Source organism: Drosophila mauritiana, chromosome 2R (genome assembly GCF_004382145.1).
Source record: "Drosophila mauritiana strain mau12 chromosome 2R, ASM438214v1, whole genome shotgun sequence".
Taxonomy (NCBI): Eukaryota; Metazoa; Arthropoda; class Insecta; order Diptera; family Drosophilidae; genus Drosophila; species Drosophila mauritiana.
In genome coordinates, this window is record NC_046668.1 from 7,065,558 (window position 1) to 8,066,974 (window position 1,001,417).

Below are 1,001,417 nucleotides of genomic sequence, written 5' to 3' on the forward strand. Positions count from 1 at the left end.
TTGTTGGTACATCGGAATTCTGAAATCAAGGATACATACATCCTCTAAGCTAGAAATTCTGAATAGCTTTCAACAAAATTGCTCGAGTGCAAAAACAGTTCCGGGAAAAAATTAAGTATTCCAACTTGCTCACATTGTTGAGTATTGCATAATAGTCGACGGGATTATTCTTTTCTTAAGAAAACAAAATCTTAAACTAATTTTATATGCAAGAGTCCAGTTCCTCGACTATCAGATACCCAGTCCACAGATCTTCCGCACTTCCTGCAAGAGTGTCCTCCCTTTGTGACAGAAAGGACTTCGATTCTTCCTTAGCGCCAACTGAACTTCCTACCCGCAATACCATTAAAACAGGGTGGGTTGAATTTTCTAAATCAAACTGAATCTTAAAATGTAAAAAAAGTTTAAGTATGCAAATAAGATAGCATATATATGGAAATCAAATGTAAATTCGAAGATTGATGTTAAGCGAAATATAAATATATGTTTATTTAGTAGCTTAGGGCCCCAAGTAGCTATGGCTGCAAGTGTAAGGTAATTTAATTTGTTGAGCTAATTTAAATTATTTCGAAGCCTGGGCATAAATAAAATATTCCTGTTATCCTAAGTGGCCTTTTTATTTACCTGAAATGCAATCATGACCCTTAACCTGTCAGCGTGCCACAATTTATGTGCCCGATTTGTGTGCCTGGCTTGATGTTTACCGAAGCTACTGGCCTGGTTCCCAAGTAAATGCGATTGGGAAATATTTGTCTGCTTGTCGCCATGCAAACATAAATTAAGTTGCAGGAAATCTGCGTAATTTACGCACAAGCATTTCGCTCCCTATGACTATGTGGGCGATTTTCCTCTGCTTCGCCCATAAGTTGTTTATTTTGTGGCTAATGTAATTTTTGGCAAATAATCATCTAATTTGTTTTCCCATGCCTGCCTAGCTCGTCGCGTATGCATTTAATTTATGAGTGAGCCTGGCAGCCAAATGATTTGCATCTGAATGCGGGAACTGTTATCCAAGTCAAATACCACACTTGGAGATATTTTGCTCTCGTTGCGAATGCAGCTATTAGATACTTTACATGCCCTCAAGCTATGAAATAAAACTAAATTATTGAATTGATTTGTTAAGTGAATAGATAGAGCATCTTTACAAATGCCAAGATGTTGTTACACAATTAAATTGACATTTTTCCTTGTGCAGAGCTGGCAGTTCTAATCGTCTTAAGCTGTTAAATGCCAAGAACCAACAAATAAAATGCTTTGCAGCCTTTCAGGACTTAACCCTTTTGGCATTTGGCGCTGAGGGGCTCTAACAGAAGCCCCAACGCGTGCGGAACATACTCGTAGTGGTCGTAGATCTGAGACCAACTCGTGGAAACCAAAACCAACTCGGGTTGACACATGACAAAGGTGGCCTTTGAGTCAGAGCACCCGGATCCAGCTCGCTGACCACAAAAGAGCCGGGCCCACTCACAAATGCAATTCCTGCCGAGATTTATGGCACCCGCTGGCTGTCTGCTGGAAAATGGGAAAATGGGAGAAGCAGAAGTGGAATCAGAAGCCTTTTGCAGGCTGGAACCAAAAATCAGGAAAAGCTCATCACGCACTTGGCTCAAACGTGCAACTCGGCCCAGATGACATGTTGATGCCGTCTACATTCAGTTCGAGTTCAGTTAGCTCAGTACGTGGCCCCATCTGACGCACTATATTCAGCCGAAATTAAGGACGACTCTACTACCCAGCGCAGAGCAATTGACAAGGATTTCACTCCCAGTGAAAGGAGCCGGAGGAGGAGGAGCAGGAGGATTAGGCCGGGAGTAAGATGCTTAAACACTTTTTAGCATCAACCGGCTCATAGATCATGCAAATCGTCACGCAAATAAAATTCTCGTAATGCTAAAAGCGACACAAACAATTTAATAAAATCCAGCTTAAAGGAAATTTACATGCTCCGCAGGGCACCCAGATATTTTACCCACCGAACCCCCAGAGGTTCGGAAAATGTCTTCTTTGTCTGCCGCAGAGTTCATAGTGAAAGTTTTTTTTTGCATGCCATACACGACTTTCGGCATTTTCTTTATTTTTCTCCTTTCTCCGTAGACGTCTGTGACTGGGTTGACTCGTTTAACTTTTGAGCCAAGTTTGTCTGCCGACATAGTTTCTTTAACCTCGTCCTTCAGCCGAGCTGTTCCCCAAATCGAATTGGTTTTCGCCCTGCCGCTAGTCCAAACAAATGGTAATAAGCTCAAGTCTTTGACCGTGATTTTCCAGTGCAAAAGCATATTATGCAAATACATAAGACGCGGCTATGAACTTGGCCAGGATTTCGCTTTTTAAAGTGGTTAAAGTAATACAAACACTCAAAAAAAATTAATGTTAATGCCATATCGATAGAAGTTTTCACATAAATATGCACGGAAAAGTACTTTCGCAATCGATTTCTAAACTTGGCCAACTTTCTCATTGATCGGCTCAAACTATTAAATATTTCCCGCGATTGCAGATGTTTAAAAGTCCACTTCGTTATTCAAATGTGAAATGTACGAGCACGGCTATATGCAAATATCGAAAGTCTGGCGACCGACAATGAAATCTTGTTAAAGGCCACCCATTTTCCTCCTCTCAACTTATTTCCGCTCCGACTTCCAACTTCAACGAAACGAATTTAAATCACACAATGAAGAAATATTACACCTGCGGCGAAAATTTCATTTTTGCTGCGCCTTCGAGCTGGTATCAAACATAATTTTCAGAGGTGCAGGGGGAAATAAAAAAGCAATCATAAGAGCGAAAGTGCGGAGAGAAAGTTGAACTAAAATATGATAAAATTTGAATACATTTCTGTGCAATTATACGTGGCCGAAATGGAGCTGTATAAATGCAAATATGCGTGTAATCAGCTTATTTACGCATGTTTATTTTATCAAGAGCCTGTCGCCCGAAATTATATTCAATTTGTGAATTATATTTCCTCGGGCTTACCAATGCCGGTCAAATGGGGAAAAGTTTGGGGGGAGAAAACTTAAGTTGTACGTTAATTCCGACATCAGGTCGACAAATACATAATTAGGGAGAAAAGCACCTTAAGTTAATTTACATCAATTTGCATAGCATTTGCTCTAGAAAATATTGTGCGAGCAACTGCTTTTTACTCTTTACATCCGGTTTCATTCGGAAAAACCTGCCTCCGTCTGTCACGCCCATATTTTTTGAACCGTGCACCCTGCAATCCCACATGGCGAATGCGCAATTTCTTTGTTCTCCTCGCGCGGCGAAAATGTTTTATTTCCAGCTCTGGGCAAAGTTATTTACCGTAAAAATATAACTTTTTCTTGCAGCTATTTTTCTTTTCCTTTGTCCTTTTTCTCAAGTGGTTGTTTGTTTATGGAATTTTCATTTGTCTCTTTTTTTCACTTCCTTTTTATTTCAGATGGAACATAAATCTTTCGCTCGCTCTCTGTGATTTTTATGTAAATACAGCAGAGAAACTGTCAGCAGTGCACAGTTACATATCATGCAACTGCCGCGAAAATCTAATCTCAGTATAAAAAAAGACTATCTCCGGTGTTTTTGCAAGCCGCTTAGTTTATTATAAAAAACTAAAAACGGAATATCCACAACAATATTCCTTTGAATCCATGTTTTTTCAAAAGCCAGCACTCTGGTTCATCCGGTGATAGTCTCGGCCATTATGCCGCACTGTTGTCCAATAGTAAAGCACATCTCCGTCCTGTAGCTCCACATCTCCACATGTACGTCCATCGGCCATCTTTATCCTTGCCAATGATATCCGCCGCCCAGGTATGATTCACCAGATCAACAATTGGTTCGTTCAGTCTGCCGTGAAACGCGAACAGTGAAATTCCCGGCTCATCATCTATAGATACTTCGAAACCCCGTCGTTCTGAAGAAGTTACTCGGGCTGTTGGGACTTGATAACCGGACATTATATTGCAAACTAAACGGTTCTCAAACAGTTCACTGGTTTATATGAGCCACGTTATCAGTGTAAATAGATGTACACGACAAGAGATAAGACCAATCAATAGATTACGTAGATTACGTAGGCTTGTCGAAGTCTTTAACCACATGCAGCTAAAAAAGAGTGATTTGGTTTCTTGCAATTTTCATCGAAATAATCTAAGGTCGATCGCATATATGACCGATTTCATTGCCAAAAAAGAGCACATAGATATTCTTTCGCTTTTCGCGATATCTAATATAATATAATAATAATACATAACCTACACGGAACGTGATGTTTATCATACCCATTGCAATTCTTTGTTGTGGCACTCGGATGACCAATAGTTTCAGAAAGTATTATTGACACATTATGGGGCTTAAGATAGTTCGACGCAATTTTTCTCTAGAATTTCATTGCTTGCTACAGATTGTTTATGGCACGCGGTATTTTCACACCCAAATGCACCCGAAGAGACGGCTAAATACGCCTCACGCTTAATTGGAAAATATTGTCAGGCCATTCGGTTGCTCCTGACAGCATCCTTCTGGAAGCATCGCATCCCGACTCACTTCATCCGGCAGCCACACTTGACTGCTGATTAATTAAGTAAAGCAAATCAAGCGAGCAGCAGAGATCTGGGTCAAGAAACAGGATCTGTTAATTAATTTTGCTTAGTGCATGTGTCCACCCTGACTTGGCTAATGGCGGCTGACTTTATTTGGCTTTAAAGCAGAACGCGCTCCAAATAAAAGGAAATAGAATGAAAAGAATGGACGCGGAAAGCAAACAGCCAGCAACACCCATTGAAGGCTGAACAAAAGCCACAATGGCCTCCCCCGATCCTTATGACCATCTGATAGTCTTCATTACGGCCATTCCTGCTGTTGTTCTTATTGGAATCTCTTGTTGTGTGGCGCCACTCAATGTTGCGTATGCGCCCCTTATGCTCAGTATGGCCCGCAAAGACAAGGCATTTGTATAAAACACATAAAAAAATGTTTGAACAGCCAGCCTTTCCGGGGGCGTGGCTGAGGTTCCAGCCGCAGATTTAGCAGGGGATTCCCCCGACAGGGACGAACTACATTTGCCGGTCATACACTATAAATAAGCGCCACATGCTCAACATTTTTATGCCGTTTTATTACGTTGCGCTAAAAGGCAAGCCCGGAATTGAAGCAATTCCCACTCCCCAGGACTTCGTATCCGCACATCCAGGCTCCTCGCCTCTCCTCTGCTGCCAGAACCACATTATGTGCTACATTTAACGCCGTCCGATAGCCGAACGCTTTTGCCGCTTTAGCCGACAGCGCTGCAAACTAAAGATTAATCAAAGCGGCTAAAACAGTGCGGATAAATGCAATTTTCCCGCATTAAAGCGCATCGTCTTACAGCTCAATGCGATCCGGATTTGATGGCCATTGGCCACCATGGGACACTCTTCTTAAAAACCTTTTAAATAAGAGAAGTTTCTTCCAACATACATTAAATACTACCATTTCTTTTTCTATTCCGATTATGAATAACTTAAAGAGAAACCTCTAGAAATGATTCATTGATTCATATGGAGCTTACCCATTTCTTGACTACCGAAAAAGGGCAATACTGTTGGCCAACTTCAACTTGACAAGACAACAGCCGAAAGCTGAGCAAGCAAAGCTGCGCATTGTGTCAGTTTTGTTTGCCGTTTCCATCTTCAATTCGCAATCAAACCCAAAACCAAACCCAAACCCAAACCCAATCCCAAACCCCAAAAGCACCCATGGCAATGCAATAAAATTAAAGTTTTTCTGTGCGGTGCCCTAAGCCTTGCCTTTTCCATTTTCTTTAGCAGAATGTGTACCTGCGGTTGGTGTTTTAGCCCCCGGTTTTCGTCCACTTTCAGACCCTGCAGCCCCTTTAGTCAGCAAATCGATGAGCAGTCGTAAAACGCTGCCAAATTTATTGCATACTTTTGTGCGTGCGAATTGCGTGCGGAGTGCTCGAGTGTGTGTGTGTGTGTGCCTTAGAAGTTTTACACACTTTTGATTGGCTTTTGGGCAGCTTAAAGTTTAATAACAAAAGGCGTAAATTTTATGGACGAAATCATTAAATCGTTTAACGCAATGTGTGTGTGCCTGCGTGATTTAGTTCCGTGGAAAATGCCAAATTTAGCAATTTACCAGGCAAACAACTTGGACTGTAAATATTCTATTATCTTCATCGCGCACAAACAGACGGCACATTTAATGAATTTTGTAAATTAAAACAAAATATTCAATTTGCACCGAATGCAAATCGAAACAATTAAACTACATTGCATTATCATCTCGCAGTCATTGAATCAGTCGCGGCCATAAAAGCAGCCCCCCTTCGTCGAGTAAACTCGCAACATTGCAACTGCCGGGCAGACATCGTCAAATTAAATGGCCTGGCCACAATGCAACAGTTAAAACGGCAGACAACAATGGCCAGAAGCGGGCACTTGAAGTCCGGCCAAATGGCCTACTGGGCGCAGCCCGGAAAACTGCAACATCAGCATCGCAACGGGGATGGGGGCAAACTTAAGAACAGCTGGCACTCGACACTGGACTTTAAGTCAATCGAGGCATAAAAAGTGTGCACAGGAGAAGCTCAAGAGTTTTTCCTTCCACATCACAGGGAAAGTTTACCCAGCTTCTGCCGAGCAAATGGGCATTTATCAGGAAATAAACGTTAATTCAGGAGATGGATATTTCTAGAAGTGCTACTCCACACTCGACTAACGAACGAGAGGACCCTCGAATCCTAAACGAAATGATAAAAACTTGGATGAAGTGGCATACACGTACATATTTATATATGTGGGTTGCATCACTATTCCCTCAAAAGGATATTATTGCTTGGCTCATAGGAACAACTATGCAATAATTTAGTAATGGATATTTTTAAACTGCTACATATGGAATAAGTTCGAATAAAAGAGCAGTTTTTTCTAAAAATTTCTTTGTAATTGGTAATTCGAACATAAATAGAAGTTTATGAATTTAATTTCAAGGGAAAAGAGAAAAAAAACTTAGTTTCTAGCGATTCTCATAGCGAAGCATTTTACTTCTGTTGGTTTCCGGAATGACATTTCTTAAAAATAGTTTGCTATAAAGAGCGCAGTCAAGAAATACTTCATGGGAAAGAATACACACTTTTCATGGAACAGCGCAAATAAATAGCATATAGTTCGGTGCAAAAATATGTGAACAACAAGCTGGTGAAATTCCCGGAAAATGCATGGTACATATCTGCCAACAACAAATACCTGTATTTAAAACCCATTTGAACGTGCTGGTGCCAGGATTGAAAATTCCCCGCGCCAGGCGAGAAAAGCAATATCCTTCTTCCAGCGCGTATCTGCCACCCACGATGTCACTAATTGCGAGATTTGCTGTTGCGAATCCGACAGGAGATCTCTTTTGAGTTTAGCGCTACAAATTTTCTCCAACCACGGCAAATGCAAATATTTGCGATGTTTCGCCGACACGTTGGGCGGGGCACTCCTCCAGCTGCTCCAGCTCCTGCTCCAGCTCTCCCGTGATTGGAATTCGCGGCATGGAGGCACGGAATGCGACGGAGGGCTAAAATCACGCAGTTCGCATACGCCATTGAATTTTAAATGAAGATCCCGGGACCGACAATGACATGTTTATAAAAAAAAGTGCAAGGGAAGCCGCCAAGCCGAGCAGAGCGAAACAAGGCGAAGACGAAGCCGTTGTTGGCAAGGCCAACAGCCACTTCTGGCCCGGACCACGCCCCCCCGGCGTAGGGGGCATAATTGGTGACGTGTGCACGTCGTTGTCACGGTCGTTGGCGCCGCCTGCACATCCACAGCTTATAAAATTCTACCGGAATGCCGGGAGCATGCGACGCGCTGCTCCACGGACGCACCACTCCGCCGGCTCCAAGAAGCACCACGCCTGCATCTAATAAACCGTAATGGCAGCGACACTCGGCCGAAGTGCTCATCGCGCGGCGGGATCGCAAAATTAGCGGCTCTGTGAAAAACTCACACAATTTCGCAGACAAAAAGTTTGCACATTATCGCGAATTTATTAAAATATGAGGGGATACGACCAAGTTGTATATGTAGTGGAATACCCTGCAAGCCTGCTGGTAACATCAACTTCTTAGCGAGGCTGTAGTCATGAATATATCTAGTTTTGTTTGCATATATACTGAAGTTGGGAAATATGAAAATATAATTTAAATACTTTCTCTCGCAGGATTTAAGTCGAATTTCAAAGTTGGCCGGATGGTTGGCGCTATCGAACTGCTTATGCAAATGAAAGTAATGCACTAAAAGTTTCCCGCTAGGCATCGCCACACGTGGCGGAGTCCGGAAATGGTTTGGCTCCTGCATACGGAATCATTGGCTGACAATGATGTGCAGTCCTGCCGGTCGCCACTTCGCACGTAAAGGGAATAAACGTGAAGCTCGTGAGGCGAGCTGGCTGAGGATAACGACGAGTCTGCGAAAGTTCCTGTCGGCAGCTCCTGTAAGTTTCACGAGCAGCAGCTGCAAGATTGTTTCACCACTCGATGCAAATGCGTTGGCGCTGAAAGTTGCGCTCTAATGTGGGGGGTGGTATGAGGTGGGGTCTAGGGATGGCTATTGGAGGGCGGAAAGCTGAGCTGGGAAAATGGCCAGGAATTGTGCAGAGTGCCGATGGCTCTGTTTTGTTTGGACAGCATTGAATGAATGGAAAAATGGCGACCAGCTGCACCTCGAGTGCGAAAAGTTTCATAAAAAATTTGTAATGAGCTAGCTTTTGTGCGAATTTCATTCGGCAAGCATTCAGTGGAAGAGCGGAAACCTTGTAGCTGCAAGTGCACGTAATGGACAAAGAGCACCCCCTGCGAATGGGATACAATTTTAAATTTTAATTTTCCCATACATGCATTTCTGTCATTTCTGGGGCATGCATTTTTAACCCAATTTTCGCCAGGCGCATAAGGACATAAGGCCAGCCCGGTTGCAAGATAACCCAGCTCGGCTTACATGACAATTAAGGAACAAAGGGAATCCTTTTAATACGATGCTGCTTTTGCTGTTTGTGCTGCTTCTGCTGTGTCATTTGCCGTTTGGTTCGCAAAATGCAATTTAATAACGCACGTTCAAACAAACAATTTTCCCCTTCTTTGAGCTGCGCTGCAACACGATTTTTCCCACATAACGAACAGAATTTCGAAATAATTCGAGTAATTGCTTGCCCGCGAATGAAATTGCGGCTCATTGTTTGCTGTCCGAAACATTCGCTTAGATATTATTTACCACCTAATGATGGCACTAATGAATTGATGGATGCCAGTGCGTCCATTATCCCGGAATTCTCTAAATGGGCGCTTAGCCCGGAAATGTGCATTTCAATAATGACAAATGGGCCGAAATGCAACTAAGCCCCGAATAATTGGAAAATTCTATTCCAATTCCAGTACCGACAATAGAATTTTAATTAGCCCATAATGCTGGAGGTCCGCGTTACACTATTCGGGCAGTAACTTGTGGCCAAAACGCTTTATTGGCCAACTTTTATGGGTAGCCAATAACGCCAGGGGATTTGGCAGTTCTCCTCTTCTTCGCTTCTAAATCAATAGCAATAATTTTGGCTAGCGCCCATAAATTGCTGGCCACAAAACATATACACAATATGATATTCCTTTTCTCGGCCACATTATCAGACCGCATACTCACACACGTGTTGGCCATAAATCTAGCTGCGGCCGCTTTTTTTGACGCTTTATTAAGTGGTCTATTGGAGGGACATGTGTTCTTTGGTTGGCCGGCCGTTCGGGAAAAATTGATTTCTATCTCGAATTCTTTTTGTTGCAGTTTTTCGCGTTGGCCTAATTGTTTGGCCCAAAGGCAGACATCAGCCCCGTTTAGTTTTTAAACGGAAGTTGCACAACGCGAAAAACAAAAGGCTGAAAGGATTTTGAACATGGCAAAAAGTTCGAATACATAGTTGTTGGGGATGAGCACTTGCTTACCAGCGGCTTTTCAGTTACTTACATTTTTATGTGAGCCTCGTTGACTTTTGGTTGGGGAATTTAAAAATAGCTGTTCGACGGTTTATGTAACTTAAGAATTGAATTTCTTTTGAATCAAAGCCATTAAGTTTGTAATTATTTTTAGGGACGGTATGTATGTTTTTCCAATTAATAGCTTGTTTTTGGAAATTGATTCCTTTTTTCGGATATCCAAATAAGCATTACCTACCACTCAACCGTATAAATATCATTATTTTTTTAGCCATTCAGTATTTGCTCGGTCAGTTATTGTTATTTGTCTTTAATATTTGGATCAACAGTCCATGTGGGCAGTTTAAATTTGAATCGGATTTTTGCATGCGTACATAATTCGTTTTATTGATGAGAACAGGCCACAGAAAAGCAAACAAATGCTTAAATATTTATTTTTCACAAAATGAACTCGTCCTTTTGGCCGCTTAAGTTTTTCCGGCGTTCTGACGAGGATACGTCCTTGGGCAGCGGGCGGGATTCGCACACTGATATGGGGCACGAAGTTCCAAAGCCGTGTTAACATTTTGGCCAAACAGAGGGAAATTTTAACGGAGATGCTGCGCAGATGAAAGCGAAAGCCGTGCAACACGTGCTGCGTTGCCAGGAGTTACTTTCCGCCTACGGTTTCATCTCTTAAGCGAGGGCAGGGACTCTCTTAAGTTCGTGGAGCATGTTGTCATGTGAATCTATTTATTTAACCGAATATATTTTATTAAATCTGCCAACCGTTTTTATGACCCACCCAAGCAGGCAGGCACCTTATGCAGGCGTCGCTCATAAATTCATGTCAAACAGGGCCAAGGTTGCCACTTTCCATTTCGCACTTTCCAAAGGCGGAAGCCACAGGTGTGACAGCAACAAATTAAGTTGCCCATATAACTCACAACCCCAAGACGATGCCTTCAAGGAAATTGCCCCGACTAGATGTGTTCTACGTATGTGGCGGCAGCCCGCCTCCTCGGCAAAGTTGCCCCACACAAAGTATAATGTGTACGACCCTTGTCATGTATTTTACAATTGTTGCCAACTCCGTTTGTCATTGCGGCAAATGAGCTTGGCAGCCACCAGAAAATAAAAAGTAACACGAGCCAAAACAAGAAACTCGCATAAATTACCCGGGCCAAGCAGCTGCCTCGCCGAATTGTGAAGAAAACGTTGACCATTGTCTTAATCCGCTTAAATTGCGGCATCCTAGACGCACGAAAGTGTCAACGACTTGGCCAACAGTTGAGCGTTCGAACATAACTAGAGATAATTCGGTTATGACGGGCCAACGAACGTGTTAGCCATATATGACCCAAAAGTCGAACACAATTTCGGCGTCAATGCCAGATAACTTTTTCTGTGGCACAGATGGACAGCGCAAATATACGATAATTGTCCACAGACATTGCAAGCGAATAAAACATCAACTCAATTTGAGTCCTCAAGTGCCAAGGGCCAAGTCGGGATCAGGTTAATCACCGAAAGGTTACCGCCTTGCAATGGGTGCTCAAAAAAACCCGCACACGGCAGTTGACCCCTGAATTCCCTCAGTGAAAATTCCACAGGTGGCCAAAGTAATTAAATTACAAAGCGAGAAAGTCAAGTGTCTCGAATATAAGATACCAGTTACTCAGCGAAAAGATGAGCGAGGGAGATATTTTAAGTTAGCACATACCCACATAATTACTCTAAAGATTTGATAAGTAATCCGAATTCAGGAAATTTGATTTTATTTATATTATAACATTATTATTGTTGCATACTTTTCAACGAATCTAGTATACCCTCTTACTTCGCGACTACGTGTAGAATTACTGATTTGAATGGCATCTGTCAGCAACACATACCGTTTTTTAATTATCATTTAATGTGGTTAATAACATATTTAATATTAATGTAGTGGCATTTTGATTTCAATTACTTTTTCACATTTCCCATTAACTTCAAACATGAAAATGTAAATCAAAGTTAATTGAACAACTCTATTACATGTTTAGGACAACTAAGAAAAACGGCACTATATGGCTTATTTCCGAAGAATAAAATGTATTTTATATTTTGTATTTTTTTTGAGCGTCATGACTTTTTCATATAGTTGTCTTTTTTCTTCTTTGGTTAAATATAACTATATCTGCTGCCCTATTTACAACACTTCATCATATTCTCATGTGAAACGTATACATATTAATGAACATGTAGTAGATTTTAGGTATAGGTAGGTATATAGATAGGTATAGATGAACAGGCTTCATGTATTAAAACAAAGAATCATTTTTGGGCCTGCAAACAAGCTTCCTTGTAACTTTGATATATTGTGCTTTTCCTCTGTCGATTTATTGCATATTTTTGGCTGCTCGTTGAAAGATTGTTCCAATTCCAGATTCCTAACATGATTTTTATCCAAGGGCTTCGCAAAGTTAATCAACATTCAGCAAGCCAAGGATATGGGAGCACAATGTCAGTAAATAAAAATGCAAGAAGAATTTTTGGTACTACAATTTTACGCACGGTTTGCTTTAAGCTGGTAATTGCAATTCTGAAAAATGTTGCAAATTGAATTGAAATGCCCACCTCGTAAATTCCTTCTGCAACAAATTTATTGAACTGCATTTTGTCCATTTGCTTTCCCCAACAACTTGTACGTGGGGCAGCTAACAAAACAGGTGGTAATATTATAAAGATTAAATTTGACAATACAAAAGTTATATATACTATCACCAAAATGAAGAGCCATTAAATGCCACAAAAATGTGTGATGTTCTATCTTGTAGTTTGTATTCCTGCTGTTTCCCTGCTTTTCCAACTCTATTACCCAGTTTGCAGGCACCTGGCCATAGAGGAGCACATCTTGCTAATGACATAATGAGAGGACAACCCTTTGCCACATCAGTTTCGGTTGGCAGACTGAAGCCAAAAGCGCAAGGCGCCTTCAATGGAGTGCATTCGATTGAGAAATCGAAGACCAATTGAGCTGTCCCAGCCAAAGGCAACGCATCAAGGTGTTAGTAGACTAATAGCACCTGTCGAGCCAGAAAATTGTCGAGCAGCAGAAACGAGGAGGAGGATGAGCACAGGCGCAGCACTTTTGCCGATGACAACCCGTTGACGTGGACTTCGTCGCAACAGATGCTCCGCAAAATGAGCATACGCCGTGTGTGCCGTGCTACGTGTATGGCAGCTAGTAATGCCATTAATCAAGCTGCTCGACGAAAACTATGTCAGCGGATTTGTTCTGGGGACTTGCCAAAAAATTGTAAAGCAGACAAGCGCCCTTTGACATCTCGTTTCGCGTTGGCTTTTTATCAAATCAGGACTTGATTTGATTAGACCCCGAACGGAATGATAAATTATTGCCTGGCTGAATTGGCCAGCTGCTGATGTTCTCTGACGGCTTAATGCGTGTCGTCTGCCAAACGATTCGGAAAAATTGATTGTGTCCACACTCACAATCAATTGCCAGAAGGAAACTCGGCAGTCGAATGGCCAAGCAATAAACAATTCCACAGCTAAAAGTGTTTGGTTTGGGTTTGGGATCGGGATGCGATGCTGTTCACAACACTACAGACAACCAAACATGGCAAAATAATTCAACCTTCCTTTTTATTTTGGCAAGAACAAATTCCAAACCACAAAAGTGGATTTTACTTGCAGCAAGCGGCTGATAATGCAGATGGAAAAACAAAGCCAGAAAACCACTATATTCCAGTTCAGTGCTCCTGGTTGCCAAGGCAATCTAAAAATGCCATTGCCTTTCACATCGGCCAGCTAATATTTCCCTATAAATTATATGGTCGCCCGGGGAAAACATCCAGCAAACAACATAAATAAAGCGTCCAATGAAATTGTAAAGTGTGCTGTCACCGCCGCTCCAGGATATCCAGAACACCACTGGCCAGAGCCCACTCAAGTGACTCAAACACCTAGCAGCTCAAGTAATTAGCAATTTGTATGGCTTTCGGCCGGAGTCATTTATTTCGCAAAGCGCTTACAAACCATCCAACTTGGCCATAAAAGTTCAACACCGTTGGAACACCTCAGCACTGGCCGCTAAAGTGGGCTTCTCCGCAGGTCCTCTAACCGGCTCCTCTCCTAAGCATAATGAATGTAACCTAAGCATGATTTATGTTAGTACGGAGCTCATAAATCTCTGGGTCAGCCAGGAAATGGAAAGAAGCTGTGATCGAAGACCAACCACAAATACCCTAAGTTGGCATCATCAAAATTAAATCTTACTTTTCCATTGAAAGTCAAAAGGTTCATTTTCAGTATAAAAGGATTTAATTTAATATATATTTAACTATACCTTGTTTGTATAACATATTTAATATTTATTATTTGAGCAGATATATGCGGTTGGTTGGGCTTTGTTAGTTCAGGTATTACATATTTGTTTCATTTCATCGCGTCTCAATCACCTTTTCAGCTGCCACCCCAAAACGTGACGTGACCCAGCGACCTGAAACGGAGGAGTCTGCAGATACACCTCTCCTTCCGGAAAATTTCCCATAATTACGTGCACCAGCCGGTCTTTTGGGCTGGGAAAGTAGGTGCGAAGGTGGATCCCGACACTTTGACCTTTCGGCCACAATATGCGCTCGTTAGTCAATGTTTAGCAATTTGTTATCAATCAATAATAAATGTAAATAACATAATAATGAGAACACAGGCGATGGACCCACTCCCCCGAAGATGACGAGGCATCAGGGCATTGGCTCAAATTATCTGTGGGAAAAATAGGAATTTGGCCTAAATGAGTTATGGCCCGCATAAACAAAAAAGGAAGTGCGAAAGCGCCCACGGAGGCATGCGATATTGTATTTTTTCCGCCCCATCACGGCAGCTGTTTTCCGAATAGACAACGCCGCCAATTGAGCGAATCAATGGCCATCCAGTCAGTCTTGAAAACACAAAGATACAAAAACACAGACGCCCCAGATACAACCAACCACCCAGCCCAAGCAGGCGGTGCAGGATACTGGGAGCATTCATGGTCGTCTTATTTTTCACTTTTTTGCCGGGGCCGGCTTTGTTTTTGTTTCAAGTTTCGCCCGCTGGTCATTCAGTGGGGATTCCAAGAACGTTGCGATAGCATTTCTCAGCTTAAAGCTGGAAAAACAGAGAGCTGGAAGAGATACAAATGCCTGGTTATCTACGGGGGAATACGAATACGAATACCAATACCAATCCGCTGCACCTGGTCTATGAGTTCTCCTGGTGCCGTGAGCAAGTTCATCTTATTCCGGCTAATTATTCCATTTGTTTTGCAGCTCCAAGTTTTTTTGCCATGCCTTGCTTTGTTTCGTTGCCCCAAGGATTCTGTGGCGTGACTGCACTATCAAAAAGTGCCGTGGCAAAAACTTCCTCCTGGCTGAATGACTCCATCCTCCAACCTCCCACCCGCGAATCCTGGCGAATCCTGGGCGAACATATTGCACAGCACATGCAATTCTGTCAAAACAGTCGTACTCGGTTAGCAGCTGGCAAGTAACGCATGAGAAATGAGCAAATTAGTGGGCGAGTCACGGAAAAGTTTTAGCCGGATTTTGGCTCCAGATTAGCGGGAGAATACTTTGTTATTCTTTTTGAGGTTTCGGTTCGGGAGCAATGCTAAAGCATTCTAGACAAAATTGCTTTTAAATGCCAAGTACATATACCATATATGATATATACAACTGTGAAGTAAGTATCATTAGATACTTTCCTTTAAAAATTCATTACACTTGCTGCCTGGCGGCCAGCTCCGTGCACAACTGTAAAATGAAGTGGCCAAAATTACATTTTAGCCGAAAAAGTTTCGATCAGTTAGCTGGCTGCTAACAAACTAATAAATTCAAACACAACTTTAATTTGTTTTGGTATCTGATTTAGCCGCGGGCATTTTTTGCATTTTAATTAACAAAGTTTCGGTCACAGTTTGGACTTTAACAAAATATTTCAATAAATAACTGCACAAATATTTCAGGTGTACTTTGCGCTTATTATCTTTTATTTTTTTAATTGCAGATAATTTACATTATACTAAAAACATTTAAACGCTTTCGACTTTCAGGTAAATGCCGTTATCGGTAGCCAATAGAAAAGATTTTTTCGAAAAAATCAAAGGAACTTCGGTGCGATTTGATACGGAAAATTTGAATCGTCGAAGCAGCGACACGAGCCCAATCTTGGCCTGAATCTTTCCGAACCGCAGTCCAATGCAGTTCCTTGGTCCATCGCCAAAGGGCAAGTAGGCCATCGGATGGCGGTTCTTGACTTCCTCCGGATCGAAGCGACTGGGATCAAACTTTTCCGGCTCGGGATATATCTCCGGATCGTGGTGGATATTGTGCACGGGTATGAGGGCAAGAACGCCCTTGTCCAGCACAATATCTGTGTTGGGAATTTGGTAGTCTTTATTAGTCTCTCGAATGAGATGGGGAAGCAGTGGGTGCTTTCGAAGAGTTTCTGAAAGTGGTTCTGGGTTAAAACTAGTTTGTTAAGCTAAGGCGGATCAGTACTTACCCGACAGCACTTGATCCAAATAGGTCATTTGAGCGAGAACATCGTAGTTAAGCTCTCCACCGTCCACATTGGCCAGCACACTTTCAATCTCCTCCCTCAACCGCTGCTGAATCTCCGGCTGCACGGCCAGCTCGTACAGGCAGAAGGACATTGTGCTGGAGGAGGTCTCGAAGCCGGCCACGAAGAACACGAAGGCCTGGGCAGCCATTTGCTCCAGGGTCAGGCCGTGGGAGAGATCGATACCCTGGCCCTTCTTGGCAGCTTCTTGGTCCTCCGCTCGGAGCTCTATCATCTGTTCGATGAAGTCGTTGCGCTTAATGCCGTTCTTGAGGCGGTATTCGACGGTGTTCTTAACCGTGGACATGAAGAACTGGGTCAAATCATCGGGGAGCACTTTCATTCGCAACTTTCTGGCCAGCTTGGCGTTGGTTAGGATAAAGGATTGCACTACCGTGGAATAACGACGTCTGGTGAATATTTCACGACCCTTCTGTCGGAACTCGGCACTTGGGTCCTGGAGACTGTTGCACTCCAACCCGAAGGCGCACGATCCAATGACATCCGTGGTGAACCGGGCACATAGATCCTTGATCTCCACATTACCGTCCTCCACTTTGGCCTCCTTCACCGCCTTGTCCATGGCATCGCCCAGGCGAAGACCCACGTCCACGATCACCTTCGACATCTGCTTAATCTTTCCGGAGGTGAAAACGGGCGACAGCTTGTGCCGCATCGCTCGCCACTCCTCGCCCTCCAGGGCGAACAGGTGGCCCGTGAGGGGATCGTCTCGTGGATTGTTGAAAGCGCCACGATCCTGGAAGTAGCTGAAGTCCTTGATCATCACCTGCTTGATGAAATCCAGGTCGGTGATCAAGGCGGTTCGCTTGAAGAACATGTACATTCCGGCGATGGGACCCTGCCCCTTAAACTTCTCATAAATTCTTTGATTGATATCGCGGAAGTGGTACTTCTTCACGACGCCCTTCATGTTGCCCACTATGGGCAGAGGTTTCTCGTGCGGAACACCTTTCCTCTTCCAATATGAGAAGATTTTTATATGCAAACTGTAGGCCAAGGCCAAAACCGCGCCCACAAGGGCGATGGTAAACAGCATTGCGAGCGGTCACTGTGAACTGTTCTTGATTAGGTTTGTATTAACACTGTTTTGCCGCTTAGTTTCTCTCTTTATATACCAAGAGAAGCTTTTCGACAACGCCTTATCATTCCAAAAACAATTGCGAATTGCGATAAACAAATTTATGTTAGCGTTTTCGGACAACCAATAGATGACATTCCGGCTGACGAAACTTTTCTTTCCACTCAGCAAACTTATCGCGTAACCGACTTCACTGAATCAGCGTTTGAAGACAACTGAGACACGATGATTTTGGATTTCTGTTGAGCTTTGCCACGCTCCAGAGAGCTTGCCCCCCAAACAAAATAAACAATTATTTTGTATCTATGGAATAAAGGTTTAGAATCTGAAAGCACAATTAGGTCTAGAGGTTGACTAGACAGAAACTTACTAGAAAACTAGCCCGTGTCAATAAAACGTTAGTCACACTGAAAGGTGGTTTCCTAACACGTTTTGAATATTGACTATCAAGAGAATAATACCTAAATTGGTTTGCACTGCGCATCAACAAACATTTTAGCCTTTTCAGAAGGTATTTGCAAATACAGTGACATTACTGCGTATTTTAATAATAATTGCTTTGCTTTTAACTATTCCCCCGAAAAGCCGCAAACCGATGAAAATCCGCAAAAAGCAATCTAGTTTTAATAAGCATAATCTCCGTCGGCCCTGCATTATTATTTAATTCCAGCTTTTGTTTTATGACTCGAGTCGCCTTTAACTGCGGCAATACGATTTTTATGTCGATTGGAAGATGGCGCATTAGCGGCATAAAACGGGCCGTGAGCATTAGGCCCAAATCCTTTAAGCACCCAGAACAGCACACACGCCCGCACAAGGTCACAAAATGCTTTTAGGCGCGACTTCGTTTTATTATTTACTGGGGAGCAGACAGAAGTCCTGCGGGGGAGGAAGCTGGGGAATCCACCCACTTCAATCTCGCCTTCCTGGGAGCAGAACGCTGCCCATCTGGAAAAGCGTTTAATGGGCCTTTAATCGCATTCGCGTAAATAATCCCGCAACTTTGCAACACGCCTGGGGAATTCAGTGACACCAGCGGCTTGATTTTGTGTCAGTTTTATTGAGTTTACGCTTAAATTGATTTCTGGACATGGTCACAGGATTCAGTTTAATTAAAGGTGAGATGCAAAGGCCAAAAGGCAGCCGGCAAGTCGTGTAGCAAATCATCAACAGCTTGTCAATAAACTGATGTTTTCTTTTCCTGTTTACGCCCAGGCTCACATTTCAATTAAGAGGACAAACACTCTAGGAGTCGAATGAAAAATTGTGTCCTGTAAGGAGGCTAGAATTGCGCATATGTGCCAGTTTTAAAGAAAACATTTGAGCTACAAGCTAAATGCCTGAACATGTGTAATTTTCATGAAATTGCTTGCCAGCTCTTTGCACTCAGGAAAATAAACTCGAAACTAAGAATTTATTTGCATTAATTTTAATAGCGATAACCGGGTACATTTATAGAGCCCCAACTGATATTGTCCCCTCTTTTCAGCATTATAATGCCTAATTTTGCGGCATCAGGCATTAGACCAAACATTTTGTCGACTCTTTATCAGCGATTTCTGTTACGGTGGTCATGTTGAGTTGTAGACAGCATTTGATGATAACGAATACGATTGGGCAACTTGAGTCACCGAAATATTGAAAATGTCCCTGGGTGGGTAATTATCTATTGCTATTTCCGAGGTTAATAATAGAAAAAGAGAGGAGACTATCAGATACTATCAGATTGCGATATGCAAGTATGAAAGCGCTTGTTTCATATAATATATACATATTTAGTCGAGCATACAGATTCTGATCTAACATATATTAGTCTTATTAACATATATTCCCTTCTGTATGTCAGGAACTTTTCAACGAATCCAGTTACCCTTTACTTTACATTTTAAAGAACAAGTTCTCTCATCGCACATGTTGTACAATAGTACACCTAAACTTAACAATGTATATATTATTTGTTTACAACCTTATCTTTCAATACTGTCAATTTCGCCATGAGAAAAAGCTTTGTGGAATCCAAAAGCTTAGCAAATGTTTATATGGTATGCGTAGATAATTTGCTTGATTGCCGATTAAGCTCCCGAGATCTCTAAATACCCCACGCTTCGCTGAAACTTTTGTTAGTTCCCATTGAGCGTTCTACGAAGAGAATTCTTAGAAACTAAAAAGTAATATTGAAGAAAATACTTCGCGTACTTATTTGCTGGACAGCTGAATCCAAACGAGTATCTTGATCGCCATGCTGCTCACGCTCGCACTATTGAGTTTGGTCCTCTTGTTGGCCTATAGATTCTACTACAACACCTATACATATTGGGCCAGAATGGGCGTGCCCCATGAGCGCCCTCTACCGGTGATTGGAAACTCGAAGGGTATCGGAACAAAGTACCACCTACGCGACATCAGTAAAAGGATATACGACAAGTTCAAGGGCCAGGCACCCATTGCGGGAATGTTCCTGTTCTTCAAGCGAACGGCCGTGGTCACTGATCTCGACCTCATCAAGCAAGTGCTCATCAAGGACTTCCATTACTTTCAAGATCGCGGTGTCTTTACCAACACTCGGGACGATCCCTTGACGGGAAACCTTCTTACTTTGGAGGGCGATGAGTGGAAGTCGATGAGGCACAAGCTCACACCTGTCTTCACCTCCGGAAAGATGAAGAAAATGTCGGAGGTGGTTATAGAGGTGGGGCATCGCCTGGCCGACACCATGGAAAAGGCGGTGAAGGTGGGCGAAGTGGATAATGGGGATGTGGAGATCAAGGAACTCTGTGCCCGGTTCACCACGGATGTCATTGGAACGTGCGCCTTCGGGTTGGAATGCCACAGTCTTGCGGATCCCAAAGCAGAATTCCGAAAAATGGGCCGCATGATCTTTGAGAAACCGCGTCATTCGGCGCTAATTCAAATCTTTATAGTCACCAACTCAAAGTTGGCTAAAAAGTTAAGGATGAAGATCCTTCGCGATGATTTGACCGACTTCTTCTTGTCGGCGGTGAAAAACACCGTCGACTATCGCCTCAAGAACGGTATAAAGCGGAATGACTTTATGGACCAGTTAATAGAGCTCCGAGCGGAGGACCAAGAAGCAGCCAAGAAAGGTCAGGGTATCGATCTCTCCCACGGCTTGACCCTGGAGCAAATGGCTGCCCAGGCCTTTGTGTTCTTCTTGGCTGGATTCGATACCTCCTCCAGTACGATGGCCTTCTGTTTGTACGAACTAGCCCTCCAGCCGGAGATCCAGAATCAAGTAAGGGATGAGATAGAAAGGGTTCTGGATGGAGAACCGATTACCTACGATGCCTTAGCGGAAATGACCTATCTGGAACAGGTCTTGTCTGGTAAGCATTATATCATTATTACAGTTGGAAAATTTGCCAGCCCATCTTTAATTTTAGAAACTCTTCGAAAACATCCTATTGTCCCGCAACTTTTGCGCGAAACGAATGAAAACTATAAGGTCCCCAATACTGAGATCATCATTGAGAAGGGAACTTCATTGCTGATACCTGTGCACAGTATTCACTACGATCCGGACTTGTATCCACAACCAGAACTCTTCGATCCCAGCCGCTTCGAGGCTGATAAGTCCAATTCCCGCCATCCATTTGCATATCTGCCCTTCGGCGATGGACCACGCAGTTGCATAGGTCTGCGTTTCGGCAAAATGCAGGCCAAGATTGGCATTGTGTCCTTGCTTCAGCGCTTCAAGTTCGGTGTTTCAGATCTAACAGAGATCCCCTTAGTTTTGGACACTCGCAGCCCCACCTTGGCGGTCAAGCATGGAATTCATCTAAAAGTCGAACGCATATAGACTCGGAATTTTACTAACTTTGGAAAGTTTCTAATATATTAAAGTTTCATTATAAATTAATGCAAATGATTAACTGATGAAAACCACACTATTTCACGTGTAAAGCGCTAAACTTGTAAATAATTACTAAAATAAATCCCATTAATATCTAATAACGCTTAGTCTGTGAATTTTTTGATATTTTCAAATAATAATTGATCCGAAAACTGAAAATTAGCAACGCTCTATATAGCAACGCTCTATATATTTTGTTTGCAAATCGTTTGATTCTCATTTAAAATGACGCAAGATATTGTATGTATGTTTGGATAACTGCAGTTCATTCCAAATAAGACCGATAGAAAAAGAGAGCCGCGAAAAGAGAGCGAAGCGAAAGCTTTTCAGCCGACGAGTCAAATGTACCCCACTTTCACACTCAGTTGCTATTCTATCGAACAGTGGGCACCATGCTAACGCTCCTGGTACTCTTGTTCACCGTCGGACTTTTGCTATATGCCAAGCTCCGCTGGCATTATAGCTACTGGAGCAGAAGGGGCGTGGCCGGAGAAAGACCCGTGTACTTCCGCGGCAATATGAGTGGGCTGGGAAGGGACCTCCACTGGACGGATATCAACCTGCGGATCTACCGGAAGTTTCGCGGAGTGGAGCGCTACTGCGGCTACTTCACGTTCATGACCAAGTCGTTGTTCATCATGGATCTGGAACTGATCCGCGATATAATGATCAGGGACTTTTCCAGCTTCGCCGATCGAGGACTCTTTCATAATGTGCGGGACGATCCGCTGACCGGGAACCTTCTCTTCCTGGACGGACCGGAGTGGCGCTGGTTGCGCCAGAATTTGACGCAGGTGTTCACATCCGGCAAGATGAAATTCATGTTCCCCAACATGGTGGAGGTGGGCGAGAAGCTGACGCAGGCATGTCGCCTGCAGGTCGGCGAGATAGAGGCCAAGGATCTATGTGCCAGGTTCACCACGGATGTGATCGGCAGCTGTGCCTTCGGCCTCGAGTGCAATAGTCTCCAGGATCCGGAGTCGGAGTTCCGGCGCATGGGCCGATCAGTGACCAAGGAGCCCCTGCATTCGTTGCTCGTCCAGGCCTTTATGTTTGCGCAGCCGGAGTTGGCTAGGAAGTTGCGCTTCAGGCTTTTTCGTCCGGAGGTTAGTGAGTTCTTCTTGGATACGGTACGGCAGACATTGGACTACAGACGACGGGAGAATATCCATCGCAACGACCTGATCCAACTGCTAATGGAGCTGGGCGATGAGGGAGTCAAAGACGCGCTCTCCTTCGAGCAGATTGCGGCCCAGGCATTGGTATTCTTTCTGGCCGGGTTCGACACCTCCTCCACCACCATGTCCTTCTGTCTGTATGAGCTGGCCCTCAACCCCGATGTCCAAGAAAGGCTACGGGTTGAGGTACTCGCGGTTTTGAATCGCAACAACCAAAAGCTCACGTACGACTCCGTTCAGGAGATGCCCTACCTGGACCAAGTGGTAGCCGAGACGCTTCGAAAGTACCCTATACTGCCTCACTTACTGAGGCGTTCCACCAAGCAGTACCAGATACCGGATAGCAACCTAATCCTGGAGCCGGGATCTAAGATAATAATACCTGTGCATAGCATTCATCACGACCCAGAGCTTTATCCCGATCCAGAAAAGTTTGATCCCAGTCGTTTTGAACCAGAAGAGATTAAGGCTAGACATCCTTTCGCCTATTTGCCTTTTGGCGAAGGTCCTCGAAACTGCATAGGCGAGCGTTTTGGTAAACTGCAAGTGAAGGTGGGTCTTGTATACCTCCTGAGAGACTTTAGGTTCAGCCAGTCGGAGAAAACACAGATCCCGCTGAAGTTTTCCAGTCAAACTTTCCTGATATCCACCCAGGAGGGAGTTCATTTAAGAATGGACGGACTTGCCAGACCGTAATAGTGGTCATTTGAAAATGTGTAATCATCCTGAAAGTGCGAAATATGTATAGGAAAATTTTTATCTACAAAAGACTGCGTTCCCAGATTGTATTAATCCATACATTATACAAATAAACAAAAAGCTTGTTTAAACAATTGAATAATAATAGATAAATAAATTCAAAAGAATTCAATTTTAGAGAAATGACTTAAAAATATGATTTGACTGGAAATTTTTGTTCTTAAAAGAAGGTGACTTTGAATTTATGAAATTATTATGAAGTGCGCCATTTCGAATATTATATGTATGTGCATACTAAACAGAAAGCTCTTCAAATTCGAGCTACTCTCTAAGAATACTGCGCTCAAAAGCTTTATAATAATAAAATATAAGTATAGAAGACTTTAATAACAACTATAGTTTAACATCTAAAATCAGTATACAATAACGTTTTGCAAACCTAATTATAATAAGATACATTACAAAACGAAAATATTAATGTATATTTATTTAGGAAAAACTTTATTGCGTCACTCATAATGTTTCAGATAAAGTATAAACAATAACGTAAGTCAGTATTCGCATGGGAATAACTTACTCCACATGCATTTATATTGAGAAATTAAAATTTTATTATCAAATCATAAGTTCCATAACATTTCTTAAGCGACAATCAAGCTAATTGCTATCAGACTCAAGTTGGTGGTTGGCATGGATAAACTCAGCTTTACACACACTCAAAAGCTGTCTAGTATAGCATCTGGAAAAGTTTGGTATCAGTCAGTTTCTCACACATTAAATGTCCCTCTTTTCAAACTTTTAATCATCAACAAAATTAGTGATCCATTGGACACCTACTGGTATAGAAATATTCAATTTCTTACAACTCTCAAAACAATGGCATTGTTTAAATATCACTTAAGAAATATACATGCCTCGTACCCTAAAGAACTGCATTTTAGTTTCTAATCACTGTCAATGTAGTGACGAAGCGCAATGCATTTAACTCAAAAAAAAGGCAAATTAAAAAATGATAATCGACCCAAGAAAAACATGTGCCAGGCGTTTTTCGTAAAAACTAATTTTATTAATAATACATACAATTCAGCTTAGTGGTACTAAGAATGCCTGCACGCAAGCTGTCATTTGGGTAGCATTCAACATTCAGGGGAGTTAAGTTAATAAGTTAATTGGTTTCGCTTGATTCTGACGACAATGGTATCCAATCTCAATGATGATCACAACGACAACGTCCGCGCGTTCCAAGTACATCTGGCTGGGATTAGGGTTCGGGATTGGAGGAATGCTGGATGTGGGATGGGGGTATCTATTGTACACAAGCATCTCTTAATCTGCTAATCGTAATCTAAATCAGCGCCCCACTAGCACGACTCCTTGTTGCAGTCGACGAAGTTGCTGAACTCGGTGGCATTGGGTGGGCCCTCACTGTACAGGTAGGTCACGGGCCACAGACGCGCGGCGGCGAAGTCACTGAGGCTCTGAAGTCCGCCGGGTCGAGGGGGGTGCTGGCTGTATTCGCTGCTGGCCGCCGTCGCCGGCTGGGAGTGATGTGGGTGTGGATGCTTCTGTTTTTCCTTGGCACTGGGCAGTCCCAGATGCGAGTGGGTCGGCTGGGTGCCGTTCTTACCAGGGAAGTACCGATCGCTGCACTTGCGCCACTGGTCCGACTCATCGCCCACAAAGCACCTGGAAAATATCGAGGAGATTGGTGAGCTCATTAAATGGGGGTCCTGCCTGGCACTTACCATGGATAATCGAATCCCTTGCTGTAGCCGCACGGGTGGTCCGCCTTGCAGCAGTAGTCCCAGGAGCCGACCTCGGAGGCATCCGTCTCGCAGGAGTAGAAGCCCGTGATCAGATTCTTGGCGCAGGGACTGCTCCGGCGGCAGGGCTTTCCGGACACGGTGTAGTGACGCCAGGCCACGTCGCCTTTAGCGGACAAGAAGCAAGTTTAGTGTGGTCGAGAACACGGGATTTAATGGATGGTAATCGGAATCAAATTGGGAAACGGTGACATGCAATCGGTCGGTTAGTAGCTTTTTGGGGGGATTCGTCTTTCGGTTATGCTGGGACTGGGGCATCTGTACATGCTAGTAAACGTTATTTACACAACGATCGCCGCTACAAACTAAGTTACACAAGTTCTAATGCTAATAATACACAACTAATGCCAATCCGCTGCACGGGAACGGCACCCGGAACCCGTTATTTACACTTGGATCGAGGTGCAACAGGTTAGTAGGTTAAGTTTACCCGGTTCCCGGAAGATGTCCATGCGCCTGTCATTGTTGACCCGGGATCCCCCAATGGTGTTGACCTTGTCGCGGCAGGTCCAGTCGAAGGGATTCCAGGCGAAGAGCCAGAAGTCACGGTCCTTGGTGTGCGCATAGTGCACATCCTGCTTCAACTCGGTCTGGTCCAGGTCAGAAAGTTCACAGTTGAAGGAGCTGGCATGGGAGCTGGTGTATGGATAGAGATTGCCATTAGGGAATGGGCTATGAAATTCGTGTATCTCACCCATAGCTGAAGGCAAAGCACTTGAAGGGTGTCGTCTCGCGGAAGCGGATGCACTCCTTCTTGCAGGCCATCTCGGAGGGCACGGAAATCACCTTCTTAATGGCCGGAGGAAGCAGTCTCGCCGGTGATCCGTAACCCAAATAGCAGACTGAGAAAAAATAGGATACTTATACTTTCTACGGACTTCCTACTAATCCCCAAATCAACCCACGTTTCTTGTGCTTCTCATCCACAATTGGCTGGATTTCACATCCATGCCCGTAGCTGGCTCGCTCGAAGATATCGAATGCTGCGTCCAGGATGAGATGCCGCTCCTTGTCCATGTCTCGCACTGGCCAATCACTCAGCTGGCAGTTGTCGATGACTCCGGCATGTCGCTGCTGGCCATATCGGAACGCAAACGCCCGGCAGGTGAACTTGGTCGAGCGGATGCACTCCATCTCGCATTCGCCCACAGATCGCACGGTCAGTGAATCACGCACAATCGACTTGAAGAATCGTGTGGCATCAATTGCGCGGAAGAAGCACTCTGCAGAAAGGAGATTTTAAATTCGAGCAAGATTTAGTTATAGTTATTAAAACTATACAAATATGTACAATTTATCATTAGACAACCAACTTACGTGCGTTTCTCGGATCGGAAAGGGCGGTGCTAGGACCGGCGGTATCATGTCGTCGTGGTGGAGGCTGCCGGCACACGTCCATGTCGTCCGCCATGGAGTAGATGTCGTAGTCCCGATCCGGCTCGATGTCCACGTAGTAGTCCAGCATGTTGATGGGCCGATCGCAGAGCATGCAGTTGTCCCGGCCCGCCTGGTTGTACCGGTAGCTGAACGTGTGGCAGACGAAGCTGGGCCGCTGATCCGAACAGAGGCGTTCGCACTCCGTCAAGGTGGGCACGTTGTAGGCGTGCCGCACGGCCGTCTTGTGCAGCCGGAATCCCTCGCTGGTTTTTGCCGAGCATTCTGTGGGTATTAATTAATTTATTGATAATTTTTTACGATTTCCACGACATTAAGATGCCCGCTGCCCAGAAAGTAGGAGATTGAGCGAAGCTTAATAAATCAGGAATTCTAAGCAATTCTTTCTCATCATAAGTTTAATAGCTAATATAGAAATCATATATCAAGAGTAAGAGTACTTTTCAAATGGAAGAGGGTGACCTTTAAGTTTCAAATTTTTAAAATACCTCAAAAGCCACTTACCATCTGGTCCCGCTCGGCGAGTCCACTGTTGACGATAGTCGTTGCGTCGCCGGGGATAATCGTCCTCGTAGCCAGAGCCTGGATAGCTCAGCACCGAGTTGGACTCGCGATGTGGTGCACCCAGCTGGAAGTAGTTGAAGTCGTGCTGATCCTTGCGCCTCTGGGATTCGGTGAGACCCCAGTAGGACGAGGATGATGAGGAGGAGTGCTTGCTGCTGCCACCATAACTACCACCGTAGTGCCCCCAGTTGTCCTCGCCGCTAATCAGATAGGGAACAAATTTGTTTGGCTTCTTGTTGGATCCCGGAGGTCCTGGAGGTCCTGCTCCATCGCGATCGAGGTAGTTGTGCGACGGGCGACTTGGCGGTCGATAGGGCGAGTAATCCGAGCCAGGACGATACGGTGGACGGTACTTGTCGATGCGATCCGTTTCCGGACGTGGCGGTCTGTACGCGGAGCTATCGTAACCGGAGCTACTCGGCAAAGTCTCCCAGCGATCCGGTCTTCCGGGGCGATAGTGCGGAGAATCATGGCGATCGACGTAGGGATGGTCACTGCCATAGCTACTGGGTGGGGTGTGACCAAAGTATCCGGAACTGGAACCCGAGCTGGATCCCGAACCATGCGAGGAGAACTCATAGGAGGATGCCGACGAGGATGAGCTGTGGGATCCATGGAACTCGGAGGAGTAGGGCGGTCGGTGTTCGTAGGAGGAGGAGCCCGGAGGACCAGATGGACCGCGATAGTGGTCCACGGCCGTGTTGCTATGCGGGCGATAGTGATCCCTGTCCCTGTCCCGATCACGGTCACGGTCACCATATCCCCCTGCTCCTCCACTGGGCTTGAAGTAAACAGGCTGACTGCTAACCGGACCCTTGGAACAATCCTGGCAAGCGCTGCGCCGACAGCTGCTCGGCGCATTGCGGTCCCTTTCGTAGTAGTCGTAGTCGGGATGCCTCAGGAGATTGGCATCCCGTCGATCCGGACTGGAGTACAGGTCCATCTGGGCCAGCGGCATCTCGACCAGCTCGCAGTCGCCCTGCCCGTGACCCGAGGGATCCAGCCTGTAGTTGAAGCCTTCGCACATGAATCGTCGCTCCCGACCACACTCTCGCATGCACTCCTCCACCCGCTCGCAGGATATGGAGCGGCGCACGAAGTGGGGCGCTATTCGTTTTCCGGCCAGGACTCGTCGGAAGCAGGCTGAAAGGCAGATTAAATGGGTGTTGCAGTGCCAGTTGCAGATGCTGCGTCTTACGCAATTGTGGGCAGCAAAAAAGGCGGAAAATATAACAACCATTCAACGTTCAGAGGCAGTGAAGCGAGGACAGAACTCAAGATCGGGGCTGGGTTACTTTATGGGTGTCTGCACTTGGAAAAAATCGGAGTCTATGCCACTGAACCACTTATAAATTTGAAGCTATATATTGTCGATCATTCAATAGAGAAACTACTATCTCCCATTTCAAATACCCTCGAAGTGAGTCTAAATAATTGGTAAAAAAAAAAAAACTGTTTAAACTTAACAAGCACACTTAATGATCAAAAGCTATGATTTCTTTTCAATTGTGGCTATCATAAAAAAATACACGTTTATAAAACCATCAGAATAATGGTCAGAGCCATTTCACTTTCTAGCACGAATTGTAATTGTTAAATTGAAATTCGCAGGAAGAGGAACAATTCTTTTCCCAAGTGCATTGGTGTCCAAGTCGTTTTCTGTTTCTGTGGCGGGTCGAATTACTTCTCGCTGCCATGTTTTTGCGGCACATCCGCTGCCGTTTCGAGTAAATTATGTTCGAGTCATGTTGGGTGCCGTGTACTCCACCGAAGATAATCTCCGGGAAAATTGCCAGCCAAGACGGAGTGTTTTTCACGCAGAACGATGGAAATTATGCAAATTACTTTAATACGCACTCCGAAACTCGGCCGAGAGCTTGGCCCCAGGTGGAATGACCCACAAGCATGGCACCTTACCTTTGGCGTCCTCCACTATGATAATGGTGCTGCTGAGATCGGTGTGTCGCGTAGGACTAACGAACTTCGATCCGCCGTCGTGGACGCGACACAAAAGCAGAAGCAGCGCCAGAAGCCCATAGATACTACCCATTTTGGAGTTTATTGTGCCGAAGCGGTGATTTGGGCGTGATTACGTAATGGCTTAATTTGCGTTCTGGGCTAATTAATTTCTGTGCAATGTCAAGCGCTCGAAACAATGGGCCAGCTGGCCATCCCGCTCGCACACAGGACACGCAGACGCGAACACGATTTGCGTAGACGAATTTGAAATTTTGGATGCGCGGCGCTGGCGATTCTAATCGCGAATGAACCGCGGCTGTGGTCAAGCTTGCGGTTTTATACGGCATTAGAAAATCGCGCGCGTTTTCCGAGCTTTTCGCTTGTGCGCTTCTGAGCCGGGAGCTTTTCGCTCCGCCGCTCAGAAAATCTCAGAAAATTACTCCCACTTTCAGTGGATTCTTTTTAGCCCAACGCCCAGCGGAGAGCACTTCGCATTGCCCAGAAGCCTTGGATTCTTCGGTATAATGAGCATTTTCAGTGGGGGTTTTTTCGGTGGAAGATGCCTATCTTCGCCGATGATTCAGATGAAAATACGAGGGTACAGATCGCTGCGAGATGCGATGCTGATGGGGGGCAGCCAACCGTTAACAGACCCAGCTCAAGGATGCCGCAACTTGATATGATGCTTATTATATCGTTTCAATAAGAGTGGTCTTAATGAGGCACTAGGAAAAGTTATAACTAAACAGTTAGCCGCTAGATTATAATCCAATAAATTGCGGGCTTATAAGGGGTTATTATGGGTGTTTAATTATTTTCTGCTCAAGGATGGACTATATTTAAAGCTATATATTATATATGAAACCTCTGAGTTATTAAACCTGCCTTGACGAAATTCTAAAAAATTGCAATAATAATACCAAAAATATTTAACTATAAATAGTTATAATAAAGTGTGTATTATAATGAAAAGGATAACATATTCCTGTACTGTCAAGTTCCTTTCCTAAGTCTTTTGTTTTTGCCAAGATGTGTTTGGCCAATTTCTCAGCGCTTCGCTGCATTTCCCAATCATGTCTGACCACAAATATGAGTCCATCGATCATAGCACCCAAAGCAGCCGACTTCAGTGCATTTCCGTTTCTGAATCAATGTCATTGCTGTCAGGCGGAGCACCACTGCATCGTGGTGTTGCTGCGAACTCGAACCCCGAATGTGGGTGGTTTTTGTGCACCGACTCCGTGTTCGCATTTGCATACAATGAGTGCCGGAGGAGTGTGCAAGCTGAGTGCAGTTCCACTCCGTTCTGTTATATTCCGATCTTGCACAACGCCATAGAACAGCCAAAAACTAGAGATACCTATGGCGAAGATCGCTTCCGCCTCCCAGCCAGCTGGAGCCCAATCTCCAAGTGTAAATTACGATCTGTCCCACGCCAAATAAAAGCAAGCTAACTAACTAGCGAACACGCCACCTCAGAAACACAATTAATTGCGCCAACGTCATCAAGTTTGGCATTTGAACTTGGATTCTCTTGGCACCTGGCACTTGCCATGTAGCATATGGTATATTCGATAGGCTTATGTCACCGCCACCCGCTGGGTTCATGTACTCCACTTCGTCACAGTTGAGAAACCCGAAAGGAAGTCGCGTCGAAATCAAAACACAAATCGTTCTTTGATGATCTGGCTTGGTAGTTTCAGAAATGTCATAAATCTTCTGCATTTGACAACTCAATTTCTTCTGTAAAGTAATGAGATCATATTAAATGAAGAAACCGGAAAATAGTTGCTGGAATTAATTTTCGTTGGATCATCTGGCAAAAATGTGGTAATTACCCCGATACAATTTAAATGCGATGGCCTTTAGAAATGGTAGATAAACAAAAATGCTTTTAGTTTAAACACTATACAAAATATCAAGCTTTAAATAAATAAACAATTTTCAATATTTAAAACTGCATGGAATAAAGCTTTTCCTCTGGAACTTATAACTATACTATAAATGTTGGCAAGAACTTTAAATAAAAAACGTGTACACCTCATTTCTGTGCAAAATGATCTAAGAGAATCGAAATGCCTAATATTCCATGTGGGTGACCCCAATTCCTGCATTTCCATTCTACTGCGCTTGCCATTTATCAAAACTTTGGCCACAGCGTTATTTATTATACCGTTTTGTGGGTGGGTTAGTTAGTGGAGCTTTCGGCTCCACTGTGTATTTTATGCGATTGTGAATAATGCCGCCGATGCTTACTGCAACCGCCCACACACCCCCCACCCCCATTCCCAGATCCGATGAGCATTATGCCAGGCTAATGGGTTTAGTTTTGTTACGCAAATAAAAGCAAGGGAATGTGGGTCAATCGGGCGGGCGTCTGTCATCTGTCACTTGACCAGTCGGTCGCCGTGGGCCCCAAAAGCTAATGGGTTTTAGTTGTGCGCCATGCTAATTCTAAATTTTAGTTGTTTTATTGTTGTTGCAACTCTCAAGTGACCCGTGTCATTGTCTATTTATATGGTTATAGGCACAGGCCTGCCTCTAAGGTGAAGGGGTTAGCCAAGGGGACAGCGCGAATCCATGAATTAGTTGAATGTAGGAAATCCAGGAGATGACCCACCTCTCGTTTACTCACCTTTCATTTCATCCATGGGATAACCCAGTCGGTCCCTATTCCGATCTCTATCTCTATCGCCGGGCATTGGTCGTTCTATAACAAGAAATATGAATACGTTAATTTATAATTAATTTATTTTATGTAATTAGAGGATGCACAATCGCAATGCAAGATCATTTTTTAGCAGGTGACGTAAAAAATTTGTATATTTAAAACTCATTATCTTGCATTGTAATATTTGTATTATCTTTAATTCCTTTTGATAAGAGAAAAGAAAAAACTGTCTTTACAATTATCACTAACGGCAGTTACGTAGTGACGAAGCGCACTACAAGTGCTCTTGTGCGACTACTATATATACACCAACAAATTTATTTACTTGAATTAGCATTAATGTGTAGATTGTAACATCTTCTTTTACACATCGTTACGGGGTTTGTATGTTTGAAATATAAAATGGATAACTCACTGTTATTCCCTTGCATATAGTCATCCGGATTGAAGTATGTGGCAATCGTTTTGTCGTCGTCGTAACCTCCGTATCCGTCTCCAGGCCTCATGGCACTGCCGTTCCTCCGAACGTACTCATCTCGTGGTGGAGGAGGACCCTCGTAAGGTGGTGGGGGTGGACGTGCCGATGGGCCATTCATCCCGTAACCGACTTGCGGCGATAGGGACGGCGGATCCGGTCGATTGGTGTAATCCGGCCGTGGTTCGCGATCGGGATCGTAGCTGGGACTCGGCCGTGGTCCATAGGTGGGCGGTGTGGAGCCTTCGTAGGGACGCGGTGGATACTCCGGACGATCGGCCGTAGGACGTGGAGGTCCGGGCGGATATTCCGGACGATCGGCTGTGGGACGAGGTGGCCTTGCGACATAGCTGGGTCGCTCCTCCGAAGAACCACTCGGTGGCCTCGCTGTCGGCGGTGTATATCTCTCCGGGGATCCGTAGCTATAACCATTCCCGTAGCCCAAACCAAAGATGGGTCTCGGAGGGCTATGTGGCGTGGGCCGAATACCTTCGTCGTCCGATGGTTCTATGGGTCCGTAGTGGGGTCGATACCGTTCGTCCACCTCGGGGGCATTGGCTGCATAGCCGCCGGGAATGTAGGCCTCCTCGTTTGGCGACGGATAGTTGCTCTCGTAAAGCGTGGGATACTTGTAGAGCGGATACAGATCGTGCGAGAAGTACAGCCGATCGCCCACGCCAGGTGGCGGTAGGGACGGTCCCAGCGGAGGCGGTGGACTCCCCGAAGTGTGTGGCGTGGGGTTGACCACCAGCACTGGCGTATTGCCCACATCCAAGGGCCTGTTCGGCAGATCCAGTGGCGTCGGTCCGGGTGAAATGGCACTGGGACCGGGCACGGGCTGCGGACCAGCGGCAATCGAGTTGTCGCTCAAGTCGAAGCAGTTCGTCTTGCGCGTGTACAGATCAAAGTCGGGATCGAAAATCACGCCCCCCGGACGCCCGCCGCCCCCCGAGCCGTACTGCTCCGATGACAACTGACAAGTGCCGTTTCCGCGTCGATGAACACTGCAAAATTCCGAAAAAAAAGAGAAGGAAAACACATATATACATAAGATGGAAATTGGGCAATCAAGGGGTGACAGGTGGAAGACGACTCACCCGAACGAGATGGCCTGACACTTCTCGCCCGCCTGCAGGCACTTCTCCTTGCACATCTTCAGCGAGTTGGTGTCTTCGGTGCGGAAGGTCTTCTCAAATGGCAGCATCGCCTCCAGTGCAATCCGCTCGAAGCAGTCTGTCGATGCAAGATGGCAAATGCAAGATCCCAATTACAAAAGGTTCAGCTGGCTGGCAGTTAAGCAACTCCCTAGGCCCTCCCGCTCCACCCCCGACTCCTTTTGGCTCCTAAACAATTGCGTCACCCCACTTGCACTTTCAAGGCCACCGCTGGTGCTCCACTTGGTCCACTCTACGGTAGGTTAGTTTTATTGACTCTGCAATTGTCTCTTTTCGATTGTTCGCTGGCTTTGTTCTCCATTCGGATTCGGATTTGAATTTGAATTTTATTAACTTTGCGTGCCGGTGGGTCGCACTTGGGGGGTGACCCATAGAATTTTTGTCAGTGCATGAATAATTCAAAAAGGTCAAACCATAAACAAAACACATTGCTCTGCGGTGTTTGTGGTCTGACATGCTTGATGGATTGGCCCCCAGCCTATGGTTATTAGATTGGCATGCTCTTTTCCAAGAAATTACCTCATTTAGAATATTTGAATGATTTTAAAGTAGTGAAATTAACATTGTTTTTTAGTCAGTGGTTAATACGTGAGCACACTATGGCCAGGAATTTGTGATTCGAATGGTTGTATTAATAAAAAGAAAATGGTTAAGTTGTCCAATTAACTAAGGGTTTAAGCCAAGTTCATATTAATATTGTGTTGCACTATATTGTACGCAATCACCAATAAATTTAAGTTCTAAATAAGATCCTATTATATCCCAATGATTGAAATTACTATGCGAATGACTCAATAAGCACTCTTTTATAACCATGTCGTAAGAACTCCTCATTTGCATAATGCTCGTAAAGGTTCTTAAAAGGGTATAAAGCCGGTTGTAACGATCAATTGTTAGCGTATATTAGGCTAATTGCTAGGCCTTTATAAAAAATCATTTAAATTTAATTTAAATGAAAAAAATTAAAATACTTTTGGTTTTGTTTAGAGATAAAACGAAAAGTCAAACAAATTGATTAGCAATATCATTTCGCGTATCAAATTAAGATGAGAATAAAGTTCTAAAACGAAGAATAATATTATACAAAACGTCGGATTAAATCATAACATTTTAATAAAGTTTTCCCGTTTGTAAATATACTTCTTTCTATGGGCAGCTGGGAGCATTAATTTGCCATATTTCACTTACCATTTCTTGCGGATACCAACTGATTGTCGACCGTCAGAGCCCTCGTAGAATCCCAGAGAGCGATGAGGAGAAATGCCACCTGGAGGCGAATTAATCGCTGCCCAAGCGAATTATCGCTGATCGCGATCATGGGGTCCGATTAGTTTATAACCCCAGCGGCGCTTTCCGATATTACGATGCTTTCTTTTAGATTTGCTCTCACTTAACTCGCTTCTTTTGGCACTTCCCTTTTTGCATCATCGGCGGTTTCACTTGGGCTTCTGGCCAGAAGATTTGCTCGAGGCACCGATGGGATGGACGCGAGATTTCGAACTGAGAGATGGAGACTCGTTGGTGGCGCGTGGAAGCCTTCTGCTTCTTTCTTCCGCCTTTCTTTGCAGTCGCGTGTTTCTTTCTCTTCTCGTTTTGTGATTGGGGCTTTCGCGTTACGATTCGCTACTTTTCACATTCTTTTCACCGTTAATTATGTTGCCAAAATATGCAGATCGTTAAAATGAGCCGAGATCGGCTTTATTTATGGGTTCGCGGGCAAGAGGCGGCTTAAGATTCTGCGGTTGCGGAAGAAGCCGACTCACATAATTATGATGGGGGTCCGGCCTGTAACTTCAAGTGGGAGAGGGAGGGCGAGAGTCAATAACCTGGCCAACCAAGCGTGGCGAAGCCTTCTTACAGGCGATGACGTCAGAGTTCACTGCACAGGTGCCTGTGACCTTTCGACCAAAAGTTTTGGAAGTTGGCCGATAATTAAAAACCCGAATGACAAAGTGCTCATCAATGCGTAAATCCAGCATTAGCCATCGGAATGCCGAAAGCACCTAAAATAATAATAACTTATTTGCTCATAGTTGCCAGAAACCAAAAACCATTACGCTAATAATCTTGATGATTAATTAAGAGCGAAGAATTCTTCCCAGAACCAAAATAAAACAATTTCGTTGGTGAAAATTGTTAGATTGTTCCGGCGACTTTCTTCTTTTTTGGGGCGCGGTAAATTATGTTGGGAAATGTAGCGAATATAACGGCATTTCCGTCGCGCTTTGACACTTTGAAAATTTCAAATATTCGCTAATGACAAGAAAGCCTCAGCCGTACACACCTAATTTAATTTACTTTCTTAGTTCCTTGCCCCTCTTTTTGCGTTTAATTCAACTATTTGCATTATTTTTTTTTATTTTATATTATTTTATTGTGGGGCTCGTCTCGTTTGGTTTGGCTTGTTTTCGCTGCTTCGCGCACTCGACGCCGATCCGCACTCGCTAAACAATTGAAACTGAATAAAATTCTGATTTAGTTGTGTTCGAAACTCATCGGAAGAGCAGAAAGCGGCGCAGACGCGACAGTGCTGCGGCAGCGCCGCGGGCAGAGGCAGAGGGTAAGCATCTCTATCGGTGAATTGTTGTTGCCACACTCAGATTAATTCAGCACCAACAAGTAACAACTATATCTAAAGTAAAATAAGCGAATTAGAATTTAAATTATGAAATTGTTCTTAAGATTTTTAATTTCAATTAGAATCTTCTATTGCTTAGGACATGAAATACTTAAAAATAAGATAAGGTATGAAAATATAACTAAAAGCTAAAGTGAGGAACGAGGTTTTATGGCTAATTAGTCTCGGCAGCTTGGCAAGATTTTTTCAAAGTGTAATTTAGTTGTTTATTTAGATGGTAACTTCACTTCAAGTGTTAGTTGTTTGGCGGCAGGGGGTGGGGAATGGGAAAGGGGAGCAGGAGGCGATGGAGCTTGGCTCTACAGATCGTCATCATCATTATCATCATTAGCATTGCCTACGCTGCGCCCACTTGAGTGGTTGCTGGCAGGGGGGTTTCTCGAGGAGGGGGAAGAGCAACTTGGGGGTTCGTCCGAGTTGCCCCCTGTCCCCCGCCTCCAACTCCTGGCAATGACTCTCGAAAATTGTTTAAAATGAAATTGTAACAACGAAACTTACTCACGTTGCTAGAAAACTTTAAATGCCCTTTAAAATGAGTTAGAAATAATAGAATACAGAAATTTATTGGTTTCTTTAGTGCCATTAAATTATAAAATAGGTGCAGGCCTTAAATTTCGTTAAAAATAGCAGACCATATCACGTCGAAAGCATTTATTTAAACAGATAATGTTTGCATTTTGTGGGGTAATATGTTAACAAAAACTAAGCTATAACCGCAAAACGTAAATGTAAAAACCAAATCTAAGGCTTTAAGCTGTTACAGCAAAACGCTTATACGAATTCATAGACTCTTCACTGTGCCAACGTCAAAACAAAGGCACATTTGCGTGATTATTTCGTATGTGTTTTGAGTTTCTTTTGATGCAATTAGAGAGAGAATTCTTGGCCAGAAGAAGCCGGGAATCAGTGGAGCAGTCGAATCCAGAACCTGAAGCACCTGAAGCAAAGAATCCCAGAATTTTAGCTTGGCGCTTGGAGAGTTTTCTTTCCGCATTGCTGAGCGCGCTAAGCGGTGTGAAATTCAAATTTAACGGACACCCACCGACGCTGCCACTGCCCACAAGTGCATTTAGGCTTTAACTGAAGCGTTAACTCGAGCGAGTTTTCACAAAACACTCGAAAAAGAGATTTTCGAAAGATGGGGAAACCATACGAGTAGATGTAGCCCCCCCAGGTGGGTGGATGGTGGATAGGAAGCTAGGAGCTTGGGAGGTCGGGAGGTGAGGCCCGTAATTGGCGACACCTTTAAGTGCCGACCTTGTCATGCTCGCTGGCGCCGTCTAATTCAGGCCGGGGTTGTTCTTCATCAGCGCCTCGCCATCGACTTCGCAAATCTGCGCCGCAGTCTGCGCAGGCGCATGCGCAGCCGTCGCAGTCGCTTTGGACGTAGACGCCGCCGTCGACTTCGGCAGAGGCAGGAGAATCGGATTCGGATTTGGTCTGGGATTCGCTGAAGGCAAGATGAGCTCATTGTGACGGCTCATTTGCATACCAGGAACTCCGAGGAATTCTAAGGCGCTGCAGAGGTCACGCCTCTAAACGGGTCATTAAGAGAATGGGGATTGCCCAATAGCCAAGTTAAAAATATAAATTATTTGGACTGAAAAGAGTAAGATTGGTTAGAACATTTGCATTTCCTTTATTGTTTAGAGTTTCGTCTCAATTTAGATTTGTAATTTTTGAATATGAATGATATATTATCTATAGATTTCTATTCGCAATGTCCGAAAGAAAATATTACAAAATATATTAAAAAATAAAAAAAATATTGAAAAATGTTTCAAAAGCTTGGGCGTGACATTAATTTGCGTGACAGTCTTCTGGGCAATCTAAACTTTCTAATTTGTACTTGAGATCTCGACGTTCATTCAGAAGTACGGAGGGACATGGCTAGATTGAATCGACTAGTTATTCCGATTAAGAGTATATTATTTAAAGGATAATATCTGTTTACTACGAGTAACAGGTATGGACTATTACTGTATCACTATCACTACTACTACCTGCTAGGTTTTTTTAATAGCCATTAATCATTGCAAAATCAGTAGCAGTATTTCAAAACTTACCACGAAACATGAAATCAAGGTGCTCCACCGCTGGCTGGTCGTTCTCGAGCATTCTCAATTATAAATGACCGAGGAGCTCCGCCCCCAAGCGGGTCAAGTCCGCATCGGAAAGCAGTTGAGGCCCAAATGACCACAACAGAAGCCGCCACCTGAGGCTTCCCCGCATTGCCAAACAATCTGCGGCTGTGAATATTTGGATTTGAATTTGGATTTGGGGCTGCTCCACATATCGCTCGAACCGCTTGAATGTGCAGCGTTTGCTTTGGCACTTGTCCCTCGACCCTATCGATGTCCAAAATCGCATCGCATCGCATCAAAATTCAGCCGACTCGCAGAGGCGATCGGCGCTTTTGGCGGACGCACTCCGCCTGCCAAGTGGGTGAGGCTCCGATCGAAGATTGGGGGTGGGGCGCGGGTTGACCACGTATCTAGCGGATCTGCGTGGAAATTCAATTTCGGTTTCAGGTCGTGGTGTCTAACTGGAAGATATTGGCGGCAGATACGATGTCGAACCGATCGCCGATCATGGTCCGCAGGAAATCCATGCCTCCAGCCGCGTCATGTAATCCACGCCGATTGGGTAAACATTTCTGCGAGGGCGCATAAATCGTGGCCAAAGGTGATTGGCAGTTGTGGGCCAGCAGGAGGACCCAGCTGATAACACGTACCATCCGTGTTGGCTTAGTAGCACGCATATGCAAATCCATGGGAACATGATTTGATAAAAGTTGGAATTTTGTCAACATGAAAGTGCAAGCTGGCAATTTTTATTCTATTTGTGATTAGTTTAAACGTGATCTGTATATTTCATATTTTTACTTTTGAATCGACCTCTGTGTTCCAATCCTTTCCAAACTTAAACCTTTATGGCCAGGCACTCTTTCTTCCGCTAATTCACCATACCTATTCATTTAACAAGCAACATCTTAGCAACGAAATTGCTTTAACATCTTTAAGTTTTGGTTGAAGCGCACAATTCACTTTGCAGTTTCACAGATTTACCTTAGTAATTTGCAAAAATGCATTACGACACCCGAAAAGGCTTGGATATCTCAATGTGAGCTATTCAAAGCTGCGGTTTTGCTAGTTAAGCAGTAAATCCTATTTTTGCGTACATCTATCTTTCGTGGAACGCGCTAGAATGATTTATGAGCCGCGTATCCCATATCAATCTTGTTCGCTTTTATCACAAACGATTTGTCCACTCATGTTCAACCGATCGACTGAACAGCCGGTCATGTTCCGCCGTCCAATTAGACGGCCACTTCGGTTGGCCATACATATATATATGTATATACATATGTATCTGCATAACGACGAGCACTTGGCGTGTTTTACATCATGTTGGTGCTGAGTGGACCATTGAGTCCGCATGTGCGTCACACAGTCTCAATTGGAGCCTGGCCAGCTGTTCGACTCTGACTTAATAGATCCTGTTGCACAGCGAGAAATGTATCTTAAAATCGGAGTTAATAGAGCTGATGAGAACCATTAGGTTATAGATACGGCATTTATGTATCTGATATGTAAATTCAAGATGCCAGCGAACAATGATCTAAAATTCGATACGGATACATATCCGTTCTATCTGTTCTGAAATGAATTATAGATCTGTTTAAGAGGTGGAATAATACTTCTGATCGTATTTCCCAATCCCATCTCTACCATCAAGTCCTCGATCTAATTTCTTTCCGTACACTTTCTGGACCTAGTCCAAGTTTTTCGAGTGGTCCACATTCACAGAAGTCAAAACTCACCCAACAGGAAGTATTTGCATGCGCAGATCCCGGGATCCCGATCCAAACCAAACCAAACCAAACCGAACCGAGCCGATTTGCCAGCGCGTTCGCAGAAAGCGAAAGTAATCATCCACCGGGTGGATTATTGTTTGTTTTTGCCCACGGGCACGCATGGTTAGAAGGGGCGCGGGTCGGTCGGGCTGCCGGGGGGCGTGGCATGGTAGCTATGGCATATTTATCGCTCAGACAAATATCCATTATGCAATTTGGCATGGCTAAAACGAGCAATTTGCCGCAAATGCAATAACATCCCGCCGAACGGGGTGGGGAAAGCCGGTGGTGCGGTGTTTTGGTGGTTCGATGGCTCGGTGGGGCAGGATGGCAGTGGTGCGCCCTCGAACGCAGTAAAAGCACACTGGCCTATATATACACATGCAAGGCGAGTGAGTGAAAGAGAAAAGCAGTGAGTGATACTAATGGTTTAACCCGTTTGCAGCCACTTTTTATTAGGTTGATATTATAGCTCTGTTTATCTTGCCACTACAAATTTATACCATCTTATGGTGCTATAGGGATACCCTCAAAGTTTGAATTTAATTTGTGGTATTGAAAACATTTATAAAGTTCTAATAATACTAGGAAAAGTGTAGAGTGCTAAGATTACTTACCCCATTCAGGGTAAATATTATGGTTTAAGTTGAAGATATCTAAACAGAAGCTCCTTGTTCAGCCTTAAATGGGTTAAGCACGCCGCAAATTGAAGCTCTTGACAGTTGAGTTAACAGCGCAGCACGGCAGCAACATGCAACATGCAACAACCAGTTGCAACAGCAGCTGACGTGGCCAGCGTTATGTCAGGGGCATTGTGGCATTGTAGAATGGGCAAAAACATCCACACAAATCCACACAATCAAAATCGAATTTCTTCCAAATCGTGTGATGCATTGCTTGATTAGCGCCACAACTACTGTTACTGTTAAGTAATTGCCCGAAATGCGTTTTATTGCAAATTTACGGCGTACGTGCTTCGTGCTCCATGCGTCGTGATGTGAGTTTCGCTGGGGATACATCCAAGACTGGACTCCTGTAGCTCCAACGCTGACCCACATCAATTGACACCAGCGACGACAGTTACCACACTTACCGCAGAAGACATTCAAGGTCGATTGGTGGAGATGTCTTCCAAGCGATATGGAAGGGCCAAGAAATTTGGATTAGCGTGACAACTTGGTTTTGTCTCCGGCCGCACACGTTCACTTTTTGCGGCGGTCTGCAGAAGGCCGCTAAGTGATCCAGTCGGCGGCGGTATATGTGCTACTTGGTCATTCACTCGGAATGATTTTAGCCCCACTCCGCGCGCTGCCTGGCGATTATGATTATGAAATGAACGTAATTTGCCCCGTATTACACAAAGCCCCGCCAAGTCAAAGTTCGATCGTCTGCCATTGTGGACAACTGAAGCATGGACCACCGCTGCCAGTCCCTCTCCACCGCCGACCAGAGGGTCTTAACCCCTCGTAAACAGATGCCAACGACGGTTAATACAAATCACATATCACTACACCATGTTGGCCATGTTAACAGTCGCGCGTCCACTGTTATGCTTATTGTCGCTTGGCCGTTGATGTTGCTGCTGCTGTTGTTGCTGCTGTTGTTGCTGCTGTTGTTGCTGCTGTTGTTGCTGCACCGACGTCACGTCTTTCTCGTGCAGCGCAGTCGGCTTGCAGCAACAACAAAAGCGCTGCTGGCGCCGGGTATAAAACGGATGAGTCGCAGCCTGTGGTTATCAGTCACCACCTGACAGTGCTCCGGTTTTCGTATCGCCTTTCGAGTGCAGCAGAGCTCAGCCCAGCCACCATGTCCGTCCTGAAAGTATTCGTAAGTGCGACAAGGATAACGGTCGAGAAAAGTGTTGCAAAAAGCCTACGAATGCAGCTGAAAAGGATTAAACTCATGTGGACTATCGTGAATAAAACTAGCCAATTGAAACATAACCAACTCACTGAGATCTGACATCAATAACCGCCGTATTGGAAATATACCATCAATAGTTATAAAGTCTAAAGGACATAAATTGGAAACTAGCATTTTCAAGAGATGACCTGATGGCTTAAAAAGTCTCTAATAGATTTTTCAAGAAATTACGGATGCATTTATTTAGAAGAAATAGAAATTAACAAAACAACATCAGTTCATGTTCATCATTTGCGGATTAACATTTTATTAGATTACTTAGATTTCTTTCTTAAGTGAAAACGAATCACCTTCTCACATTATGAGAATATGACTTGAACATCGTATTGTTTCTATAAATCCCTAGAATTGAACACACTTTTTAAGTGCCAAATTAAAACTAATCACACTAATTAGTTAGCAATTGGCCTTAATCCAGCTGGACCTAACTACCTAACTTCCTTATCCCCTTTCAGATCTTCGTCGCCCTCTTCGCCGTGGCCTACTGCGCCCCCAGTCCCGGCTTCTTTGGCAAACAGTGAGTATCGGCGGCGATCTGCACCTGAACTGATCCATAAATAACCCGAGCGAATCGATAAAAATACCCATTTCCCGCTTTATGCTAAGCTAACGAGCGGTCGCATGGCTTTTTAAACGCTGCGACTGCTCCGTGGGTCTATGAAATATGTGTCCGATTGCGATGGAATTGAGCAATCAAAACGCTTGTAGCACTTAGAGCCCCAGCCCCCTCCAGCAGTCTCTAAATGGTGCCCACCACTGGCTACCATTGAACTTAGCCGATCTCGACTTGGCTTGGCTCGCGGCTTAGGAATTTCGCAGGCGGCGGTTGGCATTTAATTCAGCGTAATGCGCGCATAATTGTGCGAATCAATTGCCAATTGCCAGTGGCCAATATGCAATAGCCATGTCTGCCAAGACGCTGGGTTCAAGCAACTGATTAGCTAACAGGCGATGGTACATGGCTTTCGATCTAACCGATTTCACTTTCGATCCGCAGCGAGCACCACACCATCCACGTGCCCTACAAGGTGCACACGGTGCACCACCACCACGTCCAGAAGGTCCATGTGCCGGTGGTGAAGCACGTGCCGGTGCCCATCTACAAGGAGGTGCCGGTGCACCACGTCCACCACGAGGAGATTCCCGTGCCGGTGCACCACGTCCACCACGAGGAGATCCCGGTGCACCACGTGTTCGATGACCACCACGATCACCACGGCTGGAGCTCCCACCACGGACACGGCTGGCTGTAAGCCATCTGCCCGCTGGCCTGCTTGTCTTCAAACCCACCCACTCAGCCAGTCCCATCTGAAGCAGCCTGTAAATACTGTACAATGCTAAGTTAATGAATGTAAATAAATCACAATTCGACTGTACACAGAACAATCCTGGTGTATTTATGGCAGGATTCCCTGAAGTGGAACCATAGGGTATGATGGCTCACAAGTAATCTAATAATGCAAATACTTTTAAAGGGAATGAAATGATTTTGTTCTTTGAGGCTTCTTAGGTTGTTGCGTTTAGGATCGAATGATACTTTTGAAGACTGGTAGAACATCATCTTATTATTAAGTAATATTTTTCAAGGGATTTTTGTTTTCAGTGTCAGAACTTGTACACTTCACCCTACATAAAACAAAAACCCCATATACTCCAGATACTTATATATTCAGATACCCTGTTAGCAAATAGCCACAAATAGACACTACCACATTGGCACCATGATATATCTTCAGAGTTGCTGCTGCTGCGTGGATCTGCGAATCGGAACCATAGCAATCGGGATTCTGCACATTATAGCGGATATCCTTGGAGGCACCTTTGTTGCCTTATTCGGGGAGTCGGGTAAGTGAAGCAGGATACTTGAGGACAAGGATCTGATCCTACCACCCATAGGCATTCCCGATTTGGGACACACCCTCTTCATTATCTTCGTGATGCTGCACATACTGAGCTGCGTTTTCCTGATCATCGGCAGTATACGGGTGATATACCAGTACAAATAATTAGTTTAAATTCTAATACTTATTATATGATCTAGTTACGGAGCAGCTGGATGCTCTTCTACATACTAATGACTATGATCATGGCGGTAGCAATGCTCATATTAATAGTATCCGACGTCATACTCGTCGTTTGGTTCTGGGTAATGATCACGTATGGTATAATGTTCTGTAAGTAGTAGCTCGGTGTATCTGAGATTCCAAAATCCTTGATTATTTCCCAATACTCTAGTTGTATGCCTTTATTTCTGGCTAGTGGCGTACTCCTTTTACGCCGCCTTAGGAGGACCTCTCTTCATCTGAATGTGATCCTTTGCAAAGTAATAAATTGTACTGTGCTTGTAGCAATAAAGTCCTTGGATTTTTGCAAATCGATCTGCATTTTAAGTGGCGTCTGAAAATTACTACATTTGGTTCGAATATTCCTTTGCATGCTATAAGTTTCCCATAATCACTTCCCATTACATTTTTTTGTAAAATTACTTTCGTGAGTTGCACTTTTTTCCCACACTGCCAAAAAAGAGCAAAAATGGGGCAATGCCATATTGATTATAAATAAGGCAATGATTGCACGCGTATTTCAGGTGAATTGCTCGGGAATGTGATAGGTTCGATTGGATCATTGCTCCATTAGTTAATCCCACTGCAAGACTGTAATTTGCAGTTGCACTTGACCTTGGGCCGGTCTCCCAAAGGCGGCAATTAAGCCGAAGTTTTGCAAGAACGACTTTCACAAAGCACTCACTTGACCAGCTCCGACTGAGGTCGACCGCCAGTCCGAGTGCGCTCCGCTCCGATCCCTCCCTTCCTACGATCTCCACGAACCCGATCCGATCTGGTCCGGTCTGGTCCGTCCACTCCGCTCCTTGTCCAAGTACTTAAAGTGCTGCAAGTCAGGGGCGTGGCAGGGCACATTCTCGGGGCATGAGCTCTCTTGGTTCCTAGTTCAGCACGCTTTTCAGCTAGAACTGGTCCTAGGTCAGTGGAAATGTTTAATTAAATATACACCTTTTACTCTCTAGGAATTCTTATCAATTTAACTTAAGAATTTGGGATATTTCCTGACGGAATATAATACAAGTTTGAAGTAGCAGGATCTTTCCTTCCTGTAAATCTAGTTTCTTGGAGCAGGATCTTAACAGTCTCTCACTTGATTAAATGAGATTACTTCATCCACCTTTTTGCTTAAACAGTTCAAAGTACTTAATTTAATTATAAATGTTTACTTCGGTCAATTAATCTTTTGTTCATTTTAGTATGAGTTATATGAACCAACTAACAATTAGTTTTTGTAATAGAACGATTTGTATACCCCCATGTATCTGCAGTTATTAACCATAAAAAGTCTCATTTCTTTGACCAACATTTTGCATTTATTTCGGCGCCAACAACAAAAAATTTCAGATTAATGTCCACTAATTGAGAACTGGGGAAAGGCGAAGCGTTAGAGGAAGCTGCGGCTGGCCGCAAGTGAGCCCTAGCCCAACCTAGTTGCAGTACGGGAAGTTGGGGCACTGGTGCGGCGAGACTCCGGCGGGATACAGACGCTCCGTCCAGCCGGGAAGAGGAGGAGCAGCCACGGGGGCACCAGCGTGTCCGGCGTTCACGTCGCAGTAGGGATAGTTGGGGCAGGTCTGAGGATTGACGCCAGCTGGATACTTATCGCCACCGGGTGCGGCAGCAGGGGCTGCGTTCCACGAGGGCTGTGGCTGCCACTGGGGCTGCGGCTGGGGGTTCCACTGGGGCTGGGGCTGCTGCCACTGCGGCTGCGGGTTCCACTGTGGCTGCGGCTGGGGGTTCCACTGTGGCTGCGGGGCACCCCACTGCGGCTGCGGATTGTGCAGGCGCGCATTATCACAGATGGGGAAGTTGGGGCAGTCCTGCGGATTCACGCCAGCCGGATACTGGGCAGCAGGTTGGTGCTGGGGCTTGGCCACCGCCAGGGCCACGAAGGTAGCGAAAAGCTATTGAAAAGATTACAAATATATTGAATTTCGTAAATGTAATAAGGTACATCTGTAGTTTATGTATCTGAAGAATATCTTGAACATAGGATCTTTGGATCTTAACTAAGATGTTCAACTAAGATGTTGCCGATATGGATGTCAGCTTCAGTTAGTAGTTAAAGGAACTTTTTCAGACGCTATCCTTGTGGGCAGAAACTCGGCTCAAATGGCACTTACCAGCTTGCAGAACATGTTGGCTGAGGTGAGTGGGTGGTTGGTAGTTGTGGAGTTGGTTCTGGTGTGGGGCTTATGGTAATCCTTGCCGAATTGGACTATGGAGTCGTAGCTCAAACTTCCAATTGGGTTCCTGGTCGGCGCTGCACTGCTGCTGCCGAGCCCGGCCATCAAGCTTATATAGCGGTGCTGCCTAGAACCGACTCTTGGCCGGGTCTCAATCTCAGCCAGAGTCTCTCGGCCAGACTCGGTTTCACTTTCATTACTGCGGCTGCTGTGCTTGTTGCTGTTGCTGCTGCTGCTGCTGCTGCTGCTGCAGTGGCTTTGCTTTACTTTTGCTTTTGTTTCTGTAGTTGACTGATCTCGCGCATATTTTACTTGATTGGCCCAACAGATTATTATGAGTCTTTGTTGCGGAGCGCGGACAAATAAATCGAACGGGGCCGACGGACAGATAGATACATACTCGTGCATACATACGGGTAATATGCTTAAACACCCAACTATGCAAACACATACGAGTGCGCACTCCTATCGAGTTACCGACAACATGCCGTCATTAGCAATGAACTAAGCCCCCAACTTGCATTTCGGCCAAAAAGAAATCTCCAGCCTGGGCTCGTACGGGTACTTTTGACAAAGTCGCGTTGGCGTTTGGCCAATTTTCGATCCGCATTTGCCAGCGGATCAGTTCGTGAATCACTACGCTCCGCTCCGATTCGCATTTGGACTTGGATTCGGATCGTGTAAGAGGCACAGGTCGCCACCACCAGCGCCATCGGCCTGCCATTGGTTCCACCATCGCCTTGGCATGCCACTGCCACATGTCGCCCGGTCTTGGTCTGCCCGGAAGGCAGCGGTGGTCCGCGTCATTGCAAACGGGTTTCGGTGCAGCGAACTTGCACTAGATCTCAATGCGCAGCATTCGAGAGGCGGGGTCGCACCGAAGTTCACTTCTAGGTTCTAGGGCTGCAGGATAGGTGTCCAAATTCTTGGGTTTCAAAACCATTAAATCACTTTTTCTAACTGCTTTACATTTCATCTGAAAGATAGCTATTCTTAGGCTTACAATCTATCACAAATAATATATTATTAGTTACAGAACATAAATGTTTAATATTCCCTTTATAACAAATTCAAATGTGTATCAAATTTAGAATATTGAATATGTATAATAAAATATGGCAAGTAATACATACATATTTTTGGGCTTAAAGTAGTCTAAGCTGGCTTTGAACTAATTCAATAAAGCAATTTAATTTCATATTTAATGGAGTAATAGTGGCATGTAATTATAGCTAAGATAATAAAATATAATATACAATATATTTGCAGCCCTAGTTTCGGATTTATCCGCTGGCAGTTCTATTTCCGATAACCCGTTGTAGGTTGACGGCCGTCCAGTCATTCGCACCACGCAGCAGTGCCAGTGAAACTGAGCTCGAGACCGCCTTACGCACCAGCGATCGCCGACTTCCTGGCCGACGACGGGCTGCGTTGGGAAATTCAATTACGCGGAAAATAGCGAAAATATCGCAATTCGCACTGCCACACAAATTATGAGCTAATCAGGCAGCGCCCAGTGCCCGCGGGTCGGCACACGACCATCGGACGGACTGGCGTCCATGCTGGCCATATGAACATGTTATATTCGGGGACAGACGTGCCCAATTGTTGGCAACGGTGTAACAGATTTAGTTTAATTCTTATAATTTGTGTTTGCCGCCAGCCGCTGGCAGGAATTTGCGCGGGCGCGGCACCGTCCAATCCACACAATCCGCTCCCTGCCCCTGCCGAACACCAGTACACTGGAAGAAATCCAAGAGTATACTTCTATGCAATTGTGAGTTTAAATGCTCTAAAGAGAGCTTAAAGAATTTATTGCTAACAATACATTTTACAAGTCCCAATATATTTAGTTTTGCCAACAAATCTAACTAATCAAACAGGCAATAAATGTAACAATTTAAAATGATTAAATCAATGGCTTTCAAAAATGTAAATCAGTTAATTAATACTAAAAATGATTAACAAGTTATTATTTAAACTCAATATTTCATGTTAGAAAGGCAATTCATATTTAAGGAAACAATCCTGTGCTAATCCCTGTTTCGATTGCCGAGGATATCAATATATTTAAGCGAAATTAAGTGCCAAGCATCTCGTGATTTTTTCGCGTGTAGGTGGGCGCTGTTGGTGCTGGTGTTGGCCGGCTAATGCGTTATGTTAGGTTGCTGCACCGCCAGATTGCCAGGCGGCCAGGCCAGCCAGCCAGCCAGCCGATCGATCTCGTTAGCCTTGATCAATGGCCCGGAAAAACAGAATAAAGCTAAATAAAAGCCAGCGAAATTGAAATTGCTGACCGTTCGCATAATGCAGTGTTAGTCTGGAGTCGCAGAGTGAGTCGCATGTGTGTGTTCTCGGGCTTGTAGGTAAGTATGTATCGCTGCTGGCCAAGTGATATCGCCAGCGATGTCGGTTGACGGTTGTCGGGTTCGCCTTTTTTGTCACACGTTGCGGCATGCTTTAAATTATTATGCCATTAGTTGTCGCCTTATTTCGTCTAGATTTTAATTATCAATTTCCTTCTATGCTGACAGCTGTGGTGCCTCCGCCCACACCTCGGGCGGCTAGGTGGGTGACCCAAAGAAAGTACGGGCTACTCGAGGATTAATGTATTCCATTCAATGTATTCGTTTTCTTCGACAATAAATTCATGATAACAGATGATTCTTTTTCAAATTTGCTTACCAATAAACAATTAAATAAGTAAGCTAAAAGCAAATAATCCAAGAATTTTGCTTGACTGGCGCCTAAAAGGCGAGGTGCCCTCAGGAGCTGGCAGCCACCTCAGCTGTGCTGATGGTGGCGGCTGCAGGTCCAGTCTCGATTGTCTCAGTCTCCATTGCCAAGTCTTCCGTTACGGCGGTGGTATCCATATCAGTTCCACCAGATGGCACCTTTTGAAGCAGGGCTCTTCGTGCAGATGGCTCTTTATCTAAAAACGAAATGAGTACTTCAGTTGGGTCGTTTTTCAGTGATAATATTGAGAAACTATTTTCAAATTACTAGCAGAAGTTAATTTCGTCAGTGCTACCTAGTTCAGCGTCAGTTATTTGCTATGCTTTTCACTAGATAACCGATAAACGAATCTAACTTATACAAGTAATAATAATTAGACAAGCCCACTGAAAGTTAGTGACAAGAATTCCAATAAAATGACTATATACTACGGGTCTCCCCATCTGATTGAATATATACCGGAGTCATCGTCGGATGATTCACTTTCTGAGCTGTCGTTTCGCTTGTTTGAGGTATCCGAGGGTGCCTCCAGGGAGAGCCGCGGTGCCACGGGTCGCTTCTTCCTTGCCGGGTTAAGTACATTGCAGAAGGCACACCGGAAGGTAGTGTACTCGTACTCCTCCTTGGGCAGCATTCCTGTGAAGGAGGCATATTTGTTTAACAATAAACATAGTACAACATTTGATATATTAATCTTTTCGTGTAGAACTTCAATTTAAAACGATAAGATTAAGATATATGCAGCCTAATGCTGACAACAAAAACATATACAACAATGAAGCTTTTGAAAAATGTTACTTAAAAGAATTGTCTTTAAAATAAGCAGATTCTTTTGTGGATCATAGAGCTAGCGAAATAAACAATGAAAGCGAAATCATAACCGGTTTCTCAGCTACGATATGTAATGTTTCTATGCCTAATTATAGAAGTTCTCCTTTAGTAATCATAACCCACCGTTGTGGGCGTGGCACGCCTTGCAGATCATGCCGAATCGATCCTTTGGACTGTCGCCCACGATGAAGTCCACAATGCGATCGAGGGCACTTCGTGACCGATCGTCCACGATGGGAAAAGGCGATCGCCGGCGCAATTCTTGAACGGCGCGCAACTGCGGCGAAGCTGACGTCATCTGTCCCAGTGACTGTGAGCTGATGACGCTGCTGTTCAGCGAAGTGTTCTGGTTGTTGTTATTGTTGCGGTAAACACTGGTGTATGGAGCCAGCGATCGCTGCTGCTGTTGCTGTCCTCCGGCTGATGAAGTTCGGGTGACGGCAGCGACGGTCAGTGGAGACCGCTCAACTTGCGGGCGGTTGGGCGTTGAGCTGGTCGGCAGACCGCTGATGCGGAGCTGCTTCTTGTCGCCAAAACGCTCCAGGAGATTCACCGCCACCTGGGGGAATAATACATGATATAGTTTGAAGTATGGAAACAGAGTGCATTGGCCTAACAAACAATACAAAAAAGGGCGGGAACTCGACTTGGTGAAAGTGGATAAATAGCTTTTGCGCCCTTTCTATGGTTCCTTCTTAGCTAGTGCGTGAGTGCAAGGAAGGTTTACACTACGCATCATAGCCAAAAAGAATAATATATTCTAAGCTCTGATAAGAACTCCGCACTCGGGCGTGTAATCAAGGGGAAGTTGTGACCCCACCTTATAAGTCTCTTTGTCCATGACCTGCTCCAATATCTTGCGCTTGTCCTCCTTCAGACGAGTCAGCTTATCGCCATTTTTGTTGAGCTTGCGCTGGAAGTACCACGTAAACAGCCGCCGCAGAAAGATGATGCTAGAGCCCGGGCGAGAGAAAGGTGGGTCAGGAACCGGATTTAGAGCTGATCAGATGGCAGCACTCACACAATGGGGAAGAGCAGCAGCGGCACCAGGTACATGAAGCACTCCTTCATGGTCGGCGGGAAGTAGAAGTACCACCAGAGCCCGAAGCCCACGATATATGCTCCGATGGTGAAGCCCACGAAGTTCGTCACGAACCGCCGCTTGCGCTCCTCGGTGTTGATCACGTACTTCTCCAACGCCTGGATCTGCGTCTGCAGCCCCTCCAACACCGCCTCCGTGGACTTTTCCTTCTATAATTAGATTCGCGAAATCACGACACAAATTTTTTGGGCCTCTTAGTATATTCGCTGTATACTGCATTCGGGGCCCCACGGGCCGTGGGCCACCGCTTATACGCACCCGCAGCTTGGATAACACAATTCCCATAGTGTATGCTCCGCAATTTAACTAGAAACGAACAAACTTAGACATTTACTTGACTATTTTGCTATTTAACCGCCCGCTTGCCTAGAAATTATTTATGCTTAGCGTGACCGTGCCTGTACCTTTCGAATATACCGCGGGAAACCACCAAAAATACCAAAATTCCTACAGTGTTATCGCGGACCCAAACCTCGACGGAATGTCCCGTTGGAATTGCCCGCGTCTGTTTGAATTTCAAACTTTAAATATTTCATATATATATATATGAATCCAATTTGAACGATCGATTATGTTCATTATGGAACATTAAGTACTGAATGGAAAAAAAAAATAGGGCCTTAAGAAAGTTAGTATAACAATTAAAAATGGTTTTTGGCATATTTTGGCCACATTTTTAAAATTTAAATCTACAGTTTCCAAAACTAAATACCGCTAAAGCATTTCACTATTAAATTGAAATATAAAAACATTACTTAAAAAATAATTTTGTGGGAAAATAAGCATTTAAGCTATAACAAACTATTGCTAAGCTTTTTAGAAGTAATAAATCGTTGATCTTCATTTTGTACTATTATATTAACATTATGAGTAATACATGTATTTCAATTAATTTCATTTAAAAATATTGCACTATCGTTAACTGAAGCCCGTGGTATTTGGCCACCCCCGAGCAATGGCCACACTACTACTGAAGCCCGCCGACGGTTTATTTAAAGGCGACCGCCTCGGCCACACTGCAGTTCGGATTTGCCGGTTGTTTGGATCGCAGATTGAATCGGAAAGCCAACAACGTTGGTTCGGAAAAGCGCAGTGTCCGCGTCGCGAGTGCGCCAAGAAATAGCGAGAATCGAAAGACTTGCGTGAGAGGTGGACTCCAGTGAAGCACAGCAGCCATGATGCCGCTGCAGGAGTCGCCGTCGCCCAGTTGGCAGCTGGAGGACTACGCGTTCTTCCGCAAGTGCGGGGAAATCACCGCCTCGCCGGACGTACAGAGCTTCGGTTTCAACTGCGCCTTCTGTCCGGCGATCTGCCTGCAGTTCTCCGTGTTCATGGATCACATCCGGGTGCAGCACACGCAGGACGTTAGCCGGCGCTACGAGACCGAGGAGGAGAGGTGTCCGCAAACCGATCTGGTCATCATGGAACTCGACTGCCCCGAGATTTATCCGTCGGAGGCGCCTAGGAAATGCAACTGGGAGGCCGACATGGACATCCAGCTAATGAGCCTCGTTCCGTCGCCTCCCGCAGTGCACATACCACCTCCAGCACTACCACCACCACCTGAAACGCCCGAAACACCAGAAATAGATTTGGTCTATGTGGTTGAAAATCCATTACCACCCTCGCCGCCGCCCTCCGCGGACATTTCGGGCGACGAGCTGCCGGGGAGCAGTCCGCAGTCCTTCGACCTGGATCCCTTTGCCGTGCTGCACGAGGTGGTAGCAATGACTCCGGCCACTCCCATTGCTCCACCACCGGGCCCTCCGACCCCCAAACCGACTCCAACTGCGACTCCGGCCCCACTGCCGCGGTACGAGACACGACGCGTGGTAAGTTAATCACCGCCGCCCATTCACATTCCCTGCCACAGTGAACGCACGCTAACGGGAAACTACAGACATGCTCAAATCGTGTGGTTATCTATAAAAGTTTGCAAATAATATTGTGTGTTTCTCTATGCCGATCGCTTGTATAGATCGCAATTTTTAAATTTTATCTTGTTTCAAAATGTGTTCTCAAAATTATTAATTAATTTTCAAATTTCGCCTGGAACGCTTTCATGCATTTGTTATTGCTGATTAGTTGCCCATAGCGGTGCTTCACTGTGCGTGGTTTTTGCTTTACCCTTTTTCATGCGATTTTGTAATGCAAAACGGCTTTCCGCTGCTGTCAGAAGGGCAGGGGCGGGGTTGCCAGGGGGTGGTGGTGGGCGCCGCTAGTTCCGGTAAAGGTTTCCCTGGTCACTTGACCTTCAAAATAACGGCGCAATGGCACACAACGCGAAATATTGAGAAAAGTGTGCCGCGCATTTTGCGCGCTCATGCTTCTCTTTTGTTCTCTTCTTCCCCTTTTTAAGTCCCGTTTGCCCTCCATGGACTTTTTTACAAGTACATGTGTACATATGTATGTGCATATATATTTCTTATTTATTTTGGATGGGCTGGTTTGTCAATTCGCCAGTCCGTCCGCCTGTCAGTCCGTCAGTTTTCCTGCCGTTTTCATTGTTTTTTTTCCCGAAGCGACGCAACTTTTCAGCTTTTTCTTCAGGTTTTCACTTTTGTTTTGTTCCAATTTTTGTGGACATGAAAATGTCTGGGTCGGGAAAAAAAACAACCATATCTTTTGTTGTACATACACATTCAAAGCGATTTATGTGCTAAAAAAAAAAATACACATACATATAGCACTCGATATTTGGGACACAAACATTGGGTGTTTTGGAAAACAGCTCGTCACATTTTCTTTGTTTGTTGGAGGCCTTTGCCCGCGGCCGATTTTTAAAAATAAATGCCTATTAAATGGTAATTAAAACGGATATTTATGTCAACGCGACAGATGCAAAACTGGTGGATGGTTTTCCATATCGGTGTGCAAATATGTATCTATCCTAGGATCTCTGAAATATCTGATCTCTGTATCTTTTATCATATTCCTTGCTTTACTTTCTGAAATGGTTCTTGTATCACCCTTTCTTCCAATTTACTGAAAAATCGACTTAAAATGTCTAAGAGGTAAATTGCTTCCTGTGCTGTGACAGGCACTTTGGATACCATGACTACGTGCTAAGATGATCGGCAAAATCAATGAGGTGGTAATCAGCCTTAGAACGTCAGCGCAAAGATGGAAATCTTGAGGTTCTCCAATGTTTTGACGTGACGCGGGCTGCATTCGTTGGCTTTCTTCTTATGGCCAAAAATAGGACGGATTCGTTGACGCAATATAAACGCCAATAAATAATATTCTCATACACAAGCTAATTTCGCGATAATTAAGGGAAAATAGCTCGAATAAATATGTGCGTATGAGTAATTTGGATGCATTTGTTGTTAGATAAAGGGCGAGCAAACAAGGTTCCTAGAATGTTGGCTATTACTATCCGCCAACCGAGATATCCGGGGCGTTGAGCTTTGTCTCGGAAATAGAAATTGAGGTGGTGATAAAAGGCCGATTTCCAATTGCCCGCTGGCGGGGAACACGACACTGGCAATAGAAATTATTGGTGATTTCGATGGTTTCGTTCGGTTTGGCCACTATCAGCATTGGGCAAGCTTGTCGGCCGACATGGTCTTTATCTAGACCCCAAAGAGGTAAACAAATGGGGACTACTATCTATGCTTCGATTCCTGGCCACAGTGGTTCGCAGTGCTCGAAAACGGCTATTCTTTAAGTTAATTTATGATCTTCGCAGCACTGGCAATTGCTTTGGTTCCACTTGACTTGCAGCCTATTATGATTTATATCCACACTCAATATCGATGACGCGCTGCTCTCGCCACTTTAGGCCATTGAAGATACATAGCTCCGATCGGTCGGACGGATCGATCGATCGATCGTGGAAGTCGTCGCCCGAGTCCCAGACAGCCCAATCAGTCCCAACTCGGCGCACGTATCGCTTATGAGGGGTAATAAAGTAATTTTAGATTCTAGTAGATGTGTATTTGCCGGCTATTGAATGTGGCTTAGAGATAAGAAAGCGCGGCGGAACCTAACTAAGGAGGTTTTAATGTTCATTTAAACACTTGTAAATTGGAATTTTTAGAGCACCTGCCATAAAAGTCCCACGCCCCATAAATCATTGTCCGAGTGGAAGTGGAAAATACTTGTCGGACGATGATTTGGCTGGAATGGCTACCGAACAATGCCAGGTTATTTGCCGATTGAGGATTGAAAGGGGCATTCCACCTGCTTATTTGGATAGCACACTCCTCTGAAAACCAATCAAATCTGTGAATCTACCAACTATTAGTTATTTGCTTTGGATTGCAACCCTATATATCATAACCCATTGAAATCATCAGTGATCCATTAAATCAGAGCGCTGAGTGCACTGGGTAACTCTGCAATATATCATCGCTCGTAATCTAATCTTAAGTCGTATCAATCCGTTCTGTTTAACTTCCCAGGCGATAACTTGGCTTCGCAGCACTCGAAGATCTTCGGGAAGGTTCGATTTATGCGCACGTTAATCACGCTCGAATGGAAATCGAGGACAGTGCCTCGGTTTTTATCGGGCCACATCCATGCCTATTAAGTAATTATCGAGTTTAACTAAACATTTCGGAGGAGGAGGGCTCTCTGGGAGCGGGTGGGGTCTCCTTCCACCCGCTAGACGGTTCGATCGATCAGCTGAGGTGGTTTTACAGTCAGCCTAATTTAATTAATGCAGCCTTGTGACTGACTCGCACCGAAAAAAGTTATTTGTTTAAAGTTTTACAGGGGCTAGCGCACTCTTTGTCTTTTGTCAGAAATTGATTGCACCTAATGCCACCGTATTATCTTGGAATCTGGCTTCGTCGTCGGTTCCCGACCAGGGTTCTCTATAGGGTTTCCCATCGGTTTATTTCGCCTCATTTGCAGAGTGGGCTTCCATAAGGGCGTGGGCGTGGGCGTGGGCGAGTTTTATGCTCGGCCATAAAAGCAAAACGAAACCCAGGCAGCCACGGGTTGCGTGAAATGAAAAAGGCGAAATATTCTTCATAATTTATTAGCTCACGTTGCGGGCTTTATTGCACTCGAGTCCCGTGTTCTCCCGGATTTAGCATGTCGCCAGTTTTGTTGCTACCTTTGTTCGTTGTTGTCATATGGCTTGCGGGTTATGATTTTATATAGCATACCAAAGTGGGTCTTTGGCATGACCCCGAGTCCGTGCACGGAAAACAAGACGCTTTTCGAAAAGCCCCCGTTCGATCCATTAAAACCCGCCCTTTGGGGCCGCAAATCAAACACGGAGCTCCAAGCCGGCAATCAACATCGGGCGATTGTGTGTTCGTGTGCTCGCCAAGTGACACCATTTGAGGCCACCAGGCCTGACAATGGTATTAAATGGTGCATTAACGGGCTTTCCCATGAATCTTTTATTTGCACACCACCAGGTTCCAGTTGATATGTGTGCCACATTCCTCTAATTAAGACTTGCCAAAGGGCAACGCAGTCGCGATAATCACCCAATTCCGAATGAAAATGTTTCCAAATAGGAGTCTTCATTAATTAATTTGCAGCATCGCATCGCATCATCATCAAAGGCATTTTGATTGGCGCTGCCCGCATATCTCTCATCTTCCTGGTGACAAATGCAATAAACAATAGCTTTCAATTGAGCAGCCCGATGACGCAGCTGCTCGCAGCCAGAAGCGACTCTGGTCTAGACTGGCATTGCTTGACCCACGGATTCCCGACTTTGATATGGGCCGCACTGCAAGTGTGGCTAATCGAAGAAGTCGACAGTATATATGTATATACATATGTGGAGAATTATGCAATCGACAACAGAAGATGAACGAATCTCGTTTGTATATCCACAAATTTCATGGACAGTTTCAAAACAACTTCGTAAACAGCCAACTGTTTAATAATCTCTAATATAAATAAAAAGATTAATGAGAGTTCATATGTCTGTATATGTATCTACATCGAATCCAAGCGGGAAAACCCAAAGAAGTTATTAATGGGTCCACAGATAGAGTTCTTTTTTTGTCTTTCCTCAGCGCAAATTGATACGAACTCATAGAAATCCATTCTGCGGTTGTTTGTCGATCCAACGCACGATCCCTTCGCTCTCTGGTTTCCCCATCTTGGGCTCGACTTTCAAATATCTGACAGTTCTATCGAGTTTCGACCCCTTCGACAGAGCCCCATATATAAATAAACATGAAGAGGGGGAATCACTAAACTAACTCAATAAGAACGCTCTGCGATCTCGGGTTTCAGAGTCGGGAACACTGCAGCCACGTCGCTGTTGTTGTTTATTGAATTTCTATGCAATTTTGTTAACTGGATCAATTATTTCAATTGCGTGTTCGGTAAACACAACTAGTGACGCAGTCCATGGAGATGGGCAAGGCTGGCGAGCAGCCACACCCCACCGTTCGTACCTCGGCTGGCCAGGATGGGTGTCTGGCTTGTGGGTGGGCTATGCCAACTCTCAATGGTCAGCGGTTCGAAGCTGGCCGAGCCTTTGTTTGCCCCACTCCGCTGGGCTTTTGTTGCTGCGATATTGGAAAAAGTAATGGCAAAAAGCCGAGCTTGACGCGGAAAACAAACTGTGGAGTGCCCTGAGGAATTGCGTAACACGGTTGAAGTTCCTAATAGAATTATAACCAACTTGAGCATTCAAACCAATACGGCGTGCATACCCTCCGAGTACCCTGGTCATTGGAATGGCCGGGAGAATAGATGGAAATAATATGATATAAAACAGCTGTGCAGCCGTTGGAGCCATTCGATATGGACATGTGGCTGTGTGCGGTGCAATGCAGCTCCGTTATGGAATTACTCCCGTTGCCAGGCAGTGAGCAGCGTCAAGGATTGGCAGGGTCAGCAGGGAGCGGTGGCGGTGGCCTTAATGGGTTTGCGCTGCTCACCTTTCCGCAGGGCGTCGAGTGGCTCGTGGTCGGTCCTTGCCTCGAGTGGGTGTGACCCGAGTTGGAGCTTTGGTCGCTCGAAATGGAAATGTTTTCGCTCGCTTTGCCGGCGGAGCAGAGGCGCAACTACCATAACACCGTTTGAAATTGCATTTTTAATTGGGGCCAAGGCTTTCCCAGCTTTTCCCGTGCTTTCCCATGCTGTAATTTTCAGTTATTCAATTAGCCCAGTTAAGTGCTGTAAGCCTTTGTGGATACGCGAAAGGTCAGGGGCCTCCTCCTCTTTGACTGCTGACTGATTGCTGGTGCTGGTAGCTGTCCGCCGTAATGCCATCCCCAAATCGAGCCGCCCTTTGGGCCATTAACCCTTTTTCCCATTGATTAATGTGGAATATTGATACACGGCACTGCACCTGCTCGCGAAAGCGAACAAGTTGCGATATTGTGTGAGGCAGGTGCGCTATCTACGGCAGTAATTTGGATCAAATTAATCGAGATACCTGTGCCTCCATTATGTAACTGTCATATTTGCCCGAATACCAGGGATCCATTAGTGCAACCCAATTAATAACAAATTTGCTAGAAAATCCAATAACTCGCAATGCTCTCAGGCCGCATTTCACTTTATCTAGACCCATTAGCGTTATCGACTTTTGTGGCTTTGGGTTTGGGTTTGGGTGGCTAGTACCAGCTGAAATAAATTCACTGGCTAAGTATCGACAATTGTGTGGTGGTTGGTCACTGACGAGTTTAGTTAGTTTCAAGACAATCAGGCGACAGCTCCGACTACCAATTATGGCCACCAAACAAAACACTTGAAAAATTAAATGGAGCTAAAGGCAAAGCTTTGAATACCCTTTCCACATCTGCATTCCTCTTGCCAATTTGTTTTAAATGGAAAGTTTTATATTACTTTCTACCCATATCAGCAGTGGCTAATTACTCAAAGACACATTTCGAATTTGTTTTAATCTGAGGCATTAGCCTGGTGGGGTATATTACGCTTCGTCTGATTTTGTTTGCATTTATTCATTTAACATTTTGGAACCGGTTAGAACTGCGAATCGTATACGGGCGCCGTATGCACTGTTTGCCAGAACAAAACATTTGCATGTGAAAACGAAGTTCGTTTCGGCATTAATTTGGGTCTTGCGAATTCCTAATTAGGGCACTCTCATTCCGGGGACCTTATCGACAGCGTTTTTTGAAGTAGTGAACCAGTATGAGGGTAGGTCGGGTTCCATTCCGCGAACTAAGCAGCAGCTACACAAATATTTGAGGGACTACAGCGGGTTTTGCCACGGAACACGATAACCTCCGTGATGCGTCATCTAGGTATGCACAAATATGAATGAGATTTAAATCTCAACATTATCCTATTAGCTCTTTGATTCTAATTCCCTTCGTGGGTTGAGAAGTCATAAGTACGAAGCTGGTATTTCAACATGATCCCTATACACCCACTTATTCCAACTTTGTGCACATGGCAAAACCGCTGCCCTTTAGTTATTCAAATCCTAAATGAGTGGGCAATGTGATACAACTAGGTTGCAAATACAACACATCGTAGGGATGTATGTAAGAAGGGAAGTTTCTTGGGAAAATCACCAAATAGATATACACAAACTTGGAGACCGAGAGTGATTTGTATAGGAATGTGGAAGTCGGGCCATATGCAAGTGCGATAAGAACAATGACGACGGCACAAAGGCCAATAGCCGCTGAAATTCGAGAATGTGGAATCTATATACATATGTATGTAGTATCGAGAACGCGGGCGGCGGAGAGCGGACTTTCCCTTTTTGTTTACCAGCGCCAGCGATTGTGTGCGATTCGCAGCGCCACGATAAACCCCGGACAAGATCGTCTGGCTGGGCCAGCGCTTATCTCGCAGAATGCCCACCACCACCACCAATGGCAACGTTACAAATTTATTTATTTATGCGAAATATTTATACTTCTCTATGCAGGCACTGCAGCGCAAGCTTCGTCAGTCGCAAAACGAGCAACCTAAAGATGGGGAGGTGGACGTGGTCGCGGCGGAGGAGCACAGGGGGATGGAACCCACCAGGCAGCCGGAGAAGAGTGCTATGGAACTAACACCACCTGCCACGCCCCCCACCCCACTGCCGCCCACCTCACCCACGAGCAGCACGGCGAGCTGTGTGGATTTCCAATCGGTAAGTGGAACACCTTCGATTTCCACACAAAACAATAAATTCGTTTAAAACATTCAAGTTCCTTTTCAAATAGTGGGTGTAGTTTAAAAGCTTAGATATAAATGATTAATAAATTAATAAATAAATTAATTAATAAATAAATTAGATATAATTAAATCAAAGTTCAATTTTCGTGCCTTAAAATCCAAACTGTCTGAAAGCAATTAAATAACTGCCATATAAAGAATTTCGTTAGATAAATGTTTTTTACGAGTACATGTAACACTTGATTTATGCGCTTTTAAGTTATTAATTACTCCTAAAGTTATTAATATTCTGCACACTGCGACTTATGGTTATAGAAATAGTAATCTTTAATGGCCCAAAATATCACAAATTACGTTTTATGTTTTGCTAGATTTATGCAGCTAATAAATAAATATTATAATGTGCTGTAACCTTTTTGAATGCTAACTAATTTTAGTTTAATGTGTTATTTCATAACTACTATGAAAATATAGGTTCGTATATGGGTAATTAACCAGGTGTTGTTCGATTATGAGTTATATCATATAATGTTCCTGTAACATCCCATATTTTATAGAATATTTTATTTATTTTCAGAAAAGTCGTAGAGAGCTAGAGCGAAATCACGAGTTCGTTGGCTGTCTGCTGAGGGCGTATGAACGCACGGAGAAGCTGTGGAATCCCCGGCATCCGGACTACAAGTACAATGCCAAGCGCAGCGCGTACGGGGAACTGGCCGGTCCGCTGGAGGCCATATGCCACCGGCAGCTCTCCGGAGCCGAGATCTTCGCTGTGCTGAAGGAGTTGAGGTGCAGATACCGCCGCGAGCTGAAAAAGGTGAACGCCCTGGGTGGAAAGTACAAGTCGCGGCTGTGGTACTTTGAGAGGATGGGCTTTCTGCGGTGTGTCATCGAAAACAGGCGAGCCGAAAGGGAAGCCAAGGTAGGTGATCCAATCGTAGAGATTGATTAAGCTGATAAATTAATTATGAATCTTTTCCAGATTTCCAATGAGAGCACTGAGAGCGAAAAGTCGTGCGAAACGGACGCAGATTCCTGCGGCAAGTCATCATTGTACCACGAGGTTCTGAGTTTCATTCTGGATGCTTTCAAGAGGCAGGAATGCCTGTGGAATCCGCAGCACTACGACTACACCACCTGCTGTAAGACGGAACTGTTTCGCGACATCTCCGTCCAGTTGCAGGAGGAGCTCAACTACGAGCTGAGCGGCGAGGAATGCTGCAACGAGATCCAAAAACTTAGGACGCGTTACCGCAAGGAGCTGCGCATGGTTATTAAGCACAAGGGATTGTACCTGCCTAAGCTATGGTGTTACGACGAAATGGAGTTCCTGCAGCCCATTCTGCAGGAGCAGATATTCAACAAGATCAGCAAGGTAAAGGGTCGCAATATAAGATAGCTAAGGATTTTATGTTCTAAAGTTTTTACTACGTTTTCAGAAAATCGGAGTGGTGGGAAGCAACCAGAAGACCAAGTTCATCGATGCCAGCTCCATTCGTTTTGACAACTCTGAGAATCAACTGCAGTTCGTAGAGATCTACCACAACTACTCAGCTCTGTGGGATGTGGACCATCCCGACTTCCGATCGAATACGTATCGCAGTCAGGCGTTGGGTCAAATGTTGGATGAGATAAACACCACCTTTCACACTTCCTACACTGCGGAGCAGTTGGAAAAGACCTTGTTCAATCTGCGCAAAGACTTCTCCGCGCAGAAACGGAAGATACTTACGGGGTCCGAAGACTCCAGCAGCATTCCGCTGCTGCATGCCAAACTTGCAGAGTTCCTAGACCAAAATCTTGGTCCTTTTCGTTGCGATATATGCTCGGACCTGGTCAAGACCTGCGATCAGTATAAGGTGCACCGATCCGCACACGATGGCACCCAACCCTTCATCTGCACTCTGTGCGGAAAGGGTTTCCAGATGCCTTGCAACCTGACGGTGCACATCAGACGTCATCGGCGGGATTTCCCGTATTCCTGCGAGCAATGCGACAAGCGCTTTGCCACATCCACGGAGGTGGCCATCCACTTGCGCACCCACACCGGTGAGCGGCCCTACATATGCGACCTCTGCGGCAAGTCCTTCAAGACGTGGTCCTTCTTCGACATCCACCGACGCCGTCACCTGAACCAGTCGACATTCCACTGCCCGATATGTGCAAAAGGGTTCTACGAGAAGAACCGCTTCACCGATCACATGAACTCGCACTGGGCGATCCGCAAGCACCTGTGCACGGTGTGCGGCAAGACCTTCACCACGTACGGCAACCTCAAGAAGCACACGGAGCTGCATTTGGCGGTGAAGAAGTACAAGTGCAGCACGTGCGGCAAGCGATTTGCACAATTCGCCAGTCTTCGATGGCACAAAAAGCGAGAGCACAGCTCCGAGGGGCAAGCGGGCTGCAAGTAGAACCTTCAGCCACTCGAAGTTTCTGCTCTGCACTTTATAATGTTTACCAAGCAATCGTAGGGCGTTAGATGTGTGGCCGTGTACTTAAAGTTATTGCCGTCTAGCATATACCTATCATATCGTTAATCTAGCACTAATGTAAGTAATGTATTTATATGCTGTTTAAGAATGTCTGATAAATGGCTACAAGTGTTGCCTCTCGAGTTCTGTAAGTCTTATGGTCGTAATCAGAAACGATTAGCAATGCTTGTAACTGGCTTATAATTCGAATCCCAAAGTCATCGAAAGTGAAACCAAAAATATGCATGTGTATTAAATAAACCTATAGTCAATGTATTTATTTGTAATGTTTTTATGTGGCTTATCGACTAGATAGTACGCTTAAGAATACCCAAGGAGCTTAAACTGGTTCTCGCCAGTCGGAATAGGTATTTTCCACAATAAACTGGAACTTATGAGCCAAAGTCGTAAATCTGCCATCGAATCGGTATTAATTTAGATACCGCCCCTTTGGCTTATTTACCCAACGTTTATTGACTCCAATTGAGCGGCTCCAGTCGTCGCCTCGATGAAAGTGCAAGTGACAAATGAGCCGGAGGAGTCGCCCAGTGACCAGAGTTATTTCATTTTTATCGGCCCAATGCACACACTCAATTAGATTTCATTGAATTGTTGCAACAGAGCAAATTACGACAACGCCGGAAAATGGAAATGAAAATGAAAATGAAAATTAATTGCACCCAATGACTTGTGTGCGAAACAAACAAAAAGTCTAGAGCGATATGCAGTCAACTGTAACGCGGTAATTACAAATCGAAACCTAATCAACTGTCGCAGTGGCGTCCAAGGGGCAAACGAAGATTAATAGGATCGGCACCGAAGTGAGATTTATGCTCGCATAGTTCGACTCGTCAAATAATTTCCAATTATCCTGGCGGTCGCCTCGGCCGGGGCAGATCCTTCAGCTCCAGCTGGCTCTTGGGCCGGATGAGCATTTGGACGGACTTCAGGGAGCGGAAGCTGTACCACGGCTCCCAGTAGATGCTCTGCGGGTTGTCCACCTCGCCCTTGAAGTATCGCCCATTTAAGTTGCTGTCAAATAAAAATAAATTACCCTTTACATATTATGTACCTTAAAAATTGTATAATGGAAAATTGCAAATTATTCAAAACAAGAAAAATAACTAGCTTTGCCAAGCCGAGGCTTAAATACCCTTGCACTTAATATTATGTACAAACTATTATGATAGAATCACTTTTCGATCAAAAACAGCAAATATACGATATGTTTTTTCTCATCTTCAATTAAATGTTTGTAATTTATATGAAAATATATATTGTAAACAATATATTGTGTATGTACCGAATTAAAACACTCTATGTTGAAAAACCAGAAGTGAAAATTTGATTATTTTTCGATTTTTTAATGATGAGGATATGATATGGTAGTTCAATCTGGACTAACTCAATAGAAAGAATACTTTTGGGAAAGTTTCAGTTTAAAACTAACAATGCTTGTTAAATATTTCATATTTTTTATCACATTTGCTTCTAATAGATAACCTTATAAGATCAAAGTATCAAATTTATATCTTCTGTTTTTCCAAAGATAAAGATATCAATATCACAGTTCAGAATTATCATTTCGACGGGTGACGGAAATACCTATTTTAATATGACTAACTATACAGCAAGTCAAAGCATAGTATCACAGACTAGACTTATTCAAGATATGATAAGTATTCAAATACTGACAAGTTATATTAGTAATCAAGATAATTAATTGAATAAAGTGTCAATGAGATATAGAAGTTTTAAGCTTCAAAAAAATAGGTACAGAGTACTTCAATAATACATCCTTTTAATAGGAAATGTGGTATGTAGATCCTTACCTGCGGGAACAGAAGTCGTACCACCAAGCTCCCTGGTGGTGCTCCGCGCAGTTCATGTGCGTGAAGGCGTCATTGTCCCGGTCGTAGGTGGAGAACTTCATCTTATCGTGGGTGCGCAACGCATCGCTGGCGTTTCCCTGGTAGTGGCCCAGTAGCTTCAGTTCGTAGCCCTCCTCCTCACTGCCGATGAGGAAGTCGTCGTAGTGGGCATAGCTCGTCTCGCCGCCGAATCTCCTGATGCTGATGTACAGCTCGTGGGGCTGGGAGTTGGTCAAGCGATGCAGCTTCTCCAAGCCGATGAAGAACTCGCCGTTCAACTTGCCAAATCCCTTGCTGTAGGCATCCCAGTTCCGGTAGAAGTTCACGGATCCGTCCAGACGCCGCTGGATGCATGTCCAGCCGGGTCCGGCGGCAGTTTGCCCCTCGCAGGGCACCAAGAAGGGCAAGAATCCCGGCAGATGGATCAAATGGATGCCGGGCGATCGTCCAAAGGGCACGCAGCTGGTAGTAGCCGCCTCCCAGTCCGCCAACAGGTCGTCCTTCTTCTCCCGGAACTTTCGCTCGAAGTACACAACCTTACCCTTGAGATGCTCAATCAGTAGGGCACTGGAGCCATTCAGCTTGCGCAGCTCCGCCAGAACGTGCTGTTTCCGCTTGAGGCGCGTCTCGTACACCTTCACCTTTTGCTCCAGTTCCTTGATCTGGTCGTCCTTCTCTTTAATGGCCGTCGAGAACGAAGACTTCTGGGCACTGCACACCTGGGTGAGGTTCTCAAATTTCCTCAGCAGCTCATCGTCCGTTTGGTCCTTGGTCTGCAGTTTGTTTATCTCGTTCTCCTTGTCCTTGATGGTGGCGGCACTCTCGGCTATCTTTCCCATGTAAACGTCCAGGAGATCGTCCAAGTCGCCTTTGCTAATTCGTATTGTTTTGTGCTGATCGATGTGCACTTCCGCCAGTTTCTCTGGAATTGGAGCCACTGCTGTCACATTCCCGATTTGAGTTCCATTCGTCGGTGGAATCTCCTTAATGGGCGCCTTGGTGGTGGGCTTTATTTTAGAAGGAACTTGAAGGAACCAGGCTGATGGCAGGAGGATGAGGATCAGTACAATTAAATAGTATTCCATTGCGGGTGGAGCCGTTTCCGAGCCGCGCTCAGTGAAATCAAAGTTAAACTGAAATGGCAAGCGAAATGCATTCACCAAGTTGAGCGCAAATCAGGAAACAATAGCTAATGCCAAGCCGACTGCAGATAAGAGTTTCTGAACTTGGAGCGTGATCGTGAACTTCATGCAGCATACTTTTCCAACTGATGCCCTTTTTAATACTTAAGGTTGCAAAAATATTACTTTTAGCCAGCATGATAAAGTTTTTGGGATGAATTTGAAATGTATCCTAACTCTTTAAGAAACTAAAAGAGAACAACAATACGAAGGCTAATTTTATAAGGTAAATTTATGAACTTTCAAAGGGTATTTTAAAGATTTAAATTTGTTTGTATTTATCAATAAGTAGTTTGTCTTTAATATATGCATAACAATCACCACGTTACTTTCCCATTTGAATTGCGCGCTCTTTCCAGCAGCAAGTTGGCAGTCCGATAATTGCGTTTTTGGGCTGGCAACACCCTTCAGCTTCAACCAGACATTCAAGTATACAGAATTTTTCTAAAAGAAAGTTGATTGTGAATCGAGCTCTCAAACGAATAGGATCGTCTGCGTTGAATGGAGTTTAATCCGAAATATAAGTGAAATAAATGCCCAAAGTGAAGTAAAAACTAGTGCTAACCAAGAAGCAAAGCATCAGTGAATGAGCGTAACAAAAAAGCAACTTAAAGCCAGTCTTTTTTGTGGCTTTGGCATCGTCAATAATTAAGCCAACAAATTGCTGTGAAAATCGCTATCTAGCGAAAGAAATCAACGGGAAAACTTCTTTCCAAGTTCAAAAATGTGTTATTCACGCGGAATTCAAGAAAGGTCCACCGTTTTCAACGTGGAAAAAGTGCCCGGAGTTGGAACAAAGAAAGACACCCAAATTGGGGCTCCGCGGGGCAGAAAAAAGTCGAAGCGCAGCTGCAGCAACTTTTCTCTACATTTACATCCACATGCATATATGTTCGTGAATAGTGTGCATCGGGTGTACAAAGAAAACGGGTCTTTGTTCTGTCCACGAATCGATGGCCATGCAACAACTACAACCACATGAAGGGTGTGTATTCTTAGCTCCCTTTCCCCTTCCCCTTCTCCTGCCCCTGCACATCTTCTTATCTTCTATTTGTCGTTTGCCTGCTTGTTCGTGTTTGCCCAAGGAGTCAATATGTAAACAATTATCTTATGGATTCTCTCCCTTTCAGATACGTAAGTTGAATGGTACTTTTGAGTCCAACATTCATGGAAATGACTCCAAATGGAAATACATAAGAGGTATGTACAATATGTACATAGGTGTGCTTGGCCTGGAAATGGGTCATCATCATCTTACATATAACACCATGTTAATCTTTAAAGATATATAAATGCAGAGCTCAAATTTAGCAGTTTCAAGTTATTTTAATAACTTACATATATTTATTTTAAACTGGCCCATAATTTAACATACATATATATTATATATATTATATATATTATTATTTTTTCTTGATATTTCCATTGTTTATATAGTGTAACAATAGGAAACATACAAAAATGTTCTGAAGATTAAAAGAACATTTATCAGTACCTACACTTTTGATTTTAACTGTAACCAGGTCATCAGATTAACTCAAAGTTGATGTGATATTGCACAAGTAAATGAAAAGGAACCAATATCAATAAAAGAAAAAGAAACCCATTAAAACTTTCTAACGAAATACAAAAATCAAGTTATGTGCCTAACAATACCCAACATTATAAATTGTATCTTCCCTTTCAGTTTGAATACTTCAAACCGAGCGAAACACTGCCGATTGAGCTTTGCCGATAAGAACCAATGATGGACGATCGAAGATTCGTGATCTGGTCCGGCAGGATTTGGTATTTATGACTACTATTGCACTTGCTACCAAGCTATCGACCCACCTACTCCACCATCAACCTCAGCATTACTAAGTATATCCCAGGCAGTGTAAAAGCGTATCATGCTACCAACCATATTGTCAATATCCTATGAGCATATATCGTTAGATCGTAAGTGTCTTTGCAGGCCCACCAACAATCCAATCCAAACCAAACCAAACTACAACAATCATCGCCGCTAACCAAAAACTTCTTTTTATATGCCATATATATACCATGTCCATATAAACCCATAACCTGCCCAGCAGCCCATGACTTATGAAGCCTTCGCCTTTCAGTGTCCAAGTACCAAACCGCCTACGCCTGCGAAGGTAAGAAACTGACCATCGAGTGCGATCCCGGCGATGTGATCAACCTCATTCGGGCCAACTATGGCCGCTTCTCGATTACCATCTGCAATGACCACGGGAATGTGGAGTGGAGTGTCAACTGCATGTTTCCCAAGTCACTCAGCGTACTGAACTCAAGGTAATGTGAAGATTAATGAACTATTTCAATACAAATCAATCAATTAAGCAGCTTGAATATGGGAAAATTACCCAACTGTATTTACTGATGAACACGTATTTTTCCCATTTTCCAGATGTGCCCACAAGCAGAGCTGCGGCGTGCTGGCAGCCACGAGCATGTTCGGTGATCCCTGTCCCGGGACCCACAAGTATCTGGAGGCGCACTACCAGTGCATAAGTGCTGCCCAAACGTCGACGACTACAAACAGGCCCAGTCCGCCGCCATGGGTGCTGAGCAATGGTCCGCCGATCTTTGGCAACGGCAGTGGACTGATCCATCCGCCAGGAGTTGGAGCGGGGGCGCCGCCCCCGCCGAGACTTCCCACACTGCCCGGAGTGGTGGGTATTAGTGGAAATCCCGGCCTGTTCAACGTACCACCGCAACACACCGCCGTCACGCACTCCACTCCCTCGAGCAGCACGACAGCCGTGGGCGGTGGACGTTTGAAGGGTGGGGCCACCTCCACGACGACCACCAAGCATCCGGCTGGCCGCCATGATGGTCTGCCACCGCCGCCGCAACTACACCACCACCACAACCACCACGGTGAAGACACTGCCTCACCCACGAAGCCGAGCAGCAAGCTGCCGGCTGGCGGTAATGCCACTTCACCGTCCAACACGAGGATACTCACGGGCGTGGGAGGTTCCGGAACCGATGACGGAACCTTACTGACCACAAAAAGCTCACCCAACCGCCCGCCGGGCACTGCGGCCAGTGGATCCGTTGTCGCCGGGAATGGCAGCGTGGTGCGCACCATCAACAACATTAATTTGAACGCAGCCGGGATGTCCGGAGGCGATGATGAGTCCAAGTTGTTTTGCGGCCCCACTCATGCCCGCAATTTGTACTGGAACATGACTCGAGTGGGTGATGTGAATGTTCAGCCCTGTCCTGGCGGAGCAGCCGGCATCGCCAAGTGGCGTTGCGTTCTAATGAAGCGGATGCCCGACTCCGGCTACGATGAGTACGATGATGACTCCAGTTCCACAACTCCTGCGCCCAGCGGCGGCGACTGTCTACACAACAGCAGCAGCTGCGAGCCGCCGGTGAGCATGGCCCACAAGGTAAACCAGCGTCTGCGCAACTTTGAGCCCACATGGCACCCCGCGACACCTGATCTGACGCAATGCCGCAGCCTTTGGCTCAACAATCTGGAAATGCGAGTCAACCAGCGGGACTCCTCCCTGATCTCCATTGCCAACGATATGTCCGAAGTGACCAGTAGCAAAACGCTGTACGGCGGGGACATGTTGGTCACCACGAAGATCATCCAAACAGTGTCCGAGAAAATGATGCACGACAAGGAGACCTTCCCGGATCAGCGACAGCGCGAGGCTATGATCATGGAGTTGTTGCATTGTGTGGTCAAAACCGGCTCCAACCTGCTGGACGAATCGCAGCTGTCCTCTTGGTTGGATCTCAATCCGGAGGACCAAATGCGTGTAGCCACATCCTTGCTAACTGGTCTGGAATACAATGCCTTTCTGCTGGCGGATACGATTATCAGGGAGCGCAGTGTGGTGCAAAAAGTCAAAAATATATGTGAGTTCTTATTGTTTGCATATTTTGCATTTCAATATACTTATAAAAAACTTTATATCATAGTGCTCTCCGTTCGAGTGCTGGAAACCAAGACCATTCAGTCCAGCGTGGTCTTTCCAGATTCGGATCAGTGGCCCTTAAGTTCGGATCGTATTGAGCTGCCACGAGCTGCTCTGATAGACAATAGTGAAGGCGGTCTGGTGCGAATTGTATTCGCCGCCTTCGATCGCCTAGAGTCCATACTCAAGCCCAGCTATGATCACTTCGATCTCAAGAGCTCCCGAAGTTACGGTAAGTCCAAAGAGAACTGAAAAACAGTAGAATAGTATAATCTAAATGTTGTCTTAGTTCGCAATACAGCCATCCTGAGCAACGACAGCGATGTGAACGCGGGGGAGATCCAACAGCGCCTACGCATCCTGAACAGCAAGGTGATCTCGGCCAGCTTGGGCAAGGGGCGTCACATACAACTGTCGCAGCCCATAACCCTGACGCTGAAACATCTGAAGACCGAGAATGTAACGAATCCCACCTGCGTGTTCTGGAACTATATCGACCAGTAAGACTTTAGATCATATGCTGAAGAATTTTTACGAATTAATATTTTTGTTCTAGTGCGTGGTCTGCTAATGGATGCAGTCTGGAGTCCACTAACCGCACACACAGCGTCTGCAGTTGCAACCACCTGACCAACTTTGCCATACTAATGGACGTTGTGGATGAGCACCAGCACTCGTTGTTCACCATGTTCGATGGAAACATGCGCATATTCATCTACATAAGCATCGGCATCTGCGTGGTGTTCATAGTAATCGCCCTGCTAACGCTGAAGCTGTTCAATGGGGTCTTTGTGAAGGTAAGAAACGGCTCCAATCCCTTGCCGCATCAGCGGTCGGGCAGCAGACGCCAGCAAAACAATATTCGCGACCAGACCCACGAGTCCTTGACCCTGACAACGCCAACCAGTCAGTCCAATGTGCCGCCGCCCAGTCATGGGAACACGAACTTTATCCAACACAATTCCATCCGCAACTCACACCGCAACAATCTGAACTACAATGTCCAACAGCAGCAGCAACAGCAACAACAAGTTGTTGCGGCAGCTGCTGCTGCTGTTGTGCTGTCCAATCAGCCGCAGCGAAACATGCAACATGCCATGAACAACTTGAATCTGAATCTGCATCAGCACGGTCAGCAGACGGCGGCTGCTGCAGCTGCTGCTGCCTCAATAGCCGCTGCACTGCAGCAACATGCCGTTCAGGCCAGCAACGCCAGCAACAACCTCAACATCAGCCACAACTATCTGCAGCAGCAGCATGTCCAGCAGCAGCAGCAGCAGCATGGCCAGCAGCCACAGCCACATCCGCACCGCAATCACAACCTTAATGTGGACGGCAATGGATTGGACAACACGAACAACATCATTATGCAGGCCAACATGGACGACTTACAATATAAGTGGTGGTGGTGGTGAAAAAACAGATAAACACAATTTTAGGCTAGGCTAGGCCTTTAGACATATGTATTTATGACCGAGAGACACATGTGATATAATGCTTAAGTAACTTAAATTGTTAATGAACCTCTCTCTGGCAGGACTCAAATATAAGACTCAAAAGCTGTGCTGGGCAGCGATGATCACTGTTGAGATGGCTAAAGGCCATATCCTTACACATCATCGCATCCCAGTAACAGGTTGCACGCGAAGACTCCCACTTATATTTATGTATCGTAGTAATTTGTCATAGCTTAAGATTAGCACACTTTCCCTAAACCAATAATGATAGACTCATTTTCCTTTTTGTTACAAATCATCACTCTGGCATGTTTTACTTAATCTTTTAATCATTTTGAAATACCATAACCCCTTTATGTGCATTGATTGTTTAACAAATTTAACATAGACATCGTACAACTAAATACCTAAAACACTTCTGACTTTCTTTTGTATTTCATTAATTAATAAAATATACAAATGTTGCTAATTTTGTCCTGTAAATATTGCATTTTGTGTTTGTTCATTTAGTTTGTATGTATATTACCTATGTGTTGTGCTTGTTTCGTGTTCTGTTCATTGTTTTATTCGTATTCGTATTACTCTTAGTCTTTGGATTTTCACCACCACCCACCAAAATTATTGTAAATCAAGTTCTAAATTAAGTTCGACTATCAAATCTGACACCTATTTTTCAAAACGTTTAAGATTATCAATTTCCCTAAAATATCTAAAAGCTCCCTGACGATCGAATCTTTAGGGTCCTTCTGCTGGTGCTGCTTAAAGAAAAATTTGCACTGACTTCTCAAACTTATATTAACTCTTCACTCTGTCTTCTCTTTAACTGTCCACTCCAGTCCGCGCGCACCTCGATCTATACCAGCATTTACCTTTGCCTCCTGGCCATCGAGCTGCTCTTTCTACTGGGCATTGAACAGACCGAAACAAGCATTTTCTGCGGCTTCATTACTATTTTCCTACACTGTGCCATCCTATCGGGCACCGCCTGGTTTTGTTACGAAGGTAAGAAGGCCGAATTTCGTCTACACTTTGCAGCTCTAACCCATTGCCTCTGCAGCCTTCCATTCGTACTCAACGCTCACCTCGGACGAGCTCCTGCTGGAGGTGGATCAGACGCCCAAGGTGAACTGCTACTACCTCTTGTCCTACGGACTGTCGTTGAGCGTGGTGGCCATCTCGCTGGTCATCGATCCCAGCACCTATACTCAAAACGATTATTGCGTGCTGATGGAGGCGAATGCCCTGTTTTATGCCACCTTTGTAATACCAGTGCTTGTCTTCTTTGCGGTAAGTTACATAAATATAATTTGGAGCTTTAAAAGCGCAGCTACCATTTTAAATGAATTCACTTTTACAGGCCGCCATTGGTTACACATTCCTCTCCTGGATTATAATGTGCCGCAAAAGTCGCACGGGTCTAAAGACCAAGGAACACACCCGCCTCGCTAGCGTGCGGTATGATATTGAAAATCCATATACACTTTAAAGATCCTTTGATAACCATCTACCTCAAATCCTAGGTTCGACATACGCTGCTCCTTTGTGTTCCTCTTGCTGCTCAGCGCTGTTTGGTGCTCGGCCTACTTCTATTTGCGAGGAGCCAAAATGGACGACGACACGGCTGATGTGTATGGATACTGCTTCATCTGCTTCAACACATTGCTGGGACTCTATATCTTCGTGTTCCATTGTATTCAAAACGAAAAGATCAGGCGGGAGTATCGGAAGTATGTGAGACAGCACGCTTGGTTGCCCAAGTGCTTGCGCTGCTCGAAAACATCAATTTCCTCGGGCATTGTTACCGGCAATGGACCCACAGCCGGAACCCTATGCAGTGTTTCCACGTCCAAGAAGCCTAAGCTGCCGTTAGGAGTAAGCGAAGATGTGCATGACGATCCCCAGCAGCAACAGCAGACACCTGTGCCCATCACAGAGGATGCCATTTTGGGAGCCACCTCTGATTGTGAACTAAACGAGGCCCAGCAAAGAAGAACCCTAAAGAGTGGGCTAATGACGGGCACACTACAGGCTCCACCGCAGACCCTTGGCGGTCATGTTGTGCTCGAAAGAGGCAGCACTCTACGCTCCACCGGCCATGCTTCACCCACCAGCTCTGCCGGGTCCACGCACCTGATTTTTGCCCACAAGCAACAACAACAGCAGCAGCAACAGGGGCCTTTGGGCGAGTCTTACTACCATCAGCCGGACTACTACAGCTGGAAGCAGCCATCAACTGGAACAGGAGGTTTGAAAACACCGCGGGAGTACTACAATAATGCGGGTGCTGCTGCATCCTCGCCGCAACAGGCGCACGAGGTATTCTACTGGACTCAAAAGCCGAACAGCGGCCAACATGGCAAAAAGAAGAGGGGCGCCGGAGGAGTTCCCGCCTCGCCGAGTGGATCTCTGCACAGTCGCACTGCCGCCGCCTCCCAGGTGCTGTTCTATCCATCGTACAAGAAGACTAAGCCTGGCCAGCCAACAGGCTATCCGCAATACGCGGAGGCGTTGGACCCACCACTAGCCACTGGCAATGCGGCTGCCTACTACCAGCAGCAGCAACAGATGCGTCGCCAGCAGCTACATCAGCAGCAGCAACAGCAGCAGCAGCAACTCTCCTCGGACGAGGAGCAGGCCGAGCAACATGCTCACCTGTTGCACCTGCAACGACGAGCTGGTAGCCAGCAGCAGCTCCCTGCTCCGCCGCCACACATGGCGCAGTACCAGCAGGAGTTTATGCAGCGCCAGTATAGAAATAAGCATTCCAACTGTGATCTGGGCATGGGCGATGCCTACTACAACCAGGGCAGCGTCGGCGGCGCGGATGGTGGGCCGGTCTACGAGGAGATCCTCAGCAACCGCAACTCGGATGTGCAGCATTACGAGGTGGGTGACTTTGATGTGGACGAGGTGTACAACAACAGCGTTGGCACTGGCGTCTTCAACAACATGAGAGCGGCTGTGGCCGCCGGCGGCAGTCGGTACGGCGGCGGAAGCCTGAGTGGCGGCAGTGTCTCGTCCAGGAGCCAACAGCAGCAGCTCAAGAAGCAGCAGCAACAACAGTCGCTGGCTCAGCAAAGATCGGTTCGACGCTGCACGGCGGATGACGATGACGACGAAGACGAGGAGGAGGATGAGGAGGCAACGGCCGCGGAGCAATTGCACGACAGCGTCTGTGATGAGGATGAGGAGGAGGACGAGAGCGATTTGGAGGATGATGCTCATGGATTGCCACCCCAGAGCGATGAGCGGATGCGTCGTCTGATGGCGATGCAGGACGAGGATTTTAAGCGGCGGTTTCAGTAAGTACTTCTCATGTTTGGCTATCTGAAGGTTACAAAAATATCGACCCTATATAAACATTATATTCCATTTAACCCCTTTACAGGCGTCAGCTGCGCAAGCATGGAGCGCCCCTTGACTACGGGGCTTTGCCACCAGGAGCAGGTCCGCAACCCGAGCACAACGGTGCGGTTTTTGGGGTTAGCGGCGGCGTTGGTGAGGGCTCCATGCGTGGCGCATTCCGGCAGCAGCAGCAGCAGCAAGCACTGAATGCCAAGTCGCCAGGCGGCCGTTTGGCGGTAAATGAGCTATTCGGTCACGGCAACTTGGGACCACCGCTGCCGCCGGCGAATCAGACGCCCGCGCAGAAGCGCCAGCAGCTACAGAAACTGTCACCACAGTCCACCACATCATCGTCGTCGCATACATCACACAGCAACCCCAATCCGCATCCTCACCAGCTAACCCATCCGCATCCTCATCAGCATCCCCCGCACCATCAGCAGCGCCACCTGTCGGCCATGCTCGATGAGAACAACACGGTGCGATGTTATCTGGAACCACTGGCTAAGTGATCAGTTAACGCAACTCCCCCGGAACAGTCTTAGGCAAAAATTGTAGCTTAGGATCTCTAGCTATACCTAGTATTAGTCGTTAGTCGAAATATGGAGCATTGTGTGAAACAACATGCTGTCATGCTATACGTGCAGTGATTCGAAAATCCCAAAACTTTATAAATGTATATGAAATAACTCAAACCTAGACCATAGGGCACATCCATCCCCCTGCGGTGCCGTGCAAGCTTAACCAAAACTCGAGCGGTGAGGGGTTGGAATTGGAATTGGAATCGGGCCCTTCGACTTGCATGCATTTTATACCAACTTGGAAATCGATATTAAATATAAATGTATGTACCATATATGTATGATGTATTGTAATACATGTCACCACATGCCATTTTTAAATACTTAAAAACTAATTTAAACAACCAGAAAATCAAGTATATATATATGGATGTATGTATATGTATAAGATCTAGGAACTGTATGTACATGATATATAGAATGCAGGCGAATTATGTTTTACGTATTTTGTAAGGAATCAATTGTTTTTGATTTACGCTGATTATGCTCGTAAGATATATATATATACACAGGCTTAAGATTTGTTTTGTGTTTCATAAACCAAAAAGATATCCTACGTTTCGAAAGATTGTCATTTCTTGCTATCCAGCTGCCGTTTTCCACCTATACAACTAAAAGTCCTTCCAACTGCGAATCAAGAGGAAAAAAAGTCGTTAGGGGAAGTAATACATTGCCATTTTGTTGCTGCATTTCAGCTACGTTGTAAGCAAACCAGAGCGAAGCATTTGAAGTGTACATTTTCATCAATCTAGATGCTTTAAGCACACAAATAGGGGCATTTACTTTATATTTTTGAGATACAGAGAGAGAGAGCTCGTGAAATGCTTTATTATTTTACAAAACCGATACAGCATACGGAAATGAAATACCTATATAGCAAAGAAAGATTTCAACCAAACCTCACTTGTTAACTAGGAACTAACTGAAAACTCTTTAAACATTAGCCAGCTGAAATCCAATCCACACACTAAACTGTACTCTATTCCTACTCCCCGAATGGCATTCTCCCTAGAATTTCACGCATGTGTACAAAAACCAAATAAAATATAGTGCAAACAAGATGATTACCATATATGTCGTACATACCAAGCCAAGGAAGCTCCGTGGGGCAGCAGGCCCAGCTCGATCCCATTTGATCTGATCCGATTCGATCCGATCCGATCCGATCAGCAAGTTAAACTTGAAGGAAACATTAGCACACAATCGATAAAGTTAGTAACTAAGCACCCGCAGCATGCCACACATAAAGTGTCTAAATTGGATCGGAAATCGAGTGTTTGGACGAGGAATACGGAATAGCAGATATTGAATGTATAGTGTTGCGCCTCCTAGAACTTTACTTATAAATAATAAAGCAGATTTATCAGATACGAATATATATATGTGCGTGTATATTGACGATGCAAGCCACTGCAATCCCCCTCTTTTGTCACCACATTCTCGCGAAATTGATTCTAGACCTAGGCATTGATAAATCTGAGATTTTGAATGACACACAAATCGAAACTGAAAACCAGACGCCCAAATCAAAGTTCATAAAAAGCCCGATGAAAATGTTAATGTACACAATTTTTTCTATTTAAGACAAAATATAAGAAATGGATTGCATTTTACTGTAAATGACAAATAAGTGTTTTCTTGGGATATTGGGTTCAAAATTTAAAAGAGGTGCTTAAATTAATAGTTTGCTTTTAAAAATGGTCTGAAATTCCTCGTAAGCTAAGTGCTATGCAAAAGAAAGTTAAGGAAACTTCGTTAACTTTCTTTATTAATACGAATATTATATATCAGGATACAATACAAAAAATTAAAAAAGTAACGAATTTTTTAATATTTTTGAATGGTTTTTGAATAATAAGGTATTTTGTTATTTGACGCATATGGTCACTCTAAGCTATTAGTAATCTCTTACATTGGAAAAACAAATGTTTAGATCGTAGTTTATTAGAATGACGGAGTTCCAGTGGCCCTGGGAGTACACCTTCCCACCCTTCTTTACGTGAGTTCCGACCATAAGATGCTCCATCACTCGACTAACCCCCGGATATTAGACTACAGCCCCACGAAGAAACCAGGCAGCAGCAGCTGAAGGTCTGGACAGATCTCTTTCTCAAATACCTCAGGCACACGAATAGGTTTACGCTCAGCATTGGGGACCAGAACTCGCCGCTGTTTCACAACGAATCCCTGAAGCGCCGCCTCTCGCCAGAGCTCGTCCTGGCCATCCTGGGCGAGCTGGAGCGGAGCGGGCATGCGAATCCACTGGACAAGCGACGCCAGGAGTGGCAGGTGTACTGGTTCACACTCGAGGAGTATGGCAACATGGTGTACGACTGGGTGCAGGAAACGGGCCAGACGAACACCATCTGCACGCTGTACGAGATCGCCTCCGGCGAGAACACCTCTCACCTGGACTTTCACGGCGTGGACGAGGCGGTGCTGCTCAGTGCCCTCCGGTTGCTGGAGGAAAAGGGCAGGTGTGAGCTGATCGAGATGGACGGCAGCCACGGCGTTAAGTTCTTCTAAGTGTCCATGCTAATTGTTTACCTTGTCTTGTGGAATTATGTCCTATTGAATTAAAGTAGTGTAAAATGAACATATTTAATACTTTTTTATTACCTGCCATTGCAGTCTCGACATTTCAAACTACTTCTACGCATGCAAACGTGCCCCACTAGCCACAAAACGAGTGTTGCTTCTTGGCCATCGCAGTGGAGGATGCTCTTCGGCTGCAAATGCAAAGCACAGCGAGGAGCTCTGCACAGCCGGCTGAGTCGTGGTAGCTGGTCGTGAAGGAAGGGAAGATCCTATCAAATTGCCAGTTCAGCGCTGGTTAGTCTGTCCATGATACTGCTACGCTACTAAGCTGTCGCAGCATTTATCCGCTGTTCTCGTCCAATCGTAATAGTAATCGGACAATATGCTCGAACCAATGCCACTGCAGAGTTCACCGTCATGGATGTCCCTCATCATCTGCCCACTGCGTTTGTGCAGCACCATGTGGTAGGACCGACACTTGCGCGGTGCGTAGGAGGTGTCGAATCTGGGATCGTGCCACCGATAGACGTGACGCAGTGGGGCGAGCCAGGTGCCAACGGAGACATCCTCGGACCCATAGGGCGACAGCAGTTGAGAGTTATTGACAATGTAGTCACACAGACTTCGGGACAGAACGTATCCCCCGCCCAGTGCATACGGCAGGTAGTTTTTGCTAAGGTAGTAACTGGACTCCTTCCACTGGCCCTTCGTTTTAATTGTGGATCGGCCGTTAAAGTAACCCCAATAAAGCTGAGGCAACACATGGTCCCTATACTCCGACCTCTTTCGCAGCAACTTGCGATCGTAGGAAACCAGCGTATTGACCAGACTGTCCAGCTTAACATAGGTATCATCGTCCACTTTCAGCACATACGAGAACTCGTAGTGGCGTCTCAGGACATCGAGGGACTGCATGAGCTTCGCCGTAAGATTCCTGTATGTGTCATGGTGCTGGTTTAACAGCAAGAGATCGTTGTGCTGCTTCTGCTCCTTCTCCAGCTCCGCCAGCGCCGAGCTGCTTAAATCTAGCGTGCCGATGGAAAATACGTGCTTCACGGTGATCAGCCTTTTGGTCTTTGGAGGATCTTCCGTCAGCAGACTTTGCTGCCAATTCGTGTACTGCCTTAGCCGGCTCGCCTGCTCCGCCACCAGCTCCACCTGCAAGTGGCCCTGGGCGTTGAATGTCGGAAGATAAATCAGCTCCTCGGGCAGGTAGGGCTGTGTGAGGGATTGGCCGGCATTTGCCAGCCAGGTGCTCCGTATCGCGTTTCTCTCATCGGCATTGTGCGGTGCGCTGAGCACCAACACCATAAGGAAGAGGTTCGGGTGCGGCTCCAGGTGGGGGATTCTGCTGCGGTGCGCCGGACATTGGTCTACGGAGCTGAGTATCTTTGTGATGAAACTACCGAAGAAGAAGGCAGTTATGGCTGTGAAGAAAGTCACTAAATTATTTAATCGCCTCATTTATGTGTTGTTTTGACTAGAGAGACCGTGAAACAGTCGCGAAAATATACCATGATTACTTGGGTATCGCAAATTTGTTCATTGATTCTCTTGCTTGCATTGAATAATCATTAATTTTGGTATTAATATCAATTGGGGAGCAAATTAGTATACTGGCTTAAAAATAAGTATAAGTAAGTTAAATAAAGTTTGCACAAACAATATAGTTTAAAAATTCGAATTCGGAATCGCTGCACTAAAGCATTTCAATTCGTAAGCAAGACCGCGAGTAAGACCGTACTTCTATCCCCTTCACAATAACGGAATCCTGATTGCCGCCCAATGCGAGTTATATTAAACTGAGTTGGCAGTCTTGTACTATATTTTTGTTGACTAAAGAGTGTAAAAACATATTCTGAATAAGTAAAAAGTAGTAATCGTATTAAGATACTGGGTTGAAATTGGCGCTAATCGAGACCTATTACAGCATGGACGACATGATGCGGTCGATGGACTGTCTAAAGATGGCAGCGACGTTTCACAACGCGGCTCTGGCGTCCACAACGTGCACGAGCAGGACTTTGGGCAAGGATCGGGAACCTATATGGGTGGAGGGGAGTAGTAAGACACCTGAGCCACCATTACCGGAAGAAAGCCCAGCACCAGAGCCCAAGAACGAAATTCCCCTGCGGCCCGAAACCGATTTTGAGCCTAATATATCCTGCTTTCCCGACCTACAGGCTATCAACGCCAGCATTGTTAGGCGGGAGCTGGCGGAGGAGGGCAAGAGGTGTGTCCGCCAGCAGCTAAAGGCGATAAAGGACAAACAGGACGCCCTGCGCATGTCGCGAGAGACGCAGCAAAGGAAGGAGGAACGCCAGAGCGACCAGTTGCAACAAAAGGCGCTGCGGGAACGCAATGAAAGTCTTCTTATCCAGAAAGCTGACCAGATGACTGCAGCACAACTAGAGGCCCATCAGCGTGAGCAATCGGCACAGCGCCAACAGATTGACCAGAAGCTGCACAAATTGGCCCTGGAAGGCGTGTCCCGCTGTCAAAGGAGATTCAACCAGAAATACGAGGGCATCGCCAAAATTCTGCTTTCTCTGGATCAAGAGACGGTCAAGGTGTGCGCCGCGCAAAACGCACAGCTCAAAGAGTTGGGACAGAAATTTGAACAGCTCGTGAGCTCCGTTAAGATGGGCAATTGCGAGATGCAAAGCCAATTCCTCTGTTCCATCATCAAGGCGGAAGAGTGCTGCAAGAGCCTGGATGCTCTGGAGATGGACATCATTAAGCAGCTGGCCGAGTTCTCCGAACAGATCCAGCAGCAGCTCAAAATGGAGGCCGCCAAGAAGCTGGAAGAAGAGCGGCAAAAGCAGCAGCAGCAGCAGGAGGAGCAGCGACAAAAGCTGGAGGAGCAACAAAAGCTGGAGGAGCAGGAAAAGCTAAGGAAGGAAAAGGAGGAATCGGAGGCTAAGGAAAAACAACAAGAAGCCGAGACTGCCAAGGCCGAAGCAGCCAATGTTCACGCTCCGCTGGAGCCAAAATCCCAAGATGTGCCACCGGCGCCCACAGCGTCATCTACTTGTGTTCATCCTGACCGTCTGAAGTTCTACAACGATATCCTAGCACTGTATCAGTCCAAAGTGGATGCCATAAAGCCGCTGCAAACGGAGGAATCGCTTAAGCAGTATCGCACCGGTTGCCAGAGGGCAATAAACCTGCCGCTCAACGCCATTTCAGCAGTTAGTCCGCAGCATCTAGCCCAGAACTTTGACAAACTGTACAGCTTCTTTGCCGGCCAGCCTACCAAGGTGATGAATGGAGGCACCATAACTATAAACGACCATCCGCTGGCCCGAGACTACTGCATGCTACTCATGGCCAAGAAGTTTGTCAGTCAAACGGAGACTGCCATATGCAGCAATCCCCAGGCCGCCTTTCCCTTTGCCTCCGTGATAATAACTTTTTGGAAGCTGTTGCCGGATTTCGGCAAGGTTTTTCTCGCCTACATGTACAAAGAGTCGCCCTTTCTGGTGCCCTACGTTATACCCCAGCAGCAGGGACAGACTCCGGAGCAGTATCTGAAGACCATAGGCTATCGGCTGACGGACAAAAACGAGCTGGAGAAACCGGACATTTACCTTAAGCGTCAAACGGGAATCGCTCGGCTCTACGCAGCTGTGATCATAAGTCAAGGGCGAAAAGCAGCTGGACCGGATGAGTGCTTCGAGCTGAATGAGGGATGGCTCTGGCTAGCGCACATGGTGCATGTGAAACCATTGCCCGATATTAGTGCTACCATGATCATGGAGATTCTCCAGACCCTCGGCTTCGAGTTGTGGCGCACCTACGGCAAGCAGTTCGTCAAGCTACTGCTCTACATTCAGAATATCTACATGCCTCAGCTGGCAGCCTACGACGAGGGCGGTCCGAAGACACGGCTAGAAATGCTCCTGGCCAAGTTCCTGCGTGAGCGGCAGATTGCACAGGCCGTTGGAGTTTTGCCTCCAGGATTTTGGTAGGCATGCGGTGTTAGTTAGTTCTGTTAAGTTAGTGTTTTTAATAGAGTAATGTGATCATTGTATTAAGGGGACATGTATTCATTCAGTAAATAGAGAAAACTTGCTTGTTAACGCACACGTTTCATTTCCAGAAATGCAACAATTAAAAGCCACAACTTTATTGATTGAAGGGTAGCTAGAAGGCAGAAATCAATTTCAAACTCATTTCAAACAAACTACGCGGAGGACTAGTCATCGTCCTCATCTTCCAGATCCAGGTCATCCAGTTCGCCGGCCAGATCAACAAAGAGATCCTTGTTGATGGGGGCAGCATCGTTGGCGGGTGCAGACGACGATGAGCCATCCTCGTCGGCCGCTGCGTCCTCGGCTGCGGCGGTTTTGGCTGCTTCTGTTGCCTGGTCCAGTAGTCGATTGGTGGAGGCAATGGTGCCCGAGCCGTCCACCTCCTTGGCGGCCAGCGACAGGGCAGCCAGATCCAGTTCCTTGAACTCGACGGCATTATCGTCGTCGTCCTCCCTGTTGTAGATGTCGAAAGCAGCGTCGCCCTCCTCCATGGGTCCGTCGTCGACCAGATCCGGATTGAAGCTGAACATTTCGCGACCAGAGATGCCGAACTGTTTGCCCTTGCTGAAGTCGCTCTTCTTGCGCTCTTCCTCGGCAGCCATCTTGGCCTTCTTCTCGGCAATCTTGCGCTTCTTCCAGGCGAGGAAGGACTCCAGGGTGACGCGTGTCTGGTTGGGACCGAGGGCAGCGCGCTCCTTCTCAATTAAATCGACCAGCGAGATTTCCGTGGGCTTTTCCTCCTTCTTCTTATCGCGCTTCAGCACATAGCCAGCTGGCAAGGCGTGACGGTAGATGCACTTTCCGCCATTGGGGCACTCCCAGAACCAACCGTACTTCGATTTTTCCACAGCTTCCAGGAAGAATTTGCAAATCTAAAATATGTGTGAGGTTAGTTTTGAGTTTTAAGCAGTTTTTGAAACTTAAACCCACAATATCCGTGGTGGGACGTTGCTTTTCGCCGGAGCTCTTCTTCTCGACCACCTCCTTCAGCTTGGCATCGTCCCAGTTGGTCATCGGATCGTCCTCGTCGCGCATGTCCACATAGATGGACCGCTTTTCGACCTTGTTCTCCAGGGAAAGGTCGTGGGAGAACTTGCACTTGTCGCCCTTGGTGCAGGTGCCCTGTTTGAAGAAGGCGCAGACCACCGACTTGGGATCGGTGCCCTTCTCCACCTTCTGGGTCTGTACCGGCTTGAAGATCAGCGCCATCTCGCGCTGCTCGGCCAGCTTCTTCTCCTTCTCCTCCTTGCGCTTGTCGCCATCCTGGCGGGGATGCTGTCCGCCGGACTGAACCTGCTTCTGCACCTGCTGGATGAACTTCTGCTGCTTGTTGCCCTTCTTGTTCTTTAGCCCGAAGGTCTTGTCCTGTCGATGGAATTACACTTGGTCAGTTCAATTTGGATCTTATTGAATTTCTCCCTGCCGGGTTTCCACATCACGAATTTACGAAGAGGGGGGCTCTCCCATCGGCTTTCCGGTTACGAAGCCTACCTCAATGACTTTCTCCTTCTTTTTCTGCTCCGTCTTCTTGCTGGGACCTGGTGGCGCCTTTTTGGGTGGCATCTTCGGGCAGGATACGGGAATTTAATAACTTAAATGTAGAAATAAAGTTCAATCGAAGTTTTTTGCACAACCACGCTGGAACAAGAGGCCCTGCCAGTGTGACCAGAGTAGGGGGGTCAGCATATCTCAGGAAGCTGGCTATCATATTAATATTAATTTAATAATTGTGCTTTTAAAAATGCAGTTACTGAGTATATGATTTCTTGGCCAGCAAATATTAATAAATAAATGAAATGTGCGTTAACTGCACACTTTTTAACAGAGTGGCTTAAAACAAAACTTAGGTTTTCAGCACACATTTAAACCATCCAATGAATGTTTACATGGGTTCAAGACTTGGCTTAATGTAGAACTGATTAAACTTATTTTTAATATTTATTATCTTACTTATATTTTGAATGGCCGTTCGAGTTACAACTTTTAAAAGAAATACTCGTTAAAAATATATAGAAAGTGACTGTTTCAGCATCATAGCGACTATTTTACAGATTTCACACGAACACCATCTAGCGGCGTCGGCATTACCTTTACCTTAGTAACTTAAAGTTACCTTTAAGTTATATCCGATCCATAGAGCGATTTGAATAATATTTGGTATTTGCGTTTTTATAATCTATATGTGTAGTCCAAACTATGTAGGTCTTTTAGTTTCCGAGATCGGACACGGATTGACCGGCGGACGAACATGGGCATGTCGATCCTGATCCAGAATATATATACTATAGCTACGGAAATGCTGCCGTTCTTCCTTAACATAGCATTGAACAAATCTTGTATATATAGTATTCCCATTAAAATAACTAAAACCGTCTTCTAATCGAAATCCCATCGCTAAACTTGATAAGTTTTCTCTCACTGTACCATCTCGCTCACCAACACACATGCAGCAACGAGCGAGAGAGCAACGGCGTGTCTCTTCGTGGGTGGCCCTTAATTCGACGTCATCTTCTTGGGTGGTCCATATTAGCCGGCCTGTTCTCTCTCTCAAGAGCGAGCGAGTGCGATGCATGTGGATAGGTGCCCCATTGATCATTTTCTCGTTTGATAGTGCGTGACGTCTCTGGGCAGCCGTCTCGCTCGCACTAATTTATGCCGCCCGAATGGTGGGGCGCCCATTTTTTGATTCTTCTTCTGCTGCTCACTCGCGCTCATTTATTCGAGCATAAAATTAGCAATTATTTGTTTTTCTTGCCGCCCCTCGTCTCTGTGTTTTTTATTCCCTACGCTCCTGGGCGATCGACGTGTGTGGCCCTCCACATCCCATTTGCGATCGGAGCGGATTGTGGGGCATTATTGGCCCCTGTCTTTGTGCCGCTTTTAAGCATACATATTCGGTTTTCTAGGAATCCGGCGATCCTAGTGCGCCAAACGTTCGCAAAGCTCGGCTTTATTATTATCGTTCCGAGGAAAGCGAAATTAGGTTTTTATTTCGGGTAGGGCCTGGGAATGCGGATGGGGGTTAAGGCTTGGAGACCAAGCACACACCCAAAAGAAAAAAACTCTTTTTAACATTTAAAATTTTATTTTTTGTCGAGATCTTCAAGGGTCCGGCATCCTAGGTGAAGGGGCCTGGGGGAATCAGCTCCTACTACAACTACTATAATTTTGGAAAATGTTTAACTTATTATTCTTGATTATTTCCATCGGAATTAAAAAACAATTTTTTTCTGGCACTTACACTGGCTGAGTGGTGGGTATCTGATAGTCGAGAAACTTACAGCTTTTATTGTCGTTTTTTATTTAATTTTTGAATAAAACTGCAACTAGTACAGCAAAAGCTGGCTCCCAAAATGGATATATATCTTTTCGCAACGTATGTATATATTGACTTTCTTCAGTTTCTTTGACATTCGAGAGTCCAAGACTGACGTTTTACCCATTCACGATCTCATCTTCGGTCTTAGACAGCAGAGAATGGGCAGAGGTTAGTTAACTTAGGGGTAATCATCAGCCTACTCAAAGGAACAAGCGAAACTACGAACAGAAAATAAAAAACGTGCAATCAATACGGTTTTAGAAAAGAAAAAATATAAAAAATTACGTTGTTTAAGATTGAAGATTGCGAGTTTTGGGAATCGAGAAGGAATGTTAAAGGCTAGAGCCCCGACTATCAGATACCTATTACTCAAAATACTTGTATTCCTACAACAAACATAGTCTTTTATCCTGCAAGTTTTCGTTTTCTACTATGATTTATATGATTAAAATATATGATATTTCTAAAATCCGTTGTATTTAAAAATGTAACAGTTTATAACTATTACAGCACCTGGTCAACTTCTTCGATGCCATCTCGGATATTTTCAAGCCGTTCTTCGCTGTAATTGGCCCAAAGAACGTAGAATTGCCCAGCGGCAGCAATAAAATTATGACAAGCAACGGCAGCAACATCAAATGTTGGCAACAATTATTGCGTTGTTGACAGCAAGATAGATAGCAATCATTTGCATCGCCATCGCTGGAAAAACCGAACCACCAACAGCAATTGTTTGCGGCTGTTGGGCGTGTAATTTACAGCGCCAAGATCAAAAAACAAGATGCATGTTGCAAGTTGCAGATTGCAGGCGCAACGAAAGGGGAGCAGCACACGAGCAACATGTTACTTTTGACAATATAACGCAACGGCGTGGCGACAACCAACTGGGAGCATCTCGGATCGGCCGTATATATATCTGTATATATATGTACATATGTGCTTGTGTGCTGGGGATACGTATCCCCCAGACATCGGAGGCATTCGGATTTCACGGTGGTCCCGGCATCTCCATCCCAGGCTTAGTTTCTGCTGTCAATCTTTGGCAAAAGGCAAATGCTGCTACTGTTTGCCGCAGACACAGGCACAGATACAGATACAGATACAGATACAGATACAGATACATATACATATACAGATGCAGTCCGATCGTATAATTGCATATAGCGCCAGTGGAAGTTCCGGTCGGTTGGCTTTTTTTTGCCCGTTGCACGCGCTTTCTTTTTTGTGCGGCGCCGCCGACAGACGGGGCTACACTGGGAGAAATAATCGTGTTTTGTTAGTTTTAGTAATCTTAAGAAGCCACTGTCTAATGAAATCTTTTGTAATTCTAATTATCTTTTAGATGGTATAATATCAGATTTATATATTTTGAGAATATCATATTTGCTTTCTAAAAAAAATTTTTTTTAAATTTCTTTAGAATATGTTTCACCGAATTTATACTATGTATATAATTTGCACGGATTAAAATATAATACACTTTCCGCATACCCTATGCTTCGATTTTATTTAAAAATGCGCAATCCTACTCAATCAAAATTTTACCATTGACTTAGGATCTGTCAAAGACCAAAATCTGAATTTTTCTTTTAAATATAAGCTATAGAAAAGTCTAAAGTTATTTGCCTTATAATTATATTCCAAGTTTTCTAACATAACTAATAATGTCTTGCTGCATGACATATTTTCCTAATTTAATAGATATAGATTTATTATTATGCAAATTTTCGCTGCGTGCTGCTGTGTATGTGTGATTGGTGAATGGCATGTTGCCACCCAAGTTGCCAGTTGGCTGGCCAAGACTTAATAGCCGCTTTCATTGGCCAAAAGCCTGATAAAAGACCGCACACGAAGCTCTTCTTCGGAGCCAAGTCAGTCGTGGCTGTGTGGTGGTTTCGTGGGTTTGATGGTTGCTGGCTCGGTGGTTCGGTGGTTCGGTGGCTGGTGGTTTGGCGGTTGGCCTGTCGACGTCTCATCGGCAACATTGCGTTCGCCTTGATGTTTATCGGCAATATTTAGCTGCAACATGTTTTCCAAGGCATCAAACGGTAGCTCTTCTTAATTACAACAACCAAAACAACAGCCAGCCGGCTGGCCATTAAGATAAATCGGAAACGGAAATCGCTAATGAAAAATTTCCATATTTATGGTAACGACAAAGAGCCGCTTCGCTTCGCAAAGGCAAACCCAAAAGCAAAAGCAATAGCAAAAGCAAAAACAAAAGCAAGACAACAGCAACGGCAACCACTAAACAACTAAATTTCGTTGTCGACTGATTGGGGATGTGGATGTGGCCACCAACGACGAACCACCAACCACTTGGGGGGTCCAGCCTCGCGTGATTTCTTCTCTTTTTATTTTTATTTTCATTTTCAGTTTTTGCTTTTGGGCCCCGTCTCGTGTCTTTATTGGTACGGGCTGCAATTAATTCCAACGAAATTTAATTAGAATTAAAATGTTTATTTCATTGACTGGGCGCGATAAGGCAGCGCAAATGTCAATCAAACAAATGGCTCCCGAGAATATTAGGCGATTCGAATGCTGGCGCGAAAGATTAATCATAACTCAGTCTTCGGCGTCTGTCATTTAAATCGATGATAACAAGGCAAACATTTGGTAATGCATTATCATTGACATTTTGTTTTTTATCATGATATAATATATGCGAAAAATATAAGAGATCATGTGTTGTCTAGCTACTTAAGTGGTTATTTTTATTCTAAAAAGAGCAGAACGAGTATAAATTACAAATACATTTTTAAGTTATACATATTTTCTTTCAATTCCTTCAAAACATGCCCCATTTTCGTATCCAACGCATCAGATACATTCACATAATTGTATCTGACAATTGCTTTTCGTGCTCAAAATTAACTGTACGCCCCCCGCCCCCCTCGAAAGTAGAAACGTGGAAACTAAAAACGAATTTATCGGCCCATAGAAAATTAGCCGTATTTTCCCAGTATTTCCCTCCTGCGCCTTTTGTGTGCCCACGGGCTGTTTTGTGTGTTTTCGGGTGGGGGCCACCAACGTTGGGGCCGCCATCAGCGATGCCATAATAAATGATTGATCGAACGCGACCGTGTGGGTACCGCGTATGGCCATAGCTATCCGTATGTATGCACGAGTGTGTGTGTGGCCATATGCCATATGGAATATGGAATATGGCATATAGAATATGGAATACGGGGATCGGCGGTTGGCGGTTCGCGGTGCGTTTGATTGATGCGCTTGCCGTGGCTCCGAGTGCCCCAGACGCTTCAGATACGCACTTGGCGGCTTTGTGCTGTTGCTCTTGGCATCTTTATGCTTCAACACAACTGTCAAAAGATTTGCCCAACAACAGCATTAACGGCCGAAGCGGCCAAAGATGCCAAAGCGGCCGAGGAGGACGTCAATGGGCTGTTTGCAACATGCTGTGATTTTTATCGCCGTCACACACGATGCGTGTGGTCCAGTCGCAGATCCCGATCCCGATCCCGGATCCCAGATCCCATGTCCAGTTCCAGTTTCTGATTCCGACTCTGCTGGCTGGCTGGTCCTCTTTCGTGTGTCATGCCTGTCACACATATTGCCCGTGCCCAATGGCCATAATTAATTGCTCTCTTAGGAAAAGCACTTGGCTGGGATGCAAATTTCAAATGTAATGGAACAGCGGTTTCTGGTATCTTGTGTACACAATCCCGATCCTTGAAATTGTGGACTATAGATAAAATGGGAAAGCCAATTATCCAACAGATCGATCATCACGGCGTGCAGCTGGTTTATTCTGAAGTATCTTTTCAGCATCTTCAATGAAATAAGAATTACTTTAAAACGAGGAATTTGCATGAGGACCACCCAACGTAATCCTGACTAATCCAGACTAAGCCAATATATATTTTGTTTTTAGTCTGCGAATGTCTCTGAATATCCACGTTCTGAACGGTTGCCACGTTAATTGCCAATGTCAACAACAATAAAATACTTAAAAAACAAACGAACAACCGAAACCATTTTGGAGGAGCAGAACAAGGTCACAGCAGTTAGTCGAGTCCATAAAACCAGATCCTATGCTATTTCCAGGGAAATCATTGCACTTGGAAGTCGTGCTAAGGTCAACACGTGCTATTTATAGGGAAAACGGTCGGTCAACTGACTGCACGATGATATATGAGCCGCTGCTCACTTTGCCGGCCAGTTTACACGGCTCGTTGCCATTTGCATGTCAACAATTTTCCGAATTGTTAGCCGTGACAGACTTGTGGGCAAACAGACACCACGTGGGGCAGCCGATCGGCGGGGATGGGGAAAAGGATCTTGGGATATGGCTGGATATGGATATTCAGAGCACTGGAGTGGGGGATTCGGCACCAGGTTCAATATGAGGAGATAGAAGATAGAATCTAACCCACTAGTGGCCAGTTAGTATCTTGCGAATGCAGATAGTATCCATGAATGATGATAGGTATCTACCATCAGTAAAAGGGTTTAAGCCAAAAGAACTCTGGCCTTCACTCATTGCAGTGGCATGGGTCAGTGCGATTCCAATCCAAAATATCGATTACGTCTTTACAAGAGTCCAAAGTTCTTTTCACTTACCGCAAGTCTGGTTGGTTGGTTCAAGCACAATTGATGATTGCTCAATCAAATGGCTGGCGAAAATGCAAAAAGTAGGCGAAAAATCAACAAAAACAAACTTGGCGCTCGAACTCGGGGATTCGGCTGACTTCATAATTTCAAAAAAAAAAAAAAAAAGTTAACGCAGCTCGACGAGCGCCGCACGGTGGCAGTTTTGGTCCACAGATAATGGCCAAGCGGAGGGCGGGGATGAGGTGGAGCCAGAGGGCCGGAGGCCTCACACACGGAAAGCGGCTGAAGATCAAAGCAAGCGCCAAAATGAAAATTATTACAAAGTGATGTAGCATGACTAAATACAATTTTATGTAGTCGGGGGCTCTCGTCTCCCTTTGAGGTCCGTTCCATCAGGAATGTGGCTATATGCTCGGACTGGTCGCAGTTGGAGGTGGATGTGGTCGTGGTCGCAGCTGCCGCTTCTGATGATGATTACGATGATGGTGATGGTGATGGTGATGGGATGGGATGGGATGGGATGGCTATGGCGAAGGCGAAGGTGATGGCGGTGCTGCACAGGAGCCATAAAACGGAATTATACGCATTCACACAACCGCAAAGCAGTTGAACAAACAATGATCCGAATGTATCTCTCTCTCTCTCTCGGATCCCCGGATAATGTCTAAATTTGGTCCGAACTCTGTGGCCCGTAAAACTCATTCGGGCCTGGCTAAGTGCCGTCTCCACTTCCATTATGAGTTGAGTGTCATACGTGAGTCATCCACCACGGCGTTGATAATTGCCAAGACAGACTAATGGCCTGGGTATGGGGTATGGAGTATTGGGTATTGGGTATTCGGACCGAAAGGTGCTGCATAAATCCACTCCGATGACATCTCATGCGGGTGGCCGTGACTGAGGCGATAACTGCATTTCCTACTCACCTCTGATGTGATTAGGTGTGCAGGATTACATGGAATGTCGTGAGAATTTCCTCCAGCAGATACATGCATACCCCTTACTTTTATGGTAAAAGGGTATACGAGTTGAAAAGTATATAACTATAAAGTATACATCTTCTTGATCAGGATCACTTGTCCGTCTGTCCGTATGCCCGTATGACCGCATGTCCGTATGTCCATATGTCCGTATGTCCGTATGTCCGTATGTCCGTATGTCCGTATGTCCGTATGTCCGTATTTCCGTCTGTCCGTATGCCCGAATGCCCGTATGACCGCATGTCCGTATGTCCGTATGTCCGTATGTCCGTATGTCCGTATGTCCGTAAGTCCGTATGTCCGTATGTCCGTATGTCCGTATGTCCGTATGTCCGTATGTCCGTATGTCCGTATGTCCGTATGTCCGTATGTCCGTATGTCCGTATGTCCGTATGTCCGTATGTCCGTATGTCCGTATGTCCGTATGTCCGTATGTCCGTATGTCCGTATGTCCGTATGTCCGTATGTCCGTATGTCCGTATGTCCGTATGTCCGTCCGTCCGTATATCCTCTCCAAAAAGCCAAATTGTGTCTCAACAAATATTCAAAAAAACTTCATAAATGCATTAATTTCTCGGAAGTGGTTTAACTGAGCTGAAAGCTGGTTATATTTGAACGGCTCAGTTCCAACGAAAGCGAAGCCGACATCTCCAAATGCCCGAAAAGAAGCTGAGGATCTTTATGTCTTCCCTGAACGATATGTCAGCCCGATCGCATCAGTCCAGCGTGATCCTGTAAAATGTAATGCCAAGTCCCCCTAAGCCGCTTAAGAGTCCCCCGCGTTGGCATCGCCAAGTGGCCGCTCAGCCCGAATCGAACCGTAGCCAAAGTTCATGTAACGTCAACGACTCAATACGGAGCTACTGATTTACACACAGGCACATGTATGCATACTGGTCGAGGATCCCATCCAGCTCCATCTCCAGCTCCATCTCCACAGAGCTGTGGAGTCCGACTCTGGCAACATGATTGCACGTATAGTGGAACAAATTCATGGCATACGCGGCAATCGCAGGCAGCACCTTGGCAATCAGCAACGCAAACATGGAAAGCCAGGGATTTCGGCCAGGATGACTAGTTCAATGCGCTGCTTTAGTTTGTATGTGAGTATGGCAGGAAAGGATATTCTACTGTATTTGATTTAGCTAATAATTGTGGGCATTTTCTTAAACAAACTAAAAAATTAGGTTCAAACATTATTGATATCATTTGAACTCGCTTCTACTTCGTACACCAGACACAACTTTAAAGATATCTTTGATATTTTATGCTAATATGTGCTTTGGCTTAACTCATTGGTACTAGGGGTGATCCTAAACCCACCCGAATTCAAGCCCATGCTGCCTCAGTCGCCTATGCCAGCTGTGGGGCATCTGCATCTTGGGGCCTGACAGAAAGCGACTCAAAAAGGGAATTAAGTTGAAATGTTGATGGGTGTGGGGTAAATCCCTTCGGGCTGTGCGGCTGCCACTGTTCTACGCTTAATGCGATGCGCAGCGGAGCCAGAAGACCCGTTTGCCCCGGCTGCCTGACCAATCTGAAGAAGTCCGTCCACAACGTCCCGAATCCTCGCGAGTCTTCTCCACTCTTCTGCGATGAAATCAATAAATGTGAGGCGACCGCAGAGTGCAGAGTCTTTTCCTGTGTTTTCGTTCGGGTTATTCAATGCTGGCAGCACATGTTGTGGGTATGTCTGTGTATACATCGGGTGTATCTGAGCGATCTACACCGATCCGGATGTCTGTATATGTCGGTCTGTCAATTTCGAACCCAGATCTGGGACTCTCTTCTAGCCCATACCCCATACCATCCTAATTTGTAGGTAGGTTAATTCGTGGTGGTCCCTCGAAAAGTTTCCCTCATCTCGGCGGACGGACGTCTCCTTTACCCCGCCAACTATGTTTAATGGGCCAGGAGAAGCGAAAGATTTGCCTTGTCCTCGTCAAATTGGGCGCTTAGTCATATTTGCTTGGTGCCCATGAATCAGCTATATCTCTAAACTTGCTAAGGATATATTCCCTAAGCAAATATTTGCCTGGTGAATAAATTTACTGACCAAACTGTTTGCTCTTCCAGCGGAAATTCGGTAGCAATTTAAGATCTTAAAAGCGAGGAGCTGTGTATGATTTCTTTCAAGATATTGATTGTAAGAACTTATCAAATGCCTACCCTTTATGCTTATCTAATTTAAAACTAGTTAGGATCTAATACAACTTAACTGCATAGAAACAGAAGCGATTAAAGGTTTCTTCCATCATGTGCAGACCCAAAGCACCTGTTAACAACAATTTTCCTTGTTTTTCCAGCGAAATCTTTAATCAAACATCGTACGACTGTCTTCAATCGGGAAGCGCACCTTGATTAACCGAAATTACCATTGAAATGCCCAGGAAAGCAACACAAAACAAATTAATTCGTAGAAAAAGGTGTGAGAAAATTAACTTGTCTTCCGTTGCCGGCAGCAAAAAAGCAAAATAATCAATTAGTTTCGCAGAATCGCTGCAGCCAAAAGAAGAACACAAATCGCTTTTACGGAATTACGGAAACTGTTGTAAGAAGAGGGTTTCGCTGCCCAGCGACGACAGAGGGACGGACCGCAGATCCGACACCAGATCAGCCGCCAGATCGGTTCAGCTGGATGAGATGAAATGGGATGGGATGAGATGAGATGGGACATCGACAGCTACAGCTACAGCCACAACCAGAACCAGAACGACAACAGGTAACAGAAGCCGTATACGCCAGATTAACGCCCGAGGCGAGATGGCTTCGACTTCGACTTTGACTTTGATCTGCAGCGACTTTTGCACTTGCGCAAAAAAAAAAAAGCAAATCCGGCGGTAAGAATTCCCAGCAAATCAGATTATACACAGTAGGTTCGGTCGGTGGAGGGCCGAAATTGTTTTAATTATGACATTGCCCCGGGTGTAGGAAGTGTGAGAGTAGAGACAACAATAATAATAATAACAATAACAATAATAACAGCGGACAGGCCGTTGTTCCCAGTGGCCTTTGATGTCTTATTCCTTTGGTCCAGTGCCGACAAGCTGTAACACCTGAAAAGGAGATGTGTATCTGGACCTGGACTGGTCGCATCGATAATCTACGGGCTCGGCACTCAGCCCTGATCTCTTTCTCCTCCCGACTCTCGCAGCGGGAATTCAATTTGGTTTACAACAATAAAACGTCTTATTTAGGTTCGGTTATTAATGATGAGTTATGGGTTCAGACCTCCTTCGGAGACGAGCGGACCCATCATCATCATCATCATCATCATGTTCCCAACCAACCAATGTTCTCGGAAGGTAGAACGAATCGTGTCGTCCTCACTGATCTCGTAAATCTCAACATTTCTTCTACAACCAATTCGAAGCGAAAGAATTGAGCTGATTTTTCCCAAAACTGCCATTTCTTTCATTATAATAGAACCTTGGATCTATCATTACTTATAGAATAAAACCAAATGGCAATTCTTCTAAGTTACTTAATTTCAGAACTTTTCCTTCAAGAAGTTTAACTAAGTTTAATCATTATATTTAGCATATCATTTATATAACTTAACTTTGAAGATATACTATAACAATACTATAACATTTATGCAAGGTAACTACTCTTGGCTCCATTGTTTGTTCTTCCTAATGAATTCCATAAAAAGTGAAAGATTCCCGGGTAAACGCTAAGAGCAGTTTGTCACTTCTGCTGAAACATCTGTTCGCTGGAACTCCCTCCTCCACGTCCAAGTCCCCGCCCCTCCTTTCCCTTGGGTAGAACCTACTCCCACGCAGTGGATGGGAGTCCGTGTTTAGTTAACCTTTCCGGATGGCAAACGCAGATCATTACACCGAGTGCGACAACAAACAAATGGGTTCTCAAGACGAATTCCCCGGTGGGTTGCCAAACAAAGGCGTCTCGAGTCTTCGGCTCCGTTGTCTTCGGCCGTTTTCGAAATCTTCTGAATAGAGGAAGCGCAGTACCGGCCACAATACATTAGAAAAACTGTCAAAGCTGAATGGGCAACTTAAGAGGTTTAACGCGCGCTCTTGCGTTTCTTCTTTTCTTTCAGCATTTCCAGTTTCTACCTACCGCAGCAGTGAAATTCTATATACACATACACATACCCATACCCAGAACCCAGAACCCCACAAAACTTCAGCCCGCATTTCGGAGTCGATCAAGTTATTAACTGGAGATCTCGATTCCTCCTCAGTGGGCACGGGTACTCCCTACTTGGTTTGATAAATGGGCGCACGCCTAGAGCGGGCTAATCGGAAACTTCCGGCACACTGGAGCTCATAAATAAAGTCCACTGTTATTTAAATGTTTTTAAATACTAACTTTTCTAAACAAAATGGGTTATAGGTAAATGACAGACATATAATTCCCAACTGATCGGAGCCATTTGGATATAGTTTAAATGGAGAGAGAAAGGAAAAGTTCCTATTTACTTTGAACAATAATTTTATCACAAATAAAAGAGCGAGAAAAGAGCTAATATTGAATATTATCGTTAAATAGAATATATACTTTTACTTTAAAAAATCATTGCATACTTTGCAACAGCATTAAAAGGTACTTCAATCTTCTGTGTGCCTCTTATTGTTTTCAATCCGTTTTAAATTAGAATGAATAAATATTCAACTTATTAATTAAAACAAGAAGCTTGAATTATAACATATCATAACATAATCTTCCATTTTAAAATGGGCCATAGAAAATGCCTATTTTTCTGGGTGCACTGCTGGCCAAAACAAGTGGACGAGGCCAGTAATGACGGCCCACGCCTGACCCCGACTGCGACGACCCAGGGACACGGTCGGGCTTATCATGACCCGATATTGGACGACGTGTGCGGGCCGCCCCTGCCCCCGCCCCCTCAGCTGGATCAATTAAAACGCAGGCGAGGGCAGCGGGCGGCGGGCTAACAACTCAATACAATGTAAACAAATGATATACGGTCACAGGGCCACCATAGAGTCAGGGTCCATTTCCATTTCCATTTCCATGCCCATTTCCAGTTTGAGCTCGATTTTCATTTTCCGGATCGGAGCGATTGAAACGTCTCTACCTTTTCCACAAAAGCGACAGCCGCACAGCTGGACTCGGCCGACTGGCTCAGCAGTCGCTGCAAATCAATTCGAAAGAGATTTTCATTTGATCCGAGCTCGAGTTGGAGTCGTAAAAAGCGGGCCCGTGGTCAGGCTTACGTTCGACTGGTGGCGATGGTGGCCTGGTGGTCCCGGCCGATGTGCAGCGATCGTATCTGGCCAGATATGTCGGCCCAAACAAGTTGAGTTGTCAACGCAGCTCCGCAGGCCACGTGAAGTGTCGTTGAGTTATGACGGTACCGGGTTTTACCCCGAATCCGAATCCTAATCCGAATCTGAATCCGCAGCTAGCTCAATGTTGGGTCTTTACGACTCTGCCGGCCATTTGGCTAATTGATCGTATTAAGCTGTGGGAAAAGTAGTTTGGGTACTTGCTGATTACACATTGTTGATTGCACGTGGGTGATCCTCGGCCAGGAGCACTGACCAGGTGTCTTTTTCGATGGATTTTCGAAAGTGCACTATCCAGTCTTGACCACAACATATCTTTCTTCTCGTTGCCAGTGGGGAAGCCAAAGAAAGGAATGAATGTTATAAACAAATGACTGTCTAAGTTTACACATTTTTAAGGCTTATAATCGTGCTCTGCAACCCACTCGCACTGGGAGCCACGCAATCTTCGGCCGCAAGTTCAACATTCAATTAGTTGGGTTCACACACACCGTACCTACTCTTATTACTCCACTCCACTTCACTTCGGGTCGTGGGATGGGGCACGAAGTGGGGTTAAATGGCCAGGGGCTTTGGGGAGTAACGAGGCATACCTTGGGGCCGTAAATAAGCAACTCAATGAGCAGCGAACGCCAGCGCACGTGCCTCATAAACCACCGGCCGAGTCACCAGTATCCATACACTCACAGAAAAGGGTGAAACAAATTCGATTCAAAACTTATATTGACATTCATTTAAAACTTGAAACTTCGAAAGAAAGACTTGAATGACACATATATTTACTTTCACTGGACTTCAAAATATAATTAATTATAATAATAGCGACTAATTTTTGCCTGTGTACTTAAGTCGTATTCAAGCCGAGTGGAGTCAAGTCGAATCGAATCGAGTTGGAGACCACCCAGGTAACGATTTGTGCAGTCATTCCACGAATTCCCAGCTGAGGGGGCGTCGCGTCGGTTCTTCGTGGCTTTTGCGGCCAATTCTGCAGACGGCGGGTGCTGGGGGCATTTCGCATTTCACCAGGCTAAGTATGCTAAGGATGGCAAACGGTATCCGCCCGGGACCATTGTCAAAGTCCAAATTATGCATGCGTTTTCAGAGCTGGGTAGACACACATATATATTGGGACAGCTGCGGGTATGAAAATAGAACCACAGTTTTAAATAAATAGATGTACTTGTTTTTCAACTTTGTAGAGATCTACCTACACACTTTAATATTTATAATAATAGTGTATTTCCTGTTACGCATTGTAAGTTTCCCGCTGAACACAGTGCAATATTCTTATGACCAGCACTGTACTTATGTAAATTCCGCCGGTGGTTGTGTGGTTATGGTGCAGGGCAATAAGGTTCGGCGCCCACGCAGCCGCAGTGTCGTCATGGTTGCCGTAATCGCAGTTGGGGCAGCGGGCGAAATTAATTTGACAGCCAACGCAAAACGCATGCGTCGTCGACATTCCTCGCCTTCATCCCCCTTTGCAGCTCCCTGCTCCCCGGATCCACGTTCTCCGGGGATTCGACGACGACGACGACAGGCAGACCCAGTGACGTTCCGGGCTTATCGCCTTACTCTTATATCTATCTTAAGCTTGTTGTTGGCCCGCCTCCTTCCCGCTCATTGTCGTTATCGCCTTGCAGTCACATTAACACATCCGACTTCAAAAAGGGTTATGCGATGAGCTTAACTGATGTCGGCGGAGCGGGAACTACGGGCGAATTAATGGGTTGGGGATTTGCAGCCGGCATTGCAAAGGGAACGCAATCGAAGAGAATGTGGCAACGTCAGATTGTTCATCTAAATTTGGGGTCTCAATATGATCTTTTTAATGTAGAGCAGAAAGCAAGATTACATTGCCCATCAATCATGGGGTAAGACCTTAAAAATGTCTTCAAAAAGTGAATTACAATAGAATATATCTGGAATATACTGAATTGATTCTCATTCTATTGCCAATTAATTCCCACTTCATAACCCTCTGAAATCTGAAGCAAGGCACTTCAATTCCAGTTGAAATAAACCTATGGGGGAAATGTCGACGAGTGGGTTCGCTCAGTGATAACCGAAAACCCATCTATCTGTACCGCGCGAAAAAAGAGCCAATAAAATTGAAAACAAAATCCAAAGCCGAAATAGTCCCAGTTCGAAGTTGAGTAGAATGGAACCTGGGGTTGTACACGGTAAAAAACGAACATTTTCAGTTTTTGTTTCTATAAAAACAACTGATGAAAGGTTATAAAAATGAGCTATCTTATTCCAAAATGCCAAAATAATACAATCAAAAGGTCGCCACAAAGTCGAAGATTTGAAAAAAAACCCATTTATAATTTAGTAAACTGCAATAAAATAAGAAAGTATTGTAATTTAACATTATAACATTTCCTGAAAAACATCCCATTACGGACTGTGAAATTCATTTTTTTGAAGTCGAAGTATCCCGAATTTGTTCACCTTTTTGCCCATCATTTTTGCCAAGTGCACTGCGAGAAGCAGAGCTGAAAGCCTGGCAGGACCACACAAGAAGCTGGAAAAGCCACACACACCGTCGAGGGGGCGGGGGCAGACTGCTCAGCTCCCCAGTTCCTCAGTTGGTGATGTCGGTTGCCGGTCGGTCGCCGGTTGCCGTTGGACGTGGCGGTTGATTACATGTACAAACGAACCGAGCCGATCCGATCCGATGCGAGCCCAGTTCCAGGCCCAGTCCGATCTGGTCCCCCAGATCGCAGAGCCAACCGCAAAAGCCGACGCCAAGATAACGAGTTAACCCAAACCCAGAGCGCAGGCACCGGGGGATCGGGATGCCGGGCCATCGGGACAAGGGGAGCCGTCCGAGCCACACACGCCATGTCGCTGGGGACTCGGAATCGCGGCCTACGTATTACCGGTGGCAAATAGTAATTATTACATTAAATGCACCGCAATAATGCAGCAGCGACGTCAACATTTAGCCATAAAAATTGCTTGCACTGCGCGGCTGCAAATGCAGTTAAGCTTTAAGTGGCAGAGGTACACCGAAAATAATTGCAAGTACCAAACGTTATGATATTATGATAGATCAAACCTTTAAATTGATATATTTATGGCATTTCTATACGTCAAGTAACTACAAATAAAATCTGAATAGAAATAGAACTTGACTCCACTGAATCCCGTGAAAAATCTCTTTAAGTTTTTTTTATGTAGACCTTGTGAATGGTGGAAAAGGGGGAATCCAGGGAAAACAACCAGCCGGGTAATGGTAATGGCGCTATAGGCCAATGACAAATGCAATTGCCTTGGCGATCGGGGAGCGGGCCGAGGGGATTGTGTATCAGTTGGGGTCTAGGCAACGCTGCTCTATAAATTAAGACATTATACGATTAAAAACAAACAGCCTGTCGTTAAAGTCGCCGAAGGAGGAAAAGAGAGCGGAGAGTGGAGCGAGCAGATCAGGGTTAGAATCCAGCTTAAGCAACGGGTTGATGGGCGAGACCAACCGATTGGAATCATTCACATTTTTAAGTAAGTGTATGTTGTTTATTATTTCCTCGTGATTAACGTACTTTTAGAATTCAGTAACAATTTTAAATTTATTTAAAAGACAATTACCACAACTCTAGTCCTTTTTCCACTAAGTCTTCCTCCCGAAAAAGCTAAAAAAATGAATTTTTGAATGCGGGGTTCTTTGCAATATTTATATTAAGTTTATAGCTTTAAGCGATGCAGACTTGCGAAATATGGGTTGGAACAGAATCCACTATAATTTAAGAGTATTTTTATATATGGAGGAGTAATGCGCCTCCGAGTAGGCAACGCTTTTCTTGACAGCGAACGATGCAATGTTACCAGCAAATGTGAATGATATTTGGGCGTGGATCAACGCCGATTAAAAGCTGCTTTTGCTTCCAGGCGGCCAAAGAAGAGATCCAAACTTCAACTCCAGCCATAAAAGCAACAACATTTCCGTCTCCCCCTGTAGCTCCCCATCTCTCTCCCCTTCCTCCGGCTCTCCCACTCTCCCCGAAACGGCAAATGAAGCTCTCAAAGCGAACTGTGCTTCGCTGGTGGTCCATTGGCAGCTGCCGCCACACAGGCGCTGCTTTTGAGTGTGTGTGTGTGTGTGAATATCAATCTTGCTCTCCCTCTCTTTTTATCTCTCTTGGGGAATTGGAGCTGCATGCGAATTGAGCGACAGCAAGCCGAACTGCAAGTCATTGAGAGGAGAGCAAAAAGTCGAGAGACAGCCAAAGATGGCGCAATCTGGGGAGAGCGAAATAAAGCTAAAATATGCATGTTGGAGAAAAAAATGCCGCCCATGTCGCCAAAACGCGCCACACGCAGAGTGAGCGGGAGGAGGTGGGAGGAAGGGAAAGGGCGGTGAGGGAGCGATTAGCTTGAAGAGAGAGAACAACAAATGAATGTGCTGCAACGATAGTTCAGGTGAGCGAGTTAGAGAGAGAGTTGTTGTTTTTTGATTGTAATAGCTCGCTTGGTGGTGGGTCCACATTCACATCTCCGTCTCCCACTCTTTCTCCCCGAAAGAGAGAGCGGGAGCGAGGGGCGACGAGGGGAGCACGATGACTATGCAGTTGCATTCAATTTGAATTTCCATGGAGCTGAAGATTCGAGCGCCAATTTTTTCGGTCGTTCTGAAGAGTTCTTATTTGTTTACTTCGTTGTTGTTGCCTCAATTGGAAAGGGAAAATGTGGAATGCGGAGAAACACCAGAAGCAAATGCATTTCCATTCATAAATCCAAAGGAGTTTTAAAGATAACATGTCATTTGGTTAAGGATCATAAATCCAAAGGAGTTTTAAAGATAACATGTCATTTGGTTAAGGATCATGGTGCACATAAAAATCGTTTTGCGATTGTCGTATTAAAATGAGTTTACTTCATAAGTATTTTATTATTCAGAAATTAAAAAAAGAATTATCTAGTTATGAATCTGTTCTTTTTAACACGTAACTCAGTATATTTTTTATAGTAAATTCAAAGGAAATAAGTGGCAAGGTTTTCTTATAAATTTAAAAAATTTTTTCGAAAAAGTATTTAAAAATAAATTTGTTTAAAAGAAGTTACAAATTCTTTTATAAGTCGATTTTAGGGTAATATTTAAAGACTACGTCTAATAAACATATAATTTGTTCTGTGTTTTAATTTGCCCGCAAAAACAAACCAACATGTGTGGTCCTCGAAGATGCTGCAAAAACAATGGCAAGGGAAAAACAGAAACATCCTGCCGCTCATAATTTAGCATCGGAACATGCAAAAACAGACATCATCGCATGGGGCAGCAGCAACGGCCATAAAACCAACAACACGAGCAATGTAAAGCTAACAAATTTGCCAACAGTTCGCGGCACGGATACACACACACACACATGCATGCGCAGCCTGCCACGCACGCGCTTCCCCCAAACAAACATACACACACGGAGACGAAAGCTCCACTGAGCAGCGCTGCCGACGCTGAAGGCCGACATCGGCAGAGCCCCGAATGGTTGGGTGGGGGACCACCCACATCGCTTGGCGGTTTCAGTTTAATGAAGGCAGAAACAAATTTATTTTTGGGTGGTCCACACTGCAACGAAAATAAACCACAGTGGCAACAACAAACCAGCAGCCAAAGCACTTTGGGTGGTCCGTGCAAAAAAAAACAAAATTGCGGCATGCGAATAACAACAATAGAAATTAGCGCTCTCGTGGCGGAGCTATCTGGTTAAATTAGAGCTACACAGCTAATATATTAAAGTTTTTATTTGTATATCTAAGAGTAAACGTTGAATTCCAAGCAATAAATTTATTATTACATTATTATTATTATTATCACTTAAATGTTTGCAAAGGTTGTTTTAAACAATAAGAGAAATATATTTTATTTTTTAATTTCTGTTATTATAATCAAATTTGTAGTTATTCGTTGTTTTTGCAACCAGCATTCATAAATTTTATATAACAAACTTGGTATTTTCTCGGAAAAACTCTTGAATCCCCCCTCGGTATTTTCTGTGTTGAGCTACCGTTAAATCAGCCCTCGCAGAGAGCGTTCTCAAACCAAAATGGCCGCACACGACACAAGAGAGCGAGAGAGCGTGGGGAGAGCGTCTGTGTTGTGTGTTGAGTGTCGCCCACGCACACAGGCGCAAAACAGTGCACACAGACGCCCGCTGGTCGAGGGAGAGAGAGAGAGAAACAGCGGCGAGCGCTCGCCTAATGAAGTTGTTGGCCTGGCTGGCGTGCCGCATCCACGAGATACAGATACATCTCTCAGACTGCGTGCGATCCTCGAACGAAACGGTTGTAGGTGCGGAGCGCGACGACTTGTTATTCGTATTTCCGACTACTGGCACTCTCTGTGTGTGGTATACTAACAAGATAGATATCACAGAACTCGTGGAAAAGCTAAGATATTGTACCTCACGGATGCGAGGCGAAGTTCATGGATTAAATGCCAGGCAACAACAAAAGCCAGCCAACCAGCCAGTGTTTGTGTGTGTGCGTCGCCAAGTGCAAAGTAAAGTAAAGGTAAAAGAGCGAAAGGCGAGAGAGAAAACCGAATACGTGAGTCTTCCGACTGCCGCTTTTCCATGTGTAAATGATCTGTGAAAATTCTGTCAAATTCCCCTGAGAAATTGTGCCCAAGATAAAACCCGAAAACCGCGTTTTAATCGTCGAAAAAACCCAGCAAAAGCGAAGCCAGCAATCACAACAAAACAACACAACGAGAGCTCAGATACACAGCGTGCTCAGCGAGTGAGCGAGAGAGCGCGGGAGAGAGCGTCTCTTCATTAAAAATACAAAATAATTAAAAATAAAAATGCGGAGTGCAGTGCAAAATGCAGCCAAACAAAATACGAGATTCCAATAACAATTAATCGAACCGAAAGTCCACGAACAATCCGCACACTGTCTCCCAAGTCTCAGTTCCCGGACGCAGACGAACGGCAGGCACTGTAGAAAGACCGATTCCGCAGCACACTCGCATCTGCACATCTCCGCCACGCGATTCCGTCCGGAATCCGGCTATAAACATAACCATAATGGACCGCGACAGCCTCCCACGCGTTCCGGACACACACGGCGATGTGGTCGATGAGAAATTATTCTCGGATCTTTACATACGCACCAGCTGGGTGGACGCCCAAGTGGCGCTCGATCAGATAGATAAGGTGAGTGCCCAGCTACAGTGAACATTCAATGTGAAGGATAGCCATGTTGAGTTCTATAATAGTGTTGAATCGTATTTGGAAGATCCTTTATAAGTTTAAGTGGAAAATTTGGTTCTTTAATTACTTTTGTTAGTAATCCCACTTACTTTAAAATGAGAAAGAGCTTTGAAGTAGTTAGCCAATTTAAATATTGTTAATTTTTTGAAGTTATTATATTGTACAATTATTGTCATTAGAATATTGAGACACTTTACCAAAAACCATGATGTAGAAGTTCGACTGTAAGGCCGCAGCGCAGCGGCTTTTGTTTAATGCGGCCATTAAGTCGCCGGGACAGATTTCAATAAATTTTATTGCCAATATCTCTCGCAATATTTTTCGCGTTTTTTTCGTCGCCGATGTCTTCTTCGCCAGTCGTTTCGATTTCATTTCATTCGTTTCGTTTTCTTTCGCTCGATTCCCTGGTTAATATAGTTGTCTGATGTTCGCTTGCCAGGCAGCCTATTAATTACAGTGATTAGTTGAAATCCACGCCAATCGGCTTATATGCTAATTTTGCTATTTCATTCTCTGGACATAAAAAGCGTGGAGGATTTACCTCCAAATATAGACATTTGTTTATGAAACTATTCGCCGTAAAAGTAGAAGAATACCCCTTTTGCTGCATTCCAAAACCAAAACAAATTGGAGGTTTTACCAATCTTGTTAGTATTTGTTCGCTGTGCACCGCCATCAATCCACATCTATTTTCGCTGCGCAGACGTAGACACACAGCAGGACTTTCGTACTCGATTCGCCGATCCCAAACCCACCGATCCAACTCCAGACGGACATATCCACAGACAACTTCATTACTTTGGCGCTACTGTGCGCGGCTGGAACGACCGCAAACCGAACAATAACAACTGCAACTGCGGCGAGCGCCAAAAACAGCTAGGCAAAAACTGGGCAGCAGCAGCAGGAGTTCCGTCCTCCAGCAGTCGAAAGCAGCCGAAAAGGCAAAAGGCAAAAAGCTTTGGCAGCCGCAGCAAAAATAATAAACAACGCCAGCAACAACTTGCCCAGGGTTCTGCTGGTGTGGGTTTAGTATCTGTGTGTGTGTGTTGCCTTCCAACATGGGTGGGCGCCGAGGTCTCCGCGAGAGTCATTTCGTACGTGATGCTGCTGGCTGGACTGCCATTGGCCACCCCCTTCCAGCCGCTCTTTTCAGAGACCCCCACCCCTCCATTGCCCCAATGCCCCAACGCTCCTCAGATGCTCTGTGATACGAGTTGTGGGGCGACTTCGGTTGGGAATTCTTCGCAGATTGATTAGAAGCATGCGTGACGTAATGAGTAATCTATATAATTTCGAAACAATTTGCTTTTTGGCTCTGCAGTATGAGATTGATTAGCAAGCGTTTACTTTGAGTTTTTAGTCTAATTGTAGGTCAATAAATGAAGGGCGCACATATTTTCATTACTATTTAAATAGATTTCTTTTAATTCAATCTTAAAGGTTTTCAGAATATTTGAAATAGTTGTGAGTTTTAAAAAGAGCATACCCTTTTTCGTTGCCAAAAGCCTTTCAGTTTGCTGCTGTTATTCCCACCCATGCAAATGAAGCAGCGAGGGATCGTTTTTCGGGTTGGGATCGGGCCATTGAATGCGGGTGGCCCAAAAAGCGGAAAAAAGAAAAAAGCCAAGGAAAAAATTTCACTGACGCACGCGCTTTGTTGTTGCTGCCTCTGCTCGCGCAGTGACTGCCAAACTGTGCTACACTGAAAAACAAACAATCATTTATAAATAATAGTCGCTTACATGGCTAAAGTAAGAATTGATTTCCAGACACAGTTGATTTCCTAGTTAAACTTGTGTACTTTACGATAGTTTATCCTTGGGGTTAGTAACATATTTCAAAGAAGGAAGTTAATAACATTTTGAGGAAAACTCAATTTTTCTGTGTGCACCGCCTCAAGTTTTCTCGCTGCTTCGCTGATGCTTTTTACAGCTTGATGTCTTCATCATTGTTGCAGTTGCAGTTCCTTGGCGACCGCGTGGCGTGTCTTGCTCTGTTGTTGTTCCCCCTGTTCCCCCCACCCCACCGTTTCCCCACCGAGTTGGTTTTCCTCTTGTTTTTGCCTCTCCGCTTCAGTGTGTGTGTGCATCTCAATTATTTCTCGTAAAGTCTCTCGGGGCTCGGTTGTAACGTGCTTTTGACTCTGCCCCATCCTGAACTCCACTGGAAAGTTGTGGCAAACGATCGATCGTGATGGCGCCGACATCGTCAGCGTCTTTTGTGGTCGTCGTCGTCGTCATCATCATCGTCGATGGCGATTTATTTTAATGACTCAATTTAACGAAATATATTAAGACATTAAAATCGTCTAACGAAGCTGGCAAGGGATCGCAGTGCGTTTGCTTCTCTTTTTTGGCGAGTATGCAAATTACCGAACGCGATTATTATTATTATTGCTTTTGTTTATTTACTTCTCTGGAAAAAATTTCATTTCTGCCGCTGGGAGGTCTACGCTGTCTTCAAAAGGATGACGTTTTCATTCATGATATGCATACCAAATGAAGCCGAGAATTACTTAGTCAACAAAGAAGATCTACTTGAGGGTATAACGAATAGGTGGTTAAGTTTGTTTGCTGATGAAGAGTAGCAAAAATAATGAGGCCAAGACTTCAGTTTCAAATTATTATTTTTTTCCGATTTAAACTTAGCCTTACACTTCCATTGTAAACATGTGGCGCCCAACGTGTACTTCCAAATCTTTTTAATTTTGTTAAGCTATTGAAAGTGATTTTTACAGTTGAATATTATATTTCTATATATATTTCTATAACATATGGAATTTAACGTATGTTGGGATTTTGTTTACGAAATTCCTCCAGAAATAAAATGCATTTCCAATGAAAACACTTTCATCTATTTTTACGTGCTGAGACGTGTTTGCATGTGTGCACCACAAATCATTCGACTTGTTGTTTTGACTTAGAGTATCTCATAGCTGCATTCATCCATCCGATCGGGCTGTCCGCCGATATTTATTTATTATTTGCCCTAAGCCCGACGACTGAAATCGCACAGGCTGAAATCTCATTTATGGCAATGCCGCACTATCGATGCAGCCCATGTACTCGCGACAGAGCTCGTTGTATCTATAAGATACATATGAATTCATGAATGAAATCGCTTGTCTACCCCAACCCCTTCCCCCTCTTCGTTCCACTCCACCACTATGTCTTCCCCGTTTGCTGTGCCAATTGTAAGGCAAACACACTCACACCGAAACGCACACACTTTGCACAGGAAGTTGAGCAACATTGGCGGCATTTTGAAGAAGTCTTCGCTCCCAGTGGGCTATAAATTTGTTTAGTCATGCCGGGAGATGTCCGGCGATCCCGTGTCCGTTTCGCTTTTTTCACAACTGCTCACGAAAAACAAACACAAACACAAATATTTGTGGCATCCACGCAGACAAGGGGCAAACATTTATCAAATTGACATAGCCAAGAGGAAGGAGAAACATCTTCAAAAACAAAAACCAGTAGCCTATCGGCACAAACTTTGAAATTGCCTATCAACAGGAGCATCATAATTATTGGAGTAAACACGAAATTGCATATTCCTTTGCAGATTCAGAACGAACCCCTTAATCTTAAGTCAATTTACAGTCGAATCTGATAATAGAATTACTTATCTTTCGAGCTTTTTGACAAAAATGGTCGTCTGTAAAAGTCAGTCTAAATCAACTCTGTAGGTAAATTAAATATTTAATCAAAGCCCCAACCTCAGCCAGATAACGCGGCCTATTGACTTTCAGACCGTAAGTCAAATATTATAATTTCCAGATCGTTATCTGCTTGATAAGATCTCGAGCGCGGTAGGTGTAAGGCAAATAAATCATTGTCACACTCGCGATCAATATTTGTTATTTGATATTTTCAAGTGGCGAAGGGAGTTCCGATAGCAATAGCCCCACACAAATAAAATACAGTCCAGAACCATACAATTAAATACTTATGAAATATTTACGAAAACGAAATACCAAAAAACGAGGACGGAAAGGAAAGATCAAAGCCCGGGACCGAAACGAAGGGCGAGGGTGAGTCTGGATCTCAAGTGGAGAGTGGAGAGTAATCCTTGAGCAAACTCCCCCAAGGAGTGACACAGATAGTCGGCGGGACGATACCTGCATAAATTGCTATTCCCTTTCAGCAGGGTAGTGGTAGTATAGATCCATCGATGGGATTTCGCTTCCCAGAAGGCCGCAGAACAATGTCGATGAAGATATCTCACGCCTACAGGCGTTTCCGGCTTAGGGTTACGTGGAGGGAACGAGACCTCGGCGGAGATAGATAGAGACACAGATACATGCATAGGAAGTGCTTAACAAGTTAACTGTAATTTGACATGCTGGGCGTGTTGAAAGCAAAACACGATAAGGTGTGCACGCCCAGAAAATGTCCACTTCTGGGAAATGTCATTTAAATATGACTTGGAAAATTCGTAGGCATTCCATACAAAGACTTGTTAGTACTGAAGATTAAGCCAGTTTTAGTGGTAGTTCCAAGAAGACTTTAGATGAACCTTAATCGGATTGGAGCTCATTCATAAAAACGCAACGCTGCCGCTTTACATAATCCTTTGACCCATTATCAGGGATTTGAACTTATTTTCCCCTTCGAATGAACCCAATGGCCCACATAACTCCCACACAGTGATCCCACAATTGACAGCTTCATCTGCTGGGGCCCCACACACTCAACGCACCAACGTGGCCAACTTGACTTGGTCTGCCATCTGCAGCTGGCGCGGGGAACTGGAACTCACAAAAAAAAGAAAAAAAGAAAAACACAAAATACAAAATGTGAGGGAAAAAATGAAAATAAACCGAGGAAAAAACACGAAATGCTGTCGTACAGGCGGCCGCAGCTTGGGCTTCATTAGGGAAGGGACGGCAACGACTTTGGCCGAGAGACGAGCCGCACATAAAACTGTTATTGTCTTCATCAGTCTGAGGTCTCGGCGAAGCAAGACATAACAACGGCCCGACAGAGAGAGAGAAGAAAAATCAGGAGAATTATGAAGACATTAACTCGACCACACAGCACGCTGCCGTACCTACATACATCCAACCCATACTCAGGCACATACCCACACGCACACCTATGCACGAGCAGACAGGCCCAAAAACTCGAAACCCCAGCAGAGAGGGGCTTACTTGCGTTACGATCAAGACCTAGAGCCGAGCCAGAAAAAGGTATACTGCAGAGACAGAGGCACCACAGTGACAGAGAGAGAATACCGGAAAGAAACATTCAAGCAATAATCACGGAATTCACTGAAAAAGCAGTTAACGGACAGACGGACGGACAAAACTCCGCTGAACGGACGCGAACTCGATACGATACGATACGATGGACGAACGATCGGGAGTGGAGAGAGCGTGTGTACCTGTGAGGGCCAGGTAGGCTGCGTTTTCGATTTTCAGACGAAATAATAAAGAAATTAAAATTGTTACGGCCTCTCCAGATCGCAGGGCAGGTGGACTTAGCTTCAGTTGAAATCGAAGTGATTACAAAACTTTCTTGACAGACTGTCCAGAGAGAGAGAGCGAGAGAGAGGGAAGATAATCGGGCATCCATGCTGGTGGTCCTCTTCTGTTTTGCACCTGGCGCTTCTGGAGTTAACTGTAAACCGTCTGCCTGGCCGCTCACCTGAGCCGCACTGTGACCTTCAAACCTTTTTTAACGATTTCGCTTTACGGGCATGCAAATATGTTTTTTTTTACTCCTTTTTTCCGACTCGCTCGATGCAAAAAGTAAAGAGCATAAAATGGTAATAAATGCGGCAGACGGTTTGCTAGTCACGTTTTGGGGGCGCCATAAATTGGCGGCAACAAGGAATTTGCATTCAACGGTTTCACATTCGTTTGGGCCTCATTTTTAATTGCCTCGAAATCAATTTACTTTAGCTGTCCAAACAGCCGAATGCGTGTGTGGTCCTTAATGGCGTCCAATAGACGGGAAAAATTAGTACGCAGCGCTAAATGTAATAAAGAATTCCGTATTCCCGCTAAAAATAAACAATAAGTAGGCCCATCCGTGACGCACTATATCCATTTCCACCCGCTATTTTGTTTGACAGCCTCCGCAGCTGTGAAACTAGAAAAACACTCGTCCATTTAAATGTGGAAAAATGGGAAGGGTAACCAGCATGAGATACTCGCCAGATCGGATGTGGCAATGCAGAAGATTTCGTATTCAAAAACGTTATCAGGTGGCATATAACTTTTATGGTAGCTACAAGTTTTATGGCACACGCTTACGTGAGAAACATGGGAAAGCTGCGACACTCACACACACACACACAGTCCACCGGATCAGAGATTCCATATATAGAGCACTCATCCGTAGTCCCTTGAGCCGGAGTCAAAAGATCTCAGAAGATTCCCCCCGCAAGTGAGTGATTCACGCGCTCGCACAATCCATAAATTTGGCCCGCAATGGAATCGCCTGTCCATATACACCACGCCATAGATGCCCCCTATTCGATATTCGATTCGTCTGGGTGGTCTGCCATATTGAGTTTCATTTTATGCTAAAAATGCTGTTTTTTGTGGTTTTGCATTCGATTTTTATTGCGGCATAACTGGGTGCGCTCATATTTTATGGCCCAACGCACCATATACGAGCCGAGACTCAAGTGCTTTTCGGATTTCCAAATGGCATGGAAAAGTTTTTTATATACAATATATATTTTTTTCAAATTTAGAGTGGTTCCCGAAGCGGTCCGTGTAATTAAGTAGTCAGGCGCTGTGGGGGGCCGAAGAAAATTCGATTTTTGCCTTTTGCCCCGCCAGTTGATGTGTCGGATCTTTTGATTGATTGATGCGTGATGCGAAGATTTCGAGATTGTTTACAGAAGAGAACAGAGAACTTCAAACATAGAGATTTCAAACATATAAACTTGAGTAAAGTAGCTCACAATTTTCTTTTCTTCAAGTTCTAGTATACTGATTTGATAATTTATCAGATAGAAGTTTGTTGATCTGTTAATATTTAAAATCGTGCTAGAGATCGGAATTTTTCTCCGTGTACTTGTGATACATTTCTACCCAACATCTCCGCTCTACCTGCACCTGCTGTTCCCAACTGTTTTCGTTCTTTTCGGCCATCGTCTGCTGCCCCTCGCTCGATCTCATTGGTCGTGGGACCTGGATTCTGAGCCCGTCTTCATTTCTTCGTTTCTGGGCAACGGATTAAGGAGGCTGGAGAACCTCGGCGGCTGTGTGTGCGCATTTCTAATGAAGCTGTCGCCGTTGCTGCACAGCAGCAACAAAGAGCTGACATTTTCATTTGAAAATGCAGCATAGGAAACCCCGGGCAGGATCATAAATCAATGCGTGACATTTCCTCACAGCGAACCAGAGCTGCGGGGGTGGGCAAAAACTGAATCTGAATCTGAGACTGAATATGGGAGGGCGGTGCGGCAGGGAAAAGTGGCACGCAAGGCAAAAAACGGCACAAGATTGATGATATGTCACACAGCTCGAGCGGCAGTTTGGCGAAGGCCTCGCGAAAGAGACGGCTCGAGCGGAGCGAGAGAGACGGCTGCTGACAAGCGTTGATGGCTCAATTCGGAGCCGCACAGTTTGCGAGCCACTGGAATGCCGGCCAAATCTAGATTAACTTTATTTTTATACCCGGCTGGCTGCCCCAAGGGGCCCATGCAGATCATGCAGTGTTTTTGTTTTGCGCACAGGGATTCCTAGAATCGTGTGCATCTTTTGTTTGCGCACCTCGGACGGGGAAAATTATGGAAAAATTCCACGAACAGGTCGCCGCAGGCAGTCTCAAAGTGGATGTGCCGCCAACGACTTAATTAATGGCGACAAAGTTGAGCGCGCCGCGTTTGATGTTTTATTTTCCTTGCGTTGCGGAAGTGCCTGCATACCTATACATGCACATGTATGTTGCATAAACAAGCAGCAGGAAGTGCAGGATGCTAACCCGCATAGGTATGAGTACCCTCCCCATCCTCAGCTAAGAAAGACATTAAGAGTGACTCCCGCTCCATCTTAACGGTAGTCGTAAAACGCTCGGAAGACCACCAAACAATAAGCCATTTCTGTGTGCTGCAGCTTTTTCTCCACTCTTCGATGGCCAAGAGCCGACTTGGGTCGGGAAAAATCTGTGAAAAGCGATAAAGGGCGGCCGCAGCGCAGAGACGCCAGAACGAGGAGCCAAACTTCGAGAAGATTCGAGTTTGGGTCTGTGCGGAATGCGTTATTGGATGCCTCGATTCCCGACTTGGCTGGGTGCGCCACAGTTGCTGCACAGTGGGACCATTTCAAGCTATTGTCTAGAATTTAATAGAGCAATTTCTTAAAATATTTTCAAGGCTTATAAATTTGGTTTATAGTCACCTTATTGTTTTATAAAGCATTCTTAATTTTTCTTTTAGAATTTATAAACTATTGTAATCCAAACAGTTGCGTTTAACATATGGTGGTTCCACTGTTTCTCTGATTGTTGGGCTAAAACTTCGATTGAGACGTTAGCGTTAGCGCGAGCCTCATTATTATTTTTTTCATGGTTCTTTTATATTTTTTTGGGGAAAGGGGTTCAGTTTCCGTGCAGCGCTGCAGCAGCTGGAGAATGGAGAAGCAGCACGAAATTCGAAGTGGTTGCTTGGAAAGGAGCGGAGTGTGGAGCCCAGTTCGAGCCAGGCCCAGAGCCCGAGCAGCGATCGATCCAATTGCCCAAGCAGGCGATTATAGGTTCGCCTTTTTTTAGCCCGCCAATGACGACAGCGGCGTCTGTGTTGTTTTTGTGGTTCCACACGGCTCTGGATTCGGGATCTGGGATCGAGGCTTTGGGTGGGGTCCGGGGGCATGGGCGTAGCGAGGGGATGGAACAGTATACGACACCAGATGTCAATATATAATCTCTACTTAATAGTAACAGGAGCCTGTTGTCCCTAAATTCCATTTCATATTTAAATATCGACCCCGGAGTAAAATATTCAGACCACACCCATGTGCGGATGGATGGAGTTCGTTGGGAGCAGAGCAAATAAATTATGTGGCCACACGCTGTTTCGTTATAATTTTAATGCGTTATTTATGGCGGCGGGGAAATGTGGGGTTAAATCTAAAATAAAGCCAAAAACTAAACGCTAAATTCCGAATTTCGTTGCATTTTGCAGGGCAAGGCGCGTGGCAGCCGCACGGCGATCTATCTGCGATCAGTATTCCAGTCCCACCTCGAAACCCTCGGCAGCTCCGTGCAAAAGCACGCGGGCAAGGTGCTGTTCGTGGCGATCCTGGTGCTGAGCACCTTCTGCGTCGGCCTGAAGAGCGCCCAGATCCACTCCAAGGTGCACCAGCTGTGGATCCAGGAGGGCGGCCGGCTGGAGGCGGAGCTGGCCTACACACAGAAGACGATCGGCGAGGACGAGTCGGCCACGCATCAGCTGCTCATCCAGACGACCCACGATCCGAACGCCTCCGTCCTGCATCCGCAGGCGCTGCTTGCCCACCTGGAGGTCCTGGTCAAGGCCACCGCCGTCAAGGTGCACCTCTACGACACCGAGTGGGGGCTGCGCGACATGTGCAACATGCCGAGCACGCCCTCCTTCGAGGGCATCTACTACATCGAGCAGATCCTGCGCCATCTCATCCCGTGTTCGATCATCACGCCGCTGGACTGTTTCTGGGAGGGAAGCCAGCTGTTGGGTCCGGAATCGGCGGTCGTTATACCGTAAGTAGTTAAAAGTTAATAGCCACATCTTATAGATTCCAAAGTGAACATATCCCTTATAACCATATCCCTTAGCAAGACATTAGCCCACAGCCCGCTCTATTCATATTAAGGAATTGATAAATTACTTACTTTCTTAGTTAAACGATAGCTTATCTTCATACACTAACTTGCAATCCTATCTTTCGACTTGATAACAGTATCTTCTTCAAAAGAAATAATCACAAATAATAGCTTTCTTAAGATTCCACTTTCTAAACCCAACTAATCCATCTTTATTATGATTACCCCTCTGCAGAGGCCTCAACCAACGTCTGCTGTGGACCACCCTGAATCCCGCCTCTGTGATGCAGTACATGAAGCAGAAGATGTCCGAGGAAAAGATCAGCTTCGACTTCGAGACCGTGGAGCAGTACATGAAGCGGGCGGCCATTGGCAGTGGCTACATGGAGAAGCCCTGCCTGAACCCACTGAATCCCAATTGCCCGGACACGGCGCCGAACAAGAACAGCACCCAGCCGCCGGATGTGGGAGCCATCCTGTCCGGAGGCTGCTACGGTTATGCCGCGAAGCACATGCACTGGCCGGAGGAGCTGATTGTGGGCGGAGCGAAGAGGAACCGCAGCGGACACTTGAGGAAGGCCCAGGCCCTGCAGTCGGTGGTGCAGCTAATGACCGAGAAGGAAATGTACGACCAGTGGCAGGACAACTACAAGGTGCACCATCTCGGATGGACGCAGGAGAAGGCCGCGGAGGTTTTGAACGCCTGGCAGCGCAACTTTTCCCGGGAGGTGGAACAGCTGCTCCGGAAACAGTCGAGAATTGCCACCAACTACGATATCTACGTGTTCAGCTCGGCTGCTCTGGATGACATCCTGGCGAAGTTCTCCCATCCCAGCGCCTTGTCCATTGTCATCGGCGTGGCCGTCACCGTTTTGTATGCCTTCTGCACGCTCCTCCGCTGGAGAGACCCCGTCCGTGGCCAGAGCAGTGTGGGCGTGGCCGGAGTTCTGCTCATGTGCTTCAGTACAGCCGCCGGATTGGGATTGTCAGCCCTGCTCGGCATCGTTTTCAATGCCGCCAGCACCCAGGTGGTTCCGTTTTTGGCCCTGGGTCTGGGCGTCGATCACATCTTCATGCTGACCGCTGCCTATGCGGAGAGCAATCGACGGGAGCAGACCAAGCTGATCCTCAAGAAAGTGGGACCGAGCATCCTGTTCAGTGCCTGCAGCACGGCAGGATCCTTCTTTGCGGCCGCCTTCATTCCGGTGCCGGCTCTGAAGGTGTTCTGCCTGCAGGCTGCCATCGTAATGTGCTCCAATTTGGCAGCGGCTCTGTTGGTTTTTCCGGCCATGATATCGTTGGATCTGCGGAGACGTACCGCCGGCAGGGCGGACATCTTCTGCTGCTGTTTCCCGGTGTGGAAGGAACAACCGAAGGTGGCGCCTCCGGTGCTGCCCCTGAACAACAACAACGGACGCGGGGCCCGGCATCCGAAGAGCTGCAACAACAACAGGGTACCGCTGCCCGCCCAGAATCCCCTGCTGGAACAGAGGGCAGACAGCCCTGGAAGCAGTCACTCACTGGCGTCCTTCTCCCTGGCCAACTTCGCCTTCCAGCACTACACTCCCTTTCTCATGCGCAGCTGGGTGAAGTTCCTGACCGTTATGGGTTTCCTGGCGGCCCTCATATCCAGCCTGTATGCGTCCACGCGCCTCCAGGATGGCCTGGACATTATTGATCTGGTGCCCAAGGACAGCAACGAGCACAAGTTCCTGGATGCTCAAACTCGGCTCTTTGGCTTCTACAGCATGTATGCGGTTACCCAGGGCAACTTTGAATATCCCACCCAGCAGCAGTTGCTCAGGGACTACCATGATTCCTTTGTGCGGGTGCCACATGTGATCAAGAACGACAACGGTGGACTGCCGGACTTCTGGCTGCTGCTCTTCAGCGAGTGGCTGGGTAATCTGCAAAAGATATTCGACGAGGAGTACCGCGACGGACGGCTGACCAAGGAGTGCTGGTTCCCCAACGCCAGCAGCGATGCCATCCTGGCCTACAAGCTCATCGTGCAAACCGGCCATGTGGACAACCCCGTGGACAAGGAACTGGTGCTCACCAACCGCCTGGTCAACAGCGATGGCATCATCAACCAACGCGCCTTCTACAACTATTTGTCGGCATGGGCCACCAACGACGTCTTCGCCTACGGAGCTTCTCAGGTGGGTCCTCTTATTAAATTAAATTAAATTAAATTACATCGCTTTAGTTCTCCATATTCAATGATTACTGTAACGTGTGTGTATCTTCATTCTTACAGGGCAAACTGTATCCGGAACCGCGCCAGTATTTTCACCAACCCAACGAGTACGATCTTAAGATACCCAAGAGTCTGCCATTGGTCTACGCTCAGATGCCCTTTTACCTCCATGGACTAACAGATACCTCGCAGATCAAGACCCTGATAGGTCATATTCGCGACCTGAGCGTCAAGTACGAGGGCTTCGGCCTGCCCAACTATCCATCGGGTGAGTCCGGAAATGAGTACTTCATACATGAACCCAACTAACATTCGATTTCTTTATCGCCAGGCATTCCCTTCATCTTTTGGGAGCAGTACATGACCCTGCGCTCCTCACTGGCCATGATCCTGGCCTGCGTGCTACTCGCCGCCCTGGTACTGGTCTCCCTGCTCCTGCTCTCCGTTTGGGCCGCCGTTCTGGTGATCCTCAGCGTTCTGGCCTCGCTGGCCCAGATCTTCGGGGCCATGACTCTGCTGGGCATCAAACTCTCGGCCATTCCGGCAGTCATACTCATCCTCAGCGTGGGCATGATGCTGTGCTTCAATGTGCTGATATCACTGGTGAGTGTTCTTTTCTGTCTAGACCATTAAGAGATTCGGATTTTCCATAGATATCCCAAGACTTTTCATTAGATCCTCTTTACCACGCATTAATCTCTTATCTTTTCCATTCTAGGGCTTTATGACATCCGTTGGCAACCGACAGCGCCGCGTCCAACTGAGCATGCAGATGTCCCTGGGACCACTGGTCCATGGCATGCTGACCTCCGGAGTGGCCGTGTTCATGCTCTCCACGTCGCCCTTTGAGTTTGTCATCCGGCACTTCTGCTGGCTTCTGCTGGTGGTCTTGTGCGTGGGCGCCTGCAACAGCCTGTTGGTGTTCCCCATCCTACTGAGCATGGTGGGACCCGAGGCGGAGCTGGTGCCGCTGGAGCATCCAGACCGCATATCCACGCCCTCTCCGCTGCCCGTGCGCAGCAGCAAGAGATCGGGCAAATCCTATGTGGTGCAGGGATCGCGATCCTCGCGAGGCAGCTGCCAGAAGTCGCATCACCACCACCACAAGGACCTAAATGATCCATCGCTGACGACGATCACCGAGGAGCCGCAGTCCTGGAAGTCCAGCAACTCGTCCATCCAGATGCCCAACGATTGGACCTACCAGCCGCGGGAACCGAGGCCCGCCTCCTACGCGGCCCCGCCCCCCGCCTACCACAAGGCCGCCGCCCAGCAGCACCACCAGCACCACCAGCACCAGGGCCCGCCCACAACGCCTCCGCCGCCCTTCCCGACGGCCTATCCGCCGGAGCTGCAGAGCATCGTGGTGCAGCCGGAGGTGACGGTGGAGACGACGCACTCGGACAGCAACACCACCAAGGTGACGGCCACGGCCAACATCAAGGTGGAGCTGGCCATGCCCGGCAGGGCGGTGCGCAGCTATAACTTTACGAGTTAGCACTAGCACTAGTTCCTGTAGCTATTAGGATGTATCTTTAGACTCTAGCCTAAGCCGTAACCCTACTTGTATCTGTATAATCGATTTGTCGCGGGTCTGTTGAGGATTTCGTTCTCATGGATATTGTTTAAATTTCTCAAAAAGTTGCTTGTGGTTTCAAGATACATTTTTAAAGAGGTCACCAGATATTTATATAAAAAATTCAAAATCGACGTATCCATTAAAATTGAAAAGCGAAGCAGACCCGTATGTATGTATATGTGTATGCATGTTAGTTAATTTCCCGAATTCCGGTATTTGTAGCAGCTGCCTTCCCCGCCCCTCCCCCTGAAATGAACACCCTTCGAGCCACGCCCCACCGCCCCTCTGCGTAGCAGCTTTGTATGTATGTATGCTAGCACCTAAGGAATACTTAAACTTAGAGATATTTATTGTAACACACGCCACACGCAAAAAACACACACAATGTACTTACATATAATTCAATGCGAGATTCACCCACACAAAACGAAACACACAAACTAGTAATTGTAGCTCGTAATTTAGTTTAAATATGTACATAAAACACAAGGACTTGAACCAAAATAGTATCGCTTAAACGGAAACGAGAGAAACGAGAAAAATAACTATTACTTAATCAACTACAAGAGAGATATCCCTGCTCCCCTAACCGTACTTACAACCAAAATAAAACAAGAGTATAAGCATAAAAATGGAAAAAGAAGCGAGGAACGATTGTAAACGCGGCATTTATCCATGTACATTTGTTGCACGAAGACTGATTGTCTTTTTTTTAATAAAAATATATATTATACAGTTTTTTAAAAGCGAAATTCATGACTTTTTTTAAACAGTGGGCAGAGAACAGAAGAAAGGGAAGTTTTCGCTATTTCAATAACAAGATTTCATTTTTGTAATTAAATCTTAAAAATCTTAAAAAAAGAAGACTACAAAAGTTTAAATTAAAATACGTTATAAATATGCCGTTTACAAGTCTGATTGATAAACTTTTATACACGAAGATACTTTTTACTTAGCTAAGATCAACTACTTGGTTTAAGTCTCGGATAAGCTGTTCTACACGGTGTATGATGTAATGTCAAAACTTTGAACGGCAAATTTACTTTTCAATAGCTAAAAAATGTATCTTATTTGTTTTATTTCACTGTTTGATTTTGAATTTATTTTATATATTAGAAAAAATTCTGATTCTAGACAGAATCATTACATTTTAAAAATCGTTCCATTAACAAAATTATGACGAAAAACAGCATTGTGTTCTTAAAACAAGAACTCTGAACTCTGAAGAACTGGTCTTACTGTGTGCTGGATTTGATCATCCACTTCAATAATTCTCTACTGTTCTTAACATTGATATTTACAGTTTATTAACATTTAAAAAGTAACTTCTATTTAAATTTACCGGTAAGACGGGATTTTTTAGTACGTTATCTGGCTTATCGAGACCGGATGGGGTTAAAGCTCCTTCACCATCTGGTAATACTGGTTGCAATTTTTAAATTGTTTTTGATGCGTAAGTAGATTTCTGGACAAGCCGTGGAATAGTATTTAGCAAGTTTTTTAGCAAACGTGGGTGGCACGGAATGAGTGAAAAAGCATTCGGCGCAATGGGAAAAAATCAATTGTCAGCAGGAAGGTTGATTGCAAACGCCAGAACAACACACCCACACGCAGGAAGGGGAGAGCTATCATCGGCATTCGAGCAAGTCGCAAGTGTGTGCGTGAGCTAGAGAGCCAGAGAGAGAGAGAGAGAGAGTGGAAAAGAGAGCCGCGGCGAAGGAGAAAGAAAATAATCTCGTGGCAAAAGCGAAACGGCGAAAAAGTTCAGAAACAAACTTAACGTGATTTGAGAACGTTGTGCGCCATTCCGTCACTTCTGCGGGCGCCAAACTAATTTAAGCAAAAAGTCACTAAAAACAACATTGAAACGCAGTTTATGAAATACAACTCACGAGCGTATTGTGTGTAAGTAGAAAAGTGTTTTTCGAGTGGCGTGATAAACACACCGACACTCGCACACGTACGACGCTGCCCAGCCTGCGTCTGTGTGAGTGCTCTTGTGCGCTAGTGTGCAAATGTGCAGTTTTGTGAAAGTTTTGCGAAAGTTTTATCAATTAAAGCGCAACGTTGACTATCTAAAATAAAAATCCGAGAGTTCCGAGAACAAACAGAAATAGCCGAGAGGAGGAAAAACGTGTTGAAGCCAACGCAACATTTTATTTTATGCTGGTATTACGTGTGCGTCCGCGCGCCTTTGTATGTGTGTGTGCCCGTGCGTTCTTATTGGCAAAACGTCATTTTATATAATCGGTGTTTTATTTCAATCCGCGATCTGTTGCGATCCATAGCCTGATTTCTGTATTATATTCTAACAATCGTTGCATGTGTGCGCCCCCCAAAACTCCCGGAACTACTGCTCAGAGCTGGGAACTAGACTCCATAAGAAAGGTAAGTCCGGAGCCAATTTCTCCTTCGCCGGCTTCCTTTTCCCACTGGGATGTCACGCCACCTTGTCTATTTACCCAATAAATCTGGTTTCGTGGCCAGGAATCAACAGTCCTCCTCTCTCTTGACCCAATTCGAAAGCCACAGTGTTGGTGCAAGCGCAACTGCACTTTCCTTATGCAATTGGTTGCCATTGTCACCCAGGCGCATTTTGTTTGCTGTTTGTTTATTGATTTGTTTGGCTTTCGCCACTGGAGTACAGTCGGGCTTCCCAAAGTAGCTCTACTCTACGAATGGAATTTACTGGAGTGGCTTGCGGTCACACTAATTAAATTCCAGATCGTAAATAAGTACGGATTAGACTCCAGCCTTCAAAACTATCTCAAATGAGGCAGTACACGCGTTGTATGGGGATTATTGTAAATTCTTCTTATCGAGCGCGGACTGTCGCGAATAAAAGAAACAAACAGAAAACGATGAGCCAACAGTTATAATAACAGCAATGGTATTACTTTTCAATATTTGTTTTGCATACTATTAAATTTGAATTCTTCTTTAAATTAGAGCAATGATAGCAGGAAATGATAACATTTATTTTGATGACTGATATTAAATCGTATAACTTTTTATTACGGCATTTAGAAAGAGTGCGTGCAATTAAAGCGGCCAAAAAAACATAAATTCTATAACATTGTCTTGGTTAGCTTAGCTTCTCTCTTTTAGACTGTCTACTGTAGCCTTACCGTTATTTTTAACCTGTTAATTGCATTCCTTCCCAAGGCAGTTTAAATTGTAATTAGATGCGGCGAGAAGGGTCCCATTCCAATGGAGACCTACGCACATAAACAAATCTCTCTGTTCGCTCTCTCGCTGCTCTTCCCCTACCTGGCTTGCACGTGTAAGTTTCTTGTAACGCGTTCTGCGCAGACTCGCTCTTAGGAGAGAACTGCGCTCTCTTTGTCTCGGCTTGTTATACCAACTGAAAATCATGCGAGTTTTATCTGTGGCACCCGTGTGTGTGACGTGTGTCATCTGTTTTCAATACCTCGCGACCAGCTGAGCGGTGGGTGGTGGGTGGTCGGTGGGGTGGGTGGTTGACTGGCTGGGTTGGTTGCACTTTTCCTGCCACGCTTTTGTTTCTAGGGCGCGGTTTCCACTTCTGTGCCGGAAACACGGCTCAGACATCCGTGGTGGAAGCACTTCATAATCGCAATATCGCTCACATCGCCGCTGCCCGTAGTTATTCTGTAGGAACGGGCAAACTTAGCCATACATCGCGCTGGGCTAGGAGTGATTTAATAGTTCATACATATATGTATATAGATTTGCGATAAGCCGACAGTCGGACAATCCCTAGGTGGGTATGTTCTTATGGGTATAAGAAAAATGAAGCCGTACAATGAGAATGTTACCTCCTGTAAAGCGCGTCCTTTATCCTTGAGAGAGTTTTAGATTATTTATTACATACATATGTAGAACATTTAATGTTAAATGAAACAATTGTTAAGTCTAATGGTGCTTTAAACTCAGGTGCAAGTAAAGTTCACAACATTTTGCCTTTTAATCTTGCACAATTGCAAATCTACTTGATTGTTAAGAGCTATTTTATTAACAAGTTAATTGATAATGGCAGAACTTCAATATCTACCCGAAATCAAGAGCTTACACTTACACATGGCTTTTGAATAAAGGAACGCAGCAATTGAGACGTTGTATATTAAAGCACCTTGATAAACATGCAGTCAGCATTAATCAGGTGATCAATCTATTCAAAAATAATTTAAATATGATTGTTTCTCCTTTATTACTGGTATCACTGCCTCGGTGTACATTTCAAAATGTTCAGACAATTATTAGTGTAATAGATTCTTCATTAAATGGAGTACATTGGAATTTAGGAGCAGCAAAAACTCCAAATTAGAAATGTCTGGTGGGTGGCTAAACGACCAGTGAAAATGCTCGCCTTGTGGGCGGGCCACGTTTGCCGGTCGCGGCTTTCATTCATGGTCATGTCGCCCATTTTTCCGCCCGTCTCTCACTTGCGGTTGCTCCATGTAAACAATTTGCTCTTTGACCTTTTACACTTTGCCCCTGACTCTCTCCACCACTCTTTCTCTCTCTCGCTCTTCGCCTCGTATCCACAGTGCAGTGCAGTACAGTACACTCACACATACACTCGCTTACATGCAACCGGCTGTCTCAATCTCGCTCTCTTCGCCGCACGATTCTTGTACTTTGTTTTAAGCTTCACGGCGGCACAATTTCCCCTGAAACTCATACGATTTTCAGCTGGTATATCAAAGGAAAAACGTGCCACATAGCTTGCCGCTTGCCACCCAACCACCCTATATCACTCACCCCTCGTCGCCGTCCCTTTCGCCCAGCGCCTCGTGACTTTTCCCAATGCTACACTGAACAAAGTGATTTATAAAATGTTACTGAAACTACAACTTTTATCATGCCAGTTTTCTAACGAAATCGTAATACTCTATTCAAATACATTTTAAATGTGGCATATAGGAGCTGAAAATAAAACTAAAAAGATTTTGAAGTAATATCACGAAATGGTATATCGCATAAATAAATAATTCCTAATTTTGAATTCTGGTATATATTAAAAAAAATAAAAAATTTAATTTTGTATAAAGGGTTTATGATTAAATGGATAGAACTTGAAATCTGAAATTTGTAATAAGATAAAATTGTGAACTGTGCAGGTGCAGTGGCTGATTTTCATTTTCCCTACGCTCGTTGTCTCTCCGGGCGCAAAGTCAAAAATAGTCACGCGATGTCTGGGGGACTGATGTCTGACCCACACTCCGCCTGCCGGCAGCCGCCCCTGGAATTCGGATTCCAATTCGGGTTGTAACGACAATCTGTAATCGGCCTGTTGCCCAGCCCAACCCCCGATTGACAGTTTTTTCGACCTTTCAGCAAACTAACTTAACCGTTATTTTTTTATCAGCTCGTTGCAACAGCTGCAGATTGCGCTACATCCCTTTAAAATTATAGAACTTTGCTCTTTTTGTAAATTCAATCTATAATTTTAATGTGTTTAATACAAAGAAAGGTGAAATATAATTTATTTAAAATTTACGATGAATTCAAAATGAAGAGATCGCTGAAAAGTCTAAATTCGCAGACAATTCACGTGGAAGATGCGCTCCAATTTTAAATAAAATAAACAAATAAAACTCCTATGAAGGCTATAATAATATAACCCAGATATATTTTTCCTGAGTGCTTCATTTGTTCAAAACGTTGCTTTAGTTCCCGATTCAATTTCAAGTCCGGCATACCAACCGAATTTTCTACCTTGTTGCGGTTTCTATGTTCTATGTTTGGCAAGCGTCTAGTTTAGAAAACAAGTTGTTTGTATTTCAGTTTCAGGGGCAGTGGCTCGCGAAGAGGAGCACAGACCACTGGAAGTTAAATCCCGCTGACCGTCACGATGTTCGGCTTAAGGCCCCCTTCGATCTAAGCCCCTGGATCGTATGAGCATTATTTGTGTTTGTTTTAGTCATGACTTTGGTGGATTTTCTAACCGGTTTTCAAGCAGTACCGCTTCGATTAAACCGGCCGTTTGGCTTTGCTACTGCCCCCAACTCTCGCGATCATTGCCAAAGTCTGTATTTCCCTGGAAAATTTCACTGGAGCACGTGCTCGGCGGTGATGGTCACTCTAAAGATAAGTGCTCGCTTGTCTAGGTCATTTTTTTTTAGCGCTACGCAACTGCCTTACTTTCACACACTCCCATTTACATACATGCATGCATACGTGAATGTCTCGCGTATTCATGCGATCTGAGCGAGTGCAAAAGAGAGCGCGCCGATCTTTCTTCTCAGCGCCCGTGTGGGTGTAGGGCTCTCCTTTCTCTCTTTCTCCGCCGGCGGTAATCAAATTTATTTTCAGTTCGCCTCCAAAACACACCCACACACACGCAAGCGGTCACTCGTCGTTTGCTTGTTTGTTTGCCGTGTTTGCGACTTTGGCTCGATTTCATTCAGTGGAATATTCAACGCCCCGTGCAAAAGTTCTTCTCACTTGCTGATGCTGTTGAGGTCACACCGGAAACATTTTCGAGTACTTGCCACATGGATAGTACGTTTCCAGTTCAAAAACGAATAATCTTATCTTCTTGAATGGAATATTCATGTTTTTCACATAACTCCTGTAGAATTGGTATACAAGTGAACGGAAAAATTTGTAAAAATCTAATTAGAACCGTTCCAACTAAAGCTGGAATTTCTAGTTACATACGATCATACGTTCTCCGAAGATCATTAGCTGATAATCAGATAATTACAATAATAAATAGCTTTTCTCTTACAATATCCAGATAATGTTTATATATTTACATATATTTTCTCTACCAACAGGTTTTGCGTGTTCCAAAACAAATATTTAAAACAAGCCACAAAACAAGTGATATTTCGCTCTGTGTACAACTGTTGTTTTCTTTATTTCAATCTCGTTTGAGCAATTCTTCTCGTTTTTATTCGTGTACTGCGACTGCAAAAAGTATTTTTATTTCGGACTTTGACACAGTCATACGATGATTTCGTTACCCCATTATTCGCCAGAGAACCGCCGCTCGGGGGAACGCAGCAGTCGGCGGTACGGCAGACAGTCACGTAACGCCGTCAGGCTGGAAATAAGTGAATCAAATGTTGCAATTTAATTCACATTTTGCAGTGTGCGCACTCGCCGCATGATGGCGCGTTCTCACACACTCACATCACTTCACTGCCCCGTTTCAATGTCAAGGCAGTCGGTACTTCCCGTTGCTATTTCCCATAAGCGCCGACGACACCTTGACCAAAGTTCAAGTGGCATTTATGCAAGCGCTGGAAGGTGCACTTCCAATTGTAAACAATAACGCAGCTGATCGACGGGCAATCGCAGCTACGCAGGTGGTGTACAATTGGAGCTGGGAAAGTGTTACCCAAACAGCCAAGGGAAAGGGTTGAGTCACTCTTCGAGTTTGCTGCTGCGCAACTTCCACGGCAAAGGTGAGGGGTATGCCGAGTTTCGTACGAAACACGCAAATGAAGTCCACGTAAGTGGACACGTTTTTGTTTTTGTCTGAGGCATTTCTGGTGACGTGTTCTTTGTGTGTAGTTAAGGCTCTTTGTGGCTGTTCCGTACAATTAGTGGAGAACGCTCTGCACTCGAATTTTGGCATTGTTTGGCAATTTCGTAATGTCTGCGCTGGGAGCTAAAAGCTTGGATCTTGGACTTTGACAGCTCACTGTGTTTGGGGTTTCGGGTTTGTGAAGTTGCAGTTGCATTCGCGTCAGTAAAATACAAATAACAGTCTGGAAACCTTCGCGGTATGCTCTACTTTGTACTCCCTGTTTTCGTCGCGATTCCAGGTGTATTTTCTGATTAAATCAAGCACGACGTGTTCGTTTGCCCAATGCATTTCAGCCGCTTGCAGTCTGTCGTGCAATGAGCGCAAATAATAATAGCAATCAATACGAAAACGGAAACAGCAACAGTTACAAGTACCTGCCGTTCAGCGGCAATTAATACAAGGTTTGTGCCTTTGTCTTAATAGAGGTAATTAAGTGAGTTTCACTCTGAAATTAAAATCAGTTCGTAGTCTGCGATCTGCTGAACGCAGACTGCATTTTGCCCGTTGATTAACTGAAATTGGTAACTTGTTAACCACGCGATCTCCGAAAATGTTCTAGTGCATATCAGTTTGTGTGAAAACTCGAAATCCTGTTTTCGAACGTTCATTTTACCTTAACCGTGAAGCTAATCGATAAATTACCCCTATCGAACCATAGCATTCTAAATAACTGTGTGATTATGCTCGGATTTTATTGTTACCACGACCAATTTTAAGTTTAACCTTACTCGACTGTCGTTAAAAAAGAACATTTTAACAATGCTTAAATTTGGAAGTGTTATTCTAAATTTAGATTCAATCTCAGTGTTTTGTTGCCGTTGAAAACTCGTTTGATGGCTGACGACCTTCTGTACCGGTTAAAGTGCTCGTTGTAAGACATTACGCATACGCCGGGTGTGTTATCTAACCCACAAGGTTTACGAATCGGGTCGGTTCTGATTCAATCAGTTCTCGGAGCAGTGCTTATTTAGGCACATCCACCATAATTTTTTCACATGTGCGACATCGCACATCGCCGACCAGAGGGTCGGTCCAAAGTTCGGATTACAGTAATCACAGGCTTAATGTGCACAATTTCCTTATTGTTTTCAAGCGGACCATGATTGCTTAGTTAGACAGAACACTCGGCATAACCTTTGCATCCAACACGCCATTCTCTGCAATATCGTTTCACACATGGGTCTCTTTTTGTGTACTTAGAGCTTCAACTTTGCCCCCCCGGGCTCAAGTTTAGAAGGGCTGCAACTGACCCATGGATATGTGAAGATAAACGATTTGATATTCTCTTTTATTTTTCATTCATTAACCTACAAAGGCAGTTTTACAACTTTCGCCTATGTACGCGTCGTTTAAACGTTTTGAACTTCGCACAGTGGTTTGCAAAAGAAAAAAATTGTGAGCTCTATAAGAGTTTCGCTTGAAAAACTACAGCTGCTTATGGTGTCTGGATTTTCTTTGTGTTTGTACTTTAAAAAGTTCTAATTTTTGTTTTCTACATTAAGTAGAAAGAATAACAAGGTAACATAATAAGTTATTATAAGCTTGGAGGAATTTTTGAAGAATGTTCTTGAGAATAGTGTGCTGAAATGAACCAAATTTCCACTCTATAAACCACTTTCCTGACCCACAGTGCTGATTGTTTTGCAAAGCTTTTTCTTTCGCATATACTTTGTTTAAATACCGAAATGTGTTGTTGTTTTTGTTTTCGCAGCCTTCATCTTGTTTTCATATTATCTTTCTTCGCAAACAAAACACAACACGTATTCCACAACGCTTACGGTTTCGACTCTTCTGCTTAACCATATGCCAGGGGTTTCGAGGGAAGATCTTTATTTTGGGGCCAGTTCAATGCACTCCGCCGGAGCAAACTGAAACGGAGTTTCGACTTCGTATACCCTTTTGTTTTGTATCGCTCGCATGTCATGTGATGTGCGAGTTTTGAGCGGTTGCATAAGAGACGAACTTTGGCGCCCTGGAGTGGAATGCTCTGCGTTGCTTATCAGGGACGGCAGATTCTAAGGGAACCATTTGGTATCGGTTTTCAGAGCGGATAAACCTTGGTGCGTCGGACTTTGGCCCTTGCCTTCAACACTTGTTTATAAACGAAGAAAGCAAAAACAGCGCTTTGTAAGTTGTGTAAATGAATGCCAAAGAATTTGTTTAGTTTCTATTGATGTACCCGACCTATGCCAATGTTTCTCCGCCTAGCTAATGGGCGAAATGAAAGCGAGAGTGAATTTGAGGGGGTTGAGAATCCGATTACGCAATCGCTCTCTTGGTTTTCAAAATGGTCTGCCTAATTTTACATTTTCCCTATATACGTATACATATACGTATATTCTCTGTTGATACTATCTTTAATCGTTCTTTATGTTCTTATTATCAGCGTTTCGATATTCTGGCAAGTATCCAGAAATGCCGAATGCGTAACAACAACTTGTTTGGACTTCAGGTTCTGATTTGATTATAATATTTACGAAGGCCGCACAGTTGGCTAATTGGAAAAAAATATATTTACGCGCGGTTTGATTAAAATAACCTATTTTAAGAATGCAATTGGGAAATTACTATCTGTACTAAGATAATATAAGCTAAGCTAGATAGCGGCTTATAGAATTATGTTATTTGCTGTGTGCTCAAAGGTGCTTTGTTATTATGTCATCACACACTCTGGTATCGGTATTTAATGCAGCAATGCTGATTTCCATGACTTCCTCGTCTGCTGTCGCTCCCCATTTGTGGTCCTACCTCATTAGCACTACATAAATGCATATATTTGTTCTTTTATCGGTTGCAGGTGAAACTACAAACTGAACATCCATCTGGAGAGGAACACCTGACATCATCCTCTTATTGTTGCGTCCATTGTTCGTTCGTTCTTGCCATTAATCAGAGCTGGGCTCTTTTGGAGGATACGCCTCACACCCACCATTTTCACTACCGATCAAAAAACACTCATTCAATTCATAGATCGGACAAGTAGAGAAAAGGCAGCAAGATGTTCATCGAAGACGATGCGCAGTAAGTAAAGACATCTATTATATAAGACCTGTTTAGTTTTGAGCCCGTTTTACGTGTGTTTTTGTTTCATAAGTACATCACTCAGTGTAAGCTTGTGGTTGTGGATTTTTTGGAGTTGGGAAGTAATAATAATGTATTGCATTCCATTAAGAACGCTGCGTCTCAAATACAGAGGTATTTTTTTATGAGTTGTCACTTAGCACATGGACTTTTCACCTCTTAACTTTAAACATTCTATTTGCGGTTTATTAAATTTCTTTTGACATAGTGCAACCTTTTAAGCTCATTGGCCCGGAAAATTGACGTCATGCCATTTTGCGCAATCCAAGTTCAAGGCTTTCGTTCGATTTGCTTATCAGGCCAGCACTCACACACGATGTCTTTATCAAGTGTGCAGTTTTTTTTTTACTAGGAATTATAAAAAAGTGACACATTTTGAGCGCGCTCTCGACCGGCATATAATATTCAATTATATAATTATATATAGAATTTTGTGAAGAAGTGCGAATCTCAGCCTGACTCGTTTCCTATTTAACTAGCTTCTATCTTGGGCTTGGTATGATACTAGTAACTGGTTTTCCATTTAATCAGCCATCGAGCGATAATCAGTAATCAGCGGGCAAAATTCTTAGTAAAATGCTTTACAGTGTATTAAAATACAAAAAAAGCGCAACGGCTTTAATTAATTAGACATTGCGATAATAAGTTTATCTAGTGTTCTGGTGGCAGTCGTTCAGATTTATAAATCAAAATTTAAAAATATTTGGCATGAGGTTTTTGTCTAATTTTAATTATAAATAGCGTGATAAGAACGTTTAAAATGACGGCGGTCCTAATGGAGTTGCAAAAAAAGTAAGAGTTCCCGACAAATCTTTTGGTTATTTTCGGTTGTCGATAAGTACTAAAATAAACTAACGATAATAAGTTTAAGAAAAGAGCCATTTAGCCGTTGTAAAAATTAGGAAGTACCCCCCAAATTGGGTCATCATTTTATAAAATATTTGGGCCATAAAGATTGCTTCAAGATCAATAAAATATTGCAAATACCCTTGATTTTTGACACGTTTTATGAAGTACTTGGCAAGTCAACTAGATTGGTTTTAGATGGCAGATAAGTATAAAAAGGACGTATAAAAGGGTCCAGACGAGTGCCAGACACGCACTTAAGTTTCGGTTTATTACAATGGCAGAATTCTGTGCCCCGAAAGAGTAATGATTACCAGCGATTCGGACTTCGGCGCGTTAGTGCTTAGCAATCTCTAGCTGATAAAAAGCCGAACACCTTCAGAGCTCTCCACCGGTTATCGCCCGTTTGAAAAGCGTTTTCTGAGCACCGAGAACCAAAGTGAGCGTGAGAGTGTCTACCCCTTTTCCGCCGTCGGACTTTCAAGACCTGCTAACTAACAGTGGCAGCAGCGGCAGGTGGTGATATCAGTTGGTTTTCGGCTTGCGACGGCGCTACAACGAGTGGGTGGGTGCAATGGGAGAATGGTTGCAGGAGCCAACCGGGCGAACACTTGACGAGGCGGGGAAACCAATAGTTCTACACCGCTGAAATTTGCATACCAATTGGCCACTAATTTGACATTTCTATTGCCCTTTCAGAATGGACAGCTTCTGGGTGCAGAGCGCTATTGGCGCGATCAAGGCGATCGCCTTCGTGTACGACATTATCACCCTTCCGGTCTACTTGGTGCTCCAGAAGCCCTGGAAACGCCGTCAGGACTCGCGTCGCGTGAAGGTAAGTGCCTCGACAGGACTCGCCACTAATCTGGCTAGTTGAAACGAATGGAAAAAGCCACAGACTTACCCGGCCAATCGGTGCGACGACGGGTGTAACTATCTCTAGAATCGTGTAGTTGAAATACTTTCGACTTTGCACTGAACGTTCCAAAGTACAGAGGCCTGGCTACTTAGCTACAATCGAGTTGTTTTAGTTTTTATTAAAAAAGTGCACCCTCGGTTATCAGTTTCATTTAATTCTTTTCCGCATTTATTTCCCTCGCTTCGAGCCTTGTTCTCGCCAGGTGGTTTCTTTATGTTCATTTCATTGTCTAATCTACGTGGATATGACGACTTTTGATTTATTGACCTGGTCCACTATTTCCACAATCTATTTGCCTTTATCAGGGCTTCGCTTTTTATGCGGCAATTATCATATCCGATTAACTTTCTTTCATTTTGCTTTATAATTCCGCGAGTGTCAGGACTTACAATTCGACAATTGCACAGGTTGTCAGGCCATAAAGAAATCGCAGGTGGTCCTGATAACAAAACCATGAAGTTAAAAAATCATAGAATATCTGTACCTTATTTTGAAATGGAAATATTCACACATAGTAAGCTTTGCCAGTGAGACATCCCTAGCTCTCAGCCCAAAAATAAAAAACATATTTCGAAGTGAGTGTTAGCTGATAATTACAGTTCCTGCAAAATAAATTAGTCTTGTTACTTGAAAGCCTAAGGCATGGCGTTTAATAGCCCGGTTTTGTTGCCTGTCCTCAAGGCCGATGATGACGAACAGGAGTTAGTTGATCCGCAAGCAGCCCTTAGGGAGAAGTGCCAGGCCAAGGGTCACATTGGGTCCCTGTACAACAAGTATCAAGAGTGCAATGATCGTGTGAATGGCAAGTCCAAAACCACTGAGACGTGCATGGAGGAATTGTTCGACTTCGTTGCTGAGTTGGATCATTGCGTTGCTCACAGTCTCTTCTCCAAACTCAAATAGTTTCAAATTTTAGCAATGCTTAAAACTAAAATTGGCAATTAAATAAAGGAAGCATACTAAAATATAAATATTTCCAGCTATAACTCGTTTAGGAAAAGTCCCACTAATGGGTACACTTTTATCTGATTTTTCACTATCTAAATGGAACGCATTTTGGTTGGCCTTTTCAGTCGGCTGATAAGGTTTATGGGTTACTAAGGGTACGCCAACGTCGGAATCTAAGATCGCTTATATCGAATATTTGTGTGCAGCTTGCTATAATCTTTAATACGAGTTGAATGCCTTAATCAGGGATCAGCAACTCCATGCAATACCAAAGCTAACTAGCTTCTCATCGCATATCTCAACTCCTCCTTCCTCTACAGGCCAAGCCCATTAACCAGAAAATGTTGGTCGATGAGTCCAAGTACGCGCCGGATGACATTGAGGTTTAACTTTTGCAAATGTGTTTTTAATTATTTAGTTATACTATCTGTTTTGGAACATACACACATTACACGAACACACACACACACATTGGGGCACCCCCATACAAAACACACAAACACCACACACGCACAATGAATGTTCCAGGGACTGGTTGGTGATCGTACCCAGAGTTGAATCCCCTGTTTGGAGACTCTTTTGGTGTTGGTCCAAGAAACATGATCTCCTGAGTTATGGCCCTCACCTCAACAAACCCTCGAAAACTCACATGTCCGTTATCTCTCTGTCGATTCTACTTTGTGGTCCCTCCCCTAATCTGGCGTTTCTTTTTTAAATCGCAACCTCTAACACGACGTTAAACTAATCGCCACGAATTCGCTCATTTTCCAGGCAAAGATCGTGCGGAACGATGACAATGAGCTGACCTACCGGACCACGGATCCACCACGGGATGTCCACGTGAAGATGCTGCAAGAGAATATCGACACGCTGGAAAAGGTATTCAACTATGTGGCCAAAACGTACACGTCGAAGCGTTGTCTGGGCACCCGGCAGATCCTTAGCGAGGAGGATGAAGTGCAGCAGAACGGTCGAGTCTTCAAGAAGTACAACCTCGGTGACTACAAGTGGAAGACGTTCACCGAGGCGGAGCGCACGGCGGCTAATTTCGGGCGCGGTCTGCGAGAACTCGGCCAGAAACCACGCGAGAACATTGTCATCTTCGCCGAAACGCGAGCCGAGTGGATGATAGCTGCCCACGGATGCTTCAAGCAGGCTATGCCCATTGTCACCGTCTATGCTACGCTGGGCGATGATGGAGTTGCTCATTGTGAGTAAATTGGATGATGGATTGGATATGAATGTGGTTTTAAAGTAATATTTTGCTCTGTTGCCAGGCATCACCGAAACGGAAGTCACCACGGTTATCACCTCCCATGATCTGCTGCCCAAGTTTAAGACGCTGCTGGACAAGTGCCCGTTGGTGAAGACCATTATCTATATTGAGGATCAGCTGCAAAAGACGGAAACCACTGGCTTCAAGGAGGGCGTCAAGATCTTGCCGTTTAACCAAGTTGTCAAGACAGGACAAGACAGTAAATTTGGTACGTTTTGAAAGGGTCTTAAAAGATGATTTATTTCAATGTCAATCACACGATAAATTTGCTAAAATGCATCGTGTTTCACACCGAAAATGGTGTGGGCTCGACGTGTTCACCATCGGCGTTATCCTCAGGCGCCCGAGCCGTTGCCATCGATGTGGATGCAACCGGCTTCTGCACATCATTATCATCCACAACATTGCTCATCCTTTCGAGGTCATCAATGTCATCTTTTTCGGTTACTCTGTTTTCACAATCAGAGCCTTGTGCTAATTCTGCTTCCGGCAAGTCGTTGCAATAGCGCCATCTAATCGAGACAGAATGTGTTGATGGGTCATCCAGTGTTTTAATCTAGAACTCTCACCTCATGTCAGTACTGGAAAAACCGACGGGTTGCAACAGAATCGGCTTTGTTTGATCTACATATCCATGTACAAGACTGGGACCTGGTTCTATGTTCAAATCTTCCGCCTTAGCCTCAAGGGTAACTCCTTCGGTCATCTTCTCCTCGACTCCTTCTTGCTTAGAGGAATATGTGCGATACGCCCGAAAGATGAGAACGCCGCAGTATACGCCAAATAGTGTAAAAAATACGAAGCAGCTTCTCGGCTTTCCCGACGTTGACCCTAGTAAAGCATTGCATTGTTGCACACAAGTCAAGGGCGTTAGGGTGATGAATTCCTCAAGGACTTCAGCCATTTCGAATGGTGTCTGAACTAAAAAAAATCACCCTACACAATTTGGAGAGTTATTTTTGTTTACCGAAAGTATGCGCTTTAAATTCAGCACTGAAATGTTGACAGCATATGTATAGCGTGCTATGAGCAAAGAATTTGTTAAATATTACTAATTTACTTTATTTTGTATCCCACAGAGCACGTTCCACCCAAGGGCGATGACATTGCCATTATCATGTACACTTCCGGCTCCACTGGCACACCTAAGGGTGTCCTCCTCTCCCACAAGAACTGCATTGCGACAATGAAGGGCTTTGTTGATATGGTGCCTATCTATCCGGATGATGTACTGATCGGATTCCTGCCCCTGGCTCACGTTTTTGAATTGGTTGCGGAAAGTGTGTGTCTCATGACCGGCGTTCCAATCGGCTACTCGACCCCCCTGACTCTGATCGACACTAGCAGCAAGATCAAACGCGGGTGCAAGGGCGATGCCACCGTCCTGAAGCCCACCTGCATGACTTCGGTGCCGCTGATATTGGATCGCATTTCCAAGGGCATTAACGATAAGGTTAACTCTGGCTCGGCGTTCAAGAAATCACTTTTCAAATTCCTTTACCAGTACAAAGTCAAGTGGGTGCAGAGGGGGTACAAGACGCCGCTGATTGACAAGTAAGAACGATGTGCTCATAAGGATCATGAGTATGTAACTAAATCTCATATGCATTTGCAGACTGGTGTTCAAGAAGGTGGCAAAGCTTATGGGTGGCAAAGTGCGCATTATCATGTCCGGCGGAGCCCCTCTGTCAGCAGATACACATGAGCAAATCAAGACCTGTTTGTGCTTGGAGCTGATTCAGGGCTATGGCCTTACGGAAACTACGTCTGGAGCCACTGTCATGGACTGTAAGTGATCGCAGATCGTCCTTTCTTTTGAAAACAAGTAACTAACTTTACATCCAATACAAGACCGTGATATGACCTATGGACGCACTGGAGGTCCATTAACTGTCTGCGACATCCGTCTAGTCAACTGGGAAGAAGGCAACTACCGCGTCACAAATAAACCTTATCCCCAGGGTGAAGTTCTCATTGGCGGCGAGTGCGTCTCCCAGGGATACTACAAGTTGCCCGGCAAGACCAACGAGGATTTCTTTGAGGAGGATGGGCAGAGATGGTTTAAAACCGGCGACATTGGCGAAATTCAAGCTGATGGCGTACTTAAGATTATTGGTAAGTTGTTTAGCACAATGCTTTTTCTTCGATTTTCTATTATAATACGCTTTTTGCAGATCGTAAGAAGGATCTGGTTAAGCTGCAGGCCGGCGAGTATGTTTCCCTTGGCAAAGTTGAATCTGAGCTGAAGACTTGCGGAATCATCGAGAACATTTGCGTATACGGAGATCCGACAAAGCAGTACACAGTGGCGCTGGTCGTCCCCAACCAAAACCATTTGGAGGAGCTGGCACAGAAACATGGCCTGGGTGAGAAGACCTTTGAGGAGCTGTGCTCATCACCGATCATAGAGAAGGCTATTCTCAAGGAAATTGCTGAGCATGCGCGGAAATGTAAGCTACGATGAAGATTTTAGTATTTTTCAATGTTTTTAATAGCAAATTGTTTAATCTTAAAGGTAAATTGCAAAAATATGAGGTTCCCGCCGCCATCACACTGTGTAAGGAAGTCTGGTCTCCGGACATGGGGCTGGTAACCGCCGCCTTCAAGCTGAAGCGCAAGGATATCCAGGACAGATATCAGCATGATATTAACCGCATGTACGCCTCATGAAAGTCAATGTACTAAGTCAGAGGTACCAGATGCAGCAACGACAACAACACGCAAACATTAAAGCAGCAGCAATGAAGCTAGTGTGTACTAATTGTTTTTAGTAGCACCCCACACAGCATAAGCATGCATACGAAATCCAAAACCAAACTAGCTTAAGTCCTAAAAGATCTAAATGCCGAGCAGTACATGCAGGAAAACGATTAGCCACATGGCGCATGTAAAGACAGACAGAATGTTCTCATTTTCCTTTTCCGTTTCGTTTTATCTTATTTGCTAGAAATCGAAAATTGCTCGTTTCTCATTTTAATAAAGTTCGTCAAAGACTTGTTTGGCAGATATGTAGCTGAAGCTGGGTTTGGTTTGGAAATGCGCTGTGTATGTGCTAGGAATGCTGTTGAACAGATTGACAATGATACTGGTAATGATAACTGAATGCCGATGATGAGAAGGAATATTGTATACTGTACAGATTTCGGTTTATAGTACATTTTGTGGCAAATTTATATTGCAGAAAAATACTTATTTTTATATTAAGCTTAAGTGGTTGCCTATTAATTATGTACATACGATATACACATCCATATAAAAGCATATATGTGTAAAATAAATCTAATATTTAGTGTACTTCTCTATGCTAAGTTAAATGTATGGAATTCTTGAAGTAATGAAATGTAGACAGCAGCATGAAAGCGACTTGATTATGAATTAAAAGCGACAACTGAAAGTAAAGAACCTAAGAATTTCCCTTGCAAATGCTTCTTTTTGGCGCAGAGTAAAATGCATCTAAACACAAATGGAACCATCCAAAAATTACTTTTAATTACACAAAGGCATAAAGGTTACAAAGGCGATTGTAATATATATTTTAGCTCAATTTAGTTAAAAAAGGACATCAAATGAATTTTATGAAATATATTATGTAAAGCACGTAAAGAGAAAAGTCAAAATTAATATGCAACAAATGAAAGACTTAGTACCAAAATATAAAAAAAAAACACTGGAATCACTAGAAGGCCAACAAAAACGCCTATATCTAAAACTAAAAAGTAATAACATTTGTTTTAGATGTGCAAGAACTTTTTGAATAAATTGTAGTCATATTTTTAGTTAAACTATGTATATTTAGGAAACGTTTAGCAATTTTCTGTGGAAACGTTACGTTTCTTTTAAATAAAATTCAAATGATACAAAGATGCAATTTCGACTTCTTTAAAAATCACGAGGGAAGGCGTGTGGAACTCGTATCTCCGATTTTGTCACCCTGATCAAATAGATCATTGTTATTATAACGAAACGAGTTACGAGTAATAAAGATGTAAGACAATTATTACACATAAGTATCAATGCATTATAATATTTTTGATCGTATGAAATACTGGATAAATGAATAAACGAAACTATTTTTTAGTTTTACTTGAGCGGTTACTTGCTTATTGGTTTGAAATTGGGATGTATTTGAGAACATATACTTATCGAATATCTGAATTGATATTTCTATCGATCAATGGTCAGTTCATCAAAGCTCACTAGAACTTTTTACTGTGCTTTTGACTAGATCAAATGGCTTGTGAACTTGTTGGTGCGCGGTCCACTTAGCGATCAAGTCAGGATGGCCGAGTGGTCTAAGGCGCTGCGTTCAGGTCGCAGTCTACTCTGTAGGCGTGGGTTCGAATCCCACTTCTGACAAGAATTTTTTTAAACTTTTTAACTTCACCATTAATTACTTATTTGTTCTTCTTGCCACGCCGCGGTCAGCGTTAATTGCACTGTGCAATCCGCAAGCTCGACGGATTCGCTCAGACGCATTAATTTGTTTGAGCCTTTGACTTGTTCGCTTGCACTTGTTTGCCAATGTAAATGACACAATTAGCACGCCTCGCTGCGTCCACTCGCTGCAGTGTTTACTGTAGTGTCGTTGCCCCGCCGTGCCGTGTTTGCTTGCCCCCTTGTCTCTGTTTGCTTACTCCAACGGCTTTGAGCATTTTTAAGGTCGTCCAAAAACAAGGAATGGTTAATGTCTTATTCGCAAATAATGAGCACGCGGGACCATCAGTGATTAAGCAAATTTTAAAAGCAAGTTGCTACTGCCCACAATTACACACATTGTCATCCATAAGATAATTAGCTTTTGAACACTTTTTAATTCGATAAATATACATATATAACTGTGCACAAATGGAGTAATGCCTAGAGTATATACAGTTTTATAAATACGGCATATAAATATTAAAAGTTAGAGTTAAGTCTGGTAATCTTGTTTAATTGATTTCACAGCCTTTATTGCATGTGAACACGCTTTAAAAAACTATGGACTTCCAACATTTTTTGTAGCCTAACACTTGTATAAATAATAAAAGGTGTCTAAATATGTCACTAAAATGCACATAATATATGAACTTTTTCACTTTCATTGATTTTTTTATTACGTTATAACAATATTTAATTTTATACCCTACCACCAATATCTTAACCTGCACACCTATTATTATGTCCATGAGTGTACATGCAACTCAAGAACTGCAGGAAACTAAATAAGAATTTCACCACAGAATGGAACTCCCCCCCCAAAAAAGATTCAGAATTCCGAGACTTCAGCTGAATGCGATGACACTAATAAAATTAATAGACCATGTCTGACTGACGGAGAATGGGGAATATGGAGCACAGCATTCGCCATAAACCCACAAGGATTCATACTCAAACGTCACGCTCAATGGATTTTGAATGACAGACCATGGCTCAGGAGGACGAGAAGTCGCAGATAAAATTGCCAAAAAAAAAAAACCGACACATTCCGGAAAACGATAAAAGCTCACATATTGTTTTTTATTAATTTATTATTTCGGATAATGTTCATCCTCATTTGATTAATATGGTTTTAAAATATAAATTATTATTGGGAAAATAAGTTGAAAAGATACCAAAAGGAAATTACTACATAGTAGAATGTCAGATTTGCAATCAAGTTGTACTGCTTTAATCAGAGATACTAAGCTTATAGAAGATGCATTGAAGAGAACGAAATGTTAAACAGATTCGAGCTACGTTCAAACAGAAACGGTTTCAATAACAGCATCCGATACATATTTATGCGTATCTGCAACTGAAATGCAACTGCAGATGCATCTACATCTACAAGAACGGGAGCTGCGTCATTTGGGTGGATGCGTGACTGTGGCTGTGCCTCTGTTTGATGCATTCTACAAAACGAAACTTAGTCAAATGGGAATTTGCATCGGGGCGGGGCTCTGACTTCTCATGACACATTCTCCATATCTGGCATTTGCATTTTTACTGCAAATTCGAAATCGATTGTGATGTTCCCTCAACGGACTTGGGTTACATATCTGTTTCGAATGAGATGCGAACAATGGGCAGTGCACTGACTGCGTTTTATTGGCCTGGAGCAACAGAAGGCCATATTTGCTGGGATATTTATCTAGTCAATGTTGTAATCTCAACACTTTTGCCCGCCATTCCATTTCCGCCCCCAGGCCTTGTCGAACACGTCCTTCTCATACGGCCTCTGATTTCCGCTTTGCGCTCCGGCGAACTGCGGATGACGGACTGGGACTGACAGCCCGTCCGTGTCAGTGGGCGTGTTCCCGTGTCCTTTCCAGTGAAAGTTGTCTCTAGACTTTCACCGTAGAGAGTGTGCCAGTTACTTTCGATGGCATTGAAAGCGCACTTTTGCAATTGATGAATTAAATGCATTCATTTGTTGACACACAATATTAATGGTTTCTGGAACAAGTGAGATTTTATTCTTATTCTATTTGATTTGTTTACTTAATTCATTCATAAACATAAATGCTAAATAAACTAAATGCTTAATTATACACCATTGAGACTTAATTGCTAAACAATGCATCCAACTCAAATTTTTTATCTGCGCATTTGAAAGCATATAATTAAATGTGCATCAGCGTGCGTAGATGCAAGCTAAGTTTTTGAGACAAGTCGGATGCCTCCTCGAAAGCCAACTGCTGCGCTTAACAAGAATTCTTTACGCCGTGTTGCACATTTTGCGAATGTTGGCAAGTTCAAGCGGCTGTGAAAATGCACACGCTTTCCGCCGGCGGAATGGTCCATGCTGCTCCCCGTTTTCAGCAACTACAGCCATTTGATAAGCATCACTGCCTCTATATAGCTGTTTGAACGACAACAAAATGCCGCACGTGTTGCAAGTTCATAGAATTGAACAACTTTCTCTATGAGCCAGTGCATTAATATGCCGTTTCGCAGGGTATGACTATTTTAACACACAACAGAGGGGTAGAAATACAGATAATGAAGAGTTCTTAAATTTGTTTCAACAGTATTGGGATTTTAAACATTAATTTTTAATACTCAGAGCTGTATTTGTGGACTGTAAAAGAAACCCCATCAAAATATCAGAATGCCATAAAATGTTTGAATCGGAATTATGAGCAATTAATCTCCGTCCGTTTGTCTGCTCGTAAGAACGCTGTGATCTTGGATAATTGCCATACTCAAAAAACGCTCGAATCGCCAACATTTTTGAAAAGTGTTTTGTTTTAATTTTGTCAATTTGTATGGAATTAAATTTTAAATTCGTACTCAATCGCACTCATCTTAAACTCATAACTTAATTTGTATAATTAATGCGGAAGGTTAAATTAAAAATATTATAAATATTTAATTAAAGTGACTTATACTATTTCAATTATTATTTAAAGTTCTTTTTTTTATTTGCGCCTATGCCAGTGGGGAAACATCGCACAGATTTCGCTTTTATTCCGTTTATCTGCACCTGCATTTCTCTCGCTCTCTTTCAGATAGTTAACGGTAAAGTTGGGACTCTAGATACAGCGCAGTCGCAAAGAGCGACTTTTTCTCTGAGAGAAAAGCTCTTGACAGTTCTGAAACTGTAACTAATTTTAATCAAAACATATCGAACCCCCCCGAACTCAACTTCCTCACCGGCATTTCCAACATTTGTTTGTTTCCATTCGAAGATTTCCATAGCCGAACTGGGCGAACATTTGATTGAATTGTTATTGTTACGAGAGTGGGGCACATGCTATTTGTTGTTTGTATAGATTTGTACCTGTCCTGGCCCCTCACTTCTCCCCTCTGCCAGGACAGTCTTCTTTTTCGGGCTTTTCTATTGCCATTTGGAAAAGTGCACTTTTCGGGCTGCGGTCTGAGTGTTGTGTGTGTACATATGTGTGTGTATGTGTGTGTGTTTGTGTGCTTGTTTTGTTCAAATAACTAGTACAACGAATGTACGTGAGTGGATTTTTGCAGATAGCAACTTCACCGATGTATTCGTATTCGTATTTGTCTGCATCTGGAATTTTTGGTCGAGCGAATTGGTCTACTTAATGCTTGAGTAGTCCTTGTTTTCCACGTAAACCCAATGCGACCCTGACCTATTTATTTAGCCCATCTATTTCTTTCTATTTCCCCATTCCATTGGGATGGAGTCGACTGAACTGAACTGACTGTTGTTCGAAACTTATTTGCATATTATGTCCTTCACAGGCAGTTACACATTCACACGTGCAGACGTCATTCCCACGTCACTCATCGTTGTGTCATCAGTTGGAAAAGCAAGTGCACAGGAAAAATGAAGGGTTATTTTGCCAAATGGCGTAAGTAATCTATATTTAACTTTAAACATAGCTTTAACTGTTCCGATTCATATTGGGATTAAACGATGATTAATTCATACAAATATGGTTGGCTTTAGGGCTTGAAAACTACATTCAATATTTTTGTCCTGTGTGCCATTCCGTTATTGCATCCTTTTGACACGCAGTGATCCATGTCCGTCATTGTGAGTTGGCCAAGTGTCACCGACAGTGACCGGCAAATGTCGGGCACAAGCGTTTAATTGACATAATTAGCTGCCTGTCTTCTCGCATTTGTCTGCCGCAAATGGAGTCAGTCTGTTTTGATTACCCAAGCGGTGAAAGTGCTCATATGCGCAAATAGAAAACAACTGACACGCACGTCCAGCTAATGTTACGTTTTGTTTAGTGTTTAATTTATTTAACCTCTCATTTGGAAATCGAACCCTATGACTCATTAAATATGCATATTTATTCCACAGAAAGGCCTTACCATTTACATGTATCAGAACATTTAGTGAAATCGATATCAAAATTTAATAACGATTTTGAAAATATTTTATTCAGCGCAAGTATGTACAAGTATGTATGTATTCCATACATTCGTTAGGTATGTTAGACCTAGACCTTCTTTTTTTCAACTAGGCATATAGTAAAATACTTAAAAAAATTAGAACAGGTATCTTAGGTTTTATTTCGGCACTATGCATTTCTTTGGTAGTAGTCTGCTGGGTCTTGCAGCTTTAAGAGTTGGCTTTGAGCGCACCTGCAGCAGGATTGGTGGAGTGATACATTTTCCCGGCATGTTGTCGACATTTTTATGGCTGCCACGTTTGCTTACTGTCCCGGTCCGTATCCTTCTCCTTTCGCCTGCCAGCCACTTGGCTGCCCAATTAAAAGTTTTAGCACATTTTCACTTGAAATTAATTGTCGGTGAACGTAATTCATGTCCGAGGCACAATTCGCTAAAGGAGCGCAGCAGCGCAGGACCCAGGACTCACAAACAACAAGCGGAGGGGAACAGGACCAGCAAATGTGGCCAAGTGCACCATCGCCAATAAAGAGAAAGGATGGCAGGAGATAGCCGAAAGTATTTAGGGCTGGTGCTACTTTGTAGTTGCTAGCTGTTGCATACTTATGTGCGCTAATGCCGGAACATTTCAACTAACTGCCCAATTTCGGAGCTTTCAGGCAAGAAAACTATGCGCATCTCAAGTTCCAGTGGATTGCAGTCAGAGGAACTAGCCAGGACTATTTAGGCTAAGTGTGTGCTGAAAAGGGAAAGTTTAAGAATTATACGGAAGCCCAAATCGCAATTGTGGAAGAAATTGTAATCTACTGTCACATTATCAAAAGCAACAGAGTTAGATTCTTTCCAATTATTTTGTTTCAATTTTCTTATGGCACTTATATTATGTAGTTGTCAGATCCGCCCGTTCCGATCTATATACTAAATAGTTTTGTTAAAGTTTCATGCAGATAAAACAGAGGGAAACGTAACTGTTGATAATAATAAAGACTATACCTATATACTTTATAAGGTCGCAAATATTAGCTTCACTGAGTTGCAATCTTGTGTCTGAATTCAATATACCCCATTCATGAGTATAAATATACGGCAAATGTCCTGCTTTTGTATTTCTCTTAAAGCTTTACATATTTTTCATTAGCTTTAAGAACAAACGTTAAATATAAATTCCAGTAAATTCCTTGAAACATCGTCAAAACAATTAACATAATGATGTGACGCTTAACCACCTCATTATGTACATATTTAACAGTTAAAAATGTTTAACCTTAAAAGGAAAATTACACTTTCTGAACAATGGAAAACATCATTAAAGCGAAACTACACAAATCATGGCGGAAAAGCGAGGTCGAGTTGAAGGGTCGCCGGTTATTTGGCCAGTTCCCAGCGAAAGCCATAAATAACAGCTCACCGCCATTTGGCAGGGACAAAATGAAAATTTTCAATTAAGTTAAAGGCCACTGTCGATAGCTAGCCAATGTCATTAGCAGGTGGAGGAGCCGGAGTTTTAGCCCGGGCAGCCAGGCTAAAGGACATAAATTAAAATCGAAGCCAGGGCAATTTAATGTCCATTCAATGGCAGTCCGTGGCAGGCAGGTGGCCATAAAATGACATAAAACGGCACATTTCGGTGTTTAAATAATGCTAGAAATTGCATTTAGAATCTATCTGCCTTTGGCAGATGGGGATTGGAGTATACTGACCGCCGCAACTAATTGACAATTCAAAATGTTTTGGGATGTCGAGTGGAGCTGGCGTGCCGGTCATAAAGTTAATAAGCAATTTGCATAACAAATTGTCTAAAACGCTGACAACATGTCGCATGGAATGAAATGGCCGAATGTGAATCCGAATGGGACCGGAGTGCAACTCTGGTGGGCTAATTTTGCAGGCTCCACGTTGCGTATACGCAGTGTGGCCCGTCGAGTGGGCATGCATTTAATTGTTTCCAACCGCACAATCCCCGTCCCAGTCCCAGTTCCAGTCCCAGTCCCAGTCCCTCCGGTCATGGCTTTCGTGCACTTCGGATTTTTGCAAATGTGCATGAACGTAATTTATTCTCGGGCTGTTAATTAGCGCGACAACATTCCAGCGGCCGAGTCGGTCGGTTAATTAATCGACTAATGGAGTACCTTTTGGCCTGATCTTTGGATGGCTCAAAGCCATTATCGGGGATTTATATCTTTTCAATTTACGCCTTCTAGCCGAGTTAGCCGAGTGATTATGACACGATGACGAGCTTATTAGGTTTAACGAAATGAACTACAGTTGGTTATCCATAACATATTTCAAAGTTTCTTCAAGTTAATCAATAGAAACTATATGTTAATGCCTTTCATCAGAAATCTCAGAGAATTTAACTTCTTTGTGGCATATAAAGTGACAAAGCAGTATCCAAATAGGAAACACCAGAAGTCGGCATAGTGATGATCATAAGTAAGCTTAGCGACTCTAATACCATTTATCTCAATAGCTTGGAACTTCCCTTCCCAATTTGCTCGCTGTGCCTTCCGGGGCTGCAGCCTTAGTTTCAGTTTCCCGGTTCCACATGCGGCTCTTCCGGTACAGGGTATCTGAATAACACGATTATGGGTGCGTTTAGTGGACCTTCCACGGCAATTAGCCCGTGTCAATTGTTCATGCCGCCGAGTGTGGCGCGTGCGTGGGGCATTAGTGGATGCTTTTTTCTCCCACATCGGAATGACCTGTATGCATAACGCTCAGATATGCACATACGTGCATATATATGCATGTATGTGGCAGGCAACTAGCTAACTGCCATTTGCAGCTGTTTCTATTTCCGTTCACTGGCCACAAAGCAGCAACGCTCCTCAGTCTGTCCGTTCCGTCCGTTTTGTCCGTTTCGTCCGCTCCATTTTCCCCTGGGCACTACATCATTTGTAATTTGATGGCTGGGCTGGGGGACGAGGAGGGGTCGGGACAAAGGGACAGACAGATGGCAAGGAACTGTGCCTCAAAGTATGCAACACAATTGCGGCCAGGGCCATTATAATTGCACACACACAATGCAACACAATCGCTCAAACACGAACACAGCCCTTTCCATCTCTGCCCATCGAGATGCATTTGCTGTTAGCAGTTGCATTTTGCATTATGCTTTGCTATAATTAAATGATTATCAATTTGGCAAATATTTGATTGAGCCCTGCTTGCGCAAGGATAGCTAATCAAGCGTAAATGGATCTCAGCCAGCACAAGTAAATGACCAGAGCTCCAGTCAAAGGTATCAGGGCTTCTATTCGGTGAGGGAAAATGAATATCGTACCATTATGTACCATATCTGAAGGGTTTACATTATCATGGTTCCTCCCAACTGTTAGTTTGTATTATATTCTTCTATAATTTAAATGAAATTTGATTATTTGATAAGAAGTGGATAGTTATGTGATTAAAATATTTGACTAGCAATGGAAAGGATAATTTATAAAGCTGCAAACTCTAGTGATTGCTTATCTAATCCCCCTTGGAGTTTCTACAAAATTCAAAATAACCTAGATTTATGAGTGCGAATAAAAAATAGCCTTTCGCTGAGTTCCGATAAGGTTGCCATATAAAGAGGTTGGTTGTGCCGTCGCTGGCCAGTTGTTCTTTGACCAACATGAAGCTCTTTGTTTTCCTAGCCTGTCTGGCTGTCGCCTCTGCCGGAGTGGTGCCCTCCGAGTCCGCCAAGGCTGTCCCAGTGAAGGACATGCCCCGCGCCGGCAAGATCGAGGGTCGCATTACCAATGGATACCCGGCCTACGAGGGCAAGATTCCCTACATTGTGGGACTGAGCTTCAACGATGGCGGCTACTGGTGCGGCGGTTCCATCATCGACCACACCTGGGTCCTGACCGCAGCCCACTGCACGAACAACGCCAACCATGTGCTCATCTACTTCGGAGCCAGCTTCCGGCACGAGGCCCAGTACACCCACTGGGTGAGCCGCAGCGACATGATCCAGCATCCCGACTGGAACGACTTCCTGAACAACGACATCGCCCTGATCCGCATCCCCCACGTGGACTTCTGGCACTTGGTCAACAAGGTGGAGCTGCCCAGCTACAACGATCGCTACAACAGCTTCTCCGGCTGGTGGGCAGTGGCCTCTGGATGGGGTCTGACCGACAACAACAGCGGCATGTCCAACTACCTGAACAGCGTCGATGTCCAGATCATGGACAACAACGACTGCCGCAACTACTACGGAGGCAACTACGTCATCGACAACACCATCTGCATCAACACCGACGGCGGCAAGTCCTCCTGCAGCGGTGACTCCGGCGGTCCCTTGGTCCTGCACGATACCAACCGCATCGTGGGCATCGTATCCTTCGGCAGCGGAGAGGGCTGTACCGCCGGCCGCCCCGCCGGATTCACTCGTGTCACCGGATACCTGGACTGGATCCGCGACCACACCGGCATTGTCTACTAAGAACTGTGATTTGATAAAGCAATCATATAAAAAACTATTTAATTTCTTTTGTTTGCATATACTTAAGGTGTTGTCTAAGTGGTCTTGTTAAATTGAGTGGGAAGTTAAATAAGTGGGTTGCGAACACAGAACAGGAAGCAAAAGGTGTAAAGTCAGTTCTTGATAAGCACCCCAGGCCCTCAGCGATAAGTTGGCTTTTGAATACTGAAAGTAAAGTTAGTATATATGACCATTATTAATGTGGCCATTATTTATTGGCTCTGATTTATTAGGTATTCAAAAACATTTAAAAACATAGCCTCATGTCGGACCCTACTACCAATATCTTATCTACACAAAGTTGATAAAGTCTAAAATTTGTATTTACTATTAAGATTCAAAAATTGCTGGTATTTTGAAGTCAGATCTTTGAAAGCCGATTTTGTGTTCAGATATTTGATAGAACTTTTAAAGGTACCTGAATTGGATTCTTATATTGGTATATTAAAATAGTTTTGGTTCTTAAGTAATATGCACTGAATATTACCAAAGATAGGTAGGCCGCAGAAACTGCATCAATTTCCCGGCAAAATGCAGTAGTTACTTTTGAAAACAACAAAATCAATACAAAACGCGAGGGCCGTAAAAGTGCCTAATAAATTACGAGAACGTAAAACAAAGCAAAAACTGTTTAAACAATTTACTTGAGAAATGAGTTTGTGGACCGGCTCCTGGCTGGGGAATCGAGTGCCACGATGTGGAGAGGAGGATGGAGCTCCAGGCGGAACAGCAGGCAGCCCGAAAATCAATTCGCTACATCGCCGTTTGCTCGGCCCAGCGTGTAATTTCTCAATTTTTGGCGATTCAATGCGTTGTTTCTCATTTCCCCCATTCCGTGAGGCGCTTCCTGGTTAATTTGGTTCCATAGCCGCGATGGTGAAGTGAAGCACGGCGTATGGGGGTGTCAAATGGGGGATAGTCCACATAGCCATCTGCCATGGCTCCACTATTTATAAGCTGCCGGCATGAAGACGCTGTGCTCCTTGGCTCGAATATCCCAGTGCCGCTCCTTTGTTCAAGGATTGCAATAAATCCACTGACTTGGATGTACCTCCGAGCTAAGTGCCTGGATGGAAAACTATCCCGGCGTTTAAGTTCAAGCTGGCACGGATAAATGGCGGATATAGAAGACCGACGATGGCAGATAATGTTTGTAAATGATAAGAGCTTTAAAGAGTTTCTCAGGCAGAGGGTTATTGCCCTTATCGCAGTAACAATCCAATATTTAAGTAAAGAGAACTTGGTAAAAGTAATCAATCATGGTAGTATCATCCAATACAAAATCCAAAATTAAATTGTATTTATTATGAGATGGGAATAACACTCGTTTGGCGACCAGCAAATCCTTATTTTTATTGAATGAAACCAGATATTGTGGTAATGTTGAGTCACTCGACTATCTGATACCTGTTTCTTAGAGAAAGATAGTGCGGTAGAAATGAAAACGTGCGATTAAATTAAATCTTTGACATGTATTTTCTAAATGAAGAATATTAGTTACCTAGAAAAAAACTACCATGTCACAACAGAATTTTGTAATGTCTTCTATATATCGATGAAAACCGGCAATACGAGTAATAAAATCTAAAAATATTAAAAGAATTTGTAAATTTTTGACGACTATTCTGGGATTATAAAGAAGGGAGTGATCTCGTTCACCACAAAGTATCCATGTTTAAATATACATATGCCGACCGCTGACTTACACATATCGAGTTTTGTTTTATTTGGTAAAAAAACCACGTTTGCTTCTTATTTTTCATTTGCATCGTTTAGTTTGAGCTTATTGCGCCTGCAGCACGATTCCAAGTCCTCTGATCTTCTCGTCAATCCAGCCGCGCAGATGGGGCACGTTGACGTACACGGCCGGAATGTCTTCCACGGCGCATTCGACGCCCCAGGACACGATGCCCACTAGCTGGTACCGATCCATTTCGCCAGGCATTTGGCAGAAGAGCGGTGAGCCGCCGTCGCCCTTGCAGGTGTCCTTGCCAGGATCTCCGCCGGCGCAGATGAAACTCGGTCGCAGCCGGAAGCGAGCCTCTAGCCGTGTGTTCCGAAGCTTCGCCTGACACTCTTCCCGCTCCACCAGTGGCAGGTTGATCCGCTTGAGCACATGCTCCAGCTTGTCGCTGCCCGCCTCCTTGGTGCCCCAACCAGTGGCGTAACAGGTGGACGAGAGCAGCTGGTTGGTCAACTCCGGAGATTCTGGAGGCGGCAAGCACAGCGGCTGGATGTGAGGAGCCAGTCGGATGGGTTCGTCGAGGAGCAATAGTGCTATGTCGTTGTACAACGAGTTCGGATCGAATTCGGAGTGCATGATGATCTCCTTAATACGGCTGCCTTGGTGCGGATACGGCTCGTTCAGGCTGTTCAGATCCCAGTCGCCAGCTCTGGCCACCAAGGTGTCCACCGTCTCGTTGACCAGATTGTGCGAAGTGGTGACTACCAACTGCGGATGGATGAGAGTGCCGCCGCACAGAAACTCTTGGCGGCCAGTGAAGATGCCCACCATCCAAGGAAACTCTCCGAATATGGATACGTCCTCCGAGTAGGGGAACTTGTCGTTGTCGGGGATCAGACCCTTTGGATTGCTATAGCCGCAGTTCTTGTACTTGAAGTTCGCCTGCTTCACCAAGTACGGACTTTCGTTATCATCCACCTGGAAAAGTTTTAATGAGTTGGTATGGATACTTGTATCAATGCTCTTGGGCTGACCTTTTGATCCACGGCGCAACAGCGGTACAAGGACTTGCTGCACTGAATCGGGCTGATCCTCGGATTGATCAGGCTGATCCCCGAGTCGTTGATGATATTGTCGCGGCACAGCTTCCTGGGCACACACTCCATGTTCTGACCGCAGCTCTCGTTCGGCGGCGGTTCCAGAACACTGGACACCTTGTTTCGAATCGTTGAGGGCACGGTTGTGGTCCTCTCAGCCAGCCATCTGTCATAGCTGTCCAGCTGGGCCTTCTCGCAGCAGACCCTTTGGGTGCCGCAGATGCGGGAGCTGCGTGGCCTAATTCCCCTGCGACCGGAATCATCCGAGTCTTCGCAACGCTTCACAGTGGTGCACCGTTCGTCCGAGAGGCACATCGCCGAAATCGTGTCCTGGCCCTTCGCTAAGGCACAAAGGGACACCAGGAGGAAGACCGCTGAGATCAGCCAGCTCATCTTCGTAGGTGGGAAACTGGCGGAGCAAGAAGATGTGAGAGAACACTAGAGATAAGTGAAGCCTTAATCTCAAATGATGCACAATTGGGGTTATCGACATCGTTGGAATGAATACTTGTGCACTCGTGATTAAATTTTAAAAACAAATCAATCTTAAGAGCATAGACCTTGTACAATACACTTCTTTTATATTTAAAAGATTTATCACTGAAAAAAACCATTTATTGGAATAGTTAATAGATATAATTATTTAATTAATATAGTTTTCACAAACACTTCACATCAATATCTTTAAACGGAACTGCAATAAATTCTATTAAATATGTGTATGTCAGTGCATTTGACTACATTTTATTGTAATGGTTTTATTATCAATGGTTGCCCTCGTCGATATATAGTATACGTTACAACTAAAGTATGCGGATATGTAGGCGTATATACTGGCCATATATACCTATGTGCTAGTGCAGTTGAAAGCAAAGACAACACCGATTGAAAACAATCTCGTAGCTACAGACTCGCGATGTCGACTGATCAAGTAGAGTTGAAATCGAAGCATTTATAGAACCTGCTCGGAAGATTCTGGGAATCTCAGTTCGAAAGAGCACGTAAGAGAGAAAGGCTTATAAAGAAGCGAAGTGGGGTGGGTTTTCCCATCTATACCTAGTCCCACAGCTGTAGTAGTGCACCAGGATAACAGATCCACCTCCTTCTTGATCCTGTGATATTTTGTATTATTTTATGCAAACAGCTATTTTTTCCCCCTCATATATTCATTTACATATAGAATTTATTAAACATATGAGATATACATAAGCTAATTACTCAACATATTCATATTTAAATGTAAAGACATCACCGATGCCAACCCTGTAGCATATGTTTCACAAAGACGACTGATCGCCTATAGTTCAGCTCAAGATATATATAGTTAGAACCGGCTTTCCGGATTCTGAGAAGTAAAGTGCTGCCGATCGGAAGAGAATTGAATTTGTTGAGCGAAGTCGTTGGGGAGCAATTAGTAGATTTTACTAATCTCCGGAGATTCAGAGGCTCTCTCCCATAATATCGCCGATCGCTGCGAGGGCAGAGTCAGTCGAAAACGCGTCGCGGCTCTTGAAAGTAATACAAAGTGAATTGCGCATTGATCCGGCTGAAATCGTAGGGGTTATTCGGATTCCAAACAAATTCCCAGCGATTGTGTGTGCTGTTTGTTGTTTGGCTCACTGTTGAACTGTGTGAACGAGTGTGGTTTTCCCATACCAATTCCGATCGTCGCCATGAATGTGGAGCAGGTGTTGCTGATCAGTCTGGCACTGGTTTCCCTCGCACCGGCGAGCCTCTCGATCCGCGCCTGCGGGAGCCACGAGGTCTGCGTTAGCAAGAAGAAGTGCGACGAGACGGATGATTCCGGCAAGGGGAAGCTGGTCAAGCGCATATTGGACAACAGCTGCGGCCGCGACTTGGAGTGCTGCGATAGGGAGCAGTTGGAGAACTTCGAGGCCTATCAGGCCGAGATCGAGTACCGGAATCAGCGACGGAAAAATCTGTGGGACCCCCTGGATAACCCCCATGAAGCCGCAGCGAAACCAAACCGCGTGGGCGACAAGGAGGACGAGCCGGGCTACAAAAGTTGTGGCGTCCAGCGGGAGTGTGTCCCGCGGCACCTCTGCTCCACCGGAGTGGTCAACGAGGATGGGCGGTACATCATCAAGCCGCGCATAAACGAGGAGAGCAACTTCGGCTGCCGGGTCGTGGAGGAGTGCTGTCCGTTGGGCGATCAGGTAAGAAATCAAATCAGATCATATATAACAATCGTTTGAAATATTTTGTTGTTAGCTAGTGTAAGTTTGAATATGAAAGCTTGTTGTTGTGGTTTGATTATAGAGGAAAGTAAGGTCAATTCAGGCGTCTAGTACAATTTCCAGTCACAATTCATAAAAATAGCTATTGATTGTGCTAAAGAACTGCTCGACTTATCTGCACTGCGATGTTTTAATTTAACTCGTATTTAATCATTTAAATTAGCCTTCTTTGTAACGGTTGATATTTTGTTGACATTTATTAATTTGTATATAAAATTGGGTTTTTGAAAAAATGGTAATCTAAAATGTATTCAACGAGAAAAGATTGTTTATATACGTATTATCTACAGATTGTCTTGTTTTTGCTGGTGGTAACTGATAAAATAATCGAGATGGAGTTTCCAAAACAATTTTTGTCTTAATTTAAAATACAAAAGTGTCCGTAGTTGTCGTTTTGGGTATTCGCTACAAATATCAATTTAGTTTAATTAATTTTTTCGACTTTTTTTATTAATGCTTAAATATATATTTCTTCCAGATTGAGGAGGGTCGCAATTCCATCCAGCGTAACGCAAAGGATTTTCTGCTGAAGGGATGCGGCTATAGCAACCCGAAGGGGCTCTACTACCAACTGGATGGGTACAACAATGGCGAGTCCGTCTTCGCCGAGTTCCCCTGGATGGTGGCGTTGATGGACATGGAGGGCAACTTCGTCTGCGGCGGCGCCCTCATCCACCCGCAGCTGGTGCTGACCAGTGCCCACAACGTGCTCAACCGGAGTGAGGACTCGCTGCTGGTTCGAGCTGGCGACTGGGACCTTAACAGCCAGACAGAGCTGCATCCCTACCAGATGCGGGCCATCAGCGAGCTGCATCGCCACGATAACTTCAACAACCTGACCCTATACAACGACATTGCTCTGGTGGTGCTGGAGCGACCGTTCCAGGTGGCGCCGCACATACAGCCCATCTGCCTGCCGCCGCCGGAGACGCCCCAAATGGAGGCCGAGTTGCGGAGTGCAAGCTGCTTGGCCACTGGCTGGGGGCTCAGGTACAGCACGTCCCGCACCATGGAAAACCTGCTAAAGCGCATCGAGCTGCCGGCGGTGGACCACGAGTCCTGCCAACGCCTGTTGCGGCGCACTGTCCTGGGGCGTCGCTACAACCTACATCCGAGCTTCACTTGTGCCGGCGGCGTGAAGGGCAAGGACACCTGCATGGGCGATGGCGGCTCCCCGTTGTTTTGCACTTTGCCTGGTCAGAAGGATCGCTACCAGCTGGTGGGCCTCGTGTCCTGGGGCATCGAATGTGCCGAGAAGGATGTGCCTGCGGCCTACACGAATGTGGCCTATTTGAGGAACTGGATCGATGAGCAGGTGACGAAGAGCGGGTTCCCATCAATAGAGGGCTTTTAGGTTACGTACACAGCTAGCTTGTAAATCAATCTCAAATAAACTTACTTAAATTAATTGCAGTTGTGTAAATGATGCAATTCATAAATTCATAATTTTGTCCTACTTCTTAATTTCAATTTCAAAAGTATTAGCTTTTGGCTAAATTACTCTACATGGCGAAATTGCAATATAATCTTATCTATATCTCTGCTTCAGCAGCACATGCATAATTGTAAGAGATAAGTCTTATAATCATAATTTCACATTATTTCACTATTCTAGAACATACGTTAAAAATGCTTCGTGTTTTTCTCATGGAAAAGTTATCTGCGCTGTAAAGTTTGACTTCTTACTTTGATCACCATTGTTAGCCCTTCTTGCCAAACGGTTTGAAATTACCCAATTCGTCCTCACAAATACGCTGTCAGTGAATAGTCGGTCGTTTAAGCCACATTGAGTGGTGGAATTGGAATGGAAATTTATGGCGGAGCAGGTGAAAGTTCTCCCGCCATTCGATGCAAGATTTATGTGCAGCTTAAGCCGCCGATTTGATTGCAGGAGGTCCTTCAAGCCGCTTAGTTTTCGGCTTGGGGGCAAAATGAATTCACTTACTTGCCGGCATCTATTCGTCTGCTGCCTCGGCGTATCAATTTGCATTGTTAATTGCTCTGGGGCGCAGTTGAAAAACCACAGCGAACAATCAACTATTTCCCGTGACTCACAGTCAATTAGAATGGACTACATATAAATTACAAGGGCATCTTTGGGTTGTTTATTTTGACAGTGGCTTAAAAGCTGCACAGCTTCATTTGCAAGGCAAAAAGTTAATTAGTGAGTCACTTTTTCTCAATTTGCAAGCTACCACATTTTCCGGCTAATAAGCAAATTAGGCAAGGCAAACAAGGAATCCGTTGGGATAGCAGGAATAATAAAGACCGCAAGAAAATGCGGACAAAAGGCCAGCGCCGACTATAGCCATTTTGTAAAATATAACCAATGCTGGAAGGACTGCTTCTAATATTTCAAAGCGAAAAAGTAGTATCACAACTGGTGAGGGGGGTCTTCTGATACATAATGGATTTAACAATTTAAGATCTGCCACGGAAATCGTTTTAAAGTTTGCTCTGGACCTACGGCAAATTCACACTAGGCGAAGCATAAACAATTCAGATATCGGTAGCTAACTGAGTCACTGACTGGCTGACTGATTGCTCATACGCACCGTTGACTGTCACTGAAACTGTGCTGTGCCGCCTGCTCCTGCGCCCAGCTATCTGCTGGATTTCAATAACCAACTCTGCCGAAGCCCGTGGCTCATGGATTTCGGATAGTTTTGCCTGCCTGCCTGCCAGCTGAAACATTTTATGGAGCTACAAATCAAAATTTGCCGGGCGCTCGTTCACATAAATCAGCCTGGGCCAGAATGAATCTCTTAGATCCCTAAAAAAATGGGAGAAACAAAATTATCATGGGACTCGGCTGGCCATTTGACAATTTGCAGCAAAACTGAAATATTATCTAAACATTTTGGACTGTGTGCATTAAAATTGCAGCCTCGTGTGCGCAATAATTAAGAATTCAATTTAAAGTTTTGCAACTTTCCCCCACAACAGGAGGCAGCAGGGCAGCAGGCGGTAGGATATGGCATCAGGTGGCTCAGAGTTGTGGCTGCCACTGTGGCCGTGTAAAGTCAAAAAGCCGCAACATCATTACGCTTCTGCATTTGCATGCAGCCTGAGTTCCCCAACTTCTGCTCACACACGGAAATCGCAAAAAAGCCAGACGGGCCAACCTGGCGTATGAGCAATGAAATGCATCTGCTCCGAGGTTGGCCCATATGTGCCTGCCTTCGCCCGTGTCTCGAATGGCCTGACTTGATTAAAGGATAAACAGCCTGCACTTAGCCTGGACCGTAAGGATTGGGGTCCCTAATTTGAATACACAGCCATGATTAAAATAATAAAGCATAATTTAGACAGGAGTGTTTCAAATTTGTTCAAACTTACAAGTTACTTACAAGTTGCAGCTTATCTTTTGTTTCATTCATATTCATATATTTATATTTTTATGTGATTAAATCCTTGTTATATAGTATCCATTATCCATTGCACTTTGTGTACAATAAATAATAATTAAAACATTGGTACAAATATTCATTGTTTCAGGAATTTCATGCTATTTCTTTATTCTAACAATGCAGGCTACAGTCAATTCGTTTAATGATGGGATGAAATGGTAGATCGGTTATGGTAATGGCGGATAACGCGCCGACCGAGAATGGAGCGAACGTCCTTGGTGAAGCGCAGGGCATCGAGGAAGGGCAGCATCTTCAGCAGCTCCGTGTCGTCGGGGTCGTAGATGAAGGTCTTAATGGGAACTGCGTTGTCGGGAAAGTCGCGGTACGCGTACGGCGAGTTGTCGATGATTAAAACGCCGCTCATGTCAGGGCTGACCAATGTCAGGTCCTTGGAGACCAATGGCGAGGAGGCTCGACAGTGCTGGCGATAGAAGCGGCGAGTCATCAATCCTCGCCCCGCGTCCAGTTGGTCCACAACCTGGGCGGCATAAGCCTCCAGGCTGGCCGTGTAGATCACCAGGTCGTACCACTTGGACACGAAGTCCAGGAACTCGTCGACATGCGGCCGCTTGAAGACCCGGAAAACGATAGGTTCCATCCCGTCGATGGAAATATTGAGCACATAGTCCGGTCGTGCGTTTTCGGGCAACTGGCTGCATCCCACGTTATCGTGGGTATCCGGATCGAGGTAACATGAGTGCACCAGAGTCTCATCCAGGTCCAGGACCAGTGTCTTCCGGCCAACGACGGACAGTCTGTGGGCCATGTCCGGGGATATGGACACTTCCCGGTAGCTAAGCCCCAGATACGTGCGTAGGATCGTACATGCCTTCTCCGCCACACGGGCCAGCAGGCGTCTAATATAGGTGCCCAGGTCGCTGGCGAGCAGGATCAACACGAGCCGCCGGCGATCGGAGCTCGAACGCGATCTCTGGAGATTGCTGACCACAGCGACGGCAAACTGACCGGATGGAGCGAGCTTGTCTAAATCAGCAGACTGTGCGGGCAGCTGACTGACCATTTTGCACGCGAGTCCTTTCAAATTCAATGCAAAGGCTAGAGGAGTCGGCTCGCTGTCTTACATTATACCCCCTCCTTACATTGGAGTCAATTTAAGAGTTTTGCTGGTGTATTGGGCCGAAAGGGAAGTGTCAGTAGACGAAAACTCTACCCTTAAATGTTACTCATTGACAGTTCTACATAGTAGACCTTTGAAGCAATGGAGACCCCGACAATCGTGCCAGTTATTTTCTAGATTTCGTTTCGTTCACACACACCACACTGCAATGGCCACCGAAGACAGCTATGTGCCCAATGCCTTCGATGCGGAGTTCGATAACTTCTGGGACACGGTCAGCTGCTACGCGGCCAACACGTTTCCCTTCGAGGAGCGGTGTGCCTTTGTGGCGAAAGCCAAGGACTGCAATAGGAGCACCAATGTGCTGCCCTACATGAGGATCATGGCCTGCGACCTGAACTGCGTAAACGAATTCGAGCAGGTCATCTTCCTCACTCTGTTCATGGGTCTCTGCTACGAGATACTTGTTCTGCTGATCCACGTTTGCAACAAATAGTAAGTAGACACGTCCACTGACAATAGTTGAAGCTAGGATAGAAGAGAGGCATTCCCCGGGGAGTAGTACTTCGATAAATATTTCCAATAGCTGACGTATACCGCGAATTGGTTTCTGATACATTTATAAGACCAAATTAAAAAGATTATTTAATTCCATGTACTACCGAGTATATACATCTAAGTATTTCACTTCCCACCTCAATATGATTGTGTACCTTCAGCTACAGTCCTGCTCTGAAGGCCGTGTCGCGGTTCCTCCGTATGAACGAGCACGTGGCGGGCGTGACCTTGTTGGCCTTTGGGAACAGCTCCGCCGACCTATTCTCCAACCTGGCCAGTGTGAATGCGAATGTGCCCGTGTTTGCCAATAGTTTGGCCGCCGCCCTCTTTGTGTCCATGGTTTCAGGAGGTCTGATCTGCTACATGAGTCCTTTCAAGATGAACGCGTACGAAAGTGTTCGGGACATTTTGTTTCTTATCTTTGGATCGATGCTCCTTCAGTACTTCCTGGCCAGCAGTGAACATGTATCCGAAACGTCATTCATAGGCAAGCTTTTCGCTTTGGAAGAAATCCTTATTGTTACTAATGGTTCTCCTTCCTCAATCTTAGTTATGTTTCTTGTATACATTTTTTACATATTAGTAAATGTCGTTGATGTGTACCTCATTCGGAGGGCGTTAAAGAGTAAGTGCTTAAGTTATTTGCTTAGAAGAAAGATTGTAATTGTTAATTTCCAGCAACAAATGCACAGATCGATGCCCTCTTGGTGGGAGAAATGACTCCGGAAAAGAGAAAGCGCCTAAGTGAATTGGAGAGAAACCAGGCGATCTACTCCCGTGACATGGAAGTGGAGATTTTTGAAAGGACCAATTCGGGTCCCAACATCAACAAAATAAGGTACACCACCTTGAGAATGGGCCGCAGCACTCGCATAAGCATCGATAAGAAGGCCACGCGGAATGTATTGCACAACAGAGCGCTGGGAAGGAACTGGGGACTCTTCAAGGACCTCTTCAGAGTCCTGAGGCCAATTAACCGTGAAAAGTGGCGGAAAGGAAACATAATCAAGCGTGCCTTTATGTTGACCAAAATCCCAGCTGTAATCTTATGCTGCATCTACATACCTCTGGTGGACTACGAGCTGGACAAACATGGCTGGAACAAGCTTCTGAATTGCATTCAAGTAATGCTGAATCCGGCAATGTCCATTATGGCCATTAAAGGTACGTTCGTTAGGGTTATTGTTGCTCAAGAGCACTAGAAGGTAATCTTCTTCCCATAGCTTTGCTTAGCTCTAGGGGCAACTCGCTGTGGTACGTTGCCATGGCCGAGGAATCCATTTATGCTGTGTATTCCCTGCCTATAACCATGCCGATAGCGGTCTTTATGTTTATCCAATCTAGAACCGATGTGCCACCATTTTACCATTCGGTGAGTTACAGGTTACAGGTTGCGTTAGGTTAACGTAAGTTCCGAATTCACAGGTGTTTACTGTTATGAATCTGACTGGGTCCATGTTTATGATCTTCATTTGTGCCACGGAAATAGACAAGGTCCTGGAAGTCATTGGCCACATCCTTAAGGTGGAGGACGACTTTATGGGCGCAACGGTGAAGGCTTGTACAGGAAGTCTGGGTCCGCTAATTGCCAACGTGGCGATGGCCTTGCACGGATATCCCAAGATGGCCTACGCCTCAGCCATTGGAGGACCCTTCTTCAGTGAGTATTGTGTGTGCCAATTGGAACATCCTTAATAAGCTTTGAAATCACAGCCGTTGTCATGTCCGCCAGCACTGTGATGCATGTCAAGAATCTAGTTGGCCTCCCGGTCTCGGAAGCTAACCAAACGGGCAATTACGGCTTAAATGCATTCATTTTTTTAAACCTGGGTCTGTTTTCCACTCTTCTATGGTCCACGACGCTGGGATTTTTCGCCAGGCGCTCCGTGGGCATATTTTCCATCGTGTTTTACTGCATTTACTTGCTTTTTGCTATCCTAATTCATAGAAAAATCATACATTCGTTTTCTTCGGACTTGCCAGTCACGGCAGCTTTTGGCGATATCTAGGGAAAAAGGGTTTTCTATGGAAATATAAAAATTCGATGTACCAAATTCGACATATAAATATACATTTTCCTAACATTTATCCACCCTTGGTTTCATTAATGACTTGAAATTAATTTCCCTGCTATGGTAATTTCACCTGTGAAAGCAGTTATCGAGCGGCAACTTCATCATAACAGCTCAATTAACGTAATGCAGTGGGTCAGTTGGATTGCGTATACGCCGTGTTGGCTTCAAACTGCCGCTCTTCTCACCTTTGCGATGACAATGGGGTTAAGTCAAATGTGAGTCGGCGCTAATTGGAGGAAAGCCGCAGACACGAAGGCAAGACTCCTGGCAGCCAATTCATTAGCCCACAACAAGTGCCCACAGCCACGGCCAGCGGATTAGTAGACATGGGCGGAAAGTGACCTGGAATGGCTACAGTGACAACTACAAGGCCAGAAACTGGGCTTCCCTGCCGCTTGACATTAATTAGGGCTTGCACAATTCGCCAGTACAGTTGTAAATGTAACTGTTTCTGCCGGACAACATTGCGTATACGCAACCCGTCCACTGGCTAATTGAGTTATAATGCTAAGCGGCAATTTATGGCTAGCAGTATTAGCGGCTTCCAGGACTGCAGACCATCCCCAGGCATAAATCTTCTCTTCCCAGCTATTTAATATGGCGTGCACTCGCTCCATAAATAAACGTGCCCGGCTGGTCAGAAATATTTTCCATTTAACCAACTGACAACTGCAGCACAAAGTTTTCCAGCGGAAATAGCTAGCTGCAAACTGCAACGTGAAATATGTTTGCCTTCTTCTTGGAATGTTTTTTTGTTTATTACGAGAAATGATGAGGTTTTCTCCGTTCCATGGAAATTTATAAATAGTTTTAGAAAAACTTGAGAACTTTTGCAGAAACGAAAAGTAGCTAAAAAAACAAGAAATTTTTAATGCCAAATGCAACATGGAAGAATGATTTGGAAATTATTAACTCGTATAAGCTCACACGTTCCCAAAATACTAGAGTACTTATGGCCATCCATAAAAAGAGCCATTGGCGATAAGACAGCACAGCACTATAAATAAGTTCATTCATGAGCGATAGTAAATGGGCACGCAAACAGAGGCCTGTCGGTCGCATTTAATCTATTGAACAATAACAAGAACTACTGATAAGGAGCTGAGTATATTTCTGCAGAATTAAATACTAGAATTTGGCATGAGGCCAATCCCGAAGACACATCATTCGAAATCAATTTCCCGTCTTGCATAAACCATCTCTAGCAATCTGGGTGCGATTCCGCACTTGGGCTTTAAATATTTGATGACTTTCACACCGAATCCTGCCAGAACCAAGCCAATAGCACAGAAAAAGGACTTCTCCTTCCGTTTTGCCGTTTTTGCATTCGATTCGGGACTGCGAGTCTATGTAAAAACGTGAAGGAGAATGCAAAACAATTTGGTAACAAGCAAAATGCATCAAATCTCATGGCCACGGAGCCCTTCCGAGCTGGGTGAATCGGAATACGAATCGGAATCTCGAGTGGCGAGTGGCGGCGAGGGGCGAAACCAAAGCTGTTGCAAAAACATGTCACATTAAGTGCACAGATAGAGGTTCTGGCGGACGGACTGATGGACGGATGGACAGATAGACGGGATGTCTAGAGGAAGTTGAGTGCTTTTATTGCTGCCGGAATTCTGCGTGCCATTTGCCTTGGTAGTTGGAGCTGCAAGTTGGCTTCCGCCTTGTCTTTTTCCCTACACTTGAGCCAGCAGCTCTTGTTTATGCAATTGTACTTAAATCCAATGGTTATGTTTCAGCTGCAGTTGCCATAATGGCCGGAATCAAGTGGAATCTACATCTGCCGTCGATATTAATACTGCCCCGGCGAAGCACCGAAAGAATAATCTGCTTCAGATATCTTCCGGTGCAGGGTAAACTTTGAAAACTCCAAAAAAATATTCACATTTTCCCAAGCTTGCGCATCATTTGTTGTACGACTCCAAGTCAGAAATAATAAACTGTGCAAGAATAGCTTCACATCTGTAGAGTATATTTGTTGAATAACTTAAAAGTTCAAGCTGTGAATATATTTGGCATTATCAAAAATATCTTTACACTGCGTTAAAACATTCTCTGATCGATTGCCCATGTTTATCTACAAAGCTGAAGTATCAGTTGGAGTATCTTTGGCGCACAAATCACTCGTCCCTTGAAAGTTGACGGGACACCAAGCTCCAGCCACTTTAACCGTAATTAACACGGAGCTTTCCCCATCGTTTCGTTGCCATCAGTTTCCCTTCATTATGCAATACGCTTTTATTCTGTGGAAAACTGGAGGGAGAAGTGGAGCGTCGGGACAGGACAGATTGCCAAGGGAGTCTCCTTCTGCATTTCAATGGACCTCTGTCAGTTTTTTGCCTTTTGCCGACGCCTTTCGAAAGCATTTCCTCTAGCAATGCTTGAATCATGATACTTCATTCACTTAATTAGTCAGTACGTTGGCTGACGCAAAACCCCAATTATGTTGGTATTTCTTCAAAGCAATCATATTTGGCAGTACCAGTATCTGATCAAAGCTGAGATAAATCCATGAAATATACTTAGTGTAAACGATACTTGATTAAATATTGTTGAAAGGAGCTATGCTGGTTAAGGCGCTTGCTTCACTTCTATTTATTACAAGACAAAAGCATATGTAAAATCATATTGGCTTAAAGTGCTGATCTCTGGAAAATTCATGAACAAGGTCCCACTCCACACAGACCGCGTATAAGAGGAACTGCAGGTAAACGAGCCACAGGAAAACTCCAGCGGATCTACGAGCGTGGAAATTGAAGGTGGCACTCCACCACATTGTGGTCACAATGGTTATTACCAGAAAGAGGTAACAGTTGTCGCCCAGATCGCCGTACACCCACGAATTGGCGCCCACTTCGCGAACTCTGTGATTGAATATGAAGGCCAAGCTCATGCTGACCAAAATCGCTGAAACATCGAGTACATATGGTAACCAATAATGCAAAATAGAACTCTTCCTTACCGAAAACTGGACCTCCTATTATGGCGGCGAATGCCATCCGCCCATAGCCCTGCAAGGCCAGCTGGTAATTGGCTATAATGTCCGGAGTGGCATTGGAGACAGCTTCAAAGGTGACCGCCATGAAGCTCTCGGACAGATTGAATACGATGCCCACAATCTCGGAGAGCACTTCCAGTTCTGTGACGGCGAGCCAGAGAGTCACCATGGAACTGAAAAACGTGAGGATAATAAACAGCTAGGAAGGAAGGGTGATACCCATTCGAGTCTAATCAGCACACAGTGGTGCTGCTTTGGGTCTTCTTACGTGGTGGTAACTGGGCGGCACGTCCGTTCGAGAGTGCAGGAAGATCACAATAGCTAGCGGGACTGTCAGGAAGGGGGACCACATGGAGACACTGAAGTCGAGGGTTATGTGCCAGCTTTTGTAGACGCTGGACACCCCAGCTGAGGGTCAGCAAGGTTTAGGAATCAAATGCACTTCGGATGTACTTCCGCATACCTACAGTGCACCAGGGTAATGACCACGAATGGGTTCGTCACGATCTGCGTGCAGTTGAGCAGCTTACTCCAGCCGTGCTTGACCTTCTCGTAATCCACCACGGGAATGAAAAGCTGCAGTACGAACACCAGGGGGCACCTGGCAATCAGGTAAATTCGATTGCTCCAACCACCCAGCTGCCATGCCTCTGGATCAACCGGATTGAGGGACTGGAGGAACTCCGTGAAAAGTTGGAGGTTTCTGGGGTTCTCCGAGTCATAAAGCGCTGTGCGATTTGACTCGTAGTCAACGTGTTCGGATCGTCTTTCTGGGATGGGGGTTACAAAGTAGCCACTACTGGTCATATTCGAGAAGTGGTTGCCCGTGTCTCTGGACCGACGATACTTTGTGGTGTCCTTGATCCCAATGTCATCCTGCTCTTCCCAAGAGATCAGCTTTCTTAGCTTTGCATTTATTTCTTTAATTGGTTGAGGAGTTAGGCTTTCCAAATATTCCAGCTCTCTTCGAAGTTCTGAAGGATAAATGTAATTAGTTGCTATTATAATTGAAGAATTATAGGAATATTCCTTACTTCTAATGTAGTATCGCAGCAACGCCAAATCAGCAATATTAATAGCCACATAAACAACGTAAATTAAGAAGAGCACTGAAAGTAGGTTTCAGTGATCAGTGAGTCAAACAAACATAAAATAGATTCCTACCTATGCCCTCTCCCAGGGTCACTGCTCCCTCCTTGATCATCACAAACCTCAGGACCTCCACACCCAGGAGAAGAAACAGTAGATCTCGCAGAGTGGAATGTCCGTTCATCCTAAAGGGTCTCAGAAAACACACAGTACCTCCACTCAGCAGAATGATGGCCAGAGTATTACCCACAGTTATGGTAAAGATGGGTGCATCGGCCCTCACGGGCATCAGATTAGCTATTATTTCTGGACTGCAGTTACCAAAAGCCAGAAAGGTAACTCCTGCCAGGTACTCATTCATGTGCAGCTTCAGCGAGATAATCTTGAGGACAGGAGAATAACTGCAGACAGGATTTCGAATGAGCAATCAGAGGAATGTGCACTTTACCCAAACTTACTAGGTACCAATACTGAAGGACATCAGCCAAAGGAACGCCACACATATGAAGGAAAAAAGCAACATAAACAGGACCTCCGTTGCTTTGTCATCGATGTCAATTGAGCAGTACATCATCCTGAAGTAATTGAAAAAGTTTATAATGTGTTTGCAATCACTGGCTTGGGTGGCCATCCTGCAGCGATAGGTGTACGGAAGTCTCATCACGGCTCTACAACTCATCTGTAAGACCCAACAAATGCTATGACCACCAATTTCTCACTTTATTCTCACAGTATCTTACATTCTTGATGAAGTAGTGAAATTCGTGGTCCAGTTCTGTTATGTTATATTTAAGCCTTTTCGTTCGCGCACTCATTGTAGTCAAATCCTTACCTCAAAGTCAAAAGAAAGAGCTGAGAATTAAATTTAGTACTGACGTAAATCGAACAACACTCCTTGACTTTGTATACAAAGACATACAGGTTGCCAGCCAATGTGTCGACCAGAGAACTGCATGCGTGTCATTTTTTGATTTAAAAAATATTTTAATTTAATTAAATAATTTTTACAAAAATTTAAAAAACACTACATAGACATTCCTTTTTCATATATTATATTATTAGTTCCTTATATTTGCTTCCCGTGTTTATCTTTACAAATGTATAACCGAGCACGGGACCGACTACGACCATTACGGGACCAGTACGGGACCAGTATGGGACCGACTACGTGACCGAGTACGGGGCCGAGTACGGGACTGAGTATGGGACCGAGTACGGGACCGAGTACGGGACGGACTACGGCATCGACAACGGAGGACGGAGTACGGTACCGAGTAATCAGAAAAAGGCAAGTGCCTAAAGTAATAAATTTAATTTAAATAATAAAAAAAGCAAAAAATAACAATATAAATTGAATAATGTTAATTGAGTTTACAAATTTTAAAAATTAATATTTAATTTAATTAATATTTTGTGAATTGTGGTGCAGCAAAAAGCGAAAACATGTGCACGACCTCTTTTCTTGGGTGTGTTCCCTTTCACCCTTCATTTCTTAGACCGTCACGCTTCCACCAATACAAATTTTATGCATACAGAAAATGACCTGTGGCAAAACACTCGGATTGCCTCAAGTAGAGTGTCAAAAACACCCGAGTGCCTACACACCCAGTGTTTAGCGGTGTTAGAGTGCCAGTGGATTGCTGCAGTTCTCTGGTATCAACGCCAGCCCATTGAGAAAGCATTTATTTAAAAGAGCCAACTTTATAAAACCTGAATAAATCAACACCAGAAGATTGCGATAGTGACGAGGCTCTCGCCAAGGGTCTTCCCCCAATATGAACCTAAGCATGTGCCATCGACGAGGGCCGTAAATTTGCCATGAACCACCAGATAAGATGGCAACCCATACGCATAGCTGATGGCTATATAAGCGCCACGACGACCCACGATCTCCATCAAGCGTTCATCGACTATTACAGCTGGTAATCATGGTTTCCAAAGTGGCTCTCCTTCTCGCCGTCCTGGTCTGCAGCCAGTACATGGCCCAGGGCGTCTACGTCGTCTCCAAGGCGGAGTGGGGTGGTCGCGGCGCCAAATGGACCGTTGGCCTGGGCAACTACCTCAGCTACGCCATCATCCACCACACCGCCGGCTCCTACTGCGAGACCCGTGCCCAGTGCAACGCCGTGCTGCAGAGCGTCCAGAATTACCACATGGACTCCCTGGGCTGGCCCGACATCGGCTACAACTTCCTGATCGGCGGAGACGGCAACGTGTACGAGGGACGTGGCTGGAACAACATGGGCGCCCACGCCGCCGAGTGGAACCCCTACAGCATCGGCATCAGCTTCCTGGGCAACTACAACTGGGACACCCTGGAGCCGAACATGATCTCCGCCGCCCAGCAGCTGCTCAACGACGCCGTCAACCGTGGCCAGCTCAGCTCCGGCTACATCCTGTACGGCCATCGCCAGGTCAGCGCCACCGAATGCCCCGGCACCCACATCTGGAACGAGATCCGCGGCTGGTCCCACTGGTCTGGCTAGGTCCTTGACACGAACCACAATCAATAAAGTTAAACGCACCGTAATCCTGTTGTTTGTCTTGACATTACATTGCTTTATTAGGCAGTCGGGCGAATCTGAATATTGTCTTGGAAACCATGGACCCACTGCAACTCTATGGCTGTTGTGTAAACTAGGAACAGCACGAATAGGGACCACATGAACAGCCCAGCGGATCGGCGGGCAACAAAGTTGAAGGTGAGGCTCCACCACAATGTGGTTGTGATGGTTATCACCAGGAATATGTAGATGGTTACACCGTCATCTCCATACAAGACTACTTGACCGTGGGAGTTGATTTTCTTCTGCAAAACCAATTCAATGCCCACGTTGACCACCAAACCTGCGGAAAAAGACTATTTTACTTATGACCTCTATAATGATCTTAAAGCAGAAAAATGTTTTAACACTACTTTTAACGCTATTACCATACAATTATTTAAGTTAAAGGTCAATTGTGCCTTAAATTCTGTTTGGCGTCAGGCTACTAAAGCGCCATCTGCTGGAGCAGATGGGCTTGATTCCTAGAGAAATTGGTTTTCTTAGATTTGGAAACACATTTTAGATGCTAATAACAATAGACATTGGATAGTCTAGCATTATCGACTTTCACCACTAACTATAAACTGAACCACCGATGATGGCGCCAAAAGCCATCTTTCCGTATCCATGCTTGGCGAGATGTCTATAGGCTATAAAGTCAGCCGCGGCAGCGGACACCGAGTTGAAGGTGATGCTCATGTAGGAGGGGGCCAGATCAAAGACGACCCCAATGATGGATATCAGCGCATCCATTTCCCAGGCACAAATCCAACAGAATATGATCACGGTGGAGATTGTAAGCGCGCAGTAAACCTGTCGGAGTTTAAGGGTATTTAATGGCTTCTCTAAAAAAATCGATCTTACCGAGTGATAAAACGGCGGGATGTCAGTGCGCGAGTGCACGAATACAACTATTGCCAGGGGCATCGTTACCAGTAGTGACCATATAGCCATCCGGAACTGAGGAACGTAATACCATTCCGCGTATTTGTGCACCAGCATAGCTAGGGGATGGTAAAATTACACGAACTTAGAATGCAATTATTTTAAATTGAAATAAATAGGTATATATTAACGAAAACATAAACTAAGTATAATGCATTCGAGTACAGTAAAGTAACCATTTTGAGTAAGTTTTTAAACAAACCGATAACCAATCGATTGGCAACTACAATATCATCAACTCATTGCCTATTTCTCTGCGCCTACGTACTCTCAACTAGTGCGAAGATCACGAATGGAGTCAGGACGATCTGTAAGCAGTTGAGCATCTTGCTCCAACCGTGCTTGATCAGCTGGTAGTCCACCAATGGAACCACCAAATGGAGCATTAGAGTGACCGGGGCCTTGAGGATTTGCAAAACGCGTGCACAGGTACCACTGAGGTACCATCCCTCTGAGTCGATCGGATTGATGGCATGGAGGAACTCGCTGAAGAGGAACAGATTTTTCGGATTTGCTTTGCTGTGGAGAATTCTTCGGTTGGTTTCCACGTCGACCTCCTTGTGATGAATCAAGGGCTTGGGTGTAACAAAGAAGCCTGCGTTGTATGTTCGCTTGCGATATAATTTAGACTCAAGGATTTGGATTTCGTCGTCCTGCTGTAAATTGTTCAAGCGAACAATCTTTTCAGTCAATATAAGATCATGTTCCCGGGATGACGGCGATTGTCTTAACACTTCAATATCCGCTCGAAGTTCTTCAAAATGTAATTTTAAAATATTACTTGAAGTCATTAGCCACTCACCTATACTCACTTCTTATTGCGTAACGTAGGAGGATCAGATCGACTATGTTTATTAGCAGGTATATCGGATAGATAATCAGTAGGACTGGAAACGTCAAATATAAATGGATTCTTAATGGGTTTAAATGGTTATCAGGTAAACTCACTGGCACCCTTTATCCATGGCGCTAGAGCAGTATCTTTCATGAAGAATCTCACCAGCTCCACGATTAGCAGGAGGAACAATAGATCCCTGAAGATACTGTGACCATTCATCCTAAAAGGCCGAATAAAGCACACCGCTCCTCCGCTCAAGCAAATTATCGTTAGGGCATTGGCCATGGCTATGTTGAAGGTGAGACCCTCCAGCCTGGCTGGCGACAGGTTGACCAGGAGATCGGGTGTGGAGTTGGCCACGCCCACGAGCACCACGCCCGCCATGTACTCGTTGATCCTCATTTTAAGAGCAGCGATCTTGAGTGTTGGTGCAAAGCTGCGAGGTTTTGGGGGTCAGCAGATCCCGGAAGACACTGCATGCTCATAAACTTACTAGTCGTTGACGCCCTCGTAGAGGATGCAAAGGAAGAAGCAGTAGATTAGTGCAAACAAGAGCATCACCACTATTTCGGTGATTTTATTGTCGATCTTGAAGGAGCAGTACATCATAACATAGTAGTTGAAGAAGTTGGTGATGTATTTGCAGTCGTCGATTTTTGTGGCCATTTCGCAACGATGGAGGTAATTGAAGTGCATCACCGCCAAGCAGCTCACCTGGGATTGTATTGGATTTTATGTTGTGGGTGCAAAAAAATGTTCTTTAGCATACTCACATTTTGCATAAAATCGCTCCCATTAAGGAAGCCTGTTAATTCAAAAGTATGTTGGTTAAAATCTCACTAGAAGGACATCGTACTTACTATAGGGGCTTGTATTTATTACATAATTTAAGGACATAGTGGTTTTCAATTAATTTATCTTTCAGATATTATTTCCAAAACCATAAGACTGCTTGACATAGATCGTATAACCAACTTGTAAATTTTTCGAATTCAGTTCATACTGCGAATAGTATGGGGAACAGCTATTTGAAAATGGTGCCTGGAAGTATGCAATTCTCGCTATACGTCTCAATTTCTTTGAAAATTTACCTTTACCTTTACATAATTCTGGACCACTGTTGAAATATGCTAAATATAATTAAATTTAATTTTAAAATAATACTTTACTTTACTGGCTTACTTTTGTGAGAAGATCGCCAACTGTAAGCGGAGAATTATGCGCGAGCCGATCCGTCAAAGGTGATAAGGACCCACCAAAAAAATGATCGTATAAATCAAAATCACCAGATTGTGACGAAGCTCTAAGTAAGGTGCTTCCCCCAACACGAATCTGAGCAAGTGCCATCGATTGGCATTGTAAATCAGTTATACGCTACCCGATAAGGAGCGATTTCTGACCACAGTTTGCTTTATAAGCGCCCCGAAGACCCACGATCTCCATCAAGCGATCGTCAACTATTACAGCTGGTAATCATGGTTTCCAAAGTGGCTCTCCTCCTCGCCATCCTGGTCTGCAGCCAGTACATGGCCCAGGGCGTCTACGTCGTCTCCAAGGCGGAGTGGGGTGGTCGCGGCGCCAAATGGACCGTTGGCCTGGGCAACTACCTCAGCTACGCCATCATCCACCACACCGCCGGCTCCTACTGCGAGACCCGTGCCCAGTGCAACGCCGTGCTGCAGAGCGTCCAGAACTACCACATGGACTCCCTGGGCTGGCCCGACATCGGCTACAACTTCCTGATCGGCGGAGACGGCAACGTGTACGAGGGACGTGGCTGGAACAACATGGGCGCCCACGCCGCCGAGTGGAACCCCTACAGCATCGGCATCAGCTTCCTGGGCAACTACAACTGGGACACCCTGGAGCCGAACATGATCTCCGCCGCCCAGCAGCTGCTCAACGACGCCGTCAACCGTGGCCAGCTCAGCTCCGGCTACATCCTGTACGGCCATCGCCAGGTCAGCGCCACCGAATGCCCCGGCACCCACATCTGGAACGAGATCCGCGGCTGGTCCCACTGGTCTGGTTAGAGTGGTTCCTGAAAACGTAATAAAATTGTTTGAAAGATATAATAGCGAATTCTATTCTTTCGGCAATTCGGGGATTGATTTGAATGCAGTCGTTTAAATGGCAAACAAGGAGAAACCAAATTGCAAAGTCCTGTTCCTATTATCCGTCTTCGTTTTGAACTGAACGCTCACGTTCAACTGTCATTCCCTGCATTTTACTGAAACTTTTAAAATTTATAAAAGAATGAGGATGTGTGCCTGCCCAGGAAGTTACAGAACCTTGTCCGAACTCTTTTTTTTTCCGAACTTGAAGCATTTTAGTTATTTCTTTCAAGGAAAGCCAAAACGGCTGGTACAAAAATGTAAAATTAACTTTCAAAACCGGACTGGGATATTAAATACCGCCAAAAGCAGCGGTCAACTTCACAATCGGTCGCAGACCAGAGCCAACTATTTGCCACTTGAACCGCAGTCTCATTAACGACATCCTCGTTAACAAAGTTGCTCTGAATGGGTTTCAGTTGTTTTTGTGCTTAATAACTTGCTTAAGCTTTCAGTTTTTAAGTTCACCTCCGTCCTGCCACAAGGAAAGCACTTGGTGGCACTCGGTTGGTTGGACAAAGTGGATTGACAAAGTGGTTCCAGCCCAACGCACTCACCTTGCTGTCCCTCTGCAGGTCCTTCGAGCTGCAGATTACAGTATTTTTACTTCCGTGATTACCTGTTACTTATCAAGATTTACGGGCTCTGTCTGGTCATTGGAAAGGGAAATTTCTGCAAGTCAGCTAACTCAACTTGTGGCTGATAAGATGAACTATAGTTCTGTAATGCCCCCTTTAAATCAGTTGTTAAGCATATACAATAATTTTAGTTATAACTAAATACGTTTTATTACTCAGCTCAGCAAGTACAAGCCATTTTAAATACTTAACCTAAAATATCCTTAAAGAGTTGGAAATACTACATACGGACAGCCGGACGGACATACGGACGTACGGACGGATAGACAGAGGGACGAAAATATGGTCGGAAACGCTCCCTTCTACCTATCGCAATAAATAAATCGATTCTACCCCCTTTACTTGTAGTAAATCGATGTTTCTGTAATCAAACAATAGTATTCTTTAAAGATAATGATACTTGTAGTCGCATTGTCTCCATAGAAGTTTCTAATTTTTTTTTGCTAACCACGAATGAGGGTATTTTGATAAGGTTTGCCTCATCGAAGTCTTTTTGAATCTACGTCATCCCACACTCAATGGGGAAAATAGTATAACCATTATCTTGTGGAACGCGTTTAAAATAGGGGCGTATATATGGCGGTGCTGCTAATGATCATCAATCCAATAAATAAAAGAATGCCCATTGTTTGCGACTCTGATTAAAAAATAATAATATTTTGGTCCGTGCCGTTCATTGATTCATATCAACCACTTATAATACCTACTCATAATTTTTAAAACACATATAAATAAGTACGGAAAAAATCACATCAATTCCGATAAGAGGGGTAAAAATGGCTGAATATAATTTATACAAGAACTTTTTGAATAGTCGTATGATGCTCGCAGCACGAGAACATTAGCAAATTGAGTTGAATTAAAATGAAAGTTAGTTATTTCACAAAAATTTTGTCTAGAACCAGGTATTGACCCTGTTTTTATTTTGGTTGTCACAAAACATCAAATTTTAAAGCCCTTATAAATAATACATAACACAGGGCTAGTTTTGTTGACATAAAAATCAGTTTATCTTTTATTAAGGTAAATGTAAAATTTAAATTTACTTGGACTTTCAAATTTTTTCAAAAGTATTTAACACTTATGGCACCGCAAGCTTTCAGGACTTGACTATCCGAACTCAAAGCTTTTCTAGCGAAAAAAGTTATTATCGAATTATGGGTTTTTTGGGTATCTAAGCCTATAAAATACTTTGTTTGGAGATTAGTCAGATTTATCCACTAGAATAAATTGAAATCTGAACATACACTTTCTATAAAGTCCATAAAATGCCACGTCCTATAAAGTTTCAAATGCTATAAAGCTCTAAAGCTTAGAATTTGGTGCGAATTTTTCAAATGGAAGCATCAGGAAATAATGTAAAGAATGTTTTATTATTTCTGCCAATAAATAAAAGTTAAAAAGCTATTAGTGTAAAAATCTACAGCTTTTGAATATTACCGTTGTGGAAATTCACTGGAGCTTTCCTATTTTAAAATATGTCAAATGTCATATAACCATTAATTCTGGAGTGAAAGGGCGTACTACATTCGTTAAAAATAAGTTAACAGGTAGAAGGAAGAGATATCAACCTCTGTCCGAGTCGACTTGGCCATGTCCATAAGAACCCCAAGATCTCGGGAAATATAGAAGCAAAAATGTTGAGATTGCGCGTGCGGAATCTAGTGACGCCTGCGCTGTGCAAGTTTTTTTCAGAACGTTGACACGCCCACGTTAAAACCCACAAGCACAAGCATTGTCTATCGATTCCAAAAGTATTTTAAAGTGTTCACCTTTTGTTGAGTATCTGTTAGATACTCGACTTCAACATTCTCTCTTCTTGTATTTATAATTTACTTAATAAGTAGAGTTTCCAATAATAATGAATTAAAGATAGCTAATTCTTGGTTTGTCGAAAGTGATACTTTCCTAATTAAAATTGAAAAAAACCTCAGCCGAATTTTCAAAAAGCTCTTAGACAACAATAAACGCTTTGTGGATCAGGTAGTTCTACTGCGGACAGGTATTCCCAATGCTTTGATAGGTCTTAGGCTGCACAATATATTGCCTCTTCTTGGACAAATTAATTAATGCCACTTGGGCTGATTAGAAGCGAGATTGGGTCTCCGTCATCGACGTATCAGGATCTGGCCGGCAGATAGCCCTCCTATCAGATGGAAGCACACGACCCGGACCGTAGCCCGAACCTGACACATCGGCTCGCAGGCGATAAGCTGGAGCGGTCGAAGTATATAAGGTCCGATCGGACGACAGGCCGCACAATCGATACGCAACCATGGCAAACAAAGCTCTCGTCCTTCTGGCCGTGCTCTTCTGCGCACAAGCCGTTCTCGGCGTGACCATCGTCTCCAAGTCGGAGTGGGGTGGTCGTTCCGCCACGAGCAAGACATCGCTGGCCAGCTACCTGAGCTATGCCGTGATCCACCACACCGCTGGAAACTACTGCAGCACCAAGGCCGCCTGCATCACCCAGCTGAAGAACATCCAGGCCTACCACATGGACTCCCTGGGCTGGGCCGATATCGGCTACAACTTCCTGATCGGCGGAGACGGCAACGTGTACGAGGGTCGCGGCTGGAACGTCATGGGTGCTCACGCCACCAACTGGAACTCCAAGTCCATTGGCATCTCCTTCCTGGGCAACTACAACACCAACACCCTCACCTCTGCTCAGATCACCGCTGCCAAGGGTCTGCTCTCCGACGCCGTCAGTCGCGGCCAGATCGTTTCCGGATACATCCTGTACGGACATCGCCAGGTCGGCTCCACCGAGTGCCCCGGCACCAACATCTGGAACGAGATCCGCACCTGGTCCAACTGGAAGGCTTAAGAGCACTAAGGAAATGCAGTAAAAAAATAAAAATCAGTTCCAATAAAATCTTAAGACTACAATCGCACACAATAATATAGACTCGGGTATTTTTTTCCGGGGAATTATTTCTTGGGAACACCTACGAATCTTATTATTAGTCATCACTTAATATGTGCATACATATATGTAATGATCGGGAATTTTTATGTAGCTTCTTTCCACAATAAACAATCAAAAGAAAATGTATAATTGGAATGAGATCTCTCTGGATGTTGATAATAGAATATTATCTTGTTTAAACTTTATAGTAGAGAACAAGGTCATTTTGCTTCTGCAGCATCTCGCCCCAATAAAAATATAGATCATCAACATTCCAACTTTATTGAAGAAAACCGATTCCCAAGTGGAATTAGGGTTTCAGCTCAAATTGGAAATTACATTATAATTTTCTTTAAATTAAAATCAAGTCGCAAACACAAATTAAATATAAACTAATTTTTATTCGAATATCTTTGCATATTTAGTACACAGTATACATTTAGATATTGTACACACATAAAACTTTACTGTTGCTGGTAATATCATCATAATTAATGGATTATGTCTGCCTGTGCTCTGAATTCAGTACACGGTATGCAATATGCATAGTCTTACGAGATAGCTTAAAACAAAGAACATCGTAAAGGTGTCTCAATGCCAGCGACACTCTCTGGTAACAACTACTTGGGCCTACACTATCCGAACTTCTCAGTCTAGTTCGGGCCAAATGAAAAACGTTCTAACAGATTGTTGCAGCTAAGACCGGGTCAGATGCGGCCGAAAAGGAATTGATGCTTTCCTTGCCAGCATCACAATATGTTTTTGGCTTTAATGCTTTTGTTTACTAAATAAGCAGCAACTAGAGCGTCTTAGTTGTACGTTAAACAACAATAATGAGCGATGGCTAATAGCGAAAACTTGTTTGCGTTTCGTTTTTCTAAAAACAGTGTTCAATACATTGAAGCAACCATTAAGACCGTGTATGTGTGCCTGGGAATGATAGCTGCGAGATGAGGGACCAGAAACCAGATCATCTGGGCAAGAAGAGGATGGCAGAGGTGTGCCTGGGAATGATAGCTGCGAGATGAGGGACCAGAAACCAGATCATCTGGGCAAGAAGAGGATGGCAGAGGGGTGGTCACCGCTGATCACAACCCACTCGCCATGAGAAGCAATCTTGTCGAAAGTACAGCTTAAGCCTGGCTTTCGTCGCGTCCGCCGAATACTTGTCCCGGGATGTTTGGCTGGCGATGCAGCGGTGACTGCGAAGGCACTTGCACCTGGGCATCGGCAACATCGTTGTAGGGCGGAGGAGGCGGAATGCCACCGATTACATCAACGCCAGCGTCAATAACCTCCAAATCGTCAGCTTCCTCGTCGACATTAGCGTTTACAGCTGCACCGCTGCGGCGCATTGGCGGCGTATTGGCATTGACATGCATAGTGTTGTTGTTGTTCGGTTGATCATTGTTATTATCCATGTTGTCATCCGTGTTGGAGGCTACGTTAGCGGTAGTGGCTGCTCCAAGGGCCACGAAGAGTGGGGCTACCGAAGGATTAACCTCCGCACCTCCAGCAGCTGCGTCTTCTCCTTCTTCGTAGTTTGACATGGCCACCTGATAAGATGGCGGTGGTGCCTGCTTCAAGTACTGGGCAATCGCTTCATCGTAATTGGGCAACAGAGTGGAGTAAGACCGCTCTTCGGCACCAAAGGTTCCGCCTACACTGTGGACTCCAGTCGGTGGCTCCAGGAAGGGGAACAGGGTGCGAACGTGTTGCTGACGGAGCGTCAAGTACTTGTAGCAGCGCCAAACGATACCAATGCAATAGGCCTTTAGAAACACAATACAGATGAATGCGACCAGGACAACAACAACAAGCTCCTCGGGCGGTAGTTCCAGCAGCTTCTCGCGCCAGGGCAAGCGATGCGACTCGGCAATGATTCTGTGAATGGCCTGCAGGTAGCACAGATATCCAGCGGCGGTAAGGCTATAATAACGAACAATGCATAAGTACATTAATCTCCCTTTTAAGGGAGTCCCAGAAACCTCTAGGGATTTAAGAAGGCTATTTTCGCTTTACTGAAGTAGCGGTTTAAATCTGTTGAGGTCTCTGTAACTCCGCCGATTGTAATCCTTACGTTGTAATGGCGAAATCAAACAACTGCAGACAGAAGAACGGCAACAGGTGGGAGGGTTTTCCCTTGATTGTTCCGTAGATCATCATCAGCGTGATGGCTATCATGCAGGTGCATACCAGTCCGCCCATATCGAAGTTCTCTGCAGGAGAAAATGGATATTTAAATGCGTTGCGGAACTTGCTCTCTCCACTGCTTACGGTAACGCTTACGATAGTTGAGGGAGTGGTCACGGTAGGCGTAGGGCGGTTCGACCTTGCTAAGGGGCGTGGGTAGGGCCGGTGCACTTAGATCCACGGTGTAGTCGTGCGTGCCGCCTTCCAATTCGTCCATCATCTCCGGACTGCGCCATATGACCGCTAGAACGCTTAGCGCCAAGATGTTCAAGAACTGAAAATAAACGTAGGCGCTTTTACTTACTAAAATAATGGAACTGTTTAATTGCACAGGAAGGCATACATATATAAGTATAAATATATATATTACAAGTTCTACAACCAACGTGTAGCTTAGTTAACGGTTGGGCTTAGTTAAATCAGACTTCTTTGCCTGGCAACTGAAGCAAACATTGCTGGCATCTACTGGTTCCAAAGATTTCCAATAATCCCGGTGCTGGCGTTGCGTGTAATTAAGATATTCAAGGAACGCGTCGTAGGTTAAGTCCAGCGTGTTCCTGCATTGCATTCGATGATGATAGGGACATTTCCGGTCGTATATCCAGGTGCGTTGCACGGGTGGCTTTACGCAAGTCTTATGCAAATACTGCTTAAAGGCCTCCCGATCTTCTCCATAAAACATCCGCGTGGTCGTGTACGCGATGCCTTCATGAATGGCTTGGCGCACAATTGGCTGCGCTACGATTCTCCCCACCCCCACAGATGTGACATCCGGTTTCTGCAAACGGATGAGCAACCACGGCGGGATTAGTCCAAAACGTATGCTGGATACAACATCCGTTACGTTTTCCTGTCTTTGAGGCCAGTGGTGGCTTAGCCACCGAGCGGCTGCCATGAAGACCTCCAGCTCCGTATTCACGCCTATCAGATCCGATTGGATCAGCAATAGCATTGATTTTAGCGGCAGTCTCAAAAACTCTTTCGATGCCACCAGCGTGAGAAAAAACTTTGAGACGCGCTCAAGATATTGCAAATGGATGACCTCAAGTTTCAGTATTTTCGCCTCAAAGTACAGCATCGCAGCGGAGTCCTCAGTGAATCCATGATCGAGGCAATACTTGCACTGCCTGACCAACTGTGGAATCTCCAGAAAATTTGCAGCGTGGAAAACTTCCAGGAGACCGAGTCGAGGCAGGATTGGCGTGTCCTCAATCATCCATTCGTAGATTAGGCCAAAGGAGCGTGGCGTAATCATCATTTCGGGCAGGTCCACGCTCAGGTCATTGCCCATATCGCGAAACATTCGCGAAAAGCTCTGTAAGACCATCAGGTGCACGGTATGCCTCGTCTTTCCTATGGTGATCTCAGAATTGGTCTTTGTACGTTGCTTCACAAGGCTCACAACCTCTTGGTATAAATTGACCTTCCCTTTTAGAGTCTTACTAATTTTCGATTTCTTTAAAAGCCCAGCTGTCGAGTAGCCCAATGAGAATAGTGTACGCTCTTTAAGGGTGTTGAAAGCGTCAGTCTGGATATTTAGTTCAGAAAGGGACGAGCAATTGATGGCAGTTGTATTGATGAACAAATCCTTTAGCTCATCATTCATCTCCTGTATCTCTTCATGCTCCTCCCCCGATTCGACATCCTTAGTCGCCTTAGGAGCATAGCTGCGCAGGTTGAATTTATCTGAGAAACCAATGTCAATAGGACAAGAACTGCCTTCCGGAAATGTGTATTCTGCGTGGGGCATTGCATTCGAATCTCGCAAATGCCTTCACCAGTTGGACAGCTTCCTCCGGATGGAATTTCATTGGAAGTTGTGGGGAATGTAGACTTTTGTGTGAGCAGAACAATATTTATAAAAATGTGAATAAGCTATGAAACGTCACAAACGAAGCAAAGATTCCCAAGGATCACGAGGGGGACTTCAATGATAGCTCAGCATTTAAAAGTATTTCGAGTGCGTTAGCAGGTGTATGGAGTCCGCTCATGAAGATAAGCTGGCAAAAAAGATGATAAGAAAGCTTCGCCTGATTTGATTTGCAACCTGTGTGCTGATAGATGACAGCTGAATTAACAATTCTCAGATTTATGGCAGCTCACTTCAGATTGTTGTTCCAGAAGAATATATCTTTCTTACCGAAAAGCAAGAGTAAACCACCACAAGAGTAAATATTTTCGCATCACTTGTCGAGTACGTGTAGTTATTAAAAATAACTTCAACGCTCATGTTTCTGGTTGCTGTTTGCTCAGATGGCTGCCGTTGGATATCCGATTCGGTATCTAAGTATCTCAGGTTGAAGGCCTTGCAACGACCCTAGATGCGGCAACTTGCCATCTTTAGTTTAATTATTCATCAGAAATCCATCATGAAATTTAATCTGCAGTGCGCCGCAGTATATCAACAATTGTCACTCTGGGGATGAGTCAACCAACCAAGCAACCTTCGATTTGCGGAATTGCTTTGTTTTTCAGGCCTCTAACGCTATGCATATCTACAAAATGTAAACAAAGAAACCCTTGAGATTGGACAGATTAGGGAAGATAACTCCACTGCTGTCCGCACCGTAATCAACCCATGTGACGGAGTTTTCTACTGGAAAACGTGACCTGATCAAATCATAAAGAAAGTTGCAGACCAGTCTAAAATACACACGGATAGCGAAGTGAGACAAATACTATTAACCAAGGGTTTTTGCTCAACGACTCAAATCTTTTATTGGCCGCAGTTTCGCACTCTCTTAAGGGCAGAGTATTCTCTTTCATTTTCAGAAGAGACGTCAAAGGTTTCTGGGTTACCTAAAACATTGATAACAAGACTGAAAATACTGCACTGTGCACATATCTATGCATTTTTATCTATCTTTTTTGGTTTAAAAAACTAAATTTTATGAAACTTATAAAAATTCGACAATGCTTTACATTTCTCCAAGTGTAGCGATTGCTTATACGAAGTCAGATCTTGTGAAAGGTTAGTTTCGGACAATGGACATGGGATGCGGAAACTTCCGCAGTGGAACCGATGGCAGAAATAAGTTGTTATGGCAAAAAGCCCCGATGATAGTAGTTAAATTTGATCAGATGACGCAGCAGCGGCCAATCAGCCACCCATTGACGTCACAGGCGGGGAAAGTGCAGAGTTGGCTCGTCTTCGCAAAGTTTTGCAGGCATTGGCTGATTGATTTTTCCCTTGCGTGACACTGAGCAGGGTCAAAGGTTTTTCGCAAATGCCGCAGGACTGCATGCGTGCGTGTACCTCGATATACACACACGCATGTACCATATGTGTCCACCGTGTACTGGAAAGGGTTAATGGGTAACCCGCTTGGTGCACTTACCAGGTGCCACAATCCGATCATCAAGGTGGCCGTGTGGACATGCAGGCCGAAGCAGCAGGTGAACTCCTTCAGGTGACGGTTTCCGGTGCTGCTGCTACTTCCGGCGGCACCATTGTTGTTGTTGCTGTGGAGCTGGTTGCGTTGGGGACCCATCTTGAGGTGGATCCTGAACATTGCACGCCCCACGAAACTGCGGCTGTGGAAAATGAATGCGAAAACGAAAGCGATAACGATAACGAGTGCAGAAAACAATCAGCAATTGTGGGTGTTTTATTCCTCCCACGGATGGGTGTGTGTGTATATGTGTGTTTAGGTGTAGGTGTGAGTTGCATCTACGCGTATGTATGCATTTGTATTTATGTGTGCCACTTTTTCACGGCTGCTGCTTTGACCTTTTGCACTCTAATTCGGCAATTGATTCACTCTCCCTTATAAGGCGTACCTTTGATTTGTGGGCCAATGCAACTTGCACTGGTTTTCAACTCCGATTTATATATGCAGCTCTCGATGTATTCAAATTTATTTAACTGCTGCGCAGCACAGAAGACCCGTGAGCACTAATCTCTGAAAGTGGTAAAATACCGCGCGACACGGTCACACTGACATTATGCGTTTTGCAAAGCGGTAACGTTTATACGAGTCATGATCATGATTTTATACAATCATTTTTAAATTAGTTGTCATGTTGGATGTTCAAATGTTAAACAACAACACGAAGAGATCTAAGCTCAATTATTTCTAAATATTCATAGTTTATGTATTTTGCGTCCCCAAATTTAAATTGATATGTTTTTATTACTATTATCGTAAAGTAAATATGAATTTTAAAATGTGCGGTAAGTGGAGCGAACGCTGAAGCGCCTATCAGCAAACATCGATAGCAGCGATGAAATCAAAATGCTTGCCTTGCTATCGTAGGGTGGCCATAACTAACAGATTTGGAGAGCCAACTGCAGCAAAACAGAGATAAAATTGACAGTGAACGGAATTGAAATGGCTTAAACCGCATGCCTAATCAGACTCGCGTAGAATTTTAGTCCGTGTTTATTTTATTTATTGAAACGAAGCCAGTGAACGTGGAGTGCAATTGCTGTTATATAAAAGCACGGCACTGTAACTGCATTTTTACAGTAAGTTTCGTTTATCAGTTCCCCTTTGTGTACCTTGTTTCCTTCAGTTTTGCGTCGTTCGTTAGCGCTCTCTCTCTCTCTATCTCTTTAGTACGTATCTATCCCTCCCCTTCTCTGTTTTTCCCAAATACGTCACCCACCGAATTCACTTTTGTTTGCTATTTATAGCTTCGGATTAACTGCACTTCGCAGCCAGGAACATGGGGATAAAAAAAAAGAAACAGTTGCTGGTCTAGTGGTCCGTTTTTCATATCTCTATATCGCCAAACGCGCGTTATCAGGGCCAAACAACAGGCAATCGTAAATAGTGCGAATAAACACGCTTTTTGCGTTGTCAATCAGCTGATTTTGCATCCATAAATAAAGGAGCGCTGCCTGTGGCCCTATCTGCATGTTAAACACACTTATTAACCTGCTACAAACACCTATCTCCGATTTCGGACGTTCCAAATTTTCTAGCCGCGGTGGCTCAGTCGTCTAAGGCAACTGGAATTCCCCACGAAATTCCGTGCGCGAGTTCGAGTTCGAGTCTCCGCCCATGCTTGTTGGCTTTTTTCGACGATCACCCACGTTATTTAGCCGTTAACTCCTTGGGCAACATTAATTTTTTTTTGTCATTTTACATGTGTAAAAAAAAGAGAATCTTAGATGTGTCCTTTAAAAATGTTTGTAGTGGGTCTTCAAAGAGAAGGTCATATGCTTATGACTTCCGGACGATACATTTCAAAAGCAAACCTTTACCTCCAAGCTGCAGTAGATTAAATCTGTCAAGCGTAAAAACTTGTTATTAAGTTGATTTTAAACATATTTTAAAATCGTTTGGAAATGCACCTAATCTTACCACCATCGAAACAAAAGCTTCAGTGCATTGCAAATGCTTTAGTAGAGCCCAACAAATTATTAGTACACGATAAAAATATGTTTATGTTTTCCCTACACTTTCCTTTAATTTCTTAACTACGACTTGTGGAAACTCGGGTTATACTTGGAGGTCCGGCTTTGTTTGGTGGTCTTGGTCCACCCCCTTTTGTTTGTTTCTCTCTCAATCTTCAATTCTCTCTGCTCTCTGGCTTCAAGTGGTGACGTAATTTAAAGCGCTGCAATCGTCTTGTTTTGGTCTTATAAGAAATACACGCTTTGAAAACCGGTTTGGAACACTTTACTCTTGTTTTCGGAACTGCGCCACACCAAAACAAACCTTTCTCCACCAGGGCAAAATCATCATCATCATTATTTTAGGCTCAGTCTGCGTCCGAATAGATAACCATAGTCTGAGACTGTCCGGTCGTCCATATCAATGAGATCCAATGAGGTGACGAAAGCGTCCGTTTCATTGTTTATGGGCAGCAAATACACATATGTATATACGTGTAGTATCAGTCCAACGCGGCCTTGACATGGTTACATCAGTTCGTCCAGTTCCAGCATTTGGCGGCAAAGCATAAACACAACATGAACGCGCATGGAATCGAGCTCGTTTGATCTCATTCTAATTATAGAGTCCCGCCCCTTCAAAATTACCCAAAAATGTTTGCGCTACAGTGCGGTTCAGGTCGTTAAAATCGCTTTAAACGGATGCTTCTCTGATTCTTACTAGATTATGTATTCCATGCACACAATCTTAATAGACTCTACAAATTCAAATGCCTGTTGTCGACCTTAATAAAATAAATGTTACCTTTATAAACACCTTTAAAAACTAAAATATTAAGACACATGACTCATAAAATCTAATAATTAATCTTGGGCTTATTGCGTACCTAATCAAAAAGACTAAGCTAGATATCAGTTTAGTTACTTGCAATCTACAAATGCATTTTAGTTTTCCGACCACCGTGTGTCTTGATTGCAACAGACGCATCGCAGTTCAGATATCTTATGACATCACCATTGTTTATGAATGGATGCGCTTTCCACTTGGTTTTAGGGCCTGTAAGGTCGCCTACACTTATGTTCGCCCACCCGGGAAAGGTTTTACCGCCTTAACAGCGGCTGGCGTTACAGTTTGGCGGAACGAAACTGGGTCAACTGGTTCCATTGGGGGCACCATCAACACGCAATCTGTCAGATCGATAACCGTACCTTATTTTATTGTAAACTCAATTTACGTAGAGAAAACTAAGAAAAAATTGTATATATGTATATTGTTTCAGAGTAAGAATTCCTGCGCTCAGCCATGGGCCAAATCGTGGGATCCATGCATATGAACGTCGCTGAGGTGTTCAGCAATCGACGGAAGCGGAAGCGCAGCACTGATTCTTCTTTGGGGAAGGATGACCCGGCCCAGTTGGACACCACGCAGCCCAAAAAGTAAGTGGTTACCATTCTACGCCCAACCAGCACTCAATAACTTCATTTCCGTAGAAAAAAGCTTCTTACTACCACCCAGTACATATACAAGGCGCTCTTCAAGGAGGAAAAGAACTCGGATGTGGCTGTCATGGCTCTGGATAAGGTCTGGCACCTGCATAAGGTGTACCTGAGCCAGAGTCCTTACTTCTACACTATGTTCAATGGGACGTGGCGAGAGGCTCAGCAGAATTTCATTCAGATCACAATCCTGGACGACCGGATCACCGTGGCTAGCCTGGATGCTGTCTTTGGTTCCATGTATTCCGATGAGATCGAAATCGAGTCAGCTGATGTTATCTCGGTATTGGCCACAGCCACGTTGTTCCACTTAGACGGGATCATCGACAAGTGTGCCGAGGTGATGGTGGATAACATTAGCCCGGAGACAGCTATCCAGTACTATGAGGCCGCCTGCCAGTACGGTGTGGTCGGAGTCAAGAAGTCCACCTTTCAGTGGTTCCAAATCAATCTGCTAAGCATTTATAGTAAGCAACCAAACCTGCTTAGGCACATTTCCATTGAGCTGATGAGTGCCCTGACCGCCAGTCCCGATTTGTATGTGATGCAGACGGAATTCTCGCTGTACACACTACTGCGCACATGGATGTTCCTGCGACTGCATCCCGACTACGATCCAGAGGACCCGGTCCAGCGGGCGGAGGCGCTAAAGACGCAGGAGCTTTTGGTTAATGCCGGCGTGGAGACGCATGCGCCAAGCGGTGATGTCGTCCAGTGGACATACTTTACCAGCCGCACGGAGGAACGCTCGTTCTTGGCCACGCCCGAGGGGCAGCCTTATGTGAAGGTCTTTCAGAAGCTACGAACCCAGTACCTGACCAACCACTACATGGATCTAAAAATTATATACAATGACAATATTATACCCAAGGAGTGGCTGTATCGGCACATTCACAACCACTGGGATGCATTACTACGGATCGATCATGGGCAGGAGGATTGGTAAGTCTTCTGAAGCCTCTCCTGAAATTATGTCATAAAAAACTAAAATTCTTTTTCTACATTTACAGTAGTCCTCAGCAGCTGGACGATGAGCAGTTCTTTGAGAACTGCATGCGATGCGGACGTATGTTGCTTGAGCCTGGCTACCAGAAGTGGCGCTGGACGGGCTTCAACTTTGGCATGGATCTCATCCTAATAATGGACTCGCGCAGACTGAACATTCGTCGACACCATCGGCACGAGCACGAGCGAGTGCTTAGCCTGCAGACGAAACGCAAGTTCATGGTCCGCACCACGGTGACCTCGATAAACGCCCAGCGCCAGGCAGTCTTCACCCAAACGTCCGAAATCTGTTCTCTTAGCCTCGAAAAGAACGAGGAGGTGCCGCTCATGGTGTTAGACCCGAAGTTGGTGCATCCACTTCTCATTTCAATAAACATGCTGGTGGTAATGCCACCGAATCAGAGTTTCAAGGAAGTGGTTCCGCTCAGCGAGGAGGCGACAACCTCGCTGTCCATACCCATTTCGGAGATCGGAGCAAACAGCGACAGACCGCTGTCCCCGTCCAGTGCTGATGATTCGGCCGTTTTCATTGGCGACTCTGAGCCTTCGACGCCATCCTCGCCTGCCCCACGGCCCAGAATCGCTTGGTCGGCTAGCGATACGGGCGCCATCTGCGGGCAACTGGCGTGCTGAGCACGATCATAGGAGCAGTCCACCAAACCAATACCAGTACCACCACTACCACCATTTTTTGTTCATTTACCCGCAGCAGTTCGGGGTCGTTGTAGTTGTTTTGTAAATTCGTTTTTCGCCATCGCGATTAGCTACGGCTGATCCATCCATCTAGACGTTTGTACATTGAGTATAAGCATATCCGCAATCGTTTTGGAATGCGCAGATCTATATTTTTGTATATCGTTTACATCACTAGTATCATTGAATGACGCTTTACGTCATCTACTTAATTGGAGTAGACGCACGCTCTAGTGCCCTCGCACAATATCTAGGCGTTGCATATAGTTTGTAAATTCGGAATTAAAGATTAATTGTTATGTTTAAGTAACAAGAAAAAACGCGGCAAAGAAATTATGGTTTAAGCGTCTTCGAATCCTGCAAGTTCAACGCATGTAATTACTGTCCCTAACACATTTTTACTCGCTAAATGTACGCACAGTAACTATTACCTTGAGTGATCATTTATTAAAGATTACACTTAATTCAAATCTGATTTGATTTAGTTTTGTTTGTAGTCCAGGTCGAGAAGGTCCCTCACCACAGATTCCTGCCAAGACTTTAAAAAGTCCATCAACATCCACTGAGCCTGTGGTCGGCATTCTTCCCCAGCAGCGGTTTTTCGCAGTTTCTCCAGGACCCAGTTGACTTTTTTGCTCCGCGATCGATACGTGTAGTTAAATCTTCGCGCAGCAGCGATAAAGGGTTTTCTCTCCGACTGACTCATGCAATTCCACACCTTGCTGGCAATTAGAGTTACCCGACCCGAGGACAAGTGACCAAGGCAGTTGTTGGAACATTTTCGAAAGTGGGCCAGAAACTGAAAGAACGGGTTGCGTCCATTGCAATCGTCGTTGTGCTTTAGCACCGCATGTCCACTGATCGACGTCGCCTTGGCGGCACGGTTGCAATGGGCCGACCTTACTCTATTCTTTTTTACAGCACATCCCATTTTGGGAGAAATTTGAAAACATCTGAATTATACTTGTATACATATATGTATTTGTATAACAATTAATTCAAAGTACATATTCAGGGTCGTTTAACAATTGAATTGTTTGCATTTAACAACAGAAAATTTAATTAGATTTACCTAGTTCCATACTGACACCAAACAAATTCGCTTTCTCGGCTATAGATATACATGAATTGATTAGAGAATATTTGCCGGATATCGTGTACGCTTCGAGAAATATGGTTTAGTAGTAAAAGAGTTCCGGAAAGTTCGTCTCGTAGATGGGCTTCTCATTGCTGGCTTGCAACTGACTGGTCTTGGTGTCGCTTTGGGTGATCTGACGCTCCACGGCTAGCGAGTTGAAAAGCTCGTTAAGGCGGTTCTGGATGAGATCGTGCTGGAAATGAATGGAAACCACGACATTAATGTTTAAACTAACTGCATTTGATATCAAGAGTTCCTTAAGAACGATTTTTTTTTAGTGCTGGAGCACTAAAAGCACAAGCATTTGTATTCTATCCTGATGAGCAGTGTCAGTTAGACACAGGATTTTCTTGTAAAGAAGAGATCGGATTTCTTCACTCACCTTAGGTTCTGTGCGTCTCATAAGGTCGTCGAACTCGCCCTCGCGGAAGGTGCGCACTATCTGCATCTGGCGCTCGCGTTGCTCCCGCTTAGCGGCCTCAGTTGGCTCCGCCAGAGCTCGCTTCATGGCGTCGAAGTTGAACTCCGGCGCAAGGAGCTTTTTGCACACTCCCGGCGAGCTGCTAACGCTGTCCACATCGCCGTTGTAGACCGTCAGATCCGCCGAGCTGTTGCGCTGCGTCAGCTGGTTGCTTACCGACTCCACCCAAGAGTGACGGTGACCTGGGTGATCCGTCTGGTTAAGCGAGTACGGAGCACCAGTGTTGAGGCGTTGGGCGTCCATGCCCGCGTTCTGCAAGCACTCGCCCAGCGCCAACTTATCTATGGCCAAGTGCGGCAGCTGCAGATTAAACGTCTTTCCGGCTAGCTTCTTGGGCTCGAGCAGTGGGGGAAGGAAATGGCTGGCCTCCTCGCGCCGTGCGTCCACTATCTTTTGAGCATACTCCAGAAGGTTGTTGATGCCACTAACACGCGAGATAAGCACCAGCAGGCCAATTGAGATGGCATGCAGACTACATTTGTGTACGTTTCCCAGAGTGTCCACAGTGCAGGCTACCTGCTGGATTCTGTAGGAGGAACAACACGATTAGAATGTTTTTTAGAAACTACCAAAGCAATCTTACCCGAGGATAAACAGAAGAAACTCTTGCACGGTCTCGTTGCAGGACATTTCCACGATGAGTAGAGCAGCGGTATTAAAACTGGAGGTCAGGGCGTCAACCCGATCCGACAATGCCATTGAGTCGATCAACGCCTGCATGATGTTGGCGCCGTATTTGTGCGTGAAAATTATGTCGGAGCGCGACGGCGGCTCTTGGGAGAGAGCCGGGTATGGCTTCACACTCACGCTGCTGAGCACCTGCTCGTTCTGATGACGATCTAGAAGAGCCTGCAATATTTGCATCACAACCATACGCGTGGGATTGTGTGGAGCGCGTGCCATCTTGAGCAGCGGCTGCAGGAAGGAGGCAGGGAAAGCCTTTTCGAAGGAGACGGTGCTGTACTGAGTGCCAACCTTGAGCAGCGATTTAAGCAGAATGTTCTGCAGCATTTGGTCGCCCTTGCTCTTCTTGGACAGGTCCGGCACGGTGTTCATGATGAACAGCATGATCTCGATCTTTTGATAGTCGGGATGATGGTTGGCAAATTCGCCTAGTGCGTTGATCAGCGCCTCCTGGTATTGTGACTCCTCTGGTGTAATCTCGCTGGTAGTGCTCACACTAGTCCGCAGGTGGGTCAGCAGGTTGTTGATGATATCCAGGGCCGAGGGACCGACACTCTCTCCCGCTGCAATAGCTATAATCTTCGACAGAACCACGGCGAGCGAAGTGCGTGTTTTTGGAGAGGACTTGAAGTTGTTGTCCAGATGCTGCATCAGCGTCTCCACCACGGTATACGAGTACTGTGGCTGTATGGAGATCATCACGATGCGGAATGTGTGAATGGCAAATGTGTTGGGCACCCACAACTCGTGTCGGTCCAAGTGGCTGTAAATCAGAAAGGGTAAACCTCTGATTAGCAACGAGTTGCTATTCCTCGGGGGTGCTACTTACGTCAGCAGTGGCTTTAGCACACTGCGAATGTGACCGAAGGAGGCGCGTCCCACCAGCTCACGGAGAACTTCCTCGGCCAAGGCCGGTGGCGTCACATTGGTGGCGTCCTCTACGGGCGTTAGATCCCCGGACTGCAGTGATAAAAAATGTGTTAGTATAGAGACCGAAACAGACGATAAAGGTTACTAGTTAGAGTTTACAAATATGCTTATGTAATGGAACAATTCGATTTGATCATTACCGCCAGTAAATTTTTCTTCACGAACATAACGTTTACACAAAACTGTTTGGTTGTTGTTGTGTGTTGGTTGTGTTGTGGTTGGTTTGGGTTTGGTTTGCATTAACAAAATACACGAAAACGAAATGCAAAATACATCGAAATTAGTACAATAATTGGCCAATAAGACAGGCAACTGGGATGGATGACTGTATCCATCGCCGAAGGGCTGGACAAGGCTCAAGACCCTGAGAATACACACCTGCATATTGAACAGCAGCGAGGGCACAATCTTCTCCATGTGCTCCGCCTCCCAGATGTTCTCCACAAGATCGTCGGACACTGTTTTCCGGATGACGCCCTGCAATCCTTTGATTCCAGCCAGACGCAGACTGTCACGCATGCTAGCCGCATCGCTGTGGCACATCGAAGAGAACTTCGAGATGAAGAAGTCGTATCGTCGATGGTAAGATGGTGTGTCCTCGTTGATGTTAGCGAACTTCACAAACTGCAAGGGCAGAGGAGTGAGTAGAGTAAAGTGAAGTGATCCACCAAGTGAGGACTTACCGAATTGGTGGCCATTATCTTAAGGTTGGGGTTCGAGTCCTCCAAAAGCTTCTGAACCATCCGCAGGAAAGACTCAACAAACAAGTTGAGTGTGGTCTGGGCATGACAAGCCTGCAGCAGCAGGTCCATGGCCTCCATGGCAATTTCGGCTAGTCTAAACAAGAGCAAAGATTAACAAGCTGATTACGTAGCGAGTTCTTGAGCCACTTACTTATAGCGCTTTCGGTTAATATCCTTGGTGGCCTTTTGGTACAGGTACTCCCCAATCCGGTCCAGCTTGTCCGGCGAGCTCAGCGAGTAGAAGGTCAGCTTCTCCATGTTCGACTTGACTAGCCCGTCCTCCGGGTTAACCGGGAAGATGTTATCGACCAAGCGCTTGTAGCGCGGCCTGAGCGCGGAGCAGCATCCGCAGCAGCCTAGAAGAGCGCAGGGAAAAGCACAGCGGTTAGAGGGATTGGGCAGACAGACGTGGATGCAGCGGTAGGTGAACATGGCGCCACCGCTCCGCTGGAGAGAGTGATGGTGGTGGAGGCGATAGTGGTGGTGTGAAAACCGACTCGGGTCGACTGGGTGCGACCACCATTTTCCGCTTAATCTTATCGCGATAATTGCCCCAGTGGACTATAGTTTTGCTGTTTGCATGATTGGACGGCTCATCGCTCGTAGGTTGATGGCTTCCGCCGCACGACTTCCGCGCTGCCCCACAGAGCACCACCCAACTCCATCGATTTGTCGGTGTCGTCATTCCTCCTGGCCAATTGACTGATTGCGAGGTCATCTGGCTCAATGGCCCGTGGCACGCCAAGGGGATGACACCTGAGCCCGCCAACAGCTTACCAGGCATTTTGGCGTCGCGATTCACTTCTCGGGGTCTTTATCGCGGCATTAGATAATAAAACGCGGCGATAAAAGAGCACAGCGCGACTTTTCTTTTGTTTTCCTTTGGTGGATGAGACACTCTCGGCCGACCTATCGATAGGCAAGTGGTGTGACCGTGCGATTAGTGCAGGCAAATACTGTGTAGAGTGCGGTGTAAGAACACTGCCATACTGTAAAGTGATAATTGTAATCGCAAACTTGAAAATTATGCCCACTGTGCGGGGTTAGAATTTGCTATTTGAATTTCACTTTAAATTATGCCATATCTAACACAATCGTCAAAAACCGGGTTTATTTTTTTTTATAACATATTAGCTTATAATGTTCGTTTATTTACTATTAATTAATAGTTTAAAAGTTATAATAGTTAAAAAGTTATATATAAACTACATTGACTAAAAACCGTAGTCAACCTTAAAACTATTATAACATTTAAAATTTCTTTCATGATTGCATTAAATCTTATTTATATATATTTCTATAAATATTGTTACTTTTAGAGAGAATCTCCTTCATCATATGTACTTACAACTGGGATCCGTGCACTTTTGCACGAAGCTGTCGAAGAACTCGGGCAGTTCCGGTGGCTCGAAGCAGCAGCGAATCAAGGCCATGTCGGGATGCCAATATCAGGGATTCAATCAGCCCGCTCCGCCCAGGACGTTGACCATGAACTTTGGGTATTTTTAGCGCGAAACTTTGTGCCTCCGCACAGGTTGTTGTTGCTCCGGGTCAGCTGATGGCGCGACTAACGGGACGAAAGCTCGGATTCACTGGCCATGGAGCTTTTTATGCCCATTGTGGCCAGCTTATATCACAGGGGTCTTCACTTTTTGGCCTGGCCAAATGATGCCATTCGAACATTTTTGGAATGACACGCGCCTATGAATACTAATTCAGGTAATAAGTCCGTTTTATCCTACGTTCACTACTGTTACTAGGGAAAGGCAACCGACTTGGCAAACTATAACTGATGGATGAAGCCTACAAATTCGAGATAAATAGAACACAAACCGCACGCAGCGAGAACAACAAACAGAATGGAAAATGTGCTTGGTGAAAATGTGTTTTTCGCACTAAAGCTCCGCGCACTTTTCGGGTTTCCTCCGCGAAGCTCCCCAGAGGCCTAAAGGCAAAGCTCAGGGGATAAGTCGAGCTTTCAGCCTCCCGCTTTTCATTCATAAAATGCGTTTTTGTGCGGGCTGAAGAGGGGGAGTTCTAAAATTCTTCGGCCTTCGCTACGTATACCGTTATGGGCGCACAATTAAGCACTCCAAAACGAATTGCTAAACGAACTCTTGACAATTCACAAAGAGTGCACTGAAAGAAGTGGCAAATGATTACCATTAACTTTTAACAATTAATACTAAACTTATTTTAAAAGTAACAAATTTTATTCGCTGACTTGAGAAAGGGTGTATACAATTTTGCAAGCTAATGATTTTTCAGCATATTAAGAATTTCCTTCAATGTAACTGTCTTAATTACTCATTCCGTGGTTGAAAGTCACACATTTTCCCACTGTGTATATTCAAAGAGCGCTTCACACGCCAGTATCGTGGGTTGACAACTTTATTAAAGCGAAATGGGTTCCTTCGATTTGGCAGGGGGTTACGGGTTGGGGGGTCGATGTGGACGTGCTTTATAGTTTCTTGACCGACGATGACGATCGATGATTTATTTGTATGTGCTGCTTATTTCTCTGACTTTTTGATTAATTACTGTGATATTCAAATATTCAAGTGTGTGACTGTAAAAGCGCAAAGGGTGATAATGTAAATACAGAGGTGCTTCAAAAAGTAGAACCAGCTGTCACAGGGTTTTTTACCATTTTTAAGTGTGCTGTATTGAATCAAAAGTTAATGTAAGGGAATACATTTTCTTAATTTTTAGGTAGTGTAAATACGCCGCTTGCGAATAAATCTTAGTTAGGAATTTGTATTCAAGTTATGGTAATAAAATTTAGTTGGAAAGAGTCGTGTAGAAGCACTGAATTTTGTTGAGATGATGTTTTAGTGCTAAGCTATGAACATATTTCACGCTTTGTTTACCTTTGTGGCCAGGGATAAGCGCCTGCCCGGTCGTATCTAGAAGATGAATTAATTAGTGCTCGGCTATAATGACTAGTGATTGATGAGTGGGAGGGGCCCCGCGGTGCGGAGGGAGGGCGGAGATGGGCAGCTGCCAGAGGGTCACCGAACAGAACAGAAGCCAGTGGAAACTGGTCGACAGTCGGAACAGGCAGGAACATCATTTTCATATTGGCCAGCGCGTAGGAAAACATCCCAAGAATGTTTGGGCGATCTGGTTTCACTTGTTTTCGAGTGAGTACTCGAACCTTGATTTGATTCATATTCGCAAAACGAAAGACTCCAGAACACGAACTTGCTCCTGAGCGCTCTCCGCAAACACCGGCTACTTGTTGCTGCGCCACTTGTTAGTCCGATTTAAGCTCGCTCTCTTCCTCGTTCTCTTTCTCTTTTCGAGCTTTGGCAGCGATCTTGGCCGAAACGCTGGCTCTGGGCTTCAGTCGGCTCTTAGACGTACTCGCGATCACTTGGGCCGGAGAAAGCTCGCGATTCAGCGGTGGAAACAATCGAAACTGCGTCGCGTTCGCAATTAGCAGCTATAATCATTTACAAAAGTCCATAAATACAAACGAACTGGCCAGCGCCCATCTGCCACAGAGGATATATCGTTCGATCCTCCCTGCCAATACCATATAAAGCCAAACAACCACCAACGACCATCGGCACGTCCATTCAACCGTTCGGCGAAGCCCACGCAAAACGACACAAAATCTCAAACACAAATCGTGATAAATTTTCGCTAAATTGTGCAAACGTTTTTCGACTAATTAAAATTTGACGTGCATACCAAAACTCCAACTTCGAAAGCCCCAAAAGCGAGAAATATAAATTGCAAACAAGCGAATTTCCGCGACGACACTTGGCAAGTGAAATAATGAAATAAAAATAACAAAAAGTAGGGGAACAAAGCCGCAGCAACGAACCCACATCAAACACAAAATAAACGTAATTAGAACTGCGCAAATTACTTAGAACTGCAAAAACATTTGTTCTCCCCCACACTAACGCACGAGGAATGCTGTTTTGAGGTGAGTCGACGATCGATTTGTACAGTAAAACCGCCCTAAAACCGCCAGCTAACGCCGTAGTTGCTTCTGCCCAGATAACCCACTGAAACCGAATCGGAACTCCGGACTATCCATACTAAACCCCCATCTTCCGCGATACTCTTGAATAATTCAGCCTCGGATCGCAATCGCGATCGCAATCGCCATAGCGATCTGCAGTGGGCTTTACGACCCCCGAATGTGTCCCAGTTACACACTTATGTGGGTGGGTGTGTGTGACTGTTCCATATCCGTATATAGAATAGAGTCGGCCAACGCATTAGCGCCGATTGTGAGTCAGAGGCACGGCTATAGTGCTGATTCTGATTGATCCGCTCAACCTTTCGCCCTATCTGGCTAATTGGAAGTCGTTTTGGTGGGGTTCAGTTGAGCGGAGAAGAAGCTCCTTTCGCCGTCTACTTTCTATCGTTATTTCTGGCAACATTTACCCAAACATTAACAAATACACTTAACAACCCAACCTACGGCGTGTTCTTTGAATGGGGATGCAAATTAATAACCAATAGCCAGCCAACCAATTATGATGTTAATAAAAACTCGACCGACTCCGCAAATGCGAGCGTCTTTATTGTTTTGGGCGGAAATAGAATTCTGAAGGCAAACATTTTTCAATGATGACTGACTGCCTAGTTGAGTGAAAGTTTTCGCGTTTTCGAAACGATTCTCGTTGGAGATCTGCCTGCTCTCTCAGCAATCTATATATTGGTTCTTACGAATTAGCATTGCAAATGCGGAATTTACATTAGCTGCGGCTTAATGCGACTAGGAATTTTATATTTATGGCTGTTGTGTGGCTTTTTGGCCAAATATCCATAAGTAATTGGCCAGCTTCGGCACATTTGAATTCAGGTTCAAAGCCATTCGTTATTCATTAGGAAATGGGAATCGAAAACCTTATCGCCAGGGAGTTAGTGCTCATTTCGATCTCGTCTCGAAGCCGATATATTCTACATTCCCAGAGATAAGCCGAAAAAAATGGACACCAAGAAAACGTTAACCTGGTTTTTCAGCCTGCCATCGGTGCGATACGCGCAGATCTTTATCGTGATGGCGGCCGATCTGCTGACCCTGTCCAATCTGTATCCCAAGCACTCGAGCTATATTGCGCGTCCATTCCTACTGTGGCAGGATAACCAGTAGGAGGACGAACGTAGCCTGGACTCACCTCAGCAATTCTAACTAATATAAATTTTTTACCGTGCGTGGGAGACGTTTTATTGCCCCCAAAGATTTTTGACCAGACACCAACCTTGAGCTTCAATGCCAATGCCAGGCCCATGACGTCACTTGTATCTGCTTGCCTCTTGCTGGTAAAATATACTGAATATTTTGTACATACATCTATATGTATATCTGTGTGTCTCTGTAGGTGCCTTGGTAAACACCTCGTTCTCGTTTTGTTAGCTGCAGCTCAGGACGCCGACTGCCTGTGAGCCTCTTCAAATGCCCGACCAAATTAACCCGACTCCTCATTAAAGGCCGAAAATTCGAAAGTTTCGACCGTCCTCGTCGTCTGGAAATAAACGTCAATTTAAACGAAGCCTCCGATCGGTAGGAACGCCGCATTCAGGGTGGGGGGTTCAGTTGGGGGTTTTAAAAAAATTGAAAATTCTCAAAAGCCGCTTTTGTTGATGTGGCCAAAAAAGGTCTACAGCCTTGCCTTGTATGCAGTCCTACGGCCCGTTTCATTTTCGTTTTTGGGAGTTGCGTTGCCGCCGTATTATCTTGTTTTCGGTTTCAGCTCTCCGATATTTTGGCCCGCTGTTTTCTGCTGCCGTTTTTGGTGTGCATGCGTCAAGGATGATTTGTATTTGTGCACAAGGCGATGCCAGAGCATTTCGTATCTCGATTTTCTGTACTTAATTTGTATTCGATTTCGACGGTGACCCGGCCCGGGAGCTTCCTGCTTTCGAGCCAGTGTCCATGTCCGTGTCCGGCTTTTAACACGTACACCTACGACGCGTCGCGGGTTCAGTAATTAGTCACCGAGATCAAAGCCCGCCCGCCGCCACCAGGCAGTTCATTCTCGGAACTAATGCAACTGTTTGCTTAGCACCAACAAGCACAGCTTGGTTCTTAAATAAGTCCGTGAATGTACATCGTTTGCCTAGACACCCAAGTCTTTAGCAGGGTAATTAATGTGAGTTATAGTGGTAATACATTCGAGCCCAATCATCGACTTACCTAGTTTTTCCCATTTGGGTCCGTCTTTCTACGAAACTTCGAGCTGAAACTTCAGGCAATGTCAATAACAAACTCGATAAGTGTTAGTTCGCCCATATTTCTATGTATCATGAATGATAGGGTACAGAACAAGTAGTGGTGGGTGTTCTCTGCTTGTGCTGAAGAATTCGCGCTGATTTACATTCATAGAACTTAAGTGAGTAGGAAATTTGTCTAGTTAAATGGGTTGATGAGCGGGTGAGTAGGTTCTACAGTTACCCCGAATAAAACTCGGACCGTAAGCTGATTTATATCATTCCAAGCGCATATATCAAGTGCCAGCTGAGTCGAGAATTGTATTTGGCCACACATATTCCCCCCCAAATCGTTGTAGGTAGTCAGTTGGTCTCTATATCCCACTCCCTGGTGACCTTACGCGATCGATTGGAAGTGCGAAGCGCTCTTCGCAACTCGCCGCACATTCACTTTGGCATCGTGCAGCTTTAATTGCCCATGGGGGTTCAACAGCCAAACAAAAGCCGGGCGAAACTCACAAAATGGCTTCAAAATCAATGTCTGTCAATGGCTGTGGCGCAATCGGCCTGAAAGCGCCGTCGATCGCAGATTGTTTAACTGTTGACTTAAGCGGCAGTGTTAACAAATTATTTGACTTGGTCGCATTCGATTTAAGAGCCCAAACATCGCCACCTGGCATTGGGGCTCCGCGCCGGAAGTTGGACAGCGGGAATCAAATCAAACCAAACCAATTGAAATTAAGTCGGATCAGATCGGTCGGAACGGTAAATGGCATACGACACTTCATAGATCGCTGCGGAAGTACTTACCTCTCAATTGGGTACATTGTTGCCCCTAGCCGCAAATCAGCGGCATTTGACACGCTCGTTTGGCTTAATTTCGGTTCCTCGGGGCTTAGAGTTCACAAGCTGACCTTTTTGGGGGATATCAGGTGTCGCCGGGCCACAAAGCAGGTGCAACTCGACGCCCTGGGAATCAGGTAAGCGGCCACTCTGGGAAGCTGGAAGATCCCCAAACGTATTTCGTAGCTCTGCTTTTTTTGGGTTCGGGATGGCTTTCAATGAAGTCATTAAGTTGATGTATTGGCCGATAGTTTCGGCCTGGTTCGCTCTGTTTGGGGCGCTTTCATCTGCGAGCCAATTACGAAATTCTAAGAATCGGATCGCCCCCAAGACGTGGGCCGTTCATCATGATATCATTGGCATCGGTTGGAGCGACACTGCTACATGCACATAAATTAGATGTAAAACAGGACAGTAAAAACCGAATCGATTATGGCCGAAATGTTAATGGGACGCAATTTGGTCTATGACTTGTCGTCATCATCATCATTGCCTTATCACGTACCGAGCGGCCCCATCTGAAGTGGACTACAGTGGAGTGTCGTATTCAAAGCGAAGATTTGTAACGCTTTCATAACGCTTCCATAAGTCCAGTGCCCCCATCCAACCCCACCACCCACCCCCCAGTTGACCAATGACAGGGGCACAAAACATTGTCCAAGTGTTGAAAGCGCACTTTGTATGCCGGTCGACGAGTAAGCGACTTCGATTCGCGGTCAACAACATTGTGATCCAGGGAATGGAACCGAACCGAACCGAATCGAACTGCATATCAATGAACTCCGGGCCAGTACTCCACTACAATCGAATCCACTCTGCTGGCCCCATCGAAATCGAATCTAACGCGGATCAATTAACCGATCTGCGAACTGAAATTAGCATAAATTACGATTTCAGCTACCGCTAGCTGGCCGGACGGGACGATCGGCATTAATTACCCCGGGAAAGTGAAACCATCCGGGGGTCTTATGCAAGGCGGAAGATGGCGCATGCACCGTTGGTTATGACATGCACTACAGACCCAAAGAAGGCACCTCTGGATTTGGCTAAAAACAGACAGCCAGGCTGCCAGCCAACATCGCGTGCAAGTTCGCCCTTTTCCCACTCAACGAGACACTCGATTTCCTTGACTCCAGGCCGTATTTATTTTTTTTTGTTTCTGGCTCTGAGATGAGCGGCTGACCTTTGCCACCGCGCTTGATTCGTTGCCGGAAACTTTTGACGCTGCCTCCTTTATTGATTTCCCAGGGAAAGCTTCGTGTTTCGTGGATTCTCCGGCCAATAATTGCGCACAATTGTTGGCGAATTCAGCGATAACAAGCGAAGAATTCGACAGTCAGACGGTTGACTTCGGAGTGCTGAGGAGGAAGGAGTGGCGCCAGGAGGAGTTCCGAAATTGAGAACATTCCTAGCAGGCGTGAGAATTAAAGATGCATTTTTAGCTGTTAGAGTTTAAGACAATTTAATTACGCAATGTTCCCTTGGTTTTAATGGGAATATGCATAACTTTCTCATCATCTTCTGACATCTTTTGAAATTCAATATTTTCATGTATCCAATATTTCGAAAAAATAAAAAGTGAAAATATTCTTAACAATAAAAGAATTTGAATACCTTTGCATTTGATTGGCCGAAGATCTGATCTTTCCATCTGGTCGCGTTTTAAGCGATTGTAGACCTATGATCGATCGACCGATCGACCGATCTCAACTCTCTACTGTCCAGTCGCCGCGGTGCCTAATTGATTTCCGTGCAGGTTAGGAGTCGCAGAGCCACCAGCTATGACATGGATAGAATCCATCGATCCGTCGCTCCATCACCTCCGATATACTTACACTCCCAGGGCTAATTATGAGTTCGAAAAGTGAAATCTTTTGTCTTCTTTCCCGGCCTCCGGCGATCCCAGGCCGCTCGAGCATTATTAATCATGCAAAAAAAGCCAGACATGTAAGCCGAGAAATTGATTTACATATTTCGCTGGCTGGGAACAACTTGCATTTATGCTATCGACACTTGCCGCACTCCTCGAAAAAGATGCCACGTAACGCCGCTCGGATTAACCTTCTAACACACATAGTGCTCTAAGTCCGAGAGTGAGGTACTAGCACAAAGGGAAGCTTCTTCCCAGCCAATTCGGACTCAGACTCAGATACAGATACAGTTTAGCTGGCTAACAAAGCGTGAAAACGACAGCGGAGCGGCAACAAAAACGCTGATAGACAATGTGCCCAAGTTTGGCATTGGAAGGCGAAACCAGTGGCGTGGGTATCAAGGGGTTCAAGAACGTTTCCCGAAAGTATCTTTCTTTATAATTGGGGACCTCATTCTCATTTTCTTTAAGAAGAATTAGTTTATTCAGAAGTTTCTAAGTTCCATTTATCTATTTAATACGATTTTGAAAAGTGTAGAGATTGTCTGATTCATTCTTAGTTCAGTTGAAGCTCAGCAAAGCTCTGTTATAATTGCAATCCCCCTCTTCGACGACCATGTGCGAGATGGTGAGTGGGCGCTGGACAATCGCCAGACAATCTCCGAGCGGGGAACTTGTCATCGTCATCATCTGGCGAATGCCACACGTTCATAGATGCCCGCATAGATGTCTCTAAATGGGAGTAGCAATTACTAATTTCCTTAGTAAAGCGCTCGGCTCAAGGGGAATTTAGTTGTAAGACCTGACAATACCCACAACGCCACTCGCCAGGGTCTCAGGCCCACTTGAGTCCATTCCACTCCACTCCACTCCAGTCCAGTCCAGACCAAACCGAACGCACTGGAGTAGGCCTGGCCCAAACTCTCGATTCCCGACTGCCCATTCTCGATTTGCGACTCCTGGCCAAGCCAAAGACAGCGCCGGCGCGTTCTTTGCCTGTCCAGCCGTCTGGAGCACTGGGCATTGGGCATTGGGTATTGGGTATTGGGCATTGGATATTGACCAGTCGGCCCGCTGAGGCAGCAGCGGCATTCACTCACAGATGCCTCGGCATAGATATCGAAATGCAATTAAGTATTTGCCAAAGCCGAAGACGCGAACGAGCGCCACCAACAAAGCGGCGGAGCGGCGAGGCACGCATGGAAAAATGTTTCCATCGCTAGACAACGTCCAGTTGGCCCGACCCGGCCCGTCCCGGTTCGGCTCGGCTCCTCCGCTCCAGAGGGAGTAGGATCCAGAATTCAGCATTCAACATTCCGAGGGGGGCGGCGGGTGACGGGCGGACGGGGCGCTCTGATCTTTGCATAACATGGACTTTGAATGGCCACAGGGCTTGGCCATACTTACAAATTGGACTACACCTTCATTTTCACTTCTATGTGAAAGGCCGCTCTGGCTGGCACACTGCGCGAAAAAGGGTCTGCGCTATTTGTATTTTCAGAATAAAGTGGTATCTAATAATGAAAACTACTAAGTAACTTCAATTAATAAAGAAGCAGCTCATATAACGATTATTCTAATAGCCTTACCTCTCGCAGATAAAGAAAGAAGTATTATAATTATTATTATATGAAGAGCTTAGAGTTTAGAAATGAAGGTACAAATTCAGTATGACTTTAAGCAAGTAGATTGATTATACCTAAAAGTTTAACAAATATATATAAAATCACAAAGAATCGCAATGCCACAAATATACACTCCTGCTATGCTCATCACACAGAAGGAGGAAGGATTTATTCTGGCCAGTTCTGTTCTCCCAGTGGACCATTGCGATCTCCCTCGGATGCCTGAACCCCAGAGGTCAGATCGACTCCGTGGCGCTGAGAACACACGCAAAGTGGGCAAAAGTCGAGGCGTTTGTTTGCTTTGCTGCGCACTTTTGGTTTCACTTGACAGAGGCGGTGGTGCGGAGGGAATGGCCAGACTTGGGTGGAGTTGTGGCTTGGGTTCTGGGTGCTGGGTGCTGGGGTTTCCTATCATTACCGCCGTGTTAAAGTTCAAGTTCAGAACAATTATGGTTCTGGGGGCCGGGCTGCCGAGTTGCCGAGTTGGCGGGCTGTCGAGCGAACGAGCGGGGGGGGAGTCTAAATTGTTTGCTCTGCGCGCTAATCTAATCCCATTCCCAAATGTACGGGCGTAATTCGTATAATTTCGCATAATTCACCTGGAATTAGCTACTCCCCGGACCGGAGACATGCAAATGCGAGCTGTGAATGGATGAATGGCTGGACGGACACCCGGCTTTTTAGTTTAATTGAAAGATGTGCGGCCGGATGGCGAGGTGGCCAAATGCAATTGCAGAGCTGCAGGGACGGACTCCAAGGTCCGTCAAGCGATACAAATTTTATGTTTATTACACCTTAATAATGCGTGTTTACAAACAAATCACGTTCATGGCGCAATCAACGCTTGGCAATCGGCATCGGCATCGGGAATCGGACATCGGCATCTGGCGTAGCATTGCGCATAAGCGCCTGCGTTCCAACCTAGTCCATCCCATACCATGCCAACCCCATTCCCATCCATCCGATCCCGAGTTGGTCTGGACTTAAACTCAACTCCCATCAACGTCAGGGCGCACGCATGCGCACTCAAATTATATGGTAAAGGATTTTTATTGGCAGCTCGCAGCGTTTTTCCCCAGCAACGGACTGCATCGGTGCCCGTGATCAGACAGACGACCATTGGCCATTGATGTCTAGCCGGGCGATTGTGCTCGTTAGAGCGTAAGGCCAGCTCCCCAGCTCCAGAGTCTGGAACTCGACCGGGACGGGGGGACCAGGACTGCAGTCTGCACTGGGTTTCGCCCTGGACGTGGGTCGGGGATGTGGCCTGTAGGACCGCGGACTCTAAGTAAGCCAGTAAGTGAATGAGCACCGTCCTTGTCCAGGTGCCATGTTAGACAGCTATTTTCCACACTTTACCGAGTTTCCACTCATACTCTACCCGTACGTTTTGGCCAAAAATCAATTACATGTTTTTCTAGCCTTATTAGAGTGAGAATAAATATGTTTCATATTTCGTGAAATTCTATCAGATAGATATAGATAGATATCAGATAGAGTCTAAGTAGATACATCTGCCAGCACTTGTATCTATTAAGATATAAAGAAACTCGAACAAGAAATACTTTTGTTACAATCACAGGTTAAATCACAAGATATCTGATTAAATCAGACAGGCGACGGTCATTAAAAAGTTTTCCATTCGTCAAATCCATTAAAAAGAAACATAATCTGGACTATGGACAATGTTGCCATATAACGTAGAATAACGTGGTTTCTTGATCATAATAACCAACACATTGTTTTTACTGAACTGAAGATGGGTATACAAAGGGTATACAACATTCCTCGGGTCCAAAGATCCCTCTCAAGTCTCTCGTTTTGCAGTTCGCGCATGTAGGCTTTTGGGTGGGTGCGTGTCCATGGAGCAGTAGTCTGGACGGAGCGATGTGCTGGGGGGGCCAGGGATCGAATTCGGGCACGCGGATTGGTGAAGGCTGGAGCGGCTTACACCCGAGTCCTCGGGCATAATGCATTGTTTAAATAGAGTTTGCACTCTCGTATTCAAATATGAATATTATCGCGTTTGCTTGATCGCAATCAATATTTCTACGGTTTTCTCCTCTCAGGCACTCCCGACTCACCTTCGCCCGTCCCGCCAGAATTTGAATCTCGTATGCAGCCCAAGCACCCTCGTCGTGTGTCTATTTTTGTAATTGTCAGAGAAAACGATACAAAAAATACTTTAAAAAAACCCAATTCGATTGTGCCCACTCCCGAATCTGGGGAATCAGTCAGAGTGAGCGTCGGAGTTGGACTCAGAATCGGAATAAGAATGAGAATTAATTGGCAATTATTCCTCTGACTGCTGTCATGTTCATACTCTTCTGAGGGGTATGAAGAATTTGGCAAATTGTCCCTAAGAGAAGCAGTTTTTGTAGTTGGAATAATTCATTTGATCCCAAGGTGTAGTGTAGTACGAAAAATATTTAAAACTGACCTAAAAACATTAATATCTATCTGCTAAATTTACCGAGGCGTACTCTTTTTTACACCTTTTGAACCTATTCAAATGCTACTACTTACTTCCTTAAACCTCCTACCAACTGGATTAACTAATTTAATTTTAATAAGACTTTCTCCACACTCGCATGTGTACAGAACATAAAGATTAATACCGAGCTAAAAAAAAACCTTAGACAAGTGAAACACACAAAAACAAACTGGGCTAACCGACGAGCTGCAAACTAAACTCAAGCTGGCTAATCGCAGGAGAAATAATCACATAACACACCAATAACCAGAGCAAAAGAGGCTAACTCAGAGAATATTTTCTTTTTGCAGCTGAATACCATTTAAATTGGCTAGTTTAAATGGAAAATGCGCAGAGTTCAAACAGCTCGATGAGACTGTCACACAAAGAATTTACTTAGGGTTGCGATTCTTCCGAGAGAAGACCCGACAGGAGAGAGAAAAGCAAAGACAGATACAGATACAGATACGGATACGGAGAAACCAACTACAAGGATACATCCCATCCCTATAACCCATTTCCAGCACTGAGCTAAGATGCACACTGGAGCGGCGAATGGAGGACCCAGGGTCAGCTTCAATCGGGATGTGCACGTGAAGCGGATAGGTCAGTGCGTGGTTGAGGAAATGGGTGCCTCCCCCGGTAATCGTAACCCCAATCCGCAGTCGAAACCAGAAATTAAAAACAAATAACCAACACGCGCAGCCGCCAAATGAGAGCGGCGAACACGAACCCACAAAGAGCTCTAATGACAAACTAAGCAAAGCAGCCATAAGAAACCTCATCAATAACCAGCTAACAAAAAATTACTAACCAAGCACCAAGCAAGTGGCATCTGAAAAACCCACCCGTACATTTGTGTGAGTAGGCCAATTTTGGTCAATCAATGACGGACGCTAACAACCCACGCGAATGCAGCTCATTAACTTGGCCAGCCAGTTCTGGCAGCCAGAGGCTTTCCACCATCCACCATCCACCATCCATCGATCCATCGATTGCATAATGGCTGTGTGGAGAAGCTCTTCAGCTTCATAGTTTTTCACTCGTTCAGTCTTGCCGTCTTCTGTGTGTTTTCTATGTGGCTCTTGAATTTTGGCCAAGAATACGAAAGACAAACAAGTGAGCCGCACATTTGCACATGTGGAAAGGAAAAAAAACAAAGAGAAACCTCGCGCTGGTGGGCGAATAAAGCCAGAACGAATGCCAAAAGCAATAAAAATAATAATAATAACAAAGCCGCCCCAACAATAAAATGTAGTTTACCTTGAGAATAATCGCACACAGACACACAGGCACTGGCGCAAACTAGAGAGCTCCCATATAACTATTTTAAATAAGTTGATATTTTATAAGGCATTACAACTCGCAGCCGAGAGATGCTCGCAACCCGCCGCCCGAGTATCACTTTGCACATCATCTCTAAGCGGATGGGTTTCTGGGGAGGATGGGGTGGCTGTGGAGGATGGGGAGGATGGGGTCGCCGATGCGGACGAGGACGGAGCCACTGCATCTGGGCGCTTTGTCTCCGCAGCTTCGAGTATATTATTATTGTTATGATTATGTCTGGCAGTCGCGACAGCAACGACATGGGATTTATTTCATAGCCGGATTGAATTTATGGCCACTGTCGGGGATGAAGAAATTAAAAATTGATTATGACCAAACCGGCGCAGATGTTAATTTTTTAGACGGTCCCCCCAATTAAGAACTGCCACTGGCCACTGGCAACTGGCGAGTGGCATTTCCTTATGGCCTCGATGCCCATCCACGTCTAATTAAGCGCAAGTCCTTTTGCTCCGCCACTTGGCGGTGCGTATATGTACGGGCATCTTAAATGGTTATGAACCAGATTTCCCAGTCGCGTAATTGCATCAAATGGTTGCCATTTCGGCCAACTCGTTTAGTGCTCGCAAACGAACTTAATTGCAATTTCTGAATTGGCTTAGGCAAATGCAACAAGTCGAGGTCGCCGAAATGTAACGTGATTAGCTAATCGGACGACCGACCAGGCACGATTCATTAGCTTTGTGATTTCAGTACGCTTGCGAGGTCGCAAGATTGTGATTTAGGCCAGAGCTAAGAAGGTCTGATTACATTTTACAAGTCAATTAAAGTGGCAATAGTACTTTGAGTAGGATGCGCCATATGACTGGCATTTAAAGTTAGCAATATATGGCTAAAAATAATACTACATTGCTTAATTTAGGCTCTATATTTCTTAATTCTAGTGCCCGCAGTTAGCAAGGCAATGTCAATCCCCTAAGTACCATACTACGAGTATCTTCGCAGTCACAAGCGCTAAAAGTTATTTAACCCGGAGTGAAAAATTAATTCCAGTCCCGCTCCGTTCGCTGTCTTTGCATGCAAATTAAAGCAATTATGTGTAAAACACAGATTTAATGATGATTTAATTTTGACGCAACAAAGTAGCGAGATAAAGCGAAAAGACGGTGGAAATTATTCGCCCGCTGGGCACAAGGCAGCATTTTTCATCCGCAAGTTAACATATCTGAATTTTCTGCTAAATTACAGTGCAGTCAAAAGTCAAAGTTGTTGACTGTAAAAAATCAACTAAAAGCCGTCTAATTTCAGCACATTTGGGTACAGGTGGGACTCGCTAGCGCGACTGCTACGCTCGCTGCGAGCGTGATCAACCTTGCGGATCGACAAATTTGGCCAAGACGAGTCGAGTCGGCAGCTGTTCTGCCTTGGGCCTGGTGGATGCACTGCGCCAGCTTTTCGAAGGCGGACAGGTGACGAAAGGCAAGGGAGCAGCGCCAAAACGGGGCTCCTTTGTTCGGGCCACAAAACCTGGCAATCGGGCCAAGTCGACGTCCTTCCAGATGTCTGTCGCATTTCCTATAGATATGTATCTGTGTATATTTGTATGTGCTGATGACTTAATTTCTGATGGCCGATCGAAAAGGCGTTGCGAGAACGAGTCCACCTTTAGCTACTCGAGGCGTAGGCCGCTTTCTCGATTGCGTAACGCTGGCCCAGACATTTCCCCATTATGCCTGCCCTCTAATGAGCTCGTACACCTTTAATTAATTAATTTAATTAGGCAAAGAGCAAGTCATTATAATGAAATTTGCTACGTTTCCTACTCTCAACAATGCGAGCTCCACATTTGATTTGGCTTCGAGTGCGACTTTGTCAAAGCCCCAACTAGTTTTCCGTTTGCTCTCGTGCCATCTTTGGGTCTTCTACTCAGCGACTGGCTGGCTGCCATTAAAATGCCATTTATGCTTTTTATTAATTCATCATTTGCATACGCTGTGTTTTACTCGCCTCTTTGCGCGTTGCCCAAGAAACTTAATTAATAAGCCTCGTTTTTGGCTCGTTTCGGCCTGCCCACAAATTTCGCACTATTTTCTGGCTGATGTTTTTCTCTTATTACTATTTTTGCCAAGTGACATTGGCGTGGGCAGGCGCAGTTCGCAGTCGAGTGGCTAACCGCTTGCCGGAGATTGCTTTCAGTCGCTTTTGATATCGGACTCAGTCAGGTTCTGAGTTTCTGGCCGCCTGTCATTATCGTTCGTTCTGGAGAAACTGAAGTGTTTGCGCGCTATGTGACAAGCCCCGGGGAATTTCAATTGAGAATTAACGATCGAGAACCTCGGTAAATTCGGCTAAATGGAGTTGTCGATCATCTACCTACAAATCCTCGTGTGCCCAACTTCAATTGTCGCAACCGAAATCAGTTGGGATTGCAGACGATTGCGTCATTTGTTTATCGAAATGTGTATTGAAATGAGTCGCAGATTATTTTTAGAGCTCTTTAACTCTGTTTCGGCGAATGGTTCGGTTTTTCTTTATTTTATTTTTTAGGTGATTTGTTATTTGTTTATCCGCTCTCGCCGTAGCCACAGCTACAGCTTCAGCTCCAGCCAAAGCTATACAAAGCTGTGACTGTTGACAGCCGCTTAGGGGGAGAAACAAGTTTCTCGCCTCAGTCTTTTGAATCGGCTCCATTCTTTAGCGAAAGTTCCCATTCCCATTCGTATTTGTTTTGAAAGCCGTGCAGCACTGGCCAGCGAGCAATTTTAATTGGCCAGCAGCCTCAGCTCAGATGCATTGGCAGACTTCGAGCAACACGCTGATTTGCATACCTGGGCTGCCCCAAGGACGCGGCGCCGCTTTTGATGTGATTAGGTCCTGGGCACCGACTCCGCGGCCCGATTAGCTTGGGAGCACTAAATTATTTTCATACGTTAAATAAATGAGAGCTGTCCCCGGGCCCAGATAAAGCCCAACGTCAGCTCGGCGATGTGGGCCCTTTAACGAAATCGAAAGTGCGCCCGGGTAATTGAAATACCCCATGGCAACCTGGGCGGATCCTTAGCATGCCAGTCCTAGAAGTACACCAAAAAATATTGCCAATGCCTTCATTTTAATGCCCTTGAACAGAAACAAAAAAGCAGCATCTCTGCTTAAAAGTTTAAACTTAATCATGCTCGTTTAATTGTTTACAAGTAGTATATTTGTTTTCAATGTATAACTCTTTAAACCATGAAATCTTTTTATCGAGATTTATTTACCCAGAGCTAACTGCTTTTCTCTAGGTGTACACCTAGACCAGTAGCGAGAGGAGGCAGGAATGCGGGTGAGCTCCCATTTAGCCATCTTGGCTCGACCTTATCTTGTCACTGACATGGCCAGCGGGGGATAAGGCATTTTTGCCAACTAAAACGTTTTGCTAGCTAAAGGGGAACCGGGGGGCAGTAGAGTAGAGATGGGCTCTTCAACTTAGTGGTTGTGGTTGGCTTAATGAAGCGGACTGGAGGTCGAAGCTTGGGCTCATCATCATACCCAGACAATTACTGTGTGGTACCATTAAACTAAAGTAAAACCATCGACCTGCTCCTGGTGGCACTTGTGGCAAGTGAAAGTCTTGCCGCAAAAAGACTGGAGATTTCATTATTTATATGAGTCGAATCTCCACTTATTTCTGGGGTGCGTGGCCACAAAGTTGGTCAGTGTGTTCGAGGCAAAGTCGCCAAGCCATCACGACAGCCAAATTATGTGCAGCTACCCGAAAAAACCGGAACTGATGCAGAAAGCCAAATCAAAACTTGCAACTGAAAGGCGCTTTAAGGCAGACCAGTTGGAAAAGTGGATCAGATCGGATATCGCCAGCTTTTCCGCGGCAGCAAAGGTTATTAAAATTCGCAGCTCCTTGAGGCCCCCGCCTCCGATGAGATCGCATTTCATGGAACTGCCTAGGATGGTCTTGCAAATCACAGAGCCCGCCGGAGCTGGCGTGGCCACATTAAGTGGATCAATGATTAGATTAATGAATGGCTCTCAGCGCCTGGTAATCAATCAAATGCTGCACTCGCCCCGAGATCATTGTCTTAGGGTCTTGGGAACTTGGAACTTTTAGCTTGGAGCTTGGAGCTGTTTACGGTTAGCCGACATTGATGCTGTCGCTTAGTGCGAATTTATGCTTTCCTGTTGCCTCCAAAAAGCAACGAGAAAGATACAAAACATCGCCGCCGGCTCGCAAACGAAACCTTGTAAGTTGGCCAAGACTAGTGAGCCATCATGATGGTGCAGCGGGCCAACTTTTCACCTTGACACATATCGCATGACAGCCGAGTGCAGCCGGAGATGGAGATGGAGTTGTGTGAGCCAAGTGAAATACAGTCCCGCAGAGACTCCGAGAATGCTCCCTTTTTAATACCCAGTCCAATCTTCAATCCCATTTCCAATCCAATCCCATTCTGCTAAGCCAATTTGGCACACGACACGCCCAGCGCTGTCATTATTCATTGTTGTTTGAATTTCGATTAGGCACCGGTGTCACTTTGCCATTTTGCAGCACGAATCGGGCGAATGTGGGAGCGGTTCTCGCTCCGTGGTCCGCAAATGTGACAGGTTGTGCAGGTGAATGGACAAAACTCCGTGTAGCAGGGGCTGCGGAGGGCCAGTGGCTGGGTGGGGCAACAGAAGTCCAGTTGATCTCGGGGCAAGGTCAGCGCAGAACAGAGATGCCTCCGATGATCTGAGATCTCGACACCGTGCGCTGACTTTTGAGGTGTGTAAAACACACGGCAAGAAAAGATGTAGTATAAACTGTAACTTTTTGGGAAATTAAATAGTAAAAGGTCCCTAATATTAGTATGAGTGCTTAGATCGGAAGTCTACTCTAGTCTACGGTACTAGCTCTAATAATTACTGCTGTAATACAGTCTTTTCACTTTGCAAGTACATTTCTCTGAGTGTACGATGACTAGCGCTGGCCGGAAAAGGGGGCTGACTGCCTGACTGGAGAGATCACGCATCTCGGCTAGCACATCTCGTTCTGGCCACGATGATGATGCTCGTTTCGGCACGTTTTCTTTGGCATTTCTGTTTCTGTTTTGTTCTCGTGGCCCCTTTGCTGTTGTTTTCGGCGTATTAAATAATAATGATTATGAAAAAGTGAGGAAGTGGAGGAATCTTTATGAGAGATAGATCAACTGGGACCGCAGCAGCCCCGTCCTCTTCAATGGCCATTAGCGCTTACAGCGTCCGATTACAGAGCAGGCGTTCCACGAGATCCAAGTATCTCGGGTCCATTTCCAGCAATCCGCACCGAAAGCATCTCGAGAAGCTCGAGAAGCGAGCGACAGACGTGGGCCAGATCCATTGTCAGACGGCCGGTCTCGCAACTCTTGAACCGAATTGGTCTGGTCTGGCCTGGCCTGGTCGGATTGGGACGGGACGGGACGGGCTGCCTTATTTAGCGACCAGCTAGCAGCTGGCGGGTTGGCAAGTGTGAATTGGCCACAGCTGGCTGCCAGATATTACATCATCGGGGGCCGGCTAATGTGCTAATTTGTCTTTACATGAATGCCAACTAGTTCGCGGAACTGCCTCTGCAATTGTAAGTTAATCCCGCTCCTCTTCTCCTTCCATCCCATCCAGGCAAGCATCCCAGTGAGTACGATACGCAGCCCAGTAGCCAGCCGAGCTACCACCAGCTGCCCAAGGACATCGATCCCGAGGACATCCGCAAGGAGGCTGCCCTGGTCATCGCCCAGGCGGGCAGGCACCACAGTAAGGCCGAGAACGGCGACAACATCCCCAGTTTCCGGGCCAAGCAGAAACGACAGAGCCAGCCCAGTGACTTCAACTCCCTGCCCACGCGCCGCAGAAAGGGCAAGCCCGTGGCCCGCAGCGCCAGTGACGCCTCCACCAAGAAACCGGCCAGCAAACGGCCCTCCATCTTCGGGCTCTTCAGTCGCAAGAGCGACTCGAATGTCAGCCAGTTGGACAGGGATCCGCGCTTCGAGGACGGCGGCGCTCGGCGTTTAGTGCGCAGCAAGAGTGATGTGGGCAGCGGCAAGCTAGCCAGGAGAGCGGAAGACAAGGCCCACCAAGGCGCCACCAGCCAGTCCAAGCAGCAGCTGAGCCCCATCATCGAGCAAGCCCAGCGGGAGGACTTCTTCGAGAAGGACTACTTCCGGGAGCGAGAGCGCCGCAAATCAGACGCCGTCACGCCGCGCGAAAAGAATGAAAGCGTTCGCGGCTTGAACGAACTGCTGGCCAGGAGTCGCTCCCAGGCGGAGCTAGACGGTCCGATCCTCCCTTCAGGCCCATCGGGAGGTGCTTCCATTTCGGCGGGTATTCGCGACAGGATCGAGACCCTGCAGGCCAAGTCTGGCGAGAACATGCACAGCTCCCAGCAGCCGGCGGAGCGTCTGCCGCTCACCAAGGGCCGCACCGTGAACGGCCTGGTCAAGCGCTTGTCAATGGAGCGCTTCTCCCCGCAGCCGGTGATCAGTCAGCCGGCATTCTCTTACATTAGGCCCAACGAGGGCATCACATATGCCCAGCTGGATCTGGGCGAGGATCAGGTCCGCCGATCCCCTATGGACCGAGATGTGCGCACACCCCAGAGGGAGTTCGCTCCTGCTCGGCCGCCGAGGGCCAGCGATGTGCGGCCCAGTTACTCGCCCACGTCCAATGGCGCTCCTTTGGCCAGCAGGCCCAGTCATTCGCCTTCGCCCTGGCAGCAACTAAGTCCCCGCAATCTTAGCGACGAGGACGAGGGCTTGGGCTACGAGCCCAGGAAGGTGTACTATGAGGAGGAGTTCCCCCGAAGGGCGGAACCTCCCATTGTGCCCGTCATCAGGAGTGTCAGTCCATCGCCCTACTTGGACGAGTTGGGCCATCGACGAGCTCAGCTTGAGACGCGTATCCTAACTCGGCGGTTCGGGGAGGGAGCCACCCTGGAACGCCAGGCGGACAGAAATCGGGAAGTGGGCAGACCTACTCCAGAGCGGGAGCCAGAGCGCTTCCACCGACCTGTGCGCCAGGAGCTGTCCAACGAGTTTCCACCAGAGCGTACCCAAGTGGACAGTGGATCCACGCTGCCCAGGATGGAGAAGACCTCTCGCTACCGGCACACAAAGTACTATGACGACGGACACGGAGGCGTCAAGGAGACCTATGTGCGGGAGACCCAACGGGATGGACAGGTGCGGGAGTCACGGCATCGCGAGCGCATCGGCGAACGGGAGCGGGACTACAACTCGGCAGATCGGCTGGAGCAGGAGCCAAAGAGCCTCGACTCTCAGTTAACGGATCAGTATCGATCCTCGCCAGAACTGCGCTCCCAGCAGACCCAGCAGCGGGAGCAGCGGGAGGACTACTGGCAGAGCAGCCTGAAGCGGGACAAGCTGCAGCAGCGCAGCTTCGACAAGGGTGACTCTGGCATTGAGAACGATTTCCGGAAGGAGTCCTTCAACGGAGACTTGACCTCAAGGTAATTGATTTTTCTTGCCCAACATATAACCTTCTATCTTACAACTCGCACTATATTTAATTTATACCTACATGTTCTTATTTAGATGGCGCAAGCGCACTGTCCTCGATGACATAAGGGCCTGCGAGTCGTTCCTGCGCAAGGAGCGTCGGGATAGCGCCCAACAGCGACAGTTGCAGCGGCAGGCGGTACCGTCTCGCCTGCGCCGCGAGCACAGCTACGTTTACAGGGAGCGATCCATCGACGATGGCTCGCACTTCGATCCGCATCTGGACAAGTACCCGGTAGCCACCAGCACGCTGCGTCGTCGGGAGCAGCACTCCACGTCCCACAGTCAATCCCAGACCCAAAAGAGCGAGGACTCCAGCACCCTGAAGCGGAACAAGAAGCTGGGTGGCTTCGAAAAGGTCAAGCAGCTGTTCACGGGCTCCGGCGGAGGCGGCAGCAATGGGGGCAGTGGACGCAGCAGCGGCAGCAACGTATCCAGTGGCAAAAAGGAGCAGATGAGCAACGGCAACAGCAGCACTCTGAGTCGCCGCGACAAGGACAAGGAGCGGGAGAAGGAACGGGAGAGGGAGCGCTACATGGTCAGAGAGGAGGAGATGCGGTCACGCTACCGCGAGCATCACACCTCCGCCCAGGAGACCTCACGCGAACCAAAGGTAAGTTTTATCTTTAAGTCTTTACATTATCACGAAATTATCTAGATTGACTAATTCTTTAATATGTTTATCTGAGTTCTTAATTCTTTAAGTTAGTATTATGCTAATACAAAGTATTAGTATCTTTAGATACTTTGCAAGTCTACTAAACATTTGAATCTTTTATATTATAATTATATAATTATTGGGTTAGCAGCCGAATGATATGTAAAAATTAACCCATGATATGAGCACATATAATTTTTTCTGCAACTGCCAGCCCATTTGCCCTAATGTCCAATTGATGGCGCCAGGCGGCGGTCGTTAACCCGGCGGCTGGGCAAGATCACAGTGTTTTTCGGAATCCAGACCCTCGTCGGCTCACTTGGTCATGGTCGTCTATTATTAATTTCGAATTAATCAAGACTTGCGTCGATGGGTCTTACATTTTGGGGGAGTAGCTGCGCGAGTAGGTCCCGAGTAGCAACCCATGTTCTGGCGATTGCTCCGCTCCGGTCGAAGCTGATCCACTTCCTGGTCCGGTCAGAGACCACTTGGCAGGCGGGTGGGCGTCGGAGGCCAGCTGAAAATGGTGCCAGCCTCAGAAGACAAGACGTCACATCCACTTTGGGGCACATCTCTTCTGGGGGATTCTGGGGGCTAAGCTGACCAGACCATAAAGATATACCCGCGACTACGCTTAAGTAATAAACGACAGCAGGCCAAATAGAGTTGCAAACGGAACGAAAAGCGCTAACACGAAAAAAACTAAACAATTCAGCGACGAGGCGTCGTATAAATTTCGAGCAAGAACAAAAGCGTCGAGGGTCGAGCTTCGGGAAAGATACATATGTATATATGTGTATAGAAAATAGAAATATCTGTGTGCAAGACTTAGAAGTGAAAGACCCACGCAGCTGCTGTCATTCTGCCATTCAGGCAGCCAGTCAGTTTGTCACTCTGTCAGTCCGTTTGTCAGTGCGCTCGCAAATTAAGAAAGCTGACAGCGAAACGACAAACATCGAGGCGGGGGAAATTGAATAAACTGGGCTTAGATTCGGATTCGGATGCGGATTTGGATTCGGTTTGTGCCCAGATTCCGATGCAAAACGGTTGGAGCTACTGTTGCCGACGAGGTGTTGCTGTCCACGTTGCGCAACTTGCAATTGCAACTGCAACAGTTGCCGCCGCTGCCACTGCCACTGCTGCGTACTGCGTGCTGCAAGCCAATTTGCAATGCTTCAGCGGATTTCTTGGCCAAGTCTAAGAGGCCCAGAGGATGTTGCCACTTTTCGATCGGCCGGATGTTCCAAGTGGGCGGCCCAAAACGCTTATAATCAGAGAGTTTTTAGGTTACGGCTGGGCAGGGGCGGAGCATGCCCATCCTGCAGGGGCTTCACGCCAAGGTGTGGCCACTGCCTCGGACCGTTGTCAAAAATTATGCTTGCGTGATAGAGGTATTTATAAGGCCTGGCCAGCGGGACCCAGCATCTCCGGCGGGACAATGTGCGGCCATTATTCATGGGGGCATCCAATAAAAACATGCCGCCCGATGTGTGTTCCGCAGAAATCTTTAAGTGCTTGCCATTCATTCCAGAGATTCTACATGCCCAAAAACACACACGCGAATGAGAAACCGCTGTTGTGTCAATAATTCTGTTAGCTTATTTATGGGCCCCCAACTTAGTCGTAAACTATATTGGGAGTCGCAAGTTCTGGGCATATTTGAATACCTAATTATTTGGTGGGTGCGTAGTCTCTGGCTTATTGCTGAGTGCCCCAGTAACGTTTTCGATCAGAGGCTGGGCACCTGCAGTCTCTATTCTATTTGAAACCCAATATGGAACCGGTGGGGAGGGCGGCCTCAAGCAATCATCACCCACCACCCACCGCCCCCCGCCTGATGCCCAAAACCCAATACCTATTACAGTTTCGACCGCAAGTGGGCCAAAGTTGCATTGGGCCGGCCAAATCGAGCCGACTGTCTGTCGCATTCACAAATGGCAAAACAAGTTTATGTGCCGGCACCCAGTCCCCCACTTCCCACTTCGCCACTCCCCCACGTGGCTACGCGCATAAAGGCCACCTGCCCCACATTCGCAACCTGTTGCGAGGCAGTGGGTGAGCCGACCTTTGACCCGAAAGCGAAAGCAAACCGCCCACGAAATCGAACTCAGTTTGTGCAGGGAATAATATCAATCACATCGGTCGTTAATTCGGGTTGTCTGTGTGTTAAAAATGTTAGTAGTAGTTATATATATATCTGTAGTTTAGACAATTTAAGGCCTATAGTTGTGCAGAGATGTAAAGTATATTACTTGGAAATAAAGTTACAATTACAAAGTACAATTTATTTATGTGCAATTTTTTCCAATCCACAGACTATCGATATCTCGATGCGACGCCGACTGTCCACGCCCAAAGCTAGTCCCCTGCTGGTGAAGCGCAGTCCAGCGGACAAACCGCCCAAAAAGCATTCGAAGCCGAAGGAGTCGGCACCCGCGAAGGTCGAGAAGACGAGCTGGTTCAGATCGCTGGACCGCCGGGCCAAGAGCAGTCCCAAGGAGGTAGGAGCGATTTTCCTTCAAATTAGAGCTTTCACCAATTAGGCGCCTTCCTTTCAGCTCAATGTATCCGTGAACGGACACAGTGAGACCACTTCGAGCTTGAAGCGGACCAAACGCAATGCGACAGCTGCTCCAGCCAAGAATCTGCGCTTCTTTGGCGACACTGATCTGGACTCGAATCCGCCAACCATTTCCAAGGCTTCCAGCATGCCCAGGTGAGGAATAATTAGATCTACATCGATATAGAGATCCCAACCGCCTATATTTTCATTTGCAGGAGCCGTCCGCCGCTGGGTCAGTCGAAGCACTCGCAGAGTGCCTACCACCTGGACCGCAGTCCTCCTCCACCAGCCCGTGACTATCGTCACTCGCTGGCTGGCCAGCCTGAGGGCCCCAATAGAAATGGTACCAGTCGTCAGCGGGCTAGCTCCATGCAGCACCTGGACAACGGCAGCGACGAGGTGGACTTCCGCAAGAGGCGCCACTACTCGCGCTCTCGCGAGCTGCACGACATCTCGGAGAGCGGCTCGGAACCAGAGCCAGCGGAGCGACATAAGAGGAGCAGCACGGCGGGACAGCGAGCCATGTCGTTGGAGAGAACGGTGGATGGACCGCGTGGCCAGCGCATCGAAGATCGTCCGCTCCTGGGACCACCAAAGCCGGCCAGGAGTGCCGAACGCCGCGGACTGCTCAACAGTTTGGGTCAGGAGAATGTGGGCTACGGCAGGTGGGTTGGATATAAGCCACTAATAAGTGTAACTGTAAGTAATTAATGAACCCATCTCCGTGCAGGGATCGCTATCCGGCGGAGAGTTCCGGCACTGAGGGCGAGTCCAGTTTGCATAGCCAGCGCAGCGTGGTCTATCTGCATGCCACCACAGTGGGCGACATCCCACAGCCATACAATCTGCGCCGGCGGTCCATGTCGCGCGATGACCTTCGCAAGGGCAAGCAGCAAGCACCCCAGCAGCCGCCGCCCCTCCAGCCCATGACCCGCACCGTCTCCAGGTCCGTCTCCATGCTGGCCCCCTGGAAGCCCAAGCACATCAGCGAGGGCTACGAGATCAACTACTCACAGGAGCAAAACAAGCGGGTAAGTTTTATCTATAGAAATGATCTGGGGTGGTTAAGTTTGATGTAAACAGATCATTCTCAAGTATGTTCGAAAAAGCATTTACATTTTACGACAATTAATTGATATTTTATGCGCCCCAATCATGTGGAAAATTAATATTCAAAATTAGGGAGATCACTTAATGATAATTTCAGCCATCTGTTCGCTAAGAGCTTATAGTTTGCAACTGGTTTTGGAGGAGAACCACTGAACAAAAGTGATTGAAAATTTGTATCTGAACAAAGTGGTTGAAATTTTTGGTTGGGTTTGCCAATACGCATTTGTGTATGTATAGACATCTTCTTACAAAGGCAAAGGTGTTGACCTGACACCGCCGATTAAAACACACAGCGAATAAATTAAAATTATAGACAATGAAATCTTATAAGCAAAAGGGATTTCCTCAATTATTAATTTAGAGTTGCTTAACCTTACGGGCCTTTAATAAAAATTTCATTGAATGTTAAGTAAATTATATAACGATTGTTATGTGTTTTAAGATGTCCACACTGCCGAGGAAGCCACCACCACACAATGGAGCCACCAGTGCCAGCACCCTGAGCCGGACTGGCCGCAAGAACGACTCGTCCACGCCGACGCGACGTTACCACATGGACAGCCTGGAGCGCCCGCCACCACCGCGGTCGGTGCTCTCCGCATCGAATTTGCGCAGCGCCAGGACGAAATGAAGCGAGTGGACGACCCTCGACGCCTCCACCCGGTGCTCCACTGTGGAGGTCCCGAGCCCAAACGCACCTAGTTGCTAGTTGTAATCATTAATGCGAACTCGAAACGTAATTCTAATCAATTCAACTGACGGAGAAGGAGGATGGCATCGCGATGAGAGGCGATGGCCTCGCTTAGATGCGTAGGATTCTTTAACCTTTGTTGCAATTCTCGTCATATTTTAAATGTGAAATGTATTCGTACTCCAGTAATAATTATAAATTAATAAAATATCAGACTTTAACTTAGCTGAACTCGGATCTGCTACTTTTGTATTAAAACGTAAGGAGAAAATTTTTTAATTAATAATTTTGTTTGGTTTTTATAATATTTTTAAAAATAACCAAATACTTTTCAAACGCACTGTATTCTACATATATTTTACATTTATTTTACATAAAAAAATTATTTAAAACTGTGCTTAGTCAAGTTAGTCACCCGCAGCAAGTGACTCAGAAACTGCCCGAAGTGCTGCTAAAACTGCGCGGCAGATTGTTTAATTTAGAAGAACTGCATCTGTTGACCGATTGCCCATCCGAAACTGAAGCCCAACCACCGCCCACCGCACCGACTGACTGCACGCTGTTGGAAACAAAAAGTGTATATAAAGCAGAGGGGAAAACTCAACATAAATTATTTTTCACGCAGCTAATAAATTATTCGCAGTCACTCAACACCCAGCAAAAACACATTTCCGCCGGCGCGCTCCTGCAACTTTCTGGCTGCAGTTGCAGTCACTCCTTCAGCCTGACTCGTCCTGCGTCTCGATGCAGCGTTTTCAAGGATAATTGCGAAAGTGCAGGCTGCCGTTCGACTTTTCGCCGCGGAGAAGTGTTAAGGGCAAGTGGCTGGCTGCGGCTTGGTATTTTAAAGTTCGGTAATAAATTTATAGCCTCGCCAAAGGGCGTTTGTGTTTGTTTTTGTATGGAAATCCGCCGGCGAGCCCCCCACCCGAAACTATGCAAAAAATAAGCTGCAGTCGGTAATGAAAAAATTGCTGAGAATATTTCCTTGGCGTAAACAAGATTAATTTGAAAAAACTCGCTTCCGTTTCCGCTTAGCGGATGCTATCGAAAGTCCTGCTAGCTGTTATCAATCCCCCAGGCAGCCATTTAATCAGCACCTCTCCCACCTGTCGCCCATAAGGATATGCATGTGCTTGCATACTCGTACTGCTGACACAAAGTGGACACAATGCAAGTGGATGTTTATTGTCCCTGGAAGACAATCATCATCTGTCATCCGATGGGTGCAGTTTTGCCATAATTAATTTCCCGCCCACTCACGCGAGCATTCGTTAAGCGTTAAATGGGGAAAATTGTAGGGTTTTTAATTTTGCTAAGTAATTGCAGTGCGTAGCAGGTTGACAGAGCAAAGTGGGGCAGCAAATGGTGCAAGAAAAGTGATAAGGGGATCACACTCCAGTAGATTACACACTGCACTTTCCAATGGTGGGGGGTAGTGGGTGGTAAAGTCAGGAAAAACTGGAAAAACGGGAACTGAAGCTCTCTAAGCTGATTAATTAAACGTTTTTGGCAGAGGGAATACGTGAAATCGATGGCTGCCCGTCAAGTGGATTTCAATTAGCAGGTTTTTCCAACACTCGGCACCTAATTAAAGCCATCGAAATTTGCGATTAATTAAATGGTTTTGAGGCAAGCAGTCAGTGCCACTTAATGAGGCGCACAAATATCACATTTTAATTGGCTCCATATCAGCAGCAACGAGATATCTAATTTATTTGCTACCCATTATGCGGCAGATTTAGCGCATAACCCAAATTAATTGATTTTCTCGCCAATGGATGGCGGCATCGAATTATCCGTCAATCGCGACATGGAAATATGGAAAAGAAATAAATGCCGAATTAACTCCTAGCAGGCAGCTTTTACATTGACCATCCATCAGATAAATATGCAAATTATGGAAATTATTAAACATTAAGTATTTGACTTTGCCGCCATGATTAAATGCAAACCTAAAAAAGAAACGCAAATTGTGGCGGCAATTATTATTTCGCATTTTTTGTCCGGAATAAGAGTGAAATTGCATTTAAAAATATTTATTATAACCACTGACAGAGGCGGATGGAGGTGCGTTTGCTGCCCTTTATATTTCAATTTATGGCTTCAAATTAATCCAGGCAAATAATGCTGACAATTATGGATTAAATGTGTCAATAATGCAAGTGTTAACAAATTGCTTTCGGGCCAGGAGCAGTGTCCAGTGACCAGAGTTCTGTGTCCAGTGTCCAATGCACAGGCATCTCCCAGGGAAAATGGAGACCTCCACCTGCAGCCGAGTGAAAGGCCCTTAATTAATGCCCAAACATTTTTAGAATTAATGCCCACTTGTCAGCGTGCCATCCGAGATGAATGGGCGTCCGGGGGTCAGAGGTCAGGCGTCAGAGATCGAGTAGACCGCACCGAAGCCACTGACTTGGGTTTGGCCAGGGATTCATTCGCCTCGGTTTGGGACTTCGACTCCTCGGATTCGGCATCCGACGGATGCAGGGTGTGTGAATGCCGTACGGTCGGATGGCAACTGCAGTTGCAACTGCAAGTCGCCTGGCAATAACAATAATTGCAATTCGGTAGTGTTCGCATTTCAATGCAAATATTTGCGTATGCATGAGCGTAAATTGGTTTTGCACAAATCGCAGTCTCAAAATGCTGTATTGTGTGAATAATTAATTTTTGAAAATGTAATTACTCCAATCGATATCGAGCAGGGCGGCAATGAAGTTGCCAAGTTGGGAAGGCTTAAGCCACACAAAGAAGCTTTATAGAGCTGCCTTCCGATATCTTGCGATGCGCACAAACAACGGAAAAGATGGAACAACATTTGAGCAATTTGCATATGTCGGGAGCAGGCAATGGCAGTCGCCCCGCTCCTAGGAAACAACCATTTATCAATTAACCGGGAGCGGGAATCGTCTGCATCGGGGCGCCAATTAATTTTCGCTTTGGGAATCAACAAACATAGAGGCGGGGGAAAAAAAACCAAAAAGTTGATTAAGGACGCCGGCGGAGAAGGAGACCTGGGGCATTTAAATACGGTAGCGATAAAAGTGGTAGCAAACGCTTATGTAATGCCCATCCCCATACCCATACCCATCGCCATTCAAGACTGGAATAGTTGCTCCAAGTTGGCCGCCTCCACGACTAATTAATCATCGACGTTTATCCGACTTGATGCAGAACTAAACAAATCGCTTCAAATTATTAAAATCATTTATAATGCGAACGATGACGATGAGCCACGCAAGCCGGCGGACTCGACGGACTCGGCGGCGAAGGATGAAGGATGTGCCGCGTGCGTCTGGCGCCGGCCACTGAAGATGGCCACGTCCGTGGAGTCCTGCTCCTCCTCCTCCGCCTCCTGCTCCCAATTCCGTTTGTGTTTCTGCTGTTGCCGTACATAAATCAGTTGCCCATATTAACCTCCTCTCCGGCAGCCAGATACTGTGGCCAAAGGAAGGGGAAAGGCAGGACACTCCACTTCATTGGGGATGTGCTCGTGCTCACCAGTCATTTTCCATAATTGGTGGTGATAACCAAATGGACGGAACGCCAGGAAGAAATGTTACTACCGTCTACATTAATATATTTTCTGTATCTACGCTTATAAGTTATAAGCTCGGAATTACAAAAAACAATTGCAAATGAATCAGTGAAGTTGAAAATATAAATTTTTCAAGCTAATATGTTTGCAGTCTATTTATTTCTAATGAAATATATCTTCCAGAATGGCCCAATACAAGTGTTTTGAGTGCTGTAACCCATTTTCTTTTATACAAAAAATCCATGTTTTTCTTTGATTAAAGTCGGAAGTATCTGAAGATAATGACTTGAATTTTAATGTACGGATTTCTTATGACTGGTTTTTGTTACCATCTCTAGAGAGGTTCATACTAACTAGTCGTAGTTTTATCCGGGCTCGCGTTTGCTTTTCCATCCGCATTCTTTTATAGACCGCGTGACCAATTAAAGTCGATGTTGTGCGTTTAATTTATGTGTTCTTGTGGCAAGCGGAGGAGGAGTGCGGCAGGAGCTGGAGGAGCGGAGGTCCTGCAGGAGCACCGCATTCGCAACGCCTTCCATTTCCTCATTATTCGCACATTCGTTAGGGAGCGGGCACATATTTCTCGCAGTCAGCTTATCTCGCAGGCGCTGACAGCCAGGAATGCGGGGCAAAAGGACCTACCCTCGCACACACACGCATACAGACTCAGACACATGGAGCGCGCAAGGACATCGCAGCCAAATAAATTATGTGTCCGTCGCGTCCAGCTGAAAACGTAAACAAAATTCCAAGGAAGTGAACCAGCAGCAGCAGAAGTTGGGCTGTTGACCATGGTCAGGATTTTGGGTTAACCTTGAGGCGCTGGCCAACGCGTGGTATACTCGATTTGATTATGGCGATTTCAAAGCTTGCCTCGGGCAGCTGCAATTGCCGCCATTAAATCCAAAAACCAAACACTCGAACAGAAGGCTAAGCAAATACGTGCCGCACATATAAATTTCAATAAATCTATTTATGCCTGCTCCGCAAACTGTGGCTGCAAAATGTCCAGACACTCGAAACTAATTTTCGGTCGACTGGGCGAGACTGTAACTGCCGAGCTGAGCTCACATAAATCCACTATATATGTGCATAGATATCGTGTCAATGGGTCACTGAGCTCACCGGCTCTGACATTCATCGAAAAGTATAGGGGAAAAGGGCAGACTTCACGGAACTTTTGCTGCTCAAGTTTTTTGGCTATGCCTGCACAACCATAATCAGTGGGTGGTGCTGGAGGTGCCCCGTCGCAGGTCTGCCGGCACATGTATGCCCCAGTCCGTGCCTCAATCCGTGCCCAATCCGTGCTCCAATCCGAATGCGAACCTGTTACGCCTGCGATGTGTTTCTGCTCCGTTGGCTTTTTCAATCAAATTGCTGCCCAGCCAGAGATCACAGACACTGTGATGCCATGCGGAAGCGGGAAGGTCGCTATTCGGTTAGATGATGGCTTGGCCATCCACTGTGAGCAGAGTTTTCTTCGAATCATTCAAACATTTTTGCGATTTACATTTGTATAGAGCTTTAATAGACACAAATATCAGTTTAATGTGAGTATTTTTGGTCAAGTTGGATATCCTTAATTGCCTTCCACAGTGCCTCCTAGATATTTCTCGCAGTGCCGCCACTCCTCGAGCTCTTTGGCCAAGCAGTGCCAATGGCAGCATATTTGAAAAGTTTCTAAATCACGCCTGAAGAGCCAGATTTTGAAAGGCAGAAGGCGACTGCAAATATTTCTTCAATGAAAATGTGTGGCAGCCAGAGACAAGCGCAAACATGGCTTAATAACTCATCCGTGAGGGAGTGTGTGCCCCAGTGTGTGTGTGTGTGTGTGCGTGTCCCCAATTCCCCAATAAAGCAGTCAATGGCAGCGGCAACCCTAGCCAACTATTTACCATCGTTGACCCTCCTCCTCCTTCTCCTCCTCCTTGAATGCCCATCCCCATACCTATTCGAATACCCATCCCACTTCCATTGCCGCCCGATGGATCCCAGAGATTGCGGTGCAAAGTGTCAGTTTGAAGTTGAGCTGTTGACTCGTACTCATTAAATAAAAGATTGCATGTTTCCAGCCCTTTGTTTGGCAGAAGGACATTGGCTAATCCTCTCCTGTCCCATTCCTCAGCCCCTCTGCTTGTCCGTGTCTGGTTCTAGGCAAATATATCACATGTCACTGGGTCCATCTCTGCAGCTTGGGGAGTTCGCATCGAGTTAAGTGCCGGGCCAATGTAGCTTTCAAATAACTTTTGGTATCGAATATTTAAGCACAAACTTTTTGACATCGTCTGCGGTGCCGGCGAAATGGAAGAGGTCCTGCCCCCACCCCGTTCCTTCGTCCTTCATTTCTGCTTCAATTAACACAGACTGCAAGTCGGTAGTGAAACTTTCGGCACTCGCATCCGAATTAACAGAAAATAATTCATTGTTTGTGCCGGTGGCTTACAAATTCAAATTTCTGCAAACCGAAATGGCCAGCTACATGGCCAGATATGTGAGCAATCTTACGAGCTGTGGCTCCTGCGGTTGCAGCTGGAGGCGTTTATACTTTCTATAAAAACCATGGAAGAAATAAGGAGCATGACTGCGCTTGACTGCGCTACAAAATAATATATGATCAAAGAATTTAATTTTAAATTAATTTAATTTTAAATTAAATTATTACTTTAAAGATGTCTTGAAAAACACACACCACATTCTCTATTTACAAGAGGTAACTTTAGTAAAAGCTAATTCATTACTTGACATTGCCTTAAGGACCTTAAGGACCTGTATAATTTATGACCTAAAGATACATTTATATATATATTTGATACTTTAAAATATTTTCTAGCTTATTTACTATTTATGCCAGTTGACCAGTGACCCCCAACATACCTGAAGTACCCTTCCCGAAGTTCGTGTGTGAGCAAAAATAGTTGTTGCAGTCGCCGGCAGTTGTTTTGGGAGCTGGAAAAACTTATAATGTGCCACAAGATGCAGGAAGGCAGACAGGAGTACACACCTCGGCATTCATTTCAGTTCGCCAGCACATTAGGGATGGCTTCCGTCCTTTTGGCTGCATCCTGTTAATTATGCACGCCAGCTGCTGCAGATGCAAATGCCGTAGCCTACTTTTGGGGCATCGTTAATTTGGAGTGCTTAAATTCGTTCGTACTCTATGCCGGAGAAATGCCCCCGGCTGGTGTCTGTTGCCTGGTGTCAGTGGATCCCGACACGAGTTGTGTATACGCACTGTGTATATTTTCACTGGCCCAACACCTCTGCAGGATGGAGGATGATGGCTGTCGGCCTCACAGGTGGGATTTTGATTTTTGGTAATCACATCGAGATACATATGTACTCCGGTTAACCTCGGCCGGCGATTGTTTGACTAGACAGCCGCACACTCTCCTAATTTCCATGTGTTGTCTCATTAATATTCATGGAAATCGCTCACGCCAGACTGGGCCGGAGAAAAAGCAGCCAGCTCAGGAAATTTGCATAAATTCAGTTCGGTTCAGTACCCAGTTGCCAGCCATCCTGCGGAACTCGGGCTCTTGAAAACGTCCTCTTGAATGTGGGGCGTAAAAAGTTGATAGTCGCATTCAAATAAAATTACAAACAATTTATGGCTGCGAATCGACAACCGCAGAGATGCCTGCCCACGTAATGCGGTGCAAGGCAGCTGGACGGCGGAAACAATAATCAATTATTGGTTGAAATCAACTCAACGGGATTATTGAGTTATAAATGATTCATAAAATATTATGCGGCACCTGATCAGCCCACCCCGCCCACCATTTCACATTGCTCGCCACTTTGGCTTTTGCGGTTTTAACTGACAAATGCCGTGAATAAAACAAGTCCATCTGCCCGAATCCCTCGTCCATGAAGGGATTCCAGTCGAGATATCGTCGCTGGGCTCGGGCTAATTAAATTTTGTGCCATTGCCACAAAGCTGACCATAAATAGCCGGAAATACAGCCGGGTTTTGTATGGCTTTACACTATAAAGAAAGTATGTGAAATCCAAAAATAGGCCAATAAAATGTTTATCTATTTTTGATGGATTTTCCAAATATGCCACAATTTATACTCATTGAACACAAATTCAACATTTGTCAAAAAGAAAAGAAAAAGTGCATTGAATTGAATTTTCCATACTCTTAAGCATACTTGATCCACTCAAAAGGAAATACGTACGCAATCTTTTTTTGGTGTGGCTCATTTCGAAATTTGATAGTGTTTGTTCAAGTGCCGAGAGTTAAATAAATGAAAAGCCTACCCGGGCAAAGATCAAATCGGAGGCAGCAATTAAAATGTCATGAGGCTGCTACTTTAAAATTTCAGATATCACTCATTACGCATACGCCCTGTGTGGGCCATGGGGCAAATGGCAGGAAATAATTGTCAGCTGTCGCTCGTTCGCAGTTTGCCGTTCGCCATTCGGCGTCCGTCGACTCTTTCCCATTCGGTTTACGGGTCACTGAACAGACGGAAAATAAATAAAAGACGCAATTAAAAAGAAAGTAGCAACGCCCCCTCCCCACCGCTCCACCGCCACATCCTTGCCCATGCGACTCAACTCAATTTGTTCATTTAACTGCTTTTATTTTTATTATATTTACATTTGCTTCACGCTCGCTACACGCTCAAGAGATAATTACGACAATAATAAGGACACATTGTCCCTGTTGCCTGTCAGCGCTGTTGCCCGGGCATTTCTGCACACGAGCAACGAGAAGGACCCAGCGACAGATACACACACACACCCAGACACTCGCAGAGGGACAGGAGACAGGACACATGCTGCTGCATCCTCGCATCCTTGTTCCCCCTACCTCCTGGCTTTCTTTTTGCTGCCGGCCAGCGTGCGATGCCAAATTCGCAGCAAATTGCACAACAAATTGCTGCTGGTCAATGCTGGCAAAAGCCGCCAATTGGTGGGTGGAAATGGGTGTGTACGGGTGGATGGGTGTTGGCCAGGAGCCGGGGTCATGCAAAGGGTAAGCGGAGCTGAGAATAAAGTTATTCAAAGGTTGCCGCTGCCTTGGGCGAGAGCGAGTGAAAAACGCGCCAAAGTTTGCCAACTATGTGGGGAAGGGGTAGAAGTGGAGGAGGGTGTGGATACTGAAATCTCCTGCAAGCACATTACACACTTTGTTCTTGCCACTCGGGGACCGGTGCTCGACCTTGACTTCACCCAGCTAAGGGCTGACAGATAGCCGGCCGATTCAGTAAATTCAATTCCCCACCTCGGGGCCACCCATTTGCCAAGTTCACCTCACCCACCTCGGCACCGCCCGCTGACACTCGCAGGATAGCTGGCATTCCGAAATTTGACTGAAACGTATACGCCCCGTGTGCGCGAAGGACGAGTGCGAGAGCGAGAGCTGTGGCATGGTGTGAGCAAAACTTTACAACTTTTTCGCATGTGAAATAAAGCAAATTTGTAGCATATTCTTCTTATTATTATTCCTCGCCTGCAACAGTTGCAAGTGCTCTGCATTCCGTTTCATAAATTTCATTGTCTGCCGACGAAAGTTCCTTCTGCACGGTGCATAAGTTATGGACTCCAATATGCGATGCTATAAGGTAATATACAAATTGAAATTTGCGCAAACAAGACGTGTGACTCCATCGAGGACGTACATATGAGTAGATATATCTCAGGACTTCCCCACTTCCTTGACTGCTGGCACTTTGCGGGTGAAGGCGAGTGCGGGCGAAAGTTGATGCGATTTATTGATCATCAGATTGGTTGCGCAGGATGTGCGAGTACGAGTATATGTAAAGGTTATTAGCTGCTTGAATTGTTTTACTACTCGTCCTTCAAGTTTTTATAGTGACTTAGAACGACAGGGGAAATTTAACAGAATGACGCATAAATAGTTTGGAGTTTTAACTAAACTTTACCAATGAATAATTTTCGGCTAGAATGGGAGGTGCACACTTCGGATGCTTGCTGTTTATATCTGAGTTTTTAAACTTTAGGTAGCTACAGGATGTAGAGACTTTCACATCAGGTATAACTTTATCAAAACTCTATTATTAAATGCTCTATGTAAGCTTTATTTTTGAATTAAACCTTTTAGTTTAACACAACATCAATATATTTTGGCTTTCAAAAAGCACTTCTATATTATGAATTTACAAACCTGCTGATTGTTTTCACCCATCTGCAACTCAAACTCGCCACTTTGGTTTTCTGGTTTTGCCCTTGCTATTCCCTTTGTAGTTACCGTATCTTTTTCATCTCGGCACGCCCCACATGACACAATTAATATGTTGAACCCCGGGCTTGGATACCATACCACCTAGTGACCCCCTTTTGACCCCCATTCGCAAACACATCCCCACCCATGCCGCTGTCATTACACCGTTTGCTATTTGTCGTCGCCGAGCGCTTTGTTGTTTTGTCAAAACGCGCTGTCAAAACAAATGCTCAACAATTTTTCAGCGCCCGGCGGACACAATTGTTTGGCTTCCGTCTCATAGTTGTCCTCCTGCTCCCCATTCCCCGTTCCCCGCTCTCCTCTGATGTCCCCCAGTTGCTGGCACCGCTGACAGTTGACAGTTGTCAGGTTTGTATCTTTAAGGCTGGAGCTCCTTTGCCAGGCAGACGCTGATGTTCATCACCATCGATGCATTCGTGAGTGGCGGCGGCGGAAGGGTTCAATCCCGCTTGATAAATGGATAGCGACGGGAATTGTTTTGTTCAAACAAATTACTTGATTGGCGGGCGTTATGAGTTATAAATGCGACTGATTTATGGCACTTCTTCGTAGAATATTCAAGCTGTTGAGTTTATCTGAAGTTTACTCCGCTTGTGCGTGTTTTGGCAATGAACAATGTGAAGTGCGGAGCGTAATGGCAGAGGCATGCACCCACCAGCTGCACTGTAAAAAAAAACCCCTGTCACATTACATTGTAGCTGGACATTCAGAACTAACGAAGTTTAATCACATGAAAGTTTGGTTTTAACATAAAATGACACTTGATATTCCAAGGGTCTCATGTTTGTCATCACATAGTGGTTCATTTCGGTGGAATTCATTTTAGCTGCACTTTTTATGAAAAGTGTAACCCCTTCGCCACCGCTCGAGGGCATTTCTTTTAACAAATGCCGAGGCATGCGCGGCTTATCCCCCATCGAAACCCACGAGGCAATTAGCAGACTCATGAAGCTGTCTTGGATATCAACACAAGACTCACACACACACGCTAGCTAGGAGCGCTTTTCAGCAACTGACACCCCACAACGCCCAGCAACCCCATCACTTTCCACTTTCTCCTTTCTCCGGACCATTCACACGCACAGCTTAATCGTCTGGCAGCTGGTTAGCTCGCTCCCTTTTCAACCAGCCACCCCCATGCCGCATATTTATGAACTTATTTGCTTTAAAATAAATATTGTCGCTGGCCTCCCTCCTCTCCCAATCTCTGCAGCAGGCAAAGGGTCGAGGTCGGACTTAAGGGATTGGGTCTTAAAAAGGGGTTTTTCTGCTTATAAGTGGATGTGGGCGAAAAGATGCCGCTCGACGCTCCGCCGACACTTTCTCCGTTTTCGCAGCTATATGTTTTTGCGCCCGTGCATTTCCTAAGCAGCTTACTGCTTATGAGCCGCTTTGCCAACACCAACTACGTCCAGGATGTCAGGATTTGAGGATTTCAGGATGCCAGCAGCACCACTCGGTGGCCATGTCGAATGGCGCACGGATCGCTCTCTTCCCCGAAAGAATAGTGACGGCATTTGGAACTGGGAACTAACTGGAAATGGGGCGCTGGTGAATGCTAGAAATGTGTCATCACTTGTTGTTGGCGCCCAAACAACTTGCGCAATGTGCAACCTGCAGCATAGAAAAGTTTCGCTCACAATGTGTGGCAGGCGTCACCTCTGGAATTGGAGTCTTGCCACCCGAAAAACCCACTATTTCAGATACAAAATGCTCTTTTGTGGCAGTCGCAGCAACAACAGCGAAATGGAAAAGTAAGCAAGTTAGCAACGAAAGTAAGTTGGGGCAAGAAACAAACTCCTCGGCGCACGTTTCATGCATTTTCACTTTGTAAAACATTTTTGATGCGTACGTGCTGCACTCGAAATTCTATTTAAAGTTTGATTAGCCGCACAAACACTCCCCACTTTTCCCCACCCCCACCCACTCCCCCGTCCATGTGTATACACAAATAATTAAGCAGACACACACAAGTTTGTGCTCCTCATGTCGGAAGATAATTTTCCCAAGCGGCACACCTGGCGTATGAGCAATGCGAGCGGTATGGCAACTTGTGGGCGGAGATGGTGGGCTGATGAGGCGGGGGGCTGCTGCCCAGGGCGGAGTAGGTGTAATTAATTTTAGGTTGTTTGCAATTAATTGCCACAATGCAATTATGAGCAATGCTTTCAGCCACAATCGCCGGGCTCCGTTGACCTTGTTACCCAAATTATTCGCAGTGCACCTTCAATCCTACAAAAGCAGGACAGAGCAACACTTGAAAGGTAGAATAGGAATTTTCAGCTCAAAACAAATTCTTCAAGGATGTTAAAATTGTCAATCAATGTAAATTTTTTTGATTTACATGCCTTTTTTTTGTGGTTCATATCCGCTGTTAAGTGTCAAGTAAAGGGTATTAATTAAAAGGGCAATCGCCCGTTAAGCCGATACTAGCTACCGACCCCCGCAATATCCATTAAAAAGCCTGAAAACCTGAATTCCGTTTTCTGCACTGCTCACATCTCCAGAGCCAAACATGTGTGTCAGTACCCAGCTGTGCCAAGAACTGCCGGCAGATGTCAGGATGCCTCCTGTGGTGCGGCGACATGGAGGCAAACCGAAGATGTAAGCCACAAAAATACTTGACAATTTGTTTGCAATACATTTTCCGCTTCAGGTCCCCCCTCCCAAGGCTCCACCCCGCCCGCTCGACGTCCTGCAGCATCAGCATTTTCTCAGCTCGATAATTTTTTCTACTCGAGCGAAACTATTATGGCTGCAAGACCCCATCGACAATCTGGCCAAGATAGGAGCGAGAGCGGCGAAGAGAGCAATAAGTTCATAAAACAATTGGCTCCACTTGCTCCGATTTTCATTGCCTGCCATTTTGTGTGACCTGCGATGACCAGCCAGAGTTCGAGTGCTCCACAGCTCCAGAGCTCGTGGTGGCCCAGGGTGGGGGCCACCACACCCAGTGACACATGGGGATCCATCGGTCTGTGATTGAAACTCGCCTGCTGGTCGGCACTTGAGCCCTAATTGGTTTGTTTATATTGGCGCCCCCGGATAGATGCAATCAATTGCACACAATGACGCCAATTACTCCCACTGCCCGTGGTGGCAGACACGCCCCTCTTCACAAGCCCTGCCCCCAAAACACTCACATATAATTAATAATTTTTGCCTTTTATGCTTTGTAATTGCTTTGGCATTCGTAGGCAATTTACTATTTACCAAATGATAACGAGGCACAGCAACAACATCAATAACTACACTCTGGAGTGCACTCCAGCATCACCGCACCACTTCTGTATGCCACCCACCTCCAACCTCCCCACACACCAACCACCACCCACCTTCCACCGCCCACCAGGACCCACAACCACCCACTCGTATCCACACCGCATCAGAATGTACCAACATTTTCTGGCTTCGGCCTCATTGCATATTCAGTTGGCTGTGTATGTGCACTGAAAGAACTGGTACATCGTTACATTTGGATATGGTTTTTAAAATGTATTTATGCGATCTAAGGATCCTGAAATACTGCACACAACCTGCGAAATTCAAATGCGAGTTTAGTTTTAGTCATAAGATTTAGAAGTTATTCTTTAAATAAATCATCGAAATGTATATATGTACTTATGCGTACACCTATTCCAATTGTATTCTAATACAAAGTAACCCATCGTTTTCTCGCAGTGTGTGTAAGTGAAGCTAAGCGAGATGTTGCAGCTACTTGATTTCTCAATACCTATGAACGTGAGTGCGAATGTTTCTGGACGTGTGGATGTGCCGGCATTACAACTGCAGATGCGGCAGAGACAGGTGGTAATGACTGGCGGCAAGGAGGTGGGGGCGGGATCAGCTGCAGAGGGACGAGGGCGGCTTAGATGGTCGCCGTAATTAGCAGGGAATTTAGCTGCTGCCGCCAAAGACAAGCTTCAATCCGAGCTAAAAGCTGAAAGCGATGCATTAAGCTCAAGTGGCGAGGCAATCACGGCAATGGGGCAGAAAGCGAGAGCACTAAATGCGAGTAATTAATAATTGCCAACTGAACGGCGGTGAAAGCCCGATGTTGCACGCTCCTCAAGACGATTTGCCGTGGTGATTTGTACACGCGCTTATATCATCCAAATGAGCTGTTTATGTAAATGCGTATATCAAATTAAAATCCATAAAGCCGCGGACAGGACACCGCACCGCAGACCGTCCGGTTTTTATGGCCCCATGACTTCATTGCCCTCGCTGCTGAGGCGACGTAAAAAAGTCCAGAACTGGCTTTGATGGCCCTGCATAAATCTTTTCTAATTGCAAGGACACGCAGAAAGTCCTTTCTCTTTCGCCAGCCACTTCATATTTCGAAGCAGAGTTCTGTCGAAGCCACTAATTGAGCCAGAGATTAAGTTTGATGAGCACACACCCAGACAGACGGAATGAATCAATGCCCGAATGAATCACTGATTCCCTCCGAGATTCCCAGCCTGGACATGGAGTGCCCAGGGCGGCGCGTGAAACGTAACAGGTTTTTTATGCACTACGTGACCATACAAAGTTGGCGAAACTGTTTCTGGGTCGGGGTGTCGCATATAAAATAACAATCCGCCCAGTCCCAGCCCGCCCCACATGCCTACCGGCTGGCCTATATCAAATAATTACCGGAACTTGAACGTATAACCAACAGTTTCCGCCGACGATCCGGAGGAGGAGGAGGAGCAGGTGAGTCAGGGCCCGAAAAGTGGGACAACCCAGTGCGCGGAAGGGTCTGGACATGCACATGTCCGTTTATAATAATTCACATGCAATGAAAATGTCAATAATTGTTGCTCCAGCCGCTCCACGAGGGAATTTATTGAATTACATTTAAGGCCTCACTTCCGAGCCAAAGTTTCGTTTTCGGTTTCGTTATTTTGTCATCCGTATGTATGATATATATGCGTGGGAATACTAGGGGCAAATTATGCAAATGTCTTGGCCATTAGCATAAAGTGATTTTGATGAGGCACCAAAAGTGGACTTTATGCTCGGCTAGCTCTGGACACTGATTAGGGTTATGGTCTGGGAAGGATTCGAGTTGCCTGCCGCCCGTTTGTTTTTCACTTCTGGCCAAACCGTTTTCACGGTCAGCCGGACTTCTCTGCGGCTGCCTCTCTTCAGGCCAAGCTGCCGTATTCAGCAACTGGCGTATAAGAGAGTGTTTTTGGCGAAAGGACTCTCTCTACGTGGGCTCAGTGCGGTGTTTTGCGGTTGTGGCGACTGTCAAGCGAATAATCCTTCAGGAACGCCTGACGTCACCGTTGCCTGGTCGAGAGGGGATAACATGACAAACTAGTTACGTGCATAAATTATATTTGAGCTCCCCACCTAACCCACCTGCCCAGGGAACGTGTGTGCGTGACCCACTCCTTTGATGGATGAATATTTTCTGGTGGAAGTGGCAGTCATCGGATGATGATGATGTTATGCATAAATATTACCAGGGGGCTGGGCGGTGCTCATGGAGGTGTGGAGGGTGGAGCTGAAAATGCAATAAGTTAATGATATCAACACGGACCAGGACACTCTCCATCGTCGTACCATTTTCCGGAAAACCTAATCCGGGCTAAGTGTTCGAGGGCGGGGACGCAGACTAATGAACGTTGCTAAAGAAATTATGCAGCACTAAAAGCTCGCAGGACACGATGGCTACACACAAGGACCCCAACTCGACACGAGTGTCCTGCACATCCTTGTCGCAGCTCTCTCTGTTTTTGACAATAATTGTTTGCACTTGTTCAATGTTTTTTGTTTTTTTGTTTTTTATTCACCACACAACTCTGTCTAGTTTTTGCCGCACTAGTCAAACACGATTTATATGCATCACAAGCAGTCGGCAAAAACAATTTCAATTTTCAATATGCAGCAAAAAAATGACTGGGTTTTGTTCAAATTAAATGAAATGCCCTCAAAACGGGCGATAAAAAAGGGAATCGATCATTTTCCCCCGTACAATTAGGTCCGACTAATTTGTGCTTTTCTGCTGTTGTTATTCCCGCCGAATGCAGCACGTGACATCCATACATCACGGGTGTGACATGGCAGTCCGTATGTCCCTATGTCCGCTTGTCCGCTTGTCCGCTTGTCCGCTTGTCCGTATGTACGTATGTCCGTTGGAATAGGCGGACGACACACGCTAATTGCATTTCGATGGACTACGCCGTCTCTGCCAGCGATTCGATCCGTAGTCCAGATAATGGACTAAAATGGGCGAATAATTAACTACGGCGAATGCGGAAATGGCCACGGCAGCGGGACTGGGACTGGGATAGGGAATGGGATTGCGGATGAGTCTGGAACAGGGCAAAGGCAGGCCCAAATGTCACATCTGTACCCGCAACTAGGTCGGGAGACAGGTGGAACCTGTCAAGGCCGCACGCAAAAATCTATTCCGCTACACTACGCACAACTCTATTGGCTTTTTATGGACCCAAAAAAAAAAAAAAGAAATTATATCTCTTGGGCTAACTATTTTGAAAGCAGGAACTGCATTAAGTATCATCTCGTGATATAAGTGAACCAATTAACTTAAATGTCCTATAAGTTTAAGAACTCAGTTTTTTATTATTTTAGGCAGTAAAGGTTGAGCTAGGTATATAAAATTAGAAACTATTTCTTTAACAATTTTAATGACCATAAGAACTTAATGACGATTAGTGCCTACCTGCCCTATTGACTTGGATTTCTCATCATAGCCGATATTCGAAATACTTTTGCTGGTCCCGGTGTATCCGTCGTGTACAAGTAAGGAAAACGCAACTTGACAGGTGACATATGACGCAGATAGGAAGTGCGGCGCTCCGCCCAATCACCCATCCAGCCGCAAGGTGAGATCCAGGATCCAGGACCTGGGAGCTGGGAGCACGCCGGGGGACGTCGCTCAGGGACATCACTTTGTATGCATCTCAACTCCGTCAATACGACGAAAGCAACAAAGAAGAGGCCAGGACAAGCCGGAGGAGAACGATAAATGTGGAAGACACGCAGTAAAAATAAGAAAAGGGGAAAGAACTCGAATTCAAATTGCCGACAGTTTCGTATGCAATTTGTGGCACTTTTGCGGAGCGCGAAACTAGAGACTTTTGGCCCACTTTGAGTCATGCCGACAACTAGGAGAATACGGCTAAAACAGCAGGTCTTCACAACAACGCCAGACTGTTAAAGCCATGTTCTTGTTCTTGTATGGACGAAAACCTATTTAATCTGTGTTCCCAGTATTTCTTTGTGGGTGCGACAAGGCTTTGAGCTGGTCACCAGCGGACAAGCCCAGGAGCAGAATCCCAAAACCGGCTACGGACAATGCGGCGTATGTGTAATATTTATGGCCAAACAATGCCGGGTCAAGTGGCAGGTGGAAAAGCGTTCTACCTGTGTGGGTTCCTCTAATTACCACACAGAATTCAAGCGGGCAAGTTGGTGAGCTGCAGAAAATAAATTACAGTTTATGGCAGCGGTGAGACCACAAGGAAAAAGCAGCAGAAGTCAACAAATTAAATCCGCAGAACTGAATGCGAATCGGATTCGGCTATAGGATAGAAATATATTTTACCGCAGAATACACAAATAAATATTTACAGTATTCCATATGGCTGTACTGGCAGGGCGGGCAAATAAGCTGGAAAATCCCTGCAGAAGCTTGAATTTAATAATAAACCGGGTGATTGGTTTTCCCACACTATCGCGTCGAATGTCCTTCACGAAAACAGTAAGTGGCGTGTGTGTTTTGGAAAATGCTCGCAAATTATTCGTGTAGAAAAGTGGCAGCATATTTGAAAAGTTTTCCAATCAATGCCAGGGCTATTCATAATTTATTGGCTTCTTTAAACTCTCACACACTTGCTTGGTTGAGGTGTGGGTATCAGTGTGTGTGTGTGGCTGTGGGCCTGTTTTAGTGTTTGGCCAAAACGTCGATCAGAACTTTGGTAATTTCAATATAAATTAGGTTTATGTATCTTGCTGGGGAAATTCAAATAAAAGCCGAATGAATAAACTCAATGAATTTTAGATAATCCTTGCCAGGCAAAAGCATGCTTTCTTAATATCGAATCCTCCTACAGACAAAGCTGATGAAGCACCCTGAATTCAATTAGAATTTCAGTTCGTTTGCCTGTATTTTGAGCCAAAAACCAAGTATCTCTTCCGAACTGAAGATGTTTAATCTGGTTAATCAGTTATCCAATCATTTTTCGAATCCAAATTTTGTTTGCCGAGGGATAACGTAGTAGCCCTGCGAATATTCGATATAGAGTATATATATGGCGCTATAAGCACCAACAAAGCCAGTGGCAGTGCCACAGGCAGCTGTATTGCAGTTATTCAATTAAAAAAACCGCCAACAACTTCGACGGAAAAAAGAGACGTAAACAAAAAATGCAAATTCTATTAGGACACAAGCCCCAGGGCTGAAGGGCGTTTTGGTGGCCGGGTTTTACATTGAGTGGAGCAGCCGGAACGTTGTGTGTTTTAGATCAACGGACATGCCAGCATAGTTTCCACGCTTTGCCCCTTAATTTTTTGTTGAATTTGTAGGCTTAACTTTGTTGGCAAATTAAAGTTTGGTTCATAAAAAATAGGGCAAATTCTGGGATAACAGCGCGCTCTATATTCTTCAATAGTTTTCATACTTTATATGGATTTAACTCCGCTCATGTCTAGTTGACCCAAAATATTCAAATTTAAGGTATCTGTGCTCAACAATATACTCTTTGTCAGATGTGTACCGTATGAACCTTTAACCTTGTGTTTTTACCTTTAATTCCATTCATTACTTGTATTTTAAAAGTAAACATCGCATTTAATAAAAGTACAATAAATATTCTCCGATCTAAGCCATAAATAAATAATAAAATGACCGCTAGGTGGAGCTCGTGTGCTATTAAAGCTTAGTAATAGGTATCTGATAGTCGGGTACTCGACTATGCCGTTCTGCTGTTTTCGTTTCCAAATGAATAAAATACCAATAAATTAGGTGGTATTTATCACTTCCTTCCACAATGCAATGGCTCTGCCAAGTTATTTTGGGTTAGCTTGCACCTAATATCCTCATTATACTAGGGCTTAATTGCATCTCTGTAATTAGGACATTGCATCCATATCGCACTGGTTATATGATTAACCTGCTGTAATGTATTCAGTTTGTTAGTGCAGTTTATTATTCTGCAATCTGTTGTGCAAATTTGCTCGATCTTGCGTAATAACTCGAAATTATTGCGCCCTGTTTGTTTTAGCCACTCTCGGACTTTGAGCTCGCTCCAGTTCGTTTGGAGCACAGAGTGGAGCTTCTGATATATCCGTGTATATATGCCAGTCTGTCTGGAATCGGGAAAGGGAACGGAAGATGGGGCCCAAGTCGGTTGTCAACGTGGGGCTGCTCTATCTGTTGTGCTGCCCATCTTTGCTTGTTGCCGGTTCTAGTCCAGCGATTATGCTGCTTAAGATTTTAATGCAGCGTCTTGGATGGCGATGGGGAGGGGCGGTGCCACGCCCCCGTCCTGCATATGTGCATCCACTCGGAGTTATCCTTTGCTCCGATAGCCTGGCTCCTTCCTCATCAGCCCGCTGCACTGTTGCCAATTGTTGCCATTTCCCGTATCCAATACATTGAAGCGTCCGTTTCCAACGTTCGCCGGAAGTTTGCTCCGCTTGGCTGGGATTACATTTTCCTGCTCCTTGCGCCGTCTTCTGTCTTCTGCCTTCTGTTTTGTCCAGATATATGTATAGCTTGATACACAAAGAACCAGGGGGCGTGGCTCGCTTCCCACTTCCTCCGTGGGCCAGTGTTATGTAAATGCATTTCCATGTTCTTGCCTTGGCTTATCCTTAAAGTCCATAAACATCTAGTATTGAGCGGCAAAGTGAGGAATATCTTTTATTGAATTCGGCTGTGAAATTCCAAAGTCCTATTGTTTGCATATTGAGCAAGTGCTAATAAAAAATAAAATAAAAATATACAATTTGTACATAAAATTCGTTCGATTTTATGGCCGAAAAATAAGGCATCCCATTTTGCTGTGTCCACGGGGGATGGATCGCTTTTCAATGCCTGCAAATCGGCCATTTAAGCTGGTTCATTAAAATGCCCGTCTTTCGGAGCCAAATGAAATTATTTGTAATGCGCCAGCAAATGCACTCAAACGCAGGCCAACCGTTCGCATTTCGCATCCATATCCAGTCGCCCACCCACGGACACAATCATAAATTGTTAATTAATGCGTGAACAGTTTTCCCAGCTAAGCAACCACGCCCTCGGCATCCGCATCCGCATCCCCATCCGCATCCGCATCCATATTCATGCCCAGCAGCCCCCGTTTCAGCCATAAGCTGCTGCAAAGTAAGCGTCAACCATGGATTGAACCGCTGGGAAAGGGGCAGATGGAAGTGGGAATGGAAATGGACATGGACATGGAAGGTCAAATTGACGCCATACAGTGGAGGTCCTAGAATAACCCCCTCTTCCTGGGCGGCATTAGGGGATTGAGCGCATGAGACGCAAATGGAAGGCAAACACTTAAAGCCGCAAAAGGACAAGCGGAATGGGTTGGTGGGAAAACGGGGAAACGGGAAAACGGGCATGGGTGCCCGTGCTCTGATGTATGCCAAAGTTTTCCACGTTGAAAATCCTCATTTAGCAGCGGTGCAGCAGCCGCAGCAGCCGGAAGGAATGGAGATGGAAAAAAGCTTCATTTTGCAAACACATTTTAACCTAATTTACAGTTAAACATTAAATATGTAAAGCACGTCAGTTTCTGTGTGAACGCGTTTTCCGCCCCTCCCCACCAGTTTTCTTTTCCCTTTACCCTTACCTTTCCATTTCGCTTTAACCTTTGAACCCTTCAACCCAAAACCCCAATCTCACTGTGTGTGTCTCTGTCGTCCTGGCAAAAAGGGCTCTCCACTGGCGCTTTTTCTCTGTGTGAAAGAGTTACCTTATTAAATTGCCAATCGAACCATGTGACTGTAAATTTGCATTGTGATGGTAACAGAGGGAGATTGGGAGCACATATAAACCTCATATATATATATACATGGGGCCTAGCTAGAAGAGAGGGGCAAATGTTGCTTAGGCAGCACAGCCACACATCCCGAAACACATTACCCATACGCACTGTTGCACACACTGGCTGCGGAGCAGGGGAGGAGCGGGTGGAGCGGGGAAGGCGGCACGGAGTGGAGCCTAATCGAAATTACATATGCAAAAAGTTAACAATCACGTTCGAGCCTAATCAATTATTGCCCTCGCAACGCCAGCTGAAGTTTTCCACCCTCCAGGCTGGATGGCCCAGCCACGCCCTAATGCATATGTGCCTGTTCTGGCCCACATATATACAATATTTATGATCTGTTTTGTCTCTCAGCTGTTCGTGGAGCCCACTTAGGCCCCACTCTGGCCGCAATTAGCAGGAATCATCTGCCAGAGCTCCGAATTGAATTAACCCAGAGTCTGGCCAAAGGAGCCGAGAAGCGGGGTGGTGCGTAATTGAAGGTGCGCCCACTCTTCGTCCTTTTTAGGTACCAGTTGAAGCTCAGAAGAGAAGCGAAAGAGCTTGCAACTTTTTTGACTTTAATTATTTCAAATTATTTCAAATTAGATGGGTACGTATGGTAAAATTATGTAAAATGTAAATGTAGTTAGTCTTCGCTCGACAAAAGATTTGAGCTCAGTAGATGGAAGGCTAATTAGAGGCACTAAAAAAGCATGTGGCTCTAATGTAAAGTCCAAAGATTGGTTAAAAAGTTTGAGTAGTATATAAGTTGTGTTCATAAACTGAAGTAAACTAACTTTTAGATAGCAGAGAGCTCAAATGACTCTCTTAATCAGCAGGTTGCATACAAATGTCTGGCCACATAACGATCATATATGATAGTTATTATATAAACAAATAACTGACAAATCTCGACTGCTTGTTCAACAGATCATTTCAAAACAAAGTGAAATATCTGGTAACTTTATCGTGGTCAGCTGCCCGTCAGATGTGTAAGTCCCACCGATTTCGTCCTTAAATAATAAAAGTGGCAATGCGGAAAGCCAATGATGTGAAGTAAGTGAGGCAGGTTTATTGAATTTCATGGCTTCGCCTGCTCCGCTTGCCTGCCCCCCCAAAGGATGCACATAAATATGAAACACTACCGAAGTGGGGGCACCAAGGTGGTCACCTCTGCGTCCGGAGCAAGATTTACGCGTATTTGCGTAGTGGGTGGCAGGTTTACGCCCGAATGATGAAGTGGCGTCGGAGTGGCACCCCGTCCAGCCCACTCACCTGGCCACCCATTCCATTCCACCTGCCAAATGTCGTAAGTACCCTTAACTTGCAGGCGTCTTACCCCCTTCCGCCGTCAACTTAGGCACTCAAGTGCAACTTTAAAAGTTTCCAAAAAATAACACAAAGGAAATGTATCGCTTCTGAGTTTGGCATGCCATCTAACCATCCCACCTTCCTCCTTCCACCTTCCACCTTCCACCTCCCACCCACCTACATAGCCTTCAGCTAGGGGGCGGGGTGGGCGTGTTCAAGGCTGAGGCGTCACCGTCGTGCGTAGCACATTTTCCGCATCAATGCGCGTTTATTTTACTGCTAAAGCCTTTACGAATGAATGAATGAGTGCTTCGAAAAAAGGCAGTAACTGCCACCTCCTCGCCCGCCTTCTCCACCGAACACTCTAAACTTTCAAGTAGCTTACGCCTCCAGCTGCCTTTTTTCTTACTTTCTTCTCCTTTTTTTTTTTTTGTTATTTGCGATGTTTTTGTTTTAGTTGAAAAGGAAATGGGGGACAGGGGACAGGGGACGGTAGACAGGGAAAAGAAAGGCTAGATGCACATTTCCTGAATGGGAAAATCCTTTCCGAGAAAAAGCCGAAGCAAAGTCCAAGGAAGATGATAATATGAAACAAATGCTTTTTGCCGAGTCTGGAATGAACATATTTATTGATTTCCGGTTCCAGTTTCCCAGCCCAGTGGGTTGAAAGTGTAATTAAAAATAGGATTCAAGGCTGCTGCCATTTATTCCGCATAGTTAATGTGCGCAAATGTCAGTCTGCAGTGCTATAATTAAATTATCTAGTCGCCACTTAAGTCGTCGTCCTTGAAAAACTTTGAGTAAGATAGCTCAACGCTTAAAAGAGAAATCTAGGTAGTGTATCTGTAGGATTGGACTCTCATTGAAGATAGTTACTGTACGCAAAACGATTTATTGAGTTACTAAAGTCCTATGTGTGATTTTATTCAGTTAAATAGAAACAGTGCAGCTAATAACCTGCGTTCATATTGGAATTACTTTACTTATGGGTACCCAATAGCTGGTATCTAATGAGGCTTAATGAATTTAAAGCCAGCGAAGGGAAGCTCCGCTGCCTCATTACAAAATCTTGGCTACATCTTGAACATTTCCAGATAATATTTCAGGAATTAGCTTACAAATCGAATTAAATAAGCGACTGAGCAAAAACACAAACAACCAACAACACGACCTACTTGTGCGTTTTTCAACTTGACTGCACCGCAACAACAACAACAACAACTAGCATGAGGGAACAGCAACAACAAGAACAAGAACAAAAGCACTTGCAAGAACAATAAATTTATGGCTTTTAAAAATGTTTAACTCAAACTTCCCACCCCAACGACCGAAATGTTAGCCATGTTTGCGGTGGTTGCTTTTGCTTTTGTGTCGCAGATTTATGGCCGCCAAAAGTGGAGAAAGGGGATGGGAAAGGGGCAATGGGGAATGGCGAGGGCAAACTTCAGTGGCAGCAAATAAACTTTACGATTTCTAGGTAGTCAAATTGAATAAATGTTAAGACAATTGCCGACTGTGCCCGCGTCCATGCCATCCGGCATCCGTATCCAAAGGATTGCCATTGGCCTTCACCTGGCGCTCCGAAATACCCTTCATCTCGATTTCGCGGCACCAACAATCAAACATGAGACCCATCTCCAAACTTCCGGCTGACGCAAGCCGCCCCCTCCAACCCCGAAACCCCGCACCCCCTCCAGTGTGCGCCATCAAATGTCGGTGCGAATTTCATTAAAATAAACTTTTTCTACAAAACTCTCGCACTCGCCGAGTACATTTTCATTTTATTCGCAGCGCCAAACGACACCGAGAAAAAAATCGAAATCACGGCACGGCACTTTTAGTCCAACCCTCGACCCTCAACCCCCGACCACCGACCACCGACCGCCGACCCCCGACCCTAGACCTCAAACCCCCTCCAATTGGCTGGGTTTTTATGGTCGTCGGTACTTTTTACGGCCACCAGGAGCAGTGGCATTTGCCTCATTTCACTCCTGAGCGAGATCTCTCTAATTTGAATACCTGGCCGAGGACGAAAATCTGCTCGGTAATTTCTGGCGGGGCTATGCCGCGAGTTTCGCCGATAACATTTGCATCGCTCTTTATTGCTTTTAAATGTCTGCTGGCCGCCCAGCGAAAGCCTTTCGCCATAAAAACTAGAAGCGCGGAGCATTGAAATTTTGATATACGAATTGTTTTTACAGCCGCAGGCATCGGGCAACTTCTGGCCCAGATACCGCCCACTCAAGGCCCGGAGGCAAAAAACCCCCCAATTACTTATCAGCGAGCATAGTCATCCGCTGCAGGAGGAGTGGAGTGCACCTGACCCGCCGGCGGATGATGAACTGTTGGCGGACAGGGAAGTGGAGCACGGCGGAGCGGAGGGCACAGAGTGCGAGTGCCAAGAGCTAAGTGCCGCTTCCGGTGGTCGCTGGTCCACAAAAAGCTGCAGGTCCGAGCCATAAATTTGCAGGCAAAAAGCTGAAAGACTTACGGTGCAGCCCCCATTACCGAACCTCCGGATGAAATTTACTCCGGCTGCAGTGAAAGAAATGTGTCGTCCTGGTAAAAGGAACTTCCGAAAATGCATAGATCTGCATTTCCTACAGTGGACATATCCGATTTAAAGCTATGTCGAGCTGTTAAATAAAAGGGCATATAAGTCGACTATTATGATCAGACCAGCACAAGTTTTTGTATATTTACCCTCCAAATACTCTTTAGCCTTTAAAAGGACAATAACTTTCGCTCAGTGCAGCCATGTCCCCGCCTCCTACAAAACGCGGAGCCATCGTCGCCTGGGCCCAGTTATTGTTGCAATTAATAAGGACGTCGCCAGCGGCAAAAAGCGCCCGGCGTCTGCCGTGCGTTGCCACTTGGATGGCGGCTGTAGGATGGTGGATGCAGGATGGTGGATGCAGGATGGTGGCTGGAGGTGGCCACTCATCAGCGGATGCAGGAGGCTGACCCCTGGACACCCGTAGCCACTTCCTCCGCCGTCGCCGCCTGACCCCGCGCACAGGGGGAATATTTACTGCCCAAGGAGAGGGACATGGAGCGGGATGAGCAACTGCAGCAGCCGAGTAAAATGTCCTTTGCACATTACATTTGCATTGCAGTTACAAGCATTTCGCATTTATCGCAGCAGCGGCGGCAGCAACAACAAGACGAACACCGCACGCAGAAGCAGATGGAGCTGGAGAAGGAGGCGGTGGCGGAAAAGCAGGATTCTCCGGATCCGGGGAAGAATGCAGGAGGAGTCTAACAATGGACGGGCAGAAATCTCGTCGCCAGCGTCGCTAACAACTCGTAGCATTGCAGCTGCCAGATGTGGTAAGAATAGAGATGTGACGCGGAGTGGGTGGGTGGTTGCGTGGTTGGGGTGGTTGGGTGGAGCAGGGAGGGGCAGGTCGAGAGCAACATTTATTGTTTGCAAAGCCTTGTTTATTATTTTACGTGCATTTCTCTTGCCAGCTTCAGATCCAGAGCTTCAGCCTCGGCAAGGACTCTTTATGATTCACTCGGTCGCTCCTTTTGGTCGAGGACATTTTGTAAATAGCAATGCAGTGGCCCGGCCGCCTGACTTGGCCCAGGATTCACCCATACCCCACCTCGAGTGGCGGCAGCGATTTTATTCACTCGCCGCTGTTTATGTGACCCGGATCATCCAGGCTCCCGGCCTGGTGCACCTCGTCTTGGTCCTGGTCTTATTTTCGGTCCTGCTCCTTGGCCCTCGATGCGGTTGCTTTATGTTTTTAATGCCGTGCGCCAAAAGTCCTATTGTTTGTACACTTGTACTTTATGTACCGAGCGAAATTTATGCGCCGCTAAGTGGATTCGTGGATTCTTGGATTCTTGGATGCTTGGATTCTTGGATGCTTGGATGCTTGGAAATCGCGGATCCGAGGACTTCACCCCGCACCGGCATCTTGGCTCTCCCGTTTCCGGTTCCTGCATTGTTGCCTGCCAAACAGGAAATGCAATCCTCGCCATCCATAAAACTTGTCCAAAATCTGGCGAGCACCAGCCTTCGCCCAGGATCTCGGCTTTAAGGACGAGAGGGCATTACAATTATCCTGCGCGTGTCCGAGTCCTTGACTGCCTCCTCATCCGTCCATTTATTGCGCCGTCGAAGTAGGACAAGAAATTTGCGTTTGCACGGAATGAAAGTTGGCCTTTCGCAGCACCTCAATGAGCATAAAGTCGTAGCAAGTGCAAATCCTCCATTAACACTGGGACACAACGAGGCGAAACAGCACGACGCAAATCTTGGTGGTCCTGGGAGTCGGCGAAAAGGACAGAAAGGTGATTTCTGCTGCTAATTGGAAATCGAGGGGAGCGGACGACCGGATGAGATAGAAACTGACCCGCCCAAGAAGCGTCACAAATGTTTGTTCTTTTGCAGGAAATTAAGGCGAAATGTAACAATCGAATTAGGCCGAGTTCGAGGGCACGGGTCGGACCCAGAATCCACCACCCAACCCGCGATGCAAACTGATGGTGAAACCGATTTGCCACGTTTCGTTGGCGTCGGCATTTAAGAGGCCCGAAACAACCGTTTGACCTTCAGTGCGGGCCCCAAACTTCAAATTGATTTTTCATATTCATTGGCATCGGGCTCAAAGCGATGGAGTGGGCTTGTGAACAGGAACAGGGACCAGCAATTCTCATAAATTAAACATGCTCCACATAAACTAAAGTGAAAAATGCGAGGGCAACGCAAAAAAGGGGGGAAACCGAGCATTTAACTGTATATTTGAAATATTTTAAATATAAATTTCAATATTTAACTGCGCCCGCCGACAGGAAACGGTTGCCGGACAGCACGGCAACAACTACGGATACGGAATCGGAATATGGGAACGGAAGAGGGACTCGGGGGGCAGGGACACAAGCCAGGAGAGCGGAAATGATCCATCGACCCTCGTGCTGTCGTCCCAAAACGGCCATGGGTCCACAAAAAAAAGGTTTCCTCTGCCGCAGTTCGTTCGTTCGGTTCAAACCACAAAAACGTTGAAAATATTTGTGTTTCCACTTATTTGCATTAATGCCACGAACCGATTTACTGTCTGTCCATCTGTGGGCGGTGGGCGGTGTTTGGTGGTCGGTGGGCGGGATTGTGGGCTCGGCCCCCAAAAAAACACACACAAAACACAACCATCGAGTGCCGAACATGAGGTCAAGCCAATAAATAAGTGTGACTTTCGTTGGCATCCCGTCCCCTTTCATTTAGACTTCTATCTGCCATTTGGATAGTGACTTTTTAGATTTCATAGAAAATAAATCAAATTATTGGCAATGTATGAGGCCCCTTGAAACAAAACCAAATTTTTAGTGTTAGCAACCGCAAAATGGCGAATTCGAGATCTTTAAAATCGAGCAACTGGCCCGGCATACTGGACTCCAGGACCGCACTGCGAAAGTACTTCGCACCGCCACCCAAAGCGGCCGGAACGCAGGAGAGACTTCCGTCTTACTCTCCTCCAAACTTTGTGGGAGCTGAACCCATGCAGCGATCTATAATGAACTCCGCCTGGCAATTGGCCAGCGATCCCTCTGGTCTCTCGGATTTCCGTATTCCCAGGCAGATCAAGGGATTGAAGGATCGTGAAAGAAAGAAGCTGGAACGGAAGGTTTGGGCCAAGCCGGCAAGGATCGATGTAACCAAGAGAGCTGCCAAATTGGGAGCTATAAACATCGAAAAGTTGCAGAAACAGGATCAGGTGGAGTCGCCTCCAAAATCGAGATCAATAGCTAAGACGGAGCGAAAGAAGGTCAAGAAGAAGCAATCGCCACTGCTTCGGAAGAGGCCCACCAAAATATTTTCCCACTCTGGCCTCCCGCGGCGCAGGAACATCCTGGTCGTGGACGCCAAGAGGTCCCCAGGAATGGCACACCTAGCTGGTGGAGCGGATCAACCTCTGAAAAGCACTTCAACTGGACGGGAGGGAGACGCCTACCGTCCGAGAATCAGGATGAGTGGCCGGTCCAAGAAGACGTACACTGTGCCCCTGTGCAGACGGCCCACTGAGATCATAGGCACGCGCCTTCCCTACTCCCGCCAGATGCAGATGCGCCAGGAGAAGCTCTGTCAGCAGCCGGAATACTACGACCAGTACATCCGCATGCTGTACCACCAGCAGCGCCACCAGCAGATGTGCCAGCAGGAGCAGCAGCAGCAGGACTTTGCCCGTCAGAGGGACCATATGGCCCAACACCCCTACTCCATATTGCCGCACGCCATGTCCGAGGATCAGGAGCAGCAAAACGTGTACTCCGTGCCCTCCAAGTCGCCGCTCAAGAGATTGAGGGGCGGCAAGCGGCTGTGCGGCAACTTTTACTACAACTAGAAAAGTGATCAATAAACAAGTTGCAGAGTATATTATAAGGCATTGATATTGAGGAAAAAGAGGAGAATGGTTTTCTAAACTTATCCAAATCCTCTCTTCATATCAACCAAAATTGTTAAGAGTCTGTGGGCATTTGCTATATTTTTTTAATCTGGCTCGTTGTCAGTTGGAAAACTATCTGGCAATAATGCCATAAATGTATGAAGAGTATATGGTATATAATAATAAATATTTTTATAAATCAGATGGGGACTACGTCGTTAGGCCAATTACATGAATTCCCATCCCGCACGCACTCGCCGAACTCACCTGTTTAGCACCTGGCCTGCTCCCTTCCACTTTCCATGGACGTTTGCCCTTCAGTGACCTGAGAACTTTCCGGTATTTAATATACTCGAAAGTACTTGGGGTGGAGTGGTGGAGGCCATTGGGCTGGCTGGTTCGTTGGTGAGATGTGGGCGATGGTGGCCTCTGCACGCAGATACAATTAAAATCGAAACGAGCCAACAATGCAAACTGGCGAACAAACAGGCAAACAGCGAAACACAGCAATGGAAACGAGCAAATAATGAAGTGGATAAAGTTTGCTGAAACACTGAGCTTTCGAATCGAGCCCCAAATACCAAATTGAACCAGACCGAAAAGGAGCACAGTAGCAGGAGCAGGAGCAGGAGCTGGAGCAGAATCCGGAGGAGCCGCAGGAGGAGTTAGAATAGGAATAGGAATAGCGATGTGGAGGGAAACCTATTTGTGTATAATTCAAGGTATCAGGGCATCGAAAGAGGGTGAAAGCGTGGCAAAACAACATGGGAAAACTTTTGTAATTACAATAAAATTTTCACAAATAACTTGCAATTGTTTGCTTTTGGGTGGAGTTGGGTGGAAAAGCGAGAGAGGGGGATGGGGTGCGGTGCGTGGTGTGGGTCCTTCATTCGCAGCGAATGTGTTAATTTTGTTGTGTATACCAGTTAGACGCCCGCCCACAATTTCCATCTTCAAGATGCAAAAGTGCCAAAAGAAAATGAAAAGAAAACACCGCAAAAATGTCTCCGTGAGCTCCAAAATATTTTAATTTTATAATTATAAAAATTAAAAAAAAAAAATTAATTAAAAAAAGAGAGCAAACAAAAAGTTAACTGTGAAACGTGGACCGGAATCGAAGTCCATCCGTCTGGGAGCTCCTCAGAACCGGAGATTGCGTGCCAGGGTACTCCTGGCCAATCCAGAATTGTATATGGCACATTGTTTGCAAATTAATCTTCGAAAATGTCTGAGCTGTGTGGATGGAGATGGGATTGGGGCTCCTAAGCTGGCCAAGAATTCGGTTCGGTTTCCTTTTTCTATCTTATTTATGAGCAGAAAGTGGATAGCTCATTTTTCAAACAAATATTTATGCTTCACTTGTACGGAATGCGTGCGAAAATATTTGCTTTTCATTTTTATAAAAGTCCGAAGTGCCATGGCAAGAGTATTTAGATGATACGTGTGCGGCTGGGAATTAAAGAATAAATACGGAGTGCATTCTGCAGTTAATCCAGTTACTGACAGGGAAATTGAGGTGTGGAAATGCAAAGCTCTCGAGCAGACAGACACGGCAAACTACGGCAAAGAGAATCCCCAGCAATGGGCAAATATTGGCAGCAACAATGAGCAAAATCTAGTTAAACCAAGCCGGCCTCACTGGGAAAACCCAAAACCCTGCCCCCCACCGATGGCAAACATCGTAGGCTCTCAAAGAAAACCGGAGGAGGGCCCATCGAGGGGAGGCAAATGAATCTGAAGATTACGAATGTCTGCTGTTCGGGCCCCATCTTCGAAAATAAGAATAACGCAGTACACAAGTGGGGAAAACAAGTGAAGTACGGAGGAGGAGCACACTGAGAGAAAAGCCTCAGATATTTCAGTTCTTTTTTTTGAAATGTCATATCTTTATAATTAATTCTGTGGAATGTAACTACTCTGATGAAAGAGCCTAAACACTTTTAGAATCTTTTAACATTTAGTATCAATACCAATTATGTTAACTATAGATATTGCTTTTCCTCAGTGCGGAAAAAGGAAAATACTTCCGGGACAGGGGAAAGTGAGGTGTACATGCAGACCTCGATTCACGATTGATGTGGCGGATCCTGCCAGCAAACGGGAAGCGCGCAGCCGAGGGTATTCGAGCCTTGATGGATGGATGGAGGCTTAGCTTAGAAGCGATGTAGCTTAAGCCCGACGCTCCCAATTGGAGCTTTGGAGCAGGGGTAGGAGGAGGGGGAGGGGCACGTCATGAGCCTGGGCGGATTCAATGCCTTGGGTACATAACTCTCTTTGTCGTTTATTGATTTGTTTTGCCCCAAGCCAGCAGTTCGAGGCGGGTGATACATAGCCCAAAAGGAGAGCCGCCAAAGGTGCCGACTAGTAAGGACTTTCCTGCCCCGTCCGTTGCATCTGAACGATTGGGAAGAACAAGAAGATTCGAGGACACGAAATGACGTGCGGAAAGATGAGGAGCACGAATTCATCGGTCCTTCGGTTGGGACATTCCTTTTTTTCCGTTCCCAATGTCTGCTATTCCTGCCTTCCTTTTTGCTGTATTCAAGGACATTCACTGCTTTCGGTTTTTTCAAGGTATGTGCTAAAACTACATTTCAAGGTATGTTCACTAAAAAACTAGCTGCCAGCATGCGCGTAGGTAAAACCTGTAAGGGCAAAGTAGTAGTTGTCGTTTAATTTAGCTTTTTATTTCAATTCTAAGCTCCCATTTACAAGCAAAATGCAGCTAACTATGCAGATGATCTGGCAACTCCAAAAACGCACTATTGCAACCCTGCAACTGAACAGAACTTTTCGTAGGATTATTTTAGAACCACGACAAAGGTAGGCAGAAAATCAAAATAACAAATAAAAACAAACTCGCATTCAAATTGGTCCGATCTCATACTTTTCATTTGAACTTAAGATATCGAATCATTCCTTACTTCACAGATTATCATTACGTGAGAATCAATCTTAACAACAAACATAAGAACTCCACTTCACAACGTAGGTTGTTACACGTTTTTGCTTTTCAGTTCGCTCTGTTGTTGTCGAGAAACTCCTCGATTGCGTTTTTAAGAGCAAAAAATGGTTATCAAGATTGTTTTCGTTTAGACATCGCTCTCGACGACTTAAGGGATTAGCGTTCACTTAACAAATTGAAGAAGCAGAAAAATTGGGCAGGATTATTGAATGGCTCACTTTGCGTCGCGAGTTCTCACAATTATTGCGTCGGAATACATAGATTTAATTTGGGTTTTATTGTGAGGCCTCCATTTTCATGCTCTCCTAATTTTTAGACCTATTCCCCCTACATACATAATTCTGTAATTTTGAGCAAAAAATTCCCTGAAATTCGCATCTTCTGTTTGCCAAATGGCATTAAGCGGCAAAATTGCAAGGGAAGCGATCCCAGGGGACTTTCAGAGTTGCGTGTAACAAGTGTTTGGAGGCCAGCATTCCACTCATATGTATGTTTAAGTGCGAGTATATAAGGTGATTCCCGTGCAAATGATATGAAAATTGCTGTCGTAAAAGGCGGAGGGCGTGGCAGGAGGCTTGTGCACGCGAAGGAAACGCAGATTAAAACTGCGAGTGGGTATGACGAAACCCATTTCCCCAGTCATATTTAGCAATTAGGGAGTTACCCGATGCTCAAACTCAAAACAACTCATATGGCAAACAAAACAAAGACAAACCACCACAAAAACGCTCGAACTGCAAACATTTTTCTTGGAAAGAGGGATGTTCCATCGAACTTCTACTGCAAACCAGCTCATACGCCCTGTGTATAACAGTTTCGCTGCTAGCTTATACTTATACAAACGGGCGTAGTAGGCAATTTATACCATTTTCTGTAGAAGACTCAGTTTAACTTATACTTATACTGCAGCTAGTTTGCCACTTATACGGATACGCACGCCTGTGATTCGTTTACTTGTAAATTCGTATATAAAAGAACTGAGTGCAAGTCATGAACATGCAGCTTATACCGTATGCGACTTGGTCTTATACTTATACTAAAAGAGTAGTGTTGACTTATAAAACTCGCATACAATTGTTGCTAATCGGAAATTCTTGATTTAAATATAGATTAGTTAAGATATATACTTTTATATTAATATTATTATTTTTAAATAAGTTGTAATTAGCTCGCAAATAATTTTAAACGTATATTTCGCATAGTTCCCATTTGTCTAATCACTATTTTGACAAGCAAAGAGTTCTTTAACTTATTTGACTTTAATTACTTAATTAAGAAATTAAAAGTTCCATTTAAGGTACCCTGATTTGTATTGGACTTAAATTAAAAGATATTATTTGTTGTCTTATACTTATACTTATACTTATACTTATACTTATACGCATACTTCTACTCTTTCGTGCAAAGTATAAGTGGTCTCAAAACAAACTGAAAACGGAAATAGCAGACTGAGTGTATCTTATACCCATGGCTTACTTATACATATATTTTTAGGCATACTTATACAACTTCCACCCCCGGTTCAGATGGAGTGGCCCGTATAAGTTGATGGGCACAACCGGCTGGCACTCGGACTTGCACGACAGCAACAACAAACAACGTGCTCGAGCGAAGTGTTTACAGATACTCTGCTTTTGCTTTGGAGTATCTTGTGGATACTCTCTTATACATGTGTGCGTCTATATCTGGATTTCTGAACACAACGCACTCTCTGCGTGCCGCTCTCAGTGGCCTCCTGCTGCACGATGCCGATGCGATGGTGAGATGTATTTCACAGATACTCGTTCTTTGGCGGTCGGCGCGTCGCGAGCTTCGAGGTTTTAGTTCGGTTTTAGCTCTGATTCCGTGAGGACGCTCGCCAGAGGAACCGCTCCGCGTTCCGTTCCGTTATTCGACTCGGGGACCTCGCACGGGGCCTACCGCTCACCCACAATTCTGCAAGCGCAAGCACACACACACTCTCAATCGTACGGGAAGCACTCGTGCCGCGATTACAACGCCAAATTATCGAGTCTGCGCCAACATCCAGCGGATGGCAAGTGCGAATCTTAAAGTGGCCAACTGGCAGTCCTAGACCAGGCCAAGAACCCCCTGCCACCGGTTTTAGTCGCCCCTGCCCACCGGCGGTCATGTGAACAGCCGCCACAATGCGGCGCTAACCCGATCCCATTTTCATTCTCAATCCGGGTTCAAATCGCGACTTCGCGGGTGTGCCAAAAATCAAAAGTCAGACAAAAAGTGCTCTGAAGTGGTGACCCCAAACAAATGTGTCGCACCAACAGCTGGAGTGGCAGCAACGGTAACTGCTGCTCTTTATAGTGCAACCTCGCGTTTTTCCTCAGCTCCCAGAACAGTCCGCTAAAAGCCAACAGAGCGAGCATAACGGCCACAACAATGGCTTTGCAGCAGCAGCATCAGCGACATCAGCAACACCAGCAGCATCAGCAGCAGCAACAGCAGCAGCACATCAAGTGGCAGCAACATGCAACAAAGCGACGACGCTGCCGTCAGCATTGGATTAAACATCTTCAGCTCCTGGGCCTCCTGGGTGAGTGGACCACTTGACCAAGGCGGACGAGGGGCATTGGCAGTCGAACAGCTGCGGTTCATTAGCAGGCATTGCATGTTGCAGGTTGGGTTTGGGTCCTTTTAATGGACATTGCGGTCTGGCCGAGAGGGATACCGCAGGGACTCGCTCCGTTTCTAGCCATTTATCGGGGGAAAAGCCATTTGTGGGCGTGGCAAAGCCTCTGATGACTCGGGCGGCTGGAAAGGGGGGCTTGGGCCGTCCAGAATGGTAAACTAATTATTAATTACACATTATGCAAGGCCAGAAGCACCGGACACACGTACCACAACAGCGCTCCACTTCCGCTGCAATCAAACGCATTATCGTAGAACAGGTTGAGGAGCTACGAGCAAATGGGTGTGGAGTTGGAAACTTGGAGCTGGGAGGGAGCTGGCAACCGGTACTTGTGTGCCATGTACTTGCGTTCTTATCGTGGCTTCCGCCCCTCAATCCCAGAGCAGCTTTATTCCCCGCCCCCTTAAAAAACGGAAAATAGACAACCCAACAATCGAATATAATTTACAAAATATTGTGTCGACGCCCACAGTTCGGTTGTGGATTTTTTCATTTTTTTGTTTTCATTTGGTTCGCTTGGGGAGCAGGTTTGTTGTTTTTTGTTGTTTCTCATGCCATCGCTTCGCATGACATTTGTGGGCGTGTGCGGGGATTGGAGTCCGAATGGAAGCGGATTTACAGAGTCCGCCCATCATTAAAAGCCTAATAAACTGGGGATAGCACATTCAGACCAATTAGTTGAGAAGCACCTGGCCAGAGTCGAGCCACGCCCCCTGGGAGTCGAGGCAGCAAGAGCAGCAAAACCAAACACGAATCCGAATCAAAATCAGAATCAGAATCAAAATCGGAAGTCTATCTAGATGTAGGCTGTGTGGCATGTGTATGAGTATGGCAGTGTGGAAAAAGGAAAAGCATGTATTTGTCAGCACAAAATAATCAAGGATCATAATATGTCAACAAACAGACAGGCCGGGCTAAGGCGACCAAAAAACAAGCACAAGGACACACGAACGCAGAAAAGTTGCGTCTGTCTGTCAACCGTGCATGTGTGAGTGGCGGCTTGTGCGTGTGTGAGTGTGAGTGTGTCCATGTGCGGGTATAGAAACAGAACAGAACACAGCACACAGGACTCAAATGTATGCCACCAGAGCAGAGCAACTGAAGCAGAAGGCAGCGGCAGCGGCAGCGGCAGCAGGAGGAGTTGGGAAAAGTGTAGGACAAACACGCCGTAATAGATATACAGCGAGCATGTGTTGGTGCAGTTAGAAAAGCGGGAAAACCAAGGATGCAGGGGTGGGGTGCCAGAGGATCCCGGGGGTAGTGTGGAAAGTCGTCGCGACTTGTCGTTTTTGTCTCTGACAGTTGGCAAATGTAGTGAAGTGCATTGACAATACCACGAACCAAGTACAGCTTGACCAGAGCGCCATCAATGGTGGGCGAAGCGGGCGGACGAGCTGGAGCAGGCGGTGGCCCCCACTTGAGGGGCTGCGCTTCCTTCTGCTTCAGCTTCTGGTTTTGCTACTGCTCAAAGGGCAGAGTGTTAAGCACACAGGCTACGGGCTACTGGTTCGAGCACATAGATTATCTTCGGATGCTGTGCTATCTACAGGAAGCATCGCCACTGCAACTGACTTGTGTGCGCCTGTCATTTTCGAGCTGGTTCAAAGTTAATTGCGCTGCCCTCTCCAAAAAAAGTAAAGGCGAATCTCTGCCCAGATTGCAGACGCAAGTGTGGGCAGCTGAGCAAAAAACTGGAAAACGCCCATGTTTGGCCCAGACTCGGCTACTTGGCTTAACGAGCCACGGGCCATGAGCCACGGACCGACCACGGACCGCCACACAGTCCACAGTCCATAGTCCGCGCTCCACCGGACAGTTGATATTTCTCGCCCCAGCAGCACCTTGAGTTTGCTAACCAGTTCGATATTGACTGATGTCGCCCACACGCCCCCAAAAACCACCGACTGAATCCGAGGTCCAAGCTGAAACTGCCGCAGTGGCGTGGGCCAAACGAACTTACGTAATTGTAAATCAAATGTGGTCTCGGCCCCTCCAAAATCCAGATAATCCCAGCATGGCGAAGAAATATCATCGCAATCGGTCTGCAATCTTAAACGAAATTGAAAGCATTAAGGCAAATCAGAGCAACGAGGGAAAATGAGTTGACATAATATGAATTTGGTTTTAATTATTAATTTAAAGTAGTGGATTACTTAGAATAGGGCGACAGCTTTAAAGACTGGTTAAAACAGCAGATATAAAATCCATTAATTATTAATTAAAAGAATTGGATAACAAGTTCCTTGTAATTAACTTCAATTACATTTACGTTAATGGGCTATTTATAATTGTGTGCACATACACAACCGGTCTGCAAATGAATCGTATCTTCTTCAATTCTAACTCAAAAATTTCGATCTAAATATTAAATTAACATTTTCAAGAGCTTATGAACAGCTTGGATTATGTGCTTAGCAAAAAAGATTTAGGGCTTATAACTCCCTCTTTCTCGAGAGAGAATCTTACGTTTTCCAATTGTTGTGGGATTCTCTTGCCTGGCTTATTTGAGCAGGATTATTGAAATGGCAAAATAATTGTTTTTAAAAAGCGAGCAAACTATGCAATAGCCAGCTTGTTTTGCTGCCGCTCAGTGTGTGTTTGCCTGCCCCCAGCCAAACAAATGTATCTCGGACCGAAATAGACATTGCATTGGCCATTTTCCGACTGCTTGTTGACAGAAAGATGAGACCAAATTAAAACACACACACACATGCGAGCGGTGCATAAATAAATCGACAGCATGTGGCAAGGTGGATCGCCGGAGTGCGGGAGTTGCACATGTCAAGTGAAAACAATCGTAAACCCCGGGCTCTTGAAGTCGCCACAAAGAGTGAACTCCCGCTGCGCCGCTCGATCGTGGCATGTGGTAATTGCCCCGGGCCCTCGATGGATATATCGTGTATATCCATATCAATAATAGCTCTACCTAGCCGGGATTTATGGGCCTTCAGCACATGTGAAGATGCGTTGATTCGACGAGGATGCAAGGATGTGACCCCTTGCCTCGGTTCACCGAATTTTTGATTTTGATGGAGTTTCGAATGGTCGAGAATCGGATGTTGTACGCAAGTTTAAAGAACATCTCGACGAGATCGAGCGCACTTTTCTGGCTTTGGCAGATTGAGAATGAATTTCAATTAGTAGGATACCCACATATGTGTGTGTGTGTCCGCACACAAAGGGGCTGCGGCAGGGGGGAGGAGCCTGGGATTGCGGCAGGATATTAGCAATGTGCAGCCTGGCGTGCTTCCTACGCAGAATATTTCCACTGAAGGATGCGGCGTCGGCGGCGGATGGATGGCATAGATGATTGCTCCACTCCCCCCTCCACTTCTCGGCAATCGATGACTGACTTTGATGGGTTTGCTCGATATTGATGCGAATTGATTTGGTTAGTCAGCTGTCGGACAGCCGGATGCCCAGCAACTCCTCCTTCTGCCCCGCAAACAGACAGTTGAATGAATAAATAAAAACGGCAAATCAAGCAAGATGCCAAATGAGGCTCGTCATAGTCCGGGAAATGAGCTTGCAGGCGAGGTCCTCGAAATGGAATACATTTAATGGCCCTCAGCTCGCTCGGCTCGGTGGCGTAATTGAAAAACCATTTCAAGGTGAGCCCGGAGGAGCAGACACCCGACGATGGCTTCATCATTCTCACTGCTAATTTAAATTTATGAATTTTTGGAAAACATCTCAATGCGGGCTTGGCAGAGCGCGGCCGGCCGAATGAGCTTCCTTCCACGCACTTTCACTTTTCTTGAGTATTTAATCAAGTGTGAATAATTGCATCATTCTGCTCAAAGGGAGTCGATATCCTTTGTGTTTGTGCGCCGGCAGATACGAGCCCCCAGCCGGTCTGTCTGTGTGCGTTTTGTGTGTGGAAGGACCTGCTATCGATATGTGGGCCAAGAAACCACACTCGCACACACCCAATACACGCATACTCCCACAGAACCACTTTCCTTTCGACGGCAGTGAAATCAAATTCAAAGAGAGCCGCCTGAGTTTTCACTTTATTGTGGTGGCAACTTGCATATTTTAACCTCCTGTTGAAATTGCGATATTGAAAAATGAATTTTTTATCAGGTCGGGCAAATATTTATAGCTCCACTTCTGCGGCCTTCCATCTTCCATTTCGATTAATTGAAGTGGCAGCTGTTGCGCAGCTGGAAGTCCAACATCCACGGCCTCCAACTTCAGCATCTGCCTAATTTCGCTCATTTGCTCATTTACCCATTGGAGACGCGTGTCCAACCGGTTGGCCATTGGCTCGTGGCAGCTTTGAGTCCAGATCCAGTCGCCCGTATCGACAGCTGCAAGTGTCAACAGTTGCAGTGGCCACAAAACCCCTGACTTTTGGATAAAAATTCCATTGCCAAAGGCTCCAAGTCCTTTGTTTTACTCTAAAAAATACATTTTTGGAAAGGGTACTTAAATCCTAATGGCTTTTAAATTGCATTTTGAACCATCAACTTAAGTTCGAACCGTTTAAAGAAGTTCAATTGTATTTTTCATTTTTCTGTATCTATTGTATTTCTTAAACTCAATTAAAAACACTAAATTCTTGTTAGTTGGTGCTTATAGGCTAATATGAAATATTATCCTACTCCATTTCTTTAGCTACAAAGCGACGTTTCCCCACAAAGTCCTCTTTTTAAGATACCAAGCGATGAATATTCAATAGACACTTTAAAATAAAAAATCGTTCTTCACAATTAAATGAAATGCCAGCAGTAAAATTATTAATTCCATATGGGGCTGATCTGATTTTCCCCCAGTGGCTCCCCGGCTTCATCTGCAGCGTGTGAACCGCTGGCGGTCGGTCCATGTCCACTGCACGCTTCAGTAATCCTCCACTGGCGGGTCACCTTTGCACATACACACACCTTTGCCTGGGAGATGGCGAGATGGGCGTCCACTTGGCCAGTTGGCCAGTTGACGTGTGGTTCCGCTCCGGCGATTTTCATCCCCACTCTTCGGCGCGCCGGGAAATCTGTGACGCGGCATTTGGCCGCTGCTGGGAAAACTTTAACTTTAATTTCAACTTTAACGACTTCACTTGCTTAATGGCGACAGAGAAAAATTCGCTTTCCTCTGCAACAATTTCGCTGGGAACCAAAGGGTTCTGCAGTGCTCCTCCTCCACCGCCTCCTTGGACCTATCGGGTTCCATACGCAGACATGCTTCATTGGACCCCTCCTCAGGACCCCTCTGGACCCCTTTGGACTCCTCAACCCCTTAACCCCGCCGATCACCAGCGCTTTGTCATTCGATTGCGCAAACATTATTCCACGAGCAAGAAAGCATTCGCACACCCCATACCCACGCCGGCTGGTAATTCGAGTGTTTTGCTTAACCCGGCATACCACACCGTATACCTTATACTCCAACCATATAGCATACCATATAGCATCCATACCAGCAGGCTGGCATTGTTGTGCCAACAGGGCGGCTGAGTTGGGTTGCTGTCTTGGGCAAACAATGCCCAACGCCACTGCGGATCCGAATGCAAATGGAGGTAGCTGTAGCTGCATGTGCCGATGCGATTGCGAATGCGAATCTGAATCTGAATTTAAATCTGAATCCGAGTGAGTGTGCGAGTGCGACACACGCGTCCGCAGTTCAAACGGCAATTAAGCCAAACAATAAGCCGGCAAACACTCGGCTGCCAAAGTGGATGAAGATCCAGGACTGGTAGTCCGTGTCTCAGCTTCTAATTTGCCCGCTCATGTCTGCTCAGCCGGCGTTCACCTTGTCGCCGCTCCACCCGGCACCACTTAGCCACTCATCGCATCCAATCCTATCCCCGTCCAACTGAAAACAATGGAAGAGTGTTCAACCCGCAAACGGGAGTGTGAATACCCTTCGAATGCCTGGCGAACTCCTGATATATCCTCTATGCAATTGAGGACATCAAACGGGAAGAGTGCTAATAGCATAGCGCAATATTCCGATGTATACATATATCACAGGAAATACAATATCGAAATGAGATATTTATTATGGTTCTTAGGGGTTAAAAAACAGAAAAGTGGAAAAAACATTCTTCAGAGCGCAGTGTAAATATTTTTGGCGCTTCACCCGAACGCCATGACTTCAATTAATTAGTAAACTTGAAATTAATTGGTAGATTTTACCTTTCCCTTTAGCAGCTCATATTTTACTAGTCTTTGCTTTATTTTCTCGCCCATTTCCAATTAATTTGTTTACGTACAAATAACCGACTGGTTAGAAGGAAACTGCCGAAGGCCACTGTTGCTAGTCGGAGTGCCGGAAAATCCTTTTAATTAATCATTTAAGTCTCTGCGAAAGGAAAATTCATTTTTCCTGAGAACACAAATCATCATTCGATGCTCTAATGCCTAAATTTAAGTCGAGATATCGAAGTCGAGCTGCATTTTAAAGTCGAAATGCGCCCACTTTGCATTTATTTGTGCCCACAACTTGTGGAAAGAAGTTGCATGGCTTCTCCAGGAATAGTTGTGCCTTCCGTAATGAAGCAACTGTCGCATGCTCGATTCTCCGGCACCGAATTCACAAATATCAAAAGGGGAAAAAATTTTCAAAGTTGTGGAAGAAGATACTGCTGTTGGGGAACGCACTATGGCTAAAGAAAATGTATGAATATTCGAGATTGAAATTTGTTTCCGAGAATTCTGCCGGGCTGAAGGGATGAGAGGAGGACCGGACAACAGGACGACAGAACGATGGGACGACGGGAAGCCGGGACGGGAGGGCGAATCGAAACATTCCTCTTGAGTGGCCAACGGCTGGCGGAGATAACAGTGGAGGAGGCGGTGGCACCACTGTCCCACTGTCGCACCACGCACCACTTTCACTCCGTCCGGAAATTTGCTGCATCAGCGTATAGGAATTTTTGGTTTATGCTCGCACAGGCACACACACGAAGATACAAGACACTTCTGAGGCAGGATATTCCGAAGGATTGACCCACCTCAAGGCTGTAAGGGCCCACACACACACACGCACACACTCAGACACTGGCTTGTATTAGCCATGTGAGTTTATTTGGGCAACGGATATTTCGGTCTGGCCGAAATGTGTGTCTGTGCGAGGCTTTCAAATATGAAATTTATTCAAGTCACTCTGGTTTAATGTTTGGAAATGGACAGCAAATAACTTTGCAAGCGTTTACAATGGCAACTGGGGAATTGTCTCGGCCAGGTCCCTAATTCGCCTCAGTTTCATAACGATCCTGGCCATGATGATGATGGCCATTTCACCGGCAGCATGTCCCCAATTACCAGTACCCCCCAGCACGCACACATTATCGGAAAAGGAATCCTTTTTTGGTTCGCCTTCTATTTTCACTTCAATTTTGATTCTTACCAAAATGATTTTTTAAAGATAATATTACGAAAAACCCATCAAGTAAAGGAAAATCCTGAAAGCCTCCACCTCCGCTCCCGCCACTCCGCCACCCGCCACCACTTCCAATTATCCGTTTTCCAATATCTAACCCACTTGGGTCCGCCGCCCAGGAGACATTGGCGCATAAATTGATTGGATGATGTCGCTTTTTACGTCGTTTGTGCCCCCCGTTTCCCGATCCCGATCCCAATCCCTGCCCACATCCCCTTAGCCCATCGAGTAGCATTGCTGCTATTGGCTTCTTGTGATTTGGCGAATTCCATAAGTTGATGCGATGCGTAGCATGTGTTATAAATAAATAAAGCATTCTGGGTGGCAATCTCTTAGAGACGTCTGTTTATTTTTTACGCTCGCCCTGCCCTGGAGTTGTCATTTAATTCAAATGGTGCTTGGAATTGATTGGGAAAATCCACATTCCCTGGAAACCAGCCACTTTGGTCTGATGATGTGTTAGGTGCAACGATATGAACTCTGTGCAATGCATACATGTCGCAAACCGTGTGAGGTCATCCCGAAACAATGGGAGGAAAAAATTCCCAGCGTCGGCAAACCGCAAGTCAAGAGGGCGAAAGAGTTGAATCCGAAGCCCCCAATCCAGCCGGCTCCATGAGTTAATTGCGGCTACTCACCTACGCAACAGCAATTGCGTGTGTCGGCCTGGGAATCGGCCAACAATTAGGGCCCGGAGCAAGGGAACCCACAAAGCAACAAGAACCAGCCCGCTGGCAACAGGTAACCGCTCGTGTCTAATGCTGACCAACCACTTGACGCTGCAGCAGCAGAACCACCGGCAACATTCACCACACTTCACTCGACAACAACTTTTGCAGCTTCGCAGTTCTCACAGCCCTTCAATTGCAGCAGAGTACAGAGTGGTGGCCAAAAATCCGAGCACAAGTTCGCACGAATTCCCCGCCAACCCAGCCCGTACTCAACCACCCATACACAACCACCCAACCATCGCACCACCGAAAAAGTAATCAACCAATTCGCTGGGAAAGCCCCAACGTTGAATATACTTTCTGGTCGTGGGTCGAATTTCAGGAGTGGCGCAGAATGAATGGGCTGCAAATATGGGTTAGTTGCCATATATTTCATCATTTGTCCTGTTTGAGTCTACTATTTGCTGTTACTTTACCATTTGACTTTATGGGTTTTACAGTTTTGCGAAACGTATAATTATTTATGCAACAATTTTGGTCTAGCAAACAATCCTAGCGAAATATCTAGTTGCAGAGTCCTGGCTGTTGTGGCCTCGTACCAAAATCAAAAAAAAAAAAAGTTACTATTGCACATATTAAATACAGAATATCAGCTGGACTATTTCATATTTTATTCAAAGTTATTTATTTATCTAAAACATTTTACGAAAAGTTTATTTTTGGCTAAAAGACAAGACAGGGGGATCAAAATAAAATACGTTGCCACGGCAAAAGTTTGATGATAAATACGAGTGAATTCACATTTGGTGTTAGTAATAAAACCCCTGCTCACACATAAAAAGCACTTAAGCTTTGTTGTTTTTGCAGCTTAAGCAAAGTGAAAGTGTGTGTATTTCGATATATTGTGAATTCATGGAGTTTACTTGTTACATTTTATTGCTAATTAAAATTTTGCCTTATCCCGGATAGTGTTGTTGTCCACTACCGTTGCCAATTCACTGACTTTTTCAGAACTTTTGGCTCAAATACTTGCGCAAAAACCGGTTTAATGATTTACTGAGTTAATTACAGTTTTGCAATCACCGCGGCTCTCAAACTTCACGCGCTTCCATAAATGCGAATTTGTTGCACTATTAACAAGAATTTACTTCCTTTGCAAGCTGCAAATTATCTAGTGCCTGCTTCTTTTCCTGCCTTTTGCCTGGCCTCTGGTTCCTGAGTCCTGCAACTTCGTCCTGCGGCAGGGAGATTGGTGTCCTTGGGTCGGCGGCAGGTGGCGCGAGTCGAGTGGAGTGGAGTTGCAGTGCCGGCCAGCAGGTGGCGCCTGGGACCTTTACTCGGTTTTAATAACGCTCGCCTTGATGATGTTAATAATGTTGCTGGGTGATTACCATTTACGGCGCTTGTTGTTGCCCTCCTCCTGCTCCGGCTCCGGCTCCTGCTGCTGTTGCCATGGCTGCAGCTCCAGGACCTGCCGCATTGTTAATGTAGATGTAGCCGGAGTTGAGGCCAGCGAGCGGCTGCCTGCGGTGCCGCAAAGTGTGGCAGTAATTGCAATTTGTTGCCACTGCTGCAGCAATCTAAGTTGGATTTCCATTAAGCAGGGCAAGCGGACAAATCTGCGCTCAGACTTTCAGCGCATCCGTAATCGAAATGCTGTCAATCAGAGACAGAGACGGAGACAGAAGCACACAAAACCGCAATAAAGCGAAGCGCTGGCGACTTGCAAATTCAATTAGTTAATCCCCAAATGGGGGATTTCGGCGCTCAGCGCTGATAAGGAGGAGCACGTAGCCACTGCAGGATAACTTGGCATGTGGCATGCGTCATGCCCCATCCACCATGCACCGTGCACCATGCAGCATTTCTGCTCCGACTATTGTTATATCGCATTTGAGCAAACGCTGCCAACTGCAGCGCCCCGAAAATCGTTATAAACCATTCGCATTCGCCTCCGACTTTGACAGCTCGTACTCCTCGCCATTCCAACTCCATGCAAATGCCAGGCACGTTGCTGACAAGGGGCGTGGCATCTGGAAAGGTCCGGAGCCAAAAGGATGCGCCGGCAAAGGTGCCACGGATGTTCGATTGATGGTGGCAGCAGCTCCCAGTCTCCTTCCTCCGCCTCCTTCCCAATCTCCGAGCTGGAGTCGCTGAAGCGGATGTGCTGCGACAATATGCTGAGGCTGCGCTAATTTTTTCTTATTTTTCTGGCAGCTTACGTGCGGACACGCCCACCGAAAAAGCAGTACACCAGGAAAATAAATTCTGGGCAAAAAGGATGTTAGCAAAAATGTTACAACCGCTTCTCATTCAAATGACAATAAAGTGCATTATAATATTCCATTTATGTGCACGTAGCATTGTTATTATCAATCAATTTTGGATAAAAACGATTTAGTTTATATTCATTTTAGTTACTTCTATACTTGGCTAATGGAGAAAAGGCAAGTCTGTGTATTGAACTACAGTTTTCTTTGAACCCTTACACGAATTTTGAATTAAGATACGCAAATTCAGAGAGTATTAGATATATGAACGATTTTAGAATTTCCCGCAGTGCACCATAACCATAAAGCAAAGTTAAAGCTGCGTGTGTGTGAGCGGAAACAATAATCGTCAAATTAATACGCGTCGGGAATTTCGCAAGGCTCCAAAACAGCTCCAAGCCAAGCAGCCCGGCATCCTGGCATCCTGGCAGCCCCGAAGGATTCAGCTGCGTCTGACCCGCCAAATCCCGAATACGTGCGAGCATTTAAAGCAAAAACAAATAAAACTTAAGTGCTGCATGTGTGAAAATGTTCTTGGAATCTGAACCGACCCACTCAGGTGTCCCGCCAACCTCTGGTTAATCCGATGCCCGGCCGCTTAATCAGCTCCGGCTGCTTGGCCAACATAACCGGGCGAAGCGAATCTTGAAATCTGGGCCAGCAGATGGGTGGTGGGGACACACATACATCACTTTGCCCGAAAAGCGGTCGGGGCCATCAAATTTCAGTCATAACAATAACACTGATAGTCCCCCGCTCGTAAAATAGGACCCGGCCAACCCTTTTTTTGGGGATATGAGAGCAAGGAGCTCGGAACTGGGAGCTGGCCGGGATTTGTTGCTGTCCTCATGTGTCTCTCGCCGAACGGGGATGTGTTGTTGTTTCAGCCCCAGCTTGGAAAACAATCAAGAGAACGCGACACTAAAAACCACGCACGTTTTGGCCCTCATCCCTTCGGTGGTGGAGTCACAGAAATTCGACAATGGCACTTGACGTTCCCGGGCGGTGGGGCGACACTCGGTGGAGGGCAGGTCAAAAGGCGACGCCTAAAGCATTTAAATCCTTTTCGCACTTTCGGCTGTCAGTGGCGCTGCTCCTTGTCCTCTGCTCCGGCGGCTTGTTGCGTGCGAATTTCCATTTCGACTATTTCCGGGGACCACACTGCGTATGACGTATAGAATGAAGAGGATTTCGGTGGGAATGGGAATGGGTTGGAACTGGGGCATTACGCTTCATTTTTGGCCTCGCCGTCGTCGTTTTTAGTGGGATATGGGGTCGTAAAATAGGAATTTGCTTTATTAAAATTTTTCGCTTGAAAAATATGAGACAACGCCGAGCGATGAAGCCGGTAAAACGGCGAAAACAGCGAGGAAGCCAAGGACTTTGGGAGGAGCGTTTCCTTCGCCCCCGGAACGAGGTAAAAATTTACTCAACTATGAACTCCCCAAACCGACATGTGAGTGCGCGTGCGGGCAAATAGGCAAAAATTTGCGACAGGCCGAAGGTTATGTTGATCCTTGTCTGCCGGGGATGTTCCTGCCACTCTGGCATCCTCGCAACCTCGCATCCTTGCGTCCTGGCAAGGGTTTCGCTTCGGTTTCGGAGCTAGCTCTCGTCTGGCTCTGACAGATGCCGACCCCGCACAACCGAGCTCCTCCTCGAGTAAGAACCAAATTTATATAAATTGCCCGTAATGCTGCTGGCTGTTCGACAACAACAGCAACATCAATTTTAGGAGGGGGAGGATGGGCAAATTGTTGTTGATTCCCAGCTTGTTCCTTTCACATTCTTTTGCCAAACAAATTATGTACGAAAAGGCAAAATAATGAAATCGTAAAGAGTTTGGCAACGAATGAGTTCCTAACCCGGCTGCTCTGTGATATTTTTCTTATTTAAAATTCATTCCTGCCCCGCCGCCCAACCCCATCCCTTAACACCACCCAACCCAGTCCAACCCAACCACCCCATCCTATTCTATTCTATTTTAACCATCGCCATGCCCCTCAGACATGATGCGTATGCAAATTGCCGGCCATATTAATCATTGCCAGTTGGTAGCGCCAGAGCTAAGTTTTATTTTATTTCCATTTTCCCTTCTGCTAGAATGTGCCAGCGGGGCTGGCGGCAGTGGGAGTGGTTTGCCCAGATTTAAAACTGCATTTCGTTGCTTATAAATAAACAGAGCGGGAGCGCGGGGGCATAAGAAATAGTCTCTGCTGGAAAATTTATGAAAGCGCGAATAAAATGCTCGTTTCACAGGGCGCAGGAGGTGGACTTCGGTGGGGGCAGAATGCTTTTTTCGGTGGATTTTAGGACACTAAAAACAAGTGCAGCTGCCTCGACTGACGACCGTCGCGTTAAATGCTTTTGTTGATTTTAGATGCGCCACTGCCTCGGGAAAAGCCAACCCCACCTCCTAACTTCCACCACCCGGTGCCTTTTTCACCCGCCAACTCGCACAATTTAATAGTTTCGGCGGCAAGAAATGAACTCCACAACTGCAGCAGTCTGCAATGTGTCTTGGCAAACAGACACGGACAGGGGTCCGCGGAATACGGACTACGGACAACGGACAGCGGACAACGGACACGGATACGGACCACACCCACAATTGGCTTTTGTGGCACGGCAAACGCGCTTTTTCGTTTCGGGTTCGGGAAATGTGTTTGTTTTTCATTAAAAAAGGACGGAACGAAGCGGTTCTGGCCAAGTTTTTGCCCAGCTCTTTTTTTGAGGCAGCTGGAAACGGTCAAAGTTCGGCCGCGAAGCCCGGGGCTCCGGAGGCAAGAGCTTTGCAGAATGTCCTGTTTTATTGCGGTCGGGATTCGCTTTGACTGGGCTCCAGGCCATGGGCAATGGGCACTGGGTACTGGGCACTGGGATCGCGGTCTTTGAGTAAACACATATTTCATAATTCATCATACGGCGCTGGGCGATAGAAAGTCACGTTTTTAATAGAGGACCCAACGGACGCACAGACCGGAGACAACAAATGGCCGCAAGGACAATTAATTAAGTGCATCGCTAATGAATCACTCTCCCCCTTCCCTCCTTTCCAGCTGTCATCGTCCTGGCAAGCGCCCCCGTCCCCAGCCACGCCCAGCAACAGAAGTTCCGGACCACGCCGCACGACCTCCAGGTCCTGGAAGGAGCCGAGGCCATGATGCGTTGCGAGGTGGCCAACGTGGCCGGCGCCGTCCAGTGGACAAAGGATGGCTTTGCGCTGGGCTTCTCGGCGGTCATACCCGGCTTTCCGCGCTACTCCGTGCTCGGCGACCGGAAGCAGGGCATCTACAACCTGCGCATCTCGAACGCCTCCATCAACGACGACGCCGACTACCAGTGCCAGGTGGGACCGGCTCGGCTCAACAGTGCCATCCGGGCCAACGCCAAGCTGACCGTCATATGTGAGTATAATTACCTCTATTCGTGATTAGTCGTGATTACGTAATGGCAAGGGAAAAGTGGTCGGCACAGGACATATTTCAAATTCCATCTCAGGTTTTCCCTACAATTATTTAAGCTCAATGCGAACTTATTGCATACAAATATTGTATTATTGCAAGACTGTCTATCTATATAGCACTTCTTAAATCAAATCATCTATTATATGTATATAGTTTACACTCGAAAACATTGTCTTATAATATGTAGTATTAAATTATGTATGGCTTCTTTGGGTTACTAAATACAATCATAGACGATCATAGACATCTCATCATCATCTTTTTGGGGCTTAACTTATAACTTTTCTTATCAACTAAGTGAAGAGTTCGGCTGTTATTCATTTTTCAAATGCTTAAATGTAATTTTTGCCAGCCGAATATAGCTTAATATTTAATGAGAGAAGTCCTTGAACCATTCTAAAATTGCAATGGAAATATATCATCATCTGAATTTTTCATAACATTCGCCGAATTCCGAAGAATACCAAATTCAGCTAGCATCACAACTGCTCTCGAATTCAGAGTCCCAAGAGGACAAATCCGCAGACAAAGTACGTTACCCCTTCGAATGACTTGCACAAGGACGGGTACGAGTACGGGTACGAGTACGAGTATGTGCCTTGTGTTTGGACCACCCACTCAATTGAATTCAACCCTTTGTGGGGCTCGCCTTTTTCTAGGGGCTGCAATTAATTTAAGTAATAAATACAAATGAATTTGTCACCAGGGGCAGACACACACACACACACAGGAACGCATATGTACAAACAGTGGCACACATTCCTGATGTTTCCTGCTCATTGCACCAACGGAATTCCACTAGTGAAATTTAAATGCGGGTCCCTGCCGTTCAGTACGTAGATCCCACCTGTCCCGCTCGCACACCTGCCTCCGTCTCTGTCTCTGTCGCTGCCAACATTTATTGTCAGCAATTTGCAAAACAACAGCAGCAACTGAAACGCCACGAGGAGCTACAGCATTACGGAGCTGAGCTGAATTTAGCGCAGTTTATTGCTCCAAGGAGCCCAAGTGGGCGGAAAACCAGCGGTGGAGGTGGAGATGGGAGTGGGAGCTATGGGGGCTATGTGGGTAGTGGTGGGCTGTGTCTCCACTGCAGGCAAACGATGCGAAATGAATTCCTTTTTGTTTTAGTCCTCGTTTTCGACTGTTGCATTGTCGGCTAGCAATCACTTTGAATGTTCTGCTGCCTTTGCTGTGTAATTGTAATCACTCAAGGAATTGCGCTACATTTGATGACAGCGATTTTCATTTGGCTCGCCTCGCCAGGTCCTTCCAAGGAATTTTTCCCAGACATCACATCAAGAGACTCCATGGCTACCACTCGCCACTAAGTATAGCACACATTCCGGGGCCCAAGGCCCACGCACACTAGCGCACTCGCACACACCCACACTCGCACACCCACACACACTCGCACACACGCGCACTCCCTAATGAGAGACCAAGTCTACATCGCCGTGAAGACGGACGTCTTAAAGTAACGCTGCGCGAAAAATTCGAAATTGTTGAAGTTGTGTCGGCCGGTGAGTGCGGCAAAGTGACAGAACAACACGGTGGAGCCGCGCCACAACGTTGCGCTGCAATCCCGCGAGTTAGTTGCGCGCCTGTTTCAGGTAAATGGGTAAATTTAATTATTAGCTGGCGTTTGTTTGTTGCAGCTGATAAAACAGCTGATAGCGCTGCCAACTCGGCGCAACGGGTGATCTGGAGAGGGCGGCGTTGCCAGATCAACCGTGCGATCAGTGTTGTGTTGCGACAGTAGGGCGCGAAATTCAAAATTAAATTCAAAATTAAACCGTTGAAATTTAATTTAATTGAATTTTGTAACTGGTTACTGGGAGCGCACAAGTCGTTAAGAAAGGGGAAAAGGCTCAAAGGTCGCGGACAGACCAAAAATCATCCTCTCACCGTTCTGGTGCCTAAGCAGAGGCTCTGGTGTCCGAGACGAGGCGGTCCAAACCTCCAGCAGTAAAAGCCAGGGGGAAATCCGTGGCCTACGTGGGAACCCCTTTCTAAGGCTGGTGCTTCGCCTAGGTAACCTTAGGCCATCCCCCAGTTGATGGACAGCTCAGTGGGGGGCAGTCCCCCTGATCGCAACGACCCGTTCAGGAGGAGCTCCCGACTTTCGAGATCACCCACCAGAGGAGTCGGTAACCCGTCCCATGGTGACGGAATCCCAGTCCCGTCGGTGGCGAGGGGTGAGCATGCAGGCTCCCAGCCGCCGTTGTCTAGCGACTGCAGCGATGCTGTAGAGGTGGAGAACTTGGCTCCTACAGCATCTACGACCGCGACAAGTCAGAAGTCGATGGATCACATCGCCGTGCCATCGCAAAAGACGGGAGGGAAGTCCCCAGCTGGCTCCCCTCATCGGTCTTCGGACCTAACCACGGCTCTCCAGAACGAGGACCTGAGGGGCATTCTCACCAGGATGAATGGCAAGATAAACATCCTGCTATCCGCTTTCGAGACCCAACGGCACGTGACACGAGAGACAAAGGGCATAGCGTCCGAACTCTCAGCCCTTAACACCAGGGCGTTAGAGCTGTACGAAGGTACGTCTAGCGAGCACCGCTTGAAGAGCAGTGCTACCCAGACGGAAGTACAAAAGCCTTCGAAAAAGGTTTCTAAAAAGGCGCAGGTACCCAAGGTGCAAGTGCCAAACGCCCAGGCGCCCAAGCCGAGCAACCCTACGTTGGGTGGCAACGGTGAAGAAAAGGCGCCATCCAGAACTAACGAGTCCAAGCCAGGCAGCTACGCATCGGTCGCCAAGAATGCTAGCACGGGTGCAGAGTGGACCAAGGTGAAGCCTACGCGCCTGCGTAAAAAACCGGAGGCTCTCATTGTAAAAAAGACAGGAGAGGCTTCGTACGCAGAGATGCTCCGGAAGCTAAGATCGGACCCGAGCCTTAGCGAACTGGGGAGCCACGTACGTAAAATCCGGAGAACGCAGAAAGGTGAGCTGTTGCTTGAGGTAGAGGGGAAAGCTTCGGAAAGCGTTCCCAAGTTTAAGAGCGACCTGGAAGCGGCGCTCAATGACTTGGCCTCTGTGCGCACGGGAGCGCAAAAAATAGCTCTATCCTGCAGCGGTTTGGACGAGGCTACGACAGCAGATGAGCTCCACAGCTGCATGGTCGCCCAATTCCAGGGTCTGCAGATAAACCCAGAAGATATCAGGGGCCTTCGCAGAATGCGGGATGGCACGCAGATAGCCTCAGTGCTGCTGAACGCGAATGTGGCGATACCAGTCCTTAAACAAGGAACCATAATCGTTGGATGGTCAAGATGTCGTTTCACCCAGGACGTCCGTCCAACGAGATGCTACAGGTGTTTGGGCTATGGACATCGATCAGTAAACTGCAAGGACACCGACAGGGCAGACTGCTGTCTTAGATGCGGTGAGCGTGGGCACAAGGCAAAGGGGTGCGTTGCAGCACCAAAATGCCTGATCTGTAGCAGCGAGGTGGACAGAAACCACCCGACGGGTAGCTTTGCGTGCCCGACCTACAAAGCGACCCTAAGAGAAGCCAAGAGCCACCTCAATGCACGGCCATATTAGAGTAGTACAGCTCAATGTCAATCATTGCGCAGCAGCTCAGAGCCTCCTGGCCCAGACTGCGGCTGAGCGCAATGTAGACATCATGCTCCTAAGCGAACCCTACGTCTCTGGTAGTGGAGAATCACCCATGATTCTTGACGAGACAGGTAAAGCAGCTATCAAATGCTGCAGCTCTCTCCACGTCCAGGAACTGGCTGCTTGAACTGACGCAGAGAGTATGGCGGCAGGCCTCATGTTTATGCTCGAAGGAATCTGCGACGCAACCATGCCTAGGAAAAATAAGGCACAGCGCAAACCACCCGTTTACTGGTGGAGTGCCTCCCTAAGCCAACTAAGGTCTGATTGCCTCAGGGCTAGGAGAACGGCGCAACGTGCCAGAGGCAGTACCCACCACGCGGAACTCTTAGAGGCTTTCAGAAGGAAACGCCTAGAGTTCAAGCACGGCATCGCGGCTGCCAAAGCGCGGTCGTTTAAGGAGCTGCAGGATGGCGTAGACAGCGATACCTGGGGCCTCGCCTACAAGCTCGTTACCAACAAGCTAAGGAGGAGAGCGGCAACCCCATCCGACCCGGGGGTCCTGGCTAACATAGTAGGCGAGCTATTCCCAAAGCAAACCACTCTATGGAGGCCAACAGAGGCAGCCCCTGCCCCAGATTTCCAGTGCGTCACAGAACTTGAAGTCGTCGAGGCAGCCAAGCGCATCAAACCGAACAAAGCCCCTGGACTAGACGGTATTCCTGGAGCTGTTATAAAAGCAGTGGCGCTGGGTAGACCTGAAATCTTCAGGGCCACCTTCCAGCAATGCCTTCTGGACGGAATCTTCCCAACAAGGTGGAAAAGCCAGAAGCTAGTCCTGTTGCCGAAAGGCAAGGGACCAGCACATGCTGCAAACAGCTACCGCCCCCTATGCCTACTAGATATAGTAGGAAAACTATTCGAACGTATCCTGTATACTAGAATAGAGGCAGTCACCGAGAGCACCAACGGCCTGGGAAGCCATCAATATGGCTTCCGGAAAGGAAAGAGCACACTGGACGCCCTTTCGGCCGTTAGTAACATCGCCAAGACCGCTCTATCTGGTGATAGATGGTTAGGGGGCAGGAAGGAATACTGCGCTATAGTGACTCTGGACGTAAGGAACGCATTTAACACCGCCAGATGGCCCGTAATACTCGCAGCCATGAACCGCATGGGGATCCCGGAGTACCTAAGGATAGTCGTTGGCAGCTACTTTAGGGACCGGGTCCTATGGTACGATACTGAAGATGGCCCAAAAAGATACCGAGTTTCGGCAGGTGTTCCCCAAGGATCGGTACTTGGACCAATCCTATGGAACATTATGTACGATGGGATCTTGGGCATCAACAGGCCCGTAGGAGTAGAGCTGCACTGTTTTGCTGACGATGTGGCAATCACAGCTGTCTCTAAAACAATCGCAGGGTTGGAGGACAAATGCAACTCTACGATCGGTGCTGCCATCCTGTGGCTCGAGAAAGCCGGGCTAGCAATAGCGGCTCACAAGACCGAAGCAGTCCTTCTCAGCAGCAGAAAAAAGGTGGAGAACATGCTGGTCTCCGTCAATGGCACACAGGTGACCTCTCAAGAGTCCCTAAAGTACCTGGGGGTAATGATAGATCGCAGACTATCGTTCAAGGACCACGCAAGCTACGCCAGCAAGAAGGCAGCAGTCACAGCCTCTTCGTTGGCTAGGCTTATGCCCAACGTCGGAGGCCCAAGACACCCGGCCAGGAAACTGCTGGTTTCTGTAGCAAAGGCTTCTCTGTTATACGCTGCACCAATCTGGAGCAATGCCACTAGCAGGGGCTCATACCTGAAAGGAGCTCGTTCGGTGCTACGGTCAATGGCCCTCAGGCTCATTCGAGGTTTCAGGACCATATCCGAGGACGCGGCGCTAGCCCTGGCAGGCCTGCCGCCAATTGATCTGGAGATCAAGGCTCTCAGCCTAATGCGAAGTGGCGCTTCCAAGCAAGAGGCACACGAGTGGCTAACAGGTGAATGGCAGAGCAGATGGCAAACTTCGCGACGGGGGAGGTGGACTCATCAGCTCATCCCTGAGTTGACGGTTTGGGCAGAGTGCCAGCACAAATGCTTGGACTACCACCTAACCCAGTTTCTTACGGACCATGGCTGCTTCCGGGCCTACCTACTCCGGTTCCGTCACGTAGAGTCAGCTCGATGCATGTTCTGCGTCGACGGTGAGGAAACAGCAGAACATGTGCTAATGCACTGCTCCAGGTTCACGGCGGAGAGGGAGCAGCTAAAGACGCTGTCAGGTACCCCGTTCAGCCCTAGTGGCTTGTTCGCGGCTATGCTGGCGAACAGCGAGGCTTGGGAGCTGGGACACAGCCTTATCATTAATATGATGAAGCGTGTCCGATCAGACGAGATGGCCAACAGAGCGGATGTCTAAGCCCAAACTGGCGCCCCGGCGGGCGAAGAATTCTACCCCAGAGTTCCCGGCTCGTCGTAATAATCAACTAAAGGGTGGAAGGAGGAGCCACCATGGACTACACTGAAGGCAGGGAGTGCGACCTGGCCTCACATCCTGCTCACCGAAGTCATACCTTGACTGGCAGTCCCGGTGAGCGAGTAAGGACTGAAGAGCACGCGGAGGTTTTTGTTTTAGTACGTAGGCATAATTCCAATAGGGCTTATGAATCGTGCATGCCACCTACGGACAGTAGGTGGTATCTTTAGAAGATTTTTAATTTTCCTACCGTAAGTCGAATAATAAAAAAAAAAAAACACTCCCTAATGACGTTTGTTTAGTTAATTACGCGCCATGAGCTGTGACAATGGCGATGTGTGTGCTCAAAGCCTTCGGATGACAAGGAAAGCCAAGAAAAGCATTCCGACTTGAAGATACCTAGCAGATAGTTGGCGGGCTTTACAGGATGCCCGCCGTAGATACAAAGTCTTGAAATTCTAAACATTAAATATAATATTTAAGATACGATCTTTTGTACTTATGGTATGTCCAGTTCAGTCACCTTAAGTTCCCGCATACCTTTAGCATCTGCCAAATACCGTGTATAAAATAAAATGAAATAAAATAAAAGAAGGAAGGACCAAGGATAGCTGGGATGCTAGGAGCAGGAGAGGAGTTGGATTCTCGTAAGTGCCTGCAAGTTGTTGTTGGAGCGGCAAAAGGTCGGTCGTCACATAACATGTTTTTCATAATTGTGGATACTTGTGTGAGTCCTGCCCTGCCCTCCACACCACCCAACACCCGCCAGCCCGTCCCACCCTTTGTTTTGTGATGAAACCTTCCTCTTGGCATTCTCAGATGACATGTGCCTGGGCGCCCAGTCCGAGGTATTTGGGCATCCCAGGCGAAGGTGTGTGGGTGGGTGGGGGCCACGTGCGACATTATTGCTGCAATTAGCCGGGGGAAAATGCGAACAAATGCCAAATAATTCAATTAAGTTCGAATTACATTGATTTGATTTATTCCGTTCGGAGACTACCTGCCATCTATTTGCCTGGCATTGAAATGAAAGGATTCAGCAATAACTATTTTTTAACTATTTGGTAGAAGGACTACACAATTGCCATTCGCACGGTCTTCCGCAATGTAATCTCCACTTGCAAGATATGATTTAATTAAAACTTTCTGCAGATAGTCTATTAAAAATTAATAGCACTCACCTTTGTCCTGCTCAAATTAAATTTTCAGACTCCGTTACAAAGTTTCTCAGGCAATTTGGGTGTAACACTGGCCGTGCTTATGTTAAAGTTCCAAAAATTACTCCGCACTTATACATATATATATCCTGCCATACAGAGGAGTATATAGTGCACTCACTATATACATATATATGGATAAAATAAACGTGAGGGCGCAATTAGATTATAAGTTTGGCAAAGCAAAGAACTTTTGCACACAAAAGTCCACGTGCAAATTTATGGAAATTCCCCAAAAATTTTCGCATGCCATTAATTTGGAGTACAAAAAGTGGAGCAAAAAATGAATGGTCCCAAAAACACATATGCCGCAAGGCAACTGCAAGCCTTGTCGGCGTCCGATTCCGAATCCGAGTCCGAGTCCGAGTCCGCATCCAAAAGCTAAAACTTTTTGCCGGGCGGCGGACAATGGCAATCGGCCATTGGGATGGCAAGGAAAATGGAGAGCAAAGTGCTGTACTTGCAGCCGCCACCTTGGAGCGTTTATAAATTCCGGACTTGAATGCAGCACGAATTTAAGTTGGATTTCCTTCCTGGCCAATAGACGCACTTCATTGATTCTCAAATGTCCGCACATTTTTCAAAATCACACCCACCCACCCCCTTTCCCACCCTTGTAATTGAAGTGCAAATGAGGAAAGTTTTCATCTGCCGGCATTCCCGGGAAATATCGCCCGACATTTGTTATGTGAGGCGGCTGACCTTAAAGTCAGCCCTGAGCTCCTTGGGTCGCACTCCTCGTGTGACCGGGCTCCTGATGGCTCAACTTACATCACAGCCAGCCATCCGGCCAGCTCCCTTGGCCCAAACGAAAAAAATGGCCAATTCTTGGCTTAGCCTTGGATTGAGATTGGGCTGCACTGGATGCTTGCCTGGTGGATGGGATGTGGGATGCGGGAAGTAGGAAGTGGGAGGTGTAAAAGGGCTGGAAAGTATTCCGGCGCATAAAACTTTTATGAGGCGTACTATTAGTGGGTTAGCCGGGGTGTCGTTGCCCGGAGGGAGCTGGGAGCTGGATCCAGAGCGGGGTGGTCCAGTGCTCATGGCAAATTGCACTTTGTGTACTCGCTTGCCAGGAATCCGGCAACTGGAGCTCAAGCTCCGCCGCCGCCAGTGCCGTTATTGCAGCCATTGTTGCATAAATTATTTGATGCCAGCCAACAGAGCACTCAAAGAAGCGCGCTGCACCACACCCACCCGAAATGCACCCACATTCCGCCCACTGCCATGTGGGACGCGGCTTATGCATAAAATTTAATCAACATTTAACCTTAACCAAGCAGGTTAGTGGGCCGAAATTTCACCTGATGGGGTCGCAAGAGTAAACAAAAACACGACAACTGAGCTAGAACTTGTTAGGGGGAGATTGCAATCTATATTTTGTCATATCAACATTTTTTGTACATTTTACCGAAAGTAGAAAGGGTTACATATGTATATAAATTCTTGATCAGATACACTTGCAGAGACGGCCATGTCCGTATGTCCGTTTGTCCGTACCGTCCGTATAAAAACGATATCTCGAAAGCTGTAAGAGCTAAAGCGTAGGAACTTTGAAATCAGATCTACTCACAATAGAAATCAATGAGCAATTAATCTGACTGAATCTGAAAACAGTCACATTTATCATCGCATACCTCTCTCGCACTTTCTTTAGGTGCGAAACGGATACATTATATGTTGCCTAGCTGCGCTTTTCCGACTGCCTTCCGCCGCACCGGACGGACGCTCCTCCCTTTTCCCACCTGACAAGGTTCCACCTGCCCGCTTGTCAATAATCAAATACAATATGCATACCAATCAACAATGCACATACCCCACGTTCCAATCCACACGCATACACAGACATATGAACGTATAGATACATATATATGTAGATATATGTTCAGATATATCTGCAAAGGATGGCGGGCCACGCTTTGGCATAAATCGAGTTGCATTTACCAGGAGTTGGCGCAAGAAAAAATCATAAAATGTGCATATATTTCGCATTTTAACTATGCAGCACGCGCAGTGCCACGCCCCTCCAGGTGCGCCCCCCCGAAAAAGCCCTGCCACGGTGTGCCAAATATTATGAATTTTCAATGCACGTACAGCCCCCTCAAGTCCCCGAGAGTCCAGGGACAATCTGTATAGCCAGCGGTGCCACGGCGACACCAATTTCGGCACACAAAGCCTTTAGTCAAGGTTGCAGCAGGATACGGAATGGGGGATACGGGATGGTGGAGACTGGTGGGTGCGGGATGATCCACCGTTGCCATTGGCATTTCCTCGGGCGGAAAGGGTTTCGCCTGGCATAACAAGCAATGCATCTGCAGCCTTGGCAAAGTACATCGAAAAATTGTTAAGTATGAAGCCTGTCTCTGGAATATTCTTTATCAGATAGTTAATTAAAAGTAAGAACTGTATTTAACAGCACACTAATAATAATATTTCTAGGATTATTATTCAAATTATTATTAATCCCGATCGTAAGCCACACAAAAGTCTCTGGAAATGTAAGGCCTGAAGGAAAATTAGATTAATCAATCAAATATTAAAAGTGCACTCGAAACAAGCTTCAATGATATTCGTAAACATGATATGGATGTTAAAGCCATCTTCACCTCTGGGTGTGTTTGTTAATAAACCGGAAAATCATCGGCTTTTACGGTAGAATGCCATCGGTGAAAGGACGAGCATTATGCGATTGAAAGGAAATACCTGGGCCCCTGGTTTCGAAATTACTTTCCTGTATTTGATTTGTTGCGTAATAATATTCGCAGCTTGCGGCGATGCTAAACTAAGCTTAATCAAAGGGGTGGGGGCGCCGCCACTGCGGTGTTGATTTCATTTGTGCCGCAACAAAAGCAATTACCTCTGCGCCGAGTGATGTCGCAGACATGCCACCTCCTCTCCTCGCCGCTCCTCGCCTCTCCTCTCCAGTGCCCGCAATCTAAGCCACCATCTGAGCCCCATCCCCTTGGAGCCATGGGACTTATTGTACGACATTAAGCATTCATTTTGCATGCTACAACTTCTGGAGCAGTTCGCGGAGCAGCCGGCAACATATGTTGCATGTCAAATGCAGGACGCCCCGAGCCAACTCCTTCGGAGTGTGGGAAGGATCCTACTCCTGCTGTTTTTACCGCTTAGTGCGATGCAATGGCAATGGCAGCCAAACTCCTTCAGGTGGCATTAAAATAATGCACACGTGCACTTAACTTTATCCTCGTTCCTCGTTGTTTGTTTCGCTGCTCGCTTCTACTTTCCCTGCCCCCGCCCGCTTGCCACTGCATCTTGCATTTGCTGCACTCATGCACCACCCAGCGTGCACCGCCCACCCACTCGGCGTCACTCAGCCATTGTTTCGCCGGTGGCTCGTGTATATTTCAACAGTTTGCCAAGGCATGCCGGCTCAGGCTTCCAAGGCTCCTCGTGGCCCAATCCCGCTCCACCAGCCATCTACATACATACGTCCTCTTGAGCGCAAATATTGAAACTCATATTTGAGCACATTAACGAGGGACCTGCCTACACGGAGAAAAAGCTTAGACCAAGATGATTTTCACTCCAACCACCTTAGGCATACCAATTCATGACAGACATGGTTACATATCCAATAATCAATAATTACAACATTAGGTCGAATTACATCCTATTGTTTTATGCTCATATTTAACATAAAATTGGGGAATACTCTCAAATAATTTGAAATCACATATTAAGTTACCATGCTGACCATATTCTTTGAGTGCATCAGTAGATGGGCCGTTTCAAGTGGGTGGTTAACAAGGACGGAATGCTGCGCATTCCTTCCCAGCCCCCAGCCTCCCAGCTACCTAGCAATTCCAACTGCTGTTTCTGTTTCTGCATCGGCGGCCATTCAACCTGGGCCTTCATCAACAATGTCGTCTGTCGTCGCATACACACAATGCATTAGGCAGTGCCACGCCCACAAAACGTCCCGTAATGCCATTGTGGTCCATAATGAGCAAAGCTTCCCTGGCAGCCATTAGCTTTTGTTTCGACCTGCAACCACCATACACCGCCCACCACCCACAATCCGCGAACTTCCTTTGTGGCCCGACCCCCTAATCGTTCCCACTTTTCCTCTCTTCCAGCTCCGCCAGCCTCGATCGAGATCAAAGGTTACAGCCACAATTCCAAGGTGGAGGTGCGCGAGAACCAGGACCTGCAGCTCAAGTGCATCGTGGCCAATGCTAAGCCGGCGGCTCAAATCGTCTGGTATCGCGGCAACGTGGAGTACAAACCAGGTTAGTAGCCACTAAGTCATTACACTTAATGCCCAACCATGTGCCATCAAGCGTGCCAAGATGCTTGCCATCACGCACCTGTCACAAAGGACATCTAGGGAGGGATATGCAAGGAAGCTTAAGCTTAATAATGAAATTTCATTTAAGCTGTCTAAATAAATGGATACGTGGATGAGCCACATAGCTGTGCTTAAAGAAACTTCTAGTATAAAGTAAACTATTGATTAATATTTAGGAATAAAATAAGTGAATGTAATAAAAGGCAAGAATAGTATTTAATAAGCAAATCTAATCAACAATTTCACATGCCGCGTGGGAAGACTGTCTCCAGATATCCGAGCTATATTAGACTGCCTAAAACAACATGGGTTGCTCGAACATAACAATATACATTTTCTCTTCGAAGGCATTATGCAGAACACAAAAAGTGTAAATGGGTTTTGGCCAGGCCCTTTTTAGCCGGGATAAGTGCGGATGCGGATTCGGATGCGGGTGTGGAAGTGGAAGTGGGTGTGGATGAGGATGAGGATGAGCCGGGCCCGTGAAGGTGGCGGTGGTGCAGATGGAGATGGGCAAAGTGACGCCTGTCAACCGTTTGGCCATCGCACATGTGATATTATGGAGCGGGGATGCGCAGGAAGTGGGGAAAAGGAGGGCTGGCACAGGGAAATGGACGTCGACTTTCGGCCTGATGACGGTGCTTAAATAATAATTTTATACTCCAACAAAGCGCCGACTGTCGATGTTCGGCCCTTATCTGCTCTGCGGTTCGCTATCCTGTCCTGTCCTGTCCAGAATACCGAGTCCTTCGTCCTTCGTCCTGGACCCCTTGTTTGTGCCTTGTCATTCAGCCGCTGCTGGGCAGTCGGCAAATTGGAAAACAGAGCTGCTGGAAAATATGGAAAAATGCAAATGTCAATGGGTAAATGGTAAATGGGCTAGGCGGACGAGGTAGGAGAGAAGGGTGTGTGGGTGGTGGCGCTTAGCCGCCTTCACGACTTTTAATTTTCATAATGATTATGGCCCCTACAACGGTACATGTGGGTGGGGCCAGTTGCCCCTTTTTCCGGGTGGCGGATTTTCCGCTCCTTTCCCGCCATTTGGCCAGTAACGAAATCATTTTAGCACAACTGGCGCGTTAAAAATGCTTAAAATGTGAAACGCACGGCGACGGCGACGATGATGATGGAAATTTTTCGGGTAAACATATAAAAAACATAGCGGCAAAAAAAAAACGGCCAGCCAGCGAAGAGAGAAGAGGGAAGAAAATTCGCAAAACGGCGTTAAAATGTAGGAAAATCCGCAAGGAAATGTGGACAGCGGAAGGAAGCTGCATGATGAATTATGTTTATGACGCAATATGTTGCGGCAGGACTACGGCCGGACCCCAAGCCATACTATTCCATGGCTTTCGGTGTTTCGGGGTTTACGAGAATGGCCAGTTCCGCCAGGGTCTTGTATCATTTGCAGGCTGTCAGGGGCGCGTGTGTGTGTGTGTGTGTGTGTGAGTATCTGCGGCGGGGACGCGTAAATGGCGGTTAATGTGGGCAGACGGCCATCTTGGTGATTACCCCGCAGCGAAATGGTGGTGCGGTTGGTGTGGGTGGTGCTGCTGCCCCACAACGATAGTTGGATGAATGGGTGGGACAGGGACGCAGGAGCCGTTTTTTAGGCCGCACTTTGCGGCACAGATGAGGCTCGTTCAAAATTTATAACTGAAAATGATGTCACAAAATACTCAGCTGGTGTGGGATTGATGGGAGTTTCGAAATACTTATGACTCGAGGCAGTAAACTAAGCACTTTTCAGCAAACTGCAGTAGATATACAGTTCTGCGATAGTAAACCCATCAATAAAAAGTTAAGCATGTATGGGGTAGCTTAAATATCTAAAAACCTATTTGATCAACATACCACATTTAATAATTACTACTTCGAAATATAACCATTCAATTGCAATTGTTGGTAACGAATATATTTGGTTTACTTGCAGAGAAACGCGAGGACACCGTGGAGGAGTCGACGGCCAAGCGGTTCACGACCACGTCGAGCCTGAAACTGAAGCCAGGTCCAGATGACGACTACACGGAGTACACGTGCCAGGCGCGGCACAAGGCCCTCTCGCCGGACATGCCCATGCGGGCCACCGTCCAACTGTCCGTGTTGTGTGAGTAGCTTCTCAGCCTTTCCATCGCCATCTGTTTGGTTGGGTTGGGGCGGATTTCTACTGCGCCTGGTCATGGTGGGGTGGATGCTCCCGGAAGCGACCCCGAGATGCCGGGAATCGGAGGGTTCGTGTGGGTGACCTCATTAGCCGGCTCAATTTGCTATACAATTGAACGTGCGTGCTGGGGTGTGAGTGTGTATATGTGTGTGGGTGGAGTCTCCAAGGAGGAGCAGCCTGCTTCATTCGATGCACTGGAATACTCATATTCTATAGCCCAATTTTATAAACCAATTTAAGTTGAGCCACATTGAAACATATAAGTCAGTCAGTCATATTTAAACCTACTGATCTCTTTGATTTAGAATATCTAGTTCAGTTTGCTCAGTGCACTCGAATGAATTTCAATTAAATGCCAGTTAAATGAGCTCCATAACTCAAACTTTTATGCCATTTTCCCGCACTTCCCGACTTAAATGCCTATTATTTTCGTCCAGTGCAGGCAATGAATTTTTTGCACCAGCTTCCAGCGGCCTCTCCCGATGCGGATGCCATTTGCCATCACGGCCGCTAATTGCGCGATTCGGGCGCGTATTAATTAGTTTTTAAATTCTAATGTGCCGCGCAGCTGCCACTGGATGCCACTGGATGCCAATGTGGATGCGAATTGCGATGCTGCACAGCAGCGGCGGCCATTACGAATGCCAAAAGTCCTCTTATTGATTGTTGCCGTTGGCAGTGGTGGCCGTGGTGGCACTGGTGGCACTGCTGGAACTGGTGGCACACTGGGGGTGACGGTGGTTGGCTCCAGGCACCTGCAATAGCCGGAGGCCGTAGCTATGGATGCCACGATGACGATGGCTCCACCTGCACACGCACATTCGAATTAATTATGTTTGTTATTTATGCATAGGCAGCTGGCAAATGGTGGCCCCAACTGCCGCAGTTCGTTGGCCATTTCCCGAGCTCGTCGCGATGTAATTGGCACAAAAAAGCGAAAAAAAAATTGAAAATGGCGAAAAATCGAGCCGTGCTATCTGCGAATTCAGGCCGGGAATGAAGGGGTGCTCGAACGGGATGTATCCCCTTTCATTTCCCTACTGCGGGGTCTTAATTATGGCGCTATTATTGCTTTTCCAGTGCCCCAACCCCCCCTGCCCCACACTCCTACCATATTTCAAGTGATTTTAATTTAATTTTTCGATGCATGCCTGCGGGGCAGAGTGTGTGTGCCTGGCAGCTTTTGAGCCCCACCTGATTGCTGCTGTTGATTCAATACGGTTGACCGCTTGTCAAATTGTTATAAGGAAAATATATTACAGCCGGTTAAGAGCTGATGTTTTCGAAAGTTTTCCAGTGGAATGGCGATTCTAGTTGCTAGCAACTGTATTTCATCTGCCGATAATATCCCAAATGTATTCAACACGAAATGTCGCTGCTTTTTCCACTGCTTTGCGGTATTTTACACTATTATTAATCGCCCAGTGCGACGCCCACAACAAGTGAAATTACCAACGCCCCGAATCGGAGGCCAAAAAAGGCAAAATCGGGAAATAATGCATATGACCGCATAAACGATTTGCATGCAAACACTTCAATTAAAAACGCCACCAATTTCACATGTATTTATACACATATGCGCTTGCCGCACTTTACTTTAGTGTAAATTGAATTTATTTGCGGACAGCAGTTGCAATTAAATATGCGAACTGTAAACACAGCAAACTGCCGGCATTTAGTGTTGTTGTTTTTTTCAAACCATACTCCCTTCTAATCCCACAGATCCCCCAGGACCGCCCTACATCGAGGGATACTCGGCGGGCGAAACTCTGCGCCGCGGCCAGACGGTGGAGCTCATGTGCCGGAGTCGCGGAGGCAATCCGCCAGCCCAGCTCATCTGGTATAAGAACGGATCGCAGATACGCATGGCCTATAGGTGAGCTACAAAATTATGTAATCATTGCATCATAACATATAAAGTACAGGGTACGGGGCGGACCTAGACATTAATATAATCATATGACAACTAACCTCTTTCAGAACCTCTGGCCGATTGTCCGAGAACATCTATACCTTCACCGCCGAGGCGGGCGATAACAAGGCTCGATTCCGCTGCGAGGCGAGCAATGTGATGTCCCAGAATCCACTGAAGGCGGAGGTGGAGCTTTCCGTGCTGTGTAAGTCGAGTTCCCAGGGATCTGCTTCCAATTTGCGCCGCCTAATTGTGCGTTCCTCATATTTATATATGCAGCCCGGGCTGAGTAGCGTATCAGATTTAATGGGTGTCTAGATTACAGGCCAGGATGCGGGCTAGGGAAGCGGAGGGAAGAGGAACCCAGCGATGTGGGGACTGGATTGTGTCAACAGCCTGGCTTGCTAGCGACATCTTCCAAATTCCACAGAGCCAGCAGCCCTACTTGGCAGGCGATTCACTCACAGTGGCTGCTGGATTGGAGCCCGGGGATGGAGTCCTGGAAACTCGCTCGCTGGCTGTTGCTTTCTTTTGCAATTAAGCCTAAGTTTGCACTTTGAAAGCCTCTCCAGTCTCCGTCCCACTTGGCTTTGTCAAATCAAGCAATGCAAATTCTTTTCAAGTGCCAAATAGCGCAGAGCCCCTCCTCTTCAGTCCCTCGACCTCTGAGCCTTTAAACCTCTGAATCTCTGAACCTAGCCGTCGCAGCTTGTTAGACTTACAACAATTGCAATCAGGCGCACAAAGCCGACGGGCGGAACGGCGCGGTGCCAAAGTCGTTAGCGCGACACTCGGACGGACGGATGGACGGACGGTCGGAGGAGACCAGCAAACATTTGCATGCCACATGCACATGCCAACCCGCCTCTTAGGCTCATGTGTCTTGTCTAACATGCAAATGGATGAGGCGGCCGCTCAACGCGGCGTATGCGCGATATTTAAATTTCAAGTGCTCGGCAGTCCGCTGAAATTGGCATCTTTTACCTGAAGTCGGCTTTAAGTGCGTGGAGGGTTACTCCGCCCTCAGTTAGGCAGAAACTCGTTTAGCTGGCAGCTTCCAGTTTATGCGCATACCAATCAAAGCGCCATACAGGTCAGGCCTGCCCACTCGGCCCACTCGGCCCCATCTTGCCCCAATAAGTATGCCACATTGAGTGGCCAGCACAAACGAATACACGAGCAGTCGCACACTAACACTGCACTGAGAGAAAACATTGGGTCCGTCGGTTAGAAGAGTTTGCATATGGGTTTTCTATATATCCAAAGCCGGTATATATCAATTTTTGTAGTATCATTTTCCGAAATTCGCCTTTCTGGTGGATCTTTTTCGTCCTGTGCATCGCATAGATAGCAGATGTGGCCTCAGCTGGCGGCCCGGGCTCTTAGCACACGCATTATTTATGTATAACGAATGTGGAACAACAAAACTGAAGACGTAGCAGGAATACATTCAGCATCAGCATTCTTTTGCCCCTCACGAGTGTGTGTGCCAGGGTGTGTGCCCGGAATGAAGATGTATGGCTAAGACGGACCGACGAAAGATGCGAGAAGTTAAGAATTCATAATGTTTATTTATATGCGAAACATATCGAGTCGAAAGTTTCGTATTCCCCGCGCGCCATTGCCATGGCCAAGTCCCGGCCCTATATGGAGCCAAAGACAACGCTGCGTATGCGTAATGTATGCACTTATCCATCAAGGCAGCGGCAGTGGCAGCTGCAGCTGCTCCTGCTTCTGTTCCCCGCTTCGACGGCATTAGGTAATAGCTCCGCAGCCGGACGGACTGTCAGTCACTCAGTCATCATTTGCATGGAGGCGGCATCAGGAGCCGACATTCCTCCCCAAGGCTATTAGGGAAGCGGGAAACGGGAAGCCAGGGGGTTCTTTGCTATCTGGAGGACAGGAGATACTCGTGTGTGCCTGCTCCGAGCATGCCGAAAGTGAGCCTCGCCGCAAACCTATTACATATTAATGCCTCCTTCATTATGCTACTACCGGTAACTGAAATCAACCCGAAACCTTCTGCCTCCCCAGTTGCACCCACCCACGTCACCGTAATGGGACCCACCGAGGCGCGCGTCGGCGATATTGTGCCGCTGACATGCACCACCGCGCCATCGAATCCGCCCGCCGAGATCAAATGGATGGTGGGCGGGCGGCAGGTGCGCAATGCCACCTCAAAGACGATTGTCAGTCCCGACGGTAAGTGCTGTTGCCGGTATGACATAATCCCCTGCCTAATCCATTTCCATCTCTGCCTGTCATCGCAGGCGGCTGGACGACCACCTCGAACATCACCGCCGTCGTGGAGCCCAACAAGCGCTCCCTGGTCGTCATCTGTCACGGACTGAACATGCAGCTGACCGAGAACGTCGTATCCACCCACACGATCAATGTGCTGTGTAAGTATGCCCGAATCCAGAGAACTTATAGCAGAAAATATGCCTCAAATTCGCCAAGCAGGGGAAATGGTTCTGAGTAGAAGCAGGAATGGAAAATTTCACATCCCATATCAACCCCACACTTCGTTTTCCCTTCAGATTTAATTGAATAACGTTTCGGTTAACAATTCCAAGTGGAAAATTCTCGATTTAGCTGCTAGTTTTATTTCTTGATAACCGCTCTTCCGGCAAAATTCAATGGCCGATTTTCCGATCTGTGTGACCGCGTCACAGCGCGAGCTGGCTCAACTCACGGAGCAGGAGTGCCTGACCGCCCAGCTGAAGGTTAAGGAGCGCAAGAAGGCGGCCAAGGCCAAGCCGAAGAAGGTCCTGGGTGGCCTGCTAATGGTGAATCATATGAAGATGTGGCACCAGCACCGTGAGCGGATCAAGGGCGCGATCAGCACGGTGGACGCCGAAGCGCCCAACTTTCAGGCGGCCCGCATCACCGGAGTGAACAACCTCCGGGATGAGGCGCAGACATTCATGAAGCGCACCAAGGCCAACATCCAGCTGCTAGTGGAGATTTCGCGGACGATGCGCACCCACGGAGCCATCAATCCGTTTCGATACGATACGGTGCACGCCGTCTCCGGCATTCCCATGGCCCTGCTTACCCTGGAGAAACTGGAGCGCGACAATCGCGACTTCGGTCGACGCATTTTGGAGGTAAACAGCGAGGTGGACTCCGGTCTGTCGGACAAGCGGATGCGGGAGGGCAGAAGCTCGGCGCCCGTCGCTCCACTGGAGTTGCCGCCCCAGGCGATGGCCAAGTACGAGGCCTTCAACATCCCGCTGCCCAAATCGGATGCCGACCTACGCCGCCTCTTTCGACCGCGTGTCTACTTTGACCTCTATCTCAAGGATGCCCGACCACTGGGCAGGTTTGTGGTGCAGCTGTACACAGAGGCTGCTCCGCTGGTGGTGCTGCAGCTGATCAAGTCCTGCATGTGCAATCAGCACTCCAACTTTATGGTCAAACGACTGTTCCCCAATCTCTGGCTGGAAACCGATTTGATGCTGTCGTCGGACTCGCTGCTCCACCAGCCATTGGAGTACGACGCCAAAGTTATTGACCACGGGGCCTCCAGCTACGTATTATCCTTCAGCAAGGCTTACGTCACGGGATTCACCCACCACCTGTCCTTCGCCATCTCGTTCAAGCCGCTTACCGTGGTCAATGGATCCCGCGTGGGATTCGGGCGGATTGTGAAGGGCAGCAAGATATGCGAGTGCATTCAGAGTTACGGCACTAAGAACGGAAAGCTCAGCCGGGGTCTGCTTTTTACCAGCTGCGGATTGCTGTAGCCTGCAGGTGGTTCCTGTAAATTGTTCATGTGTGCAGGAAATATTTTTGAGTCGTGTAAATCGTAGTCAGTACTTTTTAAAATCAACCCCTTCACATAGATGGGGCATGCAGTCGGTATTAAAGTGATGAAATTAATTGATTGTGGGTTGGAAATATTTCAAGAATATTGGTAAATCCTCATTTAACTGCAGAGTGATAAAAGTTGTATGTATGTTTAAAAAACAGTCTCTGCTCGATATCGCCTTTAAAGCTGATTTTATTCTGTACGCATGGGAAGATATTCATGTTTATGCCAACTTTCCTATGCCCACACACATCTCTGGTGACCCCCGTGAAAGTCCGACTGGATGTACGCATCCCGGACTTTGACAGCATCCCCGTTTGCTGCCGCAGAGTGACACTTCTCCGCCACGCGACAACTGCAAGTGTCTCAAACTCCATTATCCGATGTTCGATGTCACTCTTCATTTGACTCAATTATAAGCGAAGGCAGTGACAAAAAACACGCAGGAAAAAATAGATGTCGGCGGAGGAGGTTACCGGGATGCTGGGATTGCGGATTTCTGGGGAAGATGAAAGGACTGACAGGCAAAGTCACTCGATAACAGGTTGAGTGGGGTTGGTTCGGTTTGGGGCAGTAGTTAAGCCGATGCCGGGGCTTATTAATAATTGCGATTCTAGTTTCGGTTTATCCAGCCAGAGACCTCACGGCTCCGCCTTCGCCCCACCGCCTCTCCGACCCTGCGGTGGATGTCCTTTGTGAGCGCTCTCCTGCAGCGCTAATTAATTTTTCTGACCAACATCACAGGGAAAAAGCAGCGGGGGAGGGGGCGGCAAGAGATTTACATTTATTACCCATACCATGAGCACTGAAAATTACTAACGGACCCCCAAGGTAATGAGCGGTCCTCCCGAGCGTCCACGCCCACGCCCACTCCCAGTATCCCGCCCAGCGCCCAATCAAGGACGAAGGACGATACGATGGTATGTGCATGGTCATGCCTTGAGGATGCGGACGCCCTGCGGATATTTTTACTTTATGCGCGGCAAATTAAATAATTTTAATTTTTATTGTTCGGCCGCTCTTGGCAGCTCTCACGAAGAACACAGCGGTGGGTCCTAGTCCTGGCGCTGCCCTCGAGTCCTTTGCTGTTATTGTTGTAGGCCATAATTTGCTGGCTCGTGGCTAAGTTTTTGGGCCCACAATTCGCTGGCCCATTTCCCCTGCTTGGCGCTCCTTTGTCTCTTTTTTTTTTTGGGAACGTTTTTCTTATCCCGCGCCGTGTTCTCCAACTGCCCCCACAGATCCGCCTGCGCCACCATTAATTTCTGGCTATATGGAGGGACAAATTATCCCAGCTGGCTCGGTGCAAAAACTGCTCTGCGTTTCATCAGGCGGCAATCCGCTGGCGACGCTAACATGGTACAAAAACGACAAAAGGGTGAGTGCACAAATTTCCTTTTTTCCCGCCCTTTGTTTGCATTTTCCGCAGAAAACTCAAACACACAATCGCACACACACACACACTTACATAAACAGTCACACACATGCACACAGTGAACAAAGAGCGAGCGACAGGGAGAGAGAGCACTATCAACGGCAGGCAGCAAACATCCGCAAAACAATAATGGCGCTTTTGTTGACCATTTCCGCTTCCGCTTTATGGGCTTAAAGTGCTAATGAGCCACTGCAGCCATCGCAGCCGTGCTCTGCGCTCCTGATGCCAGAGCGATTTCGGTTTTCACACCTTCCGCCCACCACCAATAATCGAGGGAGCACAACTATCGTTAGAACTTTGAACAAAAGGCGGTAAATACGGTGGAAAAATAAAACAAGTCACCCACAACCGCAGCTCATCAGCCCACATACTTAAACGACGGAATGTAGGATGCTGGGTTGTGGGTGGCAGGTGCACCTGCAGTTTCAGGTGCGGCTTCCTGTTTTAGCGTTTCCCATTTGTTGCGGTGTCAGAGTTTTCATCTCTGCCCCTCGGGGGACTCATCTGTGTGCCGTGTTTGCTCTCCAGCTCGCTAGCTTGCTCGCTCAGATTAGACGACGTTTTATCAGCGAAATTAAAATGCATCCGCCAGCTGCGCTCTGCGGAGATGCTTTCCAGCCAGAAAAAAATATATAAGTACTCCATTCCGCTGCAGATAAACTCGGTCATACGGGCGGCGGACAAATCGGTGTCGGCCGAAATCACCATTCTGGCCAACGTGTCCGACAACCAGGCCCAGTACCGGTGCGAGGCCTCCAACAGCGCCACCGAGATCCCGCTCTTTCAGTCCACCACGCTCAGCGTCCACTGTGAGTATATATCAGATTAATAATGCTTTGACTTAAGAAAATAACTAATAGTAAATAAGAAATAATACAAATAACTAAATAAATAGGGGCGCCATATAGGACATCTACTAATCATTTAGATTTGTTATTACAGTTTACCATATTCTTAGCTTAGTCGAACCCAATAATAACTAACTCTGAAATAGAAAATTCACCATTGGCTTAAATATTTTTCTTTACATAAAGAATATTTTCTTTATCTTTTAAATGTAAGAAATTTGATAAAAAAAAAGGTTTTTATTATTATAATTTCCAAGGTGTTTCCAAGTATTTCTGAAAAATAAATACAATAGTAGTAATACATAATAGTTGCAACTTATAATGTAGCTGAATGGTCAAATAGTTTTGTTGAGTGCAGCAGCTGCGCTTTGAATTTGGGAACGGGGAGCGTGTAGACTACCGCATCCTTTCTTATTACCCATTGGGGTGTGTGCTCGCTCTTCCAGTTGCCCCGGAGACGGTCAAAATACGCATTGAACCGGAAGAACTGCGACCTGGCATGGAGGCAACTATCATCTGTGACTCGAGCTCCAGCAATCCGCCGGCGAAGCTGTCCTGGTGGAAGGACGGCATACCCATCGAAGGTACGTACGGTATGCAAGGGCATGGCTGCTTGGCCTGCTTGCCTCTTTGGGCCTGGCCAAGCGATTTGGCAATTGGAAGCTTGCCCATCGCAATTCGCCATGGACTTGCCGGCGCCAACAGTGCACTTTGCTGGTGCGAGGCGTTTCCACGACAACATCCGGTTCGCTTGCCAGTCACTAAAATTACGCCCATTTCTTCTCCGCTCCCGTTCCTACCTCATCCCATTGCCCTGCCCCATCCGGATCCTGTGTCCCTGTCCGCCCACCGGAACTCCCGACATGCCCCAACCCACAGGCATTAATAACACGTCCAAGCCGGGTCTCTGGGGCGGTACGGTCTCGACACTGGAGTTCAGGGTGAACGTCACACAGGAAATGAACGGCCAGGTCTACACCTGCCAGAGCGCCAACGAGGCTCTTCAGCGGAGCGCCCACGAGGCGGTCAGCCTGGATGTCCTGTGTAAGTACGTCCCGCCTAATTGCTCAATTAGACGGGATCAGCAATCGCTGGCCGACTCTTTAAGCAATTGCACAAAAGAGCGGCAATTGAACTTGTGTCCGATATCCCTAAGGCAATGCTGTATGTTTGTATCCTTTGGCTGAACTTTCGAAATGAAAATCCGTTTGAACTACCATAATAAAAGCCATTAAGATCAATTGTTTAATGATTAAATGTTAAATGAATGAGATAGGGCTTACCAAGTGATATCGGAATAGCCTGGTTAACGAAATCTTGACTGGAACACATTTGGTATATCCTTAATCCCCAGATCGACCCAAGTTCGTGCCGCCACCCTCGTCGACGGCGGTGGGCGTGGAGGGCGAATCGCTGCAGGTGTCGCTCCAAACTCGGGCCAATCCCACTCCAGTGACCTACAAGTGGACCAAGGATGGAACAACAATTCCGCAGGACGGCGATCATCGCATCTTTGCGGATGGTGGCAGCCTGAACTTCACACGCCTGCATCGGGATGATGCGGGAATCTACTCCTGCAGTGCCTCAAACTCGCAGGGAGGAGCAACCCTCAACATCACTGTCGTGGTGGAATGTAAGTACTTTGCTCTCTTTGATTCCCTTTATTAGGCTAATTTCGGCCATCGCCATGCAGACGGAACCACCATCAAGTCGGTGTCTGAGAACATCGTCGTCAATCCCGGCGAGGATGCAATGCTCTCCTGCACCGTGGAGGGCAAACCACTGACCGAGGAGCACGTAAAGTGGGAGCGAGTGGGCTACGACATGACCGTGAAAACATCGACGACCTTTGCGAACGGCACATCCTACCTCCACATCAAGGACGCGAAGCGGGAGGATGTGGGCAACTTCCGGTGCGTGGCCGACAATCGTGTGGACAATCCAACTAACCGCGATATCCTTCTGATTGTCAAATGTAAGTGGTTCATAAAGTAAAAAAAGTAGTCGGTTTACCCAGCTATGCTTCACTTCCTTTATCCCAATCCAAATCTTCTCGTCCCTGCCACCAGTTGCACCTGAAATCGCCAAGGCTCCCACGCTCCTGAGGGCGGCCAGTGGGACGGGGGAACGTGGTCGTCTGCCTTGCCGGGCACAGGGCTCCCCCAAGCCGCAGTTCATCTGGCGGCAGGACAAGAAGGACCTGCCCATCAACCGCACGTACAAATACGAGGTGGAGGAGCGCAAAATTGACTCGCTGACCTACGAGTCCACCCTCATCGTGGACAAAGTGGCGCCCGCGGACTACGGAGCTTATGAGTGCGTTGCCAGAAACGAATTGGGTGAAGCGGTGGAGACCGTGCGCCTGGAGATCACCTCGCAGCCTGACCCACCCCTCAGTCTGAATATCCTGAACGTCACCCACGACACAGTCACTGTGGCCTGGACTCCGGGATTCGATGGTGGCCTTAAGGCCTCTTACCGAGTGCGTTATAGGTGAGTGAAATTCGGACATTCATAACATGCACGGGAAACAATTTATAAAAGCTTTCTGTAGAGATTCATCTAAGTTATCTAAGTGTTAATAATATGACAGAATTTTTTTAACAAAAAATTCTGATTAAATTAGCGCTACTCTTGAAGATTCAGAAGCGTCCGTTTTCCACATTCTCGCCGTTTGCAATTATCAAGGGTCCTGGCAATAATGAAATTGCACTCTGCCTTCTCATTTGCAGGATGGCCGACCGCGAACAGTACAAATACATCGATGGCCTGCCCAACAGCCACAAGCTGACCATCGGCGGGCTGCGCATGAATACACTCTACCTGTTCTCGGTGATGTCCTGGAACGAGCTGGGCCAGAGCACCTACCTGCCGGATTTGGCGCGGGCGGAGACCAAAGGTAAGTCCGCCCCTCAGTGCGAGGCATTCAAATTAGCCGCGAGTGCCGCACTCGACCAGCAATGCTGACATTGATTTATGCGAGTCCACCATTTGGCTTTTATGGCCACTGCCCAACGGAGCACGGGTTCCATTCTGCAGAAGAATCGGAGCATCGGTAACTACCAGGTGTGGGTGGTAATGGTGGTGATGGTGGTGCCGGGCCAGTTGTCAGGCTATAGCTATTCGGCAGATTTGTGGAATTAATTAGGTAGCCAGTATGATAAGCAGCTATCAGCCTAATTAGAAGCACGCATGGAATGAGTCATCCGAAATAATTGATGAAGTAAAATTAACCCATACACTGGATTTCGTTATTTCCGCAGAAATACAGGCCGTGCAGGCATGGATTCAAATAAATCAGAGAATTCAAATCATTTGGGCATACATGTTCCACAAACGAAATTAGTGATGAAAGTAATTAACCAGCAAGATGTTTACAAATAGATAGACCAACCAGGTGCAGCCATGGACACCTACACAAGCCATAGAACAGTAACCATAAAAGTGGGGATGATATGAAATACTAGCAGTTATTAGCTAAGGCATTAATATTTGCTTAAATTAAACACAACATAGTTTTAGTAAAGGTTGAAAAGGTTTCCAGGGACGTTTGGGAACCCACTTCAACTGGGCCTGCACCACCACCAACTGGGCTATTTAAATGGACGCGACTGTAGTTTATGAAGCGTAAGAAATGGCTTACAGCCAGACGTTACCATGGGCTCATATGGAGCCACCTCAATCCGATTTGTTGTCTCACTCAATGATCTCCTCCGACCCTTGCTGCTGTTAATTGGAATTGCATTACGACCATCACCAACGTCAACAAAACGGACGACGCCACCACCGCAAATGGCCACTATCCACTATTCGCGCATCGCATTCCGTCCGCCAGAAGCCCCGCCCCCCTCGCATCCGGCCTCGTCGCTGGGAGGCGGACCGCCGACCACCAGCCAGACGCCGCTGGGCGGCACATCGGGCATGCTCCTGGTGGGCGTGGGCGCCGGCATCGTCGTTGTCCTGCTCAACGTGTTTGTCATCGGCTGCTGCCTGCACAAACGGAACGAGAAGCGCCTCAAGCGAGGTGAGGGGATCCAGGAATCCGTGAATCCGGCGGTTGCTGCTGCTGCTGCCACACAGCGAGAAATGTTCAAGAATCCATCTCTTTCTTATATCTTAGTGAAAAAGGGTTATAGTTCTCAACTAGCCTAATAGATATTATAGCGTTATAGAAAAGTCTGATTAATTTAAAACTATGATCCTAAGTAGTATGCCTTTTTATTTATTCTTGAAATATTTGTGTGCCTAGGAGAAATAGTTATCATCTGAGTGTGCTGCCATTATTGCCCCATTGACCAAGATGGGGTTAAATGGGAAGCTGTTGTCGGAGCTGCGGAACCGCGGAGCTCGAGTCCATGGACATTTGAATTCCTAATTCCCTCGGCTCGACTCGCAGTCGCCTCCGTTATTTTCTTTTAATTTGTGGGCGTTGTCAGCGCACGTGCCCGGTGGTCAGCAAATTGCGCAAGGGAATGGGATTGGGATCGGGATGGGAAATGGGTATGGGTTAGGGATGGGTATGGGGATGGCAATGGGATTGGACATCGCGATGGGATTCGCTGCGGAATGGCGATGGCGTCGCTAATTTCATTTGCCATCACATGTTCCGGCTCCGCTTCGCAGGCTCTACGTGATTTGCGTCACTCGCTGGTCGCTAGTCGGTCGCTTTATTTGATTTCGCTGCGTGTGCCCGCCATGCCAACCGAATTGGACCCCTGACCCCTGGCCGACCCGACCCCAGACCGTCCTTTGTCCGGAGCCCATGGCCGAGTCCCCGATTCAGAGTCCGAATCCGAATCCGAGGCGGACGCAAGTGGAACTGGGGCAGCGCGTTCATTGCTATGCTCTGCGCCATTTTATATTTTTATTCCTCACGATATTATTCCTTTTTATTACAATTTTTCATTTCATTTCGCATTTATTTATTGTTTTATTTTCGCAACCATATTTTCTCTTTGTTTTTTTGCATGGTTCGTTTTGTCAAGGACTTGAACTGATGCCAGCCGAGTTAACCGAGGACTCCAGCAACACACCGAATCTGGTCATAATTGGCATCTCTCTGGCGGCATTCGGCTTCCTCCTGGTCAACGCGTCGCTGGTTGCCTGGTTCTTTGTGCATCAGCGCCGCAAGAAAGGTTATTATTATTATTTATTAGTATTATTATTGTGACTATTATTTGGGCACTGGTTTATTTGCTGTGGCTGCTAGTTGGGGTCCGTCTCTGATTGAGGTTACTTCTGAGCGGGGCTGGCGCACTCCGAAATCCACTCCGAGAGCCACTAGACAATTGCACTGCCATGTTGCAGCGGCAGCCGGCACCGCTTCCGTGACACCACCGGAAGCGGAAGCGAGCGCGTTGTGCTGCTTCCGCTGCCCACTGAGGACGTCGCTTTCTCTTTATGAAGCTCACTAAACAATTTCCTGCATACGCAGGCTCCCAGGACCCATCCACTCCACCCGGATCACTTTCCCGCCTTGGCTTCTGGTAATTTCCGCCAGCAACCAATGCAACCAATGCCAAGCATGGCATGGCCAGGATGCAGCAGCCAAGGCAAGAAGTCTCCGGCTGGAGTATAATGATGACAGAAAATAATGATGCATCCTGGGCACCCGGCAGCCAAGAGCTGCTGTTTATTGAACAAGCGTCTCGGACAGCCAGCAAGACAAATGTGCATCGTTTTCTTAGCTGAATGCACAATCTCCCGGAAATCAGATTGCTTTCTCAGTTCATCGGCGGCGGACGGGGTTCAGAGGTCGGGGCGCACGTGTCGACAATTGCTGGACATGTTTGCCGAGGGCTGTTTATTAAAACGAAATTATTTTTCACCACTAGAGTGGAGTGGAGCCAACTTTAAAATGGAAGCCCTGATGGCGCCATCAGTCCAATTGTTACCATTTTCCCGACCAGCTTTCCTTAGCCGAGCCACTCCATCCAACTGACTGGCAAATTCGAGACGTGGCCCGCACACACGGCGTATACGCAATGTGCCAGCAGAGAATCGCTATTACGTGCCGCCGCCAGTCGACTTGCACAGCACATTTGCCGGCTAACCAAATTATTTCCATTCAGCCGGAGTGCATGAGCCGGGCAGCAAGTGCGACTGGATCCCGAACTCAATACGGCGGCTAAAGAAGCACATAAAGCCACAATAAAGGTCTCGAAATATACGCGAATGAAATAGTCAGTTTCTGGTTGGGCAGGAAGGGAACAGTCAGATATTTAAGCAATAGACACCATTTCATACATATATGTTATATTAAATAATAGTTTCTGTTGCTAAGTAATTTTTGCGAACAGTTTTTACAACTTTATATTAACTTAATGCTCCTATTTTGTTTTAGAAACCAGTCTAAATGTCATTCCTTTGGCCAGAGTGTTGCAGTTTTGCTTATTTGCTGCTGTAATGTGTGCTCTGCCATGCAGTTTTCGTAAACATTTGAGTTATGACTTGATTATCATCTCGGGCTCTGTCAGTGGAAAACTTTTGATTCATTAGGCGAGTGAAAAAGAGGGCGACACGCCCCGAAACTAAACTAAACTGACTTAATCGGGCAACGAAATGTGGGCCAGTTATTTTTTGACATTTTCAAACGGGAAGCACGAAAAGCATGAACTACAGCCGCAGGACATAAATAAGAAATTTCCCTAAGAATCCCAGGCCGGGCCAGACTCCATTATTTCTGTCCTTCGTTTCGCTGGCAGTGCGGCACAGTTGAACAAATGGCGAGTGCCGGGATACGAATGCAATCCCGCTCCACACAAAAGAAAATTCATATTTCAGTCTTGCTGCAAACAAACACAGCAGCCAAACCGAAAACGAATGCGAATGCGAGCAGCTGAGGAGTTGAGGAAAACCCTCCTGGAAGAAACAACATTTTTATGACAATGTACGGCAAGGGGAGCAGCCGCATCCCCATCCCCATCCCCATCTTCATCCCCATCCCATTATCCCTGTCAAAAGCCGATAACTGACAATGCCCAAAAGGATTTTTACTTTTCCCGTTTCAGTGTTCACAATTTTTCCATCCATTTCGCTTCTTTTTTCTCTGTGAAGTTGTCAGAGAAACTGGTGCGTTGGCCAGCCGGCGGAGCTGGGAGCTTGGGAATGGTATTGGGTATGGCAGTAGGAGGAGGAGTACGACTGGCAGTGGAAGTCGGTGGACCCTGTCGGGGGATATCTCTCTGCATATTTCAATGTTTTCGCTGGCGAAACTTGACTTGTGTTTTTGTTGCAGCCCTCGGATATGCATTTTTAATGTGCATTTGTGCCTTTGTGTCAAAATGCCGCATGGCGCACAAAAAGGAAATCCATCCCGCTCCAAATCTCATCTCAACCCAGCCCATTTCCCTCGGCCCATCTTATCCTAAACCCGAATCCCACTCATCGGCAAACCAAAACCCAACCGCACTGGAGGCCGCCTAAGAAGCCTTTCGCTGTAGTTGTCGCTGTCCGATAAACTATGCCAAAAGTCTGCGGTTGGCAGCTGGTTCAGTGGTTCAGCTCCGCCGCCGACTGCCGTTCGTCCGTACTCCGTTGTCCGTAGTCCGCTGTCCGTGGTCCACTGTCCGCTGTCCGTTCGTTCCGTTGCCGGTCATCGACCACAGTTGCCATGAACAAGAGAGCGGCAGTGACCATCGCATCGCCGCAGCCACAGTCAATGCCCAGTGCCACATATTTCATTCTCGTATGAGCTGGGCCTGAGCCGGAACATCCCGAATAGCGCCATCTCTAATGTTTATTGCCTTTCTCCTGGCCCCAAAAAGTGGATAGGGAGTGCGACCTCACACTGAAAATAATCTTTGATAAGAACCAATATGAAAAGTGACAGAGAATCGTATTTAAAAAAACAGCTTTTAGTTTGGAAGGCCCATAAATTAAGGATTATCTGTTTCTCTAAATGAGTTTTTAGGTAGCTTACTTCACCTCTGAAATCCACCAAGCACTGAATCTGGCAAAGTATGATCTTAGCTGCTTTCAAAACAATCAAAAGGTCTGTTCAAGTGCACTTTCCTGGCCCACTTAAAAGTCCAAAGAGGAATTGCATCAAACAATTGGTCCGGGCCTTCGTGAGTGGTTAACAAAGTTAGGGGCATGGGCCTAGCTCCATATGGCAATAGATTTCGAGGCACACAAAAAATGCCAACTTTTGCTGGAGCCCCCAAACAGGAAATAGAGAGAGAGAGAGAGCATGTGCACCCATCAACACCGAGGGTGTATTATCTTTTGGCCAGGAGTGAAACTTTAGAGCGAGTGCCGGCGCAAAAGTGAAATGGCCCGCAACCCGATCTCGGGTATAGGGATATAGTTGAGTGCGACACTTTTACGACTTGGCGGGCGGGTCGGACCGAAACTTTTATGCCAACGTTGCCACCAGCGATAAGACCACCCAGCCAGGCCCCCACCACTCAGTCCCGATGGTCGCCCCGCACTGGCGAGCACTTGACTTTGACACTCTTTAAACAATTGACGGAGGCCCGGGGAACTGGCCAGGGGATTGGGTCGCTTCTGTGGCGTGCGTGAGGGAGCTGCGACATCGAATCTGAAGAGATAAGCGCACAGGCTGTCGTGGTCAGGGAAATCGAGGAAATCTGGCCGAAAACAGGGGGTGATGGCGGCCAGAGGGCTGGCTCAGCAATGTCGAAAAGTTTGCTGCTTATGCAACTGGCCATGACAGGCCGAAAGAGCGGATCCATTTGCAGCGGGATTGGGCAATGGTGTACAAGGAACGGGGAACGGGGAACGTAGAATGGAGAATGGGAGTTCATAAATTCATCGCCGGGCGCTGAAACAATGCGCGAAATAGCTCAGCACCCGGCACATTCAAACGGCCGGAGAGCAAATGGCACACCACAATCCCGGCCAGCGAATAATTTAGAGCGGTGGCCGGAACAGAGGGCTTACCAGAAAAGACCTTCAAAGCAGACGTCGCCGTCATTAACGTGGCCAGATGACCACAGCATCTGTCTAAGCCGCCGCGCCGCCCCCACCACACACACTACATAGGTTTATAGAAAGAGATCCGGTCGGGCTTTTCCGAGCATAAGTGCAAAATTTGTAATCTCCGTGCGGCGTGGCGTGGCCGCAAAGTGCAGTGGCAACCAGAAAAACAAGGAGCGGATTATTTAGCATCTGCTTTGACGGTGGCCACCGCATTGTGTCCACTGTCCCGGGAGCGGCGGAGAGTGATAAGCCCGTCCGCCGGACAACGATACCCTGCCATAGGGTCGCTTAGGCATTACGGAATTAGGAGGAACAACAGAGCATCAAAAACTTATACTGGCTTTTAAATAACATGATTAGCATTAATGCTAAGATAAATGCATAATTCAGGCTAGTTTATATGACCCAAATAAAGGGTACACCCACTTCGAATACTCATTTACCTATGTAATCTAAGCTTTTGTTTCCTAAATTCATTTATAAGGGCGCTGGCTCTCTTTGCGCGAAAACACAAAAACGTGTAGGTGAGCGGTCATGTTTTTAATTGCCTTAATTGATTAAAGCCAGGTCTATTATTTTAAATGCCCCCCCTGCACCCGAAGGCCCTTTTGCCGGAAAACTCGTTTGTCGTCATAAATAAAACAACTGACAAATGCCCAAAATGTTTTTAACTCGCTAAGCCATTAAATCAGTGAGCTCTCACAGGATGCACACATCTAGATATATATAGGTGAATAGGAATATATATAGGGCGCTGTCATCGGCAGACCAGTTCTGCATTTAAATGCATTTTCAATTTTTAATTTTTTCCCTATGAGTGCTCCCACAAAAGTGTATAGACTCCGGATTGGTTGGGCATATGTTTAATGAATTAAAACCCAACCAAACGCAGCCGAATGTTGGTCAATCATAAAAAATGCAAATTGAAGCATCGGCAGCGCAGAATAAACAGCAGAAAAACAAACAAAATGGAGACAGAACAAAGCAATTTACCTCGAATATTCGGCTGCAATTTGTTAAATATTCATTATGCTCGTACATCGAACAACACACAAACGTGCATAAAGTAATTTTGATAACTGCCAAACATTCAATGTTCCTTGTGCAAATTAACAGAAAACGGCCATTTTATCGACTAATAGTCCCCGCATGTCACGTAACCGGAGGACGTGCCGCCCAGGACCCCCACACGAGTATATCCCCCATATCCACATCCTGGAAAATGTATTATTAAGAAACCGTAGGCCATTATATCTTTGCATAGCTCGAGGACGATGATGATGGCAATGATGGCGATAGCAGCTGAGTGGCAGGGCAATGTCCACTTACCATTGCCCATTTACCTATCGCCATCAGCAGGAACATGGCTAACGTGGCTGACATGGGGGCCACATGGAGCCACACGTGTCTATTGCTTTTTGCCTTTCTGCTGACTCCACTCAGCCCGAAATCGTTGTAAATTGTGTGGGAAAAGCGCTTGAGAACAACAAAAGCTGAAATACACCGGGAAAGCTGTATCTATAGGAATTTTATCTAAAAAGTGTAGTAATTTGGATTAGACCTTCTTTATCTAAACGGATCAGCAGTAGTATGTTTGAATTAATCGAGTTTTTAAAGTGCCAGGCATTACAGAAATGTTGTTATCTACTGCAGCAGCAGCAGCAACAGCCAGGGAATCTGAAAATATTTAAACAATATCCTATAATGTGAACTATTTTTATATACTTTACATATCCCATCGACGCGTGACTGGAATGTGCTACAATAATGGACTCAACTTTGCGACAAACACATGTTAACTTCTGCGGAAACCTGGCCATAAATCATTTAATTGCATTTTTACCTTTGCCCCACTATCAACTCATTAATATTACCCGATGTGCCTTACTTTGTTTCCGACACCGCATCGAAATGCAACGAAATGCACATCAACGATTGCTGCGACAAATGTGAATAATTAACACAATGCCTGCGACCGTGTAAACACTCAAACACCACCCGAAAAACACCCATTATCCAATCGATCCACCCACCCACACCATCCATACCATTCACACTATTCGCCTACTAATGTTTCTGGCACTCTGACAATCTTGGCTATTTGCATTTGATTTGCATTGCCTGAACCTGCCACTGCAACACAATTGGCCACCTCATATCCACCTCCTGGCGCACTGCATCAACGCCCGCAAAAAACCAACCCCTGCTCCACCTGGCACCGCTGCGAATCATCAATTTTCGGGATGTCACTGCCAATTACACCTTTTCAATATTTGTGCGCATACCTTGGCGTTCGGATCCGTTTCCCTCCGTTTCTGCTCCGCCCTTCTCCGATCCTCGCCCTTCCGGTCCGCTCCTCGTGGCGTCGCCATTTTTTTGTGTGTCGGCGGCATTGGAATACAGTGGCGGAAACTACAAATCAACCGGCAAAAACGGCAACCATCGAGATGTACGCGCCCAGTTCGTATAATGACACCGTCACCGGCGAGACGCTGTCCAGCGTTTCGGAGAAGAGCGAGTCGTACTCCAATGAGGGCAGCAGCCAGCCGGAATATATTGTGAGTACAGCCAGGATCTCTACCTATAAGCCGACTATTTTTTGCATCCATTTTTTCCCAAACTTTTTCGCCATTTTTGCCTCATTTCTCTTTTTGTATCAGCATGAATATGCAATTTGTGAATGGGCACAAAGGCAACGAAGGGGGAAAAGGAAAGGGAGCCCGCAGTGGAAAATCGTCTGGCATTTTAGGCATTTTCCATTGCTAAATAGAAGTCCTGCAGGCGCAGGGTCGTCACTTGCCATTTTCACCGGCGGAGAACGGTGCGATTTCCCCGAAGTCGTTCAATTTGAATATGACCCTTTATCGTTCACGCCGATTTTGAATGCGCTACTTAGTATGCGATGGATATCGAATCTGTAGCGGTAATCTTAGAATGTCCTGAAAATTTTCAATATAACAACAGACATCCTTTCTATACTTCAAGTGAGTTTAGTTCTCCTAGAACCAAAGATATGCAGTTTTAAAATTCCTAAAAAATATTTAAAGTCCGATTGAAGCAGAGCTTGAACCCCTGATACCTTCATATATTTTGTAGGTCATCCCATTGTCGCAGTTCGCTTTAATAAAAGCCAATTAAATTAAGTAGTTCAAACATTAAAACCCATTAGACATGAAGCCAGTGACTGACTGAAGGCTTAAGAATAGCTTCAGGTGGAAACCAAAGTTGAAATAAATATGCTAAAGAAGGCATAAATATAACTACAAAGGAGTTAATAAGCAGCAAAACAAATTCAAGCAAAATAGGATTTCCATTCGGTTCAAGAAAGTCCTGCCAGCCCTCAATGTTGAGGGTGGTCACCAGAGCAATCCCCCTGGCCTGCGGCCCTGGGTTTTCAATTATGGCCAATGCTCACAACGAGAGCAGCCCGAGGCAGGGCTGGCAGGAAGTGCCAGACCAGGCCCAGACCAGATCAGACCAGACCAGTCCAGTCCAAGATGCGCCCCGGAACAAGTCCAGACCAGCGGAGCGGAAACGGAAGCGGCATGCCGACGTCGTCGCTAAGACGTCGTGATTAATTACGCGGCGCTGATGATGATAATGATGAGCCTGCGAGTGGGATAAGCGGAGAATAAAACGGGCCCAAGCCTGGCAGTCTGAGTGTGGATCTAAGTGGGGGACTGAGTTTGGGAGGCTGCTTCAAACAAATCGTTTCAAATTATTAAAATCATTTATTATCGCCGTAATCTTGCAGCGGCAGGAAAACCGCAGCAACTGCCTAACCCGCAGAAGCTGAAGTGAAAGTATGTAAAGTGCGTAAACTGCGACCGCGCGTGTTATAAATCAGCCCCCATCTGATCCGATCCAATCCCGGACGTCCTTGCTTTTTGTCCTTGCCGTTCTGGGTCGTTCCTGGTCGTCCTTGGTGTCCGTGTGTCGCCGCTGTCATTGTGGCTGTCAATTACGCGCCAACGACTTTCAACGCCTTTCCCAAAGTATGCCAAAAAGCAAAGTGTGGAGTAATTACGAGGCATTACTCAAATGGGAATGGGAATATAAATTGATATATACCCGACCACGTCGCATCTGCCGCGCTCCACTCAGTCAACACATCCCGTATCCTTCTCTATTCGCAGGACGAGGCGCGCAAGAAGGCGGCGTCCACGTATCTCGTCGAGGGCTCGGATATGCCGCCGCCCAGATATCAGAAGGATGGCACCCTGCCAGTCATCTATCCGAATAATGTTGGTAAGTGTATGTTCCATATAACGATCTCTAAAATATACCTAACTAAGTGGGAAATTGTATTGCAATTCAATCACTCACAGAGTAATTAACTTAGTGTTTATAAAACTACAATATTACTGATAATACCGATAGATATAAAGCATAATGGCAGTTAGGACTATGTTTGTTTACTTTTTTGATTAAAAACGAAATCATTTGATCAGTTTTCCCCTCCATTTCCCAAAGAACTGTGCGATTTTTAAACGATTTATTTTTCCCCAGTACAAACAGAAAAAGCCAAAAATACGTTTTAGATAATTAACTTTCGGACAAAACAAAGTTGGGACTTTGCACGCGCTGTCAGGACGTCAGCAAACCGACCAGAGCCCTCCCTTAACCCACTGACGCCCCAACTGCCCTTGGTTGCACTCGTTTTGGTTTGATTTTTATGCCATGATTGCAGTGCAATCAAAGCAAATGTAGGAAAAAGGGGCAGCGAAAATCGCTGGCGGACGGGGCGGATGGGCAGAAGGACGAAATAGATATATACAGAAAACGAAATCGAAGCTCCATTCGGTCGAGGGGAGGGAGGTGTGTGAGCTGAAAATTCAATTCCAGCACAACATCTCCATCTTAATTGTAATTGAGGAGCAAAGTTTTTGTCAGTCTTGATTTTCAATTGACGTACGAAGGATATGTGATGGCAGACCGTATACCCTGTGTGTATATATAAGCCGCTCGAGGCGCAATCCAAATCACGTGCGGACTGCGCTAATTTAAGAAAAAACTCCAGTTTAAGGAAAGCAGAAATGGAAATGGAAGAATAATAACCGGGGCAAGGACTCGGTCTGAGTCCGAGGCACAGACAGACAAAGGACACCGTGGCAGTCTATCAAAGCATCGAAGCTGTAAGAACAACAGGAGTTCTATAATAACAATCCGTCCAGTTGGAACAAAAGCAGAGAATGCATTTTAAATGCAAAAGCGTAGAAATAATAAAAATACATTAGCTGCAGAATTTATGCCTCGGAGGAAAAGTGCCCAAGACTCTGGGATAAAAATACAATTACCTTGTGTCAACGGCATGAAAATTTGGAAAGCTCTATTCCTCCTCTTATTTATCCCTCCCACTGAGCAACAAATAAGTGTGGTGCTGAGTTTTCCAGTCGAAGTTGAGCAGCTCGTGGTTTCCCTATTAATAAAGTAGTACTCAGTTCATAAAATAGCATTCAAATAAAGTATATGCAGGGTATTACCATTTAAATTGATATGCTTATATAAATCTATAATTTGCTAATTTCGATTGATCATTGTCAGTCCTGGCAAATTCACATCACGTGCTCATCTCTAAGAGAATCCGAAGACAAGTCCTTGCCGCCCGCTTTTCCGCCCACTTTTCCGACTCAAGGTTTCTGCGGCGACACGCATAATTACGTATGTATGTTCATCTCGGGTGTTCGTGAGTACCGCCAGTTCTTTATGCCCGAAACAACAACAAGAGCACAGCAGAACGAGCTGAAAAGAAAACACGCCGAGGGAGAAGAACAACAAAGACAAAAGCAGCGAAGAAAGGCGAAGAAGAAAGCAAAAAGGGAGGAGCAGAGGAGCTAGAGAGGAAAGTGCAAAAGAATCCCCCACGTGGCACAAAAAATTAAAATGCTTGCCGGAAGCTGAATCTCAAACAAGCGAGCCCAAGGCTGTTGTTCCAAGCGGGCGGAAAAGCGGGTGCACACACCACCCACCAGATCCTCACCACCTCACCACCTCACCACCCACCGCCCACCGGGAAAAGCTGTGGGGCGGCATGCACATGAGCTCGCGGGGGCGGGGCAAGCGGAAATTGTTTTTGTTAGTTGGCGTCACATTTTTTATCAGAGTTTTTTGTTGAATTTAAATTGGAAGAGTGTGATGGGTGGAAGTCAGAAGAACTGCCAAAAAAAGCAAAAAATAAAAAGAGACGACAGCCCGAGGGGTTTTTGTTTGCCACCCCGCCAACAGTTGCAATTTCATTTACCATTTATGCATTTACACGAGGAAAGCGCCAAAGCCGCACTTTTAATGAGGCCCTTTTCCACACGTTGCCACGTTAATGAGCAGACCAAAAGCAACAAGTCCGCGCCGCTGACCCACTTTCCGACCTTGAACGAGTGCAGGTGCCCCCGCTGGAGCACTGCGAAATCCCTTAAGCTCCCCCCCTTGCTACATAGGTAAATCATATTTCATGGCGAGCCCACTATTTTTCAGCTTGGAGTTGGGCATATATTATTAATATCGAATGAGCCAGGAGGAACTGGTGCTCCTGACCCGGGCAACAATTATGCAGCTGGCTCAGTCCCAAATTGGAAGGAAAATACACAGTTCTTTGTTCCACTTTTCTTTTGGCCACAACAATGCGGCGCTGATCGAAAAATCAATAATTCATGAGTGACTGTCTTTTTGGGAAACACGCCCCCACATGTGCGGAAGTAAACAAGCCGCAAGATGAACAAGGCCCAAACTGGAGTCTACCACAAGGCTTCCTTCGATTTGTCGTTGTCAGGCAGCCGCAGGCTGGCAACTTTGCCCGGAAAATTATGGTTGCGACGGCTAAAGGTGCCTCCCCCCCTCCACCATCCGAAACTCTGCGATGTCACAGTCTATTTTACAAAATTACAAATTTGTTACGTTTGCGGCTTTCACGCCTCTGCGGCTGACAGTCGCTCGATTTTCACCAAACGAACGTGGCCCGTATGTCGGGACAATTTGTCACGCCGCAAGCAGGTGGCCTTATGGCCAAGTGAACTGAAGACTCCATTGACATTTGCATATTTATTGGACGGGCTTATCAGCAATGTCGCAAGCATTGCAATTAATGGCCATCGTTTTCTTTTCCTTTCCGACTGTTTGCACATGAAATTGGCCAGAACCAGCAGCAAATTGTTGCATGCTACGTGCACGACACATGTATACAGGTGTGTTCTCACATGCAATCTCTCAATATAATACGTTCAGTTCAGCGGATACTTCTTATTAAGTTTAAACTTCAGGAAATTATATGTATTTCGTTAGTTGCAGCTATTAAGCATTGACAAACCTCCGTCCACCCGGGGACGCCAAAAATAGTTAGTATTACTCGTAGTAGAGCATTCAACGAATTTCGAAATGAGAACATATCTGCATATTTTTCAAATATAAAACCAGTCCTTTGCTTTAAAATTAAAATTGAACTCGTTTTGCGTTTCTCCATTTGCGGCTGGCCAGCCAAACGTCGTGCTCTGCTTATGGTCGCAATCAAAGCTTAAGCCATAGCTACGTCCATATAAATGCACGTATATGTGGCAAATAAAATATATACGAAAATAATCAGTGGAGCACAGTAGAGCACACTCCACCCATAAAAAAGGAGAACGCATTTGGGGGGGTATTGGCATTGGTAAGCCATTTAAATCAACCCAGAGCAGGCTAAAGTGGGCTTATGGCCACAAAAAATAGCATCAACGTATATAAAATCGAGCTCACACATATTAACCGGATACTGTTTTTCCATCTTCGTTTTTTGCAGTGAACGCCTGTACACTGCCGCATCCGAGGCACAATAATGGCAGCGCCGCCATCCACATGACCCGGGATGATCAGATGCTAATCAGCAAGGGCGTTTATATTCCGTCCCCATCGCCGGCGCCTCCACCAGATGGGTCCTACTACAACATGAACAGTGACAGATACTTGTCCTATCCGCCAATGGTAAGTGAGATCAATGAACCCGCCTCCGCTCTTCACTCCGGCGAGGCATGGCGCTGGCGGGGATTTGGCTGAGACCCAAGCTTAACGAACGGCAGATGCAGGCTTAATTGCCCGCATCTGCAGTTACCTTCTTTGATCCGCTGCCATCTGGCACCACCGACATTTCTCGTTCCGCGCCCAGCTTATTGCGCTCAATTAACCAAAGTTTTACGAAGGACACTTGGCACTTTGCATCCCGCCATGCGAGGGGTCCATAAATCCAAGTATCGATCTGCATAGAGTGCATACCCATCTTCGTTCCCATCGCCATCGTCATTGCCATAGCCATCTCCATTCCCCACCCTCGCCCTCTGCCATTTAACGCGCTTCGACTTTTATAATCCGCAACACTGTGGAGACAAATGACAAACTTAAAAGCATTATAAGTAATCCCTCGAAGCAAGCTGCACTGCGTTGTTGCACTGCGCGCAGAGTAAACATTATTTTCCCCAGACAACAATTTAATATCACGCATACGCCGTGTACGGCATATGGCAGTGTGGCTTTTACGACGAAGGAACGCCCCCTAGATGCGACAAAGTTTTTGGCCCGCGTCACTCATAAAGCACTGGGAATTCCGGGGCCAAGTTGTGTCCCCGTTTCACGGCATCCCAACATCCCAACATCCCAGCATCCCGACATTCCGGCAACCCGATTCCACCTACGAAAAGCATCGCCGCCACTCAAGGACATGCGATGTCCGTTCCATTCCAAGGCGGATGCCACACATTCGGCGCTTGTCGCATTGCCTGCCAATATAAATTCCCTGAATCTTACAATAAACATGGGGAAATCAATTTTCGGAATTTATGTTTCCGACGCTCCTCTTAGAGAATGAGCGGAATAAGCGTCGTCCCCTCGGACTTGATGACTCCTGGCACTAAAGGGGTGCCAATGCGACAGCATAAGACGACATCCGACGTGGGGTGACAGTCAGCCCGTTTATGTGTCCTCTCAACTTGGCTGACGCTCCATAATTGTATAAATTAGATGGGGTCGGGGGTAGGGGGAGGGGCGGTTATCGAAAGTGCAGCAACAGCAGTGGACTGTAATATCCAAGGGATATTACTACCGACCAGCACCACCATCTGGCTGCACAGCTAATATAATAATATTTATGCTTAGCAGTTGACCATGTTTATGGGCTTTATACGATTTGTTAAGCTATTCAATTGTGTCCCGCTCCCAGAGAGTACACAGTTAAATGATGTGGTGGTGGGCCGGCTGGCGGGACAGGACGGGAACTGAAACTGGGACTGGAAGTTGAAGTGGTAGTGGTTGTGGTAGTGGCCATATCAAGTATCCACTGCCACTGCCCAGTAGCCAGTGCTCCGTCATCGTTCTTTGCCGTCGCCCGACATGGGACTAAACCTTTTGTTTGCGGTTTTTAGTCAACGAGGGAGAAAAATTCAATTTCGGTTTAGTTGGTCAACAATGACATCCCATATGTGCGGATGTATGTCTATATACACATCTATTCATCCGCCCACTTCACTTGTGGCCCATGTGGAGCAGCCACTCCTTCCGCCTTGTGCGCCCGGCCTTTTGCCATTTCACATAAGAAATGTTTTGTGTGGAAGCCAAATTGAATTATTTGATAAACATCATTAGAAAAATTACAAAATATACAGAGCGGAGCGGCAGTCCCATCGCTGTGGCTACCCCAAAACATTTGGCCAGCTCTAAATTACTTTTCGAAGAGCATCTGTCTCCGTTTCAACTTCAGTCAGCGCCACGTATCCGAACGTCCGGACGAGCGGACAGTAAATGAATAAGGACAATTTATAACAGTAAATCAAATTAAATTTCAATTGGAAAACTTGACAAAAAATCGAGAGCGAATAAAACAAAGCAAATGGCCATCTAACAAAGTTAGAGCACCGTTTTGCACATTGCTCCCCAAAGAGGAGCGCGCATAAAGCTCGGCCCATCCCAGCTGGCCAGCCCATCGGAGTCCTCGGTCCTGCCCACTGTAATTGCCCATCACAGCAGAATCTGACCATGGATGCGGATTCGGATTCGATTCAGCTCGACCAGTTTATCACAAAGCGCTGAAAAGTGATTGAGCAGCTTCTTAATCAATTTATGTTTTGTTGTCGTGCAGCGCCATGTATGGAAGCATTTGAAATGGGCTTCCTCGAATTGATTTAATTCGGCATTTCATTTTGTTTATGTGCTTAAGTGTAAAATAATGTACAACTTAATATAATTTCCAACTTAGTTGGCTAGGAAGAACGTATATTCACTTCAACATGACAAACAATGGGTCTTATTCAATTAAAGTTCAATCGTACTACATTTTTTGCTTCGGAAATGGAATGTTGCTTGGCGGAGATTCACTTAATCCTCATAATCTAGTATACTCTTTCATATCTTAATAATTTTTTAAACTTATTGGCTCTAAAAAAAATGTATTTCTTTTGATAAGTAATTATCTGGTAAATCACTCTCACTCAGAAGATTTTATTTTTATTTGCTTATCTTAAAACTAATCATCGAAAAGATATTTATACTCAATGAAATCCTTTTAAAGTGGCACGTGTGTCCTTTTGGTTGTTGGCTTAATGAAAATCTACAGGTTTTTTTTATTCAACTAACTTCATGAATTCGGAATTTTATTTCGCATAAATTAGGCTTGTAGATTAATACATTTTCGTTTTTTTTTTTCTATGCAAATAGTATAATAGGGATATTAATGATATCTTGTGAATTCAGGTGATAGCACTGCACATCTAAACGAAATTCTTTGAGAAAAGGTTGGTGGATTTGCCCTTTCGCAGCAACAGGATGTCGCAGATTCAGTGCCTCGACGACTTTGGCTCCCTTGGCCGGGTCCACACCCGTTCATTGGCACGCAAAGTGGCCCGAAGTAAATGCAATTTAAAACAAGTTGTGGCCACACCCAGCAGAGCCAGAACCAGAATGCCAGCCCACCCACTCATCCATCCGTTGCGGTGTTTTTGTCCAACCAGCTTGTAACTATTTAAGCGGCAATTTGTATTTTATTGCCAACTTTGGTTGGCTTCCAAGGCCAGAAGACCAAGTCGCACCCGCACCACGTCAGCCCCGAAATGCTCGAGTTTCATTTGGCTGGCGTTGATAAGTTAAATGCGGACTGCCGGACGCAGTTGGAATCCCTATGTGGACTGGACTCTACGTGCATATGTGGCGCCGGAGCAGCCGGAGGGCAGGGACTTGACTTCAGCTGGACAACTTAACTACGGTTCACTTTGTTAACTTGAGTTCTGCACAGTTTTAAATTCAATTAGTTTTCGTGCGGGCGAACTCGGGATGCGGATGCGGATCCGGATCCTGGCTCTGGCCATTGTCTGAATGCCACTGGCCTGTCAGCTGCAAAGGAACTGGAAAAGGAGGAGCATCCGTCAGATACTTTACGCACTGGGGCGCTATGGCTGTCATCAAAGCGAGATAGCAGAGTGTTTTGTTTTAAAATTCAGGGACGGGGCGGGTGGTGGAGCGCTGAACGCAGCTGAACCCGATTAAATAAATAAGGGGATCCACTCCTAGTGGGCCATAATTTAATTTTCGCTCCCGCTCCGCGAGACTGAATTGGATTCCGAATAGACTTGGCCCGTCGGCGCCGCTCCGTTGGCCTTAATGTGGAAAGTTTATTTTTTATGGCCAGTGTGGAGATGCCAATTGGTTATTCTATTTACCCGGTATGAAGTTCCAACTCCGGCGGCAGTAACAACAATAATGAGCTGCGGCCGAGAATTAGCGAGTGCGGCGGCACCCGAAAGCCTTTAAGTGGCCAAAAGTTTTCAGGCAGGCCAAGGGAAACCCTTTACGCGTCCAAAACTTGACACCCTGCCCCATCCCGTGCATCCAAATCGCCTTGGCTTTGCTCCGGAGCTCTCCGGGACCCAAGTTTTCGTTGAAGACAATTTAACTTTGTAAACTGATACAAAATGTCCGCCCTGGTCTACTTAAGAACACTTCCCAATCCCGATTCCGTCCTCGTTCCCGTTTCCTATCCAAATCCCCGCCACAACCTTGTTAATCAGTGTTGAGTGTTGTGTCCCTAATGTGTTGCTGGATGTCCTTGCGCCATGTTAATCCCCAAGAGTTTTCAATTCCGCAATCGTATGTACTCGATTCCCCTTAATATTCCAATTAGGTGCCCGGGCCAAGTTTGCAACTTGAAAATTGTACGTGCTGCAAACTTGGCCTGCGCTCCTGGACTTCGGACTTCTGGCATGCGGAACAGCTTCCTCAACTCGACACAAAGTGTCATGTCAATTGAACTAGGAATCCACTCGCAGACAGTTTGCTTTTTTCCCGCTGCCCAGTTGAGAAGTTGTCAGGAAGTTGTATTGTACTGTATAGGAGCTCCGACAGAAGGCACTGTCATAATTACGGCATCGTTAGTGCCAATCCCCGCTTTAATGCCGTCCTTTCAGGCAAAAGTGGCCAAAGGATTCGCGGCACGGATAGAGTCCAGGGTATTTGAGGCGCGGCTTAGAGCGGACTTTTGTTTGCGCTCCTCATTGTTTCATATCTCGGGCGACAGTTTAATGGGAAAACTTTTGCCGCTGAGCAAACACAGCAGTTGTATCCCGCCGAGGAGCTGCTTTCGAGATGAAGCTGCTTAGCTAAGCCTACACCCACTTAATCCACACTGGAAAAACAAAGTGGCTCCCGAAATCAGAAATAGTTCTTAAGAGTCAGTAATAAATGAATGAATTTAAAGCTTGCTTTTGCTCTCAAACTTTAAGTTCGTTCTCAAAGATGGAGTTCTATAATACGTATTTTAGTGTTCTTATAATAAGAAAATTGAAGCATTCCTTTAATTCATAAGTCCTTATTTATGTCAGTGTGTTTGCAAACGCAATCAGAAATATTTATTATAAATTGGCAAAGAGCTCAAGCTTACAGCTCAAAAGAGCTCGAACTAAGTAATTAATACCAACTAGCAAATTCTGTTTTCCAGTCTCAATGCACTAAAGCCATTCTTCGCCTTTGTGTCACATTTCAGGAATACCCAGCAGCCCTGGACTTCACCGCCCAGCCGATGCCCATGGCGCACCTGCAACCCATGACGGTGACCTCGCTGGCCACCAATGGTGGACCCACGCTCATCGGCAACGGATCGGTGGCAGCGGTGGCCGGCGGTTCAGGCACCTTGCGGCGGGGGATTCTTCGCGGAGTGGTAGGCGTGCCCCAGCCTGATGTGACCCACCACACATCGACGGTGGGCGGCAGTCCGATGCAGATGCTGCACGACCTGCATCCTGTGAACCTCAGCGCCTCGACGCTCACCACCAGCACCACCCTGAATGGCAGTCTGCCGACGGCTACCGCCACGCTGCCACGCCAGCCACACGGCATCCTGAAGGATCCCAATCGCAACAAGCAGCAGCAGCAACAGCAGCAGCAGCAGCAGCTCCAGCATCAGCAGCAGCTGCTGAACGCCAGCCTGGTGGGCGTGGGAGTGCCGGTGTCGGCGCCCCTGGGCAGCCTGCAGATCCTTAACCTTCCGCCGGCGAGCGGTGGACTGGGCAACAACTTGCTAATGACTACCAACGCCTTCGACCCGACGGCGGTGGGCTTGAGCAGCTTCGGCGCAGTAAGCCAGGCCGGCGGCATCCCGGTGGCCTACACAGATGCGGACGGACACCTCGTATAGCTGTAGGCTGGAACTGGGGCCATCATCAACAGCAGCAGCAGTAGCACCAGCTGCAGCACCACCGTGCGGATTCTATCCGGCAGTGAGCCCCGGTTCTGAGCAACCATGTCGCCCTGGACATCACCCAACACCAGCATACCCGTAACTGTATCCAACCTACTCGCAAGGATGTAGCTAGTTTAGGAGCTTTCTCTTCGGCATCTCGGTCCGCCTGATTTCCCCTGTCCGGCAGCCACATCCACTTGCCATTGCCATTGCCATTACCTTATTCAAATCAGCCAGCGAATTAGTTTATGTAAATTTCCACCCAGTTCTTACGGCTTCCCGTCAATGTGGGTGTTTATTTAGATAAGGATTCCGAGGAGGCACAGCCTCTGTGGGGGTGAGCATAATTTCGCAGAGAGTTTTACTAATTAGCCGGCAGCAGGAGCAGCAGGAGTAGCAGGAGCAGGCGAAAATAATTTGAAATTTCCTTGGGTGGAAAGCGCGAAACGGTCCAGATCCGTTTGACAGCTCCCAGGGGCGTGCTTCGGCTCAAGTCGGCTGGGCACGTGATTGCCCTGGACGGCGCCGGCGGCCATGGTCGTCGAAAGTTGAAGGTTGACAGCCGCTAGCTGCCCGGCGACCCCCAGCCCCAGACACATCCCCATCTCCATCTCTATCCCAGATCAAGATCCCGAGATGCGAGTGCTAGATTCGCCACCTCCCCTCAAATGGGGCAGATGGAAAATCTGGGCGTGGAATGGGTTGCTGGTTGCTGTGTCGCAACCACAGTGGAGCCTACTTAACTCAAACCACTCGACAATTAAACACTTGAGGAGCGGGAAATTTTAATTGCATAAATGTGGGTTTATTACATTACTTATTGCACCAAATGGGGTTTGGCTTTCCTTTAAATATTTGATAAATTTCATATAATTTAAAATTAGAAAGGAGAATAGCACGTTGGCCGTTTTAAACAAGATTCGCCAAGAAATCCGATTAAACGACTTTAAGCAACAGTGTTTTTGCACTATTCGAGGTGAATGTTAGCTAGGAAAAATCAAAGCTTTTCCAAGGTTATGCCTTGGAATTTAAGTTATCCAGCTTCTTGACATCGTCTCCTTTTATCCGCATATCGCAAAGATATAGATGAGAGCCGGCCACGCCCATGGAGCCATTATATGCAGAAGCGGGCTGTTCCTCTATGCCATCCAACTGGCATTCGAGTGGCGCTGCCGCCCATAAACAGTTTCCATTTGCCACTCGTCGCAGCTCAGCGAGCGTGACATACCAATCCTGGCCTGCGTTGCCATTAGCTCTTAGCTCCAGTTCGAGGCCAGAGGAGTCCCGGAATCCCAAGGACACTCCTCGGCGCTGCGCACGCCCCCCTCATCCGCCCGCTACATTCTCAGCCACATCCGTATCTTTGACTTTGTAGCCAAGTTCTTGAGATCCTCGAGCGCCGTGCATAATTGCCAGCAGCATTGTGTGGATTTAATATTCATTTGGCTGTAATTGCTGGATTCGGGTCGGGATCGGGGGAGTGCACTATTGCAGCTGCTCCTCAGTGTCCTCAGTGGATTATCGCAAATGAATAAATGCCCTGATTTCGGGCATAGATGGAGCCGGATACAAAGAATGGCGTAGGAGGAGGAGCTGCAGGAGCTGGAGGAGCAGAAGGGGCCTTGCGCAAACACAGAGTGTGTAATTAAAAGTGAAATTATCTTTGAAATTAACTCACGCGTAGACAAAGACGAAGGCAATTGCGAGGAGAATGGGAAAGCGGATGGGAAAAGAAGAAAAATGCGCGGAAAACTGAGGATGAAATTAAGAATGAAGATGGGGCAACTTTGTGTGACGGCACACATGGGTGTGTCTTCAGCTGTGGGATTTTCCGCTATTGAGTAATGGCGATGGCAGTGGCCAGATAAAAGTTAAATGAGCGGGAAAATAAGGAGCATTATAGTGCAGAGTCGGGCGAAACCTGTTGTATTCGGTTGGGTTGTGTTTTTTTGGAAAGGGGGAACGCTGAAGGACGAATGATGGCCAAAGGACAGGGGCAACCAGGACCCCATCTCTACCGATATGTGAATGTATAGCTTGTACTCAACTCAACGAGCAGTGCTGCCAAATTGCATTAATAATTAGCATTTAACTGGATCCGTAGCCCTAAGTAGCTAAGCCGAAACAATTTCGAAATCACTACTCACTCACTCAATCAGCAAGCGAAACCCTTCAAATTGTACAATACCACTGGGCGGAAGCCGAAACGCCAGGATGCCGATTAGGGATAAATAATTAACGATTAAAAGGACAAATGCAGGTATATCGATACACACACGGACACGCGGAGAGTCATTGCAATTCATAGATGTAAAACGTAGCGTACAATTTCGCATCTCTTTAATCTTAGATCCTATCCCAGCATACCCTCTAGAAGATTGGAGCTTGGCGGGGCATTCCCGACATATGTATACATAGGAATAACCGACTCGCTGTTTTCTTAGGGATAACTATTGATTGCACTCGAACTAAATACTCCACGAGGCCAGCTGTGTCCTCCTCACAAATCTTGTATGTCTTCCCCAGCTTGTCCTGACCACTGTTGAATGTCCTTGGTTCGATACGAATTACGTATTCATAGTTACGCATACATACTTTAGTTTAGACCTAGCGCACTTGTCGGGGGAAGTGAATAAGACTTATTGTAGATAATTACGTTTAAAACAATTAACAAACACGAAATCAAGTTGTTCAATTTGTATTTTTGCCAAAGAGATATTTGTTAAACAAAGAACCGATAACTTGCAGCTAGATTATGTGTGTGCTTGTTTCACTACGCTGTGTTTAATTGTTGTACGATTGAATTATAGTCTTTATGCATATGCTTAATTTGGGTAAACCCCCCCACACACACACCCCTGCCCCTCATTCGACCTTAACGTTAACGTAGCATAATTGGAGCAGCGGCTGAAGGCGACGACACACAAGACTTGAATAACGAACCTAGGCTAATCTTAAATGTTAAATGCTAATGGAAATCGAAATCGATATATAAATCGAATTCGAAATCGAACACGAAATAGGTGTGCGTGTGTATAGAGCGAATTATTTGCCAGTGGATGTGAATGTTTTTATGAAACTAACTGAGTTATGTATTTTATGTAGTCTGTATGGGTATATCTATAACTACAATTAACTGAGAGCATTGTACAGCAGTCGAGGGGACAAACAATAATTAAAAAGGCGTAAGTTCATTCGAAACAAAAACGAATATAAATATTAATTAAACGCATAGTTTATAAACTCAAAGCATAAGCCGCCACTCAGAAAACTGTATAAAACGAGAAGAACAAGTTCTTTGAAAAAAAAAACATGATTGAAAAACTATGAAAATAATGCATATGAAACCTACTGCATTTTTAAAAAAGATCTGTTAACAAATGAATAATAAAACCATAAAACGATGAATACCAAAAAACCAAATGCATTTCCACTGCGGAACAAAGGGCCAGCCGATTACGGCACAAAGGACAATTTAATGGCAAAACTTTCGAATCAATTTTCAGCGGCAGGACGTCAAACAAAGGACGTTGGCTTTCCAGCCCACAGAAGAGACACTTTTGCCCGGCGAGCCAAAGTTTTCCGAGGGCAGGACGACTATCCGTCTTTGCCCGGGTGTGGTGCAAAAAATTGAATTCCTTGTAAAACTTACGAGCTGGCATTAATTTTAACAGCATCTCGGTGGGCGGCGGGCGGTGGGCGGGATGGTCCAGGATGCCTCAAATTACGTATACGTCCCATTGAACGCCCAGTCGGGCACGGTCATGTGTGCGTACTCTCCGGGTCGGGCCATTATTCTCCCCTGACTGACTTTATGACGCTCATTCGATGGGCACAAATCGCAGCTCGTTTTTCATTTAAATGGAGGTTAATTAGTTCCGCCAAAAAAAAAACAAAGCGACTGCGAAAGAACACTCGTAGGTATATCGTACATCGTACATCGCACAACAATGAGAGCGGCGCAAATAAAGGGCAAATAAAATTTGGCCCAGAGTTGGGCGTGGCCAAAGGCATTCCTTGCTGCAATTGATTGATTTATTCCCGTTCCCGTTTCCGATCCCATCCCACCTAGAGCTCTCCACCTTTCCGCCCACTTTTACTTCTTGCTTTGGCTTTGGCTTCGACATCCACTTCGGCTTCATCAGTTGTTGCCGCAAATTGATTTAACAAACGGCAAACAAGTGAAGCCTGGCCATGATGGGCCTTCAATTAATAGCCATCCGGATGGGGCCAGTAAGTGCGGGCGGAGCTGCCAGGACACGAAACTTTCTCGCACCGTAACTCGGCAACTGTCAGCCGGCGGAATACTCGATTTTCCCTAACGAGCTATAGGTAAAGGATGGATCTAAAATAATACGAAAAAATTCACCGAATTCGTCCTGAGGAGAACTGAAGGTTAAACTTTAGTTTTGCTTAAATTGAAAAACTGACCGTTCTCAAAAATATATTCCATTTGTTCAGTCAATACCAACTGTTTTGCATTTTATATTCACAAAAAAGGCATTTTAAAGAGTATTTTGCAATAATTAAAGAATGTACGTGCATCATTTCTTAAGAATATACTATTAATGGAAATGAAAACACTGAGTGTTAGTTTTAAAATTATTTCAAAGGCATTTAAACATTAATTACTCCTTTCGTACATAAAACAGATAAAAAAATAGCATCTCAATTTTAATTTAACTAATATTAGTTCTAAATATTCTTGCTGTATAGATACTTTTAAGAAAGCAGACCGCAATTAAGGGTATTTGAGTTTCACTTTGGCAATTGGAACTTTTCGTTGGCTGTTTTCATTGTAATGCAGGTGACAACACCCCGCGCATCCCACCACCACATCCCGGCCATTTTGTCTTCGGTTTTGGCCAGCGAGCGGAGCCGTCAAAAGGAACAAACCTCAGTGGAGACAGCGTGGAAATGCACGTCACAAGTACTCGCACAGTTCATCTGGCCGAGTAAATGGAAAAGTTTTGTTTGGTAAACTTTTCGGCCAGAAAAGAAAGCGTCCGCTAAGGCGTCCTGAGTGCTGCAAGTACGGAGTTGGGCGGCTGGGTCCGAGGTACAAAGTCACTAAGGAAACAATGACGACCGAAAAGTTTCTCGTTGGCATAATCATTGTCATGGCCATTGACGCAAGGATTTGCAAATTATCAGGGACGAAACTTGACCGGCTCCGTGTGCAACATGAGCCTCTCTGTGAAGCCACTCCTTCTGTGAAATTCCTTCATTAAATTTAGCATTTTTCCACGGGGCTCGAGGGGGGGTTGGATCCTGCGGGGACAGCTGTTGGGACCGCAATAATGGGCACAGATAGCAATTATGCCTTTGGCAAAATTGCCGACTGACAATCAAAGAGGCCGCACGCATAAACAAACCGGGCTTAGAGCCACCGCAACGGCTCCTTCTTCCTGGGAACCGCAGACCCTCCTCCGTAATGAATTGTGGCCAACCGACCCAACACTCAAACAGATACAGAGGGTCCCGATTATAAGTTTGCGTACCGCTTCTTTTCCGCCTGCCTGCGCAATAATGTGGATCCCCAGCATTCGGTGAGCAGCTCCTGGCATCCATATGTATGCATCCTCTTGCTGCAGCGACTCTAGGTTCAGGCGACTAGAAGGACCCGATTTCTTTGCCGGCGCTCATTGTTTTGCGCCATATTCATTTCGAAACAATGAAGTTTATCACCGCCCTGCAGCCCCACAGTGCAGCCTCACACTTGGCTAATTTGTGTGGGAAAATAATGCGTGTTAAATCAGACGGCCACATGCACAGAAAAATAAAACTAACAAATTATACTATACTATAGGACGTTATTTTAAAATCTAAAGCAAATTAAAAGAAAAAATCTTTTTGTCATCATATAATTATATATTTTAATCTAAGTAATTCTATCTGAATGTGTAAAAGTTCAAATGTATATAATATACGACAACAACTTCATTCTAAGGAAAGGAATTTAAATTTTAAATTTTAAATCATTGAAAATTAACAAGTAAAATATTTTTGTTCATTCATTGTATATAGAAATTAATAATACTTGCTAGCTTCTTGCCAGTGTAGATAGAAATGCTTGTTTATGAAATAAAATATTTTTGAAAATACATACAGAACAATTTTTTTATTCCATTTGCACAAATTATGTTTGACCTAGAGCAAAAACATTCCATTTGTATTAAATTGATTGCGTTTATCGAAAAATAATTCAAACTTAATCAGCTTCCAACGACGTGGAAATCGAAAACATGCCTATACCATGCATGATGAGTATGAATAATCTATGTTGTTCACAAATTCTAAAAAAATCTACGAGCAGATTAAAATACTATTTGAACATTTTAAAGTGTCACTGGCGGCTATTAGAAGGCTGTGATGTTATTTCTCTGTGTAGTGCATCTTTGTTTTGCAGGCAACCCGCAAAGAATCGCAATGAATTGCGCAATAATTCAAATTACGCATACGCCGCATAGTACGGATGAGAAAGCCCTCTGCATGCCCATCCTGCCGCTGCAATTCACCCTTTTGGCCCATTCACAGCCCGTCTAAATAGAAAATATCTCAAGTTGTTCCGCCTGAACGCATCGCATCCAAGCCAATGACGCTGAGTCAGTTGGCAGGAAGAAAAAGCCAATGAATAGCGCCGGCGAATGCGACTGCAAAATATGATTTCATTCATTAAAAGCCTGACAAGTTCAAGTTGAATGAATAGATATATTTGGTGGCCGCCTGTCGGTGGCCACATATGATTTATTTTTAACCACGTCTATTACAGCATCATAATGAGCGAGTGTCCCGGCGTCTTGGCAGCCACTCAAAAAATTAACAAATAAAACGACACGAAGCACAGGCGTTGGCAATTATACAAGAAACATCGAAATATCGAAAACCTTTTAAGAATCGCGCACGAAATGTTTTTATTTGTTTGTCCCCCGGTGCCCCAAGACCCATGTTCTCAGCATTTCCCCGTCCCAATTGGCCAAACAGCTGATTTAAATAGCCCGGCCCAAAGAGCAGCAATCAGAGCGAGAACTGAACAGTACGGACGAATGTCGGCCAAGCAACAAGCGGCGAGGCGAAAGATGTTGGCGAACACGGCAAGCCGGCGAGAAATCGCCTCGGGCAGAATCGCCGCACAGTGTCCTAATCGTATACACATTTTGTGAAAATTTCTTTCACCTAAATACTTTATATGTGAACCAAAGAACCACCGATATTAAAAATTCTGTACTTTTGTGGTCAACGATTTTTCAAAAACTCCGGTATATTAATTGATAAATGTTTATATTATATGAAGTTATTCTATTGCCCCCTTTAGTGTAGTACGCGCATGGAAGTATGCAATTCAAAACTTCTAGTATTCGGATAACATATTAAAATGTAATTGTATTGCCTTAACTAAACTGATTGTAACGCAAAAATTTTATTTCTATGCCTACTCGATCACATTACACAGAATTTTTCAAAACTGCTGTGATGGCCCGCTCACTACGAGAGAAAAAATAAGTAAAATGTAAATTTTAAGATATCATAAATTTAAGTCAGGGATATTCCACCTATTTTATTTTAACAACAGATTGTTTTTCATTTCTTCTTATTATCGATGTTAATGAGACACTACGTAACGTTCTCTGAATATCCACTATGTGTTCTATGGTACTATTCGCTCCTCCAAATAGAAATCCCTTTCCTGATATAGACGACCCACTGTGCCGGCTGCTGCGTACTGCGTGCCGCAGTGCCTTCTGCGCTCGCCGAGCGTCCATTCTCGCCGCTCGGCACCCATGCCACATCGCATCGCCTATCATTCTGCACTCGTGGTCGCCGCCGACGGGGCTCGTCGTCAGTCTAGAGAGTAATATCGACACGAAAAGTAAGTTCGCCGTGCTTCTGCTGGCCCACCAGCATCGAGTATAGAATCTATATGTGCGGCAGACCCTCGAAACGGGTGGAAAACGTGGAAAATCCATGGCGGAGCTGCCCATTTCCACGCGCCCTCGACGAGCACGTGGCGGAGTTGGGCTCCAGGCGGAAAATGGCGGTGGTGTGCGCGTTGCATAAGATTTGCAATTATAATTCCGACGATTCGAATAAGTAAAATATGAAAATTTGATGAAAAATTCGGAAAGTGCTCTAGTTTTGTGCGCTGCCCAGGCCTTTGCGTGTGATATTTTTGGACATGTGTGCGCCTTCGGCAACGGCTCCGCGCCTTCGGGTCTTCTTCGGGCCGCGGTGGAGACCAAAAATAAACACACGACACCGCTGAAAGGCAGCGAAATGTTGGGGTTTTCAAAATCTAAGATCTATCGTTCGGTTTGAAAAAAGCAAAGCAGCAAGAAAAATACCTCTCTAATGAACAATCCCTAGTGGTGCGCCGGGCGTTCTACATATTTATGTATGAACATAGATATATGGTGGATATCGTGCGTTTCAGTGCGGGTGCTGCCGGTTCAGCAAAATGGCGGAGGTGGAGGCGGGATTGCGTGCCATCGGACCCTTGGATTACCGATGGCCGCCTTGTCCCCGAGTCCCTCGGTTCGCAGACAGACTGCCGCCAGTGAAATCAGTAAAGATATGAGAAAAGTCCTTGCCCAAGGAGAAACGCACCCGGCGAACCAGAGAGCAATTAATTAGAACTCGTCGCCGGGACTCTCGGGAAATCGCAGCATGCCAGTGGTGCATGTTGCACATAGAGCCACAAATACACCGACTAAATATAAGTGCGACGACCACTAAATATATGCATCGCGTGTGTTTGCCAGCTTGTCGACAAAGTAACGTTGGCACCTGCCCAGAAACATACTAGACACCCATCGAAAACATCACGCTAAAAAGCGGAAATTAGGGAAACATTTGATTAGCTGAATCCAAGGCACTCAATTAACACGATTGCCCATGAAAACGAGGAGGATATATACACGCGATTAAGATCAGACAATTCTTTCGATTTTTGAATAACATTGATCAATGATCGCCATTCTTTGTATCTGTGCTTGTTTTTAGTTTTTTGAGATCCAACATAATAGGAAATAAAATCAAGAAAGGAATCAATAATCAATTAAAGGAATTTAACCGAAGTTATATACCTTTTTATTGATTGATACATATTTGATATATAACAAAAAAACTCCTCTATACCAAATAGGAACAATTTATGATCAAAAACAGTGCAATTAGGATTTCTTTAGTATTAGTTCCAATTTATTTTCCGACTGTTCCTATAGCAGCTATATTATAAAGTATTTCGATTATAATAAAAAAAAAGCGAAATTTTATAATTGCAAAGAACTGGTCTTTATCGAAGTAATCAACTTTACATAGAAAAACACCTTTTTGCCATTTACATTCAATTTCTTTGTCAGCTATATGATATATTAGTTCGATATGTTGGTACGTTCGATAAAACATAGAAACAAGACTTCTAGGAAAGTTTCATGCAGATGCCTACGAATCTGAGATACATGCTTGCCTAGAATGTTGCTACTTTATATGGTCGAAATGCTATTATTTACAGCGTTGTAAATCTCTCTATTGATCGAGTTATAATTTAATAATATCGCTGTTTCAGAGCATGTGCAAGTACAGCACTTCTTTAAGATATTTAATAAAAATTATCCTATTTAGTAAAACAGGAAACAATACTGCAACTACATTTATTAACAGAGACTGATGTTCGTATAGTTAAAATTTCCAGAGAGATTAATTAATAATAAAATATATTAAACAACACATTGCCAAGTAAAAATACTTTAATGAAGACTCTTATTAGTAGCCCATTTCATTTCGTTCATTTTGGCCTTTTGCCTGCTAGTGACATACAAACAAATATCTACATAAATTCCTGAATAATTACAAGTGTAAAAAACAATCGCAAATTCGCGGCGAATTGGCAAGTGACACAGAAAGAGCAGAGAGCAAGGCAAATACAAACGTATCCGCAGTACCGAGTGAATCAGCTGTTCGCACGAAAAAGCAAAACAAACAGCCGAGCGGGAGAGTGCGAGAGAAAGTGCTCTCTCCACTCTCCGTTGGTCCGCGAGTGGGTGAGCGTGTGTGTGTTCGCGATGAAAAGAGCGAGTGGAAGGGGATTCCCGAAATATAAACAAAAGTTCGTGCCACTTGAGTTCTGTCCGCCCATTAAGAAACCCTCGCCGACAACCATTCCCACCAGTGACGAGTGTAAACAATGCATTTCTAACCGTAAACATATTCCCAATCTTTCGAAGGAAATTATACCGAGTCGGGTGACCGAGGGAAATCCCAGAACAATTGAATTCAAACGCCGCTGCGATATAAATTCCGATTTGGAGGCGCTGCGGTCGTTGCGCTAACCAAACGAAATGGCTGAGGCGGAGGGAGGCTCCGAGCAGGATGATGTTTCATTCCTGAGAACGGTAAGTACGGAACAGGATATCACAGCCCCATCGCTATTGGAGGTTATAGGAAACAGATTGATTGTCTCTAACGGTATCCAAAATTTGTTCAAAAAGTTTGAAACTATTGCACTACGCAGAAAATTCTGTTGGGCAATTAATAATTATGTTGCCACAAAGAATTGAAAAAACTAAAAATAATATCTGAAATGATTTTCTACCAAGGATTTGACTAGTATCTACTCTACAAATTTTAAAAGTGCGCTTGCCTATAATTAATTTACCAGTATCTGAAGAAACCTTAAACTAATTACAGCTTGCAGGCTTTAGATTAAAATCTAGTACTTGTGATAGATTTAAAGCAAATGAATTCTGAAAGAAAACTGATTTCAGGCCCATTTTAAAGGCCAGTTCGTTTTGAAATATGAGAGTAGCCTGCACATCCAATGACAACAGCAGATCATCTAAAATCAATTACGTCCACTCAATAAAATCCATGGGGATTTTTCACAATTGGTGTCATAAAATATCCGGCCATCCATAAAAGATATCCTGCCTCGTTTCCCCGGCTACGCAATACAGCTGTATATGTATGTAATGCATATTTATAGGCGCCCCTAACTTTTGTTTATGGCACACAATAAATACGAAGCCCAAGTCACAAATTCAATCACGGCCACCAGGGGCTTTAGCTTTTCGTCTGATTCCACTTTACATAGCCAGCTGGTTTTAGGAACGGGATGGGGAGGAGTAGGTGGAGGTGGAAGGATTCCTCGATGAACACATCGTCAACTGACAAATGCCTCCATATATCAATGCCCACAGCTGGTGCGCCAAATGACAGCCATTATGGGGTATAAGTAAATAGTGTTGCTTCCTTGTGCTCACGCCCACGTGCCACACCCCTGCCGACGACCCAAGGGCCCACGCCAACTGGGGGTCAGCGAGGTCAGCAGCAGCGACACCTTGCCGCAATAAATAAATACGTTTGGGGGCAAAAGTTGAGTTTACACATCGCAGCCACACGGACATCCGTGTAACTTTGTATCTCTTTGTGGGCCCGCAGGCTCAATTCCCACACACCGCAACAGAAATTCAATAAATACCGAATACCGAAGACCCGGCAGGGACACAGGACTCCAGGTCCCCGGGGAAGTCCTGCGCCGCCCTTGAAGCGAAGTCGATGTCAAATTACGCTTATGGCCTCCCCAAAAACTTTACAGTTCACTAGCGAGTGACCCGAAAAGTGCAAGTTTGCAAAAACATTTATCGAAATGAAGTCAAATGCAAATTGAGTCATTGAGCAGTGCAGTTTTTGGATGCCCAAAACCAGGATGTGGTCGGATTTAAATTTTAAATAGATGGGCCCAGAGACAATGATGCTGCAGTGTCAGGACTCGGCACTTCATTCGCATTTAAATTATGCAAATTGCTCGATTCGAAATCCATTACCGTTCATTTAACTTCGACTACACACAACATCACCGGTCCAAAATCACAACCATTGGGTGGGGGAGTGGGTGTGGACAACCAGCCATACCACACCACCCACCGACCCGTCGGCCGTTCATTTGCACATTTAGTGCCTTGTAACAATTCCCCCAATTTGCGTGTGCATCGCCCGGCTGATGCTCCATGCCCAAAAGGATGCAGATGGAGCTGGCGAGTCGAATGTGTCGGCAAATGCCAATTGGTATTGCGGTGGCTTGCCGGTCGGAATTGTTGCCAAAGTCTCATTAAAATTGCAGCACAACTTTGGGCCTCTTAACGACTTAATTGTTGCCTAAACTATCCTTCCATTCCTTAACTCAATGCTAGCACTCCGTGCACATGAAGAAATCGATTCCAGGATTTCTAACTTGAAAATCACCTTGGGTAGGCGTCCTTCAAGAACAAAGTGAAATCGCTGAAATACAGTATTCAATTCTTTACAAAAGGAAGTACAACGACTTTGAAGATATGTAAGCACATAAGCGCCACCTAGCAGCTGTTGTACAAATGTCAATTCAAATAATAACCAACAAAAATTCCATTTTGTCCCTTTCGATACTTTTTTGGCATATCGGTATGTTCAGCAAGATCTCTTTATTTCTATTTAAAAGAAAAAGGAACCTTTTTTGGGGGAAAGGGTCGAATTGGCAATATTTTGAAACGTACTTTATACTAAGTATGTGTCTCTAGAATTTGTGTGATGCTTGTTAGATGCTTAGTTTTGAAAGGCTAGTGAGATTGGTAGTTTACAGGACCGAAAACGAAACGAAATCCGTTACTCAGGATTAATGGGTTATCTACATTCTTTTAAAAGTTGGATTATTTCTGACCTCATAACTTTTTAAATTATTGATCAGAATACTTAGACGATTCTATCCATTCGTCAGAATTACGAGATCTCAGAAACTAAACATATTAGCTTAAAGTTGGCTAGGCACAATCAGAAATCAGGAATCATTACTTTACAACCTTCATTGTGATAGAATTTAGCAATGACGTCGTTATTCGTAGATAAATACATAATTATATTTGATATATTTGATTATATTTCATTACCAGTTATATTTGAGGTGCAATTTGAGATGTACTAATAATAATTTTGATCTCAAAATTAAATGCTTGAACACGTACCTATTTGAGTTACAGTTTTACAATTAAGTTTCTTAACCTTTAATAAGCATGAAACGGGTCTACTTTCTTGGGCTTTCCGATGTCATCTACATAGTTTATACACTACTAATTAATGTGTTTGTAGAACATAATATATACACTAAATATTATTCCTTCTGCGGCTGCCATTGTAGGAGGACATGGTCACGCTCTCCTGCACGGCGACGGGGGAGCGTGTCTGCTTGGCCGCCGAGGGATTTGGCAACCGGCACTGCTTTCTCGAGAACATTGCCGACAAGAACGTGCCGCCGGATCTTTCGCAGTGTGTCTTCGTCATCGAACAGGCGCTGTCCGTGCGAGCTTTGCAGGAGTTGGTGACGGCGGCCGGATCCGAGACTGTAAGTATAGCCCCTGAAAGCCGCTCAACTCGGATGTACGCCATTTCATTTCGAAACCAAGTGAATCCCGAGCATTCATACCGTGTAGTAGTCTGTCCCGCCATTTCTGTGTTGTGATCCTTGTTGCTTCGATATCCCTAGACTAAGATCATATAAGTTCCCCCGATAGATAGGTCCTTGCATGCCCCTCTCTGTGATCTTCCCGTTTTTCTCTTCTTCTACACATTTGTAACCTATCAATTTTTCGTTATTTTTCAAAATTTTTCTAAATACCCACAAAACAGGATAGTCGACTTGTAAGTATACCTTTCAATTCTTCTTCTTTACTTGTATCGCGCTTCTATATCTCTTCTACTCTCTATCTTTCTCACTCTGTCTGTGTAAAGTAGCGCTCGTTCTGTCTCGCTCTGCTATTGCTTTCTTTGTCACATCTCTGCGGGAAATAATCCCCTAAAACTGAGCTTGTGCTCACCTATTTTCCCCGACCAGAGATTCAAGTCGCATAAGACTAGGCCCACAAGCCTGGATCTTGCAGCTCCTAACTCAGCAGTGATTAAAATTGAGTACACTTGGACTACGGATTGTACGATTATCTTAACCCTCTTTAATACAAAGAAGAAATCAAGGCCTGACAAACTGAAATATTCTTGAATTTGAAAGAATGAAAATGATACAAAGTAAAAATTATGTTTATAATGAAGTCTACACTTTCCTCACAATTAAAAATGGTTCAGTTTCTTCTTTACTTGACTGTAGTCCATAGATCTAACCATCAGCAACCACGAGCACTTGCATCCTAACTTCGTAAATACGTAACTCTTTCCACTGTTATGCAGTAGTTTGTAGATTGTAGTCTTACCAATCCCTAGAACCAGCTGTCTGCAGACAGAGCTAACACTTTCTAATGGCTTTCCCACGAATTCCTAGGGCAAAGGCACCGGATCGGGACACAGGACATTGCTCTATGGCAATGCCATTTTGCTGCGCCACCACAACAGTGATATGGTGAGTACTGAGTACCGGCAAGAATAAATCTAACAAGCTTACACTTTGCAGTACTTGGCCTGTCTGTCCACCTCGTCGTCGAACGACAAGCTGTCCTTCGACGTGGGCCTGCAGGAGCACAGCCAGGGAGAGGCTTGTTGGTGGACGGTTCATCCGGCGAGCAAGCAGCGCTCTGAGGGCGAGAAGGTGCGCGTCGGAGATGACCTGATCCTGGTGTCGGTGGCCACCGAACGTTATTTGCATACCACTAAGGAGAACGAACAGTCCATTGTAAACGCCAGCTTTCACGTGACCCACTGGTCCGTGCAGCCCTACGGCACGGGCATCTCTAGGATGAAGTACGTGGGCTATGTGTTTGGCGGTGATGTGCTGCGCTTCTTCCATGGCGGCGACGAGTGCCTGACCATACCGAGTACATGGGGTCGTGAGGCGGGACAAAAGTAAGTGAATCACTCGGAATGCCTTTGGTCACTGTACTAAAGTACCCTTTCAATCCCCCGACAGTATTGTTATTTACGAGGGCGGCGTGGTCATGGCACAGGCGAGGTCCCTGTGGCGCCTGGAACTCGCACGAACCAAGTGGACTGGTGGCTTTATCAACTGGTACCACCCGATGCGCATTCGCCACATAACCACTGGACGCTACTTGGGCGTCAACGACAGCAACGAACTGATTCTGGTTAAGAAGGAGGAGGCTTCGATTGCCACGACGACTTTCTGCCTGCGGCAGGAAAAGGACGACGAGAAAAAGGTGCTGGAGGACAAGGACCTTGAGGTGATCGGCTCGCCGATCATCAAGTACGGCGACACTACCGTCATCGTCCAGCACTGCGAGACTAGCTTGTGGCTCAGCTACAAGAGCTACGAGACGAAGAAGAAGGGCGTAGGAAAGGTGGAGGAGAAGCAGGCCATCCTGCATGAGGAGGGCAAGATGGACGATTGCCTCGACTTCTCGCGCTCCCAGGAGGAGGAGTCCAAGACAGCTCGTGTCATCCGCAAGTGCAGCAGCCTCTTCACCCAGTTTATTACGTAGGTGACTTGGAAATTCTTCTTGAGTGATTTCCTCATCGTATTCACATTCATTTCAGGGCCTTGGAAACACTGCAGTCAAATCGCCGACACTCCATTTTCTTCCAAAAGGTCAACCTCAACGAGATGGTCATGTGCCTGGAGGACTTGATCAACTACTTTTCGCAACCCGAAGACGATATGGGTAAGGTCATTCAAAACATGACCCTAAGATGTTCAATAAAACCTCAACTAATTTCCAGAGCACGAGGAGAAACAGAATAGATTCCGTGCCCTGCGCAACCGACAGGATCTGTTCCAGGAGGAGGGCGTGCTCAATCTGATCCTGGAGGCCATTGACAAGATCAACATAATCACCTCGCAGGGCTTCCTCGCCAGCTTTCTGGCCGGCGACGAGACCGGCCAGAGCTGGGATCTCATTTCCACCTATCTGTACCAACTCTTGGCCGCCATCATTAAGGGCAACCACACGAACTGCGCCCAGTTCGCGAACAGCAACCGACTCAACTGGCTATTCTCGCGTCTCGGTTCCCAGGCCTCCAGCGAGGGTTCCGGCATGTTAGACGTACTCCACTGCGTGCTGATCGATTCGCCCGAGGCGCTGAACATGATGCGGGATGAGCACATCAAGGTGATCATCTCGCTGCTGGAGAAGCACGGCAGGGACCCGAAAGTCCTGGACGTTCTGTGTTCCCTGTGCGTGGGTAATGGAGTGGCGGTGCGATCCTCCCAAAACAACATTTGCGACTTTTTGCTGCCAGGCAAGAACCTGTTGCTACAGACGCTCCTGGTGGACCACGTGGCCAGCATCCGACCGAACATCTTCGTGGGTCGCGTAGACGGCTCTTCCATGTACCAGAAGTGGTACTTCGAGGTGACCATGGATCACATCGAACAGACCACGCACATGATGCCCCACCTGCGCATTGGCTGGGCTAATACTTCCGGGTATGTACCGTATCCCGGAGGCGGCAAGAAGTGGGGTGGCAATGGAGTAGGCGATGACCTGTACTCCTTTGGATTTGATGGTGCCTATCTTTGGACCGGAGGTCGCAAAACACTAGTGGTGGACGCGCTGCCCGAGGAGCCCTTTATCCGGAAAGGCGATGTTGTTGGCGTTGCCATTGATCTTTCTGTGCCCATCATCACGTTTACATTTAACGGAGTAAAAGTGCGCGGTAGCTTTAGGGACTTTAACCTGGATGGAATGTTCTTTCCCGTGATGAGTTGCTCATCAAAACTAAGCTGTCGCTTCCTTTTCGGAGGGGATCATGGTCGTTTGAAGTTCGCCCCGCCCATGGGATTCTCTGCACTCGTGCAGTGTCTCATGCCGCAGCAGATCCTCAGTCTGGATCCCTGCTTCTACTTTGGTAATCTTAGCAAGAATGTTTTGGCCGGACCATGGCTTATTGAGGACGACACTGCTTTTGTTCCGAAACCCGTTGATACCACGGGTGTGACATTGCCAAGTTCTGTGGACCAAATCAAGGAGAAGCTGGCGGAGAATATCCACGAGATGTGGGCTCTGAACAAAATCGAGGCGGGCTGGTCGTGGGGCGAGCACCGTGATGACTACCACCGCATCCATCCCTGCCTCACCCATTTCGAGAAGCTTCCGGCGGCGGAGAAGCGATACGACAATCAACTGGCTGTGCAAACGCTAAAGTAAGTTGCCATACTCTTGAGGAAATTAACCATTACTGACCTTATTTCCTCCTTAGGACGATTATCTCGCTGGGATACTACATAACCATGGACAAGCCACCAGCACGCATTCGCCCCGTGCGCCTGCCCAACGAGATCTTCATGCAGGGCAATGGCTACAAGCCGGCTCCACTTGACCTAAGCGCCGTAACACTGACGCCCAAGTTGGAGGAGCTAGTGGACCAGCTGGCCGAGAACACTCACAATCTATGGGCACGGGAGCGCATCCAGCAGGGTTGGACTTATGGACTGAACGAGGATAGTGAAAACCACAGGAGTCCACACTTGGTGCCCTATGCCAAAGTGGACGAGGCTATCAAGAAGGCCAACAGGGACACAGCGTCGGAGACAGTGCGAACGCTCCTGGTTTACGGATATGTGTTGGATCCCCCGACGGGCGAAGGTACGGAGGCACTTCTGGCCGAGGCACAACGCCTCAAGTTCGCCGGATTCCGGACTTACAGAGTGGAGCGCAACTACGCCGTGACATCGGGCAAGTGGTACTTCGAATTCGAGGTCCTCACATCCGGACCCATGCGAGTGGGTTGGGCCCGGGCCGATTGCTATCCGGGAGCGATGCTGGGCAGCGAGGACACCAGTTGGGCCTTCGATGGACACAATGTGAGTATGAGGAGGGCAGGGGTCTCCATGCCGAGGGTCATCCATTCGATGTAGGCTAGGGAGGGTTGGAAGGGACTGCGGTAACGCCTAATGCCAGATCGACTCAAACCAAAACCCACAACCCCGTGATTATAGGTGACCAAAATGCACGCCGGATCCATTGAGCACTTCGGAGTGCGGTATGAGGCTGGCGATGTCATTGGTTGTTTCATCGATGTCAAGGAGCAAACGATCAGTAAGGACCTAGACGCCCTAGCAGCGTGCCTCAACGTTGATTTTATTTACTTTGATCGAACGCATTTTGTTTAACTCAACTCTCAACTTAATCAACGATTTCGTTCTTCTTTGATTTGTTAATTTAGCGACACTCTCTCATTTATACGATCATTAACAAGCTACCAGCAGAGTAAAGAGTAGAGTAGGGCCCACTTGATCGATCGAATCGCGACTAAATCTCGGCACTTGCCACTCAATTTTTAGGAAGAGAAAGTCTACGGTGGCGTCAGTGAATCCTTTGGTAAACAGTGCGGCCCCGGGGACATAGTCGGCGTCTTTCTAGACCTGGCCGACCACACAATTAGTAAGAACTGCTCGCTCCCCTGTTGTAATGTCAAATCCTCTAAGCAGCCCCAAGGAATGTCCACCTCCGTGCTTTTGATATCTACTAAATGTGAACCAGAGCCACCGGATAACCGAGTGCCGCAGGTCCAGCGATGCGAAGGCCATGCGGTATCCACGCATTCACCTCAATATAGATACCCTGCAAAAGCGACCCATAGATACCCATAAAGACCGAACCTCATATAGTCGACTTTAGGTCAATTTAAATCGCATTCGAAATTGATACATCGTTTCTCAACTAGCCAACATATTTATCTCCATAATTTTGAAATTTAGAAAGGGGTTATCAATTAAAAACAGCGTTGTAACAATATTCGCATCTTTAATCATCTAAAGATCAAAATCATTTTAGTTTTCAAAATGGTTACTCTTATCAAATCCAGGGTAAGAACTTTTGTTAAAACTTGAACTAGACATACATTTAAGTAATCAAAGCCAGTAGATCAGCCATTTTAGACACGACAGACAACGAACCGAACCCACTCATAGAATCTTCCGACAAATGCATAAGTCCATCAATGCCAGCTTCTCGTAGACTCTCACTTTCGATCCAGACTATCCAATTCCCATGCTCTAATGTCCAACTATTATTACTTTGAACACCTCGAACGCCTAACAAGGAGCGAGGCGCCTGGTTAGCGACCTGGGTGCCTAGGAGCAGGTGACACATCAGCTCATCCCCAAGCTTTTTACTCTCTCGTAACTGCCTGTAATTACAAACGACACGTACCTAACTTACTTAACCAATAGCAATTCAATCCAGTTGTACAATATTTAGCATGAGAGCTAACCACAAGTACTTAATAGCTTGCTTGACATTATAATCCTAGCTTTGCCTCCTAACTCGAAACCCAACCAGTTAAACACTACTCTAGTCCAGACATGATAACAATATAACATAGTCTAATGCAAGTATGCTGCAAGGCGAATCAAACGCCAATTAATACGCACGCATTTCCTAGAGGAATTAAAATTGCTTAATGGATTCCGGACGAACGATACGATTCCGGATACGGATACGGTTCTCAGGCCAAGGCCCGTTCGGAATTCATTGAGGAGCTCCTTGGTTCTTGGTTATTATCAATATGCTCATCATTAGCAACCGCCCAGCCACCCCCAAGCCCCTACCCCATTAACCGTAATCAATCGTTGTGCAGGCTTCTCGTTGAACGGAGAACTCCTGATGGACGCGCTGGGCGGCGAGACGACCTTTGCCGACGTAACCGCCGAGGGGGTGGGCTTCGTGCCCGCCTGCACCCTGGGAGTGGGACAGAAGGCGCGCCTCATCTACGGCCAGGACGTGGACTCACTCAAGTTTTTCACCACCTGTGGCCTGCAAGAGGGATACGAGCCCTTCTGCGTGTAAGTACTCGGAATACATTATATAATTACATTTAATTTAAATTTTATCTGCAGGAACATGCGTCGGCCGGTAACACACTGGTACACCAAGGACCAGCCCATTTTCGAGAACACCGAGGAGATGCCCGACTGCCGCATCGATGTCACTCGGATTCCCGGCGGCGCCGACACCCCGCCACACTTAAAAATCTCGCACAACACCTTTGAGACCATGGAGAAGGCCAACTGGGAGTTCCTGCGTCTTTCCCTGCCCGTGACCTGCATGGGTGAGTTCATCAGCGAGCAGGAGAAGGCCAGACGCTGGGACGAGATTAAGAACCGGCAGTACCGACTCATGCGCGAGGCGGAGATTGCTGCCCAGATGCAGGTCCAGACACAGGCCGCCCACATGGACCACATGCTGAAAGGTGGTTTCAATATGAACGACATCAAGGGCTTGACCCGTAATTTCGATGAGCACGCGGATGCTGAGGCAGATCACATGATGCGAGGACCCAACCGCCCGCCTCGCAAGGGATCGCTCACCCGCAACATAACCTTCGAAACAGACATGTCCGCCGCCCTGGACGAGATGCAGCGATCCACGTCCGTGCTGGACATGAACGGCCTGGGCGAAGAGATGGATGACAAGAAGAAGCGTGGCCGCAGCCCCTTCAAGTTTTTCTCGAAGAAGTCGCGTGACCAGAGCCGCGAAAAGATGGGTGCTCGCACCCTGGACACCTCTTTGGAGCGTCGAAATACCGTTGCTCATGGACGGAACGTGGTTAACCAGCAGATGACCACACGAGCTCCAACTCTGCGGTTAAATAATGTAAGTTGTAATTTTTTAGTTACGGTATAATGATTATTGGATGCCAAACATTATCTTAGGCCGAAATCCCTCCCAGCCCTGTGCCCCAGGGACCAAAGCAGTTAAGTGGCTCGAATCTTGGCCAACAGCCGGTGGAAACTTCGGGTGACGAGATGTTCGATGCCGAGTGCCTCAAGTTGATCAACGAGTATTTCTATGGAGTAAGAATCTTTCCCGGTCAGGATCCCACGCACGTGTACGTCGGTTGGGTGACCACGCAGTATCACCTGCACAGCCGTGAGTTTAACAAGAACAAGGTGCGTCGTGGGTCAGTCTACATCGAGGATGACTACGAGATGGCCATCGAACGGATCGACCGACAGAGTTGCTATGTGGTTCGAGCGGACGAGCTCTTCAACGAGGTTACCCAGGATGCCTCAGGCAAGGGAGCCTCCCAGGGCATGTTCGTTGGCTGCTTCGTGGACACAGCCACCGGCATCATCCGCTTTACTTGCGAGGGCAAGGACACCTCTCACCGCTGGATGATGGAGCCAGACACCAAGCTCTTCCCGGCCATTTTCGTGGAGGCCACCAGCAAGGAGATCCTCCAGATCGAGTTGGGACGTACCCCTACCACATTGCCCCTTTCAGCGGCTGTACTGCCCACCAGTGACAAGCATATAAATCCACAGTCCCCGCCGCGTCTGAAGGTCCAGTGCCTGCGTCCACATCAGTGGGCTAGAGTTCCAAACACCGCACTCCAGGTGCATGCGCTAAAACTCTCCGACGTGAGGGGTTGGTCCATGTTGTGCGAGGACCCCGTGTCCATGCTGGCCCTGCACATCCCAGAGGAGGACCGCTGTATAGATATCCTGGAGCTCATCGAGATGGACAAGCTTCTGTCCTTCCATGCCCACAGTCTAACGCTCTATGCGGCTCTTTGTTACCAATCCAATTACAGAGCTGCCCATGCCCTGTGCCAGCATGTGGACCAGAAGCAGCTGCTCTACGCCATCCGGTCGGAGTACATGAGCGGACCACTGCGGCAGGGCTTCTACGACCTGCTTATCGCCCTGCATCTGGAGTCTCATGCCACAACCATGGAGGTGTGCAAGAACGAGTACATCACACCGCTGGGAGCCGAACTCAAGGAACTGTACTCCGAAGAGGAGATGCAGCACTCACTGAGATCCCTGGTTACGGAGTCAGTGCGTCCACAGCTGCGGATGACGGAGATCACGTGAGTTGACCATTTACGGCTTTTCGCTCTACCCACAATGCACAGATTTCCCGATCACTGCTCGGGCTGGGGACATGGCATTCTGATTATCCTTTCGATTTTGTTCACATCCCGATCTGTTTCAAATCTCCCGGTCCTGCATCTGATCCAACACAACACCTGATCCATCGAACCTCCTGCACCGACACAACAACAACAACTACACCCGTCCAGACCCCCTGTGATTGCAACATCTAGTATGCCAAGTGTTTCCAGCGAACCGATCCCCGACATCGACCAATTGTACTCCCCGAAGTTCCCCCTAGAAGTAGTCAGGCAGTTTGTCATGGAGGCGCTGAAGGATGCCGTCGAGATCAATCAGGTGCACAACCGCGATCCCATCGGCTGGACCAACGAGAACCTCTTCCTGTGAGTATCACTTTACCCCGTAAGGCCGTAGAACGTCCTCTAGTGATAGCCCCATTCCCATTCGCCGTGTAGCCCTCTTATCAAGCTCACAGACCGGCTACTCTTGGTCGGCGTCCTGACCGACGAAGATGTCCAGCGGCTGTTGGTCATGATCGACCCGGAGACCTGGGACCAAGCCTTCGAGAGAGGTGAGTAAGGAATTGATAACAGCTTTGGTCGTCGGCTGGTAAAAGAACACTAGCATTTTAAACTAATTACTTATATGGAGGATGTTTCATCAATTCTTTACTAATACAATAGGATCTATTTACTACCTTTTGAAAAGATAATGCAATGTAAAAAAAACTTTTACAAATAAAATAAAAAGGAAGAAAGTTAAAGAAAGTTTCAAAGTTAAAAAGTTCTTCCAATACTCCTAAATAGAAATGAACTACTTTACCGGCAGACCACAGCTTTCAGTATGATATGTCTAGGAAACCGAACGCATTCTAATAGAATAATCCCTTATTTCAGAGGGTAAGGATGAGCACCGCAAGGGTTTGCTCACCATGAAGATGGCGGAGGGCGCCAAGCTGCAGATGTGCTACCTGCTACACCATCTGTACGACACCCAGCTGCGCCACCGAGTGGAGAGCATCATCGCGTTCTCCCACGACTTCGTGGGCGACCTGCAGACCGATCAGTTGCGACGTTATATCGAGATCAAGCAATCCGATTTGCCCAGTGCTGTTGCGGCCAAAAAGACTAAAGAGTTCCGCTGTCCGCCGCGGGAGCAGATGAACCAGATTCTCTGCTTCAAGAACCTCGAACCCGATGACCAGGACAACTGCACCTGTGGCCTTGAGTTGCGCGGACGACTGGGCGATTTCCACGATTCCCTCATGCAAAAGGTGTCGCTCAATGCTCTCCAGGAGCCGGATGGCGTCGAGGGCACAGCGATCGAGGAGGTGAAGACAGGACCCATCACGAAGATCTACAACTTTATCAACACCGTCAAGGAGCTGGAGGAGGGCCCCAAGGAGGTGGAAGAGCCGGAGAAGAAGACACCAGAGGAGGTGTTCCGCAAAGTGCTCATTAAGACGATCGTCAGCTGGGCCGAGGAGTCCCAGATCGAGAATCCGAAGCTTGTGCGCGAGATGTTCAGTCTGCTGCTGCGGCAGTACGACACCGTCGGAGAATTGGTTCGTGCCCTGGAGAAGACGTACGTGATAAACACCCGAGCCCGCGACGACGTGGCAGAGATGTGGGTGGGCCTCAGCCAGATCCGCGCCCTGCTGCCCGTCCAGATGAGCCAGGAAGAGGAGGAACTGATGCGCAAGCGGCTGTGGAAACTGGTTAACAACGCCACCTTCTTCCAGCACCCGGACCTTATTCGCATCCTGCGCGTCCACGAGAACGTGATGGCAGTGATGATGAACACACTCGGACGGAGGGCACAGGCGCAAAGCGATGCGCCCACCCAGACGGAAGGAGCCGAAGGAGCTCCGTCCAAGGAGAAGGACACCTCCCACGAAATGGTGGTAGCTTGCTGCCGATTCCTCTGCTACTTCTGTCGCACTGGTCGCCAAAACCAAAAGGCCATGTTTGATCACTTCGACTTTCTGCTGGACAACGCCAACATCCTGCTGGCACGGCCCAGCCTGCGAGGATCCACGCCCCTCGATGTGGCATACTCGAGTTTGATGGAGAACACAGAATTGGCTCTGGCCCTGAGGGAACACTATCTGGAGAAGATCGCCGTCTACCTCTCGCGGTGCGGACTGCAGAGCAACTCGGAGCTCGTGGAGAAGGGCTATCCGGATCTGGGCTGGGATCCCGTCGAGGGTGAGCGGTACCTGGACTTCCTGCGCTATTGCGTTTGGGTCAACGGCGAGAGCGTCGAGGAGAATGCGAACCTTGTCATTCGACTTCTTATCCGTCGTCCGGAATGCTTGGGACCGGCTCTAAGAGGCGAAGGAGAAGGTCTGTTCCGCGCCATCGTCGAGGCTAATCGCATGTCGGAGCGCATCTCGGACCGCTGCAAGATGCAGGACGAGGCCGAGGGCACCATTGCCGGGCTAAACTTCACACATCCTCTGCCGGAGGGCGAGGAGGACGAGGACTACATCGATACCGGTGCCGCCATTCTGAACTTCTACTGCACCCTGGTGGACCTACTGGGCCGCTGTGCTCCGGACGCTTCGGTCATCGAGCAGGGCAAGAACGAGTCCCTGAGGGCTAGAGCTATTCTGAGATCTCTGGTGCCACTGGAGGATTTGCAGGGGGTGCTCAGCCTGAAATTCACCCTCTCACAGACGGCCCCCGGCGAGGAGAAGCCCAAATCGGACATGCCGTCCGGCCTGCTGCCCAACAACAAGCAGAGCATCGTGCTCTTCCTGGAGCGCGTCTACGGCATCGAGGCACAGGACCTCTTCTACCGCCTGCTGGAGGACGCCTTCCTACCGGATCTCCGCACCGCCACCATTCTGGACAAGAGCGATGGATCCGAGAGCGACATGGCGCTGGCCATGAACCGCTACATCGGCAACTCGATCCTGCCGCTGCTCATCAAGCACTCCAAGTTCTACAACGAGGCCGAGAACTACGCGAGCCTCTTGGATGCCACTTTGCACACGGTCTACCGGCTGTCCAAGAACCGTATGCTGACCAAGGGGCAGCGCGAGGCCGTTTCCGACTTCCTGGTGGCCCTCACATCCCAAATGCAACCTGCCATGCTGCTCAAGCTGCTGCGCAAGTTGACTGTGGATGTGTCCAAGCTGTCCGAGTACACCACCGTGGCCCTCCGGGTGAGCATTAGCAACCATTTAAATGTTTTTCAGAAGCTTTCGAAGATGTTTAATTTTGATCTGGCAAAGCATTTCTTAGGGTAGCTGACCAATATATATATTGAATATTGAAGTAGCCTCATTTTTACTGATATATTTAGGCAACAATCTTAGCTTCTCTATTAAAAAATCCATGTAAAATTAATCTGCTTCGCAAGAATTCATAAACTAATCGCACTTTATCTCATTTTAAAATAAATGCGTCGCTATTTAACAATATTTCTTTGCTCAATACATTGTCATATTCTAAAAATATAGTTTTATATAAATTATTGATTTGTTAAGTCCACTTTATTTACTTAAATAACAAACTAATTATACTGAGTACTTATTATTGTTGCTCCCAATTTTCTAATCATTAAAAAGACTAACAAATAATACAATTAAAAGTTAATTTATTAAACAGATCAAGAGCCAACTGATATTTGCACATATTAATCCAATTGACAACCAAGTTAGTTTCTCCATGTTAATGCCATTTCCCTTGACATCCATCCGATAGCTTCTCACCCTGCACTTCGATCGCTGCGCCAAATACTACGGCTCAACTCAAGGCCAGGGCTCCTATGGAGCCTCATCGGACGAGGAGAAGCGCCTGACGATGCTGCTGTTCTCGAACATTTTTGACTCGCTCAGCAACATGGACTATGACCCGGAACTGTTCGGTAAGGCTCTGCCCTGCCTGATCGCCATCGGCTGCGCCCTGCCACCGGACTACAGTCTGTCCAAGAACACGGACGAGGACTACTACGGCCGGCAGATGGGCGCACCGGATCAGCCGCAGTACATGCCCAATCCGATCGACACCAACAACGTGCACCTGGACAACGATCTCAACTCGCTGGTCCAGAAGTTCAGCGAGCACTACCACGATGCGTGGGCCAGTCGGCGGTTGGAAGGTGGCTGGACCTACGGAGACATCCGATCCGATAATGATCGCAAACATCCTCGCCTGAAGCCCTACAACATGCTCAGTGAATACGTGAGTATATCTGAAATAATATCTAAATCTAAAATAATATCTAAATCCATTCACCATTAACCAGATATTCTGTTTTCATTTTCCAGCTTTTTATAACAATCTATTAACATTTGATTAAAATCCATTTATTATCGATCACTTATTCTGTTTTCAGTTTTTAGATTTACCACATCATTATTTGGTTACCATTCTTAAATAATGATTTTTATTGATTTAATTTACTGATTTAATCATTTAATTCCTAACAACGATTATCTATGTTCTTTTAGGTTATTTTGGTGTCACAGATACTTCAAAACTTTATTCGGTATTTTCTAATACTTAATTCAATTTGAAAATATTGAGTAGAGTAGTTAAACAACTTTTCTATTACCGTTCTTACACGGACTTTCATAATTGAAAGATGAAGCTTCTTTTCTGTGACACTAAAGTTAAATAATTTAATTTTTAATTGTGCTAACTTCATGATTAATCTTTACAAATTAATTTAACAGCTAACTCGAAATCGTTCAAGAAATTCTGTTAAACTAAAACTCTTGTGATGGAAAGCAAACTTACCACTGAAATCTCATTGGCAGGAACGCGAGCGGTACCGGGATCCGGTGCGGGAGTGCCTGAAGGGTCTGCTGGCCATCGGCTGGACCGTGGAGCACTCCGAGGTGGAGGTGCCGCTGAATCATCGCGGATCGACGCGGCGTCAGTCGAAGCCCCAAATTGTATGTAGCAGCCAAGAGCCTTTTACTAATCCTCGTTTCGAAAATCCTCTAACACACGTTCCAAATTATCTATCCGTTTTCCAATTGGCTTTTCTGTCTTTGTGCCACGCCCACGACCACGCCCTACACTTTGCCGCCCCCTAACACCGATAGAACGAATTCCAGAACGAGGGCAGCCCGTTCAACTACAACCCGCACCCGGTGGACATGAGCAACCTGACCCTGAGCAGGGAGATGCAGAACATGGCCGAGCGCCTGGCGGAGAATTCGCACGACATCTGGGCCAAGAAGAAGAACGAGGAGCTCAACGGCTGCGGTGGCGTTATCCATCCACAACTGGTGCCATACGATCTTCTGACCGACAAGGAGAAGAAGAAGGATCGCGAGCGCTCGCAGGAGTTCCTCAAGTACATGCAGTACCAGGGCTACAAACTGCACAAGTGAGTAATGGACGAAGACTAAACGAGTTCCGATTTCATTCCGACATATTCCTGACTCCAGGCCATCAAAGGGAGGAGCTGTGGAGGAGGGCGGTGTAACCCAGGCTGCTGTTGAACTGCGCTTCTCGTACTCCCTACTGGAGAAGCTCATTCAGTATCTGGACCGAGCCACCATTAACATGAAACTGCTGAAGCCATCGACTACGTTCAGTCGTCGCTCTTCCTTCAAGACGGCCACCCGGGACATCAAGTTCTTCTCGAAGGTGGTGCTGCCTCTGATGGAGAAGTACTTCTCAACGCATCGCAACTACTTCATCGCCATTGCCACGGCAACCAATAATATTGGCGCAGCCTCGCTCAAGGAGAAGGAAATGGTGGCCTCGATCTTCTGCAAGCTGGCCGCTCTACTGCGTAACCGGCTGAGTGCATTTGGACCGGATGTCCGCATCACAGTACGGTGCCTCCAGGTCCTTGTCAAGGGCATCGATGCACGCACCCTGACCAAGAATTGTCCCGAGTTCATTCGCACCTCCATGCTGACCTTCTTCAACCAGACATCCGATGACTTGGGTAACACTATCCTTAACCTGCAGGATGGCAAGTACAGTCACCTGAGAGGCACTCACCTAAAGACCTCCACATCGTTGGGATATGTAAACCAGGTGGTCTTGCCGGTGCTTACCGCCATGTTTGATCATCTGGCAGCCTGTGACTATGGCAGCGATTTGCTTCTCGACGAGATCCAGGTGGCTTCCTACAAGATCCTGGCTGCACTGTATCATTTGGGTACCGATGGCACCCTGACGCATGACAGGAAGTATCTTAAGACCGAGATTGAGAGGCATAGACCCGCTCTGGGTTCCTGTCTGGGAGCTTACAGCTCCTGCTTTCCGGTGGCCTTCTTGGAGCCCCACCTTAACAAGCACAACCAGTACTCGCTGCTCAACCGTATTGCGGATCACTCACTGGAGGCACAGGATATTATGGTCAAGATGGAGAGTTGTATGCCAAATCTAGAGACCATTCTCGCCGAGGTCGACCAGTTCGTGGAGTCGGACAAGACATACAACGATGCGCCTCATATTATCGACGTGATCCTGCCGCTGCTTTGCGCCTATCTACCGTTTTGGTGGTCCCAGGGACCGGATAATGTAAGTCCCACCAGTGGCAACCACGTGACCATGGTCACAGCCGATCACATGAATCCATTGCTGCGAAATGTGCTCAAAATGATCAAGAAGAACATTGGCAACGATAATGCCCCATGGATGACTCGCATTGCCGCCTATACGCAGCAGATTATCATCAATACGTCGGAGGAGCTGCTCAAGGATCCGTTCTTGCCGCTGGCGGAGCGGGTGAAGAAGCGCACTGAGAACATGCTGCACAAAGAGGACAGCATGCGAGGATTCATCAAGTCGGCCACGGACGACACCTCGCAGGTGGAGACGCAGCTGCAGGAGGACTGGAATCTGCTAGTGCGAGACATATACTCGTTCTACCCCCTGCTCATCAAGTACGTAGATCTGCAGCGGAACCACTGGCTGAAGGACAACATACCGGAGGCCGAGGAGCTCTACAACCATGTGGCAGAGATCTTCAATATATGGTCCAAGAGCCAGTACTTCCTTAAGGAGGAGCAGAACTTCATCTCTGCCAATGAGATCGACAACATGGCACTGATCATGCCAACTGCAACCAGGAGATCGGCCATCTCGGAAGGTGCTCCTGCCGTGGGTGGCAAGGTAAAGAAGAAGAAGAAGAACAGGGACAAGAAGCGCGACAAGGACAAGGAGGTGCAGGCCAGTCTGATGGTGGCCTGCCTGAAACGTCTCCTGCCCGTGGGACTGAATCTGTTCGCGGGTCGAGAGCAGGAACTGGTGCAGCACTGCAAGGATCGGTATCTGAAAAAGATGCCCGAGTACGATGTGATCGAGTTCGCCCGCAACCAGCTGACCCTGCCGGATAAGCTGGACCCCTCGGACGAGATGTCCTGGCAGCATTACCTCTACTCAAAGCTGGGCAAGACGGAGGAACCGGTGGACGAACAGGCGCTGGAGAAGGCCAATGTGAACTCCAACGAGAAGGGCAAGGACAAGACGCAGGAGACAGTGGATCGCATCGTGGCGATGGCCAAGGTTCTGTTTGGCCTGCACATGGTAAGTGCTGGATCAACTCCGAACCAAACGGGATGGGATGTATGGGTGTATCCCAATCTCCATCACGATCTGTCTAAATTGTAATATTTCAAAATGCACAACTCTGATGCCATCAGTTCGAGTAACTCATCTCTATTGAAACTGTACGGAGCTTATCTATCTGTGCAACAACTCAAATCTTTCAACTTTAATCTGTTAATCACTCGATCTTTCTTTTCCTCTCGAAACATCAACAACATGATCAACACCAACATCGACATCGACATCGACATGCACCCACATCGCCAACTCTTCATCCACCCCGACAATTGTTGACTGAAATGCTGACCGTCCCGTGAACGAAACATTTACAGATCGACCATCCACAACAGCAGAGCAAGAATGTCTACAGGAGCGTTGTGTCGATCCAAAGGAAGCGTGCCGTAATCGCATGCTTCCGTCAGACATCGCTGCATTCTCTACCCAGGTTATTACCGATTGCAGTTAACAGATTGCATCTTACAGATTGCAGATTGCACATTGCAGATTGCCGATTGATTAGCTCTGTGGGAACCAACTAACCATACTAGTGTTCTATAAAGTTTATCTGTCCTAACGCCCATTTTATCATCGTCCTCAATATGGCATCAATCTAATCCGATCCATTTTTTTAATACTGAATCCCCACTAAAAGCTAATGCACTAATGTGAGCGCCGTGTTCTAAACGCCATTTGTATTATTGTATATTTTTATGGACTTGCCGCACGCTTGCTTGCCACTTGCCAATCCGATTCCGAATCCCTTAGGCAGCCAGCTCCAAGAACAGATCCAAGCGGTGGGGTTCAAAGATCTCGGTGGCGCGTCGCCAGGCAGTCATTTCAAGCTTACGCGCCAAGCATCTTTATCGCATGAGCAGGTGGTACTCGTTCTCGTAGTCGCATCGATTGGTTCATCGCCTTCTAAGTTTCTTTAATTTTCCACCCCAAGGATCAGCATCAGTTCTTATTTCAACTTTGTGTTGCTCTCTAACTTGAGTTGATTAACCATATGCATGCCAAAGTGTTTTTTCTAACTATTAGTAGCTATTTCGGCACATATCACTAACTTTTGAACGCAATCCCATCCAGACATCGGGCCTGCAACATCTTCGCGCGATCCTACTACGAGCAGTGGCTGCAGGAGGAGAACGTGGGCCAAGAGGTGATGGTCGAAGATCTGACGCAGACGTTCGAGGACTCCGAGAAATCCAAGAAGGAGGGCGAGGAGACGGACAGCAAGCCGGATCCGCTAACCCAACTGGTTACCACTTTCTGCCGCGGCGCCATGACGGAGCGCAGCGGTGCCCTCCAGGAGGATCTGCTCTACATGTCCTATGCCCAGATCGCGGCCAAGTCCACGGGCAAGGAGGAAGAGGAGGGCGGCGACGAGGAAGGCGGTGAGGGTGGCGAAGAGGGCGAAGGCACCAGCATCCATGTAAGTCGATCCCAACTAACATAGACCCACTAACAACAGCTTAAACCCCAAAACCCCGACATGTCTGCTTCAGTGTCGGATGAGGCAGTTAATGGTAACTATTCCTTCGGCTGAAATTACTAAACAACCGCTTTATAATTTTATATATCCCATACACAGCTTTAAGCGCCAATCTTCTATATATTAATAAACCATTCACTAATTCCTCCACAGGAACAAGAGATGGAGAAGCAGAAGCTGCTCTTCCATCAGGCACGTCTCTCCAATCGTGGCGTTGCCGAAATGGTGCTGTTGCACATTTCCGCCTCCAAAGGTATACCTTCTGAGATGGTAATGACGACACTCAATCTCGGCATCGCCATTTTGCGCGGCGGCAACATCGACATCCAAATGGGCATGCTGAACCACTTGAAGGAAAAGAAGGACGTTGGCTTCTTTACCTCCATCGCCGGACTGATGAACTCCTGCAGTGTACTGGACCTGGACGCCTTTGAGCGAAACACCAAAGCAGAGGGTAAGTCCATCCGCCCCGTGATCCCACGCGCCCACCTCCTCCAGCTTTGAGTTGCCATGCCCGTCATCTTTGGTTCGAATATTTCTAAGTTCGATTACTCTATTGATTTGTGTCTACTTCCTTCCAACTGATTTCCCAACCACCCAACACCACCATGCCTCGCATGCCATTACCACCAACCCACCAATCCCGTGTACGTGATTCCCGCTATCGTTGTACCAATCCACCCAAATTTGTCACACGAACAAAGAGTATATTCCGAGTGCGGGTGCAGGTCTTGGTGTAGGTTCCGAAGGCGCCGCGGGCGAGAAGAACATGCACGACGCGGAGTTCACCTGTGCGCTGTTCCGGTTCATCCAGCTGACCTGCGAAGGCCACAATTTGGGTGAGTTATAGAAAGAGAGAGTTCAGGACATGTGATCTCTGAGCCTATTCCTTACAGAATGGCAAAACTATTTGAGGACCCAGGCCGGTAACACCACCACCGTGAACGTGGTCATCTGCACTGTGGATTATTTGCTGCGTCTGCAAGAGTCCATCATGGACTTCTACTGGCACTACTCCAGCAAAGAGATCATCGATCCCGCTGGAAAAGCGAACTTTTTCAAGGCCATCGAAGTGGCTAGCCAAGTATTCAACACCCTCACTGAAGTCATCCAGGGTCCTTGTACCCTCAATCAGCAGGCCTTGGCACACTCGAGGTTGTGGGATGCAGTTGGTGGCTTCCTCTTCCTGTTCTCCCACATGCAGGACAAACTGTCCAAGCACTCCAGCCAAGTGGATCTGCTCAAGGAACTGTTGAATCTGCAAAAGGACATGATCACCATGATGCTTTCCATGCTGGAAGGAAATGTTGTTAACGGTATGGGAACTGTCATATAAACATTGGATGACTAATGTAGGCTTATATCCGAATATCCGAATTAACAGGCACTATTGGCAAGCAGATGGTAGACACGCTGGTGGAGTCCGCCAGCAATGTGGAGCTTATTCTTAAGTACTTCGACATGTTCCTGAAGCTCGCCGACCTTATCGAATCGCCCAGCTTCCACGAAGTGGACATGAAGAATGAGGGTTGGGTGACCCCCAAAGACTTTAGGGAAAAGATGGAGCAATCCAAGAACTACACACCGTAAGTGAAGATAAAGTATGGCGAATCGCTGGGTATCACCGATTACAACGCTCCGTTTTACAGGGAAGAAATGGATTTCCTTTTGGCCTGCTGCGAGCGCAACCACGAGGGCAAGATCGATTACCGGGCCTTCGTGGAGCACTTCCACGAACCATCAAAGGAGATCGGTTTCAACCTGGCTGTGCTCCTGACCAACCTCAGCGAACACATGCCAAACGAACCGCGCCTGGCGCGCTTCCTGGAGACCGCCGGCTCGGTGCTCAACTACTTCGAGCCCTTCCTGGGCCGCATCGAGATTCTCGGCAGCTCCAAGCGCATCGAGCGCGTTTACTTTGAGATCAAGGACTCGAACATCGAACAGTGGGAGAAGCCCCAGATTCGCGAGTCCAAGCGTGCCTTCTTCTATTCCATCGTCACCGAAGGTGGCGACAAGGAGAAACTGGAGGCCTTTGTGAACTTCTGCGAGGACGCCATCTTTGAGATGACCCACGCCTCGGGACTGATGGCCACCGATGATGGCGGTGGCAATGTGAAGCGGGACACTGCCTATAGTTCCTACATGAGCGAGGAAGAGGAGGAGCGAGCTGCTCGTGATCCCATCCGCCGCACCATCACCGCCGTCAAGGAAGGACTGAAGTTCGGAGTGCACATGCTTAGTCCGGCGAACATCAAGCATCAGATAGGAGTGATGCAGACCAAATCCATACCAGAACTCATTGTCGGCTTTTTCAAGATCATCTTTTATATATTTTACTATACCGGATATGCGCACTTCTGCGTGGTGCGTTACATATTTGGCATCCTACTGAACCTGATGCGAGGACCTGCTCCAGAGCAGGAGGAGGAACCGGTGGTGGAGGAGGAAACGTTTGGAAGAGCACTGCCACCGTTGCCGCTTGAAGAACCACCGGGCACAGTGCAAGCCTTTGGCCTGGACATCAACAAGGAGGAGAACGGCATGTACAAGGTGGTGGTGCACGAGTCTCCAGCCAATTCCTCGATGGAGGAGGGCGGAGAATCCAGTCCCGAGGACGGAGCAGCTGCCAGCGGCGAATTGGTCGAAGGTGAACCACACCAGGAGCCCATTTCCATTGTGGATCTGCTGGGTGGAGAGGCTGCAAAGAAGGCGGCACAGGAGCGGCAGGAGGCTCAAAAGGCTCAGGAGGCCGCTATGGCCTCCATCGAGGCGGAAGCCAAGAAGTCGTCATCTGCGCCTCAGGAGACTCCAGCCGTCCACCAGATCGACTTCTCTCAGTACACCCATCGCGCCGTTAGCTTCCTCGCCAGAAACTTCTACAACCTCAAGTATGTGGCCTTGGTGCTGGCTTTCAGCATTAACTTCATGCTGCTCTTCTACAAAGTCACCTCGTTTACCGAAGAAGCAGACAGCTCGGCCGAGGAGGAGCTCATCCTGGGCTCCGGGTCGGGAGGAGGTGCGGACATCACGGGCTCTGGCTTTGGCGGATCAGGGGACGGGGGATCGGGCGATGGCGAAATGGAGGACGAGATACCGGAACTTGTGCACGTGGACGAAGACTTCTTCTACATGGAACACGTTCTCCGCATTGCGGCATGTCTGCACTCACTTGTCTCCCTGGCCATGTTGATTGCCTACTACCACCTCAAGGTTCCACTGGCTATCTTCAAGCGGGAGAAGGAGATTGCCCGCCGACTGGAGTTCGAGGGATTGTTCATTGCAGAGCAGCCGGAGGATGACGACTTCAAGTCGCACTGGGACAAGTTGGTGATTTCGGCGAAAAGTTTCCCGGTGAACTACTGGGACAAGTTCGTGAAAAAGAAGGTGCGCCAAAAGTACAGCGAGACCTACGACTTTGACTCGATCTCCAATCTGCTGGGCATGGAGAAGAGCACGTTCGCAGCTCAGGAGAGCGAGGAAACGGGCATCTTCAAGTACATCATGAACATCGACTGGCGCTATCAGGTGTGGAAGGCTGGCGTCACCTTCACGGACAACGCCTTCCTCTACTCGCTGTGGTACTTCAGCTTCTCGGTGATGGGTAACTTCAACAACTTCTTCTTCGCCGCCCATCTGCTCGATGTGGCCGTGGGCTTCAAGACCCTGCGCACCATCCTGCAGTCTGTGACCCACAACGGCAAGCAACTGGTGCTGACCGTGATGCTGCTCACCATCATAGTGTACATCTACACTGTGATCGCGTTCAACTTCTTCAGGAAGTTCTACATCCAGGAGGAGGACGAGGAGGTGGACAAGAAGTGCCACGACATGTTGACCTGCTTCGTGTTCCATCTGTACAAGGGTGTGAGAGCGGGCGGTGGCATAGGCGACGAGATCGGGGATCCGGATGGAGACGACTACGAGGTCTACCGCATCATCTTCGACATCACGTTCTTCTTCTTCGTGATCATTATCCTGCTGGCCATTATCCAGGGTCTGATCATCGACGCCTTCGGCGAGCTGCGTGACCAGCTGGAGTCGGTGAAGGACAACATGGAGTCCAACTGCTTCATCTGCGGGATGGGCAAGGACTTCTTCGACATAGTACCGCACGGCTTCGACACGCACGTCCAGAAGGAGCACAACTTGGCCAACTACATGTTCTTCCTGATGCATTTGATTAACAAGCCGGACACGGAGTATACCGGCCAGGAGACGTACGTGTGGAACATGTACCAGCAGCGCAGCTGGGACTTCTTCCCGGTGGGAGACTGCTTCCGCAAGCAATACGAGGATGAGCTTTCCGGCGGAGGCGGCGGCGGCTAAAGGACAGCGGATTCGCCGCGTCTGCTTTCTGGGCACAATCACACTATCACTGGACGGTCCAAGGACTCTCGGGATCCACTTTTGTATCGGTAATTTGACAACATCTGGAATTTTTACCTAGTCAACTTTAGCAATGTATTTTAAGCAATATCCTACACAATCGTTTTTATGTACGTAGAGGAGTACGACCCGTTTCCAAACTGAAATATTGATGACGATTCTAGCACGTATAACAACAAATGTTCTTAACTCATTTTGAAATAAATCTATTCATTTTGAACGAACCTTTGGTCTTCGATATTTTATTTATTCCCGTTTAGATCGTCAAGAAGAACAAATTTTGTTTGGGTAAATATTTAATTACTTTCGAACATATCAAAGTTGGTTAGTCGAATTATTTACAAGAAGAGAGCAAAAGCTTGTAAATTTTCGGAATACCTTTCCATAATGTAAAAACAGTCATTTGATTAACATCTATTTAGTTTCTACATCGAATATTGTTCTTCAAATATAAATTTACTAGACACTCATTAAGTTACTTAGTTATTTTTTAACGTTTTATTTACAAATACATTAACCATTCAAGTTCAGTTGTCTCATTAACGATTTTATCGTATAAAGCTTATAAGAAGTGACAGTGACTTGTTGTAAAGTATGCAATTACAATTACCACAATGTGTTTTCAAAAACTTCATTTTTTGGTTTTTCGCTTAAACTGAATTAACAAATTTTCAACTATTTACTAACGAATTAAATCAAGTTAAATACTCAACAATAAAAAACAACTTTAATTTAGGCAACCGATCACATAATTTACAATCGTGTGCACTTATCATAAGATTCGTACCTTACAAAAAATCACAGTTGAATGCGGACAAACGTTACGTACGAAAATTTAATTGCATTACAATCGAGACTTGTAATTTTGCTAATCTAACGTGCGCGGTTAGTGTAAATTTAAGTGTACATATATGCAAATACAACAATGTCTGCGTATATATGTATATGTATGTATATTTGACTAAAGCTTTCACAACTATAGCCCAGCTGCTGGGGGCCGATAGATAAAAATAAATATATGTGGGTTGTTCCGACGGCTGGGGCGATTGACTAGCGGAAGTTGTACAGCTGAAAGTAGTACAACATCAAGACAATGAAGATTGCGGCAAAGTATCAGTAATCGAGTCGCTTTTTCAGGCGGAAAAACTCGGCGTTGTCAATGCTTGTCAGATTGTCCATGTTCAGGTTGCGCAACGTCTTCACGCCAGACAGTCTCTCCTCCAAGTCTTGGTACATGCTCCGACATCGATAGATTGACAGCGTCTGCAGGCAGCTGCAGTTGGTGATAATGGCGTCCAGCGTGTGCTCCGTCAACTGGCTGCAACCGCTGATGTGCAGAGCCTTCAGGCGGGGCAACTTAGCCGTTACCACCTGGATGGTCTTGTCCGTAATGTTGTAGCAGTCGGATAGGTCGAGCTCCTCAATCGATGGACAACTGCTGGCCATTGCCTCCATGCCCAGCAGCGAAATCTGCTGGCAGTTCGAGAGCATCAGCCGCGTCAGCTCGATGTGCTTCAGCCCATATTTCAAGGATACATCACTGATCTTATTGCAGCCGCGCAAGTTTAGCGATCGCAGTCCCCGCAACTGCTGAATGTTGTGTCCCTCGAAATCATCCTCTCGTATCAGGTTCATTTCGTAGGCGGCCAGCATGGCCTGCTTTCGACGGGCATCCCGAACAATCTCATCCTCGGCCTTGCTCCTGAGCGATATCTTAATGGATTGCAGGGAACCCGCCAGGCTGTCTCGTTCCGCCAGCGTGTTCGAGTACGGCGGGTAGAAGTTGTCCATCGACGACACCTGCGAACCCGACTGCTTGCGACTCATTTCCAGCTTGGATATGTTTATACCTGTGAGTGCTGCATCGGTTAGCTATATGTAAATAAAACCAAATTACAAGGGAGAACTTATGTTTATCGCAACATTTAGTCTTACCCCACTGCAGTGCTCTAAAGAGAGCTCGCGCAGCCATCGCAGCTGGCCGATGACCGACTGGATAGCCTCATCGGTGGCTCCATTGACGCAGTGATTCAAGTGCAGTGATCGCAGACATCGTAAGTTACTGGCAATTGCCTTGATGCATTCCTCGCAGATCTGAAGGTATGACACGTTCAGCTCCTGTATTACTGGATTCTCCTCGCTAGCAATGCCTTCAATGATGCCGCTGCTTGTCAAGTTGTCGCAGTTTGAGATGTCCAGACTTTTGAGACGCTTCAGCTTGGCCAAGTGGATGGCACCAGCATTTGTAATGCTCAGGCAGCCGTTCACCTTCAAGTGCTCCAGCTGCGGATTAGTTTGTACCAAGGCGGCCAGATTCTCATCGTTAACACACATTGTTGCCGACAAATCAAGCGCACACAACTGGGGCTGTGTGGCTAGAAAATTCCGGATTGTGGTGCAGTTAAGCTGTCTGCATCCGGCCAAATAGAGGCGCTGCAGCTGGAGATTGAGGTCGCAGAGGGCCAACAAAGCCTGGCCAATCAGGGTGTGGCTAAAGTTCAACACGCGCAACGAACGTCGCTGCAGGTTCAGAATGGTGAGGATGAACTTGAACGTGAGCACAGACTCGCTGGGCAAAACGTGATCCGAGGAGCTGGTGGCTGGGTAAAATCTGCGATGAATAGCATTGTGAAAGGCTATATGACAGCCGGACATGTTGATCGCTTCCAGACTGGGCATAAACGATGTGAGACGCATTAGAATGGCATCCGTGAGGTACTGGTTCTCGCACAGCGTCAGTTCCTTGATGCCGGCCAGATTGCTTGCCAGGTCGTTTAGGTCAGGACAGGAGTTGTTGTATGAGTCCAGGAAAGAGCCGGACATGAACAGCGGCAGACAGCGCTTCAGCGACAGCGAGTGGAGATGGGGCAGCACGCCCAGCATGCCGTAGAACTGTTTGTCGTTCAAATCCACATTGTCCAGAGCCAGGGACCGAGCGGTCCTGCCCATGAAGCGCATCAATTCCTTCACTTGTCCCAGCGTCACGTCCTCGAACAGGAAGTGCTGGAAACGCCGCTCGCAGCGCATCAGATCCACTCCAGGACTCAATTGATCCGAGAGCACCACCTTGGAGAAGCAGACTCGCGTGCGCTGGTTAAACTCCGTCTGATCCAGCGCCGCATGCCATCGCTGGCAGGTGGATCCTGCCGCTTGTAGGTCCGAGTAGCCCAGATAGCTGAAAATCTTCAAAACAATCTGGGGGTGAAACAAAAAAAAACAAAATCAGCTGACTGCCCTAACAGGTATATGGATATGCAGATATAGATACGCTCGAAATGATGGATTGGTCACGGGACCGCGGCGGTCCGTTCACATTATATGCTCACCTCCAGCGGCAGATCATCGTATCTATGCAACCCGTACTCTAAGCCAGACATTACTCTATTGTTTTCGGATGCAAAATGTTAAGTTTAGCACAACCAACTAGCAGCTCCCACCGCCCACTCACTTCGCCCGCAAACTACCCAAAAACTACAGTGTTGACTAACTTAGTACCTGTGCTAGGTACAGTAGGACCGTACCTATTTGCTATCCTAGATGGTCTATAAAATACCAGAAGAAAAATGTACCTTCATTGATTTCCCAATTGGAAGTCGATTATTGAATTATTTACCAATTGCTTATGAACGATTTTAAATGTATGTCGTTTTCCCTAAACTCAAAATAGATTCCATTAGCATAAAATGCTTTTTTTTAAAATGTTTGCATCTTTGAATCCAAAAAAACAAGGTACAATGAGTAAGTACACCTTATTAACAATTCGAATTTTATTGTAATCAAAAAATATATTTTGCAATACTCTTCTTAGCTTATTAACCGTTACAAATAATAACTGACTTTTTTAAATTAACTTTTGTTAAATACCTCTGTTTATAAATATACCATTGAAAGCGACATGTGGCATTTGTGTGGTATCCGCGCACGGTAACTTTTTTTATGACATCAGATTGAATTGATTGTTGTAAAAAAGGATTTTTGCAAGGTTTATAATTATTTCGCTGCCAAAGGATTCCGGACACTGCCGTCGACGTGCCCACAATAATGGCCGATCCCAAGTTCCAGAACCTACCGGGAATAGTAAGTCGGAACTCCGCACCATGGCAGTGACGTTTGAGCTTTCGTTTTTGCCCATTTATGTATGTACTTTATGTTTTTAGGCTTATGACCAGCCGGACGTGTACGAAACTCCCGATGACCCGGAGCTCGATACATCCGACTACTACGAAGAGGAGCCGGAGAACGAAGCCATCGAGCGACTGCACATCTCGCCGAGCGTCGCTCACAAGCGCTTCAGCGGAGCAACGGTCGAGGGGAGTGTGGACTTCACCGATCGCATTGGACGCCGCATGTGCCGAGGATACGATACCCGCGGCTCCAGCGACTACGAGCTGGTCGGCCAGGGCGAGAAGGAGACGCCGGTGCAGAAGTGCCAGCGCCTGCAGATCGAGATGAACGAGCTGCTGAACGAGGTGGCCGCCTTGCAGGTGGACCGCAAGGTAGCCGACGAGGAGAAGCAGTCGTACGATGCGGTGGCCACGGTTATCAGCACGGCCCGAAAGGTGCTTGAGTCGCTAAAGCTGGAGCAGGTGCTGGGCAAGGAGCAGACGCCTGGCAGTAAGCAGGTGAAAGCACTCATTAGCCAGGTGGAGGAGTTCAAGCAGTCCGGCGTTCTCACGGCCATACCCACGCCTGGCACCGATCTGGCGGCCACGGCCCGCGTGGCCAGTCTAGAGCAGCGACTCTCGCAGCTGGAAAAGGTGGTGGGCGCGCATCCGGACAAGTTGAGCCGCCTTACCGCCGCCACCAACACCACCAATGTACTAGAGGCCGTGCGTCATCTCAGCACCAAGGCGGCCCTGATACAGCCCGATAAACTGGATACCATCGAGCAGCGCCTGACCTCGCTGGCCGGCAAGATGGATGCTATCGCCGAGAAGTCCAGCGGCAGTGCCCAGGACGCCAAACGAGATCAGAAGATCACGGAACTGTACGATATCGCCAAGCGCACGGAGCCCGTGGTGGAAATATTGCCGCACGTCATCGAACGCATGCAAGCCCTCGAAGCCCTCCATAAATATGGTAAGCAAATCTATTTAACATTGTGCTTGTTTCTGTAACTAATCAACTTGGTCTGCAGCAAACAATTTCGCCAAGATCATCGCAGAGATTGAGCAGAAGCAGGGTACCATCACCACTAGCCTGGTGAACAACAAGGAGCTGCTACATTCCGTACAGGAGACTTTCGCCCAGAATCTGGAGACTATCAACACCAAGGTGGCCAAGGTGGAGCAGCGTGTGGCGGCGATTTCGTCTGCCAAATGAGTGGATGCATACCATGCGTATTAAATAATCATAGCTTATATTTATGAAAGATACCTATAATAAAAAGATCTAAATTGGAGTCCTTTTCAAAAAAATAAATGCAACGTGATCTGGAATTTTAAATGAGCACATTTTAAATAATAATATTAAAAGTGCCGAAGCAAGCTTACTAATATAAAATGCGATGCGAAAAATCTTTAAATAATTTCGATTGTTATTTTTAATAATGTATGAAACTGATAAAAACTATTTTTAAAATTGCACATTTAAATGGAATATTCAAATTGCACACCGTTAAACGCAAAGTATATTCGGCCAGCACGCATTTGGTATTTAAGTGCGTGCCCAATGGTATATTACGTTGGCTCAGAGCACGGTCACACTGGCCGCTCCTACGGTTCTTAAAAATATTAACGATTCCAGTTAAATTCAAGATCAAAAAGTCTCGTTGCAGCGCAAGCGAATACAAATTGCATTCACAATTGTGTGTAAGTTGCGCAATTAGCATAATTAAACATACTTAAAGCCCGGCGGACAGTACTGGGCGACATCTGCAATGGCGAAATCAATGGGAAAAAGTGATGACGGGGCTTACTCCAATTGGACGTGACACAATTTCGTTCTAAACTTGTACCCCTCATAATATTTGTGTTTTTTCGCTTTATTTGCACGAGCAGCACGAAGGGACATTGCAAGATGAAGATCAAGGAACTGCAAAAGACGGTGAACATCGCCTGGTCGCCGGCGCAGCAGCAGCAGATTCTCCTGGCCGCCGGCACCGCCGCCCAACAATTCGATTCCAATGCCAATTCCACTCTGGAGTTGTACTCCCCGAACTTCAGCGATGCCACATACGATCTGGAGCTGAGGGCCAGCGTTTCCAGCCAGTACAAGTGAGTTTTGGATTTCAATTTGTGGATCAAGAGTCGTTCACAAAACCGGCTTTTCCTCCCGCAGGTTCCAAAAACTCATCTGGAGCCCAGTGGGACCACACCCCAGTGGCCTGATTGTGGGTGGCTGCGAGGCGGGTCAGATCAACATATACTCAGCCGACAAGCTGCTTGCCGGCAAGGAAGAGCCGCTTCTGAAGCGCCAGGACAAGCACACAGGCGCCGTTAGCGGGTTGGACTTCAATCCCTTCCAGAACAACCTGCTGGCCTCATGCGCCTCCGAATCGGAAATCTTAATCTGGGACCTCAACAACCCGGAAACAAGCATGAGTCCCGGCGCCAAGACACAACCACTGGAGGACGTAAAGAACGTAGCGTGGAACCGGCAGGTGCAGCACATTCTGGCCTCCGTGTTCAGCACGCGCTGCGTGATCTGGGATCTGCGTAAGAGTCAGCAGATCATCAAGCTCTCCGACTCGCAGTCGCGAGTGAGGTGGCACGCTATCGAGTGGCATCCGGAGGCGGCGACGCAGGTGTGGCTGGCTTCCGAGGACGACCAGGCGCCAGTGGTGCAGCTGTGGGATCTGCGATATGCCACGGCTCCAGCCAAAACATACCAGATTCATGAGCGCGGAGTGCTGGGAATGTCGTGGTGCCTGCAGGACAACGATCTGATGGTTTCGTGTGGCAAAGACAACCGCATCTATTGCTGGAACCCCAATACGAAGATTCCTGAGGGAGAAATCCTATCTGAGGTTGCCACCACTGCCTCCTGGTACTCCGATGTGCAGTTTTGCCCACGAAATCCGGCTCTGATAGCTAGCGCCAGCTTGGAGGGAGCAGTTTCCATATACTCTCTACATGGAGGCACTCACCACCTTGTGCAAACCGCCAACAAGATTGCGGACTCGTTTCCGGGCATGGATCAGTTTGCCCAGGAGCCAATTCCACAGCAGGCCACGCAAGTGGTTTACCATGACCTGGCACACGCTCCCAAATGGATGAAGCGGCCCTGTGGCGTTGCCTTTGGAGTGAGTTAGCTAGCGTCCACAAGTTGATAACACTATTTAAAAATCAATTTTTCCGTTTTTAGTTCGGTGGCAAGTTGGTCAGCTTCAATGGAACCTCGAAAACGGTCAAGGTCCAACAGCTAACCACCGAATCCGCCCTTGTGGACCGGGCCAATGCCTTGGAACGCTCTCTGGTCGATGCCAACTATTCGGATTACTGTCGGCAGCGAGCAGACGCGACACCGGATCAGCATGGCCGCTACATCTGGTACTTTATCAAGGCGAACTTCGAGCTTAATCCCAAGGAGGAAATGCTGAACCTTTTGGGTAGGTCCACTCGATGCGTACGCAGCCACATGAGCTAAGATTTTGTATTACTTTTAAGGCTACAACAAAGACGACATCGATAGCAAGTTCAACAAGTTTATCAAGGAAACGGATGGCAACTCGCATTCGGATGTGGATACTCTGACGACCCGCATCTCGACACTGACCCATGTAAGTGCTCATTAGACATTGTCTTATCAGTCGAAAAAGAAAAACAAGCAGCATTGCGCACACTTTCGATCTTCCACGTATGCTCATCTTGCTCTGTATATTTCTATCCGATAACATAACTCATGCTATGCCATTGCCGTAGAGCGACTCTTCCGAGGTCGAGTGTGATCAGAGTACAAACTATAGCACCGATAATTCGGTAAGAGCTTACATGCCAGGCTCTTAATCGAGGCCAACAAACTCAAAGTTGCTTTTTCTGGGCACAATTTGAGGTGTATTCTTATACGAATGTTATTTCTTACCCAGCAGACGCAAGATAACAAGTTTGATGGCAATGCAATCGACTCACAAAATCACAACGACTTCGCCACTCCTCCGAGGCCGCAATTCAAGGTTCCCAGCGGAGATCGTAAGTAATACATATACTCACTTAGTTTGGTAACTTTTTATCTAAACATTAATAACCTAAAAGCTTTTCTTTTGGGCCAACTAGTTCTAACTTGGCCAGCTAGTAACCACCACTTGTTAAATGATCGAATTTCTACACTTTGCAGACTCGGATAGCCTGATTGCCGAGGCAATACTCACTGGCAATGTGGACGCTGCCGTGGAGCTCTGTCTGGAGGCGCAGCGCATTCCCGAAGCCCTGATTATCGCCTCAACGGCTGGCATTGAGACTCTGAACCGCACGCAAACGCGCTACCTGCTGCAGCAGAAGAACGAGCTATCGCACGTGATCTCCGCATTGGTATCCCGCGACTGGCTGGACTTCGTCAACAGATGCACTGTGGACTCGTGGAAGGAGGCCCTGGTGGCCGCGCTCAAGCACAGCGAGCGCAAGGTGGTGGACATCTGCGAGCGACTGGGCGATCGCCTCTTGAGTGAGTGCGCCTCAAGCGCCGAGTTTACGCGCAACGCCATGCTCTGCTACATTTGCGCCGGCAGCATCGACAAACTGGTCACCGCGTGGTACCAGTTAAAGCGGCTGGAGCAGCAGAACCCCGGCTACAAGCCCAACACCACAGAGCTGCAGGACTTGGCTGAGATGGTGATGCTGATGTGCAAGTCGTTGGAGCAGCAAGGCATATCCGTGGACTTGGCTGGTCGCTTTGCCGGCTTTCTGACTGAGTACGGCGGTCTTCTTGCGTCGCAGGGTGCTCTGACTGCAGCCCTGCAGTACATTACCACCTTGGGCGGAGGAGCTGCCAGCGAAAGCGATGTTCTGCAGAGCCTGCGAGACCGGATAAACAACGCTGTCAACCTGGACTACACCCAGCCACAGGCACCAGTTGCTGCTGCGCCACACGGCTACCAACAGACGCGCGGTCGGGGATCGTTCTCGCAGCCACAGCCTTCGGCTCCCATTCCCTACGGCCAGCCGCCCAATCAGTATGCACAGCCCAGCTGGCCCACGCAAGTGCCTCCACTACAAACAAGCTACCCAGGAGCCCAGCAGCCTCAGGCTCCGCCGCAGATATTTAATCCGCAGCCTGTAAAGCCAGAGCCCCTAGCCCAACCACCGCGCCCACTCAGCAACGCCAGCTCTTCAGGTGGTCCGCCGCCAGCAGGAGGCGCATCATCCTCCGGCGGATCGGGTCTTTCTGGCCGCTCCAAATACGTTTTGGACCCATCTGTAGCAGCTCCAACCAGTTCCTACGGCATGCCGTACAATCCAGTGCCGGCCCCCGTTCCATCAGCGGTTCCATTCGGCGGCGGAGGAGTGCCTGGTCCCGCACCCCAGCCAGCTAGCGTGCCAACGTACAACAGCAACGCATTCAACACGAATCCGATTGCGGCTGCCCAACCTTACAACCCTTCGCCTTTCATGCCAGCTCAGCAGAATCAGTTCGTGCCCGGCGTGAATCCCATCGAGACAATGCAACCGCCAGCTGCGCCACCAGTTATCCAGAATGTGCAACGCAATCCCACACCACCACCCGGCTGGAACGATCCTCCTGCACTGAAATCTTCGCGAGCGGTAAGTACTGTCTTACAAAATGTCATAGGCTTTATTCTAATTGTTTGCTTCTCTATCAGCCTAAGCCAAAGCCGGTGGTTGAGCCAAGTGCTGCAATCTTCCATCCCCTGTTCCCAGTCGACCCGAATCAAAACCAGAACGGTTATGTGGACCCCTCTCAATATCAGGTGGGATTTTAAAGCGGATTATGGCTCAAGAAGTAGATCAAAAATGTGTTTACTTTCTACAGCACGCAGTACCACCTGGAGGAGTGCCCAATACGTACTACAACCCGGCTGCCTTCAACAACAATCCCCAGCAGCAGCAGCATCAGCAATCATATCTCCAGCCTCAGCAGCCAGCCTCTGGGATTCCGAGCCAGGGAGGACTTCAGCAGCAGAACTGGCAGGGACAACAGCAAACCATTGGCTACACCGAGCAGCCAGCGCCCATCCAGCAACAGCGCCAACCGGCGCCGCCCAAGGAGAAGCCACCACTGCCCGAGGAGTACATCTACTTGCAGACTGTGCTGGAGGAGCTGAAGAACCGCTGCCTGGGCGCGACCAATGATCCGGTAAGTGTATTAATAAATGATCCATAAAGAGAGCTAACTTTATTCTATATCTGTTTTAACTTTAAGCGCACAAAACGAAAGTTTGTCGATGTTGTCAAGAGGCTCGAAAATCTCTACGACTGCCTGAGAGATGGAAAGGTGAGAGCTGCTGCCTTAGATCGCCATTCAATTGCAATTCGCTAATGGCACTTACTTTAATTCCAGCTCACTCCCACCACGGTGCAATATCTGAATCAAATAGTTCAGTACATTCAAATATCCGACTATGCCAATGCCCTGGAAATCCACACGCAAATCGCCTTCGGAACGGACTTTGCGCAGTGCGCGGGCTTCATGCAGGGACTGAAGGTCCTGCTGCAATCCGCATCCGAGCTGCAGTTGGTTCTCCGCTAGAGCGCCGTCGCCTGATCGCAGCCACGCTCACTAAACGCATATTCTTATTGTGTCTTCAGATATCGATGTCTTTTTTGTTTTGTATACAAAGTGCGGTTCTCTGCGTTAGTTTTGGCTGGGATCGCCAGATGAGTGTCAACGTTATTCCGTGTATTGAAATATATTTCCATTTAAATCGCAAATAGACATATGCATAAATAACAAAACGAACATTGTACATGCTTTCACAACAGCTTCGGCTGGTTCCTGATATTCTCCAAGTCCAGTTGAATATGTGGCGAAGAGGCGGTCGCCGCCATGGGAGATTGTGGACACACCGGCTCCAGTTGCTCCTCGGGCAGCAGGCGGTATTTTTTGAGATACTTGTACGACGCATTGGATATGTCGTTGGGACTTTGCGCGTGGCCGATGTTGTCGATCTGACGCAGTGGCTCCGGATTAGGGGACTTGGGCGAGGCCCCCAGGCGCATATCCTTCATCAGCTCGTCCACGGGCTGGCGCAAGTACTTAAGCGCCAGTTCGTTCATCACCAGGCTCTTCTCGGTGTTGGGCTTGGCCAGTTGGGGGATCCGCTTCCCCTGAGGCGTATTGGCCCGATAGCCCGTAGATTGGGCCATCGGCGGATGTGGTCGAGGAGACGGAAACTGCGGAATCACTCGTGCTTGTGGCGCGGGCAGTGGTTCGTCCTCCTCGGCTATGAAATCCTGCATTATGGGAGACAAGCGTCTACCTGCTAATAAAGATTTTTTATTGGATTCTTTTCATACAGATTCAACGTACCCACCTTGATTGGTGGTAAGAATATCGCACTGGGTGGCAGTGGTACTGCTGGCTTTTGAGATGCCTTCGGGTTTCGCTCGCTGCTGTTGCTCCAAAATCATCTCGCAGAGATTCCGAAGCTGTTGCTGCTCATGGCGCATGGACTCCACAAGGGAGACCAGGGACGCCAGGTCACTCTTATTGGCCAGGTTGCTGACGTCGATGTCGGAGTAGACAACCTGGGGCAGCGATTTTCGCGGAGGAGATGGGTTGTAGGGATCGGTCTGTGTGCCAGCACAGATGGTAAGGACATCCGTGTTGGAGGAGCTGGACAAGCGCCTAGATTGATATGCCTGTTGCTTGGGCTCGGCATTATAGCCACCAGCATTGCAGTTCACATGATTGGTAGTCTGCTGCGCGTCGCTTGCATAGTTGCGATCCCGGGGCATTACTAGGTACTCCTTCGAGGAGCACGGACTATTGCTGCTGGGAGCGGTGCGTGGGCCCAGTTCCGTGGCCAAAATGGGCGAAAAGTTGACCCTGGGCAGCATTTGCTTCTTCCAGGACGCGAAGGTGGGTGCAGCACGAGGAGATGACTCCTTATGATCCTGATGTGGCTGCTGCGGCTGCATCTGCGGATCCTGCGGCGGCTGGCCAAACAATATGGACACCTCCGGCACGGTGGGCCCTATAATCTCATTGGTGTGCCCCATGGGCACTGCTGCACTCGGCCTGGGCGCTAGTCTGGGCAGCATATCCTCCGTTTCGGGCACAAACATTTGGAGCGTATTTGTTTATATTTGCCGATTAAATTAAATTCGAGCGGGAGAATCTGTCCAATTGGAACTCGATCGACTTAGGGGTGGAACTAGGGCTGACGTAAAACGCCAACTTATCGATACTTTATCGAGTGGACCCTACACTTAGCCAAGTTTCCAAGTGCACGAGTCACCCTGCGGGCTGTGTGTCATAGCAAAAGCTGATATTTCTCGGGGGAAAAATGCCTGTTTTGAAGCACATCAAAGCCATGGCCGAGACTCCGACTCCAGCTGGGAACAGCCCTGCACCGGCAGACGAGAATGCCCCGCCCCAGGCAGTCCGGGAACTGACGCAGACCGATCATCTCAACCGACGCCTTCTCAAATCGCTCCTGGAAAACATGCAAGCCACCGAAGTTCTGGCGCAGGAGAACGGGAACGGCTCCAACGAGGAGGACAACGATTTCGAAGAATAAATCCTTTTATTAGAGTACAGTAAAACTAGTGAGCTAAAACGGATCAACAATCGTCAGTTTCGGGCGGGGGCCACCTATATGCGACGGCGCTTGTTGCTCAGCACCGGCGGCGGCGTGGTGGAGGGGCTGATGGACTCGTTGGACATGGAGCCGCGTGTGCGCTTGGCCGGACGCTTGGGCAGCTGGTCCTGGAGCTTGGCGACGGGCTTCTTGTCGCCGTCCTTGGCGGAATTCGCCGGTACCGGCGCTTTGGTTGCAGGTGGAGCTGTAAAACAAGCATAGTTACAAGTGAACCCTGATGGTAACTAACGAACTACCTTTGCCATTGGTCTCTGCTGTTGGAGGCGCCGACTGTGCCTCTGCAGCCTCCTCGTTGGCATGCACCTCCACCGTCTTTTTGGTCTGTAGCGTTCCGTAATCCTGCTCCGGCAGGCTGAACTCGCGCTCCTCGTTGGGAAAGGGCAGCGACTCCAGATCGTCTAGTTCCTTCAGCTTGTACATGGTGCCCAGGTGGCGCCAGATCAGCTCACTGGGCATTTCACGGTTCAGCGACTTGGACAGGCGCTGGACAATGCAGGACATGTAGAAGTGCTTGTTGATGCCCACCGGGCGCAGGCCCTCCATTGCGTGGAACAGCTGCAGCTCCTCCTCGGCGGACCACTCGTGGTCGATGGCGGCCGGCAAGGGGGCCGCCGATCCGGCCACAGCCAGACCCTTGTCCTTGGCCATCATTTTGCAGAGCGCATGGAACTGAAAAGTGGTACGAATTGTATGTTTTTCTGCGCGAATATTAGCGATGGCACGCTGGCGCGCTCACGCGCCCGAACTATCGCCGCGCGGCACATCACTAGTTTGGGTGTGTATCCACTTTTATTCGTCAACTTTGCTCGATTTTGGCCCGTAGAGTTCGAGAGTAAAAAAAACCATTTAAGCCGGAGCTGGTAATTAACAAATAGTGTGCCAATATAGTTATGTGTTGTGTGTGCATCCGTCGAAATCTTCACTTTTCCACTATAATCCCTCTGCTAACCACACGGCGCAGTACGCCTTCGTGTGTTTGTGTGTGTGTTCTCCTTCCCTATTTCTGCATATAAAACTAATTTTGGGTGTTCCCAACGAGTTGAGCAGTGTTTTTTGCACATAACTCGGGTCCTCCATGAGCTGGCACGAGTAGCGCCCCACCGCCCAACACCACCACGCCCACTTGGGGTCAGTTAATAACCTTGCACTTGTTCGCGTCAAGGCTTCCAGTTCGCCTGGAAAGTTAATCAGCAATGCGATCGATGAAACCAATGCCTGCGTTCGGCTCTTCACATGTGCCACAAAATAACACATATGTATGATGCGTAGTGTGACTCACCAGCTATCCTAACTTCCCGCCTAGTACTAAACACTGACTAAACTACACCAATCTACCAACTATCTCTGTCTAGAATCGCGAAAATGTACACATATGTATAGCTTTGTGTCGCCTGTTCGATGTTGTGCCCGTATGGGGAAGCCTGTACAAAGAATGAGATATCTAAACTACATATAACCAACTTGTTATTTCCAGCCAGCCATTAAGATCCATCCAAACCAGTATACCCAGAATCATACGATAAGATAAGCCAAAGCCAAAGATCAAAGACCAAGCCCTTCGGCGAAGCCACACAAGCACTAGCAACCAAGCACACCACCCCAAATCCACTATCCCGTAATTGCATTTCCCAGTATCCGTAACACTGAGAACCTTTTCAACCATAGGCCTATCCGAGACAGCCATCATGGACGTAATGTCATCATCCCTGCAGCAGCAGCGCGTCGTGGTGGAGCAGCTGCGTCGCGAGGCGGCCATCGACCGCCAGACGATCTCGGAGTCGTGCGCCAAGATGATGAAGTACATCACGGAGCACGAGCAGGAGGACTACCTGCTCACCGGGTTCACCAGTCAGAAGGTGAATCCCTTCCGCGAGAAATCGTCGTGCACCGTCCTCTAAGGAGGCGGTGAGGATGGTCCGCCGTTGCCGAGGAGTCAGAGATCGCCGGCGGACGTTTAGCTTATTTTTAGTTTAGCAAGATGGATTAGGACGCAAACGTGTGTGGAGTACTACCCCAGTACCAGTCAACGCCACCTGGAACAATATATAGTTGTGCAAGAGCCACAAAAGCTACGATTGTCATAAGCAATATCATTACAAGAAGTTTGAATTCCAATTCTAGTTCCAATTGCGAGGCATATATAAATATATATTTGAATCGATATATCAATGTGTACCAGCCACGTTAAGAAGTAATGTCCGAACCCAGAAACACAAACTCAATGTCAAACCTAAGTCTATATCTAAATCTAAATCGAAGCATTTGTTCCAAAGATATCAGAGTTGTTTCCTTCCCGATGAGTAACGCAGTTAATGTACACGAATATCCCAACTATAACGACAATTAATGCGCTGACTATAGCACCTACTACTCTACCTAAACCGAAATTCTATATATACAAAACTATCAACTAATCCGACATACAAATTTATATCAATAAACGCAAACTCAGTCGAAACGGAAATACATATGTTATATTTTGCCTTCTTATTTCGAGAAATATCTGTTGTATTTGTTGAAAATTGAGAAGATAACGAGGCGAGAGTAAGAAGGACAAGTTGTATTGAAAATATATGTATTTTGAAGCTTATTAACCACCAGCGGGTGGATCGACACCACAAACAACAAATGTATCTTATTGAATTACTCAAAAGCTTTAACACGAAGCAGAAATGCTACCCACAACAACAAGCTAGTTGAACTTATCGCAATATTTAGTGCGTTTATTATCCAGTTTTTCTTAGTCAAAGTATATAACGAACGTTGCAGTAAGCGACAAGAGCATATATAAACCAAATAACTTCAAAATGTAATCAATATTTATCTCTTAGCGTAGTTTCTCCATTTTAATTCACTACGGCGTAGCAAGCCGATATCCAATCCAATTCAATGAAAGCAAAAAGTTTCGCAAGACCAATAACTTATTTCATTTCGTAACAACAGCACCATTCAAATGTCCTCAGAAACTCGAAAACTGTCCGTTTCTCCAGTTTGGCGAAAATGTCGAGAAGAATGTGTGATTCTTCCCCCTCAAAGGCACCCATTCTAATCATAAATGTAAACGTGTTGAGCGCAAATAATTAAAGTGTTATTGGCATGAGAGAACAGTAACCACACAAGCAAGTTATTTTTGTACAAACTAACATGGCATAGGGCACCTTTGTTCGGTATTGGAATGATAGAGGCAATGATTATCCTGTAGGGAGAGCACGCGGATGATATCAGCACACACCCAGTCGTACATACACACATGTTGCATCCCGAAATTACGATTCTCGTCCCGCTGAGACGGACTGTCCAAGTCGCCAGCTCAGTGTTGATGGGAATGGGGAAGGTATAGTTTATTCGATCGGTTCTTCCAAAATTGCATTTAACTAGAGTTTTTGAATTGGCGGTGATTTTAGTTCTTAAAGTAGCAAAATTCAGACAATGTTTACTTAGTAGCAAGAATCACACGTTTTTGCAGACGGCATTTTCTATTTTGGAAACCTGTATAAAAGGTTTTGAGCTCCAGTTTGCTGTCGTGAGCAAACAGCAAAATGTGGTCCAAAGCCGCCATTGCGAAAGGCTTTCATGGGAGCCGCCGCCCCATCAATCGAAACTGCAGTCGGTTACGGGAGTCCTCCTAGTTCCTGCTTAAACATTCCGCATAGAACAGTTTTCGATCCAACGGACACTTCGCATCCAGACTTTTTAGTTATACCCCAAAGTTATTAGCCCGAGGACAGCCGAACCATCCAATGGAGCACGGATGGCTTGGTTTTGTCCTCAGATGTGTCATTTTCTATAACTTATCCATAGAGGGTAAATCGCATTTGGAAAGAAAGGGCATTAGATGCACACGTACTCAAAACCAATCATGTTCATCGAATACACTTTAACACCTTTTATTCACTTCAAATGAAAAGCGACAACGAGATCGTATTTTATTCGAAAATTAATACAACTCTTTTGCGATGCAAACGGGGACGAGTCCTCACAAATATTATTGAAATGTATCTGCGAATAAGCATTTGAAATATTGTACTCAACAAAATGAATAATCGTTTGCTTAAATTTCAAAAATAAAAAGCGATAACTTACTTAGATTCGTTATCTAGCGGTGGCACCGGGTTCGGTGCGAAAAACCACGTTGTTTTATTTCGAAGGACCCCCCAAAGGATCATGCGTTTCAGTTCAGTTTTCGTAAGTTAAGTTTATTAATACAAGAAACTGTGTGCATGGCTGTGTATGTGGGTGAGTGTGAGAGTTGTTAATGAAATTTATAATTTCCATGGGACTCGTTTATGAAAATACAATGCACTCTTTGTGGGAGCGGGAGAAACTAGTTATAGTAGGGAGCACGAATCACAGAGGAGCCGCTTAACTCTCGTCATCGCTGCCGGCAGGTTGTCGCACCTTGGGACCTCCGGCGCGCTTGGCCATGATGATCTGGTCCACCTTCAAGATGGTTGCGGCCGCGCCCACGGCGTACTTGAGACCCCAGAACTTGGACTGGTACAGATCGAAGAGCTTAGCCTTCGTTGTGTCGATGGTGCTGGCCTTCTCGGCCTCAATGTCGAAGCCGATTGTCTTTCCGGCCTCGGTGTTGTGGGCCAAATACAACTGGTTGACGATTTCCGTGCCATTGATGCCAGAGTTCTCGGCCAGAGCCTTGGGGAAAACTTCCAGCGCGTTGGCGAACTTGCGCACGGCGTACTGGTCCAGACCAGGAAGAGTATCAGCATAGGCGGACAGCTGGGTGGCCAACTCGATCTCGGTGGCGCCAGCTCCGGGCAGATAGCGGCCATCCCGGGTCAGACACTTGAAGTTGTTAACAGCGTCATCCAGGGCACGCTCAATGTCATCCATGAAGTTGTCGGTAGCTCCACGGATCACCACGGTGGCAATGCGCGAGTCCTTGCCCTCGTTCCTGCAATGATTCAATAAAAAATTATAATTGTCTTTTCTCTAGGTCAATTTAAATGAAAATCCCACCTGAAGGCCACAATTGTGGTGTCTCCCAGTTCCTCAATGCAAACTTTGTCGCAGTAGCCCAACTCCTCCTGACTGGGCGTGGTGATGCGCGGCAGGACAGTGGCGTTCACGGAGCGGCTCAGGCGACGCAGGTCGAACTTTGAGTTGAGACGCACGGCCATCAGGCCGTATTTGTTGAGGAAATGCAGGGCCATGTCGCCAACCTTGCCGCCGGCCACAACCACCTTCACACCTGCGTCGGCGATCGCCTTGATCTGGCTCTCCAACAGGCTCTCTTCGCCGGAGGAGAAGCTCAACAGCTCGTCGGCCGACTTGATCAGCACTGTGCCCTTGGTCTCAGTTTGGATGATATCGACCGGGCAGGAGAAAATCACGATCTTGGCCTTCTCTGCGTAGGTCACATCGCCTTCTACGAAGCGCTTGAAGACCATGCCGCGGACCACCTCAGACTTGGTCAGTCCGCTGCCCAAAATCTTGCAGATGCGAATGTTGTCCACGTTGAAAGTGCCCTCATCCGGCAAGATGGAGACGCAGGCCTTGCTCACCAAATCGTTGAGGAAGTCCTCCTGGCCGTACTGCTTCGACATAATCGATGTGCGGAGTACCTCCTTGACCTTCTCCACATTGCGATAGTCCTCGATCTTGTGGCTCACCAGAGTGGGCAGGATCTCGAGGGCCTTCTCCAAGGCCTTCTCATAGCCATCGGAGATCTCGGCAGTGGTGATGCCCAGACGCAGCAGCTCCTCAGCGGACTCCAACAGAGCTCCGGCCAGCACCACCACGAAGTTGGTACCATCGCCTACCTCGGCATCTTGCATCTGGCTTGCCATGACGATCAGCTTGGCGGCCGGATGCTCAACATCCAGCTCTCGCATGATGGTGCCGGCATCGCTGGTCACGAACTGCTTCTCGATGTGATTGATGATCATCTTGTTCATGCCATTTGGCCCATAGGCGGAGCGCATGGTCTGTGCGAACTCCTTGCAGGCGCTGATGTTGCGGAACACCGCCTCCTCCAGCCCACTGTACATCTAAGGACAAACGTAAAACCATTAAATTAGTCATTTTTCTCTCATATGTGGAGCTTAGTTCCATGAGGATGACTAATCACGCGCCTCCCCGAGACGGCATGTTTTCTTTTTAGCCGAATCTTAATGAAACCGATGCCCGGCGGACTCCTCGCAGAGTAATTCCTCCTTGTTGCACTCACCCGGGCGCCATCCTTCAGCATCTGAGACACACCGGGAGCCTTGGGAACGGATAAAGCCATTTTTGTACACAGATTTCAATTTCACACGGAGTCAGTCGGTAAATTCCAGCTAGAGTTATAACCTCAAAGTGGCCGCGAACATTCTGGATGGGATAGAGATGGCACTTGCCTATCGATAATCGTAAACGGTGACTGGCGCTATTTTATTTTTATTTGACATTTAAATTGATATTTTTTAATAAGTTAACGATTCTGAATGGTTTTCAATAAATAGCAAGCAATTATCAATATAGTTCAGAAGTAGAGTATACGAACTAAAATCAATCTTGTTAATCGAGTTTATTTCTTGATTTTTGAACGCATTTACTTAAATAATCCAGGAATAAGTATAAAAGTTAATTTATCTTCAAAAAAATAATATTTACAGATGCAAGAAAATTTAGTAATTTTAAGATTTGAGGAAATTTTAAAACATTAGGTTTGAGGAATACCCCAAATACAATTTGAGTAAAATATTTTCGAGACAAAAGCCACTCCCAACATATTTAGGTATTTATTTAATATTCAAAACTAAAAAATTTATTTAAAAAATGCACTATCCGATTGGTTTATTATATTGTTCACTCCTTGAATTTTGTTTGAATATAATTTGATTAATCTTTCAAGGGTATAAGAAACGTCGGTAGATGCAATTCAATCGTGAGTCGTGCGTGACACTTGAGTGATGATGATTGCATGCAGTGCGACGAGCGTGAGCCGATGTAAACACTAGCCTTAGCGCCCATCTCTAATTCAAAACATAAAAAACGATGTCGCTGGGCAAGAAGCACGTGTTGGGATTTTCGCCCAATGGTGGCCAACTATTTGCCTCGGTGGACGAGCAGGGAGTTCTGCGGATATGGAACACAGAGACGAACACGCTGTATCAGGAGTTTACGCCCAATCTACAGTTATCCGGGTCGTGCACAGCGCTCACGTGGGTTTCGGTGGCCGGTTCCCGACCCAAGAAGTCGCGGAAGAGCCTGCAGGCACAGGATGCAGGTGATCAGCTTCACATTGCTCTGGGAACGTACAAGGGCTCAGTGGTTATATACTCATTGGCCGAGGGAAAGGTGAGTCGGTCAAAGAACCTTAAAGGCGAATAAACCACTATCAATCTTTGCAGATTTCTCGAACGCTCAGTGGTGACAGCCATGATGGACCAGTGACCTCAATTACATATGACAACGATGGTCACCTGTACACCGTGGGTGCCGATTGTAGGGTTGTCGTTTGGTCCTTGACGGACGAGCGCTCCATCGCCGAATGGCAAGTGGGACCCGAGAAGCCCCAGAATATAGTCTACCTGCAGAAAAGCGGCACCCTGGCCATTGGCTCCCGACAGCTAAAGGTATACGATATCAAGACAAAGGAGCTGGTGGAAACGTTCACCGGCCACTCGGGCGAAGTAAACACCATCAGCAGCGTGTCGAGCACAGATGGCACTGAATTCGTTTTGACCACCGCCAAGATGGAGCGCGTAATCTGCTTCTGGAAGATCGACAAGAAGGGCAAGAACAAAGCCTCCGCCTGCACACTCCTCATGGAAGATTTGGCCTACTGTCTGACCAGCGAAGTGCGCGACGATGGTCAGCTACGTGTGGCCAGTGTTACCCGAAATGGCATTATACACATTTACCTGTTGAATGTAAACAGGTAGGTCATGTGAATACACGTTTCGCTACACGTACTGAAGAACTATGTCTCCACAGTTTATCCGCAGAGAAGTTCGTGAAGCCCAAGGTTTCCCTGCAGATCGTTTCCGATGGCGCCGAAACAGTGGAACCACTTCTAGCAGTGGCGGCACACTTTGTGACAGACTCAAATCGCTCCCACGAAATCCTCTTTGGCTACGGAAGCCGCCAACAGCTGCAGTTTGAACGCATTACGCCCAACTATGGCGAAAAACTGAACGTTATTGTGCGCGCCGATCCCAAAAAGCGGTATGCGAAAAAGAAGGGAAAGGAGCAGCCGGGCTACCAGGCCGCCACCAAGGTCCAGAAGCCCATTGTAAACCAAAAAAATGTGGAGTACAACAACGCCCTGCCCATCTCGCAGAAGAAAGTGCAAAACGAAGTGCCCATGGAAGCCCGACTGGAACATCTTAAAATCCAAGAAACCAAACTGAGTGGCGGCAAGTTGTTGACGCAGAGCAAGACGCAGCTGCTAATGCAGGCATTACACAGCAAGGATCAGGCGTAAGGGATTGTCGAACAATGGCCCTAGATGTTTGTTTTAATAGAAGTGTGTTTTCAGGATGATACAAGCCGTTCTGAGCACCCAGGATCCAGAGACGATACAGTTGACCTTGGATCGGTTACCGCTCGATTATGTCAATCCCTTGATTAACGAAATTTCCATCCTGCTGCAAGGAAAGCACGCGAGGTAAGTGTTTTCCGTAGAGCCCTATTGAGTCTTCTAAATAAGTTATATTACAGTGTTCGCTCCGCCCTGCGTTGGCTGCACGCACTGACCTCCACCCACACTAGTGTCTTGCTGTCAGAGGACAAGGAGGCTCTGCGCGAAAAAATGGCCGTTTGCCTCGGCGTGGCGGAGCAGCGCATGCACTGTCTATCGGAAGCTTTGCAGTAAGTAAAATTGGGGAATTGAAAGACACAAAACAAGGGTTTTAATAGTGAAATAATGTTCAAGAGCCGGATTTCTTTGAGTTTTTCGGCTTGATATTATGCTTGGGCTTTTCGATGGTGCCGTGGCGACACTCCGAGATCGCAGCGAAGAAGGTCAGCTTGGTGTGCAGAATGGTGTCGATGTAGAATCGCTGAAAAGTGAACGAGTTGAGGCATCGTTCGCCCAGGCCGTAATAGAGCGTGTTGTAACCCTCGAAGCGGTAGGTGATCATCACGGGATAGTGCTTCAGTAGAATCTTGGACACGGAAATGATGAAACGCACCTTGGCGACGGCCAGGGGATTCGGACAACGGGGTGTTGGCCGAGAGAAATGGGCATCGACAAAGAGAATGGTTCCCTTTTGGGCCACCTCGTGTCGAATCGGATTGCTGATCACCACGCACTTGGTGTCCGGCGACAGTTCCCAGCGACTGACGAAATCCCTAATGTCGGCAATGGCATTGGAGTACTCAAAGTCCCCGATGGTCAGCATCTTGCGCGCCAAGCCACTGGATACGGAGTCCGCCGAAACGCCAAGGCCACCCGTGTAATGATTTGTGATCGAGGGATCATCCTCTCCGTTGGCCACAACGGTGTCAGTGAACACTGAAGAGATCAGGCTGATGGAGGACATCTTTTGCCTTTTCGGAAAGTTGTAGATAAAAAGACCACGCGGGTCTGACTCAATAATGGCCACCGCTTCGCAGAGTGTGCCCTCGATCAGGTCGATGATGCACTGCATATCAGCGTCATCGCAGGCCGGCTTGTTGCACTGGTTGACTAAGCTGGATATGCTGGGTACTATGGCAATGGGTAGGGCTCCGCCTGGTCCCAATGCTGGGACTCCACTGCCTGGACTCGGTGGTTTCTTGTTGTGGGGGCTGGAGATATCCATACAGCTAGCGCCATCATTGCACAAAAGATCCATTTTTGAAATCTGGCCACGACAAAATTTAGTAATGCGTATACTCCTATTATTGTTATATTGGCAATGTTGTTTTAACAACTTTTCAATGCCTTCTTTCTTTTAAGAATAACCGGGCGAGTCAACTTGATAATTAACCAGATGAAACGGAACGCGGTCAATCATCTCAACGATAACAATGCCCTGATCCTGGACGAAGACCCAGGTAAGTTACCAAGTGGTTCTCTTCGCACAAGGCTCGAGTCTTAATTCGCTTGCTTGCAGATGAGCCCCAGTCCGAAGCAGAAGAGAACTGGAGCGATCTGGAGGAGGATCAGCCAGACAGCCCGAAGAGCACATTGGAAGACGAACTGATGGCCGACGACGACCTGGCGACCGACGATGGTAACGCCGACGCAGACACAGACTCTGACGTATCCGAGGATTAGACAGCCTCCCCGTAATGTAAGCTTAAAATCAAATCCCTGCGCCGCGCCGCGAGAAAATAAATTAGCATTGTTTTTCAAACACAGGCTTTTACATCGAATTCATAAATTTTTATTTTCGGTTTTAAACTACGTGCAACAACGAATAGTGAGAGCCAAATGTTGGTCTAATTCCGACACGAGATTTCATCGATACGCAAGCAAACAAATATGACCAATTCATAAATACAGTTGAATAATGTGCCAATAAACAGGGGGCTTGTAGCTCGGGTATACATAAGCGGCGGCTACTGAATAACAGCTCAGAAACTACTAACAATTAGAGCATTTGTGTAAACATTTCTTTTTAATTTGCAACAAATAGCCAGACATGATTACTTCCAATTGGCTTTGATGAAGTTAATTAGGCCGTTCGTGGAACTGTCGTGCGTGGAGACCTCGTTGCAGTGGTCCAGCTCCGGCTCGATGGCCTTGGCCAGCTGCTTGCCCAGCTCCACACCCCATTGGTCGAACGAGTTGATGTCCCAAATGATGCCCTGAACGAAGATCTTGTGCTCGTACAGCGCTGCAAAATCAATTGACATTAATAAGCGCTTGTGAGCTGGAACAGTGAGACGTACCAATCAACGCGCCCAGGGTGAAAGGTGAGACCTTCTTCACCACAATCGAGTTTGTGGGCCGGTTGCCGACGAACACCTTGTGGGGCAACAAGTTATCCAGCTCGTTGCCGCACAGACCAGCCTTGGACAGCTCGGTCCTGGCCTCGTCGACCGTCTTTCCGGCCATCAAAGCCTCCGTCTGGGCAAGGAAATTCGACAGCAGAATCTTGTGGTGCTTGCCGCCGGCAATGGGATTGTGTGTCTGGGCGGGAGCTATGAAATCGCACGGGATCAGGCGGGTGCCCTGGTGGATGAGCTGGTAGAAGGCGTGCTGGCCATTCGTGCCCGGCTCGCCCCACACAATCGGACCAGTGCTGTACTTGACGGGCTTGCCCGACTTGCTGACGAACTTGCCGTTGCTCTCCATATCGCCCTGCTGGAAGTAGGCGGCGAACCGGTGCAAGTACTGATCGTAGGGAAGGAGGGCATGTGTTTCCGCCTTGAAGAAGTTTGAATACCAAACGCCGAGCAACGCCAGGATAACAGGAGCCTAGGAAAGCCAATAGCATGGTTAACTACACTCATTTTCCTGAACTCTCAGTTGAGTCTTACATTCTTCTCGAATGGTGTCGTCTTGAAATGGTTGTCCATGAAGTGAGCTCCATCCAGCAGTTGCTCAAAGTTCTCAAAGCCGATGGACAGGCAGATTGACAGTCCAATGGCCGACCACAGGGAGTAGCGTCCGCCCACCCAATCCCAGAAACCGAACATGTTGGTGCTGTCAATGCCGAATTCGGTGACCTTTTCCTTGTTGGTCGACAGGGCCACAAAATGCTTGGCCACGGACTCAGGCTAAAACGAAACAAAAATAGTTGGTAAATATAGGTCAGACTAAAATGTAGTGATGTAACTATTTGCTTTGCCTGCGTTATCTATTTTACATTTGAGTGGAATTCCAAATTGGGAAAATTTAATTCGAATTTGAAAGCCGATTTAGCCTTTGATTAGGTCATAAGCTGCATTTAGTCACATTTAAAAGCATATTAAATTGATTTGATAGCTTCAACATGTCAAAATGTCTCTTATAAAATGATAAGAAAAATCACTGAAGTGTCCATCATATCGCATCGATGGTTCATTGTATTAGTTTGGCTATCTTTGCTTAAAGCGCTATCAATGAAGGTCAATTAATGTTCGACCTTTTGCTGTACTTACCTCCTTGGAATGCTCCAGGAGCCAGGTCTTGGCGGAGGTGGCGTTCGTAATGGTCTCCTGGGTGGTGAAAGTCTTGGAGGCGACGATGAAGAGGGTTGTCTCGTAGTTGACCTTCTTGAGGACCTCGGCCAGATGAGTGCCGTCGATGTTCGACACAAAGTGGGAGTGGAGGCCCTTGCCGTAGGGCTTCAGCGCTTCGGTGACCATCAGCGGGCCCAGATCGGAGCCACCGATGCCGATGTTGACCACGTCGGTGATCTGTTTGCCGGTGCAGCCGCGCCACACGCCGGAGATGACCATGTTGGTGAACTCCTTCATGTGGGCCAGTTCGGCGCGCACATCGGGCATCACGTCCTTGTCGTCCACCAGGACGGGATCCGTGCCGCGGTTGCGCAGGGCCGTGTGGAGGACGGCGCGGTTCTCCGTGATGTTAATGTGCTGGCCGGAGAACATGGCGTCCCGCGCGGCGTTAACGCGGCGCACCTTGGCCAGTGCAAGGAGCAGGTCCCAGACCTCGTCATTGATGCGGTTCTTCGAGTAGTCCAGCAGTATCTCGCCATCGTTCTGGGTGTGCAGGCGCAGGCTGATAAACAAACGAAAAACATTTGACCTCAGAGCAAGTACGATTCGGAGGTCGTTGCTGTGACCTTACGCAAGGACAAATCGAGTGGCGGCGACACTCGACAGCCGATGGTGAAAGTGAGAGTGGGCAAAGCGCAACTCGATGAATAAACGATTGTCGATGGGGGATACACAAATGAGTGTATGTATGCGGGAACTAGATACGTAACTTCCACCCTCGGAGGCGAAATCGACACAAAAACCCACCTGTATTTTGAGAATCTCTTGGAGTCCTTCACGAACAGGTCCTTGATGTTCAGGTCCTTGCCCTTGGAGTCGTAGTACTCCTGCAGCTTCTGGAACGCTGCCTCCTGGTTGAGCGGAGGAAGTGGGCCGGCCATCTTACTTCAGTTATCCCAAGCAGAAACAGCAGCGGATGCGGAATAGAAGGGCAGGGGAGGACTATTTAGCACTCGATGCAAATTAGTAGCACACGGAGAAGAGAGCACGGGCGAACTGCTTCGACCACTCGCGACACTTCACTTATAATAGCGGATCCGGCTGCTTAGGCGTCGGGTAGTTCCTATTATCTGGCTCCGGCAAATCTCCAGAGCACCGCACCACAACTTCGCCGTGTTTGCTTTTGATAGGTACTGAGCGGCTGCCGATTTTCCAACGTCCTTTCTGGAATTCGCGAGCACCTTTCAATGTCAAATGAAAAACAAGTGAGTGTTGCCACGTCGGCCGCGCTCTTGTTTTGATGTGCCGATCGGTTTGGAGTGTGTGCGAATTTACTGTGTGGGCCGCGTGGAGATGGACTGAAAATCTCCTGCTCCTAGATCGTCTGCACCGGTTGGCAAAAGGACATAAACTGGAATTTTCAAAACGAATTAACCGCCGCTAACGGCATAATTTTATCTCGATGTGGCAGCACGCTCGGTGTTCAGGGCTGTCAGGTGTCAATGACTATCGAATAGCACTTCCATTATTTCATTTAATTTTTACTTATTTTTACACTTTTGAAGTTAACCGTTAAATTAACGCATATAAATAGAAAAATATTTGTTATCTTCACTTAGCTTGCAACAAAATCTTTTTGTTTTCTCTGCAATTATCTTATAATTCTAAAACACTTTATAATTATCACGCATTTAAAAACTGATGAAGTCGTTGTTATTAGAATTACTTAGGCAAACATTGTTGCTAAAGTTATAAGCATGCAATTAACTTTCAAAAATAATGCATTTCAGAAAGTAAAATATATGTGAATTGTGTTGTGACGACAGAGATATGGTTGCGAACTTGGATATGTCTATAGCTAACGCCAAATACCAAGTGTCGTTTGGCAACGCTGCGCAAGTAGGGTTACCAGGTAGCTGAAACTCGCTAAAAGATGGCGACGCGCACTTAATTTTTGTTTTTTCCCACATAATAAAGTGTAATAAAACCAAAATAAAAGCGGTGCCAGAGAAACAATCAGAGGCGCTTAAAAAGTGAGAAACAGCACACGATCCAATCGACTGGCCCGGGCACGAAGCGAAACGCGAGTGCAGTGAAACTCACATAAACATTGACATGTCGCTGGCCCGAAGAGAGCAACAAGTGTGTGAAAATCGAATTGTGGCCGTTTAAAATGTCTGGAGGAGCAGTCAGAGCACCTGGCGGCAGCTAGAGCGCCCTCGACGCCCCCAAGAAATCGTAGTGTATCCCACGAAGCCGAGGGAATCGCCCCACGAAGCCAGGCAGCAGCGTCTGCACACGTAACCTTGTGTGCGCGTAGCACGGAAGCTGTTTGTCGGAATCGGGTTTGTAGGTATGTGGCTGCGAGCCGCCGCTTAGATTCGCTGCTCACCGGGCATTTCGCTTGCAGACCATTTGCAGGACGTCGGGTACGTCAGCGCGGAGGATGGACACCACATCCGCAGCAGGATCTGGAGCCGGAACGGGCGATGTTTGCCCATGCTCCACGGTAGCAGCCTCCACGACCTCCGCATCAAACGAGCAGCCGCAGACCAAGCGCCAGAAGATCGAGCAGCAAATCAAGGTGGGCTCCAAGGCGCTGCCGCCCCAGCCGCCCCATCCGCCGGACATATTGGACCTGGACGCCAACAGCAACAGCCACCTGTGCTCCTCGCTCTCCTCGTCCTCCTCGCACTCGCTGTCAACGCCAAGCACCGCCAACAACTCCCCCACCACCACGCCCTGCAGCTCCCGGGCGGCGTCGTACGCCCAGCTGCTGCACAACATCTTGCCACAAAACGGGGACACAGACCCGCACAGCCAGCCTGAATCCGCCCATGACGAAGTGGACCGGGCGGCCAAATTGCCCAACCTGCTAACCCTCGACACGACCAACAGCAATGGCAGTCATGCTAGCAGCAGGAGCAACTGCATGCAAGCAACAGCAGCCACGTCCATCGACGATATGCTGGAGTTCGAGCAGTCCCTGACCCGCCAGTGCCTGTGCGGCGTGTCGGAGCGAACGCTGCGCAAGCCCTTCCAGTCGCATTACTCACAGGACACCAACGGCCAGAAGCGGATAGCCTACCTGCGGGAGTGGCCCACCAACAAGCTGCTGCAGTTCCTGTCCAATCTGCAGCTACTGTTCGACATCTACCTGAAGCAGAACGCAAAGGGCTTCATCTGCACGCGGATAATGGACGTTTGCGACGCACTCATTCGCAATGACCACAAGCTTATCGACGAGATTATCGTGCTGGCCGGCTACGAGAACTCTTACGTGCAATTCCTGGCGGGACGTGTGCTAGCCGCATTCCTGGTGATTGCCAAGCAGGAGCTGAACGACGAGTGGCTGCAGAAGATCGTCGACCAGCTGTTTAACTTCGAGCAGCTTGACCTGGCGGCCGTGCAGAAGATCCACTTCAGCCTGGACATCATCAAGCGCATAGTGGAGTGGAAGGACATGGAGATCCATCCGCTGGACGACGACTGGATGGCGTCGGCGAATAGTACAAGCGCAGCCTCGTCAGTAGTGCCCCTTTCGACAGAGGCCTCCGTGAGCTACATGCACTTCCCCGTGCAGGAGCAGCCGCTAGCCACCAATTATTTTGCACTGCAATTTCGCGAGGATACGGAGGGCGAGCGAGAGACGGAGCAGGAAGCACCCGACAATCGCGACCGGCATCGGCGGCACTTTGGCGAGGAGATGAACGTCGCCTACGAGCCGCATCCCGCTCCCCAGTCCACGACCATGCCCAGCGGTTGTCATGTGGTCACACTCACCGACTCGGAAAGCTTCGATACGACGCACCTGAAGTGCATCACCATTCAAAAGCTGGAGCACAAGTGGCCCACGCTGGTGAAGAACATGTCGGAGCTGATGGCGCCGACGCACCAGGATGCCGCCGAGCACTGTGTGCTCAACTTCTTGCAGCTGTGGGAGAACATCATCTCGGTGAAGGCCAATCTGTCCATCGACGAGACGCGACCCTACTACGCCCAACTGGACAAGTTCGAGCTGCTGCTCAGCCACAGCCTCTCCTGCACCGTGTACAAGCAGATGCTGTGCCTCTTCAACGAGGCGTTGTGCTATGGTTCCACGCTGGCGCTGCAGGACATGCTGCCCGAGGAGACGTGCAAGCTGGCGCACCAGATAGTCTGCCATGTGCGCGGCTTCCGCATCCTGGAGTCGCTGCCGCGGCGACAGCCGGACAACATGGTCAGTCTGATCGGCTACAATGGCAGGCCGATGGTGTACGCCAATGGAACAATTACCCTGGCACATGCCGCGCAATCAGGGGACAGCGAGGAGGACGGTGCGCCACTGGACCTCATCGAAATGGACAAGACACTGTTGCAGAAGATGGTGCTGTTGGTACTGAAGTCGATAGCGGTGACGGTGAAGGAGATACGCAGCGATTCCTCCGACTCATCCATCGATTCCACCGACTACGATGCCTTCCAGGACATGATGCTCATCGAGCGCTCGATCCGCGATGTACTCAGCAAGCTGGAGACGTTCATCAAGCAGACGCTGGAATTCCATCCGGAGTGCCACTTCAGCAAGATCCTGATCCACTTGTTCGACGACCAGGACGACCACCTGATCGAGGCCATGGTCTGCACGCTGGACGTCACGTCTGGGATTTCGTTCCGCAACAACGCGTTCCCCGAGCTGGTGGCCATGCTGAATCCGGTGTACACATTCCTGGAGTTCCTCAAGATGACATCGAACAGCTCGGACCTGCTGCTGGACCTGCTGGTGAGCAACGAGACCTGCTTCCTGCTCTACCTGCTGCGCCTGCTCAAGTACATCCGCATGAACTGGACGATGTTCGTGCACAGCTGCCACACCTTCGGCATGGGCAGCGCCATGCTGGACGAGGCGATGGGCGTTCTTATCCGGCTGCGCCTGCAGATATCCCGCCTCGTGTCGCGCCAGCTCTACCCCTACGACATTTCCCCCGTGCTGCGCCTGCTCGAGAGCTGCGAGAGCCTCTACGAGGGCAACGAGCTCAGCTGAATGCGGCGCAGGGCCGAACTTCAACCACATGCAATTAAAATACGTAATTTATTTTAATATTTAATGGAATAGGAGAAACTAGCGCAAAATTCGATGAAGACGGAGGCCTTGTAGAATACGTGTATTAGCCGTAGGGACCAACCACTCCGACCATATCTCCGCACCCCGATCCAGTAGCGCGTCAACCGTAGTTAAGATCTTGCACCCTTTTCATACGCTTCGCCCAGCAGGTCTTTCAACCCAGATACATACCCAGCTGTATGTAATTGTCATTGTAATTGTAATGAGCATCACAAGTTCGTAGTTAGTTCGTAGATAATGGTAATATCATAGGTACTGAATTCCAAACTAAACACTACGCTAGCCTAAGATTTTTTTAATCTTGCCCTAAGTAGAATAATGTACAATAGGATGGCAAAATGCTGCGGCAAACGGCTGCCCGCCGAATTGGGCGTAAATTCGGTGTCTTCGAGAAGAATATTCTTTGTACGTTTTTTAAAACACTTGAATAATATAACATAATTAACTGATTAAAAGAAACGCATTAAGAAGGACTACGACGTGTGCGGTTTCTGTTTCTGAATGGTTTGTTCAAGTACTGTAGTCTCTTTGCACTTTCGATGGGCTGTGTCCTGATCTCATCTGGACTTCTGGACTTCAATGGCGATTTATCATGCGGACGCGCCGCTTCGGATCAGCGGCTCCACTTGGCATACCACTGGTCATGCCACTGACCTCTGGTGGTGGCCCAGTGAGGCTTATCACCGAGCCGCGCCTGGCCATTTCCGGTGGATGTGGACTCGATACGTGCACCGTTTGATAGTTAATGCTGATCGGAACCGAGGAGCGACGGTTTAGGCGGGGCTCTAGAGAAGAAGATAGTTGGTCTTATGGCACGTGTCACATTGTTGTGGGACTCTTTACCGAAACGGGCTTCTCCGGATCCCTGCCTAAGCGGATGCTGCTGACTGGGCCGGCTGGCCAAAGGAGATACCACCCTGTAGTGATACTCCTGAGCCCGCGGAACGGACTTCGTGAAGCCTCCCTCATCGTTCAGCGTGTACTTGAAGCGATCCACCGACACGGAACGCTCCTCGCTGATAATATGCCTGCGCCGGAAGATGGGGGACTCCTCCACTTTGGCATGCATTGGAGAAATGTAGAGCGGTCAGTTTGGGATTCGGGGTGAGAGAGGATCGCAGAGGATTGCGTAAAAGCCCAATCGAACGGAGGAAATGAAACGCAAGCTAACACGGCTACGTTTGTAAATTGATCACAGGAAAGCACATAGTAATTGATTTATTTTACGATTACGCACACTTAGGACAGTAATATACATTCGAGTATGTACAACCTTACATTCGGATTCAGTACAGTTTCACAGAGAGGTGAAGAGGAGGTAAACAGTGGAGGTCGTTCAAAAACACAGATATCAAACGCATAGTCGAGCCCGAAAAGTGCGATGTACAGATGTATGTATAGATGTATAGAGATTGAGGACAGACTAGAGATACACAATACATTACAATACATTTTCCGAAAAAGTCAGAAAACTGGTGCTTGAGAGTAGAGAAGATTGGCTAGTTCAGTACATAGTGGTAGACACATTTAGATTTATAGGACAACAATTCACTTGATCCCTCGTTAACACGGTGTAATAGGCTAGGCACCTGGCCCAGCGAGCTAAAACTTTGGCAAAGATTTTGGTGAAATACCTTTTGATGAGCGGCGATCCTGCTTGTGGATCTGGGCATAGGATTGCAGCGAGCAGCGGCGCAGTCGTTTGTCCCCTTTGTTCTGCTGCCGAAGAAGGATTATTCACGCGGCAATAGGGAATGGAATGCGGGTTATCCTTACCGACTTGTAGTGCTGGTTGATGTCCGAGGCGGCCTTCAGCAGCAGATAGACAAACACCAGGGCGAACAGGTAAATAATGGGCTCCGCGGTGTTACTCTTCTTGCCGGCTTCCTTCTTCTTGTGCCCCTCCGAGGACTTCATCAAGCGAGGTTGCTTGCTAACTCCACTTCCAGTTCCGTTTTTGGTTCTCTTCGTGGGCCTGCCTTGGGATCTTCTTGAAACTGCCTGATTCCGATTGGATTCCTTCGCGAAAACGTCCATCTTCCGGCAAGATGCATCTGGAGCGGCGGCATCCAACTCGGGCTCGGCCATGGCTTCCGGCTGGGCATGGTGCAGGTCGAAGGCAGCAACGCCCGGCTTAAAATAGTGCCTGTAGTTGCTCTGCATCCCGGCTACCATGAGATACACAGTGCAGAGCACGACGAGGATGCCCAGCGGCACCACATGATGGTTATTCGTAGCCTTGTCCCTACTCACGGCACTTGCTTTTCGCTGTTTGGGAGAACAAGGCGGTGGCCCGATCCCATCGGACAGAGCAAATTTATCGCCGGCGAGCGATTTCATAGCCGAGTGCTTACTGTTTACCAAGCAATCACCGTGTGTATCTGTTGACTGCGAGTCCTGGCTGCCGCTCGTGGTGGAAAATCGATAGGGATTGCCCACACAGCTTCACATGTTGGGTTGAACGAGGGTTTCCAGTGCTCTTGAAAGGTCAATCGAACGAGGGAGATGCGCTGACAAGTGGGCTATGTGTCAATGTATTTATTTGAACCTATTGCTCTACTTTTACAACAGTCTAAACTGTTTCCGATGCGACACTCTCCGCCACCCGAGGAACATACATGTTTGTGTGTATGCCTGACCTGACCTATGACATTCAGGTGGCGACGTACGTTAAGTTTGAATTGCAAAATCTCTTAAGTGATATGAACTTAAACACTAAACTAAGTAAAAAGTTATGTACAAATGGTTGAAGTGCTTCAGCATTCAAAGTATCCATTGGACATTCCAGTGAGTTGGTCGAGTATATCTAAAATAAACGGAATTTATTTAAAAAAACGTATGAAATAAGGTATGCAATCATTTTAGATACCTGTGATTTGTAGATCCGTGGACTGATTACTCATGGAGGTGTATAGCTTTCTGCTTTCAGCTATATTCTGCCGCTTGAACATGACAGTCCGTAAACTTTCCCCTGTAAATAGCATTCAAAACTTTGGTAATCTTTCTGCATTTATCTAAACATCAGCCGACTTACTTCTCAGCACATTTCCATTGGGTTTTGCCTTTTCCGACTTAATGTCCAAGGTATTTGTGGGTAGCTTGTTGTCCGTTCTTCTAGTTACTCTATTCCTACGCTCTGTGTCGTAGAGAATACTGCCGCCTCGGGCTGTTTTAAAGCCAGAGAAGTTGGTTTCGTCTTCATTTAAACCCTTGGTATCATCCACTAAAAGGGGAGCCAGGAGAATAGGAAGTTCCTCCTCTTGTTTACCAGCTCCCAGGGAACCGTGCAGTTTGCGCAAGATCGTGCGCAAGATCTTGAAGCGCTTGAGGATTCTCTGCGGCTCCACCTGGGATGCGCACATCAAAATGGCCTTGCACTCGCGCAGTACCCGGATGAACTGCTGGTAGTACTCTTCCCCCAATTGGTTCTGCGTTTCGCTTAGCCCCTTTCGATTGACTTCCAGCTGAAAGTGCTCGACTAGAAGCAAAGAGATTTGGATCAAGTCCTCCAATCGCTGCTTATCGAAAAGCTTCTCCGTTGCACTTATCCCTGAGGTCAGTATCTCCAGGCAACAACCCAGGAGGGCGCGGCTGTCGATGATCTCCTGCAGCGTTGCCTTGAACTTGGCCACCTCCTCGTTGAAGTGCTGCTCTAGGATGTCCGAGTGCAAATCGGAACCATGGGCCTGCAGAGAAGGTATCAGAGTTGTGTCCAGTGACTCAAAAGAGGCCAGACAGCTGCGCATTATGGTTTTCACTGAAATTGGTACTAAAGTTAATTGCGATTTTTTTTATAATTATATATAATAAATTATACTTTTCAAGTTGGGCGCAAAGGAAATGGCAAAAATGCCTATCTGAGTGGCGCGATCTATGTTCACATCAAAGTCCGCTATGCACTCATCGGCCAGATCATCATTATCTGGGCTGTTCCTCAACAGCGCTCTAATTTTGTCCACCGAAAACTTCTCGAAGTCCAGAAAGCATGTGAATACCAAGCGCAGAAGCGCATCGTTGATAAAGTCCTCCAACTGGTAAATCGCCTGATCCATGGTCATGGCCCGCAGCTTAAGGGTGGACAGGTAGTTGGCACTGGAAGACTCCTTACACTCCTCCTGAAAGGCATTGCACTCGCGGATGACCTAGAGCACAAATGAGGGAAATAAATATGGGAATACGGCAGAGGATGTACACCCACCTTTTGGCACAAGGCACTGAGAGCTCTCTTGTCCTGCGACAAAGCCACATTGGCGAATCCCAGGGATTGACCCAAGATCAAATCAATGTTGGCGCGCAACTTCTGGCTGAGTGGAAGGACTTGCTGGGGAGTCTTCGGACAGTTGGAGATATCGTTGTTTTCCTCACTGTGCGAGGTGAACTGCGCCAAACAATCCAGCGCGCCATCCACCAGCTTAAGGAACGAGCGCTCCGGAGCGACTGCTTCGCCACTCGATTCTCCGCTGTAGAGATGCATGAGGCGCTTCAGGCACCAGCGAATGCGGTCCAGAAAGTACTGATGACTTACCTGCTTTCAGAGGGTAAGACATTACTGTGCATTGCATGGATGAGATCCAAATTACTCACCGAGATTGAGGTGCCGCATTCTAGTTTCATGGTGCTCTCCACCTGGCGAATGCAGATCATAATCTGGCTGAGGCAGAGGCACACCAGCTCCGAACACTCTGACTGCCCCTGGGAGCAGAATGAGCTGTGGGCCAAGGTAGCGAATTCCAATAGCACGGCGCACAGATCCTGAAATTGAAAGCAACAAGTGATTGGTGTCCTGCGGTTAGTGGTCCGTTTCCCCCACTCACATTCAGCCAGTTTGTATTTGCTGCATTGTTCCTGTTCAGTATCAGCAAGCAGGCCTCTAGCTTCTTACGCAAAACTTCCATTATTGCCGGCAAATGTGAGTTTAAATATTCTGTGGGCAAAAGTAAAAGTAAACAACTTTTTTAAAATTTGGCTTCAATTCGCTGTGAATGGCAAGATGCCACGGCTTGGCGTTAGTTACAACAAGTGCGGCACACGGCCCTCACCGCCACACGGTCCCACTGGACGCATCACTTTTTCGGTAGCAAAAACTTGTAGAAAATTGTCAATTCAATTCGCTGGTAGTTGTATATCCATGTGAAGCAGAGATAAGCTCCGCCAACTCTACCCGTCGCCCACGCCACGTCGCACAGTCGCGCCCCGCCACAAATATCGAAAGCAGGCCCCACAGACCGCAAGCATAACCCAAAATGAGCTCCTCGAATGCGGGACAGCGCACGAAGCTAATTCAGGAGAAGTGCCAGACCCTCCTGACGCAAATGCTCCGCGACGAGGACAACAAGTACTGCGTGGACTGCGATGCCAAGGGTATGTAGATGGGGTCCACTTGTTCGCCGAGAGATACGCCTCTTGTTGACGCACATCTGTGTGCGTGCGTGCGTGCATATACACACCACATATGCATCTGCACTCCGATAAAAGCCTATGTGCTGTCACTAAATGCTACCTTTTATCCCTAGGTCCGCGCTGGGCCTCCTGGAACCTGGGCATGTTCCTCTGCATCCGCTGCGCCGGCATCCATCGCAACCTGGGCGTGCACATATCGCGCGTCAAGTCCGTCAACCTGGACACTTGGACGCCGGAGCAGGTGATCTCGCTGCAGCAGATGGGCAACTCGCGGGCTCGCGCCGTCTACGAGGCGCAGCTGCCGGACGGCTTCCGTCGCCCGCAGACGGACACAGCGCTTGAGAACTTCATACGGGCCAAGTACGAGCACAAGAAGTACCTGGCACGCGAGTGGGTGCCTCCCTCGCCGCCGAAAGTGGACTGGGCCAAGGAGATCGACGAGGAGCTGGAGCGCCAGAAGCGCAAGAAGAAGAGCACGCAGGCACAGGCCACTTTGGGCCTGGTTGGAGTGGCCGGTGGCAGCGGCGACAAGCGCCTGTCCGGGTCATCTGCGTCGGCGCTCAAGAACACCCCCCTGCCCGCACCGCTGCCAAAGCCGAAACCCAACCAGGTCGGCGGCTGCAGCCCAAAGACGACGCAGCGCATCCAACTGAACAACAGTGGCGCCAGCAGTGCCGGCGAAAGCGACCTCTTGGGCCTGTCCTCGCCCACCAAGCCCATTGTCGCGACCAGTGCCAGCCAAGACCTGCAAAACGAAAGTTTCACCAGCTTTCTCAGCGCCGAATCGATTGCCGGACAGCCGGATAAGCCGAACGGCAGCAACGGCGACGCCGCCAATTTGATGGGCTCGAAGCCGAACTCGCTGGCACAAGAGGAGCAGGACTTCTTCAACCAGGGCTCACTGGGCGCCGGCGGCAGCGAGAAGGATCAGTCCGGAAAGATGTCCAAGGACAGCATTCTGGCGCTGTACGGCAGTGCGCCAGCCACCCACAACCCCCAGATGAACTTTGGCGGCTTCACGGGCATGGCCCCAGGCGGCTATATGCACCAGCAGCAGCAACAGCAGATCCCCCACCAGTTCATGACACCGCCGAACTCGGTGAGCATGTACAATTCGCCAGTTATGGCTGCGCCTAATGCGTTCAGCAATGCTGCTATCAGCAGTGCCACTGCGATGAGCATGGGCGGCTCCCATGGCTTCACTGGAGCCCAGTTTCCCAGCACCGGGGGCAGTCCCTATGCTGCCGCAGGCCAGGCAGCGGCAACGAATCTTATGCAAACGAACCAGAGCATCCTCAGTGGGATGCCGCTCTTTGGAGCTGTTCCTCAACAGCAGCAACAGCATCAGCAACATCAGCAGCAGCAGCTTCAGCAGCAACATCACCCACAGCTTGGCGGCCTCTCCATGAACTTAATGCAGCCCCTGCCCAGTGGGCTGAACATTGGCCAACCGCCACAAGGAGCGGGCGGATTCGCCGCCACGGGACCCACCACCTCTTCAGTACCGTCAAATCTGAACCAGCAGTTTGGGAATCTTAATATCGGTAATGTGTGGCAATAAATACGCGGTGTATTTATGTAGTTGTATTCCTTTAATTAATTGTAAGACACGAGTGTTCGGTTCGTCTCGGTGTTGCAACATGTGTGTGTGAGACGACGATGCTTGTTTATATACATTCGATTTATACAACTTGCCAATTTAGTTAGTTGTCCTATTCGTGTTCGTAGCTGAATTCATTGTCGAGCAAGCCACTGTATTAAACGATGTTCATGTCCATCTCCATGTCCACCAGGAATCGCGTCTGCTCGTCCAAATCTATTCCAATTAAACCATAAAACGTACGTACATACGCGTGTAACACCCAACTACTTAAAATTGAAAATTGAACCACAGAACGTAATGCACTTCCCAATCAAATGTACATGTTATTTTTCAACATTAGCTAGGTATTTGATACGCATGCATTCAAAATCGTCCACGCCAGGATACGAATGTAAGGTCTAGACTTCTGGCACAGTACTTTTTAAATGCTTGATATCCCTAAGAACTTATTCACGCCTGTTTGTCAATGTGAATCTAAAATATCATGGCGGGTTGTCAACGGATTTATTGTATTCGATTCTTAAGTTGCTATGTCTAAGGAAGAAATCAAACCACTTCGAACTGTGTAATAATAAAATATTCAGACAATTGTATGTGCTTCGTTCAGTGTCGCTGATTTTAAAGGAAGTAAATGTGGGTAATGTATGACCTTGTGCTTTTTATTTATGTTTAAGAACTACAAAATGCAGTACATTTATTTCATTAGATAAACAGCTTCTTGTTCAGTTGCCCAACTACCTTTTATTCAAGATTATAGTTGAATATATAAAAATTTAGAATAGTATATCTTCGAATTTTAAGTGCTATTAAATATTTCGCGTCGAAAGTTGAAGTGAGTTTTTTAAATTTTCCCGCCCTGCTTGAAATTCACAGGAAATCGTATTTATCAGTTTTTGCCATTCGCAGCGATACGCCGACACACCCTACCGCTTTCAATACACGTCAACTTGTATAAATAAATAAAAAACCAGCCAAATAACAAAATCGAGCATTGTGAGACTGAGAAAATGGGTGAACAAGGAGAGGAGACGGGTCAGAAGCCAACGGAGCGTTCCACCAAGGAAGCCTACTTCGAGAGCCTCGCCGTGTGGGCCAAACAGGCGACGCTGGCCCAGAATGCGAAGCTCATGTTTCCCTACTACCTGATGGCCAACTATCCGACCATGTTTCCGGGACTGGCTTCTTCCGCTGCCCTCCAAGCAGCAGCCATGGGACATCCCCAAACACTGGCTCAGGGCGCGGCTGCTGCGCCGGGAGAACCAGCTGCATCGCCTGAAAACCCTGCTGCAGAGCCTCGTTCGCCTGCGCCAAACTTCAGCGGCCTGCGGATATTGGGCGAGGCGGCCCAGGTGGATATCATACAGCGTCTGGGCGGATACGAATACGTTCTGGCGCCTTTTTGGAAGCGCGCCGTGGCGGAGACCATCGACATGTTCATCCTTTTCATAGTGAAAATCATCATAACCTTCGGGGTGGTAAACCTGTTTAATATAGAGTTCGATGAGGACGTGATTCGTCGCACCCTGGACCAAGAAGACCTCTTCGCGAACTTCTTTGACACATCACTAGATTTTATTTCGATGTCCACCGACCTCCTGCTAATCGAAATGCTGACCAGGCTCATCGTTTGCTGCTACGAGGCGCTGTGGACATTCCTGTTTCATGGGGCTACGCCGGGCAAGTCGCTGATGAAGATACGCATATACTATGTGGAGGCCGTGATGCCGCTTCAGGGGCCGCCCCTTCCACAGTTCGTCCTCCAGCCGCAGAGGGAGCCGATGAGGGCTCTGCTTTATCCGCCACAGACTCCCTCGCTGATGCGTTCCTTTGCCCGCGCGCTGATCAAGAACCTGGGGATGACCCTGCTCTTCCCCATCTGCGTGTTGATGGTCTTCTTCAAGAACAACCGCACCGCCTACGACGTCCTAACAAAAACAATTGTGGTCGAGAACAATTCCATCGCCGTGTTCCGCACCCAGGCGCAACCGCAGCGCAATAATCGCTGAGCACGGCACGTAAACCAGCCAAAGTGTGTAGGAATGGCGCACTCCTATGCACTTCCTATGCACATATAAATAGACTTGTTAATGATAAATTTATATCGTTATGTACTGCTGTGCTGTCGTGTGGAATAAAATAAAATCTCACACGAATACCTCAGGATCTGCACGATAATCAAGCCTGACCAGCAATCCCAATTATTAGTAGAACTTCCGATATTCCTGTAGAGCTACTCTTCACTGGTGCTAAGTTCGAATGACGAAGAAGTTCTGATGAAATGGTGTGCAGGCGCAACCTCGTGCAGGCGGTGATGTTTCGTTTATTGGCTCAAAGCTTTAGTTTCGTTTATTGGCTTACTTCACATTGACGTTCTTCAGGGTTTGGGCCACCACGTTGCCCTTGCCGGGAACATGGAGAGCGGCGCCCTTGTAGCAGGCCACCAGGTCGCCGTTGGTCTTCAGATCCGGGGCACACGACTCGAAGATCTTCTTCTTGGGGTTAAGCTGGGCGTCCGGCTGGCGCGGATAGCCCTCGCAGTGAACCAGGTCGCCGGGAACAGCTCCGGCCGGCGGACTGAGCACTTCCACCTTTTCCGGTGTAGAGGCGCACATGACCATAGCCTCTGAGGTGACGCCGCGCATTTTGGCCGGCTTCAGGTTACACATGACCACCACCAGGCGGTTTTGCATCTCCTCCAGGGGCACGAACTTCACCAGGCCGGACACCACGGTGCGTGGAGCCGCCTCGCCACAGTCGATCTTTTCCAGATACAAGCTGTCGGCGTCGGGATGGCGACCCACCTCCACAATCTTGCCCACGCGTAAATCCAGGCGACCGACGTCGACAGGAGCCTCCGGGGCGGCGGCGGGCTTCTCGGCGGCCGGTTTCTTCTCTTTGACCTTCTTTTCCTTGGGCTCCTTGACCGGCTTAGGAGCCTGGGCAGCGGTAGCAGGTCCAGCCTCTGCCGGCGGGACTACTGGGGCCGCACTGGTGCAGAGACCCCGGGCTCCAGGCACCGGTATCTGTTTCTTGCCATTTCGCAGCTCCAGCTGCACCAGCTGGGCCAAAGCCGCCTCAACTTCCTTGGCCAGTGCAGCGTTCTCCTTGATCAGCTCCTGCTTCTGGCGCTCCACAAGTTGCTGCTGGATGCCGGAAATCTGGGGGGCAGTAGGTTATCGAGTGCTCGCAGGCGCTGGCTGGCGGGAATACTTGCCTCGGCTTCAATGGAGTTGATCAACGCCTCGGCGCGCTCGTTGTTGCTCGCAATCTGCTGCAGATCGGCCATGGTTCTTTTGTTTTTCGCGAGTTTTGCGCAATTCTGGCCGTAATTTTTACATGCGGATCCCACAGTCGTGGCAGCTCTACGCAGCATTGCAGTGCTTCTTCTTGCCACGCACAGTGGTGTCGCGCAGCGTTGGACAGGTAGTTCGTTGGCGCAGAGACGAGAGTATTTTTACCGCAGCCCTGCCAGGGTCACTCTAATCGGTGCAACGCAAAAACGGCTGGCAGTTTTGAGCGAAATTTGTTAAAAAATAAACAATAAACAGTCGCGTGGGCATCGGCGTGCGGCAGATGGATTACGTGTATTGCGGCACCGACCCCATCGGGGCCTCCGAAGACATACTAAGTGGGTCAAGGGGTCGCTTCGGGGCCAATGCTCACCCACACACACACGCAAACCAGCTAAAGCTTTCTCCTTTGTTTTCTGTTTACTTTTTGAAAAGGTGTTTATGACGCGGGATCCGCGCCGGGAAACGGTCACTTCTCGCCCAGCTTCAATGGATTCAACATCGGCACCACCGATCCGGAATATGTGGAGCTTGTGCCCGTGCTCGCCGACGGCGGAGAGCACTTCGGCGTTTCCAGCGTGGCGTTCGACGACTACGAAGAGCTGCTGTGGATGGGCAACCAGGGCGTGAGTTCCTCGTCCCGCCTGCCAGGCGTACTAATCCTAAAATCTTTGATCCTTTCCACAGGGCCACGTCACATCGTACTACACCAACTCCATGCAGAAGTACACATCCTTTCAGGTCCACGCCACCGACATTGTGCGCGACATCTCCACCCTGGACTCCGGAGTGCTGGCGCTCACGCAGACCTCGCTGCGCCATCAGATCCGTAGGGGTCTGCCCAAGTTTACCTTCAAGTAAGCCAAACGCTGGCACAATGATTCCCCGAAAGTGAGGTTTCTATTTCTTGCAGATCGAACAACATGAAGGAGATGGTGAGCATGCTGCAGCTATCTCCGCACCGTCTGGTCATGGCCGGACTGCAGGACGAGCTCATCGACTTCGACCTGCGCACGCTCAAGGAAACCCGCATAGAGCATGTGGGTGCCGGCGGATGCACGGTGCTGCGCAAGAATTCACGTTATTTGTTTGCCGGCGACCAGCTGGGAACGGTGACGTTGCGCGACCTCAACAGCCTAAGTGTTCAGCACACAATCAAGACGCACACTAACATCCTCTCGGACTTCAGTGTCCAGGGAAATCTGCTAATCTCTTGCGGCTACAGCGGAAGGCAAAATAACCTGGCCATCGACCGCTTCCTGATGGTCTACGATCTGCGCATGCTGCGCCTGATCGCGCCCATTCAAGTGATGATTGATCCACTGATGCTTAAGTTCCTGCCATCGCTGACATCCCGACTAGCCGTCGTGTCCAGCTACGGCCAGGTTCAGCTGGTGGACACTGTGGAGCTCAGCGAGCCGCGAGTATCCATGTACCAGATCAACACCAACGGCAGCCAGTGCCTCAGCTTCGACATCAGCTCCTCTTCACAGGCCATGGCATTTGGCGACCAGTCGGGCCACATCAACATGATTGCCGCTGTTCAAACGCCTCAGCCGCAGTTCAATCTCTACTCGCGAAGCACAGAGTTTGCGGACGTGGTGCCACAGCTGCCGATGGTCTCCATTACGGACACCAACTTTCCGCTATCGTCGGTCATGCTGCCGCACTTGACGACGGGCACACAATGGTTCTCAGATTGGCCGGAGGAACTGCTGCGCTACCGCTACCACAGGCCCAAGACCATTGATCCCGAAGTGCTGAGCAACATGAAAATGCAGGGACCGATTGGATACTCGCCAAACCCGCGCACCGCCCGCCGTAATCAAATTCCGTACGTTATTGAGCAGGGCGGCGTGTGCAGCTCGAACGGAAATGGAACTACTGCGGCGACCAAGGCGGAGAACGGTGTGAAAATCATTCCACGGCGTTATCGCAAAGTCGAGCTTAAGTACACGAAGCTGGGCACCCAGGACTTTGACTTCGACCAGCATAATCAGACATGCTTCGCGGGTCTGGAGGCAACGCTACCGAACTCCTACTGCAATGCTATGCTACAGATATTGTATTTCACCGATGCGCTTCGTGTGAAGCTGCTGGAACACTCGTGCATCAAGGAGTTTTGCCTGTCCTGCGAACTGGGGTTCCTCTTCAACATGCTGGATAAGAGTACCGGTTAGTTTGCTTGTGTAACTTAACTAGCCTTAGTTTAAGTATTTAAGTGTGCTCCTTTCAGCTTCTTCACCTTGCCAGGCCAGCAATTTCCTGCGATCGTTCCGCACTGTGCCAGAGGCCTCGGCACTGGGATTGATTCTCACCGACCGCTCATCGAATGTCAATCTAATATCGCTGATACAGGCAAGTAATACCATTGTTTCCTAAGCAGTTATTTAATTTATGCACACTCCCAGAACTGGAACCGATTCATTTTGCATCAAATGCATTACGAAATATTCGATTCCAGCAAGAACGCATCCACCTACAGCGGATCTGTGCAAACATCAACGAACGGTAACCACAGCCGAGATTTTCTTTTACAAATAAGTGAAGCTTCTATTTATTTTGCAGCGGAAAACGCGGCATCTTCGGAAACAAGTGGCTCCTCGGATCTTTACGATTCCATAAGTGGTGAGTAGTTAAATTAATGTTTAAACTAACACTCATATGTACGTATATGAACAGATGAGAACACCAAGGAGGACGATCGGGAACGCAGTAAGATTAACGCAGAAACTGACATCAGTAAGATCTTTGGGACCAAGCAAATTTGTATAAACCGATGCATCAAATGCCAAGAAGAGAAAATGAAGGAAAGCATTCTACTTGCCTGCAATATGTCGTACCCCACCAACATCAAAGATAGCGATCAGTATTTCAATTTTGGCACCATTTTGAAGCGATCTCTCAGCTCCGAGAAGAGTATTCAGGCCTTCTGCGAGAGATGTAAGAAGTTTTCGCCAACCAATCAGAGCGTGAAGGTCGGTAGCCAACTTTATAGTAAACCAAACAGGAAGTTACATTTGTAATGCATCTGAATTCCAGGTGACTTCGCTTCCGCAAATTCTGTCCATTAACTGTGGCCTCAACAACGAAAAAGACATTACCTTCCTGAAGCGCCAGCTCAATCGCTGCAGCGAAAAGACGACTGTTGATGCGGCCGCTTCCCTAAGCACAAGCAAGCCGTGTCGATATGGAGCTAACTGTTCCCGAAGTGACTGCCATTTCATGCATCCGGATCGGTGAGTTACGACGAATGGGAACTGAATCAGTAGTCTTATGCATACTATTGTATCTACTATGCAGCAAATCTCCATCGCACACAAGCCAACCGAATGCCGTCAACAGTTCTCCTAATGGACGCCAAAAGTCTTGGTTTCCCCTCACATTTACTATGGGCATCAATGACCAAGGTGAGGTCCAGGTGCAGACTCCATCAGACGCAAGCAGTGGCAAATCGGAACAGGAGGAGGAAGCGGAAAAGCCACCAGCAAAGGGCTTGGACAACAATCGGATGTACGCGCTACATGCCGTGGTGTGCCAAGTCGATGATGGCACCCAAAAGAACTTGGTATCGTTGATAAATGTGCAGCGGCCATACCACACCATGAAGCTGGCTGAATCCGCAGATGACCCCCCGAGTCAATGGTATATTTTTAATGATTTCAGGTAAGTTTGATTTGTATTGTAAATGGCCCTCGACTAATATTGCTCACATTGGTCAACAGCATATCGCCCGTTTCGCCACAAGAATCGGTATGGTTCACATTGGATTGGAAAGTTCCTTGCATACTCTTCTATAGGCACGTAGAGGATGACTCTGAGTCTGCTAGTACTACCAGCTCGACCGTCACGGAAAGCGAAGAAACCATTCCATCAGAGAGCAGCAGCGTCTCGCCAACAAATCTATCCAACCCTTTTCTAGAGGTTAATAGTTTAATATTGTATTGAATCTGCTAAATGCTAATCTGAATCTTAATCTTTCCAGGAAATTGTGAGTCCTATGCTAGGCAACTTAAGTGCAGACGCAACGCTGAAACCGCTGCAATCGGATGAAATGCCGCAGTCGGGTGATCTGGTCGCAATGGATGCCGAGTTCGTTACCCTTAATCCGGAGGAAAATGAGATTCGCCCGGATGGCAAAACGGCGACCATCAAACCATGCCACATGAGTGTGGCCCGGATTTCATGTATACGAGGGTAATTCTTTAACAGAAACTTAAAAATATTCATCTCGCTAAGCACGGGTATGAATGATTTACAGACAAGGCGCGGCTGAAGGAGTTCCATTCATGGACGATTACATATCCACCCAGGAGAAGGTCGTGGACTACCTAACTCAGTTCTCGGGAATCAAGCCTGGCGACTTGGACGCCAACTTCAGCAAAAAGCGACTGACTGCCTTGAAGTACTCATACCAGAAATTGAAATACCTCGTTGACGTGGGAGTAATATTTGTCGGACATGGTCTGAAGAACGACTTTAGGTGGGATGCCCTGCTTTATAGGGAACCTACAGACCACTAAACTTTCATGTGATTGCAGGGTCATAAACATCTACGTACCGTCGGAGCAGATAATAGACACGGTGCACCTATTCCACATGCCACATCATCGCATGGTTTCCCTGAGGTTTCTAGCCTGGCATTTTTTGGGTTCGTATATGGTTTGTCTTCGATTTGGAATTGTATCTGATTGGGTTTTCTTAATGCCAAAGGTACTAAGATTCAGTCCGAGACGCACGATTCCATCGAAGATGCACGGACCACTCTGCTGCTCTACAAGCACTATTTGAAGCTGCAGGAGGAGAAGAAGTTTGCCAACGCTCTCAAGAATCTTTACGAGCGCGGAAAGCAGCTGCAGTGGAAGGTTCCAGAGGACTGATTCGTAGCCAAATCCGATGTCAATTCGACGAAACTCATAATCAACGCAATCGTCAGTACAAACGCTACACCGATCTGAAAAAATCCCGGCATTTCCCAATTTTATTATGTTTCAATGCGTTGCTATTTGCTACGAAGCTCCTGGTATTTCATGTTGTATTTGTCTATCTTTATAACAAAATCAAATCAAAGCATAAAAGTTGTATATCTTATCAGTGATGCTTTATTGGTCGTTGTTGTTGCGAATCTAAGTTGCTTATCAAATGCACAATCGGGCTGGTAGGCAAAAGTGCGCAACAGAAGCGTTCAGTGATCGGGTACGAGTGCAGGTCAATCGATTCAATTCCTCTGAAATTCCCATTCGCACTCCCTTATCACCAGCGGCGTTTCGGAATTTTTGAGATGCTGTCGCTAATTTGATGAATACCTGATTTTGGACTACTGAGCTACTACTTATAAATACCACGACGAGCAAGTCAAGCCAGTTAGTTAGAGCTCAGCATTCACTCAGGGAACAACACAGATGACAATGCATTTGTTTGGACTACTCGTGCCGATCGTTTGCACTGTTTTGTGCGTCGGTGAGCAACCCCTGCACCATGGTCTCGCCCAACCGGCGACTAACCGGCGTTTCATTGCTCCCACAGCTGCCGATCCCCAGCGGACATACGACGGACATAATGGGCCACACGTTTTCGGAACACCCGGCAATCAAGTCTACATTCGGGGGCAGAACGATGGCGTGTACAAGGTGCCAGGAGTAGGTGGTCAGTTCCAGCACGCATCGTCGCCAGCGGAACACGTCTATACGGATGAGCAGGGGAACACCTATGTGCACAAAAAGCACGCTGGAGGACCAGGTGGCTAACACTTATGGTTCGAGGCAGCGCATACATCTTATTATGGATTCTATTTTAAGGAACACATACGGTTAGAGGACCTGGCCTAACTGATGGACAGCCCGCCTACTCCACTGTTCCGCCTGCTGCACTTCGCAATCCACAGTTTCGTGTGGAGCGACCTGGTCGCACTGTGGATGTGGGAGACGGAGGAGTGGAGCGACCTGGTCGAATGGTAGACGTCGGATTAATAGTTGAAAGGGACAGCCGCAGCATCCACGATGGCCGCGTCCAGGGAGAAAACTTCGTGGCTCGTGACGATCAAGCAGGAATTTGGGATGATAGTGTGTCGGTGTGGAAGCGTCCGGATGGACGAACTGTTTCAGTGGGCAGTGACGGGAGTGTTATTGTTTCTGGACATGGGCTTACGCTGCAAGTGAGTACATTGTTTAATTCATCAAGTTTCGCTTATAAATATACTTATAAATATTTTTTATTTGCAGTACTAACAAATAATGGGATCACCCTGTTAATTTACCGAGATTAGGTAGCTGAAATTCCAATGATATTAAATTAACAATATTCACAAAAACATTAAACAATTTTTCTTTTTGAACATGTGAAAATTGCGCTAATCGCAACAGTTTTTTAATAAGAATTGACTGGCATTATTTAAATACATAAATATTTGCCAATAAAAAGCCTATACTTCTATTTAACCAAACATCATTTCCTCACAGTACGAGGTATTCCCAGTCTACGACCAGGTTGTGGTTTCTTCTTCTCAGCGGGCACTTCGGGAACGCAAAGATCTTCTTCGGCTGGCTCCGCTGCTTGCTTTTCCGCTTGGCCTTTTGACCTTTTCGTAGTACGACTCTCGTGGGATGGCTGGTCCTCGGGTTTTTTGGTGGCTTTAGCCACACTTCTTTTGGTTTTCGGCTCCACTTTTTTGTTTCGCCTTAATTTTGAAGTTGTTTCAGGCTGCACTTCCTCGACTTCCTCTTCCTCTTCATCTTCAGCTTCCAGCTGCTCTGCAGCTTTGCGGCCCCTTTTTCGTTTGGGTTGTGGATCCTCTTCTTCACTGCTAGGTGCACGTCTTCTGCGCCTTTCTTCCTTCTTATCTACGACTAAGCTTTCATCTTCCTGCTCCTCCAAGTCCTCTGGGTACGTGGTGGACTGAGCGTCATCGTCTTCCTCTACATTCTCATTTTCATCCTCATCCTCCTGATCGTCAGCATTACTGTCTTCGGTGGAAATGTTGCGGCCATCCGAGATACTACGCTCTATAGCTGCCTTCAAATCTGTCGACTTGATATCGAAGTCGCGCATGGTTCCCAAATGAAGGTAGTCCGTAAGCCTATTCTTGCTTTTGGTCTTTTTGGACAGTAAAATAATGTGCTTGTTAAAGTCCTCGATAACCATTATAACCTTGGGAATTAACCGTGTCTCCCTCAGAACTTTAGCACGTTCTGCTTGAACCTTTCGCTTTTTTGTATGCTGCTGCGCTTCCTCATCCAGGGTATTAGCTTCTATATACGTGATGAGCTCGTAAATATTTGCAGGAAGTTGCTTGCCAACTCCACGTAGCAGAAGTTCAAATCTGTTGGAGAATAAAATGCAGATTAGATATCCATTAAATTTCGACTAGATGGACTCACTTGGTGCTTCGAATGTTCTCCATGGACGTATCTGATGTGTAGCTCGATATGTAGTGCTTGGTCAGGCTTTTCAAACAAGTGTAGTGCTGAATCAACAACTTCATAAGACCGTCCATCAAAGAACCAAGAGGAATGCAAACGTTTGTAAGCACCAGCAAAGTGCGAGATATATGGATTATTTGTGTGCAAATGGAACGATCCATGGAATCCAGGTTGCCCCGCCAATATATCTGGTCAATTTCAGGAACCACTTGGCATTTGTAGTTTAGATTATTGGCTTTGGTCACAAAGTAGTCCACATCGTTTAGCTGCTTTTGTACGGCAGCATACAGATGCTGTAGGCAACTCTCGACGGTCACTGTACTTATGGACTTCAGACTTAGCTCCACAGAATCTGAGGGCGCGTCTTCATTTTGTACGCCCAGTACGTGACCCAATTGCCTGGCAACACTGTCGAAGAAGGGACCCAAGTGCGTCTTTTGCCGCTGAACGAATAGCATTCTGTGCACCAGACCCAGTTCACAATTGAGAATCTCGTTTTTGCTGCAAAAATTTAGCAGCCAAGTGTACGATTCGGTAGCAGCACGATCCTGGTAGTCAATGTGATCCAAAAGAATTTCAAGCGACTCCAAGAGGTAAACAGGCAATTTGGAGACGAACTCATTTTTACAAATCGAATCATCAGTGCCGTACTCCGTCATAAAGTCGTCTAAAACATCCTGAACTGTGTAAACCACTTCCTTGTTTCTGCTTCCCTTTATAGATGCCATATCTGAAAGTTTTACCATAGTTTAGATTATCCCTCATGTGCTTTACATGACTTGACTTACCAAATGACTTGACAAAATCTTCGAACTTCTTTGAGTACGTTTCATGAGCTGTTTTTAGGCATTCCGAAAAACACTGAGTGGCTAGGGCGGCGCTCTGCATGTCGAAATTTTTCCACAGCTGCGGCAAGCGTTGAATGCAGCGCTCGTAAATGACCTTTGTAATGTCCGTCAATTGCTTAAAGGTGCGCTTACTGTAGGCCAACTGCTTATAATCGGGCTCCAGGCGTATAGACTCCACTCTGCTGGCCGTTACGGATAAAACATACCGGACGAGGGGCTCATTGGAGCGCAAGAGAACGGTTTTTTCTGGAGCAGCAAAGGCTACGACGTCACTAAATTGAAAATTGAAAACAGTTTTAAGAAGTAAGAAGGGAATAACGTCAAGGTTACTAACTCAAGCAGGAGATGCAGCAGCATTTCCAATATGGCCAAGTCCCAAATATTATCAGGCTGTGTACACATGGTCTTTACCGGGACGCCGTTCATGGTCAAATTGCACGTTGATGTGCTATTATTCTTGGCCGTTTGCTTCAAATGTTTATAGGCTTTCTTGGATGCATCGGATAATGCTTTAAGACTCTCCACAAGCTTGCAATGCTGATTAAAAAGAGGCAATATTTGACAAACAGCATTGTTTTGTGGCTTGGATTTGAGCAATAAGTGGCAAATGATTCCTTCAATGATATTCAGTTGCTGCAGAACAAGGGCGCATTTTAGATGTGTGGCTGGCGGCGTCTGAAATCAGTTGGCATTAGTTTATTTATTGAAATTTAAAGGTAGTAATCGTGCTTACTATCTCTTCCAGGGGCAATCTGTTTGCCACCATACGGTCCACACAGAAACTCATGAGCCGAATTATCTCACGAGTATCGTAGCCCGATGGAGCTCGATCGAAAACAGCCAAGCAGTTGGCCACAAACTGAATCAACTTGCCCAGGTTGTCTTTGAGCTGAATCTCCATGTGTTGATCGTCGCTAGAGCTAACCAATTGATCGTAGCGAATGCGGAATACTGTGTCTATATCGTCACCAGCATCCTCTGCAGATGGGGTGTCGAAGAAGCTGCGAAAGTGCCAGTCAATGACTTGCAGCACATGGGGCACTAGTTTAGCATTCAGCTCCACTGCTCTCTGAAGATCTATATGAAAGGCATTGTTAGAAGTTGTATTATTTGATTTCGTTTGACTTACTCTCATACAGGGAGCATCGTATATCGAATTGTTGCTGCAAACAATTTCGCAACATTCCAATAATTTCCAACGTGAGCATGTCGAAGTTTCTTTGAGGATTACTACGACTCCCCAGTGTGTTCTGGGTCATTATGGAGTAGCCAGAGATGCTGTGTTGAGTGCAGAAGCTGGTGGCACTTGAGGTCTGGCGCACAGCATTGCTGTTGTTCAGTTGTTTGAGGATCATGCAGAACCCATAGATCGCCATTCGCCGTTTTTGAATACCGCTGAAATATATAGTGCAGAATAAGGAGTGAATAAAGTACTACAAACTGGTAATAAGACTCACCTTGAGCTCATTGCTTTGCAAAGTACATCAATTAGCGCATCACGGACGCGATTGGAAATCTTTAGCAAAGGTAGAATAAAGTTCATCATGCGCATGGACTGCTCACCAGACAGCTGAAATATTTACAAAGCCTTTAGATAAAGAACAATTATGCCATTGGTCTGACTTGCCCATTGCATGTGCTCCAAAACAGATTGAATTGGTTTAATGCACTCGGAGACCGTATACGTATCAGCCACACTTAGAAGTGTGAGACATTCTGCAAATATGTATTCTTGTTGCATAAAATTATTAAGAACATTTTCTCCACCTACCCGAGAACTGATTTTGATCCTGGTATACTATCATCCACTCTGATATAAGCTTAATGATGCCTTGTCCAAAAATGAATCTTTTGCGAATGAACTTGGTCAGAAATGTGATGGCCAATGCGTGCATCTTGGGCGATTGCGATTTCAGCAAGTAAAATACGAGATGAACCAGCCCAGGAGTTATCACATCCTTGCCGTCTTTGTTTTGATCAATGAGCACCATGAAGACCTGCTGCAAATCGACTTGCTTGCGTTGCAATGTATCCCGATACCACACGGAGTAGTCGGCTAACGTACGCTCTTCTTCGTTGTTTTTGATCACATTGCGCAGAAAAGGTAGCAAAATGGAATGAGATATTCTGGCGGACTCTGGGTCGCGATTAATGCTGGTCATCGAGATGATGGCGCTGAGCATAAACGGAGTAAGGATCACGTCGGGCATGTGCAGGAAGTTCTGAAAAGTGGTTAGTTAAGTTGCTGAACGGTCGATTGATTTGAGTCCAGCTTACTCTCAGCATTATGGCCAAATGTTTCTCAGTAAGTTTGTACATGGTACAGTAGTTCAAGTGATGCAGTATAGTCTCTTCGGCCTCCCTTAGTTCCTTATCCGAGAACAAGTCTAAGAATGAGATGCTGTCAATTTCTAGGAACATAGTCTTCTGTATAGTTCAGACTTACCAATGCTATCCAGATTCGTAGAGTTGCTACACATGTCTGAGAAGAGCCGTTTGTAGTAGTTGCGATGGAAATACTTCTCCAGGGCCAGCAACGGAATGATCAACTGGGAAGCAGTGCTGCACATCGAAAAGAGCTGGAAGCACAGTGCTGGGAGTTCCATGGGCGACAGCTCCTGCAGGGCGCCAGAGAATTTGTTGAGTACTGTCACAATTTCGCCACTGCTAAGATTCATGGTCCTAAGGAGAACGCCAGAGTTGTGTGGTTAAATTGTGATTAATTTAAGATAGTCACCCACTTGAACATGTCGGCAATTGGCGTGAGGATTGAGGCTGGCCATTGCATAGTGGCTATGCTCCTTACGGTGGTGTCCCTAAACTCTGTTCCATCTATGGATATGCCGTTCAGAAGAAACCGCGGTCTGGACAAAAGCAGCGACAGCGCGTCCGGCAGCAAATCCTTCCAGCCGACGCACTTGGCGTCTCCTTGGCGTATCCCGTCCATGCAGTGCTCCACGATCCAGGCCAGCTGCTCGGACGGAAAGGTGACCAGGTCCTGGGACAGGCGCGTGATCAGATCGAAAGTCTGTTTGTAGCTCAGTTCCGTGCTGCTCAGTCCGTCCATGAAGCTGCGCACGCATTCGAATCGCTTGGCCAGCGCATCCTTGCTGTCCGGATTGAAGCCACGGAGAAGGTAGTTCCAATATGTTATGCCCTCACTGCGTGTCATTGTGGATTTAAGGGTTTCCTTTAACTATCAAGCAATGTTTATCAATTAAGATTTATATTGTCTTCCGCCTTATGGGCCCAACCTTTTCTATTGGAGTGTTTTGAATGAGCAGTTCCAGCTCATCAAAGCGCCCCTTCTCGCCCAGACTTCGCATCCAGGTTAGAATTGATTCGCGTGCCATACCCAACTCAATTTTAGTTATAATTTACGATTTAAACAAAGTCGCGCCAGATTTCACCAATTACCACAAATTAGGAATGGTAAATGCCCGATATGATTGCCGATCACACCAAGCATCGATATCGACAGTATTACAATTGGCGTAACTTTTAAAATAGCCATAACTGATAATAAAAACTTACCATAAAAGTATTCATTTTCTATTTCAAAACGAAATAAACATTTTATATTTCTAATTTGAAAAATACGAACTATTTCAATAAAACCCAAGGGCTTAAAATTTATAGTTTTAAGTAACAGGGTCAAGAGTATAGATATTGATTTGACTACTCCACACAGGCAATCAAACAAGTTGGTTTGCCATAATATAACAAAACAGCAATTATTAACACAAATTATTATTATTATTATTATTAATGAAACCCATAAAAAAACAAAACTTTGTATATTTATACCATAAGATGGTTGTATGCTTTGCGATTATTATGCTCACATCAGTAGTGAATTAAAGAAGTTATATCTACACTTGGACTTTCAGTACAAAAATTTGTTTTAAACATAGTTAGAAATCGTTTGGCACAACCTAGTTAAAAGCGGACTCTTCGAAAGAGTAACCAAAGAGCGTTGGAGTCGAACGAAAAGCTCCGCTGGCTCTTAGATGGGAGTATTGCCTAGTATCCGCTTCCCTTCGCCCGCTTCGGACTACGAGGTGGCACCATATAAATCCAAAAGCTGGACTGCAGCGCCAACAGTTGCGTGAAGACAATCGCCAAGTGATCAAGTGAATTAAATACGAATCTAAATCAAGTACACAAAATGCGCGGACAACTGAAAGAGTGCGTCGGAGTGGCAGTGGTGCTGCTCCTGCTGGCGGGGATCAGCTTGAGCGAGGCGTTTCCCATGGACCTCTACGACGACGTGAGCGACTTCTTCGACGCCATCTCGCTGGACGATGTGGCCAACACCGGGCGCAACACCCATCCTGAGCAGTTCTGCCTCATGCCGGCGCGCAAAGGCGTCTGCCGCGCCCTGATCCCGCGTTGGCGCTACGATCCGGAGCAGAAGAAGTGCGTGGAGTTCAAGTTCGGCGGCTGCGACGGCAACGAGAACAACTTCGCCAGCTACAAGGACTGCATGTCCACCTGCGAGGGCATGTAGGTCTCTACGCTTCCGTATCCGCATCCCGATCCGGATAGCGATCGGTCCACCGCGACCGATGTGTTGCCAAAGGCGGCTGCTTCCCCTCGAGCTCTGCAATCCAGCGAACCAAAGGCAGCATTCTCCACACCCAAACTCACGCACAAACATCACAATCCATGCGACTAACCGTCCCATCTTCTACCTAATATTTATGTAGTTTCTGTCATTGAATCCATCTACTTTATACTTTCCTGGGTGTGTCCGTCCAGCACTCGCCACCCAGCTAGAGCTTAAGTTATTGTGATAAAATACTTGTATGGAATAAAGAATTTTTTATAACGACCAACTCGATGTGGTGTTTACTAATGTGGGAGAGGTCTCCTGATCGTCTGAAGCTCACCAATATTTGCTAGAATCTGGGATATGCTCAAAAAGTTAATACTTAAGTATGCTATGCTTGTGAGGATTGTGCTGCATGGGATTTTAGTTCTAACTAGCAATTATTATTATATGTGGTGTATTTTCTAGTCCTTAAATAGCAATTATTCTCGATAAAAACACAACAAGGCTTTCTATCCAAATTTCTAGACAATTCTAGCAACTACGAATGTTTGTTTGTTGACTTCCAATCGATTGTAGCCAGCAAAATTCCATTCAGCGATAGACAACTGGTTTATTTTTTTGAATATTTATAAACATTATAAGCATATTGTTGAATTGCTGTTTCGGCCAAGCGAGCCAAGAGTCGCGAAAACAATCAATTACCAACGGCCTCAAAAGTGCGAGATATCGCTGGGCGCAATTGCCGGAGGCGAGTAACTTTCATATGTAGATTTCACTTGGAAATGGTCCAAAGCACCCAATGTGAAACTGGCCCATTCATGCGATGGGCATCGATCACTCAATCGATCGGCCAGATGTAGACGGACATAACCATAGCAAACAAGATCGGCAGCTGCAAAGGTCAGGCATGGCACGGCGCGGACGGATGAGTGGACCACGTACACGTATGTAGTTGGGTCTAGGCAAACCAGTGCGTCAGCGGCTGAAATACGCACGGATGCGGCGGCGGAGTCACTCGGAATTCGGCGGATCTGGCAGAGCAAGCAAACAAACCGGTGCGAAACCGATTCCAATACCAAATCCGAGCCAAAGTCAAAGCAGGTAAACATAAACAGCGGAGAGGTGCGAACTTATGCTAAGTCGATTGGCAACAGGCCAGTCGGCCAGCCAAAACAGTCAGAGAAAGACCACAAGATCTCCAATTTGGCCAACGTCCGACTTGGACTCGCTCCGAGTCTCGACCTGGGATCTGCGATCTGCAACTGGAACTGGGACTGGGCAAATTTCCAAGATTATTGTGCGGGCCTGCAGCCGTCGGTATAAATAGCAAATGGGCTCGTTGGCGAACAGCAAATCGGTGGATCAACGACCTGAAGCCGCTTGCCAAAACAAAATGCGAAAATGCGGGCCCAGCCGCTACGTTGCAACATCATCCATCCCCAAAGGCGACAATTGGACCGCCTGCCGCTCCAGCTTCAGCTACAGCTCCATTGGAGTGGTCGATCCCCTCCTCCAGAGCAGTGGCCTGGACAGTGGTCCATCGAAGAAATAGCCATTGGCGGTTAGCTTATGCCCATTTGCCGTTCCCAAGAAATATGTTACAATGGGAATGGTGTTTTTCTTAAGCCGTAACTAAAATACTATATATCTAATACATATACTCTATTAATAAGTTTAACATCATAATTTTGTTAAAATATATAGGAAACGTAAAACGTTTTAATTGTTTTTGAATTAAGACAAACATTAGTCAATAATAACACCACGTTATGGCAATGAAATAATCATATATGCAAATAAAATTTTAAAAATTCAATGGAATGGCAAACAAATTTGAAATAGAAAGCTATTTTTAGGTTGTTAAGCTATGAATGGAGTACAACCGTTACTTTTACATTTGTTATAACCTATAAGAACTACATATATTACATATGTATAATAACGCAATTATATGCATTTACGCATTCATGAAATCCTAATACTTCTTCAACTCAAAGAATATTTTAAGCTTTTCCAATTTTAAAATAGGCTTACTAAATTGGCGGCCATTTTGAAGAATGTTTCCAGTTAAGAGTGTGCATAAGTTGCTCATTTCTGACCTTTAACAACTGTATCGCTCCAAATCCAATCATTGTTATTACTTATTAAGTTGGTTTAACTAATTTGCGCTGAAATTTGCCCAACAAACCGCAATTGGCGCGGGGAGTGGGGGGTGGAGCGCCAATCAAGTGTGCGCATGCGCAACGCTTTTCGAGTTTTCTTTGCCACTTTTCGATGTTCGCTTTTCGCAATGGCAGGCGGAGGGTTGCGATCTCGGCTAAGCTTCTGGCAAATTCTATCAATTGGGAAATTGGCAGCACAATACAAATGGCTAACAAAACGCGGCCCGAAGTCAATAAACCTTTTTAGCCTGAATATCCAACAACAGTTGCACAAAGAGGCAGCCAGCATGGAAAACTTAATGGCAAAATGCGGGAGGGGGAACTAAAGAAATTTGAAAAATTTTCGCCGTTCGTTGTGGGCTAAAGTGAATTAAAATGCAGCACGCCATGAAAAGCTCACAATAACAAATTTTCCGCCTTTCGGCGGCGATAAAACAAATGCAATTTTTATCGCAATACTAAGCTGTTCGTTGTTATTTGTGTACTTGCTTATTTAAGGCACGTACGCAGAGCTGACAAAAGTGCAGCAGCAGCGACGAGACCACAACAAAACCTTCAGCGGATTGAGCCCCCATCCTCCAAGTCCCGCCCCCTTTGCCGCCCAGTCGTCCAAGTCATCGAACCCCAACGTAAGCAGGCAGAGTAAAAGTCGGCTCGCCGTTTTTCCCGCGGCTTTTTAGCCACATATTTAGCCGGTGAAGCTGGTGGTGGGAAAAAAACGTAGCAGTAGTAATAAACAATAAACAAGGCAGGCAGCCCATCATCGTTGTTATTGCAGCCGATAGTGCAAATATGCACAATGAAGTGCAAACAGCGAAGCCCGTATGCGTAGTGGGACCGATAAACTGGAGGCGAGGTGCTTAAGCATTGTTTACCCGGCGTATACGTAATAAAGGAAACTTCATTTGAAGCTTCCGTTTGGCGTTGTTTCTTTGGCGAAATAGTACCAACTTAATGAATCTTGAAGAAATATGATTAACCCAATTCATCTCAAAAATGAATTCTTTCCAAGAAAGTGAACTGCAGTTTTTCATGATAAATCCAAACTACTTTTAACATAAAGCACTGCCACGTTCCGATGCAATTCGTCATCAATTCGATCTAATCACATTTATGTTTTGATAAAACCCAACCCAAATAAATTTAGGCTTTCCGCAGATAACACAAAACACTGGCAAAGACAGAAGAAAAAGCCCAAGAGCCTGAACTTTAGTTAATATATAATTTATCGACTTTTTCAATTGCTAAATACAATACAATATATAATTATCATAGACTAAAATGTAAATATATTTTGCATATATATTCCGATTCTTTAATATGTATATATACTTTTTATTGGATTTGCTGCTTCCCATTGATTAGAACATGGATCTGTAGGCGTACGGAGCTTAACTTCCCTCTAAACATGCTCTTTGCAGTCGGCTTAGCAAAATATGATCATGTTGCAAGGTTGCTATGTTTTAACTTGAACAACAATTTCCGACCGGATTGCTTGTTAACATACACATTAGTATTAGCGTAGCTAGGTCTAGGTATTATCGTTAGTTCTGTCGTTTGCTTTGTCTCCTCTTATCGTCAACGTTCGAGATGCGCATGCCTCTTGATTAGCGCAACATTTCGCTTGCTTTGTTTGTTTTTGATATTGCATTTCGACATTTTGGCTTGGATCAAAAGGTAGGGCGTGGTATATGGCTTAAAGATCGGGTAATCCCGCACAGAAGGCAAACGGAGAAGCATCGAAACATGGTGGAAACCAAAGCGGAGCCGGGTGTGTGCGTGAGAGGAAGGGATGGAGCAGTAAATATTAGCAGGCTATGTCCGTGGTCACGCTCTTGATGCTCTCCGAACTGAAGTGCACGCAGCCGTACTTGCAGACCAACGTCCACACATATGGAATGAAGAACTCCTCGGGAGCGTCCTCCTCGACGTACTTAAACTTAAGATCCGGGAACTTCTGCAAGGTAAACACAAACGGAATAAGTGAGCCTACGATTTGAGTAACTCATCGAGTGGATTACTTACTCTCAGTCGATCGCTGGACCACTGACTGGCACCTTTAGATATAACCTCGAGCACTTCGTTGACCCCAAGCTCGCCTCGCTGCTCCTGGACACGCTGCAGACGCGAGGAGAAGAAACCGACAACCTGAAAACGAAGAAAGCATGAGGCAAATCGTATAATCGGATCGGAACTAGTGAGCATACCATGTCTATATTCTGGATGACATCCTGGAAGGCGTGGTGACTGCGGAAGCCCTCGAAGACGCTGCGCTTGTACAAAAGAGTGTACACCAAGTTGGGACAGTAGACCAACTGGTTCGTGAGGCAGGAGTTAAGGATTTCCAGTACCATGCGCAACACCTCCTCCAGCACGCTCAGATCTTGCAGCATGTCTTCCGGGGTCGTCGAGACGTTCACAAACACTGCGCTATCGGCCGGCTCCTTGAGCTGCGCATCCAGGCGCGTATGCTTCCGAGCTAGCGTTTCGAACAGCGAGACCAGTCGCTGAGCCACGTAAGGGTGCAGAGCGCGGAAGTGGCCGGACATGTTGGCCAGCGCCGCCAGGCAATTGGTGTGCAAGTACTTGTCGCGCATCTTCAGCATGTTGTACTGTATGGTGCGGATGACGATCAGGATGAGGATGCCGCCCAGCGATATCTCCGATATTGTGCGTTCCGTATACCATGTGATGTTTTTCAGCATCTAATGGGATGAGAAAGAATTAGTAATGCAACTATTAGCACGCACAGTTGACCTACTATGGTGTGCACGTTCTTGTTGAAGCCCTCGTCTTCACTCAGGATCAGCAGCACGATCAAGGACATGTAAATGTGATGTGAGTTGCTATCGGGGGCGTTGTACAGTGTCTGGAGGATGGGGATCACCAACTGCTCCAAGTCCTGTTGCTGCATGACGAACCGATAGAAGCGCTCGTTGCGATGGAGCAGCAGATAGAGCAGCAGCGTGGCCTGGTCGATGGTAACGATGGTACACAATGTCTCATATACCGCCGAGAAGTCGATTTGGAAGGAGACAGCTCCCTGTTTTGGTGAATCCTTTGAGTCGGCGCAACTGAATAGGCTAGTCCGATAGGCGTTATCCTGCGCCGTGCAGTGGTTAGTCAGTATGAGGATCAGCAGCAGGCTCTGGTTGGCCAGTGGGTAGTGGGTACGGAATCGCTGCGAGAGCTCTCCACCGCCGGCTGCTTGGCCCGCTTTCAGTACGTCTGGCTGCTTACGGAACGTGAAGATGGAAAGCAGCGACTCTGCGATGCCAAAGACGAAGGATCCCGCTGAGCTGGACCCAAACATGGTGTGCGGCACCTCCACCATGCGCGACACAAAGTGCAGCAGTGCCGACATTAGCACATTGGCGTGCTGACACTTGAAGACGGTCCGGAACACGATGGACTTGTCCGTGGGCTGCTGTGCAAACAGATGCACTGACAGCAGGGTGATCAGCATGTTGACGGCCTCTAGGTGCAGGTGGTAGGTGAATTCCTTGACGGGAATCACGACGATTAGGTTCACCAGGGCATCGATGAAGGTCTCAAACTTGGATCCGTCTACAATCACCGGGACCGCAGCCGCCGCCGACTGTTCGGTAGCCTCCATGGCAATGGTAGCGCTCTCCGCCGGCGTCTGTTGCTGCTGCTCCAAGGCCGCCTGCAGCAGCTCCGCGTTCGGCATAGCCTCAAAGTGCTGCAGCAGCTGGAACTCGGAGCCCGTCTCGTTGATGTACTTGACCAGGCTGCGGATGATGAAGAGCGCGTTGAAGGTCTGCCAGACGTGCATGTTGCTCTCCTGGTCCGACAGCGACAGCAGCTCGCTGGTCTTCTCCAGGAACACGGTCACCAGGGAGCCAAAGTTGCCCGTCTTCAGGTTGTTGCCGATGAACGACTGGCACAACGCTTCCAGCCGGCTGTCCAGGTTGAGCTGATCCTGACTGAAATACACACCATTTCCCACAGCCCGAGATTAGCCCTGCTGACGTTGTTGCTCCACTCCTGTTCCAATCCACTCACCTGTTCTCCGGCAGCACAATGTTGTAGTTGAGCAGCGCGTTCCAGAAGGCCTCGTCATCGTGGGCGATGTGCTGGCGGCCTACGAATCGCTGGAGCCACTGGTTGGACCCCAGGTCGGCCGTCCTGCTGACGTTGATGCCCATTCCGCAGTCGAAAGAGTGCTGTTGGCCGGCCAATGGTTATATTGGTGGCACGTCACTTGATCATTGGGCGGGGGGTGAGGTGCTTACTCTGCCAGTGTGACCCTCGCGCGGCTCTGCGGAAATCCGTGCAGCTGTGGTGCTGGCGCTGTGAAATACTTTTGCCACATGTGGCGCAAAATTCAAATGCGGATTCAGACAGGAACTACGAATTTTTCAAGCTGAAAGTAATTTCTTGACCCTTCGGATGTTGAAATACGTTTCGGTGCTGTCCATATATATTTCCTAAATATGTAATTCGCTACAACCATAGAATAAAACGCAATTATTAAAGCAATTCTTCGGAAACTGTCCGTTGCACTTTATTATTTTAGAAGTGGTAAAGAAATTAAAGAATTTAAGGCGTACCATATATTAAGTTTTTTAGATAATATGTTGGCTTATTCTTGTGATTATTATAGGGAATTACAGGGAATACAGGGAATTATAGCATTTATTAGCATAAACAAGAAAAAAGAGTCTATCCCGTGAGCAAAACTTAATTGCATGTTTTGTGCTCGATTTAAAATTAAAAAGATTGGGAACTTACAGCGAACTTAATGATAGTGTAAAAACTATTTTATCGTATTTTAACATTTCAAGGGTATCAAGTATCTTGGCTTTGACAGCCAAAAGTTGATGTTTGGCTTTTGACTCTTTTAAAGTACTTAGTTTTTACGCAAATCGTCAACAAGTCACTAACAAAGAATAATTTTTTATATATTTTGGTAAAAATCATCTAATTCAATTGGGTAACCACGAGAAAGTGATGATGCATTATAATGCAAATGGAACTTAGTTCAATCATTAAAATTCTTATTCATTAAATATCATTCAAGTAAGTTTCGTCACTGTGCACGATGTCCCCGTAGTGACGAAGCGTACCAGGAAGGCAACTTCTATGTATGCCTTGAAAAAATAATCAATTTAACAAAATAAATAAACAATAAAAATTCATTAAACAGCGTTTGTAGGAACCAAAAGAAATAAAGTTATTGACGAATTTGAATTTTATATAGTCTCACACAAGAATTTTCAAATAATTTATTTCGTATTTCGCTGGTATTAGACGAGCATCTATAGGAAAACGTTAAAAATGTTTTATTCATAAACTCTAGGTGCTGGCTTAATATTCATATGTGCTTTAGCATGCATGTTTTAACGTAAACTAGAAATAAAAATCAATATTTTCGAATTGAATATAATGCATTTATTTGAATACGGAACTAGAACTAGTTTGTTTCTTGGATACTGACACAGCCTGCTCGGCGATCTGCAGTCCAAGGAAGTCATTATTGTTGTATACCTTCCTACTTAGTCGTTTCTCTGGTTTGCAAATAACTTGTAAATAAATATACGTATATGATAGACTTGTTTACACAAAAAATAAATATAACTAAAACGGGCAACAAAAGAGTATAGGAAAATTTGGGATTCCCGCAAGCTCAGCGAATCCTTTCCTCCATCGCTCCTTCGTTCAGTTTGTCTGCCGATGGGCTTTTCTCATACACGATTTATCACAAATTTATTCCTTTTAGTTGGCGACGCATGGTGTGCATGTGTAAACAAGAAAATATATCTATATATGCGCACAGATCCTCGCCTCCGATCAGTTAGTTTATCGATCAGAATATTACAAAACAAGCCTCCATGTCCGAGTTCCGCTTGGGTCTGTGGTGAGTGGGTGACTTAACTTAGGCAAATATACACGATGATGGCGGATGATGTAAGAATCGAATGTGTGACCTCAGGACATGGCGCTCTGGCTCCTCTTCGCCGCTTCAACCGTTGGCGTTGGCATCGCTCTGATCTTCCTGGCTATAGCTCCATTCTAGAGCTTGCGCAGGCCCTGATGCTTCTGCTTCTTGGCCAGCAGTTGCTTAAGGCTGAACGAGGACAGCGCGATGCCGAAGAGCGCCAGCATGGTGGCCGAGCGGGTCACCACACGGTTGGGCGACGACGAGCTGGTGGTGAAGCCATGGCTGCAGTGCGTCGTGGCCTGTGTGGACAGCGTCGGCGCCTGCGGGAGATAAGATAGGGATACAGATTTAGTTTTTTCCCGTTTTATATATAGCAGCCCAAACAAACAATAAACTTGGCCCACTGCCCGACGGCCCGCGCCCACACAGGCAACTACGCAGCAGAAACAATTTGCGCCGGCCGTTGGCAACCAGGTTCAAGTGCCCCGGCCATCCACATGAATGCGATTACCCCACATGGTCGCACGATTACTGAACTGATTGCGAAGGGTCGATGTAATGCCAGATTATCGTGACTGACATGACTATCACAAACACTGTCACTGTTCAAATGACGTTCAACTGCATTATCAGTCAGTCTCTGCAGCTCAATAGCTAATCCCGGCTTTAACCAGATCTCCGCGTGACGCAGTTGTCACGACCTCCTTTCCAAAGTTCACTTCCACTGATAGCACGCTCTCTTTTCGGCAGCGCTATCTGTCCTGTCCACTTGAACATGCTCTAGACGCGTGCCGCGAATCAATAATACACAATTTGAGTTGACAAAAAAAAAAAAAAAAACAGCGGAATTGTTTATAAATAAACGAACTTGAATTCTTATCCGGAGGTTTCATGCATAATTTCATATGCAAATTTATTTCAAATACTTGAGTAAGCTAAATGCCAGCCTATTGCGTCCGTGGTGTCGTAAGTTCCAAATGCTCAATCAAGTGCATCACATCCTGTGTGCGAATGCCCCTGGCATTGGTTCCTCTGGCTAAGCGCTTTGGGCGTCTACCTCCGCCACGTAGAGACGGTTTGGCTTCTGTGGAATGGCGTTTAATGGCGTCTAGAAACATGCCGTTCATTCCCGTGTTCATCTCCGGAACACTGATAATAATATTGACGGCAGGCGGTGTTGAGGGTGGAGACTGACTTTGCGGCTGGGTGGATGCTTTCTTGGGCAGACTGCTGAAGGGAGACACCTTAGATTTGATGCTAGGAGACATCCTAACACTTGCCTTCACACAAGCGGGTAGTAAAGGTATTTCAGCTTTGCCTTGCCAGCTTGGGGACGTAGCTCCCTTCAGTGGAGCCAAATGTTGCTTAGCTTTGATGTCCTGAGTTTGTAGAGTTTTTGCCTTGGGCGGACTTTTTAGTTTGTCGGGTAAGACAGTTGAAGGTACTCCCAGCTCTGATTTCAATGCTTGTGGGGATTCCTCGTTTACGGCAATGTTCTCCTCCAGAAAGCTTAAGTCTGGAAGCTCCAGTTGTGGGCAGGGTTTTTCCTCTGAAGGCGAGTGCAGATCTGGCACGGAGCTGGGACTCAAATTTGTCTTAAGAGGGGTTTCTGTGGCAGGTGTCAATTGCTGCAGCAGTTCCAGTATAAATTCGTCGTCATCATCTGGAGGAGGTTTGGACGTTGAAGCCGCTGGGTGAGAAGGTAGCGTAGCAGCAGGAGATTCTAAAAGTTCAGATTGTAGAGCAGTGATGGAAAGTGCTGCCTCCGAGTCCAGATCCTCATCAGAGGACACCTCATCGTTGTGTGGCCACAGACAGCTCCTGGACTCGCACTTCAGCAGCTGCTCCTCGAGACTAATATAAAAGTAGCGCAGCTTGTGATTCCTGCCTTCACTTTGGCACTCCAGACACTCGTCTCCCGGCTGCAGTCGCTCCATTTCCAACGAAGATTGTGGTGGTCAGTGGTTTGTCCGGCCGAAAAACTTAGGGGTTGCCCCCGGAATGCGCATGCTGTTTCTGCCGTTTGGCTGCCTGGTTTAATGTGCGAGTGCTCACCTGACCGAAGGTTAAACGGAAAGCGTACAGGCCGAGATTGCTTGTTTTCATGGTCCGTTCCAGTTCCAAATCGAGCGAAAGGGGACCTGCAACAGTAGTAGACACGGTATCCGGTTATTCGAGCTTACATAACGTCAATTGATTTTTCCCCGTCTGCGTGCGCTCTGCTCTTGTTCGCTCATTGCTGGCGTTCTTTATCACTTACGTTTCGTTTGGCAATGGGAACTTTAGCGCTCGGCGCTCTCTGATTAACCGCGATTGCAGGTGCAGCCGATTAAACCAGCAACGTTGCTAAAATTTGGCGAGCAAATGAAAACCAAGAAAACTAAACGATCTAGAACGCATGTGAGTAGCGGGCGAGTGCAAAAGGGACGCGACACTAGAGATGAGACTTCGAGAGACTGCGATAGTATCAATCGATGGAGAACTTGCGTGCTGCGAGAGTTAGCAGGGGTATTCCTTATTTGTATACTTCATATTCTTAAAAAACCAACGAAAACTTTGAGCGTTAAAACGAAGTTTCCTTACTTCAAATTTTTATTGCATTTCCAACGCTTTCAGAATTTGAAAATTTTTAATGTAAATGTAACATCTTTATAATTGATGGGAGTACACATGCATAAATATTGCGAGATCATTAAAACTACGAAGAAGCATTTTGCAGACCTAGAATAGTTTTTTCTTTTCGTGATATGTGACCATTAGAAAATTGTTGGTGCAGACGGAAAATGGTAGTTCAAAACTTTTACAGTGGCAAATATAATTAAAGAAAATCAAATTAAAACCCAAAGCGGAAAATGGTGTGACCGTTTCAGAAGCGAATTTAAATCTTGCGCTCAAATGTCAATGCTGCCACACCATCGGAAATCTGTATTCGAAAAATGTTTACTGATTCTTTAAAGTTGTCAAATATTTCAGGCCCAGCAACCTGGGACAAAGCCATCTATAGAAAATAAAATTGAACGAGTAACCTAACAAAAAGTGTCTGTCAGCTGTTTTCCGTCGAAAAAAGTGCTGTTTTCCAACACTTCGTTTGCAGTCAGACAAGTTTTCATTTCATAATTCGCAAAAGGAGCTAAATTCAATATTCATACGAAATGGAGCTATCCGAGGGAGTAAAGGATCGTTTGGGATTAGTGGTTGGGGCCGTCCAGACTGGTTTCCACTGGGGATTCGTGCCCCTTGTGCTGTATTTGGGTAAGTTGTGGTTCATGTTTTTTGTAATCTACACGCGGCTGGAAAGAAGAAGCAGCGAGGTAATATCAAATGAACCGACATTGATTTTGACCGATTCCCATTTTCGCAGGATTTTTGAAGGGAGCTGAGCCTGGTATGCCGCCTCTGAACCTTTTCAGTCTGTTATGGCAGTAAAAATTGTGGACATGATCGTTTTGCCGTCGGATGCCCCGCATTTTGGTTCTGGTTGGGCTTCTGGGCATGGGTGCAGTACCTGCAGCTATTGGAAATAAATATCTGTTATAAAACAAATCGAAATTGTGCCATGTATCCTGGAAACAACCAATATTTTAACAAAAATCATTGTCCATAAAAACATAACCGATTGGGTATTTTTACGCAGTTCACTAGCGGGTGGGTGTTTTTCATGGGCAGTCCAGCCTGGGCACACTGCTGCAGGTGCGGTCACACTGTTTGCAAATCCACACACACCAGCGCGGTTTTTCGCTGCACAAAATTGTACATTTAAGAAAAAATAGCAGCAATTAATATAAACAAACGGTTGAACCAGACACCCGAAAGTGCCGGCTGTCCCAGGGAATATGAAATAGTGCCACTTAACCCGCGCCACTGCCTCAATCACGTGATGAAAATCCGCCTGAAAAGTCGCCCTCGTCCGTGAAATGTAAAGCAGAGCAGAGCAGTTTTTCCAACCAACTTGGGCGGAGTGTGGAGTTCGAGTTTCGTCGTGCGGGCCCCCATCGAGATTCGCTAATTGTGAGAATCGCCAGTCTATATTCCCGGCCATGCCCCCGCCAAATGTGGGACTTCGCGGGCGCCTGTCCTACGCGATAAATGCGCAGTTCGGGGCCAATTAGTGGCTGTCTGAGGTGTCCTCTTGCCGCTCCTCCTGCTCCTGCGGCCCCGCCTCGTCCTTCCGCGAAACAACAACCTCATTTGCAGGCCACAGACTTTGAACTTGCGACGCGCGTGTGCGTGCGTGCGATCGTGGAAAACAAAAGAAAAGCTTTCGGGCTGCACAAACAATAACAATAGCTCGGGTCGGGTCGCATACACTATCGTCGGTGCGAATAGCCAACATGTTATCTGCGTCCCGGCTAATCTTCTTGGGCGCTCTGCTCGGCGCCTCCGTTTGCGGTGAGTGTACCCCCAGCGGTTCCATTAATCTGGATCAGGTGCGAAACTAACCTAAAATCTTCCCCGGTGCAGCCTCCCCCATTGAGTTCGTAATGGACACCAGTTTAAATGGCTCTCGATCTGATCCTGCGACTGCAACCCACGCTGGCAAATGGCCACCGACGACCAAAGCGCCGGCGCTGAGGCCTCCATCTGGAACAGCTGGACAGGCTTATCAGTCGCCATCGTCGTCGCTGGCCGCTGATAACAGGAGCCACGACAACAACAACGCTAGCGCCGTGTCCATGCTGCTGCCGCAAGACAGCGACGCATCCGGAGCAGTAGCCCCTGCTGTTACTCCCCAGCTGCCCATCTACATTGCTCAGCCTAGCGCGAAAAAGCCAGAAAGTAAGTTCCGATTGCCTAACGAGAGTGGAGAGCACACTGAGGACAATGCACCCCGAATTATCTAAACAACAAGAATGTGATAGATTTACATACTTGTTCCGGTATTGACTTGCAAACATTTTACTTGACTTCGATTGTCCAGGAAAGTGAGCCAGAGTAAAGGTTATTTTACTTCCCTTTTTTAAGGTCAAATCCATTATTGAAAGAAGATAGAAACCGCTTAGTATTATCCCTTACTTGTCCGATATATTGTAATTTTTATTTGTTGTTTAATAATTAAAATATCTTGCCAAGGGTTAGTTAATACTTGGCGATCTTTTCGATGCCATAGGGATCTTTTCTCCGTGTGTATATCGCGTGACTGTAACACCTCAAAGACTCTGAACGCTTCTAAAAGGCCGTCTTCGTCTGCGCCTGAGGCTCCGATTCCGTTCCCATATAGTGACGTCACCTCGCCGTGGTGTCAATGAGCTGAGCCAGACAGCTCTCATGGCCCACTCCAACGCTGCCTGGCAGCAGACACCCCCACGTCTGGATGCATTTGCTTGCTGCACTCGGGCACTTGCAACTACAGTCGGTGCAAAAAAAGCAGGCCTAAGCACTGCCACTGGCTTCTCGCTGTCCGGGGGAAGGGAAAACTGGTCGCATTGTCTGGCCCTCCACTTGGCACTTGTCTTCTCCGCGTCTGCTTTGTTAATGCTAAATGGTTTTGTTTTTGTTTCATCACGCTCTCGGCGGTGTCGGTGGCGGTAGATGTGGATATGGATGTGGCTGTGGATGTCTATGTGACTGTCTGGGCGAGCGTGTGCCCGGCCAGGTGCCCCGGGGGCATGGTTATGGCAAATCCCAATTTGTGGTCAGGAGATGCCAATCAGCGAGTGGTTGATTTATGGGTCTCTTATTTCTCTAATTAGTTAATTTCTGCCAGCGCCTAATTGATTGATTTGCTTCAATCGGAGTCGGGGCATTTTCTTAATTCGAGAAGTTTGCTACTGCTAACCTATGCTTTTGCGTTTTATTTGTTTAAATAATAATACAATCATTAACCATGGCAAATGAGGCGCAGGCTTACCATTTAGTCAATAAACTAACTTTTCCTTTGCTTACCTTTCCACAAATGATTAATATTCATTAAATTAATACAGGTGCTTCGCTAGGCGAAGAATTAGTATTTGTTTCTTAGTAGGTTGAAAGTTAACTCACTTTGGGTCGGAATGTATGAATTTAAATTTAAGTATTTTTTATACTTCTTAACGTCTTCTAAACTTGTTCTCACACTCCCTCTAAATTTTGGTTTTGTGCAAAATCTATAAATCTATAAATCAAAAAATCTATATATTAAATTTACCTTTTTTTGTTCTGCAGACAAGATTAAATGCCACTGTGACACGTGCAAGGAATCGAACAACATATGCGAGACGGACGGATTTTGTTTCACGTCCGTGGAGAAGAACGCCGATGGGACCATCATCTTCAGCTACAGGTGAGTGCCTAGAGCCTGAGGAGCAGGCCTTTGATTAGGTTAGCACTTGCCCCTCAGAGCAGCCAGTGTGAATATGTCTGATACGATCGATCCCTATCGAGCGATGCAGATGTCTGCACGAGTCTCAAATCTTTCCGCCGGGCCGCTCCATCTGGTGCAACGACGGGCTGCATGGCGGACCCACCGCCCGTCCAGTGGGTCGCAGTGGTGCCCATGCCTGCTGCAAGGACAGGGACTTTTGCAACCGATATCTGTGGCCCAAGACGAAGGACCAGCCAGGTGATCGCGTGGAAGAAGGGCGGCAGATCTCCGTCCAAGGTGCGTGCGCTTATGCACGTGTTTCGCTCCCAAAACCCCTCCTCTCTGACTGCTCCCATTTTTCTGTTCACTCGCACGCCGTTCAACAACAAGTTGCCCAGTTTTGATCGTTCTTTGGACTGTTTCCCCCACTTATGCTCGTTGAGTTGAAGTTTTGAAATGATCATAACCCCAAATGCAGAGCACTACTAATGATGACCTGCTGAAAACCAGAGCGGCGTTACACACACTGTTATCAATATAATTATAATACTCTTCTTGCTACTAACCAGACTGCCACTTCAATTAGCAACAAGCCGACGGCGGCAACAACTACAGCTGAATCAGAATCGAAATCAGAATCGGATGCAGCAGCAGCAGCAACCAACAACCAATGCCAAGCAATACTAATTTCGTATAATTGTTATTTTATTTTCTCTATCTCCCGATATTTCCTTCGCTCCCTTCGGCTCCTCCACTCGAATGAATATATCGAACATGTCGCTTTATCCCCGCTCGTTCACATATTTGTGGACTGTGCTGTACGGTGGCCCAGTTGCATGGTTGTCAAGTACAATATGCAGCGGAGTAAGCCCTTCGAATGCCTCACCAGTAACGAAAGGTTCGATACGTATAGGATTGATTGCTGTAAGAGTGATTTCTGCAATAAGAATGAGATTATGAAGAGGATATTTGAAACAGGTACAGCCGCATTCAAGTAACAACAACCACACAACCAACAACAATACAATTTCTATCTTTAGTTTGCACTCCTTCTCTAATTCACTGCGCCTAATTAGCACTGCATCAATATGATTAATAGATTAATTATAACAATTCAATAATCTGTAACAATAATTTTTGGTTTAGTTCAGTCTGTTTCCCCTCAGGTGTGCACACCGCCTCAGTTTTCCCCTTAGCTTATTACATATTTACTTTGACTATTTGCACTTTTTCGCTTCTCGGACTCCCACCTCTACTTTTCTTTTTATTTTCCTTTACCTTTCACTTTTTTCTATTCTCCCTGCTTTTCCCCGTGGCACAAACACACACCATAAATCTTATACGGAATCCAGCCTACAACACCTTATCCTAGTAAATTACACGTATCCTTATGCATGCCAAAGTATCTTTGTAGTTTGTAGAGATCAGAGCTTCCACTCAAGGGGTGAATTCGATTCGTCCTGGGAGCACTCCCACTCGTTTCTTGCTCTCCTTCGCGGGATGTGTGTGGTTTTCCATGGATTTCTAGTTCTTAAAATCCCAATTTTCGAGGTTCTCCGAATGTTTTCAGCTTTCTTAAAAAAAGTTTATGACATATCTACGCTGTTTTTTCTGCTATATTATGCAATGTATGGTTGGGTTCCGATTTTCACTTGGATTTTCTACTGCTGCAAGAATAATAACAAAAATTGTGTGGGAAAGTGAAAAACGGAACTGTTCTGATAAATTGGTGTAAGAGTAAACCTGAACTCTCCCACATTTGGCAGTGGCTCCCCTCCATATTCCCTGGTATTTTTTGATGACCGCGACCGACTCCGCTTACTGCCTTTGCACCCAAAACACAATTGTATCCACCTGCTGCAGCTGGCAAACCCACCCCAACCCTTTCCTGGCCGAGCAACCACCAACAAATAAATAAATAAAGGGCTGCTGCTAAAATTTAGCTCGTAAGTGGTAACCAAAGCTGCTTCGCAACTGCACACTGCAACAACTACAACTGCAACAAGAACAAGAAGAACAAGTGCTAATCTCCTATCTAATTTAGTAATGTAGTACTAAAAAGCTAAAGCAACCTAGTAGATAAAACAAACCCCAACTAAATATTATGTATGTAGATGCATAACAGACCAGTTGCCACCTGAAGATCCTACCTCGTGCAAGTTAAATTCGGAAGCAGGCTCTTCTCAGTGCTGCGCCGAAGATTTTTGCAATACGCGTGAGAATTACAGTGGTGTCCTACCAGGTGAGACCAGCAATGCACCGCCAACACCGCCCAACAATTCAACCACCACCAGCCATCGAAGCAGCCACGCCCATGCCATTGCACCACCTCATTTGCGTAGTTTTTTTTGGTATACTCAAATTTGTAACACATTGAATTCACACGAGAAACACATACACGCATAAGCATACCTGGCTAACACACACCTTGCACACCCACGCTTCCAGCGAACCACCCCATCCCACCCCGTCTTCGTCCTTGTTCGTCCTTCGAGGGGAGAGTAGATATGATAAGCTCGTTTTCGTTTCGATGTCACAATGAGTTCTGAGTTTGGTAACTTGTACTTGCGAGCTTTTCGGGGAGAACAGAACACCGAGAAAACAAAATATATATTTTTAAATATATTTAAACTAATTAAATGTGTATTGTACTTGAAAATGAAATAATATTCAGAGTTTTTAGAGACTGGCCTAAAAATGTATCTTGAAATAGTAATGTGGTCTTAAACTGCGGATCCAATTGGGAACAAGGTTTTATTTTGCTCGTTTAATTTCGTTGTTTGTGGTTTGTCATCCTTGTTTATACATTGACTTCCTTTGCCACATTTCTTGTGAATTATACGCACCGGCCACATTGTTGCCTTGTCTGCTGGCCGACCGCTTGACCACCCCACAGCCCGCAGCCCATACCCTTTGTTTAGGCCGCCACCTTTCACCTGTCAACCGAGTATGTGCCGCACCGTTCTGCGGGTACTGTCTGCTGGCCTGACCTTTGCGTCTTTATCGTATTGACTTGTTAAAACGCATTTAAGGAGGAAGTAAGCAAGGCATTTACCAGCAACAACAAGCCCGTCTCAAGGGCCACCAGTAGCGACAGCACCAACCGCACAACCGCCCATCCGCCCACCGGGATAGGAGGAGAAGGCGGAGGAGGAGTTTCAAGAAGCCCTTGCAGACGGTGGCCTTGCGCACCCTCTCCATGAGTCCACCTCTTCCTCCAGCTCCCAACCCCAAGTGTCTGTGCCGGTGTGTGAGAGTGTGTGTATCTGTGTGTCTGCCCCGTTTCATTCATGTGCAATGCCGCTTTCAGAGCTGCAGTTGCAACTGCAAGTCGCAGTCAACGTTCTTTCATTTCATTCATTAATGGCCGCATTTTTTGCCAGCAGTCTGCCGCTTTTCATACTTGTTACCCTACCAAGAGTTCCATTGGTCCACATAGTGTTTGGAAATTAAACTAAAGACTTTAACGATGATGCTAAGCTTTAAATTCAATATTAGATTAAATTTACTCAAAAATGTTTACACTTATTCAAGTCCGATTTGTGATAGTCAATGGAACCAGATGGAACTGATAGTACATTATAAAACCCCTGCTGAATTCATGTTAAACTAACTTCCAACAGGGTATTCAGTTGTCCAAGAGGCCAATTTATCATATAGTTTCTCGCAGTTGTTCGCCCATTTTCATTGCACTTTTGTGTTTGTTCAGTGGGAGGTTGGTATGTGTGTATGGATTAGTTCGTCTGCGGAACATTTTGGTTGGGATTCGGGTTTGGATTTGGCTTGTTTCCTTTTTTGTAAGCAGCCGCAAAGTTAGTTTTTTGTTTAATACGTTTTCGTCATTATTAAGTAGTTTGTAAGCTCGTTGCCGAATTGAATGCAAAGGTTTGTAAATAACTCGAAATATTCACATGCAGGTCAGTGATGTTTTTGTAAATAAATTACTACATTTAAGTATTATTAACCGCTAATTGTGTTTGGAATGAGCTTTTGGGTTTCGATTTTTTTAACTTGTTTTGCACCCTGATTTCCTAATGTTATCACGCACATTTACTTGTTAACGGCCTCCTGCATGCCACTCTCGATTGATTGACTAACATTCTGCATTCTCTTTGTATTTATTTTCCATTAATTCGATCACATTTACATGGACCGCATGTCCTGTCTGCCCTTAATAATGAATGCCTTTGTGGGTTTCGTCCAGATTATGTGCCACACCGACTGACCAGCTGGGAGTTTGTGGCTATCATCCTAGGAGCCACCCTCTTCATTTGCTTCACGGGCACCAGTACGTGGTATTATTGCCAGCGTCGCAAGCGAATGGCCAGCGGAAGGCCGTTTGCCAAGGAGGATTCAGCATACGATCCTATATTGAATGGTAATACAACCATACACGACATCATTGAGATGACCACCTCCGGTTCGGGTTCGGGTGAGTTCCATGGGGGGGCTAATTCCCATCTGCATCTTGGCCTCATTCTGTACTTCCCTTTCAGCTGGACTTCCGCTGCTGGTGCAGCGTTCCATTGCCCGGCAGGTGCAGCTGTGCCACGTTATCGGTAAGGGACGTTTCGGCGAGGTCTGGCGTGGACGCTGGCGAGGCGAAAACGTGGCGGTCAAGATCTTCTCTAGTCGCGAGGAGTGCTCCTGGTTCCGTGAGGCGGAAATCTATCAGACGGTAATGCTCCGCCACGAGAACATTTTGGGATTCATAGCTGCTGACAACAAGGGTGAGCCGATAAGCCTTTTATCTAACGCAATCCTTTTAACATATGCTTCTTACAGACAATGGAACTTGGACACAGTTGTGGCTCGTAACCGACTATCATGAGAACGGATCGCTCTTTGACTACCTAACCACGCACCCGGTGGACACCAACACCATGCTGAACATGTCGCTGAGTATTGCCACTGGACTGGCGCATCTGCATATGGACATTGTGGGCACCCGCGGCAAGCCCGCCATCGCCCATCGTGATCTCAAATCCAAAAACATACTGGTCAAATCAAATCTAAGCTGTGCTATTGGAGATTTGGGTCTGGCCGTGCGCCATGTGGAGAAGAATGACTCTGTGGACATACCTTCCACTCATCGTGTGGGTACTAAGCGCTATATGGCGCCCGAGGTGCTGGACGAGAGTATGAATGATCAGCACTTTGACTCGTACAAGCGGGCGGATGTGTACGCCTTTGGACTGATCCTCTGGGAGATTGCACGTCGCTGCAACATGGGCATGATATACGATGAGTATCAATTGCCATATTACGATGTCGTGCAGCCAGATCCCAGCATTGAGGAGATGAAGAAAGTGAGTCTTTCGTGGGACAAAACGATGTGGGCGCGTGCTAACTAACATTTCATAATTTCTCTAAAGGTGGTTTGCATAGAGAAGTGCCGGCCAAACATTCCAAACCGCTGGCATGCCTCCGATGTGCTCCACAATATGGCCAAGGTGATGAAGGAGTGCTGGTATCCCAATCCTGTGGCCCGATTGACGGCGCTTCGCATCAAAAAGACACTTGCTAGCATCAGTGTGGAGGACAAGGTCAAGAACTGATTGTGGCTTCAGTTTGACGAGTAGCCCTCGTGTCGCGCCCCGTGGGATAGGGGGCAGACAAATAGTAGTAACCTGTAACCTGGCCCCGCGTTACCTTAAATGTCCTGGCAGCGCTTGCGAAGCAGTTCCAGAAACCAGAAACCCGTTAAGAAATTAAATACAAAGAAGTTGTAAATATTATGTGCTAACTCATCCTTAAAGTTTCCAATGCTTTGCTTTGTTTCCGTTCAGAACGAGCTCGTTATAAGTTTTGTGTTACACCATCCTCAACTATTGTACATAACCTTCGTTGACATTTTCGCTGAGATTTGCTTGTTTCCGGGCGGAGTGATCAAGGCGGCGCGCCAAAAAAAAAAAAACTTCCGCACTGCCATTAGAGCTACCAATTAGGGCCTAGTTATATACCAACAAAATAACACATTATATACAATATATATATTTTTTATAAATCCTGTTCGCGAGCGAGAACGAACGCCAGCAAACGAAACGATAAATACATAACGAAAACAAAACAGTAAGACTATGTCAAGACTGAGCAGCAGTGGAAGCAGTGAGAAAACAACAGATTTGAACCGCAGACAATTTTTAGCCTGCAAGGGAATATACAAAACCAGCCACAACCAGATTATTAGCAAGAAAGATAACTCTTTTAGGCACTAACCAACAGATAAAGTCGATAAACTCAGGAAATCGTAACGTAAAAATAAAATGAAAGGAATCAAACGATTTGGCGCGCCGCCTGCTCACGAACAGCTTGCCATGCCCACGTCGCTATTGCTGCTGCTGTGCCTCTAAAACTTAATGAACACCACCCCTCTCCCATAAGTAGGTATCCATATTGCTGGAAGCGCTTCTCTTTGTAATCCTATGTTTAAACTATTTTAAAATGTCTACACCAAAACTCTCGACCCTGGCAACCTGCATCGTCACGCATACCTTTTATTTTTGTTATTTCATTTACCTTCATGTTGCCTGTGAACATATCCCTTTATAAATCCTGTTTCTTGTTGTTTTATAACCAAAGCTTGTTCTTCCTATTTTATTGTAGCCATAAATAAGTAAACAAAACTATAAATGTACATGGTATATATAAATATATATACATATATATATGAATTGTATACTATATTTGCTTCTATTATAAATTGTATGGAACCAAATGTTTCGTGAACAAACCTAAACCACTAATTTAAGCCTGTGCACAGAGTTTGGGTGCGCTAATTCCGGGTCATACAATATGTTTAACATCATAAATCAACTAAATCTCACATCAATTGCCATAAAGCTAAATGAGTCCATTATCAATGTATACATGTAAACACAGTCCATTACCAGAATGCAATAGTAGTTTCAACACAACCCATGTTTCCTTTGCCCATCAATACACGCCAGCTGAGAGATTAAAGTAAACATTAATTAACATTTTAATCATTTCGATGTAAGCTAAGAGTAAGAGTTTGTACGAGCAAGATTGTAATTAGGGTTATGATTAAATAGTACCTTCATATTGTTATTTTTTCGGTCTGCGAAATTTACTTTCCTATTTTAATTTAATTTAAGCTTTCTGAAGTTAATCACATCCTGTACGAACACAATCGATTTCTTTGGAAAACAAATCTAAACTAAATTTATAGCTCTATTCGCGTACGTATATTTAGGTTTTGAAACTATTCCTGTAATTGTAAAATCTGTAAATAATCTGTGCATTCTGTGCATGCGAGTCAAACAAAAACCGAGAGACAAGTTTCGAAGGATAGCGAACTTGATATTTGTTTGACTGTTCCAAGCTAAGTTTAAGCCGAAAGTTGTTCTTAAGACTAACCCCCAATACAACCTCCGAAGTGGGGCACTTCCTAAAGCCCACGACCTTAGTCCCTGATCCAAACCAAAAACAACTTAAAAAACAACTGAGTTTAAGATTCAATTTAAACCGAAGAACACAAAATCAACAAAAGACTTGAACATGCGCAAAAACATATAAAAAAATAATTTTAAAAATAAATCCTATTTTGCTGGCAAAACACACTTTTGGTTCGAAATTTCCAAGATTTCCAGAACTAAAACGATGCACCTTGTGCGATTTATGTTAGGCTCAAGTAAGCAAAGTAAGTGTCTCAGCCATAAAGTTAGGGACGAAAGCATTTGTAATGTGTATTATTCGTGAATGGATTGGATCATGAGAGATATATAGAATGTCAGAGAGTTGGAGAACGAAAGGAGGAATGATTTACTTGGGTGTAATGTTAAAAACAAAAGCGTTGAAAGTGTAAACAGAGTCTAACTTTTAGCTTTAAGCTGCGTTTTTACTGGCACTTTAAATAAAATTACAAAAATAAAACCAACCGAAAATATTTGTAAAAGAATTTATTGCGGTTTTATTCACTGACTTCTGGCGTATTTCCAATTATTAGTTTATTAAGTCGACTTTGGCAAGAACATATAACTTATTATATATGTAAGTTTATTTTGGGTCACCAGACGTGGTGCTTTCGTCACATCAAAAGTTTTCTATGTTGTTTAGGTGCGTTCGTCACTAGTTTTGTAAGTGCGTATAGTCGTGGTTTTGTTCTACTAAAAATTAGTTGCATGACTTGTTAGAACTCAATTTAATATTTTATTCTTAAGAGTTCAATTTCAATAATTGAAAACAAATCCGTTAACTTACCTTTCTCTCATTTAAATACGAAAGTATCGTTACCAAATAAGTTTCAGTGAAAGTGCAGATATTTGTTAATGCTTTTATTGTGTTCGATTTACATTTAGACGTGAAACGATTTAATTGTGGCTTAAGTATGGTAAAACTGCATTGGAATACACTTCTTTCTGCTATTAACATTGAATGCCTCAGTCAGTATATTTGGAGTCTCTACTAAAAACACATCTAGATGTCTAAGATCGTTTGAGTAATAGCAAATATTCATATGCAGATTATAGAAATACAAATGCTCTAAGCTATAGCAATTTGACCTTGATATGTATTCGTTTAACAACTGGATATGTTTCAATATTGAAGTAATTCATACTCAATCATTTATCCGATTCAATTGCTGTTTGGCTACTTTCCTTCGGTTTTATGAGCTCAGCTACCTGAGAACTGCGATCTTCAGTTACGGCGACGCTGTACGAGAATATAATATAACTGAAATTCGTATTTTTGACTTTGGACTATATCATACCTCTGCTCCGACCATATCCACACAGTCGAAGGCATCGCGAAAGTAGCCACAGCTCAGCTTGATGGCTGCCCGGTGGTGCAAACGCTGCTGTTGACAGCACATTCCGCTGGAAAGTGGGACATTTAGACCCCAATTGGGCTAATCAGCGCTATTCGGACTCACTTGATCACCTGGCAGTCGCTGCTGCTGCTGCACTCGCTGCCCAGCGGTTGCCGCTCCTTCGCTCCGAATATGCCCTCCAGTAGCGACGTGGACCCGCCCGACTCCACGCTCGGCTCACATCGCCACACTCCCTCCTGGGGGACCAGCATGCAGGAGCTGCCCTGCGGACAGTCCGCATGTCCCTGGCACAGATCTCGCTGACGACCAAACACATATACGCATTTGCCTTCTACAAAATGATGGAGTTTTTATACAATTTTGTTATAGCATCAGTTCATAGAAAATGTATTCTGGTTTCTATGAAAATAGAAACCCTTCAAACCCTTTAAAGTATATGTATATGCTCTTGATCCAGATCGATAGCCAAGTAAATCCTAATCCTAGTTTCAGTCTGGTGCCCACTTTCTTATAAAGCAAGTATTTAATCTATTTCTAAGGCACAGCATTACCTATTCCCAGTGTAAGTGAGTGGGTTGGGTCACAGTGGACCAAGTGCAATTAGACCAACTTACCGCCGTATGTGCTGACGCAAACTCCGGAAGGACAGCAATCGTCATTGAGGAGGCAGGGTCGGTCGGCACAGGGCGTGTCCTCAATCAGCGGCTCCACGATTCCGTAAACTTCGGTCTGCTGGCGCATCTGTGGGGAAAGGTCGAGTGCGGTGGCAATTAGTGTGGCATTTGTTGGGCGCACGGTGCGTATGCACTATATCCATATCCCCTTACTGCGCTTGGGTTATCAATAACGCTGACACTCGTTGCGCGGTAATTAATTTGAGTTTCAGCGCGAACTCTGAAATTTCCGTTGATTGAAACCAGTGATCCAGTGGGCCAATAAAACCATACAAGCATAGAGGTTCCAATTTCGAATTGCTGCAAAACGCTGCGCCAGACGCCTTCGGATATTTGTGGCACGCCCACACGGCGTATGCGTTTTCAGATGAGTTCGAGTGGTGCGATTTTTATTGAGTTTGGGTGTTGCCTTTAGCTGCTTCAGGCAGGAATCTTTTTTTCTATGTATTGTATACACTTTTAAAAGATTGCCATTTTCCAAGAGCATACATTTATTTGAATTTTAGATTCGTTTGCTTAAAAGATTGTTTTCGAACCAAGCTTGCTTTGTGAGCAATCTTTCTAATTAATTAAATAAAACTAGACACTTTCCAATCGAATTTAGTTAAGAATTTTCAGCTTTCCTTTTAAAATGTTGATGGGTAAACGAATCAATTTCCTTGCACTTTTCGGCACTTTGCCCATCAATAATCTTTAGTGGCCAAATACCCTGTAGTTCCAATCCCAGACTCACCTGCTGCGGCGGAGGATGCGGCTGGTGCTGCTCCTGTTCGGCGGCGCCATAGGGGCCCAGGTATTCGTCGAGCCCCAAATCAGCGGCGCCGGAAAACGGTGCTCTGCGGTGCATCAGGTTGCGCGACTCCCGGTCAAATAGGGCGCGCTGCCAGGCGTTTCCGGATGCGAACGAGGATGCGGACGCGGCGTGCGAGGGGTCCAGCTGGTGGGCCAGGCCCAGGAGCAGCAGCATGGCTGCCCACCTCGGAAAAATGTTCATAGTGGTCACGTTAGTACATCATCACTAGTGAAAAGCCCGCTCGCCTTCTCCCGATGAACTGTGAAAATGGAAACCGAGTACACGCTTAATTAAAACGTATGCCTGCCCGGGAGTCGATTGCTGCCCTCCGGGAGGAGCAAACTTCCGTGTTCATGCGCTCGAGAGGAGCGTGAGGGCATATAAATCGCTGTCTTCCAGCTCGGAATAGCATCAGCGGTTCTATTAACGTTTTTCCGGCAAATATTCCCGTCGGGCAGCTCATTAAAATTGTCGGCTTGCTTTTAGTGTTATTACCGGCTGTGCCTTAATTTATGTATTCTCAGACTTGGTTCGCTCTCGTGGCTTCATTTTTATTGCCCGATGAAAGGCTCATATATAGATTCGAATGGCTACAAGTCGTTGGGCAACAGTTTATATACAATAAATTATGCCATTTTAGCATATTGCCTACACTTTAGCTTAATAAGCCATCAACCAAATTTGGAAAAAATAGATTATGCATACCGGAAACAAATTTATGAAGGAAAGAGAAACTTAGCTTATTTAAATATTTCATTAAACTCAATTAAAGCTGCGCATTTTTAAGAAGATGCATATTTGCAAGTTAAAAAAGAAATTATAATATATGCGAAAGTTGAGCCTGCCTGGGCGAACACGAAAACTCAAAGTGAATTTTCCTTTCATTTGCAAAATGTTCTTAATTGTATTCAGTTTCGTGATGGCTTCCCCTGCGAAAAGTAATTAAAACAATTTATGCAAAAGCTTCTAGCTAACGAATTTACAATCTCAAACAGCTTTTAAATAACTTCTAGTTTGGGTTACGTTATGCGTACTAAGTCGACTTAGTGGCAACTGTTCGTCCCTCAACTGAAATAGCATCATTTTGGACCTAAAATAGAATCGAGCCAGATTGCTATATATAATTGCCTACTTATTGGGGTGGCACTTTGTAGTTCGACCTTGACAGTTTTGGTTTGATCTAGAGTCTAGATTCTAGACCTTCTTTGGACGGTCGATTGGCAACAGTTGTTAGCACTCATCCATTAATAAGTTAGTGGGTGAAAGGCAATGGGTTCACCGAAGGCCAGGCAAAACATTTTCCGGCTGTCACAGGAGCTTCCGGTGTGGGAGTTCAATTTCATTAATGTTCCTGCCTTCGGTTCAGGCAAGTGTGCTTGACTAAACAACACGGAGTCCCTTTTTGATTCTCCTTAAGCATTTTTATAATTACTTTCTCACACTTTCACTGGACGCGGCTCGTCAAAGTTCCTGTCGTCCCAGTTCGCGGGATTGTTGCCAAGCATTTTGACCTTTTGGTTGCCGAGCACAGTAATCATCCATAGCATGTTATCAAATCTTGACTAATTGAGTTTCAGCCCAAAAGGGGTGTCCTTTTTTTTAACCCGTTAGGGAAATTGGAATTGATCCATGTGTCTTTCGTCCTTTAATTTACCAAAGTGCTCATGCTTGCGACATGACCTCTTTATCCGCTGCTAAATACGTCTAATTGCATTGGGCCACCGGAAAGTTGTGCAATTAGTATTTCTTCTATAGTTACAAATTCGCCGAAACTTTGCCAATGATTGGAAGGTGACTTTAGTTTGGAAGCACTTTGGCGATGAGTCGATAAAAGTTCCTTAATTGAGCATCAACTTTACCTTTTCCCAGAATCATGCTTGCTGCGACCCTTGGCACTTTCAAATAAGCTTCTTTCCTGTGATCATTGCCATAAATATTCAAGGTATTCTATTCAAAAGGCTAATGCATTTCTTAGAATGGAAAAAAAGGTATACAATATGACTTTGAAGTATACAATCGGTTATATATGCGTCTATCTGTCTGTCTGTCCGCTTGACAGTCTGTCCGTCCGTCTGTCTGTCCGTATAAAGGATGAGGTCCCGGGAACTTTATATTGTACGTTAGAAAAAGTAATCATTCATATTCTAGAGATGAAGTTGACATGTCCGTCACTTTAAGCAACCTGCATTAAACATTTCTGAACGTCGTATTTTTATTGCAATATATAAGTCGGAACGGACAGGATCGGACCACTATATTATATAGCTGGCAAGTTAACATTTGGAAAATTTATTACAAATGATAACAAAGAAATTCTAGATTCGTTGTTTCTAATCATAAAGTCTTCTCTTCGGTTTGCATAATTTTTGTTAAATATATAATAGTTGTAAAATGTGCTAAAGACAAACTTATATGCATGATCTCCAGGGATAAATCAACATTTATAATACCTGTTAAGCTAGCGCAATTAAAAGCAATACAGTTTAGATTAAGTGGAAGCAATTCAAATCATCAAAGCACCACTTTACGCCCTACCAGATTAAAAGGCTCAAATGGAGTGGATCAAATGCCAGCCGAATTAGCTCTAAATAACACACTGTGCCGGTCATGGCATTCCTTTTTATGGTATAATGGCCAATCCTGTTCCATATACACGTCTTTGCCTGAACTCAAACACTAATTCCATCTGCGCTCGACCCTCTTTAAAGTGCGAAAAAACGGTTGGCATTAGACCATGATTTGCCGGAGTTGACTGCGACACGCCCGCTGATGCACTTAAAGTGCAGGTGCACCGTTGTCCTGCGCCCTTCCGTGGGCAGGAAGCAGTTGGTTGTACCAATACACGTGTCAACTTTCACTTTCGCCGAACGCGAACGGGGTGCGGGGATGGGGTCCTTGTGGCGCACAACATACCTGCTGGCTGGGCGTCCTGTCGGCTACTGAATGTCTGAATTGGCTCAAACAACACCTGTCGGCTAGCTGCCGGAATGGAGCTTTTGGGCTACGAAGCTTTTAGTTGGATTTTTATGAATTAAGTGTGTTTGTGGCGCAGTCAAAGCTCCTAGGATTCAGTTTTAATGGAGTCCCCCCCCCCCCCCCACTCCGTGTATGTGTGTTTTGAGTTGTGGCTGCGGGTGTTTCGGCCATGACGTCACTGTGATTTGTGGCAGCGGTGCAAAATTAATGAGCCTCCTCTTGTTACCAAAATGGGATCCTTGATTCGGAGTGGCTGTCCTGCAGGCAAATCTGTTAAATGGAAAACACGCAATTTGCTTGCCCCAACGAGATAAAAAGAGTCTGCCCTCCAGGACATTCCTTGCATCAGGATAATGAGAGCTGTATGCTCATGCCACTCACTCTTCGCTCTGAATGTTCGATTTGAAAATGATTTTGGCCATGTGGAGTGGAAATAGCATTGCACTTGTGTGTACTTTGTATAAGATTAATCTCATGAAATATGAATCAAAGTTAAGAATATACATTATTGGTCGAATTATGTAATAAATGTATTTAAAATCAATTAAGCTGAGAAAATCCTTTCCATTCTGTGTGATTGAACCTTTAATATAATAATAGAGATGGTGTCAAAGGATTCTGGATACGAGTGTTGACTTCAGTCTTGGTATAGCAGCAGCATTGGCATCTGGAGAAGCTGAAGCAGAGGCTCCCAGGCGCAATCACATTCAATATTCCGAATGGGAAGCTAGGGCTGACTGAAGTGGCAATTTTCAAAAAAGGAAAGTGAGCTCGCGTGGCGGAAATTGCATCAAGGCTACTGCGTCAGTTTATGTCAGGAATTGCACTGCTGTTTGAGTTTTGTGAAGCTGACATTCAATGCTAAAATACAGACATAAAAGTTTCACCTTCAGTTACTTTTATGATAAGTCTAGCTATTCTTAAATAAAAGTTTCAAAATGAAAGCGCCATGTTTGTTTTTACTAAAAAGTATGTCGTTTATTTCGATCTCTTTTCGATTGGTTCGTTCACTTAACAATTAACATATTTAGATAAAAGAATTAATAATATAAATCGATAAATTAGTAAATTCAATTGAACTAAAAACATTTGCTCTCGCTCTCATTTGAACATAACAACAATTTGCCTATGAAGATAACAATTTTTTTTTAGTTGAATCAAACGCACAAATCGCCGCGCTTCCTCACGTCACGTCACATAAATAAATAAATAGTCAAATAAATAGGCTTAGAACTAGAATAAATATGTCTTATGCCTACGGTTTGCAATCAGCGTAATTCTCATTCAGACTCTACAAGTGTTAGGCACGCGTACTCAAAAAAACGGAATCTGCAGCCATTCTCAAGCGAAATGTCGCTAACTCGGAATTTGGGAATCCCCGGCGAATGTCGTTTGAAGTGCTGCAGTTGATTTTCAATTAAGCTAATGAAATGATGGTAGCATGGAGGGGGTTCGAGGAAGGGGTCCGAGGATGCGACGTCGCATAGGATGAGCCAACTTTCCCACGCTGCCTGCCGCGACTCTTAAAACTCTACGTTCTATTTACACTTGGTGCTCCTGCCTCAGCAGCTAGTTGGCGCTGGCCATCTCTGGGATGGGGAGAAACTTGGAAACTGTGGAGGCGACTACCTATTTCACGCCCGTTATGCTGCGCAGCCACGGCTTGTAGAAGGTGGTGCGCATATAGACACCTGGCAGATACGGCGCCGCACACTTGATGCCGTGGGAAACGGTTCCGGCCAACTCGTAGCGTCCATCCGGTCGTTGCAGCACCAGCGGACCGCCACTGTCGCCCTGTCGGATAGTGAGACGGATTAGGGTACACTTTCTAAGGAAAAGAGGTCACCGAGCTCACCTCGCAGGAGTCCTTTTGTCCGTTGGCATAGCCGGCGCACAGGAAGGAGGTGAGAATCTTCTTGTTGTGTCCAGCGGTGTGGAACATCTCCTGGCAAACGCTGTTCTCGATAATCGGCACCTAATTTAAATTAGCCCCGGGTCAGTTCGCAATTCAAAGGACACTCTGTTCGCTGCGTGCTTACCTGCACTTCCTGGAGAACGGAGGGCACTCCACCTCCGTACTTAAGGCGTCCCCATCCCGTCACTGTCGCCATGCGTCCAGTGAAGTCCGCCACATCATTGGGCATGCAAATGGGCACTGTAAGCGAAAAGAGGAATAGATTAGTCTTTACTAAAGTATACATATATCATAATAAAAAGGAATAATTTTCTAATTTAGCTTTACAACTGATGATAGCTTTTACTGATGGGGCGCCATTGATATTTTGTACACTCACCTATATGGGTATCGAATTGCACTGGACTGTCCAGTTCCAGCAGGGCCAGATCGTTTTCGAACGTGGCCGGATCGTACTGCCGGTGGACGATGACGCGCTTAACATTCTTGGTCACTGAACGCTTGCTCTCCAGGTCGCCGGAAATGTCAAACTCGCCCATAACAGCCACCAGAGAGGCCAGGAATCTGCGGAGGATTGAAATGAAATCCCTGAAGTAAGCCCACCTAAACCATAAGTTTGAGTAATAGCTTACCCAGGCTGACAATGGGCGGCGGTGATGACGTAGCGGCTGGTGATTAGGACGCCGCCGCACTTGTTCTTGGTGAATAGGCCCAGCCAGGTGGACTCCCGGACGAGGACCTGCCAGGGGTAGGCGCCGAAGGTGGAGCCCTTGCCTCCGACAATGCGGCCGGACTTGACATGGGGCCGCACACCGCACTCTGTTGATGGGGAGTGAAATGCGAGGTTAGGAGTGGGGAGTGTTCGAGAAGTCGAGTCTGAGAGTTGTGGAAGCATAGAACTGGTGGGACAATTGAGTGGAGGGGGAGTGGAAAAGGGGCACTAGAACTAGGAGGGGGTATCTCTATGGGGAATGGTCTAGGTGGTCTTCTGATTACGCCGCTTGTGCTTGCGACGTGCTATATTTTTTGGATGAGTCGGAAATGCAATGGAGGATGAGGATTGAGGGTGCGGTGGGTTAGATGCGTGAGCGGTTAGGAACAGGTGAAGGGCAGGTGAGAGAACAAGAAATAGAGAGAGAAAGACAGTTGTTTCGGGTCCATGCTAGTCCATGCTACATTCAGTCCACACTTACGAATCTTCCGACCGTTGGCTCCGCCGTACGAGCTCAAAGTAGCTCCCTGGTCAATCTCGTTGTCGCTGGGATTCGGGTTAACGTCCTCTTCGTCCTCCTCGTCCACGATCTCGTCGTCCGCCGGTCTGGCCGAACTAACGGTCGTGGTCTTCACGGTGCTGCTTACCCGGCGAGTTGGCTTCTTGGTCGCCGGTCTCCGGGTGGTGGTGGTTACCTTGGCGGCAACGGTGGTGCGACGCGTCGCGGGCTTGCGAGTGGTGGTGCTGACAGCGGAAGTCTTCTTGTTGGGAGCCTTTGTCGTGACCCGGGTGACTGGTTTCTTTGTGGTTACCTTCGGCCTGGTTGTGGAGGCTGTCCTCACAGGCTTCCGAGTTGTTACTACTCTCACAGGCTTGGCTGTTCCACCTGCTCCGGCTTGGTAGGTGGCCACGGTCTTGTTGCTTCCCGGCTCTTCGATCATATCTGCCAGGGCCTCAAAGTTACCCTGCAGCGAGGCTACCAGTTTGTGAACCAGGGTGTGCATCTTGTCCTTGAGCACCACATCCTCCACAAAGGCGGGGGTAGAGAGGTCGAGATCGCTGGTCACTGCGCTTGAGGCAGCTGACATGTTCAGATTGGGGTTCCTCACCGGCGGGAAGTTGACGAAATCATTGGGCGACGTGTAGGTCTCTTCCATCACATTCTGGCCCACTTTCTCGCCGGGAACTGAGAAGGCGGGATACGAGGGCGTCGGTCCGAAGTATCCTGGGAATGCTGGTTTGTCATCGGAGGGCACTGCGTAGACGGCCTCTGTGGTGGATTGCGTGAATGCCACATGGACGGGGCTACTGCCAAAGTATCCGGGATCCTCGAAGTCGTTAGAACTTACTCCCTGTACTCCTGGTCTTCCGCTCACATAGGAACTTGTGCTGGAGGCCAGCTTGTTGCTATCGTCGCTCAAAGAGCTGTAGGTCACAAGATTTATGGCAGTGGGCTTGGGCGTAATGAGCACCGTCGGTCTGGGAGGCTTGGGTGTTCCATTGATCTGCACGAAGCCAGGCTTCTTGTGGCCATAGCTACCACTGCTGGTTGGTCTATGGGCGTAAGCGGGCGTCGATGCAGTAGCCACCAGCGGAGGCTGATAGTTGCCCGGGGTCGATCCGACAATGTTCTCCGCCGTGCTCTGGATGAAGGCATCCAGCTTGTCGTCCGCCATGAACAGTGGTGGCACATTGTCATAGTGGTAATCAACGGTGGCTGGGGGTCGTGGGGTACTCGGCCCGGTAACATAGCTGGTGGAAATGGGCTTGGCCGTTGACGGCTTCCTTCCTGGTGAACTAGCATGCTGCTCGTTGTAGTTGAGAGATGGCATCGGCGCCAACTGGTCGTAACTGGCGGATGGAGCCGAGGGCTGGTCGTACTGGCTAGGTGGAGCATCCGGCTTGTCGTAGTTGAGAGAAGGAACAGCTGGCGCAGGAGCTGCGACAGTTGTCTGTTCGTAACCCGCAGGACTGGAAGGTCTGGGGTATCCGGTCTGCTCTTGTTCCTTGTGATGAGTTGCCGATGGCTTCTTAATCTGAATGTGTGTGATGGGCGACTCGGGCACCTTATCATATCCACTGGACACGGGCTTTCTGGTGCTATGCTCGATAATCTTCTCTTGGTTGTAGGCACCGGCACTTGGCTGTGGCTGGGGTTTCTTCTTGGTGCTATCGCCGCTGATGGGCCTCTTCACGGCAGGTCGCTTGGTGCTGGGCTTGGGTCGGGGCCTGGGACTGGCCGTCACCAGGACCGGTCGCTCCGAGGAAGCATCACCCTGGACAGCGTCATACTGAGGCCGTTGTGCTGGCGCAGGAACAGCAGTTGGTGGCGAAACATAGCCAGAAGTGGTCTCCGATTGCTGATAGCCATTCGAGGTCTCATCCATCTGCTCCTGGACTTTGGTGGTGTGCGAGGATACGGATACTTCGGGGGGAACTTGAGCCTGGTAGTCACCATTTCCGGGCTGTGGGTTATAGTGTTGCATTGTCACCATTCCGATGTAAGAGGCCACTGGGCGATTCTGCTTATTGGCATTGGTTGTGGGACGCACGTATGTTGGCAGTGGCTGCGGCTCTTCCGTTTGGACCGTTGACAGCTTCTGGTAAGTGGATTCAGTACTCGCCTCGTAGGAGTCACTGCTCATTTGGCCATAACCAGCTGCAGTTGCCGGAAGATTTCCCTCCTCCTCCATATAGGACATATCCACTGGATAGGCAATGCCCATCACAGGCATCTTGTTGAACTCCGAAGTCTGTGGAGCAACTGGAGCCTCAGCATCATGGTAACCATTGGCCGGCATAGTGTGGTCCTCCAGCACAGCGGAAACATCTTCTCCGTAACCAGGACGTGCGGTGGGCATCTCAGCAGACTGACTGACAGCAGCGGAGGCATCCTGCTCATCTGAAACCTTGTCGTAGAAAGACTCGTAGTTCACTGTGGTGGTGTAACCGTAATCAGACTGCGAGTCCGACTCCTGGACCTTCTCCGACTCGTTCTCCTGGTAGAATGTGGGATCTTGGGTTGCTGGCTCAGTCTGAACCACTGCTGCTCCAGGATATCCATATGATGGGGTCTGCTGGCTCACAACATTATAACTGGGACCATGACTGGTATTGTTTAGCTGCAGGATGATAGATTCGATAGAGTCTACGTGGGTGGTAATCGAGGAAACAGTGGTGGGACTATTATGACCATTCGTTGGACGTTTGGCACTAGTGCTGGAGGAGATGTAGCTCTGCTCCGCAGGTTGCTGTTGCTGTTGCTGCTTCGGTGGTTCAGCGTACACAGGTTGGGGGCCATAGCCAGTGGAGAATTGCAGATCCTCCACGAGATCGGCATCTGCTCCGGGGTGGGTGATATCACTGTGCGTGAACTCGCCACCATCCAGGATCAAGTGGTTGTGGTGGTGGTTGTTCGTGGACTGGGCAGGCTTAGGGCTTGGCTTAGGTTTCGCCACCTGCTGTGGCTTCTGCTGGATGGGTCGCTTCATGCTCTCCGCTAGTTGGGGAACTGGTTTCGGCTTGGCTTTCTGTGTGGGTTTTGGAGTGGGCTTCTGCGTGGCCTTCTGAGTGGGCTTTTGAGTGGGCTTTTGAGTTGGCTTGGTTTTCGGTTTTTGGGTAGCTGCTGGCGTCGAAGACACCTCTTCGAAGGAGTTGGACTCAGAGCTCGTTTGATCCTGCAAGCCACTGGCAATCTTGGTGGGCACTTCGGTGGTAAAGACAATATGATGGTCATCCGCATGCTCAGGTGGCAAGGTGCTTAGCACCTGCATCACGAAGTCATCGTTTTGAGGAGGCGAAGAGGGTGAGTTGATGGTCACGGAGTGCTTGTGGACGTGGAAGTTGGGTGGCTGGACGGGCTGCTTGTTGATCTTCTGAGTGGTCTGATCGTTGGAGGCATCCGCAGGTTGGGATGGCTCCTGCTCGAATTCCACACTGGCGGAGGAGGACTGAGACTGAGTGGCCTCGGTGGATGAACTGCTGGTAGGATACGCATTCTCATCTCTTACTGGTTGCTCCGACTCCGACTGATATTCCTGCTGCTGTGGCTCATCGCCGTAAGCGCCGCTGGGTGGACTGATGCTACTGCTGCTGCCCAGTTGCTGGTAGACCTTGTCCAGGTTCTGCTGATCGTAGATGTTCTGCGACGGCTGCTGTGCCACCTGCTCCTCGCTCAGTGACTGCTGCTGCTCGCCGTAGCTTTCGAACGAGGATTGGGCTGCTGACTGCTGGAGCTTCGTCTGCTGCTGGTGCTGCTGGAAGTAGGCGTTCTGCGCCTCGTTAATCAGCGTGCTGGCCAACTCGTGGGTGGGCGGGATCTGGCAGCAGGCGCCGAAGAGGAAGCCGTCCATGCAGGCGCCCACCACCTCGCCACCCCGCTGGGCGCACTCGTGGTTAAACATGCAGATGGTGGGTCCATTGGCCCGTGGATCCGAGCTGGGCAGCGTCTTGGTGGCACGGCAGTGCTTCGGTGTGATGCGATAGCCCCCAAAGAGCTTGCGACCACCTGTTAAAGTGGCAGAAAAAGAGATAGTCATTAGGAAATTAATCGTAAATGAGAAAATTATAATTACAATTTATTAAAATTAGTAGATGAATTCAACGGCTCACTTGTTCGTGATAAACCTTTGCATGCTCGAATATTCCTTGAAGCGGGCGCAATGAGTTTCCCCAATTAGAGATTCGATTTCAAATTACCCAGATTTTCAAACAGATTTCGCTTGCCAATAATAACGACAAAGCCAACTGTCAAATTCCCCTCGGCCAAAGCTTAATTAACATTTCATTCGGGCATCTCTTCTTGGCTCAACTGTAGTTGATTGGATTATAAGTGGAGGGGGTAGTGAAAATGTGGGAAATTCCTTAAATGAAAGTGACAACGCCGTGCGGGCACATCTATAATAATGGCTCTTTTCAGTGCTAATTGTGACAAACAGCCTTGGGCAAACATCAACAGCAGCCGCCACACAAAACCTAGACTATAAGGTATATAAACTCAATTAACAGTCGCCATATTTTCCCTGTTCTCTGGGCACTGAACCCACCGAAAACCACTCCGAGGCCACCAAGTGAAAGTGGCCCTGGCTGGCAAGCCCAAGTGCTCAGGCTCATAGCAGCCACTCGGATGTCAAGGTTCATCTGCGGCCCTGGTGTGGGCAATGCTCTTGAGAGCATTTCCACCTCATTTGCCAAATGCCTTTTCAGTTGAGGAAAATGGAGAAAGGTTAGCTCGGGCTAACTTGTGGTCTTTAGACGCTTTCGGGAGCCTTGGGAAAACTATCTAATAAATGCACATATCAAATATTACGAAAGATTAATGACAAGCCTCCCTCCCTATCATCAATATTTTTTCCGTTTGGTTTAAGTTTTACAACTGCCGTTTAGAATTGATTAGTTTTTGTTTTATTGGCAAATGCAATAAACGTTAATAAATCACAATGACCATCTATTAACACTTGTAAAACGAATATTTTTAATACAGAATATTTTGAAACTAAAAATAACTTTACTAATGTTGTATATAGTGGTTTTTTTTTAGAAAGTATGAAATATTGAATTGAATTAAACCCTAAATTGAGTGTGTAAAGTATCCAAACAACGCTTAAAACCGAGCATGAAATGCACACAGGTCTCGATGGAATCAAATTGATTTTGGCAGCAATCAAACCAGAAGTGGGAAAGCAGTGCCCGCCGACTGCTGACGGGTTTATGCTGACAAATTAACACCTCGCAGACGCTCCACTTGCTCCATTGGTGCTTCACTGGTGCTCCACTGGCGTTCCACTGGTGGCCCCAATCCACATTGCGGACTGTGTCAATGTTTGGTCGTGAAATTGGAGCATAGGAACATGGGCCCAGTGCAAACACGGCCGGCGAACTAGATTCGGAGGCTTAGTGGGCAATTAGTTCGTCGCTAATTAAATGAAAATCAGAAGGTAACGAAACCGAAATTGCAGGGAATGGCCTGAAATGGAGGCAATCATGACTCAAGCCGATCGAAATTATGCCGGACACGTAGCGCCAGTGAAAGTAAAGCGAAGTCAAGTGTATTGCCCAAAAAGAAGAGAAAAAGTAGTGAAATGTAGTGCAAAAGCCGCCATTAGAATAGCAGTCAAAATATCTACGTACATACTACATAATTGGGTAAAAGTGATAGTGTTTCTGCAGACGCTTTTCTCTATTTTCGCTCTGGCTGGCCATTCATCTCCACAAAGCGATTTCGTCTCTTCTTCGCTTCTTCTAATAAAATAATAATAATTCGTTTGCGGCTTTATTTGCAGACATTTCGCATTTTTACGATTAGACACTCAAGAGCTCTTAAGTATGCTTCCGCAAATTGTTAAAGACGAACGCAAACAGCGAGCGAAAGAGAGTCTCCGAAGAGACGTGAGAAAAGCCGCAGGCGGCTGAAGAAAGAGCCGATTAACAGAAGAACGGCTCTTACAGTGGCCCTATGCTCGCAACCAACTCCAGCTAACAGAGCTAACAGAGCCACGAGACTTCAATCTCGAGTTGCGGAGTCAATGAATTAATTACCGACCCGGGGCTGACTTAATGAAGTTTGGCAGGTAGCACGACCAAGCAGGGATAATTATGCAGTTTAACATAGTTTATTTGATCTGGGCCGAGCAAATTGACTGCTGTACTACATGATTATGCAGTTTGAAAGTTACCCTCTAACTATATGCTGTAAAATCACGCTTTTACAGTGGTAAACTTATATTTTAGTTGTATTTAGGTTGTTAAGCAATCTGAGAAATCAACATTAATTTATTCAGTATGTTGAATTTATTATGCTATTATTATTATTAAATTATTAGTTAAGCTGTCTTATTTTAAAGTAAGTTAGGATTGAATACCTTATTTATTCATATTTTATTCAAAGAATAAATATTCTTTGTATCCCATATTTTGGTAGCTAGGTTCCACTGTACATGGAAGCGTGTTAATCGCTTTACATAGACCCTTGTTCAGCCAACACCTGGGAGTCAATAAACAAATCCCCCGCACCTGCCGCATGCCACATTGAGATGCCGGATTGTGTTCTACCAATCCTCTGACCCTAATTGGCGGATCGAGAATTTCGAGTCGATGCACCATAATCGCAGGCGTTTCGTGTGGCGCATGCAAAATAGGTTACAGCATCGCACCTGAGAAACACCTGAGCTACATCACCGAATCCACACACACACACACGGACACGAAGGCGAACGAAAGTGTGTCAAACGCCTGAATAAATTCGCGCCGCTTTAAAACATTTTTCGGTGCTTATCAGAAGGGGGGACCAAGATCGGAAAACACGAACGGGAAGCAGCTGCAAAATGAGATAACAAGTTTGCCTCACCGCCGAAAAAGTCGAATCAGTCGCTGGCAATGCCATTAATCATCCGAGAAAATTGGTCCCATAGCCGAATTCTGAGGCATGCCCCATGCACGGCAGTGTGTCACTTGGCCCTTGGGGCACTAAATCTATATATATACAAAAGGTATACAAAGAGACATACTATATATGTTCTTGCTTTTGGCCAACGGAACAGTTATCGTTCCGTGCAGTGAAATTTATGCGCAAGCCGCGGAATGGAAATTAATTAAATCATGAGTATGATGCCGATGCCGATGCCAATGCGATGCTGATGCTGGCCAAGATCGGCTGAAGAGAGCTGCTCTGCTTGGCATCGCGCTGCTCCGAGATTTCGTAGAACTTGTTTTCATGCCCGATCTCCGACTGACCACCGACCGTTCGACGTGCCGGAGTCCGAAGAATGTAAACAAACGGGGCGCTTTAACGGTAAATGGAAAATTATTATCGATCAATTAGCCCAAGACTGCAAAAAGTTAAAAAATAATATAACAACTTTCTTGCCCCAACATGCATCCCCACGTGTATCGTGCACACAGATCACTCTGGGATTGGGGCATCTCCCATCTTGGCCAGTTTTGCATTCAACGAATCTTGCTCTAATTGCGATGTGAAAGTGTTAAGTATTCCTGATCCGAATTGGCACAAGTTATTAACCGATCGCTGGCAATGCCAGTCAAGTGAAATCGCGGAATCGAACAAAAAGAATGTGGTTAGCAAGTTCAAAGTTAGAGTTCCTTAAAAGGTGGTGATCAGAAATAACTACCATAAAGCATATGCACTCAGAAAAATGGAGTACGAAAATAACTGAGATCAGTTGTGCATCTGAAGAAACCTCATCTGAAGAAACCTGGATTTCGAGACGAAAACGATCTCGATACGAACGAAAGATATTTTTAGACGGAAGCTGTATCATTTTTAAAATTGTGGAAGAGGGACGAAGCGAAGAAAAAATGAGAGAGAGAGAAAAATGAGAGCAAAGTCATTTGCAATCTGAGAATGATTCGATCTCGATCTGAGAATATTGAGCTTGATTCGATCTTGGCCAGATTTTGAGGTCGAAATTCTCAAATCGAGATTGTTAGGAAGCTTCTTTTCTAGTGGATGTATAGAGTTTGCGATACTGAATCACTTAATAATTCAACTATGTATGTGTTTTAACTTTATAAAAGATTTAAAATGCAATATCTATCCCCCAGTGATTTCCATGGTACAATTAATTAGAGAAACTCTTACTATCGACAGACAAAAATTCCCAAGCGATTTATTGGCCGCAGAAAAGCCCCATCCGATGGCCAGCGGATGAGGGCGACGAAGAGGAAAAAATAACCAATGTCACTTTTCATGGAATTAGCATAAAACATCTTTTCATTCATCCCAAGCTAATTTCACTTTTCCTAGACAAAAGCGAAGAAAAACTGTTTACTCCCCATGAATCGCTTCATTTGGGCTACTAATTATGACTTTGGTTGGTGGAAGCGAGAGTGGCGAGTGCAGTTTACCAGAGGTTTGTGCCATCTTTTTGCCTCTGGGTTTATGCTTTCAGTTATTTTGCTTTTTATTCATTTTAATGGGCTTTCCGTGCGGCTGTGCGTCGGTAGAGATATCTTTCCGCGATGTCATCACGCAAGAAGCTTTGGTTTCCCGCCTCGCGTGAGAGAAATGGAAAGTTTCCTTGCCAGTCTTGACCTTTCTGGTCCTGGTGGGCCTAAACAGCCATTTGGCCAACCGATGCGATCCCACTCCACATGGCTGCCGATCCGCAACCGAACACACCCATTAATCGCATTGTAATTGAATTGCTGGGGTGTGGGGTATGGGCTTGGATCAGCATAAACATAACCCGCTGCATGCTCTACTACGCTCTCTGCGAATTGGACTGTGGCGTGCGCTATATAACTAGGCCCGGCTATAAGCGATTTGCACGCGAACTCCCGAGCTTGGGAGCCACCTTGAATTACATAAAATTGGATTTGAAAGTCGCTGCGATCTCGGCGCGTCTACAATTTCCATCGATTTGCTCCGATCTGCTCGAGTGTCGCCGTGGCGAATCGGGCACAGCATCGCAGCATCTCATTCCCATTCCCAATCCGACTGCCATTCCCAATGTCCACTGACCACTTCGTGGCCATGGCTCCTCGTCCGTCGCAGCGGCGTAAATTGTAACAGTGACCCAAATAAAATTGCGGCGACGGGCGACCAAAAAGACCGGTAAGCTAACAGTGAATGTGCCCGTGCCAGTGCCAAGCTGTCTGTCTCCACTGGCACTAGTGCGCTGGCCGCAGGTGTAGGTACGAATTTTACGCATGCAATTCAAATGGCAACCGTAATTTCCACTGGCCAAACCAGAAATATTCAAGTCAACCCTCCACAGAGATGAGCAGCACCTTAACTACACTCTGCTTTCCAAGCAGACAAGATGTCCTACATTTGCATCTCTTTAAAATTAGATTAATTTATAATTATTAATTGTGCTATTTTAATCAATAAATAAAGTACAACTAACCAGACATTTAAGTTTAAATAAAGTTCTAATGACTTTGCGGTTTGATTTCACAAACTGACCAATTTGTTTTCTTAGCCAAGCGGTCAAATGTGGTCAGTTTAGCAGCCGCAAGACCACAAATAAAAATGGTTTCTTGGCTGGGTTTTGTGGGTAGTACTTCCCATTTCCCAGTGGCATAACTCGGGTGCTCCTCACGTGGGCAGCGCTGTTGGCCGTAATAAGAACGGTAATCACACGGTGTCAACCACGCGGCCAGCTCAGCTTAGTCCGATTCAGCTGGAACAGGTTCCAAGTGGTAGGTTCAGCAGCGTTTTGCAAGAGGAGATACTATTTTCTGGGTGGCAGCTCAGCTGGAATCATTTAGAGGCGGTTTCATTCGCCACTGTTACACGTGTGCGCACGACTTTGTGTTGTTTGCGTTACTGTTACAGTTTCTGTTACTATTATTATTTTATTTGGTGGTCACTTTTGCCAGGTCATGGTGCTCTGGCCCCTGATTGTTCGGCCCGAACAATGGATGGCCGGAAAAGATTCAATTTGGTGAAAATTGTGCACAATGGGAAATTTATTGAACGATTTGTGGGTGACAAAAGATGTGCGGCGAGGATGAATTGCTACCGATCGAAGCCTTTTGCCAACCAATTTGTTGGCGAATCATTTCAAATGCGATGAGCTGCTGCAAAGAGGCAGTGTGAATGGGCAGTGAAAGTTGCTTGGCCGCAATAAATGACATCATTTTTGGCAAAAGACCCGATTCCCATTCGAATTCCCATCGATACCCAACAGCACAGAGAGCCGACAATGTTTTCGGATACGAGAAGCCGCAGAATCTTCCAGCCTTTTTATGGATGCACAGAGATCGGGCCAAACTTTAATGCGTTTCGCTGCCGTCGATTTCCATGCGAAAAGCCAACCAGCGAAGAATCTGTGCTGTCATGCAGCGGAAGCCATCGCTGAGCGGAGCATTTCACTTTCACCGCCAAACATGTCAAAACAAATTCGAAGTTCGCCGTCTATTTCCTGTTAGACGGCGCATCCCATAGCTCGGCTCTTTCGGTTTGAGCCTCGTTGACAGCCCGATAACTGGTAACTACTCGGCACAGCCATCGATACCGACCAGTAGCACTCGAAACAATGCCGATGAGCTTGAAAGATAAGCCATCTGACTACAAATGCGTGTGAGTACCACGAAGTCACTACAATTGAGTAGCTACTGTTTCCAACTCCATTCACATCCGATACAGTCGTACATCTGTAAGTCGAACCGAGTAGTAGTTGCTGCCTTTATAACTCGAACAAAATACTGATCAATACATTGATGCAAGTTATTCCATTGTAAAAAACGTTCCTAAGATTCATTTATGTTTATTTATTAGTGATAACTTTTTAATTTTTAGTAGTACGTGGGTACTCTTTTAATCTTATGATATTCATATGATTATAACATTTGTCTAAAAAATTAATAACACAATAATTTGTTGCCAAAATATGTATTTGTTTCTGTAAGGCATATTCCTTTCAACCCATTCTATTCTTCATTTCACATCATTTAGCTCGTATGAGAGGTTCTACTGTAGTTTCACTCGGGTGCTCGGCGTTAGGAAGTGCAATCCATACTCGGCCCAGGTGAAATGCTCCCCGGCACTCGATGTTCATGATCTGTCACAGTTTTAATGCGATTGCGTTAAGTTTATGAAGTGTAAAATGGCTGTGGGAAAATGGTTTCAGCCCACTCGGCGGCCCAGAAGAAAGTCAAATGTCGCTTTCACATTAATTGCATGTGGCGGAGGGCAGAAGTCGAAAATATGTGGAATTGGTATTCGTAATTTGCATAGACCGAGAATCTTGGCCCGAGTGTATAGCGTATAACGGGGCGACAATTAGCCAAACGAGAAGAAAAGAGTTATGAATTGATTTTTAAGTAGCCAACTGCCGAGAGCGATCAGGCTGGCCAGCAGCCTGAGATCTATGTGGAGCAACAATTGACCAAGTCGATGATCGGACAGCGGTAAAAACGTGATCTTGAAATTACATCGCTGTCGAACGTCGGCCATCGAACACTGTCCATCAGTCAGCGGCAGCAGGGGTTTCAGCTGCAAGTCCAAGCTTCCTTCCCGCAGGCCGAGGCTCAAATTACCGCAAGTCAACTGCAGGCGGTGTCGACAAGTGCAGCGGCGCTCTTGGCCATGGCTAAAACCACGACTGCAGCGGCTGACAGCGACAAGAAAGCCGCACCGCAAACTGGCACACGCTTCCATCAGAATCGGTGTGGTGTGGTGTGGTTTGGTTTGGTTTGGTTTGGTTGCTGGGCTGCACTCAACTACCACGGCCACTGGCCAAGACATTTTCATTTCGCACGCGTTTTTCCTGAACTGCTTTCCTGGTTTTCTTTCTATGCAAACAACGCGCCTGAATAGAAATTGAAAATTGTTTTACGTGTTTCGTACTAATGATCAGGTGTGTATGTGGCCGATGATTGGCATTTGCCGACTTCCACCTCGCTGACGCAGCACAGTTCTGCGATTGCTGGCTGGCCAGCGGAAGTAACAGTAAAAACTGTCACAAGGAAAGTCGACGGCTGTGCCTAACATCTCCGAGGTCTTTTGTGGCCGCTTTGTGGCCGTAATGTAGCATAAAACGAACCAAATAATTGCCAAGTGCGTGGAGTGTGGAAAGTCACTCGAAGAGCACCATCTACAGCCGCAGTTTTCTGTGCCAAAGTTTTTCTGATTCATTTATTGGCACAAAGGCATAGTTTTGTGCTTTTTTTTGCCACGAGCATTGTCAACTTGGCCAGGCCAAGGCATTGAGTGAAAGCCCCCGTTGGAGGGGATGAGTTGGGATGGCTAAGTGAGCCAAAGTGAGGCAGCAAAAGCAACTGACACGATTCGATTTGCAGCGACATGAGCTTGCAATTTGGCAAATTGATTTTCTTTGCCTTAATTCTACATTTTATTGTGTGCTAAACTTTCTTCTCTACGCGGCCTTTCATCGGATCGATGGATCATTGCGCAGGCAAGTCAATGAGCTAAATGGTCTGTCACTTACCGCCATTCGTTTCAATTGATCTAAATCCACTTGTTGTCGGCACAAATGATGCGACTATTATTATTAAACTTGTTAAAGCGATGGAAAGTAGTTGTGGTCTTGTTGTTCTCGTCGCTGTCGTTGCTGTTCTCGTTGCTGCCATCGCCGTTGTTGTTGTTGTGGCCGCTGTTGTTGCTGCCAGTGTGCAGCGGGACAACGTCGCCGTTGAGGCCGGCGTAACCCACTTAAACATGTTTGCTGCTGGACTGCCGGACACCTGCGGGGAGTTCTTGGCCTAGACCGTCTGGCAGCTCGTTGTGATAGTGATATGCGCCCTGCTTGTTTCGAAATCGCCACCGAAAATCGGGCGTGAGTGCGAAAACAGTGTGGCAGCGGAGCGCGCTAAACGAAAGACTTAGGCGACGAACGCGAATTGAGTTGTAACTATGTGGATCCGATTCCGATTTCGATTAAATTTAATTCGGTTTTATTGCGACGACCGCACTTTCTTTGGTCAGCTGCGAATTTACAGTTGCTCGCACCAAAACACTAACACACTGCACCACATATATAGTATCTGGTATCGGGTATCTATATCGTGTATCTTGTATCTTGTATCAGCGACCATGCGTCCGGTCGACTGAACGCTCCGCGTGTATCTGACTGCCTGATTGCGAGTTGGCCCGAACAGCGGCCAAGATAACGGACCTTCGCCACTTTTGTGGGGAAAACTTTCACTTTAACGCGGGAGAGCGCGTTTCCAAGAGAGCCGAGAGCGAGCGGTACGTGAGAGTATTTCCATTAGGCGTCGCTTAAATGGTAAACATTTCTAATTCGGCGTCTGCTCGGCTTCTTCTTCAGCCGCTTCTGCTGCTGCTGCTATTGCTGCCTTTGCCACCGATCAGCGATTCCTGTTTTCTCCGCCTGCTTTCTTTCGCCCAGTCGCTGCTCTTTCTCTCGGCGTCCGTACGCGTGCGCGCCTCAAACCCAACTGAATCGGTTTACAGCGCGGCCTTGCGGTTAAGAGCGCTGCGCCGACCGCCTTAACAGTGTCGCTGGCTGTTGCCGCAGCAAGATGCGATTGCCGCTGATGCTGCCGCTGTTGCTGATGCTGATGTTGATGTCACCCCCAGAAGAACGTTGCCGCTTTCGCCTGCAGCGATCCATGTGACCGATATAACTGCCTTTTAAGATCAAATTGATTTTAAAGAGTTCTATTCAGCTTTTAATGTAAATTCAAGTTATTAAGTATTTGCTTTTATAATGATTTTTAAAGATTACTTACACGGAAGTACATTATCTACGTTATTTAATAAATGGAAAGGCGAGATATTTTCGATAAGTTCAAACAGAATACAGACAAGATTAGCGATTCTTATATTAAAGTATACATGCTGCAGCATTAAACTTATAATAATTAGCTTAAGCTGCAATTTACCGTTTAAAATTAACAACAAACTTGTACATATTAGTTACATAAATAAAATAGATGTACTATTAAAGTCGCTGCGAAGCCGTCAATAAATTAGTAAAGTGCATATTATTTAAGATATTATCTTCGACCCTCGAAGTCAAGTTATTATATAGTACTTAGGTTAAGCCATCGATACATAACCATAATATGACAATGCTGAACTCCGAGTTGTAAGCATCGAAAGTGCGAATTGAGATCCATGAAAATTGCATTGGCACGCAGTGGGTCAACGGAGGTTATTCCCCCTGCGAGCCTGGCAATTAGTGGCCCGCAAAACACCGGCAAAAGTTGGCGGCTAATAACGGTCATCTAACTATTTGTCCAACTGGCCATGTGGTCATGTGGCCATTGTGACCATGCATCCACTGGCGGCCAGGAGGAGGTGCAACCTGTCGATTGGCATTTCCTTGACCCAAATTTCACTGCGCGCACATGAGACGCGAAGCGGCTGGAAAATCCGGCGGCCACGGCGGTTTGTTATTGTTTGGCTTTCTTGGCTGGGCCTGGCCTGGTCGGCGCTACAATGTCGGGGGTAAACGCCTGACCAGGCTGGCATGGCACTGGTGGCTGCCCAAGCGTGGACTCCGCTCCGCCATCACGATCTTTGTAGAATTTCACTTTCGTTATTGTTGTCGCCGCTCGCCGTTTTTTCTGTCCACTTAATGTTTTTCTGTATGTATATTTTTTCTGTGCATTTCTCGGTTTGTTTTTTGTTTATTTTCCCGTGGTCAGCCCATCGAAATGGAAAACGCAGTGAGAGCCATGGACACCAACTGATTCGGACATGCCGGTCACGTGGGTGGTGGCACAGAACCAGTTGGGGTTGAAGCTGTTGGCTTTATTATTGAGCTGTCTTCCCATGATTCATTAGATGCGGTATTACGACACCAGGGCCACGAACGCGCCGAATTATGAACGATTTTAAATGATTTTAGCATAATCAACGGTAGGGTAACTAAGACAAAGACCCTGCGCAGCGTCGACTTTCTCTCCATTGGCCAGTCGCCCCTCGGACAATGGAGCTCGCCCAAGAAGGTGCCAAAATAAGCAATAACAAAACCCAAAAGCGAACTTTTAACAAATGGCAGTGGGGCGACACCAACGATTCGCACACCAAACGATGAAATATTTGAAGCCATTCTTCGATCGCATCTGTTTCAGATGCCGCCACTCCATTGATCAGGGAATATTGGGTTATATAACCGCTAGACGTGGCTAAGCTAACCAGATCCAGGAGATAAATGAATCTCTTCAAGTTAAACAAAGAAAATCTGAATTTAAGTTTGAAAATGTTCTTAATGAAGCGAAATCAATTTACAGACTATTAGTTAATATCGATAAAAATAAACCAATTATTATGATTTAAGGTACCACCCAGAATATTTCATACTATATCATAAGTAGACCACTTAGATCTAATAATACTATATATTTTCCATATTTTTTCGCCAACTCTTTTCTTATTTTTTATTGCGAAATTCGATGGTTTTATCATGCTAATTGCATGCCCACTTGATTTTCGATTTGCATACAGATATCTCTCAGCGATGAGCCGTCAAAATTTCTATTTCACAGCTGGCCAGGTAATTTGCAGACTAAGCAGAAATATCGACAGGGGGCAGAGCGATCTCGGCGATCGATGAAAACATCAACATAATGATGGGTGAGTGAGCGACAAGTGTGAGAAATTCAATTTCAATTTCAATTTCAGTTTCCAAGACTGCCAGGCTGCTCATTTGGCGACTGCAGAAAGTGAAGGTTTCGGTTTTGGACAGCATTACTGGGATGTTGCCATATCAACGCCTACCAAATCGCCGATTCGCGATGTGAGTTCCCCTTGGCTTACAGTTTATTAGCTGCTATTAATTTGTTTTCAACGGCGTCGATTGAAAACGAAAGATCATAGTGCCGGCTGTCTGGTCTGGTCAGTGGTCTCCGGGCTGTCTGGAAGTCGTTGCTGGATTAGGACCCAATTAATCAAAACGGGGCGTCGACATGTATTTTGATTTATTGCCAGCAATGAGTGGCTTTCCATTTTGCAGCCTCAAAGGGCCGAGCTGTGGAGTTCAGTAGCCCTCAGGTTCGGTATTTGGTGGGGATCTGTGACTAATTGAAAAGGCAATAATTTCACTTTTAGCAAGTGGCTGGTCATGTTTGCCCACTAAGCCAAACAAGACAGGGCAGACGAGAAAAGAAACTACGGCGTAACAAATGAAAGTGAGTAGCAGGCAAAAAGCAGCAGAAACTACAAGTGACATACAGCCAATGATTGTTAAGCCAATGTATGACATGTTCGCTGTGACCAGGACTACCCTCCACCCCCCCTGCAAACAAAGATCCCCTCGCCCAGTCAACTAAGTCGTGTTTTCTAAAGCGACTGCAAATCACGCATACGCCACCGGTGACAACTTGCGCTTTCAATTATCGCGTGTCAATGGCCCACGAAAAGGGTCTTCTCTAATCGCGCTGGATTGTGTACCTATGATTTAATTTCGGTTTCTTTCCGCACACATTTAATTACGCAAATGTTATTCAATAAGCTCGTAAACGAGTCGGTCCGCTCGCGATTAGAGAAATGGGCGAAAATCTTGGCACGAATTTAGGGTCGTAAAGAGAGCTTATTGACTTTGGCAGCGGTTTCGTAACAGATTCTCCTAGAGGTAGAAGCAATATTTGTATTGCCTAAATTAAACTCATTTTAATATTTTCGAGTTTGTGGCAGAAATTCTTTTCTAATCTGATTCAATTAGTAATATTTAAAATAAAGAAGTGAAACTATAAGGGTATTTACTTTGGAGCCTATTGTTTGTCCTATTCTTTTTGGCACGACTGGCCGGTGGTCGAATTGGCCAGCTTGCGCCTCGTTTAATTGCACCATTATTTCACTTTGATGCCATTTTAATTTAATTCCATTTGCGCAACGACTTTCGTCTTCATTAGCTGCGTTTTTCTGCGCTTTGTTTGCTTTTTGGCTGTCCAACAAATTTTGCACCTTTCACAGCATCCATTTGACTTCCGTCACCGTTTCTTCTCCGGTTTCGTTGTGAGTATTTTCTTTTCGTTTTTCTTATTTTTTATTTAGTTATTTATTTGCCTGGTAATCAAGGTTCGACTGTGCGGCCATTTAATTGGCGAAAATTGAAAAGGGAAAACATTTTACGTCCAAGACGCTTTGTGTAGGCGTCCACCGCAGATAATGCTATTAATTAGAAAGCGAAACTAAAAAATTCATTTAGATTATGCGAGCTGGGGGGCGGCAGGGGAAAATTCATAATTTCTTCTTGATAAATGTTGGCACGAAAACTATATATATTTTTTGTACAATTGCCTTCACTTTTTCGATGATGTCCGAAGGGCAAAGGGCAGAAAAAGGTTTACATTTTGGGAAAGGAAAGGGAAGCTTCGATGGCCTGAGGCCACGGGCAAATGATTTACTTTGACTGCCGGTGAAATGGAGAAGTCTGGAAGGCCAAAGGCAGGCCAAGAGTTTCCCCCGCAGCTTAACGAGACTCAAAATCGCAATTCTCATGGCGATGCTAGAGACTTCCATATTTAGACATTCCACCGACACACCTGTGAACGAGCGGCTCCCAAATGAAGATCTATCAGAGCCGGTGGCGGTGTGAAGACGCTGGTTGCATCCGAAAAGCACTGGATATCTGTCCGCCGATCGATCTATCAAGATCCGAAGTGGTGCCCAGACCAATAATTACCGGATGAGCAGTAATTTCCTACGGGTTACGTTTCAAATGGGCTGGCAGTGCCGTCAAATTAATGACCATCTCGACTTCGACTTGGTCTTGTGCGATTTCATTAAGCGATACCGGAGGAGAGGTGAGAGATGGCCCTTATCCGGGCTACCACCAGAACGGTGGCATTTCCCAGCGATGGCCCCCTCCTCCTCCGATTGAAGAAAGGGAGAATATTGTCCATGAGTACTTTTCAATTGTTTCCATAGATGGGCCTATAAATCTGGGGAAAGATCTTATACATATTATTGTAGCACTTGGACTTTCGTTTTTTGTTTGCTTCTCAAGTGGCTGCGCAGTTGCCGGCACAGTTCCTATAAATCTTTTTGCCCAGAAAAATAAGAAATTTCCATTGTACGGCGCGCTGGGAAAGTCCAAGTGCCAGAGTCGTCATTGTGCATTCGGTTCGGGTAACTGCTCGGACGGAGTAGTTGGTGGTCATCTCTGGGCCAGAAGCCCCATGATCTCTGCCTGACACTCGCCCCCTCACTCGCAGTGGTCGTGTGTGCGGCTTTTGATGATGCTTGAAGCGTTTTAATTGTGCAACGTTTCTTTAGAAATTAAATGCAAGACTCTTCAGTTACTTCATAGCTTTCGTTTTCCATGGGAATGCTCTGGATTCCATTCGAGTTGTGTTTAGTCCGCTATTCGATTGTACCTAAGCCAATGACAATTGTAATAACAATCAAATTTCGCACCAATCTCTTATGCAAGATGCTTTAGGTTTCACTACCCATTACCAAAGGCAGCCCATAAATAAAACGATCGAGTGTCATAAATCCCCAGATTGGTTGACCAATTAATTCAAATAGAGCCGAATTTCACTTTCGCTAGGCACAGTTTTCGCCTATTACTTTGATCAAGTTAGCTAATCGCACCGGAGGATCATCGCCTGCCGGTTAATCCGATAATCTGTGGCCCATTACCACCACGAATCGCATGTGAAAGTTCAAGCCCAGGACCGACGACGACCCGCTCGTGATCGCAGCCGTTGATAATCCGTACGCATGACCCCCGTCCGAGTACGTGATATCCGTACAAATTATGATATGCCCCTCGCCGGCGATCTCGAGTTGTGCCCACGACATGCACTTGCAACGCACTCGAGGCTCCAGCTCCAGCTCCACCTCCGGCTCCCACACGCCTTGCGGAAAGGCCAGAGGGGCGGAGGGAGGAGCGCCACTTGGGTCGTCATATGCAAATGACCAGCAATTATCAGCCATCAACCGAGAGCGAAAGTTTCACGAGCCGGCAATTGCAGGGCGTTCATACCAACCTGGAGGCCACATAGTTGCTTTCAACTTATAGAATTGCGTGGATTCGCGTTCCTAACCAAGGTGTATTACGATAACGTTTGTCTTCCTTATGACTTTGATTAATTAATAGACCCTTAATAAAGACTAAAAAACCAATCATTTTGATATGAAAAACACATCGGAATCGAGTATCATTTACATTAGTGTAGAGCTATTCAGAAGTTCTAGTTAAACGTCGATAAAAAGTGCTCCCCCAATGTTTTTATTGGGAAAATGAAAATTTGTTAAATATTTGTTGTAGTAGTTGTAGTAGTAGAAGCCGATAGAAATATTTTACTAGACACAGATAGATCTCAGGTGGCTTTATTTTTGGCGGCTTTGCGTGTTAATCGCTTGCTACATGTTTCGCATATCTAATAATTTTACAAAACTAATAGAGGCGTGTGCCCGCCCTTCGGGCGAAGAAAGTTTTTAGTTTTGCCTCAGTGGCACCTGCCAAATAATGTGCGATCCGCTGCCCAAGTCGGTGTCGTCTCATGCATAAGGAATTCGAGTGCTGTGTTTGGGGTTTCTGGATGGTGTCAATTTGTTGTACCCACCTACTAAAATAAATAAATATTTTTATTTTAAAACTTTCAAAATAATGAATATGAAACTCTCTTATCGAGTGTTTCGTCTAACATATTCTTTTTTTTTCGCAATATTTTGGTCAACAGTTTGGACTATTTTGTTACTTTTACGCTGTTTTTCAAATTATAAATAAATATTTTTCTTATGCATATTCTTTTACTTCTTCTTTTACTTTTACATTTGTCGACTACTATTTTCACGATTTCTTTGGGCTAAAAATACCTTACAATTATTTGAAAAACGTATTCAATATTCAATGGCTCAAACTTTTCATGCAATTCGCTTGAATTCGCCGCACAAAGAGATGGGTCAAGTCAAGGCTAAATAATTTATCAAAGTTTGCTACCAAATCTGGTAGACATTGTTTCAGAGATAGGTGGAGCCAAAGATTTTTTGTAAAAATTGTTAAAGCCCAAACCGATAGAAATATTTTCCTAGACACAGATAGATCTTGGATGGCTATATCTTTTGGCGGCTTTGCGTGTTTATCGTTTGCTACATGTTTCGCATATCTAATAATTTTAAAAATTTTACAAAAATTTAAGATGAATATTGCTGTCCTCTTTGGTAGCCTAAGGGCGCCTTCCTAACGTTTCATTAATATCAATTTTCTTATCCTGTCAATATATCCACAATGTTCTCACCTCGTAGAACTACCTCCAATTCCAACATATTTTTTTAACGACTTAACCGGTATCGTCTACATACAGCGACTATATAAATTAATAAGCTATAATACAGCGAACTGCGATGCGTGTCAAACTAAATTATAACATCGCCATTTTTATAATTTCTTTCTAAAATCATTTTTATTTTAAAAATTTCCTAATAGCAAGCTAGGCCTTCAAAGTATTCTCATTTCATGAGGTAAATGTATAATAATTCGTAGTTAGCCCCTTGAAGGGCTCATTTAGTATCAAGCCCGTAGTTAGTAAAACACTCTATAACTTGTTTGTTTTAAACATTTTATTAGAATTAATTTTGTTGTGCATGAGCTGCTATAAATAAATAATTACAGTACGTTATAAAATAAAATTACAATAGCTTCTGCCGCATGGTTCGATTCGGGTGGAAGCGACTTACGTAATAATGATGCCCTACCGAAGTACCCGACCGACGTCGAGTGCCCTAAATTAATGTTGTATAGGACTAAAGCTAAGTGTAAATGTTATGCAATAATTTAGAAAATTATGTACAGCAAATGGGAATAAATTAGGAGTCCGTCCAATCGGTTAATACGTTACATGAGCCGTGACTGCACAGTGATCTCTGCTTAATCACATTCACTAACTAGTTTAGGCTAGGCTAGGCTAGGCAACGCTAAGTGTAAGATTACGATTACGACAATGGAAGTGTCTGGTCAGTGGTTGCTGTGCGGGCAGGTGGAGGTAAATAGTGGCAACTGGAATCGTTGCTCGGGTTATGGCCGATCTGATGCTCCATGGGATCCCTCCATAACCGGAGCACGAGTCCGAGTCTGAGTTGGATTCCGATGCCGTGTGGGGAAGACGTGCTAGGCATTCACTAAGGATCGGGCCAGGGCGGGACCTAGAACTGCAGGATCTGGTTGATCCAGTCCCGGAACTCCGAGATGCGGGTATAGACGCCAGGCTGGTTGGCCTCCGCACATCCAATGCCCCACGATATGACACCGCCGAGGTGGAAACGCTTGTCGGACTCACGCTGCAGCACCATGGGGCCACCGGAATCGCCTAGGGAGGAGAACAGCATTGGTTTACAGAGGTGTCCACAACATCTGGCCATTTACTCACCTTCGCAGGAGTCGTAGCCGCCCTTCTTCCAGCCGGCGCAGATGAATATGTGCGGTATGTGCTCGATGTAGCCCGCGGATCGGTACATGGACTCGCATATGGTGTTGTTGATCACGGGCACGGCAACCTCCTGCAGCACACTGGGCAGGGGTCCATCCTCGTAGAGCCGCCCCCAGCCGGTGACGAAGGCGGTCTGGCCAATGAAGTTCTCATCGTTGTCGGGAACGCAAACGGGAATGATGTTCGGCTGGAAGACGACGGGCTCGTAGAACCTGCCACAGAACGGAGACGGAAGTTGTAGTTAATTGGGAACACCACAGGGGGGCAACCAACTCACCTGAGCAGGGCCAGATCGTACTCGAAGGTGCGCGGATCAAACTGCGGATGCGAGGCGACGATCTGCACTCGTCGCTCCTGGTAGCCGTAGGGCTCCTCCTCCTCCGCCAGATCGTACTCTCCCAGGCGCAGCAGGAGATCGGAGGGTGGCACACTGAAAGTAACACTCATGAGCACTGGGTCTATGGGTTAGTCAGCGGATTACTCACTTGTCCACACAGTGGGCCGCCGTGATCGCCCAGTTCTCGTTCAGCAGGGCAGCTCCGCACTTGTGCAGGTAGGTGGAGGTGCGCCACTGACGCAGGGAGATCTGCCAGGGCCAGCGTCCAAAGGCCGCATTAGCTCCACCAACAATTCGGGGCTCGGGGAACATGCGACGGCCGCAAACTGATACAAGAAGAGGAAGGATTCAGAGTGGGATCTTGGTTAATAGGCCTGCGTCAGGTCACAATTAAAGTAATGGGCCCGCCAGGGCCTTAAACATTTTAATCACTCCGCCTGGCACTCAGTCATTTGGGCCCAAATGTAATGTGCTTTGGCCAAGGAGGCTCAGTCCTTGACTTTGGCCTGCCCGAAGGCAGGCAGTCAACGGCCTACTTTATGGCCACAAACTCGACTTGGCTCGAACCGATCCCATCCGAAGCGAGATCCGAGCCGAACTGCAGCTCGACTTGTTTCGATTCGTGCATCAAGATTGCTTTTGCCGCCGCAAATCGGTCAACGGGACGCAGGGAGCAGGGGTTCTGGCTCGGATTGGTTCGTTTTTGGTGGGCTTTGGCCGACGACCGACGACCGACGACCGACAACGTGACCCATGCGGCACAATGACCGCCGCGATCCCATGCACGATGCAGTCATTATTGTAAATGATTGCTGTAAAAATTGTTGCCGACTGCGTCTAGCAAAAGTCCAGCTTAGGAGTGTTCTTGCACTGAGGAAACTGATCACTCATGGTGATTGTATAAACCTTATCTAAAAGACTGACTGAAAATGATGAGAACTTAACGCAAACAACTGTCTATAAGAGAGTGTTGTATAAGATACTTTCGCTTGCCCATATACTCTAAATATTTAAAGCTCACTATAACCTCTGGATATAGGAGTGATTCCCTTGATCTATTATATTCATTTGGCTCGTGCTTTCTCCCTGTGTAATCATTTATGAGCTAGCTGGCCCAGGACAGCACCTCGGACATCTCGGAAGATGTCTCCGCTTCTTGGTCTTCAGTCCGATGATGCTGGCTCAAGGCCAGCGTTTAGCCTTCAAATTGAATTTAATGGCCACGCACGTTGGCTTTGTCTTATGGCCAAAGTCAGCCACGAGGTATTAATAGATTTCTCCCCGCAGGAACGGGTTTTCTCGCCGCCACTCCGGCACTCGAACTCACCTTCCTTGTAATCGACGCCCTCCAATGCATTGGCGGGTGCCACGGTGGTGCTGCCTGTAGCCTCGACGGTCGTTGTGTTCGGTTCTTCGCCGCTGTAATCGGTGGTTTCAGCTGCGGTTGTGGGACTGCTGGTTGTGGTGCTGCTGCTGCTGCTGGCTGCCAAATCACTGCCCAGATCCGTGTAAGATGATGTAGATGAGGCTAATTCTATACTGCTCGCTGGTGCCTCTGTGGTTTTCACTGTGGTTGTCGCTGCTGCGGTGGTTGTTGTTGTGGGCTTGGCTGTGCTGCTGGGTTTCGGTGGCTTCGTGGTCTTCTGCGGCTTGCCCGGGCCGTGGGTCTCCACTTCGCTGACACTGGTGGCCACCGAGATGACCACTTTGTCGGTGGCGCTGGGTGGTGCTGTGAAAGGATGCAGAACAGGCATTAGTAAGACCGCCATGTGCACTGAGAAATAATAACTTAAAAGGGGTAATCTTTGAATTATTTAGTAGTAAACTATTATTATTATCAAACATTTCCATTATCTAGCTGCCTTTAAAGATAAGCTTATCTTATTTTAATCTCATGTCAAATATAAGTTCTTAAAATTGTTTTTTGTTAGGCCTACCTGTGGACGCTGATGTTTTGTCAGCGGCTTCACTTGATTCGGTGGTCAGTGGCATCCAATTAGAAGGTGGTGCAGGCTGCCAATCGTTCGAAATACTGGCATTAGTCGGTGGCTCAGCCTTCACATCGGTCCAAGTGATCAGGCCGGTCTTTTTGGTGGTCGTTGTTAGGGGTGCACTTGTGGGTGGCTCGATGGTGACCAGTGGTTTTGCAGTAGTTGTTGTTGTGGTTGTTGTTGTTGTTGCCTTCGTGGTGGTTGTTGTCGCCTTGGTAGTACTGGTTGTTGTTGTGGGAGGCTTTGTTCTTCGAGTGGGTTTAGGCGTTGTGGTTGTTGTTGTTGTAGTAGTAGTGGTTGTGGTAGTTGGCGCGTTGGTGGTGGTTGGCTTCTTTTTGGTTACCAAAGGAGTGGTGCTACTTGCTGGTGGCTTTGGAGAACTACTGCTGCTGCTGGATGAACCCTTTGTCGCGGTGGTTGTTGTTGGCTCAGCAAGCAGAGCGGGCACCTTGACGATTTCCCCAGTGGGTTTCGGCTTGGGCCGCGGAGCTTGAGTGGTGCGTTCTGGCAGCCTCGTTGTGGTGCGGTTTTTGGGCAGTTCGTCCTTAAACACGGTGGTTGTTGTTGTTGATGTTGAGCTGGTGGTGGTAGTACTGCTGCTGCTCGTCTGAGTCACGGGCCTTCGAGCTGGCAATGTGGTGGCTGTGGTGGCATTTGCAGTGCTGCTGCTGCTGGCCAGACTATCAGCCGGCTTCCGTGTGGATTGTGTTCCACTGGCGGTGGTTGTTGTCGTACTCACTGGCTTTTTCGCTGGTGCTGGCCTCCTGCTGGAATGGGTTTTGTGCGGCTTGCTCGTGGTGGTGCGCAGCGGTGGTGTAGGACGTTGGGAGGTTGCCGCCGCTTTCGTGCTCGTTGTTGTGGGTGGAGCTGCTGTGGTTGTTGTTGTGGTGGTGCTAGTGGTTGTTGTTTTGCTGGTTGTCCTACTAGCTACGGAGCTACTTCCCGTTGGCCTTGTGTGTCGCCTGGTCGTAGTGGTTGTTGTCTCCTGCTGGCGAGTGGGTTCTGTAACCGCTGGCGTCGTCGTCTCCACAATTTGGAAAGTCACAAACTTGGTGGGCACCGAGGTGGTCTCGATGCGCTGCTCCACAATCGGCGCAGTGGTTAGCACTGGCTTGGCGGTGGTTGTGCGCCTCCTCGGTGGCTTAACAGTTGGCGTAAACGTTGTTGTCGGTGCGGCACTGGGCTTCATAGTGGTGCGCACCACGTAGTGCGAGTTCTTGTGGGTGGTGTGTGCCAGCGGTGGGCGGCGTGTGGTTGAGAGCGTCCCGTTGCTGGTGGTGCGAACAGGTGCCGGCTTCACGGTGCTCAGATAGGACTGGGTGACGTTCTTGAGCAGCTCGTTGGTGGTGTGGTGATGGGCGGTGCTGCTACCGCTGCTGCTACTACTGGACAAGCTGCTTTCTGTGGTTAGCTTGAAAAGGGCACTGGTGGGCAGCGTGGTGGACTCGTGGGAAAAGTGGGAGATGGTGTTCTGGTCAATGCTGTTGTCGTTGATCTCTGGCGCAAAGAGCGAGGCTTCCTCCTGGTAATTGGGCAGAGGAATTAGTGGACTATGGAGGATTTCGAGGGGATGCTAATTACTCACCTTCATGGCGCAGCACGAGCCAAAGTAGAAACGATCGATGCAGGTGCCCAGGTGGGTTCCATTCTGCTTGATGCAATCGATGGCGAACATACAGACGCCAGAGCGTCCCGATTTGCGAACGATGCAGGGCAGATGACGGATATTACGACCAGATTGGACTGTCAATAGCGAGGTAATTACCAGAACAATCAGTATAATTGTAGCACAGAACAATGATTATTATATACTAAGTAATGATGATGATGGGGGGACAAAGCAAATAAGATTCCTATTCTGGTCCCAGCGACTCGAATCGACTGCTCCACACCATTTCCGTTTGCTGCGGCGATTAACGCCTTCGAATTTGTACGCCAATTTGAGCCAGTTCTTTACCGTTAGCCAAACAGTTAACACAAGTGAAAATGAAGTGGCAACAAACGAAGACGATCACGAACACTAGCACGAACATGGGTATGAACCGCAGGCCAAAGCCCAGCAAGATGAGAACCCATAAAAGCCACCAGATCGCTGAAGGGCGTCATCATCGCCGGCCAAAACATACACATAAGACCGCCCGATGAGGCAACAGTAGCCCATCCGCATTATTGTTATTTATTTATTATTTCTGCTCTTCTGCGGCTGCCGCTTCGCCAAGAACCGCCAGCATCGTCATCATCTTGACCATCGTCATTGTGTAATCGAGCCGAGAATTATCCGAAAGCCCGAGCTTTGAACTTATATAATTACAGGCGGCAGCACGGGGCCAAGAGTTATTTGGTTATTTGTGTTTCGAGGCCCTGACAAATCGCGGCCAGGGCGAAATAACTTGGAGCAGCCGGAGTGTCCGAGGAAAGCACAGTCGGCGGTCCTGATTGCCCCTTTTGCTCATAAATTCGCTTAACAAGCTGGGCTTACCGCTTAAAATACTCGCACATAAATAAGCCACTTTGCTTGAACTTTGCTGATCATTACAAAGAAAACAAATCGCGCATCGTTTGACCAAGGCGATTTTTTAAATACCTCTTTGGATTTCATTATCGAAGGTGCAAATGATGGGTATTTATTTTATTGGCTCTTATCAACTGTCAGTTACTTACTCTTTGTAAGTTATAAATATTTCACCTTTCATATCGGGTCGTATAGATAAAATGCGTCGAATGTTATGTTATTTATAGGGAAACAAAATATAGAGATAGCACTTAAAATCAAAGTACTTAAATCCTAAAGTTTTCCGATTATTCAACATAAGTGCCTGCTTATTTAGTTTAAATACTCATCATCTTTCTTTTATCAAATCCCTGTTTATCTTATCCCCTTTTTCATAGAAAATATATGTATGTGTTGGAATTACTTAAAATCATGTTCTGAAACCATCCAAAAGTTGAAAACCCTATCATTCTAGAGGGTATTTAAATAAATATTGCCAATTGCCTGGTTGGTGTTTTGCGTTTATTGAACTTTAGCCGTAAGGTGCCGCGCATTTCTTATGCAATTAACACGAAATTCTGAAGAGCGTTCTCCTGCGCATTGAGTTTCCATGCCTCAGTGGCGGCCCAAAAACGGATGACTCAAGACACGAACTTAAGCCGAGAACGAAAATAATCCATCGAAAGGGGAATTCAGCCCGAGACATTGTCACGTTCCATAGATCGTGGCCAGGCCGGCAGTGGCAGTGGCAGCGGTTCTGTTTCTGTTTGCATTTCGTTTTGTGGCTTTTTGGGTCAACAGCTTAGCATATGTTTCGCTAGCCACTCGCCTGGCCTACCAAACAGCCAGAATCGATGACGATGGGGTGTGGTGAGGGGAGTCGGTGGAACAGACGGCTAGAGAGGAAAAGACCCGCATTGCAATGAAGGAAATTCGTTTTTGGCATGCGAATGCGGCACCACAATTTCGTGGCCCGATTGTGGGTGAGTGGCGCAGCGGCTATGTGGGTCAGCGGCAGCCAAGAACAGAGGGTTCGGTTCGATCTCCGGGTTTGTTTGTCTTATTTCCCTTTCACTTGCCATCAAATTTACTTTCCGCTTTCTGCAGCCGCCTCTTGCCGCCCGCGTCTCCGTCTGCGGGTAGATACCCGAGTCTGCGCGAGTGGATCCATATTATTTATATTTTCTTTGTTGCCGCTGCGGTCCAGTCGTAAACATAACATGCTCTTGGCCAGCGTATGATTCCGATTTTGAATCCGTATAAGATAGCCGGTCCGCGTCCGAGTGTCCAAGACGGACTGGCCTGACTGGCGGCGGCGGTTGCTTATTTTATGGCAACATTCTTTGATGGCTGACCTCAATTGCTTTTGCCCGCTGACGTTCGCCAGTTTGGCTCTTTGGCCAGCTTCGGCTTATATGAAAGTTTCGTATAGTAGTTTTAGTTTCATCTCTCCGCTGGCCGCTCAAAGGCTGCGCTTTGTTGTCTTTCAGCAGACAAATTGGCAGCTGTGTGGGGCCGCAGAGGAAGTGCTAATAGCGTATAAATTTGATTCTTAATGGCTGTGACCCAATTAATCTTCGTTCCCGGCAACGCCTGTCTCTATTGTCATTAATTTTGATTACTTTCATTAGAAGTGCTCTGGCTCTGTTGCTCTTTCTGTTCCCAGTTTGATCCACTGCGGACGAGTTCGTTGCTTAAGTCTTTTGTTTCCGCTGTCGAGCTCACGCCTTTTTGGCAATAAAGTTTATGGCTGCCAGCTTCTGTTATCTCAAGATGGTTAATGCTGAACTAGAACTTTAACAATACTTTTCTAAGCATAAAGTTAAACGATCAAGAAATTAGAGCAGCATTAAATGTCTGCATGGTTTGCAATGATTTAAATCTTGGCTTATGCCATATAAACACCATACTGGAATACTTAATTTTATTCAAATAAATTAAGTCATTAATATTATTAATATTAATAGTCAATTATTTGGGTGGATAACTCTTTTGATAAGTTTTTTTTTCAATTTGTTAATATAAAACAACTTTTATTTCTGAACTGCGCTAATATACTTGTTATGTTAAATATTCTAATTTTGCATAAGTTATTTTTTTTGAGTTTACAATTACTTTGTGTATTACTCAAATGTAACCAAAAGGCTGATTTGGGTTTCTTCCATTGGACTCTAAAGTCGTCTTTGTATTGTTGTTAAAGCAAGTTGAAATATGCCACATTACTTTTCTCATACTTGTTACGTGATTTGAAACGTGCTTATTATATTTTCTCAAGTTTCTGGGGGCTTCTGATTTAGGGTGCGGCTACTTGAGATCTGGGCTTAGTTTTATTGTAATCACCGGGGATGCCTGACTTTTAATTGTCTGCGTGAGAGAAAGTGCTGGAGTTCTCGGGAAACAATGTAGAAGAAAGGGACTGATGGGATCGGTATGTGCATCAGCAGCCGAATCTCTTCCCGCTGAGCATAAACCCAATTGGGCAGATGATTCAATCGGAGAAGTGAGATTGGGTACTTACACTGTGCTAAGCTGGGATTATCCACGAAGACGGGACTGGCGTCTGCCGTCAGCAGCATCAGGCTGCCCAGTGTGAGGAGGCTGAAGACGAGGCTGGGGCGTGGCATTCTGGACGTGGCTATCGCTGGTGCTCCAATTCTTTTGGGGGTCAGATCTGAGGCTTCTACCGCCCTACTGGCTGCTGTGTACGTGTAGGTGTCTGTATCCGTGTGTTGAGCACCCATCTGCAAAAAGAGTCCACAAGTTGGTTAGTCTTCGCCCGCCGGATGAGTCATGCATGTGAAATGTGAAACGTTTTTAAGGCCCTATTCAAATGGATCACTTAACGAATCCATATTTTTCTACACCAATCCGATGGGCACGGCCCAACAACCACAGAGAAAAGCAGCGGGCAAACGGAGGAAGCAACAAGTGCGTAGAAGCAATACGCCGCGGCTGACTCAAGTAGGTGAAAGTCTGTCTCTGGTGACTTGCATATGCAAAAACGGGGAGAAATGAAACAAAACACAGAAACAGAAACCGAACGAGCTAAATTTGCCCAGGCAGCCAGGGCGTATGTGTAATATGCGGGATGGCTTGTTTAGTCATGCCTAAAATGCTCCAAATGGAAAGCAAAAGTGTGAGCATAGAAAGCGGCCCGAAGGGGAATCATTTACTGATTGTATAATCTGTGCCCCGTTTACATAACCGTATGCAAATGCACTTAACCTCAGGTTCCCATTCCCAGGGCTGCGCAGGGCTGTCCCAGGTGCCAACCAGGTTCTCATCCCATCGCGAGCCGGGGTTCAACACACGCCTAATTGAGCCGCAGTTCGATCTGGTGAAGAAAGTTCAGCGCTGGAAAATGTACAGAAATGATGACATAAACCGGAGCAATCAAAGAAAGCGAACCACTAACAACCGGCGACGACAAATGACGATGATGAGTTGGCTAGAGCTAACTGGACCTGCTCCGGGATCCGATGACAAGGCGCGTCTATGTCACGCATACCTATGTCCATGCCCGGAGGCATCTTGCGGTGACAACACATTCATTGATCGACCATTCTGCTCTCTTCGGGTTCGGTTCTGTTCTGTTTAGTTTGGTTTCTTTGGGTCTTTCTTTAAGTCACGATTCTGCAGCGTTGAGAAATTAGCTGCGTTTGGCGGCAGAAAGGGGGCAGAGTAACTCTCATTGTTAGCGACTCTTCTGTTAGTTGCGTAATGCGGTCGTTGAACCTGGCTCGTAGGAACTTCGACCGCAACTGAGCAAATGGCTTTAATTAAGCCCGAATGCTAAATCAGTATCGGGAATCTGTAATCAAGAACGGAAGCCATAAAACATATCCATGCGGATGCCTCAATTAGACGTTGAATTCAAACCGATAGATTGACTAGTACTACACACGATCTCAAGTCCAGTTCCACGATTGTTTGGCTTTTCGCAGCCTCAAAAATGTTGGCCAGCTATTTGTGTATTTGGGTCACGTTCAGACCATATCGGTATGCGTATCTGTATAATTGTGTTGGCGTTGCCTCTGTGTGCAAATTAACATGAATTTCTGAGCGATAACCAGAATGCCTGGGAAGAGCGAGATGTGGCCGGATCTGGGTCAGAAGCAGTAGAAGCGGATGATTTGCATGATTTCCATCGGATCGCCGGATCGGTAGATCGGGGGATCTGGGGATTGTTGGGGCTGTCCCTCCAGCTCCTCCTCGTTTAATGGGCAATTAAGTAATTTCCACTCGCGACTCGATACAAGTGACAATTTCATTTGCTCGTTAAAAGTGAAATTACAATTTGTTTTGTTTGGTATTAAAAATACATTTCGCAGCGGAGTTAGCCCTGGGTAAAAGCGAAAGCCAACGAATTTCTTTGTAGCTTCTTTTTTTTAGTATTATGCCAGCATTTGAAATGCGGAGTATTTACCTAAAAGAAAAGTGAAATGCCAGCAGCGGTTGGTAATTTCAAATGCTGAACAAAAGAATTATGCCATTTGCTATGGAACGACTAGTTCGTCAAAAGAAACCACATACACATCGACTACGTTTCTAGTGTAATCAAATAAGAAGTGCGTCTCGCTGGCCGCTGCTTTCATTTCTGCTTACCAAAAACGGAGCTCGGTGAAATTTTCTGTGTATATTTGGCTTTTTTTATTTTTTTTATTTTGTCTTGTGTCCACTCAGCTGCGGGCTGCCAAGGCCCAGCGGCTTGGCGCTTCTGGCCACATGTCCCCAACTGGCTGTCAAGCTAGGCCCAGTTCATTAGCTCAAAACGAAAGACTTAGGGCACAAACTCGATGGGCAGGCGTGCGCATCGCCTGTCGCTGAGGGCCGCCTAATTATTTCAGCAGCTGCCATTGCAGGTTCAATACAACCATCAACGGCAATTTCTCAATTGCAAATGCCGAATGCAAATTACAATAATTACGGGCGAGTCATTTTGCGCTACTCTACGCAGGCAGCCTCATCCTATCACCCCATCATCAACTTCTCCTGGCAGGCGATCTGCCCGGCAAACCTGTATAAACCAGAGCGGCCCCAGAACGTGAAATGCAAATAACGCAACAGGCTTCCTACTGCCTACAGATCATCTGTGGCCGCAAGACAAACGTGCTCCACCCCTCCACTGCCCCCCACCGCCCTCTTAGCTGTCGAGTGCGTTTTAGACCAAAGACAGGCGGACTGGCAGGCCTCCAACAATAAGGAAGAGTCGTGTGTGGTTGGCGCAGGGTCGACCCTATGGTACTCATCACAAAATCTGTAAAATCTAACATAGGGAAACCTGAGTGAACATAAAAACTGCATCCATTGCATTTGGTCAATCTCCAGTTTCTTCTCTATAAGGATAAATTTAACTCAATGAAACTATTCAATAAAAAATTAGCTCCCAGTCCATCTAACCCCTGATACCCTCGAAGTGCCATTGGCATAACCACTATCAGACCAGTTCTTTAAACCGAAAAGCAAAAATCGTTTGCCGAGGAGCCAAAGGAAGCTGGAGCAAGCAAAGTTCTGCTCAAGATTGCCTTTTCTCGGCCGGCGAGGGAAAAGCAGAAGCAGTCGGCAGTGGCAGCGCAATTGAAACACTTGTACTAAGCTGCTGCTGCTCCTGCTGTTGGTGGTGGTGCCCCAACTCTTGCGGCACGCCGCTTTGGCTCGCTTGCATTTTACAGGAATTTCAATAAATTTACAGAGGAGGGAGCGACTTTTGCTTTGGACTCGTTTCGAGCTTTGGCCGTGTTTGCGGCGCTTGAACTGGCTGCTCTTGTTTTGCAGCCTCTGCTGGTGCAGTTAGTTGCAGTTATGCGCATCTATCGGCTGCTCGGTATCTGTATCTGAATCTGTATCTCAGCACATGCATCTGAGTCTGTTGCTGTTTCTGTTTCTGTTTCTGTGACCGCAGTGAGTTGGCGCTTAATTGACTTGTACGCGGTAGAAAGTGCACAACCACTTTGGGCACAACCACTGGCACAGGGGAAAAAAGAGCCGGCGTATCTGGCGGATGCGTATCTGAGTCTCGGATCTTTTGCATTTACTTGCGTTGGCTGCCAGTTGACGTCGAGCTGCGGTTCACTGCTGCCAGCTATTTTGGGTCATTTCATTTAATTCGCTGTTACCATATGAGTGTGATTATAACTCTTACGTTTGTGGCTCGTTCGTTTTATGAGTTTCTTCACTTTTGACACTGGCTCTCGGCCTTTTTCCGCAGTTCTGCCTTTCGTTTCTTTCAAAAAAAGATCACACAAAGCACTGTTAGCCGGCTGGGAAAATCTGTTTCCCGAGATTCGTTTCCTTTCCCGGTTGGGATTTCGTTGCTTTGGCTTGGCTTGTATTCTTGCACTTGAACTTGCCTCGGGACTTTGGGTCAGGCCAATTATTTCACTCACACTCGCACACACACACGCACACTCGCTAAGTCCCCGAGCACACACACTCGCACACACACAGTCGCGGAAGACGGAAGACGAGCTGAAGACCAAGTTAAGAGCGCGACAAGTTGCGCACGTCTGCGGACTGGAGCTCACACAAAAGATCCACAAACCAGGTGAGCCAGGTGAAGCCACTGCCTCTGCCACTGGCACTGCTGCCGTCGCTGTCGCTGCCCGCTGCGACTGAGATTTGGCCACGCCGGCAGAGCTGAAGAACTTGGTAAGGCGAAATTGGTAAGTAAGCTGAATCTCTCTCGCTCGCACGCTCATTCCGGCTCAAAGTTAAAGTCAAAGCCAAAACCAAAACCAAACCACCAACATGTGCGCATGCGTGCAGTCGGCGTCGACTGCGCTACGCGCATAACGGTTTTCATTAAGGCCAACACCGAGAACGGCCAAAAGCTAGGCGCTGTTTCTGTTTCTGTTTCTTATTCAAATGAACCTCTCTCTCTTTTGGCCACCTCTCTCTTTTTGAGGCGGCTCACAGCTGATTGGCGGCACAAGGTGTTTGGCGGGGGGTGGTGGCGGTTGTGGCGGGGGGAGTTTGGGGTTAACAGCGCTTTCACATTAAAATAGCAAGAAGCAGAAGACGGCACACACAGCACACACACGCACACTTGCACACATCGTGGCTTTTTCTTTTAATATATATATTTTGTGTTGCAAATGAGTTTGTTTTTGCTGCTGCTCGCCATTCTTTGTCACCTGTGCGAGTGTGAGAGTGTGTGAGTGTGGGGGCCACCGTTTGTTTGTCTTTTAATTTATGCACGTCGTCAGGTTAAGAAAGTCAATCTTTATTATGCTGCGTCTCTCACAGGCAAACCTGTTGGCTGATAAGAATTGCATGGTGACTTCCTTGGCTTTTAAGTATGTTTTCCCAGAAACGTATGGGAATAAACTTCTAAGGAGCAGCACTTCTGGGGAAAAACACTTTGCCCATTTCAGAAAGGGAAATATTAAACTTCTGTTACAAATTAAGGCAAAAGCTCGTTCTAACTTCTTTTGTCCTTTAATCAATGCACTCATTGTGGGAATTTTTCTTTTGTTTAGGCACTGCGACCATCACACGCTCTAATCCACACATCATTAGCTCTCGTGAAAAGGCCATTTGACTGCCAAAGAAACCCATTTATACAGCACACAAGAATCGCGCCTCACAACATCTCTGTTTAATGAAGCAAACAAAACAAAACGCACAATTAACTATCAACCACTGACTGACTTGGCGATGACGCGTGTCTTTGGCCGTTCCTTGAACTCGAGAGACCTTGACACTGGGGCTGCTCCACAGCAACTGAGGCCTGGAAAGCCAAGCGATCCCCGATTCTTTGGCCAATTGCCCGAAGAAGTGGATGCCAATGTGGATGCTAAGAGCGAGCCCAGGTGAGAGAGAGAGCTGCTGATAAGCTCCGTTCCGATTCTTCTCCCCCTGATTATGTTATTGAGTTTTGATGGCACCTCCATCCACTGGATGCCCAGCGATGATACTGGTCATTGGTTACTGCTTGGTGGCCAGCGGAAGTCGGGCTCATTAGAAATTCAGATCATGCTCGGCATGTGGCACCTGTTGCACGGCCATGGACCCAGTTTGGATTTCCCGCGCTATCTCAGTAGATATCTCTGTTTGATGTTCGTGCCTGTTCTGGTATTTCTGGCTAATGTTTGCTGCCTCTGTTTCTTATTTGCTCAACAAGATAAACACAGATTCCAATCCATTTCGAAATCATGTTCTTTGTGCATCATTTGTATATGATTGAGATGCTGCCTGAAAGTATGCAGTTTTATTTTATTTACCCAAGACGCGAACCACGCAGTGTGTCAAATGCTGCTTGGAATGTAAAAGTTAGCAGTACAATAATTTAATTCTACATTTTCAAATTAAACAAAATTTAAGAGTTGAACGCTTTTAAATTAAATTTCAGCGTAAATTCTTAAAATATTTATGCAAGTTTTATAAAGTTTTAAAAAGTTAAATTTCAAGTTCTTTTTGATGATCATTTGAAACATTTGTCGATGAAAAGCCATTGTATTTTGGTACATTTTGTTTTTATTTTTAAAACATAATTATTGGTATCAATACGATGTCAGTGAAAGTGGATCGCAAATGTAGGAGTTATTCGAACAGTGTTTAATAAATATAGAAAACTTAAATAGAATGCGTGGAATGCAATGAAGTCGAATGAAGGGTGGGGGGATCGAACGGTTGGACTGATTGAGTCGAGGAACCCTAGGAAGTGGAGTATGGTAAAATAAATACAAGGCCCCAAGGACCTCGGTCTTACACACTAGCAACCCCGAGTCGTAGAGGAATCACATGGCCTGGCTGACGGCATGCATCTCCGCAGCGGACGCACACCTGCGCGTTGGCGCCTACGCGTTGTCATTGGCCATAACCTTGTTGATCCAGGGCACGAAACGCTGGATGTTCGTATAGACGCCGGGCAGGTGTTCCCTCCCACAGCCGATGCCCCAGGACACCAATCCGATCAGGGTCTTGCGACCGTCCATGGTCAGTGTTAGTGGACCGCCACTGTCACCCTGGCAGGAATCCCGGCCGCCATCCTTGTAGCCGGCGCACAAGAAGACCTGGAGGACAAGATGTTGCTCAATGTGGGTCTTTCTTAAGAGAAGAGCTATGCAGGTTTTAAATCTAAGACAATGTGTACTCACATCGTGGATGGCCTCTCGCCGACCCGCTGCTCGGAACCATCGCTGACAGCGATCATTCGAGATCACCTCCACGTCCACCTCCTGCAGCACGGAGGGCACTGTGCTCTGACCGTGTCGGGTTCGCCCCCACCCAGCCACAGTGGCCATTTTGCCGGTCAATTTGGTGGTGGAAGGAGGCAGGCAGACGGGTATGATGTGCTGCTTGTAGACCACATTCCTGTCCAAACGGATCAGGGCCACATCATTTACGAAATCTGCAGGATTGTAATGGGGATGCACTTCCTTTCGCTCGATGCCATACTCTTCGTGGTTGAGGCGCTCCTCCTGACCACGAACATCCCACTCGCCCAGTCGGATCTTCATGTTGGAGTTAGGGGTGCTGCGAGGGAATTAAAGATGTATTAGTATGTATTCGCAAGATTCCCTTTTTATTTAGCAGTACTTACGAAGCCACACAATGGGCAGCCGTTATTACCCATCGATTGGAGATCAGTGCACCGCCGCAGCTGAGTTTTCTGGTGAGGAACCCACTCTTGATCAGCGCCACCTGCCAGGGATGAGAGCCAAAGCCCGTGGAATGACCTCCTACAATGCGATTGGATCGGGTGTAGACCTCGCCGCAGCCTGGGAATAAAAATATATATAAAGTAAGTAAGCGTAACTATATTGATACAGCCAATAGAGTACCAAAGTAAGTCAAGAAATTATCTACAGAAACTAAGATAGCAACATAGTGAGTGGTGACAGAGTGGGTGAGTGGTTGTGTGGTGCAGCTTAAAAGAACCAATTGCAGTGGTGCCAGAGAAAAGAGAGATGTGTGATATGGTGGTGGTTTTGTACCCGGCACTGGACGATAGCTGGCGTCGTGGTAGCCACCACTGCCTCCACTTTGGTACTCGTCCGCTGCCTCTCCAGCATTGAGGTCCAGGACATTGCCCACCGCAAAGGCCTGTGCGTTGGGCAGCGGTTCGTGTGGTGGTGGTGCGCCGGCGGAGTCCAAGGGCACCTGTGACTCGGCGTCAAAGAAGCTGTCCAGGTGGTTTGTGATCCCGCTGATAGAGCCCAGGTGGCCGCCGGTCTCGTGCTCCCAGCTGTTTAGGCTGGAGGAGGAGGAGGATGGGCGGCTAGATCCGCCAGCGGAGGAGCCTGGCTTGTAGGGATTGGAGCCGCTGTAGTGGGTTGGTCGCTTGGTGCCGTAGTAGCTGCTCGGGTAAGCCGGTCGTGCGGAGGAGGACGCTGTGGACGATGTGGATGGGGCCGCTGACAGGCCGTTGCCACTGTGGTGGTGCAGGTGGTGCTGCGGCTTGTTGGCATTCGTCGACAGGTCGGGGTAAATGTCATGCAAGTGTATTATGTCGCCTGTGTGTGAGAATCGGGATACAGGATGATGGTCTGGCCAGCGACTCCAGAGGTCACCATTGCCAACGGAGTCGGTGTCAGACTTTCCCCCAAAAACTGGTCTCCATTCGTAATAAAAAGCGGGACCCAGACACGAATGCGATTATGTCAGCTGAAAATTTGGGCCCAGACTGGTCAGTGGGGCCATTAAGACAAAGACTGGGTGTCCGGGTGTTTCGCACGTAATTCAAACCAATCCGAAAGCCATTTGGGGGGAGACACAGAACGGCGTCATGACTTGATTAACACTTTCGAGGAGCTCGGATCTCGGCCTGATTCGGGTATGCCGTAACTTTGGCGCTGTGATTTTTCCCACATTTGAAAGCAAACAAAATAATAAAGATTTCGGTGGAGCAGGGATGAGGAGCAGGGCGCCCAGTCGAAGTGAAACAAAGAAAGAAAACCAAAAATTTCACTTTTAAATGCGAAAACGTTCACCTTCGTTTATTTCCGCAAGTGAGTTTTGCCCATTTTGGGGTTGACTCCGGTTTTCGGTTTTCGGATTTAAGTTTTTGGCTTTATCATTGTCGCCAGACGCCTTGGGAAAACTTTACACATGAAATACCAAAGAAAGCACGCAGAACCCGCTTCTTTATGGGCTTCGAGGAAAAGGTTGACTCAAAATGTGGGGAAAAGACTCTCAAAATTAAGTTAAATTGCGGCAAAAGAAAAGGTTGAGGCTGAGTCTGAGACTGAGATTGATGTGCGAGTGAGACACGGGGAAAACAAAATTTTCCACCAAGAATTATTCATAACATGTTGTAATGCTTTGTTATTGTTCAGGTTTGCTTTTATGTTCGTAACGAGCGCATTCGAAAAAAGCCAGAAATCTAGAAAATTAAACAGAGCACAACAAAATAGCTGCGGAACAGCTGAAGATGGAAAACAGCAAGTTGAAGTAACCAAATAAATAAAACTCCGTGGGCAATACCGATGCGTGTGTGGCATAATACATATAAGTGGAATGGCTCGTCTCCTTGGTCTTCTAGCTGCAGCTATTGCCGAATTGGTAATTGCATCCACTGCGATTACGATAGAAGCAATGCACTTGATGGCACGCCAATCGATCCACAAAGCAGCGAATAGTGTATGCTTTCAAGTTGGTTTTAGGAATGTAAACATATTTGATCATATTTGGTCAAGAATTGGGCTTCTTACTAAATGAGAACTTTCTCACAATTGTGTTCTCACCCAAAAAAAATATCATCAGAAAAAGGCCGAGAAGGGTGAGAAAGCAGTTATCATACTCATGATGAAAGTAATACTAAATCACTTTCAAGAACAGCGTCTCTTACGATAATAACTTTAACTTTCGGTTTACTACTTCCATTTTTATTTTAATTTATTGTAGAGGTATATTTAATTTAAGTATAACTCACATAACAATGATAAAGATCATTATGAATGGTACTTCATTTTGGATTAAATAGCAAAACTCATATTAGCGAAATATAAAGTTTTAGTTTGAAGAACTTTAAATAATAGCTCTGGTTAAGGAAATTGCTTTGAAGAAGAATGAATGATATGTTTTGTATTATCATATATATTATATGATAGTATATGTTTAACTGCAAGATTAAAGAATATGTTAAGCTTGCCATGCTAACTAAATACAATTGTATCCCATTCGGAATAGAGTGTTCTGCGCTATTTAGTTGCATATCTCCCTGAGGCGCCCAAAGGCAACTGCTTCTGCTTGTGTGTTAGTGCACAGAGCAATTTGTTGTCATTTTCGAAATGCAAGCTAATTTATAGCGCTATTATACGAAACCGAGTTGCATCACTGCAAGCGCAGCAATTTTCCAATTGCAGGGAATCGAGGCGAAATGTCTTTCAGAATCAAATGTGTGTCTGGACTTGGGAATCGGAACGGAGGAGGATCGGTGTGGATGTGTCGGTTGGGGATACTCACTCGTGTTGTTCACCGGGGCAGAGTGAGGACTCTCCTCGGCGTCGAGATCTTTGTCCACGCAACAAGACCAGATCATGCCGCCGGAGCAAAGATCCAGCGGCTTGCCGCCGCCCAAGACACAGGAGATGGACAGGCCGCACTCGAACTTGTGGCCACGAAAGCGGCACGACTGCGGTATCACTGCAAAGACAGGGGCGGTGGGGGAACGAGATTAGTTGAGAGGTGGCTGGGTTGGGGTCTAACATATGTCGGGTCAAATGGTTCGAGGCTAAGTACTTCGGGAAAGCATCTCCATCACGCTGTTCTCGCCATAGTATCCGGTTCCACTGCGCCGCGACAAGGCGTCCAGGATGAGCATGTCGTGCTCCTGCTGGGCACTGGGATAGCCCAGAGCTTCGGCTCTTCTGGGCGCTGACAAACATATTAGGGCACAGAGGACCACTAGCCGCAGCCAGGTGTCCTTGGAGTGCCTGGGCAGTGGCAGCATGGCAAGTGGGCGAAACGAAAGGGGTTGTCCCACGCGGACTTTCACTTTCGATGGGGGTAGTGGCACTTTCGCTTGCTGGCCTATGATTGATATTTAGCCGTCACTGGCTCGCGACCAGCTGCAGTCCTGTCACTAGTTCACCAAGGATTTCACTTTTATTATCATTTGGCGCTTTCTGGCGCAGTTCACGCATGCGCGGTTTCGACGCTCGAAAAGAAAAGCGTAATCTTCACTTCACTTTTGTGCCTCTGGAATTATCTTTCTTTACGCATGCGCACACAGTCGGCGAGGAGCGAGCAAACGGAAAGGCGACCGCGCGTCGGGAAAATCGGCTCAGAACTAAGCCAAGCTTTTGCGGCCGCCAAGCCCACAGCCGAGCAGCCAGGTCCGAAAGGCAGCCGAAGACACGAAGATACGCCGCTTTTGGCCATTTCACTTGCAGAGCAACTTTATCGGATCGGATCGAATCGGAGCAGCGCAGAGCGGCTGCGCAGCGGTGTTGCCAGCGAACCGGCAACATGTTGCCAAGCCATCGATTTGCTCGACTTCAATTGGGCTGTTTACGTTTTTTATTTTTTGTTGTCGTCGGTTTGTATTTTTGGCCAAGGTTTCTGCTTACATAAAAGGCCAAACCAAATAATCTATAATCTTTGGGAAAATGGCCGACTCACGGCGCTCGCTGTTAACACTTTCGAATACTGCGAGTGCGCAATTGAAGTTAATTGCAGTGGATTTTCCTGTCCGTGTATCGGTATCTGGAAACACTTTTGCTTTTCTCATACTCGTATTACATATATCCGTGGCAGCTGCTGCTGCTGCTGCCATTGAACTTGTGCAGCCGCCACGCTGCAGCATTTGATTTATAATATTTGGCCTGGCTGGCCATCGTTTTGATAGTCATTCACAGGTGCCCAAAATCGCAGGCTTTCTATGTGAGTTCACATCTCGCATTTGGTGCCTTTATGTTAATGGGTAATCACCTTAAGCACGGGCTTAATTGGCTTTCGTGTCTTTCTTTTGGAAAGTCCAATTAAACAAGATGAATTGGCTGCCCAAGAACGGAATGCTGAACTTTCCCCGGGGGCCCAAGTCCGATTTTCAAAAGGGGGTTTCACAACTGCCCCGATCGAGGAGGAGCAGCGAAGATCAAGGTTAAGCATGGCGTGTTAACTAATATGCAAATTGTGCCAGGCGAACGAAAGACTTAGGCAACGAACTCGATTTGACTCGACGGGAGGAGGGAAGGGCGGCTTCGGCCAAAATACTCACAGTCCAGCTCATCAAAGAACTTGGCCTCCTTGGGCAGCTCCTGGTCGATGGCCTGCTTCAGCTCCGGCGGGATCACCTCGTTGTACACCGAGTTGTAGCTGTTTTGGCCAGCTGCGGCCACTGTTGCAAGCAGCAACACGAGCAGTTGCTGCGGCGAGCGCATTTTGCAATACTTTCGTACTTTTTGTTGTGTACACTTGTTGTTGCCGCGTCTGTCACTGATTTCTGCAATTGTGTTTCACTTAATTCACGTAGCGGCGCGAGTTTTTGATTGAATAATCGCGCCTCGTTTGCATAGCAGGCCGAAGTGGAGTGGAGTGTTGGGCCCGCCCGGGTAAACGGAATAAAGTCCACAATTTTCTCCAACGTACACTTCTTCACTTCTGGTCGTGCAAGCCTGGCAATAATTTGGAGCGTATCTTTAATATTTTACACTTCGCTTTCTGCGGTCTCGCGCCGTCCAAATGCATCCGCAGTTCGCGAACACTGTGCCGTCGCGTCGAAGCACTTAATAAACGGCGGCTGACAAATTCAAAATCAAAATGCCATCAACACCGCCAACCGACTGGCGAGCGGTACGGCACGGAGCGAGCCCAGCCGAGCTCCGACTATTGAGTAATAGTCACCAAAGAGCGGACCGAGAGAAAAGCCAAGCTAAGACGGCGAGAGACCCGCATTGAAAACGAAAGTGGCCAAGGCAACGAGTTTTGTCGCTCAACTGGCAACTGGCAACTCGCAACTGGCAATTGCATGTTGCTGCTTTTGTCGCCATGACTAATATCCAATTTCGCCTCTCTACCATCACCATTCCACGCCAAAGAGGAAGTCGCGTTTTCCCTCAAAACTCGAATTGGTGTTTTAGCAAAACCAACAATTGCCGAACAAATTGCAGGCGGAACATACCACTCAGCAGCAGCATCGAGCCGCGTCTCAAGCGTGACATTTACTTTCGGCGCAAAGAAGTTTTCGAACCGAGCCAAATCACGGCCAATTACCAATAATAACTGACCGTTCGATGACACACATTTGGGATTTCATTGCCACCGCTCAGCGACATATGTATGCCCACACGAATGTTGATGCGGTGCAACAGCAGCCGCGGCAGCAGCAGCAGCAGTTGCACTGCGCAACAGCAACATTGGGCAACGCAGGCTGCCTGGGCTTAATGCGCCTAATGTACAAATTACCGCCTGGCAGTTAGGGATTGTGCCATTTGTGGCACTCCACCAAATAGGCCACAACCAGTGACATAACCCAACAAGAGGCTCGTTTGTTTGGGCCGCCACGTTTTCTCTTTCTTTAGCGGCGGGTGGCGGCGTTCAAGGTCGGTCTGCAGCCCACTTCCCAAATGGCAAACGCTATTACAATAGGCTAATTGTTTTGTTTATTAAATCTAATAAATAATGCGTCTCTGGCGGCGGATTGCACGTTGCCATTGCCTAATGCTACGAGCCGTAAACTAATGAGATGTGTTGCATTGCCAAAGGTTGGATGGGATGGGATTTCCAGGGTCGTATGCAGCTATAGCTCGTTGCGGGCCACCACTTCCTGTATCCACCTCACAGTCTTCTGAACGTTGTGATAAATTCCTGTGAATGAAACAAACAGTTCTAGATTTTTATAGATTTGGCAAGGTATCAGAGTCTTACCTGGCTGATGATCTACTCCGCAGCCGAAGCCTGCACTGGTTATGCCCACAAGCACAAAGCGACCGCGCTCCTTGATCACGAGCGGACCTCCGGAGTCACCTGGGATACGTAAATGGAACAGGGCTTTATATTAACAGAATTAATTCTTTAAGCTAAGGATATATTAAATTAGAATAATTAATTCTTCTAAATCTAATCTAATTCCTTTACAATATGTTCTTCATAAGCTTTGATTTATGGTAGTTCATTAAAATTGCCAAAAAGAAAGAAAATTTAAGTTTGTTGTATGATATATATTTTCTTTGTGAAACGGGTCTTAATCTTGTTGATACGTTAGTTAAAGTCTTTAGGTATGTTTTAAAAGTTTGGCTTAATACAAGATCATATTAATTATCAGAAGTATGTAAGCCATAACAAACACTTCATTTCAAAAGCTAAGCCTGAAAGTATGCTGTGATACCTGAACTACGCAATGTCTCATAAAATGGACAGATTATGGTCTCTGAACCAAATTTAATTAGCGGAGAAGTAAATATATTTAAAAAGTAATTATATTTATTATATTTATTTATAATGATATAATCTCATCCATAAAGGCTCACAAACTTATTACCAGATTAATATTCCCATTTTAAAAAAGGTTTACTTATAAACGAACCCATAGAAAATATGCTGAGCTTATATACTTTATATTAAGGACGTTAGGATGAAATAAATCAACATTTCAGTGGCATTGACTCACCCAAGCAGGCATCCATGTGGCCATCGGAGTGTCCGGCGCAGAACATCTCGGCCTTGATCTCGACATTTATTTGCTTGCTCTCGTGCCAGCGAATGCAGTCCAGTGTGGCTGAAATATAAAAAGGAATACATTATAATATAATTTAATAATAAAGTAGGATTCAGCACTTACTTATGATGGGAACACTGGCGACTTGCAGCATGTTGGTGCCCGCGTGGCCCATGTGCGCCTCCGTCTTGCCCCATCCGGCAATGAGGCCCTTGCGACCAATCAGCCGGATCGGATACTGCGGCAGGCAGATGGGCAGGATGTGCTCCGTGAAGGCCGTCGGCTGGGCCAGCTTCAGCAGGGCCAGGTCATACCTGTCCGGCTGGGTCATGCGGAAGTTGAAGCGGGGATGGATGATCTTCTGCAGCACTCCGTGCTTTTCCACGGGCAGCGGTTCGTGTATGTGACCCAGATCCTGCGTGTCCAGCTCACCCAGGTACACGGTGATGTCCGCCAGGTGGGCCTGCTGGATGCAGTGGGCGGCCGTGGCCACCATGTTGGCCGAGATGAGCACCCCACCGCATTGGTACTCCGCGATGCGGATGTGCGCCTGCCACGGATACTCCGCAAACTGCGCCGGTCGACCGCCAATAATGCGCTTCTGAAGCGTGTTCTGCGCCGTCCGCGGCAGTCCACACTCGGGCTGGGAAAATGATAAATATATTAAGAATGGTACATATGACATGTATGAGTCAATGCCATTTAATGTCTATATGTATATATAGGCACTCAACATTACATATGAAAGTTGCACACCGAAATGGAAAACCCCTGAAAATAAGTAGCATCTTCATTCTAGCTTTAATTAGGAAAATCCTGCCCGTCTGTCAAATGAAATTGCTCAATTATCCCGCTCTGCGGTCGCAATGGCTCAATTACCGCAGCACAGCAGACCCACCTTGGGATTGAGCAGCTCGTTGTCGTCACGTCTGCGCAGCATGATCCGCTTGGGCAGGCTGTTGAGGTTCAGCTTCAGCTTCCCATAGTCCACCAGGTTGGCCAGCGGCGAGGAGGGGGAGTGGAGCTGCTGCTGGTGCGGATGCTGTGTCTCGGCGACGCAGCAACTGAAGAGCCACTTGTTGCTGCCACATCCCTTCGCGTGCTTGCCGCCTTGGAGCCAGCAGGAGAAGCTCAGCTTGCAGGGCCACACGCCGCTCTGGTGGACGCATTCCGCGGGCACCCCAAGCAGGGTGTTCAGAATATCTGGGCGGGATTGGGTCACTAGAGGTGGGGTTCCTAGCGAGCGTGCATATGTACTCACTGGCTTGGCTGGGACTAGACTGGCAGATGAGCAGGAGGAGGAACAGGCACAGCCACAATAGCAACTGCATCTTGGCGTTTGATTCGGGGTCACTATTCGCACTTTGCTTCTCCCCGAGGAGGATGACACTCAAACTGAAACACTCATCAGAATGGGCTATAACGCTTTTGTTGCCAATGAAAGCATGACAGTTTCTTATTCACTTTTAAGCTGGCTCTGCGCTGCCGTTTTCTTCTTACGTTTCCTATTATTGCTGCTCCACTTTTACTAGAAGTCGGTGCTGTTTATGGGCCTGTCTGGGTGACTCACGGAGCTCTCGGGGAGCTGCTCGGCGGAAAAGAGATCTGTGTCCTTGATAGGCGAACAAGTTTCGGGGTCGCTTGCAAATGGGTCGCTGGTCGGGGCTAATGGATTTTTATATAATAATCATAATGGGAACCGTGCCAATTCTGTGCCGACTGGCTCGATGACACAGTTTTCCGTTCAGTTTTCCTTTTCCCAGCAGCCACGCACCTGCGTTTCACACCACATCTTTCGATTCCGATTTCTGAGAAGTGTTCTGGTATTCTTCCGGGGAATAAGCCACAACCGCACGCGCCGCTGGCCAAACGCAAACTAACTTCACGCCATTAGCCAAGAAAGACGCAGCAACAGGTTCATCTTGGTTCTGGTTCGGACTTCTCTTGCTGCTGCCAGTTGTAGTGACTGCTGTCTTAACTTGTTGCTGCTGCTGCTGTGAGGCATCACATGTGCTGGCCGATCTTCTTCATCATCACTACTAATTATTACGAAATGCTGATGACGCCGCCAGCGGCGCAGGAAATGTTCTCCCAGTCTATTGTAATTATTTTATGCGACATAATTGCAAGAACCGCTGCCATCTCTCGCCGGAATGGGAGCAGCTCAGTTCACTGGCGGCAAGCGGAGTGCTCTTTGGGGTTAGGCCATCTAGACAAGGGAGAACTACTAACCGAAATGGGGGCCACACATTCATTTAAGTAACTTTCTAACTTGTCGCCACCTGGGCGGATTAGCATATTAAATAGGGTTCTTTAGTGTCGCCTATTTTAGTGCCATTGGGTGGAGAGGTGAAAATGGATTTTAAGACCCAAGAAACTAAAAACTCATTTCTCATTCTTCTATGTCTCTAAATGGGCTTAAGTGACACCGCATGCTTGATTGAGATACAAATTTATTTGTTGGTGTTAAAGAAGCAGGCCCTGATCCCAGTCCTGTCACCTGGTTTCCACTCGTCTGGCCTTCAGTACATCGTTGTTTGTTCTGTTGCAAACACATACAGACCCCAAACAGCAGATTCCGGCAGAAAGCACGTTCAGTTGGAGCACAACAAACGGTAACATGGCCCCCAACGATCCATCGCATCCTGGTGGAAAGTCACCCGCCGTGGCGATCGCCGCCAGCCACACCATATCATACGTGCAGTGCCAGAACCTCAAGTACAACGTCATCATCCTCGGCTGGCTGGGCGTGATCATCTCCGCCGTCATCCTGGGCAGCTCCGCGCTGACCATCCACTTTCGTCCGGACATCGAGCTGCTGCTCAACCAGTGGCCCATGAACTTGGTCCCGATCGCAGAACAGCAGCTACTGATCAATTGTGAGTATCCCTAATCTTAAGCACTAACCTTGGGATTACCTAATGATGATTACTTGGCCACAGTGTTGACCATCTTTAGCTCCATTGTGTACGGACTGTCGCTGATCAACATGGGCGTCAGTCTGCTGCTGCTGATTGGTATTGCCCGGGTAAGTAAAACAAGATCCAGTTGACTGGCAAACGTAATAGATGAACTTTCATTCAATTTATAATTAATTTAATTAATTCAATTATAATTAAATATGTCTTCGACAGGACTCAAGCTGCCTAATTTATCCCTGGCTGATCTATCATGGCGTTATTTTTGGCTTTGGTCTTTACTTGGGGGTTTTCTACGCGACCGCAGGTCTGTTCATTGACCTGTCGAGCTTTCTAATGTGTCTTCTGGTGTTTAACCTTGTGCTGGGTAAGCCGACTATATCTTGACCCGGAGATCCCAATTATTAACGTGTACTTTAGTTATATTTTATAAGATCTATCACGAGGTCTTCACCCTATTTCGCGTGATGGAGCAGCAGTCGAAGGATGGCGGAATGGGCGGACTCTACTACCAGGATGCGGAGCATGGATGGACTGCGGCTGGGGTTCCCTTTCAACATGTCTATGTGCCGCGTCTGCCGATGCCAAAGTAACAAGCACCTTGACCATTTGCAGACCCAGACTTCAACACCAACAGCAACGAATGGAAAAATTAGAAAAATATGTCATTTGGACTTTGCTTGTACTATTAATAAAACTTTCACGGGCTCGAATTAATTTCAATATTTGTATAATTTATTTACACACGAAATGGAGTTCATAAATAGTTTTAAAATTACATAACAGCGCATATGACTAAGTAAATTAAACCGTAATTATCAGTTATAATTAATTTAAGGCTTAGGGTGCTTGCAGATACAGATATATCGCACACGTGTGTATCTCTCAGATACGCACTGCCAATCCTAACTGCTAACTTGTACTGCGCTAATTTGTCTCTTAGTTTAAATTGTATTTCTTGTGTAACCATAAATTAGGCGGCGTGGATCGGAAGCGGAGCAAGGAGCAGAATGAAGTGAGTTATGTACAAAACAATCTGTGGCCCACTTAGCAGGCAGGTGCGAATACGATTGCGATTGCGATGAGAATAAATTAGATGTTCATCGTGAGTCCGACGACGTAGGATACCCAGTCCACGGTCTTGCTGACGCTGTGATAGATTCCCGGCTGGCCGCGGGACGCGCAGGAGTAACCGGCAGAGACCACACCTATAGGAGATCAATCGTATTAGTTAATTTTATAAATCATAGGGACCATATACGCACCAATCAGGTACCAGCGCCCGTTCTTGTCGTGCATTAAAGGTCCTCCGGAGTCACCCTGGCACGAGTCCTTGCCTCCGTTGCGGTAGCCCGCGCAGAGCATCTCCTGGTAGATGACCACGTTGATGCCGTTCTGCCGGTGCCAGCGCTCACAGATCCGGTTCTCGATCACGGGCACATCCACGGCCTGCAGCGTCTTGGGACGCAGCCGGGAGCCCGGGTTCAGAGCTCCCCAGCCGGCTGCCCAGCCGAATTTGCCCAGGAAGTCCTCGTTCTTCTCGGGCAGGCAAATCGGAGCTGTTAGTAAAAACAAATAGATGTAAGTACTTTGTTGTTTACACGCCTACATTTAGATTGGCTATGAACTAACTTCTGATTTGATCAGTTATATTATAATATAATATCTGAAAATCTCACCTATGTGGGGCATGAAGTGCACGGTGCGCTCTAACGTCAGCACGGAAATGTCGAAGCGGTCCGCCTGCGGCGTGAACTTGAAGTACGGATGCACATCGATGCGGCGGACTCCGAAGGTGTAGGCAGGCAGCGGCTCCACGGCCGAGTTGATCACGTAATCGCCCAGCGTGACATGCACCTGGCGCGGAGTGGCCCGGGCCACACAATGACCGGCGGTGACCACGTGTCGCCGCGAGATCAACGAACCTCCGCACCTGTGGGGAGGAAATCATGGGAATAAGTACTGAGGTAGGAGGAAGCTAGCTCCAAGGTGCTCACCTGGAGGAACCGATGCGGATGTAGGCCTGCCAGGGAAAGGAGCCGAAGCCCGCATCATCGCCGCCCACAATGCGCCGCTGGGCGGTCTGCTTGGCCAGCGAAATGCCGCAGCCTGAAAGGGAGAGGAGTCGGATGAGTTGGAACCATGCACCAGGATCTCTTAGCGTAGGGGGATTCGGGTATCTGGGATGGGGTTAGTGGAAGCATTAACAACGGGGCGACCACCAAACAAGCAATTAGGCAAACAAGCTGCCGGGTTCAGATCAGCTTTCTAGAGTCGAGTGGAGTCGAGTCGAGTCGTCGCGTCTTGATGGGATTTGGGGTCTCTGTTTCGTCGTGGTCTACACTTGGACGTGGACGTGGAGCGTAATGCCGTTAAGCTATGTGTAATATATGGCTTAATTATCATTAGCGTGCTGTGGTAATTAGCATGCTCATGCCGGGCAATTAAACTTATTTTATACAGCTCCGCTGTCTTTTATTCGATGGGCGATGCGAGGCGACTCCTTCGCGGGTGGCTTTGCTTGGTTTTTAGTGGCGTGCGTTGTTAGAGGCATCTTCGGTCCACATGCGGCTTAATTAGGCACTGAAAACTACCCAAGAGTGTAACAATAACAAATGCGAGTTACGAGTGCATAGCTACATAACAAAACAACAAAACGAACTACAAAACAAACGTAAATTGTTAGGGGTGGCATGCAAATTATTTCTCAACTATTTCGCCTCTTATTTATGTATATATCGGCAATTGAGTATTGGTACTTGGTACTGGGTGTACTGGGTACTGGGGGGTTGGATACGGGTTGGGGTTTAGTGTGCACGTGCTTGGATTGGTTTGGATTGGATTCAATCAATTTGGCATTCAATCGATCTGAGGCTGCCACACTCACTGGGTTCGTTGTTCACGGGTCCGTAGTTCTTTTGCGGCAGATCGGTCAGATCTACGGCATTGCCGACGAAGTCCGAGCTGCCCAGATTGGCCGACTTGGCCGTGCGGTGGCAACAGCCGCGCAGCAGTCCGTCGCAGGTGCCCTGAATGAGGCCGCCGGAGAGCCAGCAGCCCAGGAAGAACTCGCACGTGCCGCCCCGGTGCTGGCACTCCGTGTCCGTTGTGATGTCGACTGTCGAATGGGAATCGGAGTTGCAATCGGTATGTTCTCGTGTTCGGGCGGGGTGTGTTCTGTGTGAGCGTGTGTGGGTTCTGGGTTGGATTCTAGACTTTCTGGGTTTCGGGAGTGGGGTTACGTGGCCTAGTGCAAGCAGTTTCCCAGCAGCTGACTGACCCCTTCCTAAGCCCTACCGAATGCGGGTGGCGGTGGAGGGGGTTGAGATCGGGTCGGGGACGTGGCACTTACCTTTCTCCTTGAACGTGCTCGCCGACTGCGGACTGCTGGTCGCCTCCGAGGCGCTGTCCAGCTCCTGCAGACTGTAGTCATTGCGCACATCCTGCACGGCGGCCAGTTCGTTGATGCCAAAGTTCTGGTCCCTGTAGGAATGCAATGGATTAAATATATATATCTAATGGTGCCTACTTACATCCGAAGGAGCTTAGCTTATATATCAACATTTACTCTTACCTGAAAGCAATGTTATCGCTGAAGTAGACTCCGTTTCCGGAGGGTCCGCTGCTGCCGGCGGGTCCACTGGGTCCGGTGGTGCCCACGTTGTCGTTGGTGGGGAAGACGACCCTCGGACTGCGCGACGACTTGTAGGGATAGTAGCGGCTCTTCCGGGTACCCTGGTACTCGCTGGGTCCCACGTATTCCTGGAAGTTCTTCTGCGGCCCAAACTGGCGGACCGGAGCAGGAGGACCAGTGCGGAACTCAGTGTCGCCGAAGTAGAAACCTCGCTGGGGTCGCTGCTGCGGTAGCGCGGTGATCGGTCCATTGATGTCCCCGAACTTGGTCACATCGTCGCGATAGAGCTTGAGGCCATGGGGCTTGGAGTTGCTCACCAAGCCGGGAAACTCGAAGCTGGAGGACGCCGTGTCCGAGTCAAAGTAGAGCTGCCGGGTGTGCCGCGTCTCGTGCTGCTCGTACTGCGTGGGCGGCGGAACGGGAGACGCATCCTCGCTGTACGGCTGGGGCTCATAGCCGCCGGCACTGGTGTCCCCAAATATGGGGTTGTCCTCGCGGTAGGCCTGTGGATGGAAGGGACTGGCGGGCTTCAGGCTGTAGCTGGGAAATTGGAAGCCCACGCGGCGACTGGTGTTCTCCGGCTCGGCGTACTCCAGCTTGTCCGTGGAGCTGGCGGCGGCCAGGAGATCGCTGCGTTCGGTTCGCTCGGGACCCAGTTCCAATGCAAGCGGCTGCTGCTCCGGTCCAGATCCCTGGGTGGCCAGATCGGCGCCAAATTCATGGGCCACGGCGGCCACTCCATCGGCCGGAGGTCCCAGCGCGGAAAGCGTGGCATTCCGACTGGGACGCAGTTGCAGCAGCGCCGCGGATCCATTCTCCCCCTCCGTCTGCAGCGGTATGTACATGTAGTTGCGCCGGCGACCCTGGCGCGTCACATTCTCCGGCATCGTGGGCACCAGCTGCTTGGGCACAGTGATCAGCTCACCCTGCGGCAGTTCCACGGACGGGGCGGGAATGATCTCTACGGCGGGGTCCGAACGCCGCTGGGCTGCGGTTGAGTAACCACCAAACTGACGAGCGGTGCGATAGGAACCGAAGGACTGCACCACCGTGCCATCGCTGCGCTGGCGCAGGTCCTTAAAGCTGATGTCGTCCTGCCGGCTGAAACTCTGGTGTGGCGCATACAGATTGCGGGCGGTGGAGGGCGTGGTGGCCGCCGTAGCAGCCGCCGTTTGCCAGGGCAGCAGCTGGTGGCCGCTGAGAAGGGCGGCCGTGGTCACCGAGGTGGTGGGCGTGGCCGCGGATGAGGCGCAGCAGCAGTAGGCGAAGAGACTAACGGCCAACGCCAGGCGGCTCCATCTCCAGGTGTTGCGTGTGCTCCGGCTGGTGGTGGTGGTGGTGGTATTGGTATTGTTTTCGTCGGTGGCCACTAACATCTTACATCGAGCAGGATGAGCGGCGGTGAATGGTGGTTGTCGGGTGGTAATGACACTGGCTCCAATTAAGGTGCAGCCGCACAACTTCCTGCTCAGCGCCGCCTGAACTTGAAAACCAAACGCTGAACGCACCGAAGCCGCCCAATCCGATCCGGTCCCAAACGAGCTGGTCCGTTTCGCTTTTCCTACGCTTCGCTGCTCTGGCTGCTCTGCTGCAAAAGTGGATTCCAAGTGCTGTCAGCTGCGTGCCGCGTTCATTGATCTCCCCACTGGATTTTGGTCTGGGTATCGGCTTTTGGGATTTTCCGATTTTCTGATTTTCCGGCGCGGCGGCTCTGTTACAATTTAGCTGGATTTGCGGCAATCTGTGTGCCTGCCGCCGATAGCTCAGCTCGTGTGGCAAGTTGCCGGTTTCGTTGCCAGTTGAATTGGTCCGGGTGCTGGGATGGGTTGGAAGCGGCGATGGCGATACGAATGGCGATGGCGATGTCGATGGTGGGATGTTTGGATATGTGCTCGTGGGTCCGGCGGTTATTGGTCTGTGCTGCTCCAATGGCAATTATGGCAATTGCTGTTGACGCTTTAACAGCGGCGTTTCAGGCGGTTTCGTTCGGTTGCATGCTGCACCGCATCGCGACAACGTCCACGAGGAGCTCTGGCCACGAATCACTTCCTTAATTGCCTGCAACGGATAGGCACAAACATAATCATTGGCGGACCGGTTTATTTCGGCAATTAGGAGTGGGTGTAAGTTAGCCCATGCTCGAATACTAAAATGACTGCCTGCTGTAATCTCCGCTTTGCGCATTAAATTCCCATTAATTCCGTAGTAAATGACTTTTAAATCATCAATTTACGCCGAAAACTCGTTTAGCAGAGGTGCACTTGCCACTTGCTACTTGCCACTTGCCACTGCAACACGCGTTTCCTTGGTCACACATGTCACAGTTGGGTTTTTGGGAAACCTGTCGCCGCGATAAAAGCATCTCGGAAAACTGGAAAAACCATCATCAGCAGCTGGCGGCCGCTCGCAGTGTTTTTTATATATTATTTTATTTAATTTTTTTTTTACTTTTTGCGCATTTTTTGTCTAATTTTTGGCCTTTTCTCCCCCTTCTCTTTTTGCATTTCACGTTTAACGATAGAAGGAAATGAATGAATGCAGCGAACAGCGCAATAAAAGCAAGTACGAATCGCAGTTCAGTACCCTGTAGCCGCATACATTAGGGGTATATTAGTGTTGCTGGAGTGCATTATCACGGAACTAATTAATCAGGAAAGTCTGTTCGATGGGATGGGTTTGGACATGGCTAGTTGTATCATTTGATTATGTTAATCACTTTGTCTACTCTTTCTATTAACCATGTGCAATTTTACCAGATTGTTAAATATAAGAAATATACCTCAAAGATCTTTAATGATCTACTATCTTGACAATTATGGATTTTCCTAAGTGGACCGAATCAATTGATTACTTTTCTTTGGTATAGAATGTTTAGAGCAACAGCACTCTCCATGCAATAAACAAATTTATTTGTCGCGATTATAAAATAATTGAATCTAATTAAAAATCTAAAAATTAAATGCCACTATTAGTATAGTATTTTACTTCTTGAAACTCAGAACTCCTAGTCACATTGGGCTTAGTCATCTGGCACTTCAGCCATCGCAGTCGAAAAGTAAGAGTTAGCCAGCTTTTTGCTCTGGTCGGCAGCATTGCATCCGAAGTCAGCGTGTTTTCACTTTCATTTGGAGTTCAAGCACCATGGAGCAGCTGGTCGGCGAATGGCTTTTGCTTATTTGCCGCTCCGGCGAGCGCTTCCTTTAAATTTGTGCAAACTTGACACTTTGAACTTGATCTGCGGTGTGCCGCCTGGCGATTTTCCGATTCCGATGCACCAGGAAGCTGGCGAACGAAAACGTGACTCGGCGCTTCGACAGCTTTGCATAATAGTTAACACATTTTGCGGACACTTTATGTATGTATAGGCAGACGATGGTTATGAAATATACTTTTTTTGGCGACCCAACAGGTTTTGCCAGCCTGGGCTTGAGCTTCGATGATTTCCCTGCTGACGCATCGTGATGCAACCGTTGCAAAACTCAATTTACATTTCGGACAGTGCACGCTAAGTTCGGGCTAATCCCTGCTGTCCGGCCCACTGGATCTCTCCTGGATCGGGTTACGTAAGCCTGCTACTTCACCGACAGCTGCCCCATCATCATGACCACCATCCTCATCATTAAGATGATCTTCATCAGCGCAGCAACAATGCGCATGCGTGTTGTTTCCATATGGAAACGGCCTTGAGTGAAGGACGCCGGAAACTGGCTTTCTGCGGCCATTTCTCTTTCTGCGCCTCTTACGCATAATTTACAATCGCTTTGTTGTGCTGTTCGCTTTCAGTTTATTTGTTTTAATTAAAAATACTTGGCTGGAACTGCCATTGCCACTGCAAGGGCCTCTGCTTGGATAGCTGAGGCTATATTGTGGGCCGCATATTCCGCACATCCCTCGACTCCCGCAACTCCATTACTTTTGTTTTAGTTCGGCGCTGGCAGTGAAAGTTTTTTTCTGCTGCAAACAATGCGTCGTTCACTTCGCTTCGTTTCCAATTCGTAGTAAGCAAGCGATTTTGTTGCTTTTCTGCTCGTAATTGAGATAAATGCATTTTAAATGAGCCACCGCAGCTGCAGCAGCAGCAGCATCAGCATCAGCAGCAACTGATTGCAGTTGCAGTTGCGTATGCAGATGCGATAGTCCACCGCTCATTGCATTTGGGCACTCGATTATGCGTCCCCAGCTCAAAAGACTTTTCTTTTATCTGGCCACGCATAATTCACGACAAATGAATTCTCCCCGCCGCCGAAGACAATGGCTAATGCCCCGGATGACAATGGTAATGGCTGCGGCCGCGACATGGCCAACAACATCTGCAACATAGGCAACATCTCCAACAATGGCAACACAAAAGCTCAGCCAAAAGTTGTCATTTCAGTTGTCTCCCGGTTGTCGCTGGCTGATGAGTTGCGCATAAAGTAAATGCGCGGCAAGCAAAGCCGGCGGCTCAAGGAAATTTTTAAGGTTTTTTGTTGAATTGGGGGAAAATGCCTAAATTATGGAGGAGGGACCCGGGCGCTTGCCTAATAAATTAGGAAAGCCGAAAGAAAAGAGCTGAAACTGCTTTCATGCCAGATCCGAGTTAGCGGCTCCTTAACGAAAACGGGCGCGAACAATGCCGCTGCACTAGTTGTAAACGAAGCTTTATTTCTTGTGCCATAAACAAAATTAGTAAGCATAACTACCAAGGGGGCACAAAATTAAAAGCCTGGTATATTTCTAAATAAATTAATAAGTACATACAAGTACATGTGAAAAGTACATACAATTGTATATTTGTCCAAGATAGCAGCACTTATTTATTCCTTTTTTATAAAATTATGTTTTAATTTTCTTGATTAACTAAAACAAACAACATTCAATTAAATATATTCCATACATTTGAGTAATTTTAAGTTTTTTTTACTAAAATCGTAGCTGATTAAAGCCGACTATAGCAAGCATTTACTGTACTCTTCCACAGAGAAGCGCCAAGCCATTTTTCTAGTTTTTTCAACTTTTCATTGGCTAAACGCTCACATTTATTTAAGCAAGCAATCAAGAGACGATCACAGCAACCACCAAATTGATAGCCGCTCCTTTCCCACTCCCACTCCCAGTCCAAATCCCACTTCCACTTTCGGCGTTTGTCGTCTCGGTAAAGTGGAATTAAAATAGATTTGCTCAATTATTTTGAATTGCTACCATTCGCAATTACGAATTGTTTGCACAAGCCGAAAGGTTAAACCCATTTGGCTTTCCACCGCCATCACCACCACCCATCTCCCAAGTGGGTCAAACAGCTGCGCTCGTCTTGGCCTGGCCAAAGCCAAATTAGTTGGAAATCGGTGTCGTGCCATTGGCACATTTCAGTCCGCCTCAAAACAGAGGCGACAACAAACGGACTATGCACACATTAGAGCCCCGAAAGTTGGGTAAGGTAAGTGCCGTTGTAAGCCGCTGCCAAGAGCGTTTCATCACGCCCGTCCGCATAATCAATCGATGGCCAGAAGATGGCACCTGTGACGTCTTCCCAACACACACACACAGCCAAGCTGGGGAGTGTTAATTAATATTCCATACGTAGGTTGATGCGCAATTGTTACGAATGTGTTAAGTCAACACCGGCAGCAGCAGTAGCAGTAGAGTGTTAAGAAGTGGCCGAGTGTAGACCATGGCAACAGCAATAACAAAAGCTGATGGGTTCATATATGTAGCATGGCATGCAAATCGCGCACACAACACAAACACCGATGATTATGCAATTAGCGCCACTCACACAAAGGCAGGAGCACACGGCTCATGAGCCATATTAATCAATAGATTGTGTGAGCTCTACGACTGTCGATTAGATAAGCGCAATAAACTCTTGGAGAATTTCGTGCTAATGACTCGTGCCGTGCTGTAAGACATTAAAGATGGTGAAAATACCCTCTGGAAAAACGTAGGCAACGAACTTGACATGAAGAAGGAAATTCGAAACAACATCAAATCCAAATCAAAGCAGCCAATAGATGTTTAGGCGAAGAAAAACAAAAGACTTAGGCAACGAACTTATATACAAATCAAAGTGACTGCAAGAAGTTTGGGGGAAACTTTGTCGGAATAAAAACAAAAGACTCAGGGCACAAACTTAGGCCTGCCGGAGGTGAAGCTCAGTCAGATGCAAATAATAAGCTGACCCAAAGCCAGTAGCTACTGCGGTCGACTCCCCCTCAAAAGAAAAACAAAATAAAAAACAGACCGCCCAATTAACAACAACAAGCCGATAAACAAACAACCCGAATGCATAATAAACTCGACTCGAAGCGGAGTGGGGGAAAAAAAATGATGAAAACAAAAATTGAGAAATCATTTGCATAAATCCAGCAACAATTTTCGAGCATTTCGATTGGCTTACATAAGCCATCAGTGCACAAAGAAGGTAAGAGAGTGAAAAACATTTACATAAAGCATCAAAAAGAAAATAAAAGCAAGGCGAATGAAGCCAAGAAATCCATGGCCATGGTCACAATTTGGCGGAACTTGTTTTCCAGCGCCCGGGTCGTATATCTCGGATTTTATTACACGACGAAAAGGGTCCCCAATCCCGAACCGGATTTAAGGGCATTCGAGCAGCAGCAGCAGACCCAAAATTAAGTTATTTGTGTCGTCGGGCTGCTGGAAAGAAAGTTCTCAGCCATATACTCCTCGGATGTATATACCTAAATATGGCACCTTTAAGTATACTCGTATATACAGTACATATATACAGTAGCATGCTCCAGAGAGCAGGCCGAGCAATACGAGTTTCTCCGCTTATGCAATAAGCCAGCCAGCCCTATATTGAAAAAGCGAAATAAAATAAAACCACTTGAGGAAAACGTAAAAGTAAAGAGATGTTACCAAAAAATAAAAAGACAGCGTCGGCGTTGCTGATAATGAAGTTCATGTCATACTCATACACACAGATACAGACACGAAAGTATATTGTGTAGTCGACACAAGACATCGACGGAGCCATAAAAACGTTGCCAAATAATTTGTGGCCCAAGCTGCAGTTAACCAAATTGGGGCTAAGACGATGCGCCCCCCTTTCTCCCCACTTCGGCTTTTGCCTCTTGACTCATTTCACATTTCGTTTGCCCTTCTTTTACGCACTTTTGTATGTGGCTCAGTATTTATGTTTTCCGGTTTCTCGCCTCTTTGCTTTTTGCATTTCGTTGGCTTTTATTTTATTTGTTTTATTGGCGACTTGACATGGTTTTTTTTTTGTTTTTTGTTTCAACCCCTTCGAGCCAACCTATTTATTATTCCAAGTCGGTGTCGGTTATACAATAATTATCAAGCTGTTAATGTGGAAACACATTGAATAATCGACCGCATTTTGACATTGCTTTTTGGGTTATCAATTATGACATTTGAAGTTCAGCTTTGATGTCACAAGTTGGGTGCCTTCGTTTTGTTTAATAATACAACTTCTAAACTTGGTTCGAGTTAAGTAATACAATCAATCGAAAATTGATTTTTCTGGAAGAATTTGTACTGCAGTTTATGTCTCTCAAGTATTTGATTTGAATATGTCTAAAATAAGCAGTGTAGCCTGTAAATATTTATTCAAATTAAATAAATGGACTTTAGACTTCACTTTGGAATGAAAAGCATTACATATGGCCAAGCAATTTTTGGACTCGCAACTCGATTCTCGAAATTTTCCCGTTTTGCCACCCAGCTGTGCCCCAAATTACACTTGCATGCAGCAAGAGCAATTAAAACCAAAGCACACCGGATTCTAGCAGTCGGGAATGATGGAAATCCATATGCACTCGTATATGGATGTGGCAGGTGTTATGCCAAAAACCACGAGCACTCCCCTGACGGGACAAACAGATGGATGCATCGAGTGCGGCGGATTATGTGTCCAGGCATTTTGCAAGCATTTAAGCGCAAATACTTTCCACATTTTGCAAGCGACCACGACCACGCCATGAGGTTTGCGTTTTATGCATTTGGCAGAGTGGTATATGGTAAGATTTATTAGATAATGACGCTTTACTTTTGCACCATAACTGAGTAGTTTCTTTTTCTGCGGTTCGTGAGCGGTGCAAGTGTTGCAACGTGCAAATGATTTAACCGCTGGCAGCCGATAAAAGTCGATTTGCGGGTCCTAACTAAGCGAATTTAATCAACAAATTGGGCTTCTTACCTGCGAGGCTGCAGCGAAGTGTGCTGAGAATTAATCCAATTTCGATTGCCGTATTCGGGGGCACAGTGGCAGTACTGTGCGAAATGAGAGAAAGAAATTGTATTAGGATACCGATTACAAATTGCCTGCAATTTATTGGGCTGTTTTCTTTGCACTTTTCATTATTGTTTTGCCGTGTTGTGTTCGGTTTCGTTCGGTTGAGGCGAGAGTAATAATAAAAACAAAAATGCCTTATTTTTCGCTTTTCGCTGCTGGCTGATCGGATCAGCAAACAAGCAGAAATATTGTTCAAAGTCGCTCGCAACAACAGCGGCGCAGCAGCAGCAGCAGCAGCGATTGCGACTCCAATTGCAAAATCAAATCACTTTCACTGTCAGGCGCAGTTGGTTGGGCGAGGGGAGGCGACGGTTTGCGGGGCGGGGGGCGGTGTTTGGTATTCGCAACTGCAGGCAACTGCAAGCCAAATGCAATCCGTAGCACTCACAATCGCTCGCTCTATCTCTTGCATTTCAGCTATTATTGCTGCCACTTTAATTGCAGTTTTCGGCCATGTTTCGCCTCGAGTCCTGGGCCTTTATCTTAATCCTGCTGCACTCACACAGTGGCACTTACAGCGATCGCGATCACGGACGGGGACCAATGTGTCTGGATACAAATGCACAGCTACGAGCGCGAGGCTGATACCGAAGCGGAGCCGAACTTGAACGGAGCCGAACTTGAAGCGCGAACACGACCTTCTTGAGCGACGTCTCAAAGAAGTCTGAACGGTCTGCGCAGGCGCAAAAGCTGAGCCAAGCTGAGCGCGAGCTTTTTTGAGCGGCTGCGCAGTCGCAGCGCCGCCGCCGCGGCTCTTCCTACGAAGCAGCGGCGAAGCGGTACTGGAAAAATCAGCTGTCTGCCATCCCGCTGACGCGCCTCCCTCCCCTTGGCCGTGCGTCGATTAGGCAACAATAAATGCACAGACAAGCGTAAAAGATATAAAAGGGGGTGGGGGAACTGGCAGCGGGCAGCGGGGAGCTGGAGTACTGTAACAGCCACCGCATTGTACAAATAATACGAATTATTGCTTAATGCCGGCAGACGTACGTACACCGTACAATACAAATGAAACTTGTAAATGGCAGCCGATCAGGGACCAATAGGCAACAGAGGATGCTTCCTTCTTATGAGTACTGGACATGTTTAATCTTCTAGATCTTAACAATTTACTAAAAAAAGTATTATATTTTAAGATACCCACTTGCATATAAAGTTAAGGAGGCCAAATATGTTCATCATGATTAAGCTTTTAAAGCTTTTATATTTATGTATGGAATTTAAATTCAAATAAGTTCAGATAAAATAGGCTTATTTAAAATTCAATTTGATCCTTTTGACCTTCATCAAATAGATTTTTTTCGGTGTACCTGCCCCCCTTTCAGCTGCCCCTCACCATCCCTTTTCGTGGCTGCAATTATGATATGAAGTCGTAAAGCATCATTGGCCGCCATGGCCAATAGTAAGCACCATCGCTTTATTTCAGTTTTTGTTGCCGGCCAAACATGACAGCCGCCAATTAAACATTTTCAGTTCATATTTTCCCAATGCCTTTTGGCCAGCTACCCCGATAGCCAGAAAAGAGAAAAAAGAAAAAAGAGAGAAAAAATCATAAAAACAGAACCCGCAATTCACGAAAGCGTCGCAACATTTAATATCTTTTGACAGACTGTGACAGGCTGTGACTCCACCGTGACAGCTAATTGCAGCTGATATGATTGAAATGTACACGAGCCAGCGTGTGCGCCTTGTCCAACTGACACCACACTTACCCAATGGAGAGCAAGCCAAGTTGAGTGCAATCCGTATCATCACAGAAGTCCAATTTCCAGTCGCAAAATACTAGAAAACCGCGAAAATGGCCAAGAAATCTAAGGAAACATGCCGAACATTAGGAGTATAATGGAATGAAATGGAAGGATGATTACATTTTAATTGAATTATAACCTCGTATAATGATCATCTAGTCTTAAGACGACAGACCTTCTGCAGCTCTGCCCACAATTAACCGCACTGAGTTCAATAGTTGAAGTATGACAACTCACTAAGAGGTCCCAACAAATCGCTCCCCACAATGGTTCATTTGTTATCTGGTCGATCCACTCGAGCGTTCACACCCGAGCAGTTCGGAGCAGTGGATACTTAACAATTCATAGTCAAGGCTGGACGGGGACGCCTTGATCTTAAAACGGGGTGGTACGGGTTTTGCCCGGCGCACCAAAGCATCGACGGATGGCATGTGATGACTTTTGTGTCGCCTAAGCCAGCGGAATGGCCTTTGGGAAACCGCGAGGCGGTCAACACAACATCCGCTGCCGCTTTCAGATGATTCATCCGGCATCCGCTTTTTTGGCGGATTTCTTCTATTTACTTTTGATTGCTGCCCCTTGCTGTTTGGCGGGGCTAAGAGTCCGTTTTGCTCTCGATTCGCACACGAATCGAAAGTGAAAGGAGCAGCGCCAGCATTTCTTCATCTGTATCTGCAGTTGCTGTCAAGTCGCCGATGCACGGAGAGAAATTTAAGTCACAACTAGCTAATTATGAACATTGATGAAAGCAGAAATGTATCAATATTTCTGCATTATTTCACAATATTTAAGCAAAGGTTGATATTATTATATTATATTATTTTTAAAATATATGTTTCCAAGTACCAATATAATGTTTCAGTGTTCCACTGCTGCGAGGCATGGACTTTGGCTTTGGTAATGGCATTGGGAATGGGTGGGAGCTGGGGCTTCGGATTGGAATTGGGATTGGGATTGGTGCGGGTGCTGCTGCCGCGTGAACGCTTCAGCTTCAACTTCAACTCCAGCTTCAACTTCTGCTTCAACTTGAGTTCGAGCGGCAGCTGCTGGCGGATGCTGCGACAGTTGGAAAGTGTTTGCCGCCTGGCTGTTTTGCCATTTCGTGTTTAATTTTTGCGGCCAGGGCAAATATTTGCATACAGCTCGCCACCGACGCTGGCAGCCAGCAACCGCAAAGTCGAGTAGCAATTGCTCTTAATTTCGCGTGGCACAATTTCCGAGGGGCAGCGACTGGTCTCGGCTCTGGCGTATTTATGAATATTCATTAATCGATGACAGGCATTTGGAGTTTGGCGTTTGGAATTCGCCGGCGCGATTTCTCTGCCCACAGTGCCAGTCAAAAATCGGCGGCAAATGAGGCATCGCAAAAACGAGCAACTGCAACGAGGAAGTGGCTGGCTTTGCCACACCACACTACATCGCAACACACACACACACCTCTGAGCAGCCGGGCAAACGAAAATCGATAATTGAAAAGAAATATTTGCAGGCAGATATGCAAATCTGCGGCACTAGCTCATATTTGCCCCAAACAGGGTGTTGCGGGGCGTGTCCGCGGGTGTGCGCGCACACCCTGTGTGCCACATACAGGAAAATACTCGCAAACGAGTATCGGCGCTATGCCTCGCGTATGCCATCATCACTTTCACCCAGAGGTGATATAATGGACGCAGCCCAGCGATCCCCGGCTGCGACACCAGCTGCCTCTTCCTGGCACTCAAACTGGGATGCTGCCACTAATCGCCGCCTCTTCGATGCACACGTGCTTCACAGCCATGAAGATGATGGCAATACCAGCTAATACTCGTACTCAGGATAAGTGACCTACTGAAACATTTTAGTCGGATAAATACATATCTTTGGGATAACATTATCAAGTACTTCTAAAGCTGCAATCTAAGTCTGAGATGAAATAAACATAAATTCAATAAAATTTGATTAATATTCCCCTCCTTAAATGCCCATTTGATATTTCTTTATAGGTAATAAATAGTAGGGGAATCCTCCGTATTCCCCTACTTCGATATTGGCTTTGTGGTTAATCCAAACTCGTGATCATTATTAGCACCCCAATTCCATTTGCAGGTCCCAGAACAATTGAAGCCTGGCGGATCCAATCTGCCTTTTGTTTATGCGAACTTAGCACCAGCCCTCGATCGTTGCTAACGATTATCAACAACACCTTCTAATTCGATTAGCAAAGCTTGACAAATTGCCAATATTTAGCTAGCCAATTAGCAGATGTCGGTTCAGTTGAGACAAATAAGAAACACCAGAACTTCCAAGTAACCGACACCAAATGAATGCAGCTTACCAGCTGCTGATAGATGGCCAGATACGCGTGGCTAGGACATTAAAAACTTTCCACTCCCGGACTCGATATGTCAAAATCGGATCTGATCTGTCAATCATATATGTACAAACATCTGCGAAGTGGGAACAAAATCAATGGGTATAGGGTCTGTGCCACGAGCCAAACTGGATCGCCAATCTCGCGGCAATTAGTGAACTGCGGTGTAAAGCGGCGAAAACTAAATGAATTCAGTATATACGAAATTAGCGAAGCTAAAATACTCTTTATGATGAATATTCTGAATTGCAAATAAATCATTTCATATATCGGAATTACCCATCATTAGGTATCTTTATTTTCCATTCACAGAATGCAATTTAATCTGCAAACATAATTTAATTTAAAAGATATTTATTGCTGCATTCAACAGACACAATGAAATGTAATCTTTAAACAAAAAATAAAATCCACGGTATTAACAATGCCACAGTGCACATTAAGCCCCCCAGTTGTATAACAACACCTTCCTGAAGAGCAGCACCGATATTAAAGACCAGAAATGCCATAAATCAATTTTAGATGCGGCAGTCGAAAGCCGAGGAGCTCGAGATGAAGTGAGCTGCTTTCCTCGATTGGGATTACCAAATGGCATCTGCAGACAATTGAACGCTGGAAATGTGTGACGCTATGAATAGGCGTTTAGATCTTTTTGTGTCTGCCATTCGAGACGACTCTTTCTGGTTTCTTTCTTTTCGCTAATTACACAATTGTCTCGCCAGAGCTTTTTCACATTTTTGAGTCATGTGCGGGAAGATTGGGGCTTATACAACACGCAGTCTTCGATGGGGAGCATGCGTAACTGAGGGTGTTTCGCTGTGTTTTTCCTTTTCAAAACTATGACAAGAAATACCAGACGACGAATGCGGGACGGCCAGACCAGCCACTATCCACCATCCACCATCCACTATCCGCTGACTGCGCAAACTAAGAGGCCCATAAAAGTTCAGTGCAAGAAATTATGTTGAGTAAATGTAATTGCCCGGCAGATGATATATGCAAAGCCATTTGGAAATGCGTTTTATTTGCACATTAGTGCGTGGGAGATATTTCAGGTTTCGTAAGTGTCGTATGTACATCTATATACATATGTATATGCACACAGATGGCGATGAGCGACCTAGAAAATTGGCCCATTCGCCGACAGTGCAAGACATTTCGTAAAGCGCAACCGAAATTGGCTATAAAATGGCACCGTTTACAGCAATCTTCGAGCAGACAGACAACTGTTTTTGGCAGCGGGCCAGGAAATTGACTTTTGACATATTAAAATACAATTCAAAGCAGCGGCGCTTGTTGACTTTCATTCGAAGAGCTATTCATAAGCACACGTTTCCTTATTGCTGCAGCCGCTCACTTCGCCAGTCGATCGACCGATCGATCAGTTAGCCTGCTAATGCCTTCCCACTTAGTGAACAACTCCAGTTGCAGGCTGTCGAGCGATTGGAAAATAAGCCGACCGCAGGCCAAACGGAAACCATCCGTACCCGTTCCATCAAAGTGCAGTCAGCAGCTGAAGTGGCGCACAGGCCAAAATCCCAAATCCCAAAGTACAAAAATAGACCCGGAGATGTTGGCCAAATAAAAAGAGTGTCTTACGCTGTAAAAAGTAAAAGAAGCCAGTGGCCGCCTCAGCGAAAATGAAAGTAAAATTAATTTTTTTCGGCTTTTCAAGAGGCAACCGCTGCCTGATCGCCGCTCGCTTCTTGGCCATTTTTTGGCGATGATGTCAACACAATTTCTCCACCTACACAGCAGGCCATCCATCCCCATCCCGCCTCGCTCCACTCTCACTCTCTTTCACTCTCTTTTGACCCCTGTCGTCGCTGCGTGATTGTGGACTTTAATTTAAGGCGAGCACGCGCTTACGTAAGAGCAAAAAGCTGGCCGAGGCGACCCCGCACCCGAGTTCGTGTCTTCAGTCTTTTGTTTCAGCAGGAAGCGCAAGCTCCCTCATGTCCATGATAAATACTCGTGCATTCTGAGCCACATTCGGCGTGCGGCGCGGCAAATGATCCCCTGCCCACCGAAGAGGTGCAACAAATGATGATTATGGCTGAGCCATATCATTGTGATATCGTACCGAAGAAAGGTTACCGCGCGGTGAAAAGAGCAGTGCCAACCGCCGCCTGCAGGGCCCGCCGTCCAGCGGTGCGTATGCATAATGCTCAGAGCCGCCACTCGCATTTGTTGCTGTAACATTTTATTGCTTTTTATTCGACTGCGCTGCCATCACAGCGCGCGTCATAATATACATAATTTCTTAATTGCTTGGGGTCAGCTCTCGGATGGATGGATGGATGGACGGATGGATGCTTGCCTGGTTGGTTATGGCTGATTGCTTCTTCTGCTGTTTTTCCCTCTTATATTTTTCGTGGCTTTTTCGTCTTTTTGGGGCGCCACGCTGCGGCAGCTGGACAAGACTCAGCATGGGATTTCGTCAAATAATCATAATTTTTGCGCGAGCGCGTGACGTTGATGATGATCTGCAGTTTCTTCTTGCTCAGTTCGACTCGAGAAGATCATTTTGCGGCCATTTCAACTCGTGTTCCGCAATCGCAATGAAAGTTGGCGCCGAAATTTAATTACCATGCAGCAGGACTGAAGTAATCGATGAGCAGAGTCTAATGAGGGGAAGTCAACATACCAAAATATTTAACTCTTGGAAAATAAATGGTTGTGTCTTTCTTGATTGACAAGGAAAAGTAAAAGAAAACATTCGGAAGTATTAAAGTTCCCCAAAACGGAATCGTTGAAGTGAAAGTTTAGAATGATCGCATAATAATATCTTATTAGTACGTAACTCTAATTAGTCGAATGCCTAATACTTCTTAGACCACATCGATTTCGCCGCAGTCTTTCCTAATAGATCCTCCTCGTAACATTACTATAAGCGCTCCATTGTTTTGCGATTTGCAGATCTGAACTTGACAATGGGCTCACGTAACAAAGCCATTTGGGGGTCTTATTCCCTGCTCTCGTATTCCCACACCATATGCTAAACCTATTCACCTCTGATTTGGCCTATTGTGCGGGGTTTAAGCCGAATTTCGTTTGTATATGCTCACTCGTTTGTTTGTTAAATATTTGCCACCAACGTGCCCGATGAATATGTTAACAAAATTCGCATATAACACTAGCATATCTCAACCTACACATGTTCCGAACTTGTTAACCAGTGCTCACATATGGGGATTTACTTTTTGGGTTAATGTTAATGTGAATGCATGTGCTGAGGGGCAATTTAAAAAAGTTCACCAAATTGTCTGACATCGACATGCAAATTTCATTTAACTTGTTTTCCCTTTGCGGTTTCCGTTTCGGCTCTTTTCTCCAGCCACACAGCATTCCCATACCCATGCCCGTATATCTATGCATAATTTGGACACTTAAGCCTTTATACTCTCCCAAAGGGGCTGCGCCAATTTGGCACGAGATTTGCAACGCAAAATGGAAAGAAGCTGTTGCCAAATGAGCTTACATTTATAGTCAGCGATGCTATTAAATTTAGCCAGCGAAATTTCGTAAAAATCGGCTTTCTCAATAAATTAATTATACTTTAAGCTTTGCATCAAATTTATACCAAAGAAATATATACATCAACATCTCAACATCTCTCAAGAACATAATTGATATTCAATGTACACATTTTTAAATGAAATTATTTGTATAGAGCATGAGAGTTTTAACCCCTCGTTCTTTTTGAGTTCGGTACTGGTTGCCCAAAGACCAGGGAAATACCTGGATGTGGGTGCCTTTCACTCACTTGGTTTCGGGACGGCTGGGCGGCGTGCCATGTCAAAGTTGGATTCGAGTCGAGTGCGCGGAGCTGTGTGCTTCTGCTGCAGCTGGAAATGATTCAATTTCACGGCCATTCATTCCGCGCCGAGTGCGCGGAGTCGCCACCGCAATTTGGCGCAATTAGCAGCAGGCAGACTTGCAGATCGGCTGCCTCGCCAGCTGACAAAAAATAGCAGGCGGCACGCAATGCATTCGCCCATTTGCCGCAGACGCCCCCACTCGAAAGCGAAAAGGAAATCCAGTCGGGGAAAAGCACTCGTCCAGCTAAATGGGTAACGCCCGCCGGCGGGATGTCCAAAGAGGTGGGTGGGTGGTTGGTTGGTTGAGTGTATGACAGGGGGGTGGACGATCCCACGACCTTGCTTCCCGCAATTGCTCCACAATCCGCTGGGCTTGGACTTTGGCGTGGCTAATGACCACCGCGCGGACGCAAGCAGAACCACTGACCTTTCGCCAGTCGCCGAGCAAGTGAAGCGTGCCAGTTGCAAGTCGCCAAGTCCGGCCAGCGAGCTCCAGGCCGAATGTATTGTTCACTTATTATTATTAAAGTAGCCAAATAAAGTGAATAAAAAATATATAAGATTTGCAAACATGTGCGCTGATCAATCTGCCAAAAACTCCAATAAATTTATAGCAATATTTTAAATAATTGGTTGCAGATTTGTTGTTGTGGTTACTTGATATTAATGAAATATGAATCACTTATATATATTACATTGCTAATGACCAACATGACTGATATTCCCAACAGAGCGGAGGGAAAGAGTATCTGTGACGTGGGCAAAATTCAGACGGTCATCTTGTCCGGTGACAACCACTGCAAGAGTGGCTTGGTCGGATGTGGATGTGGCCAGTGGCCACTGGCCAGTGGAAGCAATCAAGCGGGGAACGCACAACTAGCTCCGGTGCGCTTGGATGGGCTTCAAACCGGAGGACAGGCTCTCGGCTTCTATTGCGACACTTTAACGCAGCCAAAGAAACATTCGAGGGCTCTTGGACTCTTGGAGGTTGCCAAAGTTGCCAAATGTGGTCAGCTTCGATGGAGACTGAAAAAATAAGTCAAAGCTGCCAACTTCCGGAACTGATTTTCCGGCTGACTGGTAGTTGCTAAATTCTCGATTTTCAGAGATTAAAGAATAGTAAACAAAAACTTGTTTACCAAAATGTTTTTTGCTAGGCAACGTATTATAGTTTTTCAGAAATCAACACCAAAACTGCTGTGTTATTTAGTCTCATTTAGTTAATTTAACAAGCACTGCGCCTTATTTGAAATTTGAATTTGTTTTTTACGCGCCCAAGAAACGCTACTGTCATCTCCCTCTAACACACGCGCTACTTAACCCAATTCCGAATGCACAAGTGCGAGAGAGATGAGTAGTGAGATTAACCCGTTTAAACCGATTCGCGACAGTGTTGGAAAATAATTTTGTTAAAGGCGGTTAATGTTCAAATTTTAAATATTAAAGAAGTCAGTTTGAAATATTCAAAATCCCAAAACGGTGAAATGTATTTTATTTGTGTTATTATTTGTGCTCAAGCTAATAATTCTCTTCATTACAAGTCCTCAAACAATTTCTGTAAAAATTTGAAATTATTATAATGTATCCACACATTTATGAGGTAAACCTTACTTTTTTTGGAGGCAGTCCATCCAATCTTCGAGTTGGCATCCTTATTGTATTTATTGAGCCAGCCTAACACAGGTTGATAGTACTCCAGCAGCGCCAAGCTACTCAGTCCCGTGTTATTGGGCAGTATTTTGCCAACCACCTGTTTCCACGGCTTCGTAGAGCCCAATGACATCATTGATCTGGAGAAATACGATTGGTGTATTACTTTATCACACAGTAGTTTATCTAATGTCTTACTTCAAATCATTGCCAACGGCCAAGCTTCCATAGAAGTCACAGTTGTGGAGCGGCCCCCTGTTGAAACTCTTCTTGCAAAACTCGCGATAGAATTGATAGCCCAGAACTTCCGATATGAATTTCCTAAATAAAATATTTGTGGTATTATAATTTTAAGAATGTGTGGGTTTTACTCACTGAGTCTGGAAGCTCTGGTCGATGTTTACGTAGAACTTATAGGGAAAATCAATAGCACCTTCAGAGCGATCCGAGGGCGCCTCGATGCCCGCATGCTGCTCCATGAGCCTCCAATAGTGCTTGTTCACGGTGTCCATGTCCACAGTGTCGTTGAGAAGATCATGCATCACCTTGGTGTGCACATAGTACAGTGGAATACTAAGAATCGTGTGGATAGCCTGAAATAGTAATTAATAAAAAGGTTATACAATCAGGTAGTGCGTATCCCTACTTGGACAACTAGTAACGTACTCACCATGCGGAATAGGCGGCTCATGAGGGCCGTTTCGCTGAGCACTTCCTTGGCCAATCGGCGTCCTGTCAGATGAGCCGGTGAAGATGCGGATAGGACCACCGCCTCGCCGACGGCGAACTCCAGGTTGTAGGCCTTGAAGTAGTAGGAGGGCAGGTGACTCTTCTGCTGGGCGTAGTACACCCTGGCCATGTGGCTGTGGTACTGCATCAGCTTCCGGAAGCTGACCTTCTCGCAGTACATGAGGTAGACGTGTGGCGTGAGGTCGAAGATGGAGGGGCGACAGTCGTCGTTGGGGCTGTCCTGGTTGGGTTCCTTTAGCTGGTTCTTGTGGAACTCGGCGGACAGCGGCTCGAAACCCAGCGAGGTGTAGAAGTTCTCGGACTCATTCACCATGGCCTTGGCGGTCAAGTGACTGACGTACTCATCGAACTCCGGCAACTGGGCACGCGGATAGTAATCCTCCAAGATGCTGCCACTGGCCCAGGCCTGTTCGAGGACCTGCTGGAACAGGTGATCCGGTATCGGTCCATTGAGATTGACCACATCCGAGCCGTACTTCTTATGCAGCTCCTGGCGGACAAAGGCGTGGAGCTGCTGGTAGGCGGGGCGCAGCTCCGTCATCGCCTGCTCCATCTGCTGCAGCATCTCCTGGCTGTCGTATCGGTACCACAGCTTGTGCACCGGCACCTCCAGGATCTTGGCGGCCCTCTGGTACGACTGCACTATGGTGTAAAAGTTGAGGGAGGCCCACAGCTGGTTCTTATCTCGCCAGGCCTCCCAATAGTACTTCAGCTCGTCGGCATCCTTGCTGCTCTGCACGATCTTCTGGATGTCTGGGAAATAGGCCAGCGGACTGTCGTCCTCGTTGGGCATATTGGCCCCACCAAGATACGGCTCGATATCCTTGTCCGTGGAGAGCGTTTGCAGGGCGGCCAAGTTCATCTGCACGGAGGAGAAGTAGTCGTCGCCCAGGACGAACAAGTCACCCGCAGTGCGCAGCTCCTGGAGAGCTAACTTCGTCTGCGGGCTGCGAATCCTGTCCAGATCGTAGGTCGCAGCCTGCCGGGAGATGCTCACCAGCTCCTCGGCAATGCGCTTCACATTGTTTAGCTTGGAGAAAAGGGCGTCGAAGTCCTCCTCGTTGTTGGCCGAATACGTTTCGGCGGCAATCTCATTGTAGAACCTGTAGTAGCGATCGCTCGATTGATTCACAAACGTCTTGGCCTCCAGGTCAATGTTGGCTGCTGCAGTTGCGCACTAAAATGTATTGCAAACATAGTAATCAATTATAAGTAGCAAATTCACTTTCAATATTATTGTTATCAAGAACTTCGTATCATCTAGGCCTTCTAAGTCTCTTTCTTAAGTCTCCCACAATTGAAGTTTCAAGTATCCACAAACTAACTGACGCGCATACAAATGAAACATATTTCAAACACGCAAAAATTTGATGATTTAAAGTTGTCTAAAGACCTCATCTTTTTGTGGGATCTTTGCGGACCCATAGATTATTTAATCGGTACAGTGCTTACGCCAATGCCCGCTATCAGCACCAGTAGCAGCAGGCCCATCTCCTCGGGAATCGGTTTCACTTTCGCACTCAACACCGGATCTGCTCGAACTGAGGTGCTCCGGGCGTGGAGCTGGCATTTAAAGCTTCTCCCGAGCGGCTGATAAGCCTAATCAGCGAGAGATTCTCGTTCGGAGGCCGAGCCACAATAATTGAGAACAAAAGTGGGATTGTGGAATGCCATGATGTCTTGTTTATTAAGCGGCTCAATAAAGATGCAATAGATTGCTAAGAGTTGTATATCTAGAAGTGGGCGAGGCCATGGAATCGGGTCAGGGCGAATCGGGAAAGCGGATCAGGAGCGGATCGTCTAGTTCTGGCGCTGCACGGTGCGGTTCTCGTGGCGGATGGTCACGTCCACGATGCTCATGTTGGGCGTGAGGAAGTTAACCAGGCGGTCGACTCCGCTGCGGGGCAACCTGTCGAAGGGGAATCCCATGGACTGGCGATCCGGGTAAAGACGGTCACGGACGCCGCAGTAGGAAGCGGCATCGCTGCAGCGACCCACCAACTGCTGGTCAATCTGAAAGTGGAGATAATAGTCAAAACTATCCTTGGTTTCCTTACTAGCCAGTTAACATACCCTGTCGTTCTCATAGTTCGACACCATGATGAACAGCACGCACTGCAGTCCCTCGGGCAGACCCTTTGGCACCAGCATGTGGTTGGGCCAGCCGCAGCCGCAGAAGTTGAACTCCAGCTCCTCCGCAGTGCCGGCCGCTGGACGATTCGCATCCAGGTTGCGGAAGGTGCGCTCGAACGGAATGGTCACGCTGGACTCCGTGGAGCGGCGGCGGATGGTGTTGGGTCCTGGGTTCAGCGAAGTCACAAACTTGTCCAGCTCGATCATCATGGAGCGCTGATCTCGCATCAGCATTGGCTGGCCACGCTCGTCGTTCTTCGGGGCCATGAAGATGCGCACGTAGCCGAAACGCTGGGCACCACTATCGTTGTTCACACTGATGGTATAGGTGAAGGGCAGGTGCTGCAGATGGGTGAACCGGGCGAAGACATTGCCTCGCGGCAGGAAGTCGAAGCCACGGGACATGTCCACGTCCGACTGCTGCCAGAAGGTGGTCAGGTTATTGGGACGACCTCCATTGGTGTCCACCTGGATGCCCGCGATCGAGACGCCCGAGTAGTTAAGTTGGTTCTCGGTATAGGCGGGCAGGCGCGACTTGTGCTCCTGGAAGATGCGGTCGATGTACGAGTGCCACTTGTAGAAGACCGGGTCGCGCATAGCCGTGGACACATCACCCATCACGCCAAAGGACTCCAGGTGCTTGCTGGTCGGATCGTGGGCGTACGAGATGAAGGTGTGTCCGTTGTTGTGCAGGTCACCATACTAGGGGAGTAAAAGGATTAGGGACTAATCTAATGATTTAGTTAGGGTAAGGACTTATTACCAGCACTCGGTTGGGCGACAGAATGGAGGACTCAATCATGTTGCCCAAGGTATCAATGCCAGTGGCCTCATCCAGTGGCACACGGTTGCCACGCTCCTGAAAGGGAATATTTCATGTTATTTAGTAAATGGAAAACCCACCAACAACTCACATCCATGACAAATCCTTGGTGGATCGCCTCGTAGATGCGATCACGCCAGCGCTCCAGATCTCCAATCTCCACATTCAGCTGGTCGGCCTCCCGGTTAAGATCGCTCAGCCTGGTGCTCTCGAAGCGCGGTGGCCAGGCGCGGCTGGCCACCAGAGAGTCCATCTTGGGGAAGTAGCCCTCGGCAATGGGATCCCGCAGGTTGTTGAAGGGCAGAACCCTGGCCAGGTTGTTGCTGAACCGCTCCGCATTGTAGCGGGCGATCACCTGCTGGTGCATGTAGTAGAAGAGCTCGCCGCGACGATCCTTGGCCACGATGCTGCGGTCGGAGGCCTCGAAGGGATAGACCAGATGCCAATGCCAGTGGTGAAGATTGATGCCAAGATCCTCGCGGAAGTACCACAGCCGGTGCTCGGGATCCAAATCGGAGGCGGTATAGTCCCTGGGAATGGTGATGGGCATTCGGGAACCGGGCTGCACCACGAACGACTCCTCCCGCATCTTTCGGATCACCTGCGAGTCGATGAAGCGGTCGGGGAAAGTCTGCGAGAAGGAGGGCAGATCCAGGCCCTGGGTGTCCGGACGATGGAGCAGCGCCACCGACAAGGCATAGTTGAAGAGCACCGGGTTGACCCGATCCCTGGCGTACACCGCCACGCTCTGCAGGTCGTCCACGGAGCGCATGTTCATGAAGATATCGATCAGGCGGCCCGCGATCCTGCGGTGCTTGGGCAGGAACAGCGAGAACTGCTCGTCGCGGCCCAGGGACATGGGGATCCGCAGATCGGGAATGGAGATCTCCCGGACTGGAACGCGCTGCTCCACCTTGTCGCCGACGCGGCTCTGCACCTCATTGCTGATGGGTCGGTAGCGGTCGGTCAGGAAGGAGTCGGGCACATCGAACACGGTCACCCTCTTGCCCTTGTCCATGAACACGGGCTCGGTGGGATGGTCGAAGAGCAGGAGGAGGTTCTTCTTGTCGGCCATTTTCAATGGGATGTCAGGGAGGACCTGCTGGATCGCGGAGCAAACTAAATGGGGAATGTCACTGGAAGTCTGGGAACTTCACGACTGTGACTATTCGCCGAGAGAACTGCACATTTTATACAAAACTTCGAGGGCACTAGTATCGTTTTTAGAAACCGCAAGAACGCCTGAGAACCGAAATTGTCGACGAATTGCGGCGATAAGGACATAGTATGGAAACCGCAGTGTTGTTTTAGCATATGTCTAAAATGCAGTTTTATTATTTCAAGAGTATTTCATTTGGTTTTGCTTTAGCTTATCTATACATATATACTATTGGAATGAAATCGGATTTGGTTATCTCTGGGATATGCCTGCGTTGTAAATCAAAACTTCTCTACGCACACGATCCTCCGGTCAGATACCATCACATCTAAACAATTTAATATAATAGTATGTATATATATGTGGCTACATGCATAATACGGCAATAATAGTTATTACAATTCGGCTATAATCGATCAACTCGTCCCTAATTCCCTACTACTGCTTTTGATATACATATATTTATATAGCATAGCGCTAAAAAGAGAGATACAACGAGATATTTGGCGAGTGAAGAGATGAGCAATATCGTACGACAAGCGGATCTACATATATAGCGTGTATATACAGGAAGTCTGTGGAAATTGTATGCTGCTGTTTCCGTTTCTGTTTCCGTTTCCGTTCTCGTATTCGTTGTGTAAAAGCGATAGGTTCAGTTGGTTAGTTGTTTAGATCTTGTAAAAAGTATCTCAGAAAAGCCCTGGGCATGTCCCGTGTTCCTTGGCCATGATATGTAGTGTTTAAGCTCTTAGAATATAGAGTTGTGGGGTCTTCAGCTTGGTTCCGATCTCTCAGCCCGAAGAGAAAGTAAGAGGTGATGGCTTTTGTGTGAGTGTAAAGACTTTAATCACATCCAAAAATGCATACACATGTATTTACATAATATCGTGCAGTATAAACCAAGAGTTGTACAAAAATATATCTATGTTTCAGTATATATAAATATTCGATCGTGTGTTCGGTGTACATATGCAATTCAAAATAGAATTCAGTGCCGTTAACAACTCAAAACTGTTGTTCAAATCGATGTGTTTTGATGGGGATATAGTTTGATTTTAGTTCGGTTCAAGCGCATTTTTGTCTACCCTTGTATACATATACATACATATAAAACTGGGGAATACGATTCGGTAACGTCGGGGCATAGATATACATACATAGTTACAAATAGTTCTCGGTACATTCATATAATACTTGTTCGATTTTGATTCGCTTCTCAACTTGGGGAGTCGGTTGTCGCTAAGGATTGCATGTGTATATTGGTGCCCAAATAGTTTCAGACTACGCTAAAGCTACGGATAACATCTAGTTCTAGTTCGGTTTAGTTTGCCTTTGCTCGTTTCTTGCGATTCGATTCAATTCAATTCAAATCGCTTGCTCAGCTTGATGGCTTCAAAGTACAGAGTACGGAGTACACACTTATGTATCGAGGAACTTTCACTACTTTCAACAATATCGACATCAACAACGGGGATCCAACGAAATGTACACTATAAACGACTATCCGGTGCAAATATACATGGGTTGCTCGATCGGAGAGAATGCCTGGCCTTTGTACTGAGGTTCGCCCGTATCACACATCCGCTTTCCGCTATCCACTAATCCAATTCAACACTGTGCCTACTACTTACTTACGCAGATACTTTGAACGTCTGGGACTCAGGTACAAGTTTCTTTCGATGCGACGTGGTGCAGCTGTGTTAACCGAAGGTCAAATCAGAAGTTCCAACCCAAAACCCAAACCATAAAAATGCGATCCCAACCCGCGTGCCCTACAACGTGGGCCGACTTCCGTTCCGTTAACTTAGTTCGAGGAGGTGGTGTTCTGGAACTCCTGCCGGCAGTAGCCCATCACAATGTCCGATCGGCAGTCGCCGCCCATTAGACCCGGCAGGAGCACCGCCGCCCCCAGGATGGTCACCAGGGCACCGAAGACCACCAGGCCCAGAGCGGGCAGCTTCTCCCGGCTGAGCAGGGCGTGCGGCTCCATCTGAATGTAGGCCAGTCCGGGCAGGATGTAGGCCAGGGGAATGGCCGCCAGGAGACCCTGAAATGGGTGGATTGTTGAATGGACTGATGTGCTGATGGGTGGGGCATAAATTTGCATGGCAAATACAAAGCCGGGTTCGGGCCAGAACTTGTAGATGCCGTTTGGGATTGGCGTTGTGGCCAATACCCGTGACCGGAATACAAGAGGCAAATGGCTACGGACGATAATAATAAACTTGGCCATACGGTTCTCCCTTTGGTCTGGCAAATGTGAATGGTGAAATCGGAATTAGTCTCAGACGTATTTAATGAAGCATTTGATATAGGCGGATTCATTGTTGCACAGCTCTCTACTTGAATATATGGATTTTGGGAATTGAAGTTTATTCTGTTTCATCTAGGCAAAATATTCACTCGGAAATAAATGCAAACGAAAACCGTCATAAATAATCTTTAAGTTAGCAAATTGCTTAGTCGAAGTTATCTTGATGATAAATGGTTTGAGCATTATAAATGATAAGAAATGTGTTCTTTGGGAAACTGAGAACATAAATGATTAATTTGTACATTAAAAAAGGTTTTGGGTAAACTCTTGCTGATTGTGGTTAAACTAAAACTCAAGTAAGCAGCTGAGTTTGTGGATTTAAGTTATCGCGTGTATTGAGGTGAAACCACAAATCATAAAGTGGGATAAAAAATATTAGTAGTGAAAGCAAGTATAAAAAGATTACAAATGCATATGCCGCAATGATTTAATTCCATGAAAGTAAAACTTTAAATGTTCCTTTTTCCATCGGATGGCTACCATTTTTACATATATCTAGAACCGCCTTCTTTTTGCCAAGTGCACCCAACCCATTTTCTAAGCGAACATGGATTAGGGACATGGGAAATCCTACTCACATTCAGCTCCAGCACCGAACCCAGGCAGTCGGTCATGGGCGAGATGACGAAGGCGCTGAACACGATGGCCATGGTAATGGCTTTCGAGTACTCATCGATAATGGCCCCCTTCTCCAGGCTGGGGTCCTTGTCCTGGGTGAACTCGCTGATGGGCTCCTTCAGCACGAACCGATGGACGAGGGCGCGCACAATCTGTAGGGAATGGGAAAGGTCCAACATAAAAGTATGTTGCTAAACTGGCTCTACGATTCCGGATGCCCACCTCGCGGGACACGAAGCACTCGATGGGGAAGGTCAGGAGTATCGATATGGAGAAGAGCACACGCGAGAAGTTCATCAGGTCGTCATCCCAGCAGTAGTTCTCCAGCAGGTCGCCTGCAAGAAGGAAAGCCAAATCCCATCGGGATTGGAACGGTCGTAAGCAGTAAGTACTACGAGTATAGTAAATGCCGAAAACAGCAGACAGGAAACATCCGCAAATTGCCTGTCAGTGCAATTAAATGCAATTTGTGTCAATCCCTCACCTTGGGAAAGGGCGCGGAAGGTGGAGTAGCCGGCGATGCCGAACAGGGCCGCCACCGTCCAGGCAAATCCAATCGAAATGTGGGTGACCTTCTCCCAGCGCTCCATGGTCGCGTCGCGCATCGATTGATAAACGAGGAAGGTGTTGTGATGACACATGAAAGCTGCACGGAAGGATGTCCAATAGAAAGATAGATAGATACATAGATAGATAGATGGATGGATACACATATGGATATATATGGAGGGCAAGTGGAAAGTGAAGTGGAAAATCCACACTCTGCTCACCGAAGACCATGATGCCCGTGGCCGGGATTAGATCCGAGTTGGCGAACCGCCACGACTCCGCCGTGTCCGTCCTGGGAACAAATCATCGCGGGCAGAAATGGGAAGAAAAAGGTATTTCCGGAAAGTATTACACAAAAGTTAACACCAAATTAACATTTCGTTGGCTCGGACAGCCGCAGGAAATGTGAATTATTCGCATAAAAAATGAGTAAAAACAAAAGGTGCGCACCTAAAGATAAGGAATGGAAAGGTAGACTGAAGGCCAGGCAGCTGCAAATGGGAAATTTATTTAAATTTTATACCAAGCCGCAGACGCAGCATTCAAGGTTCGCTTTTCCCCCCAGCTGAAGTGGGACAAGTCCTGCCCCCGTTGACCTTCAAACTGCAGGGGGAAATTGTTGCTCCCAGCTCATACTCGTATGTATGTATGCATGCAACTCAGTTGCACTGCAACAGACTCAACAGAACTCGACTCGCCTCGTCTAATGAAAAGCCATAAAAGGGAAACAAGTGGCACACTAAATTTTATGAGCTCTGCGCCACCCTGCAGATTCCTCTGCACCACCGGCGGGAGCAGGAGCACCACCGCCCCGGGCAGTTGCCACAGATTTGAAAGCACTAAAGCGGCACTTAGCACTAAAGCCCAGGACCACCACCCAGACCCACCCCCAAGACAGACCAAGTCAGACCACCAGCACCCTCGCATTGGGGATACCCCATCCGGAACCCTATTCCCCGGCCCAGGTCCAACTGGCTGCAACTTTGTCGGCGGTTAGGGAAAATCGGCGGAAAGTACACAATTTGTAATTAAAATGTAAATAAATCTTCACGCGCTCAACCGGCGTTGTTTGTTTCTATTTTTCCTTCTGGCATTTTTTTAATTGCTTCGGCGGCCAGAAAGTTAAAGAGGAAGTTGGGTGAAAGTGGTTTCTTTCTACGACTCTGGTTTACAAATGAAAATCACCTTTAGTTGGCAAATAAATCTATATTGAACGCAATATGAGTCTATAAAATCAATACTTTCGATATTAAAACCAAATAGTGTGATATAATTATTACCAGTACGTAAAAAATTGAATATATTCCCATCGCATTTGTTATGCTAAATTCCTGGCCCTCTAAATTCTGCTAATTAGGTATTTGTGGAATTAGTCAGCGTTCAGGTAGTAATTGTATTTCATTGCCTAAATTCAAGCGTTAATTGACTCAAACGATAGGCGTAGTCACTTCAGTGAAAATGGCAATCAATTAGTTTTACACGCCATGCTGTTACAAAAGCAAAATGTAAATTTTTCAGCAAAAAGAAAAGGCTGACTTTAATACTTCATTAATACCAAGTTATCAATTTAAAGGGAAATCCTCGAATCACTGTTATTGTGTGCTCTTGGTGGAAAATTGAAGGCATTGAGCTAGCATACTTACACCTTATAATCGCCCGACATGAGCTTGATGATGACGGCAAACAGGATGAAGACCACGCACGCCAGGCTAATGAAGCTGGCTCTGGCCAGTCTGGAGACGTTCTTATAGAGGCAGAGGGGCATCACCACGCCCACGTTGACGAAGAAGACCACGCCCAGTCGGACGGCGCCCATGGATCCGCCCCAGGAGGGGAAGAAGCGGACCAGAACCTTCGACAGCGTATCGCCCACCACCACGTTGTAGGAAATCATGGCTGGAAAGAGGGTTGGGTTTCCATCACAGACATTGCTCATAAAGTTTATATTACATCATAAAAGTGTAATATTGCAAACATCAAATCACAATTGATTAATAGAGATAACAAAAAACTCTACTTAAATTAAAGGCATTACAAAATATAAGGGGAATATATAAAGGATATTAGGGATGTATACCATAGCAAAAACATATTTGGATCTTTTTTAATCATATCAGTCATATTCTCATATTAATTTTTGTAAACAACTCAAAGATCATTAAAATAAAGTTTATTAAATTTATTAAACTTGTAATTTAAGCAAGTTGGTGTTTCGAAAAACAAGGGGAAGCCAATAAAATAATATAACAAATGCTATTGAAAAATAGTGCTAAGGAAGAATAAACTAAAACCCCATTAAAGTATTGAAATAATAATGAAATGTACAAAGTATGCAATCAACTCACCCAGGAATGGATACATGAACTGCAGCAGGGAGAGCAGGTAGTATCCGTACTTGCCGTAGGCCGCCTCCATGATGCCCGGATAGCTGAACCGGCCGCAGATGTGGCCGCATCTGACCTGCAAATGAAATGAGGCTTAAACGGCAGCACACGCCCTCGCAAATGAGTGGGCACGTTAATTATGCAGCAAATGCTAAGCCCGGACTCAAGCGGAAATGCGTTTGGCATGTGACTTTGGTCGCTCCGGTCTGGTTAGATGGCCAGATTGCCTGATTGGAACTTTAAAACCGATTTGGGAAAGGCATCGAGTTAGGGGGGCCTGCCACTCACCATCAGGATGAGTGAGTAGTCGGTGATGTAGGCCACCAGGATGAGCAGGGCCAGGCCCAGTCCGAATCCGGCCCTGTGTAGGGCGTAGGGTATGCCGATGACGCCGCTGCCCACGATGGAGTTGATGTAGTTGAACGAGGCCTGTGGCAGCGAGGACAGCGTGTCCCCCAGTCCGGCATCCTGCTGTGCTTGCTGCTGCTGCTGCTGCGAATGCTGGCGATGCTGCTGCTGCTGCGGCGGCTGCTGCTGCTGCTGATGTGGCTGTTGCGGCTGGCCCTGTTGCTGATGTGTCTGATGGTTGTTCTAGGACGGTGTAACGTACAACAAAGGTTAGCTATCGGTCGCCCTTGTGCTGCTCGCCATTACTGCTCGTTGATTGGGATAAGAGCGTAAAATTGCCTCGAGTGCCTCTTTACATCAAAAGCAAAACCAACAGGACCCGCCTTCCAGTACCCTCCACACACCACCCACCTACTCCCGACAGCCAATGTTGCGTATACGTAATATTCAGGTAGAGCCAAAGACAAAGGTAGCTCGTATCCGTATCGTAAATTGCGGTTCTGCCAAAACCCTTTTCCCCTCTCTACTGTGTTTGCACTGAGAAAAATATGCCTTTGGAATTCCATGGACTTCCATTTAATATATCACTATAATCATAAAATATATTATTTCAACTTTTCACCGAATATAGTACACCCTTTCACCCTACGAGTAACTGGTATAAAAAGTGCACTTGAAACTGATTATATTGTTTTCTCTATGTGTTTATGATACAAGTTTCCCATATACCCAGCAACAGCCGCCTGCCATAAAAGACAATTTTATATGAAGAGCTCCTACATAAACATAAATAAAATTCCTCAGCCACGTCATAAAGTCACGAAAAGCGGGCCAATGTTGTGGCCCACATTTACAGCCTGGCAACTAAACAACTAAAAAATAAAGCAGCAGAAATAATAAAAAACCGAAGGGATAAGCCCAATTTGGAGCAAAACTTTAGCCAGCTGGCAATTAAAGAAGTTCTAGCAACTGAACTTCGTGAAAACAGCAAACAAACAACGGAAAAGTTTACACTTCTGCAGCTTTGGACCCAAACGCCCTTAAAATGGGAAGTGAGTGCAGGGTAAACATTTGCCAGAACTACTTTAAAATGGTTTCTGGAGGTGTTTGGGTAATGAACATTTCCAAAGGCAAATTACGCGCGAGTCGAGTTGAGTTTTCAATTCAATTAGTTGGCGTCAAAGGTCGCAGGTACGCTGCTTGTATTTTGGGGTGGGCAGAAACAGCCGTCGAGTGTCAAAGAAAGTGGCTAATTATGAGGCACGGCCACTGGAAGGGCAACAGGAAACCCGGCCAAAGTCAAACAGGCAGGCCCACTGCCAAGGCTGAATCAGCCGGGCAAGGTTACGGCAGCTGCGGCCCAATGAAATTACAGAGTGTCCGTTGTCAGCGGCCCAAATCCTTCGTCCTTACAAATAAAAACAAGAGCACAATCCAGAGAGGAAAAAAGTGAAACAAAAAGATGAAAAACAAATGCGCCGTCGAAGGCAAATGAACAAACGTTAATCTCGAGAAAACCCTTGAAGGCTGCGAACTCTCAACAGGATAATTCACAGCCAGCTGGCTTGATTAGTTTATCATGTGGAACATTACGCCTCCATCAGATTGCGATGGCCACTTGTCCTTGGGCTCGTTTAACTTTCATCACAGGACCAAGCGATGCGCACAAGGAATCATAAATAATAGCTTGAATAAATGATTTCGATGAATGAATAAATCTGTTTCCGCTGTTCAATCGAGCGTATTTTTGGGGTCAAATTCGAACTCGGACGCCACATGTATGCTCACACTGGGCGGTCCAAATGGAAACGTTAAAATTCGTCAGGACTCTCATAAATAATTTGGCAGCCTTCCCCTGTCAGCAATTAAGCCGCGCGAATCCAATTAATTTGGCAAGGGAAATGGGGGGCAAATGAGGCACCAACAAAAATCCCAGTCGAAACTCAATTGACTGAAAAGCGTGTGAAACGGGAAAACAGATAGGAATCAACTGGGGGGAGAAAAAAACAAGAGATGAAAATTGCTCGGTGGCTTTTCCAAAGGCGCACGTGCACATGTGCCATCTGGAATTCCACCTGGCAGAAGTACCTGACTAACAGAACGTTTCTAATAAAAGACAAACATTGTCGCAGGCAAATACGAACTCAAACACAAATAGCAAGCGCCGCACTCGAAAGGCAATCTCCACTGGGAGCCAGGCCGAGCAATCCTGGAACAATCCAGGATCCGGTCCTGGTGGCAAACAACCCATTTTATGCACTGCACGATTTTAATTAATAACACTCATGTCCTTGGACCATGTCTCGCACTTTCCCTTACAACTCCAATGAAGTTAAGCCCGTGCGGCCCAAATATGGAATTAAAATACCCTTTTCGTTTATTAAAGAGTAGAAAGCTCTAACAAAAAGATAATGGAAATGTTAATTAATTGTAGATAATATACAAGGTACCTAGGTTACATAACTTTGGGTACTTGGTACAGATTGCCCAGAAAAAGTGGGAAAAATATTGGGAAATTTGTAATCAAAATAATAGAAATATAAAAGTGAAATACTACCTATACTAATAGAATATGACAGTAGATTCAAGAGAAAGTTGATTATACCTGTGTTACAAATACATCTTACAGCATATCATACACCAAGGTTACATAGTATGGTAAAGGGTAAGAACAAGTTGTTTGGCCAAAACGCCGGACACATATTTGGCTGGCCTAATGAAATTAGAGAAGAACGCCGACACAATGGCAGCAGCCATTTGCACTTTAATAAAAGCGTTTTTGGGAAACAGCAAACAACACACACTCATGCCCAGATTGAAAGGACCGGTGCATGTTTGGGTGCTCCTCCGGGCCTGGCCAAACAATTAACCAGGGAGCCGAAATTATGCGCAAGTCGAAATGGCACGGTGTTGGCAAAACCCGCCACTTGCCGCAGAACTGCCGCCTTTTTGCATTCCAAATCGTGTCCCCCTGAACTATTGACACAGTCGCGTCGGCATTGTTGTCCTTCCAGTTCCTGCCGTTGCCCGGGTTGCCTAGGTTGCACCTACACCTCCCCCCCGGACAATAGACAAACAGGGCCTACTGCACCACATGTAGCCACCCACCCATCTGTCCATGCCACCCATGTGCCCATCTGCCCGATACCCCAGTCTCCGTGTATAGCGAAAAAGTAAACACTAACATGCGAGGCAGCCAAATGGTCCTCCGGTCAGGCTTAACCCGGGGTGGGAATGGACTCCGGATGGGTTTGGTTGGGTTGGGTTGGTTTGGGTTGGTTTGGGGATTGTGTTGTTTTAGGGAAATGGAAAAGAGTCTGACCTTTGCCGGCTGCATGGTAGAAGTAACCCAAGGAACCACAAGTGCGGCTACATTTGTTTTGATAAATGCTATGTAATGATTTTATCTTATTTATATGTACATATATTCAATATAATATAATCTAAAATAGCATACATGTGTTTTTAACATCTTATCTTTAGACCAACATTTCTGTAAATAAACTTTTTAATCAAATAAAGAATACATTGCATTTCCGAATAGCTTTTATAAAGCTCAGGGTTTTTGCAGGGAAACAGTTTGCAGATATTAACAAACTTCTTATAAATGATTAAAACTCAGTCAACGAATAATTTGGCTAAGGGCGAAAACCAAAAACAGAAGCTTCAAAAGCTGTAAGCATATTGGCTTTAATCCAGAATCTTTCGATTGCTTTCCGACTGCATCCATTGCAGCAAGGAAAGTACATCAGAATGCTCTTCCCATTCGTTCTTGGTGTTATCCTGGTCTTGAACGAATTACTGACCAGATGCACCCCATCCACTTTGGTAGCCATAACTGGCACCACACACACAAAAGCCATTGAATCTACTGATACTACTTGCTCATCAAATTATCTATACAATTTAATATAGTTATTTAAGCTAATGGAATCCTACTAGCTTAAGTAATACCAAAATAAATCCTATAAAAACCAATTATAAACTAGCTACCCAAAATAAAATGTATTAAGTAATCTCCAGCTGTTTTATGCAATTTATCCAATGTTTTTAACAGTTGCTTCTGCACTTTTTGTGTTTAATTTAATTTTTGCAGTTCCCTTTCAGCCCAATTAATGCGAAGTCTTCGTCGTTGGCCAAGAGCTGTTCCACTTTCGGCTGGAACTAACCTAATTGAGAAACAGTCAGCCAGCAGGCAGTGTCCCAACTATTGGCAATTTGGCTTTGAGCCGACGACGCGACCATTAGTTGTGCAAACAATCAGGGCTCTTTGGCTGCTTTATTTTTATTCGCACCCTCTCCCACTCGTTAATGCTGAATTTTTTTGGCCAGCCTTGGCTTGGCCTAATGGCTTTGCCAACAACAAAGCCCAAGTCTTGTTTGGTGCGAGGCCTGGCAAAACAACAAAGGGCCAACACACTCGCCGACTGGCATTCCTTACTTATGCATGGTAATGCATCAAATATTACACAATGTTCCCTTCAAGTTCTTGGCCAACGTCGCCGCCTTCAGTTCCTCCTCCTTTTAAGCTGCCTCTGAAAATCACTACTGTGTATGTTCGAGGATATGTATGGAGGAAATCCTTTCCTGCTCCTTTCGACAGGCATTCTCTGGTATTAGTTGTCGGGATTAGACTCAGCTTAAAGCCACGCCAGGTTGCTGGTAGTCTTAGTACACTTTTTGCTGGCCTTTAATAAGAGGTAAGCCAGATGGATGGGTTTATTCCTCGTAAGCTCAGGTAGGCTGCTCAACATGACTTATGGCTCAAAGTGACCACATTATCCTTGAGAGTGTAGGAACCTTAATAGTTTCGAGAATATTAAGTTCAGGATTTTAATGGTTACTTTATAAAGCAATAGATACTTTATGGAAGTATAATATAAGAAAAAAGGGATTATAAAAGTAAAAACAGCTAAGCTCCATCCTAAATGGAAAATTATATATTTAAAAGGCGCGAAGGAATAGTTAGCCATATTTCTCCCTTTTAACTGCTCCTAAACAGCCTTCATTACCAGGCTGCGCACATTTAATTTTCATTAGGTTTTATATTTCCCTCCATCGAGTCGGACCAAAAGTATGCAATAAAAGCACACATTTCAATTGTAATTTGTCTTCATTATCAACTCGTACGACTTGGCCCGATGCAATATTTAATAAGGCGCTCGCGAAGTAGGCAAGCAAGTTTTTCTTAATAAGAAAATTCTTTTGATGTCCAGGGACCAAAAGCAATTTGTACCGCCCGAAAGACCCCGTAGAAGGTCGCGGCCAGAATGCCAGAATGCTAGAATGCCAGATGTGTCCCACCCACGCGTCTGTCTCTCTCTCTTTCTTTACCCACTCGCCGTCTCTTTCGCGCCGAGCTAGTGTAGGCGTTACTCGGGGCGGGAATTTAATGAATGTGAAGGGGACTTGAGTGTGAACACGACTACGATTCGCAATGCAAGTGCAGTCGGGAATGTGGGTCAGAGTTTACCTTCATTATATTGTTGAAGTCATCGAATGCATAAGCCTCGGCCACCGACACATCGCTGCCCTGGTGGATCGCATGAAAATCAAATTGTTAGCCATTAAGTCGAGTTCACTTCAACGACAATCCGAAGTGCGCGCTGAATGATTCGCTTAAAACATAAACGTAAAATACACATCAAACCAAACCAAGCACACATGCATGCACGAATCATACCGCAAAAAATTCCAATTTATTCGCATGCCGAATATCTGTATATGGATATACTATATACATATATATATATATATATGCAGGATAGCGCACATATCTTTATGGAACACGTGTTTTCACATATCGCTGTGGGAGTTTTCCTCGTCTTTTTATCGTTTTGCCCGTCAATTTCCGAGATACGAACGCGCACAGTGTTTGCCTTTTATTGTTCCGTCGAAATCGAATCCATTTAAGACACATCCATCGCACACTCACTCACCCGAGGTGAGGCCCAGGCCCAGGAGATGGAATAAGCGGGGTCTCGATGGGGTTTTGGCGATTCACCTTGATTGCCTGCGAGCCACAATGGCTGAGGAGCAGCACTGGGCTATGCAACAGTTATTGCATAACTTGTGCGGGGTGGCGTATGCGTGATGCCCGTTGCCCATACGCCGTGTGGGCCCAGCCCAGCTCTCCGGCTATCCAGTGAAGGACCATCAGTAGCCATTGCTTTTGAAATTTATCTAATTTTGGGTTTTCCGCACCACGATTTCTCATCACACCCGCACAATGTTCGATTTAATTGGGTCAATTGAGAGTGGGATTGAGTTAAGCGTTCGAGCGAATGGCTTCCGGGCCAATTGGAAATTCCAATGCAGACATAATTGTCGGCCCAGAGTGTCGGAGAACTCGTGGGGCTCCCCAGGGCCAAGTGCAGTGCCAGCTGCAGCCGACATTGATTTCTGTTATCTCACGAGGGGGTGACATTCTTATTTGATGCCTCAGCTGGCCCAGCTGCCGCGAAGGGAGTAGCTCAAGGATCAGGAGCAGGAGGAGGCGCAGGCGGAGCCGGTCCAAGGCCAGATGCCAGATGCGCGGCGCTGCCACCACATGCCATGCATACTAAGCGACGATTAAGTGGATGCGGATGCGGCTGTGGCTGTGGCTGGAGCAGGACCCATAAATCCGTCGCCTTCTTATCCTTATCGCTATGTGTGTGTGCTGTGTAATTAAAGGCCTTTCGCGCCGCATATTGATTTTGTTATCTCGAGCTTTTTTTGGCGGCCACCTCCTTGGGGAGCCTAATTAAATCTTGGGGGATCTCTGACAAACGTTCACGCCCGTCAAAGGTCAGCGGTGAGACAATAAATAGCCGAGTCCTTGGTGCCACAGGCCATTCAATTGCTTGTCATCAATCATAGCATGTTGTGAATTGTGCTTTGGATAATCACTCAATCAGGACACGATTCGGTGGTTCCCATGTGTCATTGTCTAAGTCTCGGTCGGTTGGGAATAGGAATGGGGATGGGAATGGGGATGGGGATGCGGTTCCACGGGTGCTGAAAACAAATTGATTTAACAGTCCTTCTACGAGTTGCGAGCAACGTTTTCAAGTGTGTGTTACTGCGTTTGTGCACACCAACAGACACGCAAGCCAATTCCAGCAGTTCGGCGGAATGGAATTCATAACGAGCTTAAGGGATTATCGGGCATAACCCGTCGCCAGATCCCGAAATTCCAGTGAAATCCCCTTGGCCAGATTCATATGCAAATGTAGGCGGGTCATTTATTGGGCCCATGATTGATCGACGAGCCATATTGTGTATTAACAATTCATTGGGCAGCCAAGGAATCGGACACATTTTCATGTGTCGTCAAATCTGTTGTGGCTGTCGACTTGGAAAATTTAATTTGCCTCACAAAGCAAACTCAATCCACATTGATTACGTTTTCATAGTCACAATCAGTCAACGTGCACAATAATTTTCAAATGACAGCACAAATCATATGCGTATACTTGTGCAATACTTCTAAAATGTCACAATATAAAACATTTGACAAGTGGAATAATTTTCGAATTAAGCTTTAAATTTGCAACTACAAGGATTTCTACAAGGATTGCAAAATTCTAGTTAAAGTTTCAATTATCTGAAGGGGATAACAAAAAGTTTCAATTGTGCTAAGTGTACATACTAACGGGATCATTTTAACTTTTAATTCTATTAAAATATAAAGAAGAGTTGCTATGTTATGCAAATATGGATACAATAGCAAACCAATATTTTTCAAATTTGACAAATGTCCAATGACATAGGATAGAATTTTCAGTAATTTTTTCAAACTATGCTATGAAACCTGGTGAAAGTGGATTGTTCCGAATGGAACTACTGGGCACCGCTGAGAACCCCGACTTCTGCCACAATCCCGGTCATTATGCACTCAGTGGGCAGCTGGCCAATCAGTCAGTTCGTGTGGCTGCAATTAGTCGGAGTTCCTGCGGCTGGGAAGTGTGCAATTAGGGTGCTGCAAGGAAGTGCTCGAGTTGTGGGTGCTCTCAGTGATTCGGGGCGAGGACTCGAGAAACAGGCGCTTCTGAGACTCAAACTAAGTGCATGTAATTGGGGGCCAACTCACCTGGCGCTGCAGGATATAGCTGAATTCCGTGGCGGTGTTGCGTCGACTGTCGTTCATGTTCATGCTGCTTGGTCGGGTTGCTTCTGCCTTTGCCTACTTTTGGTCCAACTTTGCTAGTAGTGAAAGTTGTAACAGCCACTGGCTTCTTTATAGTTCAGTTCGTTTAGTTAGTTGCGTTAAGTTTTGGTTTTGGTTTTGATTTCGTTTTCAGTTTGGCTTTAGCTCTGGTTTCGGTTTAGTTTAGGTGGGTAGTTGGCTGGCCATAAGCAGTAGCTGAATATATATGTGTACCAGCATCCATCCGCCTGCAAGCAGATAAGCAAATTTTCAACTGAAATAAGATAAAAGCAGCGAGGAAACACAATTTGGCCGCAGGCAAAACACAGTTTTAGTTTTCTTGTTAATTATGAAGAGTTATACAAGAACTGGAGCACATCACTTTCTTGCACTGTCACTGAACGGCAAATAAACGAAAAGCACGGGATTATTGGTTATCTAGTTTGGAATGTTGTCCAAGAACTTGTTATTTTTCTATTCGGTTTTCTTTGTTATTTTTCATTTTTGTATGCTGTGCATTTCTCAGTGGAGTTTTGCATTGGCTAACCGATTTATCGGGTGTTCGATGCGATTCGGTTGCTTCGACGCTTTCGATGAGACTGCAGCAATGAAAATATATTGCGAAACTCTCAACAAGGATACCGTTAGCGTTGTCCTGTCGCCGTCGCGCCGCTGCCGAAGTTCTGCTCCCTCTCCGCCCTCGCTCTCCGAGCGTCGCCGTCGTTTTCTCTTTCGCTCATTATGCTGTCGTTGTTGTTGCTGTCTGACTTTGAAATCGCCACACATTCACAAGTGCACACACACACACGCACACGAACTGCGCTCTCACAATAACAAAACAGAAGCCGGAAACGAAAGCGAAAGTTGCCACTGCGTCGGGTCAGCTGTTTGGTCCTAAAAGCTCGCTCCCAAGCCAAGCTTTCCCTCCCACCCGACAGTAGTCTGGCAGCACCGCCTCTTCATTCATCGGGACTGCGAGAGAAAGCCGGAGAGAGAGAAAGTGAGCACGTGGTTGCAAAGCTTACGCGGCACAGTGGGCCAAAAACTTCAATTTGTATGATTATCAGGAAATTATTACTATTTATGCTTTAGTATTAGTTACGACGTAATTTAAAGTAAAACTGTAATACAATTATTATTTATAGATCAAACTTTAAAGGTGAACCTTCCCCTAACAAAATATATTTAAACCGATATCATTGGGAAGTACTACCACATCTGATTTTAGCGGAATAGACTTTAATTTACTTACGAGTAAACATAACTAACAACTTTCTAACGCCAAGGCACCACCCTGTAATCCTGCAGTGCCTCGTCGTAGGTGTAACTGATGTCCAGCTCGGAGTGGAGCACTACTTCGGCATCCAGCAAGCGACGCACTATCATCGCGGTACGCGAGTCAAAGTGGTTGCCATACAAGGTTAGTCTTTCCAGCTTGCACTGCTTCTTCATGGTTAGAAGGATGAGATTCACTGCCGTCGGGCCCATGTCGTTGTATTTCAAGTGCAGGATCTGCAGCCTGCGGCACGAGGCCAGGTACTTGGCCACCCACTCGCCGCCGTGTGTGCCAATCGAGCAGTAGCTCAGATCCAGCAACTCCAGATTGCCACCCATGGACATTCCACGCAGCAGGAAGAAGGCGCCATCCGGACCGATCTTGTTGCAGGCGATTCGCAGGCGCCGGAATTTCGAGTTGGTCCGGGCTAGGTGCTCGGCAATGGGAATCATGTCCTGGGCGGTCAGTTCACAGTGCTCCAGCGAAAGAGCCCAGAGTGTATTCTGCATCAGCAGCGAGCTCAGCACGGATGAAATTTTCTCCGTGTCCAGGCTGAGGCTCATCCCCAGCAGCCTGTTGGCGCTCAAGCGTCGCACTCCAGGCGACTTATACACTCCGTCCGCGATCACAGCGAAGTTGAACTGTGTCAGGTTGCAGCTGGACACGTTGAGCCTGCGCAGAGTCTTGCTTACCAGCAGGAACTCTCGCAGGATGCGCACGTCTTCATCGGAGAGGGGTGTTCCTGGATGTATTGAGAAATAGTGAGCAAAGCATGTAGCCCAAAGGGCCGAGTACCTTGAACTCCACATTAGTTACCTTCCAAGCTCAGCTGGCTGACATTCATCTTGCTCGCATTGAGACGCAGCATCACGAAGAACTCGCGAGGAAACCGCATCAGTTTCAGCTCGATGTACCACACGGGGAGCAGCGAGCGGACAAAGTCCTTGAGCAAACCCGCATCCCAGTTGCTGACAACCAAGCTGGAAATTTGGACAGACAACTGGGGACGCCGCAGCAGATAGTTAACGATGATCCGGAAGTCGCGGATGCAGTGGTACCTCCGACCGATCCGCTGCTCGAACGTGAGTCTCTTGAACTGGAACTGGCGGTAGGGTCTCTTGTCGTACTCCCGCTGCCAACAGTAGAGGAGCAGGATAGTGAAGAGGCGGCTCTTCTTCGTTGCAGGTCTCGGACATTCCCTCGGATTGTACTCGCATGGGAGGATCACGTCGCACATCCTGAACTCTGTGGTGTATAAGATCAATAATTAAACTATTTAAAAGTTATTGTGAATTTGTGACAACTGAGCCAGCGCAGATTGTGTGTGAAAGTAAATCGTTAAGTATTTAAAGGCTATTTATATGCTGCATACTTTTTAGCTGAAGTGCCAAAAAAAATCTATGTAAAATTCAAACTTGATTTATACTATTTACACAATTCACTATTAGCAGCAGTTTATTCCCTTAAAAACTTTGGAGTTTATGTTTGAATATATAATTATTTTATAATAAACTTAAATTTTTAGTGTACTTTCTATATTTTAGTTTCTCCAAAATTTCAAAAACATCTTATTTTAAATAATAATATTCTATGTGAAATAGCACGCATTTATTTACATAAAATAGTCCTTCCTCTCTGTAAGTTATGAAAACCAAGTGCTCTGTATGAATATAAATTAGTTGTATTAGTTCTTTGAATTGTTGATTAATGAAACATACTTATTAAAAATTTGTTTATTTCTTTTGTTTTTGTTTTATTGATTTTACTCAGCAAAATACGCTAAAAGTTGCTCCCTGCTTTTGTTACTAGCTTACGGCGGCTTATGATGAACTAAAGAAACTGTGTCGGCAGTCAAGTTAATAAGGAAAAGTTGAATCGCCATGGGACAATGGGGTCCAAAGCCAAAATAGTTTATGAAAAGTTCGTTGCATTCGAAGGTTGTGATATATATGATATAAATAGCTTGTGCAGTCGCGATTTAAAATAAGATCGGGAGTTCCTCGAATGACTGAAGTATTGCCACCGTAAAAAGAGCGGAATGCTTCCTCATTTTCGTCATTTTCCTGACGGCAGCACGGCAAGAAATCCGCTTTAGGAGCTCCTGGCATCCACGGTCTCATTAGCATAGTTGGCGAACTGTCAGCACAAACTTGGTCGCTACGAATTGCCTAAAACGCCATTTCATTCATTTATGCATCCTGTTCCACGCGGGGAACTCCTTGTCCGCCACGTGCTCTTCGGGCCATTGCATCCTGGCGTGCCGGCTTGCCTCCTCTTTTTTTTTTTTGTCCTATAAATAAGCCTGAACTCAGAACCGATATAGCTATATAAACTCGCTCGTTCCTATGGACAGCCAGCAGGAGCAGGAGCAGGAGCTGGAGCTGGAGCTGCACGTTGGCAGTGGGGAATGCTGGAGTATGAGTGGTATTTGCGGCATTTATGGTCAAGTTGCATCTTCATTTATTTGATTGCCTTGGCAGTTCTTCAACATCGAAGAGCGCATCGCCCAGAAACAGTGCTGTCCATTTAGCTAGATTTAGCTCACGAATATCGTATTACCTCGTGTTACATTAATTTTATTTAACCTTAACTAATATTAGATTGGAAAAAGAAATGTTTAAGTAAAATTATTCCTTAAAAAAGATTAATTTGTTCTTTACATTTAAAAAGATAATAAAGCAGTTCCATGGGATATTAAAGTTAAAAAATAATATCAGATTGCCCTTATAGTCTCAATGCATCGTTTTAATTTTGATCAGCTGTTCTATGCATTTTTTCATTTTTATTTTAATGGTGGCATTTTGTATCTCATCAGAGAAACTTAATATTCTAAGAGAGTTTCTTTCCCACAACTAAGATATAGAAGATTAAAGCCTGGCTGAGATTCTTCATTCTTGGCACCTCTTTCCGAAGAACGCAATGGCTTGTTGCCTGTTGTTGAATGGGAAGCTTCTCTAAGTCGAAGCACAGGTGCTTAATCAATAGACCAAATGACGACTGACAGCCATCGGCAGGAACAGGGAGTTATTTTCACTTTTACTACCTGGCCATGGGCCCAACATTGCCCACTCCGATGCCACTTCGAGTCGTCCGAGTCCGAGACCGGGTCTTGGCCATGGAGCTGCCGAAATTTGCATTAAATTACGGCCTGCGTTGGTCAGACGGCCAGAAAGCAGACGGCAGACAGCCGGGAGCCCACGAGTCCAGCTGCAAGGGGCTCCAAGCTCCGAGACCGGCTCCTCGGCTTAGTCATCAAGATGGCTGCTCCTGCTCCGCCTGCTCCCCCCTGCGGCTGCTAATAAACAGCGGCGACAATTCGGCCTGCCAGCGGAGCCTCAAATTGAAATTCGAAAAAGAGCAGCTCCAGCCGTTCGGATGCTTATCTCTGCTTAGAAAAAACGCGATAATTAAAAATATTGTAAACTGCCAGACGGCCAGACGCTCATAATTGCTGGCACAGGCAAAGGCAGAGGCAAAGGCAGTGGCAGTGCCAATGGAAGAGGCCCATGCCCATGACCAGGAAAATCGCAGACGACAGGGAATCAGTCGAAGTCTCAGTTCTCAGTTTACAGCTACCAGACAACGCGACGCGACGGAGGAGCAACTGCATGTGCATATCATTTAAATAACTTTCAGCAGCGCAGCACAAGTGTAAAACTGCAGCCACTATCCGGCGGCTCACCTGCTGCACCGCCGCCTCCGCCGCCGCTCCAGAGCCGACCATCGGCCCATGGTCCATATTTGGATGCAACAGCATCGGCATCGACATCGGCATCTGCATCTGCATGTGCATCTGCATCACTTAAGGACAACTTCGACATCGCCACCAAAACAGAGTGTCTGACTCGGCCTCCAGACACTCTGCAGACGCGAGACATGCACTTGTCTTCGCCTGGCTGGGTCAGCCTCGGTCCCCAACACCATTCCGTCGGCAGCTCCATCCCCATTACCCATCTCCATACCCATCCCCATCCCCATTCCCCATCTGCATCATCCATCCTCCGGCGAACACATTCATTGTCAATTTTGACAATCAACAAGACGCGGCTGCAATCAGCAGCATTCACATACAGGCGAAAAAATAGATATGCTGCCATCGAGAATATCAGGTAAATTAAAGTTATTGCCACTTTTTAGAAATATTCAACAAATTTACGTAAACAATTCGCGAAGTATGCACGTGAGCATTTAAGTAGCTTGTGGCCAAATAGTGTTTATAAATTCTTGTTGCTAGCAAAAACCGGAATGGAATTCACGTTTTGTTTATCATATATTAGGCTAAATGGACAGCTAGCAAATTTGATCCAGCACTGCTGGAAATTATTATTTATTACTCCATGCATAGCGTTGGTAAAATTACACTTTATTTGTTGCCGTGTAGCATCCCCAGCCGCCGTCCCTGCGACGGACTGTCTGGCTCTCGGGGTTTTGGTCTCGGTATTGGTCTTGGTCTTGGAATCGGCCCCAGTCTGCATCCTCGTCTGCTCGGATCTGGATCTGGCTGGAAGGGGCTGGGCCCAAAACACCAACAGAAGCCAAACGACGGCACGCGAAAGTCTTAAAAACCGAAAATGAAAATGCGCAATAATTAATAACAATCAGGCCGGGGGGTACTGAATCCAAAGCGAATACCATACACCCTAAACAATAATGTTTATATAATCAAAATACCAAAATCTTGAATGACAAAATGTTATTAAAATGAATTACAATTGATAATAGAAACTAATATTATTAAATTGATCATATTCATATTCTTTAAATTATATACAAATTATAAAAAAATGTAACTAAATTATATAAATATATAAATTATATTATATGTAACTAAAATAAGTTAGCTTAAATTAGAATGGCCGTAGATGCCAGACCACAGAGCGTATGCGTGATGCCCGAACTGCAGTGCAGGGTATGCCCGAAACAGAAAAGGAAAATGTGGCCGCAAATAAACGGTAGCAGCAGCCTGGAGGGCATAAAACAACACAATAACAAATTGGCTTCTGGTCTTTGCATTCCACATGCAATCTGAGCCAGCAATCACGACAACTGCATTCGACGGCTGCACCGGCACCAGTTGCCATCTCGCACCGTGGTTAGTAGCCAGTGGCCCAGACCCAGAGATGGCTCCTCCAGCAACCGGCCAGCTAACCAGCTAGCCAGCCAAGCAGCCAACCAGCTAACCAGCACCCATGCCACAAGTCTGGAGGCACTTCTTGGTCGGTGCTGACTTGACACGTCTGGTCCGCCGGCTGACGAACATCGTGTGTTGTTAATAAACTGGCACCATCGAATGTTCCTTAGCGTGCTGCTTCTTGGACTGAGAGAAAATGCATGCGATTAGTATGTGTACTTATTTAACTTACCCGATTATATAGTCACTTGTAAGGGAAACACAATTTACATACTATTCTGGCTTCGATCTTTAACTTTGGTTAGATTCATTCATTGTGAATTGTGGCTAATAAACACTGTAGAACCGCAATTTTGAAGACTGATGCATATAATCGAAAACCTGGTGAATATTTTTCGGTCCGTTGATTGGGAAAGGGGGGTGACTGGGGATACCGAACCCTTTCTGGAGTGAGGGATAATTATGTAAACTACGTGTTGATGGTTAAATAATTTCGCCTCGCTGCCTGCATATTCAATGCGCCTGAAAGTGCACTTGAGCATAATAATGCCAAAATGTTAGTTACTAACCAATTCCAAGAAATCCCGCACCTTACGTACCATCAACATTCAAGGTCAAATCACGCAGCAATCCGAAAGTTTTTATAGTCCCATTAGTTGTGCCATGATGCCTCAATAAAGCCAATAAATCAATAACAACCGTCAAAAGCTGCGGTAGGATTAGAACTTCCCGCTGCCAGTAAGAGTCATAACAATCCGATAAGTTCATTGCCATAGCCGTGCTGAACGCATTTTTTAGATTGCTCTTTTCTGGGTCTACAACTAATGTATTCCAGTGCCAAATCAATGTTTGTCATACATTCTGAAACCACTGAGTCGGCACTTTTACCACAAGCTAGTATGGCAACTATGAAGTACTTTCCTTTCCAACATCTTTCAAGGCAATTGAAATATTCTTGTACTTTTTACTCCATCCTTAACTATCAGCTGAGTACGCACCTATTCAAAACAAATAAATACAAAGTAATCACAAGAGTTAATCGCCTGATAAGCATTAGCCCTAAAGACGTGGCCAAATCGCTATTGTCACCAATTATTATGTGATCGACTAAATTTAGAACAGAGCACCCACTTGTAACCATACAGAAAATCACTTAAGCGCCAAGGGCCATAAACTTACCAATTGCCAGATGTTTTCCAACCAGGTGCGCTGCGTGGGGTAAGTGGGGTGTTTGGGGTGAGTGCGGTGAGTGCGGTGAGTGGGGTGAGTGGTGGCCAGTGAGTGGTGGTGATAGTGGTGCCGGTGGTGCTACTGGTCTTTAGAGCCTCACGTGCCCACATCCAGCTGGACGGATAGACGGAATTGTTGCTCATTGGCGGCAATTGCCGGCTACCGTTTAAAATTAAGCCCCGCAAATTGGCACGAGCGTGAGGCATACTACGGATTTGTCAGAAGATTGCTTTCAAAAATAAATGTAGGGAAATGCGGGGCAGCAAGTACCTGCCTCGCAAGATCAAAAGAAAACGGAGGTATTTCGATTTCGTATTAGGAAGTTAGCCAATTATATATAGGTCCACCCGATCGGGCGGCCTTGGAAAGTTAATGAAAAATCAAAAAGCGAGACTCTACTTGACTCATTTGGCATTCCAATTCGCGTTGTCTAGATATATCTACATACATGTCTGGCACTTTTCTGTTGTTGCTGACATCCACATTGTCCACAAAGTGGGACAAATTCTATGCGAGCTCTCAAATAAACAAACATTATTATATAAACTTCGCGACAAGAGGCGCTGATTGCGTCCCACATATATCTTGTTTTCATTTTCCCCCCACGCCACACCACCACCCCACCTACCGGCGGGATTATGAATCTCTGGGCATTTGATGCGATTGCAATTTTACATAACACATATCACTCGACGTCTGGAGAAGCCCGCCCCTGCGACCCCCCTCTCACCACTCTATTCAGAACTTAATCGGTGTGTAGACACATCATATGAATGGGCAGCGGGAAGGAGCCGAATCCAGACTTTATAAAGTGCTGCGAATTATACAATCATTTTGAAATTCAATTTGGTCCAGACGGCGGAGTGCTGGGAAAGATGTGTTTATATGTTGCAAATAAATAAATAAATCAGGAACGTCCTTGAAGTCTGGCTGTTTGGATTTCCGTATGCGAATGGAATGCATAATATTCGGGGTAGCGCCAGAAGTGCTTGTGCTATTCCTCATGCGTAGTACCAGAAGTGGGCCAAAGGATGGGCTTTCTGGGGTTAAGCGACAAATGCCCAACGCCGTGCCAGGCACCGCACGCACCTCTAATAGGATATATCCGCCCAATTCACCTTCCAATTGATGGACTACGCACTTTCGGGCCTATCTCGTTGTCAGATGATTAGTCCGCACGCACAAATGCCGGCGACAGCTGAAAGTCAAGAGCAAAGGCATCTTGCCCCATCGTGCCCCAAAAAATAACAGCAACCGATAACGGACATAACTGGCGTATCAAAACAATTTGATTAGGTCATACTAATTGTGCGCTGGCGAGGAAAATCACTTAAGTTAATCTAATCGCCCACGCACGTAGTAATTGAATAAAAAATGCCCGTATTTACGGACATTCGAACGAATCCGATGGGTGCAAAGCAGTCCAAAAGATTGACACAGGTTGTTCATAATGTTTGAAGTGCCCCGAGTGTTTGGAGTGATAGATAGATAGATAGATAGATAGATAGACCAAGCAGTTTTCGGATGATGGCCCTGTTTGATAGCAGCCACTTGAGGAAGTCGGCAAACAAACCTAGGTTAGGGCCGGAGTATCGCTTTCGGCCCTAAAGATAAGCCCCATCTCGGGCGCGCAGGCACAGGCCAAAGATACAGATACACCCATACAACCGCGTTCCGTATCTCACGCACGGCCACTGTAGCGCACCACGTCGACGTCAGCAGCGCCGGCAGATCCTCAAGCGGCGTTGATTGGTCGGCCACCGTGTATCCGAGCGCCAGCCGAACCGCCAGCCGAAGGCCCCAAGCGCTACACTGCAAACTCAGTCGGGGTGTTGAGTGGCGAACAAATGCGGTAATAATATTTAAAATAAAAAAAACTAGTATAAAGAACTAAGCTTAGATTTAATGTGCGCTTTTAAGCTCAGGTCACTTCTCAATATTATATAATATATATTATTAATTAAATTGACAATTAAGCACCAAATAATTATTTTGTAACAATTTATTTTAGTAAGCTTTATATTATAAAGATAAATATTATATATAGATATAAATTATGTAGTTTAACTACAAATATTTGATGTTTGTAGCACAATGTTATGATAGTAATACAACTCAAGTTAGCTGACAGCTAAAGAAACATTATTCTTTTGAAAGCGCTCGCATTTTCTCGCAGTGCCGGCCGCAACGCAGCGTTTACGACCATAACAAAGTAGATATGCCCGGCACAACCAAATTTTTCTTATTTAAGACTAAAAAACCGACTCGGGCAAATCACTTCATACTTGGTTCTTAGAGCGAACACATCGAGAAGCTGAACACAACAGCCACAAAAATTAACAAATTCGCCTGTCGCGGTCTCCAGCTGAAGTGTAAAAGATAGCATTTTAATTGCTGGCAAAAATGCAGTGAACAAGCGTTGAGTTTAAGTGATTGCCAAGAGGAAAAACAACTATTTCCGTGTGAAAACATTTAGTTTGGCAACAGAGCCAAGAGCAGAACACAAAAATGGCAAGTGCTATGCGTGGTGAAAAGTGCGAAAGGAGCCGGATGCGAGAGCTCGTCCTGATCCTGTCGCTGATCATCATGGCCGGCGACTCGAGGGCCACTCCCTTCGATCCCTCCTTCTTCATCGAGGGCGTGCAGTCGGAGGTGGTTAATCCGTTCAACCGCACCATCCTGAACCGCTTCAACCTGACCGAGGAGCAGATCCTGAGCATCCAGAACCGCAGCAATCCGAACATGCGCGACGACTCCGGCCAGTCCTCCAACCAGCAGTACCTGCAGCAGGTCGCCACTCAGCGGTAAGTGCCAACCACCTCAAAATGGCCAAAAAAAACAAACACGCGCTGTCAATCAATGTCGCATCATGGCGAGAATAGAACCTATCCCCAAATAGAAATCTCTAAAAATACACGCACTTGAACAAAAGACTGGCTAAAAAAAACAAGCATTTTAAAAAGCTGCCTTTATGTAAACAAAAACTGAAAACAGTGCACTGTGCAATTAAATCAGCTCAATCAGCTTCGGCCATACATACATTGTGTTTAAACACCATTCCTGCTGCCAAATTTCACAAATTTTGTATAAAATTCTCCGTCCATTAAGTGAGAGATTTGTCCAAACACGGGCCACTTTCATTCAAGGCTAAAAACATTTGTGCATCTCGGCCAAAAAAACAAAAAATCGAGTATACTATATGCTCATAAGTACATTGTACATGCTCTGCTCCATTTGGTTTATCTTCAACACGATTTCCCCCATGCAAACCGATTCGGCGAATTAATAAAAATAAGTAGTGAAAATTAATACTTTCCCATGAGATTTCCCACATGTGCACTCGATTATTATTTATTTATTGATTGAATGCTCCGACAAGTGCATGAAGTTCCTACCAAAAGTCATAAATGTAATGGCCTCGCTTAGCAGACCGAAACTTAGGATCAATAAAATATTTTAGCTATATACGAGAAGCGTGCCCACAAATTGCGTCTTTTGTTTTGATTATGCGAACTCTAGAGTGATTAGAATCTTTAAATATTACGTAGAGATTAAAGGGCTTAAATGCTTAACAAATGATTAAGCTGTTAATAAACAATAGTTTTAAATATGCACGTTTTATTTAAATATTATAACCGTTCAAATCTAGTGGTTTTCTAGTTGAAAGATAAATAATCAGATCGATAAATAAGAGATAATCAGAGCAAATCGATCATGATATAGAGATATTTCTCATATTATCATCATTATCATTATATTGAAAGGAAGTTGTGCGCATAACTTCAAAATCCCTATCTATCTAACTATCTGACCACACTAACTATATTAAGATAGATGAAACAGAGAAATTACATAGGCCTGTCAGTCGAGATACATCATTATTTTATAATTTATCAGAAGATGCTCTTGTTTCCTTATGCTTTTGTATCTGCCACACAAACAAACGTGTGGATCTGAATAACCCTTTAACCAACATCCAACCAACTGACCACACAATATCTATGTAGATCAAAGGGGCGGGGGCTCGCCAGCCCAGATCCATCAATGCTATCTGTTGTATCCATCAGATACTGTAGTGCAACAGTCGCGACGCCGCTGCACAATGCGGACACACTGACACAGGCACTGCAACACACAACTGCAGTATGCATCGAATTCCGTCGGCGACCTCTGTGTCTTTCTATGGCTGTCTGGCTGATGTCTGGGAGCAGTCTGGGCCATGTCTAGCTATCCGGCTCCGAATGCGACTCCGTCCGCGAATGCGACTGCGACTGCGGCTCCGTCTGTGTCTCCGGCTGCGGCTATCCGGTAATGAACTTTTTGTAGGTCGTTGCTATGCAAGTCGGGCACTCGTGGGGGCCAACAGCTGATATCTAAATTGTTTCATCTCGTTTGATTGCTTTGGCAGAGTTCCGTACCCGTACAGACGTACAGAGACGGCGAAAGAAAGAAAAGAGGCAAAAAACCTATGACGTATGAGTAATGTCATCGGGACAGCAGACATGTCTGCCCCCAGCAACTGGCGCAATGGTGCATTGGTGCCTTGGTGCAGGACGAACGGCAGTAGGCGTGTGCATTTCGACTGGCTGCAGTTTCGCCGTTGGTTGCATGATAATGAAGTGCAGCCGGCGAGACACTGTCTAGCCGTTGTTGCTACTGTTGCTGCAGCAGTAGCAATTGCTACTGGTGTTGCTGCCACTGTTGCTACTGTTGCCACTGCTGCTGCCGCGGCCTGAGGCAACGGAGTGCAAAACCGCAGACGCAGACACTGAGGCGATGCATTCAGAGATGTCTGCCCCAAGCGAATGGAGGCCAATGCAAATTCCCCCTGCCCCCAAAGGCAACTACCCCCCAAAATGGCACCCTGCCTCTGCGCATGCGTGACTCACGCATGAACTGAAATAGTGTCTAAGCGGACAGATTGTCGCGGTAGCATCGACAGCACACTGGGAGAAAAGAGGCAGTCGCTGTCAGCTTAATTAAGTGGTATGTCTCCAAGGCAGCGTCTTATATTCCCTTTCAATTTGATTCTTTTGAAAATTGTTTCTCAAAACTAAACCTAATATATATAATTTAAATAACTTGCTGATCAATGCATCTTTATCTTGAACAATAACTATGCACTAGTATTTGTAATATTTTTATAAATTAAAAAGTACTTTGTACCTGAAGTGTTATTCCTTGTACGCCCTCTTATTGATTTACTCCTTTAGGTCTGTTCCAAAATTACCCATATTAAGATATATCCAATACCAAAGACCCCCGCTGTTCGACGTGAATCAGTTTCAGATTGACCCCGATTCCGTGTATTTTTTTTTCGGTGCAGCATCTAGGCCGGCAGACAGACAGGGACAGGGAGGCAGGCAGACAGAGAGGCAGCGAGCAAACAACGAGCGGACGGAAAGACCGCCTGTCTGACGGACCGACAATCTGTCTAGACGGTGGCCAGACAAACGGCACGACTCAACGAGTTTTCAAGTTCATGCCACACAGCCAACTCCAGACGACTCCGCACGCTGGAATTCCTTGGCCAGCCCAGCTAGCCCGCTAGCCCGCTAGCCCTCTAGCCCGCTAGCCAGCTAGCCAGACAGATTCGGTGCGGTTTCGGTTCGATCGATGCGATCACAGCGTAAACATAAACATAAACAAGAACCGATAATCAGGCAGGGGCTTGGTTCACTCTCGGAACGGAGCAAAAGGCCAAAATGCCAAGAGCCCGAAAACTGGGTTTCATAATTATTTTTTGGCTAGACAAACTGCGCCGCGGGCCAGACCAAAAGCCAAAACAATTAATCAGTTTCTTTTTCACTTTTTGATCTTTTTGTGCATTTCGTGTGTGGGAAAAGGAACAAGACGAAGCGACAGGCGCGTCTCAATTGCCGATCCAGACGCATACAATTGTCCAATTTCCAGGCGAGTGAGTGCGGCCAGATTAGATCATAGCTAACTAACTATTGTTGTCTGCCCCTCTCCCGAAGATTGTGCACTTGGAGAAATGTATACAATAGTTAGTCGTATCTTCAGGGATTGATACGGTGTATCTTCTCCTTTTGCATGTGATGTATCTAACTAAGAAAGCCACAAAGATACAGCAAATGAAATTGCAACTATTTTATTCGTCTGGTTTCAAATTCCAATCAAGGGGCAAACTATACACAAAACTGATGAGATAAAACAATATACTCAAAAGCTAATCACTTTCTGGATCCATAAGCTAGATCAAAAGTCAGTTCTTATGGGCAGCCTTTTTCCCCGTGCACTGGCTGAATTTCGTCTCGATCTCAATGGGTTCTTAAGTGACACGGGTCTGTCGTTAGCTCCACTACGCGCACTTAGCTCATAATCAAGTTTGGGAAATATCCCGACGAGCGGCGAATCATGTGAAGGCATTTAATCAGCGCAGATGACTCGGGCCGGTCGCATTTAGTAGAAAAGTAGTTGGCGATCCGCCAAGTCGGATGATTGCTCTTGGGATAAGCGGCTATCGCCGTTCCTCGGCTAACTAACTGACCAGATTAGTGGTCAACATTATTTTTAAATTGCCCAGCACACCAGCATGAGTAGTTTATATTTACGCGGCGATATTGGGCCACACATTCGAATATCTATCGCAATGAGGTATTTGTGTTTCAATAACATCTGCAATCTGGGATCTCGGGGGTCAGTAGTCCAATGTAGTATGTAGGTGGGCTATCGCGGGACTTAAAAAGCTGATTATCGCTCGATAGAAGTTAAAAATACACCACACTCGGTATCGGGAAATAGTTTTATGGCCCAAACAGTCCACTGAACTCCGGCTACGACGCAAGCGTTTTATGGAAAATAGTTTAATCATTATGGGTGCTTCCCAAAACTTGGACCCGACACCTTCGGCGACAGATTTACCAGTTCCTTGATGGGAACTAGTTTGGTCGCTGTCGTCGGACTAAATTGAATCAAAGTTATAAATTCCCAGCAAATGGAAACGAGCACGTTTTCCTCGCAGCCCATCTCCTGCCTTCTTTGTTGAATTGTGAATGTCCGAATGTAACGCTCTAATGTCAATTAAGTGAGTCTTACATAAACACTTGAACTAAATTCTCTGGGCGGCGCAGCTTGGGCATACAAATAGCTGCTAGATGAACCATCAAAAGATGCCAGCTCTTGATATCCCGCACCCAAGATGGGGTGGAATTCTGTATAAAGAAATTATCATCTTAGTAAAGAGTACTCTTTAAATCGTTTATATAAATTTAATTTTCTTTCTCAATATTTTGCAGACTCAACGACATCTTCAAGCGCGTCCAGAAGGCCATCTCAAACGAGCCCAATGGCAGCGCCTCCAAGGAGAAGGCCGGCTTTCCCATTTGCAATGCGGAGACAACCAACCCAGAGCAGTGGTCCCTGGGCAACAATGTGACGCTCCAGTTCGCCAGCAGTGTTTTCATTTCCAACAACGACGACCGTCTGAGCAGCGCCCTGCTCCGCCTCTACAAGACCAATCCAGGCCAGACTCGCGAGCACAATCCCGGCCAGGCATCGGCACAGCCCATCAGCACTGAGAACCCGGGCAATACGGCACCAAACTGCGCGGAGCAGCCGCCCGTGGGTCCTCAAATCCGCGTCACCGTCTCCATTGTCCACCAGCAGAGGAAGAAACGTAAGTTAGGTAGGAGGAATCCAGAAAGTCGAACTTAGAAAAAGCAATGTCTGACCACTCAATAATACAGCTATGCACAATTTATTATTATTAACTAAATAATAACAATAGTTTTTGCTATAAAAATTGCTTTTATATAACATAACTAGAGCTTACAAATATTAAAATGCCTATTAATAATTTTTAAGGCCTCATTAATTGTCTTGATTTCGCCATAAGGCCATCTCAGCATAATGACAATGTAGTAAATAACAAGTTATGTGAAATTTAAATGCGGCTTAAACTTGCACTCCCAAACATTTTGCTGACCCAACATAAAATTGTATTTAATAACATTATAAATGGTCTAGAACTGCCGACTGAGAAAACCCAATCTTTTTGCCATCCTCAGAGCGCAAGAAGCGCACCTGCAACACCGCCATGCTGAGCAGCTCCGCCACCGGCTGGGTGGAGATCGACGTGAAGTGTGCCCTCGCCTACTGGGAGCAGCAGCACCGCCAGCAGCTCCGCCAGCAGCAGCCGCTGCAGCCCCAGCTGACCGCCAGCGTGGTGGGCATCCTGATGATCGAGGTGCACGACGACGAGGAGAATCTGCTGAGGCCGGGGCTCTACTTCGCGCCACCCACTTGCGACCAGGCAGGTAAGCGTGTTGTTTGCCATGTCCAACTAACCGCCCGGGAACGGAGTGGAGGCACCTCGTCCTCCCCATCAGTCACTCTCTCCATCATCTCTCACTCTCCACATACATACATATCTCTTATCCCAAACGAATCGGCGGCGACAGGCCCCTTTTGACACCTTTAGCACACGGCGATCAGAATTTATTTACATTCGCGAAAAGGTCATTAGTCAGGCAACTTCGGGGGCCGGCCAGCAGCCAGACGTAAATTGAGCTGGCAAAAAAACGTACTTTCAATGTAATTCCAGACTGCGAATATCGGTAGACGTAACACAAAAATACCTAGTCGTCTGATTCTGCAGTCAGCAGAATCGAAGTCTCAATTTACAATTCATACCCCGCACGTTTTCCATTCGAAATGCTTCCGTCCGTATATTTGAAATCCATTGGATTGGGTTGGGCTGGCTCCCAGTTGGAGCGGAAGTAACGAAAGCCCGAATATCTGTTTAGGATTGACTCAGGTCTTGAAAGTTATTGCCCTGGATCGGTAAGATACAACATCGCAGAAGCAGATTCAGCTCAAGGTGCTACTAATCAAAATTGCTCATACGCACCGTTGTGCGCTGTGCTCGGCTTTCTTTGTCGTTCAGTTTTAATGTGTCTTGTTTGCTCCGCTTACTTCTTGCCATTGTTATTTTTGCCGCTGTTTTGCATGCCCTTCATGTGCGCACTTTCCAATTTGCATTGCATGACCTACAACATATGGTACTCCGATTTTAATGGCCCCTTCGGATTCACGTTTATTCCAGACATTGCTGTCCCATGGAGCGTTTACCGAACAGAACCGTTTAAGTCTCATCTGGCGAGTTGGACATTGCCAAGGTAAGTGTTGTATCCGAGAATTCATTTAAACTTTCCATTTCAAAGTTTTGCGCCATGCACTGCTTGCTCGGGTATCGATCGTTGTACTGCTTGTCAACTGCTTTGTACAATCGATCGCTTCGTAACACTAATAAGTGTGTGACCGTATTTGAATAAGAACACCAGTTTAAAACGAAATTTCCCGCCAATATTCGAAAAAAAAATTTTTTAAATATAATTATAAATATAAATAAAAATTTTAAAATTGATGATCTAAGTCTAATCTAGCCAGCAGTATTAATAATTAGGAGTGTTTATTTTGATAATACGAAATATATTAATTATAATATAATTATAGTTAAAATGAAATCTCGTTATGCAAATTCTTTGTTAACAACTAAAAAATATTTTTTACAGAAAACCAAGGTTAGACATATTTTTCAACGGTAGCAACTCCATGAAGAGCAGCTACAACACCCCCAAGAGCAGAGCGTTTATCGAATCCACCACATCCAACTCACCCACGATCGACAACCAGCTGGACGAGAGCGGCGAGTACGATAGCCAGCAGAGGGCGCATGGCCACCTGGTCCACCACCGGCGGCACCACCACAACCACCAGCAGCCGGAATCGGAGTCCGAGTCCGCACAACTCGAGGCCGAGATCGAGGCGGAGGAGCTGATGTCCTCGGCGAGCAACAGTGAGCAGCAAATGGAGCCGATCTCGAACCACCACCGACATCGGACTGGCCACCATCACCCGCACCACCAGCTGCACCAGCACCATCACCACCACCATCGCCACACCAAGCACCACAGGATTCCAGCCCACAAGCAGGAATAGATGCCACAATCACGCGCCCATCGATTCCCCACTTTCTCTCACCCGAACTCATGCTGGTCTTAAAATAATGTCTTGTTTTATATTTGTAACTTTAGGGCCAGTTGACTTAATTAGTTTTTAGTTCATCGGTTTGCCAACCGCGTAACCTTATTTAAATTATATTTTAAGTTTCGTTGTAAGCAGTGCCCAATTTCGGTCAAAATTTGATTTTATTTTTAAATCTCCTGTACTCTAGAAGCCTGTGATTTAGATGGGGTTGAAGTCGCACATATTTGCAACAAAAATTGTCAAAGCCTCAAGAGGAAGGCAAGCCCGGAATACAATTTATACGAATTTAAGTAATATATTTAGATGGTAAACAAAATTAATCAATGCCTTAGCGAAGCATTACAATCCCAGACTTCTGCACAATCCCCTCGAAAACCAGCAAGCCAAGAACGAACCAAATCAAGCATTTTCGATTCTATTGATAAGCGATTATAGTCCCGCAATATAGTTGTGTTACATCATAAATAAGTCACTAGGTTAAAAGTGCCTTTCTGCTAAATCTCGAAATTCCCCATTGGAGCCCATTGTCCCATTGGTTTTAAGATTTTAAGAACCACATGTTCATCCAGTCAAACCACATTGTATCCCTAATCCTTCACCTCCATGCCTACTAAGTGCATTTGCAAGTCGATAAATGAAATATAAAGATAAATATGATCTATTAATAAATTTAAGTCGCACACGTGTAGGGTTGCGAATCAAATATAAAGCCAGTTGACTACCGACTTTCTTGTGTTACCTTTTGGATCAGATTGCCCCACGAGGGTCTCGACGATAAGATACGATGCTCTTACCTATTAAATCGCACAGAATTGCGATTGGCAATCTCCTTTAACTTTGCACTCAACTAGTTAACACTCCCTTCGATTGACCAATCAGTTGTGTCATTCCCCTAATCGCCGACCACCAATAGAAGTCTTTATCAATGGGCGGGAGTACGACTTGGTATCGCGGTAGCCCGGCACTTATGGTACATATGCCTTCCTCTATCGCCATATAGCAATCAGATTCCTCAAACGTCATCGCTATCGCGTGCAATCTGCTGAGGGGTTTATGGCCCTTCTGAAAATTATCTGGCACTAATATCGGCCTAGAACGCATGCCAAGCACCTCTCATTGTTAACAGCCAGCTGATAAAACAGGCTACATGTCATCCCAATTGCCTATTTAGGACACACAGGGAAAAATAAGTAGAAATCTTAAAAAAATGATCAATCGATTTTTCAAAATTCGACAGAAATATCAAATAAATATTATTTATACTATCTTCATAAAAACTTTTTTATTAAAATAAGGAAAGTATGAAGCCAATGTGGATTTTAATATTATCTGCCTGTTTTCAAATCTTTTTAAATTATTATTTTTGTTTTATAACTTATTTTTTTAAATTGCTATTAAATGGATATTTTTTGATCAGTGAACCATTTTGTGGCATTGCACTTCAAGTTAAAACTCAATTTGTAAAAATTGAGTTGGTACAATCAAGCTAACATTTATTTAATCATTATTTCGCTGTGTAGTTAAACCAAATTAACACCTTACCAATCGGTACCACGCGGTATTAGCTGGGTTCTAGAATACCCATTGCTATGAAGTTATAAAAAGCCTCATTGAATATTTAACTTGGGGAATTACAGATTTCTTACAAGACTTAAAGTAATCCTGAGGTAAGCTTTGCTCCCAACTTATATCTCTGTAAATCAACAAGGCCAAATACTATCAAGACACCATAAATCATTGGATAGAAAAAAGGCAGTGCGGATTCTAAACCTGATACTCCCTTATCAGATACCGTGTAGTAGCGATTGTATTAAAAAGGCCCGTTCGGAGCCAACCGAATTTAGTCGTGCCGCGCGTTTCAACGAGCTACAATGTCAGTTAGCCAACGTTTTTAGTCGGGCTAAACAGATGCATTTATCAGTCATTTGTATTCGGGCAGAGAATAACGACGTTTAAAACCCGTTTCGGCCATAACAAACCGATAGTACTCATCATATACGAAGCAAAACAAACCGTAAAAAGGTGAATTAACTGGCGTTCCAAAAACTCAAGGTGCGATCATTATATAGACTTTAAATACAAGCTGAATATAAAAAAAGGGTTTTTGAATGTAAACTCTATATGATTCTACTCCACTTTGTAGTGAAAAACAATAATCGGCAAAAAAAACACGTGCACTCGAGGCTGAATATATAACCGTGTTCTCAGAGCAGGTCTATTAAATATAAGTGCTTTATTAACTTTCACGAGTTTGGCTAAATGCCACTCTGATAGTGCTATCAACTCTGTTTCGATTACCCAGAATGGAAAATCCTAACCGAAAGACCACCTAACGAGGAACTATACTATATTGAATGGGATTTACAGCCCGAATTTATCAGGAATGAGAGTTGAAGTGGATTATTTACAGCCTGTGCTGTAGTTTACAACCCAGTCAGTCCCTTTGTTCCCTCTAAAGTTAATGCCCGGAAATTATTTGAGTGGCCATCCACGTGCCGGAGTTTATTCCATTGACTCTGAAAAGCAAAGTGCCCAATTCAAAAATCGAGAGAACTTCAAAATTTGATTCTTCGGATCCTATCGCTTTCTTTTGAGTGGCATGAATCGTCAAACTTTCCGAACTTCGATTTAAATAGCTAACACAAACCTATCTTGTGCTGGGCGACACTTGGCATATCTCGGCCCACTCGAGGGCTAAAATAATTTGATAGAGATAATGCCAGATTATGATTGCGGCAAATTGCTTGTCGTCGGGTATTAATACCAGATACTCGTGGTTTTACTCTACTATAATAATTTCGTAGAAAGAATTAGATCCTATAAATAGTATATTCTTCAAAGAGATCCGTCAGTTGTCCGACAGTTCGGCTGTCCGTCCGTCCGTATGAACTTCAAATTCTGACATTAGACATGCAAGTAACGGCTGCGCAGCACAAGTTTGTCTCAAACTGTTGCCACGCCCACCATCCACGATATCGCTAAAGTCCGCCCACATGCTTAACGTCTAAATAATGTTGTGATAAGCTTATAAAAATAGGACTGGTTCAAATTGGACCATTAGAAATGTATTAAGAGTAAGCTGAAAACTTATTAACAAAATATAGCAACACACTCGCTTTGTTGTACCCGGTATATAATAGTCGCAACACTTAACTTCAACGTTCTCTCTTATTTTTCGTTATAGATGTCAGTCGAATCTTCAAAAGGAGCTATTAACAATGGCTACGAACTGGATCATGTAAGTTTTTCCATAAAAAAAAGCTTTGTAAACAAGTTTAAATATTATAAAATGTTATAGAAGGAGTTGGACATCCGTGATTCTGAAGAATTCAAGGAACTTCCACTGGATGACACTAGCGATGCCCCAAATAAAAAGGGATATTTTGAAAAGAATCCGAAAGTAGCACGACTGGTGAGGATCTCGATTTATGTACTCCTGCATCTGTGTGTTGTGGGATACTTCTCATATGCGACCTACCACTATCACGACATAAGTAAGTATATCGTCATGTAATTAGCAAGAAGTATACCATTATTCATCTACAGCCAACTATGAGTGCTACTGGAAAGACAACCCGTTGTGCGGCATCAACTTCTGCACGGGCTACGGAATGCTGCTGCTCCTCCTGGGATTCATCTATTTGGGTCTCTTCTACTACTATGTCTTCAAGCCGATGGTGGGCCACAGCCTGCACAGGAACTACATCAGACCATTTTCAAAGAAATGGCACAACTTCAGCAGAACCAGGTAAACTATTATGAAAAAAATATATCGTTAAGCCATCTAACTACTCCTCCTCCTTCGTTTTCCCAGAGTGGTGTCATTGGCCAGCATCGCATTGCTCCTGGCCCTTTTGGCCATCTTTGTGTACTTCGAGTGCCGGGATGAGCCCCAAAAACTGGTGTCCCTGGTGGCACCCTGCTTCTTCATCCTGTGCGGCTACGTTTTCTCCACGAATCGAAGAGCCATTAAGTGGCGCATAGTCATCACGGGAATCACGTGCCAGTTTCTGCTCGGCATTTTCTGCATCCGCTGGGAGGTGGGACGCAAAATCTTCGAGTGCTTGGGCAACAAGGTGGCCACGTTTCTGGGCTATGCCACCGATGGAGCCGAGTTCGTGTTCGGCGACTTCCTGGTGCAGAACAATGTGTTCGCCTTCGCAATCCTACCGGTCATCTTCTTCTTCAGCTTCTTCATCTCCATCCTGTACTACATGGGCACGATGCAGTGGGTGGTGATCAAGCTGGGCTGGATCCTGCAGCAGATCCTGGGCACCACTGTTTGCGAGAGCGTGTCGGCGGCAGCCAACATCTTCCTGGGCATGTCCGAGAGCCCGCTGCTCATCCGGCCGTATATCAACAAGCTGACCAAGAGCGAAATCCACAGCATCATGGTGTCCGGATTTGCGACCGTGTCCGGAACCGTATTGGCGGCCTACTTGTCCTTCGGTGCCTCGGCCGCCCACTTGATCACCTCCTCGGTCATGGCAGCTCCCGCTACTCTGGCCATCTCTAAGCTTTACATGCCCGAAACGGAGGAGAGCTTGACTTCATCTGATTCAATTGAACTGGAAAAATCGTACGTATTTCTAAGGCGCCTAGTTTAAGCCAAATGTCTAACTAGGTTCACTGTCATTCTTGTAGACAGGACTCTTCGCTGTTGGACGCAGCGTCCAGTGGTGCCAGCAACGCCGTGCCCATTGTTTTGGGAATTATTGCCAACATAGTCGCCTTCGTCGCCTTCATCGCCTTCCTAAATGGTCTGGTCAGTTGGTTTGGATATCTGGTGGGTCTCGAGCAAATCGACTTTGAGTGGATATTCTCGAAGCTGTTTATCCCACTGGTCTGGGCCATGGGAGTGCCGAAAGAAGATTGCGATATCATCGCCAAGGTGGTGGCCACCAAAACCATTATCAACGAGTTTGTGGCCTATGAGCGTCTGGGTCAATACATCGAAAATAATGATATCACTGTAAGTTGTTGATGGTGTAAGACCCACAACTCACATGGAAACTAACGATTGAGGTCGATTTTTGTAGGCCCGCAGCGCTGGAATCGCCACATTCGCCATCTGCGGCTTTGCCAATCCCAGTTCCCTGGGCATCCTTATCGGATCGCTCAGTGCCATGGCACCACATCGTCGTTCCACCATCACAGCAGTGGCTTTCCGAGCGTTTGTGGTGGGCAGCATAGTCTGCTTCGTATCCGCCAGCTTTGCAGGTCAGTCGATAACCGATCGAAAGTATTTGTTATTATTTTAACTAGTTTTACTACATTATAGGCATCCTTATACAAGAAGATGACGAGCGGGCGAACTACAACAGGATATTCCAGAAGTTGGGTCGAAAGAATGTTACGCAGTTTTAGTTCCTTGAAGTTGTAGATCGTGATAATTAGCTGATCAAATTAAGCAAATTAAAATTCTTATTTATTAAAGATGTTAGGATTATTTTTACCCATTTGTTTACTAGGGGGCTGTGGGTTGAGAGTCATAATATACACACAACACTTCTTAGACTACACACTGTTTCTGATTTATACACACAATGGCAGATCCAGCAGAAGGCGAACTGGATGAAAAGCCTCCGCCATCGAGGGCACAGCGAATCACCTACGTGATACTCCATGTGCTGCTCCATGTCGTATTCATATCTTACTTTACTGCAGCCACAATCATTTTCATCTTGTACGGTGAGTTACCCCTTTGAGTTCGAACTCAAATGCTTATAAGAAAAACACAGACAAGGATTCCGACGACTGCTGGCCCAATAGGGGCTCGGGAGCCACAACCGAATCGACAGATAACTCAACCGAGGATGATGATATTGATGACTATGACACAGTGGAGGAAGAAACCACTGAGAAGCCATTGCCAGAGGTTAAGCCAAAACTATTGTGCACAATTAACTGGTGTCATGGATACGGGTTCCTCATCGTCATGTTCATCTTGTTTTATATTCTATGGCTGTACTACTGGGCATTTAAGCCATTCGTGGGCATCAAGCTGTATAATAACTACTTGGAACCAGTCATTGACAAATGGATTGAGTTTAGTCGCCAGTGGTGAGTACAATATCCTTTACAGGATCTCCCTTCAGACTTGAACTGCGGTATGATAAGTCAGAAAATGCCAGATGTTTAGGACCTATGCACATTATCCTTTCGATTAATAATGATATTATGGCTAAGAACCTTAGCCACTGTCCACAATGGATGTGAGGCTCCTAAAGATTATTCTAAGAAGCAAAATGCTTTAATCCTGATTTTCCATTTTCTACAATTCTAGGATAGTGTCCGGCGTAATGCTGGCGATCGTGATCGCTGTGGTGGTGGCCTACCTTGGATTCGAGTGCCGCAATGACGCATTCAAGGCCATAGGGCTGCTCGGACCTGTGTGCTTCGTCATTATTGGATTCGCCGTGTCCAAGCACCACTTGCAAGTACCTTGGCGCATAGTGACCCACGGTCTCCTGGGCCAGCTGCTGCTGGGCATACTCTGCCTGCGCATCCCCTTCGGCCGCTCCGTCTTCCAATGCCTTGGGGACAAGGTGACGATATTTCTGAACTACGCACAACACGGAGCACGCTTTGTATACGGGGATCGCATCTGCGATGAGTATGTCTTTGCATTCGCCATACTGGCGGTGGTGTTCTTCTTCAGCGTGATCACCAGCATTATGTATTACCTTGGCTGGATGCAGTTCATCCTGAACGGTTTCGGGTTCCTCTTGCAGGCCATGGTGGGCACGACCGTTTGCGAAAGTGTAAATGCAGCGGGCAACGTGTTTTTAAGCATGACCGAGAGCCCTCTGGTCATCCGGCCGTATATCGAAATACTGACCGTCAGCGAGTTGCACGCTATATGCACCTCCGGCTACGCGACAGTGGCCGGTACTGTCCTCGGGGCTTATGTGTCCTTCGGTGCTCCGGCCAGCTTTCTTATCGCAGCCAGCGTGATGGCTGCCCCGGGTTCACTGGCTTTCGCCAAGCTGTTCTACCCCGAGACCGAGGAATCTCTGACCAGGTCCGACAACATTAGGCTGGAAAGATCGTAAGTTCCTCTTAATAAGAGTTAACTTTTGATAATAGCACAGACACCTTGCCAAGGACGGATACGTCTATTTTGGATGCGGCCGCCTCGGGAGCTGCAGCAGCCTTGTTGATTGTGCTCGGAATCGTCTCGAATATCATCGCCTTCCTAGCCATTGTGTTCTTCCTAGACGCTGTAACGGAGTGGACTTTCGAGCTAATTGGACTGCATAACATCACCCTACTCTACATTCTCTCCCAGATCTTTATCCCGATTGTCTTCGTGATGGGAGTGCCGTGGCACGACTGTCAAGACATTGGCCTGGTGGTGGCCCAAAAGTCGTTCATAAACGAGTTTGTAGCCTATAGGAACCTGGGCATATTGGTTAGCGATAAAAAGGTTGAAGTAAGTACCCATCTGCATATTCTCTTTTTATAGATTATTTTAAACCTATAATTCTTATAGCCGCGGAGCGCTGCAATAGCCACTTTTGCCCTGTGCGGGTTTGCCAATCCCGGATCCCTGGGCATTGTCATCGCTTCGCTAAGTGCAATGGCACCATCCCGACGATCAGACATCACCAGGGTAGCCTTTCGATCCTATTTCGCAGGCAGTTTCGTTAGCTTTACATCGGCTTCGCTTGCAGGTAAGCTGACTTTATTTACACGTTATTTTTAACCGCCTTATCACACAACATCTTTATTAGGGATTCTCATTCAAAATGAGCACATGGGTGGTAAATAATTGCTCTAGTTTAGGGAGCGATACGAAAAGCATAGAGCATTCCCAGGTTTGGAAACGTATATCGCGTACACAGAGCTAGGGTACAATTCCACTCAAATTGGCCATAACCTTCTTATGCAATTCCCAGTCGGCAGGATCGAAATTCGCGGTGCACTGGGCCAGCTGAATAGAGGCCTCATATATCTTACGAAGGATTTCGTTAGGCGCCAATTCACTCCGGCGACGTTTTTGGCTAGAGACGGGACATCTATGATCTCCATGGCGAATGTAGCTTGATTTACTGAGATCAAATGAACCGTCGACAACCGTTGCGGATACGTCCTGCAAGGCCTTAAACAATGGGTCTATTGCATGGCGGGCACTAAATGCTCTCAATTGGCCGTCATAGCTGACTTTGCAGGAGTCGAGGAATTTCTCTCGATTCCAGTTTTTACATCCAACATTTGGTGGCAGTCCCCTGAGTATCAGTAATTGGGTGGATCCATTCGCACGTGCTAGTAGTTTGAAGTAAGCATTAGCAAAGCTAACGCTCTTGTCAATGCCTAAAAGTTTCTTGGCCATTTCCGATGTCCGCTGAAACCAATGGGAACAGTCGATTTGATCGTGGTGCACTAAAAGTTCCAGTAGAGCAACCTTGGGGTATACAAAATCAAGGTATGTATATCCATTTTATAAATGTACTTTTACTTGCTTACCACTTCATAGTACAACTCAATTTTTGTAGGCGCTGAGGAGGAGATGAGTTCTAAGCGCTTCAATATCTTCATTCCCAAGTGGTCATCTGCTTTTGCGACGGCAGACAGGAGTCGGAAGTTTTGAATGCTTATGACAGGAAGCTCCTGCTTTCCCAAGCAGTGGAAGTATCTAAGGAATCGTTGTACATGCAATTGGCTTGGATTTGTGGAAAACATGGCATAAGAATTATTGCACTTATGCCAGTAAGCTATAGCCTCTTTTATGCCACGATCTGTCCAGCACTTGTTAGACTCTTTTAGCCTAAAAACATTGAATAGTTAAATAAATTGTAAAATGTATGATTTATAGTTACTAACCGAAAGCACAGCATGAGAATATCCGCACACACTTGCGATGTAATAAAATCCTTTTGAAATATGCCGGCACAGAAATACCTATGTAGTTCTATGTTACCCACTAAATACAAAAGACATCCAAACGCATCCAATACTTGATTATAGCGTTCGCCATTGACAAAATTTTTGGCATCTGGGGACTCAGTAAGTAGTAAGAAATAAATATGATCCAAAAGACACCTTACCTTTAAACAAATATTCAAAAATTTGTTGTAATGTTAAGCAAGTAGATGGGAGCACATCCGCGTCGTCTGTAGATACAGCATTTATAAAATCCATGCAAGCGTCGAAGTCGTCAAATTGTGGTGTACCAAGAGCACTGGATATTAAATACTACGAGGATAAATTTTAGTAAAGTTAAAAACAAAGTCTATCCTTAGGCATTTATTTGCAAACGATTTCTGTGTTTCATCTTACATCTTGACATTTTTGGAATGTGTATACCAGCTCTAAAATATCTAGTACGTGTGGTCGTACTAACACTGAAATGAGCTGTTGCTTCTCGATTTCAGAGTAATATGATGGCCTCCTAAAAGAAAAGACAATCATTGCAATTTGCAAATGACCATTTAATTTTCCAAACTTACGTTTGTTCACACATTATTAAGTCCATCAGACAAGCAGCTACATCATCATCAACATACACCACACCTTTTTGAAGAATATGATATAATAATAAGATATAGGACCTGATAGCATCTACAAGTTCTTCTATGTTTTCGGCAGGAACATTAGGCTTGTCCTAAAAAAATGTCTTGTTAAATAAACTCTTTTACAAATCTTAAGCTATGTTATACGAACGTTGCCAAAAGTACTATTCAAGTGATTGATAGCCACATCACATAGATGTAAAACAGTTACTCTAAGCCAATTGGGCATTTTTTCGTCTGTAGGATTAGCATGCCAGGTGGACATGAAGTGCAAGCAAATGTGAGCCAACGTCTCGGCTGTCTGTACAGACAAGTGCAGGTCACCAGTGCGTGTTCCTTCGGTATCTGCGATTTCCATTATCTTTTGCATCACTGACAATCGTTAGATATAAATTCTATAATTAGTCTTCAGCCACTTTCAGCTAATAGTCAAATTTTCGGGAGTATCAATTCGTTAGTATTCCTAACTTACAGGTCGCAAGGCGAGGGTGCACTTCTGTCAAATTGATGATAGAATCCTTTACTAAAGAAAGCGTTCCGAGTTGAAGATCCACAACAATCTGGCAATGACTCTTATCGCTGAATGATGTAAGTACAAATATATAGAAATATTCTTCAGATAGGTTTTATCCAAGCCCCTCTTACCTGACTAAACAGAAGTCGATAATTATAAAGACAAGATAGGCAAGGATATGAACCAAACGTTCGCCTGCTTCCAGCAAGCGATCCCTGAATGCGGATACAAATTCTTGGGCCGCAGACATGAGTTTTATATGACTGTTGTTGACTTCATTGCCAGTTTGTGCTTCCTGAGGACGAATTTAAAGTTAATAGACTGAAGCACATTGTGTAAGGATTACCTACAATCGTGAACCACTTGCACATTTCCCTAGCTGCTAGTACACAACGACCAGATTCGTCGATGTATGCTCCTAATAGTTTAGTGAACCACAATGTCAAGACATCCACAGGATTCGCGGATTTATTTGCGACACATGCTGAGCAAATGGAAACCGCCGATTCCACGTCTATTAGCAGGATGATGTCCTTCTGGTCTGTAGCCACCAGCTCACTGTAGGCTACAGATGCACCCAGGCTATCATGGTTTTCGGACATCTTTGCATTGAGTCTGAATCTAAATGTTCAGTGTGTTTACAAAATGATCGCGCCCATAGATGGGCAACTTACCTATCGATAGAGTGACTATTGTCGATTAATTATTAGAATTAGTGTATTTTCCTGATTACTCGAAAATAATTCTGTGGTTTAAGTGAATAAAAAATTAAATTGAATTTAAATTAAAAATACGTATTAAATACAGTTAACCACTAACAAGCTAAAACTAAAAACGTATCGATAGTTATATACCGATTCAGAAGACAATACTTCCATCACTAATACAGCGCACGTTGTTTTCCTTTTTTATTTCGTTGTATTTTTATTTACCAAAATGCAACGAAAGGAAGCCAATCCCTTTCAGATCCTAGGCCTACGTCCATGGCTGGTTAAACAGCTGACCAAGTTGGGTAATGTCAAGCAGGCCCCGTGTTTAGCCATGTAATTAAACCTTTGCGCTTTCAGGCCTGAAGGGAGCAACTCCAATCCAACAGAAATGCATCCCGGCGATATTAGCGGGTCAGGATTGCATCGGAGCTGCCAAGACGGGCTCGGGCAAGACTTTCGCCTTTGCCCTGCCCATTCTGGAGCGGCTGAGCGAAGAGCCAGTGAGCCACTTCGCCCTGGTGCTGACGCCCACGCACGAGTTGGCTTATCAAATCTCCGAGCAGTTTCTTGTGGCTGGGCAGGCGATGGGGGTGCGCGTGTGTGTCGTCTCTGGCGGCACGGACCAAATGGTCGAGAGCCAGAAGCTTATGCAGCGACCGCATATCGTGGTGGCCATGCCCGGCCGTCTCGCGGATCACCTAACCGGATGCGACACCTTCTCCTTCGACAATCTGAAGTATTTGGTTGTTGACGAAGCGGATCGCATGCTGAACGGAGACTTTGACGAGAGTCTAGCCATCATTGAGCGCTGTCTGCCCAAGACAAGGCAAAATCTCTTCTTTTCCGCAACCATGAAGGACTTTATGAAGGAGTCCAGCATATTTCCCATTGCCAGTGATGTAAGTTTTATGAACACGCTATTGAATGGTACTCATAGATGTCATTATCCCAATGTAGTGTTTTGAATGGTCGCAGGACTCAGATGTGGCCACTGTAGAGACTCTGGACCAGCGTTATCTGCTTTGCGCTGACTACGATCGCGACATGGTCTTAATAGAGGCACTGAGAAAGTACCGCGAGGAGAACGAAAACGCTAATGTCATGATCTTCACCAACACAAAAAAGTTAGTTGCACAAAAAAAGTAAATTCTAAGGATTTAATAACAATCATTTTAGGTACTGTCAGCTTCTCTCGATGACGCTGAAGAACATGGACATCGATAATGTTTGCTTGCATGGTTTCATGCGGCAAAAGGAGCGCGTAGCTGCTCTAAGTCGCTTCAAGTCGAACCAAATACGTACACTGATCGCTACGGATGTGGCCGCAAGAGGTCTGGATATACCCAGCGTCGAGCTGGTTATGAATCACATGCTTCCCCGGACACCCAAAGAGTACATCCATCGCGTGGGTAGAACAGCGAGAGCGGGGCGCAAGGGCATGTCCATCTCCATTTTCCGCTTTCCACGCGATCTAGAGCTTTTGGCCGCCATCGAGGAGGAGATCAACACCAAACTGACAGAGCATCCCATCGATCGTAAGTTTTGTTAGAATTAGTGGCACACAAAATTACTAACTTTAATATATATTCATTAGAGCGCATGGTGGAGAGGATCTTTATGCAAGTTAATGTCACGCGCCGTGAATCCGAGATGCAATTAGACAATAACGATTTCGACGAGCGAGCGCAAAACTATAGGCGAAAGACGTGGATTATGGAGGGCAAGGACCCCGACCAAATGGAAGCTCTGTAAGCAGTGGCAAATACGCATATTTGTTGTATTTTACAACAATTTCTACATCCCATTCACAGGTATCGTAAAAAGCAGAAGGATAAACTAAAGGAAATACGCCGAAAGAGGAAACTGCAGCAGGCAGAGTCGGCAGCCAGCGGAGAGGGCAAAGCTCTCCTACAGGACGATCGCTTTAAATCTGTAGACAGTGCGCGGTTTGAGAAGAAGGGAAAAGGACGAAGTAGAGTCACCCAAGAAGATACCCCAACCAAGCCCCTGAAAAGGCTTAACAAAGAAAAACCATTTGCCCAAAAGGGCAAAGCAGATGGCAAAAAGTCAAAGGGGAAGCTAAAGCGTGATGTTTAAATATACTTTTATAAAATAACAAAATAACTTTTGAGCTTACACTGCTAAGTAGTTGCAAAATGCTTACTTAAATAATTTCAAAAATTCAGACATGCTAGAGCTAGATGACCAGGCACTAGGGGCGCATCACTGGATTCAGTCTAAAGCGATTGTCAGAAGGGCATCCTCTGGGTGAACCTCTAGCAAAGCCTTGGCGCCATCGTTGAAGGGGAACGAAATGCTGCCATCTATAACCAGGTCTGTGGAGATGAAATTGCCATAGTTATATCTTGTTTCGTATCTGAATACTACTCTGAACTACTCACTGGCATCGATGCAATGCGACTTGACAAACACGGTCTGCACAAAATCGCGCTCCTTAAAAGACTTTGGCGAAGGCCACACGCCCACGCAAATTTGCTCCCGTATGGAATAGCAGAGGCGCGGATCGTCTGGCGCGAAGAGCAGGCCCTGGTTGTACCTATGGGCGATCTCCTCTGCATTTTGGCGCAGCATCATTACGTTTTTTGAATTTCCGTTGGGCAGGGAGCGCAACAGGTCGTCCACATCCCGGCTTGTGATGCGATTGATGCTGGTGTGCCAGGATGTTGAGCCCGTGCCCGTGCTGACGCACAGTCCGGAGCATTTGGTCTTGTTCACCACGTCCTGGTGGTCCAGCACCAGTTGCAAGTGGGACACTCGGGCCGATAGATGCTCGCCAATAAATACCTATGTTGACAACTTGTATGATCTAAGCAATCCAGCATAGAACCCTAATTGACTTACCTCGTTCAAAGCCAAGTAAGGAAGCACACGTTTCATCTTGGCCTTGTACTTGTCGGCCATGTCCTGGTCCAGCATTTCGGGTGCGGTGCTGACCTGCTCCATCTTGACCTCCGTGTGCCGGAAAAGGTCAGTCGGCTCCGGAATATTGCCGTTGCTACCAAGCATCGTTGTCCGCACCCTCGAGCGATGCATCCACTTGAAATCGCCCTGCCAAGAATTTGTATATTTAATGAATGCATTTTTGGAGGTGGCTCGTTCCAGGACTTACGCTCTTGATGCGGGAAACGGCGTCGGTCGGATTGTCCGAGTAGTGCTTGGGCAGCATGAGTCGGCCCTCCGAGTGAAGCGGATCCGAGTTGAAGCCCACGATCGGCGTCTTCTGCTGGCTGAGCGCGAAGAGCGGACTGGCGCGTCCGGCGGAGAGAAGGAAAGTGCCATCGCCGCCCACCGGCACGATGACGTCCGCCCAGCTCATGACGTCCTTGCTCAACGAGCTTCTAAATTCAAGTCTGCTCGTTTAGTAAAGTCAACACACAGGGCGAAGTGCCGCATGGGAGACACGAAGTGTGTGAAGATGGTGGAGATCAATTGTAGCGGGTAGTAGTCACAAATCGAAGATACATATAGGTATAGTATGTGACGAAGTGACGAGGCACACAACACAACATTGGTGGCAGTGATTGGAGGCCTAAAGGTGTGGGTATCTGGGTACATTTCCACATAGAACGAATCTCATTTAAAGCAATGAAATCATTTCCATGGCTCTAGTTTCCGAAATTTGTAGGTAATTTAGGTTCAATAAATCCTTGTAAAGAATCAAGTGCTGCATTTACTTGAGTACATGTACCCAGGGCCCCCACCCGGTTTAAGCAGCATTCCGATCGCAGAATTGGAGGACTACATGGGACTGGGTGTACGCACCTGCTGGACAACTTCACCTCGCAGCCGACGTCCTGGAAGCTCTGCACGACCCGCCGCTCGAAGTCCTTGTGCACCTTGTGCAGATGCAGGACCATCTCCACGTCAGTGCCCCGGTCACGGAGCTTTTGCTGGAGCTGATCCGGAGACAGTTCCGGGTGGCGCAGCTGCTCGAACTCATAGCGGGACAGCTTGGTGACGACCAGGGCCCGCTTAAGCTTGAATTTGGTCGGCGTATACTTAGCGTACTCTGTTCAAAAGGGCAATTGCAAGCGAAAGACCTCGTTAGTCCGATCAATGTTAGGTCCTTGTCACGGGAAATTTACTCAAACCCTCAGGAATAATCTTCCTGCCGTTTTGGAGCATCCTACGGCCGAAATCGACGTGTAACTACTAGGTTTTAATGGAAATTTCCCGAAACAGCTGATAAACAATACAGTGCAAGTGGAAAGTATTTTCCCTCTAAAATTTTTATTGAACAAATGATATGATTAGGAGTTTTTCCTAATGGTTTTACATACTTCAGTGAGCTTAAATTTCATTATTAATGATAAGTAAGATCAAGTTATCCAATATGTAAAAGTTTTGTTTGTTTATAATTAATAGTATTGTTGCATAACAAAGTTTATTGACACAATCATTGAGATCTGCCCTTAATATTTGTAGGAATGTTAATTAAGTTAAGTTAATCCGGAGACCAAAATAGATACATATTTAGGATAATATCCACTTGCTGGGCGAATAATGTAAACAGCCAGTGTTCGTGGGGAAAGTTCATTATGACAAAGAATTTGGCGAAAAAGTGTTTACTGATAATCTTCGGCTTGGTCGGCGTCAGATGCGATTAGGGCTGTCAAGGCGAGCCTACGATCTGGTGATATGGTATTAGTTTACTCAAGCACATGCCTAAGGTTGATAATGGAGGCGGCAACGAAAACACAGATAGCTAGGGTGTGTAAAACAACTCAAGTTGTGCCATTCCGGCATACGGAAACCCACGCATCCTTACCTTTGGAAAACTGTTGGAGCAACTGCTTCGACTTCAACATGCTGGGCACTACCGAAGACAAACAACGCACATTTAGGGTACTGTGTTCAGTTTATTTCGTATTCGTTAAGAAAATCGTTTAGGAAAAAGACTACGCTATAAAAGTAACCAAATGCAAAGAATCGATGGCTCTTTCTTCAGTTGGCCACTTTCGAATGCTTTTGCACAAACAACAAAATAACTGCGTGTTCGTTCCACACTCGACAAAGCACAAAACATAGGTTGAGGTTAGTGTTTAGCACACTATCCTGGGTTACGATCACTACTAACTATCCCGCTATCCGACCCCGATGATCATTTTCACGTCCGCTCTCTGGCGGCCTGGCAGATTAACTGATTATTACTCTGTTCGTCTCCGGCACATCGGTTATGTATATAAAATCGCCTTCGCTGTAAATTTATCGCCGTTTGTTTCTATTTTCGTCCGCTTTCGCTTCTCACATCTCGTTCGTCCGTGTGTACTTCTTGTTGTGCATTACTGATAAGCGGCCCAGCCTGTTCTTATCAGCCGAAATATGTGTTCTATATATATATAAAAAAAAAAAGCCAACAGCGACTATTCACCCCTGCCATTCACTGGGCATCGTCGAATTCGTCTTCTTCTTGCCTGCGTCTACTTGCAATTCGCACAGAAAGTGCCCGCCAATCCGACGAACCTAAATTTAAACATGATCTGCTTTGTACTTAGAAATAACTGAAGTCACATAGATCCTCTAAATGCAACTTGATGTCGGTTTTCTAGTTAAAACGATGCAGTTCGTCCCTTCCCCCTTCACGTTCAGGAAATGCGACACTTCGGGGCTCCTCCACCGGTCCGTTGATCCAGTCAATGTTCTTGAATAAGAAAATCGTAAACTTATTTAAAAATCATAGATTAGAAGAATCATTTCTTAAAGCTGAATGCTTTTCTTTCTTGCACGTACAGTTTGTAAGGCTTTCTTTCAAATCTCTATTGTGTGGTATTAGAGTAGACATGATTTAGAATATTACCTTGAAAATGTCACACGAGTCTCCTTGGTTGTTTTGTTGGGCAACGCTCTTGAGCATGAGCAACACGTTACGGGCCATTTTACTGACTTTCATGCGCTCGGAATCAACTGCGGCGGGTTCCAGACCAGTCTGCGGGCTATGAATATCCCGCTCTTCTCCAGCAAACACGCCCATCGAGTTGTCCGTGTAACGCGTGATGGTTTCACAGGGCAAGTGGTTCTTGACACGATTATCCGGAATATGGGACACCGAATCCATTAAAGAGCCGATCGAGGTGGAGCCGGTCCAGTCATAGTGGTCAGGTCCCTTGTTGTTGCGGCTGCTACGCAGATCAATGGGTGCCTGGTGAGTATACTGGAAATGTTTATTTACACCAATTTGTAGGTCAGTTTGTTGATTTGGATGGATTTTTTGGCTGCTGAAGGCATTGTAGGCGGATCGCAGTCCCTGCTCCTTAGCAATCTGGGGCTGCTGCTGTTGACGATGGAATTCGTTCCGCGTATGGAGATTGTACTGACGTTTGCGTCCCTTGTTAAAACTATTACGAAATCGAGAGCCTTCTCTCAGATCAAGGCGCGACTTAACGTGACCACGTGCCTGGTCACTGAGCCCCGGTTGAGCTGCCGCTGATGCCCGGTTGACGTTGTTACCAAACATGCGGCACGTGGCTGAGCCTTGTGAGGCCTCCGAGCTTTGGGACTCCTGCTCCCAGTACACCTTATCAAAGTCATTCATCTCAAAGTTGATTTGCGAGGCAGTAGAATCGAAATTGGTCAGAATCGATTGGCCATTTTCTAGCACGGAGCCCTGGAAATCTTCAATTTCATCGTCGTCGCCATCCTGATCCTGGTCCTTGTAGGACCGCAAGTGCCCCGGCTGGCGATTGCCGCCCTTGGAGGCCGCATTACACGAGTATCGTGGCGGTATTTTGGGTTTCGGTTCTACGCATTGATCGAAGTACTCATCTGTCGGTTTACAAAACTATTATTTTGAGGGCGATCACAAATGGAGCAGACTTCCTACGCACCCAAAGACAGAATGACTCCGGATGCATTGAAATCCGTCATCGTGGACTCGCAATTTTAAGCCTAAAATAGAGAAACAACAAATGAAAAAGCTCGGCGCCGCGTCAGTCTGGTTAGAACGAAAAACAGTTACGATCACCGCGTTTGCAGAGCTGCATTGGCAGCAATCGAATATTACCATCCGGACTAATCGAAGTAAAACTCTTTTAAGCACTGGTCATCTTTTGAATTCTCATACCCGTTACTCGTAGTGTAAAATAGTATACTAAATTTGTTGAAAAGTAGTATGAAGCGTTTCCGACCATATAAATTATATATATTCTTGATCAGGATCAATTGCCAAGTCGAATTTGTATGGTGGAATTGGCTATAAAAACTAGTAGGTGAGATTACGCATACAGATTCAAGAGACAAGTTAGTTGACCCATTTAGCCCACTCTAACGCCCAAAACCGCCCAAACTTTTGCAAAATGTTTTGATATTTTTTCATATTTGTATTAGCTTTTAAATTTCAATCGACTTGCCAAAAAACACTTAGGACACGCCCCTCCTTATACCAACAAAACACACTTTTGAACAATTTTTTAATTTTTTTTCTCATTTTATTTCCCAATATCTATCATGATAAAATTTCGTGTTCGCATATCTACTAGCTGAGTAAAAGGTATTTGATAGTCGGGGAACTCGACTATTCTTTTTTTAAGATATATTAATTTTAACTAAAGTTTAAAATTTTTCTGTACCTAATAAACATAAAATGTTATGTGTTTTATTTGTGTGAATTCTTTTTTCTTGGTTCATTTTCTTCTTTATCAAATTAAAGCAAGTATCGACTAAAGATTAATATGAGGAAATAATTTCTATGTACTTAATTAAATCGATTAATGCGAATTTGTTTTGGTAAATCAGTTTTTCTAAACATTGTGTCACCTTGCAAAAAGACCACAAATGCTGGCGTTAGGCGTTTCAGTATTCTTGGAAGTACAAGCTGCGTGCACACTGCACCACCAATCGCCGCCAACTTCACTGGCTTCTCTTCACTTTTTTAAAGAACGTGGAGCGAACATCACCGCGTTGGAAGCAATAAAAAAAAAATAAAAATGTGAGTATTATAAATATGGTAGGCGACCCGTGAATGCAGCGAATATAACTGCGAATCGAGTTCTACTGGCTTGTTTGCAGAACTCAATGTTGCAAGATTAATTTGTGATGCGCAAGGAAATGCACTTCACCGATTGCAACTCAAATTGCAGTCACGTGGTCGAGAATCCATTGCAGTCTCAACAAATTAACAATTGAAAAAGAACGTTACCTAAACGATGCGTTTGTTTATATTGCAGGTGAATCTGTGATTACTAGCCGCTGCGTTGAAGCGCTGGCAATTGTGAATTGGTAAGTTAAATGATAACCCTTTATGTATTAGTTTATATTTTTATTAAATAATTCATGCGAGCACGAGTCGCTGGTGTAAAGAAACTACTACTTTAGCTAGTGCTTTTTACTTGCTCGCAGAAAAACGTGCTTTGCCCAAGCATAACCCAAATTTTAAAACCCGAGTTTGCGGTGCATATTATTTTCGTGAAGCCGACAGTTTAAACCCTCTTAACTAGCTAAGTTTAGTATTTGCGAAAATGGCTAACCCAGCATTCTATTTATTTCAGAAACAAAATGGCCTCTTACGCACAACACGTGTTTTCTGGCAGAGTCGGAGAGACGGTAAGAATTCGTTCCAAATCCCAAATTAGCCCATCTCAGTTATCTGATGATTTATAATTCTATTTTCTGACATCTCTTATGAACCGTTGTGATTCAAATCAGTTATAACTAATTCTGACACTTTCAACTCTCTACTAAATATAATTTTTACTTGTGGCCGTGACTTATGAGAACTCTATCTATTACTTGCAGATCGTTCTTTCGACTTGGACTCGGAATATAAATGAGGTCATCAGCGTGAAATGGTAATGATTCTCTTCATTTATGAAAACTACTTAAAATTTCGTGATGAATGACCCTATCATCATCTTTCGACTGAAAATCATTTTGATGCTATACTAGTTTTCACTGAATTTTAAACGCTTTACACAAAAAGCTGTTAAAAAGATTGTTACATTTGATTAACCCAATTATATTTAAATTTCAGTTCATTGCAACGTCAATATCATGTATCAAACGTGGCCCACTAACACAGTGTTAAAGGTAATAATTTGTTTTAAAATAATATTTTGTTTAAATTTTAATTGTAAATTGGCGAATTAATTGTGTTGTGATGAATGAAACTTACACCATCTTTCGACTGAAAAATCTTATGATGCTATACGAGTTTTCACTGAATCCCCTATTTTTTATTATTTGTGTGTTTTATAAGTTTTTAAAAAATCTGTTGCAGCTTTTTGTAACCATTAATTTTTTTAATTTTGCAGAGATGAAGAAAACCACCATCGATTGTCGTCGCGTCATATGCCCAAACAAGGATCTCTCCTTTAAAAAGGTAAATTATACTCTAAAGAACCAAATACTAAATTATGATGCTTTTAAATTTTCTGACATCTCTAATGAACCGTTGTGATTCAAATTTTTGTAATATAATTAACTGATCATTTTAAAATCGCTTGAACGATTAAGTTCTATTTGAATTTTACTTATTTGTGTTGTTTTTTTTTTACAGATGTAAAGCAGAATAAATACGTCAATGGTTCTTTTATAAAGTCCATTATCCAGAAAGGTTAGTACGAAAAGAGATTCTGTTTAGCGGAAATGAAGACTTCAATGATGATCACTTAAACCATTCACAGACACCATATAAAGGTCAAGCTCTGGCAATCTTCTTCAATATTCTTTTGAAGATAGAGCGTCTTGTTTGACTGGTTATGGGCCCTGGTTAAAAACTTGGCACTGAGCTTCATAATGCATTCTAGAATTAATGAAAATAGCCTGCGAACCCAAACTTATCGTTCCTGTTGTTATCTTTTCAGGCTTGGAACCTTGGATGAACACAATTTGTCTCTTGTGGAACCATGAATAAATAAAATTCAATGTGTTTTTAAAAATCGTTTTTTACTAAGTTTGCTCGCTCCCGCAGGGCTAGTTCCTGGTTCTGCTTGGCAATCATTCGCTCGCCCTTCGACTTCTTGCCTATGCCAAGCTTCGGCAATCCCCTATTTAGACCCTCGAGAAGGACGCACGCCTTGCAGGGCTGCTGGGAGGAAACGAAGCCACATCGTGTGCATGTGCCACGCTCGGGCTTCTTTACCGTGTCCTTGAAGCGAAGCTGTTCGCCAGAGTAGATGATGTCCATTATAACCGATGGTCGCACTTTCTCCAGATCCTTGAGAAACGCTCTGGCGTGGCCGCGATACGCATTGGGGGCGAATACGCACTCCGTTGAGAAGTAGACCAGCTTTTTGTAGTGGGCGTACATCACGATTTCCTTCTCGTAGCTGTATTTGAGGGGCTTCACTCGGGGAATGGTATCCTCGCCACCGCCGGTGCGGATGCTCGTGCAGCGTCGCAGGCGCGCCGTGTCCCCACGAAGCACGTTCATCAAGACTGTCTCCGCAATGTCGTCTGCATTGTGGCCTGTGGCTATGCTGTCAACGCCCAAAAGCTTGGCCCCTCTATCCAAGGCCTGTCGGCGGAAGACGCCGCAAAACGTGCAGTTGTTAGAACGTCCGATCTGGGCAACAATGCGGTCCATGGTCCAGCCGTAGAGCTCCTCATAGGACAGTATCTTTAGTGGCATCTGGTAGTCGTCACGGTTCTGTTTCACTGTCTCCAAACTGTCATCCCGATAGCCAGTGATGCCCTCGTCTATGGAAAGCAGCACAAGTTCCAGACCGTAGTTATGGCGTTCATTCAGCAGTTTTAAGCTGTAGTAAAATGGGATTAGAAAAGTGCGATGGGGAGAATGGTGCGACATACACGTGCGCCAGGACCGTGGAGTCCTTGCCTCCACTGGCCGCTACGGCCACCTTCTCTCCACGTCGGAACAAGTTGCTGGAGGAGATTGTGTGATGGATCTCTGCCTCGAAGGCGGCAAAGAAGCAATCCTTGCACAGGGCATCGCCTGTTTTGGGTCGCTTTGGGCAAACATAATTATTAGGATTTATTTGGGGTTATTTAACTTATGAATTACCTTCAAAGCAGCGCGATTTCCGCACTGCGACTTGCAGATAATAGGCATTTTTACTGACACTTAATAAGCACACAATTTAATTAACAGCTGTTGAACCTTATGCAGCAGTGACCAACACTGGCTTTAGACAAAATCAAGTTACCCATCACTGTTTGAAATATATGAAAACAAACACAAATATTTACAATGAGCGCTGTAAAAGAGTCAAAGGCCTTGATCAAGGATATCCGGGAGACGATAAAACTGGGCAAGCATGCGGAAGCCATACCCAAGTGCCAAGTGACGTCACCTTAGGACATACCAGTTACGCATCATCCTAATGCCTTTATTGCAGCGCCTGCTTAAATCGGAGCCCGAAAATGCTATGGGATACTTGTTGCTCGGGGCAGCCTACCAGAATATCGACAAGGTGGAGGCGGCCAAGAACCTGAGGCAGTGCATCAAGTGCACGGAGGGTCCGGCCCCTGCCGCGCTCCTCGGACTCGCCAACTGCGCGCCCAGCAACGAACTGCCCGAAATCTATGATCAGTTGGCTGACCTGCAACCGTAAGAATCTGGTCGTGACTCACTGCTCCTTATCCGTAATATATATATGGAACAGAAACCACGGTTTTAGTCGAATCTGGTGAATTCTGTAGTTTGGAATTGTGGGGATTACTTAAGATTATATATATATTATTGACATATATATATTATTATAGCCTTCCCATTCAGGCATAAAAGGACTGTTAAAGTGATCTTTACTTTACACTTTTAGAGAACAATCCTTGAACTATTGCGAAAAGCTTTTCAACTTGGCCAGTGACTCAAATGTGGCTCCTTTGTGCTTCACAGTACTAAAAAAGAGAGTGCAGGACACAGAGAATGGAAATTTCACTAAAATTCAAGAGTATCTGGGACGCATTTGGGTCTCAAACGACTTGGAAATTGCACCCGAAGATACTCAGCTTGTAAGTTACCGTATAATTATTCATTTATTTATTAAAAACCATCTTGAAATATAAAGCATTATAATTGATATGGGCACTATCGTAGCTCACTCCAACTCCTTATCATAAATTAGTGCGTAATGACTTATTACACTTTTCATCAGTACAAAACGACTATGGAAGCTCTGCTGCAGACCTCTGAACCCAGTGCAAGGAGTGTGGTTTACAAGCGATACCTGAAGTGGCTTTACAAGAAGCAGGATTATAAGTCATGCGTGCGGCACGCCTGCAACATGATCGAGTCGCATCCCAAAGATGTCTATGGCTTCGAGTGGATATGCAAGACCTACTGCGAACACCACGAGCAATCCGAAATAGATCTTTGGCAACAGGAGCTGAGGCATCCCGTTCAGGTGTACGCTGAGCAGCTTCTGGAGCTTAATCCTAACTCTAACCTTGCTTTGTTAGTTAATGCCCTGGATCTTTTCGCTGAGGGGCAGCTCGTCGCATCCAGGCAATTGGCATTGCAGGCGCAGAAAAGTCAACCTGCGTACAAAGTAACACTGGAATTGCTGGCTCGTATCCACATGGAGCTGGGCGCATACAAGTTGTCCCTCCAGCTGTGGCAGGAGATTGGCCAGGAAAACGACGCTTTTGCTCTGTGTTTATCGCACGAAAAGAGCGTTTCGAAACTAAGAGAAGCTGTCAAGATTTTACAAACACTTGAAAACTCCGAGGGCAATATTAAGACTTTGGCTCGGTGAGCTTTTTATCAATAGTATTTGATTTATTCAAATGCTTAACAAGAGTTTATATAATTTGCAGCTGCTACTTCAAGCTGGGGGAACTGCACTTGCTGAAAGATTTGCCCTTGGATGATCTGACCAAAGCTGAATTTGTTTTGTAAGTAGATAATCCGAAAATTAAAGAAGTCAATTTCCATCTTTTTCATCTGCCATACCAGATCTCCATCTGAAGCTCTTCAAGAAATTGCTGACTGTGAGTCTTTTGAGGCATACCTACTTTGTGGCAAGCTGCATATGGCGCTGAAAAACTATTCAGACGCCCTAAATTATGTGCTAAAGGCCACTCGATTGCGTCCGCACTTTTCCGAGTGCTTTGACTATCTGGGCAGGCTGTACCCGCTGGCCACTGGGGACATCTCGCGAGCCCGCAAGTGCTACGAGAAGTGCATAAGCCTCAATCCCCTTGCTGAGGAAGCTGTGGATGCCTTGAGCTTTATCTACCAGGAACTGGGCGAGGAGGAACTGAACGAGGCCCTGCTGCTGAACACATTGAGCCATTTGGATAGCAATGAATCAATTCGATTGCAGTACAAGCTGGGTCTGCATTTCTTGCATGTGAAGAAGTGGGACAATGTAAGAAATTGATTATCATTGATGAATCCGATATAACACTTTTATTGCAGGCAATACAATGCTTTCGCATTGCCATTAAGAATGACTCCCGCTGCATTAGCTACTGGGAGTCATTGGGTGATGCTTATGCGGGACGCGGCTCGTACAACTCGGCTATTCGAGTCTTTCAAAAGATCCTTGAACTATCCCCGGAGAATAATTATGCCCTGCTTCAGATAGCCTCAGTCAAAACGGTGCCACATTCAAAAATTAACAAGAAAACATAAATTAATTTTGCCCCATTTAATAGACAATACGCATGTACACGGAATCTATCGAAGATTACGATACGCTGCTAAAACGGAATCCTAGTTACCTGCCCGGACTTCGAGGTGCTGCTGAGGCGCATATTGGCATTGCGAATAGTTTGAAAAGCCAGAACTTGTACGGAAGATGCAAAGAGCATTTCCAATTGGCTCTGGAACACCTTCAAATGTATGAGCTTAGCCAGCGATTTCGTTTATCTGTTGATAAGTGTTATCCATTCCTTACAGCGCCTTCCTCCAGCGTGAAGCTCAAGGCATGGTTTGGCTATGGCGCCTCTCGGCCAACATTTTCGTTCAGACAGCCCAGTTGCCGCACTCGTTGGCCAACTTGGATGTGGCTGGAAACCTAGCCAAGCGCGAAGAAGCCATTGCGTATCTGTCACGCAAGGATCTTCTACAACTAGCTCAGCGCTTCTACTTGTGTGCCCTAAAACTGAAACAGAATACCTACCTGTGGTACGAGCTGTCGTTGGCCAGCTACTACAGTGCCATTCTCATTCCGGAGGATGCAAAAGCCCACTTAGAGACGGCGACTAAGGCGTGCAAAATGGCCATTAAGGAGCATAGCAATCGATGGCAAAATTGGAATCTTCTCGGAGTGATCAATATGCACTCCGAAAACGAGAACTTGCCATTGGCACAGCACTGTTTTATTCAGGCTGTAATGCTGGAAAAGAAGTGCTACATAGCGTGGACCAATCTCGGAGTTCTCTATATTAAACTGAATGAAGTCCGATTGGCCAACGAGGCCTTTACGAGAGCCCAGCAATCAAGTCCCGTGTACGCCAACGCTTGGATCGGTCAAGCAATGGTGGCGGAGTCCATTGGCGATCGCGAGGAAGCCTTTGATCTATTTCGTCATTGCCAACAGTTCGATTACCATCCGGAGGCGGCGCTTGGATTTGCGCACTGGGTGTGCGAAATGCTGTCGACTCCGGGATCTGGCGACAAGCCGCGCATTAAGCATGCCATCGAACACATGTACGCTGATGTGCATGCGCTGGATGCCATCAATTGGTTAGTATTATAGTAATGTCATTTCTAAAACCAACTATAGATTCGCAATTCATTTAAGGTATGTGCAAAACGAGGAGACGGAAGCGACTACAGCATCGCTGTCGTTCCAGGGATTCCTCTACGCCCGGAAAAAACTGTATCGGCAAGCAATCGAAGCCTTCACTCGGGCGTGTAAGTTGTGCGAACCTGGAGCGGATCGTGACAAGCTGTACACGAATCTTGGATACCTGTACTTGAAAATAGACCAGCCAGAGCAGGCGGCTCACGCCCTAAACACGGTTGCACATGCCACATTTAAGCCGATCATAGGCCTGGCCCAGGCATATTATCGAGCCGGTCAGCTGCAGGAATCCTACTCCATTTACAACTCCGTTCTCGCCAACGTGGTTGACCATGGCGATGACAAAGCAGCTACCATCCTCGTGGCTATGGCCTCTATGATTTACGACTTTCAGGGCGAAGCGGACACCAAAACCCTACTCTATCAGTGGTTGGTAGCGCAATATTTGTTTTGTTGATTCAACACTTCTAACGTTATGATTATCAAAAGTGTCTTGTTGAAGGAGGTCCCCATTCAGGCGTTGTACTCAGCCCTTGCCCTAGGCATACTTCATAGGGATAATGCGTTGATCCACACGATACTGGCGGAGCTGAATGCGTACGCCTTTAAGAAGGAGTATTGTGCCGACGTATCCTATTTAACGGCTCACTACATCCTGATAAATGTTCGTTGAAAGTGGTGAATGTTGTGGTTCTACAAAAGTAATACTATGATTTTGTTTAGGAGGGTGCCCGAAGAGCGTTGTGCTATCTACAGACTCGCATACGAATGTTTCCCCATTCCCGAAATCTGCGAAGTGTCGTGCTAAAGTTTCTTCTTGATTATTTCTCTGATGACCAAGCCTACCGACTGGCCACTTCAAATATGGGTCGAATAACTCTTACTCTGGGACACACTAAGCAACAAAATAGGTAAGACATGAGGATTTCTATGCATTATATTATTCTAGACTGAATTTATTTATATTTAGCATCTTGGCCAGCGAAGAGGCACTGACCACTATATATGCCAGTCAGGCGGTTAGTCCAGTAGACAAGACTTGTTCTATGAAGTTGTTGCAACGCGCTATACTGCTAAGCCCAACTGACCAGAGAGCCAGACAATTACTTTCCGCCATTATTGCAAATTCATGATATTGTCCAACAAAATAAACTAACTTCAAAATTTCAACTATCAGTTTGGCGGTTGAAATGCCACACTGATAGTGTTTGAAAACACTAAATGCAATGTGACCGTGCTGCTGATTGTGTTGCGGTGGTCACACTGCGTCGGGGGTGAAGCCAAGTCCACGAAAAAGTGAATAAAAAGCGAAAAATGTGCGAGAAATAGTCAAATAGCGTATGAAATAGTCATGCAAGAGACCAATAGTGACAATGTGCCGCACAACTAGCCGTAGATAAAGCTCTAAACCGCCTATAGGCCATGCACTGCGCCCTGCATACCTGCGTATGAAAAACCTGCTGCCGCCGTAATTACAGTTAGACACTAAAATAGCTGCACGGCCAGGTTGCAAGGTGATTTGGGGCACGTATCTTCGCGAGCAGGAGATTCTGAATCGGGCATAGCCCTCGCACGCTAGCCCAATTGCAATGGAAAACGAATCCGTCAAGTCGGAACACAGTGGACGCTCCAGACGCTCGCGGAATCACAACAACAACGGCGGAGGGGGTGGCGGCGGAGGTGGTGGCGGCAGTGGCGGAGGAGGCAGTGTCAACAACGGCTACCACAGGGAGCGGGACCGCTCCAGACATTCCCACCGCAGCACACACTCCTCGAAGTCGGGCAAGGGATTTCAACGGGGCGACATGGCACCGTACCAGACCAGCGTTAATATGACAGGTGAGTTTTATAGTTCTAGTGGTGAAAGGAAACCAATTGACCTATTTATTATTTGACCACCAGGGGACGGCAGCCACGATGGCCAGGAAGTCATCGAGGTGCAAATCCTTCCGCAGGACGAGAACTGGGGCGAAAACACTACTGCCGTCACGGGAAATACCTCGGAGCAAAGCATCTCCATGGAGGACATCAACAACATGTGGCATCGTGAGAGCGACAAGGGCTTTGGGTTTGCCTGCCGCCGATACGTGGAGTCTAGCTTCTACTTCCTGCTGGGATGCGGAGCGTTTTTCTCGCCCGTAGCAATGGTGGTGATGCCGTATGTGGGCTTCTTTCCGTCGGCCTTCGATCATCCGGAAATAACGCAAACTGTGCGCACCCAGCTGCTGGCCTGCAGTGAGCAGTGCAAGGGCCAACTGGTCTCGCTGGCCGCCAGGCTGCTGCTCCTGGCCATCGGCCTGTGGGCGGTGTTCATGCGACGTACATCGGCCACCATGCCACGGATTTTCCTGTATCGCGCACTCGTCCTCCTTCTGGTCACCATCTGCACGTTTGCTTACTGGCTCTTCTACATCGTGCAGGTCACAAACGGGGCCAAGATCGTTGTGGAGACGGGCGGCGATGCCGTGGACTACAAGTCACTGGTGGGCTATGCCACCAATTTTGTGGACACTTTGCTATTTATTCACTATGTGGCCGTGGTGTTACTGGAGCTGCGACACCAGCAGCCGTGCTACTACATCAAGATCATTCGCTCCCCGGACGGCGTTTCGCGCTCCTACATGCTGGGTCAGCTGAGCATCCAACGGGCGGCTGTATGGGTGCTACAGCACTACTACGTGGATTTCCCCATCTTTAACCCTTACCTGGAGCGCATCCCAATATCGGTCTCCAAATCGCAGCGAAACAAGATATCGAACAGTTTCAAGTACTACGAAGTGGATGGGGTGAGCAATTCGCAACAGCAAAGCCAGAGCCGAGCCGTTCTAGCAGCCAATGCCCGGCGCCGGGACTCCTCGCATAACGAGCGCTTTTACGAAGAGCACGAGTACGAACGTCGTGTGAAGAAACGGCGTGCCCGTCTTATAACCGCCGCCGAGGAGGCCTTCACCCACATCAAACGCATTCATAACGAACCGGCTCCGGCATTGCCGCTCGATCCGCAGGAGGCTGCCTCGGCGGTTTTTCCCTCGATGGCCAGAGCGCTACAAAAATACTTACGGGTCACGCGTCAGCAGCCGCGCCATACCTTTGAGAGCATACTGAAGCATCTGGCGCACTGCCTAAAGCATGATCTGTCGCCCCGCGCCTTCCTGGAACCCTACTTGACCGAGTCTCCGGTGATGCAGAGCGAGAAGGAGCGACGCTGGGTGCAGTCTTGGTCCCTGATCTGCGACGAGATCGTCTCTCGGCCAATCGGCAATGAATGCACGTTCCAGTTAATTCAGAACGATGTCTCCCTAATGGTCACCGTACACAAGCTGCCACACTTCAACCTGGCCGAGGAGGTCGTGGATCCCAAAAGCAACAAATTTGTTCTTAAGTTGAACTCCGAGACATCCGTATGACACCACCACAACGCCCCTCCGATCAACACACCCACTCACAGCAACCAGACGCAATCGTCCTACTTGCATGTGTTTGTCTAGTAATCCCAGCTACTAATTCATACGCCTATTTTCTTCACTTTAGCCTGATCGATGACTTTCTTGTAAGAATTGCCGTCAGGGTAATTGAATTAATTTTTATACGCCTGAAACACCATAACCAATCAAACAAAGCAATCAAAATTTCTTATCTAGAGGTGCATTTTTAGATCGATCAAATCCTTGAATTTAAAGAAACAAACAAACATGGAATGTTAGAATGGAAATGTTTTTGTGAGAACAAAATGTCTAGGCAGGCCCCAGCAGCTAAATTTTGATCTTGTAACAAATGATTAGATGAGAAGACAACGTACTTATCAGCGCTGAACTTGAACTTATGATCCGAATATCAAGAAACAATGCTCAAAAGCCCAGTGTATCATCCTAAACCGACGCGAACATATCACACCCTTTGATAAGCAAACATGACTTACAAGTTCCCAAAGTATTAATTATAAGAATGATTGTTTGGCTTGCCGAACCGCGATCTTCAGATATCAACTCTTAAATGCAGCTCTTTTATACACGATTTTTATTTTAGGAAATATGTTTAGTGTAAAGTTGGGCTTACTCGTCGCGGAATATCTAAAATTTTACCCGATATCTGTGACGCGTAAGCCCGATCGCTAGCCTTAAGATGGAATGGAGTGAGCCAAGGCAAGCCCATGGAATTTTAGCTAGGACTCGGACTTGCGTCGAAAGTGCATTGGCCACTTATGACGCGACTTAATAAGATTTTAAATACGCACATTTTAAGCCGAAACCGAATGGTCCTAACTCTTCTGCCACAAAGTTGAGAAACGACGAAACAACTATAACTCGAATGCAACTGATGACAAATACATAATATAAGCGAAGACTGCCTGAATATGCATTTTATACACACAAATTGCCAACAGCCACTAGCAGGTGTATGTACTAACCTGTGCATAGCAACCACATATATACAAAAACTCGTGTATTTTTAGAGACGAAATTATAGTGATAAGGACCCGAATTCGTATTCGAACATGTGTACGTTCCAGTGAACCCAATCTATACATACATATATGATATATACCTATTTACAAAACTACTTAGAAACGTTTGCTTGAGGTTTGATTTCATTTTCGTTTTCTAGCTAAATGTCTTCTGTCGAAGCTCTTTTATATTGCAATTATCTAGCAATTACTTAAAGCAATTGGAAAGCCAACCTAAGCATACATACCATTTATACATACATTTACTCTCAAACTGTAACTGTTGTAATTGTAACTAGCCTATAAAAACCACATGCCCTAAATAAATCAAACCCACTTCTTTAACAGCTTTAAACGAAGTGTTCTATCTCGAAGATGTTCCGGTGACGCAAATCGTGGAAGTGCGCACGTAATTAATTCATTATTGGGGGTCTTTTGAATGTCTGAAAGTGGTCTTATCAGCTCGAGATTAATAAGCAGTTCCTATATTGATTACTGAGCCAGCAGTTTACCATATCGCACTGAAGTATAATATATGAGTAGATTTAATCGCAATCAATCAAGTTTTAAGTTCTTTGTATCACTGCCACTTCAATTTCCATGATAAGAGTAACATGCTCAATTAATTCAAGTGGAGTGAGTGAGCACGATGGTCTCATTTCACATCATAAGCTACTGAAATATCAAACTGAGGAAACCCATGATTTGGTGCCTGGTGGTGGATGGTGCGTTCGGTTTTATTTACATAATTTCATAAATACTAGCCGAATGTGAGTGGAATACTAACATATCAGATATCCTTTAAACAATAATAGGCAACAGCTTGCGCTGCTGTTGTTTTTTGGCATGTGCGTCGTCAGTGCTGTTGGTATGGAACTTTCAATTTTAGACAGGTCTACGTGTTAGATCTTTCGTCCTACTCGCCTAATCTATCCGCTTAAAGGTGCATGCGGATTAGTCCTTCCTGCGCTGGAGGCCGTTCTTGCTTGGCTCGTAGAATTCCTCGACAATGGCCTCCACCATGGTATTCATTGTATTAGTCAGCTTGGCCCAGTTTTTCTCGTCCGGCTTGCCACACATCTCGGCGTAGTACTTCATCTTGGGCTCCGTGCCGCTGGTGCGTAGAGTGACCACGAGTCCGTTTTTGAAGGTAAATGTGATCATCTGGGAACTGGAGCTGGTCGGCAAGGTGGCCTTCTTGTCGCCAGTGCTACTGTCGAATCCAGTGGTTAGATCACGAACGTTTTCGATCTCGTACTCGCCATTAAGGATGCTGGTCGGATAGGTGTCTGCCTTGCCCTCGTCCCAGGTGCGCAAGCGCTCAAAGATCTGCTCGATGACCGGCGGGCAGCGGCATATGACATACGAGCTGATAGTCGTGTGGAAGCCATATGTTTCGTAGATGTCGCGCAGCTTCTCCTGCAGGGTCATACACAGCTTGCACCGAAGATAGCACGCCATGGTGGCCAAATGGGCAGCTGCACTCACACCATCTTTGTCTAGTACGTTAGTGCCTACCATGAAGCCGATGGCCTCTTCGAAGGCAAACAACACGGTTTTTCCCGCCTGCTGTTGCTCGATTGCCTTGTTGCCCATCCACTTGAATCCAGTCAGCGTTTCGAAGAACTGGAAGCCTTCCCGCTCGGCCATGGCCCTGAGAATCTTTGAGCTCACCGTACTGGCTATCATCACGCAGTTGGTAACATCGCAGTCGGGTTCTCGCATTTTGTGCAGCTCCAGAGACCACCAGCCCAAAAGGGCGCCCACTTCGTTGCCACTGAACAGCTTGTAGCTACCATCCTCGCGCACTTCGGCAACTGCCAGGCGGTCGGCATCCGGATCGTTGGCTAAAATTATTTGGCTGCAGTTGGCTTTCGCAGTTTTAATTGATAAATCCAACGAGGTTTTTCCCTCCTCCGGGTTGGGCATCGGAGTGGTGGGGAACTCTGGGTCCGGCTCCTGCTGCTCGCACACCGATATGAACGGCTTAAGATTGATTCGGGCGAAAGCCTGCTTCACAAATGCATAGCCCACGCCGTGCATGGCCGTATAGGTGAAGGAGAGAGGGCACCTTCCGTTGGCCTCCAGCGAAGTGCAAGGCAGTTGTTTCTTCAGGATATCGAAATAGGGCGGCACAACGATATCGTACGGATCCTCCAGCATTGTGTTCGAGCACATCGCTGAGTCGTCCCAGGATGAGCCCTTGGGCTCCAAATTGTTTAGAATCGACTCCTGTATGCCCTCGTCGTGCGGCGGAATGATTTGGGCTCCATTGCTCCAATACACCTTGTAGCCATTGTCCTCCTTGGGATTGTGCGAGGCAGTCACCATGACGCCGGCCAAGCACTGCAGCCTCAAGATGGCATAAGGCACCATGGGCGTGGCCACGTAGCGCTTGAACAACCACACCTTAAAGTCGTTGTTTAGGAACACAATGGCCGAGAGCTCGGCGAAGCGGTGGCTATTGTATCGACCGTCATACCCGAAGACAATGCCACGCCCGGACCAGTCCGCCGGATCAGGGTACTGTTCCTTGATGTACTCACACAAGCCCTGCGCCGTCCTGTTACCGAATTCAATTTAGTCAATCATTCGATAAGCTTGGAGATTAGATAAGATCAAACTTACTGAATGACCACCAGCTCGTTCATGGAGTCAAAGCCAGCCCGCATGCAAGCCCTCAATCCGGCCGTGCCGAAGCTGATGCGTGTGCACAGTCTCTTGCGCAGCCTATTTAATCAGCGAGTTAAGCATATTAGGCTATGAATCATTTTGGTTGGATTATCCTTACGTGTCCCAGTCCTTCGCCCGAACTGCGTCCATGATTTGGCAGGCGGTGCTGGCGCATTTGTCCCATCGAATCCACTTGCGGATCTCGCCATCTAGCTCCGGATCGCCCGAAAGAGCCATGTTCTTGATCTCGCACAGCATCTGGCCGCCGGATTGACACATGGTGGCTGAGTTTTTTTGGCCAAAAGATCTATTTAATTTCAAGTTGAATTTAGATGAATGCCGAACGGGAGCGGAGAAAAGGCAGCACTCGGTTGCTGACAGTGATGTCACAGCCCGGCAGCAAAGAAAAGCACACTGAGCTGCTACTGATGGGAGCGCAATTGAGGATCGACCGATCGACGTAGTGTTAGCCTGATAATGTTCGCTGATGCGGCCACATACACATAGTCAGTCTGCCACGCCCCTTTATAAACATACGGCAAATTTTGACAAAGCGGCCCCCGGTCAAATTTTTTTTATGCCGTGAGGTTGAGATGACACCGTGACTGAGCGATAGTGCGTCTTTTAGAGATGGCATATGGAAATTAATAAAAAAATATTTGTATAGTAGGTTTTTGAGTTAGTAAAAACTATTTGTGGATTGTTTTGTATGAAGCCCTATCTTTGTTGAAAATATGAACAAAGTAAAAATCTTGCAGATGGAATTTAATGCGGCATTGTATTTTTTCAGATTTTGGTAATTGAAAAGGATATGTAGATACATACATGAATCTTAAAAGCATACGCCGAATGACACCTCATAATAAAAATGAATGGTGCTTTAAAATTATGTGTTACAAAAATATTTTAACGGACCGATTAGGTACACAGTTTCTAGCTCCATCTTTAAATGTTCTGTAATCATTTAATGTATGTGAAAGAATTATCCTGCAAAGCTAGAGTATAAATTTGGAAAATACATATTTGGATAAAACGTACCAAATAATTGAACTTTAGATAGTTACAGAAGAAATAAGAACAGGAGAATTTAAGCATGTCGTTACCTTACAGATGATGCTATATTCCTTAACGTCAACATATTTTATTTAAGCCAAACTATTTTTCAGGACATTTGTGCCCAATGTTAGTATTATATTCCAAACATCCAGGCGATAGTATTCCGAACGGAATTAACCAACACTGACGTTAATGCCATCTCCAGCAGAGTTTTTGCAACTGACCAGACGCGGAACGAAAACGAAATAAAAATAAACCTATTCATTCTGCTTTTTAAACACAAAAAAAGAAAATGGCCGATGTTTTGGACATTGACAATGCGGAGGAGTTCGAGGTGGACGAGGACGGTGACCGTAAGTAGCTGCGGCAGGCTTTGTAATTCACCGGTCTTATGCTTTCTATTTTCTCCCACGCCGCGCTGTGCACCCTACGCTCAAAACAGAGGGCATTGTGCGCTTAAAGGAAAAGGCGAAGCACCGCAAGGGACGCGGATTTGGAGGCGACAGTAACACCCGAGAGGCGATCCACAGCTACGAGCGTGTGCGCAACGAGGACGACGATGAGCTGGAACCCGGTCCACAACGGTCCGTCGAGGGCTGGATCCTGTTTGTCACCTCTATCCATGAGGAGGCGCAGGAGGACGAGATTCAGGAAAAGTTCTGCGACTACGGAGAGATCAAGAACATTCACCTGAACCTCGACCGGCGTACTGGGTTCTCAAAGGGATACGCTCTGGTCGAGTACGAGACCCACAAGCAGGCGCTCGCCGCCAAAGAGGCGCTTAACGGTGCCGAAATAATGGGACAGACCATTCAGGTAGACTGGTGCTTCGTTAAGGGACCGAAGCGCGTTAAAAAGTCCGAAAAGCGTCGCAGATAAACGACTCCCAGCTCCAAGAATAATTTTTTAAAATAGTTTAATGAATAGGCAACCGTACAAAGTCTATATGAATTGAAATAAATCAGATAACTACCAATTACCCTTTATACAATCATTTGGTTAGAATTATATATCTTATATTGGTATTCATTTAAAGCACTACGGGGTTTGGGACGCAAGAAGGTACTACTTCATCTTTTTCTGATGTAGTAGATGTTTTCTCAGCGCCTGCTGCTTGTCCTTGAAGCTCTTCTTAACCTTGGAGCGCGCCTTGTGTCGCAGCATGCCAAAGTTCTTGGTTTTGCGCTTCTCGCGGTTCGTCTTGGAGCAGTGCTCGTTCACTCGCCCATCCTTCCAGCCAAAGCGCTCGCGATCCTGTCGGCCCGCCTGCACAGTCTCCAGCCGCGACTCCTTGTCGTGCTTGCGCTTCTTGTAGATCATCTCGATGCTGTTCAGCTTGACGAACTCGGCGCGATCCTGTTCAAGTGGTCTCTTGCGGGCACTGGTTACGGTCTTCTTAAGATTGGCCGCGTTGATGCGCTTGAAATCTTCGTCCGTGAATATGCGTGTAAGAGCCAGCTCCTGGGCAGCCTCCTTTTGGTTAAGGATCTTCATATCTTTCTTTTCCTTCTTGGCCTTTGCGGACTCTTCGCCACTTTCCACGCCTTCGTCGGAATTATCGCCCACCTCATTCTCCTCGTCATCACTGTTCTCTTCGTCTTCGTCATCATCGTCCTCATCCTCATCTTCGTCTTCTTCATCATCGTCTGCTCCACCACCCTCACCATCACTGTGCGCAACGTTAACCCATTCCCCATCGTTTGAGTCCGTATCGTCTTCGCTCTCTATGTCAATAGTCTTAGAGTCCTTGAGCAGAGCCTCTGCACCCAAGACAGTGTCGTGGACTTCGCGCTCTCCGTAGGCTCTAACCTTTCGTTCGGCCTGGGCCTCTGTCTGCCTGCCTCGGTCCTTTTTGTGCAACAGGGCCGGTAGCTGTTCCCTGTAGAGTGTGATTAGTGACCGTGCCGCCATCATCACTGACTTCTCCTTGTACGTTTTATACATTGCCAGGTCCTGCAGCAAATCCTCGCCCATGGCCAGAGGACATCGCATGCAAATCTCACGCGTCGCATTCAGACCTATGGCCATCACATCGCTGGAGTTGCGTTCAGTAATGAAGTTGTTGGCGATCGTCTTAAGGATAGGCTCGATGATGTCTCCGGGAACCAGTTCGTGGGACGCTTGGGCGGCAAACTGGAGCACACGTGTCACCTGGCGTTGGTGGGGTTGCAGAAAGCGTGTTATGTACGGATAGAAACCGAAAAGGAAGAGGTCGTGGATGCCGATCAGCCGGGAAATAACGTCCAAATGCATTAGCTTCACCTCAAATCGCTCGTTGGTGGCCTGCAGCTGCTTAAAGAGCCCTTCGGCCATTCCCTGCGGGTTGTGCACCAAGTGAATGCCTGAGAAGTTAAAGGCAGGAGCGTTCTTTTTTTTCTTTTGGGCCTTCACAGCTTGTTTTTTGATCTGTGCCAATTGCTTGGTCCGCTTCTTTGTTTTCTTATTGACTCGATTGGCCATCAGAGCACCCTTAAGGTCCACCTCGTTCTCGCTGTCAGTGTCCTCCTCCTCATCCTCTTCATCATGGCCGAGGAAGAACTTGAGCGAGGTGACCAGCACTTTTGTTACCTTAGAGAAGCAGCCCACAGTGGCTATGACATTCACCGTCTTAGAATCATTCCATATGTTTTTCTTGTACAGCTCGATCATGATATCAGCGGACATCTTGGCTGCCTTCGGATTGGCATCCTTCAGCATGGAGTACATGAATGCCTGCAGGCTCTGCAATGCCATAAATGAATATTAATTGAGTCATCCACTGGCCGCTGACTACTGCGTCTTACCGAATTGAGCTTCATATCCTTGTGCTTGGCATTCATATTCTTGATGTCCGTCACAATGTGCGTCTGCAGAAAGGTGCGCAGATTCTTGTCCGGACACCGCAGCAACTGAAAGAACAGTTCTAGTATGTCCAGCGCGGGCACTAGGTTCTTGTTTCTCAGCAAGATTAGAGCTTTCACAAAGCAGTTACGCATAGCCGGGTCCAGAACGGTGGCATAGTTCTTCAGCAAATCGGAAAGGCGTTTGGGGAACTCCTCGCAGACGGCCGGATAGCACTGGGCCACCTGGGCGACAAACATGACGATGTCATCCAGGGATTTGTTCTCTTCGCTGGGATTCAGCGCGAAAACCTCCAGCAGGCTGAGAAAGTGTTGGTACTGGATGTGGAACTCATCGCTATACGACTCCGGATCTCGCTTGATGAGGTTCTGCAACTGCGGCAGGTTCTCCGGCAGCTGGTTGTTGTTGGGCCGCACCATGGTGAGCCTTTATAACAGGATTAAAACTACGATTATTTTTAACCACGTTCTGTTCTGTTCGCAAAATAAACGCACGTGTGGTGTGTGACCGTTTGTGGGTATAGCAGAAATGCCTCACCTAAAACTATGTTTATTTATTTAATTAAATTAAACAAATTTAGTCTTAATTATATATAATTAAAAATAAATAAATATATTAATTAATATAAGCAATGTTGTTCATCCCCATCCCCCAAGTATTAAATTATTCAAAATAAACTAAGTTAATTTCTCTAGTAACATCTAGTAACGCTGCTCATTTTAATAAGTTAAATATAACACGAGCTAATTCAATTTACATCTTTGCACTATTAAACAGTATAATAATATAAACATAATAATTTAACTATGCACCAAGTAATCCACAGTAAGTATGGTCACTCTTCCGCTCAGTGTTGCACAAACAGCTGCACTTTGGGCGAAGATTTTCTCTCGACTCGCCAGAACAAAAATGATGGAAGTGCACGCAAATGACGTTGACCTGGAGGACGGCGAGGTAACCATTAGCACCCAGACCATTGAGCATTCAATGACTATCTCTGTCGACCTTTCAGCTATCGGAGAGCGACGATGATGGCGTTTACACGCCGCTGCAGCGACCTGATGGTGCGGAGAAGGTGGCCAGTCCCCTTACCACCTGCCATCAGATCCAGACTGCGTTGGAGGACGAGTCACAAAGCAACAGCGACTCCTCGACTGCCGAATCCTCCGAGGACGGGTGCATCAAGAAGCTGCGTACGGAATCCACCGGACCCGGCGGCCACAAGAAGCGGAAAAAGCGCATTCGGCGCACGGTGATGCGACGCGTTTCGCCCACGGATGCCGAAATGCAACCGAATCGAGCCCGTTTCAAGAAGTACAACGTGTGGGCTTCTGCCCTGCAAGAGGATGCGCTCAGCGAGAATATGCGTGGCTGCGACGTTACCCGAAGCGGTCGGGATCGAAATGTGGAAAACTATGACTTTTCATTGCGATACCGGCTGAACGGCGAGAACAGCCTGAAGCGACGACTCTCAAACTCTTCGGAGGACGGCGGCGAATTCTCCCATCCAGCTCACAAGAGGGGAAGACCTTCTAGTCGGCCCATCGCCGGGAATCAGCAGCGCGGCTTGGTCAAGAGTAGAACGGGTCACCGGTCACGTCGTGGGTCATCTTCGGCCAGCGGATCTTCCGATTTCTGCGAGCCCAGACACATTCTGGACTTAAACGAAGTGGGTGAGAGAGATCCTTCGGATGTGGCTACCGAAATGGCCAGCAAACTGTACGAGGAAAAGGACGAATTACTTGGTGAGTATATGAAATAAATAATGCCCTACTTAGTGAGTAATGTCAGTTTTACCAGTTCGAGTCGTGGAGGTCCTTGGCATAGATGTGTGCCTAGAGCTATACAAAGAAACTCAGCGCATTGAAGCCGATGGTGGCATGATGATCAAAGTGAGTAGTAAAAGATCTTCCCCTGAATATACTAACACTATACCTCGAAACAGAACGGCAAACGGAGACGTACACCAGGCGGTGTATTCCTGTTCCTATTAAAGCACCACGATAACATAACTCAGGAGCAGCAGAAGCGCATTTTTAGTGAGGATCGCCAGAGTCTGAGCAAGTCGCGAAAGCAGATCGAAACGTTGATGCGGGACCGTAAGGTGGAGGAGTTGAAGAAGTGCCTCAGCAAGCAGGTTACGGAACTGCCCACGTTAAATCAGCGAAAGGAGTACTACATGCAGGGCGACGAGCAAAGGGAAGATAAGCAACCGGGCAACTGTAAGAAGATCCCATTATTGTTGTTAGATCTCCTTTGTGACTATTTTGACTATTTCAGTGTCTAACCCACCACCCTCCCCTGTTGGTGCTGAACAGGAGCAGGACAGCCCTGAGTACAGGACCCACGAGATCAATATAAATCTTGTGGACAACGCGGAACTTCCCTCCACATCCAAAGCAGCGGCGGCGGCTCAGGGAGCGTCGCTAAAGGATTTAATCAGCTACGACCACGACTTTCTGGACGTCAATTGCGGGGATATGGACTTTTTCTAGGCCCACGCCAAGCGTCGGGCCCCTTTTATACAATTCTTGCATAGATAGACCCATATTTGTACAATTAAATAAATGCCTAGCGAATTAGGAATCTACGAAAGTAACGGTTGCTACCAAAGTAAACAAACGCACGCGTTAGGGCATTTTCGGGCTGCGTGAGACAAGACTCGGCCAGGCGTTAGGGATTTCCTCAATGTCGATCGATAGTGACAACTCTAGTCGGCCCACCGCGACGACGCCGCGTAGAATATTTTTGTTTCTCCGCATTCGTTGAAAAACAGCGGCAATTGCTTGATTTTATGTGTGGTGCGCGTCCCAGGCAAATGCAAACGAGTCCGCGACTTCAATTGCCGAACGCCTAACGCCGCCGTGAACAGAAAATAACAGTGATGCGAAAGACCCGCTCGCAGACGGCTCGCACGCAGGCGGAAAATGCCGCAACATCTTCGAGCCCCGGGCACCAATCGACATCGTCAGCGCCAATATCAGTTAATCCCTTTGATACCAGCAAGTACAAGGTAAGTTTCCGCCAGTCCCAGTTTATTCAGTCCAAAGAATTTTTCATAAATATGGGGGGCCATCCATGGCTATTGATAAGCAGTGTGACCGCAGAAAAAATGGTGTCTGTACCCTTCCCTACCCATGAACAGAGTGATTTGCCAGCCAAGTCCGCCGGCGCTTCGCAACACTATCATCCGCCATATTTCTTCAGACCGTGCGGACAAAACAAAATTCGTGTGACAAAAAAAGGGGGCATTTTTGCGGTAGTTTGTTTAAGTGCAATTTGCGAAAGAAGGAAGGCCGCCAGTGGCGAACACAAACATTACTGAAATTTCTGCATATTCCAACGTTAAAAGCCAATGAAAGCCGATCGGTTCCACGAAAAGAAACTTTTTGCGAGAACGCCATGTTTGAGCATCTAGGTAATGATTTGGTGGCATGCGGCAGTTTCGGACCAGTAAATGATCCACAGATGGGAAAAATGTGGAATCCTGGCTTTTGTACGATTGTCAAGCAATTGCTTGGCATATAATGTAAAGCGAATTTCTGATATTTTTCTGCATAAAGCCGCACAAGACATACGCATGTGTACATATGTGCGAAAACGCGATATTTGCATATAGAGCGCGCTTGTGTGTGTGTTCGTGCGGACGCTTGGTGCTAAGTCCCGCTATTTGGACATAGACACCTTCCCAATTTTCCGAAATACATTTTCATTGTTCGCCATGCCATTTCCGTCTCTTCAGGAATGTGAGCAAATGGTGCAGATGCTTCGAGTGGTCGAGCTGCAAAAAATCCTGTCGTTTTTGAACATCTCATTCGCTGGACGAAAAACCGACCTGCAGAGCCGCATCCTCTCGTTCTTGCGCACCAACTTGGAACTGCTTGCCCCGAAGGTCCAGGAAGTCTACGCCCAGTCCGTGCAGGAGCAAAACGCCACGCTGCAGTACATCGACCCAACCAGGATGTACTCGCACATCCAGCTGCCGCCCACCGTGCAGCCCAATCCGGTGGGCCTCGTGGGCAGCGGTCAAGGCGTGCAGGTACCCGGCGGCCAGATGAATGTGGTCGGCGGCGCACCCTTCCTCCACACACACAGCATCAACAGTCAGCTGCCTATTCACCCTGATGTGCGGCTTAAAAAGCTAGCCTTCTACGATGTACTCGGAACGCTGATCAAGCCTTCAACTCTGGTGCCACGCAACACTCAGCGCGTCCAAGAGGTGCCTTTCTACTTCACACTCACGCCGCAGCAGGCCACCGAGATTGCCTCTAATCGCGACATCCGCAACAGCTCCAAGGTGGAGCACGCCATTCAGGTTCAACTGCGCTTTTGCCTGGTGGAGACTTCGTGCGACCAGGAGGACTGCTTCCCGCCGAACGTAAACGTCAAAGTGAACAACAAGCTCTGCCAGCTGCCTGTAAGTATTAAGTGATTATCCAATCATGACCTGGTATAATATCCTGCTCCTTATTCCCCTGCAGAATGTCATTCCTACAAACCGACCAAATGTGGAGCCCAAGCGTCCGCCGCGACCCGTTAATGTCACGTCCAATGTTAAGCTGTCGCCTACCGTCACCAACACCATAACGGTGCAGTGGTGTCCGGACTACACGCGTAGCTACTGCCTGGCCGTATACCTGGTAAAGAAGCTCACATCAGCACAGCTTTTGCAGCGAATGAAGACGAAGGGCGTAAAACCAGCGGACTACACGCGAGGCTTAAGTGAGTTTCCTGTTCTCCAATGATGCAACCTTAATAATAAACACATAATTTTACAGTCAAAGAGAAGCTGACTGAGGATGCTGACTGCGAAATAGCCACCACTATGCTGAAGGTTTCCCTTAACTGCCCGTTGGGCAAGATGAAAATGCTGCTGCCTTGTCGAGCATCAACCTGCTCGCATCTGCAATGCTTCGATGCCAGTCTCTACCTGCAAATGAATGAGCGTAAGCCCACGTGGAACTGCCCTGTATGCGACAAGCCGGCCATTTATGACAACCTGGTCATAGATGGGTAAGAAATGTCAATTCATTTGGCATATATTGGTAACTAATGAAACTCTGTTTTCCAGCTACTTCCAGGAGGTGTTGGGCTCTTCGCTTCTAAAGAGTGATGATACTGAGATTCAACTTCATCAGGATGGATCTTGGAGCACACCAGGACTACGGAGCGAGACGCAGATCCTTGATACGCCTTCAAAGCCCGCCCAAAAGGTTGAGGTTATATCGGATGACATAGGTAATCGCTCCACACGCAAACTTTTAAATTGTTTTGCCATTAATCAAGTTTTTCGGCCATTATCAGAACTTATCTCGGACGACGCCAAGCCAGTAAAGAGGGATTTGTCCCCAGCACCGGACGAGCAGCCCACATCAACGTCAAACAGTGAAACTGTAAGTAGAGAGCTCCAATCCACAACCTACCAAACTGTTTTATTATATGACTTTATTTTGTCTGTGCAACAGGTTGACCTAACGTTAAGCGATTCAGACGACGACATGCCGCTGGCTAAGCGTCGTCCGCCCGCCAAGCAAGCCGTCGCCAGTTCCACGTCGAACGGCAGCGGTGGCGGCCAACGTGCCTATACCCCGGCACAGCAGCCCCAGCAATCCGGTACGTTGGATCCCTTTTTGCAATAAGCCAGTAACGAGAATTATATCTCTGTATAGCCAAGAAATCTTTATGTTTACAAATTGCTAATTGTAGACCCTAGGGTAAAGTAGTTATAAGAATCCATACACATCCCATTTACATACATCCACACTGACTCAACCACGCTTCAGCACCAATAACTCAGACAGAGGAATGAAATCCTAACAAATTCAAGGCATTTAGTTTTCGGTTCACTTTTTACGGCAAAGCTCTAGGACATCATTTAACGTAAAAGTATTATTTTGGTGCATCAATTGTCTTAAATAATATTAGAAAATTTTAACTGCAATAATTCGAAAGAGTATGCACATTATCCCAAATGAAAATTACATAGATATTACGTATGATTCTGACTTTTCATCATCACTTATTGTTATTCGAATATAATTAGGTCCCCGATTCCCTCGATTTTAGTATGAGTTCACCCAGTTCAAATTAACCCAATTTTAAAAGTAGTATGTACAAACATATGTTTATGTTTTAAAATGCGACCAGAAGGGCTATTTATCATGCTATTTTATGTTAGATCTACGAAGTCCAGCATCGAAAAGGTTTCCGTACATTTCATAAAATCCCATAGCCAAAACTTGTATAGACTAAGTAGGCAACAAATTGACTCTTTCCGCTTTCGTTGCTTGTATTGTAGGTGGTAATGTTTTTAAGAAACCTCAGAAAGCGGAGGAGCTTTACAAGCGTGTTCATTTAGGAGTTTGGCTGCGCCCACGGTATGTTTTCCGTCGATCGATTGTGAAATGGTTCGGGTTTGGAACAAGAATCCCATACTTAATCAGAACATTCTTACAGAAAACCCAAGCCAGAGAGCTCAAGGCGCCCAAACGTCGGCTAAGCAAAGTTTATAGAGTATTTTTCGGTTTTATACCACCATTTGTCCTAGTTCATTTTCAATGTATTTTGTGTTGTCACCGAATCTAAATTATTCCACGATATGTACTCTTATTTTAAGTGATAATTTTAATAAATAATGCCAGTTTGTTAGTGAAGGTTTTTGTTGAGAGCCTCTTTTCCGATTGTTGTTGTGTTAACCTAACCCCAAGGTTATATGATGATAATAACTAAACTAATTCAAGTAACTTGTGCATTTCTTTGTCTTTTTTCTTTCTCTCTCTCTCTCTCTTTCTCTTCTTCCCCTGATCTTTTTGTGTGACCCGTCCATGCTGCCGCCGATGCAACTCGTAGAATCCCCAGAACAGCAGGCCAGCCGCCAATCGCCAGAGAAGCAGCCAGTCTCAGAGCAGCAACTGCAGCAGCAACAGCACGAGCAGCCAGCGGCGGCAGCCGTCCATGCCTCCCTCCTGGAATCCCTGGCTGCTGCGGTCGCGGATCAAAAGCACTTCCAACTGTTGGATCTGGCTGCGGTTGCGGCTGCTGCAGCTGCCACGGCGTCCTCCGGCCAGAGCCAGAATGCCGGCCCGTAGGCAGAACCCCCCACATCCCACACACATTAATCGCACATCTCACGGCTCGCGGTCTCATCTCTCACTGTTATGGTCCCTATTTTGGCCCGTCCAGTTTTTGTTTTCGGTTCCACTTCCGGTGGCGCACGGCCACATATTACCTCAGAGGCTATTCTTCGGCGTTCGATTCGCCTTGCATCACCTCCATTATTCATACTCTCTCAATCGCGAGCCACCAACTGATGCTTGTAATTCTTGTGTTGCAGGACGCAGGCAGTACAGACAGGTTTTGTAGAAGAGGGTCCCCTGTTCCCGAGTGAATCCAAGTGCTCCCCCATCGGCCAGATTGTTGCTGCCCCTTTTTTCAGTTGGCTCACCCCAAAACACTGCTTACGTCCCGTGTCTTTCATTCGTGTCGTCTCGAGTAGTTAGTTGTGTTACGCTTTGCCAGTGCTCTCAGCAACACACGCCACACCACACAGCCACAGCAACTGAAATATTCCTAGATATTACAAACACACAAACTAGCACCAGCATTAATTAGCAATTACTATAGGAAACGCAATTAATTTATTTTCCATTGAAGCGGTCAGCGCAATGGACACGAGAAGTACGAAACGAAAGGATGCATGCCAGGCGGCGGCCAGTCGCGGTAACAAAATTTAAAGTAGTTAAGTTATTTTAGTTAAACTACGGATTCTGTACGGAATGGAGGCGGTGTTGTGTGGAGTTGGAGAGTGCTGCATGCCTCGCATTTAATTACGTTGCAAGCCAGGGCGGAATGGCATATGGCATTAAAGGTCCATAATATTGAAAGCAATCGAAGGTGTTTTTATCAATGCAAATCGATTGGAAATGACGGATTATGTATGTTATGTATGTCGTCCGGCTAGACGATCAGTTTATATGACCTCCCTGGCCTTTGTTGGCGTATTTAAGCTCAAACCGTACCACTACGGATTTATATGTTAAGATTTTTAATTGAACAATGCTTTGACTATGACCACGCAAACCCCCCTAAATATCTGAACGAACAAATATGAAATCAATGTACAAGGAGATGTGTACTTTAACTATACGATTAAACAATTTTCAACCAAGACCTGTCGTTTTATTTACCAACGGGGGTCAAGCACTGTTTTAAGTTTATACTGATTTTTCATTCAGCATCCCGTTTCTAATTGAGCCCACCTGAAACCTTTTCTTTACTTGCAGAGGATAATGACGAAAACTGTATGGCTAAGGTCAAAGAGGATTCCGTAATTGATCTTCTAGATTCGCCATAAATCGCCGCCGCAGAGATCTTAAATGTAAGGTCCTACGATAATCTTTAGGCGACCCAAAGAATTAGACTTGGCCTGTTAAGTTAACTTAATACGCCACAATTCGTTGACCTGTATTGTAGCACTCTAAGTATGTTATATTTTCCAGTAGTTTGTATACGTATATTAGCTAAGGATTGACTTAAATGAGAATAAATGGCTTAAGACAACACGAATTAGTTGGAATTATTTTGTAGTTGCATTTTGAATTTTGCGCCAATCAGCTGTTTTTCACTTCTCGAACAGGTTGGCAGTCCCAGTACAACTTTTACTTTTGTACACGGGCGTATTTGCCATATTTTCAGAGGGGTTTAGTTACTTTTCTTTAGGAAAAAGGTTTTTTTTAATTAGTACTAAATGAAAAAGTAATACAATGGAACAAATAAAAAAAATCTTTGAAATGAGATTTTGGAATTGTAAAATGCTACTGTTATGTCCCTGTTACTCTACGCCCATGCCGCTGGTTTCTTGTTCACCTTGATCGCCATTTGGTGTGTGAATTCTTCGGGAGAATGTCGAAGCCAACGCTGTACTACGCCCTTTTTAGTCCTCCGGCCAGGGCGTGCATCCTGGTAGCGAAACTGATTGGACTGGACCTGGAGCTCAAGTAAAAGAACCAAAAGAATAGTTCACTTTCAAATGTAGATTGGCTAATGCAAGCTTCTTTTCGAATCCTTAGACCCGTTGACTTCGCCAAGAAGGAGCACCTGAGCGAGGAATTTGTCAAGGTTCGTTGGATTTGAAAGACTTTGATTTCGTTATGTAACGCTGGATCAACCTCAAGGGTGCACGGGCACTGCAGACCCGCATCCTGAGCTGCATGGCCGAGAACACAGCGAAGGGTCAGTAGATCCCTTCCTCTTAATGAGGCTCTCATGTTACACATTCACATAGCCAACGTTTTGTGTTACCCATGTGCGCAATTTACATTGCAATATATTTAATCCGCCTGTTTATACTCAAATTAATGTATGTAACAATACAGAGCCACGTCATTTAATTGGAATTTATTTTATATTTATTGGTAATTTGTTAGGCTAATTGGCTTAAATTCATGCTACTCTAGATTCTCGTGTCTTTTGATTTGGAAGTCCAGTGTACAATATGTATGTAAGTATGCGTAGTTAGCGAGAGTTCCGATTCATGCAATTGTTAAAACTTTTCACTAAACTGTTATTTACACAAACAAGCGCTTTAATTAGATTCTCTGCTGAAGTATAACTAACTCACTACTGCGGACACACAATGTTGGGTATTTAGGGGTTATTTTACTGTCATCGGTCTCCCATCCTTGATTTTGCCTATATCTCCTAGCTATTTACAACACAATCTATCAATCACACTTATTTTGGTATCATATTTGAAGCGGGTTATCTGACCAGCTCTATCCCTTCAATCGAATGTTGTCCAGTTGTTCATGCCCTTTCCGGTGGTGAGCTGCTGCGGCTTCTCCGTTCCGTTGGCGTTCAGGGTGAACTGGTCCAGGCCGTACTTGCGGAGCAGCTCGAAGTCGTCGTCGGGCTTGGCGGCAATGGTGTTGCGCTGGATCTGCGGCGGTGGGTGCATCGGCGGCGTCCGTCCCGTCACAGCTGCCACCGTGGCCATGTGCTTGGGCGCAAAATACGGGTACAGTGGGTTGCTGACACTGCTGGCCACCACACTGCTGTTGACGCCAGCGGGCAGTGTGCTGCACTTCTTGGCAAACGCCGTGCTGAGCGGCGGCAACGGACGAGCATTCTGATTGAGCGGATCGAAGTCCTCCAGGTCGAAGCTGGTGTTGTTGCTATCGTCCAGCGATATCAGATCATTCATGCTGTCCTCCAGTGGCTGCTGCTGCTGCGGGTAAGGGAGGGACAATCGTACGTACGGGTTGTTAGAAAGCTTTGGGCGTGGGTGTCCAGGACTCTACGGTGTTTATTGCAACTTATACGAAAAGTACATTTAAGACAAGCTACCTACTTCAAGCCGTCATAAGCATCTAAATGCGGTTGACCAAAACTACAATGGATGCAGTCGATTAATGCCAAAAAGTGAAATGAAAAAATGAAGTAATCAAATAAAAGAAGATAAATACCACCAAAGCATATATCAAACTGTTAGTGGATAAACTATACATGTCGTAGGATTGTTTTAAGGAAGTATTAGTAGTTGGATTCCCAACAATTGGTAGGTATGCTATGCTATATGTGATAGGTATGCTATGGAAAATAGATGATGGGTTTTTTCATGAAACAATGGTGAACGACCTTTAATAAACGGATTTCAGGGAGGATTAGTTAAGATCAATGAATCTAATAAATTGAACTACAGCAGTGACATCTAAAATCAAATGGGGACATCTGATATGGGCACATCAACTTGTAAATGACGTTAGTATAAATCGGGGAGAAACTACATGAGGGCCCTTGATGTTTGTTAGTGTGCTTTTGCCGGGGGACCACAACCAGGATGGGCTTAGATAACTAACGTCGCAGCTGGTGTACCTCTCTCTTGGCCCGCGGTGTCGGAATGGGCGGATCGGACACATTAAGGTGCGAGAACGTCGACGCAGCCGTCACAAACGATGCGCCCGAGGAGGATGAGGTCGCCGATGACGAGGATGCGTTCGACATGCGTACAGAGTCATTTCCGATGGGCTCGTCCTTCCAGCAGTTACGTTCCAGTTTGCTAATCTCCGCACTGACGGCTGCAGCCGTGGCCGCCACAATCGCATTCGAGCTGCCCTGCCTCCGGGGCGGAATAGGTGGGGATTGCACGTCCGGCGGACTATCAAAGCTGCTGGAATCGGCGGTGGGCAGGGGCTGACGCGGTCTAGTGGGCGTGGAAGTGTGCCTTGGCGGCTTCGCCTCCACGTGCGGATGCGCGGCATACGGATGATTGTAGTAGGAGGCGGGCGTAGACTGCGGAGGCGGTGGACGAGCTGGCGGTGCTGCTCCTCGCCTGTGCTCTGCGTTCGGCTTAAGCTGCGTGGGCCAATGGGCAATGCCGGGATGGGGGTGGGTGCAAGTATCAGTGGAGTGTGATCGGTTATGTATATCGGTGTGTGGGGTGTTTGTGGGCATGATGTGTGGGTAAGACGAACGATCGATCGATGGCGACATACAGTTGGACACAGACACGACACAGACAAGGAAACAAAAACAAGAAGAGCATGAGAACAACATAAATTCACAGCACATCGAGATGAGTGGTCGATTTAGCTTAGCGGCAAGCATGTGAACGGCTGCACCCAGGAGCTCCAGTTACTGGAGCTGCTGCAGCCGAAGCTCGTACGCCCGCACCAGATTACTTACGCTGCGGTCCACTGCTGGTGTCTTGAAAAGCGGATGGTTCTGCAGTTCCTGCGACAGGTTCATCTCCGAAGATGAGCAGAGCGAGCTCGCCGAGCTAACAGCAGGAGACGCAGCGAGATGATGACCATAATGAGCACCAGCACTCGCACCGTACGCATGGCCGTTCGGCTGAATGTGGCTGCTCGAGCTAGACATGGCCAGCGGGACGGGACCGCGTCGCAGGAACTCCCGCGGCTCCCTGGCGCCGGATCCACCGCTGCCGCTGCTTCCCGTGACGGAGGCAATTCCATCAAGACGCTTGCTGGTCACTGGAGAACTGGGCGCCGAGTGGTGTGCAGCCCCAATGGCCTTGCCACCACGCACGTATCCTGCGCTGGTGCCGTCAGGACGATCCGAATGATTTGGGGAGCCAAGTCCAAAGTGGAAGTGCGTGCCACCAAACTGGTTTCCGTTCTCGCGCAGCTTTGTCTTGAATCCCTTGTAGGCGGTCTTCATGCCCCGCGAACCCTCCTTTACCTGAGAAGATTGAAAAGCGGTTAGTTAGGCATCTTTCACAACCGGCACAGATTCACAAAAGCGCACGGGAAACAACACCGATTCGGGCTTTAAACGGGGACTGGACCACTCACCGATTTGACGGCAGACTTTACAGCCGGATTAGTCTGCAATGGTTAGACAGACGCGTTTTTTGGATCAGAAAACGATTGGTCACAACCGCAGCGAGAGCAGAAAGCACAGAACAGTGTAGGATGAGCGATCCAAGCGGCATATGAAAGAGAGACACACAAGATACGGGCGAGATACGGCGTGAATGAGATGCGCAGAACAGCCAATGGGTTATTTAAGCTACGACTAACTACACTTAATGGCTACGATGACAATGCTGATTCGGGTAATGGGAACTGGGGATCACTGGGGCAATGGGGCTTGACACGTTGAGAGGTGGTGATTAAAATCTGCGACCAAAGAGTGCTCTTTTAAACAGCACTGCTGTGAAAGGTCATTACTCGCGGTGGATGTTAGTAAATGAATGAATTAGTATAAAAGCCAGATTAGACTAAAAGATACTTGGTATTACTACACTAGAAAAGAGAGAACATCGTATGATTGTTCACTTTCTTAAGCATACGATCTTAAGAGTGATTTAAACAATAGGTGTTAGTATAGAAATTACAGTGCATGGGTCCATTACCAATTTGCCAAGGTTATTGATCACTTTAGTGTGAATAAATTTAAAAAAATGTTTCGCTTTTTGTTTGTTTGCCACAGGTGTTGATAGAGAACACAACAAAAGAAGGAAAATTAAACAATTAGCTAACTAAAACATGTAAATTACAAATTAAAAGATATTAATTGAGAATGCATCAACAAACATTCAGACGTTTCCATCTTAGTTTATGGCAACATAAATAATTCGGTGCAGTTGCTTGTTAGGACGTTAAGTAATTGGTTTGCATAAGGATAAGAAATCATTTGAACTAACATTGCAAGTAAGGTGTGTGGGAATGAACATTCTACTCGTTTATATATTGGTAATTGGATTTGGTAGATTTGTCATGGTGGGCAGTCTAAGTATTGTTCTTGGCAAACAATCGCGACAAACTGCGCTTTCCCAAGTACTGTGGAATAGATTAAATCAAATCAAATAAAAGAACATCATAAGGTGGACTGGTGGTAAGGTAACTTAAGAGTACAGTGGGTTAGCGGGTCAACGCAGAGAGGCGAAACGGAAATGCAAGCCCTGTTCCCAGGTCCCCTCCAAGCCAGGCAACTGAGGGGGATGATGGTGTAGGTGTAGGGCGGATTTGGCACCATGAGGGTTAGGCTAACAGCATTGGGCTATCGCTGATGTCCAGTGGACAGTCCTCGGCTCACCTTGTCCTTTAGGTTCTTCATGATGGCGTAGTTTCGCCCGCGCTTCTTCTTTTCCGCATAGCGCACCGTTTCCAGCTCGAACTCGTCCGAGAAGCCGAGTCCGCTGTTGAGCATCGTTAGGCGATCGTCAATGAACTGCGCAAAGATCTGCAGATCCATCATTTTGGCAAGAAAGGGGCGCAGGTGCGCCGGCCGAGATTCAATGAATTTTTGGGAATTAAAGGTCTTGCTGTTCTCGTGGTACTCCACAGCGTCCCGGTAGCCACCGATGAGCTGCACCAGTGCGTTTAGGAAGATCTTCGAGATGCGGTCGCCGATGTGGTCATGTGTGTGATTCAGATGCTTCTTCAGCTGTGACACAATCTCCGTCGGCAGATTGTGCACATCGTCGAATGGGCTTTCGAATATTTTCGTATCACAGTTCAGAATCACAACTTCGCCCAGCTCATCGCTGGTTACCTAGTCGATTTCAAAAGAATTTAATATTTGAAATCATATTGTTAGCTTATGGAGCTTACGGTTTCGAGCACAGGTTCTGGCACACCAATCAGATATGGCATGGGCGCACCCAGGTAGTCTTTGAACTCCCACGGCAGCACGGGTATAAAGATGTGCTGCCAGACCATGGGATATAGGAATGCGTTGGCCGCCTGGATGCACGAGGATAGCCTGTCCAGGTGTCTCGAGGTGAAGATTATTCGACGCTCGGCCAGCATCGCAGCGAACACTGTAATCATCTCCTTGGGCTCCACAAAGTTGTAGTACAAATTCAAGTTGTGCTAAAGCGAAATTTGTTCTTAGTTTCTTTTTAACTGGTATAAAAATTCGCAGGACTCACATTTTCCGGCATGCTGGGCAACTGAAACTGCAGTGGGCGCTCGAAGGTGAAGTGCTGTTCAAAGACAAGTGGATCAAGATCTCGTCCGGAACTATTGATGGCTGATCCACTTACACTCTGGCCTGCGCTGTAATAGACCTTAAGGCTGCCGCCGCAATCCGGGATACCCTGGTTGTAGGCCTCGGAGAGGAAGGTGCGAAACCCATTCGGATCCGTCCGCTTCAGCTCGGCGAGCACGGGCAGCAGCTTTAGGAAGGTGTCGTGCCACGGCAGGTAGGTTATCAGCACCATGGCCGTGTTCGTACGCGGATCCTGTCGACAGAAGCCGAAGCGCCATTTCGAATCGCCAGTGGTGTGCACAAAGGAATATGTCTGCACCGAGGTGCTGTGGATAGATAGGTAAGTATTAAATAAGATACACATGAAATGATGTTGGCGGAGTTGAAACTCCACAATGTCCAAGGTTTGGAAATTGTATTTGCCCCGGCTACTCATTGCCTGGCCTTGCTCATCGCGCGTTGCCCAATGTTACGCATGATGAGTTGTTGATATTTGGCTGTGCAGTGGATAAAAACAAATTCAATAGATGTGATATGATATGTGTGTTTAATCTCAAAAGCAACAAACTAAGGGAAAACTTTGGACTTGTTTATAGACTGATACCACTTATATTTAGTTATTTTTCCCACAACTATGGATGAGCACAATCTAACCCGAATTTCCCCGACTGCGATGTTCCGTGACTAATACGGCGACGAGTTGCTCTTCGTTTTCTACTCATAACATAACCCACATATGTAAATGTGATTTTTCGCACGACTTTGGCTTTCAAGTCGTAAAGTGACGAAACCAGACGCCAAACAAACTTGCCCAGTGAATTCAGGGTTAATTATAAAAGCATACAAATTATTCCGATTTTATTATTCTTTCCGCTCGGCTTTCGTCGGTTTTTCTCAGAGCCTCATTGAGTAATGCCCTAACAAGTAGTAGTAAACAACTTGTTTTGATATCCTGATTTCAAAATAGTGCTCCAGTTGGCCACTCATTGACAAGCGATACCATCCACCTTTGGTGATTCAACAGTTGAATTGCGTACACGGTGGGAATTTCGAGCAATTGCAAAGGTCTTTAGCCCGTTTACACAGAGATATACATATGTACATTTCATTTATTTCATGCCACCGAGTCTAGTTTTTGCTTTCTTCCGTTTGCTTGATTTAAATTCCTTTGCCTCTTATGCGTCGCCTTGTCCGCATTAATTATTGTGTTGAAATCGCATTTAACAAATTAAATAAATCGCAATTTTGCAACAATGACGCCGCAGTCTCGTTACCCGGCACGTTTCCCATTGTCCGCCGATTTGCATATTGTTCGGCCTCAGCTTCGACTGGAGCTCTTTTCCACTTCGCTCCCAGTTACATAAAGTCGTTAGATCTAAGTGTTTCGGATCGTGTCATTACTCAATTTAATATGCAAAGTCAGGCGGCGCACAACGCCGAATCCGCAGCTGATACGGCTGCCCGGCAGCTTGGGGAAACGGAGGCGAATTTGGGAAGCGAAGGCTATCTTGGGCAGTTGGGACGTTGACTTGGACTCGACTTTCTTTATCACCGCGCCACTCTGTGTACGAATATTCAGCTGCGTTTAAGATAAGGTGCTCCTCCCCGCTCTCTTCTCTCTAAACTTGAAAATCTCCCATAATAACGCAAATTAATATTATAATAAATGGCGAACTACTAGCTGCAAGTTGCATATGAGCATATAATTAGGCAAGGTTTTTTAAAATATGCATTTTACTATATTTTTTAGTAGTTATAAACGCATGATTCACTCTCATACAGTTGAATTTAGGCCACAGGTTCGTTAAATATTTTCTATATAATACTTTTAGTCATATTACTTCGACCGCAGCTGTATGTGAGCAAATGAAATCTCTGCTCATGTAGTCGTAGTTTCCGAGAATTCGCAGATAAGCTATGAGGTCAAACCAATTCTTGTCTGGAAAAAGTTATCTGGCAAACAAACTTTGAAATTCCAGCAGCGAAAAGTCAATTAATTGCTAATGTAGCCAATGGTTAACCAGACGATGAATTTGCCGCACGGACAGCTGGCCAGATAAGCGGATGGGATGAGTCTGTCGGGGGCAGTCGTATGACTAAGCAGGTGGCGAAGGAGCCAATTGATACAGTTCCCGGTGCTCCAGGAAATGGTAAGCGAATGGCGTCGAACAATGCCCATTGAATAATACAGTTCATTACGCGAACTCGCTGTGTAAACAAACACCGAAAGCGAAACAGCAACAGCAACAGAAACGGCACAACAGGTTATTCGTTTCATGGACAAGCTATCTGTTGTTAGTTGGTGGAAGTGGTCGGGTCGGATTGGTGACTCATCGCCGCCGGAACCCCTGTTTTCCGTCTGGCTATGGACGACGATCGCTGGTCTTGCGTTTGCGTCTGCTGCTGCAGATTATTTATAAAACGGACTACCCTCTGACTAATGCTGCTTCCGTCCCTATAAAGTAGAGATTTGGGCGATCAGCATCGCCAGTGCGTCCGATTCTATGCGATTGGAAAGTTCCAAAGGCTTTTTATTTCCATGTAGGCAGATCGAGCTGGTTATGTTTTACGATTTGCAATATCTGCCATAAACATTTTTCAGTAATAAATGGCTGACGTAGTTTGTTTTTTGATCTAGATCGTACATAAACTGGGATGTGGCAGCCATATGGGTTTTTTTTAGATTTAACGAACCTGTCCTACACAAAAGTGGATGTGTGTATCTTTCATCCTGTGAATCAGTAGGTCAAATGGATATATTCCACAGCTGTCATACATGAAACCTACTGGGAACCAGTTTATAATCCCCGCCCGCATACGCACCTTGATGTGTCGCAGGGAAAGGCAAACGATGGGATGCCGGTGAGCACCTCCTGGTCGCGGAATCCCTCGGGGAAGCTCTCCACGATCACGCCGGCGGGAGCAGCTGGCCCGCCGCTCCTGGAACTCGTGCCCCTCTCTAATCCCGGCGTCGGCGAGACCTCGCACCAGAACTCGAAGAGCTTCTTCACGTCATTTCTGGGGGGAGGAGCGGGAGGAATGGGCGATGAGTCGTGGGAGTGAGAGCGCTGCGATAGCGACCAGTGGAGCGGAACGCCCACTACTGCTGCGAACTGGCACTGGGCGGCATGGGCATACTCACTTGATACGCGATCCCATTTCGAGGAGGTCTAGCACATGTTTCTGTGTCGGTCAGTGTGGGGTGTTCGTTTGACTGGTGTGTCCAATCCGGACTGCTAATGCTGCTAATACTGATTACGCTGACACAATACGGTCGTTTGGGCGACCACTTTCCTCCTGCTGCTCTTTGTTACCTCAAATTCGCGACGTCATTGGTTTGGTTTTGCCGATCGCGGGGTGGTTTTGGCACCTGATTACTGCGGACTTGGGGCGGGGACCACTGCTCACTAATTTTTTGGCATTTTCGGGCCACAACAATAGATATTTCACTTGGAACTCGCAGTTTTATGCAAGCAAGCACAACAAAAACACTCTTACAACAAAAATCGCGAACAATGTGACCGTCGGTGGCCCGTTCGAAAACGTCACTGAGCCACGAATAAATAACTACGGGGATTTTTCGGAATATACTAAAAGTTGTGCTTGCTCAAATATTCGAAAAGCTCATTTATTATAGTCCTTTAACACTACTGTTTTTTTTTTTTTTTATCGATAATTCTTAAAGCTTGCATTTCAAGTTCTAAAAACGATATATAAGTAAAAAGAAACCCAAATAGTAATTTCTTGGAACATTTTTAAATTAGAATTCAAATATCCGGTGCTCGCGGTTTTTTTTATTAACATGAACTATTTGCAAAAAAAAGAAACCCAAATAGTAATTTCTTGGAACATTTTTAAATTAGAATTCAAATATCCGGTGCTCGCGGTTTTTTTTATTAACATGAACTATTTGCAATCCATACAACATAAATAAGCACGATAATGAAATGTTGTGTTATAGTTTAGCGACCCTCAACGAATTGTATGATTCTTTATGGCAAATATAATTATTAGGCAAATGTAATATTAATAAAATTGTAAAGTTTTTATTTATGTATATGCCTTTTATTATCTTATTTATAGTTGCACCAATCGTGTTCAACGCAACTATCGTATGAACCTGTGATCAACAATACGGTTGCTCGCTGAACGCGGTCATTTTTGTACCACTGAGGAACGCGTCCATTAGCCAGGTCTCGCACCACTCGGGCGCCTTTTTAGATTAGTCTGGTCCCTCTGCGAGCTGCACCGTTAGCGTCCCGCGATTGTGTTTATATTTTGGTAGTGTGCACCCTTCTAGGTTTTTTCCGAGTTTCTTTGGATCCCCAACGCTTGCCCCAAGGTTCCTCTCTCGCAACCGACGCGAAAAATGCACACAATTTGTTATAAGGTTACATAAGTGCGTGTAACCGAAGCAGTTTGCCTCTAAGAGATTGCTGTACACCGATCTACGTATTGCGGCTACTCGGCGAGAGCTGCGTATAGTACACAATAGTTTCGATTCCGTCACATTTGGCACGGTAATTACCTGCACTCACCGACCTAGGCGAATCAATAGAATACCATTATCCGCCCACCACCGCCACCACCACCCAATCCCGCCCATTGCTCTGTTGGTGCACGTGACGACGCCGATGGGAAGTCCGAGCCCAACAACGAAAGTCCGGGGTCAATCCAATAGTTACAGATACTATCGGTCTGCGGACTCAGTTTCGATTTGTGTCACAGCCGCGTCACAGGTTTATTAAGTCGCCTTGTCTAAATTTGTATTTATTCTTTTATTTTGCCCTCTTTTTAAGGTAAGCACACATAAATTGTGGAACCCAGCACAATTGACAGAGCACCCGGACACAAACCTTTGGTTTAAGCACACCAAGCTAGTAATAGTCTTTAGTTTAGAGCCGCCATGCTGTGCGCCCTTGTCCGTGGTCCAACCACCGGCCACAAGTTGGTCCTGTGTCGCTCCGTGGCCGAGCTCCTTGGCCCGGTACACGACGTCCGCTGCCTGTCCGCCGGAAGAGGCGTCTATCAGCGGCAGCCCCGGTCGCAATCGCAGTCGCAGTCACAGCTCCAGAACCCAGCCCACCGTCCAGACCTGCTGTGAGTGAGCGATAAGCGCCGTGAACGAGCCAAGTGTACCTGAACCCGCCCGCCTGCACCCTTTCGCGGCGTATTTTGTCTGCCTTTGATACGGACGACCACTCGTTCAATCAGAATCCATATGCATACATTACCGCGCGGCGATTAGATATGCCTCCTTGTACTTATTAGCCCGAAATAGCCCATTCATGCCGCTAACAAGTCGCGCTGCGCTGTAATCATTTCATTTGTGGCTTGTTCGTTCTTTCAGCTCGCTTTCCCGGCCAGCAGTAAGTTCGAAATTGTCCGTGCGGAGCCTTCACTCAGAGAACGACGCCATGTTCTACTCGATGTATGCCTACCTGTCCAACCTGCCGCGCCTCCATGTTTTGGGCATGGCGGTGGTGGCCTACGTCGTCTATTACCTTATCCAGGTGGTCAAGGTGAGTGTAACACCAGCGATTGCATCACATCCGGTGCGTGACTAATCACCGCACTTGCCGTCTAATTACAGCGACCGATAATCGCCTGTTCGGACGGGCCGTTCAAGCAGTATCTGATCCGCAAGGTGCCGACGCTGGAGAACAAGTACTGGCCCACCTTTTGGTGTGTGGAGAGTCGTGCCCAGACCGTCCTTGCGAGCCTGCTGCGCTCCAAGAGTCTGCCGCGCGTCAACTACCGCCGCGAAATTCTCTCGCTGAAAGATGGCGGGGAGGTGGCCCTTGACTGGATGGAGGAGGGCTGCGACTCGAGTGCTCCATGCATCCTCATCCTACCGGGTCTGACCGGTGAGTCGCAGGCGGAGTACATCAAGTGCCTCGTCTTCGCCGCCCAGCAGGCTGGCATGCGAGTGGTGGTGTTTAATAACCGCGGACTCGGCGGCATAGAGCTGAAGACACCGCGTCTCTACTGCGCCGCCAACTGCGAGGATCTGTGCGAGGTCGTCCAGCATGTGCGACGCACTTTGCCCGAAAAATGCAAGCTGGGAGCCACTGGGATCTCAATGGGCGGCTTGATTCTGGGCAATTATCTAGCCCGCAAGAGCGACGAGGCCAGGAGCTTCCTTTCGGCTGCAAAGATAATATCTGTGCCGTGGGACGTCCACAAGGGCAGCGCCAGCATCGAGAAGCCAGTGATCAACAGCCTGCTGGGTCGCCACTTGGCTGGAAGTCTGTGCCGCACCTTGCGCAATCACCTGGACATCTATAGGGATATTTACCAGGACTCCGACATTGATATTCAGCGCATTCTGCGCTGCAAGACCATCAAAGAGTTCGACGAGCTTTTCACGGCCAAGCAGTTCGGATATGCCCATGTGAATGACTACTACTCGGATGCGACGCTGCACAACAAACTCGATCACATTTCGGTGCCGCTGCTCTGCCTGAGCGCCGCCGATGATCCGTTCCAGCCACTGGATGCCATTCCCATCAAGGCGGCCAACCAGTGCACCCATGTGGCCATTGTGATTACGGCTCGTGGCGGGCACATCGGCTTCCTCGAGGGCTGGTGGCCGTCCACCAAAGACCAGTACATGGGCCGCCTCTTCACGGAGTACTTCACCAAGGCGCTGTTCGACGAGGATGGCGAGTTCCAGCACACGGCCAACAAAATGCACGAGCGATTCTTGGCCAAGCAGACGGTGGCGCTGGCCTCCTCGTCGCCGGTGCTGTTCGCCAAGAAGATCGACGCCGATCAGTTGGACCACAAGGTCAAGCTGATGTGAAGCTTGCGATGGATGGTCGGTCTGCTAGTCTAGTTCAGTTTTTGTCCAGTTGAGCACGTAGATATTCGAGAATGTTTGTATTCCGATAGATTGCCGTGAGCGAAGACATTCGTACACATGTGATATGAAACGTTGATCAAAATCCAAAGTGTTGTTATACTCATATACAGCGAACAGGGAACCAAATTATCAGTCAGCCAATATGCATAGTTGCTTAAATTAATCCTAGACCGTGACTTTAGTGACATATCAGGTTGAAATTGCAAATAAGCTGTACGATTCGTAGTAAATTCAAATACAAATTACAAATTATGACACAATGCAATAATCTTATATTTTTACAAGTTCCGTATATTTATAACTAATAAAAATACAACGCTTAATAGAGAGAAAACTAAAACACTTTTACTGCATAATAAGGTAAATTTGACAAGCGGGACGTGTATCCCTCATAAAAACCATCTTCCTACAGCTAAAATACCAATTGCGAGTTGCCTAAATGGGCTTGTACAGCAGCGTGGTGACGTACTTCTTGCGATACCTGTGCGTGGCACTCAGGACCATGACGCCATCCTTGATGGACAGGGCGTACAAGTGGTTCAGCATCACGTGGTTGGGTTCCGGCAGCAGAGTGGGTTCACACTGAAACAGAACAAGGTAAGGTTACGGGCGTTAGCTCTCGTGGCACTGAGAATACTCACCGATAGCGGTGTGTCCTTGTTGAGGATGACCTGGAGCAGGTGGGGCGGCAGAACGGGCGGGCCAGATACCTTCTCCCAGGGCTTCACCTGAGGCACCTCCTGCGAGTACTCCTTCTCCGCGTAGTTGGTCACGTTCTCGCTGTCTTTGGCCAGGGCCTGGAATACCTCGAAATCGGATTCCCGCACGGACACCAAGTTATTTCTCTGCCCCTCGGCGTTCTCCACGCTTTTCTGAAATAGCAAAGCGATAAGCTATAATCAAATTGTCTGTAACAATAGTTTGGGTAAACAGCTATAAATGGGCGGTTCCCAAATATAATTGGGACAATATCTGTTGGCCTCGGGTTGAGTTCAATAAAACTCATGAAACTTGATAGCTGAGTTGGCGATAAAACGAAAAGTGGGCAATACTTCATGAAAATATGGCTGGGCAATGCCTGCTCTCTTTAATTAATAACTAAGTTTAAGCTACTAAGTTTGAGCTACTAGTTTCGAACAAATTTGGATTATATACATAATTCTGGCTTCCTACATATATATACAAAATATACAGTCATGGTCAAAATTATTTTCACAAAGTGCATTTTTGTGCATGGGTCACAAACAGTTGCTTGTGCAGCAAGTGGGGGGAGGTGAAATGCAAAAAAACTTTTGCTTTTGCAAATTCAAACCTATGCAGAGTCAGATGAAAGAAGAATTGAAAAAATAACTGTTCCTATGCGCAAGGAAGAGGCAAATGAAGAGATCTTTATCAGTTGTCAGAAGTATTTGCACACGGTTTCGTCGCATCACAATTATTTTCACAACGCAATTTCTTCTTCAGTGATTGGTTTAGAGTGACAAGTGCCGGTTTGTTTGCTTAAATACATTTAAATTATTGAATAAAAATTAGATTTAATCATTTTCCTATTACAGTTATTAAATAAAATGCCCAAAACAAAAGAGTTAACAGTTGAGGCCCGGGCTGGTATTGTTGCTAGGTTTAAAGCCGGTACACCTGCGGCCAAAATAGCTGAAATATATCAAATTTCGCGTAGAACTGTCTACTACTTAATAAAAAAGTTTGATACAGTTGGCACATTAAAAAATAAAAAAAGATCAGGCCGAAAACCTGTGCTGGACCAAAGGCAATGCAGGCAAATACTTGGAGTTGTGGCGAAGAATCCTAGTGCCAGTCCGGTAAAAATTGCCTTAGAATCAAAAAATACAATTGGCAAACAAGTTAGTAGTTCTACAATTCGTCGCAGGCTAAAAGAAGCTGATTTTAAGACATACGTTGTTCGCAAAACGATTGAGATCACACCAACCAACAAAACAAAACGTCTTCGATTTGCGTTGGAATATGTTAAGAAGCCTCTTGACTTTTGGTTTAATATTTTATGGACTGATGAGTCTGCATTTCAGTACCAGGGGTCATACAGCAAGCATTTTATGCATTTGAAAAATAATCAAAAGCATTTGGCAGCCCAGCCAACCAATAGATTTGGTGGGGGCACAGTCATGTTTTGGGGATGTCTTTCCTATTATGGATTCGGAGACTTGGTACCGATAGAAGGAACTTTAAATCAGAACGGATACCTTCTTATCTTAAACAACCATGCTTTTACGTCTGGAAATAGACTTTTTCCAACTACTGAATGGATTCTTCAGCAGGACAATGCTCCATGCCATAAGGGTAGGATACCAACAAAATTTTTAAACGACCTTAATCTGGCGGTTCTTCCGTGGCCCCCCCAAAGCCCAGACCTTAATATCATGGAAAACGTTTGGGCTTTTATTAAAAACCAACGAACTATTGATAAAAATAGAAAACGAGAGGGAGCCATCATTGAAATAGCGGAGATTTGGTCCAAATTGACATTAGAATTTGCACAAACTTTGGTAAGGTCAATACCAAAAAGACTTCAAGCAGTTATTGATGCCAAAGGTGGTGTTACAAAATATTAGTATTGTATTTATATAAAATAAAGAAATTCTTATGTTGAAATTAGATGTTAAGCTGAAATTTACTAAATTAAGTTGAGTGAAAATACTTTTGAAGCGCAATAAACATGTGAAAATACTATTGACAACTTGCATGCATATTTTCTTTTGCTTTAAGCTTTGTACTATGAACCGTTATCTTTCGTATTTCTTTTCGACTACCTTCTGCATAGATCAAGCTAAGCGATAAGAACTATTTCAGGCAAATCGGACAACAACAAGAAGAAATATAACAAAAAGAAGTTGAAGTTTGCAAATATTGTGCGTTGTGAAAATACTTTTGACCACCTCTGTATATATAATACAAAAATTCTTTTAATAGTTCGCTTTCGTTTTGCTTACTAATTTAAATGTCAGATAAACTACCCTATTTATTAGTCTTTAAAACCAATATGGTTAAAATACGTGCGCTTTGTGAACTATTCTTAATAAAGATTTAAAGTCTGTGCATTTCACATTTCTGATTGTTTTTCGTTTTCTTACAATTCTGCAACTATTTTAATATTGCAAGTAGTTCATTTGTTTATTCTATCACAGCAGGACTTTGTTATCCAAAAAACATTTTATCTTAGAAAACGTTACTATTCCCTTAACTCTTTTCTATAGTTCAAATTGTTCTCCTGATAGCAATGTTCAAAAGTCATTTAGATAAATTGTGTCCACAAAACTAGCGACAACTATCCGGATTTAGTAATCTACAAAGGGGTTTTATCGCAGTTTGCTCCCTTAAACTTGTAACTTTAATTGCATTTGTTATTTACGAAGCACTTGAACGGGGTTCCTCCAAAAAAAAGCTAAAGCTGGATGAGCATCTCTGAACCCAATTGAAATCCACTACTGATTACTGGGAGACTTCGTTTTGTTTACGGCGATTACACAACCCGCGGGGCGAAAATCGGTAACTGCGTCATTCGGGCGCCCGAATCGAAAACACTGAAAGCGAAGAGCCTGCTGCATATATTGATTTTCCGCCCAACTGACCAGCTTGGGATCGTGCTTCCACTCGCCGTCCACGCAGAACTTGTACTGATGGTCGCCCTCCGGCAGATCGATGATGGTCACGAAGTTTTGATGGCTGCGCACCATGGTCATGGGCTTCCAGTCGGAGAATGTGCCCGAGATGGTGACGTTCTTGCCGCCGCCGTCCCACCGCAGAACGGTCGGCAGTGCCGTCTTCCGGATGTCGTCCTCATCGCCGGTTAACTGAGATCCAGTCGCTGGCTCCGCTCCTGCCGCCGCCTCCTCCTCCTCCTCGTTGTTGTCCATGCTGGAGTGGTCTCGGGTAACAGCTGATGTCGCGTCGTCGTGTGCGGTGCCTCGTCTAGTGGATCCAGTTCCAGTTCCCGTGTAGTACGGGTCGTCGTCTTCTTGCGACGAGCCCTCGTTCAAGACTGCCGTATGTTTTTTGTCGAACGAGAAAGCTTGGCCTCCGCCGCCACCTCCTCCACCCCCTGCAGCTCCCGCCGCCCCCGCTGCAGCGCCCAGAGCTGCTGCGCCAGCACTCCCGCCCTGTCCCGCTCCTCCTCCGCCCATCGAATCGCGGAAATGTGCGGGAGAGCTCGGCGTGGACAAGTCGGTCGACTTGTGGCGCTCGCGTTGCATGTGCACAGAGGAGCTGGCGTTGCCCATGCTTATTGCCGTACTCGCTGGCTCGTCGGCAGGTCACGGACCGAGTATAATGATTGGATTTGGACTGGGTTCGGCTGCTCGCAGTCCCTTTGTTTGGCACTTTATACTTCGCTTTAAAATGGACTCGCGTTTTTCGTTGGATTAGTCTAGTACTTTGATCACATCACCGTTCGTGGCTCGCAGTCTGTGTGTTGTATTTGGCATTTAGTGGGCAGAAAACTGCATTATTTAATCGTTTGTTTCGTAGAAAAATTGCTAATTATAAACATTTACATATATACACGGGCAGTATATTCGCAGTTCCAATTGGCGAGAGCACACGCAGGGTTGCTTTTCCGTGAGTTCAAAACAAAGAAGTTATCGGGCGATAGCACGCAGTGTGCCGCCCTGGTCTTAGCAGCTGTGACCGTTATCGGAGCTGCCACTCGATTTGAATTTGTAATTAGGTTGAATGGAAAACAATTAAATGTTCTGACGATTAAAAGTATCTTGGGTTTCCAGCACCTTCGGAAAGTTAAGATAACTTGGAATTAGATTAAAAGAGACAGCAACTCATTAAAGATTTTATAAATTCATAGCAACATTCTTTCAATTCTTATCATTTCAAAACAAAGAATAGATTGCATTGTTGAATTGCTTGAGTTTAATCACTTTCCCAAAGATATCAACCAATTATTAAATAGGTTAATGAATCATAATATTTATCTATTTTTATATGAATTCAACAGAATTATCGGCTGACAAATTCAGATTAAACGGGTAAAGAGTGCTTTCCTAGTCGACTATTCCCCTGTAAGTGCGTAAAACGAGCATTACAACAGCGGAAAACTGAGGGTGCAAAGTCCACGACAATCAACATGCATCGGAGCACAATAAAAAGGCAAAAGTGGAAAGAAAGACTAGACAAGACCGAGAAGAGACAAAGAGCGAGGGCGGAAGTGCGACGAGGACAAGGCTGATCTGCGATGAACCAGGTAGAAGGTAAGTGTATCCACCGCACAGATTCAGTCAAAACAATCCAAAACATATGTCCAAAGCAACTAGAAGAAACGGCGACCAAAACAAAATAATGTTTGGTACCAATGTACCACAGATATAGAAACCAGACGCTTTCCAGACGACGCCAACACCCCAAGAAACTCTTGGAAATACACATTGCTACACCGAACATATGACGTACACTTGAAGAAACAAGCACAATCCGAACAATGTGTATGTACCTAGTTATTTCTTTACAAAGAATTGCATTTAATGTACCTTAAGTTAAGCAGTAGCATTTAGTATTTATGTTTTCTGGATATATTCACTGAATGAAGTGGTAACTTGTACCTAACTTAATTTCAGACACGCGCCATTTCTTCCAGTGCATGAGCGGCGATTGCATGTGTGTGTGTGCTGCGTGGTAGCCACTCACACAGCGGCAAAACACGACGCCTTCGCATTTAAAATTGATTAAAACTAAAAACACTCGATGCCGACGCCGTGCCTTGTTTCGTTTTCAGTGCGATCGCAGACATTGTGCAAAACGGTTCACAGTCCTCTCCTCGCGACTGCAGGTGATCGAGTGTTTATTTGTGGGAGTGCACACAAAAAAAAGCCAAAGCAAGCGGAGCAACTGGAGTTAGAGCGAAGCCCCAGGAGTCACGTCCTGTGATCCCCTTTTGAAGTCGAGTGAACTAAGCATTTGAGGTAGGTCAGTTGGATGGTTGGCTACAATGGGTTGACCTCGTCCGGTTATCAGTCTCGGTCCACTTTGCATTTGGTGCTCTTCAAGGCCCGCAGCCCGGTTATCTGGCCACGTCCGACTAACCCATTGATCGGAGCCCAGTAGACCCGGAGTCCCAAACAACTTAACTATTTCCCATGGCTCCCGAGGGCGGCGCGTGTTTCCGCCGATTCTCGACCACGTTATCAGCGATCTGCTTAGCCAGTGAACTGTTCTGAACTGCTAATTGATAATATGTATGCGGCAACACCTACATAAATACATATGTATGTATGTGTATACTTATTTAGATTCGAGTTGAAACTGCGTCGCATTTGCCACTTAGTTGCCGTTTTCCCAAAGCCTGTTTGATCAGCCCACGTAAATGGAGAATACTCTTCACACACACATACTCCCCCTCCGGGTGGAGCACAAAGAAAACAAACAAGTATGAAGCTCCAAGATGGCCACCCCACCTGGAGCAGATACGATAATAATAGATGTATACCAAGAGCTTATCAATAGCCCGACTTGTTTTCCAACCGCACCTTAAATAAATTCAATTTGGATCGTACGACGGCCGGAGGAGGAGATCCCCGCACTTGGAAACAGCTAGAGGGGCACGAGCCCACCGAAAAAACAAGATTTCAGTCAAAATAAATAAATTATGGTGTCTTCACATATATATTTTTAGCTTTATCAATTTCGGGCGTTTCTGCGGAGGCTCGACGCACATACACACACACGGCCAATCGGAACCAGATTTGTAGCGAGGGTCGCACCATGGATAGCGTCAAGTCGTTTTTCGCCGGCTCCACGAAGGATGGCAGCCTGCCCAGCAACAGGCAGACCAATGTGCCCGGCTCCTCAGTCGCCAGCCGCTGGGGTCGCAGCTGGAGCACCAGCTCCCAGCACACGGATCCCGAGCCAGGAGTCACCAGCTCCGTCGCCAGCAAGAGCGGCAATCCGTGCGATGCGAAGCGCAAGGACAGTGACAACTACTTCTACATCATGTGAGTTGGTTGGAGTGTACCTCTTTCAAGGGACAGATTAGATAGGAGGAACTTGAGTTAACTGGCATCTTTATTTGTGTTCCCGTTGAGCAGTTAAAAATTGGAAATAAGAATAGATGCCACTACTCAGAAAATAAATAGTTAAGCACTAATTAGAATGATTCATAGTAGAATTTTTTAATGCTAATCAAAAGATCTTTGAATTCAAGGGATGATGATAAGAAATTGTAATCAAGATAAGATTGAAATGCTAGGTGTAACATCCTTGAAATTTTTTGTAACATTGCTGCAGGTTTCCCACATAGTTACGTGACCTCATGTAGTAACTTACTTGTATCTTATATATATATAAAGTATGAGGTATATATAGCGGGTAATCTGGTTAAATAGCTCGATCAATGACCCCAATGTTGATATATAAACCAGTCAAGTAGCACGTAGGGTACCTTTTCCCTTCGTATTCCCTAGTTTCTCCATTTCTATCACCTTTTTGGAGCAGTTCCTATGTAGTTTAGTTTATGACCCTGTTTACTTGGCACAGGGAATATTTTGATTATCTTGCAACCGCCTTATCAGACGTGGTAGCCCATGAGTAAATGGCTTCGGTGGGTGCAATTATTTCCGACCAGATAGCCGTTCAATGCCTGCAATTTTCGAATGAACAGGGGTTAAGCTCGATCTGTGGGATTAATTAAATGCCAGAAGAGCGTAGCCGACGTTCTGGCAAACCAGTTTGTGCGGTCATAGATTCATTCGTTGGCTCACCTTGAACGTAGATCGCTCGGCCAGGTTGGCTCTGAGTTCTGAGCGAGGTGGGCGATATTGATATTTGGGGGGATCTGGTCTGGAACTGCATAACCAGTTAAGAATCAGTTGCGAATTAACTGGCGCTGCGAACAGCTGAGTAAGCCGCGCTCGGGGAATGTGAGTGGCCGGGGATAGCCCCGAAAATAACCAATCTGGGCGTGGGCCTTGCCAGGTGGCGTGTACATAAGTGCGTGATTCAGTGGAGCAGCTGGGCAGTTACCATTGGGCACTCTCTCAGCACGCTGTAAGATCCGCGATCGCGGTAGCAATTGCCATACCACAATTGATGCAATAACAACTCTCGTTTCATTTCGTTTCGTTTAAGGTGGCGCGCTTGAAGATTACCAGACGATTGTGGATCGGAGCACCAGTCGGATGAGTCGCGATCCGTGTCTAAAGTGACCTGCAGCTATATATATATCTGATACCCTATTAGGAACATCGGAGCGTCGTCAGCGGCAACAACCGCCTTTTGCCTTGTTGCACCATCTCCATTGGCCGAGTCCGGTGTTTAGTGATACTAGTTATTTATTTACAATTTTACACAAGACATTCATTCACCCACCCTAACACTTTTACGTGCTGTCCGATCGATCCCTCCTCCTCCTTCTATATGGACGCCATCACAATCCTGGGCTTGATCTACTGGCTGATCTGCATGATTGCGTTCGGACCACTGATGTTCTTCGTCTGCGTTTACCTGCCAGAGGTTCCGGTGCGATATGTGAAGGGTCTGAGGCAGCAGACCTGAGCGCCTCCATCCTACTTGACCCCCAACTAGCAAAGTCCGTAGTACATAGATTGCCCAAGCTATAGTTAAAATGACATTGATGTACAACCGATCGATTTGCAATAAAAGTGTACACAAGAATGCATTCAACTTAAAAGGGTATCGTGACTAAAATAGTGGTGTTGGGGGTTTTTTGTAAGATAAGATGTTCTCTTATCCGCGTTGATAAGACAAAGAATGATCAATTTGGGGGGTTTTATTCAGAACTTGCTTGTAAGCAAAAACTGTATTTAAATAAAATATATTGGTTGATGCTTTTTTTGTGCCTCTCGCAGCTACTGAGTTACCTGCAGTCGAGAGGCTTTGTTTTTATTTTCGTTTGAATCGCTCGATACAAAGCTAAGACTGCGGAAGGTTTGAGTGCCACAAAACATATTTGGGTTTTATCAAAAAGCTACATTTGTTTGTTTGGAATATTAGATCTGCATCCACTTGATGGCCAATCAGCGTTATTCAAAATAAAGAAATCAAATACGAAATTAAGTTGATACCTACTTTTGCTGATGTGAGGCCTGACTATGCTCATTTCGTTTATTTTAAAATCACATTCCTATTTTATGTACCATTTGTTGAATTGCCAAAGGAATAAGTGCCTTGTATTCTCTCCATCGCTTCGAACTAAAATTTTGCTTAATTAACAGCAGTATTGATTATTAAATTAAACAAAAACGATAGGGTGAAACTTCAGAACAGTAAGGAGATTTCAATAGCTCTCTGATTTAGTTGGACCAGGCTAAGAGCTGCTTCATGACTGGATCATCTGTAATGCAAGGTAATAGTTAATTATCGAATGTGGACCCAAATGCGGTGACTGAACTCACCATCATCCTCCGCTGCAGTCGTGGTTGTCGCCTTTTTCTTTTCTTTGGCCTTCTCAGGCAAATCTTCTGTGGGTGCTTCTGGCAATGTGGGCGTCGGCTCGGGTATGCCAATGATTTCCTTATCAAAGTTCTCCTGCTCCAGCTCGTCGAGTTCCCGCTCGAGATCCTCATCGTCCAGATCGGCACCGAATGCCACTGGGTTGGAAATGGCATCGGAAATCTCGCGGGCCACGTCCTGCTGCTCGGCAATGTCATCCATCATGTCGTGCACCTTGTCCACGTCCCTGCATGAAAGTGAAAGTTAGTGCCTGGTTGATACAATGGCACAAATCCATGACTCACATATTTTGATGGGCTGTCTTGAGGGCATCCGCGGCATTCTTCATCGTGGTCAAGACGGCAGTGTTTGTGTTGGCGCTCTCCAGAGCCTCGCGCTGCATTTCAATGGTGGACAGGGTGCCATCGATCTGCTGGAGTTGCTTCTCCAGGCGCTTCTTCTTCTTGAGAGCTTGCAGGGCCACTGAAAATGTTCCAAGTGGAGGGATTAGAAGGTTTCGAGGACTGCCTTATGTATATATTCGAAATATGATTTGGCCAATTCGCAATGCGTGGTTTGAAATTACTCTACTGCATGGCTTGTGTTTGTTTTGGGTATTAAAAGTAATGTTTATATTACGTTCTGAGCGATTTGCGGACACGTCCAGGCATCGAATGGTATGCGGGTGAAAAGGCAAAGAGATACATATTGTTTATTGAGTTTTCTATTTGCTAGCAGTATGGGATACTGATTAACTGGGAGGAGGCCTCGCGGCCGCAACAAAAACAAAGCAATGAGTCATTCCCCTTGTCCCATCTGAGTGACCAACTAGGACTCCAAGGACCTCGTCGGACTCCATGCATACCTCTTTTGTTTTTGGACGCATTCTTGCGGGCTATATTCAGTTCGTCCTCGATCTTGGCCTCCAGGAACTCCTGTTTTTTGATGAGCATGTTCTCCGTCTCGCGCAGCTTCTGTATCGCCTCGCCGGTGGTGGGGGCCACCTCCTTCTTGCCGCCGAACATCTTCCCGAAGAAACTCATCCTGGCTGATCTGTTTTTTCACCCGAAACTATCGAACAAGTACGTTTTTTCCTGCTATTGCGTTTCTTGGTTGTCTGGGAGCTGTTGTTCGTATGCGTCACCCGATAACGATTGCCGTCGCCTATCGTTATCGCCTTTGTGTATGCGCTTGGCGGAGTGGCATATTTCTCTCTTACGCAGCTGGCCACTCTGGTTGGCAAACGCCGAAAAATAAATAAATATATTCGGTGCATTTTCACATTTTGCACTACTGCCAACAAGTAGAAACCCGAATTTCTGGATTGAGCCTACCACTTAAGTTTCGTTTGACAAGGAACCAGGGTCCAACTGAAAATGGCCAACCGCACGGTGAAGGAGGCCAAAAACGTGCACGGCACCAATCCGCAGTACCTCATCGAGAAGATCATCCGTTCGAGGATATACGACTCCAAGTACTGGAAGGAACAGTGCTTTGCTCTTACGGCGGAGCTGCTGGTGGACAAAGCAATGGAGCTGCGATTCGTCGGAGGCGTCTACGGCGGCAACATCAAGCCCACCCAGTTCCTCTGCCTCACACTGAAGATGCTGCAGATTCAGCCGGAAAAGGACATCGTAGTGGAGTTTATTAAGAACGAGGAATTCAAGTACGTGCGAGCGTTGGGAGCCTTCTATCTACGTCTCACAGGAGCTGCCCTGGACTGCTACAAGTACCTGGAGCCGTTGTACATCGATAATCGAAAGCTGCGCCGCCAGAATCGCGCCGGCCAGTTCGAGATTGTCTACATGGATGAGTACATAGACGAACTGCTGCGCAACGACCGTGTCTGCGACATTATACTGCCCCGAATCCAGAAGCGCTCCATTCTTGAGGAGAACAACGAAATCGAGCCCAAGGTGTCAGTACTGGATGAGGACTTGGACGACGAACTGCCCAGCGACGAGGAGAAGGCGGACGAGACCAATCGGCCTAAGGAGAATTCTACAGCAGTGAGACGACCACGAAGAGTTCGCTCCAAGTCAAGGTCCCGCAGTCGGGAGCGCGAGCGAAGATCTGGGCAGGGCAACAACGCCCGCTCCCGGGATTACTACGACGAACTGGAAGACTACGACCGCCAGCGAAATAGGGTGCGTAATCGGGACACCCACAACGAGGACTATGACCGCCGGCAAAACAGTGGACGCCAGGATCGCGAACGAGAGCGCCAAGATCGCGACAGTATCAGGGAGCGCGAGAGGGACGGCGACAGAGATCGCCGCGATAGGGAACGAGACCGCGAACGTGACCGTGGCCGTCATGACCAGCGGGAACGAGACTCGCGAGGAGAACGTGACCGTCGACGCTACTAAAATTATAAATAAATTGAATTAAATAACCAGTAAAAAGTCACAGAAAATTCAAACCACAAACTCTTAATTCGCCGCAAGTTGGCATCCCTAGCAATAAGAATCGAAAATCGAAATCAAAACAATAACACAGAAGAAGAAGAAGTTAATCAGCTGTTGCTGCTTGCATTTAGAAAGTTTCGAATAGCGTAACGTTAACTGCGGGAGAATCCAGCCAGCTGTATTTGTGAAAATAATACACGTACCAGGGATTTAAGCAGCGATAAATACGCGTTAATCAGCAGTAAAGCAGCTGAAGCTTTAGTATCTGAAAACTCGCCGTCGCGTTTGGAAGACTTTTTGAGGGAACTGCGCAGCGTTCTGGTGAATGAATTGTAAATTCCATTATCTCCGGTAGACTGGCGGAAGCTAGACGCTTCACCGAGCTCCGTTTGCGATAGGTAGCAAGTATTGACGGGACGGAACGGCAGTATGCCTCGCTCCGATACGGAGGCTTTGGTGGCCGATGTGGAGACTGGCGAAGATTCGGCGCCACGCATACTGGACGCATCCTCTGCGGCCAGCAGTGAGCAGGTGGACCCACCTCCGGTACCGCCGCCTCATGATTACAGCAGTTATCGCTGGTTTATCCTGGAGCCCGCAGTTTTTTTAATTTTCTTCGCCAGAAATTTAATTGGTATGTCGACCATAGGGCAGTAAATCCGATTGGCTGCATCATTCAATTAACTTTGTGTGCGTTTTAGGGGCGGTTTATCAGAACCAAATCCTCTACCAGACCTGCATCACCATCGAGAAATTCAATGCCACGCAATGTGAACCGTTGCTGGGCATTGATCGCGGATCGGACGCGGATAAAGTAAGTATTTAATTTGACCCACAACCATATACATAGTATATACATACATATCATCATGTTCAATTTGATATCTGTACTTTGTGTAGTTGCTGTTCTCGTGCCTGGTTTGGCTTGAGCAGTTGTTATCTCTGTGCAAATTATTTTCGCTGCTTTGCTGGGCGTTTCGTGTTGTGATTTTATGGCGATGAGGAAAATGACAATTTTTAACAAATTTATTCAGTAACTGTAAGCAAAAACTTAAATTTAAGTTAAAAAAAAAATTCTTTTGAACAGTTTTAAAACCCTAATTAATTTATCACAATATTAACTTGCTTTACGAGTAATTGCTACTATTATGACTGTTGTATAGAACAATGTATTTCGCATTTGTCTCGCCGAGATTAATGCATTCTTCAAAGACGTGACCTACTTATTCTTGGTATATCAGCATCCGACGTGACAAAGTAAAATCAAATTAGCAAATCGTTTCAATCTTATGCAAAACTGCCATTGTTTGGAGCTTAGAGATAAGGTAATTAGAACGCCAGTCGAGGCTTATCAACGGCCGGAATAGAAGTAAGCAAAATCCTTTGTTACTGCATTTCGAAGCAGTATCGAAGTATTTGCTGGGAAAGCGTTGAAATTATAATTATACGTACGAGATATGGCACATTGACTCATCCACAGTTGTGCAGTGTACTAAAGTGAACTTCTGTTTTTTCAGGAAGTCGAGGTGATAGTACAGACGTATTCTGCAAATATTATGATGACAACCTCTCTGCTAGAGAGCATTATTCCTGCCTTCGCGAGTCTGTTCCTGGGTCCCTGGTCCGATAAGTTCGGAAGGCGGCCAATCCTGCTGACAACTTTTACGGGTACATTATTACCAGCCAGGCCATCTTAATTGCATCTTGTATAATAACCTCTTATTACATTTAAAGGCTACCTCACTGGCGCACTCATACTGATAGTAATCACGTACATAACGAGGTCCACGAATATAAGTCCATGGTGGTTCCTCCTGTCCTCGGTTCCCTCCGTCCTAAGCGGCGGAACTTGCGCCTTGATTACGGGAATCTATTGCTACATATCAGATGTGGCCAAGGAGCGAAAGAAGGCTCTGAGGTGAGTGGGGAGCCTTGATTTATCAATCCAACGAATGCCATTTCAATTTGATATATTATTTGACAGAATGGTCCTCAATGAGGCCTCCCTCTGTGCTGGCATAATGATGGGCAATGTGGCCAGTGGTTATATCTATGCTGCCACAAATGCTCTGGTGTTGTTTTCCATTGCTGGTAGCCTGATGATGCTTGCCTTGATGTACGTGCTTCTGTTTGTACCTGAAAGCCTAAATCCAGGTGAAATACACACCGGAGTAAGTGGTTTCTAGAGCTAAGAGGAAACTGGTATCTTAACTCTCTTTTCCTTATTTTAGTCGCGAGTCCGTGAGTTCTTCCGTTTCGATTTGGTCAAGGACCTGATTCGCACCTGCTTTAAGAGGCGCCCCAACTTTGATCGTGCAATCATCTGGCTTACCATGATTGCCCTTACGATAGCCATTTTCGACATGGGTAACATAACTCAAATTTAAGTTTTTTAAAAGATATAACATTTCTAATGCTTTCAGAGGGAGAGAGCACTGTAAATTACATGTTCGTGCAGGATAAATTCAACTGGACCATTAAGGACTTCAGTCTATTCAACGCATCTCGCATCGTGATCCAGATTGTGGGCAGCATCGTCGGCATGGTGGTACTGCGCCGCGTTCTAAAAATGTCCATCGTAACCATGGCAATGCTCTCCCTGGCTTGCTGTGTTCTGGAGAGCACGGTGCGAGCCACAGCTGTCTACTGGCAGGAGCTGTATCTGGGCATGACGCTGGGTATGATGCGTGGCGTCATGGGACCTATGTGCCGCGCGATTCTCTCGCACGTTGCACCCGCGACTGAAGTTGGTACGTGGCCCAAAGAGCTTAGCGTAGCCTTCAAATACCATTAACTAAAACAATCTGAATCAATTTAGGCAAGATATTTGCTCTGACCACCTCCATGGAATCGGTTTCGCCACTGGGTGCTGCTCCGCTGTACACAACCGTCTACAAGGCAACGTTGGAAAATTATCCCGGAGCCTTCAACTTTATCAGCGCCGGTCTCTACTTTGTGTGTTACATTCTGATAGCGTAAGTCCTACCAAACACAGTTCAAGTTCAGTTTAAAGCGAATACTTTTCAATACAGCGTGATCTTCGGCATCCAGAATTCGATGGGCAGCAGCAGTGTCTACCAGGCCATTGGCAGCTAACCAGCTCTTCAGCGCACCGATTTAGAAGAATGTATCTCATAAGTTAAATTCCTTCTGCAGGCGTTGCAAAGTGCTCTCGTTTTTAAAGATTAGAAACTATTTGTGTAAATTAATCTAGTGTTTGTACTCCTTGTATATTTGTGCAAGTATTATTATGATTTTTATCCATGTATATGTATATATATGCTATATCTGCTATCTGGACTGTGTTTTGCATGTGCGAGCATTGAAAATTTAAGAACAAACGATTTAACTGTTTACAGTGTGACAATAAACTGTGAAAACATCGAGCATTCAATATCTTTGAGCATAAATCGAATTGGAACTGTGTGTCGCGGAGTGAGGTTTCTCGAGAGGGAGCCGCTCGGGCGCAGATAGGGCGCAGCTAACGCTTTGGTGTGCTCAAATTGGCAATCGCTCGCTTTGTTTGTTTACGTCGTCTATTTCAGCTGCTCCCTCCAGTTAGTCTATCACTCGAGTTCGGCGCGCGCGGAGGTTTAACTGAGTTCCCGCTACGATATATTGCTTGGCTGAATGAATCGCTAATTCCTTTGTCTACACGATAATTGCTGCGATCGCTTTGTTGCATTAGGTGAGCGATAAGACCGTGACCTTCACTGAACCAAAATGCCGAGAGATGATGAGGAGCCCATTATTGGCGCTGATGATGAGTTGCTGGACACAGAAGTGCAGTCGCCGCCACCCAGCCATCGGACTTTCGCTAGCTGGCTGAAACGACCACGCTCGCTTATTTTAGAGCCCGCCGTATTTCTGGTTTTCTTTGGCAGATTCCTAACAGGTGTGTACAGATGTGTTGACTGTGTTGTGGGCGCGTCTATAAATCAGATTGTTTCCATCAGATGCCGTTTACCAGAACCAGATACTCTACCAGACCTGCGTCACGGTCATGAAATACAATGCTACCGAATGCGAGCCATTTCTCGGTACGGATCGTGCCTCCGATGAGGTTAAGGCAAGTTGAAAAGCAATAGGCGTATGCGTATTTTTATGCATAAACTTTAATGAATGCGATTTCAGTGATTCTATAATTGCATTTCAATTAGCAGTCATTGTTGTGGGAACAAACCATTCTCGGTTTATATAAACTCTTGTTGTTTTCCTTTTGTGGTCAAGTGTAATTCGTTCCATATTCATTTCCAAAACATCTAAATGTTTGTTAACTTTAGATGCGGATTGAAAACTATGCATGTGTTTATGGTTAACGTTGCCTGGTATCTTCAGTTAACTTATACCTTTGTCGCACCTGTTTCTGCTTATCAGTTGACCACAACAAAAGTAAACCCAAATTGTTTATGACTAATGACTCGTCTTATCACAATAAGTTATCGACCACAGTACACAAATCGGGAATAATATTTCGACTTGATGTGGGTAGATAGTTAAGCCCGGCCAAAAGACCTAGTGAGTCATGGAAACGTGACGACAGCTTGCCGGGCTTATCACCAGTGCAGTAGAGAATCCCCCTATCAACAGAGTTCCCATTTTGCAGAAGATCGAGGGGCAAGTTCAGGAGTATGCCTCGACCATCACAATGATAAGCTCGATGCTCGAGAGCACCGTTCCCGCCATAGTAAGCCTCTTCCTGGGACCCTGGTCAGATAAGTTCGGCAGAAGGCCCATCCTGCTATCCACGTTCACAGGTGAGAATGCCATATGAATACCTCATGATCTGGTGAACTCTATTAAGTATCTGATTTATTTCGTAGGCTACTTTTTCAGCGCCATCATCCTGGTTGTTCTTACTCAAATAACGACTGCCGTCAATATCAGTCCCTGGTGGTTTCTCTTGTCCTCTGTGCCATCGGTGTTCAGCGGAGGCACCTGCGCCCTCATCACCATCCTCTACTGCCATGTATCCGATGTGGCCACCGAGGATAAGCGGGCCATGAGGTGAGTGGCTCAAAGAGATTACTTCAAAGGAATCTTATTTGAAAGGATTCGATATAAGTCTGACATAACTTATACTCATTAATGAATTCTCTCCCAGAATGGTGACCATGGAAGCTGCCCTTGGCCTGGGCATGATGGCTGGCGGAGTGGCTAGTGGCTACATCTATGCGGCTACTGGAGCTTCAATACTCTTTATCTTGGTGGGATCCATTATCTCCATTGCGCTCATATACGTCTACTTCTTTGTGGCCGAGAGTCTGAAGTCTGAAGATTTGCAAACTGGGGTAAGTACAATGTTCTCTATCAACTGTCAGCTTTTGCTAATTTACGTAATTATCGCCCAGTCCCGAATCCGCGAGTTCTTCCGTTTGGACCTGGTTAAGGTCCTCGTAAAGACCTGCTTCAGGAAGCGCGAGAACTACGATCGTGCTATCATCTGGTTTGTGATGATGTCGCTGACACTGTGCGTTTTTGCCATGGGTGAGTGACGTTGATATCGATGCTCCAGACGAGGAACTGACAAGTCGGTCGAATTCCAGAGGGCGAGTCCACAGTGAACTACATGTTCATGCGGAAGCAGTTCGACTACACGGTCCAGGACTACAGTGTGTTTAACGCGGCCAGGGTGGTCATTCAAGTGGTTGGCAGTACCATCGCAATGATCCTACTGCGTCGCCTTCTGGGATTGTCCACCATCATGATGACGCTCCTGGCCTTCGCCTGTTGTGTCCTCGAGAGCACGGTCAGAGCCACGGCCGTTTATGGCAGCGAGATGTACTTGGCCCTCATAGTGGGCATGATGCGGGGCGTCATGTCGCCCATGTGCAAGGCCATCCTGTCGCACGTGACTCCCAGCTCGGAGTTGGGTAAGTTGGAGGAGAACATGGACCTTCTATATATGTGCTAATACCTGTTCCATTGGTAGGTAAAATCTTCTCGCTAACTACTTCCCTGCAGTCCATTTCTCCTTTGGGAGCGGCACCTCTCTATACGGCCGTATACCAGGCAACAGTCAACTTCTATCCGGGCATCTTTAACTTCATCAGTGTGGGACTGTACTTCCTGTGTTACTGCATGTCGGCGTGAGTTTTCCTTTCGCATTCCGAAAATTGTATTATACTTACCAAGTTAACATCCCATTGCAGCGCGGTTTTCGGCATTCAAAAGTCAATGGGTAGCAACAGCGTTTACCAGGCCATAGGAAGTTGACCCAATGGAGTTGTGGACCATTCATAGGCCAGTGTATCAATACGTATGTACATATATAAGTATTATTGCGGAGATGTATTTGCTATGCCAATTAGGCTAAGCCTAAACCAATGTGAATAGCAAGCTGTAGGATAGGAATTCATAGGTCAGCCATATAAAATTCACCAAAGACTTAGGTTAAACAAATATGTATAAATAAATAAATTGCAATGGTATTTAATAACGTAAGCTCTAAATATTTTAAATTGTTCTATTTTGTAAAAAAAAAAAAGGAAGAGCAGTTTAACAAATATTTTAGTTAAGAGGAACGCTATCGTCGAGTTCTTCGACTCAACTAGTGAAACGACGCAGAAATTTCAAAAATTCATTTGAGAGTGAACGTGACCAAATATTTATGGCACTTCTCTCGAAATTGGCAAAATAAACAATAAAATGAAAATGATGAATGATGAAATTAAAAATCTAAACATTTTCAAAAGTGCGGGCGTGCGTGATTGGAACGGTTTGTGAATAGCCTCGCTCTGGAACTTGGATGCCTAACCTTATGTTTTATAGTTCCCGAATCTAGGTCGATTGGATAGTGATTCTGTGATTCAAGAATGTTTATATGTATACATTATAAGTTTGGAAACACTTCCTCATCGTTGTTCCTGTTACATACTATCATTAAAATCTAGGATACCTTTTAATGGGTACAACAAGAGATATACATACCCGATATTCAACTAATGAAAGGGCGAGATGGTGCGACTTTTTAATTGTCTACTCTAGGAGTACAGATATATAGCTAGATACATTTTTAAAACAAAATTACAAATAATTTAACATATAAATAAACAAGTCAAACAAAGATCCATTCGTTCAATTTATAACTGATGGTCCCTCATAGTTAAGCGTCTGCTTTCGGACTCGCATCTTTAAATTCGCTCCACTTGTAAATCTTTATTGCTCGGTTAGTTGATCACGTGCTAATTTTTTACCGCCTCACTTCAGAACCTTGGCGTAGTGCTGCTTGTGCCTGTATTTGATCCGCAAGACATATCTGTAAGGGGGTAGGGGAAGGTGGAATGTGTGATCAATTAGCAGGTTGGAGAGGGGCTTTCCTCCTCCCATTGTGGTAGTGCCGGTTCAGGGCGCTAAGCTCACCCGATAAACACGAACGAAAGCAGGTACAGGAACGAGCTGACGAAGTTGAACAGACCCGGATAGGTGGTCAGGGATCGCTTATAGATGAGGGTGTACAAGGGTGCCGCCACTGTAATTAGCAGCCAAAGAGTCAGTAATATAATCAACAATCAAACGACACTAGCTCAGCTTACCGAACGGTGCAAACGACTGCAAAACATTCTTGATGGAGAAAATCTTGCCTGCGGTTGGTGAGAGGCAAATTAGTTAATTTTCCTAAAATGAAACAGCTGGTGCTCTGGGTTTAACCAAACACGAAACTCACCCAGATCCGAGGGAGGCACTATGTTCGATACTATTGTGCGGCACATGGGGCCTGAGATGGAGCGGAAGACGCCCAGGGTCACCGAAAGGTACATGTGCCAGGGCATCGTTGCAAAGCCCTTGGCCAGATTGTTCAGAATCTCCGAAAAGAAGGCCAGCAGTGCCAGGGTCACCACCGACAGGCGAAAGACCTATAACGAAAGGATAACCTCAAAAGCATATTGTATGCCCCACGGTGGGCGCCATTTAAAGAGCTCACCTTTCGCAGAACAAGGAAACCGATGAGTGCGCCAATCATGGGCACCAGGTGGCTGACCGTTTCGAAGAACGTGTAGTCCCGCACAGTCCAGTGGAATTTCTCGCGCACGAATAGGTACATCACTGTCATCACTCCATCTAAAAGCGATTGGACTTAATTAGCTATGGATTTAATAGCAAGATCATGCTGAACCTTACCGAATACAAAGATGGAGAGAAACATTGCCAGCGTAACCAGCCAGATGATGGCACGCGCGTGATGATCGCGTCGCTTGAAGCAGGTGCTGATCATGTCCCTGATGTGCACCATACTGAACAAGCCCGCCTTCTTGGCCTGCTCTTCCGCCTCCTGGCGCTTGCGCTCCTCCGCCTTCTGTGGCAGCCGCTCCACGTACTTCGCCAACAGGTCGTCGTCGAAGCTCATCGCAGGCGTTGCCGGTGTGGGCAACTCCATCCTCTTCTCCTTCCCTGGCTCCTCGTCGTTCATGAAGTTCGGCGGGCAGTCAATCGCCACGCGGTCCAACTGGAGGTCACAGGCGGTTATAGGCACTTTGCTGTCGATGCACTCCTTTTCGACATTTGCAGCAATCGCATTCTTCGTTTCCTGTTCCTTATGGAAGTGCAAGCTCTCCGGCACAAAGAAGATGATGAAGAGCGTTGCGAAGGTGACGATGCAGCCGGATATCCCAATGGTCGCCGCTGACCCCACAGCCGCGTACACAAAGCTGGACAGCAAAGATCCACTTGTCAACCCAATGAAGAATAGCGATTCCATGAAGATCATGCGATAGGGACGCGACTTGCAATCGGTGATGTCCGAGATAAAGCAGAAGGCGGCCACCGAGAAGACGCAATTGCCGCCTAGCAGGGAGTGGGGCACTGCAGCCATGATGTACCACCAGGGGTTGACCACATAGTAGCTGGACAACTCGCAGATGGCGGCCATCATGAGGAATGATGCCGAGAATCCTGCGCAGGATGGAAGATATGGAAATGTATCACACTCGTTCTTTTTCACAATCCCTTATTGTACATCTATATTATTTGAGCATAGAGTCGTTTTATAAATTTTGCACTCAAATAACAAGTCTGGCACCCATTTTCCCTCCCCTCTAACTGAAGCTTTAAACTTTTGTATATATAAAGAAGCTATAGAAGTGATTACAAATTAGAGAAGCTCGATTGTGTTTACGTTTCTCCGCGCTATTGATTGTGCAAAAATCGATAGTTAGCACGATCAGGTAGAAGTCAATAAAACAGGTCTCACCTATCATGGAAACAATGAGCAGGGGCTTGCGTCCATAGTGATCCGACCAGGAGCCGATGAACAGGCCGCAAAAGGCTGGCACAATGCTCTCCAGGAGGGTGCGGGCCAGGAACAGATTGGCCACATACGGCTGCAGTTCCGTCTCAATGGCCTGCAAAGCGGAGGAGTAGGATCAGATCTCGGTAGTGGACTGGACTGGTGGCTTCCGCCGTACTGTAACCCACATTAATCTCCGCACTGGCGTTCTTCACATCCAGCTGCTTGCAGTCGCTCTCGTTGTAGTGGAATATCACCGTGCACGTCTGGTAGATGACCTGGTTGCGCTGGATGGTGCCTGAACAAGATGCCGAATTGGTGATAGGTTCTAGGTGGCGGATTCGGAGGACTGGGGCGCTGAGGCACTGGGGCGGGTAACTCACCCGATAGCGTGTGCGAGAAGAGCAGCATGAACACAACCGGTTCGATGTAAAACATATGAAACACCTTTTCCCATTGCAGATTTCGGAGCTTTTCCAGTGTAAACGCATTGGACGCCTTCTCGACCATGGCTATTTTGTTGGTGGACAAGTTCTTGAATATCTAGCTTCAAATTGCCGAACTTGTTGGCTTCTCCTCCTCCTCCTTCTCCTCCTCCTCACTGGCTCATTGCAACACCTGTCACGTAACCGTAGTCGGAACACCCCGTAGAGAAAACACCCTGGCGCCCAGCTCTGCCGATCAGATTTATGGGTTACTAATGCCAGATTCGATTATAATTCAAGCGTTTGATTGCCACAGCAGTCGGAAACACGAAACCGAAATCCACTTCCAATCCGACGGCGACGATACAAATAGAGTTTCGTTCTCGAAATGAGCGGCTACCGCGAAATCCGTGCGCTTTTATAGCGGGTCTCTCGGCGGCGGAGGAAGCGGCAACACATGAGCACACACCAGGTAAACAACAGTCGCGCTGGCGAACAGTTGTTCATCTAGAGCCGCATCAGTTGGATTCACGTGAAATTGCATTCCCCGGCGGAAAATATGGGCAAATATGCCGCACTCCCGTTTGTCCAGATTCGATTCCAAGCCCATAGAACTGCATTTCGACGCCGGACCGGCTAAATTGGATCCGGAGCCCTACCTTACCAGCTCAACTCACCGAAAGTTGGGTAGGGGAAACGTGAGAAGCGTAGTTTGGATGCTTCGTTTGATTTCATCTTTGAATTGTGCAAATGAGTAGCACGAGCCAGAGCCATGGGCGTCCGAAAAGTGGTTAGTGGTTCCACCGACCGATGGCAAAAATAACCGATGGGAATAACGGATGAAGTAAATGTGTATGTGCGCACTTTTTGTACCACAAGCAATGTGTTTTTATCAGTTAAATAAATTGAAAATCGCGGAATGGAAATTTAAGCTTATGCAAGAATAAAATCGCTATAATTATAATGGTATTTGATTTTGATCATTTTTTACATTCATTTTAATTGGCCCGATGACAATTCATGCGATACGGTCGGCTTGAATCCACCCAGAATTCCGGGGATTTCGTTCTGCTCCGCTGGGTCACTAAATTCGTGCGTAAATTGAGTTCCATTCGGGTTTCGAGTAGATGGCGGCCACAAGACCCATCTCGACCAAGGGTGTTAAAAACCTGGCGACTAATTTAAAATTAGCGAGTGGAATTAGCGCTCGCTCAGATCCGTAGTTAGCACCAATCGTTGGTGGGGCATATGCACAAAAGTGCGCACATCCTGACATTTTTATAGATATTCCGTAAGAATTGTCAAGTGACTGCGCACACGCCACAGCTTGGCTGCAATAATAACCCATATTTTTGTTAATGAGAAAATATTTTGCTTCTGTAATTAAACGATTTTTCCCAGGGGAAGGGAGAGTGAGATCTCGAGATATTGGCAAAGCACAATTCCCCAAACTCTACGCTTGGATTTGTATGGGTTGTATAGGTTATTGCGCGACAATCGAGTATGTAAATAGGTTCGAGTTGATATACGGATGAGTCGACGGAGTCCCCACAGCCAGTCCAGCCCACCTGTGTAAGTGATAGCCAAAACTTGGCATGACTGGCGCTTTCTTGCATTCTCCACTTTGGTTCGCCCATAAATCATTTGAAAACCGGCTCATAGTACACCAGATTTCTCGACTTCTTGTGCCAAACCGTGCTGAAATATTTGGTATTGAACACATTAGAAACTTATCGCACTTGGGTCATAGAAACTTACCCCAGCAGAATAATGCCGATGCCAAATAAGAAGGCGCTAAACACGTTGAAAATCCCCGGCTCTGTGTTCAGTGTACGGGTGTAGATCGCAACGTACAAGGTGGAAGATATGAGGGGGGCAAGTGCTTGCAAGACGCCAAGCAGGGCGAAGATTTTGCCTGGATGGGGGAAACCACAGATATGTGTGTGAAGAACATGGCCATAAGGCATGCCATCCGTACTTACCCCGCTCATCAGCCGGCAGCAGATTGGTGATCATGGTGCGGCACATGGGATTCACAAGCGACTTGAAAACGCCCAGCCCAATGGCCACGTATATCTGCCAGCTCTCCAAGGCGAAGCCCTTCATCAGGCTGCTGGAGCAGTGGCTCAGCAGGGACACCAGTGCCAGCCACAGGATTGCCGAATTGGTGCACTGTCAGTTAAAGCGGTCATAGGTCATAGGTCAGGCATCTAGTTAGCCGGCTTCACATACAACTCACCTTGCGGAGCGACCAAATGAAGAGAACTCCACCTGAACCAGCCACTGCGGGTACCAAAATGCCAACGGTCTCGTACTCAGTAAACTGCTTTACGGTCCAATGGAACTTTATCCTCATGAACTTGTAGAACACCGAGTTGCTGCCGTCTGGTGAAAGCCAAAATGAATATATCAAACCAAGATCTTTGTCAATGCTTATCCGCAAACAAAGGGACGTGGCAATTAATAACAACCCCATTTCAGAATTTCAATCGATTTATGAAATCTTGAAGTGCCAAAACGATATAGGTACTTAAACGTTTTCAGGGCTTTCCCGTATGATCACCTCGGTTTTAAACGACGCTTGCATGCCAAATTATGTAATTTGGAACTTACCCGATACAAATGCGGTGAGGAGCAGCACTACCATGATGGTAGTGAGCATGAAGCGATTCTGGTGCTCTCGAGGCTTCGAGCAGGTGCGCCACAAGGTCTTCAGCATGGAAACCACACTAGTGCCAGTCGATGGCGTTGATAGTGTCCTATTTCTGGCGGGCAAACTCTCCGGTAGGAGGAATGCCATCAGAAAGAGAGCCGTGAAAATGCAAACTGCAGATATGCTGAACACAATGTAGGCGTCCGTGGCCTCGTATGCATAACCAGAACCAAGGCTACCAAGGAGCAGGCCCACATATATGGCCAGCTCATAGGCAATCATCCTAGGGAGCATAAATCCCATCAGTAATAGTAAGTCCCCTGATTCCTTGGTTAAATACCTGTATGATCGAACTCTTCCGTCGGAGACATCGGCAATAAAACAGACGGCAGCCACCGAATAGGTGACACTGCTTCCCAAGCAGGAGAGCGGTATGATGGATAGCACATACCACCAGGGACTGACCAGACCTTGGGTGTGCATGGCACAGTAGGCAATCGCAGCTGAAATGAGATACTGAAGGCCGTAGCCTGCATTACAGGTTAAGCACATAGGCATCTTCTGACTACCGGGGGATCACACCCACCTAGAAAGGAGCACATGAGAAGGGGCTTGCGTCCATAGTGGTCCGCCCAGGAGCCAGCAAAGAGTCCACAAAAAGCGGGAATAAAGCACTCCACCAATCGCATCGCCAGTGTAACCTGCGCAGCGTATGGCTGCACTTGCTCCTCAATTCTCTGGAAAACAGGATATTGATTTAAACTTGCTATATTCCCTCACAGAGTTGCTATCCCCACCTTTGTTTCATTAGTGACATTTTTGGTGCCCAGCAGCTGGCAAACGCTATCCGGATACCCAAAACCAGCCGTGCAGCTTTGGTAGATGACTTCATTCTTCAGAACGGTTGCTAAAATCCGGGGGAGTACACATAGCCTTACTGATACGAATGCCCTAAGATAACTTCACTGGACTTACATGAGAAGTTGTAGGCAAACAGAAGGATTAAAATAAATGGTTCGAGTAGATATATCCTCAGTGATTGGGGTCTTGAAGCCTGAGGATTGCCTGGTAGTTCTGTACCAGCTGCAATAGCTGACGCACCGGAACTGCGATTCTCCTCGCTACCTGTGCTGGCAACTTCCGCATCCGCAAAGCTGGATCTCTGAGCTTTGGCAACCAAATTTTCGTGGGCGTGAGGTTCCTCGTTCATCTCTGTAACTCAACTGAGTCTTGAATTGGATTCATTGCCTCCAACGAGAGGCGACAAGATTTCAGATAAAGAGACGGGGATACACTTATGTGTGGGAGCTCTTATTCCGAAGGCATATGCATGTATGAAGTATGCTCTCCTATTGTGAAGCCTCTTATCGTAAAATAGCAAAAGTAGTTCGGTTATAAATTTTTTACTTTTTTATTTATTTGAATTTCCTATTTTATCCTTAACGTGCCAACTAAAGTTATTTAGAAACTTTCGATTATGTTGCATGACCAATTTAAATTGTTGATATCGGGGGAACACTGTAGTTTTGTTGTGATCCCCACACGTGAGTCAGTTTCGAACTGAGCATTTCCTCTTAGGGACTTTTTTTATTGGCACAACGTGCCGTATCTGAACTAAGAGCTGAGTTGCGGCTGCTAAGCAAAAGATAAACACTCATTAATATGCATGTTGTGATTCGAGTGCCAACTTATTTTAGTTAATCAATGATCGACTCTTTAACGAGTACTTTGATTAAAAATTTATTTACCTTTAGGTAGTTTCTTTGGCAAGTACATATTGTTAAAAACACAATATTTAAAACATTATATTCTCGATTCGTAATTTTTGCATGCATTTAAATTTATTTTACTGATTGGTGAAATTTAAATTTAGCCGCACTGTTATCGATTATTTATAAAGTGGACACTATCATCATCGATGATAGTGCGATTTCGATACGTTGTTGAAAAGAATATAAATAAATAAAGGCGCCCAAAATGGACCTCAGGCTTATGATTTTGCAAACGTGCACAGGGAAATTGCTATCCGAATACCAATTAAATTTACTCCGTAAGAACAACATATGCTCCCTGATCGACTTTTATGATGCGGATGAGAAGAAACTCCACGAGCTATGGGCCATAAACATACAATCAGTTCGAGAATTGAAGAAGGAATTGTCTCTGTTGCCAAAAGGTTCAGTTCATGAAGGCACTCCGGACTTCAATTACGAGACGGGAATCGAAGAGTAAGTCCTTGTATCATTTTACCAGGACTACAACTTTATAGCTCTGACCACAAACCAGGTTGGACAAACTCTTGCACTCCGTGGAGCAGCCCTTCAAGCCAGGCAGAGTCTGGGAACTCTGTGGTCAACCAGGCGTAGGCAAGACTCAGGTGTTGTACACGTTGGCCCTAAATTTCGTATGGAAGCATAGCCAGGCAGTATTATTCATAGACACCAAGCGGGAATTCTCCTGTAAGAGAATACAGGACATGCTGCGCGCCAGGAAAGTGGATGCAGAAGCCTGTGAAAGGGCCATGAAAGAAATCCGTGTGGTGCAGGCTGCTACTGGTGCTGATATAAATGATCTGCTAAACTCCTTTGATCAGCAATTGACCGCCGAAACACAGGCTTCCATGCAAACGAAGTTGGTCCTCATTGATTCGCTTGCCGCTTGCTTCGCTTACCACCGCGGCCGAAGGATGCGGGACGTCAGAAAGTCAGTGCTGACAGAATTGGCTTGCAGGATCCGGAAACTTGCTCTCAGGGGCGTGGCCTTTGTCATCGGGAACGTGTCATTCTTTGAAAAGAATAAAGGTATGTTCTAGTTTTTTTTATGTGAACTACGGAATTAACACTATTTACAACTTTATCTTAACAGATAGCTGTGGTGATGACGGCGAGCAAGATGGCGACGTTGAGGAAGTGACGCGACAGCAGTTGGAGCCCATGCTGGGATCCTACTGGAGCTCGGTTGCCACGCTCAGATTGTCGGTAGAGCTTCCAGAGGAAGAGGACTTCACCCTCCAGGACGATGGCCTGCGTTTCATTTACGTCATCTCGAACTCATATGGCCCTGATGGTGAGCACTGTCTGCTGCGCATCACGGATGCAGGTGTGGTCTAATGCCGGGCAAACGGATTCTGCGGATTGTGCTGTTTGTAGGACTTCATAACCCGTTTCCCCGGCTCCAGGGCATCGCCCAGACCCGGGCGCTTACGCCTGTTGGAATTACCCGGTGCAGCCTCTACGACCACAGGCACTGATTGATCCGGTAATGTACTCTTCTCCGCCGCCTCATCCACCGATAAGTCGGAATCGTGGGCATACTGGCAACTGGTGCCAAAGCGGCAGCGTCCCCTTCTAAAGTTCCAGCAAATCTTCCGGCCGTTCTTCAACTTTTGGTGCGCGTCGTTGTCGACCATCTTCACGTGCCGCTCCAGCGACGCGGTTTTATGCAGCTCGGCCTCCAGGAAGGGATTGTTGAACACATCTCCCTTTCCAGCTCCTTGGGCAAAAGCTTGGCTAGCACTGGGCAACTTGGGAGGAGGAGTCTTCTCTTTTTCTGCTGGTGCCGCACTGGAAATGCAACAGAATTGTAATCGCATGACATACTTCATACGGATATAAGAATGGTCACCTTTTTGTTTCCCCGTTTTCGGAAAATGTGCTACTGCTGTCTTCATCGGATTCAGAGGAGTCGCTATAATCTGCCACCAGCGACATATTTATTGTTTTGTTTATAGCTCCAGCCAAAACAATATGATCTGAAAAAAAGGCTAACGCGTTTTGCTTAGCTGTATTTAAATACCAAAAAAATACCTTTTAGTATTCAGGTAACACTACACTTAGAAAAAAAGAAGTATTTGCCCTACCAAAATTATTAAAAGCCCCTTTAAAAATATTACAAATAAAAACTGATCGAATCCATAAACTACTTATTGGTTTATTATTAATATTATTGGAAGTTGGGTATAGCCAGATATTTAAACGAACGTGGTCACAATTGGGTTTCTCATTTGTAATGAATCGGCTTTATTCCATAATATGTATAATCACTTTATGCATGCTCTAGTTAGGTTGTTTATGCGCGGTGTATAAACTAACAGCTAATTATTTATACAGTTGGGTTTTTTATAAATATAAAAAATGAAACTTTGTTACAGATTAATAATATGCTGGCTAACGATTACCGCGCCAGCCTTTTTCACGATACGTACAATTGGCTGCGAGTGTACAAAATAAAATAAAGTTTAATACAATAATTGGGGGCAACCCGTGCAATTCCGTTTCCGTTTTCAGATTCCGTGGCAATCGAAGGCTCCATGCTAGCGTTATCTTGAATACCAGCCTAAGCTTTAGCCTTGGTCCGGCGGATAACACGTCGCTAGTCGATGGGTGGACGGGCCGAAGGATCATCGCGATCGATGGGTGGCGGCGAGGTGAGCACTTCTACGCTTTGCGCAGGACCCGCTGTCAGGTAGCCAGCCGTTGGATTGACTCCTTCAATAGGATAAAGTTATACATACATATGAGGCAGTACTATAAGAATCATACACCTACCGGTCAGATAGCCACGTATTGTGGTGTCGGCGATGAAAAGATCGTGTCGCTGATCCTTGAATTCGGCCCACACGGGGTGTTTGAGCAGAATTTGCGTGACCCGATCGCCGTAATTGAGATTGTGCGTCATGCCTTTGAGAGCCGCTACAATTTGTGCCTTAACCGCCGATGGATTGTCCACGAACTCCAGACGACTGTCCAGTAGTCCCAGCAGAAAAGGTATAAGTCCCACCTCCAGAGATTGACTGATCAACGAATCCTAATAGATAACAAATGGCATATTTATGGATTGGTATATAAATTTAAGTCTTAATAGCAGCCATTTTCACAGCAGTCTTAAAACTTTAAACCAAAGTAATTCCTTTCAGAATGCAACTCACATGCTGGTGCTTAAAGAGGCGACTTAGAGCCTCGCAGGCCTTCTCGATGCAATCCCTATTGTGCTCCATGCACTTTTTCAATGGCGCCACACATTCCGTCTGTGAGATGGCACTCACGCAGAACTGAAACATAATATACGAAACTTAAGCGAATCTCCAACCGAAATGTTGATAGTACCCAACCTCAGACAGCGAGAGCTGATGTAATACTGATAGCGTGTTTTTCGGCTGCACTGAGAGCAGATTGAACAGCTTTGGTATATGTCCAAGCACAGGGATGTCGTCCGCAAGGTTGGGCTGCGACCGTAGGAGCTCCACTAACGCAGTAGTGGACAGATCTAGCACATCCTGCTCTGAGGAGCTCTTGCCGATCTGTTCGACGACAAAGTCCAAAAGATCGGAAAGGAATTGCTTTGGCTTGCGAAGTGTCCAAGCGGGATTGCTGACGAACAGTCGGAGGTAGACGCCGGCCACAACGATTTCATTGGACACGATATCCTTAAGTATTTCCGGATCTTTCCACACATGCCGGGCATTCGCCTTTTGCAGCTGATAGAATCTGTGCGAAAAGAAAACATGAAAATTAAAAAGACAACGAAATGCATTTTGTTGTTAAATACCTTTGACATGTATCTGCCACAGCATCACAGACATTCGATCGCGTGGTATCGTTCCAAATCAGTTCCGGATGCTCGTGTATGGACTCAAAGAGCTGCACGGACGTCGCTGGCGACTCCACCATAGCATCTATGAAAAGCGCTGGCAAGAACTTTGACACAGTGATCCGCACCTTGGGCCCGCTCAGGCGATCCGCCGTCATCTTGGCCAAAATACCGGCGCACATCTCACGGATTTGCGGATTACGCGAGTTGCAAAACATATCCAACAGGTAGATAGTGGCTCCCTTGGCCTGGGCCTCCTTAATCATCTCCTGCACGTTCATCAGTCCCGACAGAGTCTCCAACACCTTCACTTGGCTGGCACGAAGCTCTGGGTCCTTAAGGGCCACCAGATAGTTGCCAAGGATCTCACAGGCTGCCACCTCCGAGACGCACTCCTTGTTGCGCGAAACCAAAGAAACCACCTCCAAGGCCACCGCTTTGACAGTAGAGTTCTAAAAAGAACAGGAAGTCTAATAAATATCCAAGGGATTACAAAACAAAAAGCTTACATCCGGGAATATGTTGCTGGCCAAGAAACCAAATATCATATCGAAGTTTCCGATGCACTGAATTTCCACCTCGGCGTTTGCCTTGATCACCGCAATCAATGCTTTAAGCACCATGGTAATATGAAGCTCAATCTTTCCATCGCTGCTAAGGTCGTATTTGCTCTGCTGTAAGGCCAACTGCTGTTCCGTCAGCGCATCCGTCTCCAGCTTCTTCCGGCTCTTTGATCGGTTATAAGCAGTTAGAACTTCGTCGAACGTAGTTCCCGCTTTTCCCGTCGAAGCCTGCTGAAGCTGAGGATGATTAGGCGCCAAAGTGGGGGTCAGGATGCCATCATTTCCCATTTTGGGAGTAGCGCTGACAGGAGCGACACTTGATTGAGGGTTCTTTTTGTACTGCAAAAACTGATAAGCGTGCTTTAGGTACTCCAGCAGGTCCATGATGAAGAGCTTTGGCTGAGCAATAGGATGAGTTGGCATATCATTGTAGATGCGTATGAATATACCGCCGATCTGCAGCTCGTCCCTTAAGGATAAAATTAACGTAATATACAACCGGTTTTCATGTTCTGATCACTTACTTGTGTGCATCGAACTCAAAGCTGGAAACTAGCTCTGAGAGCTGGGCAATGTCCTCATGCGTCTCCTTGGCGGAGGCCGTTCGCTGCTGCTCGAGGAAATCCTTAAGCTGAGCGCGAGTTCCATTATCCCAGATGAGGTAGGGATTACGAGTGTTTGCCGTGAGCAACTTAAGCACATCACTGTCCCGAACCGTGGCCAACTGGTTGGAAATGTAACGCGTGAGCAGACGATCGAGCACCTGTTTGATTAGAGAGTTTTTAGCCTCTCCCGTAACAATGTACTTTTGCTGGATGGCACTGGATCTCGTCTTCGTAAGCTGTTGCTGTTGCTCACTTTCGGTGGGTGTGGAACTAGCGGTGTCGCTGCTACCAGATGAGGTGTCTGACTCCTTTTCCTTTCCGCTCGTAATGGCCAGCTGTTTGCTTTGCAGGGGATTGTGAGCGTTCTGGGTGTACGTTGAGCTTGAGGCTGCGGACACCGATGGCTTGGGTTTTATGACTGGTGGCACCTTAGCCGCTGGTGAGTTCGTCTCACTTCCAGTCACCGGTTTCTGACGCAGCTCCATGCTGTAACCAGCCAAGGCGATGCAACCGAGCACCGCCATCTTGGCAAGGTTGTTGGCCAGTTGCTGCTGGTTTGACTTATCGCTCACATCCACCCCGCTTTCGTCCAGCGTGTAGTCATACTCGAAGATGAAAAGCAGTAAGGACCAGAGAACGCCGTTCCGCGACAGTTGGCATTGCAGGTCGTAGTTATTGGCAGCGAGACTGGTCACCAGGCTTACCGATAGCGTGTGTTTAAAATAGACCACACGACAAACGTCAGACAGCAACTGTGGCAGCTGTATGATCTTCTGCTTGCACTTCTCAAAGTTACAGGCTACTTCGAAGCAGCGGGTTACGTTCGATATGACTTGGTAGTGCAGCGAGTCCGGCTTCGAGTCCACGCCCAGAATAGACACGCAGCGGGTGTAGGCCTCCAAGAGCGCCTCAATACCTTCCTCCCGCCGCAGTTCTTCGGCATTTAAGGCAGAGCAGTGGACTGTATGGTAACACAACTCAGAGGCAGCTGTTAGTAGTTGGGCTTCCTTTGAGAAGAGCTCATCATCTCGCGTCTCCAGACGGATGGTCTTAATGAGCTGCGGGTAGCCTGCGTACTTGTAGGGTCGCAAAACTATAATTAGATGTGAATAATTAAATAGTTTTATAATTCTAAAAAGAAAAAGTTAGGTAACACTGACCATCCGGATACCGCTCAAAGAGTATGCTCTGTGTGCGAAGTATCAGCACAATATTATTGGGATCTGGCCCACCCGAGCTCCACACGTTCCGCGAGCAAAGAAACTCATACGCCTAAAAATAATGAATTTTAGAAGGGATTACCATGTTGATTACCATTCACGTACCTGATTCACTTTTTCAAATATTTCGCGACCATTCGGATTTTTATCGGGATGATACATTTGCGCCAGCTTATAATAGCTCTTACGAATCATCGACTCATCTGGCTTAGGAGTCTTGGTAAGGTCGATGCCTAGGTCCTGGTAAGCTTGTTGGATTGTCATCTGAGGAGGTTTCTTCTCTACCTCCTTGCGCCAAGCGTCGAGTGTGTGCTTCAGAAGCTGCACGGGATCAGAAATGGGCCAGTTGGGGAACTTTTGGGTGTCGCACAAGTGACGCAGGTAATAGATGTGGCAGAAGAGCTCGTTCTCCAGCTGTGGATAGCTGATCACTGGAATGGCCAAGTACGGGTACCTTGCCATTGTATGTCCACGAAGTCGAGGCGTAAAGTCTGCGATATGCGCCGCTATCTTCTCTATTAGAAGACGTCGCATCTCTGAGCTCCATATCACCTCAGGGGTGTCGAACTCGCCTAGGAAAATTTCTGCAAACTTTTCTGCGCTGTAATTTTCCAGGAAACAGACCATAGCCTCGGGGAGAAGCTGACCGAGGATGCTGCGGTGCATGATTCCAGACTGGGAGGTCTGTCAAGGAAATGAAAATTAAGATCAAGTTCATTAAATTAAAAAATTGTATAAAATTATTACCTCTTCGCTGCGGAATCCCTGCTTCATATGGGTCATCTTGAGGAATCGAGTTATAGGTAAAATGTTGCTGCCTGTGTACATGAGCATGAAGTAGAAGACTCCCGTAAGGTACACCTTCGGCATCTCCGGATTGTCTTCCATAATCTGGTAGAGCAGCGTAGCTACGCGTTCCAGCAATCCAGGATCATGGGTAAGGCAAACTTGTACCACATGCGGTAGGCAGATGAACTCCGTAAGTTTGCGAGACAACTTTGGACCTGGAATAAGAACTGCCACGCCATTTTGGGTGCGACTCGGAAAGAAGCTAGTACACTTTATCAGAATGTCTAGGATCTTTGAGGACAATTCAGTCTCGTCGTAAAGCGGTGTGCCTTTGGCAATCAGACACCATTTTAGCTGAGGGATCTGCTGGAGCGATCGCCAGCCATCCATTCCAATAGCCCAGCAACGAGTCTTTGGTGTGATTAATCCCTTCTGCCAAAGTTCCTTGAGCTCCGAGTATGTAATAGGTCCCTGACGCTCCGGCTTTTGGCCATCCTTCTCAATGTTGTAGTACCAATCCTTTTCTTCGTATGTACCCATATTGGGACCGGCTTCAATAACATTTGTTTTGGTATTGAGCTGCGCCCTTCCCTTGTGTAAATGGGCTAAAGTGATGAGATCTACTAGGCATTGCACATGATCGATAAGGGCTCGACTGTTCGATTTCTCTAGCACCAGGCAAGATATTAGGTTGATCAGTGCATCGCGCATTGAAGGAGAAAGGCACTAAAGGAACGTGAAGTATTAATGGAGAGCCTTAAATTAAAAGTTTTGTGTTAGACTCACCCTATCACTGAGCTGCAGAATGTAAGACATATCGTTAAACTTGCCAATCTCGGCGTGGTAACGTCGGTAAACCTTAGCCAAAGCCTGGAGGGAAAACACCGTCATTTGGTCATCATTTACGCGTTGTCGGCACAACACACGTCGATACAAGGCATTAAAGAGTTCAATCCTAGAGAGATAACTATGTTTACATCCATAATTAACTAAAGCAAATAAGGAAACTTACGGATCCTTTACTAGGTTTTGCGGCCAGTCGTCCTTCTCCAGTATCAAACGAATGTAGTAGTCACCAATTTTGATTTCGTCAGCTAGACATTGGTAGGCCACTTCAAATTCCTGATAATTCCATGCCACAATCATTTGACCGGCCAAGTCACGATCATTAAGAAACTGCCGCAGCTCATTCTCCAAACACATACGCAGTTCTTCGCGGGTCTGCGAAAATATTTGATTTGATTTTATCAATTATAATTAGAAATTTATATGTGAATACCTTGTGATTCCATATTAAATTGGGGAGACTATGATCTTTGGCAAAGCTGTAAAAGAAGAAGGGCAGATTCACTACCACATCAGATGTCTTTTTTTTCTTTCGTCGATTTCTCAGCACAACAGGGCGATTCTTCAACGCCTGAGCCGCTCCGTCCTGTTTCTCAATTAGGTTCATGCCCCAATGCTTAATGCCTTGTAAATGCTTCTCTATCACATTCTTGCGAGTTTTGTTGGAATGTTGTATTGCAAATTTGAGATTGTCACGAAAATTTAGCTTGTCCTCCTCGACATCGGACTCTGGGACAGTCTCCTCAGACTCCAAAAAGGTTAACAGGCCAGCGGGCTGGTAAATTTGAATAATATGACAAACTTGATTGAATATACATTTCAAATAACTCACGAATATGCGTTTAAAGAGTTCCATGGCCTCCTCACTGTCTGTTAGCCACAGCCCGATCAAATGTCGCGACAACTGACGTTGCGTGGTCTGGGTGGGATCATTGGAGGGCGTATACAGTGCCACCAGTAAGTGCCGGCACAGCGCAGCCTCATCCAAAGCCAATGCTTGCATTTGCTGGGCCACTTGCAGCTCGCCCTCTTCAATAATGGCCCGCAACACCAATCCAGCTCCCTTCACGATCGCCAGCGAGGGATGCTGGAACAGTTTGTACAAATAGCGTCCACGATCGGCCACCAGCTCCAGCAGAGTATCGAACTGCTTGCCGTCGGTGGTCTCGCTGTAAGGCACACACAAGGCAAAGGTCATGAAGTCCAGCATGGCTGAGAGCACCAGAGCACCACTGCCATGGCTCTAAAATCATAAATAGTTACAAAACGAGTTGACCGCACTCTAGAATGGTTTAATTACCACATGGGTTGTCCACATGTTGAGCAAAGTTTCCAGAAACGATTTTGATGACAGAATGGATGACTTATTTAGTTGCTCCTGTTTTAAATCGTGGTCAGAATTCACAGAATGCATTAGGGAGTTAATCATGTCAATGGCGGAGTATGTCACAGCCAAATCCTTGCGTCTTAAAGCAGCCACCACCTTTGTACCGATTATCTCACGAAAGCTGAAATGTATTCAAACATTAATAATGATTTTAATACGAAACTAGAATACATTACCCCGGGAGATTGGTAAAGGCTGCGTATCCAACTTTGCTAGCGAGTAGACGAGTAAGTGCGTGAAAGATAGCCTCCAGCTCCAGGTTGCTCAGCTGGGCCGTAGGGCTGTCCAGCTCCTTTTGAGCCAACGCTTGCAGGGCACTCAGGATAAGTTTATCTTTGTTTTCAGCAAACAAGCTCTGTGAAACAAAACATTAATTAGGTTGAACCGGAATCCAGGCATTAGGTTAACCTACATCCTGAGTTACACTGTAGTTGAGGCCACTGTGAGGCACATTGGCATTAAAGCGCTCCAGTATCTCATACCGCTTAGAGGGGTTTTGAAAATTGTTTATAACCAGGCGCATCAAATTCGCCTCTGTCTCCTCGTCCACCGAGCTGTTCAATGGCACATACCGTTTCCCTCGCGGCGTGTTGCCAATGCGGACGTGCACATCCTGATTGCCACTGGAGCGGACAGCATCCAGAACAGTGGCCAACAATGAGTCGCGGTCGTTGGTGCTGTAGTTGCGCACGATTCCATTCTTGTACTCGATGCTGAAGCGCTGAAGATTGTCCTTGTCTCTAACTAAGGCAAACACATCAGTGAGCGGACGCAGGGTGCAGACGCTGTAAGTTTGAGGATCCCGCTCCAGCAGCGTTACCTCGGTGAGGCAGAGAATACGCTTCACCGGATCCGGATGGCGGGGCGTTATCTTATGAACCGAGAACTCGGTCGACGAGGTTTGAAACTGGTCGCCACTGAAAGATTATATGGTTTCATACAGAATTTTTTGGTGGGTCTTTCACGTGCACTCACCTGAACTTGCCGAACCGCTGCCTCTCGAACTGCTCCAGGGTGATCTGACTCTTGAGTATTTTGGTTTCAATGCCCAGAAACTGAGCCGATCTCTGTGCTATGTTCTGCACGATCTCGTGGTGATTCAGCGCCTTAAACAAATGGAGGCGACTGAATCCGCCGTAGGCCATCACGATTCCTCCCTCATAGTCCGAGATGCCTGCTTAAAACGTGTGCGGAAGAAAGATGAGTGCGGAAAGTAACCAAAAATAAAAAGAAGAACAAAACACGGAGCGATCGTATTGAATTGTAATTGAGGCACATGAGGACAAAACAAGACACATTAATTGATGCAAGCGAGTCGAATGTGCATAGCTACCTATTATTCCCTCGATATCCTTGTACATATAGCTGGCCAGCACGTCGTTGGTGGTGGGATCGAGCTGGTCCAGAGAGCAGGGCGTGACCTCCAGTACTGTGGGAAGACTGATGCCCGACCAGTGGTATTTGTAAGCACTGAAGCGCTGTAAATGATATTCATTAGTTTAACAAGTTTAGATAGTATTTAACATTAAAATTTTGAGAGATTAGGATTCACATTGTATATTTAAATATTAATTAGGACTCGTTTTCAAATCTGTATAGGATTAATGCAATCCCATGAAGTGAGACTCAAAAACCAACCTGAGCATTTTTGGGCTTGTCCGCAAACTCCTTGTAGTACTTTAATATAGAGCTTAGGATGTCGTTCCGATATTCCGACGATAACTTGATTGTATCTAGTTTCTTATCCTTTTTGATGGTAATCACGAAGTCATGGGGTATCTAAAAGATAAATTTATTTAGTTCCGAGCTCTCCGTAGGATCAAAAAAAAACTCACATTTGAGGTCTTTGAGGGTGCTGCTGCCACGATGTCCGAATAGGACCACCTGTTAGTCAGGTCGAGCTTGTCCGGATTGTAGGTGGATATGCCGGCCGTGCCGATGGAGAGGATGCGCTTATACCTGCCCTTCCAGGAGTGCTTGGTTACCAGGAAGCACTCCAGATCGACGTTTTCCTTAGGCGGCAGCATCGTTTCTTGTGACGATTCCAACTGATTACCTTCCACCCAGTATTAGTCAGCAACTGAAAGTGAGTGAGATATGGAGTGTGGGAATGGGAGTCCAATCAGAGCCGCGGCATTTCACGACTGTTCTTTTGGGCACGCAGCTGGTTCCCGTTCCCAGCGGTTTCCAAATATCCAATTGACTTGCCCCCGACTCCGGGGCACTGATTAATTAAGTCGACTTGGGCACTTATCAGCAGAAGTGCCAGCGGAGCCCCAACAAAGACCAGAAAAGGGGAGTAAACGTGACGAGTGCGGAATGCTGCGGCCCCCAGAGCGCAGACCGTTGGATACGGCTCCGCCGAGCTGCAGCACTGGCGGTGGCTTACCTTAAACATCTAACACATTCTGCCCACTTGTTATATTGTCTACTATTCCTAATATCTCTCGTTTGCGGAATTTTTGCAATAAACAATTTAGCAGTAAAACGGCTACACAACACTAATAAATAGAGGTGCGAATATCGATGGCAATCGTCTTGCAGCGATTCGATAGTTTGAAAGGTTCTATCGATAGTGGTCCCGTTCAGCAGCAATTGGTAACCGTATGTTCACGGTGTTCTCGGAGTATTTTATAAAACCAAGTTCCAATTAAACCTGATTCCAGCTGTTTCAAAATTTTTCCATACTAATTACCACTTTATACGTTTCACTTTTCTTAACGATTTAATAATTGCTAATAATTTTATATAGAATATGAACGTACGAGACTTTTATCTTTATTTAATTATTTTTAAATGTAAATATGCGATCAATCACTAAACGGTAAGGACTACCCTAATTGATAACTATCGATAGTTTGAATATTTTCAAAAAGAAAAACATTGCCGGTTGGGGAAAACCTTTCGTACGATTTTTTACCGTTAAAAAAAGGAAATGTAAAAAAAGGTTTTATTTGTATTTATTAAAAAAGACCAGTGATTCAATGAAAGCAAATACTAATATCATTTTCATTGTACCACAAAAGCACTTACACAGAATTTATTCAGCTAATAAAACACGTCCTCTGAACTTAACTACCAATAAAAACTTTATTTCTGATTTCGTATTGCATTAAGCGTACGTATTGTTATCTAAATGCAAATAAAGATGGCAGAGTGTGTTTGCATACGAGAATAATAATTCCAAGATAAAACAATCTCGCCAGCGGAGGCAAATAAAACAAACAAAACAATAAGACGATTCGTATTTTACACAAATGTAGTATACTATGATACGGATGCTGCACTACCTCCGGCTAATCCTCGCAACTAGGGCAATGATGGTGATAGTAATAATGGTTCGTATGCGTAGGTAAGTTATGTGTCACCATATAAATTCTCGAAGTGACACGGATCCCGATCCCGGCGCAACATTGTGGACCCACAGACGAGCTTTATCGCGATTGGCGGGAAGTGGTGTTAAAGATAAAGACGGACGGGATGATGGGATTCTCGGTGATGGAGATACAGATGAGACTAAGTCTTAGACAAATGTTACGTTAAAACCCTAAGCATAGTTATCGCTATCTTCTAACAACATGAACATGGAGTGGACGTAGGCACATGGCGTTTCTGTCTTGAAACTCGCTCTTAGACTGGGAATGGGAATTGGAGTCGCCGGACCTCGGTCCCAGGTCAGCAGGAACACTTGTTCTTGGCATCCGATCCGGTTGCATCGGCCGTGCTCAGGTTGAACTTGTCGCCATCGGCCAGATCGGCAGATATCAGCTTATCGTTGATGAGTATCTGTCGGGCGAGTGGAAGAAGATTAGCTGGGCTTCAGCCGGGGATTAGCAGCGATTATCACCTTATTCACGAGGGCACGAGCTGCCTCGTCGATGTTGATATTCTCCTTGGCGGATGTCTCAAACCACCCGGCAAATCCGTTCTCCCTCACATACTCATCCATCTTCTCGGGCTGCGTTATGATGCCCTGCTTTTCCTGGTCGCACTGGAAAACGGATGAGCAACGTTTTAATCACATAATATAGAAATTATACGGTCTCCTTTAACCTTAGGCAATCACTTACTTTATTGGCCAGCAGGATGCACGGAATGGGACTGCCGTCAGGCAGCTGCACCTTGGAGTCCAGATCTTCCTTCCACTTGCTCACGCAATCGAAAGTCCCACTGCGAGTCACATCGAATACGATGAACGCGCCCACCGCCTCCTTGTAGTAGACTCGGGTCATGTTGCCAAACCGCTCCTGACCGGCGATATCCCACAGCTGGAGGCGCACTATCGTGTTGGCGTCCCACTGCAGCACCTTCAGGGCGAAGTCCACGCCGATGGTGGCCCTGTAGTTCTGGCTGAAGAACTGGTGCACATAGCGCTTGATGAAGGACGTCTTGCCGGTGCCCAGTTCACCGATGACTAGAATCTTGTACAGATGCTCGCGCTTATCGCTGGTGGATGTCATGATGGCCTGCAAGCAAGGATTGGATGAGAGTTACTTGTATGTTCGATCCATGCTTAATAGACTAGTTTGATAAATGTTATACGCTAAACAATGAAATCCCACTTGTGACTTGTAATCTCAAGATAACGAGATACATACTTTTGGGCTCTGTTTTTCAAGATACAAATATAAAAAATTGCTGCATTTCGAATTATAATGGCTAGTAAAGTTTCTTCTATCATAACAAGTTTACACACAGTTATATAAATGTATATCAATATATAATATAGGAAGTGAGAATTCACTACTTTAATAAATTCTAAGCCTGGTATTAGTTACACCTTCTGCAGCTCGTCAATCCGCACTGAGATTTGCTGGTTAGTTGACGAGACCCCTGGGCAATTACCACCGCCCGCCGCCCGCACAGTTGAATGACACTCTGGAACACACACTATAAGGGGGCCAACATATCACTTGCGGGGCTTCTTCGCTTCTTCGTAGGTAAATGACAACTGGCGAACTGGCAATCCGACGACGACGAGACCTTACCGGTTCCATTTCCTGATCCATGGTCAGGTCACCGAAGGCCGGCATGGGCTTGGCGTTCTGTGGCTCTGTAGTATCCGCCTGCTCCTCGCTCTCGTCCTCGGATCCGGAGTCCTGGTTGGAGTATTCACTAGCCACCGACTGATAGTGCAGTGTTTCCCGCCTGCCCTCGATGCTATCGTGGTCGCCGAGGATGAGCTGCTGCTGAGCAAAGCTGAGTCGCCGGATGCTCGAGTCGCTGAGCTCTTCGTTGGAGTTGGGCTGTTGACTGGCGGCGGCGGCCAATGCGGCTTCGTAGGCACTCAAGGGACTTCTGACTGCACTGCCCACCTCAAAGCGGACAACGGGCGGGGGATTGGCAATAGTCTGGGCACTTTCCGCCGAGGAGACACCGTCCTCAGCCGCCGGAGGGGATGTGGATGGGTCCAGGGATTGCTGCCCTGATGGCTGGGGTTCCGTGTTCGCTGGTTCAGCCAGTGGTCTGGCGTTGAGGCGGTGGCCGCGCTGCTGCTGCTGCTGCATCAATTCCAGCTTCCTGCTGGATGCGCTCGAGGATTGGGACTTGCGAACAGCTCCGGTGCCGCTGGCTGACTGAACGCGACTTGGTTTCGCTGGCGCCCGTTCTCTGGGCGGCGTATCGCGTGTGCTCTCGGTGGTGGTGATAAGCGGCGACGGCGACGCCGATGGGGACTCTCTCTCGGAGCTCTGGGGCTTCTTCTTCGCCACCAGCAGCTTGGTGGTGCGGGTGCTGCTGCTCGTATCTCTCGTGGTCACGGTGGTCGTGGTGGTTTTCTTTCTCGGTTTCCTTTCCTCTGCGGCGGGTGTCAGGTAATCCGTGTCGCTTTTGGGTCTGCTCTTCCCGCTCTTCTTGGCGTGCGCTGGTTCCACCTTCTTGCCACTGATGGTGATCTGCAGCGTGCTGCTGCCGGCGGAGGTGGGCGAACCGGGTGGCGATGGCAGTGGTGTGGTTTCCAGGTGTTCCACGCTGATGTCGTCGCTGGTCGCCAAGCTGTGGGGCCGCCCTTTCGGCGTCTTCCCACTTTTTCTGAGGCCTCCAAGAAGCAGGCGGCGCGTAAGGCTCTTTTTCTTGGTCTTGGCGAGGGCTCCACTGTCCGTGGAGATGGAGCTGGCCACGTTTTCAAGCTCGCCTGGGGTCTCCTGAGCCTCTTCCTCCGCGCTGCGGGTTTCCCTGTCGGTGCTTTTATCCAGCTCCCTTTCCCTTTTGGTTTTGGTCTTCGAGAGGCTTCGCAGAGCCGCAGAGAATCGGGAACGGCCCTTGATCTTCCCGGTGGCCTCCTCCGACTCCTCTTTCGGTTCCCCGTCCCCCTCCTGGCGGTCACCCTTTTCCTCCGATTCCGCTCTCTTTGTGGCTACTTTTCCCCGCTGCTCGTCCACGTTGGGCATATTTTCAACTGACACTGTTGATCCCTAGCGATTCTACAAAGGTTCCATTTGCTCCAGCTTGATTTCGTCCTGATCCTGCACGATCCTCGAGCTTTTTTTTAGCAACCGTTGCCCTGACTAAACGAACGCGCACTGAAATTCCCAGTGCCGACGACTAGGCTTTTATAAATTTTGTATTCGCCCCGTTGGTCCCGCCCCCGCCCCTCCTCCTTTTGTGGTGAGAGGTTTAGCATTACAGTTACGAAAATCGCTTTAGCTGGCCAGGTGCTTACCAACACTGGTTGCCGCCTCCAAATCGCTTGCGAAATGAGCGTGAGAAGAGCCGGTGGGCCTTTGAATGGGCCGATTGGACGGCTGGCAGCCGCTTATCAAGCAATCCCCGGACAAAGATTGGCCAGTGTCCGGTGGCCCGCCATAATGGACGCCAGTTGTCCGGCTGGTTAGCCCTGCTCCGGAATCACTGGTCTCTATCATTGGGATCAAGGTAATGCATGATGCCATGATGCCATAAAGCCGTGATGCTACGATGACAAGCACCCAATCATCCGGCACAACCAGTGGAGCAGGGCGCCCAGTGTCCATATCTGGACCTGACCTCTCCAAGCAACCCAGAACGTGCTCCGCCGCACTTGGCGGGCTTCCTTTAAGCTGAGGATTTGCCGCATCAACTTGTCCCAAAAGAGTCGCTCGGCATTAAGTGGGCGACACATCAATCTGGCGGGTTGGGCGCTGTCTTGGCCGACTGTCGACTGACTGCTCGACGTGACTATATAGAATTACGCTTATTACAAAACGTGGTTAGCCGCAGTGCATCGAGCAGAGCGACAGGGAAGGAGATATGTGGCCCATATACGATTACCCAAGAAATAACCCGAAACGCAAACGGGATGGCATACATGTGTATTTATGGATAGATCGTATCTTACAGATGTACGGAAGTTGCTTCAGGTCTGACTTAATTAGATATTGCAGTTCCTTATACAGACACTTTGCTGCGGTAGCGATATCAATGTAGTAGGGGTAGCTATTATTACTTAACCTTTTTTTAAACTATTAACCGTGTAACTAAGAAGTACAATAAAGAATTATTTATTGGTTCAGGCAGTGTTGGCCTATATTTGATTAGCTTTATGCTTACATCTACATATCACTAGGGCTAGTAACCATTTCAGATTCGTTTAAAACAACCGATTTGTAATATTGCTAGAATACTACTTATTTATTTATGTTCTGAAAGCCGTTCTCTTTTGAGCACTACATCATTGAAAGTGGTTGTTCTTTGATGACTTATACTTTCCTATAAACTAATAGGCAAAGGTTATTTAAACCAGTCATTGCTCAATGCAATTCACTATAAAGAGCGCTGTCTAAAGCCTCGTCGATTTGCACATTCTAAAATCGGGAACAAGTCAACAGTCGAATCAGCTTACATAATTCATGTGCGATTACAGCAAACACATTTTCTCGAGCCTTAAAAATTCCAGTTGGGGAGCAGAGGGCTTTTAAACCATAATGTGCCATGGAAACCGAAAGCATTAGAAATTCACTTTCGCATAAATGTCGGACGTGGAAGAGTTCCTTTTGTGCCCGCAGATGTTTACACGCAATCCAGCCGGAAAATAGGAAACAGAAGAGCTATGCGAACCATTCGGCGAACCATCTGAAACTAAGGCGCCTGCAAGTGCCCCCCAACGACCCCATTCCGAACAAAAGCCACACGGATGCCAGGATGTGGCGAAGTCCTGCATGGACTTCTTTCCCGTAAATCGGATACCGGATGGGAGTCGCTAGGAGCCCCCCACCCGCATCGGCCAGCAATCACGTGCAAGTGAGTTCAACAAGGGGAAGTGAGCACGTGAATGAGTTCCTGGAATGGAAACTACTGGGATTGCATGTATCACGGCATGCATAAAATCAAGCGATGTGGACCAACACCTGTCTTTTTAGATAGCTGGGGAAACTACTCTTATGGCTAAGCCCATTTTCAGCCGTTTAAATCCGAAGGTTTCTGACTGGACCCCAAAAAGTATGCAATGAAATCTGATCTGAAAGTGTAAAAAGTAGAATATCAAGTTGACGGCGGTGTTAGTTATTGCAAATATTTGTAAATTTATTGGCTGACTATTTAAAATATTTGATTTGATAAGAAGAAAGTGTAACTCATTTATGCTTACAATATCTACTTTTAAAATGTTGTTTTATGCTAGTCAATATTATTTTCATTACTAAAAGTTCATGATTTAACTAATTGTTGAAGTACTACATTTATGTACATTTATGTATAAATACTATGAATTTTAAAGTTCATTGCGATGTACTCTAACTACTTTTCAAGGTACCAAAGTTTCAAGATTTCTTTTAAATTGAATATCCCAAAATATCGCAGTTTGATAAACATGGAGACTGCGTGCACAAAGATAGTTGGCATTGGAATTTTAAGATTGGCAACCTGGATTGCGTGATACTACGGCCGAGGGATACTCTCCCAGTTACCATAGTAAATATGTACATACATACATATGCTTATCAGTTGGCCCGGGCAGTTGTCATGTAAATTAATCAGTCTACCACCAACGTAAAGTCACACAAACAACACAGCGGAGTGGAGTGGAGGGCATTGCCTTGGCCAGCGAGGGAGTTGGAGTTTGATTACATAAGGAGGATGCTCTGCGAGTGGCGGACAGCGATCCCTCAATGGACTCTGCACACGCTGCTTTGCGTATTATCGGTGGCATGGAGTGGAGTGCCAGCTCATATCTTATCACTCCATGGAGTCGCCCATAAAAGGGGGAGGAAGGGGCGGCGATTAGATAGTGGCCGAAATGCAATAAGACCTTGTGATTCATCGAGCGAACTACTTGCATGTGCGATGTGTAAATGGGAAATGCTGGAAATGCCAGGCAGTAATTAAAGAGCCCACACTTTCCTTGCCTGATTCCATAATTGACCTTCAAACGTGACATTGTCTACGTTTTTGAACCGAATCCGTAGCCTACCTCCTTCCAATCCACATTATAGTTTCTCAACAGTAGCGGATATCTATAGCCGGCTAACCCGGCAATCACTTAAGTAGCTCAACACACCCACATGGTTCCGTCCCCGAATCCGACCCTTCTATGTGGAATGTGTAGCATGGCCATATCGGTAGCCCCGCTTCACATTGTTTTGATTTTATCGTCTGGCTTGGAACTAAGCTGGGTATCCAATGAAATAGCGATTGTAATTTCATTACCATTTAATTGGTAAAATTGGCATTGGGAAAATGGCAATCGCTTGATTGAAGATTAGAAGCAAACTAATTCTGAAAGGGAAATTCACTTTGTTGGGTGGGTGGAAAAACGTAATAAAATGGGTACACTGATGAAAAAAGCTTCGTTTTCATATATAATTATAGATTTTATAGTATTAAAATATTAAAGTATATCTATGGACTTTTAAACTGGCCTTAAATATGATTAATATTTTTTTAAAAGGGAAATTAGAATGTTCATGTGCGAAATCCTTAGATGAAATTAAATTTAAATTGAATTATTTTTATCAGTGCATTGTGATATTCTCCATTGCGATATTCCACATTCCGTGCATTATTCACGCTCCGTAATCCCATCTGGTGGGTTTCCGCAAAGTTCTCTGAGCAACTTAAACGGCTAATGAGTACAAGCTGGTTGTGTTAACGGCCTGACGAGGCGAAATAGCGAAAGCCATTGCAACACTTGGCCAACTTATTTTTGGGCATTTCCCACACTGGCAAAAAAGAGTATACATTTTTTGGAAAGTCATCATTTAACGCCAATTTAAAATCCTATGAATGTTGCTGTGCTATGACTACTTGCTAATGCTTTAGAAATTCCTTTTTCTTTTTTGAGATTTAACAAAATAAGGTATATATGAATGTTGGTGCAATCTGATCCCTCTAACTTATGGGTTGACGCCCTTCTAATTGTTTAAAGTGTGTCCCTCCTCCCCACTTCGAAATCCGACCCACAAATACGTTTTGGCACGTGCTGGCTGTAGGCACACACTTTCCATTGCCTGTTATGGTGGAGGTACTTACTCCGTTGTGCAGGTATCCGTTGTTCCTGTTGATGTCCATGTGGTTACGATTGACTCCCGCGGGCATGACCGTGGTCAGTTGCAGCGCCTCTACGGCGCCGAGATCCAACTCCGGCTTGGGCTCTGCGTAGGCCGGAGAAGCACTTCGCAGCGAGAACTGGGAGGAGCTGAGGGGCGGATGCAGCTGGGACTCCGCGGACGGGAAACAGATCTGGCGGCGCACGAAGATGGGCGACTCCTTGGCACTGAGGGCGCCTAGTGAACCGGAGCCTGAGCTCACGGGTCGGTGCCTGTGCTCCACGGGCAGGTGACCGGACTGGGTGTTGGGATGCTGAAGATCCGTGGCCAGGTACTGGCAGCGCAGGCAGGCGCAGGTGAGTTCCGAGAGCTGATCGGCCGACTTGGATTTGGGCAGGGCCTTTACCAATCCGGCAGACTCCTGGGCCAGGCAGTCGCAGATGTTCCGGCGTCCGGCGGAGGTGGAGACAACGCTGCTCTGGATGACGCCGGTTGCCATGCAACCACCGATACGGGGTGAGTGTGATCTTTAGACCTTCTCCGCAGTTATCTAACGCCCCCGCCCAGTCAAGGTCGTTCACACGCGCTCTAGTGGCCCTCTACACGCACAGACGTATCACTCTCGCTCTTCGGAACGCGGATCCCGAGCAACATGTGGTTCTGGTCTAACGGTAAACAATGGCTAGTCTGTTCTTGAACTTATCAGAAGAATATGTAGGTATTTATTTGCGAGTTTCACAGCTATGTATTTGCGGTGTTATCTCAATCGATCGGTTTGTTGAACTCGACCGTTGCACTTTTTTGGACAATTTCATGCACTCGAATCGCTGGAAACTGGTTTCAAATGCAAATGGAGCAGTTTCGATGGTAGCCACTTACTTTGGATCTTAGTATCATAGGGCTTAAACGGTCATTTTCAACTTCTATTGTTTGCTCTTGACGATAATTATACGAATCGTAAATTAAATTCACACACGTTCGATTTCCAGGCACGCAATACTACGCAAGACAACAACAACACGGGCCAAGACGGCGCAAAACAACAACAAAAGTGATTCCAAACCTCGAGACGTCCAACCTCCAGTAATTTCAGTTTATAACTGAACCGAAAACAAGAGGAAAACTTTGTCGCACGAACGAATCCGAAAGCGAGAGCTTTGCGAAAAGCTCTTCGCAGAAAACCGTTAAACGGACTCCGAGTCGGACTAAATTGAAATCCATATCGTTTGGCGGTAAATCGATTTTTAAGTTCGAGCGGCGTTAATTCAAATATAATAAAATATATACTCCTAGAGGGATACCACTGTGTATGCTTTTGACAAAGCTTACACGATCTATAAAGATGCCAGATGGTATAATTTTCTATCCACTTCTGAATAATTCCCACTAACTTTTTTCATTAACAAATAGTGTATCGAGCAACTGCAATCAGATAGTTTGCTTATTTTTTATAATTATTCATTCAAACAAGGAAATCACACCCAGAAAAAGGCATTCTTTGGTTCACAAAGATTTGGTTTATTTGCAAGAGTGAGGCTATGGACTTATATTTCACCGGTTTATTGTAACACTTTCGTCAGAATCCAATCACAGATCCATTCTGATCCACACTTAGGAACAACAATCACTTTACTTACTAGGAAAAGACCAAATAAGTCTTCGGCAACATCTAACTAAACTTAAACTAAAAGCAGCTGCGCATGCTCAGCACGATTGCAACTGCCCGCTGACTATAGAGACATATGGAAATGTCGTGAGGTGATATATGCATCTTAAAAGCCTAAAAGGAATCCAACCAAAGGAAAATCACACGTCCGACGCATCCTTATTGGTCTCAATTTGCTTCCGCTTGGCGAGCAGGAAATGCGAGACGTTCTCGTACACCAGGAAGGTGACCATGCAGGCGGGCACTACTCGGGTTAAACTCGCCTTCAGCCCCTTGTAGAAACCTCTGTAGCCCTCGAACCTGAAAAGAGAACCAAACACAAGGCGGTTAGTGACTGAGAACTGGGAGCTACATCTACTTACAGTAAGGGCGCATTGGCTGTTTCAGATTAGCAAAGAGATTCTGCACAATTTAGGGGGTGATCGAAGACTTAAGGAGCGGAAGGAGCAAGGACTACTTACTCAAGCTGCCATGAGCCCTTGGCCAAATGAAAAGACGCAGGCTGGACGCGCTGACAGTGTTTGCTTTAGTTTGTTTCTTAGTTTTCTTGTAGGTCTGCCATCGTGGCCTTTTAATATGGGTAAGTAATTTCGCATTTCTTATCTTTTCTTTGATTTCAATAAGATTGTTCCACTGTAGGGTTAAGTTGGTTTCACAATGCGTTTATGCTTATTAACATAAGTGTCAAGGTTTATCCTTAAAATTATAAACCATTTTCAAAAACTATGAAGAATCTTTTTGCCAAAACGAATTTTGTATCAACTAAACAGTAACTGGTTTTTTCTTGTGCTTACACAATTCCAAGCAGTTATAGAATAAATAATTTAACTAAACTAAGAACTAAATGTGTGTTTGTTTCGATGAAGAGTGCAAGAAATGCGTCTCTGAAATTACATTTCATGGGCAGGGGCAATTTTAACAAGGCCCCAATCACATCAGTTACTTTCGAAGTTAGGAGTGAAGGATGTACAATAAACTAGTTATGGAATACACTTAAGGCTAAAGTAAGGTGCTAGGGCTAAACCGAAATCGAGTTACAACAATAATACAGAATAAGTTTGTCATTTTCTGCTGTTAGCTGCACATCGGAGGAAACGAGAAAGATTCGTGTATTCTAGGTGCTTAGCTTAAATTCTCTGTCAGATTCTAGATTCGTTGCTCTAGTACTAATACTCCATCTAGCTGGTCAGCTTCTCCCAGATCAGCATGACCATGCAGATGTTGGGCGTGACGTGGACCAGGTAGGGCACCAGGCCCTTATAGAAACCTCGCATGCGCTCGTACCTCCAAGTCTGTTTGATGCAGTCCCAGGTGCCGTTGTAGCGGTGATGGTGGTCCTGCAGCCGTGCCCGCACCACCTGGTACGGGTAGGTGGCCGCCGCTGCGATCAGCTTGGAGACAGCCGCGAAGGCCAAGTACTCGGTGGTTGCCTGTGGGTGAGGGAACACATATTAGTGAGGCGAACAGAATAAGCTGAATGGCTGCCAAATGGCGGAGACGTCATCACAACCAGATATATTCGGATACGGTTGGGTATACTGTACAGATGTGGTCAAACAAATAATAACAAAGCGAACAAATATTTTTCTGATTAAGAACGTCTTCTAACGAAAATGTAATAGAAAAAAACACGTTGGGCTAAGTACTCGATAGTATAGTATAAGATATTCACTTTTTGAACGCTACGCATTCAACTTAAAGACTTAAAAGTATTGTAGATTTGTATAAGTAATAATTTTGTGCTATTAAGTTAACCGCATCTGTTCACCCAATTTAGTATATAGGCGATGTCAACGCCACGCGCAGCTTGGTCATGTGATGGGTTGGTCATCTTTGATCTGCCTACTCACCAGCTTCGTGTCGATGGGCAGTTTGCGATACTCGTTGTAGGCGTTCTTCATCTCCTCGTAGGTCATGAACTGGATGGCTCCGTGGGAGACGCCCAACATGCCGGGAACAAAGCCGCGGTACAGGCCACGCATTCCCTCCTCCTTGTATATCTGGCCCAAGGCGTGGATCATGCCCCTGTACTCGGCACTACTCGCGGCATCGCACTGCAGGCAGAGACGCGTCTTCACCACCCAGATGGGGTTGGTCAGCAGCAGGGTGAGAATTCCGGACTCAGCGGCTGCAAGCATGTTCATCGTGGGGCCCAATGGCATGGTCGTGTTTCCTCCTTGGATAAATGTCTTGATGGTGTTGTAGCTGAAGGAAGTATTCACATTTAGGATTGTTACCATTATCAGTGGGGCAAAGTACTTACAACATGAAGTACAGGCCCCAAGAGGAGCCCGATCCCCAGACATTGGGGGTGACGCCTTTGTAGAGTCCGCGGAAGCCCTCTTGCCGGAAAATTGTGGTGAAGGCGCTGCTCAGTCCCCGGTATTGCGGTACCGTAGCTGTCCGGCCATCGTTAACTGAAAGTGGAGAAGGAATCACGCTCGTCAATGATAAACATGTCTAGACATTGCAGCCTTGGCGCTGGCACGATTATGATTATGGATACTGGCACTGAAGGGCCGGCGAATGCGTCATATTGTGTGCATTGCTCTTCACCTAGGCAACTGTACGTCTACGGGTATATCAGTTGTTGACTCCGAAACCAAAAAGCCCAGGCCCGTGGCCACAGTTGTTTTCGCCAAAAACAGATAGATAGCGTTAATTGCCAGCGGATGCGATAAGCTGGGAGCGTCGAAAGCAGGCACTCTACTTGTTTTCGCGTCCATTAGCAGCTACTTAGCTATTTATATGGGACGACATATTCTATATGAGCTGGGCAATCATAAGATCTGGCCTGACAACAGTACCAGGCAGAAGAAAGGGGCTCGTCTTCGCTTCTAGGCTATTTATAGCGTCCTCATTGGTGACCTTGAAAGGAGACTGGACAGCCCAAGAGGCAAGTTCTTTTGGGTATTTACGACTAAGCAACCACATTGCTTTTGGCCACCGTAATGAGTTTTTCGACATGCACTCGATAAAGTCGCAGCGATAAGGTCGCAGAGTGCTGAATCAGCCGACTTCCCGCATGGCAACAGTTGGAACTCGTTTTTAGCCACTGGAACTGGCGCTTGTGCCACATAAACCGGACAGTTGCCGCTGAAAGTTGCCGTTAACAAAGCCATCGCAATGTACAGTCGAGTCAAGTGGTCACGTGATTAAAAACGAGCAAGAGCAGAAAAGCAAAAGCAAGATAAACGGGTTTCGTTTGGCCAAAATGCGTCATCGCCATAAAGGCCTTGCGCAAGTCAATAGAAAACAGCTGTTGCCAAATCGAGAAGCCACCGGATTCAAGGAGGTTCATGGCGGCGAAACCACTAGCTCTGGATTTTCTAACCATCCCAACTTGGGTTCGCTTTATCAGCTCACAAAACTAGCATGGTGTGACTTAAATTCGCATAAACAACTCGTGTGCTGGTTGTTATTGTTTACAAGCCACTTTTCTGGTGAATTTACATATTCACTTACTGCGTTAACGATTTTTAGCACTGATCCGGGCAAACTGGACGGCAACAATATTTAATAATCAAGAAACCCGCTCCCGCTTCATTGTTGTTGTTTTGGTATCCCGAAGCAGACTATACGGAAATGTTCATGTATTTTGCGCATGAAACGCAATCGAGGCTAAACATATGATTCAGTTTGACTACAACGAAGTAGTTTTCAGAAAGTAGCCATAAACACAATGGCCTGCGTCAGCTGATGGCTCATATAAGAGCCATTAATACATGCTAGTGTCATATCTGTATATCAAAGGTTGACAGCTTGTATCGATCTTTGGCCAGGCGGCATAAAAGTAAAAGCAAGTAAACAATTCGAACTGCTGTTGCCCCGTTTCCTGCCAGCAAAATCCAGATTAGACCAATTTGAGGTTCAACACTCAATTGTCAACACAACCATAAATTTCGTCATTCTATCGCATTGAGGAAAAACTATCTTTTCACGTGCCCGTGGCCCCATTCAGCAGAATTGTTTATGTGCGAAAGCATGCACGTCACTACTTGACTACACAGGCTTCTCAAATTTTCCATGGTGCACAAAAAAAAAAATCAAGTGTGAATTCTCGGATACCCGAGGAGCGTCTCAAACTTTCCATGGAAAATTTGTAAAGCAATGCGCAAGCAAAACGCGAGCGGCGAGTAAAGTGCAACAATAATCTGCAGCCAGACTGGCGGCATTTCCCCGCACGTGCCGAGTGCTCTTTACTACACAGCAATATGCGTAGTACTAGTTCCTACGTTTTTCTTATCAGTTGACAATTTTCTTCTGATAGGTATAGTTTTTGTGTTCTATTTTAAGCCCAGTTTAATCAGAAAGGTGCCATATTGCGGAACACAGTACTTAGATTAAAGCACTGGCATTTTGGATTATTCAACAAATATTGACAATATATTTCCCTATAAGATGCTGTAATAGTGTACTACTACTTGCCCACGGAAATCGAATTGTGTGCTTGATTTTCCCGCAGTGCAGAGTGGAATTCCCCGAGGCGTGTGGATGACTCACCTGCGAATCGAATCTTGATCAAATCCAGGGGATGTAGAATGAGTGTGGACACCACTCCGCCGGATACGCCGGCGACCAAATGCTCGTACTTGACGTGTGCGAATACGTTGAATTTCTTGGGACTGCCCGTGGTCTGTGCCTTGATCGGATTCATTGTGCGATCTCTGGTGATTTCTTGTGCGCTCCTTCTGTATTATTGTTGCTATCGCAGGCTTATTGGCTGCCCCGGGTGAAACTCACTTTTGCTACTGTGAATTGTACTAAAACTACGTGCTATTTACACTCTTTGGCTTTTCGGCTGCTTTCGACACAGATGGGCGCAAATCAAAGGAAATCGCTCGTCGAAATTATCTTGTTGCTAGGCGCACAGTTGTTGTTGTTGCTGCTGTCGCTGCCGCTGCTCCGGTTGTTGTTGTTGCTGCCGCTGCTACAGTTGAAACATTTGTGCCTTTGCTTTGTTGTTGCCCAGCTCATATTTTCACTCGTTTGTTGTCGTTTATGAAGGCTTTGTTGGCCAAATTGCTGCCCTTCTTGTGTATCTGCTGTTCAGAATTGCTGATGCAATAATTAGCTCCGAAATTGCTTCAAAATTATTTTCGTTTGGCCATTCGTTTCTTATGTAATGCCGAACTGAAAGGGCAGCCTGAATAATTGCCTTCGTTTTTTTGTGGTCTGCCCAGCTGACAAGCTACTGATTAGCGAGCGCACTGCAATTAATAATCAAGCACGTGTGGCAGCAATGAAAATTAAGTAACAACTTTTCTACGCGCGAGCAGGCGGGTAAATGCGAACAGCAAGCTCTCTAACGAAAAACGACTAATCGACTTAAAGCACAGTGTTACCATATGTGCGCCAGAGCCGATAACGATAAAAATACCAGCCAGTCGCAAAATAAATACCAATGTACATCGTAACCGATTAAAAAAATGGCATATTCACACCACTTGATAAAATATGTATTTCTCCTTTATATTCTCATATATGACATTATTAAATAATTATTGCATATTTAACTAAATTATTATCTAATCAATAATTTGATTTTTTAAGCTGATAAGCTAATAAAAATCTATTTTTAAGAGATATAATGTTCTATCTTCCCAAAAATCTAGCAATAAATTACCTTATATTTAAACATTACATTCTTTAATGCTTAGTTTTAAGGTGTATAAAGAAGGAGTAGGAAGAATTAAGTAGATAGAAACCCAATTAATCTTCGAACAAGTTTCCTACGAAGGCAGTCAATACAACTAATTCCCATGCAAAGGTATTCAGCACCAATATAATATGGAATATTCAATGAGTGGTCATGCAATCGAGTGACCCGCTAATTACTGAATAAACCATGCTTGCCCACAAACGAGCATCGACAACTGTAATTTACCTTCGATATTCCAATTAAATTGTGTAAACAATTTGGCATAAGCCAGAGGTCCTTAATTACAGGTGGCGGAAAGGGCCAGGATAGAGGTATGTATGTATGTACAATAATGGCTAGATGGATGGGGTAGAAGGGGTAAAATGACACAATTACCAACTGGAGTAGGCATCCGCCGGATCCGAAGTATCGCCGCAAATTGAGTGGGGGCGTGGCCAATGTTGGGCAAACATCGGACAGCTCCAGCTATATGGCTATATGCTCCGTGTAGCTCCGTGTTCTGCGGTCACGGGAACACATGTTCGCCTTCACATCGCGTCGAATGGCATGAAATTTTAATTTCATTAGTCGAACGATATAATTTAGAGACCGCAGACAGCGAGCAATTCGAGGTACTTAGTTGCAGATACTTTTGTATCTCATTATACGTATGGCTAGAGCTTTAATTGTGTTCGTTTTGTGCAGTGTGCGCATTTCTGTGCATTTCAGGAATATGCCAAAAATTCGCAACGATTTGTCAGTAAATAATTTCGAATTGTTCTCCGTCTGCAGGCAATCAAAAAAATCTAAAAAACGCGCTCGCTCAAACGAAAGAGAGTATCTGTAGAGATGTATCTTTCGCCCTCTGCACATGGCACTGGGATTGGGGACTGCGCATTAAGGACTGGCTACCACGGCCTGGGGATGGCGAATCCGGGGATGAGGAATGGTGATGGTGTCAACAGTGCTCTGATTTATTTGAGCGCATTCAACGCTTCGTTGCAATTCGTTAATTTGGCCGTTTTCCGCCGCCAGAAGAAGGGAAGCTGCCCAGAAATATATACCCACACTCGGCGGGCAGTGTCTATAAGGAGCCATCCCCGCCCATCCCTGCTGATTCTTGACAAGCTGCCAAAGTGCCGAACAAAACCCAGCAGCTTTCATCATAATCAGAAAACCAAAATTATCAACGAGCCGCATAATTGTATTGTAATTTATGCCGCTGTCGAATCGGTTAAATGTTCGCAATGTTCGGTGCTCGTAAAAGATTTCAAACACCCAAACGTGACCAATGCCAATTTGCGCTCCAATCAATGGACACCTCGTCGCTTATGGCCAAAAATTTGGTCAATTACGATCAATTAAGCCATACACATGCAAATTATTGCCACCTGCTGGGCGAAGAACGATCGGCATATCAATTGTGGGTGCTTCGGGGGAATTGGGGAATCAGGGAACGGATGTGGATTTGTCCACAGCGGATGTAGGAAACAGTAGACCGTTCCATATGCTCTTGGGCACGGTGGGGGTCACGACAGCAATGGATTGTTGTCTAGATTTTGTGGATTTTCAAAGCGTAGTTATGTATTACCCATATAATATAAAAATAACATTAAAGAATAAATAAAAAAGGTATAGAGGTCTTTATTTTCTTAAATATGATAGTCTGAGCATCTTTAATTAGATATTATTATTTAGTTATTATATACCATATTTATCTTGGAATGACATACCTTAGCAAAATCATTGTTTTACTTAATTATTGCAAGAAATAAGGGGTCACCTACTCAGAAATACGAGTTTACTATTAAATAATAATGCCTGTTACGGAAATCGCTATCAATCAAACTCTCTTAAAATCTGTATTAGTGCGCTTAATAACCAACTAAGCACCTCAAACCAATTAAAATTAATACTTGTGCAGAGCTGTTCACTGGTGTGTTTAGATAATTAAAACCAGATATCCGCAGACTGATAGATATGCAGCTAAGTTAAAGATACAAATCGGTGAGCACACTGGAGTGTCTGCTAATGATGCCCAGCAGTCACACCCACTGGCAACTGATGTTTGAATTTAAATTGGTCACTAATATGCCTCGCGAGAACACCATCCTCAATTCTCCGTTCTCCGTCCTCCGCCGGCGGGAGCACTCCCCAATGGCCACGGAGCTGGCGAAGACGGGGCATTAATGGCAGGGCGTTCTCTTCGCCAGTCCGGCGATGTCTGATTACCGAGCGATTCGAGCAGAACGCAATTACGGAGCGGGAAGGCGGGCGGTGGTGGAGGTGGAAGTGGTGCTGCTCCATTGCCGGAAACTGGTTCGCTGTCCGTACCACCCGGCAATTAGCAGCCGGCCAATGAGAGCGCGCGCCAGAGAGAGACACCAGCAGTTTGTCATGCGCCATATTGAAATGGAGGAGGAGCCAGACCATCCGTGGTGGTGGTTGCTCGGCGCCTCTGGGCTTCTGGGCTTCGACTTGGGTGCCGTACGCGTACGTGATGTCTGCTGCACTTGGACAGTCGCTCGCAGATCTCTGAACGGTTCACTGCGTCGTGTCTGCGCCGGAACAGAAACGCGTTGAGAAATTACAAAAAAGAAGTTAGATTCGATCGCCCTGAAAGTGTGCTTTTGAGTGGGCAATATGGAACGACCGGCCCTGCAGCAAAGTGGAGAGATCGGCACCATGGAGTCGCCCACTACCAGGTTGGCCAGCAAGCCATTTCCCAAGCCCTTCTCGATCGAGAGTCTGATCGCCAACCAAACGCCTGCCACTGCCACACCGCCATCGCCGCCCGATGAGCGGGATCAGGAGCAGGAGGCGGAGCAGGAGCAGGAGCTGAGTGCCCGGGCCATGGTGGCCAGTTCGGCCCTGGGACTCACCCAGTTTCCGCTTTATAATCCCTGGCTGCACGGCTACTTCGCCCAGAACCACGAGAGATTAACGCATTTAATTGCCGGCGGATGCTACCTGCCCTCCAGTCCAGCTGGTCATCCTGCTGCGCAGCAACCACAGGCACAGCCACAACCACCTCCACCACATCCACCAACACACGCCTTGGAGAAACAGCTTCCACCCACCTTGCCGCATCCGCTGGATACGCGTTTCCTGCCCTTCAATCCCGCCGCCGCCGGAGTTGCGCCCACGGATCTCAGCTACCGGCGTTTGGCCGAGCTCATGAACCAGGACTACGTGCACAGTCTGAGTGTCCACGCCCGACTCCAGCACATGGCCGCCGCCGGCAGGATGCACGAGGATCAAGCGAATCCCGGCATGGCGCAGCTCCAGGAGGCGACGCCTCCGCAGGCCCACTCCTCGCCAGCCAAGTCCGGCAGCCACAGTCCTATGGAACCGGCCCTGGATGTGGGCATGGACGAGGACTTCGAGTGCAGCGGCGACTCCTGCAGTGACATCAGCCTGACCATGTCGCCCAGGAACTACAACGGCGAGATGGACAAGAGCCGCAATGGAGGTGGGTACCAAGCAATCAATCTTTCTGGGATGTGGATATACTTATGAGTTTTTTGCAGGGTATAGATATAGTTGTTGGTTGATCTTTATCTCAGAACGTGTCGGCAAACGTTTTACGAAAATAGTTACGGATACATTTTGCAGATTAAAGAAACAGCTTATAAATATAGTCGAATAACCCATTTAAGCCATGATTACAACTATAAGATCCTTTATAGCTTGCAGAAGAAACAATAGTAATAGTTAGCATTTTTTGCATAAATGTAAAGCTATTGTTTAAAGCATATTGTTAACTTTTGCTTCACTTATTAAGACATCACTAAATAGCTCATCACTTCCAAAGAGTGCATGTTTTTTAAATACTTACTAAAGTTTTCTTCGTTTGCTGCGGTGATTAGTAATGAGTTTGCATTTTTTCATAATTACACCGACTAAAATTAGTTCAGCATCAAATTTCTTACTTTAGTTTTAATGATCAAGTGGGCCCATGAGTTACATACAAAATAATATGATAGTTCGTAACTGAAATATAACCCTTTCTTAATCTTAAAGTGAATAAGAACATAAGCGTAATTACCAATATAATTAATAAATAGAAATAAATTGCGGTACAAATTGGCCAATTGGTTAGAGGTTTGACAATCCTTAGGATGTATCTAAATAATATGATATTTAAATATTTATATAAACTTTTTATGAAGGCGTTTAAGTAGTATGATATAATATTTAGCGGAGTACGGCAATTAAGTCTTTATTATTTCTTTCATTTAGGGGTAACTTTTTCACTAATTCATTAAAATAATCTGTGCTTCTTAACTAAATGAGACTGTTTTTTTTATAAAATGCGTTCAGAAAGAAGAGTAACTATATAAAATCCACAGCCAATACAAGTATTTCTCGAGCTTAGTACACATAATTTACCCCTTCGAATCCTGTCCAGTTTTGCGGTGGCTCATTTTGTCGAGCGGCGTTGTCACGGTAATTTAAATTGAGACTGCCACGTCATAATCAAATTAGCATGGAGTGCATTAAGACCCAGTGTTCGGTGTCAATCACGGAGTGAAAAGTTTTCACAACTCCGACTTCGGGATCCAGAAACGCCACTCGTCGTCCCGTCGACCACAAAGCCACAAAGCGGAGTGACTGGAAACGGAGTGCTGACGTTTTGACAATCGTAGCGATTTGGCTCGGACACTCGGATGGAATGGCACTGTGTTCTCCCATCAACGTAATCATCCGGATCCCCCGCTGCCCGTCTGGAAACTGGAAACTGAGCCATCCGTGCCGCAATCAATTTGCCAGCGGAGCAGCAAAGAGCGCAACAAATTTGCGACTAATATATTCATAACTGAGCGCAAGTGGGCGCAAATGGGGTGCTTTGTGGGTGGGGGTGGCTCACATGGGGGTGGCTATGTGGGTGACTGGCGACAGGGTGGCAGGGGTCCAAATGGGCAGATAAATCAGTGACAGCGGGCACTTTTGAAGCGTGTAAGTGTTAAAAACCGCTTAACCATGTACTCAAAATTAAGAGGAGTGGAAGCTGAAGTGGGATTGGGACGACTTATCGGGCACTTGGCACTTGACACTTGGCTGGCACGCTCAACTTGAGTCCACCCAAAACAAGCAGATTATGTTTCGAGCATTCCATGTCTTCTGCATGAAGGGCAGCCTTCAGACACATGTATCCAGTTATAAATAAATATGTTTGCCACAATTTGTGGCACGGGCCATTTGCACCAGAAGTCCGAACTCGTTAGGGCCCCATTAATGGGGCTGCTCCAAGCGACTTGTCTTGAGTCCGGACAGAATCAGCCAGGATGTGGGCTGGACCGAGGCGACATTGCTCCGCACAATGTGTTGGGGTGACTCTGAACGATGGGATTGCCCTCAACGGAAGATGTATCTGAGTATCTCAGGAAAGATACAATACAATACAAAAGGGAATGGAATTTGAAAAAATAACAATATAATTCAAGGAAAAAGTGAAATCAGTGCTGGGTCTTAACTTAAACTTTTAATACACTTGGTTAAGTTCATTTAAAGTACGATTTTCTTAAATGGATCCTTTCAAAATGTAGTTAAATATCTTTTGATATTTATTCGAAATAAAATTTATATTTTAATAGTTTGCATTGCAAATGGGGAATTTGATCCGTTTTTTTTGGCATAAATGTGTTTTTTAAAATTTAGAAAATTTTGAATTTTTTTTTAACGGATTAAGAATTGATCAAAGGCTTATGTTATGTAAGACAAATGTAAATTAACATTCCAATGTTAAAAATTAACATAAAGCACGTGCCATCGGTGAGCTTCCTTTTTTAGTGCTTACGAAAATTAATACTTTTTCAAACACAAATGCCTAAAAACATCAAATTTAAAATGAATAGTCATTCTTCTGGTGTGTACTTTGTGTTTTTACTAATTTGTTACTTAATTTGTGCGTATAAGCTTAACAATTTGCGTATTTACCAAGTGATGTCCTCGTCCAATATTCAAAACTAAATTTCAACTTCAAATAGAGTTTCAAAAAATTGTTGAAATTTACCAATAAGTCGCACATAGTGAAAGTTTCACGGCGGTAACTTCTCTTTTAAGTAAAATATCCTGTTTATTTAAAGAATAAACAATAGGGTTGAATATTACTACATTAAATAAATAATTTAAACATTTTAACAAATATTGTAAGCCAAATACTTTATAAGTGAGGTAGGAATGCTTGTGGATAAGATGTGACCATTGTGGGATCCTTGTAATGCCGTGTGATCTCCAGATCGCTTTCTTATATTCACGGCTTGTAGATGAGTTGTAGGATGGGAATAACTATACATTTCATGGATAATTGCTGATTGTCTTCCTTATTGTTCATCCATTGTATTTTTTTTAAACTCATGCAATATCTCTACTGTTTTCAGCCTATACCAATTCGGATAGCGAGGATTGCAGCGATGATGAAGGCGCTCAGTCCCGGCACGAAAGTGGCGGAATGGGCGGCAAGGACTCGCAGGGGAATGGCTCCAGCTCGAACTCCAAGTCCCGTCGCCGGCGCACAGCCTTCACTTCGGAGCAGCTGCTGGAACTCGAGCGAGAGTTTCACGCCAAGAAGTATCTCAGTCTCACGGAGCGCAGTCAAATAGCCACCAGTCTAAAGTTAAGCGAAGTTCAGGTGGGTTCAGTTGTTAAATAAAATGAAAACCCCCGAAGCTGATGATAATCCGTTTGAAATAGGTTAAAATATGGTTCCAAAATCGACGCGCCAAGTGGAAAAGGGTTAAGGCTGGACTCACATCGCACGGACTGGGTCGCAACGGGACCACCAGTGGCACCAAGATCGTGGTGCCCATTCCTGTGCACGTGAACCGCTTCGCCGTGCGGTCGCAGCACCAGCAGCTGGAGAAGATGTGCCTCAGCGGACCGAAGCCGGATCTGCGCAAGAAGCTCTCGGCGGAGGCGATAGGAGGCTTCGAGAAGTTCAGCGGTTCCACCAACGCCTCATCAGCATCAGGAGGACCAGTGGGATTGGGCGTGGGTGTGGGAGTCGGCCTGGGGGTATCCGCGCCCCTCTCCCTCGCCAGAAGCATCTATTGATGGAGTTGGGCTCCTGAAGCGTGCGTGTGTACATACCTGTGGAGGCAGTTCGTCTGCGAACCGAGTTTTCTTTATGTAAATAAACAAACGAAAAATCCAATTCAACTCGAAGTGTATTACTTTATCCATTCAGTGGATTTTCTAGCAGTTACTGAGTGCCTATATGGGCTATATATGTCGGTGATGTATGCTTTGTGCCACTGACCACATGACGGCACATAAATCCTGGCGGCCCAGAAACACGCCCATCCAGGAGCCGGAAGTCGAGGCCACTCCAGGCAACCGGGGCACAAATCTCGCCTCGATGTCAATTGGAACAATTAAACTGCCAATTTGTGCGATTTAGCACGGCCCAAAGTGGCCGTTTGGAGTCGAGTCGAGTGTCGGAAAATCGAGCGTTGCATTCACTTCGAGTTCGGGTCGTCGGTCGTCATATCTGTGACTAATTTTTCCAATTTAACGCACCAAATTGTCACGAAATGAGCGTCAGGATACAGGATCGCCGAGTGTCCTGCGAGCGAAAGAGAGGGTAGACGGGCACAGCAATCACTCCAGGTGTCTCACGTGTCACGCCTCTTCTTTTGGGCTGACTGGCATCCTGGGCGCAGGACTCTTCCCTCGTGACTTATTAGCATTGGCAGCTCCCCGTGCTTTGTGTGAGTTTTTAATTGCATTAGCGACTTATTGGCTGCCTCCCGACTCTCTTGTTTGTTGCAACTCCCCTCTTCGCCACCGAATGCCTAATTGTTCCCGGCCAAAAGGCCAGGAAGGAGGAAAACCACCCCAGGGAAAGGGACTCGAACTGGCAACTGGGAAGTGGAAACTGGGAACTGGCCCTGTTTGGTAGCGCATCACCCTCGTGTGTCGTGTATCGCAGCTTTGTGTTGGGACACGCCTCCAAGCATGGGTTTTTATTATTGCAACACTTTGCAGGCAATTTGCTGCCGGCTGCTGGATTGCTGGATCCAGAATCGGAAGCTGATAGATGGTAGATGGTATATGGTAGGTGGGCGATGGAAGCTGACTCTGCGGCAAATGAGCAGTGTCAGGATCGGGATTCGGCCACAGTGGTTCAGCGAGTGAGCTACAATGGATATAGGTGGCGAACGGAACTCATACACAATCCCTACACAATCCTAAAATCAATTATGAGCACATACTTTGTTTAATTTGAGTCTGTATGGTTAATCATCATATACCCCACATCATATAGAGTGCACTAGCAATTCGTTGCAGCCGAACCATCGCCTCATCCTCGGGCATAGAATCAGCCACCTCTGATTGCTTGGATGTAGTGCCATGTATAGCACTTTTCGCCTTTCGCCGCAGTTGCTTTGTTGTAAATTATATCGCCATTAATTACGCGGGGATTTGTGTCGCACAGAGTAGTTAAGCAACCGAAAGGCGGCACGTTAAAAATCACTTTAAAATCATTAAAAAGAAAAAAAAAACGGGAGGAAGTTCGCGGGTTGAGACACAAATCCGGATCCTGTGAGCAGCGAAAGGGGGTCATAGTTGAATGCCGTGCTTTAAGCGGACGCACATAAATCAAGCCAGAAATGCGCGCTGCCATAATTTGTCATAAGGCCGCGACACGCCCACTTTTGCAAGGCGCACATGTGGCGGAGAGGACTGCTCCTGGTCTCCTGGTCTCCTGTTGTCCGGGTTTTGGGGTCTCCGTGCTTCGCTTCGATTGCGACAAGTTTGTTGCCATGGCCATAAACGGCGGACTTTGCAGGCCTTCAAAGGCACCGAGGACGACTCATTAAAGTGCACTTGTCAGCGGCCCAAGACGGCGGGAATGTCTCCATGAATTAGCTGCCCATGAATTGGCTGCCACTCATCGACAATCAGCGGCAATCAGCAATGTAAACGGCTTGTAAACAAAGGGGGGGATTTCGCTTTCGGGGGAGCAGGGGCGTCCCGGGTCTGGAGGGGTTCCACTGGCTGAGCCAAGCGATCTGTCAGTCCCCCAAGACGGACGATCGGGCACCCAGAGCTGGAATTCCGCCGAAGAGGGAGTCGAAAAAAAGGCAAACGAAATGCACTCACGCACCTGAATCCCTAATCAGCGGACCGCGGACTGCGATGACGATCCGTCAGGGCGGACAGGCGGCAGCTACCGGCGGCACTGCATTTGGTCATTCGGGTTTGGGAACATTCGAGCTGGGGATCGGTAGCAGGTGGGGTGTATTCGCGTTCCATCTCAGAGGAACATAAACTTTCTAATGGGATAATATAATATCATGGAGGAGAATCAATCAGAATCAGTAACTTTATACCAAATTCAAAAGTTGGCATTAAAGGAAAGTCATAATCTAACATCTTATTCAATGATAGTATAGCTTATAAAAAGGATTTTAAAATCAGTTGTCATTTAAAAAGCTGTATCTCAGAGATTCATTATCTTGTATCGTAGAGATTCATCAGCTGTATAAATGGCTTGAAGATTTGAAACTTAAGTGTGGAATGAGTACAACTGGAATATATAAATTTATAACAACAGTTTGCATAGTATACTTACTTCTCTATACTCCTCGTTGATTACAGGGTATACAACTGTTCGTTTTCCTCGCCTGCGTCACTGCACCCAATGGATTCGTTTGCCCGTCGAATTAATTAATTACCATTTTATGATTTTATTAATTTCCCAAATCAAAACATAAAGCATGCAAGGGGCGGCTGTTCTGGCTGTCGCCCCCTCCAGGTGCTCCTCCTCCCTCTCCAGCCCGCCTCCATGGGGCAGTGTCGCCGCTTCTGTCCGCCGCTGTCCGCCGATGTCCGTCCGTATTCCAATTCCCATGGCTTATGGGCACGTAGCGGCGGGCTGGTAATAATAATGAATGTAAATTGCCGCAATGAGCGATTTAATGTCTTAATTCTTTGTTGATACTGCATTTTCATATATGCCTGTATGTATGTCGCTGCTGCCACGCCCCCCTCTTCTCATCGCCCCGTGGGGGCGGGAGTCATTCGAACAATTTGATTATGACCATTAGCATACGGAGCGTTCAGCGAACAAAGTGCCGACCGCATGAATAATGCAGCGGGGAAAAATGAAATAATGCATTTCGAAAATATTATTAGAATGCATTTTCGAATTGATCAATTTTCAAAAGACTTTTCGCGGCTAAGTTCTGGTCACGAAGGAAGCCGTTTGTCAAAATGTGTCCACTACTTCGTGCCAGCCAATTAAATATAAATATATTATATTCACCCATTCCCTCTCCCCTAGAAAGCTAAACGTTTCGAGGAAAAATATTAGAAACGGGTGTCCAACTGTCTGGGATTCGGCCAAAGCGTCGGCACTTCTGAGGATTTCGAGTGGGATTGGGTTATTGGATGGCCATGGTTGGTTGGGAATCAATGCAGGAAGTGTTCACTGATCGGTGGTATATATAAAACTATATTATAGAGATTCTAGTGAAAAGATCTTAAGGAACTACCAATGTTATGGCACCAACAGGATATAGCTACATCCCCCATTTTAGGCCCACACACATTCCCTCAGCTTACCTTTTGCATAATTTGGCACAACGATCCGGCATTAATCAAAGAACCCACAACCACTTCCGCTCTGTGGCAGACCACATAAATCGGCGGATCGAGATTAGGGAACACCAAGAGCCATAATAAACCAAATTGTGGCGTGTGCACGTATTTCCAGCAGGAATCCCAGTGCCTGGGTGGCCCAACTAAAGATCATTTAGGATGAGTTACGAGGCCAGAAAATGGCCGCGACTACGTGTCCTGTGTTTAGGGACGCGTTTGCCGGGACCCTAAAACCGAGGACACACGTGCAGATAATTGATAAAAGATTGGATCAGATAAGATCCGAGCTGCTGTTTTGGGTAATTGATATTCCAGTCCATCGAGAGTCGCGCAGGGAGTGGGGGAACCCCCGCAGAGGCACTTCGATATAGTAAGTCTAGCTCCGATTTTCCGGCCAGTGGGGTAAAAAACAGCGGACGCAATTTATGCCACAGCATCCGGATAGGTTACACCCACTGCTTTTCATGAGTTGGCGAAATAAAATGGCAAATCAAATGGAGGCAGTGGAATAATAAAAAAACCAAGATGTTCCTCGCAAAAACAGCAAATCATCGTCATATGTACACGACGCTGGGGAGCTATTGCCCAAGCTAGTGCCACGCCCCCCCAAAAAGGGGACCAAGGAGACCCGTGTCAGTCTGTCTGGACTCGCTCCAGTTCCGCCCACCGGCTTCCGGGCCGCAAAGTAAAGTGCGGAGTCTGGGTTTTTTGTGGCCATAATTCCACCGACGAAGCAGCGAACTCGGACGTGGGTAGCCAGCCACCCACGGCCGTAATTACTAACCACCCACTGTCCCCTGGCCGCAAGCGTAAAAAACCGGGCGAAAATGTGATGACGTAGTTAGAGTGCTCGAGAGCCACCAGTGAATTGTTCGGCAACGCCCACCGCTCAGCGGGCGGTCAAATTCTGCGGTAATCATCGACGCGCCGGGGAATCTGAAATCCGGAACTGATGCTAAGTGCTGACAGCAATCTGTAGTTTGGACAGCAGCCAGCGAGTGAACATAATAAAAAAACTAATTTAATAAATGTTCGCAGTTTCTAGAGCATTGGAAATCAATAGAAATGGTTTATTTTGTTTAGAATGAAGAACATTCACCAGCAAAATGTATAAATATCATTTAAGGCGTACTCCATTATATCGATATCTGTATATTATATGTTCGAGTTACGTATTTTGTAAACAAAATTGAACTAAGTATTTAGATTATTTCAGTTCAGTACTTAGAGAGAGCAAATATCATTGTAAAGCCAAACTTAGAAATAGTAGTATAAAAACTTAGATATTATGAAACTGAACACAAAACAGTTCGACTGCAAAAGCTAGACAACAAAATATTCTACAAAATTGCACTACGCATCCATTCTTAACGACTATTCTTAAACCTAGCCTCTAGCATGCACCTAAAGAACTAGAAAAATAGCCTTACACATGGCCTACAACTAGATTTGACTATGATCGCTTGCAGAAATGGCCAATTTACATAAATGTTCACAACATATCACAACATTGCAGAAGGGGAAGAATTTCCCGAAAACGATTCCTACAAGCGCTGCACACAGCGACGCACCAGCTTCGCCTTGTGGTGGCACATGAATCGCAGCAGACAGACTATAAGCAGCAGACTCACTCCATATCCAATCACAAGAACGGCCCGCTTTCTTCTCTTCCAGCGCTGAAAGTCCCGCCAGGACTCGAAGCGATTGCGATATTGCGGCGGCAGCTCGAACTTGCTGCGTCTCGGAAAGAAGGAGAGGTAAAAGTCCTCGAGCAGATGGCGCACCATCTCGTTGTCTTCGCCTCTATTGGCATCCAGATTGTCGTTGATGCAGTTAAACTTGCGCGGATTCCGACGCAGTCGGTCCAGGGACTCCACCACCTCGGTTAGATTCGACGTGAGCATCATAAAGTTGCTGTGCGAGGTTCTTTTTGGGCTGACATGGAAGTTATACTTGGGTCGGACTGCAAAGTTTGCCGCCAAAGCTTCGGCCAGAAGTGGACATCGGACAACCAAATCCCTGGTTATTGTAGGCTAGAAGAGCAGTCAGCAATTAATATAAATGTGTAAGATATAATCATACGTACTAACCAAATTAGAGTCCTCGTACCGCTCGTAGACCAGCGTGGAGTGTTCGACTGTGTCCGCTTTTAAATGCATGCCCAGATTTCTGGTGCAGTTCTGAATCACCTCCTCGAAGTAGCGCATTGCAGACCAGTCGAGTGGCGGCTGATAGATGCGAGTGAGAAAGGTGCGCACCTCTCGATCCGACCAGGTGGCCGAACCGTCCGTGTCGAACTCATCGAAGATCTCCTCCACACTCATTACTTTGGTTTCGCTCATCAGGAAGGAGTAGTAAGCGAATGCATACTGCAGATCTGTAGGGGCTCGGAAGCGCTGATGGGCAGTGTCCAGAACTTGCTGGTGAAAACGTCGCTGCATAGCCTCCACAATATCCTTGTCGATTAGGAAGCCCACGTGCGCCAGGACATGGCGTGCCTTAAAGCCATAGGCTCGATTTAGCAACATATTGGTGGCAATCAGCGAGTGTGAGTAAATATCGGTGGAAGACTTAAAATCCTCCTTGTGCAGCCCGTGGCGCTGTGTTGTCTGTGGCTCGGAGCTGGAGGTCTCCAGTTCGGGGTTCAGCGACATAAGTTTGGCCTTGTTAAAACGCTCCACAATGCGACGGAGTTCCTTGAGTGTGGACACATTGCGGTGCAGCATAACATCCTTAAAGTTGGCAGAGCTGCGCCTGAACAGCTTTTGAAGACCCATCTGAGGAAATCGGTGGACTCTTGATTGTGGAACAGCGGCAGGCTCCACCTCGAGCAGTTCTTGGCTTGGTGGAAGGACGTGGGCATCGCTCGCTGGCCCAGTGTCACTGCAGTCGCCTCCATCAAACTGGCAGGCATCAATGTTGCAGTGCCGATCGCAGGCTCCATCCCCTATGTACGTCCAAGGGCAGTCCAAGGCGCAGTCGGGCACCATCCATGCCTGGTACACGCGAACCCCCTCCGCCTCCGTGTACAAGTCTTCCGGATACAGCGGAGCTCCCAGAAATATGTCGTCGTTGAGATAGAGGAACCTCTTGGACAGCTTTGGTATGCGGTGCAGAAATGTCTCGATGGCCGAGCTGGAGAAGGTGGGCAGCTGGTCGGGATCGGGAGCCAGCACTTCGTGCGGCACCACCGTGACCCTTTCGTAGCTGAGATCCAGCCAACTGGGAATCTGGCCATTGGTTACTATGTACACATGCCTGATCCATGCAGCGTGTTTCTCCAGGGACCTCAGAGAGTAGCGCAGCTCATTCTTGTCATCGAACCGCGAGGGATCGAACTTGGAATCGAATCGCCGGATGTCCTCAATAAAGTTGGGATCCGAGCCATTGACCCACGTGTAAACCGCATCGATGGCAGTGCAGGCGCTGCTGAAGCCGCCGGTTTGGCCCTCCTCCGATGCGGAGAGGTAGTTGGCAACTATCCAGGTAGCCAGGCAGAGGCCTCCAGTCACTAAAATGGAAAAAAAAAGAAAATTAGTTAAGTAATAGGAAAGGTGAGCGAGGTAACTAACTCGTGAGCGCCAGCAGCTTCAAGCGGGACTGGAGACGCAGTTGTTCCATGGCACGCCGCATCCTTCGCGGCCAGCGGCGGCGCAAGCGCATCCTCAGGTCCTCAAATGGCACATTTCACACACAATTCCCGCAGTAAAATCATAACAAACTTTGTTTTCCTGCGGGACAGTGTGGCCGTGCTACAACTGCGTAAAAATACTAAATGGAAAGAATAAAATAAAAACATTACTCGGGTCAAATCGAGCTTGAACAAGCAATGAGTGTGAAAACGAATTTCTTTAGATATTTAATGAAACTATTAGTAAGCAGTGCAAAAGTAAACAAATTGCTTTTACAGAATCAACATGTGGAATTAACGGAACCGATTCCGTTGACAGCTTCCAGCTGGAAAGGTGTGTGACTGCGCTAGATGGGCACCGAAGATCTGAACCTTATTTAACTTTCGTATATGTATTAATTTTGAAAAAAACCCAATTAAAGTCAGTTCCTGGTGAAAATATCCAATTAGGCTTTACAAAAAGTAATGAGAATCGAATAATTTTTTTCTAGTATTTTCCTAATCTCACGCTTTTGGTATTTTAGGCAACACTGTGGTCAGCTGGTGCGCATCACATGACCGTCATAAGGTTTTTTTCTCACTGGAATAGGCGACGTCGTGCAAGGCAAAGCGAAAATTTTCACCACCATTTTTCGTTTGTAGTTTCAGTTCACTTTTCGGTTGGTTTCTAGTGCCTCTTGCGTTCTCCTTGGTTCCTTACTTATGTATTTTTCGTTCTCCTTTGTTTCTATTAAACCCCCACCGAAGTAAGCGAATCCAGCGCGATGTTGTGGAAATCGCTGATTGCGTTGTGCGTCATTGGGGCTGCCGTGGCGGAGCAAACGCCCGTCTTTCTGTGGGGAGCCAACAGGTGGGTGAGCGCCCTCACCAGTTGAATGTGAGTGTAACGAGTGCCTTCCTTCTTTTTTCCCAGTGTGGCGAAGCCCTCCCTGAAGACGGTGTCCCAGGTGGAGTTTGCCGAGCAGTTGGCTGCATTGCTGGAAGATCACATGGTCGTGGCCTTCGAGGAAAATGGCGTAAGTGCATGAGCACCCACTTATGTAGCTAGGCTTGTGACACTTGTGTTTATTCCCCAACCCAGCTGAGCAGCAAGGACTTCCTGTGCTCCAACTCCCAGGCGCAGTCCTGCTACGCCCAGCTGCAGGGAGTGAGCCCCAAGACCTACTACACCAGCGTGGAGAACCCCTCGGAGGCACTGCGCTCGGTGGCCGCCAAGCGCGAGCACAACTCCATCGATGCCAGCGGAAAGCTGACCACGCCGGCCAAGTGTGCCGTGGGCACGGCCCTGTTCGTGACCTTCGAGGACGCCGCCGAGAGCCGGGAGGCCAGTCTGGAGTCACATGGTGGGTCAACATTAACGTACTACAAAGGCGTCAATAAGAAACACTAATTTAACAATGATTTAACCCCATTTAGACGCCGCCATCGCCGCTATCAGCAAGCAGTTCGAGTGCAAGGTGGCTTATCTGTACCTGGCCGCCCCCTCCACCGCTCCTGTGGTGCAGCGTCGTACCCGCCGTGACACGGCCGCCACCACCGGCGGCATCATGTGGAAGTCGACCAATCAGTTTCAGATCTTCTACACTGCCCTTCTCTACAACGGCAACCCCATCACCGTCACCGACCTCAAGCTCTCCAACGCAAGCTCTACCAAGCTATCCGTTGTTATGGACACATCTGACGCCAACAAGCCAATCACCTTTGACGTTGTTTATAATGGCGGATACTTTAGTCTGAGCAATTTGGTCTACGACAATAGCAACTTCCGCTCCAGCGGCGTGAATGCCCCAACCACGTTCTCCTACTCGTGCGGCAACCTCACCCTCGAGTCCTCGGCCGTCAACAACATGTACAACACCCTGAGCTTCAAGTCCCTGCAACTGCAGGCTCCATTCGATGGTTCGTACAAGGAGAACTTTGCCTTCGGCGATTCCTGGGACTGCGTGGGCTTCGTGACGCCCGGTATCCTGATGGGACTGTTTGTGGTCCTCCTGCTGCTGGTCATCATGTTCGTCGGCGTCTGCTGGATGATGGACATCAACACGATGGATCGCTTTGACGATCCCAAGGGCAAGACTATCACCATCAATGCCGCCGCCGAGTAAACCGCCTACATCATCGGTTCACACATTATTTGATTGTTCAATGCGCACTCAATATTCATTCCTTTATTCCTTCAGTCTATCCACATGTATATGTTAACGAATCAATACTTAATACCGTACTCGCATTACACATAACACATAACCGGGAAATTAGTTCTCACAATTTGTATCGTATCCGTAATTTTCGCCGCCAAGGATCCAGTTTACGTTCAGCATCACAGCGTTGCTGATTCTTGTCGCCGACAAATTGCCTGAGGTTTTGCTTGCACCGACGCGACATCCAGTATTTCATTTAGAATAGCTCCTAAATGTCGTTTATCGAAGGAATTTTAAAAGACGCACATGTGTGTGTGTGTTCGAGTGCGCGTGTGTGTGTGCACATGGGCAGTAAATCTAATCTGAAGTATATCTAAGTGTTTTATAGTTTCTTGTTTGGCGCAAATATGCGAGACTAATTTATGCCTCTGTATGATAGTTTGTCATTTGTGCAACCCTCCTGTTCGCAGGCCCAACGAAAATAAAGTTTTTTTCAATTGTGTTACAAATGAAAAGTTTTTACTTGCGAGAAGTCGATGGTTCTATGCCCTTACTTGCAGATAAATATCTTTTATATTCGAAATGGAAATAACTATAACGATAATGATAAATCTTTTGAAGATTTCGTGGTAAAAAGTCACTGGTTTGTCAGCTTAAGATAAAGAAGTTGCTTATAGCCTGGTTGTTATTGTCTTTCTGACTGATTTTGATTAGGAATTACTATATAGTCACATAGGCGAAAGACCCATTTATTGGCCGGCATCCAAATAGTTGTTAACAACTTTTTGTGTAGCTTGTTTTGGAAACAATTTCAATTGAATTCTCTGGTCTTGCAGGGCGGAAAAAGTCATGGAAACAAATCAAAAGTTTAATGGAAATTTATTGAGTTGCATCGACGGGGCTTTCGAGAGATACTCCTCCGCTTTCAGATCCCAACTTGATGTTGAAACTTTGCAGCTGCAGCGGAGGAAACCCATTTTCCCGGCTTTCATTAAGTTGCTTGGCCGGAGTGGCAAAAAGCATTGTTTATGACATTTTAATCTCTTGTTTATCCGCTTGACTTTTCCACTTGCCTGCGGAGTGCAAAGTGGAAGGCTGCATCCGCCTCCGCCGTCTGGTCAAGGCGTGCGTAAAATAAACTCTCCGGCAGACAGCGCAAAAAAGTATGCTACGGCTGCGAGGCACCAAAGAACATGGCCAAGTTGGGTGGAGCTGGGCACACGGATGTAGGGGTGCCTGGGTGTATGGGATTTGGGGCGCTCAAGTGGGTGGGTGGCTGTGCTCTCTGAGCCAAGAGGACACAGTTGACTGCACTGCGAGTGGCTGGCAGGCGCTTAACGTTTTTGTTGCATTAGAAACAGGTCAGTGCGTCATGCACACAAATGAGCATATGACCCAACTGGAGCGCAGTGCCGCCGTCGAGGAGTGCAGCGGGTCCGAAAACTTGCGCCAAGTGGGGTCCTGGGAGCTGCGATCTGCGCGCTGGCATCGGTGGATGCCATACCCTCGATGCAGGGTATCCGCCGCTCTACGCGGGGTCCGAGGAAACAGTAATTATGCATAAGTCAACACGCGGCATTCGTAATGAACTCCACTCAAAGCGGAACGAGCACTTTGCGGACTCGCAGCCATGGCGCAAAAGTTCGCAAAGTTTTTGGCAGCCGAAAATGTCGCCAACTTGCCAGCTGCCGAAAGTTTCTGGCCAGGCCCAAAGCGAGTCCTCTATGCGCCCGGCTGTAATATGGCATGTGGAAATTTGGACGGATGTGGTCACACGGATAGCACCCTTGGCGTGCGAACTTCCCATATAGTTTCAAAATATTCTCCTGCAATGTGCTAATAAATTGGGGTTAGCAGTATATGCGAATACTTCAAATATTTCGCAAAGCAAGCAAAAGCATTATTTCCAGCATTTAGGAATTCAGGGCAATCGAGGGTGTATCACATGGATCTTGTTTCGCTTAAATGTTTTAGGAATGCTAAAACTTATGGTCATTAAATAATAATCAATTCGGAAGCTTGAGCGAACTGACATAGTATGGTACATAAAAAACTATATCCCAGATGATACTAGTTAAGTTTTGGAAGTAAAATACCCCTTTTTCCAATTTAGTTCAATTGATTGATATGTATGATATCCTATACTTTAAGAAGTAATACTTTCTATTTAACTTACCAAATGCATCGCAGAAATTTCATAACCACATATATATACATACATATATTCAGAATGTTAAAATGGTTAATATTGATGAATAGAATATTGGTATAAGCAAATCTTATATTAGAACTAAATGTTTTAGCCCAACTGTAAGAACTTGCATGCAAGTGGGGTTCTTAACCCGGCCGACCGTAGGACCTTCCTGCTGCGAGAACCCCTGGGGCCAAAGTGTCGCTCATTCCTCGCCAGCAGCCGCAGGCCGTAATAAACCCAGCGGTCTACAAATTGCAGCATTAGGCGGCACAAACAGAAATGGCAATTGCAATGGGAATGGGAATGGGTGTGGGAAGTGGGAAGTGGCCAACTTGGCGGGAATGGGGCGAGTCCAAGTGCTCGAACACATGTCCTGCTCGACTGGCACAAGAAGGACGACCGGAAAGTGCACCCAATGCAGTTTGAAAAGTTGCTGCCCGTTTGCTGTCATTAAGCTGAGCCGCAGTGCGAATCATTAGGCAACGGTGCAGGAGGTTCCTCATCCTGGGAGCTGGAGAATGGAGGAGTCTCGGATCTGGGAAGCTTAAGCCAAAGTCAAAAACAATGAAATCGCTGCCGGGCGAGCGGCTTGAGACAAAGTTAATGACGGTATTTGTGCAGTGCGGGAGTTCCCGCCACCCAACTGCCCCCCACTTCTGGTACTTATCTCCACTAAGTGGATGTGGAACTGCTTTGTAGGGTGCGGGCATGGTTAACTAATAAGTACGCCCGACCGGGCGACGGATTGGGCGGCTCCTCAAAGGGGATTCCCAGTGAAGCGCGCTAATGAACTCATTTGTGGCGCTATTTTGAATGGATTCCAGGTTGAACAGGGGATTGGGAACAGCTTGGTTTAAAGGCGAGATAAAATATGGTATTGGCCATAATATTGCTAGACAAGTAAATTTATGATAAGATGAGACTAAGTAATGAGCCAAGTAATATTGTCCATGAGAAATGTAACTATTTGTGCAAATAACTTCGTATCTCACTGCCATTGACCACTTACCCATATTTGACTTTCTCCTGTAAACCGACAGTAATTTGATTGATTTTCGACCAAGTTCTAGCTTCAGTCCTCCGCAAATTTTCCACAGCCTCAGCCCAATGACCACCACCCATTAACCTTTAAACCGACAAATCACTCTCAAATTCCGAGCCAGTTGACCTCAAATTAAGCCCAATCGAGTTGGCCGGAGGATTTTGCAACTTGGCAGCACAGATAGAGAGTTTCGATTTCCGGCCCAAGGAGCTGGCACTGGGATGGCTCATCCATGGTGTTCAGTGGGTGGGCGGACAGACATTAATTAGTTGTCATTTTTAACAATTGAGCGTGACGAGGGAAAGGAAACGTTGCCAAACACCGAACTTCTGTGTTTCTGCCGCTCTCTCTGTGGGCTTTTGCAAATTAACTGGGAGCAGTCCTTCTCCGGGGCAGGGGAACATGCGGAGAAGATAAGGACTGAGTTCCACTTCCGTTTCGAGTTAAACCAGAAGCCGTGACAATTGACAAATGATGTTGGCGCCGTGTGACGTGTGACAGATAAGTGCCGAAAAAGGTTTACAACTTTTGCCGACAGCCATTTATTATTGATGTCCGCATGCTGAAGTCCCAGCAAATTAAAGCCGCCGCCTCCAGTTGCCCAGTTGCCCAGTTACCCATTTACCCAGCTACCCATCTATCCAGTTGCCCAGCTATCCAGTTATCCAGCGGGCCGGCAATTAGGCAACAGCTCAGCCATAATGACATGCAAGGGGATTAGAGCGCATGGAGCCGCACAAGACTGCATTACTGGCCAACTTGGAGCTCAAAGCTACGGCTTAGGGTGTAATCCGGAGCGTGTAATTCCTCCGCTGACCTGCTTCCACTGCCCACCTGGCGAGGTGGGGCCAGAAATTAATTAGCTCACCAGGGGTCGGGTAATAAGCGAGGGAGCACTTCATAATCGCCGGCGACACTGCCAAGCGAATTACTGATTTGCGACTTTAACTTTATGTATAAGGAGCTATGTACAATCCAGAGAAATATATAAAATGGTATCATTTTATATCTGAATATCTAGTGTTAATATCGAAATGATAAATGGTGTGGCTTTTGCTAGAGATTTTCGCACGTAGCTTTGATGAAAGAAAAACTAAGCTGCAACTTTGGGGCAACTTGAATTATTAGCGAGTACGAAACGATAGAAGCCGTTGGGAATTATAGCGTCGCGAGCGTAATAAACTCGAGAATGCAGAGCATTTGAAAACTTTAAAATGAGTTTTTCATTGTTAAACATATTTATTATATTAAATGTGGGCAATGGAACATAGTTATTATATTAAATGTGGATAATGGAAACATATTTATTATATTAAATGTGGGCAATGGACTGTTTCATTTGATTTAGGACCAATTATATGTACAATTCCCTCACCTAGCCGTCAGATTAGGGACAACCTTATGATGTTGTGACATGGACCCGAATTAATGCAAATTAGGGGACTACATGTGGCATATGTAAATGTTTTTGGAGGCAAAGCCGATTAGCTTTCCCACTGTGTAAGACAAACCCAAACAGGGCGAGTGGATGACGAGGACGTACTCATCACCAAGTGTAAATAAATCGCGCTGGCAGCTGAATGGAGATATATCCGAATATGTACATATGTGCACATGTGTATCTAGCCACACCATCTAGAGGCAAGCAGATCAAGTGCATTTTTATGTAAATCCATTGTGTGGCAATGTGAAAATGCGTAGAAAAGGCGACACGAGGGAGATTTGCATAGAGCGCTTTCGATTTCCACTCCCATTTCCATTTCCATCGAGGGAAATTGGACTAGAAAGGCGTTCTATTTACATCTCGTCTCGGAAACGGGGATCCCCCCTAGTGCTCCCCTCGACTTTATTGATTGAGTGAGTGAGCAGCGGGCACATGTGTGTGCAAATCATATTCAATATTTTGTTTGTTCTCCGCAAACACGCCAGTCGACTGAGCCCATAATACATATATGTATATGTAGGCTATAGTCTATATAGACTTGGTTACCGATTGCTCCGGCAATTGTTATAGTACTTTTGATTGCATTTGGCCCACTGACTCGCTTTTCACTCGCAGCCCACGGTCATGGTTGGCCCAAAATTGAACTCTGCCCAACTTCCACACAACTTAATCATGCACCGGGATGCAGGGATCCTGGGAGTCAAGGAGGCTGGGATCCAGCACCATCTGTCTGGCTGGCAGGCAAGCCGCATTTGTTGAGCTCGTACCTTTTCGTGTTGCCACAATGTTGCCGCAAAAGTTTTCACATTAAAACCGTTTCATGCTGGCAAATTGTGAAATGAGTTAGCTGAACTGCATACCCCGAAAGGCAAAACGCTCGTGCCCGAAAAGTAAAAGTTCAAAATGGCCAGAGTGCCGGAAATTTACTTTGTTTGTCCGGGTAATATCTTTGCAGTACCTAAATAAATAATTTTATTTCGCAATTTATGGGTAATCAATTACCAGGCTGTTGGTTGCAGCTGAGAGCATGTAATCTTTCTGATATAATTACGCTAAGTTCGAAATACTAATATAAATACTCTGCTGAACCAAACTAATCGTGCTAATAAAGTGAACACAAAAAAATAGCAAACAGAATTTCTTTGGCACAAAAAATTCAACGTCAAAGTGTTGTTTAAATAAATAAAAAGTACGTGACTGTTATTAAATTCCTTTTGAAGTTTTTTAATTTCTCCGGCCATCCGGCTTTAATTACCTGAATTGCAGCGTTCACGAATCCTATGATTTGCATTTCTGGCATTTAAACTGCTATCAAAGTGTCAACAAGTCTTTGTTGAGCGAAACTCGTAATTGAGCCTTTTTGCAGATGCGCATTGAAATTGAATTATAGCCCCATTGATTGGCAAATATTGGAGGTCAGTAAATAAAACTTATATTAATTTAAGTTGCAGCTTAATTAAAATTTCACTGCTCCACCGCTGGACCAACTGGAAATCCCCCTCCTGAGTTTGCTTAAACTCCCTTATTATCTGCAGCATTGAAAATAGTTGCCAACAAGTTTCTCGGTTCAGAAGCTCAAAGGTGTAATCCCATAGAGGAGCAAACAAGTTTATGTCACCTGAAATTCCGCATGTCCATGTCCCAGCATTTTGTATCGCATATACACTAAAGTTGCAACTCCATAAAGCCCTCACTCTCCACTCAACTGGTGCAGCCTTGTCAGCTTTGTTCGGCTTTTCTGCTCGCCATTATACGGCTGCTTGGGAAATGCTGCTCTCACATTTTCCGCATTGTCCTTATTATTTCCCCTTTTCCCGGAGTGACCATGGCAGGATGCTCCTGCTGCTGTTCCTGCTCCTGCTGCTACCTTTTGTTGTCGCTGCGAGCTGGCTCATGCTGCTCAATTCCAGTTAAGAGATAAAATTTTTATGACATCACTTTTCTTTTCCATTATTTATTCGGCCATCGTTGCTGCTGCTTCCTCGACAATCCGCTGCAGATGATGAGCAACGACATCGCCTCGGGAGTTTATAAACTTTATGTTTATTGAAGCCATAAATTGGTAGTGCATATGGTTCGGCACACGCTCTTTGGCTCCTTCATACATTCCACTATTTGGTGCTCGTACAACACGGCGTATGCGCGATGTAACGCACTGCATGCTGAAATGGTCCTTTAAACAGGATAGACACATTGGGGTACAGTACTGATTTTAAGGATAATTTTACTTAGGTTTGTTTTTCTGAAATTACCCACTCTTCTGATAGAACTAACTGTCCAGCAATTGAATTAGCCCGAATTGGCCACAAATAGCCACACATTTTTGTGCGAATGCACATACGCACGGAAAATAACCAAATTAAAATCTGAAAATCTGCCAACTACCACAAAGGGATCCCATTAAAATACACTAAAAACCCATTAAATTCGAATAAAATCCAATTCAACAGTTTTTTGTGTGCGTTTAATACCATAAATCAGAAAATTTCGCAGACGCACAGGCACGAGGAAACTCTTCCATTCGCATAGACCTATAAAATAGGACAAATCCTTGGCTAAGCTGCCACTACCAAAAGCCAAACAATGCGAATTGTGCGTCCGTTTTTGCCCAGAAGTTTTGGGCAATGGTATCTGCAGCTATCTTGGGCTATCTAATATTTATAACAAAATAAAGAAAAAAATATTTTAAAATCTTAGTTGTTGCACATCACACTCCTGTTGAGTTATCATAAGAATTTAGTATTTATAGGTAAGTTCTTTCAATCATTTTATTATATTTTTTTAAGCGGTATTCCCCAAGCCTTATACTGCCGAAACATCCTTGTTGTTTGTGTTTGGCAACATGTAAATGCCCAACTTTGATGTTGTTGCTCCTTGGTGTTTTGTTTTGCGGTTTCAAACCATTTAAGTGCCGCACATTAATGCCACTCGATCCCGCCCCCTAATCTTTCCCCTTTTAAGCCCCATTCAATGGGCAATAAAATCGTAAAATTCTGCCCGCATACAAATCTCGTTGTGAGATTTGTTGGGGGTTGTCCTGGGCAACGGACATATCCTGTTTTGACAGAGGAAACAAATTTTGGTCGAACCCCAAATCGTTTGAGCGATGCGTTTGATAAATGCATGCATATGCATTTGCTCAGTTGCAAGTGAAATGCATCTGCGCGATCCACATGGTATGTGCTTTTATGGATTTATTACATTTAAAAGTCAAATTGTTGAATTATATATATGATATTAAAATATCATTTCTAACCTTAAGCCTTTAAGGGTACTTGGCATAATTTACCATCAAATGTAATACAATTTAATCATACCTTAGTTGCTGCCTTTGGGCGCAAATCAGTCGGATTACATGCGATCGAAAAAGGATGCTCTTTTATTTTGCCGTGCAACACTATGCGGCAGCACACAAAGTAAGCCTTCAGGACAGAAGCGTGCGGCAGCTTAGACAGTTTCTGGGACTGGGGCGGAATTATTTTCTTTGAGGTATTTCCATGTGCCAAAACACAGGGAAACCTGTATATACGAATGCGAACACATGTATCCTGCCACTCCACCGGAAGCTGTCATAAAAACGGAAAAGCAGCTGGCAAGCTTTGCCAAGGCAAGTGCATCTGCTTCAGCACCAGCACAAGCTCCTGCTCCTGCACCCGCTCCTCCTCCCGCATCCTTATGGCTTCTGGGTGGGACGTACATACTCCTCCTTTGATTGTGCTCACCGACAGCCAGACAGATATATTGTCGGCCTTACCCAGTGCAAACACTTTGCCAGCCATCGACTGTGGCCACAATAAAAGTGAAAAGCGAAGAGCGCACTCCGGCCATTGCATTGGCAAATGCCATAAACGTGTTGGTCTCCGGGGGCCGACTGTCGGTTACCATACTGCCACTGCCACTGCCACAGCCACTGCCCCAATATGCAACTGCAACTTTGCCGTGTTCTCGGCTGCTCCGGCGGTGCTGGGACATATGTATGTTTCGGGGGAGCAGCGCCGGCGCCACTCCTGGCCAGCCCATGAATAATGGCCATGGAGCAGGGCAGCAGCTCCGGCGGCAGCTTATTGCGTGAATTATTTGCGCTATGTGTATTAAACTGCAGCTCAAGCTAATGCATTCCCCTTGAAGTACAACTGCACAGAAAGAATCATAACTTTTAGATTGTTCTGCTATCAAGAAAATGTGTTCAATGTCATGGCTACTAGCATAACAGAACCACTACAAATTTAAACGCCATCAAATTAAGTTTGAAACAAGAAAACTAACATATATTTTTTTGCAGTGCCTGCAATTTTCGTGCTGCGGCCCATGAGGCGTATGCGTAATTTGATTTACAATGCGAGTATGGGCCTCATTTAATGTGCGAACGTGGATGTGGCAGGGTGCATCTGTCTGTGGCTCTGACTTTGGTCGGTTTTGGCCTAATGGCCATGAGATCGTGTTTAATAGTTAACAGCTTTGATTTGCCACCAACCATTTGATATTGCACTGATGGCATGGGATATTGAATTATGCCCAGCCAGTATGATAATGATAATTTAATGCCTGTTCGGGATGCACCACAGCTAAGTTAGATTGAGTTGGAAGAGGCCATTATTCCGCTTAGTTGATTTACGATTGAGCCATGTGGCAGGAGGGGTTCAAACCACGATGGTGGATGGATTGTGTGCAATAAACGGAAATACCTTTAAAATCATAACTGGGCGGCAAAAAAAGAGTGATTTAGTGAAAGGAAAAAACACCTTAATTAAAGAATTACATCAGCCCGCAGAAAAGTGGTAATTAATTGCGCAATCCGCCACACCTGTTAGCCTTCGTTTTTGTAATTATTACCACTGCGGCGGTGGCCTTCGTCACTGAGCCTAATTGAATTTCGCACCGAAGGAAAACAGAAACAGGATGCATCCGTTTGAGTCGGCTGCGAAATTGAAATTACTTTAATGCCGGGCTCCGGCGTAATTGACGCCTTCAGTGCAGTGACCTGGATCGCTGTCAGCCCAAACAGCCGTGGATGCATCATGGTGGCACCAACAGCCGTCCCAGAATCCGGCACGGAGCCCACGACATCCAACCCATCATCGCAGCATCCCAACAACCCATCCGCATCATTGTTGGCCTGTTTGCTGTTGGCGTGGCAAACAATCCTGACGAAAGAGCACCGGCTGACGGAGGCGGAGGACGAAGAGCAGCAGCAGGTCCTGCAGCGCCGTAGCCCTGCAACAGGAAGTAAAAGTATGACACAGGAAGCCGGAGATGATCCCTTCGCCCCTCGCTACTTGTCCCTCGGCCAGCAGGACCCACAATTAAAGCGATAAAGGCGCTGGAAAAAAGCTCTGATGTCGCATCTCACAAGCGTAAATCAGCAACAGATGCACAGATACAAATTGCTAGCAATCCTTTTAGCTGAATTTATTCCTGATTTTGCAAAAGAACTTAAGACAGCAATTCTTCGATTTATTCTATGTCATTACATCTTCATTGTAAGAATATCTAGAACAACTAGAGTTCATTTTAATCTCTCTGATTAAAACCGCACTTTTCGTGCCATTGTAATGCATATACTTCCACACTTCCTTGCTAGTTGGTGCCGCTTTTTTTCCAGTGCACCATCTGCGAATGTGATAAATGCGTCTGTGTGCACGCGAGTGGCAATTTAAGGTACTTAAAAGCCACGCCACTTTTAATGAGAGTCGCCGAATGGATGACACTGCCATCCAGTCCAGTCCAATCCGATCCGATCCGATGACACAGATTCCGGGCGGATGACCAGATGGCTATTACACGCAGTAAGCCGGCTGCAAAGTAGCTGGCCAATTGTTGCGAAGTGTGCAGTAAGATTTAATTGAGTGTCCGCTTCCACTGCCACTTCCACTGCCACACGGCCACTTCCACACTCGCATCCACCATTCGCGCATTCCGAGGTTGATTGGGCTAATGGAGGTGTCCGATTGACGCAGCTTTCTGGCGCGTCTGAGCTGCTCCTTTGATCTGGTTGCCTCTGCTCCACCATGCCGCCTCCTCCGGGACTAACGACCACTCAATTAAGTGCATTCGCCGCCTTTGAAGTGGCCAAGAGAGAACGGTAACTGCTTTAAGCCATTTCCTCATTTCCCGAGTACTTCGGTTGATAAGGGATGCAGCGAAGCTATATGTATATAGTTTCCTGCAGATGGGTTCGGAGTCCATTAGGCGTTGATTTGGATTAGTTTCCAGTTTATCTAGAAACCAGCAGCGAAACAATTGAAAAAGTAACATTTAAGTTAATATATCTAATCGAATTGTAGCTACACTCAATGCTTCTTGTTGAACAGCTGGAACATACAAAATGGCCAAAAGAGCGCCCAAAATCTGCATTAGCTGGTGGAGGAAACCGCAAAAGGCAAACAGAACTTGCGTGGCTCGAAATGTTATGATGCTGAAGTGGTGCTGGTGGTGCCACAGGCTGCAGTGGCTTCGGTGGCACCGGTGGTGTGGTAACTGCACACATTTTAGCGTTGAATACGTTAACCGACAATGCAGTGGCTCCATGAGCTCTGGATACTGGTTGCTGGCTGTGGGATACTGGATAGTGGATACTGGAATCGGAGCTCTGAGTGGTGAATGCTGACCAAACGAAACGAAATGCTCGCCGGATTCTGGCTGATGCTCCGAATTAGGTCAGAATGGTGGCCGCAAAAAGCACGAGCGCACAAAAACGGATGAAAGCCAGAGGGAGTGACTCAGATTCGACTTCTGACTACCAATTAAAGTTAAAATTTAATCGTGAATAGGTGAATTCGGTGTTCGTTTCAGACAGCAAGTAAAATTCATGGCCAATAGCAAGCATATTGTAAACTGTGAAAACATAAGTAACCCATATATTAAATATCATTCGATATTATATTAAAATAATCTCTAGAGATTAAAAATCAAGAAATGTTGCCATTGATTCATTACACTTCGCTGACAGATTTATGTGAACCAACTATTTGCCGAGTGGCTTCAATTGTACTGGCTTATGCAGACTTGAGGTGCAAAGGATGCCAACGTGTCCTTCTCACATTTCACTTGCGGGGTATTGGAAAATGGAGGAAAGCACCGGGTGAAACGCTTCGTTCGCTTGACTCGCTCGGCTATCAGCGCTTGCATTTTAATTGCAAATTTTGCCCACACAGTTGCAGGCACTCGGATCGGAGGACTTCTGGCTGGACTGGACTGCTCTTTTCGCTGGCAATAATTTATTGGAGACGCTTAGCAGGAGATTAACGGTAAATGTAAACCCAGCCAGCGAACCGGAAACGGATTACGGGCCAGCGGAAGTAGAAAGTCACACGTAATTCAATATCACGCTGGCAATTTACGACCCAGGCGCAGACACATCCAGTGGATATGCTGCGGGATCTTGGCGGGAATGGGGTAATTGCATCTGGATATGGAGCTGGGGATGTGAATGTGGACCGGTGGGTCTGAGTGGGTGCTCTTAAATTAAGCCAGCTCTGCGAGCGATTTAAGGCAAGAAAACTGATTGTGGTGGGCTGCCTTCAAGCCATATTAAACTTGTCATCCTGTCGTCGAAATGTCGGCTGACAGCTGGTGGAGAAACCTTTTTGGCCAGGCCCAGAATCTAATTGGCTTTGAGCCAGAATGTGTTTTTCGCAGGAATTTCCGCAACTCCTGCTATACCAACACACAAATATATGGTCTTAGCACACACTCAGCTTCTTTTCGTTTTGTTTAACTTTTCAGTTGCGAACAATTATTGACTGGTTTTGTTTATGCGGCCACTTCCGTTTCCGTTCGACAGATTTCTTAATATTTTTTTGAATGCCGGGCTGTGCTGGAATCCGAACTTTTTGTTCTTCAGTGGGCAGTGACCTATTCTAAACCGAAAAACCCAGGGGCATACACACTTATATATTTATGCATATAGATATAGATATAGATATATATCCCGCTGGCAGCCATAATTGTTTCTGCTGAAGTGCACTCCGGCTAGACTTTATTTATTGTTGGTTGCACCCTTTTAACCGCAAACCGGGCCAGATGCTGTGTACATGATTTCGGACATTTGAACGGGCCAGGAAAATCCAGGAAAAACCCGACCGAACGCTGCAAATATTTGAAGCGCCCCCTCGCTTCGCCTTCACTTCCAGCAGTTGATTGACTTTTTGGCATCGAATCGATTCGACCGGCGCATGTAAATGCCAAATAGAAATGTTTGGGCCAGCAATTATTTGCGTATTTTGATGGATTTTCGGCCATCTCTGTTTGGGTGGAAACAAATGTTTAGAGGGTGGTCAATTCGAATAATTGATTTTTTAATTTTTTGACCGTGTGTTCAATGCACTTTAAATTGGCGATGACCGTTGTTAAAACAAGGGAGAACGCTATAGTCTAGTTCTTCGACTATCAGATACCTCTTAATCAGCTAGCATATCGAACAGATTGACATGGCCAATTGGATAGTTATACTGATCATAAATCCATACACTGGGTGGACACGCTTCCTTCTATGTGTTACATACTTTTAAAAGAATCTAGTATACCCTTTTAATATCCTTGTAACGGGTATAATTATTAATAAACATGGGCACATATTAGTTTTGATTGTTATTGATATAATGTTTAAAAAAACTTGTTCATATTGTATAGCATGTATTCAATTTCTATATGTTCCTCATTCAACAAAATATATATTTTAATAATGGACTCATATACTGAAAAGGTCATTTAACACTCAAACTATTTCACTGTAATGCTTTCCACTTTTTTTTTTGGACATAATATTGCGTTTTTGGCATTCAAATTTGCATTGATTTCATGGTGTTTCCTTTTCATTTTTTCGACGTCAGCAGACCGACCACGCAACGAATTGCAAATTTAAATGCCGCAGCAGCTGCAACTGCTTATGGAAATGAGTCTGGCCAACTCTACGGCCGGAGTCCGATTGTCCGGCTGTCCGTTTGTACGGCTGTCCGTTTGTCCGTTTGTCCGGCAGTTTTCCCGGCAGTTTGCGACTCGTCCAGCGCAGTCACACCAACGAGCAACTAATAATGTAAAACTCGCTCTTTATAACTTTTCACGGGGAAAAGCCGGGAGTGGAAAATGCGAGGGGCGACAGCTACGACGATTGCCATGGCGACCAAAATTGAGTGCCGTTTGTGAACAGCTGGAAACTTATGAAAGTTGTTTGCCAAACAACAATAAAATAAATTGTGCGAGGCGGGAAGAGCCGGGGGCGAAGCGGGGCCTTCGAGTTTTCCGGTTAAGGTGTAGGTAGCGTTGTTGGTCGTTGGGGCGGGGGGCATTTTCCGAGGGGGCTGCGCTTTCCCGCCAACTCGTGTCAATTGTCATTGCGTACTTGAAGCTGCTTTTGTTGCCTTCGACTTCAACTTGACTTTGTCTTGGCCGAGTTGTAACGCTTTTATTGGCATTGTTTGCCGCTCCTGTTGTGCCTGCTGCCATACGAATTGTTTATATTACACCCGACTTGGGATGCGAAGGTGCAGAAAGTTTCCCTTTCTGCCGTTCCCTTCGGCTTTTACACTTTTCCACTTTTCCACTTTTACACTTTATGAAGTGCACACAGCGGGTTATCAATTTGTGTGTGTTGTCGCTCCAATTCGTTTTATTATTAAAAACCACTGAGCTGGAAGCATCAAAGCGGAAGTTGCATTTACGGCCGACGAGATCCGATACGGATTCTGAAGAGGGATTCTTCTGCATAGTATAATAAATTGTAGCCATGATGTACATCTGATAAAATATTTATGCATGCAAATGTTTGAACCGAAATAAAGGCACTTCGAGGGTATGTATTTGCGAATTATGCTGGCTTAAAGCTCTCGCTTCGTTAATTTGCAAATTGTTGGCTTTTTATGCGAGTTTAGAAATAATTGAAGTGAATGTGAACTGACTAATGCGCACGATAAAGAAATTGATAATCTAGTTGTCAAGCTCTTGAGCAACAAAAATGAAATTACAAATTTAATAAATAGATAGTATCTATCTATTACGAAATGATATCACCAAATTTTCCAGTTGCGTAGAAAATGTAGCAGGAAAATCGCAGAATAGGTTTTCACTCCTCGGAGGAAGCTGTCACTGTGTTTGGAACTCAGTTGCACTTGATTGCCTCATATCGATTGCTGGCTCCGTTCTCCTTTTTTGTTATCTATGATAACAGAAGACGGAATGAAACGGAAACGAGATGGCTATCACCATTACAAGGAGCAGCTGCGTCCTGGCCAAGAAAGCTGAGGGAAATTGTTACAGCCAAAAGTGAATTTCAGTTCAGTGATGCATAGCGCAACACTTAAAATAATTTATATATTTTATTATATAGTTTTATATAATCCTAATTCATTTTTTATATATTTGCGGTTGGTTTCTGAAACTTTATAAATCGACTTCTGTTGTTTTGGCATACTTACGTTTTGTTGAATATCTAAAAAATTCGCACAAAAGGACTGATGTCCTGGACAAAATGTCAGCACTGGTCCATGTCCTCTTCTTCAGCTGTTGGCTTTCGTTTTCGCGTCCGATTTGGATTACGTTGGGAAAATGCAAAACACTTGGGCAGAGAAGTAACCAAGTTAGATTGCAGCTAAAAGATGAAATTATTTTATACTTCTCTTCATTCCCACTGCGAATCGAATAAATATTTATGGAAAATGTTAATTCCGCGCTCTTTAATCTAAATGTTAATTTCCCGGCGGCAAATAAATCACTATGTTGCTGAGCAGCCACGGCGTATGCGTGATGCGTTGGAATTGAATCGAATGGAATGCGGGGATATTCTCATGCACCGCCGGGGGAATCAACTCCTCCCCCACCAGGTGTCTGTGGCTGCCGGATTAATTAGTGCTCGGTGCTGAGCAAAATGCTCCTTGGGGACCAATTGCCGGGGAAAGTTCAAGTGCGGGCCTTGTTGCTCCTCCGTCGCTCGAGAGGCACTTTAAGGATTTCCACAGATGCAGCTCGCTCGAAACTGTCGGCGGCGGGTGTAAAGTTTCAATTAGCGCCCCAGCGTTCTGACCAAAACCACAACTAGCAGCTAATTACGCGACTCTCGATTAGTTTTTGCGGATGCTTACTCGGGGATTTACATTTTTGTGGCATTGGCTGCAACAACTCCATGGAACAAATTACCTTAAAGCTACTTTCATAGCAACGGAATCTCTTCTTAAAATGGGATATATAGAGAGCAGGAATAGCTAAAATCTGTTGTGTTATACCCCTTTCCTATAGATTATCTCACACTTGCCCATTCTATATGCCAAAAAGATACTTTTTTCATATCTGTCTTACCTTGTTCTTAACCAATTGATTGCCAATCAATACATCAAATGATTGATGATGGTTGCCTCTCCACACTCAATAAACCACATGGGACTAGGCTATATTCGTTCCCCAAACTAATCGGAATATTCAGATGAGTGACTGTGCTCGGAGACCAAGCCAAAAATCTTAACTTATATTCCAAAATGGCATTCCTGGGTGCTGCTGGAAATTTGTCAACTATGCGGCCAACTTTAAACCCAGCGAATTGCACAAATAAATGGCAGAGATGACTTTATGGCCACCACCGCACTTTGTCTCCAACCAACGAGGGGCTGAAAACTCACTTTTTCGTTGGTGGCTTGCACTGAGGATGGGGGCAGTGAAAGGAGTGACGGGTGGGAGTTCAAGTGTAGTTAGCCTCGGGGCTTTGGCATGCATTTAACATCCAGGCCAGGACACGACTGGGGGGCAGGGCAAGAGTGCGGGCCAAGCCCGATTTTTATAACTGACCTACAGTGAGGGAAGCTATCTCTAAAATAAATACAAATTTATAAATTAGAACAAGAGCATAAATGATAAAAGAGATAAATAAACACATATAAGTGTGACACCACTTTTAATGTTTATTATTTCATGAAGCAAAGTTAGAGCAACTAACTGACTACACTTTCGCGCAGTGTAGATGCGAGTTGGGTGGGTGCACACAGTTTTTGGGTTCAAAGTGCGGGGACACCGCTTCTGAGCTACGTGACATGCATAGTTCATCGCTTTGGCCCCAGAGCACGGACGGAAAATATTGCAGTTGTGATATGTTTGAGCTCACTCGGATGTCCGGAGTCGCTGGCTGCGGCTGATGCCCTGCTGCAGCGCAACTGCAGAGGTGCTAATGAAAATGGCTCAACTTTCAGCACAAATCGGAAGTGTATACCCGGTATGCATCCCATGGATGCGATACGCACATCCGCGCGCGGCTAATTGCATGTTCCTTAATTAACCCCAAACAATCGGTGGGCTTGCTACATGTTGCCTGGGCCTTTAAGGCAAGGCTGCCGGCTCAAAATCGAGTTTAAGTTAAATGCGAGTTTTATGTCGGGCCTCCCCCGGCGGCTGTGTGTTGTATTAATTTTGAGACTGGCAAACAAGCAAAACCAATTTGCGCCGAAAGTACGAGTAACAGGAGCAGTTAATTTTAATTACGCACATAGCAGCACACAAGTTGCTGCTGCTGTGACAACGGGGCGCCTCAATTTGGACACCTTTTGCCATCAGAAGCACCAGGCCACACAGCACTCAGCTACCCAGATTCGCCCCCACATCCCACATCCATATCCACAACCAAATTGCCATTAAATGAGCGGAGGCGTGGCTGAGAATAAACGACAATGGCGTTTCTGTGGCCATGTGTGGAAAATGAGCTGGCGGCGGGAAATGAAGCCTCAATCGTTCCGAGGTGCAAAGCAACAAAACAAATTAATTTTCCAGGTGCACATTGCGGGTTCCGCTGGCAAACTGGATGCCACACGCGCGCATATGAAGGGGAAACCTTGGGAAGATTACCAACTAAATTTCAACGCCCCTCTCAACTTTTAAATGAATTTCACTTCCGTTTGGCTCTCTGCCATTCAGCTGTTCGCAAATGGTGAAGTGCACAGGACAAAACTGAAGTGCTTTCAGCAATTAAAAAACAAATATATAAATTTAAGGAACGAAAGTTGTCTATAGTTGTGGATAATGCCCTAATTTGGACCGAACTTTAGCTTACATTGTCACACTTGGTTTTCATTCATATAGATGGTCACACTAAATCCAAGCTTTTTTGCCAGTGCAGCTCACGCTTATGAAGTAACTGTTTGCTTTGGTTGCTGGTGTAGATGTTACCGCCGTTGATGCTGCTGCTGCTGTGGATGCTGCATCTGTATGTGTTGTTGCTGCAGGGGATGTTGCTCCTGTGCTCGCATTAGCAGCTGGCTTAGGCGAAAGAGAAACACGTGCACATGGATTTCCTTGGCACACTTTCGCGCAGCTTACAGATACATTACTTCTTCAGAGAAGTCCCAGAGCCAACAGGCAAAAGAGAGTTTAAGGCCGAGAACTGCATTTTACACAATATCGTATTTTATTTAAAACGGTCTTTACTTTACACAAAGATTGCAGCTGCCTACAATACACTATGCAATACCTAAATGTGCTCCTCTCTCTGCCTCTTAAGGAATGGATATGACATTATAGGGCCCCGGATGCGGGGCGCCACTTAGCTTGGCATTTCTTAGCTCCTAACTAATCAACACTCGTCCAACAACTGCTGCTGCAATCCGCATTTCTGTCAGTGTAATACATTTATATGGTGGAATAGAATCGTTAATCTATATATATATATATATCTATATGTTTTGTTTTGTTTTTTATTCGCACTGTGGGTAAGTTTTTCGCTTGTTTTCGTTTAAACATTTACATTTATGTAACTTTTAGTTGCAACCAGAATACGTAATACATAAATACCTGTACGCAGATGTTGATTATATATTTCATTAAATAGTTAGTGTTAGTACAAGGATACTTCGTAATGAAATGCAAGCGCAAAGTTTATTCAATCTGAAGAACAAATATCTGTAGAGTGTGCAAGATCAACTTGATCTATTTGGAGTACATACATAGTTTCAAAAGCGTTCGAAAGGAGAGTTCTTGAAAGATTCGTGGGCCACAGAAAGACAATGATTTGAATTGAACCTATCTGATAAAATATCTATTAATTTTGATACCTCTCACTAAGTTAATCTAAATATCACTCGGTTTCGATCTGCATTCGGAATTACAGCATCCGCTCAGATGGAGGACCCGTAATGCTGACTTGGCGGCGAATCCTCGGCTTCAATCTCTGGAGGTCCTGGAGGTTACACCTCCTCGTAGCTCTTGCACTTCGGCATCGGACCGGACCACCGGCCATCCGGCTGGCATTTGGGCCGCTCGGGCGGACCCTCGTAACTCTGGACAAATCCGGGCCGGCACTGGACACTCAGGTAGTCTCCGGCGTCGTAGTTGAACTTGAGCGGCGCTATCAGCCCGTTGGGCGGATCGCCGGGATAGGGGCACTGCGATTTGCCTGAGATCGTGGATGGTCAGTGGGCATGTCATGCGTGCGTGTACGGATTGTATCAGGTGGTTTCAGGTTTCAGGTATCAGGTATGTTAATGATGATTCGTGATCGGTATCGAAATCGGTCGTTTGTTCGGCGGAAATACAACACAAGAGTCATTAATTGGGTTGATCTGTGAGCGGGCCCACGAGGAGGAGGAGGATCGGTGGAACGGTGGAGCGGTGCGGTGCGCCGGCAATCTCTCGCAGCGCACGCATATACATATACGTGTCTATGTCAGTGAGTGTGTGAGTGAGTAGCGAGTCTACTTACAAAATGGCGGCGAGTGCGACCACTGTCCGTTCTCCGTGCAGATGATGCTCGACTCGCCCACCAGGCTGTGCCCGTCGTTGCAGCTGAACGTGACCAGGGCGCCCACGGTGAGGCGCCTCTGGCTCAGGCTGGTGCCCCCGATGCGCCCGTTGAGCGGCGCCACTGGCATCACGCACTGAATGACTGCGGGGGCAGCGGTCAGCGGAGGGGTGCACCAGCAACAGAGGTTATTCGAAAGTTAGTACCGGATAAGCACAGATATGCCAGGAGAATGGGGAGCAACTTTAAAAGGTGTCGAAAAGTGTGCAATACCAAATCGAGATTCTTCATTGCATACTTTTAGACAGCTGTATTGGGGATTAGGTGATTTGCAGATAGCAAATTTATAGTACCAATAAAATTTATAGCTATTTGCTGATACATAGCCTGGTAACAAGGACCCCTAACCTAAGGTACTAAGATAGTTACATACTTCCTTATCAAGGAAGTTTCGAATGCATCGCTCACCTTTGCAACGCGGTACGGGGCCACTCCAGACGCCCGACGGCTCACAGTCCAGCTGCGCCGGTCCGGTCAGCTTGAAGCCCCACTGGCATTTGAACACCGCCCGCCCCCATGCCGAGGTGTTCAGCTCGATCAGGCTGAGGTGCGGGTCGTCCAGCTCCAGACGCGGACACTGAATGGCATGGCAGGTCGGCGTCGGCGATGACCAATTGCCGGAGGCCAGGCAGGTGGCGTTCCAGGCGCCGTCCAGCCGGAAGCCCTCGGGGCACTCGTAGTGCGCCCGCTGGCCCAGCTTGTTGCCCTCGAGGCGCAGCTTGAGCGGCGCCAGCGGCTCTGTCAGCTGCGGACACGTCGAAGTGGCCACCACGACGGCAATGCTGTTGGTCAGTCCGCGCGGTGAGGTGCAGGTGAAGGTGCCGGAGTCGTTGTTCTCGATATTCTTGATGCTCAGCCGGTAGCGCACCGCTTTCTCCTCCTGGGCAGGAGACCATCCTGTAGGGGGGAGAGGTATTTTTCAGAAAAATCAGAGCTTTGACCAGCTGCAATGGTTAGAATCTGAATATTAACTATTCGGAGTATTATAGTTATCAAGCAGTTGAAGGGCCATATTTTCTCGTTAGTTTCGTTAGACTCGTTACTCAAAACACGTTAAAGCGATTTCTCTCGCTCTTTTCCTAGAAGACTCTCTCATTAAGTAGAGCAGAAGGAGCTGGGCTTACCTGTGGAATACTGCATGTACCAGCTGGTCCAGCTCCACTCCGGAGTGCCCCTAACCCTCGGATACATGCAGTCCATGAGCACTGTGCTGTGCGGCGGAACGGCCATGACGCCGGATGGCTCAAAGGAGTGGGAGCCATTGAAGATCTTTATGCGGATCGAGGGGGCGCTGTCCTCCGAGTAGTTAGTCAGCACCGTGGTGGGGACGCAGCTGGGCATCCGCGGAGCCCACAGGCCGTTGGAGCAGAGGACCCTGGACTCTCCCAGGAGCTTGTAGATGCCCAGCTCCTGGCAGCGCGCCTGCAGCGAGTGTCCGTGCGGCAGATCCCATCCCACATTCTGCAGAAGGGCAAATCGCAAGCAAGCGGTGAGGAAAAGCGAAAGGGTGCATATGGTATTTTGGAGGTCGGGATGGGGGGAGAGAAAGCACAGGGAGAAAGAAGAAGAGAGAGAGAGAAAGTGGAGAAAGTTATCAAATAATCAGACGTTCCCGTGAACTGGGAAAGTGGCGCTGGTTGCTCTGGCGTGCAGTCCTCGCATTTAACATTCTCCGTGTGCGAGTATCTGAGTGTGGGTATCTGTATCTGGTATGTTGAAACTTGTTACGCTCAACTTGTATGTTGTATCTTGTGAACTGTATCTTTTATCTGTTAGCTCCCTGCTGGTGGTGGGTGTTTGTGGGTGGTATCTGTTGTGTGTTTCTGTGTGTGTCGGTGCTTTGCCTGTGGGTTTCTTGTGGGTGCAATTCTACACAATACTACACAGCTACTACGACGACTCACAATTTCTGTATTTGAGAGAAGTGTCGATTTGGATAATCGCGTTTTACGCCAGCCGCGATTTGGTGGGATCGGTGTCTGCAAGAGAGAGAATCAGAGAGTACCAAAAAACACACATACTGTAGAGAATCGTTTTCGTTTGTATTTCGCCCGATTTCGCTCGAGCGTCGGCATGCAGATGGCTTGGTCGCTGGTCTTGAGATATTTCGAAATTGCGATACGAGTATTGCGGTATTGAGAATTATTAGGTGAGATTTTCAGGCTGAGATATGAGGATAGAGCGATAGACAGGTGCGAGTAGACAGAGACAAGCAGAGGCGCAGGCAGAGAGAGAGATAGTAGATCGAGGTCGCAGTCGAGATCGAATTCGATATCGAAATCGAAATTGAGATCGGAGCTGAGCTAAGCTGAGATCCCCTCGCAAAAGCAGTCGAGTTAGAGTTAAAGACATGAACGCGGGCAATCTCCGGAAATCTACAAAACGTATGCATGTACGAGTACTGGGTGTATCGGTGTGTGCGTGTGCGTTGCATGTAGGTGTTCTTGTGCTGTAGTGGTGGTAGTGGTGGTGGTGGTGGTGGTGGTAGTGCGGCAGCCAGCTGACCCAAGGATCCGAGGACCTTCGACCTCTAACCACTTACCACTGAAATGTTGCGGTAGCTGAGCAGCAAGTGCGATGGTATCCGGTTCACGTGGCAGCTCTTGTAGAGCGGCTGGAACTTCACATTCCCATTATCGTCTGGGGATTACGTAGCCGCACGGAGGAGAAATATCATACCAAATATTAACTTGTACAGATTCTTAGCCAATATGTTTAGTGTGTGGCGTGTTTTTAAGGTTATTCTACATCAACTTAAGAATTTAAGGATCTAAAAAAGTGTGTAGAAACTATGAAACTAGCTTTTTCTTTGCTGTAAAGTTAATTCATCTTTTATAGGTTAGTTGTTACGATTCAGAATCCATATGATGAGTGGAATATTGTTATGATAGAAAATTAAAGTGAATAAATTAACGATGTACGTTCCCATTTCGCCGTGTAACTTTAAGTGGAGAGAATTTTAATTGGGTTAAAATGAAACAACAATCTGATTGTGTGCTGTATTCGCTTGTGTACTGATTGTGTAGTCTTTATTTGCGCACGTAAATAAATGAATTCGCAACTGTTTGTGTGGCTTAAGTGTATCTGTAATTGGAGCTATGTATCTGCAACTGCAACTAAGTATCTGTGTGTATGTCAATACTTCAATATTTGATGGTGCATTGTCGTGGGCGTGAGTTGTTGCAGGCGGGAGCAGTTCACTTACCCTCCTCGTTGGTGGCGCACAACGGACCCACCCACTTGCCCTTGACGCAGCGGATCTTGCACAGCCGCCGATCGCCCATGGGTCCGATCTCGCCCGGGAAGCGGATCTCCGACACCTCGGTGAACTGCTGCAGGATGTCGACCTCCTCGTCCTCCTCCTCCTCCTCGTCGAACTCCGGGTCGTCTGGATGGATGGGCGTGTAGCCAGCCTCCTCGTCGTAGATACCTGGATTTTCGAGGCGGGACGAGAAGAGCAGAAGGTGTGGGCGTCGTGAGATGGGCAATGTACCATGCCAAGAAACAGGGGAGGGGGTAGATAGACGTTCAGAGGGGGATAGAGCAAATAGAGCAAGCATCTAATGAGCCGTTGAACGGCATGCGAATGAAATGCAGATGAAGATGCTGATGCAGATGCAGATGCGGATGAAGATGAGTATGCTAATGAAGTGCCGGTGGACAATGAGCGATCTTAATGCCCATCCAAGTTGACCCAAAACTCGACTCCAAGTCGCGCCGAAAGTGCGAAAGAGGCTGCAAAATCCTCAAGTACGCCCCTTGGGCACACACATTAAGCCAAGGAGAAGCCATCGAGAAACCACGAGACGTGCGAAAAGTGCTGCCAGCTGAAAACTTCAATGGGCTGCTCCAAGTGCTTAGATATGCATTAAAAGAAAACCAGAAGGCTGGCGAAGTGGCCACTTAACAGGATACAACTTCATTTCCCAGAAACCCCATCAAAAGACGGCACTAAAATAAGGGAGATGTGAAAACGCAGAGATAACACCAAAGATAATATTATGCTGGCTAATAGAAAATAGAAAAAAAGATGAATAAAGCAGTAAAGGATGCCAAGAAGGACTCGGACAAAGGGGCCCCAGCTGAAGCCGAAGGCAAACAAAGGAGCCAAAAGGAAAATCATTCCGGCCAGAACAAAGGGCCAACCGGCAGCGGACAACTCTCAACTCTGAACTCTAACCACGACAAAGATATGGACTGGCAAATAAACCATGACCACGCAGCACCGATGGCGGAAATGGGGTAATGAAAAGCCGTCAGAGAGGGTGGAAAATGGCAGGACAGGTGGGCTTTTGGTGGGCTGTTGGGTGTTTGGCGAAGGTGTGATTTTGCTAGGGGGATGAGCCATGGCTGGATAGGATGCTATGGTTAGATGCGATGGCTGTGGCTTTGGCTGTGACTGCGATTAGCTTTTACGAGTATGTTCGGTGTGTCCTCCGCTCTCAACTTCCGTTAATGTTTGGGTGTTCGTGTGTACTCATGTGTGCTGCTGTTGGCTGAAATGCCCTTGCAAAAGCGTTTCAATACTCGCTGCTAGACATTGTCAAAATGTTGCCACACTATAAAGCTCCAGGGCATGATGAGGCGCCTAAGCTGCTGGCCAGCCGCTTGAAAGTCGGAGCTGCCATGGGTTTCACTACTCAATGGCTGGCTAACTGGGCGTATACTTAATTTTGCATTTAAAATGGCTAACTATTCAACGGTGCGTATGCGTAATTTTAAGTAGTATTGCATAGATAAAACCAATTACAACCTGATGGAATATTTTAAATATTAATATTATATTAACACCAAGCTCTGGAAAATATTTGTCATTTGAAGCATATTTACATTGTCAAAAGATTTTAAAGTTAAAGATGGTTCTTATTTTGTGACCCAACAGTTAACAGCCGCGGGCTTCTAACGGACCACTCCTAGCTTGTACTGCCACTTGGCGACCTTCAACCTTTGCAAGGGATTTCCGGGCGGATGATTCCGCCCACAGTGAGATCTCTGCGAGATCGGACAGCGCGACACGGACGGACAGACAGACAACGAGACAGCGACAGCGACGGCAAATCAAGGCTTCAAAGGCATTGGGCACTGTGGCATTGCCAGTGTCTGGCCGCCGTGCGAGCGCACACTCACCCTTGTCCTTGCGACTGGTGGTCTTGGAGCTGGAGTCGCCACCACCCTTCGGACGGCTCAGTGCACCCGTGGTCTTGCCGGACTTGCGCTTAACACGTTGCCACAACAGGGCCACTCGTGCACTGCTCGACTGATTTCCGTACTGCTGTAGATCCTTCAGATCCTGATCCGCTAGCGGTTCCGGCTCCGGCCCGATTCCGGACTCCGGTGGCAGCTGGCCGAGATCGCCCTTGAACTCGGTGCTGCGCCGGCGGCGCCATCGCGGGCTCCGGTCACGCTGGTCGAGCTCTGCAGCGTGACTGTCCCCGCGGCGGCGGTGATGAGCAGCGGTCTCCGGCTGGTCCAGTTCCAGTTCGTCCTCCTTTGGCGTTTGTCCGTTCTCGGGTACCTTTTTCTTGGACTGTTCTGCCTTGGGGAACTTCTTCTCCTTCTTCAGGCTCTGCTCCTTCTCGACGACCTTCTTCTTGGGCTTCTTCTTGAGGAGCCTTGTGCACTTCTCCTTGCCACCCTCCGCCAGGCACTTGTTCAATCTGGCCTTCATTTTGAGCTTGTGCAGCTTCGATTTCAATTCACGATTTGGCTCACGGCTCTTCAGGATATCGGCTATGTGGACATAGTACACATCTCCCTCGGCTGCCAGCTTGCTGCCCGCCCAGCGATCCGTTTCCGGTGAGGCTTCCGTGTCATGGAGGATGGCATGCCGCTTATATCGACTGCCACGACCCCTGCCTGTCTGTCCATTTTCATTCTCAATCCTCCGCCGACGGCCTGAGCCCGCGCGCCTTCGTTTGCCCTGCTTTCGATTGGCATTTAAGCGCTTATCCTCCGGGTCCCCGTGGTGGTCCTCGTCCTCGTCACCCAGATCATCGTCGCCAACCAAACTGGCGGCCGCATCGCCCACATGCAAGTGGTCGTCGCCCAGGTCCAGGGAGTACGGATTGATTACGGCCGCATGGTTCTCGTTGGGGTGACGCGGCACAGAGTCCACGAACTCCACATCCGCCGTGGTGAAGTCCTCCGGCAGGTAGATCTGCGTGGTCTCGAATTTGGCCAGCGGCTGCTCCGTCGTCGCTTCCGGCTTGACAATCGTGAAGCGCACATCCGGCGCCCGACAGCCTGGCGAGGCATCTGCGAATGGATAATGAAAGCGGGAAATAAGAGCACTGGGAAAAAACAGTAATACATACTGGAATATTATCACTTATAAATGAGAAAAATGTGAAAACATTTCGCTGAATGCGCTTTAATTGATGTTGGTGTAAATATGATAGTAATTACTAATAATAATACAAATTATAATATCACTTAGGTGCACAAAATTGCCATTTAAACGTAATGAAATTATATAGCAGAGGCAACAATGTCTCAATCCATTGAATAAATCATTCAATAATTTGCCTCAGTGAGGGTTTGCCAAACGAATTCACCCAAGACTTCGGCTCGACTGGAGGTAATGCAATTTCTAGTCTGCCAGAAACTCTTGCCATAAATATTTCATATGTGATCTAATTTGATAACTTGGCCTGGCTGGGAAGAACTTTCCACTTGACGTCGCCAGACTTTGAGTGCCATCGAAATTGCAAATTTCCAATATGCATTTGGCATGCAGGCAAGTAATCAGGAGGCGGAGTGGGCGGCGCAGAAGGTCGTGGCCCAAACGCACAGCTCAAGTTTCAATTTTACATGAGAGGTGGAGGCCAGGAGGAACTCGAGCAGAAACAGAGTCAGAGTCAGAGTCGGAATCGGAATCAGAATCAGGATTTCAGTCAGCTGCAGCGGAGAGCTAAAGTCGTGGCAGCATTTTCCGTTTTCCGCCATTTCCATCTCCAGTCGGCCTTCGGTAATCGCCGACGGCGGAATTAAAGTTTTCCCAGCCCAGCTCCGCCCTTTACTCACTTTTCCTTTTGTCCGTAACGTGTCATGCACTTTGTCGGAAAAGTAGGTCGAGTGATGTATAATGGCGCTGGCAAATAAAATCACAGAATGCCTTTTAATTGATGAATTGCAATCGCCAATTAGCTGTCCGGGCAAATGCAACAGAGTGTCAAAGGAAAAATGAGCTATGGCCATCGGACACTGCCACTCAGTTGATTAAGGCGAAAGATACAAGTTAACTTTATAAAAATTCCGTCTAGATGAAATACTTTGTTGCAAAGGTTTAAAGTTACCTAAAGCGAGAGTTTTAGCTGAATATTTTATACCCCTTAGAGGATTGCAATGCAGTCAGCTGAGAATTCATTCATGCATATTCAGTTAAGCTAACAAACATTACGTTTTAAGTAATATAAGTTAAGATTATTATTTATCTATTGGCTGTGGTTTTAAATTGCTTATGAAAATACTCTAAGGCCTTGTATATTTAACGTAGAATAGGTATAATTTCATTAAAGTACTCCGATGACGTTTTTAGCATGTCAAAAGCTTTGCTTTCGAATTATTAAATGAGCCACTAAAAGCAAAAAAATATTTCAGTCGGGTTTTTTTTACTACTGCAAATGCCTTTCAACAAGATGTCGACCAAAATGACTCTAATGATTTCAATTTTAATTCAAGACATACGCTTCGTACCAGAAAAGACAATGGCTAACCTCGACTATCAGATACCCGTTACTTAGCTGGTGGGAGTGTGAAGGCAATTTGTTAGACATATCGATAGAAATTACGTGGGAAATTACAGATTTTGAATTAATACGCCCAATTATCTGTTGTGAGAACTCAATGTGCTTGAATTAGAGATAAATTATCCCCTATAAAGAAAAATGTGCAAAGCACATTGGCTCACAAATGAGCTTTAATACATGTGAACATACTAGTGTATCGATTAAAATTAGACACCAATGAAAAGCTTATTGGGTGAACGTGAGATTAAATATCGACCAGCTGAGCGACGAAACAAACAAACAAGAACAAAGATTCATACATGTGTACAATGTTTATAACAACTTTATAACACAGATCCAAATCTAATCAATTCTGAGCCGGTTCTCTGTGGAGCTGATAGTGAAAAGCTCGCGTGGATCGAGAGCTGGGAACCGAAAAAACCAAAACAGTGCTGAGAGTGAAGCCCACCGATCCAGTTCGCCCACAATGGTTTGGCTTCTGTGGCTTTCGGTGGCCATAAGTGTGGTCGTCCACTGGATCTACAAGGTAAACAAAGACTACAACATCTTGGCCTTTTTTGCCCGGAGGGTTCGAACCAAGGATGGCAAACCATTGGACAGCGTAGTGCCCATGCCCAAGGGTCGAACTGTGTTCGCCAACTGCTTCGATCTCTTCGGAAAAGACTCTGGTGCGTAGAAGGTGAACTTTGACATCGGGCTTCTTATCTTTATAAGACTTCTTTTCCCCTTGGTTTATTCGCATAATTAGACCAGGTATTCACTCACATGCGCCAGTTGGCGAAGAAAAGCGGAGACAGCTATCTGCAGTACGCCATGGGGTTCTCCACCTTCAATGTTATAGATGCGCATAATGCAGCGAACATACTGAATGATCCCAATCTGATAACGAAGGGCGTAATATATAATTTTCTACACCCTTTCCTAAGAACTGGCGTTCTAACAGCGACAGGTGAGCAACGAAATCTTAAAAATTGAACGCCGGATTAAAGATTCTTTATTTCAGAAAAGAAGTGGCATACGCGACGCGGTATGCTCACTAGGACATTCCACATGGACATATTGAACCAGTTCCAAGAAATCTTTATGTAAGTGCCTTTCGTAACAAGTGATATTTTACAATATTATTAACTTTGGACTCCCTTAAAATGCGATATGTAAGCAGTCATCTTTGACTTACCTTTGAGTTATTTTCTTTATGGTATGACTAGGCTTACTAGCTTACGAATGATTCTAAAATTTTAATAAATTTTCTTTTTTCAGAGCGGAAAGCTTGAAGTTCGTTAGTCAGTTCGAAGGACAAAATGAATGTATAGTTTCCTTGAGGGACCGCATAGCCAAATTTACCCTGAACAGCATTTGTGGTACCAAAATATTAAATATTTAAAGTGCTCTTTAACAATTAATGATTTCTTGAATAGAAACTGCCATGGGAATCAAACTGGATGAAATGGCAGAGAAGGGCGATCGCTACAGGGAGAACTTTCACATAATCGACGAAGGATTTACCAGGCGCATAGTAAACCCGCTCTACTGGGACGATTGTGTATACAACATCTTTGCAGGACACAAGTACAACGCAGCTCTAAAAGTGGTACACGAATTTTCCAGCGAGATAATCGCGAAACGCAGAGTTCTACTTGAGGAGGAGCTGGAAAATCGAAGAGCCACTCAAACGGCTGACGATGATATGTGAGCTTATTTTGAAATTGCTTGTTCACTGATACTGATATGCTCCGTCTTCCGAACATCAGATGCGTGATTAGGAAGAAGCGCTTCGCCATGCTGGACACCTTGATTTGCGCCCAAAAGGATGGACTAATCGACGATATTGGGATTTGTGAGGAGGTGGACACGCTGATGGCTGAGGGTTACGATACCACATCCATTGGTCTGGTTTTCGGACTAATGAATATGTCTCTATATGCCGCTCAACAGGAACTTTGCTACCAGGAGATCCAGGAGCACATTCTGGGTAATTCATTCTGTTCAGATAATCGTGACAGTCTAAGATCTTGATTCCCGAACCTTTCCAGACGACCTGAGCAACCTGAACCTAAGTCAACTAAGTAAACTAAAATATCTGGGCTACTTCATAAAGGAAACCATGCGCCTGTATCCTTCGATTCCCATTATGGGTCGTCAGACACTGCAGGAAACGGAGCTGGAGAATGGTCTAATCCTGCCGAAGCGCTCTCAGATTAATATACACGTCTTTGACATCCATCGCAATGCCAAGTACTGGGAAACCCCCGAAGAATTCCGCCCAGAGCGATTCCTACCCGAGAACTGCCTGAAAAGGCATCCTTACGCCTACATTCCATTCAGTGCTGGACAAAGGAACTGCATAGGTAAGGGAAAAGTATTCAAAATGTCCGGTTCTCATATGTGTATTATCTATCTCTTTTAACCACAAAGGCCAGAAGTACGCCATGCAGGAGATGAAGACCCTGATGGTGGTCATCCTCAAGCAATTCAAGATCCTGCCTGTTATCGATCCCAGGTCCATTGTCTTCCAAGTGGGCATAACCTTGCGCTTCAAAAATAAAATAAAAGTCAAGCTTGTGAGGCGGAATTGCGTTTAGTGTTTATCGATTTAAGGATATTCCTTACATGCTTACTAAGTGTAAAATTGATTTAAGTGCGCTGCTGATATTAGATGACTAACTAGCCCTGACTTTCCAATGCTAATCGTCGTAGCTTGAAGCAATACATTGGACGAATAATGTTAACAATAAATGAATCAGAAATTATGTCAATGATAATAGTGCAATCTACTCTTTCAGTTAACCGGTTTTCCGGCAGTCAAATGACACATTGTTCCAAGCTTTTATTTAAACAAACTAGCCGAACGGCATGTGTTATTGTTATTGTTAGATGAACTCAACCACAAATCGGAGCTAGTCGAGCGCAAATATATGTGTACACGGTGCAATCTAATCAGTTTCGGCAGTTTATACGTGTAATTGTTGCTATAAAACCGGCTGATAGTATAGCTGTCTAGATAGAAACCTGCGATCGGTGCAATCAGTGTGGAACGAGAGTTCCGTCAACGCGGTTGTGCCGATATGATTGTCTTGTGGCTGGTTCTGGCCCTGAGTGCGCTGCTGCACTGGCTCCACAGAGCCAACAAGGACTACCACATCCTGTCCTTCTTCACCAAAAGAATCCGATCGAAAGATGGAACCCCTGTGAAGATCATCGCTCCCATGCCCAAGGGCAAAACCATATTCGGCAACACCTTCGATCTGTATGGGCGAGATCACGGTGAGTAGTAGAAATGGCTGAACTTTGACCCCATTTAGTTGATACAACCTAGCTGTTATCTTTACGAATGTTCATTAATGAGTGTCTAGCTGGTGTTTTCGATCACTCGCGTGAGCGTGCTAAGGAATTGGGTACTAGCTACATAGAATATTCCTTTGGATCGCCGATTTACAACATTATCGATGCGGATAGCGCGGAAAATGTGATGAATCATCCCAATCTTATAACCAAGGGGCTCGTCTACAACTTCCTACATCCATTCCTAAGGACGGGCTTGCTGACATCGACGGGTGAGTTGAGATGTGGATTCGTAACTCGCCCCTATTCTTCATGCTCCTTTCATTCCCTTACAGGCAAAAAATGGCATGCTCGCCGCAAGATGCTCACCCCTACGTTCCATTTCAACATTTTGAACCAGTTCCAGGAGATCTTTAAGTAAGATTCCTTAATTTTATCAAATACCTTAAGCAACTGATGCATTCTGCTTTCAGAACGGAGAGTCAAAAGTTCTTGCAACAATTTGAGGGTCAAGATGAGGTAACCATAACGTTACACGATGTTATTCCGAGATTTACTCTAAACAGTATTTGTGGTAGGTTAGCCAATACCCTAACTTAATAGATTCACCCCACAAATGTACATATTTTTCAAATCTTCAGAAACCGCAATGGGTGTTAAGTTGGACGAGATGGCCGAAAAGGGGGATCGATACCGGGAGAACTTCAGTCAGATTGAGGAATGCTTCATTCGTCGCTTGAGTAACCCACTTTTCTGGGGCGACAAGCTCTTCGAAATGTTTGCTGCCAAGGATTACGCATCCGCCCTCGATGTGGTTCATGGCTTTTCGAGCGAGATTATTGCCAAAAGGAGGGATTTGCTAAAGGATGAGCTCGACAAAAGTTCAAGCACCCAGACCGCTGATGATGAGGGGTATGTAAATTGGGGAGCTAACTTTCAAGTTGACTTTATATGGTACTTATAAATGTAACATTAGCTTTGCCTCAAAGAAGCGTTTCGCCATGCTGGACACCCTAATTTATGCTGAGAAGGATGGCCTCATCGATCACAGTGGCATCTGTGAGGAGGTGGACACTCTGATGTTTGAGGGCTACGATACCACCTCAATTGGCCTCATTTTTGGTCTAATGAACATGTCCCTAAACCCTGACAAGCAAGAGTTATGTTTCCAGGAGATTCAAGAGCACATAGATGGTAAGCCAAGTGCACGTAGCACTTAAATGAAACCTCTTATCAGATCGTTTTCAGATGACCTGAGCAACTTGGATGTCAGCCAGTTGAACAAGCTCAAGTACCTGGAGTACTTCATGAAGGAAACCATGCGCCTGTTTCCCTCGGTGCCGATTATGGGTCGTGAGGCCGTCCAGGAGACTGAACTGGCCAATGGACTGATCCTGCCAAAGGGTGCACAGATAACCATTCATGTCTTTGACATCCATCGCAATGCCAAGTACTGGGATTCCCCTGATGAGTTCCGACCGGAGAGATTCCAACCCGAAAATGTGCAGGATCGTCACACGTACGCTTATGTTCCTTTCAGTGCTGGACAAAGAAATTGTATTGGTAAGCGAGGATCTTGATTCTCTCTATCCCATGACTTTCTAATGATTGCTTTTATTTTGCAGGTCAAAAGTATGCCATGCAGGAGATGAAAACGCTGATGGTGGTCCTTCTGAAGCAGTTCAAGGTTTTGAAGGCTATCGATCCGGAGAAGATCGTCTTCCATACGGGTATAACGCTGCGCACCCAGGACAAGATTCGCGTAAAGCTTGTGAGGCGAGAGTGAGTTAGGTGCTCAGTGCCATATAAGGACTTATTTAATAATTTGTTAAAGTTCAGTCTAACTAGATGTTATTCATTAAGATCTGGATGGATCATTTTATTGCATCCAAATCAATAAACTGCTGAATCGTATATTTATAAAGAATTTATTGTATGTACTAGCACAATGTATTCCTCAGTGTACCTAGATAGCAAATCTAATATCATAGCATTCGCTTGTGAACTGAACCATGCGTGTGAGACAATCTAATCAGTTTCGCTTTTTATACCGGAATTGTTGGTTTATAAAACCGGCTGCTAGTGATCTCAGTGATCAGTTTGGCGAGACAAATCCGCGGATGCGGTTCTCTAAAAATGTTATTTCTGTGGCTCGTCGGAGCTTTCATTGTGCTATTTCAGTGGATCTATAGGCTGAACAGGGATTACTGCATTCTCGGATTCTTTGCCAAGAGGATTCGAACCAAGAATGGACAGCCCCCAGAAAGTATTGCTCCGTTCGTGAAGGGCAGTACCATATTTGCCAACAGCTTCGACTTGTATGGCAAAGATCACTGTGAGTTATATTCTGGCTTATCTATGCTAATGCCATCATCTCATGGCTGTTATTCTAATTATACAATCAGCTGGCGTTTTTGAACACTCGCGTGACTGTGCAAAAAAACTGGGCAAAAGCTACGCGGAATACGCAATTGGAACGGCCATCTACAATGTTATAGACGCGGATAGTGCGGAACATGTGCTTAATGATCCAAATCTAATAAACAAGGGAACAGTTTACTTTTTCCTACATCCATTTCTGAGAACTGGGCTGTTGACATCCACAGGTGAGTTTGGATTAGCACATGCTTCATTTGTCTTACAACGCTATCACGCTTTTTAGGAAAGAAATGGCATGCACGACGCAAGATGCTTACCCCAACATTCCATTTCAATATCTTAAACCAGTTTCAGGAAATTTTAATGTGAGTTTGGAGTACTAACGTAGTAACTATTCAAAACCAATTGACTTTACTAGAACGGAGAGTCTGAAGTTCCTAGAGCAATTCAAAGGCAAAGACGAGGCAGTCATCTCGTTGAACGAAGTCATTCCCAGATTTACTCTGAATAGTATTTGTGGTGAGATCCAATAAGTTTTAAAAATTTGTTAATTATAAAACCACAACCATATCTGCAGAGACGGCTATGGGTGTGAAGCTGGACGAGATGGCCGAGAAGGGGGATCGTTACCGGGAGAACTTCCGTCAGATCGAAGAATGCTTCATTCGTCGCATGAGCAATCCACTTCTATGGAGCGATACACTTTTCAAGATGTTTGCCGAAAAGGATTACACGTCTGCCCTCGATGTGGTCCACGGATTTTCCAGTGAGATTATTGCCAAGAGGAGAGATCAGCTGAATGATGATATGGATAGCAGAGGAAACACTCAGACAGCTGAAGATGAATTGTAAGGCATTTTAAAGTCTTGCAAGATTGCATAACAATACCGATTACTTTAGATTTACCAGTAAAAAGCGCTTCGCCATGCTGGACACCCTAATTCTTGCTGAAAAGGATGGCCTCATCGATCACATTGGGATTTGTGAGGAGGTGGACACTCTGATGTTTGAGGGATACGATACTACCTCAATCGGGCTCATCTTTGGACTAATGAACATGTCGTTATATCCCGAGGAGCAAGAAAAATGCTACCAAGAGATCCAGGCTAACATAGATGGTTAAATGAGCTGGAATTACTAAACTTACGCTTTAAAAAAAAAATCAATTCTTTCAGATGAGTTAAACAACTTGGACATTGGGCAGTTGAACAAATTGAAGAACCTGGAATACTTTATCAAGGAAACCATGCGCCTGTTTCCCTCTGTTCCCGCCATGGGTAGGGAAACTACGCGGGAAACTGAACTGGGAAACGGTCTCATCTTGCCAAAGGGCTCCCAGATTGCTGTTCATGTCTTCGACATCCATCGCAATCCCGAATACTGGGATTCCCCCGAAGAGTTCCGCCCGGAGAGATTCCTGCCCGAAAACTCGCAGAACCGTCACACCTACGCCTATATTCCATTCAGTGCTGGTCAGAGAAATTGCATAGGTATGTGATACTGCTTACTCTCATGGAATGGTTTTACATATCCTTTTCTGTGCAGGTCAAAAATTTGCCATGCAGGAGATGAAAACCCTAATGGTGGCCCTACTGAAGCAGTTCCAAATTCTACCGGAAATCGATCCGAAGACAATTGTGTTTCAAACTGGCCTAACACTGCGGACCAAGAACCAGATTCACGTGAAGCTCGTGAGGAGAAAATGAGGCAGCTTTAAAGGAATGGACTTATACACGGAACTCTGTTAGCCATAATGTGCAATGAACAATAGTTTCATCCAAAGACTCCTTTCTTCTCTGGGTGCAAAAATGTCCTGTGACTAGCTTATGGCCGATAATCGTTGGCATCTCGACAGCTGCCGCCCTATAAATCATTCATGCCCTGGCGGGCAGAAGCAGTTCTCCTCTATTCCAGCAGCTATTGCAATTCCAACTCCCATTTCCCACACAGTGGGAGCTCCCTGTCATTTCCTCTTCCTCCTCCTTCTGCTCCTATTTTCTAGGCAGCCCAGGAAAAGTCAAGTAATCTCTGTCCTTTAGCTCACATATATGGGAATGCAAATGCATAATGCGCTGGCGACTTTTTGTCATTTGGTTTTCCTCCTCCTGCCGAGGCTACATCCCTTTCCCACTGACTCCTTTTTGCTTTAACTGCGATTTTGACAGTTCGTTACTCAGTTATACCATTTGCATGCATAATGCAGACTCAGCTTTGTTCTAAGCACATAAAATGTGGCAAAGAGACATGTGACCATGGGCTCGCAAAATGCACCGTGTGTGGTGCACTGAAAATAGTTCCATCTATCTTTAGTTGCCTGTTAATTTTATAAAATAATTATATCAATTCATCCCGTTTCGAAGGTTAGCTTGTCTTTAATGTGTGGTTTCTTTGGTCTACGGGGCGTATTAAAAAACTTATTCAAAACGCATATTTTTTAGTGTGCGCCCAACTCGTTCCAACATCATCATCCATCCTGTGGGCCCAGGATTTATGGGACAGCACATGGAAATGGGCGAAAGGCAGCTCTGGTTTTAGCTGCTACTCCGGTTACTGCATATTTCATCAGTGCTCTGTGCGCTAGTGCTTCGTCGCCATAAGTCAACATTAAATGGATTCCATTTGTGAGTCATGTAAATTAAATTTCCCTCGCTTTCACATGTGTCAAGCGAGCGTTTGGATCTCAGAAAACCTCAGAATCGGCACCCCTCTCACCTGACTGACTGCCAAACTGCGCATCAAAAGTCGAAATAAGAAGTCGCAATAACCGCCACAAAAGAAAAATAAAATAGAAGTGCGCCGCACTTTTGCCTGACTGAAGAACGAAACCCAAAAGCTCAGCAACTCAACAGCTGGTCCTGTCGATTTGCCAGGGGAAATTAGAAGGCAACCAGAAGACTGGAGGGATGGCGATGGCGATGCCGATGGAGGCAGAGTGAATTAATTACTTTATGCGCATCTGCGTGTCGCTGTCGGGCACTTTACACTTCCCCTGTATCCTTTTTCCCACTTCCCTTGTCCTTTACCCCACATCCACCCATTCCCAGTCCAATTCTACCTTCCCTTTCGCAAAACTCACACACGACGCTATTAATTTCTATTACCAGCCTCGGACGGCCTGCCTGCCATACTTCATTACGGACTTTCGTGCAATTGCCGCTTGCTAGAGCTACCTTTCAGCTTCCCTTCCCCTTCTGCACTGAGAGAAAATATTGGTGACTGCCAGCGAAATTCAGATGATTGCAGTTCTAGGAGAAGAGGTCTAACGATCGAAAGGATGCCTTAAGTTTGCTTCTTAATAATGATTACACATGATTAGAATATTCAATAGCCATACTTTATAATGAAAAGGTAATAATAATGCAACTTTTGGAAAATATTTTTGAGTAAATTGAGTAAAAACAGATAAATACAATTAAAGTAGCTTATCTTGAAATTCAATATTAAAGGCCAAAAAAATCTTCTACGTAATTCATTTCTATTTTCCCATAATCTTTTTACTGGTCTTTACTCTTAAAATAAAGTGTGTGATGATTGCTTTTGAAAACTAACTTCAAGAATCATGCTTTGATTGATTCATAATAAAAGCTATTATCCTTGCACCTTATGAGCATGTCTTTAATAGTTCAATATGAAAAGCTTAATAATTTGTTGCCAACTATTTCCCGCAGTGCCCCGTTTTCGCGATGCCCTTGCTTGTTTGTTGACTCTGATTGGGATTAAGGTTGCCCATGGGCTCTCGGCTCGCTTTGATTGCCTTTGTGCTGCAGATGCCGTGAAATATTTCATTTGCTGCCAGTTATTTGCTCTTGCGCTCTGCAGCTTCCCCTCCCCGAGTCGGATTCATTTCTACTCCGGATTTATATCCTTTTTGCTCGAGCGTGTGTGATAATCGCTGGGAGCTGGAAGCTGGGAGCTGGGAGCTGGTCGACTTCCATGGATGCGTGGAAGGCCATTCAATAAAGTGACCGAGTTCGAGGCGGCCCGTCATAATTTATTTACGCTTTTCGTCCGCCCAGCGAGTGAAGGTCAAACGGAGGAGCCCACGTGTGTGCGGGGCAATTAGGACTCACCTGGCTCGGATGTGGTGCTGGTCTCGACGGGCTCCGTGTTGGCATTGCTTTTGTCCAGGACCAGCAGCAAAACGGTCAAGGATATTAGGGCCCAAAGCGGCTTATGGCGCATTCGCTGCCTGCTCCACATGTCCAAGGATCAGATTGCGATTGCCAGAGTTTCGGCGTTGTTTTGTTTCCGTTTGTTTAGCAACCCGATGAGTCCTTTCAAAGAGCACCGAATTTAACACCACTGCACTTCACGAGTTGCCTTCTTAATGGGCCAAAAATAGAAATCCACTTGGCCAACTCACACACACACTGGCGTACCGCCAGCAGTCACCCACACTCGCGCCAAACTGTATGCAACGTGTGCGCGTGTGTGTGTGCTCTTTGGCTTTAAAGTTTCACTTTTACTTAGAGTCCTTTGCGGGGTTAAATCCTTTTCGGAGATGGGCACCTATCCTCTCGAGCGACGACAATCGAATGCCACGAGTGCTGCGAGCGTCTCGCTTTTATACCGCTCGTTGGATTCTGCGCAGCTTCGGCTCCGCTTCGTTCGGCTGCAATCGGCTGCATTCGGCATTCGACGAAGGTTCGCACTCGACGAAGCTCGCCAAAGGATGTGTCACGTGCATTTTGCCGGCAAATCGTGTGTTTTTGTTTTGGTTTGGCCCATGTTTTGCTTAGTCGCTGTTGGCATTGCCATTGCTGTTGCTGTTGCTGTTATTCCTCTTTTCCGATTTTCCTCTCTCGCCGCTTTCGCTTTTCGCTGTGCCCGTGTGTCTGTGTGCGTGCCCTTGTAACTCTCACGTAGCTCTCCTTTCTCCCACTCCCCCCCTAACCCACCCAAAGAACACCACCCACCCACGTGGCCAATCCCCAGCTACAAATGAAGTTTTCCGCTTGCTTGCCACGTTGATTCGGTTACTTTCCAGTTTAAAACTAATTTAATTATACTTCCTTAGTTCAGGCAGATACTTTTTACTGCTGCAGCAGTGAATCAATCGCAGAAAATCAATTACTATTACCTAATTAACTAAGGGAAATTGGTGTTAAAAATGTTTTTAGCTTAAAACTGAGATTTAAATAGCCCGAAAAACACGAGCACATTAACTACAATAAATATACAACTACCTTTATTAAATTAAGACAACTGTCTTTATTAAATTGAGGTAATTGTCTATTAAATATGATATAATTATGATAATTACATTTTTGGATACACTGACAATAACTGCTAAAGTTGAAATTGTATGATTCCTACTATTCTGTAAGCTTAGCAACTAAATATGTAGTATAATATTTAATAAAATAACATATAAAAATCTTAAATAAATCAATAGGTAGTGTGTGCATATTAAAATTTCAAATGTGATAAGTCATGTATTAAATAGAATGAAAGTGCTGTAGCTAATTGTATTATAATATGTATATGCTTCTAATTTCAAATGTCTTTCCGTTTTTACTAAAAGTTCAAAGCGGGTACATTCCCACTGTGGATAAGGAGTGGAGTCGAGCTAAGTGGTCTGCCAGGGACTCACCTTTGCTGCTCCTCAGCTGCCGCTGCCCTTAGAAGTATGCTATCAATTGTGCTGACGTCGTCTGTCTGCTTGGCCATTCCTTTTGGTCCTGGCCAATAATCAAGCAGCAGTTGCGGTGATTTCGAGGCCTCTGCTCTGCGACCGAAGCCAAATGGCATTTGGCAACCAGGTTGCGGCTGCCACTTGGCCACTAATTACGCAAATGAATGCTCCGACGACAGGACGCCCCTCGTTGTCCTCGCAAGATAAATGTCACTCATTGGAGGTTCAGGTTAGCCATGGTCCAAAAGCGTAACCCTAACAATACCGTCTGGGTCGCTCTTGTCTGTCGCATTGAAATTTTGCTGAAATGCGAAATACCAAATGCGAATGCGAATGCGAAACGCGCTCAACTCCAGTCGAGTGGAAAATGAATGTTTGTGTGCTGCATTCAGCCTCCCCCTCCGCCCCCTCAACTGGCAATCCAATTGTGCAGCGGCATTATCTTTTGTGTATAATTTCTGGCATGCCGTCCTAGTGGCTCTAGTGGCCCGAAACTTTGGAATGCAATCAGGCTGAAAATTTATACGTTTAGCATGTTTATCCTGCCTTCGGCAACGAACGGCTTTACAGCAAAATTCAATTTGCTGCCCTGCAACCGCAGGCTGAAATTACATCTCGATGCCGACGGGCCGAAGGCTAATAACCAATGATTTCCTGGGTGCCAATGAAGTGCGTGCACCTGACATGGACGCAGCTATCCTAGATTAAAATGCCTGCATTCAGCAGATTTAATTATTTAATCAAGACAATTACTCACTGGCTGTGCAACGCAACAAACACATGGCTTACCGAATCCTCATTTCGGAAGAATGAATAATATAATATGCATAGTAAGTCACGCAAAAGGAATATTTACTTTGGCCAGCTTGGTTGGCAGATTTAATAACTACACATTCAATTGTTGATCCTCTTTTTAAATGAAATAATCTCCTCTTCGTTTTAATGAAATTATGGCTTTAAGTAATTTTCTTGTTGTTCTCAACGTGTATCTTAACACTTTAGAATACAACCAAAATAATATATTCTTTGAGTTTAAATTAATATTCTCAGATTTCTTAACTGATTGGATCAGTTATTACTTATTTTGCTCAGTGCACCGAGTGGATAGCAATCCCAATGGCAAGTAAATCAACTGGTTCTTAACGCCATTTGCCAGATAGCGAGCCGAGGGATAAACAAGGACTCGCACCCGATGGCCAAATTCCAGGATCTTGTCTTGTCATGCAATTATCGAGTTTTAATGAATTTTCGCGCGCAGTCAGAGGCGAAATCCATTAAAGGACTCGCGCAGACAGACACGGCTGCGATGGCGGCAAGGAAGTGGAAGCGGAAGTGGCCAACTAATTACGCCAGGACACTTGGCACACAAAAAGCGGGCACCAGCAAATGCTCGAGTTAATTGCATTGCCAATGATGCGGCAAAAGCGTTTTGACGACCAAAGGGCCATTAAGTCATTAAGACGCTCAAAATGTCATTAAAGAGCGAAGCCAACAAGACCACAATCTGCGCAAATCGCAGCTACAAATTATTTTGCACTAACAGATATTTAGATACAAATATTGGGAGCAAAGTGTGTGATGACAAAAAGTTCTTGAAGGACTCTCCTCTTTGCGGTTGGAATTAGGGCATATTGGCATTCCCTGCTGGCCAAAGTTAACCGCAGCCGTCGGTTTGTTGGCCCAAAACACCCAACTAGCCGGGTCAGTGGGCAAATCCAAAGTGCCAGCTGTAAATTCCCGCTGCAAATTAAATAAGTGTCTAATTGCTGGCCAGCAGCATAAAATGTGCACAAATGCAGAAGTAGCCGTGGGAAGCCAGCGAAACACAACTGACACGACCCAGCAATAAATCTCAATTGATCCCGCAGGTGCAGTGGCAGTTTGGTCGATTAAAGCTCCCTCAACGACAGCCATCTCCTCTGCATTCGGCAGCGGTCAGAGGTCAGTGCAGGCATAACAGGTGGGAGGCGGTGGGGGAATCCGTGGCAAATACGTTAAGTGGCAGCAACGAGCCACAACAACGACCCTTCAATTGTGGTGCATGTGGGTATTCTGCATTTTTGGGGGATAAATGCTTGCGAAGAGCATAGGGAAATGCTAAAATTATATTAATTCAAATGCAAAGTGGAAAAAGTTTAGTTTTCGCTGCTCTTTATACATTTTAACCTATAGCTTAGCATTTTCTATACATAAAAGTATTGTTTAAAGTGCTTATAAAAAGCTTTTTAATTAAAGCCGCCCAGATAGAGCCATTGAATGAAAAAGAAGAAGGAATGGCGACGCATGGAACTTGGCCATAAATGCTCCAATGGGCCATTTGCCGTGGAGCAATGGTTATGGCGAGAATAAAACCCAGCCAGTGCAAGTAATGTTGTGGCCAACTCCCGGACTCAAGCCAGTTCCGTCCAGTGGTCAATGGCCAATGGCAGGACAAACTTTGGCCAGTAAACAGCATTAAGTAACCTCACGCACAGCGGGGTGGGTATGAGTATGAGTCCGAGTATGAGTCTGTGTGTGTGTTATAGTAGCAACTGCCTTCGGTGTCCTTGTCGTCCCAGTGTAATTGCCTCGGATGACTTGCCCCCTTTCGCTCCAGCTGCCGCTGCCGCCTCTCCTGACCAACTGGCATTGACAAGCTCCATAATGGCCATTCACCGCAACATCTGGTTTACGTTGCCAGTTTGCGATGGCTTCGCCTCGCTGGGAGTCGCAGCAACTTTGCTTCCTCGCATTGATCCCAGGTACACACTGCCCCCTATCGAGCTGCCTAATTGAATATCCTTGGCATCCTGGCAAAACTTCGGACCAAGCTCCCTTCCAACTGCAGTCGAAACTCGCTAAGTTGAATGGAATTATTTTTGTAGCTAAAGTTTTTCAGAGACATTATTCAGTTTACGGGTTACAAAACCACAATTTCAAATCGACTGGATTAAAAGTTGGCTTCATACCATATTTTTGTTAAGCTTAAAACTACTAGTCTATGAAAGTAAAAAGTTTAGACATTGCAAATTATTTAAACTATTTTCTATGTTCTACTGTATTTTGCATGTTGTTGCGGACGACTGTTTTCCATATTTCAGTAAGCATAAGTTGCTTATCGCAGACGCCCATTGATATGCGCATGTGGAAATCCCTTGGATGCGGCTGCCAAACCCTTATCACTGAGACCAGACGTATAGGGACTGGGGAAACTCCGGAGAGCGCTGGGAAAATGTCTTGGAAACTGCCCCACATGCATATCCTGCTGCCCCTTCTCCGGCCAACTGCATCTACTTAGCATAATTTGTTGCCTCTTTCTTGTCTTCGCTCGCAGAGCTTGGAGTTGTGGATCCTTGGGGTTGGGCGTTTCTGGCTGTCGAGGAATCAAGTTGCGCTGCCAGTTTGTCTAGACAAAGACAATGTCTGCATACTAAGATTATGTTTTGATAGGGCATTTAGCAGATGGGCAATTTGTACCTTATTTCGATTCTTAGCATTAAAATTGCTTCTTTCTTAAACGTCATTCAAATTCTTTTATTTTTTATATACATTTTAGTCTTTATATTAAAATATATTAAAATCGCGCCAACATTCAAACGATTTAGGCCTTCACAGCACTAGTAACAATATGTTAAGATTGCGCGCAGTTGGCAGCCCTTCCCAACAGCTGTTGTGAATCTGACGCAGAAAATAAGTTTTGGTTAAAAGTTATTGTTATTAAAACTGCAAGTCTTAAATTACACCAATTAATATAACTACCTATGCTTATTACTCACAAAAATAGCTACACCTTTATGCATTCACTGTTTTTTCGGCCATGGTAAGGCAATACAACACCCCATCACCGGCTGCTCTCAAACTGTATTGTATTCGCTTGACTTCCAGCTGGAACTCAATGACTTTACAACTGTATGCCCCGATGATTTGACCGCCGCATTGGGTTTTCAAATATACAACGACTTGAAAAATGGTAAAAGTCAAGAATATTTCATTTTCAATTTAATAATTATTATAATGCATTAGAGGAACCAGGCGCCGAATTTCAACCCCACTATGATCCCAACCTGAAAGTGTTTTATTTGATGAAAAATGATAAAGTTTATGTACCGGTTCTGCACACAAAAGCAATTGACTTCAGAATCATAAAATCTTTACACGAAAAGCTTAAAAAACGGTGCGTATTAAAAATCCGGAATTTAATTCTTATGATCTTAACCACTTTATTCCCTAGCAGCAACATATTTGTAGCCATTGTGGACAATACCGCCAATATTTTGTATTATCAAATGAGCGAAGGTCTCAGCGAAAACCAGTCGACAAAAACAGCAGCTAAATAATAGCGATAGATACATTTATTTAAAATCATATCATAAATACAAATTACAGTCACAACTTGAAACTAAACAATGTGACTGGATGTGAACCAATCCGACTTTCCAGATTTAAACTTAAATCGATGATTATAGCCGCAAGTTGTGAGCATAATCATAATAAAAATGACAATAGAAGATCTGCATTGTTTATACTCGTTTCGATTCGCATGAGGGGTGCAAAATCGTTATCATAATTGTAATTATCAATAATTATCTTCACATAATGATAGCTTAGACTACGTTTCAATAATCGATTATTACAAGCTTAAATCGAACTAAAAGTTACATTAAATACAACATAGATCTTAAGAGTACAACAATCCGATTGCATGCATCCATCCACGGAATTTCCAAACTCCATCCCGTTAAGCGGTTATAAGTTTTCTGATCCTCATATCTGGTTTAAAGCACACCGCGCATGCAAAACAAATCGTTCACAATCATCGATCTAGCGTCGAATAAAAATGCTCAAAGCAATACAGTTTCTTGTATAATAGTTATAATAATAATAAATAACAAATGTTTGCGTTTGTATATGACGTAAAAAATATGTTTAAATTATAACACAACTCGGGCAATGGGCTGGGGAGTTGATAAAACGCGCAAGGCAATTTACAGGGCTTACATGTTAAAACTGTAAATATTTCACTTTCTCTCACTTTACTAGATAAATATGTATGTATGTCGTATAGAAGATGAGCTCGTTAGCTAGACGATTCCTGGGATGTGCATGCAATATATGTATAAAATATATCTTTGTTCTTGTATGTTGATTATGAAAATAGGTTGCAATGACTGCTCTGGGGTGTAGACATACACTTCTCATCTATAAAATCTATTTGTATCCGGTCTTAAAAAACGATTTCCAAAACTACAACTTTGCGTATAAGGCTTTCCTAGGGTTTGTCAGACTATTCAATGCGTCCTCGTGTTTGGAAAAGGAAACAACTCTATATGCTGTACAATGCAACGACAATGTGGGATGATTTGTGGGTACTGTATGCTGAACCGGTTGCATGGATGATTGACAAATGCTTGCTTTTCCACAACGTGGACAACTAGGTATTTTGGTTTTTGTTGGTCTCTCGGCCAGTAAGCAGCAATCAAAAGTTCTCTCGTTAGTAGATGTATTTTCTATATAGATATCGTTTGTAAATATATATGTCCTGTATCTGTATGATCATGCTGTCTTCATGTATAAATATTGAACTCACATCGACTACTAAGCCAAGTAAAATTACTCGAAACCAATTTCGTACACAAGTAAAAGCAAAAGCCAAAGGCTACAACGATCGGGCTAGGCCCGTTGGTAAATCCTTGAACTAACAACGAGCTTCTAACACCATTCGGCCGTGTATGAAAAGTCCTGGAAGAGCACCTGCTCCTCCTCGGTCAAGTGTCGCGGCTCCTTCGGTGGCGTTAACTGAGCCTTCTCCGACGTGAACTCCTCGTCAAAGTTTGACACATCCTCCAAGTGGTTCTGCAAGGCAGTTGGAAACAATGTTAATATGTGCAATTATATATTAAATGTTGCAATTCAACTTACAATTGTCGGCACGAATGGTGGTTTAACCTTTCGCAGGAGCAGGTCATCCCACACAATCGACCGGAAGAATGCCTGTTTCTTAACATCCTCCGCATCCCGTTCCGAGGATCCCAGACGTCTCTCTGGGTTCTTACGCAAAAGCTGCCAAAAAAATTTGGAATTAAGTTCTCCTTTCGAATTGTTACTTATGCAATCAATCAGCTTACCCTACGCATCACGGCTATGGCCTCCAGCGAGAGGAAGCGCGGATAGCGCACCTCATCGTTGACAATTGAATCGAATACTTCCTCCTCATCGTCACCAGGGAATGGGGACTGTAAACATTAATTACGATGATTATGAACTGCATTTTAAAACTTGTTGCATGCGACCTACCTCACCAACCAACATCTCAAAGATCAATACACCCAAACCCCACCAATCCACAGCTCGTGTGTATGAAGTTTCCGTGAGCACTTCCGGTGCCAGAAACTCGGGCGTGCCACAGAAAGTGCCCGTGCGATCACCGAAGCCCATGCCCTCCTTGCACAAACCAAAGTCCGCGATCTTCACATATCCTTCCGTGTCCAAAAGCAAGTTGTCCAACTTCAGGTCCCGGTAGATGATCTTGTTCTCGTGCAGGTACTGCAAGCCCAGAACCACACAAGCGGCGTAGAAAACGGCTCTCGGCTCTAGGAACACGTCCGTGTGGATGTGCATCATCAAATCTCCGCCAGCAGCGTATTCCATCACAAAGCATACGTGTTGCTAGCACGATGAAAATGTAAACAAATTATTATACAATTTATAACCCCTCAGCTTATCTCTACTTACCTCAGTCTGGAAGCACGAATACAAGTTAACTAAGAACGGATGACGCATGGCGTTGGCCACCTCGAAGATGCGCTTTTCGCTAAGCAGGGACTCCACTTCGTCGCGGGCGATGATGTCTCCCTTCTTCAGCGCCTTAATAGCGTAGTACTGGTTGTTGCTTCGCAATTGGGACAGAATCACCTTGCCAAAGTGGCCGCGTCCCAGAACGCTTAGCAAACGGAAGTTGTCCATTGACAACATGCCTGCATTGGGAGGCTGCTTTCCAGCCCGGCCAGTCTCGAGTCCTCCGGATTCACGATACTGCAGGCCACGGGCCACATTCCTGCGCTGCTGTTGATTGGAGTTGCTGGTGGTGGAGGAGCTGGGTGAGTAAACAGAAGCTGCAGCTGCCGCTTTGGCCACATTCAGCTCATACTGGTTAGCGTAGATGGGCTGCTGCTGCGGAGGCTGCTTCTCTTGCCTTTGGGCGGGCTGCGGGAACTGCGGCGCTCCGGCAGCGGCGCTGTTTCCGTAAATGGTAGGAGTAGGTGGCTCCTGGATGATGGGCGAAGATTGCTGCGCATACTGCTGCTGGCTACTGCCCACGTAAAGCTTGCCCAACTGTGGTATAACCTAGAGCGCACAAGAAGATACACTTTAGTCATCAAAGAAAGTAGCGTTTGGTGTACATTTATTAGTGGCTACAACTTGAGAGCTTGGTGAATCCATTCAATTAATTCCCTGGCGATTACCTGCTGGACCTGGTCTGCTGTTTCTAACTTTTGAACTGTCTCGAGGAGAATACTTTCGACACAAGCCTCGGAAACTTTGGCAGACTGCGCTTCTGCCACCGGCTTAATCTCCGGCTGTAAATCCGGCTCGGCTACCTCCTCGATCAGGCAACTGGTCGTCCGGCTGGCATTGATCGGTTCGAGGGTAATATGTACAAGACTAATACGGGCCTGCAAGAGGATGGTTCTTCATAGTATGGTAGATTGATCGGGGATTTGATTGAACCCAAGAAACACACATACAGCGGGAGGTACAGGATTGGATGCGCATGGACACACTAACAGTTGGTTGATGGCTCGCGCGGGCGACAAGTCGAGGTAATGGAGCTGATTATGAGTGCGCTGCTGCTGCTGATGCTGTTGCTGTTGGAGCTGGACCGCAAACATCTGCCTCAAGACCTGGCCGAGCGCATGGAAGGTTGGCACAATCATAACGTTCCTACATCGCGTTCGATACCGATACGGATACGACACTTGGGCGGGATGGCCAAAACCGCGCCGGCCAACTGAAGGCGAACAAGTGCCAAAGTCATGACCAGAGGCCAGGCATTTGCGTCGTTGTTTTGGGTCTAAAAATGACCAGCCGAAAGGAAAATGTGACAACAGCGCACATAACGATGAGTACATAGCTGGGACACACATAGATACAAAGGTAAGCGAACACAGGGACAAACATCTTCGATGAAAATGGAAATGGAAATGGGGAACACTGACGTTGCAACGTGAGAGGGGGGGCGAAACGGAAGGTGGGCGTGGGTGGGAAAAAAGAACACATTTCCCGAACATTGGCACGTGAAGTGGCGCACTTTCGGGTGCCTCCTAAAGACCCAATTCTACCAAGACATATCCCCTTTTCTTTCCTCTGATCTTTTCGCTGTCATTCGCCAGAAGCGCGTCTATTTAAAGAGTTTAAAATTGTCACTTCTAGCTTTTATTTCTCGTCGATCATATTGGTTCCTCCTCAAATAAGTGGGAAATTGTAAATCTATAACAAATTCTAAAGCTCTCAAGTTGCCTATTATTGGAAAATATGTTATTTAAACATTTAAAAACGCTATATCTACGTTTAGTTAAGCTGTGCAGCTTACATCTGTGCCATTAGGATTGCCAATTTCAAGCTCTTCCTTTCAAAAGGAACTATGTATAATTCAAGCCACTAACTACATCAATCTATTAAACACTGTTAATTAAATGGTGAGTCACATTCAAAGCTAAACTTTTAGTTAGTTCCACTACGACTAGGTTAGTTTTTTGGGGTGCTTGTGAATGCGCATTGATTACAGTGCGAATGTGTGTGTTTATGAGTCAAATGTTTATACACAATTTTTGGGGCTTCAAATGTTTTTCTTTTTTTGTCCAGAGCCAATCAAAAACATACACACATTTAAAGAAGAAACAGGTAACCCAACGCGAAATAAGAACAAAACAAACATGTAAGAAAATAAGGTTAGTAAAATTAAAAAGTAAAAAGAAAATAAATCAGAAATTGGAGAACAGAAATTAAACCGGAAACCAAACCAGGAAATGAAAAACCTCCTAACCTCCACACAGAAACGATCGCCGGCACTGGAGCTGTGGCTGGAGTGCAGCCGGGTGCCCAGGTTTTCGTTGCTGCCCCGGTACAGATACTCGTCGTCGTCCTCGGGATACTCGACTAGTGGCGATGGTGGCACCGAACGGTCCTCCTCCCGACCACCCAGGAGCACCACGGGCGGCAGGATTAGGACCGGACGGTGCAGCTGCTGTTCCACAGCGGACGGTGGTTCGGGATTCGTCGGTTTCTGGGCGGGATGTGGTGGCTGCGGCTGCAACTGAAATTCGTTGTGGTTTGGGCTTTGGCTTTGGCTGGGGCGGGCATTTAAGCTTGGCATGATCTGATTGCTGGCAAGCGGTGGGAACGACGGCGTTTGGTTGGCAAGGGTGGGTGATGTCTGCTCCGCGGGCTCTCTCTGTTTCACGCACAGGTCCAGGATCGCCTGGCGCTGCGCCTCCTGGAACTGCTGCAGACGCAACTGCTCCTGGCGCTGGCGCTGCTGCAGCGCCTGCTGCTCAGTCTGCTGCTGTTGCAGCAGCAGGTTCTCCAGCGCGCCGGCATCCAGCGCCATCTTCTGCTCCTTCAGCAGTCGACGCAGCGTGGTGGGACGTGAGTCCAGGTCCGACAGGAAATCGAATTCGTGCAGGGCATCCTGCAGCTGTCGGCGATTAACGAAATCATGACGATACGGAACGGAAAACGGAAACCGAGACGGGCACACAAACACACAGATACAGAGAGAGAGATAGATAGAGAACATGATGACGGTGGGCCACAAAAAGGAGAATATGGGCAGATGAATAAAGAAGGCGATAGGATTATCGAGGCAAGGAAGGGAAAGACTTTTCTTGAAGAAAGCGAGAAGAGGATATAAAGTGAAAAGTGAACGATTTTTACGATGAATAAGGTAAAAAGGTGAAGAAGGCGGAAAAATCTTAAGCGTAAGCTACTTTAAATTTTGAAATATAATAGGTTCACGTTTCAAAGCGTTTAAAAAGTTCAAAAGTAAAGCAAATTCATTTTATAATTTTAAGTCATTTGAATGTTTTTCTTATTATTTCATATTTATTTTCATTAGATTTACTTTTTAATATCTCGTGATTCAAACTGAAGCTCGTAAAACTCTCTGCCAATTATGCGAACATTCATGATTCTGTATGGAGTGCGGCTACCGTTCCAAATGTACAGATTAGAGGGATACTTAATGCCAAACCAACACCAAAATTTGATAATGTGATGACTGTACAGATTGCGTGCTTGTGTGTGCATAAGTGGGTGGGTGGTGAATAAATACATGAGAGCGTGGGCGGAGGAGCAGTGGCAGGCACAACGATCAAACCAGCTACGGGTACAAACCTAAGTACATACGCAGATCTTTATACAGGGTCGGTCAAGTACTGAACTGTACACGGATCGCATTGCAAAATAAATTAGCAAACTTACCTCCTGATCCAATATCGGAGTGGTGGATGTCGACTTGAGCACAGGTGGTGGCGGTGGCGCCGTTGTAGGTGCCGCAGTCCGGCCGCCTTGAATCACCTGTCCTTTACTGGCACCCGGCATCTGTAAGCTGAGCGTATTGGGCCGTCCAGCTGGTCCGGTGGCCACGGGTGGCGATTCCGGGGGCAGCACACTAATTCCCTGCATGTGCATGGACAGGGGTCGCATTCCGCTCAGACCACTGGCCGCCGGATCCGGGTATTCACCTGGCGTCTCCACGTGCTCATTAATTCCTGCATCAGGATCGAATTCCAAGTTCTGTGCCTGCTCTCCGGGCGTGTAGGGCTCCGGTTCCACCAGTGCGTCGGATGAGGGAGTCCTCGAAATCGGCGACTCAGAGTCGCGAGACCCACCAACCACCATAGGTGAGCTACCGGTTAGAGAAGATCCCGATCCTACCGATCCCATGTGCACATGGTTAGGAGCATTCCGCTTAAGTAGGCGGCCCCATGTGGCCACATTGATGTTCATCTGCTTGGCCCGCGATATGTTCTTCGCCTGCTGCCTGTTGAAGATCATACGCTGGCGCCTCAGCTTTGGCTTCTGTGAAATCATGGGGTTCAAGAACTTGACCTCCGCAAATAGCAGACCTTGTGGCTCCAGCTGCAATGCCATGCCATGTCGCACATCGTCAATGAACTCTTCCAGGCGCAGCACCTTTACGGCGCACAGGGATCGCCAGTCGCGCCAGTAAACTCCGATCTCCAGTTCGCGCGACCGGTCTAGATCGATGGAGAAGCGCTGATCCCAGGCCTGCTGCGAGCATTGCTTCCACGATGTCTGGCCCACGGTGATGTTGTCCAGCTTGATGACCGCCATGATCTCAATGGAGGTCTCATCCTTTACCGAATAGCTCTTTGAACTGCTGCGCGAGGTGACGCCCTTGACGAAGCTTCTTAAATCCCCCGGACTGGAGTTGTTGTCCTTGTCCCTCCTCGATCTACCGGGCACATCTTCCAGCAAATCTTGGCAGCCCAGCAAGCGAACCTCCAGTTTTCCGGTGACACTGGCACAGCGTCCAAGCGAGGACACCGACTGGTACGGCTTTCCGCCGAGTATGCCCGCTTGTCCGGATTGCAGTGATGTGTAGGTGACCGGAGCTGGGGATGTCGATAGCTGGACGATCTGCAGCTCCGTTTTTAATAGCTGGGCGGCGGGCGAATCAGCGGGCAGCTCCTGGCGTCGTAGATCCAAGGAGTAGCGCAAGAGATCTAGTTTTCGCGACGATTCCGACAAACGTCCATGGGCCTGTTTTAAAATAATATAAAACTAATTAATAATTTGCTCAACCAAGTAATAATTTCATTTCCATATGACACAATACCAAATATTTTTGTACCGTATAAGACATATATCATTTAAAATAAGTTTGTTCTTCATTCACCGAAATAAAAGATACATTTCTAGTTAAAACTATTGCTTTATTTTATTACAACATTAAATTGATTCAGCGCACAAATTGTGTTTTGCGTGAGGAACATTCGCTTACATGGCTTACAACTAATCGGAAATAAAGTTGGATTTAGGTTCGGCTTTGGGTGTTGGGTTAATAGGGAGCGTATCAATCTGAAAAGCAATGTGTTAAATGCAAGCCTAAGACAAAGAAAAGTAAGCCCGGTGTGATTTTATAGCTGTGGACGTCTTAATAAGGGCTTCTCGCCTAAGGAGAAGGCTCTTCCGCGCAGCTGAAACCTCTCGGCCAGCCAACGTTGACAGCTTTCGCATTGACAATTCGGATTCTTGGTGGGTCCTACATGATGGCCGGGTTTTCTCATGGCCACAACGTTGCCGAAGCGACGCGCCTTCTCCAAATGCTCGTGGGTGTACCCGGAAACGGAAGTGGATGCTTCACTTGCGAGACTTGGACTGTCGCGTGAGATTTCAAAACGCCGCACTGCAATTGGCGAAGGCGTCACTGTGGTCCCAAAAGTACTAGCGGAGGTGGTGCTTGGCGGCGCCTCACTGCCACAACGCACCACTGTGGTCGCAGCGGACAGGAGTTGTGGCGAACTACGCTCGGAAGAGGGTGATCCGGAAGCAACCTGTACGCTCAGATTATCGCGCGCTTCGCTCTTCCATCGAAAACTCGGGTGGAGCAGACGAAAGGGATCGGTAGTAGCGGACGCAGCGGGTTCAACAGGTGCAGTGGCTGGCGGAGTGGGCTGTGCTACAACGCCGGGACCACCGGAGGGTCCAAAGAACTGCAGAAAACCAGGCCGATTACGAGGGAAGTGCGAGATCTGCTGCAATTGCGACTGCCTGCCCGGATAGGTATTGAATCCATTGGCATCGGAGAAGCCATCCGATTCCGAGGGTATGGTATCGCTTCGCTGGAAGGAACTTCGTTGCGACTGCACCTCCGTGATTGTCTGCAGGGCATGCGGGGATGGTGCTCCCAGATGGGTTTGTGCGTGACCCTGGTCCAAAGAGTGCTGACGGGACCAAAGGCGCTCCATCTGGCTTATCCGCAGGCGATCGAGCGAGTTCTCATAATCAAAGCTATCGGATTTGGTCAAGCCAAAAGATGCTAATGGTGTATCTATATCGTCTGTATCCTTCCAGGATGAATCCACACAATCCGTTCCTCCCACGGCACTGGAAATGCTGCTGCAGGTGGCGTCCCTTGGCATCGTGGATCTCGAGGAGTTAGGGTATGTGCTGCTGATGGTCTCATCGCTGGGCTGGCGCATGTATTTCTGGCGTAGATTGGCCAATTTGGCCGCCCGCTGATCACCAATGTGTTTGCGGAAAAGCAACTGCTTCGACTCGCACACTTCCTCGGCTGTGCTGCACTTTGTAATGGCGTGCCCCAAATTTAGATTGCCTTGCTGCTGGTTTCCCACTTTGTTTTTCCCCTGATTCTGAGCCAAACGCCTGGGCATAGCTCCCCCAGAGATTCTCTGATGGCGCAGTAGCATCTGCTCATTGTCCAGCACGGTTTGAGGGGTGGAATTCGAGTCCAGTTCGTATCGCTTGCTACCAGCCAGCTCGGAGTCGGAGGAGCTAGAGGGCTCTTCATCTGCCTGCCTCTCATCATCGGCTTCCTCCTCCTCATCTCCCTCTGAACCGGTGCAGTAGACATCGATGTGAACAGTGCGGGGTTTCTTCTCGCCCAAATTGGGTATCTTAGGAGCTGTTCCTTGGCTTATGTTGCCAGCTAGCGGTGGAATTCTCGACATCGATGCCGACTTAAATGTAGACGAAGGTGTTGTGGGCGTGGGTGAATAGGTTGGCTGAGGATTGCAATAAGTTAGAAAGTGAAAAATCAATTATGAATTTAAAACCGCACCACATAGGTGTTAGCCTCCTCCGCTTGTCGCTTGCTGGCAAAATTCATCAGTGCTTCGGTGGTGGCCCTTCGTTGCTCATAAGCTGGACGTCTCTTGGCTGGCTGCTCCTCCGTGTCGCTTGTCTGGGAGAAGGCATCCTTTAGCTGCTGTGCTCGCACCTTGCTGTGGTACACAAAGGGCTCATTCACTGACGCGGTTCCCGCCTCTTGAGGCAAGAAATCTGCCACCGCGGACACCATAATGTTGCAGGTGCTCCGGCAGCGGGTTCCACACACTTGGGCAGTGGCTCCCAGAGGAGCGGCGCAATCAGTGGACACAGGTGGTTTGTTAAGCGCTCGCGAAGCATGTGGGCTGCCAAATGCCGAATCCGCATTGGTGGTGGCCGAGGAGTTTGTGGAACGGAAGCTGGTTCCCGCAGTAGCCGCTGTCTGTAGAGGATTTTAAGGATATAAATAAAGTTTGGAAGATTTTCCCGTAACGACTTGCCTTGTCCACATCCTGTTCTGTTTCTGGTTCCTCGCAGGGCGTACACCACTTGTAGACCACGCGCATCGGGTGCACAGTCTCCGGAGCACTGAACTCCTTTTGCACCGTTTCACCAGCTCGGGCAAAAGTTAGATGTGCTCGCACGGTCCACTCGGCGGTCAGTTCATGGGGCAGTGGAACCTCCTGGCCCTGAACCGCCCCCGGGGTGGGCGTGGGCGTGCTCATGACTCCCTAAACACTTGTTTTGCGGTCGTGGCATGAACACATTTTGGCTGTGGTTATGTTGTGGATCAAGGTGCCATCGATATATTCACATAAATACACGCACTTTATACTACATATATAAATATATATAAATGTATATACGTCACACACGAAATTTATATTCCTGCTAAAAATATCGAGAAACCGCTTTGATAGTTCCTATTGTCGACCAAACATTGAATAAATTCTATATATTAAAGGCTTAAATGCTTGTTGAATTCCAACTGTTTAGAGGTAATTTTATATCAACAATTTGTGGTAACATCCCCACACATTGTTTATAATTTTTAAAACTTTTCCTTGGAATTGTATACAATTTAGGCGAATTCAAGCAATTCTTTTTATGTTTATAATGATATGAATTTCTCGGTGTTTTTTTCAAATCCTGTATTTTTTACACCACTTTTTAGTTAAATCTTTTTTTTTCGTTTTGATAAACCGTAAAATTCGTTACAGTCAGTTTGAACTTTATTAATTTGGCTTTTTTGTTTTCACTATTTTTAGCTTCATTCGACAAAAACGCACACACACTATAGTCGCGGGGGTTAGCAAATGGATGGGGCGGAACGAAAACACTTTCGGTTTTTCTTAGCTTTTGTAAGATTCGTGTTTCTAAATTTATGTGATTTTATTTTTAACAAGATTTATTTTTCGTTACGCCAAAATTGCAAGATGACCCCAAAAAGAATTCTGAGAAACTGAGTGCAGACTGTGCTGACTATCCAAACAGAGAATTACGCAATTTCGGGTGGATAAGCGCATAGAACTTGCAGCACACGCTGCGTATGCGTAATGTCGAGGAGTTAATGACAAGCTCAGCCAGTGAATTCCCACTTATATAGCGTGTGTGCGTGCCTTTCGCGAGCTTACTTCGATTATTTCATTATTATTTCTATTTTCATCATTATTTTCTATTATTATTTCATTCCACATTCAGTGGATTTTTTTATTTAACACTAGAGACAAAGGAACACGAACGCAACGTAAGGAAAGACGCGGCAATTAAAAAATAATTATAAAATATCGGAAAAGACCAGGCGGCGTCGCACGTAGCCAACGGCGATCCAACTCAAACTGAACGCCAAGGAAAAGCTGCTTGAGGAAAATTCGCTAGAGAAACGCACATGCACACGCACATTGAACAACAAATTTTCCCATATGCTGGCCAGAGAACTTTGCGCTCCGATTCTTATGACGGTTTTATACGTTCCTCGTTTTTGGCCGATTAAGCAGAGGCACCGACATATAGACGGGTTTATATATATGCAATGTTTGTGTGCCAGCGTACGGCATAGTTCTAAAAATGTTTAGCAAAACGCTTCCAAATGGCCAAAAGGGCAGCGCCTGAAGTTTTGTGTTTATTGTTTAGCAGATCGTATAATAACTTCTGCGATATGCGGATGCACAGCAAGAAAAGTACTTGGTATGCGTTAGGAAAAGCAGAAAATTCCTGCTAACCGAATATCCCAAAATACAGAACTCCATCACTAGTCTCGTTAAGGAAAACTTGTTCCCATTGATATGAAACGCACCGCTGCTCTCGACTTTTTATTTCTGCATCTGACAGATGCAACCGCATCGCAGAACAAATAAATATGAAAATGGGGCCTGCAAATAGAATATTTAGGCCACAGCCCGGACAACATGTTGTTGTTGTAGCTTCTGCGGAAGCTAAGTGTCTGTACGTATGCGTCTATGTTGAATCCAAAGACAAAACCGCACGAGCATCGGTGGAAAGATAAATCAAAAAGCGAGCTTGCCACGCGACAGGAAACGCAGACATTGGGAAATAAGAAAAAGTGTATCTATGTCCCTGCACATATGTTCAGTGTTAAATGCATTGTGAAATTTGAAAAAACTACTCGTCTTGCGTTTATTTTGGGACCATCTTTCTGTCGGCAATGCCATTAACTACAAAATTTGAAATGAACTAAAAAGCTAATGCCAAAATTATTAGGGCAGGCCCTGCGCACACTTGCCAAATCATTTTTCTTCGGCTCTAGTAATGGCGACGTTCCACGTCCGTTTAATTAATGAGACGACAGTTAACGACAACAACAACTAAAAAAAAAAACTTGAAATTATAACGAAAGCGGACGAAGTGAAAAATATTTAAAGCAGCCGCATAATTAGCCTTTTGCCGCCTTCCCGCTTCCCGTTTCGTTTCACACGACGTTGCCACAAGTTGGGAAAAAATCACGTATACGCACGTATAATTCAAATATGATTCATACGTCGTGTGGCCATATGGCAGCAGGCACACCTGATTTCAGCTTAGCGGGGGAATACTCGCAGGGTTATGTGTCTGCCTGGCTACCAGCCAGCACTAATTAACTCTGGTATTAGCATAAATACCGATTCTTTTTGAATTACCAAGAACAGTAGAACTTCTAAAATAGAAGCTAACATACCAAAAATATATAGTTATCTAAAGTTTAGATTCTAGGCTTCTATTAAATAAAATTTAGATTATTTGTAAATTTTTTGTAGATTTATGCTTGTGACACATGACCCTTAATATCCCGAAGATATGTAAGTTTCTATATAAACGAGACTATGTGTTTGCTAGTTTCCCTTGAATATCTACAGATAATCAACCGAGATTTAAAAGTTAAAACTCACCTCCTGCAAAGCCTTCTTGTCCGGTGCCCTATTCGCCGTCTGCAGCGTGCGTATAACATTCTTGGCTCCATCGACGACGGCCGCCTCGATCCGCAGTCGATGGCGGAGCTCCTCGATCCGCTCCTCCAGCGTCGTCTCCAGGCTCTGCGGCTGGCTGCTGTTGTTCCCGCCGATCGTCTGGCCGTGCTCGTCGATCATCTGGCGCGAGGCCTTGAGGCGATCCGCCTGCTCGCGATTCTGTTTCACCTTGATGATGCGCAGGCGCAAAAACTCAATCTTGGCCTTCGAGTCGGCCAGCATCTGGTGGGCTTCCGCCAGCAGCTTCTTGTCGCATCCGATGCCCAGCGACTGGATCATGTTTTCCGCCCCGGTCTTCACCTTCATCTCAATCTGCAGCTGCTTCTCCAGCGAGGCAAGCACTTTGTCATTGGCAGTGGCCGGTGCGCCGCCGTCCAGAGCCGTGCTTCCGCCGCCCAAGCCACCAACTGCACCGCTGACCAAGAAGCCGCCATTGGGGTCAATGCAGGCAGTGATCGATTCTGAAAGAAATGGAAACGATTAGATTCAATATTAATCTGAATTTCGTAAGAAGTATTGAATGTTCTCTATCGTAGATTTATATAAGCAGACTACAGCACAAGAAGTATTTAAAACTATCAATACCATTGTAGGATAAGGACTTTTAAACTTTATAGATGAAAGAATATAACAACAGGATTTCAATAATCTTTTGACTTTTGCTTGTCAAGTTAGAAGCAGCTGTTGTATTATTATTTTAATAATAAATAAACGGAAACTAAAAAATCAATCAAACAGCAGTGCTGATCCAAATTTCCTCGGCAAAAAAGGCCAAAACTTGTTTATGCCCTTTGTTTATTTTTGAAAGGCCATTTGTTTGGCACAAACTAAAAATATGTGTGTTTGGATCTATATGCGCCAGCTATTTATTCAAAGAGAATCGGCATTTGTGCAGCATTCTTCGACAGCTGCCAAACATGTCAATCGTCCGACGTATGGAAAGTCGACGCTGGCGCCACACAATGCCACATTGGAGGGTTCTTGTGGGGCACATGCTTCTGTTGGGGGATTGGCCAAACACGGAAGCAGATGATATATAGAATGCCAGAACGCTGTCTCCACTCGGAAATGTAAACAAACCAAACGTATCACATTTACAACAGTTGTGTCAATAGGTTGGCTCACAAAAACCGAAGAAAACGAAGAAAACATTTCGTCCGTCGCCGAGTCTATCACAAAGTGTTTTGTTAAAGATACGAGGGCATATATAAAGCGATAATCAGATCTTTAACACCAACACAATGTTCACTTGTCACCACCATGAAGCATTAGATGATGGGCCAAGAAAAGTGTGGCAAAGGTAAAAGCAAATGCGTGACAAAGACCCATTAAAGACGGACTTAACCATTCCCAAAAACCCCGAACAATTGCAGCATTCGTGGGGTTTTGATGTCACTCTCTTTCGAAAAGATTTACTTTCATTTTTGTTTGGTTTCTTATTTTGGTCAAAAATTTCAATGGTTTGTTAATTAAAACTATTATTAATTATAGTTTTTAACTATTAAATTAAATTGTCACTGCTTTAAATAGCACTACATTTTAGTAAACTACTTTATACTTTTAGTAAAAATCTATTGGAATCAAATTGTTGACTACCTCTAATACAAATTTTTGAATACATCTTTAGTAAATATCAGAATTTACTCACTCCTTAATTTAAATTACTTGCCCGGAGACCACATGACCTAGAAATCCCAACTAGCCCAGTATGTACCAAACATTTTGGTTGATTGAATTACAATTTACAACGAGCATGAAATTGAATTAACTAACAACTTCACCACTACACGACCTTATCTTCATCTTCTACACAAAAAGGAACATCTCTTGACTTCATCGCAGTGTCCAAACTTTTTCTTGGAGCTTGTTTTGGTTATAGCTTCGCTAGTGACCCCGCCCCTTGGCCACGCCCTTGTTTTTATTGGGAATACACTTGACTCGTTACACTTGCCCACAAAACTTGTTGCATGAAACTTTTGCTCTCGTATAATTGCAACAGTTTATGATTGGTTTTTTGAAAGTCTGGCTTTTAGTGGGTTTTCGAAACGAAAAGCGAGACGGCGCTAGGAAAAGTTACCCAATCTCTGTGGGCATTGATAGATGCTCACCTTGTCCATTGCTATTGACGGCGGTGTTGGCCGATGTCAGGAGGATTTGACTCTCGAGCTCCTGCAACTCGGACTTCAGTTCGGCAAGTTTACTTTTGCTCTTCTTGACAAGAACGGCCACATCGCTGAGGGATCGTCGATCCTTGGCCACCTCGCGTAGCTTCTCGGCGCCCTCCTTGATCTTCAGCTCCTTGCGGATCTCTCGCCGAATGGCCTCCTTGATCTCCTCCAGCCGTATGGACATACAGCTCTCCGGCAGATTCTCTGTGAAACCATATTTGTGACTGAGCTCGTACAGAACGGGATGCTTGATGTATTCGCCCTGTGGGTGAGAAAAAATGGGAATGAGAAAAAGGTTTTACACACACTCGTAATTAAATTCGTTTACAGTATTTGATACTCAAAATATTCAAAGCACTGAACAGTACACTTGAGTGTTTTCGATCAGACTTTAAATAAACATTAAAAAACGTGTAAAATACTGCAAGCTGCGGCCTCTTTTGGAAAAGAGCGACATCCTTATACTCTGCAGTTAATTTAATTAAAAGTCAAAAACTGCAGTTGAATTAAACAAAGTTATTCGTTGAATATTCTGCAGTATTTCAAGTGCAGAATTGCCACAAAGCATTTAAAACCCAAGAAGATAAAGATACTTGAAGAACTGTATCCGAAATATGGATATATAATGGTTCTATAATTAAAAAGTTGCAACCTTCAGCCAAATTGTCTATAAATCTTAGAAATAGTATCCAGTTTAGTGCGACTAACTCACTTCGGCAGATATCTCATAGTTTGAACCGTTCACCGAATCGGTGTAAAATACGGCACCACCACTGTCGCCATCGTTGTCAAAGTCATATGAATCTTCCGGTCCGAAGACATTGGTGACCAATCGATTCCACAGACCACTGTTCGATCGCCGGGTGGTCGGGTGTCTACTGCTCCTTCGGGGCAGCGAGTTACACTTCCTGCGAGCACCGAAGCCCTCTGAAGCGGACACCGAGGTGGTGTCTTCGCGATCCCGCTGGCTGCTTGGATTGATCATGCTGCGGATTCTCTTCACCAGCTTGGACATTATTCACTCGGGTTTTCTCGTTAATTCGCCGCGTTTATTACCTCACTTTGGTCATTTTACAGCCGTTTTGTGTGCGCTGACAAGTTCACGGTAATTAGCTGGAACAGCCTGACCCACAAAACAAAAAATACACACACTTTTATTCACACGACTCCGACTGCCGCTTATCTGGAAAATGTTTTTTGCCTCCCCCTCCGGGTTCTTCTGCCTACTTGTGCTTCTTTTCTCTTGTAGTTCAACAAGTTTCTTTGGCTTTCTCATTAAACGGTTCTCGATTGCTTCTGTCTGATTGCCACTCGATTCTTTGCCGGGAAAAGTCGACAAAGGTGTCACTTGAAACAAGCGAACAAGCCGACAGTAACTGCCATGCAAATTGGAATTCTAATCGATCGATCGTTTTCAATTGAATGTCATCGTCTTTGCTACACTTTCTCGGCGAATTTAGATATCAGAATGAAGTTAACTAAACTGTTTGATAGGCGAAAGTCTGCTGGAATGGAAAGCCAGTTGGCAACCAAACTCAAAAGGAATTCAATTAGACGCGTTGATTAAATTCACGTGCCTTTATCTTTTATTCTCTATTAACTTGTGAGTTCGCGTTCTTTCTTATTCGTCTTCAGTTTCTCGACTAAACACTAAGCACAAACATAAAGTTCTGCTACAAAAATTACTCAATTTATCCAACCATATTATATGCGCATAATATCTAAAACGAAACTCAAATGTGAACTCTCCTATAAACTCATTCATGAAGTTCAAGTTCATTCTTATCTGTCAGAAACATATGAACCCATTTTTATGTTCTTAAAAACAACAAATTAAAGCAATTGAATGTTCCTCGCATTCACAAATTCGGTATTTAAGGGCAAACCGCCTGTACATATTTACACAATGAGCCATAGGCAACAAAAGTTACCCAGTTGTGCTATCGATTGAATATGTTTATTTTCAATTCCTGTTGAAATCTACGTTCTGCAAAACATGTGCATATATGTAGGCCCAAACAAAGTGGCAAGTGCAGAGAGGTACAGAGTAAACACTATCCAATAAACAATTGTTTATGGAAAACTCATTATAAATATTTTTGAATTCGTAACACCTAACGAATGGTGAGCTTGGTGGGATTTTTATTAAGAAAAGTCGCCAAAGGGATAGAACTAATATTGTTTTATTGTTTAAGATTGTCAGATTTCCGTTTTTCACAATGAATCATTGTATTTGTATTGGATTTCTTCACTGTAGTGCTAACTAATGCGACCCTCAAACTTGCTAGTTATTTTTCAAGAGGTTCTTGCAACATTAAAACGGCCCTGAATTTGCAGAAACCTAATAAAAGAGTGCGTAACGTTTTCTTATCACAGAAACTACTGATAACGTTGGCAGGAAACTTTGAATTCCAGACCCGTTTGTTTACACACATATATTTTGATTCACAGCACACTGTTCATTTTGTATTAGTTCTTTCGCAGTTCATAAGGGCTGATGATTCTCCATTCGAATGACTGGCACTTCACAGATAGTTATGTTAATATTCGTAGCACTTGTTCAGATTAATAACCAGTAATTAGGTGACACCTCTGAGTCACCGTTATCAAACTCCGGTGGGAAATCGGAATTAACTACGCCCGTCTATAGTCGAACAGTTACTGAGAACATCCAGCTACCCGAGCGGCTAGGTGTGCACCAGTGTGTGTGTGTTTGCGCTTATGTGTGTGTGTGGGCGTGTACGTGTGTGGCTTTGTTGGGGAGAAAAATCGAAAAACGAATCGTGGCGAACGGCAATCGTTTAGCAGCAACAGGTTCGTTTCCCGTCGATAAGCTCAAACCACGCAACTCAATTCGGTGCGAACGCAACCGTCGTCTTGGCCAGTGCCGAAACATCGATCTCCTTCCGAAGGAAGATGATGGTGCTGCACGCACTCAAGTATCTTTTATGGGAGTAATGCGATTTTAAGTAGACACTGCTAATTGCCAATTAGGCTAACATCAAATTCGATTGGGAGCGGCATGCTGCACCAAACAGGCAGGTTGCTAGTGCCAAAAGTCAATCCACACTTAATTCCAGCTAAACACCCAACTACTCAGTCTATTTAGACAGATAAAGTATTAAGCAAAATCGCAAGTGCATCCGAAAAAATATATGGGGGTTCCCAGGACATGATAAGTGCTAAAAGATATATTTATACGTCTGATTACCAGAGGTCTGATATGTACTTTAAAATAATTGAATTCCATATAAAATGTATACATTATTTTAAGTGCAATTTACATATTAATATGGGATTAAAAATATGTTGTTTAGCCCTAAAAACATTAGTATAAACAATTTATTTTTGACAGGTATATTTAAATTGCAAATTGTGATTATAAAAAATTATTTTTCCCTAACTGTACTAGTTTAGATAAACATTTCGTATTTTGTAGCCCATAAAAGTGGCACACAATAATACATTTTAGTTGCAAATATTTTTTATTTATTTTATTTTTCTTGAGTGTGGCTAATGTTTGTCTGGGAAAATGTGTTCGCATGTGAAATTTCAGCGGCGCATTCTTGAAAACATCTTGATGTTGATAACCGTAATAAAGCCAAATGAGATTGCATAACGTGATTACAGAAAGGCAAAGGAAAATGCAAGCCCAGCATAGCGGAGCAATGAAAAACAACTGACACAACATACTTGAATAATCAGCATATAATACGCGATATAGCGACATGTTCATTATACGTCGGGATTCGGTGCGGTTGCATTGAGACAAAGGAGATATATATGTATGATATATATATAAGCACAACATGCCTAATGACACCAGCTGACTGAGAAAGTTGCACAAAAATGCAGCCCAGCACGGGGAAATGCGAAGCGCAGAGGCGGGTGCGGTGTCATAAAACTTCAATAAATTTTCAAAAATTTATGAATTTCTTTTTTTTGACGCACGCCACATCTGTGTGGGCAGCAGATTCGAGTGAAAATACACGGAGAAATGGACTGAACGAGTGAGAACGTACAGTCTCTTTTCGACTCACTTATCAGCTTCTTTTTTTGCCTTAATGAACTAATTAACCACGGCTTAACGGAATGTACACAACACATTAGCGATTTAAGTGCGGTAATTATTAATAACAATAGCTTGTTTAAGGGAATGTTTCCTGTCCATTAAATTGGCATTTTCAGTTACAACTGCAAATCGTCGGATAGTGGATGGAAGTAGGTTTCGTTTGAATAATAAGAATAACTACACTTTTGCATTACATAAGTAACTTAGTTAGGTTTTAGCCCAAACTCCAACGTGTCTTTGGTTTTAACACCATCCTTGAATACATACGTGCAGATATCCCTTGAGGCGCGATCGTAGATCCTTGAGGAAAACCATGTTCATGGTCAATGCCATAGTACGGGTTTCAACTATTTGCTTAGTTTATTTCACACAAACGGCATTGAATGTGATATTCGTACACCGAACGTTACACATTGGCAGTATATTTAAAGTTATTTTCTTTCTTTTCGTTAGCTCACTGTAGAAATATGCGAAAATTTGTATACTCATTTTCCAAAAGAAAAATTGCACAACGCAAAAAGTGTATCGCTGTGGGAAAGCTGGCCAAATATTTGTCACAATAAAAAGCACCAGGCACCCACCTCTCCACGTCTACGGACTCATCATATATACACACTTATATTTATGTACATATGTATATACGGATCGGACACATCGAGTATCTATCGAATAAAAAAAGCGACGATGTCAAGGCGCTGCCAAGTCGCAAACTGCAATGCTAGGAAGGAAAAACGCTCCGCTCTGGTGGCGGAAAAGCGATTAGAAAGCTTTTCGATTTGCGCACATAATTTCGGAAAAAATAAAATAGGAAAATAACGAAATTCGCATTTGAAATTGGCATGCGAATGCAAAAGGGAAGCGAGTGCAGACAGATACTGACACGTGTGCGCTCTATGTATCCATGAGATACATTATGTGGAATTTTTATCTATCGGAAAACTTCTACAAATTTCGCTCAAAACAAACACAAAAACACATTTTCCATTTACCTGCAACGAGAAGAAATGAGAAAAACATTTATTAGTATATCAAGTCGGAGTAAATTCAGTTAACTAATGATAATGATGATGGACCACTTTGATTCGGCCCGCGGCAATTCATAAATTGATAATTGGCGCCCGCTTTGAAGTCGAACTGTTCGACTGGGGGGATGAAGAGGTCGACCCAGCGACCAATGACCAGTGGTCAACAATGAAACTTACGATTTCTAATCGGTCGTTTGCCTCCGAAAAAAATAGAAAAATATCATAACATACAGAAAAGCGAACCGAGCCTGCTATTTAAGCTCCAGCAGCAAGGGAATTCGGCGCGGCAGGAAACACCGAAGCGTTTGCCGCACGCACATGAAATCAAACCGAAAACAAGGTCGCCAGCCATATAAACTCCACGGGCACACATCAACATAACCATATGTTTGTACTATATGTATATCAACCCATAGCGTACCCTTGGCCGATACGATGCTTTTTCACTTGATCGGCCCACGCACGTCCACAAAACACATGTGTGCTCACGGGGGGATATTTTTGCCATTATTTTTATTTTTATTTTTGTGGTTCAAACGAGCGATTTAATTTTCGCACTCTAAATGGGAAAGGTACATAAATAGGGGCTTATAGAGATAGAGAATCGCAAATACTCTGCACATTGCAGATATGAAAGGGAATGCCAATTTCTAGTATTCATTTATTTCCTTACTTTCATTTACATATCTAGCCAATTTTTAGACTTTGAAAATTATTACTTGGACTTACAATAAGTACGCAAAATAAAAAGTACCAATGTACCGAAGGTACCAACATTCATTTATCATTAGGAAAAGTATTTGTTTTTAAAGAAGATTCATTCTTACAAAGTGAAATGCTACAAAATCGATAATGCACGCAAAAATATTTAATTACTTTAAGATCGATTCACTTTTCATATTCATGTTACCCGCTTCCGCAACGTAAGGTGCCGAAAAAAAAACAAATTACTTGACCATTTATGAGCAGAAGACTGCTTAACAATTTGAACAGGTAGAAACTGGCTTTGTTATTATTGCTACTACTACTTTGTATATTTTGGACAAACGCCTAAACAAACTGAATTCGGTTTTGGTGTGAGATTTTGCATTACAAAACCGCAATGGCAGGGGAGAACTGAATTGGAAATGCGATTTTCCCGAGTGTCAACTATAAATTTTCCAAAAACGCATAAAGGCAATGACAACTTATTATGGCATATGCATGTGCTGGTGCTGATGAATTTGTTTAGTTTAGTTGACAACTGAAGCTGTCAACGCTTCTTATTTCGTATTTTATTTATTTTTTTAATTCGTAATTCGAGTTCGACCCAATATGGAAAATGGTTAAAGGGGGTACAGGGGGGTTTTGACCCAGTCGGACGGCATTAAGGCAAAGCCATAGAAAGGCATCGACGACTGTGACAACAATACTAAAAACAACGAAAATTTTCATTTTTCTTCAACGCTTCTTTTTCTTAACGATTTTTGCTTATTCAGCACATGCAACAAGTGAATTGGGGTTAAGCCTCAGTAGCGTAAGTACCGTAAATAAATAAAAAAAACCAGCGAAAGAGACGCGGCAATAAAGGGAGGGTGAAAGAAGGGCCGCAAGGTGGCCGCAACGAAATTGTGGCAAAATTAGAACAAAATGTTGGCCCGCTTGAAACCGAAAATCGATTTTCGACTGGTCTCGAATTTTAATTGATTGTCACTTGGATTTTCACTTTTTACGAAGCGATTGGCAGCCAAACGAAATATAAAAGTAAAAGAGAAATGGAATTTCACCCAAGCGCCGTTTGGTGTATCTGAATCTGTGAGTATCTGTATCTGTGTCTTTTATCTTTCGCCTTTTGTCTTAATTATTAACTAGAAATCCGCTGAAGCCGACGAAGAAGCCGTAAAATAAATGGTCCAAATCGCGTAGATTCGTTTAGCAACTTACACTCAGCTCGAAATCGGCTAATCCCATTGTGGTAAGGTGTCTTTAAGTTTATCTGCCGTATTTGTATCTGTTTTGCACTCGCGTTGCGTGGGCGTGCCTCTCGAAATTAAGGACATTGACATGGCCAAAACGCATTTATCCGTGCGTCATCCGTCGAAAAACATATATTTCTGCACACCCGTACGAGGAATAAACGCGAAAATCACCAGGCACAAAGGCTTCGTCTTCGCCTTCCCAATTTATGCAATTCGCTTCTGCAGCACGCCGCTACTTTCACACACAAACAATAACAAACGAACCATTCGAGCAGGCTGAAACATCGAGCGACGCCACAACGAACCACAACACAACCGGCTTACTCAAAGTCCGCGAGCGAACTGAAGAAAAGCACACAGACCCAAAGCCCGCAGCTCCAAGCCGAGAGAGCGAAACGTTGGTGGGAGAGCGTACGAAAGGCTTGAAAAGTGGGAGAGCACTGCATCCACCATAGGCAAGGGGAAGATACTCATATGTACATACATGACTTAAGATCGGCTTAAGTAGCTACCAAGAATACTTTAGTTGAGGGGGGTAAGTTCCATAATCCACTCCATATAAATATACAACGTACATTTCACGAACAATAAAGCTTAAGAATAGGGATCCTCAAGAAATTATGTGGTATTCTAGGATACGTGAAAGTTATTGATTCTATTTTAGTAAATTTATAAATTGCAACCAGATGCGTTTGCCAGGTGAAAAACAAGAAATTCAATAAAAGAAAAACAAGTTTCTGTCAGTGTAGTTCAATGAAGTGATGCTCCGGAAAGAGTAAGACTAAAGTAGAGAGAGATAAAGCACAGAAGAGAGTGTGCGGCTGAATAACTGCAACTCAAGTTTGTTAATTGGCTCCGCTCAGATTCTTTTCAGTTTTCCTCTTGGCTCTATCCCCCCAGCACCTCTTTCTTTTCTCAACACTCCCATTGTACCAGTTCTGGGAATTGTACAGCTATGTTTGATTAACATTTGAGAGAGATCCCCTCTTCCTCTTCTGAACTCAAGAATAAGCTCGCGGCATCTCACCGATATTTCGACTATTATGAAACTGTCACACATTTCAGCTGGCCACGACTTTGTTTATTGTTTATTCCAGAGAATAAGCCAGAAGATAAGCCAAGTGTAGTCATTTGCATAAGCCTCAAAATAGCTGGAAAATGGAAAAATGGGCGAGAGAGCAAGTGAGGGAAATTCCATGGCTCAGCGTGGCGCCGCTTCAATTAGAAGAATTCTTGGCCCAAGGCTTTCTCCGCTCCAGAGAAATTCTTTCACCCAAGGCTACATTTTTCTAGAACAAACCATTAAAAACGGGATATTTATTAACTTTATTTGCCAGTTGCTATGTCTAAAATACATTTTTAAAAACCTCTCTCTAGTCGCACAAGATTGATTTTAGTGTTATATTGATTACTTTACCCATAGTTTCATATAAATAATTGCAAGTTCCTCCACCTGAATTGAATTGAAGGCCTTCAACCCTTTGCAAAACAAAAGTGAAGAAGCCCCGCAAACGAGTGACTAATTAGATATCCATACCCAGGGCGGTTCCCTTCTTTCAGCCCACTCCGCCAACCTTTTCGCCGGCCCTGACTCACCCGCCTGACCTATTCAATGACTTTATTAAAGGGTTTTCGAATCGATACTTGTGGGCCGTCGTGGGGTTGTATGTTTGCCGACACTATGCGCGTTGGGAAAACGGAAATTGCTGGCAAAACCCGAAACCGGATGTCGGATGTGCAGCCAAAATGAAAAACGGCAAGCCAAAAAAGAAAATGTGGCCAATGCCAAGTGCAGCGACTGATAAGAGTCTCGCTCGCTCGCTAGCTCGGAAAAGCGAAACCGAAATGCGGCAATCGAACCGAAAAGCGTCGAATGCGTCATGCCAGTCGCCCAGCCCACGTCGATCCAAGATCCCAGAGGTTGACAAACCCAAGTCCCAAAACGCCGAACACCGAACACTGAATCAAAACACTATAAACACTGCCACGCACTCGCTTCGAAAACAGCGCCCAAAAAGTTGCCCAGCCAACAAGACAAGTCAGCCAGTTTCGTCATAATTACACGCCCCTCTTCCAACTCCTTTTCTTTAAAGCCAAAAAAAAAACAAAAAAAAAGGAAAAGTGTCCAAAGCCATAAGAAGGCGAAGTACTCTGTGTACCCTATGTACACTAGATTTTATCACATTTTACAACACACATTCGTATTACCGCTGAGATTCTTAAATTAATTTCTCCTATGGCTATGCGTTTCTTACTATTATTTAAACCGAAATTAGTATAATCTTTCCGAAACATCAACAACTTACTTACGACTGAAAAACATTATTATCAAAAAGTTGCATAAACGACGAAATCTTGTTGCTTAGATCTTAAATGAAATGGAAATGGATTGGATATTTCGGGAAAGTTCGCCGCGTTCAGCCGGAAAATGAGTGCCTGTCAATTATGTCATTAAAAAGGGAAACGGAGTCAAGAACAATGCCAAAACGAATGCTCTTACCACATGGCAAGCGAAAGCCGAGTTAAGATCTGAATGGATATGCAGATTGTCGGAGGTCTTAGCCACGGTTGTTGCAGATGTACATATCTGCAGACGTAGATGTCTCTGAAAATGTATCTGTAGGATGGTGCTTTTCGGGCCGTGTGATTGCTTGGGCGCTGTCACGTAACGAAAGGGAAAACTCTGGCTGTCGCCTGGCTTTAACTTTGGCTATAGCTTTAACTTGGCTCTGTGTCTGAGTTTTGCTGTCGCATCGATGCGGCTGTGGGAAGACATCGTTGTCGTCTGCAGCAACATGCAGTAACAAGTACAACAATAACAGGAAAGCTACAGTAAAGCCTCTCGCACACGAATGATGCAACATGGGAGGCACAGTTAATAAACTACAATGTTACCCAAGGATGTCTTTTAATATTCAAAATCACTACGTACTGATTCAATGTATTTCAGATACTTAAAGCTTCTTTCAACTACGTTCTCGGTAATTAACAACAAAGAAGTTGGACTGTATGTTGCCACAATGACAGCCCAGCGGCAACAATGGCTGCCAAGAAGAATCGTTTATGGCCAGAAGGGGCGGGCAGGGCAGGGGAGGGAAAAGAGGGAAAAACAGGGAAAAGGGCCCACAGTGTCGGCCGACGTCAAAGAGGAAGGCGCCCTTTCCGCTGAAAAGTTCCGACTGGCTGGCTTCAAGACATCATGCGAAGGGTGTCGACTCTCATTTGCATCTTCTTAAACAGCCAGTTAAAGAATAAACCAGCCCCAGTTGAAAGCCTCTTATCCCCGAAATCCCAAGCAACCCAATTATTATGCCATGTTTTCGCTACAGTTAAAAATGATAAAGCATGTGCACTATTACAGTTACTTTTCGGTGGGAAAACTGATGTGTCGAAGAGCATTCGATGGAAAACATGGGTAGGGAGGAGCACAGCAGCAACGGCTCCAACTAATTGCATTAAGAGCTGAAAGGTGCAACTGCAACTGCTGCACCGATAAAAACAAAAATCAGAGCAATTCCCACAGAATCGGCGAGGCATTAGCCGAGCTCACGTAATGTGATTAACATGGATTCCCCGCACAAACACCACCATGCGAATGGCAGATGAGGTGTATTAGTGCGGCACCTATCGCTGAGATTAGAACTATCGCAGGGAATGGGCACAAAGTGGAAAACTCTCAGAACTCAAACCACAACTTTTTTTTAAAGTATAAAGAAAATTACTAGCTCGAGTGAAATGGAAAGAAATGCCAGACACTGGCAATACTGAAATCATTTGTAGGTTATCCTTAAATAAGGGATTCCAAATTATAGAGTTATTTACGCAAAAACAATGTATGCAGTTAGTTAAAACAACCTTAATGGTTTCTAAGTATTTTTTTTTGTCTAACTATAATATTTATTATTAACCAAGCAACAGAAATGTAAGTGCTTAGAATTAGCGTAAAATTACTTATACTATTTCAAATTTCACAAAGCTTACTTATTACCATTACTTGAACCATATGTATTTCCCGTTTGACTAAAATTTATTTACTCTTCTCTAAAATGGGAAGCTTTTTAGCATTGTTTGTTGTTCGTGTGGCGCGTTGTTGTTTCTCTTGTTGTTCTTGCTGCTGCTGCATTCAATCAACGAACAACGGCATTTTGAGAGCAGCGCCTAAGGCACTGGCTTCGACGTCAAACGCGGCGGTCAACAACACTTGCAGCGATCGAAAAAAAATGGTTTAGTAAACAGCAAACAACAGCAACAACGACGTTTGTTTGAGGAAGCCAGCTTAGAGTGGGAAAATTGGCAGAGAGCGGCTCTCAAACGTGGAGAGTGCGCGAGAAGAAAAGAGGGACGGAGCATCGCAGGTGTTTGCCAAACAATTGTAGTAGAGCCCTGGCACGCTTTTCTAACCTCTCTTTCACACTGCACCATGGTCTCAGCACTGAGAAAAATGCCATGTAGGGCAGTTGCCAAGAAATATAATCATAATGATTATTAATGAATTTTAAAAATTGTTTTTTAATGTTAACTATCATGCTATTTGGATATATAACTAAATATAATTCGATTTATTTAATTAATTTAAGTTAAAAGCTTCTCACACCATTCCAACACGAGAATTCGTATCAGACAGCCCCCAGTTACGCTCAGTGCATCTGTCAACCCTACCTCTATTTCTTTCTCACTCACATATGCACAAGTGGCATGTCTCTGTTATGCTATTAACATGCTGTTAATTTGATTGAAAAATGCTTTATGGCAATAGCCGCAGTTGCAGTCGTTGTGGCGGCCCAGCTTTTGTTTTTGTTTGCCATTTGTTCGTTTTTGGTCGAGTGAAAGTGAAAATTACGAAAATTATACAGAAATCAATGTTACCGCAGCAGCCGTCGCAGGCGAGGAAAATTGGATGGAAATGGACGGCCAGCAGCGGCTGCAGAGACACCAAAAAAATCAAATAAACGAGCAAACAAACAACAATACCCAGCTGTTTGACGGCTGCACGTGCAGCGTTTGGCTGTGTTGCCAAAGAAATTGCAATTGCAACTGCAATTCCAAACGGAGTGTGGCAAGTTCAAGACGCTGGCCTAAGGTGCACCACATTCCAGGTGTCAGGCGAGACGAGTTCTACATCTGCAACTAGTTTCTGTATTTGTTGTGGTTCTTAGCTCAATGAAGCTGGGTTCGGAAAAATCGAATTTTTGAAATTTAAAAGCTGGAATCGTTTGCCCATTTTTTGCCCATGTTTGCCCACCAATTAGTTTTTTTTGCCCACGTCCAGTTTTTGAGATATGAATTTTCGAACAAGTTCGAAAATTTTCGAAGATCAAAAATTTCACTTTTTTCAAAATTTTTTTTTTTTTATCGCAATAACTTCGTTTGCCCACGTTTGCCCACCCTTTAGAATTTTGAAATTTTCGAAAATTTTCAAAGATCAAAAATTTCACTTTTTTCAATTTTTTTTTTTTAAATCGCAATAACATCGTTTGCCCACGTTTGCCCACCCTTTAGAATTTTGAAAAAATTTATACTTTAGAAAATATAAGACATTCAAGTTTACCTAGGTGTCTTTGCCCATCCTTTGAAATTAATTTTTTTCGTTTGCCCACCCTTTAATATTACATTTTAACGTTTGCCCACCCTTCAAAATTATTTTTTTTCGTTTGCCCACTCTTAAAAATAAAAAATTTCGATTGCCCACCTCTTAAAACTAAATAATTTCGTTTGCCCATCCTTTAAAATTAATTTTTTTCGTTTGCCCACCCTTCGAAATTAGTTTTTTTCGTTTGCCCACTCTTAAAAATAAAAAATTTCGATTGCCCACCTCTTAAAACTAAATAATTTCGTTTGCCCATCCTTTAAAATTAGTTTATTTCGTTTGCCCACCCTTTAAAATTAGTTTTTTTCGTTTGCCCACCTTTCGAAATTAGTTTTTTTCGTTTGCCCACTCTTAAAAATAAAAAATTTCGATTGCCCACCTCTTAAAACTAAATAATTTCGTTTGCCCATCCTTTAAAATTAATTTTTTTCGTTTGCCCACCCTTTAAAATTAGTTTTTTTCGTTTGCCCACCTTTCGAAATTAGTTTTTTTCGTTTGCCCACTCTTAAAAATAAAAAATTTCGATTGCCCACCTCTTAAAACTAAATAATTTCGTTTGCCCATCCTTTAAAATTAATTTTTTTCGTTTGCCCACCCTTCGAAATTAATTTTTTTCGTTTGCCCACCCTTCGAAATTAGTTTTTTTCGTTTGCCCACTCTTAAAAATAAAAAATTTCGATTGCCCACCTCTTAAAACTAAATAATTTCGTTTGCCCATCCTTTAAAATTAGTTTATTTCGTTTGCCCACCCTTTAAAATTAGTTTTTTTCGTTTGCCCACCTTTCGAAATTAGTTTTTTTCGTTTGCCCACTCTTAAAAATAAAAAATTTCGATTGCCCACCTCTTAAAACTAAATAATTTCGTTTGCCCATCCTTTAAAATTAGTTTATTTCGTTTGCCCACCCTTTAAAATTAGTTTTTTTCGTTTGCCCACCTTTCGAAATTAGTTTTTTTCGTTTGCCCACTCTTAAAAATAAAAAATTTCGATTGCCCACCTCTTAAAACTAAATAATTTCGTTTGCCCATCCTTTAAAATTAATTTTTTTCGTTTGCCCACCCTTCGAAATTAATTTTTTTCGTTTGCCCACCCTTCGAAATTAGTTTTTTTCGTTTGCCCACTCTTAAAAATAAAAAATTTCGATTGCCCACCTCTTAAAACTAAATAATTTCGTTTGCCCATCGTTTAAACTTAGTTTTTTCGTTAGCCCACCTCTTTAAAATAAATATTTTCAGTTAAAAAGTTTTCCCACGTCTTAAAAATGTTTTTTTTTCGATTTTCTACTTATAAAACCAAATTTGTACATATGTATGTAATAACTGTAAGTTGTGCCGCCAATTCACATATGTATCTTAGGATCGGCGGACAGAATCACTAATATTATATGATTATGATGAACACACATATATATATATATATATATACAAAAAACTATATATATACATATGTATGTTCATCAACACTTGCATGAAATTTATCAATGATTAAGAAAAATTTATAAATTGTAAGCGAATGATTAACATTATATAAATATTAAAGAAAAAACTGTGTAACGGGTTGCGATCTCCTTATGTACGTTCATCATAATCATATAATATAAGTGATTCTGTCCGCCGATCCTAAGATACATATGTGAATTGGCGGCACAACTTACAGTTATTACATACATATGTACAAATTTGGTTTTATAAGTAGAAAATCGAAAAAAAAACATTTTTAAGACGTGGGAAAACTTTTTAACTGAAAATATTTATTTTAAAGAGGTGGGCTAACGAAAAAACTAAGTTTAAACGATGGGCAAACGAAATTATTTAGTTTTAAGAGGTGGGCAATCGAAATTTTTTATTTTTAAGAGTGGGCAAACGAAAAAAACTAATTTCGAAAGGTGGGCAAACGAAAAAAACTAATTTTAAAGGGTGGGCAAACGAAATAAACTAATTTTAAAGGATGGGCAAACGAAATTATTTAGTTTTAAGAGGTGGGCAATCGAAATTTTTTATTTTTAAGAGTGGGCAAACGAAAAAAACTAATTTCGAAAGGTGGGCAAACGAAAAAAACTAATTTTAAAGGGTGGGCAAACGAAATAAACTAATTTTAAAGGATGGGCAAACGAAATTATTTAGTTTTAAGAGGTGGGCAATCGAAATTTTTTATTTTTAAGAGTGGGCAAACGAAAAAAACTAATTTCGAAGGGTGGGCAAACGAAAAAAATTAATTTCGAAGGGTGGGCAAACGAAAAAAATTAATTTTAAAGGATGGGCAAACGAAATTATTTAGTTTTAAGAGGTGGGCAATCGAAATTTTTTATTTTTAAGAGTGGGCAAACGAAAAAAACTAATTTCGAAAGGTGGGCAAACGAAAAAAACTAATTTTAAAGGGTGGGCAAACGAAATAAACTAATTTTAAAGGATGGGCAAACGAAATTATTTAGTTTTAAGAGGTGGGCAATCGAAATTTTTTATTTTTAAGAGTGGGCAAACGAAAAAAACTAATTTCGAAAGGTGGGCAAACGAAAAAAACTAATTTTAAAGGGTGGGCAAACGAAATAAACTAATTTTAAAGGATGGGCAAACGAAATTATTTAGTTTTAAGAGGTGGGCAATCGAAATTTTTTATTTTTAAGAGTGGGCAAACGAAAAAAACTAATTTCGAAAGGTGGGCAAACGAAAAAAACTAATTTTAAAGGGTGGGCAAACGAAATAAACTAATTTTAAAGGATGGGCAAACGAAATTATTTAGTTTTAAGAGGTGGGCAATCGAAATTTTTTATTTTTAAGAGTGGGCAAACGAAAAAAACTAATTTCGAAGGGTGGGCAAACGAAAAAAATTAATTTTAAAGGATGGGCAAACGAAATTATTTAGTTTTAAGAGGTGGGCAATCGAAATTTTTTATTTTTAAGAGTGGGCAAACGAAAAAAAATAATTTTGAAGGGTGGGCAAACGTTAAAATGTAATATTAAAGGGTGGGCAAACGAAAAAAATTAATTTCAAAGGATGGGCAAAGACACCTAGGTAAACTTGAATGTCTTATATTTTCTAAAGTATAAATTTTTTCAAAATTCTAAAGGGTGGGCAAACGTGGGCAAACGATGTTATTGCGATTTAAAAAAAAAAAATTGAAAAAAGTGAAATTTTTGATCTTTGAAAATTTTCGAAAATTTCAAAATTCTAAAGGGTGGGCAAACGTGGGCAAACGAAGTTATTGCGATAAAAAAAAAAAAATTTTGAAAAAAGTGAAATTTTTGATCTTCGAAAATTTTCGAACTTGTTCGAAAATTCATATCTCAAAAACTGGACGTGGGCAAAAAAAACTAATTGGTGGGCAAACATGGGCAAAAAATGGGCAAACGATTCCAGCTTTTAAATTTCAAAAATTCGATTTTTCCGAACCCAGCTTCTTTGAGCTGTGGTTCTTGGTTCTCTTGGTTACCACTCCTGCCACACTTCAGCCCCTTCACCACCTATTGGGGCACATCATTTGCAACCGAAAAGAGCGGAGCAACACAGGCTGGCTAACTAACGTTGTCCCAATTTCGAGAACCCACTGTAATTGGGGACACCTGCATGCGCCGAATTCGAGTTTTCCGCTTTTCGAGTTCAAGGCGAAAACCCGTTCGCCAAGCAAAATCCAGGCGAAAGAATTGCGCCAAAAGTGAGGCACCTCGAAATGGGGCACATGCATAGTTCGGTCTGGCAATCGCAATTCGTAGAATACTTTATGGTTAAAACTAGCATATGAGTGACTACATATCTAAGATCTGAACTTTCAAAAGGTCAAACACACTTAATCGCTAATCACTTCGGAGGTGATTAACTTACGATAGATTATGATTCATTTGGGCTGGTCAATAACTTATGCTCATCAGCCAGCGGCATAAACCGATTCTAATAGATTACCAAGGTAATATTGCCGTATCCTAGCTCCTCACCTGTTGCTTTTGGCACCAATCCAATCGGCCCCACACCCAAAATCTCATTTTGACCCGGGGAAAAGGAACAAAGCAGCAGCTGTTGCTGTTGTAGCTGCGGCACAAAGTCAGCGCAATAATTTGCGCAATTGAACTCATCAATTGCAGCAATTAAATGTGCCCACGGCGCGGGAGGAAGTGGAAGGGGTGTTGGTTGAACAGGCAATAACGAGCTATGAATTAACTTAGTCAAATGCAGAGGGGCAGCAGGCAAATGGGTGTGATATAACGCCAGCGAACAACAACACAAACAAAAGGCCAGCGATAGGCAGCAAGTTAATTAAATGATTTTCAATGCCCGTCGACCCCGCGGTACGAAAATCACTTTCTTTTGCCTCTCGGGAAAAATCGAAGAGGGAAAACTAATGGTAATAAAGTTTCCGTTTGAACGCTTGACTAGCAGCGATGCATATATTTTGCAACATTTAATTGCTCAATTTATGTAAGCTGCTGGCAAGGCAAAGCAGCTCCGAGGGTCGAATTGATAACGAAACATGAGCACAACAACTGGCTGCACCAATGAAATATAAACAATATAATCTGCGGAGCTTCGCCAGAGTAAGGGAAATTTGTTTGTTTGCTGGGTGGAGGAGGGTGGTGAAAGTGGAAGCTCAAGACTAAGTCGCATCATCGCTCGAACGCTCATATAAAACTTTTTGCGCAGCCGGAATCTACAGACATGTACGAATCACGACTAGTCGCAGTATGATAAGCTTATCAGCAGCCTCCATCTGGCTGCCCCACGCCAACCTAATAGATACAAATTGAATTTAATTAAATGCATCCCATCCAATCGCAGGGTTGAGGAAAACTCGTGCAAAACAAATGTGTGCGGAAACACAGCGAGGAATCCGAGGAAAATTGAAGCTGTAAACAAGACGGCGACCGAGTGGCAATTTAATTAAAGAAATTCACTGCACTAACTATCTGCCTGCATCGTCATGAGAAATGTTTCTATTTTAATCGAATATATTGAGAAATACGGAATAAGTTACAAAAATACATTATGTGCACAACTCATTCCAGAGATAGAATATTTCCTTGATGCAGAATGTTTTGATAATTACTCATCATAAAATCATCTTATTTCCACAAATTACGAAGCAAAAACATTTAGCCTTAGCTAAATCCCTAATAAAGCCTGTCACTCTTACATTCCTAGGCTACTTATTTCACATTAATGAATATGAAGAACACGATTTATTCCAATGTTGTGGTTTCACTTCGATTCGGAGTCAGTAGGACTATCTTTTGCACACCCATTTGTGAGTGAAAAAATAAACCTTTAATTGGTATACTTGGTGGAATTATCTTGCAGTCGCAGCCACTTTGCGGGATGCAGTCGGAGCCAAAGGTAAACAACGGGCCAGAGACAACAAGCTGCAGAACTCCTCGCTCGCCCCTCGCTTCCCCGTTGGTGTGGCCCTTTGTTTGTTCTAACAGCCTGTCAGTGGCCAAGATGTGGCCACACAATGACGCAGGAGATGGCCAGGAGGGGTGATGTCGAGGCAGTGGGGCAGGGACACGTGACACTTGATGGTCCGACCGCCATTCCCCATACCAATTGTTTACCCAACATTCCGCTAGCATGCAAGCAAGTGTGTTTGTCGAGGCCTTTTGCCCATTGCAAATTTGTTAAACAAATCAACAAGGCTTTAAACCAAGCTCAAAACACTTAAGAGCCAGCAAGCACACATTAAATGGAATAAAGTTCATAGCAGCATAACAAATGTAATTTGTGCATTCTTTAAATTTTGAAAATAAAGCCCAACTTCTTAATGTGTACATTTCAATGGTAAATCGATTATTTAGGCATATTTACCAGTTGAATCAAATACTCCGGCATTTTCTAGGCTTTCCTTTGCCATCAGTGCCGTTTTCCATGCCAACTGGCTGACCCTGTTCCGCCGAGCAGCTTTAGAACAACGCCAAGATGGCTCGAATCGAAACCGAAACCGGTTCTCGGCTTTCTGAAGTCTAAAAAGAGGCGAACCTGCGGGCAGATTACGTCTCCTCTGCAACTCAGGTGCACCGCCGTAAATGGCAAAAGTATGTAAGTAGGAGCTGCCGCTGCTCCTCCTCCTGCGGGAATCTGGTTTTCTGGCTAAACACCGACTGAGTGTGACTATCCACTGGGCTTATATTATTCGGTGGGGTGCTGCACTTTCAATCCCATCCCACCCCATGCCATCCCGCAAAAATTCACCATTGAAAGTAGCTGCTGCGAGGTCTGGTGAATGGATTCATGAAATTAACTTAATGGGTCACTGCTGAATGATTTCTGACTCACTCACTACGTGATGGATGCTGTTCCCGATACCAAGAGCAGCATCTTCACAGAAGCTGCAATCAGAACTTATAAAGAGCGATAAGCGAGTTCTGAGATAAGGCGGCGTCGCATCGACCAAAACAACTTGGCCGCCCGTTTCTATTTATAAACTGCACAGTTTGCACCCTGTAATCAACTGATTGCAGGGCAACCCACTAATTGCAAGCCGGCAGTAATTGCATTACACGGAAAAAAGTTACCATTGAGATTTAATACCACATGCAAAGGTTAAAACTATGAGAAATCTTAAAAAATATTTTACAAATGTATTGATATTTTCGAACTTCGAACTTCTTTCGGAAATCGAATAGTAATTGTACTTTCCTCACTGTAGGATTTTAAAACCTCACTTTAACTGTGATCTTTTTCCTTTGCTGATTTTCTGCAATTTCCACTTACATTCGAGGCGTTCAAATTACCCAGTAGGTATTAAAAATATCCATAAAATTGTTGACCGCTGAGTGTCTATTTATAGCCTGTGGGTCACGCACTTAAGCCAATTGCCACTTGGCGCACTGGATGTGAATTTGAATGTGGAACGCGATTTGTGCACGCCACCTAACGAAAGTGATGTAATTTGCAGCCAATTGTTGCTGTTCTCATTGGCACGGTTATTATTCCTGGTCGATGGGGGGCTACTGAAGAGCTCCGGGGATGATGACCCACAAGTGGTTTCCGTCAGCTGGAGCGGAAATCACCGGTGCGCAACAGGTGTGTCAGCAAGGAGAGCACCCATACCCAGACAAGAAATGCCTCACAGCGAAAACGAGTGCTATGTTTAAATGTCTTCGATAAGCCGCAACCCAAATTAACAGTCCAGCTAACTTTGCAACGAAAATATTTATTAGATCGTGATTCTAAGGGTTTTCAATCAATGCTAATTCGAGTTAAGAAAAAACAAACAGTCTTTGGTCAGATGCAGTACAAAACTTATATTATTATTATTCTATATTAAATTGTAGAGGTGTTTACATAGACAATTGATTCATTCGTGATTACACCCTTTCTGGTAATGCAATTTAAGAACATTTGGTGCTTAGAAGAGTTGAAAGAAAACAGTATTTAATTAAGTGAAGTTGGACTGTTTTTGCGTAGGAATGTTTAAAATACCACGGCTAAATCCACGAAAGAGGTGGGAAAAGAGGCAAGGGGGTTGGTGGAGGGGCCGCTAGCTGATAGGAAAAATGTTAAGCAACCGATTTGACCGGCAGACGCACACTCCCACACACTGACGCATGCACACGCACGCACACTCACCTGATAATACGAATCCGACATGGTTTATTTGGTGCGCCGCTTTGAATCACTCGATGCCGTAGCTCCTTGTTGTTGTATTTAGTTGTTGGTTATTATTAATATGGTTCTTGTTGTTGCGTGTATCTTTTTGGGTGTCAGTATTTTGCTTTTGGCTTTTATTGGCGCCGCACACAAGCACAAGCACACGCGTCGCGTTATTGTTTACTTTCCTTTGGCTTTCGGAATTGTTTAGCACTTTAACACCTGATGCCGAACAGTATTTTCTTTATCTCTTTTTATCGAATGCGCTCTCATTTGATTTCCTGCGGCTGAAAAAGCAACAAGCTGAATAGAATTATGTTGTTTTTGGGCAGGGCAACACACAAACACACACGCACGGCAAACAACAAACACACCAACAAGTGGCAGCACCGAAAGGTAAAAGAGAGAGGGAGCGAGTTTGTGAGAGGCAAGGGAGAGAGAGTGGGACAGCGCATCTCATTGTTGCGAGCGAAACAAAGAGATGGGGACTTGCTCTTGTTCTTCTCCTTTAGGCTCTTTTCTCCCCACTTTTGCCCCTTTTTTCTGTTGCTAAATATTATGCATATTCCAGAGACAATGGCGTTCACCCATTGAAATTGCCCACAATTGAACGGTGCTTCTTTTTCTTTATTTTCTGTTCCGCTCTTGCAATTGGGTTTATAAATAAGCTTTCTAGCGAGTGCGAGGGGAAGGAGAGATGCAGCGCCAGTTGCGGCAAAATAGCGACTCGCGCAGCTAAAAAAAGGATTGGAAGCGAGGGGCAGACGAAATACCGGTTGCCGTTTAAATGGCCACATCCGCATTTATATGCACCTTGAATTAATGGCACGGCCAAGATTGTTTAAACTAAATTTTTCACCACTCACACACACACATACACGGACATTGGGTTTAACAATAATCTCGGCATCTTCTTCATCTTTTTATCTTTTATACAAATCTCAGGCTATCTCGCTCGCACACACACACACTCATTCGGCTCAGATCGAAAAATTCTTTTGCTGTTGCTGCGTTGTCTTCTCTCTTTTCTCTCGGTGTGTGGTTGTTGTTGCTCTGCCCTGCATCGTTCTCTCCAAATTTTACTCCGAATCTATCAATCGAATTAGGTATCACGCACTCTTATTTTCAAATCATAACGCCGATTGCATCCAATAAATAAACACTGTATTTATTTGTGTTTTTGTGATCTAAAACGCAAAAGTACAACCCAACACACACGGATGTTCGAGTTACAGCCAGTGTGACCGCGCCAGAGTGAGAACAATATGCGGAATAGGTTTTAAATATACCAAGAAAATACCATTGAACACTTTCGGACGTGATTTGCACATTTGGGGTATTCCTAAAATTGAGGGTAAACAAAATTTATTCAAAAACAGCGATGATTTTCACGTATTTTGACATGCAGTATAAACTGTCAAGAAACATAACATAAAAAATCCAAAGCCCACGTAAGACAGTAAAATACTTACTGTTGTACGGAATTAAAAAAAAAAAAAAACAAAAGAAGGCTTCTTCTCTTTGTAACGATAATGGGATGTTTAAAATAAATGTTTATTTCGAAATTAAAGTCTAAACGGCTGGCTTCTTCGGCAGCGATCCAAAGGCGGAAATGACAGTGCCCTTGGTGCCCGTAACAGTGGTGGTTAGTGCTGGAAGAGTGGTCTTAACAACGGTTGACGAAGGTGCCGGCTGATCCCACTTGGATTTGCTGCAGGATGAAGTCGAATTAACAAGTGAATTCAATAAATACAGAAGATTAAATGCATGCTTACCGCTTTTTGGCCTCCTCCTCGACTTTTCGGGCCAACGCAGTGGCCTGCTCCACCTTGTCCATGTCCTTGCGATCCTTTTGCCGCTTCACCATCTCCGTTTTCTGGACCGCCGCCAAGGACTCGTAGTAGGACTCCTCGCCCCACTGCAAAGGATCATAGATCTCGGGCGGATAGTTGGTACCGAACTCGTTGATGTCGCAAAAGCTTATTAATTTGTCATAGATGCTGGGATTGCGAAATTCCTTGCGATCCTGTATGACGCGATTCATGTCCATATTGGTCTGGCTCATCTTTGTGTACATTTTAGTGATTTTGGCCACTAATTCGGCGGACGGTTTCCCCTTTGGCTCGGGTGGCAGCTGAAACTTATACTTGGCGTACTTGGCATCCTTTTCGTAGCTCTCAGCCGTTCGTTCCTCGACCGGGAAACATGCAGGCTCCTCGTCCACCTCCATGGGTGCGTCCCCGTCCTTGGAACCACCAGCACTGCTTTTATCCTTGGCTTTGGGACTGTCTTCGCTCTGGGAATTGGAACTGTTGCTCTCGTCGCCACTGCTGGACTCCTCTTCGCTGGAGGACGCTGCGGCGTGGTCTTCGTCCTCGTCGGAAATCAGTGTGTCATCCTGGTAGCTCACCAGCCGGCGCACCTTCTTGGCCCGCTTCTTTTTCTTCTCCTTGGATGGCTTGCTTTCTTCGTCCTGTTTGGTGGGCGTCGGCGTGGGTCGCTTGGGCGGTATAATAACCTGGGTATTGGGAAAGGCATTTAGTGACATTTCTAGATATTGACTAAAACTAAGGTGATACCAGGGACGCCGTGGAGTTTTGGGAATCCGGACTAGCATCGCCCTCGTTCTCGGAATCCGTGTATTGGGCGGTCAAGCTGGCCAGGGCAGCCATTTAATTGGATGTATTTAAAACTTAGATGACCACGACTGCTATTTTAAGATATTGTTTTTAATTTGTCGAAAACAAAACTGTTTTCTTTTTCTATAGCATGTGAACCAGGGCTTCAGTAAATATTATTTGGTATTTTTGGGGTAAAGTGCGATATATCAAAAAAATTTTGCCGTTTCAAACATTTAGTAGCTATGCTTTGATGTTCATAGCGTTCATAGCGTTAAATAATACTAAACAAAATAAATGAATATAAATAAATAATATATATATATATATTATAAAATAAATAAAATTAATATAGAAGATATTTCATTTGCTCATTTAGGTCTTAAGTATTTTCCAAACATATGTTTACTTTTCGCGCACCTGGCCACTCTCAATTGTTTAAGATGAGCTCGACGCAGGAAAAACCGGAGGAGCTGGACAGGATCCAGAAGAGGGTCAACAAGATCCTGGAGGCGCGCCTGGAGTCGGACAAGGTCAGTGCCCAATGTACCCAATCGTGGCCAATAGCGAATAACCCCGCTACTGTTCCAGGACACATTGGACGCTCTGAGTGGTCTCTCTACTTTCTTCACGGAGAATACCCTGCAGAATCGCAGGAATCTGCGAAGTCAGATCGAACAGCGCTCCGTGGGCATCAACGAGAACTTTCTGAAGGCCTTCCGCCAGGTGAAGCTCTCGCTGGATGCCGTGTGCGAAGATCTGGACACGATGGCCACGTCAGTGGAGACGATGAAATCTGATCTGGAGACCTCAAAAGCGCTCACCAAGGATCTCATCAAGCAAACCAACACCATGCAGCGGGAGAGGGACCGCTTAGAGGTGCATAAACAGATTGCGCAAGCTTTCCTTGCCCGTTTTCAGCTAAGCGGAGCCGAGCACCAGTTACTATATGGCGCTGCCAAGGATGCACCCATTGTGGCGGACTTCTTTCGCGTATTGGACAGAGTGCAAAGCATTCACGCTGACTGCCGGCTGCTGATGCAGTGTGGCTACCAAACAGCTGCCATCGACATCATGGAGGAGATGACACTGCATCAGGAGGGCGCTCTGGAAAGGCTCTACCGATGGACCCAGAACCACTGTCGCAGTTTAGAAAACAACGAGATAGGCCCGCTGATTGTGGAAGCCATGAGCCGGCTGCAGGACCGTCCTGTGCTATTCAAGTGATTGATTTTGTGGAATTTCCTGTAGCATTTGTAAAAGTAGTTCCTTTGCAGATACGTTATTGATGAGTACGCGATTGCTAGGAGAGCTGTTTTGGTGCGTCAGTTCATTGAGGCCTTGACGGAAGGAGGTCCTGGAGGGAACCCCAAGCCCATTGAGCTGCATGCCCATGATCCGAAGAGATATATTGGCGATATGTTTGCGTGGCTGCATCAGAGCATTCCCACCGAAAAGGAGAACCTATCGTTGCTGTTCAAAAAGTGCGATAAGCAGGGTAAAATGAGAAAATGCATACATTAAGGCACCAAAATAATGCTCTTCGTTTTGCAATAGATATTTCCGACCAGCTGCAGAACGCTTTGGGCTACATAGCCGATGGAGTTTGTCATCCTCTCAAAGTGCGTGTGGAGACGATACTGCAGGCGGAAAAGGACACTATTGTGTTGTTTACCATTTCCAACCTTTTGCGCTTCTACCAGCAAATAATGCGCCAGGTGGTGCAGGGCGGCAGCCTGGAGGAGTGTCTGGTGGAGCTTCAGAAGAGCAGTGAGCAGATCTACCTGGGCGCCTTGGCTGCCCAGGTGAGAAGTGTTTTGCAGCGTCCCTCTGGAGGATCGGGCCTGGCCTTGGAACCGCCGCAAAGGGATCTTGTACCGCCGCCAAGCGTGGCACGTTTGCTTAATATGCTCAAAGAGATTCTTTCGGTGGCCACCATGGTCGATGGTCGGCAGGCAGACATAACAAAGATCGTGAGCTGCGTGATAGATCCGCTGCTGCAGTCCGTGCAAGAAAGTGCTGCCCATCTGCCCACCGTGGACATGGGTGTGTACCTTTTGAACTGTCTGCATCACATGCAAAGCTCGCTGGCTGTCTACGAATATATGGATGAGCGCGTGGAGCGGCTGCAGGCGCAGTCGGATGCCCAGTTGGACACACTGACCTCCGAACAGGCCTCATCTCTGGTGGCGAACCTCAATCTGGGTCCCATCTACGCCATTCTGCAGAGCAATCAATCCAAAATAGAAACAAACCTGCTGAAGATCTTCATGTCCAAGATGGACGCCTTTCTGGAACTACCTGATGTATTGCTCCTGCCGCAGGTGCAGCTCATCATGTCCAGCAGTCACCGGGCCGCCGTTCAGAAGCGCTCCTTCAACGTGATCGTGGCCATCTACAAGCAGATCTACGAGCGAGTCCATGATCCGGCCAACGGCTTCGAGCAGCCGGAGCAGCTGCTGCACAGAACGCCCGAGCAGGTGGCTCACATCCTGACCTCCACTTAGTGGATTGGGTATTCCAATTTATATTGCGCATTACTATAACTTATAATTTATGTATACATTAATAAATATTTCTGTATTTTGATCTAAATAGTACAAAAAAGTAGAAAAATATTATGTTTATTCATGCAGTCCGTGGGAACGCTTATTGTTATTGTGGTAAAATAAAAAACCAATCGTATATCTGATGCGGACAAGAATAAGTTCCAATGCCTTCATACTCGGCTAGCTTAAGCTAAGACTAAACTAGTGAACTAGGTCATCGTGACAGTGGCCTTTTGGAAAAGTTCTAGGGTGAGGGCGGAAAAGAATACGGGAAAGTTGCTGGCTGCCAGCTGCTGATCAATAGGCGGATTGAATGTGTGCGAATATGGCGACTCCAGCAGCGCCAAACAGTTCGATTCGTTGAGGCTGATGTCCAGATAGTCATCCGGTCCCTCTGCAAACATGCTCGATATGCTGTAAGATAAATATTTAATGTTAGCAACTGAAAGGGAGGATCTATGGAATCGGTACCCACCGATAGTTGCTGTTGGCACCAATGCGATCGATCCTATAGCCCAGCAGCATGTAGCACACATCGCGGAACTCCTCTCTGGCCGCCTTGAAGCAATCCTTCATCTTGCGCATCTTGCCATTGGCGGACTCCAATTCGGCTCGAAGTTGATTGAACTCCTTAAAGTTCAGTGTCATGCCGCCCGTGCTGGTGGTTTCATTGAGCCTCTGCTCGTGATCGTCCTCCAACTTCTTGTTGCGCCGCTTGAGTCGCTCAATCTCCGCCTGCAGCTTCTCCATCATGTTCTTGCTGGACTCATAGGCTTCGGCAGCGGGATTTTCACTGAAGTGTACCACCTTGAAGTCCTTCATGTTAAAGTCGCCCCGCAGGCAGCGTTGCATCATCTCCATCTCCAGTTCCTCCTTGCGCCGACGCAGTCGATCGTTTTCAAGCCGCAGCGTATCCAGTTCCTTTTTGACGCTATCGTAGCCCTCTCCGGCGGGTTCGTTCATAAGCTCCTGCTGGCGCAAGGATTGAATTTCGCGTTCCAATGTGGCACACATGTCCTTGTATCCGGTTACGGTGCGTTCAAGCACCTCCATTCGGAAGCGCACCTGCATGTCCTGCGTCATGTCCGCCACACTGGCATTGCTCATGGTCATGTCCTTGTCGAAATTTTCCACCAGTTGTTTGTAGAAGTCGCGCTCCTTAGACACGGTGATTAGTTTGCGCTGCAGCCGCTCCTTGAAGTTCTTGTGGCGTTTCAATCCGATATTGAGATCCTCGATGTTCTTCAAGTAAATGGCGCACTTTTGCTCTAGATCTCGAACTGTGGTCTATAAAATGGAGTCAGATAAATTGGACTTGGAACACATTGGACAAAACCTACATTCAAATGCTTAGTATCCGAAGCCGATGATGTCTTCTCTGCCACGTGAATGACGTCTTCTTTTAGCAGTTGCTCAATGCGCGAGCGTAGGGCCATTGGGCTGACCAGAGTGTTGGCCAAGCAGTGATCCTGGGCCACCTTGACCCACTCCTTGAGTTCTTGCTCCACGTGAAGCAGTTTCACCTGCAGGGAAGCTGCTTCTGCCCGAGCACCTTCCTCCCGGTCCAGTCGCGTTTTGTAATCGTAGACCTGCTCCTCTAGAAGCAATTTATCGCCTATCAGAGTGTTTAAATGCTTGTTGTGGCTGCGCAGGTGCTCCACCTCAGCAAGCAAATCTGGAACACTGGCGAGGCGCTCCCGTGAGGTTTTGACCACCTCCTTCCAGTCGCTATACGACTGAATTTCGAACTCCAGCTCCTTGATGCGATCGTTGGCCACCTTCAAGCTTTGCGTTTGCTTCTCGTGACTGGCGCGCAGCTGCTCGAATCCGGACACCTTTTCCTTCAACTCCTCATGGAGTTGACGTAGACGCTCCACTTCGTTGCGCGTAGACTGAAGCTCGAGATCGGCCCGCTGGGCTATGCGACGATATTCGCTCAGTTCGTTGTTGATGCACAGCTGCACATCGCGGGCATCCTCCTTCTGCACGTACTTCTCCTTCTGCAACTTGATCGTGTATTCATCGAACTTTAGCCTAAGTTGGCTCAACTCGGTGGTGGCCCGACTGGCCTCATTCTTCAGGACCAGCTCCCGTTTCCGAAGCGCCTTAAGATCATCCTGCAGCTCCAAATACTTCTTGGTGGTGATGTCACACTGCTCCTTTAAGGCCGTGCTATTGTTCTCAGCCAGCAATATGGCCTCTTTGTGTTCCCGGTCCTTCTGTTCGATTTCATTACGCAGCTTCATTACTATGGCCTTGGTTTGGATCAGCTCGGTCCGTAGTTTGCTGTTCTGCAAGGAACCCATGGAATCGTTGGCGGACATATTGAGGGAAGAGGAGCTGGCGTTAAGACTGCGTTCCGGTGATTCCTGTTCAAGGCGTCGCTTATTGGGTGCTAGTAGAGCAGTTACTTGTTAGTGTCTACGTTTGCGCCTGTAAATAAGCACTAAAATAAAACTTACAAGGTCCTAAATCGAAGGAGGCGGAAAGCCGGTTGAAAAGTAGTTTCTTGGGTGCTGAATGGGTTATGCTGTCGTTAAAGCGGTCCATCATATCATCTATGCTGCTACGTATGTCGTCCATTTTAAATTTTATGTGGGAGCCCGTAGTTAACGTTTCCAGTACAGATATTTATTTGTTTAATGCTGAAAATATGTTGGTAAAATATTTAGCTTAGAGTGGCTGCAAATATTTAGACAAGAAATGCCAACTAATGGTCATACTTTGTTAGTATTAAAGTGGCCGATAACTTTGGGCTCGTATCCAAGATTGTCATCTATAATCAAATATACATATATTATTTTGGGAAATAATATCTTAAAAGGGACAGTTGTCCTAAGCAATTACTTTATTTGGTGTGTTAATATAAAATCAAGAGAACATATTAAAAACTAAGTTGGCATCCCGGTTTAGTATATTCTAGCGTGACTCTTTTCTGCACCACCCAAAAGTATGTTACAAGAAATACCACAAGTAAAAGAAATCGCTATCGATAACGATAGTTCTTCGAGTGCTGCCGAAAATAAAAATTGATTTGCATTTCTTCTCGGCTTAAAATGAATTAAATGTTATTGTTTCCGCACCGAAAAAAACTCATAAATCGTTTCAACAACCGCACTGCTAAATCGGAATTAATTCCAACAATTAAACAACTGCCAAAAACTAGAACGTATGTGAAGCGTGTGTGTCGTACATACTCAGAGATAAGGACAAAAAACGGTTAAAAGTAAGCTTTCAAAAAAGAGAGTATAGAAAATAAATTTTACTAAAGTAACAAAAAAAGCAACGAAACGCGTGTGCCTCAAATATTGGCGAAATCGCAATAAAAAAGTGTATGTCAAATAAGAAAATGTGGCTCCACCAGCGATAACGGTACTCCAATGTGCTCTCTCGTACGCACACAGAAGCATCCCGCACACGTACACCACCACCACTGCCAAAAAGCAAATCCTGCCCAACAGCCGCACCTATAAAAGTGGGCGTGGGTAGAGACAAGTTACTGTAACAAATTTGAAAATAGTGATGCATGCTAATTGTTTAAACAAATCCAAGCTTTCGTAATCAAATACCTTCGCGAATTCCAATACACACCTATACACACATAACCACGCAGCGATTGGTGTGGAGAGGAAGAAGGAAAGGAAGCCAAAGAACAGGATAGAAAAGCAAGAGGAAGAACGAAGCAGCATCGGCGCGTTGGAGAAATGTGCGGGAAGAGAAGATTGAAAATAAACGTGTAGTAGAGAATTTTTGAGACACTCACACGCACACCTCCCACACTCTTTCTCTCTCTGTCTCTCCGCCTATACCGTTTGCCGCCTACACACACACATACCTAAGCAGACGTACGAGCGCTCTCGTATCGCGAAAAGCGTGAGCTTTGTTGTTGCCTCTCCCACTCCCTCGCTCTCAGAGGCGCTCCCGTGTTGTTTTTGTTGTTGTTGCCGCTGAGCAAATGGCAGACCCTCTAAGCGGGCGCCGCTGGTGATAACATGTCGTAATGGCCAGAGAGGTAAGTGCAAACGTGCTAAAAGCAAAGCAAAGCCGGCAACTACGGCTTAACCGTTTCAGTTTTCCCGATCACCACGGTACCGCAAGTTACTTTGCCAAAATCAGCTGTTCTCACTTCATCACCATCCCCCATCATTCACATCTGCAACCAACGGTGTTAGCCTTTCCCAACATTAAAACAGTTAACCCTGTGCAATCTTTTTTCAAAAAAGGTCAACCCTAGACTACAACCTGAAAACAAAAATGAAATTAAAGAATGAAATACGTAATACGTGTAACAAATAATTATTCTCGGTGGGAATGAACTTTCAAATTAAGCAGTACTAGCAAAATAATCTAAAATAGATTCTAGGAATAGAATCTAGGTAATAGTTTTTTTTAATAACATGCAACTTTAACAAAGTAAAATTTATAATATATTTTAATATTTCTTAGATTTGGTCTTTGTGCATATTTTGTTCATTATGTGGTCAGCTAAACGAAATCAAGTCCGAAGGAATCTTCTATATAGGGCAACGTAGTATGATTATGTGTCCCACAAGAACACAACAGGATGCATGAATAAATCAACTTCTAGAAGATTAGGCAAATTTTTATTTTCTGCTTGAGTATGGGTGCAATGGATACAATTCATGCCTGGTCTAAACTACAGGCACTCTGCTCCATCTATGTGAATTTTTCATATGACAACCTTTGGCGAGTGTATCTAGCAAGGCGTATCGCTGCGGATGCTCCGCACTCGCGTCCGCATCCGCTAGAGGAACCTATTAAGCCTGTGGCCCGCATTAGTCTCTTTGTGTGCGTGTCCCTCAAGCTCCTGCTCTGCATGTGTGTGTGTGTGTGTGTTTGTGCATGTTTTATGCAGTTCCTTCGTTTCGTTTTGCTTTGCGGGTGAGTGAATAGCTTTGACCCAAATAACTGAGGTAATACTTACGCCTCACAGATGTGCCACTCCCCCAACGCCCTCCTTTCCCGCCGCCCCCATCCCACGTGTGGCTGCAACTGTTGTTCTTCTTCCTCTTCTCGCGCCCCCTTTGAAAGGAATTTCGCTCTCTGGCCTTTCCAAAATTGTTGCTTTGAGAGGATGTCTCCAAAAATAAATTAGTTGCGAATTCCCAAAGCGCTGGAATTCCTTTAAGAGCTGATAAAAATGCAGTCGAGGTGGCTTTCAGTTGGCAGTTGATCTGGCATTATTTAGGATAAACAAAACAAGATTGTCTCTCCTTCTTCTTATTGCAATTAAAAACCTCGGCCAGCAGCAATTACAGTTATTTTAGTGCTCTGTTATCCATTCACATTTACAGCTGGCAATGCTTTTGCGAGACGGAGAGAGCTTCATATAAAAGTGCATCACTCTCTCTCTCTCACCCTTTTTATTAAAAGACTTCAATGTTTAACGCTTTAAGTTTAAATGTCGAGCAAGATTAGGTCTAAAAGAGAGCTCAATATTTTCCTGGGGCACACAATCCAATAGCAACACCATTAATTGAACGCCGTTGATTGGAAGTAAATGTTTACAAAATCAAACTGATGGGATCTTATGGAATGCTGGTAAAGCGTTTCGAGGGAGAAGGTGCGCGCGCTTTGGCGTCCTGATTATATCACATTGATGCAAATGTAGGCCAAAGCACGACGAAATATCTTTACCTGTTAAAACATCGAAAATTAAAGGAAAGAGTAAATGAGACACAGTGGGCTGGATAAAACAAATACGGTTTAATTGGGGACCTAACAACTAAAGACATTAAATTGACTAGATAGTTGTAACGGGATTTCTACCCCCACTCCTCCACCTGTCCTACTCGCTCTCGCAAAGCTTTGTGCTGCATTTCACCTCGTTCTCACTGCACTTCTCTCGCGCTTATGCCTCGTGCTCATTTCAAGCGCTGTTAACGCGCTGCAAAAACGCACCCAGCCCCAAAAGTCAAAGAAGAAGCAGCAGCTGCTGCCGTAGTGAAATCCGATGCAGCATCTCGTCGGGAAAACTCACAGTTTGCTCTGCCAGGCTGCCAGGCACACAGGCAGCTAAGGACGCTGCTCTGGCCCGTGGAAACACCACGTTCCCACTGGGTGCTATAACTAAACAAATCAAGCGTTTTTCTACAAAATCAAGTTTCTAAAAACGAGCTATAATTAAGTCTAATATCTGGGGCTCAGCGTCAAATGAAAATGAAAACTCGGCGGTTTCACGGGCAAAAGGGCGCTGCAGGCGCGTAGTATCCGTAAAGTGAAAGTGCGAAGGTCAACCCGCCCTGACCTGCCCCAAAAATACGAGTACGAATGCGAATGCGAAGTACGAGCAGTGAAAAGCGAAATTCTAGGCACTTCAACTCTGCCAGTTTTTACAACAAACTAAAGTAACCAAATAACGTGGAAGATAACATTTATACCAGAAGCTGTATTTTGTGCAAAGTGCGTTTTTTTTCGTGACCCCCTTAACAATTTTTGTAATTACGAATTTTCCCCCTGAACGCAAGGCATTTATGACTCCAACAATAAGCAATAAGCTTTAATTTTTGTAGAACTTTTGGTAAAAGCATCCGCAACTCCGGATTTTGTAAGGCGTACATCGCTTACGGGTTTATATAACGGATTTTTAAAACGGACATGGATTACCGGAGCTTGGAGCTCCAAGTGTAAGACGACCTTGGAAGCGACGAGGCCAACCATTGCAAGCAAGCCAGCAGAGCCAGCGCAGAGACTCGGCCTAAAAGTGGCTGGCAGCAGCAGCACCACCAACAGCACCACCAGCACCACCATGTGGTCCAACGCCCTGTGCACGCTGGGCGTGACGAAGCCGCTCTGCAACTGTCTGAGCATCAGACAAGTGGCAGCCGCAGCTGCGGCGGCGGCCCAGGCCACGCAGGGCGTAGCTGCCTCTGCCGCGGCGGCGGGTGGGGCCGGAGTGGGTGGTGGGGCCATCACAACGGGGCCCTCGTCGTCGGCCACAAACGGCGGACTGTCCGCAATGGTAATAGTCTCGCTTTGCGACCCATACGTATTCATGTGTTTATCTTTCATCGACGGCAAATGTCCTTCATTTCTAGATCAAACTCAACCTATTCCGTCCTTTATCCAGTTCGGCTTGCAGTTGAGACTCAAACGCATAATGCACCTCCAATTCTAAATACCTCACTATCGAAAAACTTGCTTGCATTTCAATGATTTTTTTAATATTAATGGTTTTTGAAATTATTCAACCTGTTGGTCCCTCTCTTCTTTGTAAATTAAATCTAACAAATTCATGTATGTTATACATTTGCTACTATTGCCCACCCACTTGTTTTTACAAGTTACTTTTACTTTTAAATAAGCAAGTACCCTTTTTCTAAATCTTAGCCAGACAATCTTAAAGTGCTGGGAGATTCGACGAGTTTTCCAACAATTGTTCTACGGCGTAATGTGATTTATCGAGCCTTAGAACTGGCAGTGCTCGCTGTTTATAGTATTATCAGTTTCATAATTTATAATAGCCAGCACATCCCCGACCCGCTGGACTCCCTCGGTGCCATATGGCTGGGGCGCAGCAACTGACCTATCCCAAGAGGAAAATCGGTGCGATGGTTTGGAAGGAGAGGGATGAGGCGGCGAGTAGAGCACACAAAACACTGGGCAGAGCGAGGGAAATGAAATATTTTTATGAAAAGTTTCTGCTTGTTTTCGGTGCGGAGGAATAAGCAAAATGTCAACATGAATTTTTTGTAATTTTTCAAACATTTTATTTTGGGTGAACGGGCGGGGAATGAACTGGGGAGTCGTTGGATCGGGGGATTGGGGGCTTGGTTGGCCGAAGAGAGATTTGTATTTGGCTCGTGTGCTGCACTCGTTACTGGGTCACTGGAGCGCCACACTCATGTCCTTGCAATACATTAAACATTGCAGCTTTCGTCCTGCTCGGCTGGCTGGCTGGCCGTTGTTGTTGTTGCCTGCAACTGTTAGCCAACAGCTGTGTGCGCTGTTAGCCAAAAGGATTCGTTTTCAATTTTCTTTGGCCCTTTTTATATATGTTTTCCCTTTTTTTTTTAAGATGAGCCCTTGCATTTGTTTTATACCGAATGTAAGCGCAGTGGATTTATTTAAACATTTATACCATAATATGCCTGCAATTAATATGAGCCGTGCAGCAGTTGTGGCCTTGACATTTGCGCCCTTTTTGGCCAAGCCAGAGAAGCCCAATTAGCGGGCGGAGGAAATTATGACACAGCCCGGGCCTGCTGCCACACCCACTTGTCAGTTTTTCGTGCGCAGCGTTTCACAGGTGTCACGCCCATCCTGCACCCTGCATCCCACATCCCCATCCCCATCCTCCATTCCCCCCACTTCGCGCCTCCCACATCTCAGCTTTCACTTTCCCTTCTTCCTTCGCCAGGCAGTTGGAATTGTAATTCGTAAAACCCAACTAATCCGAATTTCTCTTCGCAGGAGTCTCGCGGCAAGAGACCACTGAAAATCTGGGACAGCTGGCGGAATGTGCGCAAGGGCGTCGTAGTTGGGACCTTCGAGGAGCTCTTGGTCCGCGGCAAGGATAAGCTGGGGGTTCCTGCTTCAGAACCGGTGCGCGTTGTTCTGGAGTGTGATGGAACCCAAATCGAGGATGGCGAATACTTTCGCACCCTGGCCAACAATACGGTGCTGCTGCTGTTAAGGCAGGGCGAGCGCTGGTATCCCACTGGCGTCGATGTCATAAAGGCTGGTGGGTCTAATGAGTTCACCCCCATCTCGGGATCAGTACTGGCCACGGGAAATGTCTGTCAGCGAGCTAGAAACTTGTATTTAATTATAGATTTAGACCTTCTCAGAGGAAACATTCATTAAGATTCAATATTAAATTCAAATAAGTTATCACTGCGCAATTTATGAGCCTCCCACTTATAGCCGAATATTTGCAAAAAGTCTATTTCGATATTTAATCAAAGACTCTTTCAATTTCATTCAAATTAAATAACTAATTCATAGAGCAAGCATTTACTTTAGCACTTAGCACACCTTTCAACGTGGCTTGTTTGAATTGATTTCAAGGCCAATTGTTTGCGAATGAATTTGAAGTCTTTTTATAGTTGGCTGAGTTTATTAAATTTCTAAAGAACAGAAATTTAAACAATTCTTTGGACTTTATCCGCTGTTTTGAGACACATTGGATCTTGAATGCAATTAATTTTAGCATGTTTTTAAGGCGATCATCTCTGTCGGAAAGCTATTAAGCTTTCCGCTGCTAGCATTGAATTATAAACAAAAACGTAAGACGTAAAAATTAAACAAAAGAGAAATGCTATTTAGAGATTTAAATGACAGCCATAACAATTTCAAGAACATGGTCGTCCGATTCTTATACAAGTCCATTTAAGTGAAAATTGAATCGTATTGAGTATTTTTTGAGGCGATAGTTGACCTTCTCATCCTTCCGTACTGAACTTCAGTTGGGATTTCCTAGTGGTTCAGATTTCATTCTATGATTTTTCTTACAGCCATATCAGCTATACCGAAAATCGTCTGTGAGACGATTCATGCGCTGGAGTTGCACGATGAGACACCGTCGTGGAAGATCATGGATAACAAAGGGCGTGTCACGGTCGTTCTGCACTGGGATCAGCGGCAGGGTGGAGGAAGCGGCGGCGGAGGAGGCGGTGGCGCCGGCGGCGGAGTGGGGAGCATGTGCTCCGGCCTGGGCAGCAGCAATGGGCTGCTGTCGTCCGACAAGTACTCGCCCTCAAAGAAGGGCCTCTCCGCGCAGAGTTCGCTGGACAACAAGTCGGTGTCGTCGCAGTCCTCCCAGCCGCGCTATGCCAGCCCTCAAATAACGGTGATCAGCGACGACGGACCGGCGAGCATATACCATCCCGGTGGCGTTGTACTGCCGCCAGGAGTTGTGATACCCGGCGGCAGCAGGCGACTCTCCAAGCAGGGTAGCTCCTTCGACAGCACCGTGGGCGTGGGTGTTGGAGCGGTCCATGTGCACACGCCGGAATGCGCCCACCACGCCCACACGCCCAGCAGGGCGGGCAGTCCCAGCACCACCGAGTGCGACTTCCACTGCTGTGCGCTGCACGAGGAGGGGCGCAAGATCGCTGTGCACAAGAGCGTGGCCACGTCGCCCATCCAGGACGGAAGCAGCAGTCCCCAGCCGCAGTCGGCACCATCGGTTATGGATCCTATGCTGGGCGGCAGCGGTGGCGGCGGAAGCGGCAGCATGCAACGCCGCTCGTCGGGCGCCAAGGGCCATGTGCGATTCCTGGACATCGCCCCCGAGCGGGATAGTTCCGAGAGCGAAACGGAGAACACGGTGATGGAGGACGACAAGACGACGACGGAGAAATTTCTGCTGCTGATCGACCAGTTGTCGGTGGACCAGAAGCGTCACCTCAGCATCAAGGACATCGGCATCATACTGGAACGCCTCAACTCCAAGATCCTTGATGTGGAGCGATTGGATCGCGAATCCGAGTCGGACGACTGCTACAACTGGACGATAAAGGCGACAATACGCGGCGATGCGCTGCGCGAACTGGGCGTCATTTACAATGGCAATTACTATGCCATCTCTGAGCATCCTGGCTACAAGGAGGAGCTAGAGGAGAACGGCGAGGAGGTCGAGGAGGAGGAGGAAGAGGATGAGGAGGACAGAATTTAGAGTGCCAATGACGGGCAGACGGGCAAACCCACAGGTTCACGACTGTCCCACGTTGGGCGCCACAGAAGGTATCAATAAACTAGCGCATTTTACAGAAACCAAAACGAAAAAATGGAAAAACCAAAAATAGGAGTAGCCCAGCAGCTCGACACAAGAACACTCACACACACACACCAACATGCATACATATATACATATATACTTATATAAAATAATTACGAGAATATAATAATGCAAGTCGCACATTGTACAATAGTGAAGTAAGCGTAAACGTGAATTATAAAAAGGCGAAAGCAAAGCAGCCACACACCCAGAAACACACACACCCATGCCCACAACAACAGCAAAAAGCGCGAACAAGAGCAGTTTTTGTAGCATTTAGCCAAAATTCTCATTGACGGGGACCGACGTTACCATAAATCAGGAGCATGGCTGGTTGGAGACGTCGAAGATTATCACTGCACCGTCTGCAGCCAGCTTAACGAATTCAGAATTCGAAAAATTCAATTCAAACGCCCCAAAATTCAGCCCACAGATCAGTTGCTAGCCCCAGAACCAGCCATCCTTGTGTTGTTATCGTTGTTGTACAATAGATGTTCCGTGTTCCGTTGTGATTGTGTGCCAAAATAGCCTTATTTAGTTGGATAGCCCCACACACAGACTGCCACTCGAGTCAGGAAATCTAATCTAACCCCAAAGACTATAAGTTGTGAAAGAGATATAGATAACAGAGACTATAAAATGTTGTTGCCAGAAAAACGATGATGACGGGGTCTAACTGTAGTTCGGTCGGTCTCTCGTTTCCTATGTAGTGAGTTCCTCATTTTCATTTGCTTTATGAGCCCCCAACCCGCATTTGTATAGTTCCTGGACAGCGTAACTCTCTGTTAGTGGCCTATTCTTTGTTGATCTTGTTGCATTTCTGCCCCAAAGAAATTCCGGAAATCATCCGCATCAGCATGTAAAACTGCCGTTATTTGTAGTGTTGTCAAACGTTCAACAAATCGCGCACAATGTTAAAATTAAACACAGAGAATAGAAACAATAAGCAAGACGCTCGATGATGCTCGATGCTAGCCAAATGCCTGACGACAGACTAAAAAATTATGTGTAGTAGATAAAGACCGCCCCCGCGTGGCCGCCAGAATCAGCCGTAGATCCATTGGGAGTATCTATCAGAAGACATCACACGATCGCAATCGAAATCGTAATTGAACAATGCGTAAAAGCGAAAACACTGCCAACATCGCCATTAGCATTCGCACCTGCATCCACATTCGTTGGGTTAGGCTTTCGACTTCCAGAACTTTGACTGTTCCATACGGGTATCAAGCAATCGGGATAAATTGAGAGAGCACTGGGTTGGAGGATTCTTGGCAAGGACATGGAAGGTTTAGGCGATGGATTTGCCAACGTAACGTAGTGTGGTTAACCTAACCAGTTAACCTAAACATTCTCTGAATTGTTTGAATATATTATGCTCTAAGTTTTACACCTTATAGTTGATATTTGTGAAGTATTGCAAAATCCTTATTCGACTTGTTTTGTTAATGTTATATAGAATTGTTTTTACTGCAGACTTGTGTTCTTATTGTTAAAGCCTCTCCCACTTGGGATTGCTATTCGGAAAGGATCATCATATATGTAGGTAGTCCATTGCAAACGTAGCTGGTCTACGTTGTTGGTCACTGTGTCCTGGATTAGATCTGTGTGCATTCGATTTAGAAACTTCCGCTGCGCAATCAGATCCTTAGATCTAATGCTGAGATCAGCCAACACTGTACTCCCATCTAACCAAAACTAACTTAAATGTAATACGGAATCGAGAAGCGGAATAAGAAAGCGACTTTTAACAGACATTTGTCCAAGGCACAAAACTAAAGCATTGAAGCGAAAAAAGATTAAATGAAAACCTAGTATGTATAAATGAAAATTTAAATTGATAATTGATTGATAACGATAATAAATGAAAAGTTAGTGGAGAGCGGAGCAGGCGCTGAAGAAGAACGTTAAACGAGAACTCACAATTAGCGAGACGAAAAAGAAATTCATTAGCGTTGTTTTAATTTATTAGTAAGTCGAGAACGACAAGCGACCCAAAACTCGACGATGAATATATCTCCATGTGTATGTATGTATGATTAAAGGACGGAGTACGAGGGAGGGGAGTCGAGTTATAGAGGTTGAGGAGGAAGGTAGAACGGAAATACCTATGCATAACATAGTTATAAGACGGGAACTCGCAATACGATGGTAACTCAACTTCCAAACCGATACAGACTTCTTCAGCTGACTTCCATAATCATAATCATTGTTAACACTTAACTATAGAGGATAACGCTTTAAACGAACAAACACACACTTACATACACGAACCTTGGTTGCGGTTGAGTTAGTTATAACCAATAGGTTCTGTTCCATCCCGCGGCGCCACTTCTGTCCGGGACCACTCCACTGACCACCACACCACACACTCCAGTTCCACATCATGATCCTGACCCAACCATCCCTCCCCTTCCCTTCCCTGCCCCTCCACTCAGACTCGTCGTCACACACTCTGTGTAAATGCAATCAGTTAGATTTATAAGATGAATAACAAGTCAACACGAATGTAAGACATCCCCAGAAGGCATTAATTAAGCTACGAAACAATTTGCAAATAATACTCATAGAGCGCGAGTCGAGGCAGAAGATGCAACATCATGCGTTACATTGTTTTAATATGCGAATTACGATAAATTGATCAATTAACATATACATACAACAAAGAGCAAACAAATTACAAACTGTTTTTATTAATTTTGTTAAACGATAATGAAATCATTAAAATAACTCTAACAAAGGAAAACAAAGCTAAGCGGATAACAAACGACAGATAAAATTAATAACATATATAAATCGATTTATAAATACACACACTCACCTAAAAACAAAAACACATTGAGCAGAGAAGCAACCAAACAAAACCCAAAAACATAAATTCAATTAAAAGTAACGAAACGAAACAAAACAAGAAAAAAAAAACAGTTTAAAGAACAAGCTCAAGTCGCAAGGAGCAGTAAGGCTAAAAAAAACATATTTGTTCACAGTGTAAATTGTAACACACAGAGAGCGAAATTAACGCAGGTTGCGAAGAAGTGAGGAATGTGAGCGAGGAGCTATTATTAAAACATTAAACGATTTAAACAATAAAAAACCGAAAATAAATAAAACAAAAAAAATACAAAAAATTTAAACCGATTCGAACTGTCTTGTAGATTAACCGGAACTGGTCGATAAACATTTCCACTCAATATGTACGCGAATAACTGTATGTAAATACGTGTACGGGGATTCACACATCAACTGCAATGTTTATTAAACATGAACGAACTAAAGGTTGTCTACATTCAACAATAAATTATTGAGCCAAACATTGAACAGTTTATTGCCGCTCAACTGGAGCTTGCTTATTTCCGATATGGATACAGTGCGTTTCATAACCATGAGCGCCAAGTGCCACGTGGCGCGAAGGTCGAAGTTCTAGCGTTCGATGCCCGACATTGAGGGACATATGTATATTGACATAAGTTGCACATAATACGGTTGTCGATCGACTATATGGTTTTGAAACGCACTGTCCGGAGATACATATAATACTATATAGACTCTAGATTGAAAGAGACGATGTGATGATGGATGACGTATTGATAGTCTTTGCTTTATAACAAGTGAGTGTGTTTAGGTGCACATCAGGCATATGGGCACGCATTCACAGCAATCAGTAACAATCGGTAACGGCTAGGCTAGAGCTAATCACATGGGGCAACCAGCCGATGGCGGTACCGAGAACAAACAGTTTACTTATTGCTAGCAATCGTCTAAAACGGCTTGAGCAGTTTACAAAATGATAAAGCACTGCTCGCACAATGCAGCCATATGTACGTATGCGTTATATATGCTCATTACTCATTCTCAGATGGGGTCTGAGTTGCGAGAACGGCGCGCGAGATAATTAAATTAAGTAAGTCACTTATCGAACGCGTGACTAACAGTTAATTGAGCACTTCGATTAGCAGTGTCGCGTATTTAACCTCACTCAACGCAATTGCCAATTTGTCCGTTTATCAAGTCCGGAGTCGTATACGTAGAGCATATAGCATATCGTGTCGTATTTGGTAGTCTGTGTGCTCTTGTGATACATTTGTGCGGATATGTGGTATTGTCTTTATTCGTTGTTGTCTTATATAAGTTAACAAGTGCGTCTAAGTATATTAAGTTAGTTGACTTGATAAGGATTAGGCTAAAGATTATCACTAGGCATGGAGGGTGACGACATTGGCGACTCGGCGGCCACAACTAGACTGGGCACACGACAAGGAATCAAGGAATCGAATGAATGGCTATCCTAACACTATGATCTCAGCCCGGCGTCTGCAGCTTGCTGCTGGAGCGCGAGAACAGGGCCTTCTTGAGGATGTTCGGCTGCCACTTGATGAAGCTTTTCTTACTCTCCGACGTGGTGGAGATGTTGGAGCTGCTGGCACTGAGTGTTCTCTCTCGCTCCGTGACATTTATAGTGCTGACGGAGTGGGCATGACGCAGGGTCTTGCCGCTGGCTCCATCGCTCCGCGCCGTCTTCCCGAAGCTGTGCGTGATTCTGCGCAGGAAGCGATCCTTTTTCTTCGGCTTGTGCTCCGGCAGGGGGGAGCCGGTGTCACCGGAAACCGAAACGATCGTGGTCTCCGCCTCCGGCGCTTTGCAGCTGTTGTAGTTTGGCATATCAGTGACATCCTTGTCGTTGATCTGTATACGAATGCTGGGAGTGGTCACCCGGGGCGCCGATTCCTCCACCGGCGAGGGACTGCAAAAAGAAAGTTTAGAGCATGCCAAATTTACTAAATGGATTTATCTGAGTGATAAAATTCCGACATGTTTTAAAATTAACCGCAAAACTAATTTCGTTTCAATTTAATCTTATGCCCAGATATATAATACATTTATTTCCTGTTTATAAATTTGTTTCAAATTTGATTACTCATACGCAGTGTATTACTTCCTGGGCATTTTAAAAGTCGTATGAGTTCATCTTTCCGAAACAAACGTATCTCCTTTGAATTTAGCAAAACTAAATAAAAATACCTGCTAGGCTGTTCTAAGGCTGATAGCTCGTACGCCATGTGATATTTGCTTATATATTTTGTTTACAAGCAGTTGGTATACATTTGCACATTTTATGTGAATGTTGTGAAACGATTTCGCAGTCCATACAACCAGCAGTAGCAATATATAGTGTAATTACAAAGCAAAAGCAAAAACTTAAGCCAATAAAATGTATTCTAAAACAGCTTTTTACATTGGGATGACTACTTCATGTATTCCTATTCAGTTTGCAAACCCCATTTATCTGTTGGCTAGCAATCTACATTATCTTGAGATTTCTTACCCCTAAAAATGTATTAAGTATTTTTGGAACACATACATATACATCTATCGCAGAAAGTAGCAACACTTACGTCTGCACCTGGCGCGTGGAGTAGATCGAAAAGGCATCCAGATCGTGTAGCGAACGCGCCAACTTGTCCCAGAAGTTGAACAACTTGGAGTCCCCGGCGTACTTGATGTGCGTGTAAATGCCCAGGGTCTGGGGTATGTGCATGTCCGTCTTGTACAGAATCGGTATGATCTTGCGAGTGTGATTCTCTGCGGAAAGCCAGATCGTTGAACTTGTTATGCGACTCTGGCTCTGCGATACAACTGCGTAGCAGCTACTCACCGATCTGTATCTTCTGGGTGAAGTTCACGAGGTACGTGTTCTCCGGACTCCGCAGAAACTCCTCAGTGAGCACGACGATCAGGTGATTGCAGCGGGTGGCCATGAAGTGGGACAGCTGGACATGCTCGAACGGAACGCCCATTAGCATGTCGCGGTGGCGCAGGAAAAGCTGCAAAGCAATAGAACGATCCATGGTTATTCAATACAACACACAGCACCCGAGCGCATCCCACTCACCCTGAGATTGTATCGCTCAGACTCTAGATTATTCATGATCTCGGTGGCATGATCGATGTCTGCCTCCGCGTACAGAACACAGGCGTTGTATCTGGGCAGCGGTTGGCCCATCTGCACACATCTCTGGTCCTCGTCGCTGAGGATCTGCACACTTTGGCCCACCGTGATGTTGTTGCTGCTGCTGTAGTTGTTGTTGGTCTCGAGGCAGTCGCTGGGGGGCGGCGGACACGCCTCCACCAGAGCGGTCTGTCGCTGCTCCTGTTTCATGATGAAGCGCTGGGTGTCCTTGGCTTTTGGGGAGAGCAAAATTAAAACAGTTTTACTAAAGGGATTAAGATTGCTAAAACTACAAGGCCGTTTAAAAAGTTTTCTTGAAACATCATTCATACATGTAATTAAGCTTTCATAACAAATTGGTAGCATTTATGATGTGTAACTCAATATTATATATGAATAGATAAGGTTGTGATATGCATATATCCATTCAGATGTCTTCGGGATTGTCTTCCCATCTTTTTATTCAAAATATGTTGTCAGCCGAAAAGATCATTCTAGTAAAAGGTAGTGTATTCCAGATACAAGCAGTTATAACTGACACATTTTGAAAACCATTTATGGTACTTTTTTAAGAATTTTTATTGGAATATAAAAAAACACCCAATGAAAGATCATTCATTAGAAAGGAAAATCAAACATTTTCTATGAAAAATACCTTATACGCTTTTTATTTACGTTTGGTTTTTTATTCCTTAAACATTCAACTTCCGAGTGCGATCTTTTGTTTTTAAATCAAACCAATTTGGTCACAACAAATATATCTATACAACATCTCCTACTAAACAGAAATAACTGGTCAAGGTTTTTTATTAATGACAACAGTTTTTGCTGTGTGAATCCCCATTGTGCAAATAAATAAGAAAATTTCGTTCTTCAATGATTGGCATTTTCTATAGTTTATGTTCTGTTGTTTGCGGCTATTAGAAATTATTGTTTTCAGTTTTTGTATTTATGTCACTGGGTTTTCTCAATTTGTCGGGATGTGGTAATAAAATCTTATAAGTCGAAGCGTTTTATTTGACAATAAATAGAAATAAACACAAATTAATCATGGGAAAGTGGGTGACTTTTATTTCTGTCATTACGTATCTACTCATCATAACTCAATAGTTTTATGTATCCGAAGATAAGCTTTGTTTGATTTAGATAAATGTGCGATAGATAAGTTAAATATGTAAGCTTGCTGCATATACTCCCTATATTATATAGATTACCACGTCCATTTTTATAAACTCGAAACGGTTTTTCCGGTCATAAAACCAAAAATGGATCAGCCAAAAGTAATTGATAACTGTGGCTAGCAATTAAAGTAAAATTTAATGGTTCATTTTCTAATGTTTCTAATTGAAATACATATATACACATACATATACATTTGCGTACACATCATTTGATAAGTAATAAAATTCCTCTTCTAAGTATTCTAAGTATTTAAATCGCAAACTCTAGAACAGTTAAGCATACATACTACATTTTCACAGGCACGCTCGCATTTTCGAGTAAAACTCGTCGAATCGTCACACCATTATTTAAAAGCTAATCTAAAACTAATGATACTCAAAACTCAAGTGACATAGTCTAGTTATAGATAGATAGCGACTACCATAAACAAAAAATAGTTAATGCCTACCCAGATTCTCCTGGATATCGTCGCAGACGTCCCACCGATCGATGATGCCCAGGAAGTGTTCCAGGTGGCCCACCTTAGCGGTCTGCGGACTCCGCTGGCTCCAGCTGATCAGCACCAGATCCATGGGATTGTTGGCGTTCTCGTCGACGAATCCCTTCTGCTTGGCCAGCTCCGAGATGCCGCGCCAGTCCCGCTGGTAGCCCTCCTCGGATCGCAGCACCTTCTTGCGGTTCAGCATGCGGGACAGCTGGGTGCGGGTCTCGATGCCCAGTGCGGATAATGGGGTCTCGTTGAAGTGCCCCAAGCCCGTTCCCGTGCCCGATCCCGACCCGGAGTCCATAACTCCCTCGGCCACCACCATGCCAGCGGTGCGATAACGCCGATAACTGACGTCAGTGGCGCCGTATATGTGATGGTGATGGGGCGGATTGGGATGGCGGTGGGTATGGTGATGGAAGTGGGAGTGGGGCTGGTAGTGGGAATGGGCCACCGAGTGCTGCTGATGGCATACAAATCGAGGGCGCATTCGCACTTGGCGCTGGCTTTATTGGAATAATTGGTGTTTGTTTGCTGGCGTATTTGTTTTAGTGTGGATGCGATGCGATATATATTTATCAACTGACGTTTATCAGTCGAGAGGACGGCGAGCAATAAAACGATGAAGCGCGTGAGTTTACTTTTGTTTTTGTGCTGCTCTGTAGATTTTTTCGAGTTTTCCGATCGCGCGTGCTGGTTTATTTTTTTTTTTGTTTTTGCGGGCGGATGGAGCTGAAACTGGTTAGAATGGGGTGGTCGGGGGTGTTGCTGCTATACTTCTATACTGCTATAATAATGTAGTGCTTCAGTGCGGTGCGAAATGGACCGAGTGACCTCCAGCACCTTGCCGCGTCACAGTCGCGTTGTTGTTGCTGTCTCGGATTCTGTTTTTATTTATCTGTCTGCTCCGCTGCGAGAGGAGATGGAGATCTTCGCCTTCGTTTTCGTCGCGTTTTTTATTCGTCTGGCGTATGATTTTTTGAATATTGTTTAAATATACACAACACACACACACACACTCACAATCAGTGGCACGCACACAGTGTCACACTAAGCACAGAAATAAATTCGTTTCGCTTTTTTCGAGTGCGTCCGCTCCGGTTTGTTGTTTTGTTTCGACTGGTTCTGTCCGCCGTTTGTGCTTTTGTTTCTGCCTCGTTGTCCGCTCCTCCTCCGCCTCCTCCCCCTCGGACAACTCTTCGCGCTCACTCTCCCGCGCTCTTTCTCCGCAACCTTTCACTCGCTTGTTTATTTTGGTTCCGTTCCGCTGCAGGGCGAAAGCGCGGGGGCCACACGGGGAACTATCAGCTCAGCTGCTTCGGCAAGTCGGCTGACAACACTCTGTTTGCACTGGCTAATTGCTAATTAATTTATCTGCGCTGCGTTCCCACTTTTCAGATCAGATCGCGATTCCGATAAGCTCGTGGCGATCGATGGGCAAAAGCTGGCGAGTCACAGCTTTTCGGCTGGCCAGTCATCGGCGTGGTTTGGTACTTTATCGGGGCCAGTTATCGGTTGCGGTATTTTTGGTGCGCGGGCCACACTTTAATAGGTTCCGAAAGCTTTCAGCAGGTGGCGCTCTAAGAGGGGTTGGCTTCATTTCCGGTTGGTTAAATTTAATTTGAGAACGTTGGTCCTTGCCGTAGTATTCCTCATTATTTATTAGTATATTTTTTAAGGATATCTAGCAAGAAGAGTAGCTTTAAGTTAAATACCCACTCTCTTATTTCAAAGGCTGATGTTGGCAATCTAACTCCTTTTCGTATGCAGAGAATGGTACTTTTAATGGTGGCCCAAAAAGGAATATTTTACATTTTGACCTGTCCAAGACATACTTACCCACCTTACCGAGAAATCTCGCTTCCCAGAATTCAACTGATTTGAGACGTCTATGTGGGGAAATGAACATGCCAACCAAGGACCTCACTCTCGTAAATAATAGTCAGAGAGCACTTGTAAATTCAGTTTATTTTCATTTGATTTTGTTTGTTCTTTGTGTGGTTGATGCCTGCACCTCAACGCTTTTCATGTTCAGTTACAAATACTGAGATATACTTACTACACAGGTGACACAAATTGATTTATCGCTTTTATGGCTTTGTTTGACTTTTTCTTTCGATTCAACATTTCTTGCTTTGCTTGATGAATAAAACGCTGAAGGCGTTCAAATGTATTTTAAATATATTTGTTTTGCTTTTTCATGGTTTATTTTTGTAGTTTTCGTTTTTCGGTCGGCGCTGCGTTTTGCATTGCCAGCAACAATTAACAGTAAAAGTTGATGCCTTGCACACAAGTTGAAGTTGAAGTTACCTGCTTTTGTTTGAATTCCGTTGTTAATTTATTTAATGTTGATTTACTCGGATAAGCCCCCTCATTAGTTATTAATGTACCTACTTGGTATTTACTCATTTGGTGTGTTTGTGGCTCTATTTACAATACATCTGCCTGTGTGGTGTGGTGTGTGTGTCCTTCTTTGTGTTTCTTTCATTTTTCACTTGTAAATAATTGCTCAAACTGGATTGGGCACCAAAAGTCTCTCGTTCAAAGGCTAAAAAGTTTGATTTTTTCTCGAGAAATAATTTCGTTATTCATTAATTTATGCTTGCTGCGTGTTTGTGTCTAACCTGTGTCGTTATTCAATATTCATTGGTATTTTGCCCTAGAACGTTTCGAGTATTTCAATTACATCAATTTACTTGCTTCGATTGTAGTTGTTTGTATAATAATTCAGCTTACATTTTTACACTTAGCTAGCCATAATTATAGACATTAGTTGTGTTCTTTTAATTAGGTCTCCCCTACCTCCTTCATTCAGTTAATCTCCCGTTTACTTTCGTTAGTTTAAGCATGCAGTTAAATCAATTTTGCAAACCTAGTGGATATGCTCTGCCGCACGTGTTAAATGCAATTACTAAGTACATTGTTGTTTGATTGTTTATACTAAATATCCTTTGTGGCTGCCTGGCGCAAATTTGATTATTTTAGCCTCTGTTTTAGCCAGTGTGTGTTTGTGGTCAAATTCGAATGGCTTTCTGGGCCAAAATGCGTATCTTACAAATCTGAATGAGGTGTGTGTGATTCTTTGTCCCAGATGTACTTGCATTGCATTTAACAACGACCCACTCTAAGTAGATTAAATGTTTAAGTTTACAATTTATTGAGCTAATTTAAAGCTTTCCATTTGTTTTCGTCCTGCCCACCATTGAACTTCCGCTTCCCTGCTCGCCGAATTTCCCAAAAAACATATACATTTGTATACAGCGAAAATTAATTGTAAGAAAATGCTGGTACTGTCCAACTATAAAACCAATTCATTTACTTGAAACATGTGCTCTTTAATCAGATATTTATTGCAAATAATTTAGCTTTAGTTTTTAGTTAAGAGTTAACCATATCAGTTTTGAATGGAAAAACAAAAATTTGTTTGTTTTTAAGATGTTTCTTAAAATGATGCACTTTGTGATTTTTCTCTTTGTTTTCATGTGATGTTTATGCATGTAAATTTGTTTTGTGGCTACAAAGTATCTTTGAATCTCACATTAATTTAACGCCAGAGACCAAAAACCTATTAAATTACCTTTGTGCAATCGGGCTGGCGAGTATTGGGAAACATTTAGGCTGATAAATACATATCCGGCTAATTGGCAACTGGGCCAAGAGATGGGCGGTCAGGGAAGTTCGTTCTCAACTTTGCTTTCAAGCCTGCAACGCTCTGTTGGCTGAAACCGATAGAAGTTTGCTTCAAGCTAAATTTGTCGTTTGACTTGCAACTGAGTTAGCACAGGTTCATAAACTTATTCATTTGGTGAAGGCTGGGCAATCAATTCTGGCTCGTCGGCTGCTCGACCACAAATAATTGTAACATTGAACACCTAAAAAAACATTTAACATTTAGCTTAGATTCACTTAGTTTAATCCGTTTAAAAATTAATTCGACAACAAGCTCGTTTTGCACTTAAGTAACAGTTTCACATCGATCCGCTAAATATCTAACTTCTCCTCGCATTTGTTATTCAATTGTTTATTAAGTTACGCTACGCCACATTTATTGCAGGTTCTCATTAGGATTTTGTAGGCTTTTTTCATTGGCACAAGTTGACTTCGAAGTTCGAGTAAATCTATTGAATGTTTCCTTGCTCCTTTACAATTATTGTTAACCTATGAATTGTAGTTTTACTCAAAATCTATCGTGGAATACTTGATACTTATGCTTGCGCTTTTCTTCCAACTCCGCTTCAACATCTTCAACGTCTAAGAGATACAAAAACTTTCGGTTGTTTATTGCTATTAACATTTACTTAGGAGTACTTTTTCAGTTAACAACTTAGTTTCAGACGTAACTATTGACCAACTTTTCTCCTCTTTTTCCTCGACAGCTGCCTGTCGACGCCATTCAGGGGGGTATTTGTCGGGTGGGAAAACCAAAGGAAAAGCTTGGCTGAAGAAAAATTGAAACCATTTGGCTAATCAACTGAACAATCGAAACCTTTCGCTTAATTGCTCCTTCCGTTTGGCGTCGTCCTGCAGCCCCAAGTAGATCATATCCTTGGCGCAATAATTACAGGACAATCAGGCTGGTTCTGGTAAACAACTTCAATTTCAATGGGGAATTCATACTTATTATCAAATTAATTCTAATTTTTCAAACTGAGCAATTGCAGTGGCAAATTAGCTTATAAATTATAATGCAATACTACTTTTGCTTAAATCCAATTGCAAATGTGCCTAGGTCAGGCAGTGAAAATCAGTACAAGTACTACTTTTGTACATTGGGTTCTTGGAATAAAAACGACTATTGCCTATGGTTAGACACATTTGCAATTGCATTTAAATTTGGGGAGAAGGTTGAATTTGAGTTCCAGAACGTTGCCGATCTAATATTTAAAATGTCATCGAAGTTACTCTATAAACAACGCTTTAACTATTGACTAAACTGCATCACTTTTGATTTTCTCGACCATTGAATTATATTTGGTTTGCTCTAAGTGGAGTCTACCTCTCAGTTAGATATAAAACAAGTGATTTCCGCCTGGGCAGACTTAACTACAATTAGCATTAGGCTTAGCTTTAGCCGAGCACTTCGGAGTGCTCCATCCTCATTTATTTTTTAGTTAACAATTTCTTTTGATTCGATTTCTCGTACTCTCTGTTATTCTTTGTAGCATTTGTGCGCATAACTTTGATTGGGCGGGGCAGGAAGGGAGTTGGGGGCGTTCAGGAAGTGGGGGGCAGAAGGGTCCTCCGGCTTCCTGCCACAAACTTGTTGTCCTTGCTGCCAACCGCTGACATTTCCAGCTCGTGCTGACATCTCATCCGGTCGCATCTGCTCCAGCGGCGTCACTTCCTTCCTTCCGCTCATGGAACGACGTGCTGCGGCTGCATCTCCATCTGCTGGCGCTGCAGATTCAGCTCGGTGCGGTTCTTCATCATCCAGGTGCGCTCCAGATTCTCGCGGAAGTTGCGCTCGTTCTCCTGTCGCACTGTCAACGATAGAAATCGGTGTAAATGATCTCGGATGGCATCAGTGGAAATGGAAATAATTTGTGTGGAAAATCGGTTTGACTGCCCTGAATGCTTTTAGTAATTGAATATATTTCGCAAATGAGAATGAAAACTAAAAAGCATTCATATTTATATAGGTATATTCAATTAGGTCACCGATTCCTGCTCTAAGCTAGTTCATAACTCTAATGGAACAAGCTTATACATAGATAATCTGAATAATTCACTGCGCACTCGTTATTTTCCTGTTGCATTTTGTTCAAACTGCAGTTGAAGTAAATGCCTGTTGATGAATTCTCGAATGCAACTTTCATCAATCCAGACTATTTACTTTAAACACAGTCCAACATTGTTCGTCTTCCGCTCCTCGTATTTCCGTTTCCGCTTTGGGATATCACGTTCGCATATGTGTACACATATCAGTATACGAGCATATCCCCCTTCCTTTCCACACACGACATTCGTTTTTTCGCTTTTCACTGACATGACCCCCTGCGATTGTCGACGCGGTTGCTGTTTGCTCAACGCTTTTGTGCATTTTACAGCAGTTTTAATTAACGCTCAACAAACTGGAGATGGGTGCGGAATTGGGATTGGGATTGGGACTGCGAATCGGGATCGGCAGGTGTGGGGGGACTGGATTGGATGGACAAACATGGGATACCTGCCCGTGGGTGTTGTGTAAAGTGTCAAAATTTGTTTGCCAATCAATCACAAACATACACGCGGACACTGTGACCAGTTGCAGTTCAGTCGGTTCGGTCCCAGTTCGGTTGTTTGTTCCCAGGCGAAACTGTTGCACACCTCCACGCGAAATGTTTAATTTCTTTGTTTTGTATGTTTAAGTTCGGTATTCCGTGCTGCGTGTGTGTGTGTGTATAATTTGATTGATTTACCAGAAAAGCTGCTAATTCAGAGAGTTCCTATGGCGTCCAATATACCATACACTTGCCACTGCACACACTCTGCACTCGGCTGAAATTTAATTAAAAAATTCCTGCCCCAAATGGCCACCAAACAGACCAAAAGCCAGCGCAAACAAAAACACAAGCACACACGCACACTCTGCTGCAAGGCTAGTGCAAAAATTTAAGTAATTTTCCCCTTTTTACGCTCTCATTTAATTGCAAAAATTAGTAATCCCATTTCCACCCGCAGCCAGCGACTTTAACGAGTGGAAGTGCAACCACGGTGCAACATCGCACATCGTTGCTGCTGCTTCTGTTGCCGCCGCCGTCGTCGTCAAATTCATATGCATATATGGGCCAAAGGCCACAGGCCACGTAGTGGTTTCCAGCCGCACGGCCAGGATGGGCCGGGCATCCAGGCGCTCCACCTCCTATCCCCAACTCGTGCCTTTGCATGGACTATGAGGCGTAATCGCAACGTGTTAATGCCACAGTGGTGGCGGGCGGGTGGCGGTGTATGTGGCTCGGAACAGGTGACGATGCCTGCCATTATTCACTTGGCCAAGTGCTGGCTGTTGCCGGCTTTGTTGCTGCTCGGGTAAGTAGGAGCTACTCAGCACAATGCCTCTGCAATTGGCCTGCTTTGGGGCTCCGAAGTTGGCCAGTAGGCTGAAGGGAGGATTTGCTTGGTTCCCTGGTAATATTTAATAATCATCTTCTGTTTGCGAATAGTTTATGTGGCCCTTAGGAGTCCTTAGACACATTCTAGCTATCTCTGGTCTATCTTAACTTATCTTTGGTCGCTTCCTACTAAATTACTGCCGTATTGGCTTAGAAAATGTATTTTGTTTATTTAATAGGTGTAGAAAATTACATATCTTTTGAACCATTAAAATTTGACCACATTCGAATCAAGCTTACTGCTCATTATAGTCTAAGTACAGGACATAGCCTAGTTGATCATTCATCTGTCCTCAAGGACGTGGTTGAGCCATGTGCGTGCCCAGTTGCTGAGCAGCTCGCGTGCGCCGGTGTGTGCCAGGCTATACGAGACCAATTAACATATAACTTTCCCACCGGTAAACAAGTTAAATTGTTAACAGCCATTATGGGCGCTCATAAATGCTGCCGAGTAACTTTGAGCCCCAACGCCCGCTCTTCTCCTGCTCCTGCTCCTGTTGGTCGGCCGCCCACACTTTCCATTCAGCTGCCTGCTCTGTCTGCCGGGCGCTTTGTCTTTCATGTTGTTTAATTATAAATGTGGCGTTGAAAGCAAAGGACCTCACCCTCTGGCCCCCGCCTCCCCTCCCCATCCAGATGGTGGGTCCTGGCCGTCACGCCAGTTTGCCTGACGGATGGCAACCGACGCCTAATTAGCAGCCTGGGAATGAAACCAGCTCTGGCTCGAGGGATTGTTTTGCATCTATTGTACCTTCAAATTGAATTTATTGATGCACTTTTGTTGCCTCCGCTGTCTGGTTTGCCAGTGGCTTTAGCTTTTTTTACTCTTTTGTGGCTTAACTGGAGCATGATGGAGATGCAACATGCAACAGATTTGCTGTGGTAATGGAAAGCTTGTTGAAACAACTCAACAACGTCCATTATTGCTTTTAATTATGAATATGACAATAGGAACTACGTCAAGTGTAAATAATAACTAAGCGAGATGAGATGGCAATGTAAAGTGTTGCATAAATGAATGGCTCTGTTCAAACAAAATGGCGCCCAACGTGGGGCCTCTATTTGTGTTCCTTCATCTGCTCATGAGCAATAAGTTTGCCACCTGCCGCTTAAAGTTTGCAGTTGAACTTTTCGATTAGGGCTTAGAATGCAAGTTGATAGCACACTGAGGGATGGATATGTGAGATATGTGGTAAACATCCTGTCAGAAATAAGTTTGAACCTGCTGAAGTTCACCCAAGTGCTGCTTATACAGTTTTCACTTGAACTTTTCGATAGGAGCGAAATAACTATCCGACTGCATTTTTTCCGACCTCAAACTTTCTTCAGCGAACTGTCAATTTGTCGCTTCTTCATGTGTAAGCTGCAACTTGCTAGTGGGCTTGGCAATTTGGGGACTTTAGCGGTCACACGGGACTCCCGACTTGGCGAGGCCAGCGGATCCCACACAGCCAACAGAGCCAACTGGGCAGGCAATGTCACCAGCATTGCAGTTGCTGCTGCCTTATAATAAACAATTGTTGTTAGTTTATTTTTTGCTGCCGCTGCTGTTGTTATCGCTCTTGTTGTTGCACTTTCCCTTTCTGGGGCTCACTGAGGCGCAGTTGAAAAAGTAACCTAGTTTCCATGTCGTCAACGTGAAATTAATGCTACGAGTGTGAGCGTGCCTCCTGTCTGTGGGCACACGCACACATAATAAAAAGGAAGCCGAGCGTACCGTGCCGTAATGATGCTGCACACCCACACACACACACACACACACGTTAACAAACAAAACTATTAAGCGAGTGTATAAAAAAAGAGCAGGATGGCCAAGGGAAAGGTCTCCGCAGGCCTTGGCTGCTCAGCCTGCCAGTCTGCCTGCCTGTCTGTCTGACTGTCTGCCAGTCGGTCAGTTAGTCTCCCACTGCCACCCACCGAGAGTCGGTTAAGCATTGTTTGTCCTCGGCTAAATAACACTCACACAAACAACAGCATCCACATGCACACTCACACTCGCACTTATACCCATGCCCCCATCCACACCCATTCCAAGACCCATCCCACACGCATACGCACACACGTGCTGATTAGTTTGGCTTTGCGGCAAGACGATGCTGCGGCTCCTGATGCAGTCAAAGTCATTAAAGTCATGGTAAGTAAGTACGGCATCATTTTTTATGGCCGTGTGCGTGTTTGCCTGGCAGGTTAGTCAGTTAGTCAGTTATGTAATGCTCGAGATTTTGCTGAGCTTTTGCCAGCTCAATATTTGAAAATTCCTCCCCAGCTGCTGGGTCGCGTGTTTGTTTGTTTGTTCGCCTTGTTTGGGGGCGGTGTATGAGTGGAGGGAGCGCTTTGCGGGCAGAGGGGATGTGGGAGTGGGGGCTGACACACATATTTGTATTTGCACAGTTTTATGGTCTGTAAGGACATATTGCAATATGGCCACACCGACTGTGGTGCTTTAAGCCCGATAATGGACCCAAGCTGACCTCGTTCATTGATTTGCATCAATGAGGTAGAGATGGAATGCAGTTTAAGGTATTCCAAAATCGGAATATTTAATTTCACCTTGAGTAGTTATTCAATTGTTGATGTCTGTTTTACGTGTATGTCTAAAAGTACTATGCCACTGCTTTTAAAATTTTTATTTAAATATGAAACATTTATTTTTTACTCGCAAGTCTTGAGACTCAAATATATAACAGATTTAATTCACTAAATACAATGTCTTAGACACAAGCTATTGACGTGCGCACACAACAAATTGGCGCCCAATGTGGGGCGGACTATAGGCTACACTCAGCATGAAAGTAATTATTTTCCTCACTTTTTCATTTTACCGAAAGGAAGCGGCAAGACGCAAATCATTTATCAACAATCGAAGCTCTCTGCGGTTTAAGACTTGTGCAAACGAGCAACATCCATTTCTACTTTTGGAAACACAAACTCATGGCCTTGCCTACTTACAGACTCTTCGATAGTTGCCGCTGCCTCTCCTCTAGTTGCTTCTTTCCCGCAGTCTTTAAACGTCAGTTGGACAATTCGGGGCCACCAGAGACCCGGAGACTCAGAGGAAACAAAACGTAGAGCGGAACGACAGCACGGAATCGAAGCGGAAGCGAAAACGCAAACGTTAACGAAATCGAGTCCAAAGTCAGGGGATAACCAGCTGGCAGGTTGGTGAATTGGCCGAAGCACAGCCTCTGCGTTGGAGTTCATGAGGGCCGCATGCCCGTCCAGTGGACGGGGGTGTCCCTGCTGAACGAATGCGCCTTCTTTCCGCCCTGGCCGGAGCTGGAGGTCAGCGTGATGGTCAGCACAAAAACGCTGGCGCACACCAGGCACAACAGGACCGTGGACAGGACAATGCAGACGATCCGCTTGCGCTTGCGATCCGCCGCCTCATCCTCGTCGGTGTCATCGCTCAGCGACTTCTTCTTCAGTTTGTGCGAGCCTCCGGTCACGGACCCCTTCCTTCCGGCAGCCAGTTTGTGGTGGAAGGGCCTCAGCACCTGGGCCGCAAAGGCGGCATCGCTTAGCTCGTGGTCGTACGTCAACGAGGATTTCCTCTCGAAGCTGGGTCGCTTCTCCTCCAAGAAGGCAGCCGCCGCCGCCGAAGCGGAAATGGGTCGAGGACTCCTCTTGATTTCCTCGATGCTGGACCCAGGCACAACTGTGGATAGCGGGCGACTGTTGCGTCGGTGGGGCGAGCTCAGCTCGAAGTCGTCGCCCGCCTGCGGACCGCTGCCAGCGCTGGCGTCTCCGATGAAGCTCTTGGACTTCTTGGAGGCGCTCAGTGTCTCCCGATAGCTGCGGAGTCGTACGCTGGCGCTGTGCAGGGCCTTGGCCTGCTTAACACTGGCACTGGCGTTTGTGCCCTGGAAAGCCGCTGCTGCAGCCAGAACACCTGGCCGGTGGACGGCTAGCTCCTCCAGATTGCTGGGCGACAGGTAGAGCGACCGTCCGTGCTGAGCGCCCCGCTTAAAGTGGTACGCTGCACTGGCCGCCGCCGCCGCGCTGTGGAGCTGCAGGCCATGTCCGCCGGCTGCTGCGGCTGCCGCTGCCGCAGAGGTCGATGGTCGTCCGTCTAGCTCCAAACTGTGAGTGCTAACTTGGCGGGTGTGTGGGTGGTGTGAGTCCCGCTTCTGCTTGATGCTATTTGCTGCTGAAGGCGGGTGGGTGGCACTGTGGCCGGCGGTTGCATCCTCAAAGGATCCTGCTCCGGAGCTCTTGCGCAATCGCTGCACGGCCACGGCAGCGGCGGTGATCTCCGCCAGACCAAGCTCCTCCATCTTGGTGTGACTGTTGCTGCGCGAACGCGTGTCCACGAACAGCTCATTCTCTAGCGACAGATTGGTGGGTGCCGCAAAGAGATTCCGACCGTTCATCGGCTCCATGAGGTCATCGTTCAGGGAGGGATGTCGTATCTGCGATTCCACCACCGAGTCCGGCTTCACGCTGGGCCTCCGACCCGGATCGTTGAACGATCGGTGGGAGCGACAGCCCCGTCGGCTGGGCGACGGTGAGCGGGATATCTCTTTGGCGCCGGCCGGTGGACCGGGCATTAGGAAGTTGCCCCTCACCGAACTGGTGCGACGACTGGAGGTCGCCGAGCCGGCTGCTACGGCCAGCTGGATTTGGTCCAGGGCGGCGGGATCCTGTTGCGCGTGGAAGGAATGCGTTTTCTTCATCTGAAAATTGGTAGACGGATGGACGTCAATGGTGTCGGATCGCCGGAACAGGTTCTTCTTCAGCGGATGCATTGGGCGCTGATGCGGGGCCACCGTCGGATTGGGCATATCGTCCACGTCGATGAACTGAATGGGCGATGTGCTCCCGCCCAACGATCGCCCCATGCCCATGCCCATGCCCACGCCCAAGCTGCCCACACCGACACCATCGCCCAGGCTGCTGCTGCTGCTGACCAGGTAAATGTCCGGCTGCTGGCGGTGCTGTTGGCCCAGCACCGGGCTAACCGCGTGTGAGGTTGGTGAGCTCTTCGAGTGCGCATGCTGATGCGGATGCGGATGTTGAAGCTGTTGATGTGGATGCGTATGTTGTTGCGGATGTTGGCGGTGCGATAGTGAATGCTGCTGGTGGGTTGTTTGATGCCGTGCAGCAGCTGCCTGTGCGGCAAGTTGCTGAAAAGTGTGCAAGTGCAACTGATGTTGCTGTTGTTGTTGTTGGTGTTGTTGTTGCTGGTGGTGTTGTTGTTGTTGTTGTTGTTGGAGGAGGTGATGGTGTTGCTGGCGGGCAGAAAGGGCTGGGGAAACGGCACCACTGCCGGTGCCACCACCGCCGCCACGCTGGCTGGGATGGGATAGAATATGTTGCTGTTGCTGTTGTGCTGGGATAGCTAGGGTCTGCGGGGGTAGGGCTCCGGATCGGGGATGGGGCAGGGGCGAGGCCGAGCGGTGGATCAGCGGCTTCTCACTGATGATGATGCCCTCGCCCTCCAGGTCCATCTCCATGTCCAGGTCCATGTCCATGCCCATCTCCATGCCCATTTCCATGTCCAAATCCATGTCGAGATCCCCGGAAGACGGTGCATAATTATCGATGGCCATGGACAGGGATCGGTGGATGGGCTTCAGCTTGGGCGGCTTCTTTTTGGTGGCGGGATTGTCAAAGGACGAGGTGCCGGACGTGTGCTCCTCGTCCGCCCCGCCGACGGTCAGATACGGATCGAAGCTGTGCACGGCGACGACATGCTGGTGGTGTCGCTGCTGCTGGTGGTGCGCGTGTTGTTGCTGGTGGTGCGACGACTGCTGCTGCTGGTGGTGGTGGTGCGATGACTGCTGCTGCTGCTGGTGCTGCTGCTGCTGACCACCGCTGGTGCCGCGCTCCATGCGGTAGTAGTACTGCCGGGGGTATCTATGGTAGTAATGTGCAATTGTGGTGCTGGTATGTGGTTATGTGGAGTGGATCAATCGGGGGAGCTATCGGGAGCTACCAGGAACCAGGAGGCTATTTGGGTTGGCTAGTGGGTACTTCACTCTGACCTGTCTGTCAGCCCCAGAGGTCGGTGGTTCAGCTGGCTCTTAGGGTGGTTGCACCGCCAAGTCGATTGCTATTGCTATTGCGATTGCAGGTGTTGCAGGTGGTATATTTTGTGGTTGCTGCGGTTTTGATCTTATTTATACTTGTGAGGGTGCTCTTTATTGCTGGTTTGGTGGTGCTGGATTGCTCTAGGTGGTGGTGGTGCTACACGACAAACACGGACACCGATCGTGGAACGGATGTGGGGGAAGGTGGCTGGTGGGGCGGGAGACACACACACATATGTGAACGGGATGCACACACACAGAGCGAGAGTTTAAAGGCGGTGCAAGGACATTCGACAACAAGAGAGGAAACAAGTTGGAAAAGTACGCTTGAATTGATATTATATAACTTCTGCTTTCTCGTCTGCGTTCTCGGATTTCTCTCTGCTTGTGCGCTCGTTCTCGATTTTTTCACTGTTTCGGTGTTCTGGCTGTTTTTTGGTGTTTTTGGCTTTTTTTGGCTTTATTTTTGGCTGTTTCTGCTGGCTCTTTTATGGCTACTTCTCGTCTAGTGCGTGCAATTAAATTCCTTTTTGGCTTTTTGCTTTCTAGCTGCTACTGGCCACACTGTTTTATTGTCACATTGTGTACGTGCTGGTTGTTGTTCTTGTTGTCTATTATTTGTTGCAATTCAAATGAGTCTTTGTTGTTGTTGTTATTGTTGTTGATGATGATAATGGTGGGACTTTTCAAGCTTTTGTTGTGCTTGTTGTACAAAATGCTCTGTTATTGATGTGGTTGTTGTGGTGTTTTTTGTTGTTTGCTAAAGTTTTAGGTTTCTGTTTCTATTTCTGTTTTTTGGATTTGGTTTTTGTTTTTCTTGCTTGGTTTGCTTGCTACACTCATTAAAATTGGCAAATACAAAAGCACAACTAGAAGTAAAGAGAGAGAAATTCGTAAAAAACGTATTAGCAAGCTGGGGGCTGTGAGGGGTGGTGGTTGGTGGGTGGTGTTGGTGATGTCGTGTGGTGTTTGTGCCATGTGCAGAGTAAGTGATGGAAAACAGCCTCAGAATGTTGGAAAGAACACAGTAAGGAGTAGTACACAGAAGACCGAAAGCGACTAGAATAAAAGCTAAAATGGAGGAAAATGAGGAAAATAACGCCATGGATTTTCCTAATTGACCCGAGTCAAGCTCTCATTAATGAGTCATTGCGAATGGTCCAGTGAGCTTACGAGCTCCTTTATCCTTTCTTAAATTCCAATTCAATTCCAAAGTGCATGCTAAGGGCCAGCAATTAAAAAAGTTTTTCGCTTACAAAAGTTAAGTCAGCTTAGTTTTTTGGTTGCAAATGGAGTGAGTTAGACGAAAGCATTTAATATAGAGATTATTTAAAATAACTCAATTAGCATAGTGTTTTGCGCCGTCTTGAGTAATTTAACTTTTGGAAATACAAAGTTAACAGTTTTCTGCCCTATTTCTCTAATATCCCATGCAGTGACACAACATTTTCAAGTTAAACAAGTTAAGTGTTTCGCAAGCAAACACTTGTGCAACTTTTGTCAACCGCACGATTTCAGCTTGACATAGTTTTTAATGCACTCAAAAACAGATAATTAATTCAGTTTGCTACTGCCGTTTTGGGACTCGCTCCTAATCGCCCCCTGAGCTTCATCGAAACTTTTTCATACATTTTTAAAACGATAATCCCTTTAGTTTTTGGCCTTGCAACACGTGATGGCTTTACCGCTTTTTCCGATTGCCGTCCCGTAAGTCGATCACGTAGCGGACTCGTTGTCGGGTAATGTAGCGTAATCAAATTTAATCTATGGAACTGCCCTCGTAGCCGCAAAATTCCCAGTTCGGGCCGCAAATTCCCTCACCGACAACTCTTTGGCCAACACAATTCATCATTCAGCTGTACCTTTGGCAGGCCACGAGCCGAGGAATTGTAGCGTTTTGCATAATTTAAAACGACAGGCCACAGCCAGCCACTTCCACTTGCCCACTTCCACTTCCACTTTCAGTTCGCAAAAGGCTTCGTGGAGCAGAAGTCCTTTGCCACTGTCACTCGCAGTGTTAATTTTTCAGAGCTCATTGATGGATGAGCGCGCCGTTGACATTTATGTACGATGCCCGCCTAGCCGCGCACAAATGATGCCAACGATGGGCCAGCAGCCCGTTAAAAATTAACGCCATCATCTTGGCCTGACTTGGCCGCCCAGGCACTCCAGTCCTAACCAAGTTTCAAGCTGCGCCGTCGAGGCAACCAAAACGAGTTAAACATATTAAAATTTGCCTATGCAAAAAGGTAGAGGGGTTTCAAATGCTCAGAAGACGCTAAGCATCACGTACTTTAAATATGTTTAACGCAGCTTAAGTGGAAGATACGAGTATGCACATATATATTCGTATGTACGTGTGGGGCTCAGAAGGGGCAGCCCAATGTCTACTGCTCCACTTCCACTACCACTTCCACTGTAGCCATGTGGCACTGTCAATGGCAACGTCTGTTACTGGCATTATATCACAAGTCGGAGGCAACCGGGGCCAGGTGGGCGTGGCTCTGGTTGCCTGCCTATCGGGTGTCTTAGGCGCTGCCTTTGTGCAGCGACACTTGCCACATTTCTCTTTCGAGGTCTTTTGTGTCACATTTTTGTGAGACGGATTCCTGGCCGAGCCGGGATTTAATTTCAAAATCGTGTTCGGGTCAGAGGCGCAACTGTGATATGCTACGTAATCCTAAACAGCTTCCTACACTGCCGGCCTGTCGTCTAAAAGGTGAAAGATGAAGGATGATTTACTGTGCCTAGCTGCTCAAGAGCATCTAATAATGAATTGGACGGAAATGAATAGATTTGTGTGGCTTATATAACTTGTTCAGAAAAATAATACTCTATTTAACTGGGATAGGGAGTAATACTCTTATAAATTTTTGTATGTTAACTCCGACAAGATGTAGATGCCACAAAATGCGGATGTCTGGTTAACAAATATAATGCATTATCAACAAGCTATAATCGCTTAAGCTATTACTTCCTGCGACAGCTTATCTAAATTGTATATTTTATGCTCTCCGCACTTTTCAGAGGCATATGACCCTATTAAGACGTCTTTTGCCACCTCATTCTCAGGAGCTGAACCCTATTAATTTCCCGTTTCTTTTGCCCAAGTTAATACAATTTGTAGCCCAATCCCCGCCTCACTTCGATACCGCACGCCCTAATTGACATAAACAATACTTAATTAACATAAAACTAACATTCCCGAACCGACGGCAAACCCAATTTAAACAGCCATACGTGCGTAATTAAGCCCGCCCTTGGCGTGCCACGCCCCTCGTCCAGCAACCATATCGCCAAGTGCTTTCATGCCTGCTATCAAGGGGGAGTTCGTTCCATGGGAATCAGATTGAGGAGCAGGCGGAGGAGGAGCAGGAGGAGCAGGAGGAGCAAGAGGCATACTGCTGGCGTTGGCGGCTTCTGGCCGTGTTAGTGTGAAAATCAAAGTGGCATTAAACGCACGCCCACGCACTTGGTCAGAATCTGGTTGGATATCCGGTTGGCGGGGTCTGCCGCAGAAAAGGGGCGTGGCGGTAAGTGCGACCAATTAATTTCGCTGGTTTCTGGTGGCTACGGTTGTCGTAAACAACCGAAGCGATTGGCGCCAGCGAAGACAACAGATGTCACTTAATGTTATTAAATCTCCGCACCGTGTTTGCCTTAATTTTTTCGCTTTCCTTTTTTTTTTGGCCATAAATGTATTTGCACAAGGACGACGACTCGGCGTGCGAATGTGTGTGAATGTGAAAATGCTGTGTTTCCCGCTGTGACGTCGCCGTAATCCGATTAAACGACGAATATTATGCAAGGGAATGCATTCTCTGCCGGCACAGCGATGTCCTCGAGAGCGATGAAGGAGCTGCTGGAACCTGCAGCCTCCTCATCCTCATCCTCATCATCATCATCATCCTCATCGGCACAATTAAAATTCCCTCACACATGAAAAACGGCGAGCTCGTGCTGATTTCATCTCATTCCGCAGCAGGCATTTCAGCCACGACAGAGTGACAAGGATTCATTCTAATCGTAATCTCAGCAGATTCCATCACATTGAGAAGTGTTTTCAAGAGATTGCCCGGGATTAACGTATTTGGGAGCTCTTTGGTAGCTCCCTGAGTGCAGTGCATTGCATTTGTGCCGCATTAACAATTTGAGTGCCCGAAATAGCCGCAAGGTGATTAAATAGGAATAACATTTGGCCATTTGCAACTGCAGTTGGAAAAGCCCAAACAAGCCTGCACTTAGTGCGAGGCAGACAATTCCCTACTAGAATTACCTGTCCGCTTGCCATTTATTTTCCAGTGCCATAAATTTGAGCTTTTCCTTTTTTTTTTGCCCCAATAACAGCTTACTGCTTGCCACGCTGTACTTGGCAATGGACTGGCCTGAAACAATATGCTTCATATTTACAAAGCGTACCCGTCAAATGCTTTAATGTTTTGGCCAAACGCTCAGTTCTTTTCGCAACTCGGCAGCTCCTTTCGGAAAGCGGCGCCTGCAGTTATGCAATATTATTTTAGAGAAAATTCCACTTTCATTCAGCTTCTGGTGATTGTGTGCGTGCAACGACTTTCCTCGCTGGCTGCTGTCAGCAGCGGTAAATGCAAAAGCCAAAGTCGAACGGAATGGCCATCAGTGGAGCGTGCTGGACTCCGGTTTAATTTGAATTGTTTGCGGAGGGCAAGCAGTAGCAGTTTTAGTGCTGCTAAGGCCTCGGCCCCAGCACGACCACGCCCTGTCCATAATCTTATTAAGTGCGCTTAGTTCCTTAATAAACAATCGTAAAAACTTCGAAACACTGGCGAGTGCAGCAAAGAGTCCTGTATTTCAGCCACATTATTTCCGCTTATCCTCCGCCGAACAGAGAGGGCAAATCTAAACGAGAAATTACGAACTCACACACACACACACAGAGTTTAAGAACTCAAGTTTTGTGACGGGCAGTGCAGAGAGAAAAATCGGATAGTCCTTCAAGGACCTGTGAGAAACTAATTAGAAGCCAAACACAAATCTGCACTTATTTGTAGTCTGGATTAGGAGGGATAACAGCCTAATGCTCCTAATGTACTTAGAGTCGGATCTAGTTTTACCAATCATATTACTTAAATATAACACCTTACTACTTTAGTTTTAATCTGACTATAAAATTAACACATTATTAAAAATAAGTATAGTGTGATTTATAAAATATTTCCTGTAATTCCCTTCTTGCCACAGTATTTGCAAAGCGCACTATAGTCACATATTTTTCTCAGTGCAGTTGTAGCTGGGGCAGCGCCTTCGGTGGCAAATTCAATTAAATAACTGCACAGAAAACTTTCGCAAAACACAATTCAACAAATTCTTGAATGCTTTGCTACACTTTTGACAAAATTTATACACATTCTGTCGCCGCAAAGAACATTCCACAAAGTTGCTACCGAAAGTGGGTCCGAGAATCGAGCCCGACGACGACTTCCACGGCCATCTAAGCCAGGTCTGATGAATTGTTGACCAGAAATAATATAAGTGGCCCGGAATGAGCTAAAAACTGTGGCCCGGAAACTTTATCCACTCGGATTGAAGGCTGTGGCCGGGTTGAAATGAGTTTGCAGTGACCACAGAGCGGCTAGCTGAGATTTAAGTTCGGAACGGGAATGGGGATGGGTATGGGAACAGTGATGGGCATGAGTATGGGTTGGCATCATTTTATTTCACTTATCGCTTTTGGGCACCGCACGAACCAATCCGTAATGAAGGCTCGGGCATAAAGTTTCATTTCGACAGAGATAGCAGCCGTATGCTGGCCAAACAAAAACAGGACGAGAACAGTCGGTGAAGAAGCCAGGAAAGCCCAGCATGGCTGCAAGGAAAACGGAAGACAAACAAACTGTTCTGGCCCGGCCCGAAGGCAACCAGCTTCTTTTGGCCCTGTGTTGGACTTAGGGAAACTCTTCTTTACGGCACTCGCATGTGTTTTGCTTTTCCCTCGTCTGATTCATAAATTCGCACGGACTCCTTTGTAAACCCCCACCCCTCACTAAATTGTTGTTTAATATGTTTTGTCTATGCGTTGTGTAATTGTATCTTAGACCAGACGAGCTGCACAGCAGGACGAACTCCGGCTTGAGGTGAGAGAGGCGAGAGAAAATGTCCAAATTAATACTTTTTGCCTGGAAAGGATTTGGAAAACTTTCCACCGGCTTTGTCAGGGACTTTGGCTCAAAAGTAAAAATAAAAACACAAATGAGCCCCGAAGCTCCCACAAATGTATTATAAATTCAGTCAAACGGGATTTGCCAAAGTAGATAATCCACACGATGGCTCCAAGTGCGCAATATTGAAAGTCGGGCAGGTCGTAGGACTTCATTAAATGACAGCGCATAAATAACAAAACGCAAACAAATGGCTGTCATGGCCAAAAATATACAAATATGTACAGAAATACACAGAATACACATAAATACATGGGGACGTATGCCTGCCACGTATCCAAGTTCGATTTGTGGCACTCTTATGCGGCAGCTCTTGTCGCCTGAAAAACTTTCTCGTTGTTTGTGCTGCGTACAATGTAACGTGACAGGGGAAATTAATTGATTTATGCTGCCAGCATCGGAGGAGACCTAATGTTTATAGAAACGAACGATGCACGCACAGAAATCTATTGTTATTCCATTTGGTTCTAACCCAAGATGAACGGGCACATTCCAGAAAGGCTAAACGTCAACAAGGATTCCTTATTGCCTTGTAATAATACCCAATACCATTTGCATTTATACAGAACTAAAGCTGAATTAAATGGCAAAATGCCTTTAAAGCACATTTTTATATCAGCAATCAATGAATGGTGTTGTTGAACGAATATAAGTCAACTTAAGAAAGTGTTGGTTAACAGCTTAATTATACCTATACCTATAAGACCTAGCTATAGTGTTACGAAATCTTTGCCTTAATTCAGTTTTGCTTGAAATAAAATTCATAATGGATCAAATCAAAGCAATTTCTCCATGTGCGCGGCATTATTTCTTACCATAATCAGAACGCATGCCCCCCACCAGTGCTGCACAATTTTTCGCAATAACTCAGATGCAGCTCAGAAAGCAGCTGCTGCTGCAGTTGAAATTGGAAAATTTTGAAGGCTACGACCGCAGTGGGCGGTAAAAACCTGTGAACGTGATCTGGGTTCGTTCCTTGGACCATATTGATTCGTTTATGTTGTGTAATTTGACAAACATAAATAAATTAGGCCAGCGGAATAACGACAGAACTGGAGGACGGATATTGGCATGGCAACAGGAAACAGAACGACAGCGGCAGAGGCACATGTACATGTACATAGAAACAAAGGAGAACGCAGAGCCAGAAACAAAGGCAAACAGAAGCGAAGCGGAGGACGTTTCCCAACGGAAACGGAAATCTCAGGTGTTTGCTCTGGCCTTTGTTGCTGCCTCTCGTTTCCACGCTTTCCGCGCTTTCCGCAGTTTCCGCACTTTCCGCGCTTTCCTTTCGCCTTTGCCAGCTGCTGGCGTCTAAACAGCTCCCCGGCTAATTAATCTTATTTTGGCATTTGGGCTGGGAATTTTCGCAACAGCTCTCAACATCATTTCCCAGCTGGGTTATGGACGCGAGTGTGGATCGGCAAAAAACGCGAATAGAGGCAGGCGGTGGGGCAGGAGCAGGGGCAGGAGGAGGAGGAGCACACAACCAGCAACACGCACTTAGAGTAAGCGCATTCTAAACGCTGACACTGATGCTTGACACGAATGACGTGATGAATGTCTCCAGAAGATGTGTTCCTCCGCTTTTGACGAATGTCTCTGGTCGGAACAGCACGCAAAACAATTTCAAGTGTCGTCGCTGCCGTTCAGGTGCTCCATCATACGGGCATGTTCATTTGTTGCTGCCCCCAACCGCACACCTGTCCACCAACTCCAATCTCCATTCAGCCCAGCTCACTCCATCTCAACCCACCTCATCCCACCTGGACTCCCTCTTCGCGAGCGTGCAGTTTGTCCACGACAGTTGCACAGAAATGGCACCGAACTAAATCGCATAAATCTCACGAATCTACAGCAAAAGTAACAAAAAGCAGACCGATAGTGTCCATTCTGAACTAAATGCACTGAAGAAAATATCTTTCTCACAAGGCAGAGAAGTATCTTTAAGTTCATAATACTGAAACAAAGTAAAACTGATTCAAGCTGATTCAAACTGATTCATACAGTAAAAGACTGAGTTATGGTAACTAAAATAATATTATATTTATTAAGAAATTTTTTTTTGTTTGCCTATGACTATTATGCATATTTTATGAATAACTCATAATATTTTTTCAGTGCACTTGGAAGCGGATGTACTGATGGTAGACTTGGAGTCGCAGTGAAATTATGAATAGGAAATAACTTCACCGCTTGCGCACGTTTTGTATGCGTCGACTACACCCCATATCAATCCAATTAAACTACAAGGGGCCACATTTGAATGGGCGGATGCTGTAGCACATGGCGTATACGTATTATTTTTTGTGCATTTCTGATAGAGCTTCAAGCTATTTGTCCTGCTCTCCATTCGAGCATTTTTGCAATGCTCGTGTAAGCTGATTACAATTCAAGGATATCGTCTGCTTTATTTTTCCCATTGAGAGATTAGCACAGCTAAAGCAAAAGTAAATGTGTGTGCGTGGGCATGACAAGAAATTATTGTGGAAAATGGAAAGTCAATATTGTCCCAGGGCCAGCAAAAATATAATACATAGCATTTGGCAAGCAGTCATCGAGAGGGAAAAGCATTTATAGTATTTTAGTTTCCACTCGATTGGACAAACGAATATTTTAACGAAGTGAATTGATTTTAATTGAATTTTATGCGAAAAGGCTCATATAGTTTCCAATTTCAACACCCGTAACTGGAAAAGTCATGCTAAAGTCTTCTAATTTTATTTTCCACATACGCTGCCTTCTTGGGAGCGGCAATTGTTTGGCCACAGAAAAATAAGTGTTTATGAACTCGAAACATGATCGGCTTTAAACGTGCTCAATGGAATACTCAAATGGGCCAAGGAAGATGCCAAATCGAGATGTGCACTCATCAACTTGGCCCCTTTCATGGCTCCAAATCCGATCCATTAATAGTCGGACAAAAGGCAGCAGGATGTCCGCAATCGAAAGCGTTGGCCATTTGCAAAAGTTGACCAGAGATCCCGAAAAGGCCAGCTGCACTTTGGGTCAACGGCTGCTCGAGTGGAGTGGCAAGAGTGGTGTGTCGGGATAACGAGTTTCGCATTGCATGTCATACGCAGAGAAGTGCCAGCAGTCAGTCGTCAGTTAGTCAGTCATTTGCATTAAAATTGGCAACAGTTAAGTGGGAAATAAATTAGAATTGGTAATATAAATCTAATCCCCCAGCATCACCACACCACCGCAAACCACATGTGCTCTCACATCCCACATCCATCCAATCTCGGCGTCAAGTTGGAAATGTAATTTGAGCTCAAATTACATTTGAGTGCGGAATTAGCACAGTTGTCAATCTGTGTCCTCTGTCCGAGTGTGTGGAGGAGTCCAGTGCATTGCTGCATCATATTAATGGGCCCTGCCACATTGTCCGGGGAAGCCAAGTTTGCTGGGGGAAACAAGCCATCCAGCGTGCAGCATTCAGGATCCAACATCCTGCTGGGCCGGTAACTCGTTTACGTCTGTTGCAGGTTGGAAAATTTGAAAATTCATGAATTCCTCTGTGCGAGAGGGGTCGGGTCATACCAAAAGGAGCTGTTTACATTCAATTTACGGCTGGCAGCAGAAAGCGTTGTAGGGGCCAAGGCTTGTTTGCTTCCCCACGGTAATGATTACTTTGTAGGAAAAAAAAGAACTGGGATATATGCTTGCGGTGTTCCAATCAAAGGCTGACCATACTGCCCATTCTGCCCATTCGACACCTGCCACAAAACTCGGTCACCTGTTGGCCGAGCAAATTAATTACTCCATTTTCATTTGCGGCCATAAACAATGATTGCATGTAATTAACACGGAGACAGTTTGCAGCGCTTTGGCAAAATGCAAATTGATGCCATCGAGTGAGAGGCAGCCGCCCATCGACAATCGGGAAATGAAATATTGTTGCAATTATTATTCTTTCGTTCTGACGTCAGTGCAAATGCAAAATAGCGAAGCCATGTGTCTGTGTGTGTGTGGCCGACCCTGTTTCCCTGCTGTTTCTGCACTTTCCATGTTTCTCATGCTAATTTATGAATACAAAAGCCTGTCGCCCGTCCTTATCACGCTTGGGAACACAGTGCGTATGCTTAACCATCCGCACACGGTGGAAATTTATGCAAGAGCAGTGAGATAGCTGCTCTATGTACCACAACTGACTTTGTGCCACAACTTTAATACAACTTCTGCCACATCGTGTCCTTAACACGCAACAAATAACAACATTTAATCCGACTGATTGATTGATAAGCAGCTTAAAGTGCGTTTCTTACTGGGGATTTAAAACATAGATAGTTTACAGTATATTTATTTTTGCAGTGACAGGCAACACTTAAACTTAATTGGTTTAGCAAATTAAAAAGATTTCAGATTTCATTGCTTATATTCTTAGTCCAATTAAAATGTAATTAACAGTCTTTCTAATGAAAATATACTTAATAGAAGCGAGCGACATTATGAGTTATAAAAACAGTTTTCCCTTTGAAAACAAATCTACGTTGCACTTTATTTGCACTGTAATGGACTGCTATGTATCTTTCAAATGTTATCTTACTTATGTGCAATAACAATTCAAATTTGCCAAAGCTTTCTGCATTTTAATTTAGAATGCGTGCGCACATGTAACCAACTCGGTTAATGGTAGCTGGCCAAAAACCAAGCAGCTTAAGGGCTTATCCGCCTGCTCCCGGCATTCAGGTTTCCAGAGCTCGGTCAGACTGCAAATTGCTTATGCTCTTTGCGTAATTACAAGTGCTGCTGGCCACCTGAAGCCCTGCCACGCCCCTCCTTTCATGCGCCCCTTCCCGCAGTGCGCCCTTCGCCAACAAACAATCCGAATGTAGCTCATGTGTGACATGAGTCCACTTCGCCGGGGATGTGTTCAAAGTTTGTTTTAAAAATTCACATCGCCAAATGGAATGAATATAAATTTGTAAAAATATTACATTACGCTCGGATGTCTAGGACAGCTGTGTAGAGTCCTGTTGGTGAGGGTAGCTGGCTTATTACTTGCAATGAATAAATAAACATGGGATCGTGCGAACGCACAAATGTACTACACACAGGATGTGCCTGTGTCCATGTTTATGCGATGCGCATTTCATGAAATGAATTCCTTGTGTGCAAACACGACATATCGCGCACTCGCTTACACGAGCACGTTGATTATGAATTTAGCCTAAAAGTGTCAAATTGTAGGTTTGGCGATTATTTTCTTGGCAATGTCAAACAATTGTACTTTGTGCCTCTAAAATATTAAAAAACTAGTGACTAATGACATGATATGAGCAAAGTTAGCACATAGTTATAGTGACCTGCTCCTGACCATCTGTCATTTCAATTAGCGAAATTCATGCTCGCCCGAATTCGTGAATCTCATAGCATAAACGCGGTTTGTCTGACATCCTATATGCCGCCCTTCCACCTCCTTTCAATATCCTTGTGTCGTACACTCGCTGTTCATATTTCGCAAATAGTTGACATTTTTCATTTGCATCAATTCCGCTGGCACATCTCGCTGCTTGTCTCTTTCGCAGTCTCTCGTTCACGGTTATGGTTATTGAAATCGACGTTCTACCAGCGAACTTCCGCCGAAGAGCTCGGCTAAATTAAAGACGTGTCCTTCACTTCCCTTTTGTTTCTTACCGGAGGGTAACACCATTTCCGGTCAGTTGATTTTCATAAAAAGTATGCCATTGTAAGAGCAAACCTTTTACTTTGTATTGTGAATGGACTATTCAAAGAAACTAAACTATATTAAAAACGGTTATATTTATCTAAAACTTACTAAGGTATACTAATATACTTATTTTTTTTTTAGGTTTATCACATAACACCCTTGAAAATAACTGACAGAGTGTTCAACAGTCGGCTTGACTGGTGGGCTTACTGTCACTTTTTTTGTTGCAAATTTTTCAGCTTCTTGGGACACATTGGCAGCCTCGCGCGGCCTTAACATTCCATTTTATTTTTCATTTTCTGTCGCCTGGCAATGGAAAACTGAAAAGCGCCACTCGAAATTGACTTTTTCCGCTAATATTCGATGCAGTTTATGGACACGCCAACTTGCCGCACTTGCAGCAGCGCCAGCAGCAATATATCTATTCCCATAGTGCATTACTCTAATCATCAAAGGTGAGCTCCGCCCTTTTCGTCCCCCATCCCCCAACGCCTTTATTCGAAGGCAATCTGCGAAATGGATATTCATCTCATTTTGTTTGCCCTTGCTGTCTGCTGTTTGTTCACTTGCCAAGGAAAAGGATAAAGGCATCGGAGTGAATGCAGCCTATCGGTCTATCAGCGCATTATTGTATTAATCAATCAACTAGCTGCACTTTTTCTTTCCAACGAGAGATTTCCAAAGCCATTCCTGGCCAAAGGAGCACTTCTGCTCAAGGTATACATATATATGTAAATATATGTGTGTATATAGGATGCAGAGGGTAGGGGCATTTCCATCCACTTGATTTATTGCCCCGTGGGGAAGGAATGCAAACATTTGCGTGCCTCATTAAGCCAGAATTGGCAATTTAACAATTTGTGAATAATTAATATTCAATTATGCAACTGCGTGCAACGATAAAGAAAGCGAAAGCGAACGGAAAAAAATTCGAAACGCAATCCATTATCCGGCGCACATGGCCGCGCTGATGGATTATTTATGTTGCGGTAATTATACAAAGGGTTCGAGGATGGATGCTCCCGCAAAGGATCTGCTGCAGGCCTATAGATACAGCAAGAACTAGACTGTTATCGCCGACCAGCTGCTGCACATTCCCACCAGTTTTCCACGAGCTATCCACCGATTTTTCCACCCAACTCACATCCTCATCCCCCCATTTTCCGTGCGTCTGGTGCTTGGGCTTTTTTGCAATAACCGCAGCGGACAACCCGCAGGACTCGGGGCCATCGATGTAGGGCCGTTCCATGTGTCGCACCAAGGATTGTCAAAATATTGGACTCCCAACGAGCACACACACACACACACACACGCACTCCGCCCCAACAGAGCACACATACTAATGCGGCGCATTTAGCATCATGTGAACAAAAGCAGGTCAATACTTTTATGTTTTCTACTCCAACCAACAACCACCCACCGCCCCCGCCGATATCCTTAGCCCCCCTCCACCCACCGCCCTCCGTGTCCTGTGCAAAGTGAAACGTAAAATTGTTTTTTTGTTTGTTTGCTTTCCCCTGTTTATTCTGTCGTTGTCGAGGCCCAGTTTGCTCTCGGCTGCGCAGGAAAAGGAACAGCGATAGGAACGGCAAAATCGGATGGGATATAGGATATGGGAGGATATAGTGGCAGTGGAACTGGTTGTGGCGACATCGAATAAATACGGAAAAAAATCCAGAAGTGCTCAATTGAAGCATAATATTTTATCTATTGGTCATGGCTCAAATGGTTTGCTCCATCAACTGACAACTGACAGTTTTTTTTTTTTTTTGGCATTTCGCTGTGGCCCTTTTTGTAAGCCAAATTAGAATTACACCGAAGAGGGTTTGGACTTAGTTCATTGGTTTTCAAATTTATAAACTGTGCTGGGAATTATTTTTACAACATAGCTTGTGGCTTTTATAGAAAGAAAGTATTTAAATATATAATACAATATAATAAAACCGCCTATCTGTCTATGCACACAGCTCAAGTTGTTCAAATTTCGTTGCATCAGCCTATGGGAAATCAATTTACGAGTGCCAAAACACAAATCGCTGCGGTCGTGCTCGGCGTTTTTATAGTGAAATCGAAAAATCGCAAATCAAAATGGACAAATATATGGGTGGAAATAAAATTGGGGCCCCTTGTGCGCCAAGGCCAAAGTCAACAGCAGCGGCCTGCAGGATTTTCGAAGGGCGCGGCAGTTTCAGCCATAAACAAGAAGAGTTTCCCAGAAACCGAAACCAAAACCAGACGATAACTTTGACCGGAGACCGAAGCCGAAACCTTTTGCCTGTTTGCATTAAAAGCTTTTTAATTTGTATTCTAATTTCAATATTTGCTTGTGCTCAACAATGAAATGAAATCCTGGCCGTAGAAAAAGCGAAAAAGGATAACTGGGCGGGGCAGCCTCGCATGTGCGTGTGTGCCATTGTCCTTGTGTGCGTCTGAGTGCAAAATGGCGAACGAAATATGCAAATGACATTAGGCCATGTAGCATAACTTCTGGCACGTTTAGGCCGCCTCGATGGAGCGCAACCAGGATTCAGCTGGAGAACTGGAGTGCCAGAGAGCCGGTGGCGGAAGCCTTGAATCGTTTTTTAAGTGTTCGTGTCGGAAATCTTAAGACTTTCCACCGTAAAGTAAATGAAAAAAAAATATATAAAGAGAGAAAGTGCTCTCGGCTGGATTAAGTTTGAGAAATCATACGTTTCGACTCTCGAGGGAAAATTAAAATTAAATATGGTTACGGTTTACGTTTTATGTGTGAGCAAAGTATCTTTGTACCTTTTAACTTAAGTAATTAAAAAACGAATGGAAAATATAAAGAATCATTTAAATTGTGTTCGTGAATTTATACATGCATCTGGAAAATTTAGAAAAGCGACAAAACGTTTGATAAAGAAAATAAACGTGCGATTCATTAAAAAGTTATATTTTAAACGTTTTATCCCCAGCTTTTCGCAAATTAAGCATTTGAACAATGGAATAACACACTTGTCAATTTGCAAATTGAGTTTAAAGGCTGAATAAATATTTGTGTTAGAAGCTAACACAGATTTTAAGAGGATTTTATTTAAAATCATAGCTGTTGGTTTTTGTTTAAACCCTCAATCACTTAAAGATCAAAATATCATAATGATAATCCGAATACCAATAAATCCTACGTTCTTATTAAAGTTGTTACGCAAAGAAATTCGCTAATTTGAGCAAATAGACGCCTGCAACTCTGGCGACACGCGGCGTATACGCAATTTGAATGGCCTGGCCCACTCGATTGTACGAATTTTGCACAGCGGGCTGCGAATCTCGCAACCAGCTGGTGTCATAGCATGGTGCGGAAAATGGATGCCCGACGGTGGAAAATGGTGGTAAAATGCATTTTCTATTTTTGCAGTACCGCGAGATGGACCCGTTGGATTGAAGGGTGAAGTGCAAACGGAGGCTGTCAGTGCGAACCGATGACAGATTTGCGCTGGGGAATTCTATTTCAGGAGCCGATTAGATGGCCTGTCATCGCCAGCTGAAATGAGGGCTACAACTTTGTGTCGTTCGTCGGAAATGTTGGGGCCGAAGCGAATGTCAATGATGACCGCAAATGGATGTGGCCCGGTCAATCCCGAGCTGACATATCCAGCCCCCCTTCCCTTCCAGCCAATCCATTTCCCTAAGGAACAAAGGTTCGCGAAAGGTTTGACTCCTCCACCTCCTCCGCCTCCTCCTCCGAGGAGATTCCGTCAGTTCCGTGTCAGTGGCAGTACGGCAGCTTCCGGCGGACGGACGAGCATCCCCACTTGACGGACGGCCGGACGGCAGGATGTGTGAGCTCCACGGCTGGCGTCACAAGGTCCGTCTTTGAAGTCGCTACTCAAGGGGCGATTTATGCATATTAAAATAATTTTTTATTAGCCCATCTCAGTCCGCTGGCTGCCGAAAAGTTTCTCAGCCGTGGCTCCGATTACAATGGCGAACGCAAAGTTTCCGTTTGAAGATGCCATGTACAATGCCCTTGTAGTCGTATTTGCACTGCTCTTATTGAGTTAAACAGTTCGGAAAGTTGAGAACAGGTCGACACGGGCTGACGGGGATGTGAGGAACTTTGCTGACTGCTTTGGCACTTGAAGCTGGCTTTCTGACTCGAATTCGCATTGTTTGACTTAAATTGCTTGTCCGGACTTTGCGCTCAAATATTGCATGCGAAAACAGACAATGCTCGTAAGTAAAGTAAGTAGAAAAGTTGCCCCTTCCACTCGACTTGGTTAATTAAAAACAACTTGACTGATGCATTGTCCTGGCGTGTCAGGTCCTGCGACTTGCCAGCTGAGTCCTGGCCTGGTCAAGTTCGCGCAAGACATTAAAATGCCTTTGTTGGGCAGGGGACGTCCCGCCCAATTCGCGAAGACAAAGACTTAATTGCTTTCCCCACTGCCACACACACTCTGTGGGACAAGTTAGTGGCCATTACGAGTCGAGCAGCTGCATCAGGCAAAGAGCCACAGAGCCTGCAACAAATTGGGCCCTTGCCTTGAAGAATGCACCGCTTTCTGGCCCAAATGGCGGAGGAACTGCAGCCGAAACTGAAAAGAATACCTCAGCCTGATGCAAATAACTTGCGAAGGCGGAAGCGAGCCAAGGCGAAACTGACAATGAACGCAAATGAAAAAGTGGCATGGAAGGGGGAAGGTGGGATAAGGATTCCGCAGAAATGTGGGCCATGGGCAACAGTTTTTGATTTGCATAAACAAAAGGATCAAGTGTGGCGAAAGTGGCTGCCCAAGTGGGCAGCTGATTGAAGATGATGCGGCTGCCTGCCTGCACACAAATTATCATGTTTCTAAACTTTTTTTCTTATATCACAACCTAATGCATTTAGAAAAAGTTTTAAATTTTAAATTAAATTTGAATTTAAATAATGTTTGTGAAGTCATATCATTAATATTTGTAAATCTTTCGTCCTATTAAAGTTACAAGAAAGAGAGTTTAAAGCGAAAATGTATATAAGAAAGAAGTATTATCCTTTAACAATACATTTCATTCTTATTTAAATATTTCATCTGCTTAAAATTGGTTTCAGTGCAGCTTTCTGGCTGCCACAGGAACCGCCAAGGTCGAGATAATCCACCTGGCCAAGCAATTCCGTGTAGCCTGTGGTCTCTGCGGAATGAAAGCCGAAGGAAGGATGGAATCCAGGGGAGGCCCAAAAGGAGGATGATGACGAGTGAGTGGGTGGGTGGGGGTGACTGGCCTCAGGATGTTGCACACTCAATTTCCTGCGCGCATATCGCGGTTTCGTCTGTCAACAAATGCAACAAAAGAAACAAAGGCTTAACGGAGTTGATTGTTTGCCAGCTGGCTTCCCAGTTCTGGACCTCTTTATCGGCCATGTCTTCAATCCCGGCTCACTGGCACGGCTTAGCTGCTTTGCATCTCGCTCCCGCAACATCCTACCTTAAGCTGAGTGGAGAGCTATTATTCGGGCAAGGTGCTAAAGATTCGTGGGGAATTGTTTTGCCAGCTGCCAGTCTGTGTCTGTCTGCTCGGCTCTGCTCAGCTTTCCTTTCGGGACTCTATCGTTATCTGTTATCCTTTGCGACCTCTTTTGAGGACTTAAAGACTGATCCTTCCCTGATGCTGTAAACTTGTTCCGGCATGTAATCGGAATAGTTCCCATTCCGTCCCCCCGGCTGAAACTCATTTTAGTTGCAAATTTGTGCAAATTTGCTCTCGAGACAAGTTCGGTTCTCAATCGAGGCTGAAGGAAGATTGATTTTCTGGGGTGCCTCGATAAGAATCAGCTGACGTCACTGACACACACACACACACACACACACTGATACACAACAAACACTCAAGTGCATTTATTTTTATTCCACAGCAACACACACTCTTGCACTTGGACAATGGCGGCTGTAAATATTAAGGAGTGCATATATAGCGTTAGCCTTCGGTTGCGTTTCGGTCAAGGAAATGGACTGTGCCCCACTTACAAAGGACACCCCGTCCGAAAGGACATTGTGCCCGTTTTCTATGTGCATATATAAGTGAACAAATGAGTGCACATAAATAACTATTTTTTGCGCCGCGCCCTTTGTTTCTGTTGCCTTTTTAATCACATTGCTTTGTTCGCATTCCTTGTTGCATATTGATGTCTGTCGAAAAGAAGCGAAAGACGAAAAAATGGCGAACAACTTTTGCATTTGCAGCACTTGACAATTTTGCACTTGAAAATGTGCTCGGCTTTTTTTTTTTTCGCCCAGCTCAAGCGCATTTTGACAGTTTTGCCTCTCCTTTTTGGCCAGGCCAGCTACTGATCTGTGTCACAGTATGTGTGTATGTATGGTAAAAGCTTTCAAGCATACACGCTCGTTGGGGCCAGCGATGAAGGGGGGGAAGGGGAAGGGGCAGCCCCATTTCAGCGAAATGCGCTCGTTCGCTCGCTTATGTTAATTAAGCCCCCACTTAGCCCGGCCAAACTATTCGAAAAGAAAAACGCTGAGTGTGTTGCTCTCCTGCAAGGGCTGGATTTTCCACCATCCAGCCAGCCAGCACTTTTCTACCACGCCAACGCCCACTGCCACGCCCCTCACCCCACCCCATCGCAACGTTCATCTGCAGAACTTACAGACTTACATCAAACGCCGCACGATGCTGATGACATTGCGCATACGCCACGTGGGCATGCAGCTGACATCGGTCCGCACCAGCTGTTGTTGATTTTTCGCGTCTCCCTTGTATTTTGTTGCCTCGCATAATCGGGTTGGCTTAATCAACTTTCTTTCGGCTAGATTAGCCGCCATTATTAAGGATTAATGCAGCCATTGTTGGTGCCGCGCGCCTTTGTTGCTGCGCCCATTGTAATCGTCGGCATCAAGGTCGTCCGCATTTTTTCGGCCCCATTGTCAACGCAATTTTTCATCCGCCCACCGCGCACCGGCAGCGTTGCTTATTTTTTCAGCGTTTCTCATAGATAAAGCGCATAAATGATCAAAGGCCTTGAATAAAACATCAAATAACGCGCTTGACAAGCGCAAATCGAGGCATGGTAATGAGAAAAACAGTTTGGCATGCCAACCGTCGGGTCAGTGGAAAGCCATGAAAAGCGATGGAAAACGGTGGAAAAATCCACAGAGTGGGTGGCCAACTGTCAGCCGTTTGACAAGCGATTAAGCCAACACAAGTGCGGAGCAAAGCAGCTACTGGCACATGGCGAATGAATTCGGAGATAGCCACAGCCAAACGGGGGCGGGCCAATTAGATGCTGGCCAAGAAGCGAGAGAGAGAGAGTGTGTATTAAAATCAATTAGAGATTCGGTCGAAACATGCACTCAGGTAAACGATGCTTAACTGCCGGCTATCTAATCTGATTTTAATTAAGCTGATAGTCTGCTCTTTGCAGGCGCCCTGCAATCCGGCACTGGGAAAAACACTGTATCCTTTTTAATAGATACATACCCTTATTATAATAGAAAACGAATGATGATGATATCGCATTTGCATGCAAATTATAAGCTTCTTCTTTTGTTTTTTCCGCATACTATATTTTTCTGCCATTAATTATAACCTGGTCGGCTGTTTACCCCGGTGTAATCTCACCCAGTTGCCAGTAGCTCCGGTCTGTAATTTTCTGCCGCCATCCTGCAGCATGGCATAAGGTCAATTATTACACACAAAACATTTGTTATTAATGAGCAGAACCGAGGGCCGAAGGGGTCGGGGTGGACACCATCGTCGCAAGTCGATTAGACCAATTAGTGCGGGTATTGACAATTGCGGACATTGCAATTAATTAATCCAAATGTAAATGTCCACTGCATATGCACGAGCACAGGTCGATATATGGCCAATCTGGAACCACTAATTGCGATCTCTCCGTCCTCGAACATTCGCTTTGATGTCATAATGGCCACCGATGAGTGACCTCTTTGGGTGGTCCTAAGCTGCCGTCTTTCCCGGCCGAGATGGGATGCGATGGGATGGAATGGGTGGGTGGGTGGTTGGTGCTTGGAACACACGATTGACACAGTTATTAAAAACGACATGTAGAATTGGCATTCAGGCATGCGGGCAACGACATGGCCGTCGACATACTTAGGCGCATAGTTTGACAGAGCCGAGAAAAGAGCGGGCCTGTGTACCCAAACCAACCAACTGAACACCCCCGCCCAAGCCCACTAACTTGGCTGACAGGCGTGCAAAGTGGCCAACAGCAGGGTGCCAGGGCCCTCGTCGATGTCGATGTCGAGATGGCATGCCACTGGCACTCAAAACGGAAAAGGAAACATTCCCCGAGATTTCATCGGAACAACAGGGGGGAAGCGTTAAGGAATTCAATTAGGCAGATGAGTGGCCATATGAATGTGGGCGTAAGAGTGTGCGCCGCCCGTTGCAAAAGTGCTGGCCAAGTCAAAGGCGAAAGTCAGAGACATCTGACACTTCACATGCTCGGATGAGGGCGCCTTATTGGCCTCAAGTTGTGACTAAGCTGATGTTGCTGATCCCAGAGATGAGTTCCAGGGGCTTAAGGTCCTCGCAACTTTTCAATACACTCGGTTCATACAAGTTAGCAGTTATCCTTCAAGGCAATAACACTTGGGCTCTTGCAAAGCTCACTTAGAGGTGCACTTCCTCCACCACTTTCAAGCAGAGGATCTAATAAAGATACTATTATATTTTAATGGAAAACGATTTTCATATAATCCAACATTACCTTCAATTGTCAAACCACTTGCATCGACCGCTTCTTCATCGTCTATTTCCACCACGATGCAAGCAAAGCTAACATTATTCATGATTTGAGCGGGTGTGCTTTTCTGCAGTTTGGCGCTCGTTTATCATTCATGTTTCTGCATTGAGACTTTGTTCCTCCACTCTGTTTGCTCAGCAAATGTTGTGGTGGAGTTCCAGCGGGCTTTGAGTGGGAGGCTCCACGGGAGGCCGGCTGGGCGGCGTCACCGTGGCTCGAACTCAGCTCAACTGAAGCGTTTTAATTGCTGCATAAATATTAGCTTAAAATTAGCTCATTGTGCAGTGGATAGCGTTCAGCTCAAGCTGAGATTCAAACTCAATCGTGTGCGTATGCTTGTATAGATATCCGAGTTTCGGTGGCTGTGTGTGTGGGTCTTGCAACAGTCAATTACCACATATTTGTCTATAATTAATAAGCTCTTCCCATGGGGCCCCCGGATTTGTCCCGCTGCAGCTAAGGCTTTAAGCAAACAGCAATCACTTCTAGCGAATCTTCAGTCGTCTGCGAAGTTTCCCTTATTCAATTTGGTAGTTTCTGCTGGAGTTGCCTCTTTCAGAACTTCTGACGCAACTCTTGCAGTTGAACAACTATCGCAGTACGTTCGATTTTCGTTCGTTTATTTATTAATGCCATTTGCTGCACAATCCTCTCAATTTTCCCCTCCGCAGGTAATAGCTTTGTGTTTGCCCCTGTCTACTTTTTTGCGTTCAAATTAATTTGAGCTGTACGAAAAGAGTGCATGCATAGCTGTTCATATATGCAACATGATGGGATGAGGGGTAATGCCAGTTCACGTGCAAAATGTAACATGCGAAACCACTTTAAAAACCAAAAACCACGAAAATTGCATGGTTGCCCCCCGGAATTTGTGCAAATTTTCAAGTATTGCGGTACACACATTATAAATTTGTAGTCCAACCAAAAATGAGTTTTCCCCCTTCATTCACATCCTGGAAAATTCACATAGATATCTCGAGTTGGGTCTACAAACATTCTTTGACTTGTTATACTTCTGTAAATGCTTCCGAGATATTAACCGATTTTACCTGCTGCTACAGCAATGGATATGCAAATCTTTAAGAACGTATCACTTTAAGGACTGTTCACACATGAACACGAATATATTTAAAGACTTACAATTTTGGGCTCCGTTCATATCTTATGTAAATGAATCGAGAGCGATAAATTATATTTAGGATTTTGTTATCTAAGGCGACATGGGTGCATTGCTCAAAAACATGTGCACACCACATGAGTCAGTCACTTGAGATCGTTCCCCGCCTCCTAAAATAGTCCCTTAGTGGGAGACCACAGATAAGGTCCTCGCCGCTCAAGATAGGCAGATGTGCCCGAGCGTGGGACCTCGATAAGGCGGGGACTATTTACTTAGGCCTCTGCGTAGGCCATTTACTTTAAGATGCGATTCTCATGTCACCTATTTAAACCGAAGATATTTCCAAATAAAAGCAGTTTCTTACAAAAACTCAACGAGTAAAGTCTTCTTATTTGGGATTTTACATTTGGTCAATCGAGCCTTTAATCGACTCTGCAGTTTCCCCCTACCAAAGGTAAGGAACTCAGAGAAAGGCCAGCTCCTTTAAGCATCTTACAGCTAAAGGTAGCAAAAATAAGTGACTCTTGTTTCCCCCTACCAAAGGTAAGGAACAGAGTATAAATATAAAAAGCAAAAAGATACAAAAGAATCTTTTATGTTTTAAAACAAGCACCTTATAGTCTATAGCTAAAGGTTGCTTTGTGTACCATTATAAATTGTGGTAAGGCGTGCTTGAGGCCATACATCAGCAATTGTGAAATTAAAAAGTGCATAACAAAAGTGCCTTATAAATGCTCTAATAGCATTAAATCAGCTCATAAATAGAGTGCAGTGTATATGCCATAAGAGCATAAATTAAATAAAAAGTGCCTGAAAACAGTGCCTTATAAATGCTCTAATAGCATTAAATCAGCTCATAAATAGAGTGCAGTGTATATGCCAAAAGAGCATAAATGCCGAAATAAATGGCTAAAAAACAAAAAATCTGACTGGACTACAAAAATAATAAAACGTGCCAAATAAAAAAAAAATCATCTTTAAACATCGACGGAGCCTTAAAGAAGAGAAGGAAGTCAAATTCAAAGGAGCCTCTACCAGCAGCAGAAGCAGCAACAACAGCAGCAGCAGAAGCAGCAACAGCAGCAACAGCAGCAGCAACAACAACGACATCAGCTAAGTCAAAACAAGAATTTTCTGTTTATCCAAACACACATATATATATAAATACATATAAAATACATATACACGTACTATATATATTAAGAAATTACAAAAAATTTTCAAAATGATGTCAGAAAAGACTATTCAATTCCTTAAGAAGCAGTCCGAAATTATTTTGGAAATTAGAAAGTTGGAAGTAAAACCAACATTAACAGATGTAGAAATTCTAAAATTAAATGAGCTTCAAAAATGTTTCATTGCTAATCATAGCAATTTGTTAAAGATCGGCGTTGTCGATCATGAATATTTTAACGCGAAGCAGTATGATTTAATAATGATGGTGTTAGAAAAAATTAAAAATAAAAATGAAAAAATTAAGGGCGAGTCGGTAGAAAACACTTTCCCTAAATCAAACACTGTCCCTAAATCAAACCCTCCCCCTACATTAAACCTTGAAATGTGTGGTCACCCTGAAAAAGAGGGTATAGCACAAAACAACGCTTTAAAAGTAGAGCAGGCATTTCGAAATAATGTTGGCCAATTTCGAGTATATCTAGAAGATACGTCTAAACTAATAGACAGTAGTCCAGATTTCCTTAAAATAAGGAAAAATAAAATTGAATTTTTATGGCATAAAATAGATAACCTGATTGAACAGGTGAATAGTCATTTTGAGAGCTCGCTATTCGAAGAAGAAATTAGCGAACTTGAATTTGACAAACAAAATATTATTACAGCCATTAATAGTCGACTCAGTGGCACAATAAATAAAGCTGAAATGTCGACGGTTGTTAAGGCGGAGGAGTTACCAACCCTGCCTAAAATACAGATTCCCACTTTCTTTGGTGATTCCAAAGAATGGGATCTTTTTAATGAACTCTTTACAGAGCTCATACATGTGAGAGAGGATCTCAGTCCTTCTCTCAAATTTAATTATCTAAAGTCAGCATTAAAAGGAGAAGCCAGAAATGTGGTTACTCATTTACTGCTCGGCTCTGGAGAAAATTATGAAGCCACTTGGGAGTTTTTGACCAAGCGATATGAGAATAAAAGAAACATATTCTCAGATCATATGAATAGGCTTATGGATATGCCAAATTTAAATTTAGAATCCAATAAGCAAATAAAGACATTTATTGACACGATTAACGAGTCAATTTATATTATAAAATTAAAGGCACAATTACCAGAAGATGTGGATGCAATTTTCGCTCACATAATTCTTCGGAAATTCAATAAAGAATCACTCAATTTATATGAAAGCCATGTTAAAAAGACAAAAGAAATACAGGCACTTTCTGATGTCATGGACTTTTTAGAGCAAAGGCTCAATTCTATATCATCATTCTCACAGGAAGTAAAACCTGTAAAGAAAATGATTAATAATAACAAGAATAAAAATTATAGTGACAATTGTGCATATTGCAAACTACCAGGGCATTATTTAATTCAATGCCATAAATTTAAAATAATGAATCCAGCAGAACGGTCTGACTGGGTAAGAAAAAATGGGATTTGCCTAAGATGTCTGAGGCATCCGTTTGGTAAAAAATGTATAAGCGAGCAGCTTTGTTCGACTTGTCGTAAACCTCACCACACGTTACTTCACTTTGCAGGTCATAATCCAGAAAAAGTGAATACGTGTAGAACAACAGGTCAAGCCTTGTTGGCCACGGCCTTGATTCAAGTAAAGTCGAGGTATGGAGGCTTTGAACAATTAAGAGCATTGATTGATAGTGGCTCTCAAAGCACAATTATTTCAGAAGAGTCTGCACAGATTCTAAAATTGAAAAAATTTCGGTCTCATACTGAAATAAGTGGAGTATCTTCCACAGGAACGTGCATCTCCAAGCACAAAGCGGTTGTTTCGATGAGAGATTCTCCGAAAAATTTAGAAATTGAAGCAATTATTCTCCCAAAACTTATGAAGGCACTTCCAGTCAACACGATTAATGTTGATCAGAAAAAATGGAAGAACTTTAGATTAGCCGACCCCGATTTTAGTAAGCCGGGTCGCATTGATCTAATCATTGGAGCAGACGTATATACTCACATTCTGCAAAATGGAGTTATAAAAATGGACGGTCTCCTTGGGCAAAAGACTGATTTCGGGTGGATGGTTTCTGGATGTAAAAAATCCAAAGGAAAGGAAACCATTGTAGCCACAACAATAGAAATAAAAGAGTTGGATCGCTACTGGGAAGTGGAAGAAGAGGAAAAAGATGATATCGAGTCTGAAATCTGTGAAAATAAATTTATCAAAACGACAAAAAAAGATTCAGATGGGCGATACATTGTGTCAATTCCATTCAAGGAGGATGTCACCTTAGGAGATTCAAAGAAACAAGCGATAGCTCGTTACATGAATCTGGAGAAAAAACTAAAAAGAAATGAAAAACTTAAGGTTGACTACACTAAATTCATGAATGAATACATGGATTTAGGACACATGATTGAAGTGAGTGATGAAGGCAAATATTTTTTACCGCACCAGGCAGTGATTAGAGATTCAAGCCTTACGACCAAATTGAGAGTAGTTTTTGATGCTTCAGCAAAAACTACGAATAACAAAAGTTTGAACGACATAATGTGGGTTGGGCCACGAGTTCAAAAAGATATTTTTGACATTATTATTAAATGGAGAAAATGGGAATTTGTTGTTTCGGCAGACATTGAAAAGATGTACCGACAAATTAAAATAGATAATAATGATCAAAAATATCAATATATTTTATGGAGAAATTCTCCAAAAGAAAAAATTAAAACATATAAATTAACCACAGTCACTTACGGAACTGCATCTGCACCATATTTGGCTACCAGGGTTCTGGTAGATATTGCAGATAAATGTAAAAACCAAGTTATTAGTGCAATAATTAGGAATGATTTCTATATGGATGACCTAATGACTGGAGCTGATTCGGTAGAAGAAGCTAATAAATTAATAACATTAATTCTCCATGAATTGCAGAAAGTTGGATTCAACTTAAGGAAATGGATTTCCAACAATTCCAAAATATTAACCACTGTGGAGGACACAGGGGACAATAAGGTTCTCAATATTATCGAAAATGAATGTGTTAAAACTTTAGGACTAAAATGGGAACCTCAAAATGATTTATTTAAGTTCAGCGTAAATTGTAATGATGAATCAAAAAATATAAATAAGCGCGTTGTGTTATCAACGCTAGCAAAAATATTTGATCCGTTAGGATGGTTGGCACCAGTCACGGTTTCAGGAAAACTTTTTATTCAAAAACTTTGGATAAATAAAAGTGAATGGGATCAGGAATTATCCATAGAAGATAAAAATTATTGGGAAAAATATAAAGAAAATTTATTATTGTTAGAGAATATTCGAATCCCAAGGTGGATTAATTCAAACAGTTCTTCAGTCATTCAGATTCACGGATTTGCGGACGCCTCCGAAAAAGCATATGCTGCAGTAGTCTATGCTAAAGTAGGACCTCATGTTAATATAATAGCTAGCAAAAGTAGAGTCAACCCTATAAAAAATAGGAAGACAATTCCCAAACTCGAGCTGTGTGCAGCTCACCTGCTTAGTGAATTAATCCAAAGACTAAAAGGATCAATTGACAATATAATGGAGATCTATGCTTGGAGTGATTCCACGATTACCTTAGCATGGATTAACAGTGGTCAAAGTAAGATCAAATTTATAAAAAGAAGAACGGATGACATTCGGAAATTAAAAAATACTGAATGGAATCATGTTAAGTCAGAGGATAATCCAGCAGATTTAGCATCCAGGGGAGTGGATTCTAACCAGTTGATCAACTGTGATTTTTGGTGGAAAGGTCCGAAATGGCTAGCAGACCCAAAAGAACTTTGGCCTCGGCAGCAGTCTGTAGAAGAACCTGTCTTAATAAATACGGTATTAAATGACAAAATAGATGATCCTATTTACGAATTAATAGAAAGGTATTCCAGTATAGAAAAACTTATACGTATAATAGCATACATAAATAGATTCGTGCAGATGAAAACAAGAAATAAAGCCTATTCATCAATTATTTCAGTAAAGGAGATAAGAATAGCGGAAACAATTGTTATTAAGAAACAACAAGAATACCAGTTTAGGCAAGAGATAAAGTGCCTTAAAATCAAAAAGGAAATCAAGACAAATAATAAAATATTGTCATTGAATCCATTTTTGGACAAGGATGGGGTTCTAAGAGTTGGAGGAAGATTGCAAAATTCCAATGCAGAATTTAATGTTAAACATCCAATCATTTTAGAAAAATGCCACCTAACAAGCTTATTAATAAAAAATGCTCATAAGGAAACATTGCATGGAGGGATAAACCTAATGCGAAACTATATCCAAAGAAAGTATTGGATTTTCGGGTTGAAAAATTCGTTGAAAAAGTATTTAAGAGAATGTGTAACGTGTGCAAGGTATAAACAAAATACAGCTCAGCAAATAATGGGTAACTTGCCAAAATATAGAGTGACGATGACATTCCCGTTTCTTAATACTGGAATAGATTACGCAGGTCCTTATTATGTTAAATGTTCAAAAAATCGTGGCCAAAAAACATTTAAAGGATACGTTGCTGTATTCGTTTGCATGGCCACCAAAGCCATACACTTAGAAATGGTAAGCGATCTAACTTCAGACGCATTTTTAGCAGCACTCAGAAGATTTATTGCTAGACGGGGAAAATGTTCCAATATCTATTCAGACAACGGAACAAATTTTGTAGGAGCTGCAAGAAAATTAGATCAAGAGTTATTTAATGCAATACAAGAAAATATAACGATTGCAGCGCAGCTTGAAAAGGACAGGATTGATTGGCATTTTATTCCCCCGGCAGGACCTCACTTCGGAGGTATTTGGGAAGCTGGAGTTAAGTCAATGAAATACCATTTAAAGCGTATAATCGGCGACACTATTTTGACTTACGAAGAAATGTCAACTCTTTTATGTCAAATAGAAGCATGCTTAAATTCAAGGCCATTATACACTATAGTTAGTGAGAAGGACCAACAAGAAGTTTTAACACCAGGTCATTTTTTAATTGGAAGACCACCTTTAGAAATAGTCGAACCAATGGAAGATGAAAAAATCGGAAATTTGGATAGGTGGAGACTTATCCAAAAAATGAAGAAAGATTTCTGGGTTAAGTGGAAAAGTGAATATTTGCATACGCTCCAGCAAAGGAATAAATGGAAAAAGGAAATTCCTAATATAGAAGAAGGGCAAATAGTTTTATTGAAGGATGAGAATTGTCATCCTGCAAGATGGCCTTTAGGAAAGGTGGAAAAGGTGCATAAGGGGAATGATGATAAGGTCCGAGTGGCTAAAGTAAAGATGCAGGAAGGATATATCACTAGACCCATTACTAAAATTTGTCCCTTGGAAGGAATAAAGTCTGTTGACAAAAATGAGGCTGACCAAGAGCCAAAAAGACGAACTAGAGCGACATCGGGAATGTCCAAGATCGGAATCATTATGGCAATGTTGTTGTTTGTGTTAAGTTGTCAAGTTTCTAGCGCATTACCTAAAGATATAGCACCAAGATATTCTATAGACAAAATAAATAAAACCTCAGCAATATATCTAGACCCGCTAGGAGATGTTGAGATTGTGAGTACTTCTTGGAATTTGGTTATCTATTATAAAATGGATCCATATTTTAAAATGTTAACAAAGGGTAATGCGCTTATACAAAGTATGAGGAAAGTTTGCGAAAGACTTCATAGCTTTGAAGAGCAATGTAGTCTAGTCTTAGATAATATGCAAAGTCAGTTATCGGAACTTGAAGAAAACAATAAATTGTTTATGATGCAGTCTAGATCTAGAAGCAAGCGTGCTCCTTTCGAATTTATGGGTTCCTTGTATCATATTTTATTTGGTATAATGGATGAAGATGATAGAGAGCAATTAGAAGAAAATATGAAGAATTTGTTAGATAACCAGAACAACCTTGATAAACTAATTCAAAAACAAACATCTGTGGTTGATTCAACTTCTAATCTATTAAAGAGAACAACAGAAGATGTTAACTCCAATTTTAGAAGTATGCAAATAAGAATTGAGAACATGACAGAAGTTCTTAAAGAAAATTATTATGTTTATAAGGAATCAATAAAATTCTTTATGATTACGAAACAGCTACACTCATTGATTGAAGAAGGCGAAAAAATTCAAGCAGGCATTATAAGCCTGTTGATTGATATTAATCACGGTAGGCTAAATACAAATATTCTCAGGTAAGGTTCCTGCGAATTCAAAAGTCCGTCTGCAATGTACTGGCTCTCAAATTGAATTGTTTGATTTGCCTCAGCAAGGAGTTTTAAGCATTGCGCCATATTGTACGGCAAGAACCGACGATAAAATTCTAGTTGCCCACCATAACATTCAGTCCGAAAGTGAAGAATTATTATCAACACCTTATATAGGAGAAGTTAGTGAAGTGCCGAAGATTATTTGGGATCCGCTGAAACTATCAATATTAAATCATACTGAGGAATTTGAACGATTGAATAATGAAATTAAATTTATGAAAGAGAACCATCAAAAATTGAAAGATTTACATTTCCATCATATTTCCGGACATGCTGGTTTAATTATTGCTTTAATACTAATGATAGTATTAATAATATATTTCATACGGAAATGTGCTGTGCAACAAAGAATGCAAGCAATAACCTTTGCAGGTCCGTTGCCAGTACTATAAATATCAATAGTAAATAAACAATAAAATAATATAACAAATAAAAATATACAGTCCACTATATCGTTGTTTAATAGAAAATGTACTTCTACATAGAAAAAGCAAAATGTTTAAAATAAGTTAATTGAGTACAAATTGTTGAATTAAAAATAATATAAACCATAATTGTAATCCAATAAAATTAAAAGCCAGAAAAACTAGGCCCATTGAAATCTTAGTTGCAAAATAAATGAACATATATCAAATAAATACAGTCCACTACTGTTATAAATGCAACTAATATACTAATGTACATCTCAGCTTTGCTGGCCCTTTGGCAGAATGTTCACACATGAACACGAATATATTTAAAGACTTACAATTTTGGGCTCCGTTCATATCTTATGTAAATGAATCGAGAGCGATAAATTATATTTAGGATTTTGTTATCTAAGGCGACATGGGTGCATTGCTCAAAAACATGTGCACACCACATGAGTCAGTCACTTGAGATCGTTCCCCGCCTCCTAAAATAGTCCCTTAGTGGGAGACCACAGATAAGGTCCTCGCCGCTCAAGATAGGCAGATGTGCCCGAGCGTGGGACCTCGATAAGGCGGGGACTATTTACTTAGGCCTCTGCGTAGGCCATTTACTTTAAGATGCGATTCTCATGTCACCTATTTAAACCGAAGATATTTCCAAATAAAAGCAGTTTCTTACAAAAACTCAACGAGTAAAGTCTTCTTATTTGGGATATTACAAGGACCTTCACACGCTTCTTTACGTCTCCTTTTTCGAAATGCGCTGCATCTGCTTGGAATGCAACATTGACGTTTCCCACCTCCTTCCGCCACCCACTTGGGCATCAATCAAGACGATACTCTTCCTTCGTTTGGGGAGCTTTCTTCGACACTTTGTGAGATGTTCGTGTTGCAAGGACACGCTAAACGTATGCAAATCATTATGTTAATCGGGTACCATCAAATTTTTTGGCGTCATTCATCACACTGAGCCACACTTTGCACTTGGTAATAGCAGCTTCTCACTCGCCCGTTTCTACATCCCCTTCTCTCCATCAGCTTTCAGCCCTTCCTTTCGCAGTAGTAACCCCATTCCAAACCCCTTCCCAACCCCTTCCAATCCCCCTTCCAAAGCCCTTCCCAACATCCTTCTGGACCACTGCTTGCTTTGCTCTTGCTGCTGCTTAACGCCCGCGTGGCTAAGCCAAAATTTACACAGGCACAGCGAGTTTGGTCGTCGAGGATGCTTGGTTATGCTGAAATTTGCACTTTTCCGAGCTCACACACACATGTACTAGCAGCAGCATAAGTAAACAAGTTTAGTATAATCAACGGTTGGCTGCCTGCCGGGCTATACAAAAAAGTGTTGCACATCCGCTTACAAAACCCACACCACCATGAGCATGTAGATGACGTAGTATATGTTTTTATTAGCATGCTTTGTATGCCCTGTACGCTGTCAGGCTCACGAGCAAGTCGGGGCTGCATTTATCAGCGGGATGGGGGCAGGGGCAGGGGTTTCGGCAGGATTCACCTGTCTCACGGCGCTCGTAAAACCACATTACCTGTGATTTCCGAACACAGGATGGCTTGTTCATCAGCGTTGCAGTCGAGCACGGGCACGGGCACGAACCGATTGGGAACGGGATATCTGCCGGTGGCCCTTTGGCGCCTTTGTGCCACGTTCATTGAATGTTTTTCTATTAATTTTTTATTGATGCTTTTGCCCCACCATCCCAGCATACAGCATACTTCCACGCAGGTTGGGAGTGGCTCATTCCCTGCGGCGGCATGCTAACTTTATTCAATTCCTTCGCTGCTCATGTGGAACACACACTCGATGTACCTCAACCTGTCCCTCTCTAACTGCATCCAGTGCTCCCTTTCTAACTTAGTTACATTCTCTATTTTCAGCCGGACAAGAGAAGCTGTGTAATGTGGCTGAAAAATTGCTAGTACTCAGGACGCATCCTCGTCGAAGGAATGGCCATTAAGTGCACTCGAGGCACAGATACCCTTGAATCGCATTTACTAACACATTTTAAATATTGATTTTAAACATGCATATTTTAATATTATAAACCATAACTATAAATTAAAGGGCTAATATCTTACTTTTCTCAAAAGTTATTAACTCACCATCTTGCTAACTTGTCTGTGGGGGGCTTGTGTTCAAATAAACAACCTAATGATAAACAGCAAAAGGATCAAAGAGTCGTATTAAATAAAATATTTTCCCTATGGTTTCTTTGGTAATCTCGTTGGTATCTCGCAGCTTCGTACACCCTATCTATACCCCTGAAAACTCCCGCTGATAGGGCAACAAATGAGCAACATGATGTGGAACATTTTGCTAGTTCCTTATACTGAACAAAAGAAGACGAGATGGGGGCAACTGGGGTCTGGCAGGGAAGAGCTCGGCAAGCTGGTTAAGCCTGGCATGCCACTCCATTTGGAAGACGGTTTTTTTACGGTTCGCCACAAGCTCATAAAAAACCTCCAAAATGGGTGACACACAAAGGAGTCGCACATGCACACACACAGGCACACACCTTCGCTTACATGAAGGCAATGAAATAAACAAAGCCGCAAAAGACACGAAAACCTCAGCGGAGCGAGAGAGACGGGCGCATGGTGTGCGAAAGAGAGGCAGAGATGTTTGAGGAGAAAGAGACAGATGGTAAGCAAATTGCTGAGGAGTCCAAAAGCCGGACCGACGTCAAAATTATCGAGCAGCAGGTGTGCCCTTCTCCGTTTTCCCCATTTTTCTTTCTTTTTTTTTTCTTTCTCACTCTCATTGTAGCTCTCTCTTTCGCGCATCCTGACCCTCTCTTTCGCACACAGCCGCTGGCATTATTGCTTTTGTGGCTTTTCGGTAAATATTTTGCATAAAATATCAATTTGATATGCAAACGGGCGAACATGTGAAAACGTGCGAATGCAATGACGACTCAGACTCTATGAAATTTAAATAAAAAACCGGCAAGTGTAAATTTAATTAATTACTGAACATGTTTTCCAACCATAACTCTTTGTTTTCACAATTGGCCGGAGGCCAACATGCATAGCTTGCTCTAAATAAAGTTGCATAACTTTTGTAGCCGCAACTTTGAACAAGTCAGCTACGAATATCCTTCGGTTGGATGGGGAAAATGCAAATGATGGTTATTAAAATTCCAGGAAAAGGTCTTTATGGGGCTCACCCACTCGAGATTAATTAAGAGCAGTTAAGGTGACATTAAGCCGGCGACCCAAAAGCAAAGAACCCAAAATGCAAATCGGGGGAAAAAAACGGTTGGAGATAATATGGCCTGGCAAATGGCTATTTCACTCGATTTGGTCTAGTCCCCGCGATAAATTTCGAAAGCAGATTTACTTGTTGATTTCCAACGTAATTGAATTACTCGCGAATAAAGTGCGGACCAAATGGGTCCCGACATTTTCCTCCCGAAGGGCAAACAAATTGGGACAAAAAAGGATTTTTCGGCGAGCCCAAAAATTAATTTCATTTTGGTGTATTTACAGGGAATTTTTACGCCAACTTTTTGGGACAAAATACACAAATTTAAAAGCAATTTAAAAAATGCCAGGCATGAGGGAGAATTTGCTCTAGCCCCTTTGTCAAGGGGCTCAAATGTCAAGGCTACAGAAAAAATTATATCTATCACAACTTGTCCATAATCATATCCCTTGCGGTCATATAAGTACATGCAATTGTCCAGGCGGGCATTTAAATGTTAAAGTGAAAATAAATAGATAGTTAACCAAATAGAATGTAAACAAATAGGTAAACAACGTGTCGCAACACTCCCACTCGTGTTGGGTATTTATTTGTTAATACGACATTTACGCCCCCCAAAATGGAAATGGGAAAATTTCCAATCAAAACAGCACAGCCAGTGGTAGTGGTAACCGTGTCACGTAGCCTGTTAACGGATGAAATAAATATTTCAGGCACAATTTCAGGGGCGGCAACGGCATCCACTTAGCTTTTTTTCCCCCCAGTGGCTTCTATAAAAGTTGGTGCAACAACGGAACCGGGTTGAAAGCCCAACATGGACGCCAGCTACTTTGCCGTCCAGAGGAGAGCTCTGGAAATAGTTGGATTCGATCCCAGTAATCCGCAACTGAGTCTAAAACATCCCATTTGGGCCGGCATACTCGTCCTGTCCTTGGTCTCTCACAACTGGCCCATGGTAGTCTATGCCCTGCAGGATCTCTCCGACCTGACCCGCCTCACGGACAACTTTGCGGTGTTTATGCAAGGATCTCAGAGCACCTTCAAGTTTCTGGTCATGATGGCGAAACGAAGGCGCATTGGATCGTTGATTCATCGTTTGCATGAGCTAAACCAGGCGGCCAGTGCCACGCCCAATCACCTGGAGATGATCGAGAGGGAAAACCAACTGGACAGGTATGTCGCCAGATCCTTTAGAAATGCCGCCTACGGAGTGATTTGTGCCTCGGCCATAGCGCCCATGTTGCTTGGCCTGTGGGGATATGTGGAGACGGGTGTATTTACCCCGACCACGCCCATGGAGTTCAACTTCTGGCTGGACGAGCGAAATCCCCACTTTTATTGGCCCATCTACGTTTGGGGCGTTCTGGGCGTGGCAGCTGCCGCCTGGTTGGCCATTGCAACGGACACCCTGTTCTCCTGGCTGACTCACAATGTGGTGATTCAGTTCCAACTACTGGAGCTGGTTCTCGAAGAGAAGCATCTGGATGGAGGAGACTCTCGCCTGACCGAATTTGTTAGTCGTCATCGTATAGCTCTGGATTTGTCCAAGGAACTAAGTTCGATTTTCGGGGAGATCGTCTTCGTGAAATACATGCTCAGTTACCTGCAACTCTGCATGCTGGCCTTTCGCTTCAGCAGGAGTGGCTGGAGTGCTCAGGTGCCATTTAGAGCCACCTTCCTGGTGGCCATCATCATCCAACTGAGTTCGTATTGCTACGGAGGCGAGTATCTCAAGCAGCAGAGTTTGGCAATCGCACACGCCGTTTATGGTAAGTGCAATTGGCCAGAAATGACGCCCAAGAAAAGAAGACTCTGGCAAATGGTGATCATGCGGGCGCAGCGACCAGCTAAGATTTTTGGATTCATGTTCGATGTGGACTTGCCACTGCTGCTTTGGGTGGGTTTCTAGTTTTGAATTAGTGTGGCATACTTAAGATATTATATCTTGCAGGTTATCAGAACAGCGGGCTCATTTTTGGCATTGCTTAGGACTTTCGAGCGTTAAGCCACCAAATCAAATCCTCTTAATAAACTGAAATCATCATAATTTCATAATCAATCAATAATCTTAAACAGTCGAGTACATTTATTTGGAAATATTCATGGGTAAACGTTCCAAACTTCCACAGCTCAACTCCAATCAGTTGCCATTTGGACGAGCATGTTTTCGACGGGCTCTGCTGCCCCAAAGGGATCTGCCCCTGGTTGATGCCACTGCAGGCAGATGGGGAGCATATGAAATTCATGAGCGCATTCCACAAAGGCAGCTAGCAAAGCCAGCTCATGCGTCAGCCGTGTGTGGATGTGCATATGGGTACTTGTATGTACATATATATAGATGTGTACGCCAGGTAGTCGGAGTCGTAGGAATTTGTTAGTATGAAAGTATGAAAGTATGCAACATCAGCAGGAGCTGGCAGCAAGCAGCATCGCTCAGGTGGGGAACAAGTTGCTGAAAAATAGCTACTCGAACTATGTGCACCATGCTGCTTGCCAGCCAATGGCCCCCGGGTTCGGGCTCCTTTTCCGACTCAGCCCAGGTCTTGAGCTAGTTTCGGGGCTTCGGGATCAGGATCAGGTGGAATGCGGACCTCTAAGAACCCTGTGCCCTTATCCTTCGTGGCCGGCGGAATGTTGCCTGCTACGGAATTTCTGGCTTGCTGCTGCTGCCGAGATTCGAATTTAGTCGGAGGCTAAGTCGCTTGCACGGAATTTGTTTTATTAAATTTGGCAACTCGGTATTTTGCACATGCAAAATGGACGCAGTACTCCGGACTCCGTGCCGCACCGTGTTACCAAAAAAGCTGTGACAAATTGTGCGGGCGTGGTAGCCAGGCACCTCGGATTATGTAACAAATTACGACACCGCTATTGCGGGCATAATTAATTTTTGTCTCTGACATTTGATTTATTGGACTGCGTTGGTCAGCATCTTTGGCTCGACTCCGAAAAAACAAATGAGCAGCGATTAATAAGCGCGAATCGCTCCTGGCCATTACGCACCTGCGGCCCAAACAGCCAACAAAATTCGAGCATTAACCTGCCACAGCTAGCCAGCTAGCTGGGCGGTATAACTTTACAGCAAATTGTGGCCAAGATAAGAGCGGATGGCCAAGAGCCACAAGCTGAAAATAGTGGTGAAAAAAATCACCATTTTATGTGTATTAAAAATGTGAACAAAAACGAACAGGAGCGAGCACAGATTTTGTTTGCGGTTCGTTGAGCACACAATAATTCCATCAGCATCAGTGGCAGCAGCAAAAGTGGGCGTGGCAGGCGGCTGTGGGCGGTGGGGCAGAGATAAAAGTGCTGGCAGCACTTTCGCTGCACTGCTTTTTTTTGTATTTTGCAGTTGTTGCGGTGTATTGTGTGGGCAGTGCCACGGGGCGAATGGCTAATAATCGAACAAAAAGGTCCTTAAAGCTGTCGCGCAGTGAGCAAACGTTTATGCAAAGTAAATTGATATGCAAACTACAAATTCCAATGGCAATGCAAACTTAAATGTCCTAATGCAGTTTTATCTTTGTAAAAAAAATGGTGGCCAGCTGGCAGTTTCCCGCAAGCAGTACTCCAGGGCTTATGGTTTGCGTTTGCAATCTAACCCAAAGTTTTACAACAAAATTGATTTTCCAATTTCAAAATGAATTCCCTGAAATGCGAAAAAAAACTAAAAAGTGAGAAACTATTAGTATTTTAAAGCTTAAATCAAGTTCGCAAAGCGGAAAAGTGGCCAAACACTTATTTAATTCACCCAAAGTGGAAATTCAAATTTTCGAACACAAATGCTAATTCAAATTAAATGGAAAAACCCGGCCGTTTTCACGGTAATTCCACCTCTTTGGCCACCGGAAAATAGGAAGCACAAAAAATGTCCCACTTTAATCGGGCTTGTGTTTGCCAAAGCTATATTTCCATCTGTATATATATGTATAATGTATATCATATTTTTCGGTTAAGCATACAAGGCGGCTGTGCAGGGCCTTGATGAAACTTTTCTAATTAAAATTGTGCGGCTTGTTGAAAGGTTTTTTCAACGGCGAGGGGTCGGCGAAGGGCTGCCGGGGAGATAGCTGGTTTTAATAGAAATTACATTAATTAATATTTAAAATATGCTTAAATACACATTTCTATGCATTAATTAATACGGGCTGGCGGCACACATACAGCGAGTAAACAATGAAACGTGACTGGAACTAACAACGAATTGCGCCAAAAGCCAAACGAGGGCACTCCAACTCCGGGACTAAACGGGGATTTGGCTAATTAAAACACGCCCCCTAATTTCTTGTTTATTTGGTTAAATTTAATTTCAAATGCCACCAATGCGGCAATCGAGCTGAGCCATTGGGGCAAACAGCAGCAATGTTTTATTGACTGTTTTTACCCACATAATTGCCACAGATTTGGACATTGTCCAAATCGACTTGTTTTCCCCTCGAGACGAGACGAGTCTCCCACTTCCCAATCGCTTCTCTCACTCGCTATTTTCGTCTCCTCAGCTCAGTTTGGAAACTTTGATTTACGTCCACCCGTCCCTAACCCACTTTTATGGGACTTTGTGTGACCCATTTGAACATTTGGCTTGCAGCGGCTCCCTTGCGAGGATGTGGATGTGGATGCCACATGCATGACAAGCACTTATGCAAATTATATGGCGCACTTATGTGCGGGCAGAGGATTCGACTTTATTTGCCGGGATTTCGATGGGATTTTCAGCAGCAAAATTAAAATAAAACATAAATGTATAACAAACTTTCAACGAGTGCAAGCGGGTTCAAGCGAATAATGGTCATAATATTTTGGCGAGATAAAATATTAATGTTGAACTCGACCAGAAATCGTGAATTCTAATCTAAAATGATTTCATATATGGCATAGGAACATAATAGGCTAATTAGTTGTTAAAATTATACGTCTAATGAATCATTCAGAAACATTATTCGTTTTTTATTTTTCCGGACATTTATTCACACGATTATATGATTTAATTTTAAATGTAATTCAAATAAAATAAATAAAATTGCAAGAAAAGAGTAAAAATAATATAAAAATTTAACAAACACATAAATATTTGCAAGCACACATGGAAACGATTGGTTAAACACAAATTTTGCACATATTTGGAAATGGAAAATTCTGTCCAGAAATCAATCAACATATTTGCACTCCCGAAAGAACGTTCTGCACTTAAAAGCATATCAAAATTGAAATTTCAGGAGGAGCAGAGAGCGTTGCAAATGGTAATTAAAAACGGAAAATGTTTTTCGTCGTCTTCCTGGAATGCCATTAAATAATCAGCATGGCTATCATTATCCGTCATTCGCAACAAAATACAATAATTAATGAACCCGCCCAAATTGCAATTACCTTATGCATAATTAAATTATAATTCATTAGACACGAGCCCTTGGCGTCTAAATCACAGCAATCAAATATTACCAATGCGAAAAACCATCTCGATACGCAATCAAATGAGGCTAAATCAATAGGCTTAAAATGGGTTTCTAGCCCCAACAAAATTTTTTAAGCACTTTATAACGAGCAATTTTTTCAAGGGGGTCTTGACTCGACTCATTTGGGCGAATCCTGGCAACTAGAGAGGCTGAGATGCACAGATAAAAATGGTATTGTGATTATACAACATTTAGACGGGTAGTTAAGGGGCGATTTTTCGGAGTGAAGGCGAATGCTGATGACATGGAAATTGCAAATGCCATTGTGAATGTGAAATTGTTTAGAGGCGACGCGCGACAAGAAAATCGCAGAGCAATGGGCGGGAAATGTTTGAAAAATGACTTTTCTTCGGCACTGAGAATCCGCTCGGATGAGTCTGCCATTTTCTTGTTGCAATGTCGCATGAGCTGGTGTTTTCTTTTGTGTACATATATATTTATTGTGTGTACTGTGCTTATTGGATGTGGATTTGAAAAAGTGTACTTTATGATGCGAATTCAATTATTTTGCAAATCGGTTTTGTTTTTCTTGTGTACATTACAATTTTGGGATCCACTCCGGCCTTTGGGTTCGCCTTCGTCGACCTCATTTTCCTTTCTGTTCGTGGGGCTCGTCCTTTTTCCCAGCCGTCTTACAGGATATTTTCAATTTTTGCGGCAGGATATTGCCGTTGCCTTATTTGCCGTGTGCGCGCTTACTGTTTTAATTATCTTGCCTGATTTGATTTTCCATTCTTTTTTAATTAATTTCGTTTGAGCATAGTTTATTTATTTATGCGTTTCATGGGCGATTTTCAGCATTCGATTTCCACGCGCTTGTTGGTTTTTGCTTGTTTTTCTTTGCTGGCGAAACCTTTTTAATCATTTGTTTTACAAAAATGTTTGCGGCTGTTTTTTTCCGTTGGTGTTTTCGGTTGTAATGATATTGGGTTTTTTGTTTTGGTTTTATTCGGTTGTATTTGTTATTTACTAATAAAATGCATGTAAGTCAGTCCGTCGTTTCAACATTTTTGTGTCTTGTATATTTGGTTTGTTTGCTGCAATAAAACCATGAGCACTTAAGTTCGAAACTCGATACTAGACCACCATCAACTATTTTGGCAGCCAGCCGAGGGCAAGCAATCGAAAACCAATTATCGTGCGAAAGTGGCAGCCAGACGTGAATGTTGCTCATGTTGCAACAACTGCGGGGGAGCAGAACAACAAGTGCATGTTGCACTTGCTGAGGACAGCCGCACCCACCAAGCTGCCACGCCTATTTCGCCACGACAATCCGCTAACCATTTGCACTTGGCCGCCACCGATTCACGCACTTGCTGCTCGAGAGTACACACACTAAACTGGTGGCTTAAGTCGGGAATTCTAAACATATATTTAGCGCTTTAACTTTCGAATATTTTCTCGAATACTTTCTAAATGACTGTCAGCCCGATTTCGAAACGTTCCAAGTCCCAGGCGTGCACAGCGCTCGGCGCTCAAAGGAAAAGACAACTTGATCACAGCATGGAAAATGTTCAACTGACCGAGTGGCTAGCCTGTAGACCAGCAGAGAAGCTGCGGCTTTATCAGTTCGTGGCTCGAATCGCTCGGCCATCGCACTGCTCGGCAAGCTCGTCCTTCGGCTCGGCACGCAGGACTCGCGTCGCAGCTTCGTGACTCGTGCGGCGTGCGTCGTGCCTCGAGGTTCGTGGTTCGGGCCGTGTTCGCGGTCGTGTCCTGGGCTCGGGAAGCAACATGTTGGAGCCACAGCATCCTTGCTGCTCCTGGCCCTCGAAAATCTCAATTTCGAGCGCAACTCACTCGTCCTGTGGCGTCACGTATTGCTCTTGCTGGCATTGAGACTTGGAGCTTCGAGTGAAAGCTGCGTTTGTTTTGCTCGCCTACGCCCAACGAGTGGGTCTACTGCTCCGCCACGCCGCGCCGCCGATTCCCAAGGAAGCTTCCGTCCCGATGACGATGATGAGGTGCGTCCTCGTTCCCGAACATTGGATATCCTTCGCAGCGGAAATTATATATGACGAGATATGTATTACTTTGCCATCGAACAAAGGGAATGCGCTTCGCTTCGCATTGCTGTGCTTTGCTGATTTGGGACGGCTGCGTTTTTTTTGGCACACAGCAAAAAAACTTAACATTTGATTTATATTTAGGATGGTTATGCAAATCATGCAGCTTACACTAAACAACAGATTGATTTGTATCAGCTCAAATGAAATTTGCGTGCATTAGCAACTTGCTATTAACAAAATACACTGATTTAAGCACTAAATCCTAGTTTATGGAGTCCTACTTTAAGTATTGTAAAATTCTAAAACATATTTTCTATTTTATGACATTTGTAACACTACTTCTAGGGCTAAAATTTAAATTTCATTTGTTGCTACTAATCATAATTAACAAGAGGACTAGGAGAATTTAGTTTAATGTAACATAAGGGATAATAATGGCCATTTGCAGTGCTTCCCTTTCCTGGGAGACTCCACATACATACATAAATATGTACATATATGTACATATAGTATGTATCCTTTTTGACTGATAGCGATAGCATAACTTTTTCGGTTAGTCTCCGAGGTGCATTCACACATGGCTGCATTGCAGTTGCTGAAGTAGAGCGGCTTAGAAGGTGTTTATCCGGGGATTGCAAGGGCTGTTAGGGGGATGGAGACTCCGTCGACTTTGAACAGAGGGTTAGCTGCATCCAGACTCCGGCAGCCATAATGCAATTATGCAGTGCCTGGCGGCGCAGCTCCTTTGCAACGAGTAATAAGCATTTGCATTTTCACAGAATGTAGAACACAAGTCGCTGAAGAAGTTGCGCTTTGTAGGTTTCCATCGCTCCGAACAGCCCGGCATTGAAACGCCTTTGTAACCCCTTTCCTGGCTCATCAGCCGGAATGGACCTACGGCCATGTGCGCGGGGCGTGGGTTTCATGCTCATAATTTGTGCACTTTATTAATAAAGTTTGCCAACTCGGCTTGGCCCAGACGCAGTGAGAATACACAAAGCCAGGAGGAGAATGAATATACAAAAAGTGTATAACAATTGTAAAACAATATGGCTGTAAGAACTTGTGTAAAACATACCACTTTTTTTTAGTCACATAAACAGAAACGCGGGCCTATATTTTCGACTGATAGGTGAAGTTTTTAGAGCCTTTAAGACGGCAAATCTAGTCAGACATGTTGTTTTCCCTTCGATTGCAATATGCTTTAAAATTCTACACTTGAATTTCACTCTTCCCTTTGACCATTAATATCGAGCTTGCCTTTGTAAGCTTAAGGGGTTCAAGAAACGAAGTTTTTAGTTTGCTGAGGAAAGTGTTTATTTAAGTAACTGGGAAAGTGGCCAGGAGGTGTGTCCTCCCAGCAACATCCTAGTTCTAGTTGCTCTGCCCGTTTTGTCCTTGTCCACTCTGCTGGTTGCCGTTGCCATTGCCATTTGGCGGTCTTGGCGGCTGTCCCTGCGGTTGTCCATTTTGGCCCTGGGCGGCCACCTGCAGCGGCATTTGTGCCTGGAAAACCTCTGGTTAGGCCAAGTGGATGATTGAAAACCCTTCAACTCTTACCAAACCCACAGCCAGAATTAGAAGGAAGATGCTGAACAATGCGAACTGCTTCATGTTGAATTCGAAACTTGTAAACTAACAACACATGTGGTCTTTTATAGCCCAACAACCCAAGTGCGGTTCCCAGGAGATTATAATCCAGTGCAATTAAGCATCGCGTTGAACAAAATGGCAAAATCAGTTTGTTTGTTAATAATGTAATTCTGTATTATTTGAACCGCTCGAATCAGATTTATAATGTCGTAATTGCGTGCGATCTGATCGCATATATATTATAATGACAAAATAACTCGAAAGAGGAGCTATCATTTTGCTGTTTAATTGGAAAAACAAATTTGCTAAAAATTAGGCAGAATATCTCTCAAATGTCCATAAGGTCACAATGTTAAGCTTTAATTAACTAACAATTTATAGCTTCAGCTCTAAATGCAATAACATTTTGAAAACCCCCGGTAATAGCAATGAAGCAGTCGGAGTAACAGGTATCTGGTATTCGATGCTTTTGACACTGCCTCTTGTCTTTTGTATCTTGTCTTAGAAAACTATGTTCGTAGAATATTTTAAGTTGTATATAACATTTACTTAGCCGCACACTTTACGAAGCTTTCGAAATCAATTAACTTGGGCACTATTACATTTTCATAAAGTTTGTCTAGGCAGAGTGAGCCGTCTATTATTCAAACTGTATTTCCTATTTTTGCTCGGTCTTTTAATTTGAGCGTATGCTCAAACAATCCAGCACACCAGCCGCCCATATGCCACCATTCTTTGGCTGACACTACACGTTTTGAATAGCGGTAACCGGGAGATTCGCACACCGCCCACCCGTCCACCTGCCACCGCCGCCCATCCACTTGCCCCTCGCCGTCACCTGTGCTATGCAAATCACCTTGGGGGCATGGTCGGGCAAAGCAATTTCGCTCGGCATTTTCGAGCGTTGACTGGCAAAATGTCTTCGGTTTCAGCTTGAGATTAAATTCTGCCGAACGTTGGCCAAACAGAAACAAGACTTTCTAGTTTAACCAACAACGATGGGTCCCGCCCTCCGATTCACCTGTCACCTATGGGCACATCGATGTTTGCAGACAGGAAAAATTGCATATAGTTGAATTATTTAGTTACAATAGGTACAAGTATAGTTAATTGTATTCTTGAATTTAGTATTCAAATAACAATTGTAAAAATATATAATAAATAATAATGAAACACACATATGCGTGTGATATTAAATTAACAACAATGCAAGCAGTTGCAGAAATAATTTTTAAAAATATTTTAAGCGACTTTGTGCAGATTTCTTACTGTGTACTTGTGTGGTTTTTTTTCGGTTAATAAATGTCCCTGCCTCAGCGAAATATGAATATTGAATATGCCTATAGTCGCGGACTGAGCGGCTGAATAAACCACAAGCGAGTGGCAAACCCATAACGGCTTATAACCATTTCGGCACTTTTCAGGACGAAGGAGGAAAACGCAAGGATTTCGGTGGCCATATGGGGGAAGGAGGTGGGGAAATTCGGGTAGCAAGACGACACCAGCATACATTGTGGATGAGCACTAATGAAGTCTCAGCCCTCGTCCTTTACAGTTGGCTGCCTCATTGTTTGACTTTGACTTTGCCACTACCTTTCACTACCAAGGGCCCCGCCCACTTTTCCACTTTGCACACTCACAATTGTTTGCACAGCAGTCACTGCTTTGTCCTTTGACCCGCCACGCAAAGCACTCCGCTGCCGCTGCTTCTGGCCAGCCTATTTATTTATGTTTATAATAGGATTTTTATCAAAACTTTTCCCCAAATTAATTTTGTAATGAGTATTTAAAAGACACTCGCATTTGGACAAACAGGCAAACAGAGACAGGACACACACACACCCACACACACAAAGAGACCCGCAGCGCGCCATTCTGGTGTTTGTCTTTTGACACGCCCGATGGCCACTCAACTTTACCGCCCCTTCTCGAGGAGATGTCCTGGTCTGGTCGGGTCGGGTCGGGTGGACCAGGATGGGCAGCCAACATTTATGGTTGATGTCCTAATATGGGGTCTCTGAATGGTGTCGCAAGCAGGGCTCCGACTTATATCACAGAAGTTTCCATTTAAAGCCCACTTATTTCGATGGAGTCTATTAAAAATTTAACGAAGTCTGGCTTTTACTTTAAACAAACAAAAACAGGAAATGTGATTTCTCTGAAATCTGGGTGAAATTTATATGGAAAATTGTGTTCTTTTTACTTCATAAAAGGCACGACACAACTGGAATTTTAGAGAAAAATAGGGTATACTTTAGTTCGTTCTATTCCCTGGAGCTTACATTTCTGTTTTGCCATTCTCATTCGCTCCAGCTACTTTTTGTTTTGACTAATTTGCTGCAATGTTCAGTCATTATAATAATGCCGGGTGTGGATGTTTCGTCGAGATGTTACGAGTCCTGTTTCCTGTGCTCAGGGCTTGTGAACGAAACCGAACTAGATAATTGCCAAATATTTGCGTAAGTTGTCCGTGGTGCAGCACTCATCTCATTACGGATTCAGACCGATGGTCTGGTAGGGATTCGTCCGCGATGCCGGGATGTGGATGTGCTCTGTGGCACCACCCACTTACGGGCAGTGGTTCGGTTATCGCAGGGTATTACGTGGTCATGGGCCCACACCTCAAATAACTGCGGCTGTGGCTTTGCTTCATTTCACTGACCAGCCGCCGAGTTTTGAATAATTCCCTGGCAGCCCACTGCCTTTTGGCACGACCCACACCCACCGGCCCTTGGAAAACTATACAGAGGCCCGCCTAATTTTGTCCAAATTTGCTGTTTAAACATGGCCAATTTAATTTTCGGCTGCAGACAGGGCAACTTGCCAAAAACAGCCTGGTGGTTTCGCCGTTTTGCCGTTTCGCTTCTAGCTTTTTTTTTCTGCCGGAAAGCAATTAAGTCGGCGAGTCAAGAGGGTTTTGGGTTTTTGGGTCTATTAAAAAGCGCATTGCTCTTAATGCTGCTGAAATACTTTTGAATGCAGCTTGAGTCTGATTAAATCAGCTATGCAGCTGGGCAAATGGATGGATAAATGGAAGTACCACCCACAACCATGGGCAATCATTAAGGAAATCGCTTTGAAATGATGTGATGACTGCCGACTGCCGATTGCCGACAGTTGACTGAAAACAAACGCACGCCGAGAAAATGGGAAATGGGAAATGGGAAATGTGACAAGGGCAAAGGCGAAAGGCGAAGGCGAAAGCTGGGCGAAAGCATGGCCAACTTTTCAAAGCGTCATTAATCATGAAAAGTTGGGGCGGTCTTAATCCCTGGTCATGGCGTTATCCTTTGTGGAGCTGTCGATATTTGCCTGTGGTTTGTGCTCAAATTGGGGAAAATGAAAATGAAAATGACAAAAGTTCTCATCTCGACGGCTAGCTATGTATCTATGTCGCTGGCGGAATTATGGTTTATCATATTTGTTTGGAATGCTTTCCATTTTCCCCTCTTGTGGTAACCAAACACACACACACACGCACAGGATCCCTCACACACAGAGATGACATATCCTTTGTCTCCTGCTCGTCCAAGTTTCCTGCGTTCCTTTTGTTTTTTACACACAGCTCCTCCTGTTTTTTTTTTGCTGTACTCTTTGTTTTGTGCGGCTCACTTGGAAATACTGTAAATATTTTTAATTCTTTGCCAGCGCCAGAGGGGCAGCAGAATTTTCAGCTTTTAAGCTAAAGCTATGAAAATAATTTGGTCCCAGAAATACTTGCGGCCGAGTTGGGGGTGCGGACGGCAGGGGGCTGGGAGCTGGCAGCAGGGGGCGTGGCCTGTCCATGGCTAGGTCCTTTGGCTGAATCCTGGAACTGAGCCTGAGCCTGAGACCGAGCCCGAGCCAGAGCCTGAATACTGAATACTGAGCCTGGGCAATTGGAATGCCTTTTGTGGCTCGCAGTAACGTTGTCGTGTTGATTAAGCCAGCGCTCGCAAAGCCAAAAGAAAACGCGTTCTGGCCAAGGGGGCGCATTGTTGCCATGATTCCCGCCGTTTTCCGTGTTCCCCGTGAACTGGCGAAATGCTGAAATGGTGACATGGTGGCTGCCACAAAGTGCCGCTGCAAGTGGATAATAACTGACGGCAACTATGCGCATTTGTTTTATGCAGCAAAGTAATGAAACAACAGCAAGAGGAGCATCTACGCGCACCACCAAAAATGACATCGCGACCGCTTCCCTCGGGCGGTACAACAACACCAACTAGCAGCAAAGCAAAAAAATCCAAAAAAAAAAAAACCAGGGAAAACGCTGAGAAAAACAATTATAACATTCACAATCGCTCTAAATCGTGCGAGCATGGTATTGAAATATATTCTCATTTCCCACCCAAGAAGGTCATAGTATAAATATGCCAAAAATATTTAAATAATAAAACAAGAATTTATTCAAAACATACCAATAAATGCAATTTGGCGAAACTATTTGTATATTAACTCATTTTCCGGAACCATGCAGAATGATTTGAGTGCCGCAGACACTGAATAAAAGATACCCTACCACTTGTATAACTACTAATAAAGTAAAGCGATTCACAGAACCCATTATTCATGAACAAAGAACACACTGGAAAATTCAAAAGGCAGTAGGTAAATGGAGTAATTATGCTTTTGTCTCTGTGCATCAAAGCTGCAAGATCCGAGCGGCGAAAACATGGAAAAGGACCAGCAGCAGTGCAACAAACTATGGTTCCTCCCGAGGAAATTGCGTGCATAGTGGAAAAACTTTCTCGCCGGGTCGAAGTCAAGAGCGCCTTTAACGTCATCAGCTGGCTGAGGAGGTGGATGGGTGGATGAGAGGGTGGGTTTCTGTTTTCCTTTCGCCTATTTTGAGAGCCAGCACAAAGCAAAGACAAACAACAGGGCAGGGCATTGCGGAGCTGCTTTGTCATGGCCGCTGATTTGGTTTAAGAAATGCATAGCAGCATTCCATTCCACATTTTCCACTCGGCGCTCACAATGAACGCACCAGCAGGAAAAGCGGTAGGAAATGGGCGACCTGGGTGGGTGGCCATCTGGAGCAGGCAGGAGCAGGAAGCAGCGCTCAGCCGCCATTTTGGCCAGGAGTGCGCTCGTGCATGCCGCAGTTAGCGCCTTTCCGCGGACTGTGGTTTAAACCTTTGATACCCGATTCCGAAGCTATTACTGTCCAAGGGATATTGCCAAACTTATCAAAGTGCGAATCAAAGTGCTTTTGGATATTTATCCGCCTTGAAATATACACCTGTTCGGTGTATCAAGGTCGCTGATTCGTTTTTTTGCTTGGCAGTAGTATTTATGTCTATCTATCTTTTTCTTGAAGGCCATCATGCTATTCTATCCTTTGCTTTTTTATGTCGCAGTTGCAGTTGCATTTACCTGGAAGCCATTATCACCCCCTCTGCAAAACAGTTTCTTAATCTGATTATGGTTCTTTATATTTTCCTGACTAACGACTTTCACAGGATTTTGAATGCTAGTAAGGCAACACTCAGCTTTAAGCATTAATTTTAAGTCGCCTTATGGAAGTTCGAAAGAGATGTTTTCAATATTGCACACGAGCGTCATCTATCGGCGTTTTCAACAGTTGCTCATAACTTTTTAATGAAAAGTTCGATCTGAACAATTGTTAATTGGCTCAAAGATTTTACATTACTAGTTTCCTAACTTCTGTTTATATATGATACCCAGCTTTCTAAGGATCTTCAATCTAGGGGTCTTAGGTCCACTGTACCAAGGCGTGCCGGCACACAAATTAGTTTTAACCAGCCCCTGTCACGCTGCGGTGAGCCCCATTGTGCTGCCACCGTCGTGGCTGCCGATTAAGTGCGTCTCCTTGGAAAAGGGCCAGAAGCACTAGGGGAGCCCAGCGAGCGACAGTTGGTACTATATAACCAGCACTGGAAGCAGGAGTCGCAGCTGCTGCCTGTTGACATTTCAGTGCCTTCAGCCAAAAGTTTGCACTGCCATCGCAATGGGGGAATCCAAAATTATCGGCGGAAGGATGCGGACTTGCAAGGGGATGGGCGTCTTCTAATCAACATCTAATTATATCGCTCTCCACTCTAATGAAGGTGAGCCAAGGCATGCATGATTGATGATTGATAATTACGGGGGACGTCTGATGGGCCATACACATAGAGCATCAACGGGAAAGGCAACGACAACGGCAACACAAATCATGCAGTTCGCAAATCTCGATGCCAAAAACAGAGAAACCAATACTAATGCCAGGCAGCTTGGTTGGACTGGTGTTGGTATTGGTATGGGTGCTGTTGTTTGGTTACTGTGTTTGTGTGAGATGCAACATGTGATACACTGTCCTAGTTCCGCGTCCGTTACTGCGTTGTTATGCAACACAATGGCACACATAAACGCAGCAGGGGGTGGCAAAGTACCGCTTCGGGTGGGGTGTGTTGCAAAGGCATTGAGAACGAGCGCCAGCCAAAAGCTCCCCCGAAAAACACTCGAAAAGCTGGCTCAAGTTGCGGGAAAATAAACTCAAGCTTAAAAGCAGCCAAATGTCCCAAACTTAAAGCTGAATCCTGAAATTGCAACACAAGCTTGAGGGCCACCAGAGCTTTTTATAAAGCCCCTTTATGGCCCTTAAATGTAACAGTAAAGCTTTTGTAACAGTAAAACAGGGATGTCCCTTAAAAGGGGTTCCAAAAACACAAACATTTAAAGACATCCAAAACAAAATCTGGTTTTGAACATTCTGCAAAACTCCATTCTTCAAATCACAGGATTATGTGTAGCCTACCAACTTTGCAGAATTGTATCATCTACCGATGTATATACCTTACCAGTCTTTGGTCTTTTGATTTTGCGATTGTACTTACATTTCGTTAGGTATTCTAAATTTGAAATATAACGAAACAAAACACAATACGCAACGCATTAGAAATATGATTGCCATCATTATCGATTGGTTCTATTGAACACAATATCGAATACAGATTATAAAATCAATTTGTATAATATCAGATATATAGGATCTACGAGTAATGCGTATTTACAATGTCTTTACACCAGCAATTTAAGGATAATAACGAGGCGCTTTTTATATCTAAAGCTAGGCCTGATCACTTGTTCCATTAGAGTTATGTTCGCTTAAAATCTTAATGGCTAACTGTACTGCAATACAAGCGGGGTATATAAAATACTGTAATTTATATGGGACATAGCATTTTCTTTTCAGGGTAAAAATTGCAATATATATTCCTGTAAAGGACTTACCCATATCATCGATTATCGGTGCCATACGCAAAGTGACTCCAATCAACATGAGGCACATTAGCAGTAACAAACATGCGGTGGCAATTATTGTCCAGCGAGCACGCTGAGACAGATCATGAGGATCGATCACCTAGCGGTATATATAAATTTTAAACTATATAATTTGTGGTTTATTGCTTTGAGTATGACTCACCTTAACAACCTCTGTATCCAAGTCCTGCACCAGAATTTTTGGTTTTTTGTGCCGATGTCGCTTTTTGTGGCGATGTCTGTGAATTGAAAGGAAGAGGAGTTAATATATATGTATCAGTTTTCACTTTAAACGTATTTCTTTAAGGATACTTCTTTAAAGACCTACAAATATAATTTTAAAAATTTTCCTTAACTTGAAAGCATATGAAGACTTAAATTGATTTTACATGTTCTTCTAAGGAAATTGCTAGTTGGCTTGGAAAGCTATAAATTGATTAAATGCTGGTAAGAGGAAATAAAGTTATAGGTACTTGGCATTGCCTTTAATGCCATTTGATGATTATTTCTGGCAGAAATTTTGCACATTAATCTGTTTGGCTTGTGTGCCTGAGCGTCTGCCTGCTTTCAGCCACATATGTGAGCTCAACCTGCAGCAGAAGCTTAAACATATTTGCTCTATTTCCGTTTGGGTTTTGCAAAACTTCCGCATTACAAAGCTGCCGCAATTTCCCCTACACCGCAGCCCCACCAACCCACCAACCGTTCGCTACAAACAACATGGCTCGATTTTTGCAACGGAAGTTGCTCCTGGCTATGGGCGGAAAAAGGAGAGCAGCGGCAGACATCGGACTGCTGACAGTCAATGCCATCGTGCCACCCAGTCACCCGGTTACCCACCCAGTGAGCCACCTAAGTCCGTTGCCTTTTCCCCCACAAAATAGTCGCACAAAGCTTGTCAATCAATTTTTGTCTGCTCAACGTCACGCGAACCTCCCAGGGGAGATGTGGGTGGTGGGCATAGGAGGAGGGGCACGCATTAGGGCATATTTGGCAATCACGATCGCCATCGCATCGCCAGTCGGCAGGACATTTGTTAGTGCAGCCCAAGGACACGGCCAGTCCTTTGTTGCAGCACCTGTCCGAATGTCCTAGCTGTCGAACCGAGCCACCATTCATCCATCAGCCGGGCCCGAATCGCGCTATTATTTATATGCGCTCCGATCATTTCTCAACTCAAGCCGATTTTGGCCCGGCCATCAAGGCCAATGTGTCTTGCTGGCTGAAAGGATTTAGGGACATCCAGAGCGTGTGGGTTACACAGACTCCGGTGGCCACTCACCGATGCTTTCGGCGATGCCGCTGATGACCACTGGGGACCATCTGCTCAAGGTCGTCGATTTTATCGGCGTCGTCCAGGTCCAGGTCCAAGTCCATGTCCATGTCCAGCTGCAGGTCGCAGGGCGAGTCCTCACCGTACGGGCATTGTCTGCGGATAATAAATCACATTAGCGGCTATGACCTTTGATATCCAAACAAGATAAAAATGTCACCCACATTTCAAAAAGAAAATATGTGTCGTTCAGATTATATCTATCATTTCGAACTGGATTATGTAATTATATACAACAAATAAATATAAAAAACTCGTTGTAACTAAAAGTGAGTGTTTCCTTTGCTATATGCAATACATAAACTTAATTTTAAGTATATATATTCACCAATTAAGTGGCTTTGACAACTTTAATGATTGGTTTTTAATTGTTTAATGATTGGTTTTTACTCCAGTGAGTTATGGTGTTTAAAAATTTTGTTCAATAATCATTAATTATTGCTTGTATAATTTCGGGATTAACAACTGGCTTTATTCATGTGGATTTTTTAATCCTATTCCTTTGAAAATAAATAAATGTAAAATATTCAAATCGTGACCAAAGCAGGAAATTCGTTATGATGAAACGCAATTTGAATCCCTCGCAATTGGAAGACTTTTCCCTGCCTTGTTCGTGACTTACATGGGCTGCTGTGTATCCGGATTGATGCCGAGCACGTGCACATAGTGCTGGAGACCGCTGGGCGTGGGATAGACCAGTGCGGGATCCGAGCATCGATGATGGCGCTCTGTGGGAGATGGGCAAGGAAGGAGTTCTGAATGATTGAGGCACCTTTCACTGCAGCTCGCTGTCACTTACTGTACTTCCGTTTCCGCCGCCGGTACTCATCGTCGCTGCCCGTGCTCTGGGCCGTTGTCATTGCTGCGGAGGAGGGCATCGCGGAGGGCCTGAAGGCTTCGCTCGGCCTGTCCTTCGGCTTCGTTGCACTGCAGCAGCCGGTGGCGGCCACACTGGAACCCGTCGACGTTGATGTCATCCGGTGTAGTTTTTCGGGCACCAGTGCCCTCGTCCTGCCTCCACGCTCCACGCTCCCGTCCTCCATGGGAATCACCACGGCACTGGGATCCACGCCATATCGCGGTCGCACAGCCAGCAATCCAGTGCTGCGAGACTTGCGGCGCTCCTGACTCCTGCTGCCCATTGCCGGGGGCGTATTTGCATAGCTGGGCGTGGCATGCAGCGACTGGGAATCGCTTTGCGCCAACACCGTGCTCACCGTTACATTAGCGCTATCCTCCGACGTGTTCTGCCGGGAGAAATACCTGTTGTAGGCCTCCGCTCCTGCCACTCCGAAATCTCCTGCTCCTCCGCTCTCAGTGCAGGATATCTGCTTGGGCAGCAGACGCCTCCGCTGCGGAAGTGGAGCGGGTAGCGTCTCAATCTCCAAGGCCACGTGAGGTTGCAACTGCTGATGCTGATGCTGTTGCTGCTGCACTTGCAACTGCGGCTGAGGCTTGGCCAAACTGGAGGGAACATTGATGTGCAGGCGCTGGGGAAGGCAAACACATATGAGAAACTATAAAATCCACTGGACACTAACCACAAATCTTTCTTTTAAGCCCATTGAACTTAGTCGTATTCCAATACTTTTGATGGATTACTTACCGCTTGCTGAGGGGACTGCAGCGGAAACGAGCGAACCACGTGCCTGGGAAAGATGGGGCTGCACTGGGCGCTGATGGACTTGGCCTCCAGGATCCTCAGTCTCTTGGCCAGTCGCGCCCGCTCTCTCGACTCCGCCTCCCCTCCGGACGCGGTGATCACCTCCGCTCCGCCAAAGCTGACGGTGCAGCGGGAACTACTGTAAGAGAGGCTTTCAAGGCTGCCGCGCAGCGAGGCGGTCAGGCTGTCGTCCGCCAGCGTGGAGCTGTGGAGGACTCCGCCGTGGGCCGTGGCGGTCACTGTGGCAGTTGCTGTGGCAGTCGTCGAGGTATTGTCGTGTCCGGAGATCGGGGGCAGTAGTTCCGACTCGCCGTTAATCGTTGTGGAATGTTTGGCGGGAAGCTGGGCCTTCAATCTGAGCTCCGCATCCGAGCTAATGGATCTCCGGTCCGCATCCACATCCATTTGGTGTGCAGGCGTGTGCGTTTGAGCGCGAACAAGTAAGCTGTGGCTGTGCTTGTGCTGTCGCTGGGCTCCCGAGGAGTTGCTCAGCGTGCTGGCCAGGCTGTCCTCCAAGTTGTCAGGGCGCTTCGGATGAGATCGCTGCAAAATGGCCACTGAGCCGGAGGCCTCCTCAATGTCATCCGTCCGAGTCTTGCCTTTTATTTGGGCCCTGGTCTTCCCGCTACTAGTGGCTGGTGGTGAAGGCTGGACCTGGTGCTCCTCCGGTGGCGGGGTATCCTCCCTGCTGGAACGGCGACTTCCGCTGCCAAAGAGTTTTTTCGGCAGAAAAATGCGACCGATGGACTTCCGCTTGCGCCGCTTCGCCTTCTTGTGCTCCTCGTAGTCCCGCTTGAGGGCCTGCATCTTGTGCTCCACCAGAGTGCTGAAGACAGCCTCGTAGGTGAGCGCCCGTTGGAGATCCAGCAGAACATCGTTGGTGGACACGGCCTTGTCCAGTTTGGTCAGCAGCTGCAGGGATTCAGCGCCACTACCACGACCACTGCCACTACCACTGCCCGCGCTGCCAGTGCCACTCTTGCTATCGTCCGCATCCGCCATGTTGGCCTAGTTGGATGGTGGGTGGCTCAATGGGCGGCTCAGGCTCGGGCTCAGGCTCTGGTGGTTGGAGGCGGTTGTTGCTGCTTTGGCTGCCGGTTTTAGCGCCTATTTGCATTCTACTCGACGCGTTGACACGTTGATCGGCTTGTTTTGTCCTCGAGGTTGTGCTGCTACTTCTGCTCCTGAGTCGTCGGCTCCTCCTGCTGATGCCTGCCCGTCATCTGGGTGGCGACGTCTTTGGATGCGACTGTGTCATCGCCACCGCCTCCTTATTACCTCGTTCTCGTTTATCTTCTCGTCAATTGGCTTTTCAATTCTTTCTCTTTTGTGTGTCACGGTGGCATCAAGTGGCGCTTAAAGGCGACGGCTGCACATGCAACAACAAGAGCAACCGAACATTAGACTCTCCCACTCAATTCAATAGACAATCATCGCCCAATATCCTTATGTGCCCCCCTCCCTTCCCATCACTACATTCAAGGACTCACAAAAGATGGAGCAGTTACTTGGGGCGCGGGATGGCGAAGCGCCCAGCCAGCGAGGACAGCTTGCCAATAGTTTTGCTCACTTTTCTGGCTCGGATTCGCGTCTGCCTCCATTATGCATGAGTGTAGCAGATTTCAACTTGTTGCACGCACATCCTTCCCCACAAACATACCCGCTCATGCGAACAGGACCCCCACACACGCAAGGGACGGCATTCATGGCGCTCTAGCAGCACTCAATGTCGAGTGGTCAGTGATGACCCACATTTATTGGCCTGTTTAGGGCCAGGTTGCAAAGCGAAATATGAGATCATCACATTTGGTACGTATGGTTATGCTTTTATACAGGCCCGAAAAGCTAAGTTACTAAAGAGCGGTTAACACTTTTGATGGTTTTATTTAATTTAAATGGTTTTGTTATTTTGTATTATTTCTATAATGAAATGGATGCATTTTTAGCGTATTCCATTTGGGCTTTGCGCCTCATGTCTTCGCTGTAATATCCGCTTTAGATGAAAAACAAAGCCAGGCGGACATCACTGAGTCGGGACAAGTGAATCGAGAGCATCGAGCTGTGACAGGTAAGTGGGAGTGCGAGTTACTACTAAAGCCAGGCTCCCAGTTGCCGTGTGAAATGTCGGTCTAAATGTATATACATATGGGAGCTAGGGACCTAGGCCCGTGGGAAAATGGCAGCGACAGGACTCCCTTGTGGCCTCCAATGCGCTTTTTGCGGCCCTTCATTCCGAATGTATATGTATGCACACACGCCGAATAAAGACCTACAATGAAAATGGATATTGTTTTCATTTCCGCAGTACACAGTCACTGTTGCAATCTCAGTCGCATGCTCGTAAATGTCGACGCCAGCTGTGATGCAAATGGCACACAAAAGGGTCGCCACAATAGGCGCCATCAACAGCAGCAGGCCCATCATCTAAAAAATGATTAAATGCAAAGTAGAAGAAAATAATGCCCAACAATGCTCGTACACAACATGCAAAAGGCGGAGCAGCCCTGGAATCTAGAACACTAGCGTGTCGCGACTCTGGAAACCGTGAGGCAATCGCAATTAAACGATATGGTCGGGTAATAGAAAAAGTTGAAGCCGCCAGTTTGCATAAATTTCAGTTAACAGGATCAAATACTTGGCCCAGACGCACACACTGGCACACTGAAAGAATACTTGATGAAAAAGGATACTATTCATAGCAATCAGCGAGTTTCTGTCATAAATCACCCCTCTCTGCGATTCTCACTGTTATAAGTGAGGAACGCGCTTCTTGGTTCTTGATTCTCATTTTCAAAGGCAGCTGTTGCTGTTGTTGTTTTAATTTAATAAAGTGTGCCTTCTTCACTTTCTTGCTCTCAATATGCCCCATTATTTTGTACAGCACACAAACAGACGAATAGCCGAAAGTTAACATGCGACCTCAACGAAACTTGTATAAATAACCTGTGATGCAAACAAGAACAGAAATCGAATTACCTCAACTTGAGCCAGTCACACACAGGCATTCACCTTGATCCCATTGGGATTTGGCCGAAAATTGGCTTAAAGCCATTCACTGACCACCAAACAATTTCAATGAATCCAATCCTCAAAGTAAGAACGACAACAATAACAATTTTTGTGAGTGCACAGCCTAAGCGTCTTATCTCTGGCCCAAACACAATATCCAACCAGCCAGGCGTGCAAACAATCTAGGCAAATGAAAGAGAGGCACTGCGTGCCGGGAAAAGAGAGGCAAGTATGTGTGTGGGCGGTGATAAAGGGGGCGGCAACGCAAACGCACACGCATAAATCCAAACAAAGACCACATGCCTTATGGCCAGGGCCACTGGTGCGGTACTACGATACTACGGGGCTGCCTCCTTCGTCTCAGGCGGTACGAAAATAAATCATCCGAGGACATAAAACGAAGCCAGGCAAAAATTATAACTGTTGCTGCCACTGCCGCAAAAGTAAATAACAGTTAACAGCGCCAACATCTGCTGTTGGTCGCGGCAGCGGAAAATTCAACAGTTGTGCAGAAGCAGAGGCAAAGGGCCCGCGACTAAGAGAGAGAGAGCGAGAGAGAGCTGTCTCTCTGCGCAGCTGCCACTTTCTGTTGGCCAACTTAACAGCATAAGCTGTTGGCACCGCTGTTAACGAGTCCTGCTTGTTGCTCGTTTGTTTGGTTGCTCTGGGTATTCACGGAATGTTTGCTCCTGATGATCTCCCTGCGGGTGTGTGTTTATAATGGGACATCTGAACTTTTTAGCCAAGCAGTTGACAGTTTTTTTCCATTAGATTTATGTGATTGCATTCGGTAGCTTGTGCCAGCTAGCCGGGCCAACTTTCAGGGCTGCCGAGTTTGGTGTCAATGACAAGCCGAACAAATGCGTAATTGGCGACACACATTGCCGGGTTCCGAGTGGTTTCAGTTTGCGTTGAATGCGTTTATTTTATAACAGCACTCGAAAAGTTGCCGCCAGGGAAATAAGGAAAACTTATCTTAATTTAGTCACAAACTAAATTTGCATGGCTTATAAAACGGTAAAATAAATTTGGAAGGTGTTTGTTATTTAGATTATTTCAATAACTAGACTCCATCAAATAATAGATTTATATTTTTGTTTTTGTATAGCTCCTGGAAGGGTAATATTATTTGAGCCGAATAATATGTACATATATAATGTTAAAATGGATTAATGTTCCCAGTGAATATAAGTTAATTCACTCTATGTTTATTTGCAGCAATCATCCAATTTAGTTCTATAAAAATGTGAACACAAGCTGAATTACAAGTAGAAATTCGCACTTTACACGCTTCCATGGCGTATACGTGATAATCAAGAGCATTTCGCATATTCCATTTTGGGCAACACCCAGCAAACGGATGGCCCAAAGTTCTACGCCCACCAGCTGCCGCATAAATACGTAATTGTTAATAATTTTACAGCACAATTACCCGGGCACAAATCAAGAACGGAATAGCAAATGCAAATGGTTGGAGGTGCAGCCGGATGGAGTGGATGGAACAGACCAAAACCCGGAGCTGGCGAATACTTAAATTTAATCAACTTTCAGCTGCCCGGTGGCGTATACGCGATACTGGCAACTGGATAGTGGATACTGGATACTGCTGCTGATACCCCAAACTCTCGGCCGGGGGCGTTCAATTATTGACGCCCCTCTTCGCTGGCGGCCTTCGCACATTTTTTCGGTTCGCCAACCGATGCAGGCCAAACATAACAAAACGAGGGAAAGCTGTTTGGCAAATAAAACATGCACATGGCTTAAAACACATGACACCGAAACGAGAGACGTCGTTGGACAAGCTAAAACGGAAAAAAGACACGAAAATAAAGCTGAACACAGCAGGCGTTCTTTCCCACACCATCTCACCGTTCACTTTTCACTGGCACTGGCACGGCGCGACCTTTGAAATTAGAGTTCTGAGATGTGTACGTAAAGTTGGTGTGTCCGTGTGAGTGCGAGGACCAGAACAACACACATTCAAATGAGTCCTTGGCCGCAACGAGCTGCAGCAAAAAGGACCTCCCTGCCGCCGCACCGTGCATAAAGTGCAACTGCCGTGGCCCAGCAGCCATCACTGTGTCAGATAATTAGTGAAAACTGTCTGTGAAGAAATGTCTGTCTGTCGCCATGTCCGTGGGTCCAACATCAGCATCCACAGCCGACGTGTATATTCGGAGGCACATCCACAACCACATACACATCCACATCCATGTCCATGTCCATGTCCACGTGCATGTCCACGGCCCTGGCAATGGCAACAGCTGAAATTCAGAGCATCTGAACATCAGAACGCCTGTGAAAAGTGAGAGTACCATGGGCAATATATAACCAATATTTTACTTAACTTGTTTAATACTTTCGAGATGGGCACTATCGAAACTAGATCTTATAGAAGAAAGTTCTGAAATCCAAAGATACTAGAACTTGCCAGAAACACCATAAAGATATTTAAGATTTAAGCAGCTTAAGTGTGCTATGTTACAATACAATCTTTACAGATATGTAAAGTTGCTAAACAGCTTTACAGGTATAAAACATTTATTTGTTTTATTTAAAAATATTTTATTTGAATGTCTCAATGAAGTTATACTGCCATTAACCTATTTGCATTTGCACACCTATACTAAACGCAATAGAGACCTTAACCAGCTCAAATGTCTTTCACTCGATTTCCCAGCAAGCAGCAAATGAAGTAATTTACATGCAGAAAACTGAATAATTGGATGGATGCCCTGCAATTATTCCGTGCCCGATCCCATGGTGTAGCATTGCCTTTTGTGGAGCGTCTGAAATGCAGGCTGACAGTTTTATGACACACAGGATCGTATGCATGCCTTTGCGACACCCAGGCCGTCGTTACTGCTGCAAGGAAACTCTGACAACTGTGGACACGGCCTCCTCTCAGCTCAGCTCTGCTTTCCTTTCCTATCTCCTTTCTCATCTGCTGCTGATGTGCTGCATCAGCTCAAGTTCACCTATTCCCAAAGTGCTGGAGGGAATGGGGATCTCGAGTTTTGCGAACCGACCTTGAACCCTGGCCGCAACTCCAGAGGCTCACGTGGCGTATGAGAAATGTTTCGGCCAACGGGGAATTTCTTGCAACGGAATGCGTCGCGTCTTGTTTATTTGCCGAAGACAGGTCGCAACGCTCGTATTTATAGAGCTTTCAAAAATACATCAGCCACATCGACTGGCCGGTGATTCGGCCTTTTTCAGCCGTCGAGATCGCACAAATCAAACTATCAAATGGAGATTCTTGTTTTTCCTCATCGGGGTTGATATAAACACACGATTCGAACTAAATATTTACACGTCGCTGGCTGTTTTCATTCGGTGTTTGTTTGCCAACCCGTCCTCCGCTCCTTCGACCGCATTTCCTTTGTGTTCCGTTCCGTTCCGCTTTGCTCGACTCCGTCCGGTTTCAGTTCGATTGGTTGCGGCATTGTGCGTTTGGCATTTTTATGAATGGCCCACGGCTCCGGACTCCGCAGCAAATTCCATTGTCTAGCCAACAACAACGGACGGGGCGAAAGCAATTAAATATATACCTCCTACTTTTCCGGAAAATTTTTCTGTTTAATTTACCCGCTGTCGTACGAGATGTACGCAGCGAATACAACCAGATTAAAGGGAAATGGTCAAATATTGCGTATACGCATGAAAGCCCACATAATTGGAAGCCCGCTGCCCTTGTCCGTTGAAACAGAAAGGTCGGCGGAGGAAAAACAGAAAATAATGGAACACGCTTTCCATTAATTTCCACTGAAAGTCATGAGTACCTTCGATTGCGAATGCCCTCAGCATTTGCTTGGGTCCATCGATTATATAATGCGTTAGTGTTAGATAATAGTGAATTTTGAATTGGATCGCTTCCTTCCTTCCTTTCAAACACTTACGAGGATTAGATATTATATCTTCTTGCCCAGTAAAGTTGATTTGAATGTTTTTATCCAAAACTATATAAGCTATATCAACTGTTACTACAATAACTACTTAATCCTTTAGATAAATTAAAGAGCACACTTGCATGTATGCGCAAAGTTCCCACAAAGTGAAATAAATTCGCAGAACTACAAAAGCCCATGTGCCCCACTAATCCTTCGCTCTGTAAATGATCTGCAAATATCTGCTGGAACTGGAAAATAATCCTAGTCCCATGCTCACAGCATTTCTGGCTAACCGTGGCATTTTCTATAAGCCCTGAAATATGGGGCAATCATTTTTATTGACTCTACGAGGGCAAGATACTTTCGGCTCGGGGAAAAAGTTGCACTGCAGTATTTATATTGTTGTTTTAAAATTGGCCCTTGTTGCTGGCGCTGCTTTGGCTGTTATTGTGCCATTGGTGTTGGTAATGGCGCCACATTTGTTCACGCTCCCAAACCAAACAGGAAGCAGCGAGAGAGGGGAAAATGGGGGGAATGTGGAAAAGCGGTGGGGCAGCACTCAAATGACAATCGATTTGCGAACGCAAAGAGCGTAAATACAAATCAAATATGCATTACACAATTGGCCTGGCCAGGATTGGTTGTTGTGGCCGAACTGGTCGGGCTGGCCGGACCTTGGCCCGTACTTCAAGTGGAGTCCACTGAAAGTTTCCCCTTTTCCGCCCTTGTGTCCCAGAAAAGTTTTCACCACTCTCCGTTGCTGTTGGCTTGTTTTTTCGCTTTTTTTGCTACTGGTAAGGCATTTTCCCATGTTTTACTTGCGGGTAATGCCCAAACACTTGTAAATTTAATGGTCCCGGCTATGAAGCAACATTTTCGACTTGGCCCCGCGAACGGAAAACAGAAGAATTAGGCGCTGGCAACATCTGCGATGGAAACTTTCTCACGCATTTTTAGTACTATTTAATTGCTGGCATTTAGCGGTCCTTGGAAAGGGGGGGATAGATGGTGGTGTGTGGGTGTTTGGGCGCCTTTCCTCCGCGCTAAGCTATTAATTAGAACGCTCATACACAGACACACACAGACACAGACACAACCTCACCGCGAAGCTGGCGAAATTTATAGCTTTTTATCGCTGCAACAAGTTTATCTCGTCTTCCTGCTAACGGATGCTCATTACGACCCCGGCCGGGATAAATGGGCAAATGGTTGAATGGCTGGATGGATGGATGATGGCTAATGAAACCCTGTGACTTCCCCCACAGCCACATCCCGAGCTACCGATATCCTGCTGGCAGTGCATAAAAATACTCAGTGATTCCAGCGAGTAAACAACATTTTGTTCGCTCTGATTCAACGCGCTGCGAATAATTGTGAGGCGATCAAAAACAAGCAGTAATTGAGCGAATTCCGGGGAATCACCCTTTTGGGGGAATAAACTGCATTGGCAATTATGAAGTGCAACTTTCGTACAATGTCAGGTTACGAACAGGTGAAAATAAAATGCTCAATTTGACTTTCAATTGGCTGAAATCGGCTTTTGCTAACTGCTATTCCTGCTGAAAGGCAATCAAATGTCATTAACATATAAGTTATTCATTTATTTCTGCCATTGCTCGCTTCCTTATCTAATAAAATTTATTTGGAATTTTTTATGGACATATTTTATGTATTAAATATTCAATTCCGTCAGCAGTCGTAACCGCTGCATGATTACTGAATAAAAGTTATGGCCAAATGGTCAATGGAAACTTTAGAGAGAAAAAAACATGTGGGGTAATAATTTGCATATTGCAAGAGAAAATATTCACAAATATATATATGCTACTTTTTAATTATGGGTAATATAAATTACTCTAGATATTACGATTTAATATCACAAAGACGTTATATCATTTATGGGAAATACAATTAAATTTCTTCACTTATTATCAATAAAGATTTAATTGCTTTATTTGGCATCAAGCGAAAGTCAGATATATATTCATGCGGTTTTGAGTTACCAACTTCACAGTCTTAAAAATGTCTGAGTAAAGGAAGTCGGTGACAATCAAGGTAGAAATCTCATATCGATCGGAGTATAGACGAAACTTGGCCACTCACCCTGCGCTTGGAATCCAATTTTAGCATTTCGATTTAGCCTCGCACTTGCTGCTAGCTGAAAGTGGCATTTATTAAGGCCAACACCCCATGAGCTACAAAAATACGAATGCTTGGCGTAAGGATAACGTTTGTGAGCACGACCTAAGCTTAACTAAGCAGCATGCAGTCGTATCTGTGGGCCATGTTTGCTTATAAGTATGTATGTTTTTTTATTTATGTTTATGTGAGCTGCGTCTTGTTGCAGGCAAAAATGTGAGGAGTGCGGAGGGGTGACGGGGGAAGGGGGCACACGAGAAGTCGGCATCAGTTGCCCAACAAACCGAGCCATGGGGCGAAACAGCTTATCCTTGAGATATAAACTGACATTTAAGCAACTCAGCCGTATGCATAGCACTCACATAAGCACAAGCTCACACGCAGACACGTGCACAAAAGGCAAACACACACACACACAACACACACACTAACAGATGCAGCCGTAACCTTGCAGCACGCGTTTCCACCAAAGGAATACCCCGCCTTCGCAGTGCCACGCCCCTCATCGTCCCACTTTTCAGTCAATTGCATTGATGGGAAAAAATGTGTTAGACTAACAAAAGTGGAGGGAAATGGAATAGTTTATTTGACACTTTAATCCTGAATTACGTGCCACAGATTAGCGCATGGTGGCAAATCAACATCAAAATCCCCAGGTGAAAAAGATCGAGCAATTAAATTAAATTGCATTTATGCACGCTGCTCACACGGACAGGGACACACACACACACGCACCCACTCACCCAGTCAGACAGAACACGTGTCGTATGAGCAATCCTTTTGTCTTTGCACTCGCTTTGTTATTGCTGTTGCGTTGGCTGTGTGCGTTTTTATTGAAATTAAATTGTTCGTGTTAAATTTCACCGCCACAAATTGTTGGCGTTGCATGTGTCTGCGTGCCTGGGCTAAAATGTCTGTGTGTGGGTGTGTGTGTGTGTCAGTTCCTGCTACCACGTTGCACGTTAGTCAATGTCATGTTGCCCCACACTTTTCGCACTCAGCCAAACACGAAACTGTAATTTTTTTCGATTCGGAATATTTCAATGCAAAAAGGCTAAAATATGTGCGAATTTTTTGTTCGCTTTTCCACTGAAAGCCAGGATTTACATATCCTTGCAAGTGTGGTAAAATAACAACCTAAGCGAAAATATTCTTTTCGAGAAAACTTTGATAAATCTTTATCTAAAATTATATTATTCTATTGCATAATGCATACAAATTTTAAATTGTCTTGTATAGAAATGCTTTCAAAGCATGGAGTGTGCATATATAATTGTTTGTTTAATTATTTTTTTTTTATTCTAGAAGAAAATATTCAATTCAATTAAAAAAACTGTGCCATGTATTTTTTTCAGTGCATCACTGGTTGCCCCAGTCTCATACACGCACTTCAACACAGCTATGTCAATTTGTGGTTTGTTGTCTCTCCGCCTAGCTGGCACGGAAAATTGTTGGCCGTGCCACGCGGCGTATGAGCAACATTGGTGGGGCACTTGGAAAGTCAGTTGCACATACAAATATGCATATGCTGCAGGCACTTGCAGGTGCATGACAATTACTTTGCAGGCCCGCTGGTGCAACAGTTGCATTCCCCAGCTGTCTAAAACTTGCGACCTGTTAAACACCTTTTGCGAACTTTTCGCCATTCTGCAGCGAGAATTCTTTGGCCCATCTTTGTGAATCCTTAATGCCGAAATTCTGGCAGTTGACTTACTCGCTTTTGCTGAGGTTTCAGCTGCCGGGCTTAAGACAAACCTGCTGAAAGTGGGTCAGGCCAGAATAGTTCATTTTAATTTCAGCAGAGAAACATCAAATGGTGCCGGGCTTTATCCTTGGCATATCCCAAACTAAGCCATGAGAGAGAATATTTATTAGGCTATGCCAAACTTTAACAATTTATTAAAATTCAGTCTAAACGAATCTTATTATACTTTTCTCGAGGTAGCAAAAACTTTTGCCTCTATTTTGGTAATTAATTTTCTTCAATGCCTGCTTTGAAAAATATGTATTTACGCTTTTGATAAGTTAAGTCCAAAGAAAACTTTACCTCAAGAAGGGAAACTATTTAAGCTGTAACTTTCAGTAAATTATTAAACAAGTAAATCAAAAACAATTATGTACTAAATCACACTTTCTTCATTGGAATAATCACTATAATCGTTTGATTTGCAAGCTTTGCACTGTTATTTAAGCCAATAATTTTATCCAATGGGTGCTGCCAAAGTTATTTTATATGGTCTGAATTTCACTCGTTGCATTCCGCTTGTATTTGACTTTATCAAATGTAAATGCTGATGTTGATTTAGTTTAATTGGAATTTCCCCATCCGAGTAGTTCAAATATCGAGCGCACTTTAAAGTGAAACTTAAGTCGTGTTAGTTTGATTAAATGTTTGCTTAAATTGTGGCCCAAATGGATTCTTTTTTGCCTTTTTTGTCTGGCTGCAAGGGTTGGCTCCGAGGGTTTCGTTGCTGAAGCTGCCATCCTTGTTAATGCTAATTGCATTTTGTCTGCCAACCTGCTCGGAGCAAATGGAATTACGGAAAATAGCTGCCGAAGACAAGAGGCAGCCAGCTGGTTGGCAAGGCCAACCCGCAAACCGCATTCAAGCCACAGAATGGCTGGCTAATTCAATACTGCACAATTTGCTGTTCATTTTAGCCTAGTTTTCTGTGTTTTTTTTTTTTTTTGAATTTTACATGTAATCGGTGGAGGGGGGGAGGCGTGAAGATCAATAGAGGTCATGCCGCAATTTGCATTGAATATGCTATGATTTGATATGCTCATGATTTATGGCCAGTTTATTCTGCATAAGGTATCCGCCGAGCTCATCAATTAGGCACGACAAGTGCGTATGTAAAATACGGATCGAAATGTCAATGCCGATGTATTGTTCAAAAATCGGTCAGCTGGGATATGTGCGAGGTTAGCATGCTTAATATGGCCCAAAGGTTTCAAAATACTTGATAAATGGCGCCGCGACATAACGCACAAGTATATCGATGATTTAGGACTCCGGACGCCATTGTTCCAGCCAAGAGATGCGAATTTTTGGCCATATACTATACTGAGCTATATATGTACATATGTATTATTTATCCCGCCAACACAACAGCGTGCTGCCAAGTACATACCTCATATACATCTGTATGTACTCGTACATTCCGCCGCAGCCTGGGCAAACATCTGCCGTATTCTCATCCAGAACCGGGCCGAAAAGAATAATATTGAGGCAGTGCTCGGTCAGGCGCAGAAACACACACACAATGCCACGAATATGCGCATATAAATATTAAGGCTTTTTGATGGGTGCACAGGAAGCCTATGCACAGATTTGCGAAAGAAAGTTTCAAATGAGTTTCCATTGAAACGCCCTAATGCCAAATTAAGCCAAAATCCAGCATCGGGTTTATGCGGCAGAAAATGAGACGTCAGACATGTCACATGCATACATATCACACACACACACACACACTCATATTCAGTGGAAAGGAAAAAATTCGGAGGGAAAGTTCTGCCGGAGCAACCGAAAAAATGGCCAACAAAAGGAACAGAAAACAGCTTATAATGAACGAGCCAAAAGCTTAGGCATCATTGCCAAGAGTTTCAACTTTTTTGTGATATTGCCCATACGACATGTTGGCTTCCAATCACTTTCTAGCTAAATCGGAGAGATTGATGTTCCAAAGATTATGCCAAAAAAACCAGTGCAGCTGGAAAAAGGCAATACCCCAAAAGATTTGTTCAATTCTGCTCTACACTCAGTGTTCATTTCGGGTAATCTACGCTTTGGCATCTGATGCTAAAAGTTTTAATGATGTGTCAGCTTCAGATAGCTAGATAGATAGATATATGGCGACAGAGTTTGGAAGGGTTGGTCAGCTGCGATAAAGTGCTTCCAGTTGGCCCAATGTGCAAGTTAAAAACGCGTGAAAAACCCGCCACAAAGGGAAAAGTAAATTTACCATTACCCAGATTTCTTTATTTATTTGTATCCCTCTAATTCCTCTTAAGCTGAACTTCTTCCCACGTACAAACTTCAGCTTTGGGCAGCCAGGGGACAAAATCGAGGCCAAAATCCAGGCATTTCGGTCGAATGGGAATCGAAATATAAGTATTTCGTGGCCCCGTTTTCCTTGCCCAGTCTCCGCTGCTTTGGTATTTCGATGTATTGTATAAACACCTTAATCAAATTTCACTTCAAAGACATGGAATTTCTGCTGTTTGTGCTGCTTACAAAACTCTGTTTACATATGGCTCGTACATAAATGTACGCACACATGGCTTTGTTTATAGTTCGGGCCTGTTGTCTGACAATTAATTGTGCATTCATTTTAATTAAGGTCCGTTCCTCTCGGGCCCAGATAAATGGCTAATTGTGTGGAAGGATTGCTGCGCCAGCTGAGGAATTTTTCAATTAGCAAATGACATTGGCATCGATTCTCGTCACTTTGCGACACCAAAATGAACTTAGCAGGCCTGGCCAGCTTATGATTTATCCTTATCTGCGGCATACTTTGGGGCGCTCCTCACGCACACACGCACACACTCACACGCACACACAGCCACTCGTACTAACGAGGCTAGCTGGGCAGCGGCAACAGCTTCAACTTGTTGACGTTGGCTCCCAGCCTGCCAGGATCCAGCATCCCAGCATCTCGGCAAGTGGTGGGCGTAAAGGACGAAAAAAATAAAATCACCAGGCAAAGGGAGCCAGCAAATTGTTGAATGTACATGTACACTCCGTATCTGTGTGGGCGAATTTGTGTTACAGTGCGGCAACCCTAATTTGAACTTTTCAAGTTGAACTTTTGAAAGGTTGACTTTCTGAGTATTTTGTTAATGGAGGAACTCAGGAAAGCTCTGCCGATCAGATTGCAGTAATGCACTTAATGATATTATAAAATTCAAAAGTACATATAAAAATAGTACTTGTCAGATTAATTTATTACATTAAAGATCGTTAGATTTATTATAAGCTAACCACCCACTGTTATGTAAATTGTCCCAGCTTAAGAGTACTTAAAGTTATGCACACTTCCAAGTTGGGAGTTGCAGATATATGAAGTTGTCCTGTATTTTTTTTCGCTTTCGCTCTACATACAAGCACCAATACAGGCACGCAGACACACGGACGTGGAGACTCGAGTGTTGGACTAACTGTTTTGCGGCATGCCAGAACCGAAAAGAGCGAGAGGACGCAGCGCGAGGAGGGAGGGATGTGGCGAGGGGGCGGAAGAGGCGCAGTGAAGACTGGAATGGAGGGAACGGAACGAGCGGAGGACGAGAACGACAGAAAGAATGCCGGAACGAAACAGGCCTGGTCCTGCTGAAACGTTAAAGAGCAAATAAATGTCTCGCAGCAAACAAACGAAAAAGATGAGTCGGTCAGAGGGAAGAGAAGAGGAAGAGGGGCCAGAGAAGCAAGAACGGAGAAAGTGAAGAGGGGAGAGAGGGAGCAGACGGAGCCGCAGAACTCCACACGCACACAAGGATGCTGCCCGAAACACGCTTGCTTATTACCGTTACATTCGGGGACTACTCCAAGTGGGGAGAGCGGACGAGAAAGGGACGCGGAGAGTCTCCTTTTTACTGCCCTTGTCGAATTTTATGTTGTTAATTTTCGTTTCATCCGAAATTTGATTGTTTTTATTCAATTGTAGGCTGCTCTGCTTTCTTTTTTATCGATGCTCTGGCCTCTTCACCATACTCTTGTATTAATTTACACTTTTTCTACAAACTTGTGCTGCCTTTCTTCGGCTATTTATGTATAATTATTTATTTAATTTTTTTGTTTAACACACGTTTTTTTTTTTATTTATTTGTTAGCTCGGCAGGCTGTTGAATCTTTTATGAGCCAACCAACACCAGCACACACTCACACCAACACGATGTCTTTTTTCCCGTTGCTTATTTTTCTTCTTTTGTGGTATGGCTCGGAAAAACCTCCGTTAACCGACGACGACGTGCCCACTGATGGAAATCTCGCCCAACACTGAATTACCCTTGGCATCAGTTCTGCCCTCTGCCCGCGTCGCTGCCGCCGCCGACGCCGCTGCCCGCCTAACAGCCTCTGCTAAGCTATAACACTATAGGTCAGTGCTAATAACAGAGACACCTGCATCGCACTCGGCCAATCTGGCTAGCCTTAGTCTGTTATTTATACGCTGTTGCATATTTGAAGCATCTGTTTTCTATCGCAACTTTGTTGCTGCTCTACGCATGTGTGTGGGTGGGAATGGGTGTTAGTGGTGGTGGGTGTAAGTGTAAGTGTGAGTGGGTGGTTGGGCGCACTCCGTTTACGAGCCACGCTCCTAAGTAGTCTGTAGTTTTTCTGCGTACACATCGAGAAAAACCATACATGGCGGATGTGTAATTTTTTGCAGACATTACGCTCATTTATTTAAATCGCAAATGGTTCTCAATCAACAAGGGCCAATTTAAATTTTAACCTTTCGGTAATTATTTAAGGAACACTTAGTAATGGCATGGTGAATTAAACAACTAAATAGAGATATTCTTACTTAGAACGCGATTAGAAGGAGCAGACTATAATGTTTGTTAACTTATTTAAAATAAATACATTTCACTTTGTGTTTATTTTATTATTCCCCTTTTTTGCGGTGTGTTCGGTGTGTTTTTGGTTTGTTGAGAGCACATTTTATGCTTCTGCTTCCGCTGCCCAAGCGGAAAACTCTTACTTTATGCCAAGCGTTCCGGGCATTATAATAGACGGACACTCTTCTTCTGCCTGCTGAGCACTCCTAGTGCTTTACGTTTATTTTAAAGGCCTATAGAAAAATTGTACATTAAATACACACAAAGAGGGAACACATGTTGCCGAGAAATTGGGGCCCAAAAAATGGAAGCCCACCAAAAATGGACGATTCGCGCAGCCTCCAAAAGTCTGTTGTTGTTTTTCGTTGTGCTGTGTGCGTAAAAACATGTAAATATACACACGTACATATGTACATACAAACGTATGTAGATATATACAAGCTAATGGCGGGCCCAAAGTATCCTGGGAATACATCAGCATTTACATCCCACCTAAACACACTTGTATTTGCGTTTCATTTGGAGAGCACGCGCCATTTAATTTGGCATATTACATCTTGGAGGCACCGAAACTTGAGACGAGCCTAAGCTGTATTTAATTCGATGCCCGACTAGCACGTTATTAATATCCGATCCGTGGTCGATTCAGCAATCTCACCGCAACAGCTGCGAACGCTTTGAGCCTCGAACTGCGACTGAAATCGAAAGTGAGTGGGCGGGGAACTTAACAATTCATTTTAACAGCAGCAGGAGGATTGGCATCAGCAACGGCAATGCGGCAGCAAGTGGACCGAAAGCCTTGGGAGCCCGGTTAACAGAGCGCTAACAGCCGCTGGCCCAAAAGTTGGCCAATAGGTCAGTTACACTGCAGTGGCCAGAACTCAGAAACTGCCATTTGACGCAGCCTCGGCCAACTTAGCTGTTAAATATTAACAAATCCATCAACGTACACTGAGCTAAAAAGCATGGACTTCATTTTGAATTGAATTCTCGGCCCAGCAAAAATAAGGTGCGCAGTAAATTACGCGCAAGAGACGCCAAACTAATGATAAGCAACCATAAACAAAAGCATAAAACACCCATTCTAAACAATAAAAACATTAAAAATATTTGTTATCATGAATTTGTCGTCGTGGATTCTGTTATTCAATATCGCCAAAAAAGCATCCATTCGATTGCACAACACCATATTCAAAAGGGTTACTCGAGCTGCCATGCATTTCTTTAGCATTAATAAGCATGGAAGCATTCTAAACCGCTTTACCAAGGACATGAGCCAAGTTGACGAGGTCCTTCCCGTGGTCCTGGTGGATGTGATGCAGATTGCGCTTTGGCTAGCCGGAATACTGATCGTTATAGCCAATGTCAACCCGCTGCTGTTGGTTCCAACACTCATTCTGTCCGTAATTTTCTATCATCTGCGCAACTTATATCTGAAAACTTCGAGGGACATGAAGCGCGTAGAAGCTATAAGTACGAATTCCTTACATTGAATGCATTCGGTATTAATAGAAACTTAGTATTTGCACAGATCGATCTCCAGTTTACTCGCATTTGGCTGCTTCAGTGAACGGACTAACCACCATCCGAGCCTTGGATGCCCAGCGCGTTCTGGAGAAGGTGTTCGACAACTACCAGGATGCACACAGTTCTGCATTTTTCATGTACATAAGTACCTCGCAGGCATTTGGTTATTGCATGAACTGCATATGTGTGATCTACATATCGATCATAATGCTCAGATTCTTTGCCTTTCCTCCCGGCAACGGAGCTGATGTGGGTCTGGTCATAACACAGGTGAGCCATCACACAAAAGTAGTCACTATCACCTGCCAGTCCCTTTGGTTACCCACAGGCGATGGGACTGATCGACATGGTTCAGTGGGGAGTGCGTCAAACCGCCGAGCTGGAGAACACCATGACAGCCGTGGAACGAGTGGTCGAGTACGAGAGCATTGAGCCGGAAGGGATGTTGGAAGCGCCGGACGACAAGAAGCCACTCAAGACTTGGCCAGAACAGGGTGAGATCGTCTTTAAGGAACTAAGCCTTCGCTACACACCAGATCCGAAGGCGGAGAATGTGCTCAAGTCACTCAGCTTCGTTATACAACCCAAGGAAAAAGTGGGCATCGTGGGTCGAACTGGTGCGGGTAAATCCTCGCTCATTAACGCACTCTTCCGGCTCTCCTACACCGATGGATCCGTGCTTATAGACACGAGGGACACACGACAGATGGGTCTGCACGATCTGCGCCGCCAGATCTCGATTATACCCCAAGAGCCCGTGCTGTTCTCCGGTACCATGCGATACAACTTGGATCCCTTCGACGAGTACAGCGATGAGAAGCTGTGGGGCTGCCTGGAGGAGGTGAAGCTGAAGGATGTGGTGTCGGATCTGCCCGATGGCCTGGCCAGCAAAATCAGCGAGGGTGGAACCAATTTCAGTGTGGGTCAGCGCCAGTTGGTCTGCCTGGCCAGAGCCATTCTGCGAGAGAATCGCATCCTTGTAATGGACGAGGCCACGGCCAATGTGGATCCCCAAACGGATGGCCTCATCCAAGCCACCATTCGCAGCAAGTTCAGGGATTGCACTGTTCTGACCATAGCCCACCGATTGCACACCATCATCGATTCCGACAAGGTGATGGTTATGGACGCTGGCCGTGTTGCGGAGTTTGGATCGCCTTATGAACTGTTGACCAAATCGGACTCCAAGGTGTTCCACAACTTGGTCAATCAGTCTGGTCGAGCCACCTACGAGGGATTGCTGAAAATCGCCCAAGAGGTTCGATTCAATTAGTATTCTCTAAAAATGAAACCATTAATGAATACTAAACAATTCATTTCAGATATTTGAATCCTCCTAACTCCGCAATACTTACTAGTCCATCTGACCAGTAACATAAACTAATATTTAAAATAAATATCTAAATACGAATATGATTTCTAAAATAGTATATGTTTTATTTACCTTTCACTATATATAGTGTATTTTTCAGGTTATTATTTTTTGTTTTTTGCTTTGAAAATTAGCATGGAAAACCTAATCTCTCTAGCTTATGTACCTTAAAGCTGCGGCTCCTCGTTGAGCACGACTGGTTCTCCGTCCAGTTTGCGGATGGTGGGCAGCCTCTTGATGCACTCCGCCCGCCAAGTGGGCTCGTCCAATCCCTCGGATAGGGGATTGCCCACCACAACTAGATCTTCGAGAGATTCGATCTCGGCCAGGCGATTGAATTCCGACCAGTCCTTGATCAAATTGTTGCTTATATAGAGCACCTTTAGGCATTTCAGACCAGTCAAACCCTTAATTTTCTCGATTAGGTTGTAGCTGAGCCACAGCTCCTCCAGAGTTTCAGCCACCGCCTCCTACATAAGAGAAGCAAATGAAGTCGCAAAGGAACCTATTTTATTTGTCCTTACCAGTCCGGATATCTGCTTAATGTAGTTTCGTGATAAGGACAAAACCTTGAGGCACTTCATGCCCGATAAGCCGAATATCTTCTCAATCATATTCGTGGACATACTGATTCTCCTGAAGGGGAAACGGAAAGGAAGGAGTATTTTTCCTCGAAGAACTAGGGAACTTTTAAGCTCACTCGCACTGCACCAGCGTACCCAATGTGCTGTCCATTTTCTCGATGGGTGGCCACTGGAACTGCAGATCAATAACCTTGGCAGTCAGGGAATTTTGCTGCTCCCGCTCCTCCCAGCGCTTCAGAGCCTCCTTAATTGTGGTGGCTTTGGACATGTTGCTGTGCCGAACAACTTTTACACATTGGACAAGAAAATTGGTAAAAACCAAACAAACTTCCACGTTGCCAAGGTGAAGCAAGAAACGAGCACATATCTATAGGGGTAAACTTTGTTTATGCTGAACACAATGGTGATGCACATGCTATTCAGGTGTTCACCTCTTTATATAAAATTTACAAGAAGTCAAGGCTCTTTGCTTTTTATGATATACAAATTCCACCAAAGTTTACAGAGTATGTAAAGTGTGGTCCCCACAAAATAGTCACCAATTTGTTTGTAAAAATACAATATTGTATTTAAAAATGTTTTAAGGGATAAAGATAGTCGCTTAGTTTATACAGAGGAGCAGGCGAGCCCACCAGGTAGAATCACTTAACCAGCCAAGGCTGCTGCGCTTAACGGCGATCCGTCTTGCCATTTCCACGCTTGCCGGAGAACAAATGCTTCGGCATCTTGGTGCCGATGAAGCGATCCGCCTCGCCCTTGAGACCCCTGCTTGTGACCTTCTTGGCAATATCCCGCTTGGCCATGATCTGTGCCTTCTTGCGGATGGCCAAGTTCTTGATGCCCAGTGTGTCGCGCGACGGCGCTCGCTTCAGAGGCATACCAGTCTTCCTGACCACCGCAGAGGACTCCTTGTCGAGCAGCGGCTGCATGGGCACCTTCTTGGAGCCAACTGCCACCTGGCCACGACGCAGATCCACCACGGACTTGGTGAAGTTGGCGTTCTCGCTGCCGGACATGTCCACACCGAGGCCCTCCATCGTCGACACCAGCTTCTGTACGGAACGGTCGCGCACCTTGGGCTGCTTGTTTCGTGGGATGACTGGCTTGTTCTTTCGCGACGACAGTCGCTTTTCGTCGCGCAGCTCGAAGCGCTTGCCACGGATTTGCTTGGCTATCTCGCGGATCTCCTTGAGCGTCTCGTCCATGGTCATATCGGGCACTGTGTAGACGCCGCTCTCCTCCCGCAGTCCCTCCTCGCGCTCCAGCTCCTCCAGCTTGTCGAAGATGTCGGCATCGATGTAGTCGGCAATGTTGTGACCCTGCCAGAACTCTGGAATAATGTCGTAGCGCTCCTCGTCGGGAATTTCGCTGTAGTTCTTCTTGAGGTCCAGCGTGTAGTCGTCGCCCATCTCCTCCTCGATCTCCTTCTCCAGCTTGCGCTTGCGCTCTGCCTTGTCGGCATTCTGTAGCAGGCGCGCCGAGGCCTTTTCTGGGATGCAGGGTGAACGAAGTTTGTCATCTCGCGGCGCTGGCATGGCCACATGCAAGCGGTTCAGGATGTTGTCCACCTTCTTCGTGCGCATCTTCTGGTCCACACGGTACGAGAGCAAACGCTCACAGGCCTCGGTTTTCACCTCCATGACACCGGTTTCCTGTACGGTGGACATGAGCATTACGGGAATGTTCTTGTCCTCCTGCAGCTTGGTGATAATCGCCCGTCGCTCCTCTGGCAGATCCTCTGGTGTTAGAATATCTATCTTGTTGATAGCCAGGATGAGGGGTTTGTTTGTAAACAAAGGCTTGATGCTCTCGAACAGCTTGACCTGTTCCTCCAAGGAGTGTCCGCACTGCTCGGAGATGTCCATGAAGTACAGGACGCAGGCGCGCAGATGAGCCAAGGCAGTGATGGCTTGCATTTCGATCACATTGCGCTCCTCCAGGGGATGATCCAGGATGCCGGGTGTGTCAATGACCTGCCAGCGCAGGTATTTGTAGTCTGTGTGTCCCACGTACAGGGATTTGGTGGTAAAGGCGTAGGGCTGCACCTCCACATCGGCGCGGGTGATCTTGTTGATGAACGAGGACTTGCCCACGTTGGGGAAACCGCAGATGATGATGGTACGCGAATAGGGATCGATGGTGGGCAGACGCGAGAGATGCTGGCGCACTTGCTCCAGATACGTCAGATTGGAGGCCTGCCGCTTCATAATGGTGGCCATGCGACCCAGGGCAGCTTTCTTCAACTGCTTGCAGCGATACAGCGAGTCACCGTACTTCAGCAGGCGCACGTAGTCCTTGGCCACACTGCGGGATAAGAAAAGATTAGTTAATCGAACTTTGTGGCTTTGAGGATCTGTGACTTTGGCACTCACTTGTCCACCAAATGCCTGGCGGTGTTGAGCTGACCCAGCGCCAGCTTGTAATGATCCTTGTCGTACAGCACGTTCATCAAGTCGGCGTAGAAAGGATGCACATCGTCCAGCTTGGGGAAGTCCTGAATGATCTGCGACAAGCGATCGTGGAAGTTCTGCTGCGTGTACTTCACCTTGCGCGTGTAGAACGCCCGGATTCTGGATATCTTGTAGCCCTTGTGGACCACCGTCGGGGTCTTGCGCTGTGTCTTCGACAGCATAATGTCGATGAAGTCCTGTGGAAAAGGCATAAAAAAAAGATATTATTTACATATTGCGCATTTGGTAAACACCTGCAGTGAGGTTATGTCTTTGCATCAGGGGGTGCTCCGCGGGACGGGCGCTGCCGGGGACACCTTACCTTTGCTGGCGGAACCACCATGATCTTTTTGAAGTTGTACAGACTCATCTTGGCAGGATTTGTTTATTTTCCACGCGTCGAAAGGAAAATAAATGCGGAATCGAAAGCAAAAACACCACGCGGTGTCAGCTTCGTATTCCAAAAAGAACCGGTTCACGGGCGGAACCAGTTTAGGTTCACATGTGCTGCCCGGCGATGCCACCTCGCTTGCCTAAGTCTGGCGATGTGGCATCACTTCAAAGGCATTTAAGATGTTTTCACTTAATTGCAATTATTAATATTATTGCAGTGTAATATATGATCGAGTTTGTGAATATTTTAATTCATTTATTTCACTTATGAGAAAACATTTGAATTGAATTACTAATTGTAATCAAAAAAAAATTATTTTTGTTTTATATAAATAAATTAAAATCACATCTTCCAAGACGCAGTACAGTGGAAACATTTTGAATCTGGCGTGGAAACCAAAACAAAACATTTTGGGAACACAAGCAAAATGGATTCGGAAGCTGCGGGATTAGCATTCCTCTCCAGAGAGCAAATCATAAGGATACTGAGCGAAGTGCCAGCAGGATTCATAAAGCCCACGGATCCGCCCGCACCAAGTTTGCCGCCCTTCAAAAAGCTCGGCGTTCTCGTGGACATCGATGACATCGTGGGCGAGCAGGATGCGGCGGCAGCTAGGATCAGGGACAACATGGATAAGGAGCAGAGCTTCAGCTGCGTAGAATGCAGAAAAATTCTGCCCACTGCCCATTTACTGGACCTGCACATCACCGAACAGCACGATTGCTATTTCGCCGCCAGCGTGGAGCGCGGTGACAAGCCCATGTTTTCCTGCTTTCTGGAGGAGTGCACCGTCAAGTTTCATACTGCCCGGCAGCGCAAGGACCACTGCATCATAGCGCACAAGCTTCCGGCGAACTATCGCTTTGATCATAGCAAGAATAGGGGCAAACAGAAGCATCAAGCCAAAGGCAAAGCCAACTCCATGGAGGTGGACGAGGTGACAGAGGAAACTAAAAGTTTGCCCTACGTCAAGGCCTTCAGCTTTGGACACCAAACGCAGAGGAGTTTCTACACCCGCAAGGATCAGAGATCTGGCGAAACCCTGGACAATGTCCAGGCCATGAAGGAGGCCATTAACGACATCCTCGATTAGATTTGTACAACTATTTATTTTGCGAATGAAGCAGCATTATCATTATCCTGGTACAACTACATTAGTCTGTTAGCGGAAACATTCTACATCATTTTGCCTTGGCGCTGGGCCTGTAAATAAACGAAAATCGGTTTTATTGTTGATTCCGGTCTGCTTCTTCTTCTTCGCCAAGTGGGATTACTTACTTTCCGGTATTGGCATTAATATAATGGTAGGCAACCACCAGCAGGAACAGAAACACGCCCAGAACGTTGGAGAAAATGGCCAGTTGCATGTCGGTGATCATTTTGCAGAGAGTAACGTTCTATGGATAAAAACAAACTAATTGATTAGAACGAAGTGGGCGAGTGACACGTCATGGGTGCGGCGTGGAAATCGCGATTTCTGGGCTATTTTTGTATTCAGCAAGATGCGACAAGGGATTAAACATCTTATTTGTCGGTTAACTACTCCGATTGTTTCGTTTGCGTTCATTAACTTCAGTTTAATACCTTTTTTAGCGAAAAAACGAGCCGGTTTTTATTGTGTACAAATATTTCAGCGTGACCGTAGATCGACCACCAAAATATACCGTTGGGCTCGAGAACCATAAATAATACCAAATATACCAAGCCGGATATTAAAAAAAATCGTCTTATTTTCTTTTTGGCCATTTCAAATTTATGAACCTTATTAAAAGCAAAATGGTTTAACCCTATTATTTTATTTTTATTTCAACATCCCCCTTTGTTTTTGCAAGTTTATAACTCGGTCATTATTCCCTTTTTCATACAAATAAAAAACCATATCCCATTATTCTTATTTCTATTTTATTTTCATAAAAATGTTTAGCGAACAATTGTAAATTCTCGCCAAACATGATAAATTAACATATTTAACGGTCATCTTAGAAATATTTTAATTATCTTTTCGTATCCAAAGCTTAAAATTAGTTTACATAATACTTATTGCTTCCATATATTTTTTGCGCAGCTCTGTTTTAAAGGTCACTTGTTTTGTGGAAATTGTTGCGTCAGCTTAAAATATTCAGTATAGTACAATAGCTGCCGTCATACACAGATCTCTCAATTGCTCTAGTTTAAATATTAAAGAAGGCACACAAGTGCACTTGCAGCTAACACATACATTCACGCTCAGCTCTTAAAATGCCAGTACAGGAATAAATTAATTGTGGTCTCGCAAAGCTAGGCTTCACTGTCCCCATAAAGAAATCCGTAAGCACGTCGAGTCCTTGGTTCGACTACAGCTCGTGGAACTTGTAATTGCTATTTTGCACTTCTGCGGGTTAGTTTGTAGTAATCGTTATGGCCTGGGCCGGCGATGCATGCATGTCTTGCACTGTACGCGCCAAATAGGGCTTCGTGTTGGGCTTTTGAAACAAGTCGGAGACATAGTTGGCCTGTAAGAAGATAAATGTGGAAATAGGTAAATATATACAACAAATATTAGCAAAAAATCAAGTATTAGGTTCTTGTAAAATTATCATATTAGTATGTTAATATGTTGTATATGTTTAAAACGGAGTAGGAACCAGAGAGTTTAAAATCACAAAAACTAATAACACAATATTCTGTTCTGAAACAAATTAGCATGCTTATTTCCCCAGATCTTGACGTTCATAAGGACAGATAAGCGGACAGATAGACAGACATCTCTGCTAAAGAACCTAATAAAAAGTTTATACTTCAAAGGATCGGAATATCTTCATTCTACTTGCTAAATACTTGTATACCCTTTAGCATATAACATTGGAATATCATATTGCGAAACTTTTGTACCTTAGTGATTATTATGGGCTCTGCTTTTACTTTATAAAGGTATATAAAGGTATAGATTGAGTAATGCACATTCTCCTCCATATGAACATCATACATAACAGTCATTTGATGAGCATTTTGATATGCGACCTATAATTCGAGCCCAATGCCACACTTGAAACATTAAACAGCTGCTCCTAAAAGTATGCGTCGGTGTATCCCTACCCCTTCGTATCTATCTAATTGAATCGCCTTGGAATATGATGGCCGTGGCGCCCCCCTTAGGAATGTTCCCTGCCCCAAGTGAAGCGTGAAATTACAACTGGACAGCTGCATGGCCAGCTGGGTGGAAAGAGGCAATTCGACCTGGAAACGAGGCTTCGTGCTGCGGATGGCATTGATTGGCACCACACGCAAGGCACAGACACCGCGACTAGGTGTTGAGTTCTGGTCATTTGGAGAGCGTATCCCGCAGATCAATTAAGGCTAATGGCCACCACCAGGTTAGTAATGAATAGTCGGGGTATGCAGAATTTGTGATGCTTTAATTGCTAATCCTCTTTACAACGCTGATATAAGCTGATTCTGTCTGTGTCTCTGTGCTCCTCTCCTACTTGGCCTTGCTCTTGGCGGGCCAAACTGTTTGAAAGTTGAACCAACTCTTGGGCAAACCGTAGCTCTAAAAAGATGAGGGAAGTGTTGCATATGAATGTCGGGCAAGTTATGCTAAATGGAACCTTAATCAAGAATTGGGGATGAGAGTATTGCATGCATGAACCATACGCAATTGTTTTATTGCTTTCAAATGAATTCCTATCTCTAAGATATGCGCCAGATTTAACAACTTTTTACGCAATCTAGACTTACCACGACCAAGGCGCATATGGAGCCAATAAGCGATCCTGCCAGCACATCGGACCAGTGGTGCTTGTAGTCCGATACGCGGCTTAGCGCTGTGTACCAGGCCACCATGATGAACAGGAACTGGAGAAGGTGACGCAGCAGCTTGGAGCCCCGCCAGGTCATGCGAGCCTGCAGGTAGAGCTGCAAATGTAAATGGGAGAGTACGGAGAACAATGAGGCTCTGATCGTGTGACTATGACAATGGACTCACCGCCAGATAGACCATGGCGAAGAAGGTGAAGCTGGAGTGGCCGCTGGGGAAGGAGAGGCGCATCTCTTTGAGCATGCGCGCCGACGATCCAACTCCCTTGCACGTGAACTCCTGGATGTATTTCCCCGCATTGATGGCATCGGCGCAGGTGGTGCCGTCGGGCATCAGGGGCTGGCACACCTGTGGGCGGCAGCAGGAAAGGAGGCATTGATGACTTGGAGTTAAGCTGCTTAGGGCCAACAAATAGTGGAGCTGGGATCCACTGGCATCTCTGCCACATGTGCAGCAAATTAGAGAAGCGACTGCTGGAGATGAGGCAACAGCTGCAGTGTTGCATCGTACTCTCTGCCCGGTTGCCGCACTTCACCAAACAATAGGGCGGCTCTGTGCTGCGGCTCCCCTTTTAAAGCGATCCCTATGGCAATCCCTGTAACGATCCCTTTTCCATCTCCCCAAATGGAGCGCACGATAACCAGCTAACAAGCCACTTGCCGCCGCGAATATTTATGAAATTGTCTGACAACCAGTCAAAATATCATAAATAAACAAACCAACTGGTCTGGGCGATTGGGGATTCATTGAAGGCAGGAATACCCTGACAAAGTTTAAGTAAACAAATCTCTTTTCTTTGCTTTGAACGAAAAGTGAAGGAATGCGTCTTTAAATTCTAGCACATAAAAGGGCTCTTCTGTATCTTTAATTATTCTATCTAATACCATTTACTAGATGCTAACAAATATATCTTTAATCTTTAAGATAGTAAGTCATCAAGATATCTATGGCTTCAGAGAATTTCCGAGTTTGCTGCACTTATTGTTACCTTTTTAACTAACTAATCCATCTTAGATAGTGTATTCAACTGGAGCCTTCAACCGCACTGTCATCATTCCCCTTTTGGCCAAATACTATTAATAACCCATCCCCACATCGTGTGAGTTTTTGACATTGTCTCCGTACAAGTTCGTCTCCTACTTCGACTTTGGATTTGTCTTCGTTGTCGCTGTCAGTGTCGCCTGTCCCGCTGCACATGTTGCAGATTAAAATTAATTGGCAATGTCAGAACGGGGATACCGCTGTGGAGATGCCAACCATGGACACGCAGATATGCTGCACTTACCGCAATGAAATGGGGACGCAGTCGGCCAATGGAGTACTTGGCTATATCCGTGGTCAGCTGGCTGAGCACAGCGCCGAAGGCGTAGATGCCGACCTTCTTGTAGCACTCGATCATCCAGTCGGGCAGTTCGTAGTTCATGAAGACGTACCTTCGACTGGTGGCATTGCCATTATCCTGCTTGGCCTTGTTCTGTGAAATGATGACCTCCACGATGAGTATCTGCGGCAGGGAAAAGGAAAAAAGCAATAGGAGTGAGAGTGAGTTCCTCGAGTTAGCAGCTCGTTAAACCCTTTTCTCTGGAAGTCGTCGGGGCGCACATGCAAATATTTATGGCATCCGAGATGGGACGAATCTCTATTCTAGGCCCATTAGGGCCAAACACATGTTGTTCTAGTTTTAATTGCCGACATGTGGACAGTGGAGCATGCATGTGCTATCTTGCCTCATAGCTCCATAGTGCCGACAACTGAACTTGAGGCGATTGCGCAATCTTCGCTCAAGTATCCGACAGCTGCTTGACACAATTTCGGGCTGTCCATCAGACAACCCACCCAATCCACCCACCCCACCCGATCACTTACCACGCCGACTGGTATCACAGCTCCGATGAAGTATAGCATCCAATTCCGGACCGTGGATTCGTGGAACGGGTGCTTCAGCGACTCGTCATCGCAGAAGAAGCCCCGCTTGTACGGCTCGCCCAGCAGGAAAAACAGCAGTATGGGAAAGCCAGCTGAAGGCGAAAAATTGGAAAAATAGAAATTATAAACACCACTCCATTTATCAATACACATTTCCCCCTCATCTCAGTGGGTCATCGGGCCCTAAGTGCTGCGGCACTATCTTCTTGGGGTAAAAACGTCATAGAGACCCTATTGACTTATGATACGACTAAGCCGACGATAAGATTTCCCAGTGACAGGCGAACGTGTGCGGGGTCTCAATTGTGGATCATAAAGTAATTCCGCCCAGGGAAATCTGTCAGCGACTTCTTCGCCTGTCCAATTTCAAATTCGCTGCCATTAATAATGACCTATAGGAGTTGTGACGCGTACTTGCTGCTGATGGATCGCCTGTCCGTCCGGCTTCTTTATTTGCTTTGCTGTACGCAGGGCGTTTATCTAGTGGATAATTAAAACTGCATTAGCCCTCCTGGCTCCAACGCTCCAGTTTGCCTAATTGCCTTTCTGCAATGAGCCATACTACCTGCAGGCGGAAAAGAGCTCGGCATGTCGATGAACTGGCCCAAGTCAGCCAGGCGTTGAAAATTGGGAAAGTTGTGCGTTCTGAAGTGCTCATCAGAGCACTAGAGCACTGCTCCTATGCGAGGAGCATGGATGGAGTCATGGACGCATGGAAGTGAAGTGCATAGCCAGCACTCGATGGCGACTTGTCTCTGTCGCTTAATTGCATTTTTTTTCGCCAGGCTGAATAGGGTGATCGCTGAGGTTCCACAAAGGTGGGTGACACAATGCCGAGACCCCTGACCCTATTCATTCCTTTCTTCGGCCTGCAGCTGCATCAGGTCCCGAAATCTAGATCAGTGGCATTGTCTGGATAGATTTAACGATCGCCGACTGCTTCTAATGCTGCTGGGAACGTTGCAGAGATGGAATTCTTGCAGAGATCAGCGTCATATTACAAACAGCAAGTGGCCCATTGTTGGCCCTAGGAGTCCTCTCTTTCCCTTTCTTCGGCTCCAGATTCCTAATCCTCAGCCAGCCACCCGGTAGCAGTAAAATGTGTTTATGACTCTGCGGCATGGAAAACGAAAGTGTCTAGCCTTTGGCAATAGATTTACCCTGATCTACATGAGCTAAAGAGATTAACTAGTTCGAACTTCACGTTGAGATGGTAAATGGGGAAAATGGAAATATTGAAAAGGGAAAATTGTGTTAAATGGCAGACACAAAAAACGAATCAATTTTGTTGGTTTTTTGTGCGTGTTTCTGTGCTTCTTTTTTCTATGAGGGTGACATAAGCCGTTTAGGCTTAATCATACCGAAGCTGTACCCTTAGCGGAAATGTTTAATTTAATTCTTTCGAGGGGGACTGCATTCAACCGAATTGTAACGCACCTATGCCGCACTTTCATAGCAAACAAAACAATACACTGTCCATTTGGTGTCAAGTTCATTTCAATAATAAAGACGCCGCCTGCTGCAGAGCTACGGTGTAATTGAACCAACAGCGAAGAGGGCAACATAAACAAATTGTTTGTTAAACAAAGAGGTAAACGCGCCCACTTCAGCCCGCTCGACAATCACATTTCTTCAGAAGATCACTCTACGCCGCCGCTTTCTTCCACGATTTACCCAGCTCAAAAGCCACCGGCCTACGCGGCGGTTGTATCTTTGTATCTTTCGGATGCTGCGAGTGCCGCCCGCCGTCCTTTCAAGTTACCAAATGTTTGCTTTTAGCACGTTATCTCCATAGTATCCCAGTATCTATTTGTTGCAAGAGCTGGAAGACTGGCAACAAGACAGTCTACTCAAATCTGACCTCAAATACGGGGCAGCATCTAATTAAAAGCGTCTGACTTGCACTTGCCGCATTAATTAGACATGACGGAAGTCAAATTAAAGCCAATTAGTGCCGAGAGATGAACTAAAGACAACTCCGCCAGTCGCACAGATTAAGGATGACTGAACTCTAGCCTCGCCAATTGATTTGATCGACGAAGGACAAAGACACAGTCCGTTAAAAAACGAAAACGTAGATTATTGATGTGGGTTTTCGGCAATTTCATGGCTGCCAAGAAATCGAAAATTATTACCAGGAATCTGCGCCCCAGCCCGAGGTCACCCGCATCTAGATTTCTAAGCCAGCAAGAGAAAAGGTGTCGCACAGGTAAAGATTTCGATTCCCAATCCGATTCGAACCTTTCCCTGCATGGCGGACAGGTCATGCGTCATGAGCTGCTGGCAATTAAATGTTCATTACTATTGTCCCAGGAATTGTAGCGCAAAAAACACATGGAAAATCAACATCCATCATGGCAGGCCATGTATCTTCCTTTCCATCTGTATCTATTGTGGCCACATATTTGTATCTGTCTCTGCATCTGTATATGTTACTGTTTCTGTTTTTGGTTTATGTTTGCTGTTGGGTGGAAGGTAAACAACAACAATGAGCCAACAATTGCCTCATGCCCAAAATGCATTGCATAAATATTGTTCTTTCTACTTAGTTTTGGTCAAACTGAATGGGAGAATTTCTTACCCCAAAAGCAAACACGCGCACGCAATCACGCTCGATAAATTATTGAAGTGCAGCGGTGGCGGGGAAATATCTGGGAGCCGACCCCCAATATGCATTTCTGTGTATATTTTATGGGTTTAATGACTCCACCTCGAGGAGAAAGGTGAAAGAATCGAAGAGCGGAGAGCAGCTCGTTCGCATTCAATTAACGTCAAACGGGGTTTCAGTTTGAAGTTGGGGTTTCTCCGGAGGTCGAAGAATTTGTTTGGTTAAGTGCCACCGACACTCTCGTCAGCCCCTTGGCCCAAAAACCACTTTATCAGCGTTTGACTAGCGTCAAAAGTAATTTACACCCGAAAATTAGCCGTCGACAGACGAGCGGCCATCAGATGCATCCGATAGATACATAGATAGATGCAAGCTAATCTCGACCCACTAAAAACAAGCATCTCAAATGGATTCTTAGATGTTCCATTCCGATGCGGACCCCAAGACATTTGTAGCAGATTTAACTAATTGGAATTTATTCGGAAAACAGATCTATATTTTGTCCGAGTTTTTTAATATATTCACGGAACTCCTAAGGGGACAGTCCTCTCCATATTTTGTTGACAAATCGATGGAAACTTTTTGGCTGTGGGAACTGGCAATGTGCGCACGGCACGAGTTTTAGATTAGGATATGTCTTTCTTATCTTCAACTAACTTTTTGGATTATTAATCTATTTTTATTTTGGTAACTGATTTGTTCACCTTTAATAAAGGGATTTTTGGCACATGATTCATGTGGGAAATATTTGGGTTTACTGCCTGGATTCAAAAGGCGCTTGAGGTGAGTCAACTGAGCCGCGAAAGTGGCTACCTGGCTAAGATCGTGTGTCATGCATTTATGCTCAGGTAGTGCAAAGATACCGTTGGATCCGGCCCTGGGGAAAATGGCCCCCAGTCTACGCCAAGAATGGAGTCGTAAATTTGGTGCGAGGTCTATGGCTGATTGGCAAGACGGCGACTCATATCAGCTGCTCAAATATGGCGGTACAAGATTGCCTGTTCAGTAGTGCCAATTGCAAAAATCTACAAAATGCCAATGGGACAATAAGGCGGTACTCCGTGAGTCAGACAGGTAAGCTAATCAGCAAAGCTAAATAATGAACATTCTCAGGTAAACCGGTTCCGCTACAATGCACGCTATTTACTGGATTCCATAAAGAATTCGGGGGAGGAACCCAGATAAAGGTTCTCAAAACAAGAAAAACTTGACTATCAATCCATGTAGATTTCTAAACCGAAGAACAATGGGTGAAGTACTGCTAGTTGAAGGTCGTGACTCCTACGAGATACTTTTGTTCAAGAATATTGGTATTTCATAAGTTTAGTGGGTTTTTTTCAGATAATGGTTTCTTAACTTTATAGTGGCGGTTAAGCAATACGCTGACAAGGTGTTACGGGAAAGCGGAAAGTGCTGGTTGTGAAAATTGAGCAACGCCCCCAATCGAATGCAACAGTCAGCCCGTGCAGGTTGTCCACCTTTACCTGGCACAATTTAACAGTCTCCGCTTTTGTTTACACAGCAAATAAAAATAAAGGTAAGGTGAGCAGTTTAGCTACACCGAAAAAAAATGGTCGGTCTCTCAAATTAGAAATGTGTATACTTATATAATGGGTTTATAATAGCATTAAATCATGTAATATTACGTTTGATTATAATAACATTTAGACTGATAAGCCCATATGGATCTCTCACCTTTATTTGCTGTGCATGTATACATAAATAGCACATGACAAATAGTTACAAACCTGAAAATGGCTTAATATATGTAGGCTTGAGTCAGATAAGTTTAGCGCCTTCAAAGCTATTAGTTATTCCAATTCAAAACAAAAACAGTTTCTTCTAAGAGAGTTTAGTGCAAAGAGCGAGGGCAAGAGAGCGAGAGAGCCAGAAAGCTTTTGCAATTACATAAATCCGGATGGAGGAGTGAGCGAGAGGGAAGTACACAAAAGAAATAATAAACATTGCGACAGAAAATAAACACCGCGTGTAATGTAAATACATATTGCACGTTGCGAACGAAATTTCGCATTGAGCTTGGAGGTAAACAAGAGTAGTTGCCAAGTTAGTTTGGTTAGTGGAATTTTTGTACTTACCGCAGAGCAAGATTAAAACATCCAAGCCCACGCGGCAGAGGATTCTTTTGTTGGTATCCATGGCGATGGTGGCAGTTCGTTGTTGTTGCTCGCTGTCGCTATCTCTGTCCTGCTCCTGCAGACGCACTTGCACCGAATCACTGTAGTTATTGTTGTTGCTATTAACCGTTGTTTGCCTACTGTTGCTGTTACTTTGGGCCAGTTCTTTATGGTCAGGTGTTTCGTTTTCCGGCCGCCGCAGCGGTGTTGTCTCGCTCGCCGACGTTTCGTTACTCATTATTATTTTCACGGCTGGCGTTTTGTGGGTGCCGTTGCAAAAGCTCCAAGCTCAATCTCAAGCTTTCGCGCTCTCACCTCCTTTGCTTACTCTTTAAGTTACTCTGCTTGGCAGTGAACTTGAGCTTTCTGAATCTGGTTTTACGTCATGTCATCTCCTCAGTACTACGAAATAATGAGAGAGGGGGAGAGAGAAGATAAGTCATTAATTGAAATTGTTGAATAATGCTCGGGTGAGTAAGAAGCCGAGGAATCCCTGCCGATAAAGACAGACAGTGCTTGTGACGTGTTTCCCCCCGCCCTTCCCCTATTAACCCATTCACAAAGATTTTTTTTTTTTTTTTTTTTTTTAGCGTGCGTTTATTTATTTAAAATCTGTCCTAGTGGACAATAATTAAATGGTTTTGCGGGGGAACATTAGCTTAAGGGATACTATTGTACATGTATTTGTGGCGGGTTTTATATGTGTTGTCTATTGTTGTGGAAGATCGAGAGGGTGTCTCCTCATGAGACGTCTGCTTGTTTGGCTATTGTCTAACAGGTTGGTGGCGAGGTGGTTAGGGTGGTTTTCGAGCCTTTTCAGGTATCTCTCGCTGAGCCTGGAGATTTCATCAGCGACTTGTGGGATTCCAAGTTCCCTATGTATGGCGACATTCTCGTGGTAGGGATGCGCATTACAGGCAATTCTCAAGCACCTATTCTGGAACCGCTGTATACGCAGGCGATTCGTGTGGCTTGCCGTGCCCCATAGCTGTATTCACAAAGATGCGCTTCCTAATGGTAATGACTGATTGAGGAATCCCATGATTTATTAGCACTCAAGTGGCTGTGCGGAGACGCCTTTCAAACGGGTTAAGTGACGTCGCTTCAAATGAACAATAAACTTTCCATTTTGTACCCTTGAATGTCATTTAAGTGGACACTGACGCTACAGTCGAACTCCCCTATCTTAAACTATAGCAATTTGTTAGTGCTGCGGCAACACTCTGAAACGTCACAACAAAACAATTTAGGAAATCTAAATGTTTAAATATAGTATCAAGAACTTGAAGTCACCATGCAAACATTCTTTAAGCATATTTTGTTTTGATCTTGTCCTTATCTTATTTTGGTTCTAAATATAATATACTTTATGGAATAAATACATTTATCATTAAAAACATGAAATCAAAAGTGTTTAGGCATGCAAGTAATTAAAGTTTCATAGAAGAATGATAGAATTTAAAATAATTAAATAATAAAAATAGCAAATAGTGAAAGTAACAAAATGATATTCAACATTTTTCACAGAAACTTTATTGAGGTTGCCCTGTGTATCTAACCCTGCATAATTTCCTTTGGTTCCCTGTTTCTCCATCTGCAGCCAGTTGAATTTCTATAATTTTGTGCAATCAACTTGGCCATGAACGGGGCGTTATAATGACCGACTATGGGCCTTCCTGAAGAACAGCTTGAGGCCCAGAGCAACAAGGCCTTAATTTGACAAAGCCACAGTCCGCGAAGTGGCAAACGTCAGTCAGTACTTCAGCCATTTTCCAACTAGAGATCGAGTTAAAGGAGCAAAGAACTTGTGGAGCGGAAAACAAGTAGAGGTATTGCAGTTGTTAGTCAGCTTCGATTCGATTATGGCCAGGCCAAGGCAACCGGGCCAATGCAGCCGATCAGGCAACGACTATTTATAGATAGCGAGCGATCCTCAACTCCTCCGTTCCAATTTTATGCCTGCACCGGGGGTCTGTGGTCTCTACAGATTCAGATTCAGATTCAGATTCGGTTTCGGTTTCGGATTCTGCTGATGAATGTTCTTAACCCGCCCGTCTGCCCCACCGATCGCCGTTCTTGGCAAATGACAAAACAGCAGGCAACATTTTAATTAAAAAGTAAAAAGTAAGAAATGAGATATTATCGAACGCGGATTGAGGAGCGTGCTTCCACGCACTTGAGATTGCTTGCTTTGAGATAACTTTTAATTGTCAGCTCGGCGCATCCGGAAATAAAAATGCCACTAATCGAGCCAAGAATAGCCTGCCTGCTTATTACAGGGGCGTCGAACATGTTGACCCATTATTGGACGATTAATCTTGCGTTTATATCTGCAAATCTCGCCATTATCTTATCGCAAGAAGTACGATAAAATAGTAAGTCGATGGCTGGAGCTGATACCATTCTGATACCACTTTGTAAGCGCTTCCGATTGGGAAATAGTTTAGTCATAATAACGATTTCAACATACCCCGTGATTAAATTCGTTACCTAAATAAATAGACTAAGGTAAACATTTCAAATTTTTAATTTTTTTTTCAAATTAGGCAACAGCTTATAAACCGAAAATAGATTCCATTTTTGTACATTTTAATTTATGATAAGCAGTTTGAGTCACTTTAAATAAACTACAAAAACATTATTTCGAAATTATTAAGCCATTTAAGGGTCATCATGTTTGTTAACACCACAAACCCATTAATTTGAATAGCTTATCGTGTCGCAGGACGTGTTGTCTTAACCCTGCATTACAAGTAATTACAAAATCATGATGTTCCGAGGCAGCTGAAGTCCCCTCCCCAATTCCTCCTCCGCCCTTTATTTTAATTTCAGATTCGAACGATTAACTTTTGTCGGGCAACGACCACAAGCTGAGCAGCCCCCCCTCCCCCCTCCTTTTCCACAATCGAATGTCATTTTTGGAATATCTCAACGCGAATTAAGGTCATGCGAGATGGAAAATAAATTAAAATTCGAAATATATGCATATCGGCCAGAGAAATGCCTTACAATTTACATAAACAAAAGGCGCCAGGCCGCATCATTAAAAATCCAACAAGTGCACGCGAATCTCTTGGTCTGAAATCGAAATGTTCGGGTTCTTTTTTCAAAACACAAAGAACATAATTTTTTGCAATATTTTGAGGTAGGGAGTTCGATTTCAAGGGGACCACCACCTTGCAGACAACTTGTCGACGCGACGGAAGGAAATCTACTCCAGGTCTCAGGTTCAACCAACCCATCGGTGGGGTATGTAAGTGCTTGTTTATTTGCTTTGCTAACGATTACTATTGAATGCATTTCAAATCGGGCTGAGATCAGCAGAAGTTGGCCAACATTTTACACGCGCTGCGACAACGAAATCCAATACCAGTTGGCAGAAACTGTTGGCCAATACTCCAAAAGGGCTAATACAAAATGTAAGGAAAGTTACCAAATGCGGTAATATAAAATAAATAAAAAAAATAATACATATATATAAGAAAAATACAAACAAGATAAGATATAATTATACCAATACACGAGTACATTATATACACTGCACTTCGATTTAATGGTTTTCGAAAATATGTAATTGCCTAAGTTTGAGTAAAAGATTACAGTATTGTTTAGAAATTTTAAAGCTTTTCCAAATGCATATATCCTCAAGTCGTAGGAAATATTTGTTTGGAAAAGCTCTCCAAATGCAACAATTCCGCACTATAAACATTTGCAAATTGCCCAAAAAAGTGTGCAAAATTATACGCCGAAAGCACTCAGAAATCTGTGAACAATAGTGGCGACTTGATTAATGGACCTATACTAGCTATATGTAAGTAAAGTATTTAATTCTCGAAAAGATTTTGTAAGAGCTGGCCACTTGGCCAGATGCCAGAATTCTGGGATGGAATTGAAATGGCGGAAAACTCTCACCGATAATGGCAATATCGGATGTGGGGGGATCAAAACTAATAAAGACCATTAAGCATGAAAGGCCAAATTCTTCTTCTGTTTCCCCTTCATCGAAATGCGCGGCTTTTGCGTATCAGTAATTGATAAGCTATCGGTTATTTGGTTTCGCGAACTCCGCGGTCTGATTTTACGGCTAGGTACGTGGAATTCCTTTTTGGCACGATTCCTTTTGCGACTACAACAGCCTTGACCATCGGGAAACGGCACCCAGTTAGGGGGAGGGAAAATCGATTTTAAGCCAAAACAAAATATGCCCACGCCATTTCCCTTTCCACTTGCATAATTTATGAATTCTCCCACATACTCGTATGTACAGCTGCGGTTAAAATAATAGCACTACTGCAGGTGGAAAGTTGATTTCCTAAAAAAAGGTATTCAATGTTTATTTTTTTAAAAGTCTGATTGCATGAATAATAAGTACCATATGTTGTCTCTCTAAGCAAGAAATTTTGACTCTCTCAATGTAACGGTTCTTTTTGTTTTTCGGCACTTTCTGCAAAAGGGCGCTAAATGAGGCGGTAACAAAAATAGTACTGACCACGTTTTTGCTGAATAAAATTAATAGGAGTGATTGCTTTGGGTTTTTTTTCGACATATTTTGAAAAAAGGAGTTGCATTAAAGGTTTTAATTGAATTTTTTTCAAAAGAAGACCAAAAATTCTCTAGTTATGGGTCGGGGAAAGCATTCTACCGTCGAAAAAAGGAATTTGATTAAAAACATGATCTCTGAAGGTAAAACCTACGCTAAAATGGGACGGTTTGTTGGTTTTTCAAGCAAAATGATCCGCAACGCACTTCTGTTTGTCGAAAATAACGAAAAACGTGGAAGAAAGCCCTCTATGTCCAACGTGGAGATCAAGCGCTTGGTTCGGCAAAGCAAGAAGGAGCCTTTTAAGCCGGCGACGAAACTGAAGAAGGAGCTTCAGATAGCTGAAAGCGTGGAAACAGTTCGCAAACACTTTAGACAAAACAACCATAATGTGTGCAGTCCCAGAAAAGTCCCGCTTCTGACTGCGAAGCATGTGGCAAAGCGAATCGAATATGCCAAGATACGCAAGGACTGGCCTGTGGAGAAGTGGCGCCACATTTTTGTGGTCAGATGAGAGCAAAATTGTGTTTTTTGGTTGGAAAGGCTCTCGGTCTTATGTTCCGCGTCCACCACGAACTGAAAAAAATCCTCGCTTCACCTTTAAGACGGTAAATCACGGGGGATCCAACATCATGGTATGGGCGTGCTTTTCATACTATGGAGTAGATCCGATTCATATGATTCAAGGCATCATGGATCAGCACATTTACACAGATATCCCGGAAAATGTGATGGCGACATATGCCGAGGATGAAATGCCGTTTTTTTGGACATTTCAACAGGATAACGACCCAAAACACACGAGGAAGAAGGCTCGAAAGTGGTTTGAGCAGAAATCGATCCCAGGAATGAAATGGCCTGCTCAGTCACCCGACTTGAATCCAATCGAAAAACTTTGTGCGGACGTGAAAAAAAGGTTTCTGAAGCCAAACCCAACCATAACGAGGAACTTTGGATTCATGGGGGATCGAGGATCAAGGATTCATGGAGAAAAATTCCTCAAAAACGGTACCAGGACTTGGTGGACTCCATGCCAAGAGGATGCGCAGCTGTCATTGCCTACAATGGTCACGCAACCAAATTGTAGTATTTAAGATTAGTGGAAAAAATGATGAAAAAATGTCAGAAAATAGAGAAACGCTGGGGCAAACACGAAATGTGCTTTTGGTGCTATTATTGTTACCGCAACTGTACGTACTTTCGTTCGCTGGCTTTTCGCAATTTGTTTATGTGACCATCAATTTGTGAGGCTCCACAGACACTTTGTGTTTGCCGGCCAAGCAAATCGATAAAATGGCCAAGATATGTATATCCACATCTATTAGCTCACTCGCTTTAGTACAAATAAACACTTTCGTTGTTTAATTAATTTACCTTAACCGAGCAGCAGCGTTGCGAAAGATTTTCAGGCAAGCCTTTACTGCTCCGTCATCGTTTTGGCCTTTATGTTTTTCTGACTCTATATTCGATTCGATCAGTGTCAACGGATAAGGGTTATATTACATATATACGCCCGATTTCCTACTCGCACTTTGTTTTGGTCGAATGGGCGAGCGACATGGAGCATTTGAACCGAACGCGTCCGATGGAAAAAGGCGACTGTTCAGATAAGATAGAAGTGGCTCCGTGTGTCGACGCAAAAGAGCGAAATTATGTGCGGAGAGAGAGACGCTCTCTCTCAATCTCTCCGGTAATATTCAAAAGTGGACTTCGTTGATAAGGCGATAAGGAGCTTATAACAAATGCACTGTGCCGGTCCATCACTGTAAACAGACTGGAAATTATAGGGGGTTTGGTTCTTTTAGTAGTAAATAATTGTACTCCGAAAAGTTGTCTAGTTTTTGGCTCAATACTGGTTGCTGCGACTACCTGTAGTATATAAAATTTTCTATTAGAAAAGAAGAATTAAAAAGACAGAAGTTGGGGTTTTTTCATAATTTCACAACATGTGTCCGTCTTAGTTGTATGTTAGCTACAGTTCCAAATGCAGTGCCTACTTTTCTGCGCATTGAGAGTGTTTAAAGCTTGGATGTACGGATATGAATTCATCCGATGAATTTTAAAGCCTGGTTGAGAGTGCACGAGACAGATATATTGCTATATATTGAGATTGAGTGGGTGTAAGTCATTTGTCGAATAGCAAAAAGCACAATGTATTATACTAAGTAATTTTCTTATTCTAAATATCTGTAAATACGAAATAAAAAAAATATATATTAAGAGTTGTTTAAAGGAGAACTGATCAACGCTGTACGCTTCACTCCCACGCTCATTTATCCATGCGGAGAGAGCGCGTTGGAGAGTTGCAATAGAAAGGCGGGAGAGAGCACAGCTGTTTGCATTCGTTTCTGGATATATGTGTATTTGGGCAGCGCGGCGCTGCTCTGAAATCCGTCGCTTACTTCTTCGTTCGACGTCGAACGGTGCGGACGGTTGATCGTCGTCGGGTTGGGCAGCCGTTTTCTTTCGGTTTTATTCGTTTGCCGTTTTCGCGGCGGCGCTGCGCATGCGAAGCAAATAGAAAAGCAGAACCAAGTGCGAAAAGAACTAGACCAAGAACGAAAATACCTTCGAAGTGACAAAACGAATGCAAACAGCCATAAAGTGCAGCGGGAAAATGCAGTCCAAATAAGTGCACAGATTCTTACCTCGCATTATTTACCTTTGTGCGTCGCCAGCAGTATTCAGTATTTGAGCAGCATTTCGACTCGGACTTAGTCGATCGCTATCACGATCGCTCATCGCTTATCGCTTGCACAATAGCGTTTTTCCTTACCGTTCACCTTTGCGTTTACCTTACCCAATTTCGTACCGCCCACAAAACGCGTACGCCGACGACGCGGCCTCTTACCACAGTATCGATTTGTGGGCTCTATTTACATACCTGCAGCCTTATCACCGTGCCGCGCAAGAGGCAGCGCCCATTAGCACATTCTGAAGAGGAAAGGCACTCCCGAGGATTATCCAAACAATTCGTTTGTGTGTCTCCGTCTCCGCCCGACGATAAGATGACCACCGGAGTGGTGTCCAGGTGCAATAGTGCCATTCATTGAAGCCAGGCTCCTCGGGCCCACTACGCTCCATCAGATTAGAAATCACGAAGATTCCCCATTTTATCCACGATGAGCACCCTGCGACCCGTCAGCGTTTGCGACACCACGCCGCTCCAGAGATTCGAGAGCCAGAGCAGCAGCGGTGAAGAGCCTTCTTCGCCGACGGCTTCCAGTATTTTAGCCGCCGCTTCAGGCCCCAATCACAACAACAACAACAATGTGAAACTTGACCTGCAGCTGCCCAACTTCGTTGGCAGCTCGCGTAGCCAGGGCCCACTGTACGCGGTACCCAGCAACAAAAAGCCAACGCTGCGTGGACCACGTCAAATCTTCGGAAGGATCCTCATGGACCTCTGTTTGCTCAGCTGCGGTGAGTAATGAATGACAATATCCGAGAATTAGTGAGAAGTTCCAGTGAATCATATCGGCTTGTAAAGCGGAAGTTACGCATAGATAGCTGTAGTTTAAACTTGGTAGTTTTAAGTGGAATATATTCCTACTAAGTCACTTCTATTGTATGTTTGCGGTATTTGGACAAACTATGTTTTCTACTCTTTCGGGTAACTTTCGAAATTTATGCATTTTTCGTTTTCTTCAACAAAAAACTGCGGAGCTTACCTATCAAATAATATGCGTTATAACAAGCCTATAAATTTTGCAAAACAAACGAACCCATTCAAAATAAATAAATAAACAACAAAGTAAATAACATTAAATACATTAATGGTAACGAGAAAAGTACACAACTTTGCAAAATGTTCTCAGTTCTCCACAAAGGAAAATTCTATGTTTTTTCAAAAATATGGTTTTGTAGCATGCCCCAAAACTAAAATCAAAACGCCCGAATTTTCTTTGAAATGATCCCATTTCCTTGCCACTCAACCGTTGAGAATAGCTGTTCCTAATCAAAGTCTGAAATAAATCACATTACTATATCAAGTAAATTCGTAAAGCTCTTCACCGAAATGAAAACTTTGGGAAAAGTATTATCACTTTTTTTCCCCGTCGGCCTTTCACACGTTTTATGATCTGTTATCATGTGGCAGCAATTGATCTGCTGCACTTGCCAGTCATAAACCCATTCCACATCTGAATCCATCAGCCAGATAGGGTTCCGCTATCTGTGCAACAAAGCCCCCGAACAATATAATCATACATATAGACCATAGGTGGGCTAGCGCCTCTGCCCGCCTTGTTTTCAAACAAAAACATTTCCAAATTGCCCCAAAATGTTTCCAACTGTGTGATGTTGATGTGCTGGACTCCTTTGTGGCATTCTGCTGTGCGTTTCAATGTTTCCAATGGTGAACAGGCACTTCTCACCCGAGCGAACCCCAAAAGATATATAGTACATATATTTATTCGCGCATCATCGAGTTCGGACTGATTTATTTTATTCAATTTGTGGCAGGTTCTTTTTGTGAGGGGAGCATTTTTCATTTGATTGTGCTGAACTCATTTCCCCAACATCATCGTCGTTGCTATCGTTGTGTTTATACTGGTCCAATTAAGGCTGGATCAGCAGACCTTGCCCATAAATGAATTGGACACCACATCTGTGCTGGGCCACCCAAAAAGCCACACTCGAGTTGCAAGAGATGCAAATGTGGGGCATATATCTTAAGGCGTGCTTTTGATATTCCTATCCTTTCAGTTGGTCTACCTATGCTGGGATTCTCGCTTTGGGGCGAAGCGGTCAAGCGCGGATTCTTCTGCAATGATTCCTCCTTGAAGCATCCGTATCGAGACTCCACCATGCCCAGTTGGATTCTCTACTCGATGTGTGGCGTCTTGCCACTTTCTGTGGTAAGTTGGGCTTTATCTTAAACATAACTACCTTAACTAATAGATGTATCCCATATAGATGCTTGTGGTGGAGTTCTTTAGGGGCCAGGACAAGCGATTGCACAGTCCCTTTCCGAAGAGCACGACGTGCAGTGGCTATCATCTGTGCCACTTGGAGCTGCCCACTTGGCTGGTGGAGTGCTACCACCGGATGGGTATCTTTATCTTCGGACTGGGCGTAGAGCAGCTATCCACCAACATCGCCAAGTATTCCATTGGACGGCTGAGACCTCACTTCTACACAGTAAGTTAAAGAAGTGATGTAGCTTCCTTAAAAGTGTTTAATAAACACAATCGTTGTGCTCGCAGCTCTGTCAGCCCGTCATGAATGATGGCACCACTTGCAGTGATCCCATAAACGCTGCTCGTTACATCGAGGAGTTCACCTGTGCGGCAGTGGACATTACTTCGAAGCAGCTGAAGGACATGCGCCTGTCCTTTCCCAGTGGACATGCCAGCTTCGCCTGCTACTCCATGCTCTACTTGGTGGTGAGTTTCGGGTTAATCCAAAGCTATGGGAATAGGTAAAGCAATCATAGTCTCCTCCAGATTTACCTGCATCGTAGAATGCACTGGAAGCAGCTCAGAATGCTGTGCCACCTGCTCCAGTTCCTGCTGCTCATGTTCGCCTGGTATACGGCTCTCACCAGAGTTTCCGACTACAAGCACCACTGGTCCGATGTCTTGGCAGGATCTGGCATCGGACTCACCTACGCAGTCGTCGTGGTGCGTTCTGCAATTCGTATATCCTGAAAAGGACCTCCATAGTAACATGTTTCCTTTGCAGACCTCGACTATGTGGTAGGCTGGATCCTTGACGTTTCGCGGGTTCCGAACCCCTCAACCCACCGCGTGGAGCTGCTTTCGCTTTAAGATGTCTTATCGGGCGCAATTTCAGTTTTATCATTGTTTTAACTTGACCATGTCTGCATAGGAGTATCTATTTATCTATGTGTGAATGCTTTTACTTAATAAACTTCAGTTCTATGTGTTTTACCATTAAATGTGCATTGATATTTAATCGAAACTAAATATGTGGAGTGTTTCTCAATGCTTTTATCTTTTGACAGAAATCTTTGGCGTTCCAAGTCCCAATTTTTACTCCAACTGCTTGCACTATTATTCATAGAAGGACACTCCCCGCAAAATCAAGTTTTGTTGCAAATGTTGAAATCGGTGGATTGGCGATTAATGGCTTGCTTTGCTCAAATCAATTGATATGATCGGTGTAAGAAATTGCGAAATTAGTGAGCAAAACAAGCAATTTAAATCAAATTACACGAGGAAGTGTCCTTGACAGCGGAGATTAATAACCCCAAACTATTGCCAACTGGCTGTGGGGATTTGCAACCAGCTGGCCATTTGAATTTGGAGGAGACTTGGCCAGATAGCGAAACCTGTCTTATGGCCACGATCCATGTTGAGAGATCTCTGATCTATGGCTAATTAGCCAATGGCGCAAAGTCAGCGGGCCAATTTGTGATTTTTAATTAGTCTGTGGCACCTTGCACCTTGCTCCCCCCCCCCCCTCGCCAAAAGCCCCTCACCCAGATTTGCACTACCGATCAATTTGCATTTGATTTGCATATTAAACGAATTTATTGCCCTGGCCACTCAGCAAGATGAACAGGAATCATAAGTGACCAGGAGCCACTGGAAGATGCATCACTCAATCGTTTGGAGGCGACAGCCAAGTGCCACTCACTCAGTGCGTCTGCGTTGCTGTTATTACTGTACAGTGAACACCATTCCGGCTATCAGCACTCAGGCCACTCGGACATCCCGAAAAGATTGATGTGGCCGTAAAAGAGCGAAAGACAAACAAGACATCGCCGTTCGCCGGAGTGGATCGCACCGAAATTTCGTTGCAAGCCTCCTCAACAATTAACACAATTTTTTATTTCGCTTTTATCGCATAATTGCATTCAAACCCCCATCCCCCCATTCCCCAATTTTCAATTGCCCGCATCTGCTGTCAATTTCAGCGTTTTTTTTTTTTTTGATTCCCGATGGCGATGTGGGGAAAGATTCTGTCAATGGCTTCAAGTTTATGACGAAATCTCTATGGGAATAGCTATTCAGAGGAAAGCAGATGCACAAAATGCAAACCGGTCATGAGGGGGGGAAAGGGAAAAGGGGGTGGCTCATAGTTTCTGCCTATGACAATGGCCAGCGGGTTGGCAATTTTCGACAGTCTGTACTGTAATGGAAATTGGCCAGCAAATTTCAGGCGCGAAATCCATTTGAAGGCATGAAAATTGCAACAATACCGTGGAACAAAAAGGTAAATCGCACCTTTTTACAAGGGGAAAGAGGGGGTTTTTTTATAAAAGAATTATTGCATGCGCCACAGCTTGATACCCTGCAAACTGGCACTCTGGTGGAGTTTTACTAGCAGTCATATAAGTAACCAATCGAATATATAATATATATTTATATATTTCCTATGACACATATAACAAACGTGGCGCCTTGTTCGCCAACATTTACACAATTAATCATTATACCTAATATTTAAAGAATTTCCTAACAAATTCTTAGTGATTCATGCATGCGATGTGCCATAAAAATGTTGTAAATTTCGTATTTAAAACCAGATAGTCAATCAATGTTGTTTTGGAACTTAGACTTCTTTATGCTTAGCCAAATTTTATCACTGGTGACTATATGATAATTGTTTAGATTTCGACTCATATAGAAATAAAATAAATTAGTGAAGAACAAAAGACTTTTCTTTTTAAGATGAGATACGTTTTTTCTATAGATTAAATGTTCTCTATTCACCATGAACCACATGGTTATGAACAACAATAGGGTAACAGTAAGTTCGATTCTTCGTTGCATTTATCCTACTTGTTCTAGGTGCAACATTATTTTCCGCGTCGCTGGCGGGCAGAGGCCACAATTCATGGCTGCAACATAGGCGTTAAATTTGTCCGGCACGTACAGCACGATAGGGACAAAGGAGGCGTGGCAGGAGGTATCTGAAGCCACAGGACGTGGGCCGGCGTGGGCATTTCAATCAGTGCTTGACCGCAGCCTTTTGTCCCGGTTTCCCTATATGCACTACGTGCAACACGTGCAACCTCACAATGGGAGGGCCATGCAACCTGGATCAACGGGTCGACATGTCCTGCTCGCCCACATAGCCGCCAATTGTTTGGCCAACTTGCCGTCCTGGGTTTTCCCTTTTTGCCATTTTTCCTGCCGCTGGAGGCGTTGGCAATTAGCGTTGGCTCTAAACGCTTATTAATGAGTACGAGTCGAGCTTCGGGCCTCGAGTTGGTATCTATAAATCTTGTAGATGGCCGGATAAAACTGGAGTTAAGTTTAGCCAGGAGGCGTTACGGAGGGCATCAGATTTATGCGGATATTAGGAAATGCTCGTTACCTGGGCAACTCCTCCCCATTATTTCCTGCTCCGATGCCTGTTAACTAATGTTGCAGCATTGTTCCTGAGATATTTCCATTTGAATGCATTTTCCCCCGGCGCATTTGGCAAACGTTGTCACGATTGTAAGTGTCACATAAATAACCCAGACTGAGCCACCCCTTTCGCAGCTAATGACATGCCGTGAGGAATCGCAGCAGGAGGATTCTGCCAGGCCATGGCGACTTTGACACCTCTCTTTGAAAATGCGCCGCCCGGCTTGTCCAGGTTCCACGTTTCCTACTCGGTTCACTTGGTTCTCAGGCTTGGCTGGAGCTAGATTTGAAGTCGAAACTGCGTGATGCATGGGATCGTGTTGTGCAACTGGACAGGCTGCATGGAGGGACGCGGGGTGGCTACCTATGTGCATACCTATGCATTGAAAACAGTCGCATCCATACTAGTCCCATCAATAATTATGCTACACAAGTGACTATATCTGACTTAGGAATGATGAGCTCATTAAGTGAGTTTGAACAGATACTTGTTTCGAGTTTAATTCATTCATTTGTTGTGAATACAAACTCGTTTGTTTTATATTTATCATTTGTATTATATCCAAAAAGCAAATCAAACAAAACTTGATTAGGAAGACAAGAAGAGAGCACGCTATAGTAGAGTTAACCCAATAATTAGAATAATTATTCTAGTGTCTTTGGTTAACCGACTATCAGATACCCATTACTCAGCTAGTTGGAGTGCGGTTTCTCTATAGAGTCGGAAACGCTCTTCCTTTTTAATGCTGTGTTCTATTCAATATGTTCTATTGAAATATTCATTTTAAATACTGAGATATAAAGATATCTTTTGTTTGATAACATGTATCTATTAGTTTTCACATTAATATCAGGTGTGCTTGTAATTCCGCCAGCTTATTAAGATGAAGAGTCCTCATGACTTTACGAAACCATCAATCAATCTTCTTAAGGAAAGTTGTAAATTTGTTTAACTTCCGAAACTAAAGTAATAAATACAATAAATCAAACATTTGGTAATCCATTTTTCCCCAGTGCATCCGCAGAGTACTTCACATGGTTGTTTGGACAGTAAACATGAGTCTGGCTTATTATAAATAAACAAGCCATGTATGCCAGGAGTGGATGAGCACAGATTACCCCGATGAGCCTAATCCCACCGAAATTGCTTATCAACTGCGGACAAACGAACGAGCACTCATCAGCCAAATGAGCCGTTGTTGGCCATTTGGCCAAGTGCATTGCAATGGAAATTGCAGTGGCAATTTGCTAGTCGCTCCCCGCAAAATCTCTGCCCCGCACTCGTTTTAATTGAATAAACACAGCGGTTAGTGTGTTTACATATTGAGTGCATCAGCAGCAGTTGCAACATGCGGCGTGCAACGTGCAACAATTGCAGCTGCTGCCGGCGACATGGCCAGCGATCAACTCTAATTAGCGGCAACCAGTTGAGGAGACAAGCGCTGCGAACGGCGGAAGCGGTCAATTATAAAAAAACCCATGGAAGCGGAGGATGACGGAGTGGTGTCCCAGTCCAAATGGTTCCAAGTCCTGTCCAAGTGTCAGAAATATTGTCAAAGTCGCTGCTCGAGCCACACTTACAAGCTTTATCGTTCATACAGTCCAACTTCTATAGTTTACAAATGCAAATTCCTTAACTTCATAAACTGAAAAATGTGGCAAGCTATATTTTTGATAGTGTTAAGCTTACAAGTTTCGTTTGATTTGTCAAAACTATATTTTTATGCGAAAAATCTACTTTATGCAACTATTGGTTTGTCTAAGATAATAGCGAAAATGAATGAATTTTGGGAAAAGTTGTCGACAAGCCACTTAAAATTGAAAATAAGCATTTCGAAATATTTCAGTTAACTTAAGAAGATTGATTAATATAGTGCTTATAAATTTTGAATTTCGAAAGAGGGTGGTTCGCATTACAATAGCTTGACTGTACTGGCATTTCGCATTTGCATATGGGCCCGCTGGCGGCTGACCAAGTTGGTAGTTGGGGTGAGCTGGTCAGCTTCCCTGGTGACGTTGATGGTGGGCATTATCACTGGTTTTATGCCGCCCGTGCGTGATAGGCTTTTCCTTATCGCCGCCATCGTCTGATTTATATCAGCCGTAAATATAATTGCCATATGGTATCCAAATGTGAGGCGTGACATGAGTGCGTGCCCATCGATCGATCGATGGCGATGACGATGTGTCCACCACTGGTACTAGCGCACTTCCTTGCCGTACGGCTGTTTCGGCTGCTGGCCGAGCACACACCCAGTGCCCAGGTATTTCCGATCCCGCGCCAGATCCTCTTCCCTGCGAGCGGCCCGCTCCGCAGCCGTGTGCGTCATGTACTGCTGATGCCAATCGCGATTGTGGGTCTGGAGCAAAGCAAAGGGGTTGGGTTGGCATTGTGACTGAGTGGAAAGGCAGTTGGGGAGCAAGCGAACTCACCCTGGCGCAACGCTTCTCCATGAGCTCCTCGTAAATCTGGCGGTCTTCGAGAATGTTGTAGCCCACATCCTCACGGATATTGGCCTGTGCTTGCCGGGCGCTGATGGTGAGATTCCGTTGGATCTGATCCTGCAGGTCAGTGAGCTGCTGGCGTCGTTTATCTCTCAGCTTCTTCAGATCTTGTTGTTTCTTGAGCACATCCATTTCGGCAGCTAGTTCCAGGCTAAGAAAGGTAGTTGGTTGGATTATGAAATTTGTAAATACGAATGTGAGAAATCTTATTAAAACATAATCCACTCGATTAGTATGTTAACTAACTAAATCTGTAGGGAGCCTTGTACTTACGCCTGGGAACATTCCCGCTGGTCTGCTAACACCTCCTTGGCGAACTGGGCCTTCTGCTCCCGATCAGTGTCCAGATTGTGGGCTTGGCACCTGTTCTCAATCAAGTGGCGCAGTTTCAGCTCATACTGCTCCTGCTGGGCCTTACTTTCGTCCAATCTCTGCCAGACGCGCTGCCAAAGAATCTCCACACAGGCCTGGCGGCGTTTGAGCTCCTTTTTCTCCTCGATTTGATGGAGTTGAGCTTGCTTGGACTCCAACAGGATCTCCTTGGTTAGCATGTGACGATGGGCCTCGGAGTTCTCACTGAAAGTGGAGTTATTTCAGATAGGGTATGCCCTGAAGTTCTACACTGAAGACCTACATCTCCCTTTGCTGCTTCTTTACTTTGATCAGTTCCAGTTCGGCCTCCTCCCGCTTCAGCCGCTCCATTTCGATCCACTCGTGTCGCTTCCGATCCGCTTCATCCGCCTGCTCCTGCAGCAATTCTGCAATCTGCTCATCCGCCTCCAAGGCCTCCTTTTGGAGGAGAAGACAGAGGTTCCAACGCCGGTTGTCCACATCCGCGTGCCATTCGCGCATCTTTTGCGCCACCTGGAAACCTATTTGAGATTTTAGATTGCGCCTATCGGTTCGTGTTAGAAATTCCACAACATCCATTTTTTGAGCTTCTTTATTCTAATTGTACTAATTGTACTCTAAGTGAACTTTTGATTGTTTTCTGGTATCCAAGCACTGCACAATTCAAAAATTCCCATGACAACTATTTATTAATTAATATTATAAATTTTTAGTCAAATATATTGAACTACATCTTTGTTAATAGTATTTTATTTTTCGAAATTTAAATAATGAAATATTGAATTTAAACTAGCTATGACCCAACTTTCAATAAGTTAATACTTTATTGGTTTAAGGTAGTATATTTAGTAGTAAAATACAATGAACGTATAATTTAAGTTATTTAAAGAACATTTGTCATATTTGTCAATAAATATTGAAAGCTAAATATTGAAATTAAAAAAAAAAACGTGTTGGCGCAAAATCAAACAAAAAATACTAGTTGGTTGGGAAAATGCAAATTTTGGTATTATTGGCACGCGCACCATCTGGCAACTCTGCGACCAGATGTTTCCGGATGGCCTTTGAACAGGCGTAAATTGGACCCAAATTGGCAGCAAACCCTTTAAAAGCAAGCAATGAAACCGTGGACAGCCAGAAGAAGGGGGCACTGAAGGTCTAGGCAAAGCAGGAACCGAGGGATATCGCCAGCAAATTGCCAGAGATCGGAGGTAACGAACCCGAAGCACCCTGTGCCGGAGTTTGTGACGCAATTACACAACTAAATTCTTAGTAGGCTCCCAAAGTCGGGGCAACAACAAGCTGCTAGGTGAATCAACGTGTGCCAGCTAATTGGTGCCACTCACACTGCACTCTGGAGCTCTAAAACCGAAAGAGACCCCCGCTCTTGGACCCTCTCGCAAAGGTACGTCCATCGATTCGGCGATCTATTTTTAGCCGGAAACATGCGATTGCAATTGATGATTATCGGTTTACTTTTCAGATCAGGGACACGGCGGCTTTCACTTTCGAACACATCGGCGAGTTCATTGGTCCACCTTCAACATGGTCGTGGCAGCATCCACCTGCCGCACGGAGACAGTCTTCGATTACAGCTGGATGAACGTGGTGGTCGCCTACTGGAACCGCTACCCGAATCCCTCCAGCACCCACGTCCTCACCGAGGACACCATTCAGCGTGAGGTGCGCGATGGCAAGCTCTTCTCGCGACGGCTGCTGTCCAAGACGAATCCGGTGCCCAAGTGGGGAGCCCGCTTCTACAACAATGTGCCGGTCAAGATTGTTGAGGACTCCGTGCTGGACCCGGTCAAAAAGACATTCACCACATTCACCAGGAACCTGGGAATGACCAAGATAATGGCAAGTTATCGCTTACCTACTACGATTGCTTTCAATTTAAAGAAATATCTAGAAGAATTCAGCCGCTAGCTGTTGGGCATGACCGAAATACCGGCACAATACGAAAGCATAAGTTACCTAACAGATCGATGGTCAATGCTGTGGCCTTGTTTATTATATTTAACCCATGAAACGTACATATACTGAACATCGGGATCCGGTTAAGATTATACTTCGATTTCTTTAACTCCACTCCACACTTTAGAGTGTTAAATATGTTACTTAATCTTTTCAAGTTTAATCCTTATTAATGATCCTTGTTTTTTTCTTTTAGAAAGTTGATGAAATCGTCGTCTACAGCGAGCAGAAGGACGGCAGTACTCTGGCCGTGCGAAGAGCATACATCAGTTCGCAGGTGTTCGGATTCTCGCGGGCCATTCGCGCCTTCGGCATCGAACGGTTTAAGGCCAACGGCAACAAGGCCTCCAATGGATTCAACTACGTGCTGCGGCGCATGTTTCCGGACAGCTTGGTGGGTGGAGGACATCATCAGCACGTGGTGACGACGACTTCGCCAGCTGGAGAACTTCCTGCAACGACCACCACCGTATCCACAACAAACGGCAGTCTCAACAACCAAGGAACTCTCAAGAGCGCCGCAAAAGTGGGCTACGAGTTCTTCAAGAGTCATGCCTCCAAGATTGCGCAACTGTTTTCTGTCAAGAACTGAGGGACTTATAGCCTGAACTTTTTAAAATAGATGTCGAGTGGGATCGAAGATTCTAGTCCTTTCGGCTCCGGGATTTAAAGAGTTTGTGGATTTGACCAGGACGGAATTAGAATGACGGGCGGAGGAGTCGTGTCGCCGGCTGTTTTTAAACATTTATTCCAAAGCAAATCCAACCTCATACTTTGCTGCATTTCATTCCGTGTGTGCGCGAATCAAGCGGCTGATCTGAACGGAGACACAATTTGCTGAACACATTTCCTGCATGCTACAAAATTCTATTATTTATCGTTACTTATTTGCACTATTATTATGTACCATTCTGTTAGGTCAAGAGCAGGAAACGAAAAGCCGTGTCAAAATTGGTATTGCTATGTAATATGTTGTATATTTTTATCAAAATATAAGAAACAAACACTTGTAGTTCTTAAAAGTGTAATAATTAAAATAAACTTAGTTTGTTAGAGAATTACGGAGTTTTTCTTTGAACTGGGTCTAGTCATTAAAGAATTTATGTTTATAGAACAGAATTATAGAATTTATATTATTTATGTATCTATTTTTTTTTTTTTTTTTTTAATTGTTATGGGTGGGTACTTTTTTTAGTAAAGCTTGTTTTTATTGAATAGGTATTATTATTCGGTTTTCAATGTTTACTATTTCAGTTCATACATTTTTATATTTTTCAATTGGTTTTAAAATATTTCCCGGCAAATATTCGTTACAACCAAGGCTGCCACACTTTGAACAGAAGTCAGCTGGCCCGGGGCTGTCGAAACCGTGACACAATTCCGACGCTTTCCAACACTCCAGCTCTGCCCACGCAAAAGCGCTCGCAGCTTTTAGGTAAAATTGGCGTTCTTTCGAACATTGGAGAATCCAGAGCCATCTGGAGTCGCATTCTCAATCCGAATTCCCAACCGTTCGCGTCGAAGTCGCGCAAAAACAAACAACTGCGAGTATAGTTAATCGCACGAAGAACTGCAGCTGAAATCGCGAGACAAAAGTGCACAAAAGACACAGCGAAGCAAATACCGTACAAATCAGCTACGTTTATGGCGCACCAGGAGAAGAAGAAGAATCTGCGCCCCGTCGCCCCCGCCTTACAAAACAAAAACAACAACAACGAGGAGCAAAGCTAACACAAAGAAGATATATACAATAAAATATATATTTTTGGTACCGCTTTTATATGGTTAAAACTAATCAGAACGCTCCATTGATTTATTGAGCGCACACTGCCAGAGTTTTCGAGTTTTTCAAGACGTTGCCAGCTGTTGTTGCCGCTCTTCGTCGCACACCTCCCACCAACCCCAACCCCTCCGCCCCGCCTCCTGGCTACGAAGAAAGCGAGAGCGCGGTCAACGTCCTGCGAAGAGAGTGAGAAGAGCAGCGAGAGCGCGATAAAAGCGAAGGTGAGCGAAAGGACACCGGCAGCCGCTTCATCTTCCTCTTCTTCCCTCTCACCGCAATTCAACAATAATTTAAAGTGGCAAACAAAGTTGTTGAAGATAAAGGCGCAGCGAAAGCAACCGGCAAACGTAATCAGCACCCAAATCCCCCGCGAACCAGAAAAATATAGCCAACATGCGCCTGTTTCCAGTCCGATTCTCAGCCGCCTCCTCGTCGATGGCGAGTTTGGCCAAAATGCTCGACTTTTACTCGGGCTTCAACCCCTCGCCCCTCTCGATAAAGCAGTTCATGGACTTTGGTGAGTAACTGGGCCTAAGATTCTTGAACCCAAGGTGTTCTATACATTTATACATATATATTTCAACGATCTTATCTAAGTGCTGTTGAGTAATCGTACAAGTTGATTTGGCTTAGGATCTTTGATGTTATAGAGATTGCCAATAGAATTTGCTTCTATGGAAAGTTTGATTCTCACTTTGTTTTGATTTGCCTCCAAAAGCTATAAAAACACTTGAGTTGTTCGCTTCGAAAATGGATTAAAAATTTAATTGTTTACGATTGATTTTTAATATATTTTTCAAAAGTGAATGTTATATTTCTCTAGAATGTATGTTATGTTATGTTTTGGGAAATATAAACTCACTTTTTACTTCCCTTTGCTTTTTATTATTCGATATATGTTGCATAACCAGATGACATAGAAAAAGCCATAGGCAGACCTTTTATGTAGAGATTAACATTTTCATGTTGTCTAAAGTTTCGTTTATAGTTTAGAATAAACTGCGCAAATATCCCGTTATCTAATAGCCAATTTCGTTCCATTGAATTGTCAATTAAGCATTTGCATCTACATATATTATTTTGTCGACTGCGCGCTAGACAGAGAGGCAGACACAGACAGGCAGTATAAACAATTGAATGCTCAGTTCAATTCAGCTTAGCTTTGGCTTTTCCTCGAACCCACCCCCTTGCCTTCTATTTCATTTTCAATCCGCTTCCCAGCCAACCGCCTGTTGCTAAAACGGAAGTCAGAATAGCTCAACTTGTTTATGAGATGGCCATGTTTTAGAATTCATAAACAAGTTTCGTCAATGGAAATGAAACACGAGAATGGGGACGCGAGCAAGGCGCCTTTTTTCCGCCCACACTTCATTGAGCGCCAACAGCCGGCACGTGGCCTTCAATGACGTTTCAATGTCAACCCAACACCCCCTACAACCCAACCTCCGAAATCCCAGGGCTTCAACCTGCCCCAATAAAAGAACACGCAATCCTCGAATCGAGTGGCTCCTGTCCCCAGAGAAGTCAAACTTGGTTTGCAGTGTATTTTCTAAAAGTTGCATTATATCTAGATAAACGTAAATGGCAGTCTTTAGATACTGTTTCCACATAACCTTTTAATTTCAGACCTGCTCTAGTCGAAAATCAATTTTTTGCTGTGCAACCAGCAGACTCGAGTGCTAACTTCTAGGGCATTCTCGTTGAAAAACTGGCATGCGACGTGAGCAGAAATAAAAGCCAGGCCAAGTAGCTCGGCTGGAAGAGGAGGAAAATGTGGAAAAGGTTGGCCTCCGGAGGCTGAGCTATTATCATCTAAATTTAGACCAAAACAACAGGCTTTGCTTGCGACTGTTTTCTATCCCTTTAAGACCACTTGTGCTGAGCTTTTTCCTGTTTTTTTTTTTTAGTTAGTCAGTCAGTCTGGTATGGGTTCATTTATGGGCTACAAAACAGCGGAATTAGTTTACAAGCCTTTATGGCCATCCAATAGGCCAGCACCCCTCGGGGAAGGTGACCAAATAAATAGCTAATATATACCTGCCTATACTTGAACTTTGATGTCGGTCTGTAGATAAGGCTGCTTTGCGCGCTTGTTTTGTCCCCAACTGTACCCGGCACTTAATTGTGTTTTTCTGCCGTTTGTGGGGGTCCATAAACTTGGAGTAATTATGCTTATATCTATAGAATGTGGCTTGTTATTGGTTCGGTGTTATTCATATATTGTTATTATAATGCCATGCACCCGAGTTTATGATGATTCAGGTTAACCATCGATTAGCGCTTCGTGGGCTAAGTGAGTGGGGGTGTAAGAACTGGAAAGTGGGTTCTAAAATTCGCGCCTCAGTGACGAGCCTCGTTTTTTATACAGTCTAGTCTTTCATATATTTCGAGGGCGTCTACTCAGGCTATATTGTTTATGCGAAATTCACAATATTTGTGCCTTATATCCGAAGGCCAAGAATTCATATCAATGGAAAATATAAAATACTTATGGCATATATAGGGAGTCCAATTTGGAACCTCATCATGGTTGATCATGTGCCAATTCTCCGCGCGACAAAGAGCAACAATTATATCTGTGGCAATACGCGGGGAGGAAAATTGAAAACACAGCGTCAGACAATTCCAAAGTTTATTGTATAATGGATGCATTGCGATGGATCAGATCACTGTGACCATTTCGGGCAAAGTCCAGGATGCTGTCACCTCATTTCGCCCACAATTCGGGCCTGAACTTTGGAACCGCTTTAGGATAAAAAAAAGGCAGAAACGCGCACGTCAACACTTGGCCAAAATAAAAACAGAAACCGAAACAGAATGGCCAGAAGAAGAGTGAGCACCCCGGCGATAATAATAATAAAGACGTAGTCGTAGTCACACGCGCCGTATTTTTGTATTTCTGTCACAGGGCGAATGTGAGTCAAATATACATAATAGTATTCGAAAGACTTTCACGCAAATTTTCCAACGATTTGGGGGCCAATGGGTGGTGGTGGGCTGATGCAACTCAAGAGTCAAATTGCTGTGCTCCCAAACCAACAGAACAGCTGTTTTACAAAAAAGGGGATGGTCATGGTTTGGAGGAGGGGCTCGCAGTGACGTCAGTTGGTCTAAAGATAGATGCATATGCGATATTCCACCCATTCTAATGTAATTGCATGGTGGTGGCACTGAGTGGACGATTGAGTCGTTTTCAGAAATTGGATTTCTTTGCGCCTTTGCTCAGCTGATTGCGTGCCATGCGTTGTAAATTATTGAATGCGCCATTAACGACCAAATTAGCCTGTATCGCCAATTGAGCGGCTCACACTGATAATGAGGATGGAATTGAAACCGCAGCTCATTGTCGATTCTGAGCTCCAGTAATGAATTCGTGCGGTGGCCAGTTTTCAATTTCACTGCTAGAACACGCAACAGTTTTTCGCCAACTAGCAGCTAAGTTCTGGTTACATAACACCCATTGAATACTTTAGTTCATCGTTTATTTTTTTTTTTTTCGAAACCTGTTGGGGCACACAAATTTGTAGTATGCGAAAGCGTACAAGGGTTAATAGCTTGCCAAATACACAGCACGTAGTTATTAACTATTCAATGCTATTGATTATTAAGAAAATAATAACCAAATGGCACCAAATCAAAATGATATATGAAGAGCGCTTACTTAGCACACTTCCAATCTTTAATCCTCTTAACCCGACTTCCTTTTTTATAGCGGGCAATTATCTAAATGCATAAGGCACTTATGATTAGGACACTTAACGCCACTGCGAATTTATCGCCGATGAAAGCGAGGGTGCGACTTATCACTATCAGCCAAGAGCAATGCATCAAAGTCTAAATACATATTGTGGAGTGCCAGACGATCCGATCGAGTCTGGAGGTTTCTTTGCTCTGTTTTCCACTACACTACAGTCAAAACAAGTGAATACACTGAGCGAGAGAGATAGGGCGTAGAGCGGTTCCAAAATGGCAAACAAGTAAACAAAAACAAAGCGTTAAAAGCTCTGTTTTGAGGTCACCTGCGCCGCCGCCCCAGCTTTTGGGGGGCGGAGCGGGCAGAAGGGAGCGCGTGTGTGTTGGGGCGAATGCCGCACCCCCTCCCTAGCTAGCACATTTTGATATCTGTATCTGTATCTCGGAACGGAGATCTCTCGCGTTTGCGATCGCTTTCTGGCATGTTCTTGAAAACAATATCATCAGGCTATCGCCTCTCTTTCCGCATTTATGTTCGTCTTTATAACTCGTTTTATTGATTCTGTTTTGTTTGGCCAATTCGTTACAATTGACTCATAAAGCGGTTCCAGTCCAATTTATTCGGCATAGCCACGTATATAGTATGCATATATGTATCTAGTTGCTTTTTGCGTTGTATCAGGAATCCTAATTAAGCCTGGCGAATTGTGGCCATTCGATTTTCGCGACGAGCAATTGCCGGAAAAGAAGGCGTGTCTTTGCCGGCTGGTCAAGACCCCGTCGATAAGGCGGATCCGTCGTTATCACCTCGACGGCAGTTTCTTGATTTTCTCTTTGTTACGAAACTGTTGACTCGCGACAAACAACAAACAGTAAAAAATACCCAAGCACATACATACACTAAGAGAATCGGAAGCAAATACAAAAAACCAACAAAATGACAACACAACACAAAGGCAAATTCAAAAGCCTGACGAGGGCAAAGTTTTCTGCGGTTGATTTATTTCGCATTTGCCAGGGAGCTCTGAACTTAGCTTGTTTATAAGAAAGTACAGGCTGTATACATACTAAGTGTAGTTATGTATTTAGCTCAAGTACTTTTGGGCTCTCTGATAATTAATCCAATTGAATTTATGTGCAGCTCAGAACTGTTTTCGTTTTTATGTACGTCAAGGCTGTTCATTCTAGCTGGTTTGTTCCTCCCCATGAGGTTTTCACTCGTGAGCTCATGATCACTGAGTGCCTAAAGCCGCATTGATAAGCTTGCGAGGAAAATATTTTAAATAATCTAGAAGCTCTGGAAAATGTACTGAATAATCTAGAACAACAAACAAACATGTAGCGATAACTCAAGCACAACGAAATGCTTTAAAGTATCTATAAAGCTGCATTTGAATAGATTGATTACTCTTGTAGTATAGCTCTCGTTTTCTTAAACGTTTTCTTAATCGTTTCTTTGTAATTTCATTTTATAGGTCAGAATGCCTGCGAGAAGAAATCTTACATATTTCTGCGCAAGGAGCTGCCTGTTCGACTGGCGAATATCATGAAGGAGATCGCCCTTCTGCCGGACAACCTGCTGCACACCAGATCCGTAAGCGAAGTTAGTTCCTGGTATGTCAAGAGTTTCGAGGATGTGCTGGTGTACGAGAAAGCAGAGCCCACCCACGACAATCTGCAAAAGTGAGTAATGCGAATTTAAGTAGATCAGCATTTCACTAATCACATTTGCCTTTCAGGTTTGTGGCCGATTTGGATCTCATTAGGAATCGGCACAACGATGTGGTGCAAACGATGGCCCAGGGTGTGATCGAAATGAAGGAGAACGAGGGCGGCCAGGTGGATGCGCCCACAGAGAGTTCCATTCAGTACTTTCTCGACAGGCTCTACATGTCTCGCATCAGCATTCGAATGCTGATAAATCAGCACAGTAAGACCAGCTCCAGATAATGCCAGTGAGCACATTACTGACCATGTCCTTTGCCTATTTAAAGCCCTTCTCTTTGGCGGAAATCCACATGCGGGTGGCCGCCACATTGGTTGCCTGGATCCCGCCTGTGATCTCTCGGATGTGGTTCGCGATGCCTACGAGAATGCGCGGTTCCTGTGCGATCAGTACTACCTGACCAGTCCGGCGCTGGAGATCCAGCAGCACAGCAGCGAGCCTGGAGACAACCTGCCCATCCGCACCGTGTACGTGCCCTCGCACCTGTACTACATGCTTTTCGAGCTCTTTAAGAACTCTATGCGTGCTGTTGTGGAGCACCATGGCCATGACAACAATGACACATTGCCCCCCTTGAAAGTAGCCATCTGCAAGGGCAAGGAGGACATCTGCGTGAAAATTTCTGACCAGGGCGGCGGCATTCCCCGCTCCCAGACCGATCAGCTCTTCAAGTATATGTACAGCACAGCGCCGCAGCCCTCGAAGTCGGATCTGCACACGGTGCCACTAGCGGGCTATGGATACGGCCTGCCGATCTCAAGGCTTTACGCCCGCTATTTCCACGGTGACATTGTGCTGCTCTCCTGCGAGGGATTCGGCACCGATGCAATCATCTATCTAAAGGTGGGTCTTTCACTCATGCACATTTTCCAACGCAAGCTAACCCAAACCAACTCCTTCCCTTGCAGGCTCTGTCCGACGAAGCAAATGAATTGCTGCCGATCTTCAACAAGACAAGCTCAAAGTTCTATCGCGCCACCGTGCCCACGGGTGACTGGTCCAATCAGGTAAAATACGCTAAAAAGAAGAAGACGAGCGCTGTCAGCCAGTAGACGTGTGAAAATGCCAAAGAGCAAAGCAAAAAAATTAAAAGATAGAATGAGATGAGATGAGTGAGAAATGAAGCGAACCGCCTGGCTGTGTAAAGAGTTTGCGCCACCCTGCACCAATTGAATTCAATCCAATCAAACCCAATCCCAGCAAGCAACCCTCATCCCGCATCCGCAACCCAGTCAAGTGAAAAGTGTTTATTTATTGTTTAATGTAATGTTAATGTTAAATACTACCTATGTTTGTATGTGCCCCAAACTCCTTAACACGTTTGATTTTCGAAAACTTTTTGAAATATTGTCATTTAACATTTGACATTCCACAAACATTTTTGCCCATTTTGGAGCGGGCTGGAGCTGTGTTTAGTTTTTGTGGGGAGCGAGTGGCGCAGCGCCCTTGGCTTTAATATTACGTTTGTAGCCATTAAATTCTATATATATATTTATATAAACTTATATACACGACAAACATTTATACTCTGAAGTAAACTGATGTTTTGAAACCTTTACGAAATTAGCTTTAATTTGTGGATTTTAATTAGGCTAAAGCCCGAACTGCATGCAATGTTATAGTACATTTATCTTTTTGAGCGCACTATTTAATTTTACTCGTTAAGTCAAACAAGTTTTAAACAAATAAACTGGAAAGTATACACCAAAACTGAACGATTTCCCTGTTTGTGTTTGATTTTTATTTGTAACAATTCAACTATTGTTTAGAATACTATATAAAGTCATTATAATTTGAAATTTTTTCCCTCACCCGAAAATTGCGAATTTCATTTAATTTTCCTCTGTTGCTTTCATTTGTTTTATTAACAGTTAAATTCCAACTTAATACCTATGGTTATTTCTATTTATTTTAAATACCTCTTTCTTTACTTATATTCTCTCCACTGATGATTTCTTTCAGAACTTTTCCAATCGTTGGCGTTATTTATATGGTTTTTTAAAGAATTCATAAGACTGCATTTGGTCCAGACGCGTTTGCAGTTCATTGGTTTTCATTTCTCGCCACACATTGTCACCATTAAGCTTTCAAAACTCTCTGATCTTCTAGAGCTCCGATATGAACGCACGCCAGTTGTCGGCCACCACACCCAAGCGCTGCGACTTTCTTCAGGACGCATGAGGGATGTGCTCCCAGCAAGTGCTACTCAGGTTAAGCAAAGAGGACTATTCAGGAAACAACTGTTGGATATTGAATCACGATATATATCACTAGCCCTAGGCAAACATTCCCAAACTGCAGCAGCAACGGAAGCAACTCATATTTGTATTCATGGCAGTTACGTGTAGTTATCGTGTTGTTATTTGAAATAAAACGGATGCATGACAACTACGGCAGTTTGTTAAAGATCAAACAGTGGAGTTTTCTTTTAGGCACTACATTTTATTCTTTACGTACACAATAATAATAGTAATAATAATATTTCTCTATATTGCATCAATAACATTAAATATTGTTCATTTTGCTTTAATTCTCCTCGTATTTCGGCTCTATACAGTAATCGATTCATTTGCTTCGGGTTATGTCTTTATAATTATTTTATACAAAATTCTCACATTCAGTTAGCATTGTTTAGCATTTTTCACATTTATCACTTGTTAACATTTTTTCTTTCGCTTTACTCGACCATTAATTAATCTATTCAACTACAGCAACAAATTGATACGTTTAAACAAAGTGCATTGCGGTTGTTTCTTGTGTTCTTTTGATCTTGACCTCAGATTATTATCATATTTGTAATTATAATAATAGTAGAATTCATAATATGCAATATAAAATCGACAAAAAATCAATGATAATAAATACAATACAATATATAAACAATAATACACATTAAATAAATCGAATTGCAATTGGATTGGAATGCATGCGAATCGGAGAAACATAGAAGGATAAACGATGAGACAAACTTTTGGAATGTCATAAAGTTCCAATCATGTTGAAGTGTGAAAATGGCCTTGGTAGCACCGCTCTACTTGCGCAGGGGATCCAAACTCTCCAGCGAGAAGTCGTCAAGGTTTAGCTGATTTTGCTTTAAAGGCATCAACGTATTAATTATGACTTACAGCAGTTAGTTTCGACAAAACTCACCTTGAAAATGGTCGGTCCATTGTTCAATTCGAAAGGATCCGAACCGAATAGATCTGTGTTGCCATTCAGGCCGTTGCCCGTTGTCACCGAGTTCAGGCGCCTGGGAGCGGCAATCTTTGGCGGAGGGGCCACTGTGAAACGAAAACGTATCATTAGTAACTTATAAGCTTGGATATGCATTTTTAGACGTACACAATGGCGGTGTTATGTTCAGCTCGCTGGAGAAGCCACTGCTGTTAATGCTGTTGTTATTGCTCGTTATCAGTAAGCTGCTGTTGTTATTTTGCAGCTTGTGGTCGTTGTTGTTGGAAAACAAATGCTGACCAAAGCTATTGGCCGGCTCGAAGCCGAACATATTGCTTATCGCACTGCGACCCGTGCTGCCGATCTCCTGCGTCTCATCCGCTCGCGGATCGAAATCACTATCGGAATCGGAGTTCAGCAGCAGCTCGTCCATCTTTTGGCTATTGCTCTTGCCGCCGATGCTGATCTGACTGGACAAATTGTTCCGCGGCGGGACAATTGGCAAGAACGAGCTAGGCGACGCTGAGTGGGTCGATGCTGTGGTGGAATTGGTGTCGATTAGCAGCTTATCATCATCTGAAATTAAGTTACGGAATTTATTTGTGAACGACAAATAGTTGAGCATCATTTTACCAAGCTTGCCGTTGCTCAGGGCTTCGCTGGCCACCTCGATTCCATTCTGGGGCTCTGTGGTGGGCGCTTCCAGGATATCCTTGATTCCCAGATTGAAGAGCAGGGCATCTAGCTCGGCCTTTGGCAATTTGGCGGAAACATCTCGCAGTCGCTCCTTGTAAACGTTTACGGTTTGCTGCAGATGATTTATCTGCTGCTGCGCCTTGCTCAGATTTGTCTTTTCGGTGCTATCCATGTACTTTCTGTTAATTAAAGCAGTCATGGCGTCAATAAAATGATGTGGCTTAAATAAAAATGCTTAATAACCCACCTGTAGGCCAAATCGAAAGCCTGACCAATGGTCAGCGTGATGTCCGAGGCCAATTTGTTTGAAATGAAGACAAAGCACTCGTGGCTCTCCTCGACTTTGGCACTACCATCGCCATTTCCGTTTGCATGGCCATTTGACGCCGGATCGCTGCCGTCCAGCGTCTTCACCGTCTTGGCAATGAAGCTAAAGAACTTCTTCACACCCTTCTCGTCCGCACAATACGAAATATTGTAGAGCGGAAACTGGTGGAGGATCTTGTGGGTGCGCGGCTCCTGGATTGCCACGCCCTTGATGCTAATGGTGATCTCAAGCTTCTTGAACTTCTCTTGGGTGCCCGTTTCCGCCTTCTTCATCTGCTGGGCAAACTGCAGCTTCCGAATGGCCTCCTTGACCACCTCAATCCCTTTGGGCTGATCCACGCTCAGGTTACCAAAGAACTGTAAAACGAAAACAACGACATTCCATTAAAAAATTGAATTTTTGTGTTTAAACTACTTTTTAAACTATTTCGTTGTAATTGCCTATTAAGGCAAAAATATTTTTCGTATGGAAAAAAATTTGTTCCATTTTACGGTCGACTTAAAACTTGAAAATTGCATTCGACTAAAACGAAGTTATTTAACTGTTGAAGGAAATAAGAATGTTAGGTATGTCAGTCATACTCAAATTTAGATTGGCGAATTATTGATATGTAACATTAAACCTGTAAATAGTACATTATTAATATTTGAATCACTAAAAGACTGATATTGGTTAATATAAAAACAAATATACAAAAATATTCTATATGAATAAATATTCCTATAATAAAACAGTTAGTGGGTAAAATGTCTATAGCCTATATTACGTATACGCAGAGAAGGCCACTAGAAATTGAAAGGGATACTCAAGTAAAGTTTATGGCGATGCTATTCAATTTAAACTGAGGTTTACGTCGAATCTGTTAAATATTTGTTTTCATTTTACTCCCTTTGGGTGTATGAGTTGTGGACGGTTTCTCGGCACCACAAAGAAGCGAAAACGACGACCATGTTTCTCGCCATGTACCGCCTATCGGGGTCGGTCGTCACAGGTGGGTTGTCCCTTGCTCACCTTGACTAGATAGACCGCGTGTCCGCTGATGAGCTGCTCCGGCGTGTGCAGCCAGTTGCGCTTGCCGTTCTTGGCCTCGCTTTTGGCATCCCCGTTGCTGTTGCTGCCAGTGCCGCCGGCACTGGTGTTGTTGCCCCCGTCGGCGGCGTCCTTGTCCTTGTCCTGCTGCTGCTGCTTGCTGCTGTTCTGCTTGTTCCAGAACTTCAGCTGGGCCATCTTGGCTGCCGCCTTGCTGCCACCAGACGTCCCGCCGCTGTTGGCTGGCTGATAAGGCATTGTTGTGGTCGGCGCCGTTTTTAAGCGTTTGAGGGAGCTGCAATGGGAATCAGAATTGGCAAATGAGCTGCGGATTGAACTTTGCCCGTCGCCGGCATTGTGTTGGGTTTTTCCTCTCGGATCCCTCGAGTATAAAATACAGTGTGCATACAAATACCAGCTGCCGCTGTACTGCTAATTATCGTTATACAACCAACTGAATCTGAATGTATTCTTTTGGCTAATTGCAAATCGTGTTCGGAGAGAGGGACAGCAAAGAATCTACAGTGCTCGATGGGGCGGCGGAGGGGGAGATCGGGATCTATGGAAGCCAATCCCATCTGCGTCATCGCAGACTCAAACCTGATTTATTTGTTGCCTTCGTCAGCTGTCGAGATCGGTGCACTTGGACCTAGACACTTTTATAAAACTATACACACCGCAGGTATACACAAAGAAAAATTAACATTCAGTATTAATTTAATCCTCTTAAACGTGTAAAAAGTAAGCGCGATTCTAGGAAGTTTAAATCACTTATTTATCAACCTTGAAATACAATTTTGGCATCTTTCCAATCTAACAAAAAAGCAAAACGAAGTTGTTTAAGAGGCACCGAAATGTGTTATTTGATTAATTGCTTTTATATTTATAGTTTAGATGGCTAAAGAGCCAGAGATCATCGGAGTAATGTTACTTCTGAGTATTAAAACAAATCACAAAAACCTCGATTGCTCCCTCTTTAACAATTTTTACTTAATTTAATTGCATTGAGGTCCCTATGGAACATTTAATATTTCGATATTATAAATGAGCTCACCAAACCAGATATTATTTGCAAGGCAATAATATTGAAATCATAATGCTACCATGAAGCCACCACCAGCTAGTAAAGTGACTGGTTTATCCATTTTCCAGACTATGGAGCTCACACATTTTGAGTGACGAAACGCACTGTACGGGTGTAGAAATGCACTCAAACAGTCGTCATTGTGCAAAGACAATAAGGCAACAGTTTCTCAGAAGTAAAACCACAAAAACGACAAAAAAAAAGATAAACCAAAATTAGAACAAAGTCGCTAAGTTGAGCTCACACCGGATCAAAGTCACACCTTGTGGACAGAGATGATGTGACGAACGGATCTTTTGTGAATTGGTTCTTTCGTGCAATTCTCACATTTCGTGCCGTCTCATAATTAAGAAAAATCTTGCAAAAAATTAATGAAGCTCTGCTGGTTTTTTGGCTCTCTTTTTCTTTGTTTGGCGCTTGCATGTGTGTATTGTACGGGTTTGATTTATTTGGAGTTGGCCAAAAAGGAGGGAAGTGCGGTGGGGAATTGGGAACGGGGGTTTCGTTAGGCAATCGCACAAAAGCGAAAGCTAAATTGGCCAAAAACGGCAAGCGACGCCGATGACGACAGCCCGGGTTATAAAATACAAAATTCGAAAATAGCACAACGCTTGGCTTTCGTAGCTAAGCATCGGAAACGAAATTCAAAAACAAAGACTCGAAGCACCCTGTGGCCCGGCAATTGTGCGCAATTACCCCAACAACTACACACATTTTTTCAAACGACGAACAAAAGATAATGTAGACAACTAAACCGCAGATATGCATATGTTTATGTACTCCGTACAAGTCTCTGTACTACGCACATACACAGATAGTACATTTAACAAAACACAGCCAAGTCGCGGAAGTAATTCTCCGCATCTTATCGCACTTAGGGATTCCGCCCCACAATCCAAGTCCATCCCGCATCATTGGGAATGCAGACTGCGTGCCAGATCTGGTCGTTTGTATATCGTCTAAATTGATATTAGCGGACAAGAGCAACTTGACACTATTTCTCTGTGGCTGTCACTTTACAGAAATTGTGCAGATAATAGACTATTTTCTTGTGTAGTATTTCGCAATTACCTTTTTAGGATGACATTTTTATATGGGTTTCTTTAGTACATATGCACATGCTTGCTATAATTTATGTATATGTTTCTTATCTATTCAAAATTTAAAATTTCTCTAATAAAAGGGATTTTACAAGATGGAAATATGTGTTTCTTTACTTTGTAACAGCACTTACGGCTTAACAATCAGCTCTTAATATACAAAGGTAGTAAACCAAATCCTTTTTTATAGTTTTTAAAAAGAAAACAGCTAGTTTTATGCTGGTGACCTAACGGCGACCTAAGCAATAAATATAAATAAGTTTCAATAATCTCCAAGATTTAGCTAGGAACAAGCCAAGCTGCCCGCCCTAATTACTGAGATTTCCAGCGACAGAGATTAGACAACGCTGTGTGTACTTACTTACACATCAGATATGCAAATGCGGTAAGAGAATGTGGTCGAGGGGGGAAAGGGGGATTGGAGGAGTGGGGGAGGAGCGAAATTTAAATTCAATTGGGCCTGCGCACTGACTGTGAAATTATTGTGAACCATTTTCGGTCCTCCATTTCCACTCTCTTTGCTGACTTGTGTTTTTCAGTTTTAGTTTTATGGCTTTATGTTGCCATGTGTTTACGGGCATTTTCTTTTCATGCTGGCCAGACACTTTCTTTGCCGTTTTGCAGTCTTTTTTTCGGGCGGCATTCAACAGGTGTTTGGCCAACACAAGGCATTGCACAAGGCTAACAAAAACAAACAAGCAAAGTAAAGCGTCGGTGTTTTTTTTTCAACTTTCATAATTAGCAGAAGCTGAAGCTGGGACACGCGGACCTTGCGTGCTTATTTGCCATTGTGCGTGACTGTTTCTCTAAGTGTACACAGAGAAAAACAGGTGAACATCTTGTTAAATCCGCAGCAAAATTTAGAGCTATACATCAGTAACATAACGCTTCTAGGAAATAGTTGTGTGGATAACACACAATGAATGAAAACCATTCATTTAAAAACCATTCGTACAAATGATCTGATCGTAAAAAACAAATCAAATTGAGCAGATGTTCTTAAATGTTTCTTTCTGTGTCCTAGTTTGGAAAGCCAATGTAATAAACACAACATGGGATTTCATTAGGCACACTGGCACACAAAACGTTAATTTCAGTTATATTGTAATTGCTTTTTGAGCACTTTTGCTTTTGCTCTTGGCTTTTTGTATCTCCTTATATTTTTCTGCACGCACGCATACCGTTACAAGTGGAAGGAGGAGTAGGAGTAGGAGCAGCAGGCACAGTCACAGGCACAACAATTCACCGCTATTTCTTGAGCGCCACGGCGCCAAACACAAACGAACGCGACGGGAGACAGCAGCGAATAGCACAACAAAAAAGCTGGGCTCCAACTTTTTCAAGTCGCTACGTTTTTATTCACTTGAGAGAGCCGGAGACTGAGAGCGCGAGCGCCGACGTGAGAGATAAACAATTGTAGAGATTAGAGCTGGAGAGCAATGGTGATTTGTAATTTTAATTTTTCAAGTGCCATTAAAATTAAACAAAGACTTTGTTTCTGCCTCTTTCCCTCATCTTCTCTAGCCGTTTCGATCTCGTATTTTCATTTTCCTCCCACTCAGCGCTCTCTGCCTTTGCTCTCCCTTTCTCTCTTGACCTGCCTTTGGCTAATGACTTTGCAGAAAATAACGTTTAAAGCGCGACTTTGGATGTGTTTAATCGCTCACTTACTTTTGCCAAACTATTTACGCCTGTTTTCACTCGTTATGCTCGTCTTGTTCGTTGATTAAAATAATTAGTGCAGTTTGTAGTATTACTTCTTATTTTTCAACTGCACGCGAGACGAAAACAAAATCACAACAACAACAACAAGAGCGGTGGGATGCTGGCGGGGAGAGTTTAAAAGACAACGGTTAGGTTTTATGTTTTCGCGCTCTCTCTCTTTTTCTCTGCTTTCAAGCTGAACTGCGCAAATTTACACGATAACACAGCAGCAACAACAACCACAAAGACAGCAACAACGACCAGCGACAACAACAACAACAGTGTGCTCTGTGGAATATCCTCTGCACCTTCACGGTCCGCTACTTCGATTTACCGATCACGCGCCCATCAACAAACTGACTGGCTTGGCAGCGATTGCCATTGCGACCAAAACACGGCTCTCCAGGCTGCGCAGTCGGCGTCGGCTCTCTCTCCGGCTTGGATGCACTTCCAGAGAGAGCAGAGGCTTCAGATGCAAAACTAGTTCTGGGACAGGAAGGTCGGCTAGGGGAAACTGGTGGACGCCCTACACCAGATGATTCATATGTTGAAGCAGTCTAAGTGGCACCATAATTTTTAGAACTAGTTGATTTTTAAAAGACACCAGGTAAATAATAATAAATAATAATACATTTAAAAATTTGACAAATAGTTTGTAAGTTATTTTCCTCGTTTGAAATTAAACATTATTTTAAGAGTTTAAGAGTATTCATTTTAATGCTTATTGCTTTTTTGAAATAGCCAAATAGAACCGAAAATTAAAGGTTTAATTTTTTAGCTAAAATATGAGGGCATTTGCACTTGAAGTCGTTGTGCCCCAGCAGAAAGACTTACCAGTTTTGTATAGGTGAGAACGTGATCGGCTGTAGTTTTCTCTTTTGCGGTTGGAGCCTCACTGCCACACAAACATATGCCCGCTTAGTAATGCCCGCATTTGTGTGTGTGTGGGTATTTCTGCTTGTTTACCTGTTGCTTTTCAATTGTTTCACATTTTGCCAGAAAAATGATTTTCCACAAATGCAAGAACATACGGCACTATCTCGAGATTCCACCGAAATGGTTTTGGCCAATTAAAATTACGGCAACAGGTGGGGCAAGTGCGCTCACCCACACACATGTAACCTGCTTGTACCTGTATGTGTGCTTGTAATCTCGACCTGACGTAAAAACAAAGGCACAGCATTGCCGTTGTTTTTGTTATAAGCCGCAGAAGACGAAGAAGCAGAAGCAGCTTCGAGAAAAATATATTTATTTTCGTAATACGTAATTTCTGGGGCTGTTTGGCCGCTTCAAATACAAATTGCAATAAAACTGGTTCCCCAAGTCGACCATATAATAATGTACCAGGATTTGATTATTGTTGTCGTTATTCGTTGTCCAATTGTTGCTTTCGACGCTGTCGTGGTGTTGTTATTGTTTGGTGGCATGCCTTGCATTTTTCTGGTACACATTTTCCTTTTCCATTTTGCCACATTTTAACTGCAGTCCCTTCCCCTTTGACCGCCCCCTTTCCCTTCACCAACCAAAATAAAACCGGCTTGACATAAAGGAGTGTGCGTGATGAGGGTATGTGTGTGTGTGGGGCCACTGCAATTGTAGTTTCAGTTTGGATGCAGGCACTGTGGAATGCAAAAGCCGTTTAGCAAAATAAATTGGCGTGAAAGCCTTAAAACCACAAATAGCTTATGGTACTTAATATTTAATAGCTGTTCGGTTTCTAGGTAAACAATATTGAAGACTGTAAATGAGGTTGAAACCCTTAAACGGGAATAAACAGCTTTTTAAAGATCAAGTGAGTTTCTGTACTAAAAACTTTACTAATAAGATCATTTCAAGCATTCGTATTGTGTCCTTGTGGAATTTTAACTTTGCTGTCCCTTTTAAATTGTTTGACCCACTGTACTCTCCTTGTCGTTTCGCTGCATCTGGCCATACGTACAATTTTCCCACACCCGCTCTCTGTCACCGCGATCTCTCTCTCTCTTTATCTCTTCGCCGGACTTTTAAGCTCCTGTTTCGGTTTTCCTCTCCGCTTAATATTGGCCATTTACAGTTAGAGGCCGCTCGCTGCGCTGCCGACAGCAGATATTGCAGCTATTATTTTCTCTCCCGCTGTAATTTTATTACCAGTTTCCTTTCCGCCGGCCAAAAGGAAAACTCCGAATGGCTTTTCATTGAGAGATTTTCCCGTGGAGCAACAGGGTGACCTATGCAAGTCCACACACGGCAAAGGGCAATGCTATTTTTGGGCTTTCCAAACTGCAACATTGCTAGTTAAAAAGCTTTCGCTCATTAAAACTATGCACATTGAATAAGCTTATAAACAACTAATGCAGTCATATGTGGATTTTCAAAAGGTTTGTTTAACGACATTCCGTTTCTTGGAAGAAATGTCTAATAGTCTTGGTTTTGCACATGGGATTCTAATCGATCTTAATACGGAGAACTTAGAAGGGCTGAGCGAAACTGGCACCATCGACATGGTTCAATGTGCACTTATTGAGGGGGCGTTCGATCTGCCCCTTATTTGCAAGTAATAATGGCCTTTAAAAACTCGCAATTGCATTTTGATCGGGGTCTCTTTCGAATTGTTATCGTCGCCAAGGGGCGTTGACTGCGGATGTTCGTTGGATGAGGGGAGGGGAGTCCTGAGGGGGCGTGACTGCGAATGCTTGTTTCGTCGCACATGACGTTATCTTGGCGTCGTTTTCATCATCGAAGCAATAGAGTTCAAAGGCCCAATTAGCCAAATAAAATGCATGAAACCAGAAAATACGTTCCTCACTCATTCTTTTATAAGGCGAAATGTCATTAAATGGTATTGTAAATATTTGTGCGCTGCGATCAAATGGCAGTCGAAGCCAGTTATTCTTGTTGCTTTGCAGCTCGTAGGAACGTGCTGGTATTTTTCAAGCGCAATCGCTCGCTCAGTTTTTCACTCAGAGTTTCGGGCTTTTCAGCTTTTTCAGAGCCTGGGTGCGGAGCCGGTGTCATCAGCATAATTTACGTGCCGATGCCCGCCCCGCCGAGTGTCACGTTTCCACCTCACGCTCTGTAAAATCCCAAATAAGAAGACTTTACTCGTTGAGTTTTTGTAAGAAACTGGTTTTATTTGGAAATATCTTCGGTTTAGATAGGTGACATGAGAATCGCATCTTAAAGTAAATGGCCTACGCAGAGGCCTAAGTAAATAGTCCCCGCCTTATCGAGGTCCCACGCTCGGGCACATCTGCCTATCTTGAGCGGCGAGGACCTTATCTGTGGTCTCCCACTAAGGGACTATTTTAGGAGGCGGGGAACGATCTCAAGTGACTGACTCATGTAGTGTGCACTTAAATTACATGTTTTTGAGCAATGCACCCATGTCGCCTTAGATAACAAAATCCTAAATATAATTTATCGCTCTCGATTCATTTACATAAGATATGAACGGAGCCCAAAATTGTAAGTCTTTAAATATATTCGTGTTCATGTGTGAACATTCTGCCAAAGGGCCAGCAAAGCTGAGATGTACATTAGTATATTAGTTGCATTTATAACAGTAGTGGACTGTATTTATTTGATATATGTTCATTTATTTTGCAACTAAGATTTCAATGGGCCTAGTTTTTCTGGCTTTTAATTTTATTGGATTACAATTATGGTTTATATTATTTTTAATTCAACAATTTGTACTCAATTAACTTATTTTAAACATTTTGCTTTTTCTATGTAGAAGTACATCTTCTATTAAACAACGATATAGTGGACTGTATATTTTTATTTGTTATATTATTTTATTGTTTATTTACTATTGATATTTATAGTACTGGCAACGGACCTGCAAAGGTTATTGCTTGCATTCTTTGTTGCACAGCACATTTCCGTATGAAATATATTATTAATACTATCATTAGTATTAAAGCAATAATTAAACCAGCATGTCCGGAAATATGATGGAAATGTAAATCTTTCAATTTTTGATGGTTCTCTTTCATAAATTTAATTTCATTATTCAATCGTTCAAATTCCTCAGTATGATTTAATATTGATAGTTTCAGCGGATCCCAAATAATCTTCGGCACTTCACTAACTTCTCCTATATAAGGTGTTGATAATAATTCTTCACTTTCGGACTGAATGTTATGGTGGGCAACTAGAATTTTATCGTCGGTTCTTGCCGTACAATATGGCGCAATGCTTAAAACTCCTTGCTGAGGCAAATCAAACAATTCAATTTGAGAGCCAGTACATTGCAGACGGACTTTTGAATTCGCAGGAACCTTAAACAACCAACTACTTTTCTTTTCTAACTCTACCCAGTAACTTTTAGAGTCGACTACTGTTTTATAGATGCAGTTCGCCGCTTTATCTGGCTTTAGAGGCTGAATCTCACATGCATTATCATTCGCTGAATTCCAGGGCCAACTTCCTTTGCATATTCTCTTATTTAATTGCCATTTCTGACATTGATTTAATGTGGCTTCCGTCATTATGTGATAGGAATCTATCTCAAAATTATAAATTAAATATTCGGACGTTGTATGCACCATTATTATCCGATCTTCATTTCGAATTGGCACCGGAATAAGCCTGAACAATTTGGATGGATGCCTGCTAAACAGAGGCACTTTTGCACTAATGATCAATTTATCGTCGATGACTTGGACATTCCCGATGTCGCTCTAGTTCGTCTTTTTGGCTCTTGGTCAGCCTCATTTTTGTCAACAGACTTTATTCCTTCCAAGGGACAAATTTTAGTAATGGGTCTAGTGATATATCCTTCCTGCATCTTTACTTTAGCCACTCGGACCTTATCATCATTCCCCTTATGCACCTTTTCCACCTTTCCTAAAGGCCATCTTGCAGGATGACAATTCTCATCCTTCAATAAAACTATTTGCCCTTCTTCTATATTAGGAATTTCCTTTTTCCATTTATTCCTTTGCTGGAGCGTATGCAAATATTCACTTTTCCACTTAACCCAGAAATCTTTCTTCATTTTTTTGATAAGTCTCCACCTATCCAAATTTCCGATTTTTTCATCTTCCATTGGTTCGACTATTTCTAAAGGTGGTCTTCCAATTAAAAAATGACCTGGTGTTAAAACTTCTTGTTGGTCCTTCTCACTAACTATAGTGTATAATGGCCTTGAATTTAAGCATGCTTCTATTTGACATAAAAGAGTTGACATTTCTTCGTAAGTCAAAATAGTGTCGCCGATTATACGCTTTAAATGGTATTTCATTGACTTAACTCCAGCTTCCCAAATACCTCCGAAGTGAGGTCCTGCCGGGGGAATAAAATGCCAATCAATCCTGTCCTTTTCAAGCTGCGCTGCAATCGTTATATTTTCTTGTATTGCATTAAATAACTCTTGATCTAATTTTCTTGCAGCTCCTACAAAATTTGTTCCGTTGTCTGAATAGATATTGGAACATTTTCCCCGTCTAGCAATAAATCTTCTGAGTGCTGCTAAAAATGCGTCTGAAGTTAGATCGCTTACCATTTCTAAGTGTATGGCTTTGGTGGCCATGCAAACGAATACAGCAACGTATCCTTTAAATGTTTTTTGGCCACGATTTTTTGAACATTTAACATAATAAGGACCTGCGTAATCTATTCCAGTATTAAGAAACGGGAATGTCATCGTCACTCTATATTTTGGCAAGTTACCCATTATTTGCTGAGCTGTATTTTGTTTATACCTTGCACACGTTACACATTCTCTTAAATACTTTTTCAACGAATTTTTCAACCCGAAAATCCAATACTTTCTTTGGATATAGTTTCGCATTAGGTTTATCCCTCCATGCAATGTTTCCTTATGAGCATTTTTTATTAATAAGCTTGTTAGGTGGCATTTTTCTAAAATGATTGGATGTTTAACATTAAATTCTGCATTGGAATTTTGCAATCTTCCTCCAACTCTTAGAACCCCATCCTTGTCCAAAAATGGATTCAATGACAATATTTTATTATTTGTCTTGATTTCCTTTTTGATTTTAAGGCACTTTATCTCTTGCCTAAACTGGTATTCTTGTTGTTTCTTAATAACAATTGTTTCCGCTATTCTTATCTCCTTTACTGAAATAATTGATGAATAGGCTTTATTTCTTGTTTTCATCTGCACGAATCTATTTATGTATGCTATTATACGTATAAGTTTTTCTATACTGGAATACCTTTCTATTAATTCGTAAATAGGATCATCTATTTTGTCATTTAATACCGTATTTATTAAGACAGGTTCTTCTACAGACTGCTGCCGAGGCCAAAGTTCTTTTGGGTCTGCTAGCCATTTCGGACCTTTCCACCAAAAATCACAGTTGATCAACTGGTTAGAATCCACTCCCCTGGATGCTAAATCTGCTGGATTATCCTCTGACTTAACATGATTCCATTCAGTATTTTTTAATTTCCGAATGTCATCCGTTCTTCTTTTTATAAATTTGATCTTACTTTGACCACTGTTAATCCATGCTAAGGTAATCGTGGAATCACTCCAAGCATAGATCTCCATTATATTGTCAATTGATCCTTTTAGTCTTTGGATTAATTCACTAAGCAGGTGAGCTGCACACAGCTCGAGTTTGGGAATTGTCTTCCTATTTTTTATAGGGTTGACTCTACTTTTGCTAGCTATTATATTAACATGAGGTCCTACTTTAGCATAGACTACTGCAGCATATGCTTTTTCGGAGGCGTCCGCAAATCCGTGAATCTGAATGACTGAAGAACTGTTTGAATTAATCCACCTTGGGATTCGAATATTCTCTAACAATAATAAATTTTCTTTATATTTTTCCCAATAATTTTTATCTTCTATGGATAATTCCTGATCCCATTCACTTTTATTTATCCAAAGTTTTTGAATAAAAAGTTTTCCTGAAACCGTGACTGGTGCCAACCATCCTAACGGATCAAATATTTTTGCTAGCGTTGATAACACAACGCGCTTATTTATATTTTTTGATTCATCATTACAATTTACGCTGAACTTAAATAAATCATTTTGAGGTTCCCATTTTAGTCCTAAAGTTTTAACACATTCATTTTCGATAATATTGAGAACCTTATTGTCCCCTGTGTCCTCCACAGTGGTTAATATTTTGGAATTGTTGGAAATCCATTTCCTTAAGTTGAATCCAACTTTCTGCAATTCATGGAGAATTAATGTTATTAATTTATTAGCTTCTTCTACCGAATCAGCTCCAGTCATTAGGTCATCCATATAGAAATCATTCCTAATTATTGCACTAATAACTTGGTTTTTACATTTATCTGCAATATCTACCAGAACCCTGGTAGCCAAATATGGTGCAGATGCAGTTCCGTAAGTGACTGTGGTTAATTTATATGTTTTAATTTTTTCTTTTGGAGAATTTCTCCATAAAATATATTGATATTTTTGATCATTATTATCTATTTTAATTTGTCGGTACATCTTTTCAATGTCTGCCGAAACAACAAATTCCCATTTTCTCCATTTAATAATAATGTCAAAAATATCTTTTTGAACTCGTGGCCCAACCCACATTATGTCGTTCAAACTTTTGTTATTCGTAGTTTTTGCTGAAGCATCAAAAACTACTCTCAATTTGGTCGTAAGGCTTGAATCTCTAATCACTGCCTGGTGCGGTAAAAAATATTTGCCTTCATCACTCACTTCAATCATGTGTCCTAAATCCATGTATTCATTCATGAATTTAGTGTAGTCAACCTTAAGTTTTTCATTTCTTTTTAGTTTTTTCTCCAGATTCATGTAACGAGCTATCGCTTGTTTCTTTGAATCTCCTAAGGTGACATCCTCCTTGAATGGAATTGACACAATGTATCGCCCATCTGAATCTTTTTTTGTCGTTTTGATAAATTTATTTTCACAGATTTCAGACTCGATATCATCTTTTTCTTCTTCTTCCACTTCCCAGTAGCGATCTAACTCTTTTATTTCTATTGTTGTGGCTACAATGGTTTCTTTTCCTTTGGATTTTTTACATCCAGAAACTATCCACCCGAAATCAGTTTTTTGCCCAAGGAGACCGTCTATTTTTATAACTCCATTTTGCAGAATGTGAGTATATACGTCTGCTCCAATGATTAGATCAATGCGACCCGGTTTATTAAAATCGGGGTCGGCTAATCTAAAGTTCTTCCATTTTTTCTGATCAACATTAATCGTGTTGACTGGAAGTGCCTTCATAAGTTTTGGGAGAATAATTGCTTCAATTTCTAAATTTTTCGGAGAATTTCTTATCGAAATAACCGCTTTGTGCTTGGAGATGCACGTTCCTGTGGAAGATACTCCACTTATTTCAGTATGAGACCGAAATTTTTTCAATTTTAGAATCTGTGCAGACTCTTCTGAAATAATTGTGCTTTGAGAGCCACTATCAATCAATGCTCTTAATTGTTCAAAGCCTCCATACCTCGACTTTACTTGAATCAAGGCCGTGGCCAACAAGGCTTGACCTGTTGTTCTACGCGTATTCACTTTTTCTGGATTATGACCTGCAAAGTGAAGTAACGTGTGGTGAGGTTTACGACAAGTCGAACAAAGCTGCTCGCTTATACATTTTTTACCAAACGGATGCCTCAGACATCTTAGGCAAATCCCATTTTTTCTTACCCAGTCAGACCGTTCTGCTGGATTCATTATTTTAAATTTATGGCATTGAATTAAATAATGCCCTGGTAGTTTGCAATATGCACAATTGTCACTATAATTTGTATTCTTGTTATTATTAATCATTTTCTTTACAGGTTTTACTTCCTGTGAGAATGATGATATAGAATTGAGCCTTTGCTCTAAAAAGTCCATGACATCAGAAAGTGCCTGTATTTCTTTTGTCTTTTTAACATGGCTTTCATATAAATTGAGTGATTCTTTATTGAATTTCCGAAGAATTATGTGAGCGAAAATTGCATCCACATCTTCTGGTAATTGTGCCTTTAATTTTATAATATAAATTGACTCGTTAATCGTGTCAATAAATGTCTTTATTTGCTTATTGGATTCTAAATTTAAATTTGGCATATCCATAAGCCTATTCATATGATCTGAGAATATGTTTCTTTTATTCTCATATCGCTTGGTCAAAAACTCCCAAGTGGCTTCATAATTTTCTCCAGAGCCGAGCAGTAAATGAGTAACCACATTTCTGGCTTCTCCTTTTAATGCTGACTTTAGATAATTAAATTTGAGAGAAGGACTGAGATCCTCTCTCACATGTATGAGCTCTGTAAAGAGTTCATTAAAAAGATCCCATTCTTTGGAATCACCAAAGAAAGTGGGAATCTGTATTTTAGGCAGGGTTGGTAACTCCTCCGCCTTAACAACCGTCGACATTTCAGCTTTATTTATTGTGCCACTGAGTCGACTATTAATGGCTGTAATAATATTTTGTTTGTCAAATTCAAGTTCGCTAATTTCTTCTTCGAATAGCGAGCTCTCAAAATGACTATTCACCTGTTCAATCAGGTTATCTATTTTATGCCATAAAAATTCAATTTTATTTTTCCTTATTTTAAGGAAATCTGGACTACTGTCTATTAGTTTAGACGTATCTTCTAGATATACTCGAAATTGGCCAACATTATTTCGAAATGCCTGCTCTACTTTTAAAGCGTTGTTTTGTGCTATACCCTCTTTTTCAGGGTGACCACACATTTCAAGGTTTAATGTAGGGGGAGGGTTTGATTTAGGGACAGTGTTTGATTTAGGGAAAGTGTTTTCTACCGACTCGCCCTTAATTTTTTCATTTTTATTTTTAATTTTTTCTAACACCATCATTATTAAATCATACTGCTTCGCGTTAAAATATTCATGATCGACAACGCCGATCTTTAACAAATTGCTATGATTAGCAATGAAACATTTTTGAAGCTCATTTAATTTTAGAATTTCTACATCTGTTAATGTTGGTTTTACTTCCAACTTTCTAATTTCCAAAATAATTTCGGACTGCTTCTTAAGGAATTGAATAGTCTTTTCTGACATCATTTTGAAAATTTTTTGTAATTTCTTAATATATATAGTACGTGTATATGTATTTTATATGTATTTATATATATATGTGTGTTTGGATAAACAGAAAATTCTTGTTTTGACTTAGCTGATGTCGTTGTTGTTGCTGCTGCTGTTGCTGCTGTTGTTGCTGCTGTTGCTACTGCTGTTGCTGCTTCTGCTGCTGCTGTTGTTGCTGCTTCTGCTGCTGGTAGAAGCTCCTTTGAATTTGACTTCCTTCTCTTCTTTAAGGCTCCGTCGATGTTTAAAGATGATTTTTTTTTTTTTTTATTTGGCACGTTTTATTATTTTTGTAGTCCAGTCAGATTTTTTGTTTTTTAGCCATTTATTTCGGCATTTATGCTCTTTTGGCATATACACTGCACTCTATTTATGAGCTGATTTAATGCTATTAGAGCATTTATAAGGCACTGTTTTCAGGCACTTTTTATTTAATTTATGCTCTTATGGCATATACACTGCACTCTATTTATGAGCTGATTTAATGCTATTAGAGCATTTATAAGGCACTTTTGTTATGCACTTTTTAATTTCACAATTGCTGATGTATGGCCTCAAGCACGCCTTACCACAATTTATAATGGTACACAAAGCAACCTTTAGCTATAGACTATAAGGTGCTTGTTTTAAAACATAAAAGATTCTTTTGTATCTTTTTGCTTTTTATATTTATACTCTGTTCCTTACCTTTGGTAGGGGGAAACAAGAGTCACTTATTTTTGCTACCTTTAGCTGTAAGATGCTTAAAGGAGCTGGCCTTTCTCTGAGTTCCTTACCTTTGGTAGGGGGAAACTGCAGAGTCGATTAAAGGCTCGATTGACCAAATGTAAAATCCCAAATAAGAAGACTTTACTCGTTGAGTTTTTGTAAGAAACTGGTTTTATTTGGAAATATCTTCGGTTTAGATAGGTGACATGAGAATCGCATCTTAAAGTAAATGGCCTACGCAGAGGCCTAAGTAAATAGTCCCCGCCTTATCGAGGTCCCACGCTCGGGCACATCTGCCTATCTTGAGCGGCGAGGACCTTATCTGTGGTCTCCCACTAAGGGACTATTTTAGGAGGCGGGGAACGATCTCAAGTGACTGACTCATGTAGTGTGCACTTAAATTACATGTTTTTGAGCAATGCACCCATGTCGCCTTAGATAACAAAATCCTAAATATAATTTATCGCTCTCGATTCATTTACATAAGATATGAACGGAGCCCAAAATTGTAAGTCTTTAAATATATTCGTGTTCATGTGTGAACACGCTCCTTATCACATGTCGCCGAGCACGGGGAACACTGTAGGAAATCAAAAGTGGGGAGTACTGTTAAAGTGCCTCAAAATGCATATAAATAAGAAACTCAAAGATGCAAATCAAACAAGCAACGCGATGCGGATTAGTTCCAATGCTAAGCTATAACCAGCCATGTAATGTACACTTGCAATATTGCAAATATTTATAATATCGTATAATATATAATAAAATAATAATATAAATATAACAAATCATATAAAATTATTATGCTTCCCATAAGTAAATATTGACCTGCTTTATATAATAACAATCTACAATCTCCATCGAATTATCATTAAAAGAGAATTCAGAAGACAAATATTATTTTTTCTGATATCACGGATTATCGAGCTGGCGGGTTCATTTAGCGGGTGTTGCCTGTGCTTGCAAATGAGCAGCGCTTATCTCGTTTACCTCTTGATCATCGCTTATCAGCGGGGCCCTGAACGCCCCCATAAAGGCACGACACACACACACACCCACATATACATACGCAAGTCGCACGCACACGGACATGCACACATTTCGAGTAATTCAATTATTTTGTGTATTATTTTCAATGTGCAACAAAAGCGACAATAAAATAACAAGCCAGCAGCCGACTTATCACCGCGCCGCCGCTGTTGTTGCAATGCTTGTTGCTGCTGATGTTGTCGTCGATTTCAAACTGCTGGCACTGACTGGCACTGGCGCTGGCACACAGCTATGGCAATTATTCTGTGTTCGCTTCAGTCGCCGCCCGTTGATTTTGATAGAGCCGAGCCAGAGCCGCGAGACTTCCGCTGGTCGAGGGAAGCGGCGGGCAGCGAGGAGGGGCGGAAAACCGCGGGGTCGGCTGCTGGAAAAATCCAAGGAAAGTTCGGCGAAAGTCGTTGCCTATCAAAGATAGACGGTCTCAAGGGCTGTATGTACATACATACATACAGACATATATTTCGATAGCTTACAATATACATATATACAATATATATGTATATACATATACGAATTACACAAAATGTCACTTATATTTTACGCCCATTTTACTTCCCATTTGCATGCTCCCCTTCAAGGATTTTGACATTAAACTTTATGATCTTCAAAATCATGAGGGTAGATATGATTGAACTTAGATGAACTAGTCTGTCATGAGCAGTGTAACTAGAATGCTGTTTAATATTTTCCTTAGGTTCTAACAAAAATCGCAACAATAGAACTTCCTGCTCACGACCAAGCCTACCAAACTCAGTGTTTTGAAATACAACTATTTAAAACTTACAAAATAATTCTAAAATTCCAGCGCCAAAAAACTATATCTTTCGAGCATCGGAAACGTGTGGCAGGATATCCGGTGTGCCCACTACAGATTTAGCATTAAAATTCAATAAATCTATATCTTTTATTTATTAAAAATGATAGCAGAGCTTACCACACTATGTCTAACATATTCGGTAGTAGTACTAGCTACGAGGAGTCGTACTAATATACAATATTTGTGTGATTGGACTGAAATTAAAATATTCGTAGACTAAAATTGTATACTAGATTCGTTGAAACGTACATATGTAAACGGTAGAATGCTTGTTTCCTAAACATGTATGTACATATGTATGTACATAAACACACGGCGGAACATGGAGGGATCTCTGCCGGGATCTGTGAAGAGTCATGGTGGGGACCATCACCTTCAGAGACTGTCGGCGCTACACAGCTGGAACGTCGGCGGGACAAGTCTTCGGGACAGTTGGTGGGACAGGTCGGCGGGAAACTGCGGGACCGTCGGAAGGACACGGCGGGACGTCGGCGGGACACAGCGGCTCTTAAAATTAAACGGAAGGAAAATAGGTATAAAACAGACCGACAAAACACGGAATTGAAATTCAATTTGAAATTTTAAAATTAGTGCCGATTTTCGATAAATGAATGTTGGCGTTGTCATCTTAACTTCTACACCAACCTGTGCACAACCGATGAGCCGATAAATGGAACCCATGGGGTGCTGCCAGATAGTTAGATATAGTTTAAACATATTTATAGCGCACAGAGACTTGCAATTCGTTAAGCTTACAAGCTTATTGATTTGTAAAGTATTATATACTTGTTGTATATTAAGTTATCATTTTTGAAAAATTCAAGCTCATCGTCGTTTAGTTTCGTGGGAGCTCGCCCCTTGCAACTTCTGGCAACTCTGCCGTCATATGTTTGACAGTTTGACATGCACACAGTTTTGGAGTAGCTCAAAATATTTTCGCTATCGTTTTTTTTTAATAATTTCGTGTGTGAAACGGTGATATTATTGATTTTTGTTGCATTTTATGCATCGTCCAGCTGAAGCACATCGAAATCCGCCAAGGGACTCCACGGCTTGCGCACAGGGAGGCAGTGAAAAAGTTTTGTTTACCTTTTTTCGATATCCCAGAGTTCTGCGATTTCGGTGTCGCTGTGTGCGTGTGCGAGCGCCCATGTCACCTGTGTGTGTGTGCGTGCGAGCTGGTGTGCAAAAATGAAAATGCATTCTCAATAAAGCGAAATAAATGTGCCAACCGCTAGGAGAGTAGTGCATTCTAAAATTGGTTGTTAAAGCTGCGCACATGGAAAATGTGGCCGATATTTCCACCAGCGCTTCGTCCTCTTCTACTTCTAATTCAACTTCCACACTGAAACTCCAAAGTAAGTTAGCCCCAACTCCCCCTACCACCCCACCCATCCCTCTTCCACATGCATATATGTAAGTTATATCTGTGCTGTTGCCCACGTATCTCCCGATTTTCGACCTGATAACCGTGCTCTCCTCGATATTGGTTTTCCAATTAGTTTTTGTTTTGTTGTGTTTCGCTTTGCGTTGCGTTTTGTCTTCACGTTGTTGGGGGTTCCTCTGGGCCATTAACCCATTGGTGGCCGCTGTGCTTTATTACGCCTTTCCTGGCAATACTTAAATCTCGTTAGTTTTACACTCATCTAAAGTATTGCAAAGTTGGCTAAAATATGGGAGAGTCTGATTGAAAATTCCTATAGAAGCAATCAGCTGTTATCTGTGTTCTTTAAACATAAATATGGCAACTCTGCTCGTGAATGCCGATTGGCGGGCTTCGAATTTTAAGTGTGTTAATAACAAAATCTTAGTTTGTCATAAATTCATGAGTATAGATAAGATAAATGGAAACATTCCTTTTCCACACACAAAACTAGTGACGTAAATGTTTATGAACAAAGATTGTTTAAAAGATTCGAAAGTAGTCACAGAAAAGTCCAAGACGTTCACCACTTTTTTTAAATAATAAATATTTATGTCTAGACCCAGAGTACTAATCAGTTGCAGACTGATAAAGCCTATCAAAAGTTTGATGTGTTCTTCCCATTGAAAGTTCTTGTGGCTTGCTAATCTTTGATTTGTCCTCTTTCTTAACCCTTTGGCGGCTATCTATGTGCAGAATCTATTGACATATTTATCGAACTCTTTCCCCAGCTGGCAAATCTAACGCTTTTTGATTTATGCTTCTAATAAAAATTCAATAGACTTGCAATTTGTCCAGCTACCCAGAAACTTTTGTTTCCCCCCAGTTTCCCAACTAAGCAAGTAGAGTAAAGCACGTGGAGTACAACAGTGGGATAATATAGCACTTTTTTTTTTTAATCCTGTTACCAAACAAAATTTAAGGTCCAGCATTTTTTAAAATATTTCAACAAAATTGATATACCCTATTATAGGAATATTAAGTTTTAAAAGCATTTTAAAAAATGTTTTTATTTGTTTCCCATTTATAAATAAGAAAAAGTATTAAAAATTTATATTAATTGAAAGCCAATTAATTTTAAAGTAATTACAACAAAATTCCGTTTATATCTTCTGGTTTTCATTATATTGAATATCTTGAATATTTTTTTTTACTTAATTTAACAATTATCGTGCCCACTGTGACTGTTTCGTTGCACATCAAAAGCCGCGACGAAAGCAAAAATATGCGAAGCTTTAGCCAAGAGTGTTTTATGTGTTACGCGGCTGCCTGATCCCCGAGTGCCCCGAATCCTGGGATCTCCGTGCTGTTGTGGCTGGTCTGCCATACATTACAATGAAGTATGTGCGCCCGAATGGATGGCCAGCCAACAGCCAGTGGCCCCACCTATTCTATTCCGATCCTGGTCCAATTCAGGCGGTTTATTTTGCCTGGCGGCAGGCGACCTTTTCGCACAGACACTCCAAGGAAGGCGAAGGGGGCGCAGACACTTGTCCACTTGGGGTCAGATGGTCGCATGTGGCGCTTTCCCCTGTCCGCTTTTCTGCTTTTCCGCTTTTCCCCAAAGCACAGCCGACTGAAGGCGGCGTCAACGGCTAATTATGACCCGCACGTTTTTGCGAAAACAAACACACATGGTTTTGGGGGTGTGGAAAAGCCAGGGAAGGGTGCTGGATGCAGGCGGCGGGGTCGAGGCGGGAAAAGCAGGGGAGCCGGACAAGTGTTTAGGCTACATTTCGAAATGTTTCCGGCGCGCACTTTACGTTCCGTGTCGCCTTCAGCCTTGAGAGTCTATATTTGGCAACGCATGCCAGGGCAGAGACCCCCATTTGCCTACACCCGTGAACCTACCCCATTACTTTCTCCTCCTTTCTTGGCTGAAAACTCGCTGTTTGTTTGTTGCACTTTTATTGCGTTTTGTGCTGGGGCTCGTCGGCTAAGTAGTCCTTCGTCCCTGCCATAAACATGTCGTCTTTCGCTTGATTTAGCGTTTGGCTACCGCCCATCCTCCCCAATTGTTGGCCAACAGAATGGAGTGTCCGAGCCACTGACCGCTCTAGGCATACGCCGCGTATACGTAATGCTCGACGTCCCTTTCAGTTCATTTTTACGGGCCCTGGGAAAGTGCAACAATGGCAGCCACGCCTCCTGCCTCCGCTGTCACATGCGCTTCTAATGCAAGGCTTTCCAAATTCGATCAAGATGGAGTCATAAATCTTGCGCCGCTCATGAAGTTTCCATTGAATTTGCATACAATGGGGCTGTCCGCTTTTTAGGGCCACTCGAAATTGCTCAATTCGAGAAATCGAGAACAAAATGTTACAGGAGCACTTACACCAAAAATGAAACCAACACGCTGTTTAGATAAATTAAAAATATATAAATAAGACTTAATTTTTTTATATCATATATGCAGACGTTCTAGGATGTACATTTTTAATTCTGTTTTTATACCTGAATAAATACTTTTTATATATGTACATTGAATTGATTATTTAAGACTGATTTACGATTGTTATTCCTTTCTAGGCCAAATCAACTCTAAAAATGTCCTGATCCGATCGCAGAGCAGTGGCAAGCTAAGCAGCAATGAAGCAAAATCAGCAAAGCCAGCAGCATCAACCAGTACAACGACGACCCTGCGAGCGGCCAAGCTCAAGATCGGGGCCATGCAACAGCAGAAGCAGCAACACCAGCAGCAGCAGCATCAGGCCACGAGCGGCGGCAACATCATCCTGCTGCGCGGCACTCGCAACGAGAATGGCCAGATCATCATCCAGAACAAGCAGGACATACTCAGCCTGCTTAGCGAACAACAACAGCAGCAGCAGCAGGAGAAGAGCCACTCCTCCACGGCCATCACGCTCAACCAGCTGCCCACGGCGACAACGGTGGCTAGGAAGACCATTGTGCAGGGCTCGAGTGGAGCCGGCAGCAGCAGCAGCAACTCCACCATTTCCATTGTGGCCAACAGCAACAACAAGGAGGCCAGCAGCAACACGATCCTTCTGCAAACCCCCATCAATGCCAGTCAGTTGGAGAGCGTTCTAAAGGCACAGGAGCGTTCCAAGCAGGCCAACGCCACGCAAACCAAGATGGTGGAGAGACCCTTTATGCTGAAACATGTAAGAGATGTGCAGTGATATTTGTGTTATATTTTACTAACTTTTTCCATCACTTTTACAGGCCACACGCAGCCTGAGTTCCGAGAGCAACTGCGACAGCAAGTCACCCTTTGTGCTGCAAACGCTGAAGCGTCTGGAGAAGTCTCAATCCATACTGGTCATACGAAACTCCACGGCTTCGTCCTCTGCAACCAACACTTCCATGGCCACTTCGCCGCCAAATGGCAACAGTCTTGCCACCTCAAGTATTCTAAGCGTGACGCGCACCACGAAGGCGGCCAAGGGCGTGGCAGGAGCGCTGCACAAGCTCAAGACGGCAGCAGCCACAACAGTCTCGAGCGGGGGAGCCGCTTCCGCCGGAGCAACATCATCTACGGCCACCACCATACTTAGGCTGGGAAAAAGCGCCACCACGGTGGCCATTAATGGAGCAAGCAAGCTGGAGGCAACGACGAGCACAACCACAGCGGCGCCAGTTCCGGCCACAACGACAACATCAAATAAATTGTCCAACGCGGTGACAAGCGAGCAGCAGCAGCAACAATCGACAACAACGCAAACGAATGTGCCACTTGGGAACGGTAAGTCTCGAGGATTTGGTATCACCGAATTTCAAATGCGGCGCATAAATTGCTGGCGGGGTTTTCGGCAGGTGTTGCAGCTGCAGCTGCATTTGCATCGGGACCGAAAAACAAAGCCTGACGCAGTCTCCTGGCTGAAGATTTCCCGGGCTTTTGTGCCCCATCTTTGTTGCCTATTTTGGGGCTCTCTCTCTGGGCGACTGGCGTCTATTTCTGTTTAGTTACGGAATTTTCGCTGATTTACCAGGAATTCGGCGAACGTGGCCTGCCTCACAATTATTCAATTAAATCGAGGAACGTCTTGACCGCCCCCTCGGGGCTTCAGCTGCACTCAGCTGTGAATCCCATTGATTTTAACACCCGAATCAGCCTGCTGCTCCCTGGTGACCGGTGCTCTGCTCTTGGCCATCACAAAACAAACAGCCAATAAGACACCCCTTGTTGTGTTTGTTGTGTGTGTGCCGTCTTCATTAGCGCTGTGTGCGCTGAGTAACAAGTTACGAGTTATCAGAAAGTTTCCACCAGCCGCGGCAAGTGGAGCCCGGCTCAATGATTTCTTAAGGAACACAACAAAAAAGAAATGAAAACAAATCAATTCTTTTGGGCGTAAAGTTTTCAAGACTTTCAAAGATGCCAATTTGAACCAATTGAAAGATGCAACTTGGGAAATTCGATATATACAATTGCCAAGGAAAATCCTATTTTGAGGTATTTAAATGATTTATGATGGGAATGTGATTAATCATATATCTTATACATAATACTTTATATAAATATCTCCAATGAAAGCTTATGAACTTGAAGATGTACTCTGTAATCCTCTATTTCGACGAGCATTTTAGCTATTTCAATGGGATCAACTACTTTGAGGACCCTGCCCATGCATTTTGGCAGAGCTTAATAAATTTTCTGAAAATTCCTTGGAGATCGAAGGGAGCAGATTAGCCACGTTTGGCGAGCAACGCCCTGGGAAACGGGCAATGGCAAAGTGCTGAGGCGGCATTCGAAATTCGGCACTCGTGGGGGAGCAGTGATGATTATTGCACTCGATACACGAGTGTCGTCTTGGCCGGCGATTCTGCTGACAGGCCAGAACGATGGGCGAAGTGTCTAAGTGATTTTTAAGCCCGATTCGAGTTATGGCCAAAGGCAACATCCCATTCAGTGCGGGTGTTGAGCTGTCGACATATTGCGAAGCTCAAGTATTGCTGATGTTTCAATTGCCGTTCGACTGTACATATGTGTACTTATATCCGTGTTGAATGCAGACTTTTAGAAGATCTCTATCTGATTTGCAGTTAAACAAATGTAAAAGCAAAGCGGCCAAAAAATACCCAGTGAGCAGACGACTTTGCCCGCTTGCATTTTATTGATAAAACTTTGGCCGGCTCTGAATTTAAAATATTTTAATTTAGTTTGGCTTTAGTTTTCGGCACCAGTTGTTGTTCCTCCTGTTATCCTATCATATTCGTTCATACCATGGCCATTAGCTAAAAGGCGGCCAAACTTCAAAAAAAAGCAAACTGAAATAAAGCCACGAAATTTGCCTTTCGGTGAGCTCTTCTATCACTTTTTTTTGCGCCCGAAAGGCAAGCAAATTAAACAAATTACCCCCCACACACATGTGGATCCGTGAGATACTTTTGCATGCAAGTCAAGTCGAAAAAAGGAGTTCTAAAAAATCAGAAAGAGCGTTACAATTCGTTTGCCACTTTTTGTGCATTTTTCTTCCAAAATCCTTTTGGATGACGAGCCTTGTGTGCTTCATTATCATTATTTGAGTCCGTTTCTCTGTCTCTTTCCTTGAGCACATAATTGCCAAGAGAAATAAAAAAGTTGGCGCTTTGTTTTGCACAAAACTTTTGCATTTCCGTTGTTATGAAACTTGAGCGCGTCCAAAAAAAAATGGGAAAAAAATGGAAAAGATATGGCAGTGAGTGCCAGAAATGAGTGAAAAAAACTGGCCGAAAAAGAAAGAATAGGGCCGACAACAATCTTTTCGTGTGAGTTAAATTGCAAAATATGATGGCCGGCGCCTGGCACCACTTCACACAGGACTAAAAAAGAAATGGGAAGCGGGGGCGGCGAACAGGTGGGCTCCTGAAAGGTGTCGTCCTGTAGGTGGCTAATTAGATAACACTGGGCCTAATTTGACGCTGCCACGCCCACCATCCGCCCTTGCTTTTCACTTGTTTTTCCTTTGCACACAGGACACCTCGTTTGATTATTGTGTCAAAGTCCTGCCTCTTGTTTTCTTTGCTCTTTTACCCAGTTTTAGTCCGTGTTTGCCATGCCCTGATTTGCTTTGACCATTTGTGCCGCATTTCATTTAGAACTCTAATCACACATTATTTTCCCAAAATCGTTTTCCTTGTTTTCGGATGCTTATGCAAGCGAGGCTGCAGTTTAGTGACGAATTGTGCGAAGTGCAACATATCCTAACCACATTTTAGATAGAGCAGTCGCTTTATTAAACTTATAGATCAGAAGATATATTTGTAGTAACATAAAATAGCAGAGACAGTATTAATGAAAATAAACAAAATTTTAAAAAAAATGTTCAGAAGTGTGGGCGTGTCAGTTTTGAGCTGTTTGTGGGCGTGACAAGTTTTTGAATGTAACGTGTGCTGCGGCAACGTTTATAAAATCTGCATTCCTAGCTTTAATTGTAACCTTTTAGATTTTTTAGATTAGATTTTATTATAAACAATAATCCGATTTTCAGTTACAATAATAATACAAATATTTATATATTTTATCATGATTTTCAAATATTTTAATTATAACAATAGTTATACATCATCTTGAAGCTAAATATGTCTGCTGTTAGCTGCATAATCTATAGTTTGGTTCCTCAGTGTTCTCTGTAATTGTTGTACTCGATGGATCCATTTATTGTTAAGGCGGCTTTATTCTTTGCAAAAAATGTTAACTGCAGAGCGTATTGACCTGTCTCGACCGGAAATCGATTGCGTAGATTATTAATATCCATTTCGAAGTTTTTGCATTCCAATAGTTCGTTTTCCTGAAACACATTAAAGGTACATATGTACATATATCCAAGGTGTTAACTCATCTAGAAACAATTACCTTGAGGGGACACGAGTAGTTCTTGGCAAGATATGGACTTAGGTAGGCGTACCCAATACTTATTATCACGTTATTGTTACGAGCAAGAAAGTCACACAGATTTGCGGTGAAATTATAGAGAAAGGGTCGCCAGCCATTTGCTCTTTTGAAGAACTCTAAGCGAATCTACAAAATATATTTATAATCATACATATATTTTATATCTATATATATATTAGGAATCCATAACTTACGAATAATTTGCTAACGGGCTGCTTTAGCTTGTATTGCACAGAGATTGAGTTCCTAAGCCGACTGATTGCATTAAGTTTGCAAAGCAAAAATTCACCAAAATCTTGGTCAAGCGCAGTACAGTGAAGACTCTTGAACTTAGCATCAACCTCCGTTGAGGTCAATACCAAAAGAGTGAAAAACACCAAAGCCAACATGACTGGTCAAAAGTTAATAAAAAACTAATCTAGGCAATATTTTACCGTCTGAAACACTTGCAGAATTAATGGATTTTTAAATACTCAAACTTTTATTGTCGTAAAAAATCAGATATCGTCGTAAATAATTAAAAAACATTTAATTAATATTCATTTACACACTCTCTTCTTGCTCGGAAAATTACATATATGTGCTGGTGTTACCACTTTGGAAAAATTATTCGGTTTTGGGCACCTATATATATCAGTGCTCTCGATAGTTATAGTATTCTGCGGATCCATTTAGTGTCAACGTGACTTTCCTCTGGACAATGAAGCTCAACTGGAGCGCGTACTCCCCGGTTTCTATAGGAAATCGAACACGGAACTTTTCGATATCAAACTCCAGGTCGGTGCACTTAATTAAATGATTTTTCTGCAATATAAAGTGAGTTTCTAAACGATTTTTGGTTTTCTGCTACTAAAAAGCATTTACCTTAAACGGGCAAGTGTAGTTCGTGATTGGGATGTACGGTTTGAGATACTCGTATCCGAGGCTCACAATCACATTGTTTCTTTTAGATAGAAAATCGCACAGATTAAACGATATATTGTACAGAAAAGGTCGCCAGCCGTTGGCTCGTTTGAAAAGCTCCAAACGCATCTAACGAAAGACACAAAGATATTAACATTTTAGGGAAATGGGGCAAAAGTTCCACTAACATGGACATTATTGACGGTTCTCAACTGCCTGAATTGGATACTTATCGAGTTCCTGTACCGATTGATGGCCTTGATTTTGCACAGCAGTATTTCGCCATAGGATCTATCGTAGTTCGTACAGTGGAGGCTCTTGAACTTGGCCTCCAACTGCAGGGGAGTGAGGAGCACCAGGACAAAGATCACAACTGCTAACATGCCTTCTAGATGACGAATGGAGAACTGAGCTGGCTGGAAAATCGTCCCGCGATTATATCATATATCATAGTCGCCCGATTATATCAGATAGTCGTCGGATTCACTTAAATGAACCTTATAATCAAACCGTTAAATTGTTCGCTGAGTGAAACATTAAAATGCAACACGAAAGAGGAATCATTTGATAAAGATTCAAACTATGTCCTTAAAATCTATTAGATACAAAAAGAGTAAGCCAACATTTACATGCTTACAGCTAAAAAGATGTTGTAGAATTACAACTTTTAATTAAATTTATTCATGTCTAGGCAGTTATAATGAATATTCAATGAAGTGAAACCCCATTTTAAATCAACCACAATTCAGCTAAATTAAATAGTTAAAATCTAAAATGTATATTAGTCGAGCCAAAAATAACTATAAATGGCAAGAACGTTGTTAATTATAAACCGAGTTTAATTATATACTGAATACAGGTTACTTTGAATTATTTACTTTATGTTGTTGGAAAGGGTTCGTAGGATTTAAAGTAAACATATTTTATTTCAATTCCATGTTCTCTGCCAAAAAAGAAACAAATTATTAGTGAAACAATAGGAATTTGTGAAGCGAATGTAATCGCTTATAATAATAATTATCTTTTAACGAGGATTTGGTCTGATTGGGCTATTTTCGGGTAATTAAATCGTTAATGACCTAATAGTTAGAAAATGTTCGTCTACAACATTTGAACAAATTAAAGTTCTGTTTTGGTGCATTTACACCATGTAGTTGACCCATTTACAAAAGGGTTTCTAACTTTTAGCGCACTTAGTCGCTTTCATTTTAAGCTAGAGTAATATCGAAATTCTTCGCTGTAATATTTCTATCAATAACCCAAATATTTGCGTAATATTAATATCGCTCTAAAATATATGTTTATAATCACAAATATATGAAATAAACCTCACGAACTGTGGCCTGTGTTGCAGCTGCGTCCGTGTCCATGTGGCATAGTTGCGCTTCAGGTTTGATTAAAAATTCCAGCGCCAACTTGACTGCCCACCGGAAGGTGTGCGAAGGCTTTCCAGGCACGTGCAAATGCCTCACCTACCCCGCCGCGGATTCCTTTCTTGTCGTGCCTCCTGGACTTTGTTATTGTTTTGGTTCCGCTGGCTCTTTTGGGGTAGGACCAAGTGGAGCCGACAACGAACCTCTCCGTTTTAGGTGGGCGATGGTCGGCGGCAGGGGTTAATCTATTGCGCAGGTCTCTAACGGTCGGGAACAACCCCTAAATATGGTTGTGCAATAGAAGAAGTGTGTAGGTGCCCAGCCAACTTTGGTGGACCAACCCACACAGCTCTTTGGCATTCCGCCGAAATTAGGCTAATGTCGTTTGTTAATGGCTTATTCACCGGTTAGGCATAGGAGTATTTCAAACTTGCATTATTGTAAGGCATTGCTAAACGGATTGTAGATTGTAGAATTCTTTCAACATAAGCTGCTGCTTGTATTTGGCTAAAGACACAGACCTTGCCTCCCACATGCTCGGTAGTTTGGGAGCAGACCTATCCCCCGGTGCCACCCCTACTGAATCCATCATCTCGCCGACCCTCTCGCTCGCTCTTGCTTAGGCTTAAAGCTGCTGGCAGCCGACGAATCCGGGCCCAAATGCCATAACTCGGCCCGAACAGCAGGACTCGTGTCCTGTCGGCCAGCCGAATGTCCTTGCCTTCCGCTGCCAGTTGCCAGTTGCCAGCTTTCAGCCGCCAGCCTTCCGCTTTCTGTTTTCAGTTCTCAGTTTTCAGTTTACAGACCTTGGCCAAGCGTGTCGGACGTGGCTTTCTCTTGGCCCTGCGCGAACATCCAGATACGTTACGTGCCGCTCTACGTACATCGCCATGCTTACGTGAGGATGTCGCATCCAGTAGTTGGCCGTGCATCGACATTAAGTGTCCACAGACTGGTTGATCTGGCAATAAGGTTTACACAAACATGATTTAATCGGGAGAGCTCGCTCGCTGAATCTTCCAATTTGCCTCAATTTGTTTATGTAATTTGTTTACACTTCACTCAAGCCCCTTCGGCTCTGTTTGTTGTTTGCTTTCCGTTCTGGTTGTTGTTCCTTTCGATGTTGTGTGGTCAATTTAAATTGGTGTACTTAAGATCTCTGGACCATATAAATGTATATGTATATGTATATTACCCATATGTGTTTTATGTGTACTCGATGTTTATTTATGTAGTGATTTATTGGTTGATTGCTGTTGTTAATTGGTGTTTTAGTGCAAACAAACCTATTTGTATGGCATATATTTTAAGGAAAATTAAGATAAGACTTGTTTTTGATATACCACCGGCTAAATATGAATCACGAATCACGAAATTCTCGGACCTTGCTTAGGGACACGAGACTAGAGCTTATCTGAGTCTAGTTTTTTAGCTGGCAGCTGTCACTTGATAACCCGGATAAATATATACATTTTTTTGGAATTGGCCAAGCTCACTAGCGACTTAGGCAACTTTTTTTGGGTTGAACTTTGGTTCAAGGTTCAGCTCGTCAGCAGGGAAAATAAAAATAACAAGTGTAAAAATTACGTTTAAGTTAGGTTACATACAGTACATAAATATTTAACAATTTGCATAGTTGGTTCGGTTGTCCAGGAAATTTGTGAAATTTCAGTGCCGCTTGTTTTGAGATTTGTGTTGACACACGACTCGAGATGCACAGAAGGAGATGTCGAGATAGGCGGCCTACCTTATCAGCATCACGGAGTGACATTATCAACCCCGAACTAAGCCTAAAATCTACTGCTCCCACTAATTTATGGCTGAGAAAAATATAATACAACTTACAAATCTAACGACAAAATTGTAGGAAATAATCCGCTGCGGTCGCTCCATTCAGTCAACTCTCGTATCCCCAAGCGATCAGACGCTCCAGGCGGACCAAAAACGATATCCGGACACATAGTACATATACTATATATAGTGTTTACAGTGATCAGTGATCAGTTCAGTGAACAGTTAACTCTTAATTGCAACTTCGAGCCATGGCGGGCTACAGATCGCTGCCCTTGGCTCCGGTGGCAGCAACGGCGGCGGTGCAGCCGACGATGGGAGGAGTGCCGCCCACGATGGCTGCCTATGCCCATCACCAGTCGATGACGGCCATGTCGAACAACGGTATTATCTATCAGTCGGCGGTGCACGCCTCCATTCACAGCCTCAATACGGTCCAGAGCCAGCACCGATCCTCAACCACCACCCATCATCACATTCTAGCCACGGCCACAGCAACGGCGACTGCAACAGCGGCGGCAGCAGCTGCAACAGCAACCGCTGCAGCGGCGGCAGCAGCAGCAGTGGTGGCCCTGCCGACGGCATCAGCAACAGCCGCAGCACCGCAGCAGCACGCCGCCTACGGACAGCAGCAGCCTCAGCAGCACCTCCAGTCGCAGCACCAGCAGCAGCCACATCTCGGCCAGCACCACACGCAGCAACACCCGCAGCAACACGCGCAGCTGCAGCAGCAGCAGCAACTGATGGCCCATCAGCAGCACTCTGTGGCGCAGCAGCAACACCACCACCTGCAGCAGCAGCAGCATCTGCAGCAGCAGCAGCAGCACCACCACCACCATCACCACCACCACCATCAGCAGTTGTCGCTGCACCAGAACCACCTGTACTTCAGCGGTGCCAGTTTGGGTCACCACCATCACCACCGCCAGATCTTCAGTCATCTGCAGAGTGCTCTAATGCCTCTGAGTGTCAGTAAGTATGCCGCTTCAGGGCCTCCTAAAAGGGGCGTGGCAGGTCCAGTGATATTGCGAGGGATCGAAGAATAAGGTTGGAATATATCTGCAGACTTAGTGGCTATTGAAGTTGGTAAAGCGGATTTAAAGCAAAAGTTGTAATGCTATTTTGTTCGTTCTTCAAAGGATCATTTTCAAGTTTAACTATGCGGTGCTGTACAAATCTTCTTTACCAACTTGCAAAAACCCCTAATTTGATGTGTTATTGGTGTCGCATGATCTGTCCTTTATAGCGTGTTTTTACTATCGATGTTGTGCTTATTTAACATATTCATACCTAAGTAAATATGTGTGTGTGTTTCTATATAGCATATGAATATGGCCAAATAACGATATCATTCTTACCTTAAATGTTGTATTCTCGTATTCTTCTATGTAGTTTACCAATTATCTAACTACGATTTAAATAACTCTACCTAATAATATTGCTACATCATTATTAGTATTTTCTAAACTTTGTGTTTCAAATTTTCAAGTGTGATATTCTGATTTAGGGCTTTGGACACTATGTCCTTATACTTGAAGGAACTTAAAATCTGACCCAACTTGACTTTAAACAACGTTTTCGCCGCGATTTCGATTTCCACTTAAGTTACACCCCTTTTGGAAAACACACACTTGGGGGAGCCGAGAACATGGATTTTAGCATTTTCTGAACATTTCATTAAATTTTATGTCATATCTTCCTGGGCAATAATTCGCACGCCATTCCAGAGACGCGTGCACGGGTGGCTCGCGCATATGTTGACAGTCGTTTATTGTTTGCAAAAGGACACCCAGCACACACACACACACACTGAAGCGCACAAGGATGTGCCTGCATGCATGTGTGTACGACGTAACCAGTTACAGTTACGGTTACCTATAACGAGGCTCGCACGCCTAAAACCTAAACTACAGACAATTGAAACAAAGGGCCGTCGAAAGGAGGCCCAAAGGAAAGGCTTTCACCTTTCGTTGCTGCCCCCTCCTTGCCCCAAGCTGTGAGTATGTGTGTGTGTGTTTTTATTGTGCGTGTGTGTGGGGAACAATGCAAAATATGCCCAACATTCGGCGTCTTTTTTCCATTCATTGCGATGGGCCCTCAGCTTTTGTGCTGGCTTAGTTTTTTGTCACCTCACCTGTCCCTTTTCCTTGTCTTTTGTTGCACATTGTGAAATATGTCAGCAATTGTTGCAACTTTCGTTGTTTTTCCTATGGTTTCTGTTATTGTTGCCGCCGTGTGGCCATTGTCACATTAGATTTTGTTGCTGCCCGGCGGCCGCTTAACTTTATTATTTTAACTTAATGGCGTTTTAAGTGTTTTTTATGAGATGGCAAAACAATGGCACCGTCGACGACACAAGTGTGGGTGTGGCAGCACTCGTTTTGCAAGTAAACATTTCACACACCAACGCACACGCACACAGAGGCATTCCGTTTATATGAGTAGCTTCATTATGCGCTTCATTTTTTGTAGCACACTTTTTGGGGTTGTGAAAAACCAACAAGTGCGCTGCTTTATTCTCGTGTGAGTGGGTGGGGTCATTGTTGTTCCCAGTCAATTGGATTGTTTTTGTGACACCCAGGAGTTCGTTGTCTTCTTAGCGAACTTAAAAGCTTTAAAATCACATGCCTCATTGGGCCAAATAACTTATTTAAGTTTTATATCCACTCAAGGCTTCGGAAAACATGCTGCACATGATTTTCCATTAAGAAATTAGCTATTGTGCTTTTATTATTTATCTTAAGCCTCTTCAATTTGTACTATTTATTCTTGAGAAATTGAGATAAGCGAAGTCCATAGAAGGATTTTCCCAAAAATAAGACATTTCAGCGCTTTAATGATTTGAGAGAACCAAAGTTCATCTAATATATATGCATATGGCCAGGGGAGTGTGAAAAAGTCGTAAAAAGTGGAAGAGCGGAAAGAGCTGGTGGAGCAAAGTCGCAAGTTGACAAAATTTTTAATAAGCCACTTTGCTGTCCGCCTTTTGCATGCCAAAGAAAAAAGGCCACCAAAGAAAACCAGAAGTTGGCAGCTGTCAGGAAGCACACACACATACCCATGCATGTGGGGAGGACACTTGCGCTGGTGTGTGTGTGTGTGTGTGCCGGCCATCCCGGGGCGCAATAAAAAATTCAAAACTCTCGCTCACATTCGGATTTGGTCAGAAGATCACGTACTCAATAAATATTACTCAAGCTTCGAATGCTCGCACACAGTTGGCTACACTTGTTATCCTTTCGGCCAGGACCTAATGTCCTGCCTTTATAGGTTTCCCTTTAATTTCGCTGCCAGCTGGTGGGCGTTTGGGCCTTTGCTCATTTTTTCCATTTGATGTGCGCCTATTAATTTCGAGTTTGTTCCTTTTCAGCGGCGGCAATTCAATTAGTTGTCCTTCGTACAGGTCCTCTTTTGATCCGTCACGTAATATATTTGCTCATATTACTAAAAGCCACATAAATCGTGCCAAGGGCTTTGGATGAGCGCTTCTATTGCCCATTTAGCTCCAAGAGTTTGAAGCAGACTCCAAAGGACTTTAAATTGCAGTCGCTCTATGTGTGTGTGTGTGTGCATGCGAGTCCTGTTTTTAGCCTGATCGATGGGCAAATGTTGACAAAACGCAGCCAGGTGGGGCCACTCCTTTTTGGGGCATGTTTACAAGTGTCCTTCGCCGGGCCGAAAAGTCGAAAAGTGTTTGCCAACGCCGAAATTCCAAGCAATTAAATCACTTTGATGCTAATTTGGATTAATATGTTGTTGCTGCTTCCGGTCTTGTGCCTATCCAATGGCAATTTGTTGCCTTTTCCAGGTAGCTGCCTTCCCCTTCCCCCCGCCACTGTGTGCCTTCGATTAGAGGCCAAATAGATTTATTGAACAATGCATCCAACGTTGTTGCATGATGCTCCCCAGCCTGGCCACCTCCAATCCCCGTTCGTCGTGCGTTATTTATTTGGCTTATCGGTCGAAAGGGTTTCGCCTCCGGGTGGCAGGATGCGTTACCGAAAATTGTGCTACATTCGGTCGTTTGTTTTTGGTTAGACAAACAGTTTTTGCCACATTCCCCAGCGCCCCCCCACTCCCACCACTCGCTGTCTCTATTTGGCTTACAAACCATATTAATTTTGTTAGATAAATATTAGTTTTTAGCTCGTCCAGCAGTGGAGGATGGTGGACTGTGTGTCGATTTTATGTATTTTTAATGAACCATTGCCATCATTGCCATCACCAGAGGCAATGTGTTTTTGGGGCCCGTTTGGGCGGTGCCAATTTCATGGCACTTTAAATGTTAAATTTACAATTTATGTAAAAACAAAACACCAAAAATAGCCACATAGAAATAACATTTTTTTGTTATCCACCGGCCAGAGAAACGTATGTGTATCATGATAAATGCCCGGCATTAAAATAAATTACACCTTTCTGTTGGCTCTGCACCTCTCGTCCTTTTAACATGTATCTAGAAAAAATATGTTTAATATACTCACAGAAAGCGGAAAATTGGGGAAACTTATACAAACGTTGCATGCAAGCCGAAAGAGTCGAAAAAAATGGGGAATGAATCCGGAAAAAATATGTGATATGAAGAGCCCCAATATTAATATAATTTGCAGGCGGCTTAACTGAGTGTTTCCCCTTTATCCTTTGCCCTCCTGTCAGCAAATCCGAGCCTTTAGGTTTACCTTTTCCGAAGTGCATTAAATTTATTCTTTCGCCAACAAGGGGGAAACTACTCCTTGAAAATAAACTGGTTTAAGACAGGAGCTACGAAGTTATAGTTCAAACTGAACATAATATTAAAAAGGATCTTTAAGTTGATCTATATCCTGTTTGAATTCACAGCTTATAGAGCAGGCAACAATGGTATTCTATCCATACAAAGAGCACTAAATCCTTCGACTTTTGGGGACAGGGAAAAGTAATGAAATCCGCACGTAATTGCATTGCCCGTAGACACAAAAGACGATGACGATTTGAGTTTGAGTTAGCACCCTTCGCTCCACTACTTTTTCATTGCTCGTAGAAACCCTCTGTAACTTGTAAATAATTTATAACATTTTTGCAAACTTTTGTTTGGCTTTGGCTTTGTTTTTCACATTTTCTGTTTAGATTTCATTCATTAATAGGACTTTTATGACTTTCAGACCTGCCCGTCGTGGCCCCCATTTGTTGCATTTTTATGTTAATCGCTGTTGTGTTCAGTTCTGTTTCGCTTCCTATGGCCTCTGCAAATATTCCTCATTTGAGGTGAAATTGCATTTTGCTGCTGCTTTTGGGCTAATTATTGTTGGCCCCGTCGCGCCTGACATGCATATTTGCTGTTATGTGTCTTTTAATTGCTGTTCTTGGGCGAAATATGCAAAACTGGATGAGAAATGTTTCCTTGTAATGCCACAACGGCCACGAGGAAAATGCAAAGCGAGTGACTTAGTCGCTGCCGTTTGCCGAAATGTGATTTTTATCAACCGCAACGTGTGGAGCAGCAGAGTGTGTTTGTTTTGGGTTTGCTATCCGCCATAAATCATCCGCACATCTGTCATTTGTGCGGACTTCGCTGGGTGAGATACTTCATAAGTTTTGTATCTTCTAAGCGGTGACGTTTGTCTTGGCATACTCAACTAAGCTATGATGCTCAGGATAATCATGCATTTAAAAAGAAATATCATATATATATATATGGGTATTAAAGTTAAAGCGTAAAGATACTTTTTACGAATGGAGATGGTGGGGTTATGAAAAGCGAATGCTTTTGAGATTGCACACGAACGCCATCTAGCGGAGATTACCTTAATTGCTCATGGTGTATTTCAGTATGACATGAACAACTTTTTGCTAGTTGATGAGCATTGATAAACAAAATCAGGTCCAATTTCTACATTTCAACATCGCATTTAAGTGATACGGGTTTTGTAACTAACTATGCATGGTGAGGAATTATGATGTTGATAGGGGGAATCACAGAATGCTAGTGAATCTGATTAAGAATTTGTATCTTTACAGAATAGGATCGTATCATTCAGTTCGATAGTCTTCAAATAACATTATATACCTCTTACTCCACGAGTAAAACGCGTTGAGTAATAAACATCTTTTGGCCACTCGTGCTGGATTTACTGATCCGCCGCTGCCTGGTTAACACATAAACAAATATTTGTGCTCATTATCGTGAAAAACTTTTACTTTGCCTCACTTCTTGGCCATTTGCTTCAACCATGACGTCTGTTCTGGCCTTCTCTTCCACACACTCTATCTGCGACTATCTCTATTTGTTATTGGTCTTTGTTTTCGCCGGGGACGTCATCATGCGTTATCTACAAAATCCCTCCACAGCGATATTTATTTCCCCACTTCTGGGGCGATAAAGAATTGCGTAGACAAGACCGCTTCCATGGGCTCCCATTCGGCAGTTGGTGTGTAGCTATTTCCGAGACACTTTAATGGGTTTTAATTGTGGCTAGAGTGTGTGACTGAACAAAAGTAATTTCACACTCGCTGACTTTTCGGCGACGTCGGCGGCCACGAAAGTGCAAAACAATTTTTCTTTTGTATGTTTTATGGGGCCCAAAACAAACAGCAACAGCAACTGCAACTGCAACTGACCCGACCCAAACCGACCCGTACCGACCACCACCACAGACATGCCATCCTACCTGGTATTTTTTGGTGAGATATTTATTAGCCACAATTTGGCAGGCGGCTCAAATTGGCAGCTCTCGCGATTCACTCACTCAGTCCACCTGGACAGGGGGGGCTTCATAAAACGCAAATTTATTATTTATATCAACTCTTTTGTGCTATTTGCCATGTCAATTCCAGGGACATGGCCCATGGCCCATGGACATCCGCCCATTTAACCATTCACCTTCCCCAGAGCTCGCCACCGCCGCCTGCTGCTTAAATTCCTCGGCCAAATTATGAGAAAATCTTGTGTACCAAAGCGCATTTGTCACAATTAAGCGGCGGTTAAAACTGCGAGGGGGTTACCCTGTAGTCCCCGTTAAAGTCGTAATAATGCAAAACCGCCGAAAAGAAGGCAAAATGAAAACGGGGGAAACTTCTGCCACGTTGACGTTGCCATCGACATTGGCGACATGGGACCGAGGACCGAGGTCCTCTCACCTGCGGTTCACCTTCTTTTTTGGCAGCTCCGGCTGCTGGGCCTTCGTTTCCTTGTTTCTTTTGCTTTTTGTGGCAGTCTATTATGATGGCGGGCAACGTCAGTTTTTGAAGCGCTTCGCCATGAAATATGCAGAGAGCAGTTAAAAAACTTTTTATTTGTATTAATCAAACAGAGTTATTCCTTGCGCCCCTGCCCCCAACAGCCCGCACTTTTGACAACAATGGCAGCAACTGCATTATAAATAGGCGCAAGGAGCGTCTGGTGAGGGGGCAAGGTGCCGTGATTGTTTCGACATTTTTGACAATTATCGCTCGCGCATTTTTCAATGACTTCTGCTCGCCGGGCTGGGCTGAGCGCCCAAGGCAGCGATGACAAATTAGTTTGGCCATAAAACTGGAGAGTGCGATCAAAGCAAACAGTTTGTCGCCAGTCCAACCCACTGACTGGGTTACCGTCTGCCTTTCGAGAGCGTGTGTCCTCTGCCAAAACGTGCGCCATATAAAAATCGCATAAACAACTTCAACTGCCACTACAACAACGCCCTGAAAAAGTAACTACATCAACGTCATGATTGGGACCAAAGTGTGACGAGGGGAGCCAGGGCAAATCCTTGGTTCGTCAGGGATGCGTGCGTGATTTTAAAGGATTTTCTGCAAATGCTTTCGAAGTTTATGCAATACTAGTTGATTGGGCTGTTAGTCGATATGAAAGGAGAGCCACAGCAGATTTTGAGTTATGCTGGTGCATTCGTCACTATGTAAACTGCCGTTCGCAGTGGTGTTTTACTTAAGATTCGTTACTTAAGCTAGACTTTGGAAATGTTTTTACAAGATGATTCAGCTTATAATGGTGTTATGCACTTAAGTAAATCTCTTAAAATAAAAATACATTGCAAATTGATAGATAACTAAGGAATTATCATCCTAGCCAAACGATTTGTGTGAAACTAGACTTGATTTCGTAACTTCAATCACAATATGACCGGCACATCCCTGGTCGTGTGTGCTCACCTCTTCAGGAGGGCAGGGGCACAACAACCCCACGCACCCCAAAGTGCCGCCCCCTCTCAGCTCCCCCTCCGCCGTCGCCCAACGTCTGGCATTTGCAATTTGGCAACACATTTCGGTTACGCGGCCTTTGCTGGCGAAATGGCAAACTGGCAAGTGGAGTCGCTCCGCTCCGAGCACTTTATATAAATTGTGGACAAATACTTTTTATGGCTCTTCGAGTGCAACCTATTGGCTCTTTGATATACGACAAGTGATGGGAGAGGGGACGGGTATGGGGATGGGGCAGAGGAGCGGGATGTCGCGTAGATGTCCGCTTTTATTACACATTTTGCTAAATTACAGTTTGGCCGCAAAGTTTATTTACCCTCGCGAGTTGCGTGGCATTTTAATAAACCGAAAGTTGGTTCGATTTATAGTACGTTGCAAGCTCCATTAAGTGTGGGTAATTATTCAATGACTCAAAGCCGAAACTGAAAACTTTGCCACGCATTCTGCGCGGCTAATGCTGAAGATTGGATTTGATAAATGGAGAAGTGCAGAAACTCGTTTATTAATGTTGACATTATAGGATTTCTTTCCCCTTTTCTTTTTTATTTCCTTTCAACTATAAATCATCGCTCTAAACTGATTTACATTTTTGTCGCATTTATGAATGTCCGACAGTTGCACCTGTTGGGTGTCGGGTGGGAAAAGTGGACTGGGCTGGGCTCTGGTGTTTTTCCGGAGTGGGCCGAAAACTGCTGCCAGAGATATGCGAAATTGATTTCCCGACTTGCGCTTTCGGTGCACTTAACATCTATTTTTCTTACTCTCTGCCCCCTTTTCCAGATGGCGAACCCATCAAGCTGCCCGACAATTTGGAGAGCCTGCCAAGAGCCGACAGTTTTCCATCACAGCGTCATCGTTGGAATACAAATGAGGTCAGTTTTAGTTCTAAGTTGGTATTTCTGTTTGCTTTTTCCGCCGCTGTTTGTGTTTGTGTTTCTATTTGCATTTGATTGCACATAAAATTGTCGAAACGGGGAAGTCAAGTGAAAGCCAAAAGGAAGTCGACGACTTGCACGCCGGTGGCCGTGGGTTCGTGGGTCCTGGCCAGTTGACAGGCGGATGAGCCTGCCAGTCCTCCGCCAGGACACTTTGACAGCCTTCGACGACGGCTCCTCCGCCTTGTCCCCATTTCCTTGATCCTCACACACTTGCGAACTCCTATATGCAGATTAACGAGATGGCGGCCTGGTGGTCTGGTGGTCAGTCCATTAGGAAGGAGCTCGCGACGTTTTTATTGCGCCACAAACTATAATGCAAACACCAGTAAAACTAGAACTTTAGATCTGTGCTCGGGGAGGCGCTTTTAAAAACCTGGCCACGCGTCGCCCAAAAGTTCGCCGCTCCTCCCATTTTTTCTTTTTTTTTTTGTATCTCGCGGATTCAGTTCGGTTTGCAATAAAAGTTTTCGCTCGCGGGAAATGAGAACACAAAAACAGGGAAAATTCTTCGCAATGAGCTTGGCTTGTTGTTTTACTTGTGAATTAAGCGCAACCGCAAATATTCATTGGGACAGTTGTAAAGTTGGGGTTTTTATTTAGCTGGAATGGGGGTTTCACGGCAAGCGGATTTTTACACTTACAAAAGCTACAAAGTTGGCCAAATTAAAAGTGACTTTTACTCGTGTAATCATTTGTTTTAATCATATGAATTAATCATAATTATGCTCTAACTGAATAAATTAGACATTTAAATTAAAAGAGTATTCCTTAAGTAAACAATTAAGGCAAAACGCCTTACAATTCAACCCGTTTCCAGTGCTTAATGCATTTAATTCTCGCGCCGTAAGGGCATCTCATAGTTGATTAAAATACAGTTTCTCTACCGAAAGGCAAAAGAACTCGGCCTCCAGCGTCAGGACTCGTGGACTGAACTTCCTCCTCCTGCAGCGGGATGCAAAAATTACAAAATGTGGCCGTGTACGGGGCATAAATAAAATTACGCACGCTTATTTTAGTCTGCTTACAGCGAAAAAGGGCGGCAGATGGGGCAGTGGAGTCAGTGGGGGTCAGTGGAAAAGCTCCTGGCTGACCCCACTCGAACCAGCGACTGTCGCTTTAACCACATGGTTTTAATTTGGCATTTAAGCAGTAGCCGGGGGGCCAGAACTCTCGACCCGGCTCATAAAGCAACTGCAAAATAATAGCAAACAACAGGAGCAGAAACAGCCGACCGTGTGTGGTTGCAAAAAGGCGCAGCTTAAAAATCAAAAAGTTAAATTGATAATGAGTCGCAATTTTATGTCCGCTTTTTGCACCCCATTCGTTTTCTGGGTGACCCGAAGTGGTCCTTCTGCGTTTGGTCACCAAAAAGGACCACTTGACTGCAAGTGATTAAGTGGCATGCCTTAAATTAGTTACTCCCAGTTGTTTCTAGGACTACGAATGAGTTAGTCGAAATCTTTAGGATTTTATTTTGAACATGCCATTGATTAAAATAAGCGACTTAGAGCACTCTATTCATTTCAGTAGTTTATGGCAGTTTATGGCTTCAAACCGCCATTCCAGTTCTTAAACCTTTCCATTTTCCGTATGATGGATGCATCGTTTGCTCATTTCGCCGGAGAAAGTGTTGAAGCAACATTTGACTAGGACCACGCCCCTTGGCAAAAATGGCGGGCTATGCGCTGAGGTGGGCATAAATTCTTAATGCCTAGCCCTTCGCAGTATGTATGTGCCTGGAATTCATCATAAGGATGAAGGAAGGAATGAAGTAAGGAAGGAGTTTGGAGTAGGTCGCTCGAGCCATGCATAAGTAAGCAACAGCCTTCCATCCATATATCCATCTATCTCCACATATGTCCTTCCACATCCTCCATATGCTCTTCAGCGGCGAAAGAGCCCAGTCAGGGGCAATTTTGGCCAAAATGCAAACGTTTGCCACTTGACAAACACGCGCCTGTGATTTGCTCAGCCTCCTCCTTCGATCCCGATATACAATTTTTATGACACTCGCAAATGCTGCGATATCTTGCTCGAATCGAGAGGCACATGGCGAATCTTTGGCTGCTCACAGCTGAGGATGTTGTGGATGCTGGGAATGGATGGATGGCCACTTTGCATTATTCATGCAACGTCAAGGAAGCAAACAAATTGATAACTTTATCGGCAAAACATGCAATGAAATGTCTAAATTCGTTGAATTCCCTCTGAACTTTCGCTGACTGTTGTGTGATTTGCATTCGAATCGTTTTTTTTTTTTGACTGTCTAAATCTTGAGCTCGTGCGTTTTTAAGATTTTATATTCCCCGGGTGACAGGGCATTTCAAGTATGCACACAAATTGCACTCGGGATGCGTCTGTGCTGGCTCTTGGCCTCCTGGCCACCGAGCTGGTTAAGTGTCAACTGCCGGCGACACCTGTAAATTGTGGTTAACACACGACCACCATCACCTCCACCACCATCTCTTTTTTCGGTGGCAGTGTCCGCTTTGCGGTCAAATGAAATTTCTAAAATGTTTTCCTTTGTTTTATGGCGCAGAAATCCCTCCGCTCCAGCTTTTGTCGGAGGAAATGCCGCGAGTTCCGTGACTGGGCAGCGGATCCGTTTGCCCATTAAGTCCGGAAATTGTTAGCACGTTAGTTAAGGTCAGTTAGCCAAGTTAGCGGGTGAACTGGGGGCCCCGGAGAAGTGGTTGGAGTTTGGGAAATAACTTTGCCAGTGTCGCAGCGAAAATAGAAATGCTGTGAAGGCCGCTCGCGGTATCTCTGAATTCCTGCGCTAAGATGTTTTTCATATGCAAATATAGAAACATATTGTACAGACTTTGTTTATATATTCCAGGAAATCGCCGCGATTCTTATCAGCTTTGATAAGCATGGCGAGTGGCAGTCCAAAGAGGTTCGAACCAGGTGAGCAATGAAACTTAAACAGATGTTCTAACATATTTGTAGCTATATAAACTGTGTTTTCGATTACTTTCCATTACTTATGTGCATAACTTTGATTATCTCGCATTGAAGGCCCAAAAGCGGATCGCTCTTGCTCTACTCCAGGAAGAAGGTGCGCTACAGACGCGATGGATACTGCTGGAAGAAACGCAAGGATGGCAAGACAACGCGCGAGGATCACATGAAACTGAAAGTACAAGGCACTGAGGTGAGTCGAAGGAACATGGTCTAGAGTCCTTTCGTAGCTGCACAATTAGGCAATTAGCCGGAATCGTTTTCCAGCTATTGCCGTCATTTGTCAAGGGTTGAAAAAAAAAGTGCCTTCAATTCCGCGGACTTCCTTGGAGTTGCCTGGTTATTTTTTCTGCTATTTCGTGCTTGACCGTGTGGGGGGGTTCCTTTGGGTGAGTTATGATTTCCCGCCGGAAGTTGACAGAAACTTACGGTGTCCTCCCCCTTGTCCCTTGGAGCAGTTCGTCCGCGCAAGTGTTTGCTTAAGGATGTGTGTGCATCGCCGCCGTTGCCTGCTAATGAAATAAGTCCTGCCAAGGGTTAAGCTTATTTATAATGTCTGTCTGTCGGGGTATCCATCCCCCCTGCCACCCCCTCCCCCCGCGCACAGCCAAGCCATTACAGAAACATAAAAACATTTGGCAATTTCACGCCAATTTTTTGCACAGCTCCTCGGGCGTTTGTTTTTATTTTAATTTTTATTTTAATACATTCGCAAGTAAACGTGGCCCGCGAAGATTTATGCAGTTGGCAATGACGGCGGGGTGCCGTCTTCTTACATGATAACTGGGCCCAAACGAGGCAGATAGTACAAAGGAAATGCCATGGCGAAGCACAAGAAGTCAGCGGCATATCGCGGCCAACGAGAGCCAACAAATTTATCAGCGGGTAGAAGAAGTTCCCAAAAAAAATAAACTATGATGGAAAAAGGGGGAAAAAAACTCGGAGGAACAAGAAAAATGCGCAACGAAATGTTTTATAAGTCAGGGAAACTCAAACCCTTTTCCTCGGCTCTTCCGTTTCGATTCGTTGGCTTTCGTTGGTTTGAGTTTGAGTCCTGATTTTTGGCACTTACCAAGTCCAAGTGGCGCCCCCTAGCGTGGGCGGTTGGTAATTTAATTTGGGCTCCACTTGCTCGTCGTTTTTATGTTTTCCAATTAAATGGATTTCTTCTCCGCGGGGCAAAACGAGCTGCGTGTTGAGCCGAGTAGGAACTCCCCAAGTTTTAGTCCTTTTTTATGCTCTTGTTTGTGTTGCCGGATTGATAAATTGAATTTCCTTCGATTTCTGCCCCCTCTTTTCCACAGTGCATCTATGGTTGTTATGTACACTCGGCCATATTGCCCACATTTCATCGCAGATGTTACTGGCTGTTGCAGGTAGGCTTGCTATCTCCCTTCTCCCCTAACATACTAAAATCCTGGGCGCACATTGCTCATCTCTTCCGCGTAGAATCCGGACATTGTTTTGGTGCACTACCTCAATGTCCCATATCCGGATGATAACAAAATGGCCGTGATTGCGCCCAGTATCACATTTTGGGGCGACAAAAAGGAGTGGACCAAGGAGGAGCTGGTCAGCCAGCTCAAGCCCATGCGTAAGTATAGATTTTAAGAATATGGTATTCAATTCAAAACCAAACATTCAAAAACCATTTCTTTATTAGCTAATTAAGTAAAAAGTTTCCTATATGATGTTAAATTATAACCCTATGACAATTTGAGAAATAAAGCTAACTTACATGATTGATTTTTAGTATCCACAATTAATTCTGATGATGACTCCGACTCGGGTAACGATATAGAAATATCAGTAAGTAACAAAGAGATTGAAACTCAACCGTAGAGTCAACTGAATTGCATTTTCTCGTGTAGACGGCGGAGACGGTGGAGTCCATAGTTTGCCAACTGATGGAGAAGCAGAGGTTGTCGCGCCAGGCTGCCTTGGTCAAGCAGCTAGACTGTGGGTGTGGAGATGGAGGATGCGTGGACGGAAAGACCTGTACGCATCCCGTGATGCGGCGATCGGCCGCCATGCTGAAGTCCTCGGTGCAGGAGAAACGGCTGGGCGAGCCCTTCAACGGCAACACGCCCAATGTGGTGGTGGCCAGCAAGCTCTACTCCCGATGGGCGGAGCGGCCAAGGCAGCACGTGGAGAATCACGGCCAATTCCACAACGTCACGCAGCAGTTGCCGCAGGAGTCGGCTATTAAGTTTCAGATCATTCCGCCGCAGCAACAGCAGCAGCAGGATGGGAACTACCAGCAGCAGCAACAGTATCGGGCAAGTCAAATGCTCGCTGCAAGGAGTAATCTGGTGATGCAGCAACAGCAGCAGCAGCAACACCAACAACAACAGCAATACCACCAGCAACAGCAACAGCAGCAGCAGCACCAACAACAGCAGCAACAGCAGCAGCACTTGAGTCTACAGCGATTTGTTGCCAGTCAAGGACAGAATTCTGTGCATCTCAATCAGCAGCACAGGCTGCAAATAGCCAATACAACGATCACAGCCACAGCCAGAGATCCTGCGACGGCTTCAGCAGCAGCTTCAGGAGCGGCAGCAGTCGCCTCGAATATAATGGACACCGAACTAATTGAAAACCAAAACCACATGACCGCAAACAAAATCACAAACTCCGGCAGCAGCAATAGCAGTAGCAGCAATGCCAGCAAGCAATTAGCAGCCCAAACAAACAACGAATTAAATGTCGTAAATAATAACGACCCCGGCAACAATAACTTTATGTACAATCAACAGCAGCAACTTAATGCTTCCAGCAACAGCAACAACAGCAGCCAGCAGCAACAGCAGCAGCAGCAGCAACATTATTATAAATTGCAACAGACAACAGCAACCCCAACTAGTGGTCAGCCGGCTCCTCTGGCGCAAGTTCAACCCCACTCCTTGGGCCAACCACCCGTGGAGGCCATGTGCATGTCACCCGAGCATCGCAGCAGCAGCCAGCCCACACCTGCAACGTCTTCCGCTGGTAGCATCCCCTCCTCCGTTTCCGTATCCATATCCGTGTCCACAAACACATCCACACCCGCTCCCACGTCCATATCCACGCCCACATCGGGCACTTCGTCCACTTCGAGTTCCTTACAATCGATTATCGATGGCAATCAGCAGCAACAAATTACAACGACGTCGACGGCAGCAACTTGTGATAATTTAATGAGCGCCAATGCGCTCTCTGAGGTGAGTGCAACCGCAAAATCGACTGCAATCATTGTATTTATGTTGATTAAATTCAAACTTATTCGGCAGCAGGATAGCCACACAGTCAACAATCAGGCCACAGAAGCCCCCAACAGGAGTCAGCTGCAATCGCAATCGCAATCGCAATCCCTGAACCAAAATGGTTGTGCAACTTACAGTGCTTCCAGTGATAACAGCAGCCAAATTAGTGACGAAAGCAGCAGCTTTGGCGGTAACAATCAAAACAGCAGCAACAGCAGCAGCAGCGAGGAGGAGCCCCAGGTGGAAGCGTTGAGCTTCTTCAACGAGACCTTGGATCTGTCCCACGAGGATATCCAGCGCACTTTGATAGCGAATATGCCGTACAATACGACAGCAGCGGGAGCCACAGCACCCAGTACAACGATAACAACTGACAACACCAAACTCGAATTAACCCAACAGGAGCCGGAGAAGAAACCCGAGATGAGAACAGAACCCGCAACCGATGTTGAGGAGGATGAAACGGACGATGTGTTTGCCAATCTGGATGCCTTCGATATGCTCGTGGAGTTTCCCGAACTGGATTTGGATGACAAGCAGGCCCTGAATAACACGGCTTTGGAGCAGAGCTCCTTTTTGGGAGAGTCCGCACCATCGCAGCCACGCAAGGTGCACAATATATGCGACTTTAGTCCCGAATGGTCATACACGGAGGGAGGCGTTAAGGTTCTGGTGGCCGGACCTTGGACGAGCTCGAATGGCGGTGCGTATACGGTGCTATTCGATGCGCAACCAGTACCCACGCAACTGGTCCAGGAAGGAGTACTTCGCTGCTATTGTCCAGCCCACGAGGCTGGATTTGTGACTCTGCAGGTGGCTTGCGGCGGATTCCTTGTTTCCAACTCCGTGATGTTTGAATACAAGCTCTCCCTGCTGGCGGATGCACCTTTCGATGCCACCAGTTCCAATGATTGCCTGTACAAGTTTACGCTGCTAAATCGCCTGTCCACCATCGACGAGAAACTGCAGGTGAAGACGGAGCATGAGCTCACGGTAAGTGATTGTTTTGTTAGCGAATTCATGTCCTACATTGAGATCTTTTGAACTTATAGACCGACAACACTGCTCTCTACCTGGAGCCAAACTTCGAGGAGAAGCTGGTAGCATATTGCCACAAGCTGATCAAGCACGCCTGGAGCATGCCCAGCACAGCCGCCTCGTGGACGGTGGGATTACGTGGCATGACTCTGCTCCACTTGGCCGCTGCCTTGGGCTATGCCAAGCTGGTGGGCGCCATGCTGAATTGGCGATCGGAAAATCCACATATCATTCTTGAAACCGAACTGGACGCCCTCAGCCAGGATGTCTACGGTTTTACTCCGCTTGCCTGGGCCTGTGTGCGTGGTCATGTGGAGTGTTCGCTGCTACTCTACAAGTGGAATCACAATGCGCTAAAGATCAAAACCCAGGCACAGCAAACTCCCCTCGATTTGGCCAGCATGCGGGGTCACAAAGTCTTGCTGGCGCAGATGTATCGCTTAGAGAAGGAACGCTGCCGCAAGCCGCAGCTGCGCGGAGGCTTGGCCAATCTTTCCATGAACATGGGCGTGGAAGCGGAGGCGGAGGAACAGCACCAGAGCTTCAGCGCTTTTGACTTGGAACTCCAGCGCAAGCATGATGGAGTTTTCCTGAGACCCGTTGCGGTGCATAGGTAGGGAGTTTCTCATTATTTATTTTCAATATTTGTTAAATACTTTTCATTTTTCCATTCGAACTCGCAGCAATCAGAGTCCACCCAATGGCAGCAGTCGTTACTCCAAACGTTCCTCCATAGATAGTGGCATTAACATGGACATACGCAGCAAGTCAGGGAAACCACTGGCCAGGCTCCATAGGTAAGGTTGAAACTGAGCCGTTCAAGACTTCAACTAACTTTATTCCTAATCTTTCAGCAACTTTGAGAGCCATGACAGCTATGCTCTGGGCGTCGATTCGCCGTTGGACTCGCTGACTGGAACCAACTGTCTGCTGTCGCCGCTGCGCAAAATGGACTTTGCCCTCTGTAAGTTTGGGGATCAGACTGTGCATGCTCCCAACTCCTAGTCATAGAATGAACCAAATGCTCAAATTTTCTCGGTAAATTCAAACTAGGCGAGGTATCTACGGGCGAATCGAGTCCCGTGCACGACAAAGATTGCGACGACAATTCAACTAGCGCGACCGACGTGACCATTGGCAATGATTTGGTCCTGCCCGATGCCGTTGTAGGTCAGTGATGGCAGATTGGTGGAGCCCTGCTCCACTCTCAATCCAATCTCAAAGTGTCAACCCGTAACAAACTCACCTGTTATCTGTACTGTAGCTACTAAAAACATACTAACCATGTGGGGATGGCTCTCGATGTTGTTGATGTTGTGTTGCTATTGCTGTTTGTTGTTATATGTAATCACGTATTTGGGGGGAAGCTCGTTTAATCAATGTAAATGTTCGTTATTAATATTGGTTGCTGGTTGTGCGCCCTAAATGGGCGCTTTTATCGATGTCTACATTTAACCGATTACTACTAATTTTAAACTAACAAACACTCGCCGCCTAATTAACCACGAATTGATCGTTGTAAATATGAACCCGAGGTGTATGTAAATAGCTAGCTAAACACAAAAATCAATGCTTGTCGGTGTATAATACAAATAATAATTAGCCGTGTTCAGCGACTTTGATTATCGTGATCAATTTGAAGAGTCATAGACGTAGCTTTGTCAATTTAAGCTCCATTAGATCATTTGGCTAATTGAGCTTAAAATAACAGAGAAAATATTCGATACTGTATATGTGTACATGAAAGTGTCCAGCTCAATTATGTAGTCTCGTTTGCCATGTATTTGTATGAGCGATTTGTTTTGAAATAGTTTTGTAATCAGTTTGGCGTACTTTCAGGGGACTCCGATGCCAAAGTTCTGACTTTAGCTGAACACATAATAGCAGCCATGCCAGAACGAATCAAGGTGAGCTACTGTGAACCCCTTTATTGAAAATAATTCTAATGTGATTTAACCCTTTAGAACGAAGCCGATGAAATGATGGTGCTGGGCAGTCCCTTGACAGAACCCCTCACTTCAGAATCTTCAGCGCTGACGGACAGCTTTATGGACCCACTACTCGATTCTCTGCCCAACACCCATTTTGACAGCGACTTCAGCTTCGACTTCCATGACCATAGCTATCGCTATCACGACGTCAGCACGCCGTGCTCCAGTTTGAGTCCCGCCAGCTCGGGACCGCTGCAGTCCCCGGCCAGTTACTCCATTTTGGGAACCGATCCCTCAGTCAGTTCACCCAGTCCCCCGCCATCCACCAAACAGTTGACAGAGTTCCTGCACGCCTCCAGCATCTCGTCGTATCCCTTTGAGGCGGATTTCTCCAAGCTAACCCTAACAGACACGGAGCAGCGAGAGCTCTACGAGGCAGCCAAATGCATCCAGAAGGCGTATCGCTCGTACAAGGGTCGACAGAAGCTCGAGGAGCAGAACAAGGAACGGAGCGCTGCCACTGTAATCCAGAACTACTACAGGCGGTACAAGCAGTACGCCTACTACAGGCAGATGACAAACGCAGCCCTGGTGATCCAACATGGCTACCGCTCCTACAGACGAAACAAGCGATTCAAGAAGAGCGGCTTGTGCTTGAGCAGCTCCAGTGATCATGGAAGTGTGAGCAGCAATTCCCAGTGCTTGTCCAGCTTTTACGATCACTACAAACAGGATCAGCAGCAGCTTCACGAGATGGGCTCCCAGCCCAGCACGCCTAAGGAAACTAGCCCTTCGGGTCCTTTGAAGTGAGTTGGAATACTAAATAGTTTTGAAAAATTAAAACTTACTAAATTTAAACAAATTTAACAGGCGAACCTACTCGCAGTCCACGCAAAATCAAGCTGCCCGGAAAATTCAACAGTTTATGAGACAATCACGCATCAAGTAAGTGCAACTAATTAATCCGACTAATTAGGATTAACTTAACAATAAGCTAACTCATGGGTGATGTTATTGCACGCAAGCATTTGGGATGGCAATTTGGCGACTGTGGTAAGGCCGTGTGTATAGTTATGGTTTCTTTCTAGCTTTGAGTTCTTTTACTAATTTTTATACATTTTAAAATATTATTTTTGCATCTTTTTTGTTTTTGAATTTAATTCATTTTGTAACTCAACAGACTACAGAAAGAGCGAGCCGAAAAAGAGAAGCTGGTGCACCAACGCAGGGCGGAATACCTTCAAAACTTGCAGTTTCAAGGGCAGCAGGAAATGTTGGTGTGCCACGAAAATAAGTGAGTCAATTGATATTATTTAATGATTCCAAACTAATATGCCACCTTTTTGTAGCATTTCTGCGCCAAGCAGTGGCAACACCAATGCGAGCAACAACAACAATCTACACCAAATACAATCCAATCAGTGAGGGTCAACTGAGTGAATCTTAGACATAGGAACAAGCTGCACGGTTCCATAAGAATTTATGAATAGCTTTAACAACCGAGTGAAACTTTCTACTTTCGTATTTGCTCCGATTAGGAAAAACAATCCCAAGCACCTCTGTAGTGAAACTTTGTTTCAAACTCTCTTTTACACAGACAACAAACGTTCTAAATTAGTAGCAAATACCTGCACTTTAACTAATTTGCCTAACGAATTTTAAGAATCACACATTATTTTCGAAGTGAATGTAGCTTAGGCTAGAGGTCTTTTAAGGTATTACTTAAAGCTAAACTTAACTGAAGATCGGACTCCAGGGAGAAGATGATAACGCAATTTTTCCATTTGTCAACTCGAAAGAACTTATTACTGAAGCCTTTAAAAACTTTTTAACTCCAATTGTAGTAAAAAAAAGTAGCCTGCTATATATACATATTATATACATACAATTTAAACCAATATTACGCATGTGTATGCATCTATATAGTTACATTTGTATATAGATATTGCCTAACTAACTAAATTCTAGTCTATTTTAACGTACTACCAAGCTCTGCGATGCGACTATGCTTGTCTCTAAAGCAAAAGCAAAATACAAAAAGAACGAAAACCTATAAATTTAATCCTCGATACTAACTAGATGCTAACTGCTCTTTAGGTTTAATCATAAGACTCCACTGAAAGTCCAAAGTTGTTGTTGATTTCTAAAATCAATTTCGTGTGGAGAGCGCAGCAGATATCGATTTATCATAATTCAAAGAAAGTAAACCCTATTCTAATTTCTAATACGCAAGTACTTAATTCGATAATGTGTACTAAGTCTTAACTTATCTGACTATACAGACTAAGCCTAGCTAATAATAGTATAAATCACAGGAATGGTTAATGTGTTGCGTGGGCACACATCCAAATCAAAGTGCAGTCAGTCAGATGAACTGATGATAGTTATTGGATACATGGAATTTCCGACTTTTTGCTGCTGCAAACCCATTAACCGATTGATCGCACCAGTCAATCTTAACTGCTTGAATGAATACACAGCCAAACACACAAAAAGAAGCAAGAGAGAAAAGTTTTTAAACTAAATGTAACAATAAATGAATTTTTGTAAATTATTTTTGTCCGTCCACATTGTTAGCTTTCATAACATACCAACAAGAACATATATACTTACAAATATACATTATATATAATAGAGAAAGAGCCGATACTGATTCGAAAACTCAAGAAACAATTTTTAAAGGATCGTTCTAGTTCAAGTTAATAAACACTGGCGATAGAAGTATGTATATAAACCAGCTCCAAAACTATGTCCTGCACGTAGAAATGGACACACTTACCTCTAGCAGTCCCAAACCAGATAAAATAGAAACCAAAAAACCAAACTCACAAAAACCCAAGTGCAAATAAAGCAACTTCAAGTGCGAGAATGTGAAATCTGCGTATTGCGATGTGCAAATGGGCTGTAAGTTAACTTTTACTCGACGAATGTTTGTCACAACCAGATGCGCAGCTGTTGACTATGGGTGGGATTTAGATCTATCACATTGTTAACTATTAAACTACGAACTATTATACTTAATTCGCACTATTATTACTCTACGAATACGAAACTTTGATTGCATTTTGCTCTAACTTAACTATGTATAAATCTGATTAACTGATTCGAAATGAAGACTAAATACGATTTCACTACTCAACTGACTTAAGAATTGCAATCAATTTTGTTAACTGTTTAGGCAGGGTGTTAAACATATACCAGCTGAATACTAAATCCAATTAATTGCAATATTTGCACATACTACACACACTGGACACGCTCTGGCTCACAAAAAGAACACACACAGATACACAATTTGTAAACCTCAAAGTAGCAACCTGAGTGTGTTTTAATGGAAGGAAGTCTTTTTAGATAGAGGGAGGCCAAAAGGCAAAGAAAACTTAAGTACCTTAAGCCAATTGGCACTAAAACTAAACTTAATTCTAACAAACAATTATAAATACCTACAACAGACTATGTATCTATATCGAAGTGGGTGTCTGCGAACGTAGGGCATTTCCCCCAAGCTAGTTTTGTTTGTACTTTTTTCCCTTCAACTGAACTAAATCTAATGCAACACCAAAATTGTTGATATCTAACGAAACTATACAATAGGAAAACTATTCTAGCTAATGTAATTGGATATTCAGTACTCACATATCTGTTAGATAATTTATACCTATCTTCGTCCTAATAGAACTTTTAAGTGCGGCGCATGTACGAAACCAGCATTCTTCTTCAACTTCAACTAGATAACACTAACCTACCATCCAACTTTGTCCCCAGAAATCCAAAATCAGCTACTTAAACTGTTTGTTTCCGACTTTCAGCTTAGTAGAGCAGCAAATAGGAACGGATATGAAACTGTTAACTGAACTTTTAAGCGAAATATACCTAGAGTGTAACCTTTTTAAATATTATACCTTACTTGTATGGGATACTTAGCATGAACTATACACATATATCGGAAAACTAAAGAATGTTTAACAAATCAACGTATTATATGTATATGTACAGACACAGACACTGATACACCCTAACCACATACGAAACATAGAGTTATATATATATATACATATATATTGTAAAACGACTTTCCAGTTTCTGTAAAATTGTAATTACATCCAATAAAGTTTAATTCAACACTTTAACTGGTCCTTGTGCATTTCCTGGGCCAAATTCCTCTCTTCTCGCCGTCCTGACAAACCAATTAGTAATCAATTTGTCTAAGTGACCAGCTGGCGCCAGTCATTATCAATGAATTGTCCTTAGCGCTAACCCTATCGGTCCGAGAAAGTATCTGCAGGTAGGAAAGAAAAAAGGAAACCTCCAGCTGCTTGGGTCAACGCGCATTTCCTTTTTTCCCAGTTTTCCTTTTGCACCTTCTCGTTTTTTTCTGGTTCAGCTCAATTAACACTTGCTGCGTGGCGGGGGTGAGGATGAGCTAATGGGGCGTAGATACATCTGTATCTGCTGGCTGCGTTGTTTCGTAATTACGAGCACAATGCAAAATGCCAAGGCGTTCGCAGTGTCTTGTTAATAAATCGACCTGCTCTCGGCTCTCGACCTTTGCCACTGCCTGAAATCGGATGCTGCGTTGGCTGCGTTTTCCGCTTTTCCAGCTCAACTTACACTTGTTTATGGGCAATCGTAGTTAAGTCCAAAAAATCATTTTCCGAATGCGATTTTCTCGCTGCTCGGCGGACGAATCGCCTCACTGGCTGCCTGGTTGCCTGGCTATTTGGTTTGGTTTGGCTGCTTGACATTCGGTCTGTCAGCGGAAGCTGGGTGTAATGTGAAACCAAGCGTTGCCCTCCACTAGCGCTTTCCAGCCGCAACAATAAACACCGAAAGCAATTCTCCTCCACGCTCTGCATTTTTATTGTATTTCGGTTTTTGGTAAAGTTGTTGTTTAGCTGGAATTTTCGGGCCATTCTCGATTGTTTCGTGTCGGTGCTTTGTTTTTGTGTATTTTATACATTATTTTATGGTCATTGAGTGACGCTGCCACTGGAGTGGCGTAAGCCGGCTTCAATTCATTGAAAAGACCAAAGATATCCAATAAAATGTCGAATGGGTTTTTTAACTCCTAGTTTTATGGCACGTAATTAGGTTAGTCTACTTAAATGTAAAATATTTCAATCATTAAAAAGTCAAAGAATAAACAAAGGGCTATATATAAACTTTCTACTCCATTGTTCCTATTTACCTACCAAAATTAAAATTAATTTAGTACGCGATAAGACGCCAAAGAAAAAACGAAAGACTTAAACAAAAAACTTGAAGTAAGATTTTAATGAATCTCTATGCATATGCATATTTGTAAAATGAAAAACATAGGCAGTAGGAGGTGGAAACAAAAATTTTTTTAAATATATTATATTTATCAATAAAATAAATAAAATAATTTATTCAAAGTGCTTTTGCAATTACGGAAAAATCTTAGAGTATTCGTAGTGCAAAAGCTGGCCATAACAATAGCTTAAAAACATAAAAATATAGTTTTAATGTAACTTTTAATATGCATGGGCTTTGAGCAACTAAAGTGCAAATCACACAGAGATTAAAACAATACATGAAAAACCAACTATCCTCGAAATTGTTGATACAATGTTGCCAGCGACATTTTCACGCTGCTGCGGCTAATCAACAATCGATTCGCTGCCATAAAGATACTTTGGTGGGGCTATAAAACAATTATCTGGAATTTAAAAGTCTTGGCACACAATAAAGAATGTGTAGTATAAGTACTTGAGCCAGCAACTCCGTCTGCAATCTGGGTCAGGCTAAACTAAGCTCCGATTGAAGTACGGATACTTATGGCAGCCGGAGACGAATGCAATTTCCGATAATTGACGTCAACCATTATTGGGACTAGCAGCACATCATCCAAGTGAGTCAGACCTAAGTCTGGCTAAAACCAAGTAAACAACAATGGTTGTTCAATTGTTTTCGAGCCTGAGCCGCGAGCACCTGTTTATTGTTAGCTGTCAGCGCTTTCCACAAAACTGTTTAAATTAACTTAATTGCATTTAATAGTCTGCCGACGAGTGTTACTCGACTCCAAATGCACTAAACACATCTTGTAGCCCGTCAAGATAGCGAATTCCTGTGCTCTCTGGCCAGGAATTAGCATAAATGACATATCAATTAAGGCGACACTCGTATCCGAGAAATGCATTAGATGGTGTTGGCCGAAGGTATTAGCCACTCCTCCCTCCTTTTGGCCACTCAGCTACCGTGTGCCGAAGTGTTCGCTGCCAAAGTGAAGAAGCCGAGGCGCGTGGAAAATAAAAAATGAACAATTTTGCCAGCTAGCCAAGAGGCGGACTGTAAATAACCGACAATAAATCACTTTGAACAAATGTTCAAAAACAATTTGTAAAACTGCAAACTGCAGCAATCGCATCTCAAGCTGGAGTCAACGCAACTAGTTATAAATTTGGCACAAAAAAACGCCACTTTGATGAACATGATTTGTGTTTTGTTCGACACGCTGACAAATCACCAAAAGCACCCATGGGACCATGAAGATTCGATCACTTTCCGAAGAGGAGCCACAGCATTTAGGCACTCTAAAAATTCTGCAGCGAGGGAAACACGACTTTTACCCACATAATTGATTTGATTGCCGATGAAAGTTGTTTCCCCCCAAAAAAGGCCAGACCATCAAATTGAGGTCTGCGTCATTATCATTCAGCCAAAAGCCGAGTCACGTGCAGGATCGCTTATTAGCCATCGTTGAAGAATCGCTTTAAAAGCGGCCTGTCGAACTTCATCGAACAGAGCTCCAACATGCTGGACGAACTTGTTCGCATCGAACTTGGTTTGGTTTATACCTGAGTTGCGGCTTGAGTTTTAGTTCGATTGTCCTGTTCAAACTCAAATTAATATTAATAGGTTTAACTACCTGATATCTAATGGTCTTCTGCAGTAAAACAGTTCCGTTTGTATATAAACAGATTGTAAACTTTCTTCAGATTTTCTTTCATAAAAAGATGACCTCTCGAATTTAATTCAAAGCCAGTAGAAATACATAGGAACATTCATTTAAAACAACAATTATTATTTAAAACAACAGTTCTTTACAATTTCAACAATGGAGTCGATACAGACATGTGTGAGGATCTGAACTAGATTTATTAATAATCCTTCCAGTTTTCAAACAAGATTTTGAAAGTGGAGTAGTAGTAGTAGTACTTGATCAGGATAACAAGCTGGGAAACTATAAGATCTCGAATATTTAAATTAATCATCAACAATAATAAAAAACAAAACCGAGATTCAATTGGCTGAACGGTTTTTTGAAAACGTGCATTTGAACACGGCATCCGAAAAACCTTTTAACCACTTAAACCTCGTCGAACTGCAACTTGTTGGCCAAGTGAGTGAGGTCGTGTGTTGATAGTTTTCGAGTTTGGAGTCCGCTCAGTTCTTATACGACACTCGCGCCCGTCGGTCGAGCGATCACTTAGTACCTCTCCACTCGACAAAGTCGGAACGATTCACATCCATCTCGGCGTTCCTGGACCACTCCGATTGTCGGCTTGGCTCTTTAATTGCGTCACTAATGAGCTGCATTTATGTTAATCTCCGCACCCGGGACGTCTAAGCGCTACACGATCCCAAGATTTGGGATCTTCGCAGCATTCGGCATTCGGCACTTCTTGTGCTTTTCTTTTTTGGTAGTTTTCACCTGCTGAGCCGTTTATGGTTATTGCCGCAATTCCGTTGTGACAGTCGGAGGCGCTTTATCATAAATTAAAAAATCGTGTAGTCGGCGAGGGACCGCTGGACCGCTGGACCACTGGACAGCTGGACCGATGGACAGCCCCGCCCCCTGATATCCACTGATGGATGATGTTGCCGCTGATGGCAGTTTCGGCTCTGAGTTATGGCCAAGTCGGGCCAAGCCGGAGATTTGCATGAATGAAACGCACGCGTTGCCCGAAAACTGTTTGGTGATCCGATCTCGCGATGACTTAATTGAAACGCCGCTGGCTGGAGCAGAAGAAGGTGTTAATTAGCATACGAACAAATGGACAAAAGCTCGCGTGTATTTTGTATATTTCGTATATTGTATTTCGGTATTCGATCGTCGGTCTTGTCTTCGGTTTTGGATTTGGATTTGGTCATATTCGCAGAGTGTATTGAATGCTGTCGTCTGCGTTTTCGGTTCATTAATAACAACAGAGCCGATCGTACGGGGTTCACTTCTAATAGTTCGATTCTCGGCTCCAATGACGGCGTTTTATGGCTGAAAACAAAGGCCCTGCGGAATTGTGGAATTGTGGAACTGTGGAAATCGGAGCCTGCTAAGCTCAGCAGAAACGAGAAAGGAAGGGAAATTAAGCCTCGAATGCATTGAGTATTGAGACTTTTAGTGCGAATAGAATATGATGATAGTGCCAGCTGCTGGGCTCGAATTCGTGTTGTGTGCCTCGGATTTGCATCGTCATGTGGAAAATACATAACAAGCTCTTAATCTACATACTCTGGATTATGGAAATAAGGTATAGTAGCCCCATAAACGGTATGCCCATTAACTTTAACGGCCAAACAGTTATGCCATGCTAATGCCATGATCCCAAGGCGCTGTTAGGTTGGGTTGGGTTTTTCATTCGGTTTTCTTTGCACTTCCTGCGGCCTTTCCTTTTATCGCTGACAGATCTGCACGAGTTGACAACTCTTTCGTTGCCTTTCGCCATATCGCGCACATCGCCGGACACGATCGCTAATTTTATCTGCGAAGCCACGGCGCGATGTATGTTAAATCCTTATCGAACGCCCAAACAGTAAACGCCTCGTTCTATATGGTTGTTGCTGGCCGATCGAAAGTTACGGGGGGCGCTGGAAAACGCTGGAAAAAATCTCATTAAAATTGGCAATTAAATGGCAGGCAGCAAGTAAGGCACAAAACTGACAGAAAGACAGCGGTCTCTCATTTGTAGCGAGGAGCAGCTAAGAGTCGCGTCTAAAATCGGATTGGGGCGGTAGGCGGGGCTGCGACAACTGGAAATCAATTTTTGCCATAAACTCATCAACGTGCCTCTGCCGCTATGTGTGTGTCTCTGTGTGTGTGCTTCAACTGCTATCTAATTGCCTTGATGCAGTTGCAGTTGCAATAAGTTGAGTGTATCTCAAAGATACGCGGTGTGCTCCCCCCACCACTTTCTGTGTTTTATACCCTCGAAGAAGGTATTTTGATTTTGGTGAAATGCTTGGAAAGGATACGTGATCTTAAATTCAAGAATTACTTGGTCTGTTTTCTTTATATAATTTCGTATTTTCTTATATCTTATATCTTATTTTAAAATTCCAATTTAATGTATATAATTTCGTAATATAAAAGTTCAATCCATTTAAGGCAAAAAGTAATTCATTTTGAATGAGCTAACTCTATAGTAGTTTTAGATAAAGACATATTATTTAACGATTGTTGTAACAGCAAGGGCATATGCACTTCCGATTGACCAATTTAGCTCCTCTTCTGGCTTTCATTCCCTTCCTGTCAGTGGGCTGGTCTTGTGGGCAGAGCTTCGCCGAACAGAACCTGAAGTTCACCGAAAAAAAACCAAAAACCTTCAAAGGGTCTTAACCCAGAAATGCTTAGCTCGTGTAATTGAGGTTACTGCAATTTCAAGGCAGGAAACCAGCTGCATCCTCCAGATACATCTCGTTCTCGTACTCGTACTCGTGCTCTTACATGGACAATTGGAACGCATGAACGTGCAGACAAACGCTCAAATTGCGATCAAGATCACTCTGCGCCAGTTGTGGCTGCATTTACAAGCCCAAAATGGCATAAACTCTTGCCTGTTGCCAGTTGCAAGTTGCCCGGCTGCCAAGTTGCAAGGTTTCCACGTTTCCCAGGCCAACCTGCAGAATTGAGTCTCTGTGCGGGAGCCGTCGGCGCGGTGGTCGAGGAATCTGTGCCTGGTCTGGTCACTGGTCGGCTGGCATTGTTGGCGCATTTTGCTCTTACCATTTTTCTGCGGCTATGGATGAGTGATCGACTGCAAACCTCAAAGCCCAAACAAAACTATCTGCGTTGATCTGTTTGCCAGGGCGTGATGGGATGGGATGGGATTGGACGGAATGGGAGGGAATTGGATGGCAAGGGCGGGAGCGGTTGCCCGACTGGCTAACTGCCTGAGTGGCCATTCGACCACTTGGTCTCTGCCAATTGTCCATGACGAACGATCCGTTTTGGCTTTTACCTGTTACATGGCCACGGCATGCGCACACTGAGCGAAAAAGAGTTGGATGGGCTTACGCACAAACTTACACATTCTGTATATATATCTTTAACATTATTTTAAGTGATCCATTATAATGGTAGAAACGTTCTAAACCCATAAGAACTTGGAACGATTTGAACTATGCTTAAAGTATGACCAATAACCTTCTATCAATGATGGTATTTTCCCAGCCTGCACGCACCTTTTCTCTCAGTGCCGTACATATGTCTTTCTCTGGTCAATTACGTCGTCGTTTTTGTGGCCAGGATGGCCAGCAATTGTTGCCGGCCGTTTGTCTGAGCGTGGCAGCGACATTTTTCTTGGCCATGACCATGGTTCGCCCAGCTCCGCTCCGCTGCTCCTTGCTGCCTCCGACCGCCTCCTCCCTGCTCTCCCCTTGGGAATATTTGTGTTTTATTGATGGCATGTTGAACAGCCTTTATGGGTTTTCGGTTTGTCCGCTCCCACCGCCGACCACTCCTTCCCAGCCCCGCCCACTTTACATGCAGCTGTAGAGCAAAGCTGTTTTATCAGCGCACACAAAACTTTCAAATGCCCCGAAAACCGAGGGACAGAGGGATGAAGAGTGGGGACAGAGGGATCGAGGGACCGCAATGAACATTTTTCCCTGGACCAACGCATTGTTTTGGCCGGATTAAGGCGCCTTTGTTGCTTCCGCCTCCAATTGGCGCTTGACTGTTGGCCCAACTTCGGCTGTGTGCCTGTTATGGCCATGGAGGAGGAGTAGTAAAAGAGTCCGAGGAGGGCCATGAACATGTCAGCAAGGCATGTAATTACCAGACGGAGCGCCGGCCATATATATCTGCCTGCTATTGGAGGCGCTACTGGTCAAGACCAAGTCTCGCGTTTCCATGGATAGCCAGGCCCAAACAACAGCCGCCTGCGCAGCGGTGGGTCGAAACTATTTGGTCGACTAGATTCGCACAATTATGACAGGGCCCTAGCCCCACGTCCGTGGATAAAGCCGGGGTATTGCGGCTATCGGGGATCACCGGTTGCTGCAGTGCTGCAGTGCTGCAGTGGGGAGCAGGCTGCTACGCCTGCGCGTGAAAATATTAAAGTCATATTTTTATGAGGCTCCGAAGTGCGCATTAAGTTAGCGTTTCTGGGTTTTTAGTTTTCCTTGCTGCTGCTGCTGCTGCCGATGCTGTTGGCTTGGAGCTTGTTATTGGCCATTTATGCTGCTTGCGGCCAACTCATAAGTGGCTGCGCTTCGGCTGCCGCTGAATTATGCACCAGGCTTAATCCATTTTTAATGAGTCCACGTCGTCGTGGCAAATATTTTTGCGCAAATTAGTGCCAGAGGAATCACCAATTTGTCGGACAGCAGAAGCCATAAGACTGTCAATGGAACTAGTTTGGCATTTTGTAAATGCCAGCTCTATTTGGGATTCGCTGGAAGGGGGTGCCTGGCGGAGGCGGAAGTGGTATCAAGTTCAGGGCAGGTCCTTGCTCTTACGCAGCACAAAGGGTCGCGATGCGAGTGGGAACCCCGATATAGAACCAGAGATAAATGAAGAAGTAAAGCAGTCCAAGGACTGCGACAATAAAGGGGTACTCCAGCAAACAAAGCGCAAATCAAGCACACGTGACTCGGATTCTTTGAGGGCCTGAAGATCATGGAGTGGATTGGGATAGGCTTTACACAGAGAGAAACAAGGGGATGACGATATCCCAAGATAGAAGGGCAATAATGCAAAAATAAGACACCTGTAGTTTACTAGAAAGTTAATAAGTATTTTTAATATTTATTTAACTCTAAATACCTCAAGATTTATACAGCTTTATCGTAGATCTATTAGCAAATAGCGTCATTGCTCCACATGTGACTTCATTTTTAATCTATAATACTTCATAATAATTTACCTCATTGTCTCGGTTAAGCATCACAAAATGTATAAACAGATACAGATACAAATAGTTGAATCTCAATTAAAATTAGTATTATAAAAGCGTGCAGCTCGCCCAATTTTCTCGCTGTGCATAGGTCTGGAACTGAAATCTGTTCTGGTAATGGCGATGATGATGATGATGAAATTGTCGGCGTTGACATGCAACAGGCAAACAGCAGACGGGCGGGCCAAGCGACAAATTAAATAAAGCAGCTAAAAACAAAAGGGTTGCGAGGAGCTGGAGATGGCCGCCTTGATTGCCGGCTTTTGAGTTTTGGAGTACTATATACCCTCCACCATATTTATCGTGGTGGGGTGCGGGGGACGTGACGGTCACGCTGGGCGAACGCACGTAAAAGCTATTGACTGAATGAGCGACTGGCTGACTGACTGACTGACTGACTGATTGGTTGACTGACTGGCCGAGCGGATGCGCTGACAGATCGATCGCGTATTTCGGGCCAACTTTGGCCACAGAGTCGGTTGAAGGTCTGCGGTGCCTTGCTTTTGGCCCTGTTAAACGGGCCTAATTATTAGTTTAACCACCAATTTCCCCGTCGATCGTCGACGCTCAACTCCAGTTTGAGCCATGTTAACAGCGTGTTCGACAAAACTGCAACAACAAAAGCGATCCCATATCAGAAATCAGCGTTCGACCATCGACATTTTGCCGAGGGTTTAAGCTCATGTCTTCGTGCTCCTCTGCGGTTGGTAAAATGTGTAATTTCTGTAAATTGATTTAATTGCTGCGTTTAAGAGTGCCTCGTAAGCTGGAGCTCCAGAGCTCCACTTGGAGTTGGAGTTGGAGCTGGAGTTGGAGCTGGAGTTGGAGACACTCGAGTGGCAGGTATCGAAAGCCATTTACATTTGTGGACACGTAGAGAAATATATGTTGGATGTGGACTACAGAAGAAACTTAAATATATCAGGAAATGGAATGTCACCAGCTTATTTTCTAATTTAAACATGATACATAAGAAATGGTATCAAATTTTTAGATAAAGCTAAGTATTTCTGTATGTTTGTTGTATTTTAAATATTCAGGCTTCGTTTATAACAAAAATCAATTGTTTAGTTGCTAAATTTCGAAGTTAAGCCCTTTAGTTTTCTTATTCGCACCTGTATATGGCTTGCAATCATATCTTATTTCAATAGATGTATATATTTTCCGGTGTAGCCATGTGGCTGGCAATCGAAGTTTACGTTGCATTTGTATTTTAATATCGGGGTTGCCCACCCGTGCGCCAGTTGTTTGGCCCCGGGATGTGTTTCTCTGGCTTTTCCTGGCTGTAACCCGGTCCATGGACAAAAGGCGAGCAGGCGATCGATCGATCGCATGATTATTGCCGCAGCTGTTTGATGCTGATTGGTTTGGCAGCCGCGAGTCGACAGGTTAGACAGCCGACACGTTTCGGGAATGGGTGGGCGGCAGGTGGGAGGCAGGTGGGAGGCAGTGCAGCGCGATTGGAGGAGACAAATATCTGAAATTGGCAATTTGCAACTCATTGTCAAAACTCATTAATCCCATTTGCCATTTTTGACTGCCAGCATTAATTCCGCCATTTAACCCGACAACTCAAGTGGAGCTGCAGCCGAAGCTCAAGAAAACGCGACTTGATTAGACACTCCAGCGAGTCACGACGGATGGCCAAGCTTCTCCATCTCCATCTGCATCTCCGCGCAATTATGGCTAATAATACAGCTGGCGGCTGGGATTTGACTAAAGCTGACAGTACAACGCCCAAGCCCACAGCCACCTGCCACAAATGCACAGGAAGAAAATAACTTGGGGTATAGGTGGACATAGCAAATAAATATACAAATATTTAAAAACACAATGAATAAAACAATAAAAGTCATTTAAGCAATTTTAATCGATTATTAATGAACAAACGGTTTAAATTTCGAAGTACTGTATTTATTCGTATACCCATAGAAATGCTTTGCATTTCCTAATAAAACGGACAAAATAGAGTCCAGACCAAGAACCCAAACATATGAATTCCATATTTACTTAATTTTTCAAGAAAACCCATATAGTTTGATTAATAAATTCCAAATAAATTTGTCCCTGTGCCGCAGACAACTGCAGCGCATTAATCTCGGACAGACTCGACTCGATTGGCTGAGATCTGGAGCTGGGGCTCGCGGCTTGGAGCTCACAGCTCGGAGCAGAGACTGAAGCCTCCAATGGCAAACGAAATGGAAATGCATTCAGCCAGCCCAAAAGAGCCGGCGGCGTTTGCTCGGCACGACTTTTCAGCTTTGCAGCCATTGCCAATCGAACGATCGATTTGGATTGGGATCGATCGATCGATCGATCGGCGTTCGTTTGTCATTTATTTATTTATTTATTTGCCTATTGTGGCTCTACAGGGTGTTATTTATGGTTCTGTTTGTTTTGCCTTCTTGTCAGATTAGTGTCCAGCTTTACATCCGCCATGCTCTGTGGCCGGATTCCGGGCCTGACCCCGGGCCAGCGAAACATGTGCCGCGAGATGCCCGACGCCCTGATCGCCCTGGGCGAGGGCCACCAACTGGGCGCCCAGGAGTGCCAGCACCAGTTCCGGGGACACCGCTGGAACTGCTCGGAGGTGTGGCAGCGCAACGTCTTCGCCCATGTCATACCCACAGGTGAGTGCATCTGCATCTGCATCACAATCCCATTTAGATGCTAACGCCCATGCGGGGTGTCATATATAGTAGTTTCCATTCGAAGTGCATCCATTATTTCTTTCAAGTAAATCGGTAGACAATACAAGTTCAATCTGAATTTCGTTGAAAGAGATATTTCTAAATTGTATATTCATTTTTTGATACAGACTATGATTTATTTCGTTTTAAGTTGTATTCAACCATAATTTCAATAAATAAATTCAGATGCAGTCTTGTTTGTAATAATTTAGCTCAGACCTTGTTAACTTATGAAAAATCGTTCCAAAAGGTACTGTCTTTCCCAATAAACATTATTATTATTGCAATATAACATCTTTCTGCTGTGTATTAACTGGAAGAATTGATTGGTAACTAGTTACCATTTGCTATACTGAATTCTATATAGATTCTAGACCGGTAACTCTAGTACTTAAATAGAAAGTTTCTAATCTATTTTATTTATAGAATACTATTTTTATAATCCAAAGTCTAACCAAATATCGTATTCCAGCTTCTCGTGAGGCTGCCTACACCTATGCGATAGCAAGTGCTGGAGCGGCGTACGCGGTGACCGCCGCCTGTGCCCGCGGCAACATCTCCACCTGCGGCTGTGATGTGCGGCACAAGGCCACGCCCACGGGCGGCGGTACGCCCGACGAGCCCTGGAAGTGGGGTGGCTGCTCGGCGGACGTGGACTTCGGGATGCGGTATGCGCGCAGATTCATGGATGCCCGTGAACTGGAGCGAGACTCCCGCACGCTGATGAACCTGCACAATAACCGGGCAGGGAGAACGGTGCGTATGCATAACATTTAATAATAATTGTGGGCCAATTAATAATTATATCTTTTCCGTTTTAGCTGGTCAAGAAGATGCTGCGCACGGACTGCAAGTGCCATGGCGTCAGTGGCTCCTGCGTGATGAAGACCTGTTGGAAGAGCCTGCCGCCCTTTCGACTGGTCGGCGACAGACTCATGCTGAAGTATCAAAAAGCCAAAACTGTTCAAGCCGTCAAAGGCAAACGTGGACTGAGATTAGTATTAAGCAGGTGAGAAATGGGAATCTTGCAAGAGTTCGAATGATATACAGATGATAATCTAAGGGCAAAAGAAGAATTATAATAAAAATAAAAAAACATATGACTACCTAACATATAACAAATGACTACTGTATCATTAAAGATTATGATAAATTACACTACTAAACAACTTTACACCTTTTTCAATCCAATATGTTTGTTGTGTCTCGTGTAGCATGGTATAATTTCAACACATTTTCGATCCAGCATATTAACACATACCTTTCCCCCTTTTATTTTCTTGCAGAAAGAAGCATGCCGGCACCGCTCGTGCCCAGAAACCGGTCCTCGATTGGCCGAAGCGCATGGAGCTGATCTACCTGGAGGCGTCGCCCAACTACTGCGAGCGGAGTCTGCAGACGGGCAGCCAGGGCACCTCTGGCCGGACCTGCCAGCGGACCGGCCACGGCCCCCAGAGCTGCGACCTGCTCTGCTGTGGGCGTGGCCACAACACGCAGCACATTCGGAGGACCACGCAGTGCCGCTGCCAGTTCCGCTGGTGCTGCGAGGTCAAATGCGACGAGTGCGACGAGAGCTACGAGGAGTTCACCTGTAAATAGACGGGAGCAGATCGCTAGAACTAGGGCTATGTCATAGGAAATGCGTTGATTAAGTATTATGAGAAATGTATTACAACCGCAGCTACGCACCGCGCCACCATACAGACACATTCCAGAATAAACATAACAAGTTAACATACACAACGAACACAGTCTTATTATTAAGTTATAATAATTCAAAGTAGTATTAAAGTTTTCTAAGAAGCGAATCTACTTTAAAAAAGCTAATCTATGTGAGCTGTTTAAGGCTGATACATTCTGATACATATCAGATTTCTTATTCCTTAAAAACTTTTTTCAAAATAATGAGATCACACCAAGGTAAAGGTATCTTTGAGAATCCATAATCTATTCTCTTAAAAAACTGTTCTTAAATCCAATGATTCCATAGCCTACCTTTGAGGGCGGTTTGAATAGTTGGCGCGCAGCATTGCCAACGCTGAATGTAGAGCAATACGTAAGGCCCACATTCGTTTGGCGTAACGCAATGCGCTGGCTCCATATTTTGGTATTGGAATTCCGGAATCCATTAAGCTGGCAGCTCGAGATGCCAGCACTCACTGAACTGCGCGAGCGCCGAAAGGAAAATTCATTGATTGCAATCGCGCGCTCTCCGGCTCGCTCTCACTATGCCTAGGCCAGGAGGAAAGCAGGGGGTGGTCGGTAAGGAAAAGTCGGAAAACTCACCACTTGCCAGCGAATCGGCGACTATATTAGCGACTGGCTCGCACGAGCCGCGCTCAGTTCTTTGAGGGTAGTTAGTTGGACAACGGCGTTGCCGAAAACGGGCCACCTCAGCTGCCGCACAATACATTTTTGGGTTAGGAACACACATAGACACGAATACCAATACACTCCCGCATGCACACAGACATACACACACGCGCAGTATATGTATCTGGCCGAGAAATGTATAAGGCCAAGAAAAGTCCAACTTAATTGCATTCGCAGCGGAGAAAAGTGAAAGAACAGCGCGAGAAAATTCCATTGACTGGCGAAAAGTGCTTCGATCAAATGCATAAAGTCCCCGATAGTGTGTGTGTATGTGTGCGAGTGAGTGAGTGTGCGTGAGTGGCAGCAATAGCGCTAGAGGCTGCTCCCTGGATACAGAAAAGTGATTTCCTGCAAAAAGTGCGAAAAAAGCGAGTTAAAAGCAAATCGAGCAGGCCAAAAAGCCGCCTATAGCGCTCAAAATCGTGTGACAAACTCAAGAAACCATTTCACACACACCCTTTATACGTATATATGTGCATTTGTGTATAGTATATCAGTGTGAAACACACACGTACAAACACACACTGTCAATCAAAAGGAGTCATTTGCCCCACTAAACGCTGCCTATCGATTGAGGCGAAAGCAAAAAAATTATTATAAATTGCTTCAACCTACATATAAGCCATGCGAGTTATACACACACACTCGCATTCGCACACCCACAGAACCGCACTCACACACACTCACACACATACGCATACGCCTACAAAGAGACATTAAGTTTGAAAAGCTATAAGCTGTATAACAGAGCCTAGAGCCAAGCGAATGAAGTGGCGGAAGGTGGGGTGCCAGCATAATGTTGAGCCACCCAAACCACCCGCTCAGCTCCAAACCCCCACCGCCCCTTGCCCCACAACCCCCTTTCGTTACGTCGAACCTTACGTTGTTCGTGAGCGTAACTCGTGCGTAGAACACTCTCCACTCCATTTTGCGGAGCACTCTTCAACTCCCTATCTCTCCGTATCGCTGTGTGCTGTGCCTGTGTGTGTGTGTGTGTGTGGCTCGAATGTGTGTCAGCGGGAACGAGTGTAAAAAATATCCTCGTTGGGCACGAAGCCACCAAACCACTTGAAAAAATAAATGAAACACAAAAAACCCACTCAGTGAATGAAGACTTTAATTAGTTTAGGTGCAAACTCACGCGGTTTAATTATCCTCCCACACAGCCATGTACATAAAACAAAAGCCGTTTAAATCATAAACACAAAATGCAATTAGCCAGCGAGCGCACGCCACGAAAGTCAACAAACTAACTAAGCCAGTGTCATCAACTAAATTAGTGCAAGCAGCTAGCCGACCGGAACCGGAAATGCCCATTGAGCCGCCTGACAACAACCACAAACACAATCACAATCGCAGTCACCAGCACCATTGCATTGGCAACGGCCATAAAGACGAGCAACAAATCGCCCACACACACATGTAGTTGCAGCGCGAGTGCGTCAGTGTGTGCGGGCTCTGAAAACCGGAAGCGGAAGTCGAGGAGCAGCAGCAGGAGCAGGAGCAAGAGGATTAACCGGAGGAGGAGGAGCAGCAGCTAGCTTAGCCAGTTTTTCATTCGCCCGCAGTTCGTTAAGGAAAATCATTCAAAATTCATCGCCTAAGCAAAGCGGGTGAGCTATTTAACCGTATTACGTATACGTAACGACACCCACACTGACACTGAGATACACACACACACACAAACGCACACACAACCAGAGAAACACAGCAAAAACTTCAATTTGTGATGTGAACCATAAGCGATATTGATTTCTGATTTGTGCGTATGCCTTGTGTAACAGGAGCCGCCATAATTTAACCGTAATCAGTTATGAGTAATCTGTTTTTGTGCCTGCCTTTGTTCTCTCTGTGTAACTTCTATATCTCCTGTACGTATCTGTGATTTCTTTTATTCTACCGATGAATATGTCCAGCTGAATATAAATTACGATCCCCGATTATCTAGACCTAGTTGCAGTCCTAGAACGTAGTCGAGTAACTTAGTTTAGCGAGTAATTTTAGTCTGTTCTCCATGCATTACCCATACGCCCCGTTCAATCAATCAATCATCCGGAGATTGGCAAGCAATTTGAAAACTTATAATTAGATCTGTGGATGGTGCCTTGTGGGGCAGGCTCGACGCATTCGATTTGCTCGCATGATTTGTCAGTTTTTTGTTCAGCCTTTTTGGGGGCCGGCCCAATCACCTCCTTTGCGTGTCAATGATGCGGTGTTTGCCTTTATTATTTACTTCTTTCGGCTGTTATTTGAGTTGCCTGCTCTAATTTTAGATCAGCCAAATAACTTTTATTGATTTCAAATTTCAACCTTATTTTACATGTGGTCTGAGTCAGTGTGTGTGTGTGTGTGTGCGGGCGAAGAAAACGCCGCCAATCCATATATTGGGGCAGTGGTAACAACAAAATACGGCAAATGTTTTACGATGACGCTATTGTTGTGAGCGGGAGCGAATGGAGAAAGCAGCCAGAAGAACGGAGAAAGGCGAGAGGAGAAAGGGAAGTGCGCTGGTGAGATGGCACGCATTTGCGCACTGCCCCCAGTGTGGTGAGTTCTCTCTCCGGCTTTCTCCGGGGACGCCTCTCCTTTTTTCGGAGGCTATTCAACATGTTTGTTTTGGGGTGGAGGCCCCCGGAGCAGATAGCTTGATAAGATGGCCTCCGGACGGACACCAATCGTAGTGGCTTCCAGCTTCAGCTCCAGGTCCCCCAAGTATGCAGCTAGAAGTGCAATCCGTCTCCCGCTCTCCGCATCTACATACATCTGGCAGCATGGCAGTATATATCTGGATATGTTTGCCCAGCAAAGTGCACTGCCTGGGGCTCCCTAATGGCATGGCGATGTAATCGAATCTGGGCCTGATATTTTATGGCCTGTCTGCCATATCCTGACCTCATCTGCTGCGCTTCCTCCATCTTTTTATGTCCCCATTCTCTGCCGCACACATAGAGCTGGCACGGGCACATCCACATCCACAGAATCAAGCTGAGGCTTCCTTCCCACGGCTCTTGGCTGTGTGAATGGGCTTCCGGCTTGCTGATTCATTTAGCATTCATTTGAGCCGCTGCAGCTGTCGCACTGCTGCCGTTGATATCCGCACTCTTGGCCCATTCACATCATTCACAGCAGCCGAAGCTTCAACATTTCGCTGCGTCTTATCACCAGGCCGCATTGTTTATGCGGGCACCTTAATTGCAACTAGCTATTCATGACATTCAAATACAAAGTCTACAAAGTAAGCTCGATGATTTGAGGTCATCAGAATCAAAATACTAAAGTCAGTTATTAGCCAGGAAAAGACAAATATTTAATTTCTTCATTTTGTTCTTATTTAAAATGAATTCCCAATAATGTTTTTGTAACGATTTAAGTTATTTAAGCTATAGTAAGCCAAAGAAGATTATGAGAAAGAAAGATTATTATATGAAAGAAAGTTTATTTGACGTAGTATATTTATACATTATATTTTAAATTGAGACCTGATGATGAGGATGTTATACCTTGCGATAAAAAAAAACATAGACATCTTTCTAAATGCTAATTGAGCTCAGTAACGATTTTGAATGGCCATGTTGGCTAAATAGGGCTTCCTTATTTCCTGTGTAATAGAGTAATATGTTATGGCCCTAAACCGCCATATTTGGCTTACTAAAGAACGTCCATATCTGTCTTATTAAAAAAAGGCCTATGCCAATTTAAGGATGAACCGCATAAACTCCGGCTGACAGCTTCTGTTTGAGACTTCCTCGCGACCGAGTGGCAGACGCTCGAGTGGCAATTTGCATGCGATTTGTTGCCGTCGCCGTAGAGCACGAATTTGCATAGAGCAAATGCTCGTCGGGATGCGCTCTCCTCACCGCACCCGTTTCCGTCCTTTGAGTCCTGTTAAGTCTGTTTATCGTATTTGTTTATGCGCTTTTTGCCCGGTAGTGAGTCAGCTACCGACCGAGATTTAGGTAAAAAGGTTAAGGATATGCAAGTTGAGCTACAGCCAATTTAAATGCAAAGGAGAAAGCCGCTGAAGAGCGGCAAAGCCTTGGCTTTTTAGCGTGCAACGGGGCGTATGCGTAATGCAATATATTGTTTATGACGAGAGAGCATCTCGATTGTGCCGTGTGCTATTGTACTATTGTGTGTTTGTTTTCGTTCTCTTCTCCTATCTTCCACTTGCAGATGCCGCACAAGAAAAAGAGAGAGAGAGAGAAAGTGGCGAATAGATCAATCAATTAATCAATCAAAACCGAGCATATCAACCGAGAGGCCAATACCAACCAGAGAACCGAAATCAAAGTTCAACGTTGCATTTAAGGTTGCATCCGGTAGCCCAGTTCAACTCCAACTGCAACCTCCGGTTCCACGTACCACATTCCACTTGCACCCCGTGTGTGATTGCATGCCGCGGATGAGCCGCGGATTATGTCACGTGACGATTATAATCCAGTAACTAGCTCTGGTGTGCGCAGTCCGGGTCGCGTGCGGCGTCTCCAGGAATTGCCGACGGTCGATCGATCCCCATCCCGGGACTACGGAGCGCCGCGCGGAAGTCCTTTAGGTGAATGACCACTCCAACCCGAAACTTAACCCAATCTGAAACCAAAACCAAACTGAATCTCTGGACCTAGTCCACGCAATCTGAGCACAAACGTAGTCCAGCACTTGGCCAGTAAATCAAATTTGTTTGTGCGAGAGCCCTGCGAACATTGATTATTTCCCCCATTACGATTACGATCAATTGGCTTTGCTTTCACCGATCTAGAAAGTACTAACCCTGTCTGCAGACCTTACGCAGACGTCATTACAAATTCCAAATTCCAAAATTCCAAATTCGATTCGCCAAAATTCATTATGCAAAATTAACGCTTATGTTTGGAGATTTGTATATCGCTCGCTAGCTCTCTACTTGTTAACGCCATATATAACTATTTTCATTTCGTACTATTTGTAGTCGACTCAACTAATGCAATTTCTAACTAAAGTCTATTATTTCTGTCTAACATCACACGCATGCGCATGGTACATAAATTTGATTTCATTTCATTTCACTTGATTCGATTTTCATTTATTTCGTATTCCGTTTCGCTTCACTCATCCTGCGAATCTCAACCGATTTTCATTTCAATTAACCCACACAAACGGCACTCGACACACTCCACCACCGACACACTCCAAACACATGCAAATTGAATTCCACGCGGGGATTGGATGGGTATTTTCCGTGAAGCAGCTGCCGCTGCCGGGAAATTGCATTAGAACCGGGCAACCGAACGGGACAACAGGACTGGGAAATGGCCCACAGCTGAGCCGTTGGACGCTAGAAGAACCACTGCGGAAAAGTGCACCTTGGAAAATATCACCACCAACTGTAGTAACACTGCAACCGAAACTCAACTGAATCTGTATCTGAATCTGAAACTTTGCCCGGAGCCGCGCGTTTGATATCAAAGCCTCAAACTGGATTACAATTATGGTTAGCTAAACTGTTTTGCACTTGAACGGGGTCAGCACTTGATTACGCCAGCTAATTAGCATTTGGCCGCCATTGCGGGGGGCTTGAATAAACCATTTATGAGTCGAACACCGAACACTGAGTAGTGAGTAGTGAAGAGTGGCGGACAAGGACGTTGGCGGAACCGCAAATTTAGTTTCGTGCTCTGACGTGCAAAATGATTTCGTGCCGGGCCAAACTTAGTTTATGACCCTCGACGGTGGGCTGAGATATGAAATATGAACGAGGCGCCAGGACAAACAGGGTAGCGGGCTTACGACCGGCTTGTGTGTGGGGGTTTTGGTGTTGTATTGGGGCGGTGAGCAAAGCCAGGACACGACCAACACCGCCTTCGTTTGTTGACTTTTCCTTTTGCTTTTCCTTTTTAGTTACCTGCGTTCCTTGCCACTAACCTAACCTAACCCAACAAAACCAAACCAAAACCCAACTGAAAAATTAGAAAAAAAGCAAAGGAAATGAGGCAGAGACTCCACTGCACTAGTTGCCACCTCTAGAAAAAAATCACTCTGTATACTTTTCTTTGGTTGCGTTCCTTTTGTTCTGGTGGCCGAAACGAAAACACGAAACAACCACCTGAACCACCACCAGAGATAAACCACCACCCGTTCCGCCCGTTCCGTCATCCTCATTTGGTCATCCTCATGAATTCTGTGTGTGTGTGAATTTCAGCAATGGGCAGTCCATACTACCGCGACATGGATGAGCCAACCAGTCCGGCCGGAGCGGGTCACCATCGCAGCCGGAGCGCCAGCAGACCACCGATGGCCCATGCCATGGACTATCCAAGTAATAACCGACGAAACATTCGAATGGGGCACAGATCAAAGTTTATATTTTCGAGGTCCATTTGAAAGCATATAAAGACAATGAATATATATATAGATATAAATATCAAATTGACCTCGAAGTATTAACGTTTCATACTAAATATGAAGTTGCCTAACATATGTGAAAACACATGACCGCCACTAAATCCTAATCCTACTTAGGAACCCGCTACCAATCGCTGGATCGCGGCGGACTCGTGGATCCCCACGATCGCGAGTTCATTCCCATTCGAGAGCCCCGCGACCGTTCCAGGGACAGATCCCTCGAACGGGGTCTGTACCTAGAGGATGAGCTCTATGGCAGATCAGCGCGCCAGAGCCCCAGCGCCATGGGTGGATATAATACGGGCATGGGCCCCACATCGGATCGAGCTTATTTGGGCGACCTGCAGCACCAGAACACCGACCTGCAGCGGGAGCTGGGGAACCTGAAGCGGGAACTGGAGCTGACCAACCAGAAGCTGGGCAGCTCGATGCACAGCATCAAGACCTTCTGGTCGCCGGAGCTCAAGAAGGAGCGGGCTCTGCGCAAGGAGGAGAGCGCCAAGTACAGTCTGATCAACGATCAGTTGAAACTGCTCAGCACAGAGAACCAGGTGAGTGCGAAGATTGTCTGCCAGAACTATTTACTCTTTGATTTGATATTATTCAATAAACCAGCATAAACTAAATGAATGTACCATAGATGCATAAGAAATATTTATAAATTAAGTATGTTTAATGTTTATCCCTCACAGAAACAAGCCATGTTGGTACGCCAGCTGGAGGAGGAGCTGCGCCTGCGGATGCGACAGCCCAACCTGGAGATGCAGCAGCAGATGGAGGCGATCTACGCGGAGAACGACCACTTGCAGCGGGAGATCAGCATCCTGCGCGAGACGATCAAGGATCTCGAGTGCCGTGTGGAGACCCAGAAGCAAACACTGATTGCCCGCGACGAGAGTATCAAGAAGCTGCTGGAAATGCTGCAGGCCAAGGGAATGGGTGAGTCCTTGAATGGATTCAGCATAAGGCATCTATATACTTATGATATCCTTCTTTGTTGACAGGCAAAGAGGAGGAGCGCCAGATGTTCCAGCAGATGCAGGCCATGGCCCAGAAGCAGGTAAGACCCGATCATATGCTTTGGAGCCCCTTGCCAATCTTCACCGGAAACGAGGGACGAGGTCGAGCCCCACTCTCGCTCCCTGACTCTCAGACTACCTTTCTATATGTCTCTGTCAATCTATCTCTCTAATTTTCTTTCGTTCGGCAAACAATGCTCTAGAGAATGATTTCGTACACGGGCAGCCGGGGAGAAAGGGGGAACTTTCCCCTCTTCCTTTCTCCCCGCCTGGTCTTTCTCTCTGAACACGAAAAACACTTTTTATGCATCTTGAGTTCGATACATTTGATGCAACATCAAAACTTTTACCACTTTTTGTTTAACCCAAGACACACACACACGCAGACCTTAAGCCTTATATACTCGATATACCTACACTTATACTACATCTTATATATACAAACCGCTTTATAACTGTTACAATATAGTTAAAACACGGAAAAGTAGAGCCTAGAAAATGTTCGCTTTTATGCCAACTAAAGCTTGAGTTGTTCGTAGTGTTTTCACACTTTTTCCCACACACTGTTGATTTTTCATTTCCCACATGGACACACAGACACACGCCCACAGAGCCTGACATTTTTCATTCAGTTTGCTACATGTTTTGCATATTTTTTGTACTGTTTTGTTCTTGTTGCCGTTGTCGCTTAATTAATTTGCAACTTTGTGCCGACGCGAATGAGGACAGTGGAGGCAGTCAACATCAATGAACGTCGTTCAAATTAACATTAAGTGCAGTGCACTACCCATACAAGTACCCCGCGCACCTACACCTTCACACATACACTTACACTCGCACTCACACTCCCTTTCACACACACACACAATCACGCACAATCCGACAGCAGCTTAGTCATTTCTTTGTTCGCCACCCAATAAAATCTCGATTTTGTTGCACACTTTTCGGCGCCACAATGGAGGCATCTTCGCGTGCCCCATTTATGTATGCAGCAGTAATGCATTGCCAGTTCCAGGAAAAGTGCATTTGCCCCTCCATTGTTGCATTCCATTATTTATCGGCGGGGGCCTGGGCGGAGACGTAATGCCTCCCCCCGGGGAAATCAATCTGAAATAAGTCCGAGTTGCCGCTGCAGTTGCAGCTTAACTTTCTACCCATCGACCTCCCCAAGGACACGGCAAACAACCAACTGCTTATTACTGATCCGAATTCGTACACCCCCTTTAATTACATGTTTGCCCCGAGCTAAACTCCCACACAAACACACACGGCGTATGCGTAATATTAAGCGCAAACGGAACAAAAGGCAGCCAAGCACACAGAAAATGTAAAGTGGGGGGAAAGGGAAAACAAGGGACTGAAGGAAAATAGGAAAAAGCATTTCCCGAGCCTGGTCAGACAGTTGGGCATATTCCCAGTGGGCAGCATAAATAACCTTGATACAGAAGCAAAATCTATTTAAGGACAACAGACGCCGCACAGAGAAGAGGCCAAAGGGAATAAGCTGGGCAAATGGAAAATGTTCTTCTCGTTGTCCGATTGGCATTCAAGTATACGAGAAAACACAACTGGATTCTCATTGTGAAGTCATCGAATTACAAACACTTTAAACCCTTCAGCTGTCCGTGCTAATAGATATCGAAAATGTTACAGCTAGCCAAAAGTCAAAAAGGGCCAGGCTGCAAATTCAACTTTGCATATTATCCAAGTGCTTTGTACACCAATGAATGGCCATAAAAATGACAGATATTAGCCAAGAATGGCCACTACTCTTGACTGAACTCCGAACTTCATATTTTATCTAAGCTCTGCACCGAATCCCCGTGGCGTTTAAGCCATTTGCATGAGCTCAGCATCCTTTTCGGGCCACCATTTCTATGGCATTCCCTGCACAATAAGTATTCAAATGGCCTTTTTTCTGCCATTGCCTTTTTGGCTCATCGCCCACTGGCATTTTTCGGGAATCGCATTTCATTTTTTGCGTAGGTCCTTGTACACTTTTTTCCAAGCAAAGGGATTGCAGGTCTTTGGTATATTATATTATACCAATTGAATGGAAGCGCGGAACAGAACAACAAGCGCCTTGACCGGCGATTGGCGAGGCTCGAAATTAATTTGTCACTGATAAAGCAAACAAATGGTGGGCGGAAATGCGGCATAGTTACACGGCCGGACAGCAGTAATTAAAAATCAGCCCACAAAACCGGTCTAAAGAAAAAAGCCACCCCACGCCCACATGAGCATACAAAAGAAAACAAATTTCGCCCGCCGCTTCGGTTTTCCACTTTTATTTTTTTTTGTACTTTCTGACGGGCGAGCAATTAAAAGTTGTTGCGTATTCGCCACGTTAACAGGGCCGGAAAAGAGCGCAATCGGCTGGCGCAGTTCTTTCGAGGCCACTGCGTTTTACATTTCCTATTTTCGGTGGCGCAGATTCTATTTATTGCAAACTGCAGCTGCCAGCTGTGACCCCACTGCCCCCTTTAACCCTCTATCGGGTGAAAAACTTTCAATAATTCATCTTGTTTAGCAAGTTGGCCCAAGTTGAGCCGCATTGAATCGACTTTTTCCACTCTGGCCGCCCTGACTTTTGGCACTCTTATGTAAGCCGGAGGCCCAGGCCGGGCACGCATGTTGGGGCACATCTCGGCTGGAATATGCGAGTATATGTACTTAGTTGGGGGAGGGGTGGTGGCAACACCCCACTTGGTTTTATTGTCTGCTTCTTATGGCCATTTAACCGACGCCACTTTGTCTGCTTGATGCTCAAACTTTCGGCTTACATTTGACCCCAAACCAAGCACTCTGGCACGCTTATACATATATAATATGTACACAAATCTAACAAACTTATGCGATACTCAACCTTCTCACTTTGGCTGAAACCCACAAAAACAACAACCACAACGACTAAAACAACAACAACGAGACAGCTTGATTTGGAGCGTGAAATCAAGAAATTCGCTCAGGAGGAGCAAGGGGTAAGGGTGAGTGTGTGTTTGCTACTCGTAGAAGAAAAACAAAAAAATGCTAAATACGATATAAAAAAAAAAGAAACGCTTCTGAGCTAAAGACCTTCTTAGGGCCAATCCAACCCGTCTTAACCCCCGACTGCCGTTGACCGACGCTTAGCATGCTGCTCAGTATGCCAGACCACACAGATCCATATTCAAATATTCATGTTGTTTGGCTCGCCCTTACTCGGCTTTATGTCCTGTACCCCCACCATCCCCTCTGCCTTCTCGCAACGTCCTGGCAAATTAGAAACTATGCAAAACGATGCCAATGGCTGAATTTTAATTAGCAACCTAAGCCGGGCCCAAAACGGGGTAAACGGGGCTAAAACGGGGATGTCTTACGGGGATTGGCACATGCCGCATCAGGAGCGGACTTAAGTGCGCTGGGGCCGAGCCACAGAGGTGAACTTGGTCTGAATTGGGGCAATCCTGATGGAAGGCATACTTAGAACCGTCTGAATAGTGAATTGAATAGAAAAGCCACTTCGGAGTATCATTGAATAGTAACTTCTTCAATATATTCAAGAGCAATAATTGGGTACTCATATGGCATAAAGACATAAGACACGTTGCAATTGACCAATTTCAGGAGAATAAATCATAAATTTGTCTGTAAGTGGGGGCATGAACTAATGAACCCCAGGAAGCACTAAAAATTTCGCTGTGTCGTAAATTTAAGGGCTTAAAATGCAGGGCTTTAATTCATGACGGAAAAACCATAAAATACTGCCCGCTCCGTATTAAATTCCCCCCCAGCAGAGCCAACCGATTGCGGCAGGCATTTCACTCGCAGGTCACTAAATAAAACTCACACGACACCCGCACACAAAGTTGCCGGCGAAAGAACCAGCCCTGGGTCCTATGCATACGCATAAATAATAATGGGCATGGAGCACGGAAGACATGGGGGCGCCACCATGGCGCTACGAGGGAGGGGAGACTGGGTGCTGGGTGCTGGGAGCTCGTTATGGTTGCCAGTGGGCCTCGCTCAACGCTTGATATATTATGCTGCTGGTTGCCGGGGCTCTTTGTTTTTGCGGGGGCATAAAATAATTACGCGGCCTACCGCAAAATTCATTTTCCAGTCGCTGAAAAAAAACCCCTGCAAGTTAAGTGTGTTAAGGAGATACAAATGCATTCAAGATACAGGTGACGGGGCGGGCTTTTCACTCCGAATTATCGATTAGCCCGGCGCAGAGGAATTCAATTTGTGCTGGCATATCCGAAAACAAATGACTGCCTAATGAGTTGCCCACTTAGCATAATAATTGAATGGAAGCTGCCTTAATATGCAAAGTGTTGCCTACTTTTGCGGGCCAGTGCGCCCGGAATGCCATTTGTTAGGGCCATTTGGCATGGCGTTGGAGGCTTATCCGGATAGGGGGCGTGGCAGGTGGCAGAGGTGGGACCGCCCGCTAGTCAGCTGCTCGAGAAGTGCAGTCCGTGTCGTGCGCAGGCCTTCAATTGCAGGAAAGGCCGTTTTAACCAGCCGCAGCCAGTGCAGGGTTAAGCTCGCAGCGAGTAGCTGCAGAGCGAGTTCGCCCACTCCCTCCCACCGCCACCCGCCTCACCACACTCCACTGCCCTTTGGCAAGCAATCAATATTGCCGCCAGCTTTTGAGCGTAAATGAACGTAAAAGCTCTCGCTCGGCCTGGGAAGCTTTTCTCGTGCCACAGACCACATGACTGGACCTGAGAGCGGAAATGGGGAACACAACTCAATCGGGACGAGAGCCGAATCCCAAAAGCTGCGAGGATGAGTGAAGAGCTTAGTGCCGAAAGCCGATTGACTGCCAAATAAATACTCAAAGCTAAACGCATCATGATGTATGATGTTCTCGATTCGAGTTTGAAGGGAAACGGGGCAAGTGCCGATCGCAAATGTTCAAGTGTAAAAGTTGAAAAGATATATAAATAGCACATTCTACATAGCAGCATATAAGCTGACGTCTTATAAATCCTTAGTTACATTTTTATAGATTTAATAGATTTTAAATGGATTGACGTTGCATTTAAAGCTAAATGTCAACATAAATAAGATAAAAACTGAATAGCTAAACATCAGCTTAATATTATTTGAAATAGTTGAACATATAATCTACTGCAAGGAGCATTGATTCGAATGAGTGCCAAAAGTTGAGCCCACAAAGTGCCGAAATCTACGCCGCTCAAATCCGCAAGAACGAGCGACGAGTGAAAGCTGAGCAAACGAGAGTCGAGTGGCCGAGCAACGGTGCGGATGAGCGATATGCCATGCTGCTGAGTGGCCTCGTGGTCGCAAAAGCTCCGCAGGCGCGAACAGTTGTACACGCAACGCTCCAGCCGTCGAGCCGAGATACGGATTTAAAAAAGGAACTGATTTTGAATCGAACAGAGCGCGTCGCGAATCGCACAGAAGAAATAAAGTTTTGGCACAGTCAAATGGCAAAAAAAATTGGGCAGTGGGCAGCGAGCCAAAGCCAAGTGAATTAGGATTGTGCTGGGATACGAAAAATCCACACGAACCCCAATATCATCCGTATAGAAACGCGACAGAAGATCCCACTCGTGGCGCGAACGCGTGTGCTGTGCAGGAAGGAAAAAAAGAGAATATTCAAATGAAAATTCCATTCCTTGACCGCAAAAGGATGTAGATAAAGAGGAATGTCGAGCATTTCATTATTGTGCCTTTACCTGTAAATGTCAGTGTCTGTGTGAAAATAATAGCTTAAATCGAGAGTGCCAGTGCAATTTTTCAAATCCTGCATCCCCATCGTTCAGCAGCTGAAGGAAAAGCAGTAGGAAAATCAGCAGGAAAAGCAGCAGCAGCAGAGAAGCAGAAAAGCAGAGCAGCAGTAGCAGCATAAAATCAATAATTTTTGCTTAAGCAGCCGCAGCAGCCAAAAAAAATCTTTCGCAGCAAACATTAACTAGCAACAACACCGAAAGGACAGCGAGAAAAACAACAACAATTTCTTTTTATAGCTCCTCGTCCTGTCTGTGTGGCAGTGTGCGTGTGCGTGTACGTGTACGTGTCCCTTCTCCTGGTGAGAATGTGTGCGTGCGTATGGTGGGCCAGAAGGTTACACTCACACTCACATTCGCGTTTGCATTAAGCAGACAGCGCTAAGAATCAGGAAGCAGCGCCAAGAAAATACAAGTTTTCCCAGAACAGCGGAACAGGGAGAAGTGAAGAGTGAAAAGTAAAAAGTAACGGGGAAGCAGCAGTCTATTATTGTATTACAATAACACACACCTGCGCACAGCAACGGCAGCCAGCTCAAATTACATAAATAGCAGCTAGGCAGCACTAAGCCCAAGTACAACGAACTGCAACACTGCAATACTGCAACCCTGCAACATTGCGATTGCAGCAACATTAGCACTTAAAGACCCAGGCGAGAGACCCAGAAACCTATGGACAATGCCTATGTCTACTACAAGGTATTGTACCGCCCACTGCTTCCACCGGAAACAGTCACCCCATCCAGTCAGTCAGTCAGACAACTGCGGCAACTGAAATCCACGAAAACCAACAGCGAATCATCATCCAGTCATCAAATCAGCTCAGCTCGAAATGTCATTACTCATCATTCAGCACACAAGAACAGAACAGAACCTTCGACTCCATTCAAAAGTCAATCAGCCAAAAGGCAGCTCGCATAACAAACCAACCAAACCGACGAAATGCATCTAACCAAAATGTCTGTGGGTGAAAATTCCAAGGGTGGCGATGGTACACAGGGTGTAGTGTAAATCAAAACGATGGCTAACCCATCAATGGGGCGCTGCAGTAGGCGCTGCAAGGCACCCAGACACCGAAAGCCATTTAAATGTCCTGTCGAGGCGTAACATGAGCAACTCCATGAGCAAAAGGGGCGGGGCGGCGAGGTTGAAGGATGGGCGGCAGGAGGAAGGAGACACGAAGAGAGAGAGGGAAAGGACATAAAAACTTTCTGCAAAAGAAAGAACGGTTTCGGTTTGGAATTTTGACCGCATAAATTCAGGATATATCGGCACTTAGAGGAGGGGCTCTAAATACAAATTGGCTGGTATTAAGGATTTTTTTTATCCACGATGACCCAGAAATGTATTCAACCAAAGATGTTTGGTATCTGCTCTATACGAAATGAATGAAATGCTTTTATATTTATCAAAAGTAACATTATATCCTACCATTACAATTGGTTTTAAAAATACGATGCCAGGAAAATTGCTATAAAAAGAATGTAGAATATTGGGGGATACTATCGTAGAGAAACTGAAAATAACTAAATTAAGAGCGACTAAGTGTACTTGAGTGTTTTTCTCTGTGCTTGCAACTAGCACGCAAAACAAACAAAACTGGTTAAACTTCTTTAGTTTAGCCTGTCCTTTTGTGGCCTCGAGTTGCAAATTAAATTTCACACACACAGTGGCACATATCAGCGCACTCACACACACCAGGACACTTTCGGGCTAACACAGACACACACTAATACTGGCTAAAATGGGGAAGGCGCATTGCCTGCTTTTCTGCGTAATTAGTGAAATTCGGCAACAGGGCGAACTTGCAGAAAAGTGCAAGAAGCAAATACTCGTACACAGCCATGCAACCTTAACACCCCTTTCGCCTTAACCCTTCGGCATCCACGCTCATTAACAGAAAAGCCTAGCCCACCGAAATTCTAAAAAACGAGAGCCGACAGGGATGCACTTCATAAATGTCACTTGAAATACATTTCCATCAGGCACGTGCGTGGAGGCGAGAGATGGGCCAGGACTACTGACAATGGGTTAAGGTGGGGGACTCTGAGGGACGATGGGTAGTGAATGGCAGACAGGACACAATAGGGAAAGGGACTCTGTCTGGCCTTGCTCACAAAAAACACGGGCACAAACGAAACGAAACGTGAACGTGATGATTTGTCATGATTAACGCGAGGAAAAGGGGATCCCCATTGAAAAGCGGGACTTCCCCTCCGACCGCTTTAATGTTTTGCATTCCCTTTGTTTGTCCTGCGTGATGTGATGTGCCCACATGTCAATGTCGTGGGGGTACAGTCTCTCTCTTCCTCTTCCTCTCTCTCTCTATCTCTCTCCCTCTTTCTGGCTTTATCCTTCTGCCTCACGAAGTCATAAAATTGAAATTGTTCCCCTTGGCTTTCTTTTCAGTTTGCAAGACTCCGTTTTACGGGTTTGTTTTTAATTTTGTGATTTTTGCTGGGCACGCAACAAACGAAAATAGCAACAAAATGGTTGAATAGCCACAAAATATACACTCTGCTACATGTATTCGGTACTTAACACACTTCTACCCACACACAACCACACATCCACCCACTCGGCTTTTGATTTCGCCTCTTACTTTGGCTTTGTTCTCTCACTCTCTCTCCCTCTCTCTCTCTCTTTCTATCCATCTCTCTTTCCGTCTTTGTAGCCCCCTCTCTTTCCATTGTAGTCCCACACAAACACACGTGACGTATACGTAACCTTGTAACCAAAATGTTGTTATTTCGGTCCGCCATTTCCATGTGTTTGTGTGTGTGTGCGTGGGTGAGCAAAAGTTCTTGGCATTATTTTAAGTGTTCTGCTCACCTGCGCTCTCTTTCTCGTATTCCTTCTCTGCCTCGCTCTCTCTCTCCCTTTCTCTCTTGGCATCATTTTTCAAATTTATACTAATCTTTGATTTACTACGAGCCTTAAAATATGTAAATGTATGTTTTGTGTCTTAATGTTGTTTGTGTAATCGTTTTATTATAGTATATAGTATAGTTTTCTACACTCGCTTTGTACTTCCGTTTTACTTTGTGACCCCACACACACACCCACATACACACACACTCACACAATGTTTGTTAAACTTTAAACTTAGCATTTTGAACGGAACGCTGATTTTTGAACTCCTTTTTCTTACTGTTCTTACATAATCAAAAAGTAATATATAACATTTAACCAACACACCAAAGAGCAAACCTTAGAAATCAAAGTAAAACATTTATCGCAAATCAGAAAGTAAAACCTCAACTGAATTGATCAGATACGAATTAACAAACCATTAGTGAACTGTGATCTGTTTAGCATACAAGAATAATTCTTTTGTCATTTTATTGCCAAAAGATGCAGATGATTTTTTCACGAAACCTATCGATTGTAATGGCTCCAATAATTGGCTTAATGAACCAAAATTAAATCCACACAAAAACGTCTAAAAACGTAGGCAAGCAGTCTTGAATAATAAATTACCAAATCAAGCGACGCAATTAATGAATTCAAAGTATATATTTGTTTCCAGAATTGATCTTTTTTAATTACATCAAAAACATATATTTTGTTGTTGTTCTAAAAGCGATCACCAAAAAAAAAAACAAAAAACGATTGAAGAAATGCTATGACAAATATGAAAACAAATTTGTTTACCAAGAATCGAAAAAAACGTATGCAACTATTTACAATATGCTTTTGTAATATTTTCGCACGATACCAAAAAATATGATATCAACATAAATATAAATAACAAAAAAGGACCAAAGGGAAAGCAATAACAAATTGATTAAAACTTCGAGTAGACGGAAGAAAGGAAGAAAAGATGAAGAAAGCAAATCTTTCATTTACTGACAACTTTTTGACGATAAAATGATAAAACAATTATGACGTGTATATATATCCACAATATGGCTAACAAACATATGAATATATACTCCTACCTCTCTGTTTCTGTCTCTCTTTCTCCCACTCACTCTCTTCCTCTCTATCTCTGTCTCTCTGTCGCTCTTTATATATATTCGAATATCAGCAAATTCAGTCATATATACAATATATATATATAAATATGTTACTCTTCAGTATGTTGTTTTTGATATTGATTGCGTTATTCCGCTTAAGACAGACCGAGACCCAAAAAAAACCCGATCTTCTGACCCGAAACCCACCGCCCACCAAAAAAAAACCCAGATTCCAAGCCCATCTCGAGGCCGAAAAATAGGCAACAATTGTTGTCGTGTCGTTGCACCTGTCTCACACACATTCACATGTGTCTGTGTGCGCTCGTGTTTGTGTATGATATATTACTTTTTGGTTTTTGTAAATATCGAACGTACCAACTAATCTTACGAACGTTGACCGTATCCACTCGAAATCGAAATCAGAATCGAACTCGAACTCTCACACAACACGCAATGCAACAACTACAACACTCTCTTCATGATGGGTTCCACTCGCACACACACACAAAATACACACACAGTTCCGACCCTCTCTCACCTACACTCCTACACTGAAAGAAATACTCTCTATATGAAAAGAATTAAGAAAAGAAGTGATATTCTGCTCTGTCTGACACGACACACACAACTTGCGTTCTTTTCATCTCTCTCTATAAGTCTCTTTGTAACCGTCTCTCTCAAACTCAATCTCAATCTCTGACTGTCTCTTTCACACACACACTCTCTCTCTTTCACTGTCTGTCTAAACAACTATATGAATATATATTTTGTTTGTTTCTCCAACACACCGAACCAAATTATTTAACAAATATACTTTTGCACGTTATTTCTATAATGCATCTGAACTATATATTGTTATACGAATATTTATGTTTCTTTTCTGCGTACAAACAAAATACCGAAAGCAAATTGTACAAAACAAAAATAAAACCGAAATACTAAAGTACTCAATTACCCAAAAATATACCTGAGAAATACGAAATCAGAATCCAAGTTGCATTTGTATGCCGCGTCGATCACACGAACCAAGTCGAATACAGCAACAAAAGAGAAGCATCGACACACAGATACATTCACAGATATATTCACCCAGACACAGACACACTTACAGGGCCACTCATACACGTACAGTTGCAAAGATACAGGCATCCCACACATAAATAGATACAAAAACCAGCGACATCCTCGTGGCTGTCAACCAAGTGACACACATTTCATGTTGCGCCTCCTCTTCGCCCCCCAAAACCAAAAACCACACCCCCTTCTTCGCAGACACACACTATCACACCGCTCATACACACACACACAAACACTTACACCTAAGCCCAACCCCCCGCCCTTGTTGAACTTTTTTTGGGTGCCTAAAAGAGCCGTTGAAAGCGCCTCAGAACCAACTATATAACTAACCATATAAAGCCAAACGAAAGTTAACCAATGGAAAAACGAAAATAGAACCAAACAAAACCAAACAGTACCGAAAAATCATAACTCATAATCAACCAATCTCATTCTATTACAAAACCCTATTGTAAATTAAGCGCAAAAGTGTAAAAAGTCGAACAAAAACGAAACTGAAGAACTTGTAGAAAAACAACAAAAATAATGATAACAAGAACTAAGCAAATAAATCACGTTTCAAATATGGGGCCAGAATAGTCCGTAAGTGTTTCGGGCAAAAATCGCATTCGTTATGTTAAATGTAAGCCAATTCTACTACTATACATATATGTATGTGCAAAACCACCTCAATACATAAATTTATATATGTATGTATATAGATAGATAGCTAATGTTTGTTAAGCCACGATCATGATCAAGAAATCAAGAGCAAAAGCTGCCAGAAGCTGTGTGAGCGATAACGCATCGAAGCCGGAAAATCGAAACAGATAACAGATAACACCAGACCCAACAACAGACCCAAAAAGAGAGTGCTCTCTAATATTGACACCACAGAATCAGAAACCAGAAACCAGATAACAGATACCAGAAACCAGAAACCAGAAAAACCAACCAACCAACCAAAACCCAACTACCAGTCAGTCAGTCAGTCACAGCAGTTACAGCAACCAACCATTTGAAATCGCCCGTTTCAGATGTACAATAACTACACGGGCGCCAGCGGAAGCAGTCCTCCATTGCCGGACATTATTGGCCAGTACTACGGGCCGGGAAGTCTGGGTCCGGGCCCCCTGTCCTACGGCTCGGGCAATGGTTACGGCCCGCCCGGTTACGATCTGTACGGCCCCTCGACCTCGACGGCAGCTGGTGGATACGGACTGTACGATCCGCAGATCTACGGACCGTGCCAGCAAACCTCGCCCATACGGAGAAGGCGCTACAGTATTGCCGGCCTGCCCTCGGCCACTATGTACAATGATGTCTACGGCTATCCGGCACCTCCGCTCCAGCAGACCAGCTCCTCGAACATTGTGAATCTATTGAACGAGGCACACAAGTCGATATCGCGCAGCTCGCAGATACTGAATCTCACGAATCAGGCCCGTCAATTGGGTCAGCTGGTGACCACGCCACTGGGAGGAGGCGGAGTTGGCATGGGCCTGGGTCGAGTGGTGTCCAGTTACCCCACCCTGCATCCGGGGGACACCTCACCGCCGTACCTCAACGATAACCTCATGCAGATGTCCACGAGCTTCTCCTCGCAGCCCAACATGTACTTCCAGCCGCAGGCGCAGGTGCAGCAGGTGCTGCCCACCCAGCTGACAGCGGCACAGAGTGCCGCCGCGGCGGCAGCCCGACTGCGTCCGGCCTACTCCGTAACGAATCTGGTGTCCAACTACCCGACGACGACCGCGGCGGGCTATGGCTGCAAGTACGGGGGCTACGGGAATCCGTACCAGAGCGATCTGGGCTACGGCAATCCCCTGGCCCCCTTCCAGCAGCGCCAGCTGATGGCCCACCAGTCGCTGCACGCCTCCAATCCCGCCATTTCGCAGTACTACCAGAACCAGGGAGCCGCAACCGGAACGGGAGCCTCGGCGGCCGCACTGGCCTACAACCTGCAGCAGCAGTTCGCGGGAACGCAACACTACGGCGGCGGATCCCAGGGACCGCCGCTGGGACACTCGCACATCCAGGCGTCGGTGCAGCAGCAGATGCATCCGCAGTACCAGTACCATGTGCACCAGCATCAGAATCACCTGCAGACGCATCCGCTGGCGGCGCTGGCCAACACGAGCGGTCCGTTCGGAGGGACGCTGGCCAGCAGTGCCAGGGACTATGTGGATGGACTGCATCATGCGGCCCACTCGCACACGCATCCGCATTCGCATCCGCACCACTCCTCGCATCATTCGCATCACACGGCATACCCGCACTCGCATTCGCACCATCAGCAGCAGCAGCCGCATCAAGCCCACCATCACCACCATCTGCCATACTCGAAACTAGACTTAGATTACCCGAAACTGCCGCAAGAGCATAAGCGACAAGTAAGTTTTAAATTTGACGTAGACACGCTATCCCTAGACTCCTAAAGAAACCGAAAAAAGAAACCGAGAACCCCCCATTCCCCGAAATCTGACGACCCCAACATCGAAAAATCGAAATCGATCATCAATCAGCCTCATTAACCCGCATCAGCATCAGCATCCTATATATATATAACAATCAGAGAGCAAACAAACCCAATTGGAAGGGCTAATCGTCTATAACCGGTCTATATACCGATAAAGATATAGACGGCTGGCCGATCTGCATTTAACGCTTTCCTCTGCATCAACCAGTTTGTCGCGTAGGGAGAAGATAAGACACCAAGTATTATACATACAATATACAACCTATATGATAATAAAGTGGATACTCTTAGAAGATCTAGGCTAAGCTAAGAAAGTTCGCGATGATGTGAATGTGAAGTCGGAGAAGAACTATTGTTTCATGTGCCATTTTAAAGTAGAAACAGTGAAGCGAAAGATGAAGCTACCAAATTCCAATGTTATTCCGAATATTAGTTATACATTTGGATTTACGTTCTTTGTATAGAGCACTCAGGGCATTAAGAAAACCGAAAGCCGAGTTCGGCTGCGAATATTCGTATTGTTGTGGATGTTTTATTGGAAATTGTAGAACCTTGCTCTTGACTCTCAAAAGTAAAAGACTGTATATAAAACTAAATGAGATTTACTCACACGTAACAACAATTTATATATATACACAGGAGGAGAAATGCGAAATGAAATAACGTTTACTTTAAACTTGTCTCGCCGCCTGTGAAAGTAGCGAGTTTTGCGAGCTGACATAAAACAAAAATCGAAATCGTGAAGTAAAACAAAAACGAAGCTTGAAATTTATTAAATCAAAACCTATAGAGTAACTCGTACTTAGTATGAAGATTCGACAACTTAGCCAATTGTTAGTGCAGCACAGACACACACTCTATCTAATCTAAGCTTAAGCGAGTAAGTAACGAACCCTTGCATGGACATAGTATTTCCGCGCCATCAAGGACCTCCTATACCCAACCTACTACCAAACTACCTAGCCTAACTAACCAGGACTAGCCTAATCCAATTACAACTTTCTCTCTCGCATTAGTGGGCATAATGTGCATATTATTGCATCAATAATTTACCTTACTCGACTTTCTTCCGCCTCCTCCGTGCAACACTACGTTTTAAGTGCCCCCAAAGCCTTCCCCAGCAAAAGCAAATGCAAGAGTTATGAACAAACTAGCGTGTGATTAGCAATGAAGGTCAATTATGAACGAAAACATGGAAATTTGTATGTGCAATCTATAACCGAATAGGTGATGTGGGGGATCGAATCGCTTTGGATCGCCTGGTTTAATTAGTTTTTGTGTGTCTGAGACAACGTGGAAAAGTGAAACGAAGAAGCATTCAAAATGTGTCTATGCGAATACTATACACTGTACTGTATTATTATGTATTCGACTCAACTAGTGTTTGTATTTCGTATTCGAAGAAGCGCTTTAAACACTTAAAAATCGGTAGACATCGATAAGTATACAAAATATATAGAGTGCCATTAATCCAGACCTCTGGCCGACATTTTGTTCAGTTTTGTGCCCCAAATGAAACCGAAACTTTATTATCGAAATTCACAGTGAATGCATGCTAGACTACTTACTACTGATTACTTTTGAATATAGAAACCTTTTAGTCGGACTATCGGTTATAGCGTGCTAACTTGTTTTTTTGTGCTTGAAAATCGAAATTACGCATAGATATTTCTCAAAGAAAGTAAAAATTCTTGTTAAAGTAGTGTTTAAATATATACTAGATGAATTGAAAACGGGGATGTGAGTCTGGAGTTACTTTAATTTTGCCTAGTCGTAGTTCGTAGTTCGAGAACCCCTTAAATATGCAGCAATCGTAAAACAAAAAACGGAAATTGTGTTCATAGATAAACTTTTTTCAATTGTTTATATACGTATATATACAAATATATGTACATTAAAGAATGTGAGCGTAACCGAAAGATAAAAGCTTATCACTAGCCAATTCGAAAGATAGCACAATGTGCGAGCGTGTGAATAGATAAATAGATACAAAGATACAAAGATACTATCCACTTGCTTTTCCTACTTCTGTTCTTGTTGCTCAGCCAAACTTGATTCTCCTCTTCGACTCAGATTGATTTGTAACCCTTTTCTACAAGACGACGAACAGAACAAGAAACGAGGCATTTGAATATTGATATAAGATATACACATTATACATAACTCTCTATATACTTGTATTGTATTTAAATAATTATGGTTAATATTCTATTATACGCATATACATTTATGATCCCACGGGATGTACTATTTATACAATGATTTAACTGTAAACCTAATTAAGATTGCATTCAGACTTAATTCCGACAAGCAAGAATATTCTCGAAATCTGTTAAACTTAACCTAAGCTGTAAGCATTATAAAATGGAAACTTTTCGAAAGCAAACAATAAAATTACATACGAAAACCGAACGTCGAGCATCGTACGGAAAAGCAGCCAAGCCACCCCACCTACTAGTTCAGAACACCCAACCTCCGATCCCCGAAAGAAAACACCAGACATACACCAAAACAGACCATCCCACTACACGATTATACCGAACAGGACACGCAACGAGGGCGGTTAGGTTAAGGTTAAGTACCAAACCAAACCCGATATTTGGGATTGGGGGCCCAAGACATTTCCCATATCCACCAACTCTCATTCTATACAAAGCGTAAGCTCGCTGTCCGCACCTCCAAATCGCTCATATTCACACTCAGTTGCAACAGCAAATGATACTTTGAGACAACAAGCAGACCAAGAACACCAACCACCAAGTATTTGTAGTCCTGGCTAAGGATCAGTCCCCGGCCCAGGCAGCACCATGCGTGGCAACACTCTCTGATCTAATGTTATCTGTACTTGTTCCTTTCCAACCACCCCATAACCACCACCCAAACCCCTCCGAATCGAAATTCAGCTGGACGAATTCCGTCTTGAAATACAGAGAAGGGATCAAGAGATCCTGGCGATGGCGGCCAAAATGAAAACCCTCGAGGAGCAGCACCAGGTAAATTGAAACGCTAGCGCCCAAGTTTTCCGTTTGCACAGTAAAGTAATTCCCGTCAGGACTACCAGCGGCACATAGCGGTGCTCAAGGAGTCGCTATGTGCCAAAGAGGAGCACTACAACATGCTGCAGACGGACGTCGAGGAGATGCGCGCCCGCCTCGAGGAGAAGAACCGCCTCATCGAGAAGAAGACCCAGGGCACCCTGCAGACGGTCCAGGAGCGGAATCGCCTCACCAGCGAGCTCACCGAGCTTAAGGACCACATGGACATCAAGGACCGCAAGATCAGCGTGCTGCAGCGCAAGGTTAGACATCCCATACCCCCATCCTTTCCACTTTCAGAAAGAATTTGATACTAATTTAGTTCTAAAGAGGTACTAGACCATTATTATGCTTAGGTATTAGGGGAATCTTAAATGATTTCAAGATCCTTGCAAATTATACTTAGTATATGTTCAACTATTATATCTTAAAGTAGCTCTAAATAATTAAACTGTTTTCTATATGTATTCCGTTTACAAGCATCATGAAAAAGGTGGTCTAAACAAATATCTTTATTAACAATTGATAGGATCCTTTAAAAGTGATAGAAATTATCTTTGCCAACTGCTAAGTCTAGGTCACCAAAGCTTTCTAGATCAAAAAGAGAAACCTCAACATAGGGATTGCCATTCTTTCTCTGTTCGCTCCTCAATCCCCCCGATCTCTTTCAATAGATCGAAAACCTGGAGGACCTGCTGAAGGAGAAGGACAACCAGGTGGACATGGCGCGGGCCCGTTTGTCGGCCATGCAGGCGCACCACAGCAGCTCCGAGGGCGCCTTGACCAGCCTGGAGGAGGCCATCGGCGACAAGGAGAAGCAGATGGCCCAGCTGCGTGATCAGCGGGATCGCGCCGAGCACGAGAAGCAGGAGGAGCGGGATCTTCACGAGCGCGAGGTGGCCGACTACAAGATCAAGCTGCGGGCCGCCGAGAGTGAGGTGGAGAAGCTGCAGACCCGACTGGAGCGGGCGGTCACCGAGCGGGAGCGGCTGGAGATCAAGCTGGAGGCCTCGCAGAGCGAACTGGGCAAGTCGAAGGCCGAGCTGGAGAAGGCCACCTGCGAGATGGGCAGGAGCAGCGCCGACTGGGAGTCCACCAAGCAGAGGATCGCCCGCCTGGAGCTGGAGAACGAGCGGCTGAAACACGATCTGGAGCGTTCGCAGGTACTCGTGCATTATGACCAGTTTCCCCGACATTACCCTAATAACTTATCATCAGTCTATTCGTATGTATGTTTGCGCTGTGTACATATAATCGAGAGACTTGCATACATACTGCTATCGATAATCTATGAACCCATATGCATACAACACATACATATCTATGTGCTATCTGTATCTACATCTATATCTATATATCTGTATCTGAATATGTATTTACATGTACACATTACGCATCCCAACTACCAACTACCCAACTACAACAACTACAATTATAATAACTACAACAACCAATCAACCTGAATTATAAACTCACCCGACATAAACCAAATATAGATGCAGCTAGAAGAACAGACCACACTACACAAAGTAAGCCCAAAAATCCGAATTCCAAACTTCCACTTACCAACTAGATTGCATAATATCGAGTATCGTAGTTTTCGAGTAAAGTAGTTTGAAATCCTTTCACTCGCCATAAGTCTGCCCAAATTGTTCACCCTATAAATGGTTTTAAACATTTAAAGTTAAATCGAACGAAGTAATATTTTGGTAATTTCATAAAGTAACTTGGTTTTGTTCAAATTTCAAACTAAAATTGGTATTGGTAATTAGTTTTATCGAAAACGAATATGGAATATATCGCTATTATGCAAAAGCGCACCTTTGATGTATCGCCTACACATGTATCATATAGTATCGTATTGCATCTAATTTAGAGCCTTGTAACTATCACTCATCACCCAAAAACTCGTAGTATTAATGTTTGCCTGTCAACCGACTATCACTCGCCATTTAGAGCCAGCAGGCTGAAGTCGAACTTAGTTAACCACCCACCAGCAGCAACTATTTCAGATCCGATAAAGCCCTAACATATTGCGCACTTAGATACTTAGACAGGATTAGCAGCACTCGCCTACATAGTTGGGTTTTGATTTAATCGCTGTGCGGACAGAGGGAGGTGTGAACAAGTTGAATTGCCGCCGAACATGCATACCCTAAGATTAAGAAATAAATATGTTCGTATCGTACTTTGCAGAATGTACAAAAGTTAATGTTCGAAACGGGCAAGATATCGGTAAGTCGGCCAAAGCCGCTGACCCAGCCTAACCCACTTAGTTCACTAAGCGCCATAGCAGCCCAAATACAAATACAAGCCGAATTTAGAGAACCAAGCGTCAAATGCACCCAAATATGAGAGAAACGTGTTTCGAAATCCAAAATGCCAAACGCTCATTGAATCATTCACAGCTTCATGGATCGGATTGGTATCCATTGTAAACAGCTTGCCTGCTGGACTCATCGACTCATCATCACCTCAAGTCACCCGTATTCGCAACCATCTCTGTAAACACATTTGCTAATGCCTTGAACTGCTTTCGATTGTTGTCTTGCACTTGTTATCCGTATCGCCCCAACCATGGCCAACCAACTAATTTGAATGTTTCCCGTTTCCCGCCCAAAGACAACCTTTGGCAGGACCACGATGACCACGTCCCAGGAACTGGATCGAGCCCAGGAGCGGGCCGACAAGGCCTCAGCCGAGCTGCGACGCACCCAGGCCGAGCTGAGAGTCACGCAGGTATGGTCCAAATGCTCCCACACTTGCCTGCGAATCGAGACAGCCATATACTCGTACATATATCGATATGCATATCGGAATGCTCTTTTAGTTAGCTTTACATATATTATTTACGTATACTTTATGTATAAATCGAACTCCGAACTCGCAATTGCAAGTGCAATTCTCACATACAACTGTCTGTGTGTATATATGTATGTGTATGTATGCTGTACATGTACATATCTCGGTGTGCGTGTGCTTTGTTGATGGACCGAAAACTTTCGCCTGGCTATAGAGGAGATTCTACACACCCACACAGAACACCAATACAAATACAAAAGTCGAAGGACCCCCATCCGCCTGTCTATAACTTTCTCTGCTGCAACATGCCACCCCAACCACACACACACACACGCACACACCCGAGCACTTGCTATGGCAAACACGCAGAGTCCTTTTGGCGGGGATAAAGGATAGGGATAGAGTTGTACAACTCGATTTAAACTCCTTTTATGTTTGCTTCTTTCGTAACTTTAACTCTAACGTAACCGTAAATGTATTAGTAAACTGTAAATGTAATCGTAATTGTAAAGATTTTATTGCAAATGCCGCCGTTGAGACCATGTATACTAAAACCAAACTCTATCTAAACCGTTGTGCTTACATTCATTCTCTAAATATAGGGCGAAACTGAAAAACGTTTTGTGAGTAAACCGCTTCCAAGCAATCAATCAATCAAACAAGTTTTTAGTAACGCAACTAACCGTAATTGAATTCGATTGCAAACTTGAACTGCATCTGACTATGCCAAGTAATCCAAAGAAACCCAAAAAAAGATAACCAAAGCTAGTTGCAATCTGTCACTTGTTCAATTTAATGTAACTTGCATTGCCTGATGTACTAACATTGCCATACCAGCATATACATACGCACATACCCATACACACGTGCCTATACATATAGCCAACACATACGCATACATCATTGACCTTGTACGCTATAGCCTCGAGCTCATCTGACACTCTTCCGGTTTCGGTTCGGAAATGAGAGCAACCTGCCCCGAAAACCGGATGCAAGCAAAGTATGACAAAGTATCCGTAGAGCAGCTCAGCTCCTGGAGCGCTTTCCCTTGGACTTTCCACCCACACACAACCACGCTCTCACGTACACACGTACAAGGACTAAAGGAAGCGGAAGGCCGCTGATATCCCCAGCTAATTGACTTAACTGCTCTATCGCGCCCACAAATACATTGACACCCACACATCCGCCAGCATTTCTTACGCACACTTTGCCTTACTTTGCTCTCGCACTTTCGCCAATTTTCCCTAATTTTCCTCTTGCACTAATGAGCCATCTGTGGTCGTCTAATCCATCGCGAACTCATGCCCAAATGCCCGCCATGTGTCCCATAACAAGTTGGTCCAGTGTTTTAATGTCCGTCTGTTTCAACCCATTACCCAGCTACACCCTTTCTTCTTATCCCATTGAACTTCTTTACATTTGGTTTAAACTTCGTATTTGTTTTGCAAACTTTTACAAACTTTATTTGTCCGTTTGTTTTCAATACATTTTACCTAAGATATCTTTATCTATTTCTTTCTCAGAAGTTTTCCATGCTATTTCCACTGTTGTTTCCGTTCACATCCGCTTTATGCTCTTTCTGTACTTTCTTTTAAGCTTTTCTTAGCCAAAATTTTTACTAAGCCTTCTTCTGTTCTCTCAACTATCCATTTTCCTCCTTAAATTTTTATTCCTGCTGTATATCAACCTCAAATTTAGATTCCTACTCTATATCTTCCTCAAATTTTGATTTCTGCTCTATATCTACCTCAAAGTCAGCCGCTCGCTCGCAGCATAAATCGCTCTAAATCGCTCGCTAGAAGTTGTGATCGTGTTCGTAATCGTTATCGTAATTTAAGTACTTTTTGTCGTTATATTTGTCGTTTGTCACCTTAACCTCTCTGTTTCGTGTCTACTAATCAGTCAGACATTCAGTCAGTCAGTCAGTCAGTCGAATCAGTCATTTAAGAACCTTTGTCCCACATAATGGCCTGTAAATAATATCCGTTATCCAACATCCACTCTACCCCCCCGACAACAACATGACAAACCCTTCGATCCCCAACGATCGATTGATAATGAAATCCGACCAAACCAAAACCCGAAAACAGTCGGATGCGGAAAGAGCACGCGAGGAGGCGGCCGCCCTGCAGGAGAAGCTGGAGAAGAGCCAGGGCGAGGTGTACCGACTCAAGGCCAAGCTGGAGAACGCCCAGGGCGAGCAGGAGAGTCTGCGCCAGGAGCTGGAGAAGGCGCAGAGCGGTGTCTCTCGCATCCACGCCGACCGCGATCGGGTAGGCAAAACCGCTTAGCTATAGCTGAGCACCCAAATCCGAAATAAAACCCCCAATGAACCCCATGAATGACCCAACCAACCATCCTCACTCACTCACCCAAACCACCATCCGTTGCACAGGCCTTCTCCGAGGTGGAAAAGATCAAGGAGGAGATGGAGCGCACCCAGGCCACGTTGGGCAAGTCGCAGCTGCAGCACGAGAAGCTGCAGAACTCGCTGGACAAGGCCCAGAACGAGGTCGATCATCTGCAGGATAAGCTGGACAAGGCCTGCACGGAGAACCGCCGCCTGGTGCTCGAGAAGGAGAAGCTCACCTACGACTACGACAACCTGCAGTCGCAGCTGGACAAGGCCTTGGGCCAGGCGGCCAGGATGCAGAAGGAGCGCGAGACCCTCTCCTTGGACACGGACCGCATACGCGAGAAGCTGGAGAAGACGCAGGTATGCCCGGGTCCAAGTCCCAGCCCCAGAACCACCACACCTACACCACACACGCTCTGAACCACACACCCATCTTCGAAGAGACTAGCTAACCGAAAATGTGTGACTGTAACCGTAACTGTGTTGTGCTAACCCCCAGAGATAAACTATTAACCGACATGCCACTAAAACCTCGCTTAGATCGATGTGATTGCTATTGCTTAACCCAGAACACCCTTAACCCCTAGCCTCCCGCCTTGTACATAACTAAAACTATTTATCCCTAACATATATCTCTACGTATGCGTAACTATCTTTCGACTGTCACACCCCACAACACACACACGCAACTAAAACACACACACAACTTCGAAATACCAGGTGCAACTGGGTCGCATCCAGAAGGAGCGGGATCAATTCTCCGACGAGCTGGAGACGCTCAAGGAGCGCTCGGAATCGGCACAGACCCTCCTGATGAAGGCCGCCCGCGACCGGGAGGCGATGCAAACGGATCTGGAGGTCCTCAAGGAGCGCTACGAGAAGTCACACGCCATTCAGCAGAAACTCCAGGTAATTGACACCCAACTCCCCACCAGCGAAGGCAATTGCTTCAGGTATCCTCTTCGAAAACGAAACCCAAAACTATTGGCTATCACCCCTACTAAACTCTATACTAAAATACGTTGTCTGTACTGCATATTGTTTGAAAAACCGCATGAGAACTGAACTAAGAAATCACAACAATTGGCTGTTTGTGTAAATCCGTAGCTACATGCCATTGCAAACCCGATTCCCAGACCTAACCCCTCAGTCTTCCCCTATCACTTCCTTTCAGATGGAGCGCGACGATGCGGTCACCGAAGTCGAGATCCTCAAGGAGAAACTGGACAAGGCGCTATACGCCAGCCAAAAGCTGATCGACGAGAAGGACACCTCCAACAAGGAGTTCGAAAAGATGCTGGAGAAGTACGATCGGGCCCAGAACGAGATCTATCGCCTTCAATCCCGCTGCGATACGGCAGAAGCGGATAGAGCCCGCCTGGAGGTGGAGGCGGAGCGATCTGGCCTGGCTGCCAGCAAGGCCCGCGAGGATCTGCGCAAGCTGCAGGACGAGAGCACTCGGCTGCAGGAGGCCTGCGATCGGGCGGCGCTCCAGTTGAGCCGCGCCAAGGAGTGCGAGGACAATGCGCGCAGCGAACTGGAGCACAGTCGCGATCGCTTCGACAAGCTACAAACGGACATTCGGCGTGCCCAGGGCGAGAAGGAGCACTTCCAGTCCGAGCTGGAGAGGGTCACCTACGAACTGGAGCGGGCACATGCCGCCCAGACCAAGGCGAGCGCCAGCGTGGAGGCCGCCAAGGAGGAGGCGGCCCACTATGCCGTAGAGCTTGAGAAGATGCGCGACCGCTACGAGAAGAGCCAGGTGGAGCTGCGCAAGCTGCAGGACACGGACACCTTCGGGCGGGAGACGCGACGCCTCAAGGAGGAGAACGAGCGGCTGCGCGAGAAGCTGGACAAGACGCTCATGGAACTGGAGACCATCCGCGGCAAATCGCAGTACGAATCGGAGTCCTTCGAGAAGTACAAGGACAAGTACGAGAAGATCGAGATGGAGGTGCAGAACATGGAGTCGAAGCTGCACGAGACCAGCCTGCAGCTGGAGCTGTCGAAGGGCGAAGTGGCCAAGATGCTGGCCAACCAGGACAAGCAGCGATCCGAGCTGGAACGGGCGCACATCGAGCGGGAGAAGGCACGCGACAAGCATGAGAAGCTACTGAAGGAGGTCGATCGTTTGCGCCTGCAACAGTCCTCGGTGAGCCCCGGCGATCCGGTCCGAGCGTCGACGTCCTCCTCTTCCGCTCTGTCCGCTGGCGAGCGGCAGGAGATCGACCGCCTGCGGGATCGCCTTGAAAAGGCGCTGCAGTCGCGTGACGCCACCGAGCTGGAGGCCGGTCGCTTGGCCAAGGAACTGGAGAAGGCGCAAATGCATCTGGCCAAGCAGCAGGAGAACACCGAGTCCACGCGCATCGAGTTCGAGCGCATGGGCGCTGAGCTCGGTCGCCTGCACGATCGCCTCGAGAAGGCCGAGGCCGAACGGGAAGCCCTGCGTCAAGCGAACCGGAGCGGTGGGGCTGGCGCTGCCCCCCATCCGCAGCTGGAGAAGCACGTCCAGAAGCTGGAGTCAGACGTCAAGCAGCTGGCCATGGAGCGGGAGCAGCTGGTCCTGCAACTGGAGAAGAGCCAGGAGATCCTCATGAACTTCCAGAAGGAGCTCCAGAACGCAGAGGCCGAGTTGCAGAAGACGCGCGAGGAGAACCGCAAGCTGCGCAACGGTCACCAAGTGCCGCCAGCCGCCGCTCCACCCGCCGGAGCCTCTCCCGCCGAGATCCAGGCCATGCAAAAGGAGATCCAGACCCTCCAGCAGAAGCTCCAGGAGTCGGAGCGCGCCCTGCAAGCCGCCGGTCCCCAGCAGGCCCAGGCTGCAGCGGCAGCAGGAGCGAGTCGCGAGGAGATCGAGCAATGGCGCAAGGTCATCGAGCAGGAGAAGAGTCGCGCCGACATGGCCGACAAGGCCGCCCAGGAGATGCACAAGCGCATTCAGGTGAGGATCGATGTGGGCGCATTACTGCAGGACACAATGAGCACAAGGAGTTTGTCCTTAACACAACTAAACATTCTGATACTTTCTAACACATTAAATCACTTATTTCCACACATTTTTTATGTCAATATGTAAGTACTTAACATTATCATTTGGTAATTGCGTTTAAAATTACGTTACTTTGAATGGGTGTTGAACAATCTTTGTTGAAGTTTTCTTCATTCAATTATTCTCAATAAACTAAACTAATATTCCGGTGCATTTAAATGGTTTAGCTTATGGACCAACACATCAAGGATCAGCACGCCCAGATGCAGAAGATGCAGCAGCAGATGCAACAGCAGCAGCAGGCGGCACAGCAGGCAGCACAGCAGGCGGCGCAGCAAGCGGCGCAGCAGGCGGCGCAGCAGCAGTCCGCAGCAGGTGCCGGCGGAGCGGACGCTAAAGAGTTGGAGAAGGTCAGAGGAGAACTCCAGGTGGCGTGCACCGAGCGGGATCGCTTCCAGCAGCAACTGGAGCTCCTGGTCACAGAGCTGGAGAAGAGCAAGGTGGGTTATCCAAGGCATCAAACAAATATATAACCATTAATCGCATTTCTCCCTGCCAGATGTCCAACCAGGAGCAGGCAAAACAGCTCCAAACGGCACAGCAGCAGGTGCAGCAACTGCAACAGCAGGTGCAACAGCTGCAGCAGCAGATGCAACAACTGCAGCAGGCTGCCAGTGCGGGAGCAGGCGCCACCGACGTGCAGCGCCAGCAGCTGGAGCAGCAACAGAAGCAACTGGAGGAGGTGCGCAAGCAGATCGACAACCAGGCCAAGGCCACCGAGGGCGAGCGCAAGATCATCGACGAGCAGCGCAAGCAGATCGACGCCAAGCGCAAGGACATCGAGGAAAAGGAGAAGAAGATGGCCGAGTTCGATGTCCAGCTGCGCAAGCGCAAGGAGCAGATGGACCAGCTGGAGAAGTCCCTCCAGACGCAGGGAGGCGGAGCGGCGGCAGCCGGCGAGCTGAACAAGAAGCTCATGGACACGCAGCGGCAACTGGAAGCGTAAGTGTTGCATAACAACAAATGACGCAGTATTACGTAAACCAATGAAAGAAAAGATATAGTTAACTACCTTGAATATAAAGCAACTTAACTTGCAAATACGGACACCTCAAAATACGGACACCTTGACGTTTATACGGACAGAAAAACGTACAAACGGACATGGACAGATTCGACAGGCGATAAATCTTTTAGAATCTGAATTCGATGAAAACCATAAAACAATGATATTAATTGATATATTGTTGTAACTTTATTTCAGATGCGTCAAGGAGCTGCAGAATACAAAGGAGGAGCACAAGAAGGCGGCAACCGAAACGGAGCGTTTGCTGCAATTGGTACAAATGTCGCAGGAGGAGCAGAACGCCAAGGAGAAGACCATCATGGATTTGCAACAGTGAGTGTCTCAGTGGTTACTATGCTTAAGCACACCCATTGAATTCATTCCGTATTATCCCTATTTTAGAGCCTTAAAGATCGCTCAAGCCAAAGTCAAACAAGCACAAACGCAGCAACAGCAACAGCAGGATGTAAGTTAGAATGAAGTTAAAGGTATCCAAGGATATGGCTAATCCCCGATCCACATCCCATTTCAGGCTGGACCAGCTGGCTTCTTGAAGAGCTTTTTCTAAACAGTGCTCTCGCAAGGCCACAGATACACACATCTAGTGATGCAGATGAGGCAAAAGGATTTTACACGTACTACTTACCCAAAGCGATAATTGAAAACCAAAAACAGCAAGAAGTTACCAAAAGCACTGTCTACTATTTTGTATACTACCGATGCCGATACCAATACCAACTATGCAGTATTTCTACGACTCTCACACACATACACTCTTTACACACACTGATACACACAGGGACACACACATTTGTAAATGACACCATGTAAATGCAATGCGAAATGCATATTATTTGATATTTATGTGTATTGTGTAATTAGGTTGCCGCTATACTCAAATTGTGGATGCATTTAAAAGTCAGCTCGTATAGCGTACTTTGTAAACTCTCTTAACTTTCTCTCTAACTCACTAACTCAATCCTTTTCGAACTCAAAATCGAACTCAACTTAAAGTTTATCGTTAGCCAAAACACCAAGTCCTTCTTAGCCCAATTACCCCAACTCGAGAGTCCTCCTGTCCTTCACTTTCTCTCTGTCGGTCGGAGCTGCAGCACGTAGACTACGTCCTCGGGCACTGCATCCCCATCGCCATCCCCATCATCCTAGTAACATTTCTGTAAGACCCACCCATTAGTATGTGAGATGGCACTGAAATTGAAACGAGAAGAAAGGCAGAGCAGTAATTGCATTAATTGAGTGCTGCTTTGGACCCAAAGTGCAGCATGCACTTACAATTATCGACGATATATATACATATATGTATGCTAGCCTTTGTTATAGTTAGTCAAACATGAGCATCCTACGCCCATCATTCGCCCATCAGTCACACTGTACATAAGACATTCGCATCGGAAAAGTATAGATACAGATACAGATACGGATACAATACGTAGAGCAATAATTGATAGACCACAGATAATACAAGTATGATATAGATACGAGTACCATATGTAAAATTATTGCGATTATAAAATTATATTGCCTAGCCTTTAGCCGTGTACCAAAGAACTATCACTACAGAGCCCAAAGGAAGATCACTACCTACCATTCAGCTAATATGGATATTATCGATAAAATAAACTCGAACGTCAACTACAACAAGTGCAATCTCTATTTTAATTAGTTAAATCTACACGATACCCCACGTTCCTTAGCCCCCGACTAAATAGATCGAGTCCACTACGCAAGCTTTACCCAAGTCAGCTGTGAATGCGCATAGTACGAGTACTATAGTACTTCTAGTAGATCGGTAGTTCCACTCTAGTCCAGGTCACTCGAAACGTTGCTTTTGGTCTAGATAAGGTGCGAAAGTGTTATTGTTGAATGAATGACCTATGCCCCTGTAATGCATACTTAGCTATATAGGAATAGTTGCAGATGTGTACAAACTATAGAGTACCACATATTGACTAGCATGAACTAGTGTTTTTTCTTTGGTTGAGTGTATTTTTGTTTCCTATAATTTAAACCAAAAGAAAGTAGAAATTGAATGGAAGGAGTATGTTGTACGGAGGTAGAAGAGAGTATGGAGTTATCACTGCCAGTGTAAGCAAGAATATCGATAGATGGGAAATTTAAGATCCGTTTAATCCTAGGGCCTAACATTAGAATATCATTTGACTTTCGGTTACTAATGAAACCAACCACGAAGACATTCAGCGAGAGACGAAGCAAGAGACACAACACAATCATATCATGCAAGCCTATATCATAGCCCCAAGAACGAAGGATAGCTGACCCTAGCGCTTTAATTGTCCTTGAATCCTTCCACCCATTCTAGAACGATCGATTGTTGAATGGATAGAGCACCCTCCACCCTTTAGGTAATCGATTAACGACCAAGTAAACTACGATAGAGCTGCACTCTCTGCTTTCTTTTCGGTTTCGCAGTCGTTCGATTTGTGTACATAAGTTAGGGTCCTGCTTTTCGCCCCCCTCTCTCGCCAACTGAGTTCCCCACAAAGTTCCTATACCAGGAATCTCGGGTTTACGGTGCAGCTGGAGGGCAGAAAGCCATACGAGTTCGCGAGTCAAGTAAAAAGTAAAAGTTAGCAACACCTTCATGCTCGACAGAAGTGTACATAAGTGTCTAGTTATGTAAGCATAACAGAAGCTGTATAATATATGAAAGTTTACCACATACTAAACGATATAATGTAATCATCAATCTATATCCAGACCATTGAGAACACGAGAACAATTACTATCGACAAATCAAACCGAACAAACTTCACCGTAGGACACATCACTTTGGCTACCCAAGCTGCATACAAATTACACACCACGTTGACAATACAATCACCCACAAATACACGTTAACACTGATACACCCTTTGGATGCCCCCAGTTTATACCACTCAATTACGATCCATTGACGCTAGATGGAAGCCAACATATCCGAGTCGAGATAGCGCTAATCTCATGTTAACTGTGGCCTAACCCCAGATATCACATAGTCGAACGGACATTTTGGGAGCGATTTCCTAGCGCTACGAGTGGATTTCTTGGTCACTCGATTAGTAGGTCACCGATCACCGGTCACTTTCACCTTCGATCTTGATCTCGATTTGCAGTTATAGAGGATGAAACGTTTGCCTTTAACTACTTAACTTAACTTACCACGTATCGTATTGTTAGCCTAGATAGTCTCAATTACAGCAGCAGCAGCAGTGACGAACAAACTGAGATTAAGAACATGAACTAACGGTCTATCTACTTATAGTATTTGCCGTAACACTTTAATCATATTATCCCCGCCGTCGTGTACCCTACTTACAGATACAAATACGAAACTATCGGATAGCAAGGAAAGCTTCGACAACTTTTTCTATACAAATCTAGCGAACATAACAATAACAAGAGATATATGATATATGATAAATCGAACAGCAAAACCCAATTCTCGTATAATGTAATTTAGCAAATTGAAAACTCAATATAGGCAGACACTCGCTCGCAAACAAAAACCCCGAATATCAGGCGAGAATCGATGGCAGATTAATGAATTTATATGGTGGAGTCCCAATCGATCGGGAGTCGAGCGTTACCTATCGATAAATGCTAGCGAAGAATTATGTGTAACCCCAGTGTGTACTTCTCTGTACATAGACCTATACATATATATATATATATAAATACTTACGATTATGAATAGAGCAAAGCATACGATAGATGAATATAGGCATATACGGAAACAAAGCATATACATAGCAGATATGGAAAGAGAGCGCAAATTATATAGATACTACAGCATCACTCATCAAGATCAAAGCCGAAGATCGTAGTCAGAGCAAAAACTTGGATGGAGAGGCAGAGAGGCAGAGCAGAAGTCTAGACCTAGACCCCCAGAAACAAAGTCCCCAAACTGAAACCGATACCGAAATATCCGCAGATGAGCAACAAAAGCATTAAGCAAAACAAGAACAACAATTTCGTGTAACATTTTTTTAAACAAGTTTGGTGATCTACGATATTGGTAATAATTATTGATAAATAAAATAATATAAAAGGATATATATATATATACACATACATATATTATACAAATATATGAAGTAAAGCCCAGTACTCAGAACGACAATTTGGTCTTGTAAAGTGACTAAGTCATGTTTAACACAGTGTGAACTCTCGATAGATTGCAAAGATCACCGATAGTCAAACGATCACACTGTGCTGTCGATTTTCCCTCATTTCTTTTGATACTTTGTGATTGAACAATTTTAATTTGCCGATCTGAGCACTGGACTTTAAGCAGGAGTAGGCAAAAAAAAAATAAGAACGGAAACAAGGGGAGGCATACATAAAGTACGAGTAAATATTTATTATATAATGTTTTTTAAGTAACTTATAGTAAGCCAGTATATATACACACATATATATATAAATTATACATATATGAAACTACATAAGTTTACAAGGTATATGACAAAAACAAAACAAAAACAACAAAAACCAAATTAAGAATCAACCACAACAAAAAAGAGCAACAAAAAGGTAAATAACAACAACAACAAAAACGCAACCGCAGCAACTAAACAAAGTAAACGATTAGAGATGAGGTGGGAAAATATTATAATAATAAAGTAAATAAATTTATTATATACATACATACATAGAAGAATATTACAAATGGGAGAAAGTCGAGCAAAATGAAAGCGAGATGAAAATGATTATTTGAAACATGTTCATTATATATAAATGTCATTAAAAATGTTCTTCAAAACTGCCTACCAATAAAATATATTTCAAATAATATCAACCAGTGTCCTATTAAAATGCCTATAATTTCGAAAGGTATTCTCATCGCTGGTGGGGAAAAAGTTTAAGTAAGTATAACTATAAGTAAGAGTTTCTCATTTATTTGAAATACGCGCTATCTAGAACAGGGCTGCCATATCTATCAATTGAGCGTTGCCATATCAACTTTATCTGAATGCTCTACACGGATACTGCAAGCTACTCGTGTAAATTGTATCTAAAATGATGTTTATGGTTTAGGTCTATGCTAACAAAACTAAAAGACTGAATAACTAAAATTGACATTTTGATTAATTTCATGAGAAAATATTGATGGCGCAGATGGTAAATGCTACTTTTTATTACGCCGAAGTCGCACGTTCAAATCCAAATGCTGGGTGAATCAATTATTTTATTATTTTGCTGGTCTTAATATATATTTTTATCCTGTTTTATTTGTATTTATTTTACCACAAAGCAAGGAATATATAATTAAGCAACTAAGACCTTTTTACATTTCTATTTAGCAAAAGCTTATCTTGCAGGAAAAATTAGATTGTATGGTAACAAGTATTCATACGCAAACACGACAAAATCGCATTGTGCAAAGAAAACTACAAAGAAGTAAAACATTCCCCTGCCACTTTTGAAACAAAATGGCCCCAAGCACTTAGAGAAAATCAATTTTGGGGCCGCTCAGCCTAAAGTTTCGAGTTCCAGTGAAACTTTTGCCTGCACCGCAATGTTTAACATTCCTGTGGGATAAGATATTTAGAATTGCTGGCAAAAATTTAATCAGCCCTGGAAGAGAAACATTCATTACGGCTCCTTTACTTATTTTATCAGCTTGCAACGACAACATGCCCCAAACTCCGCTTTCCCAGCCCGCAGTTAGTGGGTGTGACGGGTGGTTTTCTGTGGGCTTTCGGGGGTTCCGGGGGTTTGCGTTGGGTGGCAAGTGGAGCAGTGACAGCTGCCCTATAAAATATTAAAAGTCGCACATACACACACATACACACAGCCAGAACGGGCTGCAGAACCCCGTGTGATGTAATCCATATTGCTGGAGCCATGTAACGCAGGAAGGGTACTCCATATACATCTACATATATACATACATATATACCATGTACATAAGGCACATGACTCCTATGTGTAATGTACCATATACATTACATGGCCCCATATATTTAGCACGCTTTTGGCCCACCTACAATTGGATTACCAACAACAGGCTCTCGGAAAAAGGAAAAGCGGTGGAAAAGCTCCTTGGGCGCCACACCCACCCACCCATCCCCCGCCCCCTTTTGGCGCATGTGCCGCAGTCGACGCCACCGTCGCTGCCTCTTTTATCGATTGACCCAATTTGCGGGCATAAAGTAGTTGGGCGCTTTTTTATATCACCCACCCAACTCAAACCAACCCAGCCACCCACCGAATTGCGGCATTCGGAGTGTGTGTGTGAGTAATGTGTAGCCACCCCCGCAGATTCCAATGGTTTCCTTGTCCTTTCAACGTCCTTTCCTTTCCACTCGGGAAAACACACACATTCCAACGGTTGCCTTACTGAGAGGACTATTTTTGCTGTAACGGACCTAAGAATAAAACTATCGACTTATTAACTAGTGCTAGTTTTGTTACTGGTATGTACATACATATATACCACAATATCTTATCAGTACCCTCTTTTGGTCGAAATAAAACTATTTATTATGTACAAATTACTAGCTATTCCATTTCTTTAGCTAAGGTCTGTAATTTTAAGCTATCTTAGAGACTGGAAAACTATTTCCCAATCTCTGTTTAACAGAGAACCACATAGAAGTGGCCCCAATTTCTCATCTAGCGGGTTTATCTTCGGTCCGAGTTCCGTCCATAAAACTCCACTCAAAGATAAACAAGAAGAACGCCCATTGCAGCGTTTTGGCCTAGAAAAGAAACCAAGAAAGAGAAAACAATGAGCGAAGCATGCAGAATGGAGAATGGAGAATGGATAATGGAGAATGGAGAATGGAGAACTGGGCGGCAAGTAGTAGACTTTTGAACGGGCCACGAAGAAGCGACAACAAAGCGCTTGTTTGATTATGCTGGCCAAGCATAAAACCCCCTATGTACAAACGAATGCCGCAGATACAAAACACAAATACAAAATACAGATGTACATACACACACGACACGTGTAATTGACCTACTTTCCCCACTCGAAAAAGTGTATCTGTGTGAGTTGCCTGTCCAGCTATTTGGATGCCATAGAAAAAGTGGGGGAAAAAACAAGAAGAAAAAAGAGTGGTACGAGCGAGCAGAAGAGGCGGCTGAAAAAGCACAAAAACCTAGATAAGATAAACGAAACAAGTACAGCATTACTCACCGAAAGTCACTGCGATGTGTGCACATATGTACAAGAACCCCGATCGTGTGTAATAAACCAGAATTTGTGTAATTAAAGCAGGAAAAATGTAAAAAGTATCTTGCAGATACGAAGTACATAGGAGCTTTTGCCGCTAGCAAAGCTCTCAGATACGCTCTGACCACAATTGAAATAGTTTGTCGCCCTGTCGCCAGCCACTTTTGTAGCCATGTGGCTGGCGACCTATTTACTGCGGCGTATCCATCAGATACATGCACAGAACAATTGGAAACACAGAAAAAAGTAAGGAGGAGATTAAGGGGTATCCGAGAGATCTATTGGAATGCGCTGGCTGCGGAATCGAACAATGCTGAAAATGTAAAATGCGAGAATGCAAAAAATCGCCGCCCCCTTCTAGGTGGTGGCTAAAATGTTAAACGGAGCCCCAAAAGGCAATTACACGCTATCTGGTGGGACCTGCAGATAGTTTTGTTTGCTCTCCGACGCGACACTGATAAAGGCAATTAGCAGCGAACATGTGCGGCGAAACTGGAGAGTCGAAAAGACCAGAAAGTCTGACTAAAAACAAAAACACTGAAAGCGCAGCACTAAGCGAGCAACTTAATTAATTAGTTTCGAGCGAAACGCCCCTTTGCCATTCGCGTATCTTCAGCACACAGAAAGCAAAAAGAAAAAACCAGCTAAAACTGAAACGTATCTCTAACAAATGTGTGCAATATCTTGGATTCTAATTTCTAGAGTAAGAAACTTTTAAGACATTTTCTCCATTGGTTCAAAAAAAAAAACACTATTGGTTTTATAGCCTGTAGCAGACGGTACTTTCTAGACACAAAATATTTTGACTTGATTTATAAGAAGCATCAGTACTTCTTTCATCATCAGTACATCAGATACATCATCAAAACCTATATTGTCCAAAGCCCAGCCATATTTTTGCGCAGTGCAAAACACACTTTGGCTGTACTTAGCAGTAAGTCAGCAAATCGCTGGCCGCGCTTGCCGTGTTTGCCGATTGTTAACACGCCGTCGCTCAGCTATTTTCGCCGCTGATGTAATCACTTTTTTCAGCTACAGCTGAACGGAACAGAACCCTCCTTCAAGACAAGAAAAACAGGCCATGTAACCAAAATTCAGTTTCGATTTAGTTTCGTCAGTCGGCGGATCGCGTCGACCCGCAAAATACCCTATAAATGGTCGGTTCATATACAATAAAGTCAAGAAATTACACATCGAGTAGCTAGATGGACTTAAGATTAGCATTGCATTTAGGCTTTGGGTTGGGCTGCCAACTGCATAACAAGCCAGCTCAATCGGAGCGATCGGGACTGGAGATTTGGTCGCCGGCGAAGGACACACTAGCACTAGGATCGTGTCCTTGAACCGTGGGAATCGCTCTTATGAGCTCGGAACGGCGTCGTTTGAGTTCCTGGCGCGACGAACTGAGCCTCTTGCTTCGCTTCATGTTGGTGAATCTCACATAGATCTTGCCCCTCCGCTCGGTGCGGTAGTAGCTGAGCTGTTCCTGCGGGAAAAGCTGCAGTATCTCGCGTTCCAACAAGTGACTCCTCTGCAGGGTCAGGTGCATCTGGTTCTCCTCGTAGTAGCTGCACACCAGTTGGATGAGCAAAAGGCGCTGCACGGCGTCCAGCGGGTCGTTCTGGCCAATACGCTCCAGCAAGCTCTGTGCCTTCATACCCGAGGATCTCAGAATGCCCAAAATGCTAACTTCTTGGTCAGGAGCGGCAGTGGCCTCCTCCTTGTTGCCTGAGGTTCCTCCTGAAGACCCAGCCACCAGTACAGCTTCAGACGTCCTAGTCTGCTGCATTGGCATCAGCTCCTGTTTGACCATCATTATGTCGTTGGTTATCTCCGCAGGCGGATGACCCAAGGGCAATGGAAACGGAACTGGCATTTCCCTGGGATCACTAAGGGCCACCAGCGATTCTGCTGGTATTGTCTTTGCCAGATCTTCAGGTTTGTGCAATTCATCCTGCTCAGACGGCTGTTCCATGGGCAACGGAGACTGCTCCTGGCAACGCGACTGGCCCTGAATCTCCGGACAGCGGCAGCCGGAGCAGTGACTCGACCCCTGGCCCTGGGCACCCTGGAGCGGTACGTTCAGCCAGCGGCGCCAGCGCTCCAAGTGATGCTCGAAGCGAATGCGGGTTCCAAAGCGAAAGTTTCGCAGCAACTCGGACAGATGATGACGTTTGATCATTTGCAGCTCGTCCACGTTTATGGCTTCATCTGCAACACAGTGTGGCAAAAATTAAAGTTTGGCCCGAAGAACAATAACGTTTACTATCAAGAAATTTAATTCTTAGCAATAAAGGCATGGGTATTCTAAAAGACTTTTAGACAGCTAACTTAAAAACTATAAGTGCATAATAAAACATATACAGCAGTTCTATAACTAAAGAGACCTTAAACAAAACAAAAGTTTTAACCCTTAAACACAATTTCTAGCAGTTCCAAGTTTTAACGGAAGCGAAGTATGCAGATCTCAACTCAACGAAACCAAAGTTTAAAACCAACCGCCAGCGGCAAGCATAGGGTTAAAGTCGCGTCCTCTTTTTGCTCGCTCTTTATCGGCGTCTATGCTTCGCTTTGTTTACATGTGGTACACAAGTACAGACATACATACGTATTTACGCATGCATGTACAGTAATATGTACGTATGTTTGCGTGTACATACCTTGCAGGTGGGGCAGCAGATCGGCGACGTCCCACGACTGCAGAAGGTCGCGCAGATCCTCGTAGTCCTCCTTTCCAGCCATCTCGAGCAGTTGCAGGCCGTGAGATTCCAGGTTTGAGTTTTCCACGGATCCAGAGCCACGTGGCATCTGTGGGGGCGATGATGTACACGGATTCATTCGACTACAACCGGGCGTACATCCTTTCGTCACGAATGAGAGTGCAGCACTGAAATTTTGCAACAGGCGCGTTGTTCTCTCCCGTCCCTCACCGCACACATACCCTCATACATACGGTTTTCGTTTCGAATTCATCGCCGTCTGTTCTGTCTTTCATCGTTTTTGTTTCGTTCATTCGTAGTCGGCTTCGCCAACTCAACGAACAGCGTATGTACCAAGGGCGTAGTCAGTTATGCAGAAGGGGTTCACCATGGAAATGTGGTTTTGACTAGTCGCTATTAAACACTTGATCGTTTAGTTAGCGTATTTGCTTTGGACGTGCAATCAGTTGTAATTATTACAAATCTAATCAAGACTACGCCCATGGTATGTACGCGTATGTACACATTCATACCTGAGCTGGCGTGTGTGTAATGCAGCGTTGTACTGTTTTCATTTATTTTTGTGTGTTTTTATGTGGCTGCACGTAAGTTTGTTTGACTGCTTATTGATAAAATTTCGCACCAACCTCGTGCTACCCAAACGGATAAAGCTGACCGAACGGCACCCTTTTATTGTATTATATACATACATATGTATGTACACGATATTTAAATTTAAGTAATTTAAAAAATTTAATTTTTAAAAATTGTTTGATAAAATATTTAAGTTTCAAATTTTCAAAGAAAATTTCTTTAAATTAATATTCGTTAGTTGTAAAGCAGAAATACCTACAGATTCTTAAAAATTATAGCTGGAACATAACCTGTTTACGTAATGGTTTTTGACATTGCTTAGAGTAAGTATAAAGATATTAATTCAAAATATCATCTTACTGTTTGCGTGTAGGGTATCTAATACTTTGTGAAATCGAATATAGCGTTCCTATTGATTTCTGCTTGCCTATAAAATAATGTCGTTTCCATCCGGTAGAACAGCTAGAACTCGTTGAACATTTGTTGTTTTAAATAATTTGCTATTGTCTATGTGTGTTTACATATACATGCTTATATGTACATACATACATACATATGTATATATTCGAATATTAAACCGAAGTGCGTCCGAATGGTTATTCCTCAGAAAGTTTATTACTAACGCCAATCTGACGGGATTTTTTTTATAGAATTTTTGAACAGCTTTTTGGTGTAATATAACACATCGGATTTTATTAATTGCTTTGTTTTTTGGTTGAAATTTCCTTAGAAGAAGAATCTCAGCAAGCCTATCTCCGTTCGCGAAGTACGTTTCCGATTGTGAAAAGTGGGTGGTGGTGGTGGGGAAAATTTCAGCGGTCACCGACGTTCACACTCCTGCGTTTCTGGGTTGCTCGGGCACATATTGGTTTGAAATTCAACCTCAAGACGTCATCAACATCCATGGCTCATAAGTGAAGTAGCCAGCGATGAACGCGCTGGCACACCGGTTCATTGAACTTTCTTTTGTAAATGTTTTCCTTTCTTCGCTCTCTGCGTCCCTCTCGCTCTCTCTTCTTCTCTATCTTTCTCTGTCCCTCTCTGCTTTCTTTGGGCCCCTCTTTTTGTTTACTTAGCTGCTTAGTCGCTGTGTGTCGGCTGCCTTTTCTTTTTCCCTCATTTTGGGACGACTACTTTCCGGAGTCGCAGTTTCTTCTGTCTTTTCGGGTTTCCTCTTTCAAAGAAGGGCAACGGCAACTTGTTCGGTTCAAATGCCTTCATTAACGACGCACACAGATCTGGGAGGGGAAAATGTGGGGAGCCCTATGGAAATTCCGTGTCACGGATTCCCGTACCCGGTCGAAGGGAAGAGTGCCCAGTGCTCGGGCAAACGACCTTCTCATCCCCCGAATTCATTTCGGTTTACATTTTCGCAACCTCTACCTGACCTGACAGGACTTCCCCCACCACCGCGATCCGAAACAAGCCCGCTGATACGGAAAACTCATACCCGAAATCCGTGACTCAAACGCTGAGACCTTCTAATTATATTTATTTCAGAGGCAGCCAGCTCCTTTGGTTACCAATTAGGCCCAGATTGTTTGCCCCCGACCAAGATTGCGGCCAGGAAACTCAGCACTGTCAACAAGATATCTCTAAATGGGTCATTAATAGGTACTTGTTTTGGAGTATCAAATTAATAGTTAATTGACCATGGCAAGTATGCATTTCTGTATTACATTCTTATATGTATTTTATAAAAAATTTATATTTCATATCATAAAATGAAATTATTTATATTCATAAGTATTCATACATACTTAGTAGATCCTACTTTTATCATATCGTGTTGCTTTTTTTTACAAGATTATAGTTTTCAGTTTCAGAAAAACGTGCAATATGTAAAAATCCCGTTTAAGGTGTATTCATTAGTCTTACATTTAAATGTTCGTTATATTTACGAGTATATGTACATAGATTCTATAAATTACAAAATCCGTTCCAAACATTTTTAGATTCTTTAGGTGATTTACGAGGATAAGTGAAAAGAACTGATTGCATTCATTGTAAACTCGCTCGATCAAACCGTATCCATAAGATCTACATATGTGTATCTTTTACAGGAACCTATGAATGTACGTACATAAAGGGGAAAGCCACCAAACTGGTTCCAGTTCAGAATAACCTCCCCTGGCAATGCAATCGTATTCGGGGAAAATAAAAATGTAAACAAAGGAAGCGGAAGCCCCTTGATAAGGCGCAATTTCTTGCCAAGTTATCATTCTAATGAAAAATTCCTTGGCCGTCAGGTAAGAACAAGAAACAAAGAGGCATTTTCAGTTCCTATATGTGCCACTTATGCAGGCCGAATCGCTTCACAAAAGGAAACTGTAAAAGAATGTGGAAACATGCGCAGTACCATCCGACTTTCCAGGGATGGTTTGAGGTCTTGAGGTTTAGAGGCGGGAAAAAAAGCCCAGGGGTGACTTGATTTTCCCGAAAATCAAAAGATGTTGCAACGACAATTGTTTCCGAGCAGTAACCAAACCAGCGAGCTGTGCATTATCGCGGATGATTCGGTCTGGCTGCAGCTCATTCAACGCAGGAAACCACCACTGGCCTAATCATTTCGAAGGCGGAAACGCCAGAACTTCTATCGCCTGGAAGCGACCAAGTCTTCGCTTTCCCTATCAACTGCGCAGCAGCTGGCCAAGATTTTCCGCCTTTTGTGCGCAATTCCCGGTCCCCCGTCTTCACATCTCCGCCATTCAAGAGCGCTCCTCGACGAGCTTTGTGCGCCAAATGGGGTTTTTCGAGGTCTGAGACTCTGTCGCAGACATCTTGGTGGCCCCGCGAGCAGCGAAATCGAAGTCGACGTCGTGCCTCGGTGACCTACACACTGGCACACCCCCAAAGCCCCCAAACACACACTCCCACACACACACACACCTCCCGCAAAGTACATGAAAAAGCTTATAGAGAACTTAACTTTATGTACACTTTTATGGCCATGTGCAGGGGCTTTTGTGGGGCCCGTGTTACGCATATAGAAACGATGGGTTTTTGGCCGAACAGAATGCGAGTTGGAGTCCGATGGGGCATTCGCCAATCTTGATCCGCTGGCATTAGACGCGTTGCTCACGCGGAGGCGAGTGTATGGGTGTGTGGCGCGCGATTTCGCTTATCAGTTGGCTGATAAACCAGTTCCTGTACAATCTGGACCAAGTAAGTATCGAACGATAGGCGGGAGTCTCTATACAGAGCCATCTGACCCACAAAAAGGTCAGTTGTAGTATTGACTATTCGATGCCAAAATCGATGACTAGTGCTTCCGTTGGCTACCGTTCAGATAGTCGGACTTGCAATACCTTATAGCATATGTGGTTCCGTGTTTCAAGTGGTAAATTCGCTTCCAACAATTTCAAAAACAGTTCAGCACTATTACTCGTACCTGATTACTCTGGAATGTATAGATCTTGTACTTGTTTGTTTAGCAGACCCCACAACAGTTTAGAAATAGGAACTTCAGCTATGGAATTTCGACCCCATGGTGTAGTCAAACTGATAACAGCGCTGGCATTACGTCCATCGACATCGCCTCATACCCCGACCAAATCGCATTTGTTTAAAGTCCAACTTTGGACCAGATGACCAGATGACCAGATGCCGCTGTGTCGGGGCAGCTACCATTAAGTATTAATAGCTATTGGCAAACGGCAGACCTGCACGATAATTGCATAAAATTACAGAACTCAGCGAATAGCTAAGAAGCTGCATATTCGACATCGATTTTTCTAGTTGTTCGCGGCGACGGTACGGACTCTCTAATTAGTCATTAATACGTGTGGGTTGCTCAAGGTGTACGGCTTTTCGTTCCCAGACCCCAGCTGATGGATTAGAATTTAAAGTTCAAAAGCTCGGTCCACAAGGCTGTAGCTCGCCTCCAATTAAAAATGTGGTCTTGCTGTGGGGCTAGAGAAACCTGTTTCGAGACGGCTACCCAGCAAGTCCACTGAAAGTGCTCCAAAGACCGCCGTATTCTTCAAAGCGTCTTGTTTTGTGAACTGAGGACTTAAAAGCAAATCAACCATAAGTATGTCAATAATTAATCGACTCATTCAATGAAAGTTTCAAACTATGCTAAGCATTCATCCATACAATGTTCAAAAAACCTTTTTTGAAGTACAAATCTAAATATGTATTTGTAAAACAATTATACTTTCATACTCTTTTCATACTTTCCATACATTACATTTTTACAAAAAATAAGATTACGCGATATGTAAACATTTACATAATTATAAAAGTAGAATATTATTGAGGATTCCTGTATTTGGAAAATAACGATTTTTAAGCTAAATTTGTATTCTAAAGTAAAGATACATAACCTTTTTGGTATTTGTGCGTGTCCCGCGTAATTGAAAGACACTCTGCGAAGAATTGAGGGAAAGAACCCAGAGATTCGTGCCTGGAGCGCATTAACTTTTAACCCAAAAAAAGACAGGAGATTTTCTCGTATTTTTTCGGTTTCTGTTTTGCGGTTAAGTAAACGTAAACAGAGACGAAAATTAAAAGAAATCACATGCAACGCACGTCTGCAGAGCGAGCGGGATGGCAATAGCTCTCTGGCAGCTTTCTTTTGCGTTTGCTTTGCGTTTCTCGTTTTCTTCCCGTGCGGCTCTTAATTTTTGAGCATAAAAACATAAAACGCAAAAGGCAGCGGCAATTGTGGCGTCATCGCCCAAAATTTGTTTCGCTTTCGAACTGGTTTTTGTTTTTTGTTTTCCGTTTTATTTAATTTTGATGTCGTCATCGCGAAGATCCCAAAAATTGCATCAACATCCGCCCACTTCCAAGCCCGCCCCCCTAGCACCCGTTGCCAGGCAACCGAAATTGTAGAATTGGAAGTAGAAACAAAAACAGCGGTGCAGCGGAGGAGGGCAAGAGAGAAGAAGCAAAATGATTTAGCAAGGGAGCGGCGAGGCGAGGCAAGATTCGCAAGAGATTCGCGCGCCAATAACCCAGTTTTCAGTTTTCCGTTTCTAGTTGGCAAGTAGCACACAAGGAACTATATATGTGTGTGTGTGCAGTGGAAAAACTGGTGTATACATACATACATACTTACATAGTTGTGTACAAACATACATATGTACCCAGTACATAATAAGTGATGACACACTTTTACACACATGTTTTGTCAAGAATAAGTGTGTGCCTTACAACTAATCAAACTAACCCACTTTCTTTGGACAGCATACAGATTTCTAATTAGATTGCAGGTTTATCTTTCGTAATTTACATGGTTACGTTGCTTTCAATGGAAAAACAACGAGACGCGGAAAATTTCATCAAAAGTGCGCCACACGGCCACAAAGCTACAATTCAATGGAAAACCAGCAACAACAAATGTGTGTCAGCGACAAAGCAGTACACACACACTCGCGCACACGGACTGGCGCACATATAAAACGTTTATATACAGCACCGAAAGCTTTGTGCTGCCTCCCGCTCGCACTCGCGCGCCGTAAATAGCGCTGCACTGTACTTGCGCGCAACTCTCCACAACGTCGACGTCGACGCCAACTCTCCACTAGCGCGTTTGGAAGCGATTTTGGCTCGCGTTTTTCCGTTCTGCGTTTCATTCGTCGTCGAACGGCGAACAGTGCGGTTGGTTCAGCGCTTGCAGTTGGAGGTATAAAATACAAAGTACAAAACGCAGAGTATAAAGCAGTATAAAAAAACCCTGCATGGGAAAACCTCAAGGAGAGCACTACTGGTGGAGAGAGAGAGCGCGTCCTACGCTGTTGCTAACGTCGAAAATAGTCGCGGCGGTCCAATTGGTGGTGGTTTTCCCAGTGAACTTTGCCTGCAGAGCCATAAATCAAGAACAACTAAAGAAAGCAGACAATTAAATTCACACAAATAAAAAGAAAAAATGTATAATCAAACCGCGGATTACGTAAAGAGCAGGAGTTTAAAGGAGAACAAAACGAAAAGAGTGAGACGGCAGCAGGAACTGGATGACACATTTCTTTTGCCGAATCAATTACGCAACTTGCAAATGGCGCTGCCCGCTGACGCTGTCTCGCTCGCTCGCGTGTTTCTAAGGCCTCGTAAATGTGTGCTTTTCATTATCTAAAGGCAAACGGAGAGTCGGAAAAAATTCACACAAGCACACGAGCACACGTAGTAATTCAAAGAGAATAAGAGAGCGAAAAAGCTCCGGCAACGTCATATTTTTATGGAACAAACACTCATACATGCCTACGCACGCGTGAATTCTAACGAAACGTTTTCGGTTCGTTCAGCTTGGCTTTCGTCAAGTCTGTTGCCTTGGTTTCGCTTCGTGCTTCGTCAACTCGCGTCATTTGCAGCTGCACAGCGACCAAAGTTGGCCGCGTTTTTTTCGCGCGTTTCGCTTCTCCTTCGCGCCAATCTAATGGAATTTTTTGCGCCCGCGAGTGTTTTCAGTCAACCAACAGTGGACTAGTTTCAATTATTTATCAGCCAGCAACAACAACAACGTAACGTACTGCAACCTATGTGGGAGCGAGACGGGGACTCACTGTGCTTATTAAATAGTCAGTCTTTTTCTCTCTCCTATACAAATTGCGGGCGTATCATCATGGCACAAGAAATCCATAGTTTTGTGACGTATTATTAAGCAGACATATTTGTAATTGAAATGAATAAATGCCCTCTATATTTTCAGCAGCAGCCATTCAACCGAAACCGTTTGTCTCTTTCCATTGTGCTCTCTTCTCTCCGCTCTCCTCACCAATCGCTTTATTACACGTTTTATGTTTTATCATTTCACACACAACCACTCCAACCATCCACGAATAATCACACGCACACAAACTTTTTGGATGTGTGCGCGCAAAGCTAACGGGTGGGAGGGAGAGGTTGCGCCAAGAACCGTTACGACAGCGCGTGCTTGTTGTTGGTCTTTTTGCTGTTGCCAAGAGTGAATGATACATTATTGTTGTATGGCAGCAAATGAAACTGTACAATGAGCGACAGTGGGCAAGGAGAAGAAGCATAGAGAGCGTGATAGAGGGGGGATACGAACTACACAAAAGCGAAACTTACGTAAACACGCATGTCTACGCATCGGTGTGTGTGTGTGTGTGTGTTTGTGTCTGCGATGGTGTGTTGTTTCTAGTTTTTCGTAAAGGAGAAGTAGAAAATCAAGTTTCTATCGATGGAATGATTCATATTTCGTAGCATGATTCGCTCAGACTAATAAACAATCTCCATTTGTCATGGGACTTTTGCTGACACTTATTTTTCCCATTAATTAGGCGATATGAGTAAGAGATTTGCAATTGTTGGTGATGCAACTTTCGCTGCCGCTGAAATTATTTTGCAAAAAATGTAATAAATTGGATTTTCAAGTGGCCATTACACGAATCATTCGCTTGGAAAAAATAAATGTAGATGTTCGAAATGGCATGTTAACAACTCGATTAGAGATATTATATTTGCCCAGAATACACAATGTTCGAGTTAATTGCGTTTGGACCTTGGAAATTCACACAATTACTATTACTATTCGCAATGTATAATTTATTTTTTGCATTCGAAACTTTGACTTTGCAGTCCGGAGTCGAGCCACTCTATCTCTCTCTAACGCCTGCAGCAGCTGACCTTGAGAACGAGACAAAGCAAAGCCGACGAGCAAACAAAGCGTTCAGAAAGAGACAGGCAAACAGACTACCTGTGTATATCTACAGTCCGACTACTATAACTCGAAATAATAATCCTACATTGTACAACGATAGTCAATAGGTACACTAAACCACTAGTTACTAATAGCGAATGAGAACGATTCGTTCTATCCAATTACAATTTACATGAATAAAAACTTTATATCTGTAATCATAACTATACTTAGTAGTTAGCTAAAATTGCAAACACAATTAAGGGAAGTTATGGTTCAAGTTAAGTTATTTGTAGTTATGACAGATGAATTGAAAACAAACCCCATCACTCGAGAACGGAAGCGACTCTAAAGCGATAAAGGCATTTTAGAAAGTTCTGCTTTCGGGAGTCTTACTGTAGTATATGCCCATACTTGTTACTCATTAGCAGCGACATCCACATCCCCCGAACCGAACCCCTTCCTCCAGCAGCCATCCGGGTTGATTCCACATCAGTTGCTAAGCTGAAATGACGCCATCTTGCATTTGACGATCTTCCAAGCTAGTTTTACAATAAACCAATAGAACTGAACTAGCTAATGCCCGTCCCACTCTTGATCTTTGCTCGGTGTGTAATTATCAGCCAATCCAGTCCTTCAGCTGCCCCTTGCAACTTTGCGGTGCGGCTTCCACTCGCTAACTCACATCTTGGCATTTAATAAGAAGTTGGCCTTGAAGGCAGCCAGTTTCAAATCTCTGAGTTCTGAGTTTCTCAGTTTCGCAGCCGCACTTCGGCTCCAGTGTGTGATTAATGGGGGATTCTTGCGGTTGGAGCAGCCTCTGCCTTTTGCTTTGAATTAGACTTTGGCTCCAGTGAAGCTTTGAGCTCAACGCTTCGGATGCAGGAAGGGGCTAAGTGAAGTTCCGTAGGATAATCCCGGTTGGATTTGGCAGATAACGTTGCTATATCCAAAACTGGCAAGACAAACAGAGAGACGTTAGACATGCTTATTCTGTGCAATTCCCATATGTTATATTATTTCCTTTCTGATAAAGAAGTTTATGTTTTAACAACTACCATCTGGATGCTTAGTAAAGAAAATCTAGAATAATTAAATAAAACGTCAATTTTATTTTTTATGTGTTTCGGACACTTCTCTGACCTTTTCAAAACGATGCTAAGCAAATGAATTACATTCATCCATTAAACGGGCATTAATTAATGTCAACTCGGTTTCACCACCCCTCCACTCCCCCTGCCACATGAGCAGCCTTGTAATGCTCAGCATGTTGATGTCAGCACATTTGTCGCCCCGAATTAGCGGAAATGAACACTCATGTTTCTTCGGTCTGCAATGTGGCCAAACTGGAGCCCACCGATCCACCATCGATCCGCGCTAATTGTCATTAATCAGAGGCGTTTGTTTGCCTGGGAAAAATTGAGGAGTGTGTGGGGGGCCCCTCTCGGTCAGCTGACATCTCCATTCGGTCGGTAATTATCCGCTGCACTTTTGGCGCGGGAAAAACCCAGCGTCTAAGATCTCACTTCTGGCTAAGTTAGCCCCAAGCCGCAGACCGCAACCCACCCAGAAGCAGATAGTGCCACCCCCTCAAGCACTCGGCCACTCAACCACATGACATGCGAAGCGGTTCCAATTTATCGTACTGACTACGCTCGCCAGTCATTGGAAAAGCGATTCAACAAAATTTAAAACAATTTAGCTTATGTCACGTCTGCTAGCAGCCCCAATGGGGGAGGGGGAGGGGGGAGCTCGGGGGCGGAACGAAGAGTTTCAAGCGCTTAGAACAAAGCGCCACAAATTGTATTGTGTCACGCTCGATCTGCGGCCATGCGAACGGGGATATGAGCCCCACATATTCATGTGTATATTTACTAGCCTGTAAAGTATACTATACATATACATATATGTACATATGTGTATGGTACATATGTTTATATATGCGAGCGCACTCATAGTGCTAGGCCATATAGATATGACTCGGGCACATAGTCATGTACATGCTATTTATACGTTTATTCATTTAGTTGGCCTGTTTTAATTATAATTAACGCCGCTTTGCAAATTAACCAGCGGCAAACGTGGCATCCAAAGGGGCTGGGGCTCTTGGCTACCCCTAAGGAAAACTAGCTGCCTCCGATTAGTGCAGAAATTAGTCTTAAAATTATCGAAACGTAGTGCTTCCATTGAGATAAAAATCATTTGGGCTAACCGCTTCTGGCGTGTCCATGTGAGCACGCACACCCAACTGGATTGTCATGTCAAAACCTTATAAAACTAAAGCGAAAGCCGCGTTCTGTCTATTTTGATTATAGGGCAATGGGTTGGTTCTAAGGAATCTGGTTCCACTATCTCTTGAATAGTAAGTACAAGTTGGTTCTTACCTAATTTGGTTAAATATACTTATGTAACTTATTGTAAAGGGAACAGCTCCTCTAAGGGATCAGCTCGATTGTATCTAGATTACCTTTCGCCGTGTTTTAGGCTATTACTGCTGTCCCAACCGATTGTCCACCGTGAATGAGTTTATGCCACTCGGATGAGGTGCTGAAAGCCTCGGAGCAGGTTGTCAATCAGGTTGTCTCACATACTCGTCCGACCCGAGCGGCGCCTTAATAATTGATCCCGCCTGCAGCTGGACGACGATGATGATGGCAGTTGAGTGGGTCGGATGCGATGAGGTGCTACACTGGGAGAAAACTCAGCAAGCAATAGGGTTACCTTGACTAGAGCTATTCTTGTGGGTGGAAAGGAAGCAGGTGTAGTAGGTGATTTATCTGCTCGACATCACTCACTCATCAAAAATAATTATTCAACTTCATCGATCTACATATTTATATTCTCGGTGCATATGACGGCATGTGATGATGGGTGGTGACTGCGCCTTGGTATATGGTCTCCAATGGATGGTGGTGCTGACAGGCACCGA

General features: G+C 45.3%; 145 protein-coding genes, 3 long non-coding RNA genes and 5 other non-coding genes across 283 annotated transcripts; 78 read left to right on the plus strand and 75 right to left on the minus strand.

Annotated features, from left to right (window-relative positions):
• Positions 1-3,562: 3,562 nt before the first annotated feature.
• LOC117137108 (gram-negative bacteria-binding protein 3) lies at positions 3,563-3,944 on the minus strand. The gene is given in 2 exon segments (XM_033298395.1): positions 3,563-3,746; positions 3,748-3,944. Coding segments are annotated over 2 exon segments (300 nt in total). The 3' UTR covers positions 3,563-3,643.
• Positions 3,945-15,907: 11,963 nt separating this feature from the next.
• Positions 15,908-17,823, minus strand: LOC117137102 (probable cytochrome P450 6a14). The gene is made up of 2 exons (XM_033298388.1): positions 16,478-17,823; positions 15,908-16,420 (listed from the first exon to the last, which is right to left on the minus strand). The coding sequence occupies exons 1-2, from the start codon at positions 17,589-17,591 to the stop codon at positions 16,005-16,007; spliced, it is 1,530 nt and encodes a 509-aa protein (XP_033154279.1). The 5' UTR covers positions 17,592-17,823; the 3' UTR covers positions 15,908-16,004.
• A 1,921-nt stretch (positions 17,824-19,744) lies between these two features.
• Positions 19,745-21,602, plus strand: LOC117137103 (probable cytochrome P450 6a14). Its single transcript, XM_033298389.1, has 2 exons — positions 19,745-20,977; positions 21,035-21,602. Exons 1-2 carry the CDS (start codon positions 19,873-19,875, stop codon positions 21,448-21,450), a joined length of 1,521 nt encoding a protein of 506 aa, XP_033154280.1. The 5' UTR covers positions 19,745-19,872; the 3' UTR covers positions 21,451-21,602.
• A 251-nt stretch (positions 21,603-21,853) lies between these two features.
• On the plus strand, positions 21,854-23,491 carry LOC117137104 (probable cytochrome P450 6a13). The gene has a single exon (XM_033298390.1). It carries the CDS (start codon positions 21,897-21,899, stop codon positions 23,376-23,378), a length of 1,482 nt encoding a protein of 493 aa, XP_033154281.1. The 5' UTR covers positions 21,854-21,896; the 3' UTR covers positions 23,379-23,491.
• A 972-nt stretch (positions 23,492-24,463) lies between these two features.
• Positions 24,464-35,888, minus strand: LOC117137092. 3 transcript variants are annotated; one of them, XM_033298375.1, is made up of 12 exons: positions 35,728-35,888; positions 34,632-35,234; positions 33,366-33,501; positions 32,209-33,272; positions 31,758-31,832; positions 27,104-28,306; positions 26,522-26,863; positions 26,110-26,427; positions 25,899-26,046; positions 25,635-25,840; positions 25,127-25,310; positions 24,464-25,067 (listed from the first exon to the last, which is right to left on the minus strand). In XM_033298375.1, exons 2-12 carry the CDS (start codon positions 34,759-34,761, stop codon positions 24,743-24,745), a joined length of 4,131 nt encoding a protein of 1,376 aa, XP_033154266.1. In that variant the 5' UTR covers positions 34,762-35,234; positions 35,728-35,888; the 3' UTR covers positions 24,464-24,742. The 3 variants fall into 3 exon arrangements, with proteins under 3 accessions (XP_033154266.1, XP_033154265.1, XP_033154268.1); XM_033298374.1 differs by having other exon boundaries at positions 34,632-35,446; XM_033298377.1 differs by lacking the exons at positions 31,758-31,832; positions 32,209-33,272; positions 33,366-33,501; positions 34,632-35,234; positions 35,728-35,888 and adding an exon at positions 29,081-29,346.
• A 5,795-nt stretch (positions 35,889-41,683) lies between these two features.
• LOC117137130 (histidine-rich glycoprotein) lies at positions 41,684-43,238 on the plus strand. Its single transcript, XM_033298429.1, has 3 exons — positions 41,684-41,764; positions 42,316-42,377; positions 42,858-43,238. Exons 1-3 carry the CDS (start codon positions 41,744-41,746, stop codon positions 43,111-43,113), a joined length of 339 nt encoding a protein of 112 aa, XP_033154320.1. The 5' UTR covers positions 41,684-41,743; the 3' UTR covers positions 43,114-43,238.
• Positions 43,239-43,474: 236 nt separating this feature from the next.
• On the plus strand, positions 43,475-44,217 carry LOC117137294. The gene is made up of 4 exons (XM_033298666.1): positions 43,475-43,705; positions 43,757-43,845; positions 43,902-44,034; positions 44,096-44,217. Exons 1-4 carry the CDS (start codon positions 43,582-43,584, stop codon positions 44,164-44,166), a joined length of 417 nt encoding a protein of 138 aa, XP_033154557.1. The 5' UTR covers positions 43,475-43,581; the 3' UTR covers positions 44,167-44,217.
• A 996-nt stretch (positions 44,218-45,213) lies between these two features.
• Positions 45,214-46,206, minus strand: LOC117135894 (DNA translocase FtsK). Its single transcript, XM_033296441.1, has 2 exons — positions 46,047-46,206; positions 45,214-45,827 (listed from the first exon to the last, which is right to left on the minus strand). Exons 1-2 carry the CDS (start codon positions 46,059-46,061, stop codon positions 45,351-45,353), a joined length of 492 nt encoding a protein of 163 aa, XP_033152332.1. The 5' UTR covers positions 46,062-46,206; the 3' UTR covers positions 45,214-45,350.
• Positions 46,207-48,713: 2,507 nt separating this feature from the next.
• On the minus strand, positions 48,714-51,173 carry LOC117135893 (endoplasmic reticulum junction formation protein lunapark). Its single transcript, XM_033296440.1, has 6 exons — positions 51,037-51,173; positions 50,698-50,927; positions 50,497-50,629; positions 49,800-50,235; positions 49,305-49,481; positions 48,714-49,041 (listed from the first exon to the last, which is right to left on the minus strand). Exons 1-6 carry the CDS (start codon positions 51,061-51,063, stop codon positions 48,875-48,877), a joined length of 1,170 nt encoding a protein of 389 aa, XP_033152331.1. The 5' UTR covers positions 51,064-51,173; the 3' UTR covers positions 48,714-48,874.
• Positions 51,174-51,789: 616 nt separating this feature from the next.
• Positions 51,790-62,601, plus strand: LOC117135891. Its single transcript, XM_033296438.1, has 5 exons — positions 51,790-52,610; positions 59,612-59,821; positions 60,425-60,769; positions 60,830-61,222; positions 61,287-62,601. Exons 1-5 carry the CDS (start codon positions 51,954-51,956, stop codon positions 62,259-62,261), a joined length of 2,580 nt encoding a protein of 859 aa, XP_033152329.1. The 5' UTR covers positions 51,790-51,953; the 3' UTR covers positions 62,262-62,601.
• A 22-nt stretch (positions 62,602-62,623) lies between these two features.
• LOC117135892 (fibrinogen-like protein 1) lies at positions 62,624-65,277 on the minus strand. The gene is made up of 2 exons (XM_033296439.1): positions 64,154-65,277; positions 62,624-63,353 (listed from the first exon to the last, which is right to left on the minus strand). The coding sequence occupies exons 1-2, from the start codon at positions 65,275-65,277 to the stop codon at positions 63,188-63,190; spliced, it is 1,290 nt and encodes a 429-aa protein (XP_033152330.1). The 3' UTR covers positions 62,624-63,187.
• Positions 65,278-65,815: 538 nt separating this feature from the next.
• Positions 65,816-75,761, plus strand: LOC117136737 (latrophilin Cirl). 2 transcript variants are annotated; one of them, XM_033297768.1, is made up of 12 exons: positions 65,816-66,358; positions 66,504-66,573; positions 67,061-67,671; positions 67,787-69,258; positions 69,322-69,549; positions 69,607-69,817; positions 69,874-70,114; positions 71,611-71,776; positions 71,832-72,061; positions 72,132-72,229; positions 72,295-74,076; positions 74,163-75,761. In XM_033297768.1, exons 3-12 carry the CDS (start codon positions 67,637-67,639, stop codon positions 74,629-74,631), a joined length of 4,932 nt encoding a protein of 1,643 aa, XP_033153659.1. In that variant the 5' UTR covers positions 65,816-66,358; positions 66,504-66,573; positions 67,061-67,636; the 3' UTR covers positions 74,632-75,761. The 2 variants fall into 2 exon arrangements, with proteins under 2 accessions (XP_033153659.1, XP_033153660.1); XM_033297769.1 differs by having other exon boundaries at positions 69,619-69,817.
• A 746-nt stretch (positions 75,762-76,507) lies between these two features.
• Positions 76,508-78,742, minus strand: LOC117136740 (beta-1,3-galactosyltransferase 6). Its single transcript, XM_033297772.1, has 2 exons — positions 77,320-78,742; positions 76,508-77,268 (listed from the first exon to the last, which is right to left on the minus strand). The coding sequence occupies exon 1, from the start codon at positions 78,700-78,702 to the stop codon at positions 77,554-77,556; it is 1,149 nt and encodes a 382-aa protein (XP_033153663.1). The 5' UTR covers positions 78,703-78,742; the 3' UTR covers positions 76,508-77,268; positions 77,320-77,553.
• On the plus strand, positions 76,607-77,296 carry LOC117136741 (vacuolar protein-sorting-associated protein 25). The gene is made up of 2 exons (XM_033297773.1): positions 76,607-76,699; positions 76,752-77,296. Exons 1-2 carry the CDS (start codon positions 76,650-76,652, stop codon positions 77,224-77,226), a joined length of 525 nt encoding a protein of 174 aa, XP_033153664.1. The 5' UTR covers positions 76,607-76,649; the 3' UTR covers positions 77,227-77,296.
• Positions 78,743-79,018: 276 nt separating the features above from the next.
• Positions 79,019-81,320, plus strand: LOC117136738 (nucleoporin Gle1). The gene is made up of 2 exons (XM_033297770.1): positions 79,019-79,111; positions 79,169-81,320. Exon 2 carries the CDS (start codon positions 79,170-79,172, stop codon positions 81,207-81,209), a length of 2,040 nt encoding a protein of 679 aa, XP_033153661.1. The 5' UTR covers positions 79,019-79,111; position 79,169; the 3' UTR covers positions 81,210-81,320.
• A 31-nt stretch (positions 81,321-81,351) lies between these two features.
• LOC117136739 (zinc finger CCCH domain-containing protein 15 homolog) lies at positions 81,352-82,946 on the minus strand. The gene is made up of 3 exons (XM_033297771.1): positions 82,764-82,946; positions 82,203-82,637; positions 81,352-82,144 (listed from the first exon to the last, which is right to left on the minus strand). The coding sequence occupies exons 1-3, from the start codon at positions 82,833-82,835 to the stop codon at positions 81,437-81,439; spliced, it is 1,215 nt and encodes a 404-aa protein (XP_033153662.1). The 5' UTR covers positions 82,836-82,946; the 3' UTR covers positions 81,352-81,436.
• Positions 82,947-91,756: 8,810 nt separating this feature from the next.
• Positions 91,757-92,977, plus strand: LOC117136970. Its single transcript, XR_004459121.1, has 3 exons — positions 91,757-91,830; positions 92,450-92,569; positions 92,630-92,977. It is a non-coding gene; the product is annotated as an uncharacterized LOC117136970 (long non-coding RNA).
• Positions 92,978-101,657: 8,680 nt separating this feature from the next.
• Positions 101,658-116,919, plus strand: LOC117135600 (protein patched). The gene is made up of 6 exons (XM_033295946.1): positions 101,658-102,573; positions 111,772-112,325; positions 112,624-114,550; positions 114,649-114,856; positions 114,920-115,191; positions 115,307-116,919. Exons 1-6 carry the CDS (start codon positions 102,445-102,447, stop codon positions 116,084-116,086), a joined length of 3,870 nt encoding a protein of 1,289 aa, XP_033151837.1. The 5' UTR covers positions 101,658-102,444; the 3' UTR covers positions 116,087-116,919.
• A 634-nt stretch (positions 116,920-117,553) lies between these two features.
• On the plus strand, positions 117,554-134,826 carry LOC117135698 (long-chain-fatty-acid--CoA ligase 3). Of its 5 annotated transcripts, XM_033296104.1 has the most exons (12): positions 117,890-118,072; positions 118,529-118,555; positions 126,487-126,710; positions 128,316-128,451; positions 129,804-129,866; positions 130,255-130,693; positions 130,761-130,967; positions 131,839-132,313; positions 132,375-132,547; positions 132,611-132,874; positions 132,934-133,209; positions 133,275-133,429. In XM_033296104.1, exons 3-12 carry the CDS (start codon positions 126,688-126,690, stop codon positions 133,427-133,429), a joined length of 2,211 nt encoding a protein of 736 aa, XP_033151995.1. In that variant the 5' UTR covers positions 117,890-118,072; positions 118,529-118,555; positions 126,487-126,687. The 5 variants fall into 5 exon arrangements, with proteins under 5 accessions (XP_033151997.1, XP_033151995.1, XP_033151996.1 ...); XM_033296106.1 differs by lacking the exons at positions 117,890-118,072; positions 118,529-118,555 and adding an exon at positions 117,554-117,620; XM_033296105.1 differs by lacking the exon at positions 118,529-118,555.
• On the plus strand, positions 128,481-129,797 carry LOC117135700 (cytochrome b-c1 complex subunit 6, mitochondrial). Of its 2 annotated transcripts, none has more exons than XM_033296109.1 (2): positions 128,481-129,110; positions 129,154-129,797. In XM_033296109.1, exon 2 carries the CDS (start codon positions 129,178-129,180, stop codon positions 129,436-129,438), a length of 261 nt encoding a protein of 86 aa, XP_033152000.1. In that variant the 5' UTR covers positions 128,481-129,110; positions 129,154-129,177; the 3' UTR covers positions 129,439-129,797. The 2 variants fall into 2 exon arrangements, with proteins under 2 accessions (XP_033152000.1, XP_033152001.1); XM_033296110.1 differs by having other exon boundaries at positions 129,170-129,797.
• Positions 130,969-131,683, minus strand: LOC117135699. Its single transcript, XM_033296108.1, has 2 exons — positions 131,329-131,683; positions 130,969-131,271 (listed from the first exon to the last, which is right to left on the minus strand). Exons 1-2 carry the CDS (start codon positions 131,661-131,663, stop codon positions 131,046-131,048), a joined length of 561 nt encoding a protein of 186 aa, XP_033151999.1. The 5' UTR covers positions 131,664-131,683; the 3' UTR covers positions 130,969-131,045.
• Positions 134,827-135,032: 206 nt separating the features above from the next.
• Positions 135,033-135,115, plus strand: Trnal-cag. Its single transcript has one exon. It is a non-coding gene; the product is annotated as a tRNA-Leu (tRNA).
• Positions 135,116-143,081: 7,966 nt separating this feature from the next.
• On the plus strand, positions 143,082-144,116 carry LOC117136894 (serine protease 1). 2 transcript variants are annotated; one of them, XM_033298007.1, is made up of 2 exons: positions 143,082-143,134; positions 143,197-144,115. In XM_033298007.1, the coding sequence occupies exon 2, from the start codon at positions 143,265-143,267 to the stop codon at positions 143,988-143,990; it is 726 nt and encodes a 241-aa protein (XP_033153898.1). In that variant the 5' UTR covers positions 143,082-143,134; positions 143,197-143,264; the 3' UTR covers positions 143,991-144,115. The 2 variants fall into 2 exon arrangements, with proteins under 2 accessions (XP_033153898.1, XP_033153899.1); XM_033298008.1 differs by lacking the exon at positions 143,082-143,134 and having other exon boundaries at positions 143,172-144,116.
• A 1,240-nt stretch (positions 144,117-145,356) lies between these two features.
• LOC117136892 (phenoloxidase-activating factor 2) lies at positions 145,357-147,754 on the minus strand. 2 transcript variants are annotated; one of them, XR_004459116.1, is made up of 4 exons: positions 147,658-147,754; positions 146,748-147,219; positions 145,736-146,691; positions 145,357-145,613 (listed from the first exon to the last, which is right to left on the minus strand). XR_004459116.1 is itself a non-coding variant. In XM_033298005.1 (3 exons), exons 2-3 carry the CDS (start codon positions 147,201-147,203, stop codon positions 145,813-145,815), a joined length of 1,335 nt encoding a protein of 444 aa, XP_033153896.1. In that variant the 5' UTR covers positions 147,204-147,219; positions 147,658-147,754; the 3' UTR covers positions 145,357-145,812. The 2 variants fall into 2 exon arrangements, 1 of the variants encoding a protein (XP_033153896.1); XM_033298005.1 differs by having other exon boundaries at positions 145,357-146,691.
• Positions 147,755-148,288: 534 nt separating this feature from the next.
• On the plus strand, positions 148,289-150,514 carry LOC117136893 (phenoloxidase-activating factor 2). The gene is made up of 2 exons (XM_033298006.1): positions 148,289-148,987; positions 149,547-150,514. The coding sequence occupies exons 1-2, from the start codon at positions 148,484-148,486 to the stop codon at positions 150,420-150,422; spliced, it is 1,380 nt and encodes a 459-aa protein (XP_033153897.1). The 5' UTR covers positions 148,289-148,483; the 3' UTR covers positions 150,423-150,514.
• A 2,053-nt stretch (positions 150,515-152,567) lies between these two features.
• On the minus strand, positions 152,568-153,671 carry LOC117137980 (CTD nuclear envelope phosphatase 1). The gene has a single exon (XM_033299755.1). The coding sequence runs from the start codon at positions 153,497-153,499 to the stop codon at positions 152,618-152,620; it is 882 nt and encodes a 293-aa protein (XP_033155646.1). The 5' UTR covers positions 153,500-153,671; the 3' UTR covers positions 152,568-152,617.
• Positions 153,672-153,679: 8 nt separating this feature from the next.
• Positions 153,680-156,202, plus strand: LOC117137979 (mitochondrial sodium/calcium exchanger protein). 2 transcript variants are annotated; one of them, XM_033299752.1, is made up of 7 exons: positions 153,682-154,051; positions 154,276-154,601; positions 154,665-154,739; positions 154,793-155,278; positions 155,338-155,486; positions 155,540-155,774; positions 155,828-156,202. In XM_033299752.1, exons 1-7 carry the CDS (start codon positions 153,765-153,767, stop codon positions 156,121-156,123), a joined length of 1,854 nt encoding a protein of 617 aa, XP_033155643.1. In that variant the 5' UTR covers positions 153,682-153,764; the 3' UTR covers positions 156,124-156,202. The 2 variants fall into 2 exon arrangements, with proteins under 2 accessions (XP_033155644.1, XP_033155643.1); XM_033299753.1 differs by lacking the exon at positions 155,828-156,202 and having other exon boundaries at positions 153,680-154,051; positions 155,604-155,765.
• A 2,613-nt stretch (positions 156,203-158,815) lies between these two features.
• On the minus strand, positions 158,816-161,191 carry LOC117136693 (mitochondrial sodium/calcium exchanger protein). Of its 5 annotated transcripts, XM_033297709.1 has the most exons (9): positions 161,112-161,142; positions 161,020-161,054; positions 160,738-160,958; positions 160,355-160,680; positions 160,225-160,299; positions 159,658-160,164; positions 159,459-159,598; positions 159,155-159,389; positions 158,816-159,099 (listed from the first exon to the last, which is right to left on the minus strand). In XM_033297709.1, exons 3-9 carry the CDS (start codon positions 160,956-160,958, stop codon positions 158,816-158,818), a joined length of 1,788 nt encoding a protein of 595 aa, XP_033153600.1. In that variant the 5' UTR covers positions 161,020-161,054; positions 161,112-161,142. The 5 variants fall into 5 exon arrangements, with proteins under 5 accessions (XP_033153600.1, XP_033153599.1, XP_033153602.1 ...); XM_033297708.1 differs by having other exon boundaries at positions 161,020-161,191; XM_033297711.1 differs by lacking the exon at positions 158,816-159,099 and having other exon boundaries at positions 159,185-159,363; positions 161,020-161,191.
• Positions 161,192-162,183: 992 nt separating this feature from the next.
• LOC117137965 (peptidoglycan-recognition protein SC1a) lies at positions 162,184-162,809 on the plus strand. The gene has a single exon (XM_033299736.1). It carries the CDS (start codon positions 162,208-162,210, stop codon positions 162,763-162,765), a length of 558 nt encoding a protein of 185 aa, XP_033155627.1. The 5' UTR covers positions 162,184-162,207; the 3' UTR covers positions 162,766-162,809.
• On the minus strand, positions 162,764-165,547 carry LOC117137964 (mitochondrial sodium/calcium exchanger protein). 2 transcript variants are annotated; one of them, XM_033299735.1, is made up of 9 exons: positions 165,469-165,547; positions 165,382-165,413; positions 165,102-165,322; positions 164,719-165,044; positions 164,583-164,657; positions 164,039-164,524; positions 163,690-163,829; positions 163,404-163,638; positions 162,764-163,126 (listed from the first exon to the last, which is right to left on the minus strand). In XM_033299735.1, exons 1-9 carry the CDS (start codon positions 165,503-165,505, stop codon positions 162,843-162,845), a joined length of 1,836 nt encoding a protein of 611 aa, XP_033155626.1. In that variant the 5' UTR covers positions 165,506-165,547; the 3' UTR covers positions 162,764-162,842. The 2 variants fall into 2 exon arrangements, 1 of the variants encoding a protein (XP_033155626.1); XR_004459171.1 differs by having other exon boundaries at positions 163,050-163,126; positions 163,212-163,638.
• A 501-nt stretch (positions 165,548-166,048) lies between these two features.
• On the plus strand, positions 166,049-166,683 carry LOC117136533 (peptidoglycan-recognition protein SC1a-like). Its single transcript, XM_033297482.1, has one exon. The coding sequence runs from the start codon at positions 166,084-166,086 to the stop codon at positions 166,639-166,641; it is 558 nt and encodes a 185-aa protein (XP_033153373.1). The 5' UTR covers positions 166,049-166,083; the 3' UTR covers positions 166,642-166,683.
• Positions 166,684-169,621: 2,938 nt separating this feature from the next.
• On the plus strand, positions 169,622-170,265 carry LOC117136385 (peptidoglycan-recognition protein SC2). Its single transcript, XM_033297277.1, has one exon. The coding sequence runs from the start codon at positions 169,636-169,638 to the stop codon at positions 170,188-170,190; it is 555 nt and encodes a 184-aa protein (XP_033153168.1). The 5' UTR covers positions 169,622-169,635; the 3' UTR covers positions 170,191-170,265.
• A 450-nt stretch (positions 170,266-170,715) lies between these two features.
• LOC117136570 (tetraspanning orphan receptor) lies at positions 170,716-176,374 on the minus strand. Of its 2 annotated transcripts, none has more exons than XM_033297527.1 (5): positions 176,245-176,374; positions 175,803-175,998; positions 172,561-172,738; positions 172,352-172,490; positions 170,716-172,200 (listed from the first exon to the last, which is right to left on the minus strand). In XM_033297527.1, exons 2-5 carry the CDS (start codon positions 175,974-175,976, stop codon positions 171,405-171,407), a joined length of 1,287 nt encoding a protein of 428 aa, XP_033153418.1. In that variant the 5' UTR covers positions 175,977-175,998; positions 176,245-176,374; the 3' UTR covers positions 170,716-171,404. The 2 variants fall into 2 exon arrangements, with proteins under 2 accessions (XP_033153418.1, XP_033153417.1); XM_033297526.1 differs by having other exon boundaries at positions 172,549-172,738.
• Positions 172,749-175,794, minus strand: LOC117136569 (kelch-like protein 26). The gene has a single exon (XM_033297525.1). The coding sequence runs from the start codon at positions 174,212-174,214 to the stop codon at positions 172,862-172,864; it is 1,353 nt and encodes a 450-aa protein (XP_033153416.1). The 5' UTR covers positions 174,215-175,794; the 3' UTR covers positions 172,749-172,861.
• Positions 176,375-176,716: 342 nt separating the features above from the next.
• LOC117135899 (protein germ cell-less) lies at positions 176,717-181,475 on the plus strand. The gene is made up of 4 exons (XM_033296447.1): positions 176,717-176,932; positions 179,086-179,242; positions 179,297-180,244; positions 180,313-181,475. Exons 2-4 carry the CDS (start codon positions 179,109-179,111, stop codon positions 180,938-180,940), a joined length of 1,710 nt encoding a protein of 569 aa, XP_033152338.1. The 5' UTR covers positions 176,717-176,932; positions 179,086-179,108; the 3' UTR covers positions 180,941-181,475.
• Positions 181,459-181,959, minus strand: LOC117135900. The gene has a single exon (XM_033296449.1). It carries the CDS (start codon positions 181,929-181,931, stop codon positions 181,482-181,484), a length of 450 nt encoding a protein of 149 aa, XP_033152340.1. The 5' UTR covers positions 181,932-181,959; the 3' UTR covers positions 181,459-181,481.
• On the minus strand, positions 181,959-186,409 carry LOC117135898 (protein EFR3 homolog cmp44E). 3 transcript variants are annotated; one of them, XM_033296444.1, is made up of 9 exons: positions 186,325-186,409; positions 185,128-185,332; positions 184,917-185,070; positions 184,612-184,857; positions 184,374-184,415; positions 184,133-184,263; positions 183,203-184,066; positions 182,521-183,145; positions 181,959-182,331 (listed from the first exon to the last, which is right to left on the minus strand). In XM_033296444.1, exons 1-9 carry the CDS (start codon positions 186,407-186,409, stop codon positions 182,179-182,181), a joined length of 2,505 nt encoding a protein of 834 aa, XP_033152335.1. In that variant the 3' UTR covers positions 181,959-182,178. The 3 variants fall into 3 exon arrangements, with proteins under 3 accessions (XP_033152335.1, XP_033152337.1, XP_033152336.1); XM_033296446.1 differs by lacking the exon at positions 186,325-186,409 and adding an exon at positions 185,754-185,892 and having other exon boundaries at positions 182,179-182,331; XM_033296445.1 differs by lacking the exon at positions 184,374-184,415 and having other exon boundaries at positions 182,179-182,331.
• Positions 186,410-188,320: 1,911 nt separating this feature from the next.
• LOC117135922 lies at positions 188,321-212,012 on the plus strand. Its single transcript, XM_033296490.1, has 9 exons — positions 188,321-188,913; positions 198,273-198,567; positions 204,874-206,716; positions 206,802-207,378; positions 209,739-209,924; positions 209,982-210,139; positions 210,202-210,651; positions 210,717-211,017; positions 211,539-212,012. The coding sequence occupies exons 2-9, from the start codon at positions 198,498-198,500 to the stop codon at positions 211,725-211,727; spliced, it is 3,774 nt and encodes a 1,257-aa protein (XP_033152381.1). The 5' UTR covers positions 188,321-188,913; positions 198,273-198,497; the 3' UTR covers positions 211,728-212,012.
• Positions 188,928-193,447, plus strand: LOC117135923. The gene is given in 2 exon segments (XM_033296491.1): positions 188,928-190,262; positions 190,322-193,447. A coding segment is annotated over 1 exon segment (204 nt). The 5' UTR covers positions 188,928-189,927; the 3' UTR covers positions 190,132-190,262; positions 190,322-193,447.
• Positions 212,013-239,099: 27,087 nt separating the features above from the next.
• Positions 239,100-240,227, plus strand: LOC117138170. The gene has a single exon (XM_033300052.1). It carries the CDS (start codon positions 239,199-239,201, stop codon positions 240,195-240,197), a length of 999 nt encoding a protein of 332 aa, XP_033155943.1. The 5' UTR covers positions 239,100-239,198; the 3' UTR covers positions 240,198-240,227.
• A 4,784-nt stretch (positions 240,228-245,011) lies between these two features.
• Positions 245,012-307,364, plus strand: LOC117138342 (nephrin). 3 transcript variants are annotated; one of them, XM_033300381.1, is made up of 22 exons: positions 245,012-245,752; positions 259,232-259,579; positions 271,004-271,156; positions 273,149-273,322; positions 275,102-275,255; positions 275,360-275,496; positions 277,326-277,493; positions 277,562-277,693; positions 280,347-280,483; positions 281,196-281,349; positions 281,835-281,972; positions 282,268-282,432; positions 282,743-283,021; positions 283,082-283,363; positions 283,458-283,881; positions 284,121-284,287; positions 285,224-285,412; positions 286,374-286,523; positions 292,735-292,889; positions 294,468-294,579; positions 298,100-298,281; positions 303,317-307,364. In XM_033300381.1, exons 1-22 carry the CDS (start codon positions 245,599-245,601, stop codon positions 303,965-303,967), a joined length of 4,605 nt encoding a protein of 1,534 aa, XP_033156272.1. In that variant the 5' UTR covers positions 245,012-245,598; the 3' UTR covers positions 303,968-307,364. The 3 variants fall into 3 exon arrangements, with proteins under 3 accessions (XP_033156272.1, XP_033156270.1, XP_033156271.1); XM_033300379.1 differs by lacking the exon at positions 286,374-286,523; XM_033300380.1 differs by lacking the exon at positions 285,224-285,412 and having other exon boundaries at positions 245,013-245,752.
• On the plus strand, positions 277,829-279,176 carry LOC117138343. The gene has a single exon (XM_033300383.1). It carries the CDS (start codon positions 277,931-277,933, stop codon positions 279,038-279,040), a length of 1,110 nt encoding a protein of 369 aa, XP_033156274.1. The 5' UTR covers positions 277,829-277,930; the 3' UTR covers positions 279,041-279,176.
• Positions 307,365-311,830: 4,466 nt separating the features above from the next.
• On the plus strand, positions 311,831-339,222 carry LOC117138542 (ryanodine receptor). 17 transcript variants are annotated; one of them, XM_033300688.1, is made up of 28 exons: positions 311,846-311,882; positions 314,236-314,403; positions 317,178-317,381; positions 317,666-317,677; positions 318,309-318,386; positions 318,438-318,826; positions 318,891-319,415; positions 319,475-319,599; positions 319,658-321,080; positions 321,137-321,740; positions 321,876-321,975; positions 323,519-323,723; positions 323,778-324,534; positions 324,594-325,753; positions 325,967-326,161; positions 326,234-326,349; positions 326,675-328,947; positions 329,489-329,968; positions 330,547-330,684; positions 330,838-331,124; positions 331,186-333,283; positions 334,070-334,179; positions 334,391-334,736; positions 334,950-335,250; positions 335,525-335,635; positions 335,693-336,112; positions 336,181-336,382; positions 336,446-339,222. In XM_033300688.1, the coding sequence occupies exons 2-28, from the start codon at positions 314,350-314,352 to the stop codon at positions 339,123-339,125; spliced, it is 15,393 nt and encodes a 5,130-aa protein (XP_033156579.1). In that variant the 5' UTR covers positions 311,846-311,882; positions 314,236-314,349; the 3' UTR covers positions 339,126-339,222. The 17 variants fall into 17 exon arrangements, 16 of the variants coding, with proteins under 16 accessions (XP_033156591.1, XP_033156579.1, XP_033156578.1 ...); XM_033300687.1 differs by lacking the exons at positions 321,876-321,975; positions 334,070-334,179 and adding exons at positions 322,221-322,320; positions 333,637-333,749; XM_033300695.1 differs by lacking the exon at positions 317,666-317,677 and adding an exon at positions 334,810-334,830 and having other exon boundaries at positions 326,009-326,161; positions 330,850-331,124.
• A 172-nt stretch (positions 339,223-339,394) lies between these two features.
• LOC117138544 (F-box/LRR-repeat protein 2) lies at positions 339,395-342,659 on the minus strand. The gene is made up of 3 exons (XM_033300702.1): positions 342,512-342,659; positions 341,121-342,380; positions 339,395-341,057 (listed from the first exon to the last, which is right to left on the minus strand). Exons 1-3 carry the CDS (start codon positions 342,560-342,562, stop codon positions 340,299-340,301), a joined length of 2,070 nt encoding a protein of 689 aa, XP_033156593.1. The 5' UTR covers positions 342,563-342,659; the 3' UTR covers positions 339,395-340,298.
• Positions 342,660-343,101: 442 nt separating this feature from the next.
• Positions 343,102-344,606, plus strand: LOC117137510 (dynactin subunit 2). Its single transcript, XM_033298991.1, has 3 exons — positions 343,102-343,262; positions 343,343-344,264; positions 344,323-344,606. Exons 1-3 carry the CDS (start codon positions 343,227-343,229, stop codon positions 344,505-344,507), a joined length of 1,143 nt encoding a protein of 380 aa, XP_033154882.1. The 5' UTR covers positions 343,102-343,226; the 3' UTR covers positions 344,508-344,606.
• A 267-nt stretch (positions 344,607-344,873) lies between these two features.
• LOC117137390 (protein transport protein Sec31A) lies at positions 344,874-350,035 on the plus strand. Of its 4 annotated transcripts, none has more exons than XM_033298806.1 (12): positions 344,874-344,995; positions 345,185-345,400; positions 345,465-346,428; positions 346,491-346,734; positions 346,793-346,905; positions 347,048-347,104; positions 347,212-347,314; positions 347,460-348,883; positions 348,943-349,050; positions 349,113-349,436; positions 349,503-349,574; positions 349,641-350,035. In XM_033298806.1, exons 2-12 carry the CDS (start codon positions 345,204-345,206, stop codon positions 349,827-349,829), a joined length of 3,795 nt encoding a protein of 1,264 aa, XP_033154697.1. In that variant the 5' UTR covers positions 344,874-344,995; positions 345,185-345,203; the 3' UTR covers positions 349,830-350,035. The 4 variants fall into 4 exon arrangements, with proteins under 4 accessions (XP_033154697.1, XP_033154698.1, XP_033154699.1 ...); XM_033298807.1 differs by having other exon boundaries at positions 347,215-347,314; XM_033298808.1 differs by lacking the exon at positions 347,048-347,104.
• LOC117137399 lies at positions 350,028-351,455 on the minus strand. 2 transcript variants are annotated; one of them, XM_033298821.1, is made up of 2 exons: positions 350,614-351,455; positions 350,028-350,559 (listed from the first exon to the last, which is right to left on the minus strand). In XM_033298821.1, the coding sequence occupies exons 1-2, from the start codon at positions 351,365-351,367 to the stop codon at positions 350,054-350,056; spliced, it is 1,260 nt and encodes a 419-aa protein (XP_033154712.1). In that variant the 5' UTR covers positions 351,368-351,455; the 3' UTR covers positions 350,028-350,053. The 2 variants fall into 2 exon arrangements, with proteins under 2 accessions (XP_033154712.1, XP_033154711.1); XM_033298820.1 differs by having other exon boundaries at positions 350,028-350,562.
• Positions 351,456-351,514: 59 nt separating this feature from the next.
• LOC117137404 lies at positions 351,515-351,865 on the plus strand. The gene has a single exon (XM_033298827.1). It carries the CDS (start codon positions 351,589-351,591, stop codon positions 351,820-351,822), a length of 234 nt encoding a protein of 77 aa, XP_033154718.1. The 5' UTR covers positions 351,515-351,588; the 3' UTR covers positions 351,823-351,865.
• Positions 351,810-352,629, minus strand: LOC117137403 (MRG/MORF4L-binding protein). The gene is made up of 2 exons (XM_033298826.1): positions 352,140-352,629; positions 351,810-352,087 (listed from the first exon to the last, which is right to left on the minus strand). Exons 1-2 carry the CDS (start codon positions 352,552-352,554, stop codon positions 351,897-351,899), a joined length of 606 nt encoding a protein of 201 aa, XP_033154717.1. The 5' UTR covers positions 352,555-352,629; the 3' UTR covers positions 351,810-351,896.
• A 46-nt stretch (positions 352,630-352,675) lies between these two features.
• LOC117137405 (guanine nucleotide-binding protein subunit gamma-1) lies at positions 352,676-354,525 on the plus strand. 2 transcript variants are annotated; one of them, XM_033298829.1, is made up of 2 exons: positions 352,676-352,763; positions 353,378-354,525. In XM_033298829.1, exon 2 carries the CDS (start codon positions 353,589-353,591, stop codon positions 353,799-353,801), a length of 213 nt encoding a protein of 70 aa, XP_033154720.1. In that variant the 5' UTR covers positions 352,676-352,763; positions 353,378-353,588; the 3' UTR covers positions 353,802-354,525. The 2 variants fall into 2 exon arrangements, with proteins under 2 accessions (XP_033154720.1, XP_033154719.1); XM_033298828.1 differs by having other exon boundaries at positions 353,569-354,525.
• A 1,667-nt stretch (positions 354,526-356,192) lies between these two features.
• LOC117137397 (T-complex protein 1 subunit theta) lies at positions 356,193-358,232 on the minus strand. Its single transcript, XM_033298818.1, has 3 exons — positions 358,091-358,232; positions 356,881-357,911; positions 356,193-356,815 (listed from the first exon to the last, which is right to left on the minus strand). The coding sequence occupies exons 1-3, from the start codon at positions 358,148-358,150 to the stop codon at positions 356,266-356,268; spliced, it is 1,641 nt and encodes a 546-aa protein (XP_033154709.1). The 5' UTR covers positions 358,151-358,232; the 3' UTR covers positions 356,193-356,265.
• Positions 358,233-358,871: 639 nt separating this feature from the next.
• On the plus strand, positions 358,872-362,429 carry LOC117137394 (WD repeat-containing protein 43). Of its 2 annotated transcripts, XM_033298815.1 has the most exons (8): positions 358,872-359,202; positions 359,256-359,785; positions 359,842-360,327; positions 360,386-360,514; positions 360,568-360,717; positions 361,790-361,887; positions 361,947-362,126; positions 362,195-362,429. In XM_033298815.1, exons 1-7 carry the CDS (start codon positions 358,900-358,902, stop codon positions 362,108-362,110), a joined length of 1,860 nt encoding a protein of 619 aa, XP_033154706.1. In that variant the 5' UTR covers positions 358,872-358,899; the 3' UTR covers positions 362,111-362,126; positions 362,195-362,429. The 2 variants fall into 2 exon arrangements, with proteins under 2 accessions (XP_033154706.1, XP_033154705.1); XM_033298814.1 differs by lacking the exon at positions 362,195-362,429 and having other exon boundaries at positions 361,947-362,193.
• LOC117137402 lies at positions 360,725-361,768 on the minus strand. The gene has a single exon (XM_033298824.1). The coding sequence runs from the start codon at positions 361,683-361,685 to the stop codon at positions 360,777-360,779; it is 909 nt and encodes a 302-aa protein (XP_033154715.1). The 5' UTR covers positions 361,686-361,768; the 3' UTR covers positions 360,725-360,776.
• LOC117137396 (glucose-6-phosphate isomerase) lies at positions 362,197-365,342 on the minus strand. The gene is made up of 5 exons (XM_033298817.1): positions 364,750-365,342; positions 363,922-364,504; positions 363,319-363,558; positions 362,728-363,256; positions 362,197-362,672 (listed from the first exon to the last, which is right to left on the minus strand). The coding sequence occupies exons 1-5, from the start codon at positions 364,881-364,883 to the stop codon at positions 362,482-362,484; spliced, it is 1,677 nt and encodes a 558-aa protein (XP_033154708.1). The 5' UTR covers positions 364,884-365,342; the 3' UTR covers positions 362,197-362,481.
• Positions 365,343-365,844: 502 nt separating this feature from the next.
• LOC117137392 (protein lines) lies at positions 365,845-369,519 on the plus strand. 2 transcript variants are annotated; one of them, XM_033298810.1, is made up of 2 exons: positions 365,845-366,295; positions 366,353-369,519. In XM_033298810.1, the coding sequence occupies exon 2, from the start codon at positions 366,389-366,391 to the stop codon at positions 368,963-368,965; it is 2,577 nt and encodes an 858-aa protein (XP_033154701.1). In that variant the 5' UTR covers positions 365,845-366,295; positions 366,353-366,388; the 3' UTR covers positions 368,966-369,519. The 2 variants fall into 2 exon arrangements, with proteins under 2 accessions (XP_033154701.1, XP_033154702.1); XM_033298811.1 differs by having other exon boundaries at positions 365,845-366,287.
• Positions 369,520-369,527: 8 nt separating this feature from the next.
• On the minus strand, positions 369,528-371,443 carry LOC117137401. 2 transcript variants are annotated; one of them, XM_033298823.1, is made up of 4 exons: positions 370,823-371,443; positions 370,681-370,762; positions 369,890-370,102; positions 369,528-369,831 (listed from the first exon to the last, which is right to left on the minus strand). In XM_033298823.1, exons 1-4 carry the CDS (start codon positions 371,384-371,386, stop codon positions 369,623-369,625), a joined length of 1,068 nt encoding a protein of 355 aa, XP_033154714.1. In that variant the 5' UTR covers positions 371,387-371,443; the 3' UTR covers positions 369,528-369,622. The 2 variants fall into 2 exon arrangements, with proteins under 2 accessions (XP_033154714.1, XP_033154713.1); XM_033298822.1 differs by having other exon boundaries at positions 370,681-370,765.
• Positions 371,444-371,569: 126 nt separating this feature from the next.
• Positions 371,570-374,023, minus strand: LOC117137395 (serendipity locus protein alpha). The gene is made up of 7 exons (XM_033298816.1): positions 373,861-374,023; positions 373,631-373,798; positions 373,245-373,571; positions 372,864-373,188; positions 372,081-372,803; positions 371,916-372,017; positions 371,570-371,852 (listed from the first exon to the last, which is right to left on the minus strand). The coding sequence occupies exons 1-7, from the start codon at positions 373,939-373,941 to the stop codon at positions 371,803-371,805; spliced, it is 1,776 nt and encodes a 591-aa protein (XP_033154707.1). The 5' UTR covers positions 373,942-374,023; the 3' UTR covers positions 371,570-371,802.
• Positions 374,024-374,087: 64 nt separating this feature from the next.
• LOC117137398 (stromal membrane-associated protein 2) lies at positions 374,088-376,642 on the plus strand. The gene is made up of 2 exons (XM_033298819.1): positions 374,088-374,407; positions 374,560-376,642. Exons 1-2 carry the CDS (start codon positions 374,290-374,292, stop codon positions 376,005-376,007), a joined length of 1,566 nt encoding a protein of 521 aa, XP_033154710.1. The 5' UTR covers positions 374,088-374,289; the 3' UTR covers positions 376,008-376,642.
• Positions 376,643-376,950: 308 nt separating this feature from the next.
• Positions 376,951-378,382, plus strand: LOC117138201 (protein FAM8A1). Its single transcript, XM_033300131.1, has one exon. The coding sequence runs from the start codon at positions 377,057-377,059 to the stop codon at positions 378,053-378,055; it is 999 nt and encodes a 332-aa protein (XP_033156022.1). The 5' UTR covers positions 376,951-377,056; the 3' UTR covers positions 378,056-378,382.
• On the minus strand, positions 378,350-379,441 carry LOC117138202 (aminoacyl tRNA synthase complex-interacting multifunctional protein 1). The gene is made up of 2 exons (XM_033300132.1): positions 379,264-379,441; positions 378,350-379,207 (listed from the first exon to the last, which is right to left on the minus strand). The coding sequence occupies exons 1-2, from the start codon at positions 379,420-379,422 to the stop codon at positions 378,404-378,406; spliced, it is 963 nt and encodes a 320-aa protein (XP_033156023.1). The 5' UTR covers positions 379,423-379,441; the 3' UTR covers positions 378,350-378,403.
• Positions 379,442-379,506: 65 nt separating this feature from the next.
• On the plus strand, positions 379,507-384,430 carry LOC117138200 (PAN2-PAN3 deadenylation complex catalytic subunit PAN2). Of its 2 annotated transcripts, none has more exons than XM_033300129.1 (15): positions 379,507-379,677; positions 379,775-379,965; positions 380,027-380,196; positions 380,253-381,514; positions 381,576-381,697; positions 381,751-381,850; positions 381,908-381,964; positions 382,022-382,317; positions 382,382-382,578; positions 382,643-383,005; positions 383,065-383,263; positions 383,325-383,536; positions 383,601-383,822; positions 383,881-383,990; positions 384,053-384,430. In XM_033300129.1, the coding sequence occupies exons 1-15, from the start codon at positions 379,623-379,625 to the stop codon at positions 384,217-384,219; spliced, it is 3,723 nt and encodes a 1,240-aa protein (XP_033156020.1). In that variant the 5' UTR covers positions 379,507-379,622; the 3' UTR covers positions 384,220-384,430. The 2 variants fall into 2 exon arrangements, with proteins under 2 accessions (XP_033156020.1, XP_033156019.1); XM_033300128.1 differs by having other exon boundaries at positions 379,508-379,677; positions 381,908-381,967.
• Positions 384,431-384,529: 99 nt separating this feature from the next.
• Positions 384,530-385,761, plus strand: LOC117138203 (immune-induced peptides). The gene is made up of 4 exons (XM_033300133.1): positions 384,530-384,799; positions 384,866-385,078; positions 385,138-385,493; positions 385,561-385,761. The coding sequence occupies exons 1-4, from the start codon at positions 384,742-384,744 to the stop codon at positions 385,564-385,566; spliced, it is 633 nt and encodes a 210-aa protein (XP_033156024.1). The 5' UTR covers positions 384,530-384,741; the 3' UTR covers positions 385,567-385,761.
• LOC117138199 (Fanconi anemia group I protein) lies at positions 385,755-390,996 on the minus strand. Its single transcript, XM_033300127.1, has 13 exons — positions 390,860-390,996; positions 390,347-390,801; positions 390,052-390,287; positions 389,883-389,992; positions 389,377-389,827; positions 389,233-389,321; positions 389,063-389,175; positions 388,735-389,000; positions 388,339-388,682; positions 387,940-388,280; positions 387,546-387,877; positions 386,716-387,487; positions 385,755-386,657 (listed from the first exon to the last, which is right to left on the minus strand). The coding sequence occupies exons 1-13, from the start codon at positions 390,956-390,958 to the stop codon at positions 385,784-385,786; spliced, it is 4,482 nt and encodes a 1,493-aa protein (XP_033156018.1). The 5' UTR covers positions 390,959-390,996; the 3' UTR covers positions 385,755-385,783.
• Positions 390,997-391,696: 700 nt separating this feature from the next.
• On the plus strand, positions 391,697-392,443 carry LOC117136779 (kunitz-type serine protease inhibitor nigrescinin-2). Its single transcript, XM_033297829.1, has one exon. It carries the CDS (start codon positions 391,774-391,776, stop codon positions 392,113-392,115), a length of 342 nt encoding a protein of 113 aa, XP_033153720.1. The 5' UTR covers positions 391,697-391,773; the 3' UTR covers positions 392,116-392,443.
• Positions 392,444-395,588: 3,145 nt separating this feature from the next.
• Positions 395,589-398,590, minus strand: LOC117137022 (dymeclin). Its single transcript, XM_033298219.1, has 5 exons — positions 398,349-398,590; positions 397,084-398,269; positions 396,530-397,027; positions 396,348-396,470; positions 395,589-396,279 (listed from the first exon to the last, which is right to left on the minus strand). Exons 1-5 carry the CDS (start codon positions 398,489-398,491, stop codon positions 396,130-396,132), a joined length of 2,100 nt encoding a protein of 699 aa, XP_033154110.1. The 5' UTR covers positions 398,492-398,590; the 3' UTR covers positions 395,589-396,129.
• A 1,124-nt stretch (positions 398,591-399,714) lies between these two features.
• LOC117136890 lies at positions 399,715-402,362 on the minus strand. Its single transcript, XM_033298000.1, has 2 exons — positions 402,283-402,362; positions 399,715-400,547 (listed from the first exon to the last, which is right to left on the minus strand). Exons 1-2 carry the CDS (start codon positions 402,331-402,333, stop codon positions 400,359-400,361), a joined length of 240 nt encoding a protein of 79 aa, XP_033153891.1. The 5' UTR covers positions 402,334-402,362; the 3' UTR covers positions 399,715-400,358.
• Positions 401,101-402,284, minus strand: LOC117136889 (proline-rich protein 36). Its single transcript, XM_033297999.1, has one exon. It carries the CDS (start codon positions 402,162-402,164, stop codon positions 401,175-401,177), a length of 990 nt encoding a protein of 329 aa, XP_033153890.1. The 5' UTR covers positions 402,165-402,284; the 3' UTR covers positions 401,101-401,174.
• Positions 402,363-403,284: 922 nt separating the features above from the next.
• Positions 403,285-403,776, plus strand: LOC117135473 (mitochondrial import receptor subunit TOM7 homolog). The gene is made up of 2 exons (XM_033295689.1): positions 403,285-403,479; positions 403,589-403,776. Exons 1-2 carry the CDS (start codon positions 403,380-403,382, stop codon positions 403,651-403,653), a joined length of 165 nt encoding a protein of 54 aa, XP_033151580.1. The 5' UTR covers positions 403,285-403,379; the 3' UTR covers positions 403,654-403,776.
• Positions 403,777-403,916: 140 nt separating this feature from the next.
• Positions 403,917-414,051, plus strand: LOC117135472 (TGF-beta receptor type-1). Of its 4 annotated transcripts, none has more exons than XM_033295685.1 (8): positions 403,917-404,616; positions 404,689-405,003; positions 406,369-406,486; positions 406,596-406,804; positions 410,712-410,939; positions 411,004-411,237; positions 411,293-411,816; positions 411,883-413,599. In XM_033295685.1, exons 1-8 carry the CDS (start codon positions 404,559-404,561, stop codon positions 412,063-412,065), a joined length of 1,869 nt encoding a protein of 622 aa, XP_033151576.1. In that variant the 5' UTR covers positions 403,917-404,558; the 3' UTR covers positions 412,066-413,599. The 4 variants fall into 4 exon arrangements, with proteins under 4 accessions (XP_033151576.1, XP_033151577.1, XP_033151578.1 ...); XM_033295686.1 differs by lacking the exon at positions 406,596-406,804 and adding an exon at positions 407,340-407,485; XM_033295687.1 differs by lacking the exon at positions 406,596-406,804 and adding an exon at positions 408,622-408,749.
• A 732-nt stretch (positions 414,052-414,783) lies between these two features.
• LOC117137761 (ITG-like peptide) lies at positions 414,784-419,709 on the minus strand. The gene is made up of 6 exons (XM_033299376.1): positions 419,682-419,709; positions 416,709-417,027; positions 415,916-416,042; positions 415,404-415,632; positions 415,242-415,347; positions 414,784-415,183 (listed from the first exon to the last, which is right to left on the minus strand). The coding sequence occupies exons 2-6, from the start codon at positions 416,967-416,969 to the stop codon at positions 415,169-415,171; spliced, it is 738 nt and encodes a 245-aa protein (XP_033155267.1). The 5' UTR covers positions 416,970-417,027; positions 419,682-419,709; the 3' UTR covers positions 414,784-415,168.
• A 1,176-nt stretch (positions 419,710-420,885) lies between these two features.
• LOC117137057 (serine protease filzig) lies at positions 420,886-436,240 on the minus strand. Of its 3 annotated transcripts, none has more exons than XM_033298271.1 (7): positions 435,286-436,238; positions 422,853-426,878; positions 422,292-422,535; positions 422,039-422,223; positions 421,784-421,899; positions 421,600-421,719; positions 420,886-421,538 (listed from the first exon to the last, which is right to left on the minus strand). In XM_033298271.1, exons 1-7 carry the CDS (start codon positions 435,515-435,517, stop codon positions 421,374-421,376), a joined length of 5,088 nt encoding a protein of 1,695 aa, XP_033154162.1. In that variant the 5' UTR covers positions 435,518-436,238; the 3' UTR covers positions 420,886-421,373. The 3 variants fall into 3 exon arrangements, with proteins under 3 accessions (XP_033154162.1, XP_033154160.1, XP_033154161.1); XM_033298269.1 differs by having other exon boundaries at positions 422,292-422,478; positions 435,286-436,237; XM_033298270.1 differs by lacking the exons at positions 420,886-421,538; positions 421,600-421,719; positions 421,784-421,899; positions 422,039-422,223; positions 422,292-422,535 and adding an exon at positions 422,545-422,676 and having other exon boundaries at positions 435,286-436,240.
• Positions 436,241-443,646: 7,406 nt separating this feature from the next.
• Positions 443,647-456,743, minus strand: LOC117136293 (serine proteinase stubble). Of its 6 annotated transcripts, none has more exons than XM_033297134.1 (9): positions 456,671-456,743; positions 451,543-451,765; positions 448,119-448,276; positions 446,480-448,055; positions 445,870-446,271; positions 444,691-444,868; positions 444,483-444,635; positions 444,146-444,417; positions 443,647-444,085 (listed from the first exon to the last, which is right to left on the minus strand). In XM_033297134.1, exons 2-9 carry the CDS (start codon positions 451,763-451,765, stop codon positions 443,922-443,924), a joined length of 3,126 nt encoding a protein of 1,041 aa, XP_033153025.1. In that variant the 5' UTR covers positions 456,671-456,743; the 3' UTR covers positions 443,647-443,921. The 6 variants fall into 6 exon arrangements, with proteins under 6 accessions (XP_033153025.1, XP_033153021.1, XP_033153023.1 ...); XM_033297130.1 differs by having other exon boundaries at positions 456,650-456,743; XM_033297132.1 differs by having other exon boundaries at positions 456,675-456,736.
• Positions 456,744-457,481: 738 nt separating this feature from the next.
• Positions 457,482-463,743, minus strand: LOC117137338 (serine proteinase stubble). 4 transcript variants are annotated; one of them, XM_033298731.1, is made up of 6 exons: positions 463,189-463,743; positions 461,433-461,612; positions 458,963-459,481; positions 458,569-458,746; positions 458,123-458,501; positions 457,482-458,038 (listed from the first exon to the last, which is right to left on the minus strand). In XM_033298731.1, exons 1-6 carry the CDS (start codon positions 463,349-463,351, stop codon positions 457,823-457,825), a joined length of 1,635 nt encoding a protein of 544 aa, XP_033154622.1. In that variant the 5' UTR covers positions 463,352-463,743; the 3' UTR covers positions 457,482-457,822. The 4 variants fall into 4 exon arrangements, with proteins under 4 accessions (XP_033154622.1, XP_033154621.1, XP_033154624.1 ...); XM_033298730.1 differs by lacking the exon at positions 463,189-463,743 and adding an exon at positions 461,709-462,266; XM_033298733.1 differs by lacking the exon at positions 458,963-459,481 and having other exon boundaries at positions 463,189-463,733.
• Positions 463,744-464,549: 806 nt separating this feature from the next.
• On the minus strand, positions 464,550-467,491 carry LOC117137339 (serine proteinase stubble). Its single transcript, XM_033298734.1, has 6 exons — positions 466,889-467,491; positions 466,526-466,830; positions 465,751-466,270; positions 465,580-465,687; positions 464,838-464,936; positions 464,550-464,777 (listed from the first exon to the last, which is right to left on the minus strand). Exons 1-6 carry the CDS (start codon positions 466,956-466,958, stop codon positions 464,710-464,712), a joined length of 1,170 nt encoding a protein of 389 aa, XP_033154625.1. The 5' UTR covers positions 466,959-467,491; the 3' UTR covers positions 464,550-464,709.
• Positions 467,492-468,139: 648 nt separating this feature from the next.
• On the plus strand, positions 468,140-469,262 carry LOC117136520. Its single transcript, XM_033297465.1, has 4 exons — positions 468,140-468,506; positions 468,570-468,655; positions 468,762-468,912; positions 468,966-469,262. The coding sequence occupies exons 1-4, from the start codon at positions 468,248-468,250 to the stop codon at positions 469,136-469,138; spliced, it is 669 nt and encodes a 222-aa protein (XP_033153356.1). The 5' UTR covers positions 468,140-468,247; the 3' UTR covers positions 469,139-469,262.
• Positions 469,259-481,086, minus strand: LOC117136519. Of its 2 annotated transcripts, XM_033297462.1 has the most exons (9): positions 480,953-481,086; positions 480,341-480,414; positions 472,120-474,237; positions 471,898-472,028; positions 471,433-471,663; positions 470,543-470,654; positions 470,225-470,478; positions 469,811-470,104; positions 469,259-469,753 (listed from the first exon to the last, which is right to left on the minus strand). In XM_033297462.1, the coding sequence occupies exons 3-9, from the start codon at positions 473,553-473,555 to the stop codon at positions 469,638-469,640; spliced, it is 2,574 nt and encodes an 857-aa protein (XP_033153353.1). In that variant the 5' UTR covers positions 473,556-474,237; positions 480,341-480,414; positions 480,953-481,086; the 3' UTR covers positions 469,259-469,637. The 2 variants fall into 2 exon arrangements, with proteins under 2 accessions (XP_033153353.1, XP_033153354.1); XM_033297463.1 differs by lacking the exon at positions 471,433-471,663.
• Positions 481,087-489,808: 8,722 nt separating this feature from the next.
• LOC117137880 (angiotensin-converting enzyme) lies at positions 489,809-492,314 on the minus strand. Its single transcript, XM_033299609.1, has 6 exons — positions 492,208-492,314; positions 490,676-491,932; positions 490,381-490,598; positions 490,204-490,326; positions 489,967-490,145; positions 489,809-489,910 (listed from the first exon to the last, which is right to left on the minus strand). Exons 1-6 carry the CDS (start codon positions 492,244-492,246, stop codon positions 489,900-489,902), a joined length of 1,827 nt encoding a protein of 608 aa, XP_033155500.1. The 5' UTR covers positions 492,247-492,314; the 3' UTR covers positions 489,809-489,899.
• A 101-nt stretch (positions 492,315-492,415) lies between these two features.
• Positions 492,416-494,877, minus strand: LOC117136840 (phenoloxidase 2). The gene is made up of 4 exons (XM_033297920.1): positions 493,803-494,877; positions 493,652-493,747; positions 492,829-493,590; positions 492,416-492,768 (listed from the first exon to the last, which is right to left on the minus strand). The coding sequence occupies exons 1-4, from the start codon at positions 494,784-494,786 to the stop codon at positions 492,556-492,558; spliced, it is 2,055 nt and encodes a 684-aa protein (XP_033153811.1). The 5' UTR covers positions 494,787-494,877; the 3' UTR covers positions 492,416-492,555.
• A 101-nt stretch (positions 494,878-494,978) lies between these two features.
• LOC117136841 (putative sodium-coupled neutral amino acid transporter 11) lies at positions 494,979-509,824 on the minus strand. Of its 4 annotated transcripts, none has more exons than XM_033297922.1 (11): positions 509,762-509,824; positions 509,158-509,462; positions 506,557-506,616; positions 501,024-501,326; positions 500,697-500,811; positions 499,995-500,247; positions 498,573-498,643; positions 498,287-498,448; positions 498,025-498,137; positions 497,763-497,954; positions 494,979-496,917 (listed from the first exon to the last, which is right to left on the minus strand). In XM_033297922.1, the coding sequence occupies exons 2-11, from the start codon at positions 509,218-509,220 to the stop codon at positions 496,675-496,677; spliced, it is 1,575 nt and encodes a 524-aa protein (XP_033153813.1). In that variant the 5' UTR covers positions 509,221-509,462; positions 509,762-509,824; the 3' UTR covers positions 494,979-496,674. The 4 variants fall into 4 exon arrangements, with proteins under 4 accessions (XP_033153813.1, XP_033153815.1, XP_033153814.1 ...); XM_033297924.1 differs by lacking the exon at positions 509,762-509,824 and adding an exon at positions 508,879-509,046 and having other exon boundaries at positions 509,158-509,196; XM_033297923.1 differs by lacking the exon at positions 506,557-506,616.
• A 608-nt stretch (positions 509,825-510,432) lies between these two features.
• LOC117136842 (leucine-rich repeat-containing protein 34) lies at positions 510,433-511,803 on the minus strand. The gene is made up of 2 exons (XM_033297926.1): positions 511,307-511,803; positions 510,433-511,232 (listed from the first exon to the last, which is right to left on the minus strand). Exons 1-2 carry the CDS (start codon positions 511,725-511,727, stop codon positions 510,490-510,492), a joined length of 1,164 nt encoding a protein of 387 aa, XP_033153817.1. The 5' UTR covers positions 511,728-511,803; the 3' UTR covers positions 510,433-510,489.
• A 7,321-nt stretch (positions 511,804-519,124) lies between these two features.
• LOC117137461 (protein anachronism) lies at positions 519,125-527,587 on the plus strand. Of its 3 annotated transcripts, none has more exons than XM_033298905.1 (5): positions 519,125-519,655; positions 524,111-524,499; positions 524,882-525,130; positions 525,919-525,991; positions 526,388-527,587. In XM_033298905.1, exons 1-5 carry the CDS (start codon positions 519,360-519,362, stop codon positions 526,812-526,814), a joined length of 1,434 nt encoding a protein of 477 aa, XP_033154796.1. In that variant the 5' UTR covers positions 519,125-519,359; the 3' UTR covers positions 526,815-527,587. The 3 variants fall into 3 exon arrangements, with proteins under 3 accessions (XP_033154796.1, XP_033154797.1, XP_033154798.1); XM_033298906.1 differs by having other exon boundaries at positions 524,111-524,490; XM_033298907.1 differs by having other exon boundaries at positions 524,882-525,126; positions 526,388-526,491.
• Positions 527,588-528,718: 1,131 nt separating this feature from the next.
• Positions 528,719-532,311, plus strand: LOC117136828 (solute carrier family 28 member 3). Of its 4 annotated transcripts, none has more exons than XM_033297902.1 (8): positions 528,719-528,914; positions 530,047-530,100; positions 530,161-530,356; positions 530,409-530,610; positions 530,677-531,441; positions 531,507-531,834; positions 531,902-532,082; positions 532,144-532,311. In XM_033297902.1, the coding sequence occupies exons 2-8, from the start codon at positions 530,047-530,049 to the stop codon at positions 532,227-532,229; spliced, it is 1,812 nt and encodes a 603-aa protein (XP_033153793.1). In that variant the 5' UTR covers positions 528,719-528,914; the 3' UTR covers positions 532,230-532,311. The 4 variants fall into 4 exon arrangements, with proteins under 4 accessions (XP_033153793.1, XP_033153795.1, XP_033153794.1 ...); XM_033297904.1 differs by having other exon boundaries at positions 530,164-530,356; XM_033297903.1 differs by having other exon boundaries at positions 528,719-528,884.
• A 30-nt stretch (positions 532,312-532,341) lies between these two features.
• On the plus strand, positions 532,342-534,690 carry LOC117136829 (sodium/nucleoside cotransporter 2). Of its 2 annotated transcripts, none has more exons than XM_033297907.1 (6): positions 532,342-532,553; positions 532,604-532,925; positions 533,149-533,913; positions 533,970-534,297; positions 534,358-534,538; positions 534,599-534,690. In XM_033297907.1, the coding sequence occupies exons 1-6, from the start codon at positions 532,409-532,411 to the stop codon at positions 534,634-534,636; spliced, it is 1,779 nt and encodes a 592-aa protein (XP_033153798.1). In that variant the 5' UTR covers positions 532,342-532,408; the 3' UTR covers positions 534,637-534,690. The 2 variants fall into 2 exon arrangements, with proteins under 2 accessions (XP_033153798.1, XP_033153799.1); XM_033297908.1 differs by having other exon boundaries at positions 532,395-532,548.
• On the minus strand, positions 534,553-537,549 carry LOC117136827. The gene is made up of 10 exons (XM_033297901.1): positions 537,242-537,549; positions 537,023-537,186; positions 536,850-536,956; positions 536,529-536,749; positions 536,315-536,469; positions 536,145-536,256; positions 535,913-536,060; positions 535,689-535,860; positions 535,332-535,632; positions 534,553-535,269 (listed from the first exon to the last, which is right to left on the minus strand). The coding sequence occupies exons 1-10, from the start codon at positions 537,491-537,493 to the stop codon at positions 534,712-534,714; spliced, it is 2,190 nt and encodes a 729-aa protein (XP_033153792.1). The 5' UTR covers positions 537,494-537,549; the 3' UTR covers positions 534,553-534,711.
• A 220-nt stretch (positions 537,550-537,769) lies between these two features.
• On the plus strand, positions 537,770-539,722 carry LOC117136534 (probable ATP-dependent RNA helicase Dbp45A). The gene is made up of 6 exons (XM_033297483.1): positions 537,770-537,903; positions 537,959-538,500; positions 538,559-538,725; positions 538,778-539,136; positions 539,196-539,349; positions 539,413-539,722. Exons 1-6 carry the CDS (start codon positions 537,828-537,830, stop codon positions 539,696-539,698), a joined length of 1,584 nt encoding a protein of 527 aa, XP_033153374.1. The 5' UTR covers positions 537,770-537,827; the 3' UTR covers positions 539,699-539,722.
• On the minus strand, positions 539,689-543,097 carry LOC117136535 (NAD kinase 2, mitochondrial). 2 transcript variants are annotated; one of them, XM_033297485.1, is made up of 7 exons: positions 542,774-543,097; positions 542,391-542,438; positions 541,385-541,631; positions 540,732-540,960; positions 540,464-540,670; positions 540,004-540,406; positions 539,689-539,937 (listed from the first exon to the last, which is right to left on the minus strand). In XM_033297485.1, coding segments are annotated over exons 1-7 (1,239 nt in total). In that variant the 5' UTR covers positions 542,775-543,097; the 3' UTR covers positions 539,689-539,833. The 2 variants fall into 2 exon arrangements, with proteins under 2 accessions (XP_033153376.1, XP_033153375.1); XM_033297484.1 differs by having other exon boundaries at positions 540,732-540,972.
• Positions 543,098-543,138: 41 nt separating this feature from the next.
• Positions 543,139-544,533, minus strand: LOC117136537. The gene is made up of 3 exons (XM_033297486.1): positions 544,447-544,533; positions 543,420-544,384; positions 543,139-543,263 (listed from the first exon to the last, which is right to left on the minus strand). The coding sequence occupies exons 1-3, from the start codon at positions 544,484-544,486 to the stop codon at positions 543,168-543,170; spliced, it is 1,101 nt and encodes a 366-aa protein (XP_033153377.1). The 5' UTR covers positions 544,487-544,533; the 3' UTR covers positions 543,139-543,167.
• Positions 544,534-545,454: 921 nt separating this feature from the next.
• LOC117138154 lies at positions 545,455-547,494 on the plus strand. The gene is made up of 8 exons (XR_004459182.1): positions 545,455-545,546; positions 545,785-545,836; positions 546,106-546,160; positions 546,353-546,405; positions 546,588-546,643; positions 546,868-546,935; positions 547,113-547,169; positions 547,420-547,494. It is a non-coding gene; the product is annotated as an uncharacterized LOC117138154 (long non-coding RNA).
• On the plus strand, positions 546,198-546,282 carry LOC117138771. The gene has a single exon (XR_004459272.1). It is a non-coding gene; the product is annotated as a small nucleolar RNA Me28S-Gm3255 (small nucleolar RNA).
• On the plus strand, positions 546,441-546,520 carry LOC117138781. The gene has a single exon (XR_004459281.1). It is a non-coding gene; the product is annotated as a small nucleolar RNA Me28S-Am982 (small nucleolar RNA).
• Positions 546,706-546,785, plus strand: LOC117138782. Its single transcript, XR_004459282.1, has one exon. It is a non-coding gene; the product is annotated as a small nucleolar RNA Me28S-Am982 (small nucleolar RNA).
• LOC117138770 lies at positions 546,967-547,045 on the plus strand. Its single transcript, XR_004459271.1, has one exon. It is a non-coding gene; the product is annotated as a small nucleolar RNA Me28S-Gm3255 (small nucleolar RNA).
• LOC117138153 (cytoplasmic tRNA 2-thiolation protein 1) lies at positions 547,483-548,707 on the minus strand. The gene is made up of 3 exons (XM_033300031.1): positions 548,580-548,707; positions 548,366-548,523; positions 547,483-548,313 (listed from the first exon to the last, which is right to left on the minus strand). Exons 1-3 carry the CDS (start codon positions 548,625-548,627, stop codon positions 547,488-547,490), a joined length of 1,032 nt encoding a protein of 343 aa, XP_033155922.1. The 5' UTR covers positions 548,628-548,707; the 3' UTR covers positions 547,483-547,487.
• Positions 548,708-548,719: 12 nt separating this feature from the next.
• On the plus strand, positions 548,720-553,497 carry LOC117138150 (tetratricopeptide repeat protein 37). Its single transcript, XM_033300027.1, has 13 exons — positions 548,720-548,858; positions 548,914-549,125; positions 549,337-549,529; positions 549,673-550,268; positions 550,334-550,411; positions 550,473-550,887; positions 550,938-551,120; positions 551,177-551,361; positions 551,421-552,209; positions 552,268-552,699; positions 552,760-552,934; positions 552,994-553,181; positions 553,241-553,497. Exons 1-13 carry the CDS (start codon positions 548,766-548,768, stop codon positions 553,401-553,403), a joined length of 3,702 nt encoding a protein of 1,233 aa, XP_033155918.1. The 5' UTR covers positions 548,720-548,765; the 3' UTR covers positions 553,404-553,497.
• Positions 553,498-553,523: 26 nt separating this feature from the next.
• LOC117138152 (vang-like protein 1) lies at positions 553,524-557,069 on the plus strand. Its single transcript, XM_033300030.1, has 2 exons — positions 553,524-554,109; positions 554,173-557,069. Exons 1-2 carry the CDS (start codon positions 553,860-553,862, stop codon positions 555,675-555,677), a joined length of 1,755 nt encoding a protein of 584 aa, XP_033155921.1. The 5' UTR covers positions 553,524-553,859; the 3' UTR covers positions 555,678-557,069.
• A 346-nt stretch (positions 557,070-557,415) lies between these two features.
• On the minus strand, positions 557,416-559,666 carry LOC117138151 (phosphoglucomutase-2). Its single transcript, XM_033300028.1, has 3 exons — positions 559,506-559,666; positions 559,343-559,444; positions 557,416-559,277 (listed from the first exon to the last, which is right to left on the minus strand). The coding sequence occupies exons 1-3, from the start codon at positions 559,664-559,666 to the stop codon at positions 557,669-557,671; spliced, it is 1,872 nt and encodes a 623-aa protein (XP_033155919.1). The 3' UTR covers positions 557,416-557,668.
• A 969-nt stretch (positions 559,667-560,635) lies between these two features.
• On the plus strand, positions 560,636-561,422 carry LOC117136807 (RNA-binding protein 8A). The gene is made up of 2 exons (XM_033297872.1): positions 560,636-560,796; positions 560,886-561,422. The coding sequence occupies exons 1-2, from the start codon at positions 560,736-560,738 to the stop codon at positions 561,320-561,322; spliced, it is 498 nt and encodes a 165-aa protein (XP_033153763.1). The 5' UTR covers positions 560,636-560,735; the 3' UTR covers positions 561,323-561,422.
• LOC117136806 (protein SDA1 homolog) lies at positions 561,410-563,788 on the minus strand. The gene is made up of 2 exons (XM_033297871.1): positions 563,227-563,788; positions 561,410-563,164 (listed from the first exon to the last, which is right to left on the minus strand). Exons 1-2 carry the CDS (start codon positions 563,701-563,703, stop codon positions 561,509-561,511), a joined length of 2,133 nt encoding a protein of 710 aa, XP_033153762.1. The 5' UTR covers positions 563,704-563,788; the 3' UTR covers positions 561,410-561,508.
• Positions 563,789-564,126: 338 nt separating this feature from the next.
• Positions 564,127-565,879, plus strand: LOC117135660 (phosphorylated adapter RNA export protein). Of its 2 annotated transcripts, none has more exons than XM_033296052.1 (5): positions 564,127-564,238; positions 564,297-565,029; positions 565,076-565,176; positions 565,230-565,506; positions 565,565-565,879. In XM_033296052.1, exons 1-5 carry the CDS (start codon positions 564,194-564,196, stop codon positions 565,777-565,779), a joined length of 1,371 nt encoding a protein of 456 aa, XP_033151943.1. In that variant the 5' UTR covers positions 564,127-564,193; the 3' UTR covers positions 565,780-565,879. The 2 variants fall into 2 exon arrangements, with proteins under 2 accessions (XP_033151943.1, XP_033151942.1); XM_033296051.1 differs by having other exon boundaries at positions 565,085-565,176.
• Positions 565,880-565,982: 103 nt separating this feature from the next.
• On the plus strand, positions 565,983-571,856 carry LOC117135659 (E3 SUMO-protein ligase PIAS1). 8 transcript variants are annotated; one of them, XM_033296047.1, is made up of 9 exons: positions 565,985-566,297; positions 567,027-567,701; positions 567,766-568,006; positions 568,063-568,297; positions 568,356-568,522; positions 568,589-568,677; positions 568,750-568,897; positions 569,583-569,661; positions 569,741-569,859. In XM_033296047.1, exons 1-9 carry the CDS (start codon positions 566,169-566,171, stop codon positions 569,781-569,783), a joined length of 1,806 nt encoding a protein of 601 aa, XP_033151938.1. In that variant the 5' UTR covers positions 565,985-566,168; the 3' UTR covers positions 569,784-569,859. The 8 variants fall into 8 exon arrangements, with proteins under 8 accessions (XP_033151936.1, XP_033151935.1, XP_033151938.1 ...); XM_033296044.1 differs by lacking the exons at positions 569,583-569,661; positions 569,741-569,859 and adding an exon at positions 570,134-571,451 and having other exon boundaries at positions 565,984-566,297; XM_033296043.1 differs by having other exon boundaries at positions 569,583-569,937.
• Positions 571,857-572,665: 809 nt separating this feature from the next.
• On the minus strand, positions 572,666-581,281 carry LOC117135951 (DENN domain-containing protein 1A). Of its 7 annotated transcripts, none has more exons than XM_033296539.1 (10): positions 580,881-581,281; positions 580,562-580,756; positions 577,794-578,064; positions 577,680-577,733; positions 577,360-577,620; positions 576,842-577,300; positions 575,596-575,628; positions 574,967-575,482; positions 574,157-574,636; positions 572,666-573,506 (listed from the first exon to the last, which is right to left on the minus strand). In XM_033296539.1, exons 1-10 carry the CDS (start codon positions 580,895-580,897, stop codon positions 573,066-573,068), a joined length of 2,727 nt encoding a protein of 908 aa, XP_033152430.1. In that variant the 5' UTR covers positions 580,898-581,281; the 3' UTR covers positions 572,666-573,065. The 7 variants fall into 7 exon arrangements, with proteins under 7 accessions (XP_033152430.1, XP_033152428.1, XP_033152431.1 ...); XM_033296537.1 differs by having other exon boundaries at positions 572,666-573,509; positions 580,881-581,280; XM_033296540.1 differs by lacking the exon at positions 575,596-575,628 and having other exon boundaries at positions 572,666-573,509; positions 580,881-581,280.
• A 692-nt stretch (positions 581,282-581,973) lies between these two features.
• LOC117137825 (phospholipase ABHD3) lies at positions 581,974-584,863 on the plus strand. 4 transcript variants are annotated; one of them, XM_033299509.1, is made up of 4 exons: positions 581,974-582,258; positions 582,538-582,838; positions 583,089-583,260; positions 583,332-584,863. In XM_033299509.1, exons 2-4 carry the CDS (start codon positions 582,645-582,647, stop codon positions 584,541-584,543), a joined length of 1,578 nt encoding a protein of 525 aa, XP_033155400.1. In that variant the 5' UTR covers positions 581,974-582,258; positions 582,538-582,644; the 3' UTR covers positions 584,544-584,863. The 4 variants fall into 4 exon arrangements, with proteins under 4 accessions (XP_033155400.1, XP_033155399.1, XP_033155402.1 ...); XM_033299508.1 differs by having other exon boundaries at positions 581,974-582,838; XM_033299511.1 differs by lacking the exon at positions 582,538-582,838 and having other exon boundaries at positions 581,974-582,537.
• A 10-nt stretch (positions 584,864-584,873) lies between these two features.
• Positions 584,874-589,173, minus strand: LOC117137827 (5'-AMP-activated protein kinase subunit beta-1). The gene is made up of 3 exons (XM_033299514.1): positions 588,209-589,173; positions 585,245-585,475; positions 584,874-585,185 (listed from the first exon to the last, which is right to left on the minus strand). The coding sequence occupies exons 1-3, from the start codon at positions 588,854-588,856 to the stop codon at positions 585,039-585,041; spliced, it is 1,026 nt and encodes a 341-aa protein (XP_033155405.1). The 5' UTR covers positions 588,857-589,173; the 3' UTR covers positions 584,874-585,038.
• Positions 589,174-590,236: 1,063 nt separating this feature from the next.
• LOC117137830 lies at positions 590,237-592,797 on the plus strand. Its single transcript, XM_033299517.1, has 3 exons — positions 590,237-590,545; positions 591,256-591,574; positions 592,707-592,797. The coding sequence occupies exons 2-3, from the start codon at positions 591,345-591,347 to the stop codon at positions 592,717-592,719; spliced, it is 243 nt and encodes an 80-aa protein (XP_033155408.1). The 5' UTR covers positions 590,237-590,545; positions 591,256-591,344; the 3' UTR covers positions 592,720-592,797.
• Positions 592,798-592,976: 179 nt separating this feature from the next.
• On the plus strand, positions 592,977-593,268 carry LOC117137831. Its single transcript, XM_033299520.1, has one exon. The coding sequence runs from the start codon at positions 592,995-592,997 to the stop codon at positions 593,130-593,132; it is 138 nt and encodes a 45-aa protein (XP_033155411.1). The 5' UTR covers positions 592,977-592,994; the 3' UTR covers positions 593,133-593,268.
• A 151-nt stretch (positions 593,269-593,419) lies between these two features.
• Positions 593,420-595,181, minus strand: LOC117137829 (charged multivesicular body protein 4c). Its single transcript, XM_033299516.1, has 4 exons — positions 594,895-595,181; positions 594,335-594,512; positions 593,993-594,276; positions 593,420-593,931 (listed from the first exon to the last, which is right to left on the minus strand). Exons 1-4 carry the CDS (start codon positions 595,070-595,072, stop codon positions 593,891-593,893), a joined length of 681 nt encoding a protein of 226 aa, XP_033155407.1. The 5' UTR covers positions 595,073-595,181; the 3' UTR covers positions 593,420-593,890.
• Positions 595,182-595,236: 55 nt separating this feature from the next.
• On the plus strand, positions 595,237-596,451 carry LOC117137828 (pre-mRNA-splicing factor 38). The gene has a single exon (XM_033299515.1). The coding sequence runs from the start codon at positions 595,406-595,408 to the stop codon at positions 596,396-596,398; it is 993 nt and encodes a 330-aa protein (XP_033155406.1). The 5' UTR covers positions 595,237-595,405; the 3' UTR covers positions 596,399-596,451.
• Positions 596,452-596,541: 90 nt separating this feature from the next.
• Positions 596,542-599,831, plus strand: LOC117137826 (proton-coupled folate transporter). Its single transcript, XM_033299513.1, has 9 exons — positions 596,542-597,071; positions 597,139-597,251; positions 597,955-598,105; positions 598,172-598,355; positions 598,422-598,608; positions 598,669-598,804; positions 598,861-599,187; positions 599,256-599,412; positions 599,470-599,831. Exons 1-9 carry the CDS (start codon positions 596,867-596,869, stop codon positions 599,531-599,533), a joined length of 1,524 nt encoding a protein of 507 aa, XP_033155404.1. The 5' UTR covers positions 596,542-596,866; the 3' UTR covers positions 599,534-599,831.
• Positions 599,832-600,160: 329 nt separating this feature from the next.
• Positions 600,161-602,962, plus strand: LOC117137020 (proton-coupled folate transporter). The gene is made up of 9 exons (XM_033298217.1): positions 600,161-600,332; positions 600,394-600,506; positions 601,044-601,194; positions 601,261-601,444; positions 601,542-601,728; positions 601,789-601,924; positions 601,984-602,310; positions 602,370-602,526; positions 602,590-602,962. The coding sequence occupies exons 1-9, from the start codon at positions 600,161-600,163 to the stop codon at positions 602,651-602,653; spliced, it is 1,491 nt and encodes a 496-aa protein (XP_033154108.1). The 3' UTR covers positions 602,654-602,962.
• Positions 602,963-603,347: 385 nt separating this feature from the next.
• LOC117137018 lies at positions 603,348-606,196 on the minus strand. 2 transcript variants are annotated; one of them, XM_033298215.1, is made up of 9 exons: positions 606,047-606,196; positions 605,852-605,961; positions 605,628-605,778; positions 604,559-605,329; positions 604,362-604,498; positions 604,104-604,293; positions 603,973-604,020; positions 603,800-603,908; positions 603,358-603,695 (listed from the first exon to the last, which is right to left on the minus strand). In XM_033298215.1, the coding sequence occupies exons 1-9, from the start codon at positions 606,171-606,173 to the stop codon at positions 603,638-603,640; spliced, it is 1,701 nt and encodes a 566-aa protein (XP_033154106.1). In that variant the 5' UTR covers positions 606,174-606,196; the 3' UTR covers positions 603,358-603,637. The 2 variants fall into 2 exon arrangements, with proteins under 2 accessions (XP_033154105.1, XP_033154106.1); XM_033298214.1 differs by having other exon boundaries at positions 603,348-603,695; positions 605,852-606,180.
• Positions 605,736-606,966, plus strand: LOC117137021. The gene is made up of 2 exons (XR_004459124.1): positions 605,736-605,809; positions 605,885-606,966. It is a non-coding gene; the product is annotated as an uncharacterized LOC117137021 (long non-coding RNA).
• A 59-nt stretch (positions 606,967-607,025) lies between these two features.
• LOC117137019 (proton-coupled folate transporter) lies at positions 607,026-609,951 on the minus strand. The gene is made up of 9 exons (XM_033298216.1): positions 609,717-609,951; positions 609,539-609,648; positions 609,328-609,478; positions 609,082-609,271; positions 608,702-609,024; positions 608,328-608,473; positions 608,071-608,260; positions 607,847-608,003; positions 607,026-607,786 (listed from the first exon to the last, which is right to left on the minus strand). The coding sequence occupies exons 1-9, from the start codon at positions 609,949-609,951 to the stop codon at positions 607,729-607,731; spliced, it is 1,560 nt and encodes a 519-aa protein (XP_033154107.1). The 3' UTR covers positions 607,026-607,728.
• Positions 609,952-610,675: 724 nt separating this feature from the next.
• On the plus strand, positions 610,676-611,870 carry LOC117137922 (DNA repair protein RAD51 homolog 4). Its single transcript, XM_033299672.1, has 3 exons — positions 610,676-610,969; positions 611,028-611,542; positions 611,607-611,870. The coding sequence occupies exons 1-3, from the start codon at positions 610,719-610,721 to the stop codon at positions 611,849-611,851; spliced, it is 1,011 nt and encodes a 336-aa protein (XP_033155563.1). The 5' UTR covers positions 610,676-610,718; the 3' UTR covers positions 611,852-611,870.
• On the minus strand, positions 611,544-612,495 carry LOC117137923. The gene is made up of 2 exons (XM_033299673.1): positions 612,366-612,495; positions 611,544-612,304 (listed from the first exon to the last, which is right to left on the minus strand). The coding sequence occupies exons 1-2, from the start codon at positions 612,449-612,451 to the stop codon at positions 611,848-611,850; spliced, it is 543 nt and encodes a 180-aa protein (XP_033155564.1). The 5' UTR covers positions 612,452-612,495; the 3' UTR covers positions 611,544-611,847.
• Positions 612,496-612,730: 235 nt separating this feature from the next.
• Positions 612,731-622,249, minus strand: LOC117137920 (dnaJ homolog subfamily C member 13). Of its 3 annotated transcripts, XM_033299666.1 has the most exons (22): positions 622,130-622,249; positions 621,576-621,820; positions 621,379-621,519; positions 621,074-621,218; positions 620,716-620,917; positions 620,153-620,657; positions 619,917-620,095; positions 619,654-619,861; positions 619,186-619,596; positions 618,787-619,128; positions 618,520-618,728; positions 618,294-618,462; positions 617,466-618,233; positions 616,824-617,402; positions 616,659-616,770; positions 615,418-616,591; positions 614,840-615,362; positions 614,289-614,782; positions 613,852-614,227; positions 613,669-613,791; positions 613,289-613,547; positions 613,113-613,228 (listed from the first exon to the last, which is right to left on the minus strand). In XM_033299666.1, the coding sequence occupies exons 2-22, from the start codon at positions 621,765-621,767 to the stop codon at positions 613,113-613,115; spliced, it is 7,227 nt and encodes a 2,408-aa protein (XP_033155557.1). In that variant the 5' UTR covers positions 621,768-621,820; positions 622,130-622,249. The 3 variants fall into 3 exon arrangements, with proteins under 3 accessions (XP_033155558.1, XP_033155557.1, XP_033155559.1); XM_033299667.1 differs by lacking the exon at positions 622,130-622,249 and having other exon boundaries at positions 612,731-613,228; positions 621,576-621,767; XM_033299668.1 differs by lacking the exon at positions 622,130-622,249 and having other exon boundaries at positions 620,716-620,914; positions 621,576-621,767.
• A 557-nt stretch (positions 622,250-622,806) lies between these two features.
• Positions 622,807-631,296, minus strand: LOC117137921 (ras-related protein Rab-32). 2 transcript variants are annotated; one of them, XM_033299671.1, is made up of 4 exons: positions 630,184-631,296; positions 623,811-624,206; positions 623,588-623,731; positions 622,807-623,526 (listed from the first exon to the last, which is right to left on the minus strand). In XM_033299671.1, exons 1-4 carry the CDS (start codon positions 630,697-630,699, stop codon positions 623,416-623,418), a joined length of 1,167 nt encoding a protein of 388 aa, XP_033155562.1. In that variant the 5' UTR covers positions 630,700-631,296; the 3' UTR covers positions 622,807-623,415. The 2 variants fall into 2 exon arrangements, with proteins under 2 accessions (XP_033155562.1, XP_033155560.1); XM_033299669.1 differs by lacking the exon at positions 630,184-631,296 and adding an exon at positions 624,729-626,260.
• Positions 631,297-631,697: 401 nt separating this feature from the next.
• LOC117136774 (mitochondrial folate transporter/carrier) lies at positions 631,698-637,191 on the minus strand. The gene is made up of 5 exons (XM_033297822.1): positions 636,370-637,191; positions 634,130-634,283; positions 633,717-634,071; positions 633,151-633,296; positions 631,698-632,166 (listed from the first exon to the last, which is right to left on the minus strand). The coding sequence occupies exons 1-5, from the start codon at positions 636,521-636,523 to the stop codon at positions 632,007-632,009; spliced, it is 969 nt and encodes a 322-aa protein (XP_033153713.1). The 5' UTR covers positions 636,524-637,191; the 3' UTR covers positions 631,698-632,006.
• A 2,848-nt stretch (positions 637,192-640,039) lies between these two features.
• LOC117136734 (homeobox protein unplugged) lies at positions 640,040-644,622 on the plus strand. The gene is made up of 3 exons (XM_033297764.1): positions 640,040-640,979; positions 643,891-644,141; positions 644,204-644,622. The coding sequence occupies exons 1-3, from the start codon at positions 640,151-640,153 to the stop codon at positions 644,561-644,563; spliced, it is 1,440 nt and encodes a 479-aa protein (XP_033153655.1). The 5' UTR covers positions 640,040-640,150; the 3' UTR covers positions 644,564-644,622.
• Positions 644,623-649,153: 4,531 nt separating this feature from the next.
• On the minus strand, positions 649,154-651,875 carry LOC117137449 (N-acetylglucosamine-1-phosphotransferase subunits alpha/beta). The gene is made up of 3 exons (XM_033298888.1): positions 651,688-651,875; positions 650,206-651,626; positions 649,154-650,148 (listed from the first exon to the last, which is right to left on the minus strand). Exons 1-3 carry the CDS (start codon positions 651,776-651,778, stop codon positions 649,660-649,662), a joined length of 2,001 nt encoding a protein of 666 aa, XP_033154779.1. The 5' UTR covers positions 651,779-651,875; the 3' UTR covers positions 649,154-649,659.
• Positions 651,876-652,295: 420 nt separating this feature from the next.
• LOC117137298 (V-type proton ATPase subunit S1) lies at positions 652,296-654,014 on the plus strand. The gene is made up of 5 exons (XM_033298675.1): positions 652,296-652,405; positions 652,494-652,596; positions 652,660-652,762; positions 652,828-653,089; positions 653,163-654,014. Exons 2-5 carry the CDS (start codon positions 652,511-652,513, stop codon positions 653,849-653,851), a joined length of 1,140 nt encoding a protein of 379 aa, XP_033154566.1. The 5' UTR covers positions 652,296-652,405; positions 652,494-652,510; the 3' UTR covers positions 653,852-654,014.
• Positions 654,015-671,922: 17,908 nt separating this feature from the next.
• On the minus strand, positions 671,923-691,264 carry LOC117136405 (locomotion-related protein Hikaru genki). Of its 2 annotated transcripts, XM_033297301.1 has the most exons (9): positions 690,814-691,264; positions 678,462-679,589; positions 676,540-676,764; positions 675,877-675,974; positions 675,239-675,313; positions 674,459-674,795; positions 673,743-674,231; positions 673,236-673,418; positions 671,923-672,929 (listed from the first exon to the last, which is right to left on the minus strand). In XM_033297301.1, the coding sequence occupies exons 1-9, from the start codon at positions 690,941-690,943 to the stop codon at positions 672,721-672,723; spliced, it is 2,874 nt and encodes a 957-aa protein (XP_033153192.1). In that variant the 5' UTR covers positions 690,944-691,264; the 3' UTR covers positions 671,923-672,720. The 2 variants fall into 2 exon arrangements, with proteins under 2 accessions (XP_033153192.1, XP_033153193.1); XM_033297302.1 differs by lacking the exon at positions 675,239-675,313.
• On the plus strand, positions 681,549-683,832 carry LOC117136406 (probable cytochrome P450 4p2). The gene is made up of 8 exons (XM_033297303.1): positions 681,549-681,750; positions 681,831-682,031; positions 682,086-682,167; positions 682,343-682,443; positions 682,501-682,771; positions 682,834-683,054; positions 683,116-683,430; positions 683,498-683,832. Exons 1-8 carry the CDS (start codon positions 681,549-681,551, stop codon positions 683,662-683,664), a joined length of 1,560 nt encoding a protein of 519 aa, XP_033153194.1. The 3' UTR covers positions 683,665-683,832.
• On the plus strand, positions 684,109-688,519 carry LOC117137146. Its single transcript, XM_033298450.1, has 16 exons — positions 684,109-684,346; positions 684,436-684,636; positions 684,700-684,781; positions 684,838-684,938; positions 685,006-685,276; positions 685,341-685,558; positions 685,613-685,927; positions 685,990-686,148; positions 686,448-686,699; positions 686,770-686,970; positions 687,027-687,108; positions 687,162-687,262; positions 687,321-687,591; positions 687,644-687,861; positions 687,919-688,233; positions 688,289-688,519. The coding sequence occupies exons 1-16, from the start codon at positions 684,148-684,150 to the stop codon at positions 688,447-688,449; spliced, it is 3,147 nt and encodes a 1,048-aa protein (XP_033154341.1). The 5' UTR covers positions 684,109-684,147; the 3' UTR covers positions 688,450-688,519.
• Positions 691,265-696,014: 4,750 nt separating the features above from the next.
• On the plus strand, positions 696,015-697,589 carry LOC117138005. 2 transcript variants are annotated; one of them, XM_033299806.1, is made up of 4 exons: positions 696,015-696,177; positions 696,243-696,327; positions 696,381-696,531; positions 696,589-697,589. In XM_033299806.1, the coding sequence occupies exons 1-4, from the start codon at positions 696,175-696,177 to the stop codon at positions 696,692-696,694; spliced, it is 345 nt and encodes a 114-aa protein (XP_033155697.1). In that variant the 5' UTR covers positions 696,015-696,174; the 3' UTR covers positions 696,695-697,589. The 2 variants fall into 2 exon arrangements, with proteins under 2 accessions (XP_033155697.1, XP_033155698.1); XM_033299807.1 differs by having other exon boundaries at positions 696,592-697,589.
• Positions 696,863-733,273, minus strand: LOC117138001 (serine/threonine-protein kinase N). Of its 11 annotated transcripts, none has more exons than XM_033299796.1 (12): positions 718,822-719,182; positions 716,141-716,330; positions 711,742-712,063; positions 709,556-710,094; positions 702,837-704,141; positions 701,401-702,051; positions 699,505-699,701; positions 699,090-699,435; positions 698,652-699,023; positions 698,483-698,590; positions 698,277-698,417; positions 696,863-698,210 (listed from the first exon to the last, which is right to left on the minus strand). In XM_033299796.1, exons 2-12 carry the CDS (start codon positions 716,204-716,206, stop codon positions 698,067-698,069), a joined length of 4,191 nt encoding a protein of 1,396 aa, XP_033155687.1. In that variant the 5' UTR covers positions 716,207-716,330; positions 718,822-719,182; the 3' UTR covers positions 696,863-698,066. The 11 variants fall into 11 exon arrangements, with proteins under 11 accessions (XP_033155687.1, XP_033155693.1, XP_033155685.1 ...); XM_033299802.1 differs by adding an exon at positions 699,821-700,030 and having other exon boundaries at positions 699,090-699,701; XM_033299794.1 differs by lacking the exons at positions 716,141-716,330; positions 718,822-719,182 and adding exons at positions 731,996-732,297; positions 733,134-733,273 and having other exon boundaries at positions 699,090-699,701.
• On the minus strand, positions 704,288-709,293 carry LOC117138003. The gene is made up of 3 exons (XM_033299804.1): positions 706,670-709,293; positions 706,183-706,611; positions 704,288-706,126 (listed from the first exon to the last, which is right to left on the minus strand). Exons 1-3 carry the CDS (start codon positions 706,892-706,894, stop codon positions 704,519-704,521), a joined length of 2,262 nt encoding a protein of 753 aa, XP_033155695.1. The 5' UTR covers positions 706,895-709,293; the 3' UTR covers positions 704,288-704,518.
• A 258-nt stretch (positions 733,274-733,531) lies between the features above and the next one.
• Positions 733,532-734,797, minus strand: LOC117138004 (SAP30-binding protein). The gene is made up of 3 exons (XM_033299805.1): positions 734,596-734,797; positions 733,792-734,534; positions 733,532-733,727 (listed from the first exon to the last, which is right to left on the minus strand). Exons 1-3 carry the CDS (start codon positions 734,686-734,688, stop codon positions 733,589-733,591), a joined length of 975 nt encoding a protein of 324 aa, XP_033155696.1. The 5' UTR covers positions 734,689-734,797; the 3' UTR covers positions 733,532-733,588.
• Positions 734,798-735,055: 258 nt separating this feature from the next.
• On the plus strand, positions 735,056-737,229 carry LOC117138071 (conserved oligomeric Golgi complex subunit 6). The gene is made up of 4 exons (XM_033299895.1): positions 735,056-735,167; positions 735,226-735,857; positions 735,912-736,132; positions 736,192-737,229. Exons 1-4 carry the CDS (start codon positions 735,078-735,080, stop codon positions 737,139-737,141), a joined length of 1,893 nt encoding a protein of 630 aa, XP_033155786.1. The 5' UTR covers positions 735,056-735,077; the 3' UTR covers positions 737,142-737,229.
• Positions 737,230-737,242: 13 nt separating this feature from the next.
• Positions 737,243-739,869, minus strand: LOC117138070 (mitotic spindle assembly checkpoint protein MAD1). The gene is made up of 4 exons (XM_033299894.1): positions 739,646-739,869; positions 738,524-739,578; positions 737,659-738,470; positions 737,243-737,597 (listed from the first exon to the last, which is right to left on the minus strand). The coding sequence occupies exons 1-4, from the start codon at positions 739,764-739,766 to the stop codon at positions 737,393-737,395; spliced, it is 2,193 nt and encodes a 730-aa protein (XP_033155785.1). The 5' UTR covers positions 739,767-739,869; the 3' UTR covers positions 737,243-737,392.
• A 314-nt stretch (positions 739,870-740,183) lies between these two features.
• LOC117138073 lies at positions 740,184-748,139 on the plus strand. Its single transcript, XM_033299897.1, has 3 exons — positions 740,184-741,195; positions 745,617-745,887; positions 746,660-748,139. The coding sequence occupies exons 1-3, from the start codon at positions 741,184-741,186 to the stop codon at positions 747,820-747,822; spliced, it is 1,446 nt and encodes a 481-aa protein (XP_033155788.1). The 5' UTR covers positions 740,184-741,183; the 3' UTR covers positions 747,823-748,139.
• Positions 748,140-752,000: 3,861 nt separating this feature from the next.
• On the minus strand, positions 752,001-756,983 carry LOC117138072. Its single transcript, XM_033299896.1, has 5 exons — positions 755,502-756,983; positions 753,815-754,104; positions 753,578-753,746; positions 753,318-753,504; positions 752,001-752,665 (listed from the first exon to the last, which is right to left on the minus strand). The coding sequence occupies exons 1-5, from the start codon at positions 756,025-756,027 to the stop codon at positions 752,224-752,226; spliced, it is 1,614 nt and encodes a 537-aa protein (XP_033155787.1). The 5' UTR covers positions 756,028-756,983; the 3' UTR covers positions 752,001-752,223.
• Positions 756,984-757,497: 514 nt separating this feature from the next.
• On the minus strand, positions 757,498-835,728 carry LOC117135686 (pneumococcal serine-rich repeat protein). The gene is made up of 8 exons (XM_033296088.1): positions 835,271-835,728; positions 820,653-822,078; positions 819,846-820,536; positions 819,669-819,774; positions 818,996-819,142; positions 817,877-817,952; positions 817,684-817,813; positions 757,498-761,017 (listed from the first exon to the last, which is right to left on the minus strand). Exons 2-8 carry the CDS (start codon positions 821,709-821,711, stop codon positions 760,893-760,895), a joined length of 2,334 nt encoding a protein of 777 aa, XP_033151979.1. The 5' UTR covers positions 821,712-822,078; positions 835,271-835,728; the 3' UTR covers positions 757,498-760,892.
• Positions 760,931-768,459, minus strand: LOC117135685. Its single transcript, XM_033296087.1, has 2 exons — positions 765,578-768,459; positions 760,931-761,017 (listed from the first exon to the last, which is right to left on the minus strand). Exon 1 carries the CDS (start codon positions 768,457-768,459, stop codon positions 765,826-765,828), a length of 2,634 nt encoding a protein of 877 aa, XP_033151978.1. The 3' UTR covers positions 760,931-761,017; positions 765,578-765,825.
• LOC117135688 (odorant receptor 45a) lies at positions 802,225-803,415 on the plus strand. Its single transcript, XM_033296089.1, has 2 exons — positions 802,225-803,307; positions 803,362-803,415. Exons 1-2 carry the CDS (start codon positions 802,225-802,227, stop codon positions 803,413-803,415), a joined length of 1,137 nt encoding a protein of 378 aa, XP_033151980.1.
• On the minus strand, positions 810,165-810,489 carry LOC117135689. The gene is made up of 2 exons (XM_033296090.1): positions 810,433-810,489; positions 810,165-810,378 (listed from the first exon to the last, which is right to left on the minus strand). The coding sequence occupies exons 1-2, from the start codon at positions 810,484-810,486 to the stop codon at positions 810,247-810,249; spliced, it is 186 nt and encodes a 61-aa protein (XP_033151981.1). The 5' UTR covers positions 810,487-810,489; the 3' UTR covers positions 810,165-810,246.
• Positions 835,729-837,417: 1,689 nt separating the features above from the next.
• LOC117138462 (probable multidrug resistance-associated protein lethal(2)03659) lies at positions 837,418-839,105 on the plus strand (the record flags this gene model as incomplete). Its single annotated transcript, XM_033300587.1, has 3 exons — positions 837,418-837,778; positions 837,837-838,102; positions 838,161-839,105. Coding segments are annotated over 3 exons (1,572 nt in total), but the record flags the coding sequence as incomplete, so codon positions are not given.
• A 266-nt stretch (positions 839,106-839,371) lies between these two features.
• LOC117136875 (dynein light chain 1, axonemal) lies at positions 839,372-840,252 on the minus strand. The gene is made up of 3 exons (XM_033297978.1): positions 839,905-840,252; positions 839,729-839,840; positions 839,372-839,674 (listed from the first exon to the last, which is right to left on the minus strand). The coding sequence occupies exons 1-3, from the start codon at positions 840,054-840,056 to the stop codon at positions 839,372-839,374; spliced, it is 567 nt and encodes a 188-aa protein (XP_033153869.1). The 5' UTR covers positions 840,057-840,252.
• A 78-nt stretch (positions 840,253-840,330) lies between these two features.
• Positions 840,331-842,716, minus strand: LOC117136874 (nucleolar GTP-binding protein 1). The gene is made up of 3 exons (XM_033297977.1): positions 842,561-842,716; positions 842,161-842,435; positions 840,331-842,092 (listed from the first exon to the last, which is right to left on the minus strand). Exons 1-3 carry the CDS (start codon positions 842,606-842,608, stop codon positions 840,457-840,459), a joined length of 1,959 nt encoding a protein of 652 aa, XP_033153868.1. The 5' UTR covers positions 842,609-842,716; the 3' UTR covers positions 840,331-840,456.
• Positions 842,717-843,010: 294 nt separating this feature from the next.
• On the plus strand, positions 843,011-843,868 carry LOC117137816 (protein lethal(2)k10201). Its single transcript, XM_033299494.1, has one exon. The coding sequence runs from the start codon at positions 843,060-843,062 to the stop codon at positions 843,723-843,725; it is 666 nt and encodes a 221-aa protein (XP_033155385.1). The 5' UTR covers positions 843,011-843,059; the 3' UTR covers positions 843,726-843,868.
• On the minus strand, positions 843,722-844,313 carry LOC117137817 (dolichyl-diphosphooligosaccharide--protein glycosyltransferase subunit 4). Its single transcript, XM_033299495.1, has 3 exons — positions 844,217-844,313; positions 843,911-844,029; positions 843,722-843,835 (listed from the first exon to the last, which is right to left on the minus strand). Exons 2-3 carry the CDS (start codon positions 844,009-844,011, stop codon positions 843,814-843,816), a joined length of 123 nt encoding a protein of 40 aa, XP_033155386.1. The 5' UTR covers positions 844,012-844,029; positions 844,217-844,313; the 3' UTR covers positions 843,722-843,813.
• Positions 844,314-844,911: 598 nt separating this feature from the next.
• On the minus strand, positions 844,912-859,228 carry LOC117136460 (putative phosphatidate phosphatase). Of its 2 annotated transcripts, none has more exons than XM_033297387.1 (7): positions 859,012-859,227; positions 853,059-853,499; positions 848,295-848,446; positions 847,714-847,932; positions 846,597-846,776; positions 846,350-846,526; positions 844,912-845,124 (listed from the first exon to the last, which is right to left on the minus strand). In XM_033297387.1, exons 2-7 carry the CDS (start codon positions 853,333-853,335, stop codon positions 845,011-845,013), a joined length of 1,119 nt encoding a protein of 372 aa, XP_033153278.1. In that variant the 5' UTR covers positions 853,336-853,499; positions 859,012-859,227; the 3' UTR covers positions 844,912-845,010. The 2 variants fall into 2 exon arrangements, with proteins under 2 accessions (XP_033153278.1, XP_033153279.1); XM_033297388.1 differs by lacking the exon at positions 844,912-845,124 and adding an exon at positions 846,009-846,161 and having other exon boundaries at positions 859,012-859,228.
• Positions 859,229-860,053: 825 nt separating this feature from the next.
• Positions 860,054-863,539, plus strand: LOC117137481 (putative phosphatidate phosphatase). The gene is made up of 6 exons (XM_033298961.1): positions 860,054-861,060; positions 862,345-862,496; positions 862,555-862,779; positions 862,845-863,024; positions 863,085-863,261; positions 863,323-863,539. Exons 1-6 carry the CDS (start codon positions 860,760-860,762, stop codon positions 863,338-863,340), a joined length of 1,053 nt encoding a protein of 350 aa, XP_033154852.1. The 5' UTR covers positions 860,054-860,759; the 3' UTR covers positions 863,341-863,539.
• A 4,217-nt stretch (positions 863,540-867,756) lies between these two features.
• LOC117136895 (cilia- and flagella-associated protein 53) lies at positions 867,757-869,402 on the minus strand. Its single transcript, XM_033298009.1, has 4 exons — positions 869,101-869,402; positions 868,740-869,042; positions 868,395-868,617; positions 867,757-868,321 (listed from the first exon to the last, which is right to left on the minus strand). Exons 1-4 carry the CDS (start codon positions 869,394-869,396, stop codon positions 868,163-868,165), a joined length of 981 nt encoding a protein of 326 aa, XP_033153900.1. The 5' UTR covers positions 869,397-869,402; the 3' UTR covers positions 867,757-868,162.
• Positions 869,403-869,831: 429 nt separating this feature from the next.
• Positions 869,832-871,806, plus strand: LOC117137386 (protein preli-like). Of its 3 annotated transcripts, none has more exons than XM_033298801.1 (4): positions 869,832-870,028; positions 870,091-870,222; positions 870,301-870,677; positions 870,991-871,806. In XM_033298801.1, exons 3-4 carry the CDS (start codon positions 870,363-870,365, stop codon positions 871,384-871,386), a joined length of 711 nt encoding a protein of 236 aa, XP_033154692.1. In that variant the 5' UTR covers positions 869,832-870,028; positions 870,091-870,222; positions 870,301-870,362; the 3' UTR covers positions 871,387-871,806. The 3 variants fall into 3 exon arrangements, with proteins under 3 accessions (XP_033154692.1, XP_033154693.1, XP_033154691.1); XM_033298802.1 differs by having other exon boundaries at positions 870,094-870,222; XM_033298800.1 differs by having other exon boundaries at positions 869,832-870,222.
• A 1,164-nt stretch (positions 871,807-872,970) lies between these two features.
• On the plus strand, positions 872,971-880,409 carry LOC117137929 (pyruvate dehydrogenase (acetyl-transferring) kinase, mitochondrial). 2 transcript variants are annotated; one of them, XM_033299680.1, is made up of 6 exons: positions 872,971-873,094; positions 877,746-877,953; positions 878,010-878,200; positions 878,265-878,839; positions 878,905-879,003; positions 880,106-880,409. In XM_033299680.1, the coding sequence occupies exons 1-6, from the start codon at positions 872,971-872,973 to the stop codon at positions 880,175-880,177; spliced, it is 1,269 nt and encodes a 422-aa protein (XP_033155571.1). In that variant the 3' UTR covers positions 880,178-880,409. The 2 variants fall into 2 exon arrangements, with proteins under 2 accessions (XP_033155571.1, XP_033155572.1); XM_033299681.1 differs by lacking the exon at positions 880,106-880,409 and adding an exon at positions 879,959-880,087.
• A 97-nt stretch (positions 880,410-880,506) lies between these two features.
• On the minus strand, positions 880,507-887,472 carry LOC117137927 (PTB domain-containing adapter protein ced-6). 2 transcript variants are annotated; one of them, XM_033299678.1, is made up of 7 exons: positions 887,079-887,472; positions 883,206-883,518; positions 882,114-882,550; positions 881,804-882,045; positions 881,339-881,746; positions 881,147-881,277; positions 880,507-881,087 (listed from the first exon to the last, which is right to left on the minus strand). In XM_033299678.1, exons 2-7 carry the CDS (start codon positions 883,479-883,481, stop codon positions 881,028-881,030), a joined length of 1,554 nt encoding a protein of 517 aa, XP_033155569.1. In that variant the 5' UTR covers positions 883,482-883,518; positions 887,079-887,472; the 3' UTR covers positions 880,507-881,027. The 2 variants fall into 2 exon arrangements, with proteins under 2 accessions (XP_033155569.1, XP_033155570.1); XM_033299679.1 differs by lacking the exon at positions 887,079-887,472 and adding an exon at positions 886,589-886,716.
• A 3,591-nt stretch (positions 887,473-891,063) lies between these two features.
• On the minus strand, positions 891,064-892,997 carry LOC117137930. The gene is made up of 2 exons (XM_033299683.1): positions 891,770-892,997; positions 891,064-891,424 (listed from the first exon to the last, which is right to left on the minus strand). Exons 1-2 carry the CDS (start codon positions 892,885-892,887, stop codon positions 891,406-891,408), a joined length of 1,137 nt encoding a protein of 378 aa, XP_033155574.1. The 5' UTR covers positions 892,888-892,997; the 3' UTR covers positions 891,064-891,405.
• Positions 892,998-900,600: 7,603 nt separating this feature from the next.
• LOC117135565 lies at positions 900,601-934,438 on the plus strand. Of its 9 annotated transcripts, none has more exons than XM_033295876.1 (21): positions 900,601-901,050; positions 903,645-904,240; positions 904,302-904,821; positions 920,973-921,064; positions 923,973-924,040; positions 924,152-924,287; positions 925,399-925,470; positions 925,544-925,688; positions 925,848-925,903; positions 925,966-927,297; positions 927,367-928,332; positions 928,392-928,990; positions 929,061-929,174; positions 929,232-929,341; positions 929,431-929,547; positions 930,217-930,284; positions 930,342-931,114; positions 931,179-931,253; positions 931,334-931,361; positions 931,489-931,602; positions 931,658-934,438. In XM_033295876.1, the coding sequence occupies exons 1-20, from the start codon at positions 900,972-900,974 to the stop codon at positions 931,600-931,602; spliced, it is 6,060 nt and encodes a 2,019-aa protein (XP_033151767.1). In that variant the 5' UTR covers positions 900,601-900,971; the 3' UTR covers positions 931,658-934,438. The 9 variants fall into 9 exon arrangements, with proteins under 9 accessions (XP_033151767.1, XP_033151772.1, XP_033151768.1 ...); XM_033295881.1 differs by having other exon boundaries at positions 927,370-928,332; XM_033295877.1 differs by having other exon boundaries at positions 931,655-931,738.
• Positions 907,676-908,339, minus strand: LOC117135567. Its single transcript, XM_033295882.1, has 3 exons — positions 908,145-908,339; positions 907,906-908,076; positions 907,676-907,846 (listed from the first exon to the last, which is right to left on the minus strand). Exons 1-3 carry the CDS (start codon positions 908,337-908,339, stop codon positions 907,676-907,678), a joined length of 537 nt encoding a protein of 178 aa, XP_033151773.1.
• On the minus strand, positions 908,584-909,236 carry LOC117135568. Its single transcript, XM_033295883.1, has 3 exons — positions 909,042-909,236; positions 908,815-908,982; positions 908,584-908,754 (listed from the first exon to the last, which is right to left on the minus strand). Exons 1-3 carry the CDS (start codon positions 909,234-909,236, stop codon positions 908,584-908,586), a joined length of 534 nt encoding a protein of 177 aa, XP_033151774.1.
• Positions 934,439-937,732: 3,294 nt separating the features above from the next.
• Positions 937,733-946,878, plus strand: LOC117137003 (protein Wnt-2). 2 transcript variants are annotated; one of them, XM_033298189.1, is made up of 5 exons: positions 937,733-938,800; positions 944,858-945,075; positions 945,608-945,891; positions 945,957-946,144; positions 946,422-946,878. In XM_033298189.1, the coding sequence occupies exons 1-5, from the start codon at positions 938,745-938,747 to the stop codon at positions 946,732-946,734; spliced, it is 1,059 nt and encodes a 352-aa protein (XP_033154080.1). In that variant the 5' UTR covers positions 937,733-938,744; the 3' UTR covers positions 946,735-946,878. The 2 variants fall into 2 exon arrangements, with proteins under 2 accessions (XP_033154080.1, XP_033154081.1); XM_033298190.1 differs by having other exon boundaries at positions 944,863-945,075.
• A 628-nt stretch (positions 946,879-947,506) lies between these two features.
• LOC117135514 (plectin) lies at positions 947,507-984,724 on the plus strand. 14 transcript variants are annotated; one of them, XM_033295760.1, is made up of 22 exons: positions 947,507-947,554; positions 948,675-949,121; positions 951,682-952,060; positions 953,684-953,800; positions 954,004-954,437; positions 954,579-954,825; positions 954,891-954,946; positions 971,044-971,133; positions 971,193-971,438; positions 971,850-972,338; positions 972,672-972,704; positions 973,372-973,410; positions 973,798-973,914; positions 976,071-976,253; positions 976,376-976,696; positions 977,057-977,245; positions 977,511-979,277; positions 979,553-979,825; positions 979,885-980,327; positions 980,590-980,724; positions 980,794-980,857; positions 980,924-984,724. In XM_033295760.1, exons 3-22 carry the CDS (start codon positions 951,925-951,927, stop codon positions 980,957-980,959), a joined length of 5,415 nt encoding a protein of 1,804 aa, XP_033151651.1. In that variant the 5' UTR covers positions 947,507-947,554; positions 948,675-949,121; positions 951,682-951,924; the 3' UTR covers positions 980,960-984,724. The 14 variants fall into 14 exon arrangements, with proteins under 14 accessions (XP_033151651.1, XP_033151653.1, XP_033151654.1 ...); XM_033295762.1 differs by lacking the exon at positions 972,672-972,704; XM_033295763.1 differs by lacking the exon at positions 973,372-973,410 and having other exon boundaries at positions 971,202-971,438.
• A 3,952-nt stretch (positions 984,725-988,676) lies between these two features.
• LOC117137439 lies at positions 988,677-990,536 on the minus strand. Its single transcript, XM_033298876.1, has 2 exons — positions 990,253-990,536; positions 988,677-989,803 (listed from the first exon to the last, which is right to left on the minus strand). Exons 1-2 carry the CDS (start codon positions 990,428-990,430, stop codon positions 988,863-988,865), a joined length of 1,119 nt encoding a protein of 372 aa, XP_033154767.1. The 5' UTR covers positions 990,431-990,536; the 3' UTR covers positions 988,677-988,862.
• Between the last annotated feature and the right edge of the window lie 10,881 nt (positions 990,537-1,001,417).

Coding starts and splice junctions, on each gene's coding strand:
- LOC117137130 (XM_033298429.1), top strand. CDS start 41,744: ATGTCCGTCCTGAAAGTATTC. Junction 41,765..42,315: donor TGTCCGTCCTGAAAGTATTC/GTAAGTGCGACA, acceptor ATCCCCTTTCAG/ATCTTCGTCGCCCTCTTCGC. Junction 42,378..42,857: donor CCCGGCTTCTTTGGCAAACA/GTGAGTATCGGC, acceptor TTCGATCCGCAG/CGAGCACCACACCATCCACG.
- LOC117137020 (XM_033298217.1), top strand. CDS start 600,161: ATGCCGAGAGATGATGAGGAGCCCATTATTGGCGCTGATGATGAGTTG. Junction 600,507..601,043: donor GTGCCTCCGATGAGGTTAAG/GCAAGTTGAAAA, acceptor CCCATTTTGCAG/AAGATCGAGGGGCAAGTTCA. Junction 601,729..601,788: donor CTGAAGATTTGCAAACTGGG/GTAAGTACAATG, acceptor ATTATCGCCCAG/TCCCGAATCCGCGAGTTCTT.
- LOC117136385 (XM_033297277.1), top strand. CDS start 169,636: ATGGCAAACAAAGCTCTCGTCCTTCTGGCCGTGCTCTTCTGCGCACAA.
- LOC117136875 (XM_033297978.1), bottom strand. CDS start 840,056: ATGTCCAAAGCCACCACAATTAAGGAGGCTCTGAAGCGCTGGGAGGAG. Junction 839,841..839,904: donor GGTACGCTGGTGCAGTGCGA/GTGAGCTTAAAA, acceptor TTTCCCCTTCAG/GAGAATCAGTATGTCCACGA. Junction 839,675..839,728: donor TTAAGCAGATATCCGGACTG/GTAAGGACAAAT, acceptor TCTCTTATGTAG/GAGGCGGTGGCTGAAACTCT.
- LOC117137830 (XM_033299517.1), top strand. CDS start 591,345: ATGGATAGCGTCAAGTCGTTTTTCGCCGGCTCCACGAAGGATGGCAGC.
- LOC117137825 (XM_033299508.1), top strand. CDS start 582,645: ATGCTGTGCGCCCTTGTCCGTGGTCCAACCACCGGCCACAAGTTGGTC. Junction 582,839..583,088: donor GCCCACCGTCCAGACCTGCT/GTGAGTGAGCGA, acceptor TCGTTCTTTCAG/CTCGCTTTCCCGGCCAGCAG. Junction 583,261..583,331: donor ACCTTATCCAGGTGGTCAAG/GTGAGTGTAACA, acceptor GTCTAATTACAG/CGACCGATAATCGCCTGTTC.
- LOC117137397 (XM_033298818.1), bottom strand. CDS start 358,150: ATGGCTTTATCCGTTCCCAAGGCTCCCGGTGTGTCTCAGATGCTGAAG. Junction 357,912..358,090: donor TGCTGAAGGATGGCGCCCGG/GTGAGTGCAACA, acceptor GTTTGTCCTTAG/ATGTACAGTGGGCTGGAGGA. Junction 356,816..356,880: donor ACCACAATTGTGGCCTTCAG/GTGGGATTTTCA, acceptor GAATCATTGCAG/GAACGAGGGCAAGGACTCGC.
- LOC117135893 (XM_033296440.1), bottom strand. CDS start 51,063: ATGGGAATTGTGTTATCCAAGCTGCGG. Junction 50,928..51,036: donor TTGTGTTATCCAAGCTGCGG/GTGCGTATAAGC, acceptor ATCTAATTATAG/AAGGAAAAGTCCACGGAGGC. Junction 49,042..49,304: donor ATCATCCGACGATGACTCCG/GTATATATTCAA, acceptor TTTCGTTTTTAG/ATAAAGAGCCATCTGCACGA.
- LOC117137402 (XM_033298824.1), bottom strand. CDS start 361,685: ATGGATCTTTTGTGCAATGATGGCGCTAGCTGTATGGATATCTCCAGC.
- LOC117137929 (XM_033299680.1), top strand. CDS start 872,971: ATGCGCCTGTTTCCAGTCCGATTCTCAGCCGCCTCCTCGTCGATGGCG. Junction 873,095..877,745: donor AAAGCAGTTCATGGACTTTG/GTGAGTAACTGG, acceptor TTCATTTTATAG/GTCAGAATGCCTGCGAGAAG. Junction 878,840..878,904: donor ATGCAATCATCTATCTAAAG/GTGGGTCTTTCA, acceptor CTTCCCTTGCAG/GCTCTGTCCGACGAAGCAAA.
- LOC117137057 (XM_033298271.1), bottom strand. CDS start 435,517: ATGTTTAAGTGGGTTACGCCGGCCTCAACGGCGACGTTGTCCCGCTGC. Junction 426,879..435,285: donor ATCAATTGAAACGAATGGCG/GTAAGTGACAGA, acceptor CCACTTTAACAG/GTGGTCGCAAGCTCTTTGGG. Junction 421,900..422,038: donor GCAATTCGATACCCATATAG/GTGAGTGTACAA, acceptor TTTCGCTTACAG/TGCCCATTTGCATGCCCAAT.
- LOC117136569 (XM_033297525.1), bottom strand. CDS start 174,214: ATGCCCCACGCAGAATACACATTTCCGGAAGGCAGTTCTTGTCCTATT.
- LOC117135473 (XM_033295689.1), top strand. CDS start 403,380: ATGGAGCTATCCGAGGGAGTAAAGGATCGTTTGGGATTAGTGGTTGGG. Junction 403,480..403,588: donor GCCCCTTGTGCTGTATTTGG/GTAAGTTGTGGT, acceptor CCATTTTCGCAG/GATTTTTGAAGGGAGCTGAG.
- LOC117135892 (XM_033296439.1), bottom strand. CDS start 65,277: ATGGAATACTATTTAATTGTACTGATCCTCATCCTCCTGCCATCAGCC. Junction 63,354..64,153: donor TACGACTTCTGTTCCCGCAG/GTAAGGATCTAC, acceptor TTTATTTGACAG/CAACTTAAATGGGCGATACT.
- LOC117135899 (XM_033296447.1), top strand. CDS start 179,109: ATGGGCCAAATCGTGGGATCCATGCATATGAACGTCGCTGAGGTGTTC. Junction 179,243..179,296: donor GACACCACGCAGCCCAAAAA/GTAAGTGGTTAC, acceptor TCATTTCCGTAG/AAAAAAGCTTCTTACTACCA. Junction 180,245..180,312: donor GATCATGGGCAGGAGGATTG/GTAAGTCTTCTG, acceptor CTACATTTACAG/TAGTCCTCAGCAGCTGGACG.
- LOC117137392 (XM_033298810.1), top strand. CDS start 366,389: ATGGACACCACATCCGCAGCAGGATCTGGAGCCGGAACGGGCGATGTT.
- LOC117135659 (XM_033296043.1), top strand. CDS start 566,169: ATGCGAAAGACCCGCTCGCAGACGGCTCGCACGCAGGCGGAAAATGCC. Junction 568,523..568,588: donor GGTTATATCGGATGACATAG/GTAATCGCTCCA, acceptor GGCCATTATCAG/AACTTATCTCGGACGACGCC. Junction 568,898..569,582: donor ACAGCAGCCCCAGCAATCCG/GTACGTTGGATC, acceptor CTTGTATTGTAG/GTGGTAATGTTTTTAAGAAA.
- LOC117136893 (XM_033298006.1), top strand. CDS start 148,484: ATGAATGTGGAGCAGGTGTTGCTGATCAGTCTGGCACTGGTTTCCCTC. Junction 148,988..149,546: donor GCTGTCCGTTGGGCGATCAG/GTAAGAAATCAA, acceptor TATTTCTTCCAG/ATTGAGGAGGGTCGCAATTC.
- LOC117138343 (XM_033300383.1), top strand. CDS start 277,931: ATGGCCGATTTTCCGATCTGTGTGACCGCGTCACAGCGCGAGCTGGCT.
- LOC117137399 (XM_033298820.1), bottom strand. CDS start 351,367: ATGTTTGTGCCCGAAACGGAGGATATGCTGCCCAGACTAGCGCCCAGG. Junction 350,563..350,613: donor TATTCTTACCACCAATCAAG/GTGGGTACGTTG, acceptor AATCTTTATTAG/CAGGTAGACGCTTGTCTCCC.
- LOC117137386 (XM_033298800.1), top strand. CDS start 870,363: ATGGTCGTGGCAGCATCCACCTGCCGCACGGAGACAGTCTTCGATTAC. Junction 870,678..870,990: donor TGGGAATGACCAAGATAATG/GCAAGTTATCGC, acceptor TTTTTCTTTTAG/AAAGTTGATGAAATCGTCGT.
- LOC117136827 (XM_033297901.1), bottom strand. CDS start 537,493: ATGTCCGAAAACCATGATAGCCTGGGTGCATCTGTAGCCTACAGTGAG. Junction 536,061..536,144: donor CATTCCAAAAATGTCAAGAT/GTAAGATGAAAC, acceptor TTATCCTCGTAG/TATTTAATATCCAGTGCTCT. Junction 535,270..535,331: donor TTGAGTTGTACTATGAAGTG/GTAAGCAAGTAA, acceptor GTATACCCCAAG/GTTGCTCTACTGGAACTTTT.
- LOC117137980 (XM_033299755.1), bottom strand. CDS start 153,499: ATGGTCAGTCAGCTGCCCGCACAGTCTGCTGATTTAGACAAGCTCGCT.
- LOC117137103 (XM_033298389.1), top strand. CDS start 19,873: ATGCTGCTCACGCTCGCACTATTGAGTTTGGTCCTCTTGTTGGCCTAT. Junction 20,978..21,034: donor TCTGGAACAGGTCTTGTCTG/GTAAGCATTATA, acceptor CTTTAATTTTAG/AAACTCTTCGAAAACATCCT.
- LOC117136537 (XM_033297486.1), bottom strand. CDS start 544,486: ATGACGGATTTCAATGCATCCGGAGTCATTCTGTCTTTGG. Junction 544,385..544,446: donor CGGAGTCATTCTGTCTTTGG/GTGCGTAGGAAG, acceptor GTAAACCGACAG/ATGAGTACTTCGATCAATGC. Junction 543,264..543,419: donor ACTCGTGTGACATTTTCAAG/GTAATATTCTAA, acceptor TTCTTATTCAAG/AACATTGACTGGATCAACGG.
- LOC117135688 (XM_033296089.1), top strand. CDS start 802,225: ATGGACGCCAGCTACTTTGCCGTCCAGAGGAGAGCTCTGGAAATAGTT. Junction 803,308..803,361: donor ACTTGCCACTGCTGCTTTGG/GTGGGTTTCTAG, acceptor TATATCTTGCAG/GTTATCAGAACAGCGGGCTC.
- LOC117138071 (XM_033299895.1), top strand. CDS start 735,078: ATGAGCTCGACGCAGGAAAAACCGGAGGAGCTGGACAGGATCCAGAAG. Junction 735,168..735,225: donor CGCGCCTGGAGTCGGACAAG/GTCAGTGCCCAA, acceptor CTACTGTTCCAG/GACACATTGGACGCTCTGAG. Junction 735,858..735,911: donor GACCGTCCTGTGCTATTCAA/GTGATTGATTTT, acceptor GTTCCTTTGCAG/ATACGTTATTGATGAGTACG.
- LOC117137826 (XM_033299513.1), top strand. CDS start 596,867: ATGCCTCGCTCCGATACGGAGGCTTTGGTGGCCGATGTGGAGACTGGC. Junction 597,072..597,138: donor CTTCGCCAGAAATTTAATTG/GTATGTCGACCA, acceptor TGTGCGTTTTAG/GGGCGGTTTATCAGAACCAA. Junction 599,188..599,255: donor TGCACCCGCGACTGAAGTTG/GTACGTGGCCCA, acceptor GAATCAATTTAG/GCAAGATATTTGCTCTGACC.
- LOC117137022 (XM_033298219.1), bottom strand. CDS start 398,491: ATGGGCATCAACGTCAGCAGGACGGCCGACCTGGGGTCCAACCAGTGG. Junction 396,471..396,529: donor TCATCCAGAATATAGACATG/GTATGCTCACTA, acceptor CTTCGTTTTCAG/GTTGTCGGTTTCTTCTCCTC. Junction 396,280..396,347: donor GGTCCAGCGATCGACTGAGA/GTAAGTAATCCA, acceptor TTTACCTTGCAG/AAGTTCCCGGATCTTAAGTT.
- LOC117135568 (XM_033295883.1), bottom strand. CDS start 909,236: ATGTTAGCAGTTGTGATCTTTGTCCTGGTGCTCCTCACTCCCCTGCAG. Junction 908,983..909,041: donor GAACCGTCAATAATGTCCAT/GTTAGTGGAACT, acceptor GTCTTTCGTTAG/ATGCGTTTGGAGCTTTTCAA. Junction 908,755..908,814: donor ACTACACTTGCCCGTTTAAG/GTAAATGCTTTT, acceptor TTTATATTGCAG/AAAAATCATTTAATTAAGTG.
- LOC117138150 (XM_033300027.1), top strand. CDS start 548,766: ATGAGCGCTGTAAAAGAGTCAAAGGCCTTGATCAAGGATATCCGGGAG. Junction 550,269..550,333: donor AATATTAAGACTTTGGCTCG/GTGAGCTTTTTA, acceptor TATAATTTGCAG/CTGCTACTTCAAGCTGGGGG. Junction 551,121..551,176: donor AGATAGCCTCAGTCAAAACG/GTGCCACATTCA, acceptor CCCATTTAATAG/ACAATACGCATGTACACGGA.
- LOC117136842 (XM_033297926.1), bottom strand. CDS start 511,727: ATGTGCGACGTGATCCTCCCATGCGAGTACAATCCGAGGGAATGTCCG. Junction 511,233..511,306: donor CAGCCAGCTGAGCTTGGAAG/GTAACTAATGTG, acceptor CAATACATCCAG/GAACACCCCTCTCCGATGAA.
- LOC117137019 (XM_033298216.1), bottom strand. CDS start 609,951: ATGAACGAGGAACCTCACGCCCACGAAAATTTGGTTGCCAAAGCTCAG. Junction 609,479..609,538: donor ATGTCACTAATGAAACAAAG/GTGGGGATAGCA, acceptor CCTGTTTTCCAG/AGAATTGAGGAGCAAGTGCA. Junction 608,474..608,701: donor CCTCACCGCATTTGTATCGG/GTAAGTTCCAAA, acceptor GGCTTTCACCAG/ACGGCAGCAACTCGGTGTTC.
- LOC117138151 (XM_033300028.1), bottom strand. CDS start 559,666: ATGTGTCAATCCGGCGGCCAGATGCTGTGCGAGATCAAGAACATGGCT. Junction 559,445..559,505: donor CGGGCGAAGGACTGGGACAC/GTAAGGATAATC, acceptor CTGATTAAATAG/GCTGCGCAAGAGACTGTGCA. Junction 559,278..559,342: donor AACGAGCTGGTGGTCATTCA/GTAAGTTTGATC, acceptor ATTCGGTAACAG/GACGGCGCAGGGCTTGTGTG.
- LOC117137439 (XM_033298876.1), bottom strand. CDS start 990,430: ATGAATCCGTGTACATCATCGCCCCCACAGATGCCACGTGGCTCTGGA. Junction 989,804..990,252: donor TCTGCTGCCCCACCTGCAAG/GTATGTACACGC, acceptor ACTGTGTTGCAG/ATGAAGCCATAAACGTGGAC.
- LOC117137404 (XM_033298827.1), top strand. CDS start 351,589: ATGCCTGTTTTGAAGCACATCAAAGCCATGGCCGAGACTCCGACTCCA.
- LOC117137003 (XM_033298189.1), top strand. CDS start 938,745: ATGTGGAAAATACATAACAAGCTCTTAATCTACATACTCTGGATTATG. Junction 945,892..945,956: donor ATAACCGGGCAGGGAGAACG/GTGCGTATGCAT, acceptor TTTCCGTTTTAG/CTGGTCAAGAAGATGCTGCG. Junction 946,145..946,421: donor CTGAGATTAGTATTAAGCAG/GTGAGAAATGGG, acceptor ATTTTCTTGCAG/AAAGAAGCATGCCGGCACCG.
- LOC117137398 (XM_033298819.1), top strand. CDS start 374,290: ATGAGCTCCTCGAATGCGGGACAGCGCACGAAGCTAATTCAGGAGAAG. Junction 374,408..374,559: donor CGTGGACTGCGATGCCAAGG/GTATGTAGATGG, acceptor TTTTATCCCTAG/GTCCGCGCTGGGCCTCCTGG.
- LOC117136533 (XM_033297482.1), top strand. CDS start 166,084: ATGGTTTCCAAAGTGGCTCTCCTCCTCGCCATCCTGGTCTGCAGCCAG.
- LOC117137339 (XM_033298734.1), bottom strand. CDS start 466,958: ATGCAGTTGCTATTGTGGCTGTGCCTGTTCCTCCTCCTGCTCATCTGC. Junction 466,271..466,525: donor ACGAGCTGCTCAATCCCAAG/GTGGGTCTGCTG, acceptor TCATTTTCCCAG/CCCGAGTGTGGACTGCCGCG. Junction 465,688..465,750: donor CGCCAGTGTTCCCATCATAA/GTAAGTGCTGAA, acceptor TTTATATTTCAG/CCACACTGGACTGCATTCGC.
- LOC117135689 (XM_033296090.1), bottom strand. CDS start 810,486: ATGAAGCAGTTCGCATTGTTCAGCATCTTCCTTCTAATTCTGGCTGTG. Junction 810,379..810,432: donor TAATTCTGGCTGTGGGTTTG/GTAAGAGTTGAA, acceptor GAGGTTTTCCAG/GCACAAATGCCGCTGCAGGT.
- LOC117135951 (XM_033296537.1), bottom strand. Junction 574,637..574,966: donor CACCAGCAGTGGACCGCAGC/GTAAGTAATCTG, acceptor TGGCCCACGCAG/CTTAAGCCGAACGCAGAGCA. Junction 573,510..574,156: donor CACCGCGGGCCAAGAGAGAG/GTACACCAGCTG, acceptor CCTTACCCGCAG/CAGCAGCAGCCACTGGAGGA.
- LOC117137403 (XM_033298826.1), bottom strand. CDS start 352,554: ATGATGGCCAAGGACAAGGGTCTGGCTGTGGCCGGATCGGCGGCCCCC. Junction 352,088..352,139: donor AGCAGAGACCAATGGCAAAG/GTAGTTCGTTAG, acceptor CTTGTTTTACAG/CTCCACCTGCAACCAAAGCG.
- LOC117137481 (XM_033298961.1), top strand. CDS start 860,760: ATGAGCACCCTGCGACCCGTCAGCGTTTGCGACACCACGCCGCTCCAG. Junction 861,061..862,344: donor CCTCTGTTTGCTCAGCTGCG/GTGAGTAATGAA, acceptor CTATCCTTTCAG/TTGGTCTACCTATGCTGGGA. Junction 862,497..862,554: donor GCGTCTTGCCACTTTCTGTG/GTAAGTTGGGCT, acceptor TATCCCATATAG/ATGCTTGTGGTGGAGTTCTT.
- LOC117137922 (XM_033299672.1), top strand. CDS start 610,719: ATGGACCTCAGGCTTATGATTTTGCAAACGTGCACAGGGAAATTGCTA. Junction 610,970..611,027: donor TACGAGACGGGAATCGAAGA/GTAAGTCCTTGT, acceptor ACCACAAACCAG/GTTGGACAAACTCTTGCACT. Junction 611,543..611,606: donor ATTCTTTGAAAAGAATAAAG/GTATGTTCTAGT, acceptor TTATCTTAACAG/ATAGCTGTGGTGATGACGGC.
- LOC117136534 (XM_033297483.1), top strand. CDS start 537,828: ATGCAACGAAAGGAAGCCAATCCCTTTCAGATCCTAGGCCTACGTCCA. Junction 538,501..538,558: donor TATTTCCCATTGCCAGTGAT/GTAAGTTTTATG, acceptor ATCCCAATGTAG/TGTTTTGAATGGTCGCAGGA. Junction 538,726..538,777: donor ATCTTCACCAACACAAAAAA/GTTAGTTGCACA, acceptor CAATCATTTTAG/GTACTGTCAGCTTCTCTCGA.
- LOC117136828 (XM_033297902.1), top strand. CDS start 530,047: ATGTCAGTCGAATCTTCAAAAGGAGCTATTAACAATGGCTACGAACTG. Junction 530,101..530,160: donor ATGGCTACGAACTGGATCAT/GTAAGTTTTTCC, acceptor AAAATGTTATAG/AAGGAGTTGGACATCCGTGA. Junction 530,611..530,676: donor CACAACTTCAGCAGAACCAG/GTAAACTATTAT, acceptor TCGTTTTCCCAG/AGTGGTGTCATTGGCCAGCA.
- LOC117135698 (XM_033296106.1), top strand. CDS start 126,688: ATGTTCATCGAAGACGATGCGCA. Junction 132,314..132,374: donor AAGACGCCGCTGATTGACAA/GTAAGAACGATG, acceptor ATGCATTTGCAG/ACTGGTGTTCAAGAAGGTGG. Junction 132,875..132,933: donor TGGCGTACTTAAGATTATTG/GTAAGTTGTTTA, acceptor CGCTTTTTGCAG/ATCGTAAGAAGGATCTGGTT.
- LOC117138203 (XM_033300133.1), top strand. CDS start 384,742: ATGACAATGCATTTGTTTGGACTACTCGTGCCGATCGTTTGCACTGTT. Junction 384,800..384,865: donor TTGCACTGTTTTGTGCGTCG/GTGAGCAACCCC, acceptor TTGCTCCCACAG/CTGCCGATCCCCAGCGGACA. Junction 385,079..385,137: donor AAAGCACGCTGGAGGACCAG/GTGGCTAACACT, acceptor TTCTATTTTAAG/GAACACATACGGTTAGAGGA.
- LOC117138001 (XM_033299802.1), bottom strand. CDS start 716,206: ATGGCATTGACCATGAACATGGTTTTCCTCAAGGATCTACGATCGCGC. Junction 700,031..701,400: donor GCGATCGTTTCTGTGTGGAG/GTTAGGAGGTTT, acceptor ATCCTCTTGCAG/GCCCGTATTAGTCTTGTACA. Junction 699,702..699,820: donor CAGCAGACCAGGTCCAGCAG/GTAATCGCCAGG, acceptor TGTGCGCTCTAG/GTTATACCACAGTTGGGCAA.
- LOC117136406 (XM_033297303.1), top strand. CDS start 681,549: ATGGTTTGGCTTCTGTGGCTTTCGGTGGCCATAAGTGTGGTCGTCCAC. Junction 682,032..682,085: donor TGGCGTTCTAACAGCGACAG/GTGAGCAACGAA, acceptor TCTTTATTTCAG/AAAAGAAGTGGCATACGCGA. Junction 683,431..683,497: donor TGGACAAAGGAACTGCATAG/GTAAGGGAAAAG, acceptor TTAACCACAAAG/GCCAGAAGTACGCCATGCAG.
- LOC117137461 (XM_033298905.1), top strand. CDS start 519,360: ATGGCAAGTGCTATGCGTGGTGAAAAGTGCGAAAGGAGCCGGATGCGA. Junction 519,656..524,110: donor CAGCAGGTCGCCACTCAGCG/GTAAGTGCCAAC, acceptor AATATTTTGCAG/ACTCAACGACATCTTCAAGC. Junction 525,992..526,387: donor GCGAGTTGGACATTGCCAAG/GTAAGTGTTGTA, acceptor TATTTTTTACAG/AAAACCAAGGTTAGACATAT.
- LOC117137979 (XM_033299752.1), top strand. CDS start 153,765: ATGGCCACCGAAGACAGCTATGTGCCCAATGCCTTCGATGCGGAGTTC. Junction 154,052..154,275: donor ATCCACGTTTGCAACAAATA/GTAAGTAGACAC, acceptor GTGTACCTTCAG/CTACAGTCCTGCTCTGAAGG. Junction 154,740..154,792: donor CATTCGGAGGGCGTTAAAGA/GTAAGTGCTTAA, acceptor GTTAATTTCCAG/CAACAAATGCACAGATCGAT.
- LOC117136739 (XM_033297771.1), bottom strand. CDS start 82,835: ATGCCACCCAAAAAGGCGCCACCAGGTCCCAGCAAGAAGACGGAGCAG. Junction 82,638..82,763: donor AGAAGGAGAAAGTCATTGAG/GTAGGCTTCGTA, acceptor TTCCATCGACAG/GACAAGACCTTCGGGCTAAA. Junction 82,145..82,202: donor AACGTCCCACCACGGATATT/GTGGGTTTAAGT, acceptor CACATATTTTAG/ATTTGCAAATTCTTCCTGGA.
- LOC117135898 (XM_033296444.1), bottom strand. CDS start 186,409: ATGGCCTTGATTCGCTGCTGCTTCGAGCCACCGGAACTGCCCGAGTTC. Junction 184,858..184,916: donor AGATAATGGCCACCAATTCG/GTAAGTCCTCAC, acceptor CTGCCCTTGCAG/TTTGTGAAGTTCGCTAACAT. Junction 184,067..184,132: donor GTGCTAAAGCCACTGCTGAC/GTAAGTAGCACC, acceptor TCTGATTTACAG/CCACTTGGACCGACACGAGT.
- LOC117138070 (XM_033299894.1), bottom strand. CDS start 739,766: ATGGACGACATACGTAGCAGCATAGATGATATGATGGACCGCTTTAAC. Junction 738,471..738,523: donor CGGATACTAAGCATTTGAAT/GTAGGTTTTGTC, acceptor TCCATTTTATAG/ACCACAGTTCGAGATCTAGA. Junction 737,598..737,658: donor GGTGCCAACAGCAACTATCG/GTGGGTACCGAT, acceptor TTTATCTTACAG/CATATCGAGCATGTTTGCAG.
- LOC117138005 (XM_033299806.1), top strand. Junction 696,328..696,380: donor ATACAACGACTTGAAAAATG/GTAAAAGTCAAG, acceptor ATAATGCATTAG/AGGAACCAGGCGCCGAATTT. Junction 696,532..696,588: donor CACGAAAAGCTTAAAAAACG/GTGCGTATTAAA, acceptor TTTATTCCCTAG/CAGCAACATATTTGTAGCCA.
- LOC117137394 (XM_033298815.1), top strand. CDS start 358,900: ATGTCGCTGGGCAAGAAGCACGTGTTGGGATTTTCGCCCAATGGTGGC. Junction 359,786..359,841: donor TACCTGTTGAATGTAAACAG/GTAGGTCATGTG, acceptor ATGTCTCCACAG/TTTATCCGCAGAGAAGTTCG. Junction 360,718..361,789: donor TGTCTATCGGAAGCTTTGCA/GTAAGTAAAATT, acceptor CTTTCTTTTAAG/AATAACCGGGCGAGTCAACT.
- LOC117135567 (XM_033295882.1), bottom strand. CDS start 908,339: ATGTTGGCTTTGGTGTTTTTCACTCTTTTGGTATTGACCTCAACGGAG. Junction 908,077..908,144: donor AGCCCGTTAGCAAATTATTC/GTAAGTTATGGA, acceptor TATATTTTGTAG/ATTCGCTTAGAGTTCTTCAA. Junction 907,847..907,905: donor CGTGTCCCCTCAAGGTAATT/GTTTCTAGATGA, acceptor AATGTGTTTCAG/GAAAACGAACTATTGGAATG.
- LOC117135660 (XM_033296052.1), top strand. CDS start 564,194: ATGATGGAAGTGCACGCAAATGACGTTGACCTGGAGGACGGCGAG. Junction 565,030..565,075: donor GGAAAAGGACGAATTACTTG/GTGAGTATATGA, acceptor GAGTAATGTCAG/TTTTACCAGTTCGAGTCGTG. Junction 565,177..565,229: donor ATGGTGGCATGATGATCAAA/GTGAGTAGTAAA, acceptor ACCTCGAAACAG/AACGGCAAACGGAGACGTAC.
- LOC117137294 (XM_033298666.1), top strand. CDS start 43,582: ATGATATATCTTCAGAGTTGCTGCTGCTGCGTGGATCTGCGAATCGGA. Junction 43,706..43,756: donor TGCCTTATTCGGGGAGTCGG/GTAAGTGAAGCA, acceptor TACCACCCATAG/GCATTCCCGATTTGGGACAC. Junction 43,846..43,901: donor TGATCATCGGCAGTATACGG/GTGATATACCAG, acceptor TATATGATCTAG/TTACGGAGCAGCTGGATGCT.
- LOC117135685 (XM_033296087.1), bottom strand. CDS start 768,459: ATGGAGCGCGGCACCAGCGGTGGTCAGCAGCAGCAGCACCAGCAGCAG.
- LOC117138201 (XM_033300131.1), top strand. CDS start 377,057: ATGGGTGAACAAGGAGAGGAGACGGGTCAGAAGCCAACGGAGCGTTCC.
- LOC117138004 (XM_033299805.1), bottom strand. CDS start 734,688: ATGGCTGCCCTGGCCAGCTTGACCGCCCAATACACGGATTCCGAGAAC. Junction 734,535..734,595: donor AAAACTCCACGGCGTCCCTG/GTATCACCTTAG, acceptor CCCAATACCCAG/GTTATTATACCGCCCAAGCG. Junction 733,728..733,791: donor GAGGAGGAGGCCAAAAAGCG/GTAAGCATGCAT, acceptor TTCATCCTGCAG/CAAATCCAAGTGGGATCAGC.
- LOC117136535 (XM_033297484.1), bottom strand. Junction 540,407..540,463: donor CTTACTTGGCTTTGAACGAG/GTAAGTCAATTA, acceptor TTGTCAACATAG/GTATTTATTGGCGAGCATCT. Junction 539,938..540,003: donor GTCGCATTGCATCGATGCCA/GTGAGTAGTTCA, acceptor TCATCTCCACAG/ACCTGGTTATAGATGGCAGC.
- LOC117135922 (XM_033296490.1), top strand. CDS start 198,498: ATGCACACTGGAGCGGCGAATGGAGGACCCAGGGTCAGCTTCAATCGG. Junction 206,717..206,801: donor AACGGAGACTTGACCTCAAG/GTAATTGATTTT, acceptor GTTCTTATTTAG/ATGGCGCAAGCGCACTGTCC. Junction 207,379..209,738: donor AGACCTCACGCGAACCAAAG/GTAAGTTTTATC, acceptor TCCAATCCACAG/ACTATCGATATCTCGATGCG.
- LOC117137831 (XM_033299520.1), top strand. CDS start 592,995: ATGGACGCCATCACAATCCTGGGCTTGATCTACTGGCTGATCTGCATG.
- LOC117137102 (XM_033298388.1), bottom strand. CDS start 17,591: ATGCTGTTTACCATCGCCCTTGTGGGCGCGGTTTTGGCCTTGGCCTAC. Junction 16,421..16,477: donor TTTGGATCAAGTGCTGTCGG/GTAAGTACTGAT, acceptor AACCACTTTCAG/AAACTCTTCGAAAGCACCCA.
- LOC117137827 (XM_033299514.1), bottom strand. CDS start 588,856: ATGGGCAACGCCAGCTCCTCTGTGCACATGCAACGCGAGCGCCACAAG. Junction 585,476..588,208: donor GGAAGCACGATCCCAAGCTG/GTCAGTTGGGCG, acceptor TTGCTATTTCAG/AAAAGCGTGGAGAACGCCGA. Junction 585,186..585,244: donor ACAAGGACACACCGCTATCG/GTGAGTATTCTC, acceptor GTTCTGTTTCAG/TGTGAACCCACTCTGCTGCC.
- LOC117135900 (XM_033296449.1), bottom strand. CDS start 181,931: ATGGGATGTGCTGTAAAAAAGAATAGAGTAAGGTCGGCCCATTGCAAC.
- LOC117137817 (XM_033299495.1), bottom strand. CDS start 844,011: ATGATCACCGACATGCAACTGGCCATTTTCTCCAACGTTCTGGGCGTG. Junction 843,836..843,910: donor ATTAATGCCAATACCGGAAA/GTAAGTAATCCC, acceptor GTTTATTTACAG/GCCCAGCGCCAAGGCAAAAT.
- LOC117137104 (XM_033298390.1), top strand. CDS start 21,897: ATGCTAACGCTCCTGGTACTCTTGTTCACCGTCGGACTTTTGCTATAT.
- LOC117138199 (XM_033300127.1), bottom strand. CDS start 390,958: ATGGCACGCGAATCAATTCTAACCTGGATGCGAAGTCTGGGCGAGAAG. Junction 389,993..390,051: donor TACGAATCTGGATAGCATTG/GTAAGTCTGAAC, acceptor TCTCATTCTTAG/ACTTGTTCTCGGATAAGGAA. Junction 388,683..388,734: donor ACGATGCTCCCTGTATGAGA/GTAAGTCAAACG, acceptor CCTTTCATATAG/ATCTTCAGAGAGCAGTGGAG.
- LOC117136737 (XM_033297768.1), top strand. CDS start 67,637: ATGTTTCCCAAGTCACTCAGCGTACTGAACTCAAG. Junction 72,230..72,294: donor ACCCGCCTCGCTAGCGTGCG/GTATGATATTGA, acceptor CTCAAATCCTAG/GTTCGACATACGCTGCTCCT. Junction 74,077..74,162: donor GATTTTAAGCGGCGGTTTCA/GTAAGTACTTCT, acceptor ACCCCTTTACAG/GCGTCAGCTGCGCAAGCATG.
- LOC117137092 (XM_033298375.1), bottom strand. CDS start 34,761: ATGATCGCGATCAGCGATAATTCGCTTGGGCAGCGATTAATTCGCCTC. Junction 26,047..26,109: donor GGATGAGAAGCACAAGAAAC/GTGGGTTGATTT, acceptor ATTTTTTCTCAG/TCTGCTATTTGGGTTACGGA. Junction 25,841..25,898: donor TGCTTTGCCTTCAGCTATGG/GTGAGATACACG, acceptor TCCATACACCAG/CTCCCATGCCAGCTCCTTCA.
- LOC117137927 (XM_033299678.1), bottom strand. CDS start 883,481: ATGCCTTATCAGCCAGCCAACAGCGGCGGGACGTCTGGTGGCAGCAAG. Junction 882,046..882,113: donor GCTTTCGATTTGGCCTACAG/GTGGGTTATTAA, acceptor TTTAATTAACAG/AAAGTACATGGATAGCACCG. Junction 881,747..881,803: donor CCTGAGCAACGGCAAGCTTG/GTAAAATGATGC, acceptor ACTTAATTTCAG/ATGATGATAAGCTGCTAATC.
- LOC117137930 (XM_033299683.1), bottom strand. CDS start 892,887: ATGCGAAACTATATCCAAAGAAAGTATTGGATTTTCGGGTTGAAAAAT.
- LOC117136806 (XM_033297871.1), bottom strand. CDS start 563,703: ATGGTGCGGCCCAACAACAACCAGCTGCCGGAGAACCTGCCGCAGTTG. Junction 563,165..563,226: donor AGGATATGAAGCTCAATTCG/GTAAGACGCAGT, acceptor ATGGCATTGCAG/AGCCTGCAGGCATTCATGTA.
- LOC117137816 (XM_033299494.1), top strand. CDS start 843,060: ATGGATTCGGAAGCTGCGGGATTAGCATTCCTCTCCAGAGAGCAAATC.
- LOC117137298 (XM_033298675.1), top strand. CDS start 652,511: ATGTTGTGGAAATCGCTGATTGCGTTGTGCGTCATTGGGGCTGCCGTG. Junction 652,763..652,827: donor TGGCCTTCGAGGAAAATGGC/GTAAGTGCATGA, acceptor TCCCCAACCCAG/CTGAGCAGCAAGGACTTCCT. Junction 653,090..653,162: donor GGCCAGTCTGGAGTCACATG/GTGGGTCAACAT, acceptor AACCCCATTTAG/ACGCCGCCATCGCCGCTATC.
- LOC117137829 (XM_033299516.1), bottom strand. CDS start 595,072: ATGAGTTTCTTCGGGAAGATGTTCGGCGGCAAGAAGGAGGTGGCCCCC. Junction 594,277..594,334: donor AAGACAGCCCATCAAAATAT/GTGAGTCATGGA, acceptor ACTTTCATGCAG/GGACGTGGACAAGGTGCACG. Junction 593,932..593,992: donor GACTGCAGCGGAGGATGATG/GTGAGTTCAGTC, acceptor CTTGCATTACAG/ATGATCCAGTCATGAAGCAG.
- LOC117137923 (XM_033299673.1), bottom strand. CDS start 612,451: ATGTCGCTGGTGGCAGATTATAGCGACTCCTCTGAATCCGATGAAGAC. Junction 612,305..612,365: donor GAAAACGGGGAAACAAAAAG/GTGACCATTCTT, acceptor TTGCATTTCCAG/TGCGGCACCAGCAGAAAAAG.
- LOC117136892 (XM_033298005.1), bottom strand. CDS start 147,203: ATGAGCTGGCTGATCTCAGCGGTCTTCCTCCTGGTGTCCCTTTGTGCC. Junction 146,692..146,747: donor GTTGCGCCGTGGATCAAAAG/GTCAGCCCAAGA, acceptor AAACTTTTCCAG/GTGGATGATAACGAAAGTCC.
- LOC117137338 (XM_033298730.1), bottom strand. CDS start 461,919: ATGCTGCCACTGCCCAGGCACTCCAAGGACACCTGGCTGCGGCTAGTG. Junction 461,613..461,708: donor GATGGAGATGCTTTCCCGAA/GTACTTAGCCTC, acceptor CTGTCTTTGCAG/TGATACCGCAGTCGTGCCGC. Junction 458,039..458,122: donor GGCGAGAGGCCATCCACGAT/GTGAGTACACAT, acceptor CTTGTCCTCCAG/GTCTTCTTGTGCGCCGGCTA.
- LOC117137395 (XM_033298816.1), bottom strand. CDS start 373,941: ATGGAAGTTTTGCGTAAGAAGCTAGAGGCCTGCTTGCTGATACTGAAC. Junction 372,018..372,080: donor CAATGGAAATGTGCTGAGAA/GTAAGTCGGCTG, acceptor TGCTATTTACAG/GGGAAAGTTTACGGACTGTC. Junction 371,853..371,915: donor CACGGATCTACAAATCACAG/GTATCTAAAATG, acceptor CGTTTATTTTAG/ATATACTCGACCAACTCACT.
- LOC117136460 (XM_033297387.1), bottom strand. CDS start 853,335: ATGAGTAACGAAACGTCGGCGAGCGAGACAACACCGCTGCGGCGGCCG. Junction 847,933..848,294: donor CTGTGATACCAGTCGGCGTG/GTAAGTGATCGG, acceptor TCCCTGCCGCAG/ATACTCATCGTGGAGGTCAT. Junction 846,527..846,596: donor TCGCCATGGTCTATCTGGCG/GTGAGTCCATTG, acceptor TTACATTTGCAG/CTCTACCTGCAGGCTCGCAT.
- LOC117136738 (XM_033297770.1), top strand. CDS start 79,170: ATGGACGACATGATGCGGTCGATGGACTGTCTAAAGATGGCAGCGACG.
- LOC117135891 (XM_033296438.1), top strand. CDS start 51,954: ATGATGCCGCTGCAGGAGTCGCCGTCGCCCAGTTGGCAGCTGGAGGAC. Junction 52,611..59,611: donor GGTACGAGACACGACGCGTG/GTAAGTTAATCA, acceptor TTCTCTATGCAG/GCACTGCAGCGCAAGCTTCG. Junction 60,770..60,829: donor GAGCCGAAAGGGAAGCCAAG/GTAGGTGATCCA, acceptor AATCTTTTCCAG/ATTTCCAATGAGAGCACTGA.
- LOC117136874 (XM_033297977.1), bottom strand. CDS start 842,608: ATGAGTCTGTACAACTTCAAAAAGATCATGGTGGTTCCGCCAGCAAAG. Junction 842,436..842,560: donor TGGTGGTTCCGCCAGCAAAG/GTAAGGTGTCCC, acceptor CCTTTTCCACAG/GACTTCATCGACATTATGCT. Junction 842,093..842,160: donor GCCAGGCATTTGGTGGACAA/GTGAGTGCCAAA, acceptor CTTATCCCGCAG/TGTGGCCAAGGACTACGTGC.
- LOC117137396 (XM_033298817.1), bottom strand. CDS start 364,883: ATGGCCGGCCCACTTCCTCCGCTCAACCAGGAGGCAGCGTTCCAGAAG. Junction 363,559..363,921: donor TCCTGGAGCATTCCAAGGAG/GTAAGTACAGCA, acceptor GTTTCGTTTTAG/CCTGAGTCCGTGGCCAAGCA. Junction 362,673..362,727: donor CACCCTGGGCGCGTTGATTG/GTACGTCTCACT, acceptor TTGATTTTGCAG/CGCTGTACGAGCACAAGATC.
- LOC117137965 (XM_033299736.1), top strand. CDS start 162,208: ATGGTTTCCAAAGTGGCTCTCCTTCTCGCCGTCCTGGTCTGCAGCCAG.
- LOC117136779 (XM_033297829.1), top strand. CDS start 391,774: ATGCGCGGACAACTGAAAGAGTGCGTCGGAGTGGCAGTGGTGCTGCTC.
- LOC117136840 (XM_033297920.1), bottom strand. CDS start 494,786: ATGGCCGACAAGAAGAACCTCCTCCTGCTCTTCGACCATCCCACCGAG. Junction 493,748..493,802: donor ACCAAGGATTTGTCATGGAT/GTGAGTTGTTGG, acceptor ATTCCCTTTCAG/GAGCGTGGCAACCGTGTGCC. Junction 493,591..493,651: donor TGTCGCCCAACCGAGTGCTG/GTAATAAGTCCT, acceptor TTACTCCCCTAG/TATGGTGACCTGCACAACAA.
- LOC117137146 (XM_033298450.1), top strand. CDS start 684,148: ATGATTGTCTTGTGGCTGGTTCTGGCCCTGAGTGCGCTGCTGCACTGG. Junction 684,637..684,699: donor GGGCTTGCTGACATCGACGG/GTGAGTTGAGAT, acceptor ATTCCCTTACAG/GCAAAAAATGGCATGCTCGC. Junction 687,862..687,918: donor GATCCAGGCTAACATAGATG/GTTAAATGAGCT, acceptor CAATTCTTTCAG/ATGAGTTAAACAACTTGGAC.
- LOC117136774 (XM_033297822.1), bottom strand. CDS start 636,523: ATGAATCCGATCAAGGCACAGACCACGGGCAGTCCCAAGAAATTCAAC. Junction 634,072..634,129: donor TGGGGCCTGTACTTCATGTT/GTAAGTACTTTG, acceptor TACTTCCTTCAG/CTACAACACCATCAAGACAT. Junction 633,297..633,716: donor TGCCCATCGACACGAAGCTG/GTGAGTAGGCAG, acceptor CCTCACCCACAG/GCAACCACCGAGTACTTGGC.
- LOC117135472 (XM_033295685.1), top strand. CDS start 404,559: ATGTTATCTGCGTCCCGGCTAATCTTCTTGGGCGCTCTGCTCGGCGCC. Junction 404,617..404,688: donor GCTCGGCGCCTCCGTTTGCG/GTGAGTGTACCC, acceptor TCCCCGGTGCAG/CCTCCCCCATTGAGTTCGTA. Junction 406,805..410,711: donor GCGGCAGATCTCCGTCCAAG/GTGCGTGCGCTT, acceptor GGTTTCGTCCAG/ATTATGTGCCACACCGACTG.
- LOC117135700 (XM_033296109.1), top strand. CDS start 129,178: ATGGCGTTTAATAGCCCGGTTTTGTTGCCTGTCCTCAAGGCCGATGAT.
- LOC117136890 (XM_033298000.1), bottom strand. CDS start 402,333: ATGAAAACAAGCAATCTCGGCCTGTACGCTTTCCGTTTAACCTTCGGT. Junction 400,548..402,282: donor TCCGTTTAACCTTCGGTCAG/GTGAGCACTCGC, acceptor TATCTCCCGCAG/GCGCCGACGCTGTCCACACA.
- LOC117137920 (XM_033299667.1), bottom strand. CDS start 621,767: ATGCTGCCGCCTAAGGAAAACGTCGATCTGGAGTGCTTCCTGGTAACC. Junction 615,363..615,417: donor TTTGAGTTCGATGCACACAA/GTAAGTGATCAG, acceptor TTTATCCTTAAG/GGACGAGCTGCAGATCGGCG. Junction 613,229..613,288: donor AATACGTGGCTATCTGACCG/GTAGGTGTATGA, acceptor ATCCTATTGAAG/GAGTCAATCCAACGGCTGGC.
- LOC117135699 (XM_033296108.1), bottom strand. CDS start 131,663: ATGGCTGAAGTCCTTGAGGAATTCATCACCCTAACGCCCTTGACTTGT. Junction 131,272..131,328: donor TTTTCCAGTACTGACATGAG/GTGAGAGTTCTA, acceptor TGTCTCGATTAG/ATGGCGCTATTGCAACGACT.
- LOC117137828 (XM_033299515.1), top strand. CDS start 595,406: ATGGCCAACCGCACGGTGAAGGAGGCCAAAAACGTGCACGGCACCAAT.
- LOC117137964 (XM_033299735.1), bottom strand. CDS start 165,505: ATGTCCTTAAATTATGTAATAAATACAAGCCCCTATA. Junction 164,658..164,718: donor GCCATGGATAAAGGGTGCCA/GTGAGTTTACCT, acceptor TGACGTTTCCAG/TCCTACTGATTATCTATCCG. Junction 163,830..164,038: donor GATCTTCGCACTAGTTGAGA/GTACGTAGGCGC, acceptor ACCATCCCCTAG/CTATGCTGGTGCACAAATAC.
- LOC117136519 (XM_033297462.1), bottom strand. CDS start 473,555: ATGTTAGTGGCCACCGACGAAAACAATACCAATACCACCACCACCACC. Junction 470,655..471,432: donor ACCCGTGAACAACGAACCCA/GTGAGTGTGGCA, acceptor TCTCCCTTTCAG/GCTGCGGCATTTCGCTGGCC. Junction 470,479..470,542: donor ATCCGCATCGGTTCCTCCAG/GTGAGCACCTTG, acceptor TCCTCCCCACAG/GTGCGGAGGTTCGTTGATCT.
- LOC117138073 (XM_033299897.1), top strand. Junction 745,888..746,659: donor CGTCGATGTCATAAAGGCTG/GTGGGTCTAATG, acceptor TTTTTCTTACAG/CCATATCAGCTATACCGAAA.
- LOC117137449 (XM_033298888.1), bottom strand. CDS start 651,778: ATGCGCTTGCGCCGCCGCTGGCCGCGAAGGATGCGGCGTGCCATGGAA. Junction 651,627..651,687: donor GAAGCTGCTGGCGCTCACGA/GTTAGTTACCTC, acceptor TTTCCATTTTAG/TGACTGGAGGCCTCTGCCTG. Junction 650,149..650,205: donor GGTACGAGGACTCTAATTTG/GTTAGTACGTAT, acceptor CTGCTCTTCTAG/CCTACAATAACCAGGGATTT.
- LOC117137401 (XM_033298822.1), bottom strand. CDS start 371,386: ATGAAATCGCTCGCCGGCGATAAATTTGCTCTGTCCGATGGGATCGGG. Junction 370,766..370,822: donor TCAACCAGCACTACAAGTCG/GTAAGGATAACC, acceptor CTTCTTCGGCAG/CAGAACAAAGGGGACAAACG. Junction 370,103..370,680: donor GGATCGCCGCTCATCAAAAG/GTATTTCACCAA, acceptor TGCATGCCAAAG/TGGAGGAGTCCCCCATCTTC.
- LOC117137018 (XM_033298214.1), bottom strand. CDS start 606,154: ATGCGTTTACACTGGAAAAGCTCCGAAATCTGCAATGGGAAAAGGTGT. Junction 604,499..604,558: donor TCTCTCCATCTTTGTATTCG/GTAAGGTTCAGC, acceptor AATCGCTTTTAG/ATGGAGTGATGACAGTGATG. Junction 603,909..603,972: donor GCAGTCGTTTGCACCGTTCG/GTAAGCTGAGCT, acceptor TGCTAATTACAG/TGGCGGCACCCTTGTACACC.
- LOC117136741 (XM_033297773.1), top strand. CDS start 76,650: ATGACGGAGTTCCAGTGGCCCTGGGAGTACACCTTCCCACCCTTCTTT. Junction 76,700..76,751: donor ACCTTCCCACCCTTCTTTAC/GTGAGTTCCGAC, acceptor CCCGGATATTAG/ACTACAGCCCCACGAAGAAA.
- LOC117136734 (XM_033297764.1), top strand. CDS start 640,151: ATGGAACGACCGGCCCTGCAGCAAAGTGGAGAGATCGGCACCATGGAG. Junction 640,980..643,890: donor GGACAAGAGCCGCAATGGAG/GTGGGTACCAAG, acceptor TACTGTTTTCAG/CCTATACCAATTCGGATAGC. Junction 644,142..644,203: donor TAAAGTTAAGCGAAGTTCAG/GTGGGTTCAGTT, acceptor CGTTTGAAATAG/GTTAAAATATGGTTCCAAAA.
- LOC117136895 (XM_033298009.1), bottom strand. CDS start 869,396: ATGGATGTTGTGGAATTTCTAACACGAACCGATAGGCGCAATCTAAAA. Junction 868,618..868,739: donor CAGCGGGAATGTTCCCAGGC/GTAAGTACAAGG, acceptor TACCTTTCTTAG/CCTGGAACTAGCTGCCGAAA. Junction 868,322..868,394: donor TGGAGAAGCGTTGCGCCAGG/GTGAGTTCGCTT, acceptor GCTTTGCTCCAG/ACCCACAATCGCGATTGGCA.
- LOC117137880 (XM_033299609.1), bottom strand. CDS start 492,246: ATGGGCCTGCTGCTACTGGTGCTGATAGCGGGCATTGGC. Junction 491,933..492,207: donor TGCTGATAGCGGGCATTGGC/GTAAGCACTGTA, acceptor AATACATTTTAG/TGCGCAACTGCAGCAGCCAA. Junction 490,327..490,380: donor GACCAGAGCTTCCAGACTCA/GTGAGTAAAACC, acceptor TATTTTATTTAG/GAAATTCATATCGGAAGTTC.
- LOC117135600 (XM_033295946.1), top strand. CDS start 102,445: ATGGACCGCGACAGCCTCCCACGCGTTCCGGACACACACGGCGATGTG. Junction 114,551..114,648: donor TCGCCTACGGAGCTTCTCAG/GTGGGTCCTCTT, acceptor TCATTCTTACAG/GGCAAACTGTATCCGGAACC. Junction 115,192..115,306: donor TCAATGTGCTGATATCACTG/GTGAGTGTTCTT, acceptor TTTCCATTCTAG/GGCTTTATGACATCCGTTGG.
- LOC117136894 (XM_033298008.1), top strand. CDS start 143,175: ATGAAGCTCTTTGTTTTCCTAGCCTGTCTGGCTGTCGCCTCTGCCGGA.
- LOC117136841 (XM_033297922.1), bottom strand. CDS start 509,220: ATGAACATGAACGACAGTCGACGCAACACCGCCACGGAATTCAGCTAT. Junction 500,812..501,023: donor ACTACTCACTCATCCTGATG/GTGAGTGGCAGG, acceptor TTTCATTTGCAG/GTCAGATGCGGCCACATCTG. Junction 498,644..499,994: donor ATGTCGGGCGATTATAAGGT/GTAAGTATGCTA, acceptor ATTTGTTCCCAG/GACGGACACGGCGGAGTCGT.
- LOC117138342 (XM_033300381.1), top strand. CDS start 245,599: ATGGCTTTGCAGCAGCAGCATCAGCGACATCAGCAACACCAGCAGCAT. Junction 275,256..275,359: donor CAGATACGCATGGCCTATAG/GTGAGCTACAAA, acceptor AACCTCTTTCAG/AACCTCTGGCCGATTGTCCG. Junction 285,413..286,373: donor CGAGAAGCGCCTCAAGCGAG/GTGAGGGGATCC, acceptor CGTTTTGTCAAG/GACTTGAACTGATGCCAGCC.
- LOC117138152 (XM_033300030.1), top strand. CDS start 553,860: ATGGAAAACGAATCCGTCAAGTCGGAACACAGTGGACGCTCCAGACGC. Junction 554,110..554,172: donor GACCAGCGTTAATATGACAG/GTGAGTTTTATA, acceptor TTTGACCACCAG/GGGACGGCAGCCACGATGGC.
- LOC117136740 (XM_033297772.1), bottom strand. CDS start 78,702: ATGAGGCGATTAAATAATTTAGTGACTTTCTTCACAGCCATAACTGCC.
- LOC117137390 (XM_033298806.1), top strand. CDS start 345,204: ATGAAGATCAAGGAACTGCAAAAGACGGTGAACATCGCCTGGTCGCCG. Junction 345,401..345,464: donor AGCGTTTCCAGCCAGTACAA/GTGAGTTTTGGA, acceptor TTCCTCCCGCAG/GTTCCAAAAACTCATCTGGA. Junction 349,051..349,112: donor TGGACCCCTCTCAATATCAG/GTGGGATTTTAA, acceptor TACTTTCTACAG/CACGCAGTACCACCTGGAGG.
- LOC117138072 (XM_033299896.1), bottom strand. CDS start 756,027: ATGCGCCCTCGATTTGTATGCCATCAGCAGCACTCGGTGGCCCATTCC. Junction 753,747..753,814: donor CTGAGCGATACAATCTCAGG/GTGAGTGGGATG, acceptor ATTGCTTTGCAG/CTTTTCCTGCGCCACCGCGA. Junction 752,666..753,317: donor TCCACGCGCCAGGTGCAGAC/GTAAGTGTTGCT, acceptor TTCTTTTTGCAG/TCCCTCGCCGGTGGAGGAAT.
- LOC117137510 (XM_033298991.1), top strand. CDS start 343,227: ATGGCCGATCCCAAGTTCCAGAACCTACCGGGAATA. Junction 343,263..343,342: donor TCCAGAACCTACCGGGAATA/GTAAGTCGGAAC, acceptor TTATGTTTTTAG/GCTTATGACCAGCCGGACGT. Junction 344,265..344,322: donor CGAAGCCCTCCATAAATATG/GTAAGCAAATCT, acceptor CTTGGTCTGCAG/CAAACAATTTCGCCAAGATC.
- LOC117136293 (XM_033297134.1), bottom strand. CDS start 451,765: ATGGGTGCTCAACACACGGATACAGACACCTACACGTACACAGCAGCC. Junction 444,869..445,869: donor GGGCGTCGATTACAAGGAAG/GTGAGTTCGAGT, acceptor TTCTTGTATCAG/TTTGCGGCCGTCGCATGTTC. Junction 444,636..444,690: donor GCGGCCCACTGTGTGGACAA/GTGAGTAATCCG, acceptor TGTTACTTTCAG/TGTGCCACCCTCCGATCTCC.
- LOC117137761 (XM_033299376.1), bottom strand. CDS start 416,969: ATGAACATTTTTCCGAGGTGGGCAGCCATGCTGCTGCTCCTGGGCCTG. Junction 415,633..415,915: donor TTGCGTCAGCACATACGGCG/GTAAGTTGGTCT, acceptor ATCATTTTGTAG/AAGGCAAATGCGTATATGTG. Junction 415,348..415,403: donor AGCGACTGCCAGGTGATCAA/GTGAGTCCGAAT, acceptor CCCACTTTCCAG/CGGAATGTGCTGTCAACAGC.
- LOC117135686 (XM_033296088.1), bottom strand. CDS start 821,711: ATGGCGGATGCGGACGATAGCAAGAGTGGCACTGGCAGCGCGGGCAGT. Junction 819,143..819,668: donor CCGGATACACAGCAGCCCAT/GTAAGTCACGAA, acceptor TATTATCCGCAG/ACAATGCCCGTACGGTGAGG. Junction 817,814..817,876: donor TGGATACAGAGGTTGTTAAG/GTGAGTCATACT, acceptor ATATACCGCTAG/GTGATCGATCCTCATGATCT.
- LOC117137405 (XM_033298829.1), top strand. CDS start 353,589: ATGGACGTAATGTCATCATCCCTGCAGCAGCAGCGCGTCGTGGTGGAG.
- LOC117138003 (XM_033299804.1), bottom strand. CDS start 706,894: ATGAGCACGCCCACGCCCACCCCGGGGGCGGTTCAGGGCCAGGAGGTT. Junction 706,612..706,669: donor CAGAACAGGATGTGGACAAG/GCAAGTCGTTAC, acceptor AATCCTCTACAG/ACAGCGGCTACTGCGGGAAC. Junction 706,127..706,182: donor AGGAGGCTAACACCTATGTG/GTGCGGTTTTAA, acceptor TGCAATCCTCAG/CCAACCTATTCACCCACGCC.
- LOC117138153 (XM_033300031.1), bottom strand. CDS start 548,627: ATGCCTATTATCTGCAAGTCGCAGTGCGGAAATCGCGCTGCTTTGAAG. Junction 548,524..548,579: donor GAAATCGCGCTGCTTTGAAG/GTAATTCATAAG, acceptor GTTTGCCCAAAG/CGACCCAAAACAGGCGATGC. Junction 548,314..548,365: donor TCCACGGTCCTGGCGCACGT/GTATGTCGCACC, acceptor ATTTTACTACAG/CTTAAAACTGCTGAATGAAC.
- LOC117136520 (XM_033297465.1), top strand. CDS start 468,248: ATGGCCCCCAACGATCCATCGCATCCTGGTGGAAAGTCACCCGCCGTG. Junction 468,507..468,569: donor ACAGCAGCTACTGATCAATT/GTGAGTATCCCT, acceptor ACTTGGCCACAG/TGTTGACCATCTTTAGCTCC. Junction 468,913..468,965: donor GGTGTTTAACCTTGTGCTGG/GTAAGCCGACTA, acceptor CGTGTACTTTAG/TTATATTTTATAAGATCTAT.
- LOC117136405 (XM_033297301.1), bottom strand. CDS start 690,943: ATGTGGAGCAGGCAGCGAATGCGCCATAAGCCGCTTTGGGCCCTAATA. Junction 676,765..678,461: donor CACCAGTCGCAAGGACAAGG/GTGAGTGTGCGC, acceptor TCGAAAATCCAG/GTATCTACGACGAGGAGGCT. Junction 675,314..675,876: donor GCTACCGCAACATTTCAGTG/GTAAGTGGTTAG, acceptor TCTCTCTTGCAG/ACACCGATCCCACCAAATCG.
- LOC117136829 (XM_033297907.1), top strand. CDS start 532,409: ATGGCAGATCCAGCAGAAGGCGAACTGGATGAAAAGCCTCCGCCATCG. Junction 533,914..533,969: donor AACATTAGGCTGGAAAGATC/GTAAGTTCCTCT, acceptor CACCTTGCCAAG/GACGGATACGTCTATTTTGG. Junction 534,298..534,357: donor TTAGCGATAAAAAGGTTGAA/GTAAGTACCCAT, acceptor TAATTCTTATAG/CCGCGGAGCGCTGCAATAGC.
- LOC117136693 (XM_033297708.1), bottom strand. CDS start 161,094: ATGAGTGCGCGAACGAAAAGGCTTAAATATAACATAACAGAACTGGAC. Junction 160,300..160,354: donor GACCCTGGGAGAGGGCATAG/GTAGGAATCTAT, acceptor ACCTACTTTCAG/TGCTCTTCTTAATTTACGTT. Junction 160,165..160,224: donor GCTGCGATACTACATTAGAA/GTAAGGAATATT, acceptor TTTATCCTTCAG/AACTTCGAAGAGAGCTGGAA.
- LOC117138170 (XM_033300052.1), top strand. CDS start 239,199: ATGGCGAATTCGAGATCTTTAAAATCGAGCAACTGGCCCGGCATACTG.
- LOC117138542 (XM_033300685.1), top strand. CDS start 314,350: ATGGCTGAGGCGGAGGGAGGCTCCGAGCAGGATGATGTTTCATTCCTG. Junction 319,416..319,474: donor CTCTTCACCCAGTTTATTAC/GTAGGTGACTTG, acceptor CATTCATTTCAG/GGCCTTGGAAACACTGCAGT. Junction 325,754..325,966: donor CTGCGGATGACGGAGATCAC/GTGAGTTGACCA, acceptor ACACCCGTCCAG/ACCCCCTGTGATTGCAACAT.
- LOC117138544 (XM_033300702.1), bottom strand. CDS start 342,562: ATGTCTGGCTTAGAGTACGGGTTGCATAGATACGATGATCTGCCGCTG. Junction 342,381..342,511: donor ACGATGATCTGCCGCTGGAG/GTGAGCATATAA, acceptor TTTCACCCCCAG/ATTGTTTTGAAGATTTTCAG. Junction 341,058..341,120: donor CTTTAGAGCACTGCAGTGGG/GTAAGACTAAAT, acceptor ATTTACATATAG/CTAACCGATGCAGCACTCAC.
- LOC117136807 (XM_033297872.1), top strand. CDS start 560,736: ATGGCCGATGTTTTGGACATTGACAATGCGGAGGAGTTCGAGGTGGAC. Junction 560,797..560,885: donor GGTGGACGAGGACGGTGACC/GTAAGTAGCTGC, acceptor CGCTCAAAACAG/AGGGCATTGTGCGCTTAAAG.
- LOC117135565 (XM_033295872.1), top strand. CDS start 900,972: ATGGAAAATGTGGCCGATATTTCCACCAGCGCTTCGTCCTCTTCTACT. Junction 901,051..903,644: donor TTCCACACTGAAACTCCAAA/GTAAGTTAGCCC, acceptor ATTCCTTTCTAG/GCCAAATCAACTCTAAAAAT. Junction 928,333..928,391: donor AGACGGAGCATGAGCTCACG/GTAAGTGATTGT, acceptor TTGAACTTATAG/ACCGACAACACTGCTCTCTA.
- LOC117138202 (XM_033300132.1), bottom strand. CDS start 379,422: ATGCTGCGTAGAGCTGCCACGACTGTGGGATCCGCATGTAAAAATTAC. Junction 379,208..379,263: donor TCAACTCCATTGAAGCCGAG/GCAAGTATTCCC, acceptor ACTGCCCCCCAG/ATTTCCGGCATCCAGCAGCA.
- LOC117137921 (XM_033299669.1), bottom strand. CDS start 626,129: ATGCCCAACGTGGACGAGCAGCGGGGAAAAGTAGCCACAAAGAGAGCG. Junction 624,207..624,728: donor TGGATCAGGAAATGGAACCG/GTAAGGTCTCGT, acceptor CCTTGCTTGCAG/GCCATCATGACATCCACCAG. Junction 623,527..623,587: donor CTCGTGCCCTCGTGAATAAG/GTGATAATCGCT, acceptor CTCGCCCGACAG/ATACTCATCAACGATAAGCT.
- LOC117136570 (XM_033297526.1), bottom strand. CDS start 175,976: ATGTTCAGGATCCACCTCAAGATGGGTCCCCAACGCAACCAGCTCCAC. Junction 172,739..175,802: donor TGATCGGATTGTGGCACCTG/GTAAGTGCACCA, acceptor GTTTATTTTCAG/TTCTTGAACATCTTGGCGCT. Junction 172,491..172,548: donor CAACTATCGTAAGCGTTACC/GTAAGCAGTGGA, acceptor TTTCTCCTGCAG/AGAACTTCGATATGGGCGGA.
- LOC117136889 (XM_033297999.1), bottom strand. CDS start 402,164: ATGGAGCGACTGCAGCCGGGAGACGAGTGTCTGGAGTGCCAAAGTGAA.
- LOC117135514 (XM_033295751.1), top strand. CDS start 966,699: ATGTACAATAACTACACGGGCGCCAGCGGAAGCAGTCCTCCATTGCCG. Junction 971,439..971,849: donor TCAGCGTGCTGCAGCGCAAG/GTTAGACATCCC, acceptor CTCTTTCAATAG/ATCGAAAACCTGGAGGACCT. Junction 976,697..977,056: donor AGAAGCTGGAGAAGACGCAG/GTATGCCCGGGT, acceptor TCGAAATACCAG/GTGCAACTGGGTCGCATCCA.
- LOC117138200 (XM_033300128.1), top strand. CDS start 379,623: ATGGATTACGTGTATTGCGGCACCGACCCCATCGGGGCCTCCGAAGAC. Junction 381,515..381,575: donor CATGCTGGATAAGAGTACCG/GTTAGTTTGCTT, acceptor TGCTCCTTTCAG/CTTCTTCACCTTGCCAGGCC. Junction 381,968..382,021: donor TCTTTACGATTCCATAAGTG/GTGAGTAGTTAA, acceptor GTATATGAACAG/ATGAGAACACCAAGGAGGAC.